Here is a 929972-nt window from a genome sequence, read left to right on the forward strand (position 1 = left end):
CTTGAGGATCTTGCTTCCATGACTTTCAACCATTCTTAAAACTTTCCATCTTCTTGTTTTTGGCTCTGTCTTTGGGGAGAACTTCCGTTCCACTAATCTGCCTTTCAACTTAGTCAGTTCTGCTTATCAGCTAATAAATTTTCAATTTCAGGAACAACTTTTTAAATTTCCTTGTTTTCTTATTGCTTATTTCTCATGGATGCAATATCCTTTCAAATCTTACTGAATAAAATTTAAATTTATTTTAAATTTATCTCTGTTTCCTTTTATTAACTTTGTTTCCTCTGATATTACTTCTTTCTGTTAGTTAAGTCTAGTGCTTCTCTTTCATGATATTGGTTCCCCTACCCTGACAAAGTCTTTGGTGATTTGGGTTGCTTGATGATCTTTTATTTGAGAATTCATTTGCCTGCCCATTCTGTTTACCACAGCCTCTCTCCAGGGGTTGTGAAGGAAGGGCACACATGCTATCAGAAGAGAAAGAAGGTTCCCTGTCATTTCCTCCAGTTCCAGGATCTCTGCTCACTTCTTTATCCCACAGGCAAACATCTGATACTTAATGCCAGCAGGGAGAGGAGGCTCCTTAATGAATTATTGGGTCCTAGGGCCCCCCTCCTCCTCTTGTATCCTTTGACTCTTGCTTGGAACTTCCCTAAGCTATTCCTTCTCCTGAACCTGTTTTGACTTTCTCTTATTTTATTCCTCTCTAGATCAGATCCTGTCTCTTTTTTTAAATTTTGGGATTTCCTAAAGATGCTTGGAAAGTTGCTCAGCCTTTGTCTTATTTCCCTGTGCTATTAAATTCTTATTCTAAGACGTATGTTTTTTGAGATTTGGGATGGAAGAAAAGGTAAATGCATGTGCTGGATCCATCTTGATCTAGTCTCTACCTATTGTCTTTATTAGCTCTATGATTATCAAATAGTACAAGTTCAATGTGAAAAATTCAGAGAATATAGAGGTAAAAAGTGAAAGTTCCCTCTATGTCAGATTCCCTCTATGTCAGATTCCTCTATTGTCCCTATTTACATCCTCTTGGCCTTACCTATTGATATCAGCTGGAGCTGGGTAGGTCATTCTGTGGAGTCCTTCCTCTCACTTTCTGGCCTACCAGCTAACAGGATCTAGTCTCAAATGCACACCTTCCCTTCTGGACCCAGAACTTCAGATTACTATTGAGAGCTTGCTGGGTAGCTTGGAAGTGTATAGTGTCAACATGAATGGGGGTAAAGGAGGTGCAGCCCCTGGACCAAAGAGAATGTCCTTTAGACAATTCAGGAGGCATTACATACTCTTCTCAGAAAATCGCTGCAGAATTAATCCCTGTTGCCCAAGACAATGACCTTGATTATGAACCCATATATTCAGCTTTTCCTTCTTATCTCTCCCCAATTTCTCATTCCCACTCCCTGGGATTTGCTATTTCCCCCCCTCCTTCTTTGACAGTGCCCTTTCCCTCTGTACTTCTAAACTTCCCCTCTCCCTCAGTTCTGATTTATCATTTCACTGTAACTCTATTAGCTGTAAAGCATTTGGGGATGCTGTCAGGATAACAGGCTCTGGAGCAAATGAGGTTGTATTGAATTATTTAGCTTTCAGCTAGAGTGGAGATAACTAAAGCAGCTGAGCTGTTTTGTAAAATCCTAGGGTAATCTGTCCACTGATGTGGTACTTTTATCATATTAATTTTTCTTGTGGTTGAAAATTATAAATTCTAAGGCTACAAAGAAATATGTGTCCAACTTTTCAGTTTGGTGCCACAGACTTATAGCTAAGGAATTAGCTGCTTCATGTAGTATACAAGCATGTAGCCGCAGAGCGGCAACCCTCCGGAATCATGAATTTATTTAGTAAGTTTATTCACACAAGGCTTTTAAAAAACATAAATAATTTCTCACCATTTTTCCTTTCAAAAATAGATCAAGGATTTCTACTTGAGATATATCATACTCTCAGCTTTTGAAGCTGGCCTGTTTTTCTTGAGTTTCCCTTGCCAGAATTTGGTTCTTAAATAATTTTTTAAATGAAAAAGGTCTTTCTGTATCTAACTCAGTAATAAACAAATGGATTCTTAAATGTTATCAGAAGGAGGGGGCATCATTACTAATCTAATGCTATCATCTTTCCTTTATTACTAGTGTCTCTTGAGAAATTGAGGTTAATAAGGGGTGGAGAGTTCTGTGGCTTTGTAATATCTGTGGAGTTTGCCCCACTTAACACATGTCAGTACGTAAATGCCCACTCTGGAGAAGTGTGGCTGCAGCAGGAAGTGAAATATCTTTGCATCTGTTCAATATATAAATGAAGCATGCACATCTGGCAATTAAATACCCTTTTCCTGGTGAATCCTGGAAAACAGCATAATTATACTCCGAAGCAAATATCTCTGGAGTAAGACTGCCCCGTTGTTAAGAATACCAGCCAGTATCAGTCAAAGTTGCAACTCTTTTCTACATCTTTGTGCTTTTAATCTCCACTGCCATCCATAATACCTGAGATCACCTGGGCTGATACCTGGGTGAGACACAGTCCCGGAAACGACCGATGGAGAAAGGAGATGAAAGCTACAGTGAAGGGTACCACTAAGTGTTATTGAAGAATAACCTTGTATCTTAAGAAAGTCAAGAAAATGGACAGCCTTGCAAGCTGCCCATTTTCTTCTGTGACTCTCACTCGGGTGACTCGGAGATGCCTTGTCTTTCCTCTTTGGCACCATTGTTCTAGTGTTTTCTCTGGCCTACTGCATCCCTCCCCATACAGACTCGAAGTGAGGAAGCCCCTGCTCGCCTGGAAAATGGGGCCGGATAGGAGGTGCGGGTGGGCTCGTGTGGCAGTTTGCCTGTTGATTACAGTCCTTGCAATATGCGAGCGCCGTGGGACTGTGGGCTGCGCCCGGTCAGCAGTGCGGGTCTGTCCAGACCACACCAGGTTTGCAGACAGAAACAGAGAGGCTGAGCCCGTGGGCTGGGGGCGGGGGCCTCCCAGCGTCTGTTCACACCGCCTGCCAAGTGAAGTCCGCCCCAGAGCGTGCTAACACACCAGCCCCAGCCCCGGGGAACAAGCTCTCCTTCCCAAACCCGCCGCAGCGGGGGCGCACGGCCGGGGCACCCGCCTCGCCCACCCTACGGTCTAAGCGTGTGTTTTAATATAGTTTAAAAACTGGAGAGTACACAGTGGGGACGCGGGGCGGGAAAGGCTGGAGGGCTCATTTTCATGGCCAGGCTCAGTGCTCAGGGCATACGAATTAGGCCCGAGCTGCGGAGTGAAATCCTTTTCCCGCCGCAGGGAGCTCGCGGCAGCGCGCGGTTACGGGAGGTGAACGACGATGGGGGCGCTGCGGGCGGCTCGAGCTTCTGGCGTCCCGGGTCCAGGCGGCCAGCCAGGAGGCGGAGGCCGTCCGCAGGAGCCCGGGCGGAGGCCTGGCAGGTGCCCCCCAGCGCGGAGGCTGATTGGCAGGTGCGGGAGTGGGTGGGGAAGGCGGGGGCTGGGCCTGGCGCTGCGGGAGGCTGCGGCCCCGCCTCCCCGCCCCCGCCGCGGGACTATCTGGTCCCGGCAGCAGCGATGTCCCCCGGCAGGAATGTCCCTCCTCAGATAATGTTATTTATATCTCTGGGCGGGTCCGCGGCTCGGCAGCACCAGGCGCCCGGCGGCCGCTGTGCTAGGAGCCCCGTGCTGCCCTCTTCTCCCTGCGCCGCCGCCGCCGCCGCCGCCGCCGCCGCCCCCGGGCTCCGGGTGGCCGCCGCTACAGCCCCAGCGCAGGTAAGTCCCGGGAGGGCCCAGCGGCAGGCGGGGGCTGGGTAAGGGTGCGGATGCGCGAGGCTGGAGCGCGCGGCGCGAGCGCAGAGGAGGCGCTGGGCCCAGGGGGCGCGTGACGCGCGTGGCCCAGGGGACGGGTGGGGGCTCAGCCCTGGGTGCGGGGCGTGGGGCCCGGGAGGCCCTGGCGGCTGCGGCAGCAAACATCCTGGGGCGCGGGAATCCGCGTGGGCTTTGGAGGCACTTGGCGAGTCGGGCGCTTTGCTTTGGAGAGCCGGATCCTGGAGCGTCGCCTCGGGGCTCTGGGAGGGCGAGGGTGGGGGGCGGTGCATGTTTAAGTCCCGGGCCACCTCCTCCAGGACCCCGGCATGGGGGCAAAGGGAATTCTGCCTCCAGCCTGTCGGACCGTCGCGCTGTCCTCTCTGCCTCCGCCGCCCGGCTTCTCAGCCCGGGGCCGCTCAGATTTTCTTCTGGGGAACTTGTACGCGCGCTCCCGGGGCAGCCCAGCGTCCAGGCAGGGAGAACAGGACAGGTCAGCGGAGGGGGCCTGATTCCCGGACGCTGGGAACTACGCTGAGAGAGTGGCCGGGTGCAGACCCAAGGAGGAAAGATCAGAATGCCCGTGGCATACTCCAAGGACCTCCTGCCCTCCTCTCCCAAAGAGTTCAAGCTGCTACGGTCCACTCTACTCTCACCCGCCTCACCAGTTCCTCTTTCTCCAACAAAAGTTGGCCCTGAGAAATAGCAGAAAGTGGGAGAAACAACCGGAGCTTTAAAACCATCCCCAACTCCCACCAGCTCGCCCAGACTTCCCGAGGGTGGGGAAGTCGCTGTGGGCTTGAGTACTGTTTCCGTGACAACGAGCCCCAGGTAGGGCCTTGATTTATAGCCTATTAATATCCAAACCACTGTTTTCAGTGAGCAATTAGAGGCGCCAGGAGTTGGTAATAACGCGCTAAACTCGCTGAAGCGAAATGAAAATCCACTTTTTAGAAAAAAATTTAGATGCATCAAATTTGGGGAGGGGGAAGATAGTGACTATTTTTGTACCGGTAACTCCTGTGAATAACCTAGGCTGTCAGCTCCAGGTAGGAGGTAGATACGCAAAATTCATAGCCTTGAGGTAGTCCTGGTCTGTACTTTAGTTTCTAGGGAAAATGATTCAGGTGGTTCCTGAATGAGAATAGTTTACAAATCAAAATCTTCTGCTCGGAGCCCTGGGTTCGAGAAAGTCTTTGAAAACTCTTTTTTGTAAGTGCAAAATGTTTAAGCGTACTGAATGCCCAACACCCAACACAGCTGGGCTTGTACTTGCCTGGAGGCTTTGGGCTACTTAGGAAAAGGAATGTTGGGAGGCTCACATTGAAGAAGAGCCCACAGCCTCGAAACCAACTGACTCCTCAGGGGTGGATCGTTTATACAGAACTTTATCAAACTCTAGAGTAAAGCACAGCTGAAAAGCATGAATCCTACATTATGAAAACATGGCTTTTAGATCCCTTAGCTGTTGCTCTTAGCTTTATCAGTGGCCCAGTCACAAAGATTGGGGATGAGCCAGAGCTGTTAATCCTAAATTCTCAGAAGACTCAGTCCACTCGTGGAATTGAAAACACCCCAAAACTCCCAGGCATTCAGGACAGTCTTGCAGAACAGGCATATCGAGTTTTCATGAGTGGCTTGTCCAGCTGAGAGCTGGGATACCACCTTTTGCTCTGGTTGTTGCTTCTTCCATGTGTTCTGAAGGTGTCCTCTGGCCGAACACCTGCTAGGTGATTAGCTTTGGGGCGTGTAAAGGTAAGGCAGTAGGTGCGCTCCCGTGTGGGATCATATCTGACAAACTACAAATGACTCTTTTAGTCATGAAAGTTTTGAACTAAAGTCAAAATCTGATGGCTCTGCCACAATTCTGGAAACAGACTATTTGGCTAAATAAAAGTAGTAATGCTTTCATTTTTTCCCATCTTTTATGTACTGGTACCTGGCTGGTAGCGGACACTCAGTTAATCTTTGTTGATTTAATGAGAGCATGAACAAATGAATGCTCAGAGGTGCTTTTTTGTTTTGGGGTTTTTTTTTTTTTTTAATCCTATTGTCACAGTAACTCTGCAAGGTAGTTCATATAACCAGCATTTTACAAGTCAGGAAACAGGCTCAAGGAAATTAAATAATTTGTCTCACGTCATACAGCTGATGAGAGGTGGGGCCAGGATTCAAACTCAGCTGTTAGGGTCCTACCCTCCTTTTAAGGTTAGACGTTCGGCAGGAAATAGAAGAGTACAAGTCAGAAAGATTTGGTTATGGGATGGTCTATTAGCTTCACAGTCTTTCACTCCCAAGACCTTGGGTTATAATTCTGCATATATCAGAGAAGCTTTAAAAAATATTGTCTGAAGATGGTATTGAGCACTTCTTTGCTCAGAAGTGTTTAGCCTGGCCCATTACGTTCAGGTCATTGTTTAAAGGACAGAACTGTAATTTTGGCAGTAGTCAGAGCATGGATTTTTTTTTTTTTTTTTTTTTGAAAACAGATTTTCCTTTCAGTCGTGGAAGTGGCCAGGAGGGCTTGATGATGCATGGGGACAGTGTGATAGGACAGAGGATGACTATAAAAAATTGATGAGGCAAACGCTATTGGAGTGGGAAGGGACCATAGAGGTCACTGAGTCCAGCCTCTGTTTGTGTGGCAGCTTGCCTAAAGGGGAGACCAAAGTGCAGTTTACCTGGTCATCTCTGTGTAGACATGGTACGTGCCTTCCATGTTTCTTATCATTCTTGCCCATTTCATTCCTGTCTCTCTCTCAAGACCAATATCGGGTTTATTTCCTGAAGTTCTGCCTAACCAAACCACTGAAGTTTTCTTTCCTTTGGGCAGATTTTCGAGAGGATATATTTTAATCTTTGTACAATCTTACACACACACACACACACACACACACACACACACACACACACCAGGTTTTGGAGATAGGCAGGTGAGAAGACATCAGTGAGCATTAAACTCTAAACTGTTCCATAATTTTCCCATTGCTTGTTAGGCATACAGATGTATGCATTTTTGTACAATAGGTATGTACATTACTATCTTCACTTTAATTATGTAGCATTTCTGGGACAGGGGGAAAGAAAGGACTTTGGGGGATTATTGGGACTGTCAGATACCTGTTTTAATCTAAACCCAATCACCAAATTGCTCCTGAAGTATGTTCTTTCAGATTTTAAAAGCAAATGCAAAATTATACTCTCTGTATAAGACTCGAAAGTGTAGGAAACATGACCAGCAGGAGGTTTAAAGTGATCTAAAGTATATTTCATTATTCATAATGTTTTTTTAAATAACGTCAGACCTGCAGATTGACGTTTATCAATTGACCCAGGAGGATCAAGAATGCAAATAACTGTATCTTTTGGGCTGATGAGAAATTTGATTTTATGATGAGGACTGGCAGGGACTGTTCATGGATATTGGGTTCTGAAACCACATGGATATTACTAGTCAGAAATTGCTGTGGAAAGAAGTATTTTATCTTAGAAGTAGTTTGTATTGACTCAGTTGTTTTTATAGACAGCTCTTTTGTTGCTCCTCTACTTCCAATGAGAAATCTGGGGAGAAGAGAAAAAAACACAGTGGTCTGGGGGCCTGAATCATCATGTTGCATTTGCTGGGTTTTCAGAAAGATGCTGCTTTTTTCTGCCATTCCCAAGACGTGAAGGTCACCTGGTTTTGGAGATGGAGATGGTGATCGAGGGAAGGCGTAGGAGGCAGTCAGAATTCCCTGTCAGATCTGGCTCCAGTCACTGAATTGTCAACTCCCCTCGGTAAATATTTAGAAAATGTCATAGCATGTTTCCCTTTGTTGCTGTGCTTATTTCTTAATTCACAGCCAAGCAATCCAAGTTCTGCCATTTTCAGCCAGCCTTAGCTGAATAGCAAACCACCAGGGGATCCCCAGCATCACAGCTCACACAGTTTTAGAGGCGGTCATAGACAGAAAATGCTTCCTCAGTGGAGACTGCTGGCTAGCTTATGACATTCCTAGACCACCTTTCGTTTTTCTCTTTCCTTCTCCTGGTGGCAGGAAATCTTACAAAGCCGTCGTCTTCCTACCTCAGTGAGGCCTTCTCAGGCTTTGCTAGAATGTTTAATTTTTACACCATACCTGTGCAGATCTGGACAAGGGCATAATTACAAGGGCAATTAAAACCCATATATCATGTTCCCAGTGGGGGCAAAAGTGGGGCTTCCTTTCTTCCTTTCATGTGAATGCTGTAAATTTAGCAAATGAAAAGGTTTAGAGCTAGAAAAAAATAGACTTTGCATTGAACTGGGCTCTGATCATCCAGGATAGTTATGAAAGAATAACAGGGCACCTTGGCAGCTAAAGAACAAGAATTGCTTTGAATTATAGTCAATTCAGGAGTTTCCAGCATCATGAAGAGGAACAGAAACTTGAATAATCCTGAAAATGAATAAGTTGAAAATCATTTCCCTTTGTATTAGGGTGTGCCTCATTTGAGAATTCATAGCACTTCCAATAAAACGAAGCACACTTTAAAGATATATATAACTTATGAGGCCTGGGGAGAGGTCTCTAGCTTCATTCTGTCCTTCTACTTAGTTCCTGCCTGTTTCCGGGAACCCCTAGGAGTGGTCAGTCAGCGGCATCTTCCAGCATATTTCCTCAGGTGTAGAAAGGTAAGAGAAGCCGCTTCCTAATACTGCCTCCAAGCCATAAGTCAGAGAAAGAGCTGGAAAGGCCTGAGAGAGCCATTTGAGAAATATTGAGAGAGAGCAAGCATTGGGCACCTACTGTGTGCATTACACCATTTTATGCTGAGGACTGGCAAAGGATCAGATGCAGACCACCTGGTCTGATGGGGAAAGATTCTTGCAAAGAAGCAGTGATTCAGCAGGGCGCCTAAGAGAAAGCCCACGGGAGGCAGAGTCTGAATCAGGCTGGTGAGTGCCCAGGGTTTCTCTAATAGAGGAAGGGAGGACGGGTGGGGGTGGAGGCTTAGGCACATCGCCCACACAGATGTGCAAAAAAGGGTGATGGAATTAGGGAATGGGGAGCAGTTCTGTGTGGCTGGAATAAATGTAGGGCGCATCCTAGGAATGGGCCAAAATAGGACTGGAAAGGTGGTTTGGGTTCAGTTTGAAAGACGCTTGAACCATTGGAGGTTCAAGCTGAAGATCCGTAAAGGTTTTTGAGCAGGGGAGGGACCGGATCAGATCCTTGTTTCCACAAACCTCATTGGTGGCAGGCGAGGGAAGGTGAACAACAGGTGAGCTAGCACAGGATGACAATCACACAGATGACGGGTAGTCCCTCAGCTTTCAGGGTGCCCGTGTATATGCATCATCAGATTTTGTAGTGACCACGTGAAGAAACAGTACAATAGAGAATACGGTATTAGAAACAAACAATGCTTTGCCCAAGCTCCCTCTTGTAGTTTATGGCAGAACCTGACTTCGACCCAATTTCCTCGTTCTGAGGCTGGGGCTTTGTCCAGATCTTCTCCTCAATGGGGTAATTGAATATTCTGGGCCTTCTGGTTGAGACAGTGATTGCTTTCTTTCTTCAGAACTTTCAGGCTCTATTCATTGGTGAGAGGGAGGAGGAAACTTGTTATGGTATTTACTATTTAAGCACGAAATCTCAAGAGTAGCCCCCCAGCATGTACACAGATGTAGTCCCAAAGTAGGAATTAATGTCAGACGTCCATGTGGATTCCCAGCATGCTGCAGATAGATGATAGGTTTACATACCTGTCAACTGATGTGTTGGCTTTTTCACTCCTTTACCCCAAATTTACTGGGTATTATTATGCTTATGCCTCATTTTGGACTTTGAAAACCTCTTTTTGTCCAGTATCTTAGGTGTTTTGATTTGTACTTCAGTCTTCAACAAATATTTACTGAGCTTTCGTTTATTTGCCAGATGTATTCTAGGCCCAGGGGATAGAGGAGTGAAAATGGCAAAAAAATAAAAAATAAAAATTAAATTAAATAATATTAAGTTTGATGTCGTGGAGCATACACACTAGTTGGGTGAGACAGGAATAAATAACAACAAACAGAAGAATATATAATTTGCTGTAAATAAAAAGCAGTGTGAAGAGAAAGAGAGGTGGTTCTATCTGAGGCAGGATGGTGGGGAAAGGCCTTTCTGATGAAGTTTCATTTGAGCAGGGAGCCAAACCAAGTGAGGGAGGGGAATGGCTGTGTTTGGGACAAGAGATTTAGATTGAGGGTGAGGGCCCTGAGGTGGGGTCACTGCTATGTCCAAGGAATGGGCAGGAAGCCAGCCTGACTAGAGAGGAGGGACAAGGGGTGAGTGCAGGATGTGACATTGGAGAGGAAATAGGGTCTGGATCATGCAGGCTTTGCAGCCATGCAAGTCTTTGGGTTTTAGCCATGCAATAGGAAGCCACCAGAAGTTGTGGCCAGAGGAGTGATTTGTTCAGATTTGTGTATTAGGAAGATCTTTCTGGCTGTCCTGTGGAAGACTGCCTGTAAGGAACAAGAGTGGAAACAGGGAGTAGAATGAAAGCTACTGTAGTAGTCCAGGTTAGACATGATGGGCCAGCATGATGGTGGTGGGGTGGGAAATGCAGCTGGCTTCTGGAGTTGAAGATAGAGCTCATGGGATTTGGGAATAGAGGATGAGAGAAAAAGGATAAGTCAAGGATGACTCAGTTGGTTTTGGCCTGAACAACTTTAAGAATGAAAAAGCCATTTACCAAGACGGGATATATCTTGTCAGATGTACTGTGAGCTATTCTTTTTTATTTTTGTTGTTATCAAGGAGTTGATTTGGAATATTTTCAGGTAGACTTTTCATTGAAATATACCTGAAAGAAGGTGTTTTATGGTGGGTGACTCAGGACATCTATTTGTTTTGAAGTAGAGCCTTACATGTGCGGTTAGTTCTGTGTACTTTATAATGCTACTTTTAGGTCATTCTCACAGCATCTCTACTATGTGGTAGAGATTAAGATACAATACAAACAGGATTGAAATATATTTCATTTTATAAATAGAAATGTTTTGAATAGTTTCTTTACAGCCTAAACATCTTTTAACACTTTCTGGTTGTCATATTTAAAAAAATTTTTTTAATTATAAAATGAATTTATGAGCATGATTAAGAAGCATATCCACATTGTACAAGTGTATACTATGAAAAGTAAAAGTCTTCCTTCCCCTACCTCCAGTTCTCCTAAGAAGTTTCCAATGTCAACAGTTTCCTATATATCCTTCAAGAAAAATTCATTGCATATATAAACCTATGGCTATATTTTAAAGTCCTAGCTTTAACCTATGAAAAGCACATGTTTGGTTTCATTTTTGTGACTTAGTAGCCCTCAGGCCTGGAGTTCAGCTTTCTATCAATTAGGGGTCTCCTTCTTCCAAGCCATCCTGTACCCTGTGTTTGTCCTGTAATACCCATTCTCAAAAACCTGCAGTGGTTCCCCTCTGGGTAGAGGTGGAAATCCAAACTTACAAAGTTGACTCTTAAGAGCCATTGTAATCTAGCTCCAATCTCTTTCTATCTTTATCTCTTACCAATTCTCATTACAGACCTTTTATTTGAACCGGGTTTGTCTGCTTCTACTCATTCAGTCCTGAACATTTCTCCCAGATTTGGAGAGGTTTCCATCAGTCTTCCTGGAACATTCCAGCCATTCTACAAACTTGCTAAAGGGCCAGTTACATAATCATAGACTTCCTTTATTACTATTATTTAACTTATGTCTATCTATTATTTGCTCCACATGTTCTCTTAAAGGCCAGAACTGATTTATGAATTACAGTCACAGGTCTTACATAAAGCCCTTCATAATGCTTTTTCACAAAGAAGTTCAACTAGTAATTTTTGGAATGTATGCTTTGACAGTCTTCCCGTAACAGGGTGGTGCTGGTGCACAGGGATTATATTAATTAAAAACTCTCCGATGATGGCTGCCAACAAAGTCACCTTCTTAGCGGGTTCCATGGGTGTCCATTCCCAAGGAATAGTAAATGGACTCTGCTCCTTTGGATGTAGAACTTTCTAAGGGGCCTAGTCTCATACTCTTGTCCCCTCTTCCGAGGGCATTGCAACTCAATGTCAGAAACAAGGTGTTTTCATTTGTTCTTAAATGACGAAGTATAGTTATTTAATGGACATGGCAAACCGTGTAATTTTTAAAAAATGTATAACAAAACTTACCATTTTAACTAGCTTTAAGTATTTGGTTCAGGGGGATAAGTACATGTACATTGTTGTGTAGCCACCATCACCATCCAGCTCTAGAACTTTTGTAATCTTCTAAAACTCAAACTCTGTATCCATTAAACATGAACTCCCCTCACCCCCCAGCACCTGGCAACCACCATGTCACTCTCTGTCTCTATGAATTTGACTACTCTACGTACCTCATGTAAATGGAATCACGCAGTATTTGTCCTTTTGTGTCTGGCTTATTTTAGCTAGCATAATGTTTTCAGGATTCATCCATGTTGCAGCATGTGTCAGAATTTCCTTTTTAAGGCTAAATAATATTCCATTGTATGTATTTTTCACGTTTTGTTTATCCATTCATCCATCTATGGACACTTGTGTCACTTCTATCCCTTGGTTATTATTATACAAATATCTCTTTATACTCTGCTTTCAGTTCTCCCAGGTATATACTCAGGACTGTAGACTCCGGTTTATTGCTGGATCATATGGTAATTCTATTTTTAATTTTTTGAGGAACAATCCATGCCATTTTAATAATTCTCCCAGGTCTCCAAAGGGAAGGGCAAATTTTATTAACATCCTCACCTTTGGAGCCAAACTGAACTTGAGAATTGTTTATTTGAGAACACCGTCTTGGGGGGATAGTTTGTCATCAAAGTTCTTGCATTTGTCCGTATATTAGTTCGCCTGTTTGAAAACTGTAGACTTTTAGAGGACAGGCAGGAGATGTTTAATTTGCTTTGTAAAACATGTAACCCAAACTCAGGTGGGGAAGGGTGTAAATATTATGTGACGATGTATTTCAACCAAAATATCTCCTTGAGCTGGATGACAAGAGTCTGGGTTGCTTCCAGCTCCTTTTCTCTTGCTGTTTGCCCTTGGGCAAAGAGCTTTCTCTAAAATTTTTTTTCAGGAGTGTGAGTGTGTGTGTGTGTGTGTGTGTGTGTGTGTGTGTGTGTGTTGGCACCTTAATATTTATTTTATCCTTAAAAATGTCTTTGCAGAGTTCCTTGTAATGCCTAAGTGTTGCCTCCTCTTCATGGCCTTGGCTGACAGCCCCTCTCCCTCCCAGGTCCTGGGGTAGCACAGGGCACTTCCTCCTGCATGGTTTTTGTAGCATCTTTCTCCTTCCTTTCTTATAGGATGGATCATCTTGTTTTGCAACTATCAACTTGCCTTCTACATCGTTAGACTATGCTTCTTATGATGGAGAGCTAGGTTTTTGTTGTTGTTGTTAATTTTCAGCACCTACAGTCATGCTTGGTACACAGAGGGGAGTAGCTCAAAAATAGCTATTGATTAAAAAATTAAAGAGTGGGGGCGCCTGGGTGGCTCAGTCGTTAAGCATCTGCCTTCGGCTCACGTCATGATCCCAGGGTCCTGGGATCGAGCTCCGCATCGGGCTCCCTGCTCAGCGGAAGGCCTGCTTCTCCCTCTCCCACTCCCCCTGCTGGTGTTCCCTCTCTCGCTGTGTCTCTCTCTGTCCAATAAATAAATAAAATCTTAAAAAAAATTAAAGAGTGAATGTTTGAAATTATATATAATTGATATATATATATGTATCTTGGATAGGAATATTATTATAATGAGTTATAATAATAAGTTAACATTTTTAAGTCTCTCAGCATAGAGACATATGCTGAGAACTTTTATATGTGTTTGTCATTTCTGTTGTTATCCTAATTTGACAGATGAAAAATATCAGGCTTAAAGAAGTTTACTTACCCAGAATTATACACTGAGAAGATCAAAGCTGAACTTGAACCCTGATGTATTTATTCTAGAGTGCTTACTTAGAATCACTGTACCCACCATATTTGGGTGGAGGTCAATATTCCATGGCTCTTAATTCTAACAGTTTCTTTTTTTCTCTTATCTTGCATCTTTAATGGCCTGAAATTAAAGAGGTAATTAGCTGTATACCTTTATATGTTGCTTTATATTTGCGATTTAACCTAATAGGCTTGAATCCCCTTATTAGCTTTTAATAAATAATTAATGTTCTGAATCATATTTTCAACATAGTTCTTTGACATCTGAGGATGAAGATGCTAATTAGTACTGTACAATATACCCACTGTCATAAGGCAGCTCTCCATAGCTGTGCTAAAATTGCTTTAGAAGAGGTCTGATATTGTTAAATGAGGTAGCCTCTTTCCAGACCCGGGTCCCAAGTTCTCTGCAATATTTGACTTTGTCAACCCTCTGGCTTTGAACGTAAGCCCTCCCTTGGCTTCTGGGATCCAGGCTCTCCTTTTTCTCCTCCCAGCTTGCTTACATTGCAGGCTGGCTTGCTTTCTCTTTCTTGCCTTCTCTTTTCTTTCTTTTTTGTTCCTTCTTCTCTACCAGCTTTCCACTGTTGGGGTTGCCAGTACGTCTAAATCCTCATCTCTAGCCCAATCTCCCCCTTCAGTTCCAGATCTACTTTTAGCAGTCAGCTAGCTGTCTTCATTTGGTTGTAACTAGATGTCTCAAACTTCTTATGAAGCAATAGGACCTCTCAGTTCCCCTTTTACCCCCAAACCTGCTCTTCTACCTGTTTTCATACCTAGGTTCCTGTTGTCGCCATCGTCTCAAGTACGAACCCCAGCAACTTTGTTGGGTTTTCTTCTTTTCACACTTCTGCATCTAGTTGGCTGCCTGTTCGTTTTTCCTTCAAAATTTTCAGACTAGTTTCTTTCTTTCAATTTTCACTGTCTCATGTTTGAATAATTGGCCTTTAGTCTCTTTCTATCCCATCTTACACCCTGATCTCAGAATTATTTTTAAAAACATGAATGTGAGTCATTCAACTACTTTAAAGCCCTCAATGGTTCCCCGTTGCCCCAAAATAAAGTTTAAACAGACAGGCAGTCTTTTCCAACATCCCTCCTGGCTTCATTCCCTTTCTATTTACTTTACATCGGATGCTCGTGACTGTGTCAGCTCAGGGTGGTTTTCACATCCACAACTTTGCTCCTCTGTTTTCTAGGCCTGCAATGTCTTTCTCCCTTTCGGTAGCTGTGAACTCTCACACATGTATCTTTTAAGGCCCCACTCAAACAGAACAGATTCGAACAGAATCCCCTGTTCCCTAACACACGAAGACATCCACTCTCTCCTATGAGCCCTGAAGCTGTCACTTTTCACATCATACCCTGGTTGGGTTGGTCGTGTACAGGTCCAGCTCTCCTCTAGATTATGGGTTCCTTGAAGAAGGAACATTCGTCTGGTGCCTGTGTGAGCACTGGTGCCTACCAGCCTCTGGCACATGTGCAGCACTCAAGAAATGTGGATTGAATTGACTGACAGAGCAAGTTTCAAGAATGTTCGGCACTGAAAATGATCCCCGAGATGGCGATCTATACAGCGGATTATGAAGAAGGGTTAACAGAAGACACTCGGTGTTGATGGCATAGGGGTAAGGAATGAAGAGGAATGTTTTAAACCTGGGTGGAGGCTGTCTTCCCACCTCTGTATTCTCCAATTGCTTTCCATTTATCAGACACAAAAGTAACAGCTGATTTTTAACTTACATCATCAGAATATGTCTATTGCTAGAAAAGTTTAGTTATTCATCCAGAATACAGTCACTCCCACCTCATTTTTCAGTGAATGTTTGAGGCTGACCCTCAGAATGCAGCTATGAAAGGCTCTTTGAGTGGGTGTTTCAAACTGATATACACAAGATTTGTTTTATAATGGTGAAGAGTTAAGAAAAACATTTCAGAAAAAAGATGAAAAGTTCCCATATAGAGGTGGTTTCCTTTTTCTGGGTGCACATAACCTTTTCTGTTTGTTGTCATTAAGGTATGTCAGAGTGGAAACTGCCTTGTAAAATATTACACCACTATCAGTTGGTTTGTTCTGCCCCCATTTTTGCCTTACCCGGACAAAAAGTGAGTTTCACCAGTGGCCAGACTCACCAGAATACTGCTTGCTCAGGCCTTTGAGAGCATTTTTGTTTCTTTTAACAAAACTCTCTGTTATGGACACACTCCCACTACAATCCAACTGCTCTCTTCTTCTACTGTGTTCTATGCCCAGTGATTGATAGGAGGTGGGTTTTAGCTTCCAAAGGCAGTGAGTGGAGCTGCTAGGCTTTTATAAATATTTAGGTGGGTCTGAGATGAACTGATGAACGGAAGGTCCTCAAAAGGTCTTAGGAAGATGTGTCCAGGATAAAGAAGGGCAAAGGACGAAGTTAATTCTTCAGAGGGACCTGAAGGTAAAGAGACAAAGGAAGGGACTCAGCCAAGACAATTGAAGGCCCTAATGAGTTCTAAGGGGGCACAGTGAAGCCAGTGGTAAGCAGACAGCAGTCAGCAAACTTGACCCAGAGGTGACAGCGAGAGTGGGGTCAACCAATAGCTGCCTCTAGAAGCTCTACAATGGCACAGAAGCTGGTGATCATTATCCCATCTCACGGATTACTAGGTGCCATAGCAAAGGTTACTAGCAAGCCGACTACTGGTTAGTAGCCCAGCTGCACACTTTTTGAGAGAACCATCCTTTTCATTTTGGGGGATGGTTTACTTTGTAGTATTTTAGCCATGCTAAGGTCTTGGTTTTGCACATTCCAAATCTAGGCTATTGCTTGTAGGGTCCGTGGATCAGGCTCTCCCTGTCTCTGCAAGGTACTATGTGCATCCTGTATGTGCTTTCTGCAGCCGTTGAGAAATCTTTTTGCCCAGACATCAGGCAGGAGGGTCCCTCACAGGGTGAAGTCATCAGAAGAATGGAAGCTGTTTACAGGTATGGAGAGTGAGATTCTATAGTAGAACCAAAGTGAGCTGCGGCTGGAGGAGGAAGTCAGTGCCCTCTGCAAGACAGAGCCCCATACCTGTGAGGACAAATGAGGTTGTTTGCATTCAAAGCTGTGTGAAGTCACTTTGCCCAGGAGACTGGAAAAATACTCGCCAGGCAGGTTGCTAGATGAGCTGGGTGGGTGCGTGGTAGAGCAGGTAACTCAGTACCGTGCCCTCAATGTAGCAACTCCATCAGCAGCCTCGGTTTAGCTGCTCTCCCTGCTTCTGACCCAGAAAACGCTCAGAAAATGACTGCAGTGAAATGCATCTTCAAGGTGAAACTGTCGGTCCAGGTGGGGGAGGGGTGCGGAGTCGATCCCAGGGGTTCGATACTTACTTCCTAAGTGTGCTGGGAGTGAGCTTTGTTTATGCTCTGACCCAGAGGAAGTCACTTTACATCTCACCCTGTTTCCATCAGCAGAGTGCCTTCTGCTTGTTTTGCATAAGCCTTGTGCCCGCTCTGCTCTGCGAAAGAGGCACGAATGAACTGGGAGCTATAAAACTCCTGGCTTCATAATTCTTTGCAAACAGCAGAGTCTAGTGAGCAGTGGATTTGGTTGGCAAATGATCATTACAGTCTATGCTTGGTTTCTCTGCCTGTGAAATGGTGGGAATGCTTTCTCATTGAGATGTGAGGGAAGTCAAAACGAAATAGTGTTATGTATTTTCCTTTGTTAAAACCTGATGCTTAAAACATCAAAACATCTCAGAGAGAGATGTTCTAGGAGTAAAATGTACTCAGAGGACCTTGAAGACATCGTCTAATAACCTAGAAATCTTCTCCAAAGAGTGCCTGGTTCAATGCTCCTATTTTATCAATAAGGGAGATCTGCAGGGGGGAGGTGATTTGCCTGAGGTTGTGAAGTTAGTTAATATGGGACTCTGACTGGAACCCAGGTCTCTCGGTACATGGCCCAGCCCTTCCTCCCTCCCTGCCTCTCCCCTCCTCCTCCTTCTCCAGCAGATTTTAAAAACTGGTTTTAAATAATTTTAACATGAACGTATACTCATGGTAAAAATTATTCAAACGGTACAAAAGAGTGTAAATGGCATTCCTAATCCCGTCACTGGGGGTAACCACTGTTAACAATTTCTCATATGTCCTTCTGGAGATTCTCTAGGCACATTCAGACGTACACACATAGATATAGGTACATAAGTGTGTAGGTGTATATATATGCGTGTGGCTATGTTACATGTATCCACATGCATATATATGTGTGTATGAATGTTATGGTCGTTTATATTTCATTCTGTACTGCAACTTGCCTTTTTCACTTAATAATGAAGCACTTTGGGCATCTTTCTACATCAGGACATAGAGATTGATCTCTTTCCCTCTTAACAGCTGCGTAGCACCTTATGCTACTATTTTTCCATGATGGCTTTAAGATGTATAAGTAGCACCATGAAGTTTGAGTCCTCAATTCATGATGCTGTTGTAAGAATCTCTGTTTTATGTGCCCATCCACGAAGGGGAATGATTTCTGACAAGGTCACATGGTTTGTGCAGTCCGAGACCCCGCTTCTGTTTCCTGCTGCTACTCACTTACGGGCGCCTGTCAGATACCGGTTGCCATGCTAGAGATTCAAACGCCTTGACTCATTTCATTCTCGCAACAGTCCACTGAGTTAGATGTGATTTCCATCTTACTGGTGAGGAAGTTGAGGCTAGTCAAGCTACCTTTGCTTAAGGTCACATGGTCAATTAAGTGCCACACTTCAGATTTGAAGCCGCTTGACCCCAAAGTCTTTTTCTCACTGTCTGAAATCTAGGACACAAGGAAGAATGGTTATGGTGGGTTGGAAGCTCAGGGTTTTTCATAGCTTCCAAATGTTGTTGGTTTAGACCTAGCTAAGTGTCCACTCCATACACAGCAATGACATGGAGGGCCAAGTAGTGGTGGAGCAGAAGCAGAGTGATGCAGGGAGGAGGGACAAGAGATGGCCGCTATCTGGGAGGCATTGTTGTCTGTTATATGCTAGGCTGTGTGGCAGGTACAGAGGAGACTGACTACAACACAGCTCTCTGCTCTTGACAGGCTGATGGTTTTGCAGTGGGGTCAGACACTTGAGACAGAGTGCAGAGCAATGCACAGTGAGGCAGTGCCATCATGGGGCTACAAACTGCTTCAGGTCTCTAGGAAACTCAGACTGGTTTGGGCCAGGGACCCTGGGAAAACAACCTTCACAGAGGAGCAGCCATCTGAGCTGATCCTTGAGACAAGGATGTTTTTCACTGGCCAAGTAGGGGAGAGGGCATTCTATGGGGCAAATAGGAACGTGTGGGATAGGAGTCTGGTGTGGCTACACCAAAGGATGAATGAGAGCATACAGTGGTGGAGGGGACCAAGAGATGGGTTGGAGGTAGGTTGTAGCAGGCCTTGAATGCCACGGAAAGAGCTTATAGTTCATACGTCAGGTCCTGGGGGCACTATCAAAATTTTTGAATAGGGGAATGATGTGCTGTCAGGTGTGTTTTAGGATATCCTGCCGAAAAACAATGAAAGGCTCAAGCAGATCTACACCAGGGCAGTGGGAATGGAAGGGAGGAAGTTAATCCAAGCGATTCAGAGAAGTCAAAGTATCTGGACTTTCTGTCTGAGGTAGGACTGACCCACTGTCATTTTTCATGGGTTCTACCACATAGAGGACCAAAGATATAAAATTATCAGTATCCCATATTAAATATAATGTTTTTGCCATCAAAAGCATTTGAAGGGATTTTGGAATTGTTCTTAATTTTGATTTTATAGTCTTAATTGGCACCATTTTTTTTTAAGTCTTAACACATTTTGAAGATCGTAAAATTCACTTGTAGGTGCATTGTGCCCAGTGGCACTGAAGTGAGGGGAAGAGAGCTGTTGAATATGACTTACAGTTTTCCAGCTCAGGTATCTGGGAGGTTGGCATTGCTAATTTACTGCGATTTAAGTCTTAAAAGAAGGAGCAACTCTGAGGGTGGGGAAGGGGTACAAAGAAGGAGTTCAGTGTTGACCACGTCAAGTGGGAGGTGTCAGTGGCGTGTTTCAGTGGAGCTACTATAGCAGATGTGGAGCCCAGGAGGGGCTGGGCCTGGGGGCGTCGAACTGACCACCCCAGTCCACACAGAAAGCAGAGAGGATGGTATGAGGGAAGAGAACAAACTTTAACTTTGGGGAATCCTACATTTAGGGTATGGTTGGAGGTAGAGGACCTACAGAATGATTGTGGTGTAACAACATACTGTGAGTGAAGAACCAAGAGAATCCAAAACCAAGGGATCCAGCTTCAAGGAAAGGATGGTTAATAGCATCTAATGTGGGAGAAGGATGATGGGAAAGGATCAGAGGAGGCTGTTAGCCTTGTAAGAGACTCAAGTGACCCTCAAGAAAGCAATTTTAGTGGAGGGTCGAACTCAATTACCAGGAATTAGAGTGAAGCCATGGTGAGGAGGAGAAAGCAGTGAGTGCAGAGCTTGTCTGAGAACTCGATGGGAAAAGGATGGTTTGTGACAGATGTAAGGGAAGTTTTGTGTGATGGAGAGCCAGGTTTTTGGGCTGAGCGGGTGAGGAGCCCTTGAAAAGTAAGTTCGCGTGGAAAGGCAACAAGGGGTGAGAGGATTGGTGGTTGATGGAAGTCTCTGGGAGGCTGGAAAGCATCAGGTGGCAGGGGAGCCAATCAGCATGCCTGTGCCCTGGATGACCGTTGTCACAAACTACAGCATTCAGACACCATGACAGGTGGCACAGTGGCATCCCACACTTCTGTGAGTCTTCAGGGTGACTCTGTGCTCCTCAAGGACAGGGATTTTATGTTAACTGTTCTCTGGGCCTTGAAGAGTGCCTGGCACAGAGGATGATGCATGAACGCATGTTTGTCAAGACCCTGGCAGACCTACCACACCTGTCCTGCAACATCCGAGGTAGGCTCCATCCTTTCTCTTTCCCTTTTTAATGGGACATGGGAGGTACGTGACACGCAGGTAAGCTTGGAAGCAGTTATAAAGCAAACATTCTTGCCTTCACACTTTTGCAGCCACTGTCATGCTCCTCCCCTTTTCTCCGTGCCCTGCCATCTTAGGTCCTGTTTCTCTGGAAAATGTGGACAAGTAAGTTTGTATTAGGACGACTCCTCGGCCTCTCATTGCCCAATTCTGGGGCACTTGGACTTTCTGTAAAAGCAGGGAAAGAATATATGATGATCCTTTAGGGGAAACAAAGAGGCTCATTCAATGACTTGGTGAAAGATGAGTCTCCTTGTTGATGGCGATAAGAGAGGATCTTGTTTCCTGAAAGCTCTCTGGGTGTGAATGCACTTTCTTTGCTTGGTTCATGTCACTGGGAGATTTCCTTCATGCCCAATGAATGAGGGGGCTCTTTGGTAGGAAGTCCAGCTCCTGTCATCCCAGACTCTATTTTGGGGAAGGATAGAAGCCCAAGGATCAGGCCATAGTTGTAATTATCTTAGATTCTAGCAATATGAAATATTTTAATAAGCAGGAAGTATCTGACATGTTTTTGGCAGTTGTACCTTTTGTCATTGAAATGAGGTGGAAGACTTACTCATAGTCTTTTCAGGGACACTTAAATTTTCCTCTTTTTCCTTTCTATTTACAAATGTAATACAAAGCTTTACTAACGTAAAATTTTGCAGAAGTACAGACCATAGAAAATGAAAGTTCTTCATCACCTCCCTTCATTATTCCCTAGATAATCGTTCACTACAATTAGATGCATATTCTTTCAACTTGAAAAAATATATGTATATTGATAAAACATGTGATTGCTCTTTATTTTTCAGAAAAAGATCTATACTATGAATACTATTTAATAGCTTACATTATTTTACTCATCAATACATAAGGTCATCTTTCCACACATACATACTTGTAGATTTTCCTCATTCAAAATTGTTCCACTGTATGGAAGAATCATACTTTATTCAACCAGTTTTCAAGTGACACTAAATCAGATTGGTGTGTGTGTCTATGTGTGTGCACGCGCGTGTGTGTATCTTTGCTCTACCCAAGAATATGGAGCTAGTTTTAAACTGCTAGGGTAGCTGGTGTGATCAAGCTAAGGGAGCTTGTAAAATGAGGACAAGGTTCTTGGGGAATGGACAGCTGATCTCCATGACTCACTCCATTCTCTTCTGTAGCCCAGGGAAGTCACCTGTGCCTTCTCCCAAGCAGCACACAGGCACCAACCATTTGTTATGAAGTATACTTAGACCAAATTACACTGCCATTTTGTTTTTGCTTTCGGCCTTTTCCCTTCTTCTACTCCTTCCTTCCTTCCTTCCTTCCTTCCTTCCTTCCTTCCTTCCTTCCTTCCTTCGTCTCACTAACTTGGTGTCCAGTTGCAGCTTCCCCTCTAGTTCTCACTTCCAGTCACCTGTGACTGTTCTGGCTCTGCAAGCCTCCCCCTCCCCCAACAGGGCCTCCCACTGCTCCTGACTTTGATCTCATTTTATCCCCTGCTCGAGTTTCCAGTTTCTCTAGATGGGGCCCTTGTTAACATCTGCTGGCTTCCCCTGTAGTCTCATCTGCAAAATATATTAAATCTGCTTCCGCAGTAACACTTACCCTACCCTTTAAAGGATTTAAATACTAACCAGTCTTAACACAGCTGCCCCTTTGCCTTATGTTACCTGGCACTTATCCTAACCCTCTGTTCACTACCCTGTGAATAGTAAATTTCCATTCCTTGCCAGGAGACTTCATTTCTAGTGGAAACTCCTGCCCCGTGGTGTGGCAGAGAGAGACCTGCTTTGGCTACCACCAGACCTGGCTTTGAACTCAGGTTCCGACACTTACTAGCTGTGTGGCCTCAGCAGATAATTTCATCTTTTAGATCTTCATTTTCTTCATCAGTAAGATGTGGAATAGTGATACCCACCTTGCAGATAGGATTGTGCCATGGACTGGACCAAAGTATGTGTCACAGGTCTGGCACATGGTAGTTGAGCAAAAATGAGAGCTACTATTGTCATTATAGCTTGGTTTCTCTTTAGCTAACTTGTTCATTTTTAGCTACTCTCATATGTTATAAAGGGTCAAAGAATAATGCATCGAATATCCTGTTGGAAAGGAATCCTATAATGATGTAAAATTTTGAATATAATATTTTTTGCCAAGTAATGTTTCTTATTCTTGGCAATAGTAAATAAAATAAAACAAAAATTCGGGGTAAAATTTTAGATGTCTCTTTGAGGTCCCTTGTGCCAGAGATAATTTGTATTTTCCAGAGAAAAGCTGTTTTCATTTACACCAAACGTCTCTCAGAATCTGGATTATTTTTTTCTCTGAGGTGTAGCCAGTAAGTGGAAGGACACTCTTTGTAGTTTGATCATTGCCACAATGTGCAGCAAAGGGTTTCTAAGCAAAGACTTTTCTCCATTCATTTGAGGGTTTGTCATAGATGATAATGGTGTCATAGATGATAATGGTCCACTATCAAATCTGTGGACCCCAGTTGCCCTCAGAAGGCATGCTGCATTTTTGGGTTTCATATTCAGCATTCTGGAGTTACTTGTTTGGAGTCTAGCCTTTGTTTACTGGTTTCTGGTGCTAATCCCACAAGGAGATGCACTGGACCATATGGACAAATGATAAGGAAATTAGAACACGGACTCAAATTTTCTTTGAGTCCCAAAGGAAAACTAAGAACTTTGTTCCCTGCACACAGAAGTGGTGAACTTGTCCAAGCTCCCACAGCATATCAACTACTGCCACCGCTTGCTTTTCATCTCCTAGGACTTGTGGCCTCTCAACAATGGCTCTCCCATACTTGGGGCCAAGTTTCCCTCCTCTGTGCCCATAAGGCAACACATTCTTGAGGACTCCTGCCCTTTAGGCAGAGCCCTCTCTTTGAAGGTGTTTTGAACTCCTGTATGAATGGGAATAAACCCTGGGAACCCTCTATTACCCTGGATCGAGGGATTAGAAAACCAAAGGCGTTCTCTCTGCAAAGTTTGCTCCTTCTAATCCTTTTGGGGAAGGTTGGGTAGTATGATCTCCTTCTTTCCGAATGAAAGAAGGCTTTGTGAGTAAGAGAAATGACTTGCCTAGAGCATCCAGTTATTAGCAGGACTAAATTTTCCCTCCCCAGCCCGGCAGCTCTTGCTCCCTTGCTGGACTTGGCTAAGCCTCTTGAGGGGCATCCTGCTGAGCTTGCTTAGCAGATGGCTCAGAGGCAGGTCTGCAGTGTCGAGAAAGTTGGATGGTCTGGTGCTAAAGGAAAGAACTTGGCCGTGGCTCTGTCTCCCACCCACCAGATCTTCCCTCTCTGGTGGCAGACTGTGGAGAGCCCAGGTGAGGATGTTCAAGAAGGGCTCTTGGCCCAACCTTGTAACATGAGCATCAGAAAGCTCCTCTCTCATGAGGGAAGCTGCCTTATAAAGCAACAATACTCCTGTCTCCTCCCAAAGCAGGATGCCTAGAGAGACAGCCTCCCGGGCTTTACTGGATTTTGCCTGCTTACACTGGTGGCAGCTACAGACCCCAACATTAGCACATGGCTTCCTTTTCTTCCCTCCCCTGAATCAGGCAAGGTGGCTCTGAAGCCAGCTGGGCTGAGTGTGTCTTGCCATCTGCCAGGCCGCACTCCTTGGGCCAGAGCCTGGGCTTCGGACAGTGCTTCCGCAGCTCTGTGCAGCGCCCCAGCCCTTCGAGACTCTCAGTGGCCCTGTGTGGGAGTCCTACCAGGGTCCTGCTCCAGCCCTGCGGGGCAGTATTGCCGGGAGGAGACAGGAAGGGGTAGGGCTCAAGCAGCTCTCTCTGAGGCAGTGGGTAGTGGTGGTGAAGGAGCTCCCGAATCGCCTCCCCTGCTGGGGCGCACTCACGGCAGTCCCCTGGTTTCTTGTCCTGTTTTGTGTTTGTGTGTGTGTTGGGGGGGTGGGGGTTGTGGGTTTTGTGGTCCCAGTGGCTACAAGAGGAATTGTGTGGAAAACCCAAGTTGAAGGCCACTTACTAAGAAGAACTCACATTTCTCTTCAGCCAATTATGTTATGTTAGACTACAAGGGGCAACGATGTCTTGTGATGAAAATATTTTATCGAATATAATCTCTCTCTCTTTTTTTATCTCCTCAAACCATGAAGAATAACATTTTAGAATGTTATTTTCATATTTCATAAAGAATAGTATTTAGAGTAAGTTCCTCTTTGGTGATAGGCCAGGGTCTCTACGTTAGTGCACCCCTACTGAACTGCCCAGACTTTTCTTCTTCTCCTAGGCACCTCGTTGGCTGGCTGGCTGGCTGTCCTGTCCCTCTCTCTCTCTCTCTCTCTGTCACACACTTGGATTTCTCGTGCGTGCGTGCACGCGCGCACAGACACACACACACGTGTTCTTTCCCTCTTTTTTAGCTTTTTCCAAGCTGCTGATGATTTGGGGGTTTATTCATTCCTCAAAGTGTTCTGCTGGTTGGGAAGCCCTTTGCCTGTTTAGAGGACCATCAGGGTTTCCCTTGTCTTCTGTAGAGCCTACTGGTTCCAGGCGTCCCTGCTGTCATTTAACCACAGCGTGGTTGTGAGAGGCTCCTGCTTTCTGGCGAGTTGCCACAAATTAAGGGCAAGGGCCCCAAGGATGATCACAGTCAGGCACCACTTCCTGAAAGGGATCATCACGGAGCCAGGCCCATCTGAGGGGCATCAGCAGCCCTTCTCTGCCAGCCCCTCTCTGTTCACAGAGAACTCATTCGTAGGCAAGTTTCTGGGCTGAGGTAGCACCATTTTGTTCACCAGGAAATAATACCGAGTTTCTCGGTTTTCCCCTTAATGAAGGGCAAGTCCTTGACCTGGAGCAGGGAGTGAGTCTCCTAGCATCCTGGAAGATGGGATGGAAATTTGAGGTTTCTTCCCACCCATGTGGCTTTCTGGGCCTGGTCAAGCTAGTGGAAATTCTGTAGGACCAGCTGAGGCATAACTGATCTAGGGAGTCCAGTGTTGTACCCTTTGGGAGAGGGAGACAGAGCCATATCCAATCAAAGATCTGGAATGCTATTGAATGTTTTTGCCCAATGGTAAATATTAAATTCTGTTAAATTCCCACTGTGTGAGAGATCTCAAACTCTTTTGAGTCTTCAATTCTTCTCTCTTTCTCGCTGTTTTCCTAGAGCCTAGAGACAAACTCAGGTTTCTCCCATTAGGTAAAACTGTCCTTTGTCCCTGCATCTCTGTCTACCTACTGTCGAAGTCCCATCAAATATTTTGAAGGAATGGGCTATACATTATTTTGCCCTCTTTTATTCAACTCCCCACTTCAATTGGGCTTATGCCGCCATGACTTGACAGAAACTGTTCTCAGTGTTGTCACCACTTGTGAATGACTAAAGCTCTGTGGGGTTTTAGAGGCTGTTGTTCACTCCCTGCTTCTGGAATTTTCTCCCCTGAGGCTTCCAGATGTGGTAATCTCCTGACTTGCCTTGTTCTTTGTTGGCTCCTTTTTTTTAACATGCCCCAGGGAAGGGGTTGCTGAGGGTCCATCCTCAGCCTCATCCAGCCTCTTTTGGAACAATCTTGCCCATTTCTGGTGTTTTTGCTGCCACCTATTTATGCTGATGACTTTAAATATTCCTAGACTATTTCCCCTGGACTTGGACACCCACCCCCCAAGCTAAGCATTTCCACTTGGACACCCACCCCCCAAGCTAAGCATATCCCACAGGATATCTGAGACTCCTGCTGCCGTCCTTCACATGCTCTTCCCCATTCTTCGCCTGTCAAAATTGTATCTGTCCCATAGGTATCAATTTAAAGGCCGCTTGTCTGGAAGACTTCCCATATCTCACAGGCCAGGTGAGACCTCCCTGTTAACCTTTGTTTAATATGCGTACTTCTCGTCTACAGTACTTTGCAATTTGTAAATTATAAATTATTTATAATAATTCAGGGACTATTTGTGTTCCCCACTAACTGACAGCACAATGAGAGCAGAGAGCCTCTCCGTTTTGCTTCATGGTTGCATACCCAACTTATAACACCATAGCTATCACAGAGTATTTCTGACCCACTGAAATCATCATTCCTTCTCCTAAACCTCCTTCTCTTGTAATTGCCATCTTGGTTGATAGAACCACCATCCACCATCACCCAACCTGGAGAAGTTATTCTGGATGCTTTCCTTCTTCTAACTTGCCATTCCCACTGTCCCACCAATATCTTAGTTTGTAACCTGATCGCTCCTCACCATCTTGACTACCAAAACCCTAGTTTATGCCTGTATCATCTCTTGTTTCAACTACTATAGTCCTATCTTTTTTTTTTTTAAGATTTTTTTTTAAATTTATTTATTCGACAGAGATAGAGACAGCCAGCAAGAGAGGGAACACAGGCAGGGGGGGTGGGAGAGGAAGAAGCAGGCTCATAGCGGAGGAGCCTGATGTGGGGCTCGATCCCATAATGCCGGGATCACGCCCTGAGCCGAAGGCAGATGCTTAACCACTGTGCCACCCAGGCACCCCACTATAGTCCTATCTTAATCATTTTCCCTGCTTGTAACTGTGTTCCTTCCCCCTTTAAATTGATTCCTTCATACACCTGCCAAAGGGAGCTTCCTAGAAGGCAAATCTAGCCACTCTGTCCACTCTCCACTGCTCAGCTTCCTCAGCACGGTACAAAAGGCTGACTGGGATGTGGCCCTTGTCTGTCTCTCAGCTCTCATCATGTTCCCGGCAGGTTCCCATGAACAGACTGTTCCTTCCTTCCTTCCCTTCGTGCCTTGTGTATGCTTTACTCTTACTTTAAATGCCCCTGCTTACCATGCCTGCCTCTTCTCTATCTTCCTCAACTATACCTGGAAAACTCCTGTTCTTCCTACAGGTTCAACTTTGAGTCCTACCTACCCACCTTGGCAGAAGGTCACCTCTGTTATTCTCTGGGAAGGCCCTGGGTATTTCTCTCTCTCCACATTAGGACCTAGCCTGTTTTTATGACTGTCATCTCCTGAGGACAGGGACAAGGTTCGATCATCTTTGTAACCCCCATGTCTAGCAAAGTCCCTGGCATATATGATGCTTTCTTTTTTCTTTTTTTTTTTAAGTAGGCTTCATGCCCAGCATGGTGCCCAACATTGGCTTGAACTCATAATCCTGACATTAATACCTGAGCTGAGATCAAGAGTCAGGCACTTAACTGCCTGAGCCACCTAGCCACCCCATGTTTATCATGCTTTTTGAAGAAAAGAATGAGCTCAAAACAATGGCATTGAGGGACAGACTTGTACTACTACTATTACTGATATTAATAGGTATTTCCTGTGCTCCTTCCAAGTGTTAAGCATTGTTCTAGGTATTCTACATATATGAAGCTTCATATATATAAATCTTCACATCCACCCTGTAAATTCAGTAATGTTAGTGTCCTCGCTTTATAGATGAAGAAACCAAGGCCCCAGGCTGCACAGCTAATTAGTGGCAGAGCTGGGACTTGAACCTCAGCAGTCTGCTCCAGAGCCCTGGCTCTTAATCCTGTCCCTGGATGGCCTTTCCACTAGTGAGATCACATACAAGGACTTTTTTTTTTTTTAAGATTTTATTTATTTATTTGACAGAGAGGCAGCGAGAGAGGGAACACAAGCAGGGGGAGTGGGAGAAGGAGAAGCAGGCTTCCCACTGAGCAGGGAGCCTGATGCAGAGCTCGATCCCAGAACGCTGGGATCATGACCTGAGCTGAAGGCAGATGCTTAACAACTGAGCCACCCAGGCACCCCACATACAAGGACTTTTAAAAACTTTACATCTAACTCTTTGTGTTGCCTGCTAAGTCTGGTAGGGTTCTCTGTCCTTGGAGGGGGAGGGGGGAATCCAAAAGTGGTCAGCAGGGCAAGCAGAGGGTCTCTCTGGACATTTTTATGGGAAGTAGATTATTACCAAGGCAGTGTGTCAGGTTCATGAAGAGTATGACATGTAGGTAGATAGAAAAATGACCAGATCAGGGCCAGCTGAGTCCAATGTCTCAAAGACCACATTTAATCATCTGGTTCTCTGCCATGTTGTTGAATGAGGGTGAAAGCACATTAAACTCTAGCTGTCATTAGTCCCTCAGAACAGAATCTGACAGGAGGACGGGAGAGTTGGGGAGGAAGCAGAAAGGATGACGGCATCCTTAGGAAAGGAGGCCATTGAGGAAAAGGGAAAGCTGGGGGCACCATTAAAAAAAAACAACAACTACGGGGCGCCTGGGTGGCACAGCGGTTAAGTGTCTGCCTTCGGCTCAGGGCGTGATCCCGGCATTCTGGGATCGAGCCCCACATCAGGCTCCTCCGCTATGAGCCTGCTTCTTCCTCTCCCACTCCCCCTGCTTGTGTTCCCTCTCTCGCTGGCTGTCTCTATCTCTGTCAAATAAATAAATAAAATCTTTAAATAACAACAACAACAACAACAAAACCTTCATTTACTTACATTTTCATACAGACTGGTAGCCTAAAGAATGAAAAGAAAATACAAAGTGCTGGTGTTCTAACCGGCTGGCTTCTCCCAACAATCGGAACCTTCACTTAGGGGAGGGGACGCCAGCGCCTTGGCCCAGGCTATGGTGACAGCTCAGGCCTGGGCTCTGAATGCAGCCTGGTTTGTGGATGGGCCCTGGGTGAGGGACCTGAAGCCTGGAGATGTTTGCCTGTGTCGTGTCTGTATTGGTGTGGTGGGGGGAAGGTATATAAAAAAAAGCAGACTGTTTTGAAAATAAATCTGAGGTTAGGGGTGCCTGGGTGGCTCAGTTGGTTAAGTGTCTGCCTTCGGCTCAAGTCGTGATCTCAGGGTCCTGGGATCGAGGCCCAACCTGCTCATCAGGGAGCCTGCTTCCCCCTCTTCCTCTGCCCCTCCCCCTGCCCCTACGTGTGCTTTCTCTCATACTCTCTTTCAAATAAATAAAATCAAGAAAAGAAAAGAAAAGATGAAAGGAAAGGAAGGAAGAGAAAGAAGAAAGAAAGGAAGGAAGGAAGGAAGGAAGAAAGAAAGAAAGAAAGAAAGAAAGAAACCAAGAAACCTGAGGTTGAATCAATTTGTTCTGAAATCCTACTGGAGAACTCTAAGGTGGGATTCTAAAGAAGTCATTTATAAGTGTGCGTGGACAGGGTCTGGGGGACCCTTTCCTGCTGTCATATGCAGTGACACATGGTGTCTGACACCTAGTAGGCATTCAGACATTAAATCCTTCTCCCAGGCCTCTTGGTGGGAGAGAAAGCAGGGGTCAGCAAACTTTTTCTGTAAATACTTTTGATTTTGTGGGTCTCGTACATTCTGTCACATTCTTGTTTGTTTTACAGTCCTTTAAAAATGTAGAATCTACTCTTAGCTCAGAGACTGTACAAAAACAGGCTAACAGCTATTGTTTGATGTCTCCTGGTCTAGTGTCATAACCTAGCTTCAGGCTCTGCCGTGTGCAGAGGGAGTGCTCTGTCTTTGAGTAGTAGAGCCCTCATGGCATGAGCTGGATTAGTACTCTAGACCAGGGGTTTGCAAATCACCACACCATCAGTCAAAACTGGAACTCAGGCTTCTAGTTAGTGCTGAAGGTGAGCAGGAGGTTATTGACCACAAAACCCCTCTTCCAGACCCCCTGATTACAGTGGCAACAAAGGGGAGTTTTGGTTAATGAAAACAGCAAAGGTCCCACTTTTCCTGAGGGTGACTTCATACTTGGAATGGCTCTAATCTTAGTGACTGAGATGGGAATCCCTGACATTGGAGGGCAAATGACTTGAAATGAGCAAGATTCCATTCAATAGGTGAAAAAGCAGAGTTCTGCTCGTAAAGAGGAGACACATAAATATGACCGTGCCTGGACTGAGTTAGGTCCAAGGGTCTAAGTTTTGATAAGATGGGGCCCAAACTTCCAATTATATTGATTGCCCTATCTCTTTCCAAGGAACTAAATTAATTTAGATATTGCTGTGACACTCATTTGTCACTTACAGAGCAGATTTTTAGAGGTATTGAGAGCTAAGAGAATAACGGGCTAACCCGCCTTTTGCCTAATCCCTCACTCAGTGAATGGAGTAACTGGCTTGTGTTGTTTCCCTTCTCGTGTGAGTCTTCAGGTCCATGGTCAACTTATTTGAAGCCATTAGAAAATAGGTTTTGAATTCAGAATCTTTCAGATCTAACATTACACAGCGTTTGGGGCAGCATCCAATAGTCAAACATGTTATTATTTTTGCAGCAAACTGATATTTACATCAAGGAGGATAAGTGAAGGCCATAAATTAGCCTAACCTCAGCATAATGCCACCAAATGAATTACAAATCTCTTTATGTGCTCAGAGCTTTTTGAATTTCAGAATTGTTGCATAAGGGTTTATGATCCATATGTTTCTTAAATTAGACTAGAAGCCCTGTGAGTGTAGACTGTATTTTCCACAATGCCTACAATGCCTACAATGCACCTCATCATGGTGCATGTACATTGCAGGTGCTCATTAAAAATCAGTTGTTTCTTTCTTGATTAACAGTATTGCGTGGCTATTAAACAACTAGCCCTTATTTTTCCATTTTTCTAATTTCAAAATGTATTTTCAAAAATGTTGGCATTCTCCTATAAGCTCTAGTCAAACCAAAAGCTGCTGTGATGGATCATAGGTTAGAAAGTGGTAAATATAGTTAAAGCCACTGGACTCTGCGCATCTTGGCAGGTGAGTGGATGAGAAACTGGCTAATCTGTGAAGGTATCTTGCAGCTTTGTAATTCAGTAACTGTAATATGCACAATAATTAGCTTATTAACAATAGTGATGAAATATCGGAGAAGGTTTATCGTGGCATAGTCTTAACTACTTATTTAAACCATGAACTAAAAATGACTAAGTGCTATACTAACAATATTGAAAATGTTGCCGACAAGGAGGTCATCCTCTGTGAACATCTGGCTAGCTCTTTATGCAGGGCTTAGTCTCATTGGGAAGCTCCCAGTTCTAGAGAAAGGAGGGGAGTTGGGAGTAGGTATTAACAAGAGTAAAGAAAATAAATGTGATTTTAAAATGGAATCCACAATGAAAGGCTGTGAAGGTATTTGTATTGTGGTATTAAAAAACAGGAGGATGCATGTGTGGAGGCAGGGAGCCTATGGGAAATCTCTGCTGTCCTCTTAATTTTATTATAAACCTAAAATTGCTCTTAAAAAGCCTTGGGGGGAAAAAAGGCAAGAGGAGTGAAAGTGACTTCTTTAAGTATGTGCCTATAATTCTTCTTTGTACTGAAGGTAAAATTGGAGGAACCATCATTTAGTTGTTATTTTTTTTTTTTGAAGGAGATTTGAGGGCGCGCCTGGGTGGCTTGGTCATTTAAGCGTCTGCCTTTGGCTCAGGTCCTGATCTCAGGGTTGTGGGATCCCAGCCTCTCATCAGGCTCCCTGCTCAGCGGGGAGTCTGCTTCTCCCTCTCCCCCTGCTGCTCCCCCTTACTTGTGTGTGTGCGCGCACACTCTCTCTCTCTTTCTCTGTCAAATAAATGAAGTCTTTTTAAAAAAATAAAACAAATAAAAATAAAAAGGTATTTGAATGGCAAGTAAAAGAATGAAAGCAAAACCTAAAACATATATGCTGTGAGTCACCAGAAGCCATCACCCAAAAGTGTCATGGAAGCCTCCATGACTTAAGAGTGGCCTTAAATATCTTGACCAGTATAAATGTGAGGACACAGGTGAGAGGGATGAAAGCACTTGGAAGGAAAAGGATATGTATGATCACTGGTCAGGCACGGAGGACCAGGTGGAGGGGTGAGGGCTCTGAGGACCAGGTGGAGGGGAGAGAGTGATGTGCAGTGCCTCCCTTTGTCTCAGCCATGGAGAGCATAGCAGTAAGGAAAATAAGGTACCCTTCTTTTCAAGAGCTGGTCTGTGCTGGTTGATACAACAGTAGAGGGTGGGACCGCGCCTTGGGCATGAACTTCATAGTGAGTTTCAAATGGTTTATTTAGAATCTGACCTAAAAAGGAAGGGAATATAATAGGTCAGTATTTCCCACAAGCTGGCCAGTTATCTCATGGAAGTAAATGCTATCATCATAGATTCTGTTTTGTTGTTTGGGCTGAAGAGTTTGGTAGTTGCTCCCAACCCCAGATTTCTACTTGAGTTGATGTTCTGACTCAAAGCCAGTGTGGCTTGAAGCTGTTGTAGCCAGTCTGGCAAGGAACCTGAAGAGTAGATGAATAGCTTTTTCCCTACTCATCCAGCTACTCCCCAGTGCCCACTGGACACAGGTTGGAAAAGTCTGCCCTAGATGCCCACATTAGGGTCCTCTTAGCAAGACCCTATCCTGGGAAAAGGGCTCTCTGCAGATATGTTCTGCCCATCTTCTTTGATGTGGGCAGAACACACCTCATGTGGCCAGGATGTTTTTTAGGACTGATGACCAGCAGCCAACTTGGGCTCTCTTCACAGGCCTGTTGGACCACTATTTCCTCATGAATTTCTGTGTTAACTTTCTGAGGCTTTGAGGACTGGATGCCTGTCTCAAAATTAGTTAGGCTTAAGGTTGCAAAGCCTATGAAAAACTAGAGAGATCACACTCTGAAGTGGTTCTACACGTAGACAAGTGGCTTTTATGGCTGTTAAGTAATGTAGGGATGTAGGCTCTACTCATGGATGATTCGTTCTTGGTAGCTTAGTAGGTTGGCTGCAAACCAGCCTGGACTTAGAGGTCCATGGTTTTGGCAAGTGCTTCTCTCTCCAAACACACAGGTTCCTCTGCTCTGAGGCTATGGCTGGAGTGCTTGATGTCCCTTTCACTTTATCAGCAAAATGCTAGAGGAGATTGGAATCTAATTGTTGAATTGACCTCTTGCTGCCAGCATTCAAGAATGTGAAGGACCAGTGAGACAAAGGCCATTTCTGACATGTTTAGATCCAATTTAAACAAGCCATGCGTGTGTATGGTTCATACAGTGTCTGAACATATTCAGTTACATCATCTCCCTTTCATTGTCTTATTGTAACAAGATCATGAGTTTTTGTCAAGATAGAGGATACTTCCTTTCCCCCACGATACGTTTCCATGAGCCCTGGAGGTGCTTAGTAAATATTACTCGAATTAATCAGCTGTTACAACACAGGTGCGCACATTTATCTGCCTTGTGTTTTCATCCAGCTACAAATATAACCTGTGCATTCAGCCGCCCTTGCAGAATCATAGGCTCTACACCTCCCCCACCTCTGTACCTGCATAGGCTTTCTGCAGCTGTGCGTCATCTAGACCCCTTTAGCCAAACATGATCTGCAGAGCACGAGGCCTGCTAACATACACATGGCCTTTGTGGTACATGCACCCAAGCTTTGAAGGTCCTTACAACTCCCTCTTTGTCTCCCACCCTCAGTGTTTTCTGATGTTTCCAAAGGCTTAAGGAGAATGAGGTCCATTCCCCACTCCACTTCTGGGGCAGGGTTTTTAATTACCATGTAGGCTTTGTTCTGTTGAGATCAGGCTTCTCTGTGTAGGGAGAAGGGAATTCCAGTCATCCTGATGCATTATAATCAAGTTACTGACCACAAGTCCGGAGTAACAGTTCTCTGCTTTCATTCTGATCACAGCAGGTGATACAGGAACGTAGCATCTCGTATTTCGCTAGGTGCTTTAGGCTGTTAAGGTTGCAACATTGCTTTACGGTGATGGTTTTCAATATTTTAAGAACCACGAAGCCATTAAAAACTTTATCTCAACTCCATGGTCTACCTATTTTATACATAAAATGCAGAGTGTTTTTGTTTTTTTTTTTTTTAGAAATCAATATTGGCCCAAAATACCTAACTACAAAATATATTCAACAAACAACATGCACACAATAAAAACCAAAATGAGGTGCACCTGGCTGGCTCAGTTGGTGGAACGTGCAACTCTTGATCTTGGGGCCGTAAGTTCAAGCCCCATGCTGGGTGTAGAGATTACTTAAAAAAAAAAATCTTAAAAGTACATACATACCCAAATGATAAACTTTAAAAAGAGTAAAAAGTAGTTTGACTCAAAAATGAAGACAGTAGATAAACCTATCATCCAGGTGATCCTTTTACAATGTTAGATACATGGATGGGAAGCTCTGATCTCTAAAAGAATAATAAAGTCATGCTGTCAAAGGCTCCTGCTGCCTCCTAAGACTAGTGTCACAATCTTTTCATCTCCAGAATCCTACAGTTTGGTAAAACTTTAAGAGCACAGCACAGTGCTCAGAAAATATTTGTGAAACGAATGGATGCGAATTATTCACAGAGCAGCAACTTTTGTTCTCTTCAATTTCAATTGACAGGAGGGGAGTGGCAGCTATTTTAGTTGAAGGGCTCAGACTGACAGCTTGGAAGTAGGTGGGCAGTTCCCAAAGACCCATGACACTTGGCCCTGAAGTCCATGCCTGTGCTGTGTTCATGAGCTTCACGTGTGTGTCTGTAATACAGACTCCAAGAAGACTGCGCCGAGTTACCGATATTTGGCGGGCTAAACATCTACTTCTGTTCAAAGGCAAACACTTATTAAGTGGCTATTTTCTGATAAGGGTGTCTACATGCAGTGGGTGTAGCAAACTGTGTAGGGCCCCACAAGAGATAAGGAAGGGGAGGGGGCCAGTTCTGCCATGCCCAGATAATGGGTGGGGGCTCAAGGGTTTCTTTCACACAGGCGGTCCTGGGCTGGCTTGCTTACAGATTACTTTGGGTCTTTCATTTTCCCATGTGTTGCTTGTTTTCCATGTATGTCTAGCCATCTGTCTCTCTCTTTAACAAAGTGGTATTGTTTATTACACATAGTGAAAGCAACAGTTCAAGGACCCGGGACTTGCAGGTCTCATTTCTGGGTGGGGCAGTGGCCCGAAATACTCAGGCCTGTTAGGAACAGCAGCTCCTCTCCATTCTAGAGTAGCACCCTGTGGTCGCAAAGGGAACCAACAGGAGCCAGGTGGCTTTCTAAACAGCAATGTCTTAGATTAAGGGGGATCTCTGGGACACAGTTTGCATGTGTTTTGGAAATGGTTGGCTATTTTTGGAAGAAATAGGATGGGGAAATGGGAGAAGAGTGAATCTGACTCTTATAAACAGGCGGTGCTTCTGGGGAACCCTAGCATCTTCATGTTTCTTTTGAACTGACCCTCTGCTAAATGTCAATGTGAATTAGTGGACTGTTAACAAAGTTGAAATGTGTCATTAGCAGCAATTCATCGAAGAGTTATGCTGTCGGACTTGGGCAGGAGTGTGGAGGTCCCACTTCACCCCTTGCTTCTCATGGTTCTGTGGCCTGGGGCAAGTTCCTCAACCTCGTAAGCTTCAGTTTCTTGAGCAGTAAAATGAAGAAAGTGAAACTCACTCACAGGATTCTATTGATAATGAAATGAGCTATGTGTACCATGTAGCAGAGAGCCTGCCACATACTAAGTCCTCACAAGTACGATTATTTTGATTGTTGTTGCTGCTGTTTTCTGTGGTGACATTCTACAAATGTCTGTTGTTGAAGATACAACAATGCCTGTTGTGTGTTGGGACCCGATCCCTTCACAAGTGAGTAGCCAGTGGTTTGGTTTCCTGGAATGCACGGAGAGTGTGTGGACGGGAATAGCTGTGGACAGTTCACACCTGAAGGCATTCATTCTCTGGTGATCAAGGGACTCTGCAGAAATCAAGGAAGACTGGGTGTTCCAGGCCATGATGTTTACAGTGGGGTCTTGCTGAGCCTCGCGTGCCGAGCACAGCCATCAGCTGTTCTGATGAGGATTCTCCACTCAGTTTGGAGGCACTGTTTGGAGGATAGGTGCACTCTACTATTGTTGGATCTCCATGGCAGCCTTTTTCATTGGGATCTTCTAAAGGACGAGCAGACATCACTTTTCTAATTCAAAATAATCCAATAAAACGTATTAGGTTGGCTGAAAAGAAATACACCTAATTAATAGTGGTTCCGCCTAGGCTAAACAGCTCTGTTCTGGGTTGGGAGGCTAGCAGTGGTGATGGAGTGGTTTGGTCAAGGCACCTGAGCATATGTACGTTAAGAAAAGAAGGTCAATGTTGCTACTCTGTGAGCCTGCCACTGACTGTGGAGGGGAAGCTGCCAAGACGAGCCAGGCAGCATTCCCCTTAATGCACCCCCACTCTTCTCTCAGAGCCCAGCTCAGGTTGGCTTGACAACTGAGCACCTTCATCCGGAGAAGGCAGCCACTGGAACAAGCCTGAAGCCTATAATAACTCTGAGCAGAAAGTCACTCCCACCCCTTTTTTCTAGAATGAGGAGCTAGAGATTGTGATGAGGCTGTGGCCAAGTAGAAATGAGAAAGTGAGGAAGTTACTGCTTTGTTTGTTGTGAAGAATTCTGGCAAACATTCAGACACCGATGTGTTGTATCCCCCCAATGGAGTAAAAACATTGCCCCCTCTGTTGGAGGAAAGAAGGGGAGGGGGTGTCACTTGACAAATCTTGAGCTGCAACAGCGCAACCACTCTGCATCTTTCCCCTGAGTATCTCTTCTACACACGTGTCTGGAAGTTCGTGGGAGACGGTTGCTTTCTTAGGCCAGCTCCTGGCACCATGAAAGCCCTGAGAAGTACAAAAGCATAGCCTGCTTGTTTTACTCGGAAATCTGTCATCCAGCATTTAGAGGATCTACACAGATACCCCAAAAGGGTAAGATGGCCAGTACCCATGTAGATACCACGTAAACACTGGGTAACATTTCTGATAATTAAAAAAAAATCCCTCAATTTTGGTGCACCTGGGGGGCTCAGTCTATTGATTTCAGCTCAGCTCATGATCTCAGGGTCATGAGATCGAGCCCCATGTGGGGCTCGGCACTGGGCATGGAGTCTGCTTGAAGTTCTCTCTCTGTGTCTCTCTCCCTCTACCCCTCTACCCCACTCTCACACGCATACAAGTTCTCTTTCTCTCTCTCTGTCAATTAAAAAAAAAAAATCCCTCAATTTCTACACGTCCCCAGCTTTTAAGTGCCACAAGCAGAGGGGGGAACTAGTTGCTGTTTTATTACCGGAGCACAAAGAGGGCTAACAATTCACTCTTCTGAGCTGTGGAAGCAGCCAGAGACCGGGCGCAGTACTGTTGGCATACACGTGTTCAGGGCTGCACTCTGTGCCAGGCGCTCTGTTAAGGACCCTACGTATGTTATTTCACTCGATCCAAACAGCAGTGCTGTAAAGTGATGACTATTATTAACTCCACTTTATACATAAAGGGAGGCTTAGAGTTGAAACAAATGACGTAAAGCCACACAGCCAGGGAGCGGCTAAGTCTAGAGTCCTTCCTGGCATGTCAGTCCAGATGCCCCTAACCGTTAGCCTACACTGCCTGGTTCACTTCCCCAGATAAAAGTCACCTTAGTCTACTATTTCTGGCACTGAATCCCTTGGGGGTCACCCTCTGGTTCTTTCTGGAAGCTGGCTCAAGTCCTTGCTGAATGGAGGAGTATTGCCACCATGTACTAGGGAACATTGAGGCGTGGCAAGCTTTTCGGCGTTGCTTACAGACAATTTTAGCAATGACCACTCACTTCTCTGCACCTTTCAGATGACCTACCCTGGCTTATGTGTCCACTGGCCTGGCCGCACACACATGCCTCCCTAGGAACTGCCGGCACTTGGCAGCTCCTGCCGCCCCTGGCCCTAGCCAAGCTATTTGGAGTCAGGCCTCTTTAAGAGAGGAATGTGGTAGCAGTTACTTTGCAAGCAGCTCAGCCTGATTACAGGGTGAGGCGCTGATGTGCTGTCATTGGAAGCTTCTGGGTAGCCCATTTACAGTGCTCAGAACTGGGGTACCCTTGCCCCAGGTGCTTTCAGATGATAACATTTGCCGCGCTCTTTAATAGATATGAGAGAGTGTTATCAAACTGGGGCACTTTGGAAACCCTTCTGCAAGAAACTCTTTTCAGTTGTACACATTGGAATTTCCCTTCTGTAAATAGATAGATGTGTGTGGTATTAAGGAGGGACCCTAAAAATAGAGTGGGACTTACAAGGGGAACTGGGGAATTAGATGTGAATGGTTTCCTTCTGACTCTGCCACTCTGTCCTGCGAAAGTTATTGTACCTTGCTTCCCTGTCTTCTCTCCGTCTCTGATGATTTGGGGGAAAGGTGCTTGGAGATCCCTGGAGGAAATGTGGGTCTGATGCAGGCTAGAAACCGGGCATATTCCTGTTCTGAAATCTCAAGGTTAAATTAACTGTGACCCTGCGGGGCCTCTTTGGCCTCCCAACATAGATCATCTTTCTTTCCTGTTGCCTTTCTTGATGTTCTTGTTGCCTGGTGTTGAGCTGGTTGTGGAAGAATCTGTCTCAGATGATTTAAACACTGTTTATAAGCACCCTCCTCCTTTGATGTCCACATTCCTTCCTGCAGAGGGCTCAGGTCGGGCAGGGTCTCTGAGCCAGACTGCCCGGGTTTGAATCCTGGCTCCATCCCTTACTGGCTGAGGGACGGTGATCACTGATCCCTCTAAAGCCTAGGTCTCCTCACCTATAAAATGGGGAGGAGAGTGGCTGCCTCACAGCTTTGCTCTGTGGATTCGGTGTGATGGTGTTTCTAAGTCCAGTGCCTGGTGCCAGGTACGCTGTCAATGAATATTTGATGACAACAGCTTTACAGCTGGAGAAATTCACTCCCTCTTATCCAGGTGAGAAAACTAGAGCACAGAAAGGAGAAAGCAGTTTCTCCAGTTGTGCCAAGGAGGAATGTTTAAAGTTACCTATGAGCACCTTTAGGACAAGGAACATCTCATTGTGAGCACTTACGTAGCATCCATTCAGGAAATTTTTGGTTAGCTAACTTGATGTGCATAGTGGCACTGTCTCGTTATTTTTTGTTTGCAGTGGACCAAAAAAAAAAAAAAATGGAGATGGCAGCAAAATGTCGAGGCCATATACAACTCCCTGGTAATACATTTCTTCCCTAGAGAAAGATGATCTCTAGCCCAGTGGTTAGCACATAGATAAAGCAAGGACCTAAGTAGGTGTGTACAGATGAATTCCCAGATGTGTGAAGGAATGGTGAAGAAAGGGCTCTGTGGGTCATGGCTAAGCCAGGTGAAGTGTGTGAATGGGTATTCTCCTTCAAGTCCCATGGAGGCTTCTTGGAATAGCCTTTGTTCTTTTGAGGAGCTGATCCCCTCCAAGAGTGAGTACAGCTTTCTTAATTTGCCCTACAAGGTCTGGAGTCACATCTTAAACAATTTCTGTGTTATGTATATGGCCATGTATATGAGGCAGTCATATTATCTTTGTAACTTTCAAGGCTCTTCCTTTTTTAGTGTGAATAAAGGATATTTTGAGACCTTTAAACCATGAATTTAAACAAATGCCATAGAAAATCTCCCTTCTGTATTGCAGTAGACTTGAATAAGCATGTTAGCCTTGTAGGGTATTCTCAATGTCCAGAAAGTCTAGAAGTGGCCCATGCTCTTGGAGAGATCCTAAGGTGGAAATATGCCATTAGCAGTCTCTCTCTCTTTCTGTCTCTCTTATGAGAAGGCCGAGCTTTTCTTCTGGATGGGTATACCATGGAGCAGAGCATGAACCAAACTCTCAGAAGACCTAAGTTCAAGCCTTGACTTTGCCCGCCAAGTGCGAGCAAGGAACTTGATCTCTAAGTCTTAGTTTGTTTAACTGAAACTGAGATGAATAATGCCTCCCCCACCTGTCTCACAGGGTTGTCAGGAGGATCAAAGAGAAATTACATGAGAAAACTTTCAGATAAACGTTGTTTACCCCAACAATAAAATCATCACTCCCTGTGATCAGCACCTAACTAAATGCCATCTCTTCCATGAAAACGTCGGTTTCTCCAGCATTCAGTATTCTGTTCTGCCTCTGAAGTCCCATGGTATTTTATTTATGCCTCCCTTTTGACACTTACCTAATTCTGTCTTGTTATATCATTACTTATATCCATATCTTGGGCAACCTGAGGGCAGAATCCATGCCTGCACCGTATTTATATCCTCCATTCTAGTGCCTTGCTTGAGAAAAACCTCTCATTTCAAAATAAATTGTAATAATTATCCTACATCATTATTATCGAAGCAGTTCATAACGGTGGACCTGTACATAGTAGGTACCTACTCAACAAATATGTTTTTAGTATTTTTATTTATGTTTATAATTTTAGTTTTAATATTTTGTTTTTAGGTTTATTGAGCTATAGTTTACATACAGTAAAATTCACTCTTTTCAGTGTACATTTCTGTAAGTTTTAACAAACGCATGCAGAATATAACCACCACCAAAATCACCCCTGAGAATTCCCTGATGCCCCTTTGTTGTCAGCCCTTTCCCCAGCCCTAACCCCTGGCAGCCACTGATTGGTTTTCTGTCCTTATAGTTTTGCCTTTTCTAGAATGTCTCATAAATTGAATCATGCAGTATGTAACCTTTTGAGTCCAGCTTCTTCCATTTAGCATAATGCATTTGTGATTCATTCATGTTCTATGTATATGAATTCTTTCTTTTTTATCACTGAATATATTCCATTGTCTACCATAGTTGGTTTATTTGTTTACCAGTTAATGAGCTTTTAGATTGTTTCTAGTTTTTGGACATTATGAATAAAGAAGCTTTTGTGTGAACCTGTGAGTAGAATCACTGGGTCTTATGGTAAATGTGTGTTTAATTTTATAAGTAGCTGCCAAACTCTTTTTCAAAGTGTCTGTACTATTTTGTAGTCCCACCAAAAATGTTTGAGAGATTAGTTGCTCTGTATACCAACCAGCACTTGTTATTGTCAGCTTTTATTTAAACAAACAAACAAAAGCCATTCTACTGGTGCAGCCACTGTGGAAGACAGTATGAAGGTTCCTTCAAAAAATTAAAACGAGTGGGGCTCCTGGGTGGCTCAGTCAGTTAAGCCTTGGATTCGTGATTTCGGCTTAGGTCTTAATCTCAGGGTCGTGTGAGTCCAAGCCCCACATTGAAAAAAAATTAAAATGAGAAATACCACGTGACCCAGTAATTCCACTAGGGGTATTTACTCAAAGAAAATGGAAACAAATTTGAAAAGACATATGCACCCCTAAGTCTGTTACAGCATTATTTACAATACCCAAGATATGGAGGCAACCCAAGTGCCCATTGATATATGAATGGGTAAAGATGTGGTGCGTTTATACAATGGAATACCACTCAGCCATAAAGAATGAGATCTTGCCATTAGCAGCAACATGGATGGACCTAGAGGATATTGTGCTAAGTGAAATAAATGAGACAGAGAAAGACAAATACCATATGATTTCACTTAAATGTGGACTCTAAAAAACAAAACAAATAAAGCAAAAACAGACCCATAAATAAAGGAGAACAAACTGACGGTTGCCAGAGGGAAGGAGGCTAGGAAGATTAGCAAAATGGGTGAAGGGGAGTGTGAGGTACAGGCTTCCAGTCATGGAATGAATAAGTCATGGAGATAAAAGGTACAGCATAGGGAATATAGTCAATGGTATTTTAATAGCAGTGAAAAAATTCTAATAGGTGTATAGTAGTTTCTTTTGTGGTTTTAATTTATATTTCCCTAATGACAAATGAAATTGAGCATCTTTTCATGTGCTTTTTTGCCTTCCATAATTTTTTACGAAGCATCTGTACAAATCTTTTGCTCATTTTTAATTGAGGTCTTGTTTTTTAAATTTTTTTTTAAGATTTTATTTATTTACTTGACAGAGATAGAGACAGCCAGCGAGAGAGGGAACACAAGCAGGGGGAGTGGGAGAGGAAGAAGCAGGCTCATAGCGGAGGAGCCTGATGTGGGGCTCGATCCCACAACGCCGGGATCACGCCCTGAGCCGAAGGCAGATGCTTAACCGCTGTGCCACCCAGGCGCCCCTGAGGTCTTGTTTTTTAATTGAGAGTTCCTTTTATATTCTAGATATAAGTCCTTTTCAGATACTTGTTTTACAAATAATTTCTCCCAGTCTGAAACTTACATTTTTACTCTCTTAACACTGTCTTTTGCAGAGCAGACATTTTTACTTGTGGTGGCCAAATTTATTGGTATTTTTCTTTTAGAATACCTGATGTTTTTATGGATTATACTTTGGGCATTTAAAATATTAACCCAACATTACAAAGATTTTCTTCTGTTTTTTTTTTCTGGAAGTTTCAGGTTTTACATATAGGTCTACAATCCATTTTGAGTTAACTTCTGTTTGTAGTATGAAGTATGGGTCAAGGTTCATTCTCTTTTTCATATGATGTCCAGTTGGTTAGCACCATTTGTTAAAAAGACTATCCTTCTCTATTAAATGGTTTTTGCACCTTTGTTGAAAATCATTTGCCCATATATATGTCAGTCTATTTCTAGACTTTATTCTATTCCATTGAACTATATGTCTATCCTTTTGCCATACGAAGCTACCTTTATGACTGTAGCTTTGTGGTAAATCTTAAAGTTAGGTAATGTGAGTCCTCAAGTTTTGTTATTTTTTTCAAAATATTTCTATTTTCTTTACCTTGCCATAGAAATTTTAGAATCAGCTTGTTGATTTCTATTTAAAAAAAAATTCTATGGGGATTTTGACTGGTATTGCATTGATTTCTAGATCCATTTGAGGAAAACTGACATCTTAGTAATTTTGAATCTTTCAATCCATGGGCATGGTATATCTCTCCATTTATTTAGATCTTTAATTTCTTTCATTAGTGTTTTGTTTTTTCAGCCTAAGATTTTGCACATATTTTGTTCTGTTTGTACCTAAATATTTCATAGCTTTGTAAAGAGCTTTGTTCAATAAAAATTTGTGGATTAATGAATAAACAATCTCTACTTACTTATGAATGCTTGCCTTGATGCTGTGGTCAAATACAAGATGCTAGAATTGGGTTGGAAATTCATCAAAGCCCTTGGTTATGGCCAGGACAGCAGTGAGACTAAGAGATCTGAGTATAACGTTAGAAGGCAGGAAATATGGGCTTCATTCTGACCCTCTCTCCACATTCTTTAACCTTGGACAGCTCCTTCTCTCTGCCCAGGATCTGCCTCCTAGCAAAAGTTTTACGTTGAATTAAGTCTGTACTTTTCAGGAACTCTATAGGCAGAGCTGGCCGTCCCAAAGATACAATACACAATTGATTGTCTTGCATGGTTTGGATGTGCTGCTCATTTTACCCACTGGCCTGGTTTGGTTCCTAAACTGTCTCTTTCATACCCCTCCTTTGGGTAGGATATTATATTTCTATAAGGCCCTCAGTGAGATGTGTTCCCTGGGAGGGATAGTCTGGCACCTTGGGAGGCTAGATATATCTGTCTCACCCAGTTAACGTGTACCAAATGGTACCTACCAAGTGCAAGGATCTCCAAGGTGAAAATGGGATCCTTCCCTTCAAGGAGTTTACAATGATAGGGAATTAAGCTGTCAAAGTCAATTTTGTTTTGAAGTAGAGATAGAAGTAGGTCTGAAGAAGTAGTTCCTCTTGGATCATTCAACTCATTGGAGGCACCTGGGATCAAGGGATGTTGGGAGAGCACGGGTGCTTAAGACAGGGGTGGCAAGGGAAAGAGAGTTCTAAAAGGGGCAATAGGGTAATGACAATAGACTGCACCTACTGTACACTTTCCTTTTTGCTATGAGAGCATGCATATTGAGCAGACCCACAAATCTGATACAAGGAAACACCGTATATTATTTGTAAATAATAATACCTTGGGGCTGTATCATAATATGGACTGTTTACATCATTTTTGTATAAATTCATTTAATCTGTACAACAGCTTTGTGTGGTAAGTGGTGGGTATGCTAATTAGCGTACCCTAACTACTCAAAGAACTATAAAATAAAATTTTCTTTTTTTCTCACATCATCTGTGAGTAAATGGGTGTAAACCGAGGCAGAAGCTTTACTTCCCCATAGTTATCCAGGGAGTCAGACCCCTTCCATCTTGGCCCAGTAGTCTAAGTTCTAGGAGTTTAGGGAAGGATAAGACAATTATGGGAAGATTTGTATGGCTAAGGCATTGAAGTGGTGCATGTCACATCTGCTCATTTAATCACACACACCCAACCACAAAGGTGATAGGAAGATGCCTCCAAGCTGTGTAGAGAGAGAGTAGAAATCCAACATTGGTAGACCCAAGCAGCCTCCACCACAGAAGCATGGGGTGTTTCCCTGGGGAAATAGGGACAGAGTAGTTAAGGGACTTATAGAAGAATACATTACTGCAGGAGTTAGGATTTCAACTGTTTTGATAGAACAGGAGCAACAACAATAATAATAACAATAATTACAATAATAGTATTTAACAGTTGTGAGTGTGGGTATGTATTCAATGGGGCAATATGCACAAAGGTCTTAATAAATTCCAGGTTCCCTTCCTAGCCCTGGGCTTTCCTACACAGTCCTATCAAGAGCCAGGCATTTTTCCTGAGGACCATGGGCAGCAGAGTGACTACATGATCTAGCCGCTGGTGCTTCCCTATTAGCAGAACCTGGGGAAGGGGCTTCATAGATTCTCATGGCTGAGAGGTGCTCTGTCTGTTGGCCCGGGAGATTAGGCACATTGGGACCTGGCTCTGCCAGGCCTGATGTGGCCGTACTTGTTTCTGCTGTAAGACTAGAGCTGCCCCTTGCAGGCAGCTTCTCGTATGTCTCCAGAGGGCATTCCCACTATATCAGGCTTGTGTCCTGGCCAAGGAGGGGAAAATCCTCTAGCCAATATCCATTCCCTGAGGAGTCTTTGTGGACCTGAGCAACCTTTAAAAAGGTTAATTTTTATTTAATTATTTTAAAAGCTCCACCATGAATGAATAATTAAACTGGCACCCATAACTTATATATTATTTATAGGTTCAACTTTTAAAATAGTTCTTTTCATTTGCATGGCAGAGATGTATGGATAGAAACCACTCTGTGACTGACATTTCTGTGACACAAGAAAGAATAAATAAGACTTCTCAGCTAAGTAGGGTAGGGCTCCCTGTCTAGAGGAGTTCTGGGTGAGAAGCTGCTATTTTCATCGGTGTTTTGGGTGAGGAAATTGAGGCGTGGTTGAGTCAGAGCTACTCTGAAGGGTGTCAAGATTTGTAGCAGCTTGGGCCCTGTTGCCACTGTCCATCCCTCACGTCACCACAGTTCAGAAAGGAGGAGACGGCAGAAATGTGTGGGTGAGGGGCGCCTGGGTAGCGCAGTCGTTAAGCGTCTGCCTTCGGCTCAGGGCATGATCCCAGCGATCTGGGATCGAGCCCATCAGGCTCCTCCGCTGGGAGCCTGCTGCTTCCTCTCCCACTCCCCCTGCTTGTGTTCCCTCTCTCACTGGCTGTCTCTCTGTCAAATAAATAAATAAAATCTTTTTAAAAAATGTGTGGGTGAGGCTGCAGGGGCCACAGTGACAGACATCAGGACCTTTGATGCCCAGCTTGAATCCATGGCACTGCTGCCTCATGCAGTGTTTCCAGCCCCCTAGCCACTTTCATCTCCAGATTAGCCTCCAAATGGTGTGTCCTCAGCAGGAGTCACTCTTATGCTCTTTAGGAGCTGTGTTCTGTGTTTCTCAGTTCTCATCTATTTGTTCAATAGTTTGTAGCCTCATTTCACACACCTGACAGTATGCTAGGCTATTGAGACAAAAAGAACGAATAAGGATGTCTCTGGTTTCCAGTAGAGTAGAGTCTATTGGGAAAGAAGAGAAATAGATTATTATCCTACAATGTAGTTAAGCACTTTGATGAACATGAGCACTGAGTGTGATGGAAACCTAGAAGAATCACCCTAGCCTCCCACAGCTGCAGGGGATGGTGGTAGAGATGGGGAAGTTTCTTCTTTTGTTGTTATTTGTTTGTTTGTTTGTTTGTTTTATTAAGTGGGCTCCACACCCAATGCAGGGCTCAAATTCATGACCCTGAGATCAAGACCTGAGCTGAGATCAAGAGTTGGATGCTCAACTGACTGAACCATCCAGGCACCCCATTAGGGAAGTTTGTTGAAGGAAGTGATGGCTAAGATAAGTTCTGAAGGACAAGGAATTATTTCAAGGGGCACTTGGGTGGCACAGTTGGTTAAGTGTCTGACTCTCAGTTTCAGTTCAAGTCATATTCTCAGGGTCCTGGGGTCGAGCCCCAATGTCAGGCTCCACACTCAGTGCAGAGTCTACTTGAAATTCTCTCTTTCTCTCTCTCTCCCCCTGCCCTTCCTGCTCATGCTCTCTCTCTCTCAAATAAATAAAATCTAAAAAAGAAAAGAAACTCCAAAAAAGAGGGAGGGTTTTCTGTGCTTAGCATGTGCAAAGAGCATGACCAGAGAGAGCCACGTTCTGATTAAAGTTCATTATGGTGGGGATGTGAGACTGGGAAAGTTGGGAGGAAGATTTGGATGGATGATGTTCAGTTAAGTGATAAATCATGAAGGGCTTTGACTACAATTTATTATGGGTTTTAAACTTTCTTCTGAGACAGAGAAGAGCTATTAAAGTATGGAAGTGACATCATCATATTTGTATTCTAAGATGGTCTTTCTGACTACAATATAGAGGATGGGTTGCAATGGTAGGCAAAATGGCAAATATAGATCCAAAGAAATCAGCAGGAAACCATTAGACTTGAGATCATGGTGGCCAGAAGTGAGGAGAAGTAGAAACAGAGAATAGAAACTTGAGAGACATTGAGGAGACTGTCTTGGTGAGAAACTGGGAAAGAAAGAGAGGCATAGAACATGACCCCAGCTTTTGGTTTGGATCATTGGGATATTGGTGGACAAGAAACATGACAGGAGAAACTGGGACAGGGATGGTCATAGAGTCAGTTAAGGATCATGTTGAGTGTGAGAAGACTGTGGGTCTTCCAGGTGGATGTTCAGAAGGCAGTTGGATGTGATGGATGGGAGTTGAGGAGATAGATTAGAAGCCACTAACTTGAGATAGTAATTCAGTTCATGAGTGTGAAGGGGATAGCCTAGAAGAGTGTGTAGAGAGAGGAAGAAGGGGAAGGGGGCCCAAGGTAGAACTCTGGGGAACATCACCATTCAAGAGACAGGTAGAAGAATTGCCCACAGAGCAGGCCATGGGGGAAGGACCAGAAAGTTAAAAGAGAACAAGGAGCATGTCCTGGAAGACAAAGGATGCGATTTCAGGAAATTTTTGAATGGCCGACAGAACTTAATGCTGCTGAGAAGTCAAGATAAGACCTGAAAAGCATCTATGATTTTAATCAACAAGGAAGGGAGGTTTCAGTGACCTTTGGAGAGAATAGTTTCATGAAGTGATTGGGGAAACCAGATTTCAACAAATTGAAGAGTGAGTTTGGTATGGGATGAGGAAGCTCTCTTGAATGTAAATATACTGTATCTATTTTTACCCTAGGAGCAGAGGTCATCATACATCTCAGTTTATCATCTCATTTTCGAGGCAAGGCCCCTTTTCTGGTTGGTTGGTGGCTGATTGATTTGATTTTCTTTTATTTTTTTACAAGTCTTTTTTTTTTTAATTTAAGTATAGTTGACCCACAATGTTGTATTAGCTTTGGATGCACAACTCAGTGATTTGACAAGTTTATACGTTATGCTATCTATGTTCACCATAAGTATAGCCACCATCTGTCTCATTTCATCGCTGTCACAATATCACTGACTGCATTCCCCATGCTCTGCTCTTCATTCCGTGACCTACTCATTCCATAATTGGAGGCCTACCCCCCCACTTCAACCATCCTGCCCAAGCCCCCATCTCTCTCCCCTCTGGCTACCATCAGTTTGTTCTCTGTCTTTATAGTTCTGAGTCTGGTTTTTGTTTGTTTATTTTTTTAGATTCCATTTATGAATTGAACCATATGGTATTTGTCTTTCTCGGTCTGACTTATTTCACTTAGCATAATACCCTCTAGGTCCACCCATGTTGTTGCAAATGGCACAATCTCATCCTTTTTATGGCTGTGTAATATTCCTCTGTGTGTGTGTGTGTGTGTGACATTTCCTTATCCATTTGCCCATTGATAGACATTTAGGTTGCTTCCGTGTCTTGGCTATAGTAAATAATGTTGCAGTAAACATAGGGATGCGTATATCTTTTCGAGTTATTGTTTTTGTTTTCCCTGGGTAAATACCCAATAGTGGAATTGCTGGATCATATGATATTTCTAGTTTTAATTTTTTGAAGAAACTCCATACTGTTTTCTACAGTGGCTGTACCAATTTACATTCCTACCAACAGTGCACAAGATTCCTTTTTCTCCACATCCTCCCTAACACTTGTTTCTTGTCTTCTTGATTTCAGCATTCTAACAGGTGTGAGGTGGTATCTCATGGTGGCTTTGATTTGCACTTCCCTAATGATGAGTGACGTTGAAGCATCTTTTCATGTGGCTGTTGGCCATCTGTATGTCTTCTTTGGAAAAATGTCTACTTGGGTCCTCTGGCCATTTTTAACCAGATTGTTTGGTTTTTGGGTGCTGGTTTTCTTTTTTCTTTTTTTTTTTTTTCATTTTCCTTCTCCATTCCCCTCATTACAACCTAGAGGTGGCCATTTTCAGAGTTTAAGAGTTATTAAGTTGTTAAGTTGTTTAAGAGTTTTTTTCTCATTTATAGTGTGCTCTTATATTGTTTTATATGTATGTATTTTAAAATTATGTCAGTGGTGTGTATTAGATCTCCTTCTGTTTCTTATTTATTTTATCCAGCACTGTGTTTTTAAGGTCTTCCAGTGCTACCACATGTCCTCCATGTGTACATTCACCACATTTTACTGTTCATCCCCCAGTGACTGACACACAGGTTATCTCCACCTGCCCACCCCCACCCATAATCAGTATTGCAGTGAGCATCCTTGCATATGTACCCTTTCAGACCTGCATGAGAATTTCTTTGGTCTCTAGGCCCAGGAACAGAGTTACAGATGTGTAACCTGCCTGAGAACTGGCAGACCACCCTCTGGAATGGCTAGGCCAGACCACTCTCCTACCAGCAGTGCCCAAGGCTCCTGCTCTGCACATTACCACCTATCCAGTTGAATGGCCATTCACATTATCCAATTTGATAATGTTTGCCTATAGGATCTCACATTATCCAGTTCGATAATGTTTGCCTATAGGAGCTCCTTCTTGCTTTAATCTGCATTTCTTGGGTAACTAGTAACCTTGAGTATCTCTTCATAGGCTTTTATTCTTTTGTATTTTCTCTTTGTAAGTCACCTGTTTGTATCCTTGGCACATTTGTCAAGAAGTTTGGCTCTGAGAGAGGAGAGAAAATATGGTGAGGAGTTTTATTTAAGATGGGAAAGATTTGAGCATGTTAAAATGAAAATGGAAGGGAGAAAAAGCTAAAGATTCATCTTCCTCCCAAGGTTGGCAGAATCAACAAAAGGCAAGACAGTGAGGATCTGGCCTCACCTGAAAATAGCCATGAGACTCAGGAGGATGTGGGGCTGACCAGAGGGAGTCTGTGCACGTATCACCGTCAGCTTTCCCTGAGCCCATCTCTATTGTCTTCTCCACTTGGATGTAGAGGTGGTGGAGAATCCATGGGGTGGAATAGGAGGGGAGAGGTGACCTCACTCAGAATCTAGGAAAATGTTGTATGTTGTGATTCTAAATGTTTGGTAATTGTTTCAAATTTCCAGGTGGGAAGAAAGATGCCTACATTTCAGCATATGGAACGTGGCACAAATACAGTTGTAGAGGCACCTGACACAGTGGTGGGGTTTGGGGGACATGCATACCCTCTTGTTTGGAGCAGAGTTAGCGTAAAAGAAAGTATGAGCTCAGCATTGGACAGTGTAGGGCTTTGGTAGACTGTGTGTGATAGACTTGTTATAGAATAGAGGCATGTTGTCATGAGAAGGGCCATGCAGGACGGATTGAAGGGGCCAAGCCTGGACAGAGATGGACCATTACACAAGTCCAGGTGGGAAGTCATAAGGGCCTGAAGTGAAGTGGAAGCTTTAGAACATAAAGGAATGATGAAAGGAAGACACTTTAAAGGGCATAATGACTGGCTTTGATGATGAATAAATATTGAATAAGTGCCCAATACACCTAAGTGGGATAACTGAATGAGTAGATCAAGTAATATGGAGTGACAGAAGGGTTTAAAGAGGCTCCAGAGTTTGAGCTTAGTTCCCTAGGAGGAAGAGAATATTGAGTGCCTATATGTCCCAAGCACAATGCTAGACACTGGAATATAATAATCAATAAGACTGACGTGACTGCTGCCTGCGAGGAACACCTATAGTCTAGGCAGGGAGAAGCAAAAACAAAAACTGACAGATCTATGAGTAATTACTATTATGATGAGTGCTAGGAAGGGGACAGGCAGGGTGCCCAGACTGAAGCTGACAAAGGATTTACCTGAGATAGGGTACTTGGGAGGACTTCTACAAGTGGATGATATCTAAGAGGAGACCTGGGGGCGCCTGGATGGATCAGTCAGTTAAGCATCTGCCTTCAGCTCAGGTCATGATCCCAGGGTCCTGGGATCAAATCCCACGTTGAGCTCTCTGCTCAGTGGGGAGTCTGCTTCTCCCTCTCCCTCTGACTGCCACACTGCCTGTTTGTGCACGCATACTCTCTCTCTCTGTCAAATAAACAAAATTTAAAAAAAAAATAAGAGGATACCTAAAGGCCCAAATATACAGAGACACTCCAGAAAGTGTCCCAGGCCAAGGGCACAGCATGCACAAGAGCCTGAACTGGGGAAGAAATGGCAAGTTGGAAGAACTGAAAGGCTTGTAGGTTGCAGGTAGTGAGTATGGGGAGATGTCCTTGGAGAGGGAGGCAGAAGCCAAACCATGCTGGGCATTAGGGCCATGATAAGGGGTTGACTTTTATTCTAAGTTCCAGTTGTACCTAGGACGTATAACTTTTTATAATAAACTTGATAAAATTTAAGTTTAGTGGTAAGTGAACATTTTTATTGTACAGATTTTCAAACATATACTGAAAGTAGAATAGTATCATGAGCCCCACATGTGTAGATCATCCCACGTCAATAGTTATTAGGGGTTTTCTACTTCATTTGCTTCCCACTTTGTTTAGCATATTTAAGCAAATCCCAGACAACCTGTCCTGTCCCCCCCACCCAACTACATTCTTCAGCATCTCTGAAAAAGGTTTATTTTCTTAGAAAACCACAACGCTATCACCACACCTAACATAATTGACTATAATTTCTGGTTATCATCCAATATTGAGTCTATAGTTCAGATATCCCTGGTTGTCTCAAAAATGTGTTTTGATAGTCGTTTGATTCAAGATCCAAACAAGGTACACATTACATTAGTTATTATATCTCCTAGGTCTCTCTTGATCTACAGCAGCCCCTACTCTTTGCCTCCTTTTGTATTCATTTGTTTTAATGCCATTGACTTGCTGAAGAAATGGAGTTAGTTGTCTGCAGAATGTCCCAACTTGTGGGTCTGTCTCTTGCTTCCTCCTATTGTCATTTAACTTGTCTTTTGGTCACTTATAATTCCTATAAGGGGAACTTAACTCTAAAGATTGATCAGATTGGGGTTCAACCTTTTTGGCAAGAATGGCATTGGTTGTGATATCCTTCATACTGCCTCACATCAGGAGACACCCAGTATCTATTGTTAGGGATACTAAGATTCGTCAGTGAATTCAAGTGTTGGGAACTTAATTCCGTTGTGTAGTTCTCCATTAACCTATCTAATTATTTTATTTTTTGATGATATTTTTCTGAAGCAATTATTTCATTAGAAATACCTCAACAATTATTTCAAATCAATTATTTCAACTTATTCTTAACCACCTCCAACATCGAGACCTTACTACCTCCTTGACAGTTTTCATCAGAGAAGAGAGAGGTCACTGTTGGTATTGTAGAAAAGTCTTCATGGAAGAAGATAAATTGGGCATTCAACTTTTAATTCAACTACCATAGAATATTACTTATTCAGGGGGTGGGGGAGGTGGGAATGGCTATTCTGAAAGGAAGTGAATTGAGAAAGATAAAAGGTAGGACTGGGTCGTAATAGTTTTCCGTAAATGTAGATATTGAGTCCAAGAATCCCAATAGAGGATAGTCTTTGAAAACAATGTATATTAAGAATATCATCTCTCCTGTCTCCTTTAAACATTCCCAGTGGACCTTTGCCTCTGTGTAGGACGTGAGGTGCTGATAGATGCTATTAAGATAGAGGGCTGAGGTGGCAACCCCTCCCTATATCAATGCTGAGCTGCACCTGTTCCCCAACAAAATCCATATAAGAACTGTTGGGGTCGTGACCCCACCATGCCCCTACTCCCATCCCAGCAGCTGCAGCTTAACTGGAGCCAGTTTTTAGTAGGAGATTTTTCCATGATGAGAGTGGACAAGTTGTGACATGTGGACCTGAAGTCCCTGCCTGGTGACAGAAATCAGACCAGAAGGGTCTGGGTAAGCAGTGGGCTAGAATGGCCAGGGTATTGCAAATGCGTGGGGATCCTTGATGGTGGCAACCATGGATAGGAATCTGGACACTTGAAGAACACCTAACTATACTCTGCCACTCATGGACTGGCAGCCAGGGCTGTTCGGGATGGAAACTGCAGAATGTGGAAAAGCAAAGTGTGCTGTGGGGAGGGGAAGCAGCTTGGTCCAGGTGCTGCTGCTGATGTCCATCTGCTGGAAAGATCACCCACAGGTGGCATGCTTACCTCACTGGGCCTCATGGTCACCTATGGTCCTGAAACTCCCCTGTTCTGTCCTGGGAGCCATGTGCTCAGGCTTAGCCATATTGAGATGGAGCTGTAACTTCTAGGTGGTGATATCTGGTAGACAGATGGAGGTGCCAGACTAGAGGGGGTGGGCAGGAGGTTAGGGTTTGAGATAGAGTTAGTGTACTCTGTACGGGGCGTCTCATTGGTTCTCGTGCTATTTTAGTATGTATTTGTTCTTTAAGGTATCTGTGAATATGCAGTGAGATTACTACCAGAGGGAGTAGGAGGATGTTCTGTTTTAGTAAATGCACTGGAAGAAAAGTTACCAGGGAAACTTCAGGATTTAATCTCCTGACCTGGGTTGCCATAGTACCAAAACATGTTAAAAGCATGTTTGGGGGTAGCATAAAGGGGCAGGACAAAATAGAAAACAGAGGAAGAGTCCTACCTTACAGCTAGAGAGAAAATTAAAGGTAGGATGGGTCTAAATTCTCTGTTGAAGGAAGACTGCATCGAAGCCTTTGCAGCAGCCTGTGACCTGTGACCCTGCGAAGGAAGAGCAGCAGCATCCTGTATCCGCCCCCCCCCCTTCCCAATCCTGAAGTAGAGCTCTGGGCTCTGTTGCTTCTCATCCATGCCACCCAGGGAAGAGGAGGCGGGGTGGGGAAGAAAAGAGCAGTGCATCCCTCTTCTGCTCTGTGCAGTGCTGCAGGAGGGCTGAAGCGAGTTCTCGCTGGACTCTAGCAGCACCCTGCAGGCTGGAGAGGAGCTGCTGCTGCTGCCATCTCTGCCACCGCTTCCTGGGTTCCCGGCTGCCCCGGGGATTAACTGGGCATAGCACATGAGGTTGAGATTCTGAGGCCTAACACCTGATCTCAGAAGCGGATGAGGTCCTGGGCACACTGTGAAGGGTGGAGCTATGGGTTTCAGCAGTAAAATTGTGAAATCCATTTACCAAGCAGGCAGCCCTATGACTGAGTGCCTTGTGTGATCAGATGAGCTTTTCTGTCCTGAGCTGCGGGCCAGTCTTCTAGGAACCCATCCTGATCAAAATATAACCTGGCATTAAGGGGTGGCAGAAGCTCAGCAGGTGAGGGTAAGCCTCTGGCCTGTGCATTTGGAGACAGGCCTGACCCATTGCGACAGGCAGGTAGTTGGACAGGGAAGGTGGGCTTTCCTGGGCACAGAGACACACAGGCCAGAAAGGACCCACCTATGCTTTGACAAGAGTCTCATGGCCTGGGAGAAGGACTTCTCAGGAGCCTGAGGGTGAATTAGGGAGTGAAAGGACAAGAAACTACTTCTTTTGCCCTTTCTCCTGGGTTTGCTGGCAAGGGAGTGAGGTGCAGGTTAAGGTCGAATGTTGGCCACATACTTGCTGTTTTCCATACTTATGGAAGACCACTCTAGATACATAGATGACTTGTATCCTTAAAAATGTGACTGGATTACCTGAGCTCCAGGTTCCCCTCAGATATCAACTTAAGTATCATTTCCATGACTCCCCATCTGATTAGGTGTCCCCACCATGAGCCCCCACCATACACTGCTCTTTTCAGCCATGTTGGTTTCTTTATTGCCGGGCCTTCAAAGGGCTATTATGACAGTAATGTAAATTGACATGGCTGACACTGGGAAAGCTGAGTCAAGTTTGGTTGTAGGCATTGTTTGGGGGTTTGTTTTTGCTTTTGTTTTGTTTTCCTGAAATAACCATCTGTAGCTTTCCTGTTTTCAGATTTTCTTTTCTTCTGTCTCTCACACCTGATTCTCCAAGATTCCCCCCTTGCTGACCCACTGAGCACACCACCACCCTCCTCCCTTGGCTCCGACGGAAAACTGTCTGGGCAGGCCGCTGGGGTGGGCACAGCTATGAGGCAGGAGAAAGAGGGCTTCCCTTTAGTTTCTGAATCTTCTTTCTTTGGAGGTTGTCTTCAGGGACCTGACGTTCCAAAAACAAAAACCCTAGACTTGTGTATTTAGACACACACATGTGCTTTATCACGTCCCCAGCCAAGCCACTGCCCCGCCGCTGCCTTCTCTGAGCCACGGCTGCAGGAAGCATGGCGTTTTTAAGCAGGATGAATTGCTGTCTAGTGGCTGCTCTTCTGTACCCAGGGCCATCAATCTTGTCTTGAATGCTGGGCCTGCTGGTGTGCGTGCTCAGGCTCATCTTTCTGGGGCAGACTTATTTACGGAGCCATGGCAAAGGTAATCTCACCCCCCCCCCCCCGCCCCAGCCTGTGGACTGGGCCTCTCTCTGCCGCTCTTAAAAATAGCCCAGGACAAGAAGGAGAGCCAGGGTCCAGTTACCTCCTGCAAGCAGGATCTGATCTAACCTCACCTCCTGCGTCCGGCAGCTCGGCCCTCCTTAGGGGCTACTGGACAGGCTTGCGGCGCAGTAGGAGGTGGTCAGGCTATCAGTCTCTCTCCTGCCCGGAACTGGGAGCCAGTAGTACCTCCCCTTCAGGGGAGCTGTGGGGAGCATGGGGTGGAGGGAGTCCTTCCGAGCTCTTTGCCCAACCAGTTGAGTGAGAAATCTCAGCCCTGGAAGTAGTGTGTCCATTTGTGGAATTCAACAGGCTATCTAAGGGATGAGGGTGTTCCTAGGCACAGGCCTGGCAGTATGGGGCATTGTGGGGTGATGACTGGCTTCCCCACCTTACACCTCCCCTTCACTGAGAAGCAAACACCTTTACCAGGTTCTGGAAGCTGAGGAATGCCCTCTGTCCCCATGCACCTGTTCTGCTTAAATCTAATCTGCTTCCTTGAAATCTGCGTAGTAGAGGGGGATAAAGGGGCTACGGTTTGGCCTTTACATTAGCCGTAGTAATAATTCCCTAGACGACCTTGGAGAGGCCTCATCCAGTGTGAGCCCTTGGTTTTCTTCCTTGGCAATTAAGATGGATAATTCTGGCTCTGGCTCCTGTCTTACCTCAAAGGGATGTGGTGGGATTGATTAATCAGCCTGGGGAAAAAGAGAGTGTGAAGTGATTCTGTGTCTGAAAAATAAGGGCGATAGCACTGCGTTTACACTTAGACTGGTGAGCTTGCATTATTTCTTCAAGCATGCCTGTTTGGGTGTGTGAGTGTGTGTGTTAGATGTGTGTGTCCATGTGTGGGATGTAGTGCATGTGTGTGTGGTGGGGTGTGTGTGTATGAATGTGGGAGTGTGATGTATGTGTGCACACATTCATGGAGGGAGTGGTTTACCTCACAGCTCACTGGTTGTCCACACTTGTCATTTTTCTGCCTCGTGGCCTCCCCACCTCCACCCCCTTTTGTTCTCTTGGATCCAAAGGCTCTGGGCTCCCTGTTGGGTCTTACAGCCTTGATCTTTGAATCCCTTTAGCTCCTGGGGAGATGCGTGAAAGGCAGGTATTGGTGAGGAAATTAAGGCAGAAGGAAAACTAGTCATGTTCCAAAGGCCCAAGACATTCAGGACCTAGCCCTGCCCCTCTGGCTCCTGTCCCCTTTCTCTCCCTGACCTTGCCCTCACCCTCTAGTTACATTGTCAGGTTCCCAAATTTTGCCATGTTCTTTCTCACCTTCAGAACTCTGTGCCTGCTCTTTATCCCCTTTGTTTAGACTTGTCCCTTTCCATTTATCCCCTCACAGATGCCTCTAAGCTTCCTTTAGGAACCAGCTTACACTTCCCTGCCCCTGACATCCAGCCCCGGCCATGAGTCCCCCACCATTTCTTGCTCTTTCCCAGAGGTGGCACGCATCATACCTTACTGGAGTTGCTCATTTAATTGGGTGTCTTGCTGCCAGAGTATAAACTCCATGAGGACAGGGCCCTTCCTATCTTGCTCCTAACTGCCTAGCACAGTGCCTGCCCTTTGGTTGGGCTTTGGTACATATTTGAATTAATCACAAATGAATGAGCAAACATGATAACCGACAGGCGAGTGAGATCACAGATACCCCTGATGCCCATGTGCATTGCATAGATGAACACACATGGCTCCACCGTCCGGGAGATCCCCTCACCACCATCCCCCCAGGCTCATCTGGGCTCCTTGGTCTGATTTGGGATTCAACAGAAGACCTTGTCCACATACCTGGTTGCATTTCAGAGAAGGCAAAACCAAGAGCTCAGTTTTCTAAATATTTGCTGCTGGGAAAGCACTGGGAGGAATCATGGGCAGCGTCTGAAAGGAGTCCATTTTCCCCAGCACAGCTGCTGGGGCTGGTGGCATCCGTGGCATCTCTGATTCGTCTCTCTCCCCACGTTTGAGCGGGACTCAGCCAACTTCCAGCTTCTCACCTATCCTTCCTATCCCCACCCCCCCTCCAGGTTTGGTCCTGGCCCCAGTCCAAAGGATGGAGCTGCTCTTCTGCCCACCCCCCCAGGCCCCACGCCATCCCCCACCCTGCCCAGCCCCCTGGCTCCCAGAGGAGCCGCCCCTCTCCCAGCTCCAGAGCTCCCAAAGCTGTGGTGGCTGCAGGTTTGGAGGAAGCCGGCTTGCTGTGACTGACGACTCCACCTGCTGGCCGTCCTGACCCTTTGTGCATGCAGCTCTCCATCCTTGCCACCACTGTCGCCGTTCCTGTGGCTGCTGCCGCTGCTGCCGCTGCAATATTTTATAACACAGAGAGCCCGGGTGGGAAGCATGGCCCGGCAGCTGGCATGCTGTGCCGCTCCTGCAAGGACCTACCCCTGTTGGATGCTCCGAATAAGTTTCCCCTGAGAAAAAGTCCAAGGGAGGGGAGTTAATCCTCTGACTGTGTTGCTGTCCCCCCTAGGGACCCTTCCATGAAGACTGAGGCAGGCGAAACTGCTGAGAGCCTGCTGACATGACATCGGCCACGGAGTTTGAAAACGTGGGCAACCAGCCACCGTACAGCCGGATCAATGCCCGCTGGGCTGCCCCGGACGATGAGCTGGATAATGACAACAGCTCAGCCAGGCTCTTTGAGAGGTCCCGGATCAAGGCCTTGGCAGGTACCATTTGGGGCCGTGGGGGTTAGAGGAGTTTGTCTCACAGTCCCAAGGTTCAGTCCCCTCCCTGCCTGTGGTCAGTCCTCTGTGTGCACTGGTTTGAGCCCTGGCAAGGACATGATGGAGACACGATTGTGTGGCTCAGAGAGACCTGGCTGGCTTGGGAGGGAGCAGAGGCAGCCTCTGCTCCCACGCATCCCTCACTTCATCCCAGGTGGGAGGTGGTGCCAGGTAGGCCCTGCCCTCTGCCTCTGTCCTGAATGACCTGTGGCCAAAGTCAGAACGATGAGAAAGTCTGGGTGACAGAGTGTCCGAGGGGCTAGACGGCCAGGTAGAGGTGCATGGGGCTTCATGATGTACCTCAATCTCCTGCCCAGTCCTGGGTGGAGAAATTATCATCATCCTTGCTTTGGTCCCAAAAGAAAAGAGTGATTTGATAGGAAATTGAGAACAGATAACATCCTCCCCACAGTGGCTCAGGAAGCCGGATTTTCTAGACTAAACCTCTTATCCTTAAACTGGAATTAGATTTTTATTTAGCAAGTTCATAATAGATTTCTCTCTCTCTCTCTCTCTCTCTCTCTCTCTTTCTGTGTGTGTGTGTGAGAGAGAGAGAGAGAGAGAGAGAACTTAAATCTCTAGGAGAAATGGTTTTTCTTCCACCCTGCTGGCTGAGATCTGATTCTTGGGATTTTTTTCCCCCACCAACCCCTGTGACCATTGCCTCCCTGGAGCCTGGCCCAGGGTAGCTATACTCTGGTGCTAAGTCCTTGGCCAAAAGAAAGTTTGAGTTCTGTGGGGTAGTGTGTGGGTAGAAGTGGTGGGTTAGATTCCATCACCTGCTCCACCAGCCATTAACCCAAATCTGATTTGTTTCGCCATCATCAATTGTCCCCATCTTACTTAGTAAGAAGGACCCAGCCTCTTCCATAAGCACTTTCTAGAGCTATTCTCCCAGTGCCCCATCACTCTGGCCCTATCCAAATTACCTGTAGTACTCTTCTACCTTCTCTCCGTCGTCTGTGCTCCCAGATGCCTTGGTCTCCAGTTAACCTTGAGTCATGAGCAGGGCCCTAGGCCTCTCTGAGACCATAATGGCCTTTCACATTAGGAGTGTCTGGGCTTCCCATTCTATGAAAGAAATGGGGCGTCTCATTCCCTTTTCATGATGGAGAATCCATTTAGGTCTCAGCCTTCAGCTTTTGTGTCCTTGTTCTTTGTAGGAAACTCCCTTTCTTGTTCCTTTATCCCCTCCTCCCCATTCCCTACCCTTAAAAAGTCCTTCCTTGATTTCCCTTGAGGACAGATAACAACACCAATCCCTTGCTTTGCTTATGTAATCTTAACCTCTTTAAATAAGCAAACTTGGAACCCTTGTCTTTGCCAGTCTGGTTTTACCCTCTTTATATCTCTGAGCCTACTGAGCCTGACTGTGGTGACCCTGCTGATAGAGGGGGAGGGAGAGGGGTACCGTATTCCATAAGTCTTGTCAAAGAGCAGTATAAGGAGTGGGGACTGTCTTTTGTGCAGGGATCCTTTAATATGTTTGACAGATACCCTATTTTTTAAGAAACCAAGGTAAATTCCATTTTAACAGTGATTTATTGTACTCCTACTATGTGTAAAGCTAAAACCCTTGACCAGACATGAAAATGGAGAAGAAACCATGGAGATGAATTCAAAATAGTATCTGTCTCTAAGGAGTTTATGATCTATTAGGGAAAATGAACAATGTTCATAATTAATTAGCACAAGTAGTATTAGAGAAGAACCATAGGAAAGCCACATAATTAAATGGCAACGAGAGAGCAAAGGAGGGAGCACGGGGAGATCAGGGACTCGTGTGTGGAGAAGGGCCTCAGAAGCAAAGGGTGACACACAGGTGGGACACAGCTCTGTCTGGCTGGACTGTGTGAATGGTAGCCACCATGTCTGATGAGCAGGTTGGGAAACTGGTGGAAGTAAGTTGATCAGGTTGATGGGGAAAGAGCCTCCACCTGCCTTGCCTGTGTCTCACCAAGAGGTTGCAGCTCATCTACTGAGAATCTCTATGCCGCCCCCCACCCTGGGGCAGGGGACCACGGAGTGTAGAACTGCATGCCTGGACCTTAATGATGTAGAACATCTGGCCGACAGGTAACCATGGAAGTTTGGGGTCCATTCAAGATTTTGAAAAACAAACCAAAGCAGCCTACTGACTTTCCTTAGAGTCCACTCTGAGTGACCTGTGGGAGAAGCCAAAGCTTTGGGAAGGTCCAAAGTAGAGAGGTCAGATGGACCTGTTCTCTGGTGGGTAGGCAGAGCAGAGAAAGGGGCTGCCAGGCTTCACCAGTTTTAACTTCTTGACTTTTTTCTCTTCAGTATTATCTTTGGAGCTGCCTTGGCAGCCTAGGCAGGGGCCAGTATTTCCACAGAGGCTGAGGAAGTGGAAGTGCCTCTGGTTCCTCTCATTTCAGCCACTCCCCCACACCTAAGAGCATTACAGCAAGGAAGGCATTCTTGCAAGATATCGGTCATCTGCTATGTAGGTGTATGTGGCAAGGTCGGAGAGATTGGTCTGGCCTTTTCTTTCCAAAATTGAAGATCCTGAGGTGAGGAGAAAAATGTCAAAAGACCCAGGTTCCACCTCCAATGCTACTGTCATGAAGCATGGTTGAATCAATTTCCTGTTTTATAAAATGCACATGGTGGTACTTTCCCAAGGGTATTGTGAAGGTCAAATAAGATAAAGCTTATGAAAGTTTTTTATTAGTAATAAAATACTAGGTGAATGTTAGTATTTACAGGAAATCTTAATAGTATCTTTCTGTCCTTTCCCTTAACTTCAGACCTTCAGGATCATTAGCTCAGTCATTGTCCCGGTTATCTCAGCCTGTTCCTAGGCCAATTTCTTCCTTCTTAACCCCACCCTCCTTTGTCTTAGAAGGCCTGGGTTGGAAAAAGGAGCCAGGGACCAGGAAAATTCATCTAATGCTTGTGGTTGAAGGTCTTGGCTCAGTCCCCAGAGACCCAGTGCCCACAGGGATGAGGCCCCATGTTTTGTAGATCTTTCTCTTCAAGGCTGCCCAGCCAGGATCCTGGCCACGTCTCTGCCATCAGCTGGGTGACCCAGAAGGCCCAAGAAACCAAAGGATGATGAGGCTTGTTAGATGCTCTTCCTCGTGTGGCAGCTTCTCTGGGTCCTTCTCCACTTAGTGACCTGTGGTTAGAAGACTTGTGTTGGTTAACTGGACTCCCATTTTCTTCTGCCTCTTAAGTCAACTTCCTCTCAGTTCCAAAAGAAATACTCCCTATTCTGCCTTTCAGACCATTCCCAGCTCTTCCTCCCTGAACTGAAATAAACAAGCCATCTGGTTATTCTGTGTGGAAACTGCCACATCGATATACAAATACCTGACCTCTTTCCAAATGAATCACTGGATTTAGCATTGTGGATCAGCCTGATGGAAATGAAGGGGGAGGTGGGCAAGAAAATGCCGCAGATGCAGGGGGATGGATTTGACCTCAGCAGTGCCCAGGGGAGCGGTGGGGGTCCAGTAGTCCCTGGGCAGAAGTTCGAACTCAGCATTAGCATCTTAGAGCTGGCAGCACCTCATGAGGCTAAGTGCTGCGTAGCCCTGAGGCTTCTTCCTGAACAGGGGTTGTTCTCTGCTTTGATGAGTGCCTCTAGCACCTTCCTACTTTTTGAAAGATTAGGGGAAGGGGAGCTATTGAAAAGTTCAAGTTCTATCCCCCCCCAAGAGGTTCCAGTCTTCATGTCTCAGTAGAAAGGCTTCCAGTGTCTCCTAGAGCCACCCTCATTTTCACTAACACCCCATTGCCTGTCCTTCCCCCTTTTCGGACTGGGAGCCATTCGGTAAACATTCATGGCTGTCTGGATGAGGGATGAGGCGCTGCAGGCTGCGGGGAATTTATCAGCCAGAAAAGCCCGTCCTCTGTGCTCTCTCCTCCTCGCAGAGGAGGCCTCTGCTTGCCTGCCTGCCTGCCTGCCCCCACGCACTGATTCAGGTGAGGACCCTGCCTCAGGGCAGATGTGGCCCAGTGGGAGAGGAGAAATGCAACAGAAAGATGCCCCCCAAAAGAGAAACCTTGTGCATTAGCCTCCCCCTGCCTTGCCTACACACTCAGATTGGCATCTAGGCATCCCAGGTGCCACCCACTGCAGGATTTCCAGCTCCTCAGCACAGAGGCATCTAGAAGGTTGCAGTGCGGAGAGCAGTCCAGGGCCTCTTGTGAAGATCTGTGAGAAGGAGAGGGCCCAACACGTCTTTCGTCCTCCTCTGTGGCTCATTGAACGCAGAGCCATCCTTTTCAAACAAAGGGCACAAATTGGTGTAGCCCTCTGGTTTTGCCTTTAAATTAGAATCCAAGTGATGTTTCAAACTAGAGATGCCTTTCCTCTGCATTCTGTCTTCGTAGCCTTCTTACTAGACAAGAGATGAGGTCGCATGGTGAGGTTGGTTGAGGACAATCCAGAGAACACAACAGGGCAGCAGGTGCACAGCGGGCTGTGTCCCTGCTCTCTGAAGCACAGAGTTGCTGCTACTTTGAACCTTGAACATCTTCCAGACCCACTTTCCTCAGGCCCCAAGGTTAAGTTCTGTGACCGGCAGATATTCCATCAGAGCCTTAGGACAGTGGCCCTCAGACCCTGCCGCTCCCTGCCCACCGACGTTGGCTCCCTGGAAACTCCACAGAGAGAGGGTGGTATGGGCTCCTTCCTGACTTTAGTAGCAAAAGGTGGTGCTTGGCCTTTCCCTGGGCCTCTTTCCCCACCTGCAGCAGGATGACACTGACCCAGGTGCCCCAGGGGTGCCCCAGTTGCCTGAGAAGGGCTTTGTGTCCAGACGGTAAATGATTTCTTTCAGAGAGCAGGATTTCACCACAGTGCGTGTGGAGGGGGGTGGGGCACAGGTGCGGGGATTCAGCAGCTTCTTGGCAGCCTATTAAGTTGACAAGTTCACATGCAGCTGCCGGAGACCAAGGCATCAGGTGTTAATGGTCTGAATGTCTCTCTTAAGCTACCTGTGAGAACAAAGATCGTGTCATTAATGAGGGGTTTTTAAAATGTTTTCTTCTCAGATTTCAAAACATGAGTTGGAGTTCTATGGAGAGACTATATTTTGGGAAAATATACTATTCATAGAAATATGTATAATCATCAGCAATCATTTTAGTATACTGTCAGAAGAAAAAATAATTGGCTCAGCAGCTTTTTCTGGGAGGTCAGCCATTGTGAGTTTCCCCTCCTTCCCTGAGACGCCACTGCTCAGATAAACCTGCTGGTGACCTGTGCAGACAAACCGATGAGAGGCCAGCATGCCCCTCCGTGCTGTGCGGGCCAGGGCAGTCTCCTCTGCCCAGGACGTAACACCTTCTCCCACTGGCCTCCCCCCACCTCAAGAAAAGCTGTTCTTGCTCTCTGAGAATGCTTTGCAGAACCAAGGCTGTCCCCATTTCTGGGTGACTGCTATCTATCATTGTGAAGATGCTTTTCAAATATTAATACACCGAGGTTAATAATAAGACTCTTCCCTCCCCATGCCGTGCAGTCTGAGTGAGCCATGGTAATAGCCTCCTCCATCTTTGGGACATTCCTGTGGGCTGTCAGCTTTGTTCCCAAGGGCAGGCTATGACACCAGACTTTGACTGTGCTTATGGTTCCCAGAGCAGCTGGCATCCATTTCCCCCTTCTCCAACTGGGCGCCCCCTGCATGCTGCTGGGCTGAAGAGGCGCCAGGAGTGTTGTTTCCAAGCATCTGTAGCAATTGTTCATTTTCCTTTTTTATCGTGTCACTGAGAGAGAATGACAAGGAAGCTGGTAGCAGCTGAGTCTCTGGGAGCATTTTGCCTCCAAACCCTTTGGCCTTCAGACTCTGGAAACCAGATCAATAGGCGATCTCATTTTACAGTCCAGTGAGAAGGAAGTGGATCAAATAATCACACATGTGTCTCTGTACATATAGACGTATGTACATGATGACAAATTATGAATTCCATAAAGATTTACCGTGAACTACGAGTTTCTGACATAACCTACAGCTTGTAACTCATCCAAGGAGGAGTGGGGCTTGTTGGAGTGTATATCACAGGGGGCCTTATAGACCATGAGTATCTTCAGGGTCCTGGCAAGAAGCAGCAGGAAATCAAAAAGTGTGGCTGAGGGGTTTAATGAAGAGACTGTTTGCAAAGGAGTGGCAGGGTCGAAGGGTCAAAGTGTGGGAGTCTATAGCAGGGAGAGCTCTAGGTTCCTAGGATAGGAGCTGTGGCCTTCAGTAGAGGGCCAGAAGGGTAGAGCCACTTCCACACCCACCAAAAGGCTCTTGTAGGGAAGTGGTATGGTTACATTTGGGTTTTTAAATATCACTCTGATCTCAGTGGGGGGAACAGGTTATGGGGAGGCTGTGCAAGTCTGGGAGGAGAAGATGACAGCATGAGCCAGCGTGGGGGCCATCAACAGGGAGTGGAGAGCCATCTTCATTCTTTTGGCCTCTTGCTGCTATCATGGGCTTTCCTGAGCTAGGTAACCTTGGCCAAGTCACTTTTCTGCTCCTCACCCATAAAACAAGTTTCCTCACCTGTAAACAAGGGGCTTGAGCCAGACGATGCACAAGGCATATCCAGCTCTGGCAGCCCGGGAAAAAGCCACCTGTTAGAGTAGCGCTGACCGTATGCCTCCACCCTGAACCCTGGAGCTTTGGTTCCTGGCTCAGGGAAAGGGAATAATCGATCCTTTTTAGCAAATCAGTAGATTCTCCAGAAATTCTCTTGATTCAATAAAGGCTAGGCTGAAACCGAGTCCTGGACCATCTCGACTTCTGTGGCCTCGTGTTCTCAGTGAGTGTCATCTCTCCTTGCAGCCCCCACCTGCATGCATGGTAGTGCTTGGTGCTCTTTATCCAGATGATCTCACTGACCCCCGCCCACTCTGAAGTAAGCAGGGAAGAGCTATCCCCACACCTCTTCATAGATGCGGGAGAATGCCCAGCAGGAAGCGCCAGGACAGAATCCCAGGGACTTAAAATCATCCTGGTGCCATAAGGGCTACCGCACATGGGCTTTCTTGAATATCCTTCAGACCTGCATTATTACCTCCTTTGCATCCCACCCAGGACACCCCTTTCCATTTTCTTTCCCCCAGCAGCCTTTTGAGCCCCTTTGAGCCCCTTTATTCAAAACCCTGAATTCCTTTTCACTTCTGTCTTACAGCCTCTGAATACGATCACCTCCTGGGGGCCAGCTGACCCTTGTTCTGCCCTTGTCTGGCCCAGCTCTGGCCATTTCGTTTCCGCAGATCAAGTGTCAGTTGGGGCTGTGACACCTTGAGCAGAGACTTCTGCAGCTGCCTCCAGGCTGGCGTCCGGGTCTCTCCTCGCCCAATCCCACTTACACAGGGCACTTAGAAGCATTGTCCACCAAGAAACTTTTAGTGAGGTGTTGCTTTACTTACGAACCTCCAGGCTTTTCTTTACCTGGAGTATAAGGCTCAAATTCCCTAGACTGTCCTTCAACTTCTTTGCTCTGGGTCAGTTCACTGCTTCTCACCCTCACCCCCTAGATGTGCAAACCTGTAACTGCGTGTGCATGCGCGTGCACACACACACACACACACTTGCCAGTGTCCACCTTGAGGCCTTTGAACAAGACCCTCCCTCCTTCCTTGTCATTCTAAAACCATGATCATCTTCAAAACTCACATCCAAACTAGCCTTCTTCAAAAACATTTTTTTTAAAAGATTTTATTTATTTATTTGACAGAGATAGAGACAGCCAGCGAGAGAGGGAACACAAGCAGGGGGAGTGGGAGAGGAAGAAGCAGGCTCATAGCGGAAGAGCCTGATGTGGGGCTCGATCCCATAACGCCGGGATCACGCCCTGAGCTGAAGGCCGACGCTTAACCGCTGTGCCACCCAGGCGCCGCTCCAAAACATTTTTAAAAAATCTAAACTGGTCTATAATAACTTGCTTTCTTTTCCTACTGTATGTAAAGACCCTATTTTAAAAACAATAGGATGCATACTTTTATATCTTTAAACATTTTTATTGCCCAAAAATACGTAGTAAAGATTAGAAAAATAGATTAAAAAGGGAAAACTAGGGACAAATTTTTAGTGACCCATACAGATATTTTAATGCCTATTGATAACATAACTATGTATAAATGTGTGGATATTAAAACATTTTCTATAATATCATAATCTTAGAATTTTTCTTACAAAGCAGTATACTGTGGGTATCTTTTCGTGTCCGTAAACAGGCAGATTATCATTTTCATGGCCATATAGTCTTCCTTTGTATTAATGTACCCCAGTCTAGTTGACCAGCATCTTAGTGTTCAACTCTGCTCACTTTTAAAGTCAGTCTTATGTGCTTTATTCTTGCCTTTGCAGGAGGGTAGTAAGCATCCTAGAGTTCTCTCTTAGAATCAACCCTAGCTAGATTTTAGATCCTGTTCTAGCCGTTCACAATACTAGTGTGAAGAAAGTTGGTTGGTTAAAAGAAAATTTCCTGTCCAAACTAAACTGTAGGGTAGAATTTGTGCCACCAACATCGTTTATGATGTGTCCCTGAGGGTCTGCCCCTATGCTAGGCTTTATAGGATTGCCATCTATATCTTCAAGGTTTGTCACAAGTTCATGGGAGTTCAAGTATCGCTTACTCAGGTTCTGGAAGCTCTTGGCTTCCTGGCATGAGAAGGAGAGAAGTCTGAAGCTGTAAACCTACAAAGGGCTCAAGGTTAAATGATTGGTTTCAGGCCCAGGCTAGTGGTCCATGGGCCTCCCATGGTGCCTCTTCTCCCTCTTGTCTTTCTGATCACCCAGCTTTACTCATACCTTAGGGCTGGGTGCTGGTAAAAATGCAGGCTTCCTCAAAAAAAGCAAAAACTAAAACAAAACCTTTGTAACTTTTCATCAGTCATTTATTCCTCAGGGTTTATGAGCTTTATATCCTATTTTTCTTCATGACATCTGTTGTTTCTTGTTATGAAAGGAATACATGTTCATTGCGGCAATTTTAGAAACTATAGATAAGCAAAAAGAAAAGTCACCCACAGTCTTACCGCTCAGCTATAACAGCATCCAGCTGAAGCTTTCATTTTTAAATGCATATTAAAAATTACAAAACTGGGCTCACGTTATGCATATAATTTTATAATCTGAACTTTCCCCTAAAACATATTCTAGTATCCTTTGTACAACCTTATTAATATCTTTATAAATGTACCAAAATGATCATATAATCATATAATCATCTGTTTTGAATATTTAGGTTGCTATTCTCTATTCTTGAGAGCAGATTTTTAACAGACAAAAGACAAAAGACAGAGAGAGATGAAGACTCAAGGAATTTTATAGGAAGCTATGGCAGGAATGAGATGGGCCTAGACCTGGGTGATTAAGGTAGATAAGATATTTCAGCCTTACCATTTGACTTAAGAACAGCCAATGTATAATAAGCTTTTATTTTTAAAACATCCCCACCTGGGACCTCTGATAACAAACTTGCCAGATGCCCATGATATCGGGAAGTGAAGCAGGTACAGAGTAGGTGGGGCCAGTGGCAAGTGTGCTGTGGCCAAGGGAGGAGGGAAGTTGAAGGAAGAGCCAAGAGGAAGCCTAGAGAAGGTACAACACAGGAGAGGAAAGAGCCTTGACCCCAAGGGGAGAGATGTGTGCTTTGAAACAACCATAGGGGATAGTCAGAGGGCAAGACCTTGGAGAGTAGCTCCGTGGTGGTCAGGGAGGCAGAGGGAAAGTCTCCCTCCTGGGCTCTGTTCTCAGGGGGTCACCTCGTAAACCTTCTCCCTCTCTCCCTTCCACCTCTCTTGTAGCTCAGGTGGTTAACCATGCTTGTGATTTTTGTCTGGTGAAAAGTCCTGTGGCAGGACACCCAAGGGAACTGGGCTATCTTGGAGAGGGGAGGAGAAAAAAAGTTTTATATTTTCTTTAGAAAAGGAAAAATGTATTTATATATTGAATAAATAATATGTACATCCAGGGGGTAACACTCAAAAGATACATAAAATGAGTATTATTCCCACCGCAGTCTCCCCAGATACCCAGTTCTTTTCCTACAACCAGTGTTATCAGTTTCTCATGCAACTTTCCAGGAATATTTTATGCATATATTACCAAATGGTCTATATAATTTTTCCCAGCTTTTTTTTTTTACTATACGTTGTTCTAGAACGTGTTTTCCCCCCACCCAAGATATATTGAAGATTGTTTTATATTAATGTATAAACAACCTCTTTTTTTTTTTTTTACAGTAATTAAGTGTTCCATTGTATGGACATACGATTTTAATTTAACCAGTCCCCTATTGGTGAACATTTTCATTACTTCCAATCTTTGTCTGTTTTTAAAAATGCAATGAATAACTTTATAAATAGATTATTTCCCAAATATATAAGTTTATCTGTAGGACATATTCCTAGAAGTGGAATTACTGGGTCCAAAAGTATGTGCGTATGTATTTCTGACCAGTCTTGCCAAAAATGCCTCTACACCTTCGCTAGCAACATATGAGTGTTTTCTTTCCCCACACCATTAACCAAACACCGTATTCTATCAGACTTTTCAATCTGTGCCTACGCGATAAGTGAAAGGGTCTTGATGTACTGCCATTGCACTTTTTGACTTTAAGTATGAAAAATTTCAAACATACAAAAAAGCAGAGATAAAAGTATAATGAATCAACACCTTGACTTAACAACTGTTCATTTTTTGCCATATTTGCTTATCCATTTAGGGTGTTGAAGTATTTTTAGAATTGAAGATCGTCAACAACATTTTACCCCTAATATTTTAATATGGACAAGAACATTTCCCACCTAACCATAATACCACTATTGCACCTAGCTTTACCTCTAGCTTAAAGCTATATGCTGGCAAAAATGCAGGCTGAATAAAATTCACATCAACTCTAATATAATCTAATACCCACTTAATATTCACATTTTCCCAGTTGTCTCAAAAATGTCTTTTATGATTAATGTGCTCATACTAATTAAGGACCATTTATTAAATTGTGCGTATATGTTTATACTTTTAATTTGTACTTCTGTGAATAGCTTGGACAATTTTCTACACATCTAAGAGACTTTACAGTTTTTTTGTTAACTTTTTGTTCACGTACGTATGTCCATTTTGCTAGTGGATTGTTGGTCCTTTTCCTCATTAATTTGTATATGTTCCTCATATCCTAAGTGAATTGGCCCTTTGTGATATGAGTTACAAATATCTTCAGACATTTGTTTGCCTTTGCTGACAGTATTCTAACCCAGACAAGTTGTTTTTTTTTTTAATTTTAATTAGGTGGAGCAGAAATTTTGCCTGAAGTTTTTTTTTAATGTAGTTGAACTTTCAATCTTTTATACCTTTTGAATTTTGTGCCTTATACCATCATTATAAAAAAAAAAAGTTCAACCATGATTTGTTTTGGTATTTTTATCGTTTCATTTTTACATTTCAGTTTTTATCCAAATGAAATTATCCTGGAGGGTGAGGTATATATTTAAATTTTCCTGGATGGCATCTAGGTTTGTCCACACCCTTTATCCAATAATCCTTCTTTCTTTATATTTGAAATACCATGTTTACCAGATATCAAATGCCTATGTGTGCTTGGGACTGTTTCTGTTCCATCGATGTGTCTATTCATATGCTAGTAGCACACAGTTTTATCATGGTACCTTTATGCTGTGCTTTACTATCTGATAGAAAAAGCACCTGGGAAGGTCTGTTATCTTCTTTTGGGAATTTTCCTAGCTATTTTTGTTTTCCCAATGAATTTTCTCATAGCTTCTCTAGTTTCCCCCAAATTATATAATTTAAATATATCTAAAATAATATTCAATATATAGATTAATTTAGAGTAAGCTGACAACTTCATGATATTGAATTTTCCTATTCAAGAATCGGATGTGCCTTTCTACACGTGTTCAAATCTTTTGTGAGCCTCAGGAGGCTTTTCAGTTTCTCTTTATGTAGATTTTACACTCTTCTTTTTAAGCTGAAACACTTTTTTTTTTTAATTATCATTGAGGGCCTTAGAAACTAGTATTTCAGAAAAGGATCCTGCCATCCCTTCAGTGACATCTTTTGCCTCTAGGTTTAAATCTAAACCTAGCCTTTCATTCAGGGCTTTCCATATTCAGCTAAAAACCTATTTTCCACATGTTTCCTGCTTACCTGTAGCTACCCAGCAGCCCCCGAACAAGCTCCATTTTTCCATGCCTTTCTGTCTAGGAACATCTTGCCTCCCTGGCTCCCCTCCTCCTCTGCCTGTCCAAAGTGGTTTTCTTCATGAACCCCCCCCCCCCATTTGACTACTCCAATTAGAATGACCTCTTTCCTCTTTCGCCCATGACCATTTACTGGATGTGCCATTTATCTGGTAATTAATCCAGTATCACCTTGTGACAGCTTTTGTATTATTAAAATGAACTGCCTTTTATCTCTTGTGTGGTTGCAAAGTTAACTGCTTGTGGGTTTTTGTCTTGTTTCCTCAACCAGATCATGAGGACCTTGGGGAGAATGAGCCTGCCTTGTGCCCCCCAAGCATCCAGGACAGGACCCTACACGTTGTAATAGCAGTAGTAGTGATGCTAACAGTGATGAGGACGTTTATGGCTAGCTTTCTGCATGCCAGGCACTGTTCTAAACACTTTCCATGTATAAACTCACTTATAAGCAGATAAATGTTTGAATTTTGGTATTGTGGGTTTATTTGACCTCAAACCAAAGCTTTGAAAAGGAGTGTAAAAGAAAGATCACCCAGTCACAATATCCAGACACTTGTTCTAGCTGGCTGGTGAGAGAAGAAGGTGAGTTTTCTAGGAGAAGCCCTGACATGTAGGGGAGGACTGAGGATGGCCAAAGCCTGGGAAGGAAGGAAAGAGGAAGAGGAAGAGGCAGGAATGGAGATGCCCTAAGCTTGAGGGCAGCAGAAGCACCAGGGTTTTCTGAAGCTCTGGTTTTGAGTCAGTCCATGCTCCCTTTCCTGCACTGGCAGGGTTAGAGGTCTGGAAATAGGGTCTGGACCCCTAGCTGGACCTTGCTGAGGCCTCCATTCCACTGATGGTCCCTGCAAAATGGCCCAGGTCCCCTAGGGATAGTAGGCCCACTGCATGGCCACTGCCCCAGCCTGTCCACACCACCCAGTTTCCCAGCCCAACTGGCCCTGGGCCACCCGCCTCTCCTGCATTTGGAAGGTTCCTGATGAACGCCTGGGCCATGCTAGGAGTGAATGTGCTGAGCAGGCGGTGTGAAACAGCCAGAGCAAACAGCTAGTGGAAATTAATCCCCACCACTGGGCCTTTTCCCTCCTCAGGATCATCATTAGCTTCTCGGAATCTTTCCTGTGTCTCAACACTGCAAAATATTTCAGGGTGCTGGGGATTCTGGGCAATTTCACCCTAGCCTTCAAGTAAAAGGCAGCCAGGAAGCTGCCTTCCTGAGCTCTTAACCCTGCGGCTCCAACATTTTGGGGTCCAAGAGGCTTCATTTGTATGTTGAAAACTGGGGAGATCTAAGGGTAAGTTAGGACACATCTGAACCAGCGTATGTGCCAGCCCAGCATCCAAGAATTAAATCCCATGCCCCCAGCTAAAAGCACTTCCTTACCCTTTGTCAAGCATAAATAAATGGGTTTCAGCACCCATGTAATGAAATTTTTAGTTTCTTAAAAACAGGAAAAGGAGAAAGGAAGAAAGCACTCTAGGTTTTGGATACGCTGATCTCTAAAGGGGCTCAAACTTTCAGCACCTTGGTCAAAGCTCCACCATCAGTCAGAAGGGCTTGCCCCTTCTTTAAACAGGTCTACTTTCTAGGGAAGGCTCCATGCTGTTGCGGCTGGTTCTGTTGAGTCCAAACACACCCCAGAATAAACGCCGTTGCCTCCTTCCCGGTACATCATTGAAACTTCGGTTACATCTTACCGAGCAGTCCTTGAAATCAGGGAAGTGGCTTAATTTGCTGCCAACAAGAGTAAGGGGAGTTTTTACCCTGAAACTTTGCCCAGAGGCCCAGTGTGAATGGATTGCCATTTTAATTTTATATTCGAGACTTACAGAGCCAGTAGTAGTATTTTTCCTCTTTGTGGAAGTCTTATTTAAGTGGCTGCCATTGAATTCTTTAGATGAGAGACCAGCACTCGTCTTCTTTATAATAGAGTAGGCCTGCCTCAAGGAGAGTGCTGTCTTTCATGTCCTTGAGTCCCACGTCCCCCCCCCCCCCCCCCCGCCCCGAGCCTGGCACCTCGCAGCTGTACGGTAAACATTGGCTGAATGAATAAGTGAATAAAATGTCTGAGTTCCTAACCCTAAAATAGCAGAGCAAGAGGAAGGACTCTGATGCTGTGAGCCTCAGGAACCACCAAAATTATACCCTGGAGGTCACACTGGCTGGGCTTCTCTTTTTGTTGTTGTTAAATCAGATATTTAATAATTTAAAAAGCCAACCCTGCCACGGTTTGGGCTCAGCCGAACGGACATGTAATCTGCTCCCAGGGCGCTAACTCCCCTCCTGGCTGCTCTGAGGCTGCACTCGCTGTGCCCGACACCTACACACCCTCCCCAGGGATCCTCCATGGCCCTAGGCTCAGTCCCACTGCCAGGTCAGCTCCTGCACCAAAGTGCCTGCAGCCTCTTGCCACAAACTGTTCACTGAAGCCAACAGAACAAGCGTTCGCCCCTCCTCCCCTCCTCTCCCTTTGTGTCTCTTTTCTGCCACTCTCCTCTCTCTCTTAACCTTCCACCCCTCCCCCACTTTCTGCCATCCCAGCTTCTGCCCTCTCTCCAGCATCTTGTTCAGCCCTCCCAGCCCTACCTGGGCAGGTGACCAGCACCTAGCTTGCAGAGATGCGAAGAGGTACCTCTCCTGAGCTGGCACAGCATGGGCGAGAAGCCTGGTTTGGCTGATGCTGATTTAGAGTGGGGATCCCATGTCAGCTTCTCAGGTCTGAAGATAGAGAACTCCTGCCTGCCATTCTGGGGGTGAGAGATCCGGCATAGTGCAATGGATAGCCTCCAGCCCATGCCTCCCTTACCCCTAATCTCATGTGGATCACACTTTCCACTTGCCTTGTTCATCATTCTTCTCTACCTACCAGGAGCTCCTTGAGGGCAGGCAGTTGGTTTTAATTTTATGTATTATCAGCCTATCCCAAGCCTGCCACCAATAGGAGCTGAATAAATGTGCAGTTGACTACAATACAGCTCTGGAGCACCTACTGTGTACCAGGCTCTGGGCCTTAGGGATATGGATGTGAACAAGACAAGACTTCACTGGCTCAAGATACCTACACTCTTGCAGGAGAGATGGGCTTTCAACTCCTATAAATGTGAAGCAGGCCCTAAATAACAAATGCATATGCAGGGGTGAGGGCACCCACAGGGACGCCTAACCTAGCCAAGGGGTCAGGAAAAGCTTTTTGGAGAAGCACTGACTCCTACAGGACACTGTCCTACAGGACAAATAGGAGTTGGGTAGAGGGGGTGGGGGAGGGGAAGGGCAAGAGAGACCATTCTAGGCAGAGGGAATGTTGGTTGGATGGGTAGATGGGTGAACCTGGCATTGAAATCCGAGCTTGCCAGTACAATGGGACAGCATTCTGCCAGGCACAGGAAACAGGTGGCTGAATTAGGGGTGAATAGCCACTGTGCATAGAAGGTGGTGATAGAAGTTATCTCTTCATTGCCCCAGTCATGACACGTGGACCCATGTTGCCCAAAGACTACACTCTGATCACAAATGTTCCTAGGAAGGCGGTGGAATAGATAGTTCAGCCTCTCCTGCCAAGGATCGGGGGACCCTGGAATTAAGGGAAAACGCTTCAGCCCTGTGTCACATTGCACATTGACACGGCCAACTTTGGGCACCTCACCCAAGTCTCTTCTCCCCACTCAGATGAGCGGGAAGTTGTTCAGAAGAAGACCTTCACGAAATGGGTGAACTCAAACCTGGCTCGCGTGCCCTGCCGCATCACTGACCTCTACAAGGACCTGCGGGACGGGCGGATGCTTATTAAGCTGCTGGAGGTCCTCTCCGGAGAGATGCTGGTAAAGCCCCTTGCCCCGAACCCCAAGGCTGGTACTGTGCCCCCTTTTTAGAAAAGACATGGCCTGGGAGTGGTTCTAGTTCCCACAGCCTTCAAGGTTTCTCCCTGTTCTTTAGGGAGGTTTCATTACTTACTGATGTGAGATGTCCGTGTGGCTTACTGAGTTCTCTGACCTCTTCTCAGAATGTATTGCCTCTTGGCCATTCCAGCCTCTTCATGCTTCTCCCAGAAGCCATACAGAGCTCTTGATTTCTCCACTGGGGGCCTAGGCATCTGTGACTGGCCTGCAGTGGGCCCACCCTCAGCCCCCTCGCGCAGGCTAAAATGGATTCTGTTACCCGGCTGGAGAAATGACATCCTTCTTGGAACCAAGAGAGGAGTGTGGAAGATATTTTCCTGTGTGTTCTATCACTCTTCCAAGTGGAAATGTAGTATAGGCCCTCTCCATGTGACCCACCTGGCAGTAACGTTGCCTCTGAGTGAGAACCAGGTTAAGGTTCAAGTTTTGCTCAGTCACTTCTATCATAACCTTGGGTCTGTCATTCAGGACCTTCTTTTCCTTGTTTCCCCTAAATATAAAATGATACCCGTACCTGATGAGGTACGAAGATCCTCGGGCTTTGAATGAAAAGGTACCATATTCTCCCATTGCTTTTTCAACTGCCTCTTACCCTGTATTGAAAGGCCACCAGAAAGAGTTACCACTGGGAACCCTTCACATGATGTGGTTACTCCTCAGTGGTGGTCCCCTTAAGTTTTGGCTGGGGCCATTCAGAGGTGAGGAGGGAGGAGGTTTGATGGTGGGATGGCCCCCATTATCAACCACCAAACAAAAAGCCATTCTTATCACCAGTAGTTAACAGTTCTTAGACCTGTGCCTGGCACATAGTAAGTGCTCAATTAACTATTTGCTGTTTCAGTGCTTTTGAATATCATTTATTACCCCTTCAGAAGTCTTTGTTGAGACCCAGGAATAGTACTGATGCAGCCCAATTACAGAGCTCTAGGTGCTCAAGGAAAGGGGAGCATCTAAACTTTGCAGAAAGGATGGGATTGAAAAATGTCAAGGAGTGAACATGAGAGTTGAAGACTGGCCAGGAGGGTGGAGGGTAGACACGGATGACAGGAGTTGGTCTAGGCTGCAATCACCTCTGGGGTGATTGTGAGGTCCCTCCATGCCCATGAGGCCAATGCCCTCCCTCAGCCAAAGCCCACGAAGGGGAAGATGCGCATCCACTGCCTGGAGAATGTGGACAAGGCCCTACAGTTCCTCAAGGAACAGCGCGTGCACCTGGAAAACATGGGCTCCCATGACATCGTGGATGGCAACCATCGCCTGGTCCTGGGCCTCATCTGGACCATCATCCTTCGCTTCCAGGTGGGTTTCCTGGGGGAGCAGAGGGAGTGGAGGGAGCCTCCCTGGGCCAGGGAGGTGAATGAAGTGTGAGTGTTTGTGCACATTCTGGGAGGCTAGAAACCTGTCCCGTGGGGCAGTGTTTATAGGAAGAAGTAACCGTCCTCTGCATTGACTAATTGCTGAAGTTCAGGGTGAGCTGTTCAGTCAACAGTGTAGTCTGTTGAGGAAGAAGATAGAAATTAGTAGCTGGGGTGAGGTCTGGCCTGGAGATCTGCTTTTGTCCTTTTCCCCCAACGTGTGTAACTTTTTGGTTCTATAAAATCGTTTGATTCAGAAGTTGCAAAAACAATACAGAAGATTGAGATTATGTTTTTCAGTCAGAAACTTTTCTCTTCCCACCCTGAAATTCAAGGTCCATGATTTGTAAGGAAGTTTAGAAAGTGCAAAGGAAGGAAAGCAGGGCCTTCCACCTGCTGGCTGGGGGACAGAAAGAATCTAGTCCTGAGGCAGGGAGGGCAGGGAAGGAGACAGCACACAACTCACAGACTGAAGATCTCATCCGAGGGGTCTTGGGTATCCAATTTCACTCTGTGGGTGTGTACAATGAAACAATAGTGGCTGCAGAATTGGGAAGAATGTACTAATCAAAACACAATACCTTTCAATATTCATGTTGTCCCTTGCAGGGCATTGTTCCTCAGAGGAGGGTTTGGGGCATCTTGTCTATTCTCAGTATCCCATTAGTTATCAAGTTAGAGCTGTCTCTTCTGACATGAGGAGGCCATCCTTGGCCCAATAGCTGACTAAGGTGGGGAAACAGGCCACGGGGACCCAGGGCCTTACACTGTGGTGTTGCTGCAGGGCTGGCAAGGCAGATGGATGGCCAAGAAATTTTAAGAAAGAGGGAGGGAGCTTGCCAGGGAGAGAGGAAGGCACGGATGCAGATGCAAATCTCATTTCTCCCTCTCTCTTTCCTGCACCCCTAGATTCAGGACATTGTTGTGGAAACTCAGGAAGGTCGTGAGACGCGCTCTGCCAAGGATGCATTGCTGTTGTGGTGTCAGATGAAGACAGCAGGGTATGCCCTGGGAACCAGTTCACTACTCCATTCCCCCCTGCCCTCCTGCTTCCCCCAAGTACTGCCATAGCCAAGGAACACACATACCATCTCCCAGAACTATAGCAGCCTCAGCGTAGCCAATACAAAATGTATCCTGACCTGATTCTTGGAGGCCTGGGATTCAGGATTCCTTTCCAGAGTTGCCTGGGTCAGACTCTGGTGTCTGTTGGGTGTGTGAGTCTCTTGGGCCCACCTTATGGAGGAACCTCTTCATGTAGTTTAACTGCTGTCTGTCGTTGAAGGGGCTCGAGAAGGGATGGATCGGTTTCTCTCCTGTGTATTGGTCCCTCAGTTCATACACTTTTGGGGACTCCAAAATAATCTGTTTCTTAGGTCTTAATGTTTCTCTTGGATGCAGCTACCCCCAGGTCAATGTCACGAACTTTACCTCTAGCTGGAAGGATGGCCTGGCCTTTAACGCCCTGATACACAAGCACCGGTAAGGGGGAAGAGAGGGCTGAGGGCAGAACCCCTGGGCTTTCTGGATACAGGGCGTACAATGTATAGGTCCCTGTTCAAGCCTTCTCTCACCTTCAGCTTCCCTGCCTCCCTGAAATTCCAGGCAGGCCCTCTCCCCTTCCCCATGTTCTGTTGCTCACAGCTGCTCCTCCCCTGCTTCTGTCTCCTCCTTTCACTTCTGCCCAGCTGTCTGTCCAGTATCTTAGCTTCATGCCGGGGCTGCCCTGTAGGTGGGGATGCTGTGGCCACCGCCTTTTAGCAGTCTGGCCTTGTCCCCAGGCCTGACCTGATCGACTTTGATAAGCTGAAGGACTCGAACGCACGGCACAACCTAGAACATGCATTCAAGGTGGCTGAGCGTCAGCTGGGCATCATCCCGCTCCTCGACCCTGAAGGTAAGCTGCACCTGCTCCAGCCCTTCACTGCTGCAAGGGAGAGAGCGTTCCTGCCGAAGGGAGCCCCAGCCTGACGAGGCACTGGGAGGAGGCTAGGCCCGGTGCCGGGCAAGCCATGGACACAGCGAGGGGCCAGTGGCTGGGCCAGCACTCTGCTCCGGGCCTGCTCTTCAGATCCAGGGTGGTTCCTGACCCTCACCTGGGCCAACAGGGTCCCATCTGTAGTCTCTGGATCCTTCTTTTTCACTCCTTTCACTCCATTTGCAGTTCTAATATGAATTTCATCCTCTCGCAAAAATCGCAAACACTCTCATTCTCACCCCTGTGGTTGTCACTTGGTGCCTAGAGTTGAATTTCGTGCTGGAGGAACAGGGAGATGAACCCTCTGAGCCTGACATTTCCACCTCCCAGTTGGGCCCTCAGCACGCACCCTTTCCCCTTACAGATGTCTTCACAGAAAACCCTGATGAGAAATCCATCATTACCTATGTGGTGGCGTTTTACCACTACTTCTCCAAGATGAAGGTGCTCGCGGTGGAGGGCAAGCGCGTCGGCAAGGTATGGAGCTGTTTCACAGAGTGCCACCTTGTTTCCCTGTTTGCCACACTGTGATGCTCCCTTCCTATCCCAAGAGCTCTGTGTCTGAGCCCCAGCTGCAGGGGGGCAGACGGATCACTCCCCACCAACTTCCCCTGAAGCCAAGCACTGCCACGTTAATGGCTCCCAAGCTTAATTCCAAAGCAAGCTGATGGGCTGTCCTGAAAAATGTCCTAGCCTACAGCTCTGAGCCCCACTTCCCCATCTCATGAACATTTCCACGGGACACAATGAGCTTTTATGTACTGGCCTATTGTGGTTCTGGGCCTCTTCACTCCGTGGAGTATCAGGAACCCATCCCACCGTACAGACCCTCCTGCCGGATTCCTTTCCCCTGCTGGCCCACAGCTCCCCAAGGGTAGAGACCATTTCTCTTTCGTCCTCGTGTGCCTGATGTTTAGCAAAGACAGTGCCTAGAAGCTCTGGATTCCTAATAATGCATTTTAAAATGAACAAGACGTTGGCCCTTCTGGTGGCTGATGTCCTGGCCCAGCAAGCTTACCAGTCTTTTCTAGGGTTAGGGGAAGGGTGGAGCTGGCCCTGAACCCTAGCAGAGCTAGCTCCCTGCTGATGTTGCCATTCCTCTTCCAGTCCACTCCTCCTGTCTTAGCAATGCCTTGGGGCTCAGGGAACAAACCCAACACGGAATGCTCCAAGGCTGGAGAGGGGGACCGCCTTCATTTTGGTCCCCATTGATGGCCTCATTGGTGTCATTGCTCTTCTGATAAGGATAAGTGATAAAGTGATTCCCTAGGTCATTGACCATGCCATTGAGACGGAGAAGATGATTGAAAAGTACAGTGGGCTGGCCTCAGACCTGCTCACCTGGATTGAGCAGACCATCGTGGTCCTAAATAGCCGCAAGTTTGCCAATTCCCTGACAGGCGTCCAGCAACAACTACAGGCCTTCAGCACCTACCGCACCGTGGAGAAGCCACCTAAGTAAGGGCCTGGGCTCTGGGAGGGTGGGCATCTGAGGCTAGGAAACTGATTGCCAAAGGTAGAGGCAGGCTCTGGGTCTTGAGAAGTATATCCGGGAGGTATAACCTAGAGGTGAGAGAGCTTCACACTTCTCATCCACTTCATCCCCACCTTGGTTTCCTGCTCCCAAGCCATCAGCCTGCAGGAAAGGGGCATTGAGGAGTAACCCTTGACACAGAGCTAGAGAAAGAGAAAGTGCTGGAAAGTTCCTCTCTCCTCTGTGCGCTGAGCTGTGCATTTGTTATCTGGTAATAACCTCTGTATTCTCAGCCCCAGAGCTCTCTGTCTGGGGTCTTGTTGATGACCAGCTACATCCCATTCCTCTCCCATCTGTCACTGCTCATCAACAGAGCATTTGGGGACCTCTCAGGACCTCCGCTTCACCCCAGTGTGTGTAGGGTCTGTGCACATGTGTGCACACGTCTGCACAGCCACACCCATGTGTGTGCATACGCATACAGACACGCCCGTAAAAACATGCACAGGTGGACACACAAACAGAGGGGGCATTCTGGCTCACCTGCCCTCAGCTTCTCCAGCTCTTCTGAGATAGATCTCTAGCTCATTGGTGGTACTCTTGGCCTTGTTCCTCCCCCTCACGTCCCACACTCTTCATTCGTGACTCCAGGGAAAGGTGAAACATGGAGTCTAGAATGTACTATAAACAAGTATCCGGTTTCTGGCCTGACACTAACCCACTTTTAAAGTCCTAAATTCAGTACAGAAAACCTCCCCTGGGCTTCTCTCAGGCCGCGCACCACAGGGGTGATATCTCTTGGCCAAGCAGATGGTGCTCTGGGCCCCAGCTCTCTTGAAATGACTGTGAGTGGTCGACTCTGTCAGGTTGGCCTCAGGATGGGGAGGGACCTGGTTGACAGCCCGTCCTCGACGACTACATGGAGGATGCAGAAGTAGGCAGACACTGGTGTACGTGCGGGAATGTAAAGTACACAGTTCCCTTGAGCGAGCCCCCGGGCTCCAGACATTCACCTTGCTGCCGGTTCTCGTCTACACCTGCTATCCTCCTGGAGCCCAGCCTTTTTTCTCCCCTCTGGTTATTACCAGAAGCAGTGGGCCGTTCAGACTTGTCCAGAGGACTGGCTCATTAGTACTCAGGTGAAAGTTTCTTTCAAGACAATATGTTTTTATGTGGCTAATGCTATTTCTAGGGTTTTATTGGCTCGCTCAGTAAAAAACCAACTAAAGAGCTAGTCAGAAGCCTTCATCATTTGCAGAATGGGGAAGACCTTTCTTTGTGTCAGTTGGTAAAACTCTTGGTATCTGCAGGAATTACTAGAATACTCCAGTTAGCCATTCCCCTCTGGAAGCAAATGATAAGCAAACACTATTTTGGCTGTTGTGTTTTTTCTGGTTTGTATTTTAAAGACTCAATCCCTAGTAGATCACAGTTGGGGAGTATGATAGACGTTTTTAAACAAGTAAGTTAATGTATATATCCTCTTTACTTTTTTTGTTTTTAAGGAAAATACATTTCACTATCCAAGCTCCAAGATGCCAGGGTTCCATGTTGACTTTAGCAAAACATTTGGCAATGGGGACCTCAACGCTAATCTCCCTACCTCCGTTTTCACAACAGGTTCCAGGAGAAGGGGAATCTGGAGGTCCTACTTTTTACCATCCAGTCCCGGATGAGAGCCAACAATCAGAAAGTGTATACCCCTCACGACGGGAAACTAGTATCTGACATCAACCGGGTACAGCAGTGTTTTCCATTATACATTTGCCGGCGGGTTGGCTTAGTTTCTGACAAGGGAATGCTTACTGGGCAGGGTTAAACCAAGCCACTTTCTGTGGTGTTATTAACTACACATGCTGGCTATTTGGGGCTACTCTCTGAAACTATTTCTATCCATTAGTTCAGCCCCCTGCTCAGATGATCAGAGTCCATTTTTGGAACCAGTTTTATGGCTTAGTCTCCATAGATTCTTGAGTTTCTCTGACCGCAGAATGAATATTAACTACTTTTAACAGAAGGGAAATGTCTTCCGATATTTCAGAGATTTAGAGGCTTATTACAACTTGGACGTTCTAACAAAATGAAAGTAGCCATTTAGTCAGTGAGAATGCACTGAACACCCGCAGAGACAAGTAACATTATATTAGGCCAAGAGTCTAAGGCAGGTTTAGGGGAGGAGGGAACTGCAAGGTCAGGAACAGTGCTCCCCAAATCTTTGGTAATCAAAAGATTTGCTGAAGTTTAGGCTCTGCCTAGATTCCTGAAATCACTTAGTGTTGGGTTAAAGAGATGGAACCCCCAAACCCAGATGTTCCCCTGTGCCCCAAGAATTCTCCTCTGTCCCCCACACAGGCCTGGGAAAACCTGGAGGAGGCTGAGTATCAGCGGGAGCTGGCCCTGAGAAATGAGCTCATTCGGCAAGAGAAGCTGGAGCAGGTGGCCCGGCGTTTTGACCGCAAGGCCGCCATGAGAGAGACGTGGCTCAATGAAAACCAGCGCCTCGTGGCTCAGGTAGTGGGAGACGTGCTGGGCATGGCAGGTGGCGGAAGCTTTCCAGAGCCCCCAGCAGTCAGCTGGGCTGGAGACCCAGCTGGCCTCTCAGTGGCAGCAGGATAAGCCTTTCTACAGGCCTTCCAGCCCTGCTCCCCATGACTGGGTAGGTCTGGATTCACATTTGAGGAAGAACTCTCCATGGACCCTGGCCTCTAGGGCCACGTCCAATTTCACTAGCTGAAAATTGACCCCAGGGTTGACGCTCCAGGAGAGTACCTGTTGCTTCCCACTTAGAGTTTGGACTCAAATGTTGTCCAGGCAGGGCAAAGCCAGCGTTCTGAGACTCGGAGGGCATGTGTGCATCCTTGATAGCATGGGGGTGTGCTGTCTGTTTCCAGCTGCGGGGCTCCTAAGTGAGGAGCAGCCCCTTCCCGCCCAGAATCGGGCAGGTCCCTCCCAGGCAGGGTGGCAGGCGCCAGCAGGCCGCAAAAGAGCTCTGTGAGTGATTCACACTCAGCATACCTGCACATAGGGCACAGTGAATAAAATTATGAGCTGCTTTTAAAGGTTCTTGTAAGACAGTCTTTGGAACTTGGCTCTGATAAGATCAGCTGAAAAAGACAGCCGAACAAGCTCCTAGGGAGTGGGCTTTCCCATCAAGCAGTTGTTCTGAGGGACCCGCCATCTCTCTCTGTTCGAAGGGACTTGCCAAGGGGAGCCCAGTTAAGTTGCCCACTTTTCTCCCTGGGGGCCAGGATAACTTTGGCTATGACCTGGCAGCCGTGGAGGCCGCCAAGAAGAAGCACGAGGCCATCGAGACTGACACGGCTGCTTACGAGGAGCGGGTGAAGGCCCTGGAGGACCTGGCCCAGGAGCTGGAAAAGGAGAATTACCACGACCAGAAGCGCATCACTGCCCGCAAGGACAACGTCCTGCGCCTGTGGAGCTACCTGCAGGAGCTGCTGAGGTCCCGGCGCCAGAGACTCGAGACGACACTGGCCCTGCAGAAGCTCTTCCAGGACATGCTGCACAGCATTGACTGGATGGACGAAATCAAGGTGAGCCCTGGAGGCTGCCCATCCCCTGTGCCCCCAGGCCAACCCTAGCTCCAGCCCTGCAGTTAGCCCTGCTTCCTTAGATGCCTCCCAGCCAAGCACGATCCTGAGCCAGAAGGGAGAAACTGAGGCAGTACGGTGTCTGGCTGCATCCACCTATCGACTACTTGGTTCCCTCTGCTCCAGACAAGTCACCAGCCCAGGTCCACTGTATTTTGGGTGATCAAGACATCTTAGGTTCATGGTAGCAGAGGTGCCAACCTAGAGAACCTAGAAATAATAGACGGGAACCAGGAGCCTGGAGAATCAGGCTCTGAGTAATCAGTTTGAGTCTGGTTAGAATCCAGACTCAATCCTATGTTAGAATCCCAACGGGACAACCAAGAAGTCTGAATCTCCTCTCCCTCCACTGCAGTGGGTCTCACCAAGGATGCCCAGCAGACCGACCATGGAGCTTTCTAAAAATACACATGCCCAGGCCCCAAACCTTGAGACAGATGCAGGAGATCGAGTGTGAGGCTTGAGCTTCTGAAAATCTCTCTGTGCCTGATTCTGAAAGTCACTCCCAGTAGGAAGTCCTGCTCTCTAGCATCCGTGCTGAGCAGCAACCATTTTCCAGCTGCATCTGACTCCCCGGCCCAGATACCATGGACACTCCTTTTGGAGGGGTGTCCTTCTCCTAGCAGGTATGTGTCTTCACCTCTCCTCGTCCCCCCTACCTGCTCTGTCCTCTTTGCCAGGCTCACCTCTTGTCTGCCGAGTTCGGGAAGCACTTGCTAGAGGTCGAGGACTTGCTACAGAAGCACAGGCTGATGGAAGCTGACATCGCCATCCAAGGGGACAAAGTGAAGGCCATCACCGCAGCCACCCTGCAGTTCACTGAGGAGAAAGGTGAGGCCGCAGGCGTCTCTCCATCCTCTGGCTCAGCATTCTAGCACCCCAGCTTGGAAAAGTCTCCTAGCTTTAGAATTCTGCTTCTTCCATCAGCTAATGGTACAAGAAAGAAGCTTGAAGGATAGCGAATTCTCCAGCGAGCAGGCAGCTGCTTGGGTAATCTATAATCAGAAGGTGTTTATAAGCACCAACAAGGCATCATCTGCCTTTCATTCACTCTGCTAGTTCAGGATATGACAGATAATTTAGGTTTCTAGCTTTGGGTCTTTTTTTTTTTAATAAAGTTTTATTTATTTAAGTAATCTTTACACCCAATGTGGGGCTCAAACTCATGACCTGGAGATCAAGAGTCCCACACTCCTCCAGTTGAGCCAGCCAGGCGCCCCTCTAGCTTTGGGTCTTAAATAAAAGATCCTGTTGCCTCCTTGAAGAGTCATCTTGAAATTTGTGTCTGGGCCTTTTTATTTTATATTTATTTTATTCTATTTTTAAGATTATTTATTTGAGAGAGAGAGAGGAGGGACAGATGGAAAGGGAAAGAGTTTTAAGCAGATTTTGTGCAGAGCTCATAGCCTGACATGGGGCTCAATCTCACAACCCTGAGATCATGATCTGAGCCGAAACCAAGAGTCAGATGCTAAACTGACTGACCCACCCAGGCACCCCTGTTTCTGGGTCTTTTAAAAAAATAATTTCTTGTTGTGTATTTCTACTGAGAGCTGACCCAACTTATTCGTGAAGTGTTCGTGGTAACTGATTATAAAGAACCTGGCCTGCCCTCTGAGCAGCTGTGTTCCCCTGTATGCAATCCCAAAGCCCCAGTGAGATGGCAGGTCCTAGGTCGCATGGTTCTGGCCTGGCAACTGACCTGAAGCTTACCCACAAGCAAAGCCCTTACCTCTTTTGTCTTCCCTTCTCTCATTCCTCCCAGGATACCAGCCTTGTGACCCCCAGGTTATCCGGGACCGTGTCAGCCACCTGGAGCAGTGCTTTGAGGAGCTGAGCAACATGGCAGCTGGGAGGAAGGTCCAGCTGGAGCAGTCTAAGCGGCTCTGGAAGTTCTTCTGGGAGATGGATGAGGCCGAGAGCTGGATCAAGGAGAAGGAGCAGATCTACTCTTCCCTGGACTATGGCAAGGACCTGACGAGTGTGCTCATCTTACAGCGCAAGCACAAGGCCTTTGAGGATGAGCTCCGAGGGCTGGACACCCACCTGGAGCAGATCTTCCAGGAGGCAGAGGGCATGGTCGCACGTAAGCAGTTTGGGCACCCACAGATTGAGGCCCGAATCAAAGAGGTGGCTGCCCAGTGGAACCAGCTGAAGGAGCTGGCTGCCTTTCGCAAGAAGAACCTCCAGGATGCTGAGAATTTCTTCCAGTTCCAGGGTGATGCTGATGACCTGAAGGCCTGGATGCAAGATGCCCACCGGCTGCTCTCAGGCGAAGACGTGGGGCAGGATGAGGGGGCCACGCGGGCCCTGGGGAAAAAGCACAAGGATTTCCTGGAGGAACTGGAGGAGAGCCGAGGGGTGATGGAGCATCTGGAACAGCAGGCCCAGGGCTTCCCCCAAGAGTTTCGGGATTCCCCAGATGTGACCAACCGGCTGCAGGCCCTCCGGGAGCTCTACCAGCAGGTGGTGGCCCAGGCAGACCTGCGTCGGCAGAGGCTACAGGACGCCCTGGACCTGTACACAGTGTTTGGGGAGACAGACGCCTGTGAGCTGTGGATGGGGGAGAAGGAGAAGTGGCTAGCCCAGATGGAGATCCCAGACACGCTGGAGGACCTGGAGGTGGCACAGCACAGGTCAGAACCTGCTTTGTCTTCCTCACTTCTCTCCACTATGGCCTGCACTGCGCTGCCGCCGAGGGTGGGAACCTCGAGATCAGCAAGGTTTTCTTTGAGAAGTGATGGGATGCCCTTTATGGTTGAGGCCATGCACCAGAGTCATGGGTTTTAATCAGGCTCTGTGGCTTTGGGTCCTTTACCCTGTGGGGCCTTCCTTAAAATAAAACAAAGGGGACCTTTCTAGTCTAGTTATTCAATTCCTTTTCAGCCACAGTGGTCTTTGTTCAAATGAATTGTAGACAGAACCCGACATAGAACACAGAGGAGAGCGGAACCGTTTAGTGAAGAGGGAGATGAGAAGTCAGAACCCCACCAGCTCTAGCTTTCCATGATAGTCCTTCAGCCACAGAACCGCAAAGGACCCCAGGGACTAGTTTGCAAAGCACCAGGCTGCAAGGCCACTCTTCTTTCCGGTACTCTGATTGCATCTGTGCTCGGGCATGGGAGGGAACATGCCCTCCGTCCATGTGGCCCTCTTAAGTACAGAACTAGAGAGTCGAAGAGTATGAGAGGTCACTCCCTAGAGCGTGCGGAGGTGGGCGCAGGCTGCCGGAGGGAGGAGTCCACTTTCAGAACTACACCCCTTCCCCTGCCAGCGCTGCCTTCTCCTACCCAGGGACAGAGCACCTAGCTGGGGAGGGTATCCTTCAGGGCAAGGTGTCAAGGCAATGGAATTAGGGCTCAAGGGCAGCAGCTGTGGCCATGGAGGTATGACAGGTGTTCTCTGAGGTGATCACCACCCCGCCATATACACCTCTTCGTTCCCGTGTGCCTTTTCACTGAGCCAGTGGCCTAAGGAGTAAGCAACCAGCTCTTTACTAGCTTGGTCCAAGAAATGCTAAACCATGAAATTGGACCCATGAACCAGAAAATAGGTATGTCAGCATATCTTCTTCCTTTCTGCCCCCTTACCTGGTCAAATGTATTCAGGAGATGGAAGGAGAAAGCAAGAGCTCCACGTTCCAGAGACTGGGCGGTAGGTAAAGTGCCGGTGCTTTGGCCCCAGTCACCTTCTCTGTGCATATCAGGTTTGACATCCTGGACCAGGAGATGAAGACCTTGATGACACAGATTGACGGCGTGAACCTCGCTGCCAACAGCCTGGTAGACAGCGGCCACCCTCGCAGTGGGGAAGTGAAGCAGTACCAGGACCATCTGAATGACAGGTGGGGCATGGGTAGGGCTGGGGGCTGAGGGCTCCTTCTCTGGGCAACTGACACACCCCTGGGGCGTGGCCTGCCAGTTCCTCCCCTCCGAACTTCTGTCTTTCTCATCCCTGGTCTCCTTCTGATTCTGGAGCAGTAGCAGCAAGGGGAAAGGCCCTGCGTGGTGGACAGAGTGGTGAATGCCACCAGGGCTGGGGGGCATATCACGGGGGGAAGGAGGAGCCGTTCTGAGTGCACGGGTAGTTAGAATCAGGCCATATGCTACTCATGCCACATTTCCCCAGACATTCATAGGCCGGGAAAATTACTTTCTGAGAGCTCTTAAGTACTGTCCATAAAAGAAAGCCCCAGCCTGTGCCAAAATGCAGCATCGACAGTGAGGCTGGCTTGAATGAAGAGGAGAATTAGCAGGAAGCCTTGAGCACGCTTTGTGGCTGGAACAAAGAACAGGCCCCGAGGAGCCTTTGGAGAGGGGGTGCTTTCAGTCCAGGCGTAATTGCCATGAGTTCCTCAAGGATCTCTGAGGACAGCACACGCCTTTGTTCCTGTTTGTTACCCGGGGCCCTGCACACACAATACCACGTGTTCACCAGCTCCCCGCTGTCCCGGCCCCTTTCCCCACACTTGTGTCTGAGCTTTGCTCTGCCTGAAGTGATCTGGGAGGTGGAGTTAGGCAAGACCCCATTGTGTGGGGGGAAAAAGGGGGATCAGCATAGTCGAGACTCTGGTGGGGGCCCAGCGGGAGGCAGGATGGTGATGAGGATATCTCGGAGCCCCTAGAACGGAGCTGATTATCTCCATCCAAAGATGGGGACTGAGTTAAGGAGATTCCTCTGTAATCCGAGGTTTGTACAGAAGGGAAAGATGCCTCTTTGTTCTTCTTTAGGCTTGGAGGTAATGAAGGGTGGTGTTTGCGTGTGTGAGTGTGCATGTGACTGTGTGCATGTGCAAGACAGGAAAAACTTGTCACCTATGTATCTGTTGCCTTAATGAGCTATAGTCAGAGAATGATCTTTACAGATCTCTAAGCCTTGTACCATCCTAAGTGAAATACATCAAGGCACTTGCCATCCTTAGGTGAGAGAGAACCGGAGGCATGAAATGGTAAGATGGTTTTCTTGAGAGGTGAAACGTACCTCAGAAATCATCAAGTCTAGCCGAATACCCCCAGACCGCTGTGTCTCATACAGACACTTCCAGTGGTGGGGAACTCACCTCTTCACCATGCACCCCATTCCATAGGAGGCAACTCCTTTCGGTTAAAAGGTTTTACCTCCTATTGAATGGAAATCTCCCTTCTTGCAATTTGTACACCTTGGTTCTGGCCCTCCCCTTTAGAGAGATTGAAACTAATTCTGATTCTTCTTCTATGTGAATGCTCTTCAAATATTTTTTACAGCAGCCATCATTCTTCACCTTTGCCCACAGTCCTGCCTCTGAGCCTCTGCTGTTCTCTCCACCAGCGTGCATTCTCCTCCAACTCTATGTTCCAAGTCCGGCCCCTCCTTTAGGCCAGTTCAGGTTCCTCTTTTTCCCTCTGTCCAAGATGCAAAACTTTCTTTCCTTCCTTTGTATGGTTTAGAGCTTTACATTCTACCTTGTATTATAATTACTTTTATCCTGAAGAACTTTCCTCCTAGACTGTAAACAAATAAAGAGCAATATCTTTACTGCCCACAGTTCTTTGAGCACCAAGCACATATGTCCGAGCTTTACTCTGTCTAGAATATTCTTTTCCCAGATATCCACATGACTTACTCTATTACATTATTCAGATCTCAACTCATATGTCAGCTTATTGGAGCAGTCTTCACTGACCGTTTGAAAACATCACTACCTCCTTCCCACCCAGCCCCCATGCCTCTATCTCATGACCTTGCTTAATTTTTTCATTGCACTTGTCACCACTTGGATGAATTATGGACTTATTTATTTGTCTCTGCCCACTCAAAAGAGACCAAGCACTTTGCTTTGTTCGTTGCTACCTCCCTAAAGCCTAGAACGGTGCCTGGCACAAGGCACATGATAGTTGCATGATAAATGCTTAGTGAATGAGTGAACAGGGATGAAACTGGAATATCTTCTGCCAAGCTTGGAACAGAGGAGTCATTCAAACACTTACTGAATATGTGGTTATCTTCCACCGTGTGCATTCCAGTTGACCAACATTTTTTTTTTTTTTAATAATCTTGGGCCAGGACCAAACCTGAAGTTCTGACATGGCCTGGCCAGGGCTGCCTAGAGTGGTTCTGTCAACTTCTTCCATCTTGGAGACAGTGCAACAGGGGGAACCAGACTTAATTCCCAGCCCATCCTCTCTGTGGCCTCTGCTGGTAGCTGCAGTGAGACCACACCAAGACCTAGAAAATCACCATGGGGCTTCTCACATGTAGGCACAGTATTCTCCAGAACTCAAGGACTTCTCTTTCTAGGAGGGAAGCTGTGAAACCTTTGGGCTCTCGCACTTCGCTCTCCTGGTATTCCCAGGTCTCCCCCGCCTATCTCCCACTTCTCTTTGCAGACCTATCTAGCAGCCTTGGGAGGACCCAAATTCACTCTCTCCAGGCCAATTGCCTAGTCCCTCAGCCTCCTTCCCCCAGGTGCGGGGGGTACAGAGAAGGGTGAGATACTCAGGGCCCCATCCTTAAGTAGATCTCTATAGTGGCAGAGAGGTGCTCATTGAGATCCTGCTCAGATGGCCACCATGAAACCTGTCCCCTCACCCTTGTCACCCTCACATCTCCTTAATCCCCTCTGCCTGGTATGTGCTATGTACATAGCACTTTATACTACAGTTATTTTGTGAGCTCGTCTTAATTCTTTCTAAAGCATACACTCCATAAGGCAAAGTCTGGCTATGACTATATCCTCCCAACAGCTCACATACTGCTGTTACCTTGTGGGTGTTCAGGAAAGATGGGCTCAGCAAATGAGCAGTCAGCACACTCTTATGTGCTTACATGTTACTTACATATTACATATCACTCAGAATGAGTCAGCTTCGGTCCAAGGAAAGGGTCCCTGGTGGTCTCGGCCCAGGCTGATGCACAGCTCTTGAGAAGAGGCTGATTGGAAGCTGCCAACCAACCCCAGACACCGGGGCATGTTGCCAGACTTTTGCATATTTCCCATTTCCATGCCAGCACTACATCTGAAGGTTAAGGTTATGCTGTCTGTTTTAGTTATAACCCCAGCTTCTCCCTTCCCCCTCCTCCTCCTCCTCCTTCATAAGGCCTCTTTTCTTTCAGAGCCAAGGTGACGTTTTTAGGCCTTGGGTACTTTGAACATGGTCTCGGGCATTTGTATGGTTCCTCTAGGGACCCTGGGACCCTATGTCCTGAAATTGTCTATAAATCGGTAAATGTAAGCTTTCCCATTATTTTCAGCATTTCAAAAAATCTGGGCAAGTTCTATGTTTGCCCAAAAATCGACTACATACGGAGCCGAGCTAAGAGTCATTTTTGTTCCTTTATTGCTGGTTGGAATCACATCACTGCTCACCCCCTGCTGATGGAAAGATCTGATCGGCAGTTTATATTGTCTTGGGTAAAATTGGGTAAATGAATTTTAGTCATCACAGTGTGTTGGGTAGATGATTTTTTCAGAGTGCAAGATCTATGGGAATCTGGGTAGGGAGGCCCTGTGGGAAGTGTTAAGAAAGAGGGTGTCTCTGTGTCCTGCTTGGCAGGTGGCAGGCATTCCAGACCATAGTGTCAGACCGGCGGGAGGCAGTGAACTCAGCCCTGCGGGTGCGTAACTACTGCGTGGAGTGTGAAGAGACTAGCAAGTGGATCGAGGACAAGATGCAGGTGGTGCAGTCCACAAAGGACCTGGGCCAGGACCTGGCGGGCATCATTGCCATCCAACGAAAGCTGTCAGGGCTGGAGCGCGATGTGGCCGCCATCCGGGACCGTGTGGGTGCCCTGGAGCATGAGTCGCAGCAGCTGATGGCCTCACACCCCGAGCAGGGAGAGGACATTGGGCAGCGGCAGGCATGTGTGCAGAAGCTGTGGCAGGAGCTGCAGGAAGCCCTGCTAGAGCAGGAAGCCTCGTTGGGTGAAGCCAGCCAGCTCCAGGCCTTCCTGCAGAATCTGGATGACTTCCAGGCCTGGCTATCCATGGCCCAGAAGGCCGTGGCCTCCGAGGACATGCCCGAGTCCCTCCCAGAGGCCGAGCAGCTCCTACAGCAGCATGTGGCCATCAAAGACGACATCGACAGGCACCAAGAGAGCTTCCAGAATGTCAAGGTATCCGGAGAGAATGTGATCCGTGATCAGACAGACCCCGAGTACCTGCTTCTGGGCCAGAGGCTGGCGGGCCTGGATGCTGGCTGGGATGCCCTGTGCCGGATGTGGGAGAGCCGCAACCACTCCCTCGCCCAGTGCCTCGGCTTCCAGGAGTTCCAGAGAGACGCCAAGCAAGCTGAAGCCATCCTCAGCAATCAGGTAGGGAGAGGCATTCAGGGCTTGGGGCAGGGGTGGCGGGGTTATCTCTTAGGGCAACAGCACTGGTGAGTCTATGAATGTCCTCAGAGACCAAATTCTGCCTTTTGAAAATTTTAAATAGTTAACATACAGTGCAATATTTGTTTCAGGAGTAGAATTCAGTGATTCATCACTTACATACAACATCCAGTGCTCATGAGAGCAAGTGCCCTCTTTAATTCCCATCACCCATCTAGCCCATCCCCCCCCCATCAACCCTCAGTTTGTTCTTATCGGTAAGGGTCTCTCATGGCTTGTTTCTCTTTTTTTTTCTTTTCCTCCTTCCCATACGTTCATCTGTTTTCTTAAATTCCACATATGAGTGAGATCATATGGTATTTATCTTTTTCTGACTGACTTATTTTGTTTAGCATAATAGACTCTAGTTCCATCCACATTGTTACAAATGGCTAGATTTCATTGTTTTTGATGGCTGAGTAGTATTCTATTATCTATACATACCACATCTTGATCCATTCATCCGTCGATGGACATCTGGGCTCTTTCCATAGTTTGGCTATTGTGGACATTGTTGCTATAAACATTGGGGTGTAGGTGCCCCTTCAAATCTGTATTTTTATATCCTTGGGGTAAATACCTAGTAATGCAATTGCTGGATCATAGTGTAGTTCTATTTTTAACTTTTGAGGAACGTCCAAACTGTTCTCCAGAGTGACTGCACCAGTTTGCATTCCCACCATCAGTGCAAGAGGAGTCCCCTTTCTCTTCAAATTCTGCATTCTGGGGACTCTTTCTAGCCACTAACTGGGGAGAAATCCCCTTTGCTCCTCATCACATGCCTTTTCCAGCCCTGTTTCCTAAACTGTGCCCTATTCTTGGGTCAGTTATAGGCTGGAGAGGTGAATTTTCCCCTGAGCCATTACCCTTCCATGTAGCTTTAGGTGCACTGTTCATTGGGTGCCCCTGGGGTGGGGGAGGGCAAGGCCTAGGGTGCCTCTTCCTTGCACAACTCCAGGGAGCACCATTCATGCTATAGCCTAGATGGCTACACAGGGTGCTTCTGCTTGGCAGGTGCCCTCACTGCCGTCCCAGCTTGATTTCCTGCCTTGTCTGGAAACTTGCTTCAACAGGAATATACTCTGGCTCATTTGGAGCCCCCAGACTCCCTAGAAGCTGCAGAGGTTGGGATCCGGAAGTTTGAGGATTTCTTGGTGTCTATGGAGAACAACCAGGATAAGGTCTTGAGTCCTGTGGACTCTGGAAACAAGCTGGTAGCTGAAGAAAACCTCTACTCAGACAAGATCCTGGAGAAGGTGCAGCTGATTGAGGACAGGTACTCTCTGCCCCCAAGGTCACGGGGCCGGAGCCAGGTAGGGCTGGTGGTGTCATGCAAGGCGCCCAGGCTCAGTGCTGTGCTGACGACAGCTTTCGGCTTCCCTTCCAGGCACAGGAAAAACAAGGAGAAGGCTGAGGAGGCTTCCGTCATTCTGAAAGACAACTTGGAGCTCCAGCACTTCCTCCAGAACTGCCAAGAGGTGAGGCTGCAGCAAAGCAGGCCACTTTGCAGGAGATTCCCTTCTAGAAGCAAAGTGCCCTAGAGGTAGAAAGTTTGCAGGGTGGGGGGTTGGGCGGGGGGAACACCTGGCTGGCTCAGTCGGAGGAGTGTGCGGCTCTTGATCTTGGGGTCATGGGTTTGAGCTCCATGTTGGGCGTAGAGATCACTAAAAAAAATAATAATAATAAACTTAGAAAGGAAGGAAAGAAAGTCCACAGGGATCCTTTCTAAGTTGGGAGTCTGGAATTTGATGAGGGGGACTCTGGGTATTTGATAGCTTAGGTCATCCTCTAGAATCTTTGGTTCTATAATTTTTTCCCCCAAATCTACAATTTTAATTTCCTTACTCCAGGGCAGGATTTCTCAAAGAGTGGCCTGAGGGCTGTCTATATAAAGAGTCCCCTAGGGCCCTGGTCAAGGCCGGCTTCAAGGACATGCCGCCCGGGCATTCATCAAGGGCCTGTGCTCAGAAGGGCCCCATGCTTGGTTTAATGTTCTGTGGTTGCCATCTTGAAATTCTTAATAATTTTGAGTATTTCCATTTTGCACTGGACCCTGAAAATTATGGAGCCAGTCCTGGCCCTTGTTAAATGCAAAGTCCTGGGCCCCACTCAGGCCCAGATGAATCAGAACCCCAACGGGTGAGAAAGAGAGCAGTGTTTTCAACAAGCCTCCCAGTTGGAGAGCTGACTCGGAAGAGCTTGCTCAGCCTGGGGTGAGCTGTGCAAGGAAGTTTTTTAACCTGCACTCCTGAGCCCTCCATGAGGGGTACTTCTGTGTGGAATGGTGCTTTCTCTGACTTCTTTCTCTCTCCCATCCTCATACCCCTTCCCACTCAGCCCAAACAACTTTGTTTTCATCTGCCTCTGCCCTTGGCATCAACCAGGCTTGGTATGCTGCCAGAACATCTTGGAAACATTGGGTGCTCATCACAGTTCTTCCCTCATTGTTAATTATAGGATCTGCCCTTGGCTTCTTCCTCAGATAACATTTTCTCTGTGTTTATTAATGATTTCTCACCCTACTGCCAAAGGGTGGGTTTATCTATCCATCCAGTAAACGCTCACTTCCTACAGCAGGCCAGGCCCTGTCCTAGGTCCTGGAAATATGGAGAGAAGCATAAATATCCCTGGTGTCACACTGCATACACTCGACTAGGGAAGACACTCGGGGGCTGATATTTCAGCCCTGAGACAACACAGGTTAAGTTGCTTGTGCTGAGAGTTAGGGACCCAGAGTTTTGCAAAGTAGTACTCTGCTGTATTCATACTTCCTCTCCTTGGCCTTCCTCTGCAGCCAGAGGTGGGCAGCAGGTCTTGCCCTGAGCCCCTGGCCAAAGAGCTCCACTCAGAGACTGCTGGACTCCCTCTTTCTGTCCACAGCTCACTCTCTGGATCAATGACAAGCTGCTAACATCTCAGGATGTCTCCTATGATGACGCGAGAAACCTGCAAAACAAGTGGGCGAAGCACCAGGCATTTATGGCAGACCTGGCTTCCCACCAAGGGTGGCTAGATAGCATCGATGCGGTAAGTGAGGCGAGTGGTGAGTGCTGGGGGCTCTCTGCTCAGATGTGTGTGCCTGAATGGGGCTTCACGCGGGGCATAGACACCGTCTGAAACTTACTGGATGGTATAGAACCTGGAAGTGTAAACTTCTCTAAATAGTAGTCCAACCTTCAGAGCTCCTGATTTATCCAGTCCTCTTAGGCCTGGTCAGAATTGGTGTATCCTCTGGGGGACCCGAGTCTGGAGACAGTCCAGGACCCTGAGGATGCTGGAGTGAATGCCTCAGCCAGTTATGTCGGTGTGCCTTCCTTTATCTTCACCAGGGCCCCAGCACTGTCCTGCCCAAGGGCAGGGGGATATGTGAGATGAGCAGAGTGGTCCAGGGGACCACGGACCCTCATCGTTTGGATGGGCAAGACCACCAGGGAGTGGTCATTCACACCCTTCATAGTTGGGGGACTCTAAGAGGATGACCCCCTTATAACAGGCCTGCTCCAGGGCCCATGTCAAAATGCAGCTGGCTTTTGATCTGGGAATCCGTTACCTTTGCTCCTCTCTGCTGTGGCTGTCCAGGAAGAAGGAGGCATAGGGTCCACACAAGGCAGCCTCCATAGTGGTCGAAGGTGCAGACTCTGAGCCAGACTGTCTGACTCCTGAACCTCCCTGTGTCTCGGTTTCTTCATCTGAAAAATGAGGACAATAACAGTAGCTACCCGAGGGTATTGTGAACATTAAAGTTCTTAGCATAGTACTTGGTACTTAGGGGGCATTCAGTAAATATTGATTATTGTTAGCAACATATATTCCTAGGCCCAAGTCACATCATACTGTACCCACCCGAAAGGGTAAATTTATGCAGGTAAAAACCGGGTAACACAAACCCAGTAACTAAAAGATATCACCAAAGGCTAGTGCACAGCCTCTGGGAAGACAATCGAGAGAGTGGAGTTCTTTCCATGCTGGCTGTACCTGGATGGATCTTGAATCTTTTTTTTTTAATTAAAAGATAACATAACATCAGCTGATCCTGTTCTGCAACAACTCCCCATGCTACGGTCTCCCTGAGTCCTTTGCCCCAAACGCACCCCTCCCTGCCACACCTTCTCCTGCAAATAAGCCTGGGGGTGCAGAGTCTTTCAGTAGAGCCTCACCTGAGTTCTAGGCAGAGTCTTTGCCTCCCTGACCTCCCCTCAGTTAATTCCCAGCAACCACACGGAGCAGGGCTGCTCCAAGGCTGCTGGGCCTCAGAGGGTGAGCCCTCCTGCTTCCCCACGCAGGAAGGAAAGCAGCTGATGGAGGAGAAGACCCAGTATACAACCCTGGTGTCCCAGAGGCTGGAAGACTTGCACCGGCTCTGGGATGAGCTTCAGGCCACCACACAGGAGAGGGCCCAGCACCTCTCAGCTGCCAGGAGCTCCTACCTGCGCTCACAGACCCATGCTGACCTCAACAAGTGGATCAGCGCTATGGAGGACCAGCTGCGGTCTGATGACCCGGGCAAGGACCTGACCAGCGTCAACCGGATGCTGGCTAAGCTGAAGGCACGTGAATGGGTTGTAGACTGGGAATGTTGGAATAGGAGATCTTGGGGAGCAAAAAGTACTCCTCCTGTTCCTCTTATCTGGGCTTGAGCAAAAATGTCTCCTGGTTCATAACGCATATCCTCCCACTTTGCAGTGGGTAAGACAGGGATCCTGGGTTTTAAAAAAGCATGCACGTGAAGTATAGGACAGGCACTTGCGGGGCGGGAAGGATGAGTGGGGGCATCCAGGGAGACTTCCTGGGGAAGGCTGGGACTTTAAGGATGGATAGGATACGGATGATGAAGAGGACGTGGGGCTACCCATGTGCCAAGGTTGTTACCGACACCGTCCCCTTGTGTCCCAGCGTGTGGAGGACCAAGTGAATGTGCGGAAGGAGGAGCTGGGGGAGCTGCTTGCGCAGGTGCCCTCGCTGGGAGAGGAGGCAGGAGACACAGACGTGAGCATCGAGAGGCGGTTCCTGGACCTCCTGGAGCCCCTGGAGAAGAGGAAGAAGCAGCTGGAATCATCCCGAGCCAAGCTGCAGATCAGCAGGGACTTGGAGGATGAGACAGTGAGTTGGCCGCAGACCTCACCCCAGGGGCTGAGCCAGCAGCTGCTGTCAGGATAACTGGCTACCGCCCAGGGTGGTTCCTAGCAGATGTCTGGTACTCTCACCTCCTGATCTCAGAGCTGTTGTGATGATTACATTAAATATGAAAGTAAAGCCAGTGCTTTTTGAATCGTAACTCAGTCATACTTTGGGACAGACAGACTTGGGTTCACGATCCAGCTATGTTACCTTCCCCCTGTATGACCAGAAGCAAGTTATTTGGAAACTCAATTCAAAATATCTAAGTGTCCCCATCTGTGAAATGGGGACAAAACCCTGACGGGGAGTGGGGCATTGGGAAGAACCAGGGAGACATGGCAGGAGAGAGCTCTGTCTGACCCAGGGTGAGGGCTTGGCGGAGGGTGGCCACAATTGTCATCAGCTGTCCCCCCGCCTCTGGTCTCTACAGCTCTGGGTGGAAGAGAGGCTGCCTCTGGCCCAGTCAGCCGACTATGGCACGAATCTGCAAACTGTACAGCTGTTAATGAAGAAGAATCAGGTGAGTCCTGCTTCACCTGCTTAGTCCCCCCACCTGCCCCCTCCCTGCCCCTGCCCTGCCCAGGGTAATGCCCAGCCCTGACCCGCAGAAGGCCAGCAACAGCAGATTTTGTTCTTGTTGGTAGCTGTGGGGCCACCAGATCCCATAAAAAGAGCTGCTTTGGTGATGGCAGAGAGAATTCTGGGAAGTCCATGGCAGGGCCAGTGCTGGTAGGGAGTGTCCAGATGCTTTGGGATTTGGGGCCATTCAGACCCATCAGAGCATAGGTGAGTGCAGGACCTATGTGCTTTATAGCTCCTGTATCCCGTGGCCTCCCTGAAAGGAAGCCCATAGCTCCTGGTTTCTTTCCCAAGACAGATTTGCCCCTCTTCCAGGACTGAGCCTGGCCTGTTGGGATCCTCAGGGCAAGTAAGCCCCATTTCTTCTGCCACATGAGGATACTCATGGGAAGCCACTAAACTTGGTCCCTGAGCCTATCAGAGCAACATCTATTTGCTGTTCTGCTCTTTCTTAAGCCTGATGGGTCATTTCTGAGGCCCTGGTCAGACTCCTGGAAGTGAGCAAATGCAATACTTCCTCCTGTATCAGGAGTACAAGTATCCTCTTGTATCTTCCAAGAAGGCCAGCTGCATGGGCTCATGGTGCTTCTCTGTCCAGCCAGGGGCTGGCCACAGACCCTGCTCTTGGGCAGAGAGTCGCTCCTCCTGCCTGCTCTACTCTCTGGGTCAGGAAGTAGGGGCAGCCACAGCCAAGAGCAACAAGAGCCTGGGAACTGGTCCCAGAGAAGAGCAGTATGTCCCAGAATGCCAGTCAGCATTGCAGCTCCTTGGGGAAGAAAGGCCATGGCAGCCAGCACATCCTCAAAATAACAGCAGCTGACATGTGCTCACAGAGCCCAGCAACCGGGCAAGGGTCTGAGTTACATTCAAAGAGGTATCTGAAAAGTTTCTGGGGAACCTTTCCTCCCAGTTGACATGACCTAGTCATATAAGGCTCCAGTGGGCACAGGCAGGGTCTGGGCTAGAAGGCAGTAGGTAGGGGGTCAATTAATGCCACAACTTGCAGTTAAAGGAAGGAGACTGGTAGAAGACAGTATCCTGGGACCTCAGTTTCCTCAACTGTAAAATGAGCTGACATCAGTCCTTCCAACACTAAAGACTTTGACTCTGTCTGGCCTTGGTGGGATTGCCAAAAGACTCTCAACTCCCCTGGATGAAGGTTGCTATTTCAAGAAAAGGGCAAGACAAATATGGGTGGGATTCCCCTAACCAAGAAGGGGAAGATAGTCTCTTGGGAGAGCATGGCTGCCCTAGTCAAGACTACTCTAGGCTAGACCAGCCACAGCTTAAATCTCATATTATCATTCCCTCTATTGTGGTGGTTCTCAAACTTCAGCATGCGCCAGACTCCCCCGGAGGGCTTGTTAAAACACAGTTGACCAGGCTGCATCTCAGGTCTACTGAATCAAGCTCTGGGAGTAGAGCCTGATAACTTGCATATCTATCAAGATCCTAGGTGACGCTGATGCTGTTGGTGTGGGATCCCATTTTGAGAACCGCTGCTCTAATGGTTATCCATTGCAACTAGAAACAGTCCTGCAAGGTACCACGTGAATGGTTCTCGACTTTGGCCGCACAGTAGAATCACCTAGCGGAACTTTTAAACCTATGGATGCCAAGTTCCTACCTCAAATCAATTAATTAAGATCCCTGGGGATAGGGCCCTGGCCGTGTATGTTTTCCTAGGTTATTCAGTGTGCAACCAGGGTTGAGAACCACTGTCCCACCTGATCTGGCTCCTGCCTACTCTAAAGCTCACTTCTCATCAATCTGACCCTCCTTCATAGTATTCTAGCTGTTCTGGCCTGCAGATAGTCCTGGCCGGCTTCCAACCTGGGGACTTTACACTTTCTTTTCTCTCTTGCCAGCAACTTTCATCCCCCAAACCTTTATGCGGTCACTTCCTTCTCACCGCTCATGCCTCACTCAGATGTCATCTCCCCAGGAAGCCCCTTCTGGACTCCCCCAGCTCAAGTAGCCACCAACACGCTCCTGCAGACGTTCTCGATCTCAGTGGAGTATTTTCCTCATAGCACCCGTTATCCACATTTATTCAGTTATTTCCATGCTTACCATCTGCTCCCTCTACGACTGTGTAAGCTTTATGAAGGCAGGGGTTTTGTTGATCTTGTTTCCACATTGTCCCTAGAGCCTAGAATGAAGCCAGGGACCTAGGAAATAACTTCATAACTCTGTGTTGGACACATGACACAGGAAGAATACATCATAAGGAAGTACACTGCATGGGGGCCTAGAAAGGAACTGCTTAAAAAGAGAGAGAGGATCCCTTGCAGAGGTCATAAGATCTCAGGGAAAGAAAGAGGCACACTTTGCTGACACCATGGGTTGTTTGAATTCAGTTGCACGGACCACGAAACATTGTCAGGTTGAGATTCGGAGTCTAAAGGGAAGAAGGCATTTCAGCAAGTTAGGTGACTTGTGAATCTTGCTGGTCCTGTGTATTTTCAGTGCTGACGGTCACTGTACCACTTGTGTGCTGCTCTTGACCCTGCACTCCAGATGGTCTTAAGGGCCGAGGGGAAACTGTAGCAAGGGAGGAGGTGAGGTGTAAGGAGCCGAGAGCCCACCTGCAAGAAGCAGCTCGGTCCGGGCCTCCAGGACCCAGGAAGTGAGCGACACTCAGATAATGGCCCACCGAAGACAAAGTCGACCCATCACCAGAGAGAGAGGAAAATGCCCTTTTGGTGACCAAATGCTTAAACAGCAAATAATACAGAGTTCACAAAAGATTTGAGAAGTAGAAATGGCGGGGGGGCCCGGGGGGAACCCAAATCCTAAAATCTGAGCAAGGAGCCACCGTCACCTGTTGTCTCACACAGAGCCAGGGGCGCTAAAATAAGTCATCAGAGGCCATGTAGAAATCATTCTCCGTTCCCCCAGCATGCGCGGCTAGGAAGCAAGCTCTGCTGAGACCCAGGAACAGCAGGGAGCATGGAGAGCCGCGTGCAGAGACCTGCGCAGCCAGCCACTGCCCCAAGCTACTTAGCGGCTGCTCGCAGCCTGCAGGGGGTGGACGCAGGGTGCTGTGCGGTGCCGAGCGCCAGCCCGGCTCACGGGCCCCGCTCCGCACTAGCTTCCCTGAGCGGGAGCCTGCCCCAAGTGCCAGAGCGGGCCCTGGATGACCTGCTGCATGCGGGCCCGGCCCCCCTACCTCACCTCCGAGCCCTTCCCACCTGGCCACAGACGCTGCAGAACGAGATCCTGGGCCACGCGCCGCGGGTGGAGGACGTGCTGCAGAGAGGGCAGCGGCTGGTGGAGGCGGCCGAGATCGACTGCCAGGACATCCAGGAACGCCTGGGGCACCTGCAGGGCTCATGGGACACACTGCAGGAGGCGGCGGCCGGGCGGCTACAGCGCCTGCGGGACGCCAGTGAGGCACAGCAGTACTACCTGGACGCAAGCGAGGCCGAGGCCTGGATCAGCGAGCAAGAGCTCTACATCATCTCCGACGAGACGCCCAAGGTTGGCTGGGGGTGGGGGTGGCGCCAAGCTGGGAGCCAAGGCCGAGAGGAAGAGCTGGGGTGGGGCAGTCAGTGGGCAGTCACACGTCGTAAGTCCCGGTGTGTGAGGACACCCGCTGCAACGTGCGTCACGCAGTCAGGTGCCCCGTTTGCCAACCTAGATTTGATCGAACCCAAGATCTCCCCACCTTTTTCGTGCCATGGATTTTGTAATGAGGGACTGCCGGGAGGGAGGGAGAGTTGAGGTGAGGCATCTCTAAGGTGTTCATGGGGTCAGAAGATTGGAGCTAGGCCTGGGAGGGTAGGTATCAGAAAAGAATCAAGAGGAAGGTAGGGTACTGCTGGGGAACAAGTAGCAGGAAGGAATCGTGCACCATTCTCTTGTGAGGGCGCCATGAGCCTGGCTGCACCCCCCCACCCCCCACCCCAGTCTCAGGCGCCTCCAGGAGCAGGTGCCCTGACAGTCGCTGCCTCCTAGGACGAAGAGAGCGCCATCGTGATGCTGAAGCGGCACTTGAGGCAGCAGCACACGGTGGAGGAGTACGGACGGAACATCAAGCAGCTGGCCGCCAGGGCCCAGAGCCTGCTGTCTGCGGGCCACCCAGAGGGGTGCGTGTGCCACTGGAGGGACTTGGTCGGCTCCTGGGCATCAGGCCAGGGACCCCACCAACCGGGATCCCTTCAGGTCCAAGTGGGAAAACAGCAACAGTTTGGGGGATAACTGGGTTTGAGACCACTGCTTTCTCATCTGCTGACCGGCCCAGTTCTATCTCATGCCTTGGTTTTGCGTAAGGAACTTCAAACAGGGCCAACTAAGGTCTGGTTTGCAAAAAGATCAGAAAATGGAATAGCGAAACTACCTCTTGGTGAACCAAGAGCTCCAATCTTTAGAAGAATGAGATTATGCTAAGAGACACTGAAGAGTAACTTTGTTTTTCTCTTTATGGTCCGGAAGGTACTTCAGGATCTCCCAGTGTCTCAGCAAAAACATTATATAGGCATGAAGGTAGAAAACTTATACCCGCCTAGTCGGTTCCACACAGATGGGAGCCCCTGGGCCAGACACGCCAAGCTGCACCTCCCAGGCACGGCTGTGTCCTCAGCTGCCTGCAGGGCATCCAGAGCTGTGGGGCTTCAGCAGCCCCCCAGTATCTCCCAAGGAGCCCCAAGGATTGAGCCCCTTGTACTACAGGCCCGATCCCTGGGGGGGGCCTCTGGAGCTGGGCTCACAGTGCTGCTCTATCAGCCTCCTTGGGAGAATAATGGAGGAGTTCCCTTCTGTCTGCCTGAGGTTCCCAGAGTGAGAGATGATGACAGGAGGCACCCTGTCCAGACAGGACACACTGCGGTCATCACCTGAGGCATTCTGGTCTGAGGGGTGGTTCTTTTCCTCCCCAGCACTTCCTGGGACAAGCCGCAGCCATTTCTCCTAACTTCCGTTCCCCAGCTATCCCTGCCCCTCTGAGCTGGCTGCTCTGGGCCCTCTGCCTTCGTCTCTGAGTGCTTTCTGGTTTTGAACTCCAGGGAGCAGATCATCCGACTGCAAGGGCAAGTGGACAAGCAATACGCAGGGCTGAAGGACGTAGCGGAAGAACGCAGGCGGAAGCTAGAGAACATGTATCACCTGTTCCAGCTGAAGAGGGAGGCGGATGACTTGGAGCAGTGGATTTCAGAAAAGGAGCTGGTGGCCTCGTCCCCTGAGATGGGGCAAGACTTTGACCATGTCACTGTGAGTGCTGTCTCTGTCTTCCTTGAATGCCACAGACGCAGGAACAGTCATGCCAGACAGACAGACAGACACACACACACTGCTACATAGAGATGGAGACACACTGGCGTGAGCTCAGGCTGCCCTGGGAAGGTGTGGCCCCAGGTCATTGTGGTTCCCGCCTAGTGAAAGTCTGTGGCTGGGGTGATGACACCACCCCACCCCTCCCCCCCACCCCCCGATAACCCCATTTCTGTTTCCCCCACATCCAGCTGCTCCGGGACAAGTTCCGGGACTTTGCCCGGGAGACGGGGGCGATTGGGCAGGAGCGGGTGGACAACGTGAACATCATCATTGAGCGGCTCATCGACGCAGGCCACAGCGAAGCGGCCACGATTGCAGAGTGGAAGGATGGGCTGAACGAAATGTGGGCTGACCTGCTGGAGCTCATCGACACGCGCATGCAGCTGCTGGCCGCCTCCTATGATCTGCACCGCTACTTCTACACGGGCACGGAGATCCTGGGCCTCATCGACGAGAAGCACCGAGAGCTGCCTGAGGACGTGGGGCTGGACGCCAGCACGGCTGAGTCTTTCCACCGGGTGCACACGGCCTTCGAGCGGGAGCTCCACCTGCTGGGCTTACAGGTGCTTTCTGTCCCCTGCTGCTCCCCTACCCCCCACCCCCACCCCCACAGCTCCTGGGACCTGCCATCCACCTCTTCCCCGTGACCAACTTCCCAGGGGCCTGGGGATGTCAACCTCTGGAATGGACACCAGGAAATTTCGCATCTTTAGAAAGGCAACAGCTCGGGGCAAAAAGGCTGGGAGCTGTGGCTTTCAGTCATTCTTTAGCTTCAGAAGTAGTTCTTCAGTCTGAAACCTCACAAAAACCCAGGGCACAAAATACCTTAAAATGCTCTGTCTCTGGTTGTGCAGCAGTGTTACTCGTGAACACGCACGGTGCATTCCTAGCACCAAGGGCTGGGATCAGCATTACATTTAGTCACTGACGCCTCATAGCTGCCCTCTGAGCTAGGTTCTAACATCTGCTCTTTATAGGTGAGGAAAGCAAGGCACAGAGAGTAAACGAGTTCCCCGGAACATGTGGAGAAACAGTGGAGCCAGGATTCAGATCCTGGCATCCTGGCTCTAGACTCCATGCCCTGAGCCCCTGGGCTATTCAGTCTTTCTACGTAGGAGCTGGGGGGCCCCCAGGATCTGCTCAGACCCCCACTTCCCCTCACTGCAGTGGCCTCCGAGGCACCTCTGCAGGCCCGTTGGGCTCCACAGAACTTGATGTGATGGAAAGGGTGAGGGCAAGGGGCCCCCGTTGACGGAGCCTCAGCAGCTTTCCAGAGGCCCCAGGAGGGACGGGCTGGCTGTGGAGTCCTGCACCCACCCAGTGGGGTTCAGGGATAGGGAACCAAGGTGGGTCGGGCCCTGGTTCACTCAGAAGAGGACCTCCTAGGATTTTGTCCTACAGCCGAAGTTGGGGCCTGCCCTGTGGCCCTTGTACTTTGAGGGGTGCCAGAGCCCCTGAGGTGGGCACAGTCCACTGAAGTCTCAGGAATGAGGCCTCATTGCACTGGGACCGGCCTCAAGCAGGGATCTGGTAGAGCCCCTTCCTTGGACAGGCAGCATATAGAGTGGTTAAGAACGGGGACTCCAGTGCACCCCTCTTCCAGTGTGAACGACCTCAGGCACTCACTCAGGCTCCCTGTGCCTCAGTTTCTTCATCTGGGATCACAATAGTACCTCGTTCATAGGGTGTCTATGAAATATGCCTGGCACATGGTTACTCTAATTACCGTACTTCTGGGAAGATGAAAGGGCATAGAGTCCCATTTACTCCCATATCCTCATCAAAGCCCAAAGGATGGCTTGGGTCCATAGAAGACAAAACAAGGAGACTTCTCCCCCAGCATTGGTGGGAGGCTGAAGATCTTGCCTTCCAGAAGAGCCCTGGGAAGAGAGATCCAGAGGAGACAAACCCCTGGCCCATCAGAAGCCCAGGACACGTCTTTCTGGATAACAACGTCCAGTTTTGCCCAACCACAGGTCCAGCAGTTCCAGGACGTGGCCAGCCGCCTGCAGAAGGCATACGCTGGGGAGAAAGCAGAGACCATCCAGAACAAGGAGCAGGAGGTGTCCACCGCGTGGCAAGCATTGCTCGACGCCTGTGCCGGCCGCCGCACCCAGCTGGTAGACACGGCAGACAAATTCCGCTTCTTCAGCATGGCCCGAGACCTCCTGTCCTGGATGGAGAGCATCATCCGTCAGATCGAGACCCAGGAGAAGCCTAGGTAAGGGGGACATCCTCAGGACAGCCCCACTCCTGAGCCACTTTGTCCCCGAGGCTGGCAGACCCAGGCACTGCCCTGGGACTCCTCCTTGGAGGAACCGTCTTGAACTGTGGGGGCACCTGAGGCTGGGTCCAGGCAGAAATGGAGTGGCTTATCTTCTCCTGGGGGGACCGAACATTTCAGAGTAAAGGGAGCCCTGAGAGTGGTGAGAAGGACCTCCGACATTCAGATCTGATGGCAGGGCAGTGACCACAGCTGTCAGGGAAAGTAAGCGCTTCACCCATGCAAAGCTGGGCAGGTCCGAGCTTGTGCACTCTTCCCCCAGTGCCAGGATGTGGAGGCCACTCCCCCCAAGGTCAAGAAGGAGCTCCCTGTCCGTGCGAGGTTGGGAAGGTGCTCGTGGCAGTGAGACCCTCGGCAGGGAGCCACTCTCCAAGGACTGTCTTGTTGGCAGTGGTCGCTGGCCCATCTCTGTCCCTCTGCCCTGGAGGGCCCGTCCTGAAGGCCAAGTCTTTATAGTTTACATCTTTATTCAGAATGCAATTCGCATAGCATACCATTCAGCCACTTAACGTGTCCCACTCAGGAGTTTGCACACGATCACTGGGTACGGCCCTCACTGCAATCTAAGTTTAGAAGACTCATCACCCCAGAAAGAAGCCCTGTACCCATTAGCAGTCATCACCCCACAATTCCCTCCTCTCCCCAGCCCCTGGCCACCACGAATCTGCTTTCTGTCTGTCTAGATTTGCCTGTCCTAGACTCATCATAGACGGGAACTCATAAAATACGTGGTCCTTTGTGACTGGCTCCTTTCACTTAGAGCAAACCTTTTAAGGTTCATCCATGTTGTAGCAAGTATCAGAACTTCATTCCTTTTTATTGTCAAATAATATTCCCAGGCTTCTTTTGGGGTCCCTGAACCCCCAGCCCATCCCCTGCCAAGTGACCAGCGGAAGACACTAGGGCATCAGCGTTTCCGTGGGGCTGGGCTGGCAGAGGACTCCCTGGCTGGCCAAAGAGAGAGGAGGAAGTGAGGTCGGACTCCCAGGCAGGTGGGAGTCAGCCCTCTCTGGTCTGGACTTGGCATCAGACAGGCCAAGAGTGTCCTTCTTCCCCAAACTGCCTCCCGACCCTTGACCCCCCCTACCTCCCCAGGGACGTCTCCTCAGTGGAACTGCTCATGAAGTATCATCAGGGCATCAAGGCAGAGATCGACACCCGGAGCAAGAACTTTAGCGCCTGCCTGGAGCTGGGGAAGTCCCTGCTGGAGAGGCAGCACCAGGCCTCGGAGGAGGTGAGAGGACACAGGGTGAAGAGGAGCCCCTCCCGGTCCTTGCCTGCATTCTTGCCCGGCCAGACAGCTTCTTGGGAGGGAGCGGTGGGCCATGGTTTCCCTGAGGAGACTCTTTCACTCATGGAGCCTCAGGGCTGTGTGCAGGCCCAGGGATTAGAGCCCCACCAGCCCCACCCAAGGCTGGCAGCTTAGAAAGGAGAGCAGGCTCAAAATCCACCCAACCACCCGCATATGTGCAGGCTTTGGCCTTGGCAACACCCATGTCCAAGGAGAGGCACATGTGCCTCAGAGAGGTTAAGTAACTTGCCCAGAGTTGCACAGCTGCCAAGTGGCAGGGCCAAGACAGAGTGAGGTCCTTGTGACCAAACCCAGCATGCTTTGCAGGACCCTGCAGCACACCACCTCAGACAAGAGGAAGGCTTACCAAAAGCCTGAGCTCTTCTGCCTCCCTTCCCACAGATTAGTGAGAAACTGAAGCAGGTGCTATCCAGGAGGAAGGAGATGGATGAGAAGTGGGAGGACCGCCAGGAACAGCTCCGCATGTGTGAGTGCACCTGCGACCCAGAACTTGGGGAGGGGGGCAGACTCCTGCCGAGGTGGGAGCAGGGAGGGGTGATTTTCACTGCCTAGAGAAGAGCCCCCAGAACACCACGCATCAGCAAAGTTCTGGGGCCAAGGGCCTCGGGGGTCCACACCAAAGTGCCGCATGGACACGCTGCTGGCAGCCTACCTCTAACTAGCCAGCATGCCTTCTCCCTGCCTACCCTCTGTCCCGCCTGGGCCTGGGCAGAACCTGAGTGGCTCAGCTTCTACTGGGAGGACACCACCGCCTTGTGCCAGGCTGGTGTCCCTGTAGCCTGGGGGAGGGGTCAGGTTAAGGCTCTATCTAGTGCCTTCCGTATGTTTGATCTGAGGCATGTCAGATGCAGGTAGAGCTCTGTCTTCTGCAGCTGGAGATCAAGGAGGGGTGGAAAATCCATCGCTCAGGTAGGAGCTACACGCAAGCCGGGAAGGCCTGATGGCGCCATGGTTGCTTGTGCACGATTATGTGAGACAGCCAAGGGCTGGGAAGAGAGCGTTCAGGGCAAAAGGCTGCTCCTCAAAAGGAGACATCTAAATTATATTTTGTTTTCAAACTAGTGTGTGTTCTAATTCATGTGTTTTCCAATATAACTATGGATGGAGATGAGGAAATGCCCCCCCCCCTTATGGTGTGGGATGGAGTGGTCTCAGGCAGCAGGTCACCACTGAGCAGGGACCCCTGCGAAGGCCTCCCGCCTGACCACCAGCTCCTTGTCTGTGGAGGGCCCACTGCTGAGTGCTAACAGGCTCTTGGGCCCTGTGGGTGGCTCTGTGGCTTGTTCCCCGTGGCAGTACTGGAAGTGTGCCAGTTCTCGAGGGACGCCTCTGTGGCCGAAGCATGGTTGATCGCCCAGGAGCCCTACCTGGCCAGCCGGGACTTTGGACACACGGTGGATGGTGTGGAGAAGCTCATCAGGAGGCATGAGGCTTTTGAGAAATCCACAGCCACCTGGGCAGAGCGCTTTGCCGCCCTGGAGAAGCCCACCACGGTGAGCTGGGAACGGGCGCTGGGAGGCCCTGCAGCCAGGCCTTGGGGGGCGGGGGGATCTCAAGTCAAGAACTCTGAGCCTGTTATTAAGCACCATCGGACAGTGTAAAAGGCTTGGTGAGGGATAGAGTGGGAAGGAAATAGGAGACGTAGAAAGTACTTCTGAATGCAGAAAACAAAAGGGGTAATTTCTAAAAGAACAAACAGCGGGTGTGTGGGGAGCCATCTTTAGGGAAGTCTAACAGCGATCCGGCTCTTCTCTGTAGCTACTCTGATACCCTCGGCCTTTTCTTCCCCTTAGCTTGAGCTAAAAGAACGCCAGACCCCAGAGAGACCCGAGGAGGAGAGTGGGTAAGTGTGGGAAGGGCCAGGCAGTGGATTTAGCAGGAGCGGTCTGCCAAGGAGGATGGGTGGGAAGGGGGAGGGAGATCAGAAACAGGCCCCCTGATGTCTTAATAATACCTCTTGCACCTGGGCCACTAGCCAGAGAAATCTGGAGTGTCTACAGCCTAAAGGCTGTCCCCCCATATCCACGGGAGGACTGAAGGCCCGGTGCAGACAGAAACGCTCCCCTGCTCTGGGAGCCACCTGAACATGTGCCCCAGAGACAGATCTACCTACAACCGTGTCCATTTCTGAAATAACCGCCATAAAGTTTCGGATTAAGCTGTTCTTGCTAAGTGCCTGTTGCCAGGAGGCCTGGACCGGGAGATGGTTGCCATGTTCCTGCTGAGGAGAGTGGGAAGCCAGGCCCTGGGGGGAGGCACCAGCCTCGGGTGGTTTCTAAAGAAGGGCTGCGTCTTCCATAGGCCTCAAGAGGAAGAAGGCGAGACAGCAGGGGAGGCTCCCCGAGGTCCCCATCGTGCAGCCACCGAGAGAACGTCCCCGGTCAGTTTCCTGTCCTATTTGTCCGGTTCCTGGGAGTCCTTGCTGCCAGAACCCTCTCATCCCTACTAGGCTCAGCCAGGGCAGAACGCAAGGACAGGCATGCCCCACCCAGGCTTCCAGACTCCTCCTTCAGATCAGTCTTCTTTTTCACTTAGGTTTCCTTCACTTCTAGAATAATTCCCCTCCTTCCTTCCACCCAGAAGAAACTGACATGCCAGCCCACTGACATGATCTTACTAGTTTGATTTTATCTAGTCTAATAAATTTTATTGTATAAACACATCACCATCTACATTAGAAACACTTGATCCAGGGAAGATTTATTTTTATGTACCATTCTTCTCCCATTTTCCCTCTCATTCCATCCTCAACACAGTATGCCCCCCCCCACACACATTCACACACGCACACACACTCTCACACATGCACAAACAGACCATCTTACCTCGCCTTCCCCAGCCACGGGCATTCAGGGCAGTGAAGGGGGCTGCCCAACCCACTAGGAGATCCCTCCCTCCTACACAGAGCCCCCTCCCCTTTGCTCCCCACCCCCCCCCCCAGGCCTGATGCCTGTGGGTCAGTTTGGCTGTGGAGCTGGCTCTGAAGCAGGAGCAGAGGTGCCCTGCAGGAGTGAAGAAGCGCCCCAGGGCTTTCTGGGTCACAGGGCCAGTCCCCCCCAACTTGTAGAAAAGGAGGGTGCATCAGAGTCCTGGCTGATGGAAGTGTTGGGAGAGTCCAAGACAGACCAGCTGCCGAAGGTGTGGGGCACATGGCTTCAGGAAGGAATAGGTCCATTAGCTGAAAAGACCCAGGGTGTGCGTGCAGGGATCCCAGGAGGCCGCAACCCCGATTTTGGAGGAATGCCCTGGGGAGTCCCTAAGAAGACAAGACTTCAGCATGTGCCTTGCATGGCTCACTTATGCATGTACCCCACCTGTCCTGCTGCCCGATGAAGCTTGCCTGAACCTTTAGAGAGATTGGTATTCTAGGTGGAAATTTCTGATACACCAACCACCCCAGAAAAATGCACATACAATGAGTATTTCCCATGCAGAATCCCTGTCAGGTCTGTATTTCAGCCCTTCTCACAGTTTTGAGTCACACACACACACACTCCCTCTCTGAGCTCCCTCTGCTGCCTCCAGCCTGGCCAGGCCTCCCTTTCTGAGCTGCACCAGCCCTTCATGTCCAGCAGAGGGCATTCCTGGGCTCCCGATGGAGGGCCTCTCCCAGAAGTGCCCTCTGAAGCGCCAGTCATCGCATGTGGGGTCTCTGGTGGCCTTCGTCCCAGCCCCTTTTTCCCAGAGACAGCCCCTACTGGAAGGAGAGAGAACTCTGGGGGCTGGCCTGAACTGTGGACGCTGGGGCTGGGACTGTCCCACACCGCCCGCGCTTCGGCTGCACATCCCTGTGTGTCTCCGTGCAGTGGTGTCCGGGTCTGTGGGCTCCTTTGTGACCACCTGTGCGACTCCGTGGTTTGTGTCATGTACGTCTGTGCAGATGTAATTACGTGTGCATCAGAGCTGCCTCCGTCCAGCACCTGAATGTCACTGGGTTTGGGGGAATAAAATCTGCTTGGACCTGAGTATCTGGAAGGAGGGAATGAGCCTACATTTGAGACCCTTCCCAGAGAGCCGGCCCCTGCGCCAGAGGGGAAAACGCCTGTGTTTGGTACAGGAAGAAACCAGATGGCAAATCCAGTGAATACCAGGCCCGAGGCCTCATGGAAACAAATTTCCTGCCACTTCTCCTTTCTGAGCCCTTTGCTGGGCTTTATGAGGATCTCCAAAACTCCAAGGGAGGGCATGATCTCCAATTGGTCTTTGATCTGAGAAGAGACGAGGATGGGTCCCATGCAGGCTGGGACACCTTTACAGAAACCACAGGCCTCTCCCGGGAAGGGCTGGTGGTGTGCTGTCCCTTCTCTCCGGCCTGGCGTGGGGCGTGGTGGCTCTCCTGCTGTCTGTCCCATGTGTGTGGTGTGGTGTGGGCACCCTGTAGAATGGATCCGTGTGGTGTTGCTTTATGTGGAACCCGTCACTAGTGCATGCTGGCTTCCTGCTTGGGGGAGCGGATGGGAGTGGACCAGGCCCCTGAACCCCCGCCTAGATGGCTACAGTCCACCTGCCCCAGCCCGTCCTCCCCTTCCCGGGTGCGTGTGTGCCGTTCCACGTCCGTCTTTTCCTCAAGCACATCATCGTACAATGAATTGCCTCCCTCACCACCTTTCCACATTAGAGCACAATCTGGTAAAATAATCCATTCATACAGGTAAGTGTGTGTGTGTGAGGCCAAGCATAAAAACCGGTATCACAAAAGCCAAAATTTGGAGTGAAATTCAGGATGTTGGGTTCTAGTCTGTAATTCTGCTGGGGCCTTCCTGCATGATTTTAGACAAACCACCTAAACATCCTGGTCTCCTCACCTTTATAAAGCCCTCTCTTAGGGATTATAGAAAGTCCAGAACATCCTTGTGTGTCAAAAATGTACCTAAGTAAACACAGAGGCTGGGAGAGGTGGGTTACCCCACTTTCCTCTGGTCTCATCATTAGTTCTAAGGAGCCTGTTCGCTTGTCAGGTTCTAGCTGGTGTGAGGCTGGAGATGGGAAAGAAGAGGAAAAGGGCTGGGGTATTTGCCTTGGTCCTTGTTTGGTGAAGAGAGGCAGGGCTGTGCCTCAGCTCCTGCCAAGGTCTGTGCCCTGAAGATGGCCCCAGGATGCTGGATGGGGGCCTGGTGGCAGGCTGAGCCATTCCCCTTCCTCTTAGTGCCTGGGGCACTGTCACCCTGATAACCTTGTCTTGTGTGTCTCCCCTTCATCCTGGGTGTGGCTCTGGAAAGGGCTTGAGGGTCTTGTTAAGCATCCTCATCTTCCAGACCCTGGGTGCCTCAGAATCCCCAGTGTAACATCTGTGGGGCGGTGTCACGATTGATTTCACAGAGGAAGAATGGTATCGCAGAGGATCCAAGTCGCTCCGGGCGTAAGGGTCCCCAGCCAACAGTGCTGGGGGGTCTTCTGTGCACTGCCTCTGTTTCTTGGCTTTGGGGTGGGAATTGGGGCATCTCTCCCAGCCGGGCAGCTGTGACCATGCGAGGGACATCCCTGAAAGGGACTGGTGTTCTTAGGCACTGTGACAAGAGTCAGTCTTCAGGCTCACGGTGTGGGTGGTCACGCCCTGCCTGCCTCAGGGATGTGAGGCTACTCCAGAAAGCGGCTGCTGGGTGCTGTTCGTTATCAGGCCCCTTCATCAGGTGGTCAGGGAAAACTCTCTCCCAAGGGCAGCTCACAGACGTCACTCTTACCGTGACCTTCCGAGACTGCCGGCAGCTGGCTGCCCCGGAGAGGACTGGGCATCTCATCAGGGATTGGGGCGGGGGTGGGGGGAGTCGAGCCGCCTAGGGCCCTTGCCTCCCCCTTCCATAGTCTCAGAGCTTGCTGTGGCTTCAGGGAAGTAACCGGCACTTGCGAATGTGAGGGACGTGCCTCAGGCGCTGAGCGGGCAGCAGTCGCAGCCAGGATACCTTCGAGACAGCGCGGGCCAGCTCCCCTCAGAGCAGCCTCCCTGGCGGGCAGCCCGCAGCTTCACCCAGCGGCCGGAGGCCGGGCCCCGCTGTCCTTGGATGGAGGGGACGTGGGTGTGGGGGCAGCAGCTGTGTTTCTTCTTGCCCGAGCAAGCCTTCCTGATCCTTTCTACCCGCCCCGTGAGGCCCAACGGAGCTGCTGCTTCAGGTGTTTTTCAGCCCATGCAAATCCTATTTGTTCGTAATGAACAGAAGGGGCTTGGAAAGGACTCCGTTTTCCCCTAACCCTGGGCGTGGCGCTGTCTCCCCAGGATGCCTGACGCAGCTGTGGCGGGGGTGGGGTCCGCCTGCAGTCTGGCACTGCACCCTGAGACTCCAGGCTCCTTCTGGACCTGTGTCCACCAGCTCCCTGGGGGGGGGGGGGGCACAGGATCCTCCTGGCCCTGCTGCTCCAAAGGCTGCCCCTAAATTCTTTCTTCCAAGCTGTGTTTCAGAGCATCCCAGATATTGATGGACTCAGGACAGAACCCAATTAACATTGGAGGCACCCCAGAAATGGGGTTTGAAGCTGTCAACCTAACCATTGGGCGTTGGGTCTGGATGGGGGAGTGGGCATCTTCTCTCTCATCTTTCTGAGTGGCTGGCTCAGAGTCACCATGGGATGGAGCGGCCACAGCTTCTCCAGGGCAGGGAGCAGAAGAGCCCACACTGATGGCAGGAATGGTGAAGACTGCTCCCAAGGAAGCCTCACTCTCCTCCCACCCATGATGGAGGTGGACCAGGTCTCCCCATCCCTGTCTGAGGGAACCCTGCACATTCCCGTCTCCTTTCCCCTCACTTCCCCTGGTGTCACCCCACCCACATCATCTGACCTGGTGTCCCCCAGTTGTCATCTCAGAGGAATGGCTGGCCCCAGGGTCCAGTGTGGAGCCACTCTGCCCCTCATCCCACCTCTCATGAGAGCCCTCCACCCCAGCTGCTCCTGCCTTCTCCTCTCTGTAGGCATTTGTCTCTGCTTGCCCTGATCTGCCATCTCTTCATTTCTTCTTTCAACTCAACAAACCATCTTTTTCTTCTCTTATAAACAACTGTTTTCTGAACTGTCTTCCCATCCTGCCTGCCCACAGTCCTTCCCACCCCTTTCCCAGAGGACAAGCACCCAGACATCAGACACTGGGAGAGCATGCAGTTCTCGGCTGCAGAAGTGGCCGGCTTCCCCCACCTCCGTTTCAGAGCCCTGTTGATTGTCTCAGGCATCCAGCCATAGGTCTCCTCCAGCCCCTTCGGGTGTTCTCTGACTCATCCCATGCTAGCAGGGCTCGGCTCAAGAACTGCGCTGGGGAGGTGCTCTCCTCTGGAGCAGCAGTCCCCGCCCCTCCTGCCGCAGGATTCCGTAGGAACAGAGCTTGGGACCAGACAGATCAGCTTTCTAGACTTTCCACTCACTAGATGTGTGGCTGAGCAAGTTGCTCGTTCTCCCTGACCCCCCCCCCCCTTTGCTGAATCTATAAAATAGGGGTGGTGACGATACCTGCCTCACAGGGTGAGTATTGGGAGAGAACATAGCTAGAGCTCCTGGCATTTAGGAGATTATTTTGGTCTTCATTTTTCCCTTCATTTTTTTTCTCTGTCCCTCACTGCAGTCCTTCATCTTTTAAAAGAAGCATTCTCCATATGAATTCTAACATCCATTGCCAAAGCCCTCCCCAACCAACCTCCCTGGAGTGCCTGGCCCTTGATCCACCTACACCGTCCAGGCTCAGTCCTTGCTGTGAGGTCACAGGGCGAACCCATCACATCACAAGGTGGGATGGTCTCTTCCCGGGGTGCGCCCTCACGCCCTGGTTCTCGCTTACCAGCCGCTCCTTTAGAGAGAAGCCCCCTCACTTGTGTTCCCTTGCTTGTAAATACATCTGGGTTCACTGAGCATCTTCTAGAACCTCCAAAACACCCTGTGGTCCTAGGCCAGGTGATTTTTCTCATGGGAGCTGGAAAGTTTGTCATCTCTGTCTTCTACACCACCAGCTGGCTGGGTCTGGAAGTACACCTTCCACTCGGTCAGTCCAGAGCAGAAATGTGTCTATCCATCTTGCCCCCCTTCTCCTCCCTTTCTTGAACCTCCTTTGTGGCCCTCTGCCCACTACGCCTGCCCAGGCCAGCTTCCTAGCAAGGCAGGACCCTAAAAAGTCAAGCTTACAAGACTCTGAAAAGATGTGGCCATCTCCTGCCCATCAGGAACTGAGGCCTCTCCCTTTTGGACCACAATCCTGTGAGATCCTAAAATCCTCTCCTGTCCGTGCCTTTTTTTCCCCTGGTGTCCCCCAACCAGCAGCCAATGCTGCCTGTCCCCTGCCCTCCTCTGACCTCACAATCCCAGCAGCCAGCACACACACCCTCCTCTCAGATGCCACTTCACACCCACCTGTTCCCCAAACCAGAGAACCTGGCTCACGCTGCAGACAGCACCTCCCTCAGTTCCAGCCCCCACCCCAGTCCATTCTCCCTCAGGCTGTCACTTGTGATCATCTAGGCTGCCCAGGCTCTCCAGCCCCCCTGTCAGCTCCTCCGAGTGGTGTCTCCAGGCTAGGCGGCCTCAGCAGCGTAGGTGTCACCTGTGCCTCTTCCTCGTGAGCCAGGCGCTGAGGCCTCGGGCCTCCTGTCTTACAACGTGGAGATTGGAAGGGAATCTTAGATCGTCTCCCCTCTCCAGGGCCCTTTGGCAGAACCTGCCTGTCTGTACAGCCGCACAAGTAGCCAGCTCTGGGTGCCAGCTCCTCACTTAGCTTCCCCTCCTGGTGTTCTGCTTCCCACAGATCCCTCCCTTGTAGGGCGAGGCAGACTTTCATACCCAAGCATGGCACAGTTCCAGGGGCAGCAGGACCACAGTCACCACCTCCCGTCCCTCCCCCAGCTTGCTTTTAGAAGACAGCGCAAAGCACATTTACCCCTGGGACCTAGGAAGGAAGATCCTTCTAGCCAAACCATGTCCCATCTTTCTCATCTGTGGCTCCTCCCTTAGCCCCAAGGAGCAGCTCTGCCAGCCCTGGGAGGGGGGTCAGCAGCTTCTAAATACTTCCCTCACCCTCATTCTGGGCTCTTCCTCAGGCCTTGGCCTTCAGGGCAGACAGGACAGAGTGGCTTCTAAATGGTCTCCACATGAACAGTCAAGAGCATGGAAGAAATCTTTGCATACATTGGAAAACCCCCGTTTTCTAAAACAAACCCACGACCTGGCAATTTAACTCTTGACCTTGCAGGCCATGGCCTCTGAATGTCCCTGCTAGGGAGTGGGGGTCAGGCACTCAGCAGGAGGAAGCAGAAGAAAGGTTAGGATTAAGTTGGGAGGCAGTCCTGGAAAAATCTCCCTTTATTTTCAGAGGACAGCTCCAGAAAGTAAGGAGAATGGCAGTGTGGGAAGGATATGTGGACACAGTCCCTGGGAAAACCAGTCCCTGGAGAGCAGAAGCTGAGCAAGAGAGGCAAACATGGCTGTGAGGGTCTTCTCTGACCCCCCCCCCCCCACGGCAGGTGCGGGGAAAGCTCTGGCCCATGACCAAGAAGAGCAATACAGCCAGATGGAGAGGTGGGGGATGAAAGGAGGCTTCACTTTCTGCATTAATAACCCCCCCCCCCAAGCTTTCTACCCAAGTCAGAAGGGTGGCCTGATTGGGTCCACAGAAAAAGCCCAAACCCAGGCACCCAGGCTCCCAGCATCATCCTGCGGATCCCGCCCTTCCTCCCTGCTAGAGGACCATCTAGGTCCTTGCGGCCAGGGCTAGCTCGCTGCTGACGCTTGAAGATGCCAGTACACAGACGAGTAAGTCCCACACGTGGGGCTCGAAGACAGGAAAGATGAAGACCTAACGATGTGATCTAAAAACAAAAACCCTTGCCTTCTAGTTCTGGAGTGCATGCTCTCCATCACTTCTGATATGTGTGGCCTTGGGTAAGTCACTTAACCTTTCTGAGCATAGATTTCCTTGTAGATTGAAGGTGTTAAGACTAGGTTAGTGGTTTTCAAACTTTTCAGTCCTATTATCCTTTCTTTAAAAGAGATCTCACTGGAACCCCAACTTAAAACTCGGTATTGGACAGTCCTAATTTGATGGGATCCAAAAATGACTGGCTTTACCTTCCCTCCAGCCAATAGCGTCAGACATCTGCTTTGAGCCTCTCCTTCCATTGCTTTACTACCGCCTCAGGCAGTCCTCGGTTCCTTTCAGCTGTTAAAGAGCCTACCCAGTGTGTCTCAGTTGCAAGCTTCAATCCGCTCTCCGATGTCCACCTTCTCCCATCCTCCATTTCTCTATTTCAGGTTTGACCCACAGTCTGAAGGACCCACAATGGGGAGCACAGGGTCTCTGCTCTTCTCTGGCTTCTCCAGGCCTCCACCTTCAGCTGTGGAGCAAGCAGCAGGGAGCAGCAAAGGGGGGCGGGGTCTCCTGCCTGGCTGGCTCTGGTCCTCCTGGGCGCAAGCCCTTGGTCTTTCAGGCATCCAGACGTGGCGGCTGTAGGGCCTGTAGGACCCTTCCTACTTGGTCCTGCGAGGTCTCCAGCAGTCAGGCCTTTGAGACAGGGCTCTGAGGAGCTGGCTCCAACTAGGCTGCCTTCCTTGGTGCACCAATTTGTCCCTGACCTAGCGGAGGGAGGCTGGCTGCCCCCTGCTGCTCCCACCCATCCTGCCCTCTTCTGCAGTAGGCGCAAAGGCAGATCACGAAGGCCTCTGCAGTTGGGGACCAGGAGGTCTGCTCCCCCTCGCGTGGACATCTGCCTCCACTGGAGGCCCCTCACTGGTCTGGGCAGGCGCCAGAGCACCCCACGCCCCACGGGGAAGTGCAGGGAGGTAAAAGCTACAGCCTTTCCCCGGAGCAGTGACTCCTGCGGAAATTCTCAACTTTGGCTGCTCATTAGTGTGAAAAGGTTATTCAGAAATAGCAATGTCCTGACCAGACTCCAGAGTGTATTTTGTTAAAGCTCCTGAGGTGGTGATAAAAGGCAGCAGGGTTAGGAAACCACTGCCCTACTCCAACCAATCCCAGTCCAATGATGGGGGCAGGACCAGGGAGCCCTGCACCGTGACCCCAGAGGATCTAGGTTCTCCCTCTGTAAGGTGGTAGGGGAGACTTAGGTCCTGTCCCCTTGGCTTTGGGGCCTTAGGCACAGGTGCCAGCAGAGTTCCCATTCAATACCCTACTAGACATTTTTCACACCTGAGTTAGCAGCACAGTCTTTCATAGGAAATCTTGCCGGAGCCCACGTTTAACTCAGTTGGAGTTGGAGTCCCTGCTGCAGCCAGGGGAGGGGCCGGAGCCAGGCAGTGATCCAGGGCTTGGCCAGCAGCATTGGAAAGCTCCAGCACTGAAACCATCACCCAGGCCCTCAGCTGAACCTCAGTCACTGTGTTAGAGGGGGAGGGAGTGGGGATGGAGGCGGAGGCATGGGAGAGTCCAGGCAAGCACACTAGGTGGCCCCGCAGGTCCAGGGAGAGCCAGAAAGGAACCAGGCTCCAGCGGAGGCCTGGGGGGGGGGGGGGTCAGACTTCCCAGTCCTGCCGGAGCAGCCACCCCTGGGTCCAACCCCCTAGCAAGGTGTGCTCCTCCCATATGCCCCTGAGCAGGGGGAAGAAGAGAGGCAGTGGCTTCCGGACCTGCAGCCACCACCCCCTCCCGGGCCACAGGAGAAATCCAGTGGGGATGAGAGGCCCGCCACCGAGCCTCTCTTTAAGGTCCTGGACACGCCTCTGAGCGAGGGTGATGAGCCTACCACGCTGCCAGCCCAGCGGGATCACGGCTGCAGTGTGCAGATGGAAGGCTACCTGGGACGCAAGCACGACCTGGAGGGGCCCAACAAGAAGGCATCCAACAGGTATGTGAGGGAGGGCCCCGCCCCCCCCCATGGGCTGGGTGCGTGTCTCCTAGGGACTTCTCCCTCTACAGAGCCTTGGCAACATGGGTATGTGGTAGCGGCGAGGGTGCCTTCTGTCTGGTCTGAGAGCTCCCGGGCACCCCTCTGCACCAGCCCAGGGGCTACTTGGCATAATGGGGAAAGTCCCGAGTTCAAATCCTATGCCCTTGTACAAATTACTCAGCCTTTGTTTCGCCATTTGTAAAATGGGATGGTGAGAACCTGCCTCTTTGGTACAGATCCCAAGCCTGGCACAGAGTAGGCTCTCCGTGAATACAGGCTGTTGTTCTTATCCCAGGGCTGGGTAACAGGTAGGTAGGTCTTGGCAGTAACATCATATCCTTGACCAAGTCCCACTTTTTAATCAATCTGGGCCTGTTTCACCAGCTGTAAAATAGGAGAGAAGGACGGAGTTGGCATCCGTGCCTTCTGGAAGTCCCTCCCAGTGCTGTCATACAGCAACTCTGTGACCCTGAGGAACTCATTCGAAGGCTATGTCCTGTTCCTGTTCCTGACGCAGTCTGTCCAGGGCTGCTTCTACCCAAGGTCCCTGGGGGCCTCTGTTTTCAGGCAGCATTCCAGGGTCATAGGGACACAAGGCAGCATCAAGAGGTTGAAGCCAGCCATATTCTCAGGGCCAAGTGGCAGCATACAGAGCCTGGGCTGGTTGGGGATTGGGGGCGGAGGGGTGGGACATGTCAAAGCTCATTCAAATCCCAAAAATGAATTCAGGGGTCCAGCCACCCTGAAGAAGTTTATTATTTATACAGAGTCCACCAGAAAGGGGGAAACTAGCATTTACTGAGCACCTACTATGAGCAAGGCATTGTTAAGACTAATAACATCTTCACAACCACCCTGTGATATCGACGTTTCTATTTCCCAGATAGAGAAATGGAATTTCAGAGAAGTCATTTGTTCCAGGCAGGATTTTACGCCAGGACCCAGCTCCTTCTTAGCAACTGCCTTACTTGGGTTCCAAGCTCAAAGGTGGTGGTAAGGGCTACAGGAAAGACTGGAGCTTCCCTGGAGGATCTTTCTCTGGGTGTCAGAAACCTGGGCCCCATAAAACAGCTCTGCAGCCAGCCTGTCCAGTACAGGTCAAGTTCTCTCTTTGAATTTGTAGTCTTTCCTCCCTATGAGCCCAACAAGCTCTCCACCTTCCTGCCCTCCAAAGGAAGGGAGGAGGAGGAAAAGCTTACTGTTGCCCTGTTCCCCAGCATTCTTTCCTGTGAAGGGTAAAAAGGCACCATGCTTCCCATTGGTTGGTAAGGAGTTCAGGTTAGCCTACACACGAGCTTATAAACTTGTCACTGAACATCAGTTGTCTTGATTTGCATAAATGTGTTTCTTTAAAAATTGCTGGCACGGTATACTGGGCAGATCTCAACAAGATGAAAAATAACCAGAACAAAACGCTGCTTTGCTCACTTCAGTTCCGGTGGGAGAATCACATATGCTCGTGGGTGCAGAAGGGCTTTGAAAGTTCAGTTTATACTGTTGGTCTTAGACTGACTAATCCTACTTTTAGAAATGCATCTCACGGTGAGATCAGAGTTACAGAGATTTATGCATGAATGTTTATCACGTTGCTGTTCAAATCGCACTGCTTAAATTTCCAGTAATTACAAGGCCCACCAGTAAAGGGATTATTTATACACAGGATGGGATACCATACAGCAATTCAAAATTATTTTTAGGAAAGATTTGAAGGATATGTGAAAATATTCATGATATAGTGTTAATCTTTTTTTTAGATTTATTTATTTTGAAAGAGCAAGCGGGCATGAGTGGGAGGGGCAGAAGGAGGGGGAGAGAGAACCTCCAGGAGACTCCTTGCTGAGCATGGAGCCCAACGTGAGGCTTGATCATGACAGCCAAAACCAAGAGTTGGATGTTCAACCAACTGAGCCACCCAGGCACCCTGATAATAGTGTTAATCTTAAAAGCAGGCTATGAAAATGAATATACAACATAACCCAATTTTCATTATATATGTGAATAGAAGAAAATGTGAATATGTGACTAGAAAGACTAGAAGAAAATACATAAAATGTTAACAATAGCTAACTTTTGGTAGTGGAATTACATGCAGATGATTTTCATTTCCTTTTTTAACTGCAAAATGTGTTACTATTTACTGGGGCAAAAATGGCTTAAAAAAAAATGGTAGGGGTCCCTGGGTGGCTGCGTTAAGCGTCTGCCTTCAACTCAGGTCATGATCCCAGGGTCCTGGGATCAAGCCCCACATTGGGGTCCCTGCTCCACTGGGAGCCTGCTTCTTCCTCTCCCACTCCCCCTGCTTGTGTTCCCTCTCTCACTGTGTCTCTGTCAAATAAATAAAAAGGGTAAAGCTGTAAGAACTGATTGTAGAGGCGTCGTACCAGATGTGAGTGACCCGCCGGCCGGTATCTTCGCAGGTCCTGGAGCAACCTGTACTGCGTGCTCCGGAACAGTGAGCTGACCTTCTACAAGGACGCCAAGAACCTGGCACTGGGGGTGCCCTACCATGGGGAGGAACCCCTGGCCCTGAGACACGCCATCTGTGAGATTGCTGCCAACTACAAGAAGAAGAAGCACGTGTTCAAGCTGAGGTGAGGCCCTTCCAGTCCGGGGCCCCTTCCCTGGCAGCTCAGTGTGGCATTTGGGGCCGGACGGGAGCCTGGAGGAGACCAGCTCCACGCCTCAGTTGCCCCTTGGGGTCTTTTCAAATCAAAGAGGCTTTGAGTCCAGATTTTCACCTCTCAGCAAGTGCTGTGCCACCTGGGAGGGTTCTGGTCCCGGGGAGGCTGCGGGTTCTGGCTCCTCCCCAGGCAGAGGGGGCCGCCTAGCAGGAAACCCTTTCTTGTCTCAGGCTGAGCAATGGCAGTGAGTGGCTCTTCCACGGCAAGGACGAGGTGAGTGCGTGGCAGCCTAGGCCAGACCCCTGCTGGCAAAGGAGCAGAGGTCTCCCTCACAGCAGAGCCCTAGGGGCTCCCCCTCCCCGGTGGCCCATGACCCTCCCACCCTGCAGGAGGAGATGCTGTCCTGGCTGCAGGGCGTGAGTGCCGCCATCACCGAATCCCAGAGCATCCGCGTCAAGGCACAGAGCCTGCCCCTGCCCTCTGTCACCGGCCCCGACGCCAGCCTCGGCAAGAAGGACAAGGAGAAGAGATTCAGCTTCTTCCCCAAAAAGAAGTAGCCCCTCTGGCGCCCCGCCAGCGGGACCGGGCAATGTAGGGACTGGCGGGGCGCCCGCGGCCTCAGCCTGGGCCCGGTCCTCCCCGCAGCCCACCGCCAGGCCCCTCGCTGCCTGCACCTGCCTGCTCCGACCGCGACTGACCGCCGGTGGCCTGGGCCCGCTGCACCTCGATCCCTGCCTCCGCCTGCCGGCTGATGCCTGCCTCCGCTCCCGTGCCGCCCAGGCTCCCCCGCCAAGGACGGGGGGGGTGGGGGGTGGGGGGTAGGAGGGGCACCCTGGGGCGGAAACGGTTTCCCAGGCACCCGCCCTCCCCTCCCAACCCCTTCTCCCGACTGAGGGCCCTCCACCCCCAGGCCCCACAGAAGCTAGAGAAGACAGAGATTCCTGAGATGCTGCCCACTCCCAAAGCAGGTCTTGCTTGGGGCCACCTCCCACTGGGTCACGGCCAGGTAAAGGGACGAGGACACTGGAAATGCCTGACCTGCCCCGTAGGGGCATGGGGAAAGAGCTTCAGGTAGGCGCCCAGGGCTCTAGCTCTCGGCAAGGGGCTGCTGGGGACCCTGGGGACCCAAGGGGCCTCTTCCCCACTGGGCTTCCTCAGAACTGGGACTCTCACCTCAGGGGCCACCCCATCCCTTCTCCACTCTTCCTCTCACCAAAAAAAAGGGGGAGGTTACCTCCCAAGGTCGGGGGGTCTTAAATGCAAGGTTCTCCTGTCTCCAGTGCCCTCTGCCACCACCACGGTGGTAAAAGGAGGTAAGAGCTCTTAAGCTGGTCCTCTTAAAACAGCAGTTCAAGCAGCATAGGGCTCAGAGGTGAAGGAGGCAGACCTTGACACTGCCCAAGGCTCTGCCTCTCCAACTCCCAGCCAAACCAGCACTATCCAACTCAGACCCAGAGTCCCTTAGGGACAGTACAGGTCCCCAGATAGAAGACGGCTACCCCAGCACCCACAGCAAACATCCCAAAGCCAAAGGCCCAATGTGTCCTGTCTAGCTACCATCTGAGGGTACTGGCTGGACAGACAGCAAAGTAAGTTCATGACCTATCCCTCTGGAGGGGCAAACGGTCACACAACCCCTGGACAGCTGGGACAAGTGCGGGGGCCTGGGCCATGAAGGTACGGCACGCCTTGCTTGGCTTCTTCTGAAGGTCCTGGTCTCGGGTCTTGGGGAAGTCCCATGGGTGCAAAGGCCACCAAACATCTAACACCCCCTTCCCCAGGCGCAAAGGAGCCCTGCCCCTTATTTCCCCAGGGATAGCCTTCCCCATGCTGTTAAGGTCAGACATCTGGAGGCGAGAGGGCTCTCGTTCCAACAAGGATCTCGCCCACCGCTCTGAAAGCAATACAGCCCCAGCCCAGCATCTTAACTAGGTTTAGGTCCAAAAGAGGGGTCCAACTGGGGGCAGCAGGTGTTTCCCCCTGAAGAGACCATAAAAGTCCCTGGGGCCTACAGCTGCTGTTCCATCACCTTCCCTATGAGGAGCCTTAGACACGCCTAGATGATTCCTCTGGAAGGGGGTGAGGTCCAGGTAGCAACCAACCACAGGGGTAGGCATCCAGAGGTATTGGGCCTTCCCGGGAGCCCCTAGTGCAGGCACAGCTGAGATCAATACCACCATGTCAAGGGGAAGCTAACTTCAGACAAGAACAGCAAGAGGAAGTTCTCCAATGGAGCCTGACATCCCCAGATTGGGTGGTCCCACCTTTGCAGCCAGGGTCTTCACTGGGCCCCTATACGTCTAATCCTACATCCCTCTTTACATCTACAGGGAAGCTAGTATATACCATTCACCAGCCTCCCTCTCTATCTGGGGAAACCAAGGCAGGAGGCAGTGAGGTGACTACACTCACCTGGCAATGAAGAAGGCCTCTGGTCCATCTGAGGGCATGTCCTGCTCCAAGGCAAATAGCACATTCCTTACTGAAGAGCAGGTAGTGGCAAGAATCTTAACTCCCTCCCAGGGCCAGGCTTTAGGGAGACAAGGGGGGGCCCCCTCTGCCTTCCATGTGTGCCAAAGTAGCAACTGAGGTGAGACATTTCCAGCAAGTAACTCCAGTCCAAAGAATGAAAGGGCCCCAAAGGAAGAGGTAGGATTTCACCAGCCCAGGTCCTCCAGACTGGGCAATGGCAGCCAGCTGCATGTGACCCGCCAGCTATGGCCAGCGCCCCAGGCATCCCTCCCATGTCCCACAGGCCCCAAGACACTCAACCAATGGCACTGAAGCTACAGGAGCCCGGCTTTGGGAGACTGCCACACGAGGCGAAGCTCTTGGCACCCTGGCAAGGGTTTCCTCTCCTTACATTTTCTACTGCGCCATCTTTAACAGTACTCCCAAACTAGGCTGACACAGCTCCAGTCCACACCAGCGTAACAGGCTTCCTCCCCAGGGCAGCTCAGAGGAAGCGCCTTCTGGGCATGGTCAGGTGGTCTTCCTTCCCTCTCCCCCTCCCCTTCCTCCCCTGGCCTCAACTGACTGGCTGAGGTGGGGGAATGGAGGGTCCTCAGGCTTCCCCCCAGCCCCCACAACTAGCACCCATAACAGGAAGCTGGTGGAAGGCTCAGCGTCCCCACCACACCACTTCTCTTTCCTGCCTATCGGAGGGCAACTAGGGTCCCAAGGTTGGTCCTGGCTCTCTCTCCCTGCCCTTTAGGGGGAGGGGGCAAGGATCCAGAGGCCCATCTGGCCTGGTCCCTTGGACAAGCAAGCTCAGGGAGGACACAAGGGAGGAGGCAGCTCCACAGGACTGCAATCCTGTCGGGCACAGACCACGCGATCTGGCGCTCGCCCTGGGGCCAACCGGGCCTTGTCCTCCACCTGCTCAAATGTGCTTCCACGAACCAGAAAAAAACCCATTTACTAGTTTTTCTAATAAATCAATAATGCTCCACCTTTCTCTCAGTTACTTGACTAGTTTTGTTTCCCTTCGAATTGGACCAAGGAGGGGTAGTTGAGTGAGCAAGGGCATGGAGACCGGGGCGGGGGGCAGAGTCTCTGGTCTGTCCCTACAGAGTCTTACGCCCATACCCAGCTGCTGTGCCGTGCCCGAGACCCTGACAGAACCTCGCTCACTCACGCATTCAACCACCTCCGGGTCTGCTGCAAGCTCTTCCCCACAGAGCTCCAGACAGAGATTTTGGCCTTCACTGGACGTCAGAATCACAGTGCTGTGCCTGAGATTCATCTCCAGGGGGCGATTTCTCTTGGTCTACGTGGATGGAACTGGCATCATCATTTTTCAAAAGGCGCCACTGATGAGTGTCATCAGTAGCAAGTGAGAACCGGTGAGCTGGTTCAAGGCTCCCCGTCAAGCCTAGATGGCTAAGGATCACCCGGGGAAAGTGTTCACTACAACTTTCCAGGCCCTACCCCCGAAAGGTCTGAGTCAGGGAGTTGGAGAAGCAGTGCCTCACCCATTTTCTTCAATCTGTAGATGAGGGAAAAAAGCAAGAGTTCAGGTGACCCAGCAAATTAACGGCAGAGCTAGGACCAGAACCTGGGTGTCCTGACTCTCACTCCAGTACCTTTTTGGCTACTGAGCCTCATACCCCAGGCCTGGTAGGAGCCAACTGTCCTCAGCAACAGTGGCAGTGGCCACAGAACGTTCAGGACAGCGAGTAGCTCTGCCCTGTCTGCTTCTGCCTAGGAGAGGCCTCCCCTGGCCTCCACTCCTCCCCTGACCTCTTTAGACTCTGCACAACTGCCTTCACGCTGAGTCCATCCTGCAAGCTCAGAAGCTTGCAGAGCCCCAGCCCAGACCTGTGGGAACACCTGCCTGCAGAACAGGGCCAAACAAGGCTGGTCTACCACAGAGAAAGGGCAGAAAGCCCAATCAGAAATAGGCAAGCACTCCCAGCCCTTTGGAGAAAAGACACTTTGAGAATGGGATGAAAACTGAGGCCCCATCCAGAAAAAAACACATTTGCTCTCCTCACGTGATGTTGCAAGCCACCTCAAGGCACGTCTAGGCTCCAAGTTTAGAATCCTTGTCTCCTACGATGTCTCCTGGGAACTAGAGAGGGAGAGAAAAAGCACCCGACACTGGAAATTTCTGCCCATTAGAAAAATGTTCCATTCATTTTCCTCACCTGGTTTAGTTCAACTTTGGTCCTTGAGGAAAAGAGCTCAAGGCTGGCACGGTGTCGTCCCCCCACAGGACACCAGGCCGGGCAGAGAACAGGTTCCCCGCACGCACCCTGGTGCCTCACGCTCCGCGAGCACAGATGACACATGCGGGAACGTGCAAGCAACCGCCCCCACGGCCCGCCTCCCTCAGGCGCCCCGGCCTCGGTCAGCTCCCCCCTCCCCAGCGAGGCCCAGTGAGGAGCCGCACGCAGGTCGGTTGGTCAGCAGCGGTTATTGCACCATCGGCAAATAATGACATGTATATACATTAGCGACAGCCACAGGGTCAGCAACACAACCCACAGGAGTACCTGACCTCAGTCCGTTACATTCTTCACGGGAGAGGAATCAACAGAAGCACACACGCTCACAAACACATGTGCACACAAATATACCACAGAATGGAAAGCAATAAATTATGGGCCTTGTTCCTGCCTGGATTCTAAGAAAAGGCCCAATTAAAGAGCCAAGCCTCCCCAGGCCACCTTCCCACGTCTCCTCTGGGCAGGCTCCTCAGCCTGGCAGTGGTCAGCCCAACACTGGAGGCCTGAGCACGGCTTGCTCTCCCTGGGAAGAGGAGAGCTTAAATATTCGGCTTATTACTAGAGAGGAACTATATACAAGGGAAGTGGCTACACTGGCCTCAGTGGGTAGAAGGGCTCAGCTGGGCCTATGAAAGTCGCCATGAGCCCAGGAGAGCGCCAAGGCATTCCCAGCAGGTGAAGACACTAGCTGAGCACACCAGAGCATTCTTTCAGGGGCTCGTGTGAGCAGGGGGAGCCCAGGCTTGTGGGCAAGTGTGCCAACGTTCCTCCACGTCCCCCCACCGCATGGCTCCTCCCTCTCCCAGGACTCAGACTCAACCTATGGAGTTCAAGGCCTGGAATTTCTCCCTCAGGTTTCTCACTCTGCCCTGCTGGCTTGGGTCCGCTGGGTCCCTGGGAGCCTCTTCCTTTGGCCAATACTCCGGACTCCTGGAAATTCCAGATTCCTGGAAATCCAGGCCCTGTCCCACCATGGCTGCTGGCGAGCTTGGTCCCTGCCCGCTGCCCTCCTCCAGCCCCGCAGCAGGGCAGGGCAGGGGGCCCTTCTCCATGACAATCACCCGTCGGTTGTTCTCCAGGGTGAGGTCCGCAGTGACATACAGGGCCTCCTCTCCGACCAGCCTGCTTTGGGGCAACCTCCCAAGAGGCTGGGGCTGTGAGGCCTCTGGGCCCGCCCGGCCCCTCCCGGAGCCCACGCTGCAGCAGCGGCCCACCCTGCCCGCCAGAGGGGGCTCCACCATGTTCTCCGGCGCCGAGCGGCTGCGGTTGACCGGCGGGCCTCGGGGCCGGCTGCCCTCGGCCTGGAATGCCTCGTCGTGAGAGGCGTACTTGGAGCAGAGCTCCCGGACATCAGGCCAGTTGAAGGTCTCCGAGTCGAAGGGGCTGAGGGGGCTTCGAGAGGAGGGCCGGACCCCAGGCGAGGTGGTCCTCGGGTTGGCAGCAGTGGGGCTGAAGGACAAATGCCGAGGAGAGCCGGGCTTGGGTGGGCTGTGCTCCTGGGCCACCGTCTGCTCATAGTGGAGGAGGGACAGCACGGGCTTTCTCGTGCCTGTGAGGAGAGAGTGAGCGGACTGAATCGCTGGGTGGGAGGGGAGAGCGCAAGTGAGGGCTCTGCACTGCCTTCTGCTCACGCTCCAGGCCAGGCTGCTTGCTGGGGTTTGGTTATGAAGGGAGAGAGATCACATTCACCATCCACGGCCCCTTTATCAAAGGGCAATGGGGGGGGGGGGGACACCCCCCAGGTGGCTCAGTCAGTCAAGCGACTGCCTTCAGCTCAGGTCATGATCCTGGGGTCCTGGGATCGAGCCCCACATCGGGCTCCCCGCTCAGTGGGGTGTCTGCTTCTCCCTCTGCCTCTCCCCTGCTTGTGCTCTGTCAGATAATAAAATCTTAAAAAAAAAAGGGGGGGGGCAATGAGAAGAATGAAGAAAAGGCAGCGAACAGAGTCAGTGGTCAAAGGAAAAGACAAGAGCCTCTACTCTCCTGGAAGAGAGGACCCATGGCCATGTTTCCCCCCAAGGTCTCTGCTCCACAGGAAGGGTTCAGGGAGGGCAGCAAGGAGGCTCAACCAAGGCCACACGCCTGGCCTTGGGCATTAGACTAACCGCCAGGGCTCACGCCACCTGTGTGCGAAGTCCAGCCCTCTCTTCGGTCATGGTTCTACAGGGGTCCCTTTCCCCCAAGAGCCAACCTGCTCCTAAAAGGCTCTTCTACCCCAGACTTGTGGGAAGGGCCCACTGCCCACCCCCATCGTCGTACCTTTGCCGCCTGAGGGTGCTCCGGCCTCCTCCTGCAGGCAGGGAACGATGGGAGCTGCCTTTCCCCACTGTAGTGGTGGCCTGGCTGTCACAGATTTGCTCTTGATCCGGAGGCTGTACTGGCGGGCCAGCTGGTAGACCTTGTTCTTGACTCGCTCACTCACGTGGCCATCCATCATGTGCGAGAGCTGCACGATGCGGGGGTGCAGCGGAGTCACCAGCTCGCCCTGGACACCGCTGCTCAGCTCCTTCACCAGCTCCTTCAGCTCCCGGGCCAGGTGGGCCGGGCTGGGCCGCTCCGTGGGGGAGGCGCTCTCGGGGGAGGCAGTGGCCGACTCCTCAGTGATGGCCCCCAGCTCGTGCTCCTCCAGGATGAAGAGCGGCTCGTGCAGGTCGAAACCGTTGGCCTGGCCTTGGCAGGGCCCCTTCCGAGAGCTCTCCCCAGGAGACTCCATTCCATCCCAGATCTTTACAATTTCTGAGGACGGCCGGAACTCAGCATCTGTGATAGGAGCTGGCTCCCCAGCGCTCGCCTGGCCGGGTCCTGAGAGGTCAAACAGAGCCCACGAGGGCGGCCGGGAGCCCACCTGCCTCTTGCGCCCCAGCGGAGCCACGGGCTCCGGGTCTGGCCTGGGAAGGCTGTTGAATCTGGAAACGGAGTTTCTCACCAGCCCTTTGGGAATGTAGGAGAGGCTCTCCCGGCGCCGGATGCTAAAACCCGCATCGTGGTGCTCTGCGTTTTCGTAGTAGCTCTTGATTCTGTCCAGCAACAGCCGGTCTCGGGTGGAGAGCGTCGATTCCTTCTTCTTGCAGGAAGACCTGTCGGGCTCCGCTGGGCAGCCTGGGCTCGGGGGCTCCGTCCCATTGACCGAAGGGCCACTCTCGGCGGCCACGCCCGCAGCGCTGTCCACCTCTGGGGGCAGCTGCGAGCTGAGGGCGTCCGCAGTGCTGCCAGGCCGGGCCGGGCCCTTCTCGCTGCCCTCGAGGCTGAGCACGCTGCTGCTCCGGCTCATGAGCCTCGGGCTCCCAAAGCCGCCGGCCGTGCCATCCTCCGGCGCCAGGCTGCTCCGCCGAGAGAAGCTGCCGACGAAGCGCTCGGCAATGACGCTGGCCTGGTCCAGCACAGAGGGCGGCAGGAGGCTCTCGGCCTCCTGTGTGGCCATGTCCTCCTCCTCCTCTTCCTCCTCCTCCTCACTGCTCAGAGCCTTGAGGTCCTCAGTGCTCTCAGCCACCACGAAGTCCACCATGTCCCCCGGGGGGTCCAGGCCCAGCAGCTCCTGGTGGGCATCGAGCTGTGTTTCCAGGGCTTCTGGAGACTCCGTGTCTGAGGGCACCTCCTCGATGCCAGGAACTTCCACTGCAGCAAATACTTCCTGCTCCATCTCAGGCTCAGGGTCTGGTTCAACCTGGGATAGGAGAGCTCCTATGAGCCAAAACCTTCCCTGAGACCCAGAGAAGGGGACAGCAAGACCTGCTCAAAGCCCAGTGAGAGGGCATGCAGTTTAGGACCAGAGGCGATGAAAAGGAGCACAACTCGAGAGTGGGGGAGACAGGCCCTTAGGGAGAGGAACGTGGTGATGTCCCTCAGTCATCATGCAGCTAGTGGTCTTGGGTTATAAAACCCAAGGAAAATTCTAGGAACACGGATGGAGTAGAGTGGTGGCACCTCTCAGTGACAGCCTGCCTGGGAGCGACAGGGACAAGGTGGGAGCACACAGCACAGGGTATGCCTGATGGAGAGACAGCTTCCTAAAGCCCTAGAGGCCACACGGGGGTTGTTCTGGATTCAAACCCAACTACCCAAGGGGCCAGGATCTCCTGCGTGGATGAGGGTCCAGAGGGCAATAGGACCACACGCTAGAGTCCCGTCAGAGTAGGTGAAGACAGGGATTTGGCTCCTACCAGCCAGCCTCCGGCCCTAGGCACAACGCCACATATGCCCAGCAGACAGGTAAGGAAGGAAGCAGATGCCAAGAACCTCCTCCTGACCACCATGAAGGTCATCTGAACCACGAAACCAGCCGGTACAGGCGGCTTCCCGAGCGGCCTTCAGGGAGAGCAGACCCTCTGCATTCTGAGGAACCAGACCCGACGCCAACTGCTCTAATCCAGAGTCTGCAAAGCAGGACCCATGGTCGAGGCCTGCACTGCCCCCCATAGCAGCTGCCGGCCACAAGGGGCTTCTGAGCGCCTGAAATGTGGCTAGTCCAAACTGAGAACAGCTGTAAGGGTAAAATACACGCCAGACTGCAAAAACTTCATACAAAGTATAAACTGTCATGAATAGCTTTTTCCATTGATTACACGTTGAAATAGCTGGCATTCAATAATTAGTTAACATGGCTGCTAGAAAATTTAAAGTTATACGTGTGGCTTGCTTCCTATTATCATGGGACTGCACCACCCCAGACTCCTATCCAATGTCATCCAGGTTTCTCAGACCAGCCCTGGTTGTGAGGCCCGCCCTGGGGTCAAGGCCTCATACACTTTTTCTTGTAACTCTGGGAAAACAAAGGTATCGGTCCCACCCACAGACAGCATGGGGTGGCAGGGAGTGAGATGTGGGCTTCTAAGTCAGACTCTGGTCTGATCTCAGCTCTGCCCCTCAGAAGCTGCCCAACGCCAGGCACGTCCCTCAACTTCTCTGAGCCTCTTTCTACCTGAGCTGCTGCAGGGAACAGAAGGAAGAAATAAAACATCAGATGTGGAGGAAGTGCCCAGATGTCAGTACCCAGGGGGCACAGACATAAGCCCAATGTCTGGCTAGCTGGCGGGGGCAGGGCCTTATGCTCTATACAAGGAGGCCTGGCTGAAGGGACCTAAAATCCGGTCACTTGTAATACGGCCCTTGACAAGAGACTGTATCTTGTCAAAAAGGGGCTTCTTTTTCTAATTCATAGAAAGGGGCTGCCTGCTCACCCCACCATATGCCCAGAGGGCAGACAGGGTTCCTAAAGGGCCGAGAGTCTGGGGAGGGGAGCGGGGGGGATCCCTGTCCCCATGGGCCCACAGGAGGGCCCGTGCCAGCTAGTCCCACCCGCAGACCTGCACTCTGGGCATCCTCACGGGCCCTGCTGCCCGCCGGCCACTCACATCTGGCAGGGAAGAGGCGGACTCCAGGCTCACGCGCTTCTCAGTACTCGTCGGAGACCGGCCGCTGGACCTTCTGCGGCTCTTGGGGCCTTCAGACTCCCTGCGCCCCTTCTCCTGCAGCAAGCAGAGGGCCACCATCAGCTCCTGGGACCTTCCGCAGCCCAACAGAGGCAAACCTTCTGAGCCCCAAGGGGGCTGGGCTGTACTGAGAGCCAGCCTGAGACCCGAGCCTGAACCGCCCAGTCTGGGGATCCAGCCCCACTGGCTTCCCCCCTTCCCCGCCGCCCCCACCCAGTTAGTCACGCTTACTGGGTAGTACACTAGCTCACGCCCAGTACTGGAACAGCACATGCCAAGGGCTCACCAGGGCGTGACAGCGGGCAAGGGGTTAGATGCTGATGGCAGGAGTGAGGGAACAGGACAGAGGAGTGGGAGGGCAGGGGAGAGAACTCCTGGATGGGCATGCACTGGCCAGGGAACATGCAAGGAGGAGGGGAGATCAGAGAGACACCTCACCATAGCGCCCCGGGAGAAAAGTAAAGCGTTGGCCCGATAGTGCCAGCAGTGGAGGGCGGCCAGCAGCGAGCTGGCAAAGTCGGCTACCTGCTCCGCCACTGCCAGGCTCTCCTCCTCCTCCTCCTCCTCCTCCTCCGAGCCTGGGGGATCCAGTCTGGCCCCCTTCTCGCTGCCTTCATGCCCTGCCAAGTCCTCCAGAGACACCTGAAAGGCCTGTTCCTCCTCCTCCTCCTCCACCACCTCCTCCTCTTCCTCCTCCTCTTCCTCCTCCTCCTCCTCCTCCTCCTCCTCCTCCTCCTCCTCCTCCCGAGCAGCCCCTTCGGCCTCCGGCTGCACGCCCTGAGTACGAGGAGACCGCCCGAAGTCCAGGAGAGCGCCGGCACTGCCTGCGTGCTGGTCAGAGCATAAGACCCCCTCGTGACCAGGCTCTGGGCAAGCCCCCTCCTCCCGCCAGCGGCTAGGCGCACGGAGGCTTTACACCAGAAAGCCACGCCTGAACACCCAACACCTGGTCTCCACCAGGGCCCAAGAAGGACGGGGGCGGGGGTCCTCAAGATGGGAAGGTGGGACCTGGGAAAGCTGGGGCTGGTGCCTGGTCAGGAACTCAAGACCCAGAGAGGCCTGCCTGCCCCAGAGAGAGAAAACGGAGAAGATCCAGGCTGGGCCACCACCAGGGTACTGTTCCAGGAAAAGGGTACAGAAGGATCCCCAGGGCAAGGGCCACGGCTTATTCATCTCTGTGACTCTTGTGACAGAGCCGAGCACACAGTAGGTGCCTGACAGGTATTTGTCAAACACATAAAGACGATGAGAGCTGAAGGGGCTGGGACGCTGACCCAGTAGGCCCGTTCCCCTGTCAGGCCAGTCCTCTGCCCACTGGCCTTACCTTCATTCCTGCTGCTCTGGCTGCACCCGCCACGACCAGGTCCCAGCACACAGGCAAGGGGGGAGGGGAGAAGAGGTCAGTAAGCAGGAGAAAGAGCCTCTTTAGAGAGACCAGGAACCCCCTGGGGAAGGCTTCACTGGGACTCCTACTCCCAGAACCCTCCCCTGGTCTCCTGGGCTTTCAAAGGAATGACTGAGAGCAGAGGCCCCAGGGGATGCAGAGGCCCCAGGGGACGCAGAGCAACACAGGTCCATGTCCCTCACTGCGGCTGTTACCCGAGGACAGGGTGCTAGGAGTGTGTGGGAGGGAGAGCTCAGCCCCCTGGCTAGACAGCAAGGGGTGAGGCCCACCTCCAGGGAGGAAGAGACAGGGTCCCCTCTAAACTGCCCTCGACACCCAGAAGGTGACCTGCGTCCCCTCCCTGCCCCTACCCTAGAGCTTGCCAGGAAGGGCCGGCCGTGCTCACACTCACCTTTCTCAGTGGGCTGCCTGAGCAGGTGTCTGGCTGGCTCTGAGAAGGAAAGCACATGGACGGTCAGTGCAGGCCCGGAAACAGCCGTGTCTGACCCTGGTCCCATGCTCACCGCGCCAGCGCCACCAGCTCGAAGTCCGCTCCAGCCTGGCCGCCCTCAGCCCCAGGGCCTGAGGGAGGCTGCCCTCCTACCTGCCCCACAGGAAGGCAGGGCCCGGGCCACCCCCATCTAGCACCAGACTGCCGCTGTGACCGCCAGCCCCTCCCCCGAGGAACAGCTCCGCCCAAATCCCTGCAGGAGTGCTCCTCGCCCGGGCCCTGTCCCAAGCTGCCTCCTTCAGACCGACTCGCCACATCTCTGGAGATCCTTAGCTCTGTGGCCAGCCCCACCTCCCCTGCGATAAGCACGTGCGCTACACCACGCTATACCCGAGGCCAAGCCCCCTTGCAGCACCCCGGCTGGAAAGCAGAGGTCGCACCGGACTTCCTACGGCCGTTAAGGCCTGGCTCCATGAAGCCTCGCTGCCTGCTGGGGAGTGTGGCCCGGATGAACGAGCGCTGACCAGGCTCTGGGAACAAGATACAGAACACATCCATTAGGCTGAGAGTGTCATCACCTTGCACCCCAGCCTTTCTGGGAACAGATCTGAGACAGGCAGGCAGGGGTAAGAGGGCATGTATCCAGGGACCTCTCCACAGAGTCTTGACCTCAGCCCACAGTGTCCTTGCCCGACTGGTGTTAACTGGGAAGCCCACTATAAACTCGGAGGCAGAAGGAAAACCTAGTGAGGTCTCTCAGCTGTTCCTGAGCAGGGGGGCACACTGCAGAAGTTTCTTCTACTGAGACGTGTGAGTACACGCACACAATCCACGCAACAGAAGTACACTGTGAATCCGATTGTTTTTAAGGTGAGAACTACAAAATGTCCTACTCCTTCATCTTAAAACTTGGAATCAAGAACATTTAACAAGTGACAAGCAGTGACAGCAGCATCTTACTTCTCTAGAGCGTACCTCTACGCCCATCTCCGCTCTCTGCGAGGGGGAGGCCTGGAGGCAGACAGCGTAGGGGACTCCACGCCGTCACTGCGGTGCTCACATGGGGCCCCATCTCCCTCTCAGCAACGTGCTGGCTTTTTTTTTTTTTTAAACATTTTTTTAAAAGTAATCTCTACACCCAACATGGGGCTCGAACTCATGACCCCGCAATGAAGAGTCTCACGCTCCACCAACGGAGCTGGTCAGGCGCCCCTTGCTGGCCTGTCTTTACCCACACTTCTCACAAGTCCAATCGACCGATTTCAAACAACAGAAGCAGGGAGAAGAGCCGCTCCAGGGGAGGACGCTGCGACGGACAGGAACCACACCTCGGGTGCGCGGCTGCCGTGGTGACCCCCCAGCCCCAAGTGGCACACACGCCCCACAGACGCTGTCACACGGGCACCAGAAAAGGAAAAGTTCAACACTGGTCGGCACGCTCTACCTTAAGAGAATGAAGGTGTTAAAAGAGATGTTTGTTTCATAACGGTTGAAACTAAAGTACACAAACAAGCAAACGGAAGCCGACTCCGTCAGGGGTCACAGGCAAAAATCTCGGTTCTGTGGAAACGGAGCTCTAGAATGACTCACTGCCCGCGTGCCACGATAGCCACAGTGTGGGTGCTGACTTCATTACAGGCACGACTGCGGTTCCTACCACCAGCAGCTCTTCCCTGTGCCAGAAGCTGCCAATTCAAAGCTGTGGCAGGTTAAAGGGGAATCAAGGGCAATGCTAGAAGGACAGGAAGAGCATCATGCAAGAACAGAAAACAAAGAGGGCCAGAAACTTAGGAAGCAACACCCCCAGTTGGGGGCTTTTCACACAGGCTGTCATAAAACATTTGCAACCATCACAAATCTGCCTACAGTTCAAGATCCACTGAGAATAATACCAAACAAAACAAAATCACAAAAGCTTCCAGAGACCACATGGCTCCATCTTCCAGAAGACCAAAGCCCATATGTCACTCCCCAGAGTTGTCAGGGGACCCATGGGTCGTGGCCAAAGCCCAATGCACCCTGGAGATCCATGCCAGGCCAAAGCTGCCAGTCACTCCCGAACCTTCTCTCCAGGGGTCTCTGAGACACTTGTCACTCCAACTCTCACCTCCTCTATGTCTGGCAGGTACCCAGCCGAAGCTAAAACTGTCCCTGGGCCTCAGACTAAAGAGCCGAGTATAAACAGATGAACAGACATAGAAAACACACACCCTAATCACTCCCAGAACTAAGAATAAAAGCAGTTTTCTCTTTTTCAACAGAGGATTCATTCCAATAAATCCAAGTACAGAGTAGCACGCCCAGTCATGGAAGAAAACGCAGCAGAGGAAAACGGAACTTTTTCCTGAGACCCAAAGTAAATATTTCCTGTCTGGATTTGGTGCCACTTGATGTCTAACTCGCTTTCCCCACGTCCTGCCTCTGCTCTTCTCTAGAACTGGGCTGGGGATCACCCATGTCTGAGCGTCGCTCCTGGCTGAGTCCCGGGATTCCGAGTGGCAAAGGAGCGAGGTTCTGGTCACAAGAAGGCTAAGAAGGAGCACCGAGGCCTGAGTGAGCAAGTGTTCTCAGGGACCTGGAAAAGGCGGGCTGCCCAGCCCTGGTGGGCAAGAAGGGCACGAACGAAGGTGCCTGGCAGAGGGCAGCACCAGCACGGGGACAGGGTGCTCCCCATGTGCCCAGTGACCCACCCTCCCGCCCTTTCCCGGGATGTCCGGGGAGGTGAGAGCCAGCCCCAAATCCTACTGCAGAGAGTCCCCCTCCTGGCCAAGAGTCCTGTGAGGAAGCCTCTCTGCCCACACAGCCCATCCCTTACCAGACTGCCGGCGCCCCTGGCGTGCGTGAGCGGACACCTCATCCTGGGAGGACCAAGCCTTCTTCAGGCGCTCTGGGCTGCAGCGGTACCGACTGGGATCTGCACACGAGACTGACAATCAGCCTGGGCCTGGACTCTGACCATATCTGACCACACCTCTGCTGCCTGCCCCAGCTCCAGGGGCCAGAAGCCTCCAGAGCTCCCGCTTCTTCCATCTTCCATCCAGAAATGTTAGGCAGTGGGAGTCCCACCTGCCAGCAGGACCATGCCCCTGGTCTTGCAGTAGACCCCTAGCCCTTGACAGAAGGAGCTTCCCCATTCTCCCTGGAACAGTAGTATCAGGCAGAGCTTCCCCAGGATGCAACATGACCTAGAAATGTGCCCAATTAGGGAGAAGCAGGCAGAAAGTGAACACTTACAGTAGGAGTCCATTTCCAAGATGGCTTCCTTGGCCTGGAAGGAAAGGAAATGCACCCAGTTAGTATGTTCTATGTGCGCGCCTCTCTTGGCCCATGGACTTGCTCTGCTGCACCGGGACACCCCGAAGGCTGGGCCGAAGCCCATGGCGCCTGGGCACTGACCCCCGCTTTCGAGTGAAGCCAACGTGGAGTGAGGCACCACTGGGCCCGTGGAGCTGGCTGAGGAACCCTCTTGTCCCTGCACCCCGGGAACTCACCTTCTGGGGGATGGTGGTGTGGTGGTTCTCCAGGATGAGCCTCTTGATGTGGTGAGTCCAGCTCCGTTTCTCCTCCACCGTTTTGGCCTGGAAGGACCAAGGGAGAGGGAGCCAGGGTTATTACCGCAAGCCTGAAGCCACGCGCCATGGGCCACGTCCGGTGCCTCTGCCCTGTCAGGGGCCCTCTGTGAGGTTACCTGAACTCCTCCACACGAAGCCCAGAGAGGCCTGCATGGATTCCCCACCACGCAGAGGGAGGCCGTGGGGCCCAGCACAGCGAGGAGAGCCGCGGCGGCGGCTGCGTCCCCCGCCCGAGCAGCCCGGCCCGCCCCTCACCTGGATGTTGTACTGCTGCTTGCTGTGCTTGTAGTGGGTGACGGTGAAGCACAGGGAGTCTCTGGTACTTTCGATCAGCATCAGGGAGGAGCACTGGGGCAGAGGGAGAGCGCCATCAAGCACGGGAGGCGGGGGGCGGGGGCTGACCTGCGCCCCAGCCCCTCGAGACCATCCGGGGAGGCAGCCAGAGTAATCTCAGGGTGGAGCTGCATCCACCCCAACCCGGGGCCCACGAAGAAGTCACGAAATGCAGCCTGGGGCACCTGGCAGGCTCGGATGTTAGAGCCCAAGACTCTTGATCTTGGGGTTGTAACTTTGAGCCCCACGTTGGGTGAAGAGATTACTTAAAAAGAAAATCTTAAGGAAAAAAAAAAAAAAGGAAGAAGAACGGAGCCTGGCCCACTGCAAGGGGGGAAGAGGGCAGAGGCTGTGACAGCCGCCTGGTTACCGGGATGTGGCCCTTGTAGACAAAGTGGTCGCCCCGCTTCTTGGTGACAAGCAGCGCTTTGTCAAAGAGGAAGAAGGTCCTCTCGTTGCGCACGCGGTGCACGCGGAACGTGCCCTCGAGGACGAGCTCCCCGTAGATGGTCAGGTCCGGCCCCTTCCAGTTGATGAGCAGCGACTGAACCTCCTAAGGCAGAGACGCCCCGACCCCCAGAGTCAGGCCGCTCACCGACAAGGGGCCCCAGAAACTCCAGACACAGCCACCACCCACACCCTGTCACGAGGGCCCCCCTCCGAGCAGCCCGCCCCACACGGAAACCTGCCCTCGGGTCCCCCCCCCCCCAGCACAGCGGCCACACTTCGCCCACCAGCCGGCCTGCCCCCACGCCCCAGCGACCAGCCCTGGAGCACCTGGAGCCGGACCGCGTGCTCGTGCCTCCTCTTCATGTCGTTGATGTACCAGGCCACGCAGGTCATGGTGTCGATGGCGTCCTCCACCACCTCGAAGCCGTCCTCTTCTTCATCGAAATGTTTGGCAATTTCCTGGACGGGAGACAGGCGCATAGGCAGCCCAGCCTCAGCGCTGCCCCGGCCCCGGCCCCGCACACCCTCGGCAGGACGCCGGGCTACCTGGAGCAGCAGGTGGTACTTGAGGATGCGCTGCACGGGCTTCAGCAAGTAGGAGCCCAAGGGCAGGGAGTGCTGCAGGAGCGCCTGCCGGTCCCGGAAGAACTTGGCCTGCTGCTTGTCCCGCATGCACTCGGTCAGGGCGGCCACGGAGCTGGGAGCGGGGAGAAGGGGCCATCACCACCCAGGAAGGCCTAGATGGGGATGTGGGGGGCTCCAGGCCCACAAAATAACTCTGTCTCCCCTCTCCACCCCAATTACTCACTTGGGGTAGTTGTTGCAATACTGGGTGTAGATATCAAACTCTTGACTCTAAGAGGAGACCAAAGAAAGATGGTGATTTCTGGGAGACTCCCATTTGACTCTAAACTTGGGTATACCAAAGACATGGCCCTGACCCCCACAGCACACTCTGCCCCCCTTTCCCTGAACACCTGTAGATCCATCTTTGGACCCATCTGTCTGGGAGGTCCCATCCACCTAGCAGCCCCTGGCGCTACCCCAGAATTCCCTTCCCATTTGACACAGGACAACCGGCACTTCCCCTGGACAGAGGCCTCCAGGACCCACACATCCTCTTAAGCTGGGCACTACTGTGCCTCGGAGCCCCCAGCAAGGCGGAACAAGAGGCAAGGACCCAGCAGCCCCTCTTACCCTTTCCACAAAGCAGCTGGCCACAGCCACAGGGTCACTGTTGCAGCTGTCCAGGTCTCGGAGTAGCTGGCTGGGGGAGGGGAGAGTGGTCATCAGACCCCAGACAGCGCACAGCCTCCACAGCTACCAACACGCCCCCTCCCCAGCCTCCTGGTGCCCAGATACACAGCCAGCCCCGAGCTGCATGCCGAAGAGTCGGGGCGTCCATCCTCAGAGTGAGCCCCGCCCAGGCCAGCAACCACGGAAAGTACCCAGCACTGCCACAAAGACAGGGAGCAAAGGACACCCACATGCTCAGCAAGCAAGAGAGACAGGGGACACCAGTACCCACCTTGGGAGGGGAGACAGCTCCTCTGCAGGCAGAAGGAGTCAAACACACAAAGGCAGAAATTAAAGGGGGAAGAAGAGAGAGACGGGACTCCCAATGGAACCAAAGGCCCCCAGTTCCAAAGGAGGCAGGAAAGGGAGAGAAACAGCATGAGTCCCAGTACCCTCAGAACTTAGATGGGGCATTATGGGAAACCCTAAACACAATGTTCCCCTGATGCCTCCTCCTGTGCACCTCTTTTCCTGACCCCACCACCAGCCAGCCCAAGTCAGCCTGTGCCTGCCCTCCTGGACTTCTGCAGCTGGCCCAGCAGGAAGCCCTGACAGCCCACATGAAAGGGCCCAGGGTAAGTGTCCTCCTGTCCTCCCAATGCTGTCCCCTCAAGCACTGCCCCTCCCAACCAGTGTCCTTTCCCTGGGGAATCTGTGGGCCCAGTCAGCATACACCAGATCCTCGAGGAACCCCTGTGCCCCGAAGCAGCCCCTCACCGGGCCCTGCTCACCGCCCCCCATCACATTCTGTCTTGCCTGTCATTCTCCTACTGGGTCAGATCACCCCAGGGAGACCCGACTTCCCATGGGGTCAGTGGGAAGGTGAAGAAGAAATGAAGAGATGTGCAAGTGAGGGGGTGAAGATGAAAGAGACAAAGGGGCCACAAAGGTACAGAGGGAAGAGCATCACGTGCCAGAGGCCAGCAGATCCCTGACGGGGTGCTGGCCCAGGCCGACCCAACATGCCCATGGCCTCGAATGATGCGGCACATCAGCCCCAGGGCACGTGGTCCCATGTCCCCTCTCTCCAACAGGGAGCTAACTGCCCCGCTGTACAGGGATGGACCACCATGACCCACCGTGAGCAGTCAGGGCCCGGGCCCACATGTCACAGCCAGGCGACTAGGGACATCCAGGGCTCCTCCCTAGGCCCCAAGACGGGCCTCACAGGCAGAACACGGTATGTGTTAGGCCCGCTCCATACCTGTTCAGTGCATAGATGTTTTCTATGTTCCCAAAGAGGGCGCTGACTTGTTCCGGTGTCAGCAGCCCAGGCGTGTCGATGATCTTCAAGAGGTAGTCCTGCGTGGAGGGAGGCATCAGAACCCAGCCCCTCCTGGAGCAGTCCTACCCCCCATTACTTCCCCCAGCCACACCTCATTCTGTCCTCCATTTACAACTACAGTGTGACTTCACAGACGTCGCCTACTGTACTGGGCTGGAGAGCTCTCTCCCAAAAATCAGTATCCGTTCAAGGATCTCAGGACAACAGCATACTGGATTTAGGGTGGGCCCTAAATCCCACGACTGGTGTCCTTATAAGAGGAAAGGACATAGAGTGACCCAGAGAAGGCGGCATTGGGAAGATGGAGGCAGGTCAGGACAGTACATCTACAGGCCAAGGAAATCCAAGTATTGGCAGCAACCACCTAACAGAAGCCGGGAGAGAGGCATGGAATGCATTCTCCCCCTCAGACCTTCCAGAAGGACCCAATCCTGCCACTATCTTGATTTCTGACTTCTGGCTTCCTAAACCAACATAGAGAAATCCCTGCATTTTAGCCCCCAGCCTGTGATAATTTGTTACAGCAATCCCAGGAAACAAATACAGGTCTCTCCGCTGCGAGCGGAGGGCCTCAGCCGCCCAGCCACCTCCCCGGGCGCCCCGCAGGGAGAAGCCTGTCACGCTGGCCCTGCGAGGTGGGTGCGTCTTCATCTCACGGAGGAGGGACTAGAGGCTCAGGGGCTAATGCAGGTGCCCGAGACCCCGCAGCCAGGAACCAACAGAGCAGGGATCCAGGCACAGACGGGCAACATCCAGGCCAGCTGCCCCACTGAGTCCAGTCTCTGTGAACGGAGCAGTCCCTGTCCCTCCCCATCAACCGTGCCTGCTCCCTGAGGGTCCACCGGAGGTTCCACTGGCCCCTGCTACTGATCTGACCTGAAGTCTGAGGATTCCCGGAGCAGGGACACGAGGCCTCCCCCCTGCTCCATGCAGAGCAGTCTTCTTCCGACACAACCGTCAGGGAGAACGCTCCCTCCGGGGTCGGAAGCGGGTTGACAGGCGAGCAGGGCCATGCGGAGCCGGAGGCCAGCCACACCGCAGCCCCGCAGCCGCTCGCGCGCGGGCCTCACCTCCACAATGCTGCGCAGGTCCTGCACGTACATCCGCTCCGTCTCCACGATCTCCCGCACCACGCGGCCCAGGTAGCTGAGCTTGTGCACCGGGGCCGCCGGGGCCCGGCCGCCGAACGGGGACAGCGGCCCCCTCCCGCTCAGCCAGCCGCCGGAGCCGGTGCTGCCGTTGGGCGGATGCCGGCCGCGCAAGGAGCCCGCCCCGTTCTCGGCGGCAGCCTCGGGGCCACTGGGCTCCTCCATGGCGCCGCGGCTGTCACGGGAGGAACCCGACGAGGACGTGGTCGAGGTCAGGCTCACCGGCCGCTCCTGGCTGCCATCCCGGCGGAGGGAGGCAGACACGGGCATCCTGGCATCGCTGCCTGGCGAGGGCACTCCGGGGAGGTTCTGGGCAGGATGGACAAAGAATTAAATCTCCGAATCCTCAGAGAAAAGGAAAGCAAAAGGGTGGCTGCTGGGGGAGGAGAGAGTGGGGAGTTAGTACTTAATGGGTACAGAGTTTCCATTTTGCAAGATAAGAGAAGCCCTGGCGACGGTGGTGACAGAGGAGCAACAATGGGAATGTACTTACAGCCACTGTACCGCCATACACTTAAAAATGGTTACAATGGAAATTTTGTTTGTGTATTTCACCACAGTTTTAAACAATGTCCAGAAGGTCCTTCCCTCAGACTCCACAAGCACGCACAGGGATGCCCAAGTAACATCCCTTCCTGACTGCAACAGCTCCGGCATCCCCAGAGGAGAGGGTGACCGCATCCAAGGACAATCAAGGGCTCAGAAACCCGAGCCCCAGGAGAGCAGAGAGGACATCTCCGCCAAACCAGAAGCCGGGGTGCCTTCAGGAGGAACCCCAAGCCCAGCCCCGCTGCTCCGGCAAAGCACCCAGCCTCTCCGAACCTACCCCAGGGCTGTGTCCTTGAGAAGGGAGCGACCTGCTGCATGGACAGGTCTGAGCGTGGTGCCTGGCTTGGGGCAAGGGCTCCATAAACCATCGAAACAGTGATGATAATAGCAACTGTCAAAAAGCACTTCCCAAGTGCCCACTTGTCGGGGCCTGGGCTGGGGTCACCAGCAAGGACAGCTGAAGATCTAGCCCTTGGGATCTAAGACGACACACATGCGGGGGGTAAGATTCTCCTCAGGATTAGGACATCTCTGGGGGCACCAGCAGCTGCACCATGAACGCTTCTGAAGCCTTCTGGATACTGACAGGGAGGCAGAGGAGAGAGGACAAAGGCTCCCCAACCCCAGCACCTGGTACAGGCCCTGACTCACCCCAGCTCCCAGCGCACAGGAAATGCCCCAGGCCTGAGCCACCAATGAGTCTCTCTGAACTCCCTTTAGCACAATGAGGTCAGGCAGCCCAGCAGGCAGGAAACTGCTCCCAGGTAAGGCAAACACAGCCTCAGGTGGACTTTAGACCCTGAGCAGGTGGTGCTGTTCACAGGTAGGCCCACCTGGAACAACCCAGAGCAGTAAGTCTGGCAGGGGCTAAGGCCTCTGGGATGGCCAGGGACGCTCTACCCCAACCCCAGCAGACCACAGCTCACCAACACCACTTCCAGAATGTGCATTTCATTGCTGCCTGCACAGGAACAAAGTTCCAGAGCATCACTCTCACTGTCACTGCCCCAAAGTCTTCCACCCCTATTTCTAGGGCTCAGAAATTACTAGACCACAGGCTAGAGCTACAAGGAGGATTTAGGTGCCATCACTCCAGCACTCCTGGGCTCTGGCTTTTGCAAATGTTCTCTCTGCCTGGACATTATTCCCACGCCCCCCACGCCCACCCCATCTTCCAAGCCATACCACCCCCCAAACCCGGTCACTTATACCCAATCCTCAGGTTTCAGAGTAGAAGCCAGCCCCCTTCTAGAAACCTCCCCAGAAAACAAACCTGGATGCCCCCTTCCACATACTCTTACAGCACCCCAGGATTTACCCCTACCACTCCCTGCGTGATTGTGACTAGTCTGAGATCCCCTGCCCTAGACCGTCAGTGCCCTAAGCTCAGGGGCCTTAAGGGGGATCTGGCAAATGGATGATGGCGAACAAACCGGTGAGTGTACCGAGCTAGAAGTCAAGAGCCCAGTGAGAAGCCTCTCCAGCATAGCACTGTGCCACTGCCGGTCGCAGCCTGGGCACGGGGAGGAGTGTCACCTCTCTGGAGATCCCCGGGAGCCTCTCATTCTGCAGATAAGGACAGAGTGGCAGCGCGAAAGCCATTCCTGCCTTCTCCCTCCCTTCCAGGTCCAACAGAGGAGAATGGACAGGCTCATCTTGGTGAAACTCTGAGGGAAATGCAGCACTGCTGCTTCTTCCTCCCTCCTCAAAAGAGCCTTTAAAGTTAACCAGCTGGGCCTTTCTACAGAACCAGCCCACAGGGTAAGGCTGTGTCATTTCAGCACGAAGAAAAAGATCCCAACCCCGCCCCAGTCTTTAACCCCCAGCCCTATGGGACTCTGGTGTCCTTCAAAGCCCAATGCAGTCAGCCCCCACCCCACCCCGCCCCGGCCCGCCAGTCGCAGCTGGAACAACGGGGCAGAAACTTATGACCTAAGACCTTTCCCAGATCAACCCTGGGGTCAGGCAGCCCCTACGGGGATGCTAAATGGCAAAGGCCCAAGTCCCAGACGGATCTCACAGCTGGCCAGGTCAGTTTTAAAGTAAAAGATTAGCCACAGCCCCCCTCCACCCTCACACACACTCTCAGGGGGGCCTTCTCAGGGTCACTCTTTGGGGACCCCATTGCCCTATGAACCCAGAAACGAAATGAAAGCATCTTTTCTCTTTGGAGAAATTTCCTCTGGTGCAATGCGGCCATCTCCCCGCAAAGCAAATTCACGTTGCCAAAGCCGCGCCCGCGCCCAGCAGTCCCCCTGCGGCCCACACGAAGCACACCAGCCAAGCGCTGAAGCACTCCAAGTGTCAGGACACAGCAAGCCACTTTCACCTCCTAACAGCTCTATGAACTCAGTACCATTACTGCCCCCATTTCAGATACAGAAACTTGAGGCCACAGAAGTAACATGTGGCAGAGTCCGGACGTGTACTCGGGCAGGAAGGCTCCAGTGTTCCCGCTCCCCTGCCCCTGCCTGCTGTCTCCCTAATGGATTTCACACGAGCCAGGGCCACAGGCAAACGGATTAGTCACAGGCCTGGATGCTATGGCTTGGCCTCAGCCTAAGCCGTGGGGGACTTATTAAGTCTTGAAAGATCACGGCTCTCAGCATGGCGCTTCATTTACCCTACAAAGGCCGTGGAGGCAAAGGAATGAAAGTGAAGATTCCTTACAGCTACTTTCTAGACCTGCTGCTCTGTGACCTCCGGCCATTTATCGTCCTGTTGGAACAACATGGTAAAATACAGATTCCAGGTCAAAGGATCGCAGGTCATGGAAAAAGGAAAAAGTATGAGGTCACAGAGGTCACCAGGCTCTGACTATAATTCCTTGCATGAGACATGCGCTGCAGGGACCAGGAGACCCAGGACCACAGGCTCTCTAGGACAGGAGGCTTGCTGGAAAAGTGCAGAGACCCACAAAGAGAGGATGACAAGCATGTGGGGCAGTGAGAACAAACAAGGCAGAGTCCAGGGGGGCTGTTAGTAGAGCCATCACACTCAGTCTGAATGCGTTCTGGTCCTAAAAGCCTGAGCCCAACCATTACTGTGTGTGTAGTTCAGACTCCCAAAGAGACGGCACCAGTGCCTGCCCACCTGTCCCGGGCCAGAGGCGACCTTTCCTTCCTCTTCACTGAGTATCACCCCAAATTGCAAGGTTCACCTCAAAGCCAAGATTAGCACTCAGGTCTTCAAACTCATGCGGAAGACACAACCTGGCTGGGGAAGTGGGAGCCTAAAGGAGACAGGCAGAGAGCAGCCAAACCCCCAAGCCAGATGCCCACGCCCACCTCCTCCTACCGCACCCAGTCTCCAGTTTCCCTAAGTCTCCCCCAGCCATGACCTCTTCCATCTCTCAACATGAGTCAGTCCAATCATCAATCAGAGAATCAGTCTTCTAGAAAACTCCGTATCTCCAGTCCCACACCTGTGAAGGTCTCCCAAGCCTTTCTTTTTGATGGACCTAAGAAGTGGCTCAGACACACATCTTTAAAGGGGTGGGTAGGGGGAGACAGGAGAGGAATGTTTCCTTTTTTTTATTTTTTTTTTAAAGATTTTATTTATTTATTCAACAGAGAGAGAGACAGCCAGCGAGAGAGGGAACACAAGCAGGGGGAGTGGGAGAGGAAGAAGCAGGCTCATAGCGGAGGAGCCTGATGTGGGGCTCGATCCCAGAACGCCGGGATCACGCCCTGAGCCGAAGGCAGATGCTTAACCGCTGTGCCACCCAGGCACCCCTCCTTTTTTTTTTTAAACTCTCTCTAAATTTAAACACAATCCACACCCTTCCTCTGCCCACACCTCCTAGGTTATCGGCCCTCCCTTCTGAGGACCTTCCCCCAGTGTCCCCAGGCAGAGAGGCAGGCTGCAGCAGGCCCCTTGGATTCCCAGCACAGCTGACTCGGGTCAAGTCCCACATGCTTTTTCTCCTCACTAGGCCTCAGCACCATGTCCCAAACCTAACCCATACCCCTGCCTCCAACAGGTAAAAAATGACAAAACCCATAATTAGCCCCCATGCCCTATCCTTAGGCCTCTGGTCACTGAGGGAGAAGGACCCCGCTCCCCCACCCCCAACTTCAGAAAAGATGGTCCCAGGGATGCCTGAGTGGCTCAGTTGGTTAAAAGGCCAACTCTTCATCTCAGGGTCATGAGTTTAAGCCCCGTGCTGGGCTCCATGCCCAGTGTGGAGCCTATTTAAAAAAAAAAAAAGAAAGAAAGAAAAAGGAAAGAAAGAAAAGATAGTCCCACAGGGTCACTCACCTGGAACCTTCTGGAGAACCTCTCCTTTTCTGGTCCTGGGGAATCCCCAGGACTCAGCGCATTCCCTTCTGACCCTACCCCCCCCCCCGCCCCCCGCCAGCAGGCTGCTGAGGAGAAGGCAGGAGAGGGAGGGGGGCTCTTGCTGGACAACCCTCTGTGCAGGCCAGCTCTGGAGACGCCCCAGAAAACAGTTTGCTTCAGAGAGGCTGGCTCCAGGTGTGGAGGAGGCTGATGTCATCCTTTCACCTTCCGCTCCTCACCCCACACCCAAGAAGCGGAAGCCCGACACACCTGTCCCCGAGGCGGGAGGGGAAGGAGCAGGGGGCTCTCCTAAAGGCAACTGCCAACATCCGCCAGCCCTGCGCACCTCCCCAGGGGCTTCTTTCCTCTCTCAACTACACCTCCTACACATCCCGAAGGCTCTCCCACCCTGGGCAGCCAGCCCCTTTGACCCTCCCCAGAACGATCGGCCCAGGGCCCCTGTCAGGAACAACTCAGAGAGGGTACCAGAAGGAAGCAACAGAGAAGAGCTACAGCCTCTCCAGACGAGCACCGCCAGGTGAACGGGTGATCGGACACGGGGTGCTGAGCTCGCTCAGGGGTGCTGTCACCCACAGCTCAGCGCCGCCCCACGCCCCGCTCTTGCCTGTCGCTTCTTGCCGCTCCCCCTCAGCCACACCAGTGGGAGGACACCTTTCACCACAGCCCTAGAGGCTTTCCAGAGGACAGGAAGATCCCTGAGGGGGTTGGCTCCTTGCCCCTTTCTGGAGCAGCTTCCTCACTCGGGCTCCTCCCAGTCCTCCCTGGAGACGCAGGGGCTCTAAGCACCCTAAGAAAGGACAAGGGAAGGCTCCCTGGGGAGCGACTGTGTTCCATGTGTTCAATGTGAGCAACGTGACTGTCACAGAGGCTGTGCAAACAGTGTGATCGGGGCTTCTGGGCCACAAACCCAGGCCAGCTGGCTCAAACTCATTTCCCCTCATGAATTTATATTCCCTCGTCAATTCTTTTTCCCACCACCCCAGAACAGCAGGGGCCACCAAGTGTGGCTGGGTCTTTGAAGCAGGACTTCAGCTGCTGGGAAGGGATGGGATCGTGGCCACTGTCAGTGGAGCCCTCCCACCTGAATTCTGGGAGGAAGTCTTGGCCTACAGACTGAAGTCCAGAAATCTTCCTCAGCCTGGCCTTGGAAGCGAAGGAAAGCCGCTGGCATCCTGTCTCAGTGGGAGGACCACTGGCCCTCACCTCACTGTTGCCACCACCCCACAGCCCCAACATTTGCTCATGTGGTTTCTCACACCTGGGATGTGTCCCAGACCCTCTCTTCCTACACAAATTCGGTCAGATCACCTCCTTCAGAAAGGCCTCCTCTACCACTTTCAGCGCATCCCACACGCCCGCTACGGAGGACTTCGCCCCCCCCCCCCACTTCAAAGAATAAGCATATGCTAATCACGCCCGGATGTAAAGAACCTACGGATGTTGTCTCATAGGGCCAAAGAGACGTTGCAGATGCGATCAAGTGGAGGCTCTTGAGATGGGGAGATGACCCTAGGTCACCTGGCTGGGCCTGATGTAATCACAGGGTCCTTACATGAGGGATGCACAAGGAGTTGGAACTTGGTGTGACAACAAAAGCAGAGGGACAGACAGAAAAGAGGCTGCTGGCTTTGCAGATAGAGGAAAAGGGGCCACCAGCTAAAGGATCTGGCAGCTTCGGGAGGCTGGGACAGGGGAGAAAACAAATCCTTCCCCAGAGCCTCCAGAAGGAACACAGCCCTGTGGACCCAGATCCAGTCCTGACCTCCAGAACCGTACGATAATCAACTTGTGTTATTTCAAGCCACTACACTTGTGGGGTTTGTGCCACAAGGACACTAACACACACACACACACACACACACACACACACACTTCTTTTAACTCTAGCGACCTTGAGTATCATTTAAAGTGCTGGTCCTCGGGGGTTCATATGTGCATGTTTTTCTTCTGGACTAGACCGTACAAGTCAGAGGGGCTGGGCCTGCTTTCTTTCCGGTGCCCTTCTGTCACCTCCAGAGAGCAATGTGCCACCAGGTGCTCAGTAACACCTGTGGAAGGTCTGCGGGACCGTGCTGCTGCGCCTCTCACCAGTTCCAGAGTCAGGCGAAAGAGAAACGGGGGCAAAGCCAAGGGCTGAGCCAGTTCCTCCAAGACTAAGGAGTTTCCACATTAGTCACTACCAGCAAGTTTCCAATCTGCCAAGGGGGACCCAGGAGCAGGGACTGCTCATTCACCCTAGCAATCCCGTCCTACTTTAGCCCCAGACAAGGGACTAGAGCAACGGCATAGCCGCCTTGCCATCATGCCACATATCAAATGACCAGCCACAAGAAGCTGAGAGGCAGGGAAAATTGGCCAAGGAACCACTTTAGAATTTGGAGAAGAGCAGTCCCCCTACAAACAGCCCAGGTAAAGCTGTCTACCAGGAAGTTTCAGAGACATACATACTAAAGACAAATGAGAGCGACTGCTGTTGATCAGAAATTGCTATCGCTCACAGCCAGGGTAGGTCAGTGTGGCTCCCAGCACAGCTTGCCAGGAAATGACACAATGTCCCCAGAAGATGGAGCAGCTAAAGCCCGGGCTAGAAATCACGGACAGATTCGGTGTTTGTTTCCTAGAGGCCCCACCTCTCTCATCACGAGGCCAGAACGGCTCACAGACCTCCACTCCTTACCAGCAAACTTCAGGTACCTCGCCCTGCAAATCAGCCATCCTGTCGTCCCCACCTCGGGGGCAGGGGCTGCTGGTTTTGCAGCGTCCAGGCTGGGGTGGGGGCGGGGAGGAAACAGGGCCACACCTTCAGCAGTTGCAGCATTTGCCAGTTGCGTCACGGCCAAAGGCAGTGGAGAATGTCAGCAGGAAGCAAGTGGGAACAGAGGGGTCCTATGAGGTCCCCGAGTCCCCAGCAGAGAAGGAGAGAACAGGCACACACACGTGTGCACGTGAGGCCAAGGAGCAGAGGCTGCACGCCCTCAATGGATCCACAGGCTCTGGGGCCGGGCAGATCCGGTCTAACACCCAGCGACCCGCTTCACTGGCCCCATGTGGCCTCGGGCAAGCCACCTGACCTCACCACGCTTCACGTTCCTTCTCTGCAAAAGGAGAACAAAAGCCCCCACCTGACTGGTGTCCAACACCGAGCGAGCGGCGACAGAGTGACGTGAACAACATGAGCTGCACGGTAAGCCCACGGTCAGGGGTGGGAGGACAAGGATGGATAAGTTATTATTTGCTCCACAAGCACTGGGACAACAGATTTTTTTTTCTATTTGTGCCTAAAATGTTTACCCACATCTCTCATTAATGATAAAGATAAAAGCTCCACTTGGTGAACCGGCATGACCCAATCCTCCCCCACCGACCATTCCTCGTGTACCATCCCGGCGTGGAGTCGAACCATGATCTCACACGGGAACATATCAAGCGATTCAGCCGGAAATGCAAACAGTCTGCTATCCGTGCCCAACCGAAGGGCAAAGCAGAAGATGAAGCCTCCGTGAGTCAGAGGTCGCCGCTGCGGCAGGCAGGACACATTACTCTGCGCTCCACAGGGAAAGACGACGTGTCCTGGTGGGAGCTAAAGAGGAGCAGAGCGACAGAGGACAAGAGCCCCGAGCAGGAACAGGACTGCAGGAAATGGAAGCCGGCAAAAGCACAGATAAGCGACGGGTAAAAACTACCCTTGACACCGGCCCTTGGGTTTTAAAGAAGAAACAGAATCCAGCTGCAAGGTGGACGTGTGAAGAACCAGGACGTGAGACAAAAACTTAAGGTACTACAGAAAGCCTTGCTGCTCCCCCATTTCCTAAATCACAGGGAATATCAGAGAGGGGGGGAGAGCCACAAAATGACAAAATGAGTATGACTGAGCCCCGGGACCCAGGCAGCACGGCTCCAAACCCGCCCCAGCCCTGCTCTGCAGCAGCCAGGTGACAAAGGAGCAAGGCAGGGAGCCATCTGTGCCACAGTGTCTGCCCTCTCATTTAGGGAGAACAGTCCCTGCCCTGCCTGAGCTGTGAGCTGCAGAGTTCACTGGACAAGTAGTTTCAAGCACTCACTTCGCACAAAGACACTGTGGAGCCTTGTGGGAGACAGAGATGAATCACACACACAGCCCGCTCTCTCCAGAGCTGATCCTCTCTCAGGAGAAGCAAGACAAGTGCCCCAGTAACAAAAGGAGGTAGACAGCGGGGTCATGAGCAGTCTGGGAGCTCAAGGCTGCGTCCAGTTTGGCAATTCGTTCCACACTTGTGGGCACGATGCTAGGCCCTGGGGATACTAAAACGAACAAGACATTGTCCCTCTCTTTGAGGAACCGAATTCTAGAAGGAAAAACAGCCATATCAACAAATTATCCACCAGGCAATGCCTTGAGTGCTGTACAGAAGTACGAATACAAAACCGTGCTAACAGAAGAGGGAGCAGCTGCTGCTACCTCAGGCCCCTGGGCAGCTCTAAAGGAGGCGAGACTTCAGCTGAGCCTTGAATGATGAGCAAGCTTGTACTTGCCAAGTAAAGAAGAGACAGGAGGGCCTGAGGGGCAACGGCAGCAGCATACGAGAGCTGAGTCCCAAAAGGTCCTGGATCTTCCAAAGGCCTGGGGCAGCTAGCAGCAAGAGGCCAGGCTGGAAGGAATTGGACAGACTGGAGGATGCATCAGCAGTGGCTCTGTGCGAAAGGACACGCCCGAGCCACGCCTGGAAGGACAACTACCGAGACTCAAGGATTCTGGGAGATGCGGTGTGAGAATGTGCCCTAAAACGGCACAAGCCAGACGTGGGCCTTTGGCAGCAGGTGTCCATAGAGCCAAAGAGCGTTCAGGAAAAATCCAGAGGCCCAAGAAGGTGCTGACTATTCAGAGAGCGTCAGGGAGGAGAAAGAATGACCCAGGAAAGCATCTGCTAGAAAGAAGAACGAGACCTATTCCAACCCTTGTGCAGCGGGGGGAGCAGCAAGCATCCAAGTAAAGGTGAAGAAGCAAAGCTCCATGTAAATCCCACGCTTCTGAAAGCAGGAAGAGAACACTGGCTCTAGACAACTGAGATCTGGGGGCTTCGCTGGAAGAAAATGTCCCATTGGGATTCCAGGCCAAAGGCTCTCTACTGGGCTGGGGGTTGGTCAGAACACATCTCCTCACCTGAGGGTTTTCCCCCTTCCCCAAATTCTCACTTTCCCTCCCAAGCAAATTAGAATTAGGGGGCAAGGCTGCCGACAGGGCGGCTCCCCCAAATGCAACTTCCTAATTCCAAGCATGACCATCCAGACCCAGAAGAGTGCTTTCGTCGATGTGAGCAGCCCCCTTTTGTGAACTGCTACCATGTGTCAAACCACCCTGGCCTGCCCCACTTCTTGGGCATTACAGCAAAAATGCCCTGGATGCTGATCTTGGGCCTGGTGCCTGACCCAGTGAAGTTAGGAAAGTGGATTTTCCTTCCTAAAGCAGACTTCATAGACTCCCACAACAAGGGTCAACTCTCAAAGGCAGCCGGCCCTTCAGACAGCAAGGCCTCATACACTTCCCCTCACAGATCCCTCTCCCAGAGCCCAGGACGGCCCCTCTCCACTTTCCTCTCCACTTTCCGCCCCATAGCACCTGCCTCCACCCCCCAGGTCCCTCACCTTCCCTTCTAAGGGGCCTCAACCAGGGAGGCTGAAGAAACTCATCCAACCAGTTCCCAGGTGGGAGGAAAGGAGCCTTCTCCCTGAGCTGAGAGGTTAGGAGAGCAGAAGGCAGCCGGGAGGGGCAGCTGTCACCAAAGCCCAGATTCTCGGGGGAGGGGAGGCACGTGGTGTGGAGCAGCACAGACCAGGCAGCACAGTCCTGCTCCTGGAAGAGCGAGGCCTTGCTTCAAGGTAAAATACACAGCCAAGTCAGGGTGGCAATCTGCTCCCCGACCTCCCTGCTCCTGCAGCCCAGAGCTCCAGAAGTTGTGGGCACAGCCCCTGCCTAGCAGTGTCCATCCGGGATGAAACAGCGTGGGGGAGAACTTCCTTTCACTTGCTGACCTGCCACCACTTGATTTTATCCAAAATAGCCACCCTCTGTGGATTCTGGGAAAAAGAAACTTCAGGAAGAAGTAGGAGATTAACTCTGCTTTTCCTAGTGCCTATGCACCTTTGTGCTGGGTCCCTCCAACAGCGGCCCCTTCTCTAAACCACCCAACTCTGAATGTTCAGATATCAGAAGACCCTCTGAAACCCCCAGCAGAACCGTCTATAGCCTCCTCGAAAAAGGAACATAGGACTGTCTTGCTCTTACCCAGCCACAACTGACAAATCCACTAGAAGAAACCAGGGCAGGATAGGAGGAAAACAACAACAACAAACACAATAGCTCTCCTTTACCTGCAACCACGGTGTTCCTCAGTTTCTGAACCCCCAAGGGAGAAACCTACCTTTTGCCCCCAAACCTGTGGCTGGCCAGGTTTCACGGGGGGGGGGGGGGGGGGGGGAGTTCAGAGAAGCCTGGAGGCCCAGAGCTGAGAGTACTCGTCAGGCCCCCTCGTACCCCTGGCCTGGCCTCAGCGGGGTACCTTACCGCCTTCCTCAAAAGGGCTCCCATCAGAGCACCGAGAGGGCCGCCTGGGGCCCGGGAGCTGCATCCTCCCAGGCCCGGCAGCCCAGCGGTTAACAGGCTTGGGGCGAGCAGCGAGCTGCCACCAACAGCCTCGGGAATTAAAGTGCCCGCCGCCTCCTGCAAAACCTCTCCAATCAATGTCCTATTCAGAACCAGTTCTGCGTGTGGGTCATGCTTTCTGCATTTCTTTCATTCCTGATGCCTGGGGGGCCCCTGACGGAGGAAATGAGGCTTCTCACCCTAATTCAGCAGGTGCCCCCTGAGTGAGGACCCAGGTCACAGCTGGGCAGGTCAGCACTGCCCCACGGAGGACATGCAAATACGTGGGCAATTAAACACAAGGGGACACTAACTGTAGGAAGTCAAACACTGACGACACTTGAACAAAGCCCGATCATTCAGCATCACAACAATACTCCATTTACGTGACTCCTCCCCCAGCCCAGGCCCTCAAAGCCTGAGGATATTAACCCCTGTCCTTACAACAGCCAGGAGCACAGGGAAGGGGCAGGTGGGAGCAGGAATTATTATTACCGTTTTACAGATCAGGAACCGGAGGTACCAGTGGCTCCCAAAATGCCAGACTGGAACACCAACTAGCATGCTATTCGGGCGCACCAGGCCTCGTGCTGAACACAATCTCTACGTAATCTCCTCACAACAACCCCAAGGTCCAGAACCATGTGTTCACTTAACCGAGGCCGGAACAGTGAGGTAGGAGGGAAAGCCAGGGTTTCCTGGAATCCTTGCTTCCTGAGTTCACCATTCCTCAACACTGCCTCCTATGGGGGGCCTTAAGGGATGCAGATGGCACTCCGTCAGCCCACTTTGTATGAATGCCCTCGGGCACTTTAAGTTTTACAAGCAACACTTTGCTCAGAACAAGTTCTTACGCTACAGGGCAACCTCAGAAAGATGGCAAAATGGAGTCACCTGGGAATTTATAACTCCCTTCTAGAAGCTTCCAGGAATGGTTTATGTGCCCATTGAAGATGGCCCACGGACCAGTGCACAGGCTGCCTTTCTGCACCCCGTCACAGTGAGGGGTACTCCTCTGCACAGCAGCTTGATGAGGAGCAAGGACCTGAAGTGTCTTCTGTGAACGCTCTAACTTCTTCACACAGTTACAGCCTCCTACAGGTAAGAACCAGATCTTGTTGTACCCTTTTGCCTCCAGGTCTTCTGACACTCAAATGCCTACTGCTGATTTTGGGAGCTGTGCAAACACATGCTAGAAAAAGGCCAAAGTGAAGCACACAGGGTCGATGGTATTTTCTGAGCTCTTATGGGAGAAAAAGGTTTGGGAATGGAGAGCCAAGCTGTTCACCTCTTCTTGGCTGCCTGGTCAGACCCAGCCCAGCTGAAAGCTGCAGAATCGAGGCTTAGAGGACTTCCTTCTGAAAACAGGATTACTCAAACCCGCTAACATTTATTGGCAGTATAAACCATGTCCCAGGTCGTGAGAACACAGCAATACAGAAGACAAATCCTTGCTATCAGAAGCTTACCCTCCAGGAAGGAAGGACACAAAAGGTAGACAAATGGCTAATATATTTCTGGATAGTGGTAAGTGTCATAAAGAAGATAAAGCAGGGAAAAGAGTGAGGCACTCTCTCTCAAATAAATAAAAATAAATCTTTTTTAAAAAGGGGAGGAGCGTCTGGATGGCTCAGTCGGTTAAGCACCTGCCCTCAGCTCAGGTTATGATCTCAGGGTCCTGGGATGGAGTCCTGAGCCTGGCTCCCTGCTCAGCAGGGATTGCTTATCCCTCTCCCTCTGACCCTGCTTGGGCATGCTCGGGAACGTGCACTCTCTCTTTCTCTCTCAAAAATTAATTAATTAATTAATTCTTAAAAAAAAAAAAAAAAGTGGGGGATGGGGATGTTATTTGGTCAAGAGGCCCGGGAAGCCTCCGAGGAAGGGACTCTTGAGCACAATCCTATTTAAGAAGCAGGCAGACATGCAAAGTTCTGGGGGAAGAGCCTTCCAACAATCCTTTCCTCTACTCCACCTCAGCCACCCACCCACACATTTCATATGTCCTAGACCTCACCACCACCGGTAAGTGCAGCCTTCCAAAGTATCTTACTTTTCAGCATCCCACTCTCCGCACCCACTGAAGAGGAGCTGAGTATAAACATTACTAACCACACAACAAAATAAGCCATTACAAGATGGAACAAACTGGTACTCCAAGAGCTAAAAGAAAAGAAAAATCTGGGCACCTGGGTGGCTCAGACAGTTGAGCATCTGACTCTTGGTTTCGGCTCAGGTCATGATCTCATGGGTCACGGGATCCAGCCCATGTACAGCTCCATGCTCAGCAGGGAGTCTACCTGAACACCCTCTCCCTCTGCCCCTGCCCCCACTCTCTCTCAAATAAATAAATCTTAAAATAAATAAATAAATTTTCCAATAAAGAAAAGCCCAGGACTAGATGGCCCCACTAGTGAATTCTACCAAATACTTAAAGGAATTAATACCAATTCTTTACAAACTCTTCCAAAAATAGAAGAGGAAGGAATACTTCCCAACTCATTCTATGAGGCCATATTGCTCTGATATCAAAACCAGACATCACAAGAAAAGAAAGCTACAGTCTAAAATCCCTAATAAAGATGCAAAAAATCCCCAGCAAAATACTAATAGAAACCAGTAATACATAAAAAGGAGTATACACTATGACCATATGGATATTAATGAAGTACAAAACCACCTGATAATCTCAGTAGACCCAGAAGAAACATTTGACAAAACTTAATGCCCTTCCATAATAAAAACACTTCCACAAACTAGGAATAGAGGGGAACATCCCCATCCTTATAAAGAGCATCTACAAAAAACCTATTGGTACTTCATACTTAATGAAGAAAGACTGAATGCCTTTCCCCTAAGATCAGGAGCAAGACAAGGATGTCATGCCATGTCTATTCAACACTGTACTAGAGTTCTAGCCAGGGCAATTAAGCAAGAAAAAGAAATAAAAGACATTCAGATTGAAAAGGAAGAAGTAAAACTATCTCTATTCACAGATGACATAATCTTGTATATAGAAAACCCTATACAGAAAAGGATTCCACTATAAAACCACCCTAAGGAATCCACTATAAAACTACTAGTACTAATGAAAGAGTTCAGCAACATAGCAGGTTACAAGATCAACACACAAAAATCAATTTTATTCCTATACACTGGCAGTGAACAATCCAAAAATGAAATAAAGAAACAAAACAACACCATTTATAATAGCAGCAAAAAGCTTAAAATACTTCAGAATATATTTATTTATTCATAATTTTTTTTAATTTATTTATTGGACAGACAGAGAGAACACAAGCAGGGGGAGCGGTAAGCAGAGGGAGAGGGAGAAGCAGGCTCTCCGCTGAGCAGGGAAACAATGCAGGGTTCCATCCCAGGACCCTGGGATCATGACCTGAGCCGAAGGTGGACACTTAACCAACTGAGCCACCCAGGTGCCCCTGGAATATCTTTAACAAGAGAAGTGTAAGACTTCTATACTGGAAACCACAAAACACCCCTGAAAGAATTAAAGATTTGAATCAATGGAAAGACATCTCATGTTCTCATGCATCAGAACCCTTAACATTGTTAAGCTGACAATATTCCCCAAATCAATCTACCAGCTCAACACGATCTCTGTGAAAATCTCAGCTGGGTTTTTTTTGTGTGTTTTTTTGTGTTTTTTTTGCAGAAACTGACAAGCAGATCCTAAAATTCCTATGGAAAAGCAAGAGACCCAGAATAAACAAAACAATCTTGCAAAAGACCAAAGTTGGAAGACTCACAGTTCCTGATTTCAACACTAACTAGGAAGCTACGCTTCCTAAGACTATGCTGTGCTGGCATAAAGGCAGACATCCAGATTAATAGAATAGAATCGAGAGTACAGAAATAAAACCTCACATTTACAGTCAACTGATTCTTCATCAAGGGTACCAGGATGATTCAACAGAGAAAGAACAGACTTTCAGGGCGCCTGGGTGGCTTAGGTGGTTAAGCATCTGCCTTCGGCTCAAGTCATGATCCCAGGGTCCTGGGATGGAGCCCCCCCTTGGGCTCCCTGCTCAGGGAAGCAGGGAAGTCTGCTTCTTCCTCTCCCCCTCCCCCTGCTTGTGATGCCTCTCTCGCTGGCTGTCTCTATCTCTGTTGAATAAATAAATAAAATCTTTAAAAAAAAAAAAAAGAAAGAACGAACGGACTTTCAAGAAATGGTACTAAGACAACTGGATATTCACATGCAAATGAATGAATGTAGTTCACACTATATGCAAAAACCAAGGCAAAATGTATCATGGGGGGCGCCTGGGTGGCACAGCCCTTAAGCATCTGCCTTTGGCTCAGGGCGCGATCCCAGCGTTATGGGATTGAGCCCCACATCAGGTTCCTCTACTATGAGCCTGCTTCTTCCTCTCTCACTCCCCCTGCTTGTGTTCCCTCTCTCACTGGCTGTCTCTATCTCTGTTGAATAAATAAATAAAATCTTAAAAAAAAAAAAAAATGTATCATGGACCTAAAGGTGAGACCTAAAACTATAAAACTTTTAAAAGAAAACATAGAAGTAAATTTTGGTGAATTTGGGTTAGCAATGGTTTCTTAAATATCAAAATCACACACACCAAAATAAGTAAACTAGACTTTATCAAAATTAAAAACTTTAGTGTACCAAAGGGCGCTATCAAGAAAGTAAAAAAAGAAAAAAAAAAGTGAAAAGACAAATCACCAAATGGGAGAACATAGTTGTAAATCATGTATCTGACAATGGACTTGTAACTACGCTATCTAAGGAACTCTGACAACAATAATAAAACTCAATTTAAAAATGGGCAAAGACTTGAACAGATATTTCTCTAAAGAGGATATACGAATGGCCAATAAGCACATGAAAATATGCTCAACATCCTACATAGTTGGGGAGTGGAGAAATTAGAACCTTTGCACACTGCTGCTAAGAATGTAAAATAGGGGCGCCTGGGTGGCCCAGCGGTTAAGCATCTGCCTTCGGCTCAGGGCGTGATCCCGGCGTTATGGGATCGAGCCCCACATCAGGCTCCTCTGCTATGAGCCTGCTTCTTCCTCTCCCACTCCCCCTGCCTGTGTTCCCTCTCTCGCTGGCTGTCTCTATCTCTGTCGAATAAATAAAATCTTTAAAAAAAAAAAAAGAATGTAAGATAGTGCAGGTTATTTGGAAAACAATTCAGCAGTTCCTCAAAAAGTTAGAGTTCCCATGTGGCCAGGCAAATGTACTCCTGGGTATATACCTAAGAGAACTTAAAAATGTCCATACAAAAAGCTGTACATAACTGTTCACAGCACCATTATTCATAATACCCAAAATGTGGAAACAGTTCAAATGCCCATCAACTGATGAAAAGATAAACAAAATGCAGTTTATCCATAAGACGGATTATTTGGCAATAAAAAGAATGAAGGTCTGATTACGTTCCACAACACCCATGACTCTTGAAAACATCATGCTAAGTGAAAGATGTCATAATAAACTGCATATTTATGAACTCATTTATGTGAAATATCCAGAATAGGCAAATACATAGAGAAAGTAGATTTGTGGTTGCATGGGGATGGGGGATAGAAAGAATGGGAAATGACTGCTAATGGGTATGGGGTTTCTTTTTTTTTAAGGTAGTTTTTTGGGTTTTTGTTTTTAAGATTTTATTTTTATTTATTTGACAGAGAGCACAAGCTGCGGGAGCAGCAGAGGGCAAGGGAGAGGCAGGCTCAAGAAGCAGGAGGCCCAATGCGGGGTTCAATCCCAGGCCCCTGGGATCATGACCTGAGCTGAAGACAGACGCTTAAGGGCTGAGCCACCCAGGCACCCGAGGGTATGGGGTTTCTTTGGGGACGATAAAAATGTTTTAGGATTAGATAGTGGTAATGGCTGCACGACTCTGTGAATATATTAAAAACCACTAAATACTTTACATGGATGAATTTTAAGATATGTGAAATACATCTCAAAGTTATAAATTAGTCAATCAAATCTTAAAAAGGAGTCAGTCAGTGGGAAAAGTACAGACTATTCAATAACTGGTCCTAGAAAATTTGGCTATTCCTCCAGAAAAAATAAAATCAGTTTGATCTTACAAGGCTGAGTGGTTCTCTACTTTGGCTGGACATAAAAGTCACCTGGAGCGTTTCATAACCATGCCTGGGCCCCACCCCAAGATATTTTTATTTTATTGGTCTGATCTGAAGTGAGACTCAGACATCAGTACTTTCTTTTTTAAAGCTCCTCATAAGGCTTTAGTGTTGGAGCCAGAGTTAAGATCCAGGCTCATATGAAGAAAATACATTCCAGGTGAATTTAAAATGTAAGCATGGGAAGCAAAACGTAAATTTAAAAGAAAATATACAAATGTATTTTAAAAGTCAGAGTAGGAAAGGATTTCTTGAACAAGAGAAAGTACAAACAAAAGACTGGTAAACCTGACATTAAAATTAAAACTTCCTTATGAAAAAAATGACACTTATTAATAAAGTTAAGATAACCCACAGTTCTATGTAATGAGTATAACCTACCCAAGATCAGTTAACATACGTAGCTTAACTCCTACAAATCAAAAAGAAAAAGGCAATAGCACATTTTTTTTTAACTTGAGAGCAGAAGAGAGCATGTACCAGTTGATTTAAACACATCAACATGGATAAATCTAGATAACAATGTTGGATAAAAAAAATCCAAGTTCAAGAAGACCACACTGACCATGATGTTGTATACATCAAAATTAAAACATGATACCATATCTTACTTACGGACAACAGTAAAAAGTATAAAAACATGCAAAGGTATAATAAACACCATATTCAGGAGAATGTCACTTCTGGGGAGGGAGGGAAGAGAAAGGTTTCCCCAAGAAACCATGTTCCCTTGCATGTGGAACATTCTCACTCTCTTGATAAATGAGAGGCAAATTCGATAGGATTACCATTTGCCAGGTCAGGATGGTGGGCACGGGAACCCGGGCGGGGGTTCCTAGGCAGGGGTGGGCCCCAGCCTCCCGGAGACTGGGGCAACCAGCACCGAGGCTACACACCCAAGCACCTTTCAGCAGCTACCATAACCAAAACGAAGGAACACAGCTCCTGATGGAAAAAGGCCTGGGCTGTCTTAACACTGCAGCTCCTCCCTGTCATTTTCTGGCCTCCGAAAGCACCGTGTGGCACCCAGGGAGATGCTTAAAACGGAACGGGACTGAAAGCATTCTCGTTTCTATGAAGGCAAGTGCCCTTTGGGCGAACTGGCAATCTACCGGGGCGGAGCTGGATTAGGGCTGGCCCTGTCTCTGCTGTCCCGTAACACATGAAAACTGCACTGGTTGGACTCCCCGTGGAGACAGCTGTCCAGAAAGCCACATTTTTAAGAGAGTTTTGAAACAGTCTTGGGTAAAGCTGAGCGCCTGCGACCCGGGGTCATTCAAAAGTTCAAATCACATTCCTGCCAAGTCTTGGGGAGTGATCCTGGACAAATTTCCAACCTTGCGTGGACTACACTTCCTTCTCTGTGGCTGGGGGTAACACCACTTACTTGGCCTGAGAGGAGTAGTGATACTATTACCTAAGTATGAACGTTTTTGAAACTTTTCGTCCATCTGGTTGGGAATCTTTTAAAAAAATACGGTAAGCACTTCCTTGCATGCCTTCCTAAACAGTCAAGGGAGCATAATTCAACCTTTTCTGGATGACTCAAGGTCACAATTACAGCAAAGCATCAATTATCAAAATGATAATCCCCCCCGAGGGCCAAGGTGTGCCAGGTCATCCGTCCTAAATAAGAGACCCCGGCTTCCGCCAGCGCCAGCCCCTCCTCCTGCTCCGACCTCTGTCCACTCTTCCTGCCAGCTCTCAGCTCCTCGTGGGCATTTTCCCTCTCTGCGCTCATCTCTTTACCGTGTTTCCCCTGCTGCTTCCTTTCAGCTGACAGCTCGGAAGGAGGACGGCAGCACACATATAGGAGTTAAACAGAGTCTGAAGGCGCAAGGGTGAAAAATACCGTAGGAACTTGCGTCCTGGCTGATCTGGGGCTGGCTGGCTGATGCGGGTAAGCGAGGCTGCAGAGGGGACAGGTCAGGAAGAACATGAAAGAGGTGACCCCCACCACTGCCTTCCGTGGGGTATTACGGCACCTAGAATGGGATGAACTATACTCAAAACTGCAAGCACACCCCCCTGTTGGCTCTGGGCCCAACCTGCATGGGGGCAGAGCCCGCAGCGCACCTGGCGGGACTGGACCCAGCGACCCCGGCAGCCTTGAGCTTTCCAGGCTGCAGGAATACAGAGCGGCCTGCCCCTCTGCCACAGCAGCCGACCACAGGTTAACTCTCCTAACTACCCTAGACACCTTTAGAAAGGAAGAGAGCATTTGTGAAGAGTGTGAAAATCTCTTTAATTCTTAAGATTTCACCATACGGTAGGGTTTCACTTACACAAAAAATATTTATTGGAGGGGCGCCAGGGTGGCTCAGTCAGTTAAACGCCTGCCTTCGGTTGGGGTCATGATGATGGGGGGGGGGGCGATAGACCCCCCCCAACAACAGGCTCTCTGCTCAGCAGGGAGTCTGCTTCTCCCTCTCCCTTTGCCCTTCCCCCCACTCATGTGGGAGCTTTCTCAAATAAATAAAATCTTTAAAAAAATATTTATTGGAACCCTACGACACAGCAAGCACTGGGGATGTAGCAATGTGCAGGGCAGACAGAGGCTGCGTGAATACTGGTTCCCTTTTCCTGTCAACAAGCACTTGTCAACTATTGCTCAAGAACCTCCAATGTATACACACACACACACGTACACACACAGTATTGTAGCCTGGAGAGTATAGGATGTGAGTTTTTAAGAGCTTCCAGTACCTGTAGAACCCATCTCTCCTCTTGAGATCCTGTTACCGCAGTAAGAACTAGACTTCACTCATCCTGCATCTCTCCCTGCATTCACAGTCAGACCCCAGTAATAATCAGTAACTACGAGGACTCCCAAACCGGGTTTTCCAAAAGGCTGCCTGAGCGCATCAGAACCTTGTGCAGGTCCTGTGTCCAGCCACACAATCTGCTCAGCAGGAAACTTAAAAATCCACTGCCTGAGCTTAAACCAGAGATCCCTCCCCAAAGGCCAGCCAGAGAACTGCACAAAGCCTGGCTCTCCCTTTGCCTGCGTTCCCAGATGGCAACAGCCCACCCAGGTGGGGCCTCACCCCCACCACAGCCTTCTCCCCGCAGCTCCCAAGGAATAAAAACTGGAGCCAATGAGACCACCAAGCCCAGATTACTCTCAGGCCGGGACCTCCGCACAAGCTCCTCACACCCTGCTGATTACACTTCATACTGTTCTCTGTGCTACACAGGAACAAAGATGAATCCAGCACAGTTCCTGCCTCAGAGAGCTTCTCATCAAAAGGAGCACAGAGCAGAGACCCAGTTAACAAGACCAGCCATCATTGCTGACAGCTAACTCCCAGAGGGACTGCCGAGTGTCTTCAGGTGCACCGCCTTCTAATCACGGGGTAGGCGACCCTGCCCAGTTCTCCTCCTCTAAGGTCACCCAAAACCAAAAATGCCTGGGGCTATTCAGGGCCATCTCTGCAACTTCCTCTGAGGCCAGATTGTAACTAGCTTTATGCAGTCTCTAGGCACCGATTGGCAGGCACAGAAAGTTCCTTCACCACAGGGCCTGCCTGGCTGTCCTGCGTGCACCACCGGGGCCCTCAGGGGGTGTGGTCTGGCTGATGACCACTTCCCTGGGCCTCACCCTCCACAGCCCATCCCTGCTTTCTGAGCCAGGGCAGGGCCCCCAGGAAACCACTCACCACAGCTTTGACAGCAGTCTTCGAGCAGGCCCCTCCCTTTGAGGTCTGTGGTTCCAGCTGAGAGAAGAGTCCACAGCCTGGCTGGGAGGACACAGCGCGAAGCTGAGCCGCTAGAGTCCAGCCAGAACCCGAGATAAGGCTCTGCAAGAATCCTCTTGCCACCTATGCAATCTGCCCAGCCCTCCCCTCCTTCTCCCTCATCTCCCCCACCCCTTCTTCCCTCCCTCTCTGAACCTAACTTATCTACAGGAGGCTAGGAGAGGGGCAGATAGCCTTCCCAGCTGTGAGGCCAGGTGGAGAGGCCAGGGACCATGCTGTGATTCATCATGGTTGGTTAGAAGCTAGGGAAATTCCAGAGCAAGGGAAGGCCAGGGCTGCCCCCGGTCACCATGTCCCCGGGGAGAGGCAGCACACACCTGGGAGTCCTGCGTCCTCAGCCCAACCATCGGAAATCTAGGATAGGGTAGAAAAGTCTAACTAGAAAGTCTGCAGTACCTAAGGTTTCTGTTTTTATGTGCCTCCAATTCCCCATCTCTGCCCAACACTGGAAATGCAAAGCCTTTTATCCAGAGTCCTGAGCAATGGCATGATATATCCTGGGCTACCCTCCCCCACCCCGCACAATCTGGCTGCAGAAATAATACAACTATCACTTACTGAACACCTCCGTGGGCTCTGCTGAGCATTTAACACACATTCTCATTGTTCATTCTCACACAATACCGTAAGTGGTAGGTATGATGACTAACTCCATTTTACAGGTGAGAAACAGGCTCAGAGCAGTTTAGCACCATGGGCTAGCAAGCTGGAAAGCTGGGATCTGACCCCAGGTGCACCCAGTTCCAAACCCTGTCCCTCAATCCCAAAGTGGGTTGCTCCAACTGGGATTCAAGCAAAGGCGATAAGAGATGAAGGGCAATTCTTCTCTCAGGCATTATCTCCCATATCCCTTGCTCAGGAGGCTTCCCAGGCCACCCCATCTAAAATGCCATCTCACCCTCTCTGTGGCAACACACATCCACCTTCCCTATCACATGTTTCTACTTATCACTGACAGGCTTGCCTTTTTTTTTTTTTTTTTTTTTAACTGACATGCTTTCTATTTCACTTTCTATCTTGCTCACTGTCAGCTCCCCCCACTACAAGTCAGTTCCAGGTCAATATTTGTGTATTTTGTCCACTGCATCTATATTCATATACAGTAGGCGCCAAATAAACGTTGAATGAACGAATACTTAGAAACAGAACTAAGAAGCCTAACTGTAGGAAGAAAAAAAGAAGGACGATCCATCCAGTCCGGGGAAGGAGAGATGAGAAAAGAGTGTGTGTGGCCAGGAGCAAGTTAGGGGCCCTAAGAGGAGCCCAACAGGAGGAAATGAGGGTCTGCCAGGTCCCCTGTGGATTCCAGTGGAGCCTTCCCGCACAGTAGTGACTTCCAGCTGCCAAGGCTCCAGCCTGAGGGCTTCTGCTGGGGAGGGTGGGCAGGCAGCCCTGGAACAAAGGCCTATGGACATGCAGCTGGCCAGCGGGCCGGCACAGAGCAGAGGCCTGGGCCAGAGGGGCAGCCTGGGGGGGCCGGGGAGGCAAATGAGGAGCTGAAGAGGGCCTCGGTGCAGCTGCAAAGGCAACAGCCTCCCAAAGCCCAGAGTTCCCTCAACCCCCAACACAACAGAGAATAACTAGACGGATCCACAATTAACCCTCCAGAGTCAGCGCCCCAGCCTGGGCTTGTGGCGACCCCTCTAGGCTTGGAGCCAGAGCCTTCACAAGGTTCTGAGAGGGGGTGGAGGTGAAGGGGCAAGCCACGCGTCTGGAACACAGTCCCTTTTCCCCTCCAGCCCTGGTCATCCCTCAGGCCATGGCCTTTGGCCTCCTCCGGTGTAAACACAGTGACCCTGGGTTAGCTGTGGATTTGGTAAGCCAAATGTTTACTCTGTAGCTGAGCTATCACAGGCCATGGATGTAAACTTCCACCATAGGATCCTGGTATTTACCATCTCCTATGGCACGCATGGGACATAGCCAGTAAACTTTAAAGCTCTCGAGAGCCTCTGCTAGCCACAGTGAGCCCTTTATTTTGTGTAAGAGTTTATGGAGCACTTTCCACATGTCTGGCTTCATTTGATCCTCACCACAACCTCTATAAGGAAGAGAAGGCAAGTAACCCTGCTTTACTCACGTGGAAACTGAGTCTGAAAGATACGTGATTTGCCCAGGTCATGCTTGAGAAAGCACGGATCAGCCAGAGCAGGAAATCTGAGTTCTAGTCCCCGTTTGGCCAACAGGGACCAGGCTCAAACTACCTCCCACCTCTGGGCTCTGCTTCCTTTGTGAGTAGACTAGGTTTATCAGAGGTGTCGTCCAGCACTAGCGACTCTACCAATCTTTCATGGTATGCAGTGGAGCCAAGACAAAAAGGCAAGCAAAATCCTGTGCTGGACTCTTGCCACTCCTCCTGATAGGCCACATCTAATAAAAGGCCACATCTTACAAAAGTGGAAAAGCCCCCAAAACAACTCTTAAACGACTCCTTCTGCTTCTAGGACTTGGTTTACCCCATGCTGACTCCCTGCCCTACCCCAGAGCAAGACACTAGGGAGCCAAGGGGTTGCCCAGCACTCAGGGAAGGGAATAGATTCAGCAGAAGCAGCAGGAGCATTAACAGCAGGCTTAGAAGGAAGAGATGAGGCATCTTGGGATCACTGGGAGGGGTGAACGAACGACAGAAGGGGTACACCTTCCTTTGGTTCTTACTCTCTAGGTTTTCTGCTGGGGATGGTTGGAATGAAGTCATTCCCAGCTCAAGTCAATCAGGACTCCACTCCCCATCCAGCAAGGGAGGTGCTGGAAAGGCACTCTCCTAAAAGGAAACAGGAGACACGCTAGAAGGGAAGCCCTCCTGGGCTGTCATTACTCTCCCTACTTATTTCTTAAGTTCAGTGTGATTGGGCTGCATGCAGAAGCAGGGCTGGGGAGACTGAGAACTCCCAGTCTAGGGTTCCAGGTAGGATAGCGCGGGGTCTGAGTCGCCTCCTCAGGGGCACCGGAGAAGACAGCCTCCCTCATTCACCAACAGTTTAGGAAGTGGCCTCGAGGATGAAACTCTTACAGCGGCCACTAACACCGCCCCCCCCCCAGGCCACACCTCTCCAGCCTCCTACCATTACATTTCCCATTCCGTTCTGTTTTCAAAAGCAGCTCCAAAGAGTAAAAGTAGCTACCTAAAGATGTCTTGAAATTTCAAGCTTGCACGTCTCATCTTAGCTTTCCAAACCAAAGGGCTGAGAATGGGGAGAAAATTAACCAAACAGATTTCAGGAGTGGGCGAGGTCGAGGACGACAGTGGCAGGCAGTGGCCTCTATGCCTTCGGCTCCCGACATCCCATTTCTGGCCACCCACTCTACCCCTGGCAGGACAAGAGCTGAGATTCCCAAGAACAAGCACCGTGTGGCACCAACCCGAAACAAGCTGCTGGCGCCCCTTGGGCTCCCAGGACCAAAGGCTGAAATCCCTCCCCAGAAGGGTCCACCCGGCCCGAGTCCCACAGTCCGAGGCAAGGGCCAGTCCTCCAGCGGCCGAGCGCGCAGGCGGAGAGGGCGGACGCAGCCTCGCGGGCTTCCCGGCTTTCAAACGGAGCTTCCCGGGGCCACCTGGCGCGCTCACTCCTTTTGTTTCCGGGGTGGGGACTACAGGACAGAAAAGGTGTCCGTGCGCGAGCCTCTCGCGCTCCGGTCCTCTGCCGGCTAGCCCTGGAAAGCGCCCACGCAGCCCCGGGCCCTCCTCGGCCGCCCCGAGTCCCCACCCCGCGGGGAGCTGGGGCGAGGGCCCGGGAGGGTGGGGGCCTCGGAGTGGCTCCGGGCGCGGCCACTGGCCGAAGGAGAGGGGAGAAGCGAGGGCCACTCACCGCGCGGTCGCCGCCCCGCTGGGTCCCGCACGCTCCGCGCGCGAGGCTGCCCAGGTGCGGCCGCGACGCAGGCGCGAGTTTGAAAGTCGCTCTCGGCAGGGGCTGAGGCTGCCGGCCGCTCCCGCCCACGGCCCAGCCCCTCGGCTGCCCCGGACGCGGCCAGCTGCTGACGCGGCCCCCGGGGACCCCAGCCCGCGCGCGCCTTTCCAGCGCCGGGCAGGAAGTCGGGGCCGGGCGAGCGGAGCCGGAGCTGCCGCGGGAGGGAGGCGGGCGGGAGGGGCGGGCCAGGAATTTTTCCAGTGGGTGGAGACTCGGGCCGGCCGCTGGAATCCAGCAATTGGCGGCTTCGCCGGGACCCGGAGAACCTTCGCGACGCGGCGAGCCGCAGCCCGGGGTGAAGGGGATCCTGCGCAGCTAATGATTAACGCCCGCAGGTGGGGCGAGCGCGCCGCCCAGACGGTGACCGTCCAGTCCCACGTGAGCCGCTCCCCGACCGCCCCGATGCTCGCAGATACAAAGACGCACGTGGTGGGGGTCACCCCGGTGTCACAGCCAAATATCCCCCATTGTGCGGCTAAGAAAGGGGGATTTCTAGTAAGACATTAGCTGGGATCGGCTTTGGGGGTCTCGATCCTACCAGACCAGGTCATCTCGGCTTTTCTGAGTCAGAAAGGCACGTTGTGAATTCCTCACCGCAACTCGGTCCCTGTGATCCTTTACAAATGTAAATCCAAGCCTCGGGGAAGCTGAGGAGATGAAGAAACGGGTAATTTAGCGGGAGTCCACCAAAAGACTGCTAGGTGGATAAAACAAGATTCAAGAAACCTGTGTAATAGAGAACCACGTTTTTGTAAAACGAAGACCAGAGAACCTGTCTCCTGTTTTTATGTCTGTATGTAATCATATGGACATGGGAAGGTACACACCTGGAAGGGGGTCACGGACACTCAATAAGGATAGCCTGGATTTTGAGCAAGATCATAAATTTTAAAACGCAAAATAATTCATCAATAAAGATGGAAAAAAGATGCTGTCCAGCACAAGGCAGACGAGAAGCCCAAGGTGGGGCCCCAGAAGAGATCCCACTGGTCAGACATTATCACCAGTTCCTAGGGAGAAAGAATGGAACACTGATATCGAATCACTGGGTTCTGTGTAGACAAGTGTGTATAGTAAACGGCAAATAAGAGTTGTTAAAAATAAAACAAGCCAAAAAAAAAAAAAAAAAAACTCCAAGCAAATGCAAACTCCAGGTGATTTACGGAGAGGGGAGGGGAGGAGAGGAGAGGGACGGGCGCGGAAGGAAATGGCTTTCAGGTGACTTTGAAACAGGATCCGGGCAGAGGGTGGGGTGAAGACAGCGGGGCTCCTGGCTCCCGACTGCGGGGGAAGGAGTAAGCGCTGGCCCTGGTCGGCCCCGGAAGCGGGACCCACATTCCTCGGGGAGGGAAGGTCGGCTCCAACCTTGCAGAGCCCTACATTCGCCTCCTGGAAGGGTGAAAGCGGAGATTGCGGAAGGAGTTTGGGGGTAAACAGCCGCCGCGGCTCCACCAGATATAGCCTGCCGGGCCCCCCGCCGAAGAGAAAAGTGAGAAGCCCCAAGTCCCTTCCTGCCTTCCGGGGGAGGGGGCGGGTCGGGGGGGGGTAGGCAGTCCTTCCTCATACTTCCGCCTTCTTTGATCCTGCTTTTTTCTCTCATCACCTGAATCCTATCAGTCCCGTTCTGTCCACCTGAAATCCCAAGTTCAAAGAAGGCTATTACTGAGTGCACCCCTCACTCCTCGGGCAGGGAATAGTGTCAATGACAGTAATAATAACTCATTTAGTGTATGCTTACCATTTGTAAGGCCCAGTGCTATGCTATTCACATTGTCTCTATCCTCGCAGTTACCTTGTGAACTAGTCAGTATCCTTATCCCCATTTTACAGATGGGAGAACTGAGGATCAGAAGGTTTCTTGCAACTTGACCAAGATTACATAACCAGCAAAAGCAGATCCTGACAAGATCCCAGATAGGTCCAACATTTGAGTGCTTACTATGTGCTAACCATTATTCTAAGCCCTTTGTACAAACGGTTATAGTCACAGAAGAAACAGAGGCAAGGTCCCGCAGCTCGTGTGTGATAGACCTGGGCAAAGCTAATCTTCATCACCATCTATTCTGCTTTCTTTTTGACACCTGTTATATTCAATTCAGCACTTCGTTATAATGCCTTGCATTGCTTCTGTTTTAATGTACATAACCTCTTTCCTAAAAAGATTGTAATCTTTCCTTATGGCAGAAGTCATACAGGAAGCACTCTGTAAAGCAATGCTGAATTCAGATGAAATAACCCAAACAGTTTGAAATCATATCTCACCTCTAAGGATAAAAACCTGTGTCTGGGCCCAGACTCCAGCGATCAGAGTCTCTCTCCTTCCTGCCCCTTCCCATCCTTGCTTTAGTGGCTGCACTCCCCCTGCTCTTAAATCACTTATTGGTATAATAATACCCTGTGCTCCAGTAATGACTTTAATCCAAGATCTCAAAGTGTTTTAACAAATACAGATTAATTCATCTTCACAGTACCCTGACTGAGATGGGCAGATGGAGGTATTCTCCCCCATTTTATGGGTGAGAAAACCAAGACAGCACAGAGAATCTCCATTCACAATGGAAATCAGTGGAAGGGTTTCTTCTCGAAGCCCTTCCCCTCCTCCTGCCGAACTCTTGGGGGCCAACATCTGCATCAAAATTTCAAATCCCAGAGACAAAGACCATTGAGTTTTCACCATAAAGGACATTTCCAAACTGTCATTTCAGCTGCTCTATTGTGGTAGACCTCAGGAGAGGGAGGGGATGTAAAGACCGAAAATCTCCTGAGGCTTTGTGCTTCCAGTCCTGAGAAGGAACCCGGGCTGGCTGGGATGGGGGAGGAAGTCCTCCTCCAAGGTGACCTAAAAAGCCCAACCAAGCTTTGAAGTCTCAAAGCTTCAAGAGATGCGAGTTGCATTTTGGTAATGTTCCTCAAAGTGTGCACCACAAGCAACAAGAGGATAAACTAAACGTCATCAAAGCTAAAACTTTTATGCCTCAAGGAGCTTCAAGAAAGTAAAAAAACAACCCAAAAAATGAGAGAATTGTTGCAAATCATATATCTGATAAGAGTTTATCTAGAATATGTAAGGAATCCCTACAAGCAAATAACCCAAATAAAAAAGCAACCCAATTTAAAAATGGGCAAAAAATCTAAATAGACATTTCTCCAAAGACACACAGATGGCCAATAAGTATATGAAAAGATGCTCAACAACCTTAGCCATGATACAAATGAAAATCAAAAAAAAACCAAAAAACAACAACAACAACAACAAAAAAAAACCAATGAGGGGCACCCGGCTAGCTAGCTCAGTCAGTGGAGCATGTGACTCTTGTTCTCTGGGGTCATGAGTTCAAGCCCCATGTTGGGTGTGGAGCCAACTTAAAAAACTAAAAAGTAAAAAAAAAAAAATTTAAATGAGGGGTGGCTGGGAGCTTCAGTCTCTTAAGCCTATTTAAGGTTTTCTCTCTCTTGCGCTCTCTCTCCCTCTGCCCCTCCCCCCTCAAAAAAATTTTTTTAATGAAATCTCATTATATACCCATTAGGATGGCTAAAATAAAAAACATGTAGTAATTAGTGTTAACGAGGTTGTGGAGAAATTAGAACTCTCATACATGAATGATTAAACCGAGTGAACATAAGACTCAGCAATTCCATTCCCAGGTGTGTGTGTGTGTATGTGTATGTATGTGTGTGTATATATATATGTGTGTGTGTGTGTGTCTGTCTGTCTGTCTTCAAGAGAACTGAAAACATCTGTCCACACAAAACCTTGTACACGAATGTTCATAGCATCACTATTCATAATAACCAGAAGGTAAGCACAACCCAAATGTCCATCAGCTAATGATGAATGGATAAACAAAATGTATATCTCTACAATGGAATATTCAGTCATAAAAAGGAACGAGGTACTGGTTGATGCTACAACATAGAGGAACTTTGAAATCATTATGGTAAGTGAAAGAAGTCAGCCACAAAAGACCACATGTATATAATTCCGTGTATATGAACTGTCCAGAATAAGCAAATCTACACAGTTAATTCGTGGCTGCCTTAGAGCTGGGGCAGGGGTGGAGGGAAGTTGGAGGAGATGGGGAGTGACTGCTAACGGGTTCGGGGTTTCTTTTAGGAGTGCTGTAAACACTAAAAATGAGTAAGGGACAGGAGGGGCCAGGTAGGGAGAGATAGGTACGGGCTACGTGATCAGGCTCACCAAAAATCCCGGAAATGCTGAGGCGTAAGGAAACCAGAGATAAGGGAACTGAACCAGACCACCTCGTCTGTCTTAAACATCAGAGATGAGATATTCAAAGGAGAAGTAATCATGGTGCTATCAGTGGTGACGTCAAGGAGATTCCAGGTCCATGGTCAGTCTTCTATAAAAGACCAACCATAAAAGACCTCAATGGCAACACCCATTCGGGACCCCTCTCATTTTAGAGAGCTTTATCCTTTCCTTCCTGTTCTCACCTTCACTTATAAACATTCACTTCATTTCACCCTTTCATATCTGCGAGACTCATTCTTTGACTGACTCGGTGAGACAAGCACCCTGCGGCCCTGCAACAAAAATAGTTATTATACAAAAAAACAACAACATTGAATTGTATATTTTAAGTGGGTGACCCGTGTGGTATGTGCAATAATATATCTCAATAAAGCTGTTAATTTTTTTTTCCAGTGTGAACTACTACCACCTGTTCCAGAATTACCCGGCTGCCTGTAATCAGAATCTATCAGAATTCTGTCAGAATCTTTGGTGGGCAGGCCCCAGCTCTGCATTTCCCCAAATACACTGAATGAAGTTCAGCGTACCAGCGTAACACCGTGCCTTACAAGACTGTGATTCAGAGCCTTGTGGCTCCAGGCTTCCTGAAAGGAATAAAATGGAAGGTCTGTAAGTCACTCTGAGAGGGCAAAGGCCTGGGGGTTGGGAGGGTGGGGAGAAGAGAAATCCCCTTCCTGAAGTTCTTTATCAATTGCTTCTTTCTCCCAGTCTAAACTCCATAATGTCAGAAAAAAATCTGACATCAGAATGGGGATGAGGGGAGATAATGCCTGGTGGCTCAGTTAAGCATTTGCCTTCAGCTCAGGTCATGATCCTGGGGTCCTAGGATCAAGCCCCGCACTGGGCTTCTTGATCAGCGGGGAGCCTGCTTCTCCCTATGCCTGCTGCCCCCCTCCCCCGCTTGTCCTCTCTCTGGCAAATAAATAAATAAAATCTTTTAAAAAAAGAAAGGAAAGGGGAAGAAGATATAGGGGAAGGAAGAGGAAGACTTCCCCCCTCCTTACTACCTTCAGGCTCCCAGCCACGGCTGTGAGGAGCTCTTGAAGGAAATGAGCTGTTTGTTTGAGTTTGTGTCTGCAATAGAAACATTTGCCAATCACTTGTGGTTTTTCAAGAACCTGGGAGCCGCATGTGAACCATTTCTGGAGATCCACTTACGTTCACCTTCGTTATCTATCGGCAGTTAAAGCGGCTGTAAGTCAGCATTTACAACACCTGAGGCCAGAGAGTCGGCACTTAGGCGTCGGCCTTTAATGGTCTAGGGGTTGGTTAATACGTTGACTGTCCCTTCTTGGACTTCTGGCCTTTGGGCCAGACGTTTTTCTATTTTGGCACTGCCTGCAGATAGACAAAGTTTAAACGTGGAACAGTCAAGCTTCCCCCAGCTTAATGCTAAAGTGAAAGATTTTCTGGGGTGGGTTCAGAAACTATGAGCTGAAATAGTGTTGTGAGTTGTCTGTGTACTTTTTTATCTATGTTGTTAATATCCCATAAAACTTTCTGCTTCTGAGATTTTCAGACCTCGGTATTCGTAAGAAGCACCTGGGAAGTTTCTGACCCACAACTAAAGCGGACCCTAGGAATCTGCATTTTAACAGTAAATGATTCAGATGCAAGGGAGACCCATAGACAACGCTTGGGAAAACAGTGGTCTGAATTCTGCCTTTTGTCTTATCCCCTCCTGGTGCTTTCTCTTCCTCCCCTGAAACTAAGGACTCAAAATAGAACCCCCCCACCCCCCCACCCACCCCCCCACCCCGCAAACCCAGTGCTCCAGAGATGAACGGGTATGGCTTAGAAGGCCTCATGATGCTGGAACAAATCAGGCTCTTACATTTAATCAGATGAAAGGTGAAATGCTTTGATTCATGTGAAATGCTTAATCTTCAACACCTTGGTAACAAGTAGGGCGGGGTACACCTACCAAGTACTATACCGGAACACTCGGAAAACAAATCAGTAAGAGCTTAATTAGGAGGTAATTGCCCAGTTACTTGCAGATGGAGGTAGTTCTTCCCGACTGTAATTTTGGTTGTTGATGTTTTCCTCCTAGACAAGGGCCTATAATAGGTAGATTCGGCCCTGGCTGCTCTAAGAGTATCCTGCTCAAAGAGTACAGAGCACTTGTTCCAAGAAACCAATGGGGCCCAGATTGGCATACTTTTTTTTTTTTTACATTTTATTTTATTTTTTAAAGATTGATTTATATGCAGGGAGGGCAGGGGGAAAGGGAGAAATCTTTTTTTTTTTTTTAAGATTTTATTTATTTATTAAAAAGAGAGAGAACAGCAGAGGGAGAGGGAGAAGCAGGCTGCCTGCTGAGCAAGGAGCCTGATGCAGGGCTCAATCCCAGGATCCTGGGATCATGACCTGAGCCGAAGGCAGATGCTTAACCAACTGAGCCACGCAGGCACCTTGGCATACTCTTTCTTCGGTTTCTGTGCCAGACCTTACAGGAAACATGGGTCAGTAATAACCAGATTAGGTTATTAGGTCCTAGGGCAACTAGGACCCAGTCAATCTATTTTCCTAAGTCACCAGCATCTCGTCCAGGAGAAATGAGGAACTGACCCCGGGGTAGAAGGAATAACCTTTCCTCCACGGGAGCAGTGAGCAGGCACATGGAGCCCGCACTGTCCTATCCTATTCTTGGCTGCCAGGAGCTCCCATGGAAACCTCACCTCCCTTCAGGTGGCGTTTGTGGCCCTCACTCTGGCCCACTCCCTTCCTCACTCTCCTGCTACATAACTGCATTCTTCTCAGTCTTAGAGGATTGCCAGGATTTCTTCCAGTCCTGAAAATCTTGGATTCCATCATCTTAAGGAATCCCAAACTGTTCAGCTACAAGCTCTCTTTTCTCTTCATCTCCAGGCTTGACTAAGGAGACAAGTCTGGCTTCATAACCCCTGACTCCATAATCCAAATACCCTTATCTCAGGCCCGGGTTTGTCCTCAGCCTGCTAGGAAGATTATGGGGATAACACTGTCCCAGGGGCAGTGCTAAGTGCTCCACAAGTAGTCTCATTCCATCCTCCCAACCATCCTTGGAGGCAAGTAATAGTTCTCTCCCATTTTACAGGTGAGAACATCAAGGCTCAGAGAGGTCAAGTCACATGTCCCACGTTACGTAGCTCTTAACGGCAGACCCAGGACATGTTCCCAGGCCCCTCTGCAGCCTGAACTTGTGCTCTTAACTGGCAGCCTGCCACCAAAATACCCCACCCGGTTCCCAGGGAGCCACTAGACTCCAGCAGATGGGAACAACCTAAGTAAATTAAACCCAAGAAATGTCCCCTCCCTGTTCTGCCCAACCAAACTGCTGTGAATTGCCTCAGGACTGACTGGAAAGTCTACTAGGCTCACAAGTGAGTGACAGACTTGTTCAAGGGGCTGGTAAATCAAGGGATGGGGAGAGAAGGAGGAATGTGGTTCAGGGTCATCAAGATGATGAGAAGGGGAAACATGCAAAAATCTCTAAGGACCAGTGACATCTCAAGCAAGCCAGCCATAAAAGGTAAGGCAGGACATTCGCCTGGCAAGCACAGTCTCTGGAGCCCTGATCATGGCCTTGCCACCTGTTCCCAGGAATCGTCTGGCTGCGAGAACTCAGAGAACATCCTGTCCTGCCTGCCCCTGGAGAGACCGGGAGCAAAGCTCAAGTTTACCCAGTGCTGCTGAAGAGAGCGGGGAGTCGGCTTCCTGCTGGGCTCAGAGACTCCTGCATGACTGTCTCCAGAACCTGCCCCAGCCCCAGCTTGCCCTGCCTGGTACCCGTCCTCACAGTGGCACTTGCTGTTCCTACGGCAACACTCCTCTGCCCTCGCCCTCTCCCAGCTCACCTCCATCCCTGTGACCTCATGGCAAGGCGACTTCTCAGGCATCCAGACCAGATATGGAGGGCTTTGCAGTCCCTCTGCAAGCAGGGTGGTTAGGAGCACAAGCTTTGGAATCAACAGACCTGAACACTTGCTGTTTAGTCAAGCCATTAACCTTGCAGGGCCTCAGTTTCCTCATCTGAAAATGGGGTGAGTAATGATACCTATCTCACAGGGTGTTTTCTAGGAATTCGTGAGAAAATATTTGTAAGGAACACATAGTTCCTAGTCCACAGAAAGAGGTAGCTTATAATGCTATTGGTACTTCTGTTTCTAAGTATTAGGTTCCCAAGCCCACCTCAACATCCTAGTTTCTCTAATGCCGTATCAAGTCAAAGAATCTTACAAATGGAAGAGACAAGAAGTCACCTAAGATAAGTACTGTTTCTTTATGTAGTTTTCATTCATCTCTCTCTCTCTCTAAGGATGAAATAATAGCAGTATTTGGCACATGCCTGGGATATAGTAAATGCTTAGTAAATGTTAGGGTTTGTGATAGTGTTACATGTCAACTTGACTGGATCATATGATGCCCAGACATCTGGTTAAATGTTATTTCTGGTGTGTCTATGAGAGTGTTTCTAGAAGAGACTAGCATTTGAATGCGTCAACTGAGTAAATGGAATTGCCCTCCCCGGGGTGGGTGAGCATCCTTCAAATGATTATAATGGCTTTAATATTGGCAAATCCTGGGCCTCAAATGTTGGGGTAGGGTGTTTGGGAAATAGCCAAATGCCATTCAAACCCAAGTCAGGTGGAAAATGTAATCTCTAGCTGCATTAAAATGGATCCAGAATGAGGACTGACGGGGCGCCTGGGTGGCACAGCGGTTGGGCGTCTGCCTTCGGCTCAGGGCATGATCCCGGCGTTATGGGATCGAGCCCCACATCAGGCTCTTCCGCTATGAGCCTGCTTCTTCCTCTCCCACTCCCCCTGCTTGTGTTCCCTCTCTCGCTGGCTGTCTCTATCTCTGTCAAATAAATAAAATCTTTAAAAAAAAAAAAAGAATGAGGAGTGACAGTGGAATGAGGACACTAGTTTCTCCCATGTGGCCCCTGAGCCAGTCCTAAAGACACTTCCAGAGAGAAGCTGATTCCCACTGTGCCTTTCCCCACCTGCGCCCACCCTACGGGTCTGCTCTCCTCTCTCAGGACACAGAAGTTGAGAGAAGTCTGAGGCCAGAGTCATTTCTAGTCTCCACCAGCCCATGTGACCTAGGGACCCTTCCCTGGGAGGTTAGCCATCAAGCAAAGATCTACATTCTCACTTGCTCTTCATTTCCTTCCCAGGCTCCTCCTCTCCCTCCATCCTCACTCCCTGACGTGAAAAATAATTTTTTGGTAGACCACATAGCTAACTAGGGGAATGCAACCTCCCCAACCCCCCATCCTCCTGGGCATTTAAATGGAGTGCTTATTTCCCACTGAGGAGACCTGCACACAGACCTGACTCCTATAGCTCTCGCACTTGTTTCTGCAAGTTTCCAATCCACAGACATTCATCGCGGTTCTATTATGTGCCAACCATTATGCTGGCTCTTGTCAAGGACATAAAAGCATCAGACCCCATCTCTGACCTCAGCCAGGTGGGAAAGGGTGACAAACTATAAACATATAACAGTAAAATTTTTAAAGTGCTGTTCTAGACAATGAAAGCAGACATGGTATAAGACAGTTTGCAAATTTTGGATAATTCTAATTGGTACTAAAAGCCAGAGGGCAGAGAGCTTACTATAGGCTAGAGTGGTCAGGAAAGACTTCTTGGAGGAGGCGGCCTCTGACCAGAGTCTTGAGAGACAGAGAGGATTTGGGGGAGCTGAAGAGGAGAGGAAATATGAGGAACAGAAGACAGTGCTGGGAAGGCAAAGCTCTGGTCAAGGTTGGTCTGTGGGCGGCCCTGGTATACATGTGAGCTATCTCTGGTTCAGTGGTATTCCAGTATAGTCATTCTTTTCAGGTGTCTTGACAAAGACCTGAACTTGACCATCAAGCAGGGGCTTCCTCCTTCCGAATATTCAGATCTAATGACTCTGTATTAATTAGAATTCTTTGGGTTGCAAGTGACAGAGCCTCAACACTAAACTAACTCCAGCAGAAAGGGCTTTGTCTCTTAGAACTGGAAAATCCAGATATGGAGGTGCATTAGTTTACAAGAGTGTGAAGGCACAGCTGCCTCTAGGCGATCTAATACTGTCTCAGGGCTCTGTTTTCTCTCCTTTTTTCTACTCTACTCAGAACCACCTTATAAGCTGGCTGTCACAATGAGGCAGGGAAAAGGGCTGCCAGTCACCCAAGATTCATATTCTCTGAGCTTATCAGCACCCATGGAAAGAGTGGAAGTTTCCCTCCTACTTCCTCTTCATAGTTCCTTGTCAGCATCCCTGACAAAGGAGGTAAAAGAAGTTCACTGACAGAGTCCCAAAGTTAGCTGTCATGTAGGGGAATACCTGTGCTGTGGGGTGGACCCAAAAGACCAAAAGGACAATATGGGGCTGGCCTGGGGAAGAAGACAAGGCCGTGTTACATTATTCTGGAAAACCCCATTCCCTGTTATGGAATCCAGATAGACGGTTGTCCCCACTTCTTCCCAACCCTAATAGCCAGACTCTTTTCATAGGGAAACAAATGGTTACTTGCTAGGAGGGCTTGTGCAGGGACAACAGCTACCTCTCACAGGACACTGCAGCAGGTTAGTGACTGGCTAAACACCCAAAGGGTTGTAGGTGTTTAAGGAGCAGGATCTAGCTCAGAAGACCGGGTTAGGCTGGTATATCTTCACACCATGGAAAATTCATGAAATGGATTAGGTAGTGAGCAGAACAGAATCCTCGCTGCAGGCCAGAACTCACTTACAGGGCTTGGGTGGTGTTTTCAGGACTGTAGGTGTCATACTAGGAAGAGCAAGGACCCAGTAGGTGTCCTATGCAGGAAGAGCAAGATTTCAGAGCCTAAGGCTGCCCTGGACTCAATGTCAAGTGGAGACTAAAGGCATTTTTACCCTGCTCATTCTCTGCTCTTGAATTCTCAGTAGGCAGCGTGCTCTGGGGGCCCCAGTGTAAGGGAGCAGCAGCTATCAATCACTCCAGATCAGAATCATAGAGGGAAAAAGACAGAGGAGGCTTAGGGCAGTGCTGTCCAAAAGAGTTTTCTGTGTGGATGCAAATGTTCTCTATCTGCAGCGGCCCTTACGGGAGCCACATATGGCTACGCAGCACTTACAGTGTGGCTAGCACAACTGAGAGACTGAATTTTTAATTTTACTTAAGTGAAATGAATTACATCTCAATGGCCACATGTGGCTAGTGGCTATGTATTAAATACTAAGTCTTAGAGGACATCCTTCCTCCATGCACCTCCGGGGCTTGGAAGGGAAAAAGGCAGGATAAATTGGAATGGAACATCCCCAACAATGATCTACGTCAGGAAAGGCAGATGGTGCAGAATTGGGAAATGAAGAAGACCCCTGGTGTCAACCTCCTTCCTAGACACAGACATCAGTTGCCTGAACTCTGGCAACTGTCCCCCAGCCTCTGCCTCTGAGAGCCACTGCCTCTGAAAAGAACCTCACAAAAGGTCATCTGAGGCTACCAGGTGGCTCCCAAGCCACAGTCCAGTGAGGAAGGAAATAACTTCCACATCTCGCAATAGCCCCATAGGGAACACCCTCCCCCCACTGATATAGGAGACCCCGCATCCCACTACTCTTCCTTCACTGTGGAAGTATCTCACGCTTTGCCTAAGGACCCCATAAATGGCCAAATCCCTAAGGGATCTCAGTTCCACATGTGTTGACTGAATGCCTCCCAGATCATCAGAGGAAAAGCTGAACTTAAATAATTTCCTGTCCAAGAACAATCTGTCACCTAGCACAGTGGGAAACCATCCAAGCCAGCCAGCAGAGTGACACGGCCCCACCCACAGCCTCCAGCCTAGAAAGAGATCTGAGCGATCGGGACCGCCAGAGACTAGGTGAAGGGGTCCTGACAAACCCAGGAGAGACCTAAACCAGCCCCGCAAATGAGCACCAAGGCACGGGCCCAAGACCAAAAGAGAAAAGTGAGCTTGTGGGAAAGGCAGCCAGTTAATCAAGTGGAGACTTGTCTTCCCATTGCGCTCTGATCGCGGCTGCGCACAGCTACCGGAAGCCAGGCCGGGGCCCTGGGTAGGTTCAGCAGGGCTGCAAGAGCACCAGCAGAGGCGGACGGTGGCAGAGCGGACTATGTGCCAGGCTTCTGCCAAGCTGGCTCCTTTCTGTGCACTTTCCATGCTACTCCATGACTTTACCTCACACTTCCTCCAACTTGTAGACCATCCCAAGGGGTCACGCCTTGATCAGCCTTCCCGCTGTCAGGAGGGGGAAGGCAGGAAGCCCTTAGGCTTGCTCTGGCCCAGGAGGGCCTTAAACAAATTCGGGGCCTTCTCTGACCATCATTTCCACATCTATTTGGGGTGTCCTTTTTAAAAAACAAATTAAGCTTGCGTGCATGTTCTTTGCAACATTATTTGCAATACCCAAGAGGTGGAAGTAACTCAAATGTTTATCCATAGAAAAATAGAGAAAATGTGGTCTATATACATAATTGAATATTATCTGACTGTAAAAAAGAAGGAAATCATGTTACATGCTACAACATGGATGGACCTTGAGGACATTATGCTAAGTGAAATGAGACAAATGTTGCATAATTCCACTTATATGATGTATCTAAAGTAGTAAATTCATAGAAACAGGAAGTAGCATGGTGGTTGCCAGGGGCTGTGGGGCAGGAGAAATGGGGACTTGTTCAATGGGTAGCGTTAGTTCTACCAGGTGATGAGAAAGTTCTAGAGATTTCTTGCACAGCAATGTGAATATGTACACATAACAGTGGTTAAGATGGTAAATTTTGGTCGTGTGTTTTTCACACAATTACAACTTTGAAATAAATAATTAAAACACAGATTAAGCTTTTCATATGCTGTCTTATCACACATCATCATTGTCCTACATGCCCATTACGGAAAACACGAAAAATTGAGAAGGTTTTTCTTGGAAGTTTTGTGAAAGTAAAGCCTCCCCATAATTGAAATTTGACCTAAGAGGGATTATAGAGAAAAGCCACAGATCCCTGCCCCACTCTGGCCCTCCTTTCCAGAGATGGCTGGTTTCAGACTTTTCTGCTTTTAGATGGTCATCAACCTAACACTAAGCAGTTTGCTGCAAAACTTGTATCAACTTCAGCTGTGACTCCAGGCTGAGAAACAGGAGGATTTAACCCCTAACCCAACCCCCACCTTCTTCCCCAATCCTCTCGGGTTCAGCCATTACAATTGTCAGTCCTTCTATTGGTTATCTTTGTAACTGTAAACAATGCGCTTAAAGCTGGCTTGTTTCTGATTGGGCCGATGTTCAACACTCCCCTTGCAATTAAATGAGCTCCTCACCCGGCTTCCCACAGAGAGGTTCCCTTCAACCCCCCCACCCCCCCACCCCGCTTCTGCCAGCTGTATTTCTACATTTATATTGTTATGGTTGATGGCCTCTAATTCCATCTTTCTCTTTCCCAGTAGATTTATACTAGAAGTTGAACACTAACCCACCATGCTTACAGAATTGTGACTTCGTGGGTGTGGTTCTCTCAGTGTGGCAAGGCTACATTTCCCATTGCATGGGGCCACTGTCACGATGGAGAGGACCTTTTAAAAGGCGTGGAGAACAGCTGGTTAGGAAGTTGTTGGGTGCAGATGAGGGCGCCGAATATGAGGTATTCCCACACTTAAGCAAATGTTTCATTTTTACAGAGTCCTCCCAGGTAAAACAACAATGAAATCAGGGCAGAGATTATGGAGGATACCATCCTAAATGAAGTAAAGGGTTGCCAATACGGGAAGGTTCCCTGTGATCCACCCAACTAAAATCTTCCCACCAGCCAGCCTGCCTGGCCTGTGTAATTAGCAATTCCCTCCTCTGCGAGAAGCAAAGCCCTCCCTGTGGTGTCATCTACTATGCAAATATTTCTGGGAGGGCTACCACACTAAGTGGCTGACAGCTCGTGCAATCCAGTTTATCAGATACCCGCTTTCCTGTGTGTCAGGAAGGGCGAGCCTGCTTTGGCCCCCGATAAGGACGGCCCCAAGCAGCTGCCTGGGCCTGAGCCGGCCCTCCCTGGAACCTCGAGTGGGTGACAACTGAGCTCTCCTCACTTATATCCCCCACTCTCCCAGTGACCCAAGCCACTCTCCCAGGCCCGGGAGACCCATGTCAGGCAGCCGTGGAGAAGCCTGAGGCACCGCCGTGGCTCCAGCTGTGAGCGCCTCCACGGCAGCCTCGACCTCCCAACCCAGCCCACAGGCCTCCGCCTGCCCAGAGCCAGGGAGGGAAAGGAGGGAGACAGATAGAAAGATAACCAGGGAGGAGGCGAAGGTGCTTGGGGGGGGGGGTGTCCAGGGAAAACCTGAAGGGGCTTCCGAAAAGAAGTCAAGGGGTGCCCCTGCCTGTCTCAGAATTCTGGGTTGGCCTAAACTGAGGAATGCTCTTTCCACTCCCTGTTTTTGGGTCACAGCTGGTGTGTGAATTATTTGCTTTGTATCTGTCTCCGCCATACACTGCAGGCTCCCTGCGGGCAGGCCTGCCCTGTCTTGTCTGCACACGTCTTGTCACCGCCAGCGCAGTGCGTGCCAGGTGCTGCGTGTCCAGTGGGCATGTGCGGGCTGCAGCTACAGGCAAATGCAGGAGCGCTATGCTCTTCGGTTTGCAAGCGCCCTTCTCCACAGCAGATCTAGAACTTCTTTTTCACTGTCCTTCACCTCCGGGCAGTGTTAGCTCACTACCTGTGGATTGAAGCCCATGGAAATGCTGAAAATGGAAAGGAAGGGATTGCCTCTTTAGCCCAAGCAAGGGTCTTTGGGGTTGCTCTAGGGCAGGCATGTGCGGCTGCTCATCAGACCTCCTGCAGCCCGAGGTTGTCTACTTTAGAGCAGGAGTGACCCACGTGCCAGGAAAAGCGGCTTTTTGGTGTCCATTTGATGGTGTTTACAGTATTAAAGGATAGCCTCAGATCTGTGGGAAATGATGTCTATATAAGATTTTTCACTGCAGCTTTGTTTGAAATAGCAAAAGACTGGAAACCACCTATATGTCTCATCTATTGAGAAGTGGTTAAACAAATGATGGCACCTCCATACGGTGGAATTCAGGGCAGCCATAAAACCGGGAGGAAGCCCTTTATGTACTGACATGAAACATTCTCCAGGATAGATTTTTTTTTTAAGATTGATTGACTTGATTGATTTGAGAGAGTGAGTGAGTGAGTGAATGAGTGAGGGAAGGGACAGAGGGAGACACTATCCAAGCAGACTCCCTACTGAGCACAGAGCCAGACGTGCGGCTCACTCCCACAACCCTGAGATCATGACCTCAGCTGAAATCAAGAGTCAGACGGTCAAATGACTGAGCCACCCAGGGCTCCTCCAAGATATATTGTTGAGTAAGAACAGTAAGGTGCAGAATAGTTGTACAGTACGTACCATTGTGGAAAAAAGGAAGAACAATAATATATGTGTATATAGTTACTCATTATGTTAAAATCTTTCTGGAAAGAAACATAAGAATCTGGTAACACTGGTTGGGGGAAAGGAGGCCATGTGGTTTGGGGACAGGGTAGAAGGGAAATGTCACTCTATACCCTTTTCTGCCTTTTGAATTTTAAATCATGTGACTGTTACTTATTTTTAAATGTAAATGCAATTAAATTTTTGAATAAATAATAACAAATGCCTCTTGTAGGCCAGGCTGTATCTTTCAAATGCATTTTCTAGTTTTAGCACAACTCTGTGAAATGCATAACATAATCCCCATTTTCCAAATAAGAAAACTGAGACTTGGAGAAATAAAGCAAGCACCTCAGTTCCTGTGGACATACAACAGTGCAGCTGGGACTTAACCAGAACGTGGGGCAGGCTTCTAGTCCCCTGTACTTCCATCTCAGGGCCCAGCTGCTTCCTGTCTGTTCTCATTCTCCCAGCCATGGGTGATTTACCCAGGGGGCCCATTTATAAGCCGCCTAAGGAGCCAACTCAAGGAGGGCCCTGCCTAGCCCTGGCAGAGTCCTAACCAGGAAGGTTCTGGGAGCTTGTATGAGGCTGTGTGTGTGTGTGTGTGTGTGTGTGTGTGTGTGTGTGTGAGAGAGAGAGAGAGAGAGAGAGAGACTGTGTATGAGCATGTGTGTAAGAGAGTATTAAGAGTGTGAGTGTGTGGGCATGTGACTGTGTGTGAACTTGTGAAGTGTGGGTATGTGTGTGAGTGAATGTACTGAGGCACAGCAGGCCTGACACCAGGGAAACCAGTCATGGAGCTGGGCGGGAAGCTGAGAGGGCAGAAAGTTGAACGGGGCCTAAGTGGGGAGTGGGAAGAGGCAGGGGGACATGGGCTGGACAAGCCTGGGTGGAGCTGAGGGGAGAGGCTGGGAGAGAAGGCCTCATGGCAGCCAGCCCAGAGGCTACAAGAGCACTACCACGCCTGGGGTCTGAAAGGCCTCTACTGCACCCCTCAAGCCAGGGACCCAGGAAGCAACATCCCGATCCCAACATTCCATTTCCTGGCCCCACCTAACAAGATGAGACCCGGCAGGGGTAGTCAGTAGGCAGGCGGGATCACTTGTGTGTAGCTGGAGGTACAGATGGAAGAGTCCACGTCGCCGCTGGCAGGCTGCCTTCCGCTGCTCTCCATGCCCCGTAAATTATCACTCCCGTGCCAAATGCTAGAGCTGCAGTGACAGAAGGGCCCCCTGCCTCCACCCTAATCAGACTGCGGGGAGGGCCTGAGGCCGAGGGAGGGAAGGTGAAAGGGGATGAGTATGGGAAGGGTAGAGGGATTGGAGGGAAAAGGGGGATATTTTAAGAACAGATTTGGTGTGGCTGTGCGCAAACTGCTGGGCTCGGAGGGCTGAGTGTCCGTCTGCTCTGCCGGCAGTTTCCTCTCCATCCCGCCAGAGCACCTGGCACCCTCCATGCCTCGCCTCGGCCAGATGCGCCACCGACGCCACTGGCTCCAGATGTTAATGTGGCAGTCCAGCCTCTGTCCTCTCTGTCCTGACCTACCTGTGTGTGTGTGTGTGTGTGTGTGTGTGTGTACGCGCGCACACTGTGTGAGCAAGTAAAAGGAGGTCCTGACAAGAGAAGTTCTTGCCCTTGGAGCTGAGGGAAACATCACCTCCTTTTCATGGTCTTAAAAAAGCCTGGGTCACCAGGGAACTGAGCAGGGAAGGGCACTGCTATGGGTTGAATTATGATTCCCCAAAAGATATTGAAGTCCTAACCCTCAGTACCTGTGAATGTGAGTTTATATGGAAATAAGGTCTTTGCAGATGATCAAATTAAAATAAGGTCACGAGGATGGGCTCTAAACCAACACAACTGATAGACTAACAATCAGGGGAGATCGGGATACAGGGACAGACATGCCCACAGGGAGGACACCACGTGAAGATCTGGCAGACTCAGGGCCATGCGTCTACAAGCCAAGGAACACGGAAGATTGCCAGCAAACTACCAGCAGCTCGGCAAGAGGCACGGAACAGATTCTCCCTCACAGCCCTCAAAAGGAACCAGCCCTATCAACATCTTGATGTCAGACTTCTAGTCTCTGGAACCGTGAGACAGTGCATGGCTGTTGTTCTAGGCCACCGAGTTTTGGGTGCTCTGTTACGGCAGCCAGGGAAACTAAGACTGGCACAACAACACCACAGCCAAACGCGTGGACTCAAACTCAGTCAGAACGGAGGCTGACTCCCAGCTGTGCCGTTAACCCATTTTGCCACTTTGGTCAAGACACTCCGGTCCTCTGAGCCTTCATTTCTGACACTTAACGTGGGACTGGAAGGAGCAGGGCCCACCCAGAGCTGTCGTGAGGATTTGGGTCTGGCCCGGGGCCTGGCTCCAGCTAGGGCTGTTATTAAGAACACACTTGTTTTTCAGGGTCTCTGTCAATATTCCTGAGGACAAAATTATCTCCAACCTGCATAAAGTCCAAACAGGAGAAGCCAGAAAAGGAAAACAGAAGAGAAAGTCACATTTGGGGAGAGCCTGCTGTACCAGGCACAGTGCTGCGTGCTTTCCAGAATATCTAAATTTGAGCATTCAGAGACTTGGAAGTATGAGATGTGGGTCCAGGGAAGGGCCTCCCGGAGGGGCTGGAGCATGAGGGGCCGAGTCTGAAATGGCAGGCAAGGCAGGAACCTAAGAGGAAAGGACTCTCAGGCCCCGGGTGCCCCTCCTTCCCTCCCCCGCCAGCCTCTGGCCAACCCACTGGAGTAGGGAGGTGTGGGGTGGGGGATGTGCAGACCATAGACATCACCCCAGCAGAGCCCGGGTCACCCGACCACAATAATGTGCCTTTCTGCCCCGCTGGAGACAGAGGCCATTGTGTGCGGGCACTGGGGCCAGAGATGCGCCCCTCAGAAAGGCAGGATTGTCTGGGTGACCTCTGTGGCCTGGGGCTGCCGTCCTGAACGTCACAACAAACCCAGAGCAGGCAAAGGGACAGCCACTCTCCCAGGACAGGGCGCTTTCAAGACTCCAAGCTTCAAGAGCCCGTGGAGCCAGCATAGAGAAGGGAAGAGGGAGCTTTGGGACAAACAGGATCATTCAGAGCTGAGGGACCATTTCGAAGGCCCCGGGTTGGAGCTTCACAAAACCTACATTTGGAATCTCTACTGGGAAGATTGATGGTGAAGAGCAGGGGTTGTGGGGTCAGAGAGTCTGGGTTCAAATCCCAAATGGCACATTTCCTGGCTAAGTGACATAGGGCAAAGCAAAACTACAGATGAGGCAATAGTTTCCCTCACCCCATAGACGGGGGTTTGTGAGGATTAAATAAATAGATGTCTGTTACCTTGGTAAGCACTTAAGAATTATTAGCTATCACAATGATTATTAATCTAGATTGTTCCAAGAGAAATCAGAGATGTAAAATGCTTAGCACAAAGCCTGGTACATGAGAGTTGTTTAATAAATTGTTAGCCCTTGCTCTGCACCCCTGACTTGTATCTGAGAAGCCCCAGGTTTCTGCAGCTAACGAGGCAGCCTCTCGAGAGGCCTCCTTTCTCCATCAAGGAAAGGCGCTCTGTGAACCTGCTGAGGATGGCTCACGGCAAATTAGCCTGTTTGGGACTGGGCCGCGGCCAGCCTGCAGGGAGCTTCCGTTCTGCAGGTGGGAGCAGGGAGCCAAGTGCAGACAAGGAGGCTCCCCTTGCCTGCCTCTGCTTCACCTCCCAGTGAATCCACATCCTGTGTTCTGCCTGAGCCTCAGCCCGGCCCAGTTCTTGGGAGATTATCTTTCCTCTACCTCACATCCAGGCATCGGGAAGAGCCAACAGCCTCACCCCAGTCAGCAACCAAATGAGCTTCCAAAGGCTCAGACCAGCCAGGCACGGCCCTCCCTGCATCACGGCTCAGGACCCTGCAGGAATTGGAAGAGAATGTGCCTCCTGGGCCCATGCCCAGTCCTGACTGAGGCTGGGCTGAGGGCCTCTCCTCCTCCCTCCCCCACAGACACACAGGGCTTTATAGTCAGATTATGCCATGGAAACTATGCACACGGCCTGCCCTGTTCACATGGCCTCAGCAGAAAAAATAACAGAGCCTTCTCTCTCTGCCAAGACCCACAATACTAGCAGGCCTGAACGACCAAAGCAGGCCTCTTATGTGAAACAGGTCCCTGCAAAGATCTCAGGAGGACTTGTCTGGGGGTGCCCTCAAGTCACCCACCCTCCCCCAGCCTATAGCCATCTGCCTCTCTTGCCTCAGAGATCCAGAGAGCTCCACTGGCCAGGAATATGCAGGCTCATATGGCAGTTTCCTTTCAAGAACAAATTGCATTTCCCTCTCCAGTATCTTCCTGAGCCCTGGGAGCTCCGCTCTGATCCTCCTCCAGGCACCCACCCCCCTCGATGGGATGAAGCCAACAGAGTCAACAGGACACGTCCATACAGAGCCACCCCCACCCCGCCACGTTCCAGACCTATGTTACCTAATATGGTAGCCGCTCGCTACGTGTGAAATCTAGATTTCAGTGTTACTTAACTAAAAATGTTTAAAAATTCAGTTCCTCGGGTGCACTAGCCACATTTCAAGGGCTCAGTCACCACCTGAAGATAGTGCCTACCATATAGGACAGTGCAGATATGGAGCATTTCCAATAGATAGAATGTTCTATCATGGAGCACTGCTCTGGACCATGCTCTGGAATTCCCTGGTCAAAGGTCGCTAGCCCACTTGGGCCTGTGATGATGGAGATCTTCCTTGGGTCTGACTCCCCAAGAGCAGACCCTACCACCAATGTGCACACCCATACTCATGAGGGCGGCCAAGGGGTGGGGCAGCTGTGGGTGGAGCTGGAACTGAAGAACTAAAGAGTCCCCTGGTGTGCCTGAAGCTCTCGAGGTGCAGGACAGAGCTGGGCATGCCAAGATGGAGGGGGCAGCAGGGAGGACCAGACCAGCTCTCCCTGTGTGGCCATGTTCCCAGGCAGAATTCCAAGGACTCTGAGAACTCTGCATTTCAAACCTGGCCTCCCAGGTTATCATGAGGAATACTTTCATGATAGGAAAATAGATGCTATTTACTTAACTGTTACACTTTTTAAAATTTTAAACAACTTTATTGAGATAAAATTCACATACTATCCAATTCACCCATTTGAAGTCTAGAATTCAGTGGTTTTTAGTATATTCACAGATGTGTACAACCTTCACTGCAATCTTTTTTTTTATTTGACAGAGAGAGAACGTACAAGCTGGGGGGATGGCAGGCAGAGGGAAAGGGAAAAGCAGGCTCCCCACAGAGCATGGAAGAGCCAGGAAGCAGGAAGAGCAGGAAGCCAGACATGGGGCTCGATCCCAGGACTGTTAAACTTTTACTATTAGGTATACGGCAGGTGGCCCCCACTGGTGTGCAAATGTGAGGGTAAGCTGTCTCCCTCTCACCTCTATGGTCAGCTCCCTGAGGACAGAGACTAGGTGTGATACCTGTGTGCTCACCCCCGCAACTGCACCTGCTGAGATGCCCTCCATACGGTAGGTCCCTAAATATTTGCTGGCTTTACTGTTATTGTTACAGTTATTTTTCTGTGGATATGAAAGAAGCCCAGTGATCACAGGCAGAATGGGGGAAGGGTCTGGAAATTGTGTTATGTGAGGAATCACGAGGGTGTTTAGCCTGGAGAAGTAGGGGATGGTGGGAGGTTGGAGGGCGTACGTTAATTGCTTAGACTGACCATCACATGGGAAACGGACTAGGAGCACTGGGTCAAAGTTCCAGAAGCCGCATTTCCAGCAGGCACAGGGGCTCAGCAATGGCACGCGCAGTGTGGAAAGGTAGTGAGTTCTATTACTTAGCACATTCACGCAAGGCCTGGAAGATCACCTGTCTGGGATGCCAGAATGCGGCCTCTTGCTTCCAATGAGGCAAGAGCGGGCCTCGAGGAGCTCTAAGTCTCTTCTATTTCTGGAATCCTGGGCCTGGAACTGCCACAAGGCAAAGGAGCTTCCACGAGACATAGAAGCAGGACCTGCAGACCTGGACTGTCTTTGTTTTCAACATTTAATGGGCAGCCAGACTCAGGCTCCTCCTCCTCCCAGTTCAGGGTCTGGCCCCTGCCTCCCCCCCCCCCGCCCCCCGCCACCCCACCAGCTCCAGGGCTGCAGCAGGGGGCTGTGGCTGACCGTCTCTCTCAGAGCCTGGGGTGTGTCCAAATGGAGGAGGCGACTGGGGTTGGCATGCCGAGTTGAGAGGCTAGCGAGTGAGCTGAGACTAATAAACCCAAGAAACAACAGGTCCAAGCAAGCCTCAGGGAGGTTTCAGGAGCCAGGGCCCAGGCCACAGAACTGAACAAAGCACCCTGAGTCAAGCCAGACAGGAGGCCACACCGTTCTAGACCTGGGAGCAGGGGCCAGCCCTGGACTGGGCTTGTACTTGTCATCCCTGATAGGCAAACCAGAGGGTGGGGAGAAAGCAGGCTCTACCCACAGACTTGGGTGGGCCAGCCTGTGGTGACTCCGGGAAACAACAAAAAAAGTTTATATGTCATTGGCTCCACAGAAAAGGCTTGATTTCTCCAGATTTATCACAAGCTGACCAGGGTGGGCTGAGGGGCCCAGGCCAGGGTCCTGAGCATCCGTCAGACAGATGCTTACACAGCTCCCTCTGGCAGTGGAGAAGAAGGAATGATCCCATATTATGTGCCTGGCTCGGCATTTGCACTAACTGGACGCCATCCGAGGGCCACATGGACACTAAGTACCGAAGAGAGGAAACTGAGTTGCAGAGAGGGTAAGGAACGAGTCTGAGGTGACACATTGCACGGTGTGTAGCCAGATTCAAACCCATGCACCTGGCTCCAGGGCCAGGCTTTCACTACTCTGCTAGCTGCTTCCCTAGTGCCTTCTTCTCATCCCCATGACAACCACGGGGGGCACTAGCATGACCTCTGTTTTTATAAACATAAAAGCTGAGGTGCAGAGCAGCTAAGTGACTTGCCCTAAACCCTACTGTAAGTAAGCTACAGACCCATAGTCAGCATCAGCCTGTGTCCCCAGAGCTCCTTCTATCACTCCACACTGAGTCTCCAGGAATAAACAAGATGAGGGCTGAGTGTGTATGGCTGCTCTTTTTATTTTTATTTTTTTCAATTTTTTAAAAGATTTTATTTGTTTCAGAGAGAGCAACAGCAGAGGGAAAGGGAGAAGCAGACTCCCCGCTGAGCAGGGAGCCCAACAAGGAGCTCGATCCCAGGACCCTGGGATCATGACCCAAGCCAAAGTCAGGTCATGATTAACCGACTGAGCCGCCCAGGCGCCCCTATGGCTGCTTTTCTTAATTTATAAAATACAAATTTTGTTTTTAAAGAAGTGAAGCAATAAAATCCCTGTGATGATGGTAGTGTTATCAGGCTGGATACATGGCTGGGCCTCAAACAAATACTGACCAAGCAAGACTTCGATTTAAATTTCTTTCACAACATTGTTATTGTAACATCAGACCCAGCTGCTCGTGCTGACACTGTGTACATCACTCCAACTGCACAGGTGAGAGGGTTTACAAAACCCCTTTGTGGTGTTGACCCATTTTCCTGCTTGAGAATAAGTTATACCAGGCTTTGAGTTATTATGGCCCTGGTGTCTCCTCACTGACCCCCACCCACAGTCTGACCCCCACCACTCCCCTCTCCTGCGTCTAGAGGCCCTGTAGAGAGGAGAAAGAGCTCTACACTGGAGTCAAAGGACCAGGTTTAGTTTTGCATGTGTGTGTGTGTGTGTTTAAGATTCTATTTTTGGGGCACCTGGCTGGCTCAGTTGGAGGGGCATATGACTCTTGATCTTGGGGTCATGAGTCCAAACCCCACATTGGGTGTAGAGATTACGAAGAAAAATAAATAAACTTTAAAAAAATATTTTAAAGTAATCTCAAACCCAACGTGGGGCTCAAACTCACAACCCTGAGATCAAGAGTTGCATGATCTTCCAACAGAGCCAGCCAGGTGCCCTGGACCAGGTTTTGTTAGTAAAAATTACCTGTGTGAGGTCAACCTAGAGATTAACTTCTCTGAGACTTATCAGGAAAATGAAAAGATTGAACACAGTGACCTTCAAGGTCTCTTCCCACTCCATGGTTGATGCTCATTGCTATTCATTCATTCCACTGGCTTGAACCAAGCAATGTGCTACAAGCTGGGGAGACAGAGATAACAACTGCCCATCACTGGCCCCAAAGAGCTCACAGCCTAGCACTACCATGCAATTTTTTGTGGTAAGTGTCTTAACAGAGGCAAGTTGGTATCACGATGACTCAAACCATAGAGTCCTGCTTGGAGAGACAAGTAAGGATTCAAGGAGAAGGAAATCTTTGAGTTGAATGTTGCATGATAAGAAGGTGAGGAAGGGGGCGCCTGGGTGGTGCAGTTGTTAAGCGTCTGCCTTCGGCTCAGGGCGTGATCCCGGCAGACTGGGATCGAGCCCCACATCGGGCTCCTCCACTAGGAGCCTGCTTCTTCCTCTCCCACTCCCCCTGCTTGTGTTCCCTCTCTCACTGGCTGTCTCTGTCAAATAAAAAAATCTTAAAAAAAAAAAAAAAAAAAGAAGGTGAAGAGGGACATTCCCACCAGAGGGAACAGCAGGTGCAGAGACACAGAGGTGGGGACCAGCACAGCACAGCCAGTCCTTCATAAGTGGTTTGATATGGGTGGAGTAGAGATTTTGTTCATGAGAAAAGCAGATGAATCTTGAGTGATGGGCCTCTGCCCATCATAGAGGCATGGGGGACCCAACTGAAAGGTCTTAAGTGGAGGAAAAACACAGTCTGATATGTGTTTGGAAAGATCATGCCAGTGGCAAGGATGGGTAGAGGAAAGCAGGTAACAAGTCTGGGGGTTAGAACGATCCATCACAAAACCATTCCAACAATCCAGGTGAGAAATACTAGGGCCTGAGCTAAGGCAGTAGCAGTGGGGATGGGAGAGAGGACACAGACAAGACTCCTTCCATGTTAAGGAAAAAGAACACATAGCTTCACACTGTGTGTGACGCAAGTAGTCTAGGAGGAGTCTCAAAGGGTGAAGAACGTGCTATATAGTTGACTGGATGAGAAGTCCACCATTTTTAGAAAACTTGTATCATTTTAAAGACCGTTCCTTAACATGCCAGCAAAAGCACTCCCTCAGAAATGTCTGCGTCATTCCTAAGGTCCTACAGCAATGGAGATACTGTTCTTCAAATATTTTCCAAGGCATTTTCATTATCATTGAGTTATATTCTCTCACTGCACCATGGGGCTTAATGTCCTAGGGAAGAAGAAAGGTGGATATCACCTGTAACAAAATCCAAAGGGCAGGAAAGGAGGAAGATGTGATGAAAAAGAAGTCCCTGAAAAACATAAGAAATGCAAACCCTTTTGGTATTTGGAGGGAGAGAGGAAGGGGATGGGGACACCAGAAATCCATGTGAAGAGTAGAAAACCTCCCCAGAGGTTGAGAGCATGCCAGAAACAAAAACAACTTATGCCCTGCTCCTTGAATGGAGCCCTGGGGCACTCACCCTTGCCATGTGTCCCTGTCTATCTAGAGTGGCTACAGCAAAGTAGAGACAACCGCATGGTACGTTTAGTCCGGGAGAGTCTTTAGATGTCCTCCTTCCACCCTGCCCCATCCTATTCCCCTTGGCTTGAGTGTGGCCCAGGAGAAACCCAGAAGATTCTAGAGCCGCTAGGGAATGCGGAAGGGCGTGGAGAGTTGAGAGCCTGTGGACCTGCCTTGGGAAATGGAAAACATGCAGAGACATGGAACAGGTGTCGGTTCGTATGGACAGAAACAGCAGAGCTCAGACAGGACCAAGGAGCCAAGTGAACCACTGGCTGCACCAGCCAGGGCCTCATCATGAATGCCAGCAGGCCAGGTGGGTGAAGGAGAGCCCCGCAGAGGCCACTGAGGACTGGAAGACAGCACCAGGTCCAGCATCCAGACCTACCCTCTGCCATTGCCCCAGATCCATCCACAGGGTAGGGGAGCCGTGGAAGGGGCAGGAGGAGTACACCCAAAAACACGTAACAGTACAGGCAGGAATGGACTGCATATGTATCCAAAAGGGGTTGAACTACTTTAATAAAACGATTTTAGAGTTTATTATTAAAGTAGTTAGAAGAGGTTGGGGTGCCTGGGTGGCTCAGTCGGTTGAGTGTTGGATTCTTGATTTTGGCTCAGCTCATGCTCTCTGAGTTGTGGGATCAAGTCCCACATCGGGCTCCAAACACAGTCTGCTTGAGATTCTCTCTCTCCCTTCCCCCTGCTTGCTCTCTCTCAAGTAAATAAATAAAGTCTTAAAAAAATAAAGCAGAAGAGGCTAGTTTTCTTTTAGTTGGCAAGTTTAAATTCTCCCACATAATATTAATGGAAAGGAGAATTTGTGAAGATGTTTATATTGGTTCTAAAAAATAAAGAGGCTAAATTTTTCTTTTTCTGAAGTATGTAATTTTGACACCTCCCCAATTTATTTTTAAGTCAGGTTTACAAGGCGTAATTTATATACAGTAAAATTCATCCTTCTAAAGTGTATGTTCAGCAAGTTTTGACAAATGTATACAGTTGTATAATCACCTCAGTTAACATCCAGAATAGTTCCATCACCCCAAAAAGTCTCTTGTAGTCCTCTGCACAATCAGGTCCTCCCACCCTTAGCCTCTGGCAACCACTGATCTGTTTTCTGTCTCATAATTTTGCCTTTTCCAGAATGTGTATAAATGGAACCACATACCATGTAGCCTTTCGTACTCAACTTTTAAACAGTGTCTACCTCTGCTTCCCACTCTGCTTCCACTGCCTTCTCTACAAATTGCTTTATATGGACAAATCCAGACCAGCAGCTGTCTCTGCAGCTTCCCCACCCACCACTGGACCCTTTGTGCAAACCCCGGCCCCCCAGGGTCCAGGGGTCTGGGTATTTACTATCCTAGACCTCTTGGTTCTCTGGAATGTTTGCTATTCTTTTAAAGGTGGTTTGGTGTTTTTGCCTCTTGGGACCCAGATCCCTCTCTTCAGACGCCTCTTCACAGTTCCCTCTCCTCCTCCTCCTCCGGCTCCTACCTGCCCGGCAGTCTGGGTACCTGGGGAATCCACACACTCTGGCCTCACCTCTCTGACCTTCAAGCATCCCTCTTCTCAGCCTTCCTCATCTCCTTGTCCTCCGGCCTTTGTCACCTGGCTTTCTGCGCCTGGGCTAGCTCATGACCCTTGCTGCCACACACGCGCAGCCTGCCGCCCAGTAGCCTCCCAGCACCATCGGGTTCATTGGTTTGGGGTTTGTTGACAGTTGGGTTTTTCTCTCTCAGTGAGGAAGAAGCAAGAAACCTCAACACTGCAATTTCCTCCTCACCCCAGCGTGACGGTGACAGATTCTGAGTCTCCAGGGCAGGGACAGTGACTTTACATGTCCTGTTGAGCGTTGCCTGCACCATGGTGAAGAAATGAGGAGGGGAAAGGCAAGGCGGGAGGGCACAGCATCGGTGCTTAGGGGTGGGACTCAGTTTGTCTCACAAGAGAAGACGTCCAAGGTGTTTCTCTTCCCGCCCGCGCCGACACTGGCAAGCTGACCGCGCCTTACAGGAGCTACACACCCCCTTCGTCTGCCACAAGCCTTTGCGAAGGGTCGTGCCCAGAAAACTGAGCACCCTCCTGTGTCTTGAGCGGGGAGGGCACTTGCTGTGGGAGCAGAGGGCAGAAGCGTATGGCAAAGAGTAAGCACGAGAACAGAGTGCGCTGTGGGACGCTGGCCCTTTCCTTGGGTGACGATTCTTCCCCGATGTCACTGACACCTTCACCTGAGTCCAGGCTATAGTCAAGCCTTTCGCTGAAACTGGTACCATCAAAGACCTCAAGCCTTAATCACTGCTCCAGGAGACAGAAGGGGCAGGAAGGCAGGTTCTCTGTTCATTCAACTCCCTTCACAGCTAAATGATTTGGAAGCCAGCTCTGGAGTCAGACTGCCGGGTTCTAGTCCTAAGCTCCTTCACTGACTACCCTTGAGGCTTGGAGCAAGTCACCCAACCTCCTGGTGCCTTGGTTTCTCCACCTGCAAAATGAGGGTCACCGAATGAACCCACTGGAATGCAGTGGAGATGGAATGAGAGACTCCCCATGCACCAGGCACGTAAGAAAGGCTCAAAAGATGGTGGCTGCTCTGAGCATGATTATTCTTTCCAGTTAGGAACTAAGGATCCTAAAATCTCAAGTATTCCAGGTGAAGCTAAAAAGAGGAGAATCGCTAAGACTCAGGGTAAAGTAACTGACTGACACCCTCAGGGAAATGGAAGCAGGCTCCTCAAGGCTGGAGGTGGAGGCGAAATTCTCACAGGGTGGGGAAGGGTTACAACTTTCCTGACCCGTGGGGGCACCAGTGAGATGAGGGAGAAATCTCCAGGGAAAGGTGAATCTTGGCAGACAGAGCCAAGAGATCCCACCATCCTTCCCGTGTGGAGAGTCTCCTGGCAGCCAGAGCCAACCTCGGGGGGAAGCGGATTTGATTTTATTAAGGAAGTCAACACATTTCCTTCCATCCAGTGTGGACTCTGTGTTGTTCATAGTATTGGTTTCCAGGATGTGAAATGTCATCCTAGGACAGAACTTGGAAAAGAATGGGCCAAGTCCCTCTTTAGAGAGCTTCAGCCAACTATAGAAGAAAGTGGAGCCTGCCTTCCCAATAGACTTAACAGTCATACGCCATTCAGAGAGCAGCAGGGACAACTGAGGTGATGATAACAGTAAGTGTGGTTTTTTGGTTTTTGGTTTTTTAGCAATTGTGATAAAAGGCTAGAAACAATCCCGTTAAGCTATTATTCCCATTTTACAGAACAGGAACCTGAGGCTCGATGAATTTAAATAGCCTGCTGGGATCACGACGACAGTGGATGACTGAATGGATACGAACTTGCATCTATTTTTTGTCTTCGTTTTCTTTTCTTCCCCCTAGCTTTATTGGGATATAACTGACAAATAACAGTGTGGACACTGAAGGCATACAATGTGATGATTTGATACACAGATCTACTGTGAAATGATTACCACAATAACGCCGTCATTACCTCACATAATTACCTTTGTTGCGTGTGTCACTTAAGATTTATCCTCTTAGAAAATTTCAAAAAATACAGTACAGTACAGTGAACTGTACATTTGATCCATAAATTTGGGTCTGTTTGAATTCAGAGCCTGAATTCTTACCAGTATTGTCTTAGAGGACATTTCAACCTAGTGAGAAAAGCATGTGTAAGATCTGCCTCCTGTCAACCACCTTTGGGTATTTCTTTTCTCTTTAAGTTTTGGGAAGTCTGAAGGCACAGCCCCAGAGAAAGAACAAGTAGCTCGTTTCTGCCCCCTAGAGGACACAACCTACACTAGGGAGACTAAAGACAAGAAGGCAGCATTTAAAAAGAGTGCTCAAAATCCCAACAGGTCCAGGCCTGCAAGAAACAAATCTAAAAAGAACACCCTTCAGTTGAGGAAAGGTTGGTGATAACAGGTTGGGGATTTTCTGGACCACGAGTGAGAACATTGTGTCAAGGGCGGGACCTGCTCTCAGACTGGAGCTTTCATTTGTAACACGGGCCCCCAGATGATTTTTACGCTCAGGCAAGTCTCTGGGAAACACAGATGCATATGATTCATTCATTCTACAAGGGTTGGAAGAATGCCTCCTATCTACAGCCCATTATGACTTCAGCATGGGGCCGACTCCAAAGGAGTTGAGTATGGGTCCCTGCCTTCAGTCAATTACATCACCTCTCAGAGCCTTGGCTTCCTAATTTAGAAAATGGCCCATTTTGTAACTAGTATGGAAGCCAGGAGACCCAAGTTGTGCTTGCAGACAGGGTGTGCTTTACTCAATCTCCCAAACCTCAGTTTCCCTGTCTGTAAATGAGAGGGTAAATACTCATCAAGTTTCCTTCCTGCTCCAAGATTTCGGAGTCTCTTTCTGTCTCTGCCAGACCTCAACCCACTGGCAAGAAGTTACAGGGAAGCCTTGGGTGGCCTGCTCAGGAGGCTGGTCTCCACAGGGCAGAGACCCACATCCTGCCACACTGCTCACAGCTCTTCTGGAAGCAGCTGGGGTTCAGAGCTTTGCATGTCCCTGATGTTTGCATTCATAGCCACACTATAGGATCCTTCTTTTCACTGCCGTGTGCCAAGCAACATTGGCCTCCTGTTCACACAAAGATGCTGGGGAAAGTAAAGTTGATTTGGAAAAGGAAAGTTCTCTAGAATTCCAAGAATGGGGCTTCTGGAATCAGATTGACCAGTCTTCAAATCCTAGCTCTGCTACTCATTAGCGATGTGACTTTGGGCAAATTACCCATTCTATACTTGGTTTACTCATCTATAAAATGGGCATAAGAATAGTACCTATCTCATTGGGCTGTAGTGAAGATGAAATGAGATGATGCCATGAAAAGTGCTTATATTAATATCTGGTACATTATGGGGATTCTCAATGTTCCCTAACTGCCACAACTGGGAAATGGCAAGGTAGTTCACTATCAGTACATTTAGCACCCAAGTGACTCCTTCAGGGAACTCCAGCTTGACCTCTGAAATGGTCTGCAACGCCAGTGTTCCCTCACTCATGTTTAAAGGGGTTCCAGGGAAGCCAAGCCTTCCTCCCCACATTGCTCAAGGTGAGTCTTTAGTGGGTCCTTGGGCTTGCAGTGTCACTACCAAGTCCTCAGAGGGTAGCGATGCATGAGGGGTCCAGGTAGGCCAAGGCCTCGCTGATGCGCTTTACGGGACCCAGCCCAACAAGTAAGACCTCAGACGGCCAGCACATGGCCCTGCCTCCCACTTGCATTGTTTGCAGTTGAAGAGTGAATAATTATTGCCCTTGCCCATAGAATTCGCTACTGCTTTTGACTAAAATGAAACAAGAAATAAAATCCACAAAAACACACAGGTGCTGCAAGGTGGCAGCAAACAAGCACGTGGGATTGGCCGGAAAGACTAAGATATAAAGAGCAACTTGCTTATTGACTGAAGAGAAAGGTCTTAGTAAGAACTGGCTTTAGTGCAAAAACACAGCTTCTGGGGCGCCTGGATGGCGCAGTCGTTAAGCGTCTGCCTTTGGCTCAGGGCGTGATCCCGGAATCCCGGGATCGAGCCCCACATCAGGCTCCTCTGCTATGAGCCTGCTTCTCCCTCTCCCACTCCCCCTGCTTGTGTTCCCTCTCTCGCTGGCTGTCTCTCTCTCTGTCAAATAAATAAATAAAATATTTTTTAAAAAACCACACACAGCTTCTGAGGCTGTGCCATCTCGCCCCAACCCAAGGGGACAGCAGCAGCTGTGGGCCTACAGGGCTGACCCAGGGGGGACGGAGGGGCTCTGGCCTCATGATTGACAAAGGGCCCCACACTCTGGCTTTGACAGGATTGAAATAAGGTGACATTCAGGGTGGAACTCTAAACCTGTGTTCCATCACTGCCTATAGAGCACTTCATGTAATATATTTAAAATATGTCCTGGAATTATCTTGCAGAAGCACAATTACCTTTAATTTTCCGTGGCAAAAGTATTAATCTGTCAAAGGTCAACATTTTAAATATCCCACAGTTTTCAGTAATCGTTTTTGGGGGTTGGGTGCATTTCTTCACATTTTCATATATGAGAAGTTTCATTTATTATTTATTTATTTATCTTTAAAGTAAGCTCTACACCCAATGTGGGGCTTGAACTCATGACCCTGAGATCAAGAGTCACATGTTTGATTGACTGAGCCAGCTAGCGGCCCCTTATACTAGGAGCTTTAAAAAATGCATGTGGGGCCCCCTGGATGGTCCAGTTGGTTAAGCATCTGACTCTTGATTTTGGCTCAGGTCATTGATCTCAGGGTTGTGAGATCAAGCCCCGCATTGGGCTCCTAGCCCAGTGGGGAGTCTCCTTAAGATTTTTCTCCCTCTTCCGCTGCCCCTCGCCCTGCTTATTCTCTCTCTCTCTCAAATAAATAAATAAATAAATCTAAAAAAAAAATGCATGTTAACTGTGGGTCAGTCTTGACCTCCGAGAGGCCCTGGCCAAGGCCTGGTGCTGAGGGCAAAGAATGAGTGCAACCCTAGTTGTGACTATGTCTGTCCTGCAAAAATGGTTTCTCGCTTTTCCAAATTGGTTTTTCGCAGGATCTCTGTGCTTTCCAGACAAGAAGGGAGAACCTGGTGAAGGGACAGTCCTCCCTTCTCATTCAGAGGAGATACAGCTATAAGGGCAAACCCTAAAAATGCCTCTTTTTCAGCCAAACTGATGAGGGCTCCCAAGTATATTCACACAGGGAGTGTCTGTCCCACTGTCTACACCCGTTCCTCCAGGGTTTGACCTACAGGCATTGCTCATTTGTCTGCATTCGTGACAGCTCTAAAGCGTGGCCCCAGCTAGCACCAACTGTTGTTTTTTCCCACCTCTTAAGTAAACTTCCAACTCCTACAGTAAAATACATCAAAATTCTAAATCAAGTATTTGCCACCTGTCCCTGTCCCTGTATGATTGAGACGATGTACTTGGCCTCGATATCTAGGATGTTTTTGTTAATCTGACATGTCTCAGAAATCAGTTTCAAGGAAATAGGGTGAAAGCCTCCCTCTCCAAACTTCCTCTCTAGAGGTTGATAAAAATGTCAGTGATGGACCATATCCAGCAAGAGTAGCCAGCAGCCAACACACAATCTCGGATGAATCACAGCTACACCCTTTTCTCACACAGAGTGCCAACAGCCCAACTTTTGGAGCCCACTCTTCTCACACACCATGGCTAGTGGGAAAATCCAGACAGGCCTAGAGGTGAACCAGAGTGCCCTGAGCTTGCATCTTTCTCAGGGATGAATTGTTCACTCAATAAATATATATATAAATGTGGTTTTTTTTAAGGCAGTATTTTTAAAAATTGAGATATCATACACATAAAATTCACCACTTAAAAGTTCACAAGTCAGCGTTTTTTGGTATATTTCCTATGTTATACAACCATGATCATTCTCTAATTCCAGAGCATTTCCGTCATGACAAGAAACTTCATAAGTCACTCTCCCTTACCTCCTCCCCAGCCCCTAGCAACCACTGATCTCCTAGCTGTCTTTATGATTTACCCATTCCGGACACCTCATAAAGTGAAATCATCCTCTACGCAGCCTTTTGTGTCTGCTTTCTCTCACTTAGCACCATGTTTGCAAGGCTCTGTGTTACACCCACATTGCAGTGTGTAACAGTGTATCGGTACGTCACTCCTTCCAATTGCTGAAACACATTCCATTGTGTGGATACACCACCTTTTATTCACCCGTGCCTGAGCTGATGGACATTTGGGTTGTTTCAGTTTGGGGGCTATTATGAATAATGTTGTTATGAACATTCATGTAGAAGCGTCTGTGTGGACATATGTTATCAGTTCTCTCGGGTGTATACCTAGGAGTGGAACTGCTGGGTCATATGGCACCTGTGTGTTTAACTGTTGGAGGAACTGCCAGACTAGTTGCCCCACTCAGTACATATTAACGACGCAGAGCTCGCCACCTGCCCCCATGGAGCATTCAGCTCAGCAAGAGTGGGAGGCATTAAACAGATAATTACAAAATAGATGGTTTTTCAGCACACTTGTACAAATGCCATGAGGGACGTTCAGGCTGCTGCGAGACTGTCATGCAGGGAGGCCTCACCTGAGGATTGAACAGGGTCACAAGACAAGAAAACAGACCCTGTTGAAACACCAAATCCAGGGCCTGTGATACCAAACAAACAAACAAACAAACAAAACACAAACTCTCCCAAAAAACTAAAATGTAGTTCTTATAGTTCAGTGGATCCCTGAAGGTTTCTCACCACTGGGGGCAGAGAAACTCTACACAGGTGCTCCAGTAGCATCTGAAATGATTTACGGGGATATTTAGACTCGGAAATGTAAGCAGGGAACAGGTTACAAAGTTAGAGGATGATAATTCTTGACCTCTCCCTTCAAGAGGTTGAAGAAACTCTCACACTGGCTTCCTCCTTCTCCAGAGGGATTCAGGGCCTCGCGTCCTTAAGGCCAAGGAGGATGGACCATCTTCTTCACCTGCCCTCTGCCTTCCCGACTCAGCCCTTTGCAGCTTTCCCTTCCTGGCAACTATTCCCAACATTCACTTAAACAAAATCAATGCCCTACTGTTTAAAGGAGCAGTTCATTGTTCAGCCTCTCACAAGAAGAAGGGAAGCCCTGAAACGTCAGCAGTGAATTCCCGGTGATGTTAAAGTTGGATTTGATGTCAGGAGGTAAAAGTCGCCATATTTCAAGTGGCAGAATTTATAAAGTTTTATTCCTGTTGAATTAATCTGAAATATTTTTGGGGGGGTGCCTGGGTGGCTCAGTCAGTTGAGCATCTGCTTCTGCTCGGGTCATGATCTCAGGGTCCTGGGATCAAGCCCCGCATCCAGCTCCCTGCTCAGCGGGGAGTCTGCTTCTCCTTCTCCCTCTGTTCCTCTCCCCACTTGTGCTCTTGCTCTCTCTCAAATAAATAAATATTTAAAAAAAAGATTTTACTTATTTATTTGTCAGAGAGAGGGAGAGAGCACAAGCAAGGGGAGCCGCAGACAGAGGCAGAAGCAGGCTCTCCACTGAGCATGGAGCCAGGACTCAATCCCAGGACCCTGGGATCATGACCTGGGCTGAAAGCAGACGCTTAACTGACTGAGCCACCCAGGCCTCCCAAATAAAATCTTTTAAAAAAATATTTGTACTTTGATCAAGGTCCTAGGCTCAATGCTGAGGGAAGATACAAAAAACATAAGCATCCACAACAGTCACTGTCCTTAAGAAAGCGTGCGGTGGGAGAGAAGAGTGTAAGGCAAGACGCAAGCAGCACATGGGAGTCTGAGCACTGGAGCGGAAGAGACACAGTCATGCGGGGGAGGAGGGGAATGCCCCCCCACCCCGGGCTAGGCTGGGAGCTCCAGGCTTCGTGAAGGTAGGCAACACACAGGCTTCCAGCAGGGGCGATGGCGTTTCAACAGGGCAGATGATGGATGCAAAGACCCAGGGGTAGGAATTAAGGTCTGAAATAAGAGATTCTGAATGAAGCTTCATTTAAAAAAAAAAAAGGGAAAGAAATGAGGCCACTTTGAAGTTTCTAGTTTTTATCAGATAGTCCCAGTAAGACCTAAGATTTTTCTTTCATCCCTGAACAAAGAGAGGCCCAACTACTGGGGTGCAGTGATCTGAAAGAGAACACTGGATGGCCCTTCAGCTTCTTTTTCCCATGCTTCACCCTCAGTGTGGACAACGCCCTACAAACTCACGGGCCCTTGATGCCGGTGACGGTGGACATGCGAAAAAGGACTCTTCCCTGATCCTGGCCAGTGCTGGATCCCGCAAGGAGCAGGGTGGGGCCTCCACTGGGATTCTCTGGGATGCATGGATACCCCCCCACAACACACACACACACACACACACACACACACACACACATACACACACACACACACACACACACACACACACAGTGGTCCTACCTCTCACGTGTGTCAGGGGGCTTTTTGCCTGCCATCCTCTGTTTTAACACTGGTTGGTTCATTTCTGTACTCCCCAGACTTTCTCCTTGTTGTCTCCATAGGAATCTTTGGAATTCCTCTGTTCCCTTCCTTCACAGCACTGGTTCTCAATAGGGGTGCTACTACCCTTCGGGGAGGTGTTTTAGAAATTTGTGGAGGCTTTTTTTGGTTGTCTCAATGCCGGGAAGGGCACTACTGGCTTTTAGTAGGGAGAAATCAGGAAGTCCTCCTGCAACGTGCTGGAAAGTTCTGCAGGAATCATCCTATAGCCCACATGATGTTCAAATGTTCCATGAGACATTTCTATAGGTGAAACAATGTACTTATAGTGCTTTGAGCCTTGAAACTAACTCCATTTTACACATGAACACGATGTATTTTTTACCTCCTTTTATATGCCCAGTTTAACTACCCCCCCCCCAGGAATGCAACTACCGCATAAACAGAGGGAAAATTGCACTTCCTTTTGTGTCGAGTTTCACAGTATTCAGCATTTTGGAAAACCACACTACCTACAGCAACTCCACTGGTGTTTTTTGAGCTTCCCCGACAACACGCGTCTTCAGTGGTGCTGTGTGTGGGCGCAGGACACCTGACTTCTCTTCTGTAACGTCTAGCACAGCCACACCCAAGAATTTACATTTTGAAAGACATATTTTAAGTTGGTGCCCTTTTCCCTTATATTACAGTTAGATGCTTGTGACATTTGTATTTTCCAAAGATGCCACACCAATATATATCCCATTCCACATGCTCTCCTTACATGACATTGATATTCCTCCACTGAGCTTGGAGTGGGGTGGAGGGTGGGATGAGGGGATGGAATGCTGTGTTCCTTCCCCTTGCACTTGGGTGGACCTTTGTAACTGTCTTGACCAATAGAATGTGGTAGAAGTAATGCTGTGTGATGTCTGAAACTAGGTGTGATGGTTGATTTTGTATGTTAAATTGGCTGGACCACAGTGCCCAGATATCTGGTCAAGCGTTATTCTTGATGTTTCTGTGAAAGTGTTTTTGGATGAGATTAACATTTAAGACTGTGGACTTTGAGTAAAGGAGATTGCTCTCCATAATGTAGGTGAGCCTTGCCCAATCAGTTGAAGACTCGAATAGAACAAAAGACTGATGTCCCCCAGGAAAGGGGGAATTCTGCAGCCAATGGCCTTCAGACTTGAACTGCAGCAATGGCTCTTTGAGTCTCCAGCCTGCTGGCCCACTTTGCAGATTTTGAACTTGCATTTTGGAATTACAGATTTGGACTTGTATATATATCTTCCTGGTTCTGTTTCTCTTAAGAACTCTAATACACTAGGTCATGAAAGGCAATACAGCCTTCACCTTGCTCTCTTTTTTCCTTCGGGTACTTGCCTTGGAGAAAAAGCCGCTATGTTGTGAGGAAGCCCAGGCAACGTGGAGAAGCCTCAATAACCAGACATGCGGGTAATGGAGCCTCTGAAGGAATGCAGCCCCCAGCCTTCATCAACAACCACAGTCCGAAGCCCCAGACATCCCAGAGCAGAGTACGGCCATCCTCACTGTGTTTGGTCTGAATTACTAATCAGTAGAAATCCTGAGATAATAAATGATTAAATAATTTTGCTTTAAGACTCAGTTCAAAAGTTTTTTATCTAAATGATTTGACATGAAAGATAGAGCCTGGGTGGCTCAATGGTCGGACTCTTAATTTCCACTCAGATTATGATCTCAGGGTCATGCGATCAAGCCCCGTGTTGGCTCCGCACTGAGTGTGGTGCCAGCTTAAGATTCTCTCTCCCTCTCCCTCTGCCCCTCTCTCCACTCTCTCTCTAAAAAAGAAAATGAAAGAAAAAGAAAAGAAAGGGTCCCTAAAGAGTGAAGATTAAAATTGTAATAAAGCCTTTGCTATCAAACCTGTGGAAACTGAGCACACCCTCCCTAGTCTAGGGACGCACCTGCCCCTTGGTGACTTCCTGACCAGGTGCTTTAGGTGATAAGGCAGAGTAAGGCCCAAACCACACCCTCTAATACCTGGCGTGGAAAGATGCTACTTCCTGTATCAGTGAGTTCCCACCCAGACCATCAGGGGTCTGGCCTCCCATATGCACCTTCAATCTGGCCCTGCCCACATTCAAGGGAAACCGATGGCCAGCTTTGAGGAAGAAGCTGCTGGCCAGGAGTTAACTAGCTGCTTTCCCGATCTTCCGAAAGCCCGGGCATTTAGATGGATCACCTTGGGATCCAGAGTCATGCACTCTGGAGACCCAGAGGAAATTCAATCAAGCTCCAGGCTGTTCAGGAAGAGATAGAAGCTAGCCCCCGCCGGCCGCCGCAAGAACAGGAAGCCCAGATGGGGAAGCAAGGGCTCCGTGCCCAAGCTTTCCTTCAGACGGCAACGCTTAACTTGGGAATCTGAATCCGGGCCAAAGAAAATAATCCTGACCAGCGGCTGGTCCCAAAGACAACAATGCCCGTGATGATGGTGACACGTTCTCAAAGCAGAGCAGCAGGAGGGAGCCAGGGAGGGTCCCAGCCCCAAAGCTGGAAAGCCAGTGCTGAGTACAAGGGAAACTGTCCACGCACTTGCGAGGCGTGCGAGCAGTAAAGATAGCCAGAGCGTATGGAGGGCTTGTCCACCCCCTTGCGAGGCGTGCAAGCAGTAAAGATAGCCAGAGTGTATGGAGGGCCTGCGGGTGCCAGGCAGCAGGGGAACCTCTTCACAAACACGATCTTATCAAATTCTTAAAATATCCTCTGAAGTAGGTACAGTTGTTTGCTCCACTGTACAGATGAGGACACAGACTTGGCCTGCGGGTCAGATATGCTGCATTTCAAAGCCTGTGCTCTGACCCACTGTGCTGTTACCCTGCATTCAAAGGCAGAGAGACTGTTCCCCACTCAACCCCTGACTGTGTACTCCCCAAGTACGAGACAAGCTCCTCCTTAACCACTGGACAACCGTGACAACCAGGAAATTGACCCTGATTCAGTAAGGCCGTGGGAGCCACGGCTCCCATTCAGACTTTGCTGGTTGTGCTAATTACGTCACTTACAGGTCCAGCATCCAAACTGGGATCGCAGTTGCATTCAGTTCTCATGTCCCTTTAGTCTATTCCAACCTAGAACAGTTCTGCAGACATGCCTCGTTTTTCATGACCTTGACAGCTTTGAAGAGCACAGGCTGGTCACACTATGCCATCCCCCCACCGTCCCTGGTTGAGTTTGTCTGATGCTTCCTCGTGGCTTATATATTTGGGGCAGGAATACCACAGGAGTGGTGCTGTGTTCTTTTCAGGGTATTGTATTAGGAGGCACCCGACATCAATTTGTCCCATTCCTGATAAACACAGAGGGACTTTTAACCAAGGACTTTGGAGTCATATACTGAGAAGAAAGACTGTAAGAGCCTAGAATCCCCCTCAGCCTGCCCCCACCCAGCTCAACAAATCCCATTTTGAGGGGGAGGCCAGCCGGGCAGAGGCTAGACCAGTCTAGAAGGGGAACAACAATATTGCTGGAAGGTGTTAGGACAGAACAGGCTGTATTTGTCAGGACTCGTCCTAGGGAAAGAACTGGAGTGGTAGGAAGGAGTTCTCTCCCAGCCATTTGGGGGGGGGGGAAGACCCCACAGGGGCATTCTCAAATAGCTGGAAGACCAAAGAGCTGGATGCCAGGGAAAGAAAACACGAAGCTGCTTTAGGACAGGGAAGAAAACACAAGGCAAGAAAAATGAGAAGGACAGAGGAACGACAGTTCAGAACATCATCATCACAAAGGTTCAAAGTATTTGCTTCATGTGACTACACAGGTGTTTAAAAAGCAAGCTTAAAACCAAAATAAACCAAGCCTAAAGATATAAAACTTATGACCTCTACATCTGAAATAAAACCCCCCTTGAATCGAAACAAAACAATGGAAAAGAAATTTAAAAAATAAGCTTATTTTGATGTCTCTCTTCGTCTGTAGACTTGTAGCCAAATTGCCTGTGCTAATAATCCCAGCTCTTTGGGAAATTCCCCAGTCCTGCTGAGACTCAGGTTTCTCGTCCGTGAAATGAGGGGGAAAAGTAACCCCCAGCATTGCCCCGAGGACTCCATAAGACGCCCCCTCGTCATGGATTCGGGCAGTACTGATGGTGTGTCAGATGTGTAGCACTGCTCTTCCCGGGCTAGGAATTCAGCAGAGGACACAGGAGCCCCCACAGAGCTGACCTTCAGGGGCCACAGCCCACCAGAGTGTTCTGTAAGCGGTCGCGCACTGGGCACATTGAAGGGGTCACTGCTATTCAAAGGTAATAGTGAGTGGGTGTTACAGATGGGGAAATCAAGTCACAGAGGTGACGTAAGCCATGGTGGTGATATGCAGAGACACGAAATCACTCCCAATTCTCTTCAGAGTCTATTATCTGGGGAAGAAATATGCGTATATGAAAACCTATCATGGATGGCAGGAGCAGAAAAACTCTGGAAGAATACTGACCAGACTTCTCTGGGGGAAGGATGAGAGACAGATTCCTACTCAGCCACAGCTGCTGAGTCAGGAGCAAACCGCGTGTTGTATAATCTGAGGAGTCTGGAGACCTGCTGACTGAAAAGCTGCTCCCCGAACTAGCTCCTCGGCTTTCTCTTGGCCTTTCTGACTTTCTCTGCCTCTTCCTATAAAATCCATGTCCTCCTCACATCGTCCCAAAACCCACCCGAACGCCCGTGCCCACCTCTCGGGCATTATGATTTCCAGTCAGATTTCATAATCAAGGAGCTACTTCTTTTCATTGTCTCACTTTACGGAGATACAAAAAATTAAGTTTTTAACAGAAGCACAAAAAGCAACTCACTCTTTTAAAAAGCTTTGCTTTTTTGCAGAAGATTGATTGGCTGATTTGAGAGAGAGAGAAAGAAAGTGTGCGAGTGCACACCCGAGTTGGGGAGAGGGGCACAGGGAGAGTGACAAGCAGACTTCCCGCCGAGCAGGGAGCCCCCTGTGGGGCTCAATCTCACAACCCTGAGATCACGACCTGAGCTGAAATCAAGAGTCAGATGCTGAACCGACTGAACCACACAGGCGCCCCTAAAAAATGTTTTTGTTGGGGTGCCTAGCTGGCTCCGTCAGTAGAGCACGTGACTCTTGTTCTCAGGGTCATGAGTTTAAGCCCCATGTTGGGTGTGGAGCTTACTTTAAAAAAAAATTAAGTAAAAAAAAAAAGTTGTGGTGGTAATATATACATAACACAGTACCGATCATCCTAACCACTTACGAATGTACAGTCCACGGGCACTAAATCCATCCCCAGTGCTGGGTAGCCAGCGCCACTCTGTACCCACAACATCATCAACCCCAACAGAAACCCTGTTCCTGCTGAACAATGACTCTCCCTTCTCTTGCCCCATCAGCCCCCAGAAACCTCTCTTCTACTTTTTGTCTCTATGAACTGGCCTATACTCACATAAGTGGAATCGGACACCATCTGCCCTTCCGTGTCTGGCTTATTTTCTTGGGCATCATATTTTCAAGGTCTGTCCAAGTGTTAGCATATATCAAAATTTCATTTTTGCCTTGTGGCTGAATACTATTCCAGTATCTATCCTTGGCTTATCCATTCATCTGTTGATGGCCATCACTTGAGTTGTTTGCACCTTTTGGCTACTGTGAATAAAACCGCTATGAACATAGCTGTGCAGGTTATCTGTTTGAGCCTCTGCCTTCAGTTCTTTGGGATATATCCTGAAGTGGCATCGCTGGGTCACAGGGTAGTTCTATGGTAGGGTGAAGCTGCTCAATTTTGAGGATTTTTAAAATTTTATTTTTTTAAGATTTTTACTTATTTATTTGAGAGAGAGGGGGAGAGAGAGAGAACACAAGAGGAGGAAGGAATAGAGGGAGAAGCAGACTCCCTGTTGAGCAGGGAGCCTGATTTGGGGCTCAATCCTGGCACTCCAGGATCATGCCCTGAGCCCAAGGCAGACACTTAACCGACTGAGCTATCCAGGTCCCCCCTGAGAATTTTTTAAAAATATTTTATTTATTTATTTATTTGCCAGAGAGAGAGCACAAGCAGGAGGAGCAGCAGGCAGAGGGAGAAGCAAACTCCCTGCTGAGCAAGGAGCCCAATGCGGGACTTGATCTCAGGACCCTGAGATCATGACCTGAGCTGAAGGCAGCCACTCAACTGACTGAGCCACCCAGGCACCCTTGAGAATTTTTTTAAATGAGTATGTTTATACCCTCACTCTGATCCATAAAAGGATTTGAGATGTTTAGAAAAACACACATAATAAAGGGGGAGAAAGAGTTCAAAGAAATGGGGCAAAGGAAACACTGGTTTGGGAAGCCTGGGTGGCTCAGTCAGTTAAGCGTCTGCCTTTGGCTCAGGTCATGATCCCAGGGTCCTGGCATTGAGTCCCGCGTCAGGCTCCCTGTTCAGCGGGGAGTCTGCTTCTCCCTCTCCTTCTCCCTCTGCTCCTCCTCGGTACTCCTGCTCTTTCTCTCAAATAAATAAATAAATAAATAAATAAATAAATAAATAAATAAATAAATAAATAAAATTTTTAAAAAGGGAAGACTGGTTAGTGCCTGGACAGGGCAGATCTGCCCCCCAGACACACAGACACGCGCTCATGTCTTCTCCGCTCCTGGGACGTGCTGCCACATTCTGTGGGAGACGATCCGGCTGCCCCGCATCGGCAGAGCTGCCTCTCCAAACAGCACACTTCGCAGGGCCTCACTGTGCACATGAACCATGTGGAACTTGGCACCATAACCTGAACCACACCACGTTTCTCCTGGATTCAGACCTAGGCCTGGGTGGGTCCTTAAGGACCATCGAGGGCAACCCTCTCAACTTCCAGATGAGGAAAGTAAGACGCAGAACAGTTAAGTGCCCCAGGGAAAAGGCAAAGTGTGCAAATAGCAGAACTGAAATTCAAAGCCCTGTGTCCCGATGCCAGCCTAGATCCTCCCTGGTGTTCCTCATTTCCATAACCCCGTTTTCCTTTGCTTCTGTTCTGCAAATTCTTGACTTATATGGGAAATTATGATGTTCTCATTCTTTTTAAACTTCTCCAAAAATTATGCAGTTTCAAAATTCTGAGGGCTAAAATTACTATTATGTGGTCCTAAGCAAGGTGCACATTAACTGTGTACCATGGGAGAGACGCCACAAATCCCACTGCTGAAACATAAGCTATGTTACTTATTTTATAAAACTTTCCATTAGCTGGTTCCTCAATAAGAGTGTTGCTTCCTGGTTTCCATGGTGATTTCAAAAATTTCACTAAAACGCTAATATCCAGATGAGACCAAACACGAATCCAACACGCCAGAGCTTTGTGAGGACCCGAGCTCTCCCTTGTGATGGAGCCAACATCAGCCAAACACTCACCTAGCACTGGGTCATGGCGGGTGGGGAGCGGGGGTGGAGCTGGACAGACCCTAAGCTCTTGCTCCAGCTGGGTACCCACTTCGATGCTAACACGAACACAGCTGCTTGGCTTTATTTGTGTTTATTGATTTTTTTTTTCCTGCTGGTAATTTTTAAAAACTTTTTCTTTTAGAACAGCTTTGGGTTCACGGCAAAATGAAGAGGAAGGCATAGAAATTTCCAGTTACCCCCCTGCCCCACATACACACACTCAGGCAGGGCATCCCCCATCATCAACTTCCCCCACCAGGGCAACACACTTGCTACAAGTGACCAATCTACACTGACACATCATAATCACCCAAAGCCCATAGTTTACATTAGGGCTCAGTCTTGGTGCTGTCCATTCGATGGGTTTAGACAAATGTATAATGACACGTATCCATCATTAGAGTATCACACAGAGTACTTTCACTGCCCTAAACAATCCTTTGTGTGTTTATTGATTTTTTGGACATATTTCATCTTTCACTAAAACAATGACCTCAGAAACATTGCAACTTCCTCTCTTCCCTCCATGGGTCACCTTAAAGCACACTGGTGGTTTCAGGACTTCCTCAGTGTTTTTCTCTATGTGTCTTACACAAATTTACAGGCTTTCCCCGGAAGAGGTCTAACAGATCTCCTCGTTCAGCTTAATGCAATTCCTCAAACCCTGTAGATGCGGCAGAGAGGAGAGGGTGGTCGCAGACTCTAGCTCGAGACTGTCCTGCTCCAAATTCTAGCTCTTGTTTTGTGCCATCCTGCAAGCCACCTACTCTCCTTATGTCTCCTTTTCTCATCTGAAAAATGGGGATGATAGTAATATAACCTACCTCATTAGGTCACTATAAAAAGTGAGTTCATACATAAATTGGCCTTGGAGAAATGTCTGGCACTTTAATAAATTATTGACAAAACTCTTGCCTACACAAGCCAGGCTTCGTCAGGTTTTGGGGACATAACAAATAAAACACAGATCCTGCTTTCCAGAGGGTTATTCAGAAGAGCACTCAAAAAATACACACACGGAAAAGCAACATCACATGTTCTTATCACGAACATTTTTAAAAAGATTTTATTTTTAAGTAAACTCTACACCCAACGTGGGGCTCAAACTTACAACCCCAAGAGCAAGAGTTGCACGCTCCCCCAATTGAGCCAGCCAGGTGCCCCTATCGTGAACATTTTTTTTTTTAAAGATTGCATTTATTTATTTGTCAGAGAGAGCGAGCAAGCACAAGCAGGGGGAGCGGCAGGCAGAGGGAGAAGCAGGATCCCTGATGAGCAAGGAGCCTGACGCGCGACTCGATCCCAGGACCCTGGGATCATGACCTGAGCTGAAGGCAGACACTTAACCGACTGAGCCACCCAGGTGTCCTCATGAACATTTTTAAACAAGATAGTACCATATCACTTATGTGTTCTATATAGGAACTTGCTGCTAGAATATTACCACTGAATACCAGCAGTTTCATTTAGAATTTGCTAAATGCCGCCATCTACTAACTCACCAACATTTACTGAGCACCTACCATGTTGCAGGCACTATGTTAGGCACTTAGGACATAAATGTGATATAGACACAAAATGTTGACAGTCATTCTTCCCAGCCTTCCCTCTTCCACTACCTACTCAAGAGTGTCTATGACTGCCCACCTGGTTTCTGAGCTTCTAGGTAGAGGGGAGAGTTGAGAATTGAGAGAGGTTGGCTTGATCTACACAACTGAAGTGATGTGGGGGGGACAGGAGAGATATAAAGATTTGAGTCAGTTGGAAAAAAGGAGATTTTGGAGAGTAGCTGTTGTGATGAGTGTGACTTTAGGGACACAGACACATGAAGAGGAATTTAGAACCTCTGCTGGGCACTCTGCAATGTAATTCCTTCTACCTAGCCTCTTCTAAAGACTTCGGTAAAGACTTCAGTGCTTTTGGATGTGAACCTGGTGCTTCTTTTGAATATGGTTCCATGCTGAGACTGGCTGTGGCAGTCAGCTTCCAAGAAGGACCAGTGAGTCTTGCCTGCTGGAATCCATGCCCTTGTGTGGTCCCCTCCTACACTGAATAGGGACAAACTGTATAACAACAGGATACTGCAGAAAGGAAAGGGTGGAACAGCTGAGGCTATATCCTAAAAGACACTGCAGCCTCCACCTCATTCTACTGGATGGATTACTTGCTCTCAGGGAAGTCACCTGCCATGTTGTGAGGATCCTTAAGCAGTCCTGTGGTCAAGTCCATGTGGGAGAACCAAGATGACCGCCCCCCCCCCAACAGCCAATATACTCTGCCAGCCACGTGAGTGAGCTTTCTTAGAAGTGGATCCTACAGCCCTGGCCAACAGCTTGTTGCAACCTCACGAGAGATCCCAAGCCAGAACCACTCAACTAAGCCACTCCGAAATACCTGACCTGTGTGAGATAATAAACAGTGACTGTTATTTTTATTTATTTTTATTTTTTTTAAGATTTTATTTATTTATTTGACAGAGATAGAGACAGTCAGTGAGAGAGGGAACACAAGCAGGGGGAGTGGGAGAGGAAGAAGCAGGCTCACAGCAGAGGAGCCTGATGTGGGGCTCGATCCCAGGACTCCAGGATCACGCCCTGAGCCGAAGGCAGACGCTTAACCGCTGTGCCACCCAGGCGCCCCAATGACTGTTATTTTTAAATCTCTAGGTTTTGGGGTAAGTTACTGTGCGGCTAACCACTGGCTGTGAAGTGGCCCACCTTTACTGAGGTACCCAAAGCTACCTGAGGTTCCCAGCCACCTCAACCCATAAACACAAAAGAGGCCACAGCAAGAGTAATACTTGGATCTGACCGCTCTCACCTCTTCTGCTGAAGCAAGCCCCAGACCTGAGATCCTCCGTACATAAACCATTCCCTCTACTTCCCTAGGAGAATGACAAGTATGCTTGTGAATTGGGAGAAGAGGCATATGTCTCATGTGTGTTTATGAAACTCCCTGAGTACAGTGTCCCTGTGCTCATGGTCGTCGTTAATGGTTTCTGAGATACTATTGTTTCCTGCCAGCAACATGTTGCCACCAGGGGCCAATGCCCCTGGCCAAGCACCAAAGTCTCCCACCAGACATTGCCGCTACCTTCCAAGTATTGCTTCTGAGCAATTCGCTGGACCAAAGTGAGGAGCTGCTCTGTGATCATGTGGCCGAAAGATGCTTCTCTCCTCTCCAATGCACTGCCCTTACCCTACAGTTTTATAGAGAGTTTATGGAAATAATTTGTTTTTACTCACAGCCCTCTCTTTCCTTAGGTCTCAGACATGGTTCCATATGTTGGGCAGGGACAGAACTGAGTGACCTGTATGTTATCAGGATTCTTGCTACCCTGTGGTGTCCCAGCCTTTGTTGCTAGGCCAGGCTCAACATGGCTGCAGGAGGCTCTAGGCTCACATCATGCCAGTTTGGCAACACAAAAGAAGAAAAGAATTTCCTGCTTTAGAAGACATAACTCCCAGGGAATGGCTCTGATTGGCTCGGCTTGGGTCTCATGCCCACCTCTTGGGCTACAGAGAGGAGAAGGCAGGGGACTGTGCTAGACAGCCCCACCAGGATCACATGGAGCTCCCCAAAAGGAAGGTGGCATGCTCTTACCCTCAAAGCAGTGGGGAGGGAGGAGAAGGGATGGTGGCAGATTAAAACAACAACTTCTCGCTGTCCTTCAGTTTCCAGATCTGCCTACACATCCTAGTCTGACCTCTAGCAGTAGACCCAGTGATCCCAGCCATTCAAGGTCATGGTCCCTAACTGAGGAGCTTACTGTCTCCAGAGAGGGGTCCATCCATACCACTTTCTTTGATTCATTCCATGGGCTCCTTCCTTAGACTCTAGTTCAAGGGTGAGAGGTCATGACTTTTGCACCCTCTTTATTAAATGCCTTCTAAACGTCCCTGAATGTTGCCCTTTGAGTTGCCCTTCCCTGCATCCTGATGTCTGTCCATACTTGCCAAAAGTCATTCCCACATAACCAAATTAAAAAAAAAAAACATGCACAGATTTATAACCTCCTGGCTATTCTCCAGCTTTGTAAGTCCAGCTGTGAGAATTTTAGGGCAAGACGCTGGGGTCCAGGTGTTAATACCTTTACATAATTCAAGTATGGCAGCCTCCCTCCTTCCTACCTCATGATCCTGTGTAACTTCGAGGTGAGTAATCAGACAATTGCTCTTTTTGTGACCAGAGGAATCTCCTCTGCTGACAGCCCTATGGGTCCTTCTTGCCACTGCCATAACCCTTGATGATTGGTCTAGAAACTGACCCATCCTCATAGGATGTAGCATTTCACCAGTGTCCTGGCAGAGTGCCTGACAGTGTTCTCTGCCCACAAACCCCCTTGCCCAACTTCCTCAGACTGCCAAGGAGGTGCATGGGTCCTCTGTGGATGGGTCAGGTGATTCTTCAAAGAGCAGGAAACCATGGGATGGGCAAAGGTTCTAATTATACCATGCTGTCACGCCCTCAAACAACACAAAGGAAAAGTGTTGCTGTATTGAATTCCTAGAACTGTGATAACAAAAGTACCACAAACTGGGTGGCTTAGAACAACAGAAATGTATTGTGTCCCAGTTCTGGAGGCTAGAAGTCCAAAATCAGGGTGTCAGCAGGGCTTTGCTCCCTTGAAAGCTCTAGGGAAAGATCTGTTCCAGGCCTCTGTCCTAGATGCTTGGCTTCTGGCAGCGTGACTCCAATTTCTCCTCATGTTCTCCTTGTGCTCATGTCTCAAATCTCTCCATTTCATAAGGATACCAATCATACTGCATTAGGGCTCTACTAATGACCTGGTATTAACTTGATGATCCTCGTAAAGTTCCTATCTCCAAATAATTCTGAGGTCCTGGGGGTTAGGTCTCCATGTATCTCTTTTTTAGGGGGAGGCACACAATTCAACCCATACCAGAGACCTAGGCCTTCAAAAAAGGTCGTCCTGTAGGGTTATTTTCTCTAAACTTCTTTCGCTGTAGTCCAAATTCCCCTCTTTACAGGCAGCTGTCTTTTCTGTGTCCTCTGGTCCAGGGCTTCACCCTGCCACTGCAGAAGCTCTCTTCTGGGACCTTGCCATCTCCTGAGCCCTTATGACCCTAGAGGGACAGGGTGGCCCCGCAGTGGGGGATGCCACTTCAGTTCAGTCTCCTCACCAGCCCGAGGTGTGACAGCTCACTCACCACTTTTCCAAAAAACACAGCCAAGTCACTCCAAAATGAGCATTGGCTTTCCTTGGCAACCATACAGTCTAATCTCCTGTGAGGAAAAGAATCCCTTAGGGTTGGTTTATTGGTTTGGTGCAGAGTTGAATTAATCGTTCTACAGTTCAGGGCAACTCGCCATCAAGGGTCAGTATACTACCCACTCCTCTCTCGCTTGCTCTCTCCTCTTCCTCATCAGTGGTCCCTCCCAGTCCTGCCTCCTTCCCTTAGGCATCCACTCTAGGGCTCGCTGTGGGTGCTGGAAGAGGCCTGGGTCCTTGTCAAGCACGTAGGGTTGTTTTGTTTTGTACTTTTAATTTTTATAAATGTTGTATTGCTCTAGGCAGCATTGTGCATCTTACTTCTATTACTCTATTGATGTTCCTCATGTGAAGATTTTATTCTTACCACTTTTGCAACCTAAGCTCCAACATAGCTGAGTTAAGGAACATTTGATTTCTTCTTGGGTCTGGCCTATGTTACAAGAGCCTTAAATGTAACTATAATTGACCCTCTCCTCTACATCCCAGAGGGGTAGAACCAGACCAATTACACTGATTTCTCATTCCACAACTCTCTGCATACCACCTGTGCAAAGGCAATGGGAAGTTCCCCGCGTCACCTCGCATAGCCCAGACACAGACACAGAAATGCACTCTGATCCTATTCAATGATACAGCAAGGATGCCACCAGCCACATCCAGAATGTGTGGATTCCATAAGACAAATGACCTGGTTTCTTCAACAAATAAATGTCATTAAAAGAAGGTGGGGTGAGGGGTGGTAAGGGAGAAATGAAAATGAATTAAGAGACACTTAGGAGACATATTAACCAAGTACAATGTGTGAACCTTGTTTAGATCATGATTTGAAAAAGCCAATTGTAAAAACATTTTCAAGATAATGAAGGAATTTTAAACATAAATCAGGTATTAGATGCAATTGAGTTATTAGGGTTTTTTTTAGATACAATAATTCTATTATTAATATGGCTTTAATAAAGCTCTTATTTTTAGACATTCATATTGAAGCATTTACAGATGAAATGATATGATGTCTAGTATTTGCTTTAAAAGACTCAAGTGTGGGGACTGGCAAATTTCTTCTGTAAAAGCCTAGATAGTAATATTTTAGGCTTCCTAGGCCACATGATGTCAGTCACAACTATTCAGCCTTACTGTGATGGGAAAACAGGCATAGGTATTGTACACGTGAATAGGTAAGGCTGTGTTCCAATAAAACTTTATTTTCAAAAACAGGAGACAAGTCGGATTTGGCCCATGGGGTCATAGTTTGCCGATTCCAGCTGCAGTGCAAAAAAAAAAGGAGAAGAGCAAAAAGGTGAAAAAAACTGACAAAGTGTTGATATTTTTGAAGTCAAGTGACAGGAACATAGTGGTTCAATACACTATTTCTCTATTTTTGTGTATGTTTGAATATTTCCATAATAAAAAAAAATCAAACGCACTGAAGAGGTTTTTTGTTTTGTTTTGTTTTGTTTTAAAGATTTTATTTATTTATTCGACAGAGACAGAGACAGCCAGCGAGACAGGGAACACAAGAAGAGGTCTTTTTGCAAAGAAAGAAAACTATTTGCCTTTGACTTCTCTCCTTATACTCAGTTCCTTTACTCTTGCCTGTCCGTTTCTCAGATCTGTTTCACACACCCACTCACACACACACTTTCATTTTGATATATTTTTTTTAATCAAAATGAACTTCCTAGGCAGCCCCGTGCTGCTGAGGAATGCAGTGAAATCCTGATGGTGGGTTCTCATATTCTTTCCCAGGAGGCTCACAGGCCCATTTCCTTTCCGAGCTTGACACCCTTGGAAACACTTTTCCTAAAATGGAGATTCCAGGCCTCGAGGCTGAGGCCTACCAGCCTTTGGGAAGCATTGTTGTTTTCTTATTTCTCAGCAGGAAATAGGAATGTCCCAGGGAGTATTAGAACGTTACGGACAGCTCTGGTGAAGGGCTGGGAACGCTGACTGGAAGTTGGAATCGGGTTGGAACATCTGGGAGTTCAAAGAAAGAAATGTTAAGCTATTCATCAGGCTCCATAAATTCTCTTAAAAGTAGATGATTATGAAACAGACAGAAGACAATGGAGCATGTTGTCAGAGGAAAGGCATTACGTACATCTCACTGGGAACTGCCCTGAACGTGTAGGCTAAATATGTCATTTCAAACTGTGGGCCTCAGACTGAGGAAAGACTAGCCGTTGACCCTTCTCTTCCAAGATCCTTCAGTGGATGACACGGGCACCTGCAAAAGCTGCCTCTAACCAGCTTCCACCTGCAGGATCGGGATGCTCTCCGCCCACCCTCCATCAGCATCAGCCCCCAAGCCTCTGCCCCTACCTGGAAGGATTTCTCCCCCGACTTAGCTAATCCCCGCCCTCCATTTGTAAAGGGGAAGAGGTCTTTGCTGACAACCCCAGCTCCTGGTGACCTCTCTATCCTGTGAGCTTCTCCAGCACATGCTGGTGGTATCACCTGCTACCATTTAATTCCGAATTGCACTATGTCCCACTGAGGATAAGTAATGCTGGCTGCTGAAACAGATTCACCCCAAATTCTCACTTACCACAAAACATTATACAAAGTGCATATTCCTGGCCAGCTAAGCCTTCACATGATCAATCAGGGTTCCCTAAGCTCTATTTTGCAGCTCCACCCTCTTTGAGATCCTTGGAGTCCTTGTTATTTCGTTGGCAGATGAGGAAAGAGAGCACAGGCAAGGTACACCCACTTCAGCTGTACAATAGCGTGTCTGTGAGATTCCTCCCTATTGTGCCTTGGAACAATAGTTCATTCTCTTTTGTTGCTGTGTAATACTCTATTACGTGATTACACCACAATTTGTCCACTCTACTGCTAATGGGCATTTGCACTGTTTTCAGTTTGGGACTATTATCAACAAAGCTGTCGTGAATGTATCTTTAGGTGCACATATCTATACGTTTCTGTAGGGTATGCACCTAGAGGCAGAAATGCTGGGTCAGGGAACAGGCATACATAAAACTTCAGTGGATGTTGCCAAATACTTTTCCAAAGCGGTTACGCAAAGGTACATGTTTGCCAGCATTGCATGAGACGTCCAATGGCTCCATGTCCCTGCAAACATTTGGTATTGTCATCTTTCTCATTTAGCCATTCTGGTGTGAGTGCAGTGGTATCTCCTCATGGATTGATTGCTGGGTTAGTTGATTTTTCTCACTGTGGTTTTAATGTGCATTTTTCTAATGACTAATGTAATTTGAGCACCTTTTAAAAGGCTCATTGGCCACTTCAGTCTTCTCTTTCGCAAATTTTCCATTCAAGTCTTTGGCCTATTTTTCTTTTGTGTAGTCTGTCTTTTTCTTATTCAGGATATGAATTTTTTGTCACTTTATGAATTGCAATTATATTCTCACACTCTGTGGCTTGCAGTGTTGCTTCCTTGTGTTTGTTTTTTTTATAAACAGAAGTTTTCAATCTTAATGAGATATGGAGTATCGATCTTTTCTTTTAGGGGTAGTACTTTTTGTGTCCAGTTAAAGAAATCTTTGCCTATCCCAAGGTCATGAACACGTTCTTCTATGTTCCCTTTGTTATCTTTTGGAAGCTTTTCTCTTTTACCTTTCACATTTAGGTCCATAATTTAGTCGTAATTTACTTTCGTGTTTGGTATGATGTTTTCCCATTTGAATATCCCTTGAATCAGCAGCATTTACCGAAAAGACCATCCTTCCCCTGCTGTATGGCAACGTAACTTTGTTGCAAATCAGGTGGTTATATATGTGGGGGTCAATTTGGGGACTTTATTTATTCTTTTGGTCAATTTTCTATCTTTCCACTGATACTGCATAGTTTTGATTAGGGTAGCTTAAAATTCAGTAATTTGAGTCCTCTAACTTTGTTCTTACCCAAGATTGTCTTTGCTGTTGTGGCACTTGACATTTCAGAATTTGCTTGTTACTTTTTACACGCACGCAGTTAAGTCTGTGGGGATTTCCTTGGGATTGAATTGGATCTACAGATAACATTGGGGAGACTTAACAGCTGCACAAAATTTTTTCAATCCGTGAACATGGTATATAACCCTTTTTTTCTCCCCTCTTTAATCTCTTTTGGTAATGCTTTGTAGTTTTCTGTACACAGGTCTTGCACATCTTTTGTTACATTTCTTCTCAAGTGATTTTTTTTGGTATTATTGATAATGGAACTGCTTTTTTGAAATTTCACTTTCAAATTGTTTGTTGCTAGTGTAAAGAAATACAACTGACTTTTGTATACTGGCTCTCTATTCAGCGATATTGACCCATTTCTTATCTATTTTGGCCTCTCTCACTTACAGTTTATTGGTCAGAACTCAGTCATATGGCCACACTGAAAACCAAGGGAGTGCTCGGGATGAAAAGGAAAGAAGTTTTAGGGAACACAGCGGATTCTTCCATACACTACATTGAGATTTTAACATTCATGGACTTACCCTGTCACTTCAGTATGCTGCAAGGAACTCTGAAGTTCTCCATCTTAAGATAGTGTTTAGCTAATATAACTTGAGGAGTCATTCAGAATGCTCTAGTTGGAAAAAAAGACTGCATCGATAGTTACACTCTGTTACTTTGGATAATCACATGGCCTCAAAGTGATCACAAAACACATGCAAAATATCACCTTGAAATTGCATGGTGGAATCCTGTTCCACAGTGGACGTAAAGATCATCCAAACTATGCTTATGTTTCTATGGTTTTATTTTGTTTAAGATTTTATTTATTTATTTATTTATTTGAAAGAGAGAACAAACAAAGGGGAGAGGCAGAAGGAGAAGCAGAGGGAGAGGGAGAAGCAAGGTCCCCACTCAGTGGGGAGCCGACACGGGACTTGACCCCAGGGATCTGGGATCATGATCTGAGCCAACGGCAAACACTCAACCGACTAAGCCACCCAGGAACCCCTGTTTCTATGGTTTTCGATTGGCATAGAAATAAACCACATATCTCCTAATGAACTTGCAGACAATACGACCCACCCCACCCCTCATTTTTATTATAAGTACCCAAGGCTAAAGTCACACATCAGCAAGTCACTTTATCTTTGAAGGACCTGACTCAATATTTTCACTCTCATAATGCTGTAATCTCATGTTTTGTGTAATTGCTGTTACCAGACACAAATGATTTGCTTTCTCAATTAATCTAATTTGTTATAAAATGGCAGTGGCTAAGCCCACGATTCAGTCACTGAACACTGAGGGCTGGTGCTGGGCAGAGAGGAGTCCTGATTGGTTGAATCTGAGGGGGGTCTTTAGTCTGTCCACAATGAATATAAGACACAGTTAACTGTGTTTGTGGTGATCAGATATGCTCTTGTTTTATATTTTACACAGACATGATTTCGTTTGTTCTCGACTGCACATCTGACATGTTTAGGTTAAAGGATTCTGAAGCTGGGATGCTCCGAAACTGCACTGCTGTGAACAAAGGAGAAACCTGAATATGAACGGGCTGCTGCCCATTGTCACATGTGCCAGGAGGATGTGGGATGACGCCTATCAAGGTCTGGGCTCAGGTTCAATCCTGCAAGGCTTTGAGCCTCCAAGGAGCAGTCACTGGCCCTGAGTTTCCCTTCCAGAGGGTGGCACCTGCCTCTGCCTCCCCTTTCACCCCATGTCTAGCACAGAGAAAGCATTTGTGGAAGGAAGGACAGTTCATAAGGTCATTTCCCAGCTCCAAGGAACTTTATTCCCACTTTCTCTCCCCGTCCCTCTGTCTCCCCTCCTCTGCTCTTCTCTTATGCACTCCTTAGCAGATGTTTGGCTAAGGGTTTCCTAACAGAAGCTCTCAGCAGCTCTCACAGCCCCGGCTCCACACCCACCCTCTGCTTTTCCCTTAGACAGCCTTTCCACTTTTTGTTCTGTTTTGCTTCAATAAATTTCTAAGGTGTTTCTCCCCATGTGCTGTTAAATCACATCTGAACCTCAATCAGTGGCTTAAATTAAAACCCAAAGGCCAGAAACAGGGTGATAGTAGTGCCAAAGAGAAAGTGGCCTCCAAGGTCCCCCGCCCCCCCCCCCCAAAATCCTTGTAGACTTTCTCCTCCACTGTGTCAACTGTAGCTCTCCTGGGCACATTCTGGTCACAAGTCCCGGTGTGCATGTTTGTTATGTTTTGTTTTTCCGGAGAACCAGGAAGGTGGAGCAGGGGCTGACACCCAGGGCCCTGGGGAAGTTTGGGACTAGTTTTGATGGACAGGGTCGGCTGACACTCTCAAAAGGCCCAGCAGGTGGCAGTGTTTTCCACACTGGCGGAGCCCACCAGGGTCTGCGCTGAGAGCCTGGGAAGGGACTCGAAGACAAATTTGTGGGAGCAGAAAGACCATTCCACCTAGCTGAGTCAAGCTTTCTTTTTTTTTTTTTAATTGATTTTTTTTTTTTTTTTTACAGTTTATGTCTGAAGCATTATAGTAAAAATAAGCAGGGTAGGCTTTTGTGAAAACGGTAGAAGTAAGAGCACCTGCCTTCCTTTCTCATGTCACCAGCTGTCTTTGGCTGCTCAAGGCCCTCACTATGATGCTCCCCAGGGATCCGTCCTTCCAGAATCACCCGTGGGGCTGTTTCCAATTATTTCCAATCCTCGCGTCACCCACCTGTCCCTCCATCCCGTCACCAGTGCGCCGCCCCACTTCCGTAATGACCTGCTCCGCGAAACCAGTGAGGCAGCCCCGCATCCACGTCCCGGGAGGACTGCGCGTGCTTCCAAGGGGATGCTGTGACGGAGCCGGTCTGAGGACAACCCTGGGGCCCGAAGGAGTCACCAACGGTGGAGTCACCAACGGCGGCGGCTGTTTGGGTGAGGAAGACATTCCAGGGCTGCCCGGGGGGGGGGGGGGGGGGGGGGTTGCCGGGTTTGCGCCGCATGCCCAGCGGGCAGCTCCTGCAAGTTCAACAGTGGGAAGTATTTCCTCTCCCCCCCCCCCCCAACAGGCTTCATCTAAATATTTCCTTCTACCATCTGTCACACAGCCTGAAGTCGTAGTATTGAAAATATACTTCTTTTGATTTTGAGAATGGTCAGGTTTTCCAGAGCTTCCTACTGAAAATGTAAACAAGGTGTGTGTGTGGGGAGGGGGGCTCAGTGCTCACCGGGGAGCCTGCTTCTCCCTCTGCCTCCTTTCCCCTGCTCATCCTCTGTCTCTGTCTCTCTCTCTCTCTCAAAGAAATTAATTAATTAGTTAAAAAAAAAAAAAGAAACTCTCTGGTGATTTTCCTAATGATAATGTAAAACATTTTTACATGTACAAACTGTATTAATATAAAAGTTAATTAGAAAGCTACCCACTGGGTGGGGCGCCTGGCTGGCTCAGTTGGTAGGGCTTGCGACTCTTGATCTTGGGGTCATGAGTTCAAGCGCCACGCTGGGGGTTCGCTTGTATTTAAAATTAAAAATATGCATATTAAAAAAAGAAAGAAAGGAAAGCTAAACATTTCTAGAAATTTTGTTTTTAAAATGGGCCACTTTTAACATCTCAGAGTTTTGGTTGGAGGGACAGGCCTGAGGTAGGCAGGAGGTGCTAGGAAATTTGGGGGGGAGGACTTTAATAAGTCTAGCCTTTACCTATTAGCAACTAACTTTTATCAGGATCGTTAAATGCCCCCCGTGTGCCGTGTGGTGCAACAGACACTTTGTATACATCATTTTGTTTAGTATTAGACCATTTTACCAACAGGAAACTGAGGCTTCACAATGTTCACTTGCCCAAGATTCCCAAACTTACAAGCACTAGCCAGGATTCAAACCAGAATTCTGGGCCCTTTCTCCTTGACCACAGTGCAGGTCTGCCAGAGTAAACTAACATCACAAATCATGGGGATGTGACCAGCTACTGGAAATCTCCAAAAGTCCCCATAATATTTGTGGCAGGTCTTTATTAAAATGAAAAGAACAGAATTCTCAGACAGGCATTCCCTGCTTTTGAAAATCCGTGTTCTGCTACTTCGCTTTTATAAAAAGACTGGCGTTAGTACCTGTTTTCGCTAACTGAAAGAAATCTGAAGACCATTTTTGCTTTTACTACAAAAAGCAAAAATAACGTTCACATTTGTTTGCAGCAAGAGGCCCCATCATGCTCAGCATCTCAGCACCAGACCACCAAAGCTTTGAACCGTATTTGTGTGAGCATCTGGGCTTTGTCGCGGTTTAATCTGTGCATCCGTTAGCAAGATGGGTCCTAAGGTATCAGAAAAGCCTAGGAGAGGTGATTTTTGGGGTCTGGGAACGCTCAGAACTTTTGCCATATAAATCCATGGTTATTCCTTCCTCACTCTGGGCCATTTCTGCTTACAAAATGTTTCAAAGAACTGCCTACTTTCAGATAGCAAGGGAAACCTGTAAACTTTCCCCCGACCTCCTGGGTTCTCAGATGCTATAGTGAGAAGGATTTTCTATTTCACTAGCTAGATCAGGACTGGTATTCATTCTTGGCGACTACTACATAATGCAATACACTATTCAAAAAGGAGAGGTCTGGTTAGCCTCTGCAACACACGGTCATCACAGCTAAGCCCTGATTCCTATTCTATGTCCTTCTAAATTCCCAGCACATAGAACTTAGCATTCCTCGCCTTGCTCCACACCCACGTCCTGCTGGCTCCCGCCCCCATGACAAACACACACTCAGGTTTGGGTGCCCACACACTCCTCGTGCTGGTGGACACCCCAGCTATCCTGTAGCTTCAGAGAGGGCAGGCACAACGAGCATTAACCCATCCATCTTCACGTGATGACAAAGGGCATGTTGTATGCCCCACAAAGGCAGCCTGTTTTGCTCTCCCGCCTTGGTGATCAGGGCCAGCCCATGGCATGGTTCCCATGTAATGGGGATGATACCTCTGAATATATATTAAACTGGTGTGTTCTCTTTCCGATTAAATCATGGTGCTCTGTGGTTCTCCACCCATTTAATCAACAGGTTTCCATGCTTCAGGGAAAGGGAGATGCCAAAGAGAACAACCAGGTCATTGCTCAGCTCTGGCTGCCAAATTCTTTTTTTTTTTTTTTTTTTTTAATCCCTTGCAAGACAACAGTAGTGAACAGCGGCCTCCGAAGTGGGGTGTGACAAGACAACACACTGGGTGCAGGAAAAAACTATTAGCACTCCTATTTTCATTTTTATCTTATCCTTTAAAAATGCCTATTTGGGGTTATATGTTTTATAAAGCACATAATACATTAGTACAGTATTAAATATATAAAATTCTAAACATATATATGACATACATATATATCAAATATGTACATACCCCAAAAAATTATTGCTTAGAGTTCTATATGTTGACTTTTACTACAAGCCGTAGGGAGAGCTAACTTAAATATCCACTCACCTAGGGCAAAAGTAGATCACACCTCTAGTGTGAGAAAGAGAGGAGAGAAGAGGAGGAGAGGCAAATAGTATGTGTGTTAGAGGTGGGGGACAAGTCCCAGTCCCCATTTGGGCTTGAAACCCTGTTGGGTCAGCCCAGGAGACTCCCAGAGCAGTGGGCACCGTAGGAGGGAAGGCCCATATCCAACATGGGCCACCCAGGCTGAAGATGGTGAAGAGACAGGTGGGCTGCAAGGGGGTCTCACAGAGCCCTGAACTCTCCAGTGGGAGTGCAACAGCAGCCAAGGGCCCCATTCTCCCAAGGGGCCTGAGTAGGTGCTTTGAACCAGTAGATTACAGAAAGTTGAGGGATAATGAGAGGCTACCATCTCTAAGAACCAAATGACCAGAAGGACTACTGATGAAGGAGCCAAGAAAGCCAGGTGAGACCAGCTTTACCTGAGTGAGCATTGGGCAGGCACTGAGGATTCAAAAACCAGATCAAACCAGCTGCTCTACAGTGAAGACCAAGAAGAACGTGGAGGAACAGTCCCCGACCCGTCCCCACCCTCAGGAGGAAGCCTGCGTATCCATTCCCGCTCAGATGCTCCTACGGCCAAATACCATTTGTTATGGCTTAAATTGGGTCCTCTGCCAAATTCATCTGTTGAATTCCTAACCCTTTAATAAGATTTCTGTGTGTGTGTGTGTATACACATTTAGTTTTATTGCAACAAAGCAACTTGTACACTTTTAACATTTAAAACTGAGCATTATCCTTCCTTTCCAGTGAAGCAAAATTAAAAATAAACAGGAACAAAATTACAATTAAGATTTCTTCACCCAATGTGGGGAGAGGGGTTTCTCATACACACCGAACAATTCAACACCAGCTGGGCGGCCAACATTTGAAGTCAATTCTGACATTATCTACCCAGAGGTAGCGTCAGGTTCCACAGGGTAAGGCCTCAGTCCTACAACACTGCCTTCCCTCCCATACTTCAAATGCCAATTGCAGGCTCAGGGCATCACCTGTGTTCTGACTGGATGGTCCAGTGACCCCCTCTTTGGATTCAGTTAATTTGCTAGAGCAGCTCACAGAACTCAGGGAAACAGTTTTTTTATGGAAAACTTGCATAGGGTTACATACGAGCAAAGAGCATGGACCTTCCATGCCCCTTCTGAGCACGCTACTGTCTTTGAGTCTCCCCAGCCTGAAAGCTCTCTGAACCCCATCCTTTTGGGGTTTTATGGAGGCTTCATTACATAGGCACCATGGATTAAGTCATTGGCCATTAGCAACTGACTCAACCTCCAGCCCCTCTCCGCTCACCAGGGCGGGGGGGGGGGGGGGGGGACTGTAAGTTCCAGCCCTCTAATCACATGGTTGGCTCCATAGGCAACCAGCCCCCATCATTAGGTGTGGTCCAAAACTTAACCTCATTAACACAACAGAGGACACCTTTATTGCTCTCATCACTTGGGAAATTCCCAGAGTTTTAGGAGCTCTGTGCCAGAAACAGGACAAAGGCCAAATATATACTTCTTACTATAAATCACAGTATCACACCCCTAGTACCTCAGAATGTGGCCTTAATTGGAAATTGGATTGTTGCAGATGTAATTAGTTAAGATGAGGTCATACTGGATAGGATGAGCCCCTAGTCCATGACTTGTATCCTTATATGAAATGGGAAAGTGGGAGATAGAACTAACCCTACAGGCACCTTGACCTTGGACTTCCAGCCTCCAGAACTATGAGACAATCGATTTCTGTTGTTTCAGCCACCCAGGCTGTGGTACTTTGTAACAGCAGTGCTAGCAAATTAATACACCATCTTTGCTAAAGGCGCAAGGTACATGGGGAGAAATTGGGAAGACTAGATCTGCATTCAAGAGGGGCTGAGAGGGGCGCCTGGGTGGCTCAGTCGGTTGAGCATCTGACTCTTGGTTTCAGCTCAGGTCATGATCTCTGGGTTGTGAGACCGATCCCTACATTAGGCTCTGCGCTCAGCTGGCAGAGTTGGCTTAGAACTCTCTCTCCCTCTCCTTCTGCCCCTCCCGCTTGTTCTCTCTCAAATAATAAAAAATCTTTAAAAAAAAAAGAGAGAGAGAAAGAAAGAAAGAAAAGAAAAGAAAAAAAGAGGGGCTGAGAGACCCTGGAGAGATTATTCTAAGCTAAAAGAAAATGGGGTCTCTTGAATTCCCTCTCATAGACAAATGGAAATCTCTGTCCCCCAAAGGAAACAGAGGCCATAGAGGAAGTTAAGAATGGTCACAAAGAATGTTGCCCTTTTCTGCATATCTGAGCATACTGAGGAAGACTGCAGCCCAGCTCCACTCAGTCTCACAGACATTTTGGTCTCCCCTGTTCCTCTGTCTCAGTGCCACCAGAGTCCAACCTCCTGGATATTTTATGGTTTCTGGGCTGGTCACTTATACAATAGTCCAGTCTTATACTAGATCCCAACCTCCTCGCTCCTTGGTTTGGCCCAGCCAGCAGCTTCCCAAGTCACCCAGGAGCAGGGGCATGCCGGAAGTGTCGGTGCAAACTCACCAGAGCTGGCTGTTGAATTTTCAGGAATTTTAGGAGCCAGTTGTTAAATACAGTCATTATTAAAAATTAAGTTACAAAAACTTACACTGAACTAAATTATACATTTTTTCCAAAAAGTGATAAATACAGGCATGCCTCATTTGACCGAGCTTTGCAAGTACATTACGCTTTTTACAAGTTGCAGGTTGGTGGCAAAGCCTGCATTGAGCAAGTCTATCAGCAACATATTTCTAGCAGCATTTGCTCACGTCATGCCTCTGTGTCACCGTTTAGTAATTCTTGCCATATTTCGAGGTTTTTCATTATTATGATCTTGGTTATGGTGACCTGTGATCAGTAGGACTCACAGAAGCTCAGAAGAGGATTAGCATTTTTTAGCAATAAAGTCTTTTTTAAATTAAGGTATTTACCTTGGGGTTTTTTAAAACACACGATGGTGTTGTACACTTAATAGACTACAGCATAGTGTAAACACAGCTTTTACATGCACTGGAAAACCAAAAAATTCATTTGACTATCTTGCGATACTCACTTTATTTCAGTGTCTCTCCAACGTACACCTGCACTCAAAAATCGTCATTTCCTAATTATGTCACTCTAGTTCACTATTCTCTGTGCTTTTGAGGCGGTTCATATCTATTGCCTCTGTATGGTGGAAACACTTTATCATGAGCTGCTGCTGGGCATGTCTTGCCAAATCCTTGTTCAGTGAAGTCATGCTGGGTGCTTAAACTTGACTATGGTGGGAGGATTTACATCATGCAAACCAGCAAATGCTTCATATCAGCACCACCGCCCCCTCGCAAGAGAGCCAGTTGTTAGGTTTTTACCAGCATCCTCTTGCAGAGATGCTGACATGGGCCTCTTTGTTCTGATAAAGTAGTAGACGAACTGAAAACAGCTTGAAAAACAACTATTATCAGGTGTGCTCTGGTCTGATTTGGGATTTAAACCATCAAGGAGCAACGAAAACAAATCCAGGGGTTCCACAGCTCCACAGAGGGGGGAGATCCCCAGTGAGACCACCCACATGTTGCCAGACTTGGGATGGACACCAAGTAGCTAGTCACCACAACACCTCTGCTCTCTTCTGCCACTCTTGAATATGTACAGTGCTGAACAGGGAACCTCTGAGCTGCCTTCTACCTAACCATCCCTACAGCTGTAAAATACCCCACTTCTCATCCTGCTTCCCTGCAGCAAGAGAATGAGGGAGCACAGAGGGGGCCCCCGAACTCCAGGACCGAGCCACAGTACCCTGCAATCTACTCTGTAAACACTCCCCCCTCCACTGGCCGGCACGGTATTTTTACTAGCTAGCAGAGCGGAATCCTTGGGAAGACAGAGTAACAGGTATAAAAATAGCAGGTGATCCCACTTCTGTGATAGGTGCCAGGCACAGGGTTTCTGGGACCACAGCAGTCCCAGCCCGGCTTGGGGGCTGAACGGGGCTTGTCACCAGATCCACTTACCGACTGTGTGTGGCCTTGGGCAAGCGATGATCTTTCTAAGCCTCCCATTTCCTCATCTGTAAAGCAGGAAAACAGATTGTCAAAAGTTGATTGAGCAAGAGAAAGAGGTTTAAGTCTGTCTTTTTCAAAGATGCAATGTTAATCAAGGCAACAGAGGGGAAATAGTGGTTTACCTATAAATACATTGGAGGTAGGTGTCGCAGAGGCGGGGACAATAATCTAAATCCTTGCTATCACATCAGAACAACAGAAGTCAAGTGTAGGTTTTTAGAGAGAAGGCGTAGCTCTGAGAAGCAGTAAGAACAGAACGGGTAAATTAGTTACCTTTAGGGTCTGGGACTCCAGGCGGGGAGAGTCACAGCTGCTGCTTCTCATTGCCGGTTGTTCTGATTTTTTTTTTTTTTACTTCTTAATCTTGTTCATGTGTTTCCTTGATTCAATTTTTAAAGAAGAAAATAGCTGTGCATTATATTAGCTAGATTTGTAAGCTCTTGACAAGTGAGTTGATTTCATTAGTTCTTTTCCCTGGAGTGGAGTTTACATGCCTTGCTATGGGAACACTGGAAATAGTTTATTTTTATAGTTCCTAGGCTTTGTAAGTTTCTGTAGCTCCTTTAAGTCTGTGTTGTAGGTCTCTTGATTTATAATATGTTGGCGAATCATTCCAAATAAAGCCTTCTTTTCTTGCAGAAATATGTAAAGAAACAGCTCCAGATGATTCAGAGTTTGAAATGCATGCTTTCACCTCCGGAGCACTAAGCTGGGTGGCTAAGAGCTGCTGTGGACGCCTGAGTCCGCCTCCTGCTCGGTCTCTGCAGCAACCCTCTGGCCCTACCCTCGTCTCCAGGCCAAATAGGAAATCTTGGACCTGTGAACCCCAAGTTCACAGACCTGTAAGGGCTTCAGGAGACCCACAAACCCCCCAAAAGTACTTTTGCAACCATGTGTTTTTCTGGGAAGAGTGTCTAGACAGTCTTTAGATTTTTCGGTCTCCAGGACCCTAGAACTGAAAAGGGTTAGCGGTATATGGGTCTCTAATACTCCTGACAAAGCAAACTTAAGAGATTTTTACACCTACATAAACAGTAAAGATTGTGATTCTCTACCCCTTCTTCAGTTTGTAACGTCAAGTGGTGGCTAAGAACTCCAACTCTGGACCAGACTGCCCAGGTTTGAAGCCAGCTGTGTGGCCTCAGGCAAATGACTTAACCCCTCTGTGTCCCTGTTTTCTCAATTAAAAAAATGAGGCAAATAATAGCACCTACCTCACTGGCTTGTTGTGAGGGTTAAGAGAGTCAGTAGAGGTAGAATGCTTAGAACAGAGCCTGACACCAAGGCGCATTAGGGGGTACCTCCTTCATGCAGACTGACAATTCACAAGGGGTCACCCCCAGCTGAACTGCGTGGGTATCTTCTGTGTGCGTGGGGATCATGCCTTAGAAGGCCCTAAATGCACAGATGACACCACAGAAATTCCTTGGAAAAGAGCAGAGCCTTCCGGTTGCTGTGTGTGGTGTGTTGTGTGTTGAGGGGTGGGGGGGGGAGGTCAGGGCAATTCCTACTTTAAACACCCCCTCCGTGGCTTCCTGAGGCCTCGTCATCTGCTGGGCTAGACGGGCTGTGTCCCGTCCTTACCATCAGGCCACCTACCCCACCCTCTTCTAAGCCCACCTGGCCAACATGCCGTCATCCCCAAAGACCCCGCTTGGGTCCCTCGTCTGAGGAGCCGTTGGTGAGCACCTGCTCCCTGCGGGACACACGCTGCTGGGGCGGGGAGCCCCTGCGCCTGCGTGCCACACCTTGCGCTGCGCCAGCTTCACGCGATAGCTCATCGAATTCTCGCAACAACCCCTGCAGTAAATCGAAGCGGTTATTATCCCCCCATTGCAGGTCAGGAAATTTAGGCTGAGAGGAACTTCTAATGCAACCACCCATGCTTCAATCCATTTCTGCCGACTTCCTCTCTGGTTCCACCTAATTCCAGCGGCATTTTTCCCCATTAATTTGTTTCAAATCTCCTGGGACCCTTCTGAAGACAGAGATCATACCTGATTCATTTCTGTACCTCAAACATCTATCCCTGTGCCGGGCATACAGTAGGTGTTCAATAAACAGATGGATGGATCTTGAATTCAGGCTCTGCAAAATTTCTGCCCCAGCGCTCCCCAGATGACAACCTTCAAAAAAAGGCTTCCAGCCTTGATCGTGATTTTTAAATGGTTAATTCATTCAACAAGCATTTGTTTGGTGTCCACTACACGGCAGGCAAGCGCAGAAGATACAGCAGTAAAAAACCAGCAGGACCTCCTGCCCTCGGGCACGCATGTTCTCTCTCCGAGGACAGATGCTTTGTGGGGCCCCCTTCCTGGCAGTGCCCCGATGATGCCTCTCGCTAGGCACACTGCGGTGAACAGTAGAGACATGCCCTCTCAGAGTCCCAGCCCTGATGTGTACACACATGGATATCAACAAAAAAATCACTCCCACACGCAAACCAACACGCTGCCAGCTCCCAGGCCGGCTAACAGCCCCAGGGCCCCCGTCTCAGGCCCGGAACCCTCCTGACGTCCTCCGCTCCTCGGCTGGGTTCACCGGTCCCACCGGCCCAGCTGCTGCGGCTTCCTCCCCTCCCCCTCCTCCCTGGTGCTGACCCCAGGGAAGGGCCTGGGCAGGTCCAGGACGGGGCTGTCTTGCCTGGGCTGCTGTTAACACTCGGATCAAGGAGAGAAAGTGCTGCCAAGAGTGCAGGCAGGGGAAGCCAGGTGCTGAGGCGGGAGCTGGCTGGGACCCGAGGTCTAACCTGAGGTCACTGTCAGGGACATACCTCAGACGCTCTGAGACGGACTAGCGACCCAAGGTCACAGAGCTCACCACACATGTCTTTCCTGGTATTTTCTTTCCGTGCACAGGTTTCTGACCTTGAAATCCCTTGTAGCTGTGGAAGGGAGGCAAGCTATATTCTCTCACCTCAAAGGAAATCTTGTTAGACCATGAAGGCTCAACGCAGAGCCGGAAGGGTGAGTCAGATCAACCCTGATTCTTTCCTTCCAGTTGCCCCTCTCTCTGCCCTAGGAGACAAACAGAGCTATTTGGCCATCTGACCTCAGTACACAGTGTGACAGTCTTGGCACTGACCTTCAGCCTTCTTCAGCAGCCCTTTCTGGGTCTCCCGCACCATCTCACCTTCCACCCGACCTGAGCACCCAGTGCTGTCCCCCTTGGTCTAACACCCTCTCCCACACACCCCTGCAGCTTCTGTAATTAGCTATTTTCACTTCAGTGACTATATAGGCATGTATTGGGTTACTCGGGTGGGCTTGGGGATGCTGGAATTTAGAGGCTTCATCTTCAAGGGTCCAGATCATCTCCTGATTTAGGGGTGGGCCTGCGGCCTCAGAGGACTCTGTTACTCTGTTAAACCAGTTGAAGGAGAAAGTCTGGAAGGAGGTCAAAGTGAAGGAGGGGTCACAGCACAGGTGCCTGGAAGTGCTGGGTTCACCGTCCAATGCAGTGTGGGGCACCTTTGTTGTCTTCCCTCCCTCTCCACTGAAATCACTCTTCCTTGATTTTTAAGATTCAGTTTATTTTTTTTTAATTTTTTAAAAAAGATTTTATTTATTTGACAGAGAGAGAGCACAAGCAAGAGGAGTAGCAGAGGGAGAGGGAGAAGGAGACTCCCCGCTGAGCAGGGAGGCGGTGTGGGGCTTGATCCCAGGACCCTGGGATCATGACCTTAGCAAAAGGCAGACGTTTAAATGACAGAGCCACCCAGGCACCCCTAAGATTCAGTTTAAATAGCCTCTTCTAAGTCACCTTCCCGGAACCCTCCAGTCCACAGTGACCTTCAGTGGCTCTCCGTGTGTAGAGCTGTTGTTCTATGGGCAACACATGCAATCACGTCTTGCCGCTGTGTGTTCTCCTGGGTTGAGAACTGGACCCGCTCACTTTGGCCACCTGGGTCTGCCGGGAGGGCAGGCTTGATGCACAGTCTCCATGGCGAACTCCTTGGGGGCGGAGAGCATGCCTGTACCTCTGGGGACCTCCTTTGCCCTCTGGCTTCCTGACGGTGTGTCGGTGCATATACCTCCTTGCTGACTGATGGCAGATTAAAGATGGAGACTTGCTCTATCATTTGATTTCCCTCTTGATAAGACAGGGAGGTGCTGGCACTTTGGGAAGGTGCCCGTACCTTGTCTAGTCTTTGCCTCGTGTGCTGTTTCAGCAAAAACCAAGGCTGAATAGAAATCCAAAGGAGTGGAAATTACAGGGAACACTGTGCTTTTCTAGGCCTGTGTTCCAAAGCAATGATAAAACATCCAAGTACACTTCCATTCCCAGCTCAGAAACCACAACAGATGGAAGCGAGTGTGGGCAGTAATTAGAGGCCAAGGTGAGGGAACAGAGTCATCCACCGGGCCCTGGAAAACCTCATCAAAGGAAATCAGCACACAGAATAAAGGCTCATTGGGTTTGTTCTGGAAGAAAGGGTGGGGGATTATGTCCTGGCTCCTACGAGTACAAGAGACCTGGCAGTGGCTGGGACCATGCAAATATGAAACCCAGTAATTACGTGTTGTGGGCAGGGCCAGCCTGCTTTCCCAGTGCCACATCCACTTCCTGTGGTGGGTGGCAAGTCTACAAGTCACCGTGATGCCAAGTTTTCTCAGCTCTTTTCTCAGTGTAGCAACGTTAGAGTAAGGCCAAAGGGAGTGGTCTAGAAACACAGAGTGAGCCACTGTGAAGATCGTTTGAGCAAGACAGGCCAGGTTTCAGCCAGGACGGCTAGCTCTTTGCGAACAGAAGCTAAGGCACGGAGCACCAGGGCTGGTGGCGGAACCCATCTGGGAGAACACAGATGCCCTGGGTGAAGAGGCACCAAAGGCAGAAAGAGTGACCTGGGCCAGCAGCAGCTGGACCAACTTCATCCTCTTTCCCAAGAACTGCACAGAAGCATTCGGGGATTTCTGACCCTTTGAGAAGTTTAGGGTCCTGGTCCCCACGCTCTCCCTCAGCCCTGGCATTAGCACCCTCTCTTAGGGAACATGGCTCCTTTCCCTTCACCCCACCAAATCAACTAAGTAAAAGTGATCTAATCTGGTAAAAGTCATCATTGGGTACGTTCACATGGAGGAGCTATGGGAGTGGGAGGTACCCAAGAGGATGAAGTTGTGGTTCCTACAATATTGGAGGGGAAAGGGGCTCAAAAGAGGGAAATGGCCATTAGGGATGACAGCTTTGGGAGTGTCCCTTCAACAAGGAGTCCTTCCCAGGGTTTGCATCCCATGGAGTAACACTCCAGGGTCCTGTCCCCTTATGTCCATGTGACTGTGTGGCACAGGCCCCGGGCTGAGGACCATCCACAGAGCCCCTTTGAAGTCAGGATCTCCAAAGGACCAATCCAGAAGTCTCATTAGCTCCACCTCCCTGAAGATTGTGGAATAAAGCCTTGCCCGTAGTGAGTGCTCAGTGATCTCAGTAGGACATTTGTGCAAAATCTGCTTACCTCACCTAAACCCTCTAAGTGTTCAGGAGGCACCCCTACGGAGATGTGCCCCTCAGCGTTATAGAGTTCCTTTCTCCCGTGCTATGGCCGGCACGCGGTTCACGGACTCGGTGAGGTAGCTCGTGAGCTGAAGAACAACACGCCTGCTGTCCGTTTTCCAGTTTTCTACACACACGTGTCACCAAAAGTCTTTGAACTTTTCCCCTCAGCTGTACAGAGATATAATTGATCAAATATCTTTAAGGATGCAAAAAAATTAAACAATTGGTTTAAATAATAATTTCAACATTTATTTTTAGGTCGTATTTGCTAACATTTATATTAATATTTGTTCATAGGACAAAAAAAATCTAAGAAAAACCCAGAAAATTATTAAAATAATCTTTTAATCTCTTATAACTGCACAAATTAGTTAGCTGCCACTATCTTTCTATAAATATGCTTCCAGTGTTCTTTCTCTGCCCCCCTTTTTATTTTTAAAATTGAGATCCTATGGTGTTATATCTGGTATACACACAGAGAGATATAATAGCTTTTGTTTAGTCATATTGTAAACACTGACAAAGAATATTTCTTCATGCACTCCTAGAACCGCTACCACAATCAAGATAAAAATATTTCTATTACCGGGGCACCTGATGGCTCAGTCAGCTAAGCCTCTATCTTTGGCTCAGGTCATGATCCCCAGGTCCTGGGATCGAGCCCCGAGTTGGCTCCTTGCTCAGCGGGGAGCCTGCTTCTCCCTCTCCCACTGCCACTCCTGCTTGTGCTCTCTCTCTCTGTCAAATAAATAAAATCTTTAAAAAAAATATTTCCCTTACCCCAAAAAGTTCTCCATGTCCTTTCTCAGTCAGTGCTCTCAATCCCCAGCTCCAGGAGACCACCAATCAGCTATCTGTCACCATAGATTAGACTGGTTCTTCTAGTGTTCATATAAATGAAATCACACCTATGTATTTTTTCATGTTGCCTTCCTTCCCTCAGCCTGGTGTTTTGGAGGTCCGTCCGCATTGTTGCAGGTGTAAGCAGTTCACTCCTCTTGATTGCCCAGTAGTATTCCATCCTACGGATACACCACAGTTTACCCCTGCACCTGCTGATAGACATCTGGATTGTTTCCAGTTTGGGGCTACTATGAGTAGAGCTTCCATGTACAGGTCTTCCTGTGGACATACGTCTTCATGTCTCTTAAGTGCATATCTAGGAGTGAAGTTACTGAATCATAAGGTAGGTATATGTTTAAATTTATTTATTTTATTTTATTTTTTTGAAGATTTTATTTATTTGGAAGAGAGAGCACATGTGTGAGAAAGAGCATGAGTTGAGGGGTGGGGAGAGGGGCAGGGGGAGAGGGAGAAGCAGACTCCCCGCTGAGTAGGAAACCTGTCCCTGGGCTTGATCCCTGGACTCTGGGATCATGACCTGAGCCAAATGCAGGTGCTTAATGGACTGAGCCACCCAGGTGCCCCAAAATTTGTGGATTTTTTTTATTTTAAATTTATATATTAAATGTATACATCTTAAAAAGTCAAAGTGTTTTTCAAACTATTGGTACTGTTACAGTTTCACACTCGTGTATGACTGCTCCAGCTCCCACACACTCATGAACACTTGGTATGGCCAGTCTTTTTAACTGCAGCCGTTCAGTTGAGTGTGTCATTACATATACTATTTTTTTAATTTAACATTCTATTGTGAGTGTTACCCAGGACACTAAATATTCTTTGTAAATGTCACTCCGTGGATCTATCATTGTATAGGTGAATCATGCTTCAGATGAGTAGCCCCTATTGGTGAATATTTCAGTTGTAGTGTTCTCCATAAATAATGCTGACATCTTTGTCAGAGTAAGTGGTTATTTCCTTAGGATAAATTACTTAAGTAATTCTTTCTCACGGTAGAAAAATTAGAAAGGTACAAATAAGCAAAAAAGAAAGAAATCGTCTATAATTTTACCACTTTGAGATGGCTAAACCACGTCTCAAAATAAGGTCAACTTTTTAAAAAAGTGATCTTCATTTAAAAAAATAAAAAGAGTCATAGTGGAGAAGAAAGTTATCTAGGACTCTCGATACATATTAGCAAGAGCTCATTTCTGGCATTTTGGCAAGAAGAGTCTGTCCAATGGGTAGTTTTGGAGGCTTCCAGTGGAAGGGGTCCAAACCTTGAAAATAATCTCCTACCGATCTCAGGGCAGACTCCAGAGATGCTATCTCTAAAAATTTCAAATGGAGGGGCGCCTGGGTGGCTCAGTCAGTTAAGTGTCTGCCTTTGGCTCAGGTCATGATCCCAGGGTCCTGGGATCGAGTCCCACATTGGGCTCCCTGCTCAACAAGGAGCCTGCTTCTCCCTCTCCCTCTGCCTGCTGCTCTTTGCTTGGGCTCTCTCTCTCTGTCAAATAAATAAATAAAATCTTTTTTTTTAAATCTCAAATGGAGGCGCGCCTGGGTGGCTCAGTCGGTTGAGCATCTGACTTTTGATTTCGGCTCAGGTCATGATCTCAGGTCGTGGGATCAAGCCCCGTGTAGGACTCCAAGCTCAGTGCAGAGTCCACCTGAGCTTCTCTCTCCCTCTCCCTCTGCCCCTCCCACTCAAGCATACGCACACTCTCTCGTTCTCTCTCTCTCCACAATAAATAAATAAAAACCTTTAAATAAAATAAAAATAAAAGTCTCAAATGGAGCCCTAACCCTCTCCAGAAGAGGCTGAATGTACAAAACTAGGAAGCAAAGAACAGGCTCTTTGAGCCACCCTCCTCCCCCCCTGCAAACACATAGATTCTACAAAGTGTTTTTGTAGAATGCTCCCCTTACTGGGCTTTGGAAAGAATGAGTTGCTAGACACACCCTCCCTGGATGCAGGGAGGAACTTCCTAAAAGCTGGGTGGTGTGTGTTAAAAGCAAAGAGAGGCTCTGAGCTGGATGGTGAGGACAGGTCCTGACAGGTAAACGTCTCGAAGCCCCAGGCTGGTGAGCACCCGAGGAAGACACACGGGTAGACATCACCACTCTCAAGATGTAAAGAAAGGAAGAGAAAAACGTTTTTTTCACCCAGAGGTCATAGTTACAGGAGGGTACACTCAAGCAATTCCTAAGCAGACTCGGGAAGCAACACTTAGAAAACTCGCACCAAAGTTGCCTTGCCAGACGCTGGACTGGGTGCTGGGTGTGCATGGCCCTAACAGTGACTCCACGAGGTTGTTAGTGTTATTACCCCAATCTTGTGGACAAGGAAATAGAGGCTCAGAGAGGTGAAGTAATTTGCTCAAGGTCACACAGCTCATAACTGTGACCTGAGCCTCTCTGACCAGATCCATATTATCTGGACCCACAGAGCCCGGTCATTCCTAGTCCTCTCCCTCTCCGGACACCAAGCAGCTCTCAGAACGGTGCCCTGTAATACTACGTCTGCTCTGTTCATTATATTCACATCTGCATCTACCGCGGGTCACACTGGTGCTTTGGAAAGTATCTACACCAGGATATAAGAAACGTGAGTGATTCTCCTGGGACGCGGGGGGAGACAGCACTGTGCAGAGCAAAGGGCAATGGCCTGGGAATCAGAAGGGTGGAGTCCTAGCTCGAGATCTGCCATCAAGAGCCTACCAACCACGGGTAAGTTCTTTGACCTCTCTGGCTCCCTGTTGGTTCTTCTGGACAAGCACTGACATGTCCCCGGCATCCTCTTCCCCATTTGATTACAAGGCCTCCCTCAGGGCTCCTCGTGGGGACTGAGACTGTGTACTTCAGTATGAGGCCTCCGGAACTACTCAGCTACGAGCGCAAATAGCCCAGATGGAATGCCAGCTCTGCCACTTGCTGGTTGTGGGGCCTTAAGAATATATTCACTTACTGCGCCTCAGTCTCTCCTGTGCAGCACGGACCTGCCTCATGGGGTTGCTGGAAGGCTTGAAGAGAGAATACCTGGGACAGAGTAAGCAGTACATACAGGTTATGATGACTGTTAGTGACATGTAGTCTATATATCCCCACACCGCAGTTGGTTTTTCTTGGTGTCTAAGCCCCGTTCATCAGCAACTCTGACAGAGGAACGAACTTCACACAGGCCTCTGGTTCTCTTCAGAAGGGCAGGACACATGCTTGGTGCTGTTATTTAAAGGTGTTTAAACCCAGAGCCAGTCAGACAGCTGACTCCTGCTTATTGAAGAGAGCGCCCTGCCTCTTGGTTCACTGCACAGTGATGGCATCATGGGCAAGATGCTTCCCGCAGAAAGAAACAACACTCGTATGATGTCTGGAGTCAATTCCACTGCGGGTGTGTTCACTTGTGATCTGAAACCAGGGCAGAGCCAGGTATCCGGGAAGAGGGGAAGCCGTTCTATCGACATTACCCATCTGCTTTTCATTTTAGAGACTGATGGGAGCCCAGTGTCCTTGCTCCTGTATTTTAATAATACTGTCCCAGTGGCACATTGCCTTAAAACCTGCAGGCAAACCACACTAATTCAGACCAGGTGGACTTTGTAAAATGTCAGCACTTCAGACTTTTTCATTCAATTCAGAATATTTTCTAATTTCCCTTGTGATCTCTTCTTTGACCCACGGGATATTTAAAAATGTGTTGTTTCATTTCTAAATATTAAGGGATTCTCCAGATATCTTTCTTTTATTGGCTTCTGGTTTAATTCCATTGTGGTTGGAAAGCATACGTTGATTGCAATTCTTTTAAATTTGCTAAGGTTTGTTTTATGGTCCAGATTATAGTGGGGCACAGTTTGTGTGTACTTGAAAAGACAGGGGATCTGCTGTCAGGTGGAATGTCCTATAAATGTCAATTAGGTCAAGTTGGTTAATAGGTCTTCTCTATCCTTAGCGTTCTACCCTCTGCTTTATCTACTTGCTCCATCTTGTTACTGAGAGAAGAGTGTTGAAATCGCCAACTACCATGATGAATGTCTCCATTTCTTCTTCCATTTCTATCAGTTTTTATCTCAGAAATTTTGAAGCTCTGTTATTCAATACACATATATTTAGAATTGTTATATCTCCTTGGTAAATTTGTTCTTTTATCAATATAAAACAAAACTCTTATTGCTGTAATATTCCTTGTTTTCAAAGTCCATTCCAGCATCCTTTTGATTAGCATAACATATCCTTCTTCATCTACTTTTATTTGTGTCTTTATATTTCAAATGTGTTTCTTACAGGCAGCATATAGCTGGGTCTAGCCTTTTTGTTCAATTCAGTTATCTCTCTCTTTTATTAAAGGTGGTTCGGACTATTTACATTTAATGTAGCTACCCATATGTTGGATTTAAATCTACCTCGGTGCTAGCTGTTTTCCATTTGTTTCATCTTTTCTTTGCTTCTTTTTTCTCTTTTCCTGTCTTCTTTGAATTCATTGGTATTTTTTTTATTATTCTATTTTACCTCCGCTTAGACTTTTTATTTATTTATTTGTTTGTTTGTTTAATTTATTGTTTTAAGGAAACTCTACTCCCAACCTGGGGTCAAACTCACAGCACCAAGATCAAGAGTTGCATGCTACTTGGGGCGCCTGGGCGGCACAGTGGTTAAGCGTCTGCCTTCGGCTCAGGGCGTGATCCCGGCGTTCTGGGATCGAGCCCCACGTCAGGCTCTTCTGCTGGGAGCCTGCTTCTTCCTCTCCTGCTCCCCCTGCTTGTGTTCCCTCTCTCGCTGGCTGTCTCTCTCTCTGTCAAATAAAAAAAAAAAAAAAAAGAGTTGCATGCTACCAACTGAGCCAGCTGGGTGCCCCCTCCACTTAAAGTTTTTAAACTGAAAGTTCCCATACAGGGGTGCCTGGGGAGCTCAGTCAGTTAAGCAGCAACTCTTGATTTCGGCTCAGATCATGATCTCATGGTCGTGGGACTGAGCACTGAGACAGGCTCTGCACTCAGCAGGAAGTCCCCTTGAGATTCTCTCCCTCTCCCTTTGCCCCTCCTCCCACGCTCTCTCTCTCTTTCTAAAATAAATAAAAAGTCTTTTTAAAAATGTGAAAGTGTTTCCGTACGTACTGAAACCTTTCAATGTATTGATTCTTTTAATGTATTGTTAACTAGAGGTCCTTTTTATTTTAACTGAAAGAATGTGGACTTTGGAGTCAACCAAACCTTCAGTTGTAACCTGGCTCTGTGTGCCTTTGTCAGCTCATTATCTATAAGATCCAACTTCCCCATTTGTTGTTTTTAAATTTTATTTATTTAAGTAATCTCTACACCCAGCGTGGGGCTTGAACTCATGACCCTGAGATCAAGAATCACAATGCTCTTCCGACTTAGCCAGCCAGGCACCCCTCTACTTCCCCTCCCCATTTGTAAAATCATTACTACTTTTCAGAGTACATTGAGAATGACATGAAAAAATCAGTGACAGTATCTAGCTTAGGTCTAGAACATAACACGTAATTATGTTACTTGCTTTTATTTTATTTGTTTTCTTCACACGGCTCTGTTTCTAAAAGAGGTTTGAACGCTATCAAGGAAGCAAATACCTGGCCTGTTTACTACCACTTCTGATCATCCCTCCTGAGCCCAGAGCAGACATTGCTAATCAACCATAGCACTGGTTTTTTTTCCGCTAAGAATTATTTTTATTTATTTTAGAGAGAGAGAGGGCACATGGGTGCAGTGGGGGGAGGGGCAGAGGGAGAGGAAGAGGGAGAGAGAGAATCTTAAGCAGACTCTGTGCTAAGCACTGAGCCCAATGTGGGGCTCGACCTCACAGCCCTGAGATCACGACCTGAGCTGAAACCAAGAGTCAGATGCTTAACCAACTACACCACCCACACGCCCCAACCACAGCACTATTTTAAACAAACTCAGATATAACACTGTGTCAACCAAATGGAGATGCACCAAAATATGAAACCCATCTGCCACCAAGGGCTGGCACAGCAACCCTACTGAAAGTCTTTTCATCCATTTATTATTGTAACTGGGTTAAATCCCCTTTTTCTCTAACAACTTTTTACCTTGTTCATTTAATCGAACGCTTCACTAAGGGTATTGCAAAGGAAAACTCCCGTGTGTTCAGCTCCAGTGATCCCAAACGCTGAATCAATGCGGTTTTAATTTGGCATCTGTGAAACCAGACACCAAAGAAGAGAACGGGGTGAAAGCAGAGTCGTTGGCCGGAGGTCAGGGGCAGCACTGCAGGGCCGGCTCATCGCCTCTCATTTTAGAGTCTGACACAAGCATGTGATGAGGGCCTGGTGTCTCATGATGGGCACCAACTATTCCTCCTGGGGCCTCGGGTGTCACTTAGCTATGGATGGACAAAGGATGATCTGTCATTGGCTTTGAAAAAAGCCTTGACCTTGTACCATAGCACAGCACTGAACACTCCTTGTCCAGCTGCCTCTTCCCGGCCCAGCCCTGAAAATAAAGACTTCCTGTTAGTGGCGCTGGGGCCCTCGGCCATGCCCGGAGACGAGTCGGGGCTCAGGAGCGTATGTGCAGCTTTGTCTCCTCAGGATCCTGAGCCTGCTGGGTGGGGACTGGCCTGGTCAGTGGTGCCCAGGCTGCCCTCCTTGTAACCCCAGGAGGGACTGATTTATAACAGGACTGGTTTCTTCTTATTTCGGAAAACATCAGTGAGAGAACAACCCTGCTCTCTGAAGGGACATTAAAAGAGGTCCCCTAGGGGCATCTGGGTTGCACAGCGGTTAAAGCGTCTGTCTTCGGCTCAGGGCGTGATCCCAGCGTTATGGGATCGAGCCCCACATCAGGCTCCTCTGCTATGAGCCTGTTTCTTCCTCTCCCACTCCCCCTGCTTGTGTTCCCTCTCTCGCTGGCTGTCTCTATCTCTGTCAAATAAATAAATAAAATCTTAAAAAAAAAAAAAGAGGTCCCCCAGCCTGCTCTCGGCTTGGATCTGCAGGGACAACTGTGTTCTCTGCCACCACCCTCCTTGCTCTCTCTTCTTACTATTTCTCCCCATTGATCCTGTTGTGGAAAGCTTCATAACGACATGGGCGGGGGGTGGTGCTTCTTGAATATTCCCACATTACTGGTAGAATGTTCTATACTTGAACCAGTTTGGAACACAGAAATAGAGTGAATGAGGGCCTCCTTGTAACATACTTCTGTGATTTGGGCAGATATTACCAGAATCCTTAGAAACAGGGTTGGAGGAAAGAGTTCCTTCTACTCCATTTATCATAGATATGATGTCTTGCTCTGGCATTTACTTTTTAGAAAATGGTTTTGGTCCAAATGTGTAAGAATGGTTTAAAAAGATAGATAGATGATAGATGATAGATAGATAGATAGATAGATGATAGATAGATAGATAGATAGATAGATAGATAGATAGATAGACAGACACACATACGCACACAGGATTTTTACTCTGAGTTTTCAGTGGCGCTTTTCAAATCTTCCTGCAAGGAGGACATGCAGCTTCAAGCCATGGCCTCTGAGTTCGTGTGGCCCCTAAGACTGCTTCATGTTCATGATCATTTGGGAATGTCATAGCTCTATGCCAACATCACTTAGGCAAAATAGTAATGGTAACGGTAACAAAAATCACTCAAGTACCAATGGAGCATCTGCTTTAAGTTGGCTGCTTTTGCATGCAACCCCTCATTTCATCCTTATCAGGGTGTGAGCTGAACACATTAAACCCTTGTCTAAAAACCTTGAGTGCCACTGAACAGCCCACCCAGAGTAGTGCAGCTGGGTGGCAGAGATGGGATTTTTTTTTTTTAAGATTTTATTTTTAAGTAATCTCTATACCCAACATGCGGCTCAAACTCACAACCCTGAGATCAAGAGTCACATGCCCTACTAACCAAGCCAGCCAGGCGCCCTCAGAGCTGGGATTTGAACCCACGCCTAGAACCTGACTCTAAATCCAGTGCTTGTTCAACGCTTCCTGATATATAAAGAGGTGCATTACTTCCCTACGACCACAGTGATAAAATGTGGACTTGTTTTCTCTACTTGAAAGATGGAGTCCCTACAAGTTACATGAATTTCTTCTCAACACAGAGGGCAGGAGAGGAACTGGGAGAGGCCACCTCATCCATTCCCACGATTGGTCACTGATGGACACCAAGGCAGGCTAGGGCTCCAGCAGAGCCAAGAAGTGTCACTCAAAGCTGTCAGCCCCTGGAGTCAGCAGCTCCTGTCCTCTCAGCGTGCCTCCTCTTCCCCACACCAGCACGCTCCTCGCCGCACATACTGAGTGTCAGTCCCTCGACCTGACAGCTGTCACTCCTAGATCTCCTCTCAGCTTCACCTCAAGAAATGCTCTCACCTCCCCACTTCTTCAAAGTTCACTTCAGTGTCTGGGCTTCCGTGAGCCTTTGGTGATTCCCAGGCCAAAGTCATCAGTCAGGCTCTATGCTTGGCACCTGAAATGTGCCAACTATCACACAATATTAAAATGCACTATTTTGGGGGGGCGCCGGGTGGCTCAGTGGGTTAAGCGTCTGCCTTCGGCTTGGGTCATGATCCCAGTGTCCTGGGATGGAGCCCCGTGTTGGGCTCCCTGCTCAGCAGGAAGTCTTCCCCCTCTCCCTTGACCCCACCCCCTGCTTGTGCTCTCTCGCTGTCTCAAATGAATAAATAAAAAAATCTTTAAAAAATAAAATAAAATGAGCTATTTTGTTTCTGCCTTTTCTCGGTAGACCACGCAGTCTCTAAAGGCAGGGTCAAGCGTTATTAGTCTTTCAAAGGGCCTAGCACAGGTCCTCAATAATGGTTAGCTGAACTAAACGGAACTTATTTAAATTGAATTAAACCAGCTCACTGACACAAAATCCAGGCAGAAATATATTTCATGATTTGTTACAAAGATTACTCGATAATTTCTCTGCAATATCAAAAGGCTAAAGAGCAGATGTTCTCATGAGTATGTCTAGGCTTGCAATCTTGATCGAATATGTATCTTGTGTGCAAGACAGACACAGCTGGGTATACAAGAGTTCTAACTTGTGTTATAAGAATGTAATAGAACGACACAGTCTTGAAATTATGGCTAAAATGTCATACGGGTTGCTTAGTGTGGACACCATGTGTTCTTCATGGAGTTGACTTGAATTAGTGCTAGAGATTTAATCATGAGTTTAAGATAGTCTTTTAAATGCCTAGGAATAGACTTAAGAATCACCTCCTGGAGTCTGTTCTAGAATCCTTAGTCATCAGCCAGTAATCGCACTCTTCTCGGGGCTTGGCGTACATCATCTCATACAATCCTCCCCGATGTTATGAGGCAGACACTATTGGCCTCTCCACTTCCATACGGAACACTGAAGCAGCTTGAGGGAAAGTAACCTTCCCAAGGCCTCACAGGGAGTGAGTGGTGGAGCTGGGATCTGAACCCGGGCAGTCTGGCTCCAGAGCCCACGCTCTGTACACTCCAGGTACTACACACCAGGATACTAATCCACTTCGAGCAAACTCATCCTTCTAGATCCAGCTTCATCTGACTTATTACATATCTACCTCTTGACTTCAGTTGTGTCCTCGGTGGGAGAGAGAAGAAGATATTCAACGCTCTCTCTATAATCACACCATGAATATTGGAAGAGAGTTTTTAAGCTGTGTCTGAGTTTTCTTTCTAATATATTTAAATAATTCCATTTCATTTAAATTTCTCCCAGAGATTTCCCTACCCCTGCCATGTTAGTCTTCACTTTTTTTTTAGGGCACACTTGACTTCTTTTAGATAATTCTTCCCAAATTATGAAGGCCCTAACTGAGTAAGGGTGTTCCCTAGCTAAGGCCCAGCCAAGGCCATATGAGGGAAAGTATTCAGGAGTTTTGCTTATCTTTTCCTCATTAACATTCCAGCAACATGTTCTTTTGTTTTCCCAATAGTTTCCCTCTTTGCTGACTAATTTTGTAGTCGCGACACAGTTGTTAACTTTGAAAACTTCGTAACATTTTCTTTTTTTTTACTATAAGGCTGTGAGCCATTTCTCATCCTGTATTTGTGGTGTGGATCATTTTTTTAAAAATTTGTCAAGACCAATCTAAAAGGGTTATATTGAGTTTAGTTCTCGCTGTTGGGATGTTGGCAACTCCACCTAATTTGGTATCATCCACCAAAAGCAAGATACTTACTCTCAACTCTATCATGTGGGCCACTGAAGAAAGTATTTATATAAACCTCTTTTCCCATAAATATACTTTTCTGGTTTCCAGATAGTCTGGGAGTGGCAAACTGAGTTCACATTTAATCTTTTCCAAGAACTGCAGTTGATTATCCAAGCATTATGCCGACTTATGAAGAAATAATCAAAACTCATTTCCAAATCTGAAGAAACACTGATGTTTGGCCACGCTCAGTTCCTGGAGGACAATCAAAGTTGACTTTATTCTAAATACAGGAGGGACGGCAATGTTCTTTGGAAGCAAAATCTTGGTCTAGATATCTGGAACTTACTGAGAGGGCTCGGCCCCTCATCTTGCTTCTAGACTGGCATTTCTTTTAGTTATTGCTAAACAGAGCAAATTTACAATCTGGTAGCAAGCCAGGGCAACTATGAACCAAAGTATTGGAAGTCTTTAAACACAGGTTTTTATATTGTTTACTTTATATCTTGTGTCCTAGAAAGGAGAAGACAGATCTTTTTTTTTTTTTTAAAGGAAGTTTCATGGCTTTTTGTGTGCTTTCATATTTGTAGGGTGAACTGATGCATTGCCTCCGCCAAAGAATCCCAGGCCTGGCTGATAATCAGAACCACCTGGAAAGTCTGGGAAATTCATAGGGTCAACCCCTCCCAAGACTTCCTGAATCTTCACCTTGAAGTTGGTGTTAAGAAATGAGGTTTCTTTTGAAACCTCCCCAAATTGATTACATTATTTATGGTTAAATCCATGCAATGGAACACCGAACAATCACTTGAAAAGGGAGGTAAAACTGCATGTGCTGATATGGAAAGAGCTCACATTAGCCACACAGAATGTGTAGTAAGTTCCCATCGAGACGACCTTGTCATTAACATACACTTACATCCATCCACTTACATGTGTATACTATATGCAGTTAGGTGCTTCACCAGAGGCACCTGTCAATCAGAAAGAAGGCCACCTGTGCCTGGTGTAATCCCCTTGAGATGATCACAGGGGACAGGGTAGGAGAGGAGGGATCAGGGAGTCTGGGGTCCCATGGGGGTAGAGGCCGTGTCTATTTACCGACTGACATGGAAGTATTTCAACATGTTCACACCAGGTAAGGCTTCCTGCATTTACACACGTAAAACAATTCCGGAAGTTTTCCTAAAATCTGAGACTAGCGGCCTATCCATCAACACTGGTTGATTTAAGCAGACAGATAATTTACTGGGAGCATATTGGATAGAATTATCAGGAAAGCTTGGAAAACAAGAATAAAGGGAGAGTAGCCAACGAGCCACAACCACAGGCAAGGCCACGCTGCTGAACCAGTGCAATGTGCCCCCTGGCTGCCACCCCTCCTCACTGGAGGCTGTGGCTGTCACCACTGCCACTTGCAAACTTTGGAATAGCATTTGGGGCATCGTCTTGTGATTATTTAGATTCAAGGGGGTACACAGCTATTGTTGCTAACAAATCTGCATTTTTATATCCTTTGGGTAAATACCTAGCAATGCAATTGCTGGATCATAGGGTAATTCTATTTTTAAGGAAACTCCATGCCGTTTTCCAGAGTGGCTGCACCAGTTTGCATTCCCACCAACACTGCAAGAAGTTTCCCCTCCTTCCGCATCCTCACCAACATTAGTTATTTCCTGTGTTGTTAATTTTAGCCATTCTGACAGGTGTGAGGTGATATCTCATTTAGTTTTGATTTGTATCTCCCTGATGATGAGTGATGTTGAGCATCTTTTCACGTGTCTGTTAGCCATCTGGATGTCTTCTTTGGAAAAATGTCTATTCATGTCTTCCATTTCTTGACCAGATTATTTGTTTTGGGGGGTTGAGTTTGATAAGTTCTTTATAGATTTCGCTTACTAACCCTTTATCAGATATGTCATTTGCAAATATCTTCTCCCATTCTGTAGGTTGCCTTTTAGTTTTGTTGATTGTTTCCTTTGCTGTGCAGAAGGTTTTTATCTTTATGTAGTCCCAATAGTTCATTTTTGCTTTTGTTTCCCTTGCCTCCAGCAACGTGTCTAGTAAGAAATTGCTATGGCCGAGGCCAAAGAGGTTTCTGTCTGTGTTCTCCTCTAGGATTCTGATGGATTCCTGTCTCACATGTAGGTCTCTCACCCGTTTTGAATTTATTTCTGTGTATGGTGTAAGAAAGTGGTCCAGTTTCATTCCTCTATATGTTGCTGTCCAGTTTTCCCAACACCATTTGTTGAAGAGACGGTCTTTTTCAATTGGATATTCTTTCCTCCTTTGTCAAAGATTAGTTGGCCATAGAGTGAGGGGCCATTTCTGGGTTCTCTATTCTGTTCCACTGATCTATGTGTCCGTTTTTGTGCCAGTACCATACTGTCTTGATCACTACGGCTTTGTAATATAACTGGAAATCCAGAATTGTGATGCCTCCAGCTTTGCTTTTCTTTTCCAGGATGGCTTTGGCTGTTCATGGTCTTCTGTGGCTCCATATAAATTCTAGGATTGTTTGTTCTAGTTCTGTTGAAAAATGCTGGTGGTATTTTGATAGGGATTGCATTAAATGTGTAGATTGCTTTGGGTGGTATAGACATTTTCACAATGTTCGTTCTTCCAATCTGTGAACATGGAATGTTTTTCCATTTCTTTGAGTCCTCTTCAATTTTTTTGGTAAGTGTTCTATAGTTTTCAGAGTACAGATCTTTGGTTAGGTTTATTCCTAGGTATCTTATGGTTTTTGATGCAATTGTAAATGGGATTGATTCCTTGATTTCTTTTTCTGCTGCTTCATTATTGGCATGTAGAAATGCAACAGACTTCTGTACACTGATTTTATATCCTGTGACTTTGCTGAATTCATTTTTACTTCTAGCAATTTTTTGGTGGGGTCTTTGGGTTTTCTACATAGAGTATCATGTTGTCTGCAAGTTGTGAAAGTTTGACTTCTTCCTTGCTGATTTGGATGCCTTTTATTTCTTTTTGTTGTCTGATTACTGAGGCTAAGACTTCCAATATTATGTTAAATAGTAATGGTGAGAGTGGACATCTCTGTCTTATTCATGACCATAAAGGAAAAGCTCTCAGTTTTTCCCCATTGAAGATGATATTAGCTGTGGGTCTTTCATATATGGCTTTAATGATGTTGAGGTATGTTCCATCTATCTACTTTGTTGAGGGTTTTTGTTTTTTTTAATCAAGAATGGATGCTGTGTTTTGTCAAATGCTTTTGATCATACGGTTTTTATCCTTTCTTTTATTAATGTGATGTATCACATTGATTGATTTGCAAATATTGAACCACCCCTGCAGCCCAGGAGTAAATCCCATTTGATTGTGGAGAATAATTCTTTTAATGTATTGTTGGATTCGACTTGCTAGTATCTTGTTGAGAATTTTTGCATCCATATTCATCAGGGATATTGACTTGTAATTCTTTTTAGTGGGGTCTTTGGTTTTGGAACCAAAGTAATGCTGGCCTTGTAGAATGAGTTTGGAAGTTTTCCTTCCATTTCTATTTTTTGGAACAGTTTGAGAAGAATAGGTATTAACTCTTTAAATGTCTGGCAGAATTCCGCTGGGAAGCCATCTGGCCCTGGACTTTTGTTGGGAGATTTTAATTACTGATTCAATTTCTTTGCAGGTTACGAGTCTGCTCAAATTTTCTCTTTCTTCCTGTTTCAGTTTTGGTAGTTTGTATGTTTCTAGGAATTTGTCCATTTCTTCCAGATTGCCCAGTTTGTTGGCATATAACTTTTTATAATATTCTCTTAGAACTGTTTGTATTTCCATGGTGTTCGTTATGATATTTCCTCCTTCATTCGTGACTTTATTTATTTGGGTCCTTTATCTCTCTCTCTCTCTCTGTCTCTCTTTTGATAACTCTGGCTAGGGGGCTATCAATTTTATTACTTCTTTCAAAGAACCAGCTCTTAGTTTTGTTGATCTGTTCTACTGGGGTTTTTTTTCTTTGTTTCTATATCATTTATTTCTGCTCTAATCTTTATTATTTCCCTTTTTCTGCTGGCTTTACGCTTTATCTGCTGTTCTTTCTCCAGCCCCTTTAGGCGTAAGGTTAAGTTGTGTATTTGAGAATTTTCTTGCTTCTTGAGGTAGGCCTGTAATGCTATATACTTTCCTCTTAGGACCACCTTTGCTGTATCACAAAGGTTTTGAACAGTTACGTTTTCATTTTAATTTGTTTCCATGTATTTTTTTAATTTCTTCTTTAATTTCCTGGTTAACCCATTCATTCTTTAGTAGGCTGTTCTTTAATTACCATGTATTTGTGGCCTTTCCAAGTTTTTTCTTGCGGTTGACTTCAAGTTTCACAGAGTTGTGATTGTACGTGTCACTTTAGGTCTTTGAAAATGAACAGGTGCACGTGCTTTCGCATCCTCTATTCCTCCGTTGATGTTTGTCAGATGTGGCTTCCACAAAAATGTACGGCTTGGGTTTCATGGTGGATTCATTCTGTCTCTCTCTCTGAATTGAGTGTTCTTTCTAGCAGAGATTTGTATAAGCCATGGTTTCATGAATCATTATCTTAATTTCAAATGTTATGTCCAGATTGAAGTAGGTCTAGGGGTCAACTGTACTTCCATTTCTGTTAGGACTTTTGTTTTGATTGCCTACTCATGTGAAAGAATGCCCAACCACATCTCAGAGCCTTGCCTAAGCAAGCAACTTGAAACCAACATGGTTGCTATAGTCCAGGATCCTGGAAAGAAGAGCAAAAATAAACTACATCTTAAGAATTGCAGTGGTTGTTTTGGGTTTTTTTTTGAAGATTTTATTTATTTATTTGAGAGAGAGAGAGTGAGCAGAGAGAGCACAAGTGGGGGCAGGGGGAGGAGGGAGAGGGAGAAGCAGACACCCCACTGAGCAGAGAGCCTGGTGTGGGGCTCAATCCCAGGATCCTGGGATCATGACCTGAGCCGAAGGCAGACACTTAACCAACTGAGCCACCCAGACACCCCAAGAATCGCAGGGTTTTCATATAAAAGCCAGGAGTTGAGAACATATACCAGAATTCAGGCTCCACTTGACCCACAAACAAACAATGTAACTCTTTCAAGTTTCATCTTTTTTGCAGACCACAAGAGGATTCAGAGACTGGGACGCTGTGAAGAGGAAGGGTAATAGCATGCTAACAACAATCACGAGACAAAGAAGAAAGTAGATGGTCTTTGTTTATTAATGATTATTTACTATTCATTCACAGAAAAGACCTCCTACAACTCACCATTAAAGATATGAGCTCAGAGAAATGAAAACATATGTTCACACAAAAATCTGTACATGAATGTTTGTAGCAGCTTTATTAGTAATAGCCTCCAAACTGGAAATGACCCAGATGTCCTTCAAAGGATGAATGAAAGAAACTGTTTAGAGCGCCTGGGTGGCTCCATCAGTTAATCGTCTGACTCTGATTTCAGCTCAGGTCATGATCTCAGGGTCATGGGATCGAGCCCCACGTTGGGCTCTGTGCTCAGCACAGAGTCGACTTGTCCCTCTCCCTCTGCTCCTACCCCCGCTCTCTCTAAAATAAATAAAATCTTTTAAAAAAATAAAAATTAAACAAACTGTCTTATATCCACATCACAGAAAACTACTCATCAATAAAAAGGAATGAATTATTAATACATGCAGCAACTTGGGTGAATTCCCAGAAAATTGTGTTGAGCTGAAAAAAGCCAAAACCAGAAAGTTATAAAATGTATTTAACATTCTTTTTTTTCTTTGCTAAGTGAAATAAGTCAAGCAGAGAAAGCCAATTATCATATGATTTCTCTCATCTATGGAACATAAGAACTAGGAAGATCAGTAGAAGAAAGGGAAGAAGAAAGGGGGGGTAGTCAGAGGGGGGAGTGAAGCATGAGAGACTATGGACTCTGAGAAACAAACTGAGGGCTTCAGAGGGGAGGGAGGTGGGGGAATGGGATAGGCTGGTGATGGGTAATAAGGAGGGCACGTATTGCATGGTGCACTGGGTGTTATACACAACTAATGAATCATCGAACTTCACATCAAAAACCAGGGATGTACTGTATGGTGACTAACATAATAAAAAATATTAAAAAAAACAAAAACAAAAACATTCTTTTTTTCTTTTAAGACTGTATTTACTTATTCGTCAGAGAGAGAGTGAGAGAGGCAAGCAGAGGGAGAGGCAGGCTCCCCGCTGAGCAAGGATCCCAAAGCGGGACTCGATCCCAGGACCCCGGGATCATGACCTGAGCTGAAGGCAGACGCTCAACTGACTGAGACACCCAGGTATCCCTGTATATAACATTCTTGGTATGACAAAATTATAGAAATGGAGAACAGATTAGTTACCAGAGGTTAAGAACAGGGTGGGGACAGGAGACAAATGTGTGGCTACAAAGTGCAACATGAGGCATTCTTGGAGCATTGGCATGTCCTGTATCTTGACTGGGTCAACATCAATATCCTGGCTGTGAAACTGTACTATAACTTTGCAAGATGTTACCATCGGGAGAAACCGGGTAAAGAGTTCACAGGACGCCTCTGCATAATTTCTTACAACTACATGTGAATCTGCCACTATTTCAAAGTAAAAAAAAATTGTTTTAATTAAAAAAGAAACAAAAGGTATAACCAACACAAAGATGTAAAAATAGAAAAATTATAGAAAAATTATAAACCTGAGAAACCAAAACTCAGTTCTCATGATTAAGCATTACATTTCTTTTTGTGATTTCTTGTAGCAAAAGAAAAAGAAGAAACCACGACAGGACAAATATTCTTGTTTTCTCATGAAAGTAATCACAGTAAATTTTTAGGAGAGACAGTCTCTCCTCTGGGAGTCAATTCTTTAATTTATTTATTTGAGAGAGAGAGAGAGCATGAGTCGGGGGACAGGCAGAGGGAAAAGGGAGAAGCAGGCTCCCCACTGAGTGCAGACCCCGATGCAGGGTTCAATCCTGGGACTCCAGGATCATGACCTGAGCCAAAGGCAGATGCTTAGCTGAGCAACCCGGGTACCCCTGGGAGTCGATTTTAAAAGAGCAATGAACTTAGGTTTTTTTTTTTTTTTTTTTTAGATTTATTTATTTGTTTTAGAGAGAGCGAGTGCGTGAGCACAAGGTGCGAGGGTCAGAGAGAGAGAGAATCTCAAGCAGACTCCACACTGAGTGTGGAACCCCACACGGGGCACCGTCTCATCACCCTGAGATCACAACCTGAGCTGAAACCAAGAGTTGGACACCTAATAGACTGAACCACCCAGGCATCCCAAACTGATTCTTAAAATAAACCCCAGGGCACAATATAAAATCTACAGAGGAGAGGCTGGCTCAGGGCTCAGGTGCTGTTACTTCGAATGCTCCAGGACCCATGACTTGGTTAAGGGATCCTACGGGGAAAAAATGATACAATTTTCATGGCTGGTCTTATACCTAAATGGAGTAGATGATCACCCAAAAAAGCGTGGCTGCAGGGAAACCAAAAAGACATTCTTCACAGCCCAGCTATGTCTCGCCTATGTGGTGTCTGAAAGCCCATCACTAGCTATGCACTCCTCCGGGCTGAGAATTTTTGCTCCCTGGTTTCTTCTATTGACAATTCAGAGACTGGGCTTTGCTCAAGTGCTGCACACACAGGGGCTTCTGGGCATCTCAGAGACACAGGAGAACTTGGAGAAAGAATGTCATACCCTCTGCTTTCCCTCCTGCGATGACAGATGCCTCTTTCCTGTGCTTCCCATCCCTCAATTCTCAGCTCCTACCAGTATCCCCTGTTCCTCCTGAATCGTCAGTTTTCCTCCCTCTACAAGATCAGCTCTGTCAGCATACAGAATGGTTCTGCTATCTCTTATCTCTAAAGCCCAAACCCCAAACAACCCAACACTCAAACTCCACTTCCTGCCTTGACCCTGTATCTTCCTCGAGCTACTGCGCCATTTCTTTCTTTCCCTTCACGGCAAACCATGCATTGGCCAGAGGCTTGGTCTCCACTTTCTCACCAGCCTTTCTCTACTCGGCTGACATCAAGAGGGCTGCACACAGTTGGAGCCCACACAGTTGATCTCTATGTTCCCAAATCTGACAGTCACCTCTCCATGGTCGTCTTACGGGTTCTCTCTGCAGCATTTCTACCCAGCCGCCCACTCCCTACTTCATGACAGACTTTTTTATCTTGTCTGCCATGACTTCTCCCTCTCATGTTTTTCTTCTTACCTTACTGGCTTGTGGCGCATTCTGAAGTTGAGTTGAGCTGTTGGAGCACGTAAGGTATTTGCGACATTTTGTTTGCTCCTCCTCTGTTCCTCTTACACGTAGAGTGCCCTACAGCTGGTCCCTTTTCTTCTCTAGCTTCACTCTACTTAGGTCATCTTGACCAATCCCGGAGCCATTTACTCCCAAATCTGTATTTTTACTTCAGATCTCTCCCCAGAACTCCAGATCTTTCTATCAAAAGGCCAAGTCATCTCCAAAGGGATGACAGAGCGACATTTCAGACTTAACGGTCCAAAATAGCATTGAACATTTCTCCCTCAACCTGTTCTTCATCTACTCTCCCTTATGGAAATACCAAACATCCAATTCCTCAGGCCAAAAAGTTTAGAGGTTTCCTTGCTCTCTCTTTTCTCATCCCCAACAGCCAATCCATCAGCAAATCCTGCCAACGCTATCTTATCCAGAATCCATCCCTAGTCCAACTCTCTACCTTCCCCGTCCTGGGCCACCTCTGTAACTTCTAATTGACCTCCAGTCTCCATTCTCCATCCCCCTACCCCTCACCCCAACCCATCTTCCACACAGTAGCCAGAACAATCTTCTCAAACATAATTTGGATCATGTCACTCCTTTGCCTAAAATCCTCCATCAGATTGCCATCCAATTAGATAAAATCCAAACTTCCTGCTACAGCCTAGAAAGCACAAACCATCTGGTCCCTGCTATCTCCCTCTCCTTCCACCCTCTGCCAGGAGAAGCTCCAGCCATGTGGAAGGGCCCAGATCATGTCTGCCTTGTGATGGAAGTGTTTTCAGAAGCGAACACAGCAGGTACACAGTAAGTATTTGGTTGTGAATCAATAAGTGAATGATTTCCTCAGATAAACTTACAGACCTCGACTGGTAACAGCAGCTCTGTATCTCAGGGTCCTGGCTTGAAAAGCCAGCATCTCTAACTACCACTCTTCCTGGTTTGCTGTGAGAACTCGTGCGGAAAAAAACACTAGCTCTAAAAACCCACCCAACTGTTCTTTAATGGGTACATGTGCCAGTGTGAGTCCTGCGATGACAGTTGGGGCTCCGCCCCACTTTATTCTTTGTGCGCAATGACACAGGACTCTGAGTCCTCAAGCAAATGCTCCGTTTGTGCCTTTTACATCTGCCTCAGTGTGTGATTATCGTGGCATGATACGGGATGCGTGTGAAGGGAACACGGCACGTGTGCAGAAGGAGATCATTATTCCCCCGTTAAGCAACAGTGTTGGGGGAGACACCAGCATATTTATCCAGTCAATGGGCTCAGAGAAGCCACACGAAAGAACACGATCCCTGAAGCAGGAAGTGGCTCTGAGCCCCCAGGGCATCCACGCGAGGCCTGACTGCGCGTCTGGCTCAGTCTGAAGTGGATTCCAGTTGTCTGCACTTGATGGCTTTATTGCATCTTGTTCCCGTTTTTTCTTGAGGGTCTGTTTTGTTTGTTTAACATCCCCACCGCATGCTTTAGTCTGCGCCGGCTGCACAGGGAAAGGCCGGGAAGAGGCCGGGACACTCCCCAGTCAACCTGCGGGCACATCTGGTGGTTTAGGAGAGCTCATGCTGACTCATGTTTTCTCACCTCCCTTTCCATCGCCAGCCTTTTTGGCTTCTTCCTTCTGTAAATATTGAAGTTTGTGTCTCTAAAGAGTGGGGTGGTGAGGTGGGGGAGGGCTTACAAAACCACAGTAACATTATTATGCCTGATAAATTTACCGATAATTCCTAATATCAGATATCCCCTAGTAGTAAATTTCCCTGATTACATCATATACATATGATATCTATATTAAAATAATTGGTTGGTTTAAATCAGGATCCAAGCAAGGTCCATGTATTGTGTTCGACAGATATGGCTTTTAAGTCTCTTTTTTAACCTAAAGGTTCCTTTACCCACCCATCTTCCCCCTTGTTACTTGTTGAAGAAGAAGGTGAGTTTTTCTGAAGAGTTCCCCCCATTTTGAATTTTTCTGACTGAATTCTTGTAGTGTTATTTAACATGTTCCTCTCCCCACTTGCCATAAGTCAAATGTTAGATTAGAGGCCCGATCTGCTTTGGGTTTTTGTTTTTGTTTTTTTTGTTTGTTTGTTTTTTGGTTTTCTTGGCAGGAGTTTCATATTCCCACTGGGGGCATTTAATGAGAAGATGTCCCTGATGATGTTAGCTGCCACCGGCAATCAATGCCTAGACCCACTATTCCATTAAGGTTTTAGAAGATGGTAAGTTTCTAATTCTGTCATTCCTTCTACATCGATCACCTGGACTATTTCTGTATGGAGAAATTTTCCCTCCTCAACCACCTGGGTTTCCCTGGGGGTGCACTCTGCAAGGGCTCACGCTGCCAGGGAGACAGGGCACACTCAGATGCACCAGCTGTGCTCAGTGGTAAGCGTTCATCCAAGCGTGGGTGCAGGGGGAGGACGGAGTGAGCACCAGAAATGAGACGTGAGCTCCTCCTACCCGGGTCCCCACTGCTTCTGCATGGATGATTATGAGGTGGCTCATTGCTGAGCCCTTAAGTTTCCACTCCACAACTGGGCTTACCTGCAAGCTTCCCCGTTCTGTTCTTGAGCTTTGTCCTGACTCTAGTTCAGCTCTGAGAACAGCAACCTCACCTTATTCTTCTAGCAAGGCACTGAGCACTGAGTAGGCTATCGGTCCACCGACGACTGCTTGTAAATTCAGCATGATAAATTATTTATTTAATCATTACCATAATCACCCTCCAAAGCACTTCTGAAGCATCTATCTGGTCAGAGGGCTGGATTAAATGATATAGTTGCACCCCTCAGTAAGTCTTTAATCAATAATGGACAAGACCATCACAGACTGATGGGAAGGAGCCAGATATCTGAGTCAGCCCTAAACGAATACACGAATATAGAAATACGTTCAAAAAGTAATACGTTACTGCCGAATTGACTTCCAGAACCCACACCAGAGTATATTTCCCCTTCAGTGTAGAAGAATGCCTACTTTTCCACCCACTTGCCAACATTAGACATCATTTCTTGGAATCTTTGCCAAGTCCATAGGTGAAAATGGAATCGTATGTTCTAATTTATACTTTCAGTTAGTAGTGAGAATGAAGACCTCTTCGTATTGGCCATTTGTATTTCTCCTTTTGTGGCAGATTACCTACTCATGTCTTTTGCTCATAAACACTGAGATTCCTGCGTGCCGCCAGATGGGGTGGGTGCTAGATATCACCACTATGCAAGAAATCAGGGACACCATATTTTCAATCTATTGTAAAAAAAAAAAAATAGAACATACATGTAAGCAAAAATGTTTAGAGAAAAATCATTCAAAATCCTACCTCTTGGGCAGAATTTTTTTTTTAAGATTTTATTTATTTATTTATTTGAGAGAGAGAGAGCAGGAGCAGGGGCAAAGGAAGGGGGAGAAGCAGACTCCCAGCTGAGCAGGGAGCCCAACGCGACGTTTGATCCCAGGACCCAGGGATCATGACCTGAGCCGAAGGCAGACACTTACTCGAATGAGCCACCCTGACGCCCCCAGGCAGAATTGTTAATAATTTAGTTATTTCGTTCCAGACCTTCTATAACTATATGTGTGTTTTACACACATGGGCTCATGTTATAATCAGCTTTTCTGTAACTTGTTTTCCTCATAGGAACATTTGCAATTTCTTCAAAGAATGACAAATCAATAAAAAAAAGATAATATAGAGTCCGTTAATAGAAAAATAAGCAAAATATACGAATAGGCTAATCACCAGGTACTTGAGTTCAGACTGTTTTTACTGGCACCACCACCAGGCTGGAGATGAGGTTGGTGGGTCAGGAGTTGCTGAGGCAGATAAAACTCCTGTAACAACTACCTAAAAAGTATTTTAACAAGTTTAACTGGGATCTGGGCAGCGTTTTGAGATTCTGAGCTAAAATATGGGCAAATGAATTTTATCAATTAAGAACAAACAGCCAGAGACCATTTGCCTTTATCCAGCATTTATGACAAGGTGCTGTTACTTGTATTATCTATGATGCCACAATTTATTTCCTTGGGTTGGGTAATGCATTTAATCCAGGAAACAAAACATTCCATACATCATATTATTTCTGTGATAAATCAGGAAAAGAGAAGCACAAATGACCAATGTGCAGACGTAGTCATCCCTCCTGTTATTTGGAGTATAAATTAGAATGAACGCACAATTCTATTTTTCACTACCATAGCACGTGCAATGATTCAAGGAAACGATAATGCCCAGGTGAGAAAGTGAGGATTCTATACACAGATGGAGCTCGTGTGCTTTGGAGCTAGCCTTCCGGGAAAAGATTTGGCCATAATAAGGTTTTCAGGATGAGTGTGCTCTTTGATACAGCAATACCATTTGCCAGGATTTATCCTAAGAAAACAACCATCGGTTTGAGTGACAATGTGTGTGTAAAATAAGGTAGGGGATTGGGCGAGGACGTTGTGGCAAATTCATACCATAGAATACTACAGGGCAATTAAAATCGTATTTTAGGGGGCGCCTGGGTGGCACAGCGGTTAAGCGTCTGCCTTCAGCTCAGGGCGTGATCCCAGCGATCTGGGATCGAGCCCCACATCAGGCTCCTCCGCTATGAGCCTGCTTCTTCCTCTCCCACTCCCCCTGCTTGAGTTCCCTCTCTCGCTGGCTGTCTCTATCTCTGTCAAATAAATAAATAAAATCTTTAAAAAAAATCGTATTTTAGATGAGTATTAGCTGCTGTAGGAGAATGTTCACCATGCATTACCATAGGAAGGAGGAAGGGTACAGACTACAGCTCGCTGTATGACCCCCTTTTTGTTTGTACATATTTGCACACAATTTTCCCAGTGCCACTCGTTGAAGAGATTGTCTTTTTTTCCATTGGATATTCTTTCTTGCTTTGTCAAAAATCAGTTGAGCATACAGTTGTGGGTCCATTTCTGGGCTCTCTATTCTGTTCCATTGATCTATGTGTCTGTTTTTGTCCCAGTACCACACTGTCTTGATGATTACAGCTTTGTAATAGAGCTTGAAGTCCGGGATTGTGATGCCACCAGCTTCGGTTTTCTTTTTCAACATTCCTCTGGCTATTTGGGGTCTTTTCGGGTTCCATACAAATTTTAGGATTATTTGTTCCAGCTCTGTGAAAAATGTCAATGGTATTTTTATAGGGATTGCACTGAATGTGTAGATTGCTCTGGGTAGCATAGACATTTTAACAATATTTATTCTTCCAATCCATGAGCATGGAATGTTTTTCCATTTCCTTGTGTCTTAATTTCTTTCATAGGTGTTCTGTAGTTTTTAGAGCATGGATCCTTTACCTCTTTGGTTAGGTTTATCCCTAGGTATCTACGGCTTTTGGTGCAATTGTAAATGGAATCGATTCCTTAATTTCCTTTTTTTTTAAGATTTATTTATTTATTTGAGAGAGAGCATGAGCAGGGAGTGGGAGGAGGAGCAGAGGGAGACAGCCGAGTCTCCACCAAGCAGGGAGCCCGATGCGGGGCTCAATCCTAGGACCCTGGATCATGACCTGAGTCAAAGGCAGATCCTTACCACTGAGCCACCCAGAAGCCCCCAATTCCTTATTTTCTCTTTCTTCTGTCTCATTGTTAGCATATAGAAATGTAACTTATTTCTGTGCATTGATTTCATATCCTGCCACGTTGCTGAATTTCTGTATGAGTTCTAGCAATTTGGAGATGGAGTTTTTTGGGTTTTCCACATAAAGAGTCATGTCATCTGCGAAGAGTGAGACTTTGACTTCTTCTTTGACAATTTGAATGCCTTTTATTTCTTTTTGTTGTCTGACTGCTGAGGCCAGGACTTCTAGTACTATGTTGAACAACAGTGGTGAGAGTGGATATCCTTGTTGTGTTCCTGACCTTAGAGGAAAAGCTCTCAGTTTTTCCCCATCGAGAATGACATTCGCTGTGGGCTTTTCGTAGATGGCTTTTATGATATTGAGGTATGCTCCCTTTATCCCTACACTGTGGAGAATTTCAATAAAGAAAGGATGCTGTATTTTGTCAAATGCTTTTTCTGCATCAATTGAGAGGATCATATGGTTGTTGCCCTTTCTTTTATTAATGTGATGTATCACGTTGATTGATTTGTGAATGTTGAACCACTCTCGCAGCCCAGGCTTTTGCACAGTAAAGAGTCAACAAAACTAAAAGGCAACCTACAGAATGGGAGAAGATATTTGCAAATGACCTATCAGATAAAGGGCTAGTATCCAAGATCTATAAAGAACATATCAAACTCAACACCCAAAAAACCAAATACTCTAGTCAATAAATGGGTAGAAGACATGAACAGACATTTTTCCAAAGAGGACATACAAATGGCCAACAGACACATGAAAAAATGCTCCACATCACTCGGCATCAGGGAAATACAAATCAAAACCACAATGAGAAACCACCTCACACTGGTCAGAATGGCTAAAATTAACAAGTCAGGAAACAACAAATGTTGGCGAGGATGCGGAGAAAGGGGAACCCTCTTACACTGTTGGTAGGACTGCAAGCTGGTACAGCCAATCTGTAAACAGCATGGAGCTTCCTCAAGAAGTTAAAAATAGAGCTAGCCTATGACCCAGCAATTGCACTACTAGGTATTTACCCCAAAGATACAAATGTAATGATCTGAAGGGGCACCTGCACCCCAATGTTCATAGCAGCAATGTCCACAAGAGCCAAACTATGGAAAGAGCCCAGATGTCCATCGACAGATGAATGGGTAAAAAAGATGTGGTATGTATGTATGTATACACACACACAATGGGATATTACTTGGCCATCAGAAAGGATAAATACTTATCATTTACATCGATGTGGATGGAACTGGAAGGTATTATGCTCAGCAAAATAAGTCAATCAGAGAAAGATAATTATCATATGGTTTCACTCATATGTGGAATATAAAAAAATAGTGCAGAGGATCGTAGGGGAAGGGAGGGAAAACAGAATGGAAAGAAATCAGAGAGGGAGACAAACCATGAGAGATTCAACTATAGGAAACAAACTGAGGGTTGCTGGAGGGGAGGTGGGTGGGGGATGGGGTAATTGGGTGATGGGCATTGGGGAGGGCACATGATGTGATGAGCACGGTGTTAGACACAACAGATGAATTACTGAATTCTACATCTGAAACTAATGATATATTATATGTTGGCTAATTCAATTTTTTTAAAAAAGTACTTCTAAGAAGTATGGGTTGATATGGGGCATCCACAAACAGACTTAAAACTTTGATTCTAAATAGCTTTGATGTTCTGATACTGGCCAGTGAGGGCAGGAGAGGTGACCCCTGCAAAGGTCCTAGGCTTGGGTGGCCACTCTGTGTAGATTTCAGTGTGGCCTGAATTTGCAGGGTGAGGGCTGAGGCCCTCGGCCCCAGGGCATTCTCCTTTGGTTCTGCTTGGGCAGCTGGGTTAGAGGCAGGATAAGTAAAGGAGATGAGAACAAATCATTCTGTACAAGGAGGAGGAGGAAGGCCAAGGTGCAAAGGAAGTGGTCTCGGACACCAAGTCCCTTGGCATGGCTCACCTACATTGCCTCAAGCATTGCCCCCAGAGGGAGAGCCACCAGCATGTGCCTGAACTCAGAGGCAGAGAACAACTGTAGGGGCCTGCTGTCAGACACAGACGGCTCTGCAGACCATCTGCACATATAACAGTGGCCAGTTCACGCTGGGCGCTCAGTTCCCTGAAATCGCTGACTTTCTGCAACCTGAAACTTGTTTGGAGGCGGGAGAGGTGAATGAAAATGGGCCTGGAGGAGTCAAATTTATTTTTCTTTCTTGGTAAAAAAATTAGCTGGGAGGTCAGAATGCCATATAACAAGTCTGAAATAGGATGACAGGGTGGGGCAGGCTGAATCCTACAACAGTGACGGTTCAGATGCTCTAGGACCCTGGAGTAGACAGTCTTAAAGACTAAACAGAAAAGACTTTTTCAGTCTTCACCAGCTGAAGGTTAAGCAATAAGACCCCTTCTTTCCTGTCTAAAGGAGAATCCCTCACTATTCCTGAGCCAACCCCATGTTCCAGGTCAACTGCATGAGGCCTCCTGGCTCCCCTGGGTTTCCAGGTCTGAACCCTGTGAGAAACCCTAGAAGCATTCCCTGGTATGCTCCATCCCATCTCTGCCTACCCAGACCCCTTCCATCTTCAAGAACCATCTCCATGCCCATCTCTCACTCCCTCAACCTGGTAGGCTTCCTCCCTTAAGCCCCACTGCATTGTTTTCTTTTTTTCCCTCCAAGATTTATGTATTTATTTGAGAAAGAGAGAGAGAGCACAAGCAGGGGGAGGGGCAGAGGGAGAAGCAGACTCCCTGCTGAGCAGGGAGCCCCATGCAGGGTTCTATCCCACGACCCTAGGTCATGACCTGAGTTGAAGGCAGATGCCTCACCAACTGAGCCACCCAGGCACCCCTGCATTGTTTTTCCTGATTTATGACAACTAGTGTCCTTTTTAAACCTGTGTTTGTCTTATCCTTCCCTTATGCCCAGAGAGCAACTTGCACAGAGGACTGCATGTTGTCCAGCTCTATGTCCACATATCAGATTACTACATAAGTATCTGCTGAACATTTTTTTTAATCAACTTTTTATTTTAGGACAATTTTAAATGTAAAGAAAAACTGCAAAGATAATATAGAGAATTCCTGTATACCTTACACCCAATTTCCCCCATTATCAACATTTTACATTAGTACAGTACATTTGCCACAATTAATGAACCAGTTTTGATACATTACTATTAACTACAACCCATACTTTATTAAGATTTCCTTATTTCTTCCTAATGTCCTTTTTCTAGTTCAGGATCCTTTCCAGGATACTACATTACATTTAGTCATCATGCCGCAGTTTCTCAGAATTTCCTTTTTTTAAAAAAATTACTTACTATGAAATTTACTCTTTTAAAGTGTGCAATTCAGTGATAGTATAGTCACAACATGTAACCATTAGTACTATCTAATGCACATTTTTATCACCCCCAAAATCAAATTCTGTACCTGTTAGCAGTCACACCCTATTCCTTCTTCCTCTCAGCCTCTGGCAAGCACTAATCTACCTTATCTTTATGGATTTCCCTATTCTGGACATTTCATACAACTGGATCATAGAAGATGTGGCCTCTTGTGTCTGGCTTCTTTCATTTAGCATAATGTTTTTAAGCTTTATTCGCATTGTAGCATGAATTAGTACTTCATTCTTTTTTATGGCTGCATATATTCTATTGTATGGCTATACCACCTTTTTATCCATCCATCAACTGTTGGACATTTGGGTTGTTCCATTTTTTATCTATTATGAACAACGTTTCTATGAACATTTGTGTACAAATGTTTGTGTAAACATATGTTTTCAGTTCTCTGGGGTATGTGTCTAAAAGTGGAATTGCTAGGTCATACGGTATTCTATACTTAACTTTTTGAGGAACTGACAAACTTTTTTCCAAAGTGGCTACATCATTTTACATTCCCCCAGCAATGTGGTGAAGGTTCTGATTACTCTGCACCCACATCAGCACTTGTTCTTGTCTTTTGTTCATAGCCATCCTAGTGGGTATGAGGTGGTATTTCATTGTGGTTTTGATTTGCATTTCTGTAATGACTAACGATGTTGAGCATTTTTTTCATGTGCTTACGGCCAATTTTTATCTTCCTTGGAATAATAGCTATTCAGATTCTTTGCCCATTTAAAAATTTGATTATTTGAGAAACACGCTTGATAGAATGAACAGCAGGCTGAAAGAAGCAGAGGAATGAATTAATGACCTAGAAGACAGAGTAATGGAAAGTCAAGCTGAACAAAAGACAGAAAAAAGAATTATGCAAAACAAGAACAGACTTGGGGAAACCAGTGACTCCATTAAATGTAATAACATTCATATTATAGGAGTCCCAGAAGAAGAAGAAAAAGAAAAGAGGACAAATAATTTATTTGAAGAAATAATAGTTGAAAACTTCCCAAATCTGGGGAAGGAATCAGATATCTGGATCCAGGAAGCACAGAGAACTCTCAAGAAAATCAACAAGAGCAGAACCACACCAAGACATATAGTAATTAAAATGGCAAAATATACTGATAAAGAAAAAATGTTAAAAGCAGCAAGACAAAAGAAGACAGTTATATACAAAGGAAACCCCATAAGGCCATGAGCAGATTTTTCAGCAAAACTTTCCAAGCCAGAAAGGAGGTATGATATATTCAAAGCGATGAATGGGAAAAACCAGCAGCCCATAAGGCTATGAGCAGATTTTTCAGCAAAAAATTTCCAAGCCAGAAAGGAGGTATGATATATTCAAAGTGATGAATGGGAAAAACCAGCAGCCAAGAATACTTATCCAGCAAGGCTATCATTCAGAATAGGAGAGATAAATAGCTTCCCAGACAGACAAAAACTAAAGGAGTTCAACCAGCCCTGCAAGAAATATTAAAGGGGACTCTGAGTGGAAAGGAAAGACCAAAAATGACAGTACGAAGGTAGGAAACACAAAAGCAGTAAAAATGGATATTTCTGTAAAAAAATCAGTCAAGAAACTCATAAAATAAAAGATGTAAAGTATGATATCAGACACCTAAAACATGGGGAGGAGAGGAATAAAGAATGGGTTCAGGGGCGCCTGGGTGGCGCAGTCGTTAAGCGTCTACCTTCGGCTCAGGGCGTGGTCCCAGCGTTCTGGGATCGAGCCCCGCATCAGGCTCTTCTGCTGGGAGCCTGCTTCTTCCTCTCCCACTCCCCCTGCTTGTGTTCCCTCTCTCGCTGGCTGTCTCTGTCAAATAAATAAATAAAATCCTAAAAAAAAAAAAAAAATGGGTTCAAACTTAAATGACCATCAACTTAATTCAGACCGTTATATAGCAGAAGGTGTTATATATAAACCTGATGGTAACCACAAATCAAAACCCACTAATAAATATGCAAAGAATAAAGAGAAATCCAAATATATCACTAAAGAAAACCAGTATACCATGAAAGAAAGAAAAGATCAGAGAAAATCTTCAGAAAAAAAAACAAGTAATAAAACGGCAATAAATACACATCTATCAATAATTACTTTGAATTAAATGGACTAAATGCTCCAATCAAAAGACATAAGGTGACAGAATGGATGAAAAAACAAAACAAAACAAGACCCATCTATTTGTTGCCTACAAGAGGCTCATTTTAGCCCTTAAGACACCTACAGATTGAAAGTGAGGGGATGGGGGCGCCTGGGTGGCTCAGTCAGTTGAACATCTGCCTTCAGCTCAGGTCATGATCCTGGGGTCCTGGGATCGAGTCCTGCCTCAGGCTTCCTGCTCAGCAGGGAGTCTGCTTCTCCCTCTCTCTATGCTACTCTCTCCCTTTCTCTGTCAAATAAATAAATAAATAAAATTGTAAAATAAAAAAAAGAAAGTGAGGGGATGGAGAAACATTTATCATGCAAGTTTGTCAAAAGAAAGCTGGAATACCAATACCTCTATCAGACAAAAATAGACTTTATTTTTTTTAAGATTTATTTATTTACTTGAGGTGGGGAGAGGCAGAGGGAGAGAGAGAATCCAAGCAGACTCCCTGCTGGCATGGAGCCCAAGGCAGGGCTCAATCTCACAACCCCGAGATCACGATCTGAGCCAAAATCAAGAGTCAGATGCTTAACTGACTGAGCCACCCAAGTGCCCCCAAAATAGACTTTAAAACAAAGACTATAAGAAGAGACAAAGAAGGACACTACATAATAGTAAAGGGGACAATCCAACAAGAAGATATAACAATTGTAAATATTTATGCATCTAACATGGGAGCACCCAAATACATAAAACAGTTAAAAACAGGGGCGCCTGGGTGGCTCAGTCAGTTAAGCATCTGCCTTTGGCTCAGGTCATGATCTCAGGGACCGGGGATCAAGCCCTGCGTTGGACTCCCTGCTCAGCTGGGAGTCTGCTTCTCCCTCTCCCTCTCCCACTACCCCCCTTCAGGCTCTCTTCCTGCACTCTCTCCTGAATAAATAAAAAACTTAAAAAAAATAAAATAAAAACAAACATAAAGGAACTAATCAATAGTAATACAGTGGTAGTAGACTTAAACACCCTACTTACATCAATGAACAGAGCATCTGAACAGAAAATCAACAAGGAAACAACGGCTTTGAATGACACACTGGACCAGATGGATTTAACAGACATATTCAGAATATTCCATGCTAAAACAGCAGAATACATATTCTTTTCAAGTGCATATGGAACATTCTCCAGAACAGATCACATATTAAGCCACAAAACAAGCCACAACAAATTCAAAAAGATTGCGGTCATGCCATGTATCTTTTCTGACTATAACACTATGAAAATAGAAGTCAACCACAAGAAAAAATCTGGAAAGATCACAAATACATAGAGGTTAAATAACGTGCTACTAAACAATGAATGATAAAACAGGAAATTTAAATTAATAACAATAATTAATAAATTAAATTAAAAACAACATGGAAACAAATGAAAACACAACAGTTCAAAACTTTTGGGATGCAGCAAAAGCAGTTCTAAGAGGGATGTTTACAGCCATACAGGCCTACCTCAAAAAGCAAGAAAAAGCTCAAATAAACCACCTAAACTTACACCGAATGGAGCTAGAAAAAGAACAAACAAAACTTAAAACCAGCAGAAGGAAGGAAATAATAAAGATTAGGACAGAAGTAAATGATATAGAAACTTAAAAAAAAAAAAAAACAATAAAACAGATCAATGAAACCAGGAGCTGTTTCTTTGAAAAAAAAAAATCAAAAATTGTTGGGGCGCCTGGGTAGCGCAGTCTTTAAGTGTCTGCCTTCGGCTCAGGGCGTGATCCTGGCGTTATGGGATCAAGCCCTACATCGGGCTCCTCTACTGGGAGCCTGCTTCTTCCTCTCCCACTCCCCTGCTGTGTTCCCTCTCTCGCTGGCTGTCTCTCTGTCACATAAATAAATAAAATCTTTAAAAAAAAATTGATAAACCTCTAGCCAGACTTATGAAGAAAAAAAAGAACTCAAATAAATAAAATCACAAGTAAGAAAGAAATAACAACCAACACCATAGAAATACAAACAATTATAAGAGAATATTATGAAACACTATATGCCAACAAACTGGACAATCTAGAAGAAATGGATAAAACCCTAGAAACATAAAACCTGAAACATAAAAACTGAAACAGGAAGAAATACAATATTTGAACAGACTGATTACCAGTAAAAAAAAAAATTGAATCAGTGATCAAAAAACTCAACAAACAAAGTCCAGGACCAGATGGCTTCACAGGCAAATTCTACCAAACATTTAAAGAAGAGTTAATACCTATTCTCAAACTATTCCAAAACAATGGAAGAGGAAGGAAAACTTACAAATTCATTCTATGAGGCCAGCATTACCCTGATACTAAAACCAGATAAAGACACACACACACACACACACACACACACACACACACACGAACTGCAGGCCAATATCCCTTATGAACACAGATGCATAAATCTTCAACAAAATACCAGCAAACCAAACCCAACAATACATTTAAAAAGTCATTCACCATGATCAAGTGATGGTTATTTCTGGGCTGCAAAGGTGGTCCAATATTCGTAAATCAATCAAGGTGACATATCGCATGAATAACAGAGAAAGAATAATAACCACACGATCATTTCAATAGATGCAGAAAAAGAATTTGACAAAGTACAAGATCCACTCATGACAAAAACCCTCAACAAAGTAGGTTTAGAGGGAACATATTTCAACATAATAAAGGCCATATATGAAAACCCACAGCTAACATCAACCTCAATGGGGAAAAACTGAGAACCTTTTCCCCAAGATCAGGAAGAAGACAAGGATGTCCACCCTCATCACTTTCATTCAACACAGCACTGAAAGCCCCAGCCACAGTAGTCAGACAACAAGAGGAAGTAAAATGCATCCAAATCAGCAAGAAGTAAAACTTTCACTATTTGCAGATGACATGATACTATATATAGAAAACCCAGAAGACTCTACCAAAACACTGCTAGAACTGATAGATGAATTCAGTAAACTTACAGGATACAAAATTAATCTACAGAACTCCGTTGCATTTCTATATACCAATAATGGAGCAGCAACAGGAGAAATGTAGAAAGCAATTCCATTTACAATAGCACCAAAAATAATAAGATACCTAGGAATAAACCTAACCAAAGAGGTGAAAGACCTGTACTCCGAAAACTATAAAACATTCATGAAAGAAACTGAAGAAGAGACAAAGAATTGGAAAGACATTCCATGCTCATGGATCAGAGGAAAAAATATTGTGAAAATGTCTATACTACCTAAAGCAATCTACACATTTAATGTAATCCCCATCAAAATACCAACAGCATTTTTCACAGAGCTAGAACAAACAATCCTAAAATTTGTATGGAGCCAGAAGAGACCCCAAAGAGCCAAAGCAATCTTGATGAAGAAAAGCAAAGCTGGAGGCATCACAATTCTGGACTTCCAGTTATATTACAAAGCTGTAGTGGTCAAAACAGTATGGTACTGACACAAAAACAGACACACACATCAATAGAACAGAATAGAAAACCCAGAAATAAACCCGCAGTTATATGGTCAATTAATCTTCGACAAAGGAGTAAGAAAATATCCAATGGGAAAAAGACAGTCTCTTTAACAAATGGTGTTGGGAAAACTGGACAGCTACCTCCAAGATAGGAAGGAAGGAAGGAAGGAAGGAAGGAAGGAAGGAAGGAAGGAAGGAAGGGAGGGAGGAAGGAAGGAGAGAGAGAGGGAAGAAGAGAGAAAGAAAGAGGAAGGAAGGAAGGAAGGAAGGAAGGAAGGAAGGAAGGAACAAAAGAAGGAAAGGGGGGAGGAAGGGAGGGAGGAAGGAAGACCATTTTCTTATACACAAATTCAAAATAGATTAAAGATCTAAATATGAGACCTGAAACCATAAATATCTTAGAAGAGAACATAGGAGTAATTTCTCTGACATAGGCCACAGCAATTATTTTCTTGAGGCAAGGGAAACAAAAGCAAAAATAAACCATTGGGACTACATCAAAATAAAAATCTTTGGAGCACCTGGGTGGCTCAGTTAGTTAAGCATCTGACTTCAGCTCAGGTCATGATTCCAGGGTCCTGGGATGGAGCCCCAAATCAGGCTTCCTGCTCAGTGAGGAGTCTGCTTCTCCCTCTGCCCCTCCCCCAACTCTATCTCAAATAAATAAATAAAATCTTTAAAAAATAAAATAAAAATAAAAATCTCTGCACAGCAAAGGAAATAACAAAACTAAAAGGCAACTTATGGAACGGAAGAAGATATTTGCAAATGACATATCCAATAGAGCATTAGGATCTAAAATATATAAAGAACTTATACAACTTAATACCCCAAAAAACAAATAATCCAATTTAAAAACAGGCAGAAGACACAAACAGACATTTCTCCAAAGAAGACATCCAGATGGCCAACAGACACATGAAAGGATGCTCATCATCACTCATCATTAGGGAAAAGCAAATCAAAACTACAATGAAATATCACCTCACACATGTCAAAATGGCTAAAATCAACACAAGAAACGACAGATGTTGGCTAGAAAAAGGAACCCTCTTACACTGGTGGTGGGAATGCAAACTGGTGCAGCCCCAGTGGGTGGCGCAAAAAGTTAAAACGAGAACTACCCTATGATCCAGCAATCACACTACTGGGTATAAAGAATACAAAAACACTAATTCAAAGGGACACAGGCACCCCCATGTTTATAGCAGCATTATTTACAATAGCCAAGATATGGAATCAGCCCAAGTGTCCATTGATTGATGAATGGATATAGAAGGTGTGGTGTATATACATAATGGAATATTACTCAGCCATAAAAAGAACAAAATCTTACCATTTGCAATGACATGGATGGATCTAGAGAGTATAATGCTAAGTGAACTGTCAGAGAAAGACAAATACCATATGATTTCACTCACATGTGGAATTTAAGAAACAAATGAGTGAAGGGGAAAAAAAGAGAAAGGGAGAGAAACAAACCAAGAAACAGGGTAGTTCTATTTTATAGAGAACTGATGGTTACCAGAGGGCAGGGAGATGGGGGGATGGGTGAAATGGGTGACGGATATTAAGGAGTGCAAGGCTCATGATGAACACTGAGTGATTAAAATAAAAACTTTATAAAAATTAGAGTACTTATTTTTTATTGTGGAGTTGTAAGAATTCATTATATATTCTGAATACCAGATCTGTATTACATATATGAATTGCAAATATTTTCTCCCATTCTGTGAATTGTTTTCACTTATAAGTATGAGATATAAATATGCCATACAACTCACCATTATAGTGTAAAATTTGTTTTCAGTATATTCAGAGTTGAACAACTATCACCCTCATTTTTTAAAATTAACATATAATGTATTATTCCTTTCAGGGGTACAGTTCTCTGATTCATCAGTCTTACACAATACACGGTGCTCACCACAGCACACACCCTCCCCAATGTCCATCACCCAGCCTCCCCATCCCTCCCACCCCTCTCCACTCCAGCAACCCTCAGTTTGTTTCCAGAGATTAAGAGTCTCTTATGGTTTTTCTCCCTCTCTGGTTTCCTCTTGTTTCATTTTTTCCTCTCTTTCCCTATGATCCTCCGTTTTGTTTCTTAAATTCCACATATAAGTGAGATATGATAATTGTCTTTCTCTGATTGACTTATTTCGCTTAGCATAATACCCTCTAGTTCCATCCAAGTCATTGCAAATGGCAAGGTTTCATTTTTGATGGCTGCATAATATTCCATTGTATATATACCACATCTTCTATATCCATTCATCTGTCGATGGACATCTGGGCTCTTTCCATAGTTTGGCTATTGTGGACATTGCTGCTATAAACATTGGAGTGCACATGCTCATTTTCTTGGTAGTGTCCTTTGGAGTACAAAAGTTATTAATTTTGATGAAATCCAATTTATCAATTTTTTTCTTTGGTTGCTTACGTGTTTCGGTCATTCATATTTAAGAAACCAATGCCTAACCCAAGATCATCAAGATTTACTCCAACATTTTCTTCTAAGACTTTTCTAACTTTAGCTCTTACATTTAGGTCTATTGATCCCTTTTGAGTTCAATTTTGAAACCTGAATTTGTTAGTTTTCCAACTTTGTTCTTTTGCAAGATTGTTTTACTTATCTGGATCTCTTACATTTTCATATGAATTTTAAGAAACTTAAAAGTAAGAAACATAAAGAAATTTCTAAGTCATCTTCTAAGGTGGCTGCATCATTTTTATTCCCCCAGCAGTGAATAAGAGTTCCTTTGCTCTGCAACCTCACCAGCATTTGGTGTTGTTAGTTTTCTGGATTTTAGCCATGGCTAATAGGTGTGTAGTGGTATCTCATAACTTTTTTAATTTGCCTTCCCTAATGATTGTGGACATCTCTTCATATGCTTATTTGTTGTGTGTATATTTTCTTTGGTAAGGTGTCTTTTTTTTTTTTTTTTTAAGATTTTATTTATTTATTTGACAGAGAGAAACACAGCCAGCAAGAGAGGGAACACAGCAGGGGGAGTGGGAGAGGAAGAAGCAGGCTCCCAGCACAGCAGGGAGCCCAATGCGGGGCTCGATCCCAGGACTCTGGGATCATGCCCTGGGCCGAAGGCAGACGCTTAACGACTGAGCCACACAGGCACCCCAGTAAGGTGTCTCCTTACATAAGGTTTTTGCCCATTTTTTCATTGGATGCTTTTCTTATTGTTAATTTTTAAGAGTTCTTTGTATATTTTGCATTCAAGTCCTCTATTAGTTATGAGTTTTGCCCATATTTTCTCCCAGTTGGTAGCTCGCCTTTTCATCACTTAATTGCCAAATATTTAAAAACAAAACAAAACCAAAAAAACCTTTAGTAATCTTTAACAATTCACCTGCTTAAAAAACATCAAAGGCTACTCATTCAAGTCTGTTGCTTTGTAAACTGTAAACTTTTACTCATACAGTAAAAACGAACTTAGGAACAAATACACAGGATGTTTCTTCACTAGTCCACTAGAACACTGGCCAAATGTCCTAATATATTACTCTGAACAGTCAGAGAAGCCAAGGAAGTAAATAAGACAGCAAACTAGTAAATACAGGAAAGCGAGCTTTTCAAGAGCTTTTTGAGATTCTTTAATTGCCTACTGTTGAACTTTTAACAAAATAATTTGAACAACTTAAAAAGTTTAATAATAATAAATATTAGTCCTATATAAAGTGATTAAGTCAAAGTAGTTTACTTCAAATACAGGGACTTAATTACAGAAATGGAATGTACCCGCTTATTTAGGGAATGTTGTTTGAGAGGACAGTGTTCTCATGACTAAGTTCGGTGTATCCTGGATCTTCACGTTATTTCTTTCTATCATGGAAGAATGTCTCCCAGCCGGTTTTGTGTTTTCCTCTGGTTCAAGCGGGAGAAGGGTATGGGGGTTGAACAGACATCGAGGCTCCCCCAAGATGCCAACTCTGTGAAAAGAAATTATTGGTATAGCTGAAGCAGTGAGGCCAAAGAATAAGGTGTATGGTTGTGACTGTGCTTGCGTGTGTGTGTGTGTGTGTACACCAAAGCTACACACACACACACACACACACACACACACACACACACACATATATATTTTTTAAAGTTTTCCCTGTTTCCATGAACCCCCTTTGTGGTCTTAAGTACGGGTCCAAGAACTCAGCCCACAGTAACCTTCCCACATTTCCGAGAGATGGTTCTTCTAATGGAGAAACCTCAGCCTTACAAAGTCAGCTACTCCCTCTTCCAAATTAGAGCTATTTGAAGTCTAGCATAACTTTCTAGCAATATTTTCTAGTCTAGCTGGGTGTACCAAGAGCTGCCTGGGAAAGGAAGGTGGAGAGGAGAGGGGTGGATAAGAAGGTGGCTCTCATTTTTGTTCAACTTTCTGGACGAGGCGCGGTCTCTGAGCCCCTACGCCTCCTGGCCCAACCTAGGACATGACCGGAGGCTCTTTTCTCTCTCCTTGGGCCACTTACGTTGGCATGGGCACAGAGTCCAGACTTTCCAGGTGCTCTTGCATCTGTGCTGGGAGTTTGATGCCTCTTTGATGATTCTTTTTCTCAAAGACATTCTGAGCTTTTTCTCTGAGAGATGGTAGCAGAGTAGACATAACTGGAGAGCGCATGTTAATGGCTTTTTTAATCGCTGGGCGTTTTGCCATCATTTGCCTGGGGTGGGGAGAGGGGACATTTAGATTACATCATCCTGCTTTCTAGAAATGTCCCTGAGCTTTGGAAAGTCAAAAGGTCATACCTGAATTGCACAAAAGTCATGCGTTTCTTTTCCCCCCCTGATTCTTCATCCTCGCGCTTCCTCCGAGGAATGTTGAACATATCGGTACGGAAGAGCCTCCCTATTTCTTCCTCAATCTCTGTGAAGTGTTGACGTCGGAAGACAATCCAAGCTACATACGTACAGAAAGTATAAAAGGACTACGACAGAAAACAGACAAGAATCACGACCCATGGCTATGACAGTAAAAACTCCCACCTGTCTATATAACACTCCTAATCAGATGCAAACCCAGATGACCCCATTTCTCCACATTCCTGAAAAGCTGTAGAAAATCACACATGTACTCACCCTTGCAGGAGGAAAACGAGACCAAAAATTAAAGATATGGCATACAGTTTATTAGCATCCTTTTAAGAAGATATTCACTAAAAACAAGTGCCTGAGAAATAGCTATTGGTTATTGGTATACTTCATGTTTCATATGAAAGAGAAAAGCCCCAAAATGTAAATGACTCACCTCAAAGAATTTCCAGTCTTTTTGTGTATCTGATATTTTCTCCCTGCAATATAACAAATCACAACTATGGGTTGAGAGGGAAGTTCAATCTCTCAGTGATCTAGGCAAGCCCCTATCTTCAAAAGGCCTCCTGGCAGGATCAATACCTACAGCCCCAAGGCTATTTAGCTACATAAATGCTAGCCAAAGGCATTGATGAGTCCCACTATCTTTTTCTTCAACTTCTTTAGGTTATCCAGATCAAAACCCCTAGAGTATTTGGTCAAAAGTTAATCAATATAAATTGAGGATACACAAGCCAGCAGGAAATGTATTCTTATGAATGTTTTTGGTGATGTGAGTGTTGGGGAGGAAGGAGAGCGGAAAGGTGGTAAAGAGGTAACATGGGGTGTCAGTAGGTAGGGAAATAGAGAACTAAGGAGAAAGTCTAAAACGGAGAAAAAGACAAAGAATAAGCATCTTGAAAATCTTAAACAAAAAGATTTAAAAAATCTTTACACAAAACTTGCAGTTGACTGGGGACAGCAGTACGCTCTTCCTTCTGGATGTGGTATATACACTGAGCCTTGTCTGTTAGAGGCAGGCATCTGCTCAAGAGTCCTTGCAACACAAATTCAGTGGTAAGGATACTGTACCGGCATGGGCACACTTACTGAACTTGGCCCCCCTCCCCCAATACAGGCTATTCTAGCTCTGATTCCTGGCCTTAGGACAGCAGGCATGGCCTGTGGAGGACTTGAGAATTGATGGAGAGGGCTGTGCACCTGCAATCACTTGATCGCTCAAGGGGCCAAGGTGAGACCCAGGCACTCCAAGGCTGATCCTGGATTTGCTTCCAGTTTTGCTTGGGACTTCCTCTGAGTAACAGACTCCCAGGACTGACCCTTGTTATCAGGCTTTCAAGAACCATCCTGAACGCCAGTGGTCTGGGGAAGATGACCCAAACCCCTCAGGACCTCCAGCCTTCTCAAAGGGACTTCATGATCTGTGTGGGCCCAAATTAGCCCTCCATTTGGGGGAAACACTGAAGCACTGGTTCAGCTTCTACCGGGGCAGATCCCTCCCTTCCTGCAGCCTCTTCATTCACACACGGGTTTCCTCACGTGCAAGTCTTCAACAAGGAAGTAAGGCAATCATTACAGTGCACGTTTACCAAGTACGGACCAGGTGCCAAGTACCTACGCTAAGCCCTTCACACGATCATACTGAGTCCTCATAAGATTTCTAGGAGGTAGTCAGCATTATCATTCCCACTTTACAGTTGAGGAGACTGAGGTGCAACGACATATGTAATTCGGGACAGAGTCTATACTAAAACTCGGGCCTGTCAGAGCTCCACATTTGTCCCTGTAACCAGAATGCTAGGGAAACAAGCTTTTCCTTTAGATTCGTTTGCAGATTGAAAACATCAAACTCTAGGGGCGCCTGGGTGACACAGTGGTTGAGCGTCTGCCTTCGGCTCAGGGCGTGATCCTGGCGTTATGGGATCAAGCCCCACATCAGGCTCCTCCGCTATGAGCCTGCTTCTTCCTCTCCCACTCCCCCTGCTTGTGTTCCCTCTCTCGCTGGCTGTCTCTATCTCTGTTGAATAAATAAATAAAATCTTAAAAAAAAAAAAAAATCAAACTCCAGAGCCCAGCAGTTTTCCGGACAAGTCTCCGCATCCTTCTGTGCCACCTGCCATCTGCACCTGACAGGAGTGCTTATGCGGCATTTCCACCCTTCCACGGCCACTGCGGCAGACGCCAGACATCATGCACACCTGCCAAGCTGCTGCCAAAACCAACCAAACTCGGTTTTTGGAATACTAAGTCAGCCTGCCTTCTGGCAGAAGATTTAGAGTGGCACTTGGGTTTGCACAACTCAAACCAGCACCATCTTAGCGAGGTTTTGAAAGGACAGAGTGATTGTGCAGGAAACACGCACTTTCTCCTCTTCTCTCTCTCTCTCTTTTTTTTTAAAGATTTTATTTATTTATTTGGGAGTGAGAGAGAGAGAATGAACAGTGGGGACAGAGGGAGAGAGAGAGAAAAACAGACTCCCTCCTGAGCAGGAAGCTGGATGTGGGGCTGGCTCCCTGGACGCAGAGACCACGACCTGCACCAAAGGCAGACACAACCAACTGAGCCAACCCAGGAGCGCCTTCTCTTTTCTTTTTCTTTTTTTTTTTTTTTTTTTTTTTTTTTTTGAGTGAGAGAGAGAGAGTGTGTGTGTGTGTGCACACACGGAAGCACGCACAGGGAGGGCTGGGGAGAGGCAGAGGGAGAATCTTAAGCAGGCTCCACGCCCAGCACGGAGACCCATGCAGGGCTCTGTCTCATGACCCTGAGATCACAACCTGGGCCGAAATCAACAGTCGGACACTAAACTGACTGAGCCAGGTGCCCCCCTCCCTTTTTTTCTTAAATTTTATTTTATTTGAGTAATCTCTACACTTAACATGGGGCTTCAACTCATGACCCTGAGACCAAGAGTCTCATGTCCTTCTGACTGAGCCAGCCAGGTGCCCCTCTTCTTCTCTTTTTAAATGTTAGAAGAGAAGGTACCATGAACCTCTTCCCTGTCCCCTCAAGTTACCATAAAACTGGGACTTCTTTCTCCCTTAAAGCCCAAAGCAAACTGATGGAGCCTACCCCGCAGAAATCAAGTATGGAAGGTAATGGGTTTCTTCTTACCATTCTGATTTAGCTCTGCATATGAACCTGAAATGAGTCCCGGAAATGGAGGCAGAGAATAAGCACATTTGGGAACCTCCTACTTTAAATCTGCAAATTCCTCTCTTGGTGAATTTTGGGTCATTTATCTTCTTTTTAATTTTACCTTATAATTTTTACAGTAAGTACATAATAATTATAAACTGACTATAAATTTAAAATTTTACTGAGCATAAGAAACATATTTAAACACTCCAAATCCTCCACATATTGAAATAAACTTCATAATAGCAAAATCCAAGATAAATATAATGCAAGCCACAAATGTAATTTTAAAATTTCTGGTGGCCACAGTAAAAAGAAACAGGTGGAATTAATTTTTAAAATATACTTATTGTGTCCAAACCCTGAAATATTATCATTTTAATACGTAATCAACATTTCAGAATGATTAAGGAGCTATTTTGTTTAAACTTGTTTGTATAGTGTATATTTTACATTTATAGCACATTTAAATATGGACCAGCTACATTCCAAGTGCTCAACAGCCACATGTGGCAAGTGGCTACCATGCTAGTCAGCAAAAATGCTGTACATTTCACCTGTGAAGGCAAACGGCACAGAAAAGGGGGGAAAGCCAGCCTGGTGATAGATCCAGAGATTTTCAGTGGCCTGTTATGGTGCTTTCTTATTCCTTCTTGCTACATTAGACTCAGCTCTAAACCAAAATGAGGAAAGTATATCATATTTTCAGTCCTTCCTGGGGGGAAAAAAATAAGCCAGGCCCATAGCGTCCTGAGGTCCTAGAGAAAAAAAAGTTTGTTCCCACTTAACCCCTGCTGCTTTGGATGAAATCAGGTTTAAACGAAGGCCAAGGCCTACTCTGCACAAAGGAACAGAACGTCAAAGGAATGTGTTTGGGAGAGGGGAAAGAGGCTTTATTGACTGTGACTCTGAGGGTGGGGGTGGGGAGTGGGACTTAAGGATGATTTATAAACCTGAGCTGCAAAGAGACCCCTCTCTCTGTATGCTCATCCCTATGCCAGCCTCTCTGGTCACCCATCAGGCAACAGCTTGCACTGAGAGCAAAGGAGGGGGGTTGAAATCTGAGGGAGAAATCCTAGGACAGAGGTGGGGGTGGAGCCGGAACTGGCCATAACCAAAGAATAGATCTAATTCTATAGCTTGTGCCATGAAGAGGTTTTTCTTATCTATCCTGGAAAACACAGAGATTTTTTACTGAACACGTTCGTCAAAATCGTGCCAAAGCTTTTGCGTATCAGGATTTTACAGATGTATTTAGAATACAAAGGCATGTCCTCCTACTTTTCAAGAAACATGAAAGCACTAAATTAACAGCCCCCAAATTGCTGGTTCTTCTGAAATCTCTAATTTAACTCCAGAGACAAACAGCGTAAGGTGTCCTAGTACAATATTAAGTGTGCATATATCAGAGAGAAAAGTCAGAAAATACACAAGAATGTTCTCATGGGAATATTAGCTTATTCACATTGGAAGTGAAAGAATGATATATTAAAATCAGGTAATCACTCCTAACTGGTGAAAAAACTGTCCTCACCTTCTAGATAAAAATAGCCAAAAGAACAATATAAACTCCATTCTAGGACATAATCAACGCCCATGGCCAATTAACAACTTTTATTGGCAAAAAACATGCTGTAATCTGTTTTCCTTGATATCCTTTGTTCGGCTCTATGACCGGTATGGAATTTGTTATGCGAGTGGCGGGTGGTGAGCTCTAAACTGATTCTTTCCCAACCAACAGGCAGGAGAAAAGCAGGTGATGTTGGACACAACGACAAAAAGACCAGCACCTCCCGGAGATGAGCCAGTACTAAATTGAGGTAATCCATATCTTTCAAAACATAACGAGTCCTTTAAAAGTTTGTATAAAAATTACATTGTAATAAAAATGTACTATTAAAAGTATAATAACATAAGCATAGGTTCTATATCCAGAGAACTAAAAGATACAGTAAAATCTGTAATTATGATATAATTATTCATAGTTTGGGTTTTTTTAATCTCAAAATTATTCTGCACTGCACATCCTTATTGTTTTATTTTTAATGTTTTTAAAGATTTATTTATTTGAAAGAGAGAACGTGCATGAGCGGGAGGGAGGCACAGAAGGAGAGGGAGAGAATCTCAAGCAGACTTGCTGCTGGGCTGAGCCGGAGGCACTAAATCCCAAAGACCCTGAGATCATGACCTGAGCCAAAATCAAGAGTCTGATGCTTAACCAGCAGAGCCACCCAGGTGCCCCTGCGCATGTACTTTTAAAGATTAAACAGTAAGGGTGCCTGGCTGGCTCAGTAGAGCATACAACTCTTGATCTCACAGTTGTTAGTTTGAGCCCCACACTGGGTCTACAGATTACTTAAAAATAAAAATCTCTAAAAATTAAACATTAAATACTGCCAGTACAATTATTTTTTTAGAGTAGGTGTTTTTCTGTTTTGTGTTTTTTGGTTTTTTTGGAGTAGGGCTTTTTTTTTATTTTTAAGATTTTATTTATTTATTTGAGAGCGAGAGCACAAGCACTGGAGGGGGAGAGGGAGAGGGAGAAGCAGGCTCCCCGCTGAGTAGGGAGCCCAACACAGAACTCAATCCCAGGACTCTGGGATCATGACCTGAGCTGAAGGCAGACGCTTAACCAACTGAGCCACCCAGGTGCTTTAGAGTAGGTTTTTTTAACCTTGTGGACTGAATGTTTGTGCCCCCCACCCCCGCCGCCGCCCCCATCCCAAATTCGTATGTTGAAGCCTTAAAAACCAGTATGATGGTAACATTTGGAGGTGGGGCTTTGGGGAAGTAATTAGGTTCAGATGAAGTCATGAGGGTGGAGCACCCATGATGGGATTAGTGTCCTTTTAAGACTAGAGAGAGGGGCGCCTGGGTAGCACAGCGGTTAAGCATCTGCCTTTGGCTCAGGGCGTGATCCCAGCGTTCTGGGTTCGAGCCCCACATCAGGCTCCTCCACTAAGAGCCTGCTTCTTCCTCTCCTACTCCCCCTGCTTGTGTTCCCTCTCGCGCTAGCTGTCTCTCTCTGTCAAATAAATAAATAAAATCTTAAAAAAAAAAAAAAAAAAGACTAGAGAGAGACTAGGGCTTTCTCTTTCCATCATGGAGGGACCCAGTGAGAAGGCGGCTGTCTGCAAGCCAGGAGGAGGGCCCTCACCAGAACTCAACAATACTAGCCACTTGATGTCAGACTTCCAGGCTTCAGAACTATGAAAAATAAATTTCTGCTGTTTAAGCCATTCAGTCTGTAGTGATTTGTTACAGCAGCCCAAGCTGACTAACACAAGCCACAAATTCTAGTTTTCTCAATTTGAAGTGACACTTAGAAGACAGAAGAAATTAGAGTAATGTTAAATTGAGAAAAAGTAATTTTTTAAAAGGGGGGGGCAAGAGCAGAGGGAGATGGAGAGACAGAATCCCAAGTAGGCTCCATGCCCAGCACAGACCCCGACTTGGGGCTCAATCTCATGACCCTGAGATCATGACCTGAGCTGAAATCAAGGTTAGGACACTTAATTGACTGAGCCACGTAGGAACCCCTGAGAAAAAGTAATTTTAAAGTGACTGAATAAGAAACTGTGAAGCTGATGATGAACTTGTATGACTACTGAATAGCATCAGAAACAAGGTAGAAGTGTTCAAATAAAGATTTTTAACATTTTCATAATGTGTAAAAACAAGCATCAAAGGACAGCAACAAACTAGAAAAACAAATGGCCAAGTCTTGCTATATGAAACATAAATTATACAAATACCCACTTTCCAGTTGATAAATGCTTAAAACTAGATAAGGCAGTAATTAATTTTAATAAGAATATAATAAACAGGCAATAAATTATTTTGCACAGAAAAAGAGCACAGACCCCACAGTCATGAAAGATATTCAAAGTCAAATAAAATAGCTTTAAGCTTTTTTTTTTTTTTTTACAACTTTAAGCTATCGAAAGTATTAAACTAATAGAGCTAGGTATGCTTATTGCTTATGGTGACACAAAATGTTTTAGCCTTTTTGGAGAACAATCTGGCAATACGTAACAAGAGCTAGAAAACTACTGACGCCTTCTAGGTAAATACATTCTGGGTGATAAGCCATAAGTAAATAGCTCAAATAGACAAAGTAATTTATATAAAGATATCCACCACAGAAAAACTGAAATCACAGAAGCGTGCACAGAAGGAATGGTGAGACAAAGTGGTACATTACACGGCAGAATAACTATAGTTGCTATTCAAAGTGGGAGGTGAAATTCTGTAAGCAGAATAACAGAATAAGGTACACAGAAAACGTAGAACATAAACAGAGCATATGGAAATATCTGTATTTGGAAAACGTGGGGAATGCAGAGAGAAACCACGAATTCTGTTCTTTTCCTATGAAGTTAAAAATAAGAGTTCTGGTCTCAACTGTCGTGTGGCTCTTCAACCTGTTATAAAACCACTCAGAGAGGAGATTGGGGGGGGGGTGTTAAGGATCGGAGGCTTCCCTCGATGCTTCTAAACTCTCCTCTGATACAACACATTTTTTTTTTTTAAGACTTTAATCTCTACACCCAAGGTGGGGCTCGAAATCACAACCCCGAGATCAAGAGGTGCGGCTCCACCGACTGAACCAGCCCGGTGCCCCACGAGACACTTCGGTTTTAATTACAGTAATATATAGACTGTCATCGTAAGGCAAAGATTATCTCCCCACAAACAACATCATCTTATAACCCTCACCTTACTAGCTTGTACCCACGGCTGTTGTTGCTACACAATGAGCAGCGAAAGGGCAGGGGACGCCCCCGATGCCCCCTTCGACCTGGCCCATCACCAGGCCTCCTGCCCCAGGCAGCCATGGGGCCCTGGTCGGCAGCAGGAAGCCTTCCAGGTTGAGAGCGAGATCCCACTGAGCCAGTACATCCTGACAGGAAAGTCTTTTAAACTTAGGTGGTGTCGATTCTGGGATTCTTCCCATACTCGGTTTTCTCAAACAAGACATCACGTGTGTTTGGGGCAGAGTCTCACCTGAGCCCAGTTATCGTGTACAACCAAAAAGGAAACTTTCGCAAGGGCACAAAAGTCAAATTTAAGGGTGTTCCGGATATGAGTGCATAAACCCGTGAGCTCTCATGAAGCTGTTAAGTGCGCACTTACTTTCCGCAGCACATGTGATGCTTATCAGGCATGGCCAAGCCCAGGACGAGGATGCAGTACTTCTGTGCCAAGTACTTCTGCGCCGCCTCTAACTTACTTACAACCAATTCCAGCTCTTTTTTCTCTACAAGGCCCCTGAAAAGAAAATGGTCCTTTGGGTTCATTTGGGCAAATGTCAATATTAATTAGCGGAAAGTCAGAAGTGTAAACTATTTTGAAAGAAATAGAAGTGAGTCAACACATCTCACTCATCCTTTCGTTTATTCGACTTGAGTTATGGCAGAGGGAGGGCCTCCAAGCCCTTTGGTATTTATCATCGTAATCAGCATCTCAAGTTTACGGTGAATTTTCACTTTTTTATAGATTCTTCATAGTATGTATCCTTAATTTTACATATAGGCGGTCCTAATTTATCTAGAGCAGCTCAACTAACAAATTACCTACATTGGTTTCTGAGGCAGCTAGCAGCCCACTTCCCTGCCGTTTTGTTGAAAGAGCTATGCAGACGCTCTCCCTTCCGCGTCCCCTGGGTTCCCGATGTTACTGCTAAGTTTGAAGGCTCAATGTTCGACCTCCTCAATGCTTCCCTACTCTCAGTAGGAAAGCATGTGTGGACCACTCCTCTGGGAACTTTGGCACCAATTACAATAACCTTGCTTCCCTGTGAAAACACTACCCCAGTTCCCGTAGAACTGCAAATGAACTTTCCAGAAGAAAACCTGTTCGCAGGTTACAGCATGTTTGGAGCCTAATCTTAGAGTTTTTGCAGTACAACATCGTAGGAAACAATATTGCTAACAATACATTCCAATGATTGCTACTGAAAAATTGAGTATCATTGGCTTTTTATCTGCCTTTTAATTTTCAGAAAGATTTAAACCCCATGAAATGCACTCTAAACAACAGGGACAAATCACTGCCCCTTCTGATGTTTACCACTAGACTGACCACAGGAGGATACACTGTGGAGGAAGGGGTTTAAGGATAACAGAGATATTTCAAAGCACAAAATGTTATCACATGCGGTAAGAAGGCTTGTGAGTCACTGGAATGAAATGAGTTTCCGGAATAGATAAAGTGAGTTCCAACTTTAAATGCCCCAAATTCGTATAATCCAAACACCTGCACCCACCTGCACACCAATGCCCATCACTGTGCCACCTCCCTGTTTCCTTCAGCAGCCCCAGCCTCTCTTACCCTTCACCCGTACTTTGCCAGATCTGCCAGTAGCTAATACGCCTCTTTTGCTTTTGAAAACAAAACAACAATGAAAAAAATGCTTTGAAACTTTTAGGCCACTGGTTTGTAAGTTTAAATGTATCTAAGAATCACCTGGGATACTCGCTCAGTGCAGATTCCTAATGCCATCCCCTCTCCAGGATCCTGATTCAGTAGGTCTGGGTAGAGCCTGGCATTTAAAACAAGTATACTCCTTTGGGAAAAACTTGATAATAATTTCAAGTGCCATACAATTGACCATGAACTTGGGTACAATAACCTCTCCTGGAAATTTGTCCTTCTTAAAAAAAAGTATCCAAAATTAAGGGGAAAATCTAATGCATGAAGATATTCAATAATATTCCACTTATTCAATTGAATATTCAATTTATTCAATTCAATTTATTCAATTCAATAATATTCAATTAACTATTTGTCTATCAGGAAAACTGGCAACTCCCAAAAATATATAAAATGGAGGGGAAAAAGGAGTAGTAATACAGCCAAGTACTGTTTAAGGACTTGACATTTATTAACTTAACATATGAGTCCCTACAGGATTTATTCCAGCACCAAGTCCATACCCTTGACCAATATACATACTATACTGCCTCTTAACTGGTAAGTCAGTCAATAACACACATTAGCTTGATAGACAGTCATGCCACCATTAAAAATTATCATTATGAAGATATAATAACTTGAAAAGTACTTACGATGTTTTTAAAACTGCGTTAATTTTGCCTTTGTACAGAAGCTACAAATCTGAATTACAAATGGATAAACTCTGTATAACAGAGAGCTCAGCTGACTGGGAGGGGCTGGTGGACACACTGCACAGAGGCCGAAGCACAGGCTGGAGAGTTCAAGAGATCTGGGCTCCCATCTCAGCTCCACCACTAACCAGGCAAGTCTCCAGCCAGCTCCTCAACCTTTCTGAGCCTTAGCTTCTTCATCTGTAAAATGGGGAGAAGGCTCTTTCTTCTGGAATTGGGGTTTTTAATCATCTAAAACCACCAACGTGTACCTATGTACCCCTTTTAGCTCTTCTCTCACGGGTTGTAGGCTTTCCTCCCAAGGGGCAACCTCTGGGTTAAGATAATATGCATTATCTCATCTAATCTGGACAATAACTCTGTAAAGTAGATACTACTATTATCCCTGTTCTACCTCACTAGTCTGACTGAAATCAATTATTTTCTTAAAGTTATTTAAGTCCAGATATCTCAATACAATCTGTATTTATTTCTATTATACATAAACTGACTACTGGAAGCCTGAATGTGAAAAGTTAGTCTAATTATTTTGGAATCACACCATAGAACCAATCATTTTAAGGCTTGGATTTTTCTCTGTCATTCCATAACTGATTCCTTCTAAGAAAGTCTACCTTATACCACGGTGCTCTAGTAAGTTTTAGTGTATTTCAAAAACAACTAAGAAACCTTTTTCTCTGTTACCTATTCCTATAAATTTAGAAATGAAATGTATGTCTCTGCTAGACTAGCAGTAACCCTCAGAATTAGAAAACACCACATAAAATATAAGCTCTGGAGCTGCCGAAGTCTAGTAAGTTCTTTTGGGGGATGATAAGACTCCTCGAACCTTCTGAGCCTCCAGCTGGCTGAGCCCTTTTGCCTGCCACCACAGAAGCACTTCATGATCTCTGGCTGCTCTGCTGTGAATGCAGCCCTGAAATAACATGGAGGTGGTATATTATGATGGCTTCACTGGAGCAGCAGTGTTTGAATTATTTATCTGGTTCTTTACAAAACTGCTGTCCAGATACATTTATCTATCCATAAAATGTTTTTCAAACTGCTTGGTTGTACACAAGGATTTTGCATCTTAAAAACATTCCACAGCAACAAACTGATGACTCTAACAGCATTTCTAACAGCTCAATCATTGGGTTGGTTCCACACATACTGGGGAGGGCAGCCTGGGCACTTGGAAAGTTCCATGGCTTGCAAAAGGTCACCAAGCCTGAGAGGCATTGTCCTGCTCCGGACTCCGAGTTCCCAGATTCTTGCCCTGTACAGCTCTGAGCCACCTCTGCCTAAAGCAGTTAAATGTATTTCTTAGGCTTCCTATGTAGCCTAAGAAATCTTGTTTGCTTCTGTGATTTGGAATATCATTTTGGTCTAGATATCTATTAATTTTTTTAATTCTTAGCTTTTTTCACTCGATGCTTACAAAAGCCCTAGCAAGACTCTCATAAGCATAAAAAGCATAGAACCAATATCTCTATCTGCACTGTCCAATATGGTAGCCATGAAGCCACATGTGGCTATTGAGCACTAACTGTGGTTAGTCTGAATTGAGGTATATTGTAAGTATAATACGGATACCAGATTTCAAAGACTACTACAAAAAAAAGTAAAGTGTGTCATCAATAACCTTCTAATATTGACTACATGTTACAATGACATTTTTGAGTCATTGCATTAAATAAAATACATTGTTAAAATTAATTTCACCTTTATCTTCTACGTTTTTAAAAATATAGCTACTGAAAAATGTTAAGTTACATATGTGGCTCTCATTACATTTCTACTGGGCAGTGCTGGTCTATATTATCTGGAATATTTTGTTGCTAGAAAAACCATGTGAATTATTCAGTGAGCTTTAAAATCTGATGAACTACTCCCATGTAAAATGTTTTTGTATACTTCAAATTTTTAAAAATTTCCATCATCTCTTTACCCTAGTTTTAACATTGGCAATAATAAAACTTTAAAGTGCACTACAAAATCCTACTTACACCATATAACTTTCGGGTTTCTTTTCCAGTGAGTTTTTTTCCAAGTAATGAGATAAATAGTACAACAAGGCCATGAGGAAATTGTCAAGATTTTTATTCCTATGGGGAGAATAAACAAAAAAAAGAAAGAAAGAAAGAAAGAAAGAAAGAAAGAAAGAAAGAAAGAAAGAAAGAAAGAAATGAATGCTAACATATTTTTTCTTCAAATTTTTATTTAAATTCTAGTTAGCTAACATGTAGTATAAACATAGTTCAAACATAAAACTTTTCCTAAGAATACATGGGCACACGACATAAGAATAAGTAGAAATACATGCTATCATGCCTGTCACACAACTAATTTACCATTTAAAATTCTATCCTCTATACTATTGAAGATGTAAGAAATCTGATTTTTGTGACCAAACCTTTTACGGGATCACACACTAAATACAGTTTTGCTTATCAATTAGTTTTAATTTTTAAGAAGTTTTCATTATATAAATAATATTTTCCACTGTTTAAAAAATGTACACAAATATGTCAAGTAAAAAGTCCTCTCACTCCTTTGCTACCGTCCTACTCCCAAGTAGCAACCACTGCTAAGAGTGGAATGAATTGTTCCTAAACTTTTCAAAGCATAGACAATTACATTTAAGGTCCTCCCCAACCAACGCACATACATACGCATGAATATATGCCTTACATTTTTCTTTGGTAACAAAGAAGATAACGCTCTATAAACGCAAGTCTTTGCGACTTGCTTTTGTCACTTAACTGGTTAGCATGGACCTCTTTCCATGATACTATGTATTGACTTTCCTCATTCTTTGAAAAGCCGGATAAAGTATTCTATATCTCATAATCATAATTTATTTAACTAGTGCTCTATTGATGGATAGGTAGAACTTTTAAAAATATCATTGACATTGCTGCAGTGATTATCCTTATGGCCACGTCTCTGAGTGAGTTTGTAGGAGTGAACTTGCTAGGGCATGGTGTGTAGCATATTAAAGTTTCACAGTTTTGCTCTAGGAGGTTGCACTGATTCACAATCCATCTCATTTGTTTTAAAACCAGAAGCCTTTGTCTTCTTTCTAAATATTCTCACGAGATTTTTTGCTGCTTCCTTTCTAGCAATGCAAATTCTCACTGGCATTCTTTCTTCAACTATATATACCTCGACAAGCGGATGAAGATGAGCATTGCAGATTTTTTTCCCGACGTTAGTAACTGCCTGTGCCAGGCTGGGTTCTCCCAGAAACAGACTGTGATGCGAGAGTTAGTAGTTTACTTAGGAAGTGCTCACAGGAAACATCAGTAGCGGGGTAGGAAAGCGAGACAGGAAAGGGAAGGAAGCCCACACAGCGGGTGTTAACAAGTTTACTATCCCTGTGGACAAATGCAGTTCAGTCCTGTGGGGGGCTCTGGGAGCCAGTGCAGAAAACTTCTGAGTTACCTTAACAGAAGGAAGTTGGGATATTTTTGTACAGCTCTCCGTCTAGCATAACTCTGACTGCAGGCTGCTTGTGGGACACTGGCTCGCCAGTGCCCCCAGTCTGCCCTGTAGTCAGGCTGTGCGTGCTCCTGCTGTGGAATATAGCTTCGGGAGTTTGCCACAAGCAGCCTTCGCTGAATGCTGAGGGAATGTGGGAGGGCTGCCAACCGTTGGGTACCCAGTTCTCATTGAGCACTGACAAGTGCGGCGCCGTGAGAAGCACCTTCCACCCAGCCAGACAGAGACACAATTACTTCCGATTTTGTACCTGAGGAAACAGGCTTAGAAAGGTCAAGAAGCTCACCCAGAGTCATATACCTAGTACTTGCTGAGGCTCCAAACATGGAGAAAACTGATCTTCAGTAAAAGAGAATACCCTCTAACCATTATATAAATATAATGTCTTTATGGGACTTTGACAACGTGCTCTCCATACTCCTTGCCCTGGGCCTTTCTTTTGGGCTCCTGTGACTTCTGGCTTCCTGTCTTTGGTCTCAGTCTTGGAGACTGAGTCCCAAGGGGATGGCTTGCATAAAGTCAGTCCCATGTCCCTTCTCCAAAAACCAGATTTGTCGTCATTTATCAGTTGGACTTCCTTCCAATTGAGGATAAGAGATCTAAAACGTCTCATGAGCATCACGTACCTCACAAACGTTGTGAAAGAACAGACCCGCTGCATCTCAGTATCTTGTAGCAGAAACAAAGCAACAACTGAAAGGAGACAAGATGGACAATTGAGAGAGGGCCAAAGGGCTGTCTCAGAGATTCACTCCAGACAGGACACGTGAAGATGACCAAAGACTTACTCACACTTAACATCATGCAGTGTCACATTGCCCTGCTGGCCTCGTTTCTCTAAGGCTTTAGGTGACTTATCGTCTCTTGAAGCAAACTTTTTATCTGTCAACCTGTTTTGGAATAGAACAGTCTCTAGCTGTGGTTTGAAAGGTTTCAGTTGTATTTCATCGATCCTGAGGTACGTGAGGCTTTTACTATAAACTAAGGAGAGCCTGAGTGTCAAAACCCAAAGTGGGTTTTGTTTAATGGAGGAGAATTCTGGAATGCATTTTATTAAACATTATATTGACCAGGCTAGGAGTAGGAGAAATGCACACTGCCTGATATAAAATATAAATACCAATTCCACCCAAAATAGATCATTTAAATCACCTATTAATCATCTATTTAGACAATCTATTTATGGTGTAGCTACCATTTTCACATTTTAAGAAAAGTATAAAACACTGAAAACTTGCTATGAGCCAAATTATCACAGGGATACATCTACAGGACTACTGTATTGCCTCCCATGATGGAGAAACAGTGCATGTTCCTCCCTTAAGGGGCACCTGCATCATCAACCTCAGATAACAGGAATGATATTTTCCTAGAATTTGTGACAACCTGAGCCATTCTGCTGAGAGACGCTCTCAGCAGCGCTGCCACAGTTGGAGGCGAAGGTACCTGTCTGAAGCGGGACCGTCAGTTTCAGCAAAGTGTATTGCTTTGCCTTTCTTTCCTTTGTCCTTGAGCTCTACCGCAGGTGTAAAACTGTAACAGAAAGGAGAAAATGAGGAGCCTGACCCTACCCCGGCAGAAGACCGATCCTATCAGGACAGTGGCGCATGCAAGCTTAGGACTCGCAGGTGTTACAAGTGGCGCCCGAGGAGCATCTAAGGCACTGCGGTACTCGAGTCACATATTTACATGTGCAACAACCATCTAGAAAGAGATGAACGTTTCGGACGCTACGTACGTTCAGCCTCTACATAGCAGCAGCCTCCAGAACACGACTGCACACAACACAGTTCCGTCCGAAAATGCTGTAGCAGCTTCACAAGACACAGAAAGCTCATGAGAAGTCTGGAGACAGGTTTCCATTTACTGAGCACTTGTTACGCACCAAGTGCTTTTAGGCACAATCTTATTCAATCACAGCGATTCTATGAGGAAAATATTACTCGTATGGCCGTTTTTACACTTGAGAAAACCGAAGCTTAGAGAGAGCAAAGTAACGTGACCAAGACCACGGAGCACGTGTCGGAGCCAGGACCGGGTCCGGAATCCCGCACCGCAGAGCCAGGCCCGTACCCACCAGGCAGCCCTGCCTCCTGAGTGGCCACCTCAGTTGTCACTGCTCAGGACTCTCTACGGGCCGTGACTGTCTCATGGAAGGTTTCAGGACCCTTTATTGAACTCAGGGTTTCTTAAATTCTAAGGTCATGCGACCATTTCCTAAGCAGCAGTAGGGCTAAGAAGGGACCACGACTGAGCCACACACACACAGACACTGGGGCCGTACTCTGTGTACACACTGCCCTGACAGGAAAAGAAAACGGTGTCCATTCGAGTCCATGCACAGCCTCTCAGGAATATCAGCAAATGCTTAATAGAAAAACCGAGAAAAACATTTTGAAGCCCAGCAGAATGTGGTTCCTGCCTTTACAGAGAGTATGCTTTCTGGGAGAATTGGGGTGTCTACCAAATACGTGGGTCTGGAAGCCCACTGTGGATTATGTTTTCATTCTTCTGTCTGAAACAATGCCACAGTGATAACGCGACCCAGAAGCTTAATCTCTGCCCACAGTTTCATGTGTCTCTGCAAAGCTTAAGTGCAGGCGTAGTAATAGAAGCACCACCACCCCTGGCCTTACTCATTCTCTAAAGATGGGTATCAGGGGCGCCTGGGTGGCTCAGTTGTTAAGCCTCTGCCTTCGGCTCAGAGCGTAATCCCAGGGTCCTGGGATCGAGCCCCACATCGGGCTCCCTGCTCCGCTGGGAATCTGCTTCTTCCTCTCCCACTCCCCCTGCTTGTGTTCTCTCTCTCGCTGGCTGTCTCTCTCTGCCAAATAAATAAATAAAATCTTTAAAAAAAATAAAAAATAAAGATGGGTATCAATCGCGTATACTCTCTTCACCTCCTTGCCAACACAACAGTTTTGTGTATTTTAACGGGTTTGGGTTTTTTTTTTTTTGGACACACAGTTTTGAAACAACTTTCTTTGAAAATTTTTTGGGATTGAGGTTACCCACAAAGTAATCATTTTAGAGAAATACTTCCCCATGGGAATAAAGTTAATCAGTTTGGTTCTTTCTTCCTCCAGGAGTTTTTGCCAACCTCCTAGCAGTATTCAGGTTGTAGAATAAGTTAGCCCCTAGAAGCATGTACCTCATGTCACCGCAAGGGAATAATCCTTTGCATTTTTCTACTTTTTTTTTTTTAAGGTCATTGGCACCACGTTAGTCAGTGGATGATTTCTAAGCTTTTCATTCTTTCTGAATGAATAAGCTCCTCTTATCACTGGTTTCCAAGGATTGTGTATTTAGTGGGGAGGGTATGCTGAAATGCTGCGGGGGTGGGTGGGGAAAAAAAAGAAATGGAAGAATACCAAATGTTGATGGTGGCTACCGCCAAAGAGAGCCTGGGGATCAGATGGCGCAGAGAGGTGAAATGGTGATGAAGAGGTCTATCTTCCAATCTGTATACTTCCGTTTTATTTGAGGTTTTTTTTAATAACAAGAATATATTGATTTATTTCCTGCAACACTAAGAAAAAGTTGATAGAGACACATAGAAAGAAAACACTATATGGTTGATATGTTATATTGACAGACCATTTGGATTGCCTTTAACAAAATAATCAAATATCCCAAATATCCAGACTTTTTTTTAAGTAGGCTCCATGCCCAGCATGGAGCCCAACGCAGGGCTCAAACTCACGACCCTGAGACCAAGACCCGAGCTGAGATTCAGAGTCAGATGCTTAAACGACTGAGCCACCCAGGCGTCCCCCCCCACTCCGACATTTCCTAATGTCTCTCTGAAGCCATTTCTCCTTGCTAGATGCTTTGTGCAGATTCCTTCATATAACCATCCATCTAAACAAGAACACAGAGCTGTTTTCACGTTTCTCCTTGGCTCATCCCACTGTTCTGGCCACTTATAAGCCACTGGCTGTTAACTTTCCTACGCCAGGCTAAGGAAGTCACAGGTCACCAGCTCGCCCAGGCTTTCTCTTCTCTAGAAGACAAGAGAAGATAGATACACCCAATCTCAGTTACTGTCAAATGAAATTGCTATCTCCTACTCTTTTCTCAGTCCTATCCCTATAACTCAAAGTCTCTTGCCCAATTTGCCTGGGACGATGTGAGATGAGCGAGCCTTAAAATAAGACACAAGTGCCTGTCCTTAGCCAGTAGCCTGACATTTACTGCTAAGCTTCTGGTCCTTATTCTCTGACCTTCGGACATGCCTTCTCTACTTCACACTTGGCTGAGTGGCTGCTCCCCTGAGTCACGCCATTCCCCAGCTCGCCTGGTGAGAAGGATTTCTCCCTGCAAGTGCCCTGCCGTAGCTCTACAGGCAGACCACGCTCACAGTGCATCTGAAATCACCAGACAGTGCCACTAGTAATAACTGAAAACCGTCCTTCAAATCCCTCCAATTGGCTCCCAAGCCGTACTCGGAGCAAGTTCTGTGCCCTCCTGTGGCCTCACCATTGCCCCCTCCATCTGGCAATCCATTTAGAATCTGGGCCTTTCTCAGACCACATGTTGTTATATTCCCAGTATTACAACATAATTATGTCATTTCCTTTTGCCCTGAAATAAAAGAGGAAAAGAACCGTATTTTCCCCTAGAACCCATCTCTAAAATGCAGAGGGCTGGAACACTCTTGGCTCCCACACAAGTTGGAGCTCCTCAGTGGTTACTAGAGTCTTCTCTCAGGCCATGAGGAAAGACAAGAGGAGTTCAGGACTTCTGGAGGGATAGTTTCCTCAACTGTATGTCCTCAGGGGAGTCAAGGACCTTGGCAAAGACTCAGGCAGGCTGCTGGTTCTCTCCCAGCTGTGAGGAGGGGCTCTTGAAACAAGAAAGGGTAGGACAGCTGACACTGTGTCAGAGGGAAGTCTGCCTCACGGGCCTGTGAAGAAAGGTATTCTCTCTTTAACAAATAAGAAATGGGCATGCATGCTGATGAATTATGCAACACTCATTGACTCCTCACAAAGCATTATTATTCCATTTTATAGACGAGAGAACTGATCATCAGCGAGGGTAAGTAACTTGACAAATATAACCACCTAGTCAGTGACAGACCTAGGATTTGAACCCAGGTCTTCCTCCAAACCACCCTTCAAAGTCTCTTCCTTAGCTGCCTATTGAGAAATAATGAGCATCCTTTCCCTGCCCATTAGTGTGTGTCCACTTCCTGTGTGAGGTTATAGGTACCTTGTATTCTGATACAGTTATCCCTCTCAGGGTATGATCTGCAAGTGTAAGGCAGGATCCACCTGTGACACAGGGAGCTAGGTCTTCTCTGAAAGGTAAGATTTCCAATGTCACTCATTCAGGAAAGATGCCAAGACCTGCAAGGTTGGGAAGGGATCATCTTCTCTGAACTCGAGAACACCTAGAAGTCTGCGAACTCCCATTTGCTAATGGGTGTAAAAGGTGGCCTACCCGGAAAGAAGACTAAAACCCCAGAAGGGATTCCCAGGGTCTGAAATTGATGGGTTAAGAACCGAATGCCCCCGAGATCAAGCTGTTACTTTGCAAAAGCAAATTATTTGGATTCATAACACTTCAAATTTTCTTCCTCCACTGCTGGCTGTTCTTTCTTTAGTCTCCTCCTAAAACTCCTTTTCCTGGACATGTTCCCTAAATGAGAGCCTTTCTCAGGGTTCCATCTGGTTCCTCTTCTCACTTCCTATGAGTAATTTCATCTACTCCACTAACATCGATAACTGACAACTTTATAGTGAAGGTTCAGCTCTTTCTGCAGACTTATAAAATATGTCTGCCCACTGGACACCTTCGCTTGGGCATCCTGGGCATCCTACAGGCACCTCAAACTCAGTATGTCCAACACTGAACTCATTCCCCTTTAGCCTGTAGCCCCCACTACTCCCCCATCTCAGCAAATGGGCACCAGCACCCACCAGGTGGCCAAGCCGCAACATGATGTCATCCTTGATTTCTCCATCACCTGTGGCCCTTGCAGCCCACTAACCACTTAATCCTTAAATACATCTCGAATTTATCTATTTCCCTCTCTTCCCATTGACACCTTCTTAATTTTAGCCATCATCTGTCAACAGAATGTCTGCAACTGCTTCTTAACTGATCTCCTGCCTCCGGCTTGTTTCCCTCCAAACTAGTTTCCATTATGTAGCCAGAGTCATTTTTCTAAGATGTAGTTCCAATCCCAGTTTACTTCTCTGTTTAAAACCTTTCAGTAGTGGGGTGCCTGCGTGGCTCACTCAGTTAAGCATCTGACTCTTGATTTGGGCTCAGGTCATGATCTCAGGGTCCTGGGATCGAGACCTGCGTCAGGCTCCATGCTCAGTGGGGAGTTTGCTTAAGATTCTTCCTCTCCTTCTGCCCCTCCCCCAGCTCACACTCACTCACTCTCAAGTAAATCTTTGAAAAAAATTTTTTTAATTTTTAAAAAATTAATTTTAATTTTTAAAAATTTTTAAAAAATTTTTAAAGGTTTTATTTATTTGACAGAGAGGTGGCAAGAGAGGGAACACAAGCAAGGGGAATGGGAGAGGGAGAAGCAGGCCTCCTGCTGAGCAGGGAGCCCATGCGGGGCTCAATCCTAGGAACCCGCCATGACCCGAGCCAAAGCCAGACACTCAACGACTGAGCCACCCAGGAGCCCCCTAAAAAATTTTTTAATTAAAAACAACAACAACAAAAGAAAACCCTTTCAGTGGCTCCCCTGTGCCTTCTGAATGAAGTTCAGATTCCTCAGCATAGCATGCAAGACCTTTCATGATCTTACCCTGGTTTAAATCTTCTACTCACACCTGCCTAGAAGCCTATATCCAGCCTCCTGAACTACCTGCAGTCTCAAATATGCCCTGGGCCCTCTCAGGACTGGGCCTTTGCACATGCTAGGTCTTCTGCTAGAATGCACTCTCTTCCTCCCCAATCAAATCTCCCATTGCCTTGCCAACCCCTACTCCTCTTCAGGTCTTGGCTTGGATATCACCTCCCCTGGGAAGCCTTCCCTGTCCCCCCCTCCCTTGGGTTTCAGAAAATGGCCCCATTTGGGGACTGGGTCAAGGTACTTGGCTGAATGCAGTTTTCCTCAGCCCTGGCCCTAGCCCAGTGGTGGCAGTGGTGATGGTTACTAATGAATGGGCCTTAAGGAGAGCAGCAATCTCAGAGGGAAGAGTTAGGGTCATAGCACTGCTACCAACAGATTCTCCTCCCAACAGGAGCCTGGAAGAGTCTGGTTTATTTTCAGTAAGAAGGGCAGCATAGATACCCACCCTGCCCCCACCGCTTCGAACTGCCATAGTCCTCCTGTCTATGTCACCTCCCTTCCACCATACTCAGTGGGAAGGTGCTCCTATCTTTTCTGTGCTCTTGACCCCATTCCCCACTCCTTCTCTTCTGTTCCATCTCTTTTTTTTCCCAAAACAAATTTGAGATTTTCCTACCTTGAAAACAAAACCAACAAAAATCTCCTTCCCTTAGGACTGGATCCCCAAAAGGCTACTATCTCTTTTTTTCCTTCTTCACAGATAAAGTCACCGACAACAGTACTCTATTTTTGTTAGGTTCTTGAATTTATCTCAGATGTTCTCTTCAAACTACTGTTATCTGATTTCCACCTTACTGGCCTCCTGAAACTGTTTTTCACCTAGAACCCCCGGACCTCAGCAATCCTAACTTGTTAAATCCAAAGGCCTGTTTTTAGTATTTGCCTTACTTCGAACTCTCTTTAGCTTCTGACATTGCTGACACTCCCCACTCCATCCTCTTGCTTTCAAAGGCCTATGCGTCTCAGGCTTTTTTCTCTGACCCTTCTAATTCTTCTTCTTCTTTGGCTAGCTCCTCTTTCTTTGCCTGTTCACTACCTACAAAAACTTTAAGACATATAGACTTGATTAAGAGACATATCAAACCAATTACAATGTATGGAAGTTACTTGGATCCTGATTGGAATAAACTTATAAAACACTGGACAATAGCAGATACCTGAATATAAATTGAATATATGATGACGTAAAGAAATTACCATTTATATTTGTGAGGGCGTAAATAGTAAGGTTTTTTTTTCTAAGAGAGTGCTTTTTTTTTGACATACATACTGAGATATTTATAGATGAAATGATATGATGTCTGGGATTTGCTTAAAAATAATCAGGGGTGGAGTAGATAGGCTGTGGATGAAGTTGATCTTAATTTGGTGACTGTGGATGCTATGTCATGGGAATGCCGGAGTTCACTATATCATTCTCTTACTTTTGTATATGCTTGAAATCTTCCAGTATAAAAAGTTTTAGATGTTTACAATTAGTTTAAAAACTTTAATAATGCTATATGAGAAAAACTAGCAAAAAATCAGACCTGCAAGGATTTTAGATACTGGAATTATCAGTCACAGGATATAAAACAAATGTAACCAGTATGTTGAAGACAAACAAATAAAAATCAGGTGGTAATCCCTAACACTGGTGCACTGGTACTCTTTGGGGGTAGAACAATGGTGGAATCTTCACTTTCAACTTTGTACATTATGTACTTGTTTTCAATACATATGTACAACTTTGCAATAAGAAAAAAGACGGAAATGCAGAATGTAGTAAGTTAAATGCCCATGTTTGTGTACATACAGATAGAAGAAGATTTAGAAGGCTATATAATAAGATTTTAATATATTAACAGTTACTTTGCTGGGTGAGACTGCAAAGTTCTTTTTTGTTTTTGCTTACTGGCATTATCTGTTTAAATAATATGACTTTTAAGTTTTTTTTCATAATTTTTAAAAGTACATATTCCTTAGGGTTCTGGCCTCCATCAGGCCTCTCTCGTGAGGGCCAAACTCCTTACCTACTGACCTGGGAGTCTCACAGGCAGGTACCTCAAATTGTGCACATCTAGAAAAGTCAACTTGTTACCTCTTACCCCCTCCACAAACTTACTGGCTCTCCCTCACTCCTTATGTCAAGAGGCAATATCATCCTGCACATAGTTACTGGGACATTCCTGCTTCCTCCTCCCCTCGTCTCACAGCCAGGGCCACCAACTCCTCCCTCCTTCAGCGGGGCCAGGTTTACCTCCCAGAACCTCTACAATGGGTCTTTGACTCTCTGTTCTCCTGCCAGTCTTTATCAAGGTCCTAGTCCCTTGGATTGCTACCTAATTGTCTGTCTCCCCAGTTTGTTTGGTTTTTTTAGATTTTTTTAAAAATTTATTTATTTGAGAGAGAGAGAGTACGGACAGAGGGAGAGGAAGAGGGAGAAGCGGACTCCCTGCTGAGCAGGGCGCCCAATCCTCCCAGGACCCTGAGATCATGACCTGAGCCGAAGGCAGCCACTTAACCGACTGAGCCACCCAGTCGCCACTTTCTCCCTAGTTCTAATCTTGCCTCTCCACGCTACTGTGGGAGGGGCTTTCTAGAGCATAGATGCAATCCTATCATGTATGCTCAGTCAAGGTGTATGGAGTGTACTAAACAGAACCAGGTATGATGCAATGACTAAACAGGCCTTCCCTTTGCCTCCGCTGCTCCCACCCCTACTACTGTCTCCTCTCAACCTCCCCTGCCTCTGCCCCAGGATTTGGGGTGACATAAGTCTCTGAAACACAGTTTCTGAAAAAAAAAAAAAAAAAAAAAAAAAAAAGAGTATGTTCCGGCTCATGAGTCCTCTCACATTTTAATTTGTGATGGGATATGCTTTAGACTCTAAAAGGGAATCAGTACCTGCATTTCCATCAAATCCAAACACGAACTCTGGCCTACAACATACAAAGGTCTGTTTTCCTCTTTTCTTAGTCCTGTCCTTAGCAGCTGGACTCCCAAGGTAATCCCGCTACTCTGAGATTTGCCATGCTGAGTTGCTTAAACACAGAGAGCTCCACCACAAAAGGGCTGTCACCCACCTACTCTTCATGGCACTCTTTTCCCTCTCTCCCCTAACTGCTCCCATTTTGTGTACTCCACAGTCTGGAGTTTGTGTGTTGTTTTGTGTTGGTTTGGGTTTTTTGCTTTTTTAAAATGTGGTATAATTTAATATGTAGTAAAGTACATAAATCTCAAGTGGACAGCTTGATGAACTTTTTACTATGTACATACCCATGTAACCGCCACCCAGATCAATATATAGTCCATTACCAGCACCTCAGAAGGTTCTCTTACACCTTCCCCCACCCCCTGCCAGTTGATAATGTCCCAAAGGTAACCGCTATTCTGACCTCTATCATCACAGTTCTTTTTTGCCTGTTATTTTAAACTTTTATATAAACGGAATTATAGATTACATTTTTGTGTCTGGCCTTTCAACATTATGTCATATAATCTACCTTTTAAATCATACCATCACACACACATTCTCCAAAATTACTGGAAATCAATCAAGCCATTTTTAAAGAATAGTTTGGTAATAAACCAAAAGAAACTAGTTTATGAATATGAATATTTTATAAGTAAGAAAGTCAGCATGAAATTGATAATCTGTGAATTTATTAGTAGGCTCATACAGAAAACAGTGACACTTGGGGTGAGTTACCATTAAATTAGCACTGAAAATTAGTTTGAAAAATACTGCAAATTAATTTCATTTACAAAGGTCAGTAAGTAAAAAATATGGTCCAACTTTCATCATAAGAAGAGAGGATTGAGAGGCACCTAGGTAGCTCAGTTGGTGAGCATCTGACTCTTAATCTCGGTTCAGGTCATGATCTGAGGGTTGTGAAATCCAGCCCTGCAAGGGCTCTGTGCTGGACATGGAGCCTGCTTGAGATTCTCTCTCTCCCTCTCCCCCGTACCATGCATACCCGCTTTCTCTCTCTCACAAAAAAAAAAAAAAAAAGAGAGAGAGAGAGAGACTGAGGATTGAGATGGCCTTCAAATATACATGAAAATTGAGAAATAAAAATGTTGACCCTTAAAATTTATATCTACATTTTCTGGTATTTTAACATGTATTTAACTTGTACTTTGACTCCTGTGATTATCTTGGCTGTCTAATCCCAAAGCTCTATCTTTCTCACTGTCATCTCACACTCACTGAGTGTGCTATTTCAGGAGCTACAGAACAGAATTTTCTATGACACAACTGCAAACAAAAAACTGAAATCAATCACCACTTTGGAAATGACAAACTACTCAGAAATACTGAAACAAAAATTCTATGAAATACAAACTTTTGATTTGGACTCTAAAATAATTCTTAGCTTTTAAACTGTTTGATATTAAATACCACTATATTTATAATGTAACTATAAAGTACATCTGCTTAGCCTGTCCTGATCTCCAGCCCCATCTATCCAACAGCCTAAGAGACCATTTGTGAACATGTCACAGTAACCTCAAACATAGCACCCTACTTTTGTCTGTTATTCTGTATACAGGTGAAGGGCAATCCCAGCCACCCAATCACCCGAGCCAGGCACTGGGAATCAGCTTGAGCACCTTCTTCTCCCTCTCCTGTCACATCTTACCAATTCTATCCAACATCCTGTCAGTTCCACCTCTGAAGAATTTCTTAGTCCTGCACCCTTCTCTCTCTATTCCTCCTAATACAAGACTTCGTGCTGACTCATGGTTTTGTACCTGTGCAACTATCTGTAATCGTCCCACACCTAGCTTTGTAACTGGTCCCCTGCCTCTGGCCTTCCTCTACTCGAATCTAGCTGGTTTACTGAAATATTCAAGAAACATCTGGTGAGGGTACACTCTGTGAAGTTCTGCAGAGAGCTCCTAGGGACACAAAGATGAGTACGACAGTTTTGCCACTGAGGGGCTTACGGTCTAAAGGAGGCAGACAGTGTATATGGTGGGAAGGGCTTTTGCAACAGACAAACCCTGGTTCAAAATGTCAGTTTTGCTACTTACTGGCTGTATGACTCTGGGTCAATTGCTTAATCGCCCTGAGCCTTGTTTCTTCATCTATAAAGTGGAGATATTAATGCTCACTTTCCATGGCTGTTTAAGAATCAGAAAACATTCAAATGTCTGGCACGTAATAGGTACACAGCAGATAGTGGCTAGTATTGTTTGTTTCGTTATGCACTTTTTTTTTTTTAAAGATTTTATTTATTTATTTGAGAGAGAAAGACAGAGAGAGATAGCAACAGAGAGCACAAGCGGGGAGTAGAAGAAGCAGGCTGAGGAGCAGGGAGCCCGATGCAGGGCTCGATCCCAGGACTTTGGGATCATGACCTGAGCCAACGGCAGATGCTCAACTGACTGAGCCACTCAGGCGCCCCAAGTTATGCACTTGTTAATAGAATCAGTATTTTCTCAATGGAGATTAAAACCAGTTTTTTCTAATTTAATGATTTTACCTTGGAGAATTGATTGTCTACTGTGCAGCAAGTATAATACAGTCTCATTAATGTAAAACTGTATTTCTGTAACTAAAAGAGGCAATTTTATAAAGTAGTTAAGAATACGGATTCTGGGGGCGCTTGGGTGGCTCAGCCTGCTAAGCATCTGCCTTCTGCTCAGGTCATGACCCCAGGGTCCTGGGATGGAGCCCCATGTACAACTCCCTGCTCAGCACAGAGTCTGCTTCTCCCTCTCCCTCTGCCCCTCCCCACTGCTCGTGCTCTCTCAAATAAATAGTCTTAAAAAAAAAAAAAAGATTATGGACTCTGAGCCAAACAGACCTAGATTTCAATCATCTTAGTCACCTGTGAGCTGTGTGATTTGGCTAAGTCACTTAATTTTCTTTAAATTGCTTAACCCTTTGAGTTCAGTTTCTTCATCTGTAAAAGCGGATGAACACACAGCTTTTTCAAAGGGTTGGCAAACTGATTAGCACAGGGTCTGGTACATAGGAAGCGGCTGATAAATGGTATTAGAAAGTAGTATCAGGAAGGCTGCTCACCAAAATGGTTTTCTCTAGATGGTGGGATTTCAGCAGATATTTATTTTCCTTGTTATACTCTTGTGTATTGCTTGATTTTTTTTAACCCCAAGCACATGTAATTTTTATAAAAGCTATAATAAAGTTTTAATAAAATTTACCTTCTGAATTCAAGAGTTCTGGTTTCATCTTTCCAGTACCACATTCCTAATCGCAATCCCAACTGCTGTAAAATGAAATGATTGCAGCAAATATTAAAAATTCAATTTACAATACACATGTCACAATGAACTTTTAACAATTCCCACCTGTTGCTCTTCATTCAGTAAAGATGTAAAATCTTCAAGAGTTGTGCTGTGGGGGGTTTTTTGGTTTGTTTTAATTGAAGCCAGGATTTTATCCTTTTTGTGTTCAGGTGTAGTTTCAGTAGAAAAGAAGGAAAAGAGGGAGGAAGAGGGGGAGGAAGAAAAGGAAGGGAAAGAAGCAATTTTCACTTAGCCTGCCCTACTATCTCAAGGCTTAGCAGAGCAATTTACTGATGAATTGGGGCTCAGACCACAATAAACCGATGCCTGGGGAGTCTCCGCGGAGGAGATGAGACGAGACATTCGAAAGCGGGGAGCGTCCTCTAACACGGACCCCGCCCTTCAGGGGACGTAGGCAAAGAACACGCTGACCTCTTCAGTAGTGGTAGCTACCAACCCACCAGCCTTTCCTTTCCCGGGATGGCACCCGGGGCGGGACGGCTTCCCGCGCAGGACGGATATTTATTTTGCAGCCAACCAATAGGAGGTGCTGAGGTGGCACTTTCCTAAACATCTAAATAGCTGTAGGGAGCCAGAATTCAATTCTACCCTTTGGCCGGGTACATCTCTCTCGTCTTAGTTTGTAGGCAAAGAAGGCCGCGTCTCTAGGAGTGCCGCTCGACCGGGGCCGACTGCAGGGCCGCGGCAGGGGGAGCCGCCCCGGGAGCCGCGGGCCGGGGAGGGGGCGGCGGGGCACGCCTGCCCCGGGCCTCGGGGGTGGGGGCCACCAAGGCGGCACTTACCTCCCGCAGGGAAGCGGCCGGCCAGTCCCGCCGCCTTCTCAGGGAATAAAACTCCGGCACCTGATTCATGCTCTCAGCCAGCCAAACATGGTCGCCCAGGCAACTGCCGGCCAGCGCCGGCGACCCGGCCGGAGGGCTGCCGCGGGGGGCGGGGACCTTGACGCCTCCGCTGGGTTCCCGTGCGCGCCGGGCTGCGGCCGCTTTCCGACCACCTCTGCTTTGGTGGCTTGTAGGCTTCCGCGGAGTAAAGCTGCCCAGGGGTTATTTCTGTACAAGTCAATTCTTCATGGCCTTCCAACCGTGAAGTAAACCACTTAACTGGTTTTTGTTCTTAATTGGAATAACAAGATTCAATTCCATAGGGAAGTTCCCTTTGTCCCACAATTTAATAGCACTAAATTAATTTCAAATCCAGGTTGGGATTAGGTCGTTGGGGGGGGGGTCGGTGGAGGTTTAGGGGAGGATGCGTGGAAATAAGGTTTTCTTAACTTGGTTCTGCTGCATAACTAGATTTGTTACCCAGGGCAAGACAACTCTGATCCTCCTGAAGATACCGAAATCCGTGGTTACGAGGTTTTTTAAGGAGTAATGCGTGTAAAGCACCACCCTAAAGTACTCAAAATTAGTGTTGCTCAAAGCAAAGAAACATGCTTTGTGTCAATGAGTATTCAATTATATTTTTACATTTATGCTTTTCACTTTTCAAATCCTGTGTCTTTGAGTTCCTTCTTGCTACGGACTTTCGCTGATATTTTTCCTTCCAACACTGATGTCAGCAATGCTAGATAACACTACATGATTGAAAATGCCTACTATATTCTGCCTTTGTTTTATCCCCACAGCTTAATTAGGTTAAGAGATGCTCAGTAAATAGTAACTGTTTATATTACCATCAATTTAAAAAATATGGGAATAGGCATCCCGCTGCTTCCCCTTCGCACCCCCCCCCCATGTCTCACTACCTGGTAACACACAATAACTGGTTACAGTGGTATAAAACTAATCAGCTGGATTCAGGTTCCACTCAGTCCACTGCTGTTCAGATATATGGAAACCCACTTAGACACTGGCAGTGGGGCTTTGAGGCTGTGGACTCAGGACTGGCTTATTACATGAGATGACACACTTGAAGTAGGAGTGAAGAATATTTCAGTCACCAAGCGTTTTTCACCTAACAATGTATATAACTTGGGGTGGGGAGGACAGGGAGAACATTCCACAAAGGCCTGAGAAAGACCAAGGACTCTGGATAGAATCCATTCACCACACTACCAATGTCAGGAAGACGACACTGCAGTCAACTTCTTCAGTTTATCCCAGTGAGTGAAGAAATGCTAATAGAAAACCAAAGATCTTTTATACTTCACCATAGTTTAACTTCAGGCTGTCTAATGTACAAAACTAAGGTAAAAAATAAGAGGTGAGAACTGAAAACAATAATCTACATTAAAGTTACATGACAAGTTATTTCACCTGTGCTAGAGGGACATAATATTTATAGGAAAACCTCAGTAACTCTGAAGGAGCCATCTTATACTTCTGTATTACCAAACCCTAACAAAAAAAGGGAATAAAAGATTGTTTTTATGGCTCTAAATCATTATTTAAAAAGTGACCTATTCATTTCTTAGGTTAGATTTCTTACTGGTTAGATTTTTTAGTGACATCAGAATCTCATAATCTAAAATGGAAATATAGGGGCGCCTGGGTGGCTCAGTCGTTACATGTCTGCCTCCGGCTCAGGGCGTGATCCCAGGGTCCTGGGATCGAGCCCCACATCAGGCTCCCTGCTCCACTGGGAGCCTGCTTCTTCCTCTCCCACTCCCCCTGCTTGTGTTCCCTCTCTCACTGGCTGTCTCTCTGTCAAATAAATAAATAAAATCTTTAAAAGGAAAAAAAAGAAAATGGAAATATAATTTTCCCTTTAAAAAAAGCAATTCATGGGGTGCCTGGGTGTCTCAATGGGTTAAGCCTCTGCCTTTGGCTCAGGTCATGATCTCAGGGTCCTGGGATCAAGCCCTGCAAAGGGCTCCCTGCTCAGTGGGGAGTTTGCTTGTCCCTCTGCCCCTCCCTCTGCTCGTTCTCGTTCTCAAATAAATAAAATCTTAACAAAAAAATCATGATGTTATATAGTAGGGATAAAGGTACTGTCTAAATATTTAACAATTCTAAATGTCCTGTGAGAGAAAGATTCTCTTTTTTTTCTTGCCTAATTAAGAGAAACTTCTCAAGGTCATATAACTAAGAGCATGTAACATAAAACTAAGTTGCTGGTCTCAGATTTTAGGCCCAAGACATTAACCGAATATAATGTATGCTTATACTATGAAAAAGTCGTAACAGAGATTTTTCAAAGTATTATAATTCTACCTTTAAAAACTAATATGTAAGAAAAGGGAAATGCCAATATTTGAATTATCAACTCCATTTATCTAATCTCCACCTAGTCTATACTGAAAGAGGAAAGAGCCTATGGCTTCTTGATTGTTCTAAGCGAAAGACATTAACACTAAGTATCACCCTATTAAATTTCAGGACTTCAGATAACCTACAGTATTCCAAGAGCTCTCTCTAAAGATCTGTAATTTTTCTTTAAGGAATGTATCCATTTTTCTGTATCTAATTGTAACGGTTAAGGAGAATCCTTCAAAACTCATTCCTATTTAGACATTATAACTGAATATGCCTGTTGTTCCTTAACCTAAACATATATATTGCCTTAGCAATTGTCTTGTGATATATGGATTTGAGATTCTTTAAAACCTCAATTCCCGTGTTCAAAAGCAAGGGGAACCTGCCTCACAGCACAACTTTTATAAACTACACTCAATTCATAGAATAAAGAAATTCTCGTTAAAGTCTCCTTGACATATCGTACAGGCGATACATTAGATACCCTATTATGCATGCTAAGTTTAAAGACATGAACAGCATTAATATCTCCTCATGAACAAATGTTAATGAATCACCACTATACACATCAAACTAACACCATAAAAAATTTAGAGATAAGCTTGCTTTGAAATTTCATGCATCTCAAATACTAGGAAGAACCTGTGGGTCTTATTTTGACAGGTGTTTAGATTTATTGCCTCAAAACAGGGACAACTATATTAGACATTCAGGTAAGAATTTAAGTGCCCATTCTGAGAAATGTTCTTTTTTAATCCCTTAGCAATCTGTATGTATTGCATTAGCTTTAGTCCAGACCACTAGTCTCTAGTATAACATTACTTTCAAGTTCAAGTGATGCTAATTATTCCTTAAGCTGTAATTTAGCCTCATCCTAATATCAAGTACTTTTTCCATTGTCATTTGACTATGTCTGATCTAACATCTCCTAAGGAGTTCCCGGGAGTTATCCGATTACCAGTTTCAGTTGACCCCTGGAAACACCGAATGCCTATTTTGGTGGCTTTATCTTCACAATATTCAGATTGAGATAAATTTGAGAAGACAAAATTAAATTAAAAACACTCAAGAAGGCTACAAGTTTTAGAAATTACTTTTCAGAATAACAGAAAATGAAGTATCTACATAAATTGATATTCGTGTTATAGCAAGTTACCAGAGGCCAGGCCATAGGATAGTCAAAGAGACTACCACTGGTCATTTTTCTGATACTTTAGAAACTAATCTCTTGTAAACAAAGGTCTAAAATGAATCATACTAATACCAAATTGCACTTGCAGAAAGATTCCATTATATTTTGATGTTAGAACAAGGGATAAATGCTTTCAACAAACAAAGGATTAATAAAAGTTTACTAGAATGAGCATTGTCTTAGTAAAAATTCATGTTAAACATCACTCTAAAGCTAGTATCGACCTGATTCTGTTAGTACTAAGGTAGTTTAAGTATTTATATGATGCTATCTATAGTTAATTAAACACCTTTAATGCTTCCTTGCTGAAAACTTTCCACCAAAGTGGCACTAGCACCAAAAAAAGTTATCGTCAGTTTTTCAGAGTGTAAAGAGCAATTACCTTAAATTTTTTTTAAGTTTTGAAACAATTTCAAAATTGCCTTTTTATCTCACTCCCACCCACCCAAATGACTCTGCTTAAAAAATAAAATAAAAACTTACATACCTAAGAGTCAGTCAGCTCTTGTGTGAGAGGGTCATTACAAAGCTCAATATTTTTAGGCTAATTTGTTCTCTAGTTTTTATATTATTTCAAAAATTAATCTCTCTGCATGATACAGAAGGGTCCACTACTAAAAATATAGCTTCTATAACGCACTGTTAACTTATGAACAACATGAAGCAAGTCTACATTGAAGAGAGATACCGAAATGTCTGTATGTGGTGAAAATATTAGGCTAACTATGCATTTTCCAATCACCTTTACTGATTTCTCCCAAATTCCCCTTAAAGAGAATAAATCAGAACAAAGCAGAAGTGTCATTTCACTAAAAAATACAAATATGAACCCCCATCTCCTAAGGATGTGGATTTTAAAGGTTAAGCCCAGGGCACTGGATCCCAAAGGGGTGCAATATTCTTATCTGTAACAATTTCAAATCAGATACATAGGATAATGGACAAGTTGTATATTACAAAATACAGGACTATCTTTTAGAAAAGAAAATCTGGGGCGCCTGAGTGGCGCAGTCCCTTAAATGGCTGACTCTTTGGTTTCGGCTCATGTCTAATCTCAGGGTGATGAGATTGAACCCCACATCCCACATCGGGCTCTGTGCTCAACAGAGAGTAAAGAATCAATCTATTCTTGATTTAAGGCAAGTATTGCAAAAGCACTGGGATTCTCAAATCGGGAAAAAAAAAATCATTATCTCCCTCTATCCCCCAAGCAATTGTAACTGTTGAAAACCTATCCTCATGGAATTTGGATAAGCTCAGAAGTTAGGCTGTTTCACTAGAAAATTAAAAGTTGAAATAAGTTTGACTAAATTGGACTCTTAATATTAAGTGGCTTTAAGTTTGCCCTGCTGGCTCTGGTTTCAGGCACCCGCATGCCACAAAAAGCAATTTGTTTCCTACTGTGTCAGACTACTATCAGAGGACATCTCCCCACCCACCTTTTGTTAGTTTAGAGAAAGAAGCATTTTATATTTAACCCCAGAATATAGCTGGAATATTCAGGTGGATTTTCACTTGAACACTTAACAAAGCCTTAGGAGTTTGAGTACACTGGCAGACACCTGTCTGGTTTCTTTATTAAAAGGAGGGGGAAAGTTTACCCAGATCTTCTCCCTTTAAAAGTTGTTGGCAATTCAAAGCAGGAATCTCATCTGAGAATTAGACAAGACTGAGTTAGATACATTTCACCTCATACTAGTATCTTAAAGACAAACATGGGTAAAACTGAGAAAGGAAAATTGAAAACTCCAAGACCGTGATTTTGAGATCAATTTCAGCTTTACTTTAAATCTGTATTTATGCATGTTTGCAAAAAACATGCCTGTCCTTAACATTACTGCAATGTTCATTTTAGTCTTAAAGTAGTACATAAAAATAAACAATTCAAGCTTCTATATATTTTATTGTTACCAAGCTCCCACAGAACTTGTGTGCAAACTTCAGGTTTCCCATCTCAAACACATCTCCATGCACAAACTAAGCTACTCAAAAATGCTCAAGTCAGCAAACACCCAAAACGCATTAAAGAGAAACCTCAAATAATGGTTTTAAAAAATCAAACTTTAGAACTAACCTTTTGTAATTAAACTAAGTTGCTGCACCCTTCCTTTCCTATGCATACACCGAGCAAAAGACTTCCAACAACAGACCTCATACTTGGCACAAAGGCATTTCAAAGAAACACAAACAGAAGAGAAAATAGAGAAAGGAAAAGAGGTTTACGCTGACTCGAGTGCAAGCTTAGTCCACTTCCTCGATGGTCGGTCCCCCGGAAGCTCCGGAACCGCCACCGCCGCCAGGGCCGCCTTGGTAAAGTTTGCTGATGATGGGGTTGCACACTCTTTCGAGCTCTTTCTGCTTGTGTTCATACTCATCTTTCTCTGCCATCTGGTTTCGGTCGAGCCAGTTGATCACTTCCTGACACTTGTCGAGGATCTTGTTTTTGTCCTGCTCGCTAATCTTGCCCCTCAGTTTCTCGTCTTCCACCGTCTGCTTGATGTTGTAGGTATAGGACTCCACCGCGTTTTTGGCGGCGACACGGTCGCGATTGGCCTCATCTTCCGACTTGTACCGCTCTGCCTCCTGCACCATTCGATCAATGTCGTCCTTGCTCAGACGACCCTTGTCGTTGGTAATGGTGATTTTGTTTTCTTTACCGGTGCTCTTGTCGGCGGCGGTGACGTTGAGGATGCCATTGGCGTCGATATCGAAGGTGACCTCGATCTGGGGGACCCCGCGGGGCGCCGGGGGAATCCCAGTCAGGTCGAACTTGCCCAGCAGGTTATTGTCCTTGGTCATGGCCCGTTCGCCCTCGTACACCTGCACCAGCACGCTGCTCTGGTTGTCTGAGTAGGTGGTGAAGGTCTGCGTCTGCTTGGTAGGGATCGTGGTGTTCCTCTTGATGAGTGGGGTCATGACGCCGCCAGCCGTCTCAATGCCCAGCGACAACGGGGTCACGTCGAGCAGCAGCAGGTCCTGCACGTTCTCTGACTTGTCCCCGATGAGGATGGCCGCCTGCACCGCGGCTCCGTAGGCCACCGCCTCGTCGGGGTTGATGCTCTTGTTCAACTCCTTGCCATTGAAAAAATCCTGCAACAGCTTCTGGATCTTGGGGATGCGGGTGGAGCCGCCCACCAGCACGATCTCCTGGATCTGGCCCTTGTCTAGCTTGGCGTCACGTAGCGCCTTCTCCACCGGCTCCAGGGTTCCGCGGAACAGGTCAGCATTGAGCTCCTCGAAGCGGGCGCGGGTGATGGACGTGTAGAAGTCCACGCCCTCGTACAGCGAGTCGATCTCGATGCTTGCCTGCGTAGACGAGCTCAAGGTGCGCTTGGCTCGCTCGCAGGCGGTGCGCAGTCGCCGCACTGCGCGCTTGTTGGGCCCAATGTCCTTCTTGTGCTTGCGCTTGAACTCCTCCGCCAGGTGGCTCACCATGCGGTTGTCGAAGTCCTCGCCGCCCAGGTGGGTGTCGCCGGCCGTGGACTTCACCTCGAAGATGCCGTCCTCGATGGTCAGGATGGACACGTCGAAGGTGCCGCCGCCCAAGTCAAAGATGAGCACATTCTTCTCGCCGCCGGCGCAGCCCTTCTTGTCCAGACCGTAGGCAATGGCCGCCGCGGTGGGCTCGTTGATGATGCGCAGCACGTTGAGGCCCGTGATGGTGCCCGCGTCCTTGGTGGCCTGACGCTGCGAGTCATTGAAATAGGCAGGCACCGTGATGACCGCGCTCTGCACCTTGCCTCCCAGGTAGGCTTCGGCGATCTCTTTCATCTTAGTGAGGACCATGGAGGAGATCTCCTCTGGGAAGAAGGTCTTGATCTCTCCCTTGTACTCCACCTGCACCTTGGGCTTCCCTCCCTCGCTCACCACCCGGAACGGCCAGTGTTTCATGTCCGACTGCACCGTGGCGTCCTCGAACTTCCGTCCGATCAGCCTCTTGGCGTCGAAGATGGTGTTGGTGGGGTTCATGGCCACCTGGTTCTTGGCGGCGTCGCCGATCAGGCGCTCGGTGTCGGTGAAGGCCACGTAGCTGGGGGTGGTGCGGTTGCCCTGGTCGTTGGCGATGATCTCCACCTTGCCATGTTGGAAAACCCCCACGCACGAGTAGGTGGTGCCCAGGTCGATGCCGATAGCCGGGCCGCGGGCAGACATCCTGACTGAAAGAAAGGCAAGCGACGTTAGGCGACAACACCTAGGACCGAAAAATCTACGGCGTCAATTAACGGTCGCCTCACACCAGACACCGCGAGCGCAAACACACCCTCCCGTTCCCTCTGCTCGGTTCCCGGCTCTTATAGCCGCCTCCCTGCCGCCTTCTGGAAACTCCCGGAGCCAATCCGCTCCCAGGACCGCCCGCCACAGGCTTGCCTGGGTCGGAGTGACCCGCCCGTAGTCCAACAGATTTCTAGTTGGGTGAGGGGCGGGACCCCGGCCGGCACTCAGAGGCAAGGGGCGGCCGTTATGCAAATGAGGGTCCCCCTTGTCTCCCCCGCAGCCTCCGACCGCCCCGCCTCGCGATCCGCTGGCAACTTAGGGGCGTTAGGCTCGCGCCCCTCCAGCCAGGTGTAAGCGCTTTAGCTCTATCTTTGCCTTTCCTAAGGCGGGATTCGTCAACGTCCCCTAGATTGGCAGGGCACCCAGCCAATGAGCAGCGCGGACTCCCAAGTGGGTGGGGAAGGCATGGCTGGGCCGTGATGCAGGGAGCAGACGCGGAAGGGGAGTCCAGAGAGGGGAATCACCTGAGCGGTTCGCTCAGTTCCTAAGACCTCAAATGCAGTTCAAAGCGGAGTGTCCCAACTAACCTAGCACGCAGGGGCGGGGCAGTTCCTTCAGAGTTGGCTGCTCCGAGGAAATAGGGCCAGAGCCAGCTTTTTTCTTCCGCCTGCGCCCTTCAAACAGAAGGGACTGGGAGTTGGCGTGGCCTGGGCGTGAGGGCGGCTCCCCCCCCCTCTCCCCGGGCGGGGACAAAAAGAAATGACTTTGAAGTTCCTGGGACGGGAGGTCGGCCCCCTGGAATTTTACTTCGCGTGCTTTGCAGCGTCTCTGTGGGTGTGAGCACTTGATAAAAACTGCCTGGCAGGCGGGGACCACAGGAGCCCGGGGGAGCGCCCAGAGAGGCCGGCGGTTTCTGTGCGCCGCGCGGACGGCCTGCAAAATTGGAGACCGGGAAGCGACTGCGAGGCGTCCTCCCAGGGTTTAAACTTTCTCCACCTCGCTCTCCATTTTCCCTGCTTGTCCTGCCACTTTAAGCTTCCTGATTTCGTCTCCCTGTTCTCGCCACTGGTTTCCTTATTTTCCGTTGCAAGTGCTTTATTTGCCACTTTGAGTTCTTCACGGGAAAATCTGGAAATTAATCAAAACCTGCACGTTGAAGCACCGTGAAATAACCCAGGCTCACGCCCCGCACGATTCTCTCATCCCCAGCATGCGCTCACGCGCTCGTGTTCACGACCGAGTCATGTTTTATGACCAAGCTCAACTGAAAGATTGTTTTAACTATGAAGAAGATGGGTTAAAGAGTAGGTAGATGTTTAAGAAGACTATGAGACTAGGTTTGGAAGTACTAGCTGGCTGTAGCTGATAGGAGGTAGAAGCAGACCCCTGTATCTGGACTCCTGAAGGAAGACGGCAACAAAATTGCTGTGACAAAAACAGCGATAACACTTCACATTATGGGGAAAAGCTGGAGACATTCACTCAACGAGCTTTAACAGGTACCTATTATGTGAGTGTAAAAAGACAAATGGTCAGTTTTTATGAGGTTAAGACTCTAATAAAAAGATAAAGGTAATTTGAGAGAAGTGCTGTGGGAACACAAAGAAGGGGAACATCCAGACATGGGAGAGTGTGTTGGTGAAGGCTTCCTGGAAGCGATGGCACACGTGAGCCAGGCACTGAAGTTTGCAAGCAGAGAGAGGAGGAAAGACATTCTTTCTATGGGTTGTAGCAGGAGCAAGGATAAGAACAGTGTATGCTGAGACAAACAGAAGATTAGTGTCACTACAAGGAGAGGGACACAAACAAAAAATAGTCTCTTCAGATGGACAGCATACACCTAAGAGCATTAGGTGTCATGATTTTTTCCTGGGGCTATGGGAGGGGGGAACCATCTTTTGAAGAGGCTAGTAATGTATGGCCCATATCAGACTTGTGTGAGACAGTGCTGGAGAAAAGTTTTTGTCTAAGAAACACACAAAGCTATCTGTGTCCAAGAAGTAATGTTCACAGAATCCTGTAAAAATCAATCAAGGAATAATTTTAGTTTCTTTTATCTAGTTGTGTATGCCATCTCTAATTTTTAAAAACACATTTGCTATTAATTTGTTAATCTCATTGGTTAAATAGTATTGGTTTTAACCACGATTCCCATCTCTTCTTCTGTGAAAGAAGTTAAAGATGGGTACCTGGGTCACTCAGTTGTTCAAGCGTCTGCCTTCTGCTCAGGTTATGATCCCAGGGTCCTGGCTCCCTGTTCAGCAGGAAGCCTGCTTGTCTCTCTCCCCCCTCCTCTGCCCCTCCCCGAGAGGGAGCGAGAGAGTACGAGCAGGGAGAGCAGTAGAGGGAGAGGGAGAAGCCGACTGCCTGCTGAGCAGGAAGCCCATCCCAGGAGCCTGGGATCTTTTTTTTTTTTTTTTTTTTTTTAAGATTTTATTTATGTATTCGACAGAGACAGCCAACGAGAGAGGGAACACAAGCAGGGGGAGTGGGAGAGGAAGAAGCAGGCTCATAGCAGAGGAGCCTGATGTGGGGCTCGATCCCATAACGCCAGGATCACGCCCTGAGCCAAAGGCAGATGCTTTAACCGCTGTGCCACCCAGGCGCCCCAGGAGCCTGGGATCTTGACCGCAGCAGGAGGCAAACGCTTAAGGATCTGAGCCACCCAGGTGCCCCCAAAAAAAGATTAAAAAAAAAAAAAAAGACATTTAAAAAATTTGGACTAGAGAACCTTTTAAAGAAAATATTAGGGAAACAAAGATAAAACCAAAGTTTTATTAAAGTTGTCTTAAATTGTGAGTACAGATCTCTTGATTTTATTCTTGGAAATTTTTTGCTTTTTATGTAGTTAAGAAGGGAAGAGGGATTAGCAGGCTGTAGAGTGATACAAATTCTTTGTAGAACTGATGATACAGTGTGGTTTAGAGACAGAGTCTCAGCTACAATTGTGAAAGCAGAAAAACAAATTCATCAGATGTCCTATATTCAGACAGCCCTCATACACTTACTTCAAGCAAAGCAAGATTGCATAAAAGCAAACATGCTAGTTCTTATGAACACTAAAATTACAGCTTCAGAAGGGAGAGGTTTGTATAGCAACTATGTACTAAATGCATAGTTATTAAAAATAAATCTTGCAGTCTAACCACCACATTCATCTTTAACACTGCTTTCTGAAATCACAATAGCAATTTTATATGCATTTTCATTAGTTACATATATATTTTTTCTGCTCTTTTAACCTAGCAAATTGATGTTTCATACTTTTTTAAAAAGTAAATTCTACCCTCAACATGGGGCTTGAACTCAGGACCATGAGATCAAGAGTCATTTGATCTACCAATTGAACCAGCCAGATGCCCCTATATATTTTATACTTTAAATGGCATCTGAGTTTTTCCCAAAAAAGACAGTGTTTGCATTTTGATTTTATATGAAATAAACATTTGCAGCCCTAGAACACTGTCATATACCGATCATTCTTGGAATTTTTATATTGTTCCTTATTTGTATTAATTTTTTTAAAAATTTGTTCTTTTTGATGATTGTGGTTCATAATTCATTTAAAACCTAGCCCATTAAAAATGATCAAATTAGCAAATGTATGATCAGATAATATTCATCAGTGCCAGCAATGGTGCAGCAAAACAGGTAAATGCTACTGATGGGTATATAAATTAGTACACTCTTTCTGGGGGGCAATGTGACAATATTTTTTCTTTACCTTAAATATGATCATACCCTTCACTTAGCGTTACTCTTTGTGGAATTCATCCTAAGAAAATAATAGAACATACAGGTACATTATTTATAATAACAACCATAATAAAGGGAAATGGCTTAAGTATCTGGCAATAAGAAAATGATTACATAAAGTATAATACATTCCTATGATGAATTATTATGTAGCCATAACATTGTATACAAGAATTTTTAATGACAAAGGAAATGTTCCTGGTATAATTAAGTGGGAAAATAAGATATAAGACTTTTGTATCTTATTTTATATGTAGGATGATCTTACATATATTAAAAGTGGATCCAAAAAATGGATCAAAATTGATTATCTCTAGATGGCAGGATTATCAGTAATTTTTCTAAATTTTCTTGTACCTTACAATGATTTTTATTTATTTTTTTTTTAAAGATTTTATTTATTTATGTGACAGAGAGACAGCCAGCGTGAGAGGGAACACAGCAGGGGGAGTGGGAGAGGAAGAAGCAGGCTCATAGCGGAGGAGCCTGATGTGGGACTCGATCCCGGAACGCCAGGATCACGCCCTGAGCCGAAGGCAGACGCTTTAACGACTGGGCTACCCAGGAGCCTCCTTACAATGATTTTTAAAGCTTGACTATTAACATACAATTGAAACAAAATTGGCTAATCTACTATTTACATAGAAATTACTACTGACTTTCAACAAGGGAAATCTCTTTGGCAGATTATTTATAGTAGGATGTTTCAAAGTATTTTTAAAATCCAAAGACTGAAGTTCCACACAGTGTGGAAAAAACAAAAGCTTTTAACATATGTCAAACCCTCTAATTAATCCCCAGTACCCAGAAAAGTACCTGGAACACAATAGCGATTAACTAGCTCAGTGTTTATTAAAAGTGGCCTGAGGCACATAATTTAATCAAAAATTGGAAATAATAGTTTCATTTTTTCTTGTATAAGAGGAAAATTCTCCTTCTCTTATATTTCTGTATTAAATAATACTGCAAGACCAAAAGTTGAAACAAACTCACATCTGAAAATACCTGTACTAGAGATACAAAGATGAGTAAGTTAAGGTTTAAAACTATGTGCCTGGGTAGTCAGGCCTATCCTAAGGAGGCTGAGTAAGAATAAGTTTTTCCAGAATTACCAGGGGGAAAAAAATTATGGATTTTCTGGAATCCTCTCAATTCCTACCCGGACACAACCTTTATAAAGGTTGTGGATTAAAAACAAAACAGCAACAACAACAAAAAAGGTTGTGGATTGTTTGGAGGAAGTAATGTTGGCCTGAAGAAAAAAAGGAAAGAAGCAGCCTCTAATTTGAGGACCTGTGAGCAACCTGGAGTTGAAGCAGTTGTTTAAGATCGCTATAAATACTTCCACCTTAAATTCTTTAGAAGTACCCTGTCCCAAAATACTTCTCCAATCACCTGTCACTATAGGAAAAAGTTCACCATTGTTTCTTTTAGCCTTGAAAAACTCAATCTTTAAAAGTTAAAGATTTTTAACTGTAGATACACAGTGGCCTGCGGTGGGACACTTCCTGGTGTGGAAGGCTAAGACCTGAACCCAGAAGAGAGGCTTTTCCATAAGAGAAGTGAATCTGTGAAAATAAAACTGGTTGTGCCTGCTTCAGTTTTGTACGGAGCTGACTTCGAGGATAGACTCTTGTGGAACAGTCTGACCCAGTGTTGTTGTAATTGCTAATACTTACTAATTCTGTGCAATTAGCTCAGTCATCTTTGGGAACTGGACTGAAATGAAGAGAATACTCTTTGCCGATCACTTTGGAGGGGGTCAACTTATTAAACTCTTAACCTGAAAATAAACAAAATGAACTATATTGAGAAGGAAGTTATTTCTCTGAATAAATTGTTATTTTGAAAATTAACCCTCTGAAGAAATAAATACTCTGTGGTGGATTTTTTATAAATATTTCTTTCTTTTTATGTTATGAGGAAACCTAATTAATCTGTTGCCATCTGTCTTTGCCATGAGCTAGGACTTTTCCAATCATTCTATATAGGAGAAACCAGGATTTGGCAATAGGAATTTTAGTTAATTTGTTTTGTACATTAAAAAAAATTTTTTTTCCTTATTTTTAAGTAGGCTCCATACCGCAGTGTGGAGCCCAACATGAGGCTTGAACTCAAAACCCTGAAGTCAAAACCATAACTTGAGATGGAGAGTGGAATGCTTAACTAGCTGAGCCACCCAGGGACCCCTGTTTTGTGTACTTTTTTTTTTTTTTAAGATTTTATTGATTTATTCATTCGACAGAGATAGAGACAGCCAGCGAGAGAGGGAACACAAGCAGGGGGAGTGGGAGAGGAAGAAGCAGGCTCATAGTGGAGGAGCCTGATGTGGGGCTCGATCCCAGAACGCCAGGATCACGCCCTGAGCCGAAGGCAGACGCTTAACTGCTGTGCCACCCAGGTGCCCCTGTTTTGTGTACTTCTTAAGCTGCTCAGGAACACCAAAATTAGCTGTATCAGATACTTTATTATTTTTGTATTAGAGAATGGAAGGAGTTGATAATAACTTTTCAGACAAATAATTTTCTAAAAGAACCAGTTTGAAAAAAATACAGTATAAATAAAAGTAATATACAGGCAGTTTAACTTCTGAACATAGAGGAAGAAATTTTATTAGGTAAAAGCAACCGATTGAAAAAATGTAACAAATTTCCCATGTAACTCAGTAACTCCATTTTATGCTGATATACAGAAAATAATCACATTATAGAATGCATTTATATCACTTATAATTATTGTAGTTCATTACATTTGTAGTTTAGTACAGTCAAAATTCAAGTCATATTCTTTTTCTGAATCTACTTCTAGTCAGTCAAAAATTATTTGTTTAATCTCTACTATATTGATCTGGCATCTTTAATTATCAGTAATCTTTTATCTTGTCTGTTTCCTACTTGTTAGAAGTCTACAGTTTTTTATGGTTCCCAAGAGATTAGCTATAGATTTTTGTTTTTTAGAATCTAATACTCTTCTGAACTTATTTCTCCTAAAACAGTTGAATTCATATGAATTTGAAGTCTTTAGTGGATTTCTCTTCGCTTCAGTCCCCAATACCCACTATCGCATTTTAACTAACTTTATCTAATTTTTTGTTAGTCTGATTAGTAGAATGAATATTCAAGTTATCATCCCACTTTATAGCTAGAGATTTTAAATGACTTTACTTCTGCATATACTATTATGTATACTCTAAGTTAGATTTCTTTGTGTAACTCTTTATTAAAACAATTGAAGAAATAGGCATAAAAACTAAGCATTTCTGAAAATATATAACATCATGATATTGCATAAGAAACAAAATAATAATAATAATAATAATAATAATGAATTGGATAGACAGTTAACCAAAAAGTAAAACTACAAGTATATTCACAATTAGGAAATAATATGGCTGTAAGATTCATATGGTTAAGAAATGTGTTTATGAGCATATATATATATATATATATAAAACAAAGTATTTGAAGCTAGGTTAAAATCTCATCAAACATTTCATTTCCTAGTGAAAGGTTTTTAAAACACAGCAATCATTGTTTCACTCAATACTTAGTTGAATTTTATCTTGAAATTTGAAAGCTGAGAAATAATGGTATTATACATTAATACCAAGAATAAATATTTAACAGAAACTCATTCTATGTTATTATATTGCTAAATTCAGAAGAAAATAATGTGTCTTAAGATACATTTTTTTTTGTTGTCTGTGATTTATGAAAATCCACCACTATTGAAGTAATAACCACTTCTGTTTTTCCTTCAAGTTAACAGGCTTAAAAGGGAACTTCATTAATATTAATAATCAAGTTTGTGACTGGTATATACAGTGAAAAAGAGGAAGGGCAAATGTTACATTACAATGAGTAATAACTAGATTATTTTTCCTTGTTAAAATACTGGTTTCACTTTTTTTTCTCTGTACCCACATCTTTTTATTTATACTCTAAACTATAGATTTTTGGGTATAATTTTTTTAATTGTCTAACTACATTTCATAATATATAAATTGTGATTCAGATTATTTTAAGTTTAGGATTATATGTGTTTACACAGATATGTTACTATCTCTTTATAATATATTTATAGTAGCCTAGCAAACCCTTTTATTTTAGAAGGGACCATGGAAGATAATTAGTATATAAAATTTCATTTTAGTGTAGCTTTAACCACTGATGTCATATGAATATTCTAGTTACTTTTCTTTAGCAGATTTTCCACAAATACTAGGAGAGTCACCATGAATCAATTTTGTCACAGCAAAGTGATTCCAAAGTGATCTTTACTGAGTTTTCTTGGATCCTTGAAACTGGAACTTTGGGGATTGATGAGGTTTGTCAGGAAGACAGAAAAGATGGTGTCACTTCAGATCTGATATTCCTGGGTCTGGACTTAAAGATTATCTGTTGAAGATTGATTCTTCCCCATGTCCTCTCCAAATTCAGATCTCACTTCTCCAGAGGTTTAGAAGGCCCTATTTCACCACTGCCACACAGAAAAAGACAAAACTCAAGAAAAATAACATTACAAGTTGACTGCTCTACAAGATACAACATAATTCTTAGGTCAGAATTTCATGGCTTTTGGTACCAGGACAGCACAATGTTACTACAACAAAGAATGGGAAGGAAAGCATAGTTCCTGGGACTTAAATTTATTTAATTTCTTCCTTAATGTAACTCATTGTACCCTTCAAATATAAGGTGTTCCTATTACTAATATAATTCTTCAGCTTTAAGGGCACTTTCTTTTTTCTTGCATGATTCAAGCTAGAATGGGTAGGACACATGCAACATGAGAAGATAGGAGGTCAGCCAGGTAGAGGAAAGTAGGGAGAAGGAAGCAGTTAAGAAGCGTCTTCCTTCAAATCATTTTACAATGTACTTTAACTTTTTGTTTGTTTAAATAATCTCTACACCCAAGGTGGGGCTCGAACTCATGAGCCTGAGATCAAGCACCACATGCTCTACCCACTGAATCAGCCAGGTGCCCCGCAATGTACTTCAACTTGTTAATGGTAAATCTCGGGTTGAAAGATAGATTCAACACATTTAAAAGTTATGTTCTTTTTACTTAGTGCCTTCACCCATCAACCTAACATTGTTTTCTTCAAATACTAAATGTTGTATACTCTGCAAGTGAAGATAAAGTACACACACACACACACACACACACACACACCGAGTTTTCCTTCCAGTTCCTAATTTCCTAACTCTCCTAAACTGCCCCAGGGATTCTGGGTAGAATTATATTTTTTGCAACGATGCTTTGCCCTAATTTTTTTAAAAAAGTGATTGTCTCTTAAAATATTTTGTACCACGTCAGGGAATGCATAAGCATTTGAAAGAAAAGATGACTCTCATAATCTGGACAGAATTATATTTCTGTCATCTAAAAAGGAGCTCTGCTGATTCTGACTGGTATAAGCAATTGTTTTAAGTACAATAAAAACAACATAATAACTTTCAAAATAAAGCTTCATTGGGCACTTCATAGGCTGTCTACTTGACTGTATTCCTTTCTCAAATAGGTAAGTACAGAGGGTTATGCAAATTTTCTCACATGAAATTGTTAATATTCCTAATTCTGAAATGAAATGTCGTTTACATATTTGTCATCCCCCTGGCCCTAGAGTTTCCTGTGCCTTCTTATTGAAATGGTTATTAGTATATTGATTCATTCAATTCAGAACCAAGTATTGGATTGCAATCTTTACACCATCTTTTTTGTCAGCAAATGAGTAAGATAATGAGAAATTATAATAGCTTCCTGCCCCCTAGTGATCTGTGGTGGATTTTGATAGGAAGGGTGAACAATTCTTGTCACTACCAATGGACCTCAATGATTTGGTTCTCCTAAGTAAAAGGAAACAACAGGATTTAAGCTTCTTAAGGCTAAAGTCAACTAAGCATATGAATATAAATATGTAAGTGGTATTAAATTAGTTCAAAATTAGCATGCGTTCATAAGCTGCTATTGTCATTTAGTTAATATTCATATTTACCCATACTCACAGGCACAAAAATCCTTGCATTTTAAATCCTTGCATCTTTGCCTTTTGCCAGCAGATAAATTAATAAGTAGCTAAATTTCATCTGGTTTTAGTAGGAGACTCTACCCATGTTATCAAGTAGTATGTCCTTGAGTTTGATAGAAGGCAATGAAAGTGGGCCACCTAAGTGATTATATAGACATCATCTATGGAGCCTTCATTACCTTATTTTTCTCTTTTCACTTAAAAAACAACATTTCGCAGATGGTAGAAAGACCATTAAAGTAGTAGGCTTAATGTAGTAGTAGAAAAACCTATTGTATAGGTTTTAGAAATCAGGCAATAAATGCATAAAGTTAAAATCGGATTAGATCGGGAGGGGGACTGTTTCACTTAAAGCATTAAATGTTCATTTTTTTAAAGTTTGCTGCTAGGTTGGGATGAGTAAACAGCCGTCGTTTCTTGAAATTATCTTTCATTTCTGAGTAAGCCTGTCCTAATAAGTTAACAGTAAATATTTTTGGTAAATTGAATTATAAATAGGTAGAATGATCAATTTTTGTTTTTAGATAAACTTAGATTACTCTATAAACTTTAATCAAATCAATCATTATATGGCAGTTAGGGGTTTTGTTTTGTTTTTTAGCCAAAGAAATGAAAATTTTCTTATGCATATCATCTGTTAAGACAAAAAGAGGAAACTGATTATTCTGGGGTCCTGAATTTTCTTGGAAATATTTTCAAATGATTTGAATTATTACACTCATCAATCTCATAACCAATAAAATGGTGATTGGTTGGAGATTAAAACATAAAGGTCAGGAATAGGGAAAACAAGGGGAAAAAGTCACAGAGGTAGAAATACAGAAGTTGAATTCAAATTAATTTTTAATTGAGCACTTAACAATGGGCCCTGTAGAATGGCTGATAATACCATTAAAGGTTGAAATTTAAATAAAGGAAAATGAAACCCTGTCAGTATTTAGTATTTATTTCTAAAACATCATTCTTAATGACCCATTCACATAGAAAGTTTTGTTTCCAACCGATCAATTTTCACGTTCTCCAGCATGTTCATTAGGTACCCACTACCTTACCAGGCGCAGCAGATCACAGATGATGAACATGGAGCAGAGTCTCATAGGAGCCTGATCACATGTTCCTAGGCGGAAAAGCCCTTTCTTTGTACCTCTTGGTGGGTGAGGTATGTGGCTTAGTGGTTAAGTACAGGCACACAGAAATCAAATAGGTCTAGGTTCAAATTCCAGCTCTAGTGTTTAGTTTCTGTGTGGTCTTAGGAAAAACACTTGTCTCTGAACCTCAGTGCCCCACCTGGAAAATTAGAATAATACTTACCTCATACAGCTGTGAGGTTTAATTAACATTGTGTATTGTAAAGCACTCAGCAGAGCCTAAAGAGCCTAACTAAATGGGATGCCGGGATTACTCACTGAGAGCTCTAGGACGCATGGATCACGGGCTTCCAAATCTGGGCTGCAGCTTCCGGCTCTTAACGCCCAAAAGAACCCTACTAGCTTCAGTTGACTGGCATGCATCCTGTCACCCCGTTCACTACACCTCAAGCATCAAGGAGATGGGGGGCCTTTCCCAAGGATATGTCCCCACAGTGCTTTTTGGCACCCTGGAATCCTAGGCATTGTTAAGGTTAGGGTGCCTGCAGAACACTAGCATTTATCACCAAGAAGCATTTGTTACAAAGGAGGTGGCGCTGGTGAGGAAAGATGAGGAACTGATCAAGTAGATCAATGGCCAAAAAAAATAAAAATTAAAAAAAATTAAAAATTAAAAAAATCTTAAAACCCATTTAAAATTAAGAAATACACCAAATTTCTTTATTTTCAACAATGTGTACACATACACATTCAGGTTTTTTCTCTTGATTGATACAAATTTACCTTTTTGTTAACGATGACAAGTTTTGTTAACTGTTAAACTGGTTCTTTGGGGGGATTTTCCAGAGATATATTAAAGATGTAAGTTCCTTAACTAGGGGTGTAGAGGAACAAGTGTTGTTTAAGCAGGGAGAAAGTTGCCAACCACCACCAGTCTCTCTTCCTGCTTTTTTAGAATATAAAAGTTGGCGTATCATCTCAAGTATTCAGGCACATCCTTCGCATGTTCCCAGCAATTATTTCATTAGGTATTTTATAGCTGTAATTATTTTAATGTATCAATATTATTTTAACCTATCAAATTACTTTAATCTCTACTGTTACTTAGACAATTCCAAATGTTTATTTTTTATTCAACTTTCACATTTTGTTCCTGTTTTTGTTCTCAACTACAGTACTTAAAGATTTTTCACGTCAGTCCATTGTTTTTCCTTTTAACTGATGCTCTGACTGCCCTAGCAAAGTCTGTCCTTATTTTAATTCTTTTCGTTTTATAACTAGCCCCTGGAATACTTGTGTACTTTCTTCCAAGTTTTGTCCATAATCAAACTTTATACATTAAACATTAGCCACCTATCATTTTACGCATGAGAGTCATTTCTCTGAATATTTTTACTTTAAAAATATGGGAGAAATTAAGACAAATTTCTGAGTCCTACTCCACTGCCACTTTGTTGTACTTTATTAATCTGAGATTTTTGGTCCTGTTACTAAAGAATTATAAACCTCTGAGTTGCACTGTAACTGGTGACAAGATTATTAGGCTCTGACTCCCTTTCTCCAGGATTTCTTGCTGGAGAACAGGCCCTTTAAGCAAGACTCTGTAAGACACAAGATTCCACATATATCTACCTAGATTTTCCTTTCATTTTTTTGGATTTGGAGCCTAATTACATACATTATAAAGGCAGGAGGAGAAGGTGGCTTCCACAACGTTGATTCATTGCCTTCACAGCATGGAGGGCAAGAAGCAATAGCAAGGAGTCACAGCTCTGTAATCCCAGCAGAAGGAAGTCAGAGGAAACTGGGTTGGAGAGAGGTGTCTGACATTTTTCATTCCCCTTAAGAGGCAAGCAGCCTTTCAGTGTACTCTCTGCCTTCATAAGACAAATTTGTACATTACACTTATAGAAGCCTGTGCTGCCCTGTAGCTAGTTCCAAAACACAAGGTGTCCTGTGTAATATGAAACTGGGAGGAGACAACACGGTGAGGTGGGGCTTTGTGAAACCATAAACATCTCAGTTATGTAAAGTTAGATCATGTTCAATGTTTATATATTTGCTTGCTAATTGTTGGCTGTTAGTACATGTCAAAACACTAAATCACCCCCACCCCTTTCCCTAATGGAACAGATAATCCTTTTTACAGCGTGGTTGTATTTAGGAAGAACCCTGTTCTTTAATGGTAGGAAGCCACTGTAATAGATTTTCATGAGGGTCACGGAAAAAAGTGATCCCCCTAAAAATTATATCTACCTAAGATACTGTACAAATAGTTTGGAAATTTGGACTGAGTTTATTGTCTCTCTTTACATAAGCCTCTGATGGTCTCTGGGTTTGTTACAGAACTTTTAGCAGGTTCCTATCGGTAATGTATACACCACATTTCATTTAAAGTTGCATTTCAGATTTAATTCCTTGATAAACTACTGTGTCCAAGGCTAAGATGAATCACTTTTCCCGTTTTTTCTGCTATGTGGCTTAAAAAAAAAAAACAAAAAAACTCCTTACTTCTCGTTTATCTTTTAGTGTATTTCCCCCACCTCTATTTCCCATTATTTTGTTCTCCTATCACACGCCTCCTGTACTGTTCTTACTCAACACCGCAGTGTATCCCCACAAATCTCTGAGCTCACACTGTGCTCTAATACTTCTATTTCAATTAGATCTGTGTTAGTCAATATGTCTCTCAATTCTCTTGGCAATTTATTCTCTTATGCAAATTGTATAGAAAAATATGATTTGCATATCTTAAAAATCTGATGTAAACAAAAAGAGCAATGTTGTGAAGTTACTGTTTATAATTACAAATTATACTTTAAATACAGATGTTATTTAAAATCCCTTTCATTATGAGAAGGGTATTACAATGCAAGTAATTCACATTAAAAGACATTCTATTCAATAGATGTGTTTATTGGTGGGGTCAGTTTTGCCAGTGTTTTAATTTACATGTAATTCATGTAGACCCTGTGTCAGCAACAACTAACAATACTACTTAAACTAAAAAGTGATAAACTATTTCCACTTATATGCTCTGTGATTATTTTATAGTCCTCAAATTTTGTAGTCCTTTACAGAAAAAACAAAAAATAGTAAGAGCATGGTGATAACCTGCAATTTGCCAACACATTTCCTCCAAATCTTAGTATAAAACACAAGACATTTTTTTCCACACTCTACTTTTATAGAACAACCAGATTTGTAATTAATTTCTTTATTTTATTTGATTTATCAATATACATGGCAGCTTTCTCAAATCTCAAAGTAAGTTCCAAAAGTATGTAATTTTAAAGGTGAAAAATCATTTTCCTTTAGATGTCATATTCCTAGAGAGCTATTAAAGTCTATTTATAAACAAAAATAACTGATAAACTAACACACTTTAGAAATCAGAATATCTTAAATTATTTTAAGTGAATACAAGATATGTCTTTTTAATTAACTATCATAGTTAAATTTAATATCACAAAACAAAATGACTTGTCCCCACTAATTTCTCAAGTGGGGTAAAGTCATTGGGTTTTACACTTAATATAAGTTTTAAATGTGATTATTAAATGATAATATTTTATCAATTATAGGAAATATTCATTTATAGGAATTTCCTTAGGTCCATCAATGTTTTTAGGCCAAGTCTGAGCCCATGTCAACCTTCAAGTTTAGAGTCAATACACCTAACCTGCCTAAAAAGCATGTCAATTTAAGAATATGAATTTCAACGATAAGGGGGAAATAAACAGTGGCTAAATCACTGTTCAACTTACCAAAAAAAAAAAAAAAAAAAGCTAAAAGTAGATGAGATAGTTTCAAAGAACTAATTACTTAAAAAAAGCTTTTTTAAATAAACACGAATGGCCAATGATGTTGGACTTAAAATTTCACAGGATAACCTTAAAAAAAAAAACAACAAACCCACATAGAAATAGTGAAGTCATCACCTTATGATAAAAAAAAACTAAAGTTTAATAGTCATTGAAGGGGTAACAACCACTTGTAGTCTACATTGAAAAGTAATTTTAATCATAGCTAAAACAAACTAAAATCAAAGAATTCTATTAAGAAATAACAAAAATGATAAACATTTAATAACACCTAAAATGTAGATACTTAAGATCCTAAACAAAAATATTAAAGGTAAAAGGGCCTTGAAATTTTCCCCCAACAATTCATCTTAGAAACTCAATTTCTAAATAGCTCATATCCTTTGCTTTGGTGTTTTGTCTGCTAGCAACTAAACATTAGTACAGTAGAAAATGACTTATGTTCTTTTCAAATGCTTGGCATTATAATGTGATCTCATATCTTTCCTCAAATTAAATTTTGCTCCACATATTCCACATGTATACAGATGAACATCCATGTGCTGTTCCAACTGTTCATTATTTGGGAATATCTGAAAGCAGACCTGGCATATAGTCTCACCAGCAGATAAATGAGAAATCATATGCCGTACATGGTCATGTTTTCTGAAGTTTCCTTGATCACAAATGGAACAGACATACCTGGCCATGCCTTTGTGCATATCATTGTGCAGGCGCAACTGACGTTCTCTTAAAAACTGCTTCCCACATGTCTGACAGACAAACTGTTTTTCCTTAGTATGGACAGTATAGTGTTCTCTTAAGTGACACCGCTGGTAAAACCCTTTTCCGCACAGATTACAAAAATGCTTTCGTCTGTGATCTCTTTCGTTTTCTTCCATGATGGCACTCTTAAACACATCCTGGTCCAGGCAGCTGGACATATGTTCCACCACCAGATTTTCAGTCTCAAAACGCTGGCCACAATTAGGACATCGAAAAGGACAGGCAGAATGTTTAAATAACTGCTTTTTTTGGATACTGTTTATCTGGAAATGATTGTCCCTAAAATCATCCAACATTTCCACAAACATATCTCTTATTTCCGACTGCTCGTCAGGGTTCTCCTCCAGGTCCATCTTCTCCTCCGTACTCCCTAACCCGTTCATCGTCAGGTCTTGGGGCTCCCCGCATCTCTGAGCATGCTCCTGAAGCTGCCTCCCCTTCACGAGGATCTGGCCACACTTCCCACACGCGCAGATATTTTCAATGTGTTTGGCTAAGTAATGGGACGACAGGTCCTCCTCAGTTATCGTGAGTCCGCACAGCTCGCAGGATGCGTTTTCGGCATCCTCCTGTACCGGACTGCTGTTGTTAGGGGGCCTCAGGTTTTCTAGAGCGCCTCTTTCATCGGCATTCATCGACATCCGGGGTTTTAGAGTCTTCCTACCACTCTTCTTAATACCGAGGTCCTCTTCAACATAGTATCTGTAAAATGGCTCTTCGGGTTCATCTTCTAATTCGTCGTTGTCAGTGGACTCATTACAGTCTTTATCGGTAACTTTAATGATGTTGAAGTCTTTCAGTTCGTCTGTAGGAATATCTTCCGGCTCCATCTTGATAATGATTCGCTTCCTCTCAGCAGCTCTGCTTTTTTCTTCGCCGGCCAGTTCCGACTCCACTGTGCTACTCTTCCTGCTGCCGGTGGTCGACGTCGAGTCGTCTGCAGCCTGGCTGGAGTCTCCTCGGTATTTGTCTGTCTGTGTAGAAAATGCTTTGGAAGATTCCTTTTCGCCAAATTCGGCTTTGATATTACCATCTTTTCCATCTCTAATATCTACTATTCTGTGATAGGATCTCGTGTTTTGGTACGAATGCCTGTTGGTACAGGTTAGCACGTGCTCATCTAACAACTTTTCACAGCTGAAGCCAAATCCACAACTATCACAAGTGAAGCTCCGTCCAAAGCGCCGTGACACGCGTTCTTTTGGAGTAGACAATTTGGACACAGAGCTTTTCTTACATACATCAAATAGTGGTTCGGGAAAATTGCCTAATTGTAAAGACTCTTCATCCGGCTCTCGATTGTGTGGCGTATTTACTGTTGAACTCGGCTCTGCGCACCACCTATTGGCTTCGCTGCCATTTCTAGCCACCGTGTCTTCATACATTCTTACCCCAAATATCATTTTGCTGTTCTGTTTGCTAGAAGCAGAAGATGAACATTTTGAACTAGAACAGTCTGCGTCCTGTATGTCTTCTAAGCAGTCGGGAACGTTGTACAGCTGCAGGTAGTTCATGGCCACTTTAAACTGCTCAAAACTGGAGGGAGCAGTCATAATTTTTCCTAAGTACATAAACTGCAAAATGAGGTCAAAACACTCGGCACTAATTTTCATGTTGCTGAGATTCAGTTGTGCAGTACTGTGCTGATGGTTCATGAAAAACATTCTAAAATAGGAGCTACAGGCAGCCAGCACGGCTTTGTGCGCTTGAAAGTAAATGTCATCGATGGCAATGCAACAGTCACAGAGAAAACCCCACTCCCTTTGGTTGTTTAGCTGCTGAAGGACGTAGCTGCTGTGGCTGGGCTTTGCCATCTTCTATTGATTAGAGACCTATGTGAAACAAAGACATTAAAGTCAGACAAGGGAGCTTTAGAAAAGCACTTGAAAAGAAAAATCACTTTGATGATACATTGGGACTTGCGTGATTTTGCTATTACAATAAAGGTATAAAAGAGCTCTCCACTCTAATGTAGCAAAACTCAAATAATATATACCTGAATCATTTTTCAGATGTGAAGATGAAGATAACCCAGCCATTTATTCAAGCTTATTTGGATTTTAAGAAACAGAAGCTAAGGTATCCAAAGCAAAAACCATCATTTTGGTTTCATCACAACTCTATGGGGTAAAGTGTATCCTAAATGTGAAAGGAAAAAGTTTAAAAGTACCTGAAGGATACAAACGGTGAAAGAAAATAAAATAGCAACTTAAACTGAAAGTACGTAACTGAATTGCAGAGTATTAAAAACTTCTCACAAAATCGATATTAAGGAACTACCGCGCATTTTTAAGTGTGATGAGTGTATCTTGGCTGTGTTAAAAGAGTTCCCATCTTTTAGATATACATACTGACATATAGATGAAATGATATAATCTAAAACATACTAGAAAATAATCCAGTGAGGTGGGTGTGGGGACTATAGATGATACAAGATTGGCCATGTGTTGATAACTATTGAGGCTGGGAGACAGGTATAATTCTGTTTTTGTATGTTTGAAAATTTCCATAGAAAAAATTCTATTTAAAATGCTTATTAGAGTATATGGAAATGGCAACAAGCAAATAGGTTTGCTCAGTGCTTTTCCCTTGATTATTGGAGAAGCAATCATTCTGCAGAGTCAGAGTATGTCTTACATTGCTGGGCATGCACTTTAGGGTACAACAAAGCAGTGGGTCCATTACGGAAAGAGGTGTCTATCCTCAAATGGTATTTCTTCCTTTTTTAATTGTTAAAAAAAGTATACAAAGTAACATGTGCAAAAAATTCAAATATATAAGTAAAGAGAATAAAAACACACCTTAGGTCGCATACCTCTTCCCAGAGGTAACCTCTCCAAAGACTCTGGATTGTGTATCTTCAGATCTGTTTATATGTATCCATACAGAGTCGACAGATATTGAGTACCTACTATGTGCCCAGACACATAGTTTTTGCTCTTATAGGTTTTTTTTTTTTTAACCACCTAAATGGTATCATCTTTTTTTTCCCCCCCAAGGTTTTATTCATTTATTTGACAGAGAGAGAGCACAAGCAGGGGAAGCTACAGGCAGAGGAAGAGGGAGAAGGCGGCTCCCCGAAGAGCAGGGAGCCCGACGCAGGGCTCAATTCCAGGACCCTGGGATCATGACCTGAGCCAAAGGCAGATGCTTAACCCACAGAGCCACCCAGGCGCCACCTAAAATGGTATCATTCTATATATACCTTTCTGCAACTAGTTTTCTTCACTGAACATATGGTAGACACTATAAATATTATTAATGTAGTGAGTTGAGTTTGGGTGAAGAGGGAGAGGAAAACATTAAAAGCATTAGAAGCCCTATCCACTATATTATAAAACTAAAATAAGATCCAGGTTTAGCCTCAATTTTTAATCTGTATACACAAAACTTCAGAATCTTATCTTCTACTTAAAAACAAGTTCCTACAAAATCTGAGCATAAAAAGAACATTTAACAAGCTGTTCAGAGAAATAAAATGTTCACTCTCAGTCCCCAAAACCCTTCAATCCCTGCAGGGGTAATTAAGAGGTATCTACAGCTTATTTCCACCTGCTTTTTATCTGTCCGTCACAGATCACGTGGATCACATACCCCTTTTCCCCACTACCTGAAGACCCATCCTACCTCCTTCTTCCTGTTCTTCCTGCCTAATGACAGAGAGTTGCATAGCCGTGTGCCTCTACTGAAAGGAAGGTGGCCTTTAAGGAGACCTACTGTCTCCTTAAACTTGCAACCACTGTACCACTTTTGTAAGCCAGGTCAAACATGTCAAATATGTACAATCTTTCAAGCTTTTCAACCGTCTGTAAATCAGATGTCTGTACCTAATGAGGAAGCATGCTCAGTATGTACCTAAATACAAAAAGCAATATATGCACAAAGATAGTCATCAATATGCTGTTTATAATTTGAAATGCCTGGTAATAGGGAGTTGTAAGTGAACAAAGGTAAATCCACCTTTACCAAGGTAAATCCACTACTTAAAATTCACTGACATATGGCCTTTAAAAATTATACAAACAACAAACAACAACAAAACCTTACTCAAAGGGTGAAAAAAAAAAAAAAAGGAAAACATACACACACAGACACACAGACACACACACATAAATGCTGACCCCCCCCAAGCCCATTTTATATACAATGAGATTTCTAGGTCTATAGTCATTTTGTGGGATTCAGAGAGAACTTTAATGGGTAATAAAGAGAAGAGGCAAAAGGATAGATGTTATCTCAAAAAAAAAATTCTTAGTAATAAGAGTTGTTAAAAAATGAAACAAACTCTTTTGGAGGACAGTGGATGCCCTGCATGGAAGAGGGATGAAATGCCATTGAGGATAATATGATACAAGGAAGAGAACACAGGCTTCGGATCCGAAAGACCCGAGTTCCAATGTGCCTTTGCCACCTTATTTACCTTCACTGACCCCAAGTTTCCTGACCTGTCAGGGTGGTGATAATAACATGTCAAAAAACATATCAGGGGCACCTGGGTGGCTCAGTCAGTTAAGCGCCTGCCTTCAGCAGATCGAGTCCTGCATGGGGCTCCCTGCTCAGTGGGGAGCCTCCTTCTCTCTCTGCCCCTCCCTCCTGCTCTGCTCTATCTCTCGCTCTCAAATAAACAAAATCTTAAAAAACAAACAAAAACACATCAAACACGAGGATTCATAGAAGCAATGTGTAAAACGTATAGTTCTTGACATGTGATAATTAATGGAAGTAAGACTGTCAGCTGCTTATTCAAGCATCAGGAGCTAAGTTTGACTACATAATCTTAAAATTTCCTTCCAAACAGGAGTCCAGAAGAAAGCCAGCAGTTAATCTGTAAAGACTTTCGGGTTTTAAATCCCTGTGCTTCAGGGGCGCCTGGGTGGCGCAGTCGTTAAGCGTCTGCCTTCGGCTCAGGGTGTGATCCCGGCGTTAGGGGATCGAGCCCCACATCAGGCTCCTCCGCTGGGAGCCTGCTTCTTCCTCTCCCACTCCCCCTGCTTGTGTTCCCTCTCTCGCTGGCTGTCTCTGTCAAGTTAATAAATAAAATCTTTAAAAAAAAACAAACTCCTGTGCTTCAAATAATGACATAAAGAGCTTAAAAGTTCCAAGAACTCTTATAATTTAAATGGAAAGCAGTTTTACCGCCCACCACCAAACCTGGTGCAACGACGTACAACACCGACGTGACCGGCACCGCCACAGCTTCGGCCGCAATTCACTTAAGTTCGTAAAAGACACTCCGTGTGAACATAAACCAACCACGAAAACAAGAGCACCAGTGGCATTTTACTGCACATTTGTTAATGCAACAAATATGCACTGAGCGCTCTGGGGCGCCAGAATCTATGACGTCCTGAGAACCGGCAACCACATGGGTGTTCTGCAATCTCGAGGACACACCATGGAGAATCTTGGCTTTTTCTACATCGGTGACTTCCCTCAACACGTATTCAGTAAAGTACCTCCTCTATGGAAGAAGGCATCATGCTCTGGGGGAGAGACTGAAGGGCTCCGGGTCAGAAAGGCATGGGTATGAACCCCACTGTCTTCGGATGTCTCTCTATATCCATCCCTACCTTCCCCTCACAGCTTGAGGCTGCACAAAAGTCATGCTAACACGACAGCTTCCAGGCTGATCCAGAACTGCAGTCTCATCAGTGCAAACATCCATGTTCCAGTAAAACGGACTTTAAAAGGTAGGGTAACTTTTAATAACAGTCCCACACATAGTAGTACCAACAACTTTGTTCTTGTTACACCTCAGAAAAGCTTGGAGAAGGCCTAATAACACAAAACAAAACAAACCCCTAAAAAACAGAAAAAAGAAAAGAACTAGGGCATGGAATCAGGGGTGAGGGATCTAAATTCCTATGAGACTTTTAGCTTATCTCTTGAGAATTTTGCATTAAAATTTTAAAAAATTTATTCACTTACTAATTAAAAACAATTTCACTCAAATTCCAAGAGAAGTTTTCTCCTTTCAATTTTTTGATATTCTTAATAATTCTACCAAAAAACTTTATCTTATAAGACAGTTGCAAACATTTTAAATAAAAGGATTGCTTATATTTTAGCTGTTCTTGTTTTTAATTCCAGTAAAGTGAACACACAGTGTTATACTAGTTTCAGGTGTGCAATTTAGCGATTCAACACCTGCATACAACACCCAGTGCTCATCACAAGTGCCCTCCTTAATTCCCAACCCCTATTTAATCCATCCCCCCACCCACTTCCCCTCCGGTAGCCATCAGTTTCTCTAAAGAGTCTGTTTCTTGGTTTGCCTCTGTCTCTCTTTATTCCCCTTTGTTCATGTGTTCTGTATCTTAAATTCCACATATGAATAAAATCATCTGGTATTTGTCTTTCTCTGCCTTATTTCGCTTAGCATTATACTCTCTAGCGCCATCCATGTCGTTGCAAATGGCAAGACTTCATTCTTCTTTATGGCTGAATAATATTCCATTGTGTGTATACACCACAACCTCTTTATCCATTTATCAATTAATGGACACTTGGGCTGCTTCCATATCTTGGCTATCATAAGTAATGCTGCTATAATCATAGGGGTGCATATTTTCCTTTGAATTAATATTTTGTATTCTTTGAGTAAACATCCAGAAGTGCAATTGCTGGACCATAGGGTAGTTCTATTTTTAACTTTTTGAGGAACCTGCATACTGTTTCCCACAGTGGCTGCATCAGTTTGCATTCCCACAAACAGTGCAAAAGGGTTTAGCTGTTCTTGTCTTAAAACTGAAATCTGTGATTGCTTTTGTGTTACTAGCTGTATCGCTGGTGAAACAAGTTTTATTACAGCTAGAAATCAAGGACTCCAGGAGAGTAGGACTTCAAATACGATCCAGAGCCAAGGGTTCTAAGGCCAGAAGGATATCTGTATGCATGCGGTGCTCCCGGAAGAGAAAGGAGTTAGGTGATGCGAAACATTTTACACTGAATTTTTAAATTTTTAGTTTGAAAGTTTCATCTCATTCAAAAACAGCTGCCAAGCACATTCAGCATATTAACTTAGATACCCAAGATTTTTAGAGTTTAGAGAGATCTAATCTGGTCCAACATTCTTATTTCATAGAAGGGCAAAGATCTAAGACTGTTAAACAGTGTATCAAGGGGATAGTTAACTGTGGTAAAGTAGGTACTAGGATTATAGGACAGACTTCTGACCACCCAGGTGGGTACTATGGGACTATAGTCCCACCACTTGGGACTATGTAATGTGCCCTTCTGCAAAGAACACTCAGCAAGGACTGCGCAGGAATCCTTAATACAGGGTTTACTGGCCGGGTGCTCTTGGACAAGCGACTACCCACATCTGAACTCTATCTGTAATGTTTTATCTATATCGGTGCATCCAGTCATAGATGTGTTCCCTACATTACACCGTGTAAGCTATTTCAGTACTTTCTCACTGACATAGTAGGGTATCAGAAATACTTTTCCTTCATCACTATAAATCTCTTAAATTGGAAAAAAACAGCTTTGCTGAAGTTTCTTTTGCCTCTACCTTAATCAAATGATAATTGAAGGGCCTATAAATGAGCATACAAACTGAATGAAGAAGTAACTTAAAGTAATTTTGGAGTGACTCCTTCTGTAAAGCAAATAATGTCTTTTTAATGTGTGCCATAGACCAAGGAGGCTCCCCTGGGGACAATTCGCATAGCCTCAATGAGAATCTGCAGCAGAGCCTAGCATTAGACTCTCAGTTCACTGCCCCAATCTCTGAACTGCTAACAATTACCTCTGGATTTCAAAGGTCATTCAGGTATATACATTCTCTTTCTCATATCTATTTCTGTGTCTTCTATGATTGGATATGTGTATATGGATTTATTTTGAGGGTTATAGACTGTCCTTTTAAAAAGCCTGAAGTGAAATGACAGGATTCTCTTACGTTAATAAATCAGAGTATCAATGTATTGAACACCTACAACATTCCTAACACTGCATAAAGCATTGAAGTAGAAGGTGGAGAAGGATGGTAAACATAGAGCTAACTACATATGAGGAATTAAATTCTGAACCAAGAAACAATCTGAGAATAATTAAGTATTAAATTATACTGAATAAAGTTCAGCAAGAGTTAGAGGGGGGAAAAGCATGATTGTACTAGAACAGTAGGCTTTAGGAAGGATGTAGAATTTAAGTGAAACCTTAATGAATGAGTAGGATAGAGAAAATAGAAGGCAAGGGGAAAGGCATTGCAGGTATCTGTGTAAGTGTATAGGTAAAGAGCTGGGAGAGGGGTACACAGCAGCATAAATAAAAGCACGCAAATGGAATGGGAGGGAAAGCAGATAGGCTTTACTGGACTGGTACATGAGGTTATAAAGGTAGAGTAAACGACAACCGTAATACAACAATAATGGGAATAGCCAACATTTGTTAAGCCTTACTATCTATCAGTGGTCAGGCTCTAGTCTAAGCAGGTGTATGTGTGTGGGGGGGTGCATATACGTACGTACGTGTGTGTGTGTGTGTGTGTGCGTGTGTATAACGTGTATTCGTACGCAATGTTATACAACTTCTGTAAGGCCACAGAGGACTTGGTGGGATTAGAACACGAGCAGCATGACTCTTGAGCCGGAGGTCATTACCTCAGTGATTTTGTCACCTATAAAAATAAGGTCACCCTGGCGACATTCTTTCCTAGAATATCATTTTCCAAAGTATACGGTCCAATGTCTAAACTTAAGTTCCTTAGGTTTTCTCCTTGAAATTTCCAGGAAGAACCCGTTCTGCAGATGCTCCTAAAGTCTTACTTCAAGGCACTTAAATGACAGACACAATCAAGGTTGACATTTTTTTCACTTTTTAGAACAGGCATTCTGGCTGGTTATTAGACTGTAAATTCAGCACTTAGCACAGGAAGTTCTGAAATTATAATTGGGTTATGTTCCCAAACTTTATTTTTAAGTTAGTTATTTGGAACTTGAAACACATATTCCCATAGAAACAATGCTATAAATGGTGAGTCAGTCCTATGCTCACACCCTAAAATCTTTTAAAACCCTAATGCAGCTTTACATCAGTCCTAAGAGTGCTACAGCATGACTTTTATCATTTGCACTAACAGGGGTGCCATACAGCAATGCCTACCTCACTGACCTCCAAAGGAAACGGATGAGACTGGATGGCCTTTGTGCCCCCGGTGCCGAGCACACACTGCCCACAGAGCTGGCACTCGACGCATGCTTGTTCAAATGAAGCATTAAGAAGAGCCCAGGACGCAGGCACCAATAGGCTTGGATACCAACTCTATCACTTATTTAGCTACGAGGAAACATCTTCACTTCTCTAAACCTGCTTTTCTCATCCATAATATAAGGATAATATACTCCTCACAAGGTTCTCATGTAAATTAAAGCAACAATTTCTTCTTGCCTTTTTAGTCACGCATAATACAATTTTCCTTAAGTATTAATGTCATCATTGCGAACATAGTTGATAGAATTTTACAAAGTGATCAAGTTGAATCCGATGCTTTATAGATGAGAAAACAAACTGAGGCCGTAAGAGGTTCAGGGACATGCTCAAGGTCACTTCCAGTTTTAGTGGCTGACAGCAATGGCCCTTGGCTCCTCAACCCCGGTCCCCAAGTACAGAACCAACTGGCTGTCTGCTTTCTCCTCTGCATTGTGTTTTGCTGAAATACAGGAGCTCTTCAAATAGGCAAGGGTGGCTTGCACCTACACAAAACGGCCTGAGACTGCTGTGCTTTGGGAGACTGTGGTTTGTTGGCTGGTTAATGTTTTTCCGCCTCCTTGCTTGTCAAGCCAACAGCTATCACTTCTAAAAGGGGTGCTGATCTCCCGCTGCCCACCATTTCAATCTGTTACGGGTTATGAAATTAGACAAAAACTCACTGAAGCTGAATTTACATAATTTAATTTTCTGAGAGGACCTCGGTAAGTAATCTGTAAGATAAGATTTCAATTCCTGCACTTTGTTTCATCTATTTTACTTGCTGATAGGCAACGATCTGCTTTCGTCTTGCTTCTGGCCAGGGGACTGGAGAGCTGAGGTTGCCAACCAAATAACTTCTGAATAAGTGAGGTGTTACTACAGGTAAGCTGCTAGGTCTAGGAAATAAATTTATCCACATAGAAAGCAAAGTGAACACAGTGGCTTCTGGAATATTTCTCTCTCCCTCCAGAAGGAGAAGAGAGGAGCACCTGGGTGGCTCAACTAGTTAAGCACTGGACTCCTGGTTCCACTCAGGTCATGATCTCAGGGTCCCAGGAATGGGCCCTGCATCAGGCTCTGTGCTCAGGATTCCACTTCAGGATTCTCTCCCTCTGCCCCTTCCCCCACTCATGCTCACACATGCGCGCTCTCTCAAATAAGTAAATGAAACTTAAAGGAAAAAAGAAGTAGAGAAGTATTTAATGCAGGCAGTCTCTGCATTTTGAGCTTCTTCTTAAAGAGGCAACATGGCATCTTCTGACCACTAGAGGGCACCGTGTGAACAGTAGGCTTCTCTCACAAAAAGCAGCTTTACCAGGAAGTCACCTTTTTGCACGTGGCACTGGTATTCTTCGTATTCTTAGGGTTCATTTTGTGGAACTTATATCTATTCCAAAGTGCCTCTGTGACTTTGGGACCCACCTAAATCTGCTCCTCCCCCTGTATTCTCCGCCTCGGCTGGCAGTGCCGTGCACCAATCACCCAGGCTGCTTGGGAGTCACCTGGGACTTCTCCCTTCCTTAATAGTTAACTATTAAGTCTCAGCAATTTTCTAGTATTTCTCAGATCTGCCCCACTATTCCATGCCTACCTTCCCTGCCCTCCTGAGGCCTCTAACGTCACTCCTGAGTTATACAACAGGCTCCCGAGCTGGTTCCTCAAATCCATCCTTCACCCTCAAACAACTAATAACAAAAAATCAGACCAGACCATTCTCCTGCTTAAACCCTTCAATGGTTCCCTTCACATATTCTCAGGCTCAAGTAAAAACTCCTTAGCAAAGCCAACAGTGCCCACCCATCAAGTTTTATGTTTGGCTACTTCTTGCTTCAAACTTCATGTTCAAGCAGCATAAAACTGCTTGCCCTCTCCACTCTGCCCCCCTAAGCCCACCTTACTTACTTAATGTATTTCTTAGCTCCATTTTTATTCATGCCAATCGGTTCCTCTGCCTGAACCTCCCACATATCTAAGCAGCAGCTTATCACCTCCTCCAGAAAACCTTCTGTAATACCTCCCTCTCCCACTATTTTAGGTTTTCATACTACTCTGTATCATCTCCTTATTTTGCACTTATTATGCTATATTTTAATCATCATAACAGTAACATAAAGTAGGTGTTAACACACAGACGAACCAGACTGCCTGGGTTCAAATTCTGGCTTTGCCACTTATTAGGTATGTGACCTTGAACAGGCTGCATAAGCAATTTGTGCCTCAATTCTCATCTGAGAATGGGGATGATAATCCTTCTTAGTGTTATCACAAGGCAGTGGCTGCAAAGGAGTAAATGCTAAGCAAGGTTTGGCTACCACAGTTATCTATGTGTCTGTCCATAGGTCTCCCCACTAGATTATGAGCAACCTGAGGCAAGGCAGTTAGCTTGTTCCTGTGCAATATAGTAAGTATTCAGTAAATGCTCTTGGAAGGAGCAGCTGGTGGGACGGCTCTAGGACAACGGGAAGTTCTACCCAGGCTCCTCTCCTCAGCAGATACACACATCTTTTTAATTTGTATTACCTCTAATTTTTCCAATTATAACCACCTTTTTCTTGTTTAGTTCCAACCAAATCCCTGAAAATTTCACTTATCTAATTAAAAGTCAATAAAATGAAACCAATAAAAAGAGTATCATAAAAAAGTGTGTTCATTCTAAGAAGCTTAACTCCATTTTTAAGCCTTAAACCTATTTAAGATTTAAGATTCCCCTTCATCCCCAGGACCTACCACAGCGAAAGCCTTCATGCTTTCACATGTGCTATGCTATTCCCTTTGCTCAGAACCTTTTCCATGTCCAGCTTACTCTCTCTGGAAAGTGTTTTGTTTTTCCTGATCCCAGGATAATGCAGATGCCCCTCTTCTGTGCTTCCAAAACAGCCCCTACCTACAACTATACGGTGACAAAAAAAAATGTATCATCCAAACTGAATGTTGTGTCTATCACCACACTCTTGGCAGGGATTATAATTATGTGGCTCCCTTGCTTTGCCGTAAGCTCCTCGAGATCAAGGCATTGTCTTAGTTATCACTGTATCCACTGAGCCTTTAACAACTGCCTGGCATTTAGTTGATATTTGATCAATTCTGAATGAATAAATGTTGAAATAGGTGTTTTATTTTGCTTATCAATTCCTTCCTTCTTTTTTTTTTTTAAAGTAATCTCTACACCCACCACGGGGCTCAAAGTCATGACCCTGAGATCAAGAGTCACATGCTCCACCGACTGAGCCTGCTAGGCACTCAATTTTTGTATTATTTCAATCATGGCAACTTTTGCATAGTGGTCAAAAATTTACAAGCAATTTCCCATACATTAAACAACTGATTCTCACAACAACCCTGAGATAGGTATTTTCACTACCCTCATTTTGTGAATGAGGCAACAAGTTTAGTGGTTGATACTGAAGTGCTCATCTTATAAGTAGAAGATGGGACTCAAACTCTGGAGTCTTGATTCAGAACCCTGAGTTTCAGCTTTTATAAACCAGACAGCACTCTTCCTGGCAATGACTATTAACTGGAGTGCCGCTTTGGAACGCCCTGAGCCTCCCAGTCACCCACTCTCACACAGCCCCATATTGCAGGCAGAATGCCCTGCCCCTTCCCCATCTCCTCTTCCATCTGCTGACTCCCACGGCCCATCAGAGCAAGCCCTTCCCTAATACTAAAAGATGTAAAGTGGGGTTGGAGCTCTTTAGTTATCTTGAAAAAAAAAGGATTATGTGTATCTCACACAGATAACAAATGAAAAATCTGGTTGGTGATTTAATTCCTTAATTTTCCAATATTATTTGGAAAACGATTTTAAACTCAAAGCAGAGTAGTGTAAAAACAAAACAAAACAAAAAAACCCATGTCCCCAACACTCAAATAATTGTTGTGATTAAACTTCTATGTACTATTTTGGGTCTTTGTTTTCAGAACATCATCAACCACTTCACACTCATTCTTCTTGAACATACCAGGCTAAGTAATAATAGATTCTGCACTTTGACTAAGATCTCTTGTAGTTACCATACAGCCACAATGTTAGTTAGAAATCTATCTTAAATACGTGCCGTCTCCTCCCATGCCACATCGAAAACCTGCACAGTCATTAATCTCCTTCTTCATTCTAATTCTCTTCCTTCGTGTTTGGCATGCTACCTCTAGCTACTGATCAAGGGAAACCCTTCACACCACATCAGCACAGGGATATCTGGGCAGTGGTCTTCATAGCAAGTATGGCCACTCCTTTCCTCCCAACTATGAAATTATGAAACTCTCTACAAACATGAAGCTTTTGGGTGGTTGTTTTTTTTTTTTTTAAGGAGTTTGGCCAGTATAAATCAACCCATCAGAGGCTGGACATCATCATTAGCATGAAAAACTGTGAGAACTAGCCCACCGAGGTAAATACTTCGTAAGGACAAACTTAAAATAGCAACCCTGTTCTATTTAAACGCTCACGTCTGTTACTTGATCATAGAATTTTAAACCAGTCCAATGCAAAACACTCCTTTTCTCCACCTAGTCAATTCTCACCAACCTGAACAGGGAATAGAGAACATAAGGCCATGAATCATCACAGGCCATCCTTAGGTAGGGTGAGGCATACACAACAGCACAGTTATGATCAAATGTTGCCTCTTCTTGTTTTAAACAAGGAATTGACTACTAACAGTTATTATCTCTGGGTAGTGGCAATCAGAATGATTTTCATTTTTGTATTTTATGCACTCTAATACAGGTTGAATTTTTACAAAGAGCATGGATCTTATAAGTATTTCCACTTTGAGAAAAAAATAGAATATACATGAATCACTTTTAATCTGGTTCACATAAAAGCATATAAGATTAACAATGTCAATTTTTCAGGGTAACATATACTAGCACAAGAAAAAAATAATCAGGAGAATACATCCTATGGAGACCAAAGTGACCTCTCAAGCAGATGTTTTTCAAATACAACTCAATTTTTTTGGAAGACAACAGACTACCGCTTAAAAAATAAAAACCTATCGGGGGCGCCTGGGTAGCGCAGTCGTTAAAGCGTCTGCCTTCGGCTCAGGGCGTGATCCCGGCGTTCTGGGATCGAGTCCCACATCGGGCTCCTCCGCTGGGAGCCTGCTTCTTCCTCTCTCACTCCCCTGCTGTGTTCCCTCTCTCACTGGCTGTCTCTCTGTCACATAAATAAATAAAATCTTAAAAAAATAAATAAATAAAAATAAAAAAAAAATAAAAACCTATGGAAACTCTTCTGCCTTTGTATTCCAAATGGTTGTCTCCCCTTTGGGCCAGAAGGTTAATAGCCAAGGCTTAGCATTTTCCTGGCTGGAGGAGGAGAGGCCTGAAAGAAGGCACTTTTCTCATACATTAGGAGAGCAAATGGTGCTACAAGGAACACAGAAACACTCTTAAAAAGCTCCATGAACTTATCTTCTCCAGAGCCTGGCAAAAGAGAATAAGGAAACAGTACAAAAATTTAGCACTGTTAATGTGAAATCACAACACAAGGTCAAGAGCAAGTGGCCAAGACTAAAGACTGGGCTCATGCCCCGCTAAGCTCCTGGTTAAATATGGTTTCTTTTTTCTTTTACAATGATACACCAGGGCTCCTCCACTACTCCCCCAAAGAAGGCCATCCCATTGGAATGGGTTGAACAGAAAAGCTTCAGGAAAGGCCACGCAATCTGAGTTATTCTATACCGTAAAAATTTGCTCGTAATGGAGAAATCTCTTAAAATTAATATAAGATGTTAATTAAAGGCTCTACTGCAGACTGTCTTTATTGATCTCTGAAAATAGTTTCACATGGACTATGTTTCAATTTTCTCTAAGATGAGGAAGCCCCCATCTAGCTCCCAAAGCCATTCAGTTATTATTGAGACTATCAGATTGCCAGCAAGTGAATCAACAGGAAATTTTGAGGCTGTAATGACCAGCCATCATTCAAGCTTCACCTTTTTGTATCCCAATTCTCCCCATCACATCCATTTGCACTCTCAAAACTTCATAGAACCAAATTTCTTCGTTTTAAAGAAGGTGGTGATTGCTTTTAAGTTAACGTGAGAACTGCATCCTTCACATTTCTGCTCCAAAGGGCCTTGAACTTCAAATCATGGAACTGATTCTAAGACGCCTCAAAAAGCCTGGAACCACTCCTTGAGTTCGTGAAAATTGTTCCTGTAATAGTTTTCCTGCCGTGAGACAGTGAGACATACCGTATGGAAATACACTCAAGCCAATGCAGAATCTGCGCGTACCTACCACGTTTAAGCTCGATTAGAGTTATCATTACACACATAAAAATGCACTACTGTCCCCAGAAAACATCAAGGACTTTCATCGACATCTCCCCGACGCTCCCAATTTGGAAAAGGTCATGTCAACCTTTCAGATCATACAGACGCGTTCGTGGCTTAGTTTACCTAAGACCGGGAGGGTGGCTGAGCTCAGACCCAAGCCTACATATTTTAGTGGTAACGACTCCGATCAACACCCAACACATTTGCCGAACACTTACAGAACTTCTAGCAAGCGCCCACCACTGGAATCGAAAGCACTTTCTTCCCAGGAAACACATCTTTTCCACCGAAAAATCCCAAACCCGAGACCCACTACTTTTTACTGAACAAAAAGCGTGTGTGCCGGCAAGAGGGGGTGAAAAAGAGCGTGGCAAGAATTTGCACGGCTCTTAACGCCTCCTCCCTCGGAGCGCGCCCAAGTCTGCGGCCTCGGGCTCCGGGACACTTCCCCTCCCACCCGCCGAGGAGCCGCAGCTGTAAGTTGAGAGAAGCGGGCTCTAGGCACGTCAATCAACCGGGTCCTCCCGCCTCCCGTCTACACCTCCCCTCCCCCCCCCCCCCGAAAAAAATAAAGGCAGAGAAAGAAAGGGAAAAGAAGGTAACTAATTTGGGAACTAGTCTCCGCGGGGGCTTCGCCTCCTACCCAGGGAGGCCGCACGTCCCGGACCAGGCGCGCTGGCGAACGGCGGGATCTAGCAGGCGGCCAGGCAGCCGCCAGTCGCCGGGTCCTCGCGGCGCGTCCGCCGCACTCTGGATCCCCGCACGGGTCGGCACCGCTCCGGCCCCGCACTCCGCCAGGCCCGCGGCCCGCGTCCTCCCGCCCGGGCCAAAGTTGCGCAAATAGCCCCACAACTGGCAGATACTCACCGGCCGCAGCAGGAACCGGGGCTGCGGAGGTTTTAGGGAGTTTAAGGCAAATCAGCCACGGGAAAGGCGGGCGGAGGCGAAGGGGCCGCGAGCTGCAGTGGCGGCGGCGCGCGGCGTTCGGGCTGGGCTGCGCGGAGAGGCTCTGGCTCTGCCAGGGACTGTGCTGCAACAAAGGACTTCCGCTGCCGCACAGCCGCGCCTGCCGCACCGCACTGAGCCGGCCCCGCTTACGCGGCGACTCCGGGTCTGCCCACCAGTTCGCTGCGGCGTCCGCCAGCCTTCCCCTCCCTCTCGCCCGCCCACCCACTCCGCCGCTGGCTGCTAGGGGCACCCGCGGTCGCCTGTTTGTTTGCAACAAGTTTCTGCGTCGGGCTCCGGGGAGGCTGGCGCAACCCGCACCGCGGGGGCCGGCGCGGCGGCGGCTTTACCACCCCTCTCGCCCCTCTCCCAAGGGTAGGCTTGGGACCTCCTCCTCCTCCTGTTTGCACAGCTGGATGGGACTGGGCTCCTCCCGACTCCCCAAGGGCAGGATGCTGTTTTCCCACTCCGTCCAGATGTCAGACCCCTGTCCCGGAGTGCTCAGTAGCTGGGCCTTCCCTCTCGGTTCGTCCCTGGCGTTCTGGGGGCGCCGGCACCCTCGCCCTGTCCCGTGCGCCGCCAGTCGGTCCAGGGTCGCCCATTCCCCGCGCTCCCCCCACTCCGCCAGCCATGGGCCTGTCCGCCTCTGGCCTTGAGTCACTTCCCCCGCCATGCCCCACCCCACCCAGCCCGCCTCCCCTCCCAGGCTCCAGCAGCTCAGCCTCCTTGGCCCCGCGCCCCCACCCCTCTCCCCGCGAACACGCGGGCTCATCCTTCCCCACCCCCACGCCCGAAGTGAGGCAGTGCTGTGCTTTTGCACACCCTGGGGAAAGTCCCCGGGTCACGCGGTTGTGTGTGGGGAGCCTGTGACGCTCGGGCTCGTCTCCGCGCTTCCGCCTACAGTGTCACGACTGAGGACCGTGGCGGAGGTACCCCGAGCGCTGGCCGACCCCCGCCGGGCCACTTGAGTAGGCGGGCGGGCGCGCACGTACGCACGCACGCACACTTCAGCCCCCGCGCCCCTCGTTCCCCGGCTACCAAGCGCGCGGTCACGTGGGCCCATCGTGGGGCGGCAGGCGCGGGAAGCCGCGCGAGAGCGGGCCGCGGGGTGCGTGAGCCGGCGCCGCCGCGTGACGTGCGCGGCGCGGGAGCCGCCCCTCCCGCACGGAGGAGCAGGCTGGCCGCCGCGGCGGCGTCTGGGTAAGCGACGCGGCCCGGCCCCTGTGGGCTGCTCCGGGCTCAGTCCCTCCCGCCGCGAGCCGCCCGGGGCGGTGGCCTGCAGCTGCGCCGGTCGCGGGACAGATGCAAGTAGCTGGGGAGTGGGGTGTTTTGGTCCGTTTGACATGTCAATCAGGGCACAGGAGGAAAATGGCAACCGCGAGTGAGCACTGGGCCGAGGATGCCCAGAGCCGCCTTTCGCTGCTCGCAGAAGGCGGGTGCCGGGGCCTGACCCCGCGCGGGAACCCCCGACGGGCTCGCGGCGTTCCCCGAGCGGCCGCGCTAACCCTTCTCACAAGTGGGCGGGTCTCATGGTGCAAACAGAGACGCTGCGGCCACTGTCCTCTCCCCCACCCACGTTTGTGATTACCCCGGTTCTAGGGCAGGAAGTTCCTCCTCCTCCATAATTCATTTCTTCCTTTTTTCAGATTATATTAATCTCATTCTGAGTAAATCCAGTTTTTCTTTTTAAAGTTTGCCCGATCTTTAACTGCTTCCCTAGCACTAGTTATTTGGAGAAATCAAGCTACTTAGGCAGCACCCAGCGCTGTACTTGGAATTTGACAGCCGCTAACATGTTTCATAAAGTAACGCCCATTTCCCCCCAGGAAATTACATTTGGCATTCATTCTCTTGAGACTCAAGTTTTTTGGCAAAACTGTTGATTCTCACAGGATTTTGACAAGTGTGTAAAGTACACTTTGGGATGACAGATTTTAAAGCTGAAAGGGGCCTTACAGGAAATCTAGTTCATCCCTGTTTTACAGATGAAGACACCCGGCCTAAGGAACGTGTAGCTTGATCGAAGCCCTACACCTTTTGAGTAACTGGACTCCAGGGCTCCAGCCCTTGATTATTGGGCTCTCCACCACACCAGGAGTGCAGTGCCAGTTTAACTCACTCACTGTAGAGACAGTCGGCCAGAGGTGATTATACTTGGCTTGATGCAGATTATTGAGAAACCAGGCTTGGCCATTGTGTGATAGCTCTGGTATTTTAAGGAATGGGGTTGGCATTATCTTTAGGTGGAATAGATTGCCTGTGATGTATGTTGGGGCTCAAAGCCGGTCTCCTCCAAAATTCAGCCCTACTCTGTAAGAATAACCAACATTTGCAGCACTGGTTGCTTCCTTAGGTTAAGGCATCAAAGTTCTCTTTAGCAATCTAGATACATTTTGATTAAGGGTAATCTATCCATTATCAGAAATCAGTTCCTTAATAGGGAGCAGGATACTGGCATAGCACTCGGCATAGATTAGTTCTGATGGCTGGGAGGTTATCAGGAAGGAGTGGAACATCACAGGGATGGTCAGCAACAAAGCAGGGAGGGGCCTCACATGACTTGCTCTATGTTTTTGCCCAGCCCTTCCCTGAATGTCTTATTTGGAGGTAGTGGAGATGGATTCTGCTCAGGTCGTTGGCTGCTTATTGAGTGCCTGCAGTAGCTAGCCACTTGCATAGATGAATTTTGAGTACTTGACAAAACAGGAGGTAGTCTTGTCTCTATGATACAAACAAGGAAACAATCAGAGATTTACCTGGCTTCTATGATGCTGTCATTTGCAGTAGAATTCAAGGCTAGATCACTTATCTCCCAAGTCCAGTCAGTGCACTTTTGCATTGTATCTTGCTACCACTTCAAGCCAGGAAAGGGATGAGAGAATCGCCTGTGGCTGATTTATTGGCGCCTGTGGTTGCCCAGAGAGGCTGAGCAGGACTTTCAGCTGCCCTCTTTGCCTTAGAAAATGGAGCTGTGTGCTTCCACCCTATCTCCTGAGGGGAATGCGCAGGAGCCAGGCTGTCTAGCTGGGGAGGAGGGGCCCAGGAGTCTTGGCCGTAAAATATCCTGGCAAGGGCAGTGCTGGGAAGTGTTGCATAATGCCCTCCCCACCACTGAACCAAAGTGATTTATTTACTATGGCCCGTAGGTGGTGCTTGACCATCTTAAAGAAAAACTTGTACTTTTTTGTAATAATAGGGCCAGAACAGAGTTGGGGGTTTTATATTACTGCAGGGTTTTTTTCTTGTCTTAAAAAAGCAGTGCAGGTGCTCTTATCTTGATAAATTACAAAGTACTTGCACACCACTTCCTGTGCCCCCTTTCTGCTTATTTATTCCAAATTGCATGTGAACTTCAATCCTTTGAGAGGAGAACGCTAAGAAAAGTACTACTCCAATTTATAGTTACAGTGCAGGTTATGGAGTCAGACCTAGCTTTCGATCCTCACTTTATACTATCTGCTAGTTGTGTGTTCGTTTTTGTTTTTGTTTTTAATTTGACAGAGAGAGACAGCCAGCGAGAGAGGGAACACAAGCAGGGGGACTGGGAGAGGAAGAAGCAGGCTCATAGCAGAGGAGCCTGATGTAGGGCTCGATCCCAGAACGCCGGGATCACGCCCTGAGCCGAAGGCAGACGCTTAACCGCTGTGCCACCCAGGCGCCCCTAGTTGTGTGTTCAAAGCCCACGTTTTTCCTCATCTGTAAAATAGAAATAAAAATAATACATGATCAAGGTGAGGACTAAAAGAATGTACATAGCACTTAGTACAAGTGCTTGCATGTAGTATTTACTCATTATAATAGTAGCTATTTTAACTAGAACAGTATTATTTCCTCCAGGATAGGAAAGATATTGCTACTTGAACTCGCTTAGGGAGAGTAGAGGAAGAGGACAGTATTTGAAACAAACATCAGTTTCAGGATTAGTAATTGAATTTATTCACACATCTGCTTTCCCTTTAATTGCAGGAATTTTTCTCTTTTTTTTAATCTTATCTGAAGAAAAAGTGTCTATATTATTGTTAGTTATTTTTGAAATTTTTCTAAATCATTTCTTACCTGTACATATCAACTGTACAATGACTTTTTGTTCTTTGTGAAAAACTCTAGGCACTTTAAGCAAAGGGCTTCATTAACCCATCTGGATAACGTGTTTGTGGAACATTCTGTGGCAAAGGAAGTATTGGTTCACCTATATTCAGAAGTTATAATTATTCTTGTTTGTACTGTATTCTAGGTCTATACTAGCATTGTCGTTATCCAGCTTCCGACTGTCCTTTGAGTACCTTATTTTGTCTTTCAGAAATGCAGTCATTAGTATTATTTTTTGGTGGTCTAAGAAGAATTGTTTATTTTCCTTCACAGGGTCTGATTTTTTTAAGGTTCACTAGCAATTTGCGCTCACTGGTGTTAGCACTCTTGTTTGCCTGGTGCTGCGGCTTTATCAGGCATCCCACATGTTGGTTAGATGGTTAGAGATGTAGTAGGCTGGCAACAGGCAGGCCCCAAACTAACGTTTCCCTGTTCCGTTAAAGGTTTCTAGAGCATAACTGCTCTTCCTGTGTCATCGACCACGTCTGCTTCCTACCCTCTTCTCTAATATTTTCAGTGATTTTTGTAAGCAGATGCCTAGAATTACTGCACATTTTATCTCAATATTTTCAGATTTGCGATTTCCGTATCATCTTCAGATGTTATGAAAATAGGCATAATGGTGTGTGAGAGTAAATACCTCTTTTTCCTCAATACTTTTTTAGAAGAAGTCTGAAAATGGTATGTTCCTCCTCTTCCCCCAGTGTCCAATTTACTGGTTTGAGAGCACTTTTGTTTCTTCAGATCTGGCTACTTTTTTTTTTTAAAGTTACAATTGGAATTACAATAGTTGATTTTTGTTCATTTAATGTAATTGGTATAATTCCCACATTTTGAGCATTTCTTGTAAAATTGCTTCTTTTTCTCTGTAATTTTACAGTGTGAAATATTCTCTTCGGTTTCCTTGGTTCCCTTCTAACACAGTGGTTCTTGACTGAGGCATCATATTAGAACAACCTGGAGAGCTTTTTAAAAAAGGATCTGAGGCTCACTCAGCAATTCTGTTTGGCTTGGTCTAGAGTAGGACGCAGGCATCAGTACAACTCTGCATTGAAAGTTTTGCAGTACAGTCAGTGATAAGAGCTACTATTCCATGATAAAATGATCTCTGCAAACATTCTTTCTCTAGGTTATAAAATGTTAAACCTCCATAATCATGTGAAAGTACCATTAAAAACTTAAAATCATTGTATAAAGTCTGTTATCACGTGGTACTTTTAATATTTCTGCTTTTACCTTTGTATTTATAGCCATGGGTAAGTATCTCAAAAAAGCTGTACATATTCCTCTGCCAACTTTTCTGTCTCCTTGTCTTAATGATAATTTAATAATAAAGTCACAGTGGTAGGAACCACAGAGAAAAATCTAAAGACTGTTTATTTTCTACAGGAACAGATGTCTTACTCCTTTTGTCCCATTTTTATTAAAGATTCTACAGCCTGAGAGAATGAAAAGCTGTGTATTCCAGGACATCATCTGGCTACCATAGATCTGAGAGTCCAGTCTAACTAATACAAAAGATTTTTTTAAATAAGTAAAAATCAAAAGATGTTAAATATCAAGTTAACTTTGAATTAAACAACAATGGATACTGATATAAAGCTGTTCTAGTTTACTTAGTTTGAGCTAATCCAGAGTTAATGCAATTTAGTTAGTAAACTAGGTTTTGTAGTCTCTCTTAAATATCAATACTAATTCTATTATTACAGTATAAAATACCACTTCGTTAATAGATATAGCATATTAAGATGAAGCACTTTTATTTTGGCTCTTGTATTTGTAAATGTAATAAAATGATAAATTATTTTTTTGCAACTTCTCTCACATCCTAAAATTTCCACCCAAAATTCTTTTCTTTTTTTTAAGGTTTGATTTATTTGAGAGAGAGAGAGAGAGCATGATCAGAGGGGAGAGGGAGAAGCAGGCTCCCCACTGACCAGGGAGCCGGACGTGGGGCTCGATCTCAGGACCCAGGATCATGACCTGAGCGGAAGGCACATGCTTAAGCATCTGAGCCACCCAAGTGCTCCTCCACCCAAAATTCTTAAATAAAACTTCTAAGATCTTTCTGTATGCCTAGGAAGCTTTAACTATTCCACATACTAGAGAAAATAATATTGATGGTCAAAGAAATGATGAGCAAAGGCTATATGAAAAACCTTGCTAATAAATTTGTAAAGTAGGTTATATTAGAAAATGTTTTTAATAATTTTGTGATGGATTGGCTGTATTGACATAAAATCTGGTTGTGTTGCCTTAAAACCTCAAAGGTCTATTATTATACAAAGAAGTTTGAGTGAACCTATTATGTATCTAAGTTGTGGGTTTTTTTTTCTTTTAAGCATATCTGAATTCGTTTCATTTTATAAACTTGGAAAAATTTTCCCCTTATTCGATTCAATATATTTGCAAAATCTGCCATCATATATACGTTAAAAGTTTTAGATGGGGATTTTGAAGAAAGGGCATGAGTTAAAAGTCAGACTTGAAGTACTACCAGCACATTTAATGGCTAGTTTTTTGACTAGGGTACCTCTCCCACCTTCTCTGAGCCTATGGTTCCTCAGCTATAAAATGGAACTAATATCGTACCTGCTCTGTTACCTCATAGGATTAAGAAAAGATAGCATAGGGCAGAGATTCTCAAAGTGTGGCTCCGGACCCCCAGAGGTTCCTGAAACCTTTTCAGGATCTACGAGGTTCTTGCTTTTGCAAGGCCAAAATCTCTTAATATACTTGAATCAAAACAACTTGTAGCAACAGATTGAACACAGAAGCAAAGAACCCAGCTGTATTTTTTAAAGCCAGGTATTAAAAGAGTACTATAAAATATAAAACAATGCTACTCTTCCCACTTACAAAATATATGTGGTTAATTTTTAGAAAAAAAGTTTATGTTTAAATATATAATGGGTTTAATGTTATTTTAAATGAATTAAAAATTTTTAAATGTCTCACTTTTAATTTTTTATATGGTGAATATTGATAAATACAACCCACATAAGCAACAGCTCTTTGCAGTCCCTAATGCTCTTCTTAAGAGTGTAAGTGGATCTTGAGGCCAGCACTTTTAGAACTGATAAAGGGTAATAATGGCAGAGTAGTTCTTATTGGGACAATTCTGAACTAGAAACTACATTTGACTCTTGAACGGTGTGGGGATTAGGGGAGCCAACCTCCCTGCACAGTCAGATATCTGCATTTAACTTGACAACCCCCTCTCCAGCCTCCTAAGCTTAACTACTAATAGCCTACTATTGACTGGAAGCCTTACTGATAGCATAAACAATCGATTAACATATTTTGTATGTTACATGTATTATATACTGTATTCTTACAACAAAATAAGCTAGATAAAAGAAAATGTTATTAAGAAAATCATAAGGAAGGGGCACCTGGCTGGTTCTGTAGAGTATAACTCTTGATCTCCGGGTTCTGAGTTCAAGCCCCATGTTGGGCCTAGAGCTTACTTAAAAAAAAAAAAAGAAAGAAAGAAAAGAAAAAGAGGGGCGTCTGGGTGGCACAGCGGTTAAGCGTCTGCCTTCAGCTCAGGGCGTGATCCCGGCGTTATGGGATCCAGCCCCACGTCAGGCTCTTTCGCTATGAGCCTGCTTCTTCCTCTCCCACTCCCCCTGCTTGTGTTCCCTCTCTTGCTGGCTGTCTCTGTCTCTGTCGAATAAATAAATAAAATCTTTAAAAAAAAAAAAGAAAAGGAAATCATAAGGAAGAGAAAATACATGTGCAGTACTATACTGTGTTTATCCAAAAAAATTGCATATAAGTGGGCCCATGCAGTTCAAACTGATGTGGGTCAAGGGTCCAACTGTATAAACTTGAAAAAAAAAACTTTAGAAACTACCAGATGGCATTTGAAAGTGACAAAAATCAGGCAGAAACTGGAATGAAGTCTACACTTGGAAGAATGGAACAACAGCGGATGAGTTTCCATTTTTTATGGCTTTTATCGTGAGAGAAGTCTCCAGTTGGTGACAGGAGGAGTTGGCCCAACTTAGGTTAATAACCTGTAATCTTACTTGCTTGAAGAAAAGAAGACAGAGTTTAGAGTGACCACACAGCTGGAAAGAAAAGAAAAATCCTGGAAAGGATGCTGGGGGAACCCCAAATACTGTGTATGATTCAGCTTGACTCTCTTGCCAACCCCTAAACTTACACATGTTGAGCCTCCATACAGCACACCAACAGCCAAAACAACTGAACGAAACGGGAGGCAGAATTTGGAGTTTAAGTCCAGCCAAGTTAATTGTAACAACAAAGCAAAAACATCAGTACTTTTTGGAAGTAATATTACAGAATCTAGAGTCTTTACCACAGTAAGCACAATGTCTAGGATATTGTCCAAAATGAAACAGGAAACTATCACCCTAATCAATGGGGATTGACTCCAAAATGACCCAGAGGTTGGGACTGGCAGGGAAGATTTAAAGCAGCTATTATAACTACGCTCAAGAATGTAAAGCAGAATAAAGTGGTAATGTCAACAAATAGGAAATCTCAGCAGAGAAATAGAAACTAAAAAGGAATGAGATGAAAATTTTAGACCTGGAAATATATCTGAAATTAAAAACTCACTGAATGAGTTTAACAAAAATGATAGAGTCAGTGAACTTGTAGCTTAATAGAAAGTACCTCATCTGAAACAAAAAAAAATTTATTAAATCTCTTTTTATGCCTTCATTTTTTTTTTTTGAAGATTTCATTTATCTATTTTAGAGAGAGGCTCCATGAGGAGTGTGGAGCCTGACATGGGGCTTGATTCCATGACCCTGAGATCACAATCTGAGTGGAAACCAATAGCCAGACACTCCACGGACTGAGCCACTCAGGCACCCCTGAAACAGAAAAATTATTTTATGTGAAAGTTTTGTATAAACTTCATCACTATATATTAGCATCAGGCATTGTTACCCTAGGTTTCCTTCAAGGTCTAAACAGCTCTTCGCTCTGCGTATGGACTGACTTCATAGTGTATGAATTGAAGCCATCTGCGGAGTACTCTCAGATTCTCTCCTCACTTGAGCCGTCTCCCTGCCACTGTCAGAAATCCCTCTCTTCTCCATGGCTAACTGCCACACTTAAACTTTTGCTTGTGTTCCTTCTGGCTTCTGGAGATTCCACCCCTCTTCAGCCTGAAAGTCTTCTGGGAGCTCCCTGTCATCAATGTCATATCCTATCTGTGCCTATCCTTTGTGGCCTCTGCTAATGTTCGCTTGCAGTGAGATATTTTGCTCTTGCTGCTTTCCCAGACTATTGTCAGAGGTCACTAGGAATCTTAGTCACCACGCTTGAGGTGTTTATAATAGGCTTCGTCCCCATGTTTCTCTGCAGTACTTTCCACCATTGGTGGACCACTCCCTGCCCAGGTTCTTGCCTTTCCTTCACAGCCCCTTGCTTTAAATCTTCCCTGCCAAACCCAGCCTCTGGGTCATTTTGGAGTCAATCCCCATTACTCTTCTTGTGTCTTTTCTGCGTTGAGGATTCATTCTTAGCTTTTTTTCCCTCTTATTTCACTCAATAGTCCCATCCACTCCTGTGTAATTACAGAGGACTTCCTCTCCCTATCTAGCCCTGATCTCTAGAGCCCCAGTCCTGCATAGTGTCTCCATTGATCACTAAACATTACTCAGATGTCCTGGAGTGAGCACCTCGAACTCACGTATCCAAAATGAAACTTCTCTTTTATGAAGCCGGCTTCTCTGCCTCTTCTCTGGAGTTCCGGGACCCTGCCTTTATATTGATACCTAACACATGATAGTTACTCTGCAAATATGACCTGAAGGGATGAATGAATTCTTCCGGTTACCCACGCTGGAATTCTGAGACTTGCCTTTGACCTTGTCTTCTCTGTGGCAGGCCACATCTACTCTGGCTGCCAAGTCATGTCAGTTCTACATCTGGTGTATCTCTTGTATTCCTTCATTCCCTCTGCCATTACTTGGGTGTTGTGGTGGACTTCTTGCTGGTCTTTATTTTTCCATACCTTTCCCTTGTTAATCTTTTTTTTTTTTTATGTATTGCTACTAGAGCAGTCTTGACTCAGAGGCCTGGTGATGGTGATGATGATGATGATTGGTATTTACTGAACACTTACTGTGGGCGTCACTCTTCCTATGTGCTTATATGCATTATCTTATTAAATCTATGTAACAACCTGTGAGGTAGATACTGTTATTATCCATATTTTACAAGTAAAACCAAGGACCAGAGAGGTAAGCATCTTCCTGAGATCACACAGCTAAATGACAGAATTGGAATTTTAATCCAACCTAATTCCAGAGTCCAAGCTTTAACTACTGTTCACCCTCCTGCAAAAACATCTTAACACCATTCATTTCAAACACTGGAGTACCTTTCAGTTTTATATTCGGTACCCTGTGTGAGCTGACCACATCTCTTGTTACTCACTTTTGTTTTTTCTATGCCAAGCTGAATTCTTCAGTTACCTATATATTCACATTCCTCCCTGTAATTTTATTCATTGTATTTTTTCCTGCCTGGAATGCTATGTTCACCTTCTGTCTGTTCATCTAAATCCAGTTCAGAAGGCTTATTTTTCATTGGGTTGCCTGATATTTATCTCCCCCTCATAGCATGTTCTCTGAACTGATCTTATGACATTTCCCACTTTTTACGTCATATCATAATTACAACTTTTCATGTTTTGTCTCCCTATTAGCCTGCAATCTTCTTTAAAAATTTTTTTAATTTAAATTCAACTTAATTAACATATACTATATTATTATTTTCAGAGGTAGAATTCAGTGAGTCATCAGTTGCATAAAACACCCAGTGCTCATTCCTTCAAGTGCGCTCCTTAATGCCCACCACCCTGTTACCCCATACTGCTCCCTCCAGCAACCCTCAGTTTGTTCCCCATACTTAAGAGTCTCGTATGGTTTGCCTCCCTCTCTGTTTTCCTCTCATTGTATTTTTCCTTCCCTTCCCCTATGTCCATCTGTTTTGTTTCTTAAATTCCACATATGAGTGAGATCATATGGTATTTGTCTTTCTCTGACTGACTTAGTTTGCTTAGCATAATACTCTCTAGCTCCAACCACATCATTGCAAATGGCAAGATTTCATTCTTTTTGATGGCTGAGTAACATTCCATTCTTCTATCCATTCATCTGTTGGTGGACGTCTGGGCTCTTTCCGTGTTTTGGCTATTGAGGACCCGGCCGCTGTAAACATTGGGGTGCATGTTAGCCCGCAGTCTTCTTGGTTGCAGCATGTATTTTTCTTCTGTCCCAAGGCCTTGTATAATGCATGCTTTCAAATAATTTTTTCTTTATTAAATTTCTCTTCAAAACGTGTTCATTAAATGAAGAATTTAACTGTTACTCATAGACCACTTAACCACAAGATTTTTGTATATGTGGCTTTTTAGTGTGCCCTTTCTCATTTCCATGTGGTTCAATAGATCATTATACTAATGTACTATATGTATATGTATGTAGATAGATCTGGTGAAAATGTTTATGATATGAGGTTTGTTTTGTTTTTCTCTTAACAATTTGTAAGCCCAGTTTAATTTCAATTTGAACCATTTCATTGAATCTAAGACATGTTTTTCACATTGTGAAATCTCTAGCAGTTTTATTTTGGTTTTTAAACCTCTCTATAATAAATTCGTGGTGTTTTAGAATCCAGGTTATGCAGCAAATACAATAAATAGTGACTTTTAGTTAAATGGCCTTGTGGAACAATACTCAACAATTTGGAGTTTGGTTTAGGCTCAGGTCTCTGTAGGTTCTGTTATCTTGTTACTTCTCATTTCATTATGGCTTAAAGGCTTTTAAAATGAGATGGTAAGGAGTAAGAGTTTTGTTTTTATTTATTTTTTAATTGGGGGAGGTTTGGGAGAAACTTAATGTTTGAGTAAGTAGAATTTTAAAAAGTAACGTATGAATAGAATTAAAAGCAGCAAGTTGCAGGATTCTTAAAGTACAATATTATTTATATAAAATTTTAAAATATGCAAAATAATACCATACCTTCTTAAGGGATACGTACAGATGCAGTAAGAACACGACGATGTTATAAGACAGTCATAAACACCAGAGTCAGGATGGTGATTACCTTCGGAGGCAAGGTAATGGGTAGTTAGAATGAGGGAGAGATGGTAGGGGGTCTCTACCACATTTGTAATGTTTACGTTATGTGCTCGGGGGTGGCTGGCTGGCTGCACGTTTGTCACATTGATCTCTGTACCTATTTGTCTGAAATACTTCATAATTTTTAGAAGTGAGGGGAAAAGGAATACATGTTGGAATGTACTTACGACGTTAAACCTCAATAAAAAGATTTAAGCTCAGGACACATGGGTGGCTCAGTTGGTTAAGCATCCGACTCTTGAGTTCAGCTCAGGTTGTGATCTCAAGGTCCTGGGATGGAGCCTGACATCAGGCTCCACGCTCAGCATGGAGTCTGCTTAAGATCCTCTCCCTCTCCCTCTGCTCTGCTCCCCACCCCCAGCTCGCTCGCTTGCTCTCTCAAAAAAAAAAAAAAAAAAAAAAGGATTTAAGTTTAAACAGTACAAATCCCCTACCCTGCTCCCTTGTTTCCCTCACAGAAGTAAACATTTTACTCATTTCTTTGACCCTTTCCAGAGATGTGTACATAAACAATATATTTCTGTATAAATTAAAAATAACCACTCCACCCCTTTTGCATAAATAGTAGTCTTCTCTGTACAATTTTATGCTTTGCTTTTTTTAATTAATATATCTTGGATATTATTTCATATCAGTAGATTAAATATGTAGGTTTTTTTAAAAGATTTTATTTGTTTATTTGACAGAGAGAAAGACAGCCAGAGAGAGAGGGAACACAAGCAGGGGGAGTGGGAGAGGAAGAAGCAGGCTCCCAGTGGAGGAGCCTGATGTGGGGCTCGATCCCATAACGCCGTGATCACACCCTGAGCCGAAGGCAGACGCTTAACGATTAAGCCACCCAGGCGCCCCTAAATATGTAGTTTTAATAAAAATAGATTTAACCTTTTATCGGTAATAATTACCTTTTTGTTTACCAGTTATAGCCTAGACTTTATCCATTAATAAGTATTTGTTTCTGTGTCAGATTTGTGTAAGCAAATTAAGCAGCAGGAAATCTGGGTTTCTCCCTAATTCCTCTCTCCAAACATTCTTGAGGCTTCCCAGGTGTCTTGATGCCTGACCTTTCCCTAGGCATCTCCAGTTTGTGGGTCATGTTCTCTCTGGGAAGTGGAAAGGGAGGACATTTGGGTTCTGGAGCCCAGTGTCCAGGTTTGAGTCCCTTGCTCTGCCACTTCCTAGCAGTGTGACTTGAGTAAATTAACTCTTTGTACAGTTTCTTCATCTGTAGATGCACTAAATATTCCCTTTCTGGTATAGTCATATTGAGAACTAAATGAGTGAAAAGTGCCTGACACACAGGAAGCACTGTAAGTGTTAGCTAGTTTTATTATATTATTGATCACTCAGCTGTCTGCTGCCCGAGCTGTGGCCAACCTCCAGACAGCTCACCCCACACTCTGGGCAATGACCTCCTTAGACTTTGGTCTCTGGCTAGTGAGGACACTTCATTCTCTTTTTAAGAAACTGCTCTTTTAGAGAAGGTTCTCCCAGCTGGCCAGTGATGCCCTTCATACCACAGCTGCCTTCTCCTTAAGGCACGGGGGCTGTCTACACAGTTGGGGTGAAGCAGAGCCTCGCATCTGCCTGGAAGTCTGGCACTCTCGAATGCCCTTGCTGCTCACGCTAGACTTCTCTGCCACAGTTCTTCTGCATGTTTTTCCTCATGCCTGATTTCTCCCCAGACCAGTGGTCCCATTCTCTATTGTTCCTTCAGGGGCCTCCATGCTTCTATGTGTCTGAATCCAGTTAATATCAGGGTGGATGCTCTTTCCGCTGGGTTCCCGGGCCCCATGTAAATCAGGGGATGGGGCTTGGTATCTATTTTAAGGGCTCCTGCACATACTGTGACTGATACGTGTCCGAAACATATTGTACGATAGTTAGGAGGCCAGTGTCCCCTAAGCACACAGAGGACCCCCGCGGAGCAGTGACAGCGCCAGCCCAGCCAGGACGGTGATACGTTATGAACAGTTATAGCGAACATTTGAATAGCAGTTTCCATTACAAAGTGCTTTTCACATAACTTACCTCGTTTAGCTCTGAGGAAGGGGTCAGTATCTCATTCCCATCTTCCAGTGAAGAAACAGGACTAGAAACGTGGTCACATAGATCGAAAAAGGACAGGTCTTCCTTTTGCTTCTGTGTCACTCATACCAAGCTACCTTCTTACCGGATGAAAAAAGAGCATATTTTGCAGTTTTAGCAGAATTGATATTTTTATAATGAGAGGATTTAATGTTAGCTAGGTTTGGGGTGAAATTAACAGTATAAAAACTATTGAATAATGTCATTTAAATTTAGGCCTCCTTGTACTCTGTAGGTTTGTGTGAACTGTAGCTAAGTTTGTGAAAAAAAAAAAATTGTCCTTTTTCTCAGAGCCACAATGGACACAGCTAGCCATAGCCTTGTCCTTCTGCAGCAGCTGAACATGCAGCGAGAATTTGGTTTTCTGTGTGATTGCACAGTTGCCATTGGAGATGTTTACTTCAAAGCCCACAGAGCCGTGCTTGCTGCTTTTTCTAACTATTTCAAGATGATATTTATTCACCAAACAAGGTAAGGATGTGCTTTTGTAAGTCAGAGGAGTTTTTAATGTGCTATAGCTAAGCCTTATTGTAATATCATTTGGGGGAGGCTTTGTTATGGGGTCACTTTAAGAAATAAAATTAATTAACTCATTAATTAATTTATTTATTTTGCACATCCAGTAATTCATCTCAGTGTGTAGGATCCATGGTGGAAGATAAAAATGCAAACAATAATAGCTAAAAGTTATTGAAGGCTTATTCCATACCCAAGCACTAAGTATTTACCTAATGTACATTCTACTGTTATCCATACTATTTTAGAGAAAAGGAAACTGAGACTGAGTCAAGGAACTGGCCCCTCCAAGATTATACAGCTAGTAAGTTATCCTCAAATGCAGATCTGTGCTCTTAAAGATCTATGTTCCGACCCACTAAGCTGTCGATATCTATTCTATAACACTTTCATAGCAAGGGTGTAATGTCATAATTTTACCCTTATAGTCCATATTACAGTTCAAAAGACATTTGTTTCAAATACTTTGTTCAAGAAGTGTTTTGATTTTTTGAATGAGGGTTATCCCAACACGATGGGTATGTAGGGAGTGGGCAGGAAATTCGTAGTCAGATTCTGAGCTCTTAAAGAATAGCTTTAATCCATCCCAGGTTGAGGGTGATAGAGTTCTGTATGTTTTTTTAAAGGACCTTGTATGAGATACTTAGGAGTCTAGTCTCAGTTACACACTTTCATTTACCTGTTCATTCATTTAAATATTTGTTGGGTACTTACAGGTCAGCACTCTGTTAGACCCTAGTAACAGGCTAGTAATGCTCCCTGTCCTCAAGGAGTTCATAGTCTAATAGAGAACACATGTAAAGAAAACAATTGCGACGTAATTGATCTGTCTGTGCCTCAGTTTCCTTCTCTGTAAAACATTGGCATAGTATGTATACTCACCCCATGGTGTTGAGAAGATTAAATGGGTTAATAATATTAAAATACTTAGAACAGAGCTTTGCACTGTCGGCTTCTGTTATCAAGAATTACTGTGACGCGTCTCTAATAGAAGTGCTGTACAAGGTAGAGTGGAGTGTCAGCAGCCCTATTTTGGGGAGGTTGGAACAGGCTTTACAGAAGCCCTGGATCTTGAAGGATCAGGAGGAGTTTTTTGGATATTTCAAAGGAATGCAAGAAGGTACATTTCAGGCAGAGGGAAAAAGTGCATGAAAACATAGGCAGATATGAACCGGGCTAGTACGTTCAGGAAACAGATCGGAACGGTTGGAATGCATGGCACGAAGTGGAGAGGAGGTTGGAGTGGGGGACATGTCATGGGTAGTGTCAATGTAGGAACTAGAATAGAAACAGTGCCCTCACATCAGTCTTGTAAGAGCTTTGAGTTGGTTCAGCTCCCCAAGCTCCTGCTGTATGCCAGGCACCGTGCTAAACAAAATCCAAGAGATACAAAGGTGTCAGGCCTGCTACGTGGTATCTCTGTGGAGCAACTGAAAATCCTCAGTGCACAGCTCTGTGCTGATATAAAAAAGCCCTGCCACAGACCCTGGAAGTGGGTGGGTGAGAGCTAAGAGTGAAACCCAAGAGGGAATCCTGAGATATGGGGACTAAAGAACTGGATTGCCAGCATCTGACACCCTGTGCGTTCCGAAGCAGATGGGAACGTTTGCTTCAGGGAAGGTAAGTCCATTGACTGGTGCCGTTGTTCCTGGCCATCCAGCACTTCCCTCGGGTTCTCTTTATCCTCATTTTGCAGGGTGTTCCTGATTTCTTGTTATGCTGTTATTTCTATGATCTGAATTGTAGATTCATATTTAAAAATTGAGCTTGGGTTTATTTTAAAGTTTTTCAAAGTTATACCTATATTCATTTGTGATTTAATGAGTAGATATATTACTATAGTTTGGAAGCCAAAATAAGATTAGTATAATTTAAATTCTAAATATTACCAATTTTAATAGATCCTTTTAAAATGTTCAATATTTTTTGTTTTGGTAAAATATATACAACATAAAATTTGCCATTTTAACAATTTTAATCCTACAATTCACTGGCATTAGGCACATTCACAGTGTTGTGCAACCATCACCACTTAACCATTTCCAAAACTTTGCGTCATCCTAAACATCAACTCTGTACCCATTAGGCAATAACTCCCCGTCTCTGCCACCCCACCCCAAGCTCCTCGTAAACTCTACTCTACTTTCTGTCTCTATGAATTTGCCTATTCTAGATATTTTTTATAAGTGGCATCATACAAACTTTGCCCTTTTGTGTCTGGCTTATTTCACTTACCAAACATTTTCCAGGTTCACCCATGTTGTAACATCATTCAGAACTTCATTCCTCTCTTTGCCTGAATCACATGCCACCGTACGGGTATGCCACACTTTGCTTATCCGTTCGTCTGTTGATGGACACTCGGGTTGTTTCCACTTTTTGGCTAATGTGAATAATGCTGTGATGAACATTGGCGTACAGGTGTCTGTTGGGTCCATGTTTTCACTTCTTTTGGTTATATATTCAAAAGGCTATTAAGTTCCTTAAAAGAGGAAGGTATCTGTTTTATTCATCATCTTTCTCCTCCCTGGCACCTAGTATAGTGCACACCACTTAGGAGTCACTAAATGTTGAACTAATCAGAATATCTGTGTATGTTTCCTGACTTCAGGCAGTAGGTTGAATACATGAAGACTTGTTGCTGGGCTGTAAAGCTGGTGTAATATGAATGTTTAATTTTCTGTTGATATGTTTTGTCAAGGCAGACTGCTAAGTCTGAACTTCTTAAGAAGAAATTGCATTAGCCTAAGACCGTATACTGCTAACTAAAAGGCCACCTGGTCATTTTATCTTGTGTGGGTCTGTTTTTTTGTTTTTAACAGTGAATGCATAAAAATACAACCAACTGACATCCAGCCTGACATATTCAGCTATTTGTTGCACATTATGTACACGGGGAAAGGGCCAAAACAGATTGTGGATCACAGTCGTTTGGAGGAAGGGATTCGATTTCTTCACGCCGACTACCTTTCTCACATTGCGACTGAAATGAATCAAGTGTTCTCACCAGAGACTGTGCAGTCCTCAAATTTGTATGGCATTCAGATCTCAACGACCCAAAAAACAGCTGTCAAGCCAGGGCTGGAGGTCAAAGAAGCTCCTTCCAATAGCAGCGGCAACAGAGCTGCTGTCCAGGGTGACCACCCCCAGCTGCAGCTCTCTCTTGCTATTGGGCTGGATGATGGCACTGCAGAACAGCAGAGGGCCCATCCTGCCGCCCAGGCCTTGGAGGAGCACCAGAAGCCCCCAGTGTCCATCAAGCAGGAGAGATGTGACCCAGAATCTGGGATCCCCCAGAGCCAGCCCTCACCCTCATCAGAGGTGACGGGCCCCACTTTCACCGAAAGCAGTATCAAAATACACTTATGCCATTACTGTGGGGAACGTTTTGATTCCCGTAGTAACCTAAGACAACATCTTCATACCCATGTGTCCGGATCCCTCCCATTTGGTGTCCCTGCGTCCATTCTGGAAAGCAATGACCTCGGTGAAGTGCATCCACTTAATGAAAATAGTGAGGCTCTTGAATGCCGCAGGCTCAGCTCCTTCATTGTCAAGGAGAATGAGCAGCAGCCTGACCACTCAAACCAGGGCGCCACAGAGCCTCTGCAGATCAGTCAAGTGTCTTTGATCTCCAAAGACACAGAACCAGTAGAATTAAACTGTAATTTTTCTTTTTCAAGGAAAAGAAAAATCAGCTGTTCCATCTGTGGTCATAAATTTCTCCGAAAAAGCCAATTGCTAGAACACATGTATACACACAAAGGTAAATCTTACAGATACAACCGATGCCAAAGGTTTGGCAATGCGTTAGCACAGAGATTCCAGCCGTATTGTGACAGCTGGTCTGATGTCCCCCTGAAAAGTTCTCGCTTGTCACAAGAACAGTTAGATTCATCTTGTGCCTTGGAGTCAGAGCTCACACAAGAAAATGTGGACACTATCCTGGTGGAGTAGCAGTTTCTCCTTCATGATTTTTATATACATTCTGAAAAAGAAAATTCACATGCATTTTTATTCATAAATTATTTTCCTTCTCAACTTCAATTAACTTTTTTTCTTGACCATTGATCCACAATTTTAAGGCTATATATATGAGGTCTTCTTATTGTAAGATATGTCATACATATGGCTATTAAAATGTAACCTTCAAATAGAGCTATGAACATTCATAAATCACAATTTAGAAATCAGAAATCAGGGGCGCCTGGGTGGCACAATTGTTAAGCGTCTGCCTTCGGCTCAGGGCGTGATCCCGGCGTTCTGGGATCGAGTCCCGCATCGGGCTCCTCCGCTGGGAGCCTGCTTCTTCCTCTCCCACTCCCCCTGCTTGTGTTCCCTCTTTCGCTGGCTGTCTCTGTCAAATAAATAAATAAAATATTTAAAAAAAATCAGAAATCGATGTAGGAACCTTAGAGTAAATATTTATAGAATTTCTAAGTTGTAGAATCAGTAAAGTCAAATTGAAAATGAAGTAAATGAAATATTTTTTAAAGAATATTCTAGAATATCACTTTTGGCTAATTTTTCACATGAATACACCACTATGAAGACTATTTAAAAATATTTCCTGCCATATAGGAAGTTAAAGTTATTTTAATGTGTAACTATATGTTATAATGTATACAAATTTTGTTTTAAGGCATAGCTATAATAATCATAAGTAGTTTTAAAATCACTTTTCACTTAATAGCGCTGCAGCATCTTACATGGCTTCTATTTATTTTTTGACATTGAGCATACCTCATTTTTAATAAAAAATATTCTAGTGAAAGAGAGAAAGGGAGAAGATTCAGACATTAAAACAAAATCCTACGGAGAGAAATAGGAAGATACATACAGATAGATAAACATAGAGACAGATTCAGATAGAACTACATCAGCTAACACCCCGTGTTGTTACCTTAATCTAGAGCATTTTTTTTCTTTTTCTTTCTTTTTTTTATTTGACACAGAGAGAGAGGGAGAGAGGGAACACAAGCAAGGTGGGCAGGAGAGGGAGAAGCAGGCTTCCCACCGAGCAGGGAGCCCGATGCCACCTGATCCCAGAGCCCTGGGATCATGACCTGAGCTGAAGGCAGATGCTTAATGACTGAGCCACTCAGGCGCCCCTCTAGAGCATTTTCTTAAAGACCATAAGAGCAGTTTGAGATTTTTTTTTAATGACCAGAGGTTTACATCAGTTTTTAAAGAGGAAACTGATAAAATATAAATTATCTTTCTACTCTCAGTGTCAGAGGGTTTTCTAGGCTGCCTGAGTTGATGTTAATTTTCTAAGTATCACTTGAAAAAGTAATTTTTCAATGACACAGTTTTCATTTTTTTCTGATCCACAAAACTAGCAGAGTAGATACAGTCAATATCCTAGAACTATGTCTAAAATCCGTGATAGTTTCCCTTTGTGAATAAACTTAGCTCCCTTTTATAGCAGTGAAACTTATAAAGCTATAACACCAGAAAAATTAAAACTGATGGACTAAACGATAGATTCTCCTGCTTTCTGTAGCTGGGGAATAGCTGGTCAAACTTCACCACAAAGGATAGATCTAAATTGTTTCTAAAATGTTTAAATTTCAAAGATTAGATAGTCAAGAATAACAAAAGAGACAGGCTTTGAAACGGCCTCATCTTTTTGTACGCTGCCCTGTTCAAAGCCTCCCAGACATGTTAATAGATCTGGTTTGTGAGGCTTAGAAATCAAGTGTATACAGAAACTCTGAGCTTCTTTATACAGCATCCTTTGGAGGACATCTCCTGACAGTGTCAGGGTTCAGTCAGAAGGGAGCTCAAAGATTAATCTAGCTCATTCTAAGGGCACAAAGGTTTTCTGTGGGTAAACAGTGAGGTTAGATGAATTATGAAATGTAAGTTTTTCTTGAAGGCTGAATGAAGAAACCACCAGGCATTGTCTAAGGCAGTTGAGTTTCTGCCTCAGACAAATGACTAAAGCTTCCTGGCGTCAAGACTGAGATGTGTTGAGGGGCGCCTGGGTGGCTCAGTTGTTAAGCGTCTGCCTTCAGCTCAGGGTGTGATCCCGGCGTTCTGGGATGGAGCCCCACATCAGGCTCCTCCGCTATGAGCCTGCTTCTTCCTCTCCCACTCCCCCTGCTTGTGTTCCCTCTCTCGCTGGCTGTCTCTATCTCTGTCGAATAAATACATAAAATCTTAAAAAAAAAAAAAAAGACTGAGATGTGTTGAGAATGAAATCTAACTAGCTATTGATACAGGATCAGTTATATTGGGAGTGGGAGTGGTTGAAAACAAGTGTGTTGCTCTTCGGAGTCAGAACTTTATCTAATCTTAAGTCATTCAATCAATTATTCAAATTTACACTACCCTCAAAGATTTCCTCTCATAGGATGAACACAAATAGTAACGTTGATTTCATGTATTTTAGGCTACTCAGGATATATTCCCTAGCCTTCTTCAAGTAAAATTTAATTTTTCCCATTAGGATAACAATTTTTCTGATTTCTTTCTTCTCTGTTCTTTCCTTCTTGCCCAGTCATTAGTCCTCGACACAAGAAATGTGTAGCTAATGGGTGGATTGAGCATGCATATGAGTTGAGGGGTAGGGCAGCAGTTCAGGACAGAGTCTGGAAAATTCTAAGAGTTTGCTGTGGCTGATTAGCCATGGCAGACAACATTAATTTAAAGCTGCAATATATCTCCATTTGTTGGGTGTTAAGAACGTAATGGTTAACTGTATTTTTGTTCTCATTCATATAGTTCCTTTTAATATTAGAAATTCAAAACAAATGTTCTTTCTTTAGTGTTTTTTTAAAGATTTTATTTATTTGAGAGAGAAAGAGGGAGCATGAGTGGAGGGAGGGGCAGAGGGAGAGGGACCAGCAGACTCCATGCTGAGCAGAGAGCCTGATCTGGGGCTGAATCCCAGGACGATGTGGGGCTCCATCCCAGGACCCTGGGATCATGACCTGAGCCGAGGCAGACGCTTAACCAGCTGAGCAACCCAGGTGCCCTTTTCTTTAGTCTTCCTAATATTATTTCTGTTTTAGGAAGTGGAAAAATGTTAACTCCATTTTATAGGAAAAAAAAAAAAGTCCCAAGAGGTGGGTTCCAGAGAGCCAGTGAATAATGGTGTGGGGACAGACCCCAGTTTAATTTTTTTCATTCATTCAACAGACATATTTTTAAAATAACTGTTGTATGATTAATGAATGCTGTGCCCTGAGTGTACTTTTTTAAAACGTGATTCCTTACTAAGAAAATATACTTTGTATAAAAAAGGTTCTTTCAGCTAAACCCTTTAGTTTTGACCATGTCATCTGCAAAATGAAGCTATAATCTTAACCATATAATACAGTTTGTGTAATGATTACCAAACTCTTCAAATGGGAAATGCTATATGCACCTTAATCGGTGTATTAGGCAAATCCTAAACGGACATTTTCTTCTTGGATCAGCTTAGAATTTTCCCTTCTTTCCAGATCCTACATATAGTTGTTTTCTGGAGAAAAACAGACTAGTTTCAATATTTGTCCCTATTAGCATATTGTCACAACTCTGGAACTCGTTAAGTGCAGTCTGCCTTATAAGAAATCCAAAATTTCTTGATTTATGTATCTTGAGATTATTATTTCATGCTCTGCTTTTCTGATTTCCCACTTGTAAAGTAGATTAAGTAATACCTACCTCACAGGGGTATTGTGAGGATTTGTATTAAAATTTTGTTAAGTTTGGGGCACCTGGGTGGCTCGGTCAGTTAAGTGTCTGACTCTTGATTTCCGCTCAGGTTGTGATCTCAGGGTCCTGAGATTGAGCCCCACATTGGGCTCCGTGCTGGGCGTGGAGCCTGCTTAAGGCTCTCTCTCTCCCTCTCCCTCTGCCCCTCCACCCCCTTCTCTAAGAAAAAAAGTGTTAAGTTCTCTTAGTATTCTTAATAAAAACCAACCATATAAAGAAAACTACATGTGTTCTATAGCTAAATCTATTAACTTCAGGATTCCAACCTGTAAACTCTAGAATGTCTTAGAAGCAGTCATATATTATTTAATACTCAATAATTAATTGACACAATTCTTCTTTTTTAGAAACAGCTTTTTCTAGAAACAGCAATGTTGCTGGAATTCCTTTTCTATTGTAGTTTAAACACCAGTACTTCTCTTTAGCCTTTAGGAAGAAGGATATTAGTTCTTTGGCATTATAGGGAATAAAACCTTGCCAATTTCAGCCTCATGGAAAGTTCCCCCAAGCATATTGTTTACATATAGGAAAAGGAACAAAAGCAATGGAGAAAATATCATTTTCATTTCTTTGATGTAGATCATCTAAGACGTAAATGGGGACAAGAAATAGAGTGGGGATAAGGACATAGTAATTCATTGTTGGAAGTAATTCATAATGGAAAGGCCTCACTTTAAACTGAAGGAAATACATAGTAATCACGGAAAAAGATAGTCTGGAAAATGGCATAATTCCATTAATGTTTATCTGCACAGGCAAATTCTTACTGTTGTAACCCAGATCCTTGATAAGTGTCATTTTTTAGTAGCAAGGTCAGATAAGCCACATGAAGAATTTTTGTAATGTAATTTGTGTCTTTGTATGTTTTAAACTAAGTATAGCTCTGTGGTATTTTATTATAATTAATTTTTAAATTCCTAAGAGTGAGATCTAGAGCTGATGGTTCTCTGTTGCACTGCCATGTTCGTATGGCTGGACTTTTTGAAAACTGGTAAGATTCTACGGTCCCAAGTCTGGATGTCCTAAACACAAGGGACCACAGACTGTCACGGTCGTCCTGCAAACACAGGCAAGAGGCTGCTGTGCGCCAGTGTGCCTCTGTGCCACGCTTGATTACTTCGGAGATACTGCTCCAGCGCCCTGGACACGAACTGCCATCAACTCTTCTATTTTGTGCCAAATAAAGTCATGTAGTCAGACTAGATCAGATATGAACTTAAGCTCGTTTCAAAGAAACTTGGATTTCAAAAACGTGTGCAATCAAAAAGGCCCAGTGAAGAAATCTTCCAAGCACGAGTAACACATGGCAAATCCGGGAGGCTGTGCAGAACAGTCACTCTTCCACCTTATGGACTTTGAGTTTGCTTCAGAAACATTATTTTACAAAGTTTTGTATCCTCTATTTGGAATGAAAACAGTGGATTTCATGTATTTTATCATGACAAATAAATTAATGTGACTTGATCATAAACAAAACCTTTTTAAAGTCCAGCTTATAGACTGTGTTCTCATTTTACAACAGGGTCTGCGCAGTGTCGTCCTCGTAGCACTGGGGTCAGTACGTCTCTGTGCCAGGGAACATCTTGGACGTGTGAGGCAAAAATGCACCACTGAGCTCTGTTCTTATCAACTGTAATCTGTGTGAATAGAAAATTGGCGTCCTACTCTAGTACCTTCCAACTGCCGTCTCTGGAAAGAAACGTTATATCTAGCCACTACCCAGTAGTTCCCTGCTTTGCTTTCTTCTTTCTTCCCTATTTACTGTATTTTCTCTCATAATGTAATCAACAACAGTGTTCTCAACCAGCATGTATTAGTCAGTGTTCTCCAGAGAAAGAGAACCAACAGTGTGTAAGTGCACGCACACACACACACACACACACACACAGAGACAGAGAGAGAGAGAGGTTGATTGATTATTGGGAATTGGCTCACGCAAGTATGGAGGCTGAGATGTCCCAAGATGCACAGCTGGCAAGCTGGAGACCCAGGAGAGCTGATGGTGTAATTCCAGTCCAAAAGCCAGCAGGCTCAAGCCCATAAGGGCAGGAAAAGACAAATGCCCCAGCTTATTTGGCAGAAGTTCCCTTTGCTCTCAGAGGGTCAGCCCTTTTGTTCTATTCAGGCCCTCCACTCACTGGATGAGAGCCACTCACTTTAGGGAGGGCAATCTGTTCTACTCGGTCAAATGTTTATCTCATCCAGAAACACCTTCACAGTCACACCCAGAATGTTTATCCAAGTATCTGAGCACCCGTGGCCAGGTGACACTTAACCATACACAGGGTGATCCCTCTCACCATGGGGACATTTTGCAATGCAGAGATGTTGTCAGTTGTCACAACTGGGTGGGGTGGGGGCCGTGTTGCTACTGGCGTCTAGTGGGGAGAGGCCAGGGATGCTGCTGAATGTCTCTCAGCGCAGGAGACCGTCCCCCGCCGCCCACAATAAAGAATTATCCAGCCCAAAACATCAGCAGTGCTAACGCTGACTAATCCTGCTCCAAAAGCTTAATATAAGTTTTGTGACGGTTATCAAGAACTGAGCGTACTTACGGAGTATGAGATGTGCTCGTTCAGGGTTAAACTCTATTTGTATTATCTTCTATCCCAGCTCTTAAAAAACAAAAAATAGGATTAAAAATCAGCAGTATTAAGTCACAAGGCAGTTTTAAATCTATTCACATAATGTTTGAATTTAACAACTGTGTCTCTAACAAGGGTCTCTTTGTGAAATTAAAATGTGATCGTAGGTTGTAATTTGTGTAAATTTTTAATCTGGCCAAAAGGTGGCACCAATGTAGCTTTTAAAAAATCTATTTTACATTATGCTCAAATTTGGCATCACTGTTCGTTGAATTCACTATTTATTTAGTACTTAGCTACTCCTGGATCTTGTTTATTTAGTCATGACTAACAAGATTTTTCCTAGAATTCCGTAACATGTTGGATACCTCTGTGTTTTGACATCCCTCTTTTTAAAAAAGATTTATGTATGTATGTATGTATGTATGTACTTATACTTATTTGAGAGAGAGAGAGAAAGAGAGCACACCCATGAGCAGGGGTGGGGGATGCAGAGGGAGAGGGGGAAGCGGACTCCCCACTGAGCAGGGCCTCCATCTCAGGACCCCAGGATCATGACCTGAGCTGAAGGCAGACACTTAACCGACTGAGCCGCCCAGGTACCCCTTGACATCCCTCTTTGATCAAGAAGCTTTCAATTTACATGCAAAAATTATTTTTAAAATATAGCATTTATTGTGGTTGTTACATGAAGCATTTCTGTGGATTCTTTGCAAGTCTTTAACAGTAAAGGCCCTAGAATTTTAGTCCCCATCACATTTGTTCTTCTAATCGGACATCAAACTGTTTTTGGTGTCCTCCTTGGTCAAGAGATAAATCCAGGGACATTTGAGTAAATATTCCCTTGTTTCTTGCCTCCTATTTATTTTCTTCACGTTCACATCCTATGAGGTTGGCCTATATATTATTTTCTGGAATTTCTTTTTCAGCTGTAGTTCAACAACTGACTTTCTAAGCTGGTGGGGTTTTTTGTTTTAAGTGATCTCTGCACCCAAGGTGGGGCTCAAACTCATGATCCTGAGATCAAGAGTCACATGCTCTTCCGACTGAGCCAGCCACGTCCCTTTATGATGGTATTCTTTATACTTTTCTTCCCTCATTGCCTCCCAACCAGTTCCACTTTCTGAGTAAGTCGAGACCTTCTTTAATAGAGTTCTTTTGCCTTCAGCTCTTCTTGCCTTCCAGTACTGAGTGAATGTGGTGTGCCCTCTTTTCTCCCCATTGTTTCTGCTTGCAATATTATTATTATTACCCTAGAACTTTGTACCTAATCACTAAATGCTTCTCTTAAATTCATTCTATAGCTGAGTAGCCAATTTGTGCAGAATGAACCCATCTTCTCTCACATGAATTATCATCCATTGTTTATACAATGTTGAAACTTTGTTCATTGAAACAACTTGGTGATATTGTATCAAAATAATAGAGATAAAATATCTTCCCTTAAACTGTTAGAAAACTATGGTGTCCTTTCATGACAGAAGTCTGAAGGAATAGTAGTACTCTGGGAAGGGTTGTCTGAACAACTGAATTGGTCCTTGCTCTCCTGGGGACTGGGAGAGAGGCTTGTGTGGGAAGAAAGCCTGAGAAGGAGTCCTTCATCAGCTGTAGTCGTTACTCGTTGCCTGGTATGAATTTCTGGATGGCCCATGTTAGATTTGTGTGCATCAAATAGGCCCTGGTAGAATGAGGTCTTGTGAATTTAGTTTTGCCACATTTTTCTGCAGTGGGAGCCGTATGGTACTTAGTTCAAACCATATGTAGGGAAATATCTAATTAAAAAAGGGTTTTTTTTTGGTAACTGGCATCTGTTCTAAGTGCCTTGTAGGAAGGAACATCTAAAAAACCTATGGTGATTCTTTAGAAGGAGGACATAACATTTGAGAAGGTAAGAGAAAAGGTTTTAAAATGAAGACTAGAGGGGCACCTGGGTGACTCGGTTAAGTGTCTGACTCTTAGCTCTGGTCAAGATCTCAGAGTCCTGAGATCAAGCTCCACATTGGGCTCCCCGCTTATCAGGAATGAGATTCTGTCTCCCTCTCCCTTTGCGCCACACCTACCCGGTGTGCACGCATGCGTGCTCTCTCTCAAATAAATACTTCTTTAAAATATATATATAAATAAATAAAATGCAGGGGCATGTGGGTGGCTCAGTCAGTTAAGCATCTGCCTTCAGCTCAGGTCATGATCCCGGAGTCATGGGATGGAGTCCCTCATTGGCCTCCTTGCTCAGCAGGGAGTCTGCTTCTCCCTCTGCCCCTCACCCCACTCGTGCTCTCTCTCTCTCTGTCTCTCTCTCACTCTCACTCAAATAAATAAAAAAATCTTTAAAAAAATAAAATGCAGACTAGAGATTTCAGCAGAGTCTCCAAGTTGTTTTTGTTTTTTTTTTAACCAGACCAGTTCTCATTTTGCAACATTGCCCTCCCTTCACATATGTGCAAAGTCTGGTGCTATAAGCTCAGTGGTTCCTGTCTTCTTTCCATCATAATCTTTTAAAGTGTGGGAGGAAAGGCATATAAATGGAAGCCTCCTTTTTTATTTTAAACATCTCCTGTTTCACTGTTAACACCACCACAGTTTTGCATCTCTCTCAAACTGGTGGCTATATTCAAAGCCACCACGGATGGCCATGCAGATTATGCACAAACAACACTAGAGGGCGCCAGTCCCCACATGAAGACTTCTGCAGTTGGGCTGTGCCGTTTGATGGCTGTGCATGGCAGCCTTGCTTGTTCGTCCTGGTTTAAATGCTGAGTTTAAGAAGCCCTTACTTTAAATTTCTGCAGCAAGTAGCAGTTTTCACTGATGCAATCAGGAAATTAAAATGCACATGTGGTATAGAGAATAATGAAATCAGAATAAGAAAAAATACTCCTTACGGGTGCCTGGGTGGCTCAGTCCTTAAGCCTCTGCCTTCGGTTCAGAGCGTGATCCCAGAGTCCTGGGATCCAGCCCTGCATCAGGCTCCTACGCCAGGAGCCTGCTTCTTCCTCTCCCACTCCCCCTGCTTGTGTTCCCTCTCTCACTGGCTGTCTCTATCTCTGTTGAATAAATAAATAAATAAAATCTAAGGAAAAAAAAAAAACAAGAAAAAATACTCCCTAGGTGAGAGAACTATATGCGTTTGTCAAAATCTGTAGAACTGTGCACAAAAAAGCGTGGATTTTCCTGTATATAAATTATACCTTAATGGAAAAAAAGGTTAAGATCACCTAGATATAAAAAAGTCTTAGAGTGTAATGAACCATAATGATTATCATTCACTATTAAATCTCCACAGGTCAGAAGAAACACATCAGCCAGACATTAAGGGTATAGAAGAAACCCATAAAACTAAAAAGATAATTCTAGTAAATTCACTCTGAAATCAGTGAAATTGCGTGGCACACTTGGATAAAAGATCAGAAAGTTAGCTTGACTTCATTCACTTGAATTGAGTGGTGACTGATTGTTTCGGCATTCTGTACATCTCAGCCTTACCCAGAGTACAAGGACAGTTCTAACTAGTTTTTTCTAAAGATTTTATTTATTTATTTAAGAGAGAGAGAGCACAAGCAGGGGCAGAGGGAGAGGGAGAAGTAGACTTTCCACTGAGCAGGGAGCCCCACGCAGGGCTCGATCCCGGGACCCCAGGATCATGACCTGAGCTGAAGGCAGACACTTAACCCACTGAGCCACCCAGGTGCCCCTCTAACTAGTTCCGATCAGGAGGATGGAAATACTCCGGTTTTGGATGATGTGTTTAAAGAGAGGCAGGATTCCAAGTTTTTATGCCACAAATGGCTGCTCTACATGGAACCTGTGTGTGTAATGTATGTACGAGGGTATTTGATTGATCTGAGCATGCGTGCCTACAGCTGCATTCGTTGTGACGGACTCATCACACATGGGGTCCAGAGACCCCACCTGCAGCCATACTGACTAGACCCTCGTGTGCCCTGAAGGTACAGATGTCACAGTAAGGATTTGGGAGCTTCGAGAACAAGTATACAAATGATTGCCTCTGCTTTTGTGTCAGCTTGTGCTCCCCATCTCCAGGAGCGCAGAGGTGGAAGGTCTGCGTTTTATGGCCACAGGACAGCTGTGAAAGGCTGAATCTCCACCCCATAACCGCACTGTAACAAAAATGAAGGCTGAAAGTCCTATTTGAGTTTAGCCACAAAACGAGTCATTGGAGAAGTGCGTCTTGTCTTGCTCGTGTGCAGGAACTGCTGGACACCGCTACCACTGCTCTTATGCTGAGCTGGCATTTACAGAAACAGTTTTCAGTTTGGGGTTTTTCTAGGCTGGGGGCCACCACACCATCCTCCGCTTACCTAGGTTTTCCTTAATTGCTCATGGCACCTGTGCCCAGCTTCGCGGCAGATTTTCTGTGGATGTGTAGTGTCGCCTGCCATGTACAAACACACACAATCCTCCTTCATTTATGATGGGGTTATGTCCTAATAAACCTATTGTATGTTGAAAATATCATAAGTTGAAAATGCATTTAAGATACCTAACCCACCAAACATCATAGCTTAGCCTATCGACTTTGACTATAGCTCAGAATGCTTACATTACCCGATTCTGGGAAATACCATCTAACACAAAGCCTATTTTATAATAAGGTATGGGATATTTCATGTGATTTATTGAATACTGTACTGAAAGTGAAGAGCAGAATGGTTGTATGGGTACAGAACGGTTGTAAGGATATCGGTTATTGACCCTTGTGATCCGTGGTTGGGGGTGAGCTGTCGCGGCAGCTTTCGCCCAGCACGGGACAGAGTAGCGTGCCGCACAGTGTTAGTCGGGGAAAGCTCAAAACCCCAAATTCCAAGTACACTTTCTTCTGAATGCATATCGCTTACACACGCTCGTAAAATCAAAAAGTCATTAGCTGACCATTGTAAGCTGGGGACAGTCTGCGCTCACTCTTTCCTCAGCTCAGAAACTCACCCCCTGGTGTTTTCAAGCTTTTGGAGAAAAAAACGAAGTAGGCACTCACAAAGGGGTCAGGGGCTCCAGGCTTCCGCGGTAATGGTGGGTCTAAAGGATTAGCAGAATTGCCTATGAGAAACAGGTTTGCAAAAGATAGTGTTATCTTTCTAGTAGAAAGATGTGATTTAATAAGAATTTTAAAACTATGTAAGATGTGAAATATTAAGTAAGCTTAGGTACAGGGTTGGTACATTAGTAAGACAGTTTGCTTTGGAACAAGTTTTAGTTTTAGGACACTATCCAGTTTATTTTCTTTTTTAAGTCATCTCCACACCCAACGTGGGGCACAAACTCACAACCCTGAGATCAAAAGCCACACGCTCTACTGACTGAACGCCCCAGACACTATCAACTTTAAATTGGTCCCTAGATTTGGAAAGTACATTCCTTCACAGAGTCCAATTACTACCATTGCACTGTGCTTTAGGAAAACCAGGCCTGCCAACGTTAGGGGAATAAAACCAGTGTCTTCATAAACACGGAACTTTTGATTGAAACACCCAGCTTTAGCAGGCAATGTCTGAATAATATAAGCATTTTCATATGAAGTTTACTTATTCGGAAAGCCATGAAGATTACTAACGACTCATAGGTTAATATAATGTACAAAAGACAACTAATGGGTATAGCAAGAGATGATGTAACATTCAGTACAATGTTACAAATTTATAGATGGCATCAAGTCAGAAATGCCCCGTAGATGGATAGGTAGTTCACTGACATTGAATTCAAGTTTGAGATGCTTGTGTTTCCCTTTGCAGGAGGTGGGCTCTTTTAGGCTTGTCATTGTAAAGTCGGCCCAACACCCAATCAGCAGAGCAGAACTCTTGGTAGTCCTAACTCAACAGTTTCATTAGTGTGATCGTTATTCTTTTAGGAAATAAACATGATATACCACCTTTCTCTTAAAAGATTTACATAAATAAACATGAGCCACTATAACATTTATTCTATATTAAGAGTCACACATGTATTAATTCAGGTTGATATCTTTTTCTACAGAGTATTTCTTAAATATTAGCATCTGATCCACATCATATAGTACTGATTTTAATGAGAAATTACAAAATGGAATTTTTGCTTTCATAATAGCTCATCCACTGAACATTTTTACAGACAAAGAACTACTATAAATATGTAACATTATGCAGGCTTTTTTCTGCACCTGTTCACAAATCATAATGAATATAACTGTTTAACTATTTAGAAATGGAAGGCTTTCAAACTGTCTCTGTATTTAGGTGACCACCTCCCCACTCTGGACTAATTAACCACGTTCTCTTTATTCTCCTCTCATGATGCTGCCCTGCCTGTGGCTCTTTGCCTTCATCCCTGTCCCAGTTCCTCTGGTTGCTGTTCCCTAGTCTGAGCTCTTGGAGAGCTGGGAGCCTATCTCCTTTACAGTGTTGGGCATATGTTATACCCAACACATGTTGAACCAAACTGAATTTAATCAGGACATCTAAATTTTCTGTAGCTCCCTTCTGTTTAATTTTTGTAACTAAATAAGGATTACAAGAACTTTTTTTTTCAAAAATGTACCACAAAATGTACTATTGACTGAAAATTTAGAATACTGTATAATAAGAAACTTTATGTTACATGATAAAACATCATAGGAATTTGAACCTAAAGAACCTGAAACCATAAACAAGGACTTTTAAAAAATGTAGAAATGGCAGGCAGAAAAGTCAACCCCTGATGTATTGAGTATCTGATGAAATTTGAAGACTTTACATATCTGAATAAAGTTAACATTAAAAGGATCTTTCCAAACAGTGGGATTCTAAAGCCTAACAATTATTTTACAAATTCTGCTGTAAACCCTCCCACCCCCTGCAAATTAACTCTTTAACTATAAAAAATAAGGCAACTTGAAGTTAAACGTTGATGAAGTTAACTCTGGATCGCACGCAGAAGCCAGATTTGACTGGTGCCCTCCCATGACCCACATCTCTAACGACATTTAGCTGTATGGCTTTTCGCAGACACTGGTGAAATGAGATAATCTCTCAGAAATAAATCAGAGAGTTTCTTAGATTCCACTAAATAGTAGACCAATTAAGATCATCACAAACTTCGTGCTGTCAAATGCATTACCTTAAAAGAAAATTACGCAGACAGCTCTTCTGAAGAACCCCATTTGTGCCACATGCTTATTATTCTTTGAGGTGGAGGAGGTGGCAGGGAACATAAGTTCTGTTTGAAAGTTCTTTTGTTTTCTGCTACCTTTACTTAAATGTTACCCAGTACTATTTTTATATCCTATAAAGAACTTTGAGAAAATGTTAAGTGAATAGTGCTACGTAAAATAGAAGAGGGATTTCATATTCACTGGGTTGTAAAGCAAAGTGAATAATACTTGACTCTTAAAAGGGAGAAAGATAATATGCCGAAAAAGTTAACAAGTATCCAATAAACCAACCCACTTTGTAAAATTCTGAGTTCAAAGGGAAACTGAATCCCAGCTAATTAATAAAATGTTCATTAAAAGCAGCACTTATCACAGCGAATTTAAATGAAAATTAATGTGATATTATTAAATTGCCTTTTAAATGATCATTTTAATCATGTCAGATGGGTATAAACTGAATAGGGACCTATTTATATTCATTTTATGTCTTGCATTTAAGGTCCACTTGCTTAAAATAACTACGATTGAAATGAAACATATTTTATAAGAGACTTCCAAGTTATCTGATTCCTGCTTATTTCTGTAACAAGACAATCTGGATCACCTTAGAATTCATTTTAATAGGATTTGGCCAAGTGGCAGGTATACTCAATCGAGACCAGTTAATATCTGGATTCCTTTTTCAGACTGGAATCCTATTTATTTAATTCACCAGATATTCTCAATAGAAAAGATTAAGGAGGAACTACTTAAGAATGAATGCAGGTAGAGTACACATCTTATCACAAAAACAATCAATTATAATACATTCTAACCAAAAATATATATCAAACCATAGCGGAAAAAAAAAATAGTAGAAACCCAGGACTAGAGAAAGTGTTATTTTCTTAACAGAAATAATTAATTACACATATTTATCTCATATCTGTTTTTAAAACTCCCAAATATGCCTAAGCCTTCCAAAATATTTTCAGTCACTGGTAAGCACTATACTTTGTGTTCATTCATTAGAGATTGCTAAAGAACTTACAATGCAAGTATATTGGCTTGAGCCATTCTTGCAATAAATGAAGATAGGATTCCTTAAAACACTGTAAAATGCACCAACTTTGATCAGATTTTAAAAAATTGTTCACTTTTGAATATGATATGATATTTGCTGGTAGCCATCCAAGTCCATTAGCACCACATATAGTGAATTTAAAAGAATATTTTTAGGGTGAATGACTTAGCAGTCTTTTTCTTAATGTTTAAAAATTGTACAACTAAAAGAAATTCATTTCTTGAGTCGTACGTTTTGAAAATCCACTTTTGTGTTGCTAAACTGAAGGATTTTTGTGGATTTCTCCTCCCAAGGTTATAGGCATGAAGGTAGAAAAGTCTGGGGGAATAATTTTGTACTTCAGCGAAGACACTTGCCAATAATATCCATTATTTGGTTCAGTTCCAAAGTCAGATTATGTTTTTCTGCCAGAGGTCTCAAGATGTATTCACAGCAAGAAACAAAGAAGGTTCTATAGGATAAAATAACACATATTTTCTATGCGTAATTGATAAATAATGCAAGAAGTCACCAGATCATTTAGTCGCCTAATATACACTCTTTTCTCCAAGAATGTACAAACCCTCTTTAACAAATGAGTGGAAACTCTTTATACTTCCTCTACTGTCAGAATAACGCTGTCCCTCAGTTTAGACAGTGGGGACTATACAATTTGGAACTTTACTGTGAGGTAGGGAAGTGTGTTGTAGTATTATGGCCATTTCACACAAGGAAAGATTGAAACAGTTACTTTTTCAAAAAATATGGCAATCGTTGATGAGATCGGTGATTTAAATAACAAGATAAAATGCAAATAAGCCCTTCTCGTTGTTACATTAAGTTCTTTTTTTTTTTTTTTTTTGGTAAGGGATTAGCTGGATTGAACATACTGATGAAAAAGTTAATTTTCAAAATCCATGTAAAATGTTTGTTACTGGTGTCTCTTGACACATAGGCACAATGCGAGAATACTGACATTTAAAATACAATATGCTTTAGCAATAACTTCTCACTTTCTATTCAACCATGAACTTGGCTCATTCTTGGTCAAAAGTAAATAATATTTTCACTAAGTTATTATGATTTCCTGGGACTTTTACTGCCAGGCCGGCTGTGAATTCCCTCTTTGGGGACAGGAGGATGAATGTGGTCTCTAGAGAAGCAATCCTGCAAGATGAATCCTATGTTATCTGTGATTTGTTACTTGGGCAGTTTGCCTTCTCCTGGACGGAAAACAGTATTTCACTCTTCTTGTTTTTGCTGTTGCTGTTGTTTAGTCTTTTGGGTTTTGCTTCTAACTTTTCAGCAGACGACCCCATGCAGAAATGGATTTAGACAGGTTTGTCTGAGGCAGAAGAAAAATGGAGAGGGACAATGCACTGCCTATTTCCACACCTTTGCACTTGGTAACTATTTGCCTATTTGATATAAATTGTGAATGGCTTTTGCACAGTATTTAAGCAAGACTAGAAAAACACTCACGTTTAATTCAAATATGCACATTCTGCTGCAATTAGGAAAAGGCAATTTTTTTTTGAGGTAAGACTACTGCCTACGAGCGTAACAACTGTAAATCACACATTCACAAAAATAGCTCACCTTACTCACCATTTTAAACACAAAAGTGCACTGTAAAAAAATTTTTTTTGAAAATCAAATGTGATGTTAACTTATACACAGGACTGAACTATCAAAAGGAAACCAGGCTTTGTGACATCAGAGAATATTAAAGAGTTTCTGGCATACCATAAGTGCTCAATAAATACAGTTTCCTCCCCCCAAGCACCCCAACTTCCACATGTCATTTTAGCAACTCCCTGTATGTTACTTCCATTGCGATCCGTACTAACTTCCACCAATCCAGAAGCGACTGCATTTCAGTGGCAGGGCAGTTTTATAAACTTAATTCTTTAGCACTTCTGGGCTGGAACTGTACCTGTAAATCCCACAGATGACAAATCTCTCATTTGTAACTGAATAAGAAATGCCAAAATTTGCAAAGTAATTTAGCATGAAGCTTTTTTTTCCCTCCCATGATCTGGAAATTAAGTCACTGTAGAAGATTGTTCATTTTATTATCATCAGAGGCCATTTCATTAACCAGCTGTTCTATAGACAATTGGATAGCATTCTTGACAAGAGAAGAAGCTGTTTCTATTAAGAGTGTTTCGTATTGTTCTGAAGTTCTACCCTCAAAACCACTATCATTAGCAAAAACCCCTACTTGCTCATTTTCAATTGAAATTAAGAATTGCTTAGGGACATTTTTAGATTTCTTAACATCAAATTCACTGATTTCAGTGTCTGTAATAATAATAGCAATTGGCTCCATTCTTTTGCTTTCTTCTGATTTGGGTTTCTCTGCAGTGACCTCATTTTCTCTCAGCTCTGATTCCTGGCGCAATTCAGTATCTTTCAGCTCACTCTCTTCAGCTATCATCTCTCTACTTTCATGCTCTTTCCAATTTGGTCCACTTTCGAGGATATTGCTTCTGGCGTCTTCTACAATTTGCTGATCTGGGCTTGCAGGTGGGGGAGGAACCTCAGAAACCACTGGTGGCTGAGGTTCTGTTTCTGAAGTTTCAAGTGGGCTTACTTGCTGGCCTTGGACACTTTGTTTTTCCTCAATCGTTTCGGTATCTCTTTCAAGGATTAGTGTTCCCGGGTGAATGGCAGAATGCCCTGTATCTAACCCAAGTTCTACTGAAATCACTTTCTCTCCAGCTGTAGTTGTGCTGTTGCTCACATCTGGTTCACAGACCTCATCACCCCCTTTCTGTGAGACATCTTTACTTACATCCTGGGGCAACTGGGTCTTTGCTGCCTGGTCATCTTTTGTATCCAAGTGTTCAGCCTCTCCCTGGACTCTGATGCTGCAGTCTGAGTCTTCTATGATTTTGGAATGATTACTTCTTTTCTCTCCTTTTGAGAATTTTATGCAGGGAATCTTAAGTCCGGATTTTGCCTTTTTCTTAGAAACATCAGCATCCTCAGCACTGATTTCAGGCTGCACTTTAGCCTCAAAGGGCTTTTGCTGCTTTGAAGATTCTGACCTTTTCCTGCGTGTCACCAGACGTTTGATTGAGGCCCAGGCCCCCCCTGGGGGCTGTGGCTGATCTGAAGCTCCTGCTTCTGGGGGACACTTTCTTGCTGTACCAGCAGCTTCAGAGCTAGCTTTGGGCTTCATTGCTTTGGTTGCTTTCTTTCTTCTCTTGAAGCAAAGCACTGATGCTCTTTCCTCCTGCCTCTCATCTTGAGGACTAACTTCTGTGGGTCTCTTCTCATCCTTGCTTTCAACTTGAATTTCGGAAACCGTGGTTTCCATGTTTACGTCACACTCGTTCTTTCTCTAGAAAACTATATTCTCTCTTCCTTAGTAGCCTTTATGACAAAAAGGTGGGCAAAAATATGCTACGTAAAATTTCTTCCAAATGTATTCACTCCTTTTGTCTTACTCCATACAGTTGTTTTAGGTGGTTTCTCCAGTGTACAATTCCTAGTTTCTCTCTCACTTACAATTTCTCTCTTTAGTTTCTTCATGAAAGCCCTTCACTGGATAGCTTTTTGTTTTAAGGATCAACCTGATGAGAGAAAAGAGAGTGGTATTTTATTTCACCAGCAGCCTATTGTTTCCTATAGAAAGATTTCAGTTGAATGTATCTGATTCTACCAGGCATGTTTCCCATCTAATAATCTACTGAAATGACTGGAGAATAAGAAATATCAAAAAGATTACAAGGTGAATCTAGTTTTCTCTGTTCTCTTTGTTAACACTTCAACTTGGATTATTTGCAAATCTGATATCAGTTCTTTTGTTGTGCTGTCTTTATGGATGTTTATGACCCAAATCCAAGTTAACAAACAGACCACGATAACAAAACAATGAAGGGCAAAGTGATAAGAAAGCTAGGGTGATTTTCATTACATGTAATAAAGAATTCTGCAGCTGCAAAGGATCTTAGAGATCATTCAAGTCCAGCCAGATGAAGAAAACGAGCTCCAGAGTGGGTAGGTGGAGTGCTGAAAGCCATACAGCTAGAGAAGGTCATAGCCAGAGTTAGAACTGAAGACTCTGACTCTCCAATGTTCTTTCCATTATACCATAAGGTTTCTGTTCTAAAAATGTATGTTCCATCAGAGAGGTGCTACTTTTCATACACACTCTTGGGAAATTTAACATCACTGTCATTCTCCCCTCTTAAATTTAGTTGTATAATTTTGACATTTCCCCCCACCCCAAGTATCTACTTTTCCAATGTTTTCCATAATGAGCACATAGTCGAAGGTCAGTAAAAGCGAATGATAATAATAGCTGACATTTATTGGGCAACTCCTGTGCATTAGGATATGCTAAGCACTTTTACATCCATCTCTAATCTTCCTCACATTACAAAATGAGTAGGTGGTGGTATCACTATCTGCAGAGGAAGAAACTGAGGCATAGAGAGCTAAATAACCCGCCCAAGATTACACACCTAGTAGGTAACGAAGATCAGATTCAACCTGATTGCCTGTTTCTGAAGCCCATGCTTGGAAAGTGGGCATTAGAATTTTATCAGAAAAATGAATTGTCTGGAGATACTAATCTGCACTTAGAGTCACTAGTCAAGAATTTTTAAATTGTGTTTTATTTAACCATAAGGCAGCCCTCTAGAACCCAGACTAGATTGAATTCTTGCTATTTTAAAACCAAGCTTTTGAAATTCTTTATATTTTGTTTTCTTGGTTCTGGAACTAATTTGAAAGCCAGATAGAATTGATAAGCTATGCAATTGGCAAACTGATTAGTTATACAGAAACATAAAATGAATCCACAGGATAGTATGACAGCACCAATGAACACAGATGTGAGGTGATGATCTAACAAAAGCTGTATTAATTTTTGCTGGTGGATGTCCTAAAATAAGGGGGCTCTTTCCTTGTACTGTTTTTCTGTAAATCCTTCAGCGCTGAAGGTTTATTTGGGTAGCTCTTGATTCTATGAACCACAAAAGGAACTGGAACTCAGATAATCAGTTAATGATGTAAGTAAACATTCCCTGAGCTTGGGAGTTACCGACTCTGTGCCCCTGACAGAAAGACAAGTCATCCTAGAACAGCGATGGAACTAAAATATGAACATTGTACAGTGTCCCTCCTCACATAATGCTTCCATAAGCCCTAGAACCACAGCTGATTACAGCTCTCTCAAGTCTTATCGCGTCTTGGAGTTCTCAGCACCTGAGAGTTTTTACCAACCAGAGGATATATAACAGAAATACTGAAATGAGATCATGCTTCAGACGGTACGATTTGAAGCTAACCTGGATTGCCCAAAGACACCTGCTTGAGAAGCTCACTTGAATGTACATTAAGGTAGAAATAAAAAATACCCAAACAGAAACCTAACTGAAATGGGAAAATACAATCTGGAGACATTAAAACTTTGCAGAATGTTAGCGTGCAAATGATTCTCCTTAACCGGCACGGTGCTTTCATCGCCGCGGTAATCTTAGAGTCCGTGTGTCATTTCCTGACGATCGCAGTCTAACGCCACTTTCCCCCTTGAGCAGGGAAGCACGGAGGCCAGGAGCAAGCCCTTCGGGAGGAAAGCTGGGACTCTCTCCCAGCGCCGGGTGCGGACCACCAAGCGGCCACCCGGAGGAAGGCGGCTGGTTCCGACTGGACGCGCCTCGCGGCACGAGCCGGAGCGCAGGACCGAGCACTTAAACAGGAAAGTGCCGGGGGCGTGGGACCGAGCCCCCAGCTTCAGGCTATCTGCACAATTATTAACGGCCAAACCACATCTCCCTCAGATAAGGGTAAAGGCAGAGAAGAGGTACCGGCCACCCATGCTGCCGCGACGAGCTGTAACGCGAAGAGGGTGGGTGGGCACAGCTGACGAGGGTCGAGCTGGCTGGAGGTTCCGGCGGACAAACGACCCCTCCCGGTTCTCACCCCGGCCTCCTCAGGGGCCGGGACTGCGAGTGTCCAGCGGGGACCTTCCGCCCACCCCGCCGCGCAGGCGGCCAGCGGACATGACACGGGCCCGGACCCCGTCCCCCCGACCCCCTCACTTACCCACGCTGCCTGGGTCCCTGGCGACCCTGCTACTGAGGTCGGGGGGCCGCTCGCGGGGCCGGGCGCCCAGGCAACGGGGAAGCCCCCGTCGCACGAGCAGCGAGCAGTCCTCTGCAGTGGGACAGCAGCCGGCGGCGCCCCCTCCCCAGAGCGCGGGGAGCGACAGCCGGCGGCTCCAATGCGCGCCGGGCGGGCGGGCGCGGGGCGGGGCCAGGGCGCGGGGGCTCTGCCTGCGAGCGGCTCGCCCCGCAGCGTGGGAGAGCACCTGGCACTCCTGGCCCCCGCGCGAGTCCCCGCGGCGCGACCACGTGCAGCCACGGCAGCTGATCACCCAAAGGGAGGGCTGGCAGATGGGGTGGGGACCGGGGAAGTGAGCCCCGCATTTTGGGAGACGCAAAGTAGCAACCTTTGGTTTTAAATTAGGGGCACTCTCATTTAAGCACCCCCCACAACACGCCGAGTATTTAAAGACACGGCAGATATTACCTTTAAAAGGTAGGGTTAAAAACTGTGCAGGGTGAAAGCTTGTTTGGGGAAAAATATACATATATGAATTGAAACAACAAAAAACTTTCCTAGGAGTGGCTTTGGGTGTAATGGTGTTATTACGGTTCATTGCCAAATACTTTTAGAGGCCCAAGTCCCCAGACCCTTGTCTCCCTAGTCTAGGCGGCAGGTAGAAGTGATTCGATGTGTGTGCGGAGGAGGTTAGAAGGGCACAGGAACCCAGCCCCATCCATCTTTTACACCTTATGTATTTCCGATGTCTGCTTAATCTTGTCCCTCTCAATCAAGCGGGGGTGGGGAACGGGAGATGGGCAGCATCTACCCTCCAGCGTGACTGGAGGGCTAGGTTGCGTATTTTCATACATTTCCTGGGTCTTTATCTAAACAAGTTGCTAGCCGTAGTGAAAAGCACCGCAAGCATTTATTTTATTTGTACACACAACGCACTGGTTTCATTAACCAATGAAAGGTATTGCTGTCAGGGCTTAGGAGACATGCTTCGGGTTTAACATTACCTACCGAGGCTTTCCCGGGAGTTCCAGCTGTGGGGTCCTCCCGAGGGCTGGGTTGCGCGATTGGCTCCTCCTGGGCCCTCCCCGGCAAACCAAGCAGAGAGAAGAACCTATTAAGGAGGAGTAAAGAATTGGTGAAAAGCAGTTGTACTTACCTCCTTTCTTTGATAGGATCATGGTCTTTGGGGAAGTAAATCTCAGTTACCCGCTTTTGGAAGTTTTTCTAGGAATCTGTTTTCCCTTTGTTAGGTTCAGTAGCTCTCACTGAGACTTAAGAAAGAACCATTAGGACACAATAGCAAAGCTGACTCTAAGTTGTCAGAGATTTAAGGTAAAATTAGAGACAAGAGCTGTAAAACAGGAAAATCCCTAAGCATCTGCCTTGGTTGTAATGAAGAATTCAGTCTATCTTTGTGCTGTCAGCAAACACCAGTCTGTGAAAATGTCATTTATGTCCCCAGCTGGGTTGCTAACCCTGCTTACTGACACTTTTGAACTTTAAACAAGTCAAAAGAAATCCATGCCACTCATAACTGATTGAGATGCTATTACTAAGATCCAAGTTTTCCCAAATCTACTTGAGCTAGGTGTTTGCAACAATTTCAAGCAAAAATAAGATGAGCTTATCCAGATGATGATGGGGTAGAACAACTGTCTTCCTAGGAAGGAGTTGGAAGTGAGACAGGGGATCGGTTGAAACAATAAAGGCCTCCTAAATGACTGGTAGATCTTATTCCACTTTTCTTAAAAAAAAGGGGGGGGCTGATGAAAGGGAACTGAAGGGCGGTGAGAGGTAAACTGATTTTGTATTTTAAGAGATTTTTTAAAGGTATACTTCAAATAACTCATCCCCAACCTCCACCACACACACACTCACAAAGAATATAGTACTATAAATGAAATACTGCACTGTGACTTTTCTTTAGGATATGACTAGAATCTGATGCCGTATCTGAGGTTTAAGAAATGTATCCAGTACTTCATGCATGAAAGAAACCTGTCATCCCTGAATTCACTTAAGTGACAGTAAGCTATTACCCATATCACTGTCTGCTACTCCATTAGTAACTTTTGATTATATAATGAGAAGCAGGCTATAAATATATTTCTCCAATCTGATGAGAAATTATTCTACCTACAGCTTATCTTGTTAATATCACCAGACACAGTGTGCCAATAGAATAGCTTGCATATTTATCTGAACTCCTATTTATCTGATCTCAACTGAGCATAGCATTTCTCCCATCCTGGTCCCCAACCACCCATGGCCTGGGCCTGTAGCTACCAAAAATGACTTATAACTCCTTAGTAAAATTCTTACATTTTAGAAACCTTCTGGGAATAAGCCCTCCAACCCCTTCCCTCGTGCACCATTAAATGAACCTGTGGGTCATTTCCTGGTATTTTGATCTGTTTCTAGGCACCATCAATGTTGTACCAGTGAACAAAACAGTAATTCTGTTGTAATCGGCTTTGCTTGGTAGCACACAAATGCTGCCTCTTCTGAATTAAGAGTATATATGCATCTTCAGTGCATGGCAACAGCCCCTGAAGTGCAGAATAAGGGGTCCGATTTGTTTATCAGTAACATTACAAATATGGGGTGGGAATGCATGAGTGGCCCAGAGAACCGTTAAGAACAGTGATCTGGAAGGGTTCCTAGCCCCAAGGTAAAGGCGCTGGACCTTGTCTGACAACACATACTAGTATGTACCCCAAGCACTAATGCTTCTGTAGGTCTTGAATTCACATCTTCAATTAACCTGCAGTTATTTAATCCTACATGCCATCTCTTTCTCACTTTCATTTTTTTAAGTAATCTCTACCGCAACGTGGGGCTCAAACTCCTGACCCTGAGACCAAGTCACATGCTCCACCAACTGAGCCAGCCAGGCACCTCTTTATCACACTTCTTAATCACACATTGAAGAATCAATTCCACAAAACCCATGCTCTCAGTAATTGCTCAGCAGCATTCTTTATTTCTTCCCTCTGCTTCTGCCACCTTTTATCATCCCTTCCTTCTGGAGGGAAATGAAATGGGCACAGCTTTCTGCCTGTCACAAATGGGAAGTCCATTTCTGTGCTGCCTGGCAGGGGCTGGCTTCTAGGAACAGCTCTGACAGGCAGAATGCTGGTAAAGAGCAAAGGCTTTAGAGTCAGAGGACTTTAACAAGTTTATCTGGTAGGCAACAGCAGTGCAATTTAAGTTTACCTTTCTGTAAAATGGCAATATAAACCTAATTTACAAATTTGTTCTACTGTAATTTCTCTCTACCCATTTCTAGCCAAAGGCCAGCTCTCATTTTGCAGCTAAAGGTCACTTTCGAGCAATTCCACTGCTAACAATTTATCCAACAGATGCTTCAACACAAATTGCACTGATACGTAAGAGAATATTCCCCTGCTCGCTCGTTTGTAAATGCAAAACCCATGAAACAATGGTAAGTGTCCATAGTAAATGTTTAACTCCTACACAGCTGTAACAAATAGGGTGAATCTCAAACTGCTGATGTAGTAAGATCCCAAGATATCCTGCCAGGTGGAAAAAGCAACTTGTACCATTCGAATTTTTACTGAAGACATATTTTACTACTACTTAGGAAAATTCTTGCATTAGTGATAGTCCATTCATTCCAAACAATACCTAGTATTGTTTGCAATACAATGCAAAAACAATTTGCATTCCTTATTAGGGCTTTATCATCTTTGGCTTATAAAACTCCACTCACCCTCTCCCACCAATTGTGGTCACTATTCCTATCAATTGTGTTCACCCACATGGCTTTTGGGGATACTAGGAAGCCTGAATCCTTCAAGATGATCTTTAAGTCACCATGTCTGAAAATAGACTGCTTTCTTCCCTTATTTACAAAATGAATTTCCAGCAAGTCCCATGCCAGATGAGGTCTTATGGGACATTAAGAAAAAAACATCAAAAACAGTGAACTCTGTGCAGACTGGGCCCGCATGATGCTTTGAAGCAGGAACTGACGACATCATTGTGTACAATGTGCCGGGCACCGTACAAAGCTTGGTGAAGCTGGGGCTCTGCACACACCACTCCTCTGCCATATAATCCCAAAGCACCGCCATCACGTCTCTGGATGGCAAAACTGACTGTATTATAACACCGATGTGAACCTAAGGAATTAAAGATAATAAAGCCAAGGACACCAGGAAAAATACTGCTCCGCCAATGCCAGAAGTGTTTATACTGGCATCAGTGGGGACACAACATCTTCTGGAAAGACCAATGCAGGAAGACAAGGGGGAAGAGGGAGGAAAGAACAGGAGAGGAAGAACTGAGACAGAAGCTAAAGAACAAGAGAAGGGAAAACATTTCAGGGAAAAAGCATTCCGGAGGGAGGGGTGGAGCCCAGGCACAGCTCAATAAATATTTGCTGAACCAACAGAGCAGATAGGGTTCACCTACAGTTAGTGCTTTATGACCATCCTTTCTGAGAACTTCAAAATAAATGGTGCTAAGGCTGTGACAGCAATGGGAATTCCAAGGAAGTTCAGGACAAAAACCTATATAAGCAATACTTTCTCAGGTTAAAAAAAAGAAAGGAATAACATAGAAAGGTGTACGATAAAAAGGCACATCCTCTATACCCTACTTCCTCCTCAACACTATCAGGAGGTCTCCTGATGACGTGTCCTCCCAGAAATCTGCAAGCATGTGCCATTTACCCTTTTAAACACAAGTGTCACAAAGTATATGTTGCAACTTGTTTCTTCGGCCCTGGGCTCTGCCGGCAAATGGGCTCCCACAGGATGGCCAAGATCCTACAGCACAGGCTGTGAACGCTAGAGTTTATATTTAAACATCCAGATCGCAAAATCATTTCCTTTTATTCTGTGGAACTTCATTAAAGGAGACTTGTGCATGATTTATGTTAATTTATACATGATGGTGGGAATTAAGACTGAAGAAAGGCTACTGGGGAAACGCTTGCTCTTCATTTCCTAAGATCTTCATGGCAGGGGCTGACTTCTCTCGACTTCCCCACACCTCCTAGCCAACAGTCGGCCTGAATGGACACCGGCCAAATGTTCGGAGCAGCTCCTTGAAGAGGGGCAATCTAGAAGGAAAAAGAAACGAGAAGTAAACATTTCCTCGGCCCTTGCATGCTGCCCCACTCCCCTCTGGCGCTGCCAAAGCCGGTCATGTCTCCAGCCTTTCCACGACCACCTCTGTAGGGTTGGCCCGCAGGCCTGAAAACAACACACCGCACTTGCTATGTGAAGACTGTTCAAGGCCAGGACAGGCATGAGCCAGAGGGACATTCCCAGTGTCACAGAAGCCCTCCTGAAGGACAGCATTCCCGGGCAGCAAGCACACCGTCTCCTCTCTGGAAGCAACCATCCTTATGGCTGCTTAGAAGAGGACTAGACTGCTTCCACCTGGACCTCTACGTTTTTAAACAATGTGAGGGCTTCAGTTTTGAATTATGGTCCTTTGATAGCCTTGTTTTTTCCAGCGTTTCTCAATTCCTCCCTCCTAGGCTTGTAACTCTAGGTTCCTTGCAGCTGTCAGGATTCTCCTTCATGACTGCCCAGATCAGGACTCGGTTTCCTAAAACCATGTCTTCCTTTTTCTTGGCTGAGTCCCCATCTTGCCAGAGCACACTGCTAAATACCTCTGTAGGGAGCGAGGTGCGGCGTCAAACCCGCACGCGTCTGAAAGCACCTGGACAGATCCGGTGGGGCCTAAGTGCAGGTGCAAAGTCAGCTCGGAGGGGATTCCTCCATTGTCGAAGAGCCCCTTCACTGATAAGAAGACAGGTGTTCACTCTAATTCCCATTTTCTCACAGACAAGCCATTTTTTCTTTTCTGGAAAAGGCTTTTTAGGATTACATTTTTAATGATCTTGAAATTTCAACTGGATGTGTTCAGGGAAAGCTCATTCACTGTGATGAGTACTTGGGGACCTTTCCCTTAAGATCCCAAGTATTCCCGGACTGGTCCTGTTTCCTTCTTTTCTACTTTCAGGGACATTTACTCAACTTCTGCCTGCTATCTACTCAAAGTACACAGACCTTAGCGCAGCCTACATGGCAGTCCCTCCAGAGTTCACTAGAAGGTGGCTTTCTCCCCTACACTGCTCCACGACAAGCCATGCTCTTCCTCCAAAACTGCGGAATATTTCCTCCAAAACTGCGGAATATTTCCTCCACTGGTCACTGCTAGCTCTCCGCTCAGTGACGTTTAGAAAGAAAAGTTTTGAAAGCATTCGAATTTGCACTTTCAGAGCTTTCGCTGGAGTCCCATAATTCATAAATATACTTCAAAGGAAAAAAAGCAAATCTCTTACCGGTAACAACTCACCTGTTTAGAACAACCCATTCACCTGTTCAGTTTCAGGGTCTAAATCAATATCATAGAAACAGGGCCGCGTGGGGAGTCCAGGCATTGTGCTCATCTAGGAGATGGGAAATAGCATGAAAAATAAAGTGATCTTGGTTTCCACCTTCCCTTCTGATAAAAAGCCTGAGGCACAAAGACAGAATACTGTTTCATGGTTGTCAATAAAGTGGTATTCTTGTTACACACTGAACACCAAGTCACTGATCCTGTTACGACCCCAAAGAGAAGCGCCCGTGTCCTTCAGCATGCCAAATGCCAGGCTTCACCGCCGTCTTCCAGACGGACAGTTGTAACAAGGAGTAGCAGGAGGTCCTTCCACCTTCACGTGAGGTCTAGGGCAGGGGCTGGGGAGGCTGAGTCGTCACCTCCTCCCCTCTCACGAGACCAAAATGGGGTGGGGGGCTTCTCTGCTTTGTAATTTTGTTTTAACGAGTCTTGCAACGATGCCTCTATTTTTTTGCTTTAGCCACACATTAGGAATTAGCATCCTTTAACTTGGGCCAAGACATTTCTGTACAAGGTCTAGATAGCTCTATAATCACTATTCTTACTGGTCCAGTTTGGCCTTCGAAAACTGAGGGTGTAATGCCTATAGATTACATTTGTACTTACTTCTTTTCTCAAGACTGGGCTTTGACAAACATCTGCTTAGCTGCAGATCCATAAGGCTTGTCAGTAAACACTCAGTACACTTTCACCTGTAACAACGTCTTGTATAACGAATACATACAAGTTCCCAATCAGATCCAGACGGGAGATGAACTGAAGCTGAACTTGTACAACTTAACTGTAACTTATCAGGACATTGTACAGGGATCTGAAATTGGTCTCTACCTGGGAACTCTGTAAGCAGCTGCTGGGTGTGGGAACAAGAAGGGGGAAGGAAATGATTGTTCCTTAGACCCAGCAGAGAAGCCTGAAGAGGACATTAAAGATAACGGGCTTATGCCCACTGGCGTAGACATCCATGTGCATGTTGGTAGAAAACTCTAAAGATGGCTCCCGAAACAGTAATTAGGATTTTCAGTAGTTTCACTCTCTCCCAGAGGACTTTTTTCCACCGTAAACACTGGCACTTGTCTGACCACCGTTGTTACGTGATGCTACTGCCCTACGCTGACAGCTGAGGGGAGAAGGGCACATGTCTTTAATAACTTGCCCAAGGTCAGAACCAGCAGTGAAAATGTTTCACGTTACATACTTTCGACTCTATGATGCCACCTCCTGCCACTTTCTTACTATCCTGAAAGACTACCGTAGCTCCAACAGGAGATCTATTGGTTTCTTTTTCATTGTGAACTGGCTGTTTAATAGGTCCACCTCGTACCACAGGTAGGTACAAGCTGTAGGTGTAGGGCAGACCAATGGGGGAGAGCGAGGCACAGGGCAGCGTCAACCTGGGACGGTCAGCCCCAACGGCCAGCGCCCCTGTCCCTACCTGCGCACAAGGCTCCTAATTCGTAAGACAAAGAACCATCTGATAACAAATTCATCTTGAAGTGGAAATAAGTGACCTCACTTGTCACATCTACAGGGTTCATTTGCATTTTAGGGGGGAAATTCTTTACTCAGAAACAACGAATTGCCAATGAATTTCAGGCCTAAGCTCCAGGCCTGTCAAGAAGACCCGGGAGGGGCAGAGCCTCTGCCCCTACTTCAAAGGACGGGCGACAGGACTGAGTTCGTCTGTGAAAGGCGCCCAGTGAACGTCAATTGTGATTACACATTAACACCATCACAGCTGACGGATGAGGCCTGTCCTGGATTCAGTCAAGGTCATACTGCCCCTGGGAAACGGAACTGTTATATGTTACAAGCAGTCATGGCTTCATCCTGGAACCGACACCAGGACCGGCCACAGCCAGGAGGGGTAATCCTAATGGGCCGGACTCCAGCTTGCTGCTCGGTGATGAACTCTGCTCAGCTGATGCCTGCTTGATGGCTTCGGTGATCAGTTTCAGACGCGAAGCCCAGACGAACCACCCCCTCTCTGTCCGTAGCACTTACTTACCGTCCCTACCAAAGGGTACAGAAAACCGGCTCCGACGCTGGCGCGAATGTCACGGATGGGCAAGACAAAGCCTGTGGGCACACCCTTCTGCTCTGGGTTATGAGACAAGGACAAGTGTGTTTTGGCCATGCAGATGGGCAGGTCCCCAAAGCCCTGAGGAGGGAAGGGAAAGAGCAGGACCAATGACAAGCTGACAATGCAACAAAGCACGCCTGGGCATTGTCATGACACAGAGCCTTCAATTTACTTAAAACACCCAATTCCTCTTATACCCACCTGGACCTCACTGACCCCGAGCTTAGTTATTATAGATCCAAAAAAAAAAAAAAAATGATCTCTATTGGGTGAGAGAGGTAAGTACCCACAATTATATTCCAAAAGTGAGTATTGTTATTTCCATCTACATAACCAATTAAAAATGCTAGTTTGGAGCAGACATGAGAACATAACTGAAGGCAGGCTCTCAACATTTGAGGCAGGCACTCCCTATTTCTTCATGGCTTCTCCACACATTCATATACCACCTCTGGGTAGATAAAGGCCTGGACCACCTCATCCAAACTCAGTATTCAGAGGGGAAAGGGCTACCACCCAGAGAAATGAGGCAGTGGGCACCCTGCAGGGCTGGGAGACTTGGGGGGCTCTGACTCCAGGCCACTCGGTAAAGAACTAAAAGAACCACCAGTATCTACCTGTTTTGTGTAGACTTCAGCTTTGTGTTGAGCTTCAGGAAGCAATTCAATGTCGTCAGCCCCATAAATCTTCTGAGCAATGATCCTGATTTTATCCTCAACTGGGAGCTAACAGACAGGAAAGAGAGGGGAGATGCCATGACTGGGTGCACATGATGACACTGAACTGGGACAGGGCCACATTCCAGGTCAGAGTTCCCAAGAGGATGAGAAGATGCTTTTATACACACACACACACACACACACACACACACACACACACATTTAAAGATTTTATTTGTCAGAGTGAGAGAACATGCACAAGTGGGGGGAGGGGCAGAGGGAGCAGAGAGCCCGATTTGGGACTCGATCCCAAGATCCTGGGATCATAACCTGAAAAGGCAGACGCTTAACCAAAGCCACCCAGGCGCCCCTACATACACATATAGATAATGCAAACAGTTTGAGGTATATTTGGGTTAGAAACATTTTCTTTTAATACCAAGCTCCAGATATTTCCAGTGGAAAACGTCCCATAGAGGTCAAGCTGTGTGTGTGTGTGTGTGTGTGTGTGTGTACACGCACACGTGTGTGCATAATTTAGGACGTCCTCAGGTACATCATTAACAATACTACTGACTACCCGAGAATACGTATTTCCTCATAAACACAAAGAAATGTTCCAACGCTGGAGATGAGACTCACGTCAAGCCAGACCCGGGACACTACTGATGAAGGAAGGCAAACGATATCCATCCAATACCCCCAGTTTGTGTACGAGAGGCAGATGCTATTTTTAACACAACATATTGACTGCGGATTGCTGTTGCTTAGAAATGGTCGTAAAAAGCAAACCATTTACATATTAACCCCCCTCCCCTCCCCCGACTTACATGATCACCGTGCACCGGAGTCTTGTGGAAGGCTATGAAGCAAACAGCGCCCCGCACGGAGGCCGGGGTGTACCCCCCAGTGAGAGCCACCCCCCAGCGCTGCTCCTCGGGGGCAACAGCGTGCAGAGCAAACAGCCTAAGGACAGACTGCCTACGGGAAATGGGAAGGAACGCTACTTGGACGAGCAAAGTACTGAGATTCGGCAACATATCTGCCTCTATGCTCCCCAGCAACTAAGGCCAAGAGGACATATGGGGCAAATGTCGTTTTCTGAAAGGAGCAACAATCTATAAAGATAAAAATCCCTTCTGAGCTAAACAGTGATAATTTATGAAGAGGCTTTGGATAAGAGACAAAAATAAAGTGTCTATTCAGCTGTGGTTTTATAAAGATGGGACAGAGACGGCTTCATGTGCGTCTTATCACGGGAGCTTCATAAATGCCAAGGCACATGCAGAGCTTCCGAAGCAAAAGTACTTTCGCTGAGGGGTGACTGAAGACCAACAGATGCCGAACGAGACAAAAAGTGGCAGCCTCCTGTTTGTCGGAACAAGAAGAGTTCCAAGTAGAAATGAGGGATAAAGTCCTCGTCACTCCACGTCCTCGGGGCCTCCTGCTGGCCTCCCAGGACTGGGGTTCCGAACTCAGGCGCCGTGGAGGGGGCTCAGAGCACCTATAAATGCTTTCGCTGCACTTGTGTGCAGATTTGTGTTTATGGCTCTTCCTAAAAATATGACTGGTTGAAGAGGTATTCAAACCAGTCTATAAAACTAAAGCTCAATAAGAAAATGTCAACGTCCATAGGACAACGTTAACAACACGTCAGCATATTTTATCTGCAAAGGGCAAACAGAAACAAGAGAAGGTTGATTCAAGAATACTGGTTTCCTCCGTCTACCTTTTTGTGGCTGATTTTGAAAGTCTATGCTTATCTTTTAGAAACCAAGCCAAGAACCAGCCTGGAAAATATAAGCAGAAATTATATACCACATCCATCCCACGTTCCTAAAGAAGTTTCCAGTTGTTGTGGGCATACTTACTTAATGTCCAACCCCATCCTGAAATACATGGGCAGAAAACTGAAAGCAAAATACAGCCCTACGGTAAGCACAAGCTCTCTCCGAACTAACTGCTATGAGAGCACAGACTAAGGAGTGCCTCTTCGAATTACTCAGTGACGGAAAGAACGCTGAGCCCTGCCGGGGTGCTCTGGCTTTGCCCCCGACAGCTCCTCTGAACTTGAGGCAGCCCCAAAGCAGGAAGTGAGCTGAGGAGCACATGGCTTTCCCCTGTTACTGGGTATAGTCAGAAAACTTTTCTGAGCTTGGTGTAGCCCCTTGCCAATTTGCCACAACATGGCTGGTGCCTCGGGTTCAAGGCTGTCGTGAATTACACTCCTGGTCCTACATTTAACCCTTTCTCCTGCCAGCAAAGGGAATGTACTGTGAGTCTTTTCAAAAGTTAGGCCGGGAGCCAACCTCCCAGAGCATTCTTCTGGGGACCTGCTACTCTGTAAGTAAGCAGCAACGTGTGTTGGTAAGACAGCTGTCTGGGGTTGACAGCCTAGGCTGTGGTGGTGAAACTCAGCTACGTGGGAATCAAACCCACAGGGCTGAAGATGCTGAACACAGGCTCTAAAGAGAGGCAGCCACACAGAAACCTCACAGTGCTTTCTTTTTGTTTCCATACAGGAAGTAACTCACCTTGAGGTCATAAAGGAGCTGGAAGCTGCTGGGAGCCTGAGCTGCTCTCTGGACGGCCTGAGCTAGGGCTAAGGCGCCCTTGCCCCCTTCCGCCCAGTGCGTGCACTTCACAGCATCAAAAGCCCCATGTTCTTTGGCAAGGCGGCTGACAAGGTCCAGCTCAGCCTCCGAATCTGTCCTGGAAAGGCAGCAATTCGTGTTAAAGCACTGAGGACGGTCAGAGAGAACAATCTCTGTCTTGTGTTTTTGCCATGAAAATTCTAGTGAGTTACTCACTGAGAAATGGAAATGAATCAAGTAATACTGACTGGGTTTGACTCCTGACTCCACAACTTACTATCTGGCCGACCCTTGGCCAGTTATTTAAACCTTGTATGCTTTGGTTTCCAAGTGGTAAAATGGGAATAACCATAGCACTTACTCCCTTGGGCTGTCATGAGGCTTAGATGACAAATACATGCAAAATACTTGAACATTCCAGGCACATTGCAGGAATCAATAAATACTAGCTTTTTAAAACTTTTGTCTCCCGTTCTGCTGTGGTTTGGCCATTATAACAAGACTCAAACTAGCACTCCGATACCTCAACAACCTACACAAGTTCTCTCTTGCATGAACATTTCCAGCTCAACATGTTTGACTCTTTGTCAAGATAACATCCCACTAGACCAACTGAAATAAGGGGACTCTGTAGGGCCATGACCTTCTGTTAGCATAAAAGGCCTCTACAGAGCAAAAAAGAACATTTTCTTTCAGGTCTGTGTGGTCTCCAGTGGAAAAGGGGAGCCGTGGGAGCCGCATCTGACCCCAGACCCTCCATGGGAGGAGTGCCGAGTTTGCGGTGGCATCCGTGGCACCTCTCCCACCGCAGGCTCTCATCAGGGGCTGCCAGAGCAGAGGCTTCATAACCAGTACCAGCAACTGAGGAACAAAATGAAGCTGACCACGGCGCCACACCATTAGCTCCAGGCGATGGTTTCCGGCTACTTTTCACCGTCCCCCTGGACTCCTCCTCTTCGTACTTACTTGAATGCGTTCACGGCCACTACCACTGGAACTCCGAACATTGTGGCATTTTCAATTTGTTTCCTTAGGTTACTGAAGCCTTTTTCAACCAGCTCCAGGTTCTGTAAGAACAAAAGGGAAAAGTCCACAAGGTTGGCGGCATGTTTTTCTTAAAAGGGAACGTGTCTCCTGGGGCCAGTAGCCACTCACTGTCAGAACAAGCCCACGGCAGGTCTCACACGGTGGTGAGGGGGAGCTGGGGAGGTGTAACCACGCGCCAGCCTATGACGCTGGCGTGGAGCTAGGCTTGTTTCCTGGCTGTCTTGAAGGCATGAGAGCCAGTATAGCTGCTGTCATCACACCACATCTTAATAGCATATTGGCCGTCTGCAGGGAATTAGTTGCTCTTAAGCAAATTTTACTGACAACCTTGTGACTGTAGATTTTATGTACTCATATGGTACAATGGTATGAACGGACTGTACTCAGCAGTGCACCGACCCTTCCGTAAGAAGACAGCGCCTAGCACAGTGCCTGGTGTTCGTCACACAGCTGCTTTTAGTGCTGTCGGAAAACACAAAGTGATCAGTGATGCTTTCTAAGGTTCTAAGGAACTCAACCATGAGCCTGCAGTGGGGACAAAGAAAACAAGATAAACGCCACCTTTAAGAACCAAATATTGTGACATTTAAAGAAAAGTAATTAAGGAAACATACCTTTAAATATGTTAAATGTTAATGGCAGTGTTGCTCGCAGCTTTGGAAAACTGCAAACACAAACTTCCTTCAATGGGGAACTGGGCCGGTGAATTATGATATATACACTCAATAAATATCATGCAGGCATTATGAAAAGTGAAATAATCTGTATTAACATGGAACCTATCAAAGATGTACTAAAGTGTACCAAAGTTGCAAAACTATGGACAGCTTAATTCCATTTTTTGGACAAATAAAAAAAAACATGTATATATTCATGAAATTTTTTAAATGTTGAAAAATATCTACCAAACTGTTCAGGGGACTCAAATCATGTATCATACCCTTACATTATTTTATTTTATATTTTTTTACCAAAAGGATGTTACTATTATAAGCTTAAAAATATATTAAATCTTTTTAAGATAAAAATATAATAGTCTTATATAAAAATAAATACACTGGATCATGAGCAAGCCCCAGCACTAACAGCCCTTGGTCTGTGGATTCAATAAAACAGCAGAAAAAGGGGGTAAGATAAAGGCAGAAAACAACTGAGATTATAAACATGACTTACGCTTTTTTCCCTTTAATAGTTTAAAACCAAAATTAGGATTTAATTGATATTCTAAAGAGCCTTGCTAATTCTTTACCTCTAGTCACATGAAAACCAATTAATATGTAAGACTGATTGAGAACAGTTTTCAAAAAGGAGAATTTCTTAAATGAAGACACCAGCTGGGCCGGTTAGGGGCAGGCACTCTAATTAGACACAGGAAAGGCTGTGGGGCGGCAGGAGGGCCAGAACTGTGAATTCCCCTCCTACACACGAATCAGACAAATGACCATAAAAGGCAAATCATAACTCAGAAGACAGGCAGACTCAAGGCACCAACAACTCTTTTCTAGCTGCTTCTGAAATCCTTCATTTAGGGCTTGAACAGTGGCACTGTATTGCCTGACAATTAAAAAGTCTCCCAAAAAAGACGGAAAAATGGAATGCACGGCGGTAGCAGCTGACCTGACCATCTCATACGAGGCTCGGGCTCTCACATAACCACCCCAAACAGGCTCTCGGGACGCTTGAGAGGAAATGACCTAAACAGGTAAAGATTCAACCTCCCAGCTCTTCTCTGAGCTCCTCAATTGCTGGAGACCAGAGGAGCGTGGGGAAACTTTACCTAGCAAAATAACCAGCATCCTGACCATATACCGGCCCTGTATCATGGATTTAAATCTGCAGAAGAAAAGACATTTCAAAAAAAAAAAGTCCCTACTTGCTTCACACTCAGATGGCATTTGGTGATGAAGCAGCCAACGCAGGAGAGACAATGGAAGGAAACGTCATTTGTCTAGGGCAGGGTTTCTAAACCTCAGCACTCCTGACATCTGAGGAAAATGAGTCTGTCGTGGGGGCCGTCCCGTGGGCTGTAGGGTGTTTAGTGGCACCGCTGGCCTTTACTCAGCACCGGGAACACTGTCTACCTGAAGTCAAACAATCACAAATGTCTCCAGGCGTCGCCAGATGCCCCCTGGGGGAAAGTGCTCCTGACTGAGAAGCACCCCTGGCCTAGGGCAGCGGCCTCACCAGCAGCCTCTGTGGGGCGGCTGTTCTCATGAAGCACTTCTTCCCAACCCTATCCACTGTAATTCTTCAGCGCACTGCAGGCTTTTTGGCGCCCTTGGCGCCAGCCGCCCACTCATTTCCAACCGTACTGGGCTGAGAAACGCGATTCAGGGCGGGGTGCTCTCTGGGACAAGTGATTAGAAATGACTGACGTTACCTCCTCCGTGTAAGCCTTGGGGAGAGGCAGTCCAGCAGTAACCTGGAAAGAAAGGAAGCGAAGTCAGAGGCGTTTTCTCTTTATAATCCAATTTTAGCTTAAAACGATGCGTTGCCAGGTGTAAAAGGCCGGAAGCTGCATCCTGGCGGGGGAGGGGTGCTTTACAGCAGGATAAGGTGGTTTCCTGCCCGAAGGACTTAGGGTATCTGACCAACCCTACTGCACACAACAAAACTGACTGCTTGGAGCAGAGTGGGCGAACTCTGTGGCCTGAAGGAAAGGAGATGAGAGCAGATCTGTGAAGGGGGGGGGTGCTCTAGGCAGGGGTGAGGACCTCCATGAGCGAAGCACACAGCAGCAGGTGCATGTTGGGAAAAAGGCAGCGGTCAGCCCTGCAAAGACCACCCTGAAATGTCCGCCAACGGAGTCTGTGACGAGCCCTGTGACGGTTGCTGAGCTGGTCCGTTCAGCCAGCCCACGCCTTCGTGGAGCTGAACCAGGGAGCATGAGCCACGCAAACAAGAGGGACACGACACAGGATTTTCCCCATCAGAGTATATTTAAGGTGTCAGCATTAAAGCAGTGAGTTCACTGTTATGGCGGCACCTGGTGACCTGGCCCTGCTGCACCCACAGGGACGAACATTGAGGTGAAGGTGCCAATTCCAGGGAGTCCACTGTGAGCAGTACACAGTACCTCAGAAGCGTTCAGCTTCTCAGCTTGGTCTGCTCCCATTCCTCGGAGATGATGGTGCTCCGACTCCAAAAGGGGCCACGCAGAGGCGGGGCAGAGGGCAGGGACCTGAGCCGCCATGTTCTGGGCCTTACATGCAATTCCAGGAGGGAGTGAGAATGGCAGGGCTGGCTCCTGGGCACAGCTTTATGTGTGATGCTTTCCTCTCAGAGCTGCCCAGGTTAAGTGGCTGGCATTATTTTTCAACCCTTGAGATCAGGAGGGAAGAAGGTGCAATGGTGTAAGGGGTGCAAGGGGAAAACATGTTGGTTATAATTGGGAAGAAAAAGGGAGTCCATCCTGCACTCCTGGGCTGGGAGTGCTTTTGGGGCCTTGGGGACAAGTGACACTGGAGAGCTGTGCTGGGGCTGTGTTATGGTAATGGTTCTCACAGTGCAGTCTGGGACCTAATCCTTTCATGGGGTCCATGAGGTCACGGTCAAGACTATTTCCACAATAAATCTAAGATATCAAGTGGTTCTTTCCACTCTCATTCTCTCATGGAGTGTACAATGGACTTTTGCAAAGAACATGTGACACGGGCTCACATGCAGAAGAGAGTCCAGTGGTCTTCAACTGGGCCAGATTCTGAAGAAATCTGAGCAATGTACAATGCTTTCATTTTGTTTAGGAAAATGTAATAAAAACTTTTCACTAAAAAAAAAAAAAAAAGTATATACATATATATGTATATATATATATATATAATTTTGGGGACATCTGGGTGGCTCAGTCGAGTGTCTGACTTCAGCTCAGGTCATATCTCAGGCTCCTGGGATCAAGCCCTGTGTCTGGCTCCACGCTCAGCGGGGAGTCTGCTTGTCCCTCTCCCTCTCCGTCTGTTTCTCCTCGGTTTGTGCTCTCACTCTCTCAAATGAATAAAAAATCTTAGAAAAATATATAAATATAATTTTTGTTTCTATATAACTCAGCTTCACTCCCTAACACAGTAAGTATCATAGACATAACCCACCAAGATCAAAGTTCTTGCAGGTCCTCAATAATTCTGAGAGTGTAAAGAAGTTCTGAGACTAAAATGCTTGAGAACTGCTATGTTAGGAAAACCCCTGATCGCTACGCTAAGAAACACTGATTTTAAGTGAAGGAGGTCTTATTTCTCATGTTGTAAGACTGGCTTCTGGAATTTAATACTTCAAGTAATTTCTGAAAAGTATCACCATGTCTTCACGTGCAGGCACTGAAGAAAAGGTATTACAATAATAGGATAAAAAGAGCAATTTCTAACCAGTAGGAATTCAGGAGAACACAAAGTTCAGGATGGAGTTGAAGATAAACTAGTCCTGAACTAGCTTCTATTACCCAGAGGCAGTCCAGGGCATACCCACCTTTCTCCTTCTCCTCCCTCCCAGGCTGGGCGAGTCTCACCCAGCTTGCACCTTTCAAGAAGGGGCTGACCTCTGTCTCCACTAAATGGTTTGGTTGGCTGGCTGCCAGTGTCACTATTTAGAGGGAAAATGGGACTTACTTAAAAAGAACAGTCTGACCATAAAGGAGTTTTCTGTGGGTCTAGCCAAGCACACGTCCTTGGTTTTGGTATTACTGGATGTTTCCCTCAGGAAGACTGGCCATGAAGCCAATTTCCGCGAGTGATAAGGTGGCCAGCACAAGAGCTGTCGAAACATCTCTTGGTCTCGGCACCCTATTCATCATGAGGATAAGAGCAGCTTAACAAAGAAAGAGGGACAAGTCATCCCAACTCCCTTTCAGCCTTCAGAGCACTGCTGAGAATCAGATTCTTCGAACTCTCGATCCTCACCGTGGGGCCGCCTCCGTGCATCTTAAGAGCCCTGACCGTGGCCACAAGCACCACCACGTGAGGGCGGAGACCAGAATACCGGCACTTGATGTTAAAAAACTTTTCCATTCCAATGTCTGCTCCAAATCCTGCTTCAGTCACTGTAAGTGAGGAGAAAAGCAGCTGTAAAAAGGCCACCCCAACTCCCTTGATGTTAAAAGGAAAAACCCAGTTTATTCACAGACTTTGCAAAACTACTCACCCACAAACCCTTCAGGCCCAACAAGCTTGAGTGCAATCCGGTCTGCGATGATAGAGGAATTCCCATGCGCGATGTTGGCAAACGGTCCGGCATGAACAAATACTGGAGTGCCCTGTGGAAATCGAGACGGCATGGGCAAAGCTGCCAACCCTGCTTCCAAATGGGATCATGGGGCCAAGGGTAGGAAAATTAGCTGGAATCCAAAAGAAAAAGACTTCCCAGCAGAAAAATACAAAGTCACCTCTTCTATACTTCAGCAACATCCCAATCACGACAGTGAGAAAGAACAGGAGGAAAGACATGAGCAGGTAGAGAACTCTCTGACTCCCCAAGAGAAGTGTGCTTTATAACCACTCCGCTCGGACACGGAAGACCGATTCGGGAAGACGGGAGCTGCTCTGCTCACCTCCAACGTCTGCATGAGGTTGGGCTTGATTGCGTCCTTCATGAGCACTGTCAACGCACCGCTCACCCCCTACAAAACAAAGGCATGACACGCTGTTTCCTAGCAGCAAAAAACCCCAACCTTTGTTTTTTTTTTTAAGATTTTATTTATTTATTTGAACATAAGCAGGGGGAGTGGGAGAGGAAGAAGCAGGCTCACAGTGGAGGAGCCTGATGTGGGGCTCGATCCCATAACACTGGGATCACGCCCTGAGCCGAAGGCAGATGCTTAACCGCTGTGCCACCCAGGCGCCCCAGAAAACCCCAACCTTTTGAACCAAAACTCAGCATTCTTAGGTCTTCCCTTTTTATTTTTATTTATTTATTTTTAGATTTTTTTTTTTTTTAATTTATTTATGTGACAGAGAGACAGCCAGCGAGAGAGGGAACACAGCAGGGGAGTGGGAGAGGAAGAAGCAGGCTCCCAGCGCCAGCGGAGGAGCCCGATGTGGGACTCGATCCCGGAATGCTGGGATCACGCCCTGAGCCGAGGGCAGATGCTTAACGACTGCGCTACCCAGGCGCCCCAGGTCTTCCCTTTTTAGCCACTGCGCAGCCATCAGGACTTTCACCTGAACTAGACCATCCATTTACTTATTTTTTCTGGCTATCCTATGAAGTTGTCACTTATTTTTAGCAGGAAAAACACACAGAATGAAAATGACATTCTCGTGTAATTTGTGCAAAAACATGTAACTCTGGAAACAAGCATCTCAATCAAGCACTGTTGCTGACTGATGAGGGAATCCATTTTAAACTAGTTGACGGCACAGAAATGCTAGCTCTTAGAGAACGGGATTATTTGTAACTTTGATGTCTGCGCAGAAATGACTGAAAACCAAATTCAGTGTGTGTTTTCCAAAGCCGAAACTGAAAATGTACGCAGGACTTCAATCACCCACACTCTTAAATAACAGGCCCCTCTTTTAAGCCATCCAACCACAGTTGAACGGACTGGTAACAAAGTAACAGAAAGCCATGGATCCCGCTTATATTCAATTGTGGTGAATTTCTAAGTTTCTGGTTTGGGTGTAAAAATTTAAAATAATTTCCTTTCTTACACATATCGACTGTAAAAACAGGAAATTAGTATTTTCTCCCTTTTCTGAATTCAGCTGACAGACTGCTAATCACAGGCCAAACATTTTGGTGTATGTCAATACAAACAGGCTTTCAAAAAATTCGTAAGACGATCTCATTCTAAACCTCATATTACCACACAGACAGTTCAGAAATAACCCTGAAGTGGAGAACTAGCCTAGGAGGGCCATCAGACAAACCGGCTACTGAGTTGTTCCCAATGTGGTTATTAGTGTGATCGATAAGCCTCATGATAAGAGTCCTCTGTGCAGGGAGGCCTGTCGTGGGGAGAGGCCAGGGTGTGACTCTAACCTTAGCGGCTAAGGACCTCACTGGGACATTTGACGCTCTCTGCAAACTGAGGTCATACACCCGCTTTTAGAAATACTTACGGGGTGAAGATGTTGCTCAAACCATCTGAAACCTGGGGTCTATGACTGAACCATACCACCTATTACTCGCTATGAGGTACTTTTTGGAAATTTCATAATTCTCTTGTAAGTAGCAAAATCACAGAGAATTTACCAGTAACGGCTGGGCTACCCTAAGGCAACAGACACAGAGGCATCACCAAGCCTCTGTGTCCCCACAGAGCACCCTCTGAGCACCCGGCTACCCACCAGATCTTCGGTACTGATGGGCTCCCCTTTCTTGCTGGATGCCACCACCATTCTGCTCAGTCTGTCTCTCATGTCTTCCAGCGAACTGGTGAGAGCCAGCACAGCCATGATTTCACTGGCCACAGAGATATCAAACTGGGCCTGTTGGCCGGGAAAAGACACAACAGGTGACACTGCATTAAACCAGAAGTGTGAGTTGCAGAAGCAATCCTTGTGTGCACCCGAGGCTTACACAAATAGCCTCAAAGGACACAATGGCAGAACAGTACACAAAGAACTTAATGAAAATAATTATCCAATAGCAAAAATTTGTAATCAATGATTCCAGGACCTTGAGTTGCCAATTTTTACAAATAAATGTTCTAGTAGGACCAACAATCTCTGTTGAAGGAAGCTTATGATTATGTGGTGATGGTTTCCCTAATACACAAGGAAACAACACAGAAGCTCTTATGTGGAAGAGACATATTGTAAACGGCCACACAAAAAAGAGGCTGTTTTAATCCACTTATGTGCAAGGATATTCACTGGGGGCTCACCACCTCCAGGAAAAAATGCCGGCGGAAAAACACACAGGTGACACATGGGATTTATTGCAAAAGCTGTCAGGAGTGCTCAATGCCACACGCCTACTCACTTCCATTTTAAAAGGGGGAAGGCAGAGCAGCACCTGGCAGTATCAACCATACGGGAGAGGACGGAGGAGGACAGAAGCAGCAAGGATCTGCTTCACAGGAACAATGCCTTAGAAAGGAGGAAAGAGCTACCGTCCGTGTGTGTCCTTTCTCCGTTGGGGCCTGTCCGATGGTGATCTTCCTCAGGAATCTGTCATTGGTATCCAATACTGTGGTAGAAAGAGAAGATACAGAACAATTTTTAGTAAAAGGACCATAAAGTTCAGCCTGCAGTCTTACAGCAACGAGTCCAACTTAACGACTATTATAAACATTTGATTTCAAAGCTGAGGGCGAAGCTAGAATATGGGTGCAAGTTAAGAAATGATGCTCACATACCATAAATGAACAGGAATTATTTTTAAAGTAGAATATGCTTATTTATTTATTTTAAAGAAGATTTTATTTTTAAATAATCTCTACCCCCAACGTGGGGCTCAAACTCATGAGCCACGAACCATGATCAAAAGTCGCATGCTCTACTGACCTGAGCCAGCCAGGCACCCCTAAAGAAGGGTATTTTTAAGAAATGTGGAGTGGTTTGGTTTTATTCTGTCTAGAGAATTCAAACCATCAAGGAGAAATCTGGCATCTATTTTAAAGTCCATTGCACGTGAAAAGAAAAACAGAGCAGGCCAGTTTTTTTAAAGGCCGAGGTTATTGTTCTGTGGGATGACTCACTGACCTTACACCCTCCTGAGAGAAAAAAGAGCCATAAATGCAGGGCAAGGCATATGCTTTCCGAAGCATGCTAGGTAACAGATCTGCTCTTTCCTTCCACACATTTATTTATTTATTTATTTATTTATTTATTTATTTTTTTTTTTTTAAGATTTTATTTATTTATTTGACAGAGATAGAGACAGCCAGAGAGAGAGGGTACACAAGCAGGGGGAGTGGGAGAGGAAGAAGCAGGCTCATAGTGGAGGAGCCCGATGTGGGGCTCAATCCCATAACGCTGGGATCACGCCCTGAGCCGAAGGCAGACGCTCAACCGCTGTGCCACCCAGGCGCCCCCACACATTTAGAAGAAATAATTTCCATTCTGATGACAGAGTATCTATCCAACTGTACACCCTTGGAAAACATGGCAAAGATCAACCAACTGACTTAATTTGACCTTTCAGGACTAATTACTGTTAACATTTTAGTGTTCCCCCAATTTTTTTTTTTTTTTAAGATTTTATTTACTTATTTGACAGAGACACCCAGTGAGAGAGGGAACACAGCAGGGGAGTGGGAGAGGAAGAAGCAGGCTCCCAGCGGAGGAGCCCGATGTGGGACTCGATCCCGGAACGCTGGGATCACACTCTGAGCCGAAGGCAGACGCTTAACGACTGCGCTACCCAGGTGCCTCCCAATTTTGTTTTTTGTATGACATGCCAAATGATCCTAAAACACAAATGAACAACAAACCAGTTCACACTCTAAATGGGTCAAATGGGAGAGGCATTTTTAAGGTACTTGATAACATGGGAAATTGTTTTCCACAAAGACTGCAATAATTTAAACCCCCAAAGCAGGGTCTTGCACAGTGTGAGCACGTGCACGTGCGCACACACACACCCCCCCCACTTGATAAGTGAAGGATGTAATGTAGCTGTTGGAGCCTATTCTGATTTTCAAAAACTAGGTCAAGGTCTTTGTACTTAATCTCTCTATATAAAATAGCCAGTCAATAGTTACGATCCGTTGTTTTCCTTGTCTCCTTCTATTTTCCTAGAAAGCATGAAGTAGACATAAAGCAAAGGAAAACTGAACAAGATACTAAATTTTCAAAATGGATCTTTAGCTTACTCCTCATAAAATATACCACCTGTCTAAAGCTACTGAAGCAAAGGAAGAGAAATATCAATGTGGTTTTCAATATTAAGGGAGTTATCTTTAAAATGCCATTAGCTAGCAATAGTTACTGAGCCAGTGAAAATCATAAAAACAGTCAATAAATTTGCCATTAGCTGCATTCTGCATGACTGGACGAAAATTCCTTCTCAGCAGTGACACGGGATAGATGCACTGTTGATACCAAAGAAAATTCTACGCCATGCCAGTTGTACCCAGAAAAGCATCACATGGCAGTGAAGCCAGGCAACTCACTCACTAAATTGCCAACTGTTTAAACCTTGAAGGCTACCTACTTTGTTACTGGAGTTTAAGGTAAAAATGAGTAGGCAAGAAAAAGCAAGTCACTTTATGCCAGACAAGAGTTCTGAGCGAAAAGAGCAACATGATTCAAAAAGTGATAAAACATAATTTCTCTACTTCATGACACCGAAACTTTTTGCATAAAATGAAACTCTCAAAATGTTATTTCTGGTGTAGGCATGCACTTCCTTGAAACCACCCTCACTCCAATCAACACTGAAAAGCCAGCAAAATGTCCAACAAACCTGACGAAAGGAGGTCTGACTACGGCTAATAAGGTGAGAGACTGATGGAGGCAGCCATAAAAACAAGTCAGTGCCCATCTTGGCCATGCCTTAACCGTGAGAACACCAACACACAAGCTTCTGGACCTCACACTTTAATAACCCTCACGGGCAGCGTGGGGTGTGCAGCATAATGGAAGCAAATGGGGCGTCTATACTGCACGGGTACCTCTTTGCCAAGTTATGGTTTCTGGATCAATGTCCAATCTTGCAAATCTGTTTATCTCGTCATCGGTCAGCGTGGTAGGGTCGGTTTTCTCAATGCCTAGTCTCTGAAGAGGCAGGAAAATAAAACATGAAATAAGACAAAACAAAAGCATGATAATGCTTTTAAAAGATTTTATTTATTTGAGGCGGGGCGAGGGGCAGAAGGTGAGGGAGAGTGAGAAACCCAAGCGGACTCCATCCGCACTGAGCACAGAGCCCGATACAGGGCTTCATCTCACAACCCTGAGATCATAAACAGAACTGATACCAAGATTGGGATACTTAACCAAATGAGCCACCCAAGCGCCCCAAGCATGTTAAATTTTTAAAAAATATATTCTCTATCTCCGGATGGGGTGCCTTCTGGAAATATAAACTGTGTTCTATTCAGAAGGGAAAACTATAATCCCTCAGGCTGAAGCTTTATTTCCTCCTCACACACAAACGTATTATTATTATTATTTTTTTTAAAGATTTTATTTATTTGACAGAGAGACAGCCAGTGAGAGAGGGAACACAAGCAGGGGGAGTGGGAGAGGAAGAAGCAGGCTCCCAGCGGAGGAGCCTGATGTGGGGCTCGATCCCAGTTCGCCGGGATCACGCCATGAGCCAAAGGCAGACGCTTAACGACTGCGCTACCCAGGCGCCCCCGCAAACGTATTATTAACATGTGTATTCCTATAACTGAGCACCAGGGGCACCTCCCTAAACCTAGCCCTAAATAAGCATACCAAGCGACAAGTGTTGTTCCTAATTCACCAAACCCAAACATACTGAAAGGAAAAAGCAAAGCGCAAAGCTTTTTTGATCAGATAACTGAGAAGCCCAATTCAAATGAAATAGGAGGAAGGGCAAAAATAAGTATCAATTGTTAAAAATCAATGTAAATCACTTTTCCATGCTTTTTATATAGATGCACTGTCACTGCCTTCTCACTGTTCCAAAAGGCACAACAGAGGTTTGTCTCTTCTTCCTCACAGAACTGGGAACTTTTATTTACCTACAGTGTGTATGCAGGTCACATCCTGAAATGGTAAGCGCCTATAAAATGTATTCTCCTTTTTTCCTAAAGTGTGGTAGATCTGAGTGGGCTCCAGCAAGCTCTGTTCTTCCCACAGTTCCTTTTTTATACCGTGAGGACTTTGTTTTAGAATCTCGGATGTGTTTTCAGAGCTGGCCCTTACTGGCTCATCAAACTGGTCTCACCAGCCTCGTACATGTCGTTGTTTACAGTCAGCAAACCCTCAGTCACTAGGCTGAGTCCGCCGCTCACAGCCCACTCTGAGCACACGGGGCCAGACTGGGAGAGCACAGAGGATGCTTGGGGATCCAGGAAAGGCTCCAACCTGATGTGGGGTACTGTGGTCTCGGGCAAGTCCCTTGATTTCAAATCCTAGAGCTTTTTAAAGGATCAGACAGGTTTAAAAGTAGACAGATTTAGTCCAGCACCTCCCCACATCTCACAGAAAGTTCCATCATCAACGGTAAGATTAGAAGTTGACTTCTCAGGCACCTGTGTGGCTCAGTCAGTTAAGCGTCTGCCTTTGGCTCAGGTCATGATCCCAGGGTCCTGGGATTGAGTCCCACATCAGGCTCCCTGCTCAGTGGAGAGCCTGCTTCTCCCTCTGGCCCTCCCCCTGCTCATGCGCTTGCTTGCGTATTCTATCTCACAAAGATAAATAAAATCTTTAAAATAATAGTAATAAATAATAAAAACACTCATGTTTTTGTATGAACACAAGTTTCTGGGTCATACGGGATAGTGTATGTTTGATGACTATATATTTATAATGGAAATCCAAACAAAATATAAAAGTAACTGCTCTTGCTTAAGACCCCAGTGCTGGGAAGAACAGGTATTCAAACTCCAGGATGCTGGCATCCTGACTCCTACCCACGCGATAAAGGACTTATCAGTCTTCTTCCTGAGGGCAGGCTGTCGGCGCTCTCCTCATTCCAAGACTAAGCACTCATAATTTATAGATGAATGAGAACCTCTACCAGCCATCTTTGCTAGGTGTATCATCACCGTAAGACTGTGCTTATGGATGTAACTTGATCCAAAATAGGTTACTCTAAGGAGATGTTTACTTCCTTACATCTTTATCAATTTCATATAATATCAAATTCATACATATCTCTTTATCAATTTCATATACTATGAAAAATGAAGAAGGGAAAATCTTACCTGTAACCTTCGGATTTGGATATCAGAGAACTTTCTCACTCCATTTACAGACGGTACCAAACGGTTGAAGAGAGCCTTAAAGAAAGGGAGGAAAAGGGCTTACAAATGAGAGGAGCTGCCTTGCTACCTGCAACACCAGCACCCGAGGGGCCCACATTAACTTGGGTGCTTTAACCCTTTCAAAGTGTCCCTGGGGCCCCAGCAGCCTACCTTGTCTGTCTGCGTCAGTTCGTGGAATATCCGGGCATCGATGGCCGCGGCGACAAGGTTATTCGCTGCAGTGATGGCATGGATGTCACCGGTGAGGTGGAGATTAAACTATAACAGAGCAGAGGCCACGTCAGGCTTTTGACTTCTCTGCATCTTTCCAACCATCAGTGTATTACAATTCAACCAACCCCTAGTTAAAGCTAATGGAACACTGTACAGTTAGCGAACGAACGCCCAATACAAACAGCTCCTGAACACATAAATTACACTCTCTCTCCTCAGGAGAAATCGGTGCTTTCCTTTAGGCACACGTCCCGTACCCACACACGCCACACCACCAGCATCAACAGCAACCCTGGACTACTAAGGACGGGCTCACGTCCTTTCAACTGTGAGCCAGGAGGAGTAGCCTACGTGCCTGTACAGCGCGTTCCCATTTCTGCAGTCACCACCCTGAATTCACTTTGTGTTCGTTCTTCCCACTCTCATGCTTCATCTGATCTCTCACTTAAAATTATTATTCCCGCTGAAAGCCAGACCTTGAAGTCCTTGTCATGTCAAAAAACTAAGCTGTCTCACAAGCCTGCATATTAAGATGTTTTCCCCTTAGGTGTTACTTCTGATGAGAAACAAGTCATCTGTCCACTAAGAGTTCTACAGAAAAAGGTTAATTTCTGGAAGGAAAAGCTATCATAAAGGATCCGATTCAAACCAAATTCCAGACACGTTACCTCTTCCATGGGAATGACCTGTGAGTAGCCGCCTCCTGCAGCGCCACCTACAGGACAGGTCAAGGGTGAGGCCATGTTAAGTGTGCTTTCGCCACAAAGCAAAGCAAAAGCAAAGTGAACTGGTTTCTGTCACTGCTATGCTTATTATCTATTTACTTCTTTCAACCATTTGGACAGCTTTGGTCAAGTGTTTTTTAGTTTTCTTTTACCAGGCTGAAACACTTGATCCTGTTCACGCAGAATAGTCTCAGCTGAAATTTGGGTCTAAATGACAAAACCGTGAACACGTACATACCTACTCATTATCTTTAAAAACAGGTTCCCCGTGATTCCTAACATTTGTTAAAAGAGCCAGCCTACAGTTACATAAAGGCAAGCCTGTTCAACTTCCTACTCTCATAAGCGCTACTCTGGCATTTTAAAAAAGGAATGTTTAAAATATACATGCCAAACACAAACACAGAGACCGCAATTCTTCCTAAATAGGAGACATATGTTAGAAAGCAGCTTAACTGCTAGCTTTTGCTGGACCGTCTGGATTATTAACAAAAGACCAGACTAAAATTTCTGGTTATGAGGTCATCAGTGAGATAGATGTCAATTTGAGGTTGAGATTTTGTGGGGTTTTTTTGTGAGGCAGAGACCACTCAATAAAAATGGGGCAATTCGTACTGAGAGGAAAAGCAGAATGCTGGGTTCAATGGGCAGAACGAGGGAAAGGTTCATTCTGAAGTGAAAGGGTTGTTAAGACAAGCTCAAAAGCAGAGCTAAGTCAGTACATGTATAAAATAGATTAATACAGGCAGAAGAAGGGCAAAGGTGGACCCTGTGCAGTAATCACTAGAACAAACAGAACACGTGATACTCGCACCAAGCAAATGAGAAAGCAAGCTCGAACAACCGATAACAAAAATAATTTTTTAAAAAAGATTTTATTTATTTATTTGACAGAAAGAGAGACAGCCAGCGAGAGAGGGAACACAAGCAGGGGGAGTGGGAGAGGAAGAAGCAGGCTCCCAGCGGAGGAGCCTGATGTGGGGCTCGATCCCAGATCAATGGGATCGTGCCCTGAGCTAAAGGCAGATGTTTAATGACTGAGCCACTCAGGCGCCCCTGATAATAAAAATAATTTTAATTAAAAGAGCATATTGGCAATACCTCAGCTATCAAAAACTAAAAGTGAAGAATGATTAGTGATGTCATCCTCATGTAATCAGCAGAAACGGTGCTGGCAGCCCTGGGAAAGCTCCTGAAATTGACATGGCACCCACTCTGGCATTTAACAAGAGTGCCTTTGACTAAGTTACCTCGGAGGTGCCGCTTGCTGCTACTGGGAAAATGCAGATACCAGTAACTATCTCATATTAGAAGATAATGTAAAATGCATAAACTGCTTAACAGGAAATACAGCACAAAGCATATACTCAATTAGGGTAGGCTTTTCTTATTCTCAAAAGAGTAAAACATCTGTAGCGTTTGTCTTTGTCTCTAGAAAGTCAGCATGATGAGCAATAGCTATGATTACCTTTATTGTTACTGTGACAGTTGACTATTAGTCACATAAAAGCACCCCTAGCTACATAGTACCCCCTCCCCCCCCCAGGGAACTCCTATGCAGTGTCAAATACTGACAGCAAGAGCTGGGATGATCTGATGAAAGCACCAGACGGGGGGGAGCCAGGAGGACATTCCCGGTGTCTAAATGAGGTGAAGGCCCCACAGGCACTCATGGGTCAAGTGGGCCAGGGAGGACTGAAGGAGAAGCAGTGCCCTCTGGCCACCCAAAGTCTAGTCCTATTAATACCTTTTATTCCAAAGGTGGGGCCCTGAGAAGGCTGTCGCACACACGCAAAGACGTTCTGAGAAAGATGGGCGCCGAGGGCTTGCACCAGTCCGATGGTGGTTGTGCTCTTCCCTTCTCCCAGGGGCGTTGGAGTGATCCTTCAGGGTGAAAGCAGAAGAGGGGCATTAAATTCGTATGAATTAAATTTATGTGAATCGCTAAGTCAGACCTAACAGATCCTAGAGAATGACTCTTAATCTGAATGGTAACAAAGAGGAAAGATCTGAAAAGAATCTTTTCCAAGAGTCTCAGCTGAAGTTTCTGAAAAATGACACATTTAAAAAGATTGCTGTACTTGAGCTCTTCTGTGAGCAGAAAATACACTTTATCTTGTAGAGAAGCACTGTTATAATTTTAATATCCCAATCTAATCTCAAAAACTAGCTTTTGTAGATACCTCAGCCAAGCAATAAAAATGAACGCTCGATACATCTACTGAATTAATGAATTTGGGGTTAAAAAAAAAAGGTCAGCTTTTAAAACTCAATTCTTTCACCTACTAGATGGATAACCTTTGTTCTCCTCTCCAAAGGCTTATAATCTACTCTGAATTACACGGGTTACTGTAAGAATCAAATAAGAAATCAAATTTTCACACATGTGAAAATGCTAAAACCAAATGAAAGGAACCTTCACATATAGATGCTGAGAGCAAATGCAACCTTCGGTAATAACAATCAGGACGGCGGTTCGATTAGCAAAGGAATAACCACCCTACCCCGTCACCACCACGTATTTCCCGTCAGGCTGGTGCTTCAGGCGCTCCAGTGTGGACAGCAGAACCTTGGCCTTTGTCTCACCATACAATTCCACCTCTTCAGAGAACAGACCAATTTCCTGGGCCAGGCTGCCAATGGGCTTCGGCTTGCAAGATCGTGATATATCAATGTCACTTAAAAGAAATACAGAAAAGAAAAATACAGAAAATATGTATCAATCTTTAACTCACCGAATTTAATTAACCCCATCCTGGCAACAACCCTCCCCGACCCTGGTGGTGCTTATGGAGGGGGGGCATACACGTAGTTGCCATGGTATCCATCAGCTAAACGCAGAGAATCCACCAAGTTTTAAACCAGCGAAATTTTATTTTTACCTTGGAACAGGAGTCTTGAGGTTAAGGTGGTTATACTGAATCATCCACTTTCCTGGCTTACATTTCTCCAAGAAACGCTTCGCACTCTCGACTGTGCTCTAAATGAAATGTCACAAATGGAACTTAGAAGAAGTGATTATTTTAACCTCCACCACCTCAATTCCAAGTCCCAGGTCACTCCAGTCTAACCACAAAATGAACAGCTTTATGATCCACCTATAAACACGCTTCCGTCCTAAGCAAGGATCTACAAGCAGCTACGGCAGCTACAGCCCTGGGCTGCCTGCCTCACCCCCCATGCAGCTGATGTGTGTATTAAAAAGGGCAAGTAATGGGGCGCCTGGGTGGCACAGCGGTTAAGCGTCTGCCTTCGGCTCAGGGCGTGATCCTGGCATTATGGGATTGAGCCCCACATCACACTCCTCTGCTATGAGCCTGCTTCTTCCTCTCCCACTCCCCCTGCTTGTGTTCCCTCTCTCGCTGGCTGTCTCTACCTCTGTCAAATAAATAAATAAAATCTTTAAAAAAATAAAATAAAATAAAATAAATAAAAAGGGCAAGCAAGACAAAGAGCACCTAGCGAAGTTGTGGGTTTGCACTTTGCTTTTTCTGAGGTTCTTATACTCCAAAGTAAATTCGAATTGTGGCATCCCTATCTGCCCCTATTAATATGACTGATTCTCTACCTCTGTTCTAACAGTCCCTTTTTTCCCCCTTCAACAGATCCGCATCCTTACTTAACTTCCGAGTAGGTTTCTACTTGGGGAAAAAAGCAGTAATTTGAATTCTGTCACCTTTTTACAACTATTACAGAAACTTTTCTATGGAGGTCTAATTGACCTATAATGTTAGTTTCAGGTATACAACACAATGATTCGATCGCTGTATATGCTGTGAAATGATCACCACGGTGAGTCCAGTAGTAGAGAAACTTTTATTCACACGCACCTGCATCAGCATTGCCACCGTCATGGGCCCCACGCCACCAGGAACAGGAGTGATGAAGCCCGCCTTCTCTTTGGCCTCATCGTAGGCCACATCACCCACCACTTTTTTTCCATTTGGTTTCGTATCATCTGTTCAACGGGGAAAAAAAATCAAAGCAAGGTCTGAGAATCATAATTCTGGTGTTTACTTCCAAGTTAAGTGATCAATTATCACAGCTTGTATCAAAAACTAAGTAGTTCAGGGTGTGTAGTCGCATCAGGGCTCAAGCACCTATTTTACTTCCAAACGGTAAGATGACAGGTGTTTGTTATTTTCAAGGTAGAAACTTATTTTACCTGCAAAACTTCACAAGATGCTTAAGCGGTTTTTCAGAACCAGGAGAATCCTTTTGCAGTCAGGTGGCAAATAAAATACCAAGTGTTTTTTATTCTTAAAACCAACTACCCAGTATATAATGAGCGCCTTTTAAAATGTTAATTTGCCAAGGCCTACAAAGGAATTTTTTGGGCGCACAAAGCTCCAACTATGTCACAGCTGCCAGACACCGTTTCTACAGCAACTGTCAGCATTTTGTAAGCTCCACGCGTGAGCTGGAGGAACAATTCAACATCCAATTCCAAAGACAAGCAGCTACTTAAATGTATGCAAAAGGCAAAGAATATAATTACACTTCCCTTAAAAGGATACAAGAACAACTACAAATCTTACCAGCAAAGAATAGCTATTCAAGAGAACAAAACCCAGTGATGCATCACCGCTCACTCACACCAAGTACATCCTACACTTGGCTTCAGTGCACTTCCGGGAGGGGCTGGGGGCCAGGGCCAGCCTTGCAGCTCTGAGGCTCCCGAAGCAGGATCTGCTAGAACCTTAGCCATTTCACCCTGTCTTTGAGCAGATCACCACAACCGAGAGTGCCAACTTGACGGTGTAGCCAGAGAGTCGGACCAGAGGCACCGAAGTTCTAGGATCCGCTCTTCTACTAACTGCCAGTCCTCGGGCCCTGTGGGCTCCTTACTGATCAGAAGTCCAAAGATGACCAGAAGGACTGACATGACCTATTTCACGAGCTTGCAGAGAATCAAGTGAGAAATCGTGCACATCCGTGAAATTGAAAAAGCATTCTCTGAACATAAAGGTCTCTCTTCCCATCCTGGATACAGAAGATATTTTCTATATGTACCATAACGAGCTGGTGAATATAGCTCCGAGGGGTAGCGTCAGGTTTCTAGACTATAAAGCAGTAAGCTACAGCAGAACATTTCCTCTCAGAACCTTGGAGTCATTTCAAAACGCCAAGGAGCTATGGTTAAGGGGTTTGCCCTTTGTGCAGTCTCCAGAGGCTAACACTGACATTAGCTTAATATACGCTGCACCTCTCTTCATTCATGGTAGTGATTTTAGTTTCTCCACATACAGGACACATACCAGTCACCACACAGCTGCCTGCTGCACGAGGAGCAGCTCTGTTTTGCTCCTTCAGCAAACATGATCCTGTTCGACTTGAGTGCCCTCTGGTACGCGTCCAGTGTTTTCATGCAAAGTATGATGTGGTCAACAGAAAAAGCGACCACTTCTTAATCTAAGTGTATGGCTTCAGTAACCAGTAAACACTTTGGTTATCTACCCCAGCCCCAGAATTTCTCTTTCATTGGGAATTACAGGTATAAAGTCCAGTCCCTGAGTTACAGACCGGTGGGTACACTGGAGGAACTAAAAACTATTCTTTGTAAGTGTTCATTTTCAAGGCATCGTGTTCCGTAACTGGACCACAGCTTGACTCATACTTTGATTATTTAAATCATTCGCACGGTCCCCTCAGGGATAACATCCTAAGTCATTTGCCAAATTAAGAATGAATTTTTTTCTGGGGGAAAAAAAGGAATACTTTTAAGATTCAAATGCAGAGCAGAAAGTACTGGCCAGAGGAACACGTGAAAGTGTTCTTCCTGCTTGGCTTACTGAAGATAATTTGAGAAGGAAACAATAAAATCCAGCTTTACGGAAAGTTATTTGCCTATATACCTCAGATCAATAAAAATACAGCTGATCAATATTGACTTGGTCTTATTCATATTTCACCATCTGTGTGAAGAATAAATGTGAACAGGATAGTGAGTTTCATGTTTAACTGAACATTTTATACCTATTTGTAAGACTCAAGATTCCTACCCAGGCTTTTTTCTTCCATCTCTCAAATCTAGTCCAGAAAAAAAAGAAAAGAAAAGAAAAAGACAAAAAAAAAAAAAAAAAAAAAAAAAAAAGCCCAAAGCAGAAATATGATACAGAAGATGCAAGGTTTTAAACAGAATGAGCCTGAATGTCATATCACAAGTACTCAAAGTGAGGAGTTGTAGGAGAGCAATTTCTTTATCACCCATTAGATAATTACACTATAAGAAAATGAGTGATCAATTATGAGCTACTGTCTTAAAAGCATGGTAGAGAGAGTGGGAGGGAGGTTAAAATTGGTGAAGGCTTGACAGTGACTAATGTCCCTGGCAGCTTAGCGTCTGTGTTCCAAATCTGAGACGGGAAGGGAGAAAAAACAACCTTCTTGCTCGAAGTCCGCTGACAATTCAACAGGTGTTGCGTGCCGGCAGTTCAAAGGCACAAAGCCAGACAGGCCAGCGCAGAGCCCAGGAGCCAAGGGGGAGGACAGTGCAGGACACCAGGCACAATGAAAGCGACACCCAGTTCTCCAGGAGGGAAGGGAGGGAGAAAGGGAGATGATCCCTTGTTGAAGGGAAATCAGACCAGGTTTAGAAAGAAGAATGGGCCTTCAAGGCAGAGAGAAGGCTGGAGGACGTGGCTAAAACTGAAGATCGAAGTCGAGCTTCAGCCCAAGGCCTGCGGTGGGCCTGACTGCACAGAAACGGCTGTCTGATTAAAGACTGTGCTTTCTCCAGTCTGGGAGGCACGTACACAAGTATTCACTGTATCATCCTGCGAAACTTTATGTTTGAAAACTTCACGATGAAGGAACAGCCTACTGCACTGAGGACTCGGGTGTAACGCTGCCGAGGACAAACGCGGCATGTGCAGAGAAGGGCACGGGGTCTGCGTGACAACCGTCCAAGACGGGTATTCCTCACCAAGCGGGTGAGGACAAAGCCCAGAGGCGGCTGAAACTCGTGTGGGGCTAAGCCGTTTGCCAAGTTCCGTGGGAGGAAGACGCTCCACATCGAGACCCACGAGCACGGCAGGAACACGCAGATGGCCATGAGTGGGAGTCAGCCAGCGGGGGGAGACCAGGAAGCGGCTCACAGCCGTGCACCCACCTGAGAGGGACATCGACAGCAGAAGAAAGGAAAACCTTCCCGATATTTAAAAACCGATCCAATATAGGGACCGATTGGGAGGGAATGACAATGGGCTGGCTTGATCCTCGCTGCCTAGAAGGGGCTGGGTCAAACGCCTTCTTTGTAAAGCCCGCCCAGAAGACTCCTGGCAAAGTGAGCCCCTCTCCTGGAATTACACAGCACTCCGTAACGGTGACGATATATTTTAAATCCACCCATCCTTTGGTAAAAATAAAGGGTGACCTGTACGTGAAGGGAAAGTGAGAGCCGCCTCTCCCACCCTCTCCTCGGACGAAGTCATTCTGGGAAACGCACAGCACAGTGGCTAAAATCCCAGGCCCTGCTGCCCCACTGGCCTGACTCCCATCTGCCAACTGCCTGCACCATGGGCACCACACTTGCTCTGAGCCTTAGCTCTTCTAGCCTGAAACGGGACAAGGCATTCTCATGGAGGCTTCACTTAATGGCCGGACATCTTCCTCTGCCCACCCCGCCCTCAGAAATGACCCTCATTCTGCAGCAGCACTCACCCGGGATGTAATTGATCCCACAGTCGATGACTATTGCCCCAGGCTTGATCCACTCCCCTTTTATGATTTCCGGCTGACCAACTGCAACCACCAGGATGTCACCTTTATTTACCTAGGGAAAGAGGGTTCTGACTTCAGAAATCACACAGTGGAAAACAAGACCAAACAACAACAACAACAACAAAACCTTGAAGTGGAACAGACGAGCTTCGTATGAAACTGTTCATTGTCATCAGCTACTCTGTGCAGGCCACACACGAACTCTGACAGCTCTTCAACGTGCTGTGCTTGTTCCCACACAGGCCAAAATGCTCCCTGGTACTAGACATCTTCCTGAATGGGGACTGTGATGAAAGCATGCGGGGGAGGGAGGGGCATGGGCTTGAAGCCATAGGCCCAGCTCTGAACTGTGACGCTGGGAGACCGCTCCCTCTCCTATGGAGTACGGGGACTAGCACCTTCCACAGAAAACTGCTTGGGGAGGATTAAAAGAGAACGTGCATGTCAACAGGGATCGGTACGTGTGAGAATTCTTGGGTCCAGGAATCTGATGCAGGGCTAATAACAAGATGTGACAGATGTCACGGGACCGCTGTCCCATGCCCCTCAGGGGCACCTCCACCTCTGAGGCCAACACTGCATTACACATCCGCTATCTGGCTGCAGGGCTCCACTCCAGTCTCTAGTATCTACCACAAAGCAGGCTGCTATAGAAAGAATACGATCAGAACAAGAGCTACATGACTTGGGCAAGTTGGTAATTGGAATATGTTCCTTCATCGTGTAAGATGAGACAAGAAACAAGAGAATGGCAACAGGGGTTCAGTAAGATATTGAATGAGGCAAAGTACAAAGTACACCGGCACTTAAATGTTAGCTGTTCCCATTATGTGAGAAGACCTCCCACACACGTGCGCGCGTGCACACACGCACACGCACACACACACACACACCTCTTCCACTGCACCCTGGGCCCCTTACCTCCTCGCCTAGATTGGCAGTCTTGGAGTGGCAGGTGGTCACGGTGGCATGGTTCCACAGAAGCAAGTCATGCATTGGGGCACCGACTATCTTACTGCGCCCGACCACAACCGCGTGCCTTCCAGCGATCTGCACCCCTAAAAGAAGAGCCAGGGTGAGTCAGAGTATTGGGAGAAGCTGCCCTCTTCACATGCCACCTAAATGGGAAAATTCAGAACAAGTGCACAAAAATGGGTTCTTAGCATCAAACAGAAATCTTCCTAAAAACATCCCTTTCTTGGCAATAACACTCTCAACTCTAGGATTTCAGTTACAAGTTGGGACTTGTATTGTGTCCTTCTTGCTGTGGGTTTTTGGGAGCAGCCTAAGCCAAGAGCCATTCATTGAGTCATAGGAGAGTGGGAAGAAAACCTACACTCGAAGAAAAAAGCAGCCCTGACATACAGCTAAACGGCCATATGGAAGAAGACAGTAGATTTACTTACGTGGGAAAAATAGTTATAACAAATAGGGTGCATGTGATGGGCTGGAGGGAAGTAAAGGAAGTTAGATGAGTGTAAGTCTTTCCAGCTCTGGTAAGTGTATTTATGCAGTTTCTCGTCCACACTTCTCTTTTCGCATAGGGCCTGAGCCACAGGGTTATTTGCAGGGAAGTGATAAAGGGGAACTTTAAATGTAGCAGAAAGATGTCTTGTTCTTCTGGCACTATCACAATGTCCTTTTCAGGACTGACATACTCTATTCAATAGAGATGGTTTGGTGCTCACCCACATTTCTGCCCCTGACCCATAGCTCCGTCAGGCACAAGGAGAGCCCAAGAAGGAGCCACGACACAGAAGACAGGGGGGATAAGATCCTGAAGACTCCACCTGAGCCCCTTTAACCAGTCCAGCTGAAGTGATCTCTTACTTAAGGCAGGTTGTGTTTATTTTATTTCTATTTTTTGAAAGATTTATTCATGTGAGAGAGAGAGAGCATGAACAGGGGGAGGGGCAGACGGAGAGGGAGAAAATCCCCAGCAGGCCCCACACTGAGCAAGGAGCCTGACACGGGCTTGATCCCATGACCCTGAGATCATGAGCCAAGCAGAAACCAAGAGTTGGATGCCTGACTGACTGAGCCACCCAGGCGCCCCACGGTGGGTTGCATTTTAAATGTGTGCTTCTTGAATAACATTAATTTTATTCAAAAAAGCTAAGCTTCTACATAATGTCAACATGGTGAGCATAAGCCCTCAAAGTGTGAAGTGTTTATATAAGGTCGCTTACTCTATACTTTTTAGGATTCAGCAAAGGACTTGAAGCTGCATTAGGGCAACCAGTGTCACTATTAATAAGAAGTGGGAAGCCTACAACTGCTGTGGCTCGGGATTGGTTTCTATCAGGTTGTAATACAATTTGCTAAATATGCTGGCGTATAAAGTTAGTTGTCGGACTGAACGGCAGTAACTGTCCCAAGGCTTATAGCTTGACCTTTTCTTCCAACCACAGAAAACTTTCCTTTACGTTGGCCAATACTTTCCACTTAAAACTTCTGATCCACTTCCTTTAAATAGGACACATTTCCTTGTAAAAAATAACCTCTGCAAAGTGTTCATGATGAAATTAAAATACCAAGATGTTGACTAGGTAATGGGGTAGCATGGCCAACTGTTCGAGAGATCTGTTTCCAGCCATCTGTCGAGTCCTCAAACTATTATGGAGACTCAGGGCCCATTCTGGGGGTTGGGACTTCTCCCTTTGTCTGAATCCTTATCATTCGGTAAGTTACTTTCTCATAAAAAATAAATTTCTTTGAACTCAAATAACCCTGAGTTCCAATCTTGCCTCTGCTACCTGTTGGACCAGTTGTGCATCTCTCTGAGACTGTTTTCTCAAGCTGTTGAGCAATAATAGTACCTGGATCACAGAGCTGTTGAGAAAATTGAGAATTTAGGTAAGGCTCCCAGTTGACAGGTCCTTGCGCCCATCAAGTCCACTTATTTAGGGCCCACAGGGTACCTCCTCTTTGCCTCCATGTGTCTAGACCAGTCCCAAGACATGGTGCTTTGTTTTCATTCGTTTTTACCTGTCTCTTTGATGAGTTCCAAGCATCCTTTAGGCGTACAAGGGATGAAACAGTCATTGAGGTCACCTCTAGCAAGTTTTCCAGCACTGATGCTAGTTAACCTAAAACAAAGAAGCAATGAAGGGGGAAATGAAAGTAATTAGATGTCTTTACCCTTTAGATGCACATATGGTTTATTCCCAAATCAGAAACAGAATTGGAATCGTGCAATGTGACACAGAGAGCCAAGGCACACTCACCCATCCACATCCTTTTCGGGTATGATCGCATTGATCACTGCTTCAGTGTTAATGGGGTTCTCCGAGTCTAAAGGCAGCTGCACTATGAAACCATGGACAGTCTGGTCTTCATTCAATGATGTAACATACTTTAACACCTAAAAGTAATACCACACACAATTTGTATAATACACAGAAACAAAGAAGATGGAGAAACACTTTTCAGTCACTCCATCTTCCCCCAGGAGTTGGACTGTAGTGCTCTTAGAATGTACCTCCCCTTGGGCCTGAGAGCGACTCTAACACCAGACGTAATCTTCAGTGTTTGGTAAGAAATTCATCAAAGAGCTAGTAAGAACTTCAATAGTAAACCCATGCTACTCACCCAGGTCAGGATTTCTGAGATGACAGGAATGTTCTATCACATGTACTACATACGGTACTGGTGACTGAATACTTGAAACACGTCTAGCCAACCAAGGAACTGAATTCTACATTGCATTTCGTTTTAATTAAACGGCCGCATGGGGCTAGTAGCCATCCCACCGGACAGTGCCGATGTAGGACATTCCCATGACCTCAGAAAGTTCTTTTCCTCGCCTGCTCCTTCACGGTTACCCCCTCCACCCTCGGAGAACCACAGTTCCGACTTTAATCACTGATGATCTCTTTGGCCTCTTCTTGAACATCATAGAAATGGAATACAGATTTGGTTTTTAAAAGGCCAATAGCTACAGGCCCAGGATAAGTTTTCAATGAACACCGCATGGGGTTCGCAGCACATGCTGAAGTAAGAAGCGGCCATAGCCTAGGACGGCACCATTTACTCTGTAGGTGTTTACAAAGATTTTCTGGAGGCAGAGTCTGTGAAGAAAGAACTTCCTCGAGGTCTTCCCTGTGGTGAATGTACCAATCTCTAAAATTCCGCTAAACCAAAAGCCAGAGAGGAACACACTTTAGCTGTCCTCTTAACAATCAACCCGTCACAGCTCACCTCAGATTCTGTGGCTGTTCTTGGTAACTTAACGTGCATGGCTTTGATCCCAATCTGCAAAAATGAACATTTAAAACAGGTAAATGGCAAGAGAACATGAGACATAGGCTCATTTCTTTTAACCAAGATGACTAAATAAAATCAGGTGGCCTTAGTCCCCATTTCAGCCTCGTTTATGTTCTGAAGAATGAGTCTCTCGTTTGGACCCATTCATCCTTTACTTGTTCATTGTCACCACTGCACTCAAGCAATTTCGCTTCCACTGTTCCTGCTCTTCGGGAAGTCAGCAGATCATTGAATAGAAAACATTCACGTGCAAGCCAGAGACTGCAGCTTAAGTCCTCCATTTCTGACTTGCAAAACTGAGAAACTCAAGTCCGCTGTGGGCAATGACAATTTTTACAGGGAGAGGCACAAAGGGCAAGGGGTCACTGACAAAAGCTGGGGTGGGGGTGGGGGTGACGGCTAGGCTGTTCCAGGCTTTACCTCTTCAGCAGCCTTCAGCTTCACATTTATATAAAGATTAGAATCATCTCTGTCGCCAACCTAGAATAATAAATACATGCAAATCAGACGATCAAGAAAAGGCAAAGTGTACAGAAAAGCTTCTAAAATTTTAGTTTTGATAAAAGGAATGTTTAATCATGAGACTCTTATTGCAGAGAACTTTACAGAACAGGAGAATGTTGGGGCAGAATCGAGATATGAACACAGGTGGTGTTACCAATCCCTCCCCAAACAAGGCCCACTGGATTCCCACTGAAAAAGCCACAAGAAAGAAAGAAAAAAAAAAAAAGTAGGGGACATCTGCATCTGCCTTGGAAACTGAGCGAAGGTGCCACAGGCCTGCCTGAAACATGCAGAATTTGTCTGCCTTTGAGCTGACACACCGGAACAGAGCACAGAGGGCTGAACTGTCATCAGGCAAGAAAAACACCGTGGCTGTGGGAGCCAGGAAAACCCAGAGGGTATATTCTGCACCCCCAGGGGCAGTGGAAACTTCTCTTGCCCAGCTACACAGAGAAGAGAAACCAGCTGGGGTGGAACTAACTCTAGCTTACACAGAAGAGACACCCATGGAAGGCAAAGGGCAGTCTGCTGCCCTCACGACAGAGAGGAAGGTGTGGTGCAGAAGCCATGCTCCCTCAGTTTCTTCCATCACAAACATATATTTCTAATTTTTCACATGGAACCATCTATCTTTTTACAGATATTTTCCACATTCCAGCAATCGACAGAAGTTTGGTTTTCTCCTAAGACTGCAGAGGGGAAACACGGGAGGCACACTGATACCACAGATAACAGATGCACGAGTCCTTTGAACAGGACAACCGCAGAGAAAGAAGTGGGCCTTAGGAACAGAGTACTTCCAGTCCTTGTCACGTTGTTGCTGTCACTGGAAGCTCTCCTCAGGGTCACGGAACCTGCCATGGCTTAGCTTCAGCTGTCCTTTATACAGATAGGACTCAGTTTTGCTTGTGCTCATCTGAATTTCAAGAGTCAGAGGAATCCTTTGAGGGGAACTCGATTTTTGGGGGGGTTACCTGCACCTCCGTGCCTTGGTGGCTTCTTGCGGAGGAATCACTAGAATTTCGGGGCCTCTCATGTTTGTTCCTTGGTCATTTCCTATATGTGCTCCTTGCTGCTACCACCCAGCCCTCCTGGATTCAGTGATCACATCTGAGACACTCTGGGATTCTTAGATCTGAGTAGCAAAGTAAGTACTGAAGAACAAATACAACAGTATCGTTCTTCGCATTTTCATTAATATTTATAACTACAATGAGTTATTCAAACTTAACTCTGAGATTAAATGGTTTGACTGCTCATGGCCAGTCCTTCTTAAACCACAACTTCTCTGTTCTACCGTTTATCTTCCTACATCCCCCCAGGTAGCTGAAATGCAACTTGAAGTCACTTTCCCAGAAAAGGCATGTGGGCATTTTTCTGAGTCTATGTGTATCTGAAAATATTTTTCTGCTGTTTTTGCCCTTGACAGGATTCACTTGGCTGAATCTGGACGTCCTTCAGAGATGCTATCTTCGGCATCTAGCGTTAGAGAAGTCTCAAGTCTTTTGTTGTGGTTCTTTTATAGGTAACTGTTTTCCATCTGTATGTTTCCGAAAGAATTTTTCTGAAACTCCAAACCCAGGGGCACCTGGTGGCTCAGCTGGTGGAGTATGCAACTCTTGGTCTCGGGGTTGTAAATTTGAGCCCCACATCAGGTGTAGAGATTACTTAAAAGTAAAATCTTAAACAAACAAACCAACAAACCGTAAGTTCCAAAACTGCCACCAGTTTTAAAAAGAAAGTGTAATAGTTATAAGCATATATCAAAGTTTTATTATAAGCCTAATGCAAAGGAAAAGACCTCTTAAAAGCCAATCCAAAGATTCTCAGTATGGACATTTTATGTTTTTTAATTTTTAAAAAATTTTTAAAATTTATTTACTTGAGAGGAGAGAAGAGAGAGACAGACAGAGACAGAGAGACCACAGAGGAAGAAGGAGAAGCAGACTCCCCGCGGAGCAGGGAGGCCAATGCAGGGCTTGATCCCAGGACACTGAGATCATGACCGAAGCCAAAGGCAGACGCTTAACCGACTGAGCCACCCAGGCGCCCCAGTATGGACATTTTATAGGGGAAAATGATTATACAATCATTGATAGACTGGAGACTAGATGTAGAAAGAATGGTTGAGAACAGTCGATTCTTGACTGACAGCATAGTGAGTAGGTGGAAGACTGGTTTCTGAGAACAAATCTTAATCCTATCAGTTTATCAAGAAAATCACTGAAACATTTTATCAGTAATGCTAATTTCTTCCTTGAAAAAGGTGAATTACAATATTCTAAAAAGGTCCTATCCCTGAACAAGTTAGGGACTTTTTATTTTTTAGAGGGGGGGAGAGAGAATCTTAAGCAGGCTCCATGCTAGGGCAGAGCCCAATGTGGGGCTCAAATGACCCTGAGATTATGACCTGAACCAAAATCAAGAGCTGGATGCTTAACCAACCGAGCCACCCAGGCACCTCAGGACTTTTTTGTTTTTGTTTTTTCAACACCAAGAGTCTGCAAACTATTTCTGTACAGGGTCAGACAGCATATATTTTAGCTTTTGGGGTCCAAACACTCTGCCATACATTCTTCTGCTTCATTCTTACCCTTTCCAACCTGGGCAGCATTTGGATATGGGCCACAATTAACTTATCCCTGTTGGGTTTTTTTTTTTTAAGATTTTATTTTGAGAAAAAGAAAGCAAGCAAGCGTGAGCAGGGAGAGGGGCAAAGGGGGAGGGAGAGACCCTATACATACTGTCATTTGTTCTATAAAGGATGGGGTGGGTGTGGTTGGACGGATTATGACCAGTCCTGCATCTGTAGCTATCAAGACAGACTGGAGTGTCCTGGTTAGAAGCCTATAACCTGTAAGCAGGTGACTGCAGTGGCCTCAGAGGGTGGGAGCAGCAGAAACTGGAAGGAGGGAACAGATTCCAAGAGCTTATGAGAGGCACAATCAGTACCATGATATTCGCTAAGGAGACTTAAGGGACTGAGGGAGAGAAATCCTAAAGAGAAGAGCTTGGGTTTCTGGTCGAGTGTGTGCGAAGATGGCGTCAGTCACCAGGGGGGAAAAAACAAGAGGTCGGAGGCAGCGGGGATGGGATTACAACATAACGCGTAGGCCTTGCATCATGGGAAGATGCTGACTGTGGTGCCGAAGTGCAAGGTTAAACTGTTCCACCACGGTTTTATTGGCAAGGACACAGGGGGCAAACTGCAGAACAGTGCTTATGTAACGAAAACACCTGGAATCAATAAATTAAAATACAAATTTAGAAGTCAATCTTAAAAACAGGAAAAAAAAATTGCAGTATTGCTAAAATTGGAATTTTTTTGACTCCTTTCTGAAACCTTCTGAAAGGTTTACAGAAATAAAGTTCTTGCCTACCACATTTACTCTTTCTACAACAAACGATTCACAAGAATAAGCCAAGAAATAACTGGTCTCCCAAATGTACCAAGTGAACGCCCACAACATATACCTTTGATTCTCATTAATTTGCAAAAAAAAGGGGAAAAAAAAAAAAAACCAGCACAGCAGAGAACACACCAGGCAAAACCACAGGCCTTCTGTGCTTTTCTTCTCAGCTAAGGCCTCTTCGATAATGAACAGTAATGGGGGGAAATACTTCAGAACTATTCACTCTGAAATGTTTGATGAACACAGTACAGAAACTTAGCACACACAGAGAGAAATGTGAAGTGAGGAAGCAGGCATCTCTGAAGGGCACTTCAAAGGAAAGTTATCAGTCTCCTGCCATCCAAATCAACCCTTCAAATGTGCATCTGTCCATCTGTCCATACAACAAACATTTATTGAATGCCTCCTACTGGATGAATCAGGAGCTCAAGGAAGAAACCTTAGAGAGGGGCCTAGATCAGGAAGGATTCTCTCAGGCAGCTGGGAGAACTGGGTGAGCTCACTTAGGGAAAGAACAGGTGGAAAAGAGGCTTCATGACTGGGCCCTGGGGCATTCAGACAGTTTAGGTATCAAGAAAATGAGGAACAGTAACCAAAGGAGAGGAGGGAAGGAAGGGGAAATGAGAGATGTCCTAGAAACCAAGAGTCTAGAATTCAGAAGAAACCCAGGTTTAGAAGCTACTGATCTAGAGCTGATATTGAGAGCCAGGTTAAATCGCCAGATTTGGGGCAATGGTTCCCAAAGCGTGGTTCACACACTCTTGGGGGAACCCCAAGACCCTTGCAGAAGCTCTGCGAGTGCCAGACTACTTCATCATGATACTATGATGTCATCTGCCTTCTTCACTGTAGGACTGCCATCTGTACTGACGCTGCAAAGGTAATGGTGGGTAAGACAGCCGGTGACTCAGCACAAATCAAGGCCGTGGCACCAAACTATACTAGTCATGGCCACATACTCAGAAAAAACAGATGCCAATTTCACCGAGAAGTGCTCCTGATGGGGGTGCCCGGGTGGCTCAGCCGGTCCCACACGGGGCTCCCTGCTCAGCAAGGAGTCTGCTTCTCCCTCTCCCTCTGTGTGCGCGTGCTCTCTCTCTCTCTCTCTCTCTCTCAAATAAATAACTAAAATCTTAAAAAAGAAGTGCTCCTGGGGCGCCTGGGTGGCTCAGTTGTTAAGCGTCTGCCTTTGGCTCAGGGCATGATCCCGGCGTTCTGGGATCGAGCCCCACGTCAGGCTCTTCAGCTGGGAGCCTGCTTCTTCCTCTCCCACTCCCCCTGCTTGTGTTCCCTCTCTCGCTGGCTGTCTCTCTCTCTGTTGAATGAATAAATAAAATCTTTAAAAAAGAAGTGCTCTTGATGAAGCAGTAAAAATGATTCATTTTATTAAACCCGAGCCCTTGCATACATGTCTTTTTAATCCCGTGTTGAGAAATGGAAGCATTCGTAAAGCACTTCTGTCCCACACAGAGGTGGTTATCACCAGGAAAAACCTGTGCTTTTTGGCCCTGTAAGCAGAACTGCCGCGCTTTTAAATGGAATACTTTCTTTACTTGAAAAAACATCTGACAAACAATGATTATTCACGCTTGAATATTTGGCAAATATTTTCTCAAAATTGGACAAAGTGAGCCCACTACTTCAAGGAAAACAGCTAACAGTATTTGTTGCCAATGGTAAAATCTGAGCTTTCAAGTGAAAATCAGAATTTTTTTATCCAGTCCTGTGAGCCTGATAAACTTCTCAATAATTAAAGACTTTTTCTTTGTTGGCAATATTAACACTTGTGATTTTCTTTACACTGCATAATGAAATGCATGAACACTTGGAAGATCTGCATAATTCAGTGAACCATTATTTTCCAAATGAGAAATGAAGGACAAAACAAAGCAAGCATGGGTAAATAGCCATTCAAACTGCAACATAATACAATGGATTCTGATGTAACCAAGTATGAAAGTTCACAGATACAGTTTCAGATTCCACACTGCAGCTAACCTGTAAAAACTAGAGTCCCCTTGTAGTAACAAAGAAAAATATTCACCCTTATCTGGGAAGAGGACTAAAAAAAAAACCCCTTCCCTTTTACGACTATACATATATAGGAGATCAGATTTTCTTCATATATTTCACCTAAGCCCGCATGTAGCAAAAGGCTCAAGGCAGCAGCAGACGAGAATCCAGCTGTCTTCTAATAAGCCAGACAGTACAGCATTCTTTGCAAAAATGTAAAATAATGTCCCTCTTCTCACTGAATTTTGTTTTTTTTAAAGCTATTTTTTTCATAAGAATGTTACTTATGCTAACATAGAATAAACTTACTACTGGCATTTTTAAATGTATAAATACTTAAAAAGTTTTTTCAATTTCTAATACAGTAAATATCAATGGGTAAGCCCATATAAACAAAAGCTCTTTAAGGTCTTAAATTCCGAAAAGTATAAAGCGGTCCTAAGACCAAAGGTCAAGAGACACTCGAGTAGGGAAAAGGTGCCCACGGAGAACAGCCGAGGGCCAGGATACCCCCACGTCTACAAGCTGAGCTGAAAAGGGGCGGCCTGCAGAGAGAACCTGAAAGGAGGTTCTACAGAAAACAAAACAAAACAGAAAGAGAGATGTGAAGTGCTCGCTGTCTTAAAGTGCTACTGAGAGGTTTGGAAAGGAAGACATGAGTGGAAATAACACGATCACAATACCTGTAAAATTGCCAGGCCTGGTATAAACCCAGGAACTTGCTCCTTCAGCTGAGTGACTTGGTTCTGCAGCCTCTCCTTTATTTGCCTAGAGGAAAAGGAAAGGTTGGAATTAACATCGAATGTTTCAAGCACAAATAAGCCATGTGGATTATTACGTGTGTTTCTCTTTTAAATTCAAAACATCTTCACTGAATAGACATTATCTGATATGGTATGTACCATGAATTTCCCATCCATTCTCCACGACTCAAATAGACATGGATCTTTTCTAATTCCTAACCACATGGACTGCGCCATGAGGTATGAGAACAGTTAGTTTAAAACATTTTAGTTATCGGAGAAAGACAATTATCATATGATCTCACTGATATGTGGAATTTAAGAAACAAGGCAGAGGATCATAAGGGAAGAGAGTAAAAATGAAACAAGACAAAATCAGAGAGGGAGACAAACCATAAGAGACTCTTAATCACAGGAAACAAACTGAGGGCTGCTGGAGGGGAGGGGGGTGGAGGGATGGGGTAACTAAGTGATGGACATTGGGGAGGGTATGTGTTGTAACGAACCCTGGGTATTATATAAGGCTGGTGAATCACAGACCTGTACCCCTGAAACAAATAATACATTATATGTTAACTAATTGAATTTAAATTAAAAAAAAAGAAAAAAACATTTTAGTTGACGGCATTCAAGATCATACAGTGAACAAATGAAAACTTGAACCAACACTTCCGGAAGGCTGCTAATCCTCATCTTTTTCAACATTTTCTCTCTCCAGGTGCTATATGAAAAACTTTTGCAGGAAAGAACTACAGCTCATACCCACTCAACTTTCCCTGGTAAGATGATCACAGGGTATCCACATAAGGCTGAATGATAATCGATGAATCCCACTCCAAAGTCATTATGAATTTAGAAATTATATTCTAATTCACAGAAGAATTTTCCTTACAAAAGGATTAAATACGAGGTCAAAAGTATAACCTCTCATGAAACAACATGAAACTTCTCAACAATACGACAGGACATCAAGTACATTAAATTACATCCATAAGAAAATATTCAAAATAGTCCAACTTTGCCCAGTTATGATACAGTCATGAACTTGAACAGGTTCTGTCTCTGGTGAAGGACCATTATTGTCATCTGCCTTTCTTCATCTTAACCACCTCTGACATACAACTACATACGGACATTAGCAAACATCCCTTCCCTCTTTCTAGTGTAGTTACTCCCTGCTCCAGTTCTCCACACTTTACAAACCACTGACATAAATAGGCATAGGTGTCACAAGAAATAAGATTATCTGGATTAGCCTCATCAATGGTAAGAACGTTGAACGATACAAGAAGTCATCCTTAAGAGTTCGAAACTGTATTTCTAGCTAGTGACCTTATTTTTAAAAATCAATTGTATGAATTATCCTATACAATAATATAGTTCAAAAGAATGAATAGACTGTTGGACTTTCTTTTCCTGGGATTTGACCTGACAGAGGCCACAGCTCTGCTGTGACACAAGAGAAGAGGAAGTACTGGAGCCGCCACGTTTTCCACTGGCCTGCCACTGAAACACCCCAGCAGTTCCAGCCCTGGCTGCTTCCCCTGCATGACTGGATGGAGAGCGGGCTACTCCGGGCTGCTGAATTGGGAACAGACTAAGACACAGGTTCCTACTGGCTCTCCTTTAATAAACCCAAACAAAATTCACTGGGGGGAAAAACCATCTTTAGGCCCAATGTAAGACAATAGTAAGAAACAACAGCAATAACGGCTCGATACAAGTATCCCCTGCTTTTCAACAGTTCGGGTTTCTCCACTTCATTTTTCTGAAAGACCTACGTTAGTACCTGTTTTCACTAACCCAGAGGAATCCAGAGGATTTTCACTTTTATGAAAAAAGGCAAAAAACAAAAACAGCATTCAGTGTGTGTTTTGCAGCAAGCCCTTACAGAGGCACTGCCCAGCTCCCTTCCAGGGAGCTCAGCATCTCAGCATCGAGCCGCTGCAGCTCTGAACTCTGACTGTGAGCATCTGTGCTTTATCTTGATTTATTTTCTTCATCTAGTAGCACGATGTGTCCTAAGGTATCAGAAAAGCCTAAGCAAGGTTATTTTTTGGGTCTGGAAACACTCAAAACATTTTCCATATATATTAATGGTAACTGTTTCTTCGCCTTGTGCCACTTTGGCTTGTGAAAGTTTTCATAGCAACGCTTTCGAATCGTGGGGGAAACCTGTATCTGAGATTCTCAATAATGTTGGTAACCAAGGGAGGAGAGGCTTTCCTCTTCCCAAAGATGTAGAAATGGGCTCTGAGCAGTCCTGCGGCTTTCTGAGAGCCAACCGGCTGAAAAACCAGCAAGTGCAAAGGCCCTGAGTGGGTAAATGAGGTCCAAGAAGAAGCAGTAACCAGATCAGGTAGACTGAGGTAGCCTCTTTTATTGTGTATGTCATGGGAAGCCATGAGAAGACTTGAAACAGGGCTGACGGAATAGGACTTAACATTTCTAAAGGATTACTCCAGGCAGCTGAATTGGGAACCCACTATAGGGAGAAAGGTGAGAATCAGGGGCACAAGCAAGAAGTTACCCAAACTGCAAAAATCCAGGCCAGAGGTGATGGTGTCTTAGACTACTCTATCTATGGTATGCTGGCAAGAAGTGGTTGGATTCCAGATATACGAACATGAAACAGAGAAAATGCCAGGGCTACAGATGACTCTGAGGTTTGGGGGTTTGTAAAATAGAGTTGGAAGCACTGACGACCACAAATATTTTAAGGCATAGAGCAGATTTCATACTGATACTGTGAATTTATTTACCAAATCTTATAAGGGTTCTAGAATAATGGCCACCTGAGAGCTGAAGAAAGGATTCTAGGGACAACTAAAAATAATACTTTTGCCCAGCAGGTAGCAAGCTATGAGATCCCCGTACTACAAGGTGGTACAGGTGGGAAATATTTCAGCCCAGTAGCTTAAGAGCAAAGAACAAAATGTTCTGTATTTTCTTTTTTTTTTTTTTTTTGTTTTGTTTCTTTATTCATTTGAGAGAGTGTGTGTGAGAGCAGGGGGAGGGGGAAAGGGAGAATCTCAAGCTGACTCCCTGAGTGGGGCCCAATCCCACGACCCTGAGATCATGACCTGAGCCAAAACCAAGAGTCGGATGCTTAACCGTCTGAGCCACCCAGGTGTCCCAAAATGTTCTGTGTTTTCTACGCTGTAATTTAAGTGGGTCTGAGTATGCAAATTTTTTTCTAAAAAAGATCATAGACTGAGATCAGTTACACTGACTCCCTTAAACTTTTTCTAAGAAGCAGGATTGTTTTTGAAGTTGCACTAAGCAAGGATATTCTTCCAACTAGAAAGATTTGTTTAAAAGCCAACATTTAGGCCTCTCTATGAGATGTGATCAGAATAGCAATGAGACATTTAAAAATGCACATAAACCACCATCAGCAAGAATTAGCTCAGAACACTAAAGTAATAGGCAGAAAGTTTTCTGCTCTAGTAAGGAAAAAAAAAATCAAGACAGTTGAATTAGGTCTCCATGGTCCTCAAAACTTCTTCCCTGCCTTAGTTTTCTGGGCTGGCCACTAACTGAAGAACTCTGAAATGAAAAGTGTAATAACAAAAGCCAAGTGTCAAGCATGCCTGAAGCTAAGAAACTGTAAAAGACATATCTGGAGAGAAAAGTTAACACTCCCTTATCTACCTTTATTTTAGGGTCAGAGAGCTGTGATGAGTTAAATGGCACGAAACTCTTAAGTTTTTATAGCTCCTTATTTCCAGAAAGCTAAAATGCTAGCATAATTTCTAAATCACTGAAACCTCCTAGATCAATAGAAACTTCCTTGAGTTGCAGATGCCTTGATTTCTAGCCATGGCCCATGAGTCACACTATCCTGGAAAAGATTCTGGGGCAAAGTGAGGCAGAAATAGGCACTTGGAGAGATGCCCTTGATCCCTGAATAGCAGACCTCTGAATGCCAGAGTTTCACCATCCTGCCTCAACGTTCTCTAAAACCCCAGGGAAGACATACCTCCATCTCAACGCAGGAGAAATCAGTACTAGAGTACCAGTGAATGTGGTGAGACAAAGCAGCAGTAAACCATTGCAGTCTCTGGTCCTGTTAGACCGATACTAGTAAAATAATCACAGCCAATTAGATACAAACAGACACAGATGCAGTTTTAACTAAGTCGCTACTGGCATCTAGTGGGTAGAGGGGAGGGACGCAACTCAATTCCCTACAACGCACAGTACAGCAAACAATGATCGAGCCCAAAGGTTAATGGGACCCAAGGCTGAGAAGCACTGCTATTGGCCAATAAAATGCAATGTTTGGGGTTATCTTTTTTTTTCCCCTAAGGGGCAAAAGTCAAGGTAGAAATCATTTATATTAACCTGTCAAAATGTGCTTGAATTTCTACAAAGAGTCATGTGCATTACTACTGGTTTTCTCCGAGTCAACTTCTGCAACATACAGTTGTAAAAGAGCCTAATCAATAAAAGTCAAAGGTGCACTTCCCTATAGAATCACATTACGCCCAAGGAGTCCTAATACCCGTAAATAGTCACCCAGATCTCTTTTGCCCAAAGTCTTGTACAATTATTCCTGGAAAAGTCCACTACAAATTACAACTCGTTCTTTAACATGATGGCTCATTTTCAAATTTTGGACATTTTCTGACTGAGAAAAAAAGCATTGCTAAAATGTAACCAAACAGAGACATTTCCACAGAAGCCATAGGTAGAAAAAGGAGGCAGTAAAGGGTGTTTAACCACCTAAGAAATCTACATGATGAAAATAAAGCTGCCTCAGTTAACAAACACTGAAATACAGCGCAAGCTTAGGAGTTATTCTCAAATGATTCTCAAAGGTACACAGAGTAAGTGTGGAAAAGGAAAAGGGAGAAAAAGGAAGAGACATTCATCTTTAGTATGTAGGTCTTTTCTAAAGGACACAAATTTCTTTTGCTTCTCCCAAGGAGTAGATTATTGTTGTAAAATTTTAACAGTGTGATACAGCACAAATGTTTTATTTTCATGTTGTTCATTTGTTGTTTTATTTCGTTTGTCCATAACAACTTTTATACTGCTAAAAAATACTTCAAATTAAAAAAAACAACATGTAGCGCCTTGTAAAAACCACTGCGATTGTGAGGCCACCTAGTGTTCCAAGAAATACATATATTTCAAATTCCTAGTTAAGTCAAATTAAAAGACTAAATTACCTTCTTTAAAAAACTGACTGTTTTCACTGATACGTGATATAATAGTAATGGCTACATTATATCAGTATACAGAACAGTCAACTAATATCAGTACTTTCCTTCATTGTGTTGAAGAATAAAATATTTTAAATAAGCATTATTATAATTAATGCAAATATATACTAAATTTGACAGTACCTCAAATATATATTTGAACACTTAATGTGAATCTATTTTATGCTCCAATAAATATTTATAATATAAATTCTTGCACCCAACTCTCTCAAACTCTCTCAAAGACCTATGGAAGGTAAATTGCCTGATATTCATGACATGAAAATGGCTAAATGGTATAAAATTCTAATGAATCTTCTAATTCCCAGTGAGTGTACAAGTCATCCATATACACAATCGTAAAATAACTACTTACCTTAAGTTTCTAGATCAGGGTTTATCAGTCTCAGCACTACTGACATTTGGGCCAGATATTCTTTGTGGGGGGGCTCTTCTGTGCACTGTAGGGTGCTTAGTAGAAGCAGCCCTGGCTTCTACCTCGTGATGCCACTAGCGCACAGCCACTCCCCATACGACAACCAAATATGCCTCCAGACACATCCAAATGTGCCCTGGGATGGAGAAAAAGGGCAAAACTGGCCCCATTTGAGAACCACTGATCTAGAAGGAACAAAGGACCTGGGAAACTAGGTTGAACTAGTCAAGAAAGGCTTCATAAAAGGTAGCAATTAAAAGTGGATTAAAAGTTCATTAGAGAGAGAGAAAAAAAGTGCATTAGAGAAAGGTCACAAAGAAAAAAGCTGTGTCAGAGTTCAGGTGAACACAAGCAGGTGTGGTAGGATTCCTGAACAATGCGGTCCCACCTCCCTCCCCCCTCACATGGGTGAGGGGGCAGCTTCTACTCTGATCTCACAAATTGGTGACATTAAGAATAGGGAGTACAGCATTGCTAAGCTTTCCATCTTCTTTCGAAAAGTCAGGCATCCAGATTTGGGGGTATAATTATACACATAAATGTATTGGGAAGTAACCCAATTTTTAAAAATAACTCTGTAAGCCCAACAAAACATATAACTATATCCGACCTCTAGGCCACCATTTTGTAAGCATTATTTGGTGGCAACAGTTGTGAGACATCACGGGATGGCCCCAAGTATGAGGATCTGTAAGTGAGAGCCCAATACCCAGAATTAGTCTATTAACCACAGTCTGGCCATTAGAGCTGATGATGGCCCCGAGTCCCAAGCAGGCCTCTGGATTGTCATCCAAGGGGAATGTGGAAAGAAGGTGGCAGATGGGGTGGAGGGGAAGAGGAGGCTCAGAGCGCTTATCTGAGAAAAGCCTCACAAAGACCTGAGCTTCCCGCTTTTAGAGACGGCTAAAGGAAAATCTTGTGTAAAAAGGGCTTAGGTTGAAAAGGCTGCTTACTAAATAAACAGGGACCAGTACTTGGGCACCAAAAGGAAAGATGGTTTATCATGTTAAGTCAACAAAGATAAATTTCTTACAGGCTCTGGCAAAACCTTTTACAGAAATACTCCCTATTTCTTGGTACTCCTCAAGCACCAGCAACTCGAAGCCGTGCCTCTCCTGCCCAGGCTCCAGGAAGAGCTTTTCATCAAGGGGGAAAAGAAAAGCCTAGCTAACACAGCAAGGTTTGATGCATCTCCAACCTTGAAAATGACTCTCTGAAGAGAAGCAGTTTGGAAGCCTTCCAAACAGATTAATTCATTCATCTCCTAACAGGAAGAGCCAAATCCAGTGGATACAAGCTTGCAGTTCCTTTTAGCAAGCAAGTGACAAGCCCTTGGCAAGGCAGGGGAATACACTGTGCAGTCCCTGCCACCAGCCTGTCACTCCTGGTCAAGTCACTCCTTCTGGCCGGAGTTTCAGAAATTGCAAAATGGAGGGCGAGGTGGCCTGGGTGGCTGAGGAATCCTGCCTGTGGCACCGTTAGCCACTCACTCCTTCAAGCTCACGGATTTATAGACGGTACCAGGACACACCTGATGGGAAAGTAGCAGGGGGAGCAAACTGCACGGTGCAGGGGTGCTCAGGGGCTTTCTGCACTACGGATCGGATGTCAGAGAACACTGTGGCAAACACAGCACACAGGCTTGTTCCGAAAGCCTGACATTACACACCCTTCCAATCCTCTCCACAACCCCAGGATATAAACATAGCTACCACCACCCCCAGAGTGTAGAAGAGGAAAGTGAGGCTGACAGACTTGCCCTGGCCACACAAGGCCTTAATCTCTACCCTGCCCAGGCCCTACCAGGGGCAGTGGAAGGAGAGGGAGCCTTTTCCCTCTGCTCCAGGCACCCTCCTCTGTGTTAGGCCGGGCTGACGATCCTTCTTCCAGAGGATTCTTCCTGCAGATGGAGATACAAAGGGGACACACCCCTACTCAAAGCCTCACTGTCCAAATCCCAAGCTGCCTGAGCCAACCCTTCCTGAAGGATGAGGACACTTATTCTTGGACCACGTCCTCAGTCAGGACTTTTGCTGGTGGCATGGTCACGGTAGTTAGCTGCCAGCTCCAGACTTTGCCAAGGATAACTAGACTCCATAGCCTGGCTGCAGGGACTATTTACAACTTCCCAGAAGGCCCCACCTGCTCCCCTGCAAGGCTCCCAGAGTCAAACCAGCTTGGCCATTCAAGGCTCCAGAAAACCTGTGAAAGGCCTGCACTTTGGATCTCACTATAGGCAATTTTTTTTAAGCACGAAAAGATCTATGGGTATTTTATCTACAGGACAAAATAAAAAGCTTATCAACATTTAGTAGCCCTTCCCTGTGATGAGCAAATCCTGTTTCCAGAAAAAGTTCTTCTGGCCCTGGAGCTAAATGTATAGCCACGGTTCCATTTTTATCTTTGACCACAAGATAAATTCTAACTTTCAGGTTCTAGGTTATAAGCCAGCTGCCAAAAATACAGCCTGAATAAACACAAACACGACTTGTTTATTCAACAGGTACTTCCTAAGCACCAATTCATTAAAACTCACTATGTGCCAGGGAACTGCTCTAAATGCTTTACAAGTATGACTCATTTAATTTCAACAACCTTATGAATTAGGTGCCATTACTACTCCAACATACGGATGAAGAAACTAAGGCACAAAGAGGTAAGCTAAGTTACCCAGGGATCCACAGAAGGGGCACTGCTGTATCTAGCTCTGGGGACATGGCCCACAGGGAGCTTACAGACTTACCTAACCTGCTCTGCTCAACCTACAAGAACTAAAACCACCTTTTCTCACTGGCCGGACAAGCAGCAAATCCCTACCTCTTCACAACCAGTCTTTCCAAAAAGAACACTTGACCAAGAAAAATGCCACCAACGGAGGGAGTGGGCTCCAGTATAGCAAACAAAGAGAAGGGAAGGGCAAACAAATTACGCAAGATTCAGTAGGCTCAACTTTGAAAAGAACACATAGGTAAGAATCATAATTTCTAGCCTAAAAACCAATTCAGGGTGGTTCTTCCACCTAATTTCCACTCCTGTGAATAATCTCTCTCTTTTTAAAGACTTTATTTATTTGACAGAGAGAGAGACAGACAGAGCATGAATGCACGCACAAGCACAAGCAGGGGGAGCGGCAGAGGGAGAAGCAGGCTCCCCACCGAGCAGGGAGCGTGACATGGGGCTGGATCCCAGGACCCCAGGATCATGACCTGAGCCAAAGGCAGACACCCAACTGACTGAGCCACTCAGGCACACCCCCCCCCACTTTGAATAATCTCTTAAAGCACACCTCCATCAAGCCAGGGTGGACTTTCACCACCAATGACAGTGTCCTTCACCCAGCAGCTCTGCTCAGTCTGGTTCTCTGGGGCCATCACTGTTGATCCCGAGGCAGTCATTTAATAATCAGTGAGGTCAAAGGTCCACAGCACAGGCTGTGTTTTTGGTCAGGAACTCCCTTCCCCATAACTGGGAGGCCCACAGCTCCACCACTTTCAAATATTTGCCCCAAAGTCACCCTTACGGTAAGTATGAGCTTAATTCCCATATTTAAAATTACAGTCCCCCCATGCTTCAGAAATCTCTGTTCCTCTTCCTTGCTCTGGTTTTTCCTTTGGCACTTCTCACTACTTCATATTTTTGTACCTATTTTATTGTCTCTGTCTACCCAAGAGGGTGCAAACTCCACAAACAGGGATTTGGGCTATTTTGGGCTATCGGGTTACCATAGTCTCTACGCTCTGAAGAGTGCTTGCATACAGGAGGCATATGGATATTTGTTGAAAAGTGAATAAATATCCAAAAATGACACACACTTGCCTCTAACGCTCAGATCTCTCCCAACTGTCAAACTCACGGTGCGGTCTTGGAACTCCCCTTAAGGGAGAAATGGGGGTTTTCCTTCCAAAGGGAGATAATTGGGCAACTAGATTTCCCACAGGGTAGAACAGGCAGAGATGGAATCTGGAATGATGAACTCTGTCTAGTCCTGTCTCCGAGGAAAGTATAAAGGAAGAATAATAAAAGTAGACCAAAGTCAAGCACGGTCTTTCTCAGCAGAGTGGGAAGCATGGCAGTGAAAGGAAGACTGCTGCAAAGAAAAAGATTAGTTTACGAAATCCCTTTTAGCAAAGTAGTTAAGTGCCTGATAGAGTGAAAAACACCATGTACTGGGCGAAGAAGATGACTTGGTCCCAGCTGAACCTCTGCATTAACCAGCCTAGTGACCTTTGGCCAAATCACACCACTTTCAGCTGCAGGATGGGACGGATTGAGTGGACTGGGTTTTGGAGACATTCTGACTGTGGAACTCTATGACCTGTCCCACTCTTTCTCCCTCCAAGTAAGAGATTTTACAGTTCAAACACTGTATCAGGGTAAAGACTGCCCAGGGCCCTTGAAGGTTTGCAAATTTATCCCTAGAGAGAACCGATAGTTGCTGGCAACGAAGAAAGTTGACCTGCAAACTTGGAGGATAGGGGACCCCTTCCCTACAGGGTCCCTGGTTGCCATGTAAGTTCACTTACCTTTCCTCTCAAGAGTGTCCCTAAACCTAGTAAAAGAGGACAGGTGGGGACACCTTGCCCAGAGGCTGCACATAGTGTCCAACCCACTCATGCTGTAAGAAGTACTTTCTTGTTCGGATCCCCCCAGAGCCATAGCCCAAGAGTCGGAAGCCTGTTGCAGCCTCAGCACAAGTTGCTGGGGGACTGCATGAACCCATGACCCAAGAAGGCTGAACACCTTCCAAAGCTCCCTCTCTCTGAGGAACTGTGATCAGTACCAGCTCTTGGAGTCGAGCTCTCCATGAAGGTCAAGGTGCTAAAGTATGGCAGTCTCTGAGCCATTTTATTAACACATGAAAGAAAGATCTATAAGTACAAAGAGACCTTAGTCTAAAATTGTTAGTAGGAACTAACTAATCGCTTCACCACAGGGCAATGTAAAAAGTGAGCCAAGTCAACTCTGAACGGGCTGGGTAGAGGAACCTTCCAGTACCTGGAAGTCTTTTCCAGAAAATGTTTTCAATCCTTATAACCAAATCACTGCCATACTTCAATGATGAGAACTAGATTTACACCTAAGGTTTTAAATACGTGGTTCTCAACTTTCAGGATGCATTAGAATCATAGAAATGAGCTTTTAAAATATTTAGAGAATATTTGAATCCAGTGGCTTATTGTTAGCAATTCCAATTAAATCAGTCTGGTGTGGGCACCCAAGCATTGGTATTTTTCACAAGTACCCTATGAGACTACATAGGCAAAACTATCTTGGAAAAGACAGGCAATTTCTACTAAAACCAATTAGACATATTTATCCTACTACTCTACAATTCTACTATTAGATATGCAACCAACAGAAATGTGTGTATGTTCCACCAAAAGACATGTAAAAGAAGGCTCATGGACACCTGGGTGGCTTAGCTGATTAAACATCTGACCGGCTCAGGTCATGATCTTGGGGTCCTGGGATCAAGCCCCAGGGTAGACTCCCAGCACAGTGGGGAGTCTGCTACTCCCTCTCCCTCTGCCTTCCCCCTGCTCATGCTCTCTCTCATATAAATAAAATCTAAAAAAAAAAAAAAAAAAAAAAGAATGCTCATAGTAGTTACAACTCATACCACCATAAACTAGAAACTAAATGTCCACATGAGTAAATAGTAGCAAATTCATATAGGATACAATACAGCAAAGAGAGTAAATGAACTACATGCAATATGAAATAATCTCAGAAACACAATGTTAATTGAAAGAAGCCAGACACAGAAGTCTTTATACTGTACAATGCCATTCATATAAAGTTCAAAGACAAGCACCATTAATCTACAGTGTTAGAAGTCAGGAAAATGATTACCTTTGTGGGGGATGGTAACTGGAGGGTATAGGAGGGAGGACTTCTGGGGGTGCCAATGCCACTTCTTGATCTGGGTGCTACTCAGGTAAGTTCAGTGGCAAAAAATTCACTGAGCTGTATACTTGCGATAGGCACACTCATTTATGTATTCTTATTTAATTTAAATAAAAAGAAATAAAAACAAAAAGCTCCCTAAGTGACTTTAATGTGAGTTACTGTTGAGAATCACTGACATTGATCTCAAGGCAGCTATCACTGTCAAAAAGATAATGAATCAATCATCTATGTATACATGAACTAATTTCTTTTTTTTTTTAAGATTTTATTTATTTATTTGACAGAGATAGAGACAGCCAGCGAGAGAGGGAACACAAGCAGGGGGAGTGGGAGAGGAAGAAGCAGGCTCACAGCGGAGGAGCCCGATGTGGGGCTCGATCCCAGAACGCCGGGATCACGCCCTGAGCCGAAGGCAGACGCTTAACTGCTGTGCCACCCAGGCGCCCCTACATGAACTAATTTCTAATCATTAACACAGCTACCATGTATTGAACACTTATTATGTGCCAGGAACAATTCTAAATGCTCTTCAGCTAAAAATTCGTTCAATTCTCCTAACAACTCAATGGCTTAGATATTATTTTTATTTTACATCTGAGGAAGTTCTGGTATACACAGGTTAACTAAATTGCTTAAAGCCACACAACTACTAAGGAGTGAAAGGTTTCTAGGTGTTTGGGATATAGACATAAACAAGACAATGCATGTATTGGCCTTTATAGAGCAAACATATTTAACTTCTCTCCACTCAACAAAAACGTTATTAAGTACCTATTCTCAGTGGCCTGCCAGGAAGCAAGCCTAAATTATCTCTTCAAACAGCCTTTTAAAAAGGAAGACTATCAGAAAAAGCCACTGGTAAAGGCAGTATGTTTGACTATAAGTGAACAAAAAGCAAAGTCAAGCCGAAACAATGCAGTTGAGCACAGCATAAGTTGAAAAGCACTCAGATGTAAGTTTTGTGATTTCTAGTCTAAATGTCTGGAGTTCCTCTTTAACAATGTGAAAGATTCATTACCATTTACTGTACATCTCACATTCTTTGTCCACCATGTTTACCTTCCAGGAAAAATCATTTTGCCCCAGGGTGGGTTTCACCAACAAGGACTCCCTAACACACTTAAAAACCTTTACTCACAGAGTTGGAAAGTTCGCAGAGGACAATGACTATTGCCAAATACAGCAATTAGTAAATAACTGGTGAGGTCAAAGGTCCGAAGATCAACTGGCAGGAGAGTCACACAAGATATATCTTTCCCTCTTCTACTCTGGTATTTCTCCATTCCTCACCTCCCAGACAAAAAGCAGCAGGGTGTACTTCCTGGGAGTAAGTTTGGCAATCATATCCACTAGTTAGGCATTTAGATTTCCCGTAGAGGAAGAACAAGCAGAGGTCAAATGCAATAGGGAATAGTCGCAGGACTCAAAAGCCAAACTTGAAAGTAACTCCAGGGCCTGGAGGGAGACAAGGTTTTTAGAAGAGCATGAAACTGAAGGAAAAGGAAGTTTTTACTAGGTTCCACTTAGCAAATGATGACTCAGGTGTAGTGGAAAAAACCAAGGCTGGAAGGAGTCACTCCATCGCTAATCAGCCTTATGACCTTGTCAAGTTTTTTCACTTCATTAATCTGTCTCCTCACCTCTGAATTACAGGGTGAGGGGGTAAATTGCATTAATGAATTCTGACTATTGCGCTTCGGACAGTCCCAGCCACACTCTTCTGGCAGAAAGCCGTCAGTAGCTGCATTTTGGGGGCACAGTCGGGCCGGTTAAAAGTACTGGTCCAAAACACAATAGCCAGCAGACCCAGACACCAGGCAGCCTTTCTAGAAACTCGGACCGTGCCCAAAGCCCCATTCTGTGACTGCAGGGGGCCGATCTTCAGGTGTGACGGATTCAATACTATGCCCTCCCTCCCCACCGGCTGGCCTTACTCTTGGCGCTACGTGTGTCCCTCTAGCAAAAAAAAAAGGGGGGGGGGGAACGTGGGGACCTCCACACTCTGCTCAGAGCCCTCGCCTGCAGCCCAACATGCCCTAAAAACGACAGGTGCTTACGCGGAGACCACCTTCCCGTTCAGGATTTCCGCCGGTGCCATGGCCTTTATTAGTCCGCTGCCCACGATGGACACGACCAAAATTGAGGATCCACGAGCTCCACAGCTGCGCGGAACAACCCAACCCACGTGTTTAGGGACTACCCCCGGAGGTCGTGCTTCTGCGCCTGCGCCCCCCCACCCCCCGCCCCCCCCCCCCCCCTCGACGAGCGTGCGCAATGCGGAAGGACAGAGGCCCTAATGCAGCCAAGAGCTGGGATTTGGACGTCTCATGCCTCGGAAAGATGGAGGAACTCGGTGATGAGTGGCTGGTGGAAATGATTGGCTCGTGAAAGAAGCCGTTTCAGATTGCGCCTTCGTGTGGGGCGGGGAACTCGCTGAAGAGGGGTGGAGTTTCGAGCACAGCCCTTCGTGGGCGGAGCAGCGGGCGGAGCCCGAGGGGCGTTCTCGCGGGAGAACAGTTTCGCGCGCGCGGGAGCGAGGCGCGTCTCCAGGACACGCCTGGGCGCTGGGAAAGGTGTCGCGCCGGGGGCTGAGGGTGCGTCTTCCCAGGGGAAGTTCTGGGCAGACTCCGGCGCGCAGTACGTGGTGGGGCTCAGGGCTGGCTCGCAGAGGTGAAACCCGCAGGGCGTGAGGCAGCTTCGTTTCTGGCGTTATCGCCCCCGGCGCTGTCAGACTGGTGTGGGGCTCCCACCCCTATTCTGAGTCGGAGGGTCGGGATGGCGCCCCTAACCGTTTTAAAAATCTCGGGTGGCGCCTGCTCGGCCAGGGTCGGAGCCATCGCGCTGTTTCAGGACCCTCTGAGCTGGAGCGCCGCGTGGCTCCAAGTGCCCGGGGTGACCTCGGGGTCCGTCAGTGCGGGGAGGGTCGTCAGCTCTGCAAGCCTAGATTTTGTCAGCTTCCTGGTGCAGATGTAGGGTTGGAGAGGACGCGGGCCTTACGTAAACTAACCCCCGAGCGACCCGTAACGGCAGACACTCCCTCCCCGCGGGCGTCCACTCTGCCAAAGCGAGCTGGGGCGTTTGTGCGCTCTGCCCCAGGAAATAAGCTGCGTTCTTACCATGTTCAGGTTACAGTCATCCCAGGATAGCTCTAAAGTTAAGTTGTACAGGGCACTTTGTTTATTTTCTTCCCTGATATTATTGAGAGAATTAACATAAGGTATGTAAGTTTAAGATGTACAGTGTGATGATTTGGTAGACATGAAATAATTACAATAAGATTACTTAACATCTCCATTCTCTCACATAATTACAATAGCCCTGTGTGTGGCGATAACATTTAAGATCTACTCTCTTAACTATTGTTGGTTATAGTCACCATGCTGAACATTAGATCCCCAGAACTTACTCATCTTATACCTGGAAGTTTATACCCTTTGACCCGCAACCGTATGCCCTGGCAATCACCATTCTATTCTATTTATATGAAACGGGCTGCTTTAGATTCCGCATATAGATACCTTACAGTATTTATCTTTCTCTTACTTCACTTGGGTACCCTAAAGGTCCATGTTATCCTAAAAGGCAGCATTTCCTTTTTTATAGTTGAATGATCTTGTGGGTGGGTGGGTAGGATTGTGTATCACATTCTCTCTATCCATTCTCCCCTCTACAGGTACAGGTTGTTTCCTTATATTGGCTACTGTAAATAATGCTGTAATGATCATGAGGGTGCAGATATCTCATTGAGATAGCGATTTTGTTCAGGTCACTTTGGATTTGACCAAGTATCTAAGTTTCTTTTATAAACCATTTTTTAGGTGGCATGTTTCACTAATGGCAGAGCTCATCTTTTGAACTGTGTTCTTTTTGGGGGGGTGGAGGAGACTTTTGGTAGTTGCTTTTGCCTTATTTCTAAATTCTGAGGATATTTTACAGTAGCCTCATATATGGAATTAGAGCAAATTTTTGCTTTATAAATAACAGTTTTATTGAGGTATAATTTATATGCCAGAAAATTCACCAAATTTAAGTGTACAACTGAATGATTTTTAGTATATTTACAGACTTGTACAACCAACACCATAGTAGAATTAAAGAATTTTGGGTGAAATTTTTTTCTGGTAATTTGCATAGGAGGACATATTAGAAACACAGCTAATCTTCAATAGGACAGGAAAGAATATCCAATGGAAAAAAGACAGTCTCTTCAACAAATGGTGTTGGGAAAATTGGACAGCCACATGCAGAAGAATGAAACTGGGCCATTTCCTTACACCTTTCACAAAAATAGACTCAAAATGGGTGACAGACCTAAATGTGAGACAGGAATCGATCAAAATCCTAGAGAACACAGACAGCAGCCTCAGTGACCTGGGCCGCAGCAACTTCTTGCTAGACACATCGCCAAAGGCAAGGGAAACAAAGGCAAAAATGAACTATTGAGACTTCATCAAGATAAAAAGCTTTTGCACAGCAAAGGAAACAGTTAACAAAACCAAAGGAGAACTGACAGAATGGGAGAAGATATTTGCAAGTGACATATCAGATAAAGGGCTAGTATCCAAAATCTGTAAAGAACTTACCAAACTCAACACCCAAAGAACAAATAATCCAGTCAAGAAATGGGCAGAAGACATGAACAGACATTTCTCCAAAGAAGACATCCAAATAGCCAACAGACACATGAAAAAATGTTCAACATCTCTCAGCATCAGGGAAATACAGATCAAAACCACAGTGAGATACCACCTCACACCAGTCAGAATGGCTGAAATTAACAAATCAGAAAACGACAGATATTGGTGAGGATATGAGAAAGGGGGACCCTCCTACTCTGTTAGTGGGAATTCAAGCTGGTATAGCCACTCTGGAAAACAGTGTGGAGATTCCTCAAAAAGGTAAAAATAGAGCTACTCCACAACCTAGCAATTGCACTATTGGGTATTTACGCCAAGAAGATGTGATACACACACGCACACACACACACGCACACACACACACACACACAAAATGGAGTACTACTCAGCCATAAAAAAATGAAATCTTGCCATTTGCAGCAACGTGGATGGAACTAGAGTGTATTATGCTAAGCGAAATAAGTCAATTAGAGAAAGACAATTATCATACGATCTCACTCATATGTGGAATTTAAGAAACAAAACAAAGGATCATAGGGGAAGAGAGGAAAAAATAAAACAGGATGAAACCAGAGAGGGAGACAAACCATAAGAGACTCTTAATCATAGGAAACAAACTGAGGGTTGCGGGAGGGAAGGGGGTAATGGACATTAAGGAGGGCACAAGAGGTAATGAGCACTGGGTATTATTAAGACTGATGAATCATTGATCTCTACCTCTGAAACCAATGATATATGTTAATTAATTGAATTTAAATTTTAAAACAATTAGGAAAAAAGCACAACTTAATAAAACATAATATAGTGGCATAATATAATAATATGAGGACCTCTGAACACGTGCCATTATATTGTGTTTGACCAGAACAAGTAAAATTAAGAGGAAAATTGAACCAAATGTTCCTGGTAAATTACAGGTAGTGAAACTTCTGTGGCTTATAGTACCAAATAGATATTGACTATTTCAGCTGTCTTGTTTGCTGAGGAAGATGGCAAAACCCCAATTTACAGATGGAGAAATAGACTGAAGGATAACTTGCCCAAGCTGTATAGCTGTTCCTGGGATAGGCCCCAAACCTTCCTTCGTCTCTAAATATATTGCTTTTGCTACCTCTACAGCCTGGTTTTCAATAATATAATAATAATAATAATAATAATAATATCTTTGTATCACCTGCATAATTCATTCATTCATTGAGCAAATAGTTACTGAGTGTCTTCTGTGCTAACAACAAAAAATACTGCTCGTGGTGCTAGAGATACCATAGCGAACCAACAAAGTTCCTGCCCCCAGCTAATATTCTGGTAAGTGAAACAATGATCAATTAAACAAATATATAATTTTAGATATTGAGATGTCATTTTTTAAAAATAGGCAAGCTAAGAGGATGGGTAATAGTGGTTAAGAGGCAGGAGAGTACTCTTTTAGAACTGTAAGAAAGATTTCTCTGGGAAATCTGACTTGAGCAGAAACCTGAATGAAAGGAGAAAGTTGGGGTAATAAAAGAAAGGAGTTGGCTTGAGCAACTGGAAAAGTGGAGTTGTCATTTATTGATTTGAAATAACACTGTGGCAGGAGGAGGTTTTTGAGTTTTAATTCAGTTTTATTAGAGTTTTTCAGATGCCTCTTTGACATCTAAATGGAAATAGATATTTAAGGACAGATTAGGTAAGGGCCCATGAAGGGATTAGGTAAGAGCCCATGAAGGGATTGGATGTAGGTAGAGAGAGGACCAAGGACTAGGGCACTTCAGTATTCAGAATTCAAGGAGGTGAGGAAGAACCAGGAGGGTAGATTGAAAAGCAGAGTGCAGCGTGTTATGAGGAAAACCACAAAGGCAAACAGCTTTAGAAGACAGGTAAAGAAAGTGTATTATGGGAAAAGGGGTAATTCAAATATATTGCAGGTTGGTCAAATCAAGTAAAGATTGAGAATCGATCATTTCACAGAGAATAGAAAGAGAAAATATTTTCATTCAAATGATCTTATTGTCACTTGCTTGAAAAAAAAGTATATCCTTTTTGCAAAAGCTTCATTTTTTACAACCTTTTTGAGGGTAATTTGATAATATCTATCAGAAACTTAAATGTATTTTTCTTTTTTTTAAGAAGGCTCCACGCCCAGCATGAAGCCCAATGTGGGGATTGAACTCACAACCCTGAGATCAAGACCTAACCTGAGATCAAGAGTCAGACACTTAACCAACTGAGCCACCCAGGTACCTCAAATATAACCTTCTTTGACCTTCTAATACCCCTTTTAGGAATTTATCCTAAAGTAATATTTATACTTATACACAAAGATATATTTACCGAAGTGTTGTTTTCAATAGTAAAAAATTTCCATCAGGACAGATATAGTTATTAAAGGATAGGATAGGTAATAGATGTGTATAGATGTATAGGATAGCTTTCACACATTGTTAAGTGATAAAAGCAGATTATCCAATAAAATGTATAATATGATTTATGTTAATACATGTAAAACAGGACTTCTTTGACTACATTATCAAAAGTTGCCTGCTCATTTACCTCGTAACTGTCATATTAGCCTATTTTATTCACAACACCTATCCCTGTGTAGGATGATTTTATTTAGATACTTGTTCATTTTTTCCACCAGAATGTGAGCTTTGTAATACATTTCCTGTCTTGTTCATACTTTTTTTTTTAAAGATTTTATTTATTTATTCGACAGAGATAGAGACAGCCAGCGAGAGAGGGAACACAAGCAGGGGGAGTGGAAGAGGAAGAAGCAGGCTCCCAGCGGAGGAGCCTGATGTGGGGCTCGATCCCACAACGCCGGGATCACGCCCTGAGCCGAAGGCAAACGCTTAACCGCTAGGCCACCCAGGTGCCCCCTTGTTCATACTTATATTCCTGCTGCTCGGGGATGTAATTTTTAGAATCTTTTTTAGGGGAAAAAAAAGAATATTTATTTTCCTAGTTTAGTTATTAACTATTACTCTCATTCCAGTGAATATCACTTCTTGCTGCCTCTTTATCATTTATAAATGAAAATAGTGGAACAGTCATTCTCAACCCTAAAGTCACATTAAAATTACCTGTATAGCTTTAAAGAGAAAAGATTATGTGTGGCCTCCAATGTAGACCAATCTCAAGTCAGAACTGGGGATGGGATCAGGGTATCGGTATTTTTTTGTTTTCTTTGAGATGCAGAGTTGAGAACCACTAGATTAGGTGATATTTGAAATATAATCCTAAGGATTCTGGTATCAAGAATACGTAATAGACACACACTTTCTCTAGAGTAAAAGTATTTCCCAAGAATTAGAATATCAGTGTTTCGGACAAATCATCTTTTGCTTTAGGAATAGCATATTGAATCAATCATTTTCTCCTCTCAAAGTACTTCTCCCTTGAAGAGGTGTAGGTATTGGAGACAAAAATTTAAAATATTTCAAGAATTTCACAAAAGAAAGACCCCAAATTTCACATTTACTGGAAGGTATATTTTCAGTGGGATCGCTTTCTTAAGAGTTCTTAAGTTTACCAATGCTGGATGAAAACCACTTTATGTTTTCACTTCATTAATTAGGGATGTAACCATAGGCCTTACTGCATCCCTTTAGGAGGACTTTTCCCTTCCTTGGACCTCTGTGATGCGTTTACCTAGGAACAGCTTCTTTGATGTGCAAACATTCTACTGGCAGATTGTGCAGTGCAGCCACTCATATTGGACAATTCAGGTTTCTTCTGGGAAGTGAACTGTGATTTGGAATTTTCTCTTTTGCCTGATATGGTAAAAATTTATGGTTTTTACCCTCTGAAGTAAAGTGAAGTATAACATACTATATCTTTCTAATTTGAGGTACCAATAAATCTTATGAGCACATAGAAAAAATAGAATAGTCATGTACAAACCTACCAACACAGATGTCATATGTCATATTATGTCATATGTCATATTGCTGTATTTTATTTACTCTAATCTCCTAACACATTTTTATTATATAAGGTTAATTTGGGAAAACAGGACTATTATCCCTATAAGTTAACTTTGTATTAAGGAATTTCTTTTCCTGTTGGATTCTTTAGTTGTTTAATGTGTATTTTTTGTGCCTACTATAGGATGATAGAATAAACCAGAAATAGATCCTGCTCTTAGGTACCTTTAATGTAGTAGGAGAGATAAGATTTTTACATAATACAATATTGAATCAGATAATAGTTGAAATATAAATCATACACTACAAGAGTTAGAGAAAGAGGGAGATTACCCTCACCTTGCTGGAATCAGGAAATGAGGTGGTGTTTGAACTGATACTGAAGGATTTATGTTTGTGCTTCTAGAGATACAGTTCGGCCCACATAGTAGCCTGTTTTTAGAGGCAATATGAGTGAAACTTCTTAAGTAACTTTGTTTTTAATAGAGCATAAGATTCATAAAATGGTAAGGAAATAAAAGTAAAGAATAGAATTCTTAAGAAGTCTTTTGTCTCCACTCTCATTCTCATTCCAGGACTGAGGAGCAGTTTCTTGTCCCTTTTCATTCACCAAAACTTAAGTTGTTTTTTGATTCTCTTCTTTGGTTCTTAGAAAAGGAATTAATGTAGTAATGATTTTAAGTATTAAATAATGAAAATGAAGAAAAGACTAAAGTCTCGTTAAGAGATATTTGCACTCTATTTATTTATAAAGATTTTATTTTTAAGTAATCTTTACACCCAATGTGGGGCTCAAACTCGCAACCCCAAGATCAAGAGTCACATGCTCTACCGACTGAGCCAGCCAGGCGCCCCAGAGATATTTGCTCTTTAATAATTGCCTTTAATATCAGTAAAACAAAATAATACAGGAATTTCAAAATGGATTTCAGGGTTAGTGAATAAAATCAGGGCTTCATGCTTTCTATTCCATGTTATTCAAATCACACTACCTTGATTTTTTTTTCTCTATGAAAATTCCTGTATTCTGGGAAAGTTCAATTTTTCTGGAAGATACCAACCACCAAAGGAAACACATACCCCGCTTACATGCAGCCCCTCTGCTTACATGCACAGTTTCTAAATTTGCTTTCTCCCCCCCCATATATCCCCCGATCTTGAAAAAGATATCTCCATCTTATTGCTTAATAAACATATGGAAGATGGCTTTCCTCTATTTCTTTTACTTTAACTTTAGAAAAGAAAGATAATATATGAAATTGAACTGGGTAGGGATTATGGATTTAAGGCAGTACTGAAGTTCTTGGGAAACCGAATTTATAAAAATTATAATGTAAAGTTACATTTTACATTCCTCTGAGCAGAAAGAACACTATGAGCTATCAGATGCTACATTATTAACTCATGTTAGACTTTTTATCTTTTGGCTGAATCTCAAGGAATATAGTTAGAGTTCCTGATAGAGAAATTGAAAATGAAAGATATTTGCAAGTCAGGTGTGTGTAAATATGATTAATAAGTAGCATTTAAGTATGATATGAGTGCATATATGTACATTAGCAGGCTGTTTCAACCAGTTACAATTTAAACAGTGGTTTGATACTATCTTTAGAAACTAGATCTGCCTTGTCTCCAAGCAACAGGTTCAGCGGACAGCTCCTTCTGAAGTCTGGCTAAGCTGTGAGGATCAGAAGTGGATCCTTCGTGAAGACATTGCTGTTGATGCTGGGCATACCTCAGCATCAATTCCTGACTGCTCTATGCAGACTGTCCGTGGAAGCACCTTGGATCACCATTACTAGATATGTTTCATGCTTCTTTTATCTCCAGCATGTCAGGCCCTCTCCAGTTTTTAAACCACTCAGATCCAGGAAGGCCTACTACTGGCCAAAGCAAAGGGCTCCATGAGGCTAAGTCATCAAAAGTCAAGCATCTATCAGCTCACACATCTCAGAAAAATAGCCCAGTGGTGAGTTGTACACTGGCATTTATTTTTTGCCCCATTATTAGAAGGTAGAGATAAAACAACTCTTACACAATTGAGAGCTAGAAGAAAGGAAAGTCTAGTTCTGTTTGTCCACTTGCCTGTGCTGCACCCTTTCATGTCTTTGCTATTGAATGACTCAAGACATGAGGTTAAATGATCTTTCATTTCTTTTGATCCCTGGCTTGACCGTAGAAGAAGGAGCAGGGGTGCCTGGGTGACTCAGACAGTTAAGCAGCCAACTCTTGGTTTCATCTCAGGTCATGATCTCAGGGATTCTTTCTTGAGAATTCTCTTGAGGATTCTCTCTCTTCCTCTCCCCCTGCCCCTACCCCCTTCTCGCACGTACACACGCTCTCTCCCTCTCTCTCTTTCTCAAATAAATAAATCTTTAAAAAAAAATAGAATAAGGAGCAGTGAAGCATCTAAATCTAATGGAACCTCAAAGTGGATTTTATCTATATTTTGCCTTTTTCGTAATTCTGACAATTCACTGAGGCCCAACACTCCCAAAACAATATAAAAGTAGACTCTAGAGGGCCTCTAAGTTAATTTGATCCAACCCCACCATTTTCCAAATTAGGAAATAATACAAGAGAGGCCACAGTGATGTGGGGGTAGAACTAAGTAGTCTGAGTCCCATTACTTTCTAGTGCACCAAATTACCCCCTTGATTTACAGCCTTGTTTTATTAGGGCTAGACCATAATGAGAATCTTTCTGAAAATTAAATATCCTCTTGGATCAGTTGATGTCCCTTCCATTAATATTTGTAAGACCATGAGAAAGATCCACCCAGTCTTTACCGTACAGCTCTTAGAGGGTGAAGTCTGAACTTGGGGTGAAGATGGGGGTTAGAATAGTTTATTTCCTCCTACCTCTATTGGCTTTAAATGAGGATGACAAGCCTAGTTTCTTTGCTAGGAGAGGAAATGTTTTATAGTAAAAGTAAATTAGCCAACGGATGAATAGATAAAGAAATGTTACGTGTATATATATATGTGTATACACACATACCCACCACACAGATTTAAATTTGACATTTTTCTCCAAATTTGTTTCACTTACTCTTTTAAAAGAGAAAACTTCTGGGGCACCTGGCTGGCTCAGTTGGTAGCGCATGTGACTCTTGATTTCAGGGTCATGAGTTCCAGCCCCATGTTGGGTGTAGAAATTACTTAAAAATAAAATCTTAAAAAAAGAGAGAGATAACACTTCACTGGTAACAGTTGAAGACTGTTGTGTAACTTTTGATCCCATCCCCAGTTTTTGGGGTGGATGATATAAAAAATTTTAACAAGCAGGATCAGACGTTAACCAGTAAGAATCTTTGCCATTCCTAGCACTGGCCCAGGCCCTGGAGTCCCTGCTGTTGAGCATTAGGCATCTTGGTTACTAGAGTGAAGGGGGGTGAGTGCACCCAGGGTCTGAGGTGGTGAGAGACGGAGGGGTTAAGGCAGCTGCTATTACAAGCCTCTATGAAGTGTTATTTGACCATCTTGGACCTTTTTCTTTTTTTTTTTCTTTTCAGAGATAACTATTCTGAACTAAGTATATAACCTTTATGTTCTTACGTGTATGTGGATACTTCTGTTTTGGGCATTTAAAAAATTACATAAATGGTATTCTAGACATAGTTTTCTGCTGTGCTATTTGGATTCAATCTTATGTTTTTGAAAGTTGTTCTTTTTGAGTCATGTAAGCTTAGTCTGTGCACATTAACTGCTGCATAGAATTTCATTACAAATTAATATATCACAATTTTTATACATTTTATTTTTTCTTATGTAAACAAGCTGCAGTGAGTATTCTTATCCAGCATGCCTCCTTGTCCATATCTTCGAAATATGAAATAAAACGTAAAAAGCTGTATTTGAAAAAGCTACCTACAAAAAATAAATTACAGGGTGACTATTTCTTGTTTTTATAAATTAATAGCCTAATTGGATATAGTAGTTATTATTTTTATTTTTATTATTGGTGTTTTTATTTTAATGATATTGCAAAAAAATAATGTACATTTTCTGTACATGCCTTTCTTAAATGTTGAAAGCTAAATATGCACTGACGTATTAAGAGGGAATAAAAAGTATTATTAAATACGATTATTTTAAAAAATTGTAATGATATTGCAATGTACTAAATAAGACACCTAGCACATTTTAATCAATGTATTCTTGTGTTAGATCTCAGGTATGCTGTCAAGTTAGTCATGTTAGTTCATGGTACATTAAATTCTTTCTGTGCAAGGTTCCTCTTCCTTTTTTTTTCCATCTCCATTTCTGTCTCCTCTCAATCTAATATGTTTGATATATGTCTTTGAATATATTGGCATCTTTTTAAAGTATGCTGTTTTGTGTATGAGTTTATTTTTAAAAATATGTCATACTTAGAAATAATAAAATGTATACACACAGATTAGATAATAAGACAAGTACCTGTGAACCTGCTTCCTAGTTTCATAGAATATTGCCTGTACCAGAGACACTTCCTGTGTGCCGCTTCCTAACTGAATCCCTTTGCGGCCACCTAAAATTCGAAATAATAGATATTTTATTTTTATTTTAACTTAAAACTTTCTTTAAGTAGGCTCCATTCTGGGCCTTAAGCCTAGCGCGGGGGTTGAACTCACGACCGTGAGATGAAGACTTGAGCTGAGATCAAGAGTTGGACCCTTAACTGACTAAGCTGCCATGCCCCAAAGCAGTAGATACTTTGAATTTTGTGTTAGTCATTCCTTGTTTCTCTTCCTAGTTTAATCACCCTTTATGTATCCCTAATTAAAATTATTTGTATCCATTTTGAAAGGTTATTTGAATGGAATTATACTGCTTTTATTCTTTTGTTACTTCTTTTGCTTTGTGAGATTTGTGTCGATGTATGTACAATTATTAATAATTTTAATCATTGTGTAATATTTTATTGTATGAATATACCGCAAGTTATTTATCTGTTAAACTCTTATTTGACATGTGAGTTTTCTTTTTCTTTTTGCTTTTTCAAATAATGTTGATAATCTTTGCTTTTAACTGGAAAGTTTAGTCCATTTACATTTATTGATATTACTATTTGGATATATTTCTGTCATTACATTATGCCTATTCTATTGTCCCAATATTTTTCTGTTTCCTTTTCCTTCCTCTTATCATGCCAAAAGCTGATTATATTTTTGTTTTGTTGTTTGTATTAATTTTTTTATTCCACTTTTTCCTTTTCTACTAGTTTAGAAGTTATACGCTATATGTCTCCTTAGTAGTTATATTAGCTATCTTAACATGTATAATTAACAAAGTAAACTGAAATTTTTATGTTACTTCTGAGAAATCTGAAGATTTTATAGTGCTTTAAACTGTTTTTCTCCTCTCAATGTATATGCATTTTTTTGGTCTTGTATTGGTTCTGTTCTTTATTTTCAACCCCACAAATCAGATTTTTTAAATTAATGCTTATTTAGATATACCCACACATGTACTATTATTTTTTGTCCACTATTCTTGCTTGTATTTCAGACTTTGTGAGTTAATTTTCTATGTGAAATCTGTCCTTTAGAATTTTCTTAAATTAGCGCATATTGGTAAATTCAGTTTTTGTTTGCCAAAATGTCTTTATTCTACCCCATATTAAAACATAATTTCATTCAGTATAAAATTCCGACTGCCAGTTATAATCTATCCTTGATCTGAAGAAACACTACTGTTTTATGCACTATTACAAAATTTAAAAATGTTGCCACCTAACTTATCCACAATATGAAATGGCACCAACTTTAAGATGCACCCCAGTTAGGGGCACCTGGGTGGCTCAGTCAGTTAAGCATCCGACTTGCAATTTTGGCTCACATCGTGATCTCGGGGTTGCGAGATTGAGCTCTGTGTTGGGCTCCATGCTTAGCAGGGAGTCTGCTTGGGGTTCTCTCAGCCCCTACCCCCCCAAATAAATAAATAAATCTTTTTTTAAAAAGATGCATCCCAGTTGCAGAGATGTGAAAACTTGTGTCTCAGAGTCAGTGAAAGATGATCTATTTTTCTTAGTGCATTACAGCTATCATTTTGCTGTTTTCTAGCATCTGTATTATTGAGAAGTCATTCACCAGTCCAACAGCTATTTCTTTGTAATTATCTGTCCTTTCTATTTGCTTTTTAGATATTTCTTTGATATTCTGCAATTTCATTATGAGTGTGTAGGTAAGGAATTCTTTTTTTTAAAGATTTTATTTATTTTATTTGACAGAGCGAGACAGTATAAGCAGGGGGAGCAGCAGAGGGAGAGGGAGAAGCAGGCTCTCTGCTGAGCAGGGAGCCCGATGTGGGGCTCCATTCCAGGACCCTGGGATCATGACCTGAGCCAAAGGCAGATGCTTAACCATCTGAGCCACCCAGGCACCCGAGGAATTATTTTTACTCTTCTTGGGATTTGCTAGACCACTTTATTGATACCTTTCAACAATTCTGTAAAATTCTCAGGCATTATGTCTTTAAATATTGCCTCTTCCCATTCTCTAAGTTATAAATTTCTTAGGCTCCGAATAGACATATGATAGACCACCTCATGTTCTTCTCTGTGTCTTTGAACTCTCTTTTACATTTACCACTTATTTTTCCCTATATGCTGTTCTCTTGATAATTCCTTCATATAAATTCACTCATTCTTCAGCTAGGTCTAATCTGCTCTTTAAAGTGTCCATTCAGTTTTTGAATTAAAATTATTATACTTTCCATTTCTAGAAATCTTATTTGGTTGTTTTTTCCACCATGTTTATTCTTTGTGGTCTTGTGAGTTATTTATATTTTCAAAATTCTCTTTTATTTCTTTATCTTTTTATGAAAGATTTTTAAAATTTATTTTTATTTTAATATATATATATTACATATATATATACTTATATATGTATGTATATATTTAGAGAGAGAGAGTGTGCAAGCGGGGTGGGGAGTGAGGGGCAGCAGGAGAAGGAGAGAAAGAATCTTATATAGGCTCCATGCTCAGCGCAGAGCCCAACTCAGGGCTCAGTCTCATGACTCTGAGATCATGACCTGAGCCAAAATCAAGAGTTGGATGCTTAACTGGCTGAGCTACCCAGGCACTCCAAAGATTTTATTTTTAAGTAATCTCTACACCCAACTGAGGCTTGAATTCACAATGTCAAGATCAAGAGTTGCACTCTCCACCTACTGAGTCAGCCAGGCACCCCTCTTTTATTTCTTTAACTAGTTAAACAGTTATTTTGTATTCTCTTGTGCAGTTCTATTTCCTGGTATCTTGTTAAGCATAAAATTCTAAAACCTGATAACTTTAGAAAAATACATTTTGTTCCTTTAGTACATTAAGCACCATGTGAAACATTTAAACACTTCTTAGAGATTTATGTTAATACATTTTTCTTGGTTTTATTTGAATCATATAAACTTTGCTCTTAACAAAGTTATACTAATTACAATTACACTTTGCACACCCTTTTAACTATAGGAGAAGATACTGTATTACAGGTAAATATGCCCTAATCTTTACCCTCAGTGTAGGTGTGGAAGAAACATAAAATTATTGATTTACTGAAATCAGATTTTAAAAAATTAATTTGTATAATAATATAATGCATAAGAATTGGTTTGTAACCAAAAATAAAACAAATACTGGTATATCTTTCATCAGTGGCCTTCTAATATTTCAAGTTTCTGTAACGGTTTTATTGGATGTGAGTTGAAATTTCCCCAGATATATGTGTTTTCTTGATTCCTATACTCTTAGAAATTATATTTACTTAGATGTGCTTTATTTAAGGTGTTATAAATTATCAGATAGCAATTTTTTAAAAAATGTAAAGTAGTCTTTTAGGTCAACATGTTACTTGTTATTTTCCTGAGACCCACAGCACCTCAAAATGAATATTTTAAAGTTGTATTCTGTTTAAAGCTACTTATTTGAGCTTGTGTGGGTTAGAACATTGTTGGTTTTGATCAATAAGGTACATGTTTAGTTAATTAATTTGTAATTTCTCTTTGTAGGCTTGTTTTGATCCACCTGTTGTGATTCCCACCAAGAACCCAATGATGTACAACAAAAGGGCAGCTGACCCGGTCCGTCCTGACCTTACTGGTTTGCTGGTGAAAAACAAGAATCTTTTAGCTGAGGTATATGGATTATCTGAAAATAAAATGCCAAGGGAAATTATATCCTCTGTAAAAGTAGGGAGAGAAACATTCTGATAAGGGGCTCTAAGTATTATCTTAACTCAGTTTTGCTTTTTTCTCCATATTGAACTGTCTTATCACTGAGGAGCACTAATTTACACCCAAATCTGTCTTTTGCCAGATAAATCCTTCTGAAGATCATATGTAGTTAAGTGCTTTTGAGTTGACTGCTAAATGTTATAATGTTAAAATAGTGTTTAGGAACTGCCGTGCTCAAAAGTTTTGTAAAAACAATCAATTATATGCTTTAAGCATTTTTTAATGGAAAGGTTGAGTTCCTATTTAAAACATAGCACCAAATGTCAAATATCCACTAGTCTTTTATAATACTTGATGAAACGGGGCTCCTGGGTGGCTCAGTGGGTTAAATGTCTGTCTTTGGCTCAGGTCATGATCCCAGGGTTCTGGGATCAAACCCTGCATCACGCTCCTTGCTCAGTGAGAAGCCTGCTTCTCCTCCCCCCTCTGCCTGCTGCTCCTCCTGCTTGTGCTCTCTCTTTCTCTGTCAAATAAATCAATAAAATCTTTAAAATTAAACACTTGATGAAACGTATGAGTAACATCAACAGATGAAAAAGAAAGAAAACACATTTGTAGGAAATGACCTGACTTTTCCCTTAACACCCGGTGATGAACTAGAGAGTATTTTTGGGTTTTTTTAAAGTTTGTTTATTTGTTTATTAAAGTAATCTCAACCCCCAATGTAGGGCTCAAACTCACAACCCCAAGATCAAGAGTTGCATACTCTGCTGACTGAGCCAGCCAGGCGCCCCTGTAGGAATTCTTTAGTTGAGCTCAAGTGCCCTCAGGCTATATGTTGCAAGAGATAGTCTTATAGATAACCATGATTGAATCCCAGAGGCCCTCGTCGTTGTTAGAGATACTGGCTGTTTATGCCGGCACTGCCTCTGTGGTCAGTTCAGTAAAATGTTCTGAATGCTGATGTTATGGGACACTGACCAGCCTTTCAAATAAGTAGCTAGCTATGGAGTGTGTATGAGTTTGCTAGGGCCGCCCTAACAAAGTACCACAGGCTGTGGCTTAAATAATAGAAATTTTTCTCACAGTTCTGGATGCTAAAAATCCAAAACAAGGTTTTGGCAGGATTAGTTTCTTCTTCTACTTCTACTACTTCTCCTCCTCCTCCTCTTCCACTTCCTCCCAGACTTATTGCCATATAATTGGCATATAACATTATGTAAGTTTAAGATGTACAATATGATGTTTTGATATACATATATTTTGCTAAATAATGACAACAATAAAGTTAATTAGTACTTCCGTCACCTCACATAATGACTTCGTGTGTATGTGTGTGTGGTGAGAAGGTTAGTTTCTTCTGAGACCTCTTTCCTTGGCTTATAGATGGGCGTCTGTTCTCTGTGTCTTTACACAGTCTTCCCTCTATAACTGTGTCCAAATTTCCTCTTCTCATAAGAACATCAATCATGTAGGCTTATGGCTCACCCTAAAGATTTCATTTTAACTTAATTACCTCTTTAAAGACCCTGTCCTTGGGGCACCCAGGTGGCTCAGTCAGTTAAGCAGCAACTCTTGATTTCTGCTCAGGTCATGATCTTGGGTTCCTGGGATCGAGCCCTGAATTGGGCTCCACGCTCAGCGGAGAGTCTGCTTGAGACTTCTCGCTCTCCCTCTACCCCCCCACAAACTCACGTTGCTCTCTCTCTCTCAAATAAATAAATAAATCTTTCACCAAAAAAAAAAAAAAAAAAAAAAAAAAGCCCCTGGGACGCCTGAGTGGCTTAGTTGGTTAAGCCTCTGACTTCAGCTCAGGTCATGATCCCAGGGTCTTGGGATCAAGTCCTGCATCAGGCTCCTTGCTCAGGGGGGAGCCTGTTTTTCCCTCTGCCTGCTGTTCCCCCTGTTTGTGCTCTTGTTCTCTCGCGCGCTCTCTCTCTCTCTCTCTCTCTGACAAATAAATAAAATCTTTTAAAAAATAAAATTAAAAGTCCTTGTCCTCAAATATAGTCACATTCTGAGTCACTGGGGGTTAGCACTTCAACATATGAATTTTGGGAGGACAAAACTCAGCCCACAACAGTGGCCTTATTCCTTGGGGCCTCTTTTCTGGTATCTCATCTATCAATAGCCTGACTCCAGGCTTTATTTAAATATATAGACATAGAGGGGTACCTGGCTGGCTCAGTTGGTTAAGCATCTGACTCTTGATTTTGGCTCAGGTCATGATCTCAGGGGCATGAAATCAAGCTCTGAGTCAGGCTCCACAATCGGCGTGGGACCAACTTAAGATTCTCTCTCTCCGGGGCGCCTGGGTGGCACAGCGGTTAAGCGTCTGCCTTCGGCTCAGGGCGTGATCCTGGCGTTATGGGATCGAGCCCCACATCAGGCTCCTCCGTTATGAGCCTGCTTCTTCCTCTCCCACTTCCCCTGCCTGTGTTCCCTCTCTCGCTGGCTGTCTCTATCTCTGTCGAATAAATAAATAGAATCTTAAAAAAAAAAAGAGTTGTATCATTATTAAAAAATACATATTTAAAAAAAAAAAAGATTCTCTCTCTCCCTCTCTCTTTGCCCCTCCCCCTCACTCGCATGCACTTTCTCTCTCAAAATAGAAAATATATATATCTATAGATATGTAGATAAAAACATATTTCTTTCAATTTTATTTATTCTAATATTTTCCTTCCTTTAGCATAAAGGTGAATAGAGCTTAAATTTAAATGGAGTTTATATAGATACAATCCATTTTATGACACTGGAAAGATTTTTTTTTTTTTTAAAGATTTTATTTATTTATTCGACAGAGATAGCGACAGCCAGCGAGAGAGGGAACACAAGCAGGGGGAGTGGGAGAGGAAGAAGCAGGCTCATAGCGGAGGAGCCTGATGTGGGGCTCGATTCCATAACGCCGGGATCATGCCCTGAGCTGAAGGCAGACGCTTAACCGCTGTGTCACCCAGGCGCCCCCTCAAAGTACTTTTTAAAAGCAATTCTCTACATGTACATCTGTCATTTGGTAACTATAAATATTCCTAATCTATTTATCAAAGCAGATATATGAAAGGCTTTACAAGGTGTCATTTTGACTTGGCTTTAGATGGTATATATATTAGTAAAATAATCTAGTGATTTCAACAGAATACCATCAGCATGAGTCAGCTTTCTCTTTTCCACTAACCTATTATTTAATCCCACAGGAACACAATTGTCTTGATAAGGCAGTTTTTCTGTACACTGCATGAATTTAAAATTTTTTGTTATAATCAACTTTATTTCTTTGTGGAACATACAAAAATAATTATCATGTGTTTCTGCCCAATAATGGAGGAACAGGTGCAAGAGGGGCTATATTTAAGAAAAGCCAGATATGGAAGTGATTAATATTAAAGTGTTCAGTTGGTGATTGTGTTGTCTAGTTTAGGCACTGTGATGTTGAATTAAAACTCTTGCATAGTGATGGATAGGTTTCTGTAGGAATAAACAGGAGTTAAACAACTTGTAAAAAAAATGTTACTGTTAATATGTATAGTAAGTCCTGGTGTGTTAAACTTAAAATAAATTTAAAGTGTTTTGCCAGTATTTTTAGTTTGATTTTTCATGGAAATTTTTTATTTGTGAGGGCAATATGACTGTATTTATGGAGTTAAGATGTTTTTTCTTTCTTTAGTAATAAGGCAAATAGTAGACACCTGGTAGATGTACCCCCTGGAGGGGGTGAGTGGAGGCAATGCCAATTTTGCTGCTAAAGAAAAATATAGCAGAACCAATTATTATTAATTTTAATTGCAGTTTTTATTAAGATAATTGAAAAAGCACATGCAGTTTTAAGAAATAATAGAGAGAGATCCTTTATACACTTTGCTGAGTTTATCCCATAGTCAATTTTGCAAAATATAATATAATGTAACAACCTGAATATTGACATTAATGCAACACGGCCTACCCAGTCCACCAATCTTATTCACATTTCCCTGGTTTTACTTGTATTCATTTGTTTGTGTGTATAAAGTTCTAAACAGTCAGTCAAGATACTGAACAGTTTGAAGACCACAAAGATCTTTCCTGTTGCCATTTTATATTCACACCCACTTCCTTCCTACCCTCAACCCCTGGTAACCACTAATCTTTCCTTCCTTCTAAAGTGTTGTCATTTCAAAAATGTTTTATACTCAAAAAGCTAAACATAGAGTTATCATATGACCTTTAAAAGAAGAGTGATATTATATGATGTGAAATTACAACTAAGGAGAATAGGTATCCTTTGCTTATGTTCTTGGAACATTCTGTTCATACCACTAGTATTGTACCTGTTAAGTTATATTCTAATTATTTGTTTTATAATTGGTTTCCCTGATGAGCTGGGAAATTTTTGAGAGTTCTTAATTTTTCTCCTGTCACATGAACATATAAGCTACTGAAGACTTGTTGGTCAAATAAAGAATGGCTTAGGTGCTAGATGGGAAGCAGGAAGACCAAGTAAGAGATGGACAGTGGGGCCCTAAAACAAGACAAAGGCAGCAAGGCAGCAGGCATGGGGAGAGAGGGATAGATATGAGAGACATATTAGAGGTAAAATGAACAGACCTAGTAACTAGAGGGAAGGATTTAAAAAAGGGGTTAATCAAAAATGACTCTGATCTAATTAACATGTTTTTACAAAAATGTAAATGAATTTTGAACTTTCCATTTTTAAAACATTTGATCTTATTATTAAAAGGTCTTTTCTAAATGGGTTTTTCATGAAATACTTAGCCCATTATTTTAAGTAAATAAATTTATGATTAACTAAGTCAGTCTTAAAGCAGGCTCTGATCTGCAATACACAGACATAGGGATGCAGCAAATCATATTTTGGTAACAAGTAGAAACTGACAAATGAATACCTGGGGAAAGGAGTGAGCATGCTCAAAACAAACAAAAAACACTACAGGGGCCCATGGCTGACTTAGTAAGAGTATGCAGCTCTTAATCTCAGGGTCATGAGTTCAAGCCCCACGTTGGGCATGGAGCCTAGTTAAAAAAAAAAAAAATGCTACAAAAGAATAGCTCCTTTGTAATAGCTAACATAGGAGTAAAAGGTTTTACTTGTATGAAAAGTAAGAAGGGGGAAAAATCTGACCCTAGAGTTTATTTACCACAAGTTAGAAAAATTCAAACCAAACCATTTCATTATCAACTGGTGATGGTGAATTCTCTTAACTAATCACTCCTTTTCTCTAGGGAGAATTTGTTTAATTTACTATTTCACTAGTGGTTGTATTTTATTCTAAGAAATTTTAGTTTAATGATACTGTAATTTTTTTTAAAGAATTCCTTTCCTCACTACTTCAGACTGCAAAACTGATTCCTATTCAGAATTTTGTCTGAATGTCCTAAAAACCCAACTTCATATTACAAGCCATGTTCCTCTATGGTAGGAAGGCTGTAGTATCCTTTGAGAATTGTTTAAGGGTCAGGACTATAGAGCAGCTTTTAATAATGCATATTTTGGGGGAAATGGAGTAGTACTTTTTAAAAAATATTGGTCTGTGCCAAAAATGGAATTAAAAAGCAGTCTAAATGATGAAGTCAGTGCGACCCTGGAGACTGTGGGGCTGGCCAGGAAGTGTTCATTCAATTCCAGACTCTTTTTCACCCCGGGAACATTTATAAAATGTAAGATGCATTTAAACCCATACATTCATTTACATCTTTTGTGGTCATTTAAAAACACCCCCCCCCCCCCCGCCGCAGTATAGGATTTGTTACATCCAGTTTAGCACAGTTCCTTAATATCAGCACAAGGAATGCCTCCATGCAAGAGAAAAAGAACCACCAAAGAAAACTGGAAAGAAGTAATCAGGGAGGGAGAGAAAAAGGAGTTTCACAAATGCCAAGGATCAGTCATGGATTCACTGCAGAAAGCAGAAGCCACCTTAAGTATTTCAAACCGAAAATGATTTAATGCAGAGAATTATGTATACAAAGTGATTGGAAGGTCTGGGTGTGGGAGCCGGGGCCAGGACTAGATGAATGAGTTCAAGGACACACACCGTGGATGAGGTCCTGAGGTCAGGAAGTTGCTGCTACTGTCGCTGAGCCTTCATTTTATTTATTTTTAGTTTTTAAAGATTTTATTTACTCATCTGAGAGAGAGAGAGACAGAGAGGACCAAGGGGGAGGAGCAGAGAGGAAGCAGACTCCCCACTGAGCCAGGAGCCTGACTCAGGCTGGCCCCAGGACCCTGAGATCGCAACCCCAGCCATGACCCCAGCCCAAGACTGAGCCAGACACCCCTGCTGAGCCTTTACTGCACAAGGCACAGCTGCTTGTCAACCTCCACGAAGCTGTCAGCTAAGTAATTCGATATTTTTCTCTGGCTCCTTGACCTTGCTTATCAGCATAATTCGTGGTGGGAAAATGGCCTCCTCTCTATTCTAAATTTCGTGGGAACGCATCTCTTTGGTGCAGCTCAAGTACGCATAGCCTAGCTCTCAAAGCACAGTTCCCCAGACCAGCAGCATGAACATCACCTGGGAACTTGGTAGGAAAACAAATTCTCAGACCCCATGCCAAACTAGGAGCTCTGGGTGTAGGCCTAGCAATCTGTTTTTTAATGAACCCTCCAGGTGATTCTGATGCATTGCTGAAGTTTGAGAACCATGGGCCTAGAGAATCCTGGCCCCCATAAGGGCTCTGGAAACAAAGTTTTATTTCTAGTTCTGCAGAATAAGAAGACATCATAGGGTGGGAATGGATACCAAGTGCCAATGACCATATCCAGGAGAGAGCATGGCCAGTGGTGTCAAATGCTTTAGTGACATGTGGAATATGATGATGACTGAAAAGAAATGATTGAATCTGATAAGGGACCACTGGTGACTTTTGAGAGAAGAGTTTCCATGGTGGAGAATAAGGGATGAGAAACTGAATGAGATAAAAGTGTAATTACAGTGTATGAAGAATGAGCACAGAGGATTCTTACGGTCGATGTGGCTGGGCAATGAAGAGAAATGGGCTTTAGCTTGAGCTCAAATCTTCCACTTCATCTTCATGACCTTGTCTGTGCCCTCTACCACCTCTTCTCCATTTCAGGTATCTTATTCACTTCTGCAGCTAATTAGGGAAGTTTGTGGAGTGCCTTTTGTATGACATAATTTCAAGTTCCAAGGGAGCACAGACTTCAATTTAGTGTGTACCTGCAATTTAGTTGTATGTTTTCAATTTAGTCTATTATATTTTTGTATGTGAGAGACACTATGTTAGGTCCTTGATATATGTTATTTTTATTTCTTACAAACACAATGTGAGGTGGGTAAGAAAATTTGACTGACTTGCCTATGGCCACAGTTTATCTTGTTGTTCCTCAAATTTTGAGGTCTTTCTGTTCTTTCATACTTTCTTTCTCTATAAACTCCACAGCCTCACTGAGGTGTCTGTTTTTAGCGGTGATGTAATAAAAAAGAATATGTAAAGGTATGTTTTGAAAACATATAAGGTTCATTTTATTGTTTTAATTTCACAGAATTTTTAAGAATTAGAACATATTTTATACACATACTGGACTAAAAATTTAGTTTAAAATGCCTGGTCTTCCCACTGCCTGTGCTATTAGGAATTATAGCATTTGTCATTAATGCAATTTTTTTCAATAACTAAATATTCCTGACACTTTTCCGGTTATAAAGCTAATGATTTTTTATAATGTCAAATCAAATTTGCCCCCTTTCCCCTCTTTTACAAGTTTATCAGGATCATACAAAGTCTATTAAGAAATTTAAACAAATTAGGTTAAATTGAAAGTTAACTGACCCCTGAATGTTAGCAGTACCTCACTTAATCTAGTGAGCTTTCTTCACTTACCAGATGGAAGAGCAGAGGCTTTTTTAAAGAAGATTTTATTTATTTATTTGACAGAGAAGATAGAAGGAGCCAGAGAGCATAAATGTAGGGGCAGGGAATGGCAGAGGGAGAGGGAGAAGCAGGCTCCCCACCGAGCAGGGAGCCAGCCTGACTCTGGACTCGATCCCAGGATTCTGGGATCATGACCTGAGCTGAAGGCAGATGCTTAACCAACTGAACCACCCAGACGTCCCTGGTCTTTTTCAGTTAGCAGCTTGTGGCTCTCTTCTGTTGCTTCCCCTCTCACAGGCCATCACTTTTCAAAACTTTATTATTTTTTCTTTCTTTTATTTGCCTAAAAAAATATAGTCAATTTAAGCTTCATTATTTCTCCTCACTCTCCTATCCACCCATTTCTCTGATCAGCACAGACAAGGCCAGGAAACAAATGGTATATACATAGGCATCTCTTTAGGAGAGAGGCCTCTGAACACATTCCCCTTCACAACCAGCATAAAGCAAATATCTATGGCCAAAATGTTAAGTATTTGTTTTCTGCTAGGAATTCTAGAATTCATTGTTGGTATAATTTACTCTTATAACAAGATTTAAACAACTTTAATGTTGATAAGAATAAAATCACTTAGTCCAAATCCTATGTGTCATTTTGATATGATTTTTTTAAATTACACTGCTTTTGTTTTTATTTTATTTTTTAAATAAGTTTACGTATTTATTTAAGTAATCCCTACAATCAACATGGGGCTCAAACTCATGACCCTGAGATCAAGAGTTGCAAGCTCTTCCAACTGAACCACCCAGGCCCCCCTTGAAATAATGTTTAAAATACGTGTAGCATTGGAATATACTGTTAGATTTGAAAGTCTTCATTTTATTGTATAATAATGTATAATTAGGGCATCTGGGTGGCTTAGTCAATAGAGTGGCTGACTCTTGATTCAGCTCAGGTCATGATCTTTCGGGGACATGGGATCGAGCCTCGAGTTGGGCTCTGCACTCAGGAGTCAGCTTGAGGATTATCTCTCTCCTTCTCCCTTTGCCCAACCCCCACTTGCTCACACACTCTCTCTCTAAAATAAATGAATAAGTCTTTTTAATAAACAATGTATAACCTAAATACCCATAATGATTCAAAGTCATGAGTTTTCTAAAATCAAAATTATTATTTTAAGTAACATTTCCTTTTCTTATTAGCTAAGAAATCTTCAAAACAAGCTCCTCATAAAGGAAACTTCATTGCAAGAGATGAAGAATGAGCTAGAAAGTTACAAAGAAAATAATGTGCAACAGTCTTTCCAGATAATGTCCCTGAAAGATGATATCAAGGACCTAGAGGAACTTATTGCTTCTTTAACCAGAATTAAATCTTTGAAAAACACCAATATTCAGAATCTTGAAAGAGGCAACTGGGATCTAACTGAAAGAATTAAAGAACTAGAAAACCGTCTAAGGTAGGAAATTTTCTAGTTTGTTTTCAAACATGTCATTTGTCATAACCTTGAAAATAGTATATAAACTCCATATTCCTGATTGATCACAGAATTTAAACTTAGTAGGATTTCCTATAATACCTTTAGTCAACATTACTATGTTCAAAAAGATATTTTTATTGAGATATAATTCATATACCATTAAAATTCACCCTTTTAATCAGTTGTACTTCATTAAGAAAGAAAAGAAAAATTCATCTCTTTAAAGTGTACAATTCAGAAGTTTTTAGTATATTCACAAGGTTGTGCAATCATTACCACTATTCAATTCCAGAACATTTCATCACCCTCCAAAGAAACCCCATGTACATTAGCAGTTACTCCCCATACCACTCTCTCTCTAGTCTCTGACAACCACTAATCTACATTCTTTCTCTCTGGACTTGCCTTTTCTGGACATTTCACATGAATGCAATCATACAGTATATGCCCTCTGTGTCTCACTTATTTCATTTAGCACAATATTTTTAAGATTGATCCATGTTGAAGCATGAATCCATATACTTCACTTCTTTTTATGGTGGAATAATATTCTGTTGTATGAAAATACCAAGTTTCCTTATCCATTCATCAGTTCATGGACATTGGGTTGTTTCCCTTTTTTGGAGGGGCCTTATGAATAATGCTGCTGTGATCATTCTTGTATGAGCTTTTATATGACTGTATGCTTCATTTCTCTTAAGTAATGCCTTCGGAAGTAGAATTGCTGGGTCCTAAAGTAACTCTATGTTTACTTCTGAGGAACTTCCAGACTATTTTCCAAGGCAGCTGCACCATTTTACATTCCCACCAGCAATGTATGAGGATTCCAATTGCTCCACATCCTCACCACTTGTTACTGTTCATCTTTTTTATCATAGACATTCTAGTGGATATGAAGTTGCATCTCATTGTGATTTTAATTTGTATTTCTGTAAAACTTAAGATGTTGAGCATCTTTGCATGTGCTTATTGTCCATTTGTATATCTTCTTTGTAGAAATATCTATTCAAATCCTTTGCCCAATTTTATTTTATTTTATTTTTTAAATTTGTTTTTATTTATTTTTCAATTTTTAAAATTTAAATTCATTTAATTAACATATATTGTATTATTGGTTTCAGAGGTAGAGTTCAGTGATTCATCAGTCTTATATAATACCCAATGTCCATTACATCATGTGTCCTCTTTAATGTCCATCACCCAGTTACCCATCCCTCCACCTCCTTCCCTCCCACAACCCTCAGTTTGTTTCCTGTGATTAAGAGTCGCTTATGGTTTGTCTCCCTCTCTGGTTTCATCCTGTTTTATTTTTTCCTCTCTTCCCCTATGATCCTTTGTTTTGTTTCTTAAATTCCACATATGAGTGAGATCATATGATAATTGTCTTTCTCTAATTGACTTATTTCACTCAGCATAATACCCTCTAGTTCCATCCATGTTATTGCAAATGGCAAGATTTCATTTTTTTGATGGCTGAGTAGTATTCCACTGTGTGTGTGTGTGTGTGTGTGTGTGTGTGTGTGTGTGTGTGTGTATACCACATCTTCTTTATCCATTCATCTGTCAGTGGACATCTGGGCTCTTTCCATAGTTTGGCTATTGTGGACATGGCTGCTATAAGCATTGAGGTGCAGGTGCCCCTTCGGATCATTACATTTGTATCTTTGGAGTAAATACCCAGTAGTGCAATTGCTGGGTCATAGGGTAGCTCTATTTTCACCTTTTGAGGAACCTCCATACTGTTTTCATGAGTGGCTGTACCAGCTTGCATTCCCACCAACAGTGCAGGAGGGTCCCTCTTTTCCCACATCCTCGCCAACATCTGTCATTTCCTGACTTGTTAATTTTAGCCATTCTCACTGGTATGAGGTGATATCTCATTATGGTTTTTTTTTGTTTGTTTGTTTGTTTTTTTTTTTTTTTAAAGATTTTATTTATTTATTTGACAGAGAGACAGCCAGCGAGAGAGGGAACACAAGCAGGGGGAGTGGGAGAGGAGGAAGCAGGCTCCTAGCGGAAGAGCCTGATGTGGGACTCGATCCCAGATCGCCGGGGTCACGCCCTGAGCCGAAGGCAGACGCTTAACGACTGCGCTACCCAGGCGCCCCCTCATTATGGTTTTGATCTGTATTTCCATGATGCTAAGTGATGTTGAGCATTTTTTCCTGTGTCTGTTGGCCATTCTCCATTTCTTTGGAGAAATGTCTGTTCACGTCTTCTGCCCATTTCTTGAGTGGATTATTTGTCCTTTGGGTATTGAGTTTGATAAGTTCTTTACAGATTTTGGATACTAGCCCTTTATCTGATATGTCACTTGCAAATATCTTCTCTCATTCTGTTGGTTGTCTTTTGGTTTTGTCAACTGTTTCCTTTGCTGTGCAAAAGCTTTTTATCTTGATGAAGTCTCAATAGTTCATTTTTGCCTTTGTTTCCCTTGCCTTTGGAGAAGTGTCTAGCAAGAAGTTGCTGTGGCCGAGGTCACAAAGGTTGCTGCCTGTGTTCTCCTCAAGGATTTTGATGGATTCCTGTCTCACATTTAGGTCTTTCATCCATTTTGAGTCTATTTTTGTGTATGGTGTAAGGAAATGGCCCAGTTTCATTCTTCTGCATGTGGCTGTCCAATTTTCCCAACACCATTTGTTGAAGAGACTGTCTTTTTTCCATTGGATATTCTTTCCTGCTTTGTCGAAGATTAGTTGACCATAGAGTTGAGGGTTCATCTGTTCCGTTGATCTATATGTCTGTTTTTGTGCCATTACCATGCTGTCTTGATGATTGCAGCTTTGTCATACAGCTTGAAGTCCGGAAATCTGATGCCACGAGTTTTGTTTTCTTTTTCAACATTCCTTTGGCTATTCAGGGTCTTTTTTGGTTCCATACAAATTTTAGGATTATTTGTTCCAGCTCTGTGAAAAAAGTGGATGGTATTTTGATAGGGATTGCATTGAACGTATCAATTGCTCTAGGTAGCATAGACATTTAACAGTATTTGTTCTTCCGATCCATGAGCATGGAACATCGTTCCATTTCTTTATGTCTTCCTCAGCTTCTTTCATGAGTGTTGTATAGTTTTCTGAGTACAGATCCTTTACCTCTTGGGTTAGGTTTATTCCTAGGTATCTTAAGGTTTTTGGTGCTATTGTAAATGGGATTGATTTCTTAATTTCTCTTTCTTCTGTCTCATTGTTGGTGTATAGAAATGCAACTGATTTCTGTGCATTGATTTTATGTCCTGCCACTTTGCTGAATTCCTGTATGAATTCTAGCAATTTTGGGGTAGAGTCTTTTGGGTTTTCCACATAGAGTATCATCATCTGCAAAGAGTGAGAGTTTCACTTCTTTGCCGATTCAGCCTTTTATTTCTTTTTGTGGTCTGATTGCTGAGGCTAGGACTTCTAGTACTATGTTGAACAACAGTGGTGAGAGTGGACATCCTTGCCGTGTTCCTGACCTTAGGGGGAAAAGTTCTCAGTTTTTCCCCATTGAGAATGATATTTGCTGTGGGCTTTTCATATATGGCTTTTATGATATTGAGGCATGTTCCCTCTATCCCTACACTGTGAAGAGTTTTATTCAAGAAAAGATGCCGTACTTTGTCAAATGCTTTTTCTCCATCTATTAAGAGTCTCATATGGTTCTTGTCCTTTCTTTTATTAATGTAGTGTATCACATTGATTGGTTTGTGGGTGTTGAACCACCCTTGCAGCCCAGGAATAAATCCCACTTGGTGTGGTGAATAATTCTTTTAATGTACTGTTAGATCCTATTGGCTAGTATTTTGGTGAGAATTTTTACATCCATGTTCATCAGGGATATTGGTCTGTAATTCTCCTTTTTGGTGGGGTCTTTCCTTTGCCCATTTTATTTTATTTTATTTTATTATTTATTTATTTTTTAAAGATTTTATTTATTTATTTGACAGAGAGAGAGACAGGCAGTGAGAGAGGGAACACAAGCAGGGGGAGTGGGAGAGGAAGAAGCAGGCTCCCAGCGAAGGAGTCTGATGCGGGGCTCGATCCCAGAACCCCGGGATCACACCCTGAGCTGAAGGCAGACGCTTAACGACCGAGCCAGCCAGGCGCCCCCTCCTTTGCCCATTTCAAATTGGGTTGTCTGCTTATTTTTGAGTTGTGCTTTTTATGTGCTCTGGACACTAGACCCTTATCAGATAAATGATTTACAAGTCTTTTCTCCCATATGTGGGTTACCTTTTCACTTTCTTTTTTAAAAAAAATTTTTTTTAAAGTAATCTCTGGGGCGCCTGGGTGGCGCAGTGGTTAAGCGTCTGCCTTTGACTCAGGGCGTGATCCCAGCATTCTGGGATTGAGCCCTACGTCAGGCTCTTCTGCTGGGAGCCTGCTTCTTCCTCTCACACTTGCCCTGTTTGTGTTCCCTCTCTCGCTGGCTGTCTCTCTCTCTGTCAAACAAAGAAATAAAATCTTAAAAAAAAAAATAAAAAAGTAATCTCTACACCCAACTTGGCACTTGAACTTATGACCCCAAGATCAAGAGTTGCATGCCCCTCCGACTAATCCAGCCAGGTGCCCCATCTTTTCACTTTCTTAAGAGTGTCTTTTGAAGCACAAAGTATTTTAATTTTGATGGAAGTTTATTTTTTGTTAATTAAGTCTTTGGTGTCGTATCTAAGAAACCATTGCCTAATCCAGTGTTACAAAGATTTACACATATATTTTCTCTTAAGATTCACAGTTACAGCACTTAAATTTATATTTCTGATACATCTTGACTATTTTTTGTATATGATGCAAGTTAGGAGTCTGGATTTATTCTTTTTCATGTGAAGATCCACTAGTTGTCCCAGCATCACTTGTTGAAAAGATTCTTCTTTCTCCTATTGAGTTGTCTTGGCAATCTTGAAGAAAAAAAAATCAATTGACCATAAATGCAGAGGGTTAATTCTGGACTCTCTATTCTCTTCTATTTGTCTATATGTCTATCATTATACCAGTACTATACTGTCTTGATTACTGCAGCTTTGTGGTAAGTTTTGAAGTTTGAGTCCTCCAACTTTATCTTCTTTTTTAATATTGTTTTGGCTATTCTGGGTCCCTTGCTTTGCCATATAAATATTAAGATCAGCTTGTCAATTTCTGTAAAAAAGACAACTGAGATTTTGATAGAAATTGTGTTGAATTTATAGATCAATTTGGGGAGTAATGTCATCCTTTTAAAAAAAGATATATTTATTTATTTGAGAGAGAGAGAATCTCACGTAGACTCCCGCTGAGTGCAGAGCTCCATCTCACGACACTGGAGATCATGACCTGAGCTGAAATTAAGAGTTGGACTGAGGGGCCAACCGACTGAGGGACCCTGGGGAGTAATGTTGTCTTCTAATCCATGGACATGGGCATCTTTATATTTACCTAGGCCTTTAATTCCTTTCAACAACAGGTGGCTCTGTGATGGGGTGGCTGGAGCTGAGGTGGGGTGTGGGCTTGAGGTCCCAGAGTGCCCCATGCAGGAGGTGTTCAGCAGGGCAGCTGTAGCTGAGATGAGCATGGGTTGGGAGTTCGCAGGGCATTCTGTGCAGGGGGCACCGTGGCAAGGCGGCTGGAGCCGAAGCAGGCATTAGCTAGAAGGCCCCAGAATGCTCTGCACTGGGCGTACCCTAGTAAGCTGTCTGGAGCTGAAATGGTGTGGACCTATATCACCTTGGTGTGATGGCTGGAGCTCTAGTGATTGCTGGGCCAGGGGTGTCCCAGTGGGTGCCATGCTGGGACTGCCTTTGTGTGAAAGCTGGGGTTGGTGTGGGCTAGGGGCCTGGGGATCACTGAGGAATTAGGCTGACTATGGTGCCTGGACCTTGTTCACTAATGTGGTCCCCATCCATACTATCAAGGTAGATGGGGAATGTAACTGTGGTGCTCACCAGCCCCTTCAACATGGAGAGAGTTCTAGCAGCTCCCCCTGCTGTTTTTCAGAGTTCTAGGGCTGGCTCTTTTCTATTTAGTGCCTCTTTTAAACTGTGGCTTTTCTGTGCCCCAGGGTATCTGGGGCTGGTGTGGGCCAGGGGCAGGGGGTTTGTTGGTGTGACAGTCTGGCCATGGTGCCTGGACCCTGCCCTATCTGCACCATGAAGGTGGAAGGGGAATGTAAACCCTGGTGCTCCCCAGCCCCTCCATCTAGAGAGCACTCCACCTGTCCCTCACTGCCCAGCGAGTTTCTAGACCTAGCTCCTTTACACCCTAGCTGCTCTTTTAAACCTTGGTTGTTCCTCCATGCCCCAGGGCGTCTGAGGCTGGTGTGGGCCAGGCACCCAGTGCTTACCGAGGCAGCAGGTCAACCACAGCATCTGGAACCCTGCTGCCATCTGCATCACCAAAGTGGAAGGGGAGCACAAACTGCCACCTGTCAGCCTCTCTGATCCAGAGAGAGTTCTAGCAGCTCCTTCACCCTGGGCAAGGTTCCAGGGCTAGTTCTTCCACATTCCAGTTGCTTTTCCAACCTCCAGCTATCCCTCCCAGCCCTGAGGCATCTGAGGCCGATGTGGGCCGGTGACCCAGAGCTTGCAGAAGTATTAGTCAAGGCATCTCTGTCCATCTTGCCTCTCCATGTGGTCTCCCCTGTCCTCTGTTGTGCAAAAGCTGCTCAGTCAGCCCTCAACTCCCCCTCAGGCAGAATTGCTGTACAAATAGATGTCGGCCTGGTGCCTCCATGGAGAAGGTGAGCCCAGGGTCTTCCCTTTGTCATCATCTTGGACTACAATGTCCTCTAGTGTTTCCTATAAAGCATTTCTTCTTCTTCTGATAGTTTTTCCATTGTTTTTCTTCTGAAACTATATTATTTCATTTTCATTTTTTGAATGCCTTTTTTTTCTTTATTGAGTACAGAATTCTGGGTTGCCAGTATTTTTTCTTATAGCACTCTAAGATGTCATCCGATTATCTTCTGACTTCTATAGTTTCTGTTGAAGTTCATCATCAGTCTTTTTGTTGTACCTTTGAAGGGAATAATGTGTGCTTATTATTGGTAGCAATTTGACTACGATGTGTCTTGGTGTGGCTTTCTTTGTATCTGTCCTGCTTAGGATTTACAGAATTTATGGAATCTATCAATTGTCTTTCATTGGGTTTGGAATCTTGGGAATTATTTTTTCAAATATTGTTTTTATACCATTGTGTCTCTGCTGTCACTCTAGGGTTACAGTTACAGGTGTGTTAGACCTTTTGAGTGTGTCCTGCATGTCTCTAATATAACCTTTTGAGGTAAAATTTTCCATTTGGATAATACAAATAATTTCTTTTGAACTGACCCAAATTCACTAATTCTGTAAGCTATAATTCTTAGATGAGGGGAAAAAAAACATAGAAGATAGATTGAAACTAACCTAGCTGTGGGTACAGGATAGAAAATATTACCAAATCTTGCAATTAGTAATCAAAACAAAAACCAAATAATTAGCTATTTGTGTATTTGATAATCAAACCAGCTTTTACATATGCTATTCTCTACTGCTGCATCATTATTCTAATTCCCTTTCCTCTCATCAAATCCCAGGGGAAGAGCCCTTCAGGTATTATTAAAATAGGAGTACTTTTATCCCTGTGGAACCTCCTAATCATCACAGTGTTACCAGTAGTTGCAGGCAGATATTCATGCTCAGATTTCCCCTGGAAAAGGGTGGTTTAAAAGTTGACCTTCCCCAGGGGATCTGCTGGAGGACTCAGCACTGGATTGTTTTTCTCTCCATTTCTCTGTCATTTCTAGTCTCTCCCTAGAAATAGTTAGGTAACTGCACAGAGCTCTTTTCATAGGAAGTACATTTCTACTTGATATACATAGTTAATATATTTTAAGTGGGGATTATTTCTTTTAATTATTTTTAATTGAAGTTTGAAATTGATTTGGTTTCATGATGTTGTTACCTACTGATATCTTACGCAGAGTACATCTGTTTGAAAGAGAAAAGGCAGAGCGAAAAGCAGGCCTTTTGGAGAAAACGTTAGCAGGTACTGATGGATTCACCCCTTATATGAATATGAAAGGACAAGAAGATTCCTTGGATAGTTTCATGATGACGGTGAGAATAAATTTTGATTGATTTTTAAAGAAACAGAATTTTTATTACCTGGTGTTACTCCAAGAGATACTTGGCAAATGTTGAGTGGTTTGTCGGTCTGCTGCTTATGGAGGATCGGAGGAAGCAGTGCGGTATGGCTGACTGGAAGCCTTTCTGAAGTACAGAGAGAAAGCACAAGGCGGATCTTAGATCTCTGTGATACTGTAGAACCGGTAGAAGGAACCCAGCTGAGAGAGAACTGGAGGACAGGTGGTGGTTAGAGAATGAAGTATTGGAGTTTTAGATTTCTGGTGTGGGTTACTTCCTGCTGCTGACAACGTCTGGGTTTTGGGCTCTGAATGTAAGGGTTGAAGAGAGGTGTAGGTGAAAGTCATTGAAACCGAGGCACAGCAATCACAAAGCTAAACTGGTGGCTCATCTATATTGGATCTTGAAATCTAGAATTATGTCATCAGTTGGGTTTAGAAGGAAGGCATGAGCCTGGTCCCTAGTAGATAGCAATTCACAGGATGAGTAGAGGTTTTATAGAAGAATGTTGGAGGAGGATGGGAGCCACTCCATTGTCAAGGTAGTGGTGAAAGTTTATTTTGAAATCCTTAGACTTAAACAGTTTATTATATAATCTGAATGTAAGACAAGGTCCATTATAATCCAATTAACATGAGGGTTTCCGTTTGAAAAAATTCAGCAACTACTTTCAAAGTAGTTTAAAGTAATTCCAATTTTTAATTGCGCCCTCAAGTAATTCACAGTAACACTTCCCATTTTTTTCACTTCTCTCACTAATCGGTCACATTCTTGAAAAACTCTCCCAAACCAGCGTCTATGCAACTCTGACCTTTTCTATCATTGCCCTTTTATTCTGCCTCTTCTAGACTTTTAGCGATGCAAACCCATCCTTACTTCAACAATTCTAGCTCTCTTTCTATTTCTTGGTTTCATGTGACAAAAAGTCCAGAAACAGAACCTATTTACTCAGCTTCCAGAATTGAAGGCGTCAAGAAGGTGGAAAAAAGACTAGAATTTATAAAGGTAGAATGTTCCTGTGGGAGATTGGGAAAGAAGTACAAGAATCATCTTCCCCCCACCCCAGGCTATTTACAATGGAAGCAGGATAATTATAGGAGTACAAGGGAAAAGTTGGGGGAAGAAATGGGACTTCTTTCATTTACACTTTTGCATCATCAAAGTTGTTATTACTAAGTGATGTTCTGTAACATAATGAAGTTTTTATGGAAATATCCATTTCCCTCGCAACTGTTCACTTAATTGTCTTAACACTCATTGATGATCCTTGCCCAAATCAGTTATTTTATTAGAAGCAAAATGCTGATTTTAAAATTTCTGTCATTCTTTCTACATTTATTAGCTCAAAATTTTCTGTAAAGAGTGTAACTTCATGAACTGAAGCTGTTCTGTTAGCTGCTTCTCCAACCTAAATTTCCTATGCTCTCAAACCAGTTTCTCCATACGATCATTTTAATACCTCTTGATGTTTTAGTTTGCTCTTTTGAGTATGCCGTTGTCTCTCTTATGACCCCAACTCTTTATTTCTTTTGAGGGCCTTGCTCTTAAAGTTTTGTATTATGACTATATTTATATTTTAAAGAAGAAAGCAAGTGTCTCCATATTAAATTCCAAATGGAAAGTTTAACATGTGTGTTGGCATATTTAGGTTAAAGGTGAAGGTATCCTGACCAAGAACTTTGAAAGAGACATTTTTCACTCTGAAGGACCAAAAGATGGGCAGAAAATTTGGGATAAGTATCAACAAGATTCAATCCATAAGGAAAAACAAAAATCTGAGTTGGACCAACCTTCACATTCATTCAGCTGGGAAACCAAAACTGCCCGATCACACTATCAGAAATTCCTCAGTCAGTTGGCTACTCTTCTGAGCAACAGTATGGTCCTCATACCAGCCACCGAGGAAGCTGTGAAAGAGAGGATTCAGGAAATTGGTGCGAAAGAACGATCTTGGAAGTCTGTAGGTGTATTGACACACAAGTCATTCTTTCTTTGTTTCTTTTAACATGCTGATTTTGATATTAGCCGATTTAGTAAATTCTTGGCTCTGAATTTTAATTTTGATTTTATGTTTACTATTACAGTGATAAAAGGGAAGATGATGTCCATTATTACAGCAGAGGTAGTGTAGTGTATTTATTAAAAGCAGAGCGCCCAGGTATGAATCCCAGCTCAACCATTACCAGCTGTGTGCCCTTGGACAGATTACTTATCCTCTCTGGGCCTCAGTTTCATTTGTAAAATTTGGTGAGATGGGTGGGGGCTGGAAGGGCATAGCTCTTATCTCACAGAGTGGTAAGGATTAAATGGATTAATACATGATAATGCTTAGTACAGTTCAATGTAAGCTCAGTGAATCCTGCCTTAAAAATAGTGGTACGGTGAAGATAATGTGACCATTATGCCTAAATACTGGTCAGGTCAGCCAGTGCAGTAACATACATTGTCAGATCAGTTCTTTGTTTGAATTTATTGGCCGACTCTATAAAAAAAATTGAACCCGTAAGTTTCAGTGGATATAACTCCTTGTCACGTCCAAATCAGTTGAGTAAAATTTCATGCCTCTTCACCTTAAAATTCAAACAAAGATAGGTATTGCTTAGGTTCAATGTGTTCGTAAAATCTGTTGCAGTCTGTTTATTGTAGAGTTCCATTTTTTTCACTTTTTGCTTAAAATTGTACAATTTTATTTCTCAATACTAACTAAAATGTCTCATTTTGTATATCAAACCTTTCCATTTCTTTTCCTAAATCCAGCTGATACATGCCAAATCTTAAGTCTTCGCCACTCACCTAGTGAGTAATGTAATGTTTCTACAGTGTCGGTATCGGTAGAACTTGCACATAGTTTTGAAATGAAATAGAAATCATGGGCCATCAGGAGTTTTGGCTATCCTCTCTCCCCACAGAGGACTGAAGACCTCCAGCAGGAAATTCTGACGCTCACTCGGCGCCTGGAGCTGCTGCAGCGTCACTCTGAGGAAGCCGCTGGAGAATCATCCCAAATGCAAGACAGGTGTAGGGAACGAGAAAGACCCTTGAAATGTCCAGAAGGAAGAATTGCTGTTAATGACTTTTTGCAAGAGAGTTTAGACTTGGACAGGAATGAAGTAAGAATTTTCTGTATAAGGCATTTCTTTGACAGTGAAAACAACCATATTTTATTATATTATCTAATGTTTATTAGATACTAGATATTAATGCTGTTAATACTATTTATACTTAATATTGGAAAAGAGAGGAAAATTTGCTACAAACCTTTAAACCTTCTGCTTTTATCAAAAAAACCTCTCCTTGTTCCATATCTCTCATTTCTTTAATACATACATATTCCGTATTCATTGTGAGGGCATTTGTTAGTGTATTTCTTAATGTACTTTAAAAAGCAGATTAGAAGGAAAGGAACTCAAAGGAATGACTGTACAGGTAGAACATCAGGCACTGTGTCAGCTAGATATGAGGAGTATCAGGAAGGGGCCAGCGATGCTATTCCTCGTAATTGCTATGTAGACCAGTGCCTTCGCGACACTCCATGTCTCTGTGTCTGTAAGGAAGACAGGAAAGCGTCAATTCTAAGAATGGGATGGAAACAGGTAGGGTACAATATAATTTGTTTTCAGGAGATTTTTTAAAAATTCTGTTTTATTACCTCTCAGTAGATGTGCTTGTCACATCATACCTATGTTATACTCTTTCTGTAACTGCTGTGGCTCAAAGCATACTCTCACTCATTCACTCACTCATTTAGTCTTTCATTACACTCCTTCACCATATGCATCCAGCACTGAGTTTAGAAAACTTCCAGGGGTGACGGGGTGGCTCAGTTGGTTAAGTGTCTGCCTTCGGCTCAGGTCTGCATCGGGCTCCCTGCTCTGCAGGAGTCCTGCTTCTCTGTCTCCCACACCCCCTGCTTGTGTTTCCTCTCTCACTGTGTGTCTCTCTGTCAAATAAATAAAATCTTAAAACAAGAAAAAAAAAAAAAAGAAAAAAAAGAAAACTTCCAGTGCTTAGTGAAGTGGTATTAACTATGTTCTCCACAGAGTCTAAGGATAAATCCAGCTTCTACCTCTGTTCCTGAATATGTAATCAATAATTCTTCATTTCCCTGCAAACATTTTAAAACATTATATTAAATTTTAAGAATATTCAAGTAACACATGCTTTCTACAGCTCTTGAAATCAAGTTAAAAGACTTGAAGAAAGAATAGTTTTCCTCAACTTTCTTTCTGCCTATTTTACCTCAGTAACCAGTAGTGTGTGTATCTTCTACAATTATTGCCATGGAATAATTATGGAAATATACAAGTACATATATGTGGGTGGTGACATTTTTATAAAACTGGGACTATGCTAGTCAAATACTCTTCTTACATGGTAAGAAGTTACGTACTTCATGGTATTTTCTTAAGTTAAAAGATGAAGATTTAACTCATTCCTTTAATAGCTGCATAGTGGTCCACAGAGTGTGTATAACTTATCTATTTGATCAGTTCCCAATTGATGGACTATCAGAATATTTCCACCTTTTATACCACTACAAATAATGGAGCAATATATATATATCTTTCCACATTGGTGCTTTCTGATTGAGTTCTAAATGAGAAATTGTAGGATCACAGTGTATGAGTATTTTAACTTTTAAAGCTACTTCCAAAAGGCAGAAGGAATTCACTTTCCAAATAGAAATATGGGAGTACCTCTTTCTTCTTCATAGCCTAGGCAGCATTGGATGATGTCATTCTTTTAGAGACAGAGAGAGACAGTTGGGTTAAAATAGTACAGTTTTAACATTTACCTGATTACTAACTAGGTTGAGTTCCCCCTTTTCTTAAAATGTTGGTTTCTTGGATTCCTTTGCCTCTCTACTCCTTACAATTTGGAACTCAGATGCAGACGATTGAGTTAATCAAACTCTGTGGTTCATAAAATAGTATCTTGGGCCATGAAAGGGCTTTCTCTTGTTTATTATTATTTATTCCATTTAAGTCCATTTTCCCATTCCCTCTTTCAAAGGAGATCAATCTGGGATGCCTGGGCGGCTCAGTCCGGTAAGCGTCCAACTTTTGATCTCAGCTCAGGTCTTGATCTCAGGTCGTGAGTTCAAGCCCCCCACAGTGTGGAGCCGACTTAAAACAAAAACAAAGGAGATCAATCTAATGTGTTTAATGTATATCTTTTTGTTCATACAGTTGACCCTTGAACAGCGTAGGGGGTTAGGGTCACTGACACCCTCTCCATGCAGTCAAAAATCCCCATGTATAATTTTTGACTCTCCCCAAAACTTAACTACTAAGAGCCTACTGTTGACCAGAAGCCTTGCTGATCACATAGTCAATTTACACATATTTTGTTTGCCATATTTATATATACTGTATTCTTACAATAAAGCAAGCTAGAGAAAAGAAAATATTAAGAAAAATCATAAAAGAAAATACACTGACAGTGCTGTACCATATGTCTCAAAAAATCTGTGTATAAGTGGACTTGCACAGTTCGAACCCATGTTGTTCAAGGGTCAATTGTCTATGTTCTTTTAAATATAATTTTATACACATTTTAATTTGCATAAATGGTACTGTGGCAAAACCTCATTCTATTACTCAGCATTGTATTTTTAAGTTCCACTTAGTGTTGCTATGTGTTCATCTAGTTCATTGCTTCTGTCTATTACATGGAGTTCTACAGAGTGCATATCTGCCATGCTCTGCCTGTCCACTCCTCAGTGATGAATACCCTGGTTACCTCTGTCTTTCTGCCACCACAAACCCTGCTACCAGCATCCTTGTACAAGTTTCCCTATAGACCTGTAAGAGAATTTCTTAGGGGTGTTTGCTCAAGATTGGAGTTGGTGGCTCCTTGGGTATCCGTACACTTAATTTGATTAAGTACTGCCAGTCAGCTCACACAGAACGATAGTCCCACCAGAGGTACATGAGGGTTCTTGAATCTCCACATTCTTGTAATTTCTTGGCATTGACCAGCTTCCTTCTTTTTTCCATTTCAGTGGGTATAATTACTAATTTAATCTGCATTTCTCTGAGTGTTAATGAGTTGGAACATTTTCTTTATGATTTTTAGTTTTTAGTCTTTTTAGTCTTTGCCTTTTGTTTCCTTTACCCATTTTCCTATTTGGTTTCCAGTCTGTTCTTATTAATTTTCAAAACTGTGTGTGTGTCTTCCTCACCCTGTTCAGGCCCTTACACTTATGGCGGGTCACCTCTCCACGTGGGCTATCCTCTCACCCCGGTCAGGCTTTGAGTCCCTCTGCGGGGCAGCCCTCCTCTATGTCCACTTTTGTCATCTGCTTGGGTCATAGCATTTCTCTCGTCATTCTAGTGCTTGCCTTGTTCTGCCCACTTAATGGCTTTAGGACTGAAATGTCCAGAGAAGAAAAGAAAGGAAAGGAAGAATAAGAAGAGAAAGAATAAGAGCAACTGGTTTATGTTTAACCTTTCACATCTCCTGATAAATGTACTTATTTATATCATAATTTTCCTGTCAAGAGGTACTTCAGCTTTGTTCCACAAATATTGACATGTACCATTTTCCTTATTTTTCATTTTGAATATAGTAATATATTTTTAAGTTGCCAGATATATGGGATTTTAAGAATTTTGTATTTGATTGCAATATGCCAGAAGTATATGATCCTTGAGAATTTATTGAGACTTCTTACACAGCTAATACTTGGTTGATTTTGGTAACTGTACCATACGTGCTTGTAAAGAATGTGTTCTCTGTTTGTTGGGTGTAGAGTTCCATACATAGCTAATGCTCAAGCATATTAGTCATATGGTTCGAATTGTCAGTATCTCTGATGATTTTTGTATCCTTGATTCTGGAAAAAGTATGCTGAGTACCTACAACTTTGAGTAAAGGTAAAGTTATAATTTTTACATGAAACTGAAAGTGATCAGGGGCGCCTGGGTGGCTCAGTCGTTAAGCGTCTGCCTTTGGCTTAGGGCGTGATCTTGGATCCCTGGGATAAGCCCTGCATCAGGCTCCTCCGCTGGGGGCCTGCTTCATCCTCTCCCACTTGCCCTGTTTGTGTTCCCTCTCGCTGGCTGTCTTTCTCTCTGTCAAATAACTAAATAAAAAAAATCTTTTTAAAAAAAGAAAAAAAAAGAAACAAAGTGATCAGAGAAAACAAGGCCTTGCCCTAAATTTCATTTAGTGGGAGATGAAAAATTAGTCCAACAGAATACATTTTTTAAAAAAGATTTTATTTATTTATTTATTTGAGAGAGAGAGCACGAGTAGGAAGGGCTGGGGAGAAGAAGCAGAGGGAGAAGCAGACTCCCCGCTGAGCAGGGAACCTGACATAGGGCTCCATCTCAGGACCCTGAGATCATGACCTGAGCCAAAGGCAGATGCTTAACCAACTGAGCCACCCAGGCACCCCCCAACAGAATACATTTAAAGTAATAACAGAGGACAAAAATAAAGTAGGTCAATGATAACACTATGTGAGTGTAATAATTCAATGTAAATTTTATACCTGTCAAAGTGGGAATTTGTACATACAGTTTACTATTTACTCAGTCAGCTTTGTAATATTTGACAAATTAAAAATATTTTTTGAATATCAATATTTCAAAATGTGTATTTAAAATAAGATTATAAATATACTTCTACTATTTCAGATATCTGTAATTTAAATATTTATAAATTAGTGATTGGTAATTTTTGATAATTTGGTACATGTTCTCTTTCCCTTTAGCAGATTTTATTTTATATACTCTAACAGGATTTTGTACTTCTGTTCATGTAAGTCCTGTAAGTCCTTCATATAAATCTTTCTTGTAAAATTTATTCCTAGGTGTTTTATAGATTTTCCGTCCATTTTCCCCATTTCTATTTGAAATGGTTATTACTAATATACATAAATGCATTTGATATATTTTTTAAAAGATTTATTTATCTTGCACAGGCCCACAAACTGGGGGGAGGGGCAGAGAGAGAGGGAGAAAGAGAATCTCAATCAGACTTCCCAGTGAGTGCAGAGCCTAGCGCAGGGCCCTGAGATCATGACCTGAGCTGAAATCAAGAGTCTGAGGCTTAACTGACTGAGCTACACAGGCACCCTGCATTTGATACGTTTATATTTTTATTAATTATCTACCATCTTACTGAATTCACTTACTAAATCCAATAGTTTTCTTTACTAGGGTTTTTTGAGTTTTCCGGACATAATTGCATATTATTGTTGTCTAGAAAATAATGTATTTCTATTAGATTTTCAACTTATTGCCACTGAGTTACAAAATATTCTTTTAGAATTATTTTCATACTTTCTATATATATGCATTCTGTATATTTCTCCTTCCTAATGTTATGTATTTTTAGTTTCTCTCTTTCCCCCCTTTTTTTTTAAGATTTTATTTATTTGAGAGAGAGAGAGAGCGCACATGGTGGGGGGAGGGGGAGAGAGAGGCAGATTCCCCGCTGAGCAGGGAGCCTGACAGTGGGCTCAATTGCAGGACCCTGAGATCATGACCTGAGCCAAAGGCAGATGCTTTTTTTTTTTTTAAAGATTTTATTTATTTATTTGACAGCCAGTGAGAGAGAGAACACAAGCAGGGGGAATGGGAGAGGAAGAAGCAGGCTCCCAGCGGAGGAGCCTGATGTGGGGCTTGATCCCAGAACGCTGGGATCACGCCCTGAGCTGAAGGCAGACGCTTAACGACTGCACCACCCAGGCGCCCCACTTTTTCCTCTTTAACCAGGCTTGCTTGGGACATCTATTTTATTTTTCCAAAGAACCAGTGGTTCTTTTTTAATATAAATTTTACTAGCTTTTGATTTATATATAATGAAAATGTATGGTATTTTTATTAAATTTGCATACCCTCTTTTTTTTTGCTGGTAATAACTTCATAAAGTACAGATTATTAGAAAGAATATAATTAAAATCACCAATAATCCTACCACTGTGAGATAACCAGTGTTAACATCAGGCATAGTTTTTCTTAATCCTGCTCCCTTCAGTTAGCTATATCACTAGCATTTTCTCTTAGTAGATGTTTTTGGAACTTGACTTTTAGGGAATGCTTAATCAATCGTATGTAATTTATTTATTCTTTTTTTGACATTTGCATTGTTTCTATTTTTCATGTTACAAATAATGTAAAGAATATCTTTGTGTTGGGGCGCCTGAGTGACTCAGTCATTAAGCGTCTGCCTTCGGCTCAGGGCGTGATCCCAGGGTTCTGGGATTGAGCCCCACATCAGGCTCCCTGCTCCGCTGGGAGCCTGCTTCTTCCTCTCCCACTCCCCCTGCTTGTGTTCCCTCTCTCACTGGCTGTCTCTCTGTCAAATGAATACATAAAATCTTAAAAAAAAAAGAAAAAAAGAACATCTTTGTGTATGAATCTTTAAATATTTATTTCCTTGTATACATTGCTAGAAAAGTTGTTATAATCTATGTTACCATCATCTGGTGTTTATAAAATTGTTAGCACTGAGCCATCAACTTTATTGTCATATTTTATTTCCAGATTATTTTAATAATGCATATCTATGGTGAAAAAATATTTTATGTACGCAAGTATTACTGTCCGCAGTTTATTAGCCTAGAGTAGATCTGGTATGCTAGTGTGGAATACCACCTTAAAGCACAACTTCTTTACTTCAATACTGTTGATTTCTGCACAGGAAAACTCTGGAACTAAGAATTCGTGGACAGACGAGCATGGCAAGATGTCCAAACAGCTAGAGAAAGAAAACGAGCAACAAACATTATTGAATATTCAGCAGAATTTACAGATTACTACAACGCAGAGACTAGAGGAGAAAATTCAGAAACTTCAGAAACAGCTCAGTGATTTGAAATTGTCAAATAAAAGTATGAAAATTCAACTTACAAAAGTAAATGTCCTGAAGGTAAGTAAAGGAAGTGAGGGTTTCAAAAACTCCCTTAAACTTTGGTCTGTTACTATTTTAGCTGCATGTTTCTTATTGAATTTTTTTAAAATTAACATTAAAGTTATTTTATATACACACATGAGTATATATAATATTAAGGCATATTGGATAATAAAATTAGATGCATGGACATCTACCACTTCCCTTAAAAACCAGAGTATTATCAACCCCACCGAAGCCCTCATATATTCTCTTCCCTACTTCTCAAAGGTAACTGGTATTCTAAATGTTAGGATTCTAGAGTTCTTGCTCTTTTCATATTATTTTGGTCTTTATAGGGTAAAAGTTAAAAGTTTTATTCATTTTTGGAGGCTTCTCTTTGGATCTTCTCCATATCAAGCTTCACTTGTAGTATTTCAAACATACATTGTATGCCTTAAACCAAAGGTGTCACTAAATACTTATGGATCAATGTTTTGTGTTTTTTGTGTGTTTTTTTTTTTTTTTTTTTTTTTTTTTTTTGCTATTTTATCAGCAATATTTATCTTACTGCAAAGCCAGTTATTTTCTCTATTTCTGAATTTGGTTAGCAGAGGCTGTAAGACTTCTGAGGACATGAATACTCATTAAACCTCTTTAAATCCTAAGTTTATAAAAGTGCTCAGTGACTGTTAGTTATTGATGAGTATGATGATTGAGAAATATCCTCTTAATTCATAAATTGTGGAATTTTCTTTCTTTTCCATATATCAGATCTTCCAAAAAAAAAAAAAAAAAAAGAAGAAGAAGAAGGAAAAAAAGCATGGGTTATATCATGCACCTTGTCTTTTATTTAGAAGAGATCTAATTAGTCATCTCCCTGTCCCCCAACCTTATACCCTCACAGGACAAAACAATCGAAAAGCTCAGGCAATCTTTAACACAAGTTGAAGCAATGAGAGGGAAAGCAGTTATGAAAACAGACAACTTGAAAACTACATTAGACTCTGCCAAGCAAGAGGCAAGAGGGGACAAAGAGAAGGTCCATCAGCTGTTGGATGCAGTCACTCCTGAGCTCTGCACAGCAAAGAGCACACTTGATAAAGTACCACAACAACAAGAGGTTTGTTTTGTTCATTATAAAGAGTCTTTAAGTTAAAGGGATCAACACCCATCTCAACTTAGAGTCTATCTAAGCCAGACAAAAAGGAGTTTGTTGGCTTATGGAATCAAAGGTGAGTTAAACAACCAGGCCTCAGAGCGGGCAAGAGCGGCACCTGGGCTACAGGGTCAGCACCTGGAGTCTTCTAAAGCTTTTCTCACCATCTCTTCTTGGCATCTCTATGTGTGTCAGCTTGCTTTATGTTTAAAGATTGTGTGACAGGAGAGAGAGTCCCAGGAAAGGGTCTAAGAAAGCCCAGCTTAGGTCAAATGCCTACTCCTTGTGAATCCACAGTGGCAAGGGGTGGCATATATGACTATCTTCACTTAGGTTTGCATATATATCCTCTGAGTAACCCATGACAAGAGGAAAGATGTCAGAGCATGGAAGTTCAGGGGGAAACCATGTGTCTGGGGCTGAGCCACTTTCTAGGAAAAGAGGGTAGTGCTTCTAAATTTGCCTAGATTTTCACTACATTTATAAAGCAGGTGTTGTAAGAGAATTTTTAAAAAGACTTATTTATTTTAGAAAGAAAGAGAGAGAACAAGTGGGAGGGACAGAGGAAGAGGGAGAGGGAAAGACAACCTCAAGCAGACTCTGCACTGAGCTCGGAGCCCGATTCCGGGCTTGACCTCACAACCCTGAGATCACAACCCTGAGATCACGACCTGAGCCGAAACCAAGAGTCAGATGCTTTAACAGACTGTGCCACCCAGGCACCCCTTAAGAGAAATTTTAAAAGGCTAACTGATAATTTTGGGGGCTACTGTGGAATTATATGCCACATCTCTGTTACTAGTAGCTTAAGAAATATGTAACTTTAACCAATTACCTTAAAAGATTCTTGAAACATAAAATCATATTATTTTTTTTTGAGCTTCTGCATATTTATATTCTTGTTTTTATTGTCAATATCCTTACTATACTTTCAGTCAGATCTCTTCTCCTTTGGGTACTCTGTAGTTGACTATGCTTCTGAGATGACTTTGTCTTACTCTTGCCTGAGTTCAACCATCACATCTTCCTTATCTATAAGGCATATTTGATATCATTTTTGGTCCATTTGTATTCTGAATTACTGCATTTCTGATTCAAAATAGAGATGTTCCTGCCCCCCACCCCATGTCTGCAAATCCTTGTTTGAAAAAAATTTTAAAGATTTTTTTATTTATTTAGTTGTGAGAGAGAGAGAGTACGCACATGCCAGTGGGGTAGGAAAGAGAGGGACAAGCGGACTCCACGCTGAGCACGGAGCCTGTGGAGGGGCTCAATCCCATGACATCATGGCCTGAGCCAGAAAAACAAGCAGCAGGTCATGAGCTTGTGGTGGCATGGAGGCCCGCATCAGGCTCTGTGCTGGGCTTGGGTCAGTTACTTAACCAACTGAGTCACCCAGGCGCCCCTGAAATTTAATCCATATCGGGTATTGTGTCAAACATGTTTCTTCTGCCCCATGGCAGCTTTTTGCAGGGAGTATTTTCATCACCTGACTAGTTTGGATTATGCTATTTTCTTCTTAAAGAAATTTGGAGGGATATTATTTGCTATATACCTATTCACTTTAAAATCCTTTTAGTAGGGGTGCCTGGGTGGCCCGGTTGGTTGAGTGTCTGCCTTTAGCTCAGGTCATGATCCCAGAATCCTGGGGTAGAGTCCTAGGATAGAGCCCAATGTGGGCTCCCTGCTCAGTGGGGAGTCTGCTTCTCTCTCTCCCTCCTCCGGCTCTCTCTCTCTCTCAAATAAATAAAATCTATAAAAATAAAATCCTTTTAATTGCCCTGCCCTCTCAATTTCAGGTGTTTCTGCTTTAGGGTAGTTACAGGGCAGGGATTACTTGGTTTCTTAACTCAATACTACTCTCTTCTGTTGGCACAGTGAGTGCAGTTCCTAAAGTCAAGCCTTTTATGTTGTGGTGAGAGGTTATATGATGCCTGATTCTGCAGTACTCTTGTTTACCTTATTTTCCACTGTTTGCTTTTTTCTTTTCCTTTATCTCCAAACCTCCAAGGAATATCTCACCCTTCCAAGTATCTCCCTCTCCCCTTCAGAAACCTTGTCCTTCAGAACTGCCATTTTTGGGAGTGCCTGAGTGGCTCAGTTGGTTAAGCATCACCTTGGTTTCAGCTCAGGTCATGAGCTTGTGGTGGCATGGAGGCCCGCATCAGGCTCTGTGCTGGGCTTGGAGTCTGCTTCAGATTCTCTCTCCCTCTCCCCGACCCCTGCTCCTTTCCCAGCTCGCTTGTAGGCACGAGCTCTCTCTCTAAAAATAAATAAATAAAATCTTAAAAAAAAAAAAAAAAAAGACCGCCATTTTTGGTCTCATGTGCTTTTAAGCCCTTTTCTTTTCCTTCCCACTTGTCAGTTTTCTGACCCACCAGTCTTAGACTTCTCAGTATTTCCCCATTTATGCCTTGTCCTATTTCTGGGATGCCACTGGAAACCAGCTGCATCCTCCAGTGTGGGCCCAGGAGCTGCCTCTGCTGGTTTAGGATATTTATTTCCCCACTTATATGCAAACTGAATTCTGTGATATTCCCTACGTGTGCTTTATATATGATTTGTGGGTGGTTATAACTGCTTTTCTTAGAAGATCACTGTAGTTTTTGGAGGAGTAGAGAGATATGCTTAGGGGACGACTATTGCCATATAGCAAATCCGAAGTCCAAAAAGGAATTTCCTTAGGGATGAAAAACAAGCAGCAGTAAAATTAGGTTTAGTCCATAAAGTGTAAAAATACATTCTTAAAATGAAAAGGACTTTTTAAATAAGGAGTTCTTGTATAGAAGAGACCACATTTCTAGCTTAAAAATACAATTTGAATATAGAATGTTACATTTCATAAAAAAATGTTTAATAAGACTACATTTCTGATACCAATTTCACTGTACACAATAAGTTAGTGACCAAAACTAACGCTGTATCTTATGTTTTTGGTGTTTTTTTGTAGCTTTCTGGTTTTCGAGAAACTATTATGAAGATGTTGGGATTTAACATGAGAACAGCTGACAAGGAAATCATCAATCACCTAAGGCTTATTATACAAGATTATGAAGTATCTAACAAATCAAAGATTGCATCTGATTGTGAGACCGGACAGGATAATGAATAAAAAAGTTCTGTCTTCATTGCTGCCAACAAGAACACAGAAGATACAACATCTCCTCCAGCATCTTGAATTGGCTACATTATGAATAAAATGCATTGGGAGTTTTTCACTTGAAAAATTCTCTCCTTTAATATTTGGCATTTAACTTGTCTTTATCATTATGTTGTTCTACACGTTTATTTATGGTCTAGTCTGGATTGTTACTTATAACATATATCTAATTATATTATTAGCAGTATTTTAAGCAAGATATTAATCAGAACTTGTGTTCTTAGTTGGAATATTTATATTTATAGTTAACAGATTATTTCTAAAATGAACAGTCCAGAGTAATTATTTTAAAGTCAGCTGATTAGCAACCTTAATTCCCTTTTGCCATGTAGCCTAAAATACAGGTTCCAGGGATCAGGACATAGACCTTTTGGGGAGCCATTATTCTGCTGACCATAGCTCACATCTATCCAAATTGAATAGACATATATACCTACCTAATAGAAATGTGTATATATGGGGTGCCTGGGTGGCTCAGTCTGTTAAGGCTCTGACTCTTGATTTCTGCTCAGGTCTTGATCTCAGGGTCATAGGATTGAACCCCATATTGGTCTCTGCACTCAGTGAAAGTCTGCTTCTCTCCCTCCGCCCCCCCCCATGCTCTAACACAAATAAATCTTTAAAATAAAATAAACTATAAAGAGAAATGTGTATATATATTCTACAAAAAGACATTTATAAAATTATTCATGGCAGCATTGTTCATAATTGCCCCAAACTGGAAACTGTCCAAATGACCAAAAGTAGAGTTAACTATGACAACCAGATCCACTGGTTAAGCAATCAGATCTCCTTCGCTTGTGGCACAGGGAGAGCTCAACTGGAATGAGGAATTTTCTTAGGGGCCAAACTAGAAAGTGACTCTAGGTCTAACACTGGGGATATGGCAAATAGAGGACAGCATGAGTTTGAAGAGAAATGGTAAATTTATGGCACTCCAATTAGCACGCAGTAACCAGTGGCCTATAAGGAGACCTTAGTTCTTGTTGCACATCTGTTATTAACCACCCTCAAATTTTAAAATAAACCTCAAAATTAGGAAATGTGGCTTGGGATTCTGCCTTGTGACTCGGGTTTCAGGCAGCCCCTACTGCCCTAGCAGAAATATTTTTCAGGTCAGATTAATGGAGCTTGTTGCCCCAGGACAGGAGCCAACAGGCACAGCCAGGTACTTTGTGTGCAAATGCAAGGCGCCATTCTAGGCCCGAAAGGCTAAGATCAATTTTCCCCCTCCTCACCTATCTGAGGTGTCTCCTTCCGCCAAAGAGGGACCATTAGGACCTGTACGACCTACTCTGAAGCCTCGCCTTCGGCCCAACACACTGTAGCGACGGGGCGGCTGCTAACACAAAGACCACGTGCCTTGGCAGGATTCCCGTTCGAGATTCTGCACTGGACGCCGCCAACCGCAGGTGCGATCCCTGGCCGCGCACCGCAGCCCAGCCCTGCCTCAGCGACCCGTCAACGAGTTCGCACTACTGCGCCTGCGCCCCGTCGAACAAGCTGCGCCCGGGTGGCTCCGCGGGGCGGGGACGGAAGAGGCTCGCAATCCGGGCGGTTGATGAGCGTCGCTGAAGGCGGAAGGGAGCGAAGAAGGCACGGGGAACCTGGTGGTGACTCGCTGGCAGAAGTGATTGGCTGGTGGAAGACCCGTTTCAGAACGCGCCACCGTGCGGGGCGGGGAACCCGCCGAGGGAGAGGTCGGACCTCGCGATTGCAACCTAACCGAGGGGCTGTTTCGCGGGAGAACAGCGACGCGCGCGGGAGCGAACGCAGGCGGCCTCGGCGGTGGGGTCTGAGCGCGCGGGGCTGACGCGGGAGAGTTCTGGCGGCGCTTCCGCGCGGGCGTGCTCCGGCTGGTGCCCACAGCCGCGAGTTGGAGGGCTCAGGTGGCGCCAGTAACCGCTTTAAAATATCGGGTGGCGCCTGATCGACCAGGGTCGGAGCCAGCGCGCTGTTTCAGGCCCCTCTGAGCTGGAGCGCCGCGTGGCTCCAGGCGCCCAGGGTGACCTCGGGGTTGGTCAGTGTGGGGAGGGTCGTCAGCTCTGCAAGCCTTGATTTTGTCAGCTTCCTGTGCAGATCTGGGGTTGGAGAAGACGCGGGCCTTATGTAAACTAGATGCTAAGTGACCCGCAAGGACAGACGCTCCCTCCCGCAGGCGTCCACTTTGCATCGTGAGATGGGACTTTTGATTGGGGAGCAGGACAGGAGGAGGGAGGCAGGTGCCTTGCTTGTGAGGACTGGCACTGCAGGCTTCGGAGTACGATGCTTTCTTTCCTGGAGGAACCTGGCTGGGTTCCTACTGCGCTCAGCTTAGTTACCCCATTACAGTTCTGAAGATAGGTTGTTCAGGTCACTTTGGACTCGACCAAATATCGATGTTTCTTTCACAAACCATGTCTTAGGATGATCTAATTGATAGCAGAGCTTACTTATTGAATTTGATTCATTCTTTATTTGGGTTTTTTTTTTATTGGGGTGTAGTTTACATAGCATAAAGTTCGCCTGTTTTAAGTGTACGTTAATGATTGTTAGCATATTTACATAGTTGTACAACCATCACCATAATGGAATTAGAGACTCTTTGGCGATTTTTCCCCCCCTGGTAATTGCCTTTACTATTCTGAGTTTGCACAAGTGGACATTTAAAGATCGAATATAACATAAGAGACTCTGAAGTTGTACACTCAAATTGTTATCCATGAGTTGGTGAAATTAAGAGAGGAATCGAAGCATATTTTTTCCTAGATGTTGCAGGTGGTGAGATTTGTGTATTGTAATTCCTCATTTTCTGAGGAATATGGCATAAACCCCATTTTACAGATGAGGAAATAGATTTTGAAGGATAAATTGCCTAAAGCATCATAGCTGTGCCTAGGCTAAATCCCTGTCCTAGATGCTTTATCTCTGAATTTATTGCCTTTGCCACTTCATCAGCCTGATTTTCAATTATATTTATGTATGACCTGTACAACTCATTCATTTATTGAGCAAATAATTATTGAGTGATCAGTATGCCACTAACAAGATAAGACTGCTCTAGATGCTAGAGATACCATAGCGAACCAGCTAATTCCTACCCTCAGTTAATATTCTGGTAGAGGACACAATGATCAATTAAAGAAACACTAATTTTAGGTATTGAGACATGGCATTTTTAAAAAGAGGTAAACTAAGAGTATAGGGAATGGTGGTGGGAGGCAGGATCTGTCTTGAGCAGAAATCTGAAAGAAGAGAAAGTTGGGACCTAAGAGAAAAGATTTGGTTTGAGCAAATGGAAAGATGGAGTTGCAGTTTACTGAGTTGAAATAAGGTCACACTGTGGAAGGACAGGGTTTTTGGTTACGATTATGAATGCAGCTTTAGATGTTTTTAGATGCCTCTTAGACATCCAGTTGGAGATACGGTATTTAAATCCATGCGATTGATTGCATGTGATTTGACCAAGGGAATGGTCAAATTCAGAGGGATGAAGAGGAACCAGGAGGAAAGATTGACAAGGGGGAGTCCAGTGTGTTATGAGGAAAAGGAGGAGCCTTGGAAGCCTTGGAAGACAAGTGAAGAAAGTGCTAGGTCGAAGAAGGGGTAATCCACGATGTGAAAAGTTAGATTGATTAGGTAAAATGAAGACTGAGAGTGGCCCATCTGTAAGAGAATAGAAATACGGTTAAATAAGATGGGTTTGAACTGCTTGGGTACATGTGGATTTTTTTTTAAATAAATACAATATAGTACTGTATATGTATTTTCTCTTGTGATTTCCTTAATAACATTTTCTTTTCTCTAGCTTACATTTTTACAACCTCTCTGAAATGTGTGCTTTCTTTGATTAAGTAATTTCACTTGTAGGAGTTTATCCTACAGAAATATGTATATATGTACATGAATATATATATATGTAAATACCTATATCTATACACACACACACACACACACACACCCAGGCATCCCAAAATGGATGTAGTTTTAAAGGAAAGATATTAGCTTAAGATGTGAAAGAACTTGGCGCCTGGGTGGCTCAGTTGGTTAAAGCTACTGCCTTCAGCTAAGGTCATGATCCTGGAGTCCCAGGATCGAGTCCTGCATCAGGCTCCCTGCTCAGCAGGGAGTCTGCTTCTCCCTCCCCCTTTCATGTGCGCACTCTCTCTTGCTCTTTCTCATTCTCTCAAATAAATAATATCTCAAAAAAAAAAAAAAAAAAAAACCCTGCTACAGCCTGAAGTTTGTCCCCCCAAAATTCACATATCGAAGTCCTAACCCTCAGTGTAATGGTATTTGGAGGTGGGACTGTTGGGAGGTGATTAGGTTTAGATACGGCCTCAAGGTTGGGACCCCTATGATGGGATTAGTGTTCCTAGAAGAAGAGGAAGAGAGACCTGAGCTCTCTTCTCTCTGCCATGTGAGCGCACTACAAGCCAGGAAGTAGGTGCTCACTGGGAACTAAATCGAGTGGCACCTTAATGATGGACTTCCCAGCCTCCAGAACTGCGAGGAATAAATGTTTGTTGTTTACGCTGCAGTTAAGCTGAGTTAGTCTTGAAGCAGACTCCCCACTCAGTGGGGAGCCCACATGGACCAATCCTACATCCATTGAGATCATGACGTGAGCCGAAACCAAGAGTTGGATGCTCAACTTACTGAGCCACCCAGGCGCCTCCGACCACAAATTCTTTCCTACTGTTCCCTTCAAAGGGTAGTGGCAGATTTCCCTGCTCTTGAGTGTGGGCTAGACTTAGTGACTTAGTGACTAGCTTTTAATAAGTAGAATATGGCAGAAGTGGAGGGGTGTCAACAGATCCCGAAGGCGTCAAGACTTCCTCCTTGCTCCCTCTCTTGGGTCATTCATTTGGGTAAACCAGCTGCCCTTTCATGAAGACATAGCAAGCAGTGCTTTGGAAAGTCCTGTCGGGCAAGAAACTGAAGCTGCTCCCGATAGCCAGTGAGGAACTTGGCCCTCTGCAGTTTTGTTCAGCCCCAGTGAAGCCTTCAGATGACTGCATCTCCAGGGGACAGCTTGCCAGCAATGTCTCAGGAGATACGGAACAGGATCACTCAAGTAAAGCGCTCACAAAATCCTGTTGGTAATACATGTTTGTTGTTGTAAGTCACTATGTTTTGGGGGTAATGTCATAAGCAGCAGTAAATAACCAATTCTTGTAAATGTTTCATTCCCTTGTTTTCTCTTGCTAATAATTATTAGCTTCATTCCTGAAAAAATCAATTTTCTTTGCCTTAGTTTTATCATATATAAAAGAAAATAGTTGGACAGTCCTTCTCAACTTTGTCTTCATATTAGAATTACCTGGGCAGTTTCTAAAACATGTATACTAGTCCCCGCCCCTAGATCAGTTAAGAGAAATCAGAACTCAGGGTAGGGCCCAGTCATGTATTTTTTAAAGTTCTCTCTGAGATTCTAATATGCAGGCTGGTTTGAAAACTTCCACATGATCTTTGAGCTTTGTCCTATTGATTGTGTTATGACTAATACGCAATTGGGACATACTTTCGCTTCTATAAAGGCATTTCCGTGGAATTTTTGAGATACATAATCTGCCTCAGGAATAGACAATGGGTTCTTATTTATGCTTCTTCCCTGAAGGGGTAAGTATGTATAGAAGAAAAAAAAATTGACCTATTTTAAGAATTTCACAGAAGAATTAAGAATTAGCCAAAATACGATTTTCCCATTTGCTGGTGTCTTTGCTTTCAGTGGGATCACTTTCTTAGTGCTTTTCTAGTGCTTGATGAAATCTGCATTGTGTTTTCATCTTATTAATCAAGAAAGTAAAGCATTGCAAGTCTTATTGGATCATTTTTAAAGTCCCCATGCTCTTCTTTTCGGACTTTTATGAGGTGTTCACCTAGGGACAGTTGCTGCTGCTGCTGTTCCCCCTCCTTCTTCTTCTTCCCCTCCTTCTTCTCCTCCTCCTCCTCCTCCTCCTCCTCCTCCTCCTCCTCCTCCTCCTCGTTCTTCTCCTCCTCCTCCTCCTCGTTCTCCTTCTCCTCCTCCTCCTCCTCCTTCTCCTTTTATTCCTCCCCCTCCCCCCCCCCTTTGCAATAGCTTCTTTGCAGTACAAGCATTCTGCTGCTCACTGCAAACATTCATTTTGGAGACATCAAGTCTCCTGGGATTTACATCGGATTTGGGGTTCTCTCTTGTACCTGACATGGTAAAAATTTGCGGGTTTTAACTTTCTATGTAGATCAAGCAATACTATATTCATCTAATGTGAAGTTTTGATAATTCCTATGAATGTGTCAAAATTAGGAGTAGGAGTCACATACTAACCTAAAATCCTGGTAGAATAATTGAGTTACACTGCTGTTTTCCCATTTTTACTACAAGGTGCCAAATAATTTTCATTTTATTCCTATAAAGTTTGTTTGGGAGAAGAGTACTAACATCAACTCTATAAATAACAAACTGATTGTAAAATTTATATACAAATGCAAAGGACCTAAACTAGCCAAAACATCTTTGAGAAAGAGTAGCAAAGATGAAGGATTAACACTACAACCGTTTCAAGATTTATTTAAAGCTACAGTAACTATGCACTGAACAAAGTTCCAAGTCTGTCCAGCTCATTTTGCCCCATCTCTGGGAAGCACCAAGGGGATTAAGAGAAACATATACTCAGGCAGAAATTTTAACTAACATTGTATTCATTGTATATGTCTTGAAAGGAAGAAATTATGTGGTTAAATACTAGATTTGCTAGTTTAACTATGTGTTGAATGTTATATGAAAGTCATGGACATCTTTATAAATGCCTATTGGTGTAATGTAAAAATCATGTACTAAGTAAAAAGAATGTTTCCAATATCTTAATAAAATTTTATAGTTCGTAAAAAAAATTAAGCTGCAGTAACACTGTGGATATTGGCATAAAAATAAAAAGATCAGTGGAATGGAATAGAAAGTCCAGAAGGATCTGAACACATGAATATCTGTTTTTTAATTTTGTTTTTGTTTTTGTTTGTTTGTTTGTTTGTTTTGTAAAGGTAGATGGGCAATTCAGTGGAGAAAGAGTAGTCTTTTCAACAAATAATCCTGGAACAATTTGATCCATCTGCCTAAAAGAGCAGATTTTGTATCTTGTACCCTATGCAAAAATGAACTAAAAATGAATCATAAACCCAAATATAAGAGTTAAAACTATTAAAACTTCTAGAAGAAAATATAGGAGAAAATTTTTTTGACCTTGAGTTAAAGACTCCTTAGATATGATACCAAAAGTATGACCCTTAAGAGAAAAAATTTGATAAATCGAACCTTATCAAATTAAAAACATTTTTTAAAGATTTTATTTATTTGAAAGACAGAGAGGGAGAGAGAGATCACGGGCAGGGGGTAGGGGTAGAGGGAGAAGCAGACTCCCCGCTGAGCAGAGAGCCCCATGCTTAGCCTGCCCTACTCCAAGTCCATCACTGGTTGCTTGTCAGGCTTCCAGCTCCTTCAGCTGTCCTCCCCTTGCAATAAGGGCGAAGTTGACTGAGATTTTTTTAGGCTCAGGACTTCCTGCTTGTTATATAAATTACTGAGAAAAGTGTGTTAAAATCTGCACTTGCGATTATGGGTTTTTCTATATATTAGTTTTGTCAACATTTACTTTCTAATTGTGAAACAATTGGCACACAAATTTAAGATTTTTATTTTTCTGTTGAATTGCCCCTTTTATCATTATGAAATCTAATCCTTTATTTTCAGGTAATACGTCTTGTCTCATAGTCTACTTTGTCTGATATTCACATAGCTAAACCACGTTTCTTTCAGTTGGTGTTGGCATGGCAATTTTTCCCCCTTTTTTCTTCAACCATTTCTGTGTTGTTATATTTAAAGCATATCTGTTATAAACAGCATATAGTAGAGCTTTGTGTTTTTTTGTTTTTTTTTTTAAAGATTTTATTCATTTATTTGACAGAGATAGAGACAGCCAGCGAGAGAGGGAACACAAGCAGGGGGAATGGGAGAGGAAGAAGCAGGCTCATAGTGGAGGAGCCTGATGTGGGGCTCGATCCCATAACGCCGGGATCACGCCCTGAGCCGAAGGCAGACGCTTAACCGCTGTGCCACTCAGGCACCCCGAGCTTTGTGTTTTTAAATTCAATTTTATAATATTTGCTTTTAAGTTGGAATGTTTAGGCTATTGATGTTTAAAGTAAATTCTGATAAAGTTGGATCTAAGTCTACTATGTTGTTGTTTATTGTCTATTTTCTCCATCTATTCTTTGTTCCTATGATGGTTAATTTTATGGGCCAATTTGGTTGAGCCATGATGCCCAGATGTTGGTCAGATATTATTTTAAGTGTTTCTGTGAGGGTGTTTTTGAATGAAATTAACATTTAAAGTGGTGGACTTTGAGTAAAGCAGATTGTTCTCCATAATGTGGATGGGCCTCATGCAATCAGCTGAAGGCCTATTCAGAACAAAAACTGACCTACCCTGAGTGAAAGGGAATTTTGCCAGCAGATAGCCTTGAGACTTGAATTATAACATTGGCTTTTCCATGGATCTCCAGCCTGCTGGTCTCCCTTGTAGATTTTAGACTTGCCAGGTCCTATAATTGCACAGAACCAATTTCTTAAAATCTTTTCCTACATATATACACACATCCTATTCATTCTGTTTCTCTGGAGAACCCTAGCCAATATAGTTTCTTAATTTTTCCTTTAGCACTTACTTTGAATTGAGTATTTTTATTTTATTATTGTATTTTCCTTTTGTATTTTAATAATATACTTTTGTTATATTTAGTGATTACCTAGACCTAGAGATGTACTTGACTTAGGATAAGTTACTTTGAATTAATACTTTTACAATTTCTGCTCCTTTTAAGAAGTTTATTTTTTCATTTTAAACTACCCTACACCCACCGTACTATTATTATCATGTACTTTTACAAATTTAACCCCACAAGACATTATTATTGTCGTTATTAACTGCTAGTACTTATTTCTGTTTCTTTACACATTTACCGATTCTGGTGCTCTTTCCTCCTTCCTACCATTGTATGTTTCTGAATGGGCTAATTTTCCATCAACCTGAAGAACTTCATTTAGTATTTCTTACAGCATAGTTCTTATAGCAGTGGATCCCTTCAGGTTTTTTTTTTTTCCTGCAAACTTCCTTACTTAATCTTAATTTCTGAGTGGTATTTTCTTTTTAAGATTTATTTATTTGAGAGAGAGAGAGCAGGAGGTAGGGGCAGAGGGGGAGAGAGAGAGTCTTAAGCAGACTCTGTGCTGAGCAAAGAGCCCGACACAGGGCTCAGTCTCACAACCGTGAGACCAGGACCCGAGCCAAAAACCAAGAGCTGGACACTTAACCAGCTGTGCCACCCAGTGCCCCGAATGGTACTTGCACTGAGTGCAGAACCCTAGAATAACAGGTTTTTCCACAGTGCATTAAAGATGTTATTCTGTGATTTTCTGACTGCTTTATGTTAAGTCAGTCCTCAGGGGGTGCCTGGGTGGAGCATTTGATTAAGCATCTGACTCTTGGTTTCAGCTCAGGTTGTGGTCTCAGGGTCCTGGGATCAAGCCCCACATCAAGCCCGGAGTCCAACCCCATGTCCAGCCCCTAGTCAGGCTCCACACTCCGAGTGGGGTCTGCTTGAGATTCTCTTCTCCCTCTGCCCCCCCATGCACTCTCTCTCTCTAAAATAAATAAAATCTTAAAAAACAAAGTCAGTCCTCAGTCTTGTTGCATCTTTTCTTTTTTTTTTTAAAGATTTTATTTATTTTGAGAGAGAGTGTGTGTGTGAGTGGGGGTAGGGGCAGAGGCAGAAGGAGAGAGAGAATCTCAAGCAGACTCCATGCTGACTGTGCAGCCTGATGCAGCTCTCAATCCCACAACTGTGAGACCATGACCTGAGCCAAAATCAACAGTTGGTGGCTTAGCTGACTGAGCCATCCAGGTGCCCCTTGTTGTGCATCTTTGAAGGTAATGTGTCCTTTTTGTCCCCCTGTGGTTGCTTGTAAGTTTTCTCCGTCTTTAACTGTAAACAATTGACTATAATGTGCCTTGGTATGGTTTTATTTAGCTTTATAATGCCTAAGATTTGCAGAGTTGATTGGATCTGTGGATCGATGTCTGTCATCAGGTTTGGCACTGTTTTAGTCATCATTTCTTCAATCCTGTTGTTTCTCTTTCTTCATTGTGACACTCTAGTTACAGATATGTTAGATCTTTTGCGTGTGTGCCACATGTGTTGAATGCAATTTCTTAAAAGTTAATTTTTTTCTGTCTGTGCTTCAATTGGGTTATTTATTTGGCTTGACTTCAAGTTCATCAATCCTGGTGGCTGTGCTTCTAAGAGAAAAGAGGACAGAAAACATGGAAATAGAACTGAAACTGTAAACTAGCTTTAGAGTCAGGAGATATTACCGTTCTCTACCATTCCCTTTCATATTCATAATTAACTGTGTATCTAAGCTATTTGTAGATATGATGACAAAGCAAGTTTTTACATATGTCATTTTTTTTATTGCAATGTAGTTATTTTCAATTCCTTTCTCCTTCTTCAAATCCAACATTGGGAATTGTTGTGGTAGAAGTATTTTAGTCTATGTGCGATGTCCAGACCATCACAATATTATCCTAGTATTTAAACAGACACTTCTACCCAAATGTTCTCTTGAAAGCATGGTTTCTGAAATGACATTCCTCATGGGAATATTTGTATGACCGAACAACTATTGTCATTAGAAATACATTGTCTATCTGTCTCTCTCCCTCTCTTTATATATGATGTGTTTCTTTTTATTATTTTAAGTAACACATGAAAGTTATTTGAATTCTTTTAGTCTATTGATACACGGTACATCTGGAAGAGAAAAGGCAGAATGAAAAGAAACCATTCTGGAACTGTTGGCAGATGTGAACAGATCCACCTCCTATATGAATATGAAAAGAGAAGAAGATACCATTGCAGCCTGCAGAAGCTGGGTTAGGGTTTTTCCCTTTCTTTCTTTCTTTCTTTCTTTCTTTCTTTCAGAGAGAAGAGGGGCACTTGGCTGGCTTAGTCAGTAGTGCTTATGATTCTTCATCTCCGGGTTGTGAGTTCAAACCCCACACTAGGCATACAGCTTGCTTAATTAAAAAAGAAAAAAAGAAGTTACCGTGAACATTTCATGATGAAGGTAAGAACAAGTTTTGATTGATTTTTGAAGAAATAGGAATTTTATTACCAGTTGTTTTTATTACTAAGAGATAATTGATTAATGTTGAGTGGTTTGTTGGTCCTCTTCTTAATAGAGGATTAAAACAAACAGTAAGGCATAGTCCACTGGAATCCTTTCTACCTTTGTGATGTATGGAGAGAATATGCAAGTAGGACCTGAAGGTCTATGTGATACTGAAGAGAAGGTATAAGGGATCAGGGCTGTGAGAGCTGAGATTTGAGGCGGTGGCTAGAAAATGAATTATTGGAGTTTTATATTTCCGGTGTGGAGCGATTTCTGCTGATGACCAAACCCCGGGTTGTTTCTGGATCTGTGTGTGAAAGGTTGAAGTGGGATAGAGACAGTCATTGCTGGTCCACTGGTCCTCAAAAATAAATAAAGTTCCCTGATTTGTAGCATTTCTTGATTTTTATTGTGTAAATACTGCCACTATGGCTGATTTCAAGTTACCAACATGTTATTAGTGTGGGACTAGAAAGAGATATGAACAATCAGCTCGCAGGACGTGGAATGAACTGGCTTCAACACATCACTGAATATAGGTGAAGGGTACTGAAGTTAGATAGGCATACTAATCACAAAGCTATATTGTTAGATGGGCCATCTACCTGGCTATTGAAATCTAGGATTATGGCATGAATTTGATATAGAAGAGGAATGTGAACAAGTTGCCTAAATCTTCATTGAGTGAATAAGAGTTGGAGAGTGGTCAGTTGGTAAGAATGCATAAGAAGAGTAGGTTTTATAGGAGCCTGGGGTTGGAGACGTGGGGAGGGATGTTGTCAAGGAAGTAGTGGAAGTTATTCAAATACCTTCAATTAACTCTAATAGCTGGTTTTTGTAATCTGTATGTAAAGCTCTACATGATCCAATTTGTGTTATAAAGGAATAATTCAGGAATCAAAAGTAGTTGATAGTAATTCCAATCAAGCAACAAAGAAATCCAATATTCATAATTCACAATAACACCGTCCATTTTTTTCTCACTGTATCTTTCACATTGTAAAACCTCTTTCTCTCCTGTTAAAAGAAAAATTCCCATAACTTACTGATCTAATAGGCTTTTATTCACCAATTCATGAAATGGGCAGCATCCAATCTAGCAGAAAAGCTCACCAAGGAGCTGTACAAAATGAAAGACTTATAGGCACAAGGAAGCCGGCACAGGAAGTCATACTAGGTAAAAGCAGATTGGTTATTGCAAGGTTACTTTCCCTTTGCAGGGAACAAAGGGACGCTTCAGAGCCAGGTCAGGTAACTCGTGTTGAATGGGGAACTGCCAATTAGTTACCTAGGCCTTCCTTTTCTGGGAGAACCAAGCACAGACATTTAGGTAAGGGTTGCGTGGGGGGCTCAGTTGGGGAAGCATCCGACTCCTGATCTTAGGACCAATGTGTGGGGCTCAATGCAGAGCTCAGTGAGGGGCTTGAAGTAGGACCCTGAGACCAAGACCTTAGTTGAAATCAAGAGTTGGACACCTAACTGACTAAGCCACCTAGGCACCCTATCACGAACTCTTTCGTTGAAAAGATCTAAATAATAAAAGACCTAGATAATAAAAGATTGATACTTTTAAGAAGAAACTCTTACTATATTATCTAAGAGTTGACAAAGGAGTAAGGAATAGATTCAAAATGAAGGAAAAATCTGGACCTGATAAAAGAGGCTCTAGAGGGATCCATTGCCCCCTTCTACCATGTGAGGACCCAGCCAGGATTTCCCAGCCTTCACAACTGTAAGAAATAAATTTACGTTATTACCCAGTCTGTGGTATTTTGTAACAGCAACTCAAATGAACTAAGACAATAATAATCCCTTATGATTTTTTTAGATGTTGCATTTCTGACCAGCTGACTTCTGTTCCAGGTCTGGGATATTTGGGGCATCAAAGAAAACCCAGGCAACCAACCACCATATTGTTGCTCAGGTCCCTGGCTGGTCTGCTTTCTTCTCTCCACCTTTCAGAGTCATCTTATGTTTGTTTTATATCCGGTGTCCAGTGTTTTTAGTTGTACTGAAGTAGCAGGAGGAATAGGGAAAAGTATATCTACTCTGTGTGGCCAGAGTGCAAATCCCCGTCTTCAGTTTCTTTTCTTTTCTTTTCTTTTCTTTTCTTTTCTTTTCTTTTCTTTTCTTTTCTTTTTTTTTAATATTTTATTTATTTATTTGACAGAGAGAGAGAGAGAGACAGCCAGTGAGAGAGGGAACACAAGCAGGGGGAGTGGCAGAGGAAGAAGCAGGCTCCCAGCAGAAGAGCCTGATGTGGGGCTCGATCCCAGAACGCGGGGATCACGCCCTGAGCCGAAGGCAGACGCTTAACGACTGAGCCACCCAGGCCCCTCCCCCTTCAGTTTCTGTTGTAAGTGTGTGGCTTGTGTCTTGCTGAGGTATTGTGGCCAATCCTTTTTTTTTTTTTTTTCAAGATAAAGTGTTCCTATTACTGGAAGACCATTATTGTCCATTTGGCAAATCTTCATTACTTCAGTGGCCTGAGATGCTTGGTGAATACAACCTCTGAATATATGTAAATATTTTAAGTTTTGACTTAGAGCAGACTACTTCTATTATAGCCACAGATTTACCCTAATTTCATTTACGAGTAGGTATTTGTACATAAAAGTTTATTTGACAAATAAAATACAGTAGTTTAATTCTTCAAAGGCAGTTTACAGACGTATCTGTTTTGGAATAATTATAGATGTTTCAAACCTGTATTTGATTTCACGGACAAATGAATAAGTAGAAGAGAAACACTCCAGGAGGGAGTATAAATGCACATTCAAGTAACTTTAATGATTAAATTATGCCTTTTACTCTTACTGACAAGATTGTCAAATCCATTTCTCATAGTTAAATTGATTGGCCCAGTAATCTGAAATAAATGGTCTGAGATTGTGAGTTCACATTTTAAAATCCTTTCAATTTAGTCAGAGAGAGTGGCCACATCTCTCTCTCTCTCTCTCTCTCTCTCTCTCACACACACACACACACACACACACACACACACTTCTATGGAAAACGTATGGCTATTCTGCCTAAGAAAAAGTCCATGCTCTGATTTTGTTAATAAATTTCCCTCTGTTGTTCACATAGCTTTGCAGCATAAACAATGCATTGTCCTGCACCAAGGATTAGTATGTGTTTCATAGCACAGGTGTGAGACCTGGACGTCGCCAATATTAAGCATTGATTGTATCATCATGCAGTGGTGAGTAGAGGAGGTAAAGCTAGGGAAGAAATGTAGGCTGTTAAAATGTGAAGCAAAATCGTTCTGGGATTTTTTGAAATGTCAAGAGGCCCAAATATGAATTTAAGTTAGAGTTTTATAAAATAACGTTAAGTTCTCCTCTTAATGCATTTTCATATAATTTTCTTTAGGCTCCCTCAACACCCTCTAGGCCAGTAGAGCTTCACAATTATTTAAAAATCAATCCCTAAGTCAGTATCCTTTCTCTGTAATTTTAGTATCCTCCAATCTCCTAAGGACAGCTGCAAGTTGAAATGATTTTGGAGAACTGTGAACAAAAATCTAATAAAAGAATGGCTTCATTTTGCAGGGAAGTGTGTATTAGGTAATTGACAGAGAATGACCAGGAACATGGATGCAGGAGTAGGTCAGACAGATTGAATTGTTGAGTATTTTGAACACACTGTAAATGAGATTTTGAAATCAATATGCCATTTTTGTTGCATCTAATAAGAACTTTTAAAGATAAAGGCAAGATGGAAAGATGTAATACTGCTTTGGTTTAGCTGCTAAAGTAAATGGAAGTGCTAAGGTCCCCAGGATCTCTTGAAAAAGGCAAACTACTCTCTTATATAATCTTGCCTTTAGAAACCGTGTTTATGATCGTATGTGAAATAATTGTACATTATATACTGCGGCAATATACGTGATGCTAATTTTCATCTTGGAACACCTGCCTGACTTTTTATTGTTGTTTTAGGGCTGAAGTGGGTTTTCTGTAACAGCACTTTTTGTTTTTGAGGTTTATTTTTTAGGGGCACCTGGGTGGTTCAGTTGGTAAGCCTCTGACTCTTGATTTCCACTCAGGTCATGCTCTCAGGGTCCTGGGATGGAGCCCTGCTCCGGGATCTGTGTGCTCAGTGCAGAGTCTGCTGGCGATTTTCTCCCTCTCCCTTTGCACCTCCCGCTGCTCTCGCATGCACGCACTCACACGCACTCCCTCAAATAAATAAATAAAATCTTTAAAAAAAATAAAGTTTATTTTTTAGTAATCTCTATACCCGACGTGGTTCGAACTCATAACCCCAAGATCGAGAGTCATATGCTCTTCCAACTGAGCCAGCCAGGGACTCCCCAGTGACAGGTTTTGGCTGGACACAAACCTACTGAGGTTTCTCCATCCTTTATTACGCTGCATTCAAACAGAGGAATTCAAAGCAGCCCCGAGTAGATCTCAAGGAACTAGTGTCCTAAGTGGAACAGGAACATTTGGTTCCTTACCCAATAGCCATTTCCTTCTTTTGTTGTTTTTTTTTTTGTTTTGTTTTGTTGTTGTTGTTGTTGTCGTTATTGCTACAGCCCCATGTTTGTTTGGGTTCCGCTCTTTCTCTGCAGTCCTGTGCTTGGAGAAGAGATCAATCCTGGTAGGTACAAGCTAGATAAGGCCCTTTCCCTTAGCCAATGATTGGTCTAGAGGTGTGACTATCAGCCAGTTTGGCCAAGGAGACGTGAGAAATATGCTGGCAGAACTTCTGGGAAGGTTTTCCTTGCTTTCAAAAAAGACCCAGGAAGGAGGTCATCCTCTTTTCTTCTGCACATTGTGGCTAAATGTGACCCTTGAACTACTCTAACTCTCCAGACTCTAGAAGGAAGTGGGTCACACCAAGGACAGCAGAGCAGAAGATGGAAAGGGCAGGCTTGATGACAATATTGAGCTTCTGAACTTGGAATGACATTTGGAGCTGCCCTACACCCAGACTTGTTGATGAGATGTTAGGTGTCCTTCTGTGTAGGTCCCTTGAGTCAAGATTCTTTATTACTTATAACTGAAACGGTCCCGTTGAAGTAGTATTACATCACAGCACCCTTGGCTTGTGTAACATCTCCACTTAGATAACATACTCCTTTAAGCAGTGATGAATATTAATTAATCTTTGTATTCTGTAGGGAGTTTAGAAATGCCAGATTAGTCTGCTTTTACCCATTGTGGTGAAAGAAAAAAGAATTTGGCAATAATAGCTACCATTTACTGAATATCTACTGCATATGAGGCACTGTGCCAAATGCTTTAGGTATATTATCTCATTTAATTATCACAAAATGCCTAGGTATTATTGCCACCATTTTTTTTTTTTTTTACAAAGAAACTGAAGCTCAGGAATTTTAACCCACTTGTGCAATATGAAACACTAGTAAGAGGTAGAAAGGGATTGAACAGAAGTCTCTTTTTGATAAAAGTTATGCACGTAACTTGGCCGATTCCCTTTTATTAGGCATTATGTACTAGTCATTAAGGATGATAAAAAAAAAAGATAAAGTCAAAATTGCTTTGTAGCTTTGGAAAATTATCAGCACTGTCTAGCCAGGAGAGAAAAAATGAATGCCAAAGGACTATCAAAAGCAGGCTTCTAAGGGTGCTGTTGCTCGTCTCCCAGTGATGTGTGATGGTGGGAGGGAGACGTGATAGTGATGGAGTCACAGAGGGTGATGGTTAAGGAGCCCAGGCTCTGAGCCAGCCTGCCCAGGATGCATCCTAAATGCTTCCGCATGCATGGGCCATCAGGTTGGAGAACTGGGATTCTGTGGAATCACGCTGTTGCTGCAGGTGAGCTTTTTAAGGATAAAAGGTGAGAATGGGGCAGGGCGCCTGGCTGGCTCAGTCAGGGGAGTGTGCCACTTTTGATCTCGGGGTTGTAGGTTCAAGCCTGATGTGGGGTGTAGAGATTACTTTAAAAAAATAATATCTTTTAAAAAATGTGAGAGGGGAGAATCATGTAGAGGGAGGCTTCCAAACTGAATTTTCTCCTCAAAGCAAAGGGAGTTACAGGTTGGTGGGGGTGGGAGGGGTAAGGGAGAGGTCCATAATTTAACATAATATGCTGGTTTAGATGAAACTGAGCCCATGGCAGCCTCTATGGCAGCATAGTATAGGCCCCAGGGACAATCTAGCCAAGATTTCCATTCAGGATTCTTTCTACGAGAGAAATAGACTCTCTCAGCCCATGAATTCTATGAAATAAACTGATTAATTCTCTCATCAGTGTTTTCAGGATGGCAATGTCAAGCACCCTAGATCCATTCAAATTTCTGTTCAAGGTTCTGAAACAAATACTGGACCATGATATTACAGCAGAAATAGCTGACCATCCACGTATGTTTCTTAATGTTGCCCATTTCCATATCTATCTCCACAAAATATACTGGGAATGGAGGTAGACTTCAGATTCCGGCAATAGTACCGAAAGGCCAGAAGGATCTGAAATCTTAGAAAGGAGCTGGAAGTGAATGAAATAAACTGGTCAGAGAGAGAAGTGGTCCACAGCCCCCATTGTCTTCCCCAGGTAGAGGTCGGGTGTAGCTTGTTCCCAGAAGATGAAATTCTTCCCAAGCCTGAGAGTTCCAGCGCTCTTCCTGACAATCTGTCTTGTGGATTTCAGGCTTGCCTAACCAGCCCCCATGATCACATAAGCCAATTCCTTGTAACAAATCTTTTTTGTTCTGATTCTCTGCTTGAACCCTGGTTGATACACAGTGACGAAGAGAAACGAGAAGCTAGAAAAAACAAAATGTTATGCCTAGAGAAATAAAGATAAGGATGACAGGAAATCCCTCATCAAAATACACAATTGAGAACATAGTTGTACAACATCCTTAAAGTAACAACAAAAAATTGTCAGCCTAAAAGTTACAAATATTACAAAGTACAAATATCTTTCAGAAACGAAGGTAAAACAAATATGTTCCAGGCATACAAAAGTTAAAAGAACTAATCTCTAGCAGATCAGCACTATAAAAAAAATACAAATGGTTTTTAAAAATAGGCTTTAATTTTTAGAGTAGTTTTAAGTTTATAAGAAAATTGCACAGGAAGTAGAGTTGCCTTATACCTCCTCTCCCACCCCACAATTTCCCCTATTATTGACATTTTGCGTCAGTGTGATCCATTCATTATTATAAACCTATATTGACATATTTTTTACTAATGTCCATAGTTAGGTTTTACCCTTCATGTTGTACTGTTCTATGGATTTTGAGGTAAGCACATTCGTGTATCCCCGATTACAATATTGCACAGAATGGTTTCACTGCCCTAAAAATGCTCTGTGCTCCCCCTCCTCTCCCTGAACCCCTGACAACAACTGATCTTTAAACTGTCTCCATAGTTTTGCCTTTTCCAGAATGTTGTATGGTTGTAAGCACATAGTATGTAGGCTTTTCAGACTGGTTTCTTTCACTTAGAAATACACATTTAAGGTTCCTCCATATCCTTTTTGTGGCTAAATAGATCATGTCTTTGTTTTTTTTTTTCTTTTAAATGGTAATTTCTTAAAAGATTTTATTTTTAAGTAATCTCTACACCCAGCATGAGGCTCGAACTCAGAATTGTGAGATCAACAGTCAAATGCTCTATCAACTGAGCCAGCCAGGCGTCCCTCATTTCTTTGAAATGTAAGTTTTTCAGGCAGAAGGAAAATGATTCCAGATAGAAATCTATATCTCTGCTGGAAACCATGTCTACACCAGAAATGCTAACTACATGGGTAGATATATATGATTTTTTAATTTAAATATCTTCAAAAGACAACTGGCCTTTTAAACAAACAAAACATAGTATGGGCTTTATTTATTTTTTATTTTTTTAAAGATTTTATTTATTTATTTGACAGAGAGAGAGACAGCCAGCGAGAGAGGGAACACAAGCAGGGGGAGTGGGAGAGGAAGAAGCAGGCTCATAGTGGAGGAGCCTGATGTGGGGCTCGATCCCAGAATGCCAGGACCACGCCCTGAGCCGAAGGCAGACGCTTAACGACTGTGCCACCCAGGCGCCCCCATAGTATGGAATTTATAACAAAATTATAAATCCCAAAGAACACAGAAGAAACGGAAAAAACTCCCAAAGAACTCATGGGGCGAATGGAAAACAAACAGCAACTCATTCTAGGATGAGAGCATTACCTTGATATCAAAATCTGACAAAGATATTCCAAGAAAAGAAAACCACAGATCAATTGTGAAGAAAAGTTTAATCAAATCTAACGGTATGTAGGGGCACTTGGGTGGCACAGTTGGTTGAGCACCCAACTCAGAGTTCCGGCTCAGGTTGGGATCTCAGGGTTGTGAGATCAAGCCCCATGTCGGGCTCCCCGCTCACCGTGGAGTCTCCTTGGGTTTCTCTCTCGCTCCCTCTGCCCCTCCCCCCCAAATAAGTAAACCTTTAAAAAAATTTAGTGGTATGTAAAAAGGATAATCCATTATGACCACTGGGTTTTATCCTAGGAATGTAAGAGTTCACTTAAAAAAACAATCAACTCCTGAAACCAGTAGTGTACTGTATGTTAACTAAAATTTAAATAAAAATTAAAAAACCCAATATTCACCATATAGTAAGAAATAAGAGCCAAATGATTATCTCAGCAGATGTTGTTTTAGTCCTTTCTGTCTGCTTTAACAAAATACAGACTGGGTAGCTTATAAACAACAGAAATTTCTTTCTCACAGTTCTGGAGGCTAGAAGTCCAAGCTCAAATGCTGGTAGATTTGGTGTGTTGTCTGGCGGGAACCAGCCTCCTGATTCTTGGCTGGTACCTTCTCCCTGTGTCCTGCTATGGTAGAGGCGGCAAGGAATATCTCCGGAGCCTCTTTCATAAAGGCACTAATCCCGTTCATGAGGATTCCCCCCTCATGACTGATAGCCTCCCACTGCCCCACCTACTAATACCATAACTTTTAGGGGTTAAGATTTTTTTAAAGATTTTATTTATTATTTATTTGAAAGAGCGAGCACAAGCAGAGGGAGGGGCAGAGGGAGAAGGAGAAGCAGACTCCCTGCTGAGCAGGGAGGCCGACTCGGGGCTCACTCCCAAGACCCCAAGATCGTGACCCGAGCTGAAGGCAGGCATTTAACCGACTGAGCCACGCAGTCACCCCCTGGGGGTTAAGATTTCAACATATGAATTATGAAGAGGGGAACACAAACATTCAGATCACAGTTGACGCAAAAAAGCATTTGACAAAATCCAATGTCCACTCCTGGTAGAAATTCTAAACAAACTAGGAATAGAATGGTCTTTATTTATCTTTTTCTAGGCCCCGTGTCCTTGAAATAAAATCTGTCAGAATGCCATGAAGTTTTGTGTTGTCTCTGGTGGCAGAGATGGACATTACTTTGAAGGCAGGACCGAGTTGAACAGAAGCACTTGGGTAAGAAGAAAAGACTAGTTAGTCCGGCTAATTCTCCTCCGAGAGCCAAAATGCAGTAGTTTCTTACTTAATTGAGTATCGTTTTCCTGTAGTCCCATTTTCTTGCTTCTCTTCATGTTCTATTTCATGGTTCCATAGCTATTCAGGAATTAAAACAGTATGTGTGAGTGTGTGTGTGTGTGTGTGTATATATACACACATATGTATATACAGTATGTATATATGTATGTATATACATATGTGTGTGTATATGTATGTATATACATATATGTGTATGTATATACATATATGTGTATGTATGTATATATATATGTTTATACATATATATGTATATATATTCAAACTTTGTTACTTTGGAATTACAATTTGAAACAATTACATTTTATTTTTTATTCTTTATATTAATAGAACATAAATTATATAAAAATTCAAAAAAATAATTGGTGAATTTCTGAAACAAAGGCAAGAGATATAACTGCTATGGTCTCATTATTTGTGTGTCCTCAAAATTCATATATGGAAAACTAATGCCCAAGGTGATGGTATTAGGAGGTGGGGCGTTTGGGGGTCTTTGGGAGGCGATGAAGTCATGAGGGTGGAGCCTCATGGGGTTAGTACCCTTACAATAAAGACCTCAGCGAGATCCCTCCTGTTGCCCACACGGCAAGTAGGCAGTTTACAATCCTGAAGAGGGCGTTTGCCAGAACCTAACCATGCTGGCACCCTGGTCTTGGATTCCCATGTTTCCAGAACTGTGAAATAAATTTCTGTTGTTTATGAGCCCACCCAGTCTGTGGTATTTTGTTACAGCAGAATGAATAGACTAAAACAATAACTTTTAGGATGTAATTGTAAATTATGTATGTTTTCATGTTAGTACTCATTCAAATGTTATTATTCATCCAAACAGTGTTGTCCTATCAACAGAAGCCAGACGTGCATGATAACAATTGAATTCAATCATCTTTGATTTTTTGCCAACTTTCAGTCCTAGCAAACATAGCTTTAGATACACTTTTTCATTTGTGTCATTTCAAAGGTATGTTTGCAAAATACATTTGTACAATAAATACATTTTGTTTAACAATTTGTTGGCTTATTTCTTATGTTTAAAAATTTAAATGTGTAACGAGTAAGCCTTCATGTGTACCCTTCCCTTAGGCCCTCAAAATGTTAGGGCCTGAGGGAGGGACTCTCTCAGGTCTTGCTCTGGTAGTCAGCTGTGGAAAGTCACCTGAGTAAGAGGTGTCTGGCTAATTTCCTCTCCTTCCTTTCATCTCTCTTGTATTTGTTGTGGAAAACTGGGGACAGGGGGAAATGAATCTCCTGGAGATCAGTTTACACACTTTCCCTTTCCCGTGGAGAATCAAAATGGGTGAGGAACGCCTCATGTAACAGAAGAGGCATCCATGAAGACCACACTTTACTCAACAACCTGCAAAAAGACTGGCTGCCTTCCTAGCCCCCCCTCAGCCCTCAGTGCTGGAGGATGCCTGAAAGTCCACCCTTAGAATTTTATTTTAAGATCTTCATCCTTCTCTGTCTTAGTGTCCTGTACTTCAGGAGATTTGATTTTGGGAAAGGAGCAGAGAAGACCTGCATCTCCAGTGCAACCGGGTAGAAGAACCACAAAGCACGGGGAAGCTGAGATAGAGATGAGGGGAGGTGGGATGGGGATGAGGGGAGAGGGGAGGTGGGAGGGAAATGAGGAGAGGTGGAGGGGATGAGGGGAGGTGGGAGGAGATGGGGGGAGGTGGGAGGAGATGGGGAGAGGTGGGAAGAAGATGGGGTGAGATTAAACGGAGATGAGAGGAAATGGGAAGTAGATGAGGTGATGCAGGATGCAGTTGGGGGAGGCAATGAGAAGGAGAAAAAAGTTTAACTACTCTTTCTGCCATTTTGCCTAGGGCTGCTGGAAGGAAGGGGAACATTTAATTTAATTTAATTTAATTTTTACTTTTATTTGAATTCTAGTTAGTTAACATACAGAACAATATTGGTTGCCAGAGTAGAATTCAGTTGTCACTTACATACAACAACCAGTGCTCATCACAAGTGCCCTCCTTAATGCCCCTCACCCATTTAGCCCAACCCCCACCCACATCCCTCCATCAACCCTCAGTTTGTTCTCTGTAATTAAGAGTCTCTTATGGTTTGCCTCCCCCTCTGTTTTCATCTTATTTTTCTTTCCCTTCTCCTATGTTTATCTGTTTTGTTTATTAAATTCCACATCTGAATGAAATCATAGGGTATTTATCTTTCTCTGGCTGACTTACCTCACTTAGCATAATACACTCTAGGTCCATCCATGTTGCAAATGGCAAGATCTCATTAATTTAATTTAATTTAATTTAATTTAATTTATCTGAGAGAGAGCGAGAGAGAGATAGAGAGCACAAGCAGGGTGAGGGGCAGAGGGGGAAGCAGGCTATCCACTGAGCAGGGAGTCTGATGTGGGACTCAATTCCGGGACTCCAGGATCATGACGTGAGCTGAAGGCAGATGCTTAACGGACTGAGCCACCCAGGCACCCAATTTCATTTGTTTTTTATGACTGAATAATATTCCATTGTATATACATATACCACATGTTTTTTTAAGGTTTTATTTATTTATTTGTGAGGGAGAAAGCAAATGAGAGCACAAGAGCAGGGGGAGGGAGCAGCAGACTCCCACTGAGCAGGGAGCCCGATGCTGGGCTCCATCCCAGGACACTGGGATCATGACCCGAGCCGACGCTTAACCGACTGAGCCACCCAGGCACGTTCTATACCACATCTTCTTGATCCATTTATCAGTCTTGGAAATTCGGGCTTTCTCCATGGGTTCACTATTATTGATAATGCTGCTATAAATATCAGCGTGGATGTACCACTTTGAATCTGTATTTTTGTATCCTTTGAGTAAATACATAGTAGTGCAATTGCTGGATTGTAGGAAAATTCTATTTGTAACTTTTTGAAGAATCTTCATACTGTTCTCCAGAGTGGCTGCACCAGTTTGCATTCCCACCAACAGGGCAAGAGGGTTCAGAGGGGGTATTTTAGAAGTCAGGTTTGGCAGTGAGAGGGAGTGGGTGTTTGGTTGAACAGCTCAGAGAGGACCCTGTGTATGCTGATACTTGAAAACATGAGCTGTGGAATGAGACAGATGGGCTCAAATCCATCGGACATTTTTGAGCTGTTTGGCCTTGGGCAGGCTGTTAACTTACGTGACTCTCAGTCTTCTCATCTGTAAAATTTAGCAGCATGCTTGGACCTAGTTTATATGATTATTGCAAGGACTCGTGAGGTGTCATTCAGTAAGTACTTGCTAGTGTGCCTAGCATACTGTAAGTAAATTAGTTATTGGAGGGGCGCCTGGGTGGTTCAGTCGTTGGGCGTCTGCCATCGGCTCAGGTCATGATCCTAGGGTCCTGGGATCTAGCCCCGTAGGGCTCTCCACTCTGCGGGAAGCCTGCTTCTCCCTCATACTCCCCCTGCTTGTGTTCCCTCTCTCGCTGTCTCTCTCCCTGTCAAATAAATAAATACAATCTTTTTAAAAAAATTATGGTTATTGGATAATTTCCTCTGCAGACCAAGAATAAGTAATCTGAATAGATTGCATAAATTGTCTTTAACCTATACTCAGCCAAGCCTATATCTGTTCTTACTCGGAAGCATTTCAACCCTAGAAAACAGGACTTTGAAGAAGGAAAGTTACTGAAAAGGGGTCTGGCTCTACCTTTTGTCTCGTCTAGACTTCCTGCAGTCTTGCCCCCACATTGCCACTGGAACAATCCTGTATTTTATTATTTTTAAAAAAGATTTATTTATTTAGAGAGAGAGAGCGAGCACGTGCAAATTGGGGGAGGGGCAGAGGGAGAGATTCCTCAAGCAGACTCCCCGGGGAGCTTGATCTCAAGACCCATAAGAGCATGACCTGAGCTGAAACCAAGAATTGGAAGCTTAACTAACTGAGCCACCCAGGTGCCCCTGGAATGATACTTTAAAATGTGACTCTACTTGTTAATTTCCCGTTAAAGTCTTTAAATGGCTATTTGCCTACAGAAGGTGAAAGCTCTTTAGCTTGGCATAGAAGGTTCTCCTTGACCTGGCCTCTAATGAGCTTTCCTGCTTCCATGTCCTCTCCCCCCGATCAGAGTAAGTGCCTCTTCCTGTGCTTGCCAGCACACTGGGCACGCTTCTACACACGGTTATTGTATGTGCAGTGAATTTCCTCCCAAGAAACTGAACACAGGACCTGCCTCATTCATTTCTGCTTTACTAATTTCCAATGTTTATTTTCAATTAGGAAATACCTTTACACGGTTCGCAATTAAAAATATATAAAAGGAATACAGTGAAAACTCTATTTTCCAGATATTCTTCTTTACCTTCTAGGAGGAAACCAATCAGTGTTAATAGTTTTTTTGGTGTGTATATTTCTGGAGATAGTTTATGTGAGTTGTTGCGTGTGTATTCTTTCTCCTTCCTTTTGAACAAATGATATGTATTTTTTTAATATTTTATTTTTAAAAAGATTTATTTATTTCAGAGAGAGAGAGCGTGCAGGAGGAGGAGCAGAGGGAGAGGGAGAGAGAGAATGCTTGAGCAGACTCCCTGCTGAGCATGGAGCAACACGTGGGGCTCGATCCCAGGACCCTGAGATCATGACCTGAGCCGAAATCAAGAGTCAGACGCTTAATCCACCGAGTCACCCAGGTGCCTCTAAACAAATGACATTATTCATACCGTCCTATACTCTGTTTTTTTCCTTTATATATCTTGGCAATCTTTCATATCATGAGTTTTCTCATTCTTTGTCTTTACGTGGTGTTGTTCATAGCTTTATACCTCAACATCTGACACATAGTTAAGTAAATGATAAATACTGAATGAATGAAATATTGAGTGAATGAAAACAAAAGGACATTTTTGTGCTGGTCTTGGAAATTAGCTGAATAAGTTACTATATATTGTTTTAACACGTGTTACCCATATCACACATAATAGAGATAAATTATACAAAGCCTTCTGATTCCACAACAAAAAGAAATCTTGCTTGTCTTATTCTTTACCATCCATTAGAGGGAGACATGACCCTGTTGTGTAAAGCCAATGCTTCCATCCTCTAACTGGAAAATCTGAACCAACTCCATAGCAGGTGGTCCTTTGTAGAATTTGAGCCCTTAATAAGTTTATCTAGGACTGGAGGTTCTAGGGATGATAAAAGATGTTCATTGCAGGAGGAGAAAATGTCCGGACCCAAGCACCTGGACCAGCAGTAAGGACACAGGTGAACTTGGCTCAGTGACTAACAACAAGACTAAATTACTTTTGCTAGGTGGTGTCCTAGTAAACCAGTTCTTAAAAAAAAGAAGTCCTGTTCTGCATGTAGTACTTACAGATTCCCTAAAGAAAAAGACAATACAGTATTCAGAGTGAGCCATGAACCAAAACCCAGAGAATAGCTGAGAAGTGTTCACGTCAATCAATGTCCTGTTCTCTGAAGGAAAGAGCACCCTTAGGCTCCCCTCTGGCCAAGAGAAATCCATCATGGAACTACTTACCGTGACAGATTTCAAGCTATGATTGGTTTAACAATTGGATTGCAGATTCCTGGAGTATTTAACTCTGAGTATTTAGCTCTCCGGGGCCCGTGTGAACAGATTTTGCCACACTGCCGAGCTTTGTTGGGTCTTAGTTACCTTTCCTACAAAATGGGGATCATAAATCATCCATTATGCAGATTCCATTATACAGCGGACATCTAAGCAGTTTGAACATTTTACAGCAATGTTTTCCCAATTTCGCTGGTCATAAACTCACCCGGTGGGTTGTGGAAAATGTGCATTTCCAGGACCTGCCCCAGAACTCCTGGTTCAGAGCCTGCTGGAGAGGAGGGGGCTGGGAATCCGTATCTTAAACAAGTGACTCAGGCAACTCATGATCCAGGAGTGTGGGAAAACTCTGCTTTAAATCAGTCTTACATTGGTTCTTTGACTCACTTCACAACTGGGCCTGCCTGAAGAGATGTCGGCAGAGCTCTGTGACTAACTCCTGGCAGGGAGTTAATTCTTACTACCTCCCTCACCCTGGGGGCCCAGACCTCTCTAACCACCAGACCTGCTCTTTGCCTCCCCCTCGGCCAAGTCTTCCCCACACCTGTGAAGCCCTTTGTTCCCGGGACTGCGGATTTTAAAAAGCTGTCCTATATGGAGAATCTGCGGGGTGTCAGACGGGTTACAGCTCATGCTCCCCACCGTCTCATGCAGTACATTCTTGTGTTCTTATTTTACCGAAGATCAAAGAGGCCAGAGAAGAGTTCAAGGGTGCACATCTGCTACGTGGCTGGGTTCCATCCTGCTCGGTGCCTGTGTGTTCTCCGTCTTCTCTGTAGAAGTCCTGTGCCCCAAACAGCTTCCAGCAGCCAGAATGGAAGAGTGAGGGATGCCGAGGGGAGGACACAAGCCTGGGCCTGGGCACCTGCAGAATTCGAAGGAGCCCCCCTGGGAGATTGGCACCTTCCATGTCTGAAACTCAGCTCAGGAAACAAGCTCTGGGAGTTAGTTTCTAAGAGGAACCCCAACATTCAGGGAATCCTCTGAATGTCCGCAAAACTCCCCATCTCCACCATTCACTTGTCCCTGATCATTTGTAACAGGCACGGCCGGTCATTTCTTGGGCGTCGGTCTGCTCCCCTCCACCAGAATACGAAGCCTTCAGGAGCTCAGCAGTTTGGAGAATGAGTGTTGCTGTGAAACAGATCTGCTGGGAACCCTCTGCTCTTCTTGCTGGGTGATACCCGGCAAAGTCAACTTTCTGAGCCTTAGTCTTCTCATTGGCGAGGGGGGAACAGATAGCGCCTCCCTTGTGAGATTGTTTTGAGGATAACACGAAATCGTGCAGATCGAGTGTTTACAAGCAGTTGCTGAATGAATGTTATCTCCTCCTCCTCAACTGAGAGCAAATACCTTCAGGTTCTCCTGCGTCTTAGGTAAGCGCTTCGGGCATTCCTGATTTTCAGCATCAAAGAGATAAAGGCAAGAAGCGGTTCCAAAGAAGAGTTTTATGAAAGAATAAATGTAATGCTGAGTGTCAGAATAACTTTAAATTTAACTAAAGAAGTTATAATGAGGGGCACCTGGTTGGCCCCGTCGGTTAAGTGTCTGACTCTTGGTTTTGGCATGAGATCGAGCCCCAAGTTGGGCTCGCACTGAGTGTGCTTAGGATTCTCCCTCCCCCTCTGCACCCCACCCCCGACTCGCATGTGCACTCTCTCAAAAAAAAAAATTGTCAATGATTTTCTGCCTTGAATGGTATTTCAGATTGAGATAAATTGGGAAGGGCAGAGGGAAGGGGTGGGGTCAGGTGACACAGCCCAAAGATAGTAGCAGTAGCAGCATGGTGGACACTCAGAGAGACACCCTTGTCTCGTGCTAGGAATGCAGGAAATTTATCTCCCTCAGGGAGGCGGGTACAGATCTACAGAACGAGTCAGACGACTAGGGTTCCTCTAAGTGTGAATCTAGCGAACTCGCTGAAGTTTCCTTACCTGCAAAATGGGGATAAAATTACTGTCACAGAGTTGGTGTGAAAACGAAGTGTGGCATGGCCATGTGTGTGCTGTGTTAATTGTAAAAGCCAACGTGACCCTAGGATAGCAGTTCTCTTAGTGAGTTGTGGCCGGTGGATGGAAGAGTGTGGCGGCTGGGAGCAGCCTGAGGAAGCATCGGGCCTGAGCATGGGCAGAACCAGGAAGAACAGATTAGTGAGCGAACTGCCTGGATAGACAGAAAAAAAACAACGCAGAGCTGTTAAAAGAAGAGAAAAAGGGGGACGACAGGGATCCTAGTACACTGGACCACATTGGCGCCCCCCTCAGAAGCTATAGAAACTGCTTGGAGAAGTTTATCTCCTGGCTGCAATTCCCAGCAAAAGGGGAGATTGAATCATGGAGAACCATTCCTCTCTCTGGTTAGACTCATCAGATCAAGCAATGACCTATGTGAATGCTCTCTGTACACAAAGGATGGAGTCTACATTTTTACAAAAGCCATTAATGCAAGGTGCATCAATAGAGTGTTATTTGACAATATGAGACATTTCTAATAACTTTCCATGATATGAACAAAGAACTTGAAAATGTCAAATACATTTACGAGAAGTAGAAAAAACTTCATTTTTTTTTGAATTCTAAACTCTATGGAAGCAGACGGTCTTATTAGAATCTGTGGCTTCTTGAGCCATTTCTGTCTGTATACCCTATTTTTTTTTTTTTTGACCTCCTATCTGGGACTATTACACTGTCTGACCTGTTATTAATATTATTTTATTCTGTGCCAGAAGAGGTAAAGAAGCTGCATTTCCAGAATTGCATTGGAGTCATTTGTGAAATTGCATATTACCATTTGCCACCATTTCTAACAGTTCTTTAACATTTTCTTTCGGGGTGTTCACATCCCTGCCAGTGACCTCCAGGGGCAAGTTTCTTTGGTAGCTCAAGAGAGAATTGCTTCAGTCACAGCTGGGGCTCAGGATAGGAACTTATATTCTTCGTGTTGTTTGATTTCAAACAGAAATTAGAAACAAATTAATGCAAGAGATTTGTGTGGAATTTAAGTATCTTCAAGGAGCAGTAGATAGGACAAAAACTTATTTTACCTGTATGTTTGCAAATGTCGAAGACCAAGACAGACAGATGAGGGTGAGTTATAGGGAGTTGGCTATACGTGCTAGCTGCCCAAGGGCTTCGTTTCAGCTGCAGGTCAGAGTAACCTTGTCCTGTGGTCTGGGCACTTAGAAACCAGGTTAGTGCTACCTTGCTGCTTATGTCCTTGGCAGCCTTACCCAGGGTTCCGGTCAAAGCCATGTCAGTAAAGAATAAAGTTATATAAATATGCATACAGATGGTCATGCCTAGACAAGAACTTGACAAGATTTCGTTCAGCAATATCCAGGCTCTACAGGACAAATGTGCCTCAGTTTACATAACAAGTAAGAAAAACATCACCGTTATAACAGAGGAGAAAGCAAGGGATTCACAGGTAGGTAGAAAACTCTGCCACATGCCCATGGATGACCTTGCAAAAGAAACGTCATCTCTCTAAGGCTCTGTTTCCCTAACTGTAAAGCAAGGACAGCGAAAAGGAACTTATGAGGATTAAACAAAATAAAAATAAGACAACCTTGGCAAGACTGCCTCCTGCAGTGCCTGGGTTGGAAAGGTACATAGATGTTCATTTTTATTTCCACAAGGGACATGATCCTAAAAAGCTCTACTACTGAAATCCAATTTTCAAATATCGAATTTTATTTTACAAACCCTGATTCATGAGCAGCTGAAATAACCTGGCATATCGCGTTAGTAATCCCACCTTTCCAATTCATCGCCTCCACATAAAGGTGCCACTGCAGGTGCAACGAGTCTTTCCCTTCTCTCTTAGTAATTCCTGAAGTTTAAGGTTACATCTCTCAAATCCTCTTAAAACAGACCAATTTATAATCATACATCATGAAGAAAGAGCCTGAACCTATTATCCTCTGGAGCAGGTAAGAGCATCCCAGGACTTAACTGCTCCCAGCTGGCCTCAGGCTCAGAGGAGAAAGAGCGATAACCCAAAGTCATCATCCTGTAGCACGCCCTGATTTGTAGGAATCCTCCCCTCCACGTCAGCTTTTGCTTTCTTGCCTTCAACAGGGTTTTGTTTGTTTTGCCTCTTAATGGGATCTTTACTGCTGAACATCTCTTCCCTTTTCCTCTGATTTTTCCGAGTAGAAGCCTTCAGGTGTTTGTTGAACGTCTGGGTTGAACGAGGTGGGTCCTGTGGGTACGATGCTACTGTGGGGGAAGCCAGAGATACAAGATGCGCCCTGTACAATCACAGCGCAGGCAGTGTGGACCGGGATGAGCGCCGTGGGGGAGGCAGTGTGCACATTCCGCTAGGCTATCTCAGTCTTCACTTAGGCTCTTGGCTTTGGCCTGGGTAAGACCTCACTAGACAGAAAAAGGTAGGATGAAAAGATGAGGAAGGTGCACCCAGATGGAGCGGCTTTCTTTCCTCCTACAGCAAAAATGTACCTGTCCTATGCCGACCTCCTTTGCTTTCTTTCCCAGGTGACATTTAGCTCATCTCGTAAGCTCATCTCATTAGTGTAATCATAAATGCTAGTAAATTAATATTACCCATCATATATAACATGATCAAATTTTAACAATCCAGTCCTTTAACCCCAAAGGATGATTGTGTGGTGAGGACTTTAGTCCCTGTTTTACAATATTTTGGGAAGAGGAAGGCCTTTCAATGTCATACTATGAAGGTGCTTCCTTAGGGAGGTCATGAGTGGGGTGGAAATGAGACGGGGATCTTCTAACAGAGGCATGGTCCTTAACACTAGATTTCAGGGTGCTTTTTGGTGTAGTCATTGGTTTTAACTCTCTCAAGAATCCCTTCTTAGTTTTGGAATAATACCCTCCCTCCTCACTGCATTAAACCAGGCAAAGCCTCCATCGCTTCCATTTCTCAAACCACAGGATGAGTCAGAAGGAAATGTACTCACTCCCATTCATTCTCTTTGCTTAATATTTCCGGCAATGAGGTTTCCTTGTGTAACAAACCACCTCTGTGGGTGTTTGAGGGTCTTTAAAATGAGAACATGCTGTTACCATGAGCGGAACATCTTCTGAAGGAAGCATCACAGCAAACACAGAGCTCTAGTTCTGGGGTGAGCAGACGCTTATCTCTCAGATGGCAGGAGGCTTTGAGGCAGGGCTCATCTGTGGGAGATCTAGTGTCCTGACTTCCAAGTCATCATTTCTGATTGATTGCAGTCATCGTATGGAAGATAACAGAGTCTTGGGCTCTCGCCTGGGTTCTAGTCTTTCTCAGCCACGGACTGGCCATTTTCTCAACTGTAAAATGGGGATATTTAATCATAGAATTTCCCTCCTAGGCTTATTGTATAGAAAATGAGATAACCTGCAGAAAAGTAGGACATTGCTAAATGCCTAATCAGTGGTAGCTGTCAATGAAAGCATTGCTGCTACTGGCTCCTTCCTATGTGTGGCTTTAGGTAGCTGTGTGGGCCTCAGTTTCCTCATCTGAGAAGGAGGGTCAATAGTACCCAGTTCACAGAGCTCCGGTGTGGATTAAATGAGATGTGGTGCAAACACTTAGCACATTCTCTGGCACAATGTAGACACTTGATAGGTGTCAGCTTTCTTCACCCCCACGTTATCTTTGTCTGCCTGGTGGCTCAAGACTGAAGTTCCTTCACAATAATTTCCTTTCCAGGTGTATCTTGTTAAAAGTCAGTACTTCCAAAAGGAACTGATTTTTTAAAACCATCACTTAAAATTTTCTTGGGTGCCAAGGAGGAAGGGGCATATGGGTACTGGGTACACGCAGGGACACCCAGGAGAGGGGACAAGGAAAGCTGAGATTGGCATACAGAAGCATCTTGTCCTCTAGAGTCCTACACAGATGAATCTGGTCAGCTTCACACCCTCCTGTTCAAATTAACTTCTCTGCCTCAAGGATCAGGACCCTGCCTTACAACTTGAGAGAATCCAGGAGTCCCTGCTTTAATGAAAATTGAAGGGCGTGGTGGAGTAGAGATTTTTTCCTAAGCACTGTTTATAAAGTGGGTGGCTCTCCATATTTGGAGCCTGCCTTCACTGCCTGCGGACCTCACTCTTACAAACCCAGAGCACACTAGAGTCAGGCTAGGCCACTTTCGGCTAAAGCCCAACACTTGGGGCTGATTAATTAGACACAAATGTGGCATTGGGGACTCAGAATGACCTATGGGATTTTCGCCACCAGTGGCTGCCCTAAAGCCAGGTGCTTCTTCATGACCATCCTGAAGTCCTAGTCCTCACGCTGTGGGCTGCTGCAGGGTGGGTGAGGAGAACTTGGGGCTCCGCGGACCCGGGGAACTGGAGCTGCCACCAGGGGACGCTCGCCTGCGGAGAGCTCGACCGAGGCGCCGCCGAGGGAAGAAGGGCGCCGCCGCCGCGGAGGCGCATTTCTCCTCCAGGTGCTTCTTTGCAGTGGGTGAGTTTGAGGAGGTTCCTGGGATCTTTGCTCTAACGCGAAAGGCCTTCCGAGCCAGCTGCTAAGAATCCGCACCCACCATCTCCCGCCACGGCCTCGTGGCTTGGCCCCTGCAGGGGCACGAACCGGCCCTTGCTACCCGGCACTGGGAACATCCAAAGCCTCCGTAGTTTCACCACTGGATTCTTAGAGTCAGATTTCTGTATTTCAGCGACACCCAAGCATCCAGCCCCTGTCAGACCCACGTGGGTCAGGGTCTAGGGACTTGATCCTCAGAGTGTGGTCCCCAGCCGGACGGCAACGGTTTCAGCTGCACCCTGAACCTGGTTTGAAATGCACATTCTCAGGCCCCGCCCCAGACCTCCGAAATTCACGACGGCGGGAAGGGCGCCACGTGTGCTTTGCTCCCCCTGCGGGTGCCTGTGAAGCTCTTCCAGGGTGGCAGGCCCTTCCCCGGGGCTTCCCCCTTCGCCCAGGTGAGTGTGGGTGCCGAGGCAGGCGAGTGGGCGTCCTCCCGAGATTTCCGTGCGGCGGGCTCGGTAGTCACGTGAGCTCTTGGATTCTTGCCCCCGCCCCCTGGTCTTTAAAAGGAACGACAGGCTCCTCGTTAAGTCGTTTGTGATCTTTGCGGAGTCTCTGGCTCCTGGACATGTTGAGACCCGGTTCGCACCCCTGCTGCTGGGCAGCGTGAAGCGCCGAGGCTTCGAGAACCGCCTGTGGAAACTTGCAGTGGGTGGAGAAGAGGCTGCGGGAGAGCCGGCGGGAGAGGGACCACCCCGGGCTCAGGCACCCCGCGCTGCGGGTCGAGTCTGGCCAGCGAGGTCTAGGCTGTGCGAGGTGGGCTCGCTCTCCGCAGCTGGTGGCCGCGAGCCGGGTGCGGGGAGCACCCACTCCGGGAAGAGCACGTGTCCGCTACTAGACACCGCGAGGCCGGCGTTCACCTGTAAGGTAAGTGCCCCTCGGCTCGAGGTGTGATTTTTCTGCTTTTCTGTTTGAAATGCTAGCGTGGGAAACCAGTGATATTGAGAACAATATCAGACCCCTGCCCGCCTCACCCCTAAACCACTCGTCTTGAAAACTATAGGAAACAGAAATTTCATGCTGTAAGTATTTTCATTCAAGACGCTGGGAGGTTAGTTTATTTAATTAGTTTGTGCCTGTAAACACACTTCCTTTTGAAAGAAAAAACTCTGGATGTTTTTCTGTGGATTTCCCGACAGAGGTGAAATGATGACAGTGGGAAAGTTGAACAGGGACTTCATGCTTGAGTTGTGCGGGCCTGGGAAGGTGTCCGTGGATCAAGCAGGTGACCAGTGTTTCAAATGTGTTAACTGCATTCCTCAGAGATAACAAAAACAGGTTTGCTTCTGTCCTGGGCGAACTGAGAGTAAGATCCAGTCTGTTTTATTTGCTGAAGGGGAACCAGCTGCTGCTCTCCTACCCCTTTGTGTTACCATTCGTGCCTAATTCAATTCGTGCCTAATTGGAAGCCTAAAATTAAGGGAATGTTATTTTTGTAAAAAAAAAAAAACCAAAACTTTGGATTTGAGTGGATTTTTTTATTTAGGAAAACCAGGTTGACTCAATTTAGTAGCTTTTATAAAAAGCAACTTTGTGGGGCGCCTGGGTGGCACAGCGGTTAAGCGTCTGCCTTCGGCTCAGGGCGTGATCCCATCGTTATGGGATCGAGCCCCACATCAGGCTCCTCTGCGAAGAGCCTGCTTCTTCCTCTCCCACTCCCCCTGCTTGTGTTCCCTCTCTCGCTGGCTGTCTCTATCTCTGTCAAATAAATAAATAAAATCTTTAAAAAAAAAAAAGGCAACTTTGTGCTTTGGTGTGGCAGGCAGCACTTGGGAGGAAGGATTTTGCCTTCTTAGATTTTTAGTGTTTACGTGGGCATTCCATTGGGAATTTTTACTTCTAAGTTTCTGAACTCAAAGTGGCTATTGTCCTTTGTGGGGAAAGATGTTTGTTACTTAACTGAACATGTGAAAAGAAAGGTTTGTGCTGTGAGTATTGTAAAAAGACACGTGCCATGACTATGACAATTATGTTTTGCCTTTTTTCTGCAGAAAAATCTATATTTCTGCATATATTCAAGAAGGGAAAATGTAAGGATCTGTTCATCAGTAGGTGTTAAGGCATAATCTTAGGATCCGTTTTACATTCAAGCTTTTTTTTTTTTTTCCTCCGGTTGAATTACTGAAACATTCTTCTTTCAAAAGCAACCAGTCCCCTATAACACTTAAGACTTGAAAGTCTCTGAAATCAATTGAAAACACATTTGGAATACATTTCATAGTGGTTCTGGGAGACTCAAATGAATCTAATGACCTTTAATATTCCTCAGTTTATTAATACAGAAGAGATAAAATTTGGTAGTAAATTCAATCCTTTGAAATATAATTAACATTGAATAAATATTGATATGTCATTTTTTAAGCGTAAAACACTGCAGTTTTCTATAAATAGATATTCAGGCAATGATGCAAAATACATCTTGTGACAATTTTAGTTCATGTTTTGAGCCATTTTATATAATACTTATAAATACGTAATAATTATATAAAATACTGAAGGCTGAATTTAAATTATTTACTGGTAAGTTTTTTAGTAATTACATGTAGAACACTTGAGAACTGTATATTCGAATGTTAGACATCATAATTCAGTGTCTAGCACACGGATTTAGACATAATAGCCTTTTTAAAAAGGTAAGCTCCTGGCAGTATAATTTACATACAGTAAAACCTAGCCTCTTTAGGGGTACCCTCTATGAATTCTGACAGTTGCAATATTTATATAATCACTTCTGCACTCAAGACCTGGAACCGTGACTTCACTACCAAAAGTCGCTTTTGTAGTCAGCCCTCTCCGCCCATCCCTAATTCCTGGAAATCACTGAGCTGTTCACTGATTTTACCATTCTGCTCTTCGGTGTGTTTTTACCTAGAAATAATTATTTTACTTTGCTTTTTGCAAAAGAGAATCTCGGTCCTCCCCACACCCCCACCTTTTTGTTGGGATGAGTCATGTCGTGGTATTTTTGTTTTAATCCTATATACTTTGGAATAGATTGAGGCAAAGAGAAGCTATTTTGCAAATGGGACTAAGTGTTAAGCTCCCATGGGCTAATAGATTTCATTCTTGGCACATTCAGATTCCACTGTGGGATAAGCCTTTGGTTATGGCATGCATCATTAGTTATCTCAAACTGAATACAGGGATTTTAAAAAAATTGGTTATTTATGTAGTATTAATAAAATGTATTGTATTTTTATAATCTGTGCATTTAAAAAATCCTTTATTATACTTGAGGTTAAGAAAGTACCTGAAATTACATATCATTAAATAGTGAGGAGCAAAAGAGTGATTGAAAATGCCAGTCTGGAGACATTGAAAAATCTAGTACAGAGTGATGGTGACTTAAGTTAAAATACTGTTTATTAGGAGTTGAGGACTGTGCCCAATTTATGTGTCGATGTCAGAGTTTTTTCATTTCTATGCTCATGCTTTGAAATCTAGATTTTCTTGCAGGACATAGATGCAAAATCTTTTGTAAGCTAATATTATTTACTGTTTAATACATTATTCAATTCAGTGGACAGTTAGGAGCCCGTTATTGTTAAGCAGTCTTAATAAAAAGAGCTGTCAGATGATGTTCTTTTCCTTTCTCCTTTGTGCTATGGAGCCAAGAGCCTGTATTTTACGTACACAGCTTACCTTTCAGAGCACTACCGTGGCAAGGCCGTGGCCTGCTGAGGAAGGCCCAGCAAGCCGGGTGGTTGGCGTTCCTGGCTGGAGCGCTTGCAGCTCTCCGTAACGAAGGGCTTTTCGCGGGGAATCTGTGTACGCGTGTACTTGACAGACGGCAGGAGAGTGACGGTCCCTTGACTTGCATAGGTTTCCTCAAAGCAGGATGGCCACGTTTTGTGGTTAAATGTTCGTGTTCAAATGTCAAACCCAGGACCAGAAGAGGATAAGTGTGCATTCAGTTTGGCTTCTGCGTTGGTCATGTCCTCTTGAACCTCTTCACGCACAACTCTTCCCACCTTGGCCCGACGGATATTCGAAAACAGTTCCATTTCCTCAGAGCTGTTGGAAGTGGGAAGGGGCGGAGACTTGCTGAAGAGGGCCGATTGGTGGGCTCGCTCTCCCTACCTCAGGCTCTGGCTCGCCCCCTCGAGCTGCGAAGGTCTGTGTCCTGTCCCGCTCTAGAAGGTCCAGTGGGCTACGAGGGGAATCAGGTTTTTCTCATTTTGGAAAATACCTGTACATGTTCTCACGGGCTGCATGTGAATCAGTTATTAATGATCAGTTCTGTGGTGATTTTGGAGCGTGTTTTCTTTCTCCTATTAAGCTGATCAAGAGCTGTGTTGTGCTGTAGAAAAGTTAAGGCTGACGATTGGTAGACAGCGCTGACACACATCAAGGATGCTTGACACTTAAAGATTTCTTATCTTTTCCATGAAACTCCTTGTAGTGTTCTGCATTGTGAATGTGCATTTACGACTTCTGTGGGGCACACAAATGAGGGGCGTTTGCGCTGAATGCTTGGGGAAGTGTGCTGGACAGGCTCGAGAACACAGCACGAGGAGAATGGGGCGTTTGGGGTGCCATGTGGTGCTAACAGGCTACTTGCAGCCCAGCTATTTGGACTGGTGTCATGAGTTGTCAAGCAGAAGTTAAGTACAGTAAGGAGGCAACAATCTTCAGGGTGGTCATAAGGGCATTTTGTCTAGAAGTTCTGCCCGACACCACAGGCGTATCCAGTGGCACGCTAATGGACGGACTTCATCTTTCTGGATGTGCAATAATCCCTCCCAGCATGCTTTCACGTACGTCATTTCACTTTATCGTCCGAGTGCTGTGAAAACATGCAGCCCACATTAGGTCCCCATTTCTACTGAAGAAGCCATGGAAGCTCAGGGAGTCGGTGTGATTTGTATGAGATCACCTGGCTTCAGGAGGAGCTGGGACTAGGACCTGTGTACTGCTCTGTCCACGGACAGAGCATATGTGTGCTAGCAGGCCTGGGGACGACTGCCTTCTCGTATAACTAGATTTGATCGGTGCTTTGACAAAATCCTTCTACTCTTCTGGAGTGTCCTTCTACCATGTCTAGGGCCCGCCTTTTTCTTCTCGCAAGGAATTGCTGTCAGTATTTTGGATTTTAAAAACTTTAAGTTCCGTGATGTGTTCCCAGTCTGTTAGAACACGACGTAAAATCCCGTGTATACAGAAAGCTTTCCTGCTGAACACAGACGTGACCCACAAGGGCTCAGTACCGGTGTGTGTGTGTGTGTGTGTGTGTGTGTGTGTGTGTGTGTGTGTGTGCGCGCGCGCGCGCGCGCGCGCGCGCGCGCATGCGCACACTGGAGGAGTGGGCCAGAGAAGTCTTTGGATAGAAGACCAGGGCTGTTCGTCGTGAAGGATGAGGGCCAACTATCTTAGACTAGGAAGACTAGTTAAAGAAAATTGACATGCAGAGAAATGTTTAATTCTTAGAATCAGGATGTCCGGGTACATGTTCTTTGGTTGGCCAGGTGTAGTTCCATACCCGCCAGGCCCAACAATTAAGCTGTTTAGAGACTATTTTTCCCTTTGACACCAGATATTGTGCTCACTGAGTCAGTGCTTGCTTGTTCAAAGGAATGTGTTGGGAAAGTCCTGTCCTACAATGTTGAAGAAATTTGATTTTGGGGGGATTCTTTCCTTCCACCAGTTTATCTCCCTGGTGTAGATGGGCCTACTCACATAGCACAGGTTAATTCGCTTTCTTCGACCTCCAGCGAAGACCTGCTATTTGTTTGCTTGTCTGCCTGGTCTCCTGCCATGATTTAAGTTCCTCACCCCTTGTCATGTCTTTGCTTCAGCAGAAAAACCCTTTGCATTGGCTACCAAGTTACTAATGATCTAGGGTTCCCCTGACAAATGGCTGTCACATGAATCTGGATACATCTGAAAGATCTCCAACCAAAAGGCAACACAGCCTTTTAATCACTGTTCAGCCACCAGTTCTCTCTCGTGAGTTATTATTGTGCTAGGGATGTGTGGAATTTCTAGAGAAATTGATTGGTGTCTATATGTGAAATCCGTTTTCCTAAGCAAAGCACTGTGGCACCTGATTGATTGCCTGGACGAATCCTGGCATTTGCCATTGGGTGGTGTGTGTCTGACAGGTCATTTCAGCATTTCTGGGCTGAGAAGGAACATTTCAATTGTAGGTGAAAATGAGTAATGGGATTGATTCTCTGCTCCTGAGAGAGATGTCATATTCATTTTAAATTGTGTGTTCACTTTCTACCTGGATCATAGGAGGTGTTCTTTCAAGTTCATGAATTTCCATGCTGCTATTCATCACTTTATATCAGTAGAAGCTCTGTTTTTAAGAGGCCCACTGAAAGTAAAAGATAGCAGTGGTTTTCTGATAGGTCGGTGGGTTGGCTTTGCTGAATTACTTATGTTAAAATGCTACATATGTTTCTTTGGGGCAATGTAAAGTTGAGACAACATGAAATTCAGTAAAAACTTGAGCAAAATGTTCAGAGAATTTTTTTTTGTTTAAACCATTCAACTGATTTTATTATTAACCTGAAGTCTTGTTCAAATTGTTACTCTTAAATTCACTGCTTTCCTGCTTCATAATTTCTTGAATGTAATGTGTATACTCATCATAGTAACCACACTGACTTTTGGATATACTTTGATTTATTAAATTGTGTAGCCATCTTGTTTTCTTATACTTTTTTTAAGTTCAAGAAATACAAAATGTATTACCTCCAAGTTTTACTCTGCATAAATACAATTTGTTAGGCATGTTACCTTGAGTATTTTCCTCTCAGTTGTTACAATGTGTACTGTTTCAGTTGTATTGTTAAAGTACTTTAAATGTCTTTTGATTAAATATCTGGCCACATAAGATATGCTCAGATCATATAGCAAAAACAATGCACTAAAATACAATCACCAAAGTACAGTATCAAAAACATAAGCACAGTGAGCAAGCCTGTGTGTAGGTGGATTGAAATAAGAGAGGTGTTTTCAGGACAGATTGAGGGATAGATGCCTCCTCACAATACTGACAGACCTGGGGTTGCCATCTCAAGGTTACCAGTGATCTAATTACCAACATCTGTGTATCTTCCATATTCCACCACTTGCCCTAACCTAGGTCATTTCCTGGATCTGTAAGTGTTTTCGAGCATTTGTTTAAAACCCTTTCTTGATTAATAAAATGTGGTGCATAATCGGAAACCGGGGATGTACTGTGTGGTGACTAACATAATATAATAAAAAATCATTTAAAAAATGTGGTGCATAAAAACAATGGAATATCATTCAGCCTTGAAAAGGAAGGAAATTCTGACACGAGACAATATGGATGAACCTTGAGGACACTGTGCTAAGTGAAATAAGCCAGACACAGAAGGACAGACACGGCAGGATTCCACTTCTCTGCGGTACTCAGTAGTCAAGTCCATAAAGAGACAAAGTAGAGTGGTGGTTGCCAAGGGCTGGGGGAGGGGTAGGTTGGGGAGCTGTTGTTTAACAGGTGGGGAGTCTTCGTTTTGAAAGATGGAAAGAGTTCTGGGGATGAGTTGCACAGTGGTGCGAATGTATTTAACACTGTACATTTAGAACTGGTTAACATTGTAAGCTTGATGGGTAATTTATCACAACTTAAAAGTTTGGAAACTGCTAGTTTTGACAATAGTTAGCATTATATACTTTATCCTGCATATTTTCTATTAGGAATCAGGGATTGTATATGTTGACTGGGAATCTAATGGAAATAGGAAATTCTGTCATGATTAATAAATGCATATTGATATATATTTGAAATGTATATAAATATATAAAAATATAATATATAATATGTATATCACCTATAACATACACATATTATACATCTTCATATTATACATATATGTATTATATGATATGTATTATGTGCATATATGCATATATGCATTATATATGTGTATGTGTGTCTATATATATATATTTATATACATATATATACACACACACACACACTTTTTTGATGCTCTATTCTTCTCCAGCGACCATTCGATCTCCTGTCCTTCATGGTCAATCAGTGTTGATGAGTGGTAGCATGTTTATATTAGTGCCTTAGCATTTTACCGGGTCTGTCCTGCCTCCTTTGCATGGCACAGTAGTTCTCTGAAGGCAGAGTGAATGTCTTGGGACTCCTTTAGCTCTTCTGTCCCCACCATACCTACTGCAGGTGCTGCCGTCCTTGACTAACACCCTTGACTGGGTGAAATCTTACAAACACATTTCCTCATATTCTTTCATTATAACAAATGCTTATTGAGTGGTAGTAAAAGGTGAATAAAAATAGTGTGTGCCTTCAAGGAGCTTAACATCTGATCATACTTCTATCATTTACAAGAAGGATTCAATGGAGTTCTATTCTAATAAGGAGGTTTAAGTTTGTAAGTACCTATGGGGTGCTGAGAGTGAGAAAAGTGCTAGGGCATAAATGCCACCCACTTCACCATGCACTTTGCATATTCCTTATGGACATGGCAGATCTTCTGTAGGAAGATAGCAGATTAGAGTGGGATGGTGGGTTGGGGCAGCAGAGTGGAATGCCTTGGATGCTAGAAGACTTATTACATAGGCTGGTGGGATGGAGAGGGGTGATTTGAGCTGGGTTTTAAGAATGTTAGTCTGGGGGCACCTGGGTGGTGCAGTTGTTTAAGCTTCTGCCTTTTGGTTTCAGCTCAGGCCTTGATCTCGGAGCATGGGATCAAGCCCTGTGTCGGGCTATGCATCTGACTCCATGCTCAGTGTGGAGTCTGCTTGGCATTCTCTCTCCCTCTGCACCCCCCACCCTCACCCCCACCCCAGGTGCACCGCACGTGCTCTCTCTTTCTCAAATAAGTAAATCTTAAAAATCTTAGTCTGGCAGCTCTATGGACCTGGAGAAGGAGCTCACCAGAGACAGGGAGTGCTAAGGGGTCTATTACAGATGCACAGATAAGAAGTAATGAGAGCTTGCTCAGATGGTGGCAAAAGACAGACCACGAGGAAAATGCATTGCAGAGAAAAAAAAGTGTGCCCTTGTGATTAAAGGTAATTGGATCAGTGGAGAAGTCAGAGCTAAGTGTGTTGCACTTTGTCATTAACAAATAGGAAATTAGGATTGGTTTTGGGGAGGACAATGATTAATTTTACCTTGGATCTAGGGGCGCCTGGGTGGCTCAGTCGTTAAGCGTCTGCCTTTGGCTCAGGGCGTGATCCCAGCGTTCTGTCTCTCTCTCTCTCTCTCTCAAGTAAATAAATAAACTCTTAAAAAAAATTAAAAATTAAAAAAAATTTTTACCTTGGATCTGTATTATGTACTGTGTAGCAAATCATCATAGAATCGAGCAGCTTAAAAAACATAGTATCTCACACACATTTTCTGAGGGTCAGAAATCCAGGAGTAGCTTAGCTGGATGGTTCCAGCTTAGCTCCTCTCATGAGGTTGCAGGCAAGATGTTGGCCAAGGGGGCACCTGGGTGCCATAGTTGGTTGAGTGCTTGCCTTCGGCTTGGGTCAGGGTCCTGGGATCAAGTCCCACATCAAGCTCCCTGCTCAGCGGAGAATCTGCTTCTCCCACTCTCTCTCCCTCTGCCCTTCACCCCTGTTTGTGCTCTCTCTCTCTCTCTCTTACTCTCTCTCAAATGAATAAAATCTTAAATCTGCGCTTGCTCCTAGGACTTGTGCAGTCCCCTCTCTCTCCCTCAGGCCTCTTCCCCTTTTCCTTCCCTCTCCTTCCATTTCTCTCTTAACATTTGGATCTCCGAACCCTTTGGAGTTTATTCTGGCGTATGTGCTTTTTCCAATGGTGTTCTGCTGTCTAGTGTTTTCTCCATGATTTGAAATACCACCTTTATCATATGCCAAATTTCCAAAAACTTTTGAGTTCTTGAATTTTCTATTTTGGGATTTTCTATTCTGTTATGCAGTAGTCAGGGTCCAATCAGGAGATAGAAACTACACAGTTCAACAGGGGAGTTTTAATATAAAGAATAACCATGGGTGGCTCAGTTAGTTAAGTATCTGCCTTCTGCTCAGTTCATGATTTCAGGGTTCTGGGATCAAGTCCTGCATAGGGCTGTCTGCTCAGCGGGGAGCCTGCTTCTCCCCCTCCTCCTGCTCATGCTTTCTCCCTGTCTCTCAAATCTTTTTTAAAAAAAGAATAGCTGTTAAGAGATTAAGTATAATATGTAAGTAAACTATCAATGGCACCCGGGGGCTGAGGGAGAGCACCCAAGGAAGGACAGATTGAGAAGGGGTTCAGACCTTGGGAAAGGTGGGTGGGTCACCAACTAGCAGAGATTTTGGTTTAGCCAGGCCAGAGCTGGAGTAGGGTTGCTGGGCAGGCAACAGAACAGCCTCCGGGGTGCAGCCGGGACCAGGTGATCAGCAATTGGCGGCATGGTTGTGCCCTGGGAGTCCAGGTGCCTGCCGGCTGGGGGGCGGTAGGGGACAGAAGGTCTTCCCAGTGTGCAGGTAGCACAAGGTGAGGAGGTTTGTACAAGGAACGACTTCTTTGTGACTCCTTGGGTCGCAGTCCGGAGAGGTGCCTGTAGAAAGGTTATCCCCACCCCGTCACTGCAAGGTTGCAGAGGGACCTCGTTCTGGACCCGTGGCGGGGCGAGACTCCACTGGCTGTTCTCACCCCCCACAATGCAGACCTCTGCGCGGGCCAGAAATTAGAGGCCTCCTTTGGTGTCCCTGCAGCGCCCTCTACTGAGAACTCTTAGCATTGCGCTCACTTTCACCGCGTAAAGCAATTCCAGCGCTTACCATAGGTTATACATTGAAGGGTATGTTGAAAGCTGAGAAGGAATAAATTGATAACTGACGTGGGCACGTTGGCCTGTCTGTTCGTTGTGTTTTATTACTGGTGACTCGTCGTGTATTTGAATATCTGTTAATGCTGTCCCTGCTCACTGACCTGCTCTTTCAAGGTTTTCTTGGTTATTCTTGTTTATTTTTCCATAAGAACTTTAAAGGAAACTTATCTAGTTCCAGAAGAAAAAAAACCTTGGCATTTTAATATCATCCTGCATTTTTTAATTTTTCAAAGTATAATAAATTCTTGTGGTTAAAATAAATTCTTGTAGCTAACAACAACAAAAGCAATAAAGAAGTAAATAAAGTAGCAAATGAGAATTCCATGCCTCCCATTCACAATCCCTGAGGTTAATATTTCTGAGTCTGTCTTTCAGGATGTTTTTCTAAGGGGTGTGTGTGTGTGTGTGTAAGTAATAAATATATTTGGACGTTTTGAATGGCTAGGCCTGTAGCTCTAACTAAGAAATGTCTTTTGTTTTTCTCTAGAACCATCATACCTGCCTGTGAGTCTTTGAGAACAGTATAATGTCTCTTTGTGCCTCTTCTCACAAAGAGTTTCCTCAGCTGTTACCTATTCAAGATATGGATATCAAAAACTCACCATCTAGCCTTAACTCTCCTGCCTCCTACAACTGCAGCCAATCTGTCCTACCCCTGGAGCACGGCCCCATATATATACCTTCCTCCTACGTAGAGAGCCGCCATGAATATTCCGCCATGACGTTCTATAGCCCTGCTGTGATGAACTACAGTATTCCCAGCAGTGCCAATAACTCCGAAGGTGGACCCGGTCGACAGACCACAAGCCCAAATGTGTTGTGGCCAACTCCTGGACACCTCTCTCCCTTAGCGATCCATTGCCAGCCGTCACTTCTGTATGCAGAGCCTCAGAAGAGTCCTTGGTGTGAAGCAAGATCACTAGAACCCACCTTACCTGTAAACAGGTAAATTCAGTCTTCATCCTGAATTGTACTTCAGGGGCATTATTCAAATCACTTTATGATTTCGTGAGAAGTATTCAAGGTCTTTATTCATCGCAGAGATTACTTAGAACACCTAACACATCGGATTTTCTGATTTCTAGATTATCTATTTTAATATTCTAATGCTTGTTAAAAAGTAAGCTTGTAGATCTGGGTTGTGGGGAGAATTCACTATCATGACTACTGTTTTTAGACATTAAAGATTGAACTTAAATTCCTTTTCTCTTGATGAAGTGATGTGGGTTTGAAAAATTAATTTTTACTTTACCTTCAAGTTAGATCCTTCTTATCTTGTAGTGAAATCACAATTTAGCATTCATGACACATTGTGTCCAGGATAAAAGCAGCTGTGGCAGTATTACTACTTAAATGAAATATAAAGGGCACGTGAAGCCTGAAAAGACAATAATTTGGTTTAAGCTTTTTAGCAGTGAACTAGAATGACATTTGATAAAGATCAGATCTAAATGTAGACTTTAGTTGAAATTTCTTGAAGCTCAAAAGAGTACTTGTGTTCTTCAGAAGCAAAGTAACATGATGGTTATTTCCACTTAATTTGTAACGTGTTTAATGATAATTATTTGCTAGGGAGGGAAGAGGATGTGTCGGGAGAAAGATGAGGAGGATATAAATTTCTAAAACAACCGAAGTATTAAGTCCTTGTGTACTGGATGTTGAAATTTGTTACTTTGAAATGCTGTCGTAACACTTTGAGAAAGCCATATTACATAGTAATTCTATTGAAAAAAAAAAAAAAACTTCGTTGGCAAAAGAGAATATAAACATTGGATATAACTTTTTTAAAGTACTGTTTTTGCTCAGCTTTCAAGGGAAGACTTTTGTTTCTGAGCATGAACTCTAATGAGAGTAAATTAACCCATAGTATAATTGTCTTCATTTATAAATCAATCACACCTCTAACATTTCCTTTCCAAAAGAAACATGGCCCAGCAAAATTAGGAGCTGACCATGTGTATACTTTTGGTCTCTGCTGGTGCTGCCTTGATGGGCTGTTCCTCTAGGGAGCCATTGCCCCTCTCCCCAGCACTGAGCACCTGCTTCTGTCAAAACCTTCTCTAAGGACAGGCATGGGTCCACCTTCTTCCCCTCTCTCCTCCTTTCTCTTTTTCTTTTTCTTCTCTCTGCCCTTCCCTGCCCTTCTCTACCGTTCTCTACTCTTTCTCTCTCTCTAAACCAGAGAATAGTATTCACTTCAATATAACTTAAAATCCGTTTGTTACTCCTCCTTAAGTTATTTTCATTCTAGATGTTCATTTTACATTGCAGACTGAAAGATTCTGTTCCCCCTTTAAATGGGAACTCTGAAGGGCTATTTAGCAACACTTGGGAATGGCTGATACTTGAGGATGGTTAGGTAAATTTAGGCCCATTCATACAGTGTTAATGAATTCCAGCAACTACGGAAGGCTATTGTACACCCTGCTCGTGGTTCAGACCTGCAGGTAACACTTGCTCTGGTCACTTATTACACTCAGAGATGTGCAACCTGATGGCTACAACTGGCCATCTGTAGTTACTAGTCCTCACCAGCGCTGCATGGATGGGCAGAGCCTTGCGGAACCACTTTCAAACCAGTCATTCCTAACAGTGTGACTCTTCATAGATCTGATATCAGCAACAAAGGTTGTGCTTGATTAGATTTGCTGGAATACATTTATCACGAGCCCTGGAAGGCAAAGAGGTAAATTAGGCAGGGTTCATGCAATTGTTTTTCTAGAAAGTCCATCTTTTCTCTTAATGCTGTCTTACAACGAATGTTTTCTTTGCTCCCAGAGAGACGCTGAAAAGGAAAGTTAGTGGGAGCAGTTGTGCCAGCCCCGTTACTAGTCCAAGTTCAAAGAGGGATGCTCACTTCTGTGCGGTCTGCAGCGATTACGCATCTGGATATCACTATGGAGTCTGGTCGTGTGAAGGATGTAAGGCCTTTTTTAAAAGAAGCATTCAAGGTACAAGAGTACTGTTAGCTGCTTCTTTAGTTTTCTGCTTTTGCTTTCAAATAATTTTGTAGAAGACCTGGCAGAAATGTCACTGCTGGCCTGTTTGGTACAAAGTACTTGATAAGCCGTTCAGAGGATCACGTGTGTTTGGGGATGGGGTGGATGGTGGAGTGGATTGTTTCAAGTATAAAGCACCTTATCTATAATTGTGGATCTCAACCCCAGAGCCCCAGAACTTGAATGGATCTCCTCCCACCATCACCCATCACCATCTTCTTGGGAAGAGACACCTAGTTACAACTCTTGTGTATCTCTTACTGGTTTTTGATTTGTGGTTACCATGGTTACAATTAGGTTTGTATATAACATGCATATAGTAATTTATATTAAGTCGATGATCTCTTAACTTTGAACCCATTCTTTACTCCTCCCCAACTCCCCTCCCCTGCTGTATTTTAGATATATGGTGTCATACTTAACATCCTTTTATTTTGTGAATCCCGTGACTGATTTTTTTTTTTAAAGATTTTATTTATTTGAGAGCAAGAGCGCTAGCAAGAGAGAGAACAAGCAGGGGGAGAGGGAGAAGCAGGCTCCTCACTGAGTAAGGAGCCCAATGCAGGACTCGATCCTAGGACCCTGCAATCATGACCTGAGCTGAAGGCAGATGCTTAACTGACTGAGCCGCACAGGTGCCCACTTGACTGATTTTTATAAGTACATTTAATTTTATTGCTTTAGTGCTCCCTACTTTTCTTACTCGTGCTTATGGCCTTTCCTCTCAAAGGGTCCCTTTTACCATTTCTTGTAGGGCTGGTTTAGTGGTCATGAATTCCTGTAACTTTTGTTTGTGTGGGAAACTCTCTCTCTCTCTTCTGAATGAGAGCATTGCTGGATAGAGTATTCTTGGCTGCAGGTTTTTTTCTTTCAGCACTTGGAAGTGTATCATACCACTTTCTTCTGGCCTACAAAGTTCTGCTGAAAGATCGGTTGACAGCCTTATGGGATTTCCCTTGTATGTAACTGTTTTCTTTTCTATTGATGCTTTTCAGATTCTCTCTTTATCACTACTTTTTGCTATTTTAATATTATGTGTCTTGGTGTAGACCTCCTTGGGTTGATTTTGTTGAGGGCTCTCTGTGCTTCCTGGATCTGCATTTCTGTTTCCTTTCCCACACTCGGGAAGTTTTCAGGTATTATTTCTTCAAACATATTTTCTGCCCCCTTTTCCCTCTCTTCTGTTTCTGGGACCCTTGTAATGCAAATGTTATTATGCTTGATGGTGTTGCTTAGTTCCCTAAGTCTGTTTTCATTTTTTATTTCTCCCCCCTCTCTCCTGTTCAGCTTGATTGCTCTCCACTACTCTGTCTTCCAGGTTGCTGATCTGTTCTGTTTTTTATAGTGTACTATTTATTCCATCTAGTGCATTTGTACTTTTAGTTTTTTAGTTGTTCATCTCCGATTGGTTCTTTGTTTTTTTTTTTTTAGAAGATTTTATTTATTTATTTGACAGAGATAGAGACAGCCAGAGAGAGAGGGAGCACAAGCAGGGGGAGTGGGAGAGGAAGAAGCAGGCTCATAGCGGAGGAGCCTGATGTGGGGCTCGATCCCAGAATGCCGGGATCATGCCCTGAGCTGAAGGCACACGCTTAACCGCTGTGCCACCCAGGCGCACCTGTTTCTATTTTTTTGTTAGGAGTTTCCCGAGGTCCTCCAGTCTTTTCTCCAGTCCAATGAGTATCCTTATGACCATTACTTTAAATTCTCTCTCGGGTGGGACACTTGGGTGGCTCAGTGGGTTAAGCATCTGCCTTCAGTCCAGGTCCTGATCCTGGAGTCTGGGGATCAAGCCCCGTGTCAGGCTCTCTGCTCAGTGGGGAGTCTGCTTGAAATTCTCTTTCCCTCTACCTCTGCCCCTCCTCCCATTCCCACACACTCTCTAAATAAATAGGTAAATAAATAACATCTTTTAAAAAAATAAAAATAAAATGAAGTTGGTTATATGAAAATATTTAGTCATTTATAAACATCATCCAAATTTAAGATATTTTAGCTTTTCTTCTAACTCTTCTGTATTGAGATAGCAACATCTTTTCTTTCTTTGTATTTTTCTTCTAATCCTAATCATATTTAAACCCACCTTCTCTAAAATCTTTGTAGTTGGGTGGATCAGGGCCCTCTGCCAATTTTCTTTATTTTTTTTTAGATTTTATTTATTTATTTGACAGAGAGAGACAGCCAGTGAGAGAGGGAACACAAGCAGGGGGAGTGGGAGAGGAAGAAGCAGGCTCCTAGTGTAGGAGCCTGATGTGGGGCTAAATGCCAGAACGCCGGGATCACGCCCTGAGCCGAAGGCAGACGCTTAACGACTGGGCCACCCAGGTGCCCCCTCTGCCATTTTCAAACTTAATTTTATTGAAAGAAAAAAAAGTCACAGATAAAGCCTATGCCATCAAATATTATCAAAACATAAGCTGTATTATTTGCTTATTTATAATGTAACACACAACTTTTCATTCTGTATTTAACATATTTAGTGCTTTAATATTTTTACTTATGATAATTCTAGTAGTAAATTAGAGGGCCAGGCCTACTTCCCTGCTATTATATAGTAAGAACAATTCAGATTTCTAAAATTTAGAACTGAACTCTTGATGTGATGACAATTCTCTATCTTGTCGAGATTCCAGAATTTTATTCCTTAAGGAAATCTCGACCCAGTGCAACTAACTATATCCTTTGCAAAGGATCCTTTTTATTTGCTGTTGGAAAAAAATCTCTACCTAAAATATCTTCGAACACTTAGACTAAGGCTGATGACAATGACAAGGGAGTTTCCTCTGTTCTCCACATGTCCTTCCTTCCTGCCGCAAGGGCCAAGAAACTATTGGGAAAGGGGAAAGAAATGTCACATTCTAAGTGTGCATAAGGGCAAGAGTGAGTGCTTTTACAGTTGCTTACTATGTGCATGATTGTTTCTTTGGACTCTTCATATTTTTGGCATCCTGTTATATAAAATGCATTGTTGTAACTGAAAATGGCCACCCAATTCTTCCTGTATATTGAGTGAAGTAAGAATGAAATGTATTTATCATATTATCGTTATTCATAATAAAAACTCTCAGCAAAGGAGGTTTAGACAGGGGATATCTCAACATAATAACCATATATGAAAATCCCACAGCTAACATTGTCCTCAATGGTGAAAAACTGAGAGCTTTTCCCCTAAGATCAGGAACAAGACCAGGATGTCCACTCTCACCACGTTTATTCAACATAGTGCTGGAAGTTCTAGCCACAGCAATCAGACAAGACAACAAATAAAAGGCATCCAAATTTTGTAAGGGAAAAGTAAAATTTTCCCTATTTGTGGATGACATAGTATTATATATAGAAAACCCTAAAGACTCCCCCCCCAAAACCAGTAGCACTGATAAATGAACTCAGTAAAGTTGCAGGATACAAAATTGATGTGTGGAAGTCTGTTGCCTTTCTATACACTAATAATGAAGTAGCAGAAAGGAATTAAGAAAACCATCCCATTTACAATTGCACCAAAAATAATAAAATACTGAGGAATAAACTTAACCAAGGAGGACAAAGACCTGAACTCTGAAAACTATAAAACGTCGATGAAAGAAAGTGAAGATGACAGAAACAAATGGAAAGATACTCCATGCTCATGGATTGAAAGAACAAATATTGATAGTGTCCATACTACCTAATATATGGATTCAGTGGATTCCCTATCAAAATACCAAGAGCATCTTTCACAGAGCTAGAACAAATAATACTGAAATTTGTATGAAGGCTCCTGAGAAACAGAAGCAATCTTGAGAAAGGACACCAAAGCTGGAGGTATCACAATCCCAGATTTCAAGATATACTACTTAGCTATAGTAATCAAAACAGTATGGCACTGGCACAGAAATAGACACATAATGCAACAGAATAGAGAGCCCAGAAATAAACCCATGATTATATGGTCAATTAATCTTCAACAAAAGAGGCAACAATATACGATGGGGAGAAAACAGTCTCCTCAATAAATGGTGCTGGGAAAACTGGGCAGCTACATGCAAAAGAATGAAACTAGACCATTTTCTTATACCATACACAAAAATAAACTCAAAATGGATTAAAGACCTAAATGTGAGACCTAAAACCATAAAATTCCTAGAAGAAAACATAGGCAGTAATCTCTCTGAAGCCTTAGCAACGTTTTCCTAGGTATGTCTCCTGAGGCAAAGGAAACAAAAGCAAAAATAAACTATAGGGACTATACCCAAATACTCTTTTGCACAGTGAAGGAAAGAAACCATCAACAAAACAAAAGGTCAGTCTGCTGAATGGGAGATGGTATTTGCAATGATATATCCATTAAGAGGTTACTATCCAAAATATATATAAAGAACTTCTACAACTCAACACCAAAAAATTATAATAATCCAATTGAAAAATGGGCAGAGGACCTGAATGGACATTTTTCCAAAGAAGACCTACAGATGGTCAACAAACACTTAAGATGCTCACCATCACTAATCACCAGGGAAATGCAAATCAAGACCACAATGGGTTACCACCTCACACCAGTCAGAATGGCTAAATAAAAACCACGAGAAGTAAGAAGTGTTGGTGAGGATGTGGAGAAAAGGGAACCCTCATGTTCTGTTGTTGGGAATGTAAATTGGTGCAGCCACTGTGGAAAACAGTATGGAACAAACTCAAAACATTGAAAACAGGATTACCATATGATCTAATAATTCCGCTACTGGATATTTATCCAGAGAGCATAAAAACACTAATTCACAAGGAGATGTGCACCCCACTGTTCACTGCAGCATTATTTACAATAGCCAAGGTATGGTAACAACCTAGGTGTCCATCAATAGATGGATGGATAAAGAAGTTACACACACAATGAAATATTACTCAGCCATAAAAAGGATGAGATCTTGCCATTTGCAACAACATGGATGGACCTAGAAAGTATAAGGCTAAGTAAACTAAGTCAGACATAGACCAATACCATGTGATTTCTTTTCTTAAAGATTTTATTTAACAGAGAGCAAGAGGGAGAGTGTGAGCATAAACAGGGGGAGCAAGAGGCAGAGGGAGAAGCAGGCTCCTCACTGAGCAAGGAGCCTGCTGCAGGACTCGATCCCAGGACCCTGGGATCATGACCTGAGCTGAAGGCAGAGGCTTGACTGACTGAGCCACCTGGGTGTCCTAATACCATCTGATTTCACTTACATGTAGAATCTAAAAATAAATGAGCAAAGAAATCCCCCCCCCCCCCCGCCACCAAAACAGACTTTCAAATACAGAGAACAAACTAGTGGTTACCAGAAGGGGGTATGGGGGGGGGGGAACGGGTGACATAAAAGGGATTAAGAGGTACAAACTTATAAAAGTTATAAAATAAGTCATAGCAATGAAAAGTACAGCATATGGAATATAATCAATAATACTGTAAAAACATTGTTAGGTGACAGATGAGGACCGTGCTTACATGGTGAGCACTGAGTACTGTATAGAATTGTTGAATCAAAATGTTATACACCTGAGCTTTTGCTTCCCAGACTTGCCTATGGTTTTACCACAGCTTGTTTGTCCTGGATTGTAATTCTCTTTTATTCCCCACCAAAAAAAATCCATTTTCTGGTTAAAAAAAAAAAAAAAGAAAAAGTTATATACCCGAAACTAATATAATGTATGTTAATTATACTTTGATAAAATAAAACTAAAAAGGAAAAAAATTAAATCTATTTATCTAATCAATTTTCTCCACATTGTATTATTAAATAAATATATTCATTTTCATTGACTTTTTGAAAAATAGGGAAGCTTATTTTTTTAGTTGAATTTGAGCTGTAATTTCCATATAGTAAAATTCCTCTATTGTATAGTTTTATGAATTTTGAAAATGCATGTAGCCATTTACCCACATCATAATTAAGATCTGGAATGTTACCCTCAGTCCAAAAAGTCCCTGCAGGCCCATTGCCCCTAATTTCCTCCCAACCTCCCAAGCCCTGGTAGCCATTGATCTATTTTTTTTTAAATTTTTTATTATGTTAGTCACCATACAGTACATCATTAGGTTTTGATGTAGTGTTCCATGATTCATTGTTTGCGTATTTTCTTTCCCCATATTTTTGCCTTTTGCTAGAATATCATAGGATTGAATCATAAAGTATGTAACCATCTGTGTATCACTTCTTTCACGTATCATGATGCTTTTAAGATTTATCCATGTTTGTTGTATGTACCAGTGGTTCACTCCTTTTTGTTACTGGGTATTGTCCCAACATAGAGATGTACCATAGTCTATTCATTTGGGATGTTTCCAGTTTTGTGCTATTTTGAATAACACTTCTATGAACAGTGATGTATCTCCCTCTCTGTAGACCTATATTTTTGTTTCTCTTGGGGGAATACCTAGGAGTAAAATTACTGGCTGTGTATGATAAGTATATGTTTAATTTTATAAGAAACTAGCAAACTGTTTTCCGAAGTGGCTGAACCATGTTGTACTCTCAACAATAACATATGAGACTTCCAGTTGCTCTACATCCTTGTAAAAATCCTTGATATTGTAGCCTTTTTAAAGGTTTTAGATATTCTATTGGGTATATAATTGTCTCATTGTGGTTTTAATTTACGTTACCCTGATTACTGATCATTTTGACCATCTTTTCATGTGTTCATTGATTTTTTTCTCTCTATATTAATTTCTTATATGTACTGTTTTATTCTGTTCTGTTGACCTAGCTCTTCATTCTTATAAGTGCTACATTATTTTAACTATTATAGTTTTATTTTTACTTCTATTATAATTTTATGCATTTTAATACATACCAATATAAATACCTCCTATTTTAAAAGTATTCTGGCTATTTTATTTTGTTTATTTATCCATAGGGACATTAGAATAATTTTATTAAGTGGCCTCCCATCCTTAATGTTAAGAAAAGTAGAGAATTATTTTGGAAGGAATCTTTGGAATAGCCCTCACATCAAGAACATTTTATGTCTCCAGTTATTTAGGCCTTTTATATCTCTTTTACAGTTTTGTTAGTTTTTAAAAAAATATATATCTGGTACATTTCTCAGTGGTATTTCTTTTCTTTTCTTTTCTTTTCTTTTCTTTTCTTTTCTTTTCTTTTCTTTTTTAAAAGATTTTATTTATTTATTTGACAGAGATAGAGACAGCCAGCGAGAGAGGGAACACAAGCAGGGGGAGTGGGAGAGGAAGAAGCAGGCTCATAGCGGAGGAGCCTGATGTGGGGCTCGATCCCACAACGCCGGGATCACGCCCTGAGCCGAAGACAGGCGCTTAACCGCTGTGCCACCCAGGCGCCCCTCTCAGTGGTATTTCTGTAAATATCATTCTTTGGGGCTATTTTATATTCATGTATAACAGTAATACTATTCACTTTCATATTGGTATTCATAATAAGCTTTTATCATTGTCCTTCGAAAGTTAAAATTTATTTGAGCACTGCTCACGGATCTTTAATGCTTTGCTTTTTACGGCTTTAGAGGCCGAGCTTTAAATGGGAAGCTCTGACAGCTGGTAGGTTATGTAGAAGATTCTTATCTTGGAGGCACGTATTCCGTTAGTTCGGATTTATTTGGCCTTGAAGTCATGAAGGATGTCCTGAGGGAACAAGATGCAAGGTCGTTGCCTGCTGTTGAGGGATAAGAGTGCCAGGGAGGGCGCGGGTGATAAACATTGCTCTATTGTTGAAGGGACAACCCTGGGAGACTAAACTGAGCTGAAACTCAGATCTGCTGATCCCAAGTCCAGTGCTCTCTCTCCCCTCCACGTGGTTGTATATAAAGGACCACAGGTATTCAGACGGGCTCACTCAATAATTGTGTAGAGAGTACAGAGATAACCTGTTATGTTTTAGATGATAAAAAACACATTTTCCTATAAAGCTTTATATCTTAAAGAATTAGCTACATATTTTGCTTTTAATTTTGCTTTGAACTTTCCTCTGAGTTCTATTAGTATGGAATAGTGTGCTTCTCAGACTGTTGCATGGAACAAAAAAAACATTTTGTTTTTTTCGGGGGGGGGGGGCAGAGAAAGAGGGAGAGAGAGAATCCCCAAGCAGACTCTGCATTGAGTGCAGAGCCCGACGTGCGGCTCGATCTCACAACCCTGAGAACATGACCTGAACTGAAATCAAGAGTCAGATGCTTCACTGCTGGAGCCACCCCGGTGCTGCTCCAAGAAAGCCGTTTTAATATGTGAGGTAGTTCGTGTAGTTTGAGGAGGACTTTTTTTCCTTTGTCAGAAGTGAATTCAATTACCCTGACCTTCTTGCATAAGACATTTTCTAGGCTATTTTTATTTAGTGTGTTCATATTATTGTGCTTTGATTTTTTTAAAGTAAAATGATCTTTTAAAATAAACTCTGAGGAAAAAAAAATGAACCTCTGGTCCCTTAAATGCTTATTGTTATAAACCTCTCTCTAAAACTGAAAAGGATGACATCATGTATTCTTTGAATTTTTAGAAGGTCCTTGAAAGATCGTTGCTGTGATGGAAAGTACTGTGAGGTTGCATTTATCTTCTAGCCATAAAGCATTATGGTCTAGAGGGCAATGGAAAGTTTCCAGTTGGAAATCTATCTTGGCTTTTAAAATATAATTTATTTTGGAATATTACAAATGAGGATAAAAGCAGTGACAAGATAATTATCTGTTCTTTAAAAAAATGTTATACCTTATATTATCCCCTCCTCTTGAGTGTGTGTGGAACCTGTAAATATGAGAGTTGCTCCCTTGGTTGGGTTATCTTATATGGCAAGTGGTATTGGGGGAGTCTCATGATTACGCTATACTTATGCAAGACTCCATCATAACGGAGTGAAGACAGACTGGAAGTCAGAGAAGCGCCCCTCCTGGTCTGGACGAAAGCAAGCATGTGCTGTGAAGTGCTTTTGGGTGGGGAACTGGTTCCTCTGCAAGTAGACAGCAGTGCTCAGCTGCTGGCCAGCAAGAAAATGGGAACCTTGTTCTAACAGCTGCAAGGAGCTGATTCTGCAAACCTCTTGTATGAGTTTGGAATAAGACCCTGAGCTTCAGATGAAACCACAGCCCAGCCAACACCCTGATCACAGCCTTTAAAACCCTGAGTAGAGTAAGCTGTGCCTGGATTCTTGACTGGTGGAAATGAGATGATACATTTGTTTGGTTTTAAGCTCATAAGTTTGTAGAAATTTATTGTGCAGCATGGAAAACTAAAACCATGACCTTAAGGAGATTATTGAACTGAGCTAACGTGTTTTCTTTTGAAAAATGGGAATCCTAGCTCTTCATAGGGAAGCTATAGGATTACATGAAATTATAAAGTATCTGGAAATCGGTGGGTCGTCAGAAATGTTGGCATGCCAGGCTTCCTGCACATGGCTGGTATGAGGGGCACTTGACCGTGGTTTCTGCATCTCTGGAGTAACTGGCCCTCCTATTTCTAGAACTGTGCAGTCTGCACCTTTGCTGCCCCCACAGGCTGGCTCAGGGAATGATGGTAAAGTCACAAACAACTGAATTTCAATTTGTGTTTGGTTGAACAAGTGTTACTGGAATCTACCTGAAGTGAGAGAGAATTATAAAACTTGATTTTGGTCCAATCGTGGAACCATGTTTTTTGGTCCAGGGATTGGGGAGGGTGGCTCTACTTCTCAAAGCTCGGCCCTGAGCTCTGGTTTGAGTTCCGGTCTGCACCACACGTTTCCACATTCTCCTTGGACCAGCAGCTACCTCAGGCATTTTGTTTTTTCTCCTGGGAGCTCAAGAGGCCAAGCCAGACTGTTGGAACATCCCATCTACTAACTTGCCACTGGCTAAAGCAAGTTTCAGGGCCAAGCTTGACATCAGTTGGTGGGCAAGCACACTCGAGTGTACTGAAAGGTTACAGGGCTGAGGGAGGCAGTGGAGAACGGAGAACAATAATCACCACAAGCCTCCAGTGTCAGTTCCTTTGGTTCTTCAAGTCGCTCATTTCTTTATCCTCTTAGTGATTAGTTTCATTCTCTTATTGGACTGTGAATTCTCATAAAAATGTCATGTTAAATTCTGAAGAGGGATATACATAAAAGAATGTAAGCCGTTGAATTTGGTGACCTAATGCACAAGGCCTGTTCTTGAGGAGATTCTGTGATTTGCAGCACCAATTTCAGGCAACTGTCTCACTTTCCGTATCCAAAGGAGAATATTTCTAATGTATCTCTTGAGAATTCGAAGAACATGTGGAGAATAGCCTATTTGTCAAAGAGTAAGATATGGAAATATTCCTAGGTTTTCTTGACTCACCAACAAGGCACTGATGAGGCTGAACTTTGGCCTTTGTGTCTGTACCTATCATTAAGAAGATGTCGCCTACCTCTCAGCTGAGTAGCATTATTGCTGTTGTGACCAGGAAGATATTTAATCAAGATAATGTAATAACAAATAGCCTGCCTTTTTTCCCCTCTGCTGTAGGACATAATGATTACATTTGCCCGGCTACAAATCAGTGTACGATAGATAAGAATCGGCGCAAAAGCTGCCAGGCCTGCCGACTTCGGAAGTGCTATGAAGTGGGAATGGTAAAGTGTGGTGAGTTTTTGCTTCCCCTTTCATCATGTGTGGGCCGTGGTGACACCTTTGTCAGACCGGACAGGCGGAGGGACTGGGGACAGGTAGCCTGCGTGAGAGGAGATTTAGGACTTAGTCATTATCTTCAAGTATGTGTACGCTGCCCCGTTGGAGGGGGCATTGATTTGCTCCCTGTAGCTGTTGGAGGGCAGAGCTGAGGTGAACAGGAGCAGGTTACAGGACACATTTTGGCCCAACGTAGGGAAGATCTTTCTACAATTCAAGTGGTCTGATGACACAATAGGCTGCTGCATGAATTTGAGAACTCTAGCCACTGAAGCGCGCAGCTGGGTTGGATGACCATCGCCGGAGGCCTTGAGGAGTCTAAGGAGGAAGTGCTGGTAAACGTTCACAGTGAAAGCCGTGACAAGAAAGTAGACTACCTGGTGGGTTACTTGGATAGCTGGGGGGAAGACTCAGGCCTGTCCCCTATTAGCTTCCTAGAGAAGATCTATAGAGGGGTCAGAAACATGATAGAACTATGGAAAACCCATAGAACACAGATTGTTATGATGCATGTCCACACATAGATGCTTACGTCCGTGAGAAACAAAGAAAAATGGGCACATTAGTATAACAACTGACAAGAATGCCTACATTCTGCTCTCTCCACCTGGCTAACTTCTGGTTCATTCGTCTGTACACACTTGCTGGTTTATGCACGCTCACATCAGCTCTGCCTGTACTTTTCCTGTTATTCTGCTCGTCAATATTTTGCCTGTGGTTAGTTGTAATTTCTCTCTTTGTTAACTATTTGAAAAATTTAAAACAAGAGTCTCTTCTCTCTGACCGTCTCTTAGGAGCTCTGCCTGTTGAACATTCTCTGTCCTTTTTTTTTTTTTAATGTATATAATAAGACATCTCATCCAGCGATATCACAGTACCGCAGAAGTCCTCTTATTTGATCACACTTCTCTGGCTTCCCAGAATCACCGATGTTTTTTGTTTTGTTTTTTTGTAAAATACCCCTGCCAAAGCCCGCGACCTCCCAGTGTGTGCTGGTTACTCTCTAAAACATTCGAGCATTTTTGTTCCCACCACTTCAGTTATATCCTTGTCAGTAACCAGTGGGTTTCTTCCAAAACCTATTTCTACTCATTGTAACTGTCAGATTATATAGTTTAATTAGAATTTATGCAAGCATATGAAAGAAGAGTAGGAAAAGACAGTCGTTTCTGTGAACGCTTTGGATAAAACTGTACAGGAGGGGCACCTGGCTGGCTCAGTCCGCTCTTGATCTTGGGGTTGTGAGTTCAAACCCCATGTTGGGTGTAGCACTTACATTAAAAAGTACCCCCCAAATTGTAAAGGCCTAGTAGCTATTGAGTTAGGTATGAGTGAGATTAAGGGGAGGGCTCATAAACTGAGAAAAATTCTGAATTTGGATTGCTTTATGAGTGCCTAAGTTTTCGCTCTGTTTTAACGAAGCCGAAATTGAAAATTCAGAGACAGTGTATCACGTATGTAAGAAAGTCACTTGTGATTTAAACTGACAGAGGTACTGAAGGAGAAGGCCTTGGCCCTTTGACAAAAGATTGCAAATCAGCGTTTCATATTTTAAGTTAATATTTTAAGGTGAGTCTATTTTTTAAAAAGTGATTTATAATTTAGTCTTAGGATAAGAACGCTAGTACTGTCCTACCGCCTGTTGGATAGCCAGCTGCAGCCCTGCGCTTTGGGACCAGGCAGGAGCACCTGCATATTCCGCCTGCAGGGGGCAGTGTATGTGGCAGGAAGAACAGGAGGACAGGACTCCCAAACCCGGAAGCTCATTTTTTGCTTCATTACTTCTTGGGAACGGTGACTGGTCAAACTTAACCTTTCTGGCCCTCGGTTTTCTTTTTTTTTTTTTTTTTTTTTTTTTTTTTTTTTTTTTTTTTAATTTTTTTTTTAAGATTTTATTTATTTATTTGACAGAGACAGAGACAGCCAGCGAGAGAGGGAACACAAGCAGGGGGAGTGGGAGAGGAAGAAGCAGGCTCCTAGCGGAGGAGCCTGACGTGGGGCTCGATCCCATAACGCCGGGATCACGCCCTGAGCCGAAGGCAGACGCTTAACCGCTGTGCCACCCAGGCGCCCCATGGCCCTCGGTTTTCTTATCTTTGAAAAGAAGATATCGGTTTCACTGAGTTTTGTTAGGAATGCATGCAAAAAGAGACATAAAGACCTAGCACAGTGTTTGGCACTAAATTTTAGTTTTCCTTCCTTTCTCTCTCCCTCTTTGAAGAGCTCATATAAATTATGACGAGTTTTAATGCAATACAGTCTTGCACAGGCAGAGTATAGAGAGGTAGTTTAAAAAAAATCTTTCAAGGGGCGCCTGGGTGGCACAGCGGTTAAAGCGTCTGCCTTCGGCTCAGGGCGTGATCCCGGCGTTCCGGAATCGAGCCCCACGTCAGGCTCCTCCTCTATGAGCCTGCTTCTTCCTCTCCCACTCCCCCTACTTGTGTTCCCTCTCTCGCTGGCTGTCTCTATCTCTGTCAAATAAATAAATAAAAATCTTTAAAAAAAAAAAAATCTTTCATGACCCTTACTCAAAAGGGTATCTGCGCCCCCATGTTCATAGCAGCGTTATTTATAAAAGCCAAGGCATGGGATCAACCTAACTGTCCACAGACAGGTGAATGGATAAAAAAGTGTGTGTGTGTGTGTGTGTGTGTGTGTATAAAAATGGAACGTTATCCAGCCATTAAACACACACACGCAAATCCTGCCGTCTGTGACAACATGGATAGATCTTGAGGGCGTTATGCTAAGTGAAGTCAAAGACACATACTGTATGATCTCACATGTGAAAATCTAAAAAAAAAAAACAAAAAAACCAAACACCAAACCCAAACTCCTAGAAAAAGATATCAGATTTGTGGTTACCAGAGGCAGAGTGTGGGGGGAGAGGGAATTGGAGGGAATTGGAGAAAAGTGGTCAAGGGCACAAACGTCTAGTTACAAGATAAATAAGTACTAGCAATGTAACATACAGCATGGTGATTGTAATTAGCATTGCTGTATGATATATATGAAAGTTATTAAGAGAGTAAATCCTAAGAGTTCTGAAAGAAGAAAATTCTTTGTTTTTCTTTACTTACCCTCTTTATGGTAGCTCTATGAGATGATGGATGCTAACTAAACTTGACTGTGGTTATCACTTCACAGTATACATAAACCAAACCATTACGCTATACGTCTTAAACTTACACAGTGATATATGGCAATTATTTCTCAATAAAACTGGAAAAAATTCTTTCATGGAAAACAGAACAAGAGAAAAGGTCATTGAATTTGGCCAAAAAGAAATTGGGTAGGGCTGTCTAAGAAAAAAATATTATCTTTGGAGATTGTAAAAGGGATGAGATGGGTTGATACGCAAACAGTTGGATATTTAACCCTTTACTGACCGCAGAGAAGGCCCATTAGGAGTGAATTTTCCTAAGGATGCCTCCCTCCCTTCCCAGCACTCTTCTTGTCTGCCCTCTCAATAAACCCTCCATCCATATTCCTCTTTCTCTCCAGTCTTGGAAGATTAGGAACCTACCCGCATCCTGGATCCTCCGGCATCATTTCACTTCCCCCTTTAGAAGTTATGTCTCTTCTGCTATTGCCTTTTCCTTCCCATCTTGTGTGTTCAATGGAAATATCAATATGGTGGTTTAGATGGTGGGAGGATACCCACCCAGACTAACTCGAGGGATAAGGCTTCTTTATAAGGATATGCTGAAACGTAAATAGCCAGGAAAACAGTCTGAAGAGGCACATGCTTGGTCTATACTCCTGTGTTGTGAGAATAAATCCACGTCTTCCAGATATGATCTCTTGATTCATCTGCCGTATGTGCACAGGAAAGGGATTTGATAGAGAGGTGGTATAAAGTGGTAAAAGCACCACCTGTGGATTCAGACAACTGCTTGAGTTCATATGCTGCCTTCACTATTTTCTAGCTTTGCCACCCTGGGCAGGTGATTTGAGCTCTCTTGTGCCTAGTTCCTCCTCTGTATTGTGGAGATGATAATAGCACCTGTCCTCTAGATTAGTTTTCAGAATGAAATCTGCTATATATGATACACAAAGTCTGACTTGTAGAAGCTTCCAGTAGGTGTTAGCTCTCGTTATCATTTACCATCATTACCATTGTTGTTGTCATTGTCATCACCATTATCATCATCCTCTTTTCTCAGGGTTATTTACCACTTTCCAATACAGAGCACTCCTGTTTGGTAGATTCCTTCATCAGGCTTGCTCAGAGGCACACCAGGTGACTCTGCCTAGATTATGTGGGGAAAGCCATGACACTAGAATGTCCTTGGTAGAAAACAGTGGGTTCCTTGCCAAGGGCTTTATGTTATTGATTTTAGAATCCCAAGGACTCAGTACAAGGCCCAGTATATAGGGCTTTGTAAGTGAACGTTGGTCAAGTAAACTTGGGTGCATGGATTCGTAAGCCTTTCTCTTTGTATGTAAACCTGTTTTGTAAACTCCATTTCCTCATATGCTCTACAAAAAGGAGATGTGTGATCAGAAAGGTGCTTTCTTAAACCAAACATTTTGTTCCATTTTACCCTGGGTAAAATTACCCTTTACTGATCTTAAATAATACCTATAGCTCTCTATCTGATTACTAATAAAATGAATTAGATTTTAGACTTTTAGTTCTTTTAGTAAATACTACAGTTTGATTCAGTTATCTCTAGATAGAAAGAGCCCTTCCTTCTACTTTGATGAGCCAAGGTAAGAAGAAATTCAGATAAATTTTCTTGGGAGCAAGTAATTTAAATGTATTCATACCTCCTAACTAATATTTCTTTTTAAAAATGTGGACAGCTAATTTTAGTGAACAAACATAATGGTGGGAATATAGAAACTAGGCATATTGCAGATATAACTTTTAGGGTTTTTTTCGTGTTGAGAGGGTTGCATATAAAAGTTGTACCCATGCTAATGACATCCTGACTTATATGTTTCTTAATTTTCATTTTGTATTTTTGTCTTTAACCAATAGATTTTTAGAAATATTTTTGTGCTAAACTTTATAGGGGCTTGGAAGTTATATTTTTTTGTTATTTTTTGTGATCAAAGAATATGATCTGTGATATCAATTTTAGTTAAAATTATATTCATGAACTAGTATGTGATAATTTTTGCAAATTCCATGAGTTTTTATAGCTCAAGTTTGTGAATTGTACAATTCCAATGTTCTGTGTTCTGCCTTTTCCCCCAATTGTTTGCTCTGTCAGTTGCTGAAGAAGATACATTAAAACAGGCATTATAATAATGTATTTGTCGATTTCTCTTTTTCATTTAGTCACTTTTTGGTGTTATGTTTGTAGGTTGTGTTTTCTTGTTTTGATGTTTATGGGTTTAGAATTATTTATCTTCCTTTTATAATCTGATGAGGCCTTAATAATTTATGCCTTTTAAAGTTTATATTTTCTGATATTGATAGAGTAACTGATTTATTTGGTTAATTTTTGTCTGTTATCTTTTCTATCCCTTTATTTTCAGTTTTTTGTATGTTAGATGTATCCCTTACAAGAAGTCTGTGTGTAGATAGAAAAAAAAAATGTGATCTCAGAGTTGCTCTTAATTGATGAATTTAGTCTATTTATGTTTATTGTGATCACTGATATTTGAATTCATTTCTGTCATCTTATTTTAAGATTTAAGCAATTTCATCATATATTTTCTTTTTTTCCTTTTTGGGATTGATCCCATTTTCTTGTTTTATTTTTCCTCTTCTGCTAGTTTGGAAGGCATACATTCTGTTTCATTTCTTTTAGTGACAATTCTATTTTAGCATGCATTCTTGATTAATTTGAGAATTCATGCCATTCTCTCTATTAGATAGTTCTCTTTCCAAATAAAGAATCTTAGAAAGTTCCAGCCAAAATTATTCCTCTCTCATCTTGTTATTATCCAGTATTTGATACTACTTTATTTCTGTACCTCCAAAAATTATTTTATTCATTCTATGTTTATTAGATTTCCTCTCATCTTTACCAATTTATTTTTTTTACCTTTGCATCTTGAATTTCATTGCTTCTCTTAGGTTCATTTTTCTCCATCCCAAATAACACAGTAGTTATTTCAAAAGGGCTGTAATATATCTTTTTAATCGTTGCTTAACTCTAATGTCTTTGATTTATCCTCACTCTTGAATGATAGTTTAGCTGGGAATATAATTCTAAATTGAAGGTTTCTCCCTCCCCACACCATCTTAAAGACATTATCCCTTTGTGTTTCTGATCCGTAAACCTACAGTAACTAAAACATATTGATACCAGCACAGGTGTAAAAAAAAAAATCATCTATTTACACATATACATGTATATATACAGAGGAGAAAATCCAGAAGAAGCTACCTTTTCAACATGGAGCTTGAACTCACCACCCTGAGATCAAGACCTGAGCTGAGATCAAGAGTTGGACATTTAACTGGCTGAGCCACCCAGGCACCCCCAGAAGAAGACACTTTTATATATATTTATTAAATGACAAGGCATTTTATAAAAATCAGTGGGAAAACTTGTGCAATAAATGCTACTGGGAAAATTATACATCCATTTGAAGAACATAACATGAAATATCCATATGACATGATAGAAACATACATAAAATTCCAAATAGATTTGAACCACAAAAGTGCTTAAAGAAGATACAAGAAAATATTTGTATAATCTTGATGTGAAACAAAAGACAAATTTGTGTACTAAACCTTCTTAGGACAACAGATACCATGAGTAAAGTTAAAAGATATATGACAAGACAAATATGGCACATAACAAAAGTTATCTGTAGTTACTCAATAAGCTTTGGACGTTATTAGGCAGGAAAAGGGCAAAAGAAGCAGGCAATGTACAAGTAAAAGAAATACAAAGTATGGCAAATATATTAGTCAACCTTGCTACCAGTTAAAAGAATACAAAGTAAAGTGAGATTGTTTAGTCACTTGTCAGATTAGCAAAGATTAGAAATTGCCCAATGGTATTATGAGAAAATAGGAAGACCCTTAAAGTATTGTTTGTATTATAAATTTTAGAATAGTTTTAGTGGGTAACCTATTAATATGTATCGAAATCTTAAGTGTGTATATGCCTTGGTTCAGCAACTTCTTGAATTTACTTTAAGGAATGAATTAGATGCATATACAAAGATGCATTTTTGTTGTACTATGAATACTAGCAAAGAAATTAGGACTAACCTAGATTTCCATTGACAGGGGATACTTTAGATAAAGTGATGCTATTGTCATAAAACAGAATGCTGCATAGATTTTTAAATTGTACAATGATACATTTTTTAATATTTTTTTATTATGTTAGTCACTATACAGTGCATCCCTAGTTCTTGATGTAAAGTTCCATGATTCATTACTTGCATACAACACCCAGTGCACCATGCAATACATGCTCTCCTTAATACCCATCACCAGCCCATCCCATTCCCTCACCCCTCTTCCTCTCTGAAGCCCTCAGTTTGTTTCTCAGAGTCCATAGTCTCTCATGGTTCATTCCCCCTTCTGTTTACCCCCGCTTTCTTCTTCCCTTCTCCAACCGATCTTCCTGCTTCTTATGTTCTATAAATGAGTGAAACCATATGATAATTGTCTTTCTGTGCTTGACTTATTTCGCTTAGCATTATCTCCTCCAGTCCTGTCCATGTTGCTGCAAATGTTGAGAACTCATTCTTTTTGATGGCTGAGTAATATTCCATTGTATATATGGACCACATCTTAAAAAGAAAAAGGTTAAAAATAGTGTGTGTATACTGTGATCCAAATTTTGTATATAAAGTATGGAAAAGTAAAAACATTAAAACTGAAAGAATTTGTGCCAAAATTTGTACTCTTCTATCTTTTTCAGATTTTTAAAAAATTTATTATTTGAAATATATTTGTACAAATATGTAAAAAGAATACATATGTGTATGTGTAAACACACATACATAAACATTTTAAGAATGTATTTTAAGAGTATATTATTTGATAACTGTTTGGAAATATCAATGTTCAGTTCCTAACTTTTCCCCATCTTTTGTCTGAAGAAAATTCCTAATTCCATGGTTTGGAAACTGAGGTATGTCAGCACTCTTTAAAAGAGAAATAGATTTAGTATCCATGGGTGATCTTGAAATGGAGACCTTATTTGGGCTATTGTCCCTAACAAGTCAAATTTTTATTTTGTTAAAATAGACGCAAATGTAATAATCTTTGGTACTTGCCCCACAGGTTCCAGGAAATAAGTCAGGCTTCTGTTGTAAGACACATCGTGAGGATAGACTCAGGTCATTACCTCACTCTTGCCCTGGGGACCCAGAGAACTTGAGTGCTGGGTTGGGGAAGCCACGGGAAAGTACTGTGTTATCATCTCTGCGGTTTAGGCTCCCGGAGAGAAAGATGCGGGTACCGAGTTATGCGAAGGCAGAAGAGTTCCGATGAGCAGCTGCACTGCCTGAGCAAAGCCAAGAAAAGTGGTGGACACGTGACCCGAGTGAAGGAGCTGCTGCTGAGCGCCCTGAGCCCGGAGCAGCTGGTGCTCACGCTCCTGGAGGCAGAGCCGCCCCACGTGCTCGTGAGCCGCCCCAGCACGCCCTTCACCGAGGCCTCCATGATGATGTCCCTGACCAAGCTGGCCGACAAGGAGCTGGTGCACATGATTGGCTGGGCCAAGAAAATTCCGGGTAGGTCTTTCTGGATCTTAGCTTTGCATTTATGGTAGAAAGGCCTGCCCCTCACATTTATAGGGCAAGAGTACAAAATGGAGGTCCACAAATGATGTCTGGATGTGTAACGGTTTGACAGCTTGATTTATAATCTTTAAATGAAATATGTTCGTTCTTCCTGTCTTGTCATATACGCCTTCTGCATGTACTGGAAGGTCCAGCTCCAATTTAGAATTCTTGGACTCATCCGAGTTCTCTACCAGACATGGTAGTACAAGAAGAATGCTATACGGTGAGACTCCTTCCATGGCTGCCTCTCTTCTTTTCCCACCCCAGAACCATCCCACAGGGCCTTGTCCACACCCTGTCCCCCGTGGCCACATCTCCTATGCACACTAGCATGTTGGACATGTCTTATGCCGAGATGTGGTCTGAGAGGGTGGATCCAAGAAAAAAACCCACCCAGGCTCTGGAAGTGGGCCCAAAGTGACTATTTGGGCAAGAGATTCTAGGGTCAGGCCGGTTCGTAATATATACCTGAAATACCTCATTGTGCTAAACTTACCACCTCGTTATCGTTTGAATTGGTGTTTCTGTGAAAGTGAATCTAGAATTCGAACACAGAATGGCAGCAGCCCATCCCCCTGAAAGGGCTTCTCCATGTGCATATTTACGGTCATCCAAGAAATGAGGTCTCTCTCCTGGTTCCAAGCCTAGGGACAGTTCCCATGGCCTGCAGGCTGCAACCGCTTTAGATGAAGTATAAATCCTGGAAGCTGCGGAGAAGCTGGGTGAGGAGGAGTTGGGGGTGAGGCGCTGTGGGACCCCAGGCCTGGTATAACAGTATGTCTTGGGTCATTTGTCGGTTTGGGCCCATTCCTTCGGAGCTTCCTGCAGATCTTCTGGTGTCTGGTTTTGTTCTGAGAGTCCAGCTTCACCTCAGCCAGAATGGTGGTATTTTCTGTGCTGTTCTCATAGGAGACGATGCGATTACCTCCCGCTAGCTGTTGTGCTGCGGGCATGCCAACACTGGTTTTCAGGCCCCCACGTGGAGGGTGCTGGTGAAACCAATGATCATTGAGAGCCAGGCAGCTTCTTTGTGCCATAACAACACTGAATTCCTGAGCTGCATTAGCCCGTCTTTAAGCCTTGAGTTTGAAACAAATTTTCAGAAAATTTAGGCATAGTCTGAAGGTGTGACTTTTCTTTCCGCTCTCGGTGGTGTAGTCATTTTCCAAAATTAAAAAAAAAATAGTAAAACATCACCTAGGCTTGATCTTGTTGAATAGCTGCAAATCTAAGAAGCCTAATCTCCCGTGGGCAGGCTTATTGTCTGTAGCGGCAGACGAGATTGGAACGTGTACGCGTGTTGGATGAAGGACTGAGCCATCTTCCCCTTCTGACTCCCTCCATTCAGTTCTCCTTTGTGCACGGCACCGTTGTACTGCTCACAGGTTTGACCCGCGCGTGCTTCTCGTGCCGCGGTCTCCTCATCCGTAAAATGACGATGCTGACGGAGGCTGCCCGCAGGGCATTCTCGGACCATAGGCATTGTTACTGCCATGCGTTCTGTAAGAAAATCGACTTAAAGGGAGACTGAGTAATTAGCCAGGACGAAGCTGAGCCAGGATCGTAACCAGAGTCCGCTGCACTCCTGGACTGCATGTTGGGTTCGTTTTTATATTGCACTGCCTTCTCTTTTTATCATGGTTTGTGGAGGAAGCGCCAGTGATCTCAGCTTTGCTTTGCTTTTCTAGTGCTCACGTCCCTAGAGATTACCTGTTTCTTTCCGCTTTTTGGACGAGCTCATGCTGTTAGGACATCAGGCTACTGGGACCTGCTTCTATTGTTACATTTGCTTTTCAGGATAGAACAGGCTAGAGACAGCCCTGCTACTCAGACCAAACTTTTAAGCAATCGGAGATGTCTTTCATTTGAAGCCTTGACTTTCTGCAGGGGCTGGTGCTGTTCTCTCTGCATGTCCCACACTCCCCACCCCTGCCATCCCATCCCTCCACCCCTCCCAGTCCCTCTTGTGGACTGGGCCAGACAGGCCTCCAACTATTATCTTTCTCAGCAGTGCGGAGGAATTAAAAACATATAACTAAAAATGATCTGTTCCAACTTTCTGTTCTTCCCTAGCATTTGTCTGGGGAGCTAGAAGCGCAGGTTAATAGTCCTTTATAAATCTTAAATGGAATAGATTAGTCCCTAGAAGGCAGCCAAGGCTAGACATTGTGAGTTGCGTACTCAGAGTTCAAAATTCCCTTCCTTAGGTCAGCATTTAACCACATCTTTAAAATATTGAGTGTTTCCCTATATTGTTTGTGTTTTCATAGCTTGTTAAAACTTGCTCTTCTGTTTTCACAGAAACAGGGAGTTGAGAAGGAGAGTGGGTATGTCTCACGGCCTCTTGCTTTCCCCAGGCTTTGTGGAGCTCAGCCTCTACGACCAGGTGCGCCTCCTGGAGAGCTGCTGGATGGAGGTGTTAATGGTGGGGCTGATGTGGCGGTCCATTGACCACCCAGGCAAGCTCATCTTTGCTCCAGACCTCATTCTGGACAGGTGAGGAAAAAATGCATTGTTTCTTCTCTGACCTGTTTGAGTCCTGGGTGCCACACTTAAAATCTCGCACTTAAAAGGGCAATTAAGAGGGCGATAATGTCATGAGCTCCTTCCCCAGGTCAAGAACCGGACGGAGAAGGAGAGCGTGGGTCCTAGGATTCAGTGTCCTGTGACTCGTTCTTACCTGTGGTGGGGCGGCATGTACAGGCCAGACCATAACAGGGCCTCTACCTGCAGAATATATAGCTACTAAATGTACAAGTCAACTTAGATTTTTCTGTATTAAAAATTCCATTTTCAGTTTGTAATTTTAAGTTCCTGCTGTTCGGTTTCCACTTGTAGGGACCATGTATATCTCTGTCTAGAAGGGTGATCGAATTCTTACAAATCTGCAAGGTTTATTTTAATGTGCTTGGACTCTAATTGCAGGTACTCTCTAGCATTTTTGACGATAGCAGTGGAAGGAATGGTTATTAAAACCAATGAAAGGTAACGGAAATTGGGGAATGATAGTGCCGATGCCATCACTCGCTTACATTTTGTTTGTTCTTAAAGATGGCACAGCAACAGAAGCCATTTGTAATTGACTCAGGTGAACTGTTCACGGAGGAAAAGCTAGAGTACCAACACTCAAAGTTTTAGTACGAAAAATAGAACTCTTTCTTGTTATACATTTGAGCAGGTTGAAAATAATGATGGAAATTGATCTCCACATTCCTTATTTTGAAAAAGTTCTAGGATAGAATGTTCAGTCACATTTGCCTCTGTGCACAGAGTAGAAGGATGCCATTATACGAATGGAGAGCATCTGCACCCAACCCTTGGTATTACCTCTTTGGGGCATCAGAAGACCCCGATGCACATATTACACAGATAAAAAGTGATACCCCCAAGGTTTTAGCAGCCATTCTGCCTGTTGTCCTGGATGACAACGTTGACAAAGAGCACTGTTCTAAGTAACGGAGGTGTTTTGGTGGAGAGCAGAGCCTTTGGCAAGAGCTGGAGCTTGGGCTGTGGCTCAGTCAAGAGCAAGCCCAGGTGTTAAACCATAGAAGAAGGTTCTGGAAGTCCAGACACTTCAGTAGCAATCAAAATAGCGAACCTATTGGCTTGTATATGCCAGGCATCACCTTGAGCACTTGATGTGTTAACTCATTTCATCTTCTTAACAGCCCTCTATGAGTAAGCGCCATTATTATCCCTATTCTTCAGATATGGAAATATTGGGGGGGGGTTAGGTCATTTGCCTGCAGTTACAGAGTAGTAAGTGGTGGAGCTGGACATGGGGGCTGGCTGTGAAGTCCATGTTCCTAATATAACAGTAGTTACCTGTATAAAAGGGCATGCCGTTCCACTTGGCGTTCAAATGAAGCCATATACACGCACACACGTGCGCACACACACAAATATACACGTATAATTCTTCTAGAAGTTAGTGTGAGAAAGAAGTTTCATCCCTTGATGAGTCATTACATTTGCAGACACTGGGATTAAGTTATTTTACTTTTTGTCTTGGTTTCTAAATTGATGCTCCATTTAATATTTATGTTCATTGACTGTTTCATTCATGGTTTTGAGTAGAATTAACTCTCCACTTTGTTTGGGTTCTTTAATTCCTGTAAGTGTAAGTTATTGTAAATGGACACACATCCTGGACAAATTTTAGGTTAAACAATAGAAAAAAAATAATTTTTCTTACAAATTATTTTAATAGACTCACAGTACTTTTTAAAGATTTTATGTATGTATGTTATGTATTATTTATTTATTTGAGAGAGAGCGAGCAGGGGGAGGAGCAGAGGGAGAGGGACAAGGAGACTCCATGCTGAACGTGGAGCTGGACACGGGGCCTGATCCCATAACTCGGAGATCATGACCTGAGCTGAAATCAAGAGTTGGATGCTTACCTAACTGAGCCACCCAGGTGCCCCTCACACTACTTTTTATAAATATTTGAAAGTATCGTGTTGTACAGCACGCAAATATAGTATATCTGAGTATAGGAGAGGAGTGCCTGGGCTTGTAAATGCCTTCACACTGAGCAGGCATTTTCGGTAGTACCTGTCGTGTTTATTTTTTGTTGCAATCTCTAGTATCGCCAACACATAAACTTTGTGATGTCTAGAATTTCAAGTCTAAGATAGTTCAGTTCCTTCGTTCATGTGTGATACGAATATTTTCTTATGTAAACGTGTGTTGCCTATTCAAAAATGCTCTAAATGTTCCTTATTCAAAAAGTCAGAGATTACACATCATAAAGAAGTATTATGAGGTTTTTCTGCAACATGAATAAATAATTTGCACAGTACTTGAAAATCGCTGTCTTTTGGCAGATTGTCCTATCAGAGTTCCTTCCAGTGGTGGTGTGACCGTAGAAGCTGTGAATACAACTAAATTAGTTCACTTGGGAGACTGAGACAGTAATTGCTGTTGTCCTTCATTCTTGCTGAGGCTTCAGTAGCAAGAAAACTTGAACCTACTCGGTTACCTCAGCTTATTTCTAAACAAGGTGGTTCTTCTCTCAGTAACCACTAGAGTTACAAATTCATGTGAATCTGAGCTTCTGCTTGCTTGAAAAAAATCATATATGCGAACATATGCTGTGTCCTTGGCCTCAATAGGAAACTGTCTAATATTACGTATTAAAAAGTCAGAGGGGGGGGCGCCTGGGTGGCACAGCGGTTGGGCGTCTGGCTTCGGCTCAGAGCGTGATCCCGGAGTTCTGGGATCGAGCCCCACGTCGGGCTCTTCCTCTGTGGGCCTGCTTCTTCCTCTCCCACTCCCCCTGCTTGTGTTCCCTCTCTCGCTGGCTGTCTCTCTCTCTGTCGAACAGATAAATAAAATCTTTAAAAAAAATAAAATAAAAAGTCAGAGGGAGTTTGGATCTGGGCTTGGACGCCATTATGGACATTTATGGAATTCCATGGAATCATATTGTAAATGTACCGAATTTGCTTTCACCACGTTAACTATTTGTGGATCGAATTTCAAGATACCCAAAGAATTTTCACTTCCCTTTTCTATGTAGGTGATTTTCACCTACATAGAAATATTTAAGAAGACTTAAACTGATGTGAAAAATGTGTTAAGCCTGGAGCCCCCGCACCCTAGTGCCGCCCTCCCCCACCGGAAGTGAACTGTGATCTACATACACCCACATGTATGCTGCCAGCGGCCATGTATGTGGGTACAAAATAGTGCACCCACAGCAATGTCCACTCATTCAACATTCTGTCCTTGGTATCAAACAGAATCTTTTTTATAAAGGAGTGGTTATCGCATAATAAGACATTCCACACATCCTTACTAATTTTATTTTTGCTTAGCCCTAGTTTATGGACAAATGCTGGGCAAAAGTAAGCTTCTGGGAGCAGGTTGGTTTGATTATAGATTGTTTTGGTATTTTAACATTCAAATCATACGTCTTCTCTCTTTAATTCAAATCTTTTAATCTTATCCTAATTTCTTACTCCTAATTCAGTTTCATTCCATAGTTGTAAGTGTAATAGATCTCATGAATGTGTTGTTTAAAAGTCCTTCCTCTGTATAACTCATTCCAGGCAGAACTTCTATTAGGGTGTCATTTATGAGGTATTGTACCTTATTTCCTATATTTCTCATTTATTTCCTAAAAAAATATATTTGGTTTCCCCAGCCTGTGAAGTGAGTGCAAATATTCTAGCTGTGCCTCCCCATGAATGAAATGGTTGGCTGTCACAGCTGCTGGTAAAAGCACTCAGACTTCGTTCTTTAGAATTAGTTTAGAGGTTCACTTTTTCCATGAGGTACACATGTTCTGATTACTGTGAGTTATAGCATTTCTCAGGGCTTAGGACGCTCTGGAATATAAACTCTCCCTCCATTTTTGAAACATGAATTTGCATTTAAAATGGCATGCATTTCAATGAGGAAATGATACTAATTTCAATATGCAGCGATGTGTTTTTAGGTACAAGTGGCAACCTCTGCAAAATCGGATTGATTTCAGGTGAATCCTCTTACACTATTTGGGGAGCGACGAGTGTGCACGTGTGCGTGCATGTGTGTGCACGTGCGCCTATGTGTTCATGACCCCGCCCCTGACTGAGTCTCACGGACAAGTAAAGAGTCAAACTATTAAACAATCAATGCGGGACTGGGTGGGCTTTTCATTTTTATCCCCAGAGATATTTTTTTTAAGATTTTATTTTTAAGTAATCTCTATACCCACTGTGGGGCTTGAATTTACAACCCCAAGATCAAGAGTCGCATGCTGTCTGGATTCAGCCAGCCGATTGCCCCCTCCCCCCAACCCTGAGATATTTTAGAACCAGCTTTTCTCGGTGTCAGATGTCCTCAAGCCCAGTGATGACAGTTTTCAATAATTAATTGCCTCAAGCACAGTGATTTGGTTATACGGCATTCGGGGCATTCGGTGCACGGGTATTTCTATGTGCAGAGCATGCATGGTCCTTTCTAGGCACTTGCAGCAGGCTGCCTGGGACAGCCCAGCGCAGAGGAGGTGGGGAGGAGGGGACTTGGGGAGGTTTGGCGGTTCCCTACGGGTTTCAGTGCCCTTTGCCCAGGGCTCTGATTCTCCAAGGTAGCCTTTCTCTGTGAGTAACTTCTAGGAGGCATTGGTGTTTTATCACTTAACCTGTGCATTTTTGGAAAGCCTCAGGTGGTTGCAGAAGTTACGTGTTTGTTTGGGACTCACAATGTGCTTGCTGGTAGCTTTGTGTAGGTGAGTCTGGGGGAGGTTCAGTGCTTTGGGACGCAGGATCCTGGCAAACTGCTGCCCTCACAGAGAACCCAGTGGGAAAGGCTGCACCAGCACTGGTGGTTCCCACTGGTGTCCGTGCATTTGCGTTCAGAGACCCTTTCCCCAGCCGCCACCACCATTGAAATGTCCTGGCTTGGGGTTGGGGGAAGGAAGGAGGGAACAGCCAGTTCTCTAAAGATGTCAGGTTCCCTTCAGGGGCTGCGGGGGAGACTGAAGATGAAACTTGCAGACACCCACGGCCGCCAGGCTCCCTTTCAGCCCGGCTGCAGGTGTTGAGAAGCAAATGAAAGTTTCATGGCAAAATCGTCTAACTGCTTGTCAAGGGCTTCCAGTGACTATGACTGATGATAATAGGAGTTTTTGGGGAGCAGTGAGGCAGAATAATGTGTGTCTGGCTGGAGTGAATTGAAGCTGGTATTTTCTAAATACAGTTCAAGTAATTTCCTTCAAAAGTATGCATAAAAATTCATTTCTATGAATGTTCAAAAGAATTTTGATTATATGGTTCAAAGTTTGTCTAAAACTTTTGCTTAAAAATAATCTTTGGCAAGTCAAAAGTGCTCGTCTCCCTTTCTCCCTTCCTTTCCTCGTTCTCATCTGTCTTTAATTGTGATTTCTTTGTGTATCAGACTCGCTTTTCTTTTTCAAGTTCTGTTTAATATCTCTTAGTTGCCCCAGCGGTTTCTAAATGACCGCTGGGGAGTGAGTTAAGCCCTAGATGTGAGGGATGGTTTCTTCTCAGGGCATTTGCTTTGGTAACGTTCAGTTTTCCTCATTAGCACTTCAGAGTCTTCTGATGGGAACATGGAACGTCTCATTTTAGCAACGTGAGTCGTAGCTATGGCTGGTTGGCTGTAGATCGAAAATAATCAACAGAAATGGTATTCTGTCAGAGAAAACATTGGGGGTGAACAGGTAGAAAGGAAGTGTATTTCCAGTGCACATTTTTGCCTAAATAGTATTTATTCAAATGTTTGCTTTTGGAATTTAGAGAAAGTTCCCTGTCCTCTTTATATGAAGATAATTCTAGTAATTTCATATCACTGGAGGTGCTTTCATTACCATTTTGTTAAATTATGTACAAGATGAAATTTGATATTATCAAGAAAATACTCCTTATTGATTTTGATGGTTGCCTAGTGCTGCATGTTTCTTAAATTTCCAAATGAACTTTTGTAGGGATGAGGGGAAATGCGTAGAAGGAATTCTGGAAATCTTCGACATGCTCTTGGCAACAACTTCAAGGTTCCGTGAGTTAAAACTCCAACACAAAGAGTATCTCTGTGTCAAGGCCATGGTCCTCCTCAACTCCAGTAAGTAGCCACACAGCTGGGCTGTGTCGTATGGGGGAGAGTTGCTGTTTCTAGAGCTGGCATGGAGTGAAGAACAGTATTGAACTTATTTTACTTAAGGGGGAAATGGCTTTCTTTCTGACTTCTGTTTCATTTTATAGGGATTTAAAGTGCAGTTAACTTTTGGTAACTTGAATACAAATTATTCACTGACTGAATTACTGGCAGTAATTAAAAAAGCGTCTCAAGCCACTTTGCTGGAAAAGAAAAAAAATGAACTTTAAAATACTTGCTTTGCAGCCTTTGTTCATCATTTATACAGGCATTGTAGATGGTTGACATGCGTTTATATTTATTGTTTTGCTTTTACAGATCCATTCATTCATTCATTTTATTTATTCATTTGGTAAAGACATTGAAGATCCAGTCCTGCCTTCCAGTAGCCCATAGCAGAGTAAGGGAGAGGGAGAAAAATCATTAAAAAGAGCAGCCCTAGAAGAAGTGTAGACAGGGGAGCGTCGCGGACAGATAGACGTTTCATAAAGGTCACTCTGGCTTCCACGTGGAGGATTGGCTGGAGAGGAGAGAGACAGAGGCAGGGGCCCGGGACAGTGAGAGCCTGAACTGACTTGGTGTGCAGGACCAGGGAGGAAGGGCATCTCCTGAAGGAAACATAGGGGTTAGAGGCGGGAAATGAGGAAGGTGTCGAAGATATGTGGGTGTTGTAGCCGTGCTGCTCTTTTCTTATTATGTAAGTAACACCTGGTTATTGTAAATAGTCAAACAAGAGAAAAACATATAAGGAAGAAAAATATCACCAGGATTCTCCCCTGTGCCTGGGCAAGAGCAGCACCATAACTTTGGTGACCAATCTTTAACAGTTGTCTGTGGATAGACAGACAGCTCTTGATAGATACAGCTCGGTAGAAAGGTAGACAGAGATGGGTGGGTAGGTAGGTACGTAGGTAGATATGGGCACACACACATCCATATTCAGAGAGATACCCAGGCACACACAGGCTTACATGTATAATTTTACATAAACAGCATAGTGTCTTATGTTAAAAATTATAGAGACTTTGAAAGAGACTTGTTTTGATCTAATTATTTGCTTGACCCTTCCATCCCAACACCAAGTAGTTAATCTGGCCAGAGGACAGACTTCATACCTTCTTCTATTCTCTAATAATCTTTTAAAATAACACCTCACCTTCAGTATCCACAAAGATAAGATTCCCCCCCCATTTAAAAAATTGGGATACATAATATACAAATACTTCTCTGTGTCTTTTTTACTTTTCAAAATGCTGTGAAATACCTCCAGGTCAACTAGGAGAGATCTAACTCAATCTTTGAGTGAGGACATTGTCTAAATTATATTTAGACATTTCTTTATTAATGGACCTTTACTTATTTACAGGCTTTGTGTTTTTTCCCATTATAAACATTGCTGCTATAAGTACGGTGGTGCTGTTTTGTACACATTTCTAAATTTCTATGTAGTGTTCACGCTGTTCAGTTTACTATCTACCTGGTATTTGGTCCAGCTGCTGTCACCAGTGTTGATTGCTTTGCTTTGCTATTTACTCTTGTTGGTTGGTTTCTTTCTAAAATAATATGTATATGCAAGTTTTAATCCTCAACTGATGACTTACAGCTAACTTCATTTGGACATCATGTGGGGCTTTACTATCTAGATTTTATCCCACCTAAGAACTTTCATGTTTGAAACAATAAGAATCTGTGGGATCGTAGTATGCTACTTTATTTTAAATTAGCCAAAGCAGCAGTTCCTGAGGCTAAAACTCAGTGCAGAATCTGTGGCCACGTTCTGGGGCCAGCTGACCTCTCCTTCTGTAGTCTATACTTTTCTGCATGTCTAACACCCCCATCGACTCTTGGACATTGGCGCTAGGTTTGATGAAGCGGAAAGGAAATCTCTAGAGCAGTGCTTCTCAAGCTATCTGTGGTGAAGGATCAGGTTTCTTTTTCTTTTTTCTTTCCCAAATTATTGTAGACGTATAATAAAAATAAATTACTGGAAAAAATGAAGTAAAAGTACAAAATACAAGTGCTAGTTTTTGTTATTACATTAAATTGATTTACAGTTTTTTAAAAGATTTTATTTATTTGTCTGAGAGGGAGAGAGAGAATAAGAGAAGGCGCACAAACAGGGGGAGTGGCAGGCAGACAGAGAAGCAGGCTTCCTGCTGAGCAAGGAACCCAATGCGGGACTCGATCCCAGGATCCTGGGATCATGACCTGAGCCGAAGGCAGATGCTTAACCGACTGAGCCATCCAGGTGTCCCTAAATTGATTTAAAATTACTCTGTCAATTGCTCTAAGAGTTTCCCGACGCTTACCCTCAATTCCTACTTATCTCTGCGGACTGGTAACAGACCACACTTTGAGTAGCCCTGGTATAGAGCGTGGAGATAGACGGCTGGGTCTAGGGTAAGTCTTGACGGAGGGGGAAGGAGGGGAATGAAGAAGGAATCTGAAGGTCATGTGAGGTACAGAGACCCTGTAGACAACCTTTGGGTACTGCCCAGTTGGGTTTTAATCTGGCCCTACTTGCCTGGCAGGACATTTTCCCTAGACCCAATACACTCTCAACCCCAGCTCAGGGAAACAGTTCATGACTAGAAACGGTCAATTGTTGGACAAATGAAAATTGTAGGGAAAGCCAAGAAAACTCGTAAATGCTGTGGGACTTCTGGCACCGTCTTGACATTTGTTACCATTCACCTTTCACAGCATAATACAAGGGTCCAGCTTACATCAGCGATTAAGGTGGTGTGCATGTAGAAAATGCCCCGCTGAGACATTTGAAAGTGATCATGGAAGAAAGTCAACTTTTCCTGATCTCTTTGAACCCACCTACAGACCTTACCTCACATGTGTGCTGACATTTCTGCCTCTGTTAAAGGGGGATTTGCTTGAAAAACGCATTCCCATCTTGGCCCGGGAGGACCAGCAAACGCCGGATTATGGTGCTTCTCTTACTTTCAGAAATAATTTAGAACTCTTTTCTGTGCAGTAAAGTGCTCCTTGGAAAGCCGTTCGCTGCTTGTTACAACACTTTGCAGTATAAAGCCTTCTGTTTGGCAAGGCTCCTTACCGTCAGTTTAGCCGCCGAGATGTCATATTGTGTTGCTGTGAAAGCTAGAAGCATCATCTGTGCAAACGGGAAATGCTAAGGCCACAGCGTTCCTGCTGCAGCATCTGACAGAACTGTCGTAGTCAGAGAATTACAGAGGGTGAGTCAGGCATGTGAGGTAATTACCACTTGTGGTGGTAAATTGAGTAGAATTTGTTTATAGTAAATCTCCATTTAGGAAATCTTTTAACAAAGTTCCTTTCTCACTTGGTAGTCATAACAGTTGTCAAATGGGTTTAGGAAGATGGGATTCTGTTTCTATTGGAAAATTTCCACTGTCAGGAGAGAAGAGGGGTCTTTTCTATGCTAGGTTTTAAGCATTTGAAGGTGTAGGCGTGTGGTTTTTTGTTTTTTGTTCTGTTTGTAGCATTACGTTAAAAATAGGGACAGAATCTACTTTCCCACCTTGAAAAAAAAGAAAAACTAGAGAATGTACAAAATAGATATTGGACAGTAAACCACACAGGACAGTGATCCCCAAGAGAATGGACACAAACAAAATGAACCCTTTGATCGTCCAGTTTACTACGTAGGGCCAACTTCCGGGTCCCATAGGGAGAGGTAAGCCAAAGAGACACTCGAGGTCTCCCTGCACTGGGAAGACAGAATTGTGCATTTGGGGAGGCCAACGCCGCTGGGATTTGCAGGGGAGGAGACTACTGGCGAGGGAAGAGCCAGCCGCAGAGGCTTTGTGGGTCTGTGGCAGATGCCCTTCCAGTCTTCAGCTGAGCACTAATCTCATGCTTATAAAGATACTTAACCAAGGACAGAGAAAGAGCCATCAGAAAGGAGCAGACAGAATAATCCCTAGCGTTCACCCAGGGCCAGGAATAGTTCATGTTCCCACAGTCAGAGGAAAAGCTTGTAATATACTGGACATTGGGTATAGTGCCCCAAAACGTATTGTGTCAGTGGTGAGGTAAACTTAGCTCTAGACTAAAGGCTGCTCTGGTCCTACCAAACCCAACTTAAGAGCACGCCTGAAGGATCAAGCTCATTGTCAAGTAACTTCACTGCATCACAGAACAAAGCTCAAGAATATCCAGCACCCACCCAGTTTTACGGTGATGAAGCTTGTAATGTCTTATAACCAGTCCAAAGTTAGCAAGCGTGCCAAGAAGCAGAAAACGTGACCTCTAATGTAATGAGGAGAACCAAGAAATTAGAAAAGACCCCCACGTGATACAGATGATAGAATTAGTAGACAAGAACATTAAAGCAATAGTTTAGTAACAATACTTACTCTACTTGCCATAAGTCTAATTGGTAGAGGAAAGTATGAACAGATTTAGGGGAGACATGGAAAATATGAAACATGCACAAACTGGAACTTCTAAATATGAAAATTCTATCTCCGTGGGGTTTATATCTGTGTTATAAGGTGGAAGAGGGACAGTCAAATATCCTCCAGACTAAGAAAGCACTTTGAGACCAACAAACAATGCAAGACACTCTGTACTGTTTACACAGTTTTATTTAGGGGAACTTACTGACGGGGGAATTGGGCAGATGGACGATCCAGGCGGTACACAGCTACTCTCTGCCCCTATTATCTGCCAAGTTTGGACCTTATTCCCCAGTTTTTATAGAGTGAGGAGTGTGGCAGTGAGGTCACAGGGTAGTTTTCTAAAGTGTCACCATCTGTGTGCCAGAGGAACTCCACTAATTATCTAAGTGGTGCCATCCGTGCACCACTTTAGGGACGATCAGAACCAGCCTTCCTGCGTACCAGTCAGCGCTTACATTAACCTCCATGGGGCCTGGAACATGTAGCCTCGAGGGAGGTCGTTGTGCAGGCATGAACAAGATGGAGGGCCGAAGATGGAGTCAGTGTCGTCAGCACTTGTACAATCTGGTACACATAGCAGAAGAATAGATTAGGGGAGTTGAAGTCATAGCAATAGAAACTATCAAAGCAGAATGGAAAGAAAAAAGTTTGAAAGTGCTCTGTTAAGCTTTTAACAGAGCTGTGGGACAACTGTAGTTGCCAATATATGTGAATTTGGAATCTCTAATGGGTGGTGTAGAAAAATACTTGAAGAAATCATGGTTGCAAATGTTCCAAATTTAATGAAAACTATAAACACACAGATCCAAGAAGCTCGATGAATCCCAAGCATAAGAAACATGAAGAAAGCACACCAAGGCATATCATAATCAAGTTGCTTAAAGCCAATGATAAAGAGAAAAATCTTAAAAGCAGTCAGAGAATAAAGATTATATACAATGAACAAAGACAAGGATGACAGCAAATTTCTGTTCTGTTGCAAGTCAAGGGGACAAGGGAACAGCGTCTTTAAAGTACTTAAAGAACTGTGAGGAATTCTTTACACAATGAAAATGTCTTTCAAAAATGAAGGCAAAATATAAATATTTTCAGATATACAAAACGTGAAAGAATTCACCACTAGCAGACCTACACTGTAAGAAACATTAATGGAAGTTTTTCAAGTAGGAGGAAAATGAGATTGATGGAGACATGGATCTGCACAAAAGAATAAAGAGGACCTACAAATGGGGTAAATATAATGCATTTTTTTCTTAAACTATTTATCTTCAGAGGATAGTCTAGTGCTTAAAGCAAAAATAATATATTGTGGGTTTATGTGAAAGTAAAACATAGGACAAGACCACAAAGGCTGGGAGAGGACAAAAGGAAGTATTTTTTCTTATTATGTACCTGAAGGGCCATGTATTACCTGAAGATAAACCATGTATATCATAAACCCAAATGCATCCAATAAAATAGCAAAGAGAGCCAAAGTACCAACAAAGAAGGTAAAATGGAACCATAAAAAATAACCCAAAATTTGACAAAAAAAAGGAAAAATAAAGCAAGGTATTGATAGGACAAATAGAAAACACTGAACAAGATGGTAAATTTAAATTCAATCCTATCAATAATTACATATGTTAAGTGTGCTGAATACCTCAATTAAGAGGAAAAGATTGAATAAATAAGATGCAATTATTTGCTGCTAACAAGAAACCCTGTTAAATATAAAGATATAAATAAGTTAATAGTAAAAGGATGGAAAAAGATGTACCATGCTAAGATTAATCAACAGAAAGCTGGAGAGGCTATATTAATATCAGAAAATGTAAATTAAAAAAATAAGTTTATTTAAGTAATCACCACACCTGACGTGGGGCTCGAACTCAAGACCCTGAGATCAAGAGCTGAATGCTCTACAGACTGAGGCAGATACCCCAGAAAATGTAAATTTTAGAGCAAAGACTATTTCTGGGGATTAAGAAGTTTCTTTCATAAAGATAAATGGGTAAATTTGTCAAGAAGACATAAAATCCTAAACACTTCTGCCTTAAAAAGAGAACTTCAAAATATATGAAGCAAAATCTGGTAGAACTTCAGGGAGAAATGGACAGATCTCTTGCTATAGTTGGAGATTTTAATATCCCTCTCTTGGTTCTATCAATATAGAGCAAGTAGACAGAAAATCAGTAAATATAGAGAAGACTTGAACAATACTGTGAACCAGGTTGACCTACTTGGCATATATACAACCCTCTACCCAACAACAGTAGAAAATTAATTCTTTGCATGTGTTCAGGAGATATTTACTAGGATCGACCATATTCTGAGTCATAAAACAAGTCTGAATACATTAAAAAGGATTTAAATCATACAAAGTGTTGTCTTTGACACAGTGGAACAAAATTAGAAACAAATAATAAAACGATCTTGGAAAATTTCCAAACATTTGGAAACCAGATAACATACATCTAAGTACCCGTGGATCACAGGAAAAAATCAAAACCAATACTGGGAAATATTTTGAACTAACTTAAAATGAAAGTACATTATAGCAAAATTTGTGGGTTGCAGCTAAAGCAATAGTTTGAGGGGACTTTATAGCACTTGAAGCCCATATTAGAATAAAAGCAAGGTCTCGAATGAATGACCTTAGCTTCTGACCTTAAGAAAACTAGGAAAAGAGGAGCAAATGAAACTCCAAGTAAGCAGAAGAAATGATAAAGATTAGAGTGGAGATCAGTAGAACAGAAAAATGGAAAACAACAGAAATCAAGGAAACCAAAAGCTGATTTTTTTGAGAAAAATTTAATAAGCCTCTAGACAGACTAGTCAGAAAAAAAGACAAATTACTAATATCAGGAGTGAGAGAGCTTACATTACTATTCTGAAGATATTAAAAGAAATAATGAGGTCCTACTATGAAAAACTGTTCCAATACATTTGAATACTTAGATGAAATGGAAAAATTCCTTAGAAGACACAAATTATCAAGAAGAAATTTAAAAATCCTGAATAGGCACATATTTATTAAGGAAATTGAATTTGCAGTAAAAAATCTTTCCACAAAGAAAACTCCAGGCCCAGATGGCTTTTCTGGGAGAATGCTACCAGACATTTAAGGAATAAACAACCCCAAATTTACACATACTTTGTTTTTTACTTTTTTAAAGTTTATTATTTTTAGTTTTAAATTTTAATTCCAGTATAGTAAACATACAGTGTTATATTAGTTTCAGGTGTACAATATAGTGATTCAACACTTCTATCCATTACTCAGCGCTCATCAGGACAAGTGCACTCCTTAATTCCCCATCACCCATTTCACCCATTTCCTCACCCACCTCCCCTCTGGTAGCTATCAGTTCTCTATAGTTAAGAGTCTATTTCTTGGGGTGCCTGGGTAGCGCAGTCGTTAAGCGTCTGCCTTCGGCTCAGGGCGTGATCCCGGCGTTCCGGGATCGAGTCCCACATCGGGCTCCTCCACTGGGAGCCTGCTTCTTCCTCTCCCACTCCCCTGCTGTGTTCCCTCTCTCGCTGGCTATCTCTCTGTCACATAAATACATAAAATCTTTAAAAAAAAAAAAAGTCTATTTCTTGGTTTCTCTCTTTTTCCTTTGTTCATTTGTTATGTAAAATTCCACATATAAATGAAATCATATGGTATTTGTCTTTCTCTGACTTATTTCGCTTAGCATTATACTTTCTAGCTCCATCCGTGTTGTTTGAAATGGCAAGATTTCATTCTTTTTTATGGCTGAGTAATATTCCATTGTATATATATATATATATATATATATACCACACCTTCTTTATCCGTTCATCTTTCAGTGGACATGTGGACTGCTTCCATAATTTGGTTATTGTAAATAATGCTGCAATAAACATAGAGGTGTCTGTATCCATTTGAAGTAGGGTTTTTGTATTCTTTGGGTAAATATTCAGTAGTGTAATTACCGGATTGTAGGGTGGTGCTATTTTTAACTTTTTTTTTTTTTTTTTTTGAGGAACCTCCATACTGTTTTCTACAGTGGTTGCACAAGTTTGCATTGCCACCAACAGTGCAAGAGGGTTCCCTTTTCTCCACATCCTTGCCAACACTTACTGTTTCTTATGTTGTTGAGTTTAGCTGTTCTGACAGGTGTGAGGTGATATCTCATTGTAGTTTTGATTGCATTTCCCTGGTGATTAGTGATGATGAGCATCTTTTCATGTGTCTGTATGTCTTCTTTAGAAAAATGTCTGTTCATGTCTTTTGCCCATTTTAAAATCAGATTATTTGTTTTTGGTGTTGAGTTGTGTAAGTTCTTTATATATTTTGAATATTAAACCTTTATCAGATACGTCATTTGTAAATATCTTCCCCACTCAGTAGGTTGCCTTTTACTTTTGTTGATTGTTTCCTTTGCTGTGCAGAAGGTTTTTATTTTGATGTAATCCCAATAGTGTATTTTTGCTTTTGTTTCTGTTGCCTCAGGAGACCTATTTAGACAGATGTTGCTACAGCCAAGGTCAGAGAAATTACTGCCTGTGCTCTCTTCTAGGATTTTTATTTTTTTTATTTTTTTTAAAGATTTTATTTATTTATTTGACAGAGAGACAGCCAGCGAGAGAGGGAACACAAGCAGGGGGAGTGGGAGAGGAAGAACCAGGCTCCCAGCAGAGGAGCCTGATGTGGGGCTCAATCCCAGAACGCTGGGATCACACGCTTAGCCGAAGGCAGACGCTTAATGACTGAGCCACCCAGGCGCCCCTCTTCTAGGATTTTTAGGGTTTCATGTTTCACATTTAGGTCTTTAATCCATTTTGAGTTTATTTTTGTGTATGGTATAAGGAAGCAGTCCAGTTTCATTCTTTTGTGTGTTGTCCAGTTTTCTCAGCACTGTTGAAGAGACTGTCCTTTGCCTATTGTATATTTATTCCTCCTTTGTCAAAGATTAATTGGCCATATAATTATGGGTTTATTTCTGAGTTTTCTATTCTGTTCCACTGATCTATGTGTCTATTTTTATACCATTACCATACTGTTTTGATTACTACAGTTTTGTAATATAACTTAAAGTCTAGAATTGTGATACCCAGTTTTATTTTTCTTTTCCAAGATTGTTTTGACTACTTGGGATCTTTTGTGGTTCCATACAAATTTTAGGATTGTTTGTTCCACCTTTGTGAAAAATGCTGTTGATATGTTGATAGGGATTGCATTAAATCTATAGATTGCTTTGGTTAGTATAGACTTAAAAAAAAGAGAGAGAAAGAGAGAATATGCGTGCAGGTGGAGGGGCAGAGGGAGAGAGAGAATCTCAAGCAGACTCCCTGCTGAGCACAGAGCCTGACACAGGGCTTGATCTCCCAATCCTGAGATCATGACCTAAGCTGAAATCAAGAGTCAGCTGCCCAACTGACTGAACCACCCAGGCACCCCTGGGTAGTATAGACTTTTTAACAATTCTTCCAATCCATGAACATGGAATGTCTTTCCATTTCTTTGTGTTGTCTTCAATTTCTTTCATCAGTGTTTTATAGTTTTCAAAGTACAGGTCTTTCATCTCTCTGGCTAAGTTTATTCCTAGGTATTTTATTATTTTTGGTGCAATTATAAATGGGATTGTTTTCTTAATTTCTCTTTCTGCTTCATTATTGGTGTATAGAAATACAACAGATTTCTGTACATTAATTTTATATCCTGTGACTTTACTGAATTCATTGATCAATTCTAGTAGATTTTTGATGGAGTCTTTAGGGTTTTCTGTATATAGCATCATGTCATTTGCAAACAGTGAAAGCTTTATTCCTTCCTTACAAATTTAGATGCCTTTTATTACTTTTTGTTGTCTGATTGCTGTGGCTAGGACTTCCAGTACTATGTTGAATGAAAGTGGTGAGAATGGACATCATTGTCATGTTCTGACCTTATGGGAAAAGCTCTCAGATTTTCTCTATTAAGGATGATGTTAGCTGTGGGTTTTTCATATAAGGCCCTAACTATATTGAAATATGTTCCCTCTAAATCTACTTTTTTGAGGGTTTTTTCATGAATGATGCTGTACTTTGTCAAGTGCTTTTTCTGCATCTATTGAAATGATCATATGGTTTTTATCCTTTCTGTTATTGAGGTGATGTATCATGTTGATTGTTTTGTGAATATTAAACCACCTTGTATCCCACGAATAAATCTCCCTCGATCATGGCAAACGATTTTTTTTAATGTATTGTTGGATTCAGTTTGCTAGTATTTTGTTGAGGATTTTTGCATTTATATTCATCTGAGATACTGACCTGTAGGTCTCTTTTTGTGTGTGAAGTCTTTCTCTGGTTTGGGTATCAGGGTAATGCTTATAGAATGTATTTGGAAGTTTTCCTTCTTCTTCTATTTTCTTGGAGTAGTTTGAGAAGAATAGGTATTAGATCTTTTTAAAATGTTTGGTAGAATTTGCCTGTGAAGCCGTCTGGTCCTGGACTTCTGTTTGTCGGGAGTTTTTGGATTATAGATTCAATTTCATTGCTGGTGATCAGTCTGTTCAAGTTTTCTATTTCTTCTTCAGTTTTGGTAGATTTACTGTTTCTAGGAATTTATTCATTGCTTCTAAGTTGTCTAGTGGCATATAACATTTCATAATCTCTTATAATTGTATTTATGTGATGTCAGTTGTTATTTCTTCTCTCTCGTTTGTGATTTCGGTTATTTGAGTCCTCTCTCTCTCTCTCTCTCTCTCTCCTTTTTTGATGAGTCTGTCTAGAAGTTTATCAGTTTCATTGATTTTTTTTTTTTTTTTCCAAAGAACCAGCTCCTGGTTTCATTGATTTGGTCTATTGTTTCCTTTTGTTTTTAGTTTCTGTATCATTTATTTTGCTCTAATCTTTATTATTTCCTTCCTTCTGCTGATTTGGGGTTTTGTTTGTTCTTTTTCTAGCTCCTTTAGGTGTAAGGTTAGGTTGTTTCTTTGAGATTTTTCTTGCTTCTTGGGGTATACCTGTACTGCTATAAATTTTCCTTTTAGAACTGCTTTTGCTGCATCTCAAAAATTTTGGATCATTGTGTTTTCATTTTCATTTCTATCCATGTAATTTTTTATTTCTTCTTTGATTCCGTGGTTGACTTGTTCATTGCTTAGTAGCATGTTACTTAACATCCATGAAATTTATACATACTTTTGCAGAAAATTGAGGAGCAGAAAATACTTTCAAATTCATTCTATAAGGCCAGCATTACTCTGATAGAAAACCCAGACCAATATATTGGAAGAAAAGACAACAGACCAATATCTCTCATGCACATAGACACTAAATTTTGTATAATTTTATAATAGAATTTTTGCATCTCTAAAAAAATTTTAGCGAATTTACTCCAAAAACATATTATGAACAAGTGGACTTTTCCCAGGAATATAAGGTTTCTTTAACATTTGAAAATCAATCAACATAATTCACCATATTAACAGAATAATAATGAAAAACATTTTATCTTAACAGATACTGAGAAAGCATTTGGCAAAATCTGATACCCATTCCTGCTGAAAACTCTAAACAAACTATGAATACAGGGAAACCTCAACCTAATAAAGGGTATTTATGAAAAACTTACAGCCAATATTATACTTAATCAGGAACAAGGCAAGTATGTTCACTCTCACTAATTCTATTCAACATTTTACTAGAAATTCTACCCCATGTGATAAGGCAAGACAAGAGATAACAGGCATCCAGAATGGAAAGGTGGAAGTAAAACTCTATTTGAAAACATGCTAATTGATGTAGATAACCCCAAGGAGTCTACAAAAATGAGTTTAGTAAGGTTGTAGGATAAAAGGGCAATGTATAAAAGTCAATTGTATTCCTACATTACAGCAGTGAACAAATGATAATTGAAATTAATGTCAGTACTATTTATAATAGCATTAGAATTACAACACTTAGGGATAAATTTGGCAAAAGATGTGAGACTGAAAATTCAAAACATTGCTGAGAGAAATTACAGAAATTCTAAATAAATGGAGAGATATGTTAATGAGCTAGAAGATTCAGTATTGGTAAGATCTCAATCCTCCCTCAAAATGATCCTTAGAATCGATTTGATCCCAGTAAAAATCTCAGGCTTTTTTTGGGTAGAAATCCACAAACATTCTTAAATTCGTAGGGAAATATAATGAACCTAGAATAGCCAAAACAACTTTGAAAAAGAACTAAGTTGGAGGACTTATACTAGTGGACTTCAAGATTTATTCTAAAGCCATAGTAATCAAAATAACAAGTATTGACATAAAGATAGATCACTGGAACAGGATAGAGTCCAGAAATAGACTGTACAACAAGCAATTTTTAACAAAGTGTCAAGGTCGTGGGGAAAGAATGATCTTTTCACTAAAGGGTGCTTGAACTAAAATAGGCAAATGATTTAATGCATTTATCATCAAAGAAGATACAGTGATGGCAAATAATTACATGAAATGCTTCTTAAATTATTCCTCAGAGAAATCCAAATTAAAACATAATGAGAAACCACCCCATGCCCAATAGATCGGCTAAAATTAAAAAGACTGATCATATCAAGGGTTTGGGAGAATGTGGAGTAATGAGAATGCTCCTACAGTACTGGGTTGGGGGTGATACAAATTGGTACTCCTTTGTTTGGGGGGGTACAACTACTCTGAAAACTGATGAGCATTTTCTTAAGTAGTTAAGTGTCCACCTACCAGGTGACCCATTCATTCCACTTCTTGGTATTCACTGAAGAGAGATGAAGGCATACGTTCATACAAAACTACACAAATGTTCATAGCAGCTCTATTTGTAATAGCCCCAAACTGGTAACAAACCAAATGACGGCCAACAGGTGAGAGGATAAACGAACTGTGATGTATCCATAGAGCAGAATACTGTTCAGCAATAAAAAGCATTGAACTACCGAAAGATACATGTAACCTTATGAATCTTAAAATAATGGTGAATGAAAGAAGACCAAAAATCATACATACTCTAAGACCTCATTTATACAAAATTTTGGAAGAAGCAAACTATAGTAGCAACAGATCTGTCGTTGTCAGGGGATGGGATGGGGGTTGGGAGAGATGGAGGAATAGATGACTAAGGACATGAGGGACCTTTCGGGGGTGATGAATGTCTTCATTATCTTGACTGCACTTAGGGTTTTATGGGTGTGTGTGTGTGTGTGTGTACACAAAAGCATATCAAAACGAATCAAATCGTACACAATATGTACAGGTTATTGTGTGTCAGTTATACCTCAACGAATCTGTAAACAGTATAATGAAAACACGAGAAAAAGAAAGATGAAGAGAGCAAAGATTGCAGCCTGAGTGGAAAAGACATACTGTCCGTAGGGACCATATCCAGCACAGGGCGGAGGCCCTGGGGCTGAGGGTCGTGAGGAGAGAAATGGAGTAGGTTTCGTGAAGTCAAAAGGCTGTGGATGTTCTCTGTCCCACGATGAGAGAGCAGAGTCTCTAAGGGCTGCTACTTGCTGCTGGTAGCTTCTCTTGCTGTGCTGGGTAAGTGCTGGGCTGGCTGGAGACGGGCTCCTCAGTAGGTCGGCCTCCTGTTTTCCTGCGTAAGCGATGAGCTCAAGTTGGGATTACGGCATCAGTTAGGTCTGCGCTGGTGTCAGCCCGCCAAGTGGGCCAGGTCAGGGTTTGTTAGTAGTTCTATGTATGTGTACATATATATAAACTTATATATACCTTAATAATTATTATTATAAATATGTGTATATATATGTTGTATATACACATAAAATTTTTTTTACAGCCAAGACAGTGTTTTTAACAGAACTATGGAGCATAATTAATATACAGTAAATTGAACCTGTTATGCATACCATTTTGTGCCTTGGACATTTATGTGTATATGCCCCTGAAAGCATCACCACAGTCAAGATAGTAAACACATCTGTCACGCTTCAAAGTTGCCCTGTGCCTCTTCATAATTTCCACCGTCTTCACTTCCTCCTTCTGTCCAATCCTGTGCAACCCCCAACAGAATTTGTCACTATAGATTAGTTTGCGTTTTATAAAATTTTATACAAGTGTAATTTAGGGTGGCCAACCATTTAGATTTGCCTGGGACTGAGGAGTTTCCCAGGACGCAGGATCCTCAGTCATCCTAACAGGTGTGTGATGGTATATTATTGTGGTTTATTGGTATTTCCGTAATGACTAACGATGTGCATTTTTTTCATATGCTTGTCTGTGATCTGTGTATCTTCTTTGGGGAAGTATCTGTTGAAATCACCCATTTTTAATGTGATTTTTTTTTATTGAGGTGTAGTTAACATAAAATAGTTGTATTAGTTTCAAGTGTAGGTAGTTATGTTTTATTTTATGTTTATTTTTTTTATTTTTAGAAGATTTATTTGAGAGAGAGAAAGAGAGAGAGCACGTGCACAAGCAGGGGGAGGGGCAGTGGGAGAAGCAGACTCCCCGCTGAGCAGGGAGCCCGATGTGGGGCTTGATCCCAGGACCCCGGGATCATGACCTGAACTGAAGGGAGATGCCCCAGTAGTTACATTTTAAATAGCTGCATACTTTTGGATTATTTATCTCTTCTAATAGTGCATATAATATGGAATTAATATTAACTTTATTATCCAATTTCAATTCAGTAAATATTTATTTAGCTTCAGGTATGTGCCCGTGACTTCTAAATGATAAAAATGTCAAAGTCAACTAGATAACATGCTTTTGGTCTAGAATAGGGATATACACTGAAATAGTCAATCGGCTGTGGTCCTCGCCAGGCTTGAGTAGCAGAAGAGCATTGTCCTTGCTGTGGACAAAGGGGGAGAGATAGGGAAAGGACATCACCATTTTATTTCTTTTTTATAAGATTTTTATTTATTCCTTAGAGACAGAGAGAACACAAGCAGGGGAGAAGCAGACGGAGAAGCAGACTCCCTGCTGAGCTGGGAGCCCGATACAGGGCTCGATCCCAGGACCAAGAGAGCACAACCCAAGCCGAAGGCAGATGCTTAACCATCTGAGCCACCCAGGTGCCCCAAGGACATCACCATTTTAATTTCGCTCTCAGCACATCCCCTTCCACCATGCACATACAAGATGTGGGGGTTCTTGGAATTACATTACTATGCTCAGCCTGTGATGAGGCTCCTAAGACTCAGAGAGCACAGAAAACCTTGCATTTGACAACCTGTTCCAGTGTTTGCTGAAGTGTCGTAGTTGACATAACAACATATCCAATTAAGAGTAGTGGGACCAGCCGTTTTGTCCCCCAGAGACCTGAAAAAACTGAGTAGGTCTTCTGTTGGGTGGAATTAAAGGGTACCGAATCTAGGATACAGAGTGGGGTTGCTCTGCAGATAGTCTTTAAAAATATTTAAAATTAGGAATAGGTCTATTTATCTAAATAATTTTAAGGCTTAAAAGGATCAAACGTTCTGTTCAATGAAAGAAATAGAGGTTTAGAACCAGGCAATCCTCTTGGACATGAAGATGATCGACACATCAATTCAAGCCCTGTTCACTCTGAGTTTTTGGGAGAGCTCCTGTAAGTGGGCAGGTGGAAGGCAGAGGCACGACAGGACACACGGAAGGACGCTGAAGAGGCAAGACTGGTCCTTTCCTCTTGATCGAGAATGTGGGGGCAGAGCCTTGTGAACGTCGGCCTGCTGCTTCCACATCAGGGGCACTTGGCAGACACCAGCCTGTTCTTACGGTGCTGGGGTAGGCGGTGGTGATAAAGGGATGGGTCACGGCTAGAGGTTCCTTTCCTTAAAGCAAATAGACAAACACTACATATGCCTCCTAAAAGCCAGACATTTTCCTTTGGTTAGTATTCTGGGGTTTTTATTAAACACTTTAGATTTTCTGATTTATTTCCCTTCAGTATATCTTCATCCTTTGAACATAGGATGTGGCGGATCTTGGGGGGTTGCCTCCACCCCCGCCATGTGCTGCTCAGAATGTCATCAGGTGGGTTAGTGAGAGGAACACACAGCTGTTCCCAGGTGATAAAGAGGAGAGGAGATTTTGTCTTTGTTTTTATTTTACTTTCTTTGGAATGTGTGGGCATGGTGCCAAGATCTTGCCTTTTATGCTGTATTTCTTTAGTTTCGTGAAAAGTAATTTTGTTCTAGAATGAATCCTAACGTTTTTACTTTTGGCGGGTAGGAGGAGATTGATTTTTGTTTCCTGTGTGTCTGGCCAGTGAGCAGCCTGAGGCAGGGGCTCTGTGTCCCATCTCCTGCCTCTTCCAGAGCCTAGTACTTAGCAGTTACTCTGTAAATACGTGTCTGGTGAACCCAAGAGTGTGTGAATGCCCAAAGTACAGGCACAGCACCGCTGACCAAAGAGGCAGCAAAATGGGTACTTTTCAGCCCAGCTCCTCCCAGGAGGATTTTATATAGGTTAATCTTTTTGCATATAAAAGCATTTCCCGTATCTAAAATTGATACAGCCCTTCCAAAACTTCAGTAACTCCTGTCCCAACTCCTTGTTAATGATTGACAATGACGGTCCTGTATAGATCTGTGCTGCCCCCACAGCCGGGAGAAGAGCCAGGGCTTGCCCTTGGCAATGACTACTCCTTTATGAAGAGGAATCCACATCCTGTACACTTCACCCATTTAAAGTTTACAGTTCAGTGGATTTTAGTGTGTTCATAGCCTTATGCACCCGTTATCACAACCGAGTTTAGAACATTTTCATCACCCCAAAAGAAAGCCTGTACTCATTAACCATCACTATTTCCTCATTTCTGTCTCACCCTAACTCCTAGGCGGCCACTAATCTCCTTCCTGTCTGTTTAGATTTGGCTCTTCTGGACAGGTTCAGTAAATGGAGTCAGACAAAATGTGGTCCTTTGCGACTGGCTTCTTTCACTTAGCATCAGGTCTTCAAAGTTCATCCATGTTGTAGCATGAATCAGTGTTTTGTTCTTTTTTATGGCTGAGTAATATTCTGCGTATGGATATACCATATTTTGTCTATCCATTTCTTAGTTAACGGACACTTGGTTTATTTCCACCTTTAGGCTAACATGAGTAATGTTGCTATGAACATTTGTATACTAGCTGAGGATTTATTCTTGTATTTTCATTTTGTCACTTTGGATTGACGCAAGTACTGGTACACAGTTTTAACTCCTTTTAGAATCCAAAAACATATTTACTACAGTAGAAATCCATGGAGCACACATCATGTAGCAGAACGGATTGAAACACGCATACTTATCATTTCCATTACGATGGTGTGATTGGCTTAAACGATGCAAAAATCTGGACTTATGTGAATTCAGCCTAATTCTTTAATTTGTGGGTATTTACTCCATGCCAGTCATTGCACTAGATGATGAGGATATAATGATAAGCAGACAGGGTCTGTGTTCTCAAAGTGCTTTTCTGTCCAGTGTCTCTGAGCGTTGGGAGGGTGGCCACGGGCTGTGTGCAAGGGAATCCAGGATGTGGGACAACATGGTGCCCCCTGCCAGGGATGCACTGGGCACTGTCAGAGCTCCAGAGAACCCAAAGTAGACTTAGGTTGGGATGGTAGGGAGGTCAGGGAAGCTTCCAGAAGGAAGTTCCCAACCAGGCTGGGATCTAAAGGAGTGGATGTAGATAAGCAAGAGAAGAGAGGGTGGAGAGGAGGAGGGGGAGCGAGAGTTCCTATGTAGAAAGCTCAGCCTGTTCTGTGTGTCACGTGCTCTGGAGTTGAAAGTAGGGTTCAAGGTGAGGTGTGGTGGGAAATGAGGATGAAAAGAGCAGAGGGAGGCCTCGTACCCTTGAGAGCTGCACCAGATGGTTTGGACTCGGGCCCAAGAGCTGGGAAGGGAGCCGCGTGAGTAGGTCTGCATTTTGGCCGCTCAGGGGGGGTGCATCGGGCCAAGGGTGGGGCTTGTTTCCCCTGCAGTAGGACAGCAGGTTACCTGCTGTGGGGTTCAGTGGGAGTTTTGAGGACATTGAAGGGGGCAGGAAGAGTCACTGCAGAGAATGAGGTGAGCAGGTGAGTTAGAGAAGCAGTTGTGGGCTGTTGTAAGAAGCTATTTTAAGGCTGCATCGTCAGACACTGTGGAGGGACATGCCCCCGGGGACGTGGTGAAGCATGACACTTGCATAATTGTGCTTCAGGATGTCCCTTGCCTCAACTGAACTGTATTGAACTGAGTTACCTCAATTGAACTGCAAATGCCAATAAAAATAGAGAACAGAAGTTGCCCAAATGGGCAATGGGTGTGGATGACGGTGTGCCAGTCCTCGTGGTCAGTAGAGCCCACAGCCGGCAGCTCCCCTGACGATTTCACAGTTGCCCTTTATTCTTACTTTGAAACAGAAAGCCTAGTAGAGAAGCTAATTCCTTCCCTGCTTCCAGGATTGGAGGAGTCAGGGTTGGTAGTGAGGGGTGGGGGCAAGAAGATTTACCCGAGCTGTTAATTTGCAAATATTGGGAGGCTACCGCATCTCTGATCCTAGAGTTGGAGGGGAATTAAGCACAGGGCAGGGCAGGGTAAGAGAAGCAGCCTCTCTCCTGCAGTGGTTTTGGGAACCTCTGGAGACATGTGCCTGCAAGCTTTGCTCAGTGAGGAGCTGGGCTGGGGGCAGAGAGCTAGAGGTGGTCTTCCCGCCCCAGCAAGGTGCCACTGGAGGTGTGATGCCACGGGCCTGGTCTGGCTGTCTGCAGGTGGCACACACGAAGGGGGGAGCCCAGGAAGGCTGCACGGCAGTGGTCCTTAGTTTATGTTCCTTAAACTCCCCTTAGAGGAGGGGCCGTCCTGGGGGCTAAGAATAGACTCGATCTCACTTTCTGACCACCTCTGTATGTGGGTTTGTTGCTACAGCCGAGAAGCACCAGGTAATGGTTTCAGGCCACTAGACAGTGTTACTCCTGGGAGAGGCCACAGCTGTGGGCCAGGTGGTGCTCTGAGAGACCAGTTAGCCGGCCCGCATTCGGCCGGGCTTGGCGACGGGGCTGGCTCTTGGGGGAAGGATGTCACGGGCCGGTGATTTCGCCCCACAGGCAGATGTCAGAACAACCCAGATCAATTTGGCCCCCTTTCTGGAGAACGTAGCCATGCGTACCGGCTGAGCACCTGACTTCCGTTTCCTTTTCTCAGAGCGGTGACTCGTGGCTGTTCTTCTCTGTCCAGGTATGTACCCGCTAGCTGCTGCAACCCAGGAGGCCGAGAGCAGCCGGAAGCTGACTCACTTGCTGAACGCAGTGACCGATGCTCTGGTCTGGGTGATTGCCAAGAGCGGGATTCCCTCCCAGCAGCAGCCCGTGCGCCTGGCTAACCTCCTGATGCTCCTTTCTCACGTCAGACACGCCAGGTAAGATCCCTGAGGGGGCCGCCCGCCGGATGTGTGGGGTGTGGGGTGGGGGCGTGCACGTGCCCTGCGAAGGCCGAAGAGCTTTGGGGAAAGCGTTTGCAAGTTTGAGAGTGATAAGGTAGACTCTTTACCTCTTAAGGAAAATAAACCCCTGGAAGGGAATGGGGGGGGGGGGTTCCTCAGCGCGTGCACCTGTGGCCAAAGACCCGCATAGTGGGCGCTGAATGGATGTCATGCGCCACCATATAGGGTAGTTATGGCATCCCTCATCTGTTTTTAGTTGCTGGGGTTTGGGCTTGTGTATGGAATTCTAAAAGGGGCCGTTTCTCCCCTAATGTGAACGGCCACCCCTCCTTGCACCACCACTCTGAGGTCATTTTCTCGAGAAGGCTAAACTCAGCTCCTCTAGATCAACTCCTGAGGCTAGTGATCCTGGGACGTACGCAAGGCCTTCCCCAGGAGTGGGTCTCTTCTCGCGATAGCATCGGGACGTTAGGAATGAGACCTGAGAGGACGGGGGGCAGGAGTGGGTCTCTTCTCGCGATAGCATCGGGACGTTAGGAATGAGACCTGAGAGAATGGGGGCAGGAGTGGGTCTCTTCTCGCGATAGCATCGGGACGTTAGGAATGAGACCTGAGAGAACGGGAGAGGCCCACAGGTCTCGGAAGGTAGGGCTGTGAGTAGAGTGTATTCGGGGGACGTCAATCGTGTGTGCTGATGAGGGGGGACGGGTGTAGCACGACGGCTCTGTGCTGGTAGAGTGGTGCTCCCTGATTGATGGCTCCCAGGATCAGGGTGGCCCTGCCCTGGGGCTGGCAGAGGGGAGTGAGGATGGGAGGTAATTGCTACCCAAAGAGGAGGAAAAGTCTAGAGACTGTGGGGAAGGACAGTATTCATCTCAAGAACGATAACAAGGGGGAGGAACTGAAAACAGCCTCCGCCTTGTTTCCTCCTGAATGATTATTGACACACAACCATTTGCAGAACGGAGACAGTCCACTCTCATTAGTCACAGATTCTGTATTTGCAAATCGAACTACTTTTAAAAACTTATTTGTAACCCCCGAAGCCATACTCGGTAGCATTTTTGTGGTCCTGCAAGGACGGCTCAGGGTGAAAAAATTTGGGTTGCCCACACCAACATTCCCAACTGAGGTCAAGCAAGGGGGCACTTGCGTTCCAGTTTCAGCTCTCATACTGTAAAGAAAGGTCCTTGGCGTGATCTAGTTAGTGCTATGTTTTTGCATTTTCGTGCTTTTCGCTGGCGATTTCACTGTCTGTAAACGGCCCCCAAGCATAGTGCCGAAATGCTGTCAGTGTTCCGAAGTGCAAGGCCGTGACGTGCCCGGTAGAGAAAGCACGCGTGTTGGCTAAGCTTTGTTCATGCGTGAGCTGTGGTAGCACCGGCTGTGAGTTAAATGTTAATGAAGCAACAATTTGTTAAATAAGGTGTCTTTAAACAAAAACACAGGTACACCAAGGTTATGTATTAACCGGATGATGAAAATGCTGTGACCAGAGTCTCTCGGGACCCTAACCCTGCCGTTCCCCCACAAGCACTGCATTTGCTAACTCAGTGTTGGCAGCAACCACGTTGGACGACCACTGGGCATGATGAGTGAGAACTGCGCTCTCTGCTAGGTGCTCTCAGGCCACTGTGGTTGGGTGACGGGACACTAAGGTCCTTGCCCTTGAGTGTAGATGACTGAAGGAGCCAGACGCAAGAACCCTAGAACAAATGGCTAGGGGAAGTTGAGGGGGTGGAGGGTAGACTGGCTTTGATGGGGAGCGTTGGGGAAGACTTTAGAGTGCCCGCTTCGCTGCCTCACAGGAAGGACTCTCGGCATCTTTTTGTCGCCATAGCAACAAGGGCATGGAACACCTGCTCAACATGAAGTGCAAAAACGTGGTCCCAGTCTACGACCTGCTGCTGGAGATGCTGAACGCGCACACGCTCCGCGGGCACAAGTCCTCGCTCCCCGGGGCCGAGTGCAGCCCGGCGGAGGACAGCAAGAGCAGGGAGGGCTCCCAGAAGCCCCAGGCGCAGTGATGCCCGGCCCGAGGCGAACAGGCCAGAGAGGAGGTCGGAGGCTGAAGCATGAACTCCCGGGCAGACCGCGAGCTCCGTCGGGTGGGCAGGCTTCGTCGTCTTGCTCGCGTGGGCACCCTCGTTTGGTTATGGCAGCTCAGTCGTGTACCGTCCCTCACCCGACCTCCCCACTTCCCAGGAGTCACGGTGAGAAAGCCGCAGTGTTCCCTGGTGCCGGGGGGCATGTCTGGATGCAGACTTTACCTCTTGCTCGGCCTCGTAGGATCTCAGTGCGGGCCCTTTCTTACTCGCCATCTCCCTTCCACTCCTCTGGCAAACATCTTACAGGTTTGGGAATGAAGGGTGGAAATCTGCTGTGCAAGGTTGGAAAGTGGAGAGGATGGGGCACTTCTAGGAAGTGGACTAACCTTCATCGTGCAACCTAACCTGCCCTTAGACCTTCGTTTGCTCTCTTCGGGGCCACTTGATGGTAGGATGGAAAACCACGACAACGAACGAACTAGGTCCACACACCTACCTCATAGGCCTGTGAGGACTGAGGTCATGTATCACTATTACTGTCGAAGGCCAGAGGGATTGTGACCTGGGGAGCCAGTGGTCAGGCTGGGAAGTGAGCCTTGCCCTCCCCCCAGACCTTGCTGCCATCTCCGTAGAGGTTCATTCCTCTTGATTTGCGTTCATAGAGCCTGCTAATTATTTGGGGTGCATTTCTGTTTGTGATCACTTTTATGGAGGATTGTGGAGATTTAAATCTCTCTGCCCCTGGAACTGCCCTTCCTTAAAACTCTCTTGTCCCAAGGGGCCCGGTGTGTGCCGGAGAAAGGTCCAGTGTTTGCAGGAACGGATTTCTCCTGGGGGTTTGGGTCACAGCCACGTTGCTTTCCTGGGGCAGCCACAACTGCGCCACATCAGCCACCCACAGACAGGGACACGTCAGGCTGTGTGTGCGAGGCACGCCGTTCCATGGAAAGATGAATGGCTTGGCACCCCTGTGCGTCAGGTTCAGCGCCAGACTGTGCAGACTCGGTGAGCATAGCACTTGAACTCTACTTTAAAAAAAAATATTTAGGGATAGTTATTTATAGCAAGAAAGAATTCTTTTACACTCTCGGGCTCTTTTAAGCTATTTTCTTATCAGAACATTTATATGGTGAGCTGGGTGAGATAGAAACTTCACAGAAGAATATTAATTCCTATTCCAAGTGGAAGATAAGTAGGACAAGATGATAAAGCCCCTCTGGAATGACAGTTTTAACTCACTTTTAAAAAATTGAAATCTTCAGGAACATAGTGAATGCATACAATGAGTTACATCTATACCCTGGCAGTGAGCAGCATCTTTGACTTTTGTGATGATGTTTTAACTAATGACCTTGTGATCGATTAAACTCATTCTCTTTTTGAAAACGGGTTTACTTTGGCTGGCACCTTCTAGATTTACTAAGTCATCAGGAAGATCAAATTCGAGGTTACAAAGGTTGGTTTCTGCTAGGGAGTCCTTGGATAATTCTTAATTTTGATATTGGTGCAGTTTTACTAAAAGTTGAGCAGAGCTGTTTCAGAAACACCCGGACACAGACCTGGAGAGCACACCGTTGTCTGCATGGTGACGCGGTCTGAATCATTCCTAGCGGCTCGGTGTTGCAGCCTAGGTGAGATTCGGTGCACAGCACATGAGTTGTATTTTACAGGAACCAGGGAACCCGTGTCATCCAGAAGGTCAATTCCCTTTCTTTCTGGCCAGCCTAGTACCCCCTGCCCCCCAACGAAACCGATGATACAAGGCTGGAGGGCAGGAAGGGGGAGGCAAAGGAGGCAGTCTTGAACAATTATTTGCTGATGAAAGTCTCTTAATTGTACTTACAAAGGAGACCACCAGATTAAAAAACAACACCGGAATGAGGTCTAAGCCACTGCCACAGGAGCATGCAGTGACTGACGTATTTGCGGTTGGATTGGATGTCCAAGGTAGAAACCAGAGTGGTCTCAGGTGTCAAGGCGGGTTTCCGTGACCCGCGCTTGGCTGGACTGGTGCATGTGCTAGTGAACTCTTCCAGGGCCTGCTGCTCATTTCCTAGTTATTCCTGCTTGCTTCTCGAGGCTGCTTGCTTCACTGCCTTTGGATTTAGCCCAGGAAGGGGCTGTAATACTTTCGGTCATTTCTTCTTGGCTCAGACTGCCACAGGAATGCGCTGGGGACAGAGGTTGGTCAGCCTTGGGGGGATGCTCCTCGGGGCAAGGCTGTCTCTTAGCACTGGGGTCTCGGCCAAGCAGGCAGTTGAGATAACATGGTCTATAGCTGAAAGGTGTTCTCCCTTTTGTTTTGAATATTCTACGGCCCTTTCCTCCTTGCAGATGGGAGTGTTTTGAATCTCTGGGCCCATCTGTTCCAAACGTGTCCTCTAAAGCTGACACCAGTGAGCAGCCGGTCTGCTGTTTTTATGTGTTGTTCGTAAACCCTCCATATCCATTTTAAAGATTAATCATTTCTCCTTAAAGTGCTTTCTTTTAAATATCTTCTTTTGGGGCGTATCCACACCCTGTCCAAATGATCTATGGACAATTTAAAATTCTGCCATAGCTTAGCAAGGACTTCACTGTTTTTAAGATCAGTTTTTAAAAGGCGTAAACTAGGGGAAATTGGACCTGACAGCTATAAACAGGAAATAATTTGAGTACTGGGGGGAAAAACCCCCACCCAACTACGTTTTATGTATTACGGGCAAGTGAGCCTTAGCTTTGCCTCAGACTCGTGTGGCAAGATTCCTTTCCTCCATTTTGACCTGCAAGTTATTGTTTAATGTGAGAAACTTATTTGTGGGAGATGAGTGAGATTTGGGCTTAATTCCAAAAACATGAGCGTCTCATTATGGGATCATGCGGACACATCTTAATGAAATAATTAACACGAATATTCTTAACACAGAGAACATTAGAACAGAGTGTTCACTCGGATTCCTGGGAGGGAGCTGGCAATCCCTAAAGAGGACCTGCGTGGGCGAGCCCAGGGCTGCTGTGAGTTTTCACGCGTCATCCGAACTGCACACCCTCCCCTCCCCCCAGCACCTCTGTGTGACCTCAGGCCTGTCACTTGCACACTGTCCCCTGGGATCAACTACAGAGGTTTCGACCCTAAAATAATTTTGAAGAGATTTTTCTTAAAAAACTGAGGCAGGAACATAAATCTGGGGGGTCTTAACTGTATTAAAAACAAAACAACACAAAATCAACCCAAGCTCTGCAGTGAGATGGTCTCTACCTGGATTATTTCACCTGCCAACTCAGCTGGGAGGGCAATTACTCTAGATTGAAGTAAAAAGAAATCAGTTACCAACTCTTGGCAGAGCTCCTTACATATTCATGTATATAAGCTAGGTTGAAGCAATTCCAGAATTTTCCAGCATGTGAAACTAGTTTGGTGGTTATTTAAATCTGCTAAGGAGCTTGCACATACTGACACCTTTTCAAATTCAAGGTGAACCTTCAGCGTCTAGGTCTATTTTGAAACAAAAGGTTTTTTATTAAATCAGATTTGACACATTTCTTGAAGCTGCTAAAAACTTTTAGAAAACATAATAAAGACTATGTGAAGGAAATGGTGAAAATACATCATTTAACACCTAAAAGTAGTATCTGTGGAACACCGTGTGCCAGACGCAGTACTCAAGGCCTCATACTTTCACATTTAATAATTACTGTGATCCTAATTTTCTGGTCGTGGAATTAGTATAAGCAAACTCGCCCAGGGTCCCACAGGGAAGCGAGAGATAGAGCTGAGTACAGGCAGAGTTCCAGCGCTGAAGGTAATCACGCAGCTTCGCTTAACACAACACTAAAAAGATAATTCTCAGGCTGCAGAATGCATGTGTCAGTTGCAATCTGACACGCACGGCCTCTCTGGCTTAAGTGGGACCCTCCTCAGTCCCACAGCACTCTGCAGATACAGTGACAGGGCAGACGTTCAGTCTCATTTCGTACACGTGTGTAAATTAAAGCCCAGAGGGGGAAATTGACCTGCTCGAGGATATAAAACTACTTATGGCCAAACTCGGAGAGGAGTTTACGCCATCTGCTGCCTGGCTGCCACTGTTCCTGCTGTAGGACTGCCTCCGAGTCTGCTGCTGGAGATGAATCTCCGTGCCTAACAGACATGCAAGTTACGGCTGCCTTCTTTGGATTCTAGATCTTTTCAGCGGAGATGGGGGTCTGCATGAAATGGTACAGAACACGTGAAAAAGACAGTGAGTTCGATCATTCCTGTCCTCCCATCCTGGGCTCATAAGCTAGTGGGTGGCCCTGTGGTCACCTCCTTCTATCTGCTGTTGCTTTTCCCAAATGCACTGAAGTGGAGGACGTTCCTTGGAAATTTCCCCATGTAAAACGCTCACACCTTTTAGGTACTGATGCTTCCCTGTGGAGTCTGGCATGCAACAGTGTGAAACACACGCCCTTGATTCTTTACAGCTCTCAAAGTTGCTGGGCTCGTGGCTCCCGTGGCATTGTCTGCAATATGTGATCTTCTTCTAACCCTTCTGTTGTTTTGGAGTCAGGGATCCTTTTTGTTTATTTTTTATTTTTTTTCTGAGTTCCAAGGATCCTATTCACTTGTGAGGCCAGGAGCTGTTAGGGGCTGGAGGGTTTCCTTTATGGGAAGGGCAAAGGTTTGCGAACGCTAGCCCAGAGCAGCTCCTGCTCGCCATAGTCTGTCTATGCTGCCACGTTTGTGCTGTGCCGGGTGTCTAAATGCCACGACTCCTGGTTCTGTAACTTGGTGATTCGGTGGTCCTGTGTACCTCAGAGCCTGCTGGTGGCTATGCCTTGTTTTTTTTCAGGTGAGTGCTTTGTACTTTTATGCAGTCTTACATTTGGGTCTTTACAAATGAATGTTTGCTGTTGTGTGAAAGCAGGTTTTGAGGTCTGCTTTCCATTCCTCCAGGTACTGTTTTTCCTCTGCTGTGTCCCCTTAATATTTATGGAACTGTTGTGGAAAGAAGTTTAATGTGACATAAGCTAAATAAAGTGTTTTTCATAATTCTGGTTTTAAAAATGTGTTTGTTGGGAATATAAGAGTTTGTAATAATTAGGCTAAGTAGTCAGTGTTCCCTATATTCTGAATTCTATTCTATTTTAGGTATGCAGCACCCTTTAAGAATTCGATGAAAACCATGAACACTCTTCCTGGAAAAAGGTACATAAACACAAACGCTTGCCTATAATTCAAGAGGGTTAGGGATCTCTGTCATAAGCTGTCAAAGCTTTTTTTTTTTTAAAGATTGTATTTATTTGAGAGAAAGAGTGTGCGAGTAGGGGAAGGGGCAGAGGGAGAGAGAATCACAAGCAGACTCTGCACTCGGTGCCGAGCCCGATGTGGGGCTCGATTCTGTGACCCTGAGATCATGACCTGAGCCGAAATCAAGAGTCGGATGCTCAACTGACTGAGCCATGCAGATGCCCCAGACTTTTAAACAGTAATAATTTAATCTTTGGTCAGCTAATCTCACCCTTGTGATTTATGACCACAGGCACTGTGTATGCAAGTAAAACGCAGCCCACACATGTCAAAGTCCAAGTCCGTCAATTATTTGGGTACATTTTCTGTAATTACCCCATCGAAGTCAGCATGATACCCCATCTGGGATGGGGAGAAAAGTCATTCATCCATACTGAAGTGATCTGAATGCCAATAGTCTGGAAATGCAAAATGCAAAACCTCTTAAAGGTGTAGATGATCTGACAAGTGTGGGAATACACTGAGCTCTGAATGAAGAAAGGCTTGCTGGGGGTAACGGTAGGGTCTAGAAGCCTGGAGTACTCCTGAGAATGAGTGCGCATAACTAGGCTTTCAGATGCAGACACTTTCCTTTCACTGCAACTTTGACTTGCCCCAAACTCAAAGGTTTCCAGAACCATCTCCTCCTTTGGACTGGAAGGGAGAGGAGGAGGTAGAGGTTCTGCCTTTTGCCTCTGGCAGAACTGGAGCAAGGACCCTCTAGCTTAGAGAAAAAGTTTGGGTAACATTTTTCACTTAAATGTTCCTCTGGGATTTCTGTTAATCCATGAAAAGAAATATTTTAGAGCATCAAAAGACTTTTTTTTTAAACTGCAAAGTACCCTATCACTTTCATCAGTTTGGTAAAGTGAAGACAGATTCCCTTCCACTGGTACCAAGCTGCTTGGGAACTGCAACGTCCCGGGGATGTCTGACCCACAGCAGGGGCCGCTGGCGCTGGGAGTCCAGTCTTCATCTACCGCCAAGCCTCCCTGGCTTCCCCTGAGGTTTGTGCTCAGCAAAGACGGGGCAGTTAGGACATGGGTGTCTCCCAAGTGTCAAGAGATGCAGGTTAGGGGCGCCTGGGTGGCTCAATTCGTTAAGCATCTGCCTTCGGCTCAGGTCATGATCCTGGGGTCCTGGGCTCGAGCCCTGCATCGGGCTCCCTGCTCAGCAGGGAGTCTGCTTCTGCCTGCTGTTCTGCCTACTTGTGCTCTCTGTCAAATAAATAAAAATTCTTAAAAAAGAGAGGTGCAGGTTACAAGCAGTTAACGCAGGAACTGGTTCAGTGACTTCTAATCACACTCTTTGTTTTAGTGGGAAATAGTAGTACTGGAGTTCAATGGGAGGCAGGTGGTTTTGCCTGTAACATTTGTTAAACAAAATCTGTTTGCTTTGGAGAGAGCTGGGAATAGAAAAATCTGGGTGAAATGAGCCTTTTTTGTACCCACCTTCCCTGCCATGCTGTCCTCATCACTCCCTCCAGCACGGGAGGGTAACACACTGGGTAATCTCCAAGTTGTGGGATTTTAGATCTCATAAATTATTAAAGTAACTAGAATATAAAGGTTAGCTTAGAATTAAAACCGATAAATCCCCCCAAATAATTTCTGTTCTATGGAAGATTATGTATAACATTTAATTTGTAATGTAATCCAATACAACAAAAGTATGGGTATTTTTGTTTTAATGAGAAACATTTGCGTTGTACATACCACAAATAGCTTCAAGTTTCTGTAACAACCCCCCCGTGGCCAAACAGCTAAACAAACCCTGAAGCATCACTTTAAAGGTGAAAAGTCTTATAAAATTAACTTACAAAAACATCCCTATCAAGTAGTTTGGCATTTACTGTACATTAGTCAAAAGCTCAAGCTAAAATCTGATTTTTTCTTTAAAAAAATCGAAGTTTACATTATTCATACAGATTCGGCATTGTTAAAAAATATGCACAAATAACCACATCCATGCAATATAATTTCTTTAAAAATTTAAAGCAATATAAAAGAGCAGACCTTTAGTACAGAACGGGACATTCTGGTTTATAACCTGCAGCTCGATTGCTAGCTGATTGGAGTAAAATTAATTCTAAACATTTTGAATATGATTGTTTCAATCAATCAGCTAAGGGTGCATATGAGTTTCTGAACCATTTCTAAGATGGAATCTGCTTGTTTCTGGAACATGTGATGAACACTGCTGTTCACTGAGCATATTAGCTACGTTTGAATAGTGTTTTACAAATAAATCAGAATTCACGAAGCGCTCGGCTCTTCAGGAAACTGCAGTTTCCAGAGACCCCGAGACCAATCAACTAGCTTTGTCAAACTGCCTGGGGCAACTAACTGCCACCCAGGCTCCCTGCCCCGAGGGAGGAACAGCGTTGGAAAGCTGCCCTGCATCCCGAGAGAGAGAGTGCCCTCTCTGGCCGAGCCCGGTGTCTGCAGCAGGTCCCTGGGCCAGGCCAATGCTAAGGGTCACTCACCCACCTGAGGCCACGAGTCAGGCACCCGCGTGAACGGGCTGGTGGTGCGGTGCTGCAGGCCGGGCGGGGCCTCTAGGTGGGGGGGGGCCCGTTGGTGTACCTCAGCATGGGGTAGAAGGACCTGGCAAAGTTGTTGGCCTGAGTGCAGCTGTAGTCCTCTTCGGAGGAGGGCAGCAGGCAGGCCAGGAGCAGCAGCAGCAGAAGAAGCAGCTGCAGGGGCAGCGCGGCCCTGATCACCCGGGACACGAAGGAGCGGCGGGGCCGGGAGCTGCCGGGGCCGGGCACCCTGCCAACAGACGGGGCGGAGAGCTGAGCACGAGGTGCCGGGGGCAACCCCCCCTCGAGTTACCTGACCCCCTGCTTGTGTCAAGTAAGACCTCCAGGACCCGAGATTAAAGTGGGGCCCATGACAGAGGTTCAGTCCTGGAAGAGCAGCCCAGCCCTTTCCAGACAAGTAAAGTGGGTTTTGTACAGAGACCTGGAGCACGGGACAGGTAAGACTGCTGAGGAGCATGTGTGCAACTGGGCACTCACTGCGGTGACTGCAGGGCCCCCTTACCTGCTGTCTGTCTTGTGCTTGTCTGTTGTCATTCTCTCTGCTTCGAACTGTTGGGTTAAGAAGAATCCAGTTAGTAATGGAAGACTATGAGTCCGGGCCAGGATAAAACAGCCTTCCTTCTCAAATTATACACCTTCCTTAGGTCATCTTCCACCAAGCTTTTGAGACCAGAGTAATGCATGTGAGATTATACTCCACAAGGCAGGAAATCCTGGGTTTGTTAAACTAACAGGAGTTTCACGTTCCCACTGGTGCTCAGATGTTAATGGAGAGATCGGGGAGCCCCTTCAATGATCCTGTAAGGGCTCCCTTTTTCACAACCTTCTCCAGTTCCAGGGAAGAGCAACTGAGAAGATAGCCTTTCTGTTGGGTCGTTAAAGGTGTATTTCACTTTTTTTAAATCTTTAGAGTCCGCCTCTCCGCTATCAGGTGGAAGCAGATCTGTGCTGTCGTGAAATGGGGGATGGGGCCTTGGGAGGCTCCAGTTTCGGTCACCGGGCTAACTCCGAAAAATCAGCACAGTTCTCAGGGCAGCAAGGGGCTCTCACCTTTGCTTGGGGAGTTGGCACGGATGCGGCTGGCGGCTGCTCTCCGGCGTCTACTTCGTCCAAGCTGGGCAGAGATGGGTCTGGGTTCTGAAATCCACCCCCAAGGGTTCAGTTCAGGGAAACAAAAGGGTCTGAAGAGTCTCAAGAGCACAAAAACATGCTTCGTGCAGATTCTTCAGTGTTCCACGCACCCCTTCCCCCAGCTCAAATCTTTCTGGAAGAGGAGCTTTTCTATTCTTCTCACTCCCCACTGTAACAGGGACTTTTCCAGACAAAAAGGAACGTGGCAGGCAAGGCAAGGCCAACCACTGGCATTAAACACCAGTAGCACACGTTGGGAAGACTGAGTTTAGCGGAAGGGACAGGATCAGTGGGCCGTGAGCTTCAGATGTGCGGGTGTAATCACATGGCCATCAGCCTGCTGGAGCCGACCTGCAACTCCAGAACGGAGCGGGGGCGGGGCTGCCCTAAGTCTGCTGGGGGTGTGGTTTGGGTTTGTGGAGTTGGGTCACATTTCAAAGAGAAGAAAGGAGAAAAAAGAGAGTGGTCAGAAGACAGTGAGCAGGACTCAAGTCTGAGCAGCATGAAGGCAAGTCAGAAACGATAGAGGGACTGGCTGGTTTTTCACAGGCCGCCCTATGAACTTGTAGGCGCCATCGTGCCGTCTTCCCCTCGCAAATGACAGAACAGCATTAAAGAGCTTGTGTAACTTTTTAAGGCCGTACAGCTAGGAAGGGGCAGGACTTTAGACTCCGCTCTGACTACGTGTCTACAGCCTCCCCGCCCCTAGAGCAAGGCTGCCATACTGCCTTTCTGTTCCTAAGACATCTTTCGACTTAGAAGCCACAGGCGGACTCACCTGGCGTCCCTGCAAGGACACTAAGTCTTGGGACACTTGCTCGAGTAGCTGTCTGAGCTTCTTCTCAATAACATGCACTTTCTCTTCAGCCTCAATATAGTCTTCTCCATGCCCCTTAATAAGAAGGCTGTCTGAAATCTCTTGTAAGGTGTTTACTTGAGGTTGACGTTCCACAAGTTCCCTTTCCAGTTGCTAAAAATAAAAAAGTGTGTGAAATAGTTGCTTCGCGGGGTCAGAGGTGGCTTTCTTAGTGCCAGGAAACCTTGGGGATAAATGACTCCAGAACTTTCTGCTTCTATATGCCTGTGTGTGTGTCCTCAAGCCCGGCATCATTTAGGTTACACCCTGCCCGTTTTCCATTCCTTCTCGTTCTGAAGACAACTGGGTGGAGGAGTTAGAGGGAAGTGAGGGGAAGATTCATCGCTAACCTGTGGCCCGTAGCCATCATACCGGGCAGCACAGCTACGGAACATTTCCTTCACTGCAGAGAGCCTGTAAAGCCCCACTCTCAGATCTTAGCTGGGGAGCACTGCTCTTTAGTATAAGAATGGTTTTTAAATAATGACCAGTACTTTAAACTTACTTATAATTGAACCACATACAGATTTATGGGTAAGAATGTCACCTGGTTAGTGAAATACAAATATGAAAACACAACTACCCTCCAGGAAATAAGACTTTTCTGTAGTGGATTTAGAAAACTCCTACAGTTCATTGTGTCTGTGGAGTAATTGAGCCTATTTCCCCCCAAATGAGTCCTAGTCCCAAAGAAGAAAATACTTTTAATCGAATGGCTTTAAATGTCTCGGATATTGCTAACCACTCAGGTTCCCAGTTCCTGATACTGACTTCCTGCTTTCGGCATGGCTCTTCCTCCCTGCAAGTCCTCGTGCTTCAGAACTACAAAGGGATGCTCAGTAGACACCAACCGGACCGTGAGAACACCACACGGGCAACGTTCCCAGGACACTAGGTGAGGCTGAGTATGCACCTGACAGAGGCCAGGGGCAGTGCAGAACCCCTTAGGAAGAAACTTACCATCAGTTCTTCCCGGCATTCCAGGAGGACCTGGGGGTCTGCGTCTGGGTCCGTGACCCGAGCCTTCTGCCTCCGGCTCTCAGCACTCGCCAACCACAGTAACAGATCTTGACTCAACTCGTGGAAGTCCTTTAAAAACATACACACACACATCAGAGGATTGCCTTTTCTGTAAGGGAAGGTGTGCTGAGAAGTAGCTTGCTGGGTTAGGCCTTCATAGTATTTGTTGTTCTCGTCTTTGTCCAGTGAATAAAAGGGCCAGATTTAAATGAAATGCCAGGGGCCCAAAACAAGGAAAAGAGAAAGCAGGAAAGAGGATACAGCTGGCACAGTCCTGGGAGGCATGATGAATTCTGTCAAGTGGAAAAGTGCTAGCAGAAAGGCAGGTCTTCAGAATCCCCCGCCCCCAGCTATTACATAGAAAGACCACACAAGACCACAAAAATTACTCAACAAATCTGGATTCAGAGGCCAAGGGAGAACCCCCCACCCCCCAAGGGCAGGCTGTGGCCCAGGGACAGGGCTGCATGGGGACTTGCTGGTGGGCTTGTGTTCCGAAGATGGGGTCAGAGCTAACACGGGATGAGCATTTACCCTGTGTCAAGTGCTGGGCTGAGATTCTATGAATTTAGTCCTAAAAAGAAGCTCATGAGGTAAAGACTAGAATTATTCCCACTTTTCAGATGAGGAAACAGAGGTCTAGCAGGCACAGTGATTTGCCCAAAGTCACACAGCTACTGAAGCTCTAGAGTTGGGTTAAACCATCCTTGCTCCAGGCCAGGTCTCAATCACTCTGCTACAAGGTCCTCCGGGCAGAAGGACAGAGACGGGGCAACGTGGGGTGGCATTTCCGATCTACTGGAATGCTCGCTCGAACCCTTATGGCTAGGAGTGGGCTAGGGCAACAGGACAGGAGACACAGGGCAAGCAGCAGGTCTCTGGACAGCAGCTGGGACTCTTGGAAACAAATGGGAAAGCACATTTCCGTCACATAAGCCATATTTGTGCCAAAGCAGCCCAACGATAAAAATACTGGCTTCTCCCCCCCCACGTGGGCCCCGGGAGCCGGCGTACCTGGCACTGTAGGAGGGACTGCCGTAAGCCCTCTCGCCAGCTCTCCACCGCGCCCTGGGCCGTGTCCCAGCGCAGCCCCAGCTGGCCGACTCTACCCTGGAGCTCGCTGGACTCCGCGCTCTCGGTCTGCAGAAAGTCCTTGCTGCTCATGTTGACAGAGACCACTAAAGCCTTGTAGGTGTCAAAGGCTTTTAAGATTTCCTACCGCAGAGGAAAAAGACTGGGTGAGGCATTCTGAAAATAGTGATGTGGGGTTCATTTGAACCTCAGCGGGGAACGGATCTGCCAAACACTTCTCTGAGCTGTGGCCACAGAAACAAGGGCGACCTTGCTTGTTACTGGCTGGGCGGCATCAGGTGAGGAGCTGCCTTACAAGGTCAGTGACCTTGGCTGGCCAGTCTGGGAGCAGAGGCCCGTCTCCTGGCCGGCCGACTCAACCAGAGCCATGAATAGACCCCCCTGAGCCCTGGTTGGCTTATTTCTGGACCAGACTGAAAAGTCTTCCAGATAAAGTACACATAGTTCTCCTGCACGGGCCCCTAGATATCACAGAAGTGTTACTCCTTGGATGAACAGTAATCCCAGATACAGTAATGCACAAAGGAAAAGAACAGTCCCAATATGAAGACTACCTGGATACCCCAAACCACTGCCCTGGGTAGTCTCAGGAGCTCAGGCTCATGCTCAGGGTACCCCCAAAGTGCGGGGCTCAAGCAGCCCCTCTCCCCTGCTCCCCGGCTAGTTCTGATGGGGCAATGGCTGACCATGCGGGTGACAGACTGTTTAACAGAGCAACCACATCAGGCCACAGAATTCATCAGTAGGTGAGCAGGCACTCCTCCCCGTCCTCGGCGCTCCCCCATCAGCCTGCACAGCACAGTTGGGAGGGTGTTTTTAAGCTGCCTGGCAGTGGCCGCTAGCACCTCCGTAAGAGTCTAGCGGGGTCTTTGAGGTCAGATCTTTCCAGCACAGGGATCTGAGCCACACCTGCCCAGCGCTGCTCAGGGCTTTGGGATCATGTGCAGATGCTCTTCTGAAAACCGAAATCTACCTCCATGTCCTGGCCAGTGACAGAAGTCATGCTACCATGCCTGTCTGCAGCCTGCCACCCGCACCGCTGGCAGATGGGATGTGCTGGTCCTGCGGAGCCCATGTCCACATGCACGCTCTGAATCCCTCTCCCCTCCATGCCTGCCCTCACCTTGAGTCGCTTCACGCGGAGCTCCATTTCCCGGATATCAGAGGGAGGCTCTGCCGTCTTCAACATTTCTAGCTCTGCTTCCATTTCTTTCAGCCAAGTGGTGATGTCGGTGATCTCAGAGTTCAGCTGTTGCAAGCTTTGGTTTATTCTGAGCTGATTGTGAAGTTCCTGGGCTTGCATCAGCTCCCATCTGTCAAAGGCACCTGGAATAAAAGGTCGCCCACGAAAAGCTGCAGTAGCGCCCAGAGACTTCTCTGCTTCCGACTAGTCCAGGGTCAGGGTGAGGAAACCCGTAGGGGACACACCAAACCAGCTCGGGGTTAGGGGTCCTCGCTTCCCCTGGAGTGGGGAATAGCCTGCTTCCTGCACTCTGGTTCAAGGCCTGTGCCAGGACCCGCCCACAAAGGCTGGAATGAGGTGGGCAGCGGGGCAGGAGACCCAGCAGTGTTGCCAACATGCACCGCGGGCCCAAGTTCAACGTTTTAGTTTGTGCTGTTTGTAGGGCACTTTCTCTAATGGTCCACGAACGATCAAGTCAATGCTACTTGATTTCTGGCTTGAGTCATTACTTTTCTAATTATTGAACCTGTCTCATGAGGAGACACCTGACAACTAACCCTTTGGTCATCATCTTCCTGTCTGATCTCTACATCCAGGTGACGTCGTTAAAACATGCACTTCATCCTATAAGGCTCATTCTGCCAATATTTAAAGAACAGTTTTTAAAGTAAACAGCTTAGGAATTTGTTCATAAATACGAGTCAGCTGATTCTGTTTTTGCCTTAAAAAATTTTTTTTAAATAAAAAAAAGTAATCTGTACACCCAACGTGGGGCTCGAACTTACAACCCCAAGATCAAGAGTTGCATGCTTTACCAGCTGAGCCAGCCAGGTGCCCCACTAGTGCCCCACGAATCAGCTGGTTCTAAGATAACAGTGGCTGCTATAGGCTAACTTCAGCTCTTTGGGCGGATTATTATCCACGTTGGTTTTTTTTTTAAGGTGGGGGAGGGGCAGAGGGAGAGAGAGAATATGAAGCAGGCTCCCCACCCAACACAGAGCCCCACACAGGGCTCGATCTCACAACCTGGAGATCATGACCTGAGCTGAAACCAAGAGTCGGACACTTACCTGACTGGGCCACCCAGGCGCCCTTAACTGTTCAATTCTTAATGTTCTGTTGAGCAGTGACTTAAAGTAAATGCTTGGCTAACCCAAAATATGGACTTCACCTGTCCTGACAACTGCCTAACTTAACCGTACCTGACTGCTGCCCGCTGAGAGCGGCCAGGCCTTCGTCTTCCTGCCGTGAGCTGCCGTTCGAGACTCTGGAGCCTCCTTTGCCACCATCAGTGCCCGGGGGTAACAGCAGCTTTACCTAGAATGAACGAGTTTTTACATTACCATTTGTAAAATTTCAAAGTCTGTGTGAAGAGTATCTCAGTTCATAGTAACAGGCACGAAAGGAAGATATGGGACCTCTTTCCTTCGAAGGGTAACCTGCTGTTCACACGGACGTTCTTCCCTGTATGGGGTGCATTTATAAGCAAGCAGAGCTGACGACAGAAATAAAGGCCTGGTCAAGGCCGAGATGGTGGGGAAGCAGGTGAGATGTCAGGGTTGGAAATAAAAGGGCCTAATTGGGGGCTTCCTAACACTCCTCAAATGAACCGTGCAAAAAAAGTTAAAAACCACTGTTGGTCTGCCAGGTTCTTCCTGTGTGCTCACCTGCACGGTGTTCTGCAAAATTCAGTCCTCCCTCCTGGTCACTCTGCAGAGCTGGCTGGCAGATTACCGCCAGGAATCGGAAACACAGAGGCCAAATCTGCCTCCGGGGGCCATTCATTACCAAGCATTTATCTTTCACTGCACGTACTGACGCTTCTGTTAGCGCAGACTTTGCTGGGCTATTGTTACCTCAGGCCTTTCCAAAAATAAATGTATCCTTTTTAGAAAAACCATGCTTTCTTTGGTCTGTGTCCATACGACCTACTTGTGTGGTATGCAAAACAAAACAAAACAAAACAACCCTCTTCAGATTTCTGGTGACAAGCCTGGTTTCAGACACACACACAAAAAGGGTGGGACTTCTGCAAACGGCCAGGTGAGGAACACAAGCTTATTCACTGGGAGAGGCCAAACCAGGCCCTGGATACAAAGCAAAGGTGAGGTGCTGGGGTCCCTCTCCCCCAGACTGTCAGGTCTTGTTCCTCATCCCACAGGGACAGATTAGGACTGACAACTGCTTGCTAAGCACGAGGAGGAGTGGCTGAACTGAGCATGGCAGCCCGCTGTCAAATGACTTGAGTCTGACTGTGTCCAGGCAGAATCTTCTCCAATTATCTAGCAATATTCACTCTTAGACACAGAGGGCACTTTGAGGACTAATCCAGTGATGCTCGCACTGCTCTGGTTTCTCTAAAAGATGATTATTAAAAGCACACACAGACATTTTAATTCCAACTTGCTTGTCACTAATTCTCTCTACTAGGGATGACCCGGAGCCAACATTAAATCCCAGGCTGGCTGCCCCCGGCAGCTGTGTTGCCAGAGCATGCCAAGGACTCATGTTGCCGGAGGAAAACATAGTGAAGAACAACAGTCACGGTTATAAACACTAACAACAAACCACATACGGTAGCAGTGGTAATAACAGTAACAGTGACCACTTGTCAGGGCCTTCTTTATACCTCTGTACAAATCAATCCTAACAACAACCACGTAAAGCAGATTTATCCTCAGGTGAGGAAGGCTTCCAGAGGCAAGGCAAAGTGCTCCGGTCCCAGGGCAGTTTACCGGTAGGGTTAGGAATCAAACCTATGTCTACACTAGCACACGGCCAAATCTTCCTGAATATGAAGTCAGTGTGTTTTGAACAGGCTGTGTAGTTGAAAGGTAACTAGAACACAGTCTGGGAGCACAGGAGCAGCTCGGGAAAGGCGGCGCTTTGCTTCCCCGCTCCTTGCGTGGACGACTGGCTCAACAGTAATAATCACCGCCCCATCATGTCAATGTGCACAAAGACTGTTCTTGGCCAGAAACCAGTCTGTAACTCCAGTCTGTCTTGCCAGGGTTCCAATGACGTATAGACAGCTCAGCAGAGACACCATCACCCTGGGAAAACCAGCTCAAAATATGCTTGAAAAGCGAGCATGCGCAGCATACACCAATATCCCTCCCTCTCTCTGAAAAATTTCAATTCTTACTCATGCACTTGGGTGATATTCTCAGTGCACTCAAGACTTACATAGGCTGGCTTATAAGGGGTGCTGGCATCTGAGGGGATGGTCTGTACATTCCTATCACCTCCCATTTGTTTGTAGCGATGCTTGGGGCAGGAAGGGCTGTCAGGAACATGCCACGAGTGGTCTTCAGGAAGGGATTTACCTGAAACAAAACATAGCAAATGACAGTCCGTTCTCGCCAACCAACCAAAGGATTTATATTTAGTTACACAAAAAAGGTCATGGGTAACATGGCATCAGGTTATAGTATAATATGAGTTCTGCAGCTTTCCTTGCAAAGCATGCATGTTTGCAAAATGTCAGTATGTCCCGGAAGGGAATGAAATGAGAGTCATGCAACTGAGCAGCATTGTGCCTTCACTAGATGGGTTCACAATGGAGTACAACGCACGTATGGTTTTTTGCAGGATGAATGGTGTTTTGGAGCTGGGGCATCTAGTGGTGGGGTCATGGGCAGCAAGGCCGGGGCCGGGGGCCAAGAGGACTGAAGGCCTCTCAGATGTGGGGGAGAGTGCACATCAGGATGGACTTGGGGACCAAAGGGCCGCTCGCGGCTCGACCCCACCACTGCACAGGGGGATGGGGCAGGGAACAAAGGTTAGAGCTGCAAGTCAAGGAAAGGAAGGTTTCTTCTCCTGTGGCAAATGCAACAGTATCTTTCCCCCCACCCCCCCGCCCATCCTCTTCCCAGGAAACACCGTAAGCAAGGAAGGAAGTAGTTCCAAACCGAGCCACCATGAAGAAAGCTTGGCCTATGCCAAAGAACTTCACTTAGATGGGGGGAAAATAAAAACTTTAAAAGGCAGCCTGAAAAATCCCCTTCTGCACAGGCCTGGCAGGGGAGGAGAGAGATGGCGTGGGGCCCGCTCTTGTGTGGGCGGGGTTTGTCAGGAGCACGCAGGTATGTGTGAGTACGGCAGTGCAAATACACCATGACACAAGGACCGAGGCGCATGGTGTCCACAGAAGGCAGAGGTCAGACATGACATGGGAGCGAGGTTTAGGATGCAGTGTGCGCCACAGGACGCTGCCATGTTGAGACACATGCACGGGCAGGGGCCTACCAGAAGACGCTTTCAAAGTTTTTGTGGTCATTTTAAGATATGCCTCAGGATTTTCAGGGATTTCTACATCTGAAAAAGAATAATGTCATTGTCCTCACTGCAGGCGTCTGTACATGAATGCCCAAGTATTAAAACAGTAGAAACATTGTCAGCTGGGAGAAGAAAAGTAACTACCCTTTATCTATTTTATTAAAAAGCTTTAAAAAACCAAAAGATTTTTTTTCCAGCCAACTCTTGACTGTCTGAAGCAGCGGTGGGAGTGGGGGAGTCCACGGAAAGGATGGAGACGATCTACCGATACTCTGAGAACCTCAACGGAAACGTTCCCTGATGAGCCTCCCAGACAGCCAGAGCCACCAGGACATAGCCTTCATGTCCCAAGGTGAATTTCATTTCTTTTTCCCTTTCATTCCGCCTGTGACAGGAGTGAGCCACTCTCAGGTCAGTCAAAGTGGGCAGGAACACAAGAAGCCACAGAGGGCTGAGTCGGCCATGAGCTGGACTCTGGGCCATCCAGAGTTGGCCGTGTCGCTAAGGTGCTAAAAACGTAACCAAGCGGGTCAACGTCAAGGGCTCCGGAGACCCGGGCCGTTACCTGACAGTGCGCTGTAGTACGGGCCTTCCTCGTCATCTTCATGGGAGGACGAGCCCCCCACGTCCCCCGTGTGATCCCACTCCAGAGGGATGGAGTCCACGCTGACAGGGGTCTCGCAGCCAGACCGCTCGGGCCCCGGCGCCGGGGGCACCAGATGACAAAGGGACTGAGGAGACGAGGGCTCCTCGCTCTCTCTCCTTTTACGCCAGGAGTCGGCCCGGATCTCTCTGGGGTCCTCCATGTCCGTTTCATTCTCTGAGGCCTCTTTTTCCTCTTCCAAGCCCTAAAGAGGGATGTCCGGTTTTCAGAATGAGCCAGATTACAGGCTGCCGCGGGTGCAAGGAGCGCCGAGGGCCTGTCTAGCAGCGCCTGAGAATGACCACCATCGGCATTTCTGTGGCAGCTTTCAGAAAGCTTCAGGTTCCTGGGGCCCATCTGTGGTTCTTCTAATTTAGACTCTTCTAGTGTGGGGCCTAGAATCTGTATTTTTCCTAGGAAAAATCTGAAATTCGGTGATCTAAGTCAAACAACTTTAGCTAGAAAATAAGAAATGGTGGTCAAAGTTTCATTGGTGGTTAATGGCCGGTTTACTCCAACAATCAAAAAATTAAAAAAAAAAAATTTAAAGGCCATTCTTATCCTCAATCTTATCGGTCAGGATTTAGAACCTTATTCTCCCTATGTTGTAATGCTTTGGCCTAAAAAAAGGGACTATAAACTGCTATGTTTAGAAATGAGGGAATTGTACTGTAATTTTAAAGGCCAGGTCCGATGAAGAAAGAAGTATCAAGTTAGCCAGTTGGGGACACAAAGAAGAAAAAAGCGACCAGTCATGTCGGTCAATATGGTCATCGTGAAAGCTTCTGGCGCACGAAGGCAATGAACACTGAGTAATGGCCTGAACCCTACCTGGACTTCCCAAAAGGTCCCTCTGTTGAGGGCAACTTCACAGTTGCTTTGGAAGAACGGATGCTTTTGTCACTTCAGTGGTGAGGACAAAGCACCAGAAAGGCACAGATATTAAAAATTTCCAGACACTAAGAGGAACAGGCCAACCCATTCCCAAGTTACCACTGTAAGCAAAACCAGAACAAGTGTCACCGCATCCTCGGGATGCGGACCTGTCGGGCAAGCCCCGTACCGAGGAACACATGGGAAAGGTCGGAGGAGCGAGAACTTTCCCCAGTGCCGCCCCTTCCACTGGACAATGGGAGCCCCCAAGGAAGTGTCACTCCACAGTAATAACAGCTGCAATAAAATGGGTCCCCCCCCTTTTACCATAAAACACATCACAGCTGACCACTGCACAGATTTCCCAGCTCTTTAAAACTTCGGTCCAAGGTCAAGTGTGAGTCGCCCGGGGCCGCCCGAGCGCGGCGCTCCCCTTACCGGGGCGTGGGAGGTGAGCCTGCGGTGGAAGCGGGAGACGCGGCCGAAGACTTCCTGGCAGTACCGGTGCAGCTCCTCCAGCTCGTCCTCGATCAGCACGGCGTCCAGCGGCTCGCTCTTCTGGATCAGCTGCTCCCCGAAAACAATGAGCTGATCGATCTTGTTGGTGTTCAGTGTAATTTCCTGCTGGAAACCCTATTCCGAAGAGGAGAAAGAAAGGATTTCAGAGAAGGGACGTTTTCCCGAGGATCCAGCGTCTGCTGCTTTGAACCAGGCCGTAGAAAAGGCATCCCAGGGTTACCGCGGCCTTGCTCCTGCACCAGTACTCTAGCTTTGTGGATTTTTAACAAGGCGACAAGACTGAATCATCTAAAATGACTTACGTGATTTTTTTTTTCCCCTCTCCCTTCTGGGCAGGGACTGGAATTTTCCAATTACAATAATTCTAAAAGTTTGGCAGGGATAGACATTGACTGCTATTGGGTGTGAGGGAGAAAACTTGTCTTATTGACGCTTGGTGGAAACAGAAAATTCCCCATAATAAACCACCCACGGGCATTTGCTTCTGCTGACACAATAATCATCTCATGGGTGCCATTATATTAGGGAAGGCACATTTCTATTTTTCAACTGCTTTTAAAAGCCAGGGAGGGAATCATAGTGAAATACAGATATGTGGGAGAGCGGACGAGATCTGTTCTTGGCCCCACTCTTGATATAGATTCTCCTCCTGTTACCCCTCCCGCCCCCCACATGTTGCACTCAGACTCGAGAGCTGGGGAAAGAGCATCTTACGAAGTTCTGTTTGGAACCTCAAGAGCGTTCTCCCCACGGGCGATTATAAATGACAGTAACGAGTCTTGTTCCAATGGCCCCTTGACTGTAAGGAATAGCATCCTCGGCCATGACCACCCCGGACACAGGTGGGTGCAGCCTGGCTGCTTTCACACGGCTGGAATCTGCTCTCAGGGTATCAGGGGATGTTTGTCCTTGGCCAGCTCTCCCTCGCCAAGGTGCATTGTTCTGAGAGGGGCCGATGAAGCAGGCCTTACGTTCAGCTGGCGCATCTTGTCATCGGCGTCGCTCTCCGAGAAGTGCTCCACGTTGGTCAGCTGCAGGTCCATCTCCGTGAGCCACACCAGAATGCTCTCCCTGGTCCCCTCGAATTCCTCCCTTTGGTTGGTGAAATGCTGTCAAAGGGGGGGATTATCACGTTTGTTTTGATGGCACAAGAGCGTTCAGGCAGACAGCAAGGTTATTTTTGGCCAAGAGGAAAGGGTACCCCCAGAGGCCCACAGGGCATCAGGGGGCCAGCGTGGGGTCAGGAGCCTGGGCTCTGGTCCTGGCCGTGTGAGAACAAACAAGCCCCCCCAACTTCTCTGAGGCCTCGTGTCTTCACTGGCAAATTAGGGTGTGGGGATGTTGACTATGGTGCCGAGGATCCTTTTAGCATTTGAAGTTCTACAATTCTCCAGGTTGGTGATGTTCCCACCCTGCCCTCTGAGGAAGCCCCTCACCGTGCAGACCAGGCACCCTACCCGCTGCTACCTTGTTAGCCTTCCGCGGAAGCTGCTGCTTGAAATAGCAGCTTCCAGATGGAGACGTACTGATCTCAGCCTGGCCTAGTGCCCCATGTGCCTTCACGGAGGTAACCCTGAACGTGTTCCCTCAGAGAAAGAAGACCCAGACTTATCACCTCCAATTAAGGAAGCCTCTTGGGTTACCACCTCATCGATGGGCAGCTGATTCTCAGACAAACGTAGCATTCAGTGCCAAACAAGGGTTTACACTGGTCACGGCCGAATCAGCAGATCAAGAAATTAATGCATGGGGTTGTCTGAAAAGCTAGCCCATTTCTTCCTGAGGGTTTTTAAAAAAAAAAACCCACCCAGATTCTCCTCATCTTAGAATGATCTCAAGAGCGTTCTGCCCTGAGAACAGAAGCAGGGATTAAAATCACTTCCTGCAGCCACAAACCACACGGGTCCTGTCCGTCTACACCTAGACTCACAAAGGTTCATGTGCCGTGTCTCCTGCAGTACACAAATCTTCGGTGAACGTCTACATTCAAAAATCAACCCGAGCCTCTGAGGTTAGGTCAATGTGCTCTGAAATTCGGGGGGGGGGGTGCTAATCGCTGTCCCCCAGCTCCACGATGCAGAGGGGGCTTTGTCTGCATCTCTCATAGTGCAAGACCAGTGGGACACACAGAAACGGGCAGATGGGCAAGGCAGGTTTCCTTGCAGGCCTAGAGGCACCCGGCCTGACCTCGTGATGGCAGCGGCCCGGACCCTGTGGGCAGCCCGTGACCCAACGTGCCGACCTTTAGGGTTTATGGAAGTCGGAAAAAGATGTGCCTGGCACCACAGATCACAGACACAGGCCCTGCCTCCGAAGCCTATTCTTAGGCAAATAACCTCCTAACAAAAGACTCAAGGTTGGCAGCTTTGGCTTAAAGCGCAGGGCAAGCTGTTGCAAGAGCACGAAGACACCTCCGCCTGAACCGAACTCTACGCACTGCTCTGCTACAAGCCCGACGCGGCTACAGACAGGGCGGGGGGCTAGCCGAGGTTACTCTGAGTCTCCGCAGCACGGCCGTGACCCGCCTCTGGAGGGTGTCCCAGCGCTGGTTGCCCTCGTGCGCCATCTGCTTCAGCCTGCTGGCCGTGTCGGTGCGGTTCTCGCGCGCCAGCCGCCGGTACTGCTTGTTGATGAGCTCGAGCTGCGTCAGCCTCTCGTGGATCTGCCGCTGGAAGGCCTGCGGCGCACACACGGGCGCGTGAGACCCAGGCCGGCGCGCCCCAGACCGCGCTCCGGAGGCCGACCCCCGGGCCGCCACGGCCACGGAGAGCCCACCTCCCCTGCTCTGCTGCGGAGAGCGGCCTCTCGAGCTCCCCGCGTGCCGCTCGGCACGGATCGGTCTCGCGGGGCGAAGCTGCCGTGGCAGCTGCCGGCGGGTGTGGACGGGGCGGCCCCGGCGGCGGCTCGGGGAGGAGCGCCGGCTGGCGGGGCTTTGGGCTTTACCTCGAACCTCTTCAGCTCTTCTTTGGCACTCGTGTACAACACCTCTGAGGAATTCGGATAGGCTGCCGTCCTCTCGGCGGACTTGAGCCAGTCCTCGAAGCGGGAGTAATCATCTAGAAATTTCTGCCACAGGCGCCAAGTCTCCTCGATTCTGGCAGGAGGAAAGCATCTCAGTGTAAGCCATCCGCTTCAACCGTGAGCTGTCATCTGTTTTCCCGCCTTGACTGGTCCCATTCCCAACACCCCTTGCACTACTGGAGAGGGGTAGAGACCCTGATATCCCTCTTCTAGGAAATAACCGGGAACATCCCCTTCTTGGTCAGGTCACCTTCCTCCTGGGGACTGCCCCTCAAAGCTCCTGCTTCACAGAGGCTGACCAGCAGGAGACAGGGCTTCCCTCCACTGCTTCGTAGCTAGGGACACAGACGCACAGTGGCCACAGTGGCCAGCCGTGGTTACACCTCACGACACAGGACTGCTGGGCAAAGCCGTTACCCCGATTATATTTCTCTTGAATAATTCATTGCGTGAGCACGCTGACACCTACTGAGCCCTCTCTGCCCGTAGCCTCGGAAGTGAAGCGAACGGAACACGGCTACTGTTATTGAGGGGAGAAGGACGCCCTGCGTTGGGAGGACCGTGTTTCAAACGTTCAGGGGCAGCTCGGTTCTTACTTCATTCGCCGTTCCATCGACATGGCGCAGATGTTCCTCCAGCGTCTGTCCAAGCTTCTGGTGGTCTGCTGGATGGAGTCGCACTCGGTCTCGTTGGCACAGGCATCAGAGTCATGCAGGAGGACATCACAGATGTTAAACACAGACTCCACGCCCGCGCTGTGTTGTTCGATGTCTCGCTGCAGGTCCTATGGTTGGAACAGAGTAAGGAGCACCTTGAGGTGCTGCTGGTGGTGGTGACGGTGGGACGACTGGCATCAGAGGCTCTCCACTCCCCCACCCTTCTTGCGGCCCAGGTGCATGGCCACCTCCGATCAGCAACGAGGACTGTGTCTCTCTCATCTCTGTGCAACCCCTGTGCTGTGGCACCTGACACAAACTGGCCGCAATTGGGATTTGTTTGCTGAACTGACGAGAGGGGTGGGAAAGCAGGAGAACCCTCTCCTGAGAGCCCATGTCCCCACCGACTCCGGGAGGCAAGGGATCCACTCCATACCACCTGAACGCAAGGGCCCCCCATTGAGACATGGCTCCAGGGAGGTCTTCCTTGGGGGTCTCTTCAGCAGGACCTGAAACTTCAGCAGAACTCTTAACCTTTCATGGGTCCCAGAACTCTTAAATCTACTGAGGCCTTTGTGCCCACACACGCCAAATCATGCCCATCCTAGGGCTCCATAGGCCCAAGGGAAGAGTTTGGGACCCTACTTTCCCAACGGATGGGACCCAACAGAGGGGATGGTCTCTCTGGAGTCCTGCGATGGTGACAGTGCCGCTCCCGGATTCAGGAAAAAGAGCATTCATGAGGAGACAATGCATGGTTATGGGGAAAAATGAAAAACTTAACAATAAACACAGCATTTTCAGGTATCACCCGGAGAATATTTCTTCTGCGCACCATGGGAGTGCTGGAGGAGGAAGAGATAAGGAGACTGTTTTGCTGGAATTAGACTTCTTCAGATATCTAAAATCTGTGATAAGTGACAACAGAGCACGCCACTAATCTTAGTATCCAAAGACATGAAGAAATAATAAAGACAAAGCTAAATAAGCCGCTGTTAACTAAAGCTCCCTGGAGTCAACAAAATTCAGTTTACAGGAGAGATTATTTTATAAACTGCCTGCCACCATCTACAGAAAGGCAACATAAAGTTCATGCCGCATCACCTCAGTATTTAATGATTTTGAAATTACTGTTATTAGAGACTACTAATATTTTCTTGCTTTTTTTCTTTTTTTTTTCTTTTCTTTTTTTTTTTTTTTAAAGATTTTATTTATTCGACAGAGATAGAGACAGCCAGCGAGAGAGGGAACACAAGCAGGGGGAGTGGGAGAGGAAGAAGCAGGCTCATAGCAGAAGAGCCTGATGTGGGGCTCGATCCCGGATCACCAGGATCACGCCCTGAGCCGAAGGCAGACGCTTAACCGCTGTGCCACCCAGGCGCCCCTCTTGCTTTTTTTCTGATAAAGGTACAGTTTTGATCATTCTCTGTCCAGGTGGATATGAAGGAAGAAAACGCTAATACTGAAACCACATTTAAATTAAGCAGTTTTTAACAGGATCCTAACTGATTAAAAACAAACAGCACAAAGTTATGCTACAAAAATATGTTCTGGGGGCACCTGGTGGGCTGGGTTGGAGGAACATGTGACTCTTGGTCTCCGGGCCGTGAGTTCAAGTCCTGTGTTGGGTGTAGAGATTACTAAAAAATAAATACACTTAAAAAAAGAAGAAGAAAAAAGAAAATGTGTTTTTTAGTTTGTCACCCTACGTGTCCTGTGAAGAGACATGAGAAGGGTGATTTTTTTTAACCTCCTGAGTCCAGGACAAATGGTGGAAGTCTTCCCGGGGTCCACGCAAGCACCAGCTTTATAATTATTAGGTTTAAACAGAATTCAAACTTTAAGAATTCTTGTTGGCTCACAGAATTGTCATGAGCCTTCCTAAAATTTACTGGCATTGATAAATGTCTCTTGACTTTATTAAAATAATAAACAAGGAATCCTAACATTGGTGCTGAGTAACAGTGGTGATTTTAATTGAAAAATGGTACCTGCCCCTGACCTCACCTGATAGGGCTGGGTAGGATCTGGTTGAAAAGTACTGAGAAAGTCTAGTCTACAGATAAATGTGACTGCTGCATATTTTAACAGACTCGTTGCAGTTTCTCTACCTTATCTGTTCAGCTTATATTGAGCAAAACCGCTACTGAGAACTGATTAATACACAGGGTGAATCTGGGAGCAAGAAATGAGCTCTACAATAGTTTATAAAAGACCATCAACATTTGGGTTAAAAAAATTCAAAAAATTTCAAAATTTCCAAAACAAACTTTGCAAACACTGCAGAATGACCTACTGATTTTGTACTATGTACTGGTTACTTTAAAAATATGTAGTGAACCACATTTAAAAATGCAAACCACTTAGGTGCTAAATGACTGACATTTTATGAACCGAAACCATCTCAGCACTAGTCCCACTGAGGCAGCAGTATGCACAGTAATTAGATCTAAAGAACTGTTCAAGTGCAATTTGAAGAATGGGACCTAAGAAACAACATAAAACAAGGTAAAAGACTTTTGCCAATGGTTCTGGAAACAGGCTCCGGGCTCCCCGTTTGTTTTGTGTTTCTGTTCCTGAGTAGGTAACAAAGAGCTGTGAAGCTGGGAAAGAGTAGGTGTGGGGGGGGGGGATGGGGGGATGAGGAGGAGGAGGAGGCACAGTGAGAGGGAGAGGAGGAGAATGCAACCAGGAAGGAGAATACAAAAGGAAACCAGAAAAACAAGATAAGGGGGAAAAAAAGAAAGAAGAAAGCAAAGCCAGCCGAGGCGGGGTGGTGACTCTGGGGGAGGGGCATGGGCTGGCAAGCCAGCGGAGCAGAGTGGTCGAGTGGGAGTGGTTTACGAGGTTGGCATGAAGCTGAGCGCACCTGCTGGGAAGGGGGTTGGTTTCTGGTATTACAGAATGGGGAGTAAGGAACAGCACTCTCTCCCAACGTCACTGTATGACACCTACAGGGAACCGGGAAAGCAAAGAAAACAGGAGAGAAATGCAGAAAGCTTAAGGGAAGTGGTTCATGGTTTGAAAGTGTTACAAAGGTTGCTACCACTTCCTTTGCATTTTGAAGATGATACGTTCCACAAAAATAACAACATCACCCTTACTACCCAAGGAGTTCTACGTAAAAGAAACACAAAGGACTCTGATAAGGTTTGACTTCTTCCCTAGGGTGCTCCCAAGAGCATGACCGTGAGGATCTCGGAAGCACGGTTCCTAGTCACTTTTGGGGGCCTGACGGATTTTGCAGAAGGCACTACTACGTGATCCCAAGCTTTTAGGTCTTATTTCTCGAAATAATCATGCAACTTATTATATTTAACTAAAGACAGAAACACAAGTAAGGTTTGTTTTTTGTTTTGTTTTTTTAATGGCCCATGCATAATTCTTTTGTGTGATACATTTGTTTTTTGTGGTTTTGATGGAGCCTTAAGGTCTGGTTTGAGTATTAAAAAAAATTTTTTTTTAAATAAAAGTACTGAAAGTTTCCTGAGGACATCTGTGGTAGGCAGAATATTGGCCACCCAAAGATGTCCCTGTCCTTGTCCCCGGAACCTGTGAATATGTTTGGCAACCTTAATCCTCTGTTGGCATGTAGCCTATCAGCTGATCTTCACATCCTGGATTACCCAGGTGGACCCAGCATGATCCCAAGGGTCAAGTGGCAGAAGGAGGTAGAAGAGTCAGTCAGAGGGAGAAGGGACCCTGACAGAAAAGCACAGACAGATGCAAGGTTGCTGGCTCTGCAGATGGAGGAAGGGGCCATGAGCCAAGCAATGTGGGGGCCTCCAGAAGCAGGAAAGGGTGAAGAAGCAGATTCTTCAATAGGGCTGCCAGCCCTCCTGACACATTCATCTTAGTCTGGGGTTGGATTTCTGGCCTCAGAACTCCAGTAAGATAATACACTTGGGGTAATTTGCTAAATTTGCGGTAATTTGTCAAAGCAATCATAGAAAACTCATACATCTCACTTCTCCACGGTAATGGTCGTCCTGAACACCGACTCCTTAAATTGCTTGGATTACTATGAGATAGGAATCCCGTGACAGTGATTCTGAGTTCAATAAAGAAGGAAGCTTCAAATCAAACCGAGTGAATTTATGGACCATTTCAAAACAGGACCAAACAACGCCAGGAGGATGGGCAGCTGTTCCAAATTGTACCCTTTGGGGGAATACACTCCCTGCAATTTGATGATGTTTTGGCAAACCTCAGATTTATAAAACGTTAACACACATTATGGGCCCTGCCAAATTTAGCCAGTCATTCTTTAAGAGGAAAAACATACTCAGTTCCTATACTATTTACCTGAAAAAACTCACCAGGCAGGGTAAATTGTTATTTGCAAGGCCTGTCTGTAAAGAGACTGTTCAAGAAATTCACCCTAGTGGATCGAACTTGCAAATTAAGTCGATAAAGTCCAGCAGCTGTGACTCCAATGAGAAGGGCATTAAAATCTCTGCAATGTCCATTAACATGGTACTTATATCAGTATTCCTTTCTCCAGAAAGCAAAGACAGAACTGAGATGACCTCAATGAAAAGGACATACTTAAATTTCTGCAGCTAACTGCCCAAACCAGTATTTTTACTTCATAGCCTTGCTAAATCATACTAACTTGAAAGTCAGAGAATAGGCGTTGTTTACAAACAGTAACAGTAATAGACTGAATAAAGATCTAAGTCAAGAGGAATGTCAAATACTTGGCTCTATTTTGCGGTAGCAGGAGATGTTACTCATTACTATTAAAACGATCAACTTGAACTCAAGGGAATTTGTCATTAATTTATCATCACCTTCTGCCCTTGAATCTGTGAGAGAGGTTCAGCCCCCAATTCTTTCTCTAAGAGCAGCTGTTACGTGTGGGTGAATCTTCCTGGTGTGCTGACAGACAGCAAACACCAAGGTTTGGAGGTAAATGTGAGGAGAACAGATAGGAGTCTGAGAACCTGATGACAACCATATTGCTTATATGGTCAAAACGCAATCTACTCCTGGGTCTAAGAAAAACCCATGAAGGTGAAGGAAAGCTACCGAAAGGCTACTATAAACTTAATTTTAAAAATGAAGATAAGCTCCAGGCACTGCACATGAGAATGAGCATGGAATGTGAGTCGATGGGAGGGCAGGAAAGTGCATTCGGTAAGTGTGTGGCATCAGCAAGCACCCACCAAAGTAGTGTGATGGTAACACCGGCAGGACTCAGTGGGTTCATGCTGGGGAGTTCCCAGGGTTGGCTCAGAGGGTGCATAACCGATGAGAGACACTGATGAGGGAGCGCTGCAGGAGCGGCTTCCTAAGCTATTGGCCTAAATGTCTTCCTTTTTACACTTTTTTTGTTTGTTTGTTTTGGGAAGGTCTATCAGATGATCTGTTGTCCCATGAAAACTTCACTTGGTTAGAAAATTTTCCTTTCAATTCATTGCCCTCTAAAACTATAGTCACAAAACAAACATCCAAGTTAAAAAAATATATAAGCAAAACACCTTATTTACCACTAAGACCTACATCTCAAACATTATTCAAAGCAGTTCACAAAGAGATGCGTGAATGGGGCAGAAGACGGGCACACAAGAGATGGCCTCACACGTACAAGCACCCGGACAGGTGGTCAGTTTTCTCTGGAAAAAACGAGCCGATGTTATGAAATGTGAGCATGCTAAAGGACGCAGCCAATACGGGGAAGGCTTGAGTCAGCAGGTATCACAGACACCTGTACTCTTACAAAAGCTTTCTTTCCTCACCTGCTGCTCGGCGAGCCTCTTCTGGATCTCTTGATCGTCACAGACGTCATACACGACAGGCTTAGAGAGCTCTGACTCAATTCGAGCCAACCAGGTACGAAGGTTGCTCATGTTTTTGTCTAACTGCTGAATAAAAGCAAAGGTCTCCTTCAGCTTCTTCACCCTAAACATATTTGCAGGAAAAAGAGGGGTAAAAACCCAAAGCCCAACGGTTAGTGGTGACAAGAACGTGCCAACCAAGGTGTCACAGTGTAAAAAGCAACTTATGTTATTGATTTTATAGCAGGAACAGCTCTCACATCACAGAGTTTTCGCAGAATATGTAACCCTTTACAAAACCGCTGGTCTGGTTGACTTTCAAATGGGCTAAGCGTTCATCTACCTATGCAAATACGAAGTCCTATCATCCCAAAGTGGGATCCCCTGAGACCCAGTACGTCTTTCTGGGGCTCCCGAGGAAAGAGTAGATGCCATCTCATTCCCTTGAGGTTAAAATAACCACACTTGGGGCGCCTGGGTGGCTCAGTCGGTGGGGTGTCCAACTCTTGGTTTCAGGTCAAGATCGTGGGTGTGAGACTGTGCTCCTTGTCAGGCTCCGCGCTCACGGTGGAGTCCGCTTGAGATTCTCGGCCTCTGCCCCTCCCCCTGCATGCACGTGTGCGTTCCCTCTATAAATGCATAAATAACATCTTTAAAAATAAAATAAGCACACTTGATTTCTGTCCAGTTTCTGTCTTGGGTATACGCCGAGACCGCAGCAGCCAGGGACTTTCCCCGACAGTTTAAAGAATTTACATGCCTGGCTCATTTGGTGGTATCTGGCCCGCGAGGCTTCTCGTGGGCCTCTCTTCTTGAGCAAGCACCGAACAGGAGCTAAAGCCCACCATGTCCGGTCTAAGGGGTTGAGGGAGCCTCACACATACACCCAGCCCATTATGGGGCGGCTGTATCAGCCAAAAGGGGAGCAGGGAGTGTGGTGGGGAGCAGGGCAAAGACAAGCTGCAAGCACAGTCCTGAACCATCTGCCTCCGACACAGCGTGGCAATCTGAACGAGCGCACACGCGTCGGTGCACTGGGTGAGCTCACTGGCACACCGACGTACTGTCAAGGGGAAATGACACAGCGGCTAGGAAAATAAACTTCACGTAGATCCTGAAAAAAATCCTTCTCTATAATCTGCCTTCACGGAAGTCCCAAAGTGAGTGAGGGCTTGTTCTGGTGATCTGTGGGTTTCTTTTTTTTTTTTTAATTAATTACTTTGAGAGAGAGAGAGGAAGTGAATGAGCATGCGAGTCGGGGGAGGGGCAGAGGGCGAGACTCTTCAAGCAGACGCCCTGCCGAGCTTGGAGCCCAATACAGGGCTCGATCTCACGACCCATGAGATCATAACCTGAGCGGAAACCAAGAGTTGGGCGCTTAAACCACTGAGCCACCCAGGCGCCCTGGTCTGTGGGATGCTTAGTGAATCCCAGAGACTTGGAGTGATAGCTGCAATGCAGTTCCCAGCTATCAGTACTCATGTTACCAGGTGCTGTCAGAACTCCATCCTGTACCACAAGAAAGAGAAACTGAGGCACTGGCTCCAACCTGTCAGAGTGCACTGCACTCCCTGTTACCTTCATTTCTTCTTGGACTGCCCATCAACAGATGCCGACCACCCTCCTTGCCCCCTACCCAGCTGTGGTTCTGTGGCCAAAAGGCACATTCTAGATGGTAAGTCTGATCCATTCACGCTCAAATGCTTCCACAGTCCTCACCCTACCCCAACATACCAGTTTAACACCGTGACCTTTTCAGGTCATGAAGCGTTCAGCGGCCTCTCTCCATCCCAGCACTCTGCAAAATGGCTCTCCTTCCCTTCCCCTGGAGTGTCTACCACTGCTCACCAAAGACACTGAGGGCCCCTGGCCCACGTGCTCCCGCAGCACCCGGGACCTCCTGCCCCGTGTTGTGTCCACATCCCTCATTCGCCGTGCACCTGTCACGACACTGTCCGCGCTAGCCAGGCTGCACGGGCTTGCCGTCTCTGCACGCACATACCCCCACTCCGCCCGGTGGGCAGGTGCTACTGACAAACATTTGTTGCAGAATAAATGTGTATGAGCACTTCCACGACATGCTATTATTTAAGGAGACCAGGGAATTATGTGTGTTTTAATTTTTAATTTTTACTTATTTTTTATTTTTTGCATCCTACCACCAACCAAGTCAACCCTGCAGACTGACTCTTACCTCCAGCTCTATTACCAGCTAGTTTTAGGATTTAGGGAAAATCCTTTTACTTCAGCATCCTCAACTCTAGTAGGCTTCTGAGGCCCCTCAAACTTCGGGAGGTGGTAATATCTGAGTGAAGTTAAGGGCAGAGTTCTGGAAGTGAGCAGACCTGGCTCTAAGTCCCGTTGTACCATCTATGAGCTGTGCAGCCCTGCAAGGAGCCTAACTTTCCTGATTCCCAGTTTCCTTGTTACTTGCAAAATTATCCACCTTGCAGGTAGTTTGTGCGTGAAGTCTTTGGTGTAGAGTAGCACTCGGGATGATTCTAGCTCTTACTATTGCCGACTGGGATTCCGTGCTGCTACAGTAACAGCTCATGTGTAAGGCGCCGAACCTACAAAGCCCTTTCATAAGTATTTCTTCTCAACTCTGCCATGAGTCGGGCAGGCCTGGGAGGAGGCCGTGGAGTCTGGTGGTAAAGAGCACAGACTCTGTGGTCAGGGCCTGGGTTTGAATCCTGGCTCTGTTTAAGCTCATCTGAAAAACCATGTCAAAGCTAGTTATCCCTTCCTTCCCTGGGTGGCTGAGAGGGTTGAATGAGATAAAAACACATGGAATGTATTTGGCATAATACCTAACAGAGACGGATGCCCAAAAACCATGATCAAGATGATTTTCATGGCGGTAAGTTTTTCCAAATTACGGTCTTACTGCAAACACCACAAGGAGTTCCCTTTAAAGCCACAAGATGATTTATTAAAAAGGAAGTAACAGAATCTGGGGCCAGGCCTGGATGCAATTGTAACCTAGATCCTGCCTTTGTTCCCGTGGCTTCAGAGGCTTTAGAAGGACACCCTCCTTACCCCAATATCTTGTCACCCTGACTGCTTAGGGACCAGAAGGGACACTCCAGACAATGCCAGAGGAGCTGGGAATCCCAGGCCCTATGGGACAAGGAGTCTTTCATGCAGTTTGCAAGGGGCTGTCCTTCTAGAAGGCTCTGGCTGAAGAGGCAGCCCAGCCCCGAGAGCTTCCTTAGACATGGGGAGAGGAGCTCTGGCTTGGTGGCCCCTGCACAGCTCTCCTGCCAACCCCTTCTATCAGGCATCTCACCCTACTCCATCCTAAGCACCTCAGCCTCTTTATTTTAAAAAGAAAGGGCTAAAGTATAACTTTTTAAATGACAGGAGCTAACGAGAGACAAAAGAACCTGGGTGCAAACACAGAGATGCAGTGATCACGAATCCTGGTCATCCCAGGGTGAGTGTGCAATAGCGGGGGGGGGGGGGGGGGGGAGTACGGAGCAGGGGGAGGAGAATTCACTTGGCTTCCCCAGGACTCTAATACTCCAGGCCAGCGGTGTTCAAGATGGAGTGCTTAAGACAAGCCAATGGAGTTAGGGAATAAAATATTAGACTTTCTACTGTTATTCCATTCTTTTTAAATGTCTACACTGGGTATGCTTTCTAATTCACAACCTTGATGACTACATGGAACAACACAGAACTGGCTGACATCTACCTGTGCCAGGCCCTCGGGGCTCTACTGGACAGCAACCCATTTAATCCTCCCCGCGATGCTAGGAGATCAGTACTGTTAGCATCCCCATCCGACAGGTGAGGTAACTGCGGCACAGGGATCAAATCACCTGCCCCAGGCATGGGATCATTAAATGGCACAGGCAGGATTCCAACCCAGGCACTCTGGTCCGGAGCTGCTGTTCTTAGGCCCTTTCCTCAGGGCCACTCATATAAATCTGCACACACATTAGCTAGTATCGGGCACAGGATGTTGCTGTTAGGGAACATGATGAGAAGTCCAGTCTCACGGCTCTGGGATACACTGGGGGGCGTGGGGGGAAGGGATGGAAGCCCGTCCACCAAGTGCAGTACTTTGGGGGCCCACATTTGCCCCTCCATAATTCCTTTCGATAAGCATTTAACTATGTGCTTTGTCTTGGACCCTGTGCAGATTCCCAAGGATTCAAGAGATAACTGAAATATAGGTCTTATTCCCTAGAGCTCATGACCTAATTTAGATTGAATTTTGACATTATAATACAACAGAGGAGGTGCTCAATAAATATCTTTTGAATGAGTAAATGATGTTCAGTCATACCTTCAAATTTGTTTTCATAAAAGACATGGCTGTGTTCTCTATTAAAGGAAAGAGGTAAAGGTCAGAGCACCTCCAAGCCATCTTGCCACAAAACAATTTGCTGCCACATTACCCTGCATGCTCCTCTACCATGGTCCCATACAGGACAAGTGAAATACTGACAACCAAGCACACAAATCATACATACTCTTAGGGCACATCGAAGGGGAAGGGAAGGTGGGGGGAAAGAAAAGAAGAGGTTGCCAAGAAGCTACAAAAGATTCATCTAATCAGGATTTAACCTACTTCTAGGTCCCAACCTCTGCCAAAGGCATAATATCCAAAACTGCAGCGTGATTTAAAACATTTTTTTCAGATAATCATGTTACAACGTACTCTAGGAACCATCAGATGACGGTGGAGTCCGCATCATTCTATTCTGCACAGACGCTGTAATCTAATTATCACCTTTCCCAGGTCAGGGAGTATGTGTCATTTGCCAGTCCAGGCAACCAACCTCCATGTTAGGCCTCATTAATATCGCTCTTGGAAAAATTTGAATCTTGAGTTAATGCTGGGAAACAAGGAAAGCCATTCAGAATCCAGCCTGCCGGCACAGGGAAGAAACCACAATATTGCATTACATCGACCCCCAAGGCAGTTTGTTTATGTAGCTCCCTATCTCTGCACTTGCCCATTTTTCACGCCGGCGCACTCCACAACATTGTGCACACATGTATTTCAGTAAGTCATACTGCTCCAGGAAAGAGTAAGTGTGGTTTTCTGAGTTGAATTCTAATTCTGAGGATTGGAAAAACGTTTTTAGGTGCAAAGGGAAAGTGTTTCACCTGTGTAGATAAGTGGAAGACCTGGAGAGAACTAAAACATTTTTACATGAAACCAAACAAAATAAGAATTTTTGCTAAGAGTAGCTACAAATGAGAAGATCTTTTGCAGGGATTATGGGTAGAAATGCAGAAAATAATCAAGGTGAATAAAGTTTTATTTTAACAGCGAAATATCAGAATATAGGATACTTATGAACTGTGCTCTCCCACCAAAACAAACAAAATCAAGTCCGGCTAATATCATTCTATGTATCAGACCTAAGTCTTCCAATGTGTGATGGAGCTTTTAATATCAAATTCATTTTTATGGAATAATTTACATTTCACTCCTATTCTCTATATGCTAAAGTGTCTACAGTTAAACTACGAAGACTTGAGATCATACATTTTAAAAATCCCATGCCAATGTGGACAGCATAACTTAAAAAAATACTAAGGAAAACGGAGATGGTCGAAGTATCTGAATTTGTGCTAAACAGACACCCAAACCTGTAGGGCAGCTGTCAGTTGCTGAAAACACTGCACCGATTCTGCACAACAGCATCTCTTTAAATGACTGAACAGCTTCACAGTGAAATAATCAACTACCCCAAGATCTTGAAGCCCTGATTGGGGGGCATGGGCATTCAAGGCATTTGAGCTCATCGCCTCTTTGAAGCATTTACGTCGCGAGACGACTTCCATTTTCCACGCAGCAGCAGCAGCAGCACACCCCTCTCCCCTGCTTGTCAAAGGCGGACTGCAGACACCACGGGCGAGCGGCCCCTGGAGAGCACCCATCCCCCGATGGCTGAGCACACGCATGCACACACTCCCCAGCCACCATCTCGTCGGTCACTCCTATTGTACCCGACAAGAGGCAGCGAGGCAGCCGGGCACACAGACACAGCAGCCGCCCCTCGGCCGTACGCGGAGCTGATGGCTGACATGGCACTTACTGTTGATGAGAAAAAACCATTCCTTCTGTTCAGCGGAAGCGCCAAGTTCCCGGCGGCACCTTCACCTCCCGGGCTGCGGCGGCCCCTCCCCCGGCGGCGGGCGGCTCCATCCCCTGGCTCAGCATCCTCGGCGGCGGCCGCCCTCCCGCAGCCTCGGGCCACAAAGCAGCGCCCCCAGGAACCGAGCCGACCTGCTTCTCCGCTCACTGCATGTTTTAATCTCCGTTTTCGCCCTTCCAATAAACAAATATCTCCAGCTCCTTCCTCTCTCGAGCGCGCGCGCACACACACACACACACACACACACACAGTCTTTGTTCTGACGCTACAGGATTGCAATGCTGGGGGAAGAAAGTCACAGTGTTATCTTGGCTATGGGTTATTTATGAAGTGCTGTAAACGAGGGAAGAAACATTTAGATTCGGAGCACGGAAAAGAGGATTTCTGTCCTCTTCAAATCAAATTTGTTTCAGGTTTGACCAAAAAAAAAAAAAAAAAAAAAAATGGCGAAATTGGAAGCCCCAGAGTCCAACAGGCATGCCTTCCTCAGGTCCTCCAGAAGAAGAAATTTCTGGGGGGTGGGGGTGGGGTGGGTGCTGGGGTTTCTGCCCTGACTTTCAGCCCTGTGCATCCTGGTTTAGGTAAGGCAGAGAGTTCATTGAGTTCATTCCTCTGCTTTTTGCAAAAAAAAATTCTATCTTATAGTACAAATGGAGTTTCCAACTTTGTAGAGGAAGAATTTGCAATTTTCCTTGTTAGCTCCTCCCGGGGTTTAGCATAATGTCTCTGAGCATTTCTCCATATCCCTAACCCTAGTTTCTCCAGGGGAGCCCAAGTGGCTGTTCACCAGAGAACCCTTGGTTTGTGTCCAGCCCCTTTTAGGCTCACTCTCAGCCTTATTTAAGACTCGATGATATCAATCGTTTCTCATGGGTCCCTAAAGCCCAACACTTAGTAATTATTACATCTTCACCTGGAAAGACAGCACATTCTAGACCAGTGGAATTCGGAGTGTAGATTTGGAAACATCTCTCCCCAAATGCAACATCTAACTTGTGCCCATGTGCTCAGCTGTTCCTGGGACCTGCTAAATATGGTCCCCCAAAGCCTAGTACACTGGACGTGCTGATGCTGCCCGATGCCACCTGCCGCTCCCCCCCGCCCCCGCCCCCAGGCACTGGTGGCTGCAGTCTCCTTGAGGAAACTCCCCAACCCTCAGGAAAGCATTCTGCAGGGTCCAGGAACAGCGGCCCCATGCTCCAGAGGTGGAATGATCAGACTGACCGGAAGGAAAATGCAAGTGGGGAGGCTGACCTCACAGCTGGCTCTCCCTGCACTAACATTTCTAAATCCTTCCAGTCCTGCTGGATCAGGCCACAGCGAGTCAACTCTATGACTAGCAGCATTGTTTGGTCTCCCAAAATAACCTTGAGAAAATACAGATAAAAAGAGAGAAATGAAAAACTTTATCAATTTAAAAAGGCACACATCTCCCTGCCCATTCTGCAAAGGATGGAAACACAATCCCAACACACAGTTGCCATGGTAATAACTGCTGAGTTTAAATGACAACATTTTAATTGCTACTATTATACAACAGGTGGGCTTTTCACATTGGTAGGTGAAATGTGAAAATTATGCCTAGTTAAAAAGTTTCTTTTCATGGACTTGACCCTTTTGATGGTGAGACAACTATCTAGTCTAGTATGGGAGCATATCTGAGTAAGTCCCGCCTTCAAACATTGGCCTAACGGTGCCAAGTCTGTTAACGATACTACCATCAAGAGAAACGAAGGAGAAAGGTAAAAATACTGATGACATTTTTCCTTAAGAAAAAGAAAAAACCCATGTTCCTTTTTCTGTAATGAACATCAGAAAATTAAGTAAGCAAAAAGAAAATTAAAATCACCAGCGACGCCAACACCAACAGATAACCGATGTAAACATTTTGGGGTCTTTCCACTTAGCCGTCCCACCTGTCTTAGGCACTGACAGCTCTGACCGGATCATTCACACACACACTGCCAGAAAGAGTCTTTACAAAGAGCCTCCACTGCCATTGGCGCCTTGGCCCCATGTCTCTGAAGAGGCTCCACAACCAGCCAGAGTGACTTACCAAAGACACAGCCTGACTTGTGGCCACAGGGCTCCTCCTTCATAGGACAAGGCAAAAGCTTTGATTAATGAATGAGGAAGGGGTTATGGGAAACAAAAGGAGATGGATTTTTAGGGTATTCAACTACTGGATTTCTGAAGTCAAAGCAGACACAGGTGAGAGGTATTAGACGGAGTCTTCCTCTGGCATGAGTCCCACCGAGGGCAGGAGGCTGGGGAGGTGTGGGGGCAGGACCCTTTTTTTCAGAACTTTGGTCTGTGCTGGCTGAAGCAAGTCAATCTGGTGTCTTTCGTCCCTCATCCAATATTCTGTGCCCAAAGTATTCTGTGCCATCAGAAAGAACGATTACACAACATTTGCAGCAACATGGACGGGACTGGAGGAGATTATGCTAAGTGAAATAAGTCAAGCAGAGAAAGATAATTATCATATGGTTTCACTCATTTATGGAACATAAGGAATAGGAAGATCGGTAGGAGAAGGAAGGGAAGAATGAAGGGGGGTAAACAGAAGGGCGAATGAACCATGAGAGACTGTGGACTCTGGGAAACAAACTGAGGGCTTCAGAGGGGAGGGGGGTGGGGGATTGGGATAGGCTGGTGATGGGTATTAAGAAGGGCACATATTGCATGGTGCACTGGGTGTTATATGCAAGTAATGAATCATGGAACATTGCATCAAGAACTGGGGATGTACTGTATGATGACTAATATAACAAAATAAATATTAAAAAAATAATATGTCAAATAAGCACAGTAGTATATAATTAATATTTCTTGTCATCAAATCAGACTGGGTTCTAGTGTAATCATACCATTCACCAAAACATATATAGTGCTACAAATGGCCTTTCTGTTGATGAAGTGAATAGCATGTTTTGTAAGAGTTTAGGTGTCACAAATAAAAGGAGCTGCCCAAGGGCCCACAAGGATTGCTAAAAGCCTCTGCAGCAACTGGCTCTCCATCAGGTTCTGTGAATTCTGATGTCTACACCAGGGCCCAGGTAACCATACGTGAGGAAATCAGCATTTAGACTGACTTAGGCTCCCCTGCTCCCTTCTTTGATTAGTTGGTTATTCCGGGAGATATGTCCCTCAGGTTCTCTGCTTTAACGATTCTACAGAAGCTGAAGACCACTTTACAAGTAGAGAACAACAGTGGTTTGGGTCTGAGCTTGCTTTCTCCTCCTCTATTACCGCATAACCACACTGAACAGCGCCGGAGGCTAACAGTGTGTGTGGACGGACGGATGGACCCATCGCCGTCCTGCTGCTTTCTCTGCCAGGATCTTGTGCATAGTTCATCAACAAGGAGACCGAGGCTCACAAAGGTCACAAGACTTGTTCAAAGTAGGTGGCAGGTCCAGGGTTTCTGACTCTTGGTGCAGCCCTGTGTCACTTCACCCTGCTGCTCACTCCAGCTCTCCGTCCCCCGACCAGCACCGCTAGCAATACCTGTGCACTTGTGCGAAATGCTCATTCTTGGCCCCACCCAGACCTACTGAGTCAGAAGCTCTGAGGGTGGGGTCCAGGAACCCAGGTTTCCATGAGCCCTCTAGTGATTCTGATACATGTTTAAGTTTGAGAACCATGGCTCTGGAGTAGACAATAAATTCCACACTGAGTTCTACATTTTAGAAAAATTCTAATAAACTATCTCTAAAAGCCAGGTCTCAAAGGAGCCCAGTGCTCTCTGACGCAAGGTGCAGCATGACAGACAGAGCTTGATTCATCCCCACCCTATGCAGAATCCCCTCTGCCCTGGGGTCTGTTACTTACCTTCCCTGACCTGCAGTATGCCTCTTGGTAAAACAGAGGACACTGACCTTGCAGGATGGTTGAAAGGATGAGATAAGATTTACTCAAGGAACCAGACTTCCAAAACAACACTGGTTTCCTCCCTTATCCATCCCCTAAAGAAGCCTACTACTTGAAATGGTCAGAAGTTTAATGTTTTTAGGTAACCCTGTCTCAATGTTTTACCAAGTTTTCTGAAATTTACCTCTGTTTTGCTGAGAACATAGCTCAAACAACAGGCCTAAAAAAGCCTTTTTCTTTTCTTTCAGTGAATTAAACCTGACTTACTGAGGTCATAGACTTTTCAGCACCACTCTGAACTTTGAAGTTAAATGCTTGTAGTTACAATCTTCAAGTCACGTGGCTGGGTACCTATGTAGGGTCTCCCTCCAAATCTTATTTATGAAACGCTGCCCCTACTATAGGAGTGAAGCAGCAGAACACTTGTGAGCAGGAGAGAAAAGGTTAGATGGTGTTCAGACTTCTGTGCGCAAATGAGGCCATTAGTGCAGCCCTGTAGGTTCTGGCTGGCACTGCTCAAATCTGAATTCTGCAGCCTGGGCCCCTACCCACCTTCCCCAATGCCGTTGCCTTTGTGTAGGCCCCAGCAAGACATCAGTGTCAGAGATCAGACAAGGAGCTAATTCTGCATGACGCTGATTTATGGCAGGTCCCAACTTGCTGCCTCAATCCACAAATTCACCTGAAGGGTAAACCCAACTGGGAGTTTCTTAGGCTCACCTGGTCTTTGCTTTAAGATGAGAGAAGTCACTCCATTCTCAGTCCTTCAATTCTGAAGGGATTAGGCTCTCATTATGCTCTCTACTCATTATAAACCAGAAGAGTCTAGGGTAGCTGGGAGGCAACACAATTATGGGTTGAAATCCTGGTTGCCTCACCTGCTGGCTATATAACTATGGGAAAGTTACTTATCTCAGTGTCTCAGTTTCCTTATCTATTAAATGGGATAATGGTGTCTACCTTTCAGAATCACAAAGAAGATTAAGTGAAATCATACATAAAAGGCACACGGTCAAGGATACAGCTGACAGCCAATATATTTGCTATTATTTCAACTCCTTACTTTGCCAACTGCTCCTTCCAAGAAGACCAATGAAAATTTCACTTGCTGTTTTATCTCTTTCCCACCAAGGAACTGGCTGAGGATAGGCAGCCGGAGAGAAGGGAGGAAAGGAAAAGAGCTTATTAAACTCTAAAGTTATAGAACCAAAGCATGAATGATTAATAGATCGTCACTCTAGTCTTCGGGAAGCATAATCTAGACCTTGCTCCTGAATGATCCACAAACAGGTCTGATGTCATCAGACCTCCGATTAGTGCCAGGTGCCCAAGAAGACTTAGGACATAAAGACAATGTCAACAAAGACATACTAGACACAATTTATCCAACAGAAATGATCATATTCTTATGCACTGGAATTTCATGTTAACAGGTATCTGAGGTATTATTCTAAGCACTGGAAATAAGACAGTCCAAGACGTTGGTCTCATGGAGGAAAGACCACTCAGTATTAAGACACAATTGAGGGAATCCTCTCCCATTCAACAAACATGGTACTTCGTCTTAGAGTCTTAGTAGGGAAAAACAGTGGTAACAGCCACTCAGTAAATGCCAGCTCCTATACACTGGTCCTCTGCCACATGCGAGACACGCGCCATCCATCCTCACAACAGCCTCTCAGGTAAGCAGTGCTGTTGGACACTTTTTGCAGATTTGGAAACTGAGGCTTAGAACGATTAGATACAACTCAAGTTTCTATCATAAGTAAGTGGGAAGTCAGGACATGCTCAAAACCCGTGCTCTTAATCCTTATTTGGGTTACCGCCATGGATTTCTATAATTTTTTTTTTTCAACTGGCACAAAGAGCCAGTTGAATTCAGCCCAGCCCATGCTGCCAGCCAAATCACCCTAGAATTTGTCTTCAGGAGGCCTTCGACTGCTAACGAACTGTGAATGACTCTGACTTTATCTACGAGGCCAAGTTTTCAGTTGAGACTGAAGGTCTTTTAAGCTTTAGCCCCAACCTATCCCTCTAGCTTCATCTCCTATATTTGAACCAACGGAGCTTCTTGTCATTTCCTGAAAGACTTCCATGCTGCTCTATCTCTGTACCTTTTTAAGAAAGATTTTACTTATTTAATTGAGAGAGAGCGTGAGAGCATGAGCGGGGTAGGGACAGAAGGAGGGGGAGGGGCTTGATCCCAGGACCCCAGGATCATGACCTGAGCTAAAGGCAGACACTTAACCAACTGAGCCACCCAGGCGCCCCATCTCTGTACCTTTTTGCTCACAACATACATCTGTCTCTGCCACCAGTAACATTCAAGGATCCCAACCTCTCACTCAGGACCGTCTGGTAACACCCCTCTTCTGTAAGGCTCTTCCTAATCCCCACCCCCACTCCAGGAAGAAGAGCTCTGAGCTCTCAAACCACTTGGCTTTACAGCTGCTCCCATTAACGTAATTGACTCATCTTACTTCCTGTCTGTAAATTCTCATAGCACTTAATCTGGAGCCCTTGCTGATTGAATCAGGTTCACTTACGGTTTACAAGTAACAATGAGGTCAAGGAAATAAATGCCAAATTATTAAGAGTATCTTATTTTCATTACTCCCTAATTCTTCATTCTCCTTACAGGTTCTCCTCTATATTCTGCTTTATATGTGTGTTCGAAACAGCCAAGCACACTGTTTTGTGAAAGACTCACTCGGCTGGTATAAACACAAAACTGCATAAGTGGTCCCAGAGCTGAGTGACCATTTTTTTTTTATGTCAGGTTGCATGTGAAAACCCCTTTGTTGGAGACTGTCTTTGGAGAGAGAATTTGAAGACAAAAGGCACTTAAAAACTTTGGGTGGCATCGTCTTCATTAATTTGTGAGGGGAGATAAAATTACCGGTCATTTCTGATAAGGTTGTACTAGAGAATTTAGCTCTGATTTGTGGCCATAGACGTGTCTCTTAAATCCGCGTCTTAGGACCAGATGACCAGCGGGGCCTGGCATGCTGAGCACACCCTTACGGAGGACCCCCGCCCTGAGTGTGCCAACCCCTGCAGTGAGAGCAGACAGGGACCTGCACAGCAGCATCTGGAAATCAGGCCCGTGTCCTGACCTACTCGCATTTGCCACGTGCAAGCAGGAACAGGCAGGCATGATTTCATTCGGGGGATGTGCAAATCCTAAAGCAGAGTTAAAATTTCTAAATAGTACCTCCTCGAGGATCTCCTCTCAAATTAAATTTCCAACTCTCATTTAAACCTAACTTCGTATAAAATTTTAAGCTAAAGAAAAAAAAACATTAAAGTGTGATATGCTAAAATAGAATCTTCCTAAAATGTTGAAATAAGAATTTCCACTCATTTTTACCAAATTTTGCCTCTCTCTAAGCTTACAGAACTGCTGGCCTGCCTTAGAGGAAGACTGAGCTCAGGTTTTAGATCTGTGAAGAAACCACTGTAGCTGGAGAGTAAAATTAACTTGTAGGCCATTTCTCACCGTGATCCAATGACGTCAAAGAGATGCTGCCAACGGTCGTTGACTTTGTTGAGCTTGTCCTCGATCTCAGCTGCTCTTGTCTTGTTGCTGGCCTTGATCAACTGGTCACCCATCTGCTTTAACTGTAACTTGTTTTCACTAAACAAGTTTATTTCTTCCATGCAGTCCTGGCGAAGGCACCAAAACACAAAGCCTCAATTACCACTGAAAATTCATTTCTTAGCTAGTCACAAGCATACAGCTGCCTCTTGAAATTAAAAAAATTAAATTTGGGGCGCCTGGGTGGCACAGCAGTTAAGCGTCTGCCTTCGGCTCAGGGCGTGATCCCGGCGTTACGGGATCGAGCCCCACATCAGGCTCCTCTGCTATGAGCCTGCTTCTTCCTCTCCCACTCCCCCTGCTTGTGTTCCCTCTCTCGCTGGCTGTCTCTGTCTCTGTTGAATAAATAAATAAAATCTTTAAAAAAAAAAAATAAAAAAAAATAAAAAATAAAAAAAAATTAAAAAATGAAATGAAATTCAAATACTTCTCACACCTGTTAATGCAGCTCGTCAGGGAGTAGCTGAAAAGTCGAATGATGCCCACTTGGCACATGTGTAGCATGTAAGGCAGTAGTTACGGTTTTTCTGTTTTGTTTTGTTTTGTTTTGTTTAAAGTAGGCTCCATGCCGAGATCAAGAGCTGAGCTGAGATCAAGAGTTGAATGCTACCCAGGTGCCCCCAGTAGTTACTTTCTTAATTCAGTAGCCCTGGTTTCCCCTCCCACATTTGTCCTAATCTAATCTACTTGATCACTGGGGACAATGGAGCATAACTAAATCAGCCTATAATATCACTAAGCACTTTCCTGAGGTAACTGGATGCCATTTTGGATGACTGCAGCAAAATGCATTTTTTTTTTAAGATTTATTTATTTATTTGAGAGAGAGAATGAGAGAGCACATGAGCAGAGGTAGAGGGAGAGGGAGGAGAGGGGAGCCCAATGCAGGGCCCGATCCCAGGACACTGGGATCACGCTCTGAGCCAAAGGCAGACGCTCAACCAACTGAGCCCCACCCAGGCGCCCCAAGAATGCGCTTCCTGCCCTCCCCTGGTGGCCATTTCAGAATTCTAAGCCCAGTTGCTGCCGGCCCCTTCCCTTTGGCGAGGAGAGCTCCTCCACAGGAACAACCAGAGAAGCCGTAAGTCGCTGGGGGTGTGAACTGATGCGAGCCAGACTTCCCAAGAGAAAGCACAGCAAGCACCGTGCCCCCCCCCCCATGTCCCATCTCTCTGGAATCCTCACTTACCAGCTTTTCTCTGAGAAGACTACAGAGAGTGAGAAAGGCTCTTCCCATCTGTGCAACGTTATTAGAAACAGATCTCTCATGTTATGCCACCCTGAGCCTGCGAGAGGGCGGAGAATCCCGTGGTAGTCGTGACTGCAGCCATCAGGGTACTCCTGCTTACCTTCTGTAACTTCTCAATCATTTCTTCGATACTAATATCTGCCGTCTGGAGCACTTTGTTTTCCATCTGCACCAGCCATGCGCACAACTCTTTATTTTTTTCATTGAACACAATCCATGAATTGAGTCTATCTTCAATCTCCTGTTTGCGGACAGCCACCTGGAAATGAAAATGCAATTGGCAGCTGAATATAGGCAGGAAGGAAAGCGTTTCCTTTCCCTTCCCCCCATTAAAAAGCCTATGAATTTCATTCATTTTCATCAGTAACCCTACAGACTTAAATCACTGTCTACCTAATACCTAGGGTTCAACAGCAATAGTTTTACCTTTGATAAATGCCATAAAAAGCAACAAAATAAAGACTGTGTCTGCAATGTAACTGACCGAAAGAATTCAGTTTTAATCCAATGTGTATCTATTATTACCAGGTTATATTAAAAGAAACAGGGAAGGTTAGACAAATACATTTAACATCACCCAAATTTCTTCTGATGCCTGTGCTTTCAACATATATTTATTGAGGGCTTGCCACACGCTCATTTACAGTTTTATGACCCAAATCTTTTTACCTCTTTAAAATGATCAAGTCCTTATTCCTATTTAAGACCAATGTGCTGCTTATTTAACTTAAAAGCTATAATCCAGATCACAACATAAATCTAAAATTTGTAATGCAAATGGACTACAAAATTAGAGTTATTTCAATATTTTAGTAGATTTCAAAAATAAAGCAAAATAAAATAAAAAACAAATGCATATCACTTATTTAATCTACCTTCCCATTATGCACTGTGGCTCTGGATAGAAACTGTGGAAATGGAACCAAATACTAGTCTGCAGTAAGCAGGCTGACCCCAAATACCCAAGAGTCCATTATGCATCAGCAACCCCTAAGCAGAATTCCACAAAGGCTCTTCCCTCCTTTTAAGTTCAAATTTACAACTTAAATATAAAGAATGTAAATCAGCCTTTCTAGATGTACAAAAGTATTCTCAGGTCTTAAAAATCTTTAGAATCTTAGAGTTAAAAAGAGTTTTGATAAAGTTTTAACCCCCTACTTTACAGATGGGGCAACTAAGGTGCAACTCCCATAGGCTTTCCTGCTATGGACAAGGGAACAAGGTCATCTTTTGAGAGTGAGGCAAACATATCTAAGGCTTGTACACCCACCCAGCCAAATGCGTTCAGAAGGCTGAAAAAACTATCCCTAAAAAAACAAGTTTTGTGTTTCCATTCCTCAGGGCATCTATTTATCTTAGCTTTTTAAAATCCTGGCTTTTTGTACTGCGTCATTCTGAGTGGGCTCCTAATGGAAACAATTGGGAACATCTGGGCCCCCGTCTCTGCTTCCACCTTCGTTCTAGGATACTTTTCACATACCCTAAATGTTTTCTTAATGTAAAATAGGAATACAAATTCTAAGAGGGCATTTAAAATTACGGTTCGTTATGAATATTAAATACTAAAGCCAAGAAGGAAAAATGATTTTACTTCATTAAAATGCACTCAAAAGTAGCTGGATTCAACTTTTTTAAATTTCAATTTTTTAAATATAGCTCTTCTTAATTCACAAAAATCAGATTAAGGAATTCATTTTTCTTAGAATTCTATGTTATTAAAACAAAGACCTTTTTGAGCCCTTTAGTTGCCTCCTGTCACAAACATGTCCTGTATCATACTGTGACCACAATCTCATTTTTAATAAGTAGAAGGGATCCACTGAGATACTGAGTGGAGCGTTGAAAGCCAGTTACTTGAAAGAAACATCAGATGGCACGTGCAGGCAGAGTTCTCAGATAAAACACCCCTGTGCCGGGCACTAAGGAAGACGCCTGCTGTTTGTTGGGCCCAGAGAGATAGTGCAGAGATAGAGCCCTAAGGCCGGAGGAGACCTCTCGCCTACGTCCTGATTCTAATATCCCGATGGGGACTTGTCACCTACACAACACAGAGCGCAGAGAGCTCACAGCTGCTCGTAACTGCAATTCCTCCACCACCACCACCCCCCGCATTTAAGGTGAGTTTTTAAAGAGCTTATTAAAAGTGTACAAAGTACCAGCACTGAGCCCCGGAGAAACAAAGGGTCAAATCTGTTACCCCACAGTGCTGCTTTCTAAAGGAACAGCAGCCGGCCTGGGCTCCAACTGAAAAGGGCCTCCGGTTCAATGAAATTAAGCCTTTTCTACTCTGTCTGGCCTTCAGAGACATTTCAATAAACTCCAGAACAGCCGTGCCCTGCAGTTAACTGACTTACTCGGAAGCAGAGGTCCTCCCATTGTCTGTGCAAATGCTCTGTTTGCTCCTCCAAAACCATCACGTCCTCCACAAGAATGTGCTGGGTTAAGTCGGTCTTCAGAGTGTGAAGTTCTTTCAAGTTCTGCGTCCAGTTGCCCAAAGACTTTTCTAGTTCCTGCATTTAAACACAAGAAAGGGGTGGGGGATCACTTAAACTCAAGCTGCTGTTGTTTCCAAACCTGTAGGCTAATCCTTTGATTGGACTCTGGGGGAGGGGAGGCCAGGGAAGGGGGCGGGACCTTCTGAATGAGCAACAGCCCAAGGCAGCCGCTGCTGCTCGGGGTTGGCCCCTGTTCTACACCACCTTCTTCTCAAAAGAAAACTCATTTCCACCTTCATTTTCATTTCCTCGGGTAGTTCAGATTTTTATATAATTAGTTCTGTTTTAAAATCATGTAGGTCTTTACCTATATTGAGAAGAAATCATTTTTGGAGTCTAGCAACAATCTCTCTCACACACACTTTGAATTCTGAAACTATGTTACAGAAATGTTGTCTAAAGTGTAATTTTTCCATCTTAAAAAAAAAAACAAACTAAGAAATGCGTTGTTGGTACTGTGGCAATCATAACAGCAGCTTCGTTCAAAGGGGATTATTTTGATTAAGCTTCAAAAAGAATGAGTATAATGGAAGAAAAAACAAATTCTTCCCCAATAACTGGCAGAATGTGGTTAGCAGAGAATCTCCTCTGGTCGTGGGAACAATTATTATTTAAAATGTGTCAGATTTAAACTTTTTGAATTCTAGGACTTGAGAAAATTGCTTTCACAATAGGGGAAGTAAAAGGAAACAGCCCGAACGAGTACTCAAGAGTCTTCCAGATTTTTATTGTGCTCACAATTCTTTGGCACGTTTTAAGGATCTCTGTTCATACCTGCCTCTTGCAACAGAAAGAAGACTCTCTCATTTACATCAGAAGTAACACACGATAAAAGTGTGTTAATTCTGACTGATTTTCAGAGTTCTAAAAGCTACATTGGCATGATTACATAACTTGCTGACAAAAATTTACATTTAATAAAATGTCCCAGAGCATTCTCTTTCAAGGTTGCTTGGAGATTCAGGGGCGCCTGGGTGGCTCAGTTGTTGAGCGTCTGCCTTCGGCTCGGGACGTGATCCCGGAGTCCTGGGATCGAGCCCCACATCAGGCTCCTCCACTGGCAGCCTGCTTCCTCCTCTCCCACTCCCCCTGCCTGTGTTCCCTCTCTCGCTGGCTGTCTCTCTCTGTGTCAAATAAATAAATAAAATCTTAAAAAAAAAAAAAAAAAGGTTGCATGGAGATTCAGAAATACCTTTATCAGAAGAAAAATCACCACTTTAAACTCTTGTTCCCTGGTTTTACCCTCGTGATTCTAGTACAGCAGATGAGAGCAGATTCTGCGTGGGACACTTTCACTAGCTACAGAATACAAAGGGCACGACTCACGGGTGGAGGGGTGCCACTGACTGACTTCAAACTAGAGACCCCAAAACTGCTGAGCTTCACGCAGCATTCCCCAGTCGGGGGACAGGAAGCTCAGCCTGTCCAAGGCCCTGCTCCCAAGTGCAGGCTCAGATGCCTGCACAGGAGGGAGGCCCGTTTCTGTTTTCCACAGCCAGGTTTAAACTGATTTGGTTGGGATACTTGGTTTCCTCCCACGACTGAAAGGATAATTAACAGGTGTAGAACTTTTGAATATGGACATCTTAATAATTCTTATTAAATACTGCCAAATTACATTCTATACATAAATGTTTGGATGACTTTAATATATATAATGATTAGTTATTATTTAAATTTGTATTTATTTCATCCTGATGCTTCCACACATATATTTAGTTAATTCCTACTTACACTTTCGGATCTCAGACACAAAGGTAATCCCTCAAAGGAGCCTTCTTGGACTCATCAGACAAGGCTGGGACCCCTGTTTTATGCTCTCACAGCCCCCTGTCCTTTTCCCATCTAACACTCACCACGCTTATATATTCATGCACACACATATGCAAGAGTGAGACCCTTTGGTTAACACGTGTCTCTCCATTACTGGCCAGAGCCATGACAACATGGCTCACCACCTACCATGATGCCCGGTGCACCTAAGTCCTCAGACACAGAAATGTAAGATTGAGAGGAAAGCAATATGGCAATGCCTCAGAGCTTTAAAATGTTCATCAAGTGAAAAAAGCAAGGAATCAAAGAATATATAGAGAGAGGTCTACTGTGGAAGTTTATTACGGCTGATCACTATTTGTACAAACATTTCAAAAATCATGCTTCTGTCTTTAAAATATTTCAGACTCGCTACCAAATCATTATTGCAAAAGAACATGCCAGTTCTGTCGATATTGCTTAAAGATTCCCACTATTCATATAACACAGGATGTAAAACTTAGCTGGGTGACTACACGAAGTAAAGCTGCAATCCTTGACTCGGACACAGCACGGCGGCAGGAAAGCCTCTGCTATGCACTCTGTTACTTGGGGGGCTGTCAAGTCCCATTTTTCTCCCTTACCATTTGGGTAAAAACAGGACCAAAAAATGAATGTGTATCTATATAAATATTGGCCTGTATACGCATAGAATATCTTTGGAAGAGTATGCAACAAATGGGTAACACTGGGGCACCCGGGGGGCTCAGTCGGTTGAGCGACCGACTCTTGTTCAGCTCCATCATGATCTCAGGGTTGTGAGATCGAGCCCCATGTGGGGTTCCGCCCTCAGCACTGAGTCTCCTTAAGAGCCTCTCCCTCTGCCCCTCCCCCACCCCTTAAAATAAATAAATTTTTAAAAAAACATTTGTTGACTGCCTGGATTAAAATTTAATACATGCTAAAAAAGGACTCATAAATCAGTGGTGAAAGAAGAGACCCTTCTTTGAAGGATGCTGGCAAAACTGCTGGCTTGGAATAAAAGCAAAAACCAGAAACAAATTGGTAACACTGATTCTGTGGAGAGGAACCCATGGGAGAAAGAATTTTCATGTATGCCTTTTGTACCTTCTGAATTTTGAACCATGCGACAATATTACTAACCAAAAAATTATTTTAAAAACAAAACTGTCCCCCAAGCTCAATCATTTGACAAGTCTTATAAACACAGATGTCCACTAGACCAATTTCGGCAACAGTGAAAAGCTAGTATGTAATGAAGTGCTAGTCCATATGTCAACTTAGATATAATGAGAATGTCATCTTCTGAGGAGGAAAGTAAAGCTCAGGCTGGTCAAGTGGTTGGTGTACCTCTCCCAAGTGACTTAGGGATGATAAACACTCTCCTGGACAGGCTTCGGGTGACTTGAGTTATTTTTAGAATATGGTCATGGGATCGATGAATTCAATGCTCTTGATCTCTCCTCCTGATTTTTTCCACTGAGAGATAGAACACTGAGGCTGTGGACGCTGAAAGGATCCCACTGGAAGCTGACGAGTGCGACACTTGGGAAATATTATGCCTTCTTAGGAGTTTACAGTTCGCATTCTGCACTGGTTTCTAGACTTTATGGAAGGAAACTCTACGTATCAACTGAGAATGTTATGGCTCCAAACTGTCTCCCGTTCCTGACACATCTAGGTCTACACCTACAGGTGCGGAGATCATAAAAATGTTGACAATTAGGGATAAACAGGAATTTTCTTAACCTAATAAAGCCAGCACCAGCAAATACCATACTTAGAGACAAAATGTCGGAATTACTCTTTAAAATCAGGAACGACATGAAGGAGCCAGCCATCAATTCTACTCCAAAATATTCTGGAGGTACTGACCAGTAGAGAAAGAACGGGGGGAGGGGGGAGTATAGAATAAAAGGAAGAAACAAAAAGAGTCATTTTCCACAGATGGTGACTGTCTACCTAGACACCTAAAAGTTTATGCAAATTATTGGAATTAATAGAAGATTTTAGCAAGATGACTGACTATAGTATCAACCAAAAATGATCACTTCTAGGCACCAGTGATAGAAAATAAAACTAGAAGAAGTATTTTCAATAGAGTCGAAAATAACATGCCAAGAAAGAAATCTAATAAAAGATGTACAGTACTACATAAAGAAAATTATACATCATTACTGAACGTGACTACAAGGAGAAACATGCCATCCGCAGGGAGAGGAGTACTCAACACCAAAAAGATGTTCATCTTCCCCAAATATCTATAAATTTGATACTATTCCACTAAAACTCTTATCAGGACTTTTCCTAGTTTGACAAACTGCTTCTAAAAGTTGTGGAAGATTGAAGACACAAGGACATCCATACTCGTGTGGGAGATCCGAGTATGAGTATACATCACACCTGAAATGAGGATTTGTTATTAAAAAAAGCACAGTCATCAAGATCATCTGATATGAAGGCTGAGGGAAGCAAATCAACAGAACAGAGCCCCAAGAAGAAAAATCCCACATATATGGAAACTTGGTATTTGACACTGGACTATGGGAACCAGGACAATGGTCATCCATGTGCTTATCCCTATGAGTAAATTAAAAATTGGATCTTTACCTCAAAACATATGCAAAAATCAATTCTTAAATGAATAAGGATGTAAATGTACAAAGGAAAGCTTGGAACCTTTAAGAAGAAAATGTAGGAATGTATCTGTAGGACTTTAGTATGGAGTAATGGCACTGCTTATATAAAGTTGAAAAACATAAGTGATACTTGTATATTTCACTGAGAGCTACATACGCATGTAGGAAAACTATAAAGAAGTGCACGTGAAAGATAAAACACTTCATTCAGGGTTGTGGATCCCTCTGGGGAGAGAAAGTACATTGGAGATTATGCAGGGCACGTCAACTGTATTTGCCATGTTTTATTTTTTCAGCCGGGTGACGGTTTCATGGCAGTTTGTCGTATTATTTGTTATGCTGGAAATTTTCTGCATATTGGAATATTTCTACAATGAAGAAAAAAGATGCAGACTGAAGAACACTAATTTCCAGCACAGCCTGAAGGATGACAGTATTCATTTCTTCCTAATTTTTTCAATTTGATTCCTGAAGTCATCGGAAAAAAAAGATTAAAGACCATTCCACCAGGCTCTGGATGTTTTTTAAACATCAAACCTGCGGATAGGGAAGAGAGGTGGGTTGTTCCTGACGTGAAAAATTTACCGGTCCAAATTCCTACCCATTCTTCTGCAAAAGTCTTCAGCAAAGGCCTAAAATACCCAGGAGTAAATGCCAGTGTTGTATCAACTGGACAGAATACGGTTTGGAAGGTTTTATTAAAAAATGTTATATTTGAGCAAAAACTCCAACTGCTTGGGTTCTAAAAAAACGAATTCTACGGTAATACTTCACTCTCGTTTCAAACACAAGGTCATTTGTTAAGGGAACAGGTTTCAGTGTAATCTCAAAGGGCACATCTTATAGGAGAGAAATAGAAAGAGGACCTGGAGGAGAACCCCCCCACCCCACCCCCCCAAATCCAAAGAAGAAGTTCTGCAAAAGTCTTTCTTACATTCACACGTGGATCGCAAAGAGCATCCACTCCAACTGCTTTGGAGTTGAGGATGTTATTTTTGACAGAAGACAGGCAAAATGTTTTCTGACTGAACATGGAAACACAGTTACAACACAGAATAGAAAGGCAAACAAACACTTCAACTTCTCTCAAAAGCGACAAGTGATTATCTCGATCACTCCTTCACAGCTTTCAATACCTTAATCAGCTCTTTTTGTCTGTGGAGGTCCTCATGAAGTTCTGGAAGAGGGTCTCTACTTTGTGCCTTTAAAACTTGCAGCCTGCTTTTCAACTCCTTGATTTTCTTTTCACACTGGTCCCAGGTCTATTCGAAAACAGTATTAAAATCGGTAAGTACTTTGCTTTTTAAGAAGGAATTGTAGAAACAGAATAACTCATTTAATCCACTCCAATAAATGCGTTTTCGTAAACCACAGAAACCCAGTCCCTTGTGAGCGGCCTGGTCTGAAAGCAGAGTGTCTCTGCTGCGGCTTCACGTGTGGCTTTTGCTTCGAAGTATTTCTTCTTTCTTCCCTATATCCTCAATCTACCTAATCGTTTCTATTTCAGTTTTGGGAAAATTCACATTTTTGTGTGTGTGGGGGTTCACATTTAAAAGGCTATTGTTAAGGATTAATTTTGAACACTGACAATCTCAGGCACACACTATACTAGCAGCATAAAGCAAAAGCACTCAACCACTTTTCTTGTCTTCTTTTCTCGCGTCGTCCCTCTGCGCTCTCTTTCTCGAAGTAGCCTGGCTTCAGTGGCCCTTTCACAGTGAAACTTCACTCGACATTTCTCACCACTGATTGCCACCTTCTGCTTAAAGCACTTTACAGTTTACAAAGCCTTCTCAACGTCATTATGTCATTGTAATTATAATAATTTTAGGAGACACACAGGGTCTCACATTTTAAAATGTGGAAACTGAGGCTCAGAGAAAACTGATCGGCCAAAGGACACGCGGTTGGAAGCTCACTAGTCAAGGGACGAACTAAGTACGCAGTCTGCCCCCGACCCCCACCCCCGCAATGCCATTCTTTCACACCAGCTCTCTTCCCTTAACCTTAGATTACTCAGAGAACAGTTGCCTGCATTTCCAAGTTCAGAATGTTTATAATGGATTCATCGGGATAATCTTCTAGGCCTGAGGTTACTAAAAGTAGACAAACGTAAAGTCAAACACTATCTTATTCCTTAGTTCAGTTGATACCGAAACACGCTTGGGTTGGCCCTAGTCTACAGTAATACAGAATTCACAGAAGGGGAGGTCGCTTATCTAGCATTATCAACTCTCTGGAACACAACACAGAGGAAAGTGGAGAGAGGAACAAACCCGAGTCCTTATTTCTTCCTCCAAACCATTAACCACATTTACCACCATGTTTTACAGCCAGGGCAAGTGCTCAACAAATATTTGCTAGTTAATGAATCTCACACAGCCCACATACCAAATAAAATTCAGAAACTTTATTCACAGGAGAGATGTTCAGGCCTAACTCAGCACATATTTATTCTTGACTCAAAAAAACTATCTCTGATAAGCTTGGTTACCTGGTTGCTACACACACAACAGATCAGGAGGGAAACTGGGCTATAAGGAGTAGGTATGCTCAGAGAAACAAAAAACGAAACACAGACCACTTTAAATAACATTTAGAAAAGAAAAGAAAAACAATTAAAACCACAAAATTACTCAGAGAGCAGAGCTGTGTAGGGCCTTAGGTTCAAAGCAGCTCAGAGTCCTTAAGAACCCCTCAGTATATTTTAGCATAACAAAACAATAACTCTTTTCCCAACAATGACACAGAATTTTGGTTCCTAAAAATACAATCATAAATTATCTGGGACATTCGTACACGTGCTTACTCGGAAAAGCACATTCTCTGATAACAGAAGAGGAAGTATCGCTGTGTTTATTTTCATATATTATACCCAAAACCACATGTGGAACATTAGCTTTCTACGTAGGACTTCCATGAAACACGGCTAAGCTTCCTATTTCGTAAAAGTGGATATAAAATAGAACCTCAAGTATTGATATACTTAACGTCGAGCTTTTTCAATGCTCTATTATTATTTTACGTTAAGTAACTGGCATGATTCATGGATTAGTAGGACTCAAGGTCCCTTAGAAAATTCACAGTATTGTGATTTCCTAAAATCATGCCCATTTTTGCACAACAAACAAAAGCTCTACGTACTGCATTCGAATATCCTGAAGAGTAAAGGGTGCGTTTACCTCTATGTTGCTCTGCAACTGTTTCATCACCTCTCCTACTTGGAGCTGCGTGTCCTTCCACTTGTCCCCAAGTTGACCGATTTTCTTGTCAATCAACTCTTCAGTTTCCAGGTTAGCTGTATTCAGTAACTTCTCCCCAGCTTCTAATGTTAGTTCAAAGGTAGTTTGCCGTCTCTGAAAATGAATTTCTTTACTCTAAAAAGAAAAAAATAGTGATTTCCTTAAGCCTCTGATATGATCGAAATGTGATTGTGTGCATTTGTGAATATTCCTTCAGAGCTTTTCCTACTAATAAATGTTAAATTAGATATGAATTAGGCAAATCTGATTAGAATGTGTGCACATGCACGTACACACACAATCACACACACACACGCACACCCACGTGAGGCTAATGTTTTACACTACAACAGACTACACCAAATAATGCGTTCTTAACATAATTTCCAATAGTTGTTAAGAAATAACATTCTTAGTGTAATGATCAGAAGGATAGAGAAATAAAAAGTGTACTTCAAAGAAGAAGGGCCTACAAGATAAATGGATCTAAAAGTATTAAGAAAATAACTGGAGTAGTAGACCTGAACTTAAGAGCAAATACCCATTACCGCTGCGCAAGAGTCAGCTTACTGCTAACCCACAAGAAAGAATGTGCACACTATGCTAAACAGACACAAACGAAGGAGAGAACAAATAAAAAAGGTAAAATACAAAAAATATACACTGAAACTTATCATGGGCACCTAACCATATGCATCAATATGTGCTTTAAAGGGACGGCTCTAATACGGTCCATTTGAATATCATGCTGGTTCTTCTTTAAAGAGACTAAAACTACCTATTTCCACTACAGAAATGAAGTAAAAACTTTTAAACTGACTCCTACTTTTCAAAAGCATTTGGTTTCAGGAGAAAAAATTGAGTTTTTTCCTATTCTAGATATGATTTCCTTCATCTTCAAATTTCTCTAGGGAGACATAACGTAGGCATTTTCCAAAATGGAAAACCAGAAAGACCATCAACAGAGCATTGATTTACGAAGGTATTTCTGAGAATACTTGATATAACCCAACGCAAAGGAGAAAAAGGAGACTGTACTCTCAGGAACAGACACGAATAAGAGAAACTGCAACTCAAGGAATATACCGGCATTCCACCTTGTCTTTCCAGCATCTGGTACTGCTCGACATAGCCAAATAAACAGACATCTATTCGCCGTTTTAAGCTTCTTAAAAGATCTGCTTATCTTCCAGTCTTCCCCAACTTGGTCAACAGCACACTATTCACCAAGACGCTCAAGCCAAAACCCTAGAGCCATCTTGATTGAGATTTTTATTTATCGGCCACATCTAAACCATGCGCAAGTCTTGTAAATTCTATTACAAACATATTCTTTTTTATCTTCACCGTGCTCATCCTCTTCTTATCCATCGTAACAACTATGCAAGACGATAGACATGGCCTCCTAACTGGTTATGGCAGACTGTATTTTTCACAAAATGCCCACAACAATATTCCCAGTCTCTTCTAGAACCCTGCTACTCCCCATCAAGCAGTGGTGCCTCTGTCCCCTTCTGCTGATCTTATGTGAGCACGTGTAATGGCTTTAATTAACAAAGGATGGCAGAAGTGACTTATGTGACTTCTGACGCTAGGTCTAGAAGGCAACACAGCTTCTCCCTCTCTTTCTTGGGACATGTATCTTTGAAGCTATTGAGCTTCTGTGTAAAAGTCTGGCTACCAGAAGGCTTCACATGGGGAGACCACAAGAGAATGAGGCTATCTGAGTATTTCCAGCCGAAGTGCTAGACATGACAGTGAGTGAGCCTTCAGATGAGTCTGGCCCCCACCACCATCTGACTGAATCTTCCTGAGAGACCATAAGCAAGAACCACCTAACTGAGCCCCGTCAGCCCCCAGAACTGAGCGATAATGATCAATGACTGTTGTTACCCTGCAAGAATTACGTAATACCCTGGGATGCCTGCCTCTCCTCTGGCTCCTCTACAATCTACCATCCCTCAGAACAGCCAGACGATCTTCAAAAAGTACAAATAGTATCATGCTGCCCCGTCTTCCGACTGACTCTTCAAAGGCTTTCCTATTACGGCAAGACCATAATCTGGCTTCCACACTTCAAAGTGCTCCTCCCCACCCGCCTCTCAAAGCCACTCCCTACCCCTGCTGACTCACCGGCCCTACTCCACTCACACTAGCCTTCTTTCTGTTCCTCTGCTTTGTGAAGCTTGTTCCCATCTTGGAGACTTTGCGTAAGACATTCCTTTTGTTTGAAAGGCTCTTTCCCCAGATTTTTGCATGGCTGGCTCCTCCTCATCCTTCAAGTTCCAGCTTAAATGTCGTGTTCCTAGAGATCACCCAATCGAAAGTAGCCACCCGGCCCCTCCGTTACTCATCCTGTTTTAATTATCTACATATGCCTTTTCGCAATCTGGTATTTTCTTATTTATGGATTTGTCTGATTCCCCCTCCCCAACCAGACAAATTAGCATTTCCTTGTTTGTTTACTAATTTGTTTGATTGCCTGCCTGAGAGCCAGGCTCTTTTCTCTGTCCACACGGCATGCCCGGCCTTTAGAACAGTGACTGGGACAGAGCAGATACTCAGATGATGGCTAATGACCAGATCAATGAATGAGGAGAGCACAGGATTTCAAAAGGGTGGTATTTCATTTAGCTGTGTCTCTACGGTGAAGAGTGGTTCTATAGCTAAATGGAACATGTTTCAGAAATTGTCAACCAATTACTTTAAACCAACGTGCATCAAACAACTCTCGGACTAAAAACTTTGTTGCGTAGAGCACACTTATCCTGATGAGCACTGAGTAATATATGGAGCCGCTGAATCTCACTATTGTACACCTGAAACCAATATAACACCGTATGTTAACTACACTGGAATTAAAATACAACTTTGTTGCCTAACTGAACCTGCCTTCCCAGAGTAAGCAGGAGTCTCCTTTAAATTAAACTCTGGTGGTCAAGCGATTCACCAGTCAGTACCTGAGAAGCTTGCGTGGTGTGAGTCTGTCACCTCAAACTTCCCCACTCTACCCCCCCTCTCCACTCCACCCCTATCCCCTCAGCCCAAGACAGCCTCACTATTTCGGGATGAATAGAGAAGACTGGGTTTCTGACAGCACCGGGCTGGGGACAAGGCTGGAGACGGTCATGGTGTCCCAGCTGGTCCTCCCCCTGCAGAGCATACACCTGAACCACAACATAAAACCTGAGGCGAAGGAACATCTTCCAAACAGCGACCGCCCTGTAAGTCCTCACAGCGCTACTGTGCACGCACTACCTTCAGCTCACGGATCAGCCTTCTGGTTTGCTGGAGGCTGTAGCAGTCCTGGCTCTTCACTGCAGACAGCAGGTGGCAGGTGTCCGTGAGGAAGCGGAGCAAGTCCTCCACGGAGGTGGTGAAGTACCGCCACTGCCCCACCAGCCCATCGATGTCACTCTTCCTCTGCCGGATGCTCTGGGTGGCGCTCTGCCACTGGTCCTTCAGTTTTGTGAACTTTGAAATAAATTCCGGTCTTGGGAAAAACAAATGGTTAGAGAATCCTGACATCAACGTGTAGAAAAAAATCACTACCAACACATAATAGAAACTCACATCTGCTGTTTACGTGCACAATTTACACGGGGAAAAAAAATTTTCTTAAAATCTGAGTACCATTCAATTTAAATGTGTTGGGAAACTTAGGCAGGGGCAGCACAAGGCATTTAGCAGGAGATAGCTGCACAAGACTTTGTATTTTGCCAGCATGCACAACTGTATCCCTTAAACAAATTTCAGCTTACATCACGCCAAATGCTGTATGCAAAACGGAATACTGAACCAATGGGAAATGATGACCAGGTACCGTGTAACATCATCAATTACCTGAAGCTTGTACTTGACAAAATGTCAGCAATAAAGAACAGGCTTTCCGCCACTACTCACCTCGTTCTTTTCCAGATAAATAACACCCACCACATGATAAATAAGGCCTTTTATTTATTATAGGAAGAGTCATGCTTTGCTGCACTGATCAAATCAAAACTAGTTTATTGTCCCGGAACAAGGACCTAGCCAGAATTTATAACTTCAGAGCTAGGAGAAATGCACACTGTATTTCTTAGTTATGCTCAAAGAAAATTCAGAGGTCTGTGGGTATCGTTGGGGAGGAAAGCAGTAGCTATCATCAGGACACTTAGAGAAGCACTGAAGAGGCCAGGGCGCCCGAGGGCTCTGCCCACCGTATGGACCAGCTGTGCAAGCAGGTTCAGCCGGAGCAAGGGGCTCTGCTCAGCCTGACTGGTGCTGCCCAGTGATGCCAACGCCATGCCTGTAGCCCAGGGAGAAATCCCTTCTCTTACAACTATGTGACACAGCTACCCGCGGGGAAGAGCAACATTTTAAGATTTTATTTATGTGAGAGAGAGAGCAAGGGAGCATTAGCAGGGGGAGGGGCAGAGGGAGAAGCAGACTCCCTGCTGAGCATGGAGCCCAATGCGGGGCTCATCCCAGGACTCCCAGGTCATGACCTGAGCCGAAGGCAGCTGATAACCAACTGAGCCACCCGGGCGCCCCTTAAGAATTATTTTTTTTAAATAGCAAAATGTCATGAGGTTAAAGGTAGAGAGGAAAACACTACAGAAGAATCCTTTGGGGTAAAAACTTCATTAACTGTACTTGGCAAGCGGGTATTTGCAAAGCACTCGTCTACTATCTGCTAATGCCACCCCCCCCCCACACCGTACACAAAAGTGTGACTGACATTTCTACGGCCACACAGCAAGTCCCCACCCTAATAGTTAAGAGACTGGTCCCATGACGGTCTATGAACCGACAAGGCTGCAGGTCACGGAAGGGGTAAAGATCCACGTGGTGGGAGGCCAGCTCCCACTGTGTTACGTTACACACACACCACCACCACCACCACTGTAAGCCACAGACAGCTTACCTCTTCTCTACTTCCGTTGTGTCCAAGAGTTGTAAGCACTGGGTGACATAAGAATCAGCAATTGTCTGGTTTATAGAAACTTCAGCTTCTAACATCTGTATAGGAGTTAAAATAGAAAACATCGGCTTGTAGATTTCTTTTCATGAACCTGGAACTTACATCTCCCATTAAAATCTACGCTCCTAGAGGACACGTGAAAGGATTGATTTTCAAATTATTGGAGCCTCATTGCAAAAAATGCTCAACCATCACATCAACATCACCTGTGGATATAATCTCAGAAGCAAACAGGCCTAATAATAGCTACATCTAATGCCCATTTTTTGGGCATTTACTACTTGTTAGGCACTGTGTAAAACATGTGTGTCTCACTTATTCCTCAACCTTCGGATATAAGTGCTATTATCATACCCATTCAAAGACAAGGAAACTAAGATATAAAGAGGTCTGGTAATTTAATCAAGATCATTCAGGGAGTTTAGGTTCATTGGAAGACATTAATGCAACAATACAGACTTAGATCAGTCACGTTAAAAATTACAGTGACCTTATCACGCATACTTTCAAAATGCAGTATCTGCCTATAACCACCAAGAGTATTTCCAAATGTCCGTCAGCACAAGTGTAGGGAACTTCCTCTGTCCAATCATTAATGTTGCAATTATGATTATACCAGGTGCTTCAGTATTTTAGAGAATTATTTAGTGAAAATGCAAAGAGGAAGTTGCAGTATTTTAGCTGGCTCTTCGTATGTTTGCACTCTATGGAAGCAAAGTTGTGCTAGAAGTTTCCACCTACTGCAGAAAATCTAGGAGCTCTCTCGTTAATAAAATAGAGCACTAAAACAAAATGTTAAAATTTATGAAACGTGTAAGAATTTTACAATCAATTGACATATATTTGGTATCTGGGATTGACAGATTTAAAATAAAATACAATGAGCATCTTTCCCCGACTCCTGCCCCAGGGTGAGGTTACAAAGCTCTGGAGAGCAAAGGTTTACCTCGTATGTTTTCTGCTGCTCCAGGAGAGCTGGGAGGCTGTCGGCAACATTCACCTTGAGTGTCTCTTCTATCTTCTCCAAAAGCTGGACCCATTTTTCACAGCAATAAAGAAACTTTTCATTCAATCCAATTCCCTGAAGCTCACTACAAAGGTTTATAAATGAACAAATCAGAGTCATAAAACAATGACATTGCCGAGCTCAAGCTGTTAATTTTAGCTGCCCTGGAACGGAATGGTAGGGATGGGACCCTCTGACCTGCAGCGTTCCAGGGCAGTTGCTGTGGCCCGAATCCACCGCCGGTTCACGTTTTGCAATGTCTTTACGGCTATGTCACTAAGTGGGAGCTTGAGGCTTACTTCATTCAAATGTTCAACATCAGGTGATTGGGCTGTCATTGCCAGCACATGGTTCTATTAAAAAAAATTACATTTCAGGTTTCTGGAGGTCAATAAGATATCTAGATGATGAAAAGGCCTCAGAGATCCTGCAGACCATCCTTATCTCAAAAATGAGGGAAAACTGGGTCCTAAATAGGTAAATGACTAGCCCACAAATGGCCAGTTCGTATTAGAGCTGGACCTGAACCCTGATCTCCCAATCTTGTGGCTTTTCTAGAACAGGTGCACACATGGTCAACACCTGAACGGCCCAGGAAATAGAAAATTATGTCAGATATTTTTCTTTAAGGAAGATGGAAATGAGTTGTTTTTTTTTTTAAAGGACCCATTTAGGACCTTCAAAAGTCCCATGCATTCTGCCAACAATTTGACTTTCAACAGATTACGCAGTTTACCTACAAATTTAATGAAAATTTAGTCCTTAAAATACCCCTAGTAAAGCATGGTACTTAAACATCCCCATTTTGATAGAACATGAAATCACAAGAAAGCAAACTCAGCAAAATGTTATTTTTAAAATATTCCAGGGACAGCATCTAGGTCAACGATACGTTAAGCAAAGGTCCTTCCCAACATCCATGCTATCACGACAGAACTCTGCCATAGTACTCTAGGTCAGGGTCAGCAAATTTTTTCTGTAAAGGGCTAGATCATAAATACTGTAGCTTCTATGGGCCATATGATCTCTGTTATAACTATTCAGCTCTGCCCCTGCAGCACGAAAACTCCCATAGACAATTAATAGATAGAAGGGCATGACCGTGTGCCAATAACACTTTATACAAACAGGTGGAAGACAAGATTTGGACAGTGTTCGACAGTTAGCGGACTCTTAATATGCGTTACAGATAACGGTCCTTAGGAGTTTGGAGGATCCAGAATTCTTTAATTTATGTTACTTGCACTAATTTAATAAAGAAAGAAAAACTACAGAATTCATTTAATAGGCTATTTTGATCTTCAGCTAAGCAGAAAAATTCAATTAATCACGAAAGTCAATTCCTAGATTATTCTAGTTCGATGAAGCTCATTAGAAAAGATATCAAAAAATTTTAAATCTACTAAATGTACTGTGGCATATTACTAAAAATAGATCGCTACGTTGTCGTACTTTTCTAGGCCTTAGGGCAGATAAAGCCAAGAATGAATGGCATATAAATAACCGTGCTCGAGTGAAGATACAGATTCTGTAACTCCAGTCATTAGGCTATTTTTTTCCTATGGTGAGTCTAAACCCTAAGGAAACACAAATATTGGTAATACCAGGAATAAGTCAGGGTTGGCTTCTTTCTCTTGATGGTTGAGTTTATCCAAATTCTCTTCTTCATGCACAATGAGACCTTTTAAAGATTCCAACTGGTCCCCAAAATCCTTGAACTGTGACAGAACAAACTAGAACAAGAGAAATTTTCATTAGAAATAATTTTCATGTGCATATATAACAGAATTAAGCATAGTCTTGGAAGCTGATCAACCCGCAGCTCGTTACTATCTTGACTATTCAGAGATGAATATTCAGAAGACTCCTTGTTTTTACTTTGTGCCTCTGGCAAAGCACCGAGCCTTCAGGGATGACTGATCACCTGCTTGAGGGGGTATACAAAGGAGGGTTAGTGAGTACTCTACTCCCTCAGTCTTGCTAGTTGAACGTTCTATTCTGATTGATACTGAGATGTGACACTGGAGCTCTATGGCCTTTATGCTTTTCGACAGCTCATGCACTAAAGTGTTTTCAAAAAGTGAATAAAGAGTAGAACAGCTGGTTAGCTTTAAGCAGCTACTTCTCGGACTCAAGTACCCCATCTGGAGATCCAGGTAACCCTGAGATCTGAAGTATAAGGAATCTAATAGCTCACTTCTTAAGCTAACACGTTCAATGAAGAACACGTTTGTTCAAGATCTGCCCATGGCCCATGTGATTGAACAGACATGTGTGGGAAACTCTGTGGTTTCCCTGGGAGCAGTCCCTTAAGCACTAAAAACTATTACTTCATAGGATATAAGGAATGGAGGGTAGCTTGCAAATGTCCAGGATTACGACTTGAATGGAAAAATGAGATGAACCTCAAATTCATTAGCCTTCATGAGCAGCATCTTTTCCAAGTAAGAAGCCCTCTGGAGGGAGTGCAGTTGTTTGGAGAGGGGCACGTGGGCGCTGGCCTCCGGGAGCTGCGGAAGTCGATCCAGGAGAGTGGAATTCTGGAGAAGGTCTTCTTTGGTCTTCTGTACATCACGCTGCAGCTCCTGGAGAAGACACAGTGGTCAGAAAACATTTCCTCCTCCTACCATAACACAAATTCCCATCCCTGCTCCTCCATCAGTATCTAGGAGAATTTCTGCCCTAAAATTGCAGGTGTGGCTTTTTGTGACTGTTTGTTTTAAAGAGCTGAAAAAGCTAAGCTTTCGTTGTATGATGCACATCACTGGGGACCTTCTGAAACATGTCAGAGCTAAAACTGACAACCAATCAACAGAGCAGGGGCTGCCAGTGTACAGAAACTGGAGACCACGCGGGCAGATTCCTCTGTTTCATGGTTCTGATCGTCGAACAGCTTTAAGGCTGTTTTATGAATCAGTGCAACTCTGTCCTGTGTCTGAGATTTTATGACAGAAATGGATTCATTTGCAGAGACTGTAGAATCTCATTAATCAAGTTGACTTTGGGCCACTCTATAAATACTGTGTATGTGAAATTTGTTTCTTAAAACAACAGATCAGGTAGAAATTGATCTGAAACAGAGATCACATTTGTGTTATCAACTAAGTTAATTCTTTTTGATTTGACCTATAGTATCAGAAAGTACACAATGCCTCTGGTCACCTGGTTTAAAACTAGAGAGTATTCACTCCCTGGGCACTCATTATTACAAGAGGATAAAATTATACAACTCTTAAATATAGTCTAAAAATCTTTATACCCACGGGAAAGCCATGTTAATGTGGTATGAGTCCATGATTATTTCTAAAGCAAAATTAGATATGCAGATGAGTGCACAGATGGGTATCTCAACTATCTGAGACCTTGTATGAGGCTTTTGCTTTAGAGATCTACCTGCTAGAATGAAAGGGGAAACTTGGAGCGAGGTGCTGTCAGGTGCCCTTGAGCTAGCTACCTGCTGCCTAGACCTCGCCTCTGAGCCGCCACCTGGCCCTCCCAACCTTGGACATCCCAGACTTGTTCGTGTCCTACGTGGGGTGCTCATGAACCTGTTCTGACCCACTTCTTTGTCCCTGTGGTCTGTCTAGTCCCCGGGGCATGGCCCTATCTGCCGGGCTGTCTTGGCCTTGGTTTTCCCAATGGGCTCTGTGACCACCTTTACATCCTGCAGGGCTGGGGTCAGGATCTCTGCCAGGTTGTTTCCAGACATGTTGATGTTTTCAAGCTGTTGGTACTTTGCTTCCTGCTGCGCCAGCCTTGCTGCGGCTTCCGTGTGAGCACTGTTATAGGCCTTCCAGAGCTGCAGCAGACTCTGGGCCTTCTGCAACTGGTCTGCGAGGTCTTGGTTTACCTGGGTCCACCTGGCAGAACAACACGAACAACAGGACCCTCAGACCATCCTTCCCATTGTAGCAAAAGCACACTGCACACATTCTACCCGTAAGTCAATAGCAGATGGACTGTTAAGAAGACACAAATGCCGTTTATATGAATGCATCGCCATTATATAAACAGAAGTCCAAACTAGGATATTTCATTGACTTTATAATTCTCAACAAAAACTACCAACTTTGTGCTTGGCAAGATCTATTATATTACGAATGTCTGTTAGATAAAGGTAGAAAAGTGTTGAACTGCATGCCTGATGAAAACTTTCCCACATGAGAGGGGCTCCTGGTTTGGGGGGGGGGGGTTGTTAAATAGGCCTTATTTAAATTGCGTTTATTCCAAATTTATTTTCTAATTACAAAAGCAACATGCTCCTTATGTAACAGTGGGAATGAAACTGTTTTATTCCACATATAGACAATAGTACCTTTTTTTCCCATATGACTTGAAAATTTCCTCATGTTAGTAATAAAAAAACAAGTCTAATTTGAAATGGCTGTACATAATAGTCTTGCAAATGGTCTGGTTTTTGCTTCATTACCAAATTTGAGTTTAGGATGGATACTGAAGTAATTTTCAATTTTTGCTTTCAAATCTAATGCTCAGATACAACTTTGGTCAAAAGGCCTTTTTCTGCATTTCAAGACATTGACCTTAAACTAGATTTCTGAGAGAATTCTTTGGTCAAAGGATAAAAATGTGTAAACATTTTTAAGGTTATGGTTATATACACATATGGTCAAACTAGCTTTCTGGAAGCATTATAATATTTACATTTACCCCTAAAGCACATGAAAATGCTTGTTTCATGATACCCTTAACCCCGCAAAATAGATGGAAAAGGTGAAAAATGGCACAATCGCTTTATTTTTATACATTTCAAAAATCTTATCAGATCAGCATTTTTTAACAATATTCTTCCCAATTATAAATACAACATACACTCATTATAAAATAAAAAGAAAACGAAACCCCACAAAACACGTATGTTTAAATCTATCTACCCTTACATCTGCGTCCAGCTTACCTACCCACCTTCCTACTTACCTACCACCTGACATCTTACTAATCTATAGATAACTACTAAATTAATCTATACTTTAGATTATAAAATTGTCTATTAGCTACAGATATAATTTACATATATATAATTTAGATTATAAAAACCTACTAAGATAATGTATAGATTAGCATTTTGGTGCTACTTTCTCCAACCTTTTTCAGCAAGCCTTCTGATATATTCTTGTGCCAACAACCGAACATGTGTGTGCGATGGCAACAACTGAGTCCCTTTAATAGCAAACTGCACCGCCCTGTTTTGAAGGTGGCATCAGATACATGTCTATGTTCCTCCTTACTCTCCCTCCTTCCCTTCTCCCAGTAAGGGCTGGATCACGGGCTGAGGGTGCCACTGCAGGGTGTATAAATTTGGTGTCCGTCGTTCAACACTTGTTCACGGTGGATTTACCAGAGATGCTGAATTTGCATGGAGGGAGGGTAGAGAAGGGCACGGAGGGTAGCTTCATGTCCTCGTCACTGGAGCAAATTATCCTTAGGCCAAATTTCGTGTCCTCCTCAGCAAAATAAAAGTCTTGCAATTTACTAGGGCCACACCCCTTAGAAGGAGCTTTTTTTTTTTTTAAGATTTTTTTCCTTTATTTATTTGTCAGAGAAATAGAGCATAAGCAGGGGGGGCAGCAGGCAGAGGGAGAAGCAGGCTCCCTGCTGAGCAAGAAGCCCGATGTGGGACTCGATCCCAGGACCCTGGGAACATGACCCGAGCTGAAGGCAGATACTTCACCGACCGAGCCACCCAGGTGTCCCTAGAAGGAGCTTTCTACCATGCAGTTCATCAAAGAATTCCTTCCAACCTCACAAATCACCCCCTCAAGAGGAATAATAACATCCCCTTTCTTCCATCTTACGTTTCCAGTGAAAGAGATTGTCCATGTGACTACCCGGTAGCCTGTCTCTGCCTGGGATTTTGGTGTCTCTGAGGCTCGCACCGGCCACTTAGTCTGTGCCCTCTCAAAGTGCCTACCCTGGCTACAAGGCAAGGAAGAGCCTTCCCCAAATCAAATCTTACCCAAACTAGATGACTCAAAGCAGAAGAAACCAGAAGAGCACAAAGCCAGTTATCTCTGACAACTACAAAGACTTTACGGAGCCTCTGTCACTTCATTCACCACATGTCGTTGAGATCAAGATATCTGCTCCGTTATTCAAGCAGAATCTTAAAGCATACCTGGCATGCGTCTCTTGGCATTTCTCTTTGATTATCTCAGCAACTGAGGGGCAGCGATCTTTGAGTTTTCCAATCACCTCCTGCAGTTTCTCCCAACTTTCTTCACTGTTCTCGGCTTCATCCTGAAGAGACTGAAGGAAGAGATCAGGTTATTTAAAATACTGTCTTGTGTTTCTCTGTGGACAGCACCAAGGCAATTGTGTCCACTTCTGTGCTTGATTCCACTGGAGATTTTCTGCCAACAGTGCACTGTGCCAAGATCTGGTTACATTACCTGAAGGTTCTGCACCTGGCATCTTAAGGCTTCTAATGACAAAACCACAGGCTTGCTGTGCTCCATGCAGTACCAGAATCGGATTGTCATCATTGTCACTTCCTCATACAGTTTATCATAAACCTTCCACTCCTGTAAAACTGAGTGCATGGAGGTCTTGAGCTCATTGACCTATATGAGAAGTGGAAACATATTTAGAAAATCACTGAGAAGAGGCTCTCTCATCGTTTTGTTCCCTTCTAAGGATTCTACCATGGGATCCAACTTAGGCATTTCAGTTTGAGAGCACTGGGGGAATTTCAGTGATTAACCGAGGTGGGAAGGGTAGGTCAGTGAATGAAAAATACCAGGGAGGACTAAGTTTTAGAACAGGTGAATGGAAAAGAGCCCTGAGGCCAGAAGGATCAGCATGGATGGCATGGACAGAGTTCAGCCCAGCATGAGACAGCCCAGGGAAAGAATAATGGGTGGGGAATCAGAATCTGTGAGCATACATTTCGTAACAACCTGTGAGCTTTCTGATCTTGGGCAAGTTATTTAACCCTTGAGTCAGTTTCCCTACTCACAAAACAGATAATAATAATAAATAAAAACATAAATAACATAGTGTCTGTGAAAATGTTCTGAAAAGTGTAAAGCATTCTAAGTGTAAAATGTTACCTCTGTTACCTGACACTTGAGTCAGCATAAATTGGAGAAGCATGTGCTCAGTCGAAACAAAAGGCAAGTACAAAGTAGGAGGAAATGCAACGGTGGGCAGATTTTATCCTTTAGTATGTATGATAATCGTGAGAGGCTGAAGCATGTAAATGATCTCAGATACAACTGAGAATATGTAACTATATATGTGTTTGTATGTTGCATAAAGAACATTTATAGCTCAACAATAAAAAGACAAATAACCAAAGAATTAAATTGGGCAAAGGACTGAATAGATTTCGCTCTAAAGAACATCCACGGTCATTAGAGAAATATAAATCAAAACCACAATGAGATGTCATTCACATCCACTGAGATGGCTATAATCAAAGCTAGATAATAATCAGTGTTGGTGAGAGGGTAGAAGAATTGGAATCCTCATACATTGCTGGTGGAAACATAAAATGGTGTAGCCTCTGTAGAAAAATGTTTGGCAGTTCCTCAAAAAGTTGTAGAGTTACCATACGACCTGCTAATTCCCCTCTTAGGTACATACCCAAGAGAAATGGAAACATGTTCATACAAAACCTTGTACACAAACCTTCATAACAGCATGATTCGTGACAGCCTAAAAGTGAGAACAACCCAAATGTCCATCAATGGATAAACTGTGTTATATCCATACAATGGAACATTATTCATCCATGAAGTTCTGATACAGACTATAATATTGATGTTGAAAACATGCTAAGTGAAGGACAGAGAAGACCACACGCTGCATGATTCCATGTGTATGAAATTTCCAGAATAGGCATATACACAGACCTAGAAAGTGGATTAATGTTTCCAGGGACTAACGGAAGGGAGGAATGAGGAGTAATGGGGGTTTCTTTTTGAGTTGACAAAAACGTCCTGGAATTACACAGTAGTGATGGTTGTATAGCTCTGTGAATATACTAAAAACCATGAAATTGTACACTCAAACAGGTGAGTTTTATGGTATGTGAATTATATCTCAATTTTAAATAAGGATTTGAGTAGAAATGGAGTGTGATCACTCCATTGGCCCAACTGGACAGTTTTGTGACGGGACATCAACTTTCAGATGTAACCACACAGGCCTGCATTCAGGCCCTCTGTTCTTTGCTTAACATATACCTGGAGGACGCACATCCGTGTTGACAGGCAGGCTTCCTCCAACCCTGCCCCAAACAAGGACAGATGAAAAACAACTTGGGATGCTAAAATGTCAGCCTCACATCGGCAACTGTGTAGGCCGAATGTCTTTATAAGGGCTCATGGCTCTGGAAAAGAATCTATCATTAAGAAAGAATAAAAGATACTAAGGAAAAAAGGAGGTAGGATGGGAACTCCTGAGAGATGGAAGCTGGGACTTCCAGCAGGGTGGCAGGGATGATTCAGGAAGAAGGGTGCCTATAGGCACATGGCTACACAAGGCACTGCCACAGTCCAGGCCACAGAAGGCCTTCATGGCTTCCACGTACAAAGCTGGTCCAACTACTGGTGGTCTTAAGGGCAACCCTTAGACTATTACAATGTCATGGGAAAGAAATGGCACATGTGGTTTGAGGAAAAGGATAAGAAGACCATTAAGCAAAATTCACTGCACTATAAACAAGGAGGAACACTTTCAAAATGTTAAAAGTAGGATCAGCCAGTAGGGCAGCGTTCATTGAGTGTCATATAGGCATTGCTACAAAGTTAGAAAGAAGTATTATCATCCCTATTTTATAGACCAGGAAATTGAGGCATAGAGAGGTTAAGTACATCCTGGGACACAGGCAGAAAACGGAGCTGCCAGGATTTTTATTTAGACAGAGAATCAAAGCCCTTCGTCTTAAAGATGAGGCTCTACTGACTTTGCAGTACGTATGGATGGATGGTCTAGCTTTTGTGTTTTCTGCACTAAAAAAAGTAACTTTGGGGCACTTGGCTGGCTCAGTCGGTAGAGCATGTGACTCTGTCCTCAGGGTCATGAGTTCAAGCCCCACGTTAGGGATAGAGACCATTTTTAAAAATTTTTTTTAAATTAAAAAAAATAGCATTATTGAGATATAACTCACATTCCACACAACTCACCTATTTAAAGTACACAATCACCATAATCAGTTTCAGAACATTTGCATCACCCCAGAAAGAAACCCCATACCCACTGGCAGTCACTCCTCCTTCCCCAACCCTTTCCCAGCCACAATCTACCTTTCCTCTTGAGAGAATTTGTCTATTCTGGACATTTCATATAGACGGAATCATACAATATATGGTCTTTGGTGACTGCCTCTTTTCGCTCAGCATGTTTTCGAGGCCATCAATGTTGTAGCAAGTATCAGTACTTCGCTCCTTTTTATGGCTGAATAATATCCCATTGCATGGATATACCACTTATTTACCCATTTATAAGTCGAGGGATCGTTTCTACTTTTTGGCTATTATAAATCATCCTGCTATGAACATTCATGTACAAGTTTTTGGTGTGGACATATGTTCTCTTGGGTAGATACTTGGGAGTAAAGTTGCTGAGTCATACAATAACTCACGTTTAAACATTTTAGGACCTGCCAGACTGTTCTCCAAAGCAGCTGCTCCACTTTGCATTCACCAGCAGTGTATGGGAGTTCCAGTGTCTCCATACCCGTGCTAACATTCGTTATTGTCTGCCTTATTATTACCACGACTGAGGGGGGGTGTGAAGTAGCATTTCACTGTGGCTTTCATTTGTATTTCCTTGATTAATAATATGGAGCATCTTTTCATGTACTTATCAGCCATTTATATCTTCTTTAGAGAAACAGCTATTCAGATCACTTGCTCATGTTTTCCCTTTGGTTATCTGTCTTTTATATATTGTAGATTCGAGCCCCTAAATGTGCAAATATTTTCTTCTATTTTGTGGTTTGTCATTTCACTTTGTTGATGGTGCCCTTTGAAACAAAAAAGTGTTTAGTGTTGAAGTCCAGTTTATTTTTTTCTTTTGGTGCTCGTGCTGTTAGTGTCATATCTAAGAAACTATTGCCTAATCCAGTCATGGAGATTGAGGCCTAGGTTTTCTTCTAAGAGTTTTGTAGTTTTAGCGCTTGTATTTTTGATCCATTTAATTTTTATACATGGTGTGAAGGTATAGGTCTAACTTCACTCTTTGGAACGTGGGTATATAGCTCTCCTAGTACCATTTTTTGAAAAGACTCCTCCCCACCCTGGAATTGTCTTGGCATCCTTGTCTAAAAATTAGTTGAGTATAATGGGAGGGTTTATTTCTGGACTTTTAATTCTATTCCATTTATTTGTAAGTCTACCTTCTATGATAGTACCATCTGCATTTTTTTTTTACTTGCATTATCTCAATCTTTTTTACCCCAACATTTTTATTATAATTCATTATGTTGTGATTATCTGTTCAAGTATGTTTCCTCTAGTAGCCTGTGAGCTCTTCGAGGGTAGGACCCATTTACTTTTTTATCTTTGTACTGTTGGCAGTGAGCCCAGTGCCTCACAGAAGGTATGTTCAACAAATGACTCACACAAGATATGTTAAGCTCACCTCTACTTTTCTGCCTGAGTTCTGGAGAAGAAAGGAAGCTGAGGGTCACCTATGCGTTTCATTCATAAAGGTTATTCCAATTCCTCTTGGAACAAATGATCAAAAGTAGATTTTAGTAGACAACAAATAAATCCACAATAAGGACCTCTGGGAAGTATGGACACACCTATATAACTAGCTAGTATTTATAGTTTTTCTCTCCATTTGTGGGGAACCATCAAAATTGTAATAGCTGGAGATGCCCGTCTTTGCTCTTCTGGTGCTCTACTCCTGGAATGGGTAAATGCAGACTTTAACATGTCTTTCAGGGCGCCTGGGTGGCTCAGTTGGTGAAGTGTCTGCCTTTGGCTCAGGTCAGCATCCCAGGGTCCTGGGATCGAGTCCCCACATCGGGCTCCTTGCTCAGCGGGCAGTCTGCTCCTCCTCCTCCCTCTGCCCCTCCCCTAGCTTGTGCTCTCTTTTGTTCACTCTCTCAATAAAACAAAAAACAAAACAAAACAAAAACATTATATATATAACATGTCTTCCATAAGATGACATCTTCTATACTCTTCCTCTTCACTGTCTCCTCACCACATGCTAAGCTTCTCCCCACCTCTGGAGTTCTCCATATGCTGACCACGCTTCTAGCTTAAAGAGGCTACAGGAGACGGGATCACTCCCTTCCTGAGGCACCTCCCTGATGTATTTTTTCTTAGCTGCTCCTGCGTATCCGGCCAGGAAACAGTGCCAGATGCTCTGCGGGGCTGGGGGGTGGAGACATTTTGTCTGTGAGTACATTAGACAAAACAAAGATAGCCAAATGGATTTCTAGCCTGCCAATGGTGTTAGAATTGGTGGCTCTACCTCTAATTCTCCAGTGGGAAAAAAGGGGGCAGATTTGAAATGCTCTTCTCTACTTTAGTATTTCTCTAAGCAACTCCTCAGTTTTTAGCACAGCATGAGTTTCTGTGATTAAACAACAACCAAAAAGGATGAAAGAATATACGAAGAGAAATGGTATACTTCAAATGAGTCCCAGTACCTGGTTGATAACACTGCTCCTTTTTTGAAATAACCCATCAATTCTGGATGCTGTGTCTTCTAACAGTGGCATCGTCCCACTCTCCGAAGTCAGGTAACTTTGTCTCAACTCATCCAGGGCTTTGGATTTAATTGCAAGTTGATTTTCTATATCCTGGAAAGGAAAGAGGGAAAGGTTTTCATATGCACGATATTATAGAACGAGAAGGTGTAAGAGACAGGAGATTCCCCTTTATGAGTAAAAACGCCATTAGGGTACATAATTAAATAACATCACACCTAAAGACATTTTAATCACAATACATTCAATTCAATTTTTGCAATTATTACAGTATGAGATTTTACAATAATTTCAATTACTATGTGGACCTAGATTTTAGAAGAGTCTAGGTAGTGAGTGCTTATCATCATGGTATAGTAGAAAGAGTCCAAGAGATCGAGTCCCCATTCCATGTCTGCCCGGTACTGGCTGTCTAACCGGGTGCAGCACAGACCTGTGGAATGCGAGCTTCCCGTCAGGAGGTATGCTGAATCCGAGGTGGCTGGAGGAATTCTAAATGGAAATGGCTAGAAACAGGATTGCAAGGATCTCTTCTAATGAGGGTTGCTGCTCCCACAGCATACCCAGTATTCTTCTAGAACCTTCTCAGTAGAACTGGGGTATGAGCTGACCTTCCAGCCCCAACGGGGGAGTGGTGTCATGCCCTCATGCAGTAGGTCCAGAGGTAGCATAACCAGTGCCAGCTGTAGCGACAGGGACAGCCAGAGTGTTTTCAATAGGGAGGGACACAACCCAGGCAGTACTCAAGGAGGATTAATCTACACTTGAGTGAGGGCATCTCAGAGACTAAGTGACCTGGCAAATGACAACTGAGCAAAACCAAGGGCACGGCCAAGAGCTTTAAGCTCAAATGTGATTTAGACAGTGGTTCCCAGGGACAAGTGGTCCTTTCAGAACACATTACCCAGCAGGTCAAAGAAAATCATTTTCCTCTGAAGAAACAGAATGAAACACTAAAAATAATGGAAACCTTAATTTTGTAAATATTGAATAAGTTAATAAAAACAAAAAAATTGGAAAACATCAAATCAAAATGCCCTTTGAACGTTTTCTTTCAGGAGTAACATCCAAGACTTAGGAACAATAACTGAAAATACCTTCTTCTGCTTGTCATTAAAAAAAAAAAAAGCATTTTGCAATTTTGTAAAACCCATGGATGATTATTTTACGTAACAAAGAAAGTACCTGGGGATTTGGAGGAGACCCTCAGAAAGTAAATCCACGTATCCTACTCCTTGGGGCAGAAGCAGCGACTAAACAACATGGCCACGTAACCAGTCCGGCCACGTAACCAGTCCGGCCACGCCTTGTGGGCAGGTGCCGTGTGCCTTCTCACCTGACAGTCCAGGAGCATCTTCTGCACCGAGATCACACTGCCAGGTTTTTGTAAAGTTTTCAGTCTCTCCTCTTGTGCCTCCATCCAGTTGTTCAAAATCTGTATTTTGTTTTCATTCTCAGTGATACTTTCCAAAAGTTGTTCTAAGTGCTGTATCTATAAATTATAAATAAGAAAATAAGTATTTATTTTAAACCACATGCTTTAAAATGGAAATGTCATGGCAGTTATTGTCATCAAAATAATTTTGTTTCTTCTCAGATTCCTCATATTTAGCATAAGATTTCCCAAAAACTTTTGGAATAAAGATTCATAAATTAGGAAACGGAATAAAATCCCCTTCAGCATTTGAAATGAAAGCTAACCTAAGCAAGCTGGCTGTTGGAGTTCCGTAATACCTGTACAAAATAAAATCATAATACGATGAAAAAATACTGCATATTAGCAACATCTATTGATATACTTAAAGCTTAAGAAAACTTTCTTTCCCTGGACACTCTTCATTAGAATGGCTTAAAAATTAAGTCAATATCAAAAATATCACATATAATCAATTTAATAAAATGACTGTTTTTAATGTCTGTGATTCTTCTCATTTCTACGCTCACGAGTTTTATTAGGTTACAATCACAGCGTATGTAAAGTTTTACGTTCCTTTTCCAGTATGTCACAGGCACTTGCTTGCTTGGTTATGACATAGGCCTTATATTAACTTAAAAGGCTGCCCAATATTTTATCAAATGGACACAGTATAATTTGATTAAGTATTCCTCTATCGTTAGAAATTACGGCATTTTACATTTTTCACCAGTATAAATAATGTTGAACATTGTGTGCATATTTTTTCCTTTTTTGAAGGGCTATCTACTTAAGATAAATGTGTAAGAGGTGGCACGGCTAGGTTAAGAAATAAGAGGACTGTTCTCTTTCCTGAAATTTTCTAAATGCTTTCCAAAAGGGTATGTAAGCCATTATCTGCATATGAATGGGATAGCTTCGGCTTTTATCTTCATTCTACGAAACTCTTCTAATTTAATAAATGTATAATGTTACATAATGTTTATTTCGAATGCCTGATAATTGAAGTTGTGATCTCTCCATGTTGATTTACTAATTATAAATTTGCTCTTTGGTGAACTGTCTGTTCATGTTTTTTGTCCATTCATGTACTTGAATCGTAATTGTATAAATCTTTTTGTATGCATTCTCTACACATGAAGAAATCAACCAATTGTTACTATCAATTATATATAAATACTGAATATTTCTCCAAGAATGAGTTTTCTTAATATTTTCAGACCCATGGAATGAAAATCTACCAAAAGACCACATACATTTTTCTTCTTTTTCATAATCTTTTCAAAGCTGTAATAGCTTTGCCACTTTTGAACATTTACTTTCGCAGAAAATGTCAAAATCTCCGACCATTTAATAGTCTCACGTAACACTTGACATCCTCTTAAATAAAATTTCTCCTCTTCACTTGCCTAACTCAATTTCCCACTAAGAAATCTCAAGGAAATAAGAACGTCTTCATACTCTTTTATAGGTACCCATGGAGAAAGACAGAACATAGGCTTCACAAAAGGGCTATTGTGGAAAGGATTATTAGGCTTAACTGTAAGTTAACCATATGAATATCTTTTTTAAAATTTTTCAGGAAGTGGCATTTTGCAAAGGCCAAATCACACGAACTGTGACACGGGAGCACACCTTTCTATTTAGGGTTCCATGTACCCGCTGCCATTGGCGGTTCATCTCTCCCAGGTGCTCTGCAAACTCTGTTCTCTCATAGCGCTTACTTTCTACATCACAGGTGCTTAACTGAAGTAATGACTGGTTAACAAAATCAACGATCCACTGTTTATAGTCCATTTCCATTCTGAACTCCTAAAACAAACAAACAAAATTAAGCAACCAAAACCTGAACCGAAGTAGGCTGCCCCGGACTCCCCCCCACCCCCGCCCCCAGTGCACCCTAGGGAACGCCAAATTCCCATTCATGAATCGAGGGGCACCTGTCTGGAGTTACGTTCTACCCTCCCCCCAATCCCACCAAATATCTGCTTTGCGTGGAGAGTCTCCTGGAGAATTCCACATGCCTAGGAACAGACACTCGCCGCTTTCAAACAGACGGAAAAGTCAAAGGTGGCATCGGGTCTGGTGGCTGCATCATCTGAACTAAAATCAGGACCAGGGACTGACAAAGGCTTCCTGTGAGTGGCTTCCTTGCACTCCACTGGAATTCAGAGCCACCCTACAGGCTCGTGGAAATGACAGTACGGGAAGTCTCCAGTTAAGACTCCCCCAGAAAACCCAGGACATTAAGGAACTTTGCCAGTGTAGGTCGCTTCTCTGTTCTTCCGGGGACAATCGAGGTCTCTGGGTTTGGAGGACTTTTAAGTTCTACAGCGATGCTAAAAATACCCTGGGGGCCAAGCAGGTTTCTGATGAGCCTGACACTGGTTGGGCTTATCCTGGAAAGTTCTAACACCTCTCTGGAGGCATGAGGAAGAAAACCATGTGGTATGTGCTATGTTACTAGAGCCTGTAAGAATACATACATGTGGACCCCCCAAAAATTCTACTACTCACTGAAGTGAGGATGTGCTAGCATTTAAAAATAAAATCCTTGCTAACATCATGCTTTGTGACCAAGGTATTCATGCCCTGTCTACCAGAGGCTCGATCCATCAGCCTGTGAGGTCTTTGAAATCTCCCGTGTTCCTTGCGGTGAACTTGCATGACTCACAATAAAGGCTTGTGTGTGGCTTGTTCGATGTTAGCTAAATCTACATGAAATCAAGTATCACGGAGAAGGCCACCTTCGTATCTATCGGTAGAAGGATCTCAACTTTTCCTTACGCGTTCTCCTACGCAAAGAACATTTACTTGGTATCTACTGGACGCCAGGTATTGGGCTAGGCGAGCTCTTTCAGGGAGATGGAGGCAGCTCCTGCTCTCAAGCAGCTGAGTCAAGGTGGGGAGACAGACACGTTAGCACAGCACCATGGAGACCCCTAATCCCAGAAAGTAAGCTCCTCTGGCAGGGAGAGTCAGCAATAGATTTCCCAACCAGGAGATACTTGAGCAGACTTCTGGAAGATGACAGAGAGCACTTCTACAGCTAGACGTGGGGCATGAGAACTGCAGCCTGAAGGAGCAGCACAGAAAGCATGAGCGCAGAGAGCACCACACACAGCCGGTTCGTCGGCTTCCGGCAGAGCCTAGGGACTAAGCGGGGACTGAAAAAAGAAGAGGCTAGAGAGGTAAAGAGGGGTCAGAACCAGTTAAAAGCTTGGATTCTGTCCTGTGCTGATGGGAGCTACCGCAGGAAAGCAGGCAGAAGAAGAACAAGTCTGCTAACATCTGCCTAGAATCCCCCAACATCCCATTCCTCGCCCCTAGAATCGGTTTTTCCAAGTCACATCCTACGTGTCTCTTTGTTCCGCATTTCCCTTCCGACTGACTTGCCTTCCTCTTTCATGAAAAGGCCTCTGGCTCTTTTTGTTTAATTACCTTGTACTTCTGAAGAAGATTTCTCACTTGAGACGCAGAACTCAGTGAACGCTCAGTGTCCTCATCTGCGGTCTGATGTTCCACATTGTTCATCCAGCTAATCATTTCCGTGATTGCTTTACGAGACGGCAGTTTCTCCATCTGAAGCTGCAAGGACAAAATGATTGCCATTTAATTACCTGCCGTTGACAAAATGAATCAGGCCATCCACTGAAGATGATATCTGGTTTGATAAAAGGTCTTGCTACATGATTATGCAGGTGACTCACAAAAACAAACCCAGCATTCAGGCTTAGAAAACGTGACCCCAAAACAATGACAATGACCTTCACATAAAGTAACAGAGCGATGCAGATAAACTGGGAAATAAAGTAATTAAGCCTGATTTCTCCGGTAAGAAAGATCCCACTGGAGGAGAGGCCAGTAATTAAGACCTATATTCAGCGGTGCTGGCGAAAAATAGGTGGTGTCAATGAAAATTATTGAGTCAGAGAAATAATTTTAAAGGCGTTGTGAGCTAACAAGTGAATGCTAATTTGAATGCTGTGTCTTTAAACACCTACCTGGTGAAGTTTTTCTTGAATATCTGGAAGTTGAGTTATGAGCATTGTCCATTTTTGTTCCAACTGCGCTAAGGAAGCCCTCAGCGTGGCCGTATCGGCCGCTTTCAGGTGGAGAAGCTGGCTCCCGGTTCCCACGACTGCGGCCTTCAAGGAAGACTTGTTGTCGAGTTCCTTTGAAAACTCCTAGAGGAAACAGTTGGAACTTGAGAAATGTTAAGAATCTGAAAACAGCAAAGAATAACTAACAGTCAGAAGAACTGGTTAGAGTCCAAAGCTAAATCACTGAACTCAATTCACATCACAAATGTTTGCATGCATCTCTACACACACACACACACACACACACACACAGCTTTTCCTACTAAGTGTCCGGCACTGTTCCAGGCATTAGATAGTTGACGGAGAACAAAAGAGATGGAATTTCTGCTCCTTGAGTGGCTTAATATTTTTAAAAAACAAATCATTTTAACTTTAAAAGAAACAGCACACAAAGTTCACATTAAATGAACTAGATGCAAGTAATTTTTAACAAAAATATTTGAAATCTTTCCTTTGTCTTTACAGGTGTTTTCAAGTATATTTTAAAATATTTACATTTTAATACCAAGGTGAGTGATCATTGCTATAAAATATGAAATTGGAGAAGAGAGAAAAAACACAGGAAAGGAATAAATTTATATTACGAAAGTTATACTTTCTTTTGTTTAAAGAAAAATCTCAAAACCACAGAACAACATTTCAGTAGAAATATCAGTTCTGTGTATGACAATTTAAAACCATGTATTTATTAACTTTAACATTTATGAATTAATAATCTGTTAAGTTTTTTTGGGGGAAGCAGGGAGTTACTTCCTGCATTTATAAAGTATGCCCCATGTCAGAGGAAGTTTTAAATTTATATATATTTTGTAGGATCAATTAAAAATCTATTTTATCATTATTTTAATATATAAATGACCAGGGGCGCTTGGGTGGCGCAGTTATTAAGCGTCTGCCTTCGGCTCAGGGCGTGATCCCAGCGTTCTGGGATCGAGCCCCACATTAGGTTCCTCTGCTATGAGCCTGCTTCTTCCTCTCCCACTCCCCCTGTTTGTGTTCCCTCTCTCACTGGCTGTCTCTCTGTCAAATAAATAAATAAAATCTTTTTAAAAAATAATAATAAATATATAAATGACCAGTATAAACAAATAGCTCTAAGTCTGAAGAATAACATTAGTTCAAGTTTTTTCCCTTATCCACAAATGATTACAGAGACTATCACTATCAACCCTGGTCATTTCCCCCCATATTTATTTCTGACAATAATTATCTGAGCATATTTGATTACGACTTACAAAAAAGTTGTTTATGTTGCTTCTGATTGTATCCAAGTCCTGAGACACATTGAGGGATTGTTCTTTCCAGTAATTCAGAGTTTGCTGAGAAGATTCCAACCATTTGGTTAACTGATCCGAATCTCTGTTATAACTAACAGGAGCAAAGTGAGAGACAAAGAAAATTAGAAACATACTCTATGGACGATATGTGCCATTGGCATATTCTCATTTTACTGTATGTTTTTCTGTGTTGAACTGCTCTATTATTGAGAAAATCATGATGTTTTTAAGGATTATACCCCTGTTTTATCCCATGCCCCAAATCTGATGCTCCTGGCGTCTTCTATGACTTTCTTATGACTAATCTAGAACAAAATGGGCATTTTTTAGACTCTAACACATTTTCTTATTACAGCAACACAAAAATAAACCCATGGGTAAGGACAGCAATTATTTTTATTCATTCAATGTTCTCGACAGATTTGTTTATAGTAAAAATAAAACCAGCATTTGTGTTAAGTTGTATAACAATAAACCGTTGGTTCGATACCAACATATTTATTGGAGGTGAAGGAAAATATCCAAGCAAAATGCTTCTCCTCTTCTAACTTTTAAACTTCAAACTCTTAACTAGGTTAAGATAGTTCCGTATGAGGCAGCGATGAGGAGATTCAAATGTTCTATGCTCTCTACCTTCCTCAACGGCTTCAAGATTAGATCCACTAAACAAAATACTCTGAAGAACTCTGAAGACCTTTTCAAACTATTCTGTTAGCTATAATTAATATTTTTTAATTTAACAACTTTGGGAGGAGAATAGGAAAGAGCGACATCATGGTATAAAGGCAACATGTATAACTTTAGAATATAATTCTAGTTTTCGAAGAGCTGATTACATATTATCCTGAGTCTAGCAAACCAACCTCAGAGAACCTCGATCCCATTTAGCCCAGTAGAGGGACCTAAGAGCTTTAGACTGTTGACGAAAAACGTTACAACAGGGAGACCATGTAAAATCTGGATGACCACAGGATCCCTCTGAAGGTTTTCTTCACATGGAAATCTGAGCGCAGTCCATCCTTAAGAAAACATACCTGACCAGATGCTTGAGAAGTGTTTGTAGTCTGTGCAGTTCATGGTCGATTTTTTTGTTCAGGGCCAACCACTGCTCTTCTAGCTTTGCAATCTGGCCCTCTAGTTCGGGACAGCTCACGGATGCCACCAGCTGTTTGCCTTCATTCAGAGTTTGGTAGAGCCGGGCATGCTTTTCATCAATGTTTCTTTTTATTTGCTAAAAAAAGTCAAGTCACAGAATGAATTATTTAAAAATGAAGCCAGTCAATCTATTCAGAAATACCTCATTACAAACCTACAACAGAGGCTATGGAAGAAGAGTAACTCTCCTAACCGTCAAGACTCTTACAGTGTGGCTGAAGAAACATGAGTCCTGGTTTACTGATCACCTTCCATGATGCGAGTGTCCAACTAATGCATTTCTACGGCACATTTCTTCCCATTCTATAGACTTATACATACAGATAGGAAACACAAATTCTCAGCTTTAGACTGGATAGTTAATTCGTCCACCTAAAAGCAAAAAACAAGCTGGCAGACTGCCAGGGGCAGCAGACTACGGGGAACGTTCAGCTTGTGGACAAGTTTTGTGTGACCAGAAGATTATTTTCGAAAACCAGGAAATATTATATAGAAATCAGTATTTCCTGTGCCTCTGAGAAAACTGGGAGATCAAGCAACCTGGGTGTGCATTCTCACGTGGCACAGACGGGCTGGAACTGGGCAGCCATGCCTCCTTCAGAAGCTCTTCCTCTCTTCCACACTCTTCCACGGCAGTCCCCACCATCCCTCCGACTGCAGACCCAGTCAGCGTCCCTATTTCCTTCTCCTGCCTGGCCCCGGGAAGCACTTTACATCGCAACTAGGTTTAAGGGGTAAGAAAACGTTTCTGTATTATCCCTTAGGTCCAAAGACTAGGGAAAAATTCATTTCTGGAGTCTTCAAAACGGAGGGATTCAAAGGGAGAAAGGAAGAGGACTTTAGAAGAGTAAATTAAAACTGTACATCACTAAGCCAACTTCATGAAAAGAAAAGAAAATCTTTAAAACTGCAATACAATGACCCCCCGAAGAGAACTCAGTCTCAAAGCAATTACCTTCCACCGTTGGGTTCAGCTAATGACACTTACCCTGACAGCTATTTAATATTTAAGCTTAAAAAATAAATTCTGATCAAAATATTACTTTTCCTATTTTCCAATTAACTTAAGACTTTTAAAAAGAATTCTACTTGTAATGCCCTTTTCACCATTCCTATCTGTAACCCTCTCTTCCCACCTGATCCTGAAGGCATAAATAAAACTTCCAACATTTCTCTAAAAAAAAAAAAAAAAAAAAAAGTCCTGGGAACCTGGCTGGCTCGGTCAGAAAAGCATGCGACTCTTGATCTCACGGTCATGAGGTCGAGTCCCACGTCAGGTATAGAGATTACTTAAAAAAAGACTTCAAATTTTCTAAGCCTTCAGTGCAAGACACTTCATCTTTAGAGTATCTCTGAGAACTTTAAGATTTTATTTATTTGACAGAGAAAAGAACAAGTGAGCACAAGCAGGGGGAGCGGTAGGCAGAGGGAGAAGCAGACTACAGCTGAGCAGGGAGCCTGATGTGGGGCTCGATCCCAGGAGGGTCCTGGGATCATGACCTGAGCCAAAGGCAGACGCTTAACAAACTGAGCCACCGAGGCGCCCGTAGTGTATCTCTGAGCAGTTTTAATTACGCCATTTTATACACAGGAGTCAGACCGCGTAATAAGGTATAAGGTGCAGAGCCAGCATTTAACAAGGTATGTTCAACTCCAGAGGCCACACAGACACTATGCTCCATGGCCTACAGATGTCTGCCGATCAAAACAGATGCAAATCTCTCCATCACGTGGAGGACTGAGAATGACCTAAAGAAATCTGTAAGTGAGATGGGCTTTACAAGACGTCTGCCTTTTAAGTCTGGCAAATTTATTTACAAATCTTAGAACAATGATTTCATTAAAAAAAATTTTTTTTTCAAATTTAACAGAATCACAGGTTGCACTTTAAGGGACATGACTGATCACTTTTGGGGAAATCATCAGGCTTCTAGGAAGTGGGCGAACATGAACTGTTCCTTAACACAATGGGGTTTAAAATGCTATTTTCCACTGCATTCTCTTAGCTGTTGAGAGGGTACTTCCGCATCCTTAGGCTAACAAAGAATTAAGCAGCAGCTTCCTGCCCCCAGAGGATTCAGATTTATCTTAGAGCTACGCTCAATATAATAAGGCAAAGACATCAATTGTACCTTTCCAGCCACCTAGACAGCACGACTACAGCGTCGTTGCCTCCGGAAAATGTTCCTTCCAGGAGCTGAAATGCTTCTGAGGAACGGCAGGGGCCTGCCAAGTATTTCATGCATTTTCCATCCCAGAGTCTATTCAGGTAACACACCTGCTTTTGAAGTTCTGAAGTTGACATGTGGTAACCACCTCCAGCTGCACAGCTCAGTGGGTGACTGCACACACTCGGAAGTTAGAACTGAGTGTTTTAAGTTTTCTGTTGAGAAGACTTAAAACTCATCTTTATCTTGCTGGTCATGATCTCAGTGCCACTCGAAAACCATTTTCGGGTGTTCTTTTCTATGGCATCAAAATTTGAGGCACAGAAACTTTGATGGTACTACTACTTAATGCTGCACAAGAAAAATTTTATTGGAAGTCTTTTTATAATGCTGGTGGCAGGTAGCAGATTATTGCCTCTTTCACTCACTGAAGAAAACCAAATACAGGTTTTGTGGCCCATGCTTTACAAAGTTTTATCCATGCTTCAGCTCACCTCCATACCCACTGACATCCACGTCCTGAGACAGGGAGTACTAGCCTGATTACCCACATTCTACAGATAAAGAGGGAGAGACTTGGAGATAAAAAGGTGACACAGCGACAGATGAGAGCCAGGACTCAAACCCAGGACCTCCCCCTGAAGGGGCTACCCGGAGCAGCCCCAAAATCAAATCTGCAGTTTCCCCGAGTATGGCTAATAGTGAGTGGTGTGTTGAACTTCAATTCAAACCATTCCCCTTCAAAGGTGAGTGATTTAGTCAGAGCAAAGGAAAACACAAAGTGATGGGAGCAAAGTTACCTGGTAAAATGAAATCCTTTCCACTAATCTTTCCTCTGTCTCTTCCACCAAACTCACAGAGGGCAATGTAGATACCAGAATTTCCAGATCCTTTTCAAGAGATGTATAGTTTTCATCAAATTCTTCCCATTTCTAGAGAATCAAGAACATAACATCAGTGGGAACCCTTCTGTAGATTAGTTCCAGACGATGACAAAATTAATCATAAGAATAAAAAAGAACTCTGAGACCCTACAGAATTAAAACACAGATTCCAAGGGTTTCTGAGAGAAACCCTAATGGAATGGAAAATGGAAAACCATTCCATCATCTGTGTGGAGAGGGTTTTGAAAAATCCAGTTGGCATCAGTGTTTTATGCTTGTCTCATCACATCGAGTAGGGACTAATATGATTAAGGGGTCTAATGGAAAACCATTCCATCATCTGTGTGGGTTTTGAAAAACCCAGTTGGCATCAGTGTTTTATGCTTGTCTCATCAAATCGAGTAGAGACTAATATGATTAAGTTAAAGGGATACCCTCAGCACGTATACCTCTGTGGAGACTTCAGGGCTGGAAGAGAGCCATTCTCTTACTTGGAAAGGAAGGGCTAACTTCTAAAGCCCCTCTCTAGTGGCTCCTGCTAGGCTACATCTGTCCTCTTTGCCCCAACCCCCAGCCCTCCCTGCCCCAAACCCAAGCCCACTGAACATTACCCGATCACACTGCTGGGAGCCTAATCCCACCGTTGGAAGAATGTAGGCTTACCCTTCATCAGGGGAGTACTATTTTCTTAGCCTGAGTCTTGCCTTGTCCTAGTTCTCTCCATGTCTATGGAAGCCCGCCACTAGGATTTCAGCACGCTACAGAGCTGACTTATAGACACTAAATATCAGCTGTTGGAAAAATAACCCCCTTATTAGTTCTCTTCTCTCCTGAAGTAGTGGGTCACCTGGCTATTAGGGCCACACTTTGGGCTCAGACGGTCTTTCTTTAATACTATGAAATATTGCTATAAATATCAATTTGACAAGCTAACCAGAAAATTCATTTCATTAGCATAAAATAACATTATCACACTATAAAGCTGGATATTTCCTTGCTTTGGGTTACTTCCTTTAAGGGCTAACATTCACTGTGTTTAAGAAGTTAAAGGTGAAAACCTTAAAACTGAGAAAGAACTTTATGCAAACTTAATTTTCTTCTTTGAACTGGGATAAGACTATTAGGAGTCCACTTTAGCAACGGAACACCTGGGCCTGTCCTCTTCGGAAAGTACCGTTTCTGAACCACCGACTGTTTCATGCAAAGGACCTCAGTCGGGATCTTAAAGTGCTCTCAATTTTGTTTATTTGCACACAGACCTAGAAGGTGGAAAGATGCTGTGTCATTCCCTAATCGACGCATGAGAAATCTAAGCCAATATTTCACTTAAGGAGTAGCAGTCCAAGCTAGAACAGGCCTCCACGCTCCTCAGTGTTAGTTCCCATTTAACTACTGCTTAATGATAAATAGACACTTCTGGATACCAGGAGGCAGTGGTCAAGAATCTGGAATTCCAGGCTGACGTACAAAGTTTACGTGACCCAAATACATACCTGTAGCAAGCTCTGCAGCTTTATTCCACATTGGTGTGACTTTTCCTCCAGGAATTTAACTTCTTTTATTTGTTCTGCCCAAAATGTCTCTCTCTTTTGCAATAAAGAAGGAAGCATTTTGTTGGAGTATGTCTGGATCAACAGCATATCAGCAACAAGCTTCTGAAAAAAAACCTATAAAATGGACAAGATCTTAGTAATTACTTATTTCTATACTGTGAAAACTTACAAACCAAGTTATTTCCGCCTTTTATACAGTAATTTTTGCTTTTTAACCCCAAATCCCACAACAGCCATGTAGAATCAAACATAAGAAAATTGACTGTATACTTCATCTTCAACACTAATGGCGTTTTAACAAATCATAAAGAAAAATCATCCTAAGTAACATTTTCCACAAAATGGTCCATGTAAAAGGGCAAACATTATTGGTCAATTTCAACTTTCAGTGAGAGCTTCCCAAGTAGGTTACTCTTGAGTTTGAAGAAACTTTACAGAAAGGCACTTACGTGGCTGATTTATTTCAAGACAATAAAACGGATGGATAGATGGGTGAGCCCGAAAAGCCCACACATGCAACAGCCAGAGCTTCCTACTCAACAAAATGAACAAATGAAGGGAATTTGTTGACAAGGTCTCTTGGTATCCTGGGATGTAAAAGCTCCCAGAGGTAACACTCTAGGAACCTTTGTACAGGAAGGCTTTGCTTCATACGGTTGTCCTCCATGTACAGTCAGCTGCCCCTTCCAGTTGTTTAGAGGAACTTCTGTGAGTCCCTTCTCCTTTCCTCGAAGAGGACACAGTGAGGGTGCAGAATAGCATCCAGCATAGGTCCCAGCACACTGTAGATATTCCTATTATCTTCCCCTTCCCCCCCCTCCATTCTTTATACAATGTTTACCTTTGAATTTTTTTTTTTTAAGATTTTATTTATTTGTAAGCAAGAGAGAGCACAACCGGGGGTAGTGACAGGCAGAGGGAGAGGGAGAAGCAGGCTTCCCGCTGAGCAAGGAGCCCAACGTGGGACTCGATTCCAGCACCCTGGGATCATGACCTGAGCCGAAGGCAGACACTTCACCACTGAGCCACCCAGGCGTCCCTACCTTTGAATTTCTTAAACTGAAGTCTATTGGTCACAAGCCTAGAATTCTGCTTCTTTAGGCAGGAACTGTTTTATACATCTTTTTTTTTTTTTTTTTTACATCAGCACTTACATTACTACAGGTCTTTAGTTGGTGATCATGAGGTTTTTAATAAAATGAGTGGAAAACTAAAAGATTTATTGTAGCTTTACATTAGGCATGTATTTATGTATTGAGGTATAGATAGTTCTTTTGCTTTCAGTTCTCAGGGAAGCCTTCCCTAATTTCCTGAATTCAATTTATCCTCTTAAATGCTCTGAAGGCATGTATCTCAATTTTAATCTTAAATCCGTCTGAAGGACTCCTTCATAAATGTCTTCTCTTTCAAGCAAAAGCTCCACGACTGTACGGAAGTGTGTCTGTTTTCACTCACAATCATATTCTTAGAGGTTAGCAGGTTCCTGCTCCTACTGGGAGCCCTCTAACAGAGGTTTGTAAAACAATGAGTGAGTGAATGAATGAATGAATGAACAATGTATATTTCACCAAGGAAGAAAATGGATGCTCTCTGTTTAAGTCAGAAAGACTTAAAGTCTATGAAAAGGTAATCTGACCCATGCGTCCTACCTTGTGATTTTGTATTTGAGCCTGTAAGGCAGCTTTACTCTTGGTTTGTTGTAAGTGGTCATGAGCAAGCTTCTCCTTCCCGATATCTACTAGCTCTGCCAAGCCTCGCAGCAAGGCGTCTTGCTGGCTCTCAGTGATGAAAGGGCTGCTGAGTTCTGCGTACCGGGCTCTCAGGATTCCCCACATGCTGTCAAGTACATCCTGAAAAGAAGCAACATCTTTATCCAATCATGAAAATAATCCAAATGGAGAATGAATCTAAACTCCCTTCGGGGAAGAAGAAAGTCTTACTCCTTATAATCACAGTAATTCACTGACTGAATGTTCTCTGCTCAGACATACCTCTAATTTGTAAACCTCTTGCAATAAAACATAAGGCAAATGAAGCCTCTCCCCTTCGTCTCTCAGCTTTGCCACCCGGCTCTCGGAGTTCTGCAGCTCCACTGTATACGCATCTGCTTTCTAAAGTGCGAGATGATGCAAAAAAGTAAAAGCTTTTAATAAGTCAAAGAGATGCACGTACTCATTTTAAAAGAATTAAACAGCACAGAAAAAAAAACTAGGGAAACATGAAAGTCCCACTTCTCCTCCCTCACCTCCAGCTTCTGCCAAAGAGCCAAGTTGACAGTCTGGTCCCAACCCGTTCGAAGCTCACCCCAGAGGTATCGGTGCACCCCCTTACACGCGCAGAGTGCACACACCCTTCCGCTCTGCGGTCCGCATCCTCAGCGAGCTGCTTCCCCGCTGCTCATCAGTACGCACATGTGACTCCGTTTAATCGCACACGCCGTATGCCACCGCAAGGCCACCCACTGCTTTCCTAGCAGTCTGCTCCTCATGGCTTCTGGCTACTTAAGGGGTTTGGACTCAAGCAGCTACTAGGTCCATCCTTGAGTATTTACATGCGTATCTATCTCTCTGCACTTGTCTTACTTCCTTAGGATAAGCGCAAGTCCAACACCTAGAGTGGTGTCTGAACATAGTAGGTGCTCAATGAACACTTGCCGAGTAAACGAAGGAAGTGAAGCTCTGTGGGTGGAAGAGCGTTTACACGTCGAGTTCTGACTTGTAACCCAGTGACCCGGAGAAGCTGGACGGATCACCACCCCTCCGAGAGGAGGAGGGTCTCCTTTCCCAACACCCTCACCGACACTGCGCAAACATACATTTTTGCCCAGTTGATAGGGGACAACAGTCCCGTGTTGGTTTAATTTACTCTTCATAAAGAACTACTTAGAAGTTATTTTTAAAGGTCAACATAAATAGTTTTCATTTTTAATCTATTTACTTAAGCCTTGCCACTGCTCACAAAGGGCAGTGGTTCAGAAGACGGCTTCCGCACAAAACTCTTTGGTGCCAGGTTAGATCAGTTTAATTATTTCCACTTGATTACCTGAAGCTGTTCATCAATACTCTGGCCACTAATTTCATTCAAAGACTGTTGTAAAGATGTTTTGTTCTTAATAAGTTGATCATACAGTCGCTTTATTTCATTCTGTATAAGAAGATAAATTCAGGAAACCGTGAGAATCTCATTTAGGCCTTCAATATCTTTTCTTAAAATTTACTTATCCTTTAATATTTCTGCTACCAGAAGTTTCAAACAGATACCAAAGGAGAGGACTCCCTGCGTCACCATCACCTGGCTTTAACAATCACTGACTTGTGGCCAGTCGTCTCTGCTCTGTCCCCTCCCCTGAGCTTTCCTGACTGTACCCGAACTCCCTCCCCTCAGATTATTGTGAAACAAATCACAGATTATTTTATTTCAGCAGTATAAGTTTCTGTATGCATCTTTAAAAGATAAAGATTCCTCCCTTTGAAGATACTACGGATCAACAATGATTCCTTAGTACTATTAGCTGTCAGAACAGGCTCACATTTCTCTAATTGCCTGTAATTTTTCTTTTTGGTTTGTTTGAATTGGAATCTAAATGAGGTCCAACAGGTTGCAATGGACTAACAGCGTCAGGCTCCCCAAGCATCTGTTTTGTTCCTGGGGTTTTGGTGGGATGGTGGAAAAAGTAGGTCTTTCATCCTACACAGCTTCCCACTGGCTGGATTGGGCTGACTGCATGCCCCCCCCCGCCCCACCCCCCCCCCCCCCCCCCCGCCTCAGTGCTGCCCCACATGCTCTTCTTCCCTCGGGTCTGTTTTACTTGGATTCTAGAGGCTTGATCAGATTGAGGTTTGATTTTATAGGCGAGACTCCTTCATAAGTGGTGTTCTGTTTCGTTTCTTTTTCTCTAGTTGGGAAGCTACTAAAATCGTCTGTGTGCTTCAAGTCTCTCCTTTAATGCACAACAGACATCGGCCAGGTGAGTCTACCTGAAACACACCCAGACTGGCCTTCCTTTGCTCAGAAACTTTAACGGCTCCCTGTTATCTAGAAATCCTCCGCTATGATGCTCGTTAACAGCTAAATGTAACACAGGAAAGAAACAGCGTATTAGCTCGACCCAACAAATTCATACCACAACTTTGGGAAGGACCTCGCTTTCAAATGGTCTCCAACCATGTGCAGCAAAAATAACCTGGAAACCTTCACAGAGAGAACGTCTCACCACTTTCCTCATCAATCCCTATCCACGAATGCCACCAAGAATGATGGAATTAGGGGAAGGGGGGGGATGGGCTACCCCGGGGAAGGGTATTAAGGGAGGGCATGTATTACATGCAGCACTGGGTGTTATATGCAAACAATAATAATGGAACACTACATCAAAAAGAAAAAAAAAAGAATGATGGAACTAATGGAAATTAACCTAAAACAGTGTTAAAGAAGGCTGGGTGCCTAGCTCCGTACCTGATAACTGCGGTTATAGTCGAGACCAGCTTTCAGGGACTTGCTTTTAGAGGCAGCTGTGGCCTGGGTGTGCTCCAGGTAGACTTGGAGGTTGTCAAAACATTCAGGAAACAAGCTGGGGTTCCTCCCAGGCCAAGTCATGGCTTTTACAAGGTCATTCTTCTTGTCACCCATAGCTAAGTAAAGTTTTTTCAATTCAAGAGCCAGTGTCTGCAAAGAGGAGAGGAAGGCAGACTCAGTGAACGGACTCTGACCTTACGAGGCTTCAGCTCGGGCTTAAATGGTGGGCTGCCTGCAGCAATGGCCAACACCTGGGCTCACTGGACATTCCCTACCTCGCAGTGCACCTGCTGAGCACAGACATCCTCTCTGAAGAGCCCGGGTGTCCGCAGCATCTCGCCCACACTGCCAAGGCACTGACTGAGGGTCAGAAATAGGTCAAATAATTTTTTATCCAAATTTATGTATGTTTCTTCTGTCATGTTTTCCTGAATCAAGAGGAGAAAAGAAAAAGCATTAGGATTCCTTGCCTTCCTAAGCCTAAATTTTCCGATTTGTTAGTTTACAGCTTCTGTTACACTGTTTTATAATTTGTTGTTTTGAACACTTTGTGAACTAGGTAGAATAAATAAATAAATAAAGATGGTAACTCTGAGCAAAACAAGTTTAAGAAACTCAATGTTAGGCGAGTTGACTACGGAAACGGTATTAAAAGGCAAATCACCAGATGAAGGACTTCCCTACAGGGCCATCCAGGTGGAAGTGTGGTCCCGAGTAAAGCATACTGTCCCTTTTCCCATGGCTCCCTGCCTCCCACATTTTAATGTAGGAGAAAGCGGGTTAATGAAATCAAGTATGGCTTGGAAAGGGAAAAGAAGTCAAGACATCTGAAGGGGTTGACTGGAAAGAGGTACAATATTTTAAAGACAGGAATGGTAGGCACAGCATGGTGACTTTTAATAATACTGTATTATATATTTGGAAGTTAAGAAAGCAAATCTTAAAAGTTCTCATGACAAGAAAAAAATTTTTATAACTCTACATGGCGATGGATGTTGGCTTTATTCACAATATATACATTTCACAATATATACAAATATCAAATCATTGTGGCATACACCTGAAACTAATAGAGCGTTATGTGTCAGTTATAGCTCAATAAAAAAAGATAGGGATAGGCCGTGGAGCAAGGGGCAGTTAGAAGTGTCATTTATGGGCTGACTGTGAGAATTAGGGCCCCCTTAGATATACAACTCCACGGGGGGTGCCTAGGGTTGTGCCATTGTGCCCTGGTGAGTTCGGGAGCCACAGATCTCCTTGTGTTTTAGCATAAGCTATTGGAGCCACCTCTTTTTCTTTACCCACGATCACCTCGAATTCTTGACCAGTTACAAGTAATTTAGAAGCATGCCAAAACTGTAATCAGCCCAATTTGGGCTCCGTTTCCTACTGTCTTCTCTGGTGGATACCTAACGCTACCCAGCACACCATTTCAACATTAAATCAAGTCAAGGTTGGAAATCTTGTCCATACTCCCCTCCTTCCTCACCCTTCCAATCACAGAGCACCCCTGCAGACAATACTAATCAATAATGATCCTTGCTGGGAGGCCTGGGTGGGCACAGTTGTTAAGCATCCACTTGATTTCGCCTCAGGTCATGATCTCAGGGTCGTGGGATCGAGCCCCATGTTGGGCTCTGTGCTCAGCACAGAGTCAGCTTGTCCCTCTCCCTCTGCTCCTTTCCCCCCGCCCCCGCTCTCTACCTCTAAAATAAATAAGTAAATCTTTAAAAAAACAGAACAAAAACAAAACAACAACAATGAGCCTTGCTCCTGCCAATCCTGGATGAAGGTTCAGAAGCCTTTAACACGGTGCTCTAGGCGGCCACTACCGAATGCAAGATGGCCAAAGAGTTGGCCAAAGAGAGAGATTCTATTTGCAGTTCTAGGACCCATTTCATGATGTATTCTACTATTGAGTCAATAAAGACGATCATGACTAATTCACAGCGTCCTGTTTGATAGCGCCATGAGGAGAATATGTCATGTGACGTTGCTACCTGGGTCAGATTCCTCGCTTCCTGACGCAGGTCTTCCAGCTGTGTGGTGTATGTTCTCAGTTCTTCAGTTGTCGGGTATCTGAAGTTATACACACTCACACTGGGCAGAACACTCATATTTGTGGCAACCTGTATGAAAAAGGGAAGCCTTGTTACAATTTGAGGTCCTGGTGATGTTAATGGGAAACAGCAAAACTGCCTTCACGTGTTACCTTCACGTCAGGGATTCTGCTATCCTGTCCCTTGTCAGAAAACACAGTTAAATCTTGAATACCGTGGACAGCTTTGAAGGGTCATGAAAAGCTTTACTTAGACACTTGTGGGTCCATTTAGATATCAAAATGAGGGAAAATAAACCATCACTTGAAAAATAGAGTCAAATCCTTCAATTTAGTAGCAATACCCGTCATGTTATGAGGTTAGCTGTTTCTCTTCCCATCTATTGGCAGGCCCCCGGTATACAGCCAACTCTTTATTCTAAGAGCACAGTCACCTCCAGGGACGGATTTGCATCTTGAGTTGTTACTGAAAAGCTCAGTAAGTATTAAAAATGCACTGTGACTTTAGAAGAGAGAAAGATTCAGAGTTCATTCCTTTTTCAAACTGGAAAACGAATAAATACAAAGCCCCAGGGTGAGGCGGCATCTGCCTCTGCTTGGGGAAAAGAACTCCTGATGGTTTGTACTGTTGGAAAGAGACCAATATACATGTTACGGTGTGTACAACAAGGAGAAACCAAGACTGAAGCCCTACCAATGAGCTTAATTCAACATTAATAGGTCAAAGAAGGTTCTCGGCAGAATAGAGCTGAGAAGTTCCCACCAGACTGGAGACCTGGGGAAAAGGTGGTAAGCTCTGTCCGGGCAGGTTGAGTGCAAAACCAAAGACAGAAGCTTGATGGCTTGAGCAACAGTGCTATTCTGCTCATGGGCTCCCTGGTTAAAAAGAAATCCAGGGGCGCCTGGGTGGCACAGCGGTCAAGCGTCTGCCTTCGGCTCAGGGCGTGATCCCGGCGTTATGGGATCGAGCCCCACATCAGGCTCCTCCACTATGAGCCTGCTTCTTCCTCTCCCACTCCCCCTGCTTGTGTTCCCTCTCTCGCTGGCTGTCTCTATCTCTGTCGAATAAATAAATAAAATCTTAAAAAAAAAAAAAAAAAGAGAAATCCAGAAGCAGCGGGGGGCAGTATGAATAAAACCTACAATGGCGGTAAGACAGCGTGTTGGTGGAATACAGGTACCACTGGGACAGGGGCGGGCACACTGCAGATTCCAAATTAGCTTTCGATGAATGAATGACAGTAACAGAACACTGTACTGTTTTTAAAGTGTTTTTTTAAAACATATATTATTCATTCCTTTATTCATTTAACATATCGAAACTGAGCCTTGATAACGTGAAGCAGGCAGACATCGTCTTTCTTCCCATACCACCCGATGGGGAATATAGACAGACAAACGGGCACACAGTATTGTAAGAGCTGCGACTGGGGAAGCTCAGGGTGCCACAGTAGCACGATGGAGTGGCATTTCCTGCAGATTTCCAGGAGGGCCGAAAGGGGCAAGTCAAATGAAAATTGCACTTGGCATCTTCGCTTTCTGAAAATAAACTACTACATGAGGCAGAACGTAGATGTGTACTGAATGAACGTTTGCTGCATTTTCAAAGATAAACGTGCTTATGTGTCATTCCCACTGTGCGCCTGCTCGCACTGACCTGAGGCTGCACCTGCTCAGGGAGCGGCAGCCCGAGTCCTGCTGAGAGTCCGTGATGTAGGTACCGCCACTTATCTCCACTCCGGCCCCGAGCCCACAGGACAGAGCCTGGAGCATCGTTCTCGGGGCTTGACGCCCTACTGCTGTTCAGGGAAAACAAAAGGTAAAAAGAATCATCAACATACAGAAATTTTATTACATTCAATGTTTTACAAGTGATTTAAAAAGAAATGTTCTTAATTCTCCCAACCATAAAACTGCTGAACGTCCAACTCTAAAAATGTTTTACCTTTCAGATGATTTCTGAGTTGTATCTTTATCAGGTTGGCAATGCTGGGGCCACATGTTCTTGGCATTAAATTCGATGAATTTGATGAAATCTTTCTGTTCCATTGGCTTTAACTCCAGAACCTATCATGGAGAGAGATTCAAACAGTCCAAAGTTTCCAGTTAGTGCCTGCCCAACAGTTTCTTCTGTTGAGATAATCTCATTTTGAACCACTTCCTAAATTATTTACTATTTCCCTTTCTTGCTTGCTTGCTCTCATTAACTTTTATTTCTCAAAAATCTACTTAAAGCATTCACACAATGACCAAGTACGTATCACAGTATTTATTGCACACATGGAAAATCCCCCCAAAAGAGGCCAACACATTTTGAAACAATAGAGAAAGCGGTGTTACAGTTACGGAGGTTAAGTTCACCCGGAAGATACTTGCTTAGTTTGAAATACGATGCAAGTTAATAAAGTAGCCAAGTTAGAGGGTCCCCACCTGCAGAAGGTGAAAGCGAAGCAGCTCCTACAGCCCCGCTCAACACCCAGGAACACCTGCAGATCACACGTTCCATCCAGTCACATAACAAAACACCCCGACGGTAGTTTGGTACTTAGCTTAGTAGTTGGTAGAAAGCTTTATTCCTATTCTTATACCTGTTAAGGGCTGCAATTACCTGTTGCTGCTGGAAATCTTTGTGTCTGCTGAACTGTGGCCTTTCGGTTACAACAGATTCCAATGCAGAAGGGTTATCTGGTTGGAGATCCTTCTGATGCTCTGAAGGTTTCTTTAGAGTGGCAGAATGCTGCAAAACATTTGATGACGTCAGACTATTTAAAAAAAATGACCCACTTTATTTCGGTTCTAATAATGAGGTTACATGATAGAAAAGTTTTATATAAAGTAAGTGACGGTACTTTGTTATTTACTGTAATTACATACTATGATTTCATGTACTTATTTCAAAACAACTGCAAAAACCAGTATATTTGATGATCTGGTCATCTTATTTCGTCAGTGTAATTCATCCAATGAATTACTAAAAGCCAGGAAATGTATCGCTTTTCTGTTTTAAGAACAAAGTAAAAAAACCAAGGAAAGAAAAAAGACATACAGTTTTATGCTTATGCATCCAAATTTCCCTTATGTTCAAAACATTTTTTAAAAAGAGAGAACACATGAGGATGAAAGGGGAACTGTAGGCTAAGTATCTGCAGCCAATCTTATTTAAATCCTCTGAGTAGAAACCACCATCTCCTACGTACAGATGCAAATCTCACATAGTAAGATCTACTCATAGATTCGTATTTGTGTTTATAAATACAGAATTCTTTTAAAGTCACAAGAACACTTGAACTGTATGATACATTGATCAGTACATATATTTGTAAATGAGTAACAAACAGGACCCCAGAAACAGGTTTTACATTCCTGATGTCAAATTTTAACCTTTATAAGAGCTTTGTTTTCCAGTCAACTGGAGTCACAAATTTCCCTTAAAACTTATGTTTCTTTTATGAAGAAGGCTTACACCACCTCATTACTAGCCAGAATGATCAATCCAATCAAACCAACCCAAACCAAACCTGCATCGTCACCAACAACAGCCTAGGCAGGGAAACTGCAAGGTAAGACGGAATCAACAACAGAGTCAATAGGACCATCCCCTACAGCTTTAAGGGGCTTCATTCTTTCTTACTTAGTGTATTTTTCTGTAGCTGTTTCACCACCTCCGCCAGATTCCTTCCTAGTAGCTCTGCATGTCACCTACCCACACACGTCTACACGTGGCTGTGTTTTACCTGGTCTTCGCTGTATTTCTCCTGAAGCATGATCTGGACTTTTTCCAAATTGCACTTCACAGTCTTTAATTTCACGGAAAGAGCTTCAGCCTCCTGCTGAGTGGCCCCACTGTCTCCTGGCCCCCGATCTTTGCAGCTCTCCAGCAGAGAAGCAACCTTGTGCTCGATCTGTGTTAGCATAGCCTAGGAAACAAAATCATTTACGTATTCATGGTTTTGGTCTTGAACAAGCGTTATATTCTAAAATGACTTAGAGTCACTCTGTCAACCTAGTACATGCAACAAGTCTCAGACACAGATTAGAAGGCACCTCGGGAAAACAAGAACAATTTTCACATAATTCCTGAGCTTTTGGACAGGGGTGCAACCAAACCAACCCCAACTTGCAGATGTCACTCTCCAAAATAATCTAAAATAAGTGACTCTATAATTAATTTAGAAAATACAGCTGAATGTATCCAGCATAGCATACTGGTTAAGAACACAGACACTGGCGCACCTGGCTGCCTCAGTCGGAAGAGCACGCAACTCTTGATCTTAGGGTAGTGAGTCTGAGTCCCACGTTGGATGTAGAGATTACTTAGATAGATAGATAGATAGATAGATAGATAGATAGATAGATAGATAGATAACAAACTTAAAACAAAAAACACAGACACTGGAAGTCGACTGAGTTCAGATCCCATGTAGCAGCTGGGTAAACCTGAGCCCCTTAGTTTGCATGAATGCGTCTTCAGTCATCTGTAAAATGGGGGTAATAACAGAACTTATCTCCTAGGCTTACTCTGAGGAGTTAAGAGCTAAAGTCCATGCACTCTGGGCAGTGCTTGACACACAGTCTATGCTGACTATTATTATTCTACCCTCTCTCCCCCGAACTTTCCTAACCTTTTCCCGTTGCAATCCGAGTGTTGAGTCGTGACAGAAAAAGAATTTCACAGAACTCTTGGAAGGTTCTTTCCCTTGATCTTTTCTTTCTCTTTTTCAAGTCAAATCAACTTCCAAAATAGCAGATGAAGATGACAGAAGAAATAATTTGGAACCTAAAACACTGAGTCATTGATACAATCGGCCAACTTACACACAGATCTAAAAATACATCAGCTAGACGAAGTAAGTTTCCCTGTAAGTCACCGTCATTGTATTCTTCCCCAACAGATCAAGTGTGCCCTCCTCTGGGGCTCTGAAGCCCAAACGGTCATGCCAACTGGCTGGGCATACAACTCAGCGGCGGTTTTCAGATTCCCATGCCAGCACTGGGATCGTGTGTGCTAAAACTTGCTTGACTAAGAACAAGTCCCACTTTTTGAGATAAATTTAAGGAAAAACTATCCTTAAAACACATTTTCAGGGGTGTGTGGCTGGCTTAGTGGGCAGAGCATGGGACTCTTGATCTCGGGGTTATGAGCTTGAGCCCCACGGTGGGTGCAGACATGACTTAAAAATTTTTTTAAAAATCTCAAAAAACAAAAACAGGGGCGCCTGGGTGGCTCAGTCAGTTAAGCGTCTGCCTTCGGCTCAGGTCATGACCCCAGGGTCCTGGGATCGAGCCTCAGGGAGCTTGTTTCTCCCTCTCCCTCTGCCCCTCCCCCTTGCTCATTCTCTCCCTCTCAAATAAATCTTTAAAAACAAACAAAAACAGATTTTCAAAGAATATATTCTTATAACTCGTCTATCCAAGCAAACTGCTTGTATCCTCTAGACTCTTCTAAGCGTAAACAATATGTAATCATAGATTTTAGAGTGGCTATAGAGTGTACTATAATTTTGTGCTCCCTTTTTCCATTTAGCTGTTTTATACATACTTTTTCACGTGTCCACAGACATATGCTTCGTGAGTCCCACTTCACTAGCTGCAAGTTGATAGTCCATGATTCCTGTAACTTCCTTACTGGTTAAGACTTTAAGCTGGTTCCAGTTCTTCACATTTGTAATTAACACTGCCAAAAATATTGTTCTCCTTTCTGGGTTATTTTTGGACGCTACATTTAAAGTAATGGTGTTATTAGGTCAAATAAGATGGACCTGTTATATGCTGACAGCTGACCTCCCAAAACACTGAGGCAATCGAATAGGATAGCGCATCCAGAGTTTTCTAGGACAATATAATTTTTGCCAGTGGAACATGGGAACAAAACAACAGCTGTTCTGATTCACATTTTTAACAACCGAGGCTGAACATTTCTTCTCAAATATTAGATGACCAAATCTAATTTTTTCCTGACTGATCTGTCTGCGCCTGTCCTTTGGACATTTTCCCACTGGGAACTTTATGTTTTCTTATAGACTCCTGGAAGGTTTTTTATATATTTCAATATGAAGTTGTGCCATGGTTTCTATAAATGAGCCAGAGGTGGCCCCTGTACATTGGTCCCTATGTTGCTTACTTTTTCACAGCAGGCCGGAACCATCAGCTCAAATCCTACTGCCACCAAACTCGAGGTGGGACCCCACATCTGCCCCCTACCGTTAGGACACAACTCTGGGGCTCTAAAATACCCTAGCCTCTGCTACCCTTTGGAACTCTCTGATGTCACCTAGCAAACAAGCCCCTCTGGATTCCCTGCTTCCCTGGGAGTTCCTTTGCCTTCCTCTCCTTCCAGTTGTGGCCCCACCTCCATTTCCTGCCACAGCCTCTGGAAGGGCTCCAGTAGAGAGGGACTTCCTGAGGCCTGGAGCTCCTGCCAAAACGTTGCCCAAAGCAAGCTTGCTGTGTGCTACTGCCACCTTGTGGTTGTGTCTTTCCCTTGATGGCCCCCAAATCCTTGACCTTCCTACAAGGGGCATGAGAACAGGATTCTGGTGGTGATCAAGGGATCAGCATGGGTCTGCCCAGTCAGCAAGGCAATCAATTGGCAAATCTATCCTGGAGGGCGTTAAGTGGCTGGGACTCATCATTTTGAACACCTCAGGTTCAATTTAGCACAACGTTGTTCTGTGCTGTAATATGGTCTTTTCCAGACTCCCCTGTGCCTCATCAGCCAGGCCACATGGTAGTGCCAGTATTTAAGTGAACCTGCCTTTTGGGGTCAGAGATGGGGAGCTGCCTGGGGAAGGAGGCCAGCCTGTTCACCTGGGTACCCCATGAGGCAGGTGCTCGATATTGTAAGACTGTGGGCCTGAGTGGGGAAAGGGGATGACCAAGGATGGGTTACCCCCAATCCCATAATGGGCTATCATGGGAGGAGCTCCCTGTAGCCAGGCCAGTGATTTGGGGGTACTCTCAGAGGAGGTCCTCATTCCTGGTGTCTGCAACGGCAGACAAGCAAGCCAATCGGACCAAGGCTGATCTAACCACCCCTGGGGAAGGCACCTCAGGTATTGTGACACTCGATTATGCTGCGGTGATGTCATCATTCTAGCTTCTCCCTGGAGGGACACAGAGATCCCAACCTTTGGGCCGAGCCAGCAAATGCTACTCAAAATGACTAAAAGCAAGAAGTTTATATTCCTGCCCCCCCACTCTCCGGCAAGAGTACGAGCATTCACAGTAAAATGGCAGCAAATCCCCTTCATGCTGTATTTGCAAGCTTGCAAATCAGGATGTTCCATTTCATTTCAGAAGAATGGAAGTTCTAAGGAACTTATTATGAATACAAATGACAGCATTTATTGAGCACTATCTATATACTTGATACACCTGACACTGGTTCTTGTACCTTATCTCATTTAACCCTGACGAAGTCCTATGAGATAACCGACCACATGAGGAAAATGAGGTGGAAAGCTAACGTCCCCAAGTTCATAGTTAACGTGACGGAGCTGGATCTGGACTCTAGATTCCGAGCTCTTACCCACTATTGTCTCTCCAAATACTCTGCTTCCATCAATTTCCTCAAAGAATTACCCTGAGAACAAAAACTTGAGGCCAAGATAAACACAGGGGTCGGAGTAACAGGAAGAAACACACTGTTGCTTTAAGAGAAAGTCACCCAGTCTCGGAAGGTGATTGGTGAAGAGGCCGGCCATGAACTCCAAGCCATCAGCCTTACCTGGCACCCTACCAGCTGCTGTTCCACCAACTGCTGCATGTCTGCATTTAATGTTTCCGGCTCGAATGCCACGTTGGCTTGGTGCAGCCACAGCTCCAGCTCGGCCACCTGGGTCTTGCAGGCATGGAGGATTTCCGCAGGCTTGGGCCTCGATTTCTCCACCGTGGCCTCAAAAGCTCCTTGCTCGTCGGAAAAGCCCGGAGCGGCAGCCTTGAGAGGAGGCGTGGCACCCTAAGATAAATCCAAAGATAATCCAGCAGTGAAAAGCCACGGCACCCAAAGTTTTCAGATTCGAGCTTGCAAAAACCTGCGAACTTCCAGCATTTTCCCCAGTTAAAAGAAAACAAATAAATAAGGGCAGAAGTAAGAAAGAAAAGAAAAATGCACCTCCACACGCATAGCAACAATCACGTGACCTGGTGCTCCAGGTTTCCAAGCAGCCGCTCTGCATGTACACAGGTGGTGTTTCCAGGCGCAGAGGGCGCAAACGGGCTCGCAGTTCATTAAGCAGCGAGCGGGCCCCAGGAGGCAGGTGAGTGTGAGTGAGAGGGTGTGCGTGTGGGTGTGTGTGCCTGAAACTTCGCAGCGAATTGGCCAGTGTTTGAATTTGTGCGACACATGATTAAGCAATGCTTACATTGCTGTGAGCTCTGATCAAACAGGAAAAAAAGGCTCTTTACACACCAGCTGGGATACAAGGAAATACGCCACGCACTTAACAAGTAGATTTTAAAGTATTTTGGCTTTTTTTCCCCCTAACGTATATGCTATTACTCATCTAAATTTCTCCCTATTAAAACTTTCAATGTGAGTCAAGCAATGAACTTCAGGTAAGCTGGAGTAATCTAGGGTAATCTGGAAATTTTTCTCCTATTCTTCGGAGGGAATCCTGGAAACTGCTTTTCACCGTCTAGATACTCAAATATTACGGAGTTAAGGACTGGTGCTTATACTATAGTATAAGAAAGCATAATGGAAGATGTGCTCTTATTGAAACACCTCGGTTGCTTATCGATCCAAAAGAAAAATTTCTCTCAGATACCAAATTAAGTATTCTATTAATAATATATTAGATATTTTCAGGGCAACTGGGTGGCTCAGTTGATCAAGCATCTGCCTTTGACTCAGGTCATGATCCCAGGGTCCTGGGATGGAGTCCTGCATCGGGCTCCTTGCTCGGCGGGGAGCCTGCTTTTCCCTCTGCCTGCCACTCCCCCTGTTCATGTGCTCTTTCTCTCTGACAAATAAATAAATAAATCTTTTTAAAAAATATATTAGATATTTTCAATTTGGAAGTAAAAGAAGATTTGATACACAGATATGTATGCTTCTCATGTACTTTTCCAGAATATGGAAAGATTATATCGACCCTTCTAGAGAAATTCCTTTAGGAATTTGTGTTTTGTTCTGCAAAATTACTGATCTCAATATTTTACTGATTATGATGAAATATGACGTTTTCTATATAAGACTTTGCTAACTACATGTTTACAAAATTGTTCACAAATGTATAGCCTAAACTCAACTCAAAGGCGGAAAAATTCCCAATGTCTACAGAATTGTGTTTAAACATGAACTTTCAGTACAAGAAAAGTAAACAAAATGGGCAAGTGGCAACGACAACATGCAGGGTGTGAAAATATTCATTTTTCCCACACATGGTGAGTATTAGCAAAGCTGGCTTCGCAGGGGCGTCTCTGAGTTGCATGTGTTCCCCTTGACCATCTAATAACTTCACACATATTTGCTCTTTACTGACAAAACACTGTTTCTCCCTTGCCTTCGTCAATATTTTTTTCAAGAATCCCCTTCCTAAGAAAGTTTTCCCTTGCCTTGTGTTTCTCTGCACAGTTGGGGGGGGGGGGCTATACATGGGAGTCACCTGGTTTCAATTTTCATTTTTAATCCAGATTTCTTAAAAAAGCAACAGTTGTGTGATTTTACTGCCAGACACCAACTGCTAGTCAACAGATTAATTATTTTCTAGTTTTCAGATATTGCTGTATCTTAGCGGCAACGATTTTGGGATCCTCTTTTTTGTCACCTGAGATAACAATTGTTAATATTAACTAGTCTGTGATAACAGATTTACCATCGACCTTCTTCATTTATTCAAAAACATTATTGGAGCACCTACCATAGACCACACACGTTTCTTAGTGGCAATACTGAATTTCTTTCCTTTTTCACTAACTCACTGAATTAATGAGAAAACAAGGAAGTTGGATAACTAATCTGGGCTTTATTTGCTAGTTATCTGAAACTGAAGAGAATCCAAAGGTGAACGGAAGAAAATAAAGAATATTTGCAACCATAGAAACTGCAGTTGCTAAAGGTGGCCTGGGAAACCTGCCAGTAACCAGTTCACCCACCTCTTTTTATAGTCAGAGAAACCCGAGTTCATTTAACGCTTAAGCAATTCACCCACCTCCAATTTCACCACTTGGCCCCTGAGAAGCTCAGGCCCACATCTAAGTTACTTGCCTGAGGTCACACAGCTCTGCAATCTTTTAATTCAGAGTCTACAGTTCTCTCCACAGCCACACCGCTGCTAAATATCTTCTCTAAATGATAGCCCCAAATTTTAAAAGCAGAAATGATTTAAGTGAGTGTTTTATGATTGTGCATTTTGGGGCACTAAAAAGTATCACCACAAGTATTTCTTGTTAAAGAAAAGTATGTCATCACCACGTAACTGTAAATTAATAATACCCAACCCTTTATTGGGCTCTGGGGCCAGGCCACCATGCTAGGTGACACACACATCCTCTCATTATTTCCCATCACAAGCCCTTATTATTCCCAGTGTATGGATGAAGAAACTGAGGCATAGACAGTTTATCCAAACCACCTATGGTCACCCAACTAATAAGTGGAACCAGGATTCCATCCTTGATTTCATTACGCCTTGGGGTCTACAAGTCCACATTCTTCACGTGACGTCGCCAATGCTCTAGCATCCAAGTTAGGCTCTCACTTATGTCACACACTGTTTGGTCTCCGCATCAACACACCACTGATCTAAGTAACAGGATTTAATTAAAATGCAGGCTAATTTTCTAGCGGTGGCTCTATTTCACGCCAAAATACCAATGCTTTAAATTTACTCCTTAACATTTTACAGTCAATTCTATAAACATCTGCAAGTCTCCCCCGCCAGCACCACCACACGCACACTTGTTACGTAAGTTACAGCTACAGAAGAAAGAAGTAGTTGTTGGTGGAAAGGCTAGTTCACCCTGACAAATGGCCAGCAAGCGATCAAGCCTTCCTTGCTCTGCACCACGCTTACTTTCTAGGTCAAGACCTGATGGCAGATCTTCCAGTTCTCCAGCCTGACAGCCCATATGAAGATGTTAAAGTTCACAAAGAACTCTTTGCTCGATATACAAAGTATTCCAAACACAGAAAGCTTGCCAGGTACCTGAGTAGTCTGCGTGTTACCGGCAGGGACTTACCTCCTCTGTTTGGCTGGGACTCAGTGAATCTGGTGCAAGAATTTGTGCCATAGGATTTTCACATGTGCTTATTTTCTCAGCTGCTTCCTGTAAAGAAAAGAACCAGAGGTCCAGAAAACTTCCTGCCCTTGCTGCCATGCACTAGCTCATTTTACATATCACCTGGGTGCAGAAATGTCCAGAAAAGTCAGGTGCATTTAGAGAAAAGTTGGTTCATTAGGGAAAAAGAAAAATCAGCTTCCTCAGGTTTGTCTTTATTTGAAAGACTTAAATTTTCCAAAGCTCTCTAGTTAATGAGGAACATACAAGGAAATCTACAGAATTCTGTATTTAAGTGGATTAATAGGAGAACTAAAATTAAATGAAATTATATGATAAAGGCCACCTTTCAAACAATAGGGGAAAAGATTAACTTATTAAATTTGGGAACTATTCAGGTATTTCATGAAAAAGTATAACCAAATCCTTGTCTTACTCCTAATAATGGATTCTAATTGTATCTACTATTTGTTTATTAATTAATTAATTTTTAGTGAGCATGTGAGTGGGGAGGAGAGAGGGAGAGAATCTTAATCAGGCTCCACGCCCAGCATCGAGTCCAACACAAGGCTCCATCTCATGACCCTGAGATCATGACCTGAGCCAAAATCGAGAGCTGGACGCTCAACCAACTGAGCCACCCAGGCGCCCCCTGTACCTAATATTTAAATGTAAAAGTTATACCATAAAAATTCTTAAAAAAAAAAAAAAAGAGTGAATCTTTTTCTAATCTAGTGGTGGGGAAGGACTTTTAAAGCATGACAATAAAGGGAAAGAATGTTAGTATTAGCAACATAAAAAAAATAATGTTTACCTTAAAAAGCATCATAACCTAAGTTAAGAATGAAATAACACACTGGGATAATAGCTTACAATGTGTTAATATCCTTAATATATATCCTTATAAGTCAGTAAGGAAAATATCAAACCCTATGTAGAACAAAAAGTCAAATGGCAGGAACAAGCAATTCATAAAAGAATACGAAAGCGGGAGCGCCTGGGTGGCAGAACCGGTTAAGTGTCCAACTCTTGGTTTCAACTCAGGTCGTGATCTCAGGGTCATGAGATCAAGCCCCATGTCGGGCTCCTCACTCAGCAGGGAGTTTGCTTCAGACTCTCTCTCCCTCACCCTCTACTCCTCTCCCCTTCCATGTGTGTGTGCATGCTTTCTTTCTCTCTCAAATAAATAAATCTTAAAAAATAAGAATACAGAAGCCAATGAACAAAGAGATATTCAACATTCTTAGAACATAAATGTAATTTAAACCACTGGATAAGTCTGGCTAAAATTGAAAATAACCCATCTCAGTCTGGTGTCAAGAAAGAGGCATTTCCATGCATTCCTGGGAGGAATAAAATTGATACAGTCTTTCGAGAGGGCAAACTTTCTAGTTTGATAATGTGTGTCACACCTTAAATGGATGTATACTTTGATCCAGCACTCCCACTTATTGGGTTAGCCACGGTTCAACAATGGGAAAATGATATATACCCAAATAATTAACATCATGTGTCTGGAAAAGTATAATTGACCAATCTTGATTGTTGTACTTACAAGCTGCATGACCTTGGACAAGTTAACTGGGACTCTCTGAGCCTCTGAATAGAAGCTACCTCACTCACGCATGTGATCACTAAACAACATGACACATATATAAAGCATCAAGCAGTTACTAACAAAATGTTACTTTGCAGCTTCTTATACTGAAAACAAGAGCTGCTATTAGAAAGATATGAACCAAGAACTAAAAGTAAAGCTTAGACAAAATTGGAAAGGGAGGTCAGGATCATGAGAGTCTGAAAAGGCTAAAAAGAATGCATTTTCCTTAGCAGATAATCAGAATCCACTAAAGATTTCAGCTTCGTGGTAATGGTTTTAGGAAAAAATCATCAGTTACCATTATATAAGATGTACTCGGAAAAATAACCGGAGGCTATAAACCCAATTAGAAGACTGCTCCAAAAGTCCAGGGCATAAGTCACAACTGCCCGGAATAGGATGATGGCAAAATCATGGGAGGAGAGGACGAATGTACAGATTGAATGGACATCACTTGGCCACTGACTGCACAGGGAAGGCAAGAGGAGTGAGGTGCCTAAGATGACTCTGAAGTCTGTCTGAGACTCTGAGAAAATAGTGGTGCCATAAACAGACACTGAGAAATTAGAAGAACCAGTTTTGAAGGAAGTTGGTAAAATGAGTCTGAGATGAAGAAAACACAACCAAAAAGAGAAATCTATCAACAAGTTAGAAATGTAAAACAGACTTAAAGGAGAAGTCAAGACTAGAGGCTTGATGTGGGGATCACTGGCACAGGGGGACTACCAAACCTATGGGAGGAGATAAAACTGCCCTGAGGGGAATGAGAGAAGGAAGAGGACAGAACACTGGGCAAATGTCCACCATCATGTGGGTGGGGCGAGAGAAGATGACAGAGGAGGGGCTGCAGGTAGATGAGACAAGAAAGCACAAAATCAAGAAAGTCAAAAGATCAGGGTACCTGGGTGGCTCAGTCAGTTAAGCATCTGCCTTCGGCTCAGGTCATTATCTTAGGGTCCTGGATGAGCCCCCCCACTGGGCTCCTTGCTCAGTGGGGAGTATGCTTCTCCTTTGCCCTTTGCCCCTCCCCAACACCTGCACTCTCTCTCTCTCCCTCTCTTCCTAAAAAAAAAAAAAAAAAAAAAAAAAAATCTTAAAAAAAAGAAAAAAAAAAGGAAAGTCAAAGGATCCCTGCATTTCAGGAAGGAAGAGATGCTGATAGTGTCTAATGCTGGAGAGACCAATAAGGATTAGGACTCATAAAAGGGCACTAAAATGATGTTCCAGAAGTCAATGGCAGTTTAAATATAGCCAAGGGCAAAACTTTGATTATAATAGGGGTCAAAGGTGAGGAGCCCCAAGTAAAGACTTTTAGCCATGAACAAGAGGAAGCACAGTCATTGACCCAGGAAGCAGGATCGAGAAAGTCAATGCATTAAAGTAACATGCTGAGCCCAGTACAGGACATAAACACGTGAAAGATAAAGTTCTTGCTGTTGGCCAAACCGTGTCCGTGTGTGCATAAAAATGTGGTAAGTCCTAACTGAGGTTCAGAATGCTATCGGAATGAAGGGGAAGTGGAGGCTTCTTGGAGGAGGTGGAAGATGAGAGGGCCCTGGTGGCTGAGCAGGTTGTCTACAGGCGGGCTGGGAGAGAAGGGCATCCCGGGGATGCAAGGCAGTTTCTGAAGGCAGTCTGGGCTTTGGGATGCTCGGCTGGTTTGGAAGGGCGGAACCACGAGGGAGAAAACTTGCGGAGATGGGGAGACCGACTACATCTGAGATAGAGAGGTGCAGTCTGGAGCTGCAGGGAGAGGCAGAGCCTGGTGCTGAAGTTTAACAAAAAGACAGGCCTGGGGGCTGGGGGGCGGGTCCAGCCCTGGACAGAGACAGGAGCGGGAGGCATGCTGGGATGTTTCAGAAACAAGGGGAAAACATCGTTTTCACATTAGTTTATTATGATTTTCTAAAGTGAGGGCATTTGCCCTCTAGTCTGAGAGGCTGGAGATTTGGAAGGTCATAAATAGCAAAATGATATTAATACACATTAATACACATTATACACTACCTTATTCAAAAAGAGGATTATGGAGAGACTCCTCCCCCAACTACCCCCAGAAGAGAGGTGGGTTAAATGCCTTGAAACACTACGGTAAATCTTTTAAAGAGGGGCTCCTTTGAGTTATCTGTTTTGTTAGTCTCAATTCTCACATACGGAGTTCTCAGAAAATACTCTCCTATGATCACTGAGTACACAACGGAACTGCAAATAAGAAGTACTTGGCTGTTTCTGGATTTGTGCAGAGGTAATGGTGAGAAACTTAGGTTCCCTCCCTAAGCAGTCTTTCGAACAAATCCTTTGGACTTACTTTATTTACTATCCCTGCCAGCCCCCAACCAGCAGAGTATTATGCCCAGTATTACCTGAACGATGGTTCCAGAGGACGAGGATGCTCCATCTTCCCCCATGTCCCTGTCAGGCTTCCAGAGTGAAGACCAAGACCCAGAAGACGGCTCTGCTTTCTTATCTCCATTCTAACACAGTAATCAACTGATTAGCAAAGAAGGAATTTCCTACCATCCTACTCATCTCTCTTGTAAAACTCAGTTTACCAGGCAGGATAACTGCAGCCCTTAATCCCCCACCCCCTCTCTGTTTCACCTCTTTCTTTGGCTAACTAAATCATAGGAGTCCAAATGTGGTTGCTCGTTCTGAAGCCTAGACGACCTTCTGAAAAGGTGGAAGTCGGCTCACATCACTCAAAAAGGATCTTTAAAGTGGCGCTTTCGGAATTTAATCTGCTTTGGTACATGTAACCTTAAATGCTATCTTTAAGTAACGGCCTGATGAACATATGTTTCTGCTGTTGCTGAAGACAAAAAAGTGACTATTATAAACATATCAGCTCAGAGGCAAACATAGGTCTTCAGCTGGAATCACACTGCCGTGCACTCTGTTCTCACTTTCCTCTGCCGTGAGGGGCATAATCAGATGACGAAGTTGTCTGGTGGTCTGAGTGTACCATGAGCCTATGCTCTCCCTTGTCCTACCACTCAGGTCCATGCTGTCCCAGGCTACAGGAAAGCACGTGGTTCTGCTTGACAGTGGAGCTATTTAACAGTTCATGCAATGAGCAGGGAAAGTGTCCAGTGGTTACATGTGAGACATAAAGATGATGAATTGCTGCAATTTTCTTCCTTTGGGCACAAGACCCATCATAACTTCTGTTTGTACAGCAGGAAATGGAAATTGATACCAGGAAAGATAACTGTCCATGTCTCCTTCAACCCGTTCTCAGGACACAACTCTTTATATCGGCAGTGCTGTTTCAGACTAACAAAGTAATTCAAATCCGGAAAAATAAAGTTCTACAAAACACACTAAGAGTGCCAACCAAACAACACACCCTCCAAACTTCCGAGAATGTACTCAGAGGTCAGGATACGATCAAGAACTTCACCTCCTCCCCTACACTAGCAAGTGTGTCTGAGTTAATTTCTCCCACTCGGCAGGAGGCGGGCTTCGATGCACTTCACGTTAATAACGTGGGAGGACGGCTTCAATCCCCCTTATAAAACATCGGCGTTACATTTTAAAATCCTTGTGTTTCTATTCATTTCAAGAGCTTCCCACTGAACTGAACGTCTTTTAGAGGTTTCGGTTCTCACAAAACGTAATGAGAAAATCACGCTCCTTACTTCGCTCTTCAGGGAGCTCTCTTCCGCCTCTTCCGTGAGCGCCGGCAGGAAGGACAGGCCACCGGTTTTGTTCCCCTGAAAGGCACAGCACAAACGCTTGTAGCCGGGCTGTGTTCAACATCATCGGGATCCTGGCCCGGCTGCGCTTGTACGTAGCTCATTTTTTACTCACTTCATTCGAGAAGCCCACCCGCCCACCCACATAGCATCTTCCAGCTCCTCCAGCCAAACAGCATGACTCGGTCAAGTCTTCCATCACCTTCACCCGCACTGCTCCCTGTGGCCCCTCACCCAACAGTTCAAAATGGGATCCACGAGTGTGGACTCCGAGTGGGCTTAGAGTGGGGCCGGGTACATTTTGACTTTGCACTGATCTGACTCGTTAGGACGAAGATCCTTCAGGGGTGGCTCCCACCCTCCTGCCCGTGGAATCCCATACACACCTCAAATAAGCTGGGCCTAAGAATTCCAGGTGGAGTCCAGAACCAACACACCCCGAGGATTTATAGTCCCTAGTGACCCATCCAGGCAGTCATCTCTCTACTTTTAAAATTCCTACAGGCCATCAACCTAGATGCCACAGGCTTTTCAGGTGAAAAATAACACCATCTAATACTCCCATGGGGAGCGGGACCCACATTAGCCCGAAGTCCTACCCACCTTCCACTGAGAATCCCTCTCAGCCTCTCCCTCCTCTTCTGCTGCTCGGGCTGACGGCATTTCTGGCTCGAATGCCTGCTGATCTTGCTGTACGTGCTGGTGAAGGGCCAGTATGGCCGCCTTCAGGTCCACCAGCAGGTTCTCCTTCTTCTGCTTCAAACTCAGAATCTGCTTTTCCATACCTTCGACATCTCCCTGTGCAGAAAGAGCGTGTGCATTGCTGTGGGCCGTCTGAGGCTCTGCCTGCCCCCCGAGCTCGCATCACTGGGTCTAAGGGATGATGACTGCTCTGTGCTATCCGGTGTGCAGAGCCAGGAGTGAACGCCTGTCACGGTACAGCTCCTCCCGACCCTGGCTGCGTTTCCGAACGACCTGGCGAGGGTTCGTAAGCTCCACTTGTAGGATGACTTGGCTTCACGGGACACTTGGTCCATCACTTCTCTGGGGGTCAAGCCAAGGTTCAGAGATTTGTCTGAGCTCTGTGGGGGACCGTGATGTGCAGCCAGGGCTGGGAGCCACCGCTATGGTGGCAAAAGGACTGAGAGCCAGAATCCCCAGGGTCAGGGCCTGGGAAGTTTCCCGGGAGATTTGTAAGCAGACTAACATTCGGGAACCACTGAGAGAAAACAAGGTGAGGAATCTCACACCTCCATGATTGCTTCTGAAGCTGTCTTTTCTATTACCGAATTTATTTACTTTTTCTCACAGTTTCCTACAAAATGGGAGTAAACAAGCAAATACAGGTAGTGTGACTGCACTAACTTACCATGGGAATGATGGACACCTGATTCGAAGTTTTACGACGTTACTTTAAAAATGTGGATGATTGATGGGTGGGAATAAAATGCCTTCTACGAGGCACAAGTGCACTTGCTCACCGTCCAACTACGACAAACACAGAATTACAGAAGCCTAGATTTGGAGGACATGGCAGGTGTCTAATCTAACATCCTCCTCTCTTAACCCCCCTGAAAAGCGTCATTCCACCTCTGCCCGAGCCTTGCGGTGAGTGCTGGCCGCATCCAAAGACAGCAACCTTATCAGCAAACCTTCCCGTACTGGCATTTATGTTCCTAATATACTCCTCAAACCCCGGCTCATTTGTTCATTCCTTCCTTCCTTCTTTCTTCCCATCCATCGATCCATCCATCCTACAAACATTCACAGAATCGTTAACTTTTTTACACAGAAGCCCACTGTGCCTCGGCGCAGAGGTGAGAGTGCTGAAGCCCAGAGAGGTGATTTTTCCAGGGCTGCCGCTAGCCAGTGACGGAGCACAGACCCGGACGCCCTGACACCCACCCCCACGGCCCTTCTGCAGCTGCACACATTCTGACACCAACAGCCCTATTCTGTCTGAAGCGAAACTTCCCTGAGTGCCTTAGGAAATGATAACTAAATTAAATAGGAGTTGGCAGTGCGGTGTGTCCATTTTCAATACACTAAACTTCAGAGATCTAATGCCTCCCAACAGACGTGATACTACAGCCATTAGAATAACCCTATGAGAAACAGAACAGTCTGCACACCAGCCTTATGGAGGCACAGGAGGGCACAGAGCAGCCATTCTCAAAGTGGCATCTGCAGACCCCGGGGATTCCCACCCCGTGAGGTCAAGATCATTTTCATAATAATACGAAAATGTTATTTGCCCTTTTCACTCTGCTGACATTTTTCACTATAAGATGATACAAAAGCAATGGTGGGTAAAACTACTTGCACTTCATATAAATCAAGGCAGGGACATCAACTATATTACTAGATTCTTCACTATCATGTGCTCAACTGTAAAAAAAAAAAAAAAAAAGAAAAAAGCCAGTTTTGTTTAAGAATATCCTTGATGAAGAACATCCATTTTTAATATTCTGCGTGACAAGGTGGAAAGCATGCATACGGCACTTCCGCTGTGTGCCAAAGTATGATGATGGAGGAAAAGCTCTGAGTGATTATTTAAGTTTTGAGCTGAACTACGCATTTTTTCCATAAAATGATATTTTTTACTTAGAAAAAACAGCTGCTAAACTAGACCTACATAGAAATATTAACATATTCTTCTGAAAAGATAAATATTAATATTAATAACATTTTTTTTGTATCAACTACTGAAATGTTGACATATTTGGAGGATCTATGTAACTGGAGAAACAGTATTTTCCAAATGATCAAGCATGATGTCATAAAACTCCACGCAGTTAGAAGATCCACTCAAAGTACGAAGAGGCCAATGATCTTAATACAAGAGCAGAAAAAGTTCATTGACATGGCTTTGGATTCCATTTAACAACAAACCTGTGAGTAACTTCTATTTGCTGGACCTTAGTTTCAAAGAATGTCCACAATTATCCAAAAGCGTTATTAAAATATTCCTTTCTTTTCCAAGTACATGCTGTTGAGAGGCTGGGTTGTTTTTACATACTTCTAACACAAGTACATACCTCAACAGATGGAATGCAGAAGCAGACGAGAATCTAGCTGTCCTCTACCAAGTCAGACATTTAAGAGATTTGCAAAAATGTAAAACAAGGTCACTCCTCTCACTACATTTTCTTTTGGAAACTGTAACTTCTTCCGTAAAAATATGTTATTCCTATCAACATGTAATGGGTTTATTATTGTTATTTTAAAATAAACTACTTTTACATGTCTGAGTTTTAATTTCTTTCTCTATCAATAGATAGAATTCATATAAACCAAAGCTCTTTGGGGTCCTCGCATTTTTAAAAGTAATGGGAAATTTAACAGATTTATAATACTGAGTCTTTAATGCTGAGTCTGCCTTACGGAGTTCACCGCCTAATAGGTATGTCCCCTTAGACCCCTAAGTAATTTGCTTTAGACTTCCAGCTAGCAAGTGTCATAACCTGGTTTTGAATACCATAGCATTCACCTGCCCAAATCAACTTGACAGTAGGATAAAAGCAACTCTTTACAACACTTGACACACAATCAGATTTCTTTTTGGGTTATGTAATACTAATTCAAAAACAAAGACTAAATAAAAAAACCCCTAGCAGTAGAGGGTTAATCTGCACACAGAATATTGCTAACTATGGTATATGGAACTACTACGTAGTATATGAAACTCTTCATTACAACAACGTTCAGGGTCTTTACCTTAAAGCCCAGCCCACCCACACTGCCTGGCCCATCTCAGAAAGCTAGATGGAAAGTCAGGTTGTCCAAATATCCTGTGTTACATCAGCTTCTTCAGTAGAAGAGCAAATTCAGACCCAAATGCACCTCTTTTATGACATAGGAATGGAAAGTCAATATACACATAATATACCTTCGTTTGGAAGAGAGAAGGAGGAACCACACTGTACCATCCCAAAGGCTTCCAGACACCAACGGCTTAGTGATTGTTGAATGAACTGCGGGGCAAATAAAGAGACATACCTGTACTTGTGTCAGGTTGGCAGCTTGGTCTGGTGATAGACATTCATGGGAGAACTCAGCTGAATAATTATTTAAGATGTGCTTCAAATTTTCTATGTCTTCATTGCATTCGTTGGTCTGTTTTATGACGATCTATAAAATGACCCCCCCAAAAGAAGAATCTCTGTCATAATCTAAGGACTGGATTCACGGATTACTTCCAACGTCTATCCACACAAGTTTCAATCGATTACAACACACACACACACATACACCCACATAGGTTGCAATAGAAAATGGTAGCCTAAATACAGAGAGAAATGTTCATAGCGCTGGCACCCGACTTTCTTGCTCTACTAAATGCCAGGACACCTTGGGCAGTGCTTGGAGTACAAGCACAAGACACGCCTTTGCTCTTAAGTATTTCCGGTCTAGTGGGCTTATTCTGGGAAGCACTTTATGGCATGTTAACATAAAGTTGCCAAAATTTTATGAAACTACTGATATGTCATACGCGCTCTTTTAATGCATGCCCCATGTGATGCTTTCCACATAGAAAGGTGACATTACTGATTCAGATCTCTGATCTGAGAGATGATGAATTTTCCCATTCCAGCCACAACCTCACCCGGTAGCCCTTGGGATCGGTGATGTACATTTAATGAGTAAGAGGTTGACGGTTCAAGAGCAGTCTGAGTTTGTAGGAGGAAAAGGCAAAATTAACCAGAACAACACATTGCATCTAGTGTTATGGAAGTAGTGAAGCTCAAACCTATGTGCACTAAACTGTATGATCAAAGTGTGATAGAAAAGATAAAGTATAGCTATTTCCTTGGTATGCTACACAATGAAGCAAAATGCCTTTTAAAACTTCAAAGTTTCTGGCCAACATAGAATTCTTCCTTGTATTTTCTTTAATAGTTAATCATAATTTTAACTGTGGGCTGGAAATAAATAACTATGTTCACTGCACACACCTGTTCCCCAGCCCTCGATAATGAGCTACATCCTATTACCCACTGCCCCCCCCCAAAGTAATTTGTCTTGTTTTCCACAACGAGGGCACTTACAATATCCAAAATAGAAAGTAAAAGAAATGTACCATATTCTAATGATTTTCATTACCACTGGCTTACCTAATTTTGAAATATATGAGATGACATCTGATTTCCACTTACACAGTAACATGGAAAATTTTAGCAGCACAGTTTAAGACCTAACTTGGCACAAAATATAATTGCCGCTTCTACTTCCCCCCTTCTCATCCCATGAAGAAGCCACTTTAAACCATAGTTACAACTGTTATTTTCTTTTTCTGACCAGGAAACCAATAAAGCACACACACAAAAAAAAAAGATTAAAAAGAGTAGATCAAATTTTATATGTCTTTCTGTTTTCTTCTCTTTATCATATTAAAAAGTAGTACACGAGTGCCCAATCTTTTTTCTCCCTGTGGGTGTTAGGAAATGACATCTGCTGCTCAGGGGCCAGGACAGAGAGAGATTCTATGAGCTAAGACTCAAACCAGAGGTCATAACATCTTCAAATCTTAGGAGAACCCAGAGTAGCCAGCTAACTGGGAATGAAATTTAAGAGGGACAAAGAGCAGCTTTCTCCCTACAATCAGGTGGTGGTTGGGAAGGAGGGAAAAAATAACCTTTTCTCCTGCCTCGAGCCATCTAATCAGGAAAAGCTGGGGGGGGGGGGGTTAGGGTGGGATCTACCAATGGAGTTGAAAAGTCTGTGGAATTTAAGGCTCTTTCAGCAACTTTCCGTTCTTGTGAAAGTGGTTGTTAATCTAGGAATGCAAACCAAAGAAAAATGTAATTTCTATCTAATAATGGTTCCTGACCTGGGCCTGGAGATAATAAAAACGTAAGAATTAAAAAACAAAACAAAACAAAACAACAACAACAAAAAACACCCTCTGGGGAGAGGCTGAAAGATGCCATCGGTTAGAAGGGAGAGACCCTGATACGGAGAACGAATGATACCAGGAGTCTAGAAACTCAAATTCTTATCTTATTTGCACACAAATGAATCTGGACATAAGTTAACTCAGTGGTCTTTCAGCAAGTCATCTCACCTTCTGACTCTAGTCTCCTTATATGTAAAAATAAGGATGGCAAAGTGCCTCCTCTATCTATCACATGTGGAAGAATAAAATGAGATGATTAGTAGGAAAGTGACTGAGATGCATAGAGAGATTATTATGGTGCTGGCTACCGTAAGGGTCTCATGAGATTGCAAATGCACCGCTCAGGTTCGAATCTCTCCCCAGAGCATTTACTCGTGGAGCTCTTCAATAACTGTAGGATGGAGTCAAACAGATTGTAACTATGCTTTCGTGCCTTTGACCGAACAAGGATAAGAACTGAGAAGAACTATCTTAGCCCCATTTGAGCAATAAGATAGTCTCTTTTATCAAATGTCCCCTCCTGGATAATAATACCAGAAGAGACATAAGGAATCAGCGAAGACAGCCTCCTGCAGTCATGGGAATCTCACCGACCCAACCATTAAAACCGAAAACAAAACCAGCTTTTGCCAAACATTTACAGCCAATAAGTTGGCCGTCGCCATCATAAACTGCTCACCTTTAATAATTCATTTTGTTCCTGAGTCACCCTTTCCAACAGTTTTACATCTTGTAGAAGCTGATTTGTCCGCTGAAATGCAGGCAGACGTTTCATTCCTGTCTGGGGCCACCGCAGTTCCACTTGGTAAGACACGAGTTCAGCAACGGCTTTCTTCATGGGACGTATGTTTTCAAGTATGACCTTAATGGTATCAGATAAGCGTGGTACATAAGTGAAAAGAAACGGCCACTGCTGAGTCTGTTCAAATTAAAATACTGTGTGGTTTAGTCTTTATAGTTTTGATTTTTCAAGCATTTCCTTGGCTCAGACTGCAAAGAACTCTCAGATCACTTGTGACTCGATAGCTAAAGGTCTCAGGAAAGAAGGCCTGGGGCAAGAGTAACCCGCCAGCGCTGGGTTCTGCGTTTGGACCACCCCTACCTTCCTTTTCTCCCCCCTCCCTCCCTCTCTGCAGAACTGGGGCTTTGTTTTGTGTCACCAGGCGGTGAGCGAGCTACGCAACGGCCAAGTACGGCCTCTGACGTTCAGAGCAATTGTGCCTGGCATGGGGCTTCCCACAGGAAGCTCTCAAGAAATGCCTCTTGAATTGAACGGTCCTGCTACATTTCCGAAGTCCCAAAAGGATAATTACATTTTGCTTGAATGATATCTGCTCCATAAAGATCTGGACTGATACAATCCTGGGAGGTATCAGAACTTCCATGTCACAGGAAGGAACTGGGTGTACAGAAGTTCGAAGACCCAGAGGAGGTCCGACTGTAAGAGGCAGCGCTGGGAGCAAAGTCCAGGCCTGCCTGATTCCAAAGCACAGGCTCCTAACCGCGAGGCTGAGAGGGAATCCACGTCTGTATGCTGTTTAGTATGTCCCAGATCCTGTGCTAGGGGCTCTGTATACACCGTAATTGTCCAGTATAATCACCACAATACCAATGGCAGATATGAAAGAGAATCCAAGAAACTTTAACTAATTGCTCAAAGTCACACAGCCCGTAAGCAGTGTAGTTGGGTCTAGAACCCGGTTCTCTTGACTTAGAGACTCAAGCTCCTGAACTATTAAGCACCAGGACTGGACACTGAAGGCAAAACTCCCAAACGTTGAAATTTTCAGAAGAAATGAAAAAAAAAAAAAAAAACTATAGGAAAATTATCTTTGTACAGACAGTATGATTTAAAACATGATATTTATTGTCATTCCTATTTCCCAACTTTATTTTGCTATTACTCTAGAAAGATTAAGCACTTTTTATCACATCATATTATTACATATTTAAAAATAAACATAATAAGTATTATGAGAAAATGTTTTTAATTTTAATCCATGCTTCCTTACCTCCCCATGCTTAAGATGTTCTTCCGGTGAAAAATCAAATATTTCTTTTGATAAGAGGATAGCTTTGATTTTTGAAACTTTTTTCTCTATTGATTTTACTTCAGTTTCGACAGCAACCACATCCTAGAATTTCAGAAACAAAAACTCTCATGCAGTGTATATTGTCTGTTACTAATCTATAAAACATAATTTATTGCTATGTGTTCTATTCTTCTATTTAACCAAAAATGTTTGCCACTTACGCGTCTTAAAAATTAACCAAGTCTATCTCCAACAAATGGTGTTGGGAAAACTGGACAGCTACATGCAAAAGAATGAAACTGGACCACTTTCTTACACCACACACACAAATAAATTAAAATTGGATTAAAGACCTAAATGTGAGACCTGAAGCCATAAAAATCCTGGAGGAGAACAGGCAGTGACTTCTTTGACATTGACCATTACATCTCTCAGGATATGTCTCCTGAGGCAAGGGAAACAAAAGCAAAAATAAACCACTGGGTCTACATCAAAATAAAAAGCTTCTGCACAGCAAAAGAAACAATCAACAAAACTAAAAGGCATCCTGAGGAACGGGAAAAGATATGGGCAAATGACATGTCCGATAAAGGGTTAGTATCCAAAATATATAAAGAACTCATACAGCTTAACACCAAAAAATCCAAATAATCCAATTAAAAATGGGCAGAAGACGTGAACAGACATTTCACCAAAGAAGTCATCCAGATGGCCAACAGACACATGAAAAGACACTCAACACTACTCATCATCAGGGAACTGCGAATCAAAACCACAGTGAGATATCACCTCACAACTATCAGAATGGCTAAAATAAAAAACGCAAGAAACCAGTGTTGCCAAGAATGTGGAGAGAAAGGAAATGTGTGCTGTTGGTGGGGATGCAAACTGGTGCAGCCACCGTGGAAAACAGCCTGGAGGCTCCTTAAAAAGTAAAAAATGGAATGACCATGTGATCCAGTAATTCCAATACTGGTAAAGAATACAAAAACACAAATTCGAAGAGATATCGCACCCCTATGTTTATTGCAGCATTATTTACAACAGACAAATTATGCAAGCAGCCTAAGTGTCCACCGATAGATGAGTGGATAAAGCAGATGTGAGGTATATATATGATGGAATATTACTCAGCCATAAATAAGAATGAAAGAATGCCATTTACAACAAGATGAATGGAGCTAGAGAGTATAATGCTAAGTGAAATAAGTCAGTCAGAGTAAGACAAATACCATATGATTTCACTCATATGTGGAATTTAGGAAACAGATTAACAGAGAAAAAAAGAGATAAGCCAAAAAACAGACTCTTAACTACAGAGAACAAACTGATGGTTACCGGAGGGAAGGAGGGTGGGGGATGAGTGAAATAAGTGAAGGGGTTTAAGAGTACCCTTATCGCCATGAGCACCGAGAAACGTACAGAATTGCTGAATCACTATATTGTATACCGGAAACTAATATAACACTGTATGTTAACTACACTGGAATTAAAAAAGAAAAAACTAACAAAGCATACATAGATGTTGACTGCTTTCAATTAAAAGGTCATTCTGTTAACAGCATACCACACTATAAAGCATTGCTTATACCTTGTTGAGTTAAAACTTTTCATAAGGCCAATTTTCAATTACCTACACTATGAGAACAAAAGTATTATGCATCTGAATCAATTTTATTAAAGTTTATTCATATTTTTAGTAATTTCTACACCTAACACAGGGCTCGAGCTCATGACCTCGGGATCAAGAGTTGCATGCCGTCCCAACTGAGCCAGCCAGACATCCCTGAATCATTTTTAAGGAACTTCTCAATATCTACAAACTCTATTTAGATTTATCTTTGGAATGTGTTTAAACACTTCAATACAAGTGGGTCTAACATTTAAAAAAAAATTCTACCACTTTATGTAAAATGATAAAGTCACCCTTGGAAAATGAACACAAAAGGAGCTGGAAAAACTGACAGGATTTTCTTGCCAATCCCCCAATGAACTATTGTCATGCAGGGTCACTAAATTACTTTATAACATCCTCAGATTAAGTGGAACAATAGAGCACTTGTCTAGCAGGTATTCTCTCATCAATGTCAACCTCTAGGACTCAGCCAAGAACCTTAGGGTGAAAATGCGGCAGTGTGTGCTGTAAACCCACACACGGGCTACAAACCCCACGGATGGAAGAATACGTGCTATATAACCATACACGGATGAATACAGGCCACAGACCCTACATACTGAAGTCCACTTGCAGTGTAAGAAGGCCTTTAGACCGTTCCGTAAGAGCTCAATCCAGAAGGGCACCTGGGTGGCTCAGTGGGTTAAGCGTCTGCCTTCAGCTCAGGTCATGATTCCAGGGTCCTGGGATTAAGTCCCACAAAGAGCTCCCTCCTCAGTGGGGAGTCTGCTTCTCCCTTTGCCTCTCCCTCTGCCTCTATCCCTGGCTTGTGCTCTCTCTCTCTCTCAAATCAATAAAATCTTAAAAAAAAAAAAAAAAGAGAGAGAACGCTCAATGCAGAGACACTGTAGCAACCAAAAGGTACAGCTAATAGTGAAGGGGATAGGAAAAACTATATAGAAACAGGCTGAGGGTTTCAAACTCAAGCAGTTTGGAGACATTTAATATCAGATAAATATAACTTTATAAGCAAATGAAACAATGAGTACGGCAACTTTGTAGTGATATCTCCAAGTTACGAAGAAAAGCTATATTGGAATTATTTTTGTGCATCTTATGTTCAAAAAGATATAAGCATATCATATCTCTTAGAGTAATTTCTATCGAAAATTGTACAAGCATTTAAAAACCCTGGAATAAGCTTCAATAACCAAGAACGTTTAACAATTATTATTCCCTGAAGTTATGTAAGTGTGGCGTAGGGAATGTAACTGAGAAACAAAAAGTAAATAATTAAGACTAATTGTACCTGCCTTTGCTATGTGACTTCATCCTTAAATAAATGCCTCACATGTTTCAAGCTAAAATAAATAAAATTATTTAAAAATCCTGGGGCTGCCATACAGCAGCCCCTCAGTAAATATTTGCTACTGGAGAACAAAGACTTGGGAGGTTATCTGTTTAACTCCCTCTTTGCTAATCTGTGCTTTTATACCAACAATATCGCCTCTCTGATAAAGAGAAAACAGTGAGCTATTTGATCAGGATTCTTTCCTTTAAATAGACCATTTCTGGACTGAGAATGGGGATATGTACCATGGGTTGCAAGTTAAAGTAAAATATAATTCAAGAAATAAGAATACAGGGGCACCCGGGTGGCTCAGTCGGTTAGGCATCTGACTCCTGGTTTTGGGCTCAAGTCATGCTCTCCGACTTGTGAGATCAAGCCCCGCAGGAGGCTCCCCGCTCAGCACAGAGTGCGCCTGAGATTCTCTGCCTCTCCCTCTGCCCCTCCCCCCACTTGCTCACTCTCTCTACAATAAATAAAATCTTTAAAAAAAGAAAAAGAAAAAAAGAACATAAATGAAAAGTGTGCCAGATCAATGCCTTCATATAATTAGGAGTTGATTAGCAGAACTCTAACTTACTAAATGAAATATAAATGAAAAATAAGAAATCACATCTTTATAGTGCAAACTTACATCAGCCACCCGCTGAATCTGTGGAAGGCTTTCCATGATTTTTTGTTGTAAAGCTGCTACTTGACGACTTAACTCTTGTACAGACTGTGCTAAATCATAGGTTTCAAAAATTATTGACAAGTCTTCTAGATCCGTGAAAATTGAATGCAAAAGATTGTGTTTCTGTTCTGAATCTTCCAAAGCCATCTACACAGTGGAAAACAAGGGAAAAGAGAGAGAGAACATCAAGATAATGCAACAAGTTGATTAAAATTTAAATCAGAGAAAATTCTGTAATTATGTATGGTGATGTATTGTGATGATTTCACAACAATACAAATATCAAATCATTACATTGTACACTTGAAACTCATATAATATATGTCAATTATACCTTAGTAAGAAAAATGTAAATCAAGGGCGCCTGGGTGGCTCAGTCGGTTAAGCGTCTGCCTTCAGCTCAGGTCATGATCCCAGGTTCCTGGGAAGGAGCCCCACATCAGACTCCCTGCTCTGCAGGGGGCCTGCTTCTCCCTCTGCCTGCTCATTTCCTCGCTCTCTCTCTCTCTCTCTTAAATAAAATCTTAAAAAAAAAAAACCATTCTTCTTACTTTAAAAAAAAATGTAGGGGCGCCTGGGTGGCGCAGTCGTTAAGCGTCTGCCTTCGGCTCAGGGCGTGATCCTGGCGTTCCGGGATCGAGCCCCACATCAGGCTCCTCTGCTATGAGCCTGCTTCTTCCTCTCCCACTCCCCCTGCTTGTGTTCCCTCACTCGCTGGCTGTCTCTCTCTCTCTGTCGAATAAATAAATAAAATCTTTTAAAAAAATAAAAAATAAAATAAAAAATAAAAAATAAAAAAAATGTAAATCAGAGAAATTTTAAATTTGTCTCAGTATTTCAAACTCCTATTTGTATCATTTTTTTTTATTTCATTTATTTATTTGACATCAGGAGAGAGAGCGAGAGAAAGCACAAGCAGAGGGAGCAGCAGAGGGAAAGGAAGAAGCAGACTCCCCACTGAGCAGGGACTTTGACTCAGGGCTCAGATCCTAGGACCCTGGGATCATGACCAGAGCCAGAGGCAGACACTTAACTGACTGAGCCACCCAGGTGCCCCAACAACACTGAGTGACTTTAGAGCATCTCCAGAAGCTATTTTATACCATGTAACACTGCTCCTCCGGCCATCGATAACAGAACCAGGAACACCGGACCTGCAGTCCATCCCTCTGTAATTTGAAATCAGGGCCAAGAAAGGCATTCAGGCTCTCTCTCATTGGCTGGACGTGTAATTTTGGGAATGTGAATTTGAGAGAAATAGTTAAATGAAGTGGGGATGGGAAATGAAGAGGCAGTCCTGTGGCTTGCCAGCCCTGGGCCAGTGTCCTCCTCAGGCCTTCCCACACGATGCTGCTGACTTCCATGAGACGTCCCTACAGCTCGAGCTGACCCGAATAACTTGGCACCAAAGGGGCTCTACCTGATAAAACCAAATGAAAATGAAAAACTTCCATCTTTGTAATTTCTTAGACATTCCTCCTTATAATTCCTTTCTTTTTCTTTTAACAATTATAATGTATTCACTTCCAAACAACATTTCAAAATATCTCAGCCACCAACTGGAAATTTCAACCTGCTCACGTGGTCTTTAGGTAATTTCAGAAAACATAATATGGTATGAGAACGAACATTTACTTAATTCAATTAGAATTCTTGTCCTAAGTCTCTAAAACGTATTAGGTTATTCAGAACTTTATATTGTCCTTATTCAAAATACTAGAAGGAGAAAACTTTATGGAAAGCAAATCTTAAAACCAATGCTCTTTTTTTTTATCAATAATACTATTTATAATAGCATCAAAACATAAAATACTTAGGGATAAATTCAACAATTTATGTGTAAGACCGGTACACTGAAGATTATGAAACACTGCTGAGAGAAAGAAGACCAAAGAAGACCAAAATAAAGAGATACATCATGTTCCTGGATTGGAATAGGCAATAGGGTTAAGATGTCAATTTTTGCCAAATCGATCGACAGATTTAATGCAATCCACACAAAATTCCAATAGGCCTGTGTATACTGACAAGCTGATCCTAAAACTTAACACGGAACCGCAGAAGACCCAGATTAGTCAAAACACATTTGAAAAAGCGCTAGTTGTAGAATTTATGCTAGCTGGTTTCAAGACTTACTATAAAGCTATAGTAATCCAGACTGCGTCACATCAGTGAATAAACAGACACACTGATGAGCAGAACAGAAGAGAGAGCCTCGAAATAGACCCACACTGATTTTCAACAAGGCAGTTGACTTTAAATAAGGCACCAAAGTAATTCAATGGTGAGTCTTTTCAACAAATGATGCTGGAACACTCACATATTCCCACAGAAAAAAATAAACCTTCATACCATATACAAAAACAGACGTGAAATTGACCTAAGAGGTAAAACTATAAAATTTCTAGAAGACAGGAGGAGACCCTTGTGACTTTGGGTTAGGTAAAGATTTCTTAGATACAACACAAAAGGCTAACCCATAAAAGAAAAATATTGATAAATTGGACTCCATCAAATAACTGACATTTGATCCCTGAAAGACAAGACAGAGAATGAAAAGGCAAGCCACAGACTGGGAGAATATTTGTCAATCATCCATCGGCAAAAGGGCAGGTTTTTAGAATATTTTATAAATAACACAATTCAATAATAGAAAGACAACCCAATTAAAAAATTTGACAGACATATCACAAAGGAAGTGTACAAATGATAAATAAACACATAAGTACATGTTCAAATAATAAGCAGTCATAAAGAAAGGCCATTTAAACCACCCCATGGGATACCACGACATATCACTAGAATGGCTAAAATTTAAAAGACAGATAATACCAGGTGTAGATGGGAATATGGAGCAATTAGAACTCACATGACCAGTGGGCTGAAAAATGGTCCAGCCATTTTGGAAAACAATTTGACAGTTTCTTATTCAGTTAAATACTTACCATAACAGCCAGCAATCATACTCCTAGGTATTTGCCAAATTATATGACATAAAGACATACATCCACACAAAGATCTGTACATGGATGTTCACAGCAGCTTTGCTCACAGTGGCCTGTGACAGGCAGCTTCTAAGTGGACCCCCCCATCCCACCTCCTGACATTCATGCCCTTATAATCAGCTCCTTTGAATGTAGGCTGGGCTTACTGATTTACTTGCTTATTTACTATTAGCTTTACTGATTTACTTACTGAGATGTCACTTCCAAGATTAGGTTATAAAAAGACTGTTTCTGTCCCAGGGGCTCCCCCTCTTTCCGATTGCTCATGGCGAGGAAAGTCAGCTACCATGCCATGAGCGGCCTTGTGGGGGAGGGCCACACGTCTGCACACGGAAGTGCATCTTCTGAGGCCTGCCAATAGCCAAGTGAATGACCTTGGAAGTGCATTCTGTCTCTTCCCTCACCCAGACTGAGGCTTGACTGCATTCTTACAAGAGACCTTGAGCCAGAGGCACTCAGCTAAACCACGCCTGAATTCCTGACCCACAGAAAAGGAGATAATCAATGTTTATTGTTTTAAGCTGCTAACCTACCACAGCCCAAAACTTGAAACAAGCCGAATGCCCATTAACTGGTAAAGGGATAAACATATTGCATATTTCCGTAAGTGGGACACTACTTACCAAGCAAAAGAAAGAACTATCTATATACATTAACAAGCCGGATGAATTTTGAAAACATTATGCCAGGTAAAAGAAGTCAAGTACAAAAGGTATATACTGTATGATTCCATTTATAGGACATGGTGGAAAAGGCCAAACTATATTAATAGAAAACAATGAGTAAGTGATTGTAAGGGCTAAACATCGGTGAAAGGGGACTGATGCAGGAGACAGAGGAAACTTTTGGGGGGTAATGGAGATGTCCCTTTATATTGATGGTAGTGGTGGTTACACAATTGTATATCTTCATCAAAACTCATCTAGTGGCACACTTAAAACAGGTGTATTTTGGTGCACCTGGCTGGCTCAGCTGATGGTGCATGCAATTCTTGATCTCGGGGCTGTGAGTTTATATATATACTTTATATATATAATATATATACACATATATATACATATATACACATATGTGTGTATATATACATATACACATATGTGTGTATATATACATATACATATGTATATATGTGGTGTATCTTACTATATGCAAATTATACCTCGAAATTTATTTTAAAAAAGTTGTTTCTATTTTTACAATGACAATTTTTGTTTCAATAATTCTTAATTAGAATAGCAGTCTTTCTGGAATTATCTTTGGGTTGTTAAAACCTACTTTAACAAATACAATCCAGGTAGAAGGTTATAGTGCCATCAAAACAGGAAACTTAGTTGGGAGTTTTGACACTTCTTTGAGAAGACATTTAAGAAATCAATGCCTGGTAATGCTAGAAAAATGGAAAAGCATATCTTAAAAATAGGACTACTATTTTCAAAATACGGAAAAATGGGATAGTCACATATGACTAGTTGTTTGAGACTTATTTCCCACTGGAGGATTTATGAGGACGTTTCCTGTGGTAAATCAGCCTTCTCTTGTGCCTAATTCCTCCAGCTCGTACACCAGAGTTCACTAAGTTCTAGTTCATAAACTAAGGCCAGCAAATTAGGATGTCCTGAACAGTTCAAGAGATCTTTCCACACACGACATTTATGTCAGTAAAAGGTAGCAAAAGCAGAATGCTTTTGCCTGAGTTCACTCTTGAAAAAAAATTTTTTTTAAACTCAGAACAAGCATCTGAGGAAAAAGAGTACTGATTCCTCTCTTCTGTCTTTGCAAATTCCTTGAAAATGGTGACAAATACAGGCAATTTAAAATACAGGAGGACATGTGACGGGCACATGGAAAGCCAGCCTGAGAGGTGGGGCCAGAAATCACAGGCAAGGGGAAGAAGAAAAACAGGCGGGCAAAAGGCAGCAGCTTTCGAACTGTTATGACAGGGCAAAACGGGCTAACATATCGCAAACGTCAGGGAGGCATGAAGTCAGCTGTTCCCTTGGGAACACACTGTGCTATTCTGAAGATATAAAAAGGAGCTGGATCAAAGTTGAGGTCTGATTATTCCAAAAACTGCGACAGAATAAACCTTTTCCTAAGAGATTCTTTCTTGTGGTTGAATACTGAGAGAAGGAAATATGTCCTCACAGTAAAACTTTAGCCAATACTTGGCATCTGGAAGATCTCTTGCAGTCATCGCCCCGAGTAGGAAAATACCCTCATTTGTTTTGTCTTTGTGAGCTAGCATGGAGATATCGGGCACCAAAAAGGACAGAACATTTGGAATCACAGCATGCGGTAACTGGAAGGAGCTACAGATCAGTTTTCTTTTTTTTTTTTTTAAAGATTTTATTTATTTATTCGACAGAGATAGAGACAACCAGCGAGAGAGGGAACATAAGCAGGGGGAGTGGGAGAGGAAGAAGCAGGCTCATAGCAGAGGAGCCTGATGTGGGGCTCGATCCCACAACGCCGGGATCACGCCCTGAGCCGAAGGCAGAAGCTTAACCGCTGTGCCACCCAGGCGCCCCTACAGATCAGTTTTCTAATGCTGTGTAACTAATTACCACAAATTTCATGGCTTGAAAAAAAACAAATGTATTATCTCTTGGTTTCCATAGCCCGAGAGTATAGACATAGCTTAGGAGGGTCCTTAGCTATCAAAGGCTATCACAAGGCTGTTATCAAGGTGCCATTTGGGGCGCAGGTGTCTCTCCCAAGTTCACTCAGGTTGTTGGGAGAATTCAATCATAGGGCTGATCTCAGTTTTCCTGCTGGCTGCTGACTGGGGGGTCACTCTCAGCTTCTGAAGGCTGCCCGAGGGTCCTAGCCCCATGGCCCTCCCCTAATATCACAGCTTACCTCATCAAGCCAGCTGTTGAACTCCCCAGCGTGCTCTCAGGGAGTCTTATAATCATATAACCATGCATTCATGGGAATGACGAACCCATTACCTCAACCATATACTGTCACCTAATTAATAGTGTGGCTAATTCATCACTCACTCTCCTATCCCCGCCTATGCTCAGCAGGATGGGGTTATACAGTTGTGCACACCAGGGGACAGCAATACTGGGAGCCCTCTCAGAATTCTGTTGACCAAAACCATCAACACCAATCACGCAACATTCTTACTTCACAGATGGAGGAAAACTGAGGCCCACAGAGGAAAACAGTAAATTACCCAAAGAGTCACGTAGTAGTTACCAGGACAGAAAGAACTAGATCCTGTCTGCAAAATTTCTGTCCAGAGCCTGCCACTCTCCCAAGCTTCTTTCTGCCATCTGCCATGGTTGAAAATAAGGTTGTTTTTCAGGAAAGAAGGGGAAAAAAGCAGGATAGCCAGCTAGACCACGAATCATCATGCAGATTCTAGGACCCTCAGGGAACACCGAAAGAACACTTACCTGAAGGGTGCTGGCGTGCTGACTCAGCGCCTTCGAAGAATCATAGTCCGCAGGATTAGCCAGCAGACGGCTGGTGTTTTCTACCCAGGCCTCTGTACTCCTCAAAAGGTCGTGATATTCCTCCATCTTGACTGTGGCCTGTGAAAGAGAGGCCGTAGCAGAGAGTCTGACGCCTTCTACTTGAGTCAAATGAGTCTCGAATGAAGCATTTGTTACTACTCATCAGGCCGGGCCGGCAGTATTCACCCACCCCCTCCCGTTTTTGACCTTTTTTTTAAGACAATTAATCCTGACCATAGGTGGAAAGGAGGTAAGAAGTTCTACCCTAATGCTGTGGGTCTCAGTAACAGTTCCCACGTAGCCTTGCAACTAGTCTGGTTCCCATTTTACGCTTCATTCTCAAAACTGGATTTGTGCTTTGTCCTCCCGTACAGGGCCTTGTCCCCTAATATCCCAGTTCCTCTGGGACTAGGTTACATGTACAGCTCACCCACCACGACCCCTACTTGGAAAGGTGGGAGACAGCGTCTTGTTCCTGAATGACATACTTTCTTGTGGCTGGCTCCCCCCAGGGACTCTTGAGATGGCCTGTCACAAACGCCCATGACCAACTAGGAAGCCCAATGCTCAGCTGGTCTCCAGGTGCAGTCCGGCCTCTGTCTGGATACTTGCTTCCGTCTGTCCAGTCAGACTTCCTGCCGGTGTCAGCAGTTAAATCATCCTCCCCATGCCCACCTGAACCTCTCCTGTGGCTCTAGCTTCAGAACCTAAAACTGGCAACTCAAGGGAAACTGGCTGCCTCTAAGTATCTATTTTCGTTTTGTTTCAAAGCCTTCTCAATAGCACGACAAGCCAAGGGTAGTGATCACGTGTTACCGTGGTACCTTATTCAGCTGTGAGGTTCTAGATTCTGCTCTCTGTGAGACTTGCTGATATTGCTGGAAAGGAATCATCAGGTTATCCATCCATTCTTGAGCCTGTCCGGGATCCTGTTCAACAATGTCCTGCACTTCGGAATCCAGCTCATTGAGCCTGGAACGCCAGAGGTCTAGCTCGTCCCACATTTTCTGGAGAAGGAAATCGGAAGTCACTCTGCATGCAGACGTCCTGGCTCATTGTGTGAATTCTTAGTTTCTGCACTGTATTTGCACTTGCGAATGCTACCAAGACAACATCACAGGTGTGCTATTTCACTTATGCCCAGAAACCACTTGTGACCTAAATTGAAAAACACCTTTTCTGAGGTCTCTTAGTCTAATGGTATTCGTTTCAGGTACAGAATTAGCTGCAAGGGTACAGAAAGACCTGGACATTTCCAGAGACAAATGACACCAAACAAGGTCAATATAACCCCACTCTTTCAAGAGTGATGAGGTAACATTATGTTATACCCAAATCTTTTTAGACCAATAGATATATGTGTGTGTGCATGTATTTAATCTAGAATATAATTTTTATTAAGTGTAAAAATAGGGGTGTGGGTGGCTTAGTTGGTTTTAGCTCAGGTCTTGATCTCAGGGTCTTGAGTTCAAGCCCCACATTAGGCTCCATGCTGGGTATGGAGCTTGCTTTTAAAAAAAAAAAAAAGTGTAAAAATAAAACTAACAAAAAGAAAATAAATGTTTTGACTCAGGATTAATGCAGTGGCAAAAAATTCTAGTGACTGCTCTTGGCTCAAGAAACCAACAGACTGGATTCAAAACCTGGTCTTGTGTGGTCAGAGGAACTTTCAAAGGTAAAATATTCAATTCTTACTTAATATTTGCTTAACAACTAAATTTTTAGAAATAGGAAATATGGACTGGTTAAATTAGGTTTCTCTACTTATTAAGAATCAAGATTTTGTCCAATGGTGAGGCATATTCTGACCTATTTTTAAAAGTCTCCATTCATATTAGAATACTTCCTTGAAATGCAGATTAGAGTAAGAATGCTTTCCACATGCAGAAGTTTACTAGGGAGTTAATAGTAGAAAATCATGCTTATGTACAGTTTTACCTAACACTTGCTTTCCTAAGATATTTTACAAGGGAAATAAATTTGGAATTTCTATTTTCCTGCTTCCCCTTGTAGTCTAAAGAAAAGTTGTTAATTCCATTCAGATCCTATTGAAATATATTTTTTTAATCAAACACGTTTCAGAAACGTTCCGTATTATATTTCCCATGTTAATTCACGTTAGAAAACAAAGACTCCGAGAAATGCTCATAGAAACATGTTAGCAAAATATCAGTCTTTCCAGGATAAGGTCCTTACTCTCCTTTACTTGTGAAAAGGCTAACAATCACAGGCTTTCAGGGGTTCGGGCATATTCCCACCATGGAAAAATTGAGAACAGTTCTTGGGGCGCCTGGGTGGCCCAGTTAAGTGTCCACCTCTTGGTTTCGGCTCAGGTCATGATCTCAGGATTGTGAGGTTGTGCTCTGGGCATGGAGCCTGCTTGGCAGTCTCTCTCTCTCTCTCTCTCTCCCTCTCCCTCTGACCCCCATTCCAAGAAAACAACAACTGAGAACAGTTCTTAAATGCAACTTTCTCCACCAAACCTCTGCAGGTGACACTCAATAAGGGGGACCCTGTGGATGTGGGTTAGGATCTCTGTGCTTTGGATTCATCCACAGAGCACACCATGATGACGGGGGAGCAGGAGGAAAGCCAAAAGCTGGGGGGAATTAAAGGAGAATGTTACCTTCTGAATTTCTTGAGCTTTCTCAATATTTTTGCTTTTCTGCTGCAACATCTTTTCAACATTGTGGAGGCCATTGTTAATTTCATCTATTTTTCTACTCATTGTATATGAGGGTGAGCTTTTCAAAACTTCGTTGCTTATCTGTTACAGTGAAAGAAAGACACATTTGGCTCACAGATGTCTTCTATACTCTATTCACAGTTTCAGGTGATAAAACGGATAGTCATGCTGTTATGCGATTTTACTTAAAAATTTTACTTTACTTAAAAATCTTTTAAAGGCTAGGGGGAATATCCCAAACAATTCGAGCTAGTACGTTAATTAGAGGGTAGATTAGCGGACTAGGACATGGTGGCTGTGCTCACTTGACCTTTTAAATCCAATCTAAAAAAAAAGGAAAAGAAGGGGCGCCTGGGTGGCGCAGTCATTAAGCGTCTGCCTTCGGCTCAGGGCGTGATCCCGGCGTTATGGGATCGAGCCCCACATCAGGCTCCTCTGCTGTGAGCCTGCTTCTTCCTCTCCCACTCCCCCTGCTTGTGTTCCCTCTCTCGCTGGCTGTCTCTGTCAAATAAATAAATAAAATCTTTAAAAAAAAAATAAAAAAACAAATAAAGGAAAAGAAAATCAACAAACAAAAATTTGTTGAATGTAATCCACGGCATGCACTACAGATCTGTGCTGAGTTGGGCAAAACTACTGAGTGTACTGCCTGAGACATACCCCAATGGAGCAAATGATATGAAGAAATTCAAGGGAGATAAATTATTCATCATACAGTCTCTCATTTTATGAGAAAGACCTCTGCACAGAACTGTTTTCAATAAAACCTAACTTATTCTCAAGCTGACATAAAAAAATGTAATTCCCACCATAATATTCATTTGGGTGAAATAACCTTCTAAAACTCGCTCTTTCTTGAGAATGCACAAAGCTTAGTTTTTCTCTGTGTGAATGTTTCTAGTGTATGTTTTCACAGCAATCAGAAATCTAGCTGCTGAACAGTGTAATTTTTTTATCTGAATGATTTTCTTAAGAAAATAACTTGGGCTAGGAAAGATAACAGATGAATGTTGAATGTGTCATTTTTCAAATACCTGATTAGTTCTTGTTGGGCTTTTTTTGTTGTTGTTGTTGGGTTTTTTTTAGGCTATGTTGATAAGGCTTTCTCCCAGCAGCCATTAAATAACCAAATAATACCTTATGTTTTGCATAATCCTTTAACCCTTTTAAAAACCACTACATCTGTATAACCAGTAAGACTAAAACCTTTCAATGAAGAAACTAGACACAGACTAATTGACTTGCTTAAGGTCACATATTAAGGCAGCAGTTGAACTTCTCCTGCGAAGCCCCAAGGCACCAGACTCTGGAGCTCCCAGGCTCTTTTTCACATTTCAGGATGTTGATACTTCTATAAAATGTTTTTATTCCACAGACCATCAGGCAGTCGAGATTTTTAGGAAAAAAAAAAAAAACACAAAACTAATCCTATGTTAGTTTTCAAATTGCTGTAATAGCTCTTTATTGCTATGTAACAAATTACTACAAAGTGAAGTTTTCTGATACTTGGGGCAGTTACTCTCTTGGCAGAAAAGCATATAATTTAGGTACATTAGGAGACCATGATTTAGGAAAAGTAAGCAGCCCTCCGAATTACACCAAATGGTTCTATGTCTGCCCGGATCCTGCAGACACACCAAATAATAACAATCAGTTGCTATTTGTTACAAATATACAAGTTACCGTTGAAACCTTTCAACCCCTAAATTTAAGATTGATTTTGATTATACACTTTGTTAGGGATTGTCACAGGAAGTATTCATGGAAACTAATTTAGTTGTTCTCAAAAACTTAAGTATTCTCTTAGAATCAATAGTGCGTGATTCTTGAGAAAGTACCTCATAACAGATTTTCGTGTCAAATCAACAGAATTTGTTATAAATGTGTATTAGGAGCTTACATGTTTTTTCATGGTTCAGATTTTCCTGAGAAATCTGTCAAAGAAGTTAGCTGAGTTTGAAAGACGATTTTTTTGTGTGTGTTTGCATTTAAAATCTATTTTATTAAGTTACAGGTACTCCAGATCTCAAAAAGCAGTATGAAAAATCCTTCTGGGGATGCTGGACCAAACAGAATTTTGTTCTGTTGGGATATAAGCGGCCTTGCTATAATCCAATAAATTTGTCTTGCTAAACTCCTGGGTCTCCAGTTCTATGAAGCACTTCCCATTCTGTTCCAACCTTCCGATTCATCCGTCTGGGGATAAAGATTTGCTCAGGTGTGTTTTATGAGAACTGTGTTGCCACCATCAAAAAGATACTGTGTGTTAAATGCTCTTCCTAGTGAGTTGTGAAATTTATATTCTTATTGTCCTTGGCTGCAATTTCAAAACGTTCACAGGGAACAAGTTTTACAGCAAAGGATTATTCATTCCAATATTTTAAAGTGATTCTCCAGTTAAAAGAAAAAGCCAACTAAAAGCTAATCTATAATTCTACTTTTAAATACAAGAGAAGAAAACTAAGCACCTTGACAACTAAAAATAAACACATTACCTCATTCTGTTATCTGTCACTTATTAGAGCAATTTCATCTCCGTATTCAATACACAAAATTATCACTTATCTAAACTCTATAAAAACAGTCATAGCTGAAATCAGGGCAAATGAAAATGTGACATTACATGATCTTTCCTTTATATCCATTCAACTCAAAAATAGTAACACTAGTACAAACGATTATTACCTTCTCATCTATGTCTTCTAAAGCTTTTCTGCACTCTTCCACCTGGGATTCAATCTCTGCAGGGACTAGCGTGTACATTTCAGAATACTTGATTCGCAGTTTTTCCATAATATTCTCGAAAGTTAGCTTCCCTTTCTTAAAAATGCTTTGAAGCTCCTACAATCATCAAGAGAGTTTCAAATAGGCACAGAACAGGGAAAAAGTTAAAAGTGAAAGCAGCTTTCCCGCACATCCTTATGATTTAAATAAGCACACTTTGCATGACAAAGCCTCTCTACTGATACAAGCCGATTAAGCCTAAGAGATACTCAGTTTGGTCAGATGATGCTTTCTCGTTTGTAAGAATTAAACTTGATACCTCTTCGTAGTGTCAGACCATTGTCCTCAAAAGACATTACAACATCTCCCGCTTCTAAAGTACCCCTAGGATTTAACTATCTCAGTTGCAGTCTTGATCTAAAAAGCTCCAAGTAGCAAAAAAGTTTCAAAGAAGTTTTGTTGTTATTAACTTGTTGCCATTTTTGCTTCTTCCTACATTATTATCACAATGATTCAAGGCCACTAAAAGCCCTAGGCTTGAAGCACAAGTGTCTGCTTTCATGTAATTAGACAGCCCAGCAGAGCCCGACGTCTTTCAAAAGGGAGGGTTCCAGTTCCCTGCAAAGAATGTGGGTTTTCGGAGATAAAAGAAACCTGAACAAATAGTCTATTGGTTGTGGCCTAGAAACAAAATCTGATCTACGTTCTCCTGCACTAATTATAAAGGAGAAACTCATCTGTTTGGGAAAGTTTCCCAAAGAGCAAGTGGAAAAATACGTCTTGACTTCACTGTGGCTTTTGGGGGTTTGTTTTGTTTTTACAGTAGCTGTTCAGTGGCATTATTCGTGGTAATGGGTTGAGTCACCGCACTGAAGAATGATTACAATTTGAACGACTCCATGATGTGTCACTGTTTTCTTTTTCTTAACCCTCAACGGAAAACAAATCTAGAGCTGGAGTTAACAATGCCATTGGAAGGTGGAGTTTGAAGTACGCTGCCATCCTGTTTTATCTGGACCTCGTCAGAGCACTGGTCTTTACTCAGAGCTACGCATAGATGGCCGCCCCACGGCTGTGAGGAAAAGTTCCCTCTGCCCACACGGACAGCGCGTGACTCTCGAGTAAACTTCCAAATGCCGGTTTTGCTTGTTACCATTGGACCGGAATCATTCTTAAAAAATGAGGTCCCCAGATATCACAGGGGCATGGGCACAGCTCTTGCGATAGCGTGATTTAAAAGATATATTTGGTCTTCATTCCTGGTTCCTGAACAGCTTCTAAGACCCTTGGAATTTCCTGGATAGGAGTAAGAGGAGTATCTTTTGTTATTCATAACAAGCCCTTTTCAACCATACCTGAGTTTATTATACTAATGAATGACTCTTGGGGGGTGGGGGGTGGTGCTCTAGATAGACTCAAGCTGGGGCCTGGTCGCCAGAGGAACCAATCCTGTGATTAGAGGGTTAGAACTTTCAGCCCCAATTCCCAACCTCTAGGGCGGGGTGAGGAGCTGAAGGTTGAGTTAATTATCAACGGCAATGATTTAACCAACCATGCCTACATAATGGAACTACCATAAACAATGATTTAACCAACCATGCCTACATAATGGAACTACCATAAACCCCCGAATCAGCCAGGTGTGGAGAATCTGGAGTTGATGCTGGGAGAGGGGCACATCCACAGAAGGCCTGGTCTGAGAGACTTCCCCCTTACCTTGCTCTATGCATCTCTTTTATTGGCTGATTCCAAGTTGTATCCTCTACCAGTAATAGCAAAGTGTTTTCCTGACTTCTATAAGCCATTCTAGTAAATTATTAAGCCTGAGGAGGGGGTCATGGGAACCCCTGATTGACAGCGAGTCAGTCAGAATTACAGGAGGCCCAGGACTTGTGATTAGCTTCTGAAGTGGGGTGGTCTTGTGGAAGTGAGCCCTTAATCTGTGTGGTCCGTGCTAGCTCTTGCTAGTCAGTGTTACAGTTGAACTGAATTGTAGGACACCTAGTGAGCTTCCAGAGACTTGGGGAAAAAACCCCACACGTTTGGTGCCAGAAGTGTTGTGAGTAAAAGCAGTTGCACCCCTATCAGAGATAAATCATAAACCCTACTAAAGTCAGTACTCTGACACCCTACTCAGTCATGCTCTGGGGCCCCTTTTCACCAAAGACACCTGAAAAGCCACTGAAAAAGGGCTGTTTGGTCCAGAAGGGCCTATCTCCCTGCTCTCAACTTTATTCTCTGCACTCTATCCATAGTGATCTCTAATGGCTTAGCCCACACCATGCCACAGGGCCTTTGCACGTGCTTTCCTCTCTCCTGGACCACTCTCTCCACTCTAGTCACAAAGTTACCTCTGCGCCAAGGGCTTTGGATTCAAGATTGCAGACCTGTGTCGGCCACATTCACTGGTTCCTCACCTCATTCCTCACTTACCTCAAACTGTTCTGCCTTTTCTGGGTGATCTTGTAAGTCCATATTTTGGAAAGAAGTTGCAGTCTGTCGAAATAAATTCTTCAAAGTAATTATTTCTTTTGTGAAAGAATGTCTTTCTTGGATTTCACTCTCCATCAATTCCTTATTTTCTTGAGCTTTCTGAAAAAGCCTAACATATAACAGCAAAATAAAACTGTTTCTCTATCCTGCTCTCTTGTGAGATAGTTTTATTTCAACAATTAACACAATGTCTTCATAGTTCAAAAAGATTTTCTTTCCTGAGCAAAAAGTACCAGTTTTCAATAATTTATTTAACTACATATATGAACATCTACCAGATTCTATCACTCAATGAAAAACCTCTCTAAACTTCATCTCAAAATATCCTCGTTTCACACTTTACTTTCCAATTGCTCTCTCCATCCTACTTTTCTCCATGTGATCCTTGAGTTCAACTGAATATAACGTAGAGGTGAGAATGGGGTCATGGGCAGGCTTTCGGGGATAGATGACCCCATTAGCCTTTTTATCTCAGCTGACCCCGTTTGCTGTGGATGTAGCCACCTTACTAGTAGAGAAGTTTAAGAGGGTACAATCTTTCCTGAGAGCTATTTGGTAAGTATTTCTAGCCGTAAATATATTATATCCTTTGACCCAATCCTTCTACTTCTTGGCATCTTTCTCAAAGAATTATCACAGATGCAGACAGAGATTCTAGCATAAGAATGTTCACTACAGTGTTTTTACAAAAGTAAAACAAAAAAATTACGTATAATTTAAAGGTTTTATATGAGGGCTTTGGTTAAATAAATTATGGCATATTCACATGTGAAATATTACATAGTTATGTTTTAAGGAACATTTAATGGCATAGGTGAATTAACATGATATGCTGAAAAATCACTTAGACAAAAAAACAGTATAGTATTATGATCATAATTTGTTTAAAAATACAATCATAGTGGGGCGCCCAGGTGGCACAGCGGTTAAGCATCTGCCTTCGGCTCAGGGTGTGATCCCGGATCCCTGGGATCGAGCCCCACCTCAGGCTCCTCTGCTATGAGCCTGCTTCTTCCTCTCCCACTCCCCCTGCTTGTGTTCCCTCTCTCGCTGGCTGTGTGTCAAATAAATAAATAAAATCTTTAAAAGAATATACAATCATAGTAAAAATATGAGGAGTGACTGGCAGTGATTATTGTTGAATGGTAAAATTAAAGAGGAATGTATATTAATCTAATTTTCCACGTTCCCTGACCTTCCTATAGTGAATATATATTACTAAAATAGAAAAACAGCAAACATTAGGAAAAAAATTCAAAGGATAGTCACCCTCAGTAATACCAGGATGGAGAACACATGCTTGTTTTTATTGTTATTAATCTTTTCCATCCCCCCCCCCCCGGACTTTTTTTGAGTATAGTTGACACACAATGTTACGTTCGTTTCTGGTGTACTATCTAGTGATTTGACGGGTCTATACATTATTCTGTGCTCACAAGTATAACTACCACCTGTCCCATTACACCGCTATTACAATTGACTGTATTCCTTATGGTCTGCTTTTTATCCCCATGACTTACTCATTCTGTACCTGAAGGCCTGTATCTCCCCCTCCCCCTCACCCATTTGGCCCATCCCATACCTCCCTCCCCTCCAGTTCTGCTTTTTGTTCATTTATTCATTTGTTTAAAGATCCAGTTTATGAGTGGAAACATATGGTATTTGTCTTTCTTGGATTGACTTATTTCACTTAGTATAATACCCTCTAGGTCCGTTCATGTTGTCTCAAGTGGCACGATCTCACCCTTTTCTATGGCTGTGTAATATTTCATTGGGGACATATACCATATTTTCCTTATCTTTTTGTCTACTGATAGACACTTGGGTTGTTTCCATGTCTTGGCTATTGTAAATAAAGCTGCAATAAACATGGGGCGCATGTATCTTTCGAGATACCGTTTTCATTTTCCTTGGGCAAATACCCAATAGCGGAATTATGAGAGCATATGGTATTTCTATTTTTAATTTTGTGAGGAACCTCCATACTGTTTTCCACAGTGGAAGTACCATTCCCACCCTTTCTATACTCTTCTGTGTTAACCCAATTCTATCATATCCTTTGTCATTATGCTATATTTTTATATTTTCAAAATTCAGTATTTTCTAAATCTTAAGGCTAAATTGTCAGGCACGTTTCCTTAATAGTTTTTCATAAGTCTTACTTGTTGCATCGTTCTTGCATCGAGGTAATCTCTTGAAATGCTGAAATTGTTTCTATAGCTTCTAAGCTTTTGGGAACATTCTGGATACTTCTCATGCGATGAAGAAGTAAGGTCAGTAACAGCTGCTGCTTCTCCACATTTTCCTGGTAACGGCATAAAGAGTCTTGCAGCTCACAGAGCTCCTCTGTAGTGGCCGCCTCTTTTGTTTTCGAAATTTCAGGGAGATCTTCTTGAAGATTATCTAAAATAATTGCTTCTCGTTCAATCTAATTCAATGAACAAAAAAAGAGAACCAAAATAACTAAAATGTACTCTGACCATTTCAGGAGCTGAAACATACCTTGGCAATCATAATTTTTGTATACTGGCTCTTCAAAGGGTTCCTAATACCATACCCTTGCTCCAAGTAGCAGCGGCCTTCCTCTAACTGGGAATCTTATCCCTCCACTCTCGGAATCCCAGAGTTCCCAGCTATTCATCATGCAGATATGCAATTAAAACACTGCTGTCGTGAGCTGAAGGAAACACTGCTGAATATTTTCATAAATAATTTCTCTCGCCTTCAGATTTCAGTTGAGGAAGCAGTTATTTCTCCTGAGGTACCTATAAGCCGTTAGAATGAGCTCCCCCAAACTGCAACCACTGTGGACGAGGCTGGGCAACTGCTGGCTAATCTTTCTACAGATGTCTTTTCTTTCACACCCTATTCCTCTACCCTCAAACAAGTAAGTCCAGTACTTCCTGGTTACCCTGACACCCACACCAAAGGGAAAGCAGTCCTAACTAATCATGTGTTTGTCACACGGTGATGTACAGAACCCAGAAATACATAAAATCGCGTATCTGCAAAATGGAGCTCTAGCACCCTTGACCCCAGAGTGGAGACACAGAAAGTCAGATCCCTCTAATGCACCTCATCTTAGCTGCCCCCCCCACTGACCACATTCTGCCCGAGCACTGTCCACTCCCCTGCTCTCACGTTCAAACTGAGTCAGGCGTCTTGCAATCTTGACATAAAGAATATCACACCGGTCAACTACATCCATTCAACGCTAACTGAAATGATCAATGAAAACCTCGATGCCGAAGGGTAGAAAATAAGACCTAAGCATAAATTCAGCATAAATTCAGTTTCCAGGAGCCCAGGGGTCTAGGGCATGCCAGAATTCTATAATGTAAAGATCAAGTTGTTCAGTCCTATACCTCTATCATTAAGAAAGAGGCTGAGCACTGGATGTGTCTACCGGGATTCTGGAGGCGGTACACGTTATCCTTGAGAGTATTGCTCGGATCCCTTTATCAGAATGCTGCCGATGCTGACAGAGTCTGCAGCAGGGTCAGGCAATGGTATAAGCTGCCCTGCCCCTTGGGCCATATGATCCAGTGGAGTCCCCGGTCACTAGAATACACAGGTATAGATATAGACGGCCCCTCTCCAAAAGAGCTAGTTACGGAGTGTATGCTTTCCATCACCGCAACCTAAAATCGGTTGGACTAGAAGTGCTAGTTCTTAGGCAGGCAGCTCCACTTCCACCAGGGATGAGATAAAAGGGTTCCACCAGGTTGCTTTGCAACCTCCCTGGCAAAGAACCAGCAAGCAAAGAAAGGCACTGCTGTATTGTCAGAGATCATTGTGCACCGAGGGTTTCTAATATACACCAGGATCGAAAGAAGTAGGTCGGTAACCCAGAACGTAATGGAGCCTCTCTTGGTGCTTCCATGCCAGTGATAACCATGAAAGAGCCACCACAGCAACCGTGACCCAATAAGAGTAAAGCAACGAAAGGTTGTTCTCCTCGTCCCCCGCCCGTTCCCTGAGATCACTTTCCAAAATAAAACCACCTGCCCACAAGCCCCATCTCAGGCTCTGCTGTCTGGTGTAAGTTGGTAAGTGATTAAGGAGGTGAACACAAGGAGGGACAGGGGAATAATTTTTATCGGGACAATTTAACTCAAAAGCCAGACAAATAATTCACTTGTGAGAGATAACCAAACCCAATCCAATATGACTCAGGAATTAAAAGAAATGAACTACGGATACAAGCAGCAATATGTATGCATCTCCACGCATAACGCTTAGTGAAAAGATGCCAAACTCAAAAGGCACAAACTATTCCAGTCCATTTGTATGACATTCTGGAAACAGCAAGACAGATTAATGGTTGCCAGGGGCCAGAGGTGACAGAAGGGGCTGATTACAGAGGGGCACAAGAGAACTTTCTGGGGTGATGAAAATGTTCTAAATCTTCATTGAGAGTCATTGGTGATCATGTGACTGTGTTCATCAAAACTCAACAAACTTTATGCTAAAAAGGATGAAGACAGCTCTCAAATCAGTCAAATAGTTGCTACAAAAATTATGCCTTCACTCTTCCATCTAGAAGAGGCTCTGCAGCCCCTGAATGATTTCCCTTGGACACAGAATTCTAATAATATGGTTATAAAACTTTTAAGTTCACAGTCAATTATATAGTCTAGGAAGGGAGAAGGAGCCATAGTTGCACCATAAGTAAACAGAGTGAAGGAGACTGAAAAACCCATAAGGAGCAGAATTAGGAACTAGGAAAAGTCCTTTGGACTTCAGTACACGGGGAAGAAGCCAGCCTTATACCTCCAATTATCTTTGAAAGCATGACTTTATTCCCACACATTATGACCAGTGAAAACAAAATGAGGACTCTGACTAACCAGAGATGAATAATTAAGTCAAGCAGATTCTGTTTAAGAAAACAGGAAGGTAAAATTTTAGGGGGGAAAACAGGCAAATCAAAATTTCAATTGATATTTTAAGTTACAAATTTAAACACATTTACGTTTCTGAAAATCTACTTACACAAAACCTTTATCTCATAAAGATACTGGATTATTCTATTACTATCCACAGCTTTAAAAGAGAAATTCATTCTGTCACATACAAAAGCACCAACCATGCTAACAGGATCTTGCATGTACAGGTGTTTAAATGATATTATTTTTATTAAATGGATACAAGCTATTTTAAATCCTACATCAATTTGGTGTGTGTAAATATCATTTAAGTTGATAGTTTTGTCATGAAAAACACCGGAGCGTAAATTTGACTCCTCCTCTACCACTCGCTTGTAGATTTGGGCAAGCTACCCAATCTCACTGTCTCACTTTCCTCATCTACTAAAGGAGGATAAAATAAAAATATCCAGCTCAGAGGACTCTTGTGAGGATAAATGATACATATAAAGTGCTTAGGACTCTGCCCAACACACGCTCCATACCCGCCCACTAAGTGTTATAGTTGTTGTTACTGTTATTACACAAGCACATATCTTGTTTGTGCTACTCTTTGAAAAACACACTCTGCCACCAGATATTGTCAAATGCTTCTATGAATAATTACAAAGTTCGAAATGAATGGGGTCTGAATTAATCAAATATAATTGCAAATAGGTATATAGCAATAGAGAGACAATGTAGTACAATAGAACAAAAGCTTAGAATTAGCCTAGACCTGGGTTTCAAGAAGAGCTGTCCTTCAGGAAATATTCACTAAGTGCCCACTAAGCACAAGGCCCCGGGCAGATTCTAAAGTTACAGCAGTGAGCAAAACAGATGTGGCCCCAGTCCACAGCCCCCGCTCAATCACTAGCTGGGACGTCTTGTGCCAACAGAAATCTCTCAGTGCCTCAGTATCCCCATCAATAAAATGGTCATAATATTTAACTCCTGAGGCCAATGCAAGGATTTGGTGACATCACGTGTGAACTGCCTTCTTAGGACAGCACACAGCCTACTGCAGGAACTCAAAAAACTGTGCCAGTATGAATGGGAAAGAAGGGGGCGAGCAGCAGTAACTTACAAAGTTTCTTCATTTTAACAATTCAAGAGTCTATTTACTAATCAAACCCTATTAGCACTACCAAAATAATATTCAAGAATACCAAGTCGCTTTTCTTAAATTGAAGTATTTTTATTTTATGGACAAAGAGCTGGCATTAAGGTAGGTATCTTAGGTCTCTGCAGTAAGGTGGGTATCTTGGATGACCCATTCAAGGAAGTTCACTTCGTCCAACTTAATGAAGTCTGTATCCTCCCAGTACTGATGGAAACACTGTAGGCACACACTGAAGCCGTTATTTCCAGATCAGACCATGCCAGTTTGAGCAGACATGGCAAGAACGAGAACCCTGGCCAAATTTTCTCTGACGGCTCCAGTAGAGCTGTTGGTGACTCATCCTACTCTCTGGGATGCAACGGGGCAAAAAACCAGAACACCAAGTTTTAAGCAGAAAAATATGCTAGTGCTAAACATTTACATCCCAAAGTGTGACCTACCACCAATCAAGTATTGCTTCATTGTATTTCTCTCTTTAGTAAATTTAGCAGGAATTTTGACATGAATAAGAGAGAAGGGTTTTCATTTTATGCTCTGATGTGTACTTCATTTATACCTGATCCTTTGGAAAGATTAATGGATACCCTAAGGTAATTTTATACTATTTTAAAATTTCTTTCTAAATATATGTGATAGCTTAAATCCGGAATCAAGCTTAAATTAACATCTGTGATTGATATATATTAAGGAGGCTTTCTTAAAGAGAGTTTTCAGAAAGAGCAACATACATATTTCTAAGTCCATAGTTAACAATTAATTGGAGTTAATTTCCACAGTTAACCATTGTAGTTAACTTCAAAATTAGCTGGTCATTATGAATATTACTTAATTCTAACCTTTAGTGTTATGTAGAGACAGTCATTTTAAGAGGGGTTAACCTGGATGCACAATAAAGATTTTAAAGCCCAAATGAGCAAGTACTTATTTCTAAGTATTTATAGGTATTGCCTGATACCAAAAACACAGCACTATTAAGAAAGAATTTGAGTCATTTCCGGGAGATTATTTTACTAGGACCTATAAACACGTATGTGTTATGCATACGCGATATAAACAAACGGTACCTGTTGAGGACTTGTTTTATATAAAAACTAAATGAAAATAATAAAAAAACAATTTAAATGGCATTTGCTAGGAAACTGGCTTGATTGTTGAAACGAAGCACTTACTTCTTCACTGACAAATTTCCACTCCCACTTCAGTTCCTCACACCATATCTCCCATTCTTTAGCAGCCTCCAGCAAACTCAACCATTTGTCCCACAGAGCTGCCGTGGTTCTGAGCAAACAGGTGTCATCACTCTCTGTGCACGCGGGTCTCAGATGCCTGAGGACCTGACGTAGTTTCATTAACTCTTCTTTGGTTGACAGAAGATTTGACCCCAAAGCCTTAAAAAAGAAAAGGAATAGGAGGAATATAATGTCTATTAATTTTTCTGAGACTTATAAACTTTTTAAAATCTTGAACTATTGATGATTTTAAATCATCCATAAGTAGGGGCGCCTGAGTGGCTCAGTCGTTAAGCGTCTGCCTTCAGCTCAGGTCATGATCCCGGGGGTCCTGGGATCGAGCCCTGCATCGGGCTCCCTGCTCAGCGGGAAGCCTGCTTCTCCCTCTCCCGCTCCCCCTGCTTGTGTTCCCTCTCTCGCTGTGTCTCTGTCTGTCAAATAAATAAAATCTTAAAAAAAAAAAATCATCCATAAGTAGTACATGACCTGTTTTTTAGCCCTTTTGGAAGTCAATTTGAGACAGATTAGAATTACCTGTGTATTATTGTGTTGCCCATGAATTTGGCACTATGGTGACAAAAATGACCCATAAACCAATTCTTCCAAGTAAGGAAGTGTTTTGAACCATAAACATCCCAAAAGCACATTGTTATTTTAATAGAAGTCTCATTATTTTACCAGATTGTTAATTTGCACTATACTTATCAACCACCAACACATTATTTAGGGTTTTTGTTTTTGTTTGCTTGGGGACAGGTGTTAAGCACAGATAATTTAGAAGGTTTTCACTGAAACCCTAATAACATAAAACCATAGATTCTAACAGACGAAAATAAGCAAATATAAAAATTACATAAGAAGAATAAGAAGTACCTAGAGTTTGGACTTATGATAGTTGCATTTAATTCTCCGTCATTGATCCAGCAACATCCCACAAAATCACATGAAAGGTGAAGCTTTAGAAAGAATGATCACTGGGGCGCGTGAGGGGCTCAGCTGGTTGAGCACCCCACTCTTGATTTCCCCTCAGGTCATGATATCAGGGTCGTGAGATCGATCCCCACCGTGGGCTCCCTACTCAGCAGGAGTCTGCTTGAGAGTCTCTCCCTCTGCCTCCCCTCCCACCTGCTCACACATGCTCTCACACTCTCTCTCTCTCAAATCAATCAATCAGTCAATCTTTAAAAAAAAAGAAAAAGGGTGATAACCGTGAACAGTTAGTTGCTGGTTTGCTACAGTCCCATGAACCCAACTGATGGACTCTCTCGGAGCCACTGTTTCATGTCTTCCCTTGGTGTTTGGTTTGGGGTATTTTCTTGAGTGTACAGCTCAGGTTGAAGATCTCTGTGGGACACAACAGAGCCACATTCCCAGCTGCCGCCACCTGCTCTTTCTGCCAATTTTCTGCATACAGTCTCACTGGAGATCTGCAAATACTGTTACCTTGCTCTGTTCCAAGCGCTCTAAAGCTTCTTTGTAAGATGCCGGCAACGGGAACATGGACTGCCCAAGAACTGCCTCCATTTGGCTGAGGTTAGCGCAAACTTTCTCTTTCATTTTTCTATAGCATTTGTAATTCTCAAGACACCTATGAAGCATAATTAGGGGGAAAAAGTGATATTAAATTTTATTTAGTGCAATAAATTCTGGACTTCCCAGAATGAATTCTGAACACTTAATAAAAAGCAGAATGTAATTCTCTTTTTGCTATTCAATGTTTTTCACCAAATTTTTATTGACTATCTCCTCCTCACAGGGACCTGCATAAGACTTTTAATGCAAACTTAACAGGCAGATAAGCCTTTCTCAAAACACCTAAACTGCAGGGGTGCATGGGTGGCTCAGTCGGTTAAGCGTCTGCCATCGGCTCAGGTCAAGATCCCAGGATCTTGATATCCAGCCCTGTGTGGGGTTCCCTGCTCCGTGGAGAGTCTGCTTCTCCTTCTCCCTCTGCCCTTCCCCCTGCTTGTGCTCTCTCTCTCTCTCAAATAAATTTTAAAAATCTTAAAAAAAAAAAAAAACCACCTAAACTGTAAAACTGCATTCTTTAAAACTACTAATGAAGTATGAATTCTTCATTGAAATTCTGAAGTACAAACCACTTAGCCTTAAAAATGCTCCTATCTTTTGAACCATTAATTCAACTTCCACAATTCATCCTGAGGAATTAATCCTCAAAGTAGGGATTTATCCTAAACCTGATAAAACCTTTTGCACAGTAAAATCTTTTTTCTTATTAAACTATTAATTAAAATGGCAAATATTGGAATATACTTTTATATATAACAAAAAATATGGTTAAGTAAATTACAACAATCCATTTTATAAAATATTTTATAGCAAATACAATTACTTTTATGAAGTTTTGTTACAATAAGAAAAAGAGCACATGTTATAAGGAAAAGCAGCAGCATATTTTCATAGAGAATAATGCTGTGCTATATTAAAAAACACTATGAATAAGATTATATGTATAAAATTGATAAAGTCTAAATCCCTCACTGAAAACAATAAAAAACCCAGTAACAAATATATTTTTTAAAAATTATTAAAATATAATAATAAACTGGAAAGGAATTAAGGAGTATTCAGAGGCCCGAAACTATATGAAAGTGGAAATAGAAATAAGATGAGCTCTAAGGACAGTTTTTCACTTTGAGGGCATTTGCTGAGTTTCAGTTTTATTAACCTCTTCCTGGAATACTGGGCCCCAGAGGATAAACACTCAACCCAGGATAGCTATTTAATAGGAAACCATCTCCATAAAGGTATTTGTAACATACATAGCAAAAGACCAGCTTCCAAAATACAGCATAAATCTCTACAAGTCAATAAAAAAAGACAAGCAACCCAATAAAAATTGGGCAATGGCTTGAACAGGCATTTTTCAGAAGATGAAACATGAAAGACCAAGAAATAAAAAAGAGGCTCAAATATATCAATAATAATAGAGATGCAGATTAGAATCACAATGAAATATCACTTCTCTTCCATCAGACTGGCAAAAATTAAATCTCCTTTGGGGCACCTGGGTGGCTCAGTTAGTTAAGTATCTGACTTCAGCTCAGGTCATGATCTTGGGGTCCTGGGATGGAGCCTCGTGTCAGGCTCCAAGCTCAGCAGGGAGTCTACTTGTCACTTGTGCTCTCTCGCTCTCAAATAAATAAAAATCTTTAAAAAAGAAAATTAAATCTCCCAACATCAGGTATTGGTGAGGATATGAAAGAGTTGGAACATAGAATGTTCTTGGAACACTAGTCTGAGTAGACATAAGTAAAATCATTTAGAATGTAAAATGTAAGATGTGCATACCTTTGACCCAATAATCACAATCCTTGATATATATTCCGGGGAAGCTCTTGAATTTAAAAAGTTTCCTATTGTCACTGCTTGTAAATGTGGACTAGAAAAACCCAAATGTCTATCAATATCTGGGTGACCGAATTTTGCTCTAGACAAGAACATGAATAAACTTCAGCATCATAATGATGAATTTGAAAAAATGAAGTGACAGAAGTATACACATACATGAAAATGGAGCAGAAACACATAGTAAAAATATTTTAAAAAGGAAGAAAATGGTAAATAAAAAATTGGACATAGTGGTTAATTCTGAGAAGAGGAAAAGGACCACACAAGAGAATTCAAAAGTCATGATGTTTACCTTTGAACTTTTGCGTACAAAGCTGTTTGTTTTATCATTATTCTTTACATCATATGCAGACTTTTATAAACATTCTGTTGTATGTACTCAATATTAAATAAGAATAAAAGTAAAATAAATACAGTAAAATATTTGCTAGTTTTCCACAGATAATTTAAAATTTTTTCCATATTTTCCAAATTATTTCTAATGTGTACATGTGAATTATAAAGAAAAATAAATCTTAATTTTGTTTTGAAAGCCTTACCTTTAGAAAGAGGTACCCACCTTTCTATTTCACTTTCCTTTACTTTGGCTGCCCCCCTAATGGCTGAATCCTTAGAAACCAATTCCTGTAGAGTACACTGGAGTTGTTGTTTGGCTTCAGGGCTGGAGATAGTCCCCAGTTTCTCAGTGAGGTCCTGGATATCTGCTATTGTGGATTGCAACTCCTCTTGTTTCCAGCCAGGCGTCTCCAGTGGTCCTTCTGGGTTATCAAGGTCTATTTTATGGGAGGCAACAATGGCTTCACGGGCAGTAAAGGTTCCCATCGCCCTGGTGACTGCCTCATTATAGCGTGTCATACTTTCATAAGCATCATTCAAAACATCCTGGTGAATAGGAGATTAAATGTTGTGACAAAGCTGTCAAACTTTGGGGATTTTTATCATTCTTGAATTTTTGTAGTACATTCATAATATGTCTGGGTTTTATAAGGGTTAGAATCTCCTACTTTTAGTTGGACAATATTATACTAGTATTTAAAGACAAATAACTTTTTGTTTGCATAAAGAAAAATGATTTCCAGATTTGCTAAGAAATCTACTCAAAATTCAAAAATACATCTTATGAATCATGTCTGATGATATATATTCCTGTTCTAGAACTCTTATATTACATTATGAATTAAATAAAACAACTGAATATATTTAATGTATATAACTTTAATGGATGCTTGCTGGGAGGGGGGAATTAAAAGAAAACACATACCAAAAAAATCCCCAGATTTCTTGTGTTTTAATATTTTTTAACTTTATTTATTTTAAGTAATCTCTACACCCAACATGGAACTCAAACTCATGATCTTTAGATCAAGACCTGAGCTAAGATCAAGAGTCAGATGCTTAACTGACTAAGCCACCCAGGTGCCCCACCCATTCTATGTTTTTAAATAAATGGTTCTGCCACTAACTTTAGTTTCGAGCACATTACCTAATGTCTCCAGACCTTAGTCTTCTTACTGAAATAACAAAGAGTCAAAGTAAATAACTTTAAAGGTCCCTTCCAGTCCAGCTCTAATCCTATTATTTTGGAGATTTATGTCATTGTTTCTGGAAACTATATTAAAATCAAGTAGAGAAGTACTGAATTTACTCAACATTTGTTAAGCACCAATTTAAAGAACTTGTTAAGTACCAATTTTAAAAATATTAGGGTTTATAATATGACTTTACATTTATAGCACTTAAACCTATCAAAATATTTCAAAAATATTATCTAATAATTCTTTGAATTAAAGAAGGGAGTTAATTTCCCCCCAGTCTATAAATTTAATGCAACAATTCTGAAAATACAATGAAAGGCATTATATTAAGTACAAGTGTTTCAATAATGCCTAAGCTGTCTACCCTATTATTGTGAAAAAGGAGGGAATATGTTGGAGTCATTCCATAGCAGAGGTCAGCAAACTTTTCTCGGAAAGGGTCAGACTAAGTATTTGAGGCTTTGCACGCCATCTGGGCTATCACAACTACTCAACCCTGCTGGTGTAGCAGGAAAACAGCCATAGACATTCTCTAAAGAAATGAGCATGGCCGTGATCCAATAAAACTTTATTTACAAAATCAGGCACTACGGGCAGGTTTGGCCCATGAGCCTTCATTTGATGAACTCTGCTCTAAAATCAGACAGATCTTTTTTTTTTTTTTTAAAGATTTTATTTATTTATTCGACAGAGAGACAGCCAGCGAGAGAGGGAACACAAGCAGGGGGAGTGGGAGAGGAAGAAGCAGGCTCATAGCGGAGGAGCCCGATGTGGGGCTCGATCCCACAATGCCGGGATCACGCCCTGAGCCGAAGGCAGACGCTTAACCGCTGTGCCACCCAGGCGCCCCTAAAATCAGACAGATCTTGATGCAAATCCTGGTTCTGTTACTGCTGCAAGAGCTGAGAAAATGGTTGATGTTCCTGAACTTAAATTTCCTTATTTTAAAATGGGGCTCAGAATAGCAGGCACTTCACAGAGCTGCTGTGAGGATTAAAAACAAAGTATTTAGGGGCGCCTGGGTGGCGCAGTCGTTAAGCGTCTGCCTTCGGCTCAGGGCGTGATCCCAGCGTTCTGGGATCAAGCCCCACATCAGACTCCTTCACTGGGAGCCTGCTTCTTCCTCTCCCACTCCCCCTGCTTGTGTTCCCTCTCTCGCTGGCTGTCTCTCTCTCTGTCAAATAAATAAATAAAATCTTAAAAAAAAAAAAAAACAACCCAAAAAAACAAAGTATTCAGCACAGCGCCTCGACACTGAAAGTTCTCAACAGATGTGGAGTTATTACTTTTTGTTCTTTTCACTACACCCTATTTCTTCTATTATGCCTATTTCTAAAAAACAAACAAAAACCAAACTTTGAGCTCAACAGAGCCTACAAGGGAAATAAAGGAGTCACACTCCTCTTTCCCATCTATAAGGCACTGTATTTAGATGTAGAATGAGTTGGGATCATAAGTTGGCCCACTGCAAGTTTTTTAAAATGGCTATTCTATGGGGAATGTTCACGTAGGACCTATACCTTCCGAAGAAGCCCACATACTAAGTAGAGGAAAACCTAAAACCATGAAATGAAAAGAAATGCATTAACCACCGAATTAAGAAAAAAACTTACTATGCGCAAATCAATGCTTGTATTAAGCTGCGCGTGAAGGTCTTCGATGTCCTGCAATTTCGTCCCCATATCACAAGTGTCAGAAGAATTTTCTTCTCTTTGCTTCTCCATAAGGGTCACAGCGTTCATGCTATCCATTTCCGCCTGAACTTGCTCGTGAAACGCTTCACAATTCTCCTTTTCTTTTTGAATATGTTCAATGTCCAAATTTATAAGTAAAGGCTGCTCTAACTGAGACTTTATCTGATTCAAAACACGTAAGTAATTTTCCAGTTTGTCCTGAAGGTTCTTTTCATCCATCTCTTTTGGTTGGGATTTTAGTACCCCGTTTTGGAGAATCTTGTGTAACTTGTCATTTTCTTCTGCATACAGCTTTATTCGGAGTATTTCTTTCTCTTTGAAGGAGTCATCAAAGGCCTTACTTTCATTTAATTTCTTTATTATCTCTTGACACAAGCACATGGCTTTCTCAATTCTCCACTCCAAAATGTGAGCACTGAGCAGACTGCTTTCGGGTGATGGATGGGGCACTCCTAATACTCCTTCAGCCCTTTTCTTAATTTGCAAATCCATAGCCTTCAATTGACTTAGTGACGCTTGATACTTGCCATGTTCTGCCATAAATACGTCCAACTGCCTAATTTTTTCTTCGAGTTCCTTTTCTTTTTCAGATACTAGGATTTGTAATTGGTCAAGCTGGGAACAATCCCAGTTTAGTCCTACAGAGTCAAACACTTCTTTGAGTTTCAGTGCCTGGAGGATACTAGACTGAATACCAGTGATTCGGTCTTTAAGACTGTAGAGCTCCTCTTTAACGTCTTCATTTCTTTCTTGATTTCGTAGCAGGTCACTGCGCTGTATGTGGTCAACCTCCTTCTGAAGCGCAGCTCCTGTTTCATGGAATTCTCTGTAAAAACGTATCTTGTGTTCTACATCATTACATTTGTTCTGAATGAATCTTTGAGTTCTGTTGGCTCTCGTCTTAAGATTTTTCAGTTGGTCATCCAGAAATAATCTTTCAAACACACTTAGATCCTTACAGACATTTGTTTGTTCCTGAAGGTGGGCTGCGATGACACCCTGAGCTTCCAGCAGCTCCTTCTGAGAACTCGTCAACGCAACTCGCTCCTGCTCTAGTTCCATCTCTGTAGAGGCTGCTCTCATCTCGGGAGTTATCAGTGCTTCATTCTCTTGAAGTGAAAGCTGCACCTTCTCTATGGCTGCAATAAACCTGTTTCTTTCTTCCAACTTAAATTCTAGTTGCTGCGATCTTTCCGTCGATTTTAAAACTAGCATTTGGTATTGACTCTGTAAGTCCTGTAGGAGGTGATTTAAATCATTGCTCTCATCTGCCTTAAGGTTAGGAATGTTATTTTTGACCTCTTCAACCAATGACTCCACCACCTGCTGCTTATCCAGGATGCCATCGTGTGTCACCTTGCATTTTCTGATCTGTGAAAGAATGTCGTCTGGGAGAAGGGAAATGGTGGGAGTGAGTTCACCCAGCAGGTTCTTGACCCACAGGGTAATCTCTTTCATCTTGTTCCTTATTTCGCCCTTCTTGATCTGATTTTCCACCTGGATGTTTAACGGCTCCAAGGCTTCTAATTGCTTCTGCAAATTATCCATTGCATCTTCCAAAGTATTCTTTTCTTTTTCTCCCCAGATCCTCTTCATCTGAAATTCAGCTTGCCCCTTTACCACGGAAAATCGATGCTTGATGGTCCCGAGTTCGGTGGCCATGGCAACTACGCGAGCGCTCCCCTCCTCTTCTTCGGGAGAGTTGAGCCCTAACTGTAGAGCCTGCCGCTGCTGCTGCAGAGAGATGTCCAGGTCTTGGATCTTCCTCATGAGAAGTGTCAACTCCTCATGTTCTACTGCTTGCTGAGAATACTTCTTTTGAGCCAGCTGTTTCACCTGTTCCCAGCTGTGTGCGAGCTGCTTGATCTGGCTTTCCAAAAACTTCTTATCCATGTCGGTCAGGCAGTTAGATAAGTTTTCCCATTCGATTTTCATCTTGCTTAAGGAAGCTTTCTCTTTTTCGACGGATGCCAGGAATTTTTTAATTTTGTCCAGATAGGTGGCACTGTCCAGAGGCCCCCTAGAAAGAGAAAAACAAATGGAGCTTGTGAATGTTTATTACAGATCAACATGAGGTTAGAGGTCATTAAAAGAAATTAATTCTTTTTGAACTCCCCCAAGAGAAGATTAGGTTGTCTCTAAGACTGCTCTGTCCTGAAAATAAAAACCAGACTCTTGTTTAGTGTGGCTCTCAATTAGCATATACCAATGCAGAAAGCCCACCTACAATATATGTATCATATATTGCAGAGCCACAGGGAAGGAGTGAAGAGGGAAGGGAACAATGTCTGTAAAAGCACGTGCACTGTGAAGGACTTGCCCAAACCTGAGTCTGGGACGGGGAAATTACCGTAACATCCAACCACGTCATTATCATTTTACCAACAATAATGACTAAGAGGGTATATTCCTCAGGCTAATAGTTTGGATATAAAATTGTTTCCTCAAAGGGATGTCACTGAAAGTAAACCCCATTACGGTAAAACTATAAAATCAACCTTTTTAAGAGTGGGAAAGTGTTCACACAATAAGATTATATCTCCAACCATTTGCTATTATTTTCAAAGCCAAAAGGGGTGTGTGTGTGTGTGTGTGTGTGTGTGTGTGTGTGTGTATGTATATATATGTAAAAAGAAAGCATTAGGATAGATACATATTCAGTTTGTTGCAAACTATTTAAACCAATTATGCTGATACTAAACAACAGCATACATAGAATATTTCTTTCCACCCCCCCAGTTTAGAATAAACTCTTGACAAAAAGAGTGCTGAATTCCATAGAATTTAAGTCTATTTGGTAGAGTTGAGTGTGAATTAATTGTTTGATCAATTAATTTGTAAAATGAATATACTTTAATTGTAAAATCAATACAAATAATATAAAATTTATAGCATGACATCAACAGTTTTCTTCAATGGCTTCTATATGGAATTAATTTCATACTGTAGTATTAAAATCGTAATATCATTTCATAGCATAAATTCTTAAAACTCGGGACCTGTCCATGGTAGTGCAGCCTATGCTGGAATAAAAAGAATGCAAGTCCTAAATTTTTTTTTTTTTTTAAGATTTATTTATTTGAGAGAGAGAGAAGGGGGGGCGGTGGTGGGAGGGGAGCAGGGGAAAGAGGGAGAGAAATCCTGAAGCAGACGCAGACTCCCTGCTGAGTGCAGAGCGTGACAAGGGCTGGATCCCAGGACCCTGAGATCATGACCTGAGCTGAAACCAAGAGCCGAGTGCTCAACCGACTGAGCCACCCAGGCGCCCCGCAAGTCCTAAATTCTTATACTTACACTTTAAGACTTTCCTTTTCCGTCAATAAGGCTTTCACTGAGGATTCAACTGAAGCAAGGTGTTCCTGAAAATCATTAAGGAGATAATATTGGCTTTCCTTATTTTTCTTCAAAGTAATTAGTGCCTGAAGCAGATCGTCCAAGTGCTGCCCCGAATGTCCCCTATCGTGAAGAGCCAAGGCACTTGTTTCTGCTTTATGGAGATACTCAGTTTGTTCTAGTGGTTCAATGGCTGTTTTCTTTGCTTCCAACTGGGCATATAATTCCTAAAAACAAGTCAAGGAAATCAGTAAATATAGACTCACTCATTACTCATTAATTTTTTTCTTTTCAATAACACATTCTATCCCCAAAATAGGTTTTAAATATTTCATTTGCACACAGAAAAACTAAGATGCTGACATTTAAAAGCTTTTTTTCATACAAGAATCATGTTAAAATCTAGACTGAAACTCACAGTTGGTCTAGCATTTAATAGCAACTAGCTTACCCTATTGTTTTAAAAGGTTCTGCAATGTCTAAAGGAAGATTTACCTTATTTTTTTTATGTTGTCCTAGATTTAGATACACTCCATTTATATACATCCTTTATATATATCTTATTTTTATTATTCATATACATCACCCCTCTTTCCCGTTTTAAACTATGTTTACAGTTATATAAACTCAACTAGAATTGCAGGGGTCATTTTTTGAAAGACATGGACATGTATTGGACTTCTAGATTATATAGCTATAAATACATAAATATATAAGCATCGCTGTAAGCACAGCTTAAAAACAAAGGAGTACCCCATAATGTTGATAATTAGGAAAAATAAATTTGTCAGAATCTGAATACATCTGACTAGGAAAAGGAATAAGTCAGAATTTCCAAGTTTTGTTACTGAATAAGTAAGTTTTTAGGAACTTCATGAAAAAGACTAATGTTCATTAAACTCTTCCACTTTTTAAATGGAAAGATTTATACAACTTACTGATTAGTACATAATTATATAGTTACCAAATTGATCATCAGGCAAAGGTTAAATAAGACTTTTCATTTTGTGCAAGCAAGTTTCTGGTAATTAAAATATATTGTATTGCACTGGATAAATGATGCAATCATGTTGTCAGTGTTTTTCTTGTTCCCATACCTCTATCTCTTTTAATTGTTCATTTCTTAACATAACATCTAATTCTAAAGGTTGATTTTGCAGCTCATTGACTTTCTGCTCATCTTCAGTGTTTTTCATGCTTTCTTGAATATCCAGAGAAAGTTGTTTTGACAAAACCACTTCCACAGCTGAATTCTGAAAACATAAAAAGATTAATTGCTCAATAGTCTACCTTACAAATAAATAATTTTTCTTTCTCTTGGTGAACATATTCCAGTTCCTTCTATTTACTCAGATTAAAGATTTTCCAAAAGTATCTTTGGGCACTATCAAAGATGATTTTTCCATACAATATTTAATTGCTTTTATGGTATCCCACCAAAAAAAAAAACCCTTTTTTTGGCAAGATAGTATAGGATCTATGATTATATTGTGAGGCATAATCTAGTCTTAAAGAAAGAAAACAGATATGGAAAAAACAGAAGTTCCAAAGTTTAGGCTTGGTGTTCATTGTGATGTAGAGGGTAGGGCTAGTAACAGGCATTCAACGTTACCTGCTGGTAGTTTAAAATAGTAAGTGGACAGATGGCAGGACCACCAGGATTTCATGGTATTGAGAATGAATTATGCCTCGCACCAGTTCATAGTAAGAACTCCAAGCCGGGTAAGGCAGGCTATATGGAGTCATGTGATCTTTTCTGAAAGCGACAAGGACTTGAGTTTCTCATAGGGTACATACAGACGCCACCTGCGTTGAGTGATTCGTTCTTTGGACAAATGTTTAGTATGTACATGTCCCAGGAGCCACGTCCATAATTTTGAAAAGATTTCCACTATTTTGCTGAGGTATTCGTTTTTATTTTCCGGTTACTTTATAAATGAAATACTGCTTGATTTTGTTACAGACTTTCATGTCGGTAAGGTCAGTATCAAGTCTGTGACTAAGATGTGTCCACCTCCCCCACCAAGGTAGAAACTGTCGCTGTAAAACTACTACCTGGATAGCGATGCAGAATGTTAGCCATCAGGGAAGCTGGGTAAGAGATACGTGAAACCTTTCTGTCCTATCTTTGCAACTTTTCCATCAATGTAAAACTATCCTGAAGTGAAAGGATCATATGAATAAAACAGACACGCGGAGGCGTGTGCGTCTGGAGCCTCACCAAAACTGGCTGGGAAGCACATTGAGCTGACCAGCGTCATTGGTTTTGACATAGACGGCACTTAGCACAAGTCACTTCTTTAAAAGGCTACAAATGATTTAAATGATCTTATACATTTCCTTCATTCCCGACAATTTATTCATGCAAAACTACAGTTAAAAATCTGCGGGGAGACAGCATCTCAGAAGTCAGGATCCAGGAAGGCTGTGAGAGGAAGAGAGAGAGGTGCCGCACCACAGGCGGCATCGGCCTATCGCTGCTCCTCGCCAGGAGCCACGGTCACAGGCGGTGGACGCCTGCCTCCCACCTGCTGGCTGTTGTTCCTTACAGTCCCCCCCAAATCCACCTGCAGAAAAAGAGTGCCTGAGGTAAAGGCTGAGATATTAGACCCTAGGAAGACTTTACTTACGATTAATCATCTACGAAGACTTCAGAGCCCTCGGTCTATCTTACCTCATAAGCCACTGACTTCGGGACTAGCAACAATTTGCCACTGGTAATCTGCCTTCCGTGGTCAGAGAGAGCATTCGGAAAAACCTGAAAGCACCCCGAAGCACCACTTGTTTGCCAACTCCAAAAGCCATGTTTCTACCTTGGCAGAAAATCCAACAGAGTCCCTCAAACGAACATTTCAAATTTAAAAGGTAACATTCCCGTGCTCATGCCAGAGAGGTTGGAACACAGACTCCAGGTCCTGATTGGCTCCTGGAAACATTCTTTTGTAATCAGTCATCCTTTGCTCATCACCCTTGACTAGATTTTATTTTGATTTGGCAGTCTCATTTGAATTTTATTTTAAATATTTATTTCAAACATAGTTACAATATAACCTCCAGTCATTAACCATGATACAGATATAAGTAATGTACTTTTCCATATCACAAATATAATTTAAAACTCAATCTTTATCCCTCTTTCATCTCTTCCTCCTCAGAAATAACCACTATTTTAAAATACATGTATACATTTTATTAAATATTTATTTACTTAAGTAATCTTTACTCCCAACACAGGGCTCAAACTCATGACCCCGAGATCAAGAGTCACACGCTCTTCTGACTGAACCAGCCGGGTGCCCCTACACATGCATTTTTATACTTTTACTACATATATTCGTATTCACACAGTATTGTTTTATGTATTTGAATTCTTCTACAACTGGCATCATGTATTATCATTTTATAACTTGTTTTATTTTTTCCACTCAGCAGTATGTTTGGGGTTTATTCATGGTGACAGATATAAATCTGGTACATTTAGCCTTGTACACTTGTTCTGTCTGAGTGAACATGACTTATCTGTCAGACTCCTGAGAACATAATATTTTTTTTAATTTTTTTATTTTTTAAAGATTTTTATTTATTCATTCGACAGAGATAGAGACAGCCAGTGAGAGAGGGAACACAAGCAGGGGGAGTGGGAGAGGAAGAAGCAGGCTCATAGCAGAGGAGCCTGACGTGGGGCTCGATCCCATAACACCAGGATCATGCCCTGAGCCGAAGGCAGACGCTTAACCGCTGTGCCACCCAGGCGCCCCCTGTGAACATAATATTGTTTTTAGTTTTTATATTGGTCTGATAAACACCCTTGTATAGGCCCTTTTGCAAATTTCTGTGAGTTTCTTTGGGATATTTTCTAGAACTAAAATTACTCCTTTTGATTTTCAATAGATAGTTGTTGATTTGTTCTCCAAACTGAATTACTGTTTTTACTCCCACCAGCTCGGTAAAAGAATTCATATTTTCCCTAATCCTCTCTGATATTTGGTGTTAACACACTTTAATTTCTGCCAATATAATGGATGTGAAATTGATATCATTATTATTTTAATGGATTTCTCTGGCTGCTAAAAAGACTGAGCAACTCTCCTAGAAGAAAACATGAGCGGTAACCTCTTTGACGTAAGTTTTAGCAATATCTTTTTGGACCAGTCTCCTCAGGCAAAGGCAACAAGAACTAAAACAAATGGGACTACATCAAACTAAAAAGATTTTGCACAGCGAATGAAACCATCAACAAGACAAAAAGGCAACCAATTGAATGGGAGAAGATATTTGCATGTCATATACCTGATAACAGGTTAACAGCCAAAATATACAAGGAACTTACACAATTTATTATTTTAAAAAAACAAACAACCTGATTAAAAAAATGGGCAGAGGACTTGAATACACACTTTTTTTCCAAAGAAGACAGATGGCCAACAGGCATATGAAAGATAGTCACCATCACTAATCCCCAGGGAAATGCAAATCAAAATCACATTACTCAGCCATCAAAAAAAAAAAAAAAATGAAATCTTTGCAACGACATGGATGGAACTAGAAGTTATTATGCTAAGCGAAATAAGTCAATCAGAGAAAGACAATTATATGATTTCACTCATGTGTGGAATTTAAGAAGCAAAACAGGATTATAGGGGAAGGTAGGGAAAAATAAAATAAGATGAATTCAGAGAGGGAGACAAACCATAAGAGACTCTTAACTCTAGGAAACAAACTGAGGGTTGCTGGAGGGTACGTGCGGGGGGGGGGGGGGGGAGGGGTAACTGGGTGATTGGCATTAAGGAGGGCACGTGATGTGGTGAGCACTGGATGTTATGTACAACTGATGAATCACTGAACTCTACCTCTGAAACTAATAATACACTATATGTTAATTAATTGAATTTAAATACAACTAAATTTTAAAAATATCACAGTGAGATATCACCTTACACCTGCCACATTGGCTATTATTAAAAAGACAAAAAATAAGTGTTGGTGAGAATGTGGAGAAAAGGGAACCCTCAGACACTATTGATAGGAATATAAATTGGTTCATCCACTGTGGAAAACATTATGAAGGTTCCTCAAAAAATAAAAGTAAAAATACCACACAATCCATCAATTCCACTTCTGGGTATTTATCCAAAGAAAACAAAGACGCCAATTTGAAGAGATGTATGTCTCCCTATGCTCATTACAGCATTATTTATAACAGCCAAGATACGGAAACCACCTAAGTGTCCCTCAGCAGATATATGGATAAAGAAAGTGTAGTGTGTATGTGTGTATATATATATATATATATATGGAATGGAATATCACTCAGTCATAAAAAATAAAATCTTGCCATTTGCGACAACATGGATGGACCTTGAGAGCATTATGCTAAGTGAAATAAGTCAGACAGATAAAGCAAATCCTGTATGATTTCACTTACATGTGGAATCTAAGAAAACAAAATAGAGGGGTACCTGGGTGGCTCTGTTGGTAGAGCATGCAACTTTTGATTTGGGGTTAAGTCATGCGGGGCACAGAGCTTACTTAATTAAAAAAAAAAAAAGGCAAAAATAAAAAAAACCTGGGGTGGCTCAGTCTGTTAAGTATCTGCCTTTGGCTTGGGTCATGATCTCGGGGTACTGGATTGAGCCCCGTGACGGGCTCCCTGTTCAGCAGGGAGGCTGCTTCTCCCTTTCCCTCTTCTCTCCCCCACCCCATGCTCTCTCTCACACTGTCTCTCTCAAGTGGACAAAATCTTAAAAAAAAAAAAACAAACATAGAGAAAGAGACTCATAGATACCGTTCGTTACTGAAGTCAGGAGGGCTTGGGGAATTGGGTGAAAGAGATAAAGGGGATTAAGGGGTACTAATTTCTAGTTATACAATAAGTAAGTTATGGAGATGTAATGTACAGCATATAAAATATAGTCAATAATACTGTAACAACTTTGTATGGTGACAGATGGTAACTAGACTTACCCTGGGAATCATTTCATAATGTATAAAAATATCAAATCGCAATAACGTATACCTGAAACTAAAAGGATATTGTATGTCAATTATACTTAAAAAAAAAAAAAAAAAGACTGAGCTACTCTCATGCTCACTGGCCATGAGTCTTACCTTCTATGAATTACTTTTGCATATCTGTTGTCTATTTTTTACTGCGTTGATTTGTGATTTTTGGTGTTTATTTTCATATTCTGGATACCAATCTCCTAATAGTTTTATTCATTGCAATTATTATCTTCCAGTAGATTGTCTTTAAACTTTATATGTGATGTCTTTTGTTGAACAAGAGTTTAATGTTTTAGTGCAGTCAAATGTATCAAACATTTCCTGTTTTGGATTCTGTTTTCAGGGCCTGTTTAAGAACGTCCTCTATACTCTGAGATCATAAAAATATTCTTTATATTTTCTTGCCAAGGTTTTAACATTTTTCTCTTCACATTTAAGTTCTTCTGTAATATGCTTCTGTGTGAGTTTTGTGATAGATAAATTCAGTCTTTGTCAGAAAAATTTAAGTATTTTGCATCACTCCAGAATGACAGTTCAACTGGGTATCGAAGTGCAGGTTAAGAATTATCTTTCTCCCCGTGCTGTGCAGATGCTATGACACTGCCTTCTGGCTTTCAGGGTTGAGAAATCTGTTGTCAACGTAATTATTTTTAGTCTGGTTGCCTTTGAGATACTTCTTTCTGGCTTTAGTGATTTATTGTTTAGCCTGTTCAAGGCTCTCTATACTTCCTGAAAATGAGGATTCATATTTTCCCTCAATTCTGGAAAATTCCCAGGCTTGCTTTTCCTCCATTCTCTCTATTCTTTCCTCCTAGAACTCCTATCAGGCTTATGTTAGAGCATCTCAGTACGTCTTCTGGGTCTCTTAAACTTTCTTTCCAATTTTCCATTTCTTTACAGCTCTGTGTTGGATTATGGGTAATTCTCTCAGTCATATATTTTAGATAACTAATTCTCTTCAACCTGGGTCCAGTTTGCTGCTTAACCAGGCCAGAGCAATCTTAATTTCAATGACTAATTTTTTAATTTATTGACATGCCATATGGTTCTTTCTCAAATCTTACTTTTCCTCAAAGTATTTTATTCTGTCCTTATGATTTCCATTCCATCTTTTATATCATGAATCATTTTAAACATATTATTGTATAATATATTCCAGACTGTTGGATTATCTCACTTTCGTAATGTAGTAGTTCCTCTTATTTGTAGTAATGAGGCCCCTTCCCTGTGCTGGACTGTTCCTTTGTGTTCATCATTGATTGATTGATTGATATTAACTCAATATCAGACTTTTTAAAAATTTCACTGTGGGAATTCCTTTGGCCTAATTGATAGAAGTGACCTCTTTGTGCGGATTTGCGCTTGCTTCTTCCAAGTATCTCAAGGAGACAGGTAGGTAGGTAGGTAGGTAGGTAGATAGGTAGAGAGAGAGAGAGAGAGATGGTAGATACAGAGACTGATCTTAACGTTCATTTCTTGATTTGAGCTACTTTGGAATGCAAGTAGCATAGATTTGGACTCTAAACCTGTTTAAGATATAGGTTTAGTTTAGATTTCTCCTGGGAGACTTTTTCTTCCCACCTGTAGTCCTAGTCCTTTCTCTGGGTTAGAGATTTTCTGGTCCACCTTTCTCCCAGGCTACAAGCTTTCCAAGGGCCTGTGGCTATTATGGAGTATCCACTCCAATACATGACCTCTCATGAGTACTTATGATCTCTAAGCCCCTGAACATCTGATTCTTTCCCTTCCCCAGTACTCCTGGAATTTCTCTTTAGAAAGTTTTTTTTTTTAATTATCATAAACTTAAAGTACAACTTTTAAAAATATTTTATTTATTTATTGGAGAGAGAGAGCATGAGAGAGAGAACAAGCACGAGGGAGGGGCAGAGGCAGAGCAAGAAGTAAACTCCCCGCTGAGCAGGGCGCCTGATGGGAGCTCCATCCCAGGACCCTGGGATCATGACCTGAGCCGAAGATAGATGTTTAACTGACTGAGCCACCCAGGCGCCCCCAAAAAGTATAACTTTCAAACAATGTAATAAGTATACATATTGAGCCTCCAAGCATAAATGGAATTTTTAAAGTTAATAAATTTAAGGTGGAAAAGGACCATTCTATCAAGAAACTGGCTGAGTTATATCGCCAGCTATGTTTAATTTTTAAAGAAATGTTACTTTTTTCAACCACATATCTTTCCTTAGAATTTGGCCTGTTTGGAAAAAGAAATAGGAAGTGAGAGAAACAATATCACGAACCATCCTTAAGGGCTGGGCCATGATATTTTCCTCTATCTGTGCCTTAATTCACAAAGTAAACCTTCTATATTCACATCTGAAACAATGGGCTTCACATAATGGCGCACTTTATCTGCCTTAGCAAAGGAATAAGCACAGCCAACAGAAGGAAGCCTGTCACCAGCTTCACTCTCCCCTCCCCCATTCAGGTACAGTGGCCCTTGGCTGTCATAATCCTGGGAAAGTGAGAAGCCGAAATCTATCACCTGTAACCTGCCAACGGTAGGGCAATAGCCTACAAGCCTAGAGGATATATTTCTTTCTTCTCTAAAGCATTCCAATACGAAGCAGTGAAAAACAATTCAAAGCTAAACATACATCATTACCGCTAGACACAAACCGAAAGGCAGATCGACACGGTGTCAGCGGCGGCCTCTTGCTGTTAGCAAAATGTCCACAATGTTAACGCCACCTGCAAGGCGCTTGTGACTCAGCCAGCCTCGCCCACCTCTCAGGCCTCCACTCTGTCACTCTCCTCTGTCCTCCACCCTCTCTGTCACCCTTTCTAACGCCTCATACTCTCTCCCACCACCACGACTTCCTCTGTCAAAAATCCTCCCCACATCCAGCCCTGAGCGCTGTTAACTCCGACCCACCCTTCCAGTCTCAGTTCAAATACTGTTTCCTTGGAGAAGCTCTGACTACAGCTCAGCTCAGAGTCCTTTAGGAAAGACTATCATGGCAATGTGTTCTTTCATTTAGTTCCTGCAATCAGGCTCTCATTAGTTCATTAGTTGATTAATGCATGCCTCCTCTAGACAAGAAACTCAACGAGAATAGAGACCATGTCTATTTTTGCTCACCATTGAACCCTCATCGTCTGCTCAACAAATTTTTACTGAATGGATGTGTAGATGAATTCATATTAGACGAAAAATAAGAGAACCTTATTTAGTTTTTGCTTAAGATGAATCATCTGTGGGTTATAAAGCAGAGTGGAGAGAAACTGAGGCTCTGCCAACCCAGCTCTTGTTGGCCAGCCATCTGCTAGGAATGACAGCAATAGGCTTTGGCTCGGTTTACTGGGAGGAGAGAAGGTTCACAATAGGCACAAGAACCCAATAAGGGGTCCACTGAGGTCAGACAGTACATTAGCTTATTAGGCCTCAATTAACAACCCACATAACACATTCAATACAATGGTGGGGGTAAGCCACCAAGCATCGGGCTGGGTAGAGGACTTGGGTTCTACGGGTTCTAGTCCCAGTGCTGCTGGAGTACGAACTTGGCCAATTAACATCTCTGACTTCAGTTCCCTTGCCTGAAACACAAGGGTTAGCCTAGAAAGCTCCTAAGTTCCCTCAGCCTTAAGAAGGACTTCAGAACATGTTCTCAAATGCATGCCACTCACAGATGTCAACACCGTGTGCACGATGTGAGTCACTTGTCCCGTAAAGGAATAAATCTTGGGTTATGAAAAATACCTCTAGAGTAAGGGGCAAGACTTGTATACAGGCCAAAAAGAGCAAAGCAGTTCACTTCCAAGACAGAGTTGGCATGTGGCCCGACTATGTGTTCTATTAACAAAAATTATTTTTGCTGAGTTATCAGGATAAACACCACCAAAAATCGGCCTCATTTACCCCAGGACTGAAAGCTCTTTACCCAGTAAGTGGTTTTCCTTCTCATTCTAGTACTGACTCTACTGTGTTTCTGGTCACTCACCCACAGCTGGACACCTTACATGTTTTGCCTGTATCTGTGTAACCATCTACTTCCCAGAATTTCTCCATGAATGCCTGCTTAAACACTGAAATGCTAAATGCTCAGAAATTTTTGAAAAGAACAAAAACAACTCAGACATACTAACAATTATACCTAACGACAAGGAATTCAAAGATGTGATTATAGACAAAAGGTTTTTTTAGGAGCAATTACATCATGTAGGCTGACATCTGGGAAGGAGCGGGCCAGAAAGAGCCTTTAATACCACTTAATTGGTAATGTTGTTTTATGAGTTTTTAGAGTAATAACAAACTACGAATGCATTACTTTCCTTTTTTTCTTCTTTATCATTTCCCTTTATGAACACCTTAAATCTGAAGAGATTACTTGGTCTTCACTTTTTACCATATCCTAATTTGTTACTTCGCTTCACCTATGCAGGAAGGGGAGGTGGAAGGCAGTTCTGCCTTTTCATATTTAAAAACTCTTAGAAATTCACTTCTATAAAAATATCTAGTATGATATGGGATCATAAGCTCCCATATCCTTCAGGCTACATGTTGTAATTTCTTTTGCCTCCAGGTTTGCCTTAATATTTTGTTATTAAAGAAAAAGTCAGCCAAAGGTCCAGATCTAAGTTATCCCCTAAATTTCATCTAAAATGAAATTCTTGGCAATGGAATGAAATACATATCAGCTATAATGGCAATTTTTGAAAAGTGCAATCATACTTTCAACAAAACTCTAAGACCAAATGAAATTTACTAAAGAAAAAAGTAGAAGAAAATAAAAACTTCCTAAAAATTCTTCTGGAGGCGATTTTAAATCTGATAAAAGCCCCTCTAGATTCCAAAAAGACATGTGAAATGAGCATTAATTAGATATTTAATTAATGTTAGATTTTTAAATTTTTTAAAAAGATTTATTTATTTATTTGAGAGAGAGAGAGCAAGCGAGCGAGAGAGCACACAAGCAGTGGGGAGGGGCAGAGGGAGAAGCAGACTCCCTGCTCAGCAGGGAGGCCAATGCAGACTCGACCCCAGGACTCTGGGATCATGACCTGAGCCGAAGGCAGATGCTTAACTGTCTGAGCCACCCAGGCGCCCATAATTAGTGTTAGATTTTAAACTGTGATAACTGAGGCCCATAACTAGCACAAAGAGGCCTCGATAAATACGTTTAATGCATTGCTTATTTTCACTATCGCAATAGTTTCTGATTAATTAGACTTATGGTTCAGTAAATTTTGCTTTTATGTTATTTAGAGACTCCTGCTTAAGTCTTTACACTTGTGTCTTATACGAGTCTATGCCTGTTTAATCACTTTTACTAGCTGTTCAACATTTACATTGTTCTCGGTCTTATATAGTCTAATATTATACAGAATAAAGTAAATACAGCCAGTACTTAGAAAATAAAAGCACAGATGCAGAAACAAAAAAAATTCATGTCACAAAAGAGTAAAAAGTCATAATAAAACATTGCTAGAGAATTAAAACCACCTTCCTCTACCCCAGACCTGTGAAAATTATTTAAAGATTTAAGTACCTCTATCATTTTTTTAGCTTTAAAAGTAGCTTATCTCCTCCTTCACAAACACATGAGTCTTCTGACCATTACACAAGGCATCACAAATTAAATGAAAATTTATATTATAATATATTTGTCTTACATGGTTCAGTAGAAAAAATCATTTTAATGAGGTGTCATAAATTATAAATAACTCATTCAAGATCAAGTAAAAGCTTAATAAATTATAAAAACTCTTATTATTGGATTATGATCTTTATTTAGTTTTCAATATACTCTATTGAATTTTGGGGGCTCACAGTCAAAATGGGTCTGAGAAGTTAATTTTAAAAGTTATTAAGCATCTCCCTTTAGCAACATCATGTATTAGGATAGAAGGCATTTGGTATCTTTTTCTTTTTTACTTATCTACTGCTGTTTGATACTGTTAAGAAAGTTTCTTTTATACATACAACTCAGGAGCCGCCTGCATGGGCCCTTCATTCTTTAAGACATTTTCCTTAGCGATATTTAACACTGCCTGTTGGATTTATAAGTCTTTTCTCATGGCCAGACTGATGCCCCATTGGCGTTTAACCTGGTTTTACACATTTCTACAGAACACTATCTCGTTCCTATAATCTTCCATGCATTTCTGCTTTGTTTTTAAGATTTTATTTATTTGAGAGAGAGAGAGAGAGAAAGAGAGCACGAGCAAAGGGAAGAGCAGAGGGAGAGGGAGAGGGAGAAGCAGACACCCTGCTGAGTGGGGAGCCCCACACGGGGCTTGATCCCAGGACCCAGAGATCATGACCTGAGCCAAAGTTAAATGCTTAACTGACTGAGCCACCCAAGTGCCCCCACGCATTTCTGTTCTAAGAAGACAACAGAAGTGCACCTTCTTTTCATTGCTCTTAATCACAAACTCCATAAAAAGCTGAGGCGAGCACATGCCTGAATGGTCTAGCCTTTGCTATCCTCCAACAGGACCCTGGATTCTGAGAGGCTGGCTAACAGGAAGACTCTTTCAAATACGGTTTACTAGATGGTTCTTTGTGCCTTTTCCATTTCGATCTCTAACCTGCGAGAGAGAACTTTCACTGCCATAGGAAAATGTACCCATTTGGTTGGTCAGAATGAAAACAAAACAACATTCTTCTTTCCTCTCCCCAGGGAAAATTAGGAGCCTGAACGTTGATGTTCTCACACCAAATAATCTGACAACATTTAAAAATGCATTTGCAGTAGAGGGTTAACATGAGAGGAAAAAGAAAGGAACCTATCCTTTCAAACAGTCTCTGATTTCATTATAAAATCAACCAAAAAGAAAAAAAAATAGGGCTCTTGGGATTTTTTCCCCTCAGAAAATGGGTAGAACACACTTTCTTTTCTTCTGCCTTTTCTAATTTGCCTTTGTGCTCTTGACCCAGGAAAGTGTATGTGATTACATATCAGAGAGAATAATCAACCTGAATTGACGACTGGCATTTTAACTGACTAAACAGTAAGATTTCACACCTGAAATCTTGGACAGTTTTCTAAGGGCTCTTTTTACAAGTGGGCATCGTAAATAGCCAGCACATTGAGGGTTTAATTATGAAATCAGAAGGCTTGATTCACCATCCTGTCTTCAGAGCCCAACACCTCTTCACTCTCAGACGCAATGTCTTCGAGATGTAAGGACAAGCACTTACCGTGTTTGTGTCCCGGTCTTCCTCAAACTTTTCCAGCGCAGCGGAGTCCTGAGTGGGCTCCTGACCATCAGGAGTGACCTCCTCCTCTCTGCCTGGCAGAGTAAACTTTTCTCTCTGTTCTGTTGAGTGTGTTGATTTGAGAATGCTATTGAGACAATTTTCTGTCTCCTGCGTAGCAGATTCAAGTCTGTTTTCCAAATCCTTTTGTTTACACTTAAGTGATTTTATATCATCTTTAATAATCTTCTGTCCTACTGAAGATGTATTTTGCTTGATGGATTTTGCTAAAGCTAAAATCTTCTTTAATGTGCCATCTTGTAAATGGAGTCTATTCTCTAGTTCCTGCAAGTGGAGAAAAGATTGTCACAAAAAGTACCTCCATTCAACGGCCACAAGAGTTAATTGACTTTTGTAAATCACAGAGTATTCTGCTCCACTAGTGGAAAGTATAAAAAAATTTACCAATTCATATCACAAAGAAGAAACTTTGGGTAAAACTTAAACCAATGTGTCATCCCAGATCAAAATCTCCAACAGATTTTGAAAGATACTTGAAGTTTATAAGAAGTAACAAAGAAAATTCTCACAACACAGTTCCTGGAACGTAGGAGGCAATCAACACATACTTGTTAAGTATATATTATGTTCAAGATACAGCCTTTTTACACAATCAAAATACTAAATGGTAAGTGTCTATTTTGTGCAAAGCACTGAAAATAAAAGAATCATTTAGAATATACCCACATGAATCTAGTTTTAATGTTTACAATTCAGAATAAAGCTTAAATCAATCTAATGCAATATCTGAAATATAGCAGGAACTCATATTTACTCAATGCATGAACAAATCAGGCTGATCTGAGAACTCAAGACCAAAAGGAATTTGAGGTACTATCGTAGCTACTGATGTTACTGTTGAAATAGAATAAGCCTTAAAGTTACTAGGTGAACTCTATAGTATTTATCAGTCACTATCCTAATAGACTACCCTGTATTCATTCATTCATTCATTCATTCATTCATTCATTCAACTAGCAGCAAATATTATGATGGGTTTTTTTTAAATTTGTAAACATTTTTTAAGTAATCTCTATACCCAACGTGGGGCTCGAACTCACAACCCCGAGATCAAGAGTCACATGCTCTACCAACTGAGCCAGCCAGGTGCCCTTATTATGACAGGTTTCGAAGTTATATAGATGAGGAAAATACAGTTGAGTCAGGTTCCTATAGTCTAGTGAGAGAGACACAGAAGTAAACAGACAATTGTAACAGAATGTGAAAAGATCCATGCTAACAAATTGCACAGGTCGTTGAAACATATTAAGTTGGAAGAAGGGAGTTCCAGACTACAGTTTAGAATGATCCAGGTGCAGCCATGTGGACGTTGCCATGGAGAGGGTGGCAAGTGCAGGCAGACAGCCATTTGGAAGTCAATACAGGGGTGTGTGAGGTGAGGGCCTACTCTGAAGAAGCAATAACGAGGGTCTTGGGGCAGGAAAAAGTTGTACAGATATTCCAGACAAGAAAGAGACAGCACTTAGTGTCTGACTGGATTGAGGAGTCTGGGAAAGGATGGATAACCAGGTTTCTGACTTGAAGCCTAGAGAGATGATAGAAATATTCAGAGTCAGAGAACATGGAAGAAAAAGCAGGCCTACTGGTATGGAGCTGGGAGATGGAGAAAGGGAAGTTGAGTTATTTTCTGGACACGTTGAATGACAAAAGTGTACGACACCCAAGTATAGAGATGTCTAGTGGGGTCAGAAGACCTGCACTGTAGCCCCTACTCTGTCATTTCACATGGGTGACCTTGTAAGTCCCTCATCTCTCCAGAACCCAGCTTCTCACACATAAAATGAGGGGTCTGAACGTGATGGCCTCTGAGATTCCTTCTACCTATAGCAGAGATTCTATGCTAATTTTCCTGGAGAAGCCTCAGCTGGGCTCCTATCTACCACTTTTCTTAGTTATCCATGGCACCCAAAGAGTGCCCTGGACATAATGAGCCCTGAGGTAGCCTGTCAGAATGTCACGCCATGGAGAAGGCTTGCTTGATTCCCAGATCCCTAAAAGAAAGAGAGAAGGGGGCGCCTGGCTGGCTCTGTCGGAAGAGCATGTGACTCTCAATCTTGGGGTCATGAGTTTGAGCCCCGTGTGGGGTGTAGAGATTACTTAAATAAATTTTAAAACTTTAAAAAAAGAGAAAAAAAAAGAGATGAAGAATTCCCACACTCAGTTCAGCAGTGCTGCTCTGAGACTCACGCCATGAAATCTCTGGTTAAGCAGCTGTCAAAGAAGTAACCGAGAAAATGCTTTACTTTGTTTTCTTCTAGAAGATACCTCTCAGGGTGCTTATATTGGCTAAGCAAAGAGTGGGAATCCAAAGAATGTGTTTTGAGGATGTGGGTCAAGGGCTATAACCCTCACTGCAAGGGGCTAGGTGCTGTTGCAGTGAGGGAGAGGATTTTGGAAGCCCTACATCTGGAGAGAGCTCTAATTTAGGCCAGGAGTATGAAAGGTAATAAGGTAAAAATTATACAATTCCCAACCACCCCGATAAAGAATGCAAAACGGAAGCATTTCCCCCTTGGTCCTGTGGCATCAGATACATTCGTTGACTCCCCAGTATCTCCTGGAATCACTGTGCTGTCTTTGAAACAAAGATCTCCAGGAGGTAGAGACTGGTCATGGGTGGAACGGCCTGGTCTCTGAGCGTCCGGAGTGCAGGGAAATGTTCAATTCAAATCATAAATGGACTTGGTCACTAAAAAAGAACATTCCCATTTTCTGTGACTAGTCAGAACCTTAATTATCTTGGTCACTTCAAGGGTAACTGGATTTCTGACCAAAGACACTGATTTCTTCATTGTAATTAATATTGATTCTGTTTTAATGTCCATCATGTCTGAACACTGTTTAATACCTGCAGTTTCTGCAGTTTTTCCTCAACTGCTGTTTGATCCACAGGCTTATCAGAAAAACTGGCAAATTCCTTGGAGATATCATCCAATGTGGCATTCAGGTCTGTGACGCAAAGCTGGTATGAGTGGTGTTCTTGAACATGACCTTCCAATTTTTCCACAGAATCCTAAAAATAAAACCATTGACAATTCACCAATTATGTCTCTGAATTTTCTCACTCAGAAAATTATTAAATTGTTCACAAACACTTGTTTCATGAGGTTTCGTCTTGAAATAGGAATAGGGCCATAAATTGTCCAGAGTTCTAAAGTAAAGTTTTTAGTAGTTGAGATATTTCAATGTAAAATCTCCTCCTCTCCCCTGAAAATGGCTTATTGAAATCACATTTGTTTCCCCCATGCTTCTTTGCCTTCATTTCATTCCTGAGGACAATTTATTTCTCAAGAGGTTTACAAAATATAAATGCTTCAAATTATATCATCAAATCACAAACATCTATAATAAAGCAGCTCCCTTAATTATCCTTCTTAGTAAAACCAAATATCCACAGTTGGAAATGAGACTGTATGAGATCAGCCTAACCTCAGATTCCTTTCCTAAGAATTAAATTCCAACATTGTGTATTAGGAAAGTAGTCCTAACTCAAGAGCAAACCCACCTTCAAGTTCTTTTCCTGGAATAAGAAAATAAGGTGGCCACACCTGATCAGAAAAGAAGTACTTATTAAACTGAACCACTTACAATCAAGTGGTATCTCTTTATCTCTGCACATCTCCCAGGCTTAGAAGCAGGATTTCTTTTTTTTTTTTTTAAAGATTTTATTTATTTATTTGACAGAGATAGAGACAGCCAGTGAAAGAGGGAACACAAGCAGGGGGATTGGGAGAGGAAGAAGCAGACTCCTAGCGGAGGAGCCTGATGTGGGGCTCGATCCCATAACGCCGGGATCATGCCCTGAGCCGAAGGCAGACGCTTAACCGCTGTGCCACCCAGGCGCCCCTAGAAGCAGGATTTCTTATCCACGTGATCCTTACATTGAATCTAACTTCCAAGATGCAAAGAATTATGGACAATTCTCTTATGAGAATACAGTCCCTCATGGCAAGCTGACATCTATCTCTTAACTCTTTTACTGCAGACCATTCATGCAAGAGAGGGAAACTGATGAGGTTTATACAGAATAATGAATGTACAGCTGACCCTTAACATGGGTTTGAACTATATGGATCCAATTGTGCACGGATCTTTACAGTGCAGAACTGTAAATGTATTTCCTCTTATGATTTTCTTAACATTTTCTTTCCTCTAGCTTACTTTATTATAAGAATACAATGTATAATACATATAGCATACAAAATATGTGTTAATCGACAGTTTATGTTATCTGTAAGGCTTCCCGGTCACCAGTAGGCAATAGCAGTTAAGTTTTCAGAAAGTCAAAAGTTATATGCAAATTTTCAACTGTGGGGGGGGGGGTGGTGCTCAGCACCCCAGCCCTGCACGTTGTTCAAGGGTCAACTGTAAACCATTCCAATTGACAAGTGGATGGATAGGTGGATGCATGGATCACTTTGACACCATCACTTTCAGAGAGATACATTAAAAAATATTAGGGGAGCCTGGTTGGCACAGTTGGTTAAGTGTCCAACTCTTGGTTTCGGCTCAAGTCATGATCTCAGGGTCGTGAGGTGGAGTCCTGCATCAGGCTCCCTACTCAGTGCAGAGTCTGCTTGCGAATCCATCCCTCTGCCCCTCCCTGGCACCCCCACCCCATGCATGTTTGCGTGCTCGCTCTCTCTCCCTCAAATAAATAGACAAATCTTTTTTAAAAAAATCTTAACCCTCTGACCCCTGAAAAGGAGAACTTGGATGAGAAAAAATAACACCATCACCAAATAATAGGCATTGGATTCCTCTAGCAAAACTGACAGATTGAGGAGTTAGTATTTGTATCTAAAAATGACAAAATTAATGTTAAAAGTTTTTGATTTACCAAAAGAAAAAATGATTCCATTTACAAATATGACATAATTATGCATAATTATGACAATCATTTAAAATTTTATTTTGACCATTTCACCTGTAGCTGTTGGAGAAGACTTTCGTGTAGATGCTTTATTTCCAGCCAAGGCCTTTCACTGAAGCTGGGATTTTTAGTGCACTCTAAGAGGTAACTTCCTTGAGATTTTAACTCTTTTAGCAAGGATGTCAAATCTTGTGCTTTCTGAAGGAATTTCTTATAAATTTTTAACTGAGCTTTCTTCTCCTGCAAGCCATGCTGCAGAGCAAAGCCCACTTCCTGTTTCTTTTTTAGTTCTGTGAGCATTAATCTCAGATCCTCCTTACTTTGCAAATACTTCTCTCCTTCAAGTAGAAGCTTTTCTTGATGGCTAAGTTGAACAAATATTTTAGAAATGAAATGACTCTTAGCAAATTGGAATGCTTTTTGCATATTACAGTACAACATACATTATAATAAAAAGCATTAAAATAACACTAATATAAATTATTCCCAAAGACTCTTTTGGCATTAATGACATTCTAAATAGCACTAAGTTTAGCTCAGAAATCAAGACAGAAATTATTTGTAGTATTACTAAAAATATATATATATATTTGTTACACAATTTGACCTGAAACAAGCACTCAATAATTTAGATTCCAAACCATTAGTTTTTATTATGCTTAAGTATAATTATATTATCTTATATTTTTCTTTCTCATATAAGCAAAATAAATAATCATTCAGTATATGGGCAAACTAACTAGTTTATACTTTCTATAACTTAAATTTAGCTTTGATCTGTCTTCCTAGAAAAAACATAAAATTCACATTTCCACTAAACAGTAAATGTATCTATTTAAGATGTGATACGAATTAAAAATTTTCACCAGAATTATGTCCACTGAATTCAGACAACATTTGCACACATTTAAGAATCTCTTAGAATATATATTTAAAAGCATAATTATTCTGCAGTAATACCACGCAGACACTGAAACTGTCTGGGGGAAGGGGGTTTTGGTAAGAAGCAGAGTGTTGACGGTGGAATGATAGACAAGCTAATTTGTTACCAAGACCTCCATGGGTTGATGAACCGGCCAAAGTAAACACTGCCTCAGTTAAGACAGTGGATTTCCTATCTGAGCCAGAGAACTATTCATCTTCATTTCTGCCTCTGACATTGTGGATGCCCCTGACATTACTGACTTTCTCTCCAATAGATATTATATCCAAACCCAGGAGGCAGACAAAACAGACTTGTTATGACTTCACGGTGCAACGAAAAGTCATGAAGAAGTGAAGGCGTTGCCCTTTACCTTAGATATGTGTTGGCTAAATGGAGTGTGTTGTCCCACTCGTTCTTGATATCAGTAAGGGTCTTTGGAGCCAATGGAGCCTTGCTGCTCTCAGCCTGACTCATGATGGTCTGTATTTTAGCGTCCCCTTCAGGCTTCAGTAAAATGATTTCCTGAATTAAACAAAAAAGATCTTAGAATCTCGTGTGCATTACTTAGGGAAAATACATAGGCTATCTTTTGATTTTTACACATTATATTTAGATTCTGACTGCAGAATACATTTCAAAATTATCTTTTCATTTTTATATATGCCCAAAAGACAATGATGTCTCCTTCACATGATATAGAATTGGTTCTCAATAAATATTTTTCCGGTTGATCTCACGGCATTCCTCTTTTCAACTGCCTTCAAATAAGATAGATGCCCAAAAGACCCTGGCAAATCCTTCTTCCTTCCACTCCATTATTTATTGATAGAGAGTTAGGGTAACAGCCGAACACAACATTTTTATACACTCAAGATGAGACTTAGGGCTTCTGCCAGGAAAATGCAGTGCCCCTTGTCAACTCTTGTCCCTCGGCTACAACATAATTAATTCCCATTCCCTGTCTTTCCCTTTCCCTCCTTTGCTCTACACAGTCAAGTTCCTCCCTAATTGGAAACCCTACTCCAGATTCACCTCCCTTGGAAAACCTTTCACATATAATCCCAAGTACTTCACTAAGCCTCACCAACCCGTATAGCTCACTATGCATAACCATTTCTTCCTGTCATCACGCTTTGATGAATGTAATTTCAATCCTTCCAGGTTCCTTTTAAGCACATGGGCTTCTGTCCCTTGCATCTTTAACTAACAATGTCTAGTGAATTTCCCCTTAGGTAAAAAGTTGGCCAAGAGGAGCTTGAGATTTCCTTGCCCTCTGCAACCCCCTCAGCACCTAATAACCTCCATGAACCATACAACACACTCGATATCTGATAAACTCTACGAACCATACATATTCGCTGTGAAGAAGAGCTCCTCTCCAGCCCTGCCCTTGACATTGCTGATGCCTCTCTGTACTGACATATATTCTTTTTATATCCTAGTAAACTTCCACTACCACAGCGCCATAGGCACTGCCCTTACAAAGACAGGATATACCTTCTCTCTTCTGTCTGCGTTAAAATAATTTTAGATCCATCACAGCCCTTCTGTCTCTTAAGCTCAGTCATCTGAATGCCTTCAGCCATTCCACAATGATCCTATTTTCCATTAAGAAACAAATTTTTGCAGTTTTGCTCTAAATCTTTTAAAAATTAGGGTTCACTCTGACCTCTGAAATTTAGTTTCCGCAGTTATACCTTTATTTTTTGGATTCTTTCCTCAAGCGGCATTTTGCCTTCAGATGAATTCAAAACCATAAGGGACTCTTTAATCCCTGCTATCCAGTGAATTGCATCATGTGCAAGATCATTAAAGCTCTGGTCCTCTGTAGGAGGTAACTTAGCCTCTTCATCAATTTCACATAATTGTCTCAAAAATGTCTGGTATCTATCAATCAAATGTGTTGATTCCACTATGATTTCCTCTTCTTCAGTAAGCCCATATTCCTTCAAAGAGCTGTTCAACTGGGCCAGAGATTCAAACTGTTCCCTGTAAATTCCAAACATCACTGAAAGTTTATAGCAGCCACAACACCATGTAAGAAACCATGTTAGCAGAAAATATATTCATACAAGATCAGCTCTACCTCTTTCTGGCTACAGCTTCACAAAATAGCTCAGTTTTCTCTCCTGATTTTTCCATTTCTTTCCATTTCTCTTCTTGACTAGTCAACCACTTGCTCAGATTTCTGTGGTCATCCTGGAGTCTAAAAGAACATTACATATGTTAAAATAGAAGGTAAGCAAAAAGTGAGTCTGTGAAGAGAAGGTGGGCATGAATTTTGTAAGCTAACCAGGTTTTTACTACCTTTTTTTGATATTTAGAGAAAAATTAATTTGTGACATTAAAATCCAGTCTACAGCCATACCACCCTGAACGCGCCCAATCTCATCTGTAACATTAAAACCTGGACAGTAAGAGCCTGTATTATAGTGGCATTCTATAAAGCAATGAGCTACACAAATGTATCATAAAGAGCAGGAAACAAACAGAAAACATTTTTGGACTCACCTCTGAACTATTACCACATTAGATAACTTGAAGAATTCTCCTAACTTCTATCTGCCTAGAGACAAACTTAGAATTGAAATTATGTATTTTATTTGTGAAATTTGTGTGTATTGTATATCCCAGTGTTAACTGGACTGAGGCACAGAACATATAAAGGTACCATTAGAAAACATGTTATTTAGATATCGCCTTTATTCCCTACCTCAGTAGCTCCTGCAAGCAGTCATTGAGCTCCTTTGCTCGTGCCTGGCAAACGGACTCCATTTTTTCTAATTCAATTTCTTGATTTATAATCCAACTGTTAAGCTCCTTAACATGTGCTTTGGGCAGGTGCTTCTTCACATGATTCAGTACAGTTCCCACCTGCTGTATTTTACTGCCTCTTCCTTCAAGAGTCAAGAAATCCTTAAGAAAGACAGAAAGTCAATGATGTTCTCCCGGCAAAGTCGAAGTGTGGTCTCTACAACCCCCGTGACACTTTTCCAAGCTGGCACGTAGACATGCCACCTTTTTAACACCTAATACAAAAGAAGAGCTATGGAGATGTGGCTAACTCAATGGCATAAGATCAAAAGATGATTTATATTAGTTGTAGACTGTGTGTGATATATCTGACCTACTGGAAATGGCATCAAGCAAAATAATGCAGGGTCACCATGAACGTCAGTAGGAATAAGACTGGGAAAGCTGCATTTTTCTTTCCTCAGCTTCTAAATCCTTGCTCCCTTCTGGTAATCAACATGTAAACCTAAACAGACAATTCTCTATTTAACTTTGTCCAAATCAGAATTTTATCTCAATGTTTGCGTATCAAGGTTTGAGCATCAATTGCTAAGACCCATGCAATGGGCAAAGTTAAAAGCAAAAAAATAAAAAAACAAAAAGTTGGGACTTAAACAAAAAAAGAAAAGAAAGGCAATTCTACCAATAAATAACAGTATCATCAAAGCAAGGAATCAAACAAAGAACAATTATTGCCACTCATAAGCTTGAGAGTATGACTTATATCACCACTAAAGTACTGGACAATCTAGCCTAAAGTGATCAAGATTTAAGGACGCCATATGCATTTTAAATGCCTCCATGCACATTACCTTTTATTTCAGGCTACCCTCCACTACAGTTCAACCAGCTGTATTAAAGTTCAACTGAGATTTTTTAAAGAAATATTACTCAGAAAAAAATAATAAAAAGTCAAGAGATCTCTCTCAAGAAAGTAAAGGAGTTCCAAAATCCAGGTTAGGGAAAGCCTTTATTTTTTATCAAATATAATTTTAACTTGACTGGATTTACCAGTAAACAACTAAGTTAAACAGCATCTTATAATAGGTGTGAAAATAGGACTTGTTTAAGTGACTCGCACCCTTGCCCAATAAATATGGAGTTCCAAAATATTTGGGGAAGAGTTGGTTATTTGGAAACATTATCTCTGTAGAGAAATTAGTAAGTCAAAGTCATTAATTAATTAACTAATTATTTTGAGAGAAAGAGAGCTTGAGTGGGGAGAGGGGAACGGGGAGAGACCGAATCCTAAGCAGGCTCCACACTCAGCGTGGAGCCCGACACGGGACTTGATCTCACAACCCCGAGATTGTGACCTAGGCAGAAATCAAGCAGCAGATGCTTAACCAACTGAGCCACCCAGGCACCTCCAAAATAATGATTTTATCTACTTAAATACAGTTCTATGTCTCTAGTATTTTAGTTTTGATAAATTTTGATTAAAATTTATACACATATATATATATATCTTACAGAAAGGTTTTGTAGCTTTTGTTCCACACTCTTTTTTGTTTCTGAAGATTCAAAACACTCTTTAAGGTTCATTGTAATGTTGCCAAACCAGTCATTAAAGTTCTTGCACTGATCTAAAGGAAAAACCAAAGGAAGTTGTATTCATTCAAGGGAGAATTCAGACACCTTGTTAAAGTGAGAGACTTTGAAAGTTGCTTTGCATGACATGGCTACAAATCATTATATAAAGTGGTAATAAGTTGAAACCCAACTCTGAGGCTAACAGATTCTAGAGAGTAATTGTGGTATATTTTCTTTTTCTCTTTTTTAACTATTTTTTTTAAGTGGTCTCCACGCTCAGCATGGAGGGCTTGAACTCATGGCCTGAGCTGAGATCAAGAGTTGGTCATTTAACCAACTGAGCCACACAGGCGCCCCAAACTGTGGTGTATTTTCTGTACCAAACCTCCTTTCCAAGCACACAGGACACCCAAAGACACGTGCAGGGGCGGCCTGCTCACAGACATGTCCCCAGACTCGCTACGGTGAGCAGGGCACATGTGAAAATGTTGGTGACCTTCTTTCACGAACTAAAGATTAGGGACTTGAAAGAAACAGATGTTATTTATAATAGGCATAGATCAGTGAGTGCACCCCCCAAAAGATTTATCTGAATAAATCTTAACTAAATAAATCCCTTTCCTTAACTAGAATCCGTGCAACCATTTGTGACGCTTCGATAAGCCTTCATGTTCACAATACTTATTCATACGTCAAGATTCCCAAAAACAGTTAAGAGAAACGTCGCACTCACCATTCAATAACTTAGAAAAGTGATCTTGCAAAACACTTTTTTTGGTATTAAATAAATCACTGACGCTTTCATATTGCTTTTTTAATTCAGAGAGTTCAGGAGTCAGACAACCTATTTGATTCTCAAGTAACATCATGCTGTGCTTTTGCTGCAGGATTTGCTGCTGTATTTCCTAAACACACAAACACACAAACAACCATGAAGCCTCAAAATGAGCCCCGTGTACACAACGTGTAAAAGATCTCCATCGTTTTGTAAAGCTCTCAATGGTTTTCTGTTGCGTGGGTTTGCTTTACCTTAGCCCGTAAATGTACAACACAATGCAATTTAAGATCAAATAATTACTGTCCGCAAAGCAACTCAAAGGTCAGACTGCTAAATATACACAAATTGTTTTTCTGAGTTTCTGCCCCTGCTTTTCGGTTTTTAGTAATTATTTTTATTAACCTCAAGAGGTCAAAGCCATCAGAAATAAGTGTGAAAATAAATCTGAGCCACGGAAGAGAAACAGCTGGGACATACCTCCAGTTTAGTGAAGATCTCTAAGCTGTCGGAAGGAGACAGGGCTTTTAAGAGCGACTCAGTCATTCCAATCTGGGTCTTGGCTTGGTCGAGGTCCTCCCTGAGCTCAGCTGTGTTGCCACTAAGCGCAGAGCAGATGGATTCTCCTATTAACTGCGTCTTTACATTTTCTATCTTGTTTAAAACAGAGGACTCCATGACCTGAAATCATGAAACATATGCAAAGTCCGTAGCAGACTTTAACTAGATTTTAAGACAACTGCATGGCTAGAGAATGAGTTGAGAGTCTGCTTCATTTCAGTGGGAAATTAATTCATGGTTCTACATCACTGATACAACTCAAATTGTTTAAAAAATAATATGAAAAACTGAGATTGGCATTCCGACTTTTTTCCAAAAGACTCATTTGAATCCTTCCGCCCCAAGCAAGTTTTATCTAGCATATCAACTGAGGTGCCATCTCATGGCACTCATTTGAAAATAAATTAAAATATATAGAAAAACTTAAACAGCCAGCATTTACTGAGTGTTTATGATGTGCACAGCTTTGTGATAAGCACTTTATGTACAAAATACAAGCTTTAGAATGTTACCTAACTTGCCCAAGATCACAAAGCTGGTGGGTGGCAGAGCGGGGACCCCACCCAGGAAGTCTGACTCCAGACTTCATATGCAGCCACTGCACTCTGATCTAAATAATATTGTAGCAAATCTCTTCACACAATAGGAAATCACACTTGGGGCAAGCTCCCTGCTTCTCCATCTAGCAATTATCACTTGAGCCATATTCTCCTTCCTATGGCCAAAAGACACTCAAGAGGAAACCTTTGTTACTTTACACAGAAGCATGACTTCATCTCCACCTCTACACAAGAGTCCTGGAAATAAGTGAAAGGAGAATAAAGTAATACAAAAATAATACTTATTCTAAACATATATAATCAACGATGCCAACTATTAAAAATTTAGTTGGACTTAATGTAGGAATTGAATAAAGGTGAACTAAATGATCCTAATTTTATTTTAGTTTAAAGATTTAGAATTCTGGTTTATGAACAATATTTTTTTAAGATTTATTTATTTGAGAGTAAGAGAAAGCACGCACATGTGCGCAAGGTGGGATCAGAGGGAGAGGGAGAGAGAAACCCACGCCAACTCTGCACTGAGCGCAAGTCTGAGGAGGGGCTCAATCTCATGACCCTGAGATCATGACGTGAGCTGAAACCAAGAGTAAGCACCACGCAGGTACCCCTGAACATGAATTTAGAGTGATTTAATTGCAACTTTTAAATAAAAATTCTCTTACCTGCAATTCAAGGGGTATTTCACTGCTTTGAAGGAGAAACTGTATTTTAGCCACTCTTTTAGAGAACTCTGAAGATTTTTGTTCATGGGTTTGAAGCTCTTCCTATAACAAATAATGTTAATGGAAAATATCTTTTTACTTTATACTTTATTTTCTGGAACCCATGATCGCTATTATTATACACAGAAACTGCGAGAGCCTTTGAATTTCCCCCAAATCACTTGTCTTTTGAAGGAGTCCTGGGACTTAGAAACCCAAGTGACTTCATGAGTCAGGCAAATGTTACAACCGAGTGAAGCCGTCTAACTAGAAGACGACAGGGGGTCAGGCTCGTGCTAGACAGAACGCAGTGCCTGCATTGCATTTCATAGATCTGTGCATATAAACCGTGCCCTGCGTGCGCACGCGCGCACACACACACACACACACACACACACACACTCTCACACTCTGCTGGCAGAATCTCACCCACAGGCTGGCAGTTTACCAATCTTTAACTTCCAATTTTTAAACAACCTGCACATCAAGGCATTTTTAAGGGACTTATTCGTTCACACTTAGAAAATCATAACTTCTATCATCATACACAAAGGAAACTCAGAAATCTCTAAATGTTTTTGAAAACCTTTTCCAAATGTATAAAAATGGATATGTGAATTTAAAAGTGGATAGAACAGCAAAGATTAGGGAACAAATGAGACTGGAAGCATGAGACCTGGCATACTACAAAGTCTTCAAGCACATACACATATATTTTTCTATTACACTGAACCAGATATAATTGCTAATCTTTGACTGTTTCCTGACCTACAAAGATACAGATTTCATGCGATCCAAGTGAATAATATGTAAATAAGCCATAAGAAAGAACTCTTCCTAGGGTTAAAAGAGATAATGTAAAATCTTTCTAAATGGCAGAACCAGAGATTACGGTTTTAAAAACTAGCCTTTTTTGAAGCTCTAATAAGATTTTAATACTCAGCCTGGTAATTTTTCCTCATCTTTTTTTTTTTTTTTAAAGATTTTATTTATTTATTTGACAGAGATAGAGACAGCCAGAGAGAGAGGGAACACAAGCAGGGGGAGTGGGAGAGGAAGAAGGCGGCTCCTAGCGGAGGAGCCCGATGTGGGGCTCGATCCCAGAATGCTGGGATCACGCCCTGAGCCAAAGGCAGATGCTTAACGACTGTGCCACCCAGGCGCCCCTTTTCCTAATCTTTTTTAAGGAGAGACTGCTTAATTCAAATTATGCAGGTTGTCCATAATCATGATGTAGATCAGGGGTTAACAGTCTAAGGGCTGGCAGTCTGTTTTTATAAATAAAGTTTTATTGGAACCCAGTTCTTTCCAAGCGTTTATGCATCGTCTCTAACTGAATGCTTTCATGCTACAACAGCAGCATCAAGCAGTTGTGACGGTGACCAAATGATCTACAAGCTTAAAATGTTTACCATTTGACTTCTTAAGAAAATGTCTGCCGGGGCGCCTGGGTGGCACAGCGGTTAAGCGCCTGCTTTCGGCTCAGGGCGTGATCCCAGCGTTCCGGGATCGAGCCCCACATCAAGCTCCTCTGCTATGAGCCTGCTTCGTCCTCTCCCACTCCCCCTGCTTGTGTTCCCTCTCTCGCTGGCTGTCTCTATCTCTGTCAAATAAATAAATAAAATCTTTTAAAAAAATTTAAAAAATTAAAAAAAAGAAAATGTCTGCCAACCCCTGGGACCTATATTGACCACTTGGGAACAGCTTTGTATTTTGATGGGGCTTCTTCTAGGAGTTATTAACATTTTTTATACCATAAATGCCTCTGATAGTCTGGTGAATCTTGTGGACCCTTCATGTAACAACATTTTAAAAATAAAATGTGAGACAAATTATGTAGGATTATAAAGGAAAACAATTATATTGAGATATAGTTATCAAAATGTTAAAAATAATTTCTGCTATAGTAATATATATGTTTCTATATTAATACCTTAAATAATAAGATCTAGAAGTGACCCTACTAATAAATATCATAATTTCAAAGTAGCAATAAAGAGTTAACAGTTACAAGTGGATAATGATTCAAAAATACCTGTGATTTTCTTGATAACAAAGACACATAACGCTCACCCTACTATGTTTGTTGACTATGTTCATAATTGGAACCAAAATTACATTTTGGTTAGATATTCATAAAAATAAAGATGCAATTTTTCCCATATGAGGTCATTTTATCCATGTACCACTTGGGTGTCTGTCAACCCCAGATTAATAGTACCTGCTAACATCTTCCACCTGCTAACAGATACCACAAAGGAAAGAACAGAAAGGTCCCACTCAAGGGATAATGAAAGAAATAAGTCATTTCTTTGTGATTTTTCTACTCTGTTTCAAGAAAGCAAGCTCCGTATTAAACATCAGCTGCGTACAAAAAGAACATACATTTTATCTCCGTTACGAATTACCTTCAGCTTTTCTCTTTCTTCTTCAGCCAGTTGATTTAATTCCATTTTTCGAAGGACCTTTTCAGTCCACTCATCGATGACATTTTTTAAGTTAAAAAGTTTGTCCCATAATGCTAGAGCTCGACCAAGATTTTCATAGTAGTCTTCTGTCTTTTCATTTATCTACCATAATTTAAAAATAGAAAGAACACACTTAGTGGTAAAAAGTATGAAAACCATTGTTTCAGACACACTCTATTTTAAAATAAAAATTTAGTTTACCTTCGCTTTTTAAATAATTTGCTTTTATCAACAAAAAAATGTGCTTTAACATATCACGTAATTCTTCCTTCCACAAAAAAAAACTTTGCTGCCACTTACAGGCAACTGAAAGCAATAGTCTTTCTAATTTCTAAACCACGATAAATGAAAGGTGCTTTTAAAACACAGAAGAGAATATAACACAGACAAGTTCTTATTTTGTAATTCATAAAAATATAATTATTACTCAACCAAAACTGTATTAAATATATAGTTGCACATGAATACCTTGAATGGTTACTATATTAACTAGTTTATTTAAATAAGTTGAATATAAGCTTTTATGTCTCAAGATGATAGACCCATTTGTTAGTAGTATCCAACTCTGGGGATGAAATTAATACCTAAGTCATAAATTTTATATTATTTGAACATTTTACAATGAAGACTTTTGAACTTTATAATTAGATAAAAATACTAAAGATACAACAGAAAAGATCAATTTGCTAGTAAAATAAAATTTTTAGTGAATTAAATTGTCACTCACATCAAGCCATCTATCCACAATAATATTAGCTTCTTTCTCAAAAGGAGGCTCTTCAAAAATTCTCATTTTATTTAGATGAAATTGTAGATTTCTGCAGATCTGGTTAATCTTGTCTACAACTTCTAAATGTTCACTAAATTCTTCTTTAACAATTTCAATCTGTAAAAAAGATAGGTAACATGTTTTTGATATATTTACACAGAAAAACTGGTAAGAACCAAAATTCTATTATTGGCTATTTATTAGAGAGTATTTCCTTTGCACATTATACTTCTCTAAAGCAGCCTGTTATTTTCCCACTTTCTCAATAAAAAGTTTTTAGAATCCTAACTATCTCATTTAACAATAACCCCACATCCAAATTTCTTCCCATTCTGCATGATGAAATAATTATAATAATCTAAAACCATGTTTCTTGTCGGGAAATAACAGTCTACCAAAAAAAAAAAAAAAGCACCTTCATTCAGTAATACAAAAAATGGCAGATCCTAGAGTCCTCTAACAGGAATCATCTTTGGAATGTTGAAGAACCTACATGCTCATCGGAATAAAATGGACAGAATTCTAATACATCTTTAATATGACTTCAATTTTAATCTTCCACAATTCTAACTCCACATCATTTCTAACATGGAAGGCGAAACACTACTTTACCAAAAGGCCAATGATCTTAAACTACAAAATAAAATTTGAGAGTTGACTAATATAATCTTCATGTTTTACTCAGCTTACCAGTCGTACCTGAGCATTGTTAACAATTATATAAAATTTGAAAATAGATATCTCATAAGCAAATACCCAAAAAATATATATACACCCGAGGAAATTTCTGGAACTATACAGTAGATATAATTTTCCCTATTCTTCCCATTAAGCACAACTAAAAACCCTGGATATCACATACAAAACAAACTCAAAGAATGAAAAGTGGAGAGTTCAAGAAGGCTGAACAACTCGGGTCATCAGCTCCTGAACACCGACTTGGTGCATCTTCTTTCCTCTCAGAGACACCAGAGTGTGTGCTGGAGGAGCCGACACCTAGTAACGTCAATGTGCACGGGGAAAAAATGTCCCAAAGGAAGCTTGCTTTCTTCAGCCAGAGAACCAAAAATGGGACACTCCAGCAAGACAGAAAACTTTTAGGAAATAATCAATCACTAGGGCCAAATACCACAGAAAAAGATATGAAGAGATAGTTCATCAAAGATGACCTACAGATGGCAAACAAGCACAAGGAAAGACGATCAATACCATTAGCAATTAGGAAAATGCAAATTAAACCATAATGAGATACCACTATATACCTATCAGAATGGTTTAAAAAAACTGAGACAGGGGCGCCTGGGTGGCACAGTCATTAAGCATCTGCCTTCGGCTCAGGGCGTGATCCCAGCATTCTGGGATCGAGCCCCACATCGGGCTCCTCCACTGGGAGCCTGCTTCTTCCTCTCCCACTCCCCCTGCTTGTGTTCCCTCTCTTGCTGGCGGTCTCTGTCAAATAAATAAATAAAATATTTAAAAAAAAAAAAAAACAACTGAGACAATATCTAATGCTGGCAATGATGCAGAGAAACTGGATTACTCCACATTGCTGGTGGGAAAAGTTTGGCAGTTTCTTTAAAAACTAAATACACAATTAACATACAAGCCAGCAATGGCACTCCTGGGCAGTCAACCCTGAAAAGTAAAAACTTCTATTCACATAAAGACTCCTACACGGAGGTTTATAGCAGCTTTACTTATAATTGCCCCAAATTACAAACAACCCAGATGTCCTGCAGTGGTGAATAATTAAACAAACTGTGGTTATAACCGTACCGTGGAATACTACACAGCAAGGAAAAGGAACGATCAACACATGCAAGAACCTGAATGACTCTCCAGAGAATTATGCTGGTGAAAACAGCCAATCCCCAAAGGTTACACACTCTATGTTTGCATCGGAGGGAAACGGGTAGGGTTATAAAACGACGACAGGAGTGGTCCTTGTGGTGATGGAAATGTTCTTTATCTTGACTGTATCAATGTCGGTATCCTGCCTGCAATATTGTATTATGTACTTATATAAGACTGAACACTGGGGAAACTCACAGTGAAGGGTACACAGGATCTCTCCATAGAATTCCTTACAACTGCATGTGAATCTACAATTATCTCAAAATAAAAGTTTAACTGAAACAGTAATTGAATAAAAATTTTAAAAACGAGAAAAAGTTACTGAGGAGGTTTCTGTCTCCCGACTGGAGGCTGACTGATACATTTATAAAGATGAGATGCAAACTCTGTTTTCTCTCCTGGCACAGGACTCTTCGCATTGGGCATAATAAGTTTTGTTCAATCAAATGGGAAAAAATTATATGTATAATTAATTTTCATTACATTCGAAGAACTTTGTTGTTACACTGACACAAGCCACCACTGAATGAAGAAAAAAGAAAGAGCGGGAGAGGGTACTTTCACCACTGACGGGAACTGTGGGTTTTCTTCCACAATAAATAGAAAGGGTAGAATAAAGGAAATGTAGACTCACTCTGCCTTTTCCCAAACGTGAATAGTCCCCTGACACTCTAGCCTTTAGTCTTACTTTTGCACTTGTGTCTTTCATTAAAGAGAGTGGAAATCTGGTCCCATATCCTAGGTAACATCCAGGTTTCTATGGCTTGGAAGACAGAAGTTCTCAGTGGTATCATGTTTCAGCCACTGGTGCAAAGCATCACGCTAGAAACACACACTACAGAAATGGATTGTTTCTGAAGACGTATCTAATTCGTCACAAAATTAACGGAAAGTTCTGTGCTAAAAAGTACCAAAATTTACTTTTTCCAGACAGTTAAAGAAGCATCTGAGAAAAGAATTAAATATTAGTGTACTGGAACGTGTATAGCTTCCACACGAAATATTATTTCAGCAAATGCGTAAAACGCTCATATGCTAGATCCCATACTAGGTATAAAATTCTCAAGATAATAAGAAATGCCTGGACCCTTCTACATTTCTTAAAGGTAATTATTTTATTTTATTAATTTTTAAAATACCTTTGTGAACAAACCTTTACGGTTGAGAAAGGGGAACAAAGCAAAGTTAACCAGTTTTCACTTCTGCCATATACATAGTTCAAATGTTTACAGAGAATGCAATATTATGATGATTGAAACATGACTTTGTAATCATACAGACCTGGGATTAAGTCACGATTATGCCACTTATTAGCCATATAATCCTGGGGAAATTATTTAACTTCTACCCTCACTTTTTGTCTTTTTTTATGGAGGAAGTTGCTAATCTATCCAATTCCAAGTCATAAATTGGACGTTACTGCTAAGCAAGATCAGCATGGCTGAAACATTCAATACATGGATATGGTGCTTTTTTTGCTCTGTGTTGCTTTCTTATTGTTCAACAGGTAAGATCCTTGAGACTAGCGTTATGAATCTATCTTCACATCAGGTGAAGAACCCAGGCCACTGTATCAATATCTGAGCTACTCTGTGATAAGAGTCCAAGATTTGGATTTAGATCTGGAGGAGAGTAAGACCTTGTAAGCACTTAGGCTGGCCCACATGCTTGATCCATGTTTCCCCCAGAGAACTTGCTGGGGTATTGAGCACTCGTGCACATTATAAAAGAGCGATACCATTGGTCTTGTTTTTTGAGTATATATCTCCTTTGACAGTCCCATAGCAAATCAGGAAAACTGACAGGTCAGGGTTGGGGAATTTTTTTGTTCTTTATTTATGATGCCATTTTAATAACATTAAAACTCCTACAGTTACTTCTGAAATTCTCTAAAGAAAAAAAACAAAAACAACACCTCTAAACCTTGGTTTTCCCACCAGTATAACAGGGTTAATAACACCTACCTTGCAGGGTAATAAGGTTACGTGGGAATGAAATGATACAACCATGTGTGATGAATTTGGCACACAATGGCCAAGCCATCCATGGCAGAAGCTATCATGATCGCCATCATTTTTAGTAGTAGGAGTAGTGTTACTTAAAACCTCAAGGCCACATGATCGCCCTCTTTGCAAATAAAACCAATTTTTCTGGCTTCAGGATTTTCCAGCTTCTGGGATAAATCATTTATTGGAGTGGAGGGGTATAGTTTGGCCCAAGAAGAAAGAAGGACATTAGTAAATTTTTAAAGTGCTACCATTAATGTCTTTGGTATTAAGAATTTTCCATATTTAATATTATATCCTTAGGCTAGATTCCTAGAAATGAAATATTTGGTCAAATGGTGGACAAATTTTCAAGGACCTTGAATAACGTTGTCAAAGTGTTTTCCAAATGGGTAGTAGCAATCTACTCTTTAACCAGAAACATAAAGAGTACACATCTCGCTGACCATCAAAAGGCAAACAAAGGTATTTTTGAGTAGTTCTGGTTTCCTTTGATTACTCATGAGGTTGAACTATGTGTGTGTGTGTCTCTCTTTTTTTTTTAACAATTGTCAGTTTATTCCCTATGTACAAATACCCGTTTGGATCTCAGTGGTTTACTCACTAATTTCTACGAGTTCTCTATATATTATTGCAAACCTTATTCTAGCATATTTATGAAAATACTTTTCTACTCTACAGCATTTTTTTAAAGATTGTATTTATTTATTTGAGAGAAAGAAAGAGCACGAGGGGGGGTGGGGCCGAGGGAAAAGGAGAAACAGACTCCCTGTTGAGTAGGGAGCCCAATGCAGGTCTCCACCCCAAGACCCCAGGACCATGACTTGAGCAGAAGGCAGACGCTTAACTGACTGAGCCACCTAGGCACCCCTCCTATGAGATTTAAATGAGGAAGGCCACCAAGATCTAGCAGAGGTAGCTTTTGGGTTTGGTGGTCTCTGGATCTAGGAGGATCCTGTCCCTATCCCAGTGGATTTGAGGGTCTATCTACGCGTTGTTTTGGTTCTCAGAAAATAAAACACGATCAGCCTTACAAGAATGAGGACTTTTAATAAATTTCTCCTGTGCATAATATAATTTCATACATGCAAAATATATAGTAATAATATAGTTCACTTACACACGCCCTCATAAATGGAAGTTGGTATGATGAAGTTTAATTTTTTGTTATTTAAAATAAATAAATAAAATAATTATTTAAGATCCCAGAGTCCTGGGATCAAGCCCCACGTCAGGCTCCCTGCTCAGTGGGGAGTCTGCTTCTCCCTTTGCCTCTGCCCCTCCCATCCGTTCACGCTCACTCTCTCGCTCTCTCTCAAATAAATAAAATCTTAAAAAAATAATAATAGCTCTCACAGGAAACCAGTTAGACAGTCACATACTGTACAACTGGTGTCCAAACAGGGTTCTTCGTGATTGGTCAGTTCCAAGAGACTGAGTCTGAGAACGCAGATCTCATTCCTACTCTATATAGCTCTGGCCATGTGTCCGCACGCTGAATGTCACTTCAGCCTCAGGGATAAGTGTTCTAGATAAAGACTAAATTGTAAGAATCTGGTTGATTCTCTCTTTCTCTCTCAGCAACTGGGAAGTTCGACAAAATTGCTTTCTAATAATCAGGTGTATCACGGAGATTATATTTCACACATGCTTTTGACCCTTTAATAGCACTTCAGCATAGGACTCATAAAACCAGTAGAAAAAGCAACTTTCTGGTATACAGTAATGTAGTATAGTAGTAGTATTCTTCAACTATTCCATTCCTTTGCCACTTCTGGTTGATAACCACCTAAAATCATAGAAAATAATGACACCTAGTGTCTAAAAGTGTCACTCTTCTTTGACTATGCTGTGATTGGTGAGGCTATGAATACAGACGGAGCATTACAGATGGAAAGTCACACATCTTTACAGAAAGCGAATGTAATTATTCCTTTGTCTGCTAATAACGGAGGGGTTTCCCACTACCTTCATTCTCTCGAGCCTAAGATGAAGTCTCGGGTTCCTTTTTGGTAGAAGGTCAGCGCAAAGACTGTCAAAACTCTACAGAGGTAGGAACAGGGGTGACCACAGACTCCAACAGAACCACACCGCCAGTACCAAACACCAGACACAAGCAACCCAGCATCGACTTGGGCACTGAATTTTTCCAAGCCCTAGTAATAAATTCAATAAGGTCTGAGATATCTGATAAAACAGGGTCACTGTTCTTTTAAGCCAAGTTTCAAAAATGACTCTATTTACAATATCTTCTTCATTGTCAAAGCCATTGTGTAGAGCTTCCTTTGGAATCTGGACTCACCTCCGCTATCCTTTTCTTCAGGTTCTCTTTTCCCATGTAGGAAGCCTGAAGGGAGATGACATTCTCTTCTTTTTGAATCAAAGCAGTCAAGACACCTTTAAAATTCTGATATTGTTTTAAGAGCTCCAAAACTCGTTCACATTGGTCAAGGCTATGGAAAAAAAAATGTACAAAAGGTAAATCTCTAAAAATAATAAAACCATTCTCTCCCTTTGTAGGTATCCTATAAAAATGACTAATACATTCTAGAAGGATTTTTCCTCTTGACATGGCTTAGCATATTGTTTAACCAATGTAGCCTAAGAATGATGGCACATACAGTTATCTGGCAAATGGATGGTAGAAATAATCACTGGATTATGATTTTTACCAGATCAATAGTAAAAAAAAAAAATCACCAGATGTAAGCTCTAGAAAGAAACACAGGATTCATAACCTTAAGAAATCAGCATCTTAATGTCATCATTAACCAAAAAACACCTTGGAAAACAGTGCCTTCTTAGCACTCTTCTTGGAGATGGTTTTGACACAAATTCAGCAAGTCACAGTTTATTTATGTCTATTTAACTCATTCTAGATTTAGCCCTTTTTAAGAAGTAAAGAAATACAGATAATTTGGCAGTTAGGATACCTGATTTCTACTTAGAGGTGGGCACTAATCAGTCATGTGAACTTAGATAAGTTACTTTAGCCTCTTTGGACCTCAATTTCTTTCCTCTATGAAATCTAAGGGTAGACAGATTGAATGCCACAGACAGGCTTTATCTTGAGTACTGTACACTCAGCTTCCAGTAGAACTCAGGAAGTGCACTCAGAGTTCTGTGTAAAAGGACCACTGAGGTGAGCAGGGTTAAGGGAAACGTCCAGGGAGCTGGGGGATTAACCAGAGCAAAAACAGATACACCACTCATCCTCAGGGGAAAGAAGGAAAGTACCCTGGGCCAGAGAGGAGGGTGCCAGTAGGAGATCCCAGAACCACCTGCTGGAAAGAGAGGGGATAAGACCATCCTGACCTCTCTCTCTGCTTGTCCTCAAATCTACGTGTACCTCCCACTTCCTATCCCAGCTGGACCCTTTGGCCTGGCTGGTACAGTCTGTTAGGGATCAGCCTTCCTGACCACTTCTTCGTCCAGGCAGAGAGTAAGGGAAAGAAGGGATAGATGGGGCATAGTCAGCAGAATTGCCAACTAGGACTGGTAGGTAATGGCTATCACGTAGTGAAGAAAACTTGTGAGCCTGCCCAGGCTCTGCAGAAAAGAGAGTGGTCACTGACGAGCAATGTTTGCCATTCCAATAGGGCGATGTGGTAGAATAATGCCCCTAACCCCAAAGATGTCCATACCCTGCCCCTGGATCCTGTGAATATGTTCCCTTACATGGCAAAAGGTACTTTTCTGGTGTGATTAAGTTAAGGGTCTTAAAACAGGGGCATTACCAGAATTATCTATGTGGGTGCAATATCATCACAAGGGTCCTTATAAGAGGGAGACAGGAGGGTCAGAGTGACAACAGAAGCAGAGATGAGAGGAGAGAAAGCCAGATTAAGACTTGAAGATGCCACACGGCTGGCTTTAAAGATGGAGGAAGGGGACACACATCAAGGAAAGTGGTAGGAGGCCTCTAGAAGGCAAGGAAATGGATTCTGTCCTAGAGCTCCGAGAAAGGAAGGCAGCTTGATTTCAGAATTTCCAACCTTGAGACTGTAAGATAAATTTGTGTTGTTTTTCAGCCACGGAACTTCCTATAATTAGTTATAGAACAGCAACAGAAGACGAATACAGGTGGCGTAATAATAATTATAAACATACTGTGTATTTCTTACCCCTCTTAGATAACCTCTTAAATTCATCGGGCTATCATCTAGGATTCCAGCTCTTGCCCAGACATTGGCCGCACGAGCTTCCGGTATGAAACTCTCACATTTGTCCCTCCTTTAGATCCATGAGGATGTGTTTTCAACGTATCTCAAAAAGTTAACTGCTCTACAAACAACTTCTCAGATTCGGGAGGGAGTTTTCTCCTTACCATTCAGTGACCGAAGCTTTTGTACTCTCCCACAAAAGTGCTGTGTTTTGGAACTGTTGATTCAGAGGTTTTTCTCTGCCATCTTCAAATTGTGGAAGAGAATCAACCATCTCTTGCAAGCATTTCTTCTCTTCTTCATATTCATCTAGATCCTTATCCAGTCTCATTAGTGATTTTTTCCTTGATTACGAAAGAGAAGAGTTTGATAGCCAGTTATTAGCCAAACTGATTCAACACAAGGATGGGTAATTTGGGGGAGCACACTAACTTTAATTTGCCCTCAAATTATTACATCAAAATTACACACTCCTATTACAGAGTTCACGAGGCTCTTTGCATCTCCAGAATACTAATTTGGTATTTTAGACATAATATACAAAAACCACAAGTAGTAACATTTTTCTGTGGTGAACGCACTTGTAAAGGGAGTGGATACATATGTGAGAGAAAAGAGAAAGTGTGTGTGTGTGTGTGTGTGTGTGTGTGTGTGTGTACGGGAAAGAGCACGGCATGGAGAGAAGAGAGATGGGTGGTCATGCCCTGCAAGCTCCCAAGGAAGAATGGAGGAGGCCAAGGAGAAATGGACAAGCAAGGAAACCTTGCATTTCTACCTTGTATACAAAAACCTCTTCCCCATCAAAAAAAGAGTCATTTGACCTAAGAGTTTTCACTGCAAACGAATCCTGGAAGGATTAACTCCATTCACCTAGGTCTAAATTGCTTTTAGCAGACGCTCACTGTCTCTACCTCCTCTCCTCCAGTTCTCTCTGGAGTCTACTCCCATAAGGCCTTCACCCCCTACGGCTCCTCCCAAACTGCTATCAAGATCTCCGGTAGCCTCCATGTTGCTAAACCCCTGTTCCATTCTCCATCTCCACTCCCTTCACCGGTCAGCAGCAGTCGACACAGCTGACCACTTCTCCTTGTTGAAAGGCCTCCTCACTTGACCCCAGGACTCTCTTGATATTCACCTGCCTATACTGGCCACCCCTTCTTGGGACTTTTGCCTGGTTCTTCCTCATCTCCCTAATCTCTTAACATGGAGGGCCTGGAGTATGCAGCTTGGCCCTCTCCTCTTGCCCATCTGAACTCACTCTGCTGGCAATGTCATCCATCTCATGACTTTAAATAGCATTCTAGACACTGATGACTCTCGAATGCATACCTCTAGCTCAGCCCTCTCTCCTGCCTCCATCTACTGTTAAGAGTCTTGTTGATATCCTTACTTGAATGTCAAATAAGTATTTTGAACCTATTGTTTCTAAAACCAAGCACACTTGATCTTTCATTCAATACCTGACAAACTTCACTCTTTCTCATCTCAGTCGATGGTAACTCCATTCTTCTAGTCGCTCAGGTCAAAGCCTAGAATCATTCTTGACTCCAATCCTTCTTTTATAACCTAGGTACAGTGTGTCAACAAATCTTATGGACTCTATCTTCAAAATATACTCAGAATTTTAGTCCCTTCTGCCACCTCACCACTGGTCCATACCACCACCATCTGTTACCTGAATTACTACCACAGATGAACCCAGACTTCCTGTATCTTCCCTTGACTCCTACACTCTGTTCTCAACATGTCAGCCAGAGAGAGCCTGTTACATTGCAAACCAAATCATTTCCATCTGCTCAGAACCCTCCAATGACTTCCCATGTTATACAAAGATAAAGCCAGTTATCACATGGCCCACAGGTCCCTACCTGAGCTAAGCCCCATCCCACCTGTTCCTTTCTGATCCCCTTTCATACTTCTTCCCCTCACCACTGACCTTCTCACCCCCTTGTCTCCCCTCAGACATGCAGCACATGCGCACACCCAGCCTTTGTACCTTCCGCTCCCTCAGCCTGCAAGGCTCGTCGTCCTGGTAGTCACCTGGCTAGCTCTCTCATCCCATCTGACTCAAAGATTACTTTCTCAGTAAAACTGCCCTTGATGACCCTTTTGGAATTACAACCCCCTCCTCCTTCCTTGCTTAATTTTTCTTCATAGCTTTTATCACCATCGAACATTGAATATCTTACTCCTTTCACTAGATAAGAAGCTCTATCGGGGACAAGAGTTTTTGTCTATTTTGTTAACTGCTATGTCCCCAGTACCTAAAATAGTACCTGGCACACAACACATATTTGTTGTATTAATAACCAAATTAAAAGTTAAGGTAATTTATTGTTTATCAATGTATAGTTTTACATGTATAAATTAACATGTAATTCATTCATTACTTATTTATAAATATATTAAATTTATTAATGACAAATTAATAATTAAGTTAGTAATTAGCTCAACAGCTCTCTTAAGAACGGGGCTCTGTAGGAATTGAAGTCTCATTGAGACCACAAGCACAGAGCAATTTCAGAGGGAAGAGCGTAGTCAGCTGAAGAGCCTCAGAGAGCACTGAGCCTGAGGGACTCAGTGGGCAGAGGAGACAGAACGTGGGAATGATTTAGACAGGGGAGGGGAGTCCACAAAAGTAACTTGCTAACTTTGTCACTGCAAGACCTGGAGGCTGGCTCTGAACGTGAGAACTAAAATAACAGCACTCGTACAGAAGGTTGCCCCCCTCAGTTTACTGCAATTCTGCTCCTTCTCCAGAACCAGCACTAACCTTAGGCTGACCTCTCAAATTCAATCCTATGCCTTCCCACTCAGTCCCCCTCCCAATCCTGCTGGGAGGAGAGGAGAAAACCAAATAATTAAGGAAGAAGTAGGAACAGGCCGTGGCATGCATATCTTCCACCATTTCTTTCTTTATAATCCAACACGTGGAGTATTTCAGGTCTTCCCCCATCATGAGAACCCCGTAATAACAGAGCACTAAAAGGGACTTTGAAGGAACTCAAGTACTTCACACACATCTTATTTCACTCTTCCTTTGTCCATGAAATGCACACGTTAATGAGAAAAAAATCACAGAACATTTTGTAAAGGCACACTAGCAACAAAACTGGAGCTTGTCTGAAAAGTCTACAGAACAGAACGCTGAACCCTGAGCAGAGCAGGACGGCACAGAAGTAGAAAGGCACAGGCAGTATCCTCTCACCTGACAGATCCTGAACACACAGAAAAGTAGCGTCCTGCATCGGGACAGGATGGAAATGAGACTCACCGTTGTTTTACAGCTGGAACCGTGGGATCCTTAAGACTGATTTTGCTGATTTGATCGTACACGTCCTGAATGTTTTTCAGGAGTTCATTATTTTTGAAAATACAAGTCTCTAGTAATTTGTTTTCTTCGGTGAGCTCTTCCTGCCCGCCGCAGCCACGTGTCTCAAACAACTTTCTCGACAAAGCAACAAGGAGTTTGTCACAGGTGTCGTCACCCTGTTCAGCATCGTTCAAGCTTATGCCGAGCATCTTCAAACGTTTATCCAAATGTCTGGCCTGGTCCTTCATCAGACTAATTTCTCTTTCTTTATCTTCTACCGTCACAGTGTTTTCTCGTACTACCTGGGTATCTGAGGCTGAAAGGTCCGTTACAAGCTCAAAAGAGAGTTCAGCTGTTCTCAGAGAAGTCAGAAACTCCTCCAGAGCTCTGAGGGCATCTTTGCTCCTCTGTACCTTGTGGTTCGCTTCTTCGAGTTGTGTTCTGTGCTTCAGCATAATAGACTGCGCTGCACGTAGATCAAGTGGGTGTAATTCCTTGAACGCAGCGTCGCCCGACTGTTCCAGGTTGTTACATATTTCAATCTGCTTGGCTATGGAATCTTGGATATTCTAAAATAAAGTAAGAAATGCTGAAAAGACTGAGGCAGAAGAAAAGAAAGACTGCACGTCAGAAATGAACCTAAACTTACAATGACTAGGTGGCATCTAAAAAATCGGTTCTCAGCTTTGCCAAGGCTGATGGTGTCAACAGAAGGCAACACTTTAATTACGAATGATCAGATGGCCCAGCTGTTTCATTATCTGATAACCTTCCTGACATTTCAATCCCCCAAAGAAAACAAGTATATAAATCTACTGCTTCAGTGAAAATAGAGATTAAACTGTTGAGACATCTGTTTGTAATCTGAAAAATAAAACTTAAATTTTATTTAAAATGAGACTTGGCGGTGGGGGAATGGGGTAACTGGGTGATGGGCATTCAGGAGGGCACTTGATGTATTGAGCACTGGGTGTTATATGCAACTGATGAATTACTAAATTCTACCCCTGAAACTAATAATATAGTATATGTTAACTAAATTGAATGTAAATAAAAATTTTTAAAAATTAAAAAAAATTTTTTTAAATGAGACTTGGAATAAGTAAACTGCAGAATATGCATGAGAGTCTAGGACAATATTCAGGCTCTCAGCCATTGGAGGAGACATTCATAAACAAACCTTCGTTCTGAATTCAAAGCAAATACCTAATTATTTACCCCACACTACCTACTTTCAAATTTGTGTGGGATTGAGAGTTGAGAAATAAATAAGTCTAAATTATTGAAGACTTTTCTGCCATTGCTTATAGTCTATATACTATTGATGTATAATTAAAAATCTCTGAGGAACTGAATTATTCTATGAGTACACTGGGAGAAGTTTTATTTACCTTCAGGTTTTGATAAATGCCATCAGCATCAATGAGATGAAATTCTTGAATGGCTATTTCATGGAGAAGCAGGTCCGAGCCACAGAGTAGAAGTGACTCCTTCTCCACAGGTAACACGATCTTCAGTGCGGTCTCCAGAGATTCCATTCTGGGTGAAAAATAAACCAGACATAATGGAAAAAGACAACATAAAGATATTCTATAAAACATATCAATGCCAGGGGCGCCTGGGTGGCTCAGTCGTTAAGCGTCTGCCTTTGGCTCAAGGCGTGATCCCAGGGTCCTGGGATCGAGCCCCCCATCGGGCTCCCTGCTCAGCGGGAAGCCTGCTTCTCCCTCTCCCACTCCCCCTGCTTGTGTTCCCTCTGTCGCTATCTCTCTCCCTGTCAAATAAATAAATAAAATCTTAAAACAAACAAACATATTAATGCCATGATTTAACAAAGAACAGAAAATAAGTACCCAATAAGAATACATACAATGATATGTACAGATTATCACATTAAAACCCAAATCCAGCAAAATAAAAACCAAAAAACCCCTCAAAAACCAAACCCAGCAATCCAAAATGTCAAAGAATAAGTTGTTTGCTATGTCCAATATTCTTAATAGCTTAATACACACCACACTGAATGGAAAATTGTTGTAAAATATACTAAGCCTTACCCTACCTTTTCCTAAACTTTTTTGAAAACATTTATTTTATTTTTTAAAAAGATTTTATTTATTTATTTGAGAGAGCGAGCAAGAGAGAGAGCACAAGCAGGGTGAAGGACAGAGGGAGAAGCAGACTCCCCGCCGAGCAGGGAGCCCAACGTAAGACTCCATCCCCGGACTCCGGGACCATGACCTGAGCCGAAGGCAGATGCTCAACTGACTGAGCCACCCAGGCACCCCTCATTTATTTATTTTAGAGAGAGAAAGAGAGAAAGTGAGTGGGAGGAGGGACAGAGGGAGAGAATCCTTCCAGCAGACTCCCCACTTAGTGTGGAGCTCAGCACGGGGCTTGATCCCACAACCCATGAGATCATGACCGGAGCTGAAACCAAGAGTCAGTCACCACCAGTCGCCCCTCCCTACCTTCTGAAATATAAAATATTGAATGTAATTTAAGTTTGCCTTTGATAGCAAAGAAATGTCATTATAAATTATTTTGTTAGTGAAAATATAATAGAATTCAAAGAAATAGGCTCTACTAATAATAAATTGAAATGTGTGACCTTGAACAAATAACATATAGACTCTGAGCCTCCGTTTCCTCCTATGTAAAATGGGGATATATCCTGGGGAAACACATCCTATGTATAGGGGATAATAACAGCACTCTCACTTTAAAAATGGGAAAATCGAGGCCCAGAAAAATTACGTGACATGGCCAAATGCATGTCCAAGGGCAGACAGGGCGGGGGCAGGGGAGTTGGGGGGGGCGGCAGGCAGAGCATGGCCTTTGGAACTCAACAGTGTTTAAGTTCCAGCTAAGTCTCTGGCCAGTGGGGCAGCTTGGTTATGTTAACTTCCCTGAGTATCAGTTTCCTCATCAGTCGAATGGCAATCGTGGTGGCCTCTCTCACTGTGGCTGTGACAACTAAATACAATAGCGTACTTAGTCTAGTACTAGCCGAGCTTAAAATAGCATCAAAAATTCAGTAAATGCAGTAAATTCGTGGTTAATAGGTCTCAGAATTATACCTGGTATTAAGAGTCATCTGAAACTCTCTTTCTTTTTCCTTTAATCTGCCTCTCATGTTACTTATAAAAGGCTTCTTTATGTCACTGTCAAGCTCTTCTAACTTCAAGGAGGTGATTTCAAACTCTTTCCAGCAAGCATCGGTTTCATTTTTTAAGACCTAGGTGAAACACATAAAGTGATCTATCAGCTAGTGGGTTAACAGGCACAATTATTCTGTTCTCACAAAATGAGGCATTTGCCAACCAATAACACAGAGTTTCATATGAAAATACATTAAAATTATTTTTATACCTAATTTAATTAATAAAATTAATTCAATGTTAAATACATTTTAAAAGTATTTTCCAACCATCTACAAGCGAAGTATCTGTCCGGGAACAATGATCTTAACTGTGCTCTCCGAAGTCCCACTCAAGGAAGTCAAGGGAGTCACAACAAAGGAATCCAAACTCGCTTCCCATAAGCAGGTGCACAGAATACAATTCAGAAAGATACATGTAATGTAAGAACAGATAACCTAGTTCCTCTAGATAATAAATCTTTGTTTCTCCCTAAACTAAAACTAAAACCGGAGTGAACCAAAACTGTTTCTATCAAATAAGAAGTGAATGAAATTAAATTATGATTTCTAATTAAACACCTACAAATTCAATACTATTCTATCTCTTTATCTTATTGGTGGTGGTTTTTTTTTTTTTTTTAAGGCGCTGCTACAGAATTTACTCAATGCTGATCATTATAATTTGTTCTTCACCTTCCCCACGGATTATTATCGCTTTTATAACCAACTCATTATTCAGTTACTGGAGTAAGGTCTCAAGACAATTTCTTAATTGTGATGAAAACGTGCTGAATCCATCACTTGAACAACAGAGATTTTAACCTATTAATTCTGTTTACTCAGATGGAAAATAGAGAGGACCCAGATGGTAGAGTGTGACTCAGGAACTGGCATCATAAAGGGAAGGTAACTATAAAATACGGGAGGGCACTGTAGGCTCTCCCATGGCCCTTATCTCCACCTGCTGGGTTTTCTGTGAGGGATCATTCTAACGCATTCTGAAGCATACAACAGTGTTGCGCTGCCCACACAGACGGTCTTCAAAATAAGGAAGGGCTTTATTTGTAGGGCTTACGCTTGGTGCACCCAACACTAGTTTTTTTTTCTGTAGCTCCTGAGCCAAATGGCTCTCCACAAGATTATCCATCACTCAGAGTGAACTATCCCTCCACTGACCGCCCCTTCCTTGTTGCCCCAACATCAGACAATGTGACAATTTGGTCAAGATGATGACAACCGAAACAAATATTCAGAGCCACTGGCTTTTCAGGTTTTGTTAACTTGACAGCAACACAGTTGAACTATGGGTTGAAATGGCCTTCAAACACATTGTTTTGAACAATTCTTCTGAATTCTTTGGAAACATCTAACGCATATGTGGCCTCAACAAAAATAATGAATTCTATACTCATGGTGGTATTATTTTCTAATAAAAGATAAAACTTCTCTAATAGTATTTTCAGACGTTACCTGCAGGTCTGCCAGTTTACCCTGCAGACAAGCACTACTCCTTTCCTCGTCACCGGAGAAATCAGAAATAATTCTGAATTTGTTGTTTTCCAGGTACAGCTCAAGATTTTCTCTGTGCGTATCATACCTAGAAAAAAATTAAATGCAATGTTACTGAATTTTAACAAAAAGACAAAACATGTTTTTAAATTACTGTCAATTATACAGGAGGAAATCTCAGGGAACTTCTGCTTAAGTTACTGGACCATGTGCAAAAATTATGACTAATAGATTATAAACATGTATTAAAGTATAACATGTTTGCATCAATGACAGGTTTTTGGTGGATTTTCCAGTTAATGTAAAGGGGTTACCTTTCTTGTAAACTACTGAGGGCTGCATTCTGATCCTTTTCATACTTCTGCATAGAGCTTTCTTCCTGTTGAGGCTTTAACTTGGATTCCAGGTTAAAATTCTTAATCGATCCCATTGCCTAAGTAAATATGCAAAAAAGCAAACAAAGTATCTTCAGTATACTTAACTGGGATATACACACGCAAATGGAATATACGACTGGAACATATATACAAGCATAATATATTTCAATATACGTAAGTATCTGGAAGAGATGAACACTTTATAATACAAAGGTATGTCACTAATTCTTTATACCCCAAACCAGGAGATAATGCAACTTATTTGAAGCTTCTCAGCTCCGAGAAAGACCTTCCCCTAGGACGGAGGGGACTTATGACACGGAGTCTCACCTTCTAATTGGTATGTCAGCACAGAAAAGGTGTTCTCCCAACCCCTAAATACGGTCTCCGCCTGTGACCGTATGGCCATCGTGGAAAGCAGACAGAAACCTAGCATGCAGAGGCGGACTCTGGAGTCAAATACACTTTGTCCTTCCCCACGGCTTCTGACTGGCAGTCTGGGCTGTGACCTACAGTCTATGCCCACTAACCGGAAATGCAAGAATTCAGAAAATTCAATTCCCAAGGAAAGTAAAGGACATTATACTGAGAAAAAGACAAATGATAAATAAACTAGTTCAGCTCAGTGAAGAGGCATCCGTACAGATTCAAGTCCACTTCCTGTACCCTCAATAGGAATGTCCACAGACAGTGTGTATTCATAATGGCTACATGGGGCACCTGGGTGGCTCAGTCGTTAAGCGTCTGCCTTCGGCTCAGGGCTCAAGCCCCACGTCAGGCTCCCTGCTCCACTAGGAGCGTGCTTCTTCCTCTCCCACTCTCCCTGCTTGTGTTCCCTCTCTCGCTGGCTGTCTCTATCTCTGTCAAATAAATAAATAAAATCTTTGAAAAAAAAAATAACGGCTGCAAATGGTCTCTTTCTGAAAGAACTGTTTGTATCCTCAGAGGAAGATAAAGCAACGCTCACTATGGCTTTGGTTCATTGTATTGTAATTCTCGGAAAAGGAGTCTTCCTTGGATTATTTAAATGGGAATTCTCAGCTGATGAAAGTAATCAGATAATTCGGACCAATAGTTAACGAGAAGTGGATTACTGTACACTTGGCCTTTTTCATTGGGTTTGCTTCTAAAATGCATTCTCCACATTTCACACCTTTTCAGTTGATGGCCGATCCTGTGATTCTGCAGATGGCACTTCACTGTGGACACCCCTTCCTCCGTTCTCAGATGTGTTCACGGTCTCCCTAGGGAGGAATCAAAACTGCATATTAAAACAGAGGAAGACACATGACGCCTAAAAGAGAATACAGAACACTCCCTGTCATTCAATTTCGCAAGGAGCTTCATCTTGTTTTTCCCTGACGTGTAGTCATTCCTCTGAAGCACTAACTTGTTTTTCAACGAGCCTCCCATCGTGGGTTGCAGTGTCATACGAATCTCGGAAGCACATTTCCGAAGTCTTTCTATCTTTTGTTCGTAATCTTTGAGCGCTCTCCTCACTTCTTGTTGACTCTTCTGTGACGTCAGCTCTTCACACAGCTCCCGCAAGACGTCCATGTGGTGGTTTAGCTGGTACAGACTGCCTTCCTCAGAAAAGCAGGCCTGAGGGAGGAAACAAAGCAGGAAATGTGCTTCAGATGAGTTCACATGATTAGTCCATAAGGACTGGAAACTAACAGATGTGACTTCGACACCACATTCTTTTACAGGCCATCCACCGCGTGCCTGGTGTGGTGACGGGCACTGGAGAAAAAAGATGAGGAAGTCAGCCGGAAAGGGATTCACCACAGTCCAGTAATGCAGTGAATGAAACCCCAAATGTTACCCCAAAATATGCCTCTTTTTTTTTTAAGTGATCTCTCTGCCCAACGTGGGGCTCAAACTCATGATCTCAAGATCAAGAGTCGCGTGCCCTACAGACCGAGCCAGCCAGAAGGCCCCCAAAATATGCCTTTCTGACGTGAAAATTATTTTGAGCTAAAGGCAATTAAGAAGCAGTAAATACAGAAAAAACTCCCTGCTTTCTGCCTAACGGCTGGAAATAAAGTCTCTTTTCATTAGAGACAGACTCTCGTCGGCCCAAAGATAGTTCCAGAGGAATCTGCAAACAAACCTTGTTAAACTAACCCTTATCTTTATCTTGTCAATTCCTTGCAAATGTGTGGTCTCTTTGTTTAATAGTCATGAAAAATTCCTTCTCTGCTTACTTCTTCGGGTCTTCATTCTCTTGTCAAGGCTCCTGTGTGCATGTAACAATTCATTAAAATACGTATGTTTTTCTCCTGTTCATCTGCCTTAGGCAGTTTCATTCTCAGGGACCCCAAAGGGGCAAAAAAAACCTTTTTCCTCCCCTACAGTGGGCACACACCCAATGTGCACCTAGTGTGACAAGTGTTAGGACAGAGCCACTGCCTGCTGTAAGGAGTCAGAGAAAAACTACCTCACCCGTGGGAACCGTCTCAGGGAGAGGCAGAAAGAACAAGGACGAGTCCTCCAAGTAAAAGCAGAGAGAGGTCCTTCCTACCAGAAGGAACAGTCAAGAGGAAAAAGGCTTCAGCTGTTCTCGCAGAACAGCGGTCTAGTGTGCTGGAGGGAGGGCATGGCACAGGAGAAGGAATGCTGAAAGCGTGTCCTGTGGCCAGACTGCCTGCATGGCCTTCTAAGGAGCTTGGAGATGTTGTGAGAGGAAGGGTGAGCCAGTGACATGGGATTTGTGGCTCAGAGGGGTCTCTGCGGTGATGGGTGTGGAAGATGATGTGGCCATCATCACATGGGGAGAATAACCCAGGCTGAGGGCAATGGCAACACTGGTGGGAAGGAAGGAAAAGAAGCAGGGGTTCTGAAGAGGAACCGAGGGGCCCTGGCACCCGATTCCAACATGGCTGAGCGGGAAGGAAAGGGGACAAGGAGGAGGAGAGCTCGCAGGCGACACTGCCCTTCGTGACCAACAGACACAAGAGGAAGCAAAGTTTGAGAGGAGGTGTTATTGGCTGGTTTTGGACACGCCAAATAGGAGGTCTCTGAAGAACACTGGTGACATCTACTACTCAGAAACAGAACCTGGAGCTCAGACGAAAGGACTCAGCTGCACATAGAGATTTAGGCACTATCGTTACAGAGAGGGTTTTATCATTACAACCGCAGAGGGGGGACCTGGGTGGCTCAGTCGGTTAAGCGTCTGCCTTCGGCTCAGGTTATGATCTCAGGGTCCTGGGATCGAGCCCCTGGTTGGGCTTCCTGCTCAGTGGGGAGTTTGCTTGTCCCTCTTCCTCTGCCCCTCCCCACCCCTCGTGTGTACACACACTCTCTCTCTCAAATAAATAAATAAAATCTTTAGAAAAACCCACAAAAACGCAGAGGGCATAAAATCCCCTAGAGCAAGCATGAAACCAGCCAAAAATGGAGACTCTCAAAACTCAAACATTAAGATTACACACCAAAAACAAGAGAAATTTGTGGGGCGCCTGGCTGGCTCAGTTGAGAGAGTATGCAACTCTTGATCTTGGGGGTGTGTTTGAGCCCTACATTGGGTGTTGAGATTACTTGGAGAGAGAGAAATTTGTGAAGGACACTAAAAAGAAGCTCCTCCTTCCCTCAAAAAATAATAAGGAAAAGCAAGAGAGATTGACATTGGGAGAGCCACAGCAGTAGAAAGTTTAAAAGAAAGAAGAGGGGTCAGTATTGTCAAATAAATAGACGCAATCATATTGGATGGGGGCCAGAAAGAGGTCATGAGGTTCGCCCCCAATTTGCTATCTTTTCCAAAAGCAGCAGTTCTAAGAACACCATGTCCCCTCAAAATCAACCATGGGTACATTAGCCACAGGTGACACATTTGTAACCAGAGTCTCAAGGACAGGGGCCACTGAGACATAGTAAGGAAAGTCATGAAATATAACTTGATGCTGAATTCTTCTCACTTCTAAAAAGCAAGCAGCACAGGCTGTAGTTAGAGCTCAAACACCAGAAGGGACGGTCCCCAGGGGATGGACGGGAGGGCTGAAGTGATTTGCAGAGCAGGTTTAACCCAAGGCTCTGGACACACACGACCATGGAGGATAAATTCCAAAATAATGACAGCACTTACATGGAAACAGGTGGTTTACCTCATGTTCCTTGATGAGACCCTTGGTCCTCCCTCTACGAATTAGCTTCTTTTCTTTATTTATTTGTTTTTCGAGTTTTGAAATAGTGTCACTGAGTTTCTCTTTTTCAATGTCTATTTTCAGTTGTTGAATATATAAAGACATCTCATGATGAAGAGACTGCAAAAAAGAAAAAAGAAAAGAAACCCACAGAGGCACACAGTAACTATGGGAAAAGAATACACTGAAAAGATTTTCATCAAAAACCCAATAAAAAAAAACAATAAAAATATTTGTAGTAACAAAGGATAGAAAGGGAGTTTAAATGGCATTCTGGGGGCACCTGGGTGGCTCAGTCGTTAAGCGTCTGCCTTCAGCTCATGATCCCAGCGATCTGGGATCAAGTCCCACATCAGGCTCCCTGCTCAGTGGGAAGCCTGCTTCTCCCTCTCCCACTCCCCCTGCTTGTGTTCCCTCTCTTGCTGCCTCTCTGTCAAATAAATAAATAAAATCTTTAAAAAAAAAAAGTTTTAGGGGCGCCTGAGTGGCTCAGTCATTAAGCGTCTGCCTTCGGCTCAGGGCGTGATCCTGGCATTATGGGATCGAGCTCCATGTCAGGCTCTTCTGCTGGGAGCCTGCTTCTTCCTCTCCCACTCCCCCTGCATGTGTTCCCTCTCTCGCTGGCTGTCTCTCTCTGTCAAATAAATAAATAAAATCTTTAAAAATAAATAAATAAAATTTAAAAAATTAAAAAAGGTTTTAAATAAATAAATAAATAAATAAATAAATAAATAAATGGCATTCTGGTTCGTCCTTGTGTCTTTGGGGAGGATGTTTATAAAACATACCAGACCCAGAAATGTATTTTCTTTTTCTAACAACTAAAAATATGTGTTAGCTGTGAAAGACACCATTAAGAAAACAAAGCCAGTTGCAGACTGAGAGAACGCACATACAAAACGCATAGCCGAGCCTAAGGAGAAATCGCACGGAACTGTACCGTGTCTCTGGGATGGGATTCTGAAGTTAGGATAAAGGACAGATGGGAAACATTGTGGAAACAGAGGACTAACCACTCTTTCTTGAACACAATCTCTGTGGCAGGGGCTTTAGAGAAATCCTTGCAATAATCCTGCCAAGAAGTTGGGGTTATCCGCATTTTATCAGTGAAGTTCCTAGAAGTGAAACGACTTACCCAGGGTCATAGCTGCTGAGTCTAGGTCTGTCTGCCACCAAAACCCATGCCTGTTTCATTAGGAAACTCTGTATGCGTGTGTATGTGTTGATACGTTGTCTCAGTCAGGACCCAACTCGGGACCGAGGAAACACGAAGTACTTAACTCAGAGTGAATTAAATGCAGGGAACTGATTAGGCAAGAGATGAAAGAGCGGAGAAGATAGAGAGGGGACCGGAAGGCCATCTGGAGGTGAGCCCGGCTACCAGATTGCTACTCCCGCCCGGCTGGAGGCTTCAGAGGAGCCCAGAGAGAAGGGTCATCAGAAGACCGAACCCTGTAACCCGCAGCCAGGCGGAGACACAGCCACCACAGACACTGCCCAAGAGAGGGACTTTGAACTCTCCCTTCTCCCCCTCCAGTCACCCTCTACTCTCTAAACCGTGCTGTCATTGGCTGAACACAGAAGCCAGCTGGGCCCTGGGAACGGCAGGATCGGCCTCGCTGTGACACCAAGCACACAGGGGGGCTGCCAACAGTGACTGAGCACAGACGGGCCCGGGTCAGCTCTATCAGCGGGACCCCAGACACATGGTTCTTACCTCCCACTTGGCACAAACACCTCTACTCTTGTCTTCCAAAGACAGCTTTACATCCTCAGATACAGTATTTTTCAGTTCTTCAACAGCTTTCAGATACTTGACCAGACTTTTAGAATTAAGAATTATTAGCGCTTCCTAAAAAAGAGAGTGCAAATGAGAACATGAAAGCCTCATTCTACGGCCAAGTCCTCAAAGCCAATTCTGGTAGGTCTTTAACAGGCATGAGGAGGAAAAGACTTTTGAAGAGTATGACGATTTAGGGGAGACTTTTGCAAAATAAGGTTGACATCCCTTTTGTATCTCTTGAATTATTTCAAAAAGAATTGCAAGATATTTATTATTCAAATGTAGATAGACATTTGAGAACCAAAGACTTCCTTAGGATATGCAAAATGAGTTTCGTTACCCCCTGATAAATAATTAAAAGGATTATTGTGCAGGGTAACACACTGGCACTGTTTCCTCTAACTTTCTTAAGTACTAGTGAGTGGAAGACCATACTTCATTAACAATACAATACGAAGAATATGCTAGCATGTTATTAGAGATTAGTGTTGCAATAAGACAATTTATAGGGTTAATAGGCAACTATTTCATCTTGTGCATAAGCATTTTTATGCGGCAACAAGTCAACATTACCTATTGTCCACTTCAAAGTTTTGCCTGGGGCCAACCATACTGGCAGTCCTGCCCCAGACAGCAGAGATGTGTCTGCCCCTTATCTCACACTTACCTGCCGGGAGTATTTACCTGGCAATTACCTGGCAGAAACCTAGTTTAGTTAATTAGCAAATGACAGAACAAAGAATAGTCTGGGGCTTGTGAAAGAGGCAGAAAACCTACAGGAGACCGAAGACAAAAGTAGTTCTAGGGAATAAGGCAATTAAGCTGGGTGGGAATTCATTCACGCCCTCATGACACTTGTCATGGGCCTACTGCAGAAAAGGAAGGCTGCTGAGCCCCAGGGCCCTCCCCCACGGCCTCTGTGAGGGTTGCTAGACTTAGGACCTGGGGAGACACTCTAAGCCTGTATGCTGGCGGGGGGCTCCTACTACTCGTGCATCCCTGGAGTGCCAGGAGCCTCAGGGCAAGACCTACAGGGCAGGGATCGTGCTTCTGTTGTAAAAATGAATCTACTTCGCTAAATGCCAGAGATAAAGGGGGGTGGGGGGAAACCCTGACTCAGATTCCAAAAAGCAGATGGTCAGGAAGAGGAAAATGGTGTCAGGCTGGCACGTCGAACTCCCCTCGCTGGTACAGAGGGGCCTGGAGCCTCCATTTTTTCTCTGCCTGCTGTCTCTCCTGAGCGGACCACATCAGCGTCCTGACAACCAGCCTCATGACTATTTATGAGAACCACTGACTCTTTAAGGTCACTTGAGCAACTCTCAGCAACCTGGGAATAAAAGTGGCAAAAAACCATAGAGGAAACGGGTCAAAGGTGGTGACCAGCGCCCTGCAAACAGCACAGGCCAGGCAGGGAGGGCTTTGAGGTCATGGGAAAAGCAGTGTTGAGATGGCTGATAACAGGGCCCAGTCTGGCTCACAATCCAGAAAGCCAAACAAGGACTGAGGTCCAGAAACGTGAAGGAGGCCACAATGAGACTGAAGAGGCTCCTTCTCCTCAAAAGAGTGGGGGCGGTCCCCCCAGATGCCTAACTCATTTTAAATGTTCAGCAAGTGTGTGAAACGTCGAATAAATGAATGAATGAAAGGACACATATCACTCAACCTCTCCAGTGTGTCCGGTGGTAGAGACCTGGTCTTACTTGTACTTCATATCCCCCCAAGCACCTCCCATGTGTTAGTTAATAGTGACTCTCTGGTTTGCACACATCTCCAGCCGCCTATCAAACCAGGAACAAGCAACCTGAAACTGTCTCCATTCAGAACATCACTGGAAGCATTAGGTCCACATAGGACTTTTATCAGAGCACGTTAATAAAAGTGTTATTTTACATTCACAGAATTTTACCTATTCCAAGTGCCTTTGCCTTATTTTCATAAAAGTCTCACAACAAATTTGGTAGCTGAAATTATTATGCCCATTTCACTGATTTAAAAAGCAAGAGAAGGGGCGCCTGGGTGGCACAGCGTTTAAGCGTCTGCCTTCGGCTCAGGGCGTGATCCCGGCGTTATGGGATCGAGCCCCACATCAGGCTCCTCCACTATGAGCCTGCTTCTTCCTCTCCCACTCCCCCTGCTTGTGTTCCCTCCCTCGCTGGCTGTTTCTATCTCTGTCAAATAAATAAATAAAATCTTTAAATAAATAAATAAATAAATAATAAAAATAAAAAGCAAGAGAAATTAAATTCGTGTTCAGTATCATAGAATCAGCTGTGCTCTTGACACTCTGCCACTAGGTCCACTCAGCAGGTCCATGATCAAATTTAAATTGAAAATATTCTTCATGTTGATGTCTAATAGTTTCTGGGAACAATGTATAAAACGGGGAAATTTTTTCAAGTTACAATAACTTTGTAACTACAGTGATGAAAATATGTTGATTTCAAATGAGACAGATAGCTGATAATAAATAGCCTACATTTGATGGTTGAAAGCGTCCCACCTTATATTTTGAAATTAGTCCACTCGGGCTCTCTTTTTGTCCAAGTAATTGCTCAGCCCTTGTCATGTAGGAGTCAAGCTCCTTCTGTGACTCTTCCACCTTCAGCCTGACATCCAGGTTTGGTGAATCATCAGCTGAGTTTTTTAACACTGCAACTAATTTTATCATATTGATCTGCAAAGACAAAAAATTCTCAATACCTGGCCCAGCTGTTCAAGTCATAAATGAATAAATACATTCTTTAAGTAATAACTCTTATTTTCCCACTAGATATAAGAATATCCTATTTATTATATTGATATTTTCTAATATGCTCTAAATTATTTAAAATACAGATATAAAATGCAAAAGTAATATTTTATAGAACATTTCCAACCTCCAGGGCAATCCTTACCTCTCGTCCCCATTCTGCCACTGGCTACTCACTTTTAAAGACTAAATTCACTAAAAAGGAAATATTAAAGAGAGACCTGAACTTTCTCTTTGGCTTCTTGAATCTTTGTCTGAAGCCCAACCGTGAGAACACGTTGAAGTGACTCCCGGCTTGAAATATTCTGTACATCCATTTGTAAGGTATCTTCAGTTCTAGACACAAGCTCTTCATACATAGAGCCTTTGGCAATAAGATGCTGTTAAAACAAAGTGAGACCACAGTAAATAATCCGATTATATGTTAAACATTAGACTTAATCTCATCACGACATCAGAAAAAGTTAATTATTCATCCAAAATGAGGTAAATCTGTACTCCAAAAATGTTATTTTAAACATTCATTTTGAAACTTTATATTAGTACCGATTCTGAGAAACAAAGTCTTTTATAGATTATTCTTTATACAGTAAGCACGTTCATAAACTAAAGCCTGGAAGCAATACAATGCCAACAGACAGAAAATAAGTTGAGAGAATAGTAATAAACCTTAAAATGAAGTTGTTGTAAGTCAAATCAGTCGGAAGGAAACTCAATAAATGCTACTGGAGAAAATGACTATTGGAAAATAAATCTTTTTAAAACCATGCTTTCTACAACATACTAAAAATAAATTTCAGATGGATCAGAAAATTACATATAAAATAGGAAACCACGAAACAGAAGAAATTAACCATGAAAACCGATCTACTTCCTCTGGGTGTGAAGCGACCTTTTTAGGGGTAAGAGTAGGAACATAAACATAAAAATTTCCTATGTAAAATAAAATAAACAATTTAAAAGTCAACGACTTGGTAAAAATATGTGCCACACAAATGAAAAGAGCTTATAAATTCAATAAGAGAAGTACCAAGATCCCCCCCAAAATTCAGAAAACATAGGAACAGATAATTCACAGAAACAAATGGTTGATTAATACATAAAAGATAGCTCAACCTTACATGTAATTAAATAAGTACAAATTAAAATAATAACAAGGTACTGCTTTTCAGTTATCAAATCAGCAAAAAAAAATTAATTACAGTGCAAGGGTGGTGTGAGTATGAGAATATAGAAATTACATTGTTTAATATCAACTAAGAAAATGCTGATTGTATTTATCTTAGAGCAGTGGAATCATGGTGATTTTTATTTTCTTCTTTATACTTTTGTGCATTATTTAACTGTTATACACTGAGCACATTCAATTATAATTTCAATTTTTTTCTTTTTTTTTTTTCAATTTTTTTTTTCAATTTTTTTCTTTTTAATTATAAAAGTAACAAAAGCTCACATAAAAAAACTCAGGAATGGAAAGGTACAGAATGTAAAGAAAAAGCCTCTTTTCTTCCCCATTCCTCCCTTAGTTGTCATTCAAGTCAATCATTCACATACTCACTTTAAAAATACTTGGTTTGCATCTACTAGGCAACAGGAAATGTGCTAAGAGTGGGGCATAATGCAGGATCAACACAGAATTAGTTATCTGTATGTATATCCTTACACACATTTTTCTATGGCTATAAAAGCAGAAAGTATAAAAAGCAAATGTTTTATGCTCAACATCACTCATCATCAAGGAAATACAAATCAAAACTATGATGAAATACCACCTCACAACGGTCAGTATGGCTAGAATTAACACAAGAGACAACAGGTGTTGGCAAGAATGTGAAGAAAGGGGAACCGTCTTACACTGTTGGTGGGAATGCAAACTGGTGCAGCCACTCTAGAAAACAGTATGGAGGTTCCTCGAAAAGCCAAAAATAGAACTACCCTATGATCTACCAATTGTACAACTAGGTATTCACCCAAAGGATACAAAAATACGCATTCGAAGGGGTACATGCACCCCAATGTTTATAGTAGCATTATCAACAATAGCCAAACTATGGAAAGAACCCAAATGCCTACCAACTGATGAATAGATAAGGAAGACGTGGCGTATATATATACAATGGAATACTACTCGGCCATCAAAAAGAATGAAATCTTGCCCTTTGCAACAACATGGATGGAGCTACCGTATATTAGGCTAAGCACAATGAGTCAATCAGAGAAAGACAAATACCGCATGATGTCATTCATTTTTGGAATTTAAGAAACAAAATGGATGAACATTTGGGAGGGGGCCAAAAGAGAGAGGGGGGGAAACAAATTATAAGAGACTCTTAACTATAGAGAACAAACTGAGGGTTGACGGAGGAAGGTATGTGGGGGATGGGCTAGATGGGTGATGGGTATTAAGAAGGGCACTTGTGATGAGCACTGGATGTTATATGTAAATGATGAGCCGCTGAACTCACATCACCTGTACTGCTCAGCAATTTGCATTTCTTACTTCACCATATATCTTGCTCTAATAAAGAACTACTTCATTCCTTGTTAACATAAGTATATCCCAGCATGTCTGTATTTTTATTGTTTATAAAAGGCTTTAAAATACTGAATTTCTCATTCCTCATTCATTTCTTTCACTAAAAGAAATTCCAGATATAGCAAATAAATAAAAATAAAAATAAAAGCACTGACAGATGGCACAGGTAAATTTATATAATACTTTCAAAGCAATAAAAAAATACCATTCTTATAAACCATGAAAACACAAAATGCTATATATACACCTTTCAGAAAGGTGGATTTAAAAGAATTACATAAATATTCCTTTATTCCAGGAACTTTCCATCTTGTTATAATTTGTGACATGCTCCGTAAGTTTTATAGCTGAGCTGGAACTCAGTAAAAACCTCAACTGTAACTTCTTTCCCAGGAGAACTGAATGATATTAAAACACACTCTTGCCTCATTGCTTTTCAATGAGTTGACCTGCCAGAGAATAAAGACAGAAAGGTTTTTAACAACATCTGTCACCCTCCCTCCATCAAGGAAGGAAGGGAAAATGGTTTAATCAGTGGGTGAGCTTTCAAAGCATAGATCCTATAATCTCTTATACTCACACTGCACTGACCTATCTGACATATCCTAACTCATCTCCTCATTGACCTTGGAAACAAGAGACTATTTTAATCTCCATTGTGTAGCTGGGAAAGGTAGTTCAAGAATTGAGACTCATAAGGTATTATTAGTGGTGTCCTAATCGATCCTCTGTCTTCAAGCAAAATCTCAGCAAATGATCCAGGGATGACAATCCATGCAATTTTTAAAACTCTGAACAAAGAAAATTCAAACAGTAGTCCTATTACTATTTATATTTTTTAAAGATTTTATTTATTTATTTATTTAGAAATAGAGTGAGCGGGGGTGGGGGGCAGAGGCGGGTGGGGGAAGAGGGAGAAAGACTCTCAAGCAGACTCTCCACCGAGCTCGGAGCCTGATGCAGGGCTCCATCCCAGGCCCCTGAGATCATGACGTGCGCCGAAATCAAGAGTCAGACGCTCAATGAACTGAGCCACCCAGGCGCCCCGTTACTATTTACTTTAAAACCTTGTATTCCTCTTAATACATAAGTCCACAACCATGAAATCCATCCTTCTGGTACTTTCACGCTCATACCTGTAAAGCTTCTTCCATTGAGGCATCTACACCCTCTTCAGGTCTCAGAAGCTCCAAAAGGGATTCGGTCTCTGCCTCCCAGATTTCCATTTGTCCAATGAGGTTTTCAACCTCTTCAGCCATTTGAAGTTGCCCTGTGAATTCATTTTCTTTCTCATGTTCTTCCCCAGCCTATAACATTCAAAATTATCATTAAGATGATGGCAACATTTACATTATAAAATAATTTGCAGTTAAAAAAAAACTTATCTTTTTTTCCCCCTGAAGATGGCTAATTCAACATATTTTAGTAACTTAAAACCTAGTTTTTGGACAATGATGATAGCACTTTATGATCGTATTTATCACTTTAAAAAGTAAAAAATCTGTTCACATATATTTTCTTTTTTTTTTTTTTAAGATTTTGTTTATTTATTTGAGAGAGCAAGAGAGAGAGCGAGCACAAGCATGGAGAGGGGCAGACGCAGAGGGAGAAGCAGACTCCCCACTGCGCAGGGAGACCGACACGGGGCTCAATCCCACGACCCTGGGATCATGACCCAAGCCCAACGCAGATGCTTAACAGGCTGAGCCACCCAGGCCTCCCATGTTCACATATATTTTCTTAATGAGAGGATCATTCCTATCATTTAGTTACTATCATCTCCACTTTACAGATAAAAAGATTAAAGGTTAGAAAATTAGGGTAATGACTCTATAGACCTTTCTAAAACTCATATACAATTTAACTCAATACAACTCTGAGCAACAGCAGTTGTGCAACGTCACCAAGAAGAGATTCAGAATCCAGTTTCAACACAATTAAGCCATTTCCCCATTAATCATCTCTCAGTATCCTACAGGTTGTCATGCTGTAGCTTTACACCTTACACAATAGATACATTCTTAAAGTTGTTGTTAATCAGACCATATCGTAAATGTATCAGAGGAATATAGTATTCTGCATTCTTATATTCTAAAAGCATACTGTACGTTTTCAGATCTTTCAAGATTCTCTGAGCAGGTCTCCTTATGGTGGGAAATACTGGCACTCCATCATGGCAACTTGGCCAAAGCCGGTGAAAAGTTACTTTAAGTGAAGTTGGATCCACTATTATTGGAAGGAGGCACATTTCCCAAATCACAGGTATTATATTTTACATGTGTATGATTTTTTTTTTTGTTCCTTTTCCATAGTCTTATCTATAATCTAAAGTCATTCTCCAAATTATCCGACAAAACAAGAAATAAAGATTATATTGTCCCCCATCGTACACAAAGGAAGCAAGACCCAGGCCAGGGGCTACACCAAAGCTGGGTAATTCCTGAGCACAAGTCAGAAATCATCTGAAGAAAATATCAACCCCATTTCCACAGCTCAGAAGTCATGGCTGCTTCCGCGTGTCTGTGGAACTCCTTGGCGAGTGAGAGACACAGACTAGAACACTGAAAGCTCCTTCATGAAGGGATCCATTTAAGCAGTCTAGTGGAAAATGACCATATTTTAAATGTTATCCAATAATCACATTTACCACTGTTTCAACAATCTGGTTTTATCAAAAGAAAAATAGCCAAGTTGGGGCGCCTGGGTGGCTCAGTCAGCTAAGCATCCAACTCTTGACTTTGGCGCAGGTCGTGCTCAGGGTCACGAGGTCAAGCCCTGCATTGGGCTCCACACTGGGCGTGGAGCCTACTTAAAAAAATTTTTTTTAAATAGCCACGTTAATTCTCTATACAAGTGAAATACATAAAATATGACTATTTTACCTTTATATTCTGATTATGATTTTCAGGAAGTTCTACTGACATAGATGTTGAAAAATCAACAGTTGGTTTTCCTTCTTTAGATAGCTGAATATTTTCATAATTGTCAAAATTGGGCTGATCCTGTTTTTTTATAAGTGGCAGGTTCATCTCCTATAAAAAATGTCATGAAATTTAAAGCCCATATTTTTTATGTGAAGATATATTATTACCAACAATAACTGGACATAATATATTCAATATATTTCTGGGATTTATCACATAATAACAATGTTGTAAAGTATGAGAATTTCCCAAAAAACACCTCAGTCTCATATTATTAAGAATAAGAAACAGAATAATTTAATCATTTAATTTCAAAATTTATTTATTAAAGGTCTGCTTTTATAAGGCACCGTGCTTATATATATATATAACTACAAAGCTATATAAAGCTCAGCGTATGTTCTCAAGGAACTTGGAATCAGTAGGTAAAAACACTTACGTTGTTCTTAATAGTAAATGAATTTCAACTAGAGAGCTATATATTACATGTCCACACAAAAACTTGTACATAAATGTCCATAGCAACATTATTCGTAATAGTCAGAAAGGTGGAAAGAAGCCAATGTGCATCAACTGATCAATGAATAAATGAAATGCTGGGTATCCATACAACAGACCATGATTTGCCAGAAAAAGGAAGTAAGTACTGATACTTGCTACAACAGACGAACCCTGCAAACATGATGCTAAGTTTAAAAAGGCGAGAAAAAGAAGACCAGATATTATACGATCCCATCTGTGTGAAATATCCAGAACAGGTAAATCTACAGAGACATAAAGTAGACTAGTGGCTGCCGGGGAGGCTGGGAGAAAGTGAGGAGTGACAGCTAATGGGTACAGAGTTTCTTCAGGAGGTGACAAAAATGTTCTAAACTTCAGGACGGTGATGGCTGCACAACTTGGAATATACTAAACATCACCGACTTACACCCTTTAAGTGAGTGAACTGTGTGCCATGGAAATGATATCTCAACGATGCTGTTACCAAAAAACAAAAACAAAACGAAAAAACTTACAAGTTGAGTTTTTGTAATAAATTTTCTCCATCTTTTATTCAGCCTTCTCAGTTCTTTAGAAACAGATGATCCAACTTCATCAGTACTGACTTGAATTAGGAAATTCCCCACTTCATTTAAAGCAGTATGTTCCACATTCCACTGGGACAGTGTCTCGAAGGGGACCTACGCACCATAGAAGCCACACATTTTAATGACGTAACACTTGTCTTTCCATTACCTATAACAGATCTTTACTAAGGTTGGTTCTAAGCAAAAGCGAGTGTGAGATTCTTGTAGAGACTCTGAGCCTTTCCTTCCCTGTTGGACTAGCTCTTCATTCCTCATCACTAATTGGCAGGCACAGGTTGTCTGGCATCATTCCTGGTCCTGAACTTTCAGGAAGCCTCTGACGGCCTATCTTTCTAAGTGGTTAATGAACTTGGAGCAAAGGTTCTCAAACATTTATCAGTTCACAGTGCCCTAAATGTCTCAGTAATTGTTTCATGGATTCCCTAGACCAGAAGATTCCTCTTACAGGTCTTATTTTCAAGTCAGCCAGTCCAAACCACTTGGTAGTTACTTGCTGCACAGTGTCCAACAGACTGATGTCACTGTGTCTCCCTCACAATTTAAGTTATCTTGAAAGTCCTCTTTGGCAGCTCACGGCACCTCAGCACAGAGTTTGGGAATCGCAAGGCTTAATGTGTTATTTTTCTCAGTTACGTGAATTTTCGTAAAAGGTCTTTAGTGGATGGAGGTAGAGAGTATCATGCTAAGCAAGATAAGTCAGTCAAAGAAAGACAAACACCATATGATTTCACTCATATGTGGAATTTAAGAAACAAAACAAATGAGCTACGAGACAGAGAGAGAGAGAAACCAAGAAACAGACTCTTAACTGTAGAGAACAAACTGATGGCTACCAGAGGGGAGGTGAGCGGGGGATGGGTGAAATAGGGGATGGAGATTAAGGAGTGAACTTGTCCTGATGAGCACTGGATGCTATATGAAAGTGTTGAATCACTGTACTATACAACTGAAATTAATATTACATGATATATTAACCAACTAGAATTTAAATAAAAAATTTAAAAAAAAAGATCTTTAAACACAGAAGTGTTGAAAGCCAAAGATTTGCATTTCTAGCATCACCTCAGATGACAAGAAGAATAACTCACTAACCCCTCAAATATTCTTTTTGCATTCCTACACTTATCACAAATTTTACTTTCACAAAAACAGCTCATTTTCAGCTGAGTAACTTTAGTTTCTATTTGGGAAATATTTAATCTGAGAGGCTGTCTATATCCACTTGCAACATAAGAAAACAAATGAAAGAAAAACTATCTCAGAGAATAATCATAAAACAGATCATTACATGACTAGCAAATGAAAACAATAATAAATTACATTGAAATTTCTTCCATACCTCTCTACATACGTCTAAGGTATTTTCATTTCTTCCTCTAGAAACTCAGGGAGATTTTCATCCAAGTGGAAAAATAAAACTTTTTTAAACATCAATTTATTTTAAAGGTATCTATAAGCTATCAAATACTCCAAGTCTTTCATTTTCTTTCCAAAGAGAACTTAGCAATATATCTTTCAAAAGCTACACTCTGTGTGTGTGTGTGTGTGTGTGTGTGTGTGTGTGTGTGTGTGTGTGTGTGTAAAACCTATAATGAAAAGAAAACTTCCTTTCGGCAATTATATTAGAAAGAAACTAAACTCTTTCCAATACCTTGAAGAATTTTTCCAAGAGCTGTGCCTACTGTTCGCTGGCCTCTCACTTTTGGATTGAAAATGAGGATCTCCAAACAAAATGAAAAAAAAAGAAAGTAAAATTGAGGAGGTACCATTAGACTGAAAATACCTCTTTAATCTGTTCCTTCTTTGTCTCCTCAAAACAAGCCTTGAGTAAGCGAAGTTTTTCCACATAAGTAGCCCAACATGTCAGAACTTTTTGTAGAGTGGATTTCACATTATATATTTTTTTTCTATACATACAAATATTATATTCCACCGTGGTATATTCTTTGCTAATATCCTGATATTCTCCAGCTATAATTTTAACAAAACAAGAAAGTAATCTCAGAAAACAGTTTATTATTAATAAAAAATTACTGTTAAGAAAAATATTTGCATATTAATTGACAGTGGTAAAATAAATACACACTCTGACAATATTAAAAGTGAACGCAAGAATTGTCCAAAGAAAATACACTTGCAAAACCAATTCCTAAAACATTAAGGTATAAAGTAAGTGAAACAGATAAAATGTTGTACAGCTTTACCTAAACTCTTATGGATTTCTTCACATTTCTGAAAGGAAGCTTCAAGTTGAGCTAGGAACTCTTTTTCTTCAATAAATTTCTGGGGGGAAAAGGAAAAAAAATATACTGACAGTTTTCACTATTAAAAATGTGCCAAGATATCCAGATAGAGACATAAATATTGACAAAGCACTTAGGCATGAAAATTTCTTTAAGGCCTCAATACTGTATATTTGGGTAGAAAAGAAGGACAGGTCATGAAGAAAGACAGTTAAGACCTAGGAGACAGTATGAATTATACAGGTATGAAGACAATGCAGGCATGAGACCTGACAAGTTTCTCTCACTGCAGTGACATAGTTCTACAACGGTTTTCCTCCTGTGGGAAAAGGCAAGTTAAGTACAGAACTTTGAAAATCTCTTATTTCACATATTTATTAATGTTGAACAATTTACATCAGTTTCTCTAGTTTCACACATTTTATTAATATTGAATAATTTTTTATTAGACATTAGAGTATGTTACAAATAGACACCATCCATCACACAAAAACATTTGAGAAACTCCCATTAGTCAAATCGCCTGTCCTATGCAAGCAAATTCTGCTATGGAAAAATACAGAGTTAATTAAAAACTCCTATTTATTGTACATTGAATAGGCATCAATGGTATAATTACTTAAATGGAAAAATGAAAAATCAAAGAAAGAAAAAGAAAGAAAGATATTTAAACCTAGTCTAATTTAGAATGATGCCTCCTATTGGGGAATGTACAGTGTTTAAATCATTCATTGTAGATAAATCTCTCTTCATCGTGTTTTTCAATTTTTGCACTAAAATTTATAATCTTGGCTTTTTCTTTTCGGTCTCTCATTCCAAAGAGAGGGAAACAGAAAGAACGGTACGTCCTAACTGTAGAATGATGTTTCTGGGCTGCTTTTGTTTTAATTTACAAATTAACATGCTTATATTTAAATCATTGCAACGGTTTTTTCCCTATAAATTGCAAGAGCTAATAAACCCCCTCTCCAAAAAAAGCCTCAAGACAAAATGTACTGTCTTTCCCACTCTTACAAGTTGAAAGGCTAAGATAAAATGTTCTAAGAAAAAATTAATTTTTGAATAAAACCCTGAATCTGAGTGGGAAAAAATATTAAACAAGTGAAAGTTGGAATTGTTAATGGAAATAACGTTGAAACATTTTCTATTATGTTAATTAGCCTGGCTAAGTGACTGCCCCCTGGTGAGATAAATAATACTGTTTCCTTCTTCTTCCTCCACCCAGTGTCTGTTATTTGACTACCTGGGATTCTGTTCTCCAGGCAATTTTCAGCTAATGAAAGCTACCAAGAAAACTCATCTCAAAACCTGAAAAGGTGAAGGGAAATTGTGCCAAGGAAAAATGCAAACCCAGCTCCCAGACATGGAGAATACTTGTCTAAGACACAAAATAAAAGAGCTTACATGCCAGTCTTCCAGCAACAATTCCACAGATTCTTTGTTCCCATATTTGATGTTCCAAACATCCAACTTTAATTTCACTTCATCTAGCAAACCAAGAACTGAGCACTTATAGTAATGAAATTCTAGACGTGGAATGAATTTTTTCCCCAAAATGTTGTTGATTCTGGAAAATATTGCAGGTTTTAGAATTTAACTTAATATTATTGCCCGAATGCAAGATAATCTATTTGGCATTTCTAAAAATATTGAGCCTTTGGCTTTTTATTTTAAACACATGGAACTCAGATGTATCCTCAACCCTTCTTTTTTTTAAAGTAAGCTCTATTATGCCCGCTGTGGGGCTTGAACTCGCGACCCTGAGATCAGGAGTCACGTGCTCTACCAACTAGGCCAGTTAGGTGCCCCAAATCTTCTTTTTTTAAAGAAAAAAAAAGAAAACGAACATTGTGGCTAAACACAAAACAACTATTTCTGAGATGAAATCATCTAATAGAACATTTTCTGAAGAAATGATTCCCCTATTGAAAAAAATCCTACAATAAAAATAAATGTTAATCTCCAAAATACTAAATTTACAAGCTTTTGTATAACTGAATCCAATTATAATTTCAACATCTATGTATTAAAACAGCTTTCATTATTAAGGCTAACACCCCTTTATTATTCTAGTAAGTTACTTATAAATGATGAGAAAAGAGGAGATGCTATGGACTACCATCAAATAATCTCTCTATAGTATTTTAGGATTTACAAAGTGCTTTCAGATACCCATTACACCCAGTATCCTATCATCATCCTGTATTTACAAACGACGATACACGCTCAGAAAGACAGTAACTTCATCAAAACTCAAGACACGGAGCTCAGTTTCCGACTCCACATCCGAACTTCGCCCACCAATGAGAGAGGAAGTATGGTTAGCATGATATAATGTGACTATTACGTAAAATGTGAAGGTACTGTTAATCAAGATTTCAGGAACACTGGGCAGAAATTATGTAAAAAGCTATCATTTTCTGGTCCCTGTGGCCTCATGTTAGTGCTCAAACATGAATGGTATGAGTGGTAGTGTTTACAAACCGTCCTTTCATTTCCTCCAATTTCTTAGGTGGAACCAGGGGCAAATGTTGTTCGTCTCTATTGTCAAATGCCAGAAGAGTACTCCAATGACAATCACATTTATCCATCAGATTCTGAAAAGAAATTTAGCATGACATGAACCAGACTTCTTGCCAAACATTGGAACTGGGGGTTTGTTCATTTCATTTGCACTGCATCTTTTTCCAAAAAAAATCAGAAAGCCCTTTTTTTTTTTTAACTAAAACTTTGCGAATGAGTATTTTCATCATAAGTGCTTTAAACTGGAACATTTTACAGAGAGGCAGACCGTAGTTTCTTTGGTAAAAGCATTATCAAAGTCTTTTGTTTTCCGATTTCTTTTCCATTCCTTTGTGGGTTCACGTGCTATAAATGTCACATATCAAATTCCTTCATGCCATTTTACTGAGAACCCAATCTCTCACATTTTAAACCAGTCTCCTCCCTCCTTTTTGGTCAGGCTTCACAATTGCTTTAGAACTTACTAGACTCTACCTTCTTGTTTCCACCTTGAACTCGCACAATGCCCACGAAGAAAGTGAAGGCATCTTGGGCTCCCAAAAATCCCCAAGGTAATCATTCCAAACCATCCTCAAATACCCATTATATTTCCTCCCCTTCTCCCTAGGACAAAGTCTTCCTCAAGAACAGTCCCTAACGAAGCATAGATTTTTCCATGTTTTTTATTTTCCAACCTTGATTAAAGTCATCTTCTCTTGTATGAGAGCCATGGCTTCGCAGTAATCCTGGGAAGCTGGCAAATCTTCGTCTATAAGCTCCTCTATCTCCTGGAGCCAGGCTTCGATTTGATGCAGCGGTGAGGGCAAGGCATGATTCAGCTCTGTTTTCCACACATCAATCTGAAAAAAAAAATCTGTGCTTCAGTAGACACTCCTCCAAAGTTTACTTCTTCAGGGGCGCCTGGGTGGCTCAGTCGGTTGAGCATCTGACTCTTGGTTTGGCTCAGGTCATCTCAGGGTTGTGAGATCAAGCCCAGTGGAGGGCTCCACACTCAGTGCAGAGTTGGCTTGGGATTTTCTCGCCCTCTCCCTCTGCCCCTCCCACCCCAAAATAAATAAACCTCTTGCTTCCTCAGCCTTCCCACCACTCCCTGCACGTACAGGAGTCACACAAATGCCAACTACAGATTTCCCCAGACACTGACTGCACTCCCAAGGTGTTCACTCTTGCTGTCCCTTCCTCTTGGACTTTTTCCCCACTAAGCACCATCGGAACTCACTCCCACATTGATTGATTGATTCATTCATTCATTCCGCAAAGATTTATTAATAACCTGTTGTGTTAAAAGCTGATAGAGCTATAAAAGGCTTCTGGAATGGAGAAGGGACATGTAGTGGTCACACCCCACAGAGTACATGCAGCAGTGAGACATAAATTAGACGTACACACGTGGGAACAGTGGGGCATTTTAAACATATGTGCTCAAAAATTTAAGAAGCAGGGGCGCCTGGGTGGCACAGCAGTTAAGCATCTGCCTTCGGCTCAGGGCGTGATCCCGGCGTTATGGGATCGAGCCCCACATCAGGCTCTTCCGCTATGAGCCTGCTTCTTCCTCTCCCACTCCCCCTGCTTGTGTTCCCTCTCTCACTGGCTGTCTCTATCTCTGTCAAATAAATAAATAAAATCTTAAAAAAAAAAAAAATTTAAGAAGCAGAATAACATAGAACATCAATTTACACAACTTAAAAATACGTGAGCATATAAATAGAATATGTATTTTGCAAGAACATACAAAGCAAAAAGATACACATTAAGCACATTACAATAGTGGCCTAAGGAGAAAGGGAAATGGAAGGAGGGCATGGGTATAGAAAGAAAGAAACACAAATTAAACAAGTGCATAAAAGTAAGAGTAGGACTCTGCCCAGACCCATGTGCCAGAAAGGGAAAAGTAAGTTTAACACAACCATCCTCATCTGAGGGCCAATCTGATAAATACAAAAAAAAAACAACACAGGTCTTGCCTGAACCACCTTCGTAGGGGAAGCAAAGTAGATGGCTACAGTTAACTGTGGTCAGCGATATAACAGCGCCAGACAGAGGGGCCCAGGAAAGACCCTGGAAGAACACTGATCACACAATGATGCCCGGAATTCTTTTTTTCTTTTTTTTTTTAATTTTTAACTATTTTTTTGTTTTTCAAATTTTTATTTTAATTCCAGTTTGTTAATATTCAGTGTAATATCAGCTTCAGGTGTAGAATTCAGTGATTCATCACTTACATACAACACCCAGTGCTCATCACAAGTGCCCTCCTTAAGGCCCATCACCCCACCACCCCATTACCCCATCCCCCACCGACCTCCCCTCCAGCAATCCCATTTGTTCTGGATTCTTAAGAGTCTGTTTCCTGGTTTGTTTCCCTCTCTTGCCCCACCCCTCTCCAAGTACATCTGTTTTGTTTCCTAAATTCCTGAGGCAAGGGAAACAAAAGGAAAAATAAACTAAAGGGATTTAGATAAAAAGCTTCAAACTAAGAGGTAACCTTCAGACTGGGAGAAGATATTTGCAAATGACATATCAACTAAAGGGTTAGTATCTAAATACATAAGGAATTTATCAAACTCAACACACAAAAAAACAATAATCCAGTTAAAAAATGGGCAGAAGACATGAATAGACAGTTTTCCAAAGAACACATTCAGATGGCTAAGAAACACATGAAAAGACACTCAACATCACTCATCGTCAGGGAAATACAAATCAAAACCACAATGAGAGATCACCTCTCCAGTCAGAACGGCCAAAATTAACAACACAAGAAACAACAGATGTTGGCAAAGACGTGAAGAAAGGGGAACCCTCTTACACTGTTGGTGGGAACGTAAACTGGTGCAGCCACTCTGGAAAACAGTACGGAAGTCCCTCAATAAGTTAAAAATAGAGGGGCACCTGGGTGGCTCAGTCAGCTAAGCATCTGACTTTGGCTCAGGTCATGATCTCATGGTCCTCGTATCAAGCCCCATGTGGGGCCCCACACTCAGTGGGGAGTCTGGCTTGTCCCTGTGACCCTCCCCCCAACTCATGCTATCTCCCTCTCAAATAAATACATGAAATGTTTTTTTAAAAAGTTAAAAATAGAACTACCCTACGATCCAACAATTGCACTACTAGGTATTTACCCAAAAGATACAAACGTAGTGATCCAAAGGGGCACCTGTACCCCAATGTTCATAGCAGCAATGTCCATAATAGCCACACTATGGAAAGAGTCCAGATGTCCACTCACAGATGAATGGATAAAGAAGATGTGGTACCTATGTGTGTGCAGGTGGGTGTGTATAATGGAATACTACTCAGCCAAAAAAAAATGAAATCTTGTCATTTGCAACAATGTGGATAGAACTAGATGGTATTATACTAAGCGAAATAAGTCAATCAGATAAAGACAATTATCATATGACCTCACTCATATGGGGAATTTAAGAAATAAAACAGAGGATCATAGGGGAAGAGAGAGAAAAAACACAATGAGACGAAATCGGAGAGGGAGACAAACCATAGCAGACTCTTAATCATAGGAAACAAACTGAGGGTTGCTAGAAGGGAGCGGGTTTAGGGGGATGGGGTAACTGGGTGATGGACATCAAGAAGGGCATGTGATGTAACGAGCACTGGGTGTTATATAAGATTGATGAATCACTGACTCTACCTCTGAAACCAACAACACATATTAATTAACCGAATTTAAATACAAATTTTAAAAAAGAATGTGGTTTTTTATCTGAACTCACGTAGCTCTATTATGGTTTTTATGACATTCTCCTTCCAAAGACACCCACCCCAAGATCAAGCAAAATTAAAATGTGTTTCACTCAAATGACTTCCTCTCATGAAAGCATAAGTTTAAAAAAAAAAGAAAAAGAAAGTATGAGTTTTAAATCTGTATTTCTCTTTCCATTATAATTCTACTAAATGAATTGCCACTATTCTTAAAGTTAAATTTATTTTAAATAGTAGAAAGAAAAAGCAAAATTACATTTTTAAAAGAATAGGCTTATCTGATTCATCACTAATTGAAAAATATTTACTGAGTGCCACCATATGTGAGACAAGTATCAAAAAGAAACATATGAGCAAATACCCAAGTATAAAGATGTTAAACGAGAAAAAAGCTAGGTTTCTTTAAGGCAGTCAAATGTAACTATTCATAAACTAGAAGCACTAAAAATAGTTTTCACATTGTTTTGCTCTTTTCATAGGTTTACTGAGGTATAACTGACAAAACTGGAAGATAGTTAAAGTGTAGATCATGATGATTTAATACACATATACTTTATGGAAAGATTCCCATTACCCAGTTAATCAACACATCCAATCACTTCACATATTTTTCTCTTTTTTGGTGGGAGCATTTAAATTCAACATTCTTACCAAATTTTAATGATTTAATACAGTGTTATCAAGTTTAGCCATCATGTGACCTTACCCAACTTACAGCTGAAAGTTTGTACCCTTTTACCAACTTCTATTCCCTCTACCCTCCATCCCTGACCACTTTTCTACCCACTGTTTCTATGAGTTGACTTTTTTTTTTAAAGATTCCACATATAAGGAATATCATGTAGTATTTTCTTTGCTTTAGCTGCTTGCAAGTTTATCTTCTCAACAACATATGGCAAAAGGCAACTCTACAATCTTAAATCATTAAGTATATGCGATTAAGCCTCCAGTTGGAAAAGAATGGAAAAAAATTTTCATTATTATGAATTTTTAATATGTTTTCATTATACCCAAGTTATTTGTGCGTTTGTTCAAGTAAAATAAGTCAGAAAGTTGATACATGTCTGAATTAAAGAGAGGCTAAGAACAATAGCTCTAATTCAACTGATGATCTTTTCACAACTGAAAGAAAGCTGTACACATTTTGGATGGAACAGAAAGTGTGCTTTCCACCTGGGAGCTGAACTCCATTCATGTAACGGTCAGAAGAGGAAAGACAGAAGATGATATTTACCTTTTATTTCTCTTCTTTCTCATTTACCATAGAAAAAACTGGCTCCATACTTTCTTAGTTTTGGAAATTACTTTTGTATTTGGATGAAAATTTGTATCTGGTCTGCCCTGATCTTGTCAGGTCAAAATAACATAATACTGCTATTCTGAATGCTGGCTTAAAATGAAACCATTTACTGTGATGCTTTGAGGTAACTGTGTGCTCCAGCAACTGAAGCAGAAACTGTCTAGATAGCATTGACTTTTATAGACCTGATGACTTTAAAATTAATATGTCTCATTTGCCACACCAAGACAATGAGCTGCAGGATATCCAACTAAGGAATGGGTTTTCAAGCTATTATCCATTTGCGGAACTTACTCTTGCAAGATCGTTTTGTGTTTTTTTGTTTTTTTGTTTTTGTTTTTTTTTTTTTGCAAGATCGTTTTTTTAATGGTTTTCCTCGTTATTGTGGGCACTTTTTCCAAATCATGCTCAATAAAATAAGGCCAGGTCTTTGTGACCTGGAACAGCATGAACTCTACAGACAATATCTTCTTCCTCTCCTTCCATTTTGTTAGCACTCGTAACCGAGAGCTCCTGCCCTTTGCAAGGGTCAGTTTCTAAAGCTGTGGTAAGAACACGAGCTGGGGACGCAAATGAGCCCTGCCACTTGATGGGAAGGTTTCTGGAGCTCTGCTAGTTCTCCTAAATTAGGTACTCGGAGGGTGGCTCTTTCAAGCTACCAGACTCTTTAACACCCTTCACAAATGATGTGAAAAATGTATTCTGAAAACAGGCTAGCAGTCCTGACAGCCGAGAGACTTGAGCAGAGATCAAGAAACTTTTCCAGGGCCAAAGAGTATTTTTGACTTGCAGACCACAAAATCTCCGTTGCAACTCTGTAAATTCACCAAAAACCATTTAATTTATCCATTTAAAATGAATTAATTGTATGGTATATAAATTATACCTCAATAAAGATGTTTAAAAAAAAAAAAAGAATGAAGGTGGGGCGCCTGGGTGGCTAAGTGGGTTTAACATCTGCTCTTGTTTTTGGCTCAGCTCATGATCTCAGAATCATGAGATCAAGCCCCAGCTCCACACTCAGCAGAAAGTCTGCTTGAGATTCTCTCCATTTCCTTCTGCCCCTTACCCTGCAAGCTCTCTCTCTCTCCCTCTCTCTCTAAAATAAGTAAACCTTAAAAAAAAGAATATAAGTAAAACAAAGACATTCAGAAATCAAAGAAAACTAAGAGAATTTCTTTCCCCAGACCTGCATTATAAGTTTTAAAAAGTTTTTCAGGCTGAAGGGAAATAAGTTCAGATGGCAACTCAAGCCTCTAGAAAGGAATGAGGAACATTGGAAATGATAAATATCCAGATAAATATAAAAGACTGTTTCTTTCTTAATTTCTTTAAAATGTATGACTATTTTCAGCAAAGATTTAGAACATGGTCTCGGGGACTTTAAACCATATGTTTGTGAGATACACACACACACACACACACACACACACACACAAAGCAACCATAGCTTAAATAATGACAAATAAATGAACAACTGCAAGAAATCTACATTAAAAGTATGATAACTTAAAAGTTGTATAAGTAGACTGTAAAAAAATTTTTTTAAAGATTTTATTTATTTAAGGGAGGAGCAAAGAAGGAGAGGGAGCAGACTCCCCACTGAGCAGGGAGCCCGATATGGGGCTCGATCCCAGGACCCTGATATTATGACCTGAACTGAAGGCAGATGCTTAACCGACTGAGCCACCCAGGTGTCCCATAGACTATAAAAATTTTTAAATGTATATTGTGATCCCACTAGAAATCTGATAGAAGGGACTAGAGCCAAAAAGCCAATAGATAAATTAAAATGAAATTCTAAAAATATTAACATAATCTAAAGCAAGGCAGGAAAAGAATAGAGATAAAAAACAGGGAATGAGCAGGAAAAAAAGAGTAAAATGGTATATCTAAATTGAACCATATCAATAATTCCATTATTGGAATTAACAGATAATTAACTGACTAAGCTCTCCAACTAAAAAGTAGAGATTATCATAATGGATGAGAAAGCAAGATCCAACCAGATGCTGTCTATCAGAGATCTACTTTAAATATAAAGACTCAAATAGATTGAAACTAAATGAAGGAAAAAGATGTGTCACACAGTCAGCATAAGACTGGAATGATATCAGATTAAATAGACATCAAAAAAAAAAAAAAAACCACCCCAGTATTACCAGAGATAAACAAGAATATTTCATAGCAATAAAAGTGTTATTCATCAGGGAGACATAACAATCATAAATGTACACAATAACAAAGTTTTAAAATACATGAAGCAAAATCCGACAGCATCAAAGGAATGATGCTACTGATTTTAGTAGCCCTCTCAGCAATTGATAGAACAACTAAGCAAAATGTCCATTACGACACAGATAATCTGACACCATCAACCACCTTATCTCAACCGATATCTGTTGAATGCTGTATCAAAGGCACCTGGGTGGCTCAGTGGGTTGGGCGTTTGCCTTCAGCTCAGGTCATGATCCCAGGGTCCTGGGATCCAGCCCCACGTGGGGCTCCCTGTTCAGTGGGGTGCCTGCTTCTCCTTCTCCTCCCTGTTCCTGCTCTCTCTCATTATCTCTGTCTCTTTTTCCAGTAAATATATAAAATCTTAAAAAAAAATGCACTACATCCTGGGTCATAACACAAATCCCAATAAACTGCAAACAACTGAAATCATACAGATATATTCAGACGCACACACACATTCATCTTCACACATTCTCTCTAGGCTTGTCCCTAATCCCCTTCAAGCATCTATTAATACTGACACATGACACTGGTCCATGGGGAGATGAGGCTGCAGGTCAGTCAGTCAGAATATGGATAATCTACTGTGGCAACCCAAACATTGTTGGTAAATATAGAAACTTTGGAGAAACAGTTTCTCTAAGCAGAATGCTATAAATTCCTATTAAATATCAATCACTGCCCAAATGAGGCCATGGAGAAAATAAAAGAACACTCTCCCCAATTTCTAATGTAGCATCTACTCTTTTACAGAATTCCTCATGGAAGTCTCAAGTAGTCCTCCAACAAATAAAGCTGCCTCATGAAGACGTTCTTCCAATCAACGTAACACAGCAACCTGGTAGGTGAGGCCGTCCCAGGCTTCTCGCAACTGTAACCGATCTTCATTCAGCTCATCCAGATTCCTTCTGATCGGCAGGATGTCCAAAAAGGGCTTTTTTTCTTCATTGAATGACTCCAAAAAGGACAGCAGACTCTACAATCAGAAGAATATTTTAAAGACAGAAATTTTAGATCACTTTCTGAAATGTAAACCACTACGTTAAGGTCTCTAGCTGTGGGTTATGTTTAAATTTTTATGTAGATAAAGGTCAAATTCCCTGACTTCAGGACCCTCTCACTGCTCTGGCATCTTCGTCAGTGCACCCTGACGACGTACGTGCCATCACAGGAACAACGGGTCACAACGTGTGCCTCGAGTCAGTACTGCTGGATTTCTACTGGAAGACAGTGGCAAGGTCACCCGGCTCGACAGGACAACTCATGATGCCACATGGAAACTGTGAGTCTGTTTGTCCTCCCCAAATATGTATTCACGACAAAATAAGAATGAGTGGAAGTGAGGACTATATGGCGGCAGTGATCACATGTAAACGTGTCCATGATTAATCGCACTTGGACCAGCTCTTCCCAAGTCATTTTATACAGACCTTAGAAAATACTTTGCCCCTGCCCTCAAAATATTTAACGAATAAAGCTTTCCTTGGTTCGTATTTGTGTGAAATATTAGTTTAAGAGTCGCCAATTCCACAAATACTATTTCAAACATTATTTATAATAATTGGCAGCATTTCAAGTGAAATTTTATGAGCTGGGGCGCCTGGCTCAGTTGGGAGAGCACACAACTCTTGATCTTGGGGTTATGAGTTCGAGGCCCATGTTTGGAGTAGAGCTTACTTTTAAAAATAAATAAATAAATAAAAATGTTTTAAAAGATTAAGTTTTACGAGCAAACCGAGGGATAATTATTGCAATTCTTTCTGATCATTAATCATATCATAAAGCCTTTTACTTAAGCAACTTGAACCTGTGGTATGTTACTAAATCAAGGACGGATGTGAGCGCAAAGCGCTTCTAGCGGCAGCTTAGCATCTTGTTAGTAAAAAAAACATCAGGCCAAGGGCGCCTGGGTGGCTCCATCGGTTAAGCACCTGCCTTCGGCTCAGGTCATGATCCCAGGGTTCTGGGATTGAGCCCCACGCTGGGCTCTGCAGTCAGCGGGGAGTCTGCTTCTCCCTCTCCCACTCCCCCTGCTTGTGTTCCCTCTCTTGCCGTCTCTCTCGCTCTGTCAAATAAATAAATAAAATCTTTTTTAAAAAGCCCACATCAGGCCAGAACAAAGATGGAAGAAGTACAAAAGCCGATGCGGTTCAGACGGAAGGGAGATGAGCGCGTCCGTAACCCTTTCTTCCCTGATGCCTCTAAACCAAAAAGGACGCTGTTGCCGGGACGCGGACTGGCAGTGCCGGAAACGCCGGATTCGCCCAACGCCACGGATCGGGAACGGGGCCTGGAGGTGCTGAGTGCTGTGCAGGCACAGGAGAGCACGTCCGCTTTCTTCAGGACGCAAGGCCGGTGGCGAGCCGACTTGCAGGGACGGCGGGGTCCGAGGAGCGGGCTGAAGGACCCTCGCCCTGGCTCCTGTGAGTCTCTTTCAAGACGGCGCCGGGAATAACCGCCTAACCCGGAGAAGCGCCAGGACACGAAGAGAGCCAGACTGCACTCCAGCCCCGCCTCGACCTCTCCGGAGCTATGCGACCTCAGACACTTGGTGCCTCAAGTCTTGTCTTCGTCTGGGAACTGGAACAGCAACAGCACACTAAGATGCTGGGACAGGTAAAATGCTTGTCGGCAAGGCGCCCGGTACAAAGCGAATGTTCAAATGTGGTGACAATAACAGGTGTCATTTTTCCTCCAAGGACACCTTGATGGAGGCCCCATCTTGGTGTAATTTGGGGTTGGCTTCATTTCTGATCTCCTGATCTTTTTTTTCATTCAATATTCATTCTGCTCTAGACTGGGGACTGGAACACTTTTACTGTAAGAGGGAGGATAGTAAATGTCCCAGGTCTGAGGGCCACTTGGTGTCTGTTGTCACTCCTCAACTCTGGGAAAGCAGCCACAAACAATACCTGGGTGGGCATGGCTCTATTCCGGTAACACGGGATTCACAAAAACTGGTGATGGGGCCCCCCGACCAGTGTGCCGCGCTTACTTTTCCAAGTGCCCGGAGGACCAGGCATCAGCACCCCTGGGCAGCCTGCTGGAGATGCAGAGTGTCAGGCCCCACCCCAGAACTACTGAATTAGAATCGCACTTCAACAAGATTGCCCGGGTCACACGTGCACGTCAGAATTTGAGAAGCACTGTCCTAGAACTCGATGCTAACACTTGGGGTTTGTTTAGCATTTAAATAATTACCCTGAAAGATGTTTTTTCCAAAAACATTCTACTCCTCCCTAACAGGAAGCTACAAATAAACTGCTGCTTAAAGTCATACTTACTTCATACTTTTTAGAGTAGGTCTCATTTTCTGAATCCTTTAGCACTTTCCGTAGTTTTTGCTCTTGCAGATTTAACCAGACCACAGCATCTTTCATCTTTCCCTAAAATTCACACACACACATTTAAAACTACCCTACATAGACTTGGAGCTTTTTTCTTTTAAACAATAAAATTAACAACTTCAAACATCAGTGAAATAATGCAATCATTACACATCAATGACTCATGGCGCCAAAAAGGAATTTTGTTTGTTCACATAACACCTTAAATTTTAAAATGGATTGAAACTAGCACCTGAACATGACGTGCTAAAGAGACAGAGCAAGCAAGACCCCCCCTTTTTTTTTGCTTATCCATTTCTACTATTCCTGAATTTTAGAGAACATTATTCTAAATTACTCATTTATAGGCATTTCAGAATACTGCTTTCCGATACATCTAAATACCAATGTTAATTGATTAATTGGTTAATTCAAGAGCTATTCACACCCAAATACACAGACATCAAAAATATCTTCAGCATTTTAAAGACCCTAAAAATAACGCTACTGAGGGTTTTGGGTTCGGCTATCCTGTGGATGTGAGCAACAATTATTTTTTCTTAGATTCTTGCTTGCTTACATTTGAAAGCAAAATTTACTGCCAGAGGATGAAGCCAAAGATGTTACATCTTATTTCCATTCTCCTTTAACCTTCATTTACTCTCCTCTTTCTATTAAGCAGGAGTGTTTTCTATGTATTTTTGCATCTGATTTCATGGACAGTTGAATTTTTCATTTTATTTTTTAATAAGAAAATTAATTAGGAAAGAGTAGCTCCCCAGCAGGTCAGAAGTAAGTGAACTGAATTATACGCCTGCATCCCAGCTTGAGTCTCTGTTCCAGAGTCAGCAACAATCTGGCGTGGTGCCTCACACGTAACAGTTGGAAAAATATTGGCCTGAATTTGTCACATAAAATGCAACAATATGACTGCATGTAAACATGTCGGAGGAAGTAGTTTAAATATATATTAAAATAATATTCAAAAACACCTTAGTAAATTCACACCACTTATTTATCTCCACAGCAGCAGAATATGCATTTACTTGCAGCTCAGTGACTTTTATGAAATTTGCACCCACGATATCTTGTGTACCTGGCCGAGAGTCAAACGAAAAAACTGAATAATTAAACGGCCGTCTAATAGTGATTCAAGAGTACCTCAACAAACAACGATGAAGAGTAGGGCACACTGCTTGCATTTTTTTATAAATTATACAATCCCAGTTGTATATAGTCAAAGAACAGGTAAAATGGGTATATGCTAAAATTAGACTGCGGTGATGGTTGTACAGCTAAGTAAATACACCGAAACCCATGGAATTGTAAACTTTAAATGGTTTAATTTTATGGCATGTGGATTAGATCTCAAAAAAAGCTGTTAAAATAGACAAAAATTAGATAGCTCCAGAATTTTTCAAAAGCCTGCTAAACTTAATTTGTCTCTTTGTCACTTTTACGTAGTGCCTATGTAAACATTATTTTAGATAGTTTAGCAAAGTTTAATTATCACTTTTAACTTAAAAGTTTTTTAAAAACAGGCAAAACTCAACCACAGTGAAAGAAATCAGAATGCTGGTTGCCCAGGGCGGGGGGTAAGACAGGAAAGAGGCACAGTGGAACATTCTGGGAAACAGAAATGTGTTACATCATGACTGCTACACGGTTTACGTGGGTGCATGCATTTGTCAAAACTCAAAGAACTGCACATTTAAGCTCTTTATGCAAATTATACCTCAGTTTTAAAAATTAAGCCATCAGTAGGGTACAACAAAAACGCGCTCGAGTCATACTTATAAGGACATACCTGAGCTCTCTCTACAGCCTCAGCTGCATCCTTCGAATATTGTAGAAATTGTGCCACATAGGTCATGATTGACTTTTCGTCGGGATTGACAACATCCACATCTGTAAGAGGTGCCACACTATCAATCAGCTCTAGATGTGATGTACTGTAATGACCACACAAGAACAGGCTATGCCATAAGACAGCCTGGAAACGAACCAAAGTAGTTAACCGGCCGCACAATCTCTGGTCGGCCGCCCTTACTCCAAGTCTGTGCGGTGCTCAGAGCTCAGATCCCGAGTCAAACAGAGCTGAGTTGAATCCTGCCAGTACTACACGCACAGCCTCAATGCCCACCTCGCATGCTGTCTGTATAAGGGAAAAAGTAGTCGGGGAGGGTGGAAAGGAGAAAATACAGCCTTCCTCCTTGCAGAGACTCCTCCAGGAGTGCAGACGGTAGGAACACACCGTGACTGGAATCCGTTCCTGTCACACTGGTCTCAGCAAGCATTCCCAAAAGCATCAGTTGTGCGGCAGACTTACTCAAGGCATCCACAAGATTTTATTTGTTCATTCGCGGAAAAAATATATTTACTGAGAGCCTTCTGTGGGCTACTCCTTGTGGTGCATTAACAACGTCCATGGTGAAATAAATTTGGAAAATGATGAATTAAACAAAGTAAAAATATTATAAATTCCTTAAATGCAGAACTTCCCCAGACATAATGAATTAGATCACAAAATCACAAAGAAGCGATCAACGTGCTACAGACAAAATGAACACGTAATTTTGGGATGTCTTTAGGTATGTTGCCAAAACAACCAGGAAGATACTGAAAAGGAAATCTTCTGTGTTTATGTAGCATTCAGTTAAAATAAATTCATCAAATATTTTTAGAGACCCACAAATGCAGGTCACAAGCAAGATAGGTGAGGCTGAGTTCTTGCCCTTGGGGGCCATACGTTTCAGCACTTTATTCATTCGACAAGGGGATGCTAGACACTTGCGTAGAGGCCTTAAGATATTATCTGCCCTCAAGGAGCTTACTGTTAGGAGAAAAACAAACCACAAGCAAACACAACACACTATGCATGCTTTAGCAAATGTGTCTACTGGGCCCAGTGACTGTTCTAAACAGGCTGAAACACGAATCTAATCCATATCCAAATAATAAAATTCAAGACGGTAAACATACAAAAGCTACCAATAAAGAGGTAGGGGTGCGGCTTCAATAAACGAGGCATCCCTACGAACTAAGTTATTCTTAAGGATGAAAAAAAAAGTGTTAAGTAGAAAAAAAAAAGTATATCAAGAGATACATAGAATAATTAGACTGGCTAAACTAGATGTCTCTTGTTAAAAACTTAATTGTATATGAAGCTATGCATTGTGATTAAATGTTTTAATAAAATTGTCAAAAGATAATTCTCGTATTCAAATAGGACAATAGCATTTGACTTGCATAAATAATCATGATGTATTTCACATTTCAAGCTATTATCTACATTTAAAATGAACTATGGACAATCATTTATACAGCGGAAATTTGCCTTTTTATACTATTACATTATTTGCCTAATTATTTTCACATACTGAACTAGAGAAGATATTTTACACTGATAAAGATTTAGAGAATCACAAAGTGACAAAGTACTAAAAAAACAAAGAACAAAAAACCCAGTAATCAGAAAAGGGGATAGAACAAAACATGAGGAAAAACAAAGGAAAAAAGATAATGAAAGCCAAAACGGAAAGAGAGACGACAAAGAAAGGAGGAAAAGGGAAGGAAGAAAAAACAAGGAGAGAAAAGTTAACAAGAAGAATTAATATCAAGCCACCTGAACCTAACATAATGACAAACCTAATATATAAAAATTTGGAATCGTGGGGCTAACTCTTAACTTAGAAACATCTCCTAATTCAACTGAGATCCAAGATGGCTACGAACCAACAGCGCCAAGCACGGTTAGCTCCCAGGCCTTAGCCTCTAATGCCATTCTCCAGCCAGCGCTCGGCGGAGAGAGGGGAGGGAATGTAAGGATGAGCCGGGTACATCCTGTAATGCCAGAAAATAAGGACGTGCTCGAAAACAACAAAGAAACACCCCATGGATGGGGATATGTCAAAGGAGCACAGGAGCTAGCTGAAAGAGCTCCCAGGGGCTAAAAAACTTCGAGCTTAAATCTTTTTTTAATTTGAGAAATAAAACAAAGTAGTATTAGATTACAACCCAAAGTATAAAATAAAATGTCCAAAAGCCCATACTGATATAAATCAATGGTTGGATAAATGAATAAATGCGGGAGAGAAGAGACATAGCTCCTGCAAAAGAATTGTAAATAATTTACATAGATAACCTGCCCTCGAGGAGAGTGAGCATAAGTCTCCTATGTGTGGGCTATGCAGAGAGACCTCCCTCCAAACAGGACAACACAGGAAGAAGGAAACAAAAAATAGCTGCACAAGGCAGAAACTGAACAAACACTAGCTCAGCCAGGTGATCGAGGTTAACATCACCAGTGACATAATGTTGACAGCATGGTCCCCTGATGCGATGTGCTAAGAATGGCACTTTACTACTCTGTGATCTTCCTCCGAAGAACGCATAACCCCAGTCTAATATGAGAAAAGACATTACACAAATTCCAGTAAAGGGGTCCTCCGTAATATACATGACAGGTAATCCTCAAAACTGTCAGAGCATCAAAACAAAATTCTCTAAGAAACTGTCACGGTCAGCAGCAGCCAAAAAAAGATGTGAAAACTAAATGTAAGGTAGAATCCTGAATGGAGTTCTGAAAAGAAAAAGAGCATCAGGGAAAAACTAAAGAACTGTGAATAAAATATAAAAATATTTCCATTTTGGTTCATTAATTACAACAGATGTAATGTACTAATATGTCAACAATAGGAAAAACCTCACGGAAACTTACTCGATCTTCTTCCCAATTTTTCTGTAAACCTAAAACTGCTCTAAAACGTAAGGTCTACTAAAAACAAATAGAATGAAGTCCTGATAAAAGCTGCCGCCCAGATAAGCTTTGAAAAGATTATGCTAAGGTAAAGAAGCCGGCCACAAAGACCATGTTTCTGTGAAACGTCCAGACTCGGCAAATCTACAGAAAGAGAAAGAACTAGTGGTTGCAAGGGCCCTGGATGTGTGTGTGTCTTCGAGGCTGGGAGAGGTGGGGAAAAATAAGGATGGACTGCTAATGGGATGGGCTTTATTTTTGGAATGATGAAAAGGTTCTAAAATTGATTATGATGATGGCTGCAAAATTTCACCGATACACTAAAAAACTATTGAATTGTACACTTAAATGGGTAAGTTGTATGGTATGTGAATTACATCACAATAAAGCTGTATAAAACCAAAAAAGTTAGGTGACAAAGCCCCAGTCACGTAGTGGTATGTTGGAGCCACATGGCTCAGCTTGAGAGAGCCCATCATTGGATTTTCAGCACTTTTATAAGCTGGTTGTTAAACAAGCCAGCATTAAAAATTAAATTGTATAAACATACAATCAAAAAAGTATATTAGGGGTGCCTGGGTGGCTCAGATGGTTAAGCGTCTGCCTTCAGCTCAGGTCATGATCCCAGGGTCCCGGGATGGAGCCCCATGTCGGGCTCCCTGCTCAGCTCATGCCCTCTCTCATTATCTCTGTCACTCTCTGTTTCTCTCTCTCAAGTAAATAGATAAAATATTAAAAATGCATATATATAAAAATAAAGGTAATAATCAAAACTCACCATTTCGCAACTATTTTACTACATTTTACCATTACCTATGCTCTTGAGGTTATTCACCTCTACTGTACCTGTATGAGAGAAAAATAGAATACATAATGGTGTGTTAGGGTTGCACATCGCTTCCTACTCTGCATTCATTGACTTCTCGCTGGAATCGGCCGTGGTGGTAGTGTTCAAACCACACACACACACACACACACACACACACACACACACACATCAGCAAATGAGGGCTTGATTTCTTGTTTTGTTGATTATGAAGAAAGAGATGGAGAAAATGTGAATAATGCGGGTTAAACTTAAGAGTATGTCCTGTTTAGAGCTGTTAAATTGCACATAGTGCAAAAAAATTGAGGAAATATTCTTCCAGGACCAGATTCAGCAAAAAAGTCATTCACATTGTTGAAGAACAAATGAAGTTGTGACAGACTGCTCTGCTGTCATACTTACTCGTGAACGTAACGGAAATTATCCACTAATTCACGTCAGCACTAGACGTGCCCAGCAGCTACAACCGTAAGTTGGCTGCAGAAGGATGCAGGAGTTTGGCAAAAATCAACAAAAGCAATTCGGGGCTATACGGAATTGAAAATAAAGTGTGACCTATATTTTATTATTATCGAAACAACGTGCTGCATGTGCTTTATACTAGTACTATTTGCAACAGACCTGTATATGTATACACACCCACTCGTGCACACACACACACACACACACACACATCATTTCGGAGAGCTAGTCACACGTTCACCTACACACCCCTGGTTATAGAGCTGAGACTAGAATTTGTATCTTTTAACCTGTTAGTTCTTATAATCTTCACTAATCCTACATACGTCTTTTGTGACCTTCCTAGGATTTTTAATAAGCTTTGGAAAATTAAGGAACAATCAATCCAATCCAAAGCAAAGTGCTTTTCCAAAGAAGTAAATCACTTTAATCTTAATTTTATGAAGTTAACATAATTATCTCTCCGAATATAACCAGTATTTAGGATTCTGCGGTCGTCGCTTACAACCCAGCACGATGTACTGAGCGCAATCGTGGCAAAGCGGAGCCAGCCATAGAGGGAGAAACAGAAAAGGCAGTTTCTGTCCTCATGGAAGTTCAGCTTCACTGAGGGGGAAGGAGTGGAGGGGGAAATACGTTCACTCAAAGAACAGATTTCCTCGAGAGATTTTAGAACAGAGTAACAGAATCAAAGGAGCACAAAACAGAACACAACGCAAGAAAAGGAAGACGAAGACTCAAAGTATTTCCAATAACAGCACTCTCTGCTTTCAGCCGTCACGTCGTCCCTGCAATTACAGAGGTCAACAAAGCGGTAGGACTTCTTAATTTCATCAAATTTACTAGAGTTTAAGTTCAACCCCTCCGGACTAAAATATGATGTCATTTTGTTCCTTTAGATACAGATACCATTTTCAAGCCAACTTCACACTGGACGTTGTTTTGAAAAGAAAGAAGTTTCTTTACCTTCTGGTTCTAGCAATTTGGGGATTTTAAATTCTTGTTCTGCAATTCTGAAGGCCTCTTTCAGATTGGCTTTGTTGGACCTGTGCTTTACACTCTTCATGTCAACTAGGTCTGGTCGCAAGGCATGAATGACAGCCAAAAAAGCCATCCCATTTCTCCAGCTTGACTTAAAATCTGTCACACTGACGGACTCACACCTATCACAACAGGACAAAAACATGATAAATACTCTTTAAAAGAATTTATCAAAGCACATCTGCTACACTCGATAGTAATTGAAACAAATTTCAGGGAATCAAATAAATCATATACATCCTTCTAGGAAAATATTTGATTTTAATCTGGTAGTCAGAATAAAGTAAAATGCCAAGTTTGATACCACAGAACACTGGTTCTCAAAGTGTGGCCCCGGGACCAGCAGCATCAGCACCACCTGGGCTGCAAGGGTGGGTTAGGGCTCCAGAGTGTTGGGCAGGATCTAAGCTCATTTAGAAGTTACAAACGGGGGGAGGGGGGGCGCCTGGGTGGCACAGCGGTTAAGCGTCTGCCTTCGGCTCAGGGCATGATCCCAGCGTTATGGGATCGAGCCCCACATCAGGCTCTTCTGCTATGAGCCTGCTTCTTCCTCTCCCACTCCCCCGGCTTGTGTTCCCTCTCTCGCTGGCTGTCTCTATCTCTGTCAAATAAATAAATAAAATCTTAAAAAAAAAGAAGAAGAAGAAGACGTTACAAACAGGGGCCCAATTCATCCCCTTCCGAAATAAGAAAATGCAACATATTTCTTCCAACGTGGTCTTACTATTATAGTCTAGAACTCAGGTGAGTTCCAGAGAATCACAGAATACTGAAATAAAAGTTACCTAATACCACCAGTGATGGCCAAAACAAGGATAAACTCCTGATGAATTACTTAAGAACGATTTACTACATCTCGGTAAGTTTAGCGTAGCTCATAGTCAAAAAACAAGGAAAGACACGGAGAAAAGATCAACTGCTAAAATATTTGACCTCTGAAATGGTGTGAAACTTATTTACAGATAAATGAAACAAGTCTGATAGGATAAGTCTTCTCACACATGCTGTATTTTGGATTAAGAAACTTAGAAAACTGAAGTAAAATAAAATTGTCTCTCAAAGATTCAAGAAACAAGTTCATTTGATATACTTAAACCCTCCTAAGATATGTATGGTTTTTTTGTCCCTCGAAAAATGCAAAGGATGGATGACAACTAAAGAAAGGTAAGGCTGACGGCAGAAATCAGCATCCTAGTCTCGCACTGGGAAGAAGGTCCTCAGAAGCCCGTCATGGAAGAGGCCTCGGCGACATACTTAAGCCTCTGTTTACCCAGGCAATGCTACGGTGTGCTAAGGAACCACGCCTTTTGAACTCCACAGCTCATCTCATGGTGAGTTCTCCTGCATCTAACTCCTTACTTTTCCTAAAACTCCCATCCCAGCAGGTGGTTAAAATCAAAGAGTAAATGTCTCCCTAGAGCAAAAAAACCCTTTTTCTTGTAAAACAGAATTTCTGAGCACTACCTTCCTTTCATCATCCCCACTCTTTTAAAAAAACTCCTATTTTTCTGGCTTCTGTTCCCCAATTGAGCTACAAATTTCTAAACAAAGGGGACTGTGATCTCTGAATGTAGTCATATACAGCTCCAAGAGAGAAGTTTATGTGTTGATTATTTATTCCTTCATTTGTTCATTCATTCATTCAATACATATTTATGGAACACCTACCATGAACTCCCATTATGCTAGGTTCTGGGGATACACAGACAATAAAGATGGGAGTCCTGACCTTTAAAGAGTTCCTACTGTGGTAAAATGTTCGTGATTTAAATCCACCTCCCAGACACATAGGGCAATTGTGCCTAAAGAAAAGGATACTTAAAGACCACTTTATTTCTACACAGTAACAGTCCACCTAAACTGAGGGGTGGGGGTGAGGGGAGTTACCCTGAGAGGAAGGAGGCTGGTGAGCATTTGCCTTTTAGGAGAGAAAAGTGTTCCAGTGGGCGTTACACCCAGTCGGCCTGAGTTTCAGACCTGGAGTCAGTAACACTGTGCTGGTGGGTCGAGCTGCCCTGTTTGTCTCCTGTGGTCACAGCAAACCACTTACGGGGCACACTGCTCCTGAGCCCACAGGAGAAGAGCCTTCTTTGCAGACATCTGCCATCTTTCTTGGGCTCTGGAGCACTTCTTAGCTGGAGGACTTGAGGTAGGAGATGAGTCGGCCACACTCACACTGTCCAGGGAAGGCTGATTGTAATTGCAAGAAAGAGTCCGGGCAAGCTCCTCAATCTAAGGAAGACGGAATCATGGTCAACACGTATAAACCATTAGTTAGCAGCACTGAGGCAAAACCTTCAGCCAAAACAAGTCCGAAAAAGTATCCGGTTAACAGTGAGAGGTTACTCATGGTGAAATAAGCACTAGCACTTGTCATCTCGGGCTACACTTAGGCTCTCTTTCAGTGGACTTGGGTCACTCCTTGCCCTTACTCAGGCACTGCGTTCCGCCTTGAGGGCAAGTGTCCATTCATCCCCTTCACGTGCTTACAGAGCACTTCGCTACTGCTCAGCACCTGTCGCTCTAAACTGAACTGAACTCATTTGAGATCCTAGTCTAGAGTCCAGGAGTCCAGGAGACTGGGTCAGTTAAAATGCATCCTTGATTATAAATCATTTAGAAACAAATACACATACAGAAAAAAACAGTCAAATACATGAGAACTAAGTCCCAAGAAAGAAAAACAAATTACCATTAAGTATGTGGAAAATAACCTCATTCGTCATTTAAGAAAGCTGAATGCATACAGCAAGAGGGCAGTTTCTTCACTTATAACACAGGCAAAAAAATTTTTAAAGTTAACATCAAGTAACGGTATCCTCTAGTAAGAGTATGAGAAAGTGGATTTTTACATATTGCTGTAAGCACAGAAGCTGGTTCAGATTTTTTGGAAGGCAGTAAGATAATACCTATGAGAAACTTTAAAAGGTCAATCTACAAACACAGTAGCAAGTATTATTGAGAAAAGTACACTTCTTAATAATTAATAGATCCACCAGACAACCAGTGATAGATGTGACCAAGACAATTAACAACCTTGGTCTGACTGGCATGCCCCTTGTACCTAAAATGGCAGCACCAACATTCTTTTCAAATCCATATAAAATAGTTACTGAAACTGACGGTGCTGAGTCATAAAGCAAGCTGCAGCAGTTTGAAGAACTGAATCCATTCAGATGCTATTCTCTGACCACACTCAAAGTAAGCTAGAAGTCAGTAACAAAGATATAACAAACAAAATCCCCAAATATTTGGATATTAAACAATACAATGTCATAGAACCCAAATAAGAAATCATCATGAAAATAAAATATTTTGAACAGAGCAATAACAAAAATATTGTATTCATGGATTAAATAATGCAATATTTTAAAGATGCCGACTTTTTCCAAATTATACATTCAATGCAATCCTCGTTAAAATTCCAACAGATTGTGTGCATGCAAATTAACAAGTTACTTATAAAATTTATATGAATATCAAGTCAACATGCTGTATACCTTAAACTTACACAATGGTATATGTCAACTACATCTCAATTAAAAAAATTATATGAGAATGCAAAGAGCAAAGAATAAACAAAAGAATCCTAAAGAACAAGTTGGACACTATCAGGTATCGAGACTTTCTATATAGCTATAGAAATTGACACAGTATAGTACTGGTGCCAAGGTAAATAATGGAACAGAACTGACAGAACGATGGAGCCACACATATATGGTTACTTGATTTTTTATTAACTGACACTGTATAGTACACTAGGAAAATGGTGGTCTTTTCAATACATGGCATTGAGTCAACCGGATATGGAAAAAAATAATCTTGATTTTAAGCTTTAACATAACATACTCCAAAAAACTCATTCTCAAAAGATTGTAGTTCTAAATGCAAAATGTGAAACAGTGAAGCTTTTAGAACTGTGCTGTCCAATATAATAGTCACTAGCTACACGTGGCTATTTAAATTAATGAAATAAAATTTAAAATTTAGTTCCTCAGTCATACTAGCCACATTTCAAGTGTTCAGTAGCCACAAGCGACTAGTGGCTACTGTCTTGTACAGTGCAGCTACAGGACTCTTCCATCAGTGCAGAAAGTCCTATTTGGACAGAACTATTCGAGAAAATAGCATAAGAGGATATCTCCATGCTGTTGACAAAGGGAAAGATTTCTTTACAGGACATAAATAGTACTAGCCACCAGAAAAGGAAGTTGATAAATCTGAACTGCATTAAAATCATTAAAAGATTAAAAAGGCAAGCTATAGAATCAGAGAAGATATGTGCAATTTATATATACTTGACAAAGGACTTGTATCCAGAATATATTTGAAAACTTCTATAAATCATTAAGCACAAAGCATAGCTAAAATAAAAAAATTTTTAATGTCAAGTATTAGCGAGGATTGGACCAAGGAATTCACAAATTCCAGTAACAGTGTAAATCAGAACCACCGTTTTGAAAAACTAGCTGGCGCTTCCTGCCAAAGCTGAACGTCACATGCCTTATGATCCAGCAATTCCGCTCCTAGCTATGTACACAAGAGACATGAGGGCTTGTACCACCACCAAAAGGCACACACGAGAATGCACCTAGCAGCTTTATTCCTAACAGCTGAAAACTGGCAACAAAAGAAATGTCCATCAACAGTAGAGTGGTAAATAAACTCGGGCATATTCATGCAATGGTATATTCATACACAACAAAGAGAAAGAAAGAAATCCAGTCGATGACATTGTACTAGCGACGTAGCAGGACAGACGGCAGCTACACTTGTGGCGTACAAAACATAATGTAATAACGTGTCAAATCACTAAGTTGTACACCTGGAACTAATGTAACTAATTGCATGTCAACTATACTTAAAAAAAAAAAGACCTACAGATGCAGGCTTCAACAAGCCGAAACTCGTAGATGACGTTAAGTGAAGTGAGTCTGACAGAAGACTCTACATATAAGTCCATTCTGTTAAAATTCCTTTATATGGAAGTAAAAATGCTAAGCTGAACAATGATAGAGATCAAAGTGGTGGTTTTCTTTAGGGAAGAGGGCAAGGACCGGGAGGAATCCCTGGGAACTCTGGGATTCAGGCAAGGTTCTCTATTTTTATCTTGGGTGGTGGTTACATGGATGTACTTAATTTCTAAGAAAACATCAAGCTCTGCTCTTAAGATTTGCGCATCTTTTCTCTATGTATGTTCTTCTTCAACGAAGTTTATTTACATTAGTAAAATGAAGCCAAGAAAAGCAAAACTTATGGCCCAACAATTTCACGTCTAGGAATCTGGCTCGTGGAAATAATGAAGATTGTATGGAAAAGATTTATCCGAAGGGTAGTCTGTTTAGAATCGCTTTACAATCGTAAAACTGTGAGCATTCTGACTGTTCCTTGATGAAATATAGTTCTTTGCAAGAGAACACCATGCCTCCATTAAAAAAATATGTGTGAATTCAGAAAGATGTTCATTAGAACAGGTTGAAAACGGTTTGGGTAGCATGACCATTCCATTTAAGATACACATATATAAATATATACATTCATTCCTGCTGCATGTATGATGAAGTCTATACACCAAATTATTTAGTGGTTTTCAGTGAATGGTAGAATTACAGATGACTCTACTTGGTTTTTTATTATCTATATTGAACATTTTAATTATATTTTAAATATCTTGGAAAGTATGGAGAAAAATGTAACAAATGCCTATGTATTGCCAAATTTTAACATTTTACATTTGGTTCATATTTTTTTAAAGAAATGAAACCCTGATACAGCTTAAGCCTTCTGTCTTTCCCTCCGCAATTCCATTTCCTTTCTTTTCCAGAGGGGAAAAAACACTATTCTAAATTTGTTTTTCATCATTCTCATGTGTATTATTCTACTATTAACTTCAAATGTAGGTATCCAGAAATCATATACAGTCTCATTTTACGTGTTTTAAATGTTACACAAATTATGTTATTTTCTAGTTTTTGTAAAATAAGCATTTGTTTCCCATATAATTTTTTAAGTTATTTTCAAGGTAATTATGGGGATACAGAACATGCAAGTTTTTAGGCAGCTGCAGAAAACCTGTACTAACTCAGAATCCCAGGTCTGGAAGAATATATGTATCAGTCACAAGTGTCATAAAGTCAGGGCTAGAACTGTCTTTGCTGTTTTCTTGGTATCCTAACACAAAAGCAAGCACATAGTAGGTGTTCAAATATATTTGGGGAATGAAATTGATCTATGAGTCAGTTTTGGGACAGGACTAGGTGTTGTGGGGCGATTAGGTTGAACAAGGGTCCTCAAAACTAGGAGATTCTACAAAATTTAGTGGGTTAGTTTTCAAAAATTTACTCCAGAAGCTTTCTACTATCTTCTGCCAGAGTAAGTAAACAATAGTAAGCAAAGTTTTACCAAGGCAGGTTCTATTCAGACTGGTGCTGGTACCACGGATGATTTAAGATACCGTAATTTATCATTCAATTTTTAACCGCAAAATAACAAAAATGGCCAAAGGTCCACCTGTCGAGATTTCCAGAGTGTCCTCTTTCTGGAAGAAACCCAGGACTGTATCTTACTGCGTTACACTTATTTCACACTGCAGTAATTAGGACAGAAATAACTTTCATATCATCAAACTACTTACATGAAAGTGTAGTATAATTGTCCAAATTAGGCCAAGAATAATGGATGGGTTTCCATCTATAATATCAGTAACATGAATATTTATTAGCTTGATCTGGAAAAGAAGAAACACGGGTTAAGAGGAGAACACATTTCACAGCGTGCATTTCTCCCGGGAATCTTCGGATGAGATTCATACTCACTGATCGGTGTTTCAGGAATGTCAGGGCATGCTCTATATTGATTCTACACTGGAATGTATTAGATCCTCTGTCTCGAGGCTATGAAATTCAAGCAAAATATATTACTTAGAAATATGAAAAAAAAAACCCTTGTAAATCAACAAAATGTTTTTTAATGTCATTTAAAAAGCTTACCAACTGTTGCCCCGAGAGTACCTCCAGCAGGTCTAGGAGAACATGCCCCTTTTTAATGTCTGCAAACAGGTCTGATACAACCGAGGGAGGCGTGTGCTACAAAAGGTCACAAGAAAAACACTCATTCAAACATTGGTCCAGAAAACATAATACCTTTAAGAATCCCATAAGTGGGCTTTGTGGCTTCACAAAAGCTAAAATTCAGTAGAGATTTTTTTATTGACTGAAGGAGAGAGAACACACAACGTTCTATATCAAAGCATGATAAGAGAAGGAGTGAACTTAATTTATCTCGTGGCAAATTTCCAGTAACATAACACTCCTGTAGCTTTCAGCGAGCGCTTAAAACGTGTGCATGGAGGCGGCATTAAAGGCACTCAAAATCAGCCAGTAGTGACCCTTTTGGGGAGTAGATGACACTTCTGGAGTAATCTGTTTATGAATTTACCCTTTCCAGAATTGCACTGGGCAGGGATGGGTAGCCGGGGAGAAGAGGCTCACTCGTTTTGTATCTGGGTTATTCCAGGCACTTGGCGTCACGGAGAGACAGGATGGCACAGTGATTCAGATCCAGACTGCCTGGGTTTGTGTCCCAGCACTATCACTGACAAGTGGTGTGACCTTGGGCAAGTCACATAACTTCTTTGTACCTTAGTTTCCTTGTTTTTTTAAACAGGAATAACACTATCTCATCGGGATGTTTTAAGGTCTCGTAAATGTGACGCAAACTGACACCATTTAAAAGAGCTTAGGACAGTGTTTTTAACATACAACTCCATACATATGAATCATTATTATTTTTTATTATTGTTATATTTGATTTTTTAAAAAAGCTGCTGTTGCTTTAAATATTTTTATAGCACTATCTCCCATACCCTTAACAAAGGGTAGGGAGAGAATAACAAACACATCTAAACAAGATCAAGGTCACTTCAGCACATTCTTTCAACCTTGCCATTTTGGGGACCCAAAGGGAGGGAAGGAGGAGTAACTTAAATATATTTGCACTTGTATTTGGTTTTTTCCCCTCACCTTTGCCAACTGTGAGTTGATCCAGCAGGTAAAGGTTTTCTTCTGAGTGTCTTCCTGTTCAGCTATTGAAAAAGGACAACAGCGGTTACAAAATGAGAAGCCTCAGAAACCTTGCAAATACATCCAAGCTTCAAAGGTCCATCCCTCTGGGGATGTGCGCGTACGCCACAACTCTCCCAGCTTTCTAGGACTTGGTCTAAATTTCAGATGTTTGTTCAAGGAGTGGTTTGGAAACGGCGTGTTGATACAAGATATTTTTTTTATTGCTGCAAGTTAGCTAAAAGATGATGATTTTTAATAGTGTTTGCTGACAAAAGCACAAAGTCGCCACGTGGCCTTGATGGTGCAGTCTGAGGAATTGTGAGGGAGAAGACCTCCCCCGCCAAAAACACTCTCAGTCCAAGCAAAAGCCCATACAGATTTAAAGGCAAACCCCAGAACATCTGAAGACGTTCTAAAAGGTTCATAAAGTTGTGGGCAGGTTAGTCTTGACACTCACAGTATTTATCACGGAGGATCTGCTGCCACTGAACTAACGGTAAATGAGTGGCAGTTGGAGTCAGAGCTGTCTGGGCTCGGCTCCTGCCTCTGTCACCCACTAGCCATGTGACGGCAGTGTCCTCACGGAGTAAGGGAATAAGCACTGGCCTCCAGACACTGTTCACGATTCACTTGAGAAGTGCCCGTTCTTACTCTTTAACAGGACAGGAGTCCAGGGGAAGATCTGAACACTCTAGGTATGGCTTCCCCTCCTCGCCAGGCCAGGAGCAGGCCCTACGGCCACACCACGCTCCCCACCGGCCCTCTACCCCCTCAGCTTCAGCAGCCATGTCAACTCTGCACACCAGGACTGAGTCTCCATTTCCCCAGATGTCCTCACCTGGCTGGCCACCCAGGTAAGGACAGACAGCCATGCCTCCCTGGGCCCAGCACTCAGAGCCTTGTCACCACCATCTAACCCGAGGTCACCAGGTCTCATCCCAGCACACACGCACATGCACACACGTGCACACGCACGCCGGGGGCTCTCAGGTTCCCCTCTGTTCTCTCACTCTGATTTACGTAAGATTCTGCACATGCCTCCGTTTTTCTCATCTCCCACCTCTCCTTCACTCCTGAAACCTTCCACTGATGATGAACCCATAAGCACACCATCCGCAAAACCCCCTGTGTCCAAATCCTCTCCGGCAGGCGCTGCCTCTCTGCTCTTACTGAAAACTGGCCCACTCAAGTGCTGCCTCTGCTTTCTCTTACGTAAGCCCCCTGTACCACGGGGGCCTTGCTCCTCGCTGCTACTTCCAGATCATTCTCCACTCTCTTCGTCCCCGCAGTGCTCCAGCTTTGACTCTCGTGCCATCAGACGTACCCACTACTAGAGTCATCTACAGGCCTCTGTCCATTCTTCATCATTTCTCAAAGATTTTAGTTCCTTCCCCACTGTCCTCTCTCCAATACAGCTCCTAATTCTTGGCAATTTCCACATAAATACTGATGAAGCACCCAACCTCCTGGCCCCTCCATTTTATTCTTCTTCTCCAATAAACTTGTCTTCTGCTCTGCTTCAACCACTCACTGTCGCAGTCAAACCCCACATCTTATCATTACTGATAACTGCAACTCCTTGCAGTCTCGATTTTGTGCACCTCTGAACAACGGCCCCAGCTTTTCAGTTCCCTCCCTCAAGTGCCCCGACTCCAACAATCCTTGGCATCCATCAGAAACTCCAAGTCATGTGTTCCGCCAGCTTTCACGCTGTCCTTCGCCCTCACTGATATCCCTCCTCCCATCCTTTTCCAGCTGCTGCCTCATCAAGGTCACCATGAATCCAAGTCATCAATGACCTCCACCCCCTTCGACTAGAACCAATGGTCGATTCTCAGCCTTCACCTTTCTGAACCCTACACTCTTGGTTTTTCTCCTACATCACAAGCCGGCTTCTCTCTTTCTCTCACACTTCATATCCAATGCTTTGGGAAATCCTCTTCGGTCCCCCTTCAGAATATATTCAGGATATGACCACTTCTCACCACCTCCCACCTGGATTACTCCTTCCAGTCTTGCCCTCAAAATACTATTCTCAATGCAGCGGCCAGAGCGATGTTGCTAAAATGTTAACTCAGACCAGGCAACTCCTTTGCTCACAATCCTCTGAGGGTTCCTCACCTCACTCCTTAAGATGGCTGCAAGGCTGACACCCACCCCCTTCACTCATCCCCTTGGCTCATTGCACTCCAGCCACTCTGGCCTCCCTGCTTTTCTCAAACTCCCTGGAAACATTCCCACCTTAGGGCTTTGCCCTAACTGTCCTTTCTCCCAGGAATGCTATTACAGATATCCTCACAAGCAGAATTCCCATCCTATTTAAAGCTGTAACACCTCCACTCCTGCTTCCCTTTGTTTGCTCTTATTTTTTCCTACAGCACTTACCACCTTTTAACTTCCTATTTAAGTTACATATGTCGTATGTTTATTATTTAATGTCTTGCTCTTCTCCCAACAGAATATAAGTCCGACACAAAGCTGTTTTGTCTGTGATCTATTCCAAGTGCTTAGAGGAACATGGCCCAGAAGAGACTCCAAAGAAACATTTACAAAAGACAAATAATAACAATAGCTTAATATTAAATTGATTAAAATTAATAAAACTAAATTATAATTAAATTAAAATTAATAAATGATAATTTCACTGATTATTATTTATGTTTTATTTACTACACCAAGACAGTCAAATCTACCTTTATGTGTTCATATTCTTTTTTTTTTTATTGTCTGATCTACCTTCTAATACATTTTCTTTGACCCCTTCCACTCCCCTTCATTAATCTCTAGCTAACACAGTTATAACAGACCGAAATTGTTGGCATGACATCTAATTGGAGTTCTTAAAATTTAATCTCATGGGAGTTCAGGTTGAGGAACTGAAGAGAATCTGAGTAAATGTATTTTCGGGTGTTTACAATCCTGGCTGATTAGAGATTAAAGATGCACTTAGCCTCGTTGGATTTTTTTTCTTATCTTTTTTAATCCACTTCATTTTCCTGTATTACCAGCTTAAATTAGTTATAGCCCAGTGATTTACACAGTCCAGGGTACTCAATAATTGTTAGCTGAACTGAACTGAGTTCTGGCAAGCCAAATGCACAGTGTAGGCTTTTGAAAGTTATTTGTTTTACACAAGCAAAAGAATTAACAAAGAAGCACAATTTTGTCCTATGGTTCAAAATGTTACGACACCTTCCAGATTCTTTGAGATATGTTTTCATTGCTTTTTCTCCTAGTACCAGATGATTCAACAATATTTTTAAATATATTTAAACATTCAAACGAAAATAGTATTGACGGTTAATTTTGCTCCTCAATAGAAAAAAACTAGAGAACAGTTTTTCTGATTCCAGGATCAAGTTACCAGCACACGGTGTACATTAATCAAGGCCGTGGATAAAAGCGGGGAGGGACTGATCCATTATTATAACAATAAAGCAGAAATCCAAATCAAAACCAACCAAACAAAAAAACAATGAAAGAGGACTCTTCCTATCCTTAAGGGACCAAGAGAGATTTTCCTTTCTAGGTCATAAAAGTGTGAAAAAGAAACGAACCAGGAACGTTGCTAGGTCCAGGAGAGAAAGAGTCTGCACCAATTTTAGGAGAGCTACATGGGGGAGAAGGGAGGGGGACATCTGTGGAAGGTGGGTAAAATCATCTTGGAAAGGGTAAACCGCTGGCACAAAACAGTCCAGAAAATTAAAATTAATTTTAATTTAATTATAATTCAGTTTTATTAATTTCAATTTAATATTAAACTATTGTCATTATTTGTCTTTTAGCAAAAAATGTCTTTTAGCACAAAACTTGCATGACCAAGGAGTTTTAGAATTCGCGTCCACCTGGAAACCCCAGTCCTTCCGAACTATTTCCAGGTAATATGAGGGATCATTTCATTTTCCTGCCATGTTAGACAAAAGGGTCTTGGTATCGAGCAAACACAATGAACTTTCCAAGGCAGGGAAAACAGGCAGGGAAACCAGGGCTCTAACTGGATTGTTCAAACTGGGTGCACCTAAATCTAATCCCAGGTTGGACTGACATATATCCGACAGGGACATAAACCTAAACTGAAAATGATCAAAACTTTTCCAACGAAAACCCTAAGTTATTCCTGTCCTAATTTGATAAAATCTAATAGAAACCAGGGGACAAACAAAAAGAGAAGCCGCCAGAACAAATCCCCACCGGTACTCTCCGGTTCAGCAAAGGAAACAAAGCCCAAATGAAATCTTCAGAAAAGGATTTAGAAAAGAAACTTCATGGCCTTTAACGAACTCATTGTCCACATTTAGAGAACAACTCGTCATCCTGGAAATCAGAACCCTTCAAATGCAACAAGGACCCTTTGCTGAAGAGCAAACAAAGGTGTCCCAAGTACAATTAAACACCTTTGCAACCGCTGAATTACATGGTTTACTATGTGCCATTTTATTCAGCCCTTGACACACTTTTCTCACATTTTCATACGGTCTTATCCCTGAAAAGCGGTATTAATTCAACAGGAACCAGAGCCAAATAGCTCACCCTATGGCAGGATAAGTAACCAATTGTTCTTTTCAAAGGCTGACCCATTAGGAAAAAAATAATTGAGAACCAACTGCTTTAAAGCAATTTAATTTGAGTGGGTGAGATTTTTTTTTTAACTGCTGGATTTTATTTTATAATTTCTGAGGTAAGTTTCTAATAAAATAAGAAAACTCTTCTCAAAATGGCATATAGAGAATAGAATCAGCAGCTGTTAGGGATAAAAAAAAAAAGCGAAAGAATTAAAAAGAATAATAAAATCTGTTATAATGATAGATTTCTCCATAAAATGCCAAGGAATGGAGAATGAGAAATTCTCTATCCTGATTTTTAAAGCAAATAAGAATTATGTATAACGTAGAAAAATGTAGTCAGTGAATTTTATTCAGGAATATATCTGGAAAATATCTGACAGAATTTGAGAAGCAAGACAGAATGGGCAAAGGTTTTCTTTAGATGTCATTACCATAAAAATACATTTAATCCCTGAGTTTGTGCTCATTCAATCTGCCTTTTGTAAACTGGCAACACATACCCTTAGCTGGAAGGCACCTTAAATGAAAACGAACTGAGTTAAGCTCAGTTAAGAAGTATGGATTTTAAATTCATTATACGGTTCCCAGGGAAACTACTGTGGCTACGAGGGAGCAGTAAGGTCATCTAAAATGTTGAGTCCCCAAAAATTAATTAACTAATTAATTAATTAAAAAATGTTGACTCCAGCGGTCCTCCCAGTAGTGGGAGTCCCAAAGCAGCTGTAAACGTAGACGTGAGAATCCTTAGCTTACCTTTTCACTTAAACACAGAGCGATGCGTTATTACCATGTGGCTTATCCAGGAATGCCCTCTCCTGCACGAGCTCAACTGAGGAAGCTTTGCAGTCTCCTTCTATCCGGGAATTTCTTATTCCCTTTCTATTACTGGTTTATTGCTAACAGGTTTACTGCACTTGGCTCCAGATTCACTCTTTTGATCTGTCACTCTCCTCATTAAAATCTTTTGATCATGCCTTAATTCCTTAGTGAATAAATTCAAAATTCTTAGCTTAACCTTCTAGGTCATTCATAGTTTAGCTCCAATCTAGTTTTCCTGACTCATCTCCCATGACTTCTCTACCGATGGCCTACTTTTCTGGCAAATTGGAAAGCTACAATTTCCCAGTTAAGTTGCACTCAAAAAATTTTTTACTCTTTTCTGCATTGCCATGCTATGTATCCTCTGGAATGGCCAATCCTTCCCATCTCCCTCTGCATTTATAAAAACCCCAGCACCCAGCACAATGGACATCATGGGCATTTACTCGACATCTGTTAAAATAAGACATACTCCGTTCAAATGTCCCCCTTCCTAAAGAGAAATAGATATCTCTCCTGGTTCTAGTCTCCCACAATGCTTTATTGGATTTTTGTTGTTGTTGTTATTAGAAAGCGATATACATACTCATAAAACATTTTTCCAAGCAGTACTCAAAAGTTAATCTTAACTTCCCTTAAACCTCCCATTTTCCTTTCCCTGAGACAACATTAATTAAGTTTCCTGTGCATCCTTCTAGATAGATTAAATATAAAGAACATAAATTCTAAAAGGGCAAGGATTTGTTTGGGTTGGTCACTGGGTCACGAGCTTCTAGAACAATATCTCACAAGTAGGAGGCACTCAGTCAATATTTGTTGAATGAATGTATGTATATGTAAATTAAATGAAAACACATGACAGCTCCATTTTTTAAGTTGGTCATTCAAAAAGCAGAAATTTAGCTATACTACTTAGAGTTAAAAAGCATCTGCAAAGCTATAAGAAATATTTTAAAAGGAGATTATAACCCTTCCCAATTACCAGAAAGTAAGAAAAAAAAATCTGGCCAATAAAAAGAACAAAGTAGATACATATGTGCTGATATGGATATATTTTTAATTGAAAAAAAGCAAGTTGTAAAATAATATGTTTACTCTTATGTTATCTGTATTTTTTTTAAAGATTTAATTTTTAAGTAATTTCTACACCCAACGTGGGGCTCGAACTTACAACTCTGAGATAAAGAGTCACATGCTCTATGGACTGAGCCAGCCAGGCACCTCTCTATCTGTATTTTTATTAAAGGATAGCTATATGCACGGCCCGACAGCCTCCTTCTACCTTATGATAATTACCACCAGCTGCTCATATACTCTAGTCACGTAAGGGCGTCTGGTTTCTCTCCTACTCAATATATGAACCTTGAAGTTAAACTTTCATGCTTTTGTGGTTTTGCTTCCCCTTAGCACAGTGCCTGTAGATAATAAGTATTCTATAAATATTTGCTGATTGAAAGACTTAGCAAGTATTAAGAGTATAGAGAATCAAACTGTCTTACTGTAGTATGGAGAAGTAGAATTTACTGACAATAGTTACTAGGCCTATGTCTTATCGTAGTCTTGTTTTAATAACCCCTGAATGATTTCTTTCTTTGACAAATAAAATGCCTTGAACAAAAGGACAGGTACTATAATGAGACCCTGGTGCCATTCCTTAAAACAACACTGCCAACTCACTGTTCACTGGGACAGAAATGGTAAGGATGACTAAATTCAAAAAATAATGTGACACCTTTTAGCCATGTGTCCCAACAGCCATCTCAAAGAATCTTAATCAAGCTGTTATCGAATAGAAAGGGAACTAGGGGCGCCTGGGTGGCACAGCGGTTAAGCGTCTGCCTTCGGCTCAGGGCGTGATCCCGGCATTATGGGATCGAGCCCCACATCAGGCTCCTCCGCTATGAGCCTGCTTCTTCCTCTCCCACTCCCCCTGCTTGTGTTCCCTCTCTCGCTGGCTGTCTCTATCTCTGTCAGATAAATAAATAAAATCTTAAAAAAAAAAAAAAAGAAAAGAAAGGGAACTAAAAATAATAAGGCCGCCTCTCTTATTGTTTCTCATGGAGATGATAACAAACAGAAATAAATGAAGAAACAAATTAAGGGATAAAAGCACACAGGCATGCACAATCAAAATAAGAAAAGCCTAAAATATTTGCCGAATAAACAGGAAAAGGTGTGTTACTGAACTACAAAAGGGGAAACTATTAACTAACAGAAAAAGCAGGGGGACAATTTACTACACATTTTCTTGCAACCAACCATAAGCAAACAAACAAACCAGCAAGAAAGAAAAATAAATAGTACCAAGACTAAGACCTCACTTACTGAATGAGAAGAGCTGAGTTTAGAAGGTAACTCCCGACTAACAACAAGGTTGTAAGCACAGCATGCAACCATCTCTCAGCCTCGACACTCTCTTTTTTGAAAAAAGATTTATTTATTTATTTGAAAGAGAGAGAGCAGAGGGAGAGAATCTCAAGCAGACTCCCCTCTGAGCACAGAGCCCAACGCAGGGCTTGATCCCACGACCCATGAGATCATGACCTGAGCCAAACCCAAGGTCAGACACTTAACTGACTGGGCCACCCAGGTGCCCCCTCAACACTCTTTACGTCAATAATCCTCCCCTGGAGAATCTGTGTTGGCACTACAGAAAAAACAGCACTCACCCATCAGACTCAGCATCCCAGGACTAAAATCACACCCTTCCTCCCTCCCTCTCCCCACACCAGTGCCTCCACCTCAGAGATTTAAACACCACCATGTTTTATCATCCCCAAGTACAGCCTACTACAAATCAGGCCAAATCTGCTCCCGCGGAGCTCTGGTATCCGCTTCCTTCCTACACCGCTAGGCTCCCCCAGCCCTCCCGCCCCATCTGCCATCAGCCATGGCCTGCTCCTCCCATGGGCAACCAGGTCTGCTGGGCTCCCTTTAATCCATTCTCCGCTTCGGCCAGTAGATCTTGCCTTATTCCCCTTTCCACTTCGATGGTTTCTCTCTGCTCTGGGGTTAAGGAGCCATGTCAGTAAGAGCTGAGGAGGTGCTCTGTGGCCCACCCCAGGGCACTTCTCCAGCCTCCACACGCATGGCTCTCCTCCTCTCCTTCGCACACGGACTTCCAGCCACTTGGTCTTCTTCCTGGACCTTCACCAGCTCTGTTCCCTCTTACTCAGCCCTTTGTATCACCACCCCTCCTTTCATCTAGTCAACCTCCACTTTCGCTCAGGTCTCAGCTCAGTGGTTCATCCTGAAGGAAACCTAAGTCAATCTCCGTTTCGTTATTGGTTTTCATAGAGCCATACTCATACCCCAGAACCATTTATCACTTGCTTCAATCACCTTAACCTTGTCAAGGTTAAGAGCACTGGCTCTAGAGCCAGACTAGCTGGGTTCCCCCATCTGCCATTTATTAGCTGTGTGCCTCAATCTTCCCGACTGTAAAATGGGGATATTAGTACTTACCCTCAGGGTTGTAAGGGGGATTAAGTACTTATACCAACATAAATCAGAGGTCAACAAACTATAACCTGAAGGCCAAATCTGACCCACTGCCTGTTTTTGTAAATAAAGTTTTATTGGAACACAGACATGATCATTTGTTTGTATATCACCTGTAGCTACTTTCATGCTACAGGTGATATAAAAACAAATGGACCTCAAAGACTAAAATATTTGCTACCTGGCCCTTTATGGAAAATATTTGCCCATCCCTGCATAGACTATGATTAGTCTAACACAAATAGATATTAGCTATAATATAGAAGAAACATGAAATCATTATGCTAAGTGAAAGAAGACAGTCACAAAAGACCACATACTATATGAAATGTCTCGAATAAGGAAATTTATAGAAGCGGAAAGTACAATAGTGTCTGCCCAGGTCGGGGGGGAAGGAGGACGGAGGGTTTAGGGAGTGACAGCTAAAGGGTATGGCCTTTCTTTTTAGGGTAACGAAAATGTTCTAAAATTAAATGAGATGAAGGTTGCACAACTCTGTGAATATACTAAAAACTATCGAATTATACACTTTAAGTGGGTGAGTTGTCTGGTATGTGATTCACGTCTCACATTATATCTCAAAGCTGTTCCAAAAAATATTAGCTAATAATATCTGTAAGATTATTTGATTAACGTGCGCCTTCCCATTAGCCTACTGGCTCCATGACAGCCTGGCTCTAATTTTGCTCCTCATTTGCCTGCAGCATCTACCACCTGTGGCAGGAATTCAGAAAATGTTTGCTGAATGAATAAATGGCTGGGGGAGAAGGGAGAGGGGGTACTGTGGCTATATTTCCCCAGTCAATGTAGAGATTTAAATACTGAACTTATTGGGGACATATATGACATACAACAAACAAACGATTTCTACTTTGGGCCTCAGCGTGTGGAATCCAGCCTCTTCGTGTTGCCACACGAGCGAACCACACCCTGTGCAACACCTGAGATTTTCACACAGCGGCTTTTGTTTCCAGCCTCCCCGGAACATAGCTCCTGGCTCTCTGCGTAAGCAAACCTTGTATTTCTAGCACATGCGAATGAGCCCACAATACAGACAAAATGCCTAGAACCTGGGGTGCTATTTGCTCTCCTCTTTCTCACCGTCTTCTGACTCATCTGAGTTGCTCAATAAATATTTGTGGAATGAACAAATCAAAGAAATGACTCCATTTCTTTCAACACGTATTTCTTACTCCTTACTACCTTTCATCTACTATATAAAACTGAGTGCTTTTCTTTTGAAAATCACGACATGTGAGCCTGAGCCCTGACTTCTAAGCACGAAAGAACCAGACCACACTGATTACAAATTTGTAGGATTACAAATCTAGGATTCTTACACTTTTGAATGACAGCAAATTACTCAGGGTCATCGTTTGAGTTCAGAGTTCTAGGTCCCAACTCCCAGAGTCTCTGATTCAAGGGACTCACACAGCTCACTTTGAGAAACATCTCTGTTACTGGACTGATTTACATGTGTGACTTATTCTTGAGACAATACAAGGGAACAGGAAAGGCTTAGCAAAAATAGTGATGAAATCATAAACCCTGAGATATTAATATAATGTAACTCAATATAAATCTCTGATAATATATGGGTATCCTCACACTTGAAGGGGCTCAGAAGACTTGCTGAACCAACTTGTGTCCAGGAGGAAGTAGGAATTCAGGGAAAGGAATAATTACATCATTTCATTAAAGGCTTCCAATGAAGTGGTCGGGTAGGCATTTTGTGAATGAGAAAATTGTAGCTCCCAGAAGATGAAAAATTTTTACTCACTCATTCAATAAACACTTATTGAAAGTACACTATGTCCTATATACTACACTCTAGAGCTCACATTTGGTAGGAGACTCAAATCCAGACGTGTCTGATACCAAAATCCATGTTCTTTTCATCATAATTAAAATTCAGCTCAAAAGTCAGATCCATGGCCCCTCCAGGTTACCACCTTATCTCTCTCCCCCACATTAAACCCAAACTTCTTGAAAGTATTGTCTACACTGGCTGTGTTCGTGTCCTTACCTACCACTCACTTCTCAACTCACTAAAAAAAAGCTAGCTTCTACCCCAAGCACTCCATCTAATTCTCAGAGAGACTACCTGTAATATTGCCATTGCTCAACCCCATGGGTACTTCTCAGAACATACTAGATATCTTGAAACTTCTGGTGCTGTTTACCACCCTCTCCTTCTTGAAAGATTCTCCTTCTTTGGTTTCCATGATATCACACTCTTCTGATTTTCTTCCTACTTCTAGTGACACTCCTTCTCAGACTCTGTTATAAGCTTGTTTTGCTTTTTCTATCTCTGTAATGTTCTCTTCTTCTACTTTCATCTACTCCATAGGAACAAATTACCATTTATATACTAATGACTTCCAAATCTCTATCATCAGCCCAGGTGTCTGCTTCTCTTGAGCTTCGGGGGTATCCCCACTTAGTTATTCCATAGACACTTCAAACTCAGCCCTGCCAGAAGGGGTCATCTCTAACCGAATCCCTCCCCCACCAAAGGTGTTCTGCATTTTTTGTCTGTGAATGCTTCCATCATCCACTCTTTTGCCAAGAATAAATCTGAATCATCTTTAATACTTCCCTCTCCTCACTCTCCTATACCCAATCAAAAAGCCCTAATGATTGCCTCAATAAAGCTAAAAATAAGATAAAATTCAAGAATTTAAAACGCTTACAACTGCACCGATTAGATATCTCTTGATATCTATCTCTCTCCATCCTCACAGGCACCTCCTAGATCAGGACACCATTATCTCTCAGCTGACCTGAGGTAACAGACTTCAACTGGTCATTCTGTCTCCACATTCACTCCCATGAGACCACACCCCACACTGCAGCTCAGGTGATTTCTTAAAACCAGTTCATAATACGTCTCCACTCACAACCCTTCAATCGCTTCTCCTTGGTCTCCGGAAACAATTCCAACCTCTGTATATTCCCATGACCTTTTACAGCCTCCTCTTCACATTCTCCTTCAAACTGTAATCCTCGTCTCACTGAGCATCCATTTCCCTGAATGTGCCCTGTTCGGCCCCATCTCCTACCTCTAATATGCTACCACTGCCTGGAGCACTCTCCTCATCTCCACCCTGTCCACGTGCTAACATACTTTGGGTCTAAACTTACAAATCACTTCCTCTGGGAAGCTTTCCCTGACCCCTGGTGGGTGTACCTACTGGTGGGTGCCCCTACTCTGTACTTCCAGAGTACCACGTCTTCTCTCCCCTGCAGCACACCCAGATCATCCTGTGTTAGTCTATGCCCTTGGCTGTCTCCCTGTAATCAGAACGTACACCGTGGGACAGCACATTTTATGCGTCATCCCGCGTGTTCAGTACAGTGTCTTATATACCATAGGCATTCAAAAGCACTTGTCACGTAATGAACAAATAAATGAATTGGCATCTAAGGATAAATTAACCTATACTTAGAGAAAGCATAACAAATAATGGAGTAGTATCTCTTACCTTAAAAAAGTCCTGTTTCACTAATGAATCATCGAGCCTTACATCGAAAACTGGGGATGTACTGTATGGTGACTAACATAATATAATAAAAAATCATTAAAAAAAAAAAAAAGTCCTGTTTCTCTTCAACAAGTACCTAATATCTCTGCTCCCCTTCACTGCAAAATTTCTTCTAAGTGTTGATTAAGTCAATTGTCTCTACTTCCTCACCTCCATTCTCTCCTCAACCCACTCCAGTCAGGCCTCTGTCTCCACCACTTGAGTGTGGCTAACCCTGTTAGAGCCACCAACTAACGCTATGAGCCCAGTCCAGTGGCTATTTCTCAATACAGTTGATTTCACCCCCTTCTTTTTTTTTTTTTTTAAGATTTTATTTATTTATTTATTTGAGAGCATGAGCAAGCAACAGCAGGGAGGAGGGGCAGAAGGAGAGGGAGAAGCAGACTCCCCGATGAGCACAGAGCCTGACACAGGGCTCGATTCTAGGACCCTGAGATCGTGACCTGAGCCAAAGGCAGACGACCCAGGCACCCTTCCCCACTTCTTGAAATACCTTCATCTGGGGGTTTCCAGGCCATCACACTGGCCTGGTTTTCCTTCTTTGGCCTTAGCTACTCCTTCTCAGTGTCCCTTGCTTTTCTTCTGCTTGACCTCTAAACACTGAAAAATCCAAAGGTCTGCTCTAGCTACGCACTCCACAGGTGATCTCTTCCAGGCCATGGTTTTACCTGCAAATATACCAGCCACATACTGATGGCCCCTAATCTATACCTGTCCCTGAGACTCTGGATCCTCACATCTAACTGTCTGCTTGACATGTCCATTTGGGTATCAAATGAGCATCTCATATCAATCACGGCAAAAATAAACTCTTGATCTCCCCAAAACTTGTCTATCAGTCTTGCTCATCGCAGTAAATTATATAACCAACTACTCAATTGCTCAAAGCAAAAATTTAGAAGTTATCCTTGATCTCTTACTACTCATTCCATACATCCCAACATTCACAAGTATCCTTAAAAAAAAAAAAATCCATGATTCTTTATCCCATTCCTATCACCCTACTACTATCCAACCTACTCTGCTAGTTCACCTGGACAACAAAAGCATTGGAACTGGCTTTGCTGCTTCCCCTCCCACCACTCAGAAAATGCCCTCTCCACCCAGCAGCCAGAGTGATATTTTGGAAAATGTAAATCAGAGCATGTTACTCCCCTAACTAAAACCATCCAATGGTTTCCCATTCACACGCCTTCCCTCACAGCTGACAAATCCCTGCCTAATACAGCTCTGCCTTGCCTTGCTATCCAACACCATCTCATGCCCACCCCATTCCAGCCACCCCAGGCTCCATGACTTCACCAAGCTTGCTTCTACCTTTGAGCTTTTCCTTTAGTACTGCTCAGCCTGAAATGCTCTTCCCTTGTTCTTTGCTTGGCAGCTCCTTTGTGTCACAATCATTCCTTAAATGTCTCATCAAAGACCACCACTGACCACCCGATGTAAACAAAACAAGCAATCCTCACATAAACACATTTTAATCCTCTCCATAGCACAACCCATGGGCTGCTATTTTTCTTCATTATTTATTCCTTGTCTCTCTAATAATTGAAAGACAAGCACCGTGGGTGTATGAAGCTTGTTGGAGTTGTTCACCTCAGTATTCTCTTAACCCAAAATAGTGCCTGATACAGGGTAGGGTCACAGGAAACACACACTCATGAACGTATCAATGAACAGGTTGACCTGTACTCGTAAAAACCGTAACTGTGTGATGAACTGGTTAGTGTGAATCCACCCATACTTTTGAAACATTTTGTTCTGAAGACATCAAACCATGCTAGAAGTTCTCCCACATAAATGTTCAGACTGAGGCAGACACACACACAGCAGAGCTAGTTCCCACTCTTAATAATCCTACTTAACTGGAAGACAGGGCAAACAATGACTATGTTTTGGAAAGATCTTAAATATTATTCAAATCTGATAAAGGCTGTTTGTGTTCTGATTTGAGCCAGGTGCGTTTCATTTTATAACATTTAGCTGCTGACGCGACTGGTAGACCCTGTGCAATAAAGACAGAAAAGACCAAGGCATGACCAGCGAGTGCTGCTCCAGCCTGGGGGCAGTGAGCAAGCGTGCGTGGCCACTCTTCCGCCATTTTCTTTTGTGCTCATTCAACATGCATCACCGCACAGGCTGTCAATGACTAGGAGAGCTTATTTACCCAGAATCTCATATCTCTCCTCCAAAAACACACACATTTAGAACTTGGAACATTTCATTTCTCTGACAAATCATTCCTATCCTTTTATGTACTATTTTTAAGCGGTTCTAAAAATACCTGGTGGTAGTAACTTGCAGTTCTCAAACATATATTGAGAACAACAAATGCAGTTACCTTTTATCAAAATTTCCCTGAATGTCTTAGAAAAACACAGCCGTCAGAGAAATTGTAATCACCGACACTGAAATCAGATGGGGGAGGTAAGCTCTTGAAGATGCACATTTAGAATAACCTCTAATCTTTAGAGTGTAAAGTCACACACTCACCACCCCACCAAATGGCTATAAATCAATCGCTTATATTGACTTCTTACTTTCCCATTTTCAAGGGGAAATTATTTTGAGTTTTATTTTTCCTAATATACTACTTCACGTTCTGAATAATTACACCCCCTCCCGAAACACACGCATACACAAAAGCTCAGAAAAACTCCTGTATCTCCCATGGGGCTAATTAAAAAGGATTCTGATTTCTATAAGGCATGAATGCGATCTTTGTTAACCTACTTGAACAGGACTCTGAATGACCCTGGATTTATCTTGCCCTAGTTTTCAAAATGTAACTGACCCAGAATAAAGTAAGCTTATCCCCACACTCCTGGCAAAAACAAAACCAAAGTTCCCAGAAGCCAAAACTGTATATATACAACCCAAGAAAAAAAAATTTCTTCTCTCTTAAAGAGACTATACAGTGCAAATACTACGGCTTGCAGAGCTCTTTTATTTTTCACTTAATCGGAACATTTTAAGACTATAAAACTTTACAGTATTAAGGCAAGTTATCTTCCAAGACAACACAGCAAAAGACACCATCAGCTGCTATGATATCAGGAACTCTCTGGAAGCTTTTGTGTTGGGACAATACAGCACTGATAGTCAGTGAAGAACCATAATTTGATTATTGTCTCTGGGTATAACAATCACCTAATTCCTAAAAAAAAAAAAAAAGACCCCAGAGATGATTTGCTTTTATTCCTAATAACTGAGCAGTCTGAACTGGTTACAGAAGCAGAAATACTTCCTCATAGCGCATGTCCTTCCCTTACTCCTCATTCACCATTTCCATCAAAATTCCACAGGGGGGACCCTGGCTGTAAAAGGTAGAAATTCCACCCAGAAGCCTTTTATTAATCCCATTCCTCTTTCTCAGAATTTACATGGTTTCATTCACTTGCCATCATAAAGTAAACAGAATTTCTCTCAGAAACACAATACTAAAACACTTCTGAGCCCACAAACACCATAAACACACCTCCCTGCCCCAGGTCTAAAGAGATCCATGTTTCCATCCTCTCTCACTGATTTTCCTGAACACTGAACAATTCTTCTAATTCAGGGTGCTTTATATTTTCTTTATATTGGAAATGACCACTCATTTATTCATTACACAGTTGTTTACTGAAAGCCTAAAATATGTCAGAAATGTCACTGGCACTAAAGATGCAGGAGTATCCTAGGCAGGGCACCTAATACACACTGGGAAGAACTCAGAAGGCTATTAAAGTGGGTGATGTCCAAAGACGAGAGGAAACTCAAGGATAAAAAAACAATCACAAGAGGTTCAGCAAGAAGTTCAGGGAAGTTCTTACGAAAATGGTTGATTTTTACAGTGAGAGGGATAGATAACTCACCTTGCAGATAATATTGTATGGAATACACTTTCATTCTTCACCTCTCTACACCTGAAATGTGCAAAGATATCCAGACAGCATATTCAGTCATATTTTGGTTAAATTTTATGTTGGATCCAAAACTGGGAGCAAGATGACTTCGTTACGTAAGAGTAATTAAATCTGCTGCATTCCCAGCCCGTTTTCCGACTTTCACATGATACGGACAAGCGGAAGCTCACCTGGATCACACGCTTCTTGAAGGTGCTCAATCTATTCACATCGCTGTCCCCTTAACAACAAGCCTACTGCACATGGTCGGTGTTGGTGTTTACTGAGCAACCGAATAAAATTAAACATTACATCACATTATTATGCTTATTATCTAGCCCGATGCACATGAATAATGTCTAAAAATATCACATACATTGAAAGCCTCTCTTCGATGGATACTCGGTAAATAATGAATAAATGTCAATGGAGTAATAACCTAACCACAGGGACCGGTGTTCCGCTCTCAAGCCCTACCTAGTAATGTCTGTCCCGAAGGCAGAGAGAGTTTTTTTAGTCTTTTAAAATACATCATCTGGAAGATAACACTAAATCAAACATATGAGCATTGTTCGAAATGACACAGGAACTGGGCTGAACGTGATTTTATACAGGTTCCCGCGGTTTTGGCAGGACGGCCTGCAAGTTAACTCCTCGCCCGCCCGGCAGTGGCAAGCGTCAGGGAAGACACACTCCTTCCTAGTTCTTTGTCTAATTAATGCTACTGCTCTGTATTCAAATGCTATTTTTCGAAAGCACGGACCTACCTCATTGCTGAAAACAATTTGCTCTTGTTACGTGAATTGGTCACACCCCTTTGCCGCCAACAAACTATTCTATTTACGCGTTCTAAAGAAATCACTGAAATCTGAAATATATCAGGAGAGTGTGCAGAGCAGTTCCAGAGCGCCGTAGCTGCTGTTTACAATAGCACCGGGTGAGTCAGCCTAGCCTGGCAATTTCACTTACTACTAATCTGACTTTTAAATGGAACCTCTACCTGTGTCGTGATTTCACTCTTTCCATGACACGAAGTTCTCCGGAAAGAGCTTCCTTGTAAGCGGCATATTTTATCTACAACAATTTACTTCAAGCACATTCATAACATCCCATGGCCGCCTTCTTTGATGCTATGCAATACTTAGTGAAAACACACTAAACAGAAAGAGAGCTCATGTGGACGTGATCGCTGCTATTGCTATTACCCCAAGCAGCTCAGCTTCTAGACCCAAGAGCCTCTCTGTTAGGATCCATATTCGGCAGTTTCAGAATCCCGCCGAGTCTTCCACCCTGACGGTTTTCATATCTGTCCCTACATTCGGATTCACTGCTTACCTCTAATCCAGGCAGATGTTACCCAACACCAGCTGTTTGCAAACCTTTCCGACTGGTTTCTCCAACTCCACTCTCTGGCCCGCTTCAAGTCTTCCTACACCGCAAAGCCAGACTGACCTCCTAAAGTACAGCTTTGACCTCCAACCATACTCTCCCTCCCAAGCCCGGGTAGCTATCCCCTGCCTAAAGGCGAAAATCCCCAGACTTCTTGGGCGTGAAGTCAGCTCCCTCAGGGTTCTTAATCTCAGAAATACTACTGAAGAAATTCCTACTTTGGTCTCAAATTAAATTGAATGGCAAAGAAAGTCCCTTCCAACTTGATCCCTTACTGCTGTTTCTACAATCATATTTACCCAATACTCCGAGGATTTGTTCCCTCAACACATCTTTCCTCCCCTGAAGAGCTCAGCCCAGGTGTTTCATACAAAATATGTATTTATTATTTTCTTAGGATAAAGAGGAAGGAAGCACCTGTTATTTTGCTAGATAACAAAGCCAATGGAAAAATTTAAAGAAATTATATAATGGACACTTTGGTAAAGCAAATAATTTTTTTAAATAGTTGTTTATTATTGTCATAGCCTGAACTTTCATGTATCATTTTATTTAAAATGTGGACCAGCTGTAGTAGTACAAAATGCACTAAACTAAGATAAATTCCATTTTTACATTAATCTGCTCAAATTCACCAGTGCCATTTCTTTCCCTTCCCAACAATCCAATCATTTCAATGCTATGCTCCTTACTAGACTGAGAACATAAATATCTCCCTCCAATAAGGGCCTTCAAAAATCCCTTCATACCGTTCATAAGGACATTTGCTCAAAGATCACACAAAAAATGAACAAAAAGCAACATGAAGTTGCTTGTTTGTTGTCCTGCTCTATGAATCTCAGCACAGCACTGCCTGATTTCCTGGGCCTGATTCATCGCAGGCCCTGCAAACACGGAAATCTGTTTTCATAGCATATCAACGATGACTCACTACATTTCAATGCAGACATCTTAATTTTTTCTTGCGTATATTACTCCAAGTCAGGGTATGGCATAATTATCTTATCTTAGATATGTTTGGCTAAAATAAAGTAGGCGTTATAAATTAAATAGGTCTCTGTCTCTAAAAAAATGTTCTGCAATTAGAAGAAAAAAACTTCCTTACGAGCAGTGACCCTGAGCCTATCATATTACACAAAATCTCTTTTCTCATATTACTCTAAGGATCATTAAGCACATGTGAATTTTGTGAAGTACAAGTCTGATAACATAATGTACAAAGCCAAATGCTTTTAAGACTATTGCCAGCAGCCTGTCATTCAGGAGTAGCTAAGGGACATAATATCGTCCATCAATTTTTTGTCCAAATAGCTAATAATCCTGCTATGAAACCAAAGTTACCTTTAGAAATATATATAAGTTCCTTCTTCCCTCCCTCCCTCTCTTCCTTCCTTCCCTCTTTCTTTCCTTCTTTCTTCAACTCAGGCTGAAAGAATTATAAATCTGCTAATAATAATATAGAACTTAACCTTGAGAAATCTATTCATTTCACAGTTAAGCCATCATTCTATCGTCATGGGAACTTCCGGGGTGACATCCCTGAGTGTACCTGGCTAATGTGAGCAGCACTTACCTGGTGTAAATCTGACTACATTACAGTATTGGCTTTCCACCCCTCCCCCCATAGGGCAATGCGCCCAGCACCATGTTCCCCTAAATGGGTCATAAAGAAAAATCATTCACATTGGTGGTGCATGTATCTCACATTCCCATTGCCACACAGCCCATATTCACCTCTTACTGTAAAGCAATTGTATTAACCTAGTATAATTCAAAACATGCTATAAGAAAACACTCATTTCTCAATAACTTGCAAATTATTTTGAGCTACTTGCAAACCTGAGGTCATTAATGTTACTTGAAGATGCCCGTCCATCTAAAGGATGTAAAAGTTTACTATGGATTAAGATTTAAGTAGATTTTCCAAAGAGAGCGTTAGGGAAATTCCTTTTTCAAATTGTTCTTTGAAATGTGTCTACATGTGTTGACACGTGAGGGGGTATGGTGCAGTGGTAAGAAAGCTACCCTCCAGGTCAAACCCCAGCTCTGCTGCTCACCAGCTATGTGACTCTGGGAGACTCATTCCATCTTCCTGAGCCACAGCTTCCTTCTCCGTACCTCGAAGATAAAAATATCTGAGGACTGAATGAGATCATGTGCCTAAGATTGCTGTGTAAGCTACAGCTTGTGACATAAAAGTCTTGGAGTGAACTGCAGTGGGGAAGAAAACATTATGAAATATAATTATAATGTAATTATAATACTATAATATAAACTTAACAATACTACAAGCGCTAAAATAAGTACCTTGGGAGAACAGAAGGGAGTGCGAATCTCAGCCAAAGAGAGAGCAGGGCTCAGGAGGAGGCTGAGTCTGGCTGACTTTGGGATGGATAAGGGGTAAGCAAGCTGGACTTCTTCCAGCGGGAGGAGGACGAAGGGGGCATGCGGGGGGACAGCCTGAACCAAAGCAACAGGTAGAGGGAGTATGGCCCCTTGGGCAGCCAAACAGCTAGACCACGGGGTGCTGATGGGGGTGAGGCGGGAGATGAGGGCAGAGAAGAAGGAGCACTAACCAGTGAACCACACCGAGAAGTCTAGACTATCCTCCATGTGATGGGAAACCACGGACTAGAATTGTCAAAACAAACAACAACAAAAAAAACGGTAAAAACCAGACTCTGGTTGACAACTTTTTTCTATACACTAAGCAGTTTCTACTCTAGCGGTGTGCTCCCAGACAAGAAACCTTTTGGGACAAAGATTTCGACTGTAAATATATAAAAAGAAGTGACGATGCATTTATTCAACTCCTTCTGTGTCAGGTACTGAGCGAGGCCCTTCGTGTGCATTATGCATAATTGCTCATCTTCAAAACACAGGTGCAACACAGGCATTACCATCCATATTTTAAATATGAGGAAACTGAGACTCAAAACAGGTGAAGTCTTTTGTCCAAGTTCAAAAAACTAGTAAGTGCCAGAGCCAGCAACAGAAATTAGGTTTACCGTACTATTCACTGAGGCGCTCTCTTCCTGATACGTTTCAGGTCACATGAGTTATTACTCACATGCAACCAAAACTTCAGAGAAAAACAAGAACATCAGGGCTTTCTTTCCAGTTCAATGAAAACTGTTTTAATGTAATTTTATTTGAAATTCCAGTAGGGTTAATGTACAGTGTTACATTAGTTTCAGGTGTACAGTACAGTGACTCAGCACTTCCACGCGCCACCCAGCGCCCTCCTTAATCCCCAGCGCCTCTTGTACCCATCCCCCCACCCAGTTAGGTGAAAATTTAATTCCAGTTACTTATGGATATCATATGACACCATAAAAAATGTACTTACCGAAAATTTTTAAAATTCTTACCTCAAGTAACTACTTCAACACAGCACATTTCTTAGTCTACACAAATTACATGATATTTATTTTTAAAAGCCTGATACATGTAGCCATAGCTTATCGCAATAGCTCTTGACCCCAAAGTCAAGAAGCTAATCGCTCAAAAACATATTTTTAATTAAAAAGAAAGTATCAGAAAAGAAAGTCATTTTGGGAGCGTTGTCATGAATGACTCAGGTCCAAGGAGTGTACAGCAATGGTAACTGTAGTTAGTAACACCGTATAGAATACTTGAAAATTGCTAAGAGAGCAACTCTAAAAAGTTCTCGACCTAAGAGAACAAAATCTATAATTATGCATGGTAACGGATATTAACCAGACTTACTGTAGCGATCATTTCACAGTATATACAGATATTAAATCATTATGTTGTATGCCTGAAACTAGTAAGATGTTGTGTGTCAATTACACCTCAATAAAAAAGTAAAAAATGAAATAAAAATAAACAACTCAAAATCCATGGCTTCTAAGTAACATTCTAAGAATGGCCTATAAAACTACATAATCTTGGGGTGCCTGGGTGGCTCAAGTCGGTTAAGCATCTGACTCTTGATTTCTGCTCAGGTCATGATCCCAGGGTCCTGAGATCGAGCCCCATGCCAGGCACTGCATGCAGCATGAGGTCTGCTTGTCCTTATTCCTCCGCTCCTCCCCCGTTCTCTTTCTCTGTCTCTGTCTCTGTCTCTCTCTCAAATAAATAAATAAATAAATAATAAAACTGCACATAATCTTAAAGATTACTTTAAAATACACCGCCTCATAAATATTTTCAAAGGCTTACCATGGCCTTATTTCTTCTACACTAGCTAACTTTACTCAGCTCCAAGATTTGCCTTATCAACAAGGGTGAAAAGTCAAATGAATTTTCAAGGTACAAAACAAGTATTGCCAAACGCACGAGAAGTACTAAAACAACCCAATACAGAGAGTGTTGAGTCTGCACAGACGCACACACGATTCACAGGACTGAAGGGCTTTCGCTTATGATCATACTACTTACTATTCTTTTCTTTTTGGGCAACATAAGGATGCACATCTAAAAGGGGCGATGCAAAAAGATGCAAAATAAGTGCAAACAATTCCAAGCAAACCACGGTTAACTGTTTTCAATACAAATAAAATACATACACTCAGCGTGAGACACCGTGATACCAAATTCCTTCCAGGTATCTCTGACTTTCTTAGAGAGCTGAGGCAGCAATAAAGACATTTACATATACTGAAAGGCTCTACAATTGGAAAACTACCTAAGAGAGACAGAAAGCAGTAGATGGAAAGATGAGGGTAAAGTTTCCCCAGCGACTACGGGTGTTACCCCCACCCAATCTTCCAATCGTAATTACCTTGCAGTGAAATATGGCGATCATCGATGCCCAAGGAAACGTGTTCATCCTCGGTGGGCGGCACAGGACTAGATGCCATCCTTTGACTCAACGGAGATTATATCATGTCCATCTCAGTTAAAGAAGGGAACTAAAAGTAAAAGGAATAAATGCTCGTTAGCGACTCTGCAAGCCTGCATTTCCAGTAAACACTCATTGCCGGAGAGCAACAGCAAATGAAAACTGCCCTTCGAAAGAAGCAGTTTCTAGTGAGTATTTCCGTAGTTCATGAGGAACAAAGTGACTACGCCTTCTTTTTTGAATCATAATCAAGATTTTGCCCTGTGACCTATCCGAGTTGCTGGCAGGACTCCCAACGAGCTAGCGCTGTGGCTTCTACCCTGGTGGGAGAAGGAAAGCTCCCGGGTGAGATTCCATAACTTGCTTAGAGGAAGCAAAGTTGACACAAACTGACATCTTAGGCGTTGTATGTATTTTATTGTCGCCTTCAACCTGCAAGGATTTTCTTTGTAACTTTTTATTTAACTTAGTTCCTTTCTGCTCCATAAATGTTGCCATTCTCTGGAAACAATAACTGAGCTTGCACAGCTGGCAAAGTGAAACTAGAAAAAAAGTCTATCAAAAAGAATGTTTTGATGAGGTTACCTATTATACTGAACTATTTTCCCAAGCACGCACTTTTCCACACATTGCTTTCTCAACCCCCACTTTGACTCTTCAAGAATCCTTCCAGTAAGAGTTAATTCTTGCCCTGCAACTCCACTGCTTCATGTGTGTATATGCCACTATTTGTATCCTGGCGGCGGGAAAAACTTGACTTTTCCCACACAGATGATGACTCTCTTATCAAAATAAACCTAACCAAATATATAAAAATATAAAATGTATTAGGGAGTGAATAGAAGAATGGATAAATGTACGGGTACCCGATCAAGCAAATATAGCAAAACATTAGTGGCAGAATCTATATGTTCAGTATATTGCGGGTGTTTACTGTAAAAGCCTTTACCTTTCCTGTATGTTAGAAATTCTTTTTAATAAAGTATTGGGAGGGAGACAACTAAAAATACATAAGCCTGAGGCCGACAGCTAGATACAATCAATCATACCCAACGGACCATTTTATGCAAAGAATAAAAATTATCCAACAGTTAATGCCAGAGCCAGACTTCAAAAATCTTCCGGCCCTTGAGTGAAGAGGTTGCGGCATTGGCGGGTTTCAGGCATTTCCAGCTCCAGACAGGACGATCGAGGTTGTTTGCAACGATCGGCTAGGGAAGAAGGTCCCCGTTAAGCGCAACACTGATGAAAAATTGGAGGACCTTAAAAAGCTGATCGCAGCCCAAAATGACACCCATTGGGACAAGATCGTCCTGAAGAAATGGCACATGATTTTTAAGGACAACATGTCTCTGGGGGGACTACGAAATCTAGGATGGGATAAACCTGCAGCTTTAATACCAACAGAGAGTTCCTTCCGCCTGCCTGTCCTGCTCTCTCCTCTTCTCCCATCCTCACCCTCACGCTGGTATGGATGCCTGTTTTTAAAAACTCATGTTACTATCTTAGAAGTTGTAAAAAAAAAAAAAAGAAAGAAAGAAAAAGAAAACCAACTTTCAATTTTGTTTCTCCACTCTGTTTATCATCCAAATCTCCTCTATTATCTCTCCCATGGATCACTGTTGTGAAAGATTTTTACCTACCAAGTAAACTATTAATAATTAAATTGTTTTATCCTTGGAATGAAGATGAATTGGAGCCTGCCTGACTTAACAGTGTTACTACACTGAGTTGATATGCTTCTAACCAAAATGAAAAGGCTGTTCAAGTGAGCCTGTGCAGCTTGGCGATTGAAAAAGGTACAAACGTTCTCAGCTGTTGACGTATTGCGGACCTCAACTACCCCTTCCCATACCCAAAGGCTCCTGAACGCAAACTGAAGACAAAGCACTTTTCATGATGACAGGACAAAAACTGAACTCCAGGACGAGTCTCCTAAGGGTATCCACTATTCTGTGCCAAGACTATATTTTTAAAGGGGGGGGGGGGGTAACAGCAATGGTAGCAGACACTTACATAGCACTTACCATACATGTTCTGAGCACTTTGCATATACAACCTCATTTAATCCTTACAACAACTGTAAGAGTTGGGTACGCTAATTATCCCCGTATTTGAAAAACCAAAACAAAATGTCACGTACAGTTGTCTATGGACACATAGCTAATAAATGATGGAACTAAGATTTGAATCCAGGTAGTTTTGGCTTCAGTCTATGCTCTTAACCAATACATGTTGGTCAATACCTCATAGAGCTGGCTAAAACAGCCATATTTTATTTATTCTTTTTTTCATTCGTTTACTCAACATGGGTTTAAACATGCTAGCTCCTGCTCTCAAGGAATTCAATCTTTTTTTTTTCTTTTTCTTTTTTTTTAGAGAGAGAGAATGCACATGCAAACAGGGCCGGGGAGGGATGGGGGGGGGAGAGAGAATCTTAAGCAGGCTCCATGCTCGACACAGAGCTCAATACAGGGCTTATCCCCACAACCCTGAGATCATGACCCAAGCTGAAATCAAGACTCAGTCCCCCAACCAAGCCACCAGGTGCCCCAAGGAATTCAATTTTCTGAGAATGACAAATGAACACAATACTGAGTGAAATCCTCTAAGAAATGTATGCAGACGGTGCCGCGGAAGTAAAGGAGAAGGCGCGTCCCACACTTGAATCCGGAGAGAGATGTGACTGTCAGGAGTGCACTTATTATAAAACAGCACTGCACTCCACATGACCCCATCAGCATTATTCAAATAATACCTTGAATTTAATAAGAATGTCTCTGAGAATCACTCATTGCCATTCATTGTTAATCAAATATAAGGTATTAAATGGAGAGGAAAGACTTTAAAGTAAAAACAGAACAATAGAGAACAAATTGATAACCAGAGAATCAACTGTTGCTGTGCTAGACGGGTAAGTAAGATTCACTACATTGCATATGAAAGTTGAAGAAAAAGAATGTATTAGTGAAAAGAAGTCTAAACCCTAAAATAACTACAGCTGACCCTTGAACATGGGTTTGAACTGCAGAGGCCCACTTGTACAAAGACATTTTGCAGCACTAAAAATAATTTTCTCTTATGATTTTTTAACATTTCTTTTTCTCTAGCTCACTTGATTATAAGACTATAGTATATAATACATATAACATATAAAATACGTGTTAATCGACCTTGTTATCAGTAAGGCTTCAACAGCAGGCTATTAGTAGTTAAGTCTGGGGAGAGTCAAAAGTTATACATGGATTTCCAACTGTGTGGGGGGTGGGGGGGGGAGGTCAGCACCTCTCACCCCCATGTCGTTCAAAGGTTCACTGTATTTGCCCAGGGGGGTTCTGTTTTTAACAGGGGAAATTTATTAGCAAACGAGTCAATAAAATACAATAATTTTTATTTACTGAGGAATTTCTTAGAGCTTCTAAAATACGTCCAGCAAAAGTAAAACTAAACTGGGACGCATGACTCAGCTGTTAAGTGTCAGCTTTTGGCTCAGGTCATGATCCCAGGGTGCTAGGATCAAGCCCCGTATCGGGCTCCTTGCTCAGCGGCTCCTCCCTCTGCCTGCCGCTCCCCCTGCTTGTGCTCTGTCTCTCTCTCTCTGACAGATAAATAAATAAAATCACTTGAAAAAAAGTAAAACTAAACTTTAAAGACTGAATCAGTTGGAAGTGTTAGATCATTAACCCAAACATTGCCTTAGTATAATTATTTCTCAAAACATGCTACAAAGGTCATAAGGACCTGACTGAAGACCATTTATGATGGTATTTCCAACACAACTGTTTTTGGGGAGAAACAGTCGACATCTCCAAAGAGGAATTTACTTGCAAAAAAGAGCCCATGAAAAACGGGAACAAAGTAGAAAAGGAAAGCTTTAAGAGATTTCTCAGGATCTGAATTGAGAAGCTAGAACGGGTGTGAAAAAGGCGGAAAGGGGAACATGTCCACGGGCTCACGGGAGTCACGAGGGTCTGGCAACCAAACTCCCCAAGGCCATCTCGTTTGTGTCCCAGCGTCCCTGTGCAGACACAATGGGCACAGAAGAGCCCTTCACAGCAGCTCCTCATAGCTTGACTGTTCCTTTTCAAATAAAAGCTACACCCAATTAAATGAAAAATCCAGGGATTAGAATGAAAATAATGGACCATCTTCAGGCACATACCCAAAGACTGGGTACGGAATTAATGTAGTGGCATTAAAGACTCTAAAATCAAGTGGAATGGTGTGGTATTGCATTTTTTAAAATTCATTTAAATTAATAGGCACACTTTTATAAATGGCTTAGCTATTTTGAAATGACTGTGGTTTGTTTAGGCAATAGATCTTAATAGTCTTCTGGTGTCTCTAAAACCTCGAGCACTAGAGAATTTCCATTTTTTAAAGAAATGTTGGGGGGCGCCTGGGTGGCTCAGTCCCTTACGCTTCTGCCTTCCACTCAGGTCATGATCCCAGGGTCCGGGGATCGATCCCCACATCCGGCTCCCTGCTCAGTGGGGAGTCTGCTTCTCCCTCTCCCTCTGTCCCTCCCCTGCTTGTGCACCCACGCTCTCTCAAATGAATAAATTAAATATTTTTTAAAATGTTGGCATTTACTTTGGATTATTATGATTAGAATTTTTTTCAACACAAAAATAAAATTTGAAGAGATTATTTCTCATGAACAGAATTATGGATGATTTTTATTTCCTTCCTTTTGCTTATCTGCATTTTTGAAATTTCAAATGGTGAACGCATATTTCTGCTGCAATAAGAGAAACATGTTTGCTTTCATTTTAATGGAAGGACAAGGAAATGGGGAATAAGGTATTCAGTTCAGGGTCAGTTCTCCAAATGACCTGCGATGGAACATGCATATGTGCGCCTTTATAATGAGGGAAATACGCCCTTGACACAAGTTAAATATTAGAAAACTTTCATGGCTTTGTCAGAAATTTCTGGAAAAGATTCCTAAAAATCTTTTTCATAGCTCAACAGGTCTCTTATTTTTGAGCACTGGAAAATGCACGGTGTCAGCAGGAGGACAGGGACCTCTACTTCATCTTCAGAGGCTGATCAGAGGGTAGGGCATGGCAGGACCAAGCAGGTGCACTCAGGGAATTCTTAAACAGGATGATTTCAAGGTCATCATTTTTTCCTAGTCTTCGTCTGCACCACGTTATTTATGACCCACCATGTTATTGATGCAATTCCAAAGGATGTCCCTTTGTTGGTTGAGTTACAGAGCTATTCCTAGCAACTGACAGTTACAGCTTTGATCTGCTTACAAGCTCACGGAAGAAAGTTGGTGGCACATACGCAGTACGTTTCTTCATCTTTTTCCCATCAACTTCTCTCAGTTCTGTTACCACCTACCCTTTCATCATCACTGAACCAGAAGCTACTGGCACAAATTCGCAGACCAGGTAATTTGTCTAATTGAAGTACAGTTGACATACAATATTATGTTAGTTTCACACGTACAACATGGTGATTCCACAAGTCTACACATCATACTGTGCTCGCCACAGGGGAGCTACCGTGTCAGTACACAACCTATTATAACACTGTTGACTACACTTGCTCTGTTGTCTCTCTCACTGCCCTGTACCCATTCTGTGCATCCCCCCACATCTCTCCCTTCTGGCAACCATCGGTTCGTTCTCTGTATTTATGGGTCTGTTTCTGCTCTTTGTTTGCTTAGATTCTGCGTGAAGGTGAAATCATATGGTACTTGTCTTTCTCTGACTTATTTCACCAGCATAATACCCTCTAGGTCCAACCATGTTGTCTCAAATGGCAAGATGTCATCTTTTTTTATCACTGCATAACATTCCATCGTATTCTACACCACATCTTTACCCATCCATCCGTTGATGGACACCCGAGTAGCTTCTGAATCTTGGCTATTGTAAATACTGCTGCAATAAACAGGGGGGCTTTTTTTTTTTTTTTTTTTGAATTAGTGTTTTGGTCTTCTTTGGGTAAATACCCAGTAGTGGAATTACTGAATCATACGATGTTTCTATTTGTAATGTTTTGAGGCACCCCCATACAGTGGTTGCACCAGTTTGCGTTCCCACCAGCGGTGCGTGAGGGTTCCCTTTTCTCCACCTCTCCACCAACACTTGCGATTTCTTGTCATATTGATTCTAGCCATTCTGACAGGTGCGAGGTGGTATCCCATTGTGGTTTTGATCTGCACTGCCCCGGTGAGGAGTGACGTTGAACATCTTCTCACGTGTCTGTCGGCCACTTGGATGTCTTTGGAAAAATCAGACCCAGTAATTTTTAAGCTTCGTGCTGCTATCTCTTTTCGGGTGCTTTACCTTTCTAATGACCACCACAAAATGCCGGCACAATCAATTCTAACTATTCACTACACTTTCGGAAAACAAATATGTAGCAATTCCCCGGATATAACCCTGCTGTGCTTGTTAGCTCACAACAAAGCAGTGTCGCGCAGCAGCCAATAGCAGCTGTGCGCTCACCCACCCACGCCAACCGCGGTGACAACAGTCTGGCTGAATGTAGCCACTTCCCTAAAAGAGCCTTGTGTTGGCCTTGACCAAGTCCGAACTGCTCTGAACTGCAGTGTCCACGGCTACAGAATGGGAATGATAGTGTGTATCTCATAGGGTAGCTGTTGGAATTCAATTTAAAAAGCACATGAAACTTAAAAACCACAGTAACAACTAACATTAACTGAGTGCTTACCGGGGTAGATACGCGACAGTATATAAATGGTATTTACTCTGATCTGTGAAAAGAATTTATCAGGATTCTAGCATTTCTTTTTTTTTTTTTTAAGATTTTATTTATTTATTTGACAGAGAGAGAGACAGCCAGCGAGAGAGGGAACACAGCAGGGGGAGTGGGAGAGGGAGAAGCAGGCTCCCAGCGGAGGAGCCTGATGTGGGGCTCGATCCCATAACGCCAGGATCACGCCCTGAGCCAAAGGCAGATGCTTAACAACTGAGCCATCCAGGCACCCCATGGATTCTAGCATTTCTTAATCAGCAGTAAAAATTAAAACCTCATCACAATAGTAAAATGAAAAGTAAAAAAAATAAAAAATAAAGGATGACAACTTCCCAAACTATGAACACTGATGTGTTAAATTAGCACAGATCTAGAAAGCCTGCACTAAGTGATTATCTTTCCTTTCCATCAGTACCTTCTAACCTTGAAATTCTGCCCTGCTACCACACACGGAAATTTTCTAAAGATCATAATTCCCCCAGCGAACTCTTCCTGCTTTTGTTACCACCAGGATGCCAATCTCCCCAAAGCCCTGCGTATGTCTTTAAGTTATAAGTAGGGACAATGGTTTGGGTTCCTTCTTTTCCATATATATTCATTCCTTTAGTCATCACCTGTGCCCATGACTTCATTATTTTGCCCCTAAATTGCTACCAAAGATTCCTCGCTTTCCTATTTACTCCGCTTCCCTATCTCTGTCTTTGAAGAATCCCTAAGAGGAGTGGAACATGGTGGCAAGAGATAGAGCAGAAGTTGAGGATGAAACATAGGACTAAAAACAAACAAAACAGTATGTTGGAGATCAGGGCTGAGAGCAAGATTTTAGACAAGTCTCCACAGCAACAGTAGGACCCCCAGCTCTTCCAAAAGCACCAGCAGCCAGACCTATTCTCCAGATCCCTAGCTGGACCCACAGATGGGATTTCAGAGGATCCTGTCCTGCATCAGGATCCACCCCCCCCCCCCCAGAAAAGACCTCCAGACAGTGATATATGGGATTCCTAAATGGAAAGGTCAGTTTCCTGCACATCACCCTACTGTGAAATTCCATTAATTGGCTTTTTCATTCCTCACTCTTAAATATGAGCCAAAGATTACCAGACATCGAGGGAAAGCTTCCAAGAATGAAAGATATCAAAACAAACACAAAAGAGGAATCTAGAGGCAAATGTAGGAAAGAAAAGAAAACTTAAGGGAAAAAATAAAAACTGAAATTGATCATAGTTGACTTTTTTTTTAAAAAGGACCCCATAAAATGAACTTTATTTTAAAACTCATAAAAAGCTTCACAATATCAGTTACAAATAGAATCACCATTTCTTCCATTTTACACCTTCAAATGACAATGTACATAACAAAAGATATATTTTAAAGGTTTTGTTTTGCATATCACTAACACATTTCACTAGCTTTTTCTTTACTCATTGGATTTTTAATAATACCAAAGCAGCAAAAGAGTCTTTCCTTTGCTGTCCTACCTGCTACTCCCTTGCAGTGTACTCAATAAACTTCTATTTCCTTAAAAAAAAAAAAAAAAAAATACCCAAGCAAAAGTCATATTCTATTAGACAGAATTAATTTTAGAAAGCCCTTATGAGATCAGACTTAGTCTTGTTTATAAACACCCACACCCACACACATGATGAAATGAAGAGCAAAATGCAAGCAAACTACCTTGGCAGGAACAAACGTTTGAAGATTTTAAACATATCCCTCCTGAACGGCAGTGCAGTTCACTCTATTTCCTCCAAAGACAAAAGTCAATTTCACCCTCAGTGACGCCAGTGCACGGAAGCTCGGTATGAATTCACGATTCCACCGGAATCTGTAAGTTACCAAGGCTAGCTTCCCGTTTGGGATCATAAAAACTACAGAATTAGTAGGAGTGAAATGGGCAGCTGTATGAGGGTTCTGAGCGGGGGCGGGGAGACATGATTTGACTTATGTTTCAAAATGATCACCTGGACTGATAGGTTGGGAACAAAACATGGTACTAGGAATGAAATTAAAAGGTTATTACAGGATGGACGGATGGACAGATGGGTGGATGATAATAAATGAGAAGGCAAAGGGGGTAAAATGTTAAGGGTGGAATCTAGGTGTCGAGAATAAGAGTATTTGTGTAAAATTCTTTCAACTTTGTTGTATAGTTGAGAATTTTCATAATAAAATGCTAGGAGAAAAACGCTATTACAGAAATCCAGATGACGCTAGCTGGGACCAGGGCCGCAGGAGTAGCAGTGATCAGTGGTCAGATTCTAAATATATTCTGAAGATGGGACCAACAAGATTTTCTGACGGATTTGATGTCATGTGTGAGAGAAAGAGGAGAATAAGAAATGACCAAAATTTTTGGCTTAAGCATGAGGAAGGATGGAGAAGCCATGAATTGAGGCAGAGAACAATGAAGGTGGGACAGGTCTGGGGACAATGTAGGAGTCCAGTTTTGAAATTAGATGTACACCACACAGCACAGCTTCAGTTCCAAGGGAAGGTTCCTGTTCTATTTTGAATTCAGGTAACTTGGGCATATTCCTTTTTTTCCCCCCAAAGCAAATGCTTCCTGCCCGGTGGAAAGGTAAACCAGGAACACCAAGTCAGGACCAAGAAAACGGAGCTGGGCAAGGTAGTAAGAGAGGAACAGGGTATCACGGGAAAAAAAACACACAACCTTTTTCATGTCCTATTTTAAAAGATCAATGAAAGGGCTAGAATATAAAATAAGGACATCTCCCATAAATGAAAAAGAGAAAAATAAAAAAGAAATATAAAGCTGAAAGGACCAATCCAGTGGGCCTAACATCTAAGTGAGAACGTAAAGAGGGAAATAATCAAAGAATACAAGATTTCCAGAACAGAAGGACAAGTGCTTCCATCTTATAAGAGCATACTAAATATCCCCAAAAATATTTTAAAAGACTCTCAGCAAACCACATTATTGAAAAATTTCAGAAGAGCTAGGATAAAGAATCTCCCAGAGAGAAAAAAAATAGACCACACCCCAAGAAGAAAGAATCAGAACAGCATCAGACTTTTGTAGAACTATACTGGATAACAAAAGAGAGAGAGGAATACAGTGAAAGTTCTGAGAAAACCTAAACATAAAAGCTAAAACTATAGGGGCGCCTGGGTGGCACAGCGGTTAAGCGTCTGCCTTCGGCTCAGGGCGTGATCCCGGCGTTATGGAATAGAGCCCCACATCAGGCTCCTCCGCTATGAGCCTGCTTCTTCCTCTCCCACTTCCCCTGCTTGTGTTCCCTCTCTCGCTGGCTTTCTCTATCTCTGTTAAATAAATAAATAAAATCTTTAAAAAATAAATAAATAAAATAAATAAATAAAAGCTAAAACTATAAAACTCTTAGAAGAAAACACAGAGCAAAAGCTTCCTGACACTGGATTTAGAAATGATTTCTTTGATACGATTCCAAAAGCACAGACAAGAAAATATAAATTGAAGAACATTAAGATTAAAAACTTCTGCACATTGGGGTGCCTGGGTGGCTCAGTGGGTTAAACGTCCGACTCTTGATTTCAGCTCAGGTCATGATCAAGCCCCGAGTTAGGTTCCACACTCAGCAGGGAGTCTGTTTGAGAGTCACTCTCTCCCTCTGTCCCACGTCTCTCTCTCTCAATAAGTAAGTAAATCTTTAAAAACAAATAAATAAAAACGTCTGTGCATCAAAGGATACTATCAACGGAGTAAAAAGGCAACCCATGGAATGGGAGAAAATATTTGCAAATCATATACCTGATAAGAAATTAATATCCAGAATATATAAAGAACTCCCATAACTCAACAACAAAAAAATAACCCAACTAAAAATGGGCAAAGGACTTGAGGTCAACATCATCAATCATAAGGGAAATGCAAATCAAAACCACAATGAGCTACCACCTCAAACTCATTAGGATGACTACTATCAAAAAAAAAACAAAAACAAAAACCACAGACCATAGCAAATGTTGTTAAGGATGTGGAGAAACTGGAACCCCTGTGCACTGTTGGTGGGAATGTAAAACGGTGCAGCCACTATGGAAAACAGTGCGGAGGTTCCTTAAAAAAACTAAAAATAGAATTAGCATATGCTCCAGCAATTTCACTTTCGAGTATATCTACAAAAAAAAAGTGAAAGCAGAGGTTCAATGAGATATATATAGACCCATAATCATGGCAGCATTATTCACAGTAGCCAAAGGTTAAAGCAATCCAAATGTGCATCCGTGGATGAATGGATAAACAAAATGTGGCATGTACATATGACGGAATATTATTCAGCCTCAAGAACGAAGGAGATTCGGACATAAGCTACAATATGGCTGCCACGGAAGGAAGTAAGCCAGTCACCAAAAGACAAATACTGCCTGATTCCACTTGCATGAGATTCTGACAGTAGTCAAATTCACAGACACAGAAGTAGAATGGTGGTTGCCAGGGGCTGTGGGAGGGGGAGTAGGGAGTTAATTGTATTAATTAACTTTCAATTAATTTTTAATTATTTAATGTGTATAGAATTTCAGTTTTGCAAGAAAAAAGAGATCTGGAGATGGATGGTGGGGATGGTTACACAACAATGGGAATGTACTTAATACCCCTGAACTGTACACTTCAAAATGATTAAAGTGGTAAATTTCATGTCGTACGTATTATTTACCACAATTTTAAAAAATCAGAAGATGATTTTCAACCTGTAATCTACATCCAGCTGAAGTATTAATCAAGTGTTAGGACATAAAAGAAATCCTTTCCAGACAAGCCAGTTTCCAAAAAATTCATGTCCTAGGCACTTGCTCTTAGAAAGCTACTGGCAGACTTACTCCAACAAAATAAGAAAGTAAAACAAGAAAGAGGAAAGAAAGTATTCCAACAAAGGAGAAAAGTCAACTAAAAATGAGAAAAACAGACACTAGATCTCAAACACAGGAGAAAAAGGAAAGTTCCCACATGACTGCCACGCAGATCGGTGCAGAAATCAGCAGGGCTCGGATGGAGAGGTCTAGGGTGGGTGCTGGCAGGAGCAGGACATGGAAAGAGAGGACGGGCAGACAGGAAGGGGTGAAGAGACAGAGTGAAGAGCACCCAGACTGACGTCTCTGTGAACCTGAAGAACCATGACAGTGACCATGAAGCTAGAATTGCTGGAGGCTACAGCCAGAAGGTATTTGAATTAGTGATTTTGAAGACAGGGCAGCTCCTGGTAAAACAAAATTGCAATTTTAGGTCTGAGAAGCTTTAAGAAAAAAAGTTATACCTCCATTCGTTCCATAAAGAACTTAGGGTTTACAAAGACGTGTTCACCATCCTTCTAGGTGGAAATGCTGAGGAGTTTGGGAGAGAAGGGTTTAGGAAGCTCTCATCAGATGACCTCATTTTTCTCAGGAAAATAAGTGAGGTCATCTCTTGGGAGCAGGGGGAGCGAGGGTGGGGTAGGGTCCTTGAGAAATAAACGCTGCTTGGAACAGGCCACAGTCGAGAACCTGAACAAACCGACTAGAGACATACAAGGAGCTGGAGGGCAGGGGCACTGAGGCACGAACAGCGTTGGCTGCAAATGGACCCAAATAGCATTCTGGGTGGATGCGAGGTTCTCCTGGGAGGACTCAGCATCTGACTGCGGCTCAAGTGGGAGCAGCAACTGTTGGTGACTTCAACTTCTGCCAACTAAGCAATGCTCTAAAATTGCACAGAGGGGCACCTGGCTGGCTCAGTCGGTGGAGCATATGACTCTTGACCTTGGGGCTGTGAGTTCGATCCCCACATTGGGTGTAGAGACTACTTAAAAATAAAATCTAAAAAAAAAAAAAACTATACAAAGACACAAAGAGACCTATTCAAGGTTGTTCATGGCAGAACCATTTACAACAGAAAAAAGTAGAATTAATCAAGTCAGTGGATAAACTGTGGTTGATTCATGCACGGAAGACGATGCCACAGCTGAAATGAATGACCGACCAGTATCAGCATGGTTATGTATCAAACTATAATGGGGTGGGGCGGGGGGAGGGAGCAAGTGCAGAAGAACTGATATACTATGAAGTCATTTATGTACTTTATATATAAATTTTACACACACACACACACACACACACACACACACACACACACAGTAGAAGAACAGAAACAGGGCCAGAAATGACACCCACCAACTGCATGCAGAATGAGGGCAAAGGAACGGTGGGGGGCGGGGGGGGGGGAGCTTCAGCTCCACAGTTCATATCTTCTTTTACCCAAAAACTGAACATTGAAGGAGGGAGTGCACTTTGGATGTTAAAACAGTTAACATTTCAAAATTCTAATAGAATTCCACTAAAGCTAGAGAAGAGAGACGAAATGCTTGAAAGCGCCCTAGATTCAGAGTCAGAAGAATCTGGCTTTAGTCCCCGCTCTGCCACGGACCACACGGCCTTGGATAATCATCAACTTCCCCAGTCCCGTTTCTTCATCTGTGAAATGAGGATAATGATTTTGTCTGAGCCAACTCCTAGCCTCTCAGGTTCTTGCCAAAGACTCTAACCCGAGTTCTCGGCCGCACGTTTTAAACCAGTGGATTACAAGAAACAACAGTCACGGAGGAATGCCTGAAAGACCAAGCGTCCACCCATTCCTGGATGTTGTCTTTGGATCCCGTCCAGCCTCAGGAACTGTGAACTTGAACTGCATTGTCATAGCCCCTCCGAGAACTGCCTCTATTAAAATGCGCTCTAGTATATCCCGTAAGCCCTACCCAGCCGGATGGCACAGGGAACAGGCGAGAGAAACGTACCACGCCACTTCTCCCCCAGAAATTCAGGAGTACCGGGCGTCAGACACACCGTGTCCCTTTTACGAGAACACGCTGTGGCGCATTCTCTCAGGTCTCCGGACCAAGAAAAACCGTGACCCTGAGCATTTATTCTTTTCATCTAATGACCATGTTATTTTTATAAGCAAAGTTTCCCTCTCTTTTCTGGCTGGCATAGCCCAGCTCTAGCAATTACAAATGACTTTATGGAAACAAGTTGCCTTCCCACTGGCTTTATTCAACAACCTCTTTTTTCTTCTTCTTCTTCTTTTTTGCCTTCGCAGCAAGGTCCTCCTCTATTTTTTTTTTTTAATTCTGTTTAATTCTATGTTGTTCTACAGATTACTTCCAACTTTCTCTGGGACACAAGAGGGTACGAATGAGCGAGTTAAATGAACTCAGACTTTCTGTACAGGCAAGACAGAGCATGTTGCAAATCACAAAATGAGATGCAAATGCAAATTGTTCTCTATTGTGAAAAAGGAAAATTCACTGTGGAAAATGAAATTGTATGTGCCTTCAATAAATGAGACTTTTTAACTATTTCTCAATGCCAAGTCACTTGAAGATATCCGTATTCCAGTTGTAAGGTCTAGGAAGTTCACATCACCTGGAGTCTCAGAGCTGTGGAAACCCCGAATTGATGAAGACTCGTGGCTAGAAGCAATAGATTCACAATGCCTCCAGTCGGGCGTGGAACAGTGAGAGAGAGAAAAAGAAGGTACTGAGGGGCATAATAAAGGCTTATTATTATTCACAAGAAAAATATCTTCCCGAGAATTCTTGGCCCTCAAGAATATATGTTTTTACTGACTGTACTCCTCCTGAATATATTCTTACTCTGTCTCTCCCCTCGGTCCCCATTCCCTCGCCCTCGATCTCCTCTCTCTTCTGGATCAGCAGTCTGGGTGTTCTGATCTCTCTGCCCCTGCCCTCTCCCATTACAGCAAGGCAAACACAGATTGAATATTCCGTAAAATGCCAGCACACTAATATGAAAAGAGACACCTTAACCACCACACACATCCTCAAAAAGCTGTTAAAATCGCTGTTATCCATATGCACCCCAATGTTCATAGCAGCATTGTCCACAATAGCCAAATCGTGGAAGGAATCAAGATGCCCTTCAACAGATGACTGGATTAAGAAGATGTGGTCCATATATACAATGGAATACTACTCAGCCATCAGAAAGAACGAGTTCTCAACATTTGCTGCAACATGGACGGCACTGGAGGAGATAATGCTAAGTGAAATAAGTCAAGCAGAGAAAGACAACTATCATATGATTTCTCTCATCTATGGAACGTAAGAACTAGGAAGATCGGTAGGGGAAGAAAGGGATAAAGGGGGGGGGTAATCAGAAGGGGGAATGAAACATGAGAGACTATGGACTATGAGAAACAAACTGAGGGCCTCAGAGGGGAGAGGGTGGGGGAATGGGATAGACTGGTGATGGGTAGTAAGGAGGGCACGTATTGCATGGTGCACTGGGTGTTATACACAACTAATGAATCATCGAGCTTTACATCGGAAAACGGGGATGTACTGTATGGTGACTAACATAATAAAAAAACATTAAAATAAAAAAAAATCATTGTTATCTTACAAGAATTGCTTAAACTTTCCTAGTGAAAAGAAACAAGTACTTGGGTTCATTTGCCATTCAGTAAATTGGCTTCAGGTGAATTGGCCTTCTCTCCCAGAGAAGTAGCTATGTAACTAACACATCACTTCTGTCTGGTCCCCACTCCAGGAATATCCTCTGCCCTGCTTGACTCCCACCGTTCAGTTCTTGTTAGCCCCCTCCTGGCATCTCATGCTGGAGCATACTGCAAGCATCCTAGCATCGATCCGGAGGCTGTGGGCCCTGAACATCAACTTGAAATGCCAGCTAACTGGAGAAACCCTTCCCTTTGAAACTCCACTGTGGACTCTCCCTGTCCCTTGGAGCGGTTCCTTCAACCCTGCATCTTCTGCAGATTTTAGACAGTGAGCCTGGGGAAGGGACTATGTCTTGTTTACTGTTTATCATCTAGCGCTGTGTGTGGCATATAGTGGGCACATAATAAATGTTTGAGGAAAGATTAAAAGAGTGAACAAATGAAGGAACAAACTGGAGCGATGTAGCTGGGGAAGCTGTTAGCTCCAGCCCCGCTTAGAATTTAGGACTAAGAAATAGGGGCGCTTGGGTAGCTCTGTCCATTAAGCACCTGCCTTCGGCTCAGGTCATGATTCCGGGAGCCCTAGGTTTGAGCCCCACATTGAGCTCTCTGCTCAGCAGGGAGTCTGCTTCTCCCTCTCTCTCTGCTCCACCCCACTCGTACTCTCTCTCTCAAATAAATAAATAAATAAAATCTTGGGAAAAAAAAAAAAGAATTTAGTACTAAGAAATACTCCACTACCTTGGAGGAACAAGTTGGGTTTTGGCTGTTGTTCTGTATTATTTTTGTTGTTTTTTTTTTTCCTGAAAAGAAGAACCATACAATTCATGTTCCCTTTTCATTTGGTGTCCAAAAACACAAAGCTCACCGTGAGGTCAAACTGAAGTAATTATGCAGGCCCTCCTATGTCTGTTTTTCCCTGGACTTCGTCTTGTTTTTCTGTTTTTACTTTTATTGACATATAATACCTTATCTTATACATAGTTGGTGTGGTCATCTTAAATCCTTCATGAATAAAGTAAGGAAGGAACAAATTAAAAAACTAAATCAACAAATAAGCAGGCAAACGAAAACTCAGAAAATACACTTTACAAGAATATTTTTATACACACTTTAATAAAAATAAAAGTGATTTCGAAATTCAGGTCTTCCCAAGTCACAGGATTTTTTTTTTAATTCCAACTTCCTCCTTCAATATCTCCACTTGAATTTGCTCTCTTTCCTTTCATTTTTGACAAGATTTTTTTTTCTCACCAACTGCCCAGAATTCTTAGCCATAGAAAACTGAATTGCCCTCCAATGTCTTCTTGGATGTATTTTAAGGTCAAATGCCTATTTCTACTGGTCATGATTTTTTTTCTCAGATTTTCAAGGTTTCAAGGGAACTTTAGTCCCAAACTCTCCTGGGGAAAAAGCGATTGAGGGACCAGAGGAATTCTGTTAAGTTTACAAAGTTCAACGAGTGTTGCTGAACTGCAGTCAAATGGCTGCATGTTCTTGGTAAAATTCTCGGAACAGAAATGACGGAAATGTTTGGGGAAAGATGTGCAGGATCTCCTTGTGACCATACAAGCATTTTTGTCTGGTGGTTCAAGTACCGTAACTGCACGTGCATTTTTACACTTGTTTCTGTTGGGTAGCATTTTCCCAGTGATGAGGGATATGCGGTCTTTAAAATTCCAAACATGAGTCTTTCCAAGATATTTAAAAGAAATATTTCTAAATTTGAAATGTTTGCCAGCAAATACAACAGCCAAAAATATGTTGGCTGTTAAAATGAGAAGTTTGTTTCTGAAATGTACTATTTCTTTAGAAAAATATTTGTCAATTTTAGTGGCAGCTGCAAAGTTGTTTTCACACTCAGAACTTAATTCACAATTACAAATGGGCAAAGGTGGAGTGATTGCATTTTTCCTTTTGGCCTGTGTACTACTGCAACTGACCCAATCACACATGCCTTTATCACCAGATGCACCAGCTGCTGCTTGGCCAGGTACCCACGCTTTCTCTTTAATTGTGTTCACTTACAGAGGAAACCAACGAAATCCACCTTTCTCAGGTAATGGTCCAATTTGTCTTATGATGGCCAAGTCCCACCAGAGCCCTCAATCACATGTATATGGTTGCTAAGTTTTTTATTTAACTTAGAAGCTTTCTGGTCCAATTTTCTTCTCACACTCAGGCTTAAGATAAATATTATCAAAACATGAAGCAGAGCCATGGAAAGTTGAGAGTTCCAGATGGGGTCGTATTCATTCATTCATTCATTTAACAAATACCGGTCGAGTACTTACTACCTGTCAGGCACTGTATCAGGCACTGGGGATGCAAAGATGAGTAAGTGTAAAAGACCTTCCAGAGACAGGAAGAGCATGTTTAAGGAGCATAAACAACAGCAGGAACTAACTCTGCCTGGGGGAATCCAAAAAAAGCAGGCTTGTCATAACAGGCTTACACAGAAAAGGACCAATTTCCAGCATCCTACCCTTAAGATTTCCCTGCTAAAGCAGGTAGGACCTAGCAAATGTAGACTGGTGGATGAGAAGGCTGGCCAGGACAAGTGAATCTGTTCACATTATAAATCACTAGTAAGTGCAAAGCTAAGTGTATTCCTCCAGTCCAGCACAACAGAGTCAAGGGTTAAAAAATGGATCAGTAGTTTTAGAGGGTGAAAAAAAAAGATCCTTTAAATCTAAATTTTATATACCATAAGGATAAAAAGTCAAACTATAGTCCACATTTATTTTCTACAGAATGGGCTATACATTTTATTTACTTTTAAGAGAATTTTTTGTACTATGTAAGTACTATGTGCTTATTACAGTGATTTTTTAATAATACAGAAAACAAAACAATGAATAAAATCTATCCATAAAGTTTTAGACTCTTTTTGTCTCCAGCATAGGTTTTTTATTTTGTTTTTACAAAGTTGTTAATTATACCACGAATTTGTATTCTGCTAAACATTAAGCATTTCCATGTTATCAGTCTCCATAAATTTTGTTATAATGCCTACATTGTATCCTGATGGTATATAAAAACTTGAACTGGAAAAGAACAGCAAGGGTTAGTCTCCTCAACTTCTCAAGAAAAAAAAAAAAAGAGAGAGAGAGAGAGAAAGAAAGAAAAAAAGTTCTGTTATTGTTTAACCTCTGTTCATTTATTATTGGTCAATAAATTACCCAAAAAGTATTAACGTACAGCTTGCATGTTTCAGGCACTATGGGTTCGCAAGATAATCAATCCTTAAGAATATGGACTCTGAGACCAGAGGGAAACACATTTCCTCACCTTCCTTGATTCCTGGCTATTGTTACCACTGAGCTCCAGCTCTGTTCTGGGCAGATTAAATCAAATAATTACGTGAGTCATTTCACGAGCCTAATGTCCAGCAGGGCAGGAACGGTGAGTGGTCAGCAGTAATAAGGGCCCAGGCTCATCTGAGCCAGAATATAACCAAGTCTGGCCTTAATATCCCCGCCCAGCGTAAGAGAAGCAAGGACTAGCATACATCAGCTGCTGCTGGCAAGCCTGGGACACCAGAGCCACAGCAAGTCTAGTCTGGGAAGCTGAATGGTCTTGTGAGGAGGCAATGCCACGTCACAGAATTATTCCTGGACTAGGGGTTTAGCAGACCTGAGTTCCAGTCCTCCTTTTGGCCCAAGCGCAGAAAATGCATTTTAGATATTTGAACCCTACTCTTCTCACCCATAACATAAAGGTGGAGCTAGACGTTCTCTAAGAGCCCTTCCAGGTGGGTAAATCTGTGATTTTGCAATGTTACAAAAGCAGGACTCACTGTCCCCAAAAGTACCAAACTCAACCATCTTACCACTTCTCAAGCATTATTTCAAACACCAGGAATGAAGAAAAACCAGTTCCTTGCTGCTCTACAAGTTATATATACCCTTTCAGTTCAGTTACGGAGGTATTCCGGGTAGTAATCACTCTCCAGGCTGGCTGGCAATGCCAACGAGGCCGGAGGCGGGGGAGGGGTCGCTGAGAGTCTGCTTCCTCCTGAAGGACAAGCACCGCGTTCTCTTCCATGGCCACAAGCTGACCACCTATCCCATGGACCCACAGAGAGCAGAGAGGGTCTGATCAGTTCAAATCTGCCTTCCTAATAGGAAAGTGCAAAGATTCACGTTAATGACTGACGGTCATTACATATTTTCATTATATGACATTCTCTGATGGTACGAAAACAGAGGATAAATTCTTTTATTATCAAAAATTATTTTCATTTTTTTCTCAAAATGATTATCATTTCCATGCTGTTAGGGTTTTCTCTATAATTTCTTTAATAGAAAATAGTCCGTGCCACTTTTTTTAAGATTTTATTTATTTATTTGGGGGAGAGACAGAGGAGAGACCGCGCATGAGAGACAGCACAAGCAGGGGAGGCACAGAGGGAAAAGCGGACTCCTCCCTGAGCAAGGAGCCCAACCCAGGGCAGAGGGAGAGGGAGAAGCAGACTCCCCACTGAGTGGGGAGCCCGACACAGGGCTTGATCCCAGGACCTTGGGATCATAACCTAAGCCGAAGGCAGACACCCAACCGATTGAGCCACCCAGGTGCCCCAGCCCACGCCATTTAAAAACAAAATCAGTAAGACTACTGCCCCAATAAGTACAAAATATTTTTTTTTAAGATTTATTTATTTAAGTAATCTCTACACCCAACTTGGGGCTCAAACTCACAACCCCGGAGATCAAGAGTCACGTGCCCTGCCTACGTAGCCAGCCAGGAGCCCCAGTACGAAATATTCTATCAAACAATTAAAACCAATTTATGAGCTATAAAATTGATATACATTCAGTAGGTAAACAAGTTTTGCACTTAATAATTGATTTGGCACCTAATAATCTTGAAATTACCTCTATTCTACCTATCTCTGAAAATCAAAGTCTATGATTTAAAAAGAAAAAAAGGAAGAACATTCCGTGAAGTGGACAATAGAGGATGCATTCTACCCTGCATCATAGGAATTATAGTCAATTATTCTTTTTTATATGTTTTTTAGATTTCATTTATTTATTTGACACAGAAAGAGAGAGAGAATAAGCAGGGGGAGCAGAGGGCAGAGGGAGAAGCAGGCTCTCTGCTGAGCAAGGAGCCCAACATGGGGCTCAATCCCAGGACCCTGGGATCGTGACCTGAGCCAGTCACCCAGGTGCCCCAGCCCATGCCATTTAAAAACAAAATTAGTATGACTACTGCCCCAATAAGTACACTTAACCAACTAAGCCACCCAGGCGCCCCTATAGTCCATTATTCTTAACAAAAAAATCATTACTTATCTGAAGATCATACAGCCAAAAAGAAAACAAAGGTACCATCAACTCTCAATTACCCAAGCTCACATATTCCTTTTGGTGCATTAGTCAGAGTCCCGTCTCTTGGCTGAGGACATTAAGCGGAGGTGATAAAGTTTGTGTGTCTGCCAGTATACACGCTTTTGTAAGTAGTGAGCCCTCCCAGCAGTTCCTCGGAATTCTGTCCACGACGGAGGCAGTGGGAATGTTAAAGCTACTTTCATCCTGTGAAATGGCACCATTCTCTGTTGGTGCTAGTACAAGGCAAGTGGTTATAGGGCCCAGTCACCTGACTATAAAGCGACAGGATCCCACGTTGGCACAGGGAGGGGGGAGGGACAGGTACAATTAAGAAAATCAGCATCCATTCAACTTGCTGATTCTTGAACATCATCCCTCAGCTTCAGGTGAGTGCTCGATAAATGTAAGCTGAGTACCTCAAACAAACAGCACTAACTGCCCACTGAACAGCTCTACTTCAGCGGCTCGCAGTTCAACATCTTTGAAATAGAACAGATGACCTCACTGACCGCCATGAGAGTCACAGGGTCCAGAATTAACTTTCTACTAGAAAATGGTTTAAAATAGAGGAAACAATTATTTTGAGACTGCAACAGGCTATGCAAGAGTGTCATCCTTCTGAGAAAGGAAACAAGCGAGGGGAGCCTTCGGATGGCCAGTGTTTCCTACCAGGAGACAATGTGCAAACCCTAACACAGCAAGGGGGGCACGGAATAGAGCCTGAGCCTCACTGAGATCAGAAATCAGTAAGACCCACGTGGCTAGAGCAGAGAAGGAAGCAGGGTTGGGCAGAGGAAGAAGCTGAGGCTGCAGGATGGCCTCCCCCGCACCCCCCCCCCACCCCTGCCCACAGTGAGCGCTGCAGGTTAAATGGCCCTTCAGAGTTGTCAGCTGGGCCTAGATGGCCTTCATATTCCCACCTCATCAGTCGCTGGATGTGAAACCCCATCCCCACCTCTCCCCTGGGAAGGGGCGTAACCCCAAGTGAGAGGGTTCACTGCTGCGGAGGCAATGCCCAGAGGCTGGGCGAGTCCTCCATTAAAGGAAGATCTGGATGGCACCTCTGCGTCTACTGCAATGCGCGCTTAAAATCATCTGTCTAGTTATTTTACTTCCCTGCCTCAAACACTTCAAAGGCTCCCCAGCAACAGCACCGCATTCAAAGCGCTTCAGCATCTGGCACTTGCCCACTTCTTCAACCCTATCTCTTAACGCTGCTGGCATAGGCCCAGGGCTCCACACACGGCAAGTGAATCAAAGCTCTCTCTCAGGGCCCATGTTCTCTCTCCCTGTTCTGTCTTTGCACATGCTGCTTCTCCTGCCTGAGCCCAGGGACAGGGAGGCCACCTGCCTTTGGGCTCCCCACGCACCCCACCCCTCCTTCCAACTCAGTACAAATATCACAGCTGTCAGGCCTGCGTGTCCGAGATCCCAAGTGGACCACAAGCTTCTCGAGAGCACCACTTTCTTCCTCGTAGCCACAGCACCAAACACCGAGCCCGATGCAGAGTCGGTACTGAACACACGTGCGGGGAGTCACCGCAGGGACGGATGGACAGAATTACGGAGCGTTCTCACCAAGTACCTCCTACCTCACGCTGAGCCGAGAGCCACTTCTCCTCTGCCCCCACAAGGCTGCTGTTCTCCCCCTGCCCTCCAATCCTAGAGATTTTGCCTTCACTGTGGTCTGCGACAAGGCCTGTTTGCCCCATTTAATTTACCCTCATCCGATATGGTCGAGGGGAAGATGCTCGCACCACCTCTCTGGCCCTGCCGCCCTGGCTGTGGCTCTCCTCTCAACTTTGACCTGTGCACCTGTTTTCCATCTCCTGGGCCAGATGAAGGGGACATGCCCCTCAGCTCTCCACTGGGCCATCCACTACCACCCCAGGACCCCTTCACAAAATTCTCTTCCCCAAGCCACAGTGCATATTTTTCACTTCAGAACAATTCACTAGCTTCTGTATTTTAAGCCATAGAGACAGTGTTACATTTATATTTTATGACAGAAAACATCAGGCTCTGGTCTAGGACAACCTTCCCGAAATTCCCTACCTCTACAGCGAATGAATAGTTTCTAATATAAATTTTTTCTTTTCTTTTTTTTTTTTTTTTTGCATTTTCAGCCTTTATTAACTGACACTTCTTCGTATCTAGAGTACAATGAAGCTTGTACTTATAATAATATAAAAGTACTGATAATAATATAGTTATAATACGTATAATGTACTTATAATACCGATAATGTACTTAAAATATAAAAATATAAAATAAATTTTGCAATATACCAAAAGATTATGAACCTCAAAGAAAACTTCAGTTGTGTTCAATACGTTCATAATATTCGTAATTTAAGTCTCTAAAAATAATTTAGCAATCTAAGTATGCAGGGTCCACTTACTCTCCATTAAATAGAATATGACACAATATTGGTCAATTTATTCCTCAATTACAGCAGAAAACTGAGGAAGTTAAAGGTACAGACCTATATCCCAGAAGACCCACTCTAGACAAAATTATATTAGTGAAAGTTTCAGGCGGATTGGTAAATGCTACATATATCCTAGAACAGTACATTAAAGCTAATGCTTGACACATCTAAGAGTAAAAGGGTCCAACGGGGAAAATATGTCTTTCCCATCTCGTTCCCTAGAAAGAACAAGTGAAGAACGAAATAGACAAAGGCTTGAAGAGCAAGCAAGAACACAAACATCTACAAAAACTAGGCAACTAATCCTTGAATAATCTAAAATGGATTATAATCTCTCCTATCTCATACATGTGCAAATAAATTCTGCCCTTTTCTAAGTGTTTACTGAAACTGAACTTGGCTATGCCCACATCATTATTATAAAATGTAATAAAATATCCACAAAAGCAAAGCTCATTCCAAATATCAAAGGCCAAAAACTGCTCTCAAAGATTCATGTACAAATGGAATTCATGGAATGTAGATAATTCCTGAGGCATGACTCATAAGACTAAACATGGATGAGAGGACAAGACCACAATAAATATCGACCCACAGTCAATACAAAGTGTGTCTGTCCAAAAACACATTTACTCACTGCCTGCAATTTTGTTAAAAAAAAAAATAAATAGAAGGCTATATAAAAGAAGTTATAACGAATCAGGATTATGTTAAAAAACCAATTGTTGTTTCTTATTTGTAACCTTTATGCTGTGATAAAAATTAGAGTAAAGAAAGGCCTGCTTGACACTGAAGTTTTAAATGTAAAAAAGAAAAACTAAGCATATTCACCAACAAATAACACCTAATTCATGACAAAATAGAGTGCTTACTATGCACTAAGCATTTTACGTACACGTGTGACTTCGACCTCGTAAAACATCTCCGACAAGGATACGAAACCACTAGTTTACAGACAACGAGGGCTCCTTCTCTAGGTGGCTCAGCCTGGGGGCTGGGTCTCAGAGCCCCCGCTGTCTCACTCCTGAATCCACATTCTCAACCTCTATTTCAAATAATCCCCAAATGAGACGGTCAGGATAAGTTAACACTTCAAGTAACTATAAAATTCACTCTTAATAACATCAACATTTGCTCTTAATCAGTCGTGATGCAAACTCCTTGACTCACTACATAAAATATCTGGAATACGATTTAGGATTTCTTGGGTGACTTAAATGCACCATTATTAATGTGAATTTTACTGCCCTTATCTCTAAGCAAAACCATGTAGCTCCTCACTGAATTCACCCCAAGGGGTACATTACTCAAGCTGACATTTGTCGGCCTGCACGAAGCACTCACTGCCCCTCGCCCGACTCCGCCACGTCCCAGAGCCATGACCACGAGCAGGCCCTGCCCCTCCCTTGGGCTTCCTTCCTCTGCTGTGACACAGGGACCTCGGCCTCCACCTGCCTCGCAGAGCTTGCTAAAGGCTCAAGGCAAACACAACGCAGACAGGATCAAGAAACTGTCAATTGCAACAGGATTGGAGGCTTCAGTATTTCCCTTCGATGAAATGCCTGGATTATATACTCTTCCTCTCAGATATTATTTTAAAAGAGGAATGAAACTGCAGCCAACAGTCTCCACAATTCAAGAGCAGTTCGTCAAGCTGGCCAGTCAGAAGCGCAGTATAATTTCCAGTGACAAACATCAGTAATTGTGCCTTTTGCTCTGATGGCATCTGCAAGGCCCGGCACTTAAGGCTGTGAGAAGTCTGTGTGTCTCCGAGTGGGGTGAACGTGCAGTGTCTTAACCACTGGACATTTTGCACGAAGTATCCATTAAGAGAGGAATGAATCTGGATTTCTTCCATTCCTTCAGAGAAAGTAATCTGTGTCATATGCCTGACACCAAGGATCAAAAGCGTCTATGGTAATATCCCAGAAAGTAACCCAAGACAAGAAACAATCATGGGAACATTGGAAGACATCAAGTTTCCTCTAAAAAACAAACCAAGTTCTGACACATAGGAACAGACAATCACATAAGAGGAAATGCAAAGACTAAACAAACACGTGCAAAAAAGTTCACCTAGTAGACAAAGAAATTGACATGCATCCACACTAGATAGACAATCATTGTTTTGGAAATCAATTTGGTGACATATACCTTGAATCATAAAAATGCTCATGCAGTTTGACTCAGTAATCCAACTCCTGGGAATTTATTTTAAGAAGTAATTTGTTAGAAGCAAAAAGATATATAAACACAGATACACATAGAGATAGGTATATAGATTCTCAAAACATTGGAATACTTAGCAAAATTTGGTATATCGATTGAAAAAAAAGTTTTTAATGAAAACAAAAGCAATCATTATTCTATGCAAAATATTAAATAAGAAAATACTAAGTAAGATAAACAGAATACAAATGTGTCATGGGAGTGTAACCACACAAATGTATGGGCAAAAAGGTAAAGTGCACAAATAAAAATTGTTGTGTTAGCATGATGCCACTTAGAAAATTCTCATTCAAAATCTTTAAGCAGGGCTCCCGGCTGCCTCGGTCGGTACAGCACACGACTCTTGATCTTGGGGTTGTGAGTTTGAGCCCCACATTCGGTGGAGAGATTATTTTTCTAAAATCTTATTTTAAAAATCGTATTATTAAAAAAAATCTTTAAGCACTATTGCTACTTCACCTTCTAAATGAAAAATATGTAACTCACATCATTTTTTTTAAACCACTTAAAAGTCGACATTTGCCACATCCCTTCAACCAACTAAAATAAGGTACATAAAATTTAGAAGGTTATCTATACAATAAGAAATAACCAAAAAATATTCCCTTAAGAATGCGATTTGTGGTTAATAAAAGTAATAACTCTAAGTCCTCTCAGTGTCCCTGTGACATCCATCGCACAATCCCCACAATAACCTTTGCTAGTTTGAATTCTCCTTGCTTGTTGAGACTTACTGAAGAATTTAATTTTGCGGTAGTCGTAAAAATATGTAATCTGCGGTATACTAAAGGGAAAACACAGAAAGATTGGTACCTTCTGTTGCTTATTTATCTGAGTACTTTTAATGTTCTTCCTTGTCTCAGGCCCTGGCAAATGAACTTGGGAAGCCCTTTCCTTTCTGAGTGGCCCTACCTCTGACCACTCTCCCTTTTCTCCCCGCACACAATTTAGCAGTCTAGAGCAAATTGGCTTTTCCACCTTCCCAGCTTCCTTCTAGGATACCTGAGCTCCCTGGAGAGGCTTTCTTGTAGGAAATGAAGACCAACAGACTATTTATGGTAACTGTCTGAATTCAGGGCGTGGAGTCCCTTTGTGAGCGCTGACCGCCCCTCATGGGCATTTTCTGCCTAGACCCGCCTGTCCCCTCCCTCTCACAGCTCAGTGTTCACGTTCACGGGAGCCAACTCTGGGGCAGGCTGCCTCTCAACGGCAGAAGTTCATTTTTAGGGGTGTTGTGCCTCCTTTCCCTGCCTGATAGAGGAGACATATTTGCAACAAGGAAAAGATTTTGAAGTTGATCTCCTGATAAAGCTTGCATGAAGAGAGGCTTCTTGATAGCTTTTATTATTGAGACAAATTAGCCCTGCCTCAGTTTTTCTCATTACAGTCTTCTTGGTTTGTGAGGCAGTAGGACTCTATTTAAACTCCCTAGCATTTTCCAGATACAGAACAGACTTCTCGTAGATACATCCCTTCCCCTGATGGAAGACAAGGTCATTCTCCTGGAAGGCTCTCGAACTCCCCAGTCTGAGGTCAGGTCCTTCTATCACTCCGGATGTAACAGATTCTTCCATGCCCTATGCTGCAGCCCTCCTACCTTGCCTATAGACAAAGCCCCCCCCCCCTTTTTTAAGGCCTTTTTTCTTAGGTTTATTATCCCCAAATCAAGGGTTGCTATAGTCTGCATATTATAACCTTTGCAAATCCATTAATTCCTTCTGTCCATATGTAAAAGGAGATTCCCCAAGGACTTGGGGTGCTTTTACACTGTTACAAGAACCAGCAACATGTACTGAGCCAATGAAGCAAACTGCATTATTTAAGTGCTTGGGACAGGGAAGGGTTGGTTATACCAGAATGTTCTTGTTTGATGGTTTAAAAAGGAGCTTTGGCAGCAGAGAAATTCGGGGAGAATGGGTGTCAGCAAATCATTATCTTGATTCCTGTGTGGCCCCAAATAAAAGCGGTATTAACCGACTTGCCCCCCACCTCCCCACCTCAGGAGATAAGGGTGTGCATTGCCCCCCACAGCAAGCCTGTTAACCGCGACTGCGGGCCTCGTTGGGTGGTGTGGATGTATCAGGTGCAGACCAATGAGATCCAGACACGCCAGCCCCACGGGGCAGAGTCACATGCAAGTTCCCACATGTGCCAGTTCATATTCACCCACCCACTCACCATCCAGAGAAGACCACATGAGCCAAGTCAAATGGCCCAGCCTGGAAAACGCAGAAAGCCACACCTTAAGACACTCAGTCATAAAATGACATGAGAAACATCAGGGAAGAAAAGAGGTAGACACGGAGATTAAGAAAACAAAGCAATAAACACACAGGAAAGCATGGATACACTCCTTACGAAAGATGAAACATGCCTCTTTGATCCCACACACCATCGGTAAATATCCAGCTCTATGTGCTAGTTCTTAACAATACCGTGACCAGCCCAGAAAATCAGAGCTGTGACAATTAACACCGGCGTAGACCTTCCACAGCGTTCTGCAGTTCTATTTCAATCACAATATTAAAATATAAGAATGAAAACGGTCCTTCTTTCTACTTCCATGGTTTCCTTAGTTTCTATGAAGGCAAAATGTGCTTGCAGACAACCAAATCAACACCTTCTCAGCAGGAAAAGTGCAAACTCTCAGAGACCTCCCATTGATACAAATCCTTCCCCAAAATCCTCCTGCTAAACTTTTGACCTATTGTTTCTAAGCCTACCAATTCTTGGCAGTGAGTGGTAATAAACTTAAAAAGTGAAGTTTGGGTCAGGAATTATAGTTCCTATTTTGACTACAGTTTAAGTTACAGACTCCCCAGCTTCTTCTTCAAGGGGCCTGGGCCTGCTATTTTTACATATGAAAACAGACATGATGCACCTCTTTTCTCGCCCTGAGGGTTTCCTATAATCTATTTATAGGACTGGACATTTTCCAAACCCAGACATAATTCACTGTGCCATTTTCGGTGACTGATAATGTTGGTTTTGTTTTTCTCTTATCCCAAGGGAAAATCAATTGCCCAGCAAATTAATGGATCCCGCACCCTTTCATCCTTAGAGACCAACGATCACTGATTTAGGTCTCAGTTGGTCTATTTCCGGCTCTGAGGGGATGTTAATCCTCAATAACAGGTCTGTTGAACAAGCCACAGGCGGGGCATCCAGGGACAGCAGATCTGACCTGTTTTACCTTCCCGCTCACTCACTGCAGGGCCTCAAACAAGTCACTGTATTATCTTAATTTCTCTGACCATAAAAGATGATGACCAAAGCAGTCGAAAGGAGCATATTTTGCTGGTTTTTGAAAATAAGAAAGATGAGGCAGGTGCCTGGGTGGCTCAGTCAATTAAGCGTCTGCCTCTTAGTTTCAGCTCAGGTCATGATCTCAGAGTCGTGAGATCAACCCCCTGGATGGGCTCTGCATTCAGCGCCGAGTCTGCTTGAGATTCTCTCTCTCCCTCTGCCCCTCCCCCCATTCACACACATGTGCTCTCTCTCAAACAAATAAAATCTTTAAAGAGAGAAAGAAAATAGGAAATAATTCAAATATAATGGTATCCACTATTGCAATTACTCAGGCTCTAAGCAACCGGCTCGATCCACAGCCACCGGATGCATATCTACCTTCATATAACACAGTCCCAGCACACACGGGTTAGGGACCAAGCAAAGAAGATGTTGTAGTTGAACTGATGCTGAGGTGTACTTCCCTGAAGCACTAGAATCAGTTATACAAGCAAGAGCCCCTACAGCACAAGAACTCTGGGAAATCTCTTCCCCAGGTTCCCGTCAGGATCCGCAGGCCTCTGAGAGGCTTCTAGTGCCTCAAGGCTGCTGGAAGCACCCCAGAGATTTGAATTAAGTCAGGCCTTGATCTACTTCAGGCCTTAGGCATGGGTTCTACCCTAAAGGTAGAATGGGAGAACTGGGAAAGTCTGAGCCCCTGTGTGAACCTTTATAAAATCTTTTTGGAGGAAAGGAAGAAAGAAACCTCCAAAAAAATGAGATATTTTAGATTTCTAAGGGCAACCCATAGCAAATTCTTGGGATCAGCTTAGGAAAAATACAGGACCGTCAGGCCCACTGTAATCTGAACCAGAATCATTGGGACGATCCTGGTCCACAGACCTCCCTAGGGCAGAGCGAAGTCAAACAGAGAGATCTGCTAAGATACAGTGCCCTTGCAACAGGCACTTTGGTCAGAAATTCTCTTCCAACCTGAGGTTTCTGGCCCAGTCTGGGAGCTCTGGAGCCCTGGAGAGGCCATCCACCAGCTCTTCCTCCTCAGCCGCCAAGCATCACCTGGGTGACACACTGTTAGTCCCTCAAATACACCTGCCTAAGGATTCATGCCAAAAAAATCAAAAAAACTATTTACTGTAAATGTTGACATTTTGAAAGTTTTATTGGTTATTGTTTAAGATGTGAGGGGGTTTTCTCCCTACCATGTTTTGGCTGCTATTAACGAGTATTTCTTAACTCACTCAATTTTTTTTTTCCCCATTCTGTTAGTCTAAATCAATCAAAGTATTGTCACATCACCAATCCCTTTGTGCAATGTCCCATAGAGGGCTGTGTTTCCACAAAAGCAGGCGACAGCTTGAGTGCGCTGGTCTAGTGAGAGCCGTTCACCTCCTCCGCCCCAAGCCCGACTTCCCACTAGAAGAAGGAAGTGATAAGATTGGAAGACAGCCCTAAAATGCTGTCATTGTTATTGTGAACCTTTAAATAGACCTTTGCATCTGTAAAGGGTTTGGGGTTCTGCTTACAAAGACCCTTGGGAAGGTTGGGGCTACTAGCCCCCTCTTTGATTTTTATCTACATTGCACCTAAGTTGTTCCTGCCAACTAGGACTAATAAATACAGTGAAAACTAGTGAAAACTAAAGAATCATGAAGCTTTAAAAATCAAAGACTTGAAAGCGTTCTTTTTACTCATGTGATCCCGAAGGTAAAAATTAATCTGGATGACACCATCTCCAAGAACTCTGCCTATCTGCTAGTTTAAACACCATGCCCTTTGCACTAACAACAAACTTTCTTTGAACACTTTTCTCCTTTGACATTTTTTATCTTCTATATTAGGACAGCAATTTCAAAGGACAAGACATGCAAGGAAATGGAACATTTAAGAACAACTGTGGTAATTAAGCAAAATCTTCCTTAATTTTGATAAAGCAAATACAGAAAGCTAAAATTAAAACACAGCTTGTTTACAAAATGTTTATATATATTGCTAATTCTTTCAGCAACATTTTTGTTTTCGCTTTGGGATTACCCACTTCAAGTCCATGGTTTTTGTTTCTTAAAAAAGCAGTTATGGCAAATGGGCTCAAAATATTTTCTGCCTCTAAAAATAAACATCTTTGTTTTGAAAAACATTCCTAACTTTAAAGTTCCGGCTATTCCCAAAACAGAAGAGATAGTTAATCAGCAACTTTTAAGAGAAGAGAGCTCAGGCAGGTTACAGAAATTCTTCCAGGAACCCCTTGTCCTGTCCTCCATCCACAATATCCAGCAAATTACAGTACTTTGTTAGCTCCGAACAACAAAAGAGGCCTACAGAGCGGGGAGGGAGGGAGGCAGTGCAGAGGTGGGGGGCGGGGCTGCTGGGGGATCTTTCTACTAATAAGGCGGGGAGGAGGGGCCAAATGTGATACTCCAGGAGAAGGCAACCTCTAGTACGAAAGGTTCCTTTACATGTTCATGTCCTATTGTACAAGAGTAGGTTAAAAAAATTGAAATGAACAAAATGTTGGGTGCTCTGAAGGATGGCTATCGAACAGATGCAAGTGATTCGTAAGTAAAAAGAAACAAGGAAGGAAGGGAAGGAAGCCAAGGAGCCAGGAAAGCGGAATGAATAGGAAGATTACACTTCCCCAGCCAGCGAAAGGTTTAACTGTCCTGATCCAAGCGTTTAAGATCCTTGAAAACAATAACCTTCTAGAAAGCAGATACAAGTAGTTGACAAAAGAACAGAAAGCTTAGCATGTACCTCTATCAAGTCAAGTCACCATTCACCGGGGGACAAGAGAGGCAGAGAACCCAAACCATGAACAACCCAGACACTTTAAATAGACAAAGTTCCAGAAAGAATTTCCCAAACTGTGGCCTCAATCTCCCGACTGACTTTATAGTTTTCTTTATATTCTGTGGCCCATCTGTGGTTCACTGTGGAAGCAAGTGTGCCATCCATTATCCTGCTTTATTTAGTAAAGGAAAAAAAGGAGAATTTTATAACTTCCCATTAAGGCTTTCCTCCCACATTTTAGAGTATAATTGAGTTCAACACCGTCACCTACATGACCATGTAAATATGGGAAAATAAAATCTATCTTCATAATCAAGAATTTTAAGACTATGCCAAATCTATTTTATATAAAGGAATATGTCCATATCTACAATCACAGACATATTAACACTCAGACAATTCCATGGGTATAGTTGACATCAGTCTGGTAAGGGGATATTGAAAGGGCCTTTTCAAACGTGAACAGCTGTATATAGCTCCAATAATATTGGAAAGGCAAAGCTATGATAGGTTTTATGCAGCTTAAGTAGAGATGTTAATGTTATCTGCTTATTAAAAAGTACTTTCCAAAAAATAAAAAATAATATACTCACAAATCAATAAGGAAAAGACAAACAACCTAACAGGAAAATAAGCAAATGATAGGAATGGTGGGTCCTAGAAAAGGACTAGATATCCAAAAACAACTGAATGGGTAAATACACTGTGACACCCTCATACAACTGAATATTAACCAATGAAAATGAACAGATCAGAATTACACATATCAATATGGATGCAGCTCACAAATATAAAGTTGAGGGAGAAAAGAGCAACTTGCAGAAGAATGCATACTGAACGCCAAGGACACGCAATCTTAAAAACATTTTGCTTAGGAGGGGCCCCTGGCGAGCTCGGTCGGGAGAACATGTGACTCTTGATCTTGGGGTCCTGAGTTCAAGCCCCATGTTGGGCTTACAGCTGACATTTAAAAAAAAAAAAAAAAGTGCTTGGGAGTCCCTGATATTCAGTCAATACACCTTGACACGGCTGATCTGCGGTTTATGGCCAGCATCCGCTTTGAGTGGCCATGCCCATACACTGTTGGTTGTTAAATACTTTGAAAATCACCCTTGAGAGTCATATGCAAAATTATAAAGAAATGCATAAGGATGATAAATACCCAAATTCAGGACGGCAGCTACACCTGTGAGGAGGGTAGAGGTCATAACCACGTTAACAATATTTTGTTTCTTAATAAAGCACGTAAGTACTTACTGTCTGATGATTTATACCATTTCATAGATCTTAAATCATACATAACAATTTAAATATATATACACATACATAGGTCAGCAAGAGCTTTGGGCCACGAATCTGGAGAAAGCCATTTTATTCCTTGTTCTGCCGATTACCTGTGGGACCTTGCTGTCCCTGAATCTTGGTTCCTCTTCTGTGAAATAAGAGGATTCAGGTATCATTCAGTTCTAAAATTCTTAACTGAATTCAACATGATCGCTGTGGAGCTCTCTGGATTCTAATAAAACAGCCCACCACTACTGCCCCCATACAAGCGTTATAAATCATACATGAGACAAGACTTGCTGACTCCTTATGGAGAGCGCATAAACATTTTAAAGTACCCAGGAATGCTTTTTAATCCCCCTCCCTCTCCTTTACTGTCCTTTCTGATGAACGAGACCTCTGAGAGCTGGCTGGCTGGGTTTAGGAAAGCAAAGCAATGATTATCAGTAAAGAGGGGGACAGTGTAATTGATCCAAGATAAAACGTACTTTATATTTAGTTGTGCTTATAGGTTATTTTACATACTCATGATATTCCTAAGGCGGGGGAAACGGAGACCGTTAACCTTAATGATTTATTCAAAGGCATACGACTGTCTGGGGTAAGCCCAGGATTAGAATTCATAACTGGTATCTTAGAAGTGATGTTTTTACTCAATTTTTAATGTCTCCTATGACAGACCACTAATTTCACACACTCTCAAGACCTGTCTTAGAGAAAAGAGTTCCCCTTTCATCCCTACGTTCAATAATTTACCAAGACTTGCACAGTGACAAAGCAAATAAACTAGTAAATTCTTAGATCACTCAGTAAAACACTGTATATTTTAATAAATACATCCCAGATTCTGGTACATAAAGTTTTGCTTAAGAAAGTGTTATGACTAAAAAAAAAATTGCATTTCTTCTAACCACTTTAGACTATAATTTGCATACTAGAATTTTAAGGAAATTGTTCTAAGGGAATTTTTAAAAATTCAAAATCTCCCCCAAAATAGAGCTCCTTTCTGTTCTTTGAGTTTGTGTTTCTCTTTAAACCCTTTACTTCCAAAGAAACACTCATTACTGTGCAATTGCACTGATAAATAGGGAGTCCTGACTACTTGACACCCAGTCTTACCCAACCAGTAAGTCTTAGCATTCTGACTGGTTAGTGGGAAAGTAGACAAGGGGAAAAATTAAAAATAAATAAATAAATAAATAAATAAACAAACAAACAGCTGAAAATTAACTGCCATGTGATTTAGAAGCTGTTTTTTCTAGGGTACCAGCCAGCCGTGCAATCTAACAGGTACTCATTTGTTAAAAAGTTGCTGAATCAAGCAACTATGGAAACAGAGGGTGTTTCTGAAAAACAGATTCGATTTCTGAAAAAGTAGAACTTTACGCTGTGAAACCCTCCCTCCTTTCAGGCTTCCCTTCTGACTTGCTGAGAGCTTGCAAACTAGTTTCCTTTTTATTTCTAAACATAACAGAAGTTTCTCACCTGAAGATAAACAACAGAGCTTATTTGTTTGAGTTTTCCCCAAGGATACATATTTGCCAATTCTGTGGACACAATTTTGAGATCTGATTTGAGGTCACGTCATCTCAGGAAAAGAACAGAGTGCACTTCTATGTGTACTAAATTATCGTCCTTGTTATTTATAACATGTGCAGTGCCCCTATTAGAAATTTGTCCCGCTTTTAAAAATAATAATATTTCTATTTCTGAGATCCTTTTCTTTACTATATCTCTTAATTCTTTAAAATATTTAGACATTATGTACTTCCTTGTGACAATAAATTTCCTAAAACATAATCCTTCTGACCCCTTACCTCCCAAACTGGGATTACAAAATTCTTAAATTTTCTTTTCATGGAATTTTAGACTACAGTTTTGAGATTTCCAAGAAATATTTTTTTCATTCTCTCAAAGCTTTCCCACGGGGTGGGACAGTCATCAAACTCTTGATTTTGGCTCAGGTCCTGATCTCAGGGTCAGCCTCCATGCTCAGTGGGGGTCTGCTTGAGATCCCCCCCAATCTTGGGCGCTCGTGTGCACGCACTCTCTCTCTCTCTCAAATAAATACATAAATCTTAAAAAAAAAAAAAAAAAAAAAAAAAAGCCTTCCCCATGAAAATATACCTGACCTGTTTGCAGCCCCTAAAAACACAGAACATAAAACATCCTCAAAAAGAAACACCAGCTAAGTTGTTTCTTCCTCATCAGTGAACAATTAGAACACCCCCCACAAAAATGTCTTATCATTCCACGGTATTTTCTTGCGTGGACCAAAACTAGAACCATCAAAGGATCTTGAGAAGACCACTGAGACAAAACAAAATCTCTGTATCATCCTTTGGTTGAAGCTCCTCCAACTTAATTTAGTTAGGAAGCTGACGGACCAAGAGAGGTAGTGAGATCAGTATCTGTTTAGAGAGCATATCTCACTATTTGCACATTCCTTCTGACACTGGACAGTGCTAGAAAAGGGAGGTAGCAGTGACTTCTTTGTTATAACTTGAAAGTAAGAACAGGTAAATTCTTACATCGGTGGCTGAAATCGCAGATTCTCTTTTTGGTAAGAATGACAAAACAGTACTAAGAAGAGTTAATATTTATTTAGTACTTCATTTGTGCCAGATATTTTATCCATGCCATCTCTTTAGTCCTCACGAGTCTGTAAGATAAACACTATCTATCCCGTTTAGGAAAACAGAGAAGTAAAGTAACTTGCCGGAGACCATTCAGCAAGTCACTGGCAAGACTTGCTTGAACACAAATATGCAGGCTCCAATCTCCGTGCCCTTAAAAGAAAGCTCCTGGGGCGCCTGGGTGGCACAGCGGTTAAGCTTCTGCCTTCGGCTCAGGGCGTGATCCCGGCGTTGTGGGATTGAGCCCCACATCAGGCTCCTCCGCTATGAGCCTGCTTCTTCCTCTCCCACTCCCCCTGCTGTGTTCCTTCTCTCGCTGGCTGTCTCTATCTCTGTTGAATAAATAAATAAATTCTTTAAAAAAAAAAAGAAAGAAAGAAAGCTCCTAACGGGCAAGGGAGAGCTAAGCAACTCACGCATCCCGTGATTCCGTTAGAGAAATCTACCAGAACACATATTATCTGAGCATTCAGCACAGGAAGTGATTAACAGATGAATATAGTGACCAAACTAAAATGGACTTTTGTGAGTTTAAATTTTCAGCTCTTTCTGCCCTTTCTCCTCTTTAAAATAAATAAGAGGAAACATGTGTTTTGCCCACTGTTGCAGCTAGCTGGCAAACTCATGTAATAAATTAACTAACAGAACTGGTTAAGCAACAAATAAGCTCAAGGTCTCTAAATTCTAATGATAGGTACGTCACTGATTTGAAAGATGATCCAATAGCTTTTAACTTAAATTTGATGTTTATATGGCTTTCAGAACACAGTATAAATAAAGAGCCCATATCTGTGAAGCCTCAATAAGAAACCCTGATACCAAACATCTAGGTGGAAAGGGAAAAGCACAAATTCTAGCTACTCTGCTTAATTATTGCCAGGGTTCCAAGTGTTCGAAAACATTCAAATGGTATAAACACACAATGGTCCACACTGATGATCTCTAGGGACAGGGACTATAGGAATGGAAAGTGAAAATAATACGAGGAAGGGCTTTTGCTTTTTAATATGTATGTTGTTGCATTTTTCTAAGAACACAAAAAATTGTTTAAAGAAATGCTCGAAGTTTTGCCAGACTTCATTTTTTTTAAAGATTTTATTTATTTATTTGACAGAGAGAGAGACAGCCAGTGAGAGGGAACACAAGCAAGGGGAGTGGGAGAGGAAGAAGCAGGCTCCCAGCGGAGGAGCCTGATGTGGGGCTCGATCCCAGAACTCTGGGATCACACCCTGAGCTGAAGGCAGACGCTTAACGACTCAGCCCCCAGGCGCCCCTGCCAGACTTCATTTTTAATCTGCATCCACAAACCTGACATCAGGATTACGCATTTCATCACCTAATGAAGGGGATACCATTAAGGAAAAGGCCATCATTCTCTCCAGCTCAACTAAAACAAGACTTATTTTATAAACTGTTCACCCTTTGGGGCGCCTGGGTGGTCGGCTGGCTAAGCATCTGCCTTCAGCTCAGGCTGCAATCCTGGGGTCCTCGGATGGAGCCCCACATTGGGCTCCCTGCCTGACGGGAGCCTGCTTTTCCTTCTCCCTCTGCCTCTCCCCCTATCCATGCTCTCTCCCTCCCCCCATCAAGTAAATAAATAAAATCTTTTTTAAAAAGGGGTGTTCATCCTTTCCTACCCAAATGTGTCCATTTCATCAGAAGCAAGAGGAAAAAAAATCCTAAGGGACTTCAGCCTCCAAGCAGCACTAAAAGGAAAGGAATATTAGAATTTGAGAAAGAAGATTGGAAATGGAACTCCCTCAACATTCTTCAGGTAACAAAGGGAAACCTCAGGTAGAGGTTTATTCTCTCCTCAAGGTAAAGAATGCGTATTAGGGGCCTCAATGCGGAAATTGTGAAAAGTGCCACGGAGAGCAGCCCTCAGAAATCACACACTCATTCTTCCCAGCCCTGGTTGGCCTTGGGCTCCAAGGAGCCTGAAGAGAAAGATAAAAGTGAGAAGTGCTTTGTAATGAAGGTAAATGTTGAAATACTTCAGGCCTCTTCTGAGCTATTTCTTCATCGATAAAAATACCATCTGCTTCCAATAATGATTTTTGGAGATGCTTAGCATAAAATCTTAGACATAGGAGATGCACAATAAATGTTGGTTTCCTTCTTGCAGAACTAAATTTCCAACTGCCAGCTGTCCACTAATTGTTGGCTCAAAAGATTAGCCCACTAGGCCCACCCTACCACCAAGACCGTCCGTCCTCTCTCACACTTCCCCTCCTGTGTTCTCAATCTCTCTCAAGTAATGGCACAACATTCTCTTTGGCACCTAACTTAGAATTCTCTCTCTTCCATCTCCTTTTAATACTTTCTGATTTCTATTTTTCTTCTGTCCTCTGGATTTCTTCATCATTCACCTGGATTTCTGAAAACACCTTGGAGAGAACTCCCTGCCTCTCCAATACATCTTCCAGAACATTATCATGAAACAGAGATCACACCAAGCTCGGTTCCCCTCTGACAATACAGTCCACTTACGTGTTCAAAAGTACCCAAGATCTAACCATGAAACACCTATCAGACCTCTCCCACCACATCTTGCCATCAGCCCTGTGCTTTAGTCTGGACTAGTCTTCAGCCTACAATCCACTCTCTCCATTCTCTCCACCCATGAAAGCCCTACTCTACATTCTAGACCCGGCTATACGCCCAAATTCAATGCTGAGGCTCTACAATTCTAGCCCTAACTTCCCCAAAGCAGATATTAATTACCACCGATGTTATGCCCCCACAGCACTTGGCCTCCACTTCCACTGGTATCCCTTTCATTCTGTATCATTTGAGAACAATGAGTTTATAAGGCTATCTCCCCTAGTTCCAGAAGAACAGGGGCCATATCTGATCACTTCTTATTGCCACTTCCACACCTGCCACTCAGCCCCTAATTCACTGCACCCTTGAAGCGAACGTAACAACTAGCATTTATTACATTGTGTTCTGCAGTATTCAACAATAAATACTGCACTGCCCGCTATGTGTATTATCTCAGAAATATTCATTACAGTCCTTTAAGGTAAATCATATATTGGCCTCCATGTGACAAATAAGGAAACTCTACTCAGAGAGGTTCTATCATTTGTCCAAAGTGATACAGTTAGTATATGACAAAGCCAGGATCTGAACCAAGGTCAGTCTGACTTCAGAAGATATACTCTTAATCATTCCGCTGTGGCACAGACATTTCCAAAATTCACTCGTTCCTTTAGTACTTTCACACATGGGAGTATTACCCAAGACCGGGACTTCAGTAAATTCTGTTTTATCCTATCAGCACATGGAGGCCATTTTGGTTCTACTCTAGCCCAGGGTCATACACAAGCAGGTCCAGTCTCCCAGATTCACTTATTCTCACTTATTTCACTTATTTTTCTCTGCTCCTACCACCACCTCCAAACCCCTGAAAAGCAAATCAGAAAATTAAAATAATAATTTGGAAGGCAGGAACAGGAAGACAATTAAATCTTCCCTTCTTTGTGGAACATACAGTATTAACAGTGAGTTTATAAGGTTTAACAGATATATATAACCTGAAAGAATATGTTGGATCATTGCAAAACATATTTGCCCTGCTCAAACCTGAAATCGGCAACAGTTACTAAGAAAACACATAACCAACTGGGAGACGACACGATGACTCACAAGAGGGGCAAGCTTACTTTCCAAGTCTCAGAAACCATCACCAACAGAGTCTTGTCCCCAAATCATCAACCTGTGGTTATAAACGGTCTGGAGTTTCTTTTCATCTGGCCTAGAAGGAATCATAACCAGTTCTGGACTAAACACTAATTATAAAATTAATTATTATGCAACTAAGTTGAAGCTTCCTATAATGAAAGAAAGTACAAAGACTACAAAGGTAACAGACTTTCTTTTAAACAAAGGTCTATTAACAGGAAAAGTTCTTACTCAGTGTCGTCAAATGAATGACTATAAATGATATTTAAGAGAACCCTTGTGACCCATTTTTCTTGTCAACATACAAGTGCAGATAATAAAACACGTCTTTAACAGTTTTATAAACAGAATTTATAGTAGGCATTCCTTTTTTATTTTTTCTTTCTGAATCACTTGCTCAAAAAATTTTTTTAAAGATTTTTTATTTATTTATTCGACAGAGATAGAGACAGCCAGCGAGAGAGGGAACACAAGCAGGGGGAGTGGGAGAGGAAGAAGCAGGCTCATAGCGGAGGAGCCTGATGTGGGGCTCGATCCCACAACGCCGGGATCACACCCTGAGCCGAAGGCAGACGCTTAACCGCTGTGCCACCCAGGCGCCCCACTTGCTCAAAATTTTGAACTAAAAGCTCTAGTATGCATCATTCTACCAAATGATCCCATCATATGTTGGCTGTATAACCTACCAATAGCTTAGATTCATTTGAGTTGTGGGGGGTTTTTTATTATTTGTTTTGGGGGCATGGGAAACAGCCTTTATTTATATTGTTTCAATTTAAGATAAAGATTACTTCTGAGTAATTAAATCTTTTGTAAATGAAAATTAGCTAACTTCTATGGTATGACCCATGAATTACTATACCACATAGAAGCAGCCAAACCTGAAGATCTCAGGCATAATACGCTCATCTTTTCCTCAGAGTTCCCCAACTTGTACTCCAAAGCCAGACTAGGGAAAACAGGTAGTATGTCTGTGCAGATTAACTCTGCATCACCCCCTCCCCCAAACACGGAGTATCTCGCAGCCTGAGCTCTAACTAAACAGGTTAACTCTAAACTTGATGAAAAGAGTATGTGTAGCACATGGACTAAGATGAACGGATTTTTTTAAAAGATGTATCGTTCATCCCTAAATGTTAAATACCCTTTCTTTTCAAATAAAGCAGCATAATTGCTGGAATGAGTAATAAGAATTTTTAATTTAAGTATATTAAAAAATATGCCTAGAAACCTACAAAACCTTCTTATGATACCTCCCTTCCCCAAAACCTCCCTTTCAAATTAAAGGCTCCCCGTCAAGCACGATATTTCAATTTTGACAGCACATGGGTGTGTATATTCTTTCTCATTTGTCTGGAAAATTATCTATAAGTATAATGTATATATTGCTATCACAATGATGAAGGTTTATAAAATATTTCGACCGAATGTATTCCCTGTTGTAACCAGTATATTTATTTTTAGTGAATTTTAACAGGAATATATGTACACGTCTCCACACCACTGTTTTGTTTTACTATCTTCTGTGTAAATGAATTCCAGATAAACTTTATCTATGTGTAACCATGAAATGTCTATTTATGATTCAGTTTCATATTCATCTCTAGCATCTTAATAGCTCAAATAATTTAAAATCTAATTATGGATGAAATAATATGATGTGTGGAATTTACTTCAAAATAATCCAGTGTAGGGGGGATAAGTGAGGGTATAGGTCAAGCCACCTTGGCAGAATTTGATAATTACCGATACTGAGTAATGTTTACACAGGAGTTCATTTCACTATTATCTCCGCTTTTGAATATATGTGAAATTTTTCATAATACTTTTTTTTAAAGATTTTATAAATTTTTTAAATTTATTTATAAATTTATTTAAATTTTTATATAAATTTATTTTAAATTTATTTAAATTTTTATAAATAAAGATTTTATTTATTTATTTGACAGAGATAGAGACAGCCAGCGAGAGAGGGAACACAAGCAGGGGGAGTGGGAGAGGAAGAAGCAGGCTCATAGCGGAGGAGCCTGATGTGGGGCTTGATCCCATAACGCCGGGATCACGCCCTGAGCCAAAGGCAGACGCTTAACCGCTGTGCCACCCAGGCGCCCCCATAATACTTTTTTTTTTTTTTAATCCAATTTACTACTACTCCAATGTCAGGCATAACGCTGTCATTTTGAATTTGTTTTACCCACATAGCAATTAATGTTCTACACGACATTTCATTAGTGCCAACACTGCTTTTTAAGTTACAATGGGGTCATAAATCTCTTAGACATCCCTGGCTACAGCACCATCAGAGTTGGCTTGACCTTAGAAAGTTTGAAATGCACATTGGCGAACGTTATACGAAAGTGACAATGTTGCTGGGAAACACACATACACATACAACCTTGTGCACCCAAAGCACTTCAATATGGCTCTCAACTAGATGATACGGAAGAAAATCCTTAATTATGAATGAGCTAACTTCAGTAAGGAAGGATTTGAGTTTATGAATTGATAGTTTGCTGCACAATGTTGCTCTTTGTAGGCTGTCATCTCTGAGGATGCAAAGACATGAAGATATATGATAAGGAACCAGCGACCCCAATACTGTAGTTCATAATGAATAGGAGGTACGAGCGGGGAAACTGAATAATAAAAACACAAATTGGAACTAAGATGATGCTTTTCATACATTTTTATAGCATCAGCAAAAAGTAAAAGTACAACGGAGTAAATATCACATTTCTAAATCATACTCATAGAATTTTGGAGCTGAGGAAAAAAATCTCAGAGATCATCTAATCCTCCAGACCAGCGGTTCCCAAACCTGAGTGTGCATCAGAATCTCTTAGAAGGCTTGGTAAACACACACAGATTGCTGGGCTCTGCCCTCAAGGTTTCTGATTCAGGAGGTTTGATGCTGCCAGTGCCCGGAACACACTTAGAGAAGCACTGTTCCAAGCTTCCTCCCATAGCTGTTTGTGTCTCCATTGTAGGGATCGCCAGTTACCACACGGGATTGCATGCTCCTCTGCTTGTGGGCCTTTCTTCTACTAGACAACTGCCTTTGTAAGAGCTAGGGGCATGCATTTTCATCAAGGTTCCAGAGTCCGGACTCAATAAATATTTACAAAATAAATTAACTTGTTGAATGAATTGATTTTTCCCCCTCCTTTACAGTTGAGTATTTGTCAGTGTATTCATATTTAGAACGGGGGTGCATTTACATAACCAGATGGAGACGAGCTACGCACTGATGACAAACAGCAAACACTGGCAGGACCCAAAGGAAGACTAACAGTCAGCTGGAACTAGAGCAACAAGTGGATGGCAAATTCTAGAGAGATCCAAGAACTGCATCTCAGACTGGAGTTTTCAGTCCAGTACCTTCCACTCTGACAAGTGGAAGCTTGAGGCTCACTGCTGTCAAATCTGTTACTTTGATGGGGCGCCTGGGTGGCTCAGTCGGTTGAGCGACCAAACTCTTGATTTCATCTCAGGTCATGATCTCAGGGTCCTGGGATCGAGCCCCGAGTGCCCCACGCTCAGCATGGAGTCTGCCTGTCCCTCTCTCTCTCCTCTTCCTCTTGCTCTCTCTCTCTAATAAATAAATAAAATCTTATTTTAAATAAATAATTTTTTTTAATGTGTTACCTTAACTTGAGGAGCTATAACCAAATACATTTCATCTCACCCACCATCAAAAGAAAAAAATGCTTCCAAACTCATGTTTCAGAGGTTCTCAGGGTCTGGAAAATATCAGCACAGGTGGACTGATTTCTGCTCCCCATCCACCTTCATCCTCCTAATGTTGCCCAGAGGAAGGAAAAGCAGCACAGCACACTCAGCAGTGCCTGTCTAGAGAGTTCTCCAAGTGCAGGTGTTCTGAATGTTGTATACTCTACAGCATCCTCAAACATCCTTCTGTTACAGTAGTGATCTGCTCAGCGGCAATTCAACATAGCTGAAGAAAATGAACTATGCTCTGATTTCTGAATTTCGCTACTTCTTTAAAGTTTATTCTAATGTTAGAATACATATATTTATATATACATATATATGAATCCAAATAAGCTCAATATATATGATTTCCTTATTTTCACTTAACAATACTACAATAAAGAACATAACCTGTACAACTGTATGGATATATAAATGATTTTTTATTATTATTTAGATCCCTTTAAAAAATAGCTGACTGTGTAGGAGCACCTGGGTGGCTCAGTGGGTTAAGTGTCCAACTCTTGATTTCGGCTCAAGTCACGATCTCAGGGTCATGGATAAACCCCCATATGGGCTCCATGCCAGGTGTGGAACCTGCTTAAGATTCTCTCTCCACCTCGCCTTCCGCCCCTCCCCCACTCACATGCATGTGTGTGCGTGTGTTCTTTCTCAAAAAAATAAAGTAAAATTAAAAAAAAGGAGCTTAACTTTAAAATTTTTTAAATAAAAAATAAAAAATAACTGACTATTCAAACAAAAATAATAATGTAGTGTGGGGTCTACAAGACAAAAAGTAAAATACATGACAGTAACAAAAAGGTCACAAGGAGAGTAATAGAAATATACAAACAAGGTGTTCGCGCTGCACATGAAGCAGGGTACTAACATTTGACACTAAGCTGTGATAAGTTGGTGGCGTATACTACAAACCCTAAAGCAGCCACTACAATAACAAAATAAAGAATGATAGCTAACCGGTCAAAAAAAGGATATAAAATAGAATGATGAAAAATAGTCGATAATTCCAAAGACAGACCAAAAAAGAGTAAAAAAGAAACAAAGAACCGATGAGAAAAGCAGAAAACAAATAGCAAGGTTATAGATTTAAACCTAACCATATTAATAATTACTTTAAATACAAATGGTCTAAACCATGCAATTAAAAGACAAAGATCGGAGCATCTGGGTGGCTCAGTAGGTTAAGCATCTGTCTTCAGCTCGGATCATGATCCCGGGGTCCTGGGATCGAGTCCTACATCAGGCTCCCTGCTCAGTGGGAAGCCTGCTTCTCCTTCTCCCTCTGCTCCTCTCCCTTGCTCAAGCTCTGTCTGTCTCTCTCAAAATAAATAAATAAAATCTTAAGAAATAAGTAAACAAAAAACAGAGATCATCACATTGGGGGCACCTGGCTGGCTCCGTAGGAAGAGCACATGACTTCTGATCTCAGGGTCATGAGTTCAACCCCTATGTTGGGTGTAGAAATTACTTAAATAAACTTTTTAAAAACTAAAATATAGGGGCGTCTGGGTGGCGCAGTCGTTAAGCATCTGCCTTCGGCTCAGGGCGTGATCCCGGTGCTCTGGGATCGAGGCCCACATCAGGCTTCTCCGCTAGGAGCCTGCTTCTTCCTCTCCCACTCCCCCTGCTTGTGTTCCCTCTCTCGCTGGCTGTCTCTGTCAAATAAATAAATAAAATCTTTAAAACAAAATTTAAAAAAAATAAAAGCTAAAATATAAATAAAAGACAGAGATCACCAAATTGAATAAAAAAGCAACACTCTTCAAGGAGGTGAAGCATAACTCTGCATTCCTTAAGTGTAAGCTGCACGTAGTGACTTCCTTACCAAAAAGTACACTATAGATGGGGGAGAAAGAGTAGCTTTACAGTGGAGAAACCTGACACGTCAACCAGGTGGTCAAGGTTAACATGAATAGGGATAAGTCATGTTGATATCATGTTCCTTTAACACGGTGTAATTAAAATACACATTCTTTTCAAGTGCCCATAAAACATTTACTAAAAAAAATTATATTCTGGGCTATAAAATAACTCTTGATAAATGTAAAAGGATTTGAGCCATACAAAGTATGCTCTTTGACAACAATGGAATTAAATTAGAAATCTGTAACAGAAAGATCTCTAGGAAATCCATAAATATTTGGAAACCAAGTAATATGGGTAAGTCTGGGTCAGAGAATACATCACAGAAAATGTTTTTTAGTATTTTGAACTGAATAAAAATGGATTTACAACATATCAAAATTTGTGAGATGTCACTAAAGCAGTACCTGGGAGGAAATTTACAGGACTAAACATCTATGTAGAAAAAGAAATAAGGTCACAAAATCAATGACCTAAAGAAACTAGAATAATGGGGGTGGCTCAGTCAGTTAAGCATCTGCCTTCAGCTCAGGTCATGATCTTAGAGTTCTGGGATCAAGTCCTGAGTTGGGCTCCCTGCTCAGTGGAGAATCTGCTTCTCCCTCTGCCCCTCTCCCGCTCATGCTCTCTAATAAAATAAATAAAATCTTTGGGAGGAAAAAAAAAAAGAAACTAGAATAAGAACAATAAGGATTAGAGTGAAAAGTCAGCTAAATAGAAAATAGAAAAACAAAAGGAAGTATCAACAAACCAATAGCTAGTTCATTGGGAAGGTCAATAAAATTGATAAACCTCTAGCCTAGGGTTTCTCGACCTTTCTCACTACTGACATTTTGTCTGAATGATTCTTTGTTGAGAGGATTGTTCTTGTTCATTGTAGTATCTTGAGCACCATCCCTGGTTTTGACCCACTGGATGCCAACAGCAAATGCCACACATCCCCCACCCCTGACACGTACAAGACATCATCTCCGTACAGTATCTGTCTCTAGAAATTGCCAAATGTTCCCATTAGCAGTAAGATAAACTTCAACCCATACTTCACTCTATAAACAAATACTAATTCAAAGCAGACTGACCTAAATGTAAAATGAAAACTTTATAGTTGTGCATTCTTTTATAGTTTTCCCAAGAGTTATAAATAACTAAAATAAATAAATAAAGAGCTATAAATAACTCTTAGAAAAAGATCTTTGTTACCCTGGGTTAGGCAAAGATTTCTTAAGGTACAATGTCAAACGTACAATTCATAAAAGAATAAATTGATAAATTGGACTTCATTAAAATTTAAATCTTCTGATCTTCTAAGATGCTGTGAAGAAACTATAAGATGAGGAACAGACTGAAAGTAAATATTGCAAATCATGTATCTTATCAGATACATGTTCTTTATCAAGAACTCGCACCTAGAAAACATAAAGAATTCTCAAAACTCAATAATAAGGAAGCAACCAACCCAATAAAAAAGGGGCAAAAAATACAAACAGAAATGTCAGTAAAGAAGATAAATGGATGATAAACAAGCATATCATTAGTCATCCGGAAAATGCAAATTAAAAACACAATGAGATACCACTGCACCTCTAGTAGGATGTCTACGGAAAGCCTGACCATTCTAAGTGTTGACAGGATACAGAGCAACTGGAACCCTCATACACAGCTCTGGGAATGTAAAATAGTACAACCCCTTCAAAACATATATCTACCATATGATCCAGCCATCCCACTCCTAAACATTTACCCAGGGGAAATGAAAGCAGATGTCTACACAAAGACCATGCATAATGTTCACAGCAGCTTTATTTTTAATAGCCAAAAATTGGAAAAAGCCAAATGTCAATCAATGGGTGAATGGATGGATGAACTGGGGTATATCCATACAATGGAATACCATTCAGCAACAAAAAGGGATGAATCACTGATTTATACAACACGGATAAATCTCCAAATAATTATGCTAAGTGAAAGACGCCAGGCAAAAAAGAGACCTTGCTGTATGATTCCATTTATATAAAATTCTACAAATATACACTTCCATAGGGTCAGAAAGCTATCTTCGGTTGTCCAGAGAAAGAAGATGTAGGGTGTAAGGTGGGGCCAAACGGAGAGATGGTTTCACAGGTCTTTATATAAGTAAAAAACTTACCAAATTTTATTATGTGCGGCTTACCACTGTGTCAATTACACGCAACAGAGCCAGTGTAGGAATTATCACACTAACCTGCAAAGTGTAGACAGTTTAAGATAACAATCAGAATAGAACATAGCCTCCGCAATTCAGTGAAGATTTACAGGCTTTAAACATAAGTGATTTTACACTATTCCAGACACAATTTTTCATTTGGTAAAAGTAGGAAAGGGGGCACTTGACACAGGTCATTGGTGAAAGCGAGCAAGCGAGGCGCTGAAGCATCGGCTGTTGCATTAGACATTCTTAATTGAGATGTAGCCAATATGAAATATTTCATAATAATAAAAAAAGGAAAACTGATTTTGTTTTTTCCAATTTGACCTGTTCCACTCCTGGGCAGAACTAGGAGCTCCTCCCACACACACACACGGCCCCGAAGAATGCATCTTTTCCAGCACTGCCATGTGCATACTGCAATGGCTCGTCCATCAGGATGGGGACTCTGTCTTTGATGCTGGCAGAGTGGTCAAATGTATTCTGAACTCAGAGAGCCTGGCTTCCTGTCCGCGGCTCTGCCATTCACCTACCAGGTAGCCTCCGAAAATTACTTGATGCCCAGTTTTAGAAACTATAAAACAGGGCTAAGAGGGAATATATGGGGATTCGGTGTGAATTTATCCAAACCTAGGCCTACAAGGAAGGCCCCGCGGGATCTTCCACCTGCTGACCACTCCCTCTTCACTTGGTTCTTTCCCTCCAGCTGACCGCGCTCAGGCACAACCGCCTTCTCCCAGTTCCAGCAAAGCCACACACTGCCAAGCTCTCTGCTGACTCAGTGCGGTTTCCCCCACTGATCTTCTGCCATGCTTCTCTCCTCCCCACAACCTCCTGCCCCAACAACACGGCCAGCAACTTCTTAACAAAGATGCAGCTTAGAGAGCAGCTCCACAGAGAAGCCTTCCCGCTATTAACACGGGAGCCCCTGGCCTCTGTTTCAGCCCCCTATTGTCTCCTTCTTTCTAGTCAACATTCATTCAACGAATAGTTCTTAAGGACCTACTGCAGGTGAGGCACTGTTCCAGATTCTGACGATACCACAGTGACTACAACAGCCTTGATGGAGTGCAATCTAGCGGGGGAAGACAGGCCATTAACAGATGAGTAAAGCATGGAGTATGTTAGTTCTATGGTCAGAAGGGCCATGGAGAGAGACACCTGGGTGGCTCAGTCCGGTCAAGTGTCTGCTTTCAGCTCAGGTCATGATCCAGGGTCCTGGGATCGAGTCCCCCAACAGGTTCCTTGCTCAGTGGGGAGCCTGTTTCTCCCTCTGCCTGCTGCTCCCCCAGCTTGTGAGCTCTCTCCCTCTGTCTCTGACAAATAAATAAAATCTTAAAAAAAAAAAGTACCATGGAGAAAAACAAAATCTTTAAAAAATAAATAAATAAGTACCATGGAGAAAAACAATAAATCGTGAACAGGGGAATGGGAGTTGCAAGAGGGGTTGTGATTTTTAAATGTGGGGTTTTGCCAAGGCTCACTGAGAACACAATATTGAGTAAAGAAGTGAAAGGGGTCAGGGAGGGAACCAGACAGATATGGGGGCTGAGCAGGGGGCATTCCAAGCAGAGGAAACATCAAGTCCAAAGGCATCTCAAACAGCAAGGAAATTAGTTTGGCTCTAGAAGTATGAGCAAAAAGCAGAGCAGCAGATAAGATCAAAAAGGTGAAAGAGTGGAGAATGAGGAGGACCAGATGGGGTAAGCTCTGGGGGCCAGTCAGGTCTGCCTTTCACTCAGAGGCAGATGGAAAGCCACTGAAGGATTTTAAACAGGGAAGTGTGTGATCTGATTGACATTTTAAAATCTGCAATTAGTTTGCTAATGTTTTTCACGTTCTGTGGCTCTTCCCCAGCTCTTCCCCATTACTGGCGGGAACCAAAGCAGTCCCGCGCACGGTTATAACCCAAGGACCTAGCACAATACATTGTAGGCACTCAATAAATATTTATTAGATAAATGAGGTAATCTATGCAAAGCATTTACTGGCACAAAATAAGCCCTCCATAAATGGTAACTATTATTATTTGGAACCCCAGATTTCAGCACAGTGGCTGACATACAGTAAGAGCTTACTTGAGTAAATGAATAATTTTGTGATATTATTTAAAAATCTTTATTAAAAACATATGACTAATGACCAATTAATCAATTGCTTTTCACTCTTACCCTTACTTTTTAAGATATGGCTGATTTCATTTTTGAGCTTTAAACTGTTACTTTAAACTGTTAAGCTACTGAGGGCACTACCTAGAATAATCCCATTGTGATTCAGTTCTCTAAACATACAGCAATATTCTGCAAACACAACTAGCACTAATGTACTGAAATGCTTGTAAAATTTCTAATTGGGTAAACTTATTCACACGATTTTTTTTAAAGCAATCTTAATGTACGAGGCTAAGCCGACCAAACTGGTTTGATTTTTATTTTTGTTGAATTCAAATAAAGTTCAGTTGACTCAAACATGTGAACAAAGACCTAAGAATTTCCACTTTTTACTTATTTTGACATCTCCAGAGTCTTCACACACACACAAAAAAACTTAATGAGGATTACACCTGCTCCCTGCTCCCTCGTGGTGCTTTAGGGGTAGGGGGCGTAATGGCGGGGCTAAGGCCGTTTAGTAATTATCTCCGGAAAAGCACTTTAAAGTCCCAACAGTCTTCCAGAAAGAAAACTAAAAAAGGAGTCATGCATTAAAGTACCAAAACACGCCAAATATTCCAACTCATAAAAGGTGAACACACTCTCCTGGTGATATTTACAAGGTCTGAATGGCAGGGACCCGAGTGGTGAAGGGCCAGGTATGTTCATTGTAACCCCGAACCCTAAAAGTAGCCGAACACATCCGAGCACAACCACATAATAACTGGAAGGAGGACTTGGGAGGTAGGGAAACTTTCAAAAAAAGCAGATGAAAGTTGCTTGAAATCAAACAAACTTTAAAAAAAGAGAAAAAGCGATGCCAAAGTGTTGAGCGGCTACAAAGAAACACCCTCGGTTGGGCTCTGACTTGCTGGTGCTTGTACACAATCGTGCCTGCTGGCATCCTGCTCAGACGCTCCTTTCCACTAGGGGAGGGGAAAATAATAACTTTCGGAAATAACAAGCGTCCACAAAGGCAAATGTTACACAGGACTTCTCAAGCTCCATCTAATAAGGCAGCACATGTTGTTTCGAGCAGCACTGATTCCACACAAGTCCTCCACCCCCCCCCGCTTTTTTTTTAAGAGAAGAAAAATAACCTAAGGAGGAGAAGGTGCTACCGTCAGACCCTCAAGGCAATTTCAGACAACAAAGACACCAAGCAATCAAAATGGAATTATAATCCGAGCGGTCCGAGCGGCCCCCGGCGCGGGGGCGTTTGGCTGCCGCGCCCGCCGCTCTTCCTCGAGTGCTGGGGCCCCCGGGTCCCCGCGCCCTCTCCAGCCCCGTTGCGCCCCGGCCCGCCGCCTCTCGGGGACGCGGGGCGAGCCTCGCGCCGCCCACGCTTTGGCAATCTCCGCGCCGCGGCTCTCCGCGTTCTATCTCACGCGGGGTTCAAAATCTTTCCCGCCCAGGCGTGACGCGAGGAACGAAAACAATCAGCGGATCCGGAGCGCTTGGGCCTGGGCCCGACGGGGGCGGCGCGGGGATCAGGGCCGAGCCCCCTGCGCAGCCCCTTTCTGAGCCGGGCGGACCGGCGGGCTGGGGCCCGGAGGTGACACAAAGAAGCCGGAGACACAAACGCCACCCGCTGGCGCTCGCTCCAATCCCCGGAGCGCCCCGCCCGCTGACAAGTTTGCGGCGCCCTCCACGCACCCCGCTCTCCCCACCCGGGGAAAGTTTCCGGTGACCGGGCTCGGACCCCGGCAGCGGGTCGGTTCTCGCGCCAACCGCCCCCGCCCCCGACTCGGGGACCTTTCCCTCCCTCGCCCCCGCCCATTCTCCTCCCTCCCTCCCGCTCTCCTTCCCCGCCTCAGCCCGCTCTCTCCGGGGCGCACCGGGGCGCTGGGGGCCCGCGACCGCACTCACCCGCTACTGGCCGGGCTAGGGGCGAGGGCGCGGGCTGGGGCCGGCCCAGGTCGGCGCCCCGCTTGCCTTGCTGCCTCGATAGCGCCCTTTGCTCGTTCTCCCGCTCGCTTTTTCGGTGCAGCTGAAGGCTCGGGACGCAGCAGAGCGCGCTCCGCTCCTCGGCGGTAGGAAAGCTGCAAACCACGCCCCGCGCCTTCCCCGCCCGCCGCCTGCCTCTGAGTCCCGCGCTCGCCGCTCCGCGGCCAGTGTCGAGCCCGCCCGCGAGCGGCGGAGGCGGAGCCGCCCGTCTCCCCACGCAGGCCCCGCGGCCGCCCCGGTCTGGCAACTTTCTTTCCGTGCTTTGGGACGTGAGAGATGGTCTGAGCGAGATGCTAGCTCCATGCAGGTTAACGACAGGGGGTAGGAAGAATGTCACAAATTCCCTCAGTAAAGCTTTTCTACCCGATTTCATCAAGGAACTTCTCTAACCTTCCTGGTCTCCTGGGTCTTTGAGGTGGGAGTAAGAGAGCCGATGTGCAAATTAGCTATCAAACCTTGATCAAGTCATCTAACCTTTGTGAACCTTTTGTAGAATGAGGATTTGGGATCAGATGACCTTTAAGATCTTGGTCAGTATTTCTCGTAGCGTAGTCCGGACTTCAGGATCACCTGGAGGGAAGGCGAGGCACTTGTTAAAATGCGGAGTACTGGGTCCTTCCCTCCCCCCGCTCAAAAACGGCCTCAGTCTTATGACATCATATGCATCTTCCAGATCTGAAACTCACTGGAAGCTGGATCCTTGGGAATCCATCCTGCAGGTGCCAGTTTGATATACCAACAAATTACTCAATGCCCTTGGACTCAGGATGATGTCGATTGACTCCCACTTACCTCTTGTACGGCTACGGCAGCAGTAGTAAGGCACTCGAAGTCCTAAATGAAAGGTATTGTATGAATTCATTATTACGAAATAAATGACTTTAAAATATTTGTGTTTGTATTGCAATCAAGTTTAACTTCTTATAAATCCGAGCTCATATATATTGTATGGCTGTAGAATCTTGTCTGCATTACTTAGTTAAATTTGGTGGTTATGATCCAAACCAAATGGTAAGGAGCAGACATTAGAGTTTTGATAATACATTCAATTAACATATATTAATGAAAAAAATCGTTGTAAATTTTACCCACAGTTTGGGACAATCATTTCAAAAACTTGTACTCACAAAAACTTGTACTTCTGTTGCGTACTGGATGATTCAGTTAAGTGATTTGACATGCACTTTTTATTGATGGTCAATAGCTCAACCCAACAAAACAGCACAGTGTCAGTCTATGTGCCATTCCTTGTAATCCAAGATAATCATTCTGATAGTATCACTTCTTCTTAGACTACCAGGTTTGCATTATTTATTTTTAATGGTGTGGGTCACAACAAAGGTCAATAAAGCAAGAAGATCCTTCTGGTCCTACGGTGTTTTTTCATAGAGCCATTTGCCCGATATAATACATACAAATCAAAGAGCCAATTTCAGGGAAGTCTGGGCTCTAGGGTTTATGGAGCTGTCTACATAGCATTGTCTGTTATTTTCCTTCTCTGTTCTATTCATGCTATTCACTTCCATTTTACATTGGTTGCTTCCTTTAGAGTAAATGCTGCAAAATCATCATGGCAACAGTCTCTAGAGAAAATATTATGAATCATTTCTTAATTATTGTTCCCTCTAGGCATCTGTGCTACAAGTCCTCAGAGTGAAAGGACTATTGTTCCATATTGTATCTAGTGCACTTAGAATAAAGTGTCTTAAAATGTTTTCAGATATCCCCAGTTAGAGTCTTTTAATGATCTGTGATGTCTCCTAGCCATGCCTGTTTGGATATAAAAGTAATACCTACTTTTAAATCAGCAAATGAGACTAATGACAGGAGCACTGAAACAGATCCTCCATACTTTGAAATGAAAGTAAAAGGTAATGCTAAGCCAAACAGAGACACACCCGGTTCTTTTGAAACACAACACTGAGCATGTGAACGGATGGTTCATATGCTCACATCCCTGACTGACAGAGGCAGGGTTGCCATGAACCCAGCCCTGCCCGCATTCTCCCATGCACCAAAAAACAGAGCTAGTACAATAACATAGTATGATGTCATGTGATGCCTCTTAGCTATTATTCATGTCCAGCATCTGTATTTTTAGCAGAAGTTCCCATTCAGCTCAACAGCCCACCTGAGAGATTTTGCCAGCTCCAATTGTGCTAAACACAAGTTTTGCAAATTGATCCGACCGAAAGCACATCTGGGGCTTGGTACACAAGCATGCTGTGGAATACGGTGAGAACTACCAAAGCAAACATCCGATACGTACCGGCACATTGTACTGAGCAGGACAAATAACATAGTCTGAGGTGCTCTAGAGAGTTGGACATCCTCATGCCATTAAAGGAATTAAATTCACCACTTTTAAAGTTGGGCAGCAGCTCCTCTCTGTCACAGCGTGGGTTTCTCTGAACTAGAGATGTTGTTTACATTCCTGTGTCCCACAGTAGGCTGTCCAGTTCCTTGTCCTTGCATCCGGAGTGCCTAAATAAGAATGGCAATGGATTTTATAGTGGGAGCAAATGCTAGTCTTGTTACTTGGGTGTCATGTTGAGAAGTTTGGCAAGAAAGGATACAAACTGAATAGTAACTGAGTCTCGGCCAGGGGCACAGAAGGAAGACTTGACACTAGTATCATCTATTTATCAACCCTGATGGTAATAGAAGATAATAATGTTACATGATTGACCAGATGGATAAGTGAGTTTAAGAACAACACAAAGTATCTGTAGCTGAAGGGGCAGGAATTATGTTAATTAATCTGAGGCAGGGTGAGAAGAGTTACTACCAAAGACAAAAGGAGATTGGCTTAGAGCTAACCGCTCCTTGTTAGGATGCGAAGTCTGCTGATGTCAAGGAACAATCTTTCGCCACAATATTTTTTAACATTGGGAGCACTTGTATGAGCCTGGGATGAAAATAGCTGGCCAGGAACACAGCTCTGTTCCTCTTTGTCCAAGATTCCAATCACACCCTTTGACGGTCTGAGCTCCTTATCTCATTCTGGTCTTGTTTCCTGCCAAACCTGGAAACTAACAGAAATAAATATTGCCTAATTGCTCCCTTGACCAATGTGATCTCTCTGACCATTGTCCTGATTATAAAAAGTTGGGTCTGACAACATGCAAGTGTCTACTGTCAATTTATGCAGTGGCTGGTCTCCTAAAATACTGAGCCAATCAATCAAGTTTCTGCCAATGGAGTCAGAGAGGCCAACATTCTAGAGTTTGAAGAAAAACTAAAACAAATATGCCGCAATTTAGTGAAAACATACATGTAAAGAGCTACGCATGGAGCCTGGCAGGCAGGAAGCACTTAACAAGTAATTGCTGTTATTGCAATAATTTCAGTCAGTAACAGCAGGTACTATTTCAAAAGCACTTTTATTGTATTGATAAATTATAGTATTGGATTAAAGAAATATCCCATAACTCACCTCACTTTATAAAGAAGACAGATAAGCCTAAGAATAAAATATTTGCCTAATGAAATAAAACTGGTATTGGCAGTCCCTGGATTAGAACCTAGAGAAGCTTTTAGTCAGAAATAAATGTATCATTTAGAGGAATCCTGTTATATATCTTGTTTGTTTTATTCTCAAATGCAAAACATTGACTTAATCATACTGCTTAGTTTACAATAAAATACAATAAAAATAAGAGACATCAACTCTCTCTCAAGCCAATGCAGTTCTGATGGATCAAATTAGAGATATAAAAAATCTAACAACAAAATAAATAAAGTAGGTCTCATGGGTATATTCACATTTATACCTCAAAAGTAGAGAGTATACTTTCCTGCTGGACACATGTGGATTCAGTCATGAAAATTGACTTTGTACTGTGTCACTTCTCAATAACAGAACTAGAAATAATGCAAATAGTGTTTTAATTAAACAATAATAGTAATAAACACTATAATAATACTAAAAATTGATAACAAAATCTGAAAAGAAACAATCCTTCCACCTAGAAATTTTAAAGTGTGCTATTAAAGAAGTATTGGATGAAATGAAAACTAGTATACAAATTGAATTCATAATTTCTAAAAACAAAAAAAAAGATAATGGAAATAATATACATCAGAACCTATAAAAAACAAATCAATGATTAGGGGAAAATTTGTAGCCTTCAAATATGTATATAATGAAAAGAAAAGAATGACTATAAATGAATTATATTTCTAACTCAAAAAGCTATACCAGGGACACCTGCGTGGCTCAGTCAGTTAAGTATCTGCCTTTGGGGGGCGCCTGGGTGGCACAGCGGTTAAGCATCTGCCTTCGGCTCAGGGCATGATCCCGGCGTTATGGGATTGAGCCCCACATCAGGCTCCTCCGCTATGAGCCTGCTTCTTCCTCTCCCACTCCCCCTGCTTGTGTTCCCTCTCTTGCTGGCTGTCTCTATCTCTGTTGAATAAATAAATAAAATCTTTAAAAAAAAAAAAAAAAGCATCTGCCTTCAGCTCAGGTCATGATCCCAGGGCCCTGGGATCAAGTTCTGCTTTGGGCTCCTTGCTCAGTGGGGAGTCTGTTTCTCCCTCTGCCTGCCACCCCCTTTGCTTGTGCTCTCTATCTCCCCAACAAATAAATGAATAAAACCTTCTTTTTTAAATCTTGTTTAAAAAAAAAGAAAGAAAAGCAGAAGGAAGAAAATAAAGATAAAAACAGAAATCAACGTGGTTGAATACAGACAACCAACAGACTAATAAAGAAATCAACCTGCTGACTATTTGGGGGAAAAAAAGATTTTAATGGCAGACGACTATAAAGCTAATCCAGAAAAAAAAGGTGGGGGGGAAGCATAAACATTCAAAATAAGAAATGATAAGAGAGAGTCATTAAAACAGAAAGTAACATGGTACTATGTAATTATTTTCATAGTATTAGACTGCAATATGCCAAAATTAATCCCACTAAATATGGAAAGCCTGGGCAAACCAATTTTATTAGAAGAAATAAAGAAAGATATCCAATAACTATCCACACAAAAAAGCACCAGGCTCAGCTGGTTTCACAAAGAAATTCTAAATCCCCAAAGATCTGATACCTAGATGATATATAGATTGTTTCAGAGCATTTTAAAAGAAAAAGTCATTCCAAATTGTTTTTTTGAAGCCAGCATAACATCAATTTCAAAATATGACAAATATTGTTCAACTCTCACTTATGGTTATGGATATAAAAAATTCTAAGTCAGATATTAGCAGCAGAATCCAAAAGCATATTTTTTAAAATTATGCAATCCTACTCCTTAGTATTTATTCAAATAGCAGAAAACTTCTATCCATACATAAACGTGCATGGATGTTTATAACGGTTTTATTTGTAATTGCCAAAACCTGGAAGCAACTAAGATATCCTTCAGTAGATGAATAGATGAGTAAATTGTGGTACACCCAGACAATGGAATATTAATCAGTGCTAAAGAGAAATGAGCTATCAAGCCACAAAAAGACACAGAGGAAATTCCTTTTTTTTTTAAGTAGGCTCCACGCCTAGCACGGAGACCAAAATGGGGCTTGAACTCACGATCCTGAGATCAAGACCTGAACTGAGAGCAAGAGTCAGTGGCTTAACCAACTGAGCCACCCAGACACAGAGGAGACTTAAATGCATGTTACTAAGTGAAAGAAGCTAATCTGAAAAGGCTACACACCGTATGACTCCAACAATACAACATTCTAACAAAGGCAAAACTATGGGGACAGTAAAATGATCAGCGGTTTCAGGGGGTCAGGGGAAAGGATGAATAGGTGGACCACAAAGGACTTTTAGGGCAGCGAAATTATTCTGTATGATGATACAATGGTGGGCACATGTCATTACACAATTATCCAAACCCATAGAATATACAACACCAAGAGCAAACACTCATGTAAACTATGGACTTTGAGTGATAGTAATTTGTCAATATAAGCATGTTGATTATAACAGATGTACCTGGTGGAGGACATTGATAGTGTGTAGAGGGCAGGAGATATACGGGAACTCTCTGCACTTTCCACTCAATTTTGGTGTAAACCTAAAACTGCTCTAAAGAAACAAAGTCTATTAAAACTTTAAAAAACAAAACAACAAACAGCAACAACAACAAAAAGTCTTTATGACCAAGACGGGTTTATTCTAAGAACATAAGGATGGTCTGACATTAAGAAGATCATTAATATAATTTATCCAATAATATAATATATACAAGGAGGAAATGATAAGATTAGTTCCACAGGTGTGGAAAAGATCTTTGACACAATTCAATATCTATTTCTGTTTTTAAAAAATTCAATGAAGTAGAAATCGATAGATACTTCATAACATAATAAAATATACCTCAGCATCTTACTTACCAGAGAAAGATTAGGGGCATTCTTACTAAGGTCAGAAACGAAGCAAGAATGCTCACTATCTCCATAACTTACTATTTTATTTTATTTATTTATTTATTTATTTATTTATTTATTCATTTATTTATTTATTTAAGATTTTATTTATTTGACAGAGACAGCCAGCGAGAGAGGGAACACAAGCAGGGGGAGTGGGAGAGGAAGAAGCAGGCTCACAGCGGAGGAGCCCGATGTGGGGCTCGATCCTAGGGATCCGGGATCACGCCCTGAGCTGAAGGCAGACGCTCAACGGCTGCACCACCCAGGCGCCCCATATAACTTACTATTTTAATGGAGATCAGTCAATGTAATAAAACAAGACAGTTCAATTAAAGGCATAAAATTGAAAAGAAGTGAAATTACATTTGCCAATGTTATGAAAATACACCTAGAAAATTCCAAAAATCAATACTAAAACTAACACAGACATTAAAGAATTCAGTAACATTGCTATATTTAAAATTAATGTATAAAACCAATATCCTTCATATAAATCAAACAATAAGATAAAAGACTTAATGTAAAACTAAACCCTTGTTAAGGGTAAACTTAACAAGAAACATACAAACTTATATGAGAGAAATCTTTTAAAAAACTCTTCAATAGTATGGGGCGCCTGGGTGGCACAGCGGTTGAGCGTCTGCCTTCGGCTCAGGGCGTGATCCCGGGGTCCTGGGATCAAGCCCCACATCAGGCTCCTCCGCTGGGAGCCTGCTTCTTCCTCTCCCACTCCCCTGCTTGTGTTCCCTCTCTCGCTGGCTGTCTCTCTGTCAAATAAATGAATAAAATCTTTAAAAAAAAAAAAAAACTCTTCAATAGTAGCCTTGAACAAATGAAAAGGATTCCTTGCTCTTAGATAAAGCAAATAAAATAAAAAAGATGTCAATTTTCCTCAACATTAACATTTAAATGTAAAGCAATGCCATAATGGTACTAACGTGATTTTTTTGTCTTCCAGAGTTAAGTAAGTTGATCAGCAAAATCAAAAGAAAATGACCAACTGGGAGGATATATTGCTATTTACACGACAGGTAAAGGGCTAATTACCATAATGTATGTTTAAAAATGAATAGAATCATCAAAATCCAATAGAAAAAATGGGCAAAATGCATGAACAGAAAATTCACAGAAAAAGATATATAAATGGATCTCAAACATATGAGATGATGTCCAACTTCATAAGAGAAATCCAAATTAAAATTACACTGAAATATCATTTAGTACCTATTAGTTTGGCAAAGATTCAAAAGCCTGACAATGTATGCCATTCATGTGGCTCTGTGGAAAAACACTCTCATATGTTGTTGCTGGGCGCAAAATGGTTCAATCCCATATAGAGAAAAATTTGGCAATATCTCATAAAAGCTACATATAATCCCACTAAGAATTTGCCCTGAGGAAGTAGTTCTACAAAAACAAAACAAAATATGCACACGGTTTTCCACTGCAGCTCTATTTGTCCCACTGCCAGATGATTTCTCTTAGGTTTTGCCAGTGGGAGACGGAGATAGGAAGACAAGAGAAGGGGAGGAGAAGCTCTTGCTTCCTGTTTCCGGTTCTAATAAAATCCCTCCAGCAGCATGAGGGCAGCTATACCTCCAGGTTTCTGGTGCTGTTTGGCACTCACAGCTTCAGTGGCTTGTCACCTTCTTCCTAGAAGTTCAACACCAATCTCAGAATGCTCCTCCAAACATCTGAGCCCTAGCTGTGGGGCATCTGAGAACCAGTCCCATCGTGCCTAATAAGATCATTGGTAGGCAGTGGTTGCAGAGAAACAAGCACAGCCTGTGGGAGCCCCTCGTCCAGGTCCCTAGATCTTATTCATGCTATCTCTTCCATTTTGTTCCCTATTGTCTTCTTCCTACAGTTATTAATTCTGGGAGGCCTAAATAAGTGGAAGGATGTGTATCTTTTCATGAAATGGCAATCAGCAAACTACCCTTGGCAAAGACATCATCAAGATTGGGGTCTCTGAATGATCACATTGAGCAAAATCAGTCTCTAGGCTAAAATGCTTACTTTGGAGCTGTTACTTGAAAGAGAAAAATGTCTATATTATTTAAGCCCTCTATTTTGGGCTCTGTTTTCTGTAATAACTTAGCCTAATGCACACTAAAATACTGGATTAAAGATTTAGATATGAAAACCAAATTTTTTTAAACTTTTGGAAGAAAATAGAAATTATCTCCATAACCTCTGGATATGAAATGATTTCTTAAAGCACAAAAAGCACTAACCATTAAAAAAACCTCCACATTAAAATTAAGAACTGTTCATTAAAAGACACCTACATTAAAGGAGTGAAAGATGAGTTTTCATCACAAGGAGAACATTTTTTTCTCTCTCTTTTTTTTCTTTTTTATTGTATCTACACGAGAACATGGATGTTTCCTAAACATATTGTAGTAATCATTTCACAATATATATAAACCAAACCATCATGTATACACCTAAACTTATACAGGAATGTATGCCAATTAGTTCTCAATAAAACTGGAAAAAATAATTTAAAAAATAGAGGTTAAAAAAGGGAGGGCTAAAAAGACAAGTCATAGAAAAGAAATATTTTTGACACGTGTAATGGACAAAGATCAAGAATCCAGAATATATTGTGAAAATTAACGGAAACTTTACTAAAATGGAGTCAGAAGGTCCAATAAGGGGAGCTCTCATGCCCTACCACTTGTCAATTTCAGACCCAAAGGAAGAGAGGGACCTTGCAGGTGGATACTACTTTATTATCCCTACAGGAGGAAGAAAGGTTTACCTCCTTCCCTGGCAACAGCCCAGCACATGAGAGACTGTCAGAACTCAGCCAATAAAAACTACTATACTTTCAACTCCCAATTAATGTCAATGGACTTGTTGTTTATAACAGACTTCCCAACTTCCCCCTTTCCTCTATACAAGAGCTTACCTCTCCTTTGTTTTTTGGACTTGGCTATGGACTTTGCCATAGCTAGCTTGTCCCAGATTGCAATTCTTTGTTATTGCTGAAAAAACTCATCTTTTGCTAAAAAATAACTGGAAGTTTTATTTTTAAGGTTAACAACATGGGGGCATCTGGATGGTTAAGTTGGATAAGTGTCTGCCTCTTGATTTGGCTCAGGTCATGATCTCAAGGTCATGAGGTCGAGCCCTGCATCAGGCTCCACACTGAGCATGGAATCAGCTTGGGATTCTCTCTCTCCCTACCTCTCCACCCCCCCATCACCCCCACTTGCATGTGTACTCTTTCTCAAAAAAAAAAAAGAAAAAAGAAAAAAGAAAAAAGGAGAAAGAAAGAAAGAAAGAAAGAAAGAAAGAAAGAAAGAAAGAAAAGTTAACAATATGTAGAACTTCCACAAAATCAATGGGAAATAGTAGACAAAGAGAATACCTGAACTGCAACTTTAGAGAAAACCCAAATGGTCCATAAGTAGAAAAAAATGTTCCACCTTATTACTAATCAGAAAATTTAAAATAAGACCATAGTGGGATAACATTTTTACCCACTAGCTTTTGGAAAAATAAAGAAATCGGAAAATACCAAGCGCTAATGAAGACATAGATCAATAGGAACTCTTACACACTGCTAGCGCCAGCTGGTAAAATTGTTTTGAAGATCAATCTCACAATATCTTGTAAAACTAAACATTTGCAAACTCTAAGACAGAAGATTTCCATTTCTAGGTATACTGTGTATATCTGGGGCCAGCACAAAATGTACATATATTTGATATGCACAAAAACGTATATGTATAGGGGTGTCTGGGTGGCTCAGTCAGCTAAGTGTCTGAAACTTGATTTCAGCTCAGGTCATGATCTCAGGGTTCTTGGATCGAGCTCCCTGTTGGGCTCTGCACTCAGTGGGGAGTCTGCTTGTCCCTCTCCCTCTCCCTCTGCCTTTCCCCCTGCTCATACTTTCTCTCTCTCTCACTCTCTCAAATAAACAAATAAAGTCTTTTTTAAAACATGACTCATGTGTGTTTCTAGTAGTATTATTTTTATTATTTTTTAAATATTTTATTTTTTGATAGAGAGAGAGCAGAAGCAGAGGGGGAGGAAGGCAGAGGGAGAGGGAGAAGTAGGCTCCCAAGGAGCAAGGAGCCTGATGCGGGACTCGATCCCAGGACCCTGGGATCATGACCTGAGTCAAAGGCAGACACTTAACTGACTGAGCCACCCAGGTGCCCCCTAGTAGTATTATTTTAAAAATAAACTTTATTGAGGAATAATTTATTTAGAATAAAATGCACAGATTTTAAGTGTATAATTCAATGAGTTTTTTTTTTTTAAGATGTGTTCATTTGAGAGGGAGAAGAGAGAGAGTGAGTGGGGAGAGGAACAGAGGGAGAGGGAGAGAGAATCTCAAGCAGATTCCCCACTGAGTGCAGAACTGAATGTGGGACTCAATCCCATGACCCATGGGATCATGACCTGAGCTGAAATCACAAGTCGGATACTTAACCGACTGAGCCACCTAGTCACCCCAGTTCAATGAGTTTTAATGAATGTATATACATGTGCTACCATTTCCACAGTCAAAATATAGAATATTTACATAACCCCAGAAAATTCCTCTGTTCTTTTTGTAGTCAATTCCTTCCTCCAGGCAACAATTGATCTTATTTCCATCAGCATAGATTGGTTTTCTCTGTTCTAGAATTTATATAAATGAAATTATATAGTATAATATATACTTTTAGTATAATATATACATTCTTTTATATATTATTTTATAATATAGGTGTTCTTTCATATATTTTCTATATGTAGTATAATATATGCACTATTTTGTGGTGGCTTCTTTCCCTCCAAAGAATGTTTTTGAGATTTGTTGGGGGAGAAGAAATTTTCATTACTTTTCAAGATCCTTCTGGATGGACTAAGAACCAAATTGACATGAGACAGATTAACAGGAGAAAATCAAATTTACCTTCATAGGTATAGGGAATCCACATGGAAAATCAAATTTACCATCATAGGTATAACAGGAGAAAATCAAATTTACCTTCAGAGGTATAGGGAATCCACATAGACATGGGATTCCAGAGACAGTCAGACAACATAAGGTTTATCTGAGCTAAGGAGAGGGTTAGAGGTCTGGATATACAAAGGAAAGAAATACCATTAGCAGGAAGGTGAGAGGAGATGTTTGGAAAATAAAGGTTGCCTTTCTGCAGCTAAGTTTCTTAGGTAAAGAGGAATCTCTGTTAATAGTTCTTTTTCTGGTATAGACAGGTAGTTGAGGGGAGGAGGGAAAGAGCTTTCCTGAAATCAACTGGGTTTTGATTGCTTTTAACTCAAGATAATTTTCATGACAAAGCGGCCCAGCTTGGGGCAGCCTGCTCTTGCCCCTACAGATTCATCTATGTTTTCGCATGTAACAGCAGTTTGTTCATTTTTATTGATAATCTATTTTCCATTGTACATCACACTTACTGATGGCCACTGGATTGTTTCTATTTGGGACTATTATAGAAAAATCTGTGTAAATATTCTGTACAAGTCATATTATAAACATGTTTCCATTTCCCTTGGGTAAATACCTAGTAATGCAATTGCTAGGAAACTGAGTAGATCTATGCTTAATTTTATACAAAATTGTGAAATTGTTTTTCAAAGTGATTGGACCATTTTACACTTCCACAGGCAATGTACAATATTTCCAATTACCACACTTGGTATCATCAGTCTTTTTAATGTTAGTCATTTTAATGGGTGTGAAGAAGTATGTCAGTGTGGTTTTAATATGCATTTACTTGGTGACTAGTGATATTGAGCATCTTTTCATTTGCTGATTAAACTTTAATATACATATATGTGCCTACATACACATATATATGTATGTATATCTTCTCTTGTGAAGTGTATATTGAACTATTTTGTCCATTTTTTATTGGATTGTTTCTATATTGTTGTCAGAGTTCTTTCTATAGTTATCAGATTTATGTACTATCTTGCAAATATTTTCTCCCAGTCTGTGATTTGACTTTTTATTTTCTTACAGGTGTCTTTGGAAAGCTGCAGATTTGGTTTTTGTTGTTATTGTTTGAGTCCGAATATACAAATTATCAACAAACAGGTATTTACTTCATAAATGAAGAAAAGGATGTTCATGATAGGTCATTTGCTAAGGCCTCTCAATAGAGTAAGTCTTGAAATGTGGGTTATATGGTAGCAATATGTTTAACATTTTTCGAGGAACTGTCAAATATTTTTCCAAAGTGACTGCACCATTTTACATTCCCATCAGCAATGTATGCATGTTCCAATTTCTCCGTATTCTTACCAAAACTCGTTATTGTCTGTTTTTTTTTTTCTTTCATTTTAGCTATTCTACTGCGTGTGAAGTAGTATCTCATTGTGGTTGTGACTTGCATGTTGAACGTCTTTAATGCACGTATTGGCTATTTACAAATCTTCTTTGGAGAAATGTCTATTCAGATACTTTGCTCAATTTTAATAGTTGGGTCATTTGTGTTTTTATTGGTGAGTTATAAGAATTCTTTAATCATTCCTAATATAAGTCCCTCGTCTGATATATGATCTGCAAATATTTTCTCTCACATTCTGTGTGTTGGTTTTTCATTTTTTGATGATTTCCTTTAAAGTACAAAATGTTGTAATTTTGACAAACTCTAATTTATCTATTTTTCCTTTACTGTGTTTTTGAGAAACCATCACCTAACTTAAAGCCATGAAGATATACACCTAAGTTTTCTTCTTTAAGTTTTATAGTTTAAGCTCTTACATTTATGTCAGTGATTCATTTGGAGTTAATTTTTGCATATGGTGTGATGTAGGAGTCCAGCTTCATTCTTTTGCTTGTGAATATCCAATTTGCATGTGTCCCAACACCATTCATTGAGAAAACTATTTTTTCCCACCAAACTTCCTTCATGCCCATGTTGAAAATCAATTGACCATAAATGTAAGACTTATTTATTCCTTCCTGTACTTCTGAATTTACATTTTATATCATTTTCTACATGCTTAAGAATTTCCTTTAGCATTTCTTATGTTAGCATTATTTATAATGGCAAAGCAAATGAAAGGCCCCCAAAGGACCATAGATAAGAGAGTAGATTAATAAAATGTGCTATCTTCTTACCAGAGCGTATGAGCTAACAGTGAAAGTGAAATAACTACATACAAAAACAGACTACTTGTAGAAATAGAATTTTAAGAATTCTGGCTTTTATTTTGTATGAGATGATAATTCATTGTAGTTATTTGAGCAGAGGAAGAATATTACTGGACTTACATTTTGACAGGATTCTTCTGGGTGCTGTGTTGAGGCTACACTATGGGTGGGGAGGAAGGCAAGGGCAGAAGTTGGCAGATCCACTCTGAGGCTATTGTAATAATTCAGGCAACAGATGATGGTGTCTTGGGATCAAGATGGAGGAGTGGGATGATCAGAAGTGGTAAAATTCTGGAAGTATTTTGAAGGTATATTCAACATAATTTGAGAAGTGTTGATAAAGGTGAGGAATCAAGTAGGTATTAGAATGAAAGGAAAATGAATCAATTTTAAAGTAATTTTCCAAATAATAGCATAGTTGGTGTAATGATATCACAGAAATTTTGAAGCATAGTAAGTGAAAGCAGTCAGTGACCCCAACGTTTTTAGTCTGAACAAATGGAAGAATAAAGTCTTATATTATTGTCAACACTTTTCTGTAGATTAGAAATATTTTATTATACACAAATGCTGAGAATATTTTTAATAATATTATAAATATGAGTTAAAATATTAATGAATAATTTGGAGAGTTTCAAAATTAGAATATTTAAGGAATGAGATACTAAAAAACACTAGTGGGAGTATCTCAAAGACAAATGTGTATCTTAAAACTTTTCTATAAAATTTTGTATTATAATAATTATGTATGCATGATCTAAGAGCGGTTTTATCTATTTTAACGGTTTTTTATTGATGCATCTTTAGCACCTAGAAAAAGGGTAGACACATAATATGCATTCAGTAGACATTTGTTGAATAAATGAGCAAAGAGAGTCTTATTTATTCTCCAGATCCAATTCTTTCCTTATTATTTAAGCTCCACGAATACTGTGTTTGATTTACTCTGTTCTGAATGTTAAAAATTAAGAGACAGTAATATTTTTGTGTCATTATTATCAGAGTAAATATCAGTAATTACTAAATCAATCCGAAGAACTTTAAAAAAAAACCCAGAGATGAATTTTTAAGAGATATTTTAATCTGTGAAACATATGAACAAGTTAAATTAAGAAACTCAGATTTCCTTACATATTCTTTGCTATGCGTATCTTGGAATGTGTCTACTTATAAGAGATTACAAAAAATAAGACTACCTTTTGAAATAGAAGATAGAGCAGCTTATGTTCTGCAGGGCAGGATTCTATGTTGGTAAATTTATCATTCTTGCTAGGTGATAGCAAAGCTGACTTGATTAAGAGTGTGGTTATTCAAGTATGGTTAGCATACCACTGGGGGCTCACGTGATTATTTTAGTTGAGGATACCTACACACACCTTTTAAAAAACAAATCTGCGACTCTATAGACATCAATGTTTAGGACTAGGCTAAAGTAGGTATTACAATGAAAGGAATATAAGTTAAAATTATTTTTTAAATAATGGCACAGTTGGTATGATGATATTGCAAAAATTGTGAAGAGAGTAAGCGAAAGACTGAGTTAGAAAGTTGGGTTAAAGGAATAAGAAAGGGGACAGAGCACATTGTATGTCATTAATAGTGGGTTATTAATTTGATGAACTTCGGAAAGGTACTTATTTTTTTTAAAAGATTTTATTTTCAAGTAATCTCTACGCCCAACATGGGCCTCGAACTTACAACCCCAAGATCAAGAGTCACAGGCTCCACTGACTGAGTCAGCCTGGTGCCCCTGGACAGATACTACTTCTAAATGATCCATTTACTCAATGGATTTACAATTGCTCAAAGACAAAGTATAAACAGATGATATTAAAGAAAAGGTGCTAGCACTTAGCTGTGGTGTTATCGTACACAAAGATATGTAGCACTCGTGTCAATCAGTGGTCAGCTCATCGAGTGTCTGTCAGTCTGTTTTATGTCTCTCTTCACATATGTTATCTAATTGAGAAAGAAAAGTACAAGAAGACTGGGGCTATATTGATGTGTTTTACCTCCTTTGGTATTGGTAGAGCGGAACATATAGGTGGATATTTAAAAAAAAAAACTTAGTGAAATAATAGTGTATAACATGATTCGATTCAAAAATGACTGTTGAAGAATAATACACACATAGAAAAAAACATATAACTACATAGTTGAACTTTTACAAACCAAATGAACTCATAAAACTCATTTACCCTTTGTTTTTAAACTGTCTACATCTCCTGAACTTATTTGTTCACGTTTACCTGAATGTAATAGAACATTTGACCACTCATTGGAATTTCATGCCATGTTGTATCTTAGAACTTCATAACTGTGGATGCTTTTAATATTTAAAATCTACATGTGAAATCACCGAGCTTATTTTTTGTATTATTTTTTCTTCTGCCTCAGTTTGGGGGAGAAATTACCATTAAATGGTTACCGCTTCAATGCCATATAAAATTCTTTTTATTTTAAACACCTTGAATTCCAACGCAATGGGCCTTACTCCCTCCTCATATTTCTCCTGAGTTGCCCCTTCTCTTTTGCTCAAGCAGAAGTCCAAGTAGACGCAACACATGCATTGTTATTTACCAATAAAATTTTCCTGCTTTGGTATATTTTAAGTTGCTACGCTCTAGCTTATTAACAATTACAGCTTTCTTCTGGTCATTTCTCTTCTATGACAATAGCTAAACACTAAAACAGAAATGGAGAATCCACCAAATCTCACACCCGTCCCTCATGATGATTGTGTTCTGGACTCCGTAACTGCACCTGAAAGGATAATTTTCCCTTGGCAAATTATTATGATTTTCAAATTCAAAAGAGAACTTCACCAGGATTAGAGAAAGTCACAAAGTTAGAATATCGGCTAGCAGTTTAATTAAAATTTCAAGTAGTTTTGATAATGAGTAATTATATGCTTTGAATTTCACTGGCTGATACAGTGAAACAGAATAAACTTCTGCACCAGTACTTGAAAAACTACTGATCATCTTTTTTCTGGTCTTTTTCTTTTTTCCCTTTCTTGCTTCTTCTTCTTCTTCTTCTTCTTCTTCTTATTATTATTATTATTGTTCTTCTTTGTGAGTTATCTCCATTGTATTTTTCTCCTACACCGAGTCCTTCGTAACTAAAGAGCTTCCTCATCTTCTTCCTTGGTGTACATGCATATCTCCATTCCTCTGAATCTCAAGACATTTGTCTTTTTTTTGTTCATCCACTAATTTTTATGCTTCCTGTCTCTTTTATGCTCTGTTTCTCTCTTTCTGGATTCTTTCCTCCCATCTTTCCTCCCTCCCTCCCTCCTATTTCTGCTGTTCTTTCTCTTGCCTGATAGCCAAGAAATTTATCTCAAGAACTTAGAGCGATATATACCTGGTTAATTTGAAAATCATAATGTTAGCTTTTTTTTTTTTTTTAACCCATTATATTTCTTTTGGATTTTTTAAAGATTTTATTTATTTGAGAGAGAGAGAGAGTATGCACGCACAGGAGCAGGGAGAAGGGGTTGGGGGGGAGCAGAGGGAGAGGGATAAGCAGACTCCCCGCTGAGCAAGGAGCCTGACCTGACCCAGGGCTCAGCTCAACCCTGGGATCACAGCCTGAGCCGAAGGCAGATGCTTAACCCACTGAGCCACCCAGGTGTCCCGTTATATTTATTTTGAACATTTATCCACAGATTTCTTTACCACCGACAGGCTATTACAAGTCAAAGTAATGATAATCATATATAATAAATTAATAATAATAAAAATATGAGTACAGGTCCCATAAAGATGTGGTTTCTTGAATATTAAAATTTTCAAAAGCATCTATTTTCTAATTAGTTATTTTTATTTATTTTTAATTTATTTATTTTAGAGAGAGTCATGCATGAGCATCAGGCAGAGGGCTAGAGGGAGAGGGAGACAAGCAGACTTCCTGCTGAGGGGGGAGCCTGACGTGGGGCTCCAGTCCCAGGAGCCTGAGATCATGACCTGAGCCTAAATCAACAGCCAGACACTTAACTGACTGAGCCACCCAGATGACCCTTCTAATTAGTTTTTTTTAATAATGTATATTATTTTGATGACTTCAATTAGTCACTAAGATTCTTAGAAAAAAATGAGTATTATATTCTAACATCTTCTATTTCCAGAAGTCATCAGGAAGTATGTGTTTTAAGAAAACAGTTAATGAAAATAGACCAGTACTTAGACATATGCTGGAGAAAATCGTGAACTTTAAAAGAAAAAAACAAAATAGTCATATAAGTATACAGGCGAAAACAAAAATCAAGAGCAAATGTCAACAACAACAACAAAAAGAATAAACCATGCTCAGATTTTTTCTTCTATGACATCTCATATTAGAAAGCAACAAAATAATGCCCTTGTACTTAGAAATTGAGTCCCAAGACTTCTATACTTGGTCAAGATGTCACTTCAGACGTGAAGACAACAGACAGGCTCTAATAAGCAAGGGATCTGAAAATTCTTACTACCCATAACCCTTCTTGCAAAAAAATCTCCTAAGAGAGGATTAAAATCGAGATCTAAAAGTGGAGAGAGATCACCAAATTGAAGGATTGATGGGGACAATTAAAAACCAATTTAATCATAAAATTATATAATAATAATGTGCACAACTACAAAACAAAATGTTTTTAACAAGCCTTAAAAGATACATAATTAAAGGTAAAAATAACATGGATATAAGAAATGATTTCAGTTCCCCAGACAAATGGGGGAAAATAATGAGAAAGTATGGGAAAAAGTTAAAATGTCCTGATACATTTTTTTTTTATGTGTGCAATTCAAAGACTTCTGGAATATTCACAGTTTTATATCCATCACCAAAAGCCATTTTAGGATATTTTGATTTCTACAAAAAGAAACCTCACAACCCATAGTGGTTATGTCACAACCCCACAACCACCACCACCCTCTGCCCCAGGCAATAACTAATCTACTTCCATATAATTGGAATCATACATAAATGTATGATTATACATGACTCGTACGTAAATATGTGGACCCTTGTGACTGGTTTCTCTCTCTTAGTGTGTTTTTAAGGCTCCTCTATTTTGTAGTATGTACCAGCACTTCATTCTTTTTATAACCAAACGATATTCCATATAGATATACCACTTTCATTAGTTGATGGGCATTTCCTAACTTTTGGTTATTACAGATAAGACTGCTATGAAAATTTGTTTTTGTGTGAATGTATGTGTTTCTTTCTCTAGGAGTGAATCATATGGTAACTCAGTATTTAACCATTGAGGGACTGCCAAACTGTTTTTCAAAGTGGCTGCCCCATTTAATATTCCCACTCGCAATGTATGAGTGTTTTAGCTTGTACATACCCTAACCAATACTTATTTCTTTAAAGATTTATTTATTTATTTTTAGGGGTGGGCAGGGGCAGAGGGAGAGAGAGAACCCCGAGGAGACTCCCTGCTGAATTGGGAGCCCGACGTGGAGCTCGATCTCACAACCCTGAGATCATGACCTGAGCCAAAACCAAGAGTCGGACGCTCAACCGACTGAGCCACCCCGGCACCCCTCCAGCCAATACTTATTATCTGTCTTGTTGATTATAGCCATCCTAGTGTGAAGCAGTATCTCATTGTGGTTTTGATTTGCATTTCTCTCATGACTAGTGATGTTAAGCGTTTTCCATGTGATTGTTGCCTTTTTTTTTTGAGTCATAAATATTAATATATTTTGTACATTTCTTAATTGAGTTGTCTTTTGTTGTTAAGAGTTCTTCATATATTCTGGGTAGTAGATGTTTTTCTACCTATCTATATGATATATAACTTGCAAATACTTTCTCCCATTCTGTGGCTTGTCTTCTCATTTCCTTGATGGAGTTCTTCAAAGCTCAAAGGTTTTAATTTTGATGAAGTGCAATGATCTACTTTTTCTCTTATAGTTTGTACTTTTGGCATCTTATTTAAGAAGACATCACCTCACTCAAGGTCACAAAGATACTCATCTAGCTTTTCTACTAAAAGTTTGTTCATAGTTTTAGCTCTTACATTTAAGCTGATGATCCTTTTTCGGTTAATTTTTATAAATGGTGTGAGATTCAACTTCATTTTTGTGGATGGTAGGAGTTCAGCTTCATTCTTTTGCATGTGTTTATCCGGTTATTCCCAGCACCATTGCCAAAGACCAAGTGACCGTAAACGTGAGGGTTTATTTCTGGATCCTCAATGTTACTCCGTCGATCTCTATGTCTGTGCTTATGTCAGCAACACATTGTTTTGATTACTGTAGCTTTTGATAAGTTTTGAAACTGGGGAGTGTGAGTCCTCCAAATCTGTTATGCTTTTTCAAGATTGTTTTGGCCATTCTGGGTCTCCTGCATTTCCATATGAGTTTTTGGATTAGCTTGCCTAATTCTGCAAAAAATGGCAGCTGAGATTTTTTATAAGAATTGCATCTAACCTGTAGATCAATTTAAGAAATACTCCCATCTGAACAACATTAAGTATTCCAACCACGAATATGGATGTGTTTCCATTTGTTTAGGTCTTCTTTCTTTCAATGACGTGTTGTAGTTTCATTGTATAAGTCTTTCACTGCTTTTTAAAAATTTATTCCTAAGTATGTTATGCTTTTTGATGCCATTGTGAATGGTATTTTCAAACTGTAATTTCTGAGTTTTTACTGACAGCATATAGAAATACAATTGATTTTTGTATATTGATTGTGTGTCCTACAACCTTGCTAAATATATTAGTTTCAGTATTTTTTGATAGATACAATAGGATCTTCCACATGAAAGATCACGTCATCTACATTAAAGACAGATTAACTTATTTCTGTCCAAACTTAATGCCTTTTTTTTTTTTTTTTTTTTGGTCTTATTGCACTGGATAGAAACTTCAGTGCCATGTTGGATAGACGTAATGAAAGTAGACATCCATGTCTTATTCCTGATCTTAGAGGGAGAGCATTTAGTTTTTCACCATTAAGGGTATTGTTAGCTATAGTTCTATTCATCAAATGTCCTTTATCAGATTGAGAAGTTTCCTTCTTTTCTTAATTTTTCCGAGAGCTTATCTTTTATATCTATTGAAATGATCATGTGGTTTTTACCTTTTATTGTGTTAATGTTTTATTACATTGGTGACTTTTCTATGCTAGACCAACCTTGCCTTCCTGGGATAAATCCCATTTGGTCAGGGCGTATAAATAATCCATTACCATGTTGCTGGGTTTGACTTGTTAGTATTTTCTTGAGAATTTTTGCATCTATATTAATAAAAGATGTGATGTTGGCCTGTAGTTTTCTCTCCTTGTGGTATCTTTGTCTGGTCTTGATATCAGAGAAATACTAGCTTCATAACATGAGTTAGGAAGTGTTCCCTCCTCTCCTATTTTTTGGAACACTTTGTGAAAGATAGGTGTTAATTCTTCTTTAAAGATTTGGTAGAATTCAGCATTGAAGCCATCTGGGCCTGGACTTTTATTTATGGGAAGATTTTTTTTTTTTTTTTTTAAGATTTTATTTATTTATTTGACACAGAGAGAGACAACCAGCGAGAGAGGGAACACAGGCAGGGAGAGTGGGAGAGGAAGAAGCAGGCTCATAGCAGAGGAGCCTGATGTGGGGCTCGATCCCAGAACTCTAAGACCACGCCCTGAGCCAAAGGCAGACGCTTAACGACTGAGCCACCCAGGCACCCCTATGGGAAGATTTTTTTATTACTAATATGCTCTCTCCAATAGGTATAAGTCTATTTAAATTTTCTTCTTCTTTTATTAGTTTTGTCCTTTTAGGAATTTGTGTATTTCGTGTAAGTTACCTAATTTGTTGGGATACTATTCCCTTATAATCCTTTTATCTGTATGGTCACTAGTCCCCTCTTTCATTCCTGATTTTAGTAATTTGAGACTTCTTTTTTGCTTGGTTAAGCTACCTAAGGGTTTGTCAATTTTGTTCATCTTTTCAAGAAACCAGTTTTTGGTTTCATTGGATTTAAATATATTTTTTATTGTCTTTTTCATTTATATACACTCTTTTTGTTTCCTTTCTTCTGTTTGCCTTAAGTTTAGTTTGCTCTTCTATTTCAGTTTCCTAAAGTGGAAAGTTAGCTTATTGATTTAACAACTCCCCCTTCCCTCCTTCCTTCCTTCCTTCCTTTCCTTTTTTTTTTTAATATTTTATTTATTTATTTGACAGGATAGAGACAGCCAGCGAGAGAGGGAACACAAGCAGGGGGAGTGGGAGAGGAAGAAGCAGGCTCCCAGCGGAGGAGCCTGATGTGGGGCTCGATCCCATAACGCCAGGATCACGCCCTGAGCCGAAGGCAGACGCTTAACCGCTGTGCCACCCAGGCGCCCCCCTTTCCTTTTTTAAGTAGGGTCCATGCCCAGCGTGGAGCCTAATGTGGGGCTTGAACTCACAACCCTGAGATCAAGAGTTGGATGCTTAACAGACTGAGCCACCCAGGCGCCTCCTTTTCTCTTTTTCAATAGAGGTGTTTACAATTATACATTTCCATCTAAGCACTGCTCTGTGTCTGTGTTGGGGTATGTTTTGAATGCTCCAGCATGCAGTTTATTTATTTTTTTTTAAAGATTTTACTTATTTATTTGATAGAGAGAGACACAGCGAGAGAGGGAACACAAGCAGGGGGAGTGGGAGAGGAAGAAGCAGGCATCCAGCGGAGCAGGGAGCCCGATGCTGGGCTCGATCCCAGGACTCTGGGATCATGCCCTGGGCCGAAGGCAGATACTTAACAACTGAGCCACCCAGGCGCCCCCTCAGCATGCAGTTTAAATTGTGCTTTTGTCTTCGCTTCTTGATTGTGCAGAGCCCCAAGGCCAGTCAGAGGTGAGGAGCTAGGGCCTTCTTAGGTCTTTGCTCAGCATAGGAAGAGCACTGCAGGTGCACATGTCTTTCTAGGTTCCCAGGAACATTTTGGAGCTTTGCAAAGTCCCACATGGACATCTCATGCCACATTTTTTCTTTTTAATTTTTTTTTTTTGTCAGCCTCTTATTATCTCCACCTGGTATCACTGCCTCGTGTATCTGCAACATTAAACAATTGCCACTACTTCTTTCTGACACATGTCCTAAGGAGAGGGCTATTCAAACAAAGTGAGCTCTGAGTCAGGTCAAATAAAGTTGACCCTGGGGAATGGAACTTTACAAGGAGCTTAAGGTAAGTCATACAGTGACAATTCCCTGGGGATGGAACAACTGGGGAGTTTCAGATCCATTCTGCTCTTTCCCACCAGTGACTACGAGGCTTCTGGCTTTTACAACTATCATAGTTGTGAGTTTGCTGATTTTTAAGTCTACACGGGAAATGGGGAGAGGGGGATGGGAACAGGGCAAGCTAAAAGCCACAAAGCTTGCAGTTCTTACTGATATTCAACTGTTTTTCTTGAATAAATGAGTCTGAAATACAGCAATTCTATTGTTAATTTCCATAGCTCTGAATAAGTTGAATAATTTTTATGAGTGTTCTCTTGCTTTTACGGGTGAGCAGATTTTCATAGATTCTTATTCTGCCATTCTGGAAATGCTTCTACATAAGTGCATTTTGAGATTTCCATATTTATATAGAGTGTTGGGGGGGCTATATTTTATTGTTGACCTTTCATTTAATTGTATTTTGGTTACGTGCCAAGTTTTAAATCGTAAAAGCCAGATTAAAAGTCAAAGAGATCTATCAGAGAAATTAAGAAAACAATCCAATTTACAATTGCATCAAAAAAGATAAAACACCTAGGAATAAATTTAACCAAGGAGGTAAAAGATGTATACACTGAAAACTCTAAGACATTGATGAAAGAAATTCAAGAAGACACAAATAAATGAAAAGATATTCCATGCACATGGATTAGAAAAACTGATAATGTTAAAAATGTCCATACTACCCAAAGCAATCTATAGATTCAATGTAATCTTTATCTAAATCCCAATGGCATTTTTCACAGAAATAAAACAATCTTAAAATTCATGTGTAACTGCAAAAGACTTTGAATAGCCAAAGCAATCTTGAGAAAGAAGAACAAAGCTGGAAGCATTATCCTTCCTAATTCCAAACTATATTACAAAGCTATAGTAATCAAAACAGTATGGTATTAGCATAAAAACAGACATATAGATCAATGAACAGAATCAAGAGCCCAGAAATAAATGCACACATGCATGGTTCATTAATTTATGACAAGGGAGCCGAGAATATACAATAGGGAAAGGAAAGTCTCTTCAACAAGTGGTGTTGGGAAAACTAGACAGCCATATGCAAAAGAATGAAACTGGACCCACTATCTTACACCATACACAAGACTAACTCAAAATGGATTAAAGTCATAAATCTTGAATTTTAAGACTTAAAAAAGATAAACTCCTAGAAGACATAAGCAGTAAGCTCTTTGACATCAGTCTTGGCACAATTGATTTCCATATAATGATCTTGCAACCTGGTGCCTTGCTAAACTTACTTTTTAGTTCTAGCTTTTTTTTTTTTTTTTTTTTTGGTAATCCCAAAGGATTTTATTATTATTTTTAAAGATTCATCTATTTATTTGAGAGAGAGAGAGAGAGCATGTATGCATGTGCAAGTGGAGGGGGGGCAGAGGGAAAGTGAGAGAGATCCTCAAGCCGACTCCACAGTGAGCAGGGAGGCTGACCCAGCCAATCCTAGGACCCTGAGATCATGACCTGAGCTGTAACCAAGGGTCAACACAACCGACTAAGCCACCCACGCACCTCCCAAAGGATTTTCTATTTGGATAATAATGTTGTCTGAGTCTAAAGACAGTTTCATCATTTCTTTTACAAATTGAATGTTCTTTTATTTCTTTTCTTGCCTTAAGGCACTGGCTAGAACTCCCAGTACAAGACTGAAAAAGTTGGTGAGAGTAGCTACCCTTACCTTGTTTTAGAACTTAGAAAAAAGGGGCGCCTGGGTGGCACAGCGGTTGGGCGTCTGCCTTCGGCTCAGGGCGTGATCCTGGCGATCTGGGATCGAGCCCCACATCAGGCTCTTCCGCTATGAGCCTGCTTCTTCCTCTCCCACTCCCCCTGCTTGTGTTCCCTCTCTCACTGGCTGTCTCTATCTCTGTCGAATAAATAAATAAAATCTTTAAAAAAAAAAAAAAAAAAAAAAGAACTTAGAAAAAAAAACATTCATTCTTATACCAGTAAGTATATTAGCTGTATGTTGTATGTAGCTGCTCTTTATTGGGTTGAGAAAACTATCTTTTATTCCTAATTTGCTAAGAGTTTATTTTTAATCTGAAATGGATGTTGGATTTCACTAAATTTTTCTACATATATTGAGAGATCATCATATGGTTTTTTCTTTTGGGTCTGTTAATATGGTTAATTACATTGGCTTACTACATTGATTGTAATTTAAAAGATATCTCAATTTGTACTTCAATTATACTTCAGTTTAAGCACTCATTTTAAGTGTTCAATATCCCCATGTGGATAGTGGCTGATGTATTAGGTGGTGCAATGCTCTGTGCTCTTAGTCACTCTGCTATGCTACTTTCTACAACAATTACCCGAAAAGCCCCTCAGCCAGACACCTTCCATTCAGGGAACAGAAAACACACAATGTGAAACTTAACAGCTGCTGCATTAGAAATTATTCTAGGTAACAGATCATAAAACCAATATCCAAGGAGCTGGTGTCATACACATGCCTATGAATAAAAGAGAGAGAGAACCCAGGATACTAGTGCTCTTTTCATTACATAATCTTCTACTCAAGCATTTTAGGAGAAAAAAAAAACACTAGAAAATAATTTCTCCATGATAGACCAAGACTTGAGAAAACAATAAATAACCTAGCAAAATGCAGAAACTTTTTTTTTTTAAAGAGTATTTATTTATTTATTTATTTATTTGGGAGACCACAATGAGCAGAGATGGGGCAGAGGGAGAAGCACACTCCCCGCTGAGCAGGGAGCCCAATGCCGAGCAGATGCTTAACCAACAGAGCCACCCAGGTGCCCCAGAAACTCTTTTTAAGAGGCAGAGTGAAGCATGGGGCACCTGGGTGGCTCAGTCAGTTAAGTGTCTCACTCTTGGTCTTGGCTCAGGTCATGATCTCGGGGTCGTGAGATTAAGCTCCATGTGGGGCTCCTCATTCACTGGGGAGTCTGCTTGGAAGATTCTCTCCCTCTTCCCCTCCCCACCTCTAGAAATAAATAAATAAATCTTAAAAAAAAAAAAAAAAAAAAAAGGCAGAGCAAAGCAGAATCAAAATGCCCAAAATCCCTTCTTGGGCCAAAAATAAGCCTGGAGCTTTGGGCGGGGTTAGGGTGATAACCCGTATTTTATGGACGTGGGAACAATCAGGAACGAAAGTCTAAGTTTTGGCCGAGAAAACAAAGGTAGTCTGGAACTGTCAATCCAGGGGCACAGACAAAGAACAAGATCTGAAATAAATGGTCATCAGAAGTGGTTAGATCACCTAAGCAAAATGGCTTATGGTGTGGAAACAAGATTTCTGCTCGAAAGCAAGAGTTTAACATGGGGTAAAAGAGCCTTTCACAAGGATCCTGACTGTGTGAGGGACACATTCGGGGGTACGTTCACTGAGATGCATAAAGCTCTTAGACTTCATTGCATGGCTGCTGAGATTATTAAATAAGAAACAGAAAAATCTGTATGTAGCCTTGAACATTACCTAAGCACACCATCAAATGCACAAATTCTTCCCACTTTGTTTTAACTTCATCACACGGCTGCAGCTAATTGACTCTCACTGGAAAATCTAGCCTCACACCAGGGCCAGGGACCACTTTTGTCCTCTGTTATGAGACATTTAAGGAATTCTAATTCAATAGTTCAAGTGACATCTTAGCCGCTAACAGGCCTTTGCTCTGTTCTTCCAGGACTTGAGTTATTCTGCTCTGTTCTTACAATTAAGGATAACTCCAAAGTCCAAAAGACCTAAATCCATTGCCCATTTTCAGATCTCTCTTGCTTTGACTTGCTCATATTTCTTGTCTCTGTCCACCCACGGTGAGAAGGTGTTACAATTTGAATTTTTAGTTTTTGTTATGTATTTAAGACTACCCATTTTTTTAAAAATTAATTTATTTATTTGAGAGAGAGAGCACAAGTGAAAAGGGGAGAGGGAGAGAGAATCCCAAGCGGACTCTGAGCTCAGCACAGCCCAACCTGGGGCTCGATCTCACGACCCTAAGATCATGACTGGAGCTGGGACCAAGAGTCCCACACTCAACCAACTGTGCCACCCAGGCCTCCAAGACTATCCATCTTTTTAATTTGTTTATGTGTCAGTTTTAGTAGGTTTTTAATCAAATAGTTTGTGCTTTTCATCTAAACTGTCAACTTTTATTGACATGCAATTATTCATATATTTTTTAAAGATTTTATTTATTTATTTGACAGAGAGAGACAGCCAGCGAGAGAGGGAACACAAGCAGGGGGAGTGGGAGAGGAAGAAGCAGGCTCATAGCGGAGGAGCCAGATGTGGGGCTCGATCCCATAACGCCGGGATCATGCCCTGAGCCGAAGGCAGACGCTTAACGACTGCGCCACCCAGGCACCCCAACAATTATTCATATTTTATTGTCTTTTCAATGTCTATAAGATTTATGAAATATCCAATTTTATTTCAGCCATTGATAATTTTTGCTTTTATTTTTGTTACTGGCTTTACTAGGGATTTATCAGTTTTATTGATTCTTCCAAAGAACCGACTTTTGGCTTTGTTAATTTTTTTTCAAGTTCATTCCTATCTTCTAATTCATTAATTTCTGCTCCTAAGTATATTTCTTTTCTTCTACCTTTTTCAGTTTAATTTGCTATTTTTTAAAATAGATCATTGATATGGAGACTTAAATAATTTGACTTTCAACTTTTTTTTAATACTGAGCCACCCAGGCACCCCAAATTACTATTATATTTTTAGTTTTTTTTTAATTGCAGTAATCTCTACACCCCACATGGACTTGAACTCATGACCCCGAGATCAAGAGTAGCATGCTCTTCCAACTGAACAGCCAGATGACCCTTCAGGCACATTATTTATCATAGCTTCAAAAAATACACAAAGCAAAAATTGACAGAACTATAAAGAGATATAGATAAATCTACAAAGAGAGATTTCAACCCCTATCTCTCAGTAACAAATAAAACAAGCAGACAAAAAATTCGTGTATAGAAGATTTGTACAACATAATTTATCAACTTGACCTATTCAGCCTATGTAGACAGCATCCCCTGACTACTGCAGAATACATACTTTTCTCAAGGGTACATAGAACACTTACCATAACAGACTACATGCAGGGCCATAAAGCAAGTCTTTATAAAGGACTGATTTTGTCATCCAAAATATTTTCTCTAACCATAATGATATTAAAGTAAATATCAAGAATATAAAGATAATTTTTTTTAATAGGGGGGTAGTGCCTGGGTGGCTCAGTCAGTTAATTGTCTGCCTTCAGCTCAGGTCATGATTTCGGGGTCCTGGGACTGAGCCCTGTGTTGGGCTCTCTGCTCAGCAGGGAGTCTGCTTCCCCCATCCACTCACCCTCTGTGCTCTCCCTCTCTGCCACTCTCTAAAAAAAAAAAAATCTTTAAAAAACATTTTTTTTAAGTAAACTCTATGCTCAATGTTGGGCTTGAACTTATGACCCTAAGAACTTATGACCCTGAGTTGCATGCTCTACCAACTGAGCCAGCTAAGCACCCTAGAACGATAAGTTTTAAATACCCCAATTTTTGGAAATTGGGGACAGTATGTCCCAAAACTTCACAGATGAAAGAAGAAAACGCAGTGAAAATTTTTAGATTTTTTGAATTAAATATAATAAAAACATAACAATTTGTGAGATACAGTTAAAATGGTGCTTAGAAAATTTGGCACTTGGGGCACCTGAGTGGCTCAGTTGGCTAAGCATCCAACTCTTGATCTCAGCTTAGGTCTTGACCTCAGGGTCATGAGTTCAAGCCCTACGTTGGGCTCCATGCGGGTGTGGAGCCTACTTTAAAAAAAAAAAAAAAAAAAAGGTAGGATTTATGGAGAGAGTGGCTCCTTTTCCAGGGCTTAACTTCCTTCTCAAACAGTTTAATGAGCCACGTGGTACCAGTTAGCATATATCAAGAATAGCCACTGTTTTCTGTACCCCTGCCCCCTGCCCCCTTCCCCGCCCCCTCTTCCTTCTCTTGCTTGTTGTGGAAAGCACTGATAGCCTTTGACTCTTCTCTGTGTAGCATATGTGACAGATCCTACTGTGCTTCCATCTGTTCTATTTCAATATAACTTCAGGCATAGGGAAATATTCGAGGGCTCAAAAACAATATGCTGGTGGGTTCCATTTCATTTATAAACACAATGGGGAAAGGAAAACAAGGGAAAATTCTGACTTATCTTTTAATTCCATGAATAAAGAAATGCTTAGTGTTATAATTTTACACTGAAATAGGATTATACTGTTTTGAGGACTTGAATCACAGAAGGGGCTGGGATGTGGAAGCAGGAAAGAATATTGGAGAGGTGTTCTAACTCCCTTCCATCCTCAGAAGAAAGCTGGTCCTGGGTTGGAAACAGGACACAGGTCATGAAGAGTTAAAGGCCAAATCGAAAGAAACTCTTCCCCCAGAATGAACAAACGAACAGAAAATGTTAAAGTTACTTTCTATACTGGGCTTTGTAACCTGTCCTTCCTCAGCAGGCTTTGGGTGCTTCCAGATCTTCTGGCCAAATCCTAAATTCTGTATAACAAATTCCTTCCTGATTTCTCTTGAAAGGAAATTATCTTGAAATAAGATCAGTCTGGGTCATCTGGTGGTATCTTCTTCTCTGTTAGAGAAAAAGAAGGAAAAATGCCGTTCCAAAGTTAAAAAATTTTTCTTTTTACATGTTATAAAAGCACAAGACCGTGTTCATTTTTCAAGAACAATGGCGACATCTAGTGGACAAAATGCTTCAGCAATTTACCAAGGAGATAAACATTTTCTATTTTTGTTGTAAAGAAAAAAATATGTTTCTAAAAATTTGTTGTCCCTCAGTACATGTTTTCTTAATATGTATAAATACAGGTCAGTGGCCACTGATAAAGGAAGTTTCCCACATTTTTTTTTTTTTAAAGATTTTATTTATTTATTTGACAGAGAGAGACAGCCAGCGAGAGAGGGAACACAGCAGGGGGAGTGGGAGAGGAAGAAGCAGGCTCATAGCAGAGGAGCCTGATGTGGGACTCGATCCCGGTACACCAGGATCACGCCCTGAGCCGAAGGCAGACGCTTTAACGACTGCGCTACCCAGGCGCCCCCGGAAGTTTCCCACACTTACACTAAAATGGCTCTCAGTGACTTGTGTGAGCAGGGCCTTGGTCCTCACAGATATTAGGTAATACTCTGCATCCACAAAACTTGTCTTAACATGGGAACAAGATCTGTTCCTAGCCACCTTTCTTCCCTCCATCAGAACTCTGAGGAGGTGTTCGGACAATAGCCACACTTAAGGGAAGGCTCTGATCATACCCCTTAAAGGTAGTTAGGAGATAATAGTGAAATAATATCTGTTAAAGACCAGGGTTGGAGTCTGGTTAGCATCCAGCATGGGAGAAGATTATTAAAGTCAGATTTCTAGGTAAGATCTGTGTCTGCAGAAAAGGGGCTTCTTCATTCTATATTTTAATATACTAAGCTAGATCACATGTAACTAAATAGCCAACTAAATAAAGCCATCAATAGGGGCGCCTGGGTGGCACAGCGGTTAAGCATCTGCCTTCGGCTCAGGGGGTGATCCTGGCGTGATCCTGGCGTGATCCTGGCGTGATCCTGGCGTGATGGGATCGAGCCCCACGTCGGGCTCCTGCGCTATGAGCCTGCTTCTTCTTCTCCCACTCCCCCTGCTTGTGTTCCCTCTCTCGCTGGCTGTCTCTCTCTGTCAAATAAATAAATAAAATCTTAAAAAAAAAATTAAGCCATCGATAAATCGTTCTTTGATCTCTTTTAGGGTTAGTCTGGCTAAGGAGTCTTAGAGAACTCCCCTGCCCTTCACTAGAAGACATGATTGGTTCTAATGTATAAAAGGACACCTGAGCCTGGCGACTAAAGAAAGCTCCCCACTGTTCAGTGTCTACTGAAGCAAGGCGTGATGCTAAGATTGTATATACATTAACTCATATCAGGTCTAATACACGCAATCCTGGTGTGTAGGCATTATTAAATCCATTTTTATAGATAAGAAAAATGAGGCTCCAAACCCGTTACATAATTTAAGTAGCAGAGTCAGAGAGCAAATCTCAGTGATTTCAGTTCTAAAGCCCATTATCTTTTCAGGATATACATTGCCTCCTGCCATAAAAGTGGAAGGAAAAGAAAATGGAAGCCATTCTTCTTCATTAGTGTCTAGGACACTGATAAAGCACATTCACTATTATCCTACAACGGAAAAATAACACATTTCCTCCCCTGCTTTGTACTGTCGAATTTGGCATATTGTATCTTTTTCAACTTCAGGAGGAGAAATTTGCAATGATGCTGCTCCTAGTTAGACCTTTAAAACTATCATAAAATTTGGTTTATATTAGCAGAGAGGTGGGAGCATGGTTACTAGAACCCACTGCTTAAATATGAACCCTGGCTCACCTATTTACTTGCTGCACAAACTTGAACAGCTACTTAACTTCTCTGGGCATCAGTTTCCTCATTTGCAGATGGGATTCTAGTATCAATTTTTGTCTATGAAATAATAGGCTGTTGTGAGTATTGAGCAGAGTGCTTAGCGCAGTGGCTTGCACTTAACAAAGGCTCAGTATCATCCTTATTGTTGGAATTGTTTCAATGTTAAAAAGTGACAAGTTATTGAATTTCTTTATTTTTAAACACTTTATTGAAGTGTAATTCACATAACATAAAATTCACCCATTTAAACAGTACAATTCAATGATTTTTAGTAAAGGTACTGACCTATGCAGCAAACACTATTCAGTCCTAGGACATTTCCATCGCCCCAAAAAGTTCCCTTGTGTCCATTTATAGTTAATCCCCACTGCCATCCACAGCCCTAACCAATCACAGATCTGCTTTTTGTCTCTATAAATTTGCCTTTTCTAAACATTTCATGTAAATGGAATCATACAATATATAGTCTCTCTGTAGTATATATTAGTAGCTAGCTCCTTTTAATTGCTGAATAGTATTCCATTGTATGGACATGGACAATGTATTCAACAGCTGATCAATATTTGAGTTGTGTCCACGTTGGCTATGCTGAATGATGTTGCTATGAACATTCCCATGCTAGTCTTTGTGTGGACAGATGCCTGCTGTTCTCTTGGGTAAGCTTTAGGAGTGAAATTATTGGATCATACAGTAAATCTGTTTAACTTTTTAAGCAACTGCCAAATTGTCTTCCAAAGTGGCCACATCATTTTACATTCCACCAGGAATGTATGGATTACTCTTTCTCCACATCCTAACACTCGGCATGGGCTGTCATTTTCATAGCCATTCTAGTTAGCATGTAGCAGTATTTCGTTGTGGTTTTAATTTGCATTTCCCTAATGGTTCATGATGTAACACCTTTTCGTGAGTGTACTAGTCACTTACATATATCCTTGAGTGAAATACCTACTCTTCTATTCATTTTTTAATTGAGTTGTTTGGCCTCTTTTTAATGATTGCAGAATCAATATGGAATTATTTAGATTTTTAATTTTTCTCTGTAACATTTTGTAGTTTTTAGTGTATAATACTTGCATTTCCTTTGTTGATTTTTCCTAAGTATTTTTATTCTTTTTGAAGTCCTAGTAAATGGCATCATTCACTTTTAGATGTTCATTGTTAATATGTAGAAATAGAATTGATTTTTGTATTATATCCTACAACCTCAATAGGTTCATTATTAGTTCTAATAATTCTTTTTGTGGATTTGTTAAGGTTTTCTATGTATAAGTTTATATCATTTACAAATAAAGACAGTTTATTTTTTCACTTCCAATCCGACTGGCATTTATTTATTTGTTTATTTGGTCACCTGATTGCAGTGGCTAGAATCTCCAGTTAAATCTTGAATAGAAGTGGTGGGAACAGATATCCTTGTCTTATTCCCTATCTTAGCGGGGCACATAATCAGCCTTTCACCATTAGGTATGTTATATGCAGGTTTTTTGTAGATGCTTGTTATCAGATCAAGGAAGTTCCCTTTTTTTTATTAGTTGAGAGTTTGTTTTTGTTTTTGTTGGTTTTTAAAAATTCATAGTGGATCCTGGATTTTGCCAAATGCCTTTGCTATGTTTATTGAAATCATCAGAATTTCCCCCTTATTCTACTAGTGTGGTGTGTTACATTAATTGACGTTTGGATGTTAAACTAACCTTACATTCCTGGGGTAAACTCAGTTGGCCATAGTGCATAATGTTATTCATATGTTGCTAGATTTGGTTTGCTAATATTTGGTTGTGAATTTTTTTGGTCTACATTCATGACAGATATTGGTCTGTACTTTACTTGTTGTGTCCTGTCTGACTCTGGTGTCAAGCTTATGCCACACTGAGAATGGGGGAAATGCTCCCCCCACTCTTCCATTTTTTGGAAGAGTTTGTGAAGGATTGATACTAATTCTTCTTTAAATTTTTGATAGAGGGGCACCTGGCTGGCTCAGTCAGAAGAGCCTGTGACTCTTGATCTCAGGGTCATGAGTTGGAGCCACACATCAGGTAGAGAGACTACTTAAAAAAACAATAACTTAAAAAAACATGCTTGATAGAATTTACCAGTGAAAGCATTGGACAGGTTTTTCTTTGCAGGAAGTTGTTGTGTTTTTTTTTTTTGTTTTTGATTTTACTAATTCAGTATCTTTACCTGTTACAGATCTATTCAGATTTTATGTCTGCTCTTTTTTTAAAAATATATTTTATTAAAAATAAATAATTTATTTTTTATTATTTATTTGAGAGCAACAAGCACAAGCAGGGGAGAGGGGCAGATGGAGAGGGAGAAGCAAACTCCCTGCTAAGCGGGAGCCTGACTCAGGACCCTGAGATCACGACTTGAGCAGAAGGCAGGCGCTTAACTAACTGAGCCACCCAGGCACCTTTTTCTCTGTAACATTTTCTCTTCTTGAGTCAGTTTTGGTAGCTGTGTCTTTCTAGGAATTTGTGCATTTCACCTAGGTTATCTAATTTGTTGCCACAATGCTTTCCATCATATTTGTATAAGATCCTTTTATCCCTGTAGTGTGAGCGGATATGGTCCATTTTTTTCTACTGGTTTTAGTATTCTGTATCATCTCTCTTTTTTCTTGGTCAGTCTAGCTAAAAGTTTGTCAATTTTGTTGATTTTCTCAAAGAATCAAATTTTAGTTTTATTGACTGTCTCTTTATTGTTGTTGTTGTTTTTCTCTCTCATTTATTTCTTCTCTAATCTTTTTTATTTCCTTCCTTCTGCTTGGTTGGAGTTTGACTTACTCTTTTTAAATTTTTTTTTAGTTTGATTTACTCTTATATTTCTAGATTTTTTAAGGAGGAAACTTGGGTTATTGATTTTGAGATTGTTCTTCTTTTCTAATAGAGACATAGATGTGTATAAATTTCCCTGTGCTTTAGCTGCATCTCATAAATTGTGATGTGTTGTTTGCATTTAAATTCAGTTTGAAATACATTCTAATGTCTCTACTGATTTCTTTTTTGACCTACGGGTTATTTAAAAACATTTAATTTTCTTTCTTTTTTTAAAAGATTTATTTATCTGACAGAGAGATAGAGAGAGAGAGCACAAGTAGGCAGAGCAGCAGGCAGAGGGAAAGGGAGAAGCAGGTTCTCCACTGAGCAAGGAGCCCAATGCAGGGCTCGATCTGAGCCAAAGGCAGCCGATTAACAGACTGAGCCACCCAGGCACCCCTAGAAACATTTAATTTTCAAATATTGTTGGATTTTCCAAATGTCTTTTGATTACTGATTTCTAATTTAATTTTATTGTGCTCAGAGAACATACTTTGTATGATTTCAATCCTTATAAATATACTGAGACTTATTTTATAGCCTAGTATATGGTATGTTAAAGAGTGCTCCACATATGCTTAAAAAGGCTGCTTATTTTACTTCAGTTTGGTGGAAATCTATGGGTTTCACATAGGTCAATTTAGTTAACAGTGTTTAAGACTTCTATAACTTCTGATTTTCTGTATAGTTATTATTTTAGTTTTTGAGAGTAGTATATTAGAATTTAATTCTATTTCTCCCCTCAATTCTCTCAGTTTTTGCTTCATATATTTGAAGGTCTATTCTTAGATGTATATATGTTTTTAATTGTTTATCTTCCTGATGGACTGATCATGTTATCATTATAATGTCCCTTATCTCCTATAGTAACAATTTGTTTGGTCTTAAAGTCTATTTTGTCTGATATTACGGCTACTCCATCTCTCTTATGGTTACTTTTTGCATCATTTTCTTTCAACCTATTTGTATCTATGAAAGTGTGTCTCTTATAGACAGCATATAGTTGGAGCCTATTTACTTATATCTCTGCCTTTTAATTGGAGTGCTTAACCCATTTAGATTTAATATAATTACTTTTGTGGTTAGAGTTATGCCTACCATTTTTCTATTTCTTTTTTTAATTAATTTTTTAAATTTGTTTTCTTTATGTCTCATGTCATTGTTGTTCCTCTGTTCCAACTTTATTGTTTCATATGCATTAAACAAATTACTTGGTATACCATTTTAATTCCTCTGTTCATTTTTAAGCTATTTCTTGAGTTGTCTTCTTACTGGTTTCTCTAGGAATTATGGTATGTATCTTTATCATAATTTATTTCAGGTTTATATTGACCAATTCTGGTAAATATAGCAAACTTGCTCTGATATACTTCTATTTTCTCCCTCCTCTTATAATGATGGGACAGATTGAGATTGATAATCCCAAAGGTCCCAAATACTTTAAAGAGACAGAAATTAAAAAAAAAAAATAAAATAAAAAAAGGAAAGAAATGCTGTCTTCCAGGAAAGGGGTGCACATGCCCAAAGGCATGAATCAAGAAACAGCCTGTTCAGTAGCATAAAATGCAATAGGGCAATGAAAGATGAAGTAACAAGGGCCAGATTATGAAAGGCCTTGTATGCCATTCTAAATCAATGGGAAAGTCTGTTGGTGGGACACAATTTATTTTAAAGTAAACAGAGACATGGTCACATGTGCATTTCAGTTAGAGTACTCTGACACAAATGTAGGGGGTCAATTTCAGGGAGGCACCATTAGACAAATCAGAGCTCTCTCAGTGATCCTTCCAGTGAGTTTTTCTTGATTTCCCAATGTAGTTTCTGTGAATCCTTACATGCGGTCAGGAGTCAGACCCTTAAGCCTGTACACATTCTATCTTTAGCTTGTAAAGCTCCAAAGTTATAAACTCCAACTGCTGGGGACTCACTGTACGTAAAATTATGCAAGGCAATGTTTAATTATTCAGAAGTCATCTACTGAGTTTGTATATAATTAGATACATGGTATCTCTGCTTTGTTCCTTCTTCCTGCCTTAATTTCATTTACTGGTTGATTAGCTCTTTCATATTATATATGAAGAAAAAGAAAAGGCCAGGTGAGTATGCTTTACTTTTCTATAGTTCGAGTAAAAAGTGGAGAAGTCAGAGTTTTAAACTAAGAGTTCAAATGAAATTTGTGGCTATCAGTGTATTGTTGCTAACCCTGACCCTAGCTTCTAGAGAAGATTATAATTTTTTTCTCTTTCCAATGTTCATTAGCTTTCTTGTCACCAGAACAGTTACTCTCAAAAAATATTAATAATTTTAATTAATAATGTGTGCTTCATTTTCAGTTAAAAAGGCATACATTTACTTTTGCTTTAACAGGTTTATTTCATATGAGACTATTTGAAGCTCCTCAAAACCCCCACCCAAGGAGTAATTTTGAATAAAATTTATACAGGCAGGAAATAATAAGTAATTGATAGTAACACTAACCAAAAGTTACAATTGAACTGATATATCTTGATGGTAAATACCCAAGATATTCTCTCTCTGTTTGTTTGTTTATTTGTTTGTTTAAGTAGGCTTCATGTCCAATGTGGGGCTTGAACTCAGAACCCTGAGATCAAATGTTGCATGATCTACTGATTGAGCCAGCCAG

At 43.3% G+C, this 929972-nt stretch overlaps 11 protein-coding genes, 1 long non-coding RNA gene, 1 other non-coding gene and 2 pseudogenes across 53 annotated transcripts; 7 read left to right on the forward strand and 8 right to left on the reverse strand.

Moving 5' to 3' along the window:
* Positions 1-3625: 3625 nt before the first annotated feature.
* Positions 3626-123570, forward strand: SPTB (spectrin beta, erythrocytic). Of its 2 annotated transcripts, XM_048220059.2 has the most exons (37): positions 3626-3759; positions 7425-7569; positions 58026-58224; positions 74133-74284; positions 75488-75661; positions 76627-76718; positions 77119-77199; positions 77499-77614; positions 78060-78172; positions 78966-79153; positions 80790-80907; positions 81522-81680; positions 82418-82720; positions 83458-83608; positions 84543-85413; positions 86484-86621; positions 90310-91066; positions 92197-92399; positions 92511-92601; positions 94004-94150; positions 95407-95670; positions 96017-96223; positions 96672-96761; positions 100025-100303; positions 100781-100911; positions 101827-102031; positions 102283-102657; positions 104071-104315; positions 105474-105612; positions 106072-106156; positions 106987-107183; positions 107484-107533; positions 107992-108070; positions 117208-117455; positions 119915-120088; positions 120349-120391; positions 120508-123570. In XM_048220059.2, exons 3-37 carry the CDS (start codon positions 58077-58079, stop codon positions 120673-120675), a joined length of 6981 nt encoding a protein of 2326 aa, XP_048076016.1. In that variant the 5' UTR covers positions 3626-3759; positions 7425-7569; positions 58026-58076; the 3' UTR covers positions 120676-123570. The 2 variants fall into 2 exon arrangements, with proteins under 2 accessions (XP_048076016.1, XP_026342615.2); XM_026486830.4 differs by lacking the exon at positions 7425-7569.
* Positions 123571-125020: 1450 nt separating this feature from the next.
* On the reverse strand, positions 125021-227065 carry PLEKHG3 (pleckstrin homology and RhoGEF domain containing G3). Of its 5 annotated transcripts, none has more exons than XM_057318472.1 (19): positions 226965-227065; positions 226641-226696; positions 140119-140505; positions 138968-139065; positions 137665-137734; positions 137276-137322; positions 137014-137164; positions 136795-136926; positions 136388-136570; positions 135940-136032; positions 135604-135690; positions 135347-135380; positions 134928-135026; positions 132553-132642; positions 132074-132112; positions 131602-131621; positions 130200-130313; positions 127108-128512; positions 125021-126397 (listed from the first exon to the last, which is right to left on the reverse strand). In XM_057318472.1, the coding sequence occupies exons 2-19, from the start codon at positions 226686-226688 to the stop codon at positions 125664-125666; spliced, it is 3831 nt and encodes a 1276-aa protein (XP_057174455.1). In that variant the 5' UTR covers positions 226689-226696; positions 226965-227065; the 3' UTR covers positions 125021-125663. The 5 variants fall into 5 exon arrangements, with proteins under 5 accessions (XP_057174455.1, XP_048076019.1, XP_048076018.1 ...); XM_048220062.2 differs by lacking the exons at positions 226641-226696; positions 226965-227065 and adding exons at positions 164218-164323; positions 165369-165609; XM_048220061.2 differs by lacking the exons at positions 226641-226696; positions 226965-227065 and adding exons at positions 164218-164323; positions 164685-165328.
* A 26407-nt stretch (positions 227066-253472) lies between these two features.
* On the reverse strand, positions 253473-298698 carry PPP1R36 (protein phosphatase 1 regulatory subunit 36). Of its 3 annotated transcripts, XM_057318702.1 has the most exons (13): positions 298394-298698; positions 297654-297746; positions 297507-297571; positions 285977-286063; positions 285323-285420; positions 285157-285223; positions 283036-283134; positions 279054-279188; positions 271219-271261; positions 270720-270898; positions 270443-270634; positions 269718-269908; positions 254166-254652 (listed from the first exon to the last, which is right to left on the reverse strand). In XM_057318702.1, exons 1-12 carry the CDS (start codon positions 298460-298462, stop codon positions 269722-269724), a joined length of 1314 nt encoding a protein of 437 aa, XP_057174685.1. In that variant the 5' UTR covers positions 298463-298698; the 3' UTR covers positions 254166-254652; positions 269718-269721. The 3 variants fall into 3 exon arrangements, with proteins under 3 accessions (XP_048076015.1, XP_057174685.1, XP_026342675.1); XM_048220058.2 differs by lacking the exon at positions 297654-297746 and having other exon boundaries at positions 253473-254652; positions 298394-298695; XM_026486890.4 differs by lacking the exons at positions 254166-254652; positions 297654-297746 and having other exon boundaries at positions 269559-269908; positions 298394-298695.
* A 5059-nt stretch (positions 298699-303757) lies between these two features.
* HSPA2 (heat shock protein family A (Hsp70) member 2) lies at positions 303758-306588 on the reverse strand. The gene has a single exon (XM_026486826.4). The coding sequence runs from the start codon at positions 306147-306149 to the stop codon at positions 304239-304241; it is 1911 nt and encodes a 636-aa protein (XP_026342611.1). The 5' UTR covers positions 306150-306588; the 3' UTR covers positions 303758-304238.
* Positions 306589-308977: 2389 nt separating this feature from the next.
* Positions 308978-341103, reverse strand: ZBTB1 (zinc finger and BTB domain containing 1). Of its 8 annotated transcripts, none has more exons than XM_057318586.1 (3): positions 340863-341057; positions 321593-323508; positions 308978-311751 (listed from the first exon to the last, which is right to left on the reverse strand). In XM_057318586.1, the coding sequence occupies exons 2-3, from the start codon at positions 323488-323490 to the stop codon at positions 311739-311741; spliced, it is 1911 nt and encodes a 636-aa protein (XP_057174569.1). In that variant the 5' UTR covers positions 323491-323508; positions 340863-341057; the 3' UTR covers positions 308978-311738. The 8 variants fall into 8 exon arrangements, with proteins under 8 accessions (XP_057174569.1, XP_044235650.1, XP_048076014.1 ...); XM_044379715.3 differs by lacking the exons at positions 308978-311751; positions 340863-341057 and adding exons at positions 312416-314447; positions 338029-338116; XM_048220057.2 differs by lacking the exons at positions 308978-311751; positions 340863-341057 and adding exons at positions 312416-314447; positions 337380-337632.
* On the forward strand, positions 311653-311721 carry LOC113246314 (small nucleolar RNA SNORD2). Its single transcript, XR_003312955.1, has one exon. It is a non-coding gene; the product is annotated as a small nucleolar RNA SNORD2 (small nucleolar RNA).
* ZBTB25 (zinc finger and BTB domain containing 25) lies at positions 338397-362111 on the forward strand. Of its 5 annotated transcripts, none has more exons than XM_044379718.3 (3): positions 338397-338481; positions 352704-352883; positions 355751-362111. In XM_044379718.3, exons 2-3 carry the CDS (start codon positions 352711-352713, stop codon positions 356883-356885), a joined length of 1308 nt encoding a protein of 435 aa, XP_044235653.1. In that variant the 5' UTR covers positions 338397-338481; positions 352704-352710; the 3' UTR covers positions 356886-362111. The 5 variants fall into 5 exon arrangements, with proteins under 5 accessions (XP_044235653.1, XP_044235652.1, XP_026342662.1 ...); XM_044379717.3 differs by lacking the exon at positions 338397-338481 and adding an exon at positions 338936-339410; XM_026486877.4 differs by lacking the exon at positions 338397-338481 and adding an exon at positions 338936-339306.
* A 7020-nt stretch (positions 362112-369131) lies between these two features.
* Positions 369132-377636, reverse strand: AKAP5 (A-kinase anchoring protein 5). The gene is made up of 2 exons (XM_057318587.1): positions 377443-377636; positions 369132-374963 (listed from the first exon to the last, which is right to left on the reverse strand). The coding sequence occupies exon 2, from the start codon at positions 374705-374707 to the stop codon at positions 373433-373435; it is 1275 nt and encodes a 424-aa protein (XP_057174570.1). The 5' UTR covers positions 374708-374963; positions 377443-377636; the 3' UTR covers positions 369132-373432.
* Positions 377637-382300: 4664 nt separating this feature from the next.
* MTHFD1 (methylenetetrahydrofolate dehydrogenase, cyclohydrolase and formyltetrahydrofolate synthetase 1) lies at positions 382301-436500 on the reverse strand. Of its 3 annotated transcripts, none has more exons than XM_026486876.4 (28): positions 436266-436500; positions 422593-422677; positions 416400-416459; positions 415914-415967; positions 414941-415077; positions 414702-414802; positions 412635-412771; positions 411654-411765; positions 407822-407949; positions 406874-406971; positions 406496-406669; positions 405739-405875; positions 403935-403981; positions 403204-403311; positions 402994-403068; positions 400768-400870; positions 398263-398339; positions 397496-397636; positions 395758-395826; positions 395352-395463; positions 395111-395250; positions 392602-392643; positions 390141-390241; positions 389115-389292; positions 386539-386646; positions 385847-385999; positions 383797-383890; positions 382301-382549 (listed from the first exon to the last, which is right to left on the reverse strand). In XM_026486876.4, the coding sequence occupies exons 1-27, from the start codon at positions 436304-436306 to the stop codon at positions 383801-383803; spliced, it is 2808 nt and encodes a 935-aa protein (XP_026342661.3). In that variant the 5' UTR covers positions 436307-436500; the 3' UTR covers positions 382301-382549; positions 383797-383800. The 3 variants fall into 3 exon arrangements, with proteins under 3 accessions (XP_026342661.3, XP_044235649.3, XP_057174567.1); XM_044379714.3 differs by lacking the exon at positions 436266-436500 and adding an exon at positions 431585-431603; XM_057318584.1 differs by having other exon boundaries at positions 382301-383890; positions 436266-436414.
* Positions 436501-436709: 209 nt separating this feature from the next.
* Positions 436710-482530, forward strand: LOC113246311 (coiled-coil domain-containing protein 170-like). Of its 16 annotated transcripts, none has more exons than XM_057318597.1 (14): positions 436722-436845; positions 440052-440150; positions 440955-441064; positions 441544-441699; positions 442439-442608; positions 444391-444722; positions 450739-450864; positions 459940-460196; positions 468126-468261; positions 469937-470248; positions 471198-471398; positions 477943-478170; positions 479039-479254; positions 482241-482530. In XM_057318597.1, exons 6-14 carry the CDS (start codon positions 444558-444560, stop codon positions 482400-482402), a joined length of 1803 nt encoding a protein of 600 aa, XP_057174580.1. In that variant the 5' UTR covers positions 436722-436845; positions 440052-440150; positions 440955-441064; positions 441544-441699; positions 442439-442608; positions 444391-444557; the 3' UTR covers positions 482403-482530. The 16 variants fall into 16 exon arrangements, with proteins under 16 accessions (XP_057174579.1, XP_057174589.1, XP_057174590.1 ...); XM_057318600.1 differs by having other exon boundaries at positions 440103-440150; XM_057318605.1 differs by having other exon boundaries at positions 440103-440150; positions 444397-444722.
* A 1418-nt stretch (positions 482531-483948) lies between these two features.
* Positions 483949-511378, forward strand: LOC130544814 (uncharacterized). Of its 3 annotated transcripts, XR_008961434.1 has the most exons (4): positions 483954-501861; positions 502910-503023; positions 507560-507726; positions 509309-511378. It is a non-coding gene; the product is annotated as an uncharacterized LOC130544814 (long non-coding RNA). The 3 variants fall into 3 exon arrangements; XR_008961435.1 differs by lacking the exons at positions 507560-507726; positions 509309-511378 and adding an exon at positions 503934-504107; XR_008961436.1 differs by lacking the exons at positions 507560-507726; positions 509309-511378 and adding an exon at positions 503934-504107 and having other exon boundaries at positions 483949-503023.
* A 3686-nt stretch (positions 511379-515064) lies between these two features.
* On the forward strand, positions 515065-583629 carry ESR2 (estrogen receptor 2). Its single transcript, XM_026486883.4, has 9 exons — positions 515065-516008; positions 526425-526882; positions 528716-528888; positions 539377-539493; positions 547903-548202; positions 550611-550749; positions 556691-556824; positions 576351-576531; positions 578396-583629. The coding sequence occupies exons 2-9, from the start codon at positions 526464-526466 to the stop codon at positions 578580-578582; spliced, it is 1650 nt and encodes a 549-aa protein (XP_026342668.1). The 5' UTR covers positions 515065-516008; positions 526425-526463; the 3' UTR covers positions 578583-583629.
* A 1892-nt stretch (positions 583630-585521) lies between these two features.
* On the reverse strand, positions 585522-893543 carry SYNE2 (spectrin repeat containing nuclear envelope protein 2). Of its 4 annotated transcripts, none has more exons than XM_026486841.4 (116): positions 893297-893543; positions 842621-842750; positions 820126-820187; positions 819094-819189; positions 818920-818997; positions 818739-818831; positions 814155-814336; positions 812030-812226; positions 806824-806924; positions 804975-805076; positions 802529-802666; positions 795104-795268; positions 794391-794503; positions 793311-793473; positions 791868-791946; positions 791447-791634; positions 789592-789756; positions 788534-788683; positions 786788-786958; positions 783337-783495; positions 782867-783040; positions 780298-780432; positions 778542-778700; positions 775826-776037; positions 775589-775679; positions 774373-774491; positions 774020-774146; positions 772488-772645; positions 770799-770946; positions 769369-769976; positions 766259-766438; positions 764234-764384; positions 758030-758188; positions 757243-757404; positions 754796-754897; positions 753490-753690; positions 752968-753139; positions 752175-752287; positions 750622-750824; positions 749995-750114; positions 749606-749897; positions 748279-748430; positions 747038-747347; positions 744959-745123; positions 742033-742374; positions 729965-730120; positions 728829-729094; positions 725454-727554; positions 722865-723187; positions 720377-720521; positions 718874-719092; positions 713837-714102; positions 711615-711783; positions 709143-709298; positions 706398-706538; positions 704596-704778; positions 703712-703849; positions 697264-697449; positions 693646-693768; positions 692313-692495; positions 689737-689868; positions 686341-686535; positions 685681-685755; positions 684406-684516; positions 680404-680490; positions 676946-677176; positions 672954-673136; positions 671828-671956; positions 671165-671286; positions 670877-671018; positions 669161-669289; positions 667436-667588; positions 667101-667310; positions 665688-665789; positions 664637-664756; positions 664295-664495; positions 662586-662759; positions 661009-661140; positions 657920-658116; positions 656844-656976; positions 655510-655692; positions 654947-655093; positions 653141-653317; positions 651428-651583; positions 650032-650184; positions 644810-644980; positions 644536-644666; positions 642058-642262; positions 640808-640987; positions 640007-640135; positions 638601-638755; positions 638343-638487; positions 637340-637434; positions 635692-635926; positions 632374-632568; positions 630328-630453; positions 624639-624794; positions 622385-622543; positions 620937-621103; positions 607407-607569; positions 601606-601793; positions 600932-601082; positions 600483-600665; positions 598960-599097; positions 597908-598102; positions 596519-596801; positions 595924-595992; positions 594862-595001; positions 592878-592992; positions 591616-591818; positions 590415-590615; positions 589341-589469; positions 588303-588494; positions 587444-587530; positions 586896-586942; positions 585522-586622 (listed from the first exon to the last, which is right to left on the reverse strand). In XM_026486841.4, the coding sequence occupies exons 2-116, from the start codon at positions 842697-842699 to the stop codon at positions 586409-586411; spliced, it is 20712 nt and encodes a 6903-aa protein (XP_026342626.2). In that variant the 5' UTR covers positions 842700-842750; positions 893297-893543; the 3' UTR covers positions 585522-586408. The 4 variants fall into 4 exon arrangements, with proteins under 4 accessions (XP_026342626.2, XP_048076011.1, XP_044235667.2 ...); XM_048220054.2 differs by lacking the exon at positions 893297-893543 and adding an exon at positions 893084-893143; XM_044379732.3 differs by lacking the exon at positions 595924-595992 and having other exon boundaries at positions 893297-893515.
* LOC113246292 (40S ribosomal protein S29-like) lies at positions 714124-718866 on the reverse strand (annotated as a pseudogene).
* Positions 842836-844168, forward strand: LOC113246340 (ubiquitin-like protein 5; annotated as a pseudogene).
* Positions 893544-929972: the final 36429 nt, after the last annotated feature.

The sequence above is a fragment of the Ursus arctos genome, unplaced genomic scaffold (assembly GCF_023065955.2).
Source record: "Ursus arctos isolate Adak ecotype North America unplaced genomic scaffold, UrsArc2.0 scaffold_25, whole genome shotgun sequence".
Lineage (NCBI taxonomy): Eukaryota > Metazoa > Chordata > Mammalia > Carnivora > Ursidae > Ursus > Ursus arctos.

What these genes read in the sequence shown, in the direction of transcription:
- PPP1R36 (XM_057318702.1), bottom strand. Translation starts at nt 298,462, where the DNA reads ATGAATCAGGTGCCGGAGTTTTATTCCCTGAGAAGGCGGCGGGACTGG. An exon ending in GACACTGCATGATGTTAAGT is followed by an intron (nt 285,224 to 285,322) that starts GTGAGTAAGTCT and finishes GTCTCCTTTCAG; the next exon opens with TTGTTGCTTTGTTTCTGCTA. An exon ending in AAACCCGAAAGTTATATGGT is followed by an intron (nt 279,189 to 283,035) that starts GTAAGTAGGATT and finishes TTTTCTTTTCAG; the next exon opens with GGGCCTTGTAGAGAAAAAAG.
- ZBTB1 (XM_057318585.1), bottom strand. Translation starts at nt 323,490, where the DNA reads ATGGCAAAGCCCAGCCACAGCAGCTACGTCCTTCAGCAGCTAAACAAC.
- AKAP5 (XM_057318587.1), bottom strand. Translation starts at nt 374,707, where the DNA reads ATGGAAACCACGGTTTCCGAAATTCAAGTTGAAAGCAAGGATGAGAAG.
- SYNE2 (XM_026486841.4), bottom strand. Translation starts at nt 842,699, where the DNA reads ATGGCATCTAGTCCTGTGCCGCCCACCGAGGATGAACACGTTTCCTTG. An exon ending in TCAACTCACAGTTGGCAAAG is followed by an intron (nt 819,190 to 820,125) that starts GTGAGGGGAAAA and finishes GACCTTTTGTAG; the next exon opens with CACACGCCTCCCTCGGTTGT. An exon ending in TTAGCCAACACATATCTAAG is followed by an intron (nt 747,348 to 748,278) that starts GTAAAGGGCAAC and finishes TGTTCAACTTAG; the next exon opens with CCATCAAGAAAAGCTTCTAC.
- ESR2 (XM_026486883.4), top strand. Translation starts at nt 526,464, where the DNA reads ATGTCTCTTTGTGCCTCTTCTCACAAAGAGTTTCCTCAGCTGTTACCT. An exon ending in CCCACCTTACCTGTAAACAG is followed by an intron (nt 526,883 to 528,715) that starts GTAAATTCAGTC and finishes CTTTGCTCCCAG; the next exon opens with AGAGACGCTGAAAAGGAAAG. An exon ending in CCAGACCTCATTCTGGACAG is followed by an intron (nt 550,750 to 556,690) that starts GTGAGGAAAAAA and finishes GAACTTTTGTAG; the next exon opens with GGATGAGGGGAAATGCGTAG.
- HSPA2 (XM_026486826.4), bottom strand. Translation starts at nt 306,149, where the DNA reads ATGTCTGCCCGCGGCCCGGCTATCGGCATCGACCTGGGCACCACCTAC.
- ZBTB25 (XM_044379718.3), top strand. Translation starts at nt 352,711, where the DNA reads ATGGACACAGCTAGCCATAGCCTTGTCCTTCTGCAGCAGCTGAACATG. An exon ending in ATATTTATTCACCAAACAAG is followed by an intron (nt 352,884 to 355,750) that starts GTAAGGATGTGC and finishes TGTTTTTAACAG; the next exon opens with TGAATGCATAAAAATACAAC.
- LOC113246311 (XM_057318596.1), top strand. Translation starts at nt 444,558, where the DNA reads ATGTTTCATGCTTCTTTTATCTCCAGCATGTCAGGCCCTCTCCAGTTT. An exon ending in CTCAGAAAAATAGCCCAGTG is followed by an intron (nt 444,723 to 450,738) that starts GTGAGTTGTACA and finishes TTCTCTTTGTAG; the next exon opens with GCTTGTTTTGATCCACCTGT. An exon ending in TAGACTTGGACAGGAATGAA is followed by an intron (nt 471,399 to 477,942) that starts GTAAGAATTTTC and finishes ATTTCTGCACAG; the next exon opens with GAAAACTCTGGAACTAAGAA.
- PLEKHG3 (XM_057318472.1), bottom strand. Translation starts at nt 226,688, where the DNA reads ATGGGAGGCTTAGAAAGATCATCGCTTGCCCAAGGCCACACACAGTCG. An exon ending in CCCAAGGCCACACACAGTCG is followed by an intron (nt 140,506 to 226,640) that starts GTAAGTGGATCT and finishes CATCCTGCCCAG; the next exon opens with AACCTCCCCGGAGTGCCCTC. An exon ending in AACATCTATGCACTGAACAG is followed by an intron (nt 137,735 to 138,967) that starts GTATGGAGCGGG and finishes CCCCTCCCCCAG; the next exon opens with CCAGCTACTCCGAGACCTGG.
- MTHFD1 (XM_026486876.4), bottom strand. Translation starts at nt 436,306, where the DNA reads ATGGCACCGGCGGAAATCCTGAACGGGAAGGTGGTCTCCGC. An exon ending in AGAAAGGACACACACGGACG is followed by an intron (nt 397,637 to 398,262) that starts GTAGCTCTTTCC and finishes CCCGGCCAACAG; the next exon opens with GCCCAGTTTGATATCTCTGT. An exon ending in TGGGCCTGAAGGGTTTGTGG is followed by an intron (nt 395,251 to 395,351) that starts GTGAGTAGTTTT and finishes CCTCACTTACAG; the next exon opens with TGACTGAAGCAGGATTTGGA.
- SPTB (XM_048220059.2), top strand. Translation starts at nt 58,077, where the DNA reads ATGACATCGGCCACGGAGTTTGAAAACGTGGGCAACCAGCCACCGTAC. An exon ending in TGTCAGATGAAGACAGCAGG is followed by an intron (nt 76,719 to 77,118) that starts GTATGCCCTGGG and finishes TCTTGGATGCAG; the next exon opens with CTACCCCCAGGTCAATGTCA. An exon ending in TCTGCGGGCCACCCAGAGGG is followed by an intron (nt 100,912 to 101,826) that starts GTGCGTGTGCCA and finishes TTTGAACTCCAG; the next exon opens with GGAGCAGATCATCCGACTGC.